Source organism: Alligator mississippiensis, chromosome 1, assembly GCF_030867095.1.
Source record: "Alligator mississippiensis isolate rAllMis1 chromosome 1, rAllMis1, whole genome shotgun sequence".
NCBI lineage: Eukaryota > Metazoa > Chordata > Crocodylia > Alligatoridae > Alligator > Alligator mississippiensis.
Genome location: NC_081824.1, coordinates 15965756 through 17119188, shown reverse-complemented (window position 1 = coordinate 17119188; position 1153433 = coordinate 15965756). Strand labels below are relative to the sequence as shown.

Genomic DNA, 1153433 nt, shown 5'->3' with positions numbered 1-1153433 from the left:
TTAGATTCCCTCTAGATTTAGAATCACCTGTGAATTTGGCCTTATGTGTCAGAAAATAAACTACAGCTGCTATGGGAATATGCCATGGGTTACCTGGGCAAAAGTTCAAGTGAACTGTGAAATGATTGATTAAGCAAATGATGAAGAGAGCATCAGAAAAGGGGCAGAGGACTAAAGATGGGGAGATTTTCCCTGCAAGGATTTGCAGCAGAGTGGAGAACATTAAGTGGAAAAAATAAGGCAAGGAGATATGCGGAGCCTGATTTTTTTTCCCAAAAAAAATGCCAATATGGATTTTATAGTGTGACCTTTAACACTGCTCTAGGCACACCTCACATACAGCTGACTTTACAATGTATTACAAGAGCACTGGAAATTGGCTGCGTTGGCCACCTGAGCTGTTCTGCACAGCTACAAATGGGATCTTGTGCCCTTTAACTGCAAGGTTATGGGCAACAGTTAGGCAGATCCAGCCAAAACCTGTTTTTAATTGGTAGATCTCCTCTTCTTAGCCACAGTATTCAAGTGGGGGAGGCAGAGAGATAATAGTAGAGGACTTGTCAAGAGGTTTGGGTTCTGTTGCCAAATCTTTCTTGGTTCAGCGTGTGATCTCAGCCAGTCTACCTAAAAGGCTTATTTTCTTCTAAGGACCTCAAGGACATTAATAAAGGAACATAACATATTCTTATAATCAGCCACGTGATACTATGCCTGCAGCACGTTTGTAAATAAGTATCCAAGTAGCATACTTAAAGGTTACCCTTATGGTTTAAATCACATTTTCCTTTGTCTTAAACAAGATACCTTCATTACAGAATCGCAAACCATTTATGCCTTTTTGTAATGCATGAATCTAGCTCCTCATCAGGACATTATCTTCTGCGTAATGGTGATCTCGATGGATGAAATGGGAGAATTGTAATAATGATACTCAGATCCACATGCAAATCAGTCAGCCAGTGCAAATCCCCATCTTTGATGACGGAGGTTTTCAGGCTAAATTATGCCTCACATTTTAAGTTTTTTTGTCTTTCAGAATGATCTTTCTTAGGTGCTGTCAATTGAATAGTCTATTTTGATGACTAACAGTTCACATGGTGTCTACTTTCAGCATCTTCACACATGCAAAACTTGGGTGCATGTCTTTGAAAATACCGTCCCCGTCAAAACTTTTGTTCATCGGGTATGCTCAAGTAGCTAAGGCCCAAATCCTATTTCACCTCTGACACAGCTAAGTGATTAGGTTTTTCCAACATCTACTGAGGCAACTAAGTGAGTTAGGCCCATACTTAGGTTTCTAAGTATGGCTCACAGGAATAGGATCTATTCCACCCTGCTCAGATCTCTGAAAAGCCATTATGGGATCAGCTCTTGCAACTCTTGCTCTTCCTTTATCTCAACCTTAAAACTAAAGCATTAAGGCTGTTTCAGGGACTTGAGCGTGAGAAAATAGAATAGGATTTAGGTACTCACGTACCACTTTAGGATTTGAATTTAGCTTTACAGGAACTGGCATGTTCCATTGTGACGGGAAGCAGTAAAGGAACTGGGAATCAGGCATTACAATCTCAGCGTTATGAAGGTCATCTGGGTAAAAGCAAAATGCAAAACTTCAGGAAATCTGGCAAGAAATATCATTTTGTGAGCATATAGCTGCAGCAACCAGTTGTCTCGTATTACTCCTGTTTTGGGATTAACTGGATTGGAATCAGATGGTTAATCTGCTACAGCTGTGCCAGATAGAGCATATCCAGTGCAAGGCTAGTGAAAGCAGAGCTTATTTCTCATTACCCCATGGTAAAATGGATTTGAACACCCTCTTGTTGACAACTAAGAAGCTATGGCCGTACACCTCTTCAGCTATTTCTTGGGACAAATTCATAGTTTAACTTCATCTTATTCACCATTTCAGTATTCCTTTCTAACCTAACACAGACGTTGACACCCTGATGCAGTTGTTGCAAGCTTCCATGGTGCCAACAGCAACACAGCTCTTCTGTTTTGGTAGCTAGCAAGAATCGTGGACTTTTTGCCTGCCTGCCTTTCACTATTTCACGTCAGTACGAACTAGTGTAATGGACTATAGCTGGCACATGCTGCTAGTTTGTTAAACTGGCACTTCCTGAAGTAGAGAGAATTTTTTTTAGCTATGTCACATAATCTGCCCAGCTTAATTTATAATCACATAGAACCTGTATCCTGGAGTGAAAATCTGTATCCTGAACCAACATATGAACAGATCCCACACTGCTCTAACACATGTACGTGAGTGTGAACAGCCAAGCGAAGGAAAGTGCATCGGTTATGTTTACTGAGGGCATAATTCTCAGATGAAATGGATAACAAGAGTTTATATGCTTCTGGCTTAACAAATTTGATACTGTTTGACCACACTCACCTGATCTCAGTACCTGGATAAGCTTTGACCTGAATCAAATGAAATATTGCCCTGGGCATTAAAATAATAAAGAACCTTCTCCCTTTTAGAAGGGTTTAGAAAATGACCATCAGAAAATAACCAAGACAATTTTCTCATTCCTACCAAGACTCATCTGATGAGGTCAGCTGCAGCTTGTTCTTTGAGAGGTTTTTCCAAACACAACACAGGTACCAAGAAGTCAGTGTATGCCCTTCTGAATGGTAATATTATATGAATTCATAAAAGGAAAATCTTGCATGCCAATTTGGCTTTGAACACATAGCTGGATTGTAAAACCAGGGCAAAAGGATGGCCATATAATCTGTCTGGATTTTATAACTGCCTTTGGTGCCACATAACACTACAGGGAGATTTCTTTTCTAAGTCAAAGAGCACATTACAAAATGTAACGCACTACAATGGATTAACTGACTTGTGAACAGAAAATGGTGGGTGTTGGAAAGAGCAGAAATTCAAATGGCGAGCAGTAATGACAGGGGTGCTGCAGCAAAGCTCAGTGTTAATAATAACAATGTTGATGATGCATATTCATAATGATACTTTGCACTTATATAGCACTTTATTTGTTCAAAGCACTTTGCAAAGATCTAATTAATCATTATCTAATTAAAATGACTTTGAAAGGGATGGGGGCGTGTGCAACAATATTTAAAATGCTCCTTTGTTTGATAATGATACAAAATAGGAGGACGGCAGCAGTCACAAAGGCACAGAGCCTATGCATTCAAAATGTTTGGGATAGATGAGGTTTATGGTCTGATAATTGGCTTATGCAGTTCAGCATACAGAAGTGTAAAGTAATGAGAGAAGGGAGGATCAAAACTATCTACAGAGACTATAGCCTAAAATGAAGCACAATACAAACCTAGAAAAGACTTGGACGTGATAATGGATAATGCACTAAATCCCCTCTACAGTGTTTGGCAGGAGTATAAAAGGCCTTGGGATTTATGCTGTATATATAATCAGTGTCTTTTTCTGGTAAATAGGGCAGTAATGAGACTAAATTAGGAATACTGTGTATTTCAGGTCTCCTTGAGCCAAATTCTCCACTAATTTAGCTGCCATGTAACCCCATTAAACCCTGCACAATTACATGGGCTGTGATTTGGCCCCTCTGTGTTAGTGTTGAGCTTCATCTCAAAGATATTCAAGGTCCATCCAGTGTGTCTTTTTTTTTAATAAACCACAGCCATGAACAAAGATGTCAGAAGTTGACAGTGACCACAGAAGCTAAGAAGCAATACCAAAGTTCCCATTCATCTCCCACTTAAATCAATTGGCTTCTTTCCATTGCATGAAGGAGAATTTGATTGCCCATCAGCTTAGGTCTCTACCTCTGTTTTCCTCATATGCATCTATCACCTTCTGGGGGATGGTACTAGAGGGAAGCATGACCACATGCATGTAAGCAGTATAGGAACAATAAAATATTACAGCTAACTACCCAATGTAGAAATCACTATTCAAATTCAATGCCATCTTCAGGCTGCTCATTGCAATGGAGCTTGTCATTTCTGAAACACATCAGGTTCTTCCAGGCACTTGCAGGGAGGGTCGGTGTTTGGGAGTATAGCATAATGCATGCTGCCTGCTTCCTGATTGCAAGGAGGACATTGCTGAGAATGAAAAGGCCTTGCAAAGCTCAACCAGAACGAGTCAGGGTCTGAGCGCATAGGTTATGAAGAAAGACTGGTGAGACAACTTACTGTAGTGAAAAAGAGGATATCTTGGAGGCATATGCAATTCTGAAGAGATCAGACTGACACCCGTAAGCCGATTAGAATAATCATTAAATTTCTGTAAAAATAGCAGTTGTTTAAAATTTGAGAGGGACTGTTCTTCATTGAAGAGATTCAGGCACGCTTTCTTGGCAGACTGGCAGTGTTAAAAATAGTACCGTCATTAATACAAGGTACCAAAATCTCATGTAAGCCGAGTCTTGCTCATGAGACACAGGTGAGTAGACCCATTAAAACCGACTCTCACAATTTGGCCCCTAAAGGGTAAAGGAGCTGATTTCTGAGAGAAGGTATAATGTGACCCTGTGCCAATTTTCTTGTTACAACCTCCAAGCTTCTCACACTTTTGTAGGTCAGCTCACATGTCTAGTGTAGTAAGCAATTAAAGAATTAATATCCTGGCAGAGGTGGTGGTGTCAGGTGAGCTTACTGACAACTAAAACATTATGTAGGCATAGTTATAGCTGGCAAGTAATCCTCCTGTATGCCAGGCTTGGCTTTTCCTCAGCAGCAGTTACTGTTCAGGGAAGGTGCTATAGGGATAGGGAGCCATAGTGCCGGATACTGTATTGACCCACAGTACGTTCCAGGATCCCCTCTGGATCCCCTCTCCCTTCCCATGCACACACACAAACATCTTATCTTCTACATTTCTCACTGCCTCCATGGAGGGAAGCACCAGCCCCTTCCCCCCCGCAGTCCAGGGACCACTGCGCCTGCCAGCATCGCCCTCCCTTCCCCACTGCTGGGGAGGCAGGTAAGCCAACAGGGTGTGTGCATGGGGCTTTAATCAACCTAAATTGAAGTGGTGTTTTTTTAAACCCACTGCTTCAATTTAGGGCCCCCATTTCATCTACACACGCCCTAACTTGTCCTTGGCACTTGTGGACCCTACTTCTTTTTTAGCTCATCCCCACTATAAAGGGATAACCAATTTGATTCTTTGGCATGGGTCATGAAGGCAGCAAAGCAGAATTCATTTGTTTCACCAGAACTATATTACCTCAAGTAAAACAAACTATAGAAGTAAGCCATACTGAATTCTCAAGAGAAGCAGATGGTTTTATCCATGTCTATGAAATCATATATTTCAATGCTTCGGTTATTCCAAAAAACCAGGCCCAGTTTAGTAACCTATGCTTCTACACAAAATGTATCCTCTCTGCAGCTTGAGTTCCAGTAATAGAAGAAGCAGCTGGAGGGAGCAAAACCAGAGAGAGAAGTCAGGCAGTCTGGAGCTCTTTTTTTATTGAAAGGGTAGATTTAAGCAAACATGCATGAAAGCTTGAAAAAAAAAGCATTAATGTCAAGTAAATGTATTGGAGTCTGTCATAGAAAACTTGATAATAAGCTTCTAGCTGATTCATTTGGTAATGTACAATCTCTGAATAGAGTCTCCAATCCAAATTCATGTCCATAGATTTGACATGTACTTGGCATGAAAGGATGTCCTGCCAGAATGACCTTAAAGGGTCTCATCAAGTGAAATGAAAAACATCAGGGTAATTACAATACTGAGAAATTCAGAAAAAAAAAACTGCGTTAATTTTTTCCACTAGACAAGATCCTAGAAACTATGACAACTTGTCTGGTCTGTCACAAGCAAGTGTCATTTATCAAACTCAGGTACAGAGATAGTGAAACCAAGAGTTCAGGTTTGTTTAGATTGCCTTTAACATTGTGTTATTTTATTAGATTTCCCATTTTGCCTTGTTAGTAAGCCACGTCCAAAGCCGAATCCGCATTAAACTACTGAACCACGCATAGAGGCAGACGGTCTTGGTTGAATGTTCCATGAAGAAATAGATTCTAATGTTGCCATATCACATTTCAAAAAGAAGATGGTTTAATGTACTTAATCGTAAAATGCCCTACTTGTTACGGCAGGCATGCAACAACCCTCGCCTTCTGTACTGTACTAGCATGATGCCATCCTTCAAGGCCAGTTAGTGTTCAGGATTATCATTTTAGCTGTTTAAAAACACAATGGACTGAACTTTGCAAGCTGTCAGGCCAGAATGAGTCTCTCAAATGCTTTTACTGAGTTATAGCATTTATACATATCAATGTACATGTACACACAAAGATATACACATATACATATACACACATATACACAGCTTTTGCATTCATTCAGATTTTTTTTGCCCGGTTTCAGGAAAATAAGCTCTGGACAACAAACAGCTTACTTAAATAAAACAACCCATGCAGGCCATTAATCTTAGAACTCAGCTGAACGTCTGTAGGTTTTCTTAAATTTCCTGAAGGAATTTTAAAGACCTCATATTTTTAAGACCTCCTTTTCTAACCCTGTTCATTTCAGTCAGGCTGGAAAAAAAAGATAAATAATTCACTCCTCCATGTCCTTCCTTATAGCTCCCACACAGCTCAGCTAATAAAACAGCGTGGGGGGTGATAGGAGAGTAAAAATTGAGGAGAGAGTGCCGGAAGGAACAACCAGTGGTAACTCTACATAAGAAACTGTAGTGGTGACCAAAGTAGGTAAAAGGTGCTTGGAGGGGTGGGGGGAAAGTGGCCTTTAGGCCAGAGAGACCTGAGAAGGGCCTGCAGAAAAGATAAATAGAGACTCCTTCAGCCTGAAGCAATACAAAAAAATAAAGTGAGGTCTAGAGCAGACAGAGAGTATTTCAAAGCTAAGAGGGGCACTAAAACAGAGAGGGGTTTCTGTAGCATAAATAGAGATTCATTTGGAGCAGAGAATGGCTTGAAGCATAACTTTTCTGTACCATTAAATATGTACCGTGATACTATGCAGCTCTCAGGCTCAGGTTGTTTACTGCCATGCAATGTAATCACTCTGATGGTGACTACATTACATTTTTTTAAACATTTTGCATGTAAAGCTGGAGTGAACAGGGCATGTTTTCACAGTGATGTTCCTTCCCAGAGTCAGGGCACTACAGATTTGCTCTAAGACAGTGGTCTCCAACCTTTTTAAGTAGGAGATTACCTTTGGCATTTAAAAGCAACCCACGATCTACTGTGTGCCACCAAGTCTGTTGAAAAAAAAATATTTGGGGGTGTGCCTCCCCAGCAGGTAAGTCCCACACAGCCAGGGCATGACTCTACTTCCTCCTGCTCCTGCCTCTGTGGCAGTGTCCGTCACCACAGGGGCCTTGATCTAGTCCCCATCCCTTTACTCCCCCATGACCAACCTGCTGGGCTGGGACACATGCGTGCATGCACGCGGGCACTCAGCCCCCCAACCCAAGCCTTGGATTGACTCCAGGAGGCTCCAAGAACTATTGCAAGAGGCTCCGAGATCTACCAGTGGATCGAGATCCACTGGTCAGTGACCACTGCTCTAAGAGACAATTAGGAACGTAAGAGACGCACAGAAGATGAGTGTTTTGGTGTCTGTCTACTGAATCTTCAAAGCAGAACAGTGAAACCGAATTCATTCTATACTTCAGTCGCGAAAAAACCATCAGAACACCCAACACAGCAACGCAGTGCCCGTGCCTCCTGCAAACACCTGTCCTCACTGCGAGAAGACGTGGACCTAGAATTGGGCTATAGAGCCACCTGGAGACTCACTATTAAGGTCTTTGGAAGACAATCTTACTCATTCACGAGGGATCACCCATCATCATCATCACTTCGCATGGCGAGAGAAAAAGAACTTGTAGCAATTAGCAAAATATGATCCAAAGAATCCCATATAGCAAGTAAAGCATGATAGGTGACAAGTCCTGATAAGTTCAGTATTTCTCATCCGTGAAACAGCAACTGGCTTCTATATCCATATCACCAGGGATCCAGGTTTTCCATTCACCATGGAAAAACATGGGAAAATGTGGATTCTCTCATTTTAAGGAGAAAAAACACAGGGGTTTTTTTTTCCTTTGAAAGAGAAAAACATGGGAAACAGCAAGTTTCCTGCAACGGGCTGCTTGGGGAGGGGGGGAAGCAGAAGGAGGGGGAGTCATGTGCATATGCATGCATACACATGACCATGACAACCAGGCAGCATAGAGGGCAGCTCTCCACAGGTAAGTTTGGAATGGGAAGGAAATTGAGACCCCCATAGTGAGAGAGGAAGGAAGGGAGTTGGGCAGGGCTGGGGGTGCTGCCCTTCTGGAGTGGCGCGTGGGGCCTGGGGCTTTGGGTCCAGGGCCGGGTAGGAAGGTGCAGCCACAAGGCCCAGGTAGGCAGTGGGACAGAGCCACAGGCAGCTCATCTGGGGGGTGACAGGGGGGCTTGTTCCCCACCACTGCATGCACTCCTGGGGGGGCATGGGGGAGTATGTGCCCCTCAGATTTGTGCGCAGGGTGGAGGCAGATGCAGGCTGCCCACTACAGGCTTGGGCTCCCTCCCCCCAGGGCCTCTGTGTCCCAGGGTGGCAGGGCAAAGCAGGGTAAGGAAGCTTGGTGCCACTTCCAGGAGCCCAGTGCCACCATGGCGAGGTGCATCCTGCCTGCCTGGCTGCAGAGCGGGTGGCAGGGTGGAGTTGTGCTCCCCACTGCTGCCAGGTGGGCAGGGAGCATCTCTCCGTGGTGGCATGGAGCTCCCTGCAGCCCTCCCAAGGGGCAGAGAAGAAGGATGGGGAGCCCCAAGCCTGCAGCCACCAGCCAACATCTGCTTCCCCAACATGAGCTCCACTCCAGCTGTGCCACCCATGGGGGAGGGGAGCCGGGCTCTGTGCACTGCTCCAGCCACAGCATCTGCCACCTCCCACAGGTGGCAGCTAGGGCTCAGGTGCTCCTGGGGGTGGGCAGGGGGCTGTGGACTCGGATCCCTGGCCCAGTAACCCTGGCAGCTGGGGGCTCCTTCTGGCAGGGCTGGGGGTTATAGGGGACTGTGGGTCATGAGTGAGGGGCACCAGCAGAGGTTGGGGGGGGGCTGCAGGTTGGGGAGAGAAGGGAAGTGGTAGGGCCTGGGAGCTGAGCGTTGGGAGTGAGGGACACCTGAGTGGTGGGGAGGGGGGAGGCTGCGGGTTGGGAGTGATGGGCACCAGCAGGACCAGGGGTCTGTAGGTCCTGAGTGAGGGGCACTGACAGGGCCAGGGGGCTGTGGCTTGGGAGTGAGGAGCAACAGTGTGGACAGGGCACTGGCATATCAGGGCTGCTCAGCACCACAAAGCAGTGCGGGGGGACAGCTGCAGCTGGACTTGCATCCTGGTGAGAGAAGGGAGCAGGGGGAGTTCTGATTTTCCATGATAAAAAAGCCAAAATCAAGTGCCAAAATGTATAGGTATTTAGAATTTATTTTATTATACTGATTGAGGCCCTGGTAGGCTTCCAAATTGCTTAAAAATTGTAAATATATCAATAAAGCATGTTGTTCAACTGATACCTATGTATATATAGTGGTTTTTCATTTTAATTGTGGAAAAAAGCAGATTTCGGGGGTTTTAATTGGAGAATTTGTGATTTGTAAACAGAGAAAATCAGCTTCCATGCATATCAATGTATTCCAGTGATGTGGCTCTTATATTTGTCTTTCTTCATTTGGTGTACTGTTTTCTTCACGAAGCTGAACAAATACTGGTTTAAGAACTTGATACTTTTATTAAAATTTTCACTACCCTCTACCATCCAAGATCAAACCCTCAAAGAAAAGCTGAATTGAGCTATTTCAACGTCATGATTTTCCTATCTGCTTTTATAGCTTGATACCTTCTTACTCTGCATCCCTGATAGCTGCACAGTGTAAACAATAATAGGAAAGGGAGGAAGAAATTCAAAGTTATAGGCAAGGGAGAAAAAAATGTTTCTAGTTAATATTTGAAAAAGAGATGGAAGGTCAGAGCAACAGATATGAAGGTTGTTGCCGATGCCAGAAGCTACTAAGTAGAACATTCTCACACTAACAGTGGACAAGCTTTATAAAGGGAGAAAGAATTACAACAGTGGCATCTTAATTAGTTTTTGGGTAATGTGGGATCAGCATTCGTTTTCAAAATATGCCCCAAAGTAAATAGCAGAGCTGAATTTAAGTAGCTCTCTCAGAAGTTAGACTACTCTAAATATTTTGCATGGTTGTGTGCGTGTCTCTGGCCTTTGGCAGGTCCAAACAACTGAGTTCTGTTGTTTTTCAAAATTTTACACTTGCCAAAAGGTGCAGCATTTGCTTTTAATGTGACAGGTAATGAATGACAGCGCTTCAAGGCACTCAAAGGAAAAATAAGGCAAGCAGGAAACTGTAATGTGCTTCTAGGTAGCCCCCAGATTAATGAGCTGTTTGCTGTATACTTTGACTGCTGTTTGGCTGCTCATAATGGGGAGGTTTTGTTCCAGACTGATGTTTAGCAGTGGGCTCCTCTAAGACCTGAGCTACTAAGCCTGACCTCTGACTAATTTGTGCACTGAACCATTCTCCCTCCTTCTGCAGATATGCTGGATATCATATCGATTCTTTTTTTGTTCAGGGTTCTAGGACTAGGCAAGAAGGGGCATAGAAATCCCTCTTTCCCATTGTTGCTCCTCATTTGGGAAACAGACTCCCCTGGAGTTGGTTCTGCACACTTGGAAAAAGTAAGCAGCGTGGCTTGCTACACATGAGTTATGGTGAGTGACTTGGAATATGAGAAAGAAAGAAACTGAAGACAAGGTCATTTCTCTCCGGTGTCTTCGATCCCCACTCTAAGCCATCTCCAGTCATTTTTTGGAAGTGTACCAGGGAAGGATTATCCTGTCAAGAAGTGCTCCCAGGCTCCTTTCCTTAAATTCTGCATCTTGTTACTTAGTCTAAAAATAGCCAAGTATCATCTCCCTTGTCTGGCAAAACTGGGTGAGCTTTCTGAAGGGTCACTGCAAGGTGACAGAAGTGGCAGCAATGTCTACTGGGTGATGGTGCTGAGTCTATACCAGTGATTCTCAACCAGGGTGATGCAGCAACCTGGGTGCCGCCAGATCCTTTGAAGGGTGGTGTGAGGAGATAAGTGAGGTGTGAGCTAATAAGCAAAGAAACACAGACTTGGGTTTGTCGCTGCCTGCCAGATTCCCAACCCCCAATACCAAGCCCCTCTCCAAAGAGGTAAGAACTGCAATATATAAATTTTTTTTTGAAACTAGGGCTTGGTATAGACAATGAAGATAAACCAGTATAAGTGATGGGAAACCAGTCTAGACCTGTAACAGAACAGAAGTTCAGCATATCTGGACCAGTTTCAAAATGGCAGAACCCAGTCTAAGATAGACCTGGATGGATGTAGTGTTAAACTTAATTGTTTTAGGTTAGAGCAGTATATCAAACTTCTGTCCTAGGTCCAGTAATGAATCACCTTAGTTCACCGTCCTGTGGCCACCCAGGTGCCCCCCGAAAGAGGCATGCTAGCTTCAGCCAGTGCTCGTCTGCTCAGGTCTGAAAGAACTAAATGAAATTCAGTAAGGGAAAGCTCAAAGGACTCCACTGAGGATGGAACAACCAAATGGGTAAATAGAAAATGGAGAATGATTAGGTAAGCTGAAGTACTGAAGAAAAGGTCCTGGGGAGTTGTTGTGAACAACCTAAAGATGAATATAAAGGAGAATATAAGTCAACAGCATGCTATTATTGCAAAACAAATGCTAATATCATACAGGATACATTAACCAGAGTGAAATATTCAAGTGATTCTTCTACTTTATTCAGCACTTATTCTCCCCTGCTTTACTGTGTCCAATTTTGGGAGATGCACTTCAAGAAATACATGGACAAATTAGAAAAGTTCAGATGACAGCAACAAAACCGATTAGAAGTCTAGGAACCCAGACATACCAGAAGAGTCTGGTGAAAGTGTGATTACGTAGTCTGGAGAAAAGAAGATTGCGGGGAGATTTGATAACAGTCCTCAGATACAGAAAAGTTATTATTAAGAGGATGGTTATTGACGGTTCTCCGTGTCCAGAAGAGACAGGACAAAAAGTAATGGCCTTCAATTGCAACAAGGAGTTCAGGTCAGACATTAGGAAAAACCTATTAAATATGAGGGTGGTTAAGTACAAGAACAGATTACCTAAGAGGCAGTGGAATTTCCATCCTGGGAATGTTTAAAGTGGAAGCTAGTCAGACACGTCTGGCTGATCTTGCCTTGAGCCAGGGTTGAAGTAGCTGACGTCCTGATGACTCCTCCACCATTATTTTCTTACAATTCTGTTTCCATAATATACAGATCAGAAATGTCTGCACTTCACCTATTCAGTCCAACTTGCACAATTTTTCAGGTGAGCCACAATTATTAGCAACTTTGCCAGGAAACGGGTTTGCTGTCTTTCTTCAATAAGCACGAAGGCTGTGTTTCCTGTCTGCCATCAGAGTAAATTAGGAGTCCTGAAATCAACAAAGCTATGCATCTTTCAGACTGACAAAAAAGAGAAAGTGAATCAAGTTAAATGGATCCAGTTCTTTTTCATCTTGGGGACTGTCTTAACTATTTCTGTTCGGTGTAGGTCCTTGCACTGCACCTATCACAGTGTCCAAGCACCCTCCAGGAGTGCCATAAACAGCATAACTAAGGTGGATATGTTTGTTCTTTCATCATTCTCTTGTGAAGAAAAACTTGTGCAGTGCAGCGCACTAATTTAGTAACTTATTATTGGTTTAACTGGTGTGTTGGTTTAGCTCATTTTCTCCCCAAATTTATATCCTAAGCCATTTTTGGGGGCGCACAGGTAGAACTGGGTTGCTCACCATCAGTTCAAATCAGAATCTATATCTAGTGGGATTGATTCACCAACTGTGAGGGTCTCTTTCCAAACTACAGCATACAAAAAAAAACCCCCAAAAAACACTGCCTGGAACATAGAAATGAGTGGTTATAGACATGTAAGACTACAAAGTAGTTAGGCCATATGAATCCGTTAGTGGATGTTAAGATCCCCTGTTAAAACATGACTGGAAAAATGGTCAGCTTTGTAGACACCTGACATTATGCAGCCATATGTACATCATAGTGATCAAAAGTAGTGTTAAAACTAATGAAATGAGAATTGCATATAATTTTAGTTGATAGCTGCAATTGGTTTTAACCGGAGGTTTACTTTTACCAACTCATGCAAGACAAAGAGGATAAGCTTGTCCTGCAGGAACTAAGGAGTTCACAGAGGGTGCATCGGCCCATGCACCAGACTGCACAATTATTCAGTATTGCTTAACCGCCATTACTGCACAGCCCCGAGGCCACATGGGTCACTTCCCATGGTACTGTGGAGTAGCTTGTCACTACTGATCAGTAGCATTGACATCATAGTTCATGCCCACCGACACTAGGTTGCCCTAGCAATGAGCTACATCATCGTTGCTCATCACTATGGTCATGTAGCACCTCATGTAAATGAGCCCAACGCAGATTATTCTTAGGATGAAGTTACACATTACACTTACACCATACTACGTCTGTGGAATGTTAAATGTCATTAAGGCGTGGGGGCCAGCAGGAGCCCGGGGCACCGGTCGTTGCTGCCAGAGGCAGCCATGGCACAGGGAAGCCATGGCTCGAAGCAGCCATGGCACAGGGAAGTAGAGGCAGTGAGGGCAATAGAGGCTGCCCCTGCACTGTGCATGGTGCTCCCGGCCAGGGAAGCATCTAGCCAGGGAGCAGAGAGTAGGGCTGGCTTTTCAAGATGGCTACCAGCTGCTGGCAGCTGCAACTGGAGTCCTGAGCTCCCCCTGGTGGTGGCAGGAGCCTATTGCAGGGCCACAGGAAGTGGCAGCAGTTTGTTGCTAAGAGCAGCAAATTTTCTGCCATGTCCCTGCATGTGTAAACACCTGCCTGGGAGCATCTACTTGTGAGTAGTTTACTTATAACTGATCTCGGATCAAAGGTATGTGTGGGTGCACCCACTCTTATGTATTCAAAGCTCAGCTTCAGTAACGTTTCACCGATTCACAGATTCACACAAGTTTAGGGTTGGAAGGGACCTTGTGGGATCATCAGGTCCAGCCCACCTGCTCTGGGCAGGAATGCTGGGTCAAATAACCTCAGCAAGGTGGGTGTCCAGTCTCCTTTTGATGATCTCCAGGGTAGGTGCCTGCACCACTGCACTGGGAGTCTATTCCAGGGTCTGGTCATACAAACCATGAAGAAGTTTTTCCTTATGTCCAGTCTGAAACCTTTTAGAAGTTTATGACCGTTGCTCCTGGTTTCCCCTTAGGGCACTCTGGTGAATAGATGCTCTCCTCTGATATATTTGTAAGATGCCACCAAATCCCCCCTAAGTCTTCTCTTTTCTAAGCTGAACAGTCCCATATCTGTCAGCACTTCCTCATATGACTTTCTCTTCAGGCCTCTAATCATATGAGTGGCTCTTCTCTGGACTCTCTCAAGCTTCTCCACATCCGTCTTGAAGTGTGGTACCCAGAGCTGGATGCAGTACTCCAGCTGCAGCCCCACCAACAAGCAGAGCAGGAGAATAACTTCCTTAGTTTTGCTTGAGATGCATCAGTTGATGCATGCCAGGGTATTGTTTGCTTTGCTAACTGTAGCTCATATTCATTTTATGGTCGATTATGACCCCCAGGTCGACTTTGGACATGGTGCTAGCTAGTGTAGCACCACCGAGCCTGTAAGTTTGTTGTGGATGTTTCTTCCCCAGATGAAGTACTTTACACTTCTCAGTGTTGAACAGCATCTGGTTCTGGTCCGCCCATTTAACTAATCTGTCTAGGTCCACCTGGATCATCAGCCTACCCTGATGCGTGGCTGCACTTCCCCAAGACATTCCAACTTAATCTTCACCTAAGAATTCTTTAAAATGGAAAAATTGCAAAATTGCCATTAGAAATCCCCTGCAGCTTGCAAGAAACAAGAAAGAATAACTACAAAATAACCCAAGTTTTAGCATCTTACTTGAGCAATGCAGTAAGAAAAACTTGTGTGAAATTAAACCTATTTTTTATCTGATGGATGCTGCTTATGGAAATGAAGTGTTAAATAAGCTTTGTTGGTTTTGCAGTACAATGTATAATTTACAGAATAGCATTGTGTTATAATATGACATGCATTGATTTCTTGATGTTAATAACTAGTAATGCAAGTAGAGAATCCATTCATGACTGGAGGCCTAAATTGGGATATATCAGCTAATAATTATTGTGACATTTTCTATATGACAAATCAGCATCTTGATAACACTTTGCAAAAGTTTAACACTTTGTTTACCATAGTTTCCAAATGACTAAATGCCCCACCCCCCTTAATAACACTATATTTCAGTTCATAATTTCTCTTTGAGAAGCTCTACAAGGTTAATGGACTGTCATTGTATTAGTACAAATCTCCAGAAACTCCACTTACTTCAGAGGCATTAACTCTGGATTTACACCAGAAGTCAAAGCTTTGAACTGGGATAGTATTAGCTTCCCACTCCCATCTGCAGTCTCCCAGAGAGTTTAGTGGCCAGACACATTCTCAGACCTAGTCTCCATTGGATTTTCTCCAGTGTTATATACCAGTGGATTGCTAACTGGGAAAAAAGTGAACACAGGACAGGCTGCTAGCAGCTTGAATAGACCATTAGAGCATCCAAGCCTGAAGTCACAGTGTTTAATGGCTGGAATGGGATGGTCAAGCAAAATGCTCTCACTTTCATTTAGAATCTGGGAATAAAGCCAGCCCAGATTAAAAAAAAAAAAAAATCTGATTAATCTGACAGCTGCAGAAGAGCAGAGTGATACTGTATGCCAAGCAGGCCAAGAATCCAAATACTGTACTGCAAATGGAGCATGCCAATATTGTACACTACCTGGGGGATATTATGAGCAAATGATTGGTAGGCAGGCACGTCAGCTATTGTGTACTCAGCATAAGCTTCACGCTTTCTCCGAGACAGGGCTGGATCTTTGAGAGTAGCTAAATTTAGTTCCGCTGCTGATGCACAAATTCCTTCAAATGCAGTTGTTAGGAAGGTGAGGTCTTATCTGCTCTGTGAGGGTGATAAAGATCTCTGGATCTTTTTCATTGCTACAGAGGAATCTTTCATAGATTCATAGATTCATAGATGTTAGGGTCGGAAGGGACCTCAATAGATCATCGAGTCCGACCCCCTGCCTAAGCAGGAAACAGTGCTGGGTTCAGATGACCCCAGCCAGATGGCCATCTAACCTCCTCTTGAAGACCCCCAGGGTAGGGGAGAGCACCACCTCCCTTGGGAGCCCGTTCCAGACCTTGGCCACTCGAACTGCGAAGAAGTTCTTCCTAATGTCAAATCTAAATCTGCTCTCTGCTAGCTTGTGGGCATTGTTTCTTGTAACCCCCGGGGGTGCCTTGGTGAATAAATACTCATCAATTCCCTTCTGTGCCCCCGTGATGAACTTATAGGCAGCCACAAGGTCGCCTCTCAACCTTCTCTTGTGGAGGCTGAAAAGGTCCAGCTTCTCTAGTCTCTCCTCATAGGGCTTGGTCTACAGGCCCTTAACCATACGAGTGGCCCTTCTCTGGACCCTCTCCAGGTTATCCGCATCCTTCTTGAAGTGCGGTGCCCAGAATTGCACGCAGTACTCCAACTGCGGTCTGACCAGCGCCCGATAGAGGGGAAGTATCACCTCCTTGGACCTGTTCGTCATGCATGTGCTGATGCACAATAAAGTGCCATTGGCTTTTTTGATGGCTTCATCACACTGCCGACTCATGTTCATCTTGGAGTCCACTAGGACTCCAAGATCCCTTTCCACCTCTGTGCCACCCAGCAGGTCATTCCCTAGGCTGTAGGTGTGCTGGACATTTTTCCTCCCTAGGTGCGGCACTTTGCATTTCTCCTTGTTGAACTGCATTCTGTTGTTTTCTGCCCACTTGTCCAACCTATCCAGGTCTGCCTGCAGCTGTTCCCTGCCCTCCGGCGTGTCCACATCTCCCCACATCTTTGTGTCATCTGCAAACTTGGACAGAGTACATTTCACTCCCTCGTCCAAGTCACTGATGAAGACATTAAAGAGTATCGGTCCAAGGACCGAGCCCTGCGGGACCCCACTGCCCACACCCTTCCAGGTCGAAACCAACCCATCCACCACGACTCTCTGGGTGCAACCCTCCAGCCAATTCGCCACCCACCAGACTGTGTAGTCATCCAAGTCACAGCCTCTTAACTTGTTCACCAGTATGGGGTGGGATACCGTATCGAAGGCCTTCCTGAAGTCTAAGTATACGACATCCACCCCTCCTCCTGTGTCCAGGCATTTTGTAACCTGGTCATAAAAAGAGACTAGATTGGTCAGGCACGATCTGCCTGCCATGAACCCGGCTGGTTTCCCCTCAGCATAATTTGCCCTGCTGGGCTCTCACAAATGTAAGCCTTGATAATTTTTTCAAAGACTTTGCCAAGGGTGGAGGTGAGACTGACTGGCCTATAGTTGCCCAGGTCCTCCTTCCTCCCCTTTTTGAAAATGGGGATCACGTTGGCCCTTTTCCAGTCCTCCGGGGCTTAGCCCGTGCGCCACGAGTGTTCGAATATTCCCGCCAGTGGCTCTGCAATGATGTCGGCCAGTGCCTTCAGCACCCTCGGATGGAGCTCATCCGTGCCTGCCGACTTAAAGGCATCCAGTTCTTCCAAGTGACTCTGCACCATCTCAGGGTCTATGCATGGAAGTCTGGTGCCTTGCTGCTGCCTCTCTACAACCCCAGTGAGAGACTTGTCGTGCCCCTCGCTTAGGAACACTGAGGCAAAGAACTTGTTGAGGAGTTCAGCCTTGTCCCCCCTGTCCGTCACCAATTGTTTCTGCCCATTTAGCAGGGGTCCTATTCCTCCCTGGGAGGAATAGGACCCCTGAATCAAGAAATCTTGAAGAGTTCTTGATTAACACTGGAGCTCCCTCTATTTTTCTGTAACAAGTCTTGTGTTTATCTCTCTAGCTGATTGGGCCAAAGAAAGTCATGCCACTCATTCAGTTTCAATGATCAAGCATTCGGCAAGTGTTTAGTTACACGCATCAACTTGCTTGTATCAACAGCACCTGGGATTCCCATCTGGTCTCCTGCAGGGTACTAGGACCAGGCCCAGGACTGCTTAGCTTCCAAGAGCAGGTACATTCAGGCCAGCATGGCCACCCACTACATACAGTAAATATAACTTACTCTGTCACACAAAGAGGTTTCTGTACATTGAACTAGCATAAGAGCTGACACAACATAACCATACTGGAATGTTGAACCATGATGAAAACCATCATATAATGAAACTGAGCTGTAATGCATTCATTCGAGCTAAGGCATGAGATAGTACAACTTCCTAATCTCCCATGTCATGCCGCTAAGCTGCAACAACAAAGACTTTCAACTGTATCATATACCCCAGCAATGTATGTAACACATAAAACCAAAAGTGAATTAAATGAAATATAAATCAGCTTCAGAAGTCCCTATTTGGTAACATTAATATTTCAGTTGAGCAGTCTGAGGGCTTGTACAATTAACTCTTCTCAATGGGAATAAAACGTTCAAATTTTATTGTCTAAGAGTGAAGTCCCTCGAGGGAATCAAGTGTACTTTATATTATTACCTAGATGATTAACATGATATGGGAGTTCTTGGTTTACCTGTAATAAGCTTTAAGATATGCATGCAACCCATTGCACTTAGTATGTCAGCTTATTCTTTGATTTATGATCAAGTACTAAATAGCAAGTACGTGAGAAACATAAAACTAAAAGAAATGGGACTGAGCTAACAGTTTGTACTTTCCCAACCTGTTTTTTACTAAAGGAGCCACAATGACATTCCTATTGCATTCTGATGAGCCAATTCATTTTTTTTTTTTCCCTTGAGACTGTAATATGTCACTACAAGTAACTTGTGGAGTGTTTTCAGTCCTCAAGATTAAGTTACGTTTTCTCAATGTAAGGAAATTAGTTCATTTAGTCCATTCAGAATTATTTATTTCAGTGTAAGTATTAGCATACTGTACAGCCTTGCTTCGGAGCTTCCACCACTTTCCATGAAGGAATATTATCTTATTCATCTCTAGAGTCCATTGGGCTTTTCCACCAATTTTTTCCCTTTTCTTGGTTTTCTGTGCTTTGAATCACTTTCCTCATATGCATTCATTTGCATTTTTACCCTTGAATCTCATTTTCCCATCATATTTTTTTTTCTATGTCTAGATCCACAGAATCCAAACCTGGAAGGGACCTCACATGTAACCTAGTTCAACCTCTAATTCCTTTCTATTATATTACATGTTTTACATCATATTACAGTTATTAATGTTTACAATATGTTTGTAACTTTATTCCAACATGCTCTTTCCCAATATAGGATTTAGCATCTATTTCTGAAGCTTCCCCAATATGGTGTGTTTTGCAACTTATACCAACCTGTTGTTTACAGGTTTCAGAGAGTTTTCAACCTACATGGCAATTTCTATAGAAGCCAATTTGCATTAATGTTGAAAGTTTTTTTTTTGGTACAGCATATTAAATGACATACTTTGAAACATATTGGTACCATTTTGGTTCTAACACCAGTTTTATATTAACATAACTGCACCAACTTTAAAAGAGTATTGTGCATTTATTTTGAAGCCAAACAACAGAACGTAAGGGTAAGTTTGGGGACTGGGCTCTGAACATGAAAATGTACAGATGGGTATCATTTGGGAATTGTCTCATTAGAATGATGATATAACCTAAATCTTTGTCTAGATATTATATTAAAGCAACCATAATATTTCATTGCAGATAACTATTTAAATGTATTTTCAATTGGTGTAATAGTATAATTAAAATTTCAAAGTGAAAGGCTGAAACACCAAATCAATTGGCCAAAGAAGGTTACTGTCACCAATAAAGCATCAGAAAAAAGCACCAATAAAGCAGCAGGATCACCAATCAGACAAGGAAGAATCAGCAGAATGTCTAATTTTCCTAATGCAAGATGGAGGACAAGCCAGACTTCATTTTCTTCAGAGCTATGAAATGATCAAATGGGTATGTTTTGCTGGTTTTCCCTTTTGGTGCCTGTAGACTTGCGGAGACGCTGCTCTGATGTGCTACAATTACAGCGCTGTGCTAATTAGCACACTCCAGCAGCCTCCGTGTCTTGTGTATTCAGTGTCCTGTGCTTGAAAATGGCAGCGGGGGCTCTTTAACTAAAGTTCAGTAAGTGAGCTCTCGATAAGTCCCCCACCACCATTTTGAAGTATGTGATACTGAATACACAAGACACTGCTGGTGCTTAATTAAAGAGGCTTTCAGAGCATGTGTAAAGATGCCGAAAGTCCTTTCAATGCTGTTTCAGATAGACACCAGGAACACCAGCCATCTTTGGAGACATTTAACTCTGGCAGAAAATGCAAACTGTTTCTCCTGTAATAGAAATATTTTTTGTAACATAAGAAGAAGAGCGACAATCTTTTGAATTATTCAGTTGTTTTTATGTTAAAATACTGTACTCTTCCAATTTTAAATTGACCCCACAAATAGAAGGCCCCCACATTTCCTTATTCAATTTTAGGGAAAAGCTTCCCCCTGAATATCACTCAGTCTTTCTCAGAGGGTCAAATTGAGCATTATAGCCCAATTATAGCCACATTGTCAGGAGCCTGTTTATAGAGGATCCTGCATGGAAGTTGAATGAGATTTTTATAGTTTATATAGTTATGATTTTTAAGATTGACATAAAATAAGAACAATCTAGTAATTGAAATTCACCTGTTCCATAAAGCCTAATTAGTGTGAAACCCTTCCGAATCCTGTTCTATTTTATGTATTTTAAGCTTATTAATTACACAACCACTTTAGTCAGGTTCGTTCAAGGGGCAGTACTGAAAAGGCGTACTTTAAATGGAGTGAGTCCCACCTTCAAAATATAGGACAAGATGGAAAGCAACATGGGAGGTAATCCCAACATGGATCAAAGGGGGCAAGAGGGCACAAAAGCCCCCATGGCTCACCAAAAGCATACAGGAACGTCTCCTGGCTAAAAGGGAGGCGTACACCCAATGGAAGGGAGGGACCATCACCAGGGAGGACTATACCTCGGTTGCTCGGGGATGCAGGGGGGTGGTCAGGAAGGCCAAGGCAGAGATGGAACTGGGACTAGCTACCCGGATCAAAAACAACAAGAAGTCTTTTTTTAAATACATAGGGGGTAAAAAGAAGGTACCAGGTAATGTGGGACCTCTGCAAGACATGCTAGGAAATCTGGTCATCACACCAGATGACAAGGCTAACCTATTTAACAATTTCTTTGCCTCCATTTTGCTGAGCAGGGACCAGGTCACCCCCCCCCTGGGGACCTCTGTAGGCCTCAGGGGAGGTGCACCCAGACCCAGGGTCAATGAGGATCTAGTCAGGGAACTTCTGAAGGGACTGGATGCATTTAAATTGGCTGGCCCTGACGATCTCCACCCCAGAGTGCTGAGGGAATTAGCAGAGGTCATTGCGGGACCCCTGGCAGGGGTAGCAGTGGACGTAGTCTTTCTGGACTTTAGGAAGGCCTTCAACACTGTCTCTCACCCCATTCTCATTAAAAAACTAGGGGATTATGGCGTCGACACCTACACAGTCAAATGGGTCACTAACTGGCTAGAGGGCCGCACCCAGACAGTGATGGTGGACGGGTCATTTTCGACCTGGAGGGATGTGGGCAGTGGGGTCCCCCAGGACTTGGTCCTTGGGCCTGCACCGTTCAACACTTTCATCAGAGACTTGGACAAGGGGGTAAAAAGCACCCTGTTCAAATTTGCTGATGACACTAAGATGTGGGGGGAAGTGGGCACACTAGAAGGGAGGAATAGGCTGCAATCAGACCTAGACAGGTTACAGGGGTGGGCAGATGAGAACAGGATGGGTTTCAACACTGACAAGTGCAAGGTGCTGCACCTAGGGAGGAAGAACCAGCAGCATACCTACAGGCTGGGGAACTCCCTTCTTGTCAGTGCAGAGGCAGAAAAGGATCTTGGAGTCATTATTGATGCCAAAATTAACATGGGCCGGCAGTGTGGGGACGCGGTCAGGAAGGTCAACCGCACCTTGTCATGGATCCACAGATGCATCTCAAGCAGGTCCAAGGAGGTGATCCTCCCCCTGTATGTGACACTGGTCAGGCCACAGTTGGAGTACTGCGTCCAGTTCTGGGTGCTGCACTTCAGGAGGGATGTGGACAACATGGAGCGGGTCCAGAGGAGGTTCCACTCGCATGATCAGGGGGCAGCAGGGCAGGCCCTACGAGGAGAGGCTAAGGGACCTGAACCTGGTCAGCCTCCACAAGAGAAGGCTGAGGGGGGAACCTAGTGGCCGTTTACAAACTAGTCAGAGGGGACCAGCAGGCATTGGGGGAGTCCCTGTTCCCCTGAGCACTCCCAGGAGTGACAAGAAATAACAGTCACAAGCTGGCAGAGGGTAGATTTAGACTAGACACCAGCAGGTGCTACTTCACAGTCAGGGTGGCTAGGATCTGGAACCAACTTCCAAGAGAAGTGGTGCTGGCTCCTACCCTGGGGGTCTTTAAGAGGAGGCTAGACGAACACCTTGCTGGAGTCGTTTGAGCCCAGTGCTCTTTCCTGCCATGGGAGGGGGTCAGACTTGATGATCTGTCAAGGTCCCTTCCGACCCTACAAAGTATGAAACTATGAAACTATGAATAAATTGTGACAAGGCAATGCCTCAGTAGCCCAAGGGGAGACCCCAAACCACACCTAACCTGTTGCTACTATATATTAATTGCATACCACTCTCACATGGACTTGACCTATCATCAGTGGAAAGTCTTCTAAGACAGAATTCACTTCCCCTTTGTGTACCTAAACAGCAGTTCACTAGCTAGGTACCTGGATTTTTGCCTTTGTCCTGTGGCTATGTAAGCATCATTGAATAAACCAAGCAGGCTCAATTAAATGTTATTAGTCAGGCATGTACATGCAAACTTTTTAAGTCTAGGAAAAAGGGAGAGCCCTGCCATGCTTCAGCCCTAATAGCCATCAGGTCCCCCAGACACCGTCCTTGCCCAGAAAGGTTGTGAAGCTATGTCTGACTCCTTAGCACAGTAATCTAAGCACCACACCAGAGGTCAGATTCCTTTGAAGCTGACTTCCTGAGCAGCCAAGAGAGGGGATATGTAGGGCTAAAAGAAAACAGTGAGCTGGAGGATGTGTGATTCGGTGACATGGATGCTGATTTTACCCTGGAGCCTTGCTCTGAGAAGGATAGAAACTTCTGTGCTGCTCTTCATCCACTTCATTCACTTCAAGCCTGGGGTGCTTAGCCCCTATGGGCATTGCGGGTCTTTGATTCAGGCCCACAAGGAACTATTTCAGAATCTCATTCCATGGGCTGATTTGCTACAACTGTGTTTGCTTGTATGAATCCTGTCATTACTTTGTTTAGTCTTGCTAAGCAGAACAGGATATAATACTTCCTGATTTCTTCGTAATTTTCCACTGTGAGACTCACAGGTATAGCAGTGTGTTTGAAAGGAGAAAAAAATTAAAACACACAGAACTACTTATGTTATACTCAGGGCTGAAGTGGATTCCAGACTTAAAAGACTACAAATATAGAAAGCTAAATCTTTCATAATAATAAATGAAAAATAAAAAAAACTTATCTCCCTAAGGGGGTCCCAAATGAGGACACAAAAAAAAAAATCAAAGATCTTTTCATTCAGATTCCAAATTATGTCATATCAGTACTTTCAGACTGTTTTCTAGGGGCAAGTCAGAAAAATATTGGCTCACATTTCACAATTCTGCACTGTGTATTAATATATCATGTGACCTGTAGGAAAAATGAAACCTAGCTATTCTGTCCGATTCTGCTCATATTCACACTAGGAATATTGGAGAAATTCCACTGAAACCAGTAACGTTAGCATAAAACTGGTGTAAGTGGCCAGCTCAGGGCCATTTAGTAAAAAGATATTAGGATGAGCATGTTAAAAATTTTTAGACTAAAATTTCAAAGCCATTAGATTATCCAGGGGAAAAACTGATGTTTTCTGTGTCCTTGGGATATTTTACAGGCAGAAAATACTGCCTCCACGTGGTACTCCTAGCACTCTAGCCAGATGTGGCACATGGAGGCACAGAGCCAGGGTCCCAGGAACACCACAGCGTGGGGCGATTCCTGCCCCCTCCAATTACCTGAATTTCAGCACTTGGGCAAGGAAGGGCTGGGGTTCACAAACCACATTTTATACGCCAATCAAAACAACTTCATGTTTACAGCGTACACATCCTAGTTCCCAGCAATTACTGAAACAGCTGTAGGTGACACCATCCCCCCTCCTACTTCTCACCAATTAGTGCAATCTTCCCATTAGATATGGACATTTGTTTGTTGGCCACTCTGATCTTTGTGTTGTTGGCCTCTACTGGTCTTATCAATTCAGTCTCTATCTGTTGGCCTTGGGGGCACCTCTAAGACTACTGAGATACTATTCCAACCCTTCTGTGTAGACCACACATTGTAAGCCTAATTCAGTTTTCAGGTTTACTTTGGTTTGTGCTGTATTCATCCATACTCCAGCGAGGCCAAACTTGCTAGTTGGTTTGCAGAACTGACCAAACAAACAAAGAACTAAAGAATTGATAATTTAGCAAATCAAGTGATTCTTTTGCATTCAAGAACAAACTGCAAACATTGTTTTCTTGGTCTCCATTCAAATTTGTCTTGTGTGAACAAATTTCAGCCCATGGATTTCTTTCAAAAGAAGTATTCAACACTCGTGATTCATTTTTCGAGCTTTAATTGGTCATCTGTCATATGTATGCATGACTTCACTTTTCCCACCTGCCTCCTCCCAAAGTGTTTGTCATTTATTCACAACAATATTATTGTCTGATGCCAGTGCCGAGTCAGTAAAATCCTTTTTACATATTTAAAAGGTTTGCTGTGTCAGGGCTTAAGCAAATCCTCATTGCTGGTCTAAAATTTGCTTTTCATGAACATTCAAGAGCACAGATTCATTCAGACAGTTATTTACAGGTGAAGTGTGGCAGGTAGTTACATTCAAAGGATAATGCTACTTGCAACTTAACAAAAGCTTGGTAATATTTTTTTCTTCCTATTTTTCAATCTTTGCTCAAATGCCTGGATGGCTGCTTCCCATTTGTTTCCACATGGTTAGAAACATTTTCAGCGGGTCACACAAAGTCTTCTTAATATTAGCGACACACACTTCAGTGCAGTTGAGAATTTCAGCTGTTGTCACATGACCTGCACCACTTTTCAATTCTTAGGCCACTTAGATTTCCTTCCAGCTTTTTCTGTTTTTCAAAAAGCTCATCCAGACAGACCTTAACTAACAGATGTACTGTGAACAAGGATGCCTTTATTTCCCCCAAGGGAGCCTCTGTTTCAGTAGAGTCTAGGAAATCTGTGGTGGCTTACCTTTTTTAGCAGAGGATAGATAAAGGATTTTAATCTAAAAATCACTTAGCGATCGGTGCCATGCTTCACTGAAAGTCAAGCAGCTCCACAATTAATTGGGGGAGGGGATAACATATGTCTAGTAGTTTACATGACAATCATATTACTTAGTGCGTTACATTTTGAAAAGAGCTGTTCAGCCTTGGCTTCAGATTAAAACACTAGCATAAAATTATTCTGGCCTTCCAAGGAAACACATTGGAGCCACATCTTAACTGCCTACTTACATATAATGAAGCCACTTGAAATTTTAATCTGCCCCATGTTTCTATTGATATTTTCTCTTAAAAGTAAAACAAACAGCTGGGGGAAAATATAAATGAGCTTCACAATATCCTTACAACCATTTATCTCCATTTTAAAGATAGATATACTGACTTCTTCTCATATAATCTTTCCAGACGTCCAGTCATTTTGTCTCTCATCTTCATCTGTTTCTGATATATTCTTGATAGCATGAACAGAATACATCAAAGTATTCAAGGGGAAGTCATATTTGTGGTCTAAACACCATCATACTATCATCTTCAGTATTTTATCCCCTTTGTATACATGCTATCATCTGGAACTCTATTTTCATAGATTCATATTGTAAGGCCGGAAGGGACCTTGGAAGATCATCAGATCCAGCCCCCTGCACCAGGAAGGAAAGATAACTGGGGTCAGGTGACCCCAGCAAGGTGACTGTCCAGTCTCCTCTTGAAGATTTCCAGGGTAGGTGATTGCACCACCTCTGGAGGGAGCTTATTCCACAGTCTGGACACCCTGACTGTGAAGAAGTTCTTCCTAATGTTAAGCCAGAATTGATCTTCCAGGAGCTTGTGGCCATTACTCCTGGCTTTCCCCTCGGGTGCCCTGGTGAAAAATTGCTCACTGAGCCCTTAATGTACTACTCTAGTGTAGCGATAAGCTGCTACCAGGTCCCCTCTCGGCCTTCTTTTCCTCAGGCTGAAGAGTCCCAGATCCCTCATCCTTTCCTCATATGGCTTGCCTTTTCAGACTCTGATCATACGGGTGGCTCTTCTTTGGACTCTCTCAAGCTTGTCCATGTCCTTGTTAAAGTGTGGTGCCCAGAACTGGACACAGTACTCCAGCTGTGGTCTCACCAGTGCTCATCCCGAGGTGGAACACTTTGCATTTCTCAATGATGAACTTCATCAGGTTTTGATCTGCCCAACTTGCTAACCTGTCTAGGTCCGCCTATAACTGTAGCCTATCTTCAAGTGTGACCATGTTTCCCCATAACTTGGTGTCATCTGTGAACTTGGCCAGTGAGCTCTTCACCCCTACATCCAAATTGTTAATAAAGATGTTACAAAGTTCTGGACAAGCACTGATCCCTGTGGGACACCACTGCCCACTTCTCACCAGGATAACACAGATCTGTTCAGTATGACTCTCTGGGTCCTATCCTGCAGCCAGTTTCTCACCCACCTGACTGTCTCAGAGTTAAGCCCACAATCCTCCAATTTTCCTGTGAGGACATTGTGGGATCAAAGACCTTCTGGAAGTCAAGGTATATAATGTCAACCTGCTCTCTCGTGTCGAGGTAGTGAGGTACCTGGTCACAGAAGGAGATGAAGTTGTAAGGCAAGACCTGCCCACGACTAAGTCGTGCTGGCTGTCATTCAGAATCTTACTTTCTGCAGGCTTATCACAGATAGACTCCTGGATGAACTTTTCTAGAATTTTCTCCAGGATGGAAGTTAGACTGATTGGCCTATAGTTACCCAGGTCCTCCCTCCTGCTCTTCTTGTGGATGGGCACAACACTAGTTCTCTTCCAGTCCCAAGGATCTTCTCCAGAGTGCCACGAGTTGTGGAAGTTTTCCCAAGGGTTCTACAATGAATTCATCCAGCTCCTTCCACACTCAGATGAAGATCATCTGGTCCTGCTGATTTGCATACATCTAATTTTGTTAATTGCTCATATACCAATTCTACGGCAATAGTAGGAAGGCAATTATTCCTACTGTGCTCACCCTCTACTCTACCTCACATTGTTTTCCCCTTGGTCTAGTGAAAGACCAAGGTGAAATAGTCATTCAGGAGTTCAGCTTTCTTCTGGGTTCCAGTAACCGGCTCTCCTGAGTTGTGGAACAATGGCCCCACATTCCTGTTTGTTTTCCTCCTGTTCCCTATGTACCTAAAGAAGGACTTCTTGTTGTCCTTGATTCCTGTTGCAAATCTAAGTTCAGTCACTGCTTTAGCGTGTCGTATCTGTTTCCTGCAAATGCAGGCCATTGTGGAATAGTCCTCTTTGGGGCCCACCCCGAGCTTCCATTGTTTATAAGCCTCGTTCTTCTTTAAGAGGACTGTGATTTTCCTGTTTAGCCAAGAGGGTTTCCCAACCCTTCTGTTACCTTTTCTCCGCATGGGAATGGACTTCCTTCAAGGATCATATCCTTAAGGAACAACCGCTCTTCGTGTACACCTTTTACCTTTGGCCCCTGGTCCTGCAGCACTTGGCCTACTAGTGACCTAACCTTGTTGAAATTTGCATTTTTTAAGTCGAAGACTTTAATCCTGCTATCCAATTTATCTGCCTTACGTTGGACAGTGAACAAAGAATAGTTCATCACCATCCTCTTTTTAATATCCACTTCTGTATTTGAAGACTTATCCAATATCTCCTCCATCTTCTCGTCTCCAGACCAAATAACCCCAATTCTTCCATAGTTTCCTCTTTTCTAGATGTCTAATAATTTTTTTGTTTCTGTCCTCTGGAATTTTTCCAGCTTTCCACGTCTTTCTTGAAGTACAGTGCCAAAATTGGGCATGGTGCTCTGGGTGAGGCTTCCCTTGATTTGCATGTGAATTCCTGCTAATACATCCTACTATGCTATTTTTTCCTTTGAACAATAGCACGCTCCTGACTTATATTCAGCTTGCAAGCACTATCACTCCAAGGTCATTTTCTGTAGTGCTTCACCCTAGCCAGTCTTTTCTCTTGTTATATATGTACATTTGATTTTTCCCTCCTAAGTGTAGTACTTTATACTCGTCCATTTTTAATTATATCTGATTTATTTCGGATCGTTTTGATGCCTAATCATGTAGCATTATTAAGTCTTCTGGAATTCTTCCCAAACTTCTCAGAGCATGACTAAATGAAATAGTTTTGCCATCTTCAAATGCTGTCATCTCATAGTTCATGAATAAATGATAAGTTAAACTGTACCAATCATTACATGGATCCATGCAGCTCCTCCATATTAAACATTTGCCATGCTGAAAACTACTAAGAAATTCTTACTCGTTATTCTCTTTATTTCCTGTCCCTTTAATAATGTGGGATCCAAGAAAGCAATATAACTCTCACCTACCAAGATGAGGTATTTTCCTTGATGGCCTCTTTGAAGGGATCTCATCAAAGGTTTTCTGAATGTCTGAATTAAATATAACAAACTCTCTTTTATCCATTATCTTTTTGCAATACTCAAAAAAATTTCTAGTAGATGAGAGAGATGAGATCTTCTATGAAAACTATAATTATTTGTGTTTTTACTCTGTTAGGTCCTACTACAACATGATTTGAATAAGTACCACTGAATAGCTGCTATGTATAAACTTAGTGTAGTCTTTATTCATTCTATCAGCCAGGTGATCAAACTGGGTGAGAGCGGGGACAGTGTAGGTTTAAACAGAAATTCAAAGTGCATTTATACTTTACTCTTTATATCCATTAGAAGTGCTAACATCAGGTATACATAATTGCATATTACTACTTGCTGACCTTTATAATTAGTCTTTACGTCTATTGTGCTCAGTTTTGATTATATCATTCTACATACTTTCATCATTAGCAAACATGCCTGATAACATGCACCTTTACAATTTACTAATTAATGAACTTGTTCAAGTAATAGCATCCCCTACACATGTATCGCTTCAGGTTTGGTCATGCCATCCTATGTGCTTTTCTCTACTACAGCAGTTTGCATTGCAACCATCTCAGGATGTTCTTGAACAGATTCTAAAAGTTTCAATACACTCTTCTGCCCTTTAAAGAACTTAGGGCCTTCAAGATTTTAACTGTTGCTGGCCTGGTTTATGGCCTACAGTTTGCCTCTACCATGTCATATTACTTGAGGTAGTCTATAAAATAATCTTTAATTATTGTTTTGATCATGTTCTCAGTAGCGAAGTTAGGCTCACAGACCCACAATTTCTAGCACCTTTTTAGAGGTATCATATTGGCTGCCACCAAACCCTCTAATGTAGTTGATTGTTTTAATGAGAGATTATATCATGGAAGTAAACACATGGCTGCAAAAGTAATGGCACCATGAGGGATTAGGCAAATTCACTTTATGCTCCAGGAAAACAGACCACTATATAAGGATGGGTCAAAGATTGGAAAGAGTACATGAGTAAGAGTGCTGCCATCAGATAGAGGGAAGTGCTTATTCCCTTCTATTCTGCACTTTCTACTACAGAAAGGATGTGGACAAGTTGGAGAGAGTCCGGTGGAGGGCAATGAAAATGGATAGGGGACTGGGGCACATGACTTGTAAAGAGAGGCTGAGGGAAGTGGGCTTATTTAGTCTGGAGAAGAGAGAATTGAGGTGGGAATTGATAGCAACATTTAACTACGTGAAGGGTGGTTACAAAGAGGATGGAGCTGGACTGTTCTCAGTGGTAGCAGATGACAGAACCAGGTGCAATGGTCTCAAGTTGCAGCAAAGGCAGTTTAGGCTGGATATTAGGAAAACCTCTCTCACGAGGAGGGTGGTGAAGCACTAGAATGGGTTTCCTAGAGAGATGGTGGAATCTCCATCCTTGAAGGTTTTTAAGGGCCAGCTAAACAAAGACTTGGTTGGAATGATCCAGTTGGGGATGGTCCTGCTTTGAGCAGGAGGTTGGACTAGATGACCTCCTGAGGTCCCTTCTTCCAACCCTCATTTTCTATGATTCTATGACATTATCTGGCTAAACTAGCGAGGACTGCTTTAAAATAGGTTTTGTGTGGGATGGCAGCAAAAAGCTACTGGCTAATAAGCAATTAGGATAAGACTGATTCTCTGGTGGGGATCTACTTTATACTAGGCACATCTACACTTTCATTAATGTGCTGTAATCACCATGCATTAAGTTTAGTACCTGCATTAAGAGGTGATAAATTTAGCAAACATTTGTGAGTTAATTTTAATGGGGGGTTTTAACTTCCTCGATATCTGTTAGAACAGAAATACAGCAAAACATAAAATACACAGCAAGTTCATGTGTACAGAGCACTACTTTTTGTTTCAGATAGTTGAGGCAACAAGTAGAGAGCTTATCAGGCTCTAATCAATAGGGATGAACTGGTTACAAAGATGAAGGCAGTCACAGAATTGGAAAAAATGATCATCATACAATTCATGATGCTTAGCAAAGAAAAGTATGAGAGTAGTAAAACAAAGATATTGGACTTCAGAAAGAAAGATTTCAAGCAATTTAGAAAAATAGTAAGTAGCTCTCAGAGATAAACAAATTAAAAGAGAAAGTAATCCAAGATGATTGTGAGTTCCTAAAGGATGTAATATTAAAGTCTTAATAGTAGAGCCTTAATAGCAATCTATCACAACTCAGTGGAAAGATATTAAACACTGATGTGGTTGATGTTCGGCTATCCAGCTATCTGTCTGTCTGTCTATGTGAATATACACATAGACATGTAACTATATATAACTATATATAAATATAAAAGTTATATAGTTATATAAAACTATAGAGATATAGATATATTCCAATATAATAAAAGGCTTAGTACTTCCATCTGTGTATCCATAACACTGGCAGGCAACTACACATATGCCCCGGAGAGGGCAAGTGGCAACTGGCTGCACGGGCCCCGCCCCCTCAGACAGGGAGCTGGAGCAGGAGGGAGCCCTTAGACTTTAATACTGTATTGACTTGCTCCAGCTCCTGTCAAAGACAGGAGCAGTAGGACCCAAGGGGAGCCTCAGCAGGACTGAGCAGCCCAGCCCCTTCCTCCCCCAGCAGTTATACTCCCTGTCTCCTGGCACTGTTGACACCACATGGCCCGGCTGCATTGCCAGAGCGGGGAGCACAGAGCTGTTGGTAGGGTATGTGTGTGTGTCATAGGGGGGGGTGTGGGTGTGTGTGGTGTGGGCATGTGTGTGTATTGTCTGTGCAGCCAGGGGCAGGGTGGGTGGGTTGGTATGGGTGTGTAGCCAGGGAAAAGTGGGTGGGTGGGTACAGTTGTGCAGGCAGGGGCAGAGTGGGTGGGTGGATGGGTGTGTGCAGACAGGGGCAGAGTGCTTGGGTGGGTGTGGGTTGTGCAGTCAGGGCAGAGTGGCTGTGTGGGTGGTGTGTGCAGGCAGGGGTACAGTGTGTGGGTGTAGGTGTGTGTGTTCACAGAATGAGTCCCACACACACCCCTCCACCATACACATTCACCCACATGCCCCTTGCACTGCCATACATGCAGACCCCCACATCCACACCCCCTCACACAGCCCAGGCACCCTCCCCCCACACACTATCCCACCCCCACAAACCCCATACCCACCCACACCCCACATACCCACAGCCCCACAAACCTCATGCCCCCAAACAGTGTACAACAGTAAGACTACATTTTAAGCTATGATGTGATCACCTCTATGTACCATACACAAACACAAGTAAATTGAGACAAAAATATTTTTGAAATCAAATTAATAAATGCAGTAGATGTTTCCTTTTAGAATATAATTTGATTTTTTTCTGGTTTAAAGATGGCATAGCCCCTTGCTGAAAGGAGTACTTTCGAGGGCAAGGGGACAGACTACTAGCAGTAAAGTTCAGGCGGTGGGACTTCTGGTCACAAGATAGTGACCAGGGAGTGAGGCACCTGCCAAGGGGTGGAGCTACCCATGCAGCCTCAACAGCTTGCCAAAACTCAGTAAGTGGCCCTCTGCCCAAAATAATTGGCTGCCCCTGGTTTACATAGCCAGCCCCGAAGGGTGAGTATTGGGGGGTTTGTAAGCTCTCCTTGAAATGCTCCGTCATCCATGATGAGCAATTGGATAGGAACATTATATATATATATATGAGAGAGAGAGAGAGAGACAGAGTGCTGGTTATCTGGTTGCGGTTATATATATATTAGGGATTTTTACACACATGGATAACTGCAACCAGATAACTAGCAAAATTCATATAAACAAAGGAGGGAATGGACCACAGTTCATGAAAAGTAAAGTAAAGAATGCATCTGAGGCCTTTTCACAAATCTGAATAAATCTGAATTAGCGAAGCCTGATGTCGTGCACATATGGAACTAGCTAAAGAAATGTCAGAGCCACAGCAAAATAATATGGGGAACAGGAAAGGTCCCATCTTTAGAAAAGGGGGAATGGAGGATGTAAAGAATTTTAGATCAGTTCATATGACTTCAATAATTGGGAAGTTAGTTTAGCAGACTATAAAACATTCAGTAAGTTCCTGGAGGATGAAGCAGTGATAACAATCAGCCAACATGGATTTGTTAAGAGCAAATCATTCCAAACCAATCCAATTGTCTTCTTTGACAGGTAACTGATTTGGTGAATAAAGAAAATGGGTGAACATAAAATCCTTGGACTTTAATAAAGCTTTTGACACAGTTCCCATGCTATTGTCATAGGTAGGCTAGAAAAACGAGGGCTAGATGGAATTACCATTAGGTAGGTGAATGTTTGTTGAATGAGTAGAGAAGACTATTAATGGCTTAATGTCAGAATGACAGAAAGTCTCAAATAGAGTTCGACAGGGGTCTCTTCTCTACCCAGACTTACTTAACATTTTCATTTTTATTAATTATTTACATGCAGGAACAGAGAGCAGATTGATCAACTCCAGAGATGGCACAAAACTAAGAAAAATTACAAACACTTTTTAAGGATAGGATTAAAATTAAAAAATGATCTTGATAAATTGGAAAACTGAAACATAGACAACAAAATTGTAGTCAACAAAGAAATTCAAACAAAGAAATTAAACATAAGGAAGGAAAAATCAGATGTACAAACAGAGACCAAGAAGGATCTGGGAGTGATGGTGGAGCACAAATTCAGTTTGAAACAGCAATGTGATGTTGCAAAAAAGTCAAAAGCAATTCCATGTTGCATTAACAGAACCATTTTATGCAAGACACAAAAGTGAACAGTACTACTTCATGCAATATTGGTTAGGCCTCAGCTGGGTACTGTGTCAAGTTTGGGGTACTACATTTTAATAAGGCTGTAAAGAAACTTAGGAGGATACAGAGGTGATGAGAAGAAACTGAGGAGGATACAGAGCTGATGAAGTCATGGGCAGATCCAGGAATTTGAAAAGGCAGGGGTGCAAGAGATGCCAGAGCCATGAGGGAAGCTATAGTCCCTCCTTCCTTCCCCACCCTCCAGCCAGGTAGACTGCACCATTGCAGCAGCAGCCAGGGACTTTTTGGAATCCCCAAAGCAGGTACGATTTCCCCACCACTGCTCTCACCACCATCTATGTGCCAGTGCAGGCATCTTTCCTCCCTTTCCTGTCTCCAGCTGACCCAGGGTCAGGATGTCTCATCGCTGTCCTGCCTTGCTCTACCCAGGGGACTCAAAAAGCAGCAGCATGGGGAGAAGGCTTAGGGGGGACCTGGTGGTCATCTATAAACTCACTAGGGGGGGACCAGCAGGGTTTGGGAAAGAGCCTGTTTCCCCTAGCACCCCCCAGGGTAACAAGGCATAACGGGCACAAATTGTTAGAGAGTAGGTTTAGACGATACATCTGAAGGCACTGCTTCACAGCCAGGGCAGCTAGGATCTGGAACCAACTTCCAAGGGAAGTGGTGATGGCTCCTACCCTGGGGGTCCTTAAGAGGAGGCTTGATGTCTACCAGGCTGGGGTCATTGTAGCCCAGTTTTCTCTCCTGCCCAGGGCAGGGGGTGAGACTTGATGATCTACAAGGTCCTTTCCGACCCTACTTCTATGAATCTATGAACCTATAGGAGCTACAAGTATTGGTTTGGGTTGAGCCTGTTTTCACAGTTACATCTGCTTGATCTTTATATCCTGATCCAAAAACAAGATTACTTCCCAAACCAGATACAAAATCACATCACAATGACAGAGCCTACTAAGCATTTTAATGCCAAGTCAGGTCAATCAGATTAAAATTGGCTAATCAACCTTTCCACAAGTTGCAACAATCTAAGAGGCAGTCAAACTGATGAAAAATTTATTTTCCACCTTTGAAAACAAAGCAAATAAGTAAATTGTTCCAATCTGTGATCCCCAAATCAAATAACCAGTGATCAGTATAAGTGTCAGGCAACAAAAACATCAAGTGACTCTTGGAAAGTGATTTTTTAAAATCTATTTTAGTTTACAGGACTAAACGTAAAGCCAGCTTCCAGGAAATCCTGATTTCTGTTCCAAGATATGTGAGAAGTAACAACGTTGGCATATAGGATACTCCTATCACTCATCCTCTCATCTTAGCCTAAATGACTCTTCCAAGGCTTCACACAGCTAGGACTAGAATAAATTATACTTGAGCTACTACAATAGTTCATCATTTACTGTGTGGTGGATCTCATTACAACCTGACATAATGAATCAGGATTTGAAAAACTACGGAAGTACAAGAACATTCTTTTGCATTAAGTTCGAGTGGGGGGAAAAAAACAACTTTTTTCTGGTTCATGTTTTCATGCTGAAATGGTGTTTGGGGTTCTGCTTCATGTACTGTCCATAAGACATCAATCATATTAATTAGTCTATGTAGTATATTTCATATTTTCATCCTCTGATTCAATTTGAGCTATTTTTAAAATGTGTTTTAATCCCCTCTCTCAGTCTGATTGCACTAATAATGCTTTATATTTAGCCTCACTTGCTTCATTAACAGAAAAATCATTGATTTCAAGGGAGGGAGTTCTGCTTCAAGGAAAAAATTAATGACCTAAGTGATGTTTCAAATTCAAGATTTATGAGTAATGAGATCAAGCCACCACTCAGTGCTTCAATGGGTCAAACCACGAAGCAAGCAGACTTACTCCCTTCATATTTCTTCAAACACTTTCTGAATTAGCCTCATTGATTTAAAAATGAACGTCAGAAAGAAACATCCTTCGTTAAATCAAGAGTTAAACTGCCAAGCTAAAATACAACCTCTCCACAGTCAAACTAAATTAAAAAGTGTCTCAGCAATCCTGGGGAGTTAAGTGGATTTCAAGGAGAAAGAAAACACAGCGCAGGTTAAGTTTTATAAACCTTCATCTGCAACTTGTCTCCATTTTCTTCTTCTTCTCCTACCAATAAAGGAGATCCTCTAACTATGAACCAAGATACATAACAGGTGCCAAAACTATGAAAGGAGGTCATATTTTTTACACTGCTTTCCCATTTTCTCCTCATCCTCTAGTATAAAATTTCCAGGTAAGTTTTGTAATGACTTAGTAGGTGCTGATTGTGCAGCTCCAGGTATAATGCAGCCAGGATTCAACCCTACAACGTATCGATAACCTTCCATCAAGAATTATGGCATTGCTTCAATGACTCCAGCCCTATAACTATGATTTGCAGTGTGCCATTTTCATGTGTTTTCATTATTATGCTTCCTAAACAGGATGCTTCATCCACATCCGGATAACCAAACCACACAGCATCAGTATATTACAGAAAATACTTCATGTTCAAATTATCATGAAATACTGTCTGCTTATCTCAGATACAATATCCCACAGAACCCGTAAATGCTGTAGCAAAAGGTTCATCTGGCCTAATTAGCATGTATGGGGGAATGAAACTATTGCATAATTGTATTTGCTTCTTCATGAGCATTTAACTAACTCGTGTTCACTAGAAAAAAAAACAACTTTCTTTAGCTAAGAAATTATCAAGAATGGTAATCAGTTCATATGAGTAGAAATTGAATTAACAGGGACTGAATGGCTCAGGGGATCATTAATAGGATACAAACTCTTACACTTCTAGTTCATTGATTCAAATCAAATTTAGGTCATTAGCATCTGAAAGATTTCATAGAATCATTGATTTTAACACTGGAAGGACCATTAGATCCTCCAGCCTGACTTCAGAGAATCGTACCCCATTACCCCTCCACTGAGCCCTCTACCATGAGTTTGACTAAAGAATATCGAAAAAAAAGCAGCCAGTCATTATCTGAAGAACTCAAGGGATGTCTTCCCTTGATAGTTCGTTCCAATCCATAACTATCCCTATTAAAAACTATGGCTTATTACACATCTAAATGTCTGTGGCATCAATTCCAACCCTTTGTCCTTGGTACATTTTGTCTACCAGATTAAAGAGACCTTTGATCCAGCACTGAAATCATTTTGTGCCTCTTCTCTCTATCATCTACAATTTTTCAACATTATTTTAAATATAGGACACCAGAACGGGATAAAATATTTCAGTATCAGTTCTCCCAATATTTTATATGAAGAAGAAATAATGTCTCTATTCCATCTCACTATTCCTCTGCTTGCAAATCCAAGAATTATATTGGTCCTTTTTGCCATAACATCAAAGCATGAGTTCATGTTGACTTGCTTGCCCACGATGACCCCTGAACCCTTCTTAGTGTTCCTGCTTCCCAGGACACTTGCTATAGCAATGGCTTTCATCTTGGTTCCAAGATGTATAATCTTGCATTTATGTAGGTTATGTGGATTACCATGGCTCTGTATGTATTGCTCTGTTTGACTTCCCCATATTCCTTTTTATTTACCAGGCCTCAGATTTTTGTGTCAAGTACAGATTTTAATGAATAATGATTTTATAGTTACTTTCATCTTATTTATGAAAATGTTAATAATGTCAGGTCTAGAACTGATCCCAGTGGACTCGTTTAGAAATATTCTCAGTGACAATTCCTCACTGACAACTACTTTAAGGCATCTGAGAAGGAGACAGCTCCTCTGCCATTTTATGGCTCCTAGTTTTTGTTTTGATTCATTTTGTTTTTGATCAAAATACTATGTGGCACTAATGAACATGTAATGACTAACAAGTCTAAGTATACTAATTTCACAATCATATTTATCAACCAACTTGTGATCTCAAATATTTGACCAAGATCTATTTTCCATAAATCTATGTTGACTAGCATTTATAGTCCATGCCTTCATTCACTGAAGCATCTTTTAGCTTTTTTGTCCTTTTGCTTGGGATTGATGTCAGCCTAGGTGATCTACACATATTATTCTCTTTGAATACTGAAACAACATTAACCTTGTCTTGTCTTCTAGAATTTCCCTGGTATTTCAAGTTTTATTAAAAATTAACATCAGAAAGCTAGAGATTTCCTCAGCCAATCCCTTTAAAACTCTTGAATGCAAGTTATTATACACTTTCGCAATTTGGATAACTTTTGGGATATATATTGGTAGGTCTCAGTTTAGGAGCAGACAGGGATCTATTTTAGCAAAACCAGCTTCATTCTTGGCACTAGTTAGCAGTATAAGAGCAAAGGCCAACCACTGACAAAGAATCCAGAGAACCTCTCCCACATGATATTTCTAGAAAAAAATAGAGAGATATTTGTATTCTGCATAAGCTAGAACAAATCATTGGTGTCATTGTACCTTGTATACAGATAACAATGGACTTGAATCCCCAGATGAGTCCTCTGTATTAAATACCCTTCCCACACATCCCAGAAAATCATTCTTTTGACTTATTAGAAATTAATTATCATGTCTATGTTATCAATTAATATATTGTGAACATTAATTTATCATCATTTGTCTTGGGTTAATATCTAGAGGGTTCATTCTGATATTAGGGTCTCACTTGAGCTATGTTCTATACATTAATGTAATGAAAAACACAATCCCTGCCTCACAGAGTTCACAATTTAAACACAGAGCAAGAGACAACAGGTGAGCAAAGACAAAAAGAAGACAATCATTCTTCACCTTGCAAAGTGGTAATTGTTATATTACACATCAATTTAAACCTGCTTTTCCATATACCAAAGGCAATTTATTTTGTGCTTATGATTGCTGTCTCTTTTCCCTATCACTTGAAGATGTTTGAATCTATCTGGTTCTCATTTCATGTAGTCAGTTTTAAAAACACTTTCTTTCCATTGAAGTATAAAAGGTTTTCTTTTTTAAATACATTTTCTTTTTTTAATAAATTATCTATATTTTCTTTTTAAAATAAAACCTCCTATTAATCACTTTTTAAATTATTTTAATTAGCTAGTTTTCTTCTATTTCTTACACTGTGGCTAACAAATGTGTATAGAATTAAAACTGAAAAAATATGTTAATACATAAAAGTAAGAGTGTTCTCCATAAAATAGTAAAAAACAGTTTAAGTTCAGTGTTCAGAAAAGCTGTTTACAGGGAAAATTGTTACATTAGTGGAAATAAACAGGCAAATAAACAGAACTCAGCTGGTCATCTAGTCCAAACCTTGCAATTTAAGGCAGGATCATCCCAGTCTAAGACACCCCAGCAAACTCTTTGTCTAATTGAGCTTCATCCTTTCAATAATGTAGATGCTCCCAGTTCTCTCAGTCTGTTCCCTCATGGTTAGAAAGATCTTCCTAACATCCAACCTAAATTCCTCCTATTGAAATTTAAGCCCTGTACCCTGTAGATCCAGAGAAAAGTTGATCACCATCCTCTTTTTTAACAATCCTTTCTGTAGTTGAAGATTGTTATCAAGTCACTCCGTCTTCTCTTCTCTAGGCTAAATAACATGCGAAAAAAGGCTGGAAGACCTAAGGGTATGTTTTTTGAGGCCTCTAATCATTTTGTTGTTCTCCTCTGGGCTCTTTCCAACTAGTCCAAGACTTTCTTGAATTGTGATGGCCAAAGCTGGATTCAGTCCTTCAGATGAGGCCTCACCAGTGCTGCAGAGAAAAGAATTTCTTCCCATGACTTGCATGTGATACTCCGTTAATACATCCCAGTAAAGTGTTGGCTTTTTTTTCTTTTTGCAACAAGAACAAAGTGTTGATTCATGTTCATTTTCCAGTCTACAACCCCCAAGTCCTTTTCTATATTATTTCAACCTAGCCAGGCATTCACTAATTTCTATTTGTGTATCCGATTTTTCCATCCTAAGTACAGTAGTTTGCACTTATTGAATTTCATCAGATTTATTCCAGACTATTCCTCCATCACTTTGAATCCTATTAGTGGATTTAAGGCCATTTTGAATCTTAATCCTGTCACCCAAGGTGTCTGCTACCACACCTAACTTGATTTCATTCGCAGATTTATTAAGTGTACACCTAATTACATCTTCCACACCATTAATGAAGATATTGAATAGTACCAGAGCCAGGACAGACTACTTGAAAACTCCACCCAGTTCAACATCAAGCCACTGATGACCTCTCTTAGTATGATGATCCAACCCATTATGCAGCCACATTACAATAGTTTCACCTAGATTGTATTTCATTAGATTACTTATGAGATATTCCTGGGAGGCAATATCAAATGCCATGCTAAAGTCAAGGTACATCACTTCCACTGTTCTTCCCTCATCCATAATCCTATTACATTGTCATTAAGGAAATCTGGTTTAAGTATGGCCTGCTCCTGACAAATCCATGTTGGCTATTCCTGATCACCTTATCTTCTAGTTGCTTATAAATTACTGCCTTAAGTGTATGCTCCAGTATCTTTACAGGTATTAGGCCTTGTTACATGGGTAGTTTTGGGTGGCTCCTGGAGTGGGGGTGAGAGTGGGAGTGAGCATGGCTGAAAAATGGCTGAAACCAGTTTAAGATAAGCCTGGTTGAATGCAGTATCAACTGCCTCCCCAGGCAAACCCTGGCTGGAGTCTGGGGCCACGGGCTAAACTCCCCTTCTCCCCAAGTACAGAGCTGCCCTGCCCTGCCCTGCCCGAAACTTACTGCTGGCTGTAACAGTGGACTACAAATCCCAGAGGTGCCTGGAGGTAGGAAGAGAAAATAATGAGCAACCCTGCAGAGTCCTGCTGCTGTAATTCTGAACTGCAAATCCCAGAAACCCTGGGGGCAGCAGGAAGAGGAAGTGAACACACAGGCCATGCTAGCTACAGGTCAGGGAGTCATACTCCTGGCTTCTGGCCTGAGCCATTGCAGATATGTGGCTGTATTTCCTGAGTCAAAAGCAAATGTCTGGTCAGTTGTTTCTCAGTTTAATCTCTGAAGCTTAAACTAACCTGCAAAGACTGAACAGATTCAGCCTTGGGCTTTTTGACTGTTTGTGCTTAGCCTTAAACACAGTATAGTGTTAGGGGTGTTGCAAAGCTATCCACTCAAGGAAAAGCCCTGTTAGGTATTCTGCAGCAGAGGGAAGAACACATGCTGAACCCCATGGGAACAAAATTTATCACCCCCACCACTCCCCACCAAGTTTGGAGCACTGTACAATGCCCAGGGGACCTGGAAACAAGTTCTGGAATCCTCCACCCCCCCCCCCCCCCGCCTGTATCACAATTTAATCTAGACAATCCTGATTCACTGCCCACTGAATTAAATTGGGTGTCTTTCCATCAGCCTCCCTACCTTTGCCTCCCAAGAGATCTGTTCATTTATGGCTATTTGAAACTGCATGAGTAGTGTGATAACTCCAGCTGTGCCTGGTTCCACAAAAATTCCTTCCCACTAAAGGCTACTTTATGAATTTGCTAGAATTCAATATCAGCATAAGTCCTCATTGACTAATCATACCCAAAGGACAAGGACACTGATTTTACCAATTTCAAAATTAAGCTTTTGGGATCAAATACAGCACATCTTACTAATGCAAAAAGTTCCATTGCCTTTGATCCATCCTCCCTTTCAATATCCAAAATAAGCAATTAGGAATACAAAAGATCTTTAACATGAGGCTGCAAGTTATAAAACCACATTTATACCTTAGAGATCAGAACACAATATTTAGTCCCACCGTGCCAAAACATTCATTATCTCTGGGACAGCATCTGCCAACCTTACACTGAGTACAAGCTAGAAGGCAATCCCACTGGCTTCAAACTGGCACCAAGGTAACAAAATTCTTTGACACTGTGGGAAGTACAATGCTACAGCAAAGTTGTTCTCCCAGAGCATTCTGAATACAAGAAATGTTCCAGGTTGTGCTAAAAACATGTTCAGGGGTTTATAAATACTGGTCCTGATTCTGCTACCTTCCCTCACGTAAAAAGTCACTGAGACTTTATAATGTAATGCAAAAGATTTTTTAATTGCAGAGGTATGTCTAATTACAAGGAAGCGTTAATCACCATTTTTTCATAGGTATCTTATAAATCAAAAGGGCTTAATTTTGCATGCTTTCCTACTACACATATAATCCCACTGATTTCAATGGGGCTTCTCACGGAGTAACATGCTACTCAATATAGTAATGCTGGCAGAATCCAGAGATGTGTTAAAGGAATGAGGAACAATGAATGGGAAAGCTGCTGTCTGGATAACCTGATGACATTCTCCAAAATGCAGACAGAGCTGCTTAGAGCATGAAAGCCGCTTGGAAGCAGGAGATGTTGAGTTTGCTTGTGATACGGTATCTAAGGTAACAGAAGTAATGACTGCAGTTTTTCATTAAAAAGCAATGAACAAGCCCTGTTTTCAAAAATGTTGCATGCTAATTTCAGGAAGCAGCTGACATTCTTATTTGTATCAGTAGCTCAAGAGCACTTTTGCCTCCGAGCTACAAAGTCATATATTTGTGTCTCATCTAGGGTTGCTATTGCATTCCATCTGCTGACAGGCCAGCATGGGAGAAAGCCTCCTTGAGTATCAGAGCACATGTCAAGATGATCTTCTTTATTTTGTGCCTGAGCTGTGGGGAAGGGAAGGGCTGTGTACAAAAATTAAAGGTGCTATGGAACTTTCCAAAGGGGAACACGAGACCTCAAGACTGGTTTCTGCAGCACTTCTTGTCCTCCGCTTAGTACCAGCATGGATCAATGGGCTGGATTGCTGCTCTAATTCCCTGTAGTCATGACTTTACAGGCAAGTCATTTCTGGCTTTGTAAAGGGCGCTGGGATGTTTGATTACGTCAAAGTTGTTACTGAAGCTCAGATTGTAGCTGTATCCTAAATAAAAGGAGATTCCCAGGGGTATTTACATCATTTCTTTTCCCAGTTCTTTACAACATGTTGCCAGTCATGTTGTAGACACACTCACAGCAAAAACAAGATGGCTTTGCATAGGGGAACACAAATCCCACTAGGTGATAAGCTATCCCAACTAGTGGCATTGACTTCCCACAGCAGCAGTAATGATAGGCAGAACCCATTCAAGGAAATCTCGGGTTTTGGCAACGATAACAGACTGAGCCTGAGGTTCTGAGGCTTAACTTTGAGCGTGCAAACTTCTTGGTCCTCACCCAACTGAGTTTCCTTTGCTGTGGCAGCTTTGTGGGTGGGAGATAAAATGCTCCAGTCCTACAGAACTGCTGTGGGAACCAGGGAATAAGTTCTCACATGATGGTCTTATGTCTGTCTGTGTAAGGAGTTAGAGGAATAATGATGGAGATCTCTCATTAAATAGGAAAGCAGAACCTTCCACGATGCCTGCTCAAGGTACTGATAAGCAAAATATGCTTATTCTCTGGAGGGCTCAAATTCTTATCCCCGCAGAGCCCACATTCAGTGAAATAGCTCACACCGTATACACCTCAATAGGTTCTCAACATATCTGTGGTGGGGCAGGGCCACTTACGACTACAAGTTTGATAACTATCTTTGAATGAGTCTTGCATTTCCACAAAAATGCTTTTCCCTCAAAGAATTCTACATCACTGTTTTTTCTCACTCATGGGAATAGACTGGGCTATATAGGTACAGGCTAAATGGCATAGCAAGGCATGGCACAAAGACCTCCCTTCCATGAGATTCCCCCTCTCCTTGCTCTTGCAGGGGTGAAAGCACTTCCCAAGTTTGTTAAGTAGACTTCAAATCCCAAGATACTTGTCCCAGAGAATACTACTTGCTTCATAATAAGTGCAAGCCTTATGGTTCTCATAAAGAGATATTATACTCTATATACATATATACAGTATATATTATATTATACAGTACTTATACCGACCTCATTTGACATAAGGCACTATTCAGTCAACCTTGCTGTATGTCAAATATACCTATGCTCCCGAAACTGTACTGAGGCTCCAAGACTTGGTCATATGATGGATACTTTCTGACCAAGTTAGAAGTCCAAAAATCCAATTCTAGTCTCATATGATGGTAGGTCTTCATAGCACAAACACTGTCACTGAGAGACAGACAGTATAATCTAGCTCCCAGGCTGGAAGCAATACATTAGAAACCCCTGTTAGTGCACTGTTGCATTCAGAACCAGCCTTAGGGGTGGGCAACATGGGCAACTGCCCTGAACACTGATCAGGCGGGCACCAAACATCCTGCTGCCCTGCCCCACCCCAGCCAATCCCTGCCCTAGGTAGGAAAAGCAATGCCCTTCTCAGCCCAGCAGGGGCCAGTTGAGATGCAACACTGTCCTCCACCCCAATAGGGTCCCCTCATGCACCCCTGGCTCAGTCATGTGGTACAACACCACCCCTATCACCCCAAGTTCCTAATATGGCATTGGGAGGGGCAGGTAGAGAGGGGCACAGTCAGGCTAGGCCAGCCCCCCTACCTCCTGATTAACTCCCAACTTTCACTCTTCTCTAGTACAAAGTTTCCCATCTGAGCCACTGGCTCCACTCCGCTCTGCTCCATTCTGCTCTGTGTGCCGATCCTGGCCTGGCCCACCCCACCCCACGCCCTCCAGTGCACAGAACAGGTAAGCACCCTGCTCTGCTCCAGTCTGTCCAGCCCCAGGCTCAGACAGCAGTAGGATGTATCCCTGCCCCACCACAGCAGCACCCTGGGCACAGCCTCCCCCAGCAGCCCACGGGAGGCAATGCAGGGCAGAGGCAGAGCTGTCTGCCTGCAGCCTGGGAGCGGGTGTCCCTGAGACTGCAGCCAAGGAGAAACCGGGCTGCATATTGTGGGTGCAGTGGTGCCTGCTCCAGTCCTGCACCCCTGCCCACCAGGCTGGGGGGCACCAAAATACAATTTTGCCCAGGATGCCATTTTCCCCCAGGCCAGCTCTAGTTGCATTCATTTAAAAGGCAGAGCAGAAGAGCATGCTAGCTTTGGGTTATGGTTCTCCTAAGGTTGCTACACTGCCTCTGGTTTCAGGGCTGGTACAGGCAGCAGAGGTGGCAGTGTCTTTCCACACAGCACTGCCTAGGGCTATATCACAGACATACCCTAGATCTCAAAGCGGGGCATCTCTTGTCACTTGTGGCAGTTGCTGCTCCCTCCACCTGGCTGCAGTTGTGCTCCAGACGTACTCAGGACTTTGCAACTGCATCCCTCTGCAGTCCTACCTCTAATTCTGGCAACTGCTAACCGATCCCCCTGGACAATGGTGTGCTCCTCTCTTGCCCAGCACCAAAGCAGGGCTGACAGCAGCAAGTAAAGGATTTCCTCCTAGCCTTCCGGATAGCAGCACTCTGGGCCGGGTCTACTCACTACCCACAGTATTACCAACAAGAACTCATGGGGCAGGACTGGCTCTTCCACACTGCTGCCGCTCTGGAGTAAAGACTCAGCACCCCTTGTGGGCACCACATGCCATTTGGGTAGTATGCAAGAGTCTCCAAGAACTGTACCTGGCCCTTACACTAGCCATGAAAGTGCGGAGAGAGTCCTCTTTTGTCCTCCCTCCCCTTCTCTAGGGGTGAGATATGATCCAGCCCACACCTACTGTAAGGCCTATCTGCCTCCATTTATACATATATAATTCCACTGACAGATTTCACAGGGTGAGAGTCAAGGCAAAATTTGATTCTATATTGATACGTTTAATCAGGCCATTTTCTGCCCTCAGACACCCACACCTAAGACCTCAAAGGCTAATTCTGCTTGAACTTGCAGCTTGGACCCTGCCTTCAGGCTCCCCTATTGTAAGTGAGCAAGGTTTCACAGCAACCAGGGACAGAATTTGACCCTAGTGATCCAGGCAGAGAAACAATAGTTTTAAGGAATTCCATAATCTCTCCTTTCATTTAACAAATCATTCATTATTTGGTAGATCAGTCTTGACAACAAAACAAATCCCTTCACTGGAAGAAGAATAAAAAGGAATAATATTCTGCTTATGCTGTACCTTGCCAAGCTTCCGTTACTTTGACTGTAAGAACATGTTTCAAGGGATTAGTTACTGCATTTGGGAGAATTATGGCTTCAACCTTCTGATTTAAAGAAAATGAAATGTTCTAGCCTATTAAGGATACTCAAAACCTGGAGGGTCATCATGAATGCATAGGGTGGAAGCTACATACCAAAAATGTAAAGCTGAAGAAGATGGGAGATTACTGCATTATTTTTGTAGATAGCGTGTGCATCTCAATTTACCTATTTAATCTTACCCTCTTTGTTAGCTGACCTCCAGGGATTAACATTTTCCAGAGAAATTCACTGCGAGTGAGGAGAAAATATTCAGTGACCTAGTATTCATGTTACATATCTGCATTGTATAAGTGGCTTATGAAGATACACTGGTTCTGATAAAACATCTGCCCGAGCAATACAGTGGTGTAACGGGGCAATTGTATATTTTTCATGCTCCACTGAGAATGTGGAAGATATGTTTTATGTTTGTAAGAATTTGACAATATAGCTTCATTTGTGCTCCCACCTGCTCACACATTGTTAAACCCTGGGGTAGAATGGATTAAACTGTACCGTGGACTGAAGGAAGACAAACATGTAAATATTGCAGATGTCTAGGCTGGTAGGAAATGCCCCACACCAAGAGCTGGATCACAGAACATGGTGAAAACAATGAACGTCCTAATGACTGGACACTAACTTCTAACAGTTGGGAACCAAGAGCAGGGAACAAAGACACTAGGTATGATGTCTCTATTACTTTTGTTGTGCTGCCATACAACAAGACACATGGAGAGACAGAGAGAGACAGAAGGGAATCTGATAAGCTGGCCACTTACTCTTACTGATAGGGGCTGTGAACTATAGCTCTGAGTTTGTTAGAGGCTGGCTTTGAGGGCATACTCAAAGACTCTATAAAGTCTGTGATGTTAAGCCAAACCTTGGTAAATCAATAATAGCTAAGGTAGAGTGATTTTTTTTCTTTTTTGAATCCTTACCAAGTCTGTTTCCCTTTCTGCTTCAGCTATCACTTGTCCCTGAAGAAGCAAATGTCAAAATCACAACCCAGGCTGGAGCTCTGGGAAAATATGTGCTTAAGGTACTGGGGTACCTTCAGGCATCAGCAGTAGTCCAGAGGGCCTAGAGATTCATGCGATCATCCTTCAATGAAAGGACAGCAGACAGAAAATCTGTTCCAAGGAATTGTGCCAAAGAGACAGAACCCAGAGGCGATTTCTAGAGTCCAGGGTAGCTAAAAACACACAGGTCCCATGTGTTGGACTGGCAGCTTGTGGATGCCAAGCCAGGGAGTATAGGAGTAACTTAGAGAGAGGTTAATATCCAAGGCTAGCAGCTTAACACCGAGACCAAAACCCATCTTTACAAAACACAAAGAGGAAACATTCTCATTGTTATAACTCTCTATTGCTACCAAATTCTATACAGTCTTGAAAATGAAAATAATTCATCAAAGCGAAGCAGATTAAAAAAAGACAGAAATTAAATGTCAGTGAAAATGTTAAGAAATAAAAAAATACTATTGGTGCAAGCATTCAGTCAGTAAATTCTGGCAGTCTTTGGGATGTGCCAGAGAAACAGAATTACAGTAATGCCTCACAAATGCTGATGGCAGGAATTTATGCTTGCTTCTTTCATTGAATGCAAACAATACTAAATTGCCAGTGTTGGTAAAAAATACAAACACAGGACAAAGATATGTTGTACTGCTCAGTGGCCAAAAATAAATGTTTCTGTTATGACCCCGATCGGCAAGCTGCCAAACAGGACGTCACTAACAGGGATGTTTCCATGGGAATTTGTACCAGGTAGTTTGGGAGTTTTGCATTATAGGTACACTTTCAACTTAGCAATAGGGTGAAGAATCATCAGGTATTGCGGCACAGGACTGCTGTGCTATGTTCTTCCTACTTTCATTTGCATAGCAAAAGCTGGCAACCTTAAGGAGATAGAAGGCCATGGTCTGGATGAAAACTTGATAACCTTGCCAAGCAACAGGAATATGGAAGATTGCCTGGAAATCCAGATATACTCACATACCAGATCCCACAAAGGGAGAAAATAGAATCAAGTGATGAGAGAAAACAAGGAAACAAACAGATTCAAAACGCGTTCCTCTCTAAAGTACAAGCAGGGCGCATCTACACAAGTACTTAAGCACAACTAAATGTATTGCACATTAAACTAATGCACAGTTAGTGATTTTTGGCTGGTGTCTATACGTGCAGGGACTTGGCAATAAAGTTAGTGGTGCCCCTGTGGCCACCAGGGGGAGCTCCAGCCTTTGGCCATATAGCTTCAGCACTTGGCAGCCATCTTGGAAACTCTAATTCCTAGCCAGACCCTTTGCTGCACATGGTTGAAACAAAGAAATGTTATTACCCTAACAACACCCACCTGTGAAAAGGCATCCTGCACCTCTTCGGAGAACAAGAAAAACCCAGAAAACTTACTGGACCTACAGGAAACAGTACTCATGCTGGGAACACTGCAGCCACCAGAACACTGTTTTATCAGCTGCCGGTCCATCCGGATTGGCATTCCCTGCATCCGATGCCCTATTTCTAGTGAAGTGGCCGTGCCAGAGTAAAAGAAGGTGGATGGGCAAAGCAGCCTGAAGCCCCAGCTGTTGTACCGCTGGAGACAGGGAGAGGACCAGATCTCGGTCTTAGAGCTAGGAGGGGCTCTAACTATGGAGTATACGCTCGTCAGTACTCCCCAGCAGCAGATACTAGAGGACTGCGAAGAACAAAGCAGATGCAAGCCTCTCAGCATGAAAGAAGGTTGTTTCTTTTTTCCTTTTGTATTTGAGTTACTATTATATAATGGAAAGAGTACTGACTGACTGATTTTGGGCCTTATCGAGAGTCAGGGGCAGGAACCCCAAGCTGTATGAGTAATATTGGACTGCCGTAGATGCAAATACGTTGCCTATCTGCAGTTAATTTTTTTCCCTTTTTCCTTTAAGTTGTTCTTGCCTGTGAGGCTGTGTCTAGACAAGGATCATTCTTTTGGGGAAAAGAACCTATACTCATGATAAAGAAATTACAAAGTGCATAGCATCCTGGGACTTTGGGAGTGCCAAATACTTACCTGGGCTGTGCTGTTCTTTGGCTGTCACAGTTCCCTTTTGTCCTAGTGGTGACCTGATATTCCTCTGGGTCCACTCTGTCTTCTTCATCTGGAGTTGGTGCTAAAGGGATCCTGAGCTGAGAAAAAAGAAAGAACAGGGTAGGCCAGGCCAGGCTCCTGGCAGCAATTGCTGCTGCAGCTCCAGACCGTTTCCCACCCTCTCTCCCTGAGGCCAACTGTTCTGCCACCCATAGCAGCTGGGCTCGGGGTACATGGGGCTCCCAAACAACTGGGGCAAGAGGCTAGCCATGCCTCCACTCTACCCACAGGAGGCCTCTCTGGGGAGGTGTCTGGGAGCCAGCCCCACCCCCGCATGCTGCCACTGAGCCCTGACCATGCCCCTGCTGCACATGCCCTGGGCAGTGTGTGATGAGCTGTTTGTGCTGTCTGAGGGGTACCCAAGACACTATGCCCTCCTGCTGATGATCCCCCTGGTGCCCTGGGCATACTTGTGCTCCTGGTTCAGGCCCCTGAGCTACAACAGCATGGGGGATCAAGCCTGGGCTGCCCTGCAACCTCCACTGCCACCTGGAGGGCTACCTGTGGCCAGAGCTGACCCTAGTGGTTGTGCGGGATCTGGGGCAAAACAGCCTGTGCCCTTTAACACTGCATGGGACCATGGGACCCCCGCAAGGTAGGGCACTGTGGACAGAACATTCTGCAAGGAAGTGAAAGCTATTGGATAGCTTGCTGCATTCAAGAGGTGAAGCCAAAACTTTCACTACAAGATTTTAAAGCCAATAGGAAAGACTAGTTTGCCAACATTACTGAGATCCTGGAAGACTAGGGATTTGGGAAAGGATATGACAGAAAGAGGTAGTCAGAGGGCCTTTTAAAATATCTTTCTCTACCTTGATTAAAAGAAAGAGGAAGGCAGGAGATATTGGGCATGACTACACAAGACACTTTACTGCACAGTACACTAAACTACTGCACAATAAAGCATCACCATGTATGCACACGCACCATTTATGGCACAACAAATTAGTCTACTGTGCAGTTAGCTACTACCTGTAAATTCACATAGTAAACTAACCACACAGTGGATACTGTGCAGTAGCACAGATGTAGATTCTGACCATGAGCAAATTTGCTCCCAGCTCCCCCCAGGAACCAGGACCAGAGTAGCGCTGGGATAGGGTAGCTCTCCACTCCATACACCCCCCCCCCCACACACATCCCCCAGCACTGCTCAGCTCCCAGCTCCCCACAGGAGCTGGGAGCCAAGCACAAAGGGATCCTGTACACAAGACAGGCTTCTCTGACGCACTGTAATTACAGCACGTCAGAGCAGACTCCATTAATTGAGTCTGCTGGAGCATGATAATTACTCTGCTTCTTCCAGCTTCTGTGTTTAATACATCATACATGTATTAATACATGTCTAATACATCATACAAAATGGCGGTGGGGGCACTTGAACTAAAGCTCATCCAATGAGGTACACCTGCTGCCATTTTCAAGTGCGGGGGTGCTGATACATAAGACACTATGGCACTCTCGGGGCCACTCTAATTAAAGTGCCACCCTCCTACCCTCAAAGCACATGTAGAAGTGCCCAAAAGGACCTCTAAGAACATTCCCATCATCTCTAGTTCCTTGAATATTAATGCTAGGAGACTAGGCCCTAAAAAGCATAAGGAAATATGGTTGCACTTTACATCAAAGCACCATTACCTATTACAGGGTCATAACTGATTCAGAAAGGTGGGATACTAATGGTATGTGTTAGAGACGAGAACATTTCACCAAAAACAGGATAAGCTGCTCCCATCAGCAACTTCAACTTGAGAGACATTTGCTGACACCTTAGGCAATCAGTAACAAAACTAACTAAGGTTGTTAAAATAAATAGATGATTATTTTTTTAAATCACAGAAGAGCCTGAACCCAACTCTAGATAACTCAATGTTGGACTTTATTTTGAAGGTCTAAAAGGTATATTAACACTGAATTAAAAATGAGTGGTTGCCTAGGTCTCTAGGGATCGTGATCTGGTCCACCTGTGGCAAAGACGATACAGCACTATCATAACTACAATGCTTGGTTCTGTATCTCCCAAACTGCTGTCACCACAGAAATTATCACTTGAGATTTTGTATTGGACTACCCCTTACTCCAAGAAAATCATCCCTAGGATTTATATAGATATCAGGTGATCTTCAAAGGCTGCTGAAGGAATATCCTGTCTCAATTCCAGAATTGGTAAATAAAGCTATTATTTCTTGCAATTACTCACTGTTTTTAAACCTATTTTCTTTTCATTGAGAAGTGTACTCTTTACTCCTTCAAGCTAAAGAAAAGTTTATTCCATCTCTTTCTCAGAAGTTGTCATTTATCCTATAACCTTAGTCTCAGTGCCACCTTCCCAGTAACCCAGATTCCTGCAGTCCCGGATGGAGCAGTATCTGGTACCTTGAGAGTCCCTTTTGGTACCATCAGCAAAGTCCAGAACAGCCCACTTCTACCCAGCAAGTTTCAGCTCTTCTTTCCATGGTCTTATCCAACTTTTGGCATTAAAAAAAAAATCTTTGCAATTTGTAGTAACTCAAGGAGCCCAAATGGAGTCTTAAGATATTAAATCACTGTCTTGTATCTAACCAAGTTTTGTTTCCCACAACTCTAAACAATAAAAAACTAACTCACCACATTACTTTACACTCTCCACAATCACCATCTAGAGTAACATGCATATCTGAAATTTTTAAAGGCTCAGGTTTTTTGAAAAGTGAAAAAAAAATTGGGCTAACTGATTGGGAATATAAAAGTGGGACTGGTTAATGACAGCCTTTAATTGCTCAACGTTCTGCAAATGGATGCCCAAAGAGTCCCAAGTTGCACAACAGGTAACATAAAATGACATTTAAAGGGAGACATAGATGCACTGATAAACCACGGTAAAAAGGTGAAGAAAATGGCAATGAATACAAGATACATTGGTTTTTTTTTAACCTAGGTGAATGCTTGAGGAGTATATGAAACTAAAGGAATATAAAAAATCCCAATGGACAATAGAGCTTGGGACAACAACAAGGCATTTTTAATGTATCAGGAATACTCAGCTATAGATTAATTGGTAGACAAAGATGTAGGAAACACAGAAGTATGTAATAGATGGCTCTTGAATTTTTAAGCAAAGCAGTATGATATGTCCATCCCAAATTACATTGTTAGAGTTTACCATCTCTAACAAAGGCAGCTCCTGCTAAAATTAAACACCTTCTGCACAACAGATACATATAACTGCCCCCAAGAATTTTGAACTATCTAGCTGATGAGCAGTCTGAACCATTAATTTTATTTTCTAACAAATCTTGGAAAACTGACAAAATTCAAGAGGCTGGGAGCACTGCCAAGATAATTCTGATATTAAAAAAGATAAAAGGGATGACCCATGGAACTATAGGCAGATTAGCCTGACATCAATCCTGGATAAAAAACTGAATTCTTAATTCTGGACTCTTTCAATAAAGAATTAGCAAGCAATTGCTTCAGACACCTAATTAGGATTTAGGTGGAGTTTAGGTGTCAAGGGCCATCTCTAAATGATTTTCCTTACAACCCACATCCATCATCAGCAAATGAAGACCATACTACTTGTTGCTACTCTGGTCTAACAGAGATTGGCAATACATAAGAGTGAACAATTGAAGTTCCCCTTGAGCCCACATCAGAGCACGATGCTTGAACCCTGATGTCGGTTCCCCTTGAACCCACATCAGGAAAATCAGAGCATGGTGCTCGGGAGCACTCAAGTCTTCTCTGAGTCATTCCCAAGCTGTCTGCTCTATCAGAAGATGACCTGGGAAGACTTGTCTATGTAGAATTGTCCTAAATTCCAAACAACCATTCAAAATGGCTGTTGCCACCAGCCACAAAACTCATTTTGTATTACAAAGGTCCCCAGTTGTCTACAATAGGACTTCCATAAAGGTGCAGGCTTTAGATGAAGGCTTATTTGATCCACAGGCCTAACTCACACCTGAGCTGCCCTGAAATTCAAAGTGTTCTTAGGAGGCACCCAAACTCCACCTCAGTTCTCCAACAGATTAGCAGGTCAAAAACACTACTAATGTATGCAGACAACATTGAATTTAACGCAAAACCAGCAATAGTGATGCCCCACTTGGTAAAAACCACAAAGGTACTTACATTTTAAATAGTTTTTTAGATTCATTAAGGCCTCCCCAGTGACTGTATAGGAATCCTAGGTGCATAATCAGGTCGTTTTGATTTGCCTTAAAGGGACAAGGGCTCAAAATCTAGATGAAGCAATGCCTAAATCAAGGCACATGTTAAGACACTTGGATTCATGGCCTAAAGAACATAGTTAATTCCTGTCAGCATGGTTTCGTGGAAGGCAAAGAAAACTACTGCCTTTTTGATAGGGTTAGAAGTCTGGCTGATAATCCAACAGTGTTGAAGTTGTATGCCTGAACCCCAAGATGCAGAGTACATGAATTAAAAATGGTCACTCAGATATCTCAAAGTACAGCTGTTTCTGAAGGGAGTTCAATAAAAAGGCTTATATTTATCAAGGTTACCAACAACACAGGTTTTTTTTAATCTAATGCTATTTAATATTTTCATCAACAACCTAGGTCAAGGGCTGACAACGTTTTTGGGCAGAGTGCCAAAAACACCCACCACCTCGACTTGTAAAATGTTGGCCTGATGGTGGGGGAGCCAGGAGGGGCCTGGTCCTTGTTGTGGCAGCGCAACTCTGGCCCTTCCTCGCGGTCTGACCCGAGGCACATGTGCGGAACAAAATGCCTTCATGTTCCACGCTCTGGCACGTAGGTATTGTTAAAAAGTCTTTCCTGTTAATGTTATCAAGTGATACAAAGATTGGTAGGGCAGAACATGAGGAGTAGTTTACTATTAAGAAGTCATACGGATTGCCTGGTTAAACAGTCAAAATCCAGCAAAATGAGTTTTACTAGTGAAAGATACCACAGCTGGGAATGAAGAACACAAATTGTCATATTTCCTCACATACCACAGGCCCCCAAATAAGACATGCAGCTTGTTTTTGGAAGGCAGAATGAAGAAAAAAGGTTTTTTCCACAATCTTACCTGCCACTGCATGGGTTTACCTTGTAGGGGAGGCAGGATCCCATCAGTGTCCCTCACCCTCTCACTGCAGCTGCACAGCTACAGGTTTCACTCTGCTACAGCTGCTGCTGAACTGACAGCAACTTTTGGCTGAGTTGGCATCAGTGCAAGAGTGGGTGATTTTTGCAGGTGCAAGAAAAAGGTGAGTGGTGTTGATGGCAGGTGTCCACCCCTACATGTGGCCAGGAGAAAAGCAGAGTCCCTGGGAACAATTCCAGTGCTGGGATGTCTCCATCCCAGTGTAAAAATCAGCTTCCTTGCTTAAAATGTGCACCCTCATTTTGGAGAGCTAAGTTTTGGGAAAAGGGTTCTCGCGGCATATAAGTACGGTATAAGATGGGAGACTGCTTTGAAACACAGCGACTCAAGAAAAGAATTTAGGAGTCTTTGTACATAACTGTCTCAGCATAGGTTCCCAGTGTAGGGTTGTGGCAAACAGGACACATGCAAATCTTACATGGGGAGGAAATGGAAGTAGAGGTAGTGAAAAGCATCTCTGTCTATGGCATTGTTAAGATGCCGGTTCTGGTGTTCACACTTCAAGAAGCGTACAGGATTATGAGAGAGTTCAAGGGAGAGCTGTACAAATGATTGAGGGGTTGGAAAATAAGAGTATCAAAATGTATATAGACAGCCCTGAACTCCTCCCCAAGTAAAGAGAAGGATTGCTTTTAACCTGGAAAAGTTTAAATGATGTTTGAACAAGATTTACCTGATCAAAGGATAACATGAAATGTGATTATTCTAAACAGCCCACAGACATGTGACTGCAATGAAACAAACCATGGGATATGTTTTGCCCTGCTGTTTTCTAGAAGAACAATACAGCATCGAAGACTATTATGGTATGTGCACAATACTGGAAACATCTCTAATCATGGTGCCAGAAAAAAGAATGGAGAACAGAACTGCCTACCTTGCCTTCAGCACAGTCATAATACATGCAACTGCATTAAAACAATCTGCATCCTCAAATCGCAGGTGTAAAACCAGTCACCTGACGGGGTCAGAAAGATTTTTTTCCCCAATGCACTTTAGGCCAGATACCAATATAGTCTTAATTTTAGGCATTTTTCCCTCCTTTGGTTTTATTCATATTCCTCTGTACAACCCTGTGTTTTGTTATCCGCTTGAGATTCTGACACATCTGCTCTCTTGGAGCCTGATCTAACTCCTGTTGACTTACGGAAAGACTTTTTCTGACTTAATTGGGAGCTGGGCCATTAGGCATGTGTTCAGTTCTTTTCTGAACTAGACCTCAATTCCCTTCTCCTGATCACGACTGAATGCTCATATGATTTCACCCAAACCCTATCTGATAATCTCAGTTGTCCAAGGCCAAGCCTTTTTAACCATCCCAGACAAGCCACTAATAAGAGGGGAGTGCTGCAATTAAAATGTTACATCGTTTTGCTATCTAAGGGTATGGAAAATTAAATCCCCTTAGCAAAGTTGGCATTGGGGGCTATTGGAGGTGATTTTACACACACAAAGATGTTTCGAAATTCCCAGTAACCAGAACAGTTTGTAAGCAAGAGAAATTGAAAATGAGCTGCGACTAACAAAAAGAAATTTAATGTATGAAACTTGCATATATAGAAATTAAACAATCCAGGGCTTCCAGTTTCCTTTATATACACGTCTATGATACATTATTAATACAAACTTTATTTTCCTAGCTGAAAAACTAACAAAAACAGAAACAGAAAAATTATTATGTGCCAAAATAAAAGTCACGAGTTTGAGACTCTTTTTGTGTACAAAACGGCTGGATTCTAATTTAATTCAAAAAAACAAACCTACTTTTCTGCAGTCTGACAAATCTCTCTAAAAATTATTTCCTGGCTGATTACAGAAGCAGACAATTGATGCCCGAACTATCAAAGAAGGTTGTATTGTCAGCATGTTAATCATAGTGTTTCTTAGCAACCATATTTTATTTACAAGTAACAATACCTCTGCAGAAGGCTGCCACATTTAATGACAAGCAGCTGTGGGGGAACAGGAAGAGAAATATGAAAACACCTAGCACCTTTGATAAGCTATTTGTGAAAAGGAATGAGACTTGCTTTGGCCGACACACTGGCCTTCTCTGTACCAAAGAGCTGAAACTTTGACAACCAAACAAGAGGGACAGCACTAGTATAAGTACTTTTATTCCCATCTGTCAGCTCAGCAGTAACAACAGAGACAAATGAAGTCTTGTCCTCATTCAGTTTCTATGCTCTTGTGTCTGAACCACAGCTCGCTGGACTGAGCTTATAGTGCACAGGCTTCCAAGGTGGTCTCCAAGTACCAACCAGCCTCCCAGGACTGCTTAGCTTGCACGATTAGGTACATTCAATCCAACAGAGCTGCTCCCAGATGCAGCGTACTAGTGCTAGACTTCACAACTGCACTTGTATTGGGCTCTAGGTACATACCCATGGTTCACAGCATGCTTCCTTAAAACAACAGCACCTACATCACCTAGGTACCCAGAGGAATTGCGGGAGAAGTCAAACTCCCACCGTTCCCTTCTTGAACTTAATACAAGCAAGGGCCATTTCTTAGTAAAGAAACATCTCTTGTGTCCTTAGCAATGCTTGGCCCAGCTGGCAGCATTCATCTATCACCCCTTTATACATTAAATTATTGGATCAAATGGGATCTTGCAGCAAGATAATGGAAATTGAAAAACAGGTGTTTTCACTTCTTAGATATCCACTTCATATTTTAAAGCCACTTGAATGCATTTGACCTAGACATTTCAAATCTGAGTCAAAATGTTCTTTGTGACTAACTGTGGTGCCTTGTGTGTAGCTTTAACCGGGTTAGCTAGAATTTTGCTTGCTCTTGTCCTGCAGTTGTGGGCTGGTTTGGCATAGGCGCTAAGGCTGACACTCCCAGAAGCTGCAAGTTCAAGGCCATAGCAGAAGTGTTCACATTGCAGCCCCATCATGTTCTAATAAATCTGCAAATTCTGCTAAATACCTTTTCACACAAAAATACGAAGAAAGAAGGGGGTCTCAAAAAGTTCAGCTGACTCTGAATCTATTCTTCTCCCCCAATGATCAACCTGTGCTTACCCATCACTTTTAAGTCAGATGGTAATACATGTGTAAGAAGGTTTCCTCCTGAGACTTATCATTGATGAGATCTGTTGGGTAGCACAAATAAAAGACTTTGATGTTCACTGTAAAAATAGCCTGTAACAGAGCTCTACAATATAGGAAACTCCATTTGTAAAGGTAGATAAAGTGGTTTCTGGCCTTCCTGTACCTGGTTTTTTCCTTAAGTCTACCTAAGCAATTACCAGTACACCGTGGAATACTAGTCATGTGAGAGACCAGTAAGAGGATTGTTTTCACTAATTCAGCTATTATTCCAACGCATATCAATTTGCAGTAGTCCCAGGAACATAGAACTGCCATTCTGGCTATAATTCAAGGTCCATTTACTCCAATATGCTGTCTTTCACAGTGGCTAGCACAAATTGCCTCAGAGGAAGATACAAACCACATAGTAGAAACATGAGAATGATCTGTACTAATGAAGATCTTGCCCTACTAGTTAGAAATTAGCTTAAATCTTTAAGCATGAGGTTTTCTATACATCTTCCAAAATGTTTCTTAGCATGACTGTTCTAACACCCTCTCTTCTAGTTAACTATATAAATGTTCTTTGTTTGTCAGTTTTCAAGCTGCCACCTTTTAATTTCATCAAATGTCCCCTCATTCTTGTGCTACATGATGAGAACACCAACAGAGGCTAGCAGGTTGCTGGAGCACACTGTAGTAGGTACAGCTTTATGCAAATCTAATCTAAATGGTGGTAGTAATGAACTGTGCACTGCTGCGAGGTATTTGGCATAGGGACATGAGGTGGCTGGCAGGCCCATTAAAGAGATGGAAAAGATTTCAGCATAACAGATTTCTCTGTTGTAGACAAGGCCATGTACTGGAACCAATACAGAGTCCTTAGAGTGCCTTGGACTGCAGACATGTTTGCAAAAATCTACTATCCTTAGGTGAAAAGCCACTTAGGGAGCAAAGGAGTAGCCAGAGGTAACTGGACACATTTGCAATTTCCTTTAGACACCCTGATGTTTGTATTGTATAAAGAGACATAAGCTTTAGAGATGGGCCCAAACCAAAACATTGTATTAGTCCTTTGGGGAACTTTGGAGGCAGGATGGAATTGCAAATGCACGGCTTGCCCAGTATAAACACCCTCCAAACAGACCAACTGTCAGACCAAATCCATATGGAAGGTTTTTGTTTTGGGCCATTCTAAGCAACAGGCAGTCCATGTTAGGAATCAGAGTTTGATTTTGTTTGCCCTGTAACCATTAGTGAGCACGAGCTAGCAAAAGTAAATGACCTAAAACCCTTCTCAGTATTGGTTCTTGCAAAACATGCTAAGAGATGACAATGCAGACTGGTTTAGAATAGCGTTGGTTGCCCTAGAGAGACCCATAGCCAGCCCTCTACACCCAAAGAAGGAGGCATATGGTACAATACTAGCAGCACAAAAAAAAGTAGGCAACAGTGGTAGAAGATTCCAGGAAAACCTCTCCTCCTTGGAAATTTCCTTTGGCACTTTGTGGTGCCATTCTCACTCAATCCTGTGCGAGTAATATAGAGTCACACCACTGTGAGCAAAACAGAACTCCTTACTGATCCCTTCACCCAATATGCAAGGAATGTATGGTCTATTCTCCCACTTTCCATTCAACCCACTCCGTGGGCTAGTGCAAATGTGCCATGGCCCCAGGTTTTCACTTCCCCTTTGGGGATCTATGGAAGAAACAGCAGTTTCATCATTTTTCCAAGTATAAAGAAATGTAATTGCCTCTGATTCTAGATGGGGTGGGACATACTCATTCCACTGTCACCTAACTAAAGACCTTCTAGATGGGGTGGGATATACTCATTCTACTGTCACCTAACTAAAATCATATAAAGGTCTGTCACAGTCCAAACCCTGTGACAGTTTCCACTATCCATTCTTTATTCTCTAGTAAGTAATCTGGTTATGTTCACTATACATCTATGGTGAAGTACCCAAACCGAACAAGAAACCCCATTCCAAAGAACTGATGTGCTATTGACAGTGATGTATAACAAGCCACATCAAGCAGACTTCACTGAGGGATGTCTGATAAACTTGAAAGCAACATATTTTTAAGTCTGTAAAGCATACAGTGAAGCTCTAGTTACATTTTGCCATAGCATCCAAAAAAGATCCACCAACAGCCTGGTGGGAAAAGGTTATCAGATATTTTAAAAACTATGCTGCAAGAAGTTTCATAATGTTGTATGAAGTAGCATAGCCCTAAAATTATTCCTCAGGTTTATTTAGAAGGTCATTTGGGTACCGGAGCTCACACATTTAATACAGCAATTGATGAGCTTAACTTTTGTTAGACTGGTACAGAAATGCTAAGATCAACTCAACCAAGAACAACAAAAAGTTCAACAAAATATGCATTAGATGCATTGCCAGTAGCTCAAGTGAAGTGATTATTCCCCTCTATTCAGCACTGGTGAGACCACATCTGGAGTACTGTGTCCAGTTTTGGGCCCCCACCACAGAAAGGATGTGGACACATTGGAGAGTCCAGCGGAGGGCAACAAAAATGGTGAGGGGGCTGGGGCACATGACTTGTGAGGAGAGGCTGAGGGGACTGGGCTTATACATTCTAGAAAAGAGAAGATCGAGAGGGGATTTAATAGCAGCCTTCAACTACCTGAAGGGGGTTCAAAAGAGGATGGAGCTGGACTGTTCTCAGTGGTGGCTGATGACAGAACAAGGAGCAATTGTCTCAAGTTGCAGCAAGGGAAGTTTAGGTTAGATACTAGGAAGAATTTTCTCACTTGGAGGGTAGTAAAACACTGGAACAGGTTACCCAGAGAGGTGGAAGAATCTCCATCCTTGGAGGTTTTTAAGACCTAGCTAGACAAAGCTTTGGCTGGGATGATCTAGTTGGGGCTGGTCCTGCTTTGAGCAGGGGGTGGACTAGATGACCTCCTAAGGTCACTTCAAACCCTCATTTTCTATGTTATCATGATGACGTGTTCTGTAATCCTAGAGCCTTTCATCCAAGGAAGTCTACGCTGTTTGGAACATAAGCATAAAATCACTTGTGTGGGATGCAAAGATTATTATGCCCTTTTTAGAGGTGGTTAGATTGATGCCTCTGAAGAATGAGAACCTAATTTTGTTGAGCGTCTGCAGTTCAAGGAGAGTTACAGTTTGGTCAGTCCTATTAAAAACAGGCTACCTCGTTAGGTACCCAAATAGGCATTTGGCAGATTAACAACAATCTCCCTTTAAGAACTCGTAGTATTTATTAAGATTTCTAGCAGCCCCACTCAAACCCTGATAATGTTCCCCCCGCCAGGACATAAATCCAGAGGCAGAACTCTACTTCTTGAGGCATCACAAAAGACAGAAGCTCCTGTAATTCCCAGGTTGCCAAGAGAAGGTTAAGCCAGACAGCAATCATAACCCCCAGACTCAGCACATGAGGCCAGAAGACAAACTCCCAGACTCCCCTTGTATCCTAAGTTAACAACCTTCTCCTTCAACTTGCTAATGGAACTAGTTTGTTGACCCAAGTGGCAAAAATCAAGGAGTACTGCAACAGATTTAGGGTTCAAATCTTGCGAGTGGAATCGTTACAGTACTGTATAATAAAATTTGAGCGGGGAGTTCTTTGTCATATATATGCAAATCAAAAAGTCTATTGGAAATTATATTTTATTGACAAGTTCACCATTACATGTCTGCCCATATATGTTCGGTCTTTTGCTATATGATCATGTCCTAACTTTTCCACAGGAACCCTCCCTTACTTATTACATTGAGCAGAAAAGGGGGCTGAATTAAGCATAGACCACTGTAACCTGGGTATTTCTTAACTCTTGTTTGCTTCACTTTGCCACTAAAGTACATTCTTTAATTAAATAGCACGCTGCCTGCAAACTAGGCCCAAGGATATGATTCCCCCTTGCAAACATTGAGGAACGACAAGGGTTCAGAACATAAAACAATTTGCCTCTTTACAAAGGATTATCATCCAGATCTTTAAAAATAAGCTCTGGAGACTCACAAGAACTATCCATGTATTGAGGAATATAAGAAAAAAGAAAGTGTATGGCTATCTAGTCTTTAACTGTACTGTTATATATTCAGAATTTAACAACGCATTAGTGATGATGATTAAAAAAAAAACACAAAACCACTAAATCAAATGACAAAAAGCTCCTAGGCCCCAAAGCCTAAATGTTTCCGAGAGCTAATGAAAAAATGTTGTATCCTGCTTTGGAATACAATCCAAATCCACACAATGAGGCCCATAGGTCTCCTATTCTCTCAAAAGGCAGCCTAGTGTGCCACAAGAGACCAGCCCTAATCTACCCAACATAGATGGATAATTCCCCTATTCTGACAATAGGCAACCCTTGCTGATCCTACTCCAACCAGGAAAATACATAGCTACCTTCCATTCTTTCATTGGGAGACTCTTATGTTGTTGTGTAATACAAGAATCCCGCTCATTCTGAGAGCTAGGTTTAAATGACCCCCAAGAGAGACATCTAAATAATGGAGGGGACCACAGAGAGACATTCCCTCTTGCAGACACTCTTTCTAGTTGCATAACATTTGGTTGCTTAATGGATTGGCTTCAGTGGAAAAAGGTAGAAGGTACTCTTAACACCTCCTAGATAACGGGTTCAAGGTTAGTGCATTTTGCTTAAAAAAAAGGAGACGTATTTGAAGAAAAAAAAAGGTCTGGCTGAGATGGATCTAAAACCTGGGTCCTCTACCTCCTGGACTAAACCTTTAAACTACCAGGCTAAAAGGTAAGTGTACCTTCCTCCTCCATCAGATTGTCACTAGTCAAGGCTTTTCTGTGACTAAGGATTTTAGACAGATGCTGAATATATACACTTCCAAGGTTATATATAGGATCAGCATCAAAATGAAGGTAGATATACCAGTGGAACCCTTTTCAGCATGCTCAGAAGGCCAAAACAGCAACACATAAGCAATCTAGATGCTTTAGGGGCTTGTGGTATATCAAACAGGGTGGATTAGAAATGCATTTAGTGATTTAGACATTTGTAAGCACATAAATGTCTCAGAGAGTAAAATTTCCTATTGACCTCTAGAACACCCAGAAGTACATTCATGCCAGACCAAAGTCTTGAATCTGGGACCCCAGCCACTAACAAAGCCACTAAGCCAAGCCTTCCACCCCACATTTACCCAGACAGGGCAAGGCTAGCCTGAAGCAGAGCTTAACTCTCCACCCAGTCCCTATCACCAGCGTAGCTGGTCAGAGTCAGCTGACCCTCCACTTCCCCATATAAACCCCTGTGCAGGAACAGGAAATGTCTGGGCAACAGAGTTTAGTCTGATTCAAGACTGCTTTGGTGGTCCCTCCAGTACTGAGTAGTAAAAACAATTAACCAGGTCAAGAAAAAGGACTGAGATGCCCAAACCAGGATTTAGGTTGTGTTTAAGGCAAAAATCACTATCCACAACCCCTTCTCAACAATATCTACACACACTGGATACCTCTCTGTTTGACCTGAAAGTTTATGAGGCATCTATGTTTTTTCCTCTATGAATGCTCAGATTTTTTGAGCTGCTAGGCAACTCTCTCCTGCCTAGGCCCCCATTGAATCCAGAAAGCAACCAGGTATGTAAGTCCTCCAAAGGCAGGGTTGCCATCTTAAGCATTTTTTTCTGACAACCAAACCTTTTTACTGTCATATGCTTTACTGCCATTTGTTTTATATAATGTATATGTAACCCTTCTGCCAGGCCCTAGATGGCAGTGACAAGTGACAAGTTCAGATTTCAGGATTTAACACCAACCATTGTAAAAATGTTTGGCTGTCAGTAAAAAGCTTGAAGATTGTAAGTAAAAAATAATTCTTAGCTTGGCAACCCTGCTTGACGGCAGCAATTATTTTACACTGAACTGACTCCATGCCAGGGGTCCCCCATACTCTAACACCTCCAACTACACCCCACATGATGCTGCCCCCACCCCAGTCTACCCCCCCAACATTAGCCCTACTATCCCTGTTCCTCCCAACCCAGCACAGACCCCCACAAACTGCTTCTCCCAACCTGCAGCTCCATTATCTCATTTTGACACCATGCTGCAAATATGCAGCACAGGGAACCAATTTGTGTGTACAGGGTGCATTTTGTGGCACCTTAAAACCCTTTGAGGCACCACAAACCATATGTTCTCACTTGTGGGGATGCAGCCAGTGGTAGTGCATAGCTGGGCATGACGGAGGTGGCTACTCAGGCTCCCATGAACCACAAAGTCCTAACAAAAGCACCCTGCAGGAAGCTGTAGTCCTGCTTAGACACAAGATGGTAGTGGTTGGCTCCATATATCCATCAAGATTCTTGTTGCTTAGTTTTTTATGGATGGCTCCAGGTTTTCTTTTTTATGGACAAGCATTTTTGCCCTATTTTTTTGCAGGCTGACAGTTAATTTACATACAGTTGGCAACACAGTCTGAAGGATCAACTGGTCTCTTCAGAGAAGGCCCCTCAAAAGCTGCATTTGAAGCTTCTTTACATTTCAAATGCAATCAGACAAGAAGAAAGTGCCAGTATCAAAATTTTATATAACAGCCTAGTAGTTAAACTGCTGACCAGGGTAGTGGGTGACCTTCATTCAATGCCCACCTCAATCTGACAGTCTCACAAGGTTGTCATCACAATCACACCATAAGCAAAGGTAGGTAGATTAAGAGAAGGAAGCATTTTCCTGGGTGAAAAAGTGCCACTGCATAAAATTAATAAAAGGGGGCCAGAAATAGCAAGTATATGAAGGTGCATGACTCTGTATTCTAATGCTTAGGACACTCACCTAGGTCCCTGCTCCCAGGACTAGGTCTATTTTTATCCAGTGACTGCTGGATATACAATGCATAAACTGTCCTGGGAACACAGCATTTATATATTTCTGAACTAGAGTAAGCATCTGTTCAATATGAGCATAAGAACTGATAAAGAACTGTGGACTTCAGGATTTTTTTTTAATGATTTTGCTTGCTTTTTTTTCTAATTAAGTTTTCATTGACTTTCCCATAAAGGAAGACTATAAGCAACCAGTCAAAGAATTATCATATGAATTTTACTTTTGTAATTTACTTCAGCCAATTTATTTCATTTCCTAATGAGCCAAGTGGCTCTAACTTCAGGGGCAGTCAACCAACCTTTTGGGAAACTTAAGTAGAGAAAGCAAAGGATCAAGAATAAATTCGATGCAACTGCCAGACAAAGGCCAATAAGAGAGATGTCAATCCTGTTTACAAAAAAAGTTATACACCAATTATATATAGCAGTTTTTAAACATTAGAACAAATCATGGTTGAACCAGAAAGGGAAATCATATGGTGTACATGGTTTATCCTCACATGAAACTTTAATGACAAAAAAGGGTAATAAGGTATCAATTACAAAAAATCCCAAGTGGAGTTTATTATATTTCTGCAGGTTCAACTGCAATAATTTGCAGAAGTATGAACACCCAATTGCCAGCAACTTTGCAATTTTGCACATGTGAAAATGTGGATTTCATATATGAAGCATAAACAATTTTAAATGCTGCATAGCCATGAAAGGAGAGGATGGCTCAAAACACTGGTAGGCAGACTTCAGAGGCTTTCACCTTAGCATTTCTTGCTTTAATCCAATCCAAGTTAATGGTGATCAAGAGCTGTCACCGTTTTATGTGCATATTACAGTCAATGAGTCAACAGTCTCAAAAGAAATGCCAGTGAACATGTGTCCACAACACCAAAGCTACCACTCTAATTAGTGTTGCTTAGTGCTTTTGTTGGCAGACTCAGCAGAGAGCCAATCTTAACTATTCTCTCACCAATACAAGGCAACAGTAGTCAAGCACATCAGTGAGGCACTGTGGAGAGGCCTGCAATGCTGTCCATATTGTACCAGTTTTCTGGGCAAAGGCACAGTTCCTGTGCGTCGCACTGTCAATTAGCATCTTTCATTATATGTTCTTTTATGTGCAAATAAATTTGTTAAAAACATCTAAACAATAATAATAAATGAATGAAAATATGCTTTGATCTAAATAATAAAAAACTACATTTGGGAATGCTTATTATTAGCTGGAAAACATAAGAATTTAGCTTTAAAGAAGAACAATAAAGGAACAAAATAAAAGCTTTAATTAAATCACTGAGTACTTGTCATGCTGACAACTAAAGAATTGGAAAGTTACAAAGAACCACAGTAAATCTACCTCCATCAGCCACTGATGGTAAATAAATTAATAAAAGAAGAAAAGCATCAGATGGCATCAAGGTCGGAGGGAGGTGGGGGGAAAGGATGTAAGAGAAAAGAATAATAGTCAGTCATCTCAGACTGGAAATGCACACGTGACCCTGCTTGCAGCAGTATTACATAACACTGGCAAATTGCCACCATGTCTATCTCTAAGCCAATTAAAACAGCTAGACACCAGTTATTTACTTAGGAGATGAAGGCTACAGTTTCATTTAAAGCAGAGTCAAACAGGTTGACGGTTACAATAAAACTGAAAACTCTCTTAGCAAACATCACACCCAGTTAATTAACCACACCAGTAAACAGATTTTTCAAATGAAGGAGAGAACCACACTGCTCATCATATAGTACCAGAGGTATAGTAGGCAACCGTTGATCTTTTGGATCACGGCGCACGCGTAAGAGGTCTAGTTATATGTCCGATGAATCTGCTTTCACGAAGTCCTGCAACCATCACACCAAAGCCTTCTATGTATATAACTAGGCAAAAGTATAGAGGAGTGGAGGTTGGCCAAGGCCTACCACCCCCACTTTAGACCACCGAGACAGAATCCAAAGGCCAAACCGAGTCTAGATGCTCAGTGCCTCGATGGTTGTAGTGTCTGCCAGAGAGCAACAGATAAGAACTGATGCTGACTGCCTAATTCCTCAGCAAGGGCATGTTTCTGTCAGGGTGATGCACCTAGCCTTTCTCCAACCAAGTGTAACCTGGATGCACCCAAATCTGTGCTCCCTTCTCCAATTAGAAATAATGGGTGGCCAGGCAGGAGTGCTGTGAGAGGGATCTGTGATATTTCCCAGATCCCTCTATTCTCTAGAGAGTCAGGCCAAGACAAAAAATGGCTTAACTCTAGACAGATTTATTTAATATACAATGATAAATATATACAAAATCCAAATGGAACATTAGTATTGAATATATGCAATATATGCTGTACATAGAAGATTATATCCTATGACTAGTGTCTAGGAGATTATATCAACAGCCATGGGCCCAGGGCTCAGCACAGGTAAGTAACTGGTCTGAAACAGGTAAGCACAGGTCAGTCCATAAAACAGTTAAAATATAGGCAATTGGCAATGAATCCTATCAAGCCACAAGAAGAGTACTAACAAGGAATTCAATGGAACAGGTACCTATATATACACCATATACAAGGGTTAATAACAAATTGCATTAAAATACAAAATATGAGGTGCACACACACTGTACAGTATCACCACCCCTGAGTACCAACTCCCTGGTGTCACCCTGGGAGCCTTGACACCACTCCCAAAGGGGGATGGGAGGAAGGAGGAGTCCCCAATGCTCCCAGCCCCTCTTGGGCCTAACTGGGCCCTTTCTCCCAGGCTTAGTCCCCTCCAAGGGCTGCCTCCCCTGTGGGAACCCTTTCTCTGATAACTCACAGCTTCTCTGTGCAAGGTGGAGTCCGTGTCACCCCAGCCGGGGGTTCCTCCTGCTGATGCAGACACAGACCTCTGGCTCTTGCAGGGCCGCCTATTCCCTCTCCCTGTGCCCCACTCAGGGTGCCAAGGACTCTGCATGCTGCTTGCTGTTGGGGGTTCAGGCCACCTTCTGTGGCTCCAAGGCCCAGGTCCCCACCTGGGACCACTGTGCAATGAGTGTATACAGGCATCCTGGCCACATGCCAGGAAAGGATGGACCTAAGCCACCTTATGTGGCTCCGAGGGTCTGAGTCCCACTGAACTGCACCGCGTTGCCAGCTCTGGATCCCGGCCACATGCCAGTAGGGTGAGAGGCTCCCAGGGTCTCAGTCCTCAGTCTGTACAGGCTTCAAGCGAGTCCAGGGCTTTTTGTCCCCCACCTCCCTGGGCAGGGGGTAAGGTAAGCCCCACCCAGCAACTACCCGATTGGTAGATGCACTCCACCAATCGTAATGGAGATTCTCCAAGCCTGGGCGGGCCAGCTGCATCAGTAAGTCTGTCACACAAGGAATACCCACAAGGCAGTGGGGGCTAGGCATTTGAAGTGCCCTATACTCACCTAACTCTAGAGGTTGCAACATTGGGGTATTTTACAGGAACTACCCCACCACGAATAGCACTACCATGTTGCCACCGGGCCCTCCAATCAGATGCAGTTTATAGTGATACCCAGGACCAAACATAGGCATACGTGGTGCTTTATGGGCTCCTGTCCCACAAAGCTAACAATTAACAGCAGCAAATAATGAGGCAGAGAAGACTTGGCAGAGCTTTATACTACATATGTTTTGTTTCATATTCTGTGGTGCATCGGGGGAAATAGTGCTGTGATGGAAAGCTGAGTGAAAGGAAGGTATTTGAGTCTGCTGAAGAGATGCAAAGAAGAATATTTTGCAGAATGTCTGGAAGGATGGGCCTCAGATGCCATTACCTGCTCTTATCCAAGACCACATGGCCTAAGGAAAAAGGAGAGTCCCTAAAACTCTTACCAAATATTGTGACAAGTGGTAGTGCCATCAACACCAACTGAGCACAACAATCTACCCATTTGCCCTCTCCCCTAAGTCTTCTTCTAGCAATAGGGTCTCCACACACAACCTCCATTGGTGACAAATGGCCTCACATTCAACTGCTGGGTTCACAAAGTGATGGTAGTCCATTTGGCCAGCCTGTGATCTTCTGGCAGGCCAGTGTGTCCTTGTTCCCTAGCTTTTTCTTTCTAAAGGTTGAGACAAAGGAAGCTGGTGGCTGTGATTAAAACAGCAGGGCCTTGCTGAGGTGCTGTCAGCAGAGAACACCCACACAAGTCCCTCAGTGACTGTGTTTTAGAAGTCGTATTAAAATGAGCACTACACAGCCCACATCAAATCAGAAATGTCCCCTGGCTAATGCAGTCCTCTTGCCTGATTCATGGCAGGATTATTCCCTGCATATCCTTCCAGTCCTTTACCCAGCTGGATTTAAATTATTCAAGTGATAGTGCTTCTACCACTTTCTGGGGGAGACTTCAAATGAGTACAGTAAACTTCAGTGTTCAGAGATTTTTTTTAAGATGAAATTTTATCTAGTCTTAGGGCATCTACCTGTCTGGTTTTCACTTGGACAGGCCTGGAATCCTGTTGGACTGACCTAGAGGCTCAATGTCCAGGAACTGGAACTTCATGTTCAATTAGAAGTTGGACTTGGGCCTGATCCCTGCTAGAGGTGGGGTCTGGTATCATGGGAGTGCAGCAATGAAAGGGCAATGCCCTTGGTGTATGTGGCATACCAGCCCCAGGTGTGCACATGCCTGCAGCACCTTGATTTCCCCATGGAGGAGTGACTCCCAGGTAAGCTCTGTACTCAAGCCAGCTGGACAGTCAAGCAGCGTGGACACTGAAGGTGCACACCCTAGCAGGGTCAGGTCCCTCTCTTTAGCCAGAGGACCTCCGTGCCCTACAATAACCTGAATCCCAACCTGAGTCCAGCTGTCAGGAGTTTGGCTTCTCCGGGCTGGGCCCCATTCCACTGCTCCCAGCCCCAGTTCCAGGCTTGGCAGCACCACCTGGTAAAACAGGTTGGGGGCCATAGCCTTGTCAGGGCCATCCATGGAAGAGTTGGATTGGATGTCCAGGAATGGCTTTAGCAAAAGTTGGTAACTCTCTCTTTCTCCCCTGTTAGCTATAGCTCTTTAAACCTCTTACATTCATCTATTCCCTCTCCTATCCCACAAGTACAAACATATCCCTCTCTTAGTCATAGTTTGAACAAGGTGTGCACATTCAGTTGTTTTCTCCTTTCCTTATACACCACACCCTCTAGATCATTAATCATTTTCACTGCTCTTCATACTATAGAAAAACACAATAAAATCCTAGCAATTAGAGATGAAAACAGCCCTGCGAATTAATCCAATATATCCCCCTGCCAGCCTGGATGCTTCCCCGCAGACTAGGGATGTTTCCAAGCTTTTTGTCACATCTAATTTTAAAAGTTCCAAGTTAAGGGATTTCCACTTCTGTGAACCCCTCCAATGTGTCAATAGTGGCGTGGTAATAATTGATCCTGTTTGTTTATAGCATGCATTGCCTCTTTTCAGGTGACCTCTTTGTGATAATCCTGTCAGTATTTCTTTCAAGCCTATTTTTCAAGGTTTGGCATCAGTGAAAACTAAAGTCCTCTCATTCATATTCTCATGCCGTGTTAAACATGTAATGCTCCAGTAGTTTACCTTTCCCACACTAGCTTCCAGCTGCCCCCAGTGCTGAGCTGAAAGAACTAAGCCCTAAGGGTGAAAAGTTATTTAGTTTCCTCAGTACCTCACCTCTGTGCTTTTCCAAGCCAGAGAGGCAATTGTCACTGGTGCCAAGATGTGACAAATTATATGTGGGTAATTTTCTGATATAGTCATCTATCTCTCTAAGAGTAGTGAGATCACTGAAGGGAAGTAATGCATGATGGCCCTAAAAGATATTGAAAGCTAGGGATATATTCTCACATAGAACCATACTAAGCAGATGATTATTCTTAAATTAAGAACAGGCGGGGCAAAAATCATGACCCTCATATCTTCCCCTTTCTATGTAATTATTGGTTGAGTTATAAAATGAACCATGGCTTTTCACGCATTAACAACACGTATTCATTTTTTTCAATGTTGGCAACTTTTAAAGGAGAAAAAATAATCAAGGAGTAGTTCACAATGCAGGCATACGTGTGCACACACACACGCCCCTTTAACAGTAATGCACAATCATCCCTCAGCCCTTGAAAAAAAAAAATGTCTTACACTTGGCCATGGAAGTAAATAGGCTTGGGCTCTATCAGCTAATGATACTTAGCACTTTACATATTTATTAACTGAATTAATTATCACATCACCACGTGGTAAATTAAAGTGTTTTATCTCCTGTTTACAAACAGGAAATTAAGAGAAAACAAGTAAAATGATGAATCAGCAGTTAAGCAGGAAACCAACCCCAGCTCTATGCCGTTCCATGCCCACTACGCAAGATTATGCAGCCACTCAACAGACCAGCCAAGGAACTACCTACCAAAGCTAAGGACATTCAACTGAGACTCTCTTGTGTTTGGCTCCCATATCTCTGATTCCTAATCCTAACAAACGCACCTCCTGCCATGCCAAGTATTCATGTCAGGAAGCATGTTTTTAGGGTCAGGGATCAGATCCCAGTTGTGCCGTCTCTACTTGCCAGTCCAAGATCATGATGGTCCCAGGCTCCCCGTAGAGCAACAACTTGAATGCTAGGTGCCCACAGCCCTGCATGACGCAGGGCAATCCTGGGGCCAGGACCAACAATCAGCTAATTGTCAGCCATTTAAAGACTGCCCCCAGGGTGTTTAAATCCCATGCCTGGCAGCCTCTAATCCCCTGTGTCCAGCAACTCTGCCAGAGCTGCAGGAAACTGGATATGAAGTCCCCAGAAGGGCAGCCTTTCATCTCCCCCGACTGGGAAGCTTGTCAAACTTCCCGGGCTGCCTAACACAGAGATATAAACTCCTCAGCAGCTGAGCCCCTCAGCTTGCCCTGCCAGGAGCTTGCAGGACAGCCCCAGGCCCAATTGAAGGAGCAGGGTACCCTGAGAGCCAGCGCCAACAATCATTGGCATTGGCCCTGGAACAGCTGCAAGCAGATTGGGAAGCCTGGGATGCCCCAGACCAGTGCCAGTAAGGCTGTTGGCATCACCTGATGGAGACCTGTGGTTTTGAGGGCTGATTTTGACAATCAACTGATTGTCAAGCATCCACTCTGGAAAGCCCCAGTGGTTGGACATGCCACACATACAATTTAAGGTGCCATGCACCCATAAAATGTTCTACATTATATTTGGAACATTTTTATGGTTCGTTTGCCATTTTGTGGTGCCTTAAATTAGGAACATGTGTAACACCCTCGGCATTTCTGCCAGGATTAACCAATTAATTCCAGCATAACTGTACCATGTAGAGAGACCCTAAGTCTAGTTGTATTAATTTCCATGTTGACGTCAATGGAAGCAATACTGGGTCCCAGGAAAACAATTTACTGGGGAAAAGAATTGATTTACTTTGTTTTAGACTGGTTTTCATTTTTAAAGAAATCGAGGAAACTATATGCAAGCACTAATGTAAAACTTGGCGGTCAGGGTTAAATATGTAAATGTGTAGTTAAATTACTACAAATCAAGTAAATATGAAATACAAAAGAAAAATTAAGCGCACAGCCTTAAAAAAAAATTGCACTGTGTGTAGGCTGTGTCAATACAGACCTTAATTGCATGTTTGCCAGCCATTCTAGATGGAGCAGAATACTGAGTTTATCATTCAAAACTAAGCCAATATTGCTCTGACCACAGGAGCAAAGTTAAGTGAAGCATCTAACCTTAACTTTTATACTTCCTGCCTTTTGAATTCTATGCAACCTTGGCATCGAGGAAACAGAGCTCACTGTTGTTGATAAACATACAACAACAGCTCTTAATTATAATGACATTAAGCCAAACTGTTCAAATCTGGATGCCAGAAGTTAAGCATCAAAACGCGTGTTTAGATAAATAGGGCATGATTTTCAATTGCTTCTCCCACAGAAAGTTACAAAGAGACTCAAGGGCAGGATAAAAAAGGAAAGGAAACGAAAAGAAAGTCACAGTAGCAAGAGAGAGGTTAGGTTTATGAACACAGTTATTACAATATGGTAAATAAGGCCCTACTGTGTGATTTTGGATCTTTTCAATCTATTTGGCCTCTTTTAAAATGTGCTAAATATAGAGTAAATGCAACAGCAAAGAGAAAATGAATTGATAGGCAAATAAGCACAGCAGTACCTTGCAGGAATTAAGAAAAAAAGTCTTTAAGAGCTCTTGAAAATATATTTGTAGATTCTTCATTCTGCGGCCCAGCTGGGAGCCACTAGCCAAGCTCACCAGGAATCAGGACAGAAGAATTGCAAAGAGGATTGTACACTGTACATTTCCATAGTGAATCAGCCCAGGCACCTCCCTAATTGTAGGAGCCGAAGAGAATGCTGATGGCACTGACCTCAAATTTGCACTTCCATCCAAATGGCATATGTGCTGGAGTCCCTCTGGCTCACGTCTAACATGCTGGCAGCATGAAGTGACCAGCCTGTACATGAGGATGAGGCAAATTGCGATAGTCTGAGAGCTGCAGCCTTACTGAAGGCACTTACATGCTGCTGAGATCCTTTAGACCAACTGGTCTGAGTGGTGTGGTGGGGACTGTAATGGACTGTCATTTGCTTCATTTTCTTTTACTCTAGCATTGCACTGGAGATACGCTTTGTGCATAATGATAAGCAAAACTGTTGCACATGAAAAGCCTCACAAGGAAATCCACACTAATACAGCCCACCTAACTTTTCAACTCAACGTAACACAACAGCAAACTGATAGCTCACAAACTGTTAGCATAAATGTAACCTAAAACATAAATAAAACCTACCAACCAAAGTACCCCTTAACTTCAAATATCCCAAATCCCTCATCCTTGGGAAAGAAGGGTAGATTTTCTGCCATTTCTTCCAGACTTTCAGACAATCACCTCCATCTTCTTTGGGTTCAGCTTCAGCTAGTTAGCACCTAGACACTCCCTGCTATCATTCAGACTTTGCTGCAGATGTGTCAACTGGGATAGCCATTGAAAGCCTGCTTATAGAAGACACCACTTCTATTAGCTTTCCACACAAGTTGAACACAAAGGATGATTTACGCCTCCAAATGCCGATTCAAATCTAATCCAAGTTGCTAATGGCCTGAGAAGCCCTTGGGAGTTTAGAAACCTTTGCTGATCTTAGTCCAAGGTTTAGTAAGGGTTATGGCTTAATAGATATAGATTTTTTGTGTTTATTGGTGTCACTCCATGTGCTCCATTGGAACTACTGTACATTGTTTTACAACAGGTGAGTGAACGGCTCATTACAGTATGTGTGATAGAAGACTGGGAAGTGAAGGTTCAAGGGTGTCCACCTGCCACTGAAAGTCAAAGGCAATATGGCATTTAAACCCATTAACTCCTTTAGAAATCCTGATTTGGAAAGATTGCAGTCAGTTATATCACCATTACTCAGCACTATAGATTGAAAATGGCATTAACTTGGTATGTAGATTCACAGCTGGATTCTGAACTTCCTCCGGGTTTTGAGAATTTGGACTCAGGGTTCCAACTCAGACCTGTCTTAGGTTTCAGCACCAGCACTAGGTGACTCTAGTGGCTAATTCTCACCCCTGGAAATATTTTATCCATTGTGCAATCTGTGGAACAGCATAGGAAATCCTACACTAGTTGCTTGAACAAATCTGCTTTAAGTTCTTCCATTTCCAATGCTGTGGATCTGGAACCTTTTGCAAGCACACGCCTCCACCCTTCCAAAATGCACATTAGTAAAAGCAGAGCTGCCTTTCAGTTTACATTAATAAAATGAAGATGCATTTCCTTTCCTGTTCACACAGCCATCCCCTGCCACCCACATCAGCTGTTAAAACAAATGACAATGGCAACATGTCACCACAATTTAGAAAGGTAGAGATCACAATTCTCCAGAGATGAAATTTACAGCTGTGAAAGCCCCTCAGGCATCAATAACAGAAAGAAAGCAGTGAGATTCTGTAATTATAGCAAGAAAATCAAAGAGTAGCCCCTTTTACAAATCAATGCCACATAACCCTTCAAGAGCAGTTTGCATGTAATCGTATTCTTTCCTACCCCACCAAGGTCCAAGGGAAATATATCAGTGTAGCCTTAGATCTCTTCTGTAATACATCTAGCATTTAGGATTCTTAAAGCGTATCTGCAAAAATAAATTGCATTACCAATAAAGTAAACAAAATGTAATTGTGCTGGCCAATTATAACATCATACGCTACCAGAACATTTAATCTTCACCTTTCTTGTTAAAGCTATTAAAAAGACTCCCCCTCACCTTCATTCATCCATCCTTGCTCCTAATATCATTATTTATTATTCGTATTGCAGTAGCAAAGATACAGAGGAATAGTCAAACAATTCTTGACTTTCCATTATAAATAGGTATCACATTTGACAATTAAAAAGCAATCATTGCATTTGTATACCTGGCTTCCAGAAGCCAGTAATTAGCACTACGTCTGTTTAAATGAACCTATCATGATAAGGTACCTGCAGCAGAGCCACAGAAAAGCAGTCTTTTAAGCAACGCTAGCTTCAGATGCTATTACACCCACTAGGCATATAAAACTTAGCAGCTGCTCGCCAAAAAAATATACCTCTGCTCAGGAGAGCAATTCTATGTCAGCCAGGAAGGTATATCCCATTCTCTCAATGTGTAGGGGTCCATACTCTACAGATTGAGCATTGTGAAAATGTAGGAGGCGGCAAATGGGAATGGTACATCTGACTTCACCCATCCCCTCCAAACATAGTTGTTTCACATGGAGAAAGACTAGGATCCAGTTCCCCATATAACGTATTTTGGCTTTTCAATATAAAACCCCCAGTAAATCCTATACATTTAATTAGGTTTTAATTAGGTTCTTAGACATTACCAGAATGAGAGTTAGAGAACTACCAAGGCAGATTTATTCATCTTTCTTTAAGAGTTGAGCCAAAATTGGAACCATATTTCTGACTCTCCATGGACTTCCTGTTATCAACTGGGACCTACAGCTGATTTTTAAACAAAAAGCTAATGTGTTACTAAAAGGGAAAAATAGAATCAAATATGATGTTACCAGTTTTAACCAAGGAGGAAGACAGGCGGGCAGGCTGTGTGTTGTGTCACATTAGGGTGACAATGTATATCACATTAATGTATGTCACATTAGGCTCACAGTAATCTATAGAGCCCATCACCTGTTCACTGATTAGGGGCTGTCAGCATACATGAAGGTTGTTTGATGGCCTGTATTAAGGAGTTAAGTTACAGTCTCATCACAAATCCACTCCTAGTTAGCTCTCCCACTGGAGAATTTGAATGGTCATGGAAACGGAACTAACTCAAGTCAATGATTTCTCCAGGGTAGATACACACTTTGGTTGGACTATACACACAGGGAAAGTTGAGCTGCTCCTGGTTGTGCTGCAGTTATTAGGGATGAGATGAATCCAGGAATGTCATATACATTTATAGATGGGGTTCAAATTACAGAGTGGGGGTGAGCCAGCCTACTAAAAATGCTCAGGCTGACATAGGTCTCATCATAAAAAAGGCTTAAGCATAAGGGACATAACTAGAAGCAACAGGAAGAAATTACCCAAAGGGAAAATTAAACAATGTAAGGGAAAATCTAACAGTGAGATCTATTAGAGCATGGAACAGCTTTCCTGGGAATGATCTATTACTTCCAGTGCATAAAACTAGATTATACAAAGCAACAGAATATAGAGAAAAGTCCTGCACTAGTAAAGGAAACAGTATGACATCTTTCCCATGTCTAATTTCTGTGGCTATATGATAGCATTATGAATCACTTGGGAGCCCTTTTCAAGTTAAAGAAATGTCCATCGGTGGCTCTCTCTCCATCCATTCATTCTTTTGTTCACTGGGAGTTTACTGTGAGCATTGGCTTACAGTACCAAAATGCCCAACTTGTGTACAAAGGTTTGACATTTCAATAATGTCAAATATTAGTTATTTTAGATACCACCCGTCTCCATTTGGTTTCCTAAGAATAATTCCCTTAAAACCATCTAGGATATATATTTTAGAGGTGTCTTTTATGTCAAACAATAGATGGAGGCAGAATAACCTTTAGTGACAAGTAATTCACTGGCTACTTGCCTATAATTCATATGCTGCATTTGATAATGTTCACTTTTAGATTCACAGCAAACTGCACATCTCTTCTGGGGGAACTAAGTCTACATCAAGAAAGCAATGAGAGAGGCTTTCATCTTTAGTACGATCTTAACAATAGAGAACAATGAGGTTTTTAAAAAAATTAAATAAACAGCTTTGAAAATGCAAGGTATTGGGTTTTTATTATTATTCTTTTTTAAGTTATATAAGTTATGAATATGGCACGTTTTTTCCTGCCTACTTCCCCCCCATCTACCATCAGTGGAATAGCGATTCAATAGAAAGACTCTGAGGATGGAAAACTGAAGAGAAACCGATTTCCCTGACAGTCATAAGAGGTTTTTACCCCTCACATCTGAGCAAAAGGAAGGTAGACAATGTTTTTGTGTTTTTAAGTAAGAGAGGAAGAAAGTGGAGCATTTTCCATGCAGGCAATTAGAAATGCAAACACCTTAAATACTATAAGTACAGTTTGTTGTGGCTCCACCCCACCCAAAAGGCAGGTATGAATGTTACACTATAATCTGCTCCGCAAAAAAGCAGATTCTACAAAAGAACACCATTGCTAAAGGCCTGCTTTACCCTCGCTCAAAGGCCCCTTTAAGCTGATTACAGCAGCACATTGCTGCAGAAAATTCTCCCGGGGAAGCTGAGAGAGCTGGAAAGGTGTCCCTCAAAAGTGGATCTGACCTGGGAATACCTGAGCCCCAGCTTGCTCCCAAAGTAATGCTGTAGGGCTGTCAAAGCTACCAGACACAGGTGAGGACAGCCTCTAGGCTGCTATGAGCACATCAAGAAGTCGCAGCAGTTCCTGGCTGCTCCAGAGCAAAGGGTGGATTAAAAAAAACAAGGCATAAAACTGCTTTTACTTGTCCCTCAATCCTGGAACCAAACTCCTGATAAATTCAGCTGTAAACTCCCATTACAGAAAATAGAATTGAAAGGGAACATGGGAATGAGAAGCAAACAGAAAGGTGCCTAAAACTGTCCACTTTTCTGCTTCCTTTTGCCTGGACACATGCAATGCTGTTCTGTGCTTCAGTTATACTTCCTACTCCTAGTTTTCCATCCCAGCTCTTTCTTTTTCTGTTCAATTGCCAGTCAGAAAGAGATCACTAATGAACCATAGCTTCTGCACAGGTCATTAGCTGTACCAGAGAGAAAGTTAATGAACCCTAGTATATAAAGACAAAATCAGGTTTTCTTTAATAGTTTCCATACCAAGAGCATCATTTTCTGTTAGTGTAATCCCTGGATGATTTAGTTTTGAGTCCTGTCTCTTGCTCCAGACCAGTTTTGGAGGAACAGCGTGACAGAGAACATCTGGTCATTAAAAGTACACAGCCGATGTTCAGAAACAGCGTGGAAGGGATAGCAGAAGTAGCTTGGGCAGGAAGGAAAGTAAAACATCTAGTATTAAAAAATTGTCTTTGCAGCTTTTATTTATCTATCTCATTTGCCTCAAAAATAAAAGGGGCACCTGTCCAGAGTGTGGCACCCTGGTCAAAAGTCTGAGAAATAAAATTAAGCACAGCCTCTCACTTTTCCAGACCCCTGCAGAATCTCCTTCTCCCATATAGATCTGACTCCCCCACAAATGCATGAAAAAGAAGATAGACAAGGTTCTTTGGGTGAATCTGATATCTTTTATTAGACCAACTTAAATAGTTGGAACACAATTATTAAGCAAGCTTTTGGATTCAAAGACCCTTCGTCAGGCTAAGGAAGTTTCAGCAGTCGGTGTGTGCTCTTCCTGGATGGAATGAAAAGTAAAGAAGCCAGGGGCTGGGCTGGTATGCATACAAGACAGGTAGTCAGTGAAAATGTAGATTGAGGAGTCAATGGGTGAGAGACAGGCTGGGGAGGGGAGGGAAGAGAGAGAAGGGGGATAAAAGTGGAGAGATACCTGGGGAGTCAGATGTCAGGCAGGTTATAATGTGTCATAAATCCAATGTCTGTATTTAGTCCATGATTTTTAGTATCCAGGAGGCTGATGAAGTGGAGTTCATAGGCTTGTCTCTGGAAGTGTTTTGTAAGTTTCCTTTGAGGATCAGGACTGAGAAATTGGAGAGAGAGTAGTTTCCTTGTGAGAAATGTGCCCCCACCGGTAATTGGGTATTCCTGTCTTTGATAGATTTCTGGTGTGCGTTCATTCTGGTGCGCAATTGTTGTTTGGTCTCTCCTACGTATTTTCCATCAGGGTATTTGGTGCATTGGATGAGATGTATTACATTTCTGGAGGTGCAGCTGGAAGATCCTGGGATGCTGATGGCTCTGTTGTGGGGTGCAGTAATTGTGGGGGTGGTGGAGATGTGTTGGCAGGTTTTGCATGTGTTGTTATGGCACGGTCTGAATCCTTTCGGTGTGTTCTGGGCTTGAGGAAGTTTGCTTCTGGTGATGAGGTTAGAAAGGTTTGGTGCTTGTTTCATAGATTTCATAGACATTAGGGCTGGAAGGGACCTCGGAAGATCACTGAGTTCAGCCCCCTGCCCAAAGGGCAGGAAGTCAGCTGGGGTCATAAGATCCCAGCAAGATAAGCATCCATTGTTTGAAGGCTAGGATGGGTGGCTCTGGGAAGATCTTTTTTAAGAATAGGGTCTCTTTCTAGTATGAGTTGCAATTGTTTGAAGATTTTCTGTACAGGTTCAAGGGAGGGGTGACATGTCATAACCAGCGGTGTGTGATTTGTGGGGGGTTTTCTTCTGTACTGCAGCAGTTCTTCACGTGGTATCCAGGTGGCTCTTTCAAACATGCGATCTATCTCTCTGGAGAAGTGTCCTTGCTGGGTGAAAGCCTTTTTAAGATTGGTGAGGTGGCAATGCCCGGTGTTCTCTTCAGTACAGATGCGGTGGTATCTGAGGGCTTGGCTGTATATCACAGCTTTTTTGGTGTCTTTAGGGGGATTGCTGGTTCTGTGCAGATACGTATGTTGGTCTGTGGGTTTCTTGTATAACGTGGTCTGTATTTTATCATTCTGGATACTGATCATTGTGTCTAAAAAGGAGATGTTGGTGCTGGAGTATTCTAGGGAAAGTCGGATGGAGGGATAGCAATTGTTGAATTTCTGATGATACTCAAATCAGAGATTGTAGGTTTTCAGTCCAAATGATGAAGATGTCATCAATATATCTTAAGTATAGCAAGGGTTTGATGGTGCAGTTCTTGAGGAAGTCTTCTTCCAGGTGGTTCATAAAAAGTTTGGCAAGGAACTCAACAATACTATCAAATCATTTCCATCAAAACTACAAGAAAAACTACAGACCTTGATTGCTCCACTACCTAACCCGGGGACTTTTTACATGCTCCCTAAAATCCACAAACAAGGGAACCTAATCCAGGTCACCCAAAGTTAACATATAACAAGGTCCTGAGTCTCAAAGAAAGTAAATTATCTCCCTTAGGAAGTACTGTAGTGGGGCAAGAACTGCACATGATTTTCAACAGCCCAGAATATCATCCTAACCAGTAGCATAGCATGGGGAGTGGGGTCTATGCCCTGGGTGCTACCTAAGGAAAAGGGTGCTAGGACAGGACAGTGGGGATGGTGCTTCACCTTGCGGTTACTGCTTGTCTCTGCCACCTGCCTCATTGCTTGCCCCTATGACACACATTGCTAGTGCAAGTAATGTGTCAGAGTGGAAGGCCTTCTGGGAGTCATAGTTTTGTAAACCAGCAGTGCAGATTGCTGCTGCTGGAGCAAGAACTGATCTGCATTTTTCACCACCAAATTCAGCATTATTTTTTGCCATCTAGACATGGGCATAAGCAGCAAAAGATATGGGGTAAAAATTTCCCCTGGCAACATCAGACTCCATTGCCAGGCTAAAGAACTATGATTCCCAGAACTTGTTGTACTCCAAGATACTGCCCAAGAAGATAGGAGAAGAGGGGGGCAAAACGTGAGAGGCAGCTCCCCAGGCCGCATTTTTTCCATGCTACACCTCTGATCCTAACCACTGGACCATCCTTTCTCTCTTGGTCCCCATGTTGTCTGTCCTCCATGGCCCCCCATGAAGAACAACAGACAAGCATAATATTGAAAGTTTGTTCCAGAGTTGAAGACGTCTCCTGATAAAATGTCTATAGTCAGCACCCCTGTTTCAGGGATCCAGCTCAAGAGGCTCTACCATTCCAGGTGCAGCAGTGTGTCAAAAAGAAATGCAGTCTCTCTCCAATGAGAATGGCCCCAAGCTATGTAGGGATTTGTGCATCAAAAACAAACACCCAGGAACATAGAAATGAACCACATAGGTGGTTATCTGTGTCGTCAAGGCCAGTTACTTGTTATCACAGGTAACCACACCATAAAACCTTTTATCATAAACATATCAAGTTCCATCTAAAAAAACCCAATTGAGTGTACATCAGCAAGCCTGGATCAGTAGTCAGGACACTATATTCTGCACCAAGTTAAACATCTAGCTTGATTTAATTTGAATTCCTAGATGGAGCACATTTCACCAATTGAGTCTTGAAGGACCTGGATCACAGTAGCAAGTGTTCATGTCTGAAAGAAATGCTCACAATCTCCTAGCCAGCTGCAGATAATTAAATGAGCAGTTTTGTCACAACCTTCAATGGAAACTCCACCCAAATCAGTTAAATTCTAGTCAATAATTATCCAATGGGTCATTGTTCTGTGATATTATCCATGCTTTCTCCAAGTCTGGAGCTCACCTTATAAAGGGTGTCATATCAACAGCTTGTCAAAGTCTTCTTGCAAACAGTAAGGAAGTAATGATTTCTGCAGAGATTGCCTCATCTTTGTTTCTACAGCACATCACACACAATGCTAAAATCATAGAAATTAAGGTGCTGCAAGGGACCTTGCAAGATCATGGAGTCCAGCCCGCCTGCTCTGGGCAGGAATACTCTGAGATCAAGTGACCCCAGCAAGGTGTCTGTCCTCTCTCCTCTTGAAGGCTTCCAAAGTTGGAGACTGCACTATCTCCTTGGGAAGTCTATTCCAGATTCTGGTCACCCTCACTGTACAGAAGTTCTTCCTTACCTCCAACCTGAAATCATCCTCTAATAGTTTACGGCCATTGCTCCTTGTCCTCCCCTGGGGTGTCCTAGTGAACAGTTTTTCTCCCAGCTTCTGATGTTCACACCTTACATACTTATAGAAGTCCCCCAAGTCTTCTGTTCTCCAGGCTGGACAGTCCCAGATCCCTTAGTCTTTCCTTTTAAGGTTTGTCCTCCAGGCCCTTAATCATTCTTGTGGCCCTTCTCTGGACCCTTGCAATATTCTCCACATCTTTTTTTGAAATGCGGCACCCAGAACCGGACACAGTACTCCAGCTGAGGTCTCACCAGCACTGAGTAGAGAGAAAGTATTACTTCCTTAGCCCTGCCCATGATGCATCAGCTAATGCATCCCAGTATGCTATTAGCTCTGTTAACTACAGTGTCGCACTGGTGGTTCATGTTCATCCTGTGATCAACCATAACCCCGAGGTCCCTTTGAGCCATCGTGCTACCCAGGACATCTCTTTCTAACATCTTCTCCTTTACTGAATCTCTATACCCAAAGGAGCAGCAGGCCATAATACTGTTATCATCCTCTCTCAGCTTTTCTATCATGAGGAAGCTGCTTTGGAATAGCTGCTGAAAAGTTGTTGAAGTTTTGCAGGAATCCATGAATCTCCCAATCTGTCATACATCCCAATCAAATCAGTCTGCATCTTTACCAGCCCAGCTATGTTTATTTTTGAAGCCCAGCTCATGCAATGGCAGAAGGAAGTTTGAGGTTTCTTCTCACTTCCACCCCTTGCTTCTCAGCTGACAAACGAGGAGGACAGCAAAGACACTGGGAAAAACCTAACCAGTAAGGCACCCATTCAAACATTTTTTCAACAGCATTAGTGCTTCACTAATATTTCCCTGCAGCAACGGAGCATGGGTTTTTTTACCTGAAGGCAATTTCCTGGCAATAAAGAAAGCATGTAGACAATGTTTTCACTAATCCTTTACACATGAATACACAGCATGTACACAGCATTGGTCTCCTTCAGTTTTAATATGCTGTCATTAAAATGTTTTTATGCAATAAATATGTGCCGGGTACCATATCTGTTAAAATGAGCTTTAAGGCCATAATCCACTGTGATTAGGCTTGTTTGGCTACAAAAAGATTTATCTTTAAAAAAGTATTCCTGACTAATTTTGGTGGTTTGGATAGTGGGAGGCTCAGATATGAGCCATCTCCAGGATATGTTTGTAGTAAGGACCCAGCCCAACTCCGCCCTTACCCGGGCAATGACCACCAGGGTGCCCAACAGTTTGCAGGATCGCGGGCCATCCCAACAGGAGGCGACGGGCCTGTGGGCAGACAGCATGCCCTCCTGCACACTCGACCCTCCCAGGCAAGTGGCAGGTGATGCACTTCCTGTGTGCCCACCCTCTGGGCAAGGCTGAGAGCTGAAAGCCAGGCTCCACCTGGGGCCAGAGCCCGATCAGGAAAAAGAGCAAGTGGCCAGCATGTCCAGCAGTGCCTAGAGCCCAGAGGCAAAGCTGCAGACAAAGATGAGCCCCACTGGGGCTCTCAACACCTGGCAGCAGCTGCAGGGCACCTGGGAGCCTGCAGAGGTCTGGGTTGGCTCAGGTCAACCTGGAATTTCCTTTATAGGGCAGTGCTGGCTCCAGAGAAAAAGAAGCACTGGTGTAGGCACCAGTCTATGCTGCTTCCCTCCACCTGGGCCAAGGTGAAAGTGCTAGACTTTAGGAAAGCTGATCTCAATGCACTCAGGTGATTAGTCAAGGAAGCACTGCAGAGTAGGAGTTTTGAAGGGATGGGAGCCCAAGAAGGGTGGCTGTGCCTTAAGGAAACGATCCTTTGGGCACAAAGCAAGACAATCCCCGAGCGAGGAAAAAAAGGGAAAGGGGCCAGGAGGCTTCCATGGCTGACCAGAGAAATCCAGGGCAGCCTAAGGGCCAAAAGGGGAGCACATAAAAAGTGGAAACAGGGTGAGATCACTAAAGATGAATATACCTCCTCTGCTCGTGCTTGTAGGGAGGCAGTTAGGCGGGACAAAGCTACCATGGAGCTGAGGATGGCAACCCAAATAAAAGACAACAAGAAATTGTTTTTTAGATATATTGGGAGTAAAAGGAAGGCCCAGGGAGGAATAGGACCCCTGCTAAATGGGCAGCAGCAATTGGTGACAGATAGAGGGGACAAGGCTGAACTCCTCAACGAGTTCTTTGCCTCAGTGTTCCTAAGCGAGGGGCACGACAAGTCTCTCACTGGGGTTGTAGAGAGGCAGCAGCAAGGCGCCAGACTTCCATACATAGGTCCTGAGGTGGTGCAGAGTCACTTGGAAGAACTGGATGCCTTTAAATCGGCAGGCCCGGATGAGCTCCATCCGAGGGTGCTGAAGGCACTGGCCGACATCATTGCAGAGCCACTGGCAGGAATATTTGAACGCTCGTGGCTCACGGGCCAAGTCCCAGAGGACTGGAAAAGGGCTAACGTGGTCCCCATTTTCAAAAAGGGGAGGAAGGAGGACCCGGGCAACTATAGGCCAGTCAGTCTCACCTTCATCCTTGGTAAAGTCTTTGAAAAAATTATCAAGGCTCACATTTGTGAAAGCCCGGCAGGGCAAATTATGCTGAGGGGAAACCAGCACGGGTTTGTGGCGGGCAGATCGTGCCTGACCAACCTAGTCTCTTTCTATGACCAGGTTACGAAACGCCTGGACACAGGAGGAGGGGTGGATGTCGTATACTTAGACTTCAGGAAGGCCTTCGATACGGTACCCCACCCCATACTGGTGAACAAGTTAAGAGGCTGTGACGTGGATGACTACGCAGTCCGGTGGGTGGCGAATTGGCTAGAGGGTCGCACCCAAAGAGTCGTGGTAGATGGGTCGGTCTCGACCTGGAAGGGTGTGGGCAGTGGGGTCCCGCAGGGCTCAGTCCTTGGACCGATACTCTTTAATGTCTTCATCAGAGACTTGGACAGAGTACATTTGACTCCCTCATCCAAGTTTGCAGATGACACAAAGCTATGGGGAGAAGTGGACACGCCGGAGGGCAGGGAACAGCTGCAGGCAGACCTGGATAGGTTGGACAAGTGGGCAGAAAACAACAGGATGCAGTTCAACAAGGAGAAATGCAAAGTGCTGCACCTAGGGAGGAAAAATGTCCAGCACACCTACAGCCTAGGGAATGACCTGCTGGGTGGCACAGAGGTGGAAAGGGATCTTGGAGTCCTAGTGGACTCCAAGATGAACATGAGTCGGCAGTGTGACGAAGCCATCAGAAAAGCCAATGGCACTTTATCGTGCATCAGCAGATGCATGACGAATAGGTCCAAGGAGGTGATACTTCCCTTCTATCGGGCGCTGGTCAGACCGCAGTTGGAGTACTGCGTGCAATTCTGGGCGCCACACTTCAAGAAGGATGCGGATAACCTGGAGAGAGTCCAGAGAAGGGCAACTCGTATGGTCAAGGGCCTGCAGACCAAGCCCTACGAGGAGAGACTAGAGAAACTGGACCTTTTCAGCCTCCTCAAGAGAAGGTTGAGAAGCGACCTTGTGGCTGCCTATAAGTTCATCACGGGGGCACAGAAGGGAATTGATGAGTATTTATTCACCAAGGCGCCCCCGGGGGTTACAAGAAACAATGGCCACAAGCTAGCAGAGAGCAGATTTAGATTGGACATTAGGAAGAACTTCTTCACAGTTCGAGTGGCCAAGGTCTGGAACGGGCTCCCAAGGGAGGTGGTGCTCTCCCCTACCCTGGGGGTCTTCAAGAGGAGGTTAGATAAGCATCTCGCTGCGGTCATCTAGACCCAGCACTCTTTCCTGCTTAGGCAGGGGGTCGGACTCAATGATCTATTGAGGTCCTTTCCGACCCTAACATCTATGAATCTATGAATCTATGAGTCTGATCAGATACCAGCCCAACCCCGGGTTTCAAGGCAGGAACCCAACCACCCTGCGGATGCTGAATGCCAGGTATCTGGAAGGTCCTCATGAGGGTTCATCGTACCCATGGCCCCAAAGTACCCAAAGGGGTTGGCCAGATACAGGCCCACCCTGTGAATGAGGCTGGCAACTGGGGGGCACCCTTAAGGGCCTTTGCCACCTGAGGAAAGGGGATGCACACTATTAGGTCAAAACTATGTCTGTTAAGCGACTGACATGACTACTTATGTTATACTGCTTTACAGGGCTGTGCGAAACTGCGGTCCCTGATTTGATTTAGCAGAGATTTGGCCCAATTCGGTGGCTGAATCTCTGAATCCATATCGAATCAGAGGACCCTTTAATCTCTCCAAATCAAATTGGAAAGATTTGGAGATTCAGACATAGAGACAGCTTTAAATGTTTTTTCTGCATACCTCTAGGTAGCAGGAGCCCATGCATGCTGTGATGCTGGGGTGCATGGAGTGTCCCACAGAAGCACGGGGTCTCCCCATTGCATTCGGCAGCAGGCCCAAAAGCGGACCAGAAGCACTTTCGGTCCATTTCCAGGTCCACCAGGGAGCGCGCTGGGCCCTCCCTTCCCAGTGCCCCCCATCATCATGACTGGTGCCTCCTGGATCTGCGGAGGACACCCGGGGTCTCCCTGCAGCCAATTGCCAAGCCATGGAGATGCACGGGGGGCGGGGGGCACCAGCACACTCCCCAGCAGACCCGGAAGTAGACTGGAAGTACTTCTGGTCCACTTCTTAGTTCACCGCCAAGCACATGGAGGGCCCCCCCTGTCCCTGCATTCCTGTGGGATGCTCCATGTGCCCCAGCATTGCAGCGATCACGAGCCATGCCTGCTACCCCAAGGTATGTAGAAAAAACATTTAAAGCTGTGTCTATGTCCGAATCAGCATCGAATCTTCAGATTCAGATTTGACTGAATCGAATCAGGGACAGTGATCTGAATCAATTAATTGAATAACTGTCCCCAATTCAGGCCGAATCTGAATTGAATAGGGCCCATTTCATGCGCCCCTACTGCTTTATTAATTACTACATGGAATGGACGTCATTGGCAGTAAGTCCTTAACACAGTCACAGGGCTTGGCCAGTTCATGTCAGTCCCAGACCACTTTGTTTGACCAGGCACCTATCCTGATCATCACAGGAACACCCGAATGGAAAGGGGTGAGGTGTACGGGAGGCAGGGGGCCACAGAAGATGCCCAGATGCTGAGACCTGTTCCCATCTCAAAGTATGCCACTACAATCAGGTGCCACCTCCTGATATCCTTTTCATTAACATCAAGTCATAGTAGGTGGGATATAGAAATAAGGGGGTGAAGCACCCATTGAGAGTTCAGCACCCAGACCCCACCCCCATGTGACCCTTTGGCCCAGGTCCCACTAGAATGAGTTTGATTTGGAATAACTGAAAACTCACCATAGTTTTGCTCATCATTAGCAAGACCAGCTGGCAAAATCAGTAACACATAAGCAGTTGCCAGATGCACTCATATTCTTACAACAAACACAGTGAAGATTAGAAACAGGCAGATGTGTAAAGTCAGCTGCTGGAGTTCTGCCAATAAAACAGTGTTGGCTCTACTGGGACAGATTCAAGACCTCATTAAAGTTGCCTTGCTTCACACCAGTGGCACAGAGCAGCTCCAAGGTTGGCTTACCCATACCCACCGCCTGAGGAATCGATGCAGATACCTACCGGAGGGAATCCCAAGGTAACGCACAACTAGTATTGCTTGTTTTATGTCAATCCAAACACCAGCACATCGAGGTGTTTAATGGAGGGAAAGGGGAGCTAGCCAGATTTTACAGCATCCAGATACCTCTATAGCCCACAGGTACCCACAGCCACTAGCCCCGAGGCTACTCTGAACTATACATTCAGAGCAGACTAGCGCCTGAGGAGCAGGCAGAGAGAAGCCAACGCTTAGGATCTGGCCCACTGTATAGGCTGTGTAATCCCTAGATCAGTGTGCATTATGTGTTCCCCTTTGTTCCCCAATTGACAGAAGACGCGAGTGTAATACAGCCCACTGCTCCAGAGACAAGTTCTTTAGCTCAAGCTGCAGAGACTTATGCTTTGAGCTCTGGCAGTCCCCAGTTCAATCCCTGCTGTCAGTCAAGATGGTGGCGGTCACACTTGCCTGAATTTACTTCCCACAAAACATTACAGGTGTCAGTGCTGTGTACAGCAGCTGAGAATCCCTCCAAGACTTTCCAGACAAAAAAAAAGTAAGCCAAGTTTTGAGTTTGTCTAACCAGCTCTCCTGAGTGTGCTGTTTTATCCTTTCCCATGTGTTGATGCAGAAAGACAAGTATGAGAATAACCATGAAAATGAGTAACGAGGATGTTCAAATTAAGCAAGTTATGATGAGAAAGGTGATGTATAATCAGATTGAGAGGGCTGATTATATATCACACTCACCCGAAAAGGAAACACCAACAGGAAGAATCCACTGTAGAAATAAAAGCTCTTGTTTAAGAGAAATTTGTGGGCTGAAAAATGAATTCAGAACAGCGGAAATGTCTATTTTATTAGCAGAATTTGCCTCAACTAAACTATATTAAATCTAATCAGTGCAAGAGATGATGACAGGCACCATGTTGTTATTTAGCAGCATGGCAAAAGCATTGTAAACAAGGGAAGTAAATGAATATTTTTCACCTTGTTAAACTACTTAACAAGCTGGCTGACTATATACTGTACCTTTAAAAGACAGAAATGAGAGAGACAATTCAAAGACAAAGATCACTGAGATGAGAAAATAAGTTTTATGGTGGATGCGGGATGAAGAGGAGTGAAGTTTGCTTACAAAATGGCTCTGGTTCTGGCTGCTCATAAAATCTCAGATATGATTTTAACCGTGGAAGTGATTCGATCAAATTGTTTGAGCCCTAGATCCAACCCATCTTTACAGCCCTATGCTATACTAAGAAAATAAGGATTTTAATAAAACAATGCAATTTTTTACATCACCTGAGGTCTTAGTCCAACAGAATGTATTCTTTTGCAATGTCCAGATCTTTCCCAAAGTAGAAATGTATATCATTCTTTCAGAAACAGTTTTCTGTCTCATGTATAAGTGTGATTGATTTATCAGCATCAGTTATGCAGGCATCACCTGTGATTACCAAGTTAAAGAATTCATGAAACCACTAAATATTACTATTAATAATACTAATGGCAATAATGTGTGGTGCATTAGTGCCTAGGGACCAATCAAGATTGTGTATCATTATGCCATGTTCTGTACCAACAAAGAGAAACAAATATAGCCTGTCCCAAATACTTTACAGTCTATATAGACAAGACAGATAAAAGGTAGGGAAAATAAGGAGAACATTAGAACTGCTGCTGCCTTGTCACCCCAGCTCATTTGTCTACTTATTCTCCTGTTTCCTACTGTCAAATTCCTAGGTTGTGAGCCCTCTGGGGCAGGGTCTGTCTGTGTTTTTTGTACAAAACTTAGTACAAAGGAGAGCTAAACACCTCTTGAGGCGCTTATGCATAACTTCACTTCAAATAAGGAGAGGAAAGTACACATGTGCTGTGGAATCCCCTGAGAGCAATATCATCCCACAGAAGAAAAGGCTGGCTTTAAACATTTTAAATTGTGACATGGAACATGTTTTCCACAAAAAAAATTGTCAGCCAGATTCTGTGGCAAGTTACACACAACCATTTCCCATAGATTCAACAGGAATTGTCCTCTTTTTTGGAGAAATATATATATATATAATAGGTTTACATTTAGCTGAAGGGAGACTGCACAGAATATTGCAATCAGCGCTGCTAACAACATACTGGGTCAAGTCACAAAAATCATGAGAATGCCTTTTAAAAATTATGGATCGTTCTAAATAATGAATGTGGTTCTTTTTATTTGCCTCCAGGTTTCTGAATCTTTAGGATAAACTTGTGTCATGTTTTCCAGCTTTTCTCTGCATTCAGGAGAGCTAGAAACATTTTTTTTTTCAATCAAATCCAAGGTTCTCAGGCAATCTCTTGACTGCAACAGCTGAGATTTTAAGAAAGAGCCAGTCATTGCAAGACGCATTATAAAATCACGAGAGTTGGCAACACTAAGTAATTTTGAATATTTTTATCATAATCAGTTCAGACTGATAACCCCTTACTCACAATGGTAAAAAGTCACTCACACAAGTGCTCTACTTACATCAATCAAACTGTTCAGGTGAGTAAACTTATTCCTAAAGGAAAACTCATCCAAAGCTAGGTATGTGAAGTACTGTGCTCCTCAGACACCCAATAGCAGCTCTACAGTTCAATACAGATATAGTATATTTGTTATTACTGTTACTTAGTCAGAAAATGGTAGCTGGTTCCAGGGAAAAAGGTTGATGAAAATGCGATGGGGGGAATACGCTTTTGTCTTAAAGTTCAGTAGAAAATATCAGCTGTATGTCACCATATGAAAATGGTAATTTTTTTGGAAACAGATACTTTGCAGGAAAATTGTTGTTTAGTCAAAAATCCAACTTCCAATGAAAATCAGTTCTGCCAAAAAATGTTGACTACAACCAACATTATGATCATTATAATATTTATATTAGAGTATCACCCATCAGCCCCTAGGTTCCAGAATTGCATATTATTAAACATCACCTGTATAGCATGTTCCCTTGATCAAATGATTGACAGTGCCATAAAATGAAGTATAAATGTGGAGAGAAATGCCAAAGGCAGTAAACAATTATGCAAAAGTGATTCCTGTTGGGATTTTTGTTTGGTTTTGTTTTTTACTCTGTTCCATTCTTTTTGTTGGACGTTTTCCTCAAATTTCAAAATTTTGATGAAATGTCAAAAGTTCTAATACCAAAAAATAATTGGGGAAGTATTAATATATCTCCTGGGGCTCCTGGCCATCCAGGGGGTATATCCCAATTAATATATCCCAATCTTTTTCCTAACTATGGAGAGAGATACACCTGTAACATTTCATATTTAAATTAAAATAGAAAAAGGCATTCAGAAAATGCTCCCCACTTTTTTGTGTGAGTTTTAGGTTTTGTTCTTGGGGTTATTTTACTTATTATTTCTAATTGTTAGCTCATCCTCCCAGTACTCGCTGACTCCACCTCTCTGTTCCAGTTTCCGGTCACATCCTGTCCCCACCTGCATTGTAAATTCCTGGAATAAAGAATTTCTTTGCTTCTTGCCTCCATGTTGCCTAGCAGGACGGGGCCCGTACCCTGGGCTGAAATCTTCAAACACTAGCATTAGTGGACAGAAATTAAAAAAGCAGTGGTGGAGCTGAGCTGGGCATGACCGAGGCAACAGCTTTTGTGCCACAACATCAATACAAGTCACACCATCGCTGGACTGAATAATATGGATTATAACATTTTCCTCTCTTCCTTATACACAGCTTTCTTCACATCTTTTTACAGTATCTGATGACATGAACTTCAGCGCATGAAAGCTTGTGCTATATGTATTTACTTAGGTTAGCCTATAACGTGCAAATCTACCCTGCTATCTTCTGCTTGACTTCAGACTAACGGCTAACTACATCTCTCATTTACAATAAAGTCAGCTACCTCAAGAACACGGGCATCGTCATGCCATTTCCAGTCCTTTTTCACCCAGCCGCAAATATTATTAGAACAGACCCCACAGGACCAAGCTGAGATTAAACCCCGTTTTAGGCACTTTAAAAATGCGGAGTCAGAGATGGCCCTTACCTAGAAGAATTTGCAATCTAAATAGACAAGACACAGAAAAGGTAGAAGAAGGGAAGAATATTTATCCCCATTTTACAGAGCAGATAAGCAGATAAGACAAAGAAATTAAGTCCAAAATCACAGAGAAACTGTTACAGAACCAGGAATTCAGGCAAGCTTAGCTCCCAATCCAGGGTTTTAAGCCATCTTTCCTCTTCTATTTTAACAGAAGTGAAGAACAAAAGTTTGTGCCACTGTAAAGCAGCATGGCTGAATGCAATAGGTAAAAGTGTAATCTAGACTAAATTCTCCCTACTACCACCATGCAATACCAATGAGGTTATATTTTTAACTGGGTACAGAATTTAGCATATGACTTCTTGGTAGGTGGTGCCGTAGCCTTTGGCCTGCTGAGCTGCTTCAGTATCCATGGAGAGGAGGGCAAGAGTGAACCAGATAAAAAGGGCAGGAAGAGAAGAAAGGAATGAAACGGAGGGAACAAGAAAGAAAGATTGGCAGTAGACAGGGAAGGAGAGACTAGTAAAGAACAGAAGCAGAGAGAGGAAGAAAGAAAGAAAGTGGTACCAGGGAAAGCGAGAAAAAGAGAGATTGGAGATTAGCTATCCTTCAAGAAACAGCCTGTTGTCATCCAATAGGAGGAGGTTTAAACAAGAAAACATGCTCACATGTCTGATCTTACAAAACTGTACAATCAGATACTAGGAAATATTAGGAATGATCAGAGGGGTCCAGAAGCAGGCTAAACAGAAAATAAAGTAAGTGAAGTCAGTCAGTCAGAAGAGTCGGAGACACGAACCTCATTTTCTTCAGCTTTAAAATAGTTTTCAGGCTTTAGCTGCATTCACAAATTTTTTCCAGGAAGATTCATCACCTTTAATTGGCACCCTTAAAGATCCAGCATGTGAGTTTTTTATACTACTGAACTTCCTAGAACTATTCACATAAGGAGAGGGTGAATCTACATGTGTGCTTTACTGTGGAGTAGACTAATTAGCTCCACAGTAAAAAGTCAATGTCTACATGTGCACTGGTATTAGGGCACAGTAAACTAATTAACTCCATCATAAGATACCACCATCGGGGATAATACTATCTTATGGTGGAGTAATTAACTGTGACAAAACGCACAGGAAGACAGTGACTGCAGGCACAAATTGCATTCAGTCAGCCCAGCCAGCCAGGGACCACACTCCTGCCTGAACTTCATGGCCCAGCCAGCCCCTCTGCCACCCGATGCCACCACCCACAGCCTGGGGCTGACCCCCCATGCCATCCTTTCACTGCTGTGCCCCGGCTTAAACTGCTGCTGTCCCAGCACACTTGTGGACACCGAGAGCAGTTCTCTCCAGCTCTAAATGCTCCAGAGTTTAGTGTGCTGCATTAATTGTACATGTAGATGCACTTAGAGAGTGTGCCTACACGTGCACTTTAATGTGCATTATCTTATTTTAATGTGCATTAAGGCATCACTGAAAAAACTGTGGTCTTTGGTTAATGCTCATTAAGACAGGCTAATGCACGTTTTCGTAGTACCTCAGGGCATTTGTACGCATGCTCCAGGAGTGAGGGGGCACTGTAATTAGAGAGGCTTTAAGAGCCACTCTAATTAAAGAACCTGGAGCATCCCATGTATCATTGTCCCCACACTTCAAAATGGTAGCGGGGTGCTTTACTTAAAGCTCATCGAATAAGCTTTAGATAAAGTGCCTCTGCTACCATTTTGAAGTGCAGGGATGCTGATACACGAGACAGGAGGCTGCTGGAGCACAGTACTTGCCATGCTCCAGCAGACTCGATCAGGTCTGCCCTGACACACTGGAATGCCAGTGTGTCCGAGCAGCCTCCCAGTTTGTGTACAGACACCCTCACAACGGACTCTGGGGGGGCACTTTAATTACAGCAGCTTCAAGAGCTGTTTTAATTAAAGTGCTTCTGAGTCTCCTGTATCAGCGTCCCAGTACTTTAAACCAGCGTTAGGATGCTTAAAATGAAAGTTCATTTGACAAGCTTTAGTTCAAGTGCACCCACCACCATTCATAAGTGCAGTGACACTGATTCAAACTGCAGAAGGTTGCTGGAGCACAGCATTTGCCTGCTCCAGCAGCCTCGGTTAATCGAGTCTGCTCTGATGCACAGGAATTCCAATGCATCAGAGCAGCTTCCACACTCATGTATAGGAGCCCAGACATACAAGATTTAATGTGCATTAACTAAAGCACATTAATGCACATGTAGATGCACCCAGAGTTACCAACATGCATACGAATTCACAGGATTAGACCCCATAGTTCAGAACCTAAACAAGATGTACCTTTTTCACAATGTACCTGCCCTCTCTCTACATGCACTCCATTTAATTCTGGATAAAGTAGCCTTCAGCAACTTTGTTCCTGAACTCCATCATAGGCTAAACCATTTATAATTCTTCCCTGTCATTCTTCGTCCCTCCCCAGTACTCAGATAAATTTATGCATCTGCTGATATGTTTTGAGAGTTCAGTTTCCTTAAGCATCCAAGTTTGAACCCACGTGAACAGCCCGCTTAACACTTGACTTGACACTCTTCAGCTTGAATTCTTAATAAAATGAGGTTTAACCTGGTTTAAGCAAAATATTGCTGCAGAGGGCACTGTGTATTGTGTGCTTGAGTCAAAGGAATAAACCATCAAGCAGGTCATCCATATCGAATTATCTGTGCAGATTTAAAGCCAGAATATAAATTCATCCAATAAATAAATAAATAAAGCCAGACAGCGGCAGAAAAAATAACCTCTTTAACTTGCAATGTAATGGCCATATATACGGCTCTGTGTGGAATTTTTTGTAACACCCTTGTCAGTAGCATGGAACAGCAAGATGTTCCAATATGTATGGGAAGAATGACAGGATCGTATGGTTTGCTTCTCATGTAGTTAAAACACAATTATTGTAATTAATTACAGCGTGGTAATTGCTCCAGATGAATACAAACAATACGGAAAAAAGAAGCATAGCACACATGTCACCCAGCAAATGTAATGAAGCAAAGATTTAAAATGTACAGAAGGGAAAGATAAGCATACAAAAATAGAGGGAGGAAACAAAAGAGCTGGTAATAAGGAAGCTGGTAAAGCAGAAAAGAGTATTTTCCTTCCAGTGACAGAATTCTACATATATCCCTTAACACTGAAGAAACACAAAGCCACAGTAATCCTGCCCCAGCCACAGATAGATGGTGTATAATGCATCCATGTTTGTATATATAAAGGCATCACAGGCATCAGATAAATTTTCTGGGTACAACCAGCTAGAATATTATCTTTCAAAAAATGGGGTTCCCCAGCCTGATTGTAGAAGAAAGAAGAAATCTATATTAGTCTTCAGTAGAGTTTGCTGGGGATTAAAAAATAAAATGGAAAACAAACTCATCCCTTCCCTTCCAAAAAAAATGTTCTCCATTAGCTCACTTTTGTTTCTACAAAAAAAACCCCAACAACTAGTTTTGCTATGACTCTTGAGCTTGTACTGTGGACTCAAATGGGCAAAAAATGACCACATACTTCCAGGCTCCATCCACAGAATAAGCTCCACCCATGCAAGTTACCAAAATGAAACATTACTTGCAGAAAAAAGTGTGCCAATATTCAAAACACAACAATGTATTACTCTGGGACTTACCAAACTCCTTGACACTGGCTCCTCCTCATTGACTCCTTATCAAATGGGGAAAAAGTAGTGCTGGTATTTTCCAAACATGGCCCACCAAAACAAGATGTAATGTAGTAAATAGTAACATTAATGTAATGTAGTAAATTGCTTCTCCCTCCTCTTGCTGCCCTACTATTGTACCAACCCTTACATTTTCATATCAGAATCTAAACTCTCCATGAACTACATGGAGCAGGTCACACCTCAGAAAGTTACTGCTCTAAGCTCTCTAAATTATTTCTGCATTGTCTAAACAGTTCATGGAGGGTTTTATTCACAGCCACCTGCAAGGAAAGCATGCAAGTCTTAAGGCATGACAGAGCCAGAAGTAACACCCCACAGATCTACAGGTGGCATGCAAGGAACACAATCAGATTTTAGGCCCAGATTGAACAAATGACTCCATACCCCACTCTCCATGGAGCTAGGTTGCCTTTGACTGCTCTCTCCTCAGGATGAGATGGTTCAGTTGACTGGTTTAGATGTCTTGGCTAGGTTATCCCTGAACCTGAAGGAGTTAAGATGATGATGATTTGCAGCTATAACTCATGCTCACTTAAAAAAATAAAACAGATTTTAGAGACCAAAGCAGCTTCAGAGAAGTGCCAGTATAGACAACGAGCATGTAGCAACTATTTTCATGCCCTGAACTCTTCATTATTTGTGATGGTCTCAACAACAACCATATTCTAGGGAAAGATTCACAAAGCTCACATATTCCAAAAATGTTAATATCAATGGCTATTTGCCTGAAAATGCAAGTGCCTCAATAACTATGCTTCTTTCAGTGATGAGACATCAGTGGGATTTGAACCCAAAGTCTTTATCACTGCAGGAAAATACTGCATTACTTGTGTTAAAGGAGCAATCCTGCCAATGGGCAACAGTAGTATTTAATATCATGCCAGATGCTACAGGGGACATGACTCAGCCTCACTATGTCAGCACATGCTAAGTTATTAGATATTCCTGAGTCATTATCTGACTACCAAAAAAGGTGTTGTACATCTGGAAGAAAACAGTGTCACTGGAGTGACCAACCACAGGCCGCAAATAATGAAGAACAAAACACTGAAGAGTTGAGGTGAGGAGTCTGCCAACAATCCATTGCCTGGGAAGAGTCTGTCTTCCTGTACACTCTTTCTCTTTCCACAATTCCTACTATTTTTCTCTCCTCCCCTAGCTCCTTGCTTTATATATCCCTTCTTCAGGCTGGTCTATGAAGCAGCTCAGCACTGGTTTCATGCCTTCCCTTGAAAACCGTTCCTGGAGGAGGAAGAAGAACTAACGGGTATAAGGATATTAACTGCCAAGAGAAGAAGGGGAGTGTCAACCAATGGCATGCTCCTGAGCCAGTAAGTAAAAAGCTCCTGGCATCCTGAGCCAGTAAATACAAAGCTGAAGGTCCAGTTAGTCAGATGTAAACATAGAAACATCCTAATAAATACACCAACTTTTCTCACATAGAGCACATACTTGATTCCCAAAAACAAACTGCCTGAAATTGGTGTTTGCATTATATGCAAGAAACATGGGAGAAGCAGTTTCTGCTGCTTACTGGGAAAAAAACTAAAGTCAAGTCAGCACATGATCCACAGGGAGCAGAACAATGAGCAGGCTCAGCTCCCTAGCTGCTACTGTTTGGTTACATATGACAAGGAAAGATCTTTTTTTCTTCCTTCTGTCTTTCAAACAAAGGATGTATCTTATTCTGAGACACAATGTATATGAGAAAATAGTCTGTCAATAACCCCTTGATTACATTCTCAGAGAAAAAAAGAAACAGGCCTGAAAACTAGTTCTCCCTTGAGTCTTCCCTTCTGTAATGCAGACACTGGGCACATCCACACATGCAGGCACGTGCGCTTGCAGCAGCTCAAATAGCAGCGGCACACATTTGTGGCGGAGATTTGTGCCTCAGCACACGTGCCTGAACATGCACTTTGGTGTGGGGCAAATTGAGCCTACCCAGCTCCTCCTGAATCTTCAGCCACAGGAGCTTGAGGCTGGGGCCAGCACCTGTGCTGATCCCAGCAGTATAAAAAGCTTCCCTGCTGAGCAGCTCAGGGCTACTTGCCCTCAGGAGCTTCTGAGGCCTGGCCAGTTGGTATTTGGGGACACTACCCCTTGTTCCAGCTGGATTGCTGCAGCAGCCCTGACCTAGAGTGTCCCCTGCACCCTCTACCCACTGCAGCAGTCTGACAGTGGGGGCTGCTGCCTGGATGTGACCTGCTGCCACCTGTGACAGCTGTGTGCCTGCCAGAGTCAGACAGGGACTGTGCGGCCACTTGGGCTCTAGTACGGGCACTGCAGCAGAGCCACCTCCAGCTCTGGGCCGGCTGCGAGTGGGGTGTGGCTGCACACTTGGCCTTCAGGTGGCACTGCTGTCATGTCTGCTAGTGTCTCCGTTCTGCCATTTGGGCAGCTATCGCCCAAAATATAAGCTACTTGAGGTGGCCCACTTTGAATTGTTGGGTCACTGATGCTGGCCCTGGGCAGGCTTCTCTGCCCACGACCCGACACTTGCCTCACCAGCACAGATCATGGTGTTCCCTGTTTTAAAATTGCAAAAAAAAAAAAAAAAATTCTCTCCTTAAAATATCCCAAATCTGTGTTCTTCTGTGATTAAAATGAAACACCACTATACAGAGAGAGATCAGTTCAGCAATGTTTTACTGATATATTTACAAGTGGAAAGCAATTTGGAAGCCTACCAGTGCCTCTATCATCATAATAAAAGGAATTCTAAATATCTGTACACTTTGGCTTTTGGTTTTTGGATACAGAAAAATCAGAGGTGCTCCTGCCCCCTTTGCTCACCAGGATGTGGGTGCTGAGCAGCGGTGATATGCTGGTATCCTGCCTCTGCCTTAGCCCTTCACTCTCAACCCACAGCCTTGCTAGTGCCCCTTGCTCCTGACCCACAGCCTCTGCCTGCCCCCACTAGCTCCCTCCCAGCACCAGGACATGAGTCCAGCTGCAGCTGTGCCATCCACTGCTTCGTGCCTCTGAGCTGTGCCAGCCCTTGCTGTTCTGCTCCCTGAGCTTGTGCCCAGGCCCCAGTGATCCCCATGCCATTCCTGGAAAGACCTTGACTGGGGCTCAGGGACCGGGCTGGGCAACCCCTTCCCTTTCAAGCTGTCCTACCCCTGCACAGGCTGCTCTACAAGGGACAGGGGGGCTCTAAGCCCAGCTCGGGAAGCCCCTTCTACCCAGAGCTCAACCCCAACCCCCATCTTTCTCCTTCTCACACACACCCCTACTACCACCTCCAGCCCTCCCCCAAGCCCTGTGTGGGCATGGGGCAGGGCTGCCGTGTGGCAGTTGCCCCTTTAGCTATGGCTCCCACCAGCAGGTCCTGTCACATCTGGCATCTGGGCACGCAGGGTGTGAAATGTGTGGGGGGATGTGGGGTTTGTGGGGGTTAGTGGGTGGGTGTAGGGTTGGTGGGGGTGTGGAGAGGACTGCTCAGGAAGGATGGCTCCCCTGCCTGCCCCTGCCCCCCCAGCAGCACCAGCTGTTGGGGCGCTCATGCCCACTCCTGGCAGAGACTCCCAGTGGCTCAGGGCCACCTTGGACTGATGGCTACACATGGCACCAGCCTGGCCTGGCCCGTGCACCCTCAGACAGAATTAGGCAAGCTCCTGCTGTCACCCTTGGCTTCACCCTCACGCAGTCTCCCCACACCCACACACAGTGCCCCCCACCCCACATTCCTACTTACCTGGGACAGAGCCTGGGTCAATTCACCGCTGCAGCTTGCCCTGCTCCTATTTACCCCGGCATGCTTCTGTGAATCTATCAAAGACATGTGACTGGGTTAGTTTCCACTGGAGCACCATGCCCAGTTTTTAGCCCCTCATTTTAAGGAGAATGCAAACAAATTGGAAAGGATCCAAAGGGAGAGAGATGAAAATGAAAGCAAAGCATATGAGGAAAGGCTGAAGAGGGAGGGAACGTCTAGTCTGGAGAAAAGCAAATTAAAGGGTAATACCATAACTGCTTTCTGGCATTTGAAAGGTTGCTCTAAAGAGGATGGAGAGCAATCGATCATCCCCGCTGCTGAGGACAAGACAAGAAGCAGTGCGTCAGGGATGCTGATCAAGCAGCCCAGCCTGGGCCCAGTGCTGTCAGGGACTCTGAGCAGGCAGGCCAGCCTGAGCCAAGTACCATCACAGCCACACCTGCAGCAAGCCCCCGCCAATGAACTTTTCCCCGAGTTTAGGAGCAGCAAGCTCCTACCCATTTCACGCCAGCTGGGGCCTTAGTCTGAAGGCCAGTCAACAGTTCTGCTGGTTTCTGGCCCTGGTTTTCTGTTTATTTCTGGACTTCTTTCCCACGGTTCTGTTTTCTGGCTCCTGCCCCTGGTTTGGCCCTGTCTTTGGACTTCACCCTGTGCATTGCCCCCTGGACTTTTACTCAGCACCTGACCCCCCCAAACCTTACCCTGGACTGTGTCATGAACTCCAGTTCTGGGTCTCCCTCTGGCTTTGTTATATGGCTCCTGCCCTCTGATCCAGCCCCACACCCCGCCTAGCCATTAGGCCAAACCATCTATGCACCAGTCCCAATTTTAAGGAAGAATCAGATTAAACCCCAGGAAAAACTCCTTAAATGTCAGAGCAGAAAGGTAATGGAAAAAAACTGCACAGGGAGATGGTAGAATATTCTTCTGAGGGAGCTAAGAGGCTGGATGAGTATCCGTCAAGGAGTCTCTAAATGCAGCCAGGCTTGCCTGCGTGCAGACAGCTAGACTCAAAGACCCTTATAGTCTCTTTTAGAGTTTTGTAATTCCAAATAGCAATGCTGCTGTGGTACCTGTAGCCTAACCAGAAGCTGGAACCAATTTAAAAATCTCATAAGAAACCCTTTCTGTTCATATTTTTATTAATTATTTCCTATTTGTTTGTGTTGGTACCAATCATACGCAAGGTAGTTTCCATGCACACAAAAGGCTCTGATATATGCCAGAAGCAGGTCATTTTGTGAGGATGGAGAGGCAAACAAACAGACTTTAGGAGAAGAAGGACGATAAAAGGAACATTTTCAACCGAGCCTCCAAGGTTCGTTGTAACCAGCATGGCAAGAGCTGGTCTCTCATATGACTAGTCAAGCTGTTCTGTTAAATTGGGTAACAACTGAAATGCTCCAAAGTGTCACTCACTGGAAACCAGTTCACAACTGCTGCAGGACAGGATGCAGACACATGTAACACCTAAACCGTTCTCAGATGTCACTGATTGGGAGCACACAACAGTGTGTGCAAAGTGCTGTGGCTTTGACACCAGCGGCTGGGAGTGAGCACCCGCCCTTCACGTCTCACAGGGGGCGAGTGATGGGGAGTGCTCATTCTCATGCCTTGCAGGTCTCAGGGGTAGGTAACTTGTGGCTAGGGGTATTTACACCTTTCTGCCTTTCCTTCTCTTAAAAGTCAGTTCAATAAACTTCAGTAGCCTGTAACTGGCTCAAGTCTGCAGTGTACTTACCTGCCTTGGAGTGGGCAGGGTGCTTGGACTCATGTTTTTGGGTTCCCAAGGAGGGTGGGTGAGTGAGGGGCTGGTTGTTAGAAAGATAGCTCGTATTGAATGAGCCGTGCAAGGGAATTCGGTGATTCAAGTGCCAGCAAAAGAACAAAAGGGAGCAGCAGAGTTCTGGCTGCATACCAGAGCAACCAGATTCAGCTGGGGGGGGACACTATGCAGTATGGGATGCCTTGAGGATTAATCAAACCAGTATCATGGAAAACTTGGTGTCCATATGCAACAATGAACTAATTCATAGTGAACCAGTCAAAAACAGTACTTGCTGTTTCAGGTATCTTTTTAAACCACTTCAAATGGCTTTAAATCAGTTCACCAGGCTCTTATATCAGTCAGCTTCAGGTTTAAACCAGTCTAAGTGTACCTCCCTCCCCCGCTCCCCAGCTGCAACTGGATGCATCCAAATCGAAATAATTTTCTCCCTAAAATTTGCTTTTTCAAACAAACAAAATTGTTTGTGGGAAAAAAACCTCTGTATTGTGCAAAATGTTCTTTATGTCTTGTCAATTTAAATAGAAGCAAAAAATATTAGTTTTAAAATCAATCCAAATATAATACAGAAAGGGGAGTTCACTTTTTCCTCTTGGCCTTGCTTTTTTATCATTGGGAAAAAAAAGTAAAAGGGGATTGAATGTTAAGGTCCAATTGAATGTAAGCAAACCCCATTTGATGTGAATATTTTACTTTGAATTGTTTTGTTTGTTTTTAAAGGACTGAAATGCCCATTTTTTACCAGTTCTAATATTCAAGCGGGGGGTTGGAAAGCAGACAGAGTAGGAGTTTCATGAATTAATTCAGTGCTGCTAGGTCTTGCATAGGGCAGAGTAAAAGACAGTGACAACCGCATGAGAGAATGACAAAGGAGTGGGTAAGTGTGGGACCTTTGCTGGACTTATGGCAACTTGAAGTTCAATGGGGAAAATACATAGAGAATTCATAGGCTCTCTTAACATTGCCAACTAGAATATGCAGCTAACTTTTAAATTCTTATTTGCTCTCCAGTACATGACATTTATCCACAACTAAATAAATACTGAAATTTAAGGTTCTAGTCGCAACCAAGCCACTAATCTTCACTGTTTTTTCCCCATCACTATTGATAACACAATCCCAGTAGCAACCCCTGCCTAGCCTTGACACAATTCAGCAACACCAAAACAGAATACAAAGGGGAGACTAAAGCTATAATACCTACAGTGAGTTACTGGAGTGGAAAAAAAAAAACCTTCATCTGCCTTCTCCTGAAGAGAGAGAGAGAGAGAGAGAGAGAGAGAGTGTGTGCGCGTGCACACGCGTGAGCATGCATGCATGTGCGCATGCATGCGTGTGCATGTGCGTGCGTGTCTGTGTGTCCTCATTCTTGTAAGAAATGATTCTGAACTGTGCTTTAACATCACCAGAAGCACAGTCTGCTTCAGGGAACAGGAAATGATTTCTTCAGCCCCCGCTTGACATCTGCAGATCCACTGTCAAACACAGCAGGAAAAAAAATGACTTTACTGTAAAGGACACACATAAAAATTAGCCTCAAAATAAGTTTTTATTATTATTGTTCCAGAAAGTGGAAAACCTAGAAACGTCAGGGATAATCCCAGGCCTTTTTGTGTGGATGCCTGTCCATGCTTTCAGATTATGTCTTCCTTTTTTTTTTTTTTCATACAAAATTGGCTATGCTTCCCTCATTAGGGAACACTAAAACCTGGTAAACCACAGAGATGACACTCAAACCATGGACCCTCCTTTCTATCCCCAAGCCCCCTAAACAACAAAAACTAAAGCCTAAAAGAGATCAATCTCCAAAAATACAATCCACATAAATTAAGACTGTTTTTTATAATACCCCCCACTCCCAAAAAAGAATTTTAACTAGGAAAGAGAGAAATACCAGAGACCCTACAAAGCCTATTCCAGGCTCCATTATTGCTGTACATTTTATGTGGAAGAAACAAGTGCACTGCTGTGATGGATGGCAACAAAGACACTTAAGAGTAGATAGGATTGCTAGTCCAAGAAATAAAGGGAAGACTTGATCTGCAAATAACAGCACATTTTAGGTCACATCCTATTTTACCTATAAGTACCTAAAGCCCTTGGTATGCGTTACACTTCATCAATGGCAGCCATTGGTCTCAGGAGACCCTGGTGATAATGCCTTTAATGGGTTACTGAATACCACCACAGCTTCTTGAGTGTCTGGGGAGTCCAATGTACAACAAGCGGACCTTCCGGCAAGCTGCTCATAGATATTTGGTTGAGCTTGCGCTGGGATGCCAAGTACCATCTTGTCTTGCCTGCCTCTGACCTACTTGTTACAGGTTACACTTAAGACATGATTAAACAGTTAATCATGTCTTAAGTTGTTACCTGGCCATACATTGATGCAATTAATGGTGTGATGAAACAAGGAATAAACCACAAAGTTATCACACAAAATATGATATGTGTATTAACTTTGTGACTGGTTCCTCTCACACCATGAACTGAATTTTATATTTGCTGGATAAAATAAATTGACAGCAGCAGGATAGTTTTTTCTGCCTTGGGTACAGCAGGGGCATCAAGAGACACCCTCTAGCATGCTCTTCTTATGGCCCCACATATCTCCCTCTCTTATGTGCTCAGTAGATCAGCTTCGAAAGGAGAGCTGGAGGCTTCCCTAATGCTTGGCCAAGGGCCTGATGGTTAAAGCATTTTGCTGGGACGTGACAGATACTAAGCTGAGACTCTCAGCCATGGGATACACCCACCTCGCTGGAAGCCACATAAGCTGCAAGGAGTCCCAGATATAGGCACACCATGCACCTCTGAGACCTGGAGATGTGAGCTAGTGGGGCTCCCAGCTGCAGGAGCTTGCTACTTGCCAATGTAGGGTGAGCCCAGGAACAATCCCATATGGGGTATGGCAGAAAGCATGATTGTAGGGATCATGCATCAGATCCCATGGTGCCTCTACTTGCATCTCTGCCAGGGGCCTAAGTGATACTTATGCAGGCATGTAAGGCATGTATGCCATTGTTGCTGCTTACACAGAGTCTAGATTTTATTTCCACCTGCGTAGCCATGCTCACCCTATGCTACCCTTCTGGGCATGTTCAGAGAGCTCACGTACAATTTTGCAGGCTCCAAGATGGGCAAAACAGAATCACCCAAGTACATGCAGAACTGTATTAAGCACACACAGAATCTGTATTGAAATCCCTGAAAAAGTTGACAAAGTAGAGCACCCAGGGAGTGGGAGCCCCAAGTTCAAAGCACCCGCTCCCACAGGGAGGGTTAGATCCTGGCATCTGCCGCTTCCCAGCAAACGCTCTAACCATCAGGCTCTTGGCTAGGCATTGTTAGATCAGCTTCAAGAGGAGAGCTGGTGGCTGCCCTACTGAGCACCTAAGAGAGGGACATATGTGGGGCTGGGAGGAGATTATGCCGGAGAGAGTGTCTCTCAGTGCCCCTACCATACCCAAGGGAGAAACAAAAACAACCTATCCTGCTGCTGTCAATCCATTTTATCCAACAAATATAAAATGCAAGGGGCAGAAAAGCCACTGGAAGCATCTTTCCCTCTAGCTGTTCCCAACCTAAAAAGGACAATTGAGATTTCTGACAAGCATAAATGAGAGCATAAATGAAGCCTCGCTGCTGTGGGTCATAAATCTTATTCCCCACTGACGACCATGTCTGTGATTGTTACAGAGACAGCTTGCTAACAGAGGGGGCAGAAAGAGAAGCAAAAAAGGCAAAGGACAGAGTTTTAGCATACGTCTCATTAGTTCAATGTTTTATTTTTTCATTTTCAGATAAGGTGGTATTAATATTTTTTTTCCATTACAAATTCCTCATACCTCACTAATCCATGTCTAGCTTACAGGTGGAAATTATGAAACACATAATTCAAAAAGACTTCAAAATATGTTGCCTACACTGTTCTTGCCAAGTGTCGGTGTGGGGGTGGGTATTTGTTTGGAAAAGTTAATGTTTGTGGTTTATTTATTTATAATATTATCTAATTTTTGAAACGCAGATGCCTCAGCTGTGATACATATGCTAAAACGTCCCAAAAGAAAGTCCTGACTTTACCAATGCAAAGCTGTAGATCCTCACAGGCATTTAGGCAAATAACTCCCATTAGGCCCACATGCATTGCTGTCACTAGCAGCAAGGACTAACTTGGCAGTGAAACTAGTTGGAAAATGTTACCTTCTTCTAACAGTAGATGGCAAATGGCTGACATTTATATTCTCCTTGTAACAGCTACAGCTGCCAAAGCAGTAAACTAGGGGCCACACAGAGCTATCTTTACAATGGGTACTACCTTACGCTTTAGATCTATTCCATGTGCTTCGGTGAGATGATGTACAGTTTAAGGTACAATTGAGCAAGAGCAATAGAATCACACCCATTATCACAAATGGTCAGACTACATTAATACAAGTGTATCCGATCTCATCGCAACAGGCAAAAGTGCAAGTAAAAAGTTTGTAGGCTTTGCACTGTCTTACATCCAGCCAGCCTACAGGGCTTGCCAAGATCTCTGTTTGTCCTGAAGCTTGTAGACAGCTTGTCCTGAATTTGGAGGAGTTAGAGATGTCAAGGCTAATCTTTGTTCTCACTTTCTTTTTTAAGTACATTTCCCAGAGCCAGGTTGCTCTAAATATGATGTAAAACCACCTTCGTACATCCTTGACATCTCAATGGCTGTGCTGATGTCAGCTCTGTCAGAACTGAGAACTGGGTCCCAAGATCAGAATCATACCCAAGAACTTGAACAAGTTGGTATTTTTCCTTCTCTTTTCTGTTGCTTTACTTTCCTTTCTCTTATTTTCCTCCTTGGCTATTTTTTTTTCTTTCGTGCTCCGATTCATCCTCTCGCACTTTCTTTTTGCTCTCCCAGTATCTCTGTTCTCCTTCTCCCTTTTCTCCCCTCCTTTGTCTTCCACTCCTCGGTTCTTCCTCAATTACCCTTGTCCTTCTCATTTCAAAAGAGCACTCCATTTTATACTTACATTATTATGTAAACTGGGGAAATAAGCAAGAGACCAGACTAGAAATACAACATGGAAATCCCTGATAAGGCAGGCTAGAATAAGCATTTGTAATACATTAATGCCTTTTGTATTATAATAGACAAAATATCTTATTATGTTAGTGAGTACAATGGCACAATATTTTGTGAATGTACTACACTGGTCACTAATCCAATGTGAAGGTCATATACACATAGACTATTAGTTTTTACTGTTGCTTTCTGTATTGTATTGATAACCCAGCTTCTGACCCAACCTTTTACTTCTCTGTTCAGTCTATATTGTAATTGAGGGCTTTGTTATTTTTTTTTTTTTTTAATGCCAGTGAGGGTTATTTTTCTATGTCTAACCAAGTTAATTTATGGCAAAGTATATGCCATCCCATCTCCTATTGTTTCTTCAGGTATTGAAATACCCTGTTTCATTTTTCAAAGCTTTTAAAGTGCATTTGCAAATTAAAAAATAGAACTAATAACAATGAATTTCGTCTGTATAACTGTCAGAAAGCCACCCTATATTCTAGAACAGTAAGGAATAATAACACTGTTGGCCTGTATGATCATCTTTAATTTGGAAAGCTGTCTGAAATTAAACACATTAAAGACAGAATTCTGACCTAGTTTTATCATGCCGCAGTAATTCAATGTTCACTGTTTTCCTTCATAATATCAACCTTTCTGGTTATTTTCCACTATGAAGATAATTTCCATGCCTGGAAAAATGTTCAGTTTAAGCAATGGTTAAGGAGCCTGACAGAAACAATTACCCTTAGTCAAATTATATTGTATTCATTATTGGCCCAATTCTGTTGAGATGCTTGGCAGAAACGAGAGCTCAGCGCTTCTCGGAGGCATAGCTACTTTCCATAGAACAAAATCTTTTACATAAGCTTCAGTACTAATGCTCTGAGCAATTCTTTATAGTTAGGAAAACGACTAAGTTCCTCTATTGCCCTATACTTGGAAATTGCTCCAGTCCTTATCAAAAATGTTTCTTCCTGAACTTGTGGTGGTGACATTCCTAAACGGGGGTTGAACTAACCAGTCCTTTGTAGGATATAAATGAGAGAGTCGAGGCCTCACCCTAAGGCTGCTAAAGTGAATGGGAGACATCCCAAGGTCATTAAAAGGACTTGGAGTCAGGCTTATTATGACTGAAAAAGGACTATTATTATGCTGGTGCAGGTCATTTTCTGACAGGTAATGAAGCATTCTGGACTCTCACTAAGGACATGGGTTTGGAGGACACAAAGCAGTCCTGGGCCTTGAAGGGTCATGGTCCATGCAATAATGCAATACGCATTGAAAGATGCTTATTAGCTTCAGTGACTTTGGAGAAGATGCCATTTATAAAGCAAGCAATATATATTGTTCAAAGCCTAATTTAATAAATGGGAAGGTATCAGCATATGTGTGCATCTGCATCTTTTCAACATTTTAAACACATAAAAGACAGGTCAAATATTCCAGCACATCCTTCAGAAAGAAAAATACCCTACTCAATAGCTGACTAAATTCATTATGAATTCTTATGCATTATCAAATACATTGTAACTCTCTTAAAGTTTTTATTCTTATGGACCAGATTCACTATTAAGGGTTTGGTGTAACAAGGCCTGCAGCTGGCACACTGTAAAGGCATTGAAATTAGCTGGAATTCCAGTATAAATGGAGATTCATTCTATTATTGTATCTAACCTCATTTAAGCAAGTTTCTTCTCCTGTATATTTATAGAGAAGTAGCTCTCTATTTCACAGAGCAAGTAATATTTTTTCTAGCACAAACTATGTATTTGCATGTATATATATGTGTCCATTATGCCAAAACCAAAAGGCTTCTGGATCCTTGGAAGTCAGAAAGCATCCAGAAGAAGTACAGTACTTACAACCAGTACCTTACAAAACTCCTGGCTGCTTGCTTTTTTACTTTCTATGCTGTCTAAAGTGACAGAACAAAAAGATCAGCTGAACTGCCAGTTGCAATTGTTGGTATTTGCTGACATGTATGCATGGGTCCCACTGCTCTGCAATAGATTGGTCCGTCTGCTTTGGACATTAATTCCATTTTACTAGCGCACCTACTGTAGCTAATTGGGTAGGACCTAAATAACCCCACAGCATTCATTCCAGTTCAAAATGTACTTTAGAGATCAACAGTGCTTCCCTGTCCATAACTTTAGTCACAGATTATTTGTAAACAATGTAGTGGGAAAGAGCATCTAGGAACAAGCTTAGCACAGTTGGAAACTGAAAGATTATTATAATCTTCCACCAAACCATTGTCAGAGAGGTCAAGTAGTAAAGCAGCTATCTTCTCTCACCTTCAGCAAAGCCTCAACCCCAACAGGGGACATAAATCTTCAAAGGGTCAGCTGTTGAAAAGGCTCTTGACAGCAAAAATAAAAAAGATTGGCCCAAACATCAGAATGAATATATTGTTGTCAGAATCATCTTATACTCTACACAGGTACAACAAGATGAATATTTGCAATGGCGGGGGGAGGAGGGGCCAGCAATACAGTCTCTTTTCAACCTAGAACAGAGCTGAAAAAAGAACCTCAGAAATATCATTTAAAATAAAAGTGCACTCAGAAGTTAGATTTTGATTTAAAATTGGGATGTTTGGGGAGGGTAAAGTTTAATGAAAATGTTTCCCATTCATTGTTATCATAGGTCCAGAATCAGCTTTACAACGCGTAAGGATACAGCCAGAAACTATAAGATCCCATTTTGCCAGCCAAGTCAAGTAATGTGTGATATATAGGAGACAGCCAGTCAGTCTTTAAAAAGGGGTAGCCTCCTACACACGGATTTGCATCTGCAAAATTTCCAGACATTTTTGCACATGAAAAATGAATGCCAGTTGAAAGTATATGCACTTTCACCTTTGCATGGTTACTTGTGCTAACCAGGTAAAGTATGCACTTATTTCATAGCTCCAGATTACAGCCACAAACACAGCAGTCAGCCTGCTTAAAAAATTATCACAATGTGAGTTTGGACATCAAAGTCAACCAGCACGTCAAGACTTGAAGCCAATGCTGGATGCAACAAGGACATTGTTCAGAGGAGGAGAATGGTTGCAAAACCACCAATTTCTAATTTACCAAATCAGTTGGGGCACTTGAATGGACTGATCTTTGGAACTGAGCACCTTTTCGTGTTTAGAAAACATAGCCCCTTCCTCTCTCCACATCCTCTCTCCATCCGTGCTTAACCAAGCAAACTGCTGGACAGTGGCCAACTATAATAGAATCAACAGCATCAGACATACAGGTCTTGGCAACACAAGAAAAGTCACACATTTCACTCATTAGGAAATCATAGTCATGCTTGTATATCTTACTAACCAAACACAAGTGAATAACAAAAAAATAGGTTTGGACTGCTGCCTGACATTGTTCCTTTAACCACAGGCAAGAACAAGAAGAGAAATTATAAAGCAACTGCTTAACACGCGGGTTTTTATCTCTCACCTGTGAGCTCAAGCTTCATCTTCCCACAAGTTACTGAACAAATTCAAAAAATTTAGTACCAGGATCCACTTGCTCCTGTGATTCCTCAAGATCTGTGCAATGCTTGAAAACTGAGTCATGACTGAAGAGCAGGGATCCTGATTTCTTCTGATAAAAAAAAAAAAATCCCTCATTTTCAGATTACAAAAGTAACCCAAAATCCACATTTTTCCATGATTTAAATGAAACATCACTATATATAGGTCAATATATTAGCGATGTTTCATTTTTATCATGGAAAAAAAAATGTGGATTTGGGGTTACTTTTTAAATCTGAAGATGGGCGATTTTTTTTTTTTTTAATCAGAGAAAACCAGGATCCCTGCTGAAGAAACACAAGGGGCAGGGAACATTAAACAAGTTACTACACATGCTAACTGGAAAATGCCTCCAAGAATCGCCCCTAGCCCAAGCTTAAGTCCTATTTCTATGACAAGATAGGACATACAAATCTCCCCCTACATCTGTTTTGACCTGAGCATGAATCCAGTCCTGTTTACTTTGGGTCTGTTGTTTCCTGCATCTAAATAAAGGCCATTGTAACTTAGACTAGTTTGCTCATATGTTTATATGCCCAAGGAACAAATCAACCTACCTAAATAGGTCTGTAGGTTTAACCAGATCTCAGAAGACTTGTGACCCCCATTACTGTAACAGCAGAGTGCTTTACAGTCCTTCAAGGTATTCAGCCTCACAGCAGCCAGAAACTATCACTAACTGAGGCTATACAGGAATTAAACCCAGCTCTCCTAAGCCCCAGGCTTGCGTGCTAACCACAGCACTGCACCTCGGTTCCCCCTGGCTTTTAACTCTCTGAGAGACACTCAGATAATTTGTGATAGAAGCCATATAATTAACCTGACACGCAGATGGCACCATATAAATATAAGACATCATTATTGTTCATTTAACAACAGGAATAATTGTGCTTTAAATTTTATATTCCAAAGTGCAGACACAGAATTCTCTTGAACCAGCACTAAGGCAGACATATTTTAAGGTAACAGCAAATAACTTATCAGACATCCTCCCTCTCTAGAGCCATCCTCAGCGAGATTTAAAAATTGAATAAATGAGAGCCTGCTCACCAGGTGGGTTTTTGCAAGCTGTAGAGCAGTGTTGGTTCTTATATTTCTAAAAGGAAGTGATAAGCCCTTCTATATTGAATGCGAGCACTCTATAGACAGGAGGATAGACGTCTGAAAAGTGAAATCCCCACAGTGAGGGATTTGTGAGATTTGGCAGAAAATCTGCATCACAATACTGTGCTATTTCCCGCAGAGATGGAGCCCACAGAACTTCACAGAAAAAAAAAAAAGGCACCACTCTGCCACTGCTACTTTGCAAGTAGCAAAGAGGAGGTGCCTGTCGCAAATAAGTATCATCTATATTGTCTGCCTCAGCACAGAAAAATCTGCCAGGTTTTATTCACCCACCTCACCAACCCCATTGCACTTAAAATTTATATGCTGTATAAAACTACAAACTGGAGGATCCTGGGAAAATCCACAGGGTGAAGCAAGCTCTCTCATATTCAGAGCTTTCCATCAGTTTGCCAGACTCATAAGCTTAGCAGAAGTCAACAGAAGCAAAAAAAAAAAGAAAGAAAAAAAGCCATCACAAAAGGATGTACTTTGGAACTTTCAAATGGATGTCAAGATACTTTAACTATTCAATTAACTGCGGCTCTGGGATTTGCTTTGTGAGCATTTTATTTCTTAATCTACGCTGCCCTTCTCTCACCTCTGGACAACTTCTAATTCTCTTTCTCTATGCTCATCATTGAATGAAAAGGAGAGTATAAGCCCATGCAAGTGCCAGCACTACTTCCATAGAAAGCCATAATGTGTTTTCAGAAGCAAGCTGCAAATATGGTTCCAGCAGAAATGAAAGCAAGTAGTTGCAGGTCAGGTGTTTGAAAAAATCATTCTTACTCTGAAACATAAGCAGAGCTCTTTTCTTTTTGGAAATGTTTGAAGAACTGTCTCTGAAATGCGAATCTAATTACTGGGAAGAATATGGCAGCCTTCACTGCAAAGGTTGTGCAAAAATTATATGCAAAGTGGCATGTAGTGAACAATCTGTTGTCTAAATAATGAAGCCCAGTGAGACAATATCACACTCATAGGAAGCAAGCTCCATTTGCTTCCTGTTTGTTCCAGGACACAGGGGCACAAAATCCGCTGAGTACTTTACTATATAAAACCCAGTTGGTCACTGATTCAAAGAGGGAGAATGACATAACCAATGCAAGGCAGATAACAAGTGACTGGGAAGGGAATAAACTAACCCTCAGGTACAGGGAGCAGAATATTTTCAGGACACACAGGGAGCTAATTTAGCAACACTTGACAAAATGCATGGGATAAGCAGGGCACAGCTGTCCCCATCCTCCCACCTACCTACCTAAACAGCACTTCCCTGAGCTCTTCCTCCTTTTCTGGTGCTTTGAAACCTTCCCCTTCCATTTTACCAACCTCATTTTAGCACGGGGTCCACCTTCCCATGAAGTTTTTGTTCAGCAACCATGCCTGCAAACAGGAAACTCAAACACCTTCTTAGGAGAGAGCGAGCATGCTTTTTCATCCTTGTACTTTTAGACACCTAAAAATAAAACCATCACCATAAGTTTTCAGTTCTGGTGCATGTGTAGGTGTGTGTATATATATTTGTGTATGAATACACACACACACACACACACAACACAGTGGAAACCTTTCCATTTCAGTTCTAGGATATTCTGTATTTTTTATTTCCAGTCATCTAAGATTACTGTGGGATCATAACACCACATTTCTCAGCACTAGCCAACAGAGGTCTAAATTACTTAATCAGGTGCTTACCAGTAGCAGGTCTTTGTTGTTGCCAGGTAGAGGGATCATTAGTAGCCCACTGTCTGATCCAGCTCACATCCCTAGCCTGTGGAGGTGTTTTTCAGCTTGTGAGAAGCACTTGGTTGAAGCTGCTAAGCTTCTTTTACTCTGCTCTGATAAGGTATTCAGTATTTCATTCTCCCTTTTGAAAAATCTGCTGTGGTCCAATCATAATACCAGCCTTCCTTTGTGTGAAGAGCTAAAGCAGTTTGGTTAGAATATAAGGTGTACTTCATGCCTCACCTTCTCAATGAGAAATCCTGGTGTCTCATCTGTGGTGCCACTTGGGAAGCTGCACCTCCTTCTGGGTTTCCAGAACCTAAAGTGCACAAATTGCGAAAGGCACATGTAACAGGACATAGGAATGATGAGGTGAGATTATTCATGGTTCAGTTGCACTCAGCATAACTAAGGTGGTACAAAGGGGCACCATCCTCAGGTGCCAATTCAGAGTGGGTGCCAGCCCATGTCCCAGCAGCAACAGCCAAGCAAGCTGCACAGAACTAACCCCAGCCCTGGCTCCAGCAAGGCAGCATGCTAGGAGCTGGCACTAGCCTCAGCAAGGACATGTGCAGGGACCCAGCCCTGGCACCACTCTCCTTCCTGGATTGCAGCATAATGCTTCACTGCAACACAGGCCAGTCTCATCACGAATTTTCAATAAGCATCCCCTGGGGTAACAAGGTGAAAAACCCCAGAGAGACTTTCTCACTACGTGTCTTAGTAAAACAAGGATATGAAGCATACAGACTGCATTGCAAATAGCTAAAACATACTAAAGAGCGTGTTGGAATATTGGAGATAACTTTTATACCAAGGCCATCCTGGAGTAAGCCTACTGCTTCCTCATGCACACCTCCACACTGCTACATGTGTTCAAAAACAAGGTTTCAGCATCGCACTTCTAACCTCAGTGCCCACATAAAACCATTTGCCTCCGGCCTTCATTCAGACATGACTTGACCTTTATAATAGCCGTAGTATGTCCTATGTGTCAAGCGTTCAGAGCTTGAGAAGAATGACACCATCTCAATCTTTTTCCAGACACTTCAGAAAACTGTCAGGAAACTGTTTGGCAGCCCCCACGTCCTAGTCTTTGGATTAATGACTGACTGGGCTTCAGCTGCCGAGGAAAGAGACACTTGTGGCCTATTCCAGAGTAAGACAAGCATTAGGATCTATCGCTCACAGCAAACATCTCGCAGTCCTACATCAATCAGAAAGTAAATCCACAGGACTGTCTTTAACTCCAGTATTATAACCTTTCCTCCCATCCCTTCCCTGTCCTCCTTTTGTGATTGGCTTAGCTCTTTAGGGGTGATTAGATAGTAGGCCTTCTAATTACTTTAGTCTCTCTCATCCTTTGATGCTGTTATAATATAATTTGATTTGTTCACTCTCAAGCAAAAAAAAAAGTTATTCGAGTCATCTGTTCTTCAACAGGCTTAGTTTGGATCAACACCCTTAGAACTGACAAATGTATGTATTCTCCATGGGCCCAAGTTTAATACTTTCACTGATGTTCAAGATCACCATTGACTTCAGCCAGTCTATTTGTGGGATAATTTGATCTTCCATGTGAGTAAAGTGATTGGTATCTACCCTTCTCTTACCCTCAACTTAATTTATTATGAAGTTACAATGACTGGATTGGACTTGTAATATGTATTTCTTCCAAACAAGCAGTCAATAAACCTTGTAGGCAATCAATTGTAGCTGACATATTTTAGAGCATAGGAACATCAGAATCACTGCATGGGATCAAAACTAGGGTCTAAGCAGACCAATATCCTGCTGCCAACAGTACCTGAAGCTTTAGCAAAAAAAGGAACAGCACAGAACTGTAGAGTACAGTAATAGAAATTATATGGCTGGAAGGAATCTGAGACAATATAGTCTGGCCCATTCATAGAAAAACAGATGTGCAATAATATAGCATCCACGTTAAACCTCATTTAATCGCCTTTAGTTAGAAATTGTTTTAAAACATAACATTTACTATCCCCTCCAGTTGCTTTCTGCATTCATTACTATTATAACTCAGAATATTTCTTGTTATCCATTTAAATATCCCTCACTGGATCTCACCGAGTTATTGGACTCTTTGGGCACCTGTACACATGCCCGACATGTTAATTAGAACACATCAGAGCTCGATTAATCGAGTCTGCTGGACCATGTTAATTAACATATCGTGAGATCCTGTGCTAAGAATGAAGCTGTAGCAAGAGGAAGAAGGAAAGGATTTCAAGTCAATGGTGGCAAAAAAACCCCAGCTGGGATTGACTGCATAGAATTAAATCAGGGGCATAACTGAAGGAGGAAAACTGATTTTGCAGTGGGGGGAGATACTGTGGTCACAGGAGGTTCAACATAATGTTCTTCAGCAGGAGAGAAGATGGGAAGGAATTGGATGCTGGGACTTAACTTAGGCAGGGAGTTGGCAAGATGTGCCACGGTATGAGAGATGGGGGTCAATGAGTCAAGGCTGGGGGAAAATGTAGTAGGGAGGGAGATCTATGAAAAGGTGTAATTTGGAACTACATTACCAGACCCAGACTTCAGGCTGACTCCTAGTTCATCTTTACGCATCTGCGTGGGACTTATGTAGCTGTGTGACTGCAATTTTTGGCACTTACTCAGTTTCAGTTTCATGTAACTATGCCAGCATGTCCCTACTGAGCATGCTCAGTGCTCTTCTATAGCTATGTAGGTACCTTGCTGGAAGTATATCACCTGGGCACTGCCAGAAATTATCTTACTGCTGTTTGCCCAGTTTATCCAGTGAATATTAATTGCAAAGTGAAATGGAACAATTTCAAGAGGAGGGCTATGGAGGAGTCAGGACAATGCCTTGCTTATCACACGGGGGTTAGAACAGGTTGCTGAAAAGAAGGAGAGTCACGTTTAAAGCCCTTTGGGTGAGGAGAAGCTGGAGACTGCTCTGCACCGTGCCCAGCCCATAACCTGAAAGAGGAGGGCCAATAGGCTTGCCGACTCTGACTGAAGCTATTCCGGGAGATTTTTTTTTCCAACATGACATAATGTCATTAATAGAGGTGCACTGATAGAGATTTTTGGGGCCAATACCAATGGCCGATTTTTAATGAGCTATATCTCCCAATACCGATCTGATTGCCGATATGCAGCCAAGCAGCTTGGAAAGCAGCATCCAGCTGGTTAGTCCGTTCATAGATTTCATAGATTTCACAGACATTAGGGCTGGAAGGGATCTCGGAAGATCATCGAGTCCAGCCCCCTGCCCAAGGGGCAGGAAGTCAGCTGGGGTCATAGGATCCCAGCAAGATAAGCATCCAAATTTCTCTTGAAGGCGTTCAGTGTAGGTGCTTGAACCATCTCTGGTGGCAGGCTATTCCAGACCTTGGGGGCTCAGACAATGAAGAAATTCTTCTTCATGTCCATCCTGAAACGGTCTTGCAGGAGTTTGTAACTGTTTGACCTCGTCATCCCTTGGGGCGCTCTGGTGAACAATCATTCCCCCAGATCCTGGTGAACACCCCTGATAAACTTATAGATGGCCATCAGATCACCCCTGAGCCTGTGCTTTTCCAAGCTAAAGAGTCCCATGGCTCTCAGCCTGTCATTGTAAGGTCTGTTTTCCTGACCTCTGATCATGTGTGTGGCTCTCCTCTGGACTCTCTCAAGCTTCTCCACATCCTTTTTGAATTGTAGAGCCCAAAACTGGACGCAGTACTCCAGCTGCAGCCTCACCAAGGCCGAGTACAATGGGAGAATGACGTCCTGAGATTTGCTTGAGAAGCATTTATGGATGCAAGCCAGCATTTTGGTTGCTTTACTAGCCACAGCATCACATTGAAGGCTCATATTCATCTTGTGGGTCAATCATGACCCCCAAGTCCCTTTCATCTGTAGTGCTAACCAGCATAGCACTGCTGAGCCTATAAGGATGCTGCAGGTTTTTCCTCCCAAGGTGGAGAACCTTGCATTTTTCAGTGTTGAACACCATCAGGTTCTCATCTGCCCATTTCATGAGCCTGTCAAGGTCAACCTGAATCGCCCTCCTGTCCTTAGGTGTGGATGCTTTACCCCAGAGTTTGGTATCATCGGCAAACCTGGCCAGTCTGCTTCTGACTCCAATGTCCACATCATTAATGAAGATGTTGAACAATATAGGTCCAAGGACAGAGCTTTGGGGGACCCCACTGGTCGCAGCACACCATGATGATTGACTTCCATCAACCACCATCCTCTGGGTCCAACCATGGAGCCAATTTCCCAGCCAGCGAATCGTGGTGGACCTGAGGCTGCAGTTGGCCAGTTTTGCCAAGAGGTGATCATGGGATACCAGATCAAAAGCTTTTTTGAAGTCAAGATATATGACGTCAATCTCCTCTCCCTTGTCCAAGTGATAGGTTACCTGGTCATAAAGGAAATAAGATTGGTCAGGCAAGACCTACCCACAACAAACCCTTGCTGGCTATCCCTCAGGATGTTGCTGTCAGCCAGTCTGTTAAGAATGGCCTCTTTAATAATCTTATCCAAGACCTTCTCTGGGATAGAGTTCAGGCTGATGGGCCTGTAGTTTCCCAGATCCACTTTCCTCCCTTTCTTGAAGATAGGCACCACATTGGCCTTCTTCCAATCTTCAGGCACTTCACCAGAGCACCAGGAGTTCTCGAAGATCCATGCCAGGGGCTGGGCTATGATGCTAGCCAGCTCCTTGAGTATCCTGGGGTATAGATTGTCAGGGCCAGCTGACTTGAAGGTGTCCAGCCTCTCAAGGTATTCCTTCACAAGGTCAGCATTGATGGAGGGCAAGGAATCTCCCTCACCCAGGCCTCCCTGTCCCGTAGTGGGCAGAGGCATCCCGTGGGACTGATGAAAGACCAACGCAAAGTACCCATTTAATAGGCTGACTTTTTCCTGTGCGTCAGTTGTCAGTTGTCCCATCTGGTTTAGCAGGGATCCAATGTTGCCCTTGCTTTTCCTCCGGCTCCCCACATATCTAAAAAAGGACTTTTTATTGTCCTTAATACTTTTAGGTAGTTGGAGTTCTGTTGCAGCCTTGGCTTTCCTGGTTTGCTCCCTGCAGGTCCGGACCATTGTTGAATATTCCTCCGTGGAGGTGGATCCCATCCTCCATCCTTTGTACACCTTTATTTTTAGCCACAGGAGGTCCGCTACTTCCCTGGAGAGCCAAGGGGGCTTCTGTGCCCTTGTGCTGCCTTTCCTCAAAGATGGAATAGCATTAGCTTGTGCATTGAGCATTGCTTCCTTGAGGTGCCACTTGGGGAGTGTCTCATCTGAGGAGTGTGTGGGGAGGTGGCTCCTGCCACTACATGCACCCTGGGAGGGCATGGGGGCATGAGCCCCCTGGATATGCGCATGAGGTGAGGGCAGGCTGATGCTACAGGTTGGAGCTGGGGCAGCAGCAGGCTTTTCCCAGTGGGGGTGGCTAGGCCGGGCTATGCTCAGGGCAGGCAACAGTGGTGCTGGAAGGGAGGCTTTTGGGGGGAATGCAGTCACCCCAAAATTCACTGTAGCCCCCCCTATTCCCCCTCCAAGCACTTCCGCCTCCTGCCCTGAACACAGCCCTGGCCCAAATCCCTGCTGGAAAGAGCCCAGCACTGCCCCCAGCCCCAGCCTGCAGCAGCAGCCCGCCCTCACCCCACACACAGATCTGGGGACGCATGCCCACCCACACCCTCCTGGGGTGCGTGCAGTGGCAGGAGCCACCACCCTGCATCCCCCAGATGAGCCACCCCTGGCTCTGTCAAATGCCATGCCCCGGCTGTGCAGCACATGACCCAGCCCCAGCAACAGTCCCACTCCCCTCCCTCATCTCTGGGGCCTTGATCTGCCACACACCCCCATGCCCCTTCCATCACAACAGACTTACCAGCTGGTCCCAGCTGCTTTCCACACTGCCTGGCTGCGATCCTGGCCACCTGTGTGCTGTGCTTCAGATATGTTCATACACAGGGCATTTATTTGTGAAATGACTGGCCACATCAGCCAAAAAAACCTGATTGCCGATACTGTCAATTTTCTTTATATCAGTGCTGATCCTATATGGGACCGATGTATCAGTGCACCTCTAGCCATCAACTGTACTGTTCAACCTGTTCACAATATCAATCTTCCGGATTGCTTTCAATAGTCACCAGGAGATCAATGCCAATACGGGCAGACTCCTGGCCAATCCAGGAGGGTTGGCGACCCTAAGTGTGAACTGAATGAATTGATCCAGGCCCTTCCTCTAGATCTAGATCTAGGAGCACTGGCAACAATAGCAGCAGTGTAAGGGTTAACCAATGATCACTCAACTCCTACTGCTGACATGGGTCCCTAACAGGGCTCCAGACTCTGGATTTTGGCAGCAGGCCCCACCCTGATCACCCCACCCCCAAATTCTTGGCCCCTCCAGGAACCCTACAGGCCAGACAATATGGCTTTGCGAGCTGGATTCTGATTGTGGGCCATATGCTTAACACCCCTGAGTTAATTAAACAGGCTTAGTCATTTTTAAATAACTGTTTGGTCTAAGTGAACAGAAGCTGCATGCCATATTATGTGGATTATTTTTCAGGCTAAAAGTGTGATATTTGTATTATTTTCCTGTTTATCACATTTAGGATGCAAATGCCTTTGTCATGGCTTCTCTAAAGTTTTTTCTCATAACAAACTGTCACACTAACAATACCTTTTCAGTAAATTGAACCCTTTCTAGTAACAAAGAGGCATCTGATGCTTGAAACAAAATAGAAAACACTACTGCAGAATACCAAAGGCTTGTAACAACAGAACATACCAACCTGAACATTGAAAGGTGCACCTCAAGAGCAAGGATGAACAGGAGGCAATATAACAATGGGTCAGATGGTTCAGGAAGGCAAAGTGTTATGTAGAAAAAGAAAGCATGGGAATCTAGTGGTCATCTATGTGGGGTAGAAAATCATTCGAATGATAATCATCCATCTAACAAACATTTAAAGGCCTTTCATCTTATTGAAAGGACATACAAAGTTTTTCCGGTAGAAAGGTTGTGTCAGAGGACAAAGCAGAAGCACAAGCCTACTTTATAATCCCAAGTTAGAGTCCTCCTCAAAACCTTGCTAAAGACTTAAGAGAATACTCAGTAGTAAATGCACTATGCATCCCAAGTAACATAGCGTAAACCAGATTCAAGCATGCATGGCAGAGACACAGTGTCTTTTGAAGTTACCTCGGTTGAAATTGAGGTCATCAGATTTTGTTACAGATAAAAAAATACCTGTTTAAATCCCTTATTTTACAGGGAAATACACTATTGGGACTGGAACTTTCTTACTCACACTGAGCTAAGCAATCAATACTTTTAGCTCCAAAAGAAAGTCGTTTAGGTATTCTTCCTTATATGTCTGGGTATCTGTATTGATTACTGAATCTATCGTATAGATGTTCAGTTCTCTGAGATGAGCTTTTGTGAGAAGGAGAGAAGTACCTGTAAGTCACTCTTTGTGATTTCCTGAGTATTTGCTGACATTCTGTTATTACAGCCTAATACTGTAGGTCTTCTGCTTTCTTTAGGGGATCTCCTGACTGCATCTAGTTTTCAGGAAGCACTGGAAATGGATTATTTAGATTTCAGAAGTGTTTTCCTCGGGGAGACATTCTTATTGTCACAAGCTGTTTGCTTTCCAACAGCAATTCTGCCCGATTTGGTAAAAAATATAGCTCCAAAGAAACACTGGCTTTTAAAACAACAGTAGCAGGAGCTTATGCACCCATCTTCTTAGTAATACTGTTCATTTTGGGAAAGCACTAGATCTCCAGGCCAGAGTGATGAACAGATGTTCAAAAAAGCATCTCATCTCTTCTCCCAAGTCTCTTGCTTTAGCCCAGCTGTCTCTACCTGTTTGTTGTTGGTGCAGCACAGTAAAAGAGATGAGAGAGAAATCGTACATCTATTTTAAATAGTTTCTTATGAATGACACATTCATTACATCAATAAAAAGTGAACTCCAGCATTCAGGATGGCATTTTGCTTCACACTACACTGCATTGCCTAGTGTACTGCACTGCCAGCAGTAGTGGTCTTCTAACTCATCAATGCAGTCACTTTTATCAGGAAACAGAAAGAGAAAAGGAACATTTTTAATTAGGGTTGGATATTTGACCAGTCAAATAAAGTTTGGCCAATTGACTGGTCAAATATTGATCAAAAATTGCCAAACATGGTCAAATAATTCTTTTTGGTTTTTTACATTAACAAAGTAATTTCTTACATAATGTTGAAATTGATTCACAATGAAATCTTTTGCAAAAAAACTAAACACAGAAAAAGCACAACATTTCCATTAAATGTGTCAAAAAACATATTTCTGTCAAAAAACTACAAAAACTGTTGACCAATCTAAAACTACAAAAACTGTTGACCAATCTATAAAGTGTTGACTCCCCATAAAATTGAAAACATATTTTTATCAAAACAAAGGAAGTATAAAAAGGCTTACTAACTTCCATTATTACAAAAGTTAAAAAATTATTATCACTCATAGTTTGTTCTTTTTTTTTAGTTGGTGTCATCTTCCTCTCGACTTCCATTCGTTCCACTGTCACTTTCTTCTGAGTCAGAATCAGAAGATGAGCTAGAAAAATATTCACCTTTGTCCAAAATATCTTTCATTAATCTTAATATATGAACTATGGTTGCCATCTTTTCTTTTCATCCTGTTTCAGTTCTTACTATGAATGTTACCCCCCACTGGGTTTATCTACACAAGATGCTTTACTGCTCAGTAGAGCTAATTACTGCACAGTAAGTGTCCATGTCTACATGTGCAGACACTTACTTCACAGTAATTGGCTCTAATAGTGAGTAAATTTGCTACCTGCAAACGCAAGTACCAAATTTACTCAAGATTACTTATGGCACAGTAGCACACATGTAGACGCTTGACTGGGAGCAAATGTGCTCCTGGTCAGCCAGGCAGCAGTGTGTGGTAGATTGCTCCCTATTCCTGGAAGCTGCCTGCTGCTGGGGTAGACTCTGCCACCAGAGCCCCAGTGGGGACAATGTCCCCCTGCCCCAACAGCAAGGAGCTCCCAAACCCCTCACAAATGCTGGGCTAGGACTGGGAGAAATTTATCTCCCAGCCCGAGTCCCACAGTCACAGGTCCCAGGGGTGAGAGATGCTGATCTATATGCTCAAGCCCTGAGGCTGGAGGTCTGGGACACAGATCCTTATCTCCAGCGTTCCCTCCATGCTGTGTGGTGTGTGCAGCTGTGCAGACGCACTCATACCGTGCTGCTAGGCGCACACCTGCACAGCCACACATGCCACACAGCATAGAGGGAAGGCTGCTTATCTCCCAGCCCGAACACTGCAGTCATGGGGGCTTGGGCTGAGAGAGAAAGATCTCCTAGTGCCAGCCCCACAACTGTGGAGCTGGTACGCGGAGAAAAGGATCTCTCTGCACCAGCCCCAGTGACTGCGGGGCTTAGGCTGCGTGGCTCCCAATGCTGGCCCCATGACCACAGAGCTGGAGCTAGGAGAGAAGGATCTCTCAGCCCAGGTCCCCCAACCGTGGGGCTTAAGCTAGAAGATAAAGACCTCCAAGCCCAGGCCCTGTGATCACAGAGTGGGGGATGGGGGCTCCCTGGGGCAAGGAGACATTGTCCCCACCCAGGCTCCGGTGGTGGAGCCCACCCCAGCAGCAGGCAGCTCCTGGGGACAGTGAGCAATGTCCCAGCCCCCACAATGGTATCCTGGCCCCTGAACTAGTACCCAGGGGAGCCTAGAGCTCCTCCTCACTGCTGCAGGGGCCGCTGCAGGGAGTGGGACCAGTCTGCTGCTAGGACCAGTAAATCTGCTCCCACATCCGTGCACGTGTAGACACACGTCCGGGAGACTTTACTCTTGAGTAGTTTACTCAAGAATAAACTGCTCCTGTATTATTTGTTTGCATGTGTAGATGTGCCCACTGACCAGTTATGCTCTGCACAAGCAGTAGAGCTTGGAAGTGTTAACACAATATCAGAAACAGTCACTAATGAATAAGGAGGACAAAAGCCTTTTCACCCATGTAATGATGTAATTTGACCTTTTTCTATGGATATGACTGCAGTCCACATTGCTTTACTGTTGAATATACCATACCACTTCTTATTTTAAAATGAATTATTTCTCCCAAAATAGATTGGCCATAAGGAAATTTCTTAAATTTAGCCAAGTTCACTATTAGTTTGCATGCTGTCTAAACTCTTCACGTGTTAGCTTCTCTCCTTGATATCATGGGTCCAACAGGTAAGCTGCATAGTGTGTATCCGTGATCAATTTACTTTCTTTTCTCCATCATTTTTTATTTGTTTTTTTCTGATGGTCAAAATGGAGATTCTTTACAAGTATCAATGATATGAAGCTAAATGTTTGGGTACTCGTATGTGACATCTGCAGGTATAGGTTTGTCACCTTCCAACTTCTGTATAGCTTGAGCATCCTCTTCAAAAATGTCAATTTGAATGTCTCACAGACAAATGCTGACACTTTTTCTTCAACAGCTGACTGCAAATCTTCCTTGCAAACTTGAAAGTTTTTGCAAACACTTGATTGCTGAAGACTGCCATGTAGGACAGGTTGTGTTCAATGTCAAAAGTATGCAGAGTTGTTTTCAGCAACACAGAAACACAGAAGCTGGTCTGTTTATTTGTGAAAAACTTGATTTTTTTTTTACTTTTGTGTGATGGCAATGAAATGTTTGTAAACATTCAAAATCATGAACAAAAAGTTGCAATGTGTGAGCAGTACAACTGTAGAACTGTATATGAAGATATTTCTCTTTCAGAGTACTCCAAGCAGACTTCATATTCATGGCATTATCAATTACAATTTAAAACACTTCCTCAGGACCGAGTTGTTGAATAACTTCTTTCAAATGTACTACTGCCTATTCAAATGTGTGGCAATGTTCTGCAGTGCTTAAGAATTTATAGAATTGTATTTGGGGAATTGTCACCAGGAAGTTAATTATGCTTTCATTCTAAATATTGCTCCAACCATCTGATACAATGGCATGAGATGCCCCTTTAATAAGGCCTCTTACACATCTTTGCATTTTGCCAAAAGCTTCATCAGGAAGATATCCATCCAGCTGTTTTCTGCCTGGTAATGTGTAGATTGGACAGCTTGGCAAAAAAATTGTTCATGCAGGGATTTTCTGCTATGTGAAAAGGCAAACTGATTCTACATACAGCTTTAGCAAATATCTGATCAAGCTCACATTTTTCTCGTGTACTAATCCTGTCCAAAAATCCTAAAATATTTTATTTTGATATTGATCTGCTTGGTGTTTCCTGTGAAGCTGGAGATAGCACTAAAGTTGATTCCCCAGAAATGGCTGAAGAAGGCTTGGAAACAGAAGGCTGCTGAGATGAAGTTTCAAAAGTGCTTACAGAAGTTGAGTTTGAAGGTAAAAGAAGCAGAAGATCACCAGTCTAAGTTCCAGTATTTTCTTCCATTCCTGACACCATGCCATCTTCATCAGAGGAGTCTTCTATGCTGGGCAGGTTGAGAGGGGTGGGGATGCCACGGGGCACTCCAGTGGGACAGGCTATGAAGCATCATGGCCTATGGGAACTGTGGCTGGCTCAGAAGTGGCATGCTCCCCTCAGCCCATGGTGGATCTCTATGTCTGTGACCACCACAGAGGAAAAGGAGGATGAGAGTGCTCTGCCTCGCTCCCCTGCTCACACTCAGTGGAAATGATGGCCTAGAAGGTGCCTCCCCCATGCTGCACCACCGACCCACCAAACACCAGGCAGCAAGCTGCCCAGGGTTGTTTGGCTCTGAGATGCCAGACCCTGGACACCAGCCACCAGTCACACCAGCATGGGGAGCTGCCTCACAGTGGGGAGCCATAGGCCTCTGCAGTGCACCTCCCACACAGCCCCTGCACACCCAGCCCCCCATAGTTGCTATATGTTCTTGGGTAAACAGTTAACCAATATAATTAGAAGAGTTTAAACGGTTAGTTTTTTTAATGATACTTACATCCCTAGCTGCTGTAATCACAAAGAGCATTCCTATAATATTTGACCAATCTTTGACTGGTCAAAAATATGCAGTGAATTGACTGGTCAAGTGACAATATTTGACTGGTCAACTGATGCGATTGCAGACCCTATTTTTAGTCTTGTCCAACTTCCACTCAACCCTGGCTCTCAGCACACCTACATCAGAGCATCTGTTCTCCTCCTCTCTCCTTCATTCCCCCAATAGCTCTGTTTCCATGTCCTTTCAAACATCACCTACAGTTTCTACCTACTTGTCTGCCTCTATTTCTTGTGATAGTCCTCTTCTCTCAGAAGAACAAATCCAGATCATATATCCACATCTTCCTCTGCCTTCTCCTTCTCACCTGTGTGACATTTACCCTAGCTCTGGCCTCCTCCTGATTGGTTTTCCTCTCTCATTTCAGCTCCTGGCCCATGAGTTAATACCATTTTTTGCCTGTACAGCACTTATTTGCCACTAGAGGACTGACAAGCAGGGCTGTGACTAGGAGCTCTATCCCACATGCACTCTATCCCAGTTCTGGTTGGGGGGAGGCTGGGAGCAGTGCATCCTGGGATGCTGGAGAACTCCAAATTACTCATTTTGTGCCCATGGAGAAGACTGAAGTTATCCTAAGCTACCACAAGATAGGTAGCGTGGCCTGGAGTGAATCTTTACCTGCAGTGGCATAACTTTGAGACATGCAGAATGTACTTATCATGAGTTAATGAGCTTTACCCTGTGGATGCTTGCATTTTAGCTATCCTTAGTTAGGTCTAGGTATAACATGTAACTTCACCCTCTGTGTGTTGTGTAGAGTTCCAGCTTGGGAGTTTTCCCTGGTAAATAATGATTAAACTGGAATGCAAGTTAAGTGGCACTGTTCTTCTGTTGCACCAATAGTTTAACAACTGTCATCATTCTCTGTTTCATGCCTTCTGCAACATGTCCCTGTGTTCTCTTGCACATCATCCTACACAGATGGAATGTTCTTCCCGATTGTACTCATCCAGCCCTCTCCTCCTTCAAATCCCTCTTCAAGTCTTATTTGTTCTGTGATACCAGCAGAAATTCACCAGCCTTTGTGATCAGGTTACATGGCAGTTGGATCAGATGAAAGCATTTATTTATTCAGATTTAAGCAACAATAAAGAAGACCTGTACGAAAAGCTCTGGAAGCTGAAGCAATTTATTAAATTTAAAATAGCATAATGATCACCAACCAAAATCATTAAATATTCATGTACAGGTAACACATTAACTGAGACAGCCAGCAACAATAAATAACCACATGCAGGTGACAAATTAATTCTATCAGTAAATATGATTACTCTTTAAAAATACATTTTGCAGGGTTAATATCAGTGAGGGGGAAAAAGCTATTTAAGTTAAAGAATAATATCAGCACAAGATCAAATGGCTACACACTGGTAAGGAACAAATTTAGATTGTAAATTAGGTTTCCTACTATTAAAGGAGTGAAGTGCTGCAATGGTTTTCTGAAAAAAGTAAAGCAAGGCAAAGAATTTTAATTGCTTCAGAATAGAGCTCTAATACATGGAGAAGACACAATGACAGGATGGAGGTGTTCTTGGATCAACAATCATCATATGTAATATGTGGATTCAAGTACTTGCTATACTTACATAAAGGTTAAAAGGCAATTCTGTATCTGTGCAAAATACTAACCCTATGCCTCAGGGTGCATTGGTTACCTTTATAAGAAATAATAAAGAATGCTTTCCCCTAACAAATGCTTTGTTGGCTTCTGGACATTGTGGGTTTGGAGTGAGAGGTTATCTCCTATCTCTGAAACACTGGCCATTGGCCACTGCTAAGACATGCATTTTAGTTGGGTGGTTATTGTAGTACTTATGAACCAGTCAGGTACCTAGACTAGTGATGCTCTTCTACCTAGGGTTAAACCAATTGTAACCCAGGTACACCCAAGGGAGTGCCCTAGTCTCAATTGAATGGGATGGGTAGGCAGGAGGGGGTGCTGTGAGAGGGATGCCAGAATTTCAAGCAGATCCCTCTTTCCTCTATAGAGGTAGCGCAAGCCCAAAGTTCTTAACTATATACAATTTATTGAGTTATAATATACATAAACATATATTTTATAAATATATAAAAATATATATACATATATTTACACAGTGAACATTAATCTAACTAAGATGTGGGGCAAGGTGGACACACTTGAAGGGAGAGAGAGGTTGCAACTAGATTTAGACAGACTACAAAAGTGGGCAGATGAGAATAGGATGAGGTTCAATGTAGACAAATGCAGGGTGCTGCAACTTGGGAGAAGGAATCCACAGCATACATACATACAGGCTGGGGAGTTCCCTTCTTGAAAGCACAGAGGCAGAAAGGAATCTCGGAGTCATTATTGACTCCAAGATGAACATGAGCCGCCAATGCCAGACCGCAGCCAGCGAGGCCAGCCATACCTTGTCATGTATCCAAAGGTGCATCTCAAGCCAGTCCAGAGAAGTGATACTCCCCCTCTATGCGACTCTGGTCAGGCCGCAGTTGGAGTACTGCGTACAGTACTGGGCACCACACTTCAAAAGGGATGTGGCCAGCCTGGAGAGGGTTCAGAGAAGGGCCACCCACTTGGTGAGAGGGCAGCAGGACAGGCCCTACGAGGAGAGACTGAGGGACCTGAACCTGCTCAGCCTCAGCAAGAGGAGGCTGTGGGGGGACCTGGTGGCTGCCAACAAACTCATCGGGGGGATCAACAGCAAATAGGCAGAGCCCTTTTCTCCCCAGCACCACCTGGGGTGACGAGGAACAATGGTCATAAGCTGATGGAGAATAGGTTTAGGTTGGAGATCAGAAGGCAATATTTTACAGTTAGGGTGGCCAAAATCTGGAACCAACTTCCCAGGGAAGTGGTCCTCACCCCTACCTTGGGCAAATTCAAAAGGAGGTTGGATGATCACCTATCTGGGGTCTTGTGAACCCAGCATTCAATCCTGCCTGTGGCAGGGGGTCAGGCTAGATGATCTGTTCAGGTCCCTCCTGACCCTAGCTACTATGAAACTATGAAACCAATAACCAAGGTCAAACCCTAAATAACACTATTTACATCATAATACAACATGTCAATTACAAAATATAACATGCAAACATGAATAATCTTAATATCATCTATTCCTTAATATAGTCCCTGACCCATGGCAAGAGACAGTCCTCCTTCCAATGGGGTTCCTTGGGGGGTGTCCAGGAAGCACCAGGGGCCCCTCCCCTTAGGGCCTTGACTAGCCGGGGGGCTGCTTACCTAGCTCCTTCTCTGGGTTTGCCCACCCCAAATGTCTTTCCCCTGTGGGACCCGAGGGCCCAATGACTCATGCTCCCTCAGGTGGCAGAGGTCAGGGCACAGCTCGATGGGGTGTCCTCTGCTGGAGTGCCTCTCCAGGTCTCTCCCATGCTGCTGGTTTCCTCCCCACCCTGTGCCCCGCTCTGGGCACCGTGGGCTCAGCTCCTCTCAGCTGCTGCACCACCGCTGCTGGCTCCTGGGTGCTGAGCCTCAAGCTGCAGCACTACCATTTCTCCGTGCCCTGGCTCGGCACTGAGGGCTCTCTTAACACAGGCCGGGCCCTTCAGGCTCCGGCCCGCTGTCCTCATGCTGGGTGGCTAACCCAAGCAGCCTCCTCTGCTCCCTGGCTCCCAAGGCTCAGTCCCATGCGCCACCCTGCACACTGTGGAACCTGGCTGCTTGCCGGGAGATGGAGCCTGAGCTGCCTCAGTGCAGCCCCAAGGCCTTTGCTCTGGGCACTCCCCCACACACTGTGTGGCCCGCTGGCCCTGCCAGAGTTGCAGGCTCAAGCTGCCGCTTGTGGCTTCCAAAGCCTAAGCTACATGCACCAAACTATGCACCGTGATGGGCCTGAACGATCTCACACCACTCCCAGGGCCGGGTCTCTGTGCACCATCCCTGTGCACCATCAACAGCCCAAGCAGCCTCTCACCACTCCCACGGCTGCTCCTCCAGTGGCGCTTCAGGAGCCTTGAGCCTATTACCTGCTGGGGGAGAGCTCCCCAGCTTTTCTTGACTCTGCTCTTCTTGAGTCCCTCACTGCATTTGCCCTCGTGCTGGGCACGCAGCTCCTTTTATACACTCCAGGGCTCCGCCCCTGAAGTCTTCCGGACCTGACACTGTACAGTCTTCAATCAGGTCTGAAGGAGCTCTTCTCCCCCTCCCCTCAGAAAAGGGGCGTGACTTTATTTCTCCTGCTGCCTCCTGATTGGTGGATGGGCTCCACCAATCAAAACAGCAAGATCTCAAGCCTGGGACTCAACCCAAGCTCTGAAAAGTGAGCCTGCTACACAATCACCAAATATTTGCGGGGGGAAGGAATTCTTAGTGAGGAATGAGGCCTGGGGATGGTTTGCTGCTCCTTCTTCTAAAACCATCTGAATGTATACAAATCTAACAATTTCTCTGCCATTTTAGTAGCATGAGTAGTACCTTTAGAAAATAAGCAGTCCCTTTGTCTCCTCTGCTTTATACCTATGCTACATTTTAGGATGCTTTTGGTTCTTGTTTCATAAGATGTTTAGTGCCTGAGGTGTGCGAGAGCAGCTGGAGTGGATAGTTTTAGGACTCTTTGGATAAACAGGGAATATAAACACAGTGGACATGATATCCTGGGAGATTCTTTCTCAACTGTATGTTCCTAATCAAAGTAATATTAAAGCTCTTCTACTGATGCCCCCAAATGCTTCTAAATAAATAAAATGTTTAACTGATATATTTTTTACAAACGTTTAAGAATTTGGGGAGCATCAAAATACGGTTAGTTGGTCTACGTCGCCTTGTCATCTTGTCACTGTTAAGTTCAGTCTCCCTCCTTTTTACGCTGCTCTGATTTGGTTTGTTCAGGTTAACTTGTTTCAGTTTAAGTTGCATGCTAAGCCTGTATCTTACTACAGGATTCTACTAAACCCAGCTCAATTCTGGGTTCTGCCTTAAGGCCAAAAATAATTCCTCCTACTGTAATTCAGATGAACTCTACTGAAGTCAAGGAAGTTGCAGTCATTTACTGCAACTCTTTCTGTGACTGTTCAGAAAAGAGTGAGGAAAGGGATCAAAATGGCAAGGAGGAATTTATAGTTTGGGGTTTCCTATTATTACTATTTATTTGTGTTTCCGTAGCACTTAAAAGCCTCAAGCACACAAAACAAAGGAAGAACCCCACCCCAAATAGTTTACATTCTGATTTTGTCTCCAAGGTGTGATCTGTCACTCCTACTTCAGCACAAGACATGCAGACGTGCTGCTCTGATTCCAGTACAGTTCAATATCTCCATTACTGATTGGGAAGATGAAATTGAGTGCACTGAAGCTCGGCAGGGCAGCAGACACTTTAGAGAGCAAGATTCAGATTTAAAATGCTCCTTAGATAAATTGGAAAGATGATCTGAGATAAATAAGGTGAAATTCAATAAGGAAAAGTGCAACATACTCCTCTTAGGGAGGAACAATCAAATGCACAAATACAAAATAGAGAACAGTCAGGTAGCCTGCGTTTTGCAGAGAATTCTGTTTGTCTTTTTTCATCTATCTGACAACTTTCTAGCCATGTAAGTGTGTAAGTGGACACATAAAAATGGGCATGTAGAGTGAGTGTGCACAGCAGGACAGGAAGCTGTGTGGTTGCATACACATGCTGGCTGCACACCTGCGCTTAAGGGGTCTGCCCCAGAAAAGAGGAGGGGGTGGCCAGGGTGGGGGGCCAGAGGTATCAGGATGTAGGGGTGAGTAGGGGTCCCCTGAGGGGGGGCAGTGTGGTATAAAACCATTGTGGCATAGAATCATGGAATCATGGAAAAGAAGGGCTGGAAGGGACCTCTGGAGGTCATCTAGCCTTACCCCATGCCTGATACAGGCTCAATGCTGTAAAATCTTTGTCCAACTCAGAGATACAGCCCACGGGCTGAATTTAGCCTGCAAAGCCGTGTCATCTGGCCTCCAGTGCTGCCTGTGGGTCTCAGACTGATCTACATGCAGCATGTGGAGTGTGCCAGATTGCCCCACATACCATAAAGCAGTTCCTTCTCCAGCTTGTGTCCTGGAGCAGCAGACTGGCTGCCACACGCACGTTCCAGGGGTGTGTGTAGCTCCAGGGTGCTGCAGCGGAGCCCTGCATTGGAAGCTTCTTGGTTCTGCTGTACAGACCTGGAGCCCGAAGTGGCCACCACATACAACACAGCCTTGGGGCTTTGCTGCATGCTGCCACTGCTCACCACTGCAGGACACAAGTGCATGTGGCACCCACTCCAAATCTGGAATGAGGGACTCATCTGTGAATCTGGTCCAGCCCATGGACCAGCCTCCCCCTGCACATATCTGGCCCACACGGCTAGATGGGTTTGACACCTCTTGTCTAAATTATTAGTAAAATTACACAGTCAACCCTGACACCACAAGACATGCACATGAACATGCCAGAGGTAGAACAGGGGGACAATGGTGGCAAGTGTCCTGCTGCTTCAAGAATTGTTGAAATACATTTAGGAGATCCAAGCAAGGGGCCAGGCACCCCACTACAAAGAAGGGCAAACACGTCCACAATGTGTACCAGCCTGAACATTGTATACAATTCCTTCCTGATCCTAAATATGGTGATCAGTCTGACTTGAAGCAGAGAGGAGCTAGACTTTCTAGCCAGGAACCACCAGGGCTTTGTCCCAGTAAATGTATTGGTATCCTCCTTCGCCTCAGTTAAAATCCCTGGTCTTGGCTGCAACCAACATTCAATGCCTCTGAGAAAGGGTTTGTTTGGGGTTTTTTGCCTAACATGTGTAGCCCCAGAAGGGGGAAAAAATTATTTTCCTGCTCCACGTGGCAACCACCAAAGCCCAGAAACATGGGAAATACTCATAGTAGAACACAGGCATGGCTTCTCCTAGATTATGCCTGACCAGCGTTAATCCAACCTCCATCCAATGATGGAGATTTCACAACTTTCATAGATAGTCTATGCCACCGCCTCACCATTCTAACGGTGAAGTTGTTCCTAATATCCAGTCTCAACCTACTTTGCTGCAGCTTCAGGCCATTGGTCCACATCCTATTCTCCCTCATCTTTATGAAAGCCCTTCAGATATTTAAAGACTGATATCAAGTAGGCCTGTGTGAAGCAGCTAGTATTTGCTTCAGGTTCGGATTCAGCAGAATTCTGGAGACAGTGATTCAATTCTGTGATTCGAATCACTGTCCTGAATCAATTTGGCTGAATCTGATTGGAGATGCGACCACCACCAAATGGACAGAATCGCTGAATCAAACAGGCCCTATCCTCCGCTTGCTCTCCCAGCCCTGTCAATGGCTGCCCCTCCTGGCCCCAGCATCCCTGCTTGTAAAATAAATAAATAAATAATTAAAAGCCCCTGCACTCATCAGCTGTTGCCAGGTGGGGGGGCGATCCCCGGTGCCCCCCATTGCCCCGCACTGTGTGGGGGGCTCTACCATGAGCCCCCAGAACCCTGAGGCTGCTGCATCAGCCGGTGAGTGTGGGGCTTTTTTTTAAAAAAAAGAGATGACACTGGGGCTGGGCAGAGCAGCCAGGTTGGGGGGCTGGGAGAGCAGATGGGACATGGGGGCTCATGGCAGAGTCCTGTATGCAGCATGGAGCAATGGGGGGGCAGCAGGGATCACCCCACTGCCTGGCAGCAGCTGGTGAGTTCAGGGCTTTTTTTTTTGCACTGGGATGCTGGGTTCAGGCAGGGCAGCCATTGATGTGAATGGGATCTTGGTTGACTGGTCAATCGTGGAGACACACCACCTGCCACCCAAGCTGGGCTGGATGAGTTGGGTAAGAGCCCAGGCAGCTTGTCCAGGGAAGGGGGCAGGGTGGGTGCCCAGTGGTGGGATGGGGGCAGGACAGGAGGGTGGGGTGCGGTAGATCCTAGGATGTCAAAAAATGATCTTCACCATAAAAAGGTTGGAGACCACTGCTTTATAGCATGGGCAGCCAGAAGAGCAGGGGTTAAAGGACAGCCCTGTAGTCAGGTCAGCTGGCTGGGGCCTCACATGACCAAAAGAGGGCTCAGGCCAGTGCTATAAAAGCCCTGGGATTGAGCCAGGCAAGAAGGCCATCCCTGAGAGTTGCAGATTGCAAAACTCTCGACAGCAGCAAGGCATGGCGCCCAAAATCTACAAGGAGGCTGGAAGAAAGCAGCTCTGCAAGCCTGGGAACAAAAAGAGCTACCCAGAGAGAAAGAGAGCAAGTGAGAGAGAGAGAGAGACTTGTTAAGCAAGAAAGAGGACTTCATTTTTATGTTGAAAGCGGTGGCTTGGGTTTGGGACTAGAGGGGAGGTTCAGAGGTCCCATTAGTGTCCTGTAGGCACATGATTGTCTTGGGACCTGCTGGGAGCTAGAGCCCAAAAGCCAGGCATAGAACAGTGGGCCTGGGCTGTGGGACCAGCCAGAGTACAGGGACAGAAACTGGGAAGGCTAAAGCCCCAACAAAGGAAGCTTATGCCTGGGGTGGCCTGGAAACAAAGGGACAAGTGTCCCACCCGATTGGTGACTCAAAGTCTGTGAGGCATGGAGCATGGTGTAGGGGAGGTATGGAGCCATGCAATTAGCCCTTAAGGCAAAGGACCACCACCACCAGGTGTTCCTTAGAGCAAGATCAGGTCTGAGAATCCCTGGGGCAGCCTCCCTTTTATAACCGTAAAGAACATCAAGACATGGCAGACAAGTGAAAGGGAGACTGTCCCCAGAGTGAGCAGGGCAAAAAAGGAATTTTGCAGGCCTCTAAGGGCTTCCAGCTACCCCTGGGATGGAGCCCTGTTAAAGAGGGTTTATGCTCAGGTATATCCACAGCTTCACAGATGCATGGCTCATGCATGCGTATCGATGCCCACATGTATATGAGTCCACACTGCAAGGGAAATAGAATCACAAACTATTCAGCTAGAAAACTGACATTTAGATGCACAGAGAAATAGAGTCATGGCTCTGGTGATTATAGCGGATCATAACCTGAAATTGTCAGTACTGTAATACCTCTGCAATAAAAACTAATAGTGTACTGGGATGTACTAATAGAAATGTCATATTCAAGTTACAGGAAGTGATTCTTCCATTCTGTTTAGCTTTTGATAAGACCTGGAGTATTGTACCCAGCTTTGGGCACTGCACTTGAAAAACGATGTTGACAAAGATAGACAAAAAATTGTTTATAAGTTTAGAAAACATGACATATGAGGAAAGGCTGGAAGTATTGTAATTATTTACTTTACAGAAGAGACAACTAAGGGACTTGATAACAGTTTTTAAATACAGAAAGTCTTGTTATAAAGAAGTCAGCAATTAATCATTCTCTTTGTCCACAGAGGCTAGGACAAGAAAGAATGGTCTTAAATTGCACAAAGAGATATTTGGGTTCAATGTTAAGAACTTTTTAATCTTAAGTGTGAGGAAACACTAGTACAGGTTACCTAGAGAGACTGTGCAATCTCTAGCACTGAAGGTTTTTCACTTCAGCTCAAACAAACATTTTCCTGGGTTTAAACAGGGATGATTATGCTTTAAACACAGAGATTGACTAGCTGATTGACTAGTCCTTTCCTGGCAGTGTTGCTAGACATTTGGGGCCAGGCTTAGGCTCCTTAGTGGGTGTGGCTACACGAAATGCTTTATTAATCTACTGCACAGTAAAGCATCACTGTCTACACGTGTGCATCATTTACTATGCAATAAATTCGTCTACTGTGCAGTTAGCTATTACTTGTAAATACAGGTAATAAACTAACTGTGCAGTAGATACTGCACAGTAGTGCACGTAAAGATGCTTACTGGGGAGCAAATTTGCTCCTGGTCAGCCCCAATACCAGGGGACCACAGGGGATGGAGAACTCCCCTAGTCCTGCTGCTGTTCAACTCCCAGCTCCCCCCCTGGAGCTGGGACCTGAGCAGCGCTGGGACAGAGTAGCTCTCTGCTCCAACCCCCGTCTTGGCACTGCTCAGCTCATGGCTCCCCACAGAAGCTGGGAACCAAACAGTGCCAGGACTGGGAAGCAGTCTGGTTCCCTGTTTCCCTGACTAGCTGAGGCCTGGCCAGGAGCTGTCCTACTTCTGGGGCAGGTCCCAGCCAGCCCCCAGCTGCGTGGGGAAATCTTTGAACAGCAGGGGGCTTGTCCCCATGTGCATGGGGCTGAAAAAGCTCTGCAGCGGCAGCTGTCTCCCAGCCCCCTGTATATCAGGACCCATCCTAATGTGCATGGGGTCAGGAGATAGCAGCCACTGCAGCCGGCAGAGCTCTCCAGACTCTGTGCACAACAGGAATGGCCCCCATGCTCCCTACCAGCTCCCAAGCTAGCACCTCCAGGAGAGCTTGGCTGCTGCAGGGAGGTGGGGCAAGGTAGGGGTAGCCCTGTACTGGAACAGATTTGATCCAAGAAAAGGCTTACTGGGCAGTATTTCACTGAGCAGTAAGCCTTTAAAGCATTAATAGCATGCGTAGACATGCCCAGTGTAAACCTATTCTGCCCTGGTCAAGCCCCAGAAAAAAACTTTAACACTAGATTTATAGCACACCATATTCTTAACCTGAAGACTAAGTCACAAAAAGCAGTGAGCAGTAGAATCAAACCGCTTCTCGTATTGTTTCTCGAGACTTGAGCAGGATAGGATAAGATCATATTTATGTGCCTAGGTCCATTTAGGCACCTAATTGGTTGAATAGGATCCAGCCCATGATATTTATTATATTTATACAATAAATTAGGCTCATGCCTGATGTAATAGCGGATTGCAAAAATAGCTCAACTGTATGATCCTCCAGGAAGATCCAATGATTCCTTGTATTTGAACGAAAATGCTTACAGTTAATCAATTCTTTATTTTCAGATTACCCTGATTGTTTGCATGTTCCCCCTTATATGTGCTTTTAGATGGATGCTTATAGCAGAAGAGGATAGCAATTCTTCAGTAAAATGTGACCGAGGAATTAAAGAGAAGGGACAATGAATTCATTAAAATATTTGCTAGTTTCATCAATGTGGTCATCAGGTAAGGATGAGAAAACATTTACTTATTTACTTTGTATATTATATATCTGTGTTGTATGATAATTTTTCATTAAACATGATCATTTTGACGTTCCAATTGGGTGGTTCCATTTTTTCAAATCCAGCAGCACTTCTTTCCCTATGATTCTATACGGCTGCTGTCTGTAGTGCAGCTCAGTAGGTAAAGCTGATATGCTATTTTCTTTCCCGGGGTTCAATTGAAGAGATGCATTTTTAGGATCACAGAACAGTTCTTTAGCTGATTTAACTTCACCTCTAGTGCTCCCCGCCATGATCCTGAGCCTTCCTGTGAATTTCACAGAAGACTTAAAGTCTAAAATACTTTCCTGCCTTAAAATACTGCAATAGCAAATGTCTTCAGAAAGATCAGAGGGCATGATTTCAAAAGGCAATCTTTACTTTGAGTTTTCTGTAAAATTTGCCTAGAAGGTCAACTAAGTGAATTCAGAATTCATGAAGGATGCCAGATAGACAGCCTTGGAAATAGAAGCCTTGGTACTTCCAAGAACAAGTAGTGAGTAGGCTGCACCTGTGAAACATCCCCCACACCATCTCACCTCTCTCCACAGACTCCTGGCTCAAAAGAACAACCTCTTGAACTAAGAGCATAGTTCAGTTCTCTTGCACCTTTAATCTATGGCCATCTTCACTGAGGCTGCTCAAAAGGGTGCCAATTAGTGCCAATGATGGTGGTCACCGTCTGCCAGCAAATGGGCTGGGTTTATTGTACTACGTACAGTGGAAACACAAAATCCAACTACTTAATTTGCATTAAAAACCTCTCGCCGAAGAAATCGCATACAGCACCCCAGGTGCCCCAGGCCATTATTTTCAATGAACAGTTCACAACTTACCATGACACTCATCTAACTTAACCCCTGACTCCACAAAAGTTATTCACCACTAAGGAAAAAAAAATATTCAAAGCAGTCCACATCCTGATAGCAACACTGGAGCCCTTAATTGGGATAAAAAATGCTGCTTGCTTGATTTTTTTTCTACTCCTTTTTGCCCCCCTTTTTGGTTTCACAGTTAAAGATTTTTCTTGCTTCAGCAGCTTTCCCTGCTGATTTCTGGGGGCTTGCAGAGCCTTTGCTGCCTCAGCAACACCTGGGACCAGAGGTAAAGCTGTTTTAAACTGCTTTGGCCTATAGAAAAACAATCTGAGCAGTGAAGCTGAAATTGTACTAAATTTCCTTAGCTGTCTATAACCCCACAGATTGGCGGCCTATGGACGATGCTGTGAAAAACAAAAAATGAAGAGCGGGAGAGTGAATTTTGATAGGTTTCTGACTCAAGAACTCACATGGCAGATTTCAAAATGTTGTAACAAGCTATCCGCTGCTTAATCTTGGTCTGAGTGCTTTTGTTATTACTGACTCTTTCTCCATTCCCTGTCTAACTATGCTGATGAAAAGCCTAAATGTGCTGTCCTTCCTCACATTGACACGTGTATACTTTCACGAGTAGTCCTGGACTTTTACGGGGCTATTCAGGGAATTGGTTGCTATTTGGAATGAAGACAGGTGGCAGAATCTGCTTCTTTGGGTATATCTGCATGGTGGCAGCAAAGTACTTGGTCAGGCCACCAAAGAAATAAAGAAATAAACACCTCAAATGTGACCTCAGCAATGAAGCCCTTAGAGTGCCCCCAAACAACATTGTTGAGCACACCACAAAACCCAGGACTGGAGTGAGATGCTGCGGGCATGCCTTAGGGTGTCCTTACCACTTTATTTCTGGGGTTGATACCAGCAGAACAGGATGAGTTGAGTAGATTATTTCTTCTACAGCATGACTGAGCACTCTGCTCCCCTGGTACAGTCACACTCTCTGTTATTTAGCACACAAGTCCTAAAGAGAAGGGAGAAATGCAGTCTTTTTTCCTGGGTAGCAGAATGAAAGCAATCTGCTCAGCTAGGCAAGGTTCCTTGGGTAGATGCGTTATCTTTTATTAGGCCAACTGAGGACAAAAGTTGTTTGCAAGCTTTTGGCACAATCACCCTTCCTCAGGCATAAGGGGTCCCAGCTGTTCGGAGACTCCAAGGAATGAAAGCAGCTAAAAGTGTGACAGGAGGCCAGTGAGAATGTAAATTGGTAGAAATCTAATAAAAGAGATCACATCTACCCAAAGAACCTTGCCTACCTATGTCCTTAGACCAACATGTCTATGACCAAATACCCAGCATCTGGCCAGCTATACATTCAGTGCTATGATTTTGCTGCTGTACAGTGTATACTGGAATAGAAGCTGGGGACTGGATCTAATTGAGTGCATTACATAATGAACTTCACCCTGCTTGTGTGCCTGGGAAGGGGCTAATCTCAGAGAAAGTCTTCTATTTCATCAGGTCTGATGACCCATGATTACACTTGGATCCTGTTTATGCCTAGACTGGTGGTTCTCAACCTTTTTAGATTCAAGGCATCCCTCAGAAAATGCCAGCTCTTCATACTCATGTGGATTTTTGAGTACGGAAAAATAATAGAGCAATTTTTTCACTTGCCAAGAACTCAGAAAGACCACAACAGGTCAGCATGTTTCTGGCCCTGTAGCTTTCTGGTTGAAATCTCTGGGTTTCTCTTGTAAATTATGTAAATCAGAGGGCTATGGCACTCTGGTTGAGAATCACTGTCCTAGACATTCCCTACCCCAGCATGAGTAGAGCTGACTCCATGAAGTACTATGTCTCCTAGGCTCTCCACATAAAATAAAATAATTCTACTGCAAAATCTATATTATAGTAAGATTATATTATAGTAAGCACAACTATATTATAGTAAGATTGTGTGACAAGTTATGAAATTCTTTCTCGTATTAGTAAACATTTACTCCCCCAAATAGTCTGTTAGAAATCATAGCTGGTACAAGTAAGTTAAACTGCCTAAAAACAAAATATTCTAAGTTAGCCCCTTATAGCAACCGTAAGTCTGCCCCTTTGTGCAGATGCATTGAAACAGAGCCCTAGATTTCAGCAGAGCACTGCATATGTGTAAAACAGAAAAAGCTACCTGCATGTATCTAAGGCCCCTGGCACATGTTACACTTAAGACACAATTAACTCTTTAATCACATCTTAAGTAGTGACCTGGCCACATGTTCATTCAATTGTTGCTGGTTCCTATCATGCCTTTAATTGAACGTGCGGCTAGGGCTCTGCCAGATGATGGGGCTCCCAGCCACAGAAGCGAAGATTGCCCATTCAAGGAGAGCCCAGGATCATGATCCCAGGCTCCCCCTGCATCATAAATATGGCATGATGGGATCTGATACCCTATCCCACAATCTTGCCTCCTCCCATGCATATGTGGCATGGCAGGAGGTATGATTGTTAGGATCACACATCACATCCCATCACACTTTCTTTTTAATGTCTGTCAGCGGCCTGAGGTTACTCTACAGGTTCTGTTCCATAAAGACGTACCCAAACCAGCAGAACAGTTTAAAAGCAAAAAAATCATTTCTACTAATAACTTATCACACTGCCAAGTGTCATCTTATTATATATTGAAAGACCGAGCCATAAAACACAGATCAGCAACAAAGGCTAGGGATGGAAATTGCACATAAACCTGTATAAGTGATCAGAAACTGGTTCAATCTGGTAACACAACAGAAGTTCAGTGCACATAAACCACTCTAACATAAGTTAACGTAAACCAGTGCACATAAACCAGAATGGCTAAAACCAGTTTAAAATAAACCCGGATGGATGTAGTATCAGACTTAACTGATTTAGGTTAAATCACTTTATTGAACTTCTGTCCCAGATCCCCTCCAGATTCAAGTTAACTCACAGTCCCACAGCTTCCCGAATACTTCGCACCTCCCCTGCAAACTCCCCCTCGCAGGGTGGGTGGGCTATCCCTGGCCCAAGCTGCCTACTCCAGCTGAGCAGGAAGGCGTGCTCCAGCACCCCCTGGCTTTTTGCTTGAGACACTGCAGGCACGTGTCTTCATTTCTGGAATCAAAAGTGAATGCCTGTTCACTTGTTTATTGGTTCAATCTATACCACTTAAACTGACTTGCAAAGATTGAATCAATTCAGCCTCAGGCTTTTTGACTGTCTGTACTTAGCCACAGAGTTAATGTTGCTGTGATAATCCTAAGAAAAAAAAAAGTCATTAATATTTTCTGAACAAACTTTCCTTTGGCTGACAACAGTATTAAAATGTTTAGCCCTCAAAGTAGTTCATTTTTTTTCTGGGTAATCACCACTTTTAGAATAGAAGCGTCCGTTTGGACATAACGCTAATAAAAAAAGCTAACATGAAAAAGCATCATGACAGGAATAAATAAATTAAAAATGTTTAACACTTTGTGTCAACATGGCTGGTCAAAGAAAAGGTGTCCAAATTAGAACAAAAAAAAAAATGAAGGATTATCTTTAACTGAGAGGCATCTCATTCAACAAAAAATGACACTGCCAAAAAAATAGTTTTCTTTACTGATGTAGTGGGCAATGTGCTTTTTCTACAAGTAGTTAATCTTTCTTGAGGCCTCTGCAAAATGGTAGTGTGTCCAAAAGTTACTATGTTTCCACGCTTCTCTTTTTACTGTGGAGATCTTGAATCTGAGTAAGGAGCAGATCCAGCATTGTTTAACTTCCAAAACATGCTGAAATCAGCTATACAAAAGGCCATTTCAGTCTCACTCCTTCAAGAATGCAGGTACTGTGAATAATATAACCTGAAGAAAAATCTGTACTCCCACTGCTTAGCTATTCACACATACAAAGGCAACGGACTTCTCTGAAGCTGTCAATAACCCTCTACCAAGCCTGGAGGAAGTGGGGAAATGCTGCAACCTCTTTCCAGATGAGGGAATCAGGTTGTAAGATTCATATATACAGGGTCCCTTCATGAATGCTCCTTGGATTACAGTTGAGCCCTATATTATTTCAAAGCCAAACTCTTTCACACAAGGCAAAACACACACTTCTACTTCAGGACTGCATACACACCAGGCTTGATGTTTTTAAACAAGACTGGGTTATCCAAGCATGAAATAGCTGAAACAATTTTCTTAACAGCTGAAAAACACTTGGCTAACTCAAAAATAGCTGAACCAATTTTCTTCAAACTTTCCAGTGCAGTACACCTCTGGGCTAACACCAAGCCTGCTAAATTTCATCTCCAAATGCAGCTTCTCTTTTTTTCCTTCCAAAAAAGATATTTATATCATATATGTGTGTGTGTGATATATATATACATATATACATATGGATCGATAGATAGATAGATAGATAGATAGATAGATAGATAGATAGATAGATAGATAGATAGATATCACACATTTATAGATACATATAAAAATTAAAGGTCCTATACTGCACACATTCAAGCCTATCATTAAATTTATTGTTTGAGTAATTTTACTTACCTGAGTAAGTGTTGGCAGTGTGAGACTGAGAATAGTAATCTCATTTCTACTTTTATAGTCCTAGTACAACAACACAATAACTCATAAATATGGGTTATTGTAAAGCCCACTGTGTTTTATTGGGCTGTAATTTCACATAGGCCTCTGATGATGTTGTACATTATGCTCCAGGGCAAATCTAGATGACTAAATCTTTGGAGGCTATCTTCTAAATTTACTCTTAGGCCCTTTTTCACATGCAGCTGTGCATGCATATTGAATGTGTTTTTATAAGAGCAAATCAAGTGACAAGAATGAATCAAAACAGGAAACACTTGCCTATGTAACCATGCAAAAAGAGAGTAACATGAAGAATGATCTCAGATTAATCTGAAATTCACAGACAAGCTTTAATTCACAGCTCATCACCCCCATTTTCTAATCAATATTGTTAGCATGCCCATGTTTTGCACTTATTGGTCATATTTGGCCTGCTGCTCACAAACAGGGAAGAATTGGTAGGTAACATAGAAGTGGATGGCAACTGGAGCAGCAGCAAGCATGAGATGACTGATGAAAGATAAGTAGGAGAGTAGCGGAGTAAGGACCCTGGACTTCAGAAAAGCAGACTTTGACTCAGGGAACTGGTGGGCAGGATCTCCTGGGAGTCTGATCTGAGGGGGGAAGAGGTCCAGGAGAGCTGGTTGTATTCTAAAGAAACTTTACCAAGGGTGCAGGAATGAACCATCCATATGCACAGAAAGGATAGCAAGTATGATAGAAGACAAGCTTGGCTTAGCAGGGAACTCATCAGTAAACTAAATCACAAAAAAGGAAGCTTATAAGAAATAGAAACTTGCACAAACAACTAGAGAAGAGCATTGCTTGGGCATGGCAGGGGAGCCAAAGGACAATTGAAGCTGCAGCTAATAAGGGATAGGAAGGGTAACAAGAAGAGTTTCTACAAGTATGTCAGCAACAAGGGGAAGATCAGGGAAAGTGCAGGTCTCCCACTGAATGGGGAGGCAACCTAGTGACAGATGATATGGAAAAGGCTGAAGTACTCAATGCCTTTTTACCTCAGTCTTTACAGGTAAGGTCAGCTACCAAATGAATGCACCTGGCAACACAGTTTGGGGAGGAGGTGAGCAGCCAGCAGTGGGGAAAGAACAGGTTAGGGACTAGTTAGAAAAGCTGGGCATGAACGTGTCCATGGAGCCGGATGCAATGCACCTAAACATGTTGAAGGAATTAGTCAATGTGATTGCAGGGCCACCAGCCACTATCTTTGAAAACTTCAGGCAACCAGGAGAAAACCCTGATGACTGGAAAAGGGAAAATATAGTGCCCATCTTTAAGAAAGGGAAGAAGGAGGATCTAGAACTACAGACCAGCCAACCTCATCTCAGACCATGAAAAATCATGGAGCAGGTCCTCAAGGATTCCATTTCTAAGCACTTAGATAAGAAGGTGATTAGGACCCGTTAGCATGGATTTCCCAAGGGAAAGTCATGTCTGACCAACCTGATTGCCTTCTATGACAAGATGACTGGCTCTGTGGATACGGGGAGAGCAGTGGACGTGATATACCTTGATTTTAGCACGGCCTTTGATATGGTCTCCCACAACATTCTTGCAAGCAAGCTAAGGAAGTTCAGGCTGGATGAATGGACTATGTCACAGGGCTCTGTTAGTAGTGGCACCTGTTTGTTCTCAGGCCATACATTTTTCTCTGCTGTTGTGTGTTTCACCTGCCATATCTTGATGACAGGCTATAAGAGGATGGAGAAAAGCTATATCTCAACACACCAGATTGGCTGTGTTGTGTGCATTGCCAGACCTGCCCAGGGTCCTCCACCCCTACATCCTGGTTCATCTCTCACCCATTGATCTTAACTCTATTGGCCATCAAATAGGGTGTTACAGTCTGCCACCTTCACTTTTGTATATCTGGTGTGTCACAACCCAGACTGGGTCACCACTTCACCAGTTCATTTGCTTGCCACCCAAAATCATATAAACTGAAAAAATAAGCATAATAACTCAGGGTGGGCAATCTGCTATCCTCAGTCACTTCCCCCTTGGGCCTTCTGAACTTGGCAGCTATCGTTATACTTTCCACAGGGTCTTCTGCCCTTAGACTTACAAATCGAATTACATTAAACAAAAGATCACAGTGTAACCTGCCAATTCTTGGTCCATTCCCAAGTGTCCCTCTGGCTTTCATAGACATTCCAGCTATAGCGGGCCTTGGGGTTTGGGTCTTTACCCACCCTTAAGACATTCAAGCCTCTTTTCCCTGCTGCTCTCCCTGCTGGATAAAAGTCTTCCTGGCTGACGGTGGCCACAGCTTAGATCCATACACAGTCTCAATCAGACCTCAGGCTGCTTCCTTGCTTATGCCTGGCTTCTCTAATTCCCAGAATGCTCACTGCCTGCATCTCCTCTTCCCATCCAGAGCTTCACTCCATATTCACAGTTTGCTTGCATGTGGATTCTCTCTCTGTCTGTCTCTTGCAGGTCACCTGATTCTCCAGCCTTTCACATGCCGATGAAGATAACCAGGCTTCCTCTTTGCGCTGCCACTCTCCCAGGTTGTTCCCCTCTGGCTGCTTGCCTGTGCCTCCATGCCAGCACCAGGTAAGTTTCCCCTGGTTCTTTCCCTTTTCCAGGGGAAATGTTCGTCTTGGCTCTAGGCAGTCTGAGGCCTCTCTGGCCCAGGGCGCCAAAGTCCTTTTAAGTTCTTACTTCCACTTAACGCACCCGCTGGTCTTAAAGGAGCCGTGCCTGCAGTCGGGGAATCTCACCGCAGTACTTCTGGCCCAGGATCATCAGGAAGGATTAGTGTAGCAGGGTCAAGTTCCAACTCCCTGCTACAGGTGGATAGAAAACTAGCTGTATCATTAGGCTCAAAATGTTGTAATCAATGGTTTAGTGTCTAGCTGGCAACAAGTATCAAGTGGCATGCCCCAGGGTTTCATCCTGGGGCCATTTTGGTCAATATTTGCATCAACAATCTGCAAGGTGGGATGCAATGCAACCACAGCAAGTTTGCAGATGACACCAAACTGTGCGGAGTAATAGATACTCTGTAGGGTAGGGCTAGGATTCAGGGAGACCCAGACAAATTGGAGGATTAGACCAAAAGAAATCTCCTGACATTCAATAAGGACAAATGCAAAGTCCTGACTTCAGATTAGATAATCCCATTCACTGGCACAGGCTAAGGAGTGACTGGCTAAGCATCAGCTCTGCAGAAAAGGACCTGGGGCTGTAGGAGGCTCATGACTGCAGGAGTGACTGTGACGCCCCCTGAAGGCTGCACGGTTCCTGCTTGGTGCCCACTCTAATATCTTCCTCCCTCAATTACTTGCCCACCATGATTTGTTCTTATTGAAAATTGAGCGAGGGAGGCTGCCCACAGGCCTTAGAGTGAGCTTCAATCTTGATAAATCCAACATCAGGTCTCTCCTGGATCCTACTGGTCTTGATCCAGCCCTCCAGTCCAATAAGCCCTTCTCAGCCTGCCTATACCCCGCAGGGTATCTGTAGCCTTAAGGGCAAATTGAGTGACTCTGTTCCTCTCCTATACCAGGCCCAAATCTCATGGGTGTCAATGTACCATGAATCTCATGTTAGGACTTCAGCTTTCTTGGCCTCTGTCCCTCTCCTCTAGAAGGGCCATATAGCCCAGGCCCATTATATTGGGCCTTGCTTCTAAGCACCAGGTTCAGGCTTGCCCCCTCGGGTGCCACACCCCAGACCCCAAGCTCCATCAGGCACAGACCCCTCTGGCTCCAAGCTCTGCCCTGATCTGGGCTCTGTTTGCTCACTCTGCCTCAAGTCTGTCGCTAGCAAGGCTTGAGACGATCGCATGCCCCTAGGGCACTGATGGGACCTCCCAAAACTGTTCCTCACAGTCCTGACCCAAACCACCAGTGTGAACTATAACTGAAAGATAAGCCCCCTAGCTAAAACACAAGCTCTCCTTTTTGGACCTACCAATATCAACACAAGGGAAAATAGGACACTGCAACCTTAAGAAGGAAACCCTTTCCCCCACCTCAGGGCAGGCAGACAAACACTCATAGCAACCTTCACTGTGTACCTTCATAAACCCCAGTTCTGGGCTACATCCCCATAAGCTCCATGTGTCTCACTGGTAACCCCAAGGCAACTTAGCGCTTCCTCAGACTCTTCTCTGCAACATCCAGGGCATGATCCCCTTGCTCTGGTTCTGGCTTTGGCTTATATTTCCCCAGCTGTGCCCTCTTCTGGTCATGTGGAGACCAGAGGGTCCAGAGGAAGGCCACTCACATGGTCAGGAGGCAGCAGGCCAGGCACTACAAAGATAGTCTAAAGGGCCTGAATCTATTCAGCCTCCACAAGAGAAGACTGAGAGGGGATCTGGTGGCCATGTATAAACTCACCAGGGGGGACCAGCAGAAAATAGGTGAGGCTTTGTTCCCCTGGGCACCACCTGGGATAACAAGGAAGAACGGCCACAAATTGTTTGAGAGCAGGTTTAGGCTTCATATCAGGAGGCATTACTATACAGCTAGGGCTGCCAGGCTCTGGAATGGGCTCCCAAGGGAGCTCTCCCCTACCTTGGGGGTCTTCAAGAGGAGGTTGGATAGATATCTGACTGGGGTATTATGATCCCAGCACTCATTCCTGCCCAGGGCAGGGGGTCAGATTTGATGATCTGTTCAGGTCCCTTCCGACCCTACCAACTATGGAACTACTATGAAACTATGTGCTCTCTCAGCTGACCTGCCCACAGACTGCTCATTAACTGTAGCCTGGCCAGCTGCCCTTGTCCAGTTAACAAAAATCCTTCCCTTAAAGGGGGCCCTCCACCTATCTGTAACAGGGTAAGTTCCCTGTTACATGGACAATATGCTGGATATGAGCCAACAGTGTGCCCTTGTTACCAAGAAGGCTAACAGACAGTATCCTGGGCTGCATTAGTAGGACTGTTGCCAGCAGATCAAGAGAAGTTTTTCTTCCTCTGTATTCTGTACTGATGAGACCATATCTGGAGTCCTATGTCCAGTTTTGGGCTCCCCACTACAGAAAGGATGTGGACAAACTGGACAGCAAAAAAATGGTGAGGGGACTGGGGCACATGACTTCTGAGGAAAAGCTGAGGAAAATGGGCATATTTAGTAGGGAGAAGAGAAGACTGAGAGAGGATTTATTAGCAAGCTTCAACTACCTAAAGGGTGGTTTGAAAGAGGATGGAGCTGGACTGTTCTCTGTGGTGGCAGATGATGGAACAAGGAGCAATGGTCTCAAGTTGCAGCAAGGGAAGTTTAGGTTGGATATTAGGAAGACCTTTCTCACTAGGAGGGTAATGAAGCACTGGACAAGGTCACCCACAGTGGTTGTGGAATCTCCATCCTTGGAGGTTTTTAAGACCCAGCTAGATGAAGCCCTGTCTGGGATGATCTAGTTGGGGATGGGCCTGCTTTGAGCAGGTGGTTGGATTACATGATCTCCTGAGGGCCCTTCCAACCCCAATTTTGTATGATTCTGTATTTAAAGTGCATATTGAGGCTTTGTCTTCCTTTTGCTCTAAAAACAAAGGTCTATATCCACCGCCATGCTCTAACTACTTTGTGCTGCTCTAGTGACATAAAGCATTCATAGAACCCAGCAATACTAGTGAATCTAGTCTGATGGTTTAAATGTACCAGATGAAAACCTTATTATACTGATGTGGCGAAAATCAGGATAATTATGAAGGATTTAAATGTGAAGAACTTATTTTTGTTTTCTTCAGTTTTTTCATCAGTTTCTCACAGATTTCAATAGTAATGGAAGTAAATTTAGCGTTCTTGAAAGTAAATAATATAAATTGCTCTCCTGAGTCCAGTGTAATGCTAGCAAACACCATATAAGCATCCCCATGCAAATCAATCCTGACTTGCAAAATTGCTTCAACCCAAGTTCTGACTGAGCCCTTACTGAGCAGAGAACTCTGACCATACTAGATTGTGAGATGATTTATGGTGTGTGTGTGTAGAGTATACACACAGTATGCAGTCCAAATTAAATTGTAACACACATATCCGATCGATACTGACTTTACAAATGAATCTATCAGAAAAAAAAGGGCCTAAAATTTCTCCTGCTATTCTTCAAAAGTAAAGCAGATCCTTGGTATGGTATAAACATGTGGTTTTACAATGTGATCTGCTCTGTTCAACCATGTTTGGCCAACCAAGCTGTGCCAAACTCACTGCAAACAGGATTCACCTAAATTTAACTTGGATTCTTATGGTGGTGCTTATAGGTGACCTTGGACCCTTGTCCTCAGAAATGAAAAACTATTCACAAATTCATACATTTTCAGCCCAGAAGAGACTATTATGACCATCTAATCCACATAACTGTAGGAGTATAGACCATGATCAATTCAGCTTTTAACCTCCTTGGTTAATCCTTTCATCATTCTCGTGGCTCTTCTCTAAACATGCTACAATTTTTCAACATCTTTCTTTAAGCATCAGCAGTATGCTGATGGACATGAGCAGTGAATGAGATTCCAACAGCCAGGATCAGAGTCAAATACACTAACCTGTTTACTCCTATTTGATATTTTCTTCTTAATACAACCAAGAATAGCATCTTTACCTGGAGAAGCCCTCTTTCTAATACTACCATTATTTTTATTATATATCTATAAATGAATGCATAAATCAGGAGACATATTCATTTCTGATCATATTAATTTAATGATCATATTATATCTAAGAACCCCCTAAATAAATAATAAATGTCAAGGTTCGAGCTGACACTATCCCAATGTAAGTTTGATATTGAAAATAAAAATTAACATGGCAGGATATACTGTATTATTGCCTGCTATAATTCTGAAATGAACAAAAATCTGCACAGGCACATTCTATGATGTCCTGCAATATAGGTTTAAGCAGGTTGTAAGCAGAAATTGGTAGTGCCTGTAATTTTTTTGTATAAGTGCCATATTAAACCCCTGTATTTTTATTTCAGACATACAGCATTTTGTTCTTGTCATGTGTTTATTTAAAATGAGAGTTATTATTTTGTGTCTTACAAGTTCCATTGCCAATTCAGATCTCTTTAATATTCACTGGTACTATCTGGTACACTAATTCTGCTCTTTTTAACCTATTCCTATGGGAGATGCACCCAGATTTATTAGCTGAATTTACATAGCTTTTGCCATAATCCTGCAAAGTGCTCCTCTTAAGAGACTCAGATTTAATCCCCCTGCTAGGACAAGATGTAATATTTGTTTACGCAATAAGGTGAAATACAAAATGCAAACAGCTACAATTGACTGAAATTCACTATTTTCCATCTGCAAAATGTCATACAAATCCTTTCACTATTTCATTTCCTATAATTCAATATCAGGTACTTTTTTATTGGTCATTTCAACACAGTAGCTGGCTTAACATCAAAAAACAGTACCTTTTCTGTGTAAAAGCCATCTTCACTCAAATATCTGGCCTACTTATTTTCATAAACGGAGCAAATTCCAAAAAACGAAAAAAAGCCCATCTTAACAAAATCTTGTGCAGCAGTGAATCAGTTCTCTAGTTCATCAGAAAATGGGCGAGACTTTTGATTTCTGTGGAGTACAGTAGATCATTACTGATGTAACCCGGGTGGTACCCAACACTGCACTCCCCTCTCCAAATGAAGGGAACATTAGCAGGGCACGTGCGCTATGGGGGGAAACACAGTTTCCCTCCTTCCCCTATAGAGCCAGACCAGAACGTGTGACAACTTAACTATATAGAAATTTAATGAGATATGGAAGTTATAGGGTTAACATATTTACACATAAGATACAGGAGCTAAATAGCTTATATACAGGTCAATGCAAACTTTCTATATACAGGTAAGAAATCAAAAGAGGTCAAAGCAAGAGTCTCATTACAAGTCATTCAACCTTATCCTCTAATGAGGCGAGAAGTTTACAAAGCATGAGGTGTGGAGCTTGCAAAATATGAGGCTCAGGGTTTACAAACTATGAGGCACAGAAACATCAGATGAAAAAGCTAGATCTCTAAAAGGAACAAAGGAACAGCCCTTGTTGTCCTGGGGGCAGTGGCAATGCCCTGAAGATATGGAGATGGAAAAGATCCCCAGCAACCTTCAGGCTCCCTGTTACCCAGCTTGAATAGCCCACGGAGGGGAACCCTCAAGACCTCCAGGAGCCCCTCCCTTCGGGGCTTTCCCTCCGGCTGCTAACTCTACCTGATGGCAGGAATCCCTCCTCCCCTATGGAAATCCCCCTTCCCAGGGCAACTCACAACTCTCTGGGCCAATGTGTTTCCCAGGCGAGACATTTCCTCCCTCGGCAGGAGCGTGCCCAGCTGCTCGTGGCTCCCTCCAGCCTGGGCCCTCTCTAGGCCCTGTGCGCTGTCCTGTGCACCAATGGCCCTTCTATGCTGCTGTCCGGCCTTGTGCCAGGGGTTGGAGACCTGAGCCACCTTGTGTAGTTCCAGTCTTGGTCTGCTCCGGCACCCTCCATGCACTGCCTGTGCAAGGTGTTCCTAGCCTCATGCTGGAGATTAGAGCGCCAAGCTGCCTCAAACAGCTCCTGGATCCCAGTCTGCTCCCAGACCCTCCGTGCATTGGCTGCGCACCAACTGCCTAGTCTTGTGCCAGGGGTTGGAGACCTGAGCTGCCTTGTGCAGCTCCCAGGATCTCGGGCCCTCTCGGGCCCTCCGTGCACCAACTGTGCACCAACTGCCTGGCCTTGTGCCAGGGGTTGGGGACCTGAGCCGCCCCATGCAGCTGCCAGGGTCTTGGTCCTTCTCAGACCCTCCATGCACCTACCCATGCACTGCTCGCTGTGCTCCCTTGTGGTGGGGTTGGGGGATGCGGCCTCTTCACTGCTCCCTTCCCAACAAGGAGGCTTCAGCCTCTTCCAGGGCAACATCTCCACCTTGCTGGCCAGCTTTGCCAGCTCTTCACAGCCCTCATCTCTGTCCCTCTTCTCGTTGCAGCCACCCACGTGTCAGGCAGGGTGCCTTTTTATTCTCTTCGGAGGCTCTACCCCAAATTGAAAACGGACCAATCAAAAGAGAGGAGGGTTAGTTCTCTCTCAGGTCTGGCTCTTCAGCTCGCCACACTAATATCGCACACAACTCTGTGATCTGCTAAAATTATCGTCACTGACTGTCACTGTATTTTACAGTTTCTAAAAAATATGTTTCTTAAATGGAAAACTTAAACCTATGACTTCTACATTACCAACATTACTCAGTTCACTAATAGTGTAGGAAGAGTCTGGACTTGAGTGTCCTATTGCAAATAGAAATGGATAAACATCTATTTGATGAGACAATTCTTCATGGCCTTGTGAAGGCATGGTCACCAAATGCTTTTTGTTCTTCAAAAACATTGACAAGAAGGAAGTTTCCATGTTATTTTTCCTCAAAAGATTTTAGGCTTTGGGCAACAAGTAAATAAGCATCTTTGGAAAATATTTTCAGGTGTTTTTTCGGTGACCTACCCTCACCCTGTCAAAAAAATATTTAAAAACCACTGGAAAAAATGTTTCATTTCCATGGAAAAAAAACATTTATCAAAGAAAAAGCATTTTGAACAAAAAATTGCAACCAGCTCTATTAATAGGTTCCACTTATCTAGTCCCAGTATTAGAAAATTGTGCCTTTCAGCTAATAAATCCTAGAAGCCAAAGTTAGTCTAATCTGAGCATATCCAGGTGGGCTTCTCATCAAACAAATCCCTAATAGTTTTAAGTACAAAAGAAGCATAAGCTCATCACACGAGGTGCTACTTGTCCCACTTTTCTAAGTATTTTGACTGCACAGAAACAAACCCTGATAAAGTATATCCCAAAGCAGATCTTGTATGACGGTGAGTCAGTCAGTGTTATATTCATTATTGGACTGAAATTACTTGAAATAAGACTTGCTTTTGAAGAAGGCAAAAAGAATAGGTAAAGGAAATGAATGATTCAGTATATTATCTCCTCAGGCTCTAATATACAAAGCTGGCAGCTTCAGCTTTACAAGCACTTTAATTTCAAGAGACAAAGGTCTCATTTCTAATATTGTTCAACTCACTGAAATCTCCTTTTTACCCTAGAAAGACCCTTTATGTCAACCACTGTCAACAGTGAGCAATTTATACCTGTAAAGAAAAGCATGTAGACCAAAGAATAAATCCTTACCCAAATGACATCCATGGGAATTTTTGCCATTGATACCAATGGAGCCAGGATTTCACACAAAAGGATTTGCCATAATTGGGTCATGTTGGCTACCTATACACATGCTTGGAGGTGGGGGAAGGAGAGGCATTTTAATTAGAGCAGTTCACAGGTAGTCATGTGTAGTAAGCCCCTGCACATTTAAAAATGGTTGTGGGATGCTTTATCTCAACCTCATTTGACAAGGTTTAGTTAAAACACCCCACAACCATTTTTAAACACATGGGGGCGTAATACACATGACACTGTGGCGACACCCCAGCATTCTAATTAGAACACAGAACATTGAGTCTGTTGCAATCCATTCTAATTACGAGGCAACGAGCATGTGTATAGGCAGCAAGTGTTGGCCTAACTAGTCTCAGATAAAAATAGAACTAGGCAAACTGATATGCAAACATTCCCCCAATTTCTAATCGTTTTAATTACTTTTACTCACTAACAACTGGAATGTGATTGCCTTCCTCATACTGATCACCATCCTACTTTATAAGGAACTCTCTCTCTTTGATGTTACCTTAGTATCTGAGTACCTCACAGTCTTTTATATGCAAACTGTGACTCAGTTATGGTCCAGATTCTCAAAAGAAACTAAGGAGGCAACGCATACTACTCTTATTGAAATTCAATAGGAGCGTGGTGTTCAAACCTCTTAGGGTCCCCAGGCATTTGGTCTTGGCTGGAAAATGCTTATTGGTAAAGGGCCGTCTCATGAAGAGCCTTGCTGAAGGTGAGGTTGATGGAGATGCAGTTGCCTCAGACAATAAAGGAAAATACCAGAAGGGGGTCAGCAGGAACCATGGGCATTGACAGATGAAGGCAGAAAGTGGAACAAGGAAGTGACCTGCCTAGATAAACCCGTGCAATTGATCAGGGCCCTGGGTCCTGGACTCAATAGAACGGGCTTCCCCTGCCTCATTTGGTCACTGAAGGGGACAAACACACTGTAGTAGGAGGCAGCAGACCAGAACTGGTCCAATTCTAAGATGAGAGACAATACCTGGATTGAATGAGTTAGAAAAAAGAACTGAGTGGCACAACTGTCTATGTGGCAGGGCTATAAGCAGAGGGGAGGAAGGAGGCCCTCTCCATCATTTACAAAGTAAAGCAGAGACGAGTTCACTTAGTACCACCAGGATCATTCAGAACTTTCTTTTCATCCTGGTCCCCTTGTGTTGATCAGCATTCCTCAGTACTCCAGGTGACATTGGTACAAGTACTTACTTTTGCCAAGAGCCTTATTTTTCCCTAGTTATTATTTCTTTTCCCCAAGGGGATAAATTGGAAAGTATGACCTAGAATATAATTTCATCTCTTTTTTTCTTTTTTCCTGGTCTTAGTCGAGATGACTAAGAAAACAACATGATTACATGGAAAAGCAACACATTTTTCAGAGCATCAACATAACAAGTGGCAGTCACTGTGCTGGGGCAGCAAGGCATCTTTGTTCTAATAATAGTGAAAGCAATTGACTATGAAAACTCTATATAAATCTTGTGCCCCAAGAAGAATTTGTTGGGTTTTTTTAGTAAGCACGGTATGCATAACAACATTGATTCTGCACAAGATTCATTATTGTAGAATGGGAGCGTGTAGAAAAATTGAATGGGAAAATATCCTTTTTTATTTATTTCTGCTTTTGTACAATCCAACGTCAAGAATTCAACTGTAGAAGGAATGCTACTTCAAATTATTAGAAGTCATTAAAGATTATAGTCTAGGTGCTTGGGCATCCTTGTTTCCCAGGTATGGGGATTTTCCTTTCATTTTTAATCTGCATCACTGAAGTTCATGTCCATGTAACCCAAACATTTTGTACTGTGATTTCTGACCTTTCATTATGGGCCCAGAGTTAGAGAAAGAAGATACAGGAAGAAGATTTCATACTGGACATGCTTAGTGGCTGTTTCTGAAGATGTATAGGAAACTTCCCTTGCTGTTAATACACCTAGCAGGTCAAGTATGGGAGACAGGCAGCCCTGTGGCCCCAGTGATTGATCCATGAAAGACTTTGCCTCTGTGAAGGCCAGGTCCCACTGCTTGTTCCAGTCTGCATGCAGGTGAATGCTATTCCTGCTTTGCTGACATGGGAGGCCCTCCATTAGGGGAATATTTGTTCTATCACAATATATTGCTATAACAGGGTTCATCTCCAATGGTGACCCTTACAATATATTGCTGTAACAGAGTTCATCTCCAATGGTGACCTTCAAAGCCCCTGGTGCCCCCTTCAGCCTTTGTCAACCTGCTCTCTCTTTGGGCAAACTCCACTTCTCCTCAGCTACCATGCCTTAATGTTATTACCTTTTAGGAAAAGGGAGGCTGCCCCAGGGATTCCCAAGCTTGATCTCACACTCCTGAGCTTAGGTGTCTCCGCTCTCCACCTTAAGGGCTTGTTACATGGCTCAGACCACCCCTTACACCATGCCCATTCCTCGCAGTTGCATTTCTCTCTCTCTCTCTCTCTGCTGTTCCTAGCACCCCCCTGGCTAGTTGACATGTGCCCCTCCTGGGTTATGGGCTCCTTGGGCCCCTCAGTCTCCAGCTGTGGCCCCCAGTCTTTCTTTTGCCCCTCTGTCTGGGCCAGGACTCCACTCCTAGATTGGTTGAGACTCATGGGCTCCCCTGACCCCACCAGTCTCTAGCTGTGGAGATATTCAGCCCCTATCTCTGGGCTGGTCCCACTCCTGGGCCACTGAGACCTTTGGGCTCCCTGGGCCTGCTGACACTTGCCGTCTCCTGAACTATAAACCTCCAGGCTGTCTGGTCCTCTGGCTCCTCTCTCCTTTTTGGGCCATCTGGGACCTCCTTCCTCCCCTTAATTCCTTATACCAACCACTAGTGTTGCACACCCCTAGCTCAGATATTAACCCAGGAGCCCTGCTGCCCAGGAGCTCCTCTCTCCATGGCTCTCAGGGCTAGACTGCCTGACCAGCTCAGGCTCTGGGCTTATATGCCTCAAGCACCGCCCCCTTCTGCCCAGGTGACTTTCTAATTGGCTCTGCCACACCTGCAGATTCTTCCCTTTTAAAGTGACAGGTACACTAAGAACTCTGGACTCAAAGAGAGACCTGCAGGGGACAGAAACAAGGTTGACATGCTATAGAGTGACAGTACATGGTTACACTCCAAAGAGTGAGAAATCATATCTGAAAGTAGATTATAAGGGTGTGTGTTTATATGCATGTGCTAAAGAATAGAAGATTAAGTGTTAAGTTGAAATCTTATATTTGAAAATATTTAACAGCAAAAAAGCAGAAAGCCTGAATGAGAAATATTGGTAGATTTGCTGCCTAATAGCATTTTTTTAAGTAATTCCTAGTATTCCCAGTACTATTTACCATGTTTTAAGCTGTTTACAGTGTTTTCTGTGTTTATTTAAAATAAATGTTTATTTTACTATGATATTTATTATGATATGCACTCTCTGAAGGTTGATTGGGAATTATTAACACTTTTTTTCTCAGGGTTTTACATACAGTAGCCTGAGGTTTAATTCTATGTAGAGATTTCTGAGAAGTACTGAAAAGATACGCTCTGGCCTGTGCTTCAGCAAAATGTTAAGATGAGGCATAGGAAAATGCTGAATGTAATAGAGCTGCAAATAATATTGCTTCGGCATTTCCCTTGCCTGTTACTTCTGTCTATACCAGGGTTGTAACTTAAGAGATCACAATCGAGAACATCAGTTTAGTAGCATAAGAACTGCCCAAAGTTAACAGAAAGCTTTAAAGGAGACAACAGGGGGATTGGCCTCTCCAACCATTTTGTGCCCTGAAAACACTTTAAAATTAATCATCAGATCCACAGCAAAAAAAAAAAAAAAAAAGAGTTGCCAGTAGCAAAAAATCTAGCTCCATGGAGTTTCATCCAAGCTAAGTTTGAGACAGCTGTTGAAACTGGAGTGCAGTCAAAGGGATGTTGCCTTTTGGCTTTTGGAAAACCTTTGGAGTTCATAAATTTTCTTAGTGGGTGAAAACGACACAGCGGCACTGAAGAAAGCTCTCCATCAGTAAATAATGTCCTGTGTTTAGTCCCAAAGCATCACATCTGATACAGGCCCACATACTCACAACCTGTGAAACAAGTTATTGTCCTCCAGACATAGCTTTACAGAAAATGTGTTTTTCTAAAGGTCCCTTTTCCTTTCTGCTCTATGCTGTCATCGTTGTTTTCTCGCTCGAGACACTCGGTTTTTCCTTTCATCCTCAAATGTCAGGGGAAATGATGTCATCAGTATGGCTATTCTCCTTTACTTTCTGGAATTTATATGCATAATATCCTTTTTCCACAAAAACGGGACAACGTGTTGCCTGCTTGTTTGTGTTGTTGTTGGATGTTGGAGGTCTTACGGCTCGGTACACAGTCTAATGATCCTTTGACAGTTTCTGTAGGATCAGACTTCAGAAACGCTCGTTCCCAGGACTGACAACGTGAGGTATAGATTATGATGGACGCCACAGTGTTGATATTCTCTTACTAGTAGGGATGAAGCGTTGGTGTGTTAGTTTTTAAGGGTAATGGGGTTTATAATATGTGTTTCTCTCTCTGAATTAGTAATGGATAGATGAAGGCGCTGTGTTTGACTGTGCTTGGGCAAGGTGCCTGCCATTCCATTTGGCATTCAGACCTCTGGCAGGAACACATCCCCGGGGGAAGTGCTGTTTGCCCAGACTGTACCTTGGCAGGGATGCTTGTAATGACTCGGCCCGCCTATTTTTTTTTCTAATAATTGTTTAGGATTCTTTGTAGGCTCAATCATTCTTTTTTTTTTTTTAATGCTATTCAGCTACAGCCTTTCTCTACCTGAGCTACATATATTGTTTCTTGAGGCCTTTACTCCTTAGAAATCACACACACTCTGCACAGTGAGAGATGAGAAGGACTGAATGGGCAGGGAGACTAAATTTGTCTCTTATTATGAGTGAGTCTTCCACAACACATTGGTAGAGCAGGCTGTGAGGGACTTCCATCATTGCTCCCTCTGCTGTAGCTACTGTTCAGGTAGAAAGCTTCAGCCCTTAAAGCGTTCAATGTAGCACTTTCAAGAGCACTTCATTTCATTATAAAACTGTGTAGAAAGGAGTAAATAAGGCTGAAAATATGAGGGTGTTTAGAAAGTAATAGCAATTTTGAAAAAAAAAACTATTTTGTGTGCAGTGATCACTTACTGGACCACATCACTTTTCCACATATTTGTGAACAATGGACGTGCTCCCTGCTGGTATGTAGCTTCCCATTTTGTCACAAACACACCACATGGATAGCCATTTTGCTGTTAGTTTCTGAAACACCCTTGCATACGTATATATGTGTGTAAAAGTGTAAATCATAGAATGACAGAAAATTAGGGTTGGAAGGGACCTCAGCAGGTCATCTAGTCCAACCGCCTGCTCAAAGCAGGACCAGCCCCAAGTAGATCATCCCAGCCAAGGCTCTGTCTAGCCAGGTCTTAAAAATTTCCAAGAATGCAAATTCTGCAACCCCTCTGGGTAACCTGTTCCAGTGCTTTACTACCCTCCTCATGAGAAGGTTTTTCCTAATATTTAACTTAAACTTCCCTTGCTGCAACTTGACACCATTGCTCCTTGTTCTTGTTCTGTCATGTTACCACTGAGAACAGTGCAGCTCCATCTTCTTTGTAACCACCTTTCAGGTAGTTGAAGGTTGCTATTAAATCATAGATGCATCGATGTTAGGGTTGGAAGGGACCTGTACCGATGCATGGGATTGTTCTGTCCTAAGTACAGGGCTTTGCACTTGTCCTTATTGAACCTCATGAGATTTCTTTGATCCAATCCTCCAATTTGTCTAGGTCTCCTGAATCCTAGCCCTACCCTCCAGCATACCTACTACTCTCCCCAGCTTGGTGTCATCTAGAAACTTGCTGAGGGTGCACTTCTTCCAAGTTGTTAATGAAGATACTGAACAAAACCAGCCCCAGGACTGACCCCTGAGGAGTTCTACTTGATACTGGCTGCCAACTAGACATTGAGCCCTTGATTACTATCCTTTGAGCCCAATGATAAATATACATGCTTACAGTTATACTTATGCTAGGTACTGGTATTTTCTCATATACAACATGCAGCTTTTCCCCCCAAAATCTGCCCCACAAAATTGGGCTGTGAGTATGAAGTGGAGAAGCTGATTTTCTGCCCAGGATAGAAACATGCTGCTTTGGTGCTTGCACCATAGTGCAGCTGTTGTGGTATTGCTATTCAGTCAGCTGAGGAAGTCAATTGACTCAACAGTTCATTGTTCTCCACCCCACGGGTGTTAACAATCATCTCTTCTTTTTAATGGTCTGAATGTTCCTCCAATCGAGCTAACTCTTTTTAGGGCAATTTTTCTGCCAGCTAGCTGTTCCTGGTCTCTCTTCTCCTATTTCACAACCTAAGAAAGAAAAGGAGGGTGAGTCAGATGAAGATCAGGCATCCCTGCTCTGTGTAGTCGTAACTCTGAAAAAATCTTTTTTTTCTTCATTCTATTTTTAAAAATCAAGGTATATAATATATTCTGAGGCATGATGTATGTGAGAAAATGTGGTATATGAAGGAAAATGAAGTTACAGTAAGGACCTTGAAACCATAATACTAAGCACTTGGCATAAGTATAACTTTAAGCATGAGAGCAATCCTATTAATTTCAGTGCACGTACTCATATCTTTAAGGGCTATGTTGGATCAGGTTGTAGAGTGGAGCACTTAGCAAGACAACACTGAGTTTTGGTGCCTAAAAGTTATACAGTCAGGTGAGAAGTAGACCCTCAAACTGGCAATAGTCACCTAAGTTCCTTACATAGTGCAGCATCAATTTTCCAAACGAATTGCATCCAAAACCCCCCCCTAAAATTTAATCAGTTATGAAAGCACCTATGAAACAAGTGCACTCCAATGGCAGTTTGGTAACAAATTCGTCCTTTATCCGGTTTGTTATTTCAATATTTTCTAAACTTTTTTCTCTTTTTGTCACCATTTTTCTCACTTGCATCACACACCATACAAGATGGTGTCATGTCCTGTGCTCAGATATGTGAACATATTGAAAAATAGTGTGCATATAATTATTGACCTACCCTACTGTAAATGGAAAGAACTAAACCCCAGCAAGTAGCATCTAAAGAGTGGGAATGCCTAAATTAGGCGGTAGGAAATCCTGGAGCTGGCGGTGTCCTAGAATCTTATAGAATCATAGAAAAGTAGGGCTGGAAGAGGTCTCCAGAGGTCATCTAGCCCAACCCCTGCGTATCCAAAACATCCCAAGGCAATCCTTGTCTAGCTGATTACTAAAACTACATAATCAATCCTATCACTGCAATCACAAGGCATAGCACCCTAACCTGGCAGAAGTAAAGCACAGGAGCAGTGTTGGTCTGTGTCCTGCTGCTTGCAAGGGTTGTTAAATACAGCCAGGAGATTCAATGTCTGAAATACCATGTTTCTCTCAGCTTGAAGCATGCCTAGACGTAAGCAGTTAAGTCATCCTTTCATGTGCAGAGAGGGTTGGCTCACTCATTTCTTCTAAAGCCCAGCTAGTCAAAAGCATGCTTTATGCAATTAATAAAACATTTAATCACAAAGTGGCAGGCCTGGGTTTCAGGCCCTTCCTCAGCCTGTACTGGTTCAAACCCATACCCCCAACCTCCCAGAAGAGTGTCTTACCTTCAGACTAAAAGAAAGGCTGCACTGGAGCCACTTTCCACCCTTCCTGTTGAAGCTGGGCCACTGTGCAACCTAATATATAGGATTAATGAGCCAGGGAGGAGCTGGTAAAGATGAAGCATGATTCTGTATCCTGATAATGTAGGCACTTCCCTTGAAGAGGGAGAGTCCTGTGTTCTAGTCCCTGCTTTCCAAATTTGTTTATACATTTTAACTAATGACTTTAAAAAGCATGGGAAAGGGGAAGAAAACAGTCCTAGGAGCAGAGACAGGACCCCAGGCTTCTCCTACTTTAATTCACCTCTGAGGACCTCAGCAGAGGGGCCCCCAGTAGAGTAGGGCAATGACCTGAGATCCGTGAGATAAGAACCTAAATATTCGGCCAAGCTGGCTGCACCTCTAGACATACATGGCAGAGAAAATTTGGGCACTTAAGTACCATCTAGGGAAAATGTAGGCATCTGGTGAGTTATGCATATATAAGGGGGTTAAGTGGGTTTTCTGCAAATTGTTTATTTGGACTTAGATGCCTAAGTTTTGCCTGAGTCTCATTTTAGATGTCCAAGTTCCTTTTGTGAATCTTGCCTTTAGTTAATACACTGATTTGATAGAGAAGGCCTCAGTATCCCAGGGAACTCAAGACCTGAGAGTTAACTGACCTCTCTTGCCTCACATGCATCACAAACTGCCCTTCTTAATCTGTGCTTCCCCTTGAGGAAGAAGCACTGTCCAGTGCTTGCTTTCTTGCTTACAGTTTTTCAAATGAACAAGATCAGAGGACCTGAGTTTGAGAAGACCATTCATCAAAGCTGTTTCCCAACTTGAATAGTTCAAGCTGGAATGAGAAGACATGTTATTTTTCTGTGTGCAAACCTGGTGTTTATAAAAGCTGCCCAATTCACTATCCCTGGGAATTATGTTGTTTTCTTATATGCAAAACAAGTATGTCATGGGCAGCAGGGACGCTTGTACACATGACAGGGGTTTAGTCCTAGCAGTCTAAGTTTCCACATACTGCCCTTCCAAAATGCCTTCCTCTTCACCTGGAAGAAACAATTCCAGAGGTGGGCACATAATGCATTCCCCAGACCACAGGTAATTACTTTCAATGGGCTGTGGAATATCCCAGCTGAGCACCACATTAATTTCAGACATTTTGCCTGGACCAAAACATTAGTTTATGACAAGTTCTGACCCATTTAAAGCAGCAGGTGAGGCCACATCTAGACTAGGATCATAGCTTATGTCTGAAAGTGTTTTAGCTCACCCATTTTAACTGACCTGGTTTTAAAAAGCACTTTGTACTGACTATTAAGTTATATTAAGAAACAGGGTATCTGGCTGTGGCCAGCTCTATGCTCTTTACTAGGTTTTTTAGACATAGCCCGCGAAGAAGAAAGCAGCAAGCTACAATAATATTCTAGGAGCCACTGCTAAACTGACCACTCAACAGTATTTTCATAGATTTCATAGATTTCATAGACATTAGGGCTGGAAGGGACCTCAGAAGATCATCGAGTCCAACCCCCAACCTGAAGGCAGGAAGTCAGCTGGAGTCATAGGATCCCAGCAAGATAAGCATCCAATTTTTTCTTGAAGGTGTTCAATGTAGGTGCTTGAACCACCTCTGATGGCAGGCTATTTCAGACCTTGGGGGCTCAGACAGTAAAGAAATTCTTCCTTATGTCCAGCCTGAAATGGTCTTGCAGTAGTTTATAACCGTTCAACCTCATCATCCCTTGGGGTGCTCTGGTGAACAAACGTTCCCCCAGATCCTGGTGGTCACCCCTGATAAACTTATAGGTGGCCACCAGATCATCCCTGAGCCTGCGCTTTTCCAGGCTAAAGATCCCCATTGCTCTCAGCCTGTCACAGTAAGGTCTATTTTCCTGACCTCTGATCATGCACATGACTCTTCTCTGGACTCTCTCAAGCTTCTCCACATCCTTTTTGAATTGTGGGGCCCAAAACTGGATGCAGTACTCCAGCTGTGGCCTCACCAAGGACGAGTACAATGGGAGAATGACATCCTGGGATTTGCTTGAGAAGCATCTATGGATGCAAGCCAGCATTTTGGTTGCTTTACTAGCTGCAGCATTGCATTGAAGGCTCATGTTCATCTTGTGGTCAATGATGACCCCCAAGTCTCTTTCTTCCATAGTACTAGCCAGCGTAGCACTGCCGAGCCTGTAAGGATGCTGCAGGTTTTTCCTTCCAAGATGGAGAACCTTGCATTTTTCAGTGTTAAACACCATCAGGTTCTCATCCACCCATTTGCTGAGCCTGTCCAGGTCAGCCTGGATTGCCCTCCTGTCTTTAGGTATGGATGCTTTGCCCCAAAGTTTGGTGTCATCGGCAAACTTGGCCAGTCCGCTTCTGACTCCAATGTCCACATTATTAATGAAGATGTTGAACAGTATGGGTCCAAGGACAGAGCCCTGGGGGACCCCACTGGTCACAGGACACCATGATGATTGACTTCCATCAATTACCACCCTCTGGGTCCAACCATGGAGACAATTCCCTAGCCAGCGGATCGTGGTGGACCCAAGCCCACAATTGGTCATTTTCACCAACCGGTGATCATGGGATACCAGATTGAAGGCTTTTTTGAAGTCAAGATATATGACATCTATCTCCTCTCCCTTGTCCAGGTGATAGGTCACCTGGTTGTAGAAGGAAATGAGATTGGTCAAGCAAGACCTACCTGCAACAAACCCAAGCTGGCTATCCCTCAGGATGTTGGTGTTGGCCAGTCCATTAAGGATGGCCTCTTTGATAAACTTTTCTAAGACCTTCCCCGGGATAGAGGTCAGGTTGAAAGGCCTATAGTTTGCTGGATCCATTTTCTTCCCTTTCTTGAAGATAGGCACCATATTGGCCTTCTTCCAGTCTTCGGGCACTTCACCAGAGCACCAGGAGTTCTCAAAGATCCGTGCCAGGGGCTGGCCTATGATGCTCGGCAGCTCCTTGAGTACCCTAGGGTGAAGATTGTCATGGCCAGCTGACTTGAAGGTATCCAGCCTCTCAAGGTGTTCCTTCACAAGGTCTGCATTGATGGAGAGCAAGAGATCTCCCTCACCCAGACCTCCCTGTCCCATAGTGGACATGGGTGTCCCATGGGACTGATGAAAGACCAACGCAAAATACCCATTTAATAGGTTGGCTTTTTCCTGGGCGTCAGCTGTCAGTTGTCCCATCTGGTTTAGCAGGGGTCCAATGTTGCCCTTGCTTTTCCTCTGGCTCCCCACATAGCTGAAAAAGGACTTTTTATTTTTCTTGATACTCAAAGCTAGTTAGAGTTCAGTTGCAGCCTTGGCTTTCCTGGTTTGCTCCCTGTAGGACCGAACAAGTGCAGAATATTCCTCCTTGGAAAATTTTGTTCCCCTGTGCTGTTATCACCGGGAAAAGGTAGGGGAAGGTAGCCTCATAGGGTACATCCAGACATGCATGCATGTTTGGTTCCCCAGGGGCAAGTAGCAGTGGTGCACCTTGTGCTGCAGCTACTTGTCCCCAGGAAACGCCTATGCCATGTGCACTTTGGCACCCGGAGGCAGCAGGGGAGGCTGGAGCCAGCACTGTGCTGACCCCAGCAGCCTTACCTGGGGTCCTGGGGGCCTCCCGGGGCTACAGCCATGGAGATCATGCCGGGTAGAGCCTGGCCAGCAGCCGCAGTGTGGTTCCAAGCAGCTCAGCTCTGCTTTTAAGCAGCGCATGCTGCCCTAGTGTGCGCTGCTTTGGGGTTTTTTTCTGCAGTTTTTTTTTACCCCAGGATACCCAGGCAGCATGTTTGTAGTGCCCCATACCACATGACCGTGCTCATCTGGACCTGCCCATAAAGTCTAACTATTTCAGAAACATGATCTTTTTCAAACAAAAACCTACTTCATCAGATGCCATTTCAGGATGAATTACCACCTCTGTCTTCAGATCACGGGGAAATGAGATTTGTAATTAAACTGAATTCCATACTTTTGAAACAGTTAAATACAAAACTGCCTTGCAATGATAATTCTGCATTGAAGTTCTTATGACTTGTGTGTGGGCCGGGAGCGGTCCGAGGCCCTCGGGGGCGCGTGGCGGGCTGTGGCCAGCAGCCCTGGCACGTGGGTCGGGGAATGCAGGCCGGTGGACTAGAATTAGGCACGGACACGTAGCAGTTGATTAAAGATTATTTTACTTACACCGTAGATGGTCGTGGTGCAGGCAGGAAAACTTGCTTGAGTTGCAGTTACAGATAGGAAAGAAGAGCGGACAAGAGTTCTAAACTTGCGAACTCTAGCCCAATCCGGCTAAAGGCTCTAAAACCGCGAGCCCGTCGCATCAACCGAAGAAAACAACTCGGAGAAGAGCTCTGGATACACTCACACGAAGTTTGCTAGGCTCCATGGAACTTGCACGCAGGGAAGGGGTTCGTTGAGGGATCATTCGGCGACTGGGAGAGGCCAGAGGCTGATTAGACCCCTACAGGCTTCTTAAGGTACACGCTGGGTCCGTTAGGCTCCGCAGCACTTAGAGTTCTTCACGAGATGTGAAGTCCTCTTCCTCCAGATGGTTGTGGAGTCCTCCAACTTGGGCGAAAACTGCTCAAGCCTCTTATACAGCTAGCAAGCCAATTGCTAGCCGCCACGTGGGAATAATTTAGAACTGGCCAATAGTGGGACACAAATTTGCATGCTAGTGGTGGGAACTCCTTTGCACCGGGGTTTTCTCTTTGCAACTGAGAAATGCACCCTGCAAAGAAAGCTCCTCATGGCGGGAAATAATTTAGCAGTGCCAAAGCGCGCGCACACGCAAAATCACACCTTTGGGTTGTGACATCTTGTATTTTAGAGGTGTTCTTTTGTTTGTTTTATTATCAATACAATTGTGTGTGTGCATATGCAGACCCACATATAATTTATACAGTGTGGCATATAGCTTACGGGCATTATTTTCAGTCATTTTCAAACAGTAGATATCTCCCTGTATCTAGCCACATAAAAAGATAAACCATAAACACACACATTTAACCTAACTTTTCTAGATTTTTTCTCGCTCCTAACCTCTGACCTTTTATTTTGCTCCTCAGAATTTTCACGGAGCTTGTCAAGCCGATGGCACAAGTATTCCAAGATGAAGACTCTTCTCTTTGTCTTTGCATTGATACTGCATTGGCTTTTATTTTATCATCATAAGTGAATTAAATGTTCCCATTTCAAGCAGCTGCTGTACCTTTTCTGTTTGCAGTCCTATGGCACCATTGGTGGAAGAGCCACTCTTGCCATTAAACTCTGACTACGATTTTCTTTACAAGTGCTAAGGAAACGAATTAAGCCTAATGTAAGCAATCAGTCTGCAAGTGTCAGAATAGATTTTTCCCAATTTGTGAATATAGATATAATGTTATTAACTCGCACTGGTGGCAAGGTGGTAAAAACTTTATGCTACTATGTAAATTAAACAAGATGTGAGCTACAGATTAAAACTAGCTGCCAATCCCAAATCAAGACCATAGACCTACTCATGTTCTCATACTGGCATAAAATTTACTGCTTCCTTTTAAACATTTATTACAAGGTATGAAATCCATGGTACAAAGAAAGAAAAATCTTTCTATTTGACTGGCATCCTGCTAAGATTAAATAATGTTAATTTAACACAAAAAGTCACAGAAATGGAGCAATATCTCCTAATAAATTTTTCAAAGATTTTGGGACTAGATTTTCAAATACATTATTGAGGAGTTAGGTATGAAAAGCCATGTGTTTAAAAACCCAGAAGGATGCTTAGGAGAAGTACCTAAGCACCTGCTGGAATGCAACTACAAAGAGGTTTTTTTAATGGTCCACTCTTTGAAAACCTTACTCATGCCATTATTTCCACCAATTTCAAAATCTCTGCACCCATGGAAATGACTGTCTTCCTAAGTCAAGGTCTATGACTGAATACTTTCTATTGTGAATAGTGCAGACTCTTACACCAAGAAAAAGTTCTGATGGTATTTTTGTTTTGTTCGAAATCAGTGGGCACATCTACGCAAGACTCTTTACTGCACATTAGACTAAAGACAACCCTAAACTCCATGGGGTTGCCCCCAGAGCCCCCTGCCAGCCCAGGGCTAGCATCCAGAGGAGCCTAAAATTCCCCCTGGCTGCTGCAAGAAGGCAGCACAGGGCAGGAGCAACCCAACACAGGCGCATGTACAGACACTTTCCCAGGAAAAGTTCAATGAGCCTGAATTTACTGTGCAGTAAATTTAGGTGCATTAATTGCACAAGTAGATGCTCTCAGTATCCTGGAGTGCCATGAGATCCTTTCAAGGGCACCACAGGGTGCCATACAATGTTAGCATTGTTAGGTGTACAAACATGATTCACAAGATAAATCCAGACATTTCAGTCCATATGGTTAAAACATTCTGACTTGTTGTGAGCTTTCTGAGTGCTTTGCAACAAAATAATTGCTCTTTTATTTTTCTGTAGTCAAAAAAAAGCAAGTGAAAACTAAGAGCTGGCGTTTTCTGAGCGGTCTTTCAAGTCTATGGAGAAGGGCCTCAAGTCTAAGAAGGCTGAGAACCACTCTTCTAAGTGATCATAATGTTAACCTTAAATCTGAGAAATTGTTTTTTTGGTAATCTGTTCAGTAACTGCATCATCCTGTGTTCCCCAACTTTCCTAAGTTTCTCTAAGGAGGGAAAAATTCTGTCATTTCATCACCACAGTTAAAATACATGAGAAAAAGCAGCCTCTGTGCTTCCTAATGTGTTTGTTGGTTCAGTACCTCATGGTATTCATTTGAAACTGCAATGAGACATCAGAATATTGTATTTGTGAAAGCCCAGCAGGGGAGATGATGCTGAAAGGAAACCAGCACGGGTTCATCACAGGTAGATCCGGCCTGATAAACCTTCTAGCCTTTTATGACCAGGTCACACACTGCCTTGACACAGGAGCGGAGGCTGATGTCATCTACCTGGATTTTAGGAAGGCCTTTGACACAGTTTCACATCCTATTCTCATAGGGAAGCTAACAGGCTGTGAAGTGGACGCCTACACTGTTAGGTGGGTGGCTAACTGGCTTAGGGACCTCACCCAGAGAGTGGTGGTGGATGGGTCATTCTTGGCCTGGAAGGAGGTGGGCAGCAGGGTCCTGTACGGTACGGTCCTTGGGCTAGTGTTATTTAATATCTTCATCAGCAATTTGGACGAGGGTGTGGTGAGCACCCTCTCCAAGTTTGCGTATGATACCAAATTATGGGGCAAAGTTAATACACCAGACTGCAGGGAGCAGATACAGACTGACTTGGACAGGTTAGATCAATGAGCGGAACGTAATAGGATGCAATTCAACAAACATAAATGTAAGGTACTCCACCTAGGGAGGAGGAATCCCCAGCTCACCTACAGTTTGGGGGATGTCCTCCTCAGCAGCTCAGAGGCTGAAAGAGATCTTGGAGTCACAGTTGACTCCAAGATGAACATGAGCCAGCAATGTAACGAGGCCATCAACAAAGCCAATAGCACCTTGTTGTGTATTAGCAGATGCATGGCCAACAGATCAAGGGAATTGATGCTCCTCCTGTATGTGATGCCTCTGCTGTCTCCGCCACATCCTGGTGGTGCTGCCACTGCTTGGTCTGTGACTGTTTATTTGTCAGGTACCCCCACTTACTCACAGCTAACCTCCCTGGAAGGTCATTCCACTATCTACTACCTGTGGACACACTGGGTAGCAGTCTAGCTCTGCTCACTCAGAAGCAGAACTTCAGGCAATTGTTGACTTCTTTACTGAGGCATACAAGAAAATGGGACTGGTGCTTAACGTTCAGAAGACTAAGGTCCTCCATCAACAAGCTCTTAATGATCTGTCCCCAGCCCCAGTAATTCAGATGCATGGTGAGACTCTGAAGAACATCGAGTATTTCCCATACCTTGAAATCCATCTCTTGCAGAAGGCTGACATTGATGAAGAAATCCAACATCACCTCAGTGCAGCCTTCAGGCATCTGAGGAAATGGGTGTTGGAAGATCACAGCATCAGACGTGAAATGAAGCTCATGATTTACCAGGCAATCATGATTCCCACCGTACTGTATGGAGCTGAGACATGGACAATGTACAGGAGACACTTCAAGTCGCTGAAGAAGTAGACAGACGTATCAACAATAGCATCCTCTTGCAAGCAAGCCCCATGAGAATCTAGGCAATGATTATCTGGCATCAACTTTGCTAGGCCAGCCATATCATTCAGGTGTGTGGGCAAATTGGGACCCAAAGCAAAATTTATTATCCCAGCTCTGTCAAAGCCACAACTTCTTTTAAACCGTGTGGCATGTGCAGCCGCACTCATGCAATGCTTCCAGACACACCTGCATGACCCCACACACCACACAACTTAGAGGGAATGCTGGTCAAGGCATACACTCAAGAAGAGGGAAGAGAAAGTGCTTTAAAGATGCCCTCAAGACCAACTTGAAAAATGCAACAGCAATATCAACTCATGAGAGACTCACCCAGGACCACCCCAAATGGAGAAAGAGTCTGCTGCGAGGATCTCAGTATTTTGAAACCTTATGATGACAACAGGAGACAGAAGAATAGGAGTGACAGAAACAGCATGTCACAGCCTGAACCAAGAACCCAGAGCCTCCCATCCCACACAGAAACACGTGCCCAAGTTGCAACAGTGTCTACCGATTCCAGATAGGGCTTGTCAGCCATCTTTGGACCTACAGATAAAACAAGCATGGAAGACAGTCATACTCAACTGAGAGAGACTGTTGATGATGATGATGCATCATAGTGCTGGATGGTGCTGGAGTGCTTTCATTTAGTCTGAATTTCTATCACGAGAATACTGACGCAGCAATGTGAGGGCTCAACTCATAGAGAAGACATTATAAACTTGATGCTGCTTGGTAATACCCATTCAATTTATGTTCAGTCTCTTTTCTCTTTACCAATTTTATTTGAAGGTCTTCTGTACCCCCTGCTCTTCTAGCAGGCCCCATGCCACTGACCAAAACACGATGGATACCACTCACCCATTCAAGTCCATCACTATTCTATCATGTGTTAACTGGGACCTTCTGGAGAGCAATGCTTAGTCCTGTTTCCAGCAGCTGATCAGTTAGATGCCACCACAGTTCCCCTCTAGCACTCTTCTAGGAGTGAAATACCGAATATCAAATGCTGGTACAAGACACCACAAATGCGTGGCAAGACTGTCCCTAGATTTCCATGCTTGTTTTTAGTCAGATGTTTCATGCTACTTCACTGCAAAGTACAACATGCAAATTACTTTTAATCAGAAATTTCAATAGAAAACAATGCCCCAGCACTAATTATTCAGATTAATGCACTGCCCATTCCAGACCTACTCCTAAGGTTTCTGTGCTTCAGACCATGTTAAGTACCTTCTTATTGGTCAGTTGTACTTTTTCCTCAGTAGAAAAATGCAGAGAATTGATACACTACTTGTCATATGCAAGCATTTTACTGTTGCATTTGGTTTCACAAGACTCAAAGGGAATGTCTAATCTATATCAGGTTTCATGGAACATATTTTTAGGGCTAGATTTAAATTTAAAAATCTAAGTTTCAGGGCTCAATTCTAATATAATAAAGGGCTTAGTCTGTCTGTCTGTCTGTCTGTCTGTCTGTCTGTAACACTCTTGGAGTGCTCTGACAGAGGGGATGGAGGGGACAACAAAGCAAGCTTCCCCCCCTGCCCTGCCCATTCTTGGAAGGCAGCACAGAGGAGAGTTAGGGTTAGGGTTAGCAAAATTCCCCGCCTTCCACCCCGTCCCCGCCTGCCCCCACCCACCTCCACCATCATTCTTGACAGGCCATTTGCTAGTTTAAGTATAAAGAGCCTGTTAACAAGTCTTGAGCACTAAGTGAAATTACTGAAAACTTGTGCAATGATGACTTAACTGGGTTTAGTTCAATTACATGTGTATAAACTACAGAGGAAAGGAGGAAAATAAGCAGGTAAAAAGCATGTTAAAGTAATCATAATTTGGATACTGTTTAGTTCTCTTCATAGAACTAGACATGATGATATAGTAGTGGATGCTCTTTTCCAAGTCTAACTCTACATAGAGAAGACATAGGAAGTGAAGAGCATCAGCACTCTACATACCTATCAACCTGTGCCATCAGCTCAGATATGAAAAATGGAGGAAAACATAACCAGCTGAAAGGATGGAAACTGGAAAAGTGATTTCCAAAATGGCCACTTCAGTTACTACAGCTGCTTGGTTCTACCAAAATTAAAGGGAGGATAAGCACTAGTAGAAGGAAACCATACAACAGATTATTAGGAATGGGGCAATTTCTGGGTTGCATATATAATGTATCAATGCCAGATTATATTAAAGTGCCTGGTTTGGATCTCTCTCCAATATATCATCTGTGTAAGCGATATTAGCAAATATGACACCGGAAATCATATTATACTAAGTAAGAATTAGGGGATACAACTGATAGAGCTGAGTAAATTCCAGCTATTACTAGGCAAAATATCTTCAAGTGATCAATTTTCAGGGTGTTGTTGAAAGACATTTAAGTGTAGATTATGGATTGTATAGGTTTGGGTAAGAATGCTCCTGCCTCAGGCAAGGTGTGGACTAGATGACCTCTGGAGGTCCCTTCCATCCCTACTTCTTTATGATTCTAAGTCCTGCTATGAGTGATAGCTTTTACAGGCCCATGTTTGTTACAATGGTTTCACGCCCACCCCGTCCCGCCCTCGGCCTCTTTTTAACTATGATGAACATACTTAAAATTGTAATGGCTAGTCAGAATAATGGCTAGTCAGCTAAAAATACCTGAAAGTCTAATAGCTACTCAGTGCACCCCATTGGTGCAGTGTGTTTCCTACTATCTTCAAGTAGAATCTCATAGGCAGAATCCTATGAATGTTAAATAAATCACCAGTCAAAGTAATGATTAGGAAAGTGAGGTGGGGGAAAGTTTCAGGGTAAATGAGAATTCAAGCCTATAATCTCCCTCATTCTTTCACATATAATTTACTAAAATTTTCATCATAACATTACTAATTCAAAGGCTTTGTAAATAACTTGACATCTGGAAGAGATGAACAACAAGAGGAAAGTGGCCTTTTTACTTTAATGCTCAGTGAAGTAATTATGGTTGAGAAAAGGAAGATGAGTTCTCACTGGCAGATGAAGTCAAATAATTATTGTCAGTACGATAGGTGAAAGAGGGTCATTGAAACAAAGAACAGGAAATTGCACCAACAGATAAGTTCAGATTTGAGGTTCAATGAGGAAGAAAAGACAATTTATTCATTTGGAAAATTACTCCATTTGTGTTTCAAATATATGTAGTTAAAATCTAGGATTTAAAAAAAAAAAGTTTTGAATGCCTAGAGGGAATGAATGAATGAAACAGACCTCCCAAATGAAGATCACTCAAGACAGGAACCCATAATACCTTAGGAGACACTGCTGTTTGATTCCTGACAAGAGTAGCTAGATCAGAAATTGTAAATGACAATTGAAATCAGCTCCCAGTTTTGAGGCACTAGGAGAGAAGGCAGCTTTTCTGATTTTCCAAAGCTAGTTTTCTGATGTCTTCAAAGCTAGTTAAAATACACCTATATGTCATCTGTTTATATATAAATTCATTGAAAAATAGGACTAAAAGAGACCCAATGAGACCATGTAATTTAGACCTGCTGAGGGTAGGATCAGCTGTCTAAACCATGCCAAAAACATAGAACTCCAGCCCTCTGCAAAGGTACAGCATGTGCGATTCCTAAACCATCCCAGACTTCCTGGAAAGGAGATTCCACAGTCCCGTTAGGTAATCTATTCCAGTACATATCTACACTCGGATGTAAAAAGTTCATCCTAACATCAAACTTAGACCTCCCTTCATGCAATTTAAGTCTATTATTTCTTGTCCTGTCCCCTGTGGATGCAGAGAACAATTGATCACCATCTTCTTTATAACTATCTTTTAATATTTGAGGACTGCTATCAAATCCCCTCTTCATTCTTCTTTTCCCTTGACTACATGATTCCCATTCCTCCAACCATTCATCATTTGTCATGTTTTCATATGTTACTCTGCTCAGGAATTTTTCCTATTTTCCCGTATCTTTCTTGAAGAGCTCCAGACTGGGCACAGGTGAGGCCTCACCCAGGACTGAAGAGTGCAAGAATCATTGGCTTGCCTTGTAAATGATAGTCCATTAATTCATCCCAGTATTCCATCAGGTTTTCTTGCAGAAACTCATAATTGATTCATGAGGACTTTGCAGCTCACAATAATCTATGTCCTCTTCTGCCATATATCAGACTAGCCAGTCACTCCCCATTTTTACATTTTTATAACTGCAAATACTACGTAGCTTAGTGACATCCACAATTTATTAAATGTGCGTTCAATTGCATCCTCCAAGTCATTAACAAAGACATTGACCAGTATTGGACCCAGAACAAACCTGATTTCCTACCTCCACCCATTTTGGGATTTTGCCATTGATGACTACTCTTTAAGCATGACTAGCCAACAAATTATCCACCCACTATACAGTAGTTTGATGTAGACAGCATTTCTTAACTTGTTTATGAAAATGTTGTGTGAGAAAGTGGCAAAAGCCTTATTAAAACTGAAGGACAGCATACCCACTGCTCTCCAGCCGTCCCAAAAGTCTGTCACTTTGTCATAGCCATTTTGGTGAGGCATGACTTGCTCTTGACAAACTACTTGTCACCTTGTTATACTCTAGGTGCTTACAAATTGATTGCTTGATGCTATGTTTCAGTATCTTTCTGGATATTAATATTAGACTGACCAAACAATATTCTCTGGGTCTTCCTTTATCCCATGTATAAAGAAGGGCACCATGTTTGTACTTTCCTATCTTCTGGGACCACCCCTGCCCTCCATGAGCTCTAATAAATAATAACCAATATTTCTGCAACTACTTCAGCCAGTTCCTTGAGTACTCTAGGATGAACCTCATTAGGACTTTATGACAACAGGTACCTGAACAACATCCTGAACAACAGGTACCTGAACAACATCCATCTCATTTAAATAATCTCTAGCTTGTTCTTTCTTTACCCAAGATGGTTATCCACTCCCTTATCCTTCCTGCTAACCATGCTTGCCATTGACAATTGGTCTTCTTTGTGAAGACTGAATTGAAAAAGATTACATACTTCAGTTTTTCTGCATCATCCCCTCCCCACTTGGTGAGGAATCTACACTTCCCTTGGTCTTCCTCTTATTTCAAATGTATTTCTAGAAATCTTTCTCTTGCCTTTTATTTCCCTAGCTATTTGTAGCACAACTTATACCACTGCCTTTTTTATTTTTTCCCTGCATGCTTATACTACTCTTCTATGCTTCCTTGACAGGTTTCTCCTCTTTGTGATATTCCTTTTTAAGTTTCAAGTCATCAAATACTTATGGTTTAGCCAAGCAGGTCTCTTGGTACACTTCCAATACTTTCTTTCCTTTAATAAAACAGGCTCATGTGCCTTTAATATTGTCCCTTTAAGATAAAGGGAAACAAATTCTTTTCTGACTTCTAGAGATTGCCAGTTGATGCTCTTAAACATGAGTTTTGATTAGAATCACTGTCTTAGTGCAAAGCTGCCATCTGCAATTGTTATCAGAAATGATCTTCTATCATAAACCAGATCACTGATAAAACTATTAATGAGTGGTGGACAAAGGACCAAGGTCTTTGAGACCCCACCGAAAACAGCCCCACTTATGGATATCTCCTCATTACTGATTATATTATGAGACCTGACACTGAGCCAATTTTTATCCTTCCTATATGTGCCCTATTAAAGCCATATATTGCAAGCTTCTTAATCAAAGTGTCATGGTATCCAAATTAAATGCCTTGGAGGAGTTCAGGTATCCAGATTGTAGCCGTATTGCTTCCAACCTTTTTTGGGTTCCCAACCTTTTTTTGCTGTGACCTTAATTGGCCACCAATAGGACCAGCTGACTCAGTGCCTCAGGGGCTGCTGGGAACAGAGTGTGGTGGTGGCAGCAACCCAGAGGCGGGGATGGGGGAGCCTCCATTGCCCCCTTTGTGTGCCACAGCCCTGCCCCACCTGCCTGCCACTCCCAAGCCATGCACATGAGTGTGAACGTGCATGTGTGTGCAGGCTCTTTGCAACCCTACTGAGGACCCCCCACAACCCTGATTTGGGTCACACCCCGATGTTGGGAACCAATGGTCTAGAGGCAAAGAGAATCAAAACTTGAGGAAGAGGTGATATCTTTTGTTAGGCCAGCTAAATATTTGCAAACAAATTATTTTATTTATTTGCAAGCTTTTGGGTGCCCACACCTTTCATCAGGCATAAGAGAGGACAGAGATTATAAAAGTTCTCCTTGGTAAAAATGAAAATTCATATTTCACAGGAGACCTGAAGGTGTGGTAAAGTCTCCTGTTTGGAATAGTTCATTTTGCCCAGGTTAGGCACAGAGAAAGGTTGAAAGTCTTTTTACCTTAAAGTTTGTATTCCTTGTACCTCAAAGGAACTTCTGGGCAGGGATCTGGTGTTAGCATCCTTTTTCCTCCAGACTAATATGGCTACAATCTGGATACCTGACGCATGGAAGATATCAGATTTTAGCCATTTCTTAAAATAAAATTTCATAATTTTACAAGAAGGAAGCATTTTAACCACTAGAGATGCTGATTTTTATAAGGAGGAAGCATTTTACCACCTGATATGCTAACACCAGACTCCTGCCATCATTGAAGCGAATTTGCATCTCACAGAGCACAGGCACGCACTTACTACAAAAGGAATTCCTGCCCAGAAGAGCTTTCCATCTTTCCACTATTCTGTGAAATATGAAACATCATAACCGGAAGGAAATATACTTCTACATCTTGCTTGACACCAGACAACTTCAAGGTAAAAAGATTTTTTCAACCATTCTCTGAGCCTAACCTGGACAAAATGAACTATTCCAAACAGAAGACTTTACCTCACCTGCAGCTCTCCTGTGAAATATAAATTTTCACATCTACCTAGGAAAATTTTTACAATCTCTGCTCTCTCCTATGCCTGATAAAGGGTGAGTTTGCCTGAAAGCTTGCAAATAAATTAAAAAAAAATGCGAGAACATCTAGTTGGTCTAATAAAAGATTTATCACCTCTTCCATGAGTTTTGATTCCTTTTGGAAGAATTCAAGTATACTACACAGAAAAAAAAATTAGATCTCTTCTGAAGAATTTTTTAAAACATTACAAGGATTGGTTTTGTATCAAAAACAGTCAAGTTGCCAATATAGTTGTTTACACTTTTGCTAGAAAACTTTATGAGAAGAAAAATCTGATTGTATTGTGGTGCTCAAAAATGACCAAACTGCTTTCCAAAAGTAATCATTGTGAGGAAGTGTCCAAGTCTGGAATATATTCTTGATTGGTGATTGGTGATCTGTTATTTTGAAACAGCAGAGCAACTCGAACGGGGGCATTCTTCCAGAAATGCTCACATAATCTTAACTGTAGCTGTCATATTTCTCCAGTTATAATACAGGGAGAAAAAAATGGGTGCCTAATAATAAATGATCCAATTATATTGTCCAGAAGGTATGTAGACTGTGTATGTTAATAGTCTCTCTATAACAGGGGTAGGCAACCCCTGGAATGCATGCCAGAGAGTGGCATGCAAAGGCATTTTGCTTGGCACTTGTACCTTGAGGAAGCGGCCAGGGCTGCACTGCTACAAGGATCAGACCCCTCGTGGCATCTCCACCATCCACCCCAACACTTTGCAATTCAAGTTTGCAGGTGTTTTCAGCACTCTGCCCAAAAATGTTGTTGACCCCTGCTCTATAAGACCTTGCCTCCTTTTGGCATGAAACCAGACTGGTATTTGGTAAGTAAAACAGCCCAGTTCATATTCACTCAAGTTATTTTATGTTGTTTTTGTCATTAAAGGGCCTTAAATGAGAGAGAGCTAAAATCACTCCACTGTAAGGCCCCATTTGCAATAGTGAAGTAGTGAAAAATGGTTTTAGTGTAAATGAGAATCAGATCTAAAGAATTCAGCTGTTAGGATTTATTTCTTGAGCTCTTCAAAGCCATCTTTTTTATTAGGATTTAAATCACTTATTATCAGAAAACAGGAGTTCAGATCTTTTGGATAGAGAAGCTCTATAATCCCATCTTGGATGCTTGCCCAGAAGAATGTTATGTATGTATTTATTTGGCATTTTCATATCTTATGTAATAAAGTGCCTCTTTCATTTTGGCACAACCAACATTTATTATCTGGATGAAGACTGCCTCACCCAGTATAGGTAAAGTAGACTGCCTTAATCAAAGTCACTGGACTTTTGAATGGAATTCTGTGATGGAGAGCACTTATTTAAAAAGCTTTCAGTGAACTTTTAAACCAAATATTTGGTATATAATGAATGTGAATGACAGCACCCAGTATCAGATGATTGGTCATATAAATGGTGATTGCAGATCTTAGTCCAGTTCCCAATGGACAAGCATCAACATATACAAACCCAGCTGGTTCATATTGTCTCAGAACCCCCCACCTAAAGCAGAAAAGCAAAGCATGGAGAGGACGTGGAGAATAAACTTACCTGACCCTCAAAGGTAGCCTCTCCATATCAAGGCTGAGGTACGTTGGCTGGGTGCCACGACGAATCTGGTATTGTCAAACTGTGTTGTGTCTATTCCCTGAATGTTCAAAGGAGTAAATAGGCCAGGGTGATATACTGGTTCCATTGTTATCAACAGGAGCTTTGCTAATGATATAAATGGACCTAGCAGTTTGGTCCCAGATTCTCAGCTGGTCTAAACTGTATGCCTCGACACGTGTGCCCCACTGTGCAGTTGGTACTAAATGACCGCACAGTACCCACCAGTACTGCACAGTCCTGATGGGGCACAAGTCATATCCGACCATACTCTGCATTACCAATGAACTATGAAGCAGTAGCTTGTTGCTTCTGCACAGTAGCAGTGACATCATGGTTAGTGCCCGCCAACATTACATTGCCGTTGTGAAAAGCTACATTGCAGTAGCTCATTGCTATGGCAACACAGCATCTCATGTAGATGTCTACTGAGTTTCTGGCCCTCTGTCTTCAGGGATGCCAATAACCATGTTCATACACAAACTAAAATTAACACTACCGCAGTTCACAAGAATGCGATCAACCAAGTTTCAGCTGCACATCCCACAACTCCTAGGGAAAAGATTTTACATTTAGCTAAAGTGATTTATTACATCCTTTATTATCTTAATTTAGGCAAGATTCTCATGGATTTCACTTTGAGTTTGGCTTGAATGAGGACTGCAGATTAATGCTGTTGAAAGTACAGTCTGTGCCATTTACAGTGGGCTTGTTGCCCTAAGAACGCTATGCTCAGTACATGAAGTGAATGGTAAATGTAGGACTGCTGCTAGCAGTGAAACTCATGAGACTATCAATTTCATGGCTTCTTCTCATCAGTTTTATTGTACAGTCTACATAAACTAGCCAGCATGTTTAACACTGGATAATAGGGCTGTGCAAAATTTCACCGGCTGTTTCGTTTTGACATTGTTTCAACTCATTTTGAGCTCTAAACAGTGAAATTGAAATGAAATGAAAGGCTTTGAAACAGCCTTGAAGCACAATGAGGGCAGTTGAAATGTTTTGAAATTTTCGAAACATTTCGAGTTTCAAAACTCAAGCTAGGCTTGCCTGCAGGGAAACAGAAAGTAAGGAGAGGGAGGGGGAAGAGGGGGTAGGACTACTCTCATATTGACTGCATAGCTGTCCAGCGACTGTAATCCTTCCCCAAGGTCCCTTCCAATCCCAGGGCTCTGGGGGAGGGATGGAAAAACAGCATAAAAGTCAGCATTGTTTGAACTGGCCTGCTTTCTGCCTAGGGGTCAGACAGTTACTGAGCTGTGTCTTCCAGAAGATCAGGAACATTAGACAACGAAGGCTACTACTAGCATTGATTTCAATGATTTTCTATTTGCTAGCCTAGCCTAGCAAGTGGGATTCCACAATACATTTTTCTTTCTTCTAGAACCTTTTATTTTATTATTATATTCACTGATTTATTCTTTTCAATTTTATAATTATATTGGATATTACACTATAGAATTTATATAGGAAGGAAGATACATTTATATTTTATTTCTATACATTTATACCTTGTGGCATATACTACATACCTTACAGAATGTAAGGGCACCAGCCATAACCACCCCTACCACCACCATGACAACAAGCAGCAGCACCAGAAGCAGCATGACAGTCTCCACCACCCCCATTTCACTTCCCATGCTGAGCCTTCCAGTGCCAGAGGAACAGCTGGAGCTGGAGCTGGATCTGAGTGCCCTAGCGAGGGAAATTGTGGGGAAGGAGGGTGAATCAGCTGAGTTTGTGCTCCACAACCCTCAAGTTTCCTCTAGAGCCAGGTCTCCTTCCCCAGAAGGCACTTCAGAGGAGGCTGATGTAGAGGTTGTGGAGGCAAGCCGCTCAGCTGAGCCCGCTCCTCCTGTTGCTGTGCCTCTTCCTGCTGAGGAGGGGAAAATTGCAGCATCCACATATGCACCCGCACCCCAGAAGTGAGCAGGTAGTGTGGTCTGGGATCATTCTGAGCTGGCCAATGATCCCAAATATGTTATCTGCCTGCACTGCCAAGCCAAAACCAGCTGAGACAAGGAAACAAAACACATGAGCACCACGGGGATACTGATGCATCTCCGCAGGCACCGCCCCCTTGCCCTTGCTCCTCCTCAACCTGGCACCAGCAGGAGCATGCCCAAAGGGAAGGCCCCCTCTCGCTCCAAAGTCCCCATCCCCCCAAAGCAGAGGCAGGCCACCCTGGAACAGTGGGGGAAAGGAGACAGAAAGTGGGGCGCATTACAAGAGCAAACGAGATCACCCAGAGCACTGGGGAGAAGCTTGCTGTTGATGCCCAGCCCTTCTCCTTAGTTGACCGGACAGGGTTCCCTAGTAGTAACAAGCTACTGCACAGTAAGCATCACTAAGGAACCGCACCGGGAAAATACTGCGTGGTAATGCCGGTTACTGCACCGTCATTTAGTATTTGGTTATGCAAGTACTAAATGATGGCGCAGTAACAACTGAGCAGTGGGCATCTCATGTAGACATGCCCAGTGAATAATAGTGATTTAGATGCCTAAGAATGGGAAGCACAGAAGCCAGTGCAAAGAGGGGAGGAACACCTTAACCAGCAAATAGGAAAGGCTGAAGAGAGGGGTGTTTCTGATATCCTTCCTCTGTCTCAAACCTGGGCACTTCCTTGCTATCCTGATTTAGGCACCCATGTAAGACTAAGTTTCATATCCTGAAAAAGACTTTCTGCATTTAGATACCTATATCATACATTGAAACATTTAAAAACATAACTGGAGAAGGAGGAAGTACTGGCAGGCCCTTTCATGTAAGAGGGATATCTAATTTGTAAGCCCCAAATGGCCGTAAGTATGAGGTAGACATGTAGGGTATTTTTATATATGCTCCCAGACGCTGCACCAGGCACTTTAATTAGTGAGCTGTACTAATTACAAGCACCCGCATGTCACTTGTATCAACATCGCCATGCATCTCCGTGAAAAAATGGCGGCAGCACAGTTTGAACTAAAGATCATTGGACACATTTTATTCCAAGGCACACCCCCCCCACCCCGCTTCATTTTGGCAGTGCAGAGAAGAATGGTGACACTGATATATGTGACACGTGATGCTGCCAGAGCACATCAATTTCCATGCTCCAGCAGACTTGATTAATCGAGTCTGCTCTGACATGCTGGATTTCTAGTGCATCAGAGCAGGCTCCCCATATCTGTGTGGCAGCCCTGAGTCACTCCTCACAGTTAAGGTGGCAGCACTTCTGCCGTGCACATAAGCAGAATCCTACGCATCCAAGTAGCTTTCCAGGTGAAGACTTAAACACCTAAGGACAGTCACCTAAGCAATTTAGTGAGGTTTGTTAAGTGCCTGAATACTACCTGCATTCCACTGTAGAAGACTACATGGCTTTTATGGATCCGTGTGCCTATGTGAGAAGTGGGCTTACAAACAGCACATGCTCCTAATTTCTAAAATTCTCTGTTCTCATTTCCTTAACTTTGTAGGTAGAAATCTTTATCTTCCGTTCACAAAATATAATGTGCTGATCATTTCCTGAACTTTCGGCCCCATCAAGTTATACCGTTTTTGAATGACAAATCTGTCTCTTGAAGGGCACAACATAAAATTAAGGGCCAACATTGGTTTAAAAGCAGAAATATAATCTGTATAATTATTAGAATATTTCATAACCCAGTGGTCAGGACATGAATGTAAATTAAAGCCCTGTGGTGGTGGGGGACAGGAGAGTGTAAAGACAGGCATCAGATTATCTGTGTCAGATTGGTTGTGCTAATTCTGGCTTCTGCCCAAGGAGGAATTACCATAGCTTTTGTTTGGGGGGGTTTCCCCTCCCAGGAACCTGAGTGGATTCAGGCTGAGAAGAGCACATTTAGCAAAACTTTGGGGCATTTCTGCTAATTGGCTTACCTATAAGTGCTTTGGGATCATTACAGGCCATGTCTTTGATAGACCTGTTTTGATATAGCCCCATTCATTTTGGTGAGGACATCTACATGGTATTAGGAGTTACAGTAGCTGGCTCATTTGGCACCACTCATTCTCTTTGGCATTGAATAGCCCATCCTGCTGGGGAGGAACCAGGGTTCTGGCCCCATCCCCAGTGTTGCTATGCATAGTTATCCAATGACTAATGAAAAATGCATAAAAAGCATTGAAGTGCTGACTTCATTGCCTAAAGTCAGGCTCCTTCTTTTATACTCTCCTTCTGGCCCCAATGTCTTTTTTTCCCAGTGGTTGAACGTCAATAGGAGAGATAGAGGAGGTCCTCAGTTCCTGCCTAACCTTATGGTTTGGGCAAATTCCTGGGTATTTAAAGATGTAATGTGAAGTTTGCACGTCCTCTCATCAGATAGGTTCACAACAGTGCTTAAATGTTAACAGCTGAGTTTTTGGTTTTAGCTGCATTGGTCTAAGGCAGTGGTCTCCAACCGTTTTAAGCAGGAGATCACCTTTGGCATTTAAAAGCAACGCAAGATCTACTGTGCGTCTCACCCAACCAGCCCCCACCCCTCCCGCCCAGCAGGTAAGTCTGTGGGGAGGGAAGGGAGGGAGGCAGATTGAGGCAGAGGGAGAAAAAATTATTTGGGGCATGCTTTCCCAGCAGCTAAGTCCCACCCAGCTGGGGCCCCTCTCAACTTACCCCTGCTCCTGCCTCTGCAGCACTGTCCCTCACCATGGGGGCCTCAGTCTAGCCCCCACCCCTTCCCCACAGACTGACCTGCTCAGCTGAGGCTTGCGTGTGCATGCACACGGGCACTTAGCCCCCCACCTCAGCCTTGGATCGACTCCAAGAGGCTCCAACATCTACTGCAAGAGGCTCCGAGATCTACCGGTGGATTGAGATCCGCTGGTTGGTGACTGGTCTAAGGACATAGGTAGGTAAGGTTCTGTAGTTAGATCTGATATATTTTATTAGACCAACTGAGTAGTTGGAAAAAAAGTTCTTAGTGAGCTTTTGGGGACAGCTACCCTTTGTCAGGCATAGGGAGTCTCTGCCGATCTGAGACTCCAAGGAAATGTTGACAGACCACTTGAAACCTGAGACCTGAGCCCCTGCTCCTGCCTTTGTTCGAGGTAATTTGCATTATAACAAAGCCCAGAGATACCTCACCACATCAGAAATTGCTTCCCAGTAAAGCATTCCATGGTTTTCTCTTCTATAAAATATGAAACATCATAACCAGAAAGAAATATGACTACATCCTGATCGCAACCAAACAACTTCAAAGTAAACAGACTATTCAAACTTGTCTCTGAGCCTAATCTGCATAAAATGAACTGTTCCAAACAGGAGACTTTACCACACCTTCGACTCTTCTATGAAATATGAACTTTCATTTCTACCTAGGAGAACTTTTACAAGCTTTTCTCCTATGCCTGAAGAAGAGTATTTGTGCCCGAAAGCTTGTAATTAAAGATTTTTTTTTTTTGCAAAAATCTAGTTGGTCTAATAACAGATATCACCTCTACCACGAGTTCTGATTCGTTTTGCCTCTAGACCAAAACAGCCACAACCTGGATACCTGACAGACCACTTGGCAGTCATTCTGAGCATGACCACTGATCACCCCCAGGGACCTTTCCAGGAGAAAAGAGAAACACATAAGGAATGTAGACAGGTCCATGGTGTTGTTGCGGCTGGGTGTTGTGGAGTAGGATCCTATTTAATGACATAGATGCCCAAAAGCTGTGTAAGTGCCTTCTAGACACCTTGGAGGCAGAAGAGTATCTGAGTCTTTACGTTCCTCCCCCACCAGCACAGGCAGTGGGAGGCAAAGAGCCATGGGAACACATCTAGCGTCAGGTTCTCTCTTCTTCCCTCACAGTTTGAAGTAGCCTGAAGCAGATTTGGGCAATGAACCTCAGTGAGATTTCAATGAAGATCGGCAAAAGCTGCCCTTGTTTGAATAGCGTGCAATGGGGGGACCTCTGTGGAATGAGAGCAGAGCAGGACTCGTATCAGTATCCCAGCTGAGCCAGATTTTCATTCCACGGGGAAGAAAAGATAAAATAAACAGTTGTCACAGACCCCCGGCAAACAAAACCGCAATGTTTCACACAGCCGCAGCCAGAGCCCTCGCAACAATGTGTTTCGAATCTTTACATTTCATTCCACATTATCGCGCATGGCCCTGCCAAAAATGGCATAACATGGCATGACAGAGTGTAACATACTCTAATGTGGCACATCAGAATACACTGGAATACATTAAAACCATATAAACCACTGTCTCTGATAACAGGACTCTAAATTGTCTACGAATATTTTTGATCTGTGGATAATTTCCAACCACGACTTAAGTTTAATCAACTCATAACTTCCTCAGTTTTCTTCCACAGAGGCAACATAATGCATAAACATAAAGCATCTCCTCCTGCTTTTCCTCCTCAAGGGTATCTTTATATGTGAGCAGACATTACATGCTCAGCTCCATGAAAACTACTAGAATTAGATTTCTACAATATTTTTTATGACTGAATCCTGCCCGTGCATTCTGAAAGGTTCTGTGCTTTTATTTTTATCAGTGCACTGGAAGCTTGTGGTATAAGGCCACATTAGTTTCTTTTAATTCCCCATCATCTTCTTCCATAGCAATGATCATTGTTTTACCAGAGCCACTGCTTTTTAATTCATTACATGTATTCCTTTAACTAGTGTGTGTGCACATTTTTTGCTAACTTTCATTTTTACTGCTCCCTAAAAGCAAAAATTAAATCATCAATGCCAGACACATAAAATGTTTCAGATTAATTTGAGAGACAGAAGTTTCAAGTGCATTGTGCGAAACAACAAGTATTTATTTTCTTGACAAATCATGCAAGAAAAGCTACTAATAATAAGGGATATTTATATAGTGCCTTCCATCCACGGATCCCAGGACACTTGACAAACTTTACATACTGATTACTTTCTTCCATTAATTGTTGTGAAAAATCCCATTGATGTTAATGGCAGTGCTGTACGGAAAAGTAATAGTCTAAATATACTGACTATGGATGACTTCGGTAATTAAGTCATTTTATCCAATGACTAATACTAAATTTATAAACAGCATTGGAACCAAAACTCCCTCTCTCCTAAGGGAGTACCCTCCTCCATGCTCTCCTTCTAAATCTAAAGCATTTCTGCAGTCCTTTCCACGTAGGGGGAAGGATGCTATTGACTTTCCCTAGTCTATAACATTGGGGTTAAGGCACTTCTTGAGATATGGAGCAAGTGCTTTTAGAAGCTGTCAGGTTGAGTGGGCCTAGAACCCAGGTCTACCACTGCCTGGATGAATACCCCAAGCAGTAGGCCATTGGGGAAAAGGTGACTGGATGAAGCTTTCTTATAGAGTATGATCCTGATGTACTGGAGGTGTAAAATGTGCAGCTCTGAAAAAGAGGGACAAGCAATATGAATTCACATATACCAAATGCCTAGCATTTCCTATTGAGCGCATATAGGAAACTCCCAGGGAGACTTGTAAGATTTCCCATTGCCAAAATGGGAGAGCCAAGTGCCTCCCTTGGGCAGACTAGGAGCACTCTCCTGGATCAAGAAGTGTCCTTCTTGGCCAAGCAACCACCTGGGATTAGATATCTAGTAGGCAAAATGGGATGTAAGTTGAACTTTCCTCCCCTAAGTCACATTGGCAGCATCTACACAAGACGCTGACTGTGCAGTAGCTCGTTACTACTGCACAGTAGCATCGTCGCATGGCACAAAGTATGATGTGATGCTGCTGCACAGTAGTAACTAACCACTGTGCAGTAGTAACGAGCTACTGCACAGCCAGCATCCCCAAAACCGAGGTACTGCACTGTAACTCCAGTCATTTAGTACTTGTGTAACAACTGCAGTTAGTGACTTGTGTAAGTGCAGCCACTGTGTTAGTCAGGCAAGGCTTTAAAAAATCTATGATCTGAAAATGGCAACAGAAGTAGAGCACTGAGAATACCCTAAGATAATAGGCTTGATCTATTCTGGGTGAATATCCCAATTCAGTGACAGGCTAGATATGCTACCTTGCATTCAAGTCAACCTCCAGCAGCCCTGCGTTATCTCTGATTTCTTCACATAAAGGACTAGGAAGTAGATGACATGGTCACAGGGAAGTGGTCCTCTTTCACCTGATGTTCATGCATTCTAAATATTATCCTGTCTGTAGCACCTCTATTTAATGACTGATACCTCAGTAAATGCAGTTGGTCCTTCCCAGGGCATTGGTTAGCCAATTGTTGTCGTCCACAGTCCCTTGATTCAACAGTGACAGTTTTCCTGTAAATAGGGAAATCATCACTGAATCCACAGATAACTAAGGAGGCCAGTGTGAGATCTGCATGTTCAGTTACAAACATTGCAAATAGTTTCAGGAGGAAAGAGTAGATCCTAGTGATGTCAGGTCACAGATCTTTCCCTTTGTCTTACTTATCAATCTGCATCTGTAATGAGGAGAGTTTGTTCGAAATGATCAATGTCTTATCATGCATCGCAACACCACTAGGGATAATTCAGTGCTTGAGTCTCCCAGGTAATGATGATAATATTGTATTTCTTCAGACTGGCCTTCAAGATGTCGCTAAATGTCTTCTTTTGCCCACCTCGAGAATGGTAACCATCAGGGTGTCGGGAGTATAGGACGTTTTTGGGGAGTTAGTTGTCAGGTGTCTTGATAACACGTCCTGTCCAATGGAGATGGTGCCTTATAAACATGGTTTCAATGCTGATGGTGTTTGCTTGAGCCAGAATGCTGGCAAAAGCTTTCTGTGGCCTATTATTGTTCTTGTGATAAAAAAGTAGATTGAAAGAGTGTCCCAGAATGAGCAAAAAGACCTCAAATCCGACTGTGCCTGGCACACATCGAGATGAAACAGAGATGAGAAAATGATAGACTTAATCAGTTTTGGGTTGCTGAACCAAAACACTGGGGGAAATTTTCATTAGCATCAAGCCAAACAGAAATGTTGCTTTTGTTTTGGCTTTGTTTGTTTTTCAGTGAAACAACAGCAAATATGAAGCACTTTGTTTTGAGTCATTCCAAAATGAAAAGTTAAATTTAGTTTGGGGGATTATTTAAACAACTGCATTTTTTTAACCAATGGTCAATTTTTAAAGTAAAACTTGCCATTTCAAAGTAAAAACTCCTATTATTTTATTTTGAAAGTACCAAAATAAAATCTTTCATCATTTTAAGTTAAACACTTTAAAATATCATAACAAGAAGTTTGGACATTTTTTTTTCAGCTAAAATAATTCATCAATTCTACCTCAATTTGCAAATACTTTCAATGCCCTCAAAACTCCATTTTTTTAAATCAAATTTTGCATTCAACAAAAGTTTTTGCCCAGCTCTACTATGAAAATGGCATTGGTTTATCTTGATACCCAGCTGTCTGGAAAGTAGATCACATACTACTGGTCTAAGCCGCTCAACTGTCAAAAAGTATAGCATTTAAAGTACAGTTTTCATCTGTCATCCCTAGTTCAAGAATTTATGGTGTGGACCCTTTCTCTAACCACTTTACTTCACCTCCTCAGACTTGCAAAAAAAAAGAGTTAGAGCATGCAACCACAGTTTCCTATAATCTGTACTTAGGGGAGCTATCAGTGACACTCTAACTCTGCCTATGCCATTAAGATTCTGACACTTGAAAAGCTCAGTAATGGCAGAGCATGTGTTATAAAGTGTGTGCATTCGATCTTGTACCTTATTTATAGCAACTATTCTGCATTTCTGTGCGTAGCTTATGTAGGGCACACCAACTTCCTTTTCTACCTTTCTCTTTCTCAAAATGTTTCTTCTTTTCTAACCTTCAACTTCTTAATGTTCACACTCTATTGAATATAGGATTTCAGATGGTGTCATGATTGTCTAAGACAGAGGCCTCAAAACTCACCCTGGGCAGGATCTAAACTGTCAGGGGCACATCCCAGGCTGCAATGTGGCTCCAGGGGTGTGTGGCAGCACAGATCCACATTTGGACAGCATGCAGCTAGGGGTACGTGTCAGGGCAATGCAGTGGCACAGAGTTCTGGCCAGGCGGCAGCACAGAGCTGGGGACATGCAGCGGCACACAGCCATGTTGGGGCAACAGCGTGAAGCTGGAGCCAGGAGCATGCAATGATTCAGATATGGAAATGACTATAAGCATCCGCCCCTGTCCAGCTCTGCATCATTGCCCAAACAGGACTCTGTGCCACTGCCCAACCATAGCTCTACACCAACGTATGCCCCTGACTCCACACTGCCTGAACGCAGCTCCATGCTACCACATGCTCTTAGCTTCACACAGTTGCACAGCCCTGGCACTGCGGACTGGAATTCCATGCTGCCTGAACGCAGCTCCATGGAGCCACGTGCCACCAGTTTTGTACCACTGCCCAGTCAGCAGTGCCAGAGCCATGTGGCAGTGCAGACTGAAGGCATGCACTTTTGGTAACCCACCACACTATTGGTGGGCTGGATGCAATGGTTCTGTGAGACAAATGTGGCCCATGGGCCTTAAGTTTGAGACCCCTCATCTAACAACATGAGAATCTTAAATTGAGAGGATTTGTTTAGCCCCAGCCTTGCACTGGTGCATGAAGGGCAGCATTCTGTTCCAGTCCTGGTCATCTAAGCAAATATGGAATATGACCTGGTTGGAATAACAGAGATCTGGTGAGATGCCATGCATGGCTAGAGAACTACAGGCTGCACAGAAGGGAACAGGTAGGAAAGAAGAGAGAAGTTGTACCTTTCTATATAAAGGAGCAGTATGGGTCCTTGGAGACCCAAACTGGTTTAAAAGAAGGGTGATTTGTGACCCTGTAGGTCAAGATATGGGGGGATGAAGAGAAGGGGACTTGATGGTAGGCATCTATATAGACCACCATAGCAGAAGGAGAAGCTGGAATTTTTCAGAGAACTGATGGAGACTGCACATTCAAGTAACATGGTTGTCATGGGTGACCTCAAATATGCTGACATCATCTGGGAGGAGCACTGGGCCAGATCTGCCCAGTCGTGTAGGTTTTTGACCTGCATGGAAAAACTTCATTTAGTACAGGAGGTGAATGGGCTGACCAGAGGGAAGGCTTTGTTGAATTTGGTTCTAGCCAAACAGGACAATCTGGTGGAAGATCTGAGGACTGAGAGTAATCTGGGAGATAGTGATCATGAGATGATAGAATTCATTATCCCTTGTAGGGCAGAGAAGTCAGCCAGCAGGGCAGAGGTGCTTGACTTCAGGAAGGTTGACTTCAATGAGCTTAGGAAAATAGTGGGAGAGAACCTGTGGAAAGAGGGACTGGAGGGGAAGGGAGTTCAGGAAGGGTGGTCATTCCACAAAGAATGGTGGTGCCTATCTTCAAGAAAAGAAGGAAGAAGGACCCAAGGAATTATAGGATGATGAGTCTGACCTCAATCCCTGGAAAAATCTATCAAAGAATCCATCAGTGATAGGCTAACAGAAGGCAGTACTCTACATGACAGCCAACATAGCTTTGTTGTGGGCAAGTCATGCCTGACCAACCTTATCTCTTTCTATGATCAGGTAACTTGCCACCTGGATAAGAGAGATGAAGTCAACGTCATACACTTGGAGTTCAAAAAGGCCTTTGACTTGGTCTCCCATGATGTCCTCATGGTAAAATTGTCAAGTTGTGGCCTCAACAACTTAACTGGCTCCAAGGTCAGACCCAGAGAGTGTTAAAAGATGGAACCGAGTTGACATGGCAAAAGGTGACCAGTGGTGTCCCTCAAGGCTCAGTACTCAGACCAGTGCTTTTCAACATTTTCATCAATGATTTGGACACAGGTGTGGAAAGCGTACTGGCAGAGTTTGTGAATGATACCAACTTATGGGGAAGTGCAGTCATGCTAGAAGGTTGAGGATACAGACTGACCTGGACAGGTGTGTAAGGTGGGTGGATCTAAACCTGATGGTGTTTAACAAAGCCTGGCTAAGGCCTGCAAGCACAGTTCTGGAGCTACCCCCTGCTCTGGGACAGCTGGAGATAGCAGCAGAGATGAGGAGGGGATGGAAAGGGAGGGGACGAGCCACTGAGCACAGAGGGGAAGGAAGGTGGGGAATTCTTATTTGCTTTGGGAACAATAAAAAAGTCCCCGTCTGCAGCATCTGCAGTGTGGTTGCCCCAAAGGAGGTGTGTGCTTGCACCACTGCACCACATCTGGATCCACCCCTAATGGGCAGTCCAGTAGGGAAACTCTTGCCTCACTGGACACAAGGTCCCTGACCAAAACCCATGCCTCCCTCCCTCATAGACCAGCAGCCATCTCACTGAACTGCATACCCACTGATTTGCTACCTTCTCTCCTGGTTCTACGTATCTCCCACATACCTCCCTCACATGGTTGTCCAGTAGGCCAGCTTCAAGGGCCAGAAAACAATTGTCCTGTGGTGTGGTGATTACAATACTGTGTTGGGAAGTCAAAGAAATTGAGATTTAAACTTCTGGGTGAGTGGAGCTCTGAACATCTACCTTCCCAGGTAAGGGCCCTAGCCACTGAGCAATGTTGGGGGGAAAGATGGGGTTTCTCTCTCATTTGGTTGCAGTGCACACCGTCCAAGTGAACATGTCCCCATGTACAGCAATAGAATACCCCTGGGTACATCATACTGAAAATGCCCCACTGATGGCCAAATCTGTACACTTAAGAATGGAATAGAAAGCCAACCAAAATGTCTGTGAGAGGGGAGACAAAACCATGGGCCTTCCCTCTTCCCTTGTTCTAGCCCTTGTAGTTGTGTAGGTTTGTTTGACCAACACATTTATAAAAGCCTGCAATTGCACTAAGAGTTGATATCCCTTGGGGGGGGGGGGGGGGCGTTGATTGCTGATCCCCCTTGGATATCAGTGGGGTGTTGGTCCTGAAACCTAAAGATCATATTTTAAATGGCAGTATTATTAACTGTTTCACTGCTCATCATTTTAGCAGAAACATCCAGCTACTGTGCTAATGCCACAAATCGAAACTGTCTCCTACAGTTCCACAGCTGCCAAAAAGACAGATTTTCCCAACAGTTTCAACAAGTACAAATCTTTTTTTGGCATGTGGAAAATTGAAAATGTGGGCAGAGGGCACAGTATAAAATAAATAAAATGTAATAGCATAATGAGCGAATCAGAAGCTGCTATATTGTAAGATTATTTTTTTTTCATGTGTAATTCATCCTAAACTAATATTTTTTAATTTATCCAAGGGTATCACAGAATTTCTACCAGACTGTGGCAAAATCCAGGAACTTTGGCATAGCCTTTTGGTTCACTTTACCATGAAGCACATGGGAAATAGTTCCCATACTGACATTTTTATTAGCTGTTCTCCCATTTTTGTGGATTAAATTTGTATCCACATGTTTTGCACCTGCAACTAATGGTAGGCACAATCTCTGCCATTTTGCCATCTGTGCATCTTATTTGCACCCAAGACTAATCTAGGCAAGAGGCCAACTGAAAACTGGACTATTAAGGCCTGATTCTAATTCACACTGAGGTCCACTTTATGCCACTCTGGAATTCAAAGAAGATTTAATGTAAAAAAGAATTAGGCCCTTAGATCTTCCAATTGCAAATACATTATTTATAAAGAATATTCTTTGAAAGGCAAAAAGAGGGTGGAAAATATTTCCTATAAAATCTTTAGGCAAACACTTTGCTGGAGTCAATAATCACTTGCCTGTTAGACAGATGTGCATTGATGTTAACAGCTGTAGAGGAGTAAAGAAAGAGCAAATGGGGAGAGGAAATCTTTTTTCACCAAAAATAATGTATTTCTCAATGTTCTGATTATAACAGGTTTTTCAATTAGTGTTAGCTCCACACCGCATGTGCTAGCACAAACCAATTATGCATGTTCATTCGGCCTGTAAGCTTAGTGTAGCAAGTGAAACTAATGCATGCACAACAATGCCAGAGTTTATGAGGGCTATTAAAAATTCAGTTCCTGAGGGCATGATCAGTTGAGTGCTCACTGGAGGTAAAGCTTATAGGTTTCAGAGGAAGCACAGACTGATTTATTTTGGAGAATTTGTTGGGTGGGAGAAATCTCTGGGCCAGCACCAATAGCCTTTACTACCACATGTACTAATAATTCTGTGGGACTGCTAAAGGGGAAGAACTGAGTGTAAAGGGGAGAAAATGAGGGAGCAAGAGTCTCCATGGACTAGCCTAAGGTTTCTTGAGTTTGAGCCTTGGGAAGCTTAGAGTCCTCTCGGGTACACCATGGCACTGACACAAATGACATTTTTTCTCATGATTGCCCCCCTGAAGAACTCTACAGCCATGACTTTACAGAAGTGCACAGCTGCAGAGCGCTTTAAAAGGGCCTGATCCTGTGAAAATCTGAACTCTCATTACACAAGGGTTCAGATGAAGGCACTCCAAAGTGGAGCACCTTCATTAACTTGTGTTAGCACACACCAGAAATAGGGCTAGGCTGACACAGCCCAGCCCTGCTCCCAGCACTGTCTTCAGAATGAGAGGGGGGACGAGAGCAGAGGGACTTCCATCTGGGGTTTGCCAAAACTTTGCTGGAGGGTGGAGCAGGTGCAATGGAGGCCCCTCACCCACCCACCCACCCACCCCTGCCCCACCTCATAGCTCCAATCCACCCACCCCATGCTCCAGCAACATTTGGGGGAACCCCAGACAGAACTCCCTCCGCTCCCTTCCCCCCTTCCCTATTCTCCCAGACATGCAGCCACTTCAAACTGTAGCTTGATCCCCCTAACCCCAGGACCCAACAACCAATGTCTGTTAGGTCCAAGGGATTTCTGTTACTCATGGTGCTTCTTGCAAAGCAACATGAGTCACTGCTGGTAGATGCCGATCTGTCAGTGCCCCATGTAAGGGAAACTGATAATCATCATGACAGCTCTTCTTCTACCCCAACCCATGTTCAAACACAAGTCCTGTAGTAAGCAAAGTAGGCTTGAGTCTTCTTAGGCTGAGGTAGGCTTTGATTCAAGTTCCACTACACTGCTAGGAAAAAGATGGCACCATCCCCAACTGTTGTAAGGAACCAAGATCTTAGACAGACTTTATCCATCTCCCAACACCAGCTGTGATCACTACAGGGCTTAAGACAAAGTGCCTGACAGTTTTGCAGCTGCAACAGGGTCAATCTGTATCACTTCTTGTGGCTTAGGTGGCTAAATTCCACCCACATAGTGACAGGGGGCCATCACAAGGATGGTCGCAATGTTGGCTTGCCCACCTGTCCAGGCCAATCTGTCCTGATTTTCCTGCCATGCCCTGATGAATAAATAACTGATATAAAACATGGGAAGCTACCCATTAAGTGCCCTGATGCCTAGGGCAATATACATGGCTCCAGCGTTCCCTATACCGTGTCCCGTGCCTCACAGATGGCATGCAAAGTAAAAGCTCTGACTTAGCCCTCCTCATACATACCAGGGCCTCTCACTAGGGCCTCCACTCATGCCCTTTCACTAGGGCCTCCAAAGGTAAACAGCTGGGGCCAGCCTCTGCGCAGTCCTTCAGATCACACAGATCCTACTCTGGGCCCTCATGCACAACCCTTTAGGCCAGCTCTGTGAACCCTACTCTATGCAGTCTGTTACCCACTCTACACCCTCTCACTGGGATCAACTCTTGGCCCCCTCATGAGGGCCACAACTCAGTCCCCCTTCACTGGGCCCTCAGGGTCTTACAACCCAAGGGGCTCAGGTGTCCATAGATGTACCTAGACCCTTAACCTGTCTCTGCTATGGAGTTACCCACCCAGTTGTGGGGTCTTGGGCTATAAGGCACCCCATACTCTGTTTTCACTAGGGAGGCAACTGGTGTGGCATTTCCTGGGGACAACCCTGCCACAGGCAGCCCCACCACACCATCCATCCCTAGCAGGGTGTCATTTTACATCATTCCCCAGGACCAGGAACCTCCTCCATCCTCATAGTCCCTGCCCTGTACCTCCAAGATGTTATGTGAGTAGCAGCTCCAGCTGGGCAATGTATGCCCGTCAGCTGCTTGCAGCAAACTGCTGGCTCCACTGTTCAGGGCCCGCTCTTATTACTAGCAGCTGTGCCCTCTTCCCAATCCAGTAGCCTCCTGCTGGCCACGTGATTCCTGATTGGGAATGCAGCCACCTGCAGGCCGCTCTGCTACTTGCTCTACCCCTTAAAGTGGCAGGCACCAAAGGTGCCCTGACATTCACATCCTATGTGAGTGCCTACAAAAACAATTTGTATTTGGCCTTAAAACTCAAAGAATAGTCCCATTAGTGTGGACCAAATACAGGTGGTCACTAATGAATATTCCAACCTAACATATCTGGGACAGGGCAGCAGTTTTGCCCTGCCACAAGAGACTAAAAGACAAGCAGATGCTATGGAATGGGGAGTCTCTGCACTCTAAGATACTTACCAAGGCAGGATATAGAGATCAGGACTCTAATTACCAGTGCTGGCTATGGCATGGAAAAGCAGCAGACTGGAAATTACACTGATTGGCTCATCAAACAGATGGGAAAGTTAAATGTCAGGTCAGGTGGGCATGCGGATTCCCTGGAGAGGGGAAGCCAGCAGGGGTGAGTTTCCTGTGACTGCACAGAAGTGCAGTGTCTACCTGACCCGACTGAGACAGCAGCAAGTAGAAGAGCAAAGATTTGACTTACCTGGCATGAGACTGAGTGCAAGAGGATTCTTTGGCATCCAATGGGGATTCTTAGTTGTGAGTGAAGGTGCTTCAGGAAAATTATCTGGAGGAGAGAAGAAAACAGGGCACAGATAAGGGCCAACCCTGTGACGAAGGAATTCCCTATGAGCATGGATATAATTAAAGGTCCAAAGGCACCAGGAACATTGATGAGTGACTGACAGTGCTGGCTGATGCCCTAAGAACCCTATCACCCATGAGTTAGGATGTGCACTATTTACCTAGGACGAAATGGAGAATATGCAATATTGTGACTTACTAGACTGTAGAAACCCTTTGGGAGGGTGCACCCTATCATTGAGTACTCCTGACATTTCAGGCACCAAGGACTAAGGTAGAACATCTGATTAAGAGAGTAAACAAAGTCCTCGATGAAGAAGGCACCTGGAACACCTGGAGTGGTAAGAGCAGGTGATGGGGATGGAGAAGCCCTGCAAAGAGGCCAAATGGCCAGCTAAGTTGCAGTAAGATCCAGCTGATCTACCTCCCTAGTTTTACATCTTCCCTTTGGGTTTTTTGGCAAAAGTGTGGCAGGCGAGTTCCGGAAAGGGGGACTATCATGTCCCGGCAGATTGACTGCAACATATGAACATCGGAAGCCAGATCTTCTACAATACCTATTTCAAGAAAAAAGAAAATGAACAACAAAAATACATTTTTCAGTGGCAGCCAGTTGAAGAACTTCACTCTATTACTGACTATTCTTCAGAAAACCCTCAGAATATTATTTAAATCCACAATATAAAAGTAAATTGCCTTTTCCAAAGAGCCTGGTTGTACTAGAACCCCATTTTTGAAGATGAAAATCTTGAGAGAGATCTCCATCTGTAATAAGAAATTACACACCATCTTTCCATCTGAAAATAGCAGATAACGTAAATAAGGCATCTGACAATAAGGAAAACTTGGAAGGGTGAGCAAAGCCCTTTGAATGACATAAAAGAAAAAAAAACTGAACTGCTTTTGTATGAAGAGTGCTAAAGATAACTCCTGTGTATAAGAACATGCACAATTGGCTGGGAATCACCAGTGCAGATAAATAATGGAGATTTATTACCTGACGCATTATTCAAGTAGAGTAAACTGAATTACAGAGTAAATGTCTCAAAGGACAGTTTCCTAGCCTACTGTTGCAAATTCAGCGCATGTATACCAATGAATAAAAATCCATTTATGGTTGATAGAACATAGCTTATAGCATTGAAGGTATGAGAAACTGCATATAGTAGAAATACAGTGCTTTGAAAAAAATAACCTGTGGAATAAACAGTCCTAGCAAGACATTCATCTATCCCCTGAGATGAGAATGCTGATCACATTATTAAGAAGAATGTCATCGAAGGTATACCATACAGGACAATAGAAGTGGTTGAAAATGAATCAGTCTATAAGCATCCTCAGAATTTAAGAACCAAAGCGGTACTATTCATCTACAGATCAGGAATGTTAAGCTGTTAATAAAGCAAGCTCTGAGGATGGATGCCTGAGATTCAGTTGTGAGATGGGTGTAGAAGAGAGACAGGCATCTAAAATGAGAAGTTGTGTTACTATATTGTGTTGGATGCTTATTTTGCTGGGATCCTTTGACCCTAGCTGAATTTCTGCCCCTGGGGCAGGGGGCTGGATTTGATGATCTTCAAGGTCCCTTCCAGCCCTAATGTCTATGAAATCTATGAAATCTATATTACAGGGATTCTTATGCCTCCGGCATTTAAGAATACGTTTTAACCAAATGGTTAGAAGTGTCAAACTATCTGTCTATAAACCTGTGCTTTGGCCAAGAGGCCACAGACAATCTTGCAGTGTTCCCTCCTGTAATTGCAATGAGGATTACAAGGCTTGTTTTGCCTCTCACTCATATTTGCTACATTGGTGGGAGTCCATTCCTTCAGAGGAATTACTCCTGGTTTCCTTCAGAGGAGCATAGCAATACTTGCATTCATAAAGATTACCTACTTTCATTTCCACTGAGAAGCTCACCAGATAAATATACATTATGAGACTGTGAGTAAAATATTCCAAAGTGTCTAAAAGAATTAAAAGCTTCAGAGTGATTTAGGCATGTGGGAGGCTAATTCCACTGATTTTCAACAAAACTCTGACTCTCCAAATTCCTAAACCAGTTGAAAACTGGTCATAGGATACTAAATCATGTAGGCACGTTAGAAACTGTTACCATCTGATAATACCCTTCTAAAGTTAACTCAATAAATGGCCAAAAATTGCTGTACTTTGCAACCATCCAAACTACGAGAACAAGTAACTCTAAGGAGCAGGTAAACTCTTTCTCAAATTAATTCTAATCTGGGAAAATTCTATTGGCACTTACTCTCCAAGGGGAATATGTTCACAGACAAATTGCGGTACTTAAGACTCAACAGCCCAGGTGACACACTTTACCAGGAAACCTGACATGAACTGAAAAGGACTATTTCCAACAAAATCCCGCACCTCTGCCTGTTGATTATGTGGCAGTGAACACTTCTGAACTGTAATTTTTAACAGTGCTAGAATGCAGTCAAGAGCTGCTTTCAGCCCTCCAGAGATTGAGAGTCTATTTCTGGAAAAGCCAAGCCTGTGAGAGTATATGGACTTCCCTAGGAAGTTCATTTAAGTGAATGCATTAAACTGGTTGCATGCTGGTATACCACAGAGATCCACTGAACATGAGGCAAACAGATGAGAATTTGCACTTTCCCCTGAATAAAGATCCTCCCCTGCCTACTAGACCTGGGAGTAGAACTGACATCTGTAGTCGAAAAAAGCAAAGTCCATCGGCCTCTAAATGAAAAGTAAAAGTATACCCAGTCTGTGATTTTCTTACCAGCAGGTGATAAGCCATACTGCTTCCATCTGAGTAGAGAGGATATTGCCAAATTCTTCCATTACTCTTTGATGAGATTCATATTCGGCAATTAAATGGTGGACCAGCTCCCAGTCAGCTACACTAGTTTAAATCCAGAATAACTCAGTGAATTTGCTGCAGATTTCCACCAGCCTGGTGAGCACAATGTCGCAAGTACAGTTTGTACCCTTAATCTATACAAAGTCACTTGGTACAGTAATTAAAGAAACTGTGTGAATAACTCACCCAGCCAAGACCAGATGAGTACTGACATAACGTGAGATACAGATGGCTGAAATGTCAGAAAAAACATCAACTTTCCAAGTGCTCTGATTCTACCAGGATGCTCAAGGTTCAATGGAGTGTTCTGTTCTTTAGGAAGCTAATTTCTGGGGTCAATTTCAGCAGCCAAAAGGAAAAATTATACACACAGATAAGATCAATGTTCCTGAAAAAACTGGATTCCTAGTGTTTTTACTCTTTCAATCTATCAGCAAATTCAGCTAAATTTCAAAAGGTAAATATCACTGGGAAATGAAAAATCAAAAATAACTTTATCCAAAAAAGCAAAAAATCAGCTGAAACTACACTTCAACTTCAGCCTGAACTTGTGAATGATTTCAGTTGATCCACACCTGCATTTTTACTGAATGAACTATGGTAACCACATTTTTTAAATTTCCCAATCCTACTGGTATCAATATACTCAAGTGGCACCAGCAACCTACTCAAGCATCAGCTGAGAGGGCTTTACAGGATCACTGAACTGACTCGGCTTCACCATAGCTGGGAAGGACCAGCTTTATAAACAGGGGTGAAGGTTGTAGCCGTATTGATCTAAAGACATAGGCAAACAAGGTTCTTTGGGTGAATCTGATATCTTTTATTAGACCAACTAAAATAGTTGAAAAAAAACCAATTTTTTCCAACTATTTAAGTTGGTCTAATAAAAGATATCAGATTCACCCAAAGAGCCTTGTCTGTCTTTATAAACAGGAGATTTTGAGTTCTCTTTCTGCTAACAGTCTGGCTCAAAACCTAGCATTGTGAAATATTCATTGATTTCATTGGAGTTTGGATTAAACCCCTTACTCAGGAAGCTGCCTTTATTCAGTGAGAGTTTCACTCCTTAATGCTCCATGGTTTTGTTTTAGGGGGGTTATTTCTTGTTATTCCAGCTCATTAGAAATTGTACGTTGTTGTTAAATGTCATTATTTTCTTACAGGATTTGCATACAGGGTGTACCTGTGCAGCCATTAATAGGAGAACACACACATCAATTTAAAGGATCTGATGGCTTCTTTTATTGCCAGGAAACTAAAGGTCTGTTTGAAGTCACTGAAAATCCCCTCAGTTGATTCAGACAATGGATCAGGTCCTAAAAGTGGGGAAAGCTTCTCCAAATTGTTTCTTGCAAAACACTTTTACAAACTACCTCCCTACTCACACTCAAACCTTTTGTTTTTCCCCAGAGCTCAAACACCCACTCCCACTCTGAAATAATTATTAGCTGGAAACACATTCTGGCTCCAAGCAATCCAAATGAGCCTGACAAGTAATTTCCAAAGGAATGTATGTGCTACTGTACTTCCCCAGGCTGTGTTTTAAAGTGTGTCCCCTTTATTGACAGTTGAGCGGGGTTTAAGTAACTTTGCAATTCCCTTTGGGCATATTAGGGTGTGTCCTACCAGCACAACAAGATACGATATGATCTCAGCTGCAGAAACTCTCATGAATTCTCCTAACCCTAGGTGAATGGTGAAAAAGGGCTTTGTTGAACATTCATTTGAGTAAAAGCTGGATTTGTTTGAATGGGGTTTTTTTCTTTCCACAAAGACGATTTTGTTCATGGACATGTTGGCAGACAGAGAAAGTAATACAAATACCTGGGTAATATATATACTCACTCAAAGGTTCACATTGGAATTTCTGTCAATACTTGTCTATGCCACAAAGACCATACTCTTGCTCTCCTTCTTGTTTCTAAAAGCTTTATTTATCCAGTCTAGTTCTCATATATCCTACATACCACCTTGGCTATGAAATGCTAGTAGAAACTGTGTTATGCCACGTGCGATGAGAGTCTGAATTACGAAAGTCTGAAACAAATAGTTCACAACCCATCCCTAAAAATAATTCATAGGAAACCTACATTAAGTACTTCCCATTCATGAACAAAAGTAATTTTGTCCTATGCGCAGGTAGTTTACAAGCAGAAAAAGGCCTGATTTGCTAAATAAATGATTTCCTATGAATGAATCATACCTCTCTATCAGCCATTAAGGAGTATGTGACTGCTGCCTGATTCTATCCACAGTAAAGACATTATATAACATAGATAAAGTGTTGCCGCTTGAAATAAGTAATTCAGAACAACAGCCATCATATTGAATATGTACTTACAATTTACACACTCAAAATGCTGCAGCTAATTAATCTTCACATAGCCCTGTGAGGTAGGAAAGTATGAATCATCACTATTTTGCAGATAAGGAAGACTGAAGAGAGAGTTGAAGCAACTTGACTAGGACCAGAAATAAGAGTATAGCAGAAAAGGACTGAGACTTCAGAACCTCGCTGGTGAAATTCTGGTCCCACTGCCAGCAATGGCAAAACTTCTACTGACTCCAATAATACCAGGATTTTGTTCCCTCCATTCCAAGACTACTGTCTTACCTTATTGCTCTACTTATTTTTCGGTTGGTCGGTTTGTGTTTTGTTTCATAATCCCTATTGCTATGATTTCTTTTTATTTGCATTGTTTTGCCAGGATATGTTTTATGTCCCTTTAGTTTTTAACCTGCAGAGGCTATCAGTTCATTTACTAGAGTGAAGTTACACATTTCACTTAGGCCATAATAAATCTGTTGAATGTTAAGTCGTATTCAAGTTAGAACGTGCTGTGAGTAGTTGCTAGGGCTGTGCAAAGCTTCGGTCCCTGATTTAATTCGGCGGAGATTCAGCCCAATTCGGTGGCCGAATCTCCAAATCTGAATCAAATCAGAGTACCCTTTAATCTCTCTGAATCAAATCAGAACCCTCCAAATTGATTCAGAGAGATTCGGAAAGATTCGGCTATTCAAGCATAGAGACAGCTTGAAATGTTTTTTCTACATACCTCTAAGTAGCAGGCTGCTCGTGAGTGCTGCAATGCTGGGGTGCATGGAGTGTCCCACAGTAACGTGGGGGCTCCCCACTGCGCTCAGCAGCAGACCCAGAAGTACCAGTTCTGCTGGAGGTTGTGCAGGGGGGCTCCCCCCGTGTCCTTTCGAGTTGGCAACTAGTGCCTCCTGGGTCTGCGGGGGGCACCTGGGGTCCCCCTGAGGCTGCTAACTGAGCTGGGAGGGTGCAGGGGGGCCCGCTGTGCACTCCCCAGCAGACCCAAAAGTGGACTGGAAGTACTTCCATGCCACTTCCAGGTTTACTACTGAGCTCATGGTCCCCTGCACTTCTGTGGGACACTCCATGTGCCACAGCATTGCAGCATTCACAAGCCGCACTGGTACCTCCAGGTACATAGAAAAAACTTTTAAAGCTGTGTCTATGTCCAAATCGCTGATTCTCTGAATCAGCATTGAATCTTCAGATTCAGATTTGGCCAAATCAAATCAGGGACAGTGATCTGAACCAACGAATCGAATTACTATCCCTGATTTTGGCCAAATCCAAATCTGAATCGAATAGGACCCGCTTTGCACACCCCTAGTAGTTGCACATTAGGGTTAATACACTGTCTTGCCTGTACAGTTCTGACTTGCCACTAAAAAACTGCTAAACAGGAACGTGGCTAGGAACTAGGACACCTGAGCTCTATCCCTACTCTGAGAAGAGGGAAGGCTGGCTGGGAGCAGTGCATCCTGGGATGGTAGAGGACTGCAAATTGCTCATTTTATCTTGGTGGACCAGATGACACAAGCTAGGTAGCACAGTCCAGAGTTAACCCACCCCTGAAGTGATGTAACTTGAAGATGCTCAGAGGGTACTTAGCATGAGTTAGCAAACTTTAACAAGCAGACAACCCCATTTCAAGTGTCCTTTGTATTGTCTAAGTCAGAGGTGGGCAATTATTTGTGGCTGGAGGGCCATTTAAGGAGTTTTGGTGAGCTGTTGTGAGCCAGGGTGGGGGTGGTGCTGACCCAGCCCAGTGTGGTGGGGGGGTGGGAAGTGCAATTGAGCCTATCCAGCCCTGGGCCCATCTGCCCTGCATCCACTGCTGGGTGCCAAATGAAGCAGGTATGCAGGTGGATGGGGTCTCCATAGAGACTGGCCCATGACCCCCCCAGTTCCATTGACAGGGATGTGCAGGGAGCAGATCATGGCTCTGCTCCAGGCCCCAGCCCCATGTTCTCACCACCCTATGATCCCAGCCCTGGCCCCTGCCTACCTGTCCCACTCCCGGACGCTGCTCTCCACCTGCTGGTGGCCCCATCCCATTTGCCCAGCCAAGTGTGCCCTGCCTGCAGGTGTCCCAGCTTGGTCTCTATGGAGATGCCACCCACTTGCCCACTCCACCTGGCATCCCCGGTGGTGGGTGCAAGGCAGACAGGCCAGGGTGCCAAGGCACAAGGACTGAGTCTGGCAGCAGCAGCAGAGATGCTGGTAGTGGCAGCTGAGCAGAGTGAGCCACCACTTTGGGGGCTGCTGGGAAGCTGAGTCTGGCCTCCATACCACCCCGTCTCCTCTGTGCACCTGAGAGCAGCAGGATCAGCCACACATGCCATGGTCCAGGCTGCCCCCAGCACCTGGGCCAGCAGGGCTGAGGGCCCCATCAGAGACCAGCTAGAATCCCTTGATCAGGCAGATCTGGCCCACAGGCTGTATTTTATTCACCCCTGGTAATGTATAATTTCACCCTAACCATCTTAGGGACAGACCCATAGAGATATATTGGCACTTAATTCCTATTTGAACTGTTAGATAGACCCATATCCTGTTTTTATCTTTAGTCACTTAGGTAGAAGGGAGTGTGGCCTAGGTTCAAGCCACTGATCCCTTACACCATACTGTTTCTCACTATCACCCAGAGACAGGGTCCTTTGGTTTGCTCATTTTCTGGCTTATCTCTTTTGGCTTCCCAGTGGGTCAGCTTCAGGAGGGGGGCTCAAAAGGGTTCTTGGCCTGGTCTCTAAAGCACTTCCATAGGGGATGGGATATGTGTGTTAAATTCCTTCTGACTACTTTGAACCTGGATCTCCCACTTCTTGGGCAAGTGCCATTAGGCTGAAGGACAAATGGGTGAATGGACCCTCCCCCATCAAATAGATGCTAGTTACAGTTTTCCGCTGACTAAAATTTTGGGAAGGGTTGTTGTATTCATGATGGTCCAGGCAATATGCAAGAAGCAAGAGGGTAGGGGGGCACTCAGTGTATCTTTTATTGGATAAACTGTATAGTTGGGAAAGATGTTAGTCAAGCTCTTGGCCCAAAGTCTGGGGACCTGGAGGACACTTTAGGCAAGTCCCCAGTGAGCGTGTAGGTACGGTTTGCAGTGCCGCAAACCCATCTGCAGCACCACAAACTGCATGTGCCACACATGCCTGCATTTGTGACACTGCTAATTAGCAGCACGTTGGGAATTTTTTACACTGGGAGATCCCAGTGTAAAATAAAACTGCACCAAAAAAAGCAGCACAGAGCACATGGCTGCAGCATGCACCACCTAAAACCAGAGCTGACCAGCCAAAGTCATGCTCTGGCTGCCAGCCAGGCTCCACGCACTCAGATCGCTGCTGCTGCAGCCTCAGCAGGCCTGCAGGGCCTCAGGTAAGGCTGCTGGGACTAGCCAAAGTGCTGACCCCAGCCTTCCCCTATCCCCAGAGTGCATATGCAGAGGCATGCCTGGGGACATCTAGCAGTGGCACACTTAAGGAGAAATGCACGTTCCTGTTCATGGGGACGTGCCCTTTGTGCCTGAACAGTTATCTAACATGTCTCCCAACTGTACAGTTCATCCAATAAAAAATATCACCAAACAGAAAAGTGTTGTTTCTCATAACACTTCGGGAATTTACACAGAATTATGTGCTTTTCCAGGTGGAACAGGATTGAAACAGAGTGCAAGTAATCATAGTGGATCTTTTCTGAGCAGTTTCTAAAGTTGGAATTAGTTTGGTGTGTCTGTTACCTCGAGGACTGTTGTCATCAGAACAATAAACCAAGCTCCAGTTAAAAGCAATCAAAAGCCTATGACTGTAAATGACCACAAATGTCACATTTTGATCAGGGCTGCGTTCACCTCCCACAGTTATCTACCTGCTTGTTCCTTTGTGCAGACAGAAAAGCCTGTTACAAGTGCATGTATAGTGTATTATGTCAACTTTCTGAATATAAATACTTGAACCTCTTACCACTTAGATGTCTAAAAGATTTCGGCTCCAAATCTGAAGTGTCTAAATAGGAGTTAGGCAGACAAGGTTCTTTGCGTAAATGTGATATCTTTTAATAGACCAAATAAATAGCTGGAAAAATTGTTCTTTGCAAGCTTTCAGGCACAAACACTCTTCTTCAGACATAGAGGGAGTTTGCTGGTGTAATCTGTGCTGTCCTGGGTAGAATGTAAGCCAATATGCAAAATGCAGGTCTGTGAAAATGTGAACGCATGGCAGTGAGGATCAGAGGGAATGGGGGACAATAGGTGTGAGACAGGTAGGTGGGTGGGGAGGGAAAGGGGAGTGTTGATCTGGTGATAGAATGGAACTGGTAAAATGCAGGCAGGTTACCAGATGGCAGGCAGGTTGTAATGTGTCATAAATCCAATGTCTATATTTAGTCCATGATTTTTCATATCCAGTAGATTTATGAAGTGAAGTTTGTAGGCTCATCTACGAAAGGTATTTTGTAAATTCCCTTGGAGGATTAGAACTGAGAGATCAAAGAGAGAGTGATTGTCTTGTGAGAAGTGTGCACCCACAGGTAATTGGGTATTTTTGTCTTTGATAGATTTTCGGTGTGCATTCATTCTGGTGCACAGTTGTTGTTTGGTTTCTCCTACATAGTTTCCATCAGGGCTTTTGGTGCACTGGATGAGATATATAGCATTTATGGAGGTTCAGGTGTAAGATCCTGGAATGGTGATGGTTCTGTTATGGGATGTAGTTATTGTGGGACTGGTGGAAATGTGTTGGCAGGTCTTACACTTTTTGTTCCCAGCATGGTCTGGATCCATTTGGTATGCTTTGGGCCATAGGAGGTTTGCTTGTGGGTTATACAATGACAGACAACTAAGACTTCTGATGTACCTAGGAAGAACTAAATAATATTGACTTGAACAGAATTTTTTTATTATTCCCCAGAACAGGGTGGATAATGAGATTTTTAGCTAACCACATTTCACTTGACAAATTATGAAGAGATCAATTTTTTTCCCATTAGCTTCATCCTCATTAATGGCTCAGCTGAGGTCAACTAGCCCTTCACTTGCAGTTAATGGTACACAACCTTTGTCTTCTGATAGAAATTTTTCTCTGTCACTGTCTAAAAAGAAGAAAAATCAATGGGCCTTATTTAAAGTTCAAAGGAAAATATTTTGCTTTAAATTAAAAAATACTCTCACTTAAAAGACACATAAGGAATATGTTTGGGCATGTCTAATACAGTGACAGTCCAATATAAAATCTGAAGGCCAAGTCAGAATGGTGCTAAGAAACCTAAAGCTTCATGAGGTGAAATCTTGCCCATGACCGTCAATGAGAGTTTTCCATTAACGCCAGTAGGACCCATTTCATTCTTAGATTTTGACAAGCAGTGGGTGTTCAGCAATTGCTATGTTAACACATTTAAGCCAAGAAGACAATTTTCTCAAAGTGAAAAAACTCAACATTATGATCTCATAGCACCTGGGCCCTATCTCCCTTACAGTTATTTGGTCGGGGTGGGGTTCTCTGCATGTAAAATAGGTTGAATGTGCATTTTAAACTCAATCCTGCTCGCACTGAACCCAACTGCAGTTCACAGTGGTTTAGAATTAACATTCTACTGGTAGAATATATGTGCAATGTAGGTCCTAATCCTTCCTGGTGCTTACTGGAATAGACCCATTCTCAGTCTGTTTCTCTATCTGGTGTGTCTAAGGTACCCCTCATCCTGTCACATAAACATGGACATGCATTTCTCCTTCAGATTGTTGTGGCTATCATTCATTGCATTGTATCTAAAATTGGTGAAGTCCACAGGGTAACCACGTTCTCTATTGTTGTGGAAGTCATAGCTGTCATTATGGTAGTAGGGCCTTGGTCATGGACCAAGTCCCTGTAGTGATAGGCATTGTGCAACACATAATAAAGACAGTACATGCCACAATTAACTTATTTCGTTTGAAAAGTCCTGTACGAATGAATTGATCTAGAATAACTGGAAGGCTGCTGAAAGAACAGACAGAAAAGGAACACAACACAATAAGTCACCTCCCAACAAGCATTTGAAGTGGACCAACATTTACAGGATAATAACCTGAAGTGACACAGTTGTATTGCCAAGCTGGGAGTTCAGGTTAGAAACAGACATCATCGAATGAAGTGGACCAGGTGTCCCACGATATGTCACGGCACAGCTGATCCATTTCACTGTGTGAAACAAAAGTTGCCCCTTGTCCTCCCATTTATGGTGTGGGACAAGGAACAATGTCTTCTCCCAAAGCCTGTGGGGCCTAGTCCTGCAAACCCCAAGAATTTCTGGCAGGATGAGACCCCCTCAAGCCCTTAGACAGCTTTCCTAGCTTTCCTTGCTTACCCAGACCCACCCTGGTATCTCTGGGGAATGGCTTGGGTAAGCAGGAAAAGTCAGGACTTCCTCATTTACTCAGACCCCATCCTGGGAGCTCCACGGACACATCTGGATGAAGGGGAAAGACCTCATTTTGTGGTGGGACAAGTGCAACAGGCAACATTTATTTCTATAATTAGAGATCAAAGAGATAAAAGTTGTTTTTAGGGGAAATTAGAAAGGGGTCAATTATTATGGAGACAGGCTGATGCAGCTAGAGTTTCTGGGGACTTGCCTAGCCCTGATGCAGGGAACAGGAATAAGACCCCTACTAGATGGGCATAAGCAATTGGTGACGGACAGGGGGGACAAGGCTGAACTCCTCAATGAGTTCTTTGCCTCTGTGTTCCTAAACAAGGGGCAAGACAAGTCCCTCACTGGGATTGTAGAGAGGCAGCAGCAGGACACCAGACTACCAAGCATAGACCCTGAGATGGTGCAGGGTCACTTGGAGGAACTGGATGCATTTAAGTCGGCAGGCCCAGATGAGCTCCATCTGAGGGTACTGAAGGCACTAGCTGACGTCATTGCACAGCCACTGGCAGGAGTATTTGAACACTCATGGTGCACGGGCCAGGTTCCGGAGGACTGGAAAAGGGCCAATGTGGTCCCCATTTTCAAGAAGGGGAGGAAGGAGGACCCAGGCAACTATAGTCCAGTCAGTCTCACCTCCATCCTTGGCAAAGTCTTTGAAAAAATTATCAAGGCTCACATTTGTGAGAGCCCGGCAGGACAAATTATGCTGAGGGGAAACCAGCATGGGTTCATAGCAGGTAGATCATGCCTGACTAATCTAGCCTCTTTTTATGACCAGGTTACAAAACACCTGGACACAGGAGTAGGGGTAGATGTTGTTTACTTAGACTTCAGGAAGGCCTTCGATATGGTATCCCACACCATACTGGTAAACAAGTTAAGAGGTTGTGACTTGGATGACTGCACGGTCCGGTGGGTGGTGAATTGGCTAGAGGGTCGTACCCAGAGAGTCGTGGTGGATGGGTCGGTATCGACCTGGAAGGGTGTGGGCAGTGGGGTCCCCGCAGGGCTCAGTCCTTGGACCGATACTCTTCAATGTCTTCATCAGCGACTTGGACGAGGGAGTGAAGTGTACTCTGTCCAAGTTTGTGGATGACACAAAACTGTGGGGAGAAGTGGACACGCCGGAGGGCAGGGAACAACTAAAAGCAGACCTGGACAGGTTGGACATATGGGCAGAAAACAACAGAATGCAATTCAACAAGGAGAAATGCAAAGTGCTGCACCTAGGGAGGAAAAATGTCCAGCATACCTACTGCCTAGGGAATGACCTGCTTGGTAGAATGGAAGCGGACTCGGCAGTGTGACGAAGCCATCAGAAAAGCTAATGGCACTTCATCGTGCATCAGCAGATGCATGACGAACAGATCCAAGGAGGTGATACTTCCCCTCTATCGGGCACTGGTCAGACTGCAGTTGGAATACTGCGTGCAGTTTTGGGCGCCGCACTTCAAGAGGGTTGTGGATAAACTGGAGATGGTCCAGAGAAGGGCCACTCATATGGTTAAGGGCTTGCAGGCCAAGCCCTATGAGGAGAGACTGGGGCACCTGGACCTCTTCAGCCTCCGCAAGAGAAGGTTGAGAGGCGACCTTGTGGCTGCCTATAAGTTCATCATGGGGGCACAGAAGGGAATTGGTGAGCCTTTACTCATCAAGGCGTCCCCGGGGGTTACAAGAAATAATGGCTACAAGCTAGCAGGGAGCAGATTTAGACTAGACAATAGGAAGAACTTCTTCACAGTTAGAGTGGCCAAGGTCTGGAATGAGCTCCCAAGGGAGGTGGTGCTCTCCCCTACCCTGGGGGTCTTCAAGAGGAGGTTGGATATGCATCTAGCTGGGGTCATCTAGACCCAGCACTCTTTCCTGCCTATGCAGGGGGTCAGACTCGATGATCTATTGAGGTCCCTTCCGACCCTAACATCTATGAATCTATGAACAGTAAGCACTGAAGGGTGGCACATAGACTGCTTCATTGTTTTAAGGTCTGTTTTCCCTTAAATATTTTGGTTCCAAATGAATAATATTTTGGTTAGAGAAAGCTGCCTGGAACAGACTACCATTATAATTCCTGCTAGATACAGCATTATGCTGTATACAGCAGAGCTTCAACTACTGAGGATACAGCAGAGTTTCAACTACTGAGAATAAATTAGGCCTGTTCTGATAATCCTGGCTGATTAACAGGAGGCCTGCACATGGTGCTGTCATGCAAAATGGGAAAATCCACTGGTACTAATCCACAGAACAGTTGATGGAGCAAGCCCCAAGATATGTTAAGGGGAAACACTTGAAAGAATCAGAAGGGGTCTGAGGAGTGGCTAGCCAAGTTATGGTGGCAACAGTTTCTACTTGTTGTTTTTTCCACAAGTCAGGCTTTCCCTCTCCAGTGAGAGATTTCAGTTGTCCTATATCAATACATTTAGAAAAAACATCCCGGGAGCCTAAATGATTAGACATCAAATGACTTATGAACTGGAATGGATAGATATTGTGAAGAAGGGTGACAGTCCTAGCACTCAGCAAGAAATGGATTTCACTGCATGATTGACTCATCCTAAACTCCCCTTTCAGACCAGAGAATATGTGAATTTCCATACTACCAAGCACATATGAGATACTTAAACATCTCCCCACTGTCAGGGTAGCAGGCGACAAACTTATGTGTGTTCTCTCTCCTTCTCTTTCCCAAATGAATATTTAATTGTCCCATTCAAAGTGGAACAGCTTCAGGAGAACACCCTATGGCTCAGGGGCAGGCAAAATACAGCCCGTGGGCCTGATTTGGCCCACCAAACCATTCTATCTGGCCCATAGGGCCCCTAAAAATTCAGAAAATTAATTATTATCCACCCCTGGCTGCCTATCAAAGATGACAAGGTGCCAGAGGCAGCAGGACCCAGGGGAAGCCTGCAGCAGAACCTAAAGGCAGCAGGACCCAGCAGCCAAGGCAGCAAGGCCCACCTGGCCCCACCCCACCCCCAGCCTCAGCCCCCAACCAGAAGCCTCCGGTAGACAGAGATTTGGCCTGGCACCCCTGGGGCTTTTCCCCCACTCTCTCTCCCCCCGGGAGTAGAACTTAGCTAAGAACAGGGTGGGGAATGGGACCACCAGTGATCATCCCAGTCCTCAGGGCTGGGCCAGCTCCTGCTGCATCCTGCAGTCCCAGAGATACAGCTGGGACCCATGTGGTGCCAAAGCAGCTAGCAGGCAGGCAGGGAGTAGGGAAAAGTGGCAGCGGTGGGCAGTAAAGTGGGGAAATGGCAGCAGCAGTGACAGCAGGCAGGGAAAAGTGGCAGCCGGTGGGAGTGCAGGGCCCACACTAATACCCAGGGGCCAGGGCCAGTGGGGGCCCAGGGCAGGTTGGCAGGAGTGCAGGGCCTGGGCTGGCAGGGGCTCTATGGGGCCAGGCTGGGCTACATCAGCAGGGAGAGTGGGGAGCCAGCTCTGCTCCATAGAACCTCTGCTAGCCCAGGCCCCATGCTCCTGCCACCCTGCCCTGGGCCCCCACTGGCCCTGCCCCCAGGACACCAGTGCAGGCCTTGCACTCCCACCCACTGCCACTCCCCCCAACCTGCCACTGCTGCCACTGCCATTTCCCTGTTTTCCCGCCCCCCACCACTACTTCTTCTCTCCCTCCCCCCGCCTGTCTGCTGGCCACTCTGCCACCACACAGTACCCAGCTGTATTGTTCGGACTGCAGGATACAGCAGGAGCCAGCCTGGTCCCCATGATTCCTGGCTGACTCTGTGCAGTGCCAGCCAGGCCAGGCCAGCTCCTGCTGCATTCTGCATTCCCTGCTGTACAACCAGGAAGATCATGGTGCCAGAGCAGTGGGCAGGGGGCCAGGGAAGTGGCAGGGAGTAGAAAGTAGGAAAGTGGGAGGATAAGGGCAGCAGTGGCAGATGGGGGGCAGAAGTAGTGGCAGGTGGGAGCACAGGGCTCATGTGCCAGTGCCCCGGGGCCAGAGGCAGCAGGAATGCTGCCAGGGGCTCTACCTACTGCAGGCCCTGAGCACCCTGAGGCCTTATGGCCTGGTGCTGCCACTGGTGGAAAGAACTAGTCATAGATTCATAGATTCATAGATGTTAGGGTCGGAAGGGACCTCAATAGATCATCGAGTTTGACCCCCTGCATAGGCAGGAAAGAGTGCTGGGTCTAGATGACCCCAGCTAGATGCATATCCAACCTCCTCTTGAAGACCCCCAGGGTAGGGGAGAGTACCACCTCCTTTGGTAGCCCATTCGAGACCTTGGCCACTCTAACTGTGAAGAAGTTCTTCCTAATGTCCAATCTAAATCTGCTCCCTGCTAGCTTGTAGCCATTATTTCTTGTAACCCCCAGGGGTGCCTTTGTGAATAAAACCTCACCAATTCCCTTCTGTGCCCCCATGATGAACTTATAGGCAGCCACAAGGTCGCCTCTCAACCTTCTCTTGCGGAGGCTGAAAAGGTCCAGGTTCTCTAGTCTCTCCTATGGGCACCCATACCTCCCATACACACCCCACACCCCCTCACACACCCCAGCCACCCTCCCCAACACACAGCCCCTCACAAACCCCATACCCACCCACACCCCACATATCCACACAGAGCCCCAAATCCCATAGACACTCACACCCTCATACCCATCTACTTCCCCCACAAACCCCACACACACACTCTTCGCCACACTCCACATACATACATACCCACACACTCACAGCCCCGCACAAACCAATACCCACCCACCCATACCTACTACACTCCCTCCACAATATACAAGAGTGACTTTGTTTTAAATTATACAATCACCACTATGTACACTACACAAATACAAGTATATCAAGACATTTTAAAAAAATCAAATTTATGAATGTTGTAGTAGATGTTTGATTTTTAGACTATAATTTGCTGTGTTTCTGGTTCCAACATGGCAAACCCCCTTACCAAAAGAAGTACTTCCAGAGGCAAGGGGAGGGACTTCTGGTGGTAAAGGTCAGGGGGCAGGGAGTAGGATTTCCAGTCCCACGATGGTGACATGGGGTAGGGCACCTCTCAAAGGGTGGGGATACCCATGCAGCCCTCAACAGCTTGTCAAAACTTGATAAGTGGCCTTGCAGCTGAAATAATTGCCCACCCCTGCTATAGCTAGTGCCATTAAGGTGCATAAATTTTGCCAAAATCCCTTGTTCAGGTACATTTTTATATCTCCAAACAAGCTCCATCAAATAAACCACCAAGATCTGTTGATTCCTCTCTGAAATTTCTCCAAGCTATGCCCAGACAGGCTTATATCACTTCTATCCAGAATTTTCCAGCCCTCAATATTTATAGAAATTTTACCAGCTACATGCCATTATATTAAATCTTGATGCAAGAAAACCAAAAAGGAACTTCAAGCAATATGCACATAAAAATACTAGCAAAAAAATTGGCAGCTAAATTTAATAGTGGATGACATTTTCAAAAAAGCCATGCATTAACCATTACATCTCATGCAAAACTAAGGAAGTGATACTCCCACTGTACTACGCACTGGTGAGACCACAGCTGGAGTACTGCATCCAGTTCTGGGTGCCATACTTCAACAAGGACGTGGAAAAACTTGAGAGAGTCCAGAGAAGGGCCACCCATATGATCAGGGCCTTGCAAGACAAGCCATACAAGGTGAGGCTGAGGGACTTGGGCCTCTTCAGCCTACAGAAGAGAAGGCTGAGAGGGGACTTGGTAGTGGCTTACCACTACATCAAGGGCATACAACAAGAACTCGCTGAACAGCTGTTCACAAAGGCATCCCTGGGGAAGACCAGGAGCAATGGATACAAACTCCTGGAAGGCCACTTCAGGCTCAATTCCAGGAAAAACTCCTTCACAGTCAAGGTGTCCAGACTGGGATAAACTCCCTCCAGTGGTGGTGCAATCAGCTACCCTGGAAATCTTCAAAAGGAGGGTGGACAGTCATCTGGCTGGGGTCATATGATCCCAGTTGTCTTTTCCTGCCTAGTGCAGGGAGACTGGACCTGATGGTCTACAAGGTCCCTTCCAGCCCCTAACAGTCTATGAATCTATGCATCTACAAATCTAAGGGATTTAGGAACTCAAGTCCCATTAAAACATTTATTTTAAATCTCGTTCATAAATGGAAACCAAAAACAATACATGAAAGGTAGGAATTCAGTATTATCAAATCATTATAAACCCCATTTCACTTGGCCGAAGGCCCTAAATGAGCAGTAATCTCTTTTTCATCTATGAATGCCAAAAAGGTATTTGCTTGGGTTGAATAGATCATTCTGTTTAATTTATGTAGTTTAATCAATGCTAGACTTGGAAAACATGTTTAGATTGATTAAAGCTCCTTATGCTATAACTTCAAGGATATCAATCAAGTATGATCTTATAGGACCCATGCTATTGAAAACAACAATGAGAATTTTCCAACTCAGCGGCTGCATGTACACGAGACGCTGACTGAGCAGTAGGTCATGACTACTTTGCAGTAGTGTCGCACGGCAGAAAGCGTGATGCGACACTACTGCACACTACTGTAGTCATGAGCTACTGCGCAGTCAGTATCACAAAGAAGCCGTTTCTTGGCACGACTGTGCAGTAACTTCAGTTTTAAACATAAAACAGTATACTGTTTATACAAGTATAAATGACTGCGCAGGAAATGTTTATACAAGTACTAAATGACTGCGCAGGAACAGCTGCACTGTCAGTGTCTTGTGTAGACCCAGTCAGCTTTTACTAAATCTACCAAATCTAGAGGTAAAGCCATGCATTCAAGCACTGAGACAATAAGAACTAGAAAGGTTGTTATTACCATATTTTCTTGCATACAACATGCCTCAGAATATAACCCCGCACCTTGTTTTTTGAAAGGCAAAATGAAGGAAAAAAATCTTTCCTTGTAGTAAGTAACTGAGAAACAGCAGCTAGCAATTGTTGCACATTTTACTTTCAGTTTCAACCAGTAAGTGGCAGGACGACGCTTACCGTATTTCTTCTATATAAAGTGCCCTTTATTTACCAGCAGCTGACTTTTGTAGGAAAGGTATGTGTGGCATGCAAGGAAATGTGGTATTTATTATTTGCATTGGGAAATGCTGCCAGGGTCCCCTTTGTACTGTGCAAAACAGGACAAAAAGACGGTTCCCACCCCAAACAGATAACATTCTAGTAATGATATTGCTCTGGCAGCAGCGAGCCAGAGTAACCCTGAACACCATTTACAACATGCTCTTTTTATCTGCATGCTCCAGTTTTACAAGTTTGTCTCAGTTTCATACCAACGCAAGATAGACAATTAATCCCTCCCAGTTGCAAATATTGCCAATATTAATACCAGATCCTGTAAAAGTGACAATGGATATTATGTTTCCTTTTAATGTGCTACAAGTAAAATTAAGTACTTAAGAATTCATTTAACCTCAGATGATCACTACATGCATAAAGAAAATTTTGTAGAGATAATTAATCAGCTTCAAAGAAAAGCTTACACACAGACACTTTTATTCATTAGCTGGCTGGAAAGAACTATTGAAGCATGAATTGACTACCTAGAATGCATTATCATTTCTAGATGCTGCCAACTGTGGTTCCTTCTTTCTTTCCACAGTACATCAAATAGAATCATGACTTATGTTATTTTAACTGGAAATAGACTGAGTTTGCATTTCAAAATCACGTAGGAATCAATATGAGCCAAAGGACTGGCTAAGTCCTGATTTTCAAAATTATTACAACAACATAGGCATTTACAGCTACCTTGCTTTGGAGACATCAGCTTTCATGATGCCTCTGGAGATAGAGATATGGGGCAGATCCACAGAGGGTGCAGTGGTGGGGTCACACCTCCCTTTCAGATCATGCTGTGGAGGCAGCAGCGGGGGATTTTTTAAAGTCCCCAAATCAGGCAAGAACCTCTCCCCTTCCTTTCCCCTCCATGCTCAGTGGTTCGTCGCCTCCCCTTGCAGTCCCCCTTCTACCTCCTGTTCCTAATGCTGTCCCTACTGTGTCTGGCCACCCCAGAACTGCTTCTGCCCTGCTCCAGCCAAGCTGCACGAGGATCCAGATTCATCCGAAGACAGCAACAGTGGATGTGCTCTACCTCCCTGCATGGCAATCTGGATGTTTCCCACCAGTTCAGAAGCAGGCTCATGGAGGGGGAGGCCATGTGGGGAGCCGTCAGTGCAGTGCCCAACTGAACCTAACACCCCACACAGCCTGGCTGGATTGGGGCAGGAGCAGCTCTGGAGCTCTCCCTGCCTCCAGGGCAGTTGAGAATAGCAGGAGCACCAGGCAAGGGAGGCAAAGGATGAAAGGGAGGGAGAGAGATGGTAGGGAAGGAAAGAGGAGGTGCCACTGAGCATAGAGATGAGCACATGCCAAGGGGCAGGTGGGGAGAAGAAATTCTTACCTGCTTAAGGAACTTTAAAAAAGTCCCCAGCTGCTGTTCCCATGTTTCCCAAGTGTGCTCTGCCCACCCTGGGAGGCATCTGGGAGATGGGAGGCGGCCACCCCTGCAGTGCTAATCACTGTTCCCACACCCACCTTTACATGGGGGATCCTGAATCCTCCAGGAGCATAAGCAGAGCAGGAGTAGGGTAGCAGTTTAGGGAGGAAAGTCTAGATAAACTGCTTGGAATTATTCCTTTCCCCAACCAAAGTAACTATATTAATTATTTGGGAAAGTATTTACAAAAAAATTAAATCCCTCCAGATCTTTCATATATTGATCTGACATGACATACACTTCCAAGCTGCATATTTAGACCTGCGTGATAAAAGCATGGACCCGAAAGGTCTAATATATTACTCTCTGGGCTATAATGGACCTCAGAATAGGACTAGATGGTTGTCCAGCAGTTACATTTCTCACAAGAGAGATAGTCTCTTAGAAACAATTCTCTTTGGGCGTGATGTAAAGCTTTCACAGATTTTCCATTGGCTTCAATGGAAGAAGGGTTTGCTATCTGAATTTTTTATACCTGCCTATACAATACATATGAATGCCAATAATTATATTAATATGCTATGTTATATTCATATTGGCCAGTTGACTAAAAATGTGGTCAGTTTTTTCCCTATAGCCAACTCAAATCTTTTCTGAATTTGAACTAGTAACTATATTGGTATAAAATGAATAATCTGGTCCTATAAGGAACATGTACCCTTTAAATATTTGCTTTATATAGGTAATGTTGTCTCAGTTTTTGGCACTATCCTCTATATTCTTTCTATTTCTATCTGTGCTGCCCAGAGAGCAATGAATCAAATTCATTCAGATCCCAATTCCAACCCCTGAAATGGCAGCATATTGCATAAAATGAGTTTTTGGTTGTAGTTATTTCTTAAATGTCACTTTATACTCCAAAAAAGTTTCAGCAATTTTCAGTTCATTTTCTCACCACTTCTTTTCTGAATTAAGTTAGCAGTTCCAGAGCCATCATCACGTGCACCACAAATAAAATTCAACGATAAGAGGAAAACCACCCCGTTTAGGAGTACTGAGATATAAATTATACTTTCATTGTATTGCTTTGTATTTTGCACTTCAGTCTCCACTCCTTGTTTTTCCTCTTATTGCATCTTAGCCTGGAAGAGATAATCTAAGATGACTGTGCTGTTCTCCCAAGCCATAGCCTGTCAGATTGCTGAAGTATCAGAATCTAGTCAAGGAGCACAGGAGAAACAGATCACATATGCCAATTTTCCTCCACTTGGTAGCCATTTTCCAGCCACTAGAGGAAACAGCAAAGTCCAATCTCCCTTTTGTCTGATGAAAGTGAGTTGAACTCTGTAGTTTAGCAGATGTCCTTGGGCAGCAGGTAGTCCAGTGAATTACAACACAGACACCAACAAACCTGTGAGCTGTTCAGAAGCTTGTTAGCCATCTGACTTGTTAAAATACCACCTTGCTTTTTATTGTGAACAATTTTCACTCAAACCTAAAACCTCCATTAAAAATAAGTCTTATAGAAAATGAAACAATGAAAGCACTTTTGTTACTTATTTAAAAATCTATTTAGAAAGGCAAACACTCATTTTGGTATCTGAAATAATACACTGTTAGACTCTCAGCTTGTCAGTTGGTACAGTTCCATGAAGTCAGTGGAGCTGTTCTGATTTACATCACCTGCAGAATTAGCCCACACTTTGTAACACTGAGCTTGAGGAAGAGGCCATGCAGTGATGTCAAAGGCATTTAGGAAGATTTTAATGATGGCCACGATAGAAGGTGTAGCACTTGCCTCAGTAAAACTGGCTACAGGTCTTTTAATGCACTGTTAAACAAAGCATATTGGGGAGTTAAATCAATACCAAACAATATTTTGCCCATATCTACCTTCTTCACAATATAGACTATCATTCAAATTCACTTCCATATATTCCTCAGAGTACCCATTAACAGACATGCCATCATGCAGAAATATTGCTCTATGTCTCTAAGGCACAAGACTGCATTCTAGTCCCATTTCCACAAGACTTTCTGTGTGAATTCAGCAAACCTCTTTCTTTCACTGTGCCTCAGTTTTCCCATGCGTGCAATGAGGATAATAGTAATTCCCTTACTTACTAGGATGTTGTGAAGATTAATTTGTAGATGTTTGTAAAGTGCCTTAAGATGCTTGGCTGGAAAGCACTATAAATGTAAATTATTAATATTAGCAACCCTATCAAGGGAAGACAGGATCTTATTGGAGCCGAAATGTATAGTATGATGTATACAGATGTATGTAGATCTAGTTTTTTGGTGGCACTGCCACTGTACACAGTCAGCACTCTAGTAGCTGTATGAATTGAGAGAGACAAGGCAAAATATGTTTTCCTCTAAAGACTAACATCCGTCCATCAGTGTCTGCTTTAAGGAATGATCTAGCCATGCTGCACCTTACACCTCACCTTGTTATTTAAAGCTGTTTGATGCAGGCACCAAAGTTAGAATCCTTTACTCTGGTAAATAGGTGGTACATACTGTGCAGTCACCTGTCAGCAGTATAAATGGCTGCTCAAGGCAGAGTGTCATTGTACAATGTGGCCTGCAGAGCTATTATTGCTCTTCATGATGCTCAAGAAGGAAAGAAACCAACTAAGGCAAATTTGCAGAATAGGTACTTCGGGAAAAAAATAAGCTTTTTTTATTTGAAACCATTGAGACTTGGAGCTCTGTGGTATTTTACAGAACCACTTCCATAGAATTGCTGCACTTTAAGGGCTTAATTACAGCACTTGTAAACCATCAGCATTCCAGTGTGGTGCATGGAGATATTATTCTTGCACAAAGCATAATGTGTGCACAGCATGGGCGGCAGCCTATGATTCACCCTCAGAAATGCATATTTAGTACTCTCCAAGGGCAGTCCTCTTGGAGCTTGCGTGTGCACAGGACAAGAAGCAGAACCAGGACAGTGACCCATGCTATGCCCAGACATGCTGCACCTGGGGAAATGGGTGTTGTAGATAGTGCTAGTCGGCCTTCCACTATGGTGATGATGAGTGATTCCTGTATGGGGATGCAAAGGGAGAGGGGGTTCTGTGTATCCTATCTCAGCAGAAACCTCGACAAAGACTATATCTGACTAATCCCGAAGTGTGCTGTGGTTTCCCAAACTTTGTAGGTATTTGCAAGAAGAGGTATTAAATACAGGAGAAATAAAGGAAGTAGGGTATGTCTCCATGGCACAGTGCAGTGCTGAGACAGCTGAGCTAGCTCTAGTACCCAGAGAATCTAGTGCCATTAGAATAGTGTTACATCCAGGTCCCTCCTCCATGGCAGAGCTAATTAGATATCTCTGCCCAGCAGTGCATTGTCACATGACCATAATTTTCACTTTATTCATAACACTAATGACACCATGAATAGGATCATAATTTCTGCCCTTGGAGGTATTAAATGAGGCTCCTGTTTCCTTTAATCCAAGGGGTGAATTTGGAGGTTATTCTTTTATCTTTTGGCATTTCAGTGAGTCACTTGCACAAAGTTTTCACCTACGCTGTAATCCAGATTCTCAAAGGTTTTTAGGTGTCTAGGTCCTGCCCCTATCCCCTTCCTCCCTGCCCTCTGCCCCCGCCACCCCTCCATTGCCTACATACCTTTGAGAATCTGGGCCTGTGTTTTTATCTTAATTTAGTACTTGATCCTTCTTTCTTTAGAGACAAAGTTCCCTTTGGATTTAATGGAATCAGATTCAGTCCTTTAGCACCTGCTCCAGCATGCTCTGATTCTTGCACTGACTCTTCAGTGTCCACTGACTTAGCTATTTGGGGCCCTATTTTTAAAGGCATTTAGGTCCTAACAATCCAGGTAGGTACTGGGTGTATCTACTTAATGTGATGCTTAATGTGCAGTAGCCTATTCTACTGTGCATTAAAATGGCACATAAAACGCTGTGCTAATACACTAACGCACAGTAGAATAGGCTACTGCACATTAAGCATCACCTAAAAAGCATGTGCTTGTACTAATGTGTACTATGGCAGCCTAAGGCACGTTAATTTAGTACTTCATGTTGGAGGTACTAAATTTAATGCACATTAGGAACCATAGGCAATGCATAGAGGGTGCACAGGGTTGCACGTGCACCCCCTGAGAGCTCTGGTGCCACCCCTGAGAGTGAGCACTCTTGACTTAGGCGATGGGCAGAGAGGGCAGGCAGAGCACTGGTTCCCCCACCCCGAGAAGTGCCACTGGCACTTCTAGGCACGCTGCTGGCACTTCTGAGCTCTGTGTCCGGCCACAGGGGGACTCCCCCTCCCCCGCCACCAACACCACTGGAGGCCGCCTGCGGACGGTCCCTGCTCACCCCGCTCTCACCGCCAACACCCGCGTCGCTGCCTGCAGGCAGTCGCCCCCCGCCAGCCTCAGGAGGCACGCGTCACCTATGTTAGGAACAGCACATTAATTCACATGTAGACGCACTCACTGAGTGAGATTTTCAAACAGCACATAGGTCATTTTGAAAACCCCAGAAGATACCTAGCTGCATCATTAGGTGTCTACATGACCTTAAAAATATAGCCTTGATCTGCAACACCTCATAAAGGGAGCAAGAAACCTGGCTTTTTCTTTGACCAGAAAGCTCTCCATTTTCTTCTTGTGGTTCTACATAAACAGTAACAATAATTAATAATTGATAGTTTTCCCCACACACATCGTTCCCTCATTATATCACCATTATCTTAGTATAGACAAAAATACAGTAGTATAGAAAACCTAGGTACAGCAATTTTAGAAAAGTGGCACTCATCATAAGAGTATATTTCAAAGCAGATGGCCAGAAAAGTCACCAGCAGGACAGTTTAAAGCAAAAGATACTGGCTTATCATTCTGGCCTTGAGTTATATATGACATTACAAAAAATAAAAACAAGAAGCTTTGAGCACTGAAAACCTTTTGAAAACTACACCAAAGTAGAGGAAAAATAAGGCAATACACCATTACAATCACAAAGCACTAGCAGGGAGAACAAAGCTGATTGTTTAACAGTATCAGATAAGAAGGGGGGAAAGAAAGTAAAGTACCTGTTAAATTACCTTTATCCAGATGTGATCAGACTTCTGCAGAAAACGTAAAGAACAAGTTAGTTCAATTACAAGGACTGAAACTGCAGTAATTAGACGTGATAAGGTTGCTGTCATTTAAAGACTAAGAGTATTGCTCAAGAGAGGATTGAATGGATTCTGCAGTGATGAGGGCCACATATGTACACGGATGGATGACAAATGAATGGACAGATGGACGGAAGATAAGTACATAGATTTTAGAGAGAGAGACAAGAAAGCACAATTTAATTAAAGGGACAAAGTCTAGAATTAAGCTCAGGGCCTGAATTTTGAGAGAGGCTGTTCTAGACTACACGATTTCCAACTCTGCCAAATAAAAAGAAAAAAAAACAGCGAGGTAAGGATCTCTTTACAAAAAAACAACCATATTGAGACTAATGCATAATGTTGACACCTGACTGCAAAAAACTTAGTCGATGTACCAAGATCAATGGCACAATGATGTCTATAATCACACACATCTGTTTTACTTTGAATTTAGCTCAGTTTCATTAGACCTCAGGTCTTCATCTGAACCAGCACAGGTTTTATTGACTTCAGTGGAGTGACTCCTAATTAAAAACAGAATGAATGAGATCCAAATCCTAAGCAACTAAGTGACTGCACACTGAAGAATCAGTGCAAAGGCTGAATGGATTCAGATTCCACTAAAGTCAAAGGGAGCTTTCTTTTTCACTTTAAGGAAGGATCAAGTACTAAATTAGGATGAAAACATAGGCCCAGATAGGCACTGCAGAGGAGGCTTAGACACCTAAATACCTTTGAGAGTCTGGGTTACAGTGTCAATGTGCAAGTGCTTAGTGTTTATCTGATTAAAAATAGATTTCAAAGACCCATTGAAATGGCTTAACTTTTTAAAAGAACAGGAATGGAGTCAACAGACTAAACCTGATAGGAATGCAAAGCCATTCCATTCATTAGGAATAATTTTATTCATACACATTTTGTACAACCATGCAAGGGAAAAGTATACAAGCTACTGCTACTGTCTTCAGTGTTTGCTCATTAGCCAGTTCCCTGTAGAATAAGAATGATAATACACAGGAGTGCTGGGAAGATCCTTTCATTTCAGTCCAGTCTGATTATAGAAACTGCCAAAAATATTCCCCTGTTATGGTAGATGATGATGGTCAAAATCCCAGCTCCCCCTACAGCCTGGATTATGAACCAAACTTTTTCACAACAAATTAAATAACTCCAAAGTTAATATGGTAGAAATCAAATAATCATTGTTTTTAGCTAAATAGGGGATAGCTCAGTCTAACATGCAAAGGTGCCAAATTCAGTAGTCCATGTCCACGTCAGCAATAAAAAATCATTTTTGACATCCACTTTGGAGGAGCAAGGGATTTCCCATGTCTTGCACCTATGTCAAACACAACAGTTTCTGTAGTTTAGACACATCTTTCATGTCTTGTTTCTATGAAAGAAAATCCAAGTAGGATAGTTTACTTTGAAGTGACATTACCAGTACATGACACACACGGATATCAATAAAGATGTAGCTATATCATGAACTGACAGCTTAGCTTCTGCAAATTGTATAGTGCCATAGTCAGGTGGCAAAAACTGCTGGTTGGCAAACTAATGCAGCTTTTATCCAGATCTGATGCGTGTGTCCCAACAAACTTTTATATACAGCTCCCTAACAGACAGATGAAGAGATAACTGCCTGACAATATGAGAGATTGGACAAGCACACGGATACGTCTATAACCACACACAATGTCCCTTTCCACCCTAACACTTAAATCAAGCTAGGGACAACTGGGCTCAAAAACAGCTGTCAATCACGATGCAACAAGCACTGGGTTTGATAGGCAACATTTTCAAGGTGCCAAAAGTGATTTTCAATACTACTTAGCCAAATGAGTAACTTGGCAACTCTACTTTCCAGCACAGCTGTTTCTATTGCAAGTTTCCTGTCCCTTGGAAAAAAGAGGTTCTGTTTCACTTTTCTGGAGAGCTAAGTTAGATTTTAGGTTATTTCGGGCAAGAATAAGTGTTTTGGTCCATGTTTGTACAGTGCACTGTACAAAAGGGGGCAGTCCATGAGTAGACCTCATAGGCAAATTCATTGTCATTGTCATTCTCACTGTCCAAGCTTTGCAATAGGCCAAGGGGATCAAACTCTTCTGGACCCCAAGGCTGAATCCATGCCATGGAGATTTCTGTGGGCCGGATCGAGAACACAGGGCTTCTTCTGGACTCACAAGTGGCAGCAGTGGTATTAATCCATGCAGCTGCCACAACCACTGTTTCAGTGGGGCTCTGAAACCCAGAGCATTAACACCACTGCCAACTGCCCCCTCCTCGCTCCCCACTTTTCCCCTGGCACTGATCTCAGTTGCCAGGAGTAATTAAAACCCTGATTTTATCAGCACTAACTTCCTAGTTTTGGGTGTCACACTGAAACAGCAGCTTGTACAGCTGCGGGGGTTAACACTGTGCTGCAGGGGCTCTGGCAGGCTGCAACGACGAGCCCCACAGGCCAAATCCACCCTCCAGAGGTGGGTGGCCTACCACACGAGAAGTCTTTGGGTGGATGACCTACCTCCCTGGGCCAGATTTGATCCCTGGGCCATAAGCGTGACAGCCGTGCTATAGGCCATATTTTACTTCATACGTACCATGTTTTTAACCTACATGAGTTAACAAGATTAATTCTGGACATATATATTATATTGCAATCATCTTAGGTTGACAATGGTTGAAAATTGTCTATAAGTTGTGGGCAGAAAATGCTTAATGTTATCTTCTGGCACTAAACAAAAATGAAAGGCAGAAGGAAGCTGGATAGTCAGCTCTGCAACAATGTTGAACAATATTCAGCTCTACAGCCAGATGAAAGACTACTGCACCCATATGAGCCAATGTCCGTGTCCTAGTCTTTAAGGAAAAAGTTAGCGATACATTTGAAGAAAGCCGTATAAAACTCCAGAGGTGAAACTGACCCAAGACTGTGGTGAATGAACTCAGATTCAACTCTCCGAGTGACAATTCAGTGAGGAATAACAATAAGACATGCCTGAAAATGATAGTGTGGAATAATTCTCTGGGACATTGCAGGCTGACCAAATGCTCTGGAGTCCGGGGAATCAAGCATCTGGCTAGACATGCCAAAGAGCCCCTCTCCATTCCCGACTCAAAGGGAGGAAATGTTGTTATCCAGAAGCCTCCATTCCTATAATAGAGTTTCACTCAATAATGCCGCAGCACTTCTATAATACTGTACATTTAAAGTCAAACAATGTGTGAAGCATTTTATCAGTATGAAATGGTTCTGAAGCCTGCAGATTCCACGCATAATAGGCCCACATCACCTTAGGCTTTGACTGCTGTTTTTGTTATAGTCTCTCTCCCACCTCCTCCATCATGTACTATGCTATCCTGGTACGGTTTCTTTTGTTTTAAGATCAGCCTGTAGTTTTAAAGGCACCCCTTCTCATCAGGAAAAACTATGAAACAAGGAGAACTGAAACAAGCCGGAGTGAATAATCCCTGTGCTTCAAGAGCACAAGGTGAACATGAAAATGTAAGGAGGGAGAATGAACCAGTCGCTGAAGTTCTAGCCAGGGTTTCAAGAGAGCACTAGCTAATGTTTTCCTCTGCCACAGGTTTCCCATTTAACCATTGGCACATCAAGGGTTCTCTGCTTCTTTGCCCCCATCTGTAAAATGGAGATTACAGTATTTCCCTGTTGTAACAATAAAGATTATCAGGTGCCGTAGTAATGGAGGCGACATAGGCACCTGTACCCTTCTGCCAGGCACTGTTTGGAAGGAAAAAGAGCTAGATCCAATCTCTAGGGGTTCCTACTAATAACTTAAATAGTACTGGCTTAAGCCCCACCTTCAGAGAAGCTTAGGAACTAGAGGGGAGACTTGCTTTTTCTGGATGCTCAGAATGATCACAACTTCCCCATTCGCAAGCAATGAATTAACCAAACAGGACTGTGTGAAGGCAAAAGGGAAAACAGTCTGCAGAACAAATTTAGAGGACATAGGTAAGAGAACAGCAGCAGATGGGGGAACCTCAAGGTATTTGGAAGTAGTTCGGACCCAATTCCAAGTCCAACAGCTGTGAGGGGCTGATGGACTAGGATAGCTAGCCGCTATCTTCCTCCCCTCATTATACCTGACTCATGATTTGTAGCTCCACCTTGGAGATGTCCCCTATCAGTTGGCCCCATGCATAATTGAAGTGTACAGTGTCCAAGATCTCTACATTTCCCAGCTAAAGCAACAGCTGCTCTGTCCCTACCAGAAGTCTCTACTACTCTTCTTCACTACTGACACACTAGCCTTCTTCACTGTTTTACCACTGGCCTCCACTACAAGTCATAAGTGCCTTGTAGGCCATTTAAAAGCAGTCGTTTGAAGTAATGCAGCTCTTTTCCAGTCCCACACCTCTTTATGCTCATAGCTCATTAAGAGAATGATCAGTGGATGTTTAGGATTCAGACTGAATCCTACGTCCCAGAGACACACACTCCTGCATAAACTGTCTTTTCTTTCTTCTTCCCTAAAAATCATTAGTAGCAACTGGCTCATAGAACCTCCCATATATAAAGAAATGCACACTTTGCCGTCTTTTTGCCTAGGACTCATTCACCCTTACCAAGGTAGGAGCAGCACTTGTTAGGGCAATTTGACAGCCCATGTACCTTTGACATAGTTTATTTATTCCCCCACTCTCAAATATAGTCAGTAATGTTCTGTCCATTCCAAACTTCCAGTTGTAACTCATCTCAAATGCTTGCATGCAGTCGTGAAATTGGAGGATGCATATTGACTAGCATACCCAAATTGCATATAGATAAGGAATGTTTTGCCCTGTAGTCAAACAACAAGATTTCTTCACAGGCTGGGGGCTTTTGTAGCACATGTTTAGCTACTTTTGCTTGCCTTTCTGCAACTGCACAGCTGGATAGGGGACATACACCAACCAACCCTTTCAATTCTTTAGACAAGGATTATCTTTTACTACATGTTTGTAGAGTGGCCAAAACATTAGGGATCCACACTCCCGACTGTCACCTCTCAGAACTACTGCAACGGAGGTAATAATATTAACACTTATGTAGCAGTCTATACCAACTGCTTACACTTCACAACACCAATGTAGAAGTATTATTATTATTCCTGGCCAAAAGACGGAAAACTGAAATTCATAGATTAAAGGAAAGATTGCTAAAACTATTCCTACAGGCTAGGGACAGAAACTGCACATAAACCAGTATAAGAGATCGGAAACCAATTCAAATGTGCAACACAGCAGAAGTTCAGTGCATATAAACTGCTTTCAAAATGGCCAAAACTGGTTTAAAATAAACCTGGATGGATGTAGTATCAGACTTAACTGATTCAGGTTAAATCAGTTTCTTAAACTTCTGTCCCAAATCCCCTCCAGATTCAAGTTTACTCTCAGTCCTCCAGCATCCTAGAATGCTTTGTACCTCCACTGCAAACCCTCCCTCTCACAGGGTGGGCAGGTTAGCGTTGGCCCAAGTTGTCTGCTCCAGCTGAGCAGGAAGGCCTAGTCTTACACCCCCGACTTCTGGTCTGGGCCACTACAGGCATGCAGCTGCATTTCCAGAATCAAAAGTGAATGTCTGTTCACCTGCGTATCAGTTCAATCTAAACAATTTGAAGATTGAATTGATGTAGCCTCAGGCTTTTTTGACTGTCTGTACTTAGTCTGTGGACTTCACATGCATTTGTCCTTTGAAATCAGTGACCTGCCTGAGGCCACTTAGCAAGCGAGTAGAATACCCAGCATCAGCACTAAAGAGAAGTAGAGAGTTATTAATTGTCAATATTTTAGTGACTTCTATGTAAGGTTGCATTTCACCTACTTTCACACCAGTAAAATTTTTGTAGGTTGGTGATTCACCTCCCATGATACTCAGATGAACAAAGATCTATTTAATCACAGAAAGAACATTTCAGAATCATTTGCACACAGCATAAAATGTCTTTGAGAACTAAACAGAATTCATCTCAGGTAGAAGAGAAGAAAAAGAGAATATCCAATCAAAGGACAGAAACAGTACCATCTGACTTAGATGACCAATCACAAAGCCAGAACATCAGATTGTACATATCAAATACTTCCAGGATGAACAGTAATAACATTTGTCTATATAAAACATTGTGGAACAATTTCAAATACCAAATGCATTTTTTAAATATCACAATCTGTTTATAGACAGATCAATATAAACAACTAAACATGATGCGACTAATAAAGTATGCTAGTCATTGCCTTAATCATTAATGTGGGTGTCATTTTTATATTCCTGCCATTTGTTTGATCCAGTATTTTAAACTGGCTGTGCCTGTTTATATATATAGCACATGTATGCACATACATATATATATTTGATATATGTGTGTATGTATATATCTACACATACATACACACACACACATATATATGTATACACATATTTTGTGATATATATACATATATCACTATCTATCTATCTATCTATATACATGCATACACACACATGCACACGCACACAAACATACATACATTTGTACAGCACTGAACACAATGGGGGTCCAATTCTGACTGAGGCCCTGGGTGCTTCCATAACATAAATGATGAATAATCAAAATAACAAAATCCACAAGCACAGAAATGGACTAAAATCTTTCAGTCACATATTTGCTCCAAACTGCACCCAGCTCTAATTAGAGCTCAGGCACTCTTGGCTAACAGCTGCATGCTCAGTCCACCAGAACATGCTGCCTCTCACTTTAATTATAATAAGGTGTGAGGATGCAGTGCTGGACGGGAACACAAAACCATTTCATCTTTCTGCAGCCCTATGTTGGTTGGCTCAGTCATCCTTTGGAGAATGCATTAATCCTCTGAGCCACCAACCCAAGGAAAAAAAAAATCACACGTTTCCGAGTGCCAAGAATCAAGTGACTCAAAAAAAGCCTTTCAGTAGCTTTGTTAGCCATATTTCATCCCATGACACATTCCTTTCATGTAGCAAAGGGTCCAGATTTCAAAGGATGGGCTTCTCATTATCTCAACCCAGTCTAGGAAAGAAAAGAGGGCAGAACAGGAGTTAGCTGGAGAAATGTGTTTTTCTCATTATTCTCATCTGCCCTTTATTATTTTTGCTCCTCATCCTCCCACTCTTTTGTCAGCTGACACTTCCTTTTTGGCCCCATACTTCTGGCAGAACATTGCAAGGATAAGTATCAGGCATTCACTCCTCAAACCAAATTTCATCCCAATTTTAGTGCTACCATTTATTTGTGATAGGGCCTACAAAATGCATCATTATTCCATGAATCTAACAGCCTACATGCTCCATGGAAATCAGTTGCCACCAACTCTCACTTGTTCTGTATACACATCAGCTGAATTATAAGGGAAGTTGTACGTAATAAAGCTACCCTTGCTTCAGCAATCGTTCAAATTATTTATGCAGTGCCTGTATCAAATAAATATGCAGCCATAGTCTCTCCCTTAAACCATTACAAGAAAAATAGTTATCTAACCCTAAGTGAATTGCTGGGAACAATGGGAAAATACACTATCTTCAGCCTTTCAGTCTTCTTCGACTGTGATGTTACAGTGCAGATAGGAATGGAAAATCCTATGATCTTAAGTTGTCAGGGCTGAATTATTATTGTTATGGAAAGAGGGAGGGGGCAGAATTTTCACAAGACAGATCCAAATCATTCTTGTTGGCACCAAAGTCACACAACCTGGTCCAGAACAGCCCCATTCCAGCAGCCGCAAAACCATTTAGGCACCTATAAGCTTTAAGCATGCTCAGAAGCAATCTGGATCGAGCATCTTTCTTAATTCACAAAGCTCTATTGTGATTCAGATAAGGGCTGGGAAGTAACTATAGTCTGCCTAAGTACCCAGTAGGACAGCATAACATTCAATACAAAGTGCGAAACCCAGCAGCCATTCTAAACCTTTTATATAATAGCCTCTTAGCTAGTACACTTGCCCAAGTGGGAGACCCGAGTTTCAGGGCTTCTTCAGCCGGAGGGAATGAAACAATCATGTCTGCCGCTTTGCAGAAGAGTGGCATAATGAGAGCCCATTAGTAAGGACCCTTTTTCTGAATGGGTCAGGGACAAGCCTGGGCTCCAGCCCCTGTTCTGAGGACTGTCATGCATGTTCTATTAAATAGTCATTTGTTAAAAAGCCCGGAAATATCTTAGGTAGCAGGGATCAGAACTAGATTTCCCTTTTCTAAAGAAATACCCTCCTCCCCTGGAGGCAATCATGCTCCCTCTTGCTTACTCTCCTTGAATCTTGCCTCCTTCACTAAAAAATAGGTCACCTGCAACAGGAAGGGTTGATGGTGCACCAGTCTCACCTTATTCCTTAGGTCAGTGGTTAAGGCATTCTGATCAGAAATGGGCTTTAAGTCCCCTTAAACTGAGAGAAGCCTACAACCCTTTTTTTTTTACTTTCTAAGTAGTTGATACACTATTGTGCAAAGAATGGCTTCTCAGCAGGAGACTAAACTATTATACAAAAGATGGTCATTTTGCACAGCTCTTTCCATTGAGCTACACTGTATGGGGACCCTGGGTGCACAGGGCCCTAACCCTACCAACGTGGACCTCCCTCCTGACGCAAGGTGCCTGGAGGCACTCAGAAAAAACAAGTTAGATATATCTCTAAATAATTTAGGAGGCCAAATCTCATTTTTGAAAGGTACCGATACATTGAGCTGTTCAGGTTTCACTGATCTTGCATTAAATTATGGTTTCTACATCTCATTTTTAAAATAGAGCACAGGATCCTGGACTTCTTTGAAAATGTTACCCATAGTCTATTGCCGATTCATCTTCATCCATTTGACAACATGTCCCAGTATGTGTGCCCTCAAACCTAAACCCGAAAGCTTGCTTAATAACTATTCTCCAATCATTTGGGTTGGTCTAATAAAAGATATCAAATTCACCCAAGGAACCTTGTCTGCCTATGTGCTTAGACCAACATGGCTACAACCCAAACCCCTCAAACCTAATCTGCATTTATCAAGATCTGGATTGTTTTTAAAGGCTCCAACTGCTGGGTCCTAAGATGTTTTTTAAAAAATCTGGCCACAGATGTCACAACTTGAGCTGCTGAGTCCTGACCACCTTTACAAGACTGGTTTTCATGTATGTACCTGTAAGATTGCTGACAGTTGTTGAAAACATTAGGAGTGTGAAAAAATGAAAAATTTGGCCCCAAACTCTTATATAGAGTTTACATATAGAATGTTTCCTTGTGGTAATGGAATTAAATGGACACTAATGTGGCCAACATATCCATTCTTAGGTGTAGATCTTCATAGGTGTCCTGCTTTCCAGTGCCATGCCCATTAATCTCATCTCTCAAAACTGAAAGGTTATTACTGCAGTATTGTCTCCAATAGAGCTGAAACAACCATGTCTTCAGTAGTACGATCCCACTGACATGTCTACTCTCTGCTCCACTTTACAGATCAAATCTCCTTCTGAAATTCAAGTCATCTTCTACTTCTGCAATAAACTGCTGGGCAGCAGACTGCTGTTCACTGTTAAACCACTTTAGTGTCTAATCCACCCGTTGATTCATTCTTCTGTGATGCACAGGTTTCTCTCACCGGCCCCTCCACCCATTTCACACATCACACAAGAGTGGTACAACTCCACCTCCGGTGCACTGATTAGAAAGGGATAATGCAAGCTGGAACACTGAGGGGTTTTACCCTTTCCAACACCAAGCAGCCCTAACGAGGCCTTCTAGCCTCAAAGAAATAAATCAGGAACAGATATAGGCATGGGCAAATAGTGCAGCCGCCCAGGGCCCACACAGAAAGGGGGCCCCAAAATGGTAATTTTTACCATTTCCAATTACTAAAAGTTCTCCCAGGGCAGCCAGGAGTCTAGGTATGTGATGAAATAAATACAGACAAAAAACAAAAAAAGAGACAGAGCGGTCTGGTACTCAGCTCTGATAAGTACTAAAATATGGAAAGTACTAAAACTTCTAGATGCCTCAGCTGACGAAGAATAAAAACTTATTACCTTTAAATAGAAATGCCAGCCCTGTGAGTGACAGTGACAATTCACAAAGGTTTTCTTCTACTCAAGGTATCTTAAATATGTTACAAGATTTCCTCAACAAACAATTCTTGCATACTGGAGCTTTATATCAGCACTACTTCAAAGCTGCAAACTCTGAATTGTGCCCCTGGCTCTCACTAGGAGAAATCACTCTGGTAATTAGGAAGGAAGGTGTCACTGTGTGCGGCACCTGCACCGTGCTGTATGCATTCAAATGCACATGGCACCTGTTGAAGTACCCTGCATATTAAATCCATTTCCTCCTTGTCAGTCTCATTTATTTAGTGCCTTCCCCTGCACCCAAACTGATAACAACAGATCTTGGCTAAGACAAGGTAGCAGGGTGCAAGGAGTTTCTATAGTTCCTGCGCTTCCTAAACAAAGGCTGTCCAACTGATGGCCTACACGCCACATGTGGGTTAAGTTGCAGTCCCCGGGCTCCTGCCCAGTTGATGCTTCCCCATTGCTCCAAATGCTGTTGAAGCCTGAGTTTCCAAGCTCCCCCTCTCTCCTCCAGCTTTCATTGCCTGTCTCCACCCCTGGGGCAGGGCAGGGCAGTGCAGCACACCATATCCAAGGGAAGCCAAGGGTGAGTCTGGGGGTGCAGCAGGGGAAGGAGTGACATGTAGTGTATCAGTAGAGGACCAGTGGTGCACCAGGTGAGGGGGTGCCCACATGGGCACAAGCTACATCGGAGGAGGGGGTCCACACATCATGCAACCCAGGAAACCTGTGGCTCACCCTAATGCTGCCTGTGAGGGGTTCAGCCCCAGCCACTTAAAAGTTGGACAGCCCTGTCCTAAAGCAGCAGAAGGAAACCACTTTCTGCATTTGGGGGAGCTCAGAGGTTGCCCCCACCAAGAGCCTCTCAATCTACCAAAAATGGCAGCAACAAGAAGCAATTGATCCTCTGAAGACCTAGCCTAGGGCTAAAAAATAATCAGGCTGTTGGGATGGTCCAGCCAGCATTTTCCCCAAACCACCCTGCTCCTACCAGAGTTCTCCTCTGGGTTTAGTACAGCTCCACACATTTCCAAATCAGCCCAACAACTAAATCCAGTCCACACAGGATGTGTGCACAATGGCCAGAACTTTAACCTGATTACAGTGTCACATGTTCAACATTTCTAAAATTCAAGCCAGATTCACATGTGAATTTAAATGCATTGCCTTGGGCACCCAAGTCTGAGTCTATTAGATGTACAGCTGTGTCCCAATATTTGAGTTGCTTTTTTCCTAGACCCCAGTCACGGAACTTCTTGGCCTGCTGAGGAAGTTTGTGAAAGGAGGACTGAGTTCTTGAGTGGACCCAAGAGTAGAAGGATATCAGGGAAGTTGAGTTTTGAGAGGTTCAGGCAGCCAGACAAGTCCAGTGGTAGAGAGCCCTTTGTTTGGGAAGCAAGGCCAGGCAAGATGTAGAGTTAATAATACTGAAACCACTTTGTGTAGGGAATTTTATGCATATAAAAATTTCCATGTGAGCCAGTAAAAGCTTGAGACCTTAATGAGGAGAGCACACAGCTTGTCAGCACCAAGGAAAACAGTTATTTAAAACAGCAGGCCAGAATGGAAACCATTATGCAACCCTCACAATGGCTATCACTATCCATATATTTACTGGGCAGCCTGGTTTTAAGGTTATATGCAGTTGGCTCCATCTCCTTCAGTGGCACTTCTCCAGTTTATACCAGCTGAGGATTTGGCCCTGTATATTTTACAAGAACACCAGTTAAGTAAAAGATTATTTTTGGAAAAGAAGCTTTAACCTTTCTTTAAATGAGGTATTTTAAAGCATCAGTGGGAGGCTGTAGTGCCTGAATCCTGGCAGTGGATTTTGGAATAGATGGGTTTTTGCTAAATATAAAAATAGCCTTCCATGCTGTAAGATTACACCTAGCGGTTTTATTTTAATGCTTCTCTGACCACAGTGAGTAAACTAGGAATGAGACAGCACACTCTGACCTGCACAGCATATGTAAATGTACACGTGCTAACCTGTTCTCTCTACAGTCCCATCCCATCAGGTCTCCATCTTGAATGATAACTGAGAAAATGAAAGCCGGATCTTCAGAAGTGGATGGAAAAAATAAATCAGATGTTATTGCCTTTTTGAAAGGGAGAAAAAGGAAAATGCACAGAATTAAAGGAAACTGTATTTGATTAATGTATTCTAACAAATTCACTGTTGACATAGGCTGGGCAAGATGGTCTATGAATTCTGGGGGAAGAGATATGAATATGCTATTAAATGCAAATCAGATAACCAAAAAATCAGTTCTGTTCAAGGGAAAAATTCTCTCAAACCAAAAGAGACCTGCCTAATTATATCAAGAAAGTACTTGCAGTACACCATATGTGCACTACAATAGGCTTTTTTGTCTGCACATCATAACAGGCAGGCAGATAACTATGAAAGATGAGCACAGGCTGGATCAAAATGTGGGGCCTGTGTTCTTTTACAGGCTGGCAGCCTTTAGCTTGAGTTTGGTATGTTGCCATGTTGGGATGGCATTCCTCAAGGTACCAGACAGGTTCAAATCCAACTCCACCTTTAGATGAGTTAAGAACTACGTAGCCATCTAAATGCAAACATATAAGTGGCACTAAGCAGTACATAAGTGGATTTTAGATTATGTCACCTGTGCTACTAGATGTCTCCTTCTAAGCATAGAAAGTCAGGTCCAGATCTAGACTGATAGACCCTGTGTAGGCATCTCATTTATATGCAATTTGAGAGTTGAAGAAAGAAAAAGTAATAGAGACAAACCCACCCCACTGGCTCAAAATTCATCAGATGCCAAATCCACTTGATGCCTAGGACCCTAATCACATGCAGAGGTGTCTCAGTCCAAGAAGCTAGACCTCTAGAGCCAGAACCAATGAAGGACTTAGACATGTCGATGCTGAGTATTCATGTGAGTGGTCCTATTCTAGGAATGAAATCCAGAAAGTCAAGGTCTTTTTTTCAAGTTTTCCCCTCATACAAACCTAAAATATATACCTGTATTTGAGAGGCAGAAGAGCATCTCAGTTCCACATAAGTCTCCAGAGTGGTCCAATCTGGTACATTTGTCCAGAAAACATGTAAGAGCCTTGATTCCTACACAAAACAGAGCAGCTGTGGTCACTTTTGCTCAAAAATAGCTCCAGTGTTGGTGCTGTCCGATTTTGTGTCATAGGCCACACTTTAGAGCACCCATCCAGGACCCTTGAGAACTGACCAGGTTCTCGATTCTAAAAAGTTATGCCTGGGGACATGCAATCTGCCATCTCTAGCCTCCCAGGAAAGAGACTATACCTGTGACGAGGTTCCTTCCCCTCTCCCTTTGTTGCTAGCCCATGCTGTAGCCAGGAGAGCAAGTATGAAGGAACTGAGCCTAACTATAGCCTGGTGGTTAAAGCACTCTTTAATGGAAGTTTGGGCTTCTGGTCTCTGCTCTCTGGACATATTAGGCACTTCAGTTTACACAGTCAATGGATAAAAAACAGAAATATTCCCAAAACAAGGGACCATAAACCAGGCCTCTCCTTCCAAGATGAGTGCCTTAACAACTAAACTTCAAACTTGTGCTCCCTCTTGCCTATTCTCCTTCTGGGCCCCTGACACTTTCACTCTTGGCTGCACCATGGGCCAAGTTCAAAGGAGGGCAGCAAGGTGCCCTAATCCAGATTATGCTATAGCTTGGTGTTTAGGGAACTGCCCTAGGCGTTGAAAAGTGGTTGAACAATAGGAGATGATATAAAACGAGGGCACTGCAGGTTCTTCTCTGGCTATATGTGAAAAATAGTGAGCTCTCCCCAGTTTGGCACCTACACTCAAGAGTGGACACCATGCTTTAGATCCCAGATGGCCCTGAGGCTCCTAATGAACAACTCTTAGTCAAGCACTTAAGGTGCAACATGGAGCAGGAGTTCAGACTCTGGGCTTACTGTCTCTTATTGGATAGTTCTAGGCAATTCCCAATTAGCTGGTTTTAGAGGCCATGTGTAGACATGCTCAGCGTTTTCTAAACTGTATTAACTGATTTGTATGACACAGTTCAAACCAAATTTCTATTCAAATTGAGGGTGAATAGATGATTATTGACAGCCCCTGCTCAAGGAACCAAAGAGCCTAATCCCATTTCTTAGGTTTTGGGAGATCTTCTGAGGACAAACGCATAGTTTCTAATCATATGGTAGCTGACATTGGAAAAGCCTAGAGGCCCAATGAGGAGCTTACCTCATGTGTAATAGGTTACGCCCAGTTATAGGAAAAGCCCACTTGGAATTACAAAATGGACCTTGCTTCAAAAGCCCCAGCACCAGATGGAAGAGCCTTCTCTGAGCCAAGATGAAAAAATAAAGAACTCTTAATGTAAGAATCCTCTATAGGAACCTGCTCTGGGGACTTAAGAGTTGTTTTCTCCATTCTCCTTGGACGAGACAGTCTATTTCAAAGGGTGATATTTTCAGCATGGCTGCACTTGGAAAGATTTTGTCTCCTTATCTTGTAAGGGACAAGACTAAATTGCTTCAAAGTGTCTATACAACCAGTGCAGATTCTAGTGAACCGGCATCAAAAAGAGCCATTTGGGGCACCAGCCTTCTTACCAGCGGTTTCTCAACACTAAGAATCAATGTACTGTTACCCATTGTTACAAGAGTGGTCTATATATTCAAAATATAGAAATAACTTAATAATAAATATAGTACCAGCAGACGGCACTCAGTATTATTTAACACCATTCCTAGGTTTTGTAGGACCAATAAACCCTCTAGGCCTGTGGCTGATTTCCTCAGGCTGCAGTTCACACTGGCTTCTAGCAATCCAGACTCCTTTCTTGGAGTCTGCATGGACTATACGTGCCTTCCTAAAGGGAGAGCAACATCTCCTCTCCAGGAAATCTCCTATTGGCCCCAAACTATATTTACACAGAAGTGGATATGAGTACAAATTTACGAGCTGAAGAACCAGTATGTTTACAATGGTACAGAGAAGATGCCATTTCTCTCTTCAGCAGAAAAACTTAATAGTCTAAAAGCAGTCTATGCTATTTCTTGGTATAAAAGTGGTGCACACTGCAATATCTTGAATGACTCGTCTCTGCTAAGCATTTTAAATAGCAGATGTATTGATCCACCAGAGATATCTTGTCACTGCAAGATGATAATATTTTAAATCCCTTTATTTCCTCCTTATGATTCAACCCTACCTATAACAGAATTTACCTCCAAGGACTGGACAGCATCTGGCATATGTAGGATTGAATCACAAGGTGGAAATAAAGAACGAAAAATCTAAAATCCCTTGATAAAGTAGCTGCTTCACTTCTTTGAAAAGCTTCTGAAAGTTTGTTTTAAACATGCTTTTCCAGACCTAGAAAGTTTTCTACACTATTTATTTTCTTGACAAAAGAAAACTGCTCTTAAAAAAAACCAGACAGAGCTGCCATGCTGAGCCCCACAGCAATATAGCTTTTCTCTTTCAAGTTGTGGTTGCTTCCTAACACTATAATTAAGTTTGAATAATGCTGCCAAAGTAAATCATGCACTTTGTACAATTACTGTAAGGGGAAAAAATATGACATGAGCTTTGTTAAACTTAAAATACACTTGGCAATCACTTAACTTAATTAGCTGCATTTGCCTTGCGAGAAGCTACTATATTAAAGATGATGCTTCCCCCTCTAAAGTAGAATAATGCTCCTCCTGATCTGAAGAAATGTGGCCCAGCCTAAAGCTGCTATTTTGTTATTTATTGTTACTATTACATGGATATATAAAAGTGTATTGGCTTGGCAGTCATGGGAAGCAGATTCTACATTCTCTCTTCCTCTGTTTCCACTCCTTCCTTTTGTGTGCTTCTTGTATTTAGGAGCTAATATAATGCATATAAGGACTAATACAATATAACAAATATAAGAAAATGGGATAAGACATCCCAAATACTAATACTTTCAGAAATATATCATGGTCACCAATTAGCCTAGAATCATAGAAAATGAGGGTTGGAAGGGTCCTCAGGAGGTCACATCTAGTCCAGCCTCCAGCTCAAAACAGGACCAGCCCCAACTAGATCATCTGAGCCAAGGCTTTGTCTAGCCGGGTCTTCAAAACCTCCAAGGATTCCCCCACCTCTCTGGGTAAACTGTTCCAGCGTTTTGCTATCCTCCTAGTAAGAAAATTCTTCCTCATATCTGACCTAAACTTCCCTTGCTGCAATTTGAGAGGGTCGCTCCTTGTTTTGTCATCTGCCACCACTGAGAACAGTCTAGCTCCATCCTCTTTTGAACCACACTTCAGGTAGCTGAAGGCTGCTATTAAATACCCTCTCAGTGTCCTCTTCTCTAAACTAAAAAAGCCCAGTTCACTGAGCCTGTCCTCAAAAGCCATGTCCCCCAACCCCCTCATCTTTTTTGTTACCCTCCACTGGACTCACTCCAATTTCTCCACATCCTTTCTATAGTGGGGGGCCCAAAACTGAACACAGTACTCCAGATGTGGTCTCACCAGTGCTGAATAGAGGGGAATAATTACTTCCTTTGACTTACTGGCAACACACCTACCAATACAGCCCAGTATGCCATTAGTCTTCTTGGCAACAAGGGCACACTGCAGGCTCATATTCAGCTTATTCCACTGTAACCCCCAGGTCCTTTTCTGTAGAGCTGCTGCCTAGCCAGTCACTCCCTGCCTGTACTGGTGCATGGGATTGTTGTCTTAAGTCCCAGACTTTGCACTTGTCCTTGTTGAACCACATAAGATTTCTTTTGGCCTAATCCTCCAATTTGTCTAGGTCCCTCTGAGTGCTAGCCCTACCCTCCAGCATAAATACTACTCTCCCCCCAGCTTGGTGTCATCTGAAAACCTAGTTTTGTTTTTCCTGTGTTTTTATTAATGCTGGTTCCTTTAAACATTATTTGGTTTCCAAATTCGATTCTTTTGTCTCCTTCTAAACATCTCATTACCACTTTTAGAATGTAAATCCACCTCACACCACGCTCACATGTGGTATAATTCAGCGTAGCTCCAATTATTTCAGAGGAGTTTTGTTAGTTCACACCAGCTGAGGTTCTAGCCTTTTTTCCTGTCTAATCTGTTTTCCCTTGGCTTTGATTTATTTTAATATAATAGAGAGAGTCTTAAACATTAAATCCGTGAAACGCATTACTTGTAGGCAGAGCAAGAAGTGCTCTTTTAGTCTGAAAAAAGTATTAGAGCAGTGCGAAGGAGCTCAAGGGTATGTCTGTACTGATAATTACCTTGAGAGTGGCCTCAGCAGGCGCAAGCCATATGAAGGTTCCTTTCTCATCTAGATCATGTAGCGTAACCAACTCCAAAGCTATCTCTCCTGTGTCTTATTTCATAGACTCGTAGGGCTGGAAAGAACGTCAAGGGTCATCCTGTCCAACTGCCTGCACCAATGCAAATGTGCTGTACCTAATCCTTCCCAGATAAATGCTTACTCCGTTTTTTTCTTGCAAACCCCAAAGGAAAAGTCTCTAGTATTTCCCTGGACAGTATCTTTCATTGTCCTATTGTTCTTACAGTAAGAATGGGGTTTTTTTCTGAGTTTAAATTTAAATCTGTTTTGCTGCCTTGCTTCATGTCCTGTCCTCTCCAGCAAGGAAGAATTGTTGTTCTGTCTTGACACCCTTTCAAAACCATTTGAAATTTGGTATCATGCCACCCCATTTAACCTCCTTTTCCCCAGAATAAGCGTACCTAGTTCCCTCAACTTTTCCTTGTACAGTTTACCTTTCAATGCTTTTATCAACATTGTCCCTTGCCTATGGCTCCCTGCCAGTTCTTCCACATGCTTCTTAAAACACAAAGCCCAAAGCTGTACAAAATATTCTGTGAGGCCTAACCAATGCTGAGTAGAGTTGCATTATCACCTCCCACATCTAACATACTATACTTCTATTCAAGTAGTCCAAGACTGCTTTCTGTAGCTGCATCACAGTACTGCTGACTCTTTTGAGTCTGTGATCCACCCTAATCTTCATATCCTTCTCGACAGCACTACTGATGAAGCAATTATCTTCCCTTCTGTATTTATGCACTCAGTTTTATTTCACAAGATGTAGCACCTTTAGCTTTGTCTTTGATGAATTTCACGTCGTGGTCTACAGTCTCCAACTCATCCAATTTTTTTTAATATTACTCTTATCTTCCAATGTTTATCACCCTTCATGGTTTTTTTGTCAGCTACAAACTTAATGAGGAAGCTCTGTATTTAGCATCCAAGTTTTTAATAAAAAAGTTAAATAGCATCAGACCCAGACAACGCCTCTTTGGGCACTAGTCTTTCTGCCTCCTGAGGTCCCTTCCAACCCTAATTTTCTGTGATTCTGCGTTAGATCTATCTTTCCCCACCCCTCTCCAGAGCTGTACACTGTTCGTGTAAGCTACATATGTGAGGGTGCAATCCATCCCATCTTCCAGACCATTGATGAAGATATTGAACAAAACTGACCCCAGAACCGACCCCTGGGGCACTCCACTTGACACTGAGACATTGATTACAACCCTTTGAACCTGGCGATGCAGCCAGTTCTCTAGCCACCTTACAGACCATACATCCAACCTCTACTTCCTTAGCTTGCTTGTGGGAATGTTGTGAGAGACTGTATCAAAAGACATGCTCAAGCCAAAATATATCGCATCCACTGCTCTCCCCACATCCAATGAGCCAGTCATCTCTTCAAAGAAGGCAATCAGGTTGGTCAGGCATGATTTGCTCATGGTTAATCCATGCTGACTGTACCTAATCACCTTCTTCTCCTCCAAGTGCTTCAAAATGGATTCCCTGAGGACCTGCTCCATGACTTTTCCAGGGACTGAAGTGATGCTCCCTAGATTGTAGTTCCCTGGATCCTCCTTCTTCCCTTCCTTAAAGGTGGGAACTATATTGTCCTTTTCCGATCATCCCAGACCTCTCCCAATCACCACGAGTTTTCAAAGATAATGACCAGCAGCTCTGCAATCACATCAGCCAACTCCCTCAGCACCCTCAGGTGCAACGTATCTGGCCCCATGGACTTGTACACATCCAACTTTTCTAAACAGTCCCTAATCTGTTATTTTGCCACTGGTGGCTTCTCACCTCCTCCCCAAACTGTGCTGCAGGTGCAGTAGTCTGGGAGCTGACCTTGCCTGTGAAAACAGGTAAAAAAAGCATTCAGTACTTCTACCTTTTCTACATCATGTGTCACTAGGCTGCCTCCCCCATTTAGTAGGGGACCTACACTTTCCCTGATCTTCCTCTTTTTGCTGACATACTTGTATAAAACCTTCATGTCCTTTACTAGCTGTCACTCCAGTTGCACTTTGGTCTTCCTGATTTCATCCCTGCATGCCTGATTCCCTGGTCTCCTTTTATACCCTGCTGGATCTGGACTGGCTCCACCCCTTTGTTAGGGCTTTTGTCAGATACAGGCAGCAATCACCAAACTAGCAACACTCCCATCTGCTCAGAGCAGACACCCAAACACACAGGCCACCAAACAAACACCCAGCAAGCCAAACACACAGGCAGCCCTGGTTCACTTACCTTCCCAGAGGAGGATCTGTGCCTGATGCCTGGTTCCTCTTCCCCCTCCTCTTGTTCCCAACGAACTGCTTGCAAACTGTCTTCTTTGCTGCCCCTGTTCACTCACTCCATGTCTTCATTTTCCCCAGTTCCTGGGGAATCCCCAAATCCCCAGATGGATCCAGGGTATGAATTGGTTCCCAATGTAACTTAGAGCAGCTTCAACCTGATGCCACCAAGGATCTGGTACATACTGTCTCACTTGCCAGCCCAAACCTAACACATGTCTACATGGTTACCAGAAACAGGTGGCATGGACTGGTGGTGCTGCCAATGGTTGAAGGCAATATTTAGCTGCTCTCTTAGGACAACTTTCTAGCTTTGCGCCACCTCAGCAAGGGCCAAGAGACAAGGTTCAGCATAATTGAAGACTCCCATTGCAGGCTCTTATATACTCTGTGAGAGAGACAACACAAGCAGTACCAACAAAGTTGGTGCTAAAGTATCAAAGTCTAAAATGTGATATTGGCATTCCATCTTACTTCACGGTCACTCTCAGTGAGAGGCATTACGCTATATTACAGTAGTTAGACAATTATTTATACAGCTCCCCATGCTTTAATGTTTATGATTCTCTGGTTAATTACTTAAAACACTCAGTTACCATGCCAGCAAAGGTTTCCTAACTCAGTGAAATAGGTCATTAAATAGAGTTGGTCAAAAAAAAACAGGGCAAAGACTGAATATTTCACCAATCTTCCATTGTTTATATTGAAATTTGTAACTTTCATGAATAATTTTGCTCAGCTCTGATATTTGTGTGTCTTAGTGAACACTGCTTATTCTATTTGTTTTTACACTAGATATTTGAATTACCTTTCCTTTTAAAGGAAAAGACAAATAAGATAACAGGCTGATCTAAGGAGTTCCCTTCCCACTACAAGGATTTTCCTTCCCATGGTCTGTCAGTGTGGGGACAAAAGGAACTAAGACCAAAAAGGAACTAGGTAAGTTCAGGTTAATACACAATTTCTCTTGCCAGAAGGTAAATCGATAAATGGTTGCCTAGATCAATTTTCTGTCACGTATATGAAACATGCTGAGGAAATGCAATAAGGGAAGAATTTGTGGATGTGGCAGGTGGGTACAGAACTGGCATTTAGATTATCTTCAATGCATCTGGAGAGGTTTGAATGACTACGTTTTAAATGTGGGGGGATATTTTTTCAGAGATAAATCCCGGCCCATTTGCCACCGAGTTGTGCATTCATCGCACGTATACAGTACTGCACTGGTTGTTTATGTTCACTGATTAACTGTAAAAAATGTTATACCATTTAAGTGTGAAGGTCTCCAGTAAAATTATAGAAATGTATTTATGGGAGATGCAATATGTACAGCGGCTGTTTATTAAGGTCATTGGCATAAAAAGTGTGATTGATACAATGACTGTGTATCATTACAGCACTGATCATAAAATATACCATGGGGCATCTTGCCAGGAACATACTGCCTTTCCAGAACAGAGCTGAGGCTGATGTTGGGAAAGCCCTCTCTGCTGCCTTTGCTATAAACAGAGGACTTCCAGAGCTGTTGAACTGGCTCCCTGCTCTGAATTCAATAAAAACCTGTCTGACGTTACAGATGAAGGGTTAGATTCGACTCAAGGGGCATGTTCAGATAAGCGTGGACATGAGGCATGTGGCACCACAGGCCTATCTGCAGTGCCACGCACCACACATGCAAGTGTTCCCTGGACTGCTACTTTGCAGCACAAGGGGGGGGAGCAGGAGCGGGGGGGTGTGTTTGACACTGGGAGATCCCAAAGTAAAAAAAAGAAAAAAGCTCATTCCAAAAAAAAGCAGGATGGCACATGTGGCAGCAGCATGTGCCACCCAAAACCAGAGCCTGGCTGGCCGGAGTCACACTATAGCCATGCTGCAGCTCCCAGAAGCCCCCAAGACCCTAGGTAAGGCTCCTGGGGCCAGCACAGTTGCTGGCCTCAGCCTCCTCTACCCCACCCAGGGTAACCTGCTGCGTGCCAAAGCATGCATGTCATAGGCGTGCCCAGGGGACAAGTAGCAGTGGCACAAGGGGTGCTGTCCCCAGGGAAACACACATTTCCATTTGTCTGGACATGCCTCAGCAGTTCAGAGTGGACTTTCAAGCCAGCTTAAGTCGCTACTGAGAATTTTTCTGGTTTGGTGGCTTTACTGCAGGCATAGAGACACCTTGATAGTTCATACACTACCACTTCCTACTGGGTCCACAGTAAAGGGTGAGGTAAAGAACAGCTGCCTGGGCAGGGAGCTACTTCCTACCTATAATCCCCAGTAGGGCTGTGCGAAGCTTTGGTCACTGATTCGATTCAGCAGAGATTCGGCCTGATTCAGTGGCTGAATATCCGAATTTGAATCGAATCAGAGGACACTTTAATCTCTCCGAATCAAATCAGAACCCTCCGAATCAATTTGGAGAGATTCAGAAAGATTCAATGATTCGAGCATAGACGCAGCTTTAAATGTATTTTCTACTTACCACAAGGTAGCAGGCAGGTCACTAATGCTGAGATGGTGGGGTACTTGGAGTGTCCCGCAGGAGTGTGGGGGCTCCCCAGCACACTCAACAGCAGACCCAGAAGTGGACCAGAAGCACTTCCAGTCCACTTCCAGGTCTGCTGGGAAGTGCTTTGTGCCCCCCCCCCCCCCGCCCCAGCTCGGCAACTGATGCCTCCTGGGTCTGGTGGGGGCACTGGGGTCTCCCTGTGGCCAATCACTAAGCCAGGAGGGCATGGGTGGGCCCCCCCCCAGCACACTCCCTGGCGGACCCGAAAATGGACTGGAAGCACATGGAGGCCCCCCCCCCTCCTGTAAGACACTCCATATGCCCCAGCATTGCAGCATTTACAAGCCGAGCTGGTACCTTGAGGTATGTAGAAAAAACATTTAAAGCTGTGTCTATATCCAAATCACTGATTCTCTGAATCAGCATCGAATCTTCAGATTCGGATTTGGCTGAATCGAATCAGGGACAGTGATCCGAATCAACGAGTCGAATCACTGTCCCTGATTCGGGCTGTATTCAAATTCGAATCGAATAGGGTCCACTTCACACACCCCTAAACCCCAGCTACCACATAGGGGAAAGGAGTTTGAACCAGGGCTAGTAACTTCCAGTCTCAAAATCAGAGGAGTAAACAAGTGGTTTAAGGTAATCCATTCCCCTCTTCCAGCACAGCTCAGCCATTCCAATGAATCTGGGCTTCAACACAAATCTTTTGCTAATAAGCTTCTAAAAATGTCTCTACCAAAGTTAGAGAGAAAAAAGTAACAGGGTTTCATTTGTATGCTGTGTTAGGTGGCTGTTTTGGATTGTACATAGCTACTAGATCCATATTAAACTGTGGTGGATTCCAAAGGATTAGACAAAATAAAAGCAGTCATTGGGCATTTTTCCCCCAAGCCAAATAATGTGGAGAATCCATGTGGCTGGAGCACAAGCAAGTTGCTGAAAGTAAGAAAGAACTCCTGGGAAATGTTTCTATTTTGCTCCTCTGCTCCAGATTTTGCAAGCATCCTGTTTATGGAATCTGGTGTTCAAGTGAATACAGCCCAGCAGGGCATGAAAAGTAAAGCTAAAAATAAAGCAATGGCAGCAGCAACCTTTTTAGTGAAAACTCCTACCCAGAAACTAGGGGGAAAACATTATTTTTAACATGTATAAAATGTTAAGTTCCCTCTTCCCTTTCCTATATAGCAAAACAGCATTTAGAAAAGATAACACTTTTTGGGAACCCTAATAGCAGTGTCTTTGGACCAGCTACAGATCCTGATTGCAAACCTGTGTTCACCATCTGGTCACCAGAGAAAATGAATTCACTGCAACATGCAGCCGGATTTGACAGACAGCTGGGCATCTAAGTACCGGAGCTCAGGCTCAGCAGTAAGCATTGTGTTCAGTAGCGGTGTTTTCAGGAAAAAGGCTCCTAGTGTTGGCATCTGGATTCACTATTATTTTGATGGAGAACAAATGCCTTTGCAATGTCATTGATACAGCCAGGCTAGAGTTTATAGCTCCGAGTCTACATGAAAAAGAAAAAAGGAGGAAAAAAAAACAATAGGAAGGTGGAAATCTCCAGGGGATATTTTATTTCTTGCCAGAAATATGTTGTATAAGCCAAGCAGCAGCTTGGGAGGAAACTTTTGGGGCTACCACTGAGGGGATGATGAAACTTATGTCTTCCCTAAGAGGAAGATAAAGCCTCTGTGCTCTAAGCAGAAGCAGTGGGAATGGGAAAGAGAGACTGATGAGGTATACAGGCAATGATTCGGTTGGATGTATTTCCATGAAAGCAAGACCAAAGAAGACTTTAATATCTTTGTAGGTGTAGCATCATGTAATAATAAATCTAGGCACAACATACAAGCATGGGGTTAATACTCTTCTATTAGCAGAGCTCTGGCAGTCCACTGCAGACTCGAGCAGCTCATGCACAAGACTAACCTTCAGCTGTGTTGAGTTTGTTAGATCACAATGCGGTGGCCATGAAAGAAATGTCATTACAGTGGAGAAATCAAATATGAAAGAAAAGGTGAGGCCTGAACTGCAAAATTCAGATCTAGTTCCAAGCTTATCCAGAGCTCGTGTGCATTTTATTCCCATCCAGTAGTAGATGGGGCCATTTACAACATTCAGACTTTTCATTTGGGACTTTCACTAAAGCGGTGATTCTCAACCAGAGTGCTGCAGCACCTCAGTATGCCTTAAGGTCCTTTAAAGAGTACTGCAGGATACCACACAATGTTAGCACTAGTAGGTGTGCAAGTCTTGTTCACAAGATAAACCCACAGATTTCAAATAGGAATATATGGTATTAAAAACATTCTGACTTGTTATGGTCTTTCTGAATTCTTTGCAGCAGAAGGATTGCTCTATTATTTTTCTGTAGCCAAAAAATGAGTGAAAACTAAGAGCTGGCATTTTCTGAGGGGTGCCTTGGGCCTAAGGAGGGGTGCCTTGGGCCTAAAAAATGTTGAAAACAACTGTTGTAATGAAAGCAGGATGCTTAGGGGCTAAGTTCTTCCCAGTGAGGGTTTCAATGTGTTTGTAAGATATATATAGTTTAGAAAATGTCTTTCGCTTTCCCTAGGAAGTTTGCTTCCACAAACTGCAGCAGGCCTGAATTCAAAGGAGACAGGAGGAAAAGACTAGCATTCTCTTATTTATACATTAGAATATTTTAATCAGCTTCAATTGCTCTGTCCTCATGTGTTTGTGTAAAGTATGTGTCTACCTCTTCCCCCTCTTTCTGCCCTCCAACGCCCTCTCCCCCAGCACTCAGATATGATCATATGATAGCAGACTCACATGGAAAGCTACAGAGACATGGATCTGTACCTCTTTGGTTATCTGGAGCCATCTCAGGTTAGAATAGAAACATGAAATACATTGCAAGATTAGTACCACAGGGGTCTCAGAGTTGATGCCAGACCTCCTACTGCAAGGATCAGACTCTGAAATCCAGGATACTATAAGTGTTACAAGTTTTCAATTTAAAACAATAAAGGAATTAAAGGAAAAATATAAGAACTGAACTGGTGCTTACAAACTCAAGTTATCAAAAGTACCAAAGCAGGACATTTTTGTAGTAATCAATTTTATGTTGGAGAGGGAGAAAAATGGTAATTTTGTCTATTGAACATTATAAATGACAGGAAAAAACAGATCAAAAAATGTCTAGGGCTAATGCTCAAACTATTATCTTTTACAAGTAATTTCTAAACTTGCTACTGCAATGTCCAATTTACAATATAGAAATTGCTGTATAAGAGATTTTTGGCCGATTTCTGAAGGAAAATTACTTGAGCAATAGTAAACATCAGTGTCTTTGTCTGAAAAGCAATGTTAGATTTTACATAAAATGAGCACTGTGAAATGGAAATTTCAACAAAAAGATATAACATATGTCTATAAAGCTATTTCAGGTTAGATTAAGCTGACATGGGCCCAAAATCTAGCAAAATATTGCCCCCTAATGAATGATGACTCCTGGGCCCATCCACCCTCTGCATATGCACACAGAGTAATTTGCCACAGACTTCCACATATGCTACCTTGTCCCATCTGAATCCAGAATATTTTGTGTCATTATATATACCCCTTCTGTGGCACATGCATCATTGCTGTTTCAGATGTATCAGCTGTGGATAGCATAAAATGAGGTATCCCCTTGTCCCTACTTCCATCCATAGACCAATTAGGCTCTTCTGGTATTAGAAGATGATCTTGCAAAGGCAGTTTATCAGTTCACAGTGAGGACTCAACCTCATCCCATTGCTCTTTATTCACACTGCTTCTAGCGTCCAACTTCAGACTTGACCTTCACAGATCTTTGACCTTTTGTCCAAAGGAGAATCCCAGCACACCGCTGAGCTTGGAGAAATTTTGAGTTTATACCTAGGTCCGTTTCTTATAGGTTCTGCCCATCTCTGACTACATCTGAAGAAATGTATTTAGAAATAACCTACTCAAGGAGCCCTCCTTTATTCCCAGAAGAGAGGGGAAGTATTAAGTATGACAATGAAAAGGTTGATCAAATGTTGACTACAAAGACTATACACTTCAAACAGACTGTATTCCCTAGTTATAGCAAGATCAACATTTACGTGAAACATCATACAAATCACACTTAATTTACTTTTTGTTTACTTATTCAATATAAAAGTAAGAAGACAAGAAGAATAATCATTCTACATTAGGGGTGTGTGGAGCTTCCAGTCAATCCAAACATATGATGCATGAACAGTCTTCAAGGTAAGGTCTATGGAGCTAGAAACAGCAGCCATAGTAATCATGCACCTGACAGTGGTGTCTCCACAAACCCATGAAGGAGTTGCTTTATAGATGAAAGGATTAGGGGGCTTAAAACATCAGCAAAGGCCTAGTTCTCCACCACCTTGCACTTGCGTAATCATTTACATCCAAATATAATGAAGCCAAAGTGGGTACAAAAGATTATTCCAGCAGAGTGCCCACGTGTTATACTTTGTACTCATCTGCCCTCATATTACACAAACATAAATTACTACACAAAGCACAAGACAAGGGAGAATCAAGCCCCAAAGATTCAAACTATTTTGTTAGGTATTGTCAAGGGATGCTGTAGATCCCCCCGTCAACTTTCTTCTAAGCAAAAAAAGAAATCAGAGCATTTCAAAAAGGGAATGTTACATATTCCAAAGATCACCAAGATGATGATTTATTTGACGTATGTAGTTCACAGCTATTAGTGTGAATGTATTATTCTTGGTGTCCTGTATTATTAAGCTGTAACAAGCAATGAACACATTTTTAATTAGATAATTTTCAGTTGACATGTCATTAAAAAAACAGAAAGTATTTCACAATTGGTCTCCTGCTTCTTCCTATACTTGTAATTATAAAGTCCATTTTGTGGTCATAATACTGTAGACTGCAGTTTGCAAAGGTGGGTTTTATTTCAGCCTATAAATAAGTGAACTTTACTGGTTTCCTCAGAGGGACAGTATTAGACACTTGCTCAGATAATGTAGTGCATGGCAGAGAATGTAACACCCCAAACAAACAAAAAAAATAAAATTTTTGAGTCATTGCCTCTTTTTTCAAAAAGCCATTAGGACAAAACCCAGATGAATTTTAGATTCCAGAGTAAATAGGAAAGTTATACTAACCTATTTTTTTCTCTGTACAAAATGGTAAATCCAGATCCTTGCCTGTTCATAGTTTTCAAATCTATCAGTCTGTCCAATTCATTGTAGAGAGATCTCAAAGCACCACCTAGGAATTAAATACATTTAAAATGAAAAATAAGCATATAGGATTGAAAGCCAAATTTTAAATTGCTATATCTACTCTTTCTATCATGGCCAAATACCAAAGCACTGGACATCTGCAATTAATGATATGAGGAGACTCCAAAAAGAGAATGAACTTGTGGCTTTAAAGCTGAATAAAAGGGGGAGATTTTAATTGTACTCCCATCTCTGCCAAGCATGTCTTTGTGCCAGTCATTCATCCTCTTTGTACCTCAACTTTCCCATATATAAAATAATACCTAAACCCGTGGGATTTCTGAAAGCCTTAATAAGTGTTCTGAAAACCAATAAATGTTATGTGTTATAGATAAGTTACGTAGTAAATGCAAGAAGGTTGAGTGGTAGTGCAATCTAGGGAATAGGGGACAAAAATACAGTAGTAGTCAGAAAACTTGGATCCTCTTCTCGAATGGACTACTGCCCTTTTCCTTTAGACAAGTCACTGTATGAGTCTGTGTCTGTTTGCTTCACCTCCTCCCACCTAGGTCTTGTCTACATAGAATATAAAATCCCTAGGGAGGGACTGTCCTCCCCTATGTGCATACACTGTATTTAAGGCAATAAGATCCTCAGCATAGCTAGGACCTCCAAGAGCTACCATAGTACAAGTAATAGGTTATGACAATGATATCATCACCTGTAATCCTTGCTGGTGTGCAGCTTTCTTGATATTACAAACTGTTCTGGATTACACTAGACCTTTTACATTAGAAGAAAAAAAATCTTCAGATGCTTTCTTTGCTTATACCAGGGTTGGGCAATTATTTCAGCTGGTGAGCCAGTTAATGAGTTTTAGTGAGCTGTCAAGGGCCACACACATAAAATAATTTGGAACATATCATTTTAACAAATTATAGATTTAAAAAAATCATATACTAAGAATCAGTCCTCTACCATAACACATTTTAATTTTATTTCAAAAAATATTTTGTCCTGATTTATGTTTTTTTGAGTAGTGTATGTTGAGTATATGTATGTATGTATGTATAGCATAATAGCTCAAAATAAAGTCTTACTCTAACATATTGTGCAGGGACGAGTACAGGGGTATGGAGGGGAGGGATAGGGAGGTGGGGTATGTTGGGGGGGTTGGGTGTGTATGGGTATGTGGGGGGGTGAGGGGGAGTGAGTGTGTATGAATGTGTGTTTGGGGGCTATGGGGTTCATGTGAGATATGGGGGGGGGGGGGGACTACCTGAATCCTGGGAGATGGCCGGGGATGGAATGGATGAAGGGGCAGGGGTCACATGCAGCACCATACACCCAAACAAGCGGGGAGTAGCGGGGAAGCTGCAGCCAGGCAGCTCCTGCTTCAGCACATGGGCCCCCAGCTCCAACTCCTAGCTGCTTTCCACCCACCCAGCTGCCTGCTGGTGGCTGCTCATTGCACCGGGTGGGCAGCGTGGCTGGAGGGTGGCCAGGAGCTGGAAGTAGAGCCCAATGAGCTGGGGCAGGAGCCACCCAACTGCAGCTTCCCACCAGCCTAGCTAGGCATATGGTGCCCAGCACGTGTCCCCATGGCCACTGCCCTCCCCTGCACTACCCGCTGCTCAGAACGGCACAGCGGGGGCAGGAGGAGGAGCCAAAGTGGAGGGAGCTAAGCAGTACTCAGGCAGGTCCAGCCCCACTGGGAATCTGTGCATGCTGTCCAGGGCCAGGGCTGGGGCCACTGGTGAGCATGGGTGGGAGCACAGCATAGGCTGCCCCAAGTGGTAGTGGGCAGGGCTCAGCCCCATGTGCTGTGCCACAGGGGCAGCCATGGGCCCAATACAAACAATTGGTGCATGCCTACCCATAGGCCAATCAGTTGGCAGGCCAGATACACCCCATAGACTACATTTTACCCACCCCTAGGTTATACATATTTTATTTACTTAAAGAATTATTCCATCCCTTGATTTAGCTTTCGTAGGTAAACTTGCCTAGAAAAGCATTTTTGGGGCATGGAGGAGAGGCGGGGGTGGAGGAGGAATCCAGCACCTTCTGGAGAAATAATTGTTTGTAATGCTACAGGGAAATTACTGGGTCAGATCTTCAGCTGGTATAAATCAGCGTAGCTCCACTGATTGCAATAGGCCTGTAACAGATTATGCCAACCGAGGGTATAACCCACTGTCATCTTCTGCAAAAAATAAAAAAGAGAGGAGCAGAATTTATAAATGAGTGTTTCAAGGATTCAGATGAGATTTTCCAAAGAGCTAAGGGTCTATTTTTTTGAGCATTTGATACTCCAAAGTGGGACCAATATTTCAAAAGAGCTCGGCTCCCATTCAGGCACCTGAATAAGGCCAGATGTTTGCAAGGTACTTAGCACGCAGTTGCTCCCACTTTGACACTTACGGCCAGCTCTTCAAAAAAATTGCCGCACATGGGTTGCTCAGCTCTTTGGAAAATCTAACCACTTATTCCGTTCCCTAACAGGGAGCTAAGCTCTTTTAAGAGCCTAGCCCTGATTGGGGATGCTGCTGAGCTCTTTTGAAAATCTAGCTTTAAATGTCAAACTCCCATTAATCGCCTTAAATGGCACAGGGTGAAGTCCTAAATGATGTCCCTGAAAAAATAAAGAAGTCTCAGAGGCTCCTTTCCCTCAAGTCCCCTGCTTTGTCATCAGACACTGGAAAGGAAATCAGTGGTTATCAATCTTTTCAGTCAAGGGACCCCTCCACCACTTTTTGACCGTACTGGCAACCCCAGTTCAGAGCCACCGTTGTGCTCGGTTTACCTTAGTGCTTCTCAACCAGGTGTGTTGCTTCCTCCAAGTAAAACCACCCTGCACGCCTGGCTGTGACATGTGCACACACTCCTCCTGCATTACAGCTCTCTAATACCCCTCAAATGGCTGGAACTGTCCCTGTTTCCAAGAGGAGTGTCAAGTGGAAGAGACTGGGCAGGAAATAGCTATGGCTGAGCCAGTTCTCCGGTCTGCTTCAAGGTTATCAGAGAGCCCTAATGAAGCAGGGATGCAAGCATGCTGCAACCCTGTACATCTGATTGCCACCACTGCGATGACACCTGTGCCGCAGCACCCCTGAGGGGGTCCCATGGCATCTCAGGGTACCATGGCACCTCAGTTGAGAACCACTGGTGTATATTTTTCAATTAACATTGACATATTCAGACCGAGTGTGCATGGGCATAATGTCACTGAAGTCAGAAGAAACCTAGGTCATGATTTAGCCTACTGATTCTAATTGTTCATATGAAATATTATGATCTTCTTACAGCTAGGGGAAAATGAGGTGAAGAGCAATTTAATTTCTCTCTCAAAGAGACAGAGCAATTGAACACCAGATCTTGAATTAAACCTCAGGGTCCCTGGCTCCCATATTCTCTGCTTGACCCATACATTTTCCAAAAGGTTCCTATGAGTTTGCACTTTCTTAAGCTTAGCCTCAACCCAACGGAAAAATATTTCGGAGAGATGGGTAGCTGAACTATATCTGAGCTATACATGTGTGAGGAAAATACATCTTTCCTTTTAACAAGGCAAGCAGCTTTTTTTCCGTTCAACCAATTCCTTGTTATCATACACAGAACTTGGCTGAAAAGGAATATTTCTCCTTCTGCACCTGTGCTCAGCTAAAAATGAAAACAGAAACAAAGTAATGTGCAGAGACAATACATCGCAGGCAATTGTTTGCAATCTCTTCTCTTCATGAATCAGATTTCTTCAAACATGTCACAGGCACTTGTCCTCACTGAGGCCGCTTTTGAAATGCTGTGACTTTAAAGAAAAAGATGGCTTTCAGTGTTCTGAGTGCAAAAAGCTTAAAACTGAGATTTCATACAAATCCCTGACTTTTTGCAGTGCATTATTCAAAGCAGCTGTATACACTTTAGCCTTTTTTAGAATCCTACAAACAAATGTTCTATTAAAGCTCTTGTTGTTCACCTTTAAATAACAAGTTGTACCACTTACATAGCACTTACGTCTTCAAATCACCTCAAGTATGAACTAACTAGCCTTTGCAGTGCCCCTGGAAAGTGAATCAGTGATTATTATTAAACCTTTTTTATCAAAGAAATGCAGCACTGAGGGCTTGATTCTCTACTGTGCATTCTTGCAGCAGGTGTAATCATTTACACCTTTGAAAAGGGAGTGTAAAATGACAGTAAATGAGCATAGTGGCATTTTATACCCACTTTGCAACGGGAAATGACTGAACGCAAGGGAGAATCAGCCCCATTGTGTGAGGCCAACTGTAGAGGGCACTTTCTGGCAGTATTCATGGGAAGATGACTGGTGACATTATGGGATGATAGACTTGAGTGGTTCATATAAGACTCTATGTGGTCCTCCATCTGGCTTTCAGCCTCAGCTCTGCCAGGTGGCCAGTATGGTCGGGTTTAAAAGCTGTTCACTGAAACCAACAGGTGTAGGACCTGAAAACAGAGACATTCCTGGTATTCCAGCAGATGTGCTTAACCTGTTGGTCTTTAAATCTCAGAGAGTTTTCATCCTTTAAATGCAGAGCTGGATCATGCAGGATGAAAATCAGATGGTGCTTTTAGGCAGAAAGGATTGTGGACAATTTTTTTTTCTGTGGGTATGTTGAAGTGGCAGTACTAAAGTTGACAGACAGAATATTTTGCAGCCCTATTTATCTCCTGTGAATGCTTTTTGTTTTGGTCTTTCTTTATGAACATAAGCAGTGCCATACCAGTTCAGACCAGTGGTCCACCTAGGCCAATATCCTATCTTCAGCAATGGCAAGTAAAGGGAGAGCACATGAACAGGGCATGTCTGCAGTGACCCATCCCTCACCGTACCCTGCCTCGCATCAACCATCACTAATATCTCTAATCTGACACTAACTTTGCTATGACCATGTAGGGGTTACTTGAGCAAGAAACACATTTGGGCTTTTTCAGGCTGTCTCCATTGCCATTATGAGGAAAAATCACTGATGATGGAGTCAGGCACCTTTCATTCATAGATTCATAGATTGTAAGGCCAAAAGGGACTTTGGAAGATCATGCAAAGCTGTTTATTTTCAGAGGATGCGTGCAAACAAGAGGAGAGTTTGCTCACAGATCCAAACCCATTCCCAGCTAGAGCTCTTCCCCAAATCTCTCCCAGCTGCTCTCAGGGCTGTGCTACAAGTGTTTCCTGTTGAGGATGCTGATGTTCTTGCTGGGTTCTTCCCTGGTGTTTCTGTGTGCATCTTCACACCCACCACTCCACCAAGCATTTACCAAAGGAGCCCTTCCTCCCACATAGGTCATTTTCTGCTCAGTCCTGCATGTCTTGTCTTTTTGGAGAATGGTTGCCATTTGTTGTAGCGGTGTCTGCAGTAAAAAGCCCGCCTGGTTCTTGCATTTGTCCCAAACAAAGGGAAGCAGCATAAACAAAGGTTTAATCGCATCCCAGCCCCAGTTTCAGGGATATGCTTATAGCCGTGTTGGTCTAAGAAGCAGAAACAGACAAAAAAAGTCTTGTGCTAGAGGTGATATGTGTTTTAGACCAACTAAATAGTAGCAAAAAAAAAATTTGTTGCAAGCTTTTGGGTCCAAACACTCTTCTTCAGGCAGAGGAGAGTTCAAAGATTGCAAAAGTTCTCCCAGGTAGAAAAGAAACTTCATTTTGCAGAGGTCCTAACCCCAATGTTACTTTTGGTGGTGTTTACTTAATATTTAGGAGTCCCCTGTGATTCATAGTCTCATAGTACTTAGGGCCGGAAGGGACCTAAACAGATCATCATGTCTGACCCCCCTTCCTCTTGAAGACCCCCAAGGTAAGAGAGAGCACCACCTCACTTGGGAGCCCATTCCAGAGCCTGGCAGCCCTAACTGTAAAGTAATGTCTCCTGATGTCCAGCCTGAACCTGCTCTCTAACAATTTGTGGCCATTATTCCTAGTAACCCTGGCTGGTGCCCAGGGGAACAGAGGCTTCCCTAATTCCCGCTGGTCCCCCCTGGTGAGTTTGTAGATAGCCACCAGATCCCCTCTCAGTCTTCTCTTGTGGAGGCTGAATAGGTTCAGGCCTTTTAGCCTCTCTTTGTAGGGCCTGCCCTGCTGCCTCTTGACCATGTGATTGGCCTTCCTCTGGACCCTCTCAAGGTTAGCCACATCCCTCTTGAAGTGTGGCGCCCAGAACTGGATGCAGTACTCCAACTGCAGCCTGACCAGCTGCACAGAGGGGAAGGATCACCTCCCTGGACCTGCTTGTGATACATCTGTAGATGCACAACAAGGTGCGGTTAGTCTTACTGACCGCTTACTTGCATTGGTGGCTCATGTTCATCCTGGAGTCAACAATGACTCCAAGATCCCTTTCTGCCATCATGTTGACAAGAAGGGTGTTCCCCAGCCTACAGGTGTGTCACTGGTTCCTTCTCCCTAGCTGCAGCACCTTGCACTTGTCTGTGTTGAATTCCATCCTGTTCTCATCCGCCCACCCCTGTAACCTGTCTAGATCTTGCTGGATTCTGTCCCTCCCCTCCAGCGTGCCCACCTCACCCCACATCTTGGTGTCATCAGCAAATTTGGACAGCGTGCTTTCCACACCCACATCCAGATCGCTGACAAAGATGATGAACAGTACAGGCCCCAGGACCAAGCCCTGGGGGACTCCACTGCCCACATCCCTCCAGGTCAAAAATGACCTGTCCACCACCACTCCCTGGGTGTGACCATCTAGCCAATTTGCCACCCATCTGACTGTGTAGGCATCAATGGCACAGTCACCAAGTTTTTTTAAGAGAATGTGGTGGGAAACCATGTCAATGGCCTTCTTAAAATTCAGGAAAATGACATCCACCCCGACACCCTTGTCCAGGGACATTGTGACCTAATCATAAAAAGAAACCAGGTTATTCAGGCAGGACCTGCCCTCAGTGAACCCATGCTGGTTGCTCCTGAGCATTACCTCCCCTGCTGGGCCCTTGCAGATGTGCTCCTTGATAATTTTCTCAAAGGTCTTCCCAAGGACCAAGGTAAGACTTACTGGTCTATATTGCCAATCCTGTAGGGGCCCCACATTACCCAGTGCCTTCTTCTTACTTCCTGTGTATTTGAAAAAGGACTTTTTATTATCCTTAATTCTGGTCGCTAGCCCTAACTCCATTTCTGCCTTGGCCTGAGCAATGGAAATATAATCATCCTTGGTGATAGCCCCTTGCTTCCACTGTTTGTACACCTCCTTTTTTGCCCTCAGGCATCCTTGGATGCCTTTGCCAAGCTATGGGGGCTTCTTAGCACTCCTGCCCCACTTGGTACACATTGGAACTGACACATTGGGACCTCCTCCCTGGAGGATTGTCTCCTTGAGGAACAACCACCTGTCTTGGACTCCCATCTCATTGAAGCTCTGAGACCCCAATGCCTCTCCTACTAACCTTAACTTACAGAATTGGGCCTTCCTGAAGTCAAGGACCTCTGTCTTGCTGCTTGCTTTCACCACCCAGCAGGCAATGATCACTGTAGCCCAGGTGTTTGAGTACCTGCAGTCCCCTCACCAGGTTGTCGCCTGTGGCAAGGACCAAGTCCAGCAAGGCATTTCCCCTGGTAGGACTGTGCACCTCCTGGATTAGGTGGAGGTCCTGTATCCCAGCTAGGAACCTACATGAGCGGTCAGACCTGGCTGACTACTCCTCCCAGCAGATGTCTGGGTAGTTCAGGTCACCCATACCAACCACATCCCTTGACTTTACAGCCTCTGTGAGCTGACCTGAGAATTCCAGGTCCAACTTGTCCCCCTGGTGAGGTGGTCTGTAGTAGACACCCACTATCAAGTCCCTTTCCCCACGCCCCCCTTGCATGCTTACCCAGAGTGCCTCATTTTGCCCCTCCTCTGACCCCATCCTGATCATTGAGGACATGTATTGCTCTTTGACATATAGTGCTACACCCCCCACCTCATTTCCCTGCTCTGTCTTGCCTGTACAGCCTGTATCCCTCGATGTCCCCTGTCCAGTTGTGGGTAGAATCCCACCAGGTTTCCGTGAGCCCCACTAGGTCTGGGTTTTTCTTAGCTAGCAGGATGATGAGTTCCTCCTGCTTATTCCCCATGCTTTGAGCATTTGTGTAGAGGCATTTGAGGCCTCCTGTAGGTGCCCATGCCACCCCCTTGTTCCAAAGCCTGCCCTGGCCCCTGTCACTTACCTGGGTACTACTTGTGTGCATCACCTGGCTTGATGGCAAAGTGTCCTCGCTGAGCTCCAGCAAGATAATACCAAGAAAAAGGGAGAAGACGAGGCCAGGAGAGAGAACCATGTTGAAACCCCAGTGGAGGCAGCTCTCACCCTCATAAACAGTAAGAAGAACTCGACCAAGGTGAGAAGAAAGAGCCTGAAGGCAGAAGAATGGAGTGAGCCAGAGGAAACAGGTGACTGAACCCCAAAGACACAGGGTAGGCAATGATGCATGGTCTCCAATGTGGGATTTGGGGGCCTGTGATATGGACTTCTCCCATTGGGAGTGGACCCTCTTTGAATCAAGAAAAGGTGAGGGACTCTCAAGGAGGGAATAGAAGACAGTTACTTTTGGAAAGATTTAAGCTGGAGTGAGGCAAGGAGGGGGTCCCACCTAGCTTGCAGAGTGCTGGGATTAACACCTGAAGCACAGGGTGATTAGTCCCTGCAGACAAGGAGGGACTTGAACCAGAACGGGGTGTTACTCAACAAGGAGAGAAGGTCTTCTGCATCCCAGAGCAAGTCAGTGTTAGATGCCATGGGAACAGAGACCTTGAGGGAGGTAGACATGAAGGTAGCTGCCACAGGGAACCAGCCTTGGCATCTGAAGAAGCAGTAAAAGCATCAGAGCAGAGAGCTGATAGTAAAAGCACTGCAGCACTATCCATTGAAAGCCAGGAGGGGTGACGCCCAGAGAGCTAATGGTAAGGGTGCAGAAAGGAAAAAGAGAAAGAAAAGGTCTATGGAAAGAGAGACAAGTGAGCCAGAAGCCAGGCCAATATGAGGTGGGAAAGGTGAATCCTACACTGACTCCGAAGGTAAGAGATAGCGGGCCATGACTAGAAAGATGCTGGACAGAAGAACAGTCTGTGTACTCTGGGAGGTGAGGGCAAGAGCCAGGCACAATCAAGGCAGCCACTATGGGGTGTCACACCAACCCCAGGTGCCACACTAGTGACAGGGGGATCTGAGAGAGGAAATAGCGGACACATAAAGAAGCATGCATCTGCCCCATTCACATCGGCCTTCAGAGTTGGACAGCCAACCTGAACTGCCCCCCTGAAGCATAATCTTTCCTCAAGCTCTCGTTCCAACTGTGTGGTTCTTCAGTCTCTACTGCAGCCAGTAACCTAGTGGGCACCATGTGACCCTGAAGCTTCTGAGAAGTGATGTGCATTTATTTAATTGTGCAACACCCAAAAGTTGTTGTAAGCCCCAAACACAAGCCTTCATGGCACACAAAAGTAGAAGAAACAAGAGAGAAGAAATACGAGACCAGCTCTGCATGCACTTTGCAAACAAAGAGAGAAAAATATAAGTGATAATGGGGAAAGAAAACCAGAATGTTTGTTTAAAACCTATTGAAAGGAGGTGAGATTTTTGAGAGAGATTTGCAGAAACAAAAAATGTTGAGGGAATAAAGCAGCAAAGGAAGTTTTTCCTGCCAATGCTATATCTGCAACAGACTTGGGAGCCCATGCAGGGGAAGGAGCAATAGGAAGGAGCGGGAGAAGACCAGACTATCTACTGTCAGGAATGGGTGCGAACCGGCAGGGAAGGGAGTTACTGAACAGGGAATGCTGCAGTAGGGGTCAACAGAGATGATAACATAGAAAAAAAAAGAGAACTCATAACTTTCATCCAAAGGAATCATTTGATGCTTGGTAATAGCTGCCACTTTATTCAGCACTTTGCCTCACTGCTCCACTGCAAGCAATTCTGGGCTAAAGCACAAGGGTAGATAGAGTATGGTAGACAGAATAACTTCTCCAATTGAAAACTACATTGAAAAATGCAGTCAACTAGGACACCAGTTTTGCTACTCATGTTAGGCCTAGTCTTCACACACATTTGTACTCATGTCAAGCAGGGCTGTGATCCTATACCAGTTTGCTTATACCAATACAACTCTTGGTGTGGATGCATTTATACCACTGTAGAGGGGCTATATACCAATATAGATCATTCCTTCCTGCAGAGGTATAACTGGCCAGAGCCATGCCCTGGCCAGCAGCACTATGCAGAACAGTGCAGGCTGCTGCATTGCCGGTGGCAGCAGTACAGCTAGCCACCAACTGCAGCAGTGACTATTTCTGCACTCTCCTCCTCCAAAGGCCACCCTCCTCAATTATGCTACTGCTCCCCTGTATAAGCACAGTATAAACACATGTACACTGATATAAGTGCATGCAAACTAAAGGATTTTCTGTAATAGTTCAAGCTGCACAACTTCTGTACACAGACGGTGCTATATATATAAGTAGCTATAGGATCTCTAACAGGCTCTTAGCTTTAGCTCTTGTCCAGACTTCTCCAGTAGCACAGTGGCCTCCTAAACCATGTTGAGACATTGGTTCTTCACTGACTAAGATGCAGTAGCCCTTATTAGAGAGTCACCTGTAACACTGCTATAGCCTAAGGATGTTTAGAATATAGATGCAGGGCTACGTGCGGATGGATGACAGAGTTTAAAGAAAAGACAGTAAGGGGAAACAAAACAACTACTGGGACAAGGTGAGAGCTGCATAAAATGTTCCTAGGACATCTCATATGTCACTGGTTTTATTTTCCACTTTCCCTTTGCTAAGACAACCGCCTTTCTTTCTTCCTTCTGCAGTCTCCAAATTACATCAGTAAGAACAAATTATGGCAGCAGCCATGCTTATAACTGTATTGCTGTAGCACACGCTATACCAACAATAATCCTGATCTCCATTTCCCTGGAAGAACAGCAATCCACAACTGCTTGATTTACCCTGCCTTTCAGTTCCCAAGGTATAAACGGGGTAATAATAATTCCTTTATCTGTCATGTATTCAGGGCAGGAACTTTTGCTTGCTCTATGTTTGTGTGAAGCCTCACACAATAGGGCCCCAACCTCAGGTGGAGTGTCTCAGCATTACTGGCATAATAATAATTATTATTATGTATTTATAATATATTATAAATACATAATAATAATAATTATTATTATTATATGCCCCGTTATTATTATTATGCCAGTAATGCTGAGATGCTCCACCTGAAAAAAAGAAGTTCTCATGCATACAAGGCTTTTGTATCTTCCCTTTCCTGAGTAGTCATGCCCTCTGCTCTAACAAAGAATGTAATGGGGCATATAATAATAATAATACTACATAATACATTCTTTGTTAGAGCAGAGGGCATGACTGCTCAGGAAAGGGAAGATACAAAAGCCTTATATGCACGAAAACTTCTTTTTTTTTTTTAAATAATTGTGTTTGTTTTTAATCCTATTTGTCAGTATCTTATCTTTCAACCAGTCAGTGTTAGCACCAAGCATAATCTGAAAAAAGAGACAGTAATTTAACTGAGGGAGTAGATAAAGTGTCCCTCTGCATGCCCAGCATGTAAAGTGAAGGAACTGCTTTATTGTACTTGCCAGTTGTATTGGAGAAAAGTGTGAAATATCTTAATGAGACGATTGATAAAACTTGGAGAGTTGGTATATCTCCCGTATGGTTAGAGAAATCAAAGGACATGGCAGATAAAGATCTATATTATCCCAAAGTAATATACTGAAAGAGAGACAGGGTCTAATAAACATTCTGAACTAAGAATGACGTGAGCCTCATAAACAAGCCCTTGTCCAGAGTGCTCCCAAAGTTCGTAATCCATATTCTAAATCACGTCGCTCATAAAAAGTGCTGATAGACAATTCCATTGGGACAAACAGCTCAAGAGGTACCTGCAGAGTTATCATAAATACAGCTGTTGTAGATAGATCAGAAACAAACAGCATCAGTGAACAGTTCAAGAGCAAGTGCATTAAATGAAAGACCTGCTTGGGAGAAGGGAATCTCGAAGCAAGAGCAGACACACGGGAGCCAGCGTTTATTCCTCCTTCTGCTACTGACTCACTGCCTGACCTTGGACAAGGCGTTTTGGGCTCAGTTCTGCTGGGTGCCAAGTGCTTTTTTCCTGAGCAAGCAAAGCACTTTGGTATGTGTTCACCTTCAAGCAGAGGCATAACAGGGCAACTCTGTGCCCCGGGCAGCAGTGGCTATCAGGCTGCTGGCAGTGGTGGTGAGGTTGGCTGGAACCCGTGCCCCCCAGATGTGCGTGCAGGACAGGAGTGGGGGCAGATGTGGGCTGCCTGCTGCGAGCTCGGGGCTCCCCACCTTGCTGCCCACCCCCAAGGCCTCTGCAGCCCAGCAGTGGGACCCGGCATGGCAGGACAGGATGGGGCCAGGCGGGGAAGCTCATTGCCACTGCAAGCTCCGCACTGCCCTGACCTTCAACTTGCTGGTTGCTCAGTTACTTGACCCCATTTTACAATGGCCTAACCCCATTGTCTTCAATGGCATTACTCCTGATTTACACAGGGAGGAGGGCTTCTATGACTCTTCCGAAATGGGGATAATAATCCTTGTCTACAACCCAGGAGAATTGTGAAGCTTAATTAATTAGCACTGTAAATCACCCTGAGATCCTGCTAGTCTATAAATGAAGTGAAAGGGCACCAGAGGGAGAGGGCATAAAATTGTTCTTCATATGAAAGCTAAAAAATAGAGATGAAAAGAAGAGGAGAGAGATAGGCCCAATCCCCAGAGCTCGACACCCTGAATATTGGGATATTTGAGCAATGAAGTCAGGGATACAATGAGGGGGCCCTTCCAGGAAAAGCATGATGAACATGTAGGATTTTTGCTGGTTTTTCTCCTCAAAGCAGGAGTTGTAACATTTTCTTTAAAGGATATTGCTGTCAATGCAGCCAAGGCAAGTTCACAAAGGGGCCTGTTTTAAGTTTAGTCAATTAAAGATGCAAGTGAAAGAACTTTCGACATCATTGACCCAGATATTCTTCAGCATTTATATTCATAAAGGAACAGAATATGGACACGATGAATTGCCAGAGAAATTCCCCATACAGATGGTTAACTTGCCACTCTGCCCTTCACTAGTGCAAAAGTCACAAAGGTGACAGAGTCAGATGTAGAGGGCTATTCCCTGATCAAAAGAGCAAAGTGTGCTGTTTAATAATAATGAGAAGGCAGAGGAGGGATTTTCAAGCTTTTGGATCATCCGAATGTAACTCTAACAGGGGCCATAGATTTTCTAAACTAATTGGACCAGACACTGGACACTGCTCCGACTGCAAATCTCATTTCCAAATATAACTCCCTAATGTGACATCCCACTATCATATTCAGAAATTTTGGGTGTCTCTATAAGGGATGCTGAGTCATTATTAAAATACATTATTTCCATTACAGAAGTACACATGATGAGATCCCATGTAGAGGTACTAGCTCAGTGATTCTCAGCCAGGCTGCCAGAGCACCCTGGCATGCCTTGAGATCCTTTTAGGATGACATAGGGTGCCACACAATATTAGAACTGTTAGGTGTGCAAATACCTATACATGATTGACCATATAAATCCATGGTGTCCAAAGCATTTGGACCTGCTGTGGTGTTCCTAAATTCTTTGCAAGAATTGTATTCTTTGTAACAGAATATGTTTCTGCAGTTTAAAAATGAGTAAAATCTAAAAGCTGGCATTTTCCAAAGGGTGCCTTGAATCTAAAAAGTTTGAAAGTTACTATGCTAGATGTTACTGCAATATACATAATTAAAATGGCGTCATATTCTCCATGGCTGACCAACCTACAACCTTCTTCTGTCTAACCTATAATTTTCCTTGATAAAAGAGAAAAATGATCAACATAAAAACCTAAAAATGACTACAAAAGATGATGAAAAATATTTTTTGAAATAAGCTATAGGATTTCCTAGTTAGTGGAGCCTTTTTTTTAATAGGCATGGTTAACCAGCATTATTGAGGTAGATAAGGTGTGGGCTTATAGGTATAGCTATAATGAATGTACCAATGTGTGGAGAAGATTTACATAAGGTTCCCAAAGCCTCCTTCCTCTTCATGTTCTGTGTTTGGGGGTAAATGTAATGGCCAGCCTTTGAGAAAGCTCATGCAATATCTCTTGAAATCAGAGGTCCCCCTAAAGCTATCAGTATTATTGGAATATCCTCTAAAGGCCAAATAGGTCAGGGTCCCATTGAACTTGCTACTCTACAAGTATAGGAACAATGACAGCAGCATGTCAAATCCATGGACAGTGACAGTTGCTTACCCACATTATAAAATTTGTGCAAGGCTTAATGCTTGTTCAGTGCTTCGAAAGCCTGTGATGCAAGGTGGTTTATAAATGCAAAGTATTATTATCAAAGTAGCATATTCCTTTGTGTTTCAGGAAAAGTCACAAATAAGCACGCAGTGCAGCACATCAAAAAATAAAGAAAAAGCAAGGATTTCGTAATCAGCTACCGTCAAATAGAAGAGAAAAGCTACGTCACCATGATCTGTGCTCAGAAGGAAAGTGATGGGTGGACATCAGTTCAAAAGTTAAATTATACCATTTCAGATTCAAAAGAAATTTCAGCTCAGGAATTGCCTAGTGAAAATACTTCCAAAACCTTGAAAGAAAGAAATTGAGTTTGAACTGTGTATAGGAGCAGTAATTTACCAGACAGAGTATTCAGGAGACATTAACCCTGTAACACCAAAGACAAGGTAGTGCTGATCAGTGCAAGAGATGCTTATCTCTGAATACATCAGTCTGTTGCATTGATATTTAATGTTATGTCTTAAAACACAGAAGACACAGACTTCCTAATACACCATAGGGAAGGAGCAGAATGAGTTTTATGGCTTCATTCTAAAACCTAGGGAGCATTTCTTCCTATTGCATAAATCACACAGCAGTTGTCACACAGCATCAGGGCAGGGCTATCCCATCCAGCATTACAGCTAACAGTGGCCAGTATCGCTGCTTAGGAGGAAGTGCAGGCAGTGATGGGATAACCTGCTGTACAGAAGTTCCTTGCTGTGAGGGATTATTTTATGCTGTAGAGTAGTGGTGCTCAAGATTTTTGGCCCTCTTGATATCAGATGACACCACACCATGGCCAAACCTGGCTCATGGGTCAGTGGCTAAGCACACCTGGTTAAGAGCAGGGGTCAGCAAAATACAGCCCGTGGGCTAGATCCAACATGCAGATCCACTAGGTCCAGTGCACAAAGCCTAAAGGTTTTGCCTATATCCAGGGTTAAACATCAAAGAGCTATGCTGGGCAGCTCTGCCCTTGCTGCTGCTTCTCCTCCCCCTGCCCCTGCCCCCTAGGACTATCCCCCACCCCCCACCCCGGCTGCAGCACGGGTGCAGCTTCCAGCCAGTGAGGAGCTGCACCAGAGCTGGGCAGCTAGAAGCTGCATTCACACTGCTGTTTCTCTCCTCCCTTTGCCCACCTCCCAGCTGCAGTGCGGACGCAGCTTCTGGCTACCCTGTCCCAGAGCAGCTCCCACCAGCTGGAAGTTGCACCTGTGCCCCAGCTGAGAAGCAAGGGAGGCAGTCATTTTAATTTTTACCCTTGTAGTCTGGTTAGTCAGTTTTTCCCCTGTAGCAAGGCACTAGGACAGGGGCAGGCAAAGTCCAGCCCACAAGCCACATCAAGCCTGTAGCAGACTCCATTTCCCAGTAGCCCCTGGGCAGAGGCATGCAGGCAACAGACTGGGGCTATGCCCCAGCTCCAAACCACATTGTCACTGCCGCAAGACGCCAGCCCCAGAGCAGCTCCCTGCCCAGCTGTACATACTGCCAGCGCTGCTGGGGCTGATCTCCATGGAAACCCTAGCCCTGCGCTCTCCCACTTCTGGGATCTCCATGGAAACCAGCCACAGCAACATGGGCAGGGGCTGCTGGGAAATGGAGTCCAGCCACTGGCCAGATCCACCATGGTGCACTGTCCACCATTCAGCCCACTCCTGCACCTTTAAAGGAGAAAGCAGCCTGAGAGGCCGCTTGCAGGTGGTGCAGGGGGCTAATGAGAGATTCACCTGACCAGAAGAGGGCTCAGAAGAGGCTGGAGCTATATAAGCCCAGAACCTGAACTGGTCCGGCAGTCTCTCCCTGGCAGCCATGAAGTGAGGAGGTCCTGGCAGCAGAGCAGTAGGGCTCCTGAAGAGACTTGGATTTACATGGACAGCTCTGCAGGCCTGGGAACAGAGACAAGTCCCCTGGGCAGGGAAAAAAAAATGGGTTTTACAAGCCAGTGGCCTTTGTTTTATGTTAAACCCAGAGAGGCTTTGAGGTGTCTGCCAGAGGGCTGGGATGTTTCTTTTTTTCTATTTAAGTGGCACCAGGAGTTTAGCCTGGAGACCTGCTGTGGAAGTCTGCTCACAGTCTACTTAGAGGACCGATAACCCAGGAGCCCACAGATGGAGGGCAGGGTCCAGTAAGGCCAGGAGTTTAGGGAAAAGTCAAGACCCGAACTAGAGGGTCCCCATTCCAGAGAAGGGCTGAGAGACGGGTCAGGGGATCCCTGAGGCCAGAGGAGGGGCTGCATGTGTGACTAGGGGGTCCAGGAGTTCAGAGTGAGACCGCTTAAGGGACCAGGGAGTCCAAAGGCCCACAGAGGTTGAGTGTGTAAATAGACAACATCAAGGAGAGAGAATAACCACGGGGCTTGGGGCACGGTGTAGGGGAGGAATGGAGCCATGCAATTTGCCCTAAAGGCTAAAGGTACCCAGCAGAGGTATGGACAGGCTGAGAGGGCCTACTAACCTGGTGGGGGGGAAGAGGGGCAGGACTGTGACTAAGGGGACTCAGGAGGGGTGCCGTGGTGATTGAGATAGGCTCAAGCTCACTCAGAGCCCACAGGCAGCCTCCCTTACACAACCTTCAATAAGAACAAGTCACAGCGAGTGATCAAGGGTCAAGCCTGAGCCAAGCACGGGCCACACAGCCACTAGCGGGTATCACAGTCACCGCTGTGGCCACAAGCCTGCTACACCCCTTATGCCTTCCAGCCTTAACATTTATCACTGTGATCTTCTAGTCTGATGTCCTGAACAACACAGTGCAGAGAATTTTACCCTGTAATACTGGCACCAAGTCCAATAACTTGCAGCCAAGCAAAAGCATTTATTTTAGAAAGCAAACCAACCTTAACCGAAAGACTTCAGGTGAGAGAGAATCCAGCATTTCCATGGTTAAGATGTCCCATGGGGTTAAGTATAATATTGCTGGGGTATGTCACATTGCTTTCGGGTAGGTTTTCTAATAGGTTTTTCCTGGCAGCATGGTACCTGTACCTGAGTTACACCTCTGACTCAAGCAGTAGAGGTCTTTTTTTGGATGCTAAAATTGCAGGTGTCAACCCTAGCACCTCCAGGCCTGCAAACAAAATACAGGTGCTCGGACCACAGATATGAAAAGCTAGACCCAGCACCACTGAATCAAAAGCCATATTTTCTGCAGCCCAGTGGTGTCCCTTAGGAGACTCCCGGCAAAATACTATCATGTCTTGAGGTTGGTTTGCTTGTGAGATTTGACAGGCTCACAATACACAGTGACACGGTAATGTCATTGCACAAAGTGCAATGTTTGGAAAGACTCTGTAGAGCAATAGCCACGGCTCTAATGAGTGCTTTCTTAGACCTTTACTTTCATGGGCACTAAAATGTTGTCCTCTCACGAAACATAAGCAAAATACGTGAATGTTTCTTTTCACACAGCAAATGTGCTGGGAGGCAGGTTGCCTGACCTTTTGAACATGCTCTACAGAGGCCGGGATGACGGCCACACCCCTGGATCCAATCAAACTGCCTGTTCAGAGGAGTCCTGGATTATCAAGGGAACGTGGCACTCAGGGAATAAAGCTCTCAATCTTGGCAGACAGCTGGGATAAACATTTATATAGGAAACATTTTCAAAAGACTAGGCAGATTATAAAGGCACCAAGAGTCACTGAAATCTTGTTAAAACATTGTTCACCGCATCACTTTAGATTTTAGTCTGAACTTACATTGTCAGATAAATTCCATTTATCTCTTGAATGCCTTTCTCACTGTGAGTGTTTGCTGCTATGAATTCACACCCTCGGTAAAGATTTACATTTTGTCCTTGATCAAGGCGAAGATAATACTCACATTTAATCATTCTTTGGCATCTTTTTCTCCTTTAAAGGGGACATTTCCTCTTAATATGGTGTTGATATAAGGAGTTACTATGTTGTTCAGCAGTTAGTGCAAAAAAAGGATGGCCTTGAGATAAGGTGCTATAGTTGGATAGCTGTATTCAGTTCATCAGGAAAGCTATATTCAGTTCCTGTCTCTGCCACAGAGATCGTAAACACCCTACTTTAATGCACAATGGACTCTGTTTCTCATTACACCATGTGCAAAATGGGGTACAAATAGGGTGACCATATGTCCCGGATTGGCTGGGACAGTCCTGGATTTCGGAGGCTGAGTCAGGAGCCAGGCACATGCAGGCAGGTTTTGGCCAATCCAGGACTTTTGCTTTAATTTTCTCCAAGAATCCCAGCCAATATGTGTGTGTGTGCATGTGCGTAAGTATGTGCATACACACATGTTGCCTGGCCCCATTCCTGGGAGCAATGGGGTCAGGGGTAGGGTGGGGGGGGGTGTGCATGCCCATGTGTGTGCCGCACTGTACTGACCAGCCCCGCTCTTGAGAGCCATAAGGTTGAGGGGGAGGCACACAAGCAAGCACACATTGCACTGTCCTGTCCAGCCTTGGCCCCTGCCCTGTCCCAGATTTCCCTCTAATTATTATGGTCACCCTAGGTATAAATACTCTCTATCAGCTTTCTCCTGTCTTGTCTACCTAGAGCCTCAGCCTCTGTAGCCTGGACTGTCTCTTACTATGTAAATGGATAAGCATGAGCCCACAGTGTGGCCTGTGGACACTGGGGCTTTAATTGTAATTAATATTTACAGGGTTATAATCTAGAAAGTCCCAAGGCTTTACTTACCAAAATTCCCACAAGCTTTCCTGCACTCCTCTTTGGTAGCCTGTCTCCCCAGTCATTGATTGCAAAATCATCTGAAGGCAACTTTCCTTCTCCTTTGGTAATCTACCTTCTCCTTCTGCCCAGTGATGCCATTAACCAGTGTTGAGAGATATGTCAGAACTGGAAATATTGACCTAGGTGCTTCAGGATCCTTTTCAATCTTTTGTCCCTAAGCATATTTCTACACATATATTTGGACCTGCAGAATCTCCCTCAACTGGCTTGAGTCAAGTGATCTGCCCTTCCTCATCTGCATCTTACCTGCAACCACCACAAAAGCCATTCACGCTGAGATCCCTGTCCTTCACGTAAAGCCTTTCTAGAAATGAGCCTGCAAATTACTTGCCTCATCTTCTGTGTGTGGCTCTAATTACAGTCAGTAGACACAAGAAGTGATGCCCAGAAAGGCTGGAGGTTGAACTTCAACAGGAAGGTGACGGATTGATGCTTGGAGACAGTATTTATACCTAGGGTGACTATAATCATTTGAGGGAAATCTGGGACAGGGCAGGGACCGAGGCTGGGCAGGACAGTGCAATGTGCACGCGCTTGTGCACCTCCCGCCAACCTCATGGCTCCCAAGAGCAGGGCTGCAGCAACCAGGTGAGTTACAAACAGACTGCCAGGTTGGGCAGGTCTGGAGGCAAGCTTCACCTTAAACCAGGGCTGGGCTGAGCCACTGCCAGGGGTCAGATTTAGGGCGGGCATAAGCTTGAGGGCCGACTCAAAAGTCTACACCTCAATGTGGTAAAGCTAGCTACAGACAGTCAAAAGCCCGAGGCAGAATCGATCCAATCTTTGCAGGTTTCTCTACGCTGCGTAGATTGGACCAACAATGAACAGAACTCACGGGCACTCTTCAGGTGGGAAAGGCAGGCAGGTGCCTGCACTAGCCCAGGCCAGAAGGTGGGGGATGCTCAAGCACACCTCCCAGCCTGCCCACCATTGCTGAGCCCAGCAGAGTGGGGGCCATCCTGATTGCCTGCCCAGAACATGCCCCCAACCCCTGCTGTCCCCCCTGCATGGTGGTGATAGGAGTCCCTCATCCCAATGCCTCCCACCACCAAGCTGGGTATCTGCCCATGATGGGGGAGGCCCACGCCTCAGGAGGTTCCCTCCATCCCAGCCTAGGAGCCACCCCCCACGAAGCATGGGGCTTGCGAGGCCAGCACAGCACTGAGATGGGGGCTCCTTCCCCCCTCCGCCCTGCAGGTTAGAGATTCACTGAGCAACCAGCCCAACCACGGGGGGCAGGGAATCACCCTCAGCATGAGGCTTCCCACAACTGGGCAGACCCCAGCTTGGGGGGAGCCTGTAGTAGGGCAAGAGAAATACCCCAAGGTGCCCCAGCTTATACCTCAATGCTCCCCAGCTCCCACACCTCATCTTCTGGATCCTTGTGGTTCAGCTGGAGTCCTTTAGGCTCTCCATGTGACTCCTCTGGAGCAAGGTAGGGACCATAAGCAAAGTCTGCACGGAAGGAACATTGTTTAAAAGGGTCGACACGCTTATTTGTAGAAAAGAAAAGAAAAAATCGAGACATCCAGCAACTACTGAAAATTCAAAGTGATAATTTCCCTTCCCAGCAGTAGATGCACTCAAGTTATTGGTAAAGGCATTAATTTATTCCAAGGCTTTAAAGATCTCTGTCATTGTCAGTAATGAAATAAACTCAGAATAGTGAAGCCAGACTATTCGTGCTTATTGGGTGTGTTATTACAATAATGAAGATTAATACTGACTACCTGTCATGTTGGTTGATATTTTCTTGGTCAAATAACTGTCGCCGTATTAAATGACAAATCTAAACACCTGTTTGGATCACTTCACTGAGGCATAACCCCCCAGCCATACACAGCAGAAAGTTTTCAGCAAAGCTTAGAGACAGTAAGACCTAATACTCGGTAACCAACTCACTGGAACTTAAAGAGCTTGGGAAAAAAAATGTATGCAAATGGATTTGGTAGAGATTCAATATGAACAAGCCCTTCCTTTTTCACTTTCTATGAGCAACTGTGCAACCCTATATTTGTCATCCAAATGTCTGGACAGAGCTTTTATTTGAGCAGATCCAGATGTTGTGTGTGTGCACACCTATTCAGGCAAGCTAGAGCATATTCATGCTGTATGTGGTCTCCTGCCCAGTTTATAATCAGTGCTTTTGTGCATTTGGCAATTCTGGAATTAGGACACAGGGAAGATGGAAAGACAGTGACTTGCAAGCAAAGCCAATGATCACTGATATGTGAGCAGCAGTGAGATGAAAAGGGAGAACAGGGACACATTGGGGAGAAGAGCCAAAGGCTCTCTCTTGTAGGCAGGTTTCCATGCTTTATACCCAGAACTTAAAGCAATGTGCCAACAGTGAACTGGAAGATCAGTGCTCGGGAACAAGCAATCTATGGAATCCTCTCTACAGAACGCACAGCACGGATTCATGACAGTACTGAGCAAAAAAAATTCAAATGAACAAGTACTTTTCCCAAGAATGCAGTCTCAATTTGATTTAAACTATCCATGAACTGGGGCCAGCTTCAGAGGATCATTTAAGCCAAAGCAAATTAAAATAAATTCTTCTAAAGATCAAAAACCTCTGTTCTATGCAGTTTATCCAATTTGGGTTAAACAAAACATTTGGTCCAATCCAAAAGGAAATGTTTGATTTCATTTACATCTTTCACCCTTTGAGAATCTCACTTCAAACAAAAATTAAAATTCTTCCATCTCGCAACAAATGTCATTTTCATTCTTTCCTTTTTTTCCACTTTCAGTGAGAAAACTGAAAAAAATTGGTTTGGATCAACCTGAATAAAAAAAAGTTCCTACTTGTTAGGGCTGATCATTAATCTCATAGCCTTGCTTCATGCATATGGACCTGTAGGCCAGAGATTGGCAGCCTTCTGTCTCCATGGGCTGGAGCTTGCAGCCCAGCTCCCCACCACAAGCCACAGATCTCTATGCCCTGGAGAGCGCAAGCTGCCTTAGCTTTCCCTTGCTGCAGATACACAACTCCTCTGCAGCAAAGGTTGAAGCAGGCATGAGATTGCTGCAAAGGGGAGGCAGGTAGCTGTGCTGCCCAGGGCTGAATCAGGCCTTTATGAGCCAGTTCCAACTTTGAGGCTGGATCCAGCCCAGAGGTTACCCAGTAGGTTGAAAACACCTGCGGTAGCCAGTTAATTGATTCCAAGTGCAGCATCAGGGAAACCCCATGACAGACCAATAGTGGAATACAGTTGCTCTCATTTTTTTAAAGCCCTGATCCAGCAAAGTAAATAAATATGTGCTTAACTCTAAGCCTGCGCTTAAGTCCTCTTATTAAAGATAAGCAATGTGCTTAAGTGCTCTGCTGATTCAGGATCTAAATCTACAGTGGATTCAGGAAAAGAACTAATCCATCAGAAATTAATCTTCAGGGTATTCCAGGGAGACTATTGCAATTCTTTCTCCTTGTGTGGAGTTTGTATCCCAAATTGTTGAGTAGTGTTGCTCTAAGTTCTTAGACAGCTGCTACTTTCCACCCCACAGAGGACTGAAGTTCAAAGCGGAAAGAGAGAGAGAGAGAGAGAGAGAGAGAGAGATTAGACTAGACAGTGTTTGCAAACTGTTTTAGTATCCTTTGGGAAACAAAGTGCTATAAAAATGCAAGGTACTGTATTATCATTAAAGTGATTAACTGAATTACCATTAAAGAGCAGCACCAACTGACAGGCTGGGAGTTTGTTTGTTTGTTTGTCAATTAGAAGAAACGTCGTTTTATGGGACCGGAGCTTTAGCCAGTTCTGAAATACGCAGCTGTGCTTATCATGTGTGCTTTGAAATAGTGCAAAGGCGCTGCTGCCTAGATTGGCTAGAGTAGCAAAGTGACGAACGGCCTGCCTGTCCTCTGCACAGGAAGGAAGACTTATGGCATGGGTAGGCAATGGGCTGGAATGACCCACCCCAGGTCAGAGGTAGGCAGGTGCTAGCACCCTGCTGCCACCCTCCATGGTGGTACAGTGAGACCTGTGTATCCCCATGCTGAAGCCCCCTCATGCCAAATGCTGCCAAAGCCCCAAGGTCCACAGGCCAGATCTAAAGGTACCAGGGGTCAGATCCAGCCCCCAGACCATAGGTTCCAACCCCTGATTTAGGGTATATCACATTTTTGTAGAACTGTAGAATCATAGAAAATTAGGGTTGGAAGGGACTTCAAGAGGCTATCTAGTCTAATCCCCTGTTCAAAGCAGGATCATCTCCAACTAGATCATCCCAGCCAAGGCTTTGTCTAGCCGGGTCTTAAAAACCTTTCGTAACAGAGGGGAGCAGGATCCCAGCAGGTAAATGCAAAGGAGCATAGAAGCTGGTGTGAAGTGCTGAGGAACACCACAGTTTATTTCATCAGACTCAAAGGCTAAGTACAGACAGTAAAAAAGCCCAAGACTGAATCGATTCAATCTTCAGTTTAAGCTGCACAGATTGAACCAATAAACAAGTGGACAGACATTCACTTCTGATTCCACAAATGCAGCCACCTGCCTGCAGTGGCCCAGGTCAGAAGCTGGGGGGCACTAGAGCATGCCTCCCTGCTCTCCTGAACATAGCCAGATGGCTTGGGCCAAGGCTAGGCTGCCCACCCTGAGGGGGGGAGAGGAGGGGGAATGAGGGGAGGTACAAAGCAACCTGGGATGCTGAGGGACTGTGAGTTAACTTGAATATGGAGGGGACCTGGGACAGAAGTTCAATAGACCGATTTAACCTAAAACAGTTAAATCTGATACTACATCCATCCAGGTTTATCTTAAAACAGTTTTGCCCATTTTGAAAGCAGTTTATATGCATTGAATTTCTGTAGTGTTACAAATTTGAATCAGTTTCCAATCACTCCTACTGGTTTATGTGTAATTTCTGTCCCTTGCCAAATACAGCATTGTCTAACAAGATCAGCTGAATGCAGACAGACAGGAAAGGCTTAAACTACTTGGCTGCAGTAGCAGAAAACCTTGTGCATCCCTGCAGTTGAGAAGACAGAACAATTTAAACTGTTAGAAATAGCAAGAGGCAGACAGTAATTTGTGTCATGATGAGGACAACAAAATATACTGGCCTCTTTTCTATCGGCTATGAAGGATTAGTGAAGACAAATATACAGGGAAAGAAGGTGTTAACACATCATTAGGCATCAGGAGAATGTGACCATGGTGACATGCCCACATTTTTAACCAGTACCAGAAAAATAAAGCAAAGCCCAGACCACACAGTATCTTCATAAATAAATGCAATACAGGAAGCAGGAAGGATGGTTTTGTGGTTGAGGCACAAAAGCTTTATGGAAAAGATACAACAGCAGGGATTCAATAACCATTAGGAAGACAAAGCCAATGGTTATGTTGCTATACATGGCCATGTCCACGTGAGCAGTGGTGTGCATTTGCAGCAGCACAAATAGTAGCGGTACAAATTTGTGCTGCAACTTTGTACCACAGTGCATGTCACTGCCCATGTGCTTTGCAGCGGGACACATTGTCCTGCTGCTCCATGTGCTACAGGGTCGGGGGCAGGCTGGGGCACAGGGTGCCTTAGTGTGGGGCTAGCCGGCAGGCAGCCCCTGTACTAAGGCACCCTGTGCCCCAGCCAGGCCTGGAGCCATGTGCCGAGACAGGGGAGCAGGCAGGCCAAGGCTGCTGGTTCCCTGCCTTGAGGCACGCTGTGCCCCAGTCAGCTGCTCAGAGGCTGGCTGGGGCGCCATGTGCCTCAGCACAGAGACTCCATGTGCCTCAGTCTGGGGGCTCTGCAGCACAGCCTCCACACTGCGGCATGCAGAGACAGGGAAGCAGCAAGCCCAGGACTGCCTGCTCCCTTGTCTCAAGACATACTTCACCCCAGGCAGCCGGAGAGCAACTGGCTGGGCCCCAAAGTGCCTCAGCACAGGGACTCTGCAGCATGCAGGACTGAAGAGCAGGCAGCTCAGGGCTACCCGGGTCTGTCTGCTTCCCCATCTCTGCACTTGTCCTGGCTCATACCACTTTGGCATGCTTTGCACTACTTTTTTCTTCAAGGTTTTTTTGTTGTCTGCTTTTTTTGCTATCATGAAATCCCGGTAGCAAATTTTGCCCTGGCACTGCTGCACACAGTTTAACATACAACGCATGCAGTTTGTGGTGCTGCAAAGGGGTTTGCAGCAACCCACACATGTCTGCACGTCTGGATCTGGCCCTGGGGCTTTGGCCTCCCTGCTCTGCTACAGACTTCTTATGCGTGACCTTGGGCAACTCACTTAGGCCCAAATTCTCAGAAGTACTTAGGCAACTCCCTCCCACTGAAGCAATTTTAAAAATTTGGCCCATCATCTTCCTGCACCTCAGTGGCCCATTGGTGCAATGGGAAGAATAGCCCTTCCCACATGCACTGTGAGGATAGATACATTGAAGACAGCAAAGTGCTCGTTTGCTGCAATACACAGGTAGATATTCTGAGACCAAACTATCTGTAAATAAACAAGTCTGAGTCACATTCATCCCAGATGCAACCTCATTAACAGTCATGATTTCCCAAGTTCTTCCATGTCCGTCTTTATGTTCCTGGTCAGAGGAACTAGACCCAGATATATAGAAAAATGACAGCAAAGAAATGAGAAATATTATTGTGCATAATATCCAAAAGTGACAAGTGAGCAGTGAAATGAGATTTTCCTATACAGAAGACAGTGATGAGGCTTGAAAGAAGCCAGTTGCAGGATTAAACAGGGTAATTGCTGTACAATTAGGTACAAGCACTTAACTCCCCTCTTCCAAATTCTCAATTATAGTAATAAAAATTCTTTTGTTTTGCCTTTTGTGCTTCGCGGCTTTCAAATGCTCCTGTCTTATGTTGCTCAAGAGAAAAAAAAGGAGAAAGAGCTTTGACACATTTCCAATGCAAGCAGTATAGTGTTCCTCATGATACATTATAGCAATGCTTAAACCATGACAGCCTTAGTCTAACAGCCCAGCTGAGTCTATGACTGCATATTCCTGCTTTGTGAAAAGGCTTTGGCTAAGATGCAAAAGAATACCCATGAAAAATCTTTCACAGGATTCCAGAATAATTTCAGACTCATTTTGTACATCTCCCACCTTTACAAGTGTAAGGATCATGCCCTATCGTTGTTTTTAACTTCAGTTTAAATTCAGTGCATACTTTTCTTCATGTGCACAGAGATGTCTAATAATCCTGATACTTTTTCTTTACCGTTTGTCCTGGCCCCACAATGTCAGTAGTTGACATCCCTATGTGTGACACACATTTGCAAAGTATATCTAGACAAGACTTCACAGGCAAATACTGGAGGTTCGAACTTAGCGATAAGTTAGGTATTAGCTGCACTACCAATACAGTAGTGTATTTCTTGGCCTAAATAAAGACCATAAGCGCAACACTTACTTCAATTTAGACTGTAAATCATACTGGTGCAATTCTGGAACTACTCCACCTGTTAGATGGTAGTACAGATGTAGAATGAGATATTTAAGAGCTCAATTTGGCCCTGAATATTCAGCTAACATTTCCATATGTTTGTGTAGAATCTCACCTTTGCGAACTCTATTATTTGATTCTGCAATAGAGTAAATAGCAAAGTTATTTACTCCCTCAAATCCTTCCACTGCCCCACCACCTTCAGTTGCTATCTATAGCTGAATATACCTCTGCAGCCATGACGTACAAAATAGGCAAATAAAATGCAGAGGTAGTTTAAGGGCATGTCTACACGAGATGTATTAGCCTAATTTAATGCACATTATGGATGCATATCTACATCTGCAAACCCTTAATGCACATTAAAATGGTGAAACTAGGCTAATTGTGCCTAAATTTGACACCTGCCCCCCCCCCCAACTATATTTTCAGCACAGGGACACGTGGGGACACTGATTAATTGAGTCTGCTTCAACACACTGGATTTCCAGTGCAGCAGAGCAAAAACCTCCCAAAAAATATTCAATGCACATTAGCTTAATGCACATTAAATTTTCTCACATTTAAAGGCACATATAGACGTGCCCTAAGAGTACTAGGAATTGACTTAATGCATGCTGCACCCAAACTAGTCCCATGACATGTTTCTGGGTAAACCAAGTTGCAGGGGTTTAGGTTCTGGGTAAACCATGTCTATTCATTATCCCTTTCCTCTTCTGTTTTGGTCTGACACTATCTTTCTTAGGTCAGAGGTATCAACAAGGAGACTGGACAGTCACCTTGCTAGGGTCAGCTTACTCACAGTTATCTTCCCTGCTTGGTGCAGGGGGCTGGACCCAATGATCTTCCAAGGTCCCTTCTGGCCTTACAATCTATGAATCTATGAAACAGAGAAAAGTATAGCTATTCAAGACAGCACTTTCACAATAAAGGAACGGGAGACTTAAGTGCATGCCCTGAGTAAACTAAAGTGTTGTTCTGAATGATAGCCAAACACAAGGCCCAAGTATGCTGAATACTCCTCCTGCATCTTAGGCATGTTCAGCCCAGAACACTCTGCACCTCCCAAGGTTAAGGCAATAGTTAACTCACTTGAACCTGTCATCTCCAGGGGTATGTAAACCTCTGGCAGAAGAACTATACTGCTACCCAGTGTGTCTACAGGTGGTGGATAGAGGAATGACCTTCAGGGAAGGTTAACTGCAAAATAAGCAGGGGTAACTCTGACAAATAAGCAGTGACAGACCAAGCAGCAGCAGCACCACGAGGATGTGGTGGGGACAGCAGATGGCAATTCTTTCCCTCCTGAAAAGCCACATATATCCTTTGATGGTACTGTGACATGGTGTGTATAGGTCACCATTATAATAAGTCTCCCCAGCCCCAAGCCATGGGTCTACAAGTCTTCAATGGCAGAGCAGCCAAAAGAAGATGTTCAATCAAAATGGTTGCAAAGGCGGACAAAGGCTGTGGTGGAATGACATCTCCAATTGTCGTGGCCTCCTTGCCATGGGATCAAGGTCCCATTCTGTTATGAACTGTGTGGAAGCTGATGAGCAGCAGCTTCTTGACAATTAAAGAAATCACACAGGGGCGTCTTCCTCCAGAGCCAACCACCCCGTACAAAAACACATGCCCAAGCTGCAACAGAGTGTCTCAATCCCAGATCAGCCTCATCAACCATCTTCAGACCCACAGATAAAGCAATCGTGGAAGACAACTATCCTCAACTGCAAGGGACTGCTGATGATAGTTTGTAAAGCACAGTACAACCCTATGGTTCTTCATGAATAAAACTAATAACATTATGAACAGCAAAGCAGAGCCTCTCCCTGATTTGTGACTCTTGGCAGGGTCTAATTCTGCTATGAATGCTATCCATCTGTGTAGATCAGGAACAGCTCCATTAGTGTGTAATGGGGCTTTTGCCCCTTTCCTGAGAAGGGGGAGTGAGTCCAGGGAAGCCCAGCCCCTTAGAACAGACCTAATGGTAAAGGGAACAAATAAGGTGGCCACCCACCACAGGTTCAGGCCGCAGTGATTGGCAGGCCTCAGGCAGAAGTAGAGGGTCCAGTGACCCAGGGAGAGACTAAGAAGCCCAGAAGAGGCAGTCTAGCTGTGGCAGCAGAGACAGAGCTCCAGGAGAGAGCCAGTCCAGACAGTCTGAAGCCAAGGACTGCCTGGAGGCAAGGACTGTGGCACCACCATTGGGTGGAAGAGACCCTGCAGTACAAGCAACATGAGATAAGTACTTTATGTCTTTTGCATTTGTGTTACCCTGGGGTGAAAACTAACCCCAACAAGGGAGTTTGTGTTTGGCAAACTTGGTGTTTGAGAGCAGGCACTCATATTTTGACTTACATTTGAACCAGAGGACCAGAGTGGCTGTAATGGGTAGATTGGAGGCCACTGGGGTGCAGCAGAGGTACCCAGTTTATAGTACTCCTAGCCCTTCAGTGTTGTGTGTGAGCAGTAGCCCAGATATATTGCAACAGGGTGGCCTGTGGCATGTCAGAGGACTGAGTATCTGGTCACAAGACAGGGGAATGTAAACCCCATGCCCGCATAGGGGACATACCTAGGGGCCAGGTAGCCCAGAGCCTATAGAGGGCTGAGATAAAGCTGGGGCATGAAAACCTAGGGTCCTGGTGCAGTGGACCCCAGGCTGCAGGACCCAGCAAGAGCAAATGTGAGCTGAGTCCCACAATGACCTGAGTTCATACAGAGACCCACCCCAAATCCCTTATCTGCATCCTAGGACAACCTCCCTATGAACCTACAACATCAAGTCATAATAAGCAAGATAACTGTGACGGGGCAGGACCCAGAAAGCCAAGAAGCAAGGGTGAGAAGGTTTAAGCGCAGTAGCAAGCCAGGCTGGGAACCTTGTAGCATCAACCTGGAACGGTCCATATTACATAGTGTCAATGGGGTAGTGTTGGGAAACCCAGCATAAGCAAAATCAGAAATAGTCCCTTTGTTCTCAGTAAGCTCTTCCGTGACTTACAGTGTATCTACTGGCCAAAAAATATGTCACATCAAGTCAGTACACAACATGGTTTTTGTCCAGCTGCAGAAATAAAAATGTTTACTATGCCATATGGAAGAAATTATCACAAAAGCTGGCTTTCCTGACACAAGACAACAAAACATGTCCCCAAAGTCTTTCTAAGTGACAGCAGTGTTTCTGTATGTATTCTCCACCTCTGACTCCTCCTTCCCCACAATTTCACGAAGCTCACCGTATCAGAGGAGCTCTCAGTCTGAGGGCTGCCTGCCCAAAGGGTAGGATAACTGTCTCGATGGAATTACAGTCTCCCATTACTGCACTTCTCGAAATGGTGCAAACTAATAAACTTTTACACCACTCTGTATGAACTCAATTAGAGTGAGGATCAGAGAACAGCCCCCTGCTCTTCACTCCTCCTTTTTCCTTCTAATCATTAATGAGATGAACACTGTCCTCTGGACCTCAGGAGGTAATTTGTCCAACCCCCTGATCAAAGCAGGACCATCCCCAATTAGATCATTCCTGCCAAAGCTTTGTCTAGCGGACTCTTATAAACCTCTGAAGATGGAGAGTCCACCACCTCTCTGAGTAATCTGTTGCAGTGCTTTATTACCTTCTTTATGAGAAAGTTTTCCTAATACCTAACCTCAACTTCCCTTGCTGCAACTTGAAACCGTTGTTCCTTGTTCTGTCATCTGCCACCACTGAGAACAGGTCCATCTCCTTTGCAACCACCCTTCAGGTAGTTGAAGGTTGCTATTAAATCCCCTCTCAGTCTTCTCTTCTCTAGACTAAATGAGCCCCGTTCCCACAGCCTCTCCTCAGAAGTCACATGCCACAGCCCCCTCACCATTTTCATTGCCCTTCGCTGGACTCTCTCCATTTGTCCACATCCTTTCTGTAGTGGGGGCCCAAAACTGTACTCAGGACTCCAGATGTGGTCGCACCAGTGCTGAATAGAGGGGAATAATCACTTCCCTCAATTTGCTGGCAACACACCTACCAATGCAGCCCAGGATGCCATTAGCATACTTAGCAACAAGGGCACACTGTTGCCTCATATTCAGCTTATTGTCCACTGTAACCCCAGGTCCTTTTCTGCAGAGCTGCTGCTTAGCCACTTGTTCCCTAGCCCTGGTGCATGGGATTGTTCTGTCCTACATGCAGGACTTTGCACTTGTCCTTACTGAACCTCAGTAGAGGTCCAGTCCTTCAATTTGTCTAGGTCTATCTGAATGAAAGCCTTACCTTCCAGCAGATCTACTACACCCCCGAGTTGGTGAGCTTGGTGTCATCCACAAATTTGCTGAGGGTTCAATCCATCCCATATTCCAGATTATTGATGAAGATATTGCATAAAACTGGCCCAGGACTGGCCCCAGGGGAACTTTCTACTTGGTACCAGCTACCAACTAGACATTGAGCCATTGATTACTATCCATTGAGCCCAAAAATCCAGACAATTTTCTATCCATCTTGTTCATGGATGGATCTTATTCATGAATTCTTATTCATCCATTCATCCAACCAATACTTCCTTAGCTTCCTTGCAAGAATCCTATGAGAAATTATATCAAAAGCCTTGCTAAAGTCAAGTCATTGCTCTCCCTGCATCCACAAAGCCAGTCATCTTCTCACAGAAGGCAGTCAGGTTGGTCAGGCATGATTTGCTCTTGGTGAATCCATGCTGACTGTTCCTAATCACCTCCTTCTCCTCCAAGTGCTTAAAAAATTATTCCTTGAGGACCTTCCATGATTTTTTCAGGGACTGAGGTGAGGCTGACTCATCTGTAGTTCCCTGGATCCTCCTTCTTCCCTTTCTGAAAAATGGAAACTATATTTGCTCTTTTCCAGTCATCCAAGATCTCTCCCTATCACCATGAGTTTTCAGGGATAATGGCCATTAACTCTGTAATCACATCAGCTAACTCCCTCAACATCCTAGGGTGCAACGCTTCCAGCCCCATGGACTTGTACACATCCAGATTTTCTAATTAGTCCCTAACCTGTTCTTTCGCCACTGTTGGCTGCTTAACTCCTCCCCAAACTGTGCTGCCAGGTGCCATGGTCTGGGAGCTGACCTTGCTTGTGAAGACTGACATAAAAAAGGCATTGAGTACTTCAGCCTTTTCTGAATCATCTATCACTAGGTTGCCTCCCCAGTTCAGTAAGGGATACACAAGTTCCCTGATCTTCCTCTTGTTTCTGACATACTTGCAGAAACCCTTCTTGTTACCCTTCACATCCCTTGCTAGCTGCAACTCCAACCACACTTTGGCTTTCCTGACTTTATCCCTGCATACCCCAGCAATAGTCTTATACTCCCCCATGGTTATTTGTCCAAGTTTCCACTTCTTGTAAGCCTCCTTTCTGTGTTTCATCTCACTGAAGTGTTCCCTGCTAAGCCAAGCTGGTCTTCTGCCATACTTGCTAGTCTTTCTGCACATCAGGATGGTAAGAAAAGAAGTCATGGCCGCACTACTGTCATTCTTTTCTTTCCAGAGCCCAAAGAGGGTATTGTAAATTCTACAGGTTACTTCTACAGGTTACTTAGGCTCCCTAGCAAGCCACAAGTTGTCATCATGATGAAAGCATTACCATGTGAAATGTTATGGTCTGCACTATGAGGAAAGTCGGACTAATCCTTCCTAGTCTTAAGATACTTGAATCTCTGTGAAGAGGGAGTGTAAGCTATCCAACTTTGCCAACAAGGGCATATGAAGTAGCTGACAAGTAGACATGTATTGTTGAAAGACTCTTACCTGTGCTTCCCAGAAAGTCCTCTGAGTTTCAAAACAACCATGATTCCTACAAGTTATAAGATCATATAACTATGATCCAGGACATGATGTGTGATGAAAGAAAAGGAAGCAGAGTGGTTGAAAAACTCCCATTCACTGTCCCCTCAACTGAGAGCTTGATGCCCATTGCCTCTTTATTCCTAGAACAACACACACAGGTGCATGCTAGAATCAGTGATTCTAGTTGAAGATACCTTCATTTATAGCATCTGACAAAATACGCTGTCCCCTATGAAAGTTGAGGCCTCTGAACCAGTTAGGCACACCTCATTGTGGAAGGAGCAAGAAGGACGTGGTAGGAAAAGATTAAAGATGAGAGGGACAGGGCAATAAAAGGAGACTGGGAGTTTTAACAAGAAAGATAAGATCCAGAATTCAAAGAAACAAAGGACAAACAAAGAAAGATGAAACGCAACAAAGTTGGAGTCAAAGAAAGAAACTGATGGAGTTAAATCAGCCTAATAATGAATGGAAGATAACTTTTCTACCTGGCTAAATTATTCAGCATAAGTAAATTGTCCCAGAAAGTTAGCACTTGTTCGTGAGTCATTGGTAAATAACCACTGATTTCTGAACAGCTGTTCATTCTTCAGAAGGATGCACCAAGTAATCTGTGTGAGCAAAATTCACTGAGGTGGATGGGAGAAATGATGAAGGTCATTGTCTACATGTCATTCTTTCCATTTGTAGGCTGTTTGGTCACATATGTTAGCTGATATTGCTTTGGCTTCCTGATTGGATAACTGAACTCGCTTTGTTTTTAAACAAGACAACAACCAATAACCACTGGTGAATAACAAATCCTTTTCTGTCTTTGCATGTGAATATGGATAGTTGCACAAAGAATTACCATTCCCCAAGCGGTCCAGTGAACAAAATCTCCTTCCCACAAATATACACTGGTAGCAAATAATGAAAGGTAAAATATGGCCAAGCTGAGCAGATGTTCAGCATCTAAATGGATGTGTTCATGCACATTGGTTTTACAATATGGAAGCTTCAATCTTGAAAAGTATTTAGGCACATGCTCAGCTTTATTCATGACATTAATGAGAATAAGGCTTAAATCGTAGCAGGGAGTGCATCCAGTGCAGCAAGACACAGAAGAAAAAGCAAAAGAAAAGTGAAGAAAGAGATGGGAAAGAGAAGGAAAATACAGTGCAGCCACAAGTTAATTTTTATTACTTTATTGAATGTTTTCTCTAAACGGTTGTACTAAAGCCAGTACATAAATATGCATGTCTGCAATTTCATTAAGACATTAATCCCATATTTTATTGGCTCTCACTTTTAAAGCCTAGCTATATGAAGGAAAGAAAAGGGAAGAATTTTTTATTCCTGACTTGCAGAACAAAGGCTTTTTTCCTGCTATTTATGTAAATTTTCCACATATCTCCTGGATTTGTTGCTGTCATTAAAGGGGGGGAAACCCACTGTACTTGGCTAATAATGCATTACACAGACATGTCTCCAGCCTGTTTCTGAAGGAGTTCCATCAGTCACTCCTACTATATAAGACCTTTTAGTCAGGCACACAATTTAATTTTGCCTGCCTAATTTAACATATAACTTTCAGTCTCTTCTCATTGTATGACACTGTGTGCATGCAATGTGTTTGGAGGAATTTTTGACGGGCAGGGTCATAGGTTTGGAGAAAATATTAAGAGCCCCCTAGCTCCAAGAATTTTAATCCCAACGGCTGCCTAGTAAAACAGACCCTTGACTTGTCATACTAATACATGTACGGAGCTATTGCCTAGTGCATCTAAATAGCATTTTTCCCTTGTCCTAGTTTCCATCATGGCTGTAGGAGAAAGACCTGTGATGCTACAAAGACAAAGAGGATCACCTGAAGATGGGCACTGAGAACGAGAAGGGTTAGGAGCAACAGTTGCTACACTGGCCCTCTGGTGTAGTCTCCACATCAGTGCCTGAATCTGGACAACATCACGTAGTGGCGGAGAGCTGTATCCGTGTCCCATCACAACCTGTCTGAAGTTCTACATTCATCAAGAGGCGGTCTGCCTGTAGAGTGCCACTGGAGTGCAATCAACTAAATTGCAGCTCTTCTTGAACAAGCATGCTAGGGGCAAAGAGGATCCAATTTTCCCCTCAGTTCACTTACATTTAGACCCCAGAATGCACTTTACTCCTCATCCAATTGTAAGCTCTTACTACTGTCTCTTATACAACAATACTTATCACAAGCATGAAAATCCCTGATTATGTCAGCCATCTTTCTTTCTGAAGATGCTTGTCACCCCAGTGGGCCTACATGCCAGTCCGAGTGACTAATGGTTAGGGCACAGACTTCCTGTATAACTCCGGGCAAGTCACTCTCTTGATGCCTTGATTTTTCATCTAAAAAAATGGGATAATACCATACTATTTCCATCTCTCTTAAAAATGAATATACTAAAGACCACGAGATGCTCAGATGCTACCGTAATGTGGACCATAGCATCTGAGCTAAAAAAAAAACTTCCACACACACCTCCTTCCCAGAAGTCAGTCTAAAAACCACATATTCTTCTTCATTCCTAATAAGAAGACTTGTACTCAATATTTTGAGAGCCTATGTTTGTTGGATGTCTCCTGAAACAGCTTCTCCCCACGTCTAGCTACTGTTGCTGTATTACTTTCTAAGAGGTTTTCTTCTAACATCATATGCCTTCTCCCCTCTTAAGGCCATAAACTATTTCATCTCCATTCCTTCATCCCTCGTGACTTCTGTCGTGAATCAGAAACCTCTCTGCCTGATTTCCCCTGAAAGCAAATCAGTCATCATGCAGCATGGTCACCCAACGGTGCTGCCTACTTCTGCCCACCCTCGCAACCCCTTCCAGATTCATTCTTATGTGTTCATAATGTTTGGAAAGCTTTTGTAAATGTCCCAGCCACAGTATGTTGTGTAGATACCTGCTCTTCCTGACACATTGTGAACACAGCGTATTATATCATAAATATGTATTTACATGACGCTGATACTGATAACAGCTATGAACCTAATAGAAAATTTAGCATTCAACAAGGGAAAAGATTTTCGTTTTTCATCAGCCTATAAGTCTCGCTCTCAAATTCATTTCTTTCCACAGGATACAATCTAATGCAGTGTGAGAGTATCCTAGCAATCTTGGTGCAGCACCTGTTGAAATATACATGGCCACCTCCTGGGGTGTGGATAAAACCTCAAAATGGAGAATAAATAACTTATTATAAAGAACCAGATTTCCAGTTGTTATTCACAGTAATATAAAAGAACTCCTGCTTTATCATTTAGAAACTCTGTCGGGTTCATATTCATATAGTATGTTGAAAGCATACATCAGGTAAAAGAAAGAATACGCATTTTGCTTTTCCATTAGAAAAAATGGGAGAAATGCAGTGTAGTTATATATATAAGCTACTAGGTGCAGCAAGAAAACCTGAGATGAAAAAGCTATAGACCGTGCCAAACAAACCAATAAGGATCTTGTTTAATTTGATCAGGAGAAGAATATATTAAAGATCCCTGCAGACATTAGTGACACAAGGTGAGGGGGAAGCAAAACAATCTACTAAGCCTGTGGGTCACGGGGCCAGAAGACATCAACAGGAGAACAGATTTGTGCTGCTGGCCCCAAGCCAGGTGGAGAATGAGTTCCTAATGGAGGCGATGTGTTCCTTTTCGGTGCAAGGCAGGACACTGGCTACATTAATCATCCACGGTGTCTTAGTGGCAAATCCATGGACCAATAAGACAGCTGACACTGAATTGAGCTCCCTGCCCTCTTGTCCAGAACAAAATAAATGCCATGATATCACAGCAAGTGGAAATGAAAAATACAATATAGGGAGCAGCACAACAACAAAAAAAGGAAAGAGGTTTGAGGATACCTGCAGTAGACTGACATTTGGACATTATGTTTCAGTTTGAAAACAGATGGCTATTATGTGAAAGCCATGAAATATGACATTTTTCACTAGCTAGCCCTGAGATGCTTGTTATATCTGTTACACGCTCCCTGTGTATGTGTGTGAGTGTAGTTATTCATTGCACCCTTACACTGCCAAAAGCAATCTAACAGCCTGAGATCCAAATAGTTTTTTGGTCTGGTGCTTTTCACTAGGTTTTTCTGACCCAAACCTTGGGGTTGGATTTTCAAAGCTGCCTGGGGAACGTGAACAAATCTCAGCATTCGTTTCTTTAGTCGGGGTCTGAAACATAAACACAGGTCTCCTTTGTCTAATGTAAAAAAGCAGAACAGAATCTCTCTGAGGATGCTGAAAGCATCTAAAATTGGAGATATTTTAACTTACTCCATGTTTCGTACAGTAATGGAAGCATGCAAATAGGTTCCTCTGACGGTGTTTCAGTTTGATACATTGTCAGATAGAGGAACCCTGGCAAATGTTATGAAAAAGGAACCATGATTTGAAGCTAATAATAGTAGTCCACTAAAAATTATTGTGAGTAGTTTTAAATGTGCTTGGGACACGGTATCCAGTCAAGTTCTACTTCCTGAATAAAGCTAAACTAGAATAGGAAATCAGTTGGTTAGGGATCAAGAAGCTTCATTTAATTCCTACCACTGCAAATTCCTTGGGTGACTTCGGGAGTCACTATTATTGCTGAGCCTTATTTCCTCCATGGACCACGCCTATAGTAAACCTGGGGTGCTAATACAGTATGTTGCTCGGTTCTCTGCATAGCTGGGAAGCTCACCAGGACAGGGTGTGCTTCTTAAAAACATGGGCTTTTACAGCTGTTATCACAATCAGACTCAATCTCAGCTGGGGCCTGGAAGCTTCTGGAGTGCACAAAATAATGAAGTTGTGCATTTTGAATAGCTCTATCAGGTCACATATTAAAGAAACGGAGTTTAAGGGGGAAAAACTGGGATTAAGGAGTGACCAGTTTTCAGATAGTTGCAAGGCTGCCATAAAGAAAAGGGAGAAATATTGTTTTGTCTTGCCCCACAAGCAAAGGGTTTGCTTACAGCAAAAAGGTTCAAATCAAATCTCAGGGAAAACTTCTATTTTTCTACTGCAAAAACAGTAAAACAATGGAACGAGCTGTTTAGGGGAGCAGGGCCATCTCCCTTCACTGGAGGTATTCAAGAAAGGCTACTCAAGCATCTGTCCAGGGTGGCTTCGGAGTAGCAAATCCTGCATCTCTGCAAGAGGTTGGACTACATGATCTGCAGACTCCCTTACAACCCTATGGATCTAGAAAAGATTTATCATGACCTCACTGCACTTCAGTGCAGGAGGTAATGCTAAATTTTAAGAACTATTTTACGTAATTACGTGGTTCCCAGTCCTATAGTATCCGAGCACATCAGAACCTCGTGATATTCCATAAACTGTGTGATAGGACCAGGCGTGTATCATCTCCCATTTAATGATGGGGGACTGCATTACAAAGAAACCCAGGGTATACCTATGCCAAAGGCACAGCTGCAGCTACAGTGCTGTGTAGACATGCCTGAGATAGCTTTATGCTGACTAGTTTGATGATGGGGCAGAGTGTGTGGAAATCAGTGCAGGCTGGAAAACCCGCCTGAGAAGACGGCTAAATGCTTGGGCGGTTAACCAATACTGAGCTCCAGGCTGCCACAGCAACACTGCTATCTATGCTAGCAACTGCAGTGTTGATATAATCTAAATAACTTGTCCAAGGTCATACTAGAGAAAACTCCAGTAAGAGAGCAATACAGGCTGGGGCTCTAACACATGGCTGTCTTTTCTCTTCAGTTTATTTTCTCTTTTTGAAAATAATTGGGATCTTTCCTGAGAAATTTAAAATGGTCTTTCCCTTGTTGAAACAACAATCCACCAGTCGAGTCGTCTTGCCTGAGCTGGCCGTGAAAGTATTGCTCAAGTAGTGAGCTCCTGGTTATTGGTGAGCTCGGTGCTCGACCTTGGAACAGGTATCCCTTTCCGGCTGAGCATCTTCCCTGGATGGGGTGAGAGGCAGGGGGTGAAAATGAGTTTCTCCTGAGTGGTGAGGTTACTAAGAGGGTGGATTGCAGATATCTTCCCACTTGGTCTCAGCCTCTAGACTAGGTCTCTCAGGAGGCAGGAATGGGTAAGGAGAGATGACAGTGGCTACTATAACTAATTTTAGGCACCCCCATTTGAAAAAATAGGCTTTATTTCAGCTGTTTTGAGAGCTGACATTACCTTATCCTGTCCTTAATTTAGCGTGATGTTCAAAACTCTCTATCTCACTGTTTTTTCAAAAAAGTTCCCTTTAATTATGTATATTAAGTTTAACCCTGCATTTCATACCATACAAGACTAGGTGACAGCTTTCACCATATGTTGTTCTGTGAATCCTGTATTTATGTAGTTATAGTATTAGGTTTTGCTTAGTACACTTATTAATATCACCCTCTTGGTAGCCTCTGAGGGTGAGAGGGGTGTGTGTGTGTGTGTGTGTGTGTGTGTGTACAAGAGAGACAGCCAGTGTGTCAAGATCTGAAGGAAAGAGTCTACTCCCAAACCTACACGTTGCATAAGAGCATGTTACCAATATTTAAATAATTTTTTATTCTAGTTATTTTTGTTTGAGTGCCATCTCTTCACAGCAAAAATACTGTGACAAATGTAATTTCCCTCAAAATATTGAGGAGCCAATACTGCCAACATTTGTTTGCCTTGTTCTTTCTCGTGCAAGTTGTTCCACTGAAGTCAACGGAGCTAGTCAGAGGGGTAAGGACTACTCAAACATGGAAGAAATTGCATGGTTGGCTATTAGATTGAAAACAATATAATTTGTGCCAAAAATAAATCATTAGGAAGATAAAATTCTGAGAAAATAAACATCACATGGTATTTTTAAAACGCAGCTGTATCTTTCTTCTAGTGGCTAGCTCAGCTGGAGAAAGACATGCTAATTGTCTTAATTAACCAGCTTAATTTGGTCATGGAACCTTCACAGAGTTGGGATCTTGTACAATTCTGCATAAATAGAAAATTGACAGAGTTCCAAAACACATTTTAAGTTGGGAAGTTACTTAACATACATGCAGGACCATATGGATAGAAAGAAAGAGGAAGGGGACAAGTGATAGGAAATACGGTTCTATTCCCTGTGCTTTATTTCGTGTCTACCCCTGTAAGATATTTTTAATTAATTTCAATTTAATCAAAAGGGCCCGAACTCCTTGGCTCTAGCCCCACACACATCAATTAAAATATAGCAAGACAGACTAAAAAGTCATTGAAAAATAAAAATTCCAGATAAAACTGGATAGCTCTGCTAAATATATCAGCATAAAATGGGCAAACAAAACCATCATTCACGAGAAACACAGATTTTCACTCTTTGGCTTTCATCAAGGAAAAGAGCAAAATAGTAGTGAGTAAAGGAAAACATGTTGATATAATTTATTTAAATTCTCAAAAGATTTTTTTTTAACCAGGTCATAGGATCTGGAACCAACTTCCAAGGGAAGTGGTGCTGGCTCCTACCCTGGAAGTCTTTAAGAGGAGGCTTGATGTCTACCTGGCTGGGGTCATTTGAGCCCGGTTTTCTCTCCTGCCCAGGCAGGGGGTCGGACTTGATGATCTACAAGGTCCCTTCCGACCCTACTTCTATGATTCTATGAATCATAGAGGAGTAGAGCTGATAGGGACCTCCAGAGGTCATCTAGTCCTACCCCCTGCTAGAGGCAGGATCATCCCTACCCAAACCATCCCATACCAACCATAATCTAAACTCTACATAAAACTACCCTCAACCCTGACACAACAGACCTAACAACCTAACCTGCCACAGGTAAAGTAGGGGAACCACAGCAGCCAATGTCCTGCTTCCATAAAATGTTGTCATTAGATCAAGAGGTCCCAGGCAGAGGGCCATGCCCCCCATGCACACTGTTACAGCAGGAGGTAAAAAACCCCACTGTCCACATCAATCTGACCATGGGGTAAAATTCCTTCCCGACTGCAAATATGGCAATCAGTCTGTCCCTGAGTGGAGGGGCAAGACCCTCTAGCCAGGAGCCTCCACACCCCAGCTGAAGTCCCCAGGCTTAGCTGTAGACAACACCCAATGCCTCTGGGGAGACTTAAAAACACCCTAACATGCAGCAGAAAAATAGGGATCAGGGCAGGAGGGGTGGGGCAGGAGAAACCAGCAAGCCCAAAAGTATGGGAAATACCCATGGAAGAAAATAGGTATAGCTATACCTAGATTATTCCCAACCACTGACTGTTCAGCCTTTTCTTGAACACTTCCAAAGATGGAGAGTACACAACTTCCCTAGGCAGTTTATTCCACAGCCTTACTATTCTCACAGTGAAGAGGTTTTTTCTGGATATCCAATTTAAATTTACTTTGCTGCAACTTCAAGTCACTGATCTGCATCCTTCTCTCTGCAGCAAGAGAGAAAAGGTGCTTTCCCTCTTCTTTATGGCAGCCCTGCAAGTATTTAAAGAGTGCTATCATGTCCCCTCTTAAGTGCCTTTTCTGCAAGCTGAACATGCCTAGCTCCTTCAGCCTCTCCTTATATGACTTACCTTCCAAGCCCTTGATTATCTTTGTTGCCCACCTCTGGACTGTAAATTCTGCATGTCTTTTTTTTTTTTTAAGTGGAGCCCAAAACTTCACTCCAGATGCAGCCTGGCCAGTGCCGAATAGAGAGGCACTATCACCTCATGTGTCTTGCACCTAATACTTCATGAGTAAATGCAGCCCAAATCTTCTTTGATCTTTTGTGCAGCTGCATCACACTCAGACTCATACTGAGTCTGTGGTCTACCAAGACTCCTAATTCCTTTTCATAGAGCTGCCATCCAGACAGCGGTCCCCCATTTTGTATTATTCTTCCCAAGGTGTAGCTCCTTGCATTTGTCCACATTGAACTTTATCCTGTTAGCAGTAGCCCAACTTTCCAATCTGTCAAGATCCTTCTGAATTGCACTCACATCCTCCATATCCACAGTCCTTCCTAGTTTCATGTCGTCCACAGACTTGCTTAAGAAGCTTTCTATGCCAGCATCCAAATCATGAATAAATACATTGAACAGCACCAAGCCCAGGACTGACCCCTGTGGGACTCCACTCAGAACTTCATGCCATTCTGACATGGACCCATTAATAATTACTCTTTGCTTACAGCTATTGAGGCAGTTAGCCTTGTAGTGGGTTTATCAAGTCCACATTTGTCCAATTTGTTTATGAGAAGGTCATGCAGGACCTTGTCCTTGCTGAAGTTCACATACATGACATCCACAGCGTTCCCTTCATCTTCCCAAGTAGTTACTTTGTCAAAGAAGGAGATCAGGTTTGTCCGACACAGTTTGTTTGTCATAAATCTATGCGAGATGCTTGCGATCAGCCTTTCCTCCTGCAGATGTTTGCAAATGGCCTTCCTTACAATATGCTCCAATAACTTCCTAGGTATTGAGTGAGGCTAAACAATGTGTGGTTCCCCAGGTTCTTCTACCTGCCTTATTTAAAGAGACACAATACATTGGTCTTTTTCCAGTCTGCTGGTATCTAGTAGGGGTGTACAAAGTGGTCCTTATTCGATTCAGAAGGACCCCCCCACTCTCCATACCTGGTGACTCAGTGATAGGCTGCGGGAGGATCCCAGGTACCACCCCCCCGCCCCGACCCAGGAGGTACCAGTTGCTTCTGGTCCACTTCCAGGTCTGCTGCTGAGTGCACTGGGGAGCCCCCCACGCTCCTGTGGGATGCTGCACGCACCCTGGCATTGCAGTATTCACGAGCAGCCTGCTACCAAGAGGTATGTAGAAAAAACATTTAAAACTGTGTCTATGACCGAATCTCCGAATCTTTCTGAATCTCTCTGAATTGATTCAGAGGGTTCTGATTCGATTCGGAAAGATTTAAGGGTCCTCTGATTTGATTTGGATTTGAAGATTCAGCCAGCGAATCGGGCCAAATCCCCGCCGAATTGAATCAGGGACCAAAGCTTTGCACAGCTCTAGTATCTGGCCTGTCTCCTACAGCATCATGAAAATCATTGCCAAGGGCTCTGAGGCCTCCTCTGCCGGTTCCTTGGGATGAAGTTCATCTTGCTCTGCTGACTTGAATTCATTAAGACCCAACAAAATGTCTCATTTGTTATCTCCTCCATCAGCTTGCCCCTTCCTTATCCAGATAATCCCTATTCAGTGTCCGGCAGCTTAATATTTCTGTGAAAACTGAAGCAAAATAGCTATTGAGTAGCTCTGCCTTCTTTGCATCTTTGGTTAGGAGTTCCCCCTGGCTTGTCAACAGAGGACCCACAGTTTCCTTGGTCCTTTTTTCTAGCCAATATATTTATAGAACCTCCTCTTCTTGTCCTTAACCTCCTTTGCCAGGTACAGCTCATTCTTATCTTTGCCTTTCTGATTTTGTTCCTGCAGGTCCTTGCTATTTCTTGGTATGCATCCTTGGTGACCTGCCCAGTCTTCCATTGTCTGTATGCTTTCCTTTTGCATTTGAGGCATCCTAGAAGCTCCTTGTGCAGCCACATTGGGCTCTTGCCATTCTTCCTGTGCTTCCATCATGTCACAGTTTCATGACAGTTTCTTTTTAGGCTTCCAATACTGTGCCCATTAGAAGCTCCCAGCCTTCTTGGGTGCCTTTATCCTTCAATCTATCCTCCCATGACACCATGCCTATTAGCTCCATGAGTTGGATGAAATCCACCTTTTTGAAATCTAACATCCTAAATTTGCTGACTAAATGCTTTCCCTGTCTCAGGATCTGAAATTCTAGCATATTATGATCACATCCTCCTAAATTAACCATCACCTTCAATTCACATCCTCCATTAATTCTTCCCTGTTGGTTAGGACAAGATGAGTAAAGTAAATGAGTAAAATGATCCCTTAATTGTATCCTTCATTTTCTAGATGAGAAGTTGTCCTCCATACAAGTTAGGAACTGGCTTAACATTTTATGTCTGGCTGCACTGTTCTTCCAGCAGATGTCTGGAAAACTGAAGTCTCCCATCAGTACCATGCCATAGTTTTTGGAGAGATTTCTTATCTGCTTGAAGAGTGCCTCATCCACCTCCTCTTTCTGATTAGGTAGCCTGTAATAAATCCCCACCATTACATCTATGCTGCATCTTCCACCTTTCATTTTCACCCAAATGCATTCTGCTTTGCCATCTTCTTCCTCCTGAACCAGGGAACAAGTGTATGTGCTTTTGACATATAAGGAAACACCATCGCTTTTCTCCAGTCCTTCTGAAGCAGAGTGTAACCCTCAGTGTTCACATCCCAGCCATAAGAACTGTCCCACCAGATCCTGGTGATCCCAGTCACATCATAGTTCTTTCTGCAGGCTGCAGCTTCCAACTCATCTTGTTTATTCCCCATACTTATCACATTTTTATAAATGCATCAGATTTAATTTACATTTTGACCTCATTGCTTCATTTGTATGCCACTTGTTGTAATTCTGTAGCTCTCTGGTCCTTTTCCAGAGTTGAGTTGCTTCTTTGAATCCTTTTATCTCTGGACTTTGTGTGCTCTGTTACTGGAGTGTTTTGATCAGCATCCCCCATGATACTTAGTTTAAAGCCCTCTTTACTTGGCCAGATGATGTCTAAAGATGCTAGAGGGTTGTACCCAGATGGTGGTGGTGGACAGGTCAGTATCAACCTGGAAGGACGTGGGCAATGGGGTCCTGCAGGGCTCGGCCCTTGGACCGATATTCTTCAATGTCTTCATCAGTGAGTTGGATGAGGGAGTGAAGTGTACTCTGTCCAAGTCTGTGGATGATACAAAACTGTGGGGAGAAGTGGACACACAGGAGGGCAGGGAACAACTACAGGCAGACCTGGACAGGTTGGACAAGTGGGCAGAAAACAACAGAATGCAATTCAACAAGGAGAAATGCAAAGTGCTGCACCTAGGGAGGAAAAATGTCTAGCACACCTACTGCCTAGGAAATGACCTGCTCGGCAGCACGGAAGCGGAAAGGGATCTTGGAGTCATAGGGGACTCCAAAATGAACATGAGTCGTCAGTGATGAAGTCATCAGAAAAGCTAAGTGCACTTTATCATGCATCAGCAGATGCATGACGAACAGATCCAAGGAGGTGATATTTCCTCTCTATCAGGCGCTGGTCAGACCGCAGTTGGAGTACTGCGTCCAGTTTTGGGCGCCACACTTCAAGAGGGATGTGGATAACCTGGAGAGGGTCCAGAGAAGGGCCACGCGTATGGTTAAGGGCTTGCAGGCCAAGCCCTACGAGGAGAGACTAGAGAACCTGGACCTTTTCAGCCTCCGCAAGAGAAGGTTGAGAGGCGACCTTGTGGCTGCCTATAAGTTCATTATGGGGGCACAGAAGGGAATTGGTGAGCCTTTACTCACCAAGGCGCCCCTGGGAGTTACAAGAAATAATGGCCATAAGCTAGCAGAGAGCAGATTTAGACTGGATATTAGGAGGAACTTCTTCACAGTCAGAGTGGCCAAAAGATGGAATGGGCTCCCAAGGGAGGTGGTGCTCTCCCCTACCCTGGGGGTCTTCAAGAGGAGGTTAGATAGGCATCTGGCTGGGGTCATCTGACCACAGCACTCTTTCCTGCCTATGCAGGGGGTCAGACTCAATGATCTATTGAGGTCCCTTCCGACCCTAACATCTATGAATCTATGCTCTTCCTCATTCTCATCTGATGGATCCCATCTCTTGATAATAGCCCTCCTCCCAAGCATATTCACCCATTGTCGAAGAAGTCACAGACTTCACGTTAATATGACGGTCTCTGCCTGGACCCCTGCGTTCCATGAGAAAGATCAATAAGAACAACACCACTTGTTCTCCAAGCTCTGTAATCCTTCTGCCAAGAGCATCATAGTCACCTCTGATTATAAGGTCCCAAATAAGAGTTTACCAAGGAAATAAAGCAATCATTTGTGAGCAAAGTAAGAGGCCACTTATTGATATGAATCAAACTGGCAAAGAGATACTATGCAAACTATGAACTGTTACATTTCATCATGACAAAAGTTTAACAACCAAGCCTCGCGAAATTGTTTCTTTGGCCTAGGCAAATTTTCAGAAGACACAATGCTATTTCGATTGGTCTAGTACAGAAAATACTTTGATGAATGTCAGAGGAACTTAAGCAAGGCCAGTGAACAAGAACATTATGGAAGATGAAATTTAGTCTGAATACATGCAAAGTCATGCACCTTGTCCTGAAAAAAATCTTGATTTTTTCATACAATGTTCAATATTTTAAATGAGCTAAGATCTCAGGAAAGGGACTGCATGTCCTTGTGAGCATTGCAATGAACACTACTGCTAAGTCTGCATCTATGGTCAAACAAGCTAAAAAGATGACATGATGCATAAGGGCTAGCAGAGAAGACTAGTAGAGAAAACATTACAATGGTATATGTAAATTAAGTACCTGAAATATGATGTCCATATTGGATGTTTCCCTCTCAAGAAGATGCTGAAGAATTAAAAGTGTGAAGAATAGTGTTGAGCATGAATAGGAGCAAGGAAAAAAATCCATATGAAATGAGATTGAAAAGACTGGGACTATTTACTTTAAAGATGAAATGACCTACAGATGCCATAATCAGTATGCATCTTTGTGCAGGAAAAGTAGGTTAAAAGCCTCTGTTCTCCCTGTCTTACAATACAAGAACAAAGAGATGTTTCATGAAAGTGGAAGCAGCAAATTCAAAGCTATTTTTCCCCTTTCAGTGCATAGTAAAACCGTACAGCTCACTGTTACATGATGTTGGTGAAGTGAAGAACTTAGTAAAATTGAAAAGACTGGATGAGTGTATGGAAGGAATATCCTGAGTTAGTATCATTTATGCAAAACAAGAGTGCTGGAAGAAGTGAAAACTTCATATGACGTGGCTGAAACCAAAGCTCAACTAGTATAGATCGCGTAAAACCTTTCCAGATTATCTCACTTTTGTCTGCTACCAGGTTCCTGAACCTTCTCTCATGCATCCACTTCTGACTATAGAAGCAGGATACTAAATTAAATGGTCCATAAGTCTGAATCAGTATGGCAATGCCTTAAGTTCCTCTGTTCCAGGTCTTCAGCCTATACATGAACTTTAAGTCATTTCTAGACATATTATTGTCCCACCGTGAACTTTTTGGTATCTGGGACCAAGGAATGGGATGATACATAAAAGAAACTGAATTCTAATTAGGACATTAAGTTGCAACAGAAAAGATTTAGGTTGTAAGTTAGGAAGAACTTTCCAACTACGTGAGTGGCTAAGCACTGAAACAGATTATCTAGAAATGTTATGGGATCTCCATCATTGCAAGGCTTTTAGTGCAGGTTAGACAAGCATTTGCCTGGAGTGTTTTAGACTGCCTTGATGGGATGATCCTGGGATGATCCTGCCTTGAACACAGGGTTGGACTAGATGGCCTCCCAAGATCCTCACTACACCTACTTTTCTATGATTTTGCATCATAGCAGCTTCCTGAGCTGTTCTTCCTACACATATTTTTCTTCACATGTTACAGTAGGTAATGAAGGCAGGAGCTTACACAATATTCAATAGTTATTAGAGTGAATTTTCTATCTATTCTTTTTTTTTCCCCTGTGATGGATAGTACAGCAGTCCTTCCTCTCATTTACAAAGATTTTTCTCAAATGAACTATGAATAATTAAAATCTAACTCCATTTGTTCTTTTTTTTCTTAATTGAAGAAATTAAAGATGTATGTAGTATGACTTCAAGGACTGCATATGAAAAGATATACATTATTTTATTCAAGTATAGCATTTTAAATGGTACGGTGCATATTTTTCACTAATTCATGCCTTGTTCTAGTCAAATATTTGCTCTATATGTAGCAAATTAAATTAATAAGAGCAGTTTTATCAGATACTGGTGTTTCTGTCACATCTGCAATCTGTTTTCTCCAGCTTTCTGGTTACCAAACAGTAACATAGCTTGTTCCCCTATGCTTTGTTCTTTTTCTTTTCCCCTGCATTAAGTTATTGCCTTGCTATTACTGATACGGCTGCCCAGAGCTAAACGGCTCCAATAGAGATGCATTAGGAATATAACACCTAACGCTTCAGGGGGTAAGCAAGATACTCACTACTTGGGGTGAGGAAGAAACTCCTCTTAAGGGCTAGATCTTGTGTAGTTGTTCATTATGACAGTTCATGTACCTTCTTCTGAATTATCTAGTAATGTGCACTGCTGGGGTTGGGATATTGGACTAGACTGGTTATTTGGCTGTTCCTTCTGACCTGAACTAGTGGCACTCAGAAAACTTACACAAGATTGAAGGAATGGGAATTGAAGGAATAAATAAAAACCAATGGGAAATACGTTTCATATACCCGCTTTGTCAATTACCATATTTACTTAAATCTAAGACAACTCTGAATTTAAGATGACCCCCCCCCCGCAATAATTAGATTCTATACATGGAAAATTATCAGAAGGTTGTCTTAAATTCACTTCCCTCCAACTGCTACAGCAGGGAAAACAGTGGCTGGGGGGAAGGGGTCAGGTGCTCTTTGTGCTCTGCCCAACCCCAACTTCTTCCCCCTGCCCTTACTGTCAGACCCTGCTCGGGCCCTGTTCCCTCCCTGAGCATGCGGCAGTAAGGGGGAGGGGGAGAAGGGGCAAAAGCTGTAGAGGACGAGTGGAAATACAAGGGACTGAAAAACACTGACTTTTAAATAAACATACCCACAGTAATTTGTATATATACAAATTATTGCGAGCACCTACATGCTTAGCTCATCCAGAATTGATCTATGTTACATTTTGTAGTAGTTTCCAAAAAAAAAAAAGTTTCAGCACAAGTACTCCACAAACAGCCTTCTAAGCAATATTTTTAACCTACTTATACATAGTACAAACCATGTATGATAATAGTCCAAACCCAAAGGACTCAAGATTTATCACATAGTTCATTGGGCTGGGCCTCAGCTGAGCCAATAGCATTTCAACCATGGTGACCCCACAGCCCAGCACTGCCCAGTATGTGGGTGTACTCCAGATATCCCCCACAAAGGATCCACGTGCTAATTACCCACCACTCAGGACTGGAACCAGGTGTTCTTGTCATGAGTCCTGAGACCCTCCAAAAATGTATATGCAGGTAAGACCCAAGGCTGCTTGGTCCGGCTTCACCCCATGGAGGGTGTGGCCACACCAGTCACATGCTAAGGGCCAAGAGAGGGGCTACAGACCCTCTCATCTACACAGATATTTGGTGATATTTGCTACACATTTAAGGCAGGTGAAGAAACATGAATCATTGGAAATGGGAAAGAAAGGCACTGCTCAGCTGTGGGAATGAAGAAGAAGTTGAAATGTGTTTGATGTAGCAGTTCACAAGTTGAAAAAGAGTCGGTGCTAAGGAGACTGGGTGCAATGACCACTATATCTTATTCAGATAGTCTGAACTAACCTTATCTTGTGGTAGGTTCCCATTCATAGATTGCTTCTTGGCCTGTGGGCCAAGATCAGGATGATGGCCTAGATTGCCTGAAAGGTTTAGGAGGGATCTGCAGTGGCTGTTATGGTAGCAGCGACATTTCAAATGGTGGCAAGGAAAAAGATGGGACAGATGGCACCTCAGGGAGCACAATGTATGAGAGCTGGAAGAATGAAGCAGTTCTGCATGAGAATCTCCAAAAGGCAAGGTTTTCATGCAGGTGTTTTGAAGCTAGAGATGACTCCGCTAGATTTCAGCTTGCTGATGCTGCAGGGGACACTGATGTTTTAGGCACTTGATATGAATTGCCTAACCCAGATGTCGAGCAACTTGGACTAGGAGGTAACATTTAGGGGCAAGATGGCATACCAAAAATTTGGAAGACCTACAAGGATTGTCAGGAAGACCTTGTCCTGGGCTACATTGACTTTGGTGCTGTTGAGGACACCCAAGAAAGAGTAGTCACAATTAAGATGTATATAATGGACTTTATTAACATGAAGGATATAAGATTTTGGCTGCTGAGGCACTGCAAGAGAGTGAACAAGGTCCAAGACCTGGACGACATATGGACTGGAGCCTGGAAAGCATGGCTATTACTCTGCACAGACTTAGTAGGGGCAGGTGAGGTACAACAGCTGCTTCTGGAAATCACCTTAGGGCCCCACAAAGGACTGGTGATTTACTATAGACAGCTGAAGTTACATTTGAGGTGCAAGGAGGAGAGCATTAGGCAACAGCCTGCCAGTACAAGATTTGCATGCATGCAGGGAGAAGGGTCAAAGGGTGGAAGAGTGTAAAAAGTAATGGAAGTATAACTTATCCAGAGAACTGGGTCATGTGTTTCATACCTCCCCCAGATCTTTCATAAATATAGTCAAAGGAAGACAGGATGGAGAAAGTACAGACAGGGAAAGCAGGCAGGGAAAAAGAGGAGAGGGACTGTAAGGGGGCACAGATTAGGGAGGAGGAAGCAGATGAGTCCAAAGAAAAAGAAAGGCCAGAGGGTCAGGGAAATATGGGGCCCCTGAAGGAGGAGGAGTTGGGAGGAAGGGAGGGAGAAAGGGAATGGGAGTGGTGAAGAAGGGAGGACAGAAGGAACCGGTGGAGGGGACAGGGAATATAAAGCGAGAAGAGGGAGGAGGGAAAGAAGAGGTGGAGGTGAGTGAAATACAGAAGACTGAATGGGGTAAAGGGTCATAGGGAAGTTGTAGTACAATAGGAGGAATAGTGAAAGGAAGAATGGGAAAGGGAAAATGGAGGCAAGAAGAGTTAAGGAAAAGGTGGGGAGTGGGGGAAGAAGAGAGGAAGAGGAAGAGGACAAGACATGGAGTGGTCTGAAGTCTGTGTGAAACACAAACCAGAGTGGCAGGTGTTTGAGAGGAGGCAGAGAAGCATGAGGGTATAAAGAGTGGCAAACAGAGAACAGGAGGTCCCCCTCGGGTGTCCCTGTCCCCCCTAACCCACTCCTAGCTCTGCAGGAATTAGGTTCATCAGGGCCTGTAGAGGGAAACCAAAGCCCCTCCGAGGTACAGTTCTTAGAGGAAGGCAAAATACAAATTGTATACATGAACATGGTGAAAGGAGAAGGCAGAGGAGGGAGAACACAGGAAAAGGACGGATCAGTCTGGAGTTTGGAATCAGAAGCAGAATTGTGCCCAGATCTAGACCTCAGTGCACAGACTGGACATGGAGGGTGATGGGCAACATCTTGGGATAAGTATGATCATTATGTTATTATCAGTTAATGTAAGGAGCATACACAGCCATGCAAAATGGGTGGGAGTGGACCAGTATTTGGACCAGATGGAGACGCACATGATATGCCTGCAGGAATGTGGGATCCCAGGACAGAGGGAGCATAAAGACCTCATAGGAAGATCGAAGCATGGCCCATCCATGTGGTCAGGCAGTAATGAAAACAGGGCAATGGGTGTAGTGTTACTAATTAAAGATCCACAGTTGCAACTAATAAGTTATCAGGAGATAATTGGGGAAAGAGGGTTACAGGTGATCAGGGAGAAGGAAGGGACAAGGTTTAAAATACTGAATGCTGACACACCAGCAGAGTGGGAGGCTCAGTCTTAGAGGAAATGGCAACTTTTCTGCTGGGAGCAATGCGAGGATGGTAGTGGAACATAATTTACAGGACACTGAAAAGGCAATGCCTGGAGTTGTAAGTAGGTTTACCAGAGTAGATGCAACAGGCCACTGATGGTCCCATATAGATTTCATTTGGGGGTCTGTTGACTCAAAAGTTTGAGCGACAGAGAGAATACCAGTTATGTTCTTGGACCACCTGCTACTGAAGATGGAATTGGAAGTGGAGGAGGAAGAATACCAAGTAGAGGGCAGTAGAAGCTAAATATGAGACTATTGGAAGATGAACAAGTGTGCAGATGGTAAAGGATCCACTATGAAAAATGGGGAGCAATGAAAGGAATGTATACAAGCAGAGTGAGATGGTGAGATTCTTAAAGAAAGAGCGCAAGCCTTTTTTACAGATTGTGAGGAAAAGAAGGGCCTGGGAAAAGCAGAAAAGGCTTATGACACTGCAAAGGAGACTGTGGTGTATCCTACAACTGGCAGAGAAGGGATTCCTAGTAGCAAAAGGAATTAGAGACAAGAGAAACCTGTCAAGGGAGTGATTTAGAGAGAAAGGAAGAGAAACATTGTCTTCATGAAAGCTGCCTGGGTGGTGGAAGGAAAGGAATGGTCCTCCTGTTTTGCCCAAAGGAAAGGGAGGAAAAGTATAACAGCAGTGCAGGACAAGAAGGGAGTGCAGCTAATGCAGAAGAGATACTGAGCATGGTGAAGGAGTTTTAACAAAATTTATATCCAGCAGTGCTGCATCAGGGAGCCCTAGATGTTTTCTCAGTGGTGTTAGAGGTGAGCTTGAAGGAAGGTGAGAGGCATCAGCTGGGGAAGACACAGACACTGGAGGAACTATGGGAGGCAACCCAAACCTTCAAGAAAGGAAAGTCCCTGGAGAATGACGGGCTCCTGGCAGAATTTTACAAGACTTTTTGGGATCCACTAACCCCAGACCTGTTAGTGGTACTCCAGGAATGTCTGGAGAGGGAGCAGCTGGTACAGGTATGGACACAGGAATAAAAACTCTATTGTACAAGAAAGGAGAGTGGGAAAAGTTGGAGAACTGGAGGCTTATTGAACCTAGACAATAAGATAATGGCAAAGATATTAGCAAATAGGCTTTTAGGTCTCCTAAGCCTTTCTATTTTGGTTTTCCAAAAGAACACCATTGGTTCCTGTTGAATCCTACACAAGGTGGTCCACAACTGAGAGAACACCACACCTACATACAGTATTATTGGGAGCACCACTGCCTTAGTTACATTTACCCATCCTGCCATCAGCACCTTATGGTCATACCAGCTCTCCTGTTTTTGTTTCACCTTCTCTTTCACTTTTTCCTATGCTGCTTCATCTGTCAGTCGTGCATCCACCTCCACTCCCAATATCTTGATTTGATCCGTTGTGACCTCTAACCTCTAACCTCAGTTTTCCCACTCCTTCCATCTTTCCAACCACCAGACACTTTTTGTATGTTTAATTTTGCCTCTTATGCCTTTCTGTATTCATTTGTATGTCTTACTGTCTGTTCTAGGATCATGTAGTCTCTTGCTAAGATATTAATAGCATCCATATACAACATGCATTTTGCCCTTTCCTTGGGGGATTGCCACATCCTTGATCATGTGATCTGTCCTGCTCCTCTGTGCTAATGGCTTGATGGTGCAGGTAGGAGTAAGGAAGTTGAATAAGGGCATGGGGACATCCTGTCTCATACCTGATCTGACCTTGACTTCCTATACAAGGAGAAAGTAAATGGAGGATGGGGCTTCTCAGATGTGTTTCAGTTTGTTTATGGAAAGTATGCCAATCTATGCTGCATGGAAGGGATAAAAGGGGATACTAAATAGGCTGGGTTTGTCTAGTACTATGCAGGGACATTATGGCATAGACATAATATACATAAAAGGTCACTCTCATAGAGCCCTGGGCCTGGATAATGCCATCAATGTATGAGAATTTGTGAATTGGTACGGGATGCAGACAATAGCTGCAACAGAAAAAATCAAGGCTTGGGTGTGGAAAAAGGAGACTGTGTCCTCAGTAGAGAGATTTGTAGAGGAAGAAGCATGGACAATCTGGAAGCAGGGGATTGAGAAAAGTTAAAAGAAGCAGCACTGGGATTTTGGTTAGTTTGGTTAGCACATCAAAATGTATTGGTATAGGAAGTCCATTAATAAGCCAATAGAGCATAAGACAAGATATACATGGGATAAGGAGTAATAGACTTTACCATATTTACTCAAATATAAGATGATGATTTTTCCCTCAATCAGTGGGGCAGAAAATGTTCCTCCTCATACATCTGCATGCAAGAAAACCTCATTAAATAATTGTCAATCATTAAACATTGTCAAAAGCAGCATGTACTAAGTAATAGAAACCAGTTATATAGCTGATTAAATGCAACCATCACTGAGAATGACTGTAAAACACATGGGCATGTTTGTTTGTTTGTTAAGAGACTTTTTCATCTTCCAATCCAAATCAGCCTAGTCAATTCCAAATCCATAAGTCAGCCAAGCACTGTAAATGGCCCAAAAACCAGCAAACATCCTCCATCCCACCTGAGGCTTCAGGTGCTTCCAAATCCTTTGGCAGCTATCCTACACGCAGATCCAAGCCTGGAAGCTTGGGATTCAGATGTCTTTGAGTTTTGCTTGCCTTCAGCCATAAATGTCTATACTTCCAATAAGTTAGCTCATCTAATCTAAATAAGATGCATGATAGTAGTCAATGTGCTCAGTCCCCCTCAGTGTTGACTCCTTTTAAAGTCATGGTGAACCACTATGTTGAATACATTTTGACTTCCTCTTCACTCCCATATCTGAGCCGTGCCTTTCTTTCCATTTTCCAATGATTCCTGTTTCTTCACCAGCCTTAAATGCCTTACAAATATTATCAAACATGGGTCAAAACAGTTCACCCAGAATCCCTCTGTCACCCTGCCCCCAGCCTCTTGTGTCTGATTAGTGTGACCCCACACTCCATGAGGTAGAGCCAGGCCAGGTTGCCCTGTACCTCATCTTCATATAAATTTTTGGGGGGTCCTAAGACTTGTGAGAAGAACACCCAGTTCCAGTCATGAGCAGAGGGCTAATTAGCACATGGACCCTTTGTGTGAGGTATCTGGAGTATTCACACATACCAAGCATTGCTGAGCTATAGGGTCATCATGGTTTGAAACACTATTGACTCTTCTGGGGTCCAGCCGAATGGACTATATAGTAAGCCAGAAGCCTTTTGTCTTTGGACTATTATCATGCATATTTTGTACTATATATAAGTAGATACAAAAGTGCTGCTTTAAAGTATATTTATGGAGGATCTGGGCTAAAACTTACAACCATTTAAAAAAATAGGTAAAATGCATCAATGCTGAATGAAATAAATTACTACCGGCATGTTTATTTTAAAGTCAGTGGGTGCATCTACATGAGACATTTACTACAAAGCTGACTAATTAGCTCCACAGGAAACATCTCAGTAGGCACATCTACATGAGATGCTACAGCAAAGTAGCAACAAGCTACTGTGCCATAGCTCATTACTATTGTGCAGTAGCATTGCCAGGCACTAACTGTAATGCAATGCTACTTCACAGTAGTAACAAGCTACTGCACAGTAGCATTGGGGAAAAACTACACGGTAATAGTACTGTGCAGTAATGTTGGTTACTGTGCAGTCATTTAGTGCTTACTTATGCAAGCACTAAATGACTGCACAGTAACTGCACAGTCCACCACACATTTAGACACAGCCAGTGTTTACACATGCACCCCTGTTAGGACACAAGAAACTAATTAACTCTGCAACAGGGAAGTACTTGTAAATACAAGTACAAACCTGCTCCAGAATTTTTTTTGTGCACAGCAGTACACATGTAGATGCTGAGCTGTCTGGCTGAGGCATCAGTGTGCTTTAGTGTGGAGGCTGCCTGCTGGCTACCCTGCTGATGCACCTCTATGCCCCAGTCAGCCCCTCTGCAGCACACTGAACCCAGTCAGAGCAGGGTCTCAGCACACCAGTAACCTGGGAGCAGCCAGGAGCAATAAGCTCTGGAGCTTATTGCTGCACATTAATGGTACATGTAGATGTGCCCAGTGTTTCCAAAGTTGTTTCTCACTTTCAAGTGCTTAGGGAGAGCAGAGTCTGACAGTAAAGGCTGGGGGAAGGGGCTTCAGGGAGAAGAAGTTGGAGCAGTAGAGGTTAAAATGGTCATGTAACTCCCCATAGCAGATTTATTTTCCCTGCTATAGCAGTGGGAAGGGGACAAAACCAAGGCAAACCTCCAGTAACTAGATTCTATATCTGGAAATTGTAACAAATTTATAAATTCCCCATTTATAGAATCTAATTATTGTGGGGGTCATCTTATATTCAGGGTCATATTATATTTGAGTAAATACGGTAATAGACAAGCCTGGAAAGTGACAAGAACAATACATTATTAAGAAAAGAAAGTGTCCATGTTCCTGGGTTAATGGGAATTTGAAGAAGGAGAGGATTGTTGGACAATCTATAAATGTTCTGTGTTTTTGTTGGTCTTACTTGTCAAAGTTCTGGCAGCGGAAGGAAGCATGTTTTAAGTTCTAGCAATTTATTGTTCATTTCCTCTTAGCTGATGTAGTTCTGTTATGTAATGTAACCTGATAGAAGTATGTTTAAGTTTCAATGCTTTATTGTTTTGTTGACCTGTCGTTGATTGGGGGGGGGGGGGGGTTGTAGCACAATGTAAGCTGATGGAAGCAGGTTTTAAGTTTTGATACTTCCATAATTTTTTTTAAAAGGTTCCCATGAGTATGTTTGCCTAATATGGGCCATGTTTTCTACAGGCATGCTCTGTGTGGGCTGTATTCAATCAGCTTCATAGTCGGTTTCCATTACTGAGCACATACTGCTTCTGGCAGCATTTTGATGATACACAACATATTTAATGAGGAGGTTTTCCTGTATATGAAAATAAGATGAGAGGCATTTTTCCCCATGCTGATTGTGGGGGCAGGATCTCATTTTATATTCGAGTAAATACAGTAATTTGTGCTGGGACTGAAACCTGTATTTAGACAATAAACTTTATCTAACCATTGCCTTCCCGGACTGCAACAAACACTTCTGGGTGATATACTCCATGTAGGAAGTGTATTTGGATACTCTGTAAAGGGAACAAGAATGTTAGTTTCCAGTCTAGTAAGTCAGCCAGCAATATTTTATGTAATTATACAAAACATTAAAAAAAATGGAGGAAAAATACCCCTCCTTAAAAGCATGAAAATGAACAGCAAAAGACGTTCTACAACATTCACCTGATAAACCCACAGTATCCTGACTAAATACAAAGAAATGTATAGCTCATCGCAGCATAGTAGCAAGCTGCCAAGTGCCCTCCTTTCTCATTGAACTGATGGTGTCTGATTCACAGCAATGTTAATGAAATATTCACTGGCCTTAATCAGATGCCATGAGTATCTGTCATATGCTCATATCCCAGACATTTGGCAGGGACCAATAGCTAGAGATTCTAGCAGTTTCTGTAATAAATGGGAATGGAGGGTTCTCAGCGCCTCACTGAATTGAACCTTAGCGATGCACTGTGCTTGTAGATGCCTGAAAATAAAATGCTTCTCCTTACCAGTGCTATTCTTTCCATTTTTTACTCTTCTTTTAATGGCGCATAAACCATGTGATTTTTTTTTGTTTACTTTCCTATTTGTACACCAGCATCATTGATTACCTTAGCTCAGTTTTAGGCAGCTGTGATATTAGCTAACTAGTACTCCCTCTGCTGGTTCTGAAAAATGAAGCTCCAGTCAATGTGGGCACACACACCATCAAAATCTCTAGCCTTTCCTTTCATGTTTCCTCACATAAGTGATCCTGTTGTTGTCTACTTATGTGAGTGAGCTCAATGAAACACCTGAATGTGAGGCAGCAATGGGTCCAAGTTACATTTCTTTCATATCATTCTAGAAAGTAATATACCTATAATTATAATTTTGCAGACCTTTTCCTTTTTCATGTCCTTGTGACAAGATATTTAGCAGAATTCACAGATTTGTTGGAGTCTGATAGGCCATGCTGCGAGCCCTTCTGCTATGGCCTCGACCCCTTGCTATTCATTTTAGAATTAACATTTGTATGAAAGAAGTAATTATTAAAAAATAGAAAGCAAATCTTCAGCACATACCTCACCAGGTAATAACAGTTTTAAAGTGTAGTAGATTAAAAACAGTTTTAATTAAAACTCCTAGACCACAGCAATTTAAGGATCAGAAATAAAGGGCCTAATTTGTACTAGTCAAAGGAGCTTGTTACACGGTAAGTTTAGGTGGTTTCTGGAGCTCTTAGCCCCTAGCCTGGCTGCACATTAACACTTTTTGAGTGGCTTAATGCACTCATTCGGTTTAGGGTTACGCCACTCCAAGGCAGGATTATCCCTAATCTGCCTAATTTTGTTCCTGTTAATTACCATGTGGTCACTTCCCACAGCTATCCTGCCCAAGTTGAAGTGTTCCTATATCCCAGAATGCTCTGAGTTCAGAGGGGCCCAACCCTTTTTTCTCCAGGGTTCAAATGAGGCTCACTGCCCCATGCCCTGCCAGCTGGGCTGCCAACTGGCCAGGCACCACCTGAGCTTGAGGAGCCCAAACTTTCTTTCCCCAGAGCACCCAGTGGTCACGGTGCCTCCACCCAGACCAGTTCTGCTCCTATCAACAGCAGTGCAGGGGATAGACACAACCTCAGCTCTGGAGAAAAAAAGATCGGGCCCCTTGGAGCTCAGAACAAGTGAGCTCTGATCCATAGGCAACATGTGCCTCCCGAGGCTAGGGGGGCACAGTGACTCCTGCAGGCGGCGGCAGTGGGGGTGTGGTGGCGGTGAGCAGGGACTGCCACGGGTGGCTGCCCTGATGTGAGGGTGGGCTGAGTGGGAACCGTCTTCAGGCAGCCGTGGCAGTGTCGGCAGTGGGGGGGTCCCCCCCGTGGCCAGTTGCTGATGGGGGGGTCCCCATAGCTGGACACCAAGCCCAGAAGTGTCGGTGGCACTTCTTGGGGGGGGCACCAGCACTCCACCTGCCCCCCCTGCCCATCTTAAGCTGAGAGCACTCACTCTCAGCGGGGACACCAGCGGTCTCAGCGGTTACACATGTACCCGCATGCATCCCCTATGCATCCCCTATGCTCTGGTCTCCTTGAAACTGATACAGAGGCTTCATATTGAGAGCGGGGCCACCAGGCTTTACTCCTGACAGCCTTGATCTCAGTGCAGAGCCGCCGTATCAGTTCCAGTGAGATCAGATTGCCCCAAGGAAGCTGCTTCCAGGAGTCGTTCTGGCCTCGCTGAAGCTGACCCAGGGGTGGGTCACTCTCTGTCCAGCAGGAACAGCCCTAGTCCTGCCTCTGCACACCAAGCCTCCAGTGGCAAGTCACAGCTATACAGGTGAAGGACAGTCAGAGTAGCTTTTTCACCTTACCATGGGACTGCCAAATAACACGAAGGCAATTAACATTTGTTCAACTTGCAGCATAAGGTCTAACAAGACCCAAATTCTTAAGTGTATTATTGATGTAAAGGGTTTTTTTTCCCCCCTAACTGTACTCCTAAGTACTATAAAATTGCAGAGCCTTCAGCAAAGACTGGACACTGTCCAATACTGAAATGTGCACACTTTCATAATGATATACTGTATATGCTAAAAACATGGCCAGCGTTCTATTGATTTTCAGAACTACTACTTCGGCCAGACAGAGTAGATCAAAGTGAGTAACTGTATTCATATATTCATAAAGGGCTAAATAGTGGCATTACCACGAGCTCTGAGCCTGGGGCAGAACACTGCTGCACTTCCCCAGAAGTACAGCAAGAAGCAGATTGCTTCTCAGAACCATAATCTACCTCCTGTTTCCCCCAGCTCTTCTACCTGACCTATATCTGGCACAATATAATTGCACTGGTGTATTTAGCCCCATCAGGAGCCACTCATTCTTCCCCACAGGTACGGAAGGAAATAATAATTCTCTCCAAGTATCCGCAAAAGAGGTAGCTCATGCACAGAAATATGGGCACATGTCATGCCTCCTTATTGCTCAGCATGGCGAGCCTTTGATCTGATGAACTTAGCCAACTATATGCATATTTTCCATCCAGGTACAGTAGCCCAAGCTAACAAGCACACAGAGAGGGCCAGTAGCACATGCTGATAAACACTATAGGACCCCATGACACAGCAGAGATGGGATTTCCTGCTCTAGCCCTGTTTACAAAGTCTAGGTTATGCTGGCAGCCCAGCTGCACCTATAATACTGTGTTTCACAGACGTAGCTAATATGTCGTTTAAAAAAAAAAACAGATGTTAAGTATACAGAGCATTGTACATGAAAAGAACTACTCAGTCTTTGTTCAGCATTGCATCTCTCAGTGCAATTCCAATAGGTACAACAGAAGTTGCTTGTGTAGTATTTTCTTGTAAGTCACAAGTAAGTTTGTTCCATCAGTCAGCATGCATTAACTGCAAATCCTAGCCAGCTTGCTTGCTTTTGTATATGTTCTAGTGCTCATAAGAAATTTAGTCTAGGAACTGGAAAACATTCTTGTATGCAAATCTGCACAGAAAGAAATAATACCTTTTAATTTATTGTTTGGATATTAGGTGCTGTGACAAGATAAGTCATATGATGTGTAATTGGCCCAGTGAGGATTTATTGGTGTGTATAATGTATACACTTTTATTAGAGTACAAAAAGAAAATTACTTTGTCAATCATTTCTAAGGAAAAAAGGGCCTGGAGGAAGCATTAATTCTTCCACTGTCACTTAGTGGCATTGTAGTCTTCTCTTGTAGTGTATGCAAAACTACACTTTTAAAAATGTTGCAACTAAACTTTGATCATAAATAATAAAGAAGTAGCATCTCTGAGCTGATGCAAACAGATGTTCAGACAGCATGTATACATTCATGTGCACACACGCAAGTATCATTTAACTGAACTGAAGTTAAGTAGCTAGGTAGGTAGGTAGGTAAATGGGTGCAAACTATTGTTTGTGGTCAGTTGTTGTCTCTGGTCAACCATAGAAGAAGAAAATCTATGAAACCTTCCATTTATCTTAGGCATTACTAATGCTTTTCCCACATCTATGTTATCATCCTAGCCGCTCTTTCTATATCAGTTTTGATGCCCTTCCACCTGCTCAGAAAATAAGCAGCCTTCAAATAATCATCATATGAAATAAAAGGATTTCCTTATCTTTGTTCTTATGGTGGCCTTACCCACACCAGGGTTAATTGAGTTCACGGCTCTCAAATACAAAATTGTTCATCTCTTGCAGCATTAAAAAGCAAAGGTCTTTCCTCATGAAGTGCTTCTCGATCAAGAGAGGAGCAGCAGGCAAAAAGAGGTTGCTACATGTGGTCAGGCTGTCCAAACTGTTTCAGTTCCATCCAGCCACTGCAAGCAACAAGGTCAGCGTTCAGCCCTCCCCTGCCTATGAACGGTCAGCTTTCATTTGATTGTACATTCTTCTGGGGAAGTACAGAAAAGTTTTCTCCTAGACCACTCATAAGACAGATTTATGCAGCAAAGTGAAAAAGAGCAAAGCACAAAGAGATTATCCCAGAACTGGACTTGAAAATTTCTTTCATCCTAGTTTCCGTAAGCAAACATCCAATGGTTAAAAAGCACTGATTTGTACTGTCCCATCAATGTATTGATTTGTACTGTCCAATTGAGTCAGTAGCAACTTAGGACTTTTAAATCTATTTTTTGCTCAATTGAATGAGTATGTATTTGGACCTCCATGTAAATTTTCACATATCATTTCTCCTTAGAGACTTTACTCCTGATTACAATAATATCAGCAAAGGAACTAAGATCTAATGGCTCATTTTTTTCACTTTAAAGTTTCACAAGGATAATGTTGTAGGGTAGAATTTTTAAAAGCACTTCTGTTGGCCAACCCTGCTGCCATCAATGATAATTTCACTAATGACTTCAGAGGGAAGAGTTTTAAGCTAATGTTGCACAGTCTTGAAATTGCACAGCAATCTTAATTTCATCATCTCTTAACTTCCAGACGCTTGATTTTGCAACTTAATGTCTTTTAAATGTAATTCCCAAGGTTTTTATAAACCTGAAAAAAAAAGCAATTCCATCACGTGCAATTGAATTGAACCCTACATCTTTATATTGAACCCTACCTCAGCAGAAGTCCAGTCTTCAGAACTGCAACACAGACCTCTTCCATCTGAGATGGAAAAGCAGTTAATATCAGAAGTATGTTGTTGTGCTTTAAATTGGGCAGACCAGAGGGGACAATAAAGCATATACATTACCTGCGTGTGCTGGAGTGGATTCTGTTCAAGGCTTTGATGTACTCTGCTATATTGGCATACTATGTCCCAGTTCCCATCTGCCCCCTCACTTCAACATCCTATTCCCAGTCCTAGTCATGAAGCCTCTCTTGGCTCCTGACACAGATCTGTTGCCAGGTTCCTTATTCTTAATCCCAAGCATCACAGGTTGCAATACTGCTCCCTTGTTACTCAAGAAGGGAAAAGTTCTATAAACATATTATGCATTACTTCTGGTTTTCTTTTAAAGTTTTTTTTTAATGTGTACACTTTATATCCAGCAGTTTCCTGTCTCCTTTTCTTCACTAGAATGGAAAAAGAGATATGATAGTTTAGCCCAGATGCCTGGAAGAAAGCATGGACCATAGAGCATGTCCAGAAGATTAACAGGTCTGCTAGTATTCGTCACCTGGATATAAGAATACACCTTAGGTAGCTTTCTTGAACTAGCTAGCAAAATATATCTCCTTGCTCGATTTCAAAACACTATGCATTTCAGACCAAAACCAAGAAAAGACAGTACATTTCACAGATCTCATTAACGTTGGCTGCCATGTTTAGCACAAATACATCAAGCAACAGTGCCATGCTTTTTTAAACTTCAAAACAGCAATGAGGGGCCATCTCTCTTTTCTGTTTTCTCTCATTTAAAGAGTGGCCAATATTATATTTGCTTGTTTAGCTTTGTTTAAATCTGGCTCCCATCTGCCCCCTCTTTGATACAATTTCTAAATCCTAAATAAAAGTAATAACTCTCTGCCTGTCATAGCAAACTACTCATGTTAGTTATTGCCTTCTGGGAGAAAAAAAAATCCTAAAAACTTAGCTGACAGCTCTATACCAAAGACAAAAACAACAACAACAACAACGTCCAAAACAAAAAACAAAAAAAACCCCCCAAAAACAAAACCAAAAAACCTCATGGCCTTTCAAAATGGGCCAATATATTTGTAACAACCTCTTTACAGAGTTCATGTATCTTCTTTATTGTTCTTCATAAACAGGCTATTGGATCTCTCTAGCTTCCAATATGAAAAATGAAAGAATTTCCTCCCATTCTTGCTTCTCTTATCTCATAATTGTTTTGTTCAGAGCAGTAGGGGAGACCAATATAAATGTCTCTGCTGTTTTATTTGTCCTTTTCAAGCTCATTCATACTTTTCTCCAGGGCATTTTTTTCTCCCTCTCTCTTTGAATCTGTATCTGTTTACTGCTCTGTACATCAAGTAGGGTAAATTGTTTGAGATTTTATTGTGGAGTTTTATGTAATGTAGATAACAGAAAAAATATTTAAAGGTGAAATTTCATGGTATCTTGTAATGAAGAGGAGGTAAAACACTTAGGGATAAATTTTGCCGTAGATAATACCCACAGGACTTCCTGGAATTCAATGTGGATGAACATTCGCAGACCTGTTAATCTTCTGGACATACTCCATGGGCCAACCTTTCTTCCAGGCATTTAGGGCTAAATTGTCACAGCCCTTATTTTACTCTAGTGATGAAAAGGAGACAGGAAACAGCTGGATATAACCAACTGAGAAGGCTGTCCCCCGAAGCATAACGGAGCTCACAGCTGGTGTAGGATTTGTAGCATAATAAGTAAAACTGGAGAAAATGGGTCAGTTATCAAGATGAACCTTGTTTGGTGTGATACAAATGGTTCATGAATAAAAGTTGCTGTGGCCAATCACATTAGCCAATAAAACATGGGCATCGAAGCAAGATCTCTTACCTACAATTCTGCCTGCTTGCCACCTTTAACTGCTAATGAAACAGGGTTGATATACCCATCTCCACGTGCCCCATAATACAGAGCACTGGAATCCCCAGCTGGCAAAGGTTAGAATAATCCACCTAGGGCTCATTTCTATGCAGGAAATAGGATAGCCATAACCTCCTCTCTGATATCATCTCCTTATGCTATGTTAGGGTTTATTTGGCATAGACAATCCAAGCCCTCCATTTTACCATGACCCCTCTTAGATGTAGAGATTATGGTATAGGAAATATAGAAGAGATGTTGTTAACAATGTAATTAAATCTGTATTGAATGAGTACTCAAGAGACTGACAAAAATGATCTCTAGATGGAATTATCCTTTAATGTTCTACTTCATTCTATTTTCTACCAGTTCCTATAGCAGATCTGCAGGGGTTTAGGTTGTAGCCATGTTGGTCTAAGGATATAGGCAGACAAGGTTCCTTGGGTGAAGAAGGGTTTTTGAACCCGAAAGCTTGCTCAATAACTATTCTCCAACCATTTGGGTTAGTCTAATAAAAGATATCAAATTCACCCAAGGAACCCAAGGAACCTTGTCTGCCTATAGCAGATCTGTCACTTCTGAGCGCTTTCCAGTGGTACATTAAGCCATATGACCAAAGTCGTTCAAATGCTCATTCTCTTGTTCTCTTCCTATGGGGAAAGTTATGTATAGTGGCTGATTGAAAGCAATTATTCTGTATTGTATGTTTAGCATCTCTTTGATTTTTTCTTTCTTTAATGCCAATGTAATATGAGTATCTGTATGTGTGCATGTGTGTATATATATGCTTGTACATGTGTGGATATAGATAATATATCTTGTCTCGTTTTCTGTGACATCACCGTCTGAATATCTCATCATCAATATATATTATCTATATCCACACATATACATGCATATATATACACACATGCACATATACAGATACTCATATTACATTTGCATTAAAGAAAGAAAAAATCAAAGACATGGGTCCCACGCCTGGACTGATATGGGAAGTGCCTAGGTCAGTAATTGTCTTGAATTCCTATGCGGGTTCATTCCACACTCTGGGACCAGTTCTCCCAGCCTCCAGGAAACCCTTTTTTATCAGCAGCTGTGATTCACCTTTACTGTAGAACATCCCACTATGCTAGATGTGCAAAGTTGTGGCCCAGTGAGCTAAACTATTGTGTTTCCCTGGCACAACTAAACTGCCTGAAATAAGGGTACAGATTGAAGATTTTTCTTGGGAGGTTTCTCAAGACCATATGTCAGCTGTGGTGTTAATTCCTGCAGTCTAGCTGATCTCTGAAGATACCCAGGGACCAGGCCACTGAATACCTCAAAGGCCTAGGATCTTGAACTTGATTTGATAGTCTGTGGGAAACTGAGACAGACTGCATGTTCAGTGACATTCTGTCCCAGTACTAGTTTTCTCTACAGTGAAGTCTTTGCAGCCAAGTATGTTGCATTGTTGAAATCCTATCAAGTGGTGGCAAACAGTGAATAAATTAGGCCAAGTCATCATTCACCCCAAGGGAATGGAGTCTTCAAGCCAGCAAGAGGGAAGAAAGCTTACTCATGGGAGAGCTTAGTTGCTGAGTAACCCAGGAGTACTACTAAACTACAGATTGAATTAACTAGTCATGAAAACTCTTCAACGTGCTTGTCCTTCTGCACCAGTACCTCCTGTCTTATTTAGTTTGGGCTTCTACCAGAAACTTCATCCATAGCCATCCTTCTTCATCCATAGCTAATTTCATCCAAGCGATGGACCATCTGGGTGATGGAGCATGGGCCGATATTACAAAGAGGGGACACATGCTTGTCATCTGCAAATGGTTGGCTCTTGAGTCCATGTCATTTGACCAGTTCACCTAGTGGATGACTGGAGACATTGAATGGAACCAGACTGAGGCTTGGTCCCATTCAAGTGTGGGACCTAGTTGTGGAGATGCAGCTTCTGGTATGTGCCTCCAGAAAGGACTCAAGCCATTTGACCTCATTACCTTTGATGTTACTTCTTCTCGAAGGTGAGAAGGCAGTATGTTATGGTCCTCAGTAGTAAACATCACAGAACAGTCCTGGAAGATGACAATGAATGTCTACTGTTTATGGTAGTTGAAGGACTTATTCGGAAAATTCAAACAAATTATCTAAAAGAAAAAAAATCATGCTTATTTGAATCCAGTTTTTCTCATTCTTTTTAAAATACTTGAAATGCAACTACTGAAAAAATATTTTTAAATGGTTGAAATACAAGTATTTGGTAAAATTATATTTTAGTGACTAAAAGATGCCTTTTAGCCAAAAACATTTTCTTTCTGTCACTATCCCAAAATATCCACAGAACATAATGGTAATGTTTATTAAATGTAATAGTTGACTGAGCTTTAGGTATAATGTTTTAAAGCACCTCATTGAGCAATCAAGTTCTGGCTAAGTTAAGTTTAAATTGATGGTGAGATATTCAGATGGTGATGTCACAGAGAACAAGACAAGCTGCAAGATTGGATGGAGCAAGACAAGCCAGGGAAGACAACATAGATTTGTGAGTCATGGATAAAAAAGTCTTTTGAAGCCATGTGAGCAGATAATCTCAGTTAAGGGATGGCTTGATATAAGAGAGAAGTAAGCCAGGGATGGTATCGACAGTCCTGGCAAAAGTTAGCAAAGAGCCAACTGGTTGTATACATTTGTATGTGGTTGGTGGTGTGTGTGTTGGGGCGGGGGGTCTTTCTGGCACTGTTTTGTTTTTTGTTTTTTCTATACCTAGTTTAGCTTTGTGGGGCAGAAGCAGGGATCTGGAGAGGTACTACCTCCTTCAGTATGACATGGAGAGGAGAAACTGGAATGAGGCAGGTGGTCCTGCTTCATCTTTTACATTGAGCTTTTTCATCTCTACCATAGACTTCCTGTGACAGCTCACCAGAATCACTTAATTTCTTTGTGCCTCTGTACTACACATGCAAAATAAGAATATTAATACTTTCTGACTTCACAGGAGCATGGAGAAGATACGTTCAGTAATGCATGTGAGGGATTTAGCTACCATGCTAATGGGCATGGTAGAAAAGTATATAGGGAAAGAACAAGAGGGAAAAAAAGTATGACATACATGAAGTAAATGGGGCTCATGCTGACCAGCTGCCTTCATCACTGATCTATCATTCCTGTGCACTGAATTGTGAGGGTCCTGCAGAAAAAAATGTACACCTGGTTACATAATGAAAGACTGTGCAATCATTCAGTAACCCATAGGGGCACAGCTACAGCTCCTTCCTCTTGTAACCTTACTGTTTTTTTTAGGTGACTTTTTAGGTTCCTTTCATATGAAGTGGCATTGTAGAGTTATCCAGAGATATCTCTGTTCAGTTATATATTCAAAACCACCCAAATATACGCCCCCAGAAGGAGGGTGCATATATATTTACTAAGCCCCTCTCATTTAGCTGTTTTGCTCAAAGTTTAGTCATTGCTTGTTGTGAAGTTCTTGAGCCTGATTCATCTCTGAATGTCTTCCAGATTTCTGCTGGTGTAACTTAAATAAACTCAAACAGCGGGTATTGGATCGGTGAACCAGGATTAGTCTGGTTTTTAGCAGCTCCTTCTCGCTGCTACTGCTCCTCCCCACCCCGTCCAACACCATGTGCCGGAGCAGACCCCGGGCTCCTGCCACCCCTCCCTGAGCTCCCTCCGGCTGCCACTCACCACTCATGCTGACGCCGACGCCACTGCTTCCCCCCACCTCTACGCTGAGTGCTATAACAAGACGCGCTGAGCGCTAAGTGAAAACAGGTAGGTATTTTAAATTAGCACTATAATGAAACCGTGCTAAGTGAAACCATGTTAAGCAGGGGTTGCCTGTAACTCTTAAGCTATTTATTTTCATTCTCCTTACTTGCTTTACCAGAGCTGTACCTAGCCTAGTAATTTTTACTGAATTTTTTTGTTTGTTTGTGTTTCTGATGTTCTGGCTTTCGAGCAGCAATGCACGGCAAAAGCAATGAAGAAACGTGTGGCCAGGAAAACGAAAACCTATCATACCCAGCCCTCATCGCTTTCCTGCCCCTGCTGCATCAGATTGTCCAAGGCAAAGATCAGGCTTATAAATCATCTATATACCCATGTGACTTAGCCTTCACACCCCTCCTTTCTCTTTCCTTTCTCTCTTTTCTCCCTTTTCCTTTTATTCTCCTTTTCTTTTTTTCTCCCTCCCTGTTTCTTTCCCACTTTCTTCTTGCCCCTCATTCCCCCCCAGCTGGATGCGGTCATCTTCACCCAACAAAGGACGAACAACCATTTGAACAGAAATCTCTTCCCCAACACCAGAATTTCCCATCACCATGCTGGCATAGCATGAAACATCTTCCTATTTTCCTGGCATAATACATCATAGAGGCTGTCTATAATCTTGGTAAAATGGACAATGTAAAAGCCTTTCTGCTAATATCAGACCTTTTTATTAAATGTATATCCAGTTCTTATAATAAACTACATTTCTCATTATCAAAACACCAGAAATAACTTGTAGTGCTGGATTTCTCTAGCACATTCGATGCAGATGTCGGTGGTATTCTGCTGTCCTGCCTCTATGACACAGCAGGGATTAGTGGGATTATGAGTAGATGGTTTCAGTCATTTCTCTCAGGCAGCACCCAGTGAGTCATGGTGAGTCTCAGCTTCCATCACTCATGTAGTTCTGCAAGGATCCTTCAGTTCGATGTCTACAAGAAGAAATTTACCGTGACACAGCATGGACCAAAAAGCCAGCAACCCACAGATGGCACATAGCTGTGTGGCAGCTGGAAGCAGTGCCATCCTCCAGGATGTTAGCTGTACAACTGACTAAAGAGAAAATAACCAAGGAGATTTTGATGCAAGAAGAGGATCACAGGAGAGCACACCAATTTCATAATCCATCGCTCTCCACTGAATATGTTCATCTTACAATCATTCGCACAGAACATGGACCAAGGGAAATGACAACAGGAATTGGCACTTATTTTAAAATGTCAGATTACATTAAATGGCAACTGATGAAAATTTCAAGTCATTAAAATGGCAACTGTCTTGAATTGAGGATTACTTCAGCAATCACATCTACAGCTTGATCTGATAGTTAATTTCTTGAAAGCGTAACCGAGTCTAAAACAAATGCTTGCTCCTCTGTTTCCTCTCCACATAAGCCTGTGACTTCTCTTCCATTCTGATAAATACATCCACTCATATAGCCTTCCTTTCCTCTTGGGGTGACTTCTAACATATCTGTGTACTTAGTTTTCTTGCTTACTATCAGGGAACTAGCAAAGGCTTCACCGGCACATGCTTATCAGACTACACAAGCTCAGACAATTGGACATAAACTAATCAAAAGAATGATCTTCGACTTCCAACTCATAGGCATCAATGCCAGAGACCAAGGTGAAATAAGAACAAGATAATTCAGTGTTGCATAGGTCTGAAGCCAAGGTTGTATAATTATGAAAACACAAAGCAACCACTTGGATTTCTTTAACAACGTTAAACTTTAATTAAAGAGTGGGGTCCCCAGGGCTCTGTCCTTGGACCCATACTGTTCAACATCTTCATTAACGATGTGGACACTGAAGTCAGAAGCGGACTGGCCAAGTTCGCCGATGACACCAAACTTTGGGGCAAAGCATCCACGCCAGAAGACAGGCGGGTGATCCAGGCTGACCTGGACAGGCTCAGCAAGTGGGCGGATGAAAATCTGATGGTGTTCAATGCCGATAAATGCAAGGTTCTCCACCTTGGGAAGAAAAACCCGCAGCATCCCTATAGGCTCGGCAGTGCTATGTTGGTTAGCACTATGGAAGAAAGAGACTTGGGGGTCATCATTGACCACAAGATGAACATGAGCCTGCAATGCGATGCTGCGGCTAGTAAAGCGACCAAAACGCTGGCTTGCATCCATAGATGCTTCTCAAGCAAATCCCGGGACGTCATTCTCCCCCTGTACTCGGCCTTAGTGAGGCCGCAGCTGAAGTACTGCGTCCAGTTTTGGGCTCCACAATTCAAAAAGGATGTGGAGAAGCTTGAGAGAGCGCAGGGGAGAGCCACACGCATGATCAGGGGTCAGGGAAGCAGACCCTACGATGACAGGCTGAGAGCCCTGGGGCTCTTTAGCCTGGAAAAGCGCAGGCTCAGGGGTGATCTGATGGCCACCTACAAGTTTATCAGGGGTGATCACCAGTATCTGCGGGAACGTTTGTTCACCAGAGCGCCCCAAGGGATGATGAGGACGAATGGTCACAAACTACTGCAAGACCGTTTCAGGCTGGACATAAGGAAGAATTTCTTTACTGTCCGAGCCCCCAAGGTCTGGAACAGCCTGCCGCCGGAGGTTGTTCAAGCGCCTTCATTGAACACCTTCAAGATGAAACTGGATGCTTATCTTGCTGGGATCCTATGACCCCAGCTGACGTCCTGCCCTTTGGGCGGGGGGCTGGACTCGATGATCTTCCGAGGTCCCTTCCAGCCCTAATGTCTATGAAATCTATGAAATCTATGAATGTGCTCCAAGGATCATCAAACAGGCAGTTCCATTAGGCATGGGGAAAGGGTTGCCATAAAAAAATAAGGTAAAAAGCACTTGTCTGTAAAGTTTTTTTAAAAAAATGGAGCTGTCTATAAAAAAATAAAAAACTGAAACCTTGATTGAAGATCTTTCACCAGACTGAGGCTGGATGCAAGCGTTGTTGGACAGGCAGAGCAAAGCAGATCCATCCTGTGTCTGAGCAAGGCATGTATCAGCACCCTGCAGGAAGTCCTCCATCGAGGTTTTTTGGCCTGCAGGTGCCTCCATATCCCCTGCTCCTTCACCCCAGCCATGTGCTGCCTCTGTATCCCATCAGCTGTAAGTTGCCTGTAACAGCTGCTTGGCCCAAAGGTAGGTAGGGCTGTGTAGTCTGATGCACTGGGGCAGGACAGACATAGAGGCAGTACAGCCGGGATGGAGATGTAAGGCCGGGATGGGGAGAGTCAGCAGGTGGGGGTTCATGCCAGGATGGGGGAAACAGAGCCAGCAGGGATGAGCTTGTGAGGGGCGGGGGATTAGGGTGGAGGTAGTATGGTGCTGGGTGTGATATGGTGTACCAGGGTGTAAGGGTGAGTACGAAACCCCTGAGGTGGGGCAGCATGATGTAAAACCATTGCTTTAGTCCATGAGACTATTAACATTTTGGATTTCACATAATGTTTAAAGGTTAAGGCTCTTCATAAAGTTGCATGTTTATCCCTTTTGCTCTGTAAAACCTTGTTTTAGTCTCATGTTGCTCGTGAGTGGGGAAGCTCATTCATGTTAGAACACCCAATTAAAATTTGTTTCCCAGGTTTCCAGGGTGAGGGCTCAAGTCAGATTTAGGAAGATGGCATTAACCCCTAAGTTTGAAACTGGCTCTTGTTACTTCTGTCCAGAGCCTAGCAAAAGAGTTATATTTAAAAACATATATCAATAAAAACATGTCAATAAAAAAGTTTGGTTGTCAGTAAAAAGTTTGTAGACCCTCATTAAAAACCACATTCTTGGTTTGGAAGCCCTGCTGGGGGAAGAACATTTCCTGGAGTTTATCTGTCTGAACAGAAGCAGTTCTTAGCATAGATCCATAGTAGCTCTCAACTGGTGGTCCACAGCCCACCAGGTGTTGCAAAGATATCACAGGCAGGCTACAAAAATAATGATGAGGGGATAAGCTGTTCCCCTGGATATTTTTGCAATGCCAAAACAACATCATACTGTCAAGGGTGTTCTACACATGCTACCTCTTGAACAAGAAGTAGCAAAGTCACTTCTGTGTATTTCAGACGGTAGCCGTGAGCCTGGGGTTTTGACCGGACAGGCATAGTCACTCATCCTGGTCTGCTGCCCTAGAGTTGGCCACTCAGGCCGGACAAGGTTGTCTTGAAGCCTCAAGTAAGGCCTAGCCTTCCTGGCACCAGAGTGGTCAGTTGACCACTCCAGTCAGTGGTCATTCACTGGCACTAGAGTGGTCAGGTGACCTTCCACTTCCCCCATTTAAACCTCTGATCTCGATAAAGAGGTGTGTGCACTAGGGCTTAATTTGATTAGAGACTGTTTTGCTGTTCCCTCTGGTTTGTGCTCTGACTCCACTCTCTGCCTGATCTCCTGATTTCTTATCCAACTTGTTCCTAGATCCTACTCTCGGACTGATCACCTGCTTCCTGACCAGCCTGTCCCTCACTGCTCCTGGCACTGGGTGGCACCTCAATTCCCTGAGTGGCCCCAGACCTGGCTGCCCACAACCTGATTTTTTTCTATGATGAGATGACTGGCTCTGTGGATGCGAGGAAAGTAGTGAACATAATATACCTTGACTTTAGCAAAGGTTTTCATACTGTTTCCCACAGTATTCTTGCAAACAAGCTGAGGAAGTGTGGGTTGGATGACTGTAAGATGGTTAGAAAGCTGGCTGGATTGTAAGGCTCAATGGGTAGTAATTAGTAACTCAGTGTCTAGTTGGCAGCCAGTATCAAATGGAGTGCCCCAGGAATTGGTCCTGGGGCCAATTTTATTCAATATCTTCATTAACGATCTGGAAGATGGGATGGATTACAACTTCAGCAAGTTTGAAAATGACACCAAGCTGGATGGTAAGGCTAGCATGCAGAGAGACATAGACAAATTGGAGGATTGGGCCAAAAGAAATCTCATGAGGTTCAACAAGGACAAGTGCAAAGTCCTGCACTTAGCATGGAACAATCCCATGCACCAGTACAGGCTGGGGGCTGACTGGCTAAGCAGCAGCTCTACAGAAAAGGACCTGGAGGTTACAGTGCATGATAAGATGGATATGAGTCAGCAGTTTGCCTTTGTTGCCAAGAAGGCTAATGGCATCCTGGGCTGCACTGGTAGGAGCATTGCCAGCAGATCAAGGGAAGTGATTATTCTGCTCTATTCTGCACTGGTGAGGCCACACCTGGAGTACTGTGTCTAGTTTTGCCCCACCCCTCCCACTATAGAAATCATGTAGACAAGTTGGAAAGAGTCCAGTGGAGGATAACAAAAATGGTTCAGAGGCTGGGGAACATGACTTCTGAGGAGAGGCTGAAGGAACTGGGTTTATTTAGTGTGCAGAAGAGAAGACTGAGAAGGCATTAATAACAGCCTTTAACTACCTGAAGGGGGGTTACAAAGAGGATGGAGCTGGACTGTTCTCAGTGGTGGCAGATGACAGAACAATGGTCTCAAGTTGCAACAAGGGAAGTTTAGGTTGGATATTAGGAAAAACTTTCTCACTCGGAGGGTAGTAAAGCACTGGACCAGGATACCTAGAGAGGTGGTGGAATCTCCATCCTTGGACATTTTTAAGGCCCGGCTTGACAAAGCCCTGGCTGGGATGATGTAGTTGGGGATGGTCCTGCTTTGAGCAGGGGGTTGGACCAGATGAGCTACTGAGGTCCCTTCCAGCCCTAATTTTCTATGAGTCCCTGATTCTAAGCTGGTAGGACAGTGTAATTCTGTGAGCGGGCTATTTAGCTTTGCTGAGTGACAGAACTAATTAGTCCAGATGCAGAGATGTGCAAATGCAGCTATACTCCTTCCGTTTTCAAAACAGTGCCTATAGAGCTCTTTGGGGTGTTTCTGCAGCATCCTTCCCAGGAGGGACTCTTCATGGAGATAAGATGAGATAGACCACAAGGCCCTGTGTGGGGGTTGAGGGAAGGTGCACTATGTCGTGGCAAGTGGGGTGGGGAGAAAGTAGGTCATGGAGCTGTGGCTGTGGGGCAAGTGGGCTGTGGAGCAGTACACAGGGGCTGGAGGTGGGCCACAAAGTAATAAAGTGAAAGAACCATTGTATGAGGAAAACTAGCACAGAGCTCTAATGCTCACCGTTTGATCTACAAGATACTTTTAGCCAATCAGAATGCACAGTCTTTTGTGACTTCTATTTTATACCATGTACCTAGTATTGCTGGGTCACATCTAATATCCAAAACAGCAAGACGGCAGCAGACCTCTTCCTACAATCCTGGTATACCCCAGTCATCTGGATGATGAAAGAGAACACAAAAACCATAGTTGGTTGATGGTATCCAGGTTGTAGCCATATTGATCTAAAGGCAAAAGCAATCTGGACTTATGGTAGAGGTGATAACTTTTATCAGACCAACAAGATTTTTGCAAAAAAAAAAAAATATATATTTCTCCTCAGAGGAATGTTCCATCTATTGGTTTCTCTGTGAAATCCTATGAAATATAGACTTTCATTTCTACCCAGGAGAACTTTTACAATCTTTGCTCCAATGCCTGATGAAGGGTGTTGGTGCCTGAAAGCTTGAAAGTAAAGAAAAAGGTTTTTTGCAAAAATCTTGTTGGTCTAATAATAAAAGATATCACCTCTACCAGGAGCCCAGATAGTTGGTTGAATACATTTTCTGGTGTCAAATATCAAGCCTACTCAGAAGCCAAAGCCAAATAGTTGATGGACCTTACTTACTTCATTATTCACATCCTTCTCTACTGAGGATTTTATGGGTCTCCTGGCTCTGTATATCAGGATGAATTGGAGTAATTGAGCTATCCCAGACTCCTGTTCGCATCCAATGAAAGTCTTTGAATAAGACGGAAAGCCAGATGCTCATCTGGGATAACTAGTATACAGCCTCCACCAAAATCAGGGGAACCACACCAACTTACACAAACTGTGGATCCAGACCTTCAGTCTTCATGGCACTTCCACACAATCCTAAAGGAACAGTTATCTTGGCTATTCTAGTTAACACCTAAGTTAAATTAAAGGTATGAGATAAAGCAAAAGCCCTCCCATGACTACACAGTAGATTCTGCAGTCTGTTGAATCTGGGTTATTATACTGATGATAGAAAGAGTAGCTGATTTCTAGTCATGTTTCATCTGCTTTTTTGCCTCCATTTGCCTTCAACAGATGGAATCCAAAGAACTTGGCAAAATAAAATACCTCAAACTGTCCAGGTTTCTACTGAATGACTCAGCAAAGCATGGAAAAGAAAACTACGGGGGTTTTTTTGTTACTATTTTTATACTACAGCAGCACCTAGATGCAAACACATAGTAAAGAATAGTCTCCACCCTGGAGCTACAGTCTAAATAGACCGAATAGACAAAGGAAGCATTATCCCAATTTTAAAAAAAGAGGAACTGAGGTGCAGCTAGATTAAGGGCAAACGCCTCAAAATCCTCAATGCACTTAAATGACATGTATGCAGCATGTTTGGCACTGATGCACAGTTTTGGTTTGTTTAACCCAGCGGTAAACTAGACTTGCCCTGCATGCAGATGTGCTGAAAGTAAAACGAAGGTAAAGGTAGGGGCTCTCCTTCCTTGTAGCTCAATAATCTAGCGGTTAAAACATCCGTCCAGGGAGTGAGAGACTCAGGTCCTAGACCCCCTGCTGCACCTTGCCTAGGTAAGTGTTGAGTCTGTATCTTCTATTTCCTATGAAAGAGCGCCAACAACCAAGCCACAGATAAGACATCACCCAGACAGTTGTCTAGCCCTCCCTTTATACTGGTCCACTGGTCAGCCAAAAGAGGGAGATATGTAATGCCACGAGGAACAAGACAAAGCAGCGGGTGTGTGACTCAATGAGATGGGTGCTGCTCTAGGAGAGAGCAGGGACAATGGGGTAGAAAAATTCCCACTTCTCTCCATCTATTATATCCAGTAAATGTTAAATAGAAAGCACAGTGGACCATCTGGAGAGGGGTCTAGGCCATTCAAAGCCCATGGACTGGATGTTAAAGCACTTTGCTGAGAAACAGGAGATGCTAGTTGAAACTCCCTCTGAGTGAAGGCACCTGGACCCCAGATAATCTGGGTCCTTGGCAAGCACTCTAAACACTGGCCTATCATCCTGCATTTCCATCCGCTAAAATCTCAACAATTATTTAGCCGTGTGTGCACCTGGCTGATCCCTTTTTCACCACACAACTGCCCACTGCAGCTTTACTGAGCATGCTCCAAATTCACACTCAGGCTTGTGTGCCAAGAGTCACAAACTGGGTGTAAGTGCCAAAAACTGCACTAAGTGACTTACAGTGGTGAACGTGTATATGGCAGAGCCAAGGAATTAGTGGAAATCTCCTCAAGCCCAGCTCAGTTCCTTAACCCGGGATACCCTTCTTCTCTTTTCTTTAGGAAATGAATTTCATACAACATTCCTTCTGTGGGTCCAAAAGTCCAATATTTCCAAGAAATGCAACTGCTCCCCCATAATAATAATAATAATAATAATATACAGCACTTAAATAGCTCTATCCATGTTCAAAACTCTGAGCAAACATTAGCTAATTTAACCTTGAAAAACCCCTGTGAAGTAAAACTGCCTATAGTTATCAAATACGCTTCCTCTTTCTCTCTCTTTCTAAGTGTGCAGCCACAATTACAAACAAGGTGAATAATGTATCTGTGTGGTAACCATGGTAATCAACTCTATTAACTACTGTAAATGATGGTATATTCACCAAGTCCTCATAGAAGCAGACTTCCACCAGTTTCATATGACACCTTTAACACCAAGGCCAAGATTTTCTAAAACTAATCAATTTTAGATTGATTTTTGAATATTTCTGCTTTTTGGTGACAAGCTTGAATCTAAAGGCACTCAGATTTCAGGATAATGTTTCAATTAGTCAAAACAGACATGCTCTCCATTCTTATGTAGCATTTTGTGTGCTGGCTGATTGCTACCCAACACATTTTTTTTATTTCAGGGTTACCATGCTTGTATTATTGTAAGGTACTTAGTGCTTTCAAAAGGCGAGCTGAAACTAGGACAAGTGACAACAACTTTCCACAAATGTAATAGCACTTTAAGTCTGTCTTCAAGCCATAGGGCAGCCCATCTAACAAAGCTGGAGAGACACACACTATTTGTGTCTCTCCAGCTTTGTCAGATTGAAGTCAGTATAATTAAAGCAGTACAGCTCCATATCATAGAATCACAGAAAATTAGGGGTTGGAAGGGACCTAAGGAAGTCATCTAATCCAACCCTCTGCTTAATGTAGGACCATCCCCAACTAGATCATCCCAGCCAAGACTTTGTCTAGCCAGGTCTTAAAAACCTCTAAGGACAGAGATTATACAACCTCTCTAGGTAGCCTGTTCCAGTGCTTCGTTACCACGATACAATTGAGTTCAGGATCCTGAGGAAAGGAAGGATGGAGAGCAGCAGAGTAAGGACCCTGGACTTCAGAAAAGCAGACTTTGACTCACTCCAGGACCTCATGGGCAGGATCCCCTGGGAAGCCCGTCTGAGAGGGAGAGGAGTCCAGGGGAGCTGGCTGTACTGTAAAGAAACCTTACTGAGGGTGCAAAAACAGACCACCCCAATGCGCAGGAAAACTAGCAAGTATGCCAGAAGACCAGCTTGGCTTAGCAGGAAACTCTTCAGTAAACTAAATCACAAAAAGGAAACTTATAAGAAGTGGAAAATTGGACAAATGACCAGGGAGGAGTATAAGAGTATTGCTTGGGCATCCAAGGATGAAATCAAGAATGCCGAAGTGCAGTTGGAATTGCAGCTAGCAAGGGATGTGAAGAATAACAAGAAGAGTTTCTACACATCTGTCAGTCCCAAGAGGAAGATCAGGGAAAGTGTGGCTCCCTTACTGACTTGGGGTGAGGGGTGGGGAGGGGGCAACCTTGTGACAGAGGATGCAGAAAAGGCTGAAGTGCCCAATGCCTTTTTCACTTTAGTCTTCAAAGGCAAGGTCAGCTCCCAGATTACTGCACCAGGCAGCACAATTTGGGGCGAGGTGAGCAGTCAGCGGTGGTAAACTAGGGAAAACTAGGTTAGGGACTATTTAAAAAAGCTGGACATATACAAGACTGTGGGGCCAGATGGGGGGGCACCTGAGGGTGCTGAGGGAGTTGGTTGATCTGAATGCAGAGCCACTGGCCATCATCTTTGAAAACTCATGGCTATCAGAAGAGTTTCCAGGTGATTGGGAAAGGGCAAACATAGTGGCCATATTTCAGAAAGGGAAAAAGGAGGATCCAGGGAACTACAGGCCAGTCATCCTCACCTCATCAGGCTCAGAGGGTAGTAATCAAGGGCTCGATATCTAGTTGACAGCTGATATCAAGTGGAGTGCCCCAGGGGTCAGTCCCAGGGCTAGTTTTGTTTTTATATCTTCATCAGTGACCTGGAAGATGGCATAGAGTGCACTCTCAGCAAGTTTGCAGATGGCACCAAGCTGGAGGGAGTAGTAAATACACTGGAGGGTAGGGCTAGGATGCAGAGGAAGTAGATACACGTGAATTTACATGCACCTAAACTTAAGGCACCTTAGCCAAGGTGTATTAAGGTATTTAGGCACGTGTCTCCATGTCGGCACCTTAAGGTGCATTAACACGCCTCGCTGGGCAGCCTGCCTTGGTCAGCACCCTGGACAGCCCCTGGAAGCTCACGGCAGTGTAGCTGCATGGTGCAGCCCAGCACCGGCCAAAGGGGTGGGACCCTCAAGTCCCCCTGAATGCAGTTGGCCTGGCCCCGGCCCCAGCTCTAACCCCCTCCCCATATTCCTGCCTCCCCAGAGTCAGACAATAGTGGGCCTGAGCCAAGTTCATAGGGCCCTGCACTGCTGCCGGGTGCAACCAAGAAGATGTAGCGGGCGCTGCTCTCCGAGGCGCAGATGCTGGAGCAGTAGTTCTGGCGGCAGCAGGCCCTGTTGGTGTACCAACTGACTTGGGACCTGCACACCCCACTCAGAGATGCACGTGTGGTCCCCTGTGCCTGGGATGTGACTGCATCGATATTGGAGTTCCCCATGGCCCACCCTGCCCGTCCTCTGGGAAAGCATCATGGTGTGGGGTCAGCCTCATTCTCCTGCGGCCCCTTGCCTTTCAGCATGGCAGAAAGGAGAGGAGCAGGGACACACCAAGGAGTTGTACAGGACAGAGCCCCTTGGCTGCTGTCAGGGGCAGTGACGCTGCTTTGTCACTCATTTCTGCACCTAAATAGTTTCCTGTGCTAATGAGGTGTTTGATTGTGAGGTAAAAGACAGTAGCACATGCAGCCAATAGGAGCATTGCCAGCAGATCAAGAAAAGTTCTTATTCTCCTCTATTCAGCACTGGTGAGGCCACATCTGGAGTACTGGGTCCAGTTTTGGGCCTCCTAGAAACTGGAGAGATTCCAGTGGAGGGGAATGACAAACAGTTAGAGGACAGGGGAACGTGACTTATGAAGAGAGTTTGAGGGAACTGGGCTTATTTTGTGCGGAAAAGAAAAGACTGGGGGTGGGGGGATTTAACTTCAACCTTCAGCTACCTGAAGCGGGGTCCAAAGAGGACAGAGCTGGACTGTTCTTAGTGGTGGCAAATGACGGAACAAGGAGCAATGGGCTCAAGTTGCAGCAAGGGAAGTTTAGGTTAGATATTAGGAAAAACTTTCTCATGAGGGAGGTAGACCTCTTTCTCCTGCAGCCCCTTGACTTTCAGTGCCATGGAGAGGAGACAAGCAGGGAGACACCGAGCAGTTTCACAGGACAGTGCCCCTTGGCTGCTGTCAGGAGCAGTGACGCTTCTTTGTCACTCATTTCTGCACCCGAGGAGTTTCCAAGTTTAAAGCCCTCCTCACTATGTTAATGAGCCTGTCTGCAAAGATGCTTTTCCCTCTCTTTGTCAGGTGGATCTCAGCTCTTCCTAGCAATCCTCTTTCTTGGAACATCATCCTCTGGTCAAAGAAGCCAAAGCCCTGCTGGTGGCACCATCTGTGCAGCTGTGCATTGATCTGCAGAATACATCTGCTCCTGCATGGGCCCTTCCCCTTGCCTGGAAGGATCAAGGAAAACCCTACCTGGACCCCTTGTCCCCTTCACCCTTGCACCCAGAGTCCTGTAGTCACTTTTCATGTGCTCAGGGTCCCCCGTCGGCAGTATCATTGGTGCCCACATGGTTGAGCAGCATGGGGTAGTAGTCAGAGGGCTGGATGAGTTTCAGTAATTCTTCTGTGACATCTCAGGTCTGGGCTCCAGGCAAGCAGCAGACCTCCTGAGACAACAGGTTAGGCTGGCAAATGGATGCCTCCATCCCGCAGAAAAAGGAGTAACAAACCACCACCCTTGCTTCCTCTTGGTGGCAGTGGTCTCAGTTCTACCAACCTTGGGAAGGCCTGCCTTAGCTTCTTCCACTAGCAGCAAATGCACCTTCTCCTGTGTTGCTAGGGCCTTATATCATGTCTCTAGCCAAACCGCTACAGGGCGGGGGGTGAAGACTTCTGCTTGCTGCATAGGCAATGCGTAAGGGGGACACAGGGGAGCACGTGCCCCTCTGAGATTGGCCACTGCCAATGCTGTTGCCATCGTCTGCAGGCAGTTGCTGCTCGCCACCCCTCTCCCCTCACCACTGACACCACCGCGACCGCCTGTGGGCAGTCCCTGCTCCACCCACCCTTGCTGCCAACATCACCGGGGCTGCCTATGGTCAGACCCCGCTCACCGCCGCCACTCCTCTGCCACAGGTGGTCGCTGTGTCCCCCTGTGCCTCAGGAGGCACGAGTCATTCATGGCTTGCTGTGAGAGATCATGAGCTTCTAGTTTCCACTTTCCTGGGAGTCCATGTCCTCTTCCTTCTCCGAACAGCCTCCTTCAGCATCATATAATGAACTCCTCATGGCAGAGGATGCTTTGGAGCCTTGCCACCTCCTCCTATAGCTTTCTTACCTGCTCCCCGAGGGATACCACCAGGCACTGCTCACATCACAGGCACTCCCCACCCATCTGTTACTGGAAGCAATGTGCAAGCCAGTCCCCACAGCGCCAAACCAGAACCACGGTGGAAACCTCAACAGTGAATGGTCCTGTCTGGACAGACACTTCAGAGGTGCAAGTAGAGGACGAGCTGGCAGTAGCAGTGGTTCTGGCATTGCGATGTCCTCCAGCCATCAGGCAGGCCTTACCTAGAAAACTCCCCTTTAAGCTGGGCTGTTCAGTGCTTCCTGGTTCAGAAAGGTTCCCTTTTCCCTGCTGACCCACTTCTTCTCACCAAGCTTACAATGAAGGAAGGTGAGAAAGGGAGTTTCAAGGCAAACTCCCTAGAGAACTACCCGCACACTCTGGTCTCTACTTAAACAAGGGACTTAAGTATTGATCTAACTGCTGAGTGTTAGCTATTCACAATAAATATCTAGGTTAGCTACTCATAATTAAAGAACTTATTTTAAAGGTTCACCTTCAAGGAGTGGGGCGGCAAACTGACCTGACTTGCAAAATGCTTGCAAACTGCCCTGTTTGCTGTCCCTGTTTGTTCGCAGTTACATATCATGGATGCAGTAGTTTATACTCGTGAGGTGTGTTCCCTTATAAGTCTGTGGTTCTAGTTCAGTTATTTATTTCAATAACAATTTTTATTTCAAATCTTTGTTCCTTCGGTTACATTGTTCTCTTATGACAGCTTAAAATACAGACTGCTTCCTTTAATTATCATTGAATCTCCATGTGCTCTTTCAGTCATGTGACAAAGTTACAGCTCCCATTGTACATGCATGCCTAAAGGTACCACAGCACAACAGTTCACAATATGGGTAGTTCAGCAGGTTGGGAAGGAAATGGGGTACATAAGAAAGAAATTAGCATTAACCTTCCAAACCAAAGACAACTTTGTAGTAGTAGGCTGAGTATGGTTCATTCACGAACATCTGGAGGTACTGTTTCATTCTCAGACAAGGTTCTTTGGGTGAATCTGATACCTTTTATTAGACCAACTTAAATAGTTGGAAAACAATTTTTAAGTAAGCTTTCGGGTTCAAAAACTCTTTGTCGGGCTAAAGAAGTTTTCCGACTATTTAAATTGGTCTAATAAAAGATATCAGATTCACCCAAAGAACCTTGTCTGCCTATGTCCTTAGACCAACATGGCTACAACCTACACCACTGTTTCATTCTCCAAACACATGTGCAACTGTACACAACATACATAGGTGATCCTCCCTCCTTTTATCATATGACTGGCACTTAGACAAATATTGTAATTGAATACAATGGGAGTGCCCATATGAATAAGGTTTGGGCCCTATCTCTTTAACCCTCTACCTCTGTTGGCTCTATTTCCTCCTGTATTACATGCCTATATTAGTATTCATGCCTGAGTGTTTTACAAGTTTTATGCATGGACCACCACTGAAATGCAGCCGCTGCTGAATGAGGAGGCCTGCAAAAAACCAGAATACCAGGGTAAAGGCCAACCGAGGAAGGGCAGGGCCAGTATTGGTACAAGGATACTCATTTGGAGGGCAAACATAAGTTTTCTGAAACATGCCTAGAAATCATAAACTCTGACCTTGCAGTGAGCTACACATTGGCATCGGTAAGACTGGTGCTTTATGACTGGGTCCTTAATACCTGCGTAGAAGAGGGAAAACCTTGGTATTAAGATTTCATCCAAAATATCAACACACAGTAATTAAGGTTAAATCTGAAGATTGAAAGGCTGAGTTTAAGCAGCTGGGTTTCTAACTTCGGGGTCTATAATCTATTCTGAACCTGATTCTTCACGCACAAAGTTCCCCTCATCAGCATAGGTCCCACTCAGGAATACCTGCTTCGTTGGAAGTTCCCATTAGAGGCAGGGCAATTTACACACATTCATTCTGTTTGGTCTACATAGTTTTTTATATTACTTTCCTTACCAACAGCACTCTGAGTAACGCGACTAACATTTGTCCTGTATGGTTCATTCTGCCTCGCATCCTCCTCTGCATACATGCTCCTATGTGCTTCTGTCAAAGAAGTCAGGTCAAAGAGGCAATCCTTGTAGATAGACTGGAAAGTGGTAAGGTCTGTGATGTTCCTTAGTTCCTGTGGGAATTCATTCACTGAGAGGAGAATATACTTTTTAATTTGCCACTGCTTTTTTAATAATAGGGTGGAAGAGAGGGAGAATGCAGTTTGTGTGACATGTTTTCACTTTGATTGAAATTATTTGGGAAATCACATCAAATTTCTAATGACAAACCCTGAAGTGGATAAATAGAAATCAGTTAGCTTCTCAACATATTCATTGGCAATCTGGCTTCTTTCTACAGCTATAAATGTAATACAAATCTGATATGCATTTGAAAGAAGTTATGTGAATGTGATGACATAGAAAATAAAGTGCATCTCCCTCTGGTGGCCAAAACACTGAATTAAAAAGTAGAAACGTTGACCTTCCGACCTAATGGCAAATTCAGACTTGCTCATGCATAAATGAAAATGGAGAATGCAGATGTGACTTTTTCCCCCTTCCTATCATAAATACTGTCTTTCAAGCTATTTGAAAGGCTATTGTGGTTGTAAACAACTTCCATTTTCATGCTTTTATACAAGAACCACAAGACTTTGTTGCTGCAGTTAAATTAAACCAATGTTCCTTTTGATTAATTAATATTTATGCTTTTGATTTGAGAGTCTTTGATTGAGTTGGGTTTTTAAAAAAGCAGATACAATATTACATTATTTCTATATCACTGCATGTACCAGAGGCGAAGCAACAGAGGCTGAGACAGACAGTGGGGATTGTGGCATGAAACAAGAAAATGAAGGAGCAGGGGAAGTAATAAACACTGTATTCCACAAAGGCAAGCGGCAAAAAAAATGATCTAAGGAGAAGCATGTGAAGAAATCCTAGCTCGTTTGTCTTTTTCATCCTGAAATGCAAATACATTAATTGTTTATTAAAGGAAACTGATAACATTTTTGCCAATGAAGAAAAACTTTCAGAAACTAAAGATCATGTTTATGAAAAACAAATGGCAGTTTAAAATCTTTGCTAACTTAGAATCACTTTTGATAGAAAAGATTCTCTGTTTAAAGTGATTGCAAAAATATAGCAAGCATTTACCAAGCCACCACATTGACTTTGCCATGACACATAAATTATTATATATAAGTCAAATAGGAAACAGTGTAAATATCATTTAAATATCATCTGTGCTTTTTTGTCCATAGAAAAACCAACTGTGCTGTTAATCAGAGGACATGTTATGAAGAGAACAGGAACTCAAGAGTGAATAAAGTTCACTAAGGAAGCGCAGGTAGTGTCCAGTACTGCAAATGGATGCAAGCTGACTCTTGTGCAGATGTCACTGCAGTACTCCTAATATGTACATATATTTTCTGTAGCATCCTCCATATCAGAAAAAAATAGTTACTGAGCTCTTCAGATGCATGTGTAGGGGTAAAACACAGAAAACAAAAGGCAGCATCATTTCATAGGTACGGTATATATACATGTTACCGAACTAATACATGTTTTTGCAGTAGAGACAGTAGCTTTCATTCTTTCATCCTGTGCACAGAAAAGTGGTAATACCTCTATTAGAAACCTGGTTTCTGTAAAACTGAATCATCTTCCCTTATGACTCTAAATTCAGGGCATCTTCTGTTTAAATGTAATTACTTAAACATAATTTAATTCCCTTGTAGGTTGCATCATGATAGTACCAATAACAACATTTTTAACTACACGTTAATGTACCCTGATAAAGGTAAATAGGGAAAGTCTGACAGTTAAACAAAGGTGGCAACTAAACAAAGATACATTAATTGATTCAAGAAGGGAAAACTCTTCATTGTGGCTCTTGGTAAGATTTAACATCCTCCTGTTGAGGAAGGAAGTGAACCATAGCTTATATGAGCTTGACTCACTGGAGTTGCAGGGAGGAGAGGGGTGCGGGTCACTCCATTTCCCTTGGAAATCAATTACATTCTCCCACTACCTGCTATTATATAATACCAGTATATTACTGTGCTATCTCTCTTTTCCGTTATAAAACTGTCCTACTGCCATTTCCACTTTCAGTGAAGACTAGAACTGACCAGAAATGTTTTATTTAAACATAAAATCCCACATAAAAGTGGAAAGTGAGTTTGATTGAAAATGTCCAACAAAAATCAGGTGCTGATGTCTGACCCTCCTCTCCCCCTTTCTCTCCTGAGGAGTTGTTACAAACTATGCATTTAAACTAATGTATTTTTTTTGAGGCCCTTGTACAGAAACCACAGAACTCCTCTGGGGGAGACTAAAAGCCACATTCTAGCCTGATTTAAAACAAGAAAAAGAACTGCAATCTCTATTCTCCCTAACTTCAGCCCGAGGTAAAATACTCTGTTACCTAGTATGACTACAAGGGGATTCCATAAACCCAGGTCCAAACTGATCACCTGCAAATGTCCACAAGTGATAAGTGCATCACACTATCATATAAACCTATTGTAAATGTTGGTGGTCTCACAGAGATCAGAACTATATACAAATGTGTTTATACTTATATAGCATCATGGAAAAGTAAAGCTGGAGGGGACCTTAGGAGGTCACCTAGTCCAACCTCCTTATTCAAGGCAAGATCATCCCTGCCTAATAAATTCAAATTTTTTGTCTAACCAAATCTTGAAACTACACAAACAATCCTATCGCCAAACTACCAGGCACGTTGCCAAAAACACCCTCAACCTGCCACCCATAGAGCAGGGGATGGGGAAAGTGTCGGTGCCCTGCTATTAAAAGGATGGAAAGTGATTGTTAAAATATGTTTGAGAGCATCACGGCAAAGGACTATAGCCGTCCTGTCCCCTGCCCCCACTACACAGAAAGGCAACCCCCCCCCCCCCCCCGAGTCCACACCAAGCTGACCCCACAGTAAAATTCCTTCCTGACCTAAATGTGGAGATCAGTCTGACCCTGAGCAAAGGGACATCCTATTAAGAGGGGGGTTTTCATTAACTTAAGTTTCCCTCTTTGAATTAATGTTCTAATCTAACCAACTGATTGGCTGCTTAGTGACTAAGATGGCATTGCCTTTGGCTTAAAGTTTTACAATGCAATGGGTTTCCAAGAGGATGGCCATCATACAAATATTTACATTTAACCAATGAAATGCTATTTTCTTTATGAAAAAGTCCTATTTAAGGAGGTTCTTAGAGGTGTAAAAGGCTAATACCAGCCATGCTTTAGAGAGAATTCTAGACAAATCTAAAGACTTTAACAGAGGGGAAAAAAAGCTTTTCCATAGGCTAATTTAACTGTGCTTTCGAATCCTATGGCGGAGATATAAAGGTCTCCGGCATTCTACAGATAGTTTTAAAATATTTAAAGGGTTTTTGCTTTTAGTTAAATTCTATAGGACTTTGCAAAGGTGCATTTTGAATTCTCTGATAGGCTGTCACTGGGGTCAGCAGACATATCTGTAAGCCTTTATAACATGCAACTCTAAGTCTGTTCCTTATTTTTACATCTTGATTGCATTTCATAATGGCAACCAGGCACGCCAGACAGAGTTTTTAGGGCAATTACTACAATTCTCGGGTGGTCACTCTGCATTAGATTTCATGCCTTATAAAACAACATGAGGTGTGCTATAATCACTCAGAAATATACAGCCTTTCATGTCCTATCGCTTAATTAAGGAGGGTGTTTCACAGTAGAGATACTATTACTAGACTGTGGTTTTTAATTTTACTGTATAGTAAAACCTCACTAATTCACAGTAATAACTGGCAGACCCATTGCAGATTACTGAATTTTGTGAATTAGAAAATAAGTGAATATACATATTAAAAAATATACGGCTACTGCAATGCAAAGGGAACTTTGTTTGATCATTCTGACAAATGTAGGTTGGCTTTAATTACAATGATACCTGATAGTTTACTACTGCAGATTTTTTAATTGGAGTAAAAACTTAGCCCCCCCTCCCAGTCTGTGATTGGTCTCCCATGCATATGGACTACAAGGCCCCAGCGAGAGCTGTCTGAGTAGAGCTTGTTACGTTCTGGAGACCTGTTGTTATTGCATTACTGACACCTGGACTATTGCATCTTGGTGCAAGATTTGGGGACATTTATTGAGCTTGTGGAATTGTGAAGTGAGAAACAATAAACTACGCCTGTGTTAACCTGCTAAAATGTTGAAGCTTTTAACATTATGTTTTGATGTCGTTTAAAGGAACAGTAGTAGGTAAATTAGTCACAACATTTGACTGCCTTGAAAAAAACCCTCTCCGTTCCAAGCAGCAGTGTATGCTGATCTCTGGGTGCTTCTGTCATCTTCTTTATAAATCCACTGGGACACTGAAAAGGAAAATACACTATTATTTTTATTAGCTAAGTGCTGCATATTCATGATTGTTAACTCCTCCTCCTCCTTTTACACAACGACTTTTTTCTCCAGCCATTTCTCCCACCTCTCCTCCAATTATTTTCTTGTCATTAGTGTTCATACACAACTGGAATGCTAAAATTTTTCCATACCCATGTAGATTAGCAGTCCGTTCAGTTTACGATTATAGTCAGTGCTACCAGCAATACCCTGTGCCCGTGGTTTATAACCTGAGGATGTAAGAAGACACTTCCCATAATCAGATGTCACAGCAGCGGCTGAGCTCCCCTAGCTGGGCATTCACCAGCGCTTTCTATGGTACACCCCCATCCGCAGGGCAAAGATACCTGTCAGCTGCCGGCTGACTCCATATCCACTGAAACAATCTATGATACGACCATTTCATAACTTCAGTCAGAATTATAAAACTTGTACAAATTCTCACAGGCAGGTTTTTTGTGCAAGTTTTTTTTTTTTGCTCCTTCATCTGGTGGTAGTCCCTGCCAGAGCCAAGGCAGTGAACAAGATGAACTATTGCTCTCAACCAGTGCAGCGACTGCTGTGGGTGAAATTCCTAGCCAGTCCAGCCAGTGGAGGCTTTGACTTCAGTGAGGCTAGCATTTCACTCCAGATTCCTGAGGAAAAATGACATAATGACCTTTCTGTATGCAAGGATGCATTCTGGCCCTATCGCAAGAATCACATGATGTCCTCAAACATGATATTAATCTATTCATTGCCACTGGTCACTGATTACCAAGCCCTTTTACAAATCCAATTTGGTTTATGACCCCCTGAAGCAATGAATTCAAGAGGCTGCCTACATGTTGTGTCAAGAAATAATTCCTTTAACTGGTTTCGAATTTACATGTCACTCTTTTCAATGAAAAACACATCTTTTCTTTTTCTGTGGGAAAAAGGAACTGGCTGCTCTATTTATTTATGCCCGTCATAATCATAAATATCTATTCCAGTCTTTTCCTGACAAGGCTAAATAACCCTACAGAGCTATCTCTCATCATGAGCCCACTTTGGCGCTCTCTGTAGTCAATGGCAAAACTCCTGTTGCTTTCACAGGGAACAGGAGTGGGCTCTGCATATAAGCCCTCCCCATACATCTAGCCATCTGTGTTGAAGTAAATAAAAAGAGCCGTATTAAAGTCAAGCTCAGCTGGAAACAGAAGGGGAGGAGGAAATACCAGCAATTGCTAAATATAAAAAGATAAACAATTCTCAGAAAGTGTTACAAATAATGGATGATAAAAAGCATTACCCTTCCCTGCTTATATTTTTAATTTTTTTCCATGTTTTCTCTTTTTTCTCTTTTGCTGTTATTTATTTGATTTGCATACTGCATAAAATCATTCATGTAATTTATAAAAATGTTTCACAGCAATCTTTGCATGTGATTTATAATATATTACTTTTTAATTTTTTTGGTTCTTTCGAGGCGAGAGACTCATTCAGCACTAATCCTGCAACTTGTTCTGTGCATTTGGATTCTTGTCTTTACAAAATGCTGACTTCACTTAGCTTCAGTATTTGGGTTTGAAGACCCAGGTCTGCAAACCTGAAGTCTGCCATGGCCCCAGTTCAATAAAACATCCCTGATTAAGTCTCATGAAAGTCAGGAAAACTTAAGAATATAGTTACATGCTTTCATGAATCAGGCTCATTAGTTATGTCACATCTGTGATGTCCAGAAAATAAGGATTTACAAGTTCAGCCTAATGACAATATAATAGGCCTCTCTTTCCCACCTCTTTCCACCCAAACAGATGTTCTACAGCATCCCTTTTGTCCCTATCCTTCCATACTTTGTTTAAAGATATTTTCTGGGGGGAAAACATTTTAACAACATACAGCTCTTGCTGGATCAAAGGATTTTTATCTGACTACATAGTAGAACCACTTGGTCCATATGATTTGGTTAAACACAATATTAACTCACACTGAGCTGCAATGTATGAGTCAAGTTACCAACTTTAAGAATTTTCTCACTGCTTATCAAAACTCTACCAACTGCACACCCATCCTAGAGCCCCGTGCAGGGAAGGTTTCTAAATTACTGTCAATGTTTTCCTATACAGAAACCCTTCCTGTTACCCTAGTTATCTAAAATTGACATTATTTAGAAACCTTATGTTACTATCAAAAACTAACCGTTTCTATCTTACATCCTAAGCAAGCTAATCTACAGAGCAGGAGGTCTACTTCATGCATTCCAGTCCTGAAATGAGAAGCCAATAGTAACGGTCCAGGCATGCTATGTCCCAAACAAAGACCGCAGAGGTGCTGTCTGAACAAAAGGATTTCTTTCCCGCTAACAGCCTATGTACACTGTTTCCTACTAATGGCCCGATCCAGCCACCATTGAAATCAATAAAAACCATTGACTTCAGTAGGTCTGAAAGAAATTGTACCAGTACAGAAGTATGTAAGAAAGAACAAAGGCAAAGAAAATCTCTCTCTCTCTCTCAAGCTGGCTATTTATATAGACCTCAGCACACTAGGATAATTCTGAGGAGAGGTGGTTGGAAAATGTTTTTATTGCTCAAGCAAATAAATAAATAAATTAACCCAACTTATTGCTGAAAACTGCCAAACCCTTTTAGGTTTTTGGTTTTCCAATTAAAAAAATTTTTTTTTTAAGGAAAAACACATTTTCTAGGAAATGTTCTCTTTAATTGGATTGAAAACACAATTTTTGGTCAAAAAAGCTTCAGTAGGAAATGTTTGACCAATCTCACTTCTGTGCCATTTGTCAAACCAGGGAAGGGGTTTTTAAAAACATAATTATTTGGTGCATTTCCCCTTTCTAGGACCTCCACATTTTCCTCTCCACCAAACAGGGATTTTGAATAGCTCTAGATTAGTGTCAGAGCATAAAGCCTTCATTAGTTGTCTACAGTAGGAGAATCCCATCTCCTGCTCCCAGCTCATGGCTGTGGAAGAGAAAGGGTGATGGTAAGGAGGGAGGAGAACAAATAGAAGCAATGGAAATATGACCCAAAAGGGTCCTTTCAATAGTTTTACGTGTTATTATGTTTGTTGGAGTTTCCCTCCTTTCCCTTGAATATGCATTATATTTTATTTAATTTCAAATCTAATGCTTGCATAACTTCAGAAGCTTTATTGCTCAGATCTCCGCCCTGGAAACCTTTATACCCATGAGAATTCCCATTAAAGTCAAAGCTCTTATTGAAGTCAGAAGGACTATTCAGGTGGACAGAATTATTCATATGCATAAACTGCATCAGGCAATATTTTGGTCCAAGTTTCCTAGCAGCACATCTTGTTTCTAGAAGCTTATTGGACCAAGGTTTGTTTATGGCCTTACTTTGGGAAGCACCATTGTAATATCCCCACAGGACTTCAAAAAAGCCCAAGGTTTTCTAAGGAAGATGCTTGGACATGTTGAGATGTTTCTATTAAAAAAGTTGTAATTATTTTTCTATTTCATCTTAATTATAATTCAGTCACTCCAACAGGATTTCCCATTGTAAATTATGTTGATATGAAAGAGAAACATGGAGCAGAAACCTAATGCAATATGCTAGTTCTTTATGGAAAAGCACCACTTTCGCATGGCTGCTACCACGTCCCCTTCTGTCTATGCTTAGCTGAATACAGACATACTGAATGTGGCCTTTTTTCCTCTTCTGGTAAAGGCAAGGAGTGATGATAGAAAAGCTATTCGAAATAATATACATACTTGATTGAAATCACTTCATTATGATACTGTTTCGTGCATGAAATTCCCATTGACTTCCTTGGTAATTCTTCACATTAACAACGACATCAGCAGACCCTCATTTGCCTTTTGTGTTTAGCTCATTGGGTGCCCTGCAAAATACAAGAAGCAAGGTTTGTTTGGTAATGTATTTTATTGGACCAATTATATAGTTTGGAGAGGTGTTAGTCAAGTTTTTGGGCACAAATGCCCTTACTCAGGTTTTGCGGAGAAGGAAGCAGGAACAACCTATCCCTAATACCATGTAAGAGTTTAAGTTTGTACTACTATGCAGTACTGCTGCTGGAAGATGCTGACTATGGCTTCTCCTGCAAAGGGACCCAGACAGGATCCGGATGAGTTTCTGCTGTGAATCATAATGTGTTGTTAACAGAAATGGCTCGGTATTTAAATAAAAATAGAGGTCATTCAAATTAGTTTAAAAAGAGAGCAGGATGTGCTGCTGTGTAACTAATGCGCGGTTCAGTAAATTACCAGACAGATGTTTCGCCACCTACAGTACCTGCACCACTGCCTGATGTTTCAGGATGCAGATTGCGCTGTCTAAAGAAGAGCAAAAATTGATCTAGTTATTGAAGAGTAATTAGCTCTGTCTAGACTGACTATTACAGGGGTGGACTGACCGGTTCATAAACCAATAAGCTATGCCACAAGCACAGTACAAAGAGAACCTATATCTTCTTCCCTGCTGTGAAGAGAAAACTAACTGCCACTCTTCTCCAGTGCTCTCCAGTGCACTCTCTTTAAGTTAACATGAGTGATGCTGGTGTGTGGTACTACTGAAAGCTAGGAAAAATGACTGCAAATATGTGTTGTTGGGGAAATTTTCACAGGGTTTTTTTCCCCCTCTTTTCTGACCATTGCTCAGTGCACAACACTTAGAAAATGTGTACTGTTCAGAAATAACTCACAGCCAAGCAGACTGACACAGGTACTTCATTCAGTGTCTGAATTCTAACTGATCAGTTATTGCCTTGTTTCGCAGGCATCCATTGATTGCATATACAAACTGAAGTACTATTTAAACCTTTTTCAGTTGTCCTCTGCAAAATTTTACTCATTTCCATTGGCATCATTCTGAGACAGCAATGCACAACATGCTGAACTTTTAAGGGTTCGCATCTTTACTTCATTTTTCATATTTCGGTTATTTAATGTTCATGACATAACCACTCAAACGCTCCACAGCACTTAGTATACTTTTTCACACCTCTTGTTTCTTCTCTAGTAAAAACAGAGTCCCATATAATTATGACATCACAAAATGTTCTCAGTTTTTGCTGGGAACAAGAAGTACAACCACAGTATTCATCGCCTTGAGGTTTCAGTGACATTACTGAAGTTTTAATTAGCAATTAGTAATGAACTATTGAACAATATTTAAATAAACAAAGGGATACTAAATTCAGGTTCTCTAATTAGGAAGACTTTTGGATCTTTTCTATGTATCCTGCATGATTTTAGCAACGAATAATCTCAAACACATGAGTTTACAAATTAACAGCTTTATACCAGATCTGAAAAACAGAAAACATTTTTTGAAATTCAATTGAGGGGTGTTTTTTTCTAGTAACTTTACTTCAATACCATTCAGAAGCGCAGATTACAGACTGCTAAATAGCTAAGCTTTGGTACCACCTTATGTAGTTTTCAAGATATCAGCATCTACTGGTACCAGGTAAGGGTGAACACGGTGGATTAAAAGGCAGGATGATCATCAGAAGGTTATGATTTTAAGGTCCAAGACCTAGTCATTGTGAATCACAAAGAGTAGCAAGCACTGATGAACATGACGCTAGGCACCAGTCCTTTAATCTCTTATGTACATGTTAGTCACTCAAGTGAAATACTTGTGGAGAATCTGTAGTAGTTAAGGACTCAGGACCCTAGATCTTTAGGAATCCCAGCTTGTTTTGATGTTTATCCCTGATGCCTCACAAGATATCATATTTTAAAACCATCATTCATGTGCTGGACCAGGTAAAATTAGAGCCATTTGCCAGAAAGGCCAGGCTTTTTTCAGCATCTCAGATACCCTAAGATAGTCTGTCACTGGGCAGTGAAGAGCAATTACATTTAAATTCAAAGTTCTTATTGTACCTTTCTAATCCTAAATTTCTGAAAAGATTAGCCGCTTATAGAAAGCATAATAGCATCTGCAGCCACTCCAGGTAGCATAAAAATTATAAAGGTTGGCAAACTCTGTGGATCAGAGTATAAACTAATCAGCGGCTGGGATTAGGAGGGAATTTCCTCCACATTGGTATAGGCTTACTCAAATACTAAATGAAGCCCATCATTATATTTTGCTTTTAATAACTCAGGTGACATTTGCCATATCCTATCACAGAGCCTAATGTCAATGTGAATTTTATCTCAGTAAGGCCCTCCAGGTTCAGCCTCAAAATACGTGTCCACTGCTTTGCTTAATGCTAATGCAATGGCAGGTTGGGTGTTTCAATGTTTAAACAATTTCTGAACACAGTAAGGATTGCTCGGAAAAGGTGTTAAGAAAGAGGGCAAGGGTGGGAATTCCTGCAAACAAGGCTTTGATAGAGCACAAATGTCAAGGTAGGTGACTGTTTTTCAGTTCTCTCTCCTAAAGCTATCCCTTTAACTTGGGAACTGCTGTGAATCTGCAATCAAACCACATTCAGAGAACAGTTTTTCTAGCATGTCTGCAGCTACATTGAAATGGTAATTTTGTCATGTTATTCATAAGCTGAGTTTCTCTACTGAGGAGAAAATAAACGGAAGGAAAATGCCTTTCCTATATAGTTAGAACAAAACTAATTTGGGAGAGGCCTTAACACAGTTGGGGCTGGGGTGAGCAACTGCACCATTGATTTAGCTAAAGTGAGCTTTAAATGGCACTTAAGGAATTCTCTGCTCTTCTTCTGCCCCCTCCAAAATCAGCTCTTGAGATGCTCTGCAACAGGAGACATATCAGGAGGAGAACATATCAAAGGGAGCCTCTCTCCTAGGATCAGGATCAGGACTTCTTTATATGTGAGCTAGCAGAAATAGCACATACATCAGAGAGTTGGCATGCATTCTGCAGCAGAATAAGGGCACCCAGCAATGCTCCTTTTTTGTTATTAATTCTTCTGATTTGATAATATTATATTAGTCCCTCTAGGCCCCCAGAGTGTTCAGACTGTACACAGATAGGTAATAGTCTCTGTTCCAGAATGGTCATATCCTGGACTCCAGTCCTGCAAATGCTTACCTGCATGTGTCACTTCACTCCCATGGGTATGGCAGTGAAGTCAAGGGACTGTGTGCATGAGTACAGCAGTGCATATGATTATGTGAGCCCAGTTTTATGACAAAATTTGGCCCTACTTCATGTGCTCACTGATCATTAACACTTGTTTCATAAACCTAGGCCTATTTTTCGGAATGGTTTTGTGGAAAGCATAAAGCGACAACTGGGAATTACTTGAATTCCCCGCTGTAACGGGGTGAGGTGAGTGGGCACCAGAATGATGCTTTCCAGGGACCTGTTACGGCAACAGCTGCAGCTAGCGGGTAGGGAGCCAGGGTGGTAGCAGCTGCAGCCAGGGTCTTTGAAGCTTAGGTAAGACTCTCTGGTGCTCGTGCCCCTTTCTGGCTCTCCACTATCTCTTCCCATGGCATCAAAACTGCTAGTTACACCTCTGATTCTGATCATTACCGTGGACGGATACACCTTGTTTGAAACTTTACCTCTGAATTTTTCCAGCTTTGTTATATAAACAAGCTGAATTTTATACATATGCAGACGTACACGCAAACACACACACAAGAATACTTTGTGTAAACACACCCACGCACTATTTTTAAGGAGAAAATAAAACCACTTACTAAAAATAGAAATGTATTGGTAAAGGGAATTCCGCAAATATGTATTTATCTAGGCTAGGAAACAATGTACAAACAAAGTAAGTATCTCCTTAAACAAAGATCCGGGTCGCTCATTCGAGGTGCTCACTAAAAGACAATACAGAAAACATTTTCCTTAAAGAAAGAACAATAGGTGAGGTTTTTGTTAAATTATTTGTTTATCATATTGCATTTAATATGAGCAGATGTTTTCTTCTCTGCATCTATCACTGCAATTATAGGAGACAGGAAATACGCAGGGAGAAAAGTTTGTTTTCACAAGACAGTAAATGTTTTATTTGTGTCTAAGACCCAGTTTTTCGGAGATAGTTCATAAGTTCTTTTACTTAAACACCTAGTGGGATTTTCAAATGTGCCTAGACAGCTTCGGTGTCTAATTTAATTGAAAAATCAGTAGGTATTATGCACATAACTCACTAAAGTAACTCTGGGTATCTCTTAGCATCTGAATACCTTTGAAAATGTGGCTGTTCGGCATTTTTTTAAATGTTAGTTGTAGTAATGATGGGCCCAATCCTGTGGGATGCTGAGTGCCCCCAACTCCGATTGGCACCTGTAGAAGTTGAGGCACTTCACAGGATCAAGTCATTTATCTGCATACCTTCTCCAAATGAAATCAGGGTAAGTGTTTACTACTAAGTGATTTCTGGAAAACCCTTACGATAAGTAATATAAAAAGAAAAAGCCTTGCAGAAAATGACATGTTATTAGTTAAGTAAAAAGACAGCACTACACTAAACACCATCCCTGAAACAGCTAGATTGGTAGCAAACCACTTTTCAGAGAAACTGCTGTCGAGGTACAGATACTTAATATCTCCAGAAATACCTATGCATAGTGCAAGACATAAAGAAACATACTTTCCAGAAGTATAATTGTGTCTCATTCCTGCAAAATATATTGCTGATCTCTGATACAGTGCATGTGCCTTGGCAAAATATACTGTACATAAAGCAGAATGTTAGGTCTAGATTCCCACGCCAAATTTATTTATGTGTGATCTGGCCCTCACATCTCTTCTTATCATAAATCCCTGGCACAGGGCTTTTCAGTGAAGCAAGGGTCCATAAGCATCCCCTCACAAAAATGTTCCCAACCTCCCTGCCCAGTGAAGGGGGGAGTTTCTACTCCCTGGGCACATCTACATGTGGTATTAATGTGACACAATAAAATCTGGCACAGTTTGCACCAGAGTTTATTGGTCCCGGGTGCAGCGTTTACATATGAGCTCTGGACTGCAGCACACTGAACTGAGACAGAGCAGCCCTGGCTGGCAGGGGGCTTGGTGAGTCAGCATGCCAGTCCAGAGCTGCTCCACCCCAACTCAGTGTGCTGCGCAGGGGCTGGCTGGGGCACAAGGTGCCACGATGTGGGGCTAGCTGGGAGGCAGGTCCTACACTGTAGCACCCGCATGCCCCAGGCAGTGCCAGTCACCATCTACATGTGTGTTGCAGTGGAATAACTAACTCCACTACAGGATAATACTTGCATCAGGCGGTGTTATCCTACAGTGGAGTTAATTAGTTTACTCTGGTCTAATAGGGACAAATGTGTAAACGGTGACATTACTGTGGAGCTAATTAGTCAACTCCACAGTAAAGCATCTCTTGTACCCCCTGTTACTAAGAGGCTGCAAGATGCACTGTATCAGCCTTTGAAAACTGTCCCATCAGTATACCAGCTCTAGCGAGCAGAAGGCATGGCAGGAGAAACCGGCTTGTGAGAGGCATGAGCTTCGTCAAATGGTTCTCTCTCCAAACCAGTAACTCTTTAAGGTGCCACTCTCCCCTGCCTTTTGCCTGACTTGAGACTAACACATCTAACCATCTTTCTAGCTTGTAACAGGAAATCTATTCACCTGCTTTGCAACAGTGAATCAATATGATTTTATTTGCCTTTAAAAAAAACCTGCTTGCTTTTGATGAGAGGAGCTTTGCAAGGAGGACTTAAAAACTTCACATTTAGGCAACCTTCCTATTGTGTTCTTGCATTCAAAGGAATTTAGATAGGTTCCTAGTAAGAAATAAATTATCAGTGTATAAACAAACTCCTTTCTGATATGAAGACTGAACTCGTGTCTCCTGAAAGTTGCTGATAGACTCCAAGAAAAGGTGCCCTTTTCCTTTCATTGTCAAATAGAGGTGATCCTGTGTTTTCCTCCACCGCCAGTGGTTATGTCATCTGTGGGGTCAGTCTCCAGCTTCTTGAACATGGCTTGGTTGTTTATGAAACGTAAAATCAACATCAACAATCAGTATCAACTTCAAGAAGGGAGCCTTGGGCTAACAAAGAAAAAAAATCTCATTTTTTTCCCACAATGGGAAAAATCTATACACAGGCACTACCTAAGGGCTTTCATTGCCTTGGGCACAGAAGGAATCCACATTTAGAGAGTGCAGTCTAAATATTTTCACTCACTGAGCTCATCATTTATTTCAGTAGCAGTTTTCCCTATGTGAGGCAACTTTGCCAGACATGAATCCACCTTTAGTTTAAAAATGAAACAGGGATTATTCTCCCATTAGCACAGGGAGGGGAGGGACTTTTAGATATAGCCCTATTTAATGTCATCATCACTGACTGAAAGGAACTCAAGATATCCCGTTTCTACAGTGCTAAAATATAGCCTGAGTCTGAACAACTGCAAATTATGCCGGGTCATTAGGGCTTCACATTTCAGCTGAAGTATCCAGGAAGGAAAGCTCCAAGCAGGATCAGGTGAGTGCGGGGCAAGGAGCGGGGAGCAGCTCTGTGAGCCTTCAGCTGAACTCTAAATAAAATGCAGCGCAAGTGTACCCCTGACACTTCTCAGTCATTTGCAGCTAATGATCATGGAACAATATTTTTCATCAGAAGGATCTTCACAGAAAGCAGCCTTCTCCCACCTACGTGTCTGAGCGTACCTTTGCACACTTTCCATTCTTCAAGGGCACTTGGATACAATTCTCCAGTCGATTTGCTCAGATCACATGTGGTTCCTCTTTCTGGCTCCTATAAAACAGCTTTTAAAAATGATGGGTAGGAGGAAATTCCTCTCCTTCAAATGTTTTTTCCTGTCCTAAATACTGAGGAATAGTTCCTAAGACAGTTCCCACTTCTTGCACATGTTTGTGCCTCTCTACATAATAGTGGAAGGGAATACACCAAGAGGATGTACAAAACCAAATCTTTACACAATTTGACTAGGCTTAGACTTTCAGAGTTTGCTTACAACAGTTCGACTATCTCCAAGGAATCCTTTGACATTCAGTGTGGGTGATTAACCATTCAAACAACCTATTAAGAGGTGGTGGATTCCCTATTAATGAAGTATTTAAATCAGAGTGCATGCCTGGATTTGTTTCTAAAATTATATATTCTAATTTACCAACAAGACATGGATTCTTTGCACGAATTCTGGCTGCTGTTTTACTGAAGATCAGATTAGACCTGTGATAATTATGATGCTTCCTTTTAGCTTTAAAATCTATGGCTCAATGAATAAAATACTAAAACCAGTAGCATGGAGTCTATTTTTTCAAACGCTAAGCAAGAAGTCTGGCACTTAGCCAATTAGCATAATGGCAGTGAGAAAGATATAGCATAGGTCCGCAAAGAGGTCACTTGAAAACCAAGTTAAAATGTTAATAAAGTTTTGCAAAGTTCTACCAGAAAGTAAACTTTTCTGCAGTGAAACCCAGCCTGTCCAGGACTTCAACATAATAATTCAAAATGGTGGACAATGGACTCTGACTTCGATTACTGCCCGTCAGAAATCAAACTAATGACACTAGCTAGTAGCTGAATCCCTTTCTGTCTTCTAAGAGAAGTTTTCGAAAAAGGCTTAATCATATTTAAGGGAATCCAACTCAGTATATTATTTATTCTTCTAAAACCAGGCTCCCTTCAAGTTCCTATCAAGTTCTGGGATGAAGTAGTTTTAGGTTACACAGCTAAAATCATGTTAACCTTTATTTCACTGGTTTTAAGCAAATGATCCTACAACCTTTGCAAACAGGACTGAACATATATTCACAAGTAATTTATGTGATTGTGTCAAATAAAACATGAAATTCTACAGAAACAGACTTTTTTCGGCTCTGGACCAGAATATAGTACTGTTATAGGAAGGAGGAAAGGTAACGGTAAAGGTAAAATGTAAAAGGCAAAGGTAAAAGTCACTCAAAAGTCCTCTGCTTTTGTTCATCTTCTGCTAAAATGCTTCTGCCCCACCCCTGAGAGAACCAAATTTACAGTAACTTAATGAGGCATGCTTCTGTATAAAACTTATGTCATCCAAACAGAAAATGTGACACAGGCGATCAATCACACAACTCAAGTGATAGGTTGTGAATATAGAATACTTGAAGCAAGCGGTCTATGAATAACCCTTTTGTAGGAACACATTCATTTACAACATTTGTTGAATGGTGTTAATTAACAAACATACATAAAACATATTCAAGACATGGACAATTCATACATAAAAGAAATGTATCTGAGGAATAAGTTGCTTCCTGAGCATAATGCGTCTAGTTTCTGTAGAAATTAATGTTCACATAAATGACTTGTGAATACGTGCTCAGTCCTGTTTGCAAAGGTTGTAGGATCCTTTGCTTAAAACCAGTGAAATAAAGGTTAACATGATTTTGCAAAAATAAACTGTTCAGTGCAGGGCTGTCTCCATGTACTTCTATGTAATAGGAAATACATACCGACATCAGGAATTTCATCCATCACCTGCAAACAAGCACACTTGCTGCAAGTCTGTTATCGATACTGAAAACTGAATACAGTCCCCACTACAGGGGGTGTTACAGGGAAGGGTACAAGGAAGCATGGTTAGGGCAACCCTGTACCTAACTAAACAAGGCTCTTCGACAGCAATGGTGGCTGAAGAACTGAAATGGGGAACCAAAGCTTCTGCCAGTAGTCCCTGTGCAAGTGCCAAAGGAAGAATTAATGCCCTCTTGTAAATCTGGAACTTGTATGCAGGTGGCCAGGATGGAGAGGATGCTGCCATGCAGGTATGAATAACAGAGTTTGGGTGTGTAAGTCATTCTAGAAGAGCTTCTCATTACTTAAGATATTTGAAGATAGGCTGGAAGAAATCTTTGACAACATAATAAATGGAATAATTCTGTACTGGCAAGGCTCTAACAGGTCTTTTCCAGATCCAAGTTCTTTTCCAGATCTACTTACCCTGTTGCAATCCTGAAAAACCTAAGTCACGTTTTCATACCTAGGTCACACTTTCATAACCTCTAACCAACAAAAAGAGGTCAGATAGGCCCATTCCCACTGGCTCAGACACAACTATCGCTGAATTTGATGGTATTACTGTCTACAGGGCTGGATATTTTATATGCCCTACAAAAATAACAACAGGAATTCTTTTATAATTACTTAATTGTTACACAATATTGTTCCTGTTAATTCTACCTCCCTTATTCAGCTACATGCCTCAACAAGCTGGAAAAATGTATGTAAGATGAGGAGGAACACCATGCAAACACACACAGCCAGTTAGTTACACATAGTTAAAACTAAGGTGAAATCCTGGCCTCACTGAGGTCAACTAGAGTCTGACTTCCTAAGGGTCAGGATTTTCCCGTAATATTAAATGAATATTTATTTTAGACAACTAATTCAAGCTGCAGGTCTTCTACAATAAGATTTGTAATGTAACTTCCTGTTTATTTTGTAATTGAACGTTAAGGATAATTATAACATGGACACACAGACAAATCTTAAAAACGAGTAGGAGCTAACATTTTTTACCATTAAAAACAAGCAAAATCATATTACTAAAAAGGTCAATACACAGGGCCTAACTTTCACTTGCATTAAGGACCTTTTACATTGGTCTGGAAACATAGCAAAAAGCTGTTGGAATGATTAAAAAGATCATTGGACGCTTAACCTATTGGATATGTTAAGGAGTCACCACCCTTACTGACATGTGCCACTTCTGAAGACTTTGTTCTTATCTACTCTTATGTAATTCACATAGACTATTTTGAAGGCATTCATCATGAATTCCCAAAACAAGAGTACTGCAGTCTTTCTAGACATCTATTACTAGGACTGCAAACAGCAGAAAAAAATTATAGCATCTGTGTTTTCTTCAACTATGTATGCATGTGATTAAGAAGATCTCCACTAATTAAAAGCAGATATTTGGCCTAAGACACAAAGTTTGAATGCAGAGCCAAACACTCTTGCTTCCCCTGGTAGTCACCCGTCTCTAGCTACTGCTTAAAGAATCTCAGTAATGGCTCATACAAATACTTTGGTGATGAAATCTCTTTGCTTTTAGAATGGACCAGATCATGCCAAAAAACTGGAATTTCAATAATGTGCCAAAGAAGTGTGCCTCCAAGTTGACTAAAATAAATGAAAATCCTTCCCATCTGTCATCAATGCAGCAGACCCAGTCCCGGGGCATAGGGTTTATCCCAGGGAAAACTGGAGATGTTTCTGGGAGCCCCTTGTTAAAATATTGGCGGCTCATCGCTACCCTGGTACCTGCACTGTGCTGCCAGCAGCTGATTTGACTGCACTGTCATCAGCTATTTTGAAGACTGGAACAAAATGTACAGTAAAGTGAGTAGTACTGTATGTCCTCTAATATTGAACCAGAATATGGACCTGATCTTCTGACAGCGCAAGACACCTTTGGTTTCAAAACAGACAGCAGAGAAGGATGCAAGCAGTATTACTCCCATCAGATTGCAATATAGTAATGCACAGTGGAAAGGGAAAGTCTCCTCTTCCTGGAGGCCCAGCTGATTGTCTCATCTCAGGGTGCTGCAGGATTTTCAGAAACAACAGTTTGTGGCTCCGGACTTAATTCTACAACTTATTAAAAAGCGAAATAAAACAAAACCTAGTGTTTGTTTCTATGTAAATTGTTTATTTCATTAGCCTCTAAACTCTGTCAGATATTAAATGTTTTATTAAATGTCCTATTTTCCATTTAAGTTATGTATTACTGTTTCCTAAATGATAGGATAGGCAAGCTATCATCAGTTTTTGGGTACTAAAATGGAGGTACAATATCAAACAGATGTCCTGGATAGCATTGGCTCATTCCACCTGTCAGGGACAGTGACTGACGATCACTGAAACATCCTACAATCCAGGTGTTGACCTTATTTTTAAAAGCAGTATATGCTGCCACTGCACACTTTGACTCCAGGACACAGAGAATCATCTTTCCACCTGCCTCTTTCCATGAAGCCTAGCTAGCAATATCCATGAGGAAGCTAGAACAGATCCTTCTTCAACAAACTGAGAGCAGGGAAAGAAGGTGTATGAAGAGAAATGGTCAGAGTAAACTGAACTCCTTTCTTCAGCAATGATTACAATTAAAGTCAAGAGTATCTAACCACTTCAATTAACTGGAAATACTACATTTAGTGAAAAATGCATATTGATTATTCAGTTTGACTTACAAAATATGGGGTAGATTCTGAGCTATATTGCTTTAAATCTAGCATTTAAATCTTACTTTGAGTTTACTATGTGACAAGTGAGACTCTGTCCCTATGTTAATTAAGTAGGACTATCAACATTTACATACTGGGATAGGGGAAAACCAAGGGGAAAGGTTTAAACTGCTTCTTCTGAATGAAATGCTTAGAATGTAAAAGACTATGAAATTATTTTGGTATTATGTATTATGCAATAGAAATAGGAAAACAAACAGCTTTATGGCTTAAAAGTACCTCCCAACTATTGAATAGATCCTCCCAACAGACCTGGGAGGTAAATATGATGGGAACACTTACGTTAAGGGGGAAAAATCCCTTAGGACTAGTTCATGGAAGTGCAAGATTTTATTAATAATAAACAGAGAGGGTGGGTATCCCTAACCTCAAGGTCACAAAAACCAAGTAGGAGGCACTAGAGGATAGAAACACAAACCAGCGCTCTGAAGTCATTGTCTAATTAAGGATTCCAAGGAACCTCTGTTTTATGCGCTCTCCTGTCTTGAAGCATTCACTCCGCGAACATTCAAATGCCACCGGGAGACTGACATGCTACTTGTTAGGTCAACAGTCCCATTGAGATTTCTTCTCATCGGCTTCATCAGATTCAGGGTCAAGTATATACGCTGGGCAAATAACACTGCACCAGTGTAAATAACACTGAACCGGGCTCTTGCATTTTGGGGTTTTTTTTTTAAATGGCATGGAAATTAAAAGTGTGTGTCGCGTGCGTGTGTGTGTGTGTGTTAAATAATTCAGATTCAAACTGTTCTGAACTTCTGACCCTCACATTACACTGTGCTGTGGAAAAGGCTGAAGACTTCAGCATTATTACATGGTATAACGACCAAAATTGATGGTGAACTCACATGGTATTTCCCCGCTTGGAGTGTGGCCATATTCTTCTGAAAACATTGGCATGGTCATCATGATGACAGCTGTTTTTCAATGTCTCTTAGTCCACTGCAATATTTTCATATTTGTGTGAGGGGTTGGGAAGGAGACATATGAAAGTCTTTTTAGCACACACACACACTCCTGTTTCCTACCAGACATTAAAGTGTGTGCACCCTTTCTCCAAGCATTTTTACATCGTCCATTCGGGTACTTTTCCTTTCGTTCCTTTCTCTGCATTGTTCCAACAGAAACCCCAGCTGTTACCTGACACGGTGCTCTCACTTTCAGCGTGTTAAAGCCCACATTTCTTTTCCATGCTAGCCAGACTTTTAATACCAGAAACCATGAAAGCTTATTTCTGTGTCTATCTGAGCTAGACTAGAAAAAACTGTTCTGTATGCTATCAAGTGTCGCATACAATGTACATCGATGTATCAGGAAGAGTACTCGGATGCAGCACACATAATCTGTAGTAGGTGCACACATGCGGTACACGGGTACCTATTTTTTTTTTGTTCCTGAAATCCAGAATGAAAGGCACATAGGGCTCGACTCCCACTGACTTCAGCCAGCTTTCAGTCAGGCCCAGGGAGAGAATCCCAGGTATGTTTCTCCCCAGTGCAGTGTGTGCGTGTTTCTCCCCCATGTAGCTTGTGCACACATGAATTTCTCAAGGTAGTATGGGTGTATGTGTGTGTGTTTCTCCCCAATGTAGTGTGTGTATTTCTCCCCACTGCAGAGTGTGTATGGGTGTGTGCTTGTGTGATTTCTGAAGATGACTGGAAAACAGATACCCGTCATGTAAAGAAGCACAAACCCTGTATGTCTTCACCGGCTGCCTGCGCTGCATGACAGACACCTCTGTCCCCAACACACATGCACACATGTTAATCAGGCTACACATACACACACGCATACACACACACACACGCCTGTCAGGCTCCACACACGTGCACATACACACAGGCATGCATGTCCATTAGACTCCACACACACACACACACACACACACACACACACACACCGTGTGCACACTCACACACGCATCAGGCTCCACATGTGCGTGCACACACACACACACACCCGCGTCCATCAGGCTGCACACACGTCTGTCAGGCTCCACACCCACATGAACATGTCAGACTCCACACAAGTGTCTGCCAGGCTCCACATGTGCATACACACACACACACACACACACACACACACACACTCATCAGTCTGCACACACACGTGTCTGTCAGGCTCCACACGTGCTTGCACACACACACGCGCGCGCGTGCCCACGTCAGGCTACACACACACACACACACACACACACACACACGTGCGTGCCCGTGCTCCAGACGAGGGTCCGCCGCGCCCCGAGCCCGAGCCCGAGCCCGTGCCGGCGGGGCCGTCGGCCGCGGGTCGGGTCGGGTGGGACGGGGTGCGGTGTGGTGTGGTGGGGTGTCGGGTGGCCGGGGCGCTGCGGCGCCGTGCGCGGGGGTGGCGGGCGGCGGGCGGCCCGGCGGGTTGCGGGGGGCGGCGGCGGCGGAGGGGCCGGGCTGCGCTTCCCCGCCTCCCGCGGCTGCCATTGGCTTCGCCCGCCCCTCGCCCGGGCTGCGAGGCGAGGCCGCCTCCCTCCCCGGTAAAGCGGCCAGTGCGCGACTAGGAGGCGGCCAGAGGGGAGCATGGTGCCGGCTCTGCAGCAGCCGCCGCCGCCTCCCCTGCGCCGCCCCGACGAGGCCGCCGCCGCCGCCGCCGTGCCCGGGCTGCGCAGCCCGCCGCCCGCCGCCCCGCCGCGCGAGGGGGGAGGCTGCGATGCATAAGCCGCCTCCTCCTCCTCCTCCTTCTCCTGCCGCCGCCGCCGCCGCCGACTCGGTGCATCCTCCACCTCCTCCTCCTCCAGCCTGACGGAGCCCGGGGCCCGCTCCCGCCGCGCCCAGGTAAGCGCCAGCCCCGCATCGGGAGCCTGCGCCTGCGCCTCCCGCCCGCGAAACTTCCCGCCCGCCTGGCTCCGGCGGCCCCCGGGGGCCAGACCCAGCCTCCCCCCCCCGCGACCGCCCGCCGCCGGCGCCCCGCGCGCGCACAACTTCCCACGCTCCGCCGGGCTCGGCGCCGGGCTGCGCGGCGCGGCGCTGCCTCCCCGGGGCTTGCTTCCCTTCGCGCCCCGCCGGCCCCAGGGGCTGGATGTGGTGCGAGGGAGTCTCCCCACCTCCCCTTCTGTCCCTGTGTGTGTGTGTGTGTGTGTGTGTGTGTGTGTGTGTGTGTGTGTGTCTGTCTGGGGGGGGTCATTCCCCCCCCCCAAGGTTTGGGGTAGGCTGGCTGGTGAGTAACTTGTCCCTTGGAAATGGACACTGAAAGCCGTGGGAAATGGACACCTCCCCGGTGCGGGGAGCCCGACTTTGGTTTTTGCGCCTGGCGGTTGTTGATCTCGGCCCCGAGCTGAAGTCCTGCTTTCCCCCGGGGCTGCCTTCAGCAGCATCCCCTACCCCCCACCCCCCGCCGCTGCCTTTTTTCCATCGGCGAGTCTGGGTTTGGGAAGAGAAATGGAGCAGAGCCACTTTCGTGACATTGAGTGGATGTGACTAACTGTCCTTGTCATCCTGTAATGCAGGTCTGTGGGCATGTGGGTGATTTGATTGGATTTTATTTTCTTGGTTTGTCCCCCCCATCCTTTCTCCCCCCCAGCAAAAAACAAAAGAGAGAGAGAGGACTTCTCAAGGGGGCTGGGATGATTGTTGTTGTTGTTAAAGCTCAACATAAATTCTGCATGCTTATGATCTCCTGGGGGGGGGAGCAGGTTTCCCCCCTTGATGGGTTTGTTTATGAAATAAAAAGTCCTGCTAGACTTGGGTTTTTCTTGGGGTGGAGGGGGGAGGGAAATTGAAGCCTGGCTTGTGGAATGTGCGATTTGATTCTTTTTAATTGAAAACTGTTCTGAAAAATAGCCTCCTGGCTTCTAGACTAGGGAGGATGGCATCTCGATGGAGGAGGAATAATCAGAATTTCTCATCGGTGACGGAAAACCCGAAGATGTGAATGCTTGCCGTAGGTTTTTTTTTGTTTTGGTTTTTTTTCCCCTCATTTGTTTTTAACGGGAAGATATTGGAAACCATCTGGTAAACAGCAACTTTTTCTTAGCTGGATTTCTATGAAATCACACGTGTGTGTGTGTGTGTGTGTGTGTGTGTGTGCGTGTGTGTCGTAAATGGTTTCAATAATGCTTCACAGGCTATCCTTTTCCGGTCAATTTGGAGGTACTTTGAAATCAAACTACTGTAGCTTTAAGGTGACTGCAGATAACAGTATTACTGTCTCTTATAATTAGCAATCTGCTGAAACTTTAAATCCCCCTCGATAGATGTTATGATCTGCGTGAGGGAAGCAACAGTATTCCAGCCAGCTTGCTTTCCCCCCCCTTCAAAATAAAGCAGCAGTGTCTGTCTCTATTATTTTCTGGATTAAATTGCTAATGACATTTTTCTTTAGAAAAATAAACTACCGCCACATTTCACACTGACACTCGAGTATGTCAAACTTTAGTTATGCTCAGTAGGCTACTTACTCTTCTCTGAATAACTAAGGCACTGTTTTTGTTCTTATAACCTGTCCCCACTATGGCTATTAATGGAAGTCTTTTCCAATTTATGGTGAAACATGGTAGACATGCAAGTAGCCGGTCAGGAACAATACTTAAACCTATGTAAACTACCCTTTTCCATTACCTCTTCTTTTTTCTTTTCTTTTTTTTTAACGTAGTTGTCTTTTTCATGACATCTGTTTTTTTGACATTTGAATAAGAGGTTGAATACCGTGAAACAAATATTCAATTTCTGCTTTGGAATCAAGATATTGACGTTTTCTCAAATGTAGCAATATTTGTCCATTTGATTTAAAACCAGTTATGTCCAGCAATCATCTTCAAGTTTCATTTTGACTCATTATAGTTCATGCACTGAGCTACTCCATAATTTAACTTTTCTGTATAGTTGCATTATCTAAAACATGGGCTTGAGTGAACTATATATACAAAAAAAACTTGAAATTTTCTGGGAGTATGAATTGTCCATGGTAGGTTATGAAATATTTGCACAGTGTGGCAACCTCTTTCCCTTGACAACAAAGCCCATGAACAAATGTTTAGTGTGAATTATATTGCTGAAATAAAATATTCTATAGTTGTCATGGTTACAAATAGAGTAAGGGTTACTGGTTTTTATCTGCATGCAATGGGGGGGAGAATCTAGTTTTTGTCACTTTTTTTTTTTAATTACAATTTTAATGAGTGATAGTCATACTTCAAGTACCCAATATGCGGGGAAAGCAGAATAATGAATTAAGTTTTTGGAAAAGTCTTGCTGGAAAAATAAAGTGATTGGGAGGTGGGGTAGGGGGGAAGCATTTCTCCTTCATTCTGGTCCTTATTTCTAAAAACAAATGAAAAAAAATCCCTGTATATTTTTATTTCTTTCTCTAGAGTAGTGTTCAGAAAGACATTGTTTAAAGAGTAGGAGAAGACACTGGGAAATGTATTGCATGTAGTTTGGCTGGGACTTGGCAGTCAAAGGAGAGCAGCACATTGGAGTCATCTACTTTTTAGAAATTAGGCATGTTTGTGTATTTACTGCATGGTATCAACCCTTCTGTCAATGTTAATGTCCATTTACAGTAAGAACTAATTATCCACTAGTCTTTCATGCATGATCCTGCCTTGGTGATCTTGCCAGCTCTCTTATTTTACTTCCTTGCACTAGGCTCACACATCTCCCCTCTCGCACAGGTGTTAATCCATTGATTCCCCTGGAGTCATGCCAGCTCTACATTGCTGTAAGTGAGCAGAATGGGGCCCTTGGTATTTTGGGAACCTAACTGTTCTCGTCGTTGGCATCAGTCCCAATGCTGCTTCTGTCATCTATTGTTTGCTCATCTGAAATTCAATCTGGTCCAATACTACTTGTTTTCCTGACCTTTTAATTTACTTCCTAAACTAATGTACCCAGTGCTCTGAAAGCATACCAGAAACGAAAAGCATTTCTTTTTTTCTTTTCCACTTGAGGCATATACAGCTTCCATTCACTTTAATGGAAGTTGCACATGTCTAGTTCATGGAAGAATATACTTGTAGGTGTGTAAATAGATAGAGAGATTGTGATGTGGTCCACTCTCCCATTAACTCATGTCTCCAGACATAATCAAGGATGTGTATGGATTCCCGTAGCAGAACAAACTGTTAGTTTGTGTACTTGAGTAACATTTGTCCAACATGGAAAAGAACATTATTCGGTTTCTTAGTTGGTAGTAGGTTTTTGCCTAAAAGCATGAGAATCTGAGTACTTCTTATAACAATTAGCTATGGTATACTTGCAATATATTCTGTGTCTAATGTAGTTTTTTTTTTTTTTAATTTATTAACTTACCTATTCAAATAATACTCTGCAGCAATGAGTTTCACACTTTCTATATATTGCCTAAAACTCTATAAACATACAAACCAGTGATGTCACAGATTACAGTTAAACTCATCACTACATCGTATTATTCTTGGACAGTTTTTTCTTTTTAGTTTTCATGGCAGTGGAACCCCTCTTCTTGAAAAGACACAAGACTAATTTTATTACCTAAGTTAGTTTATTTTTTTACAGATACCCATATATTTAAAGCCATTAACTACTACAGCGAAAGAGGGCAGTACAAGTTTCTTCCTAGAAGTATCTTGCCCACAGCAGCTTTCAGTGCAGTGATATATAAAAGGTAAATAAATTTGATAGGAGTCTATCATTTTTACATTACCTCCATTGTCAGCCCAACTTTTTTTCTGAGCTACAATAAAATATATTAAAAAATCTATTACAAGAATATATTACCCTAAGATTCATAAAAGGAACAGCTGCATAAATCTCAAGTACACTCTCTTTTTAAGGTTAGTGCTTTTTTTTTTCTCTCTCTCTCTTCTACTTATAGCAGAATTTTGCATGATGTTCTTGGTACTCTTCTTATGCAGCCAGTTATCCCATGAGATTTCCATATATACATTTATTAAATGCATAAATAAAGTTTATGCTCAAGCCTATCTACAAATGGTAGAATGTGATTTGAAACTATTTTTTAAGTTCTTTTTTTTAAAAATATATCTTGGAAATGTATGTTTAGGATAACTGAAACACTGGAATATTTTTGTTAAGAACCGTGTTCTTTTTCTTGGGTTTTTGTTCTTGTTTGGGTTTTTTTGTGTGTTTGTTGGTTGTTGGGGTTTGGCTGGTTGTTTTTTTTGCCTATGACACCAGCTAAAGACTTTTTTTAAGGGTTCTAAATTTTGCTAGTTACCATAATTAGTTTTAATTTCAAAATTCCTGTCCTTTCTTGACAGCATTATAAATCTGAAGCAACTGCAGCACCTCTTTTTTTTTTTTTTTTGTAGTGGCAGTACTAATTTGCTCAAGATTTCCCTGTGGGCTACAGAGAGAACTAATTATGTAAGGATTGGGTCCTTTATGGTAAATGTATTGTTCCTTTAGCAGTAATGAGTAATGCAACAGATTAAAAATGAATTCTGCTTCTGTTTGCAGTAGAATATTTTATACAACAGGTGATTTAGAAATGACAGGGCCATTACCCTTATTAGTGGGGGTTTTTAACTCGCTGAGGACATAGGTGTGCATTTATGTGTCCATTTTCCAAATGCTAGACAAACTTTTGTATAACTATGAATGAAACATGAAATGTGAATCCAAAACAGGCCCCTAAAACGCTGACAGTATATTGAACTGCAAGGAAAACCCTCGCTGATAAGATTAGTTTATTACAATACTATCGACTGAAAACTGTCAAGCATGTACATGTTACAGGAGTTTGCCTCTTAAACTGTAGATCTCTATAGTTCAGAAACTCTCTAAAGAATCCCTCACATTTACACGTAAATAACTGAGCCAATACTGCATTTATACCATAGGTCTCATAAATTCAAGATGCACTTAATTTGTTGAGCTGGACTTTAATCATACATCTATTGATATTTTTGAACCTTGAGAGAGACTCATTATCTGTGTTCACGCTAAAAAAGCATGATTTGCATCACAATGCAGACAGTAAAAATCCTGGACTTAAAGTGTGATTTAAGAGCTTTTGCTTCACACACATCTTAAGGTCTGTGTTGATGAGTAATTAATATTTAAATCAGATAATATTGCTCTGAGAGATGCTTTGTCAGACCTTGTTATAAGGTTTTGATTTTGTTTTTTGGTCTGTGAACACTGTACCAGCGGATTTGCAGATCACAGCATGCTGCAGCGGCTCAAAGTAAAGTTCCTCCTTTCAGTCTGATGTTTAAACACTCTGGTTTATTTAATGAAAGAGAAGGCATGGGACTTTAATGCCATCGGTTTCCATAGGCATAGGTAAAGTAAAGATCAAAAGTGGGGGTGGGAAGCAAAGTGGTCACAAAGATTTAACTGAAACCACAAAATCAATTAAGGTATGGCATGTGAAATTTTAAACACAGTTGTGTTTTATGTGCGCATTGAAATATACATGGGCAGATCTGCACAATAATTGATGCATACAAAAAGCTGTCAAAGAAAATGACTTGCAATGTACTGCATGTTTTCAAACTTTATATTTCTCAATTACTATTGTCTTGCACTTGCTGAGTAGTGAAAAATGCCAGGTTGGAAAGCTTCAAACTGAAACAGTTCTCATCTTATCCGAGTTGAAAGAAAATAACTTGCAACATTTTACGAAGTGTCACAAGTAACTCCCAAGCAGGATTTCACCAAATTTCTTGCTGACTTTTTATGGACTGAAAAGGAACCTGAAAAATTATCACCTTCAGAAATAATTTTATCTTCCATCTTCTAGAAAAGCATGCAACCACACAGACTTGGTAAGAGCCTCTTTCACTTTACTGCACTTTCACTGAGCCAGAACTAGGTATAGACAAACAAGCGTATTGTGTGGCATTGGTTCAGGTGCTGCAGTAGTGGAGCTGTGAAGAGTTGCAACAAAGGAAGACAGTTTTTTTTTTTTGTCCTTCTCCCCTGGTTGCCTGGTATTTAGATAAAAATGGAATTGGTTGGTCTCTTGCCTGGAAGGATATGTGAACAGTGGAAACAAACTGGCATTTCCTCCAAAATTATTAAGATACTAGCTGCCAGTATGCTATATCAAAGATTTGTGACACTGGTTTAGTGTGTTGTAAGAAGATGAAACTTCAGTGTGGGAAATTGCCTTTTAACTTTAAACCTAGCTTTGAGACATTATAGTCTATGTCTGAAGAAGAGGTGCTTCATGTAAATCAGATGTATTTGTTTATAGGCCGTTTCTCTTCCCTTTTCACCAATGCAAGTTCATCTATAGCAGTGGTTCTCAGCCAGGATGGTGTGGCACCCTGGGTTGCAGTGAAATCTTTTCAAGGGTATCATGGGGAGCCACATAGTGTTAGCACTGTTAGGTGTGCAAACATGTTTCACAAGACAACCCTAGAGATTTTGGATAGGACTCTATAGTGTTAAAAGCATTTTGACCTGTTGTGGTCTCTGAGTTCCTTGCAAAAGAAAAGTTGTTCTATTATTTTTCTGTAGTTAAAAATGAGTCAGAACTAAGAGTTGGCATTTTCTGAGGGGTGCCTTGAATCTAACAAGGTTGAGAACCACTGATCTTTAGATTACTCTTCCTCTCTTTCTTCCTCTTGCTGTGGTGACCCATGGTACTAGAAGACATTGTGCTGATGCTCATGTGACTGACTTGTTTCCCACAGGAGTATATGGCCTATTGCACTCTTCCTGCTGCAAGAAGGGCCAGGCATAGGCAGAGTAAGGATGAGCAAGCATGTCCCCAACTGGCTGAGTGATGTGTTTTGATGAGTTCAGCTCTATAAGACATCATCGATATTTGTCTGCCTTCTATTTTAACCATATTTAATTTTTTTTAAGGGGAAAAAATAGTGTGTTCTTCCTATTTTGAAAAACAACTTGAAACATTACATCTGAAAAGCCCAGATACTAACAAGGATGTTCTGTAATCTGCCCTCTTGGGAGCAGAGAAATACCAGATACAGTAAGCATATTGTGTGTTTGAAGGATTATGAGAAACACTGTACCCTGTCTCTCTAGGAGTGGGGAGGAAAAAAGTGTACGGTTAATGTTTCCAGGTCATCTCTGACAGACTTGCTAGTACAATGCAAGGCACAATGTTAACTATACTGCACTGCCCTCTTTCTTTTCCTGACACTATTTTTAGCTATTTGTAGAAGGAAAGGGTGCAGAAAATCCATTGCTTTATGTTGGTCTTCTTTTTTTTTCTTTTCTAAAGATTATTTTACATTTCCAAATGTGGCGCGTGCTGATCAATATTCCATTAAAAGTGAATTAACTTGGGAGACACTTGCATGTATTCACATGTGGTGCTGTTTTGTTTGTTTTTTTTTCCCCTGCATCATCTGTTTAAATCTAAATATTTACACAACAGCTTCTAATAGTCAAGTCAATAATGCTCTATCTTAATTCTATCAATATGAATTTCTGGTACATTATTTTGTAATGCTCTGCCTGTAGGTAGGAATATTAGATTAGTTTTTAGTAATCAGGCATTGGGATATAGGGCTAGGGGTCAAATGTTGTTCTTGGTGGTTACACTCATGCAGTTCCATGGAAATCAGTTGGCTCTTGCACGGATGTAAAGGAGGCTTGAATTTGGTCCTTTGAAAAGCAATTTCTGCTTTCCTGTATGCCAGTTATTAACTTGTACTTCTTTTAGATCTTATTTCAATAGTTGCCAACACCAAATGTTCAAAAATCACAAGGTAGTCTTATGATTTCAGGCAACGAATATAGTTTTGCATTGCCTCATTGTGCTGTCAGATGCATGTTTTTCCAACTGTTCTAAAACCTTAAGGGCTAGAAACAGCCCTTTCGTAGATGTAAACTAAGATTCCTTTGTAATCCCATGACTGGAGTTTAGGTTTCAAGGGGGGTGGAAAAACATTTCAATGAGAATTGGCAGAACTGTACACACCGTAGCAGAGAATAGACTTTGGCTGTACCTGCGGTTGTCTGGGACATCTCCTAGTTTATTTGGATTTGTGAATTGTTAGACAAGGAACTGAACTAAGAACAAAAGACAGTCATGAGCTCATTCGTGCCCTCTGCAAGCTGGGTGATGGCCATGGAGTTACACACGTTAACAAGTATGCTTGATGGGCCATGACACTTGTATCTCAAAGAGCAAACATTCCTGACTGCAGCGGTGAAGCTTCCTAAGTTTGTACAAATATTCAGAAGATCTCCTCCTCACTTCACCCATTACAGCAGCAAAAAGGATGGAAGGTGATGGCGGGGGGAGGGGGGGATTAGCTGTATTTTTTTCTAATCTTTGGATGTATGGAACTCATGTTTTGTTGTGATGGTATTTTCCATTTTCCATTCCCCCAATAGGTCTGTATTATATGATGTGCCAAATTCATCCTTAGTTCAAATCTGCTGAAGTAAGTGTAGTTGCATTTGGTATTACAAAATCCTAGATAAACATTTTGTCTGTTCTTTAAGATTATCAAATCCCAGAAGTAAAGCCTATTTTCTAGTACATTTCTCTCCTTTTAAATTACATTTATTTATTTATAGTGATTAAACTTCTGGGTAGCTGGCAGCCGTAGCTTCCTAACATCACACTCTTATCTCTCTGTGAACTAAACCGCAGTGACGAGTCGCAACGGATTTTGGAATCGTTATTTGGGGGAGGAAGAATGCTGGCCTGGAAAGTCAAGGACTATAAAGTCTTCCCTGGAATCTACAAAATACAGGACCGCTCTTCAAAGTGGTTGTTGGCTACCTGTCTCAATCAAAGGAAAAGAGCTGTAGTTCACTTGCTATCAGTATGCCCTTGTATTTGATTTCCGCCCTCCCTCCCAACTTCTTAAATAAGATTTTTGTTCTTTATTTAAAAAAAATAAAAAAGTGGGGAGGAAGAGGGCGGGCAGGTAAGTTGATCTTTAAAAGAGAAATGGCAGCAAGTTTTAGTGGTTTGTTTCAGTCTCTTCTCTGGAACAGTTTGCGCCATTAATTTTTCCACCACCTCTAAAGGGGATTTGGACATGAAACTCTAAAGGTGCAGCAGGAATACTCAAAGTAATGTGGCTAAGAGCTTGAGAGTTTGTGTCTGCAACTTGATCTTTACTGTCCTGTTTCCCCCCCCCCCGCCTTTGGTGGAGTTAGGGAACAGCTGGGATGTTCTTCCATTTCCTTTCCCAACCTTTTTGAAGCATATCAAGAGGTCTCACTAATGCATACCTCATGATGCCTACAGGAGGGATTGATCACAGGCGTAGGGCTTTGTATGGGAAAATGTATTGGCTTTTAGCAAGCTTACTGGGCATCTCAACCCAAATGCACCAGGGTAAGCCCCTTCACCTGTAGACCACTTCTGATTTCTCTGGAGCCTACTAGGCTAATGGGAAGTTTCGGGGAAGATTTGTCAGAATACTTGCAGGGGCTCTTTTTGAAATGTGGGAACTGTCCTAGTAAGTTCCTCTCTTTTGTTGCCATGCTCTTCCCTCCAGCACAGGCCATTAAGACCCATTAAGCTGACATTTCCTAATACTTGAATTGCACTAGATCTTAACTAGATGAGTCCAGTGACCTATAATAAATGTTCATTATGTATAAAGTTCTTCTACAGTCTCATATGGAAAAAGAAAATAAGCATATGCTTTGAAATCTTTGTTTGGATGCCCTAACTCATGCTTCTTTTGTCCAAATGACTTCATTTTTAGGCAGAAGTCTACCTCTACCTACGTTTTTTATGTTTGAGGCAAATAGGCTGTGTCTAGGTTATGTTGAAGGGTGTGATAAACTTGAGTTTATAATAAAAATGCAATTGCAGTCTCTTAACTGTGAAGCATCTATTGCCTCTCCATAATGCCACACTCAAGAATCTTGATGCACAATTTGACCCACAGTTAAGAAACCCTGTCAAGCTGAGAGCAGGACTCTTATTTAAGAAAATCTTAGTGCATAAATCGATGCCAGATTAGTAAATTGACTGGCCAGATGTTCATATATATATATATATATATATATATATATATATTCACTCACTCACTCTCTTTTTCTTCCATTTCCTTACCCCCCCCCTTTTTTTGTTGTTGACTTCTTGAGGCATATGGGGGGGGGGGGGGGCTCTTACTGAGGCATACCCCAAGGAGACCCATGGATATTGGGACCTTTTGCAATCTAAAGAAGCTAACACAGAAAAATCAAGTGTTGGTTTGTTTGAGAGAGATATATATAAAAAGCATATATATGTGTGTGTGTGTGTGATTGTATATATGTGTGTGTGTATATATATGTGTATGTATATAGATTAAATATGACATATATATGTCATATTTAATCTATGTAAGGGTTTGTTTCACCTTTTTCTCCCTGTTATTGTCAGACCCTGACTCATTCATCCATGTCAAACAAATGTCGGAGAGGCTTAGAATTCTGTCAGGTGCTTATAAAAAGGGTATTGTAAAGTAAGGAAGGCTCAAAGTTTTGCAGTGAGGGAGAAGCCTACACAGAATAAGAGCCCTTCTGTAAATATCAACCGTGTGTTGGAATTGTAGGGAGAGAGAACCTTTTGTATTTGACTGTCTCCTTCTCTAAAACGTGCTTAAGGTACTGTTATTTCATCCCTTTAAATGCCAAAACCTACACTTCTATGCATAAGAATAAGGATTCTCATTGAAGTTAATGGGAATGACAGATGTGTATCTTTGAGTAGATTTTTTTCCCCCGTCCCTCTCTTCAGTATTAAATTACTATGAAACTTAAAGGCAATTTTTTGTCCCTTGTTCTTGTGATGCAAGCTGATATAAAAACGGAGGGAGGTGGGGGGAATACAAAATATCGTTTTGTAATCTCTAGGAAACAAAAACATTCATTATGAACAGTAAATGACTGCTGTGGTATATGGTTCTGGGTATTGCAGAGTAGTGATGGATTTGTACTGAGTAATGAAACCTTAAAGACTGAAGTTAGGAGTGTATTACATGGGCAACGCTGTGCCTTTTGGGTGGGTTACTGGCAGAGAGGACCAAACCTGGGACCTTTGCATCTTAAAGTGTAAATGTTAAATGCCTGAGGTAAAACCTATTTTTCTTAGCAAAGCCTGTAGCAAACTCATCAACCAGTATGTGGCCCAGCTACCACTAGGGAGGGATGGAGCACCATACTGACACAAATAAAGGATAGCTTTAAAATAAGTGTGTGTGGGCTGTTTGTTTGGGGTCAGACAGGAATAAATGAAACCTTAATCCTGGCAGCATTTACATCTAAGATTAATTTTGAACAAATGAATAGTTCCCCATTGACTTCAAGTAAAGCATATGAATAAATGTGCATAAGATCAGAGTCTAAATAGGGATAATCAAAATTTTTTGCTCACACCAAGGAAACAAAATTTAATAAACTCCTTTAATGTACTAAAATAGTAAATCACATTGGCAGTTATGTATGGAATTTTACTTTTTTTTTTAAACAGCTCCCGGGGGGTAGGGAAGGCCCTGCACTCCATAGTAAAATGGGAGCACAAATACTATTTTGAAGACACTTGCTGGAAATTGGTGCAGCAGGGAGACTGAGTTCTGCCATTGATCTAACGCCACATTTTCACACTTCTTTCCTGTGGTGTAAGTGTTTTGTACTACTTACTCTTTTATAGCAGTAGCTCTGAAGTTTTGACTCTGGCTGCGTTACAAAAATGTACAGTGAATTAAATTGGGCAAGTTTTAGTTCTGGTACAGTCCTACAGGTAACTGCAAATTTTGTTTTCAGTGTTTTAAGATTATGAAATGTATATTAATTTTTATTTGCACGGGGTTCTTTCCTGTCCCCGCTGGCTTTCTCAGCCAGCCCGTCCCTCACAAGTCTCCCTACCTCAGCTTTCCTTTATACCTGTCCCTCTTGCTCTTCTTCTTTTTTGTCCTCTATCCTTCAGTCTCATCCCTTTACATTTCCTTCTGCTGAGTTTATACATTATCCTCTCCTAACTCAACCCATGCAAAGTATTTTTGAGTGGCCTGAATTTTTTGGCCATTGCTCATGCTACTCTCTCTGTCTCTTATCATAAGATTTTAAGTTCTCTGCGGAGAGACCAGCTAAAATTCTACAAGTCTGAAGTGCCTGAGACCATGGGACTTGGTTAGGTCTCATGATATAATAACAAACATGAACTAAAAAGGGCAGAAAGTGTTGGTGTCCTCCCACCTCTTCTCTCCACACACACACACCTTTGTTTTTTATTTTTAAGTCTTTCAGATGCTTTAATTATAAAATGCTGGTGCTTATCCGTATATGATTTAATAGCTTATTTCATATAAAAAAGGGTGCCTGCCTTTTAGGGAGGGGGGAGAGATTTTTGGCTAGTTTTGTATTATGATCATGTTCTTCATGCTTGGTAGTAGAGGAACCAGAACTTTTTTAGTAACAAAATGTTACAGTTCCAGTGGAAAGCGAGGCTGGAATTTCTCCTACTATTTTTTTTTTTAATTATTAAATAGTGATGTCTCAAAATATTAGGGAGCTTTTGGTGCTTTTGAGTTGGTCCACAGTCATAAGAAGGGAGTTAATTACCAATTTCTGCTTTTAAAAAAAGAAGAGGTTGAAAGGGGTTGTTTTGTGTTTCTTAAAGGGGAGATGCACATTTTTCTTTCCATGCTTTATTATTGTATGTAAGTGGTGTTCAGATTGGCTTCTTGGTCTTGCTGTGTCTAAATGCACATGCTCCTTTTCTGGATGTATTTGATATTTCAGTGGCCAGATATGTCAACTTGAATAATCGTTTTGCCTGTGTTTGTTGCTGAACGATTTCAAATCTCACCTTGGTCTCATCTAGAGATGGAATAATTTCTTTACAAGTGTCCAGCTGGTACGGTAATTAGCAATCAAGAAATTGGACTCTATAACAAACATTCTGCATAATTGCAGTGTACCTTTGCTTACCTCCTCCTGAAGCTTCAGGAGGAAAAGCTTCCATTCAGGAGCATTACCGGTCTAGGAGGCTGGAATTTGCAAATATACCCAAGAGTAAATCCCCTGAATCTTAAGGAAACATTTGGCAGCCAGGGAGGGAGCTGTGCATCTGCCAGATGGACCTGATAACATGTATTTGGCAGCAGTTAATGCTACAGCAAAAATCAGCACCCAGAAAAGGAAACTTACTTCCTAGTTGTCATTCTTATTTTTTTTTTTTATTGTATTTTCCCCCCTTTTTTTTAATTGTTTTGTTTCCATTCTCCCAACCCTGCTCTGAAAGAAATGTTGTGTAAAGAAAATGTTGATTAGTGGAAATGGCTCGTTTTCATCCCTCGTTAGGGCTCTTTCTGGTGATGTTGACATCTCTGCAGAAGGCGGTCTGCTCCAGTTCTCAGCCTTGTGACCTTCTACAGCCTTGAACAATGCACATGGCACGATTTATTCCATTTAGCTCCCTGTGGACAAATAGACTCACACTAAAGAAAGTGCCATGACTTGTTTGCAGCCTCAGCAGAGGCCAAGGATCGAATGGGCCATGAAGACTGAACAACTCTCCAGTGATCATGACTAGGGCACAAACTTTTTCCACACCCTCCCGATAGGCTGGGACCTATTCTGTAAGTACAAAGTGTTTTGGGTTTGAATTACTCATCACACTGAAAATCTTGCAGGATAAATGCGGGGGGAGGAGGGAGGTGTTAATCTTAAAGTGCCTATTTTGTGTATAATGGGGTAGAGAAAGCGTAAATTTGTCACATGGATTCAGAGATTAGGGTGAGTCTGGTTTGGTGATGAATTAGTGGATAACCGGGAGCCTGCCAGGGATCCATGGGTGCTGGGAAAAAATGAATGGAAAAGATAATGGTATGGTAGCAGAGAGATTTACAGGTGCAAAATCCAGTTAGTCTATCTCCACCCCTTCCCCTGATAGGTAATTATGGCAACAACACAAAATACACCATTTAAAATGCTTCAGATTAGTGAAGGGATCTTAAGTCTTAGTTTCCTTGCTGCTATAGTGGGATCAGATGCCATTCCTTCCTCCTAGTTCATTAGAAAGGACTGCTTGAGGTCTGGGTGCAAGCGTGAGATAAAACAAGGTATCCAGGTTGTAGCCGTATTGATCTAGAGGAAAAGGCAATCAGGAAGTGTAGTAAAGATGATATCTTTTATTAGACCAACAAGATTTTTGCAAAAACAAGGTAAAACAAGTACATCCTCAAATTTCCCACAGCGTGACTTGAGGACTTGTTCTAGCCATAGTTTGCTAATAAAAGCAGTCCCAAGTTGCATAGTAATAATGTAGAGCCATATAAGGAATACTACAGTAGCTTCCAAAATGCAGTGAAAAGAAAATGGGCAAGAATTTAATTTGACTGAAATCTTCTTATAAACATACTGATTATCCAGTGTCTGAATTTTTATTTTGATTCATTTCAACAGCACCCTTTAATGTGGTAAACAACTACTTGTCACCTTTTATAGACTTCTGTGATTTGTTTCAATCTGGTTCTAAGCACTGAATGTTTCAAGGAACATTCACATGTTTGTCTGGAAAAAAAGCACAGTGTAGTTGTATTAGAGCCAGGTAAATTATTTGCTTGTAAAAATATGATGAATTAAAATTTGCCTGCGTGTTCATTCTGTGAATTCCAACTCATGGAAAAAAAAATTGTCATGAATTTAAGAGAGAAATCAAGTGAATATGTCAGTGGTGAAAGAACAGGTTAGGGACTATTTAGAAAAGCTGGACACATACAAGTCCATGGGGCCAAAGAGTGCTGAGGGAGCTGGCTGATGAGATTAGAGAGCCACTGGCATAATCTTTGGCTATCAGGAGAGGTCCCAGATGATTGGAAAAGGGCAAACATAGCGCCCATAATTTAGGAAGGAAAGGATCCAGGGAACTACAGACTAGTCAACCTGGAAAAATCATGGAGCATATCCTCAAGGAATCCATTTTGAAGCACTATGGGAAGACGGTGATTAGGAACAGTCAGCATGGGTTCACCAGGGGCAAGTCATGCCTGATCAACCTTGTTGTCTTCTGTGGCGAGGTGACAGGCTCTGTAGATGCATGGAGACTGGCGGATGTGAGGTACCTTGATTTTTACCACGGCTGGAGTATCGGGCTCAGAGAGTAGTAATCAACGGCTCAATGTCTAGTTGGCAGACAGGTATCAAGTGGAGCACCCCAGAGATTGGTCCTGGGGTCAGTTTTGTTCAATGTCTTCATCAACAACCTAGAAGATGGCATATAGTGCACCCTCTGCAAGTTTGCTGATGAGACCAAGCTGGGGAGGGTAGTAGATATGCTGGGGGGTAAAGCTAGGATTCAGAGTAACCTAGACAAATTGGAGGATTGGGCCAAAAGGAATCTCATGAGGTTCAACACGGACAAGTGCGAAGTCCTGCACTTAGGACAGAACAATCCCATGCACCGGTACAGGCTGGGGCTGACTGGCTGGGCAGCAGCTCTGCAGAAAGGGTCCTGGAGGTTACAGTGGTCCTTAAGCTGAATATAAGCCTGCAGCGTACCCTTGTTGCCAAGAAGACTAATGGCATCCAGGGCTGCATTGGTAGGAGTGTTGTCAAGCAGATGAAGGGAAGTGATTATTTCCTTCTATTCAGCACTGGTGAGGCCACATCTGGAGCACTGGGTCCAGTTTTGGGGCTCCCACTAGAGAAAGGATGTGGACAAGTTGGAGAGGGTTCAGCAGAGAACAACAAAAATGGTTCAGGGGCCAGGGGACATGACTTTTGAGGAGAGGCTGAGAGAACTGGGCTTATTTAATCTGGAGAAAAGGAGACTGAGAGGGGATTTAATAACAGCCTTCAACTACCTGAAAGGTGGTTCCAAAGGATTCCATCCAAAGGAAAGGATGGAGCTGGACTGTTCTCAGTGGGGGCAGATGACGGAACAAGGAGCAGTGGTGTCAAGTTGCAGCAAGGGCAGTTTAGGTTAGGTATTAGGAAGAATTGTCTCACTAGCAGGGTAGTAAAACACTGGAGCAGGTTACCCAGAGGTGGTGGAAGCCTCCATCCTTGAAGGTTATGACTCGGCTAGACAAAGCCTTGGCTGGGGTGATGTAGTTGGGGATGGTTATGCTTTGAGCAGGGGGTTGGACTAGATGACTTCCTGAGGTCCCTTCCAACCCTCATTGTCTATGATTCCTCAACTCCTAAATGCAGGAATTTGCCGTGGGAGAGGAACAGGGGGGTAAAAAATTCTGGGCATGCTCTGTCCACCCACCAAATTTCCTGACCTGTGGGGAGCTCCATAGACTGGATGACAAGATCCCATGGGCCACGTTTGGCCCACAGGCTGGAAGTCGAGCATTGCCTGCATGAAGTGGTCTGCCCCATGTTAAATGGCATTTCTCACGTTTGCTAGTTGTGCGACTTTTTCTGTTTTAACGTGGAGCCGAATTGTACAGCACCTAGCACAGTGGTGCACCAAACACAGAAATGGATCATTCTTCCAAGTTTAATGCCCAGGAGATGAAACATAACAGGTGGTGGAAACACCAGACAGACAAGTCTGAGTGAGAAGAGGGAAGCAAGGCATACCTCTGCTCCAGAATTTCACCTGCGTAAGAATTGCTGCTGCATAAGCTTCTCGCCAAGTGAAAGTAACTTTGCACTCACTCCATGGGGAGCAAGTTTGGCTCCCTAACTGCTGCTCCTCAGTTACTGCAAGAAAGACCCTTATTTCTTCATTCTGCCTTTAACAAACCAGGTGCACATCCTATTCCAAGGCACATTGTATAGGAGGCATTATGAATCCCTGCTGAGCAGAAGGGGCTCGGAAGACTTTTTTTTTTTTCTTCCTTTTGTTTGTTATATTTTACTTCGTTGTTCTTTGTCCTGGTCTGTGGAGCCTGCTGTCTGGGCAGCAGCTCCCCAGTGTTGTGTGTTGTACCGGTACAGGAAATGTCTACCTCGAGTCAGCACTGTTCCCCCCCCACTCTCCAGTGCAGGTCTTTCCCTCCATGATAGAAAAAAGTTGATCACCCAAGTCTTGGTCTTTGTAAACTTTCTTGTTTCCTATGGCACTATGGATTTGCTTTTAAAAACAGCCTAACTTTTTCAGAATGTATTTAGGTGCACAAACTCAAAGAACTGGACTTTCAGAGGGCGCACACTATGCTCTGAATTTATTGAAACTCGGGCCCGTTGCGACTCCCATATGCATTCCCAAAATGAGTAGTTGCTATAGAAAACCTACAGCCTGTGCAAAAAAAAACTTCAGCCAAATTCCTTGTTGAACATAAAGACATACAAAAAACTAGAATTCTTGGTTCCAAAATGATACCTTTTATTAAACCAACTAGAAAATGGCAAGAAAATTGGCCTTTTCTGCAAGCTTTTGGGATCAAAGTCCCTTTGTCAGGCTCTGGGAAAAGTGTAGATGGTACAAGATGGTAAAAAGTCCCCATAGGTAGGAAAAAAACTTCATTTTTGTACAGAGGGAGCTGAAGATGGAAGGTTGTCCCTCTGGGTCCGTGAGAGTTATTGTTATACTTATTGAGAGTTTTATAACATAGTTATTATAAATATTAGTTATTATAACTTATAATGTAACTTATGAGAGTTATTGTTATTGTAATATTTATGGTTGAACATCAGCTTGTTACATTTCTGTGGTGCACTTCTGAAAACTGGATCCTTTCCTGACTGAATTGTATTCTCTCCATTTACACGGACATCCAAACTACACGCCTCAGCAGTTTGATTCAGCAGTTCTTTGGAGAACAACTCTAGGAAAAAAAGTGGTTATATTTGCTGTTACAGTAATTTTAAAAACATTATGCAGCTTGAAGTACGACCGTATTGATGGATTGTGCCTTTCCAAAAGTGTCTTGCATAGCTTTTTATTCTAACACTTTTTTTTGTTGTCTGTGGAAATCTAGAGGAAAAACTTGTCCCTGTCCATCTCTGACGCCTGTTTGCTCACCCTAGAAAAAGAGCAGCCTTTCTCTAGTGATAAACACTGATGTAAGAGAGAGTCTTCAGATTCCAACCCTGTGATATTATTTAAAACTTACACAAACAAAGGAATGTTTGACATTTTAAATAGAGCCTTGTACATCTTCTGTCCTGAATAAAGCAAAATACTTTAGAGAGACTGTTGGTTTGAAATGTAATCAGTTTAAAAGAATAGGTTCACGTATTGTAACTTCTCCTGAGGGTTCCAATCAGTAGGTATAGTTTTGGATTTTACTCTCTCTCTTTCTTTATCACTTAAGGTCATCTTTTGAGTCTATAGATGAAAATTGTGCTGATACTTAACAATGAAAAAGCAGGGAAATATTTGTCTTTAATTCCTTTGTTTCAGTAATCTTGGAAATGTAACTCTAATAATAGTGAGTAAAAAAAAAAAGGAAGCCCACCAAGAAGTGAGAGAGGCCTAAATTAGTTAGAAAACAGCAAGCAAAACACCAGTAAATATCCGTTCTTAAGTTCGGGGGGGGGGGGGGTGTACACACACACACACACACGCACACACACACACGTATGTGTGTGAGAGTGTATATGTATATAGATCATTTAATTCGAAGCCTTCAGCATGAATTCTGAAAATGCAACTTAACCATTACAAGATCTAAGATTACAAGTCAAAAAGGAAAAGGAGTGCCAAGTAGTGCAAGCCCAATAAACTTTCTAGCAGGCTTTGAGGGATAACACCTAACACAGACCTGAAGGACAGCCTTGTGCTAATACAAAGCACAATAGCTATTGAGTATCTGCTTTTCCAGATTCTGTTTACTCTTAACTGCTCCCTGGTGACATAACTTTAATGGCTCTTCTGCTTAGTCATAGTAGACAAAATAATTATTTAGAGTATTTGATTAACCAATTATAACAACAAAGAATGTAGATTGTACAACTGGCCATTTGGCTCATTCGACCATCTAGCTAATACAGTTTTAAAAGAGAAGACAAGATGCAGTCTGAAATAAAACAAACTGTACCATGTAAAATGTGCCAGCAGACTTGCACTTCTCTTGGGCCAAATATTTAAAAAGGAAATTGCTGTCATATGCCATTATGATGCTGATCATTGTAGCTACAGTGCAGATTACGCAATGCTAGCATTGTACCTAGAAGACGTTTTAACGGAAAATAATTCTCTTACACCTTAAACTAAGGCAGCTGTCTAAGAAATAAAGGCCATTTTTGGAAAATGTGTCTACATTGGACCATTTTAAAGTTTTCTCTGTCTTTGCTATCTAGTAAATGCAGCAAATAAGGAAAAAAATGTTTAACTATTTCTAATTTGGGAGGAATAAAAATTTAACTATTTCAGAGGGGAAACCATAGTAATCTTATAGTTCATGTGTCTTCTTCCAAAGGATTCCCAAGGGACAAGAAATACTGGAGGTTCTTTGCTCTACACCCATAAAATACTGTCTAAAAGTTCAAGAGGAAAACATAGGCAGACAAGGTTCTTTGGGCAGATGTGATACCTTTTATTAGACCAACTAAGTAGTTAGAATAATTTGTTCTTTCTTTGCAAGCTTTCAGGCACAAAAGCCCTTCTTCACGTAAAGAGAGAGTCTGCTATTGTTTTGTGTTCTCCTGGATGGAATAAAAGCCAATTTGCAAAATGCAGGTCTGTGAAAATGCAAATGTACGGCAGTGAGGAACAGAGGGAATGGGGGGCAATAGGTGTGAGACAGGTAGGTGTGGGGGAAAGGGGAAATGTTGAGCTGGTGATAGAATGTAGCTGGTAAAATGCAGACAGGTTACTTGGAGTTATCGGATGGCAAGCAAGTTATAATGTACCATAAATCTAATGTTTATATTTAGTCTGTGATTTTGTTTTGTATTCAGTAAATTGAAGTGAAGTTCGTAGGCTCATCTATGAAAGGCATTTTGTAATTTCCCTTTGAGGATTAGAACTGAGATTGGGGAGAGAGTAATTGTCTTGTGAGAAATGTGCAATCACAGATAATTGGGTATTTTTGTCTTTGACAAATTTTCAGTGTGCATTCATCCTGGTACACAGTTGTTGTTTTCTTTCTCCTACATATTTTTCAACCAGGGCATTTAGTGCATTGAATAAAATGTATTGCATTCCTGGAGGTGCAGGTGTAAGATCCAGGAATGGTGATGGTTCTGTTGTGGGGTGTAGTTATTGTGGTAGTGGTGGAGATATGTCGTCAGTTTTCTACATTTCTTGTCCCAGCATGGTCTGGATCCATTCGGTGTGTTTTGGGCCATGGGAAGTTTGCATCTGGTGATGAGTCCCTGGGTTGGGTAGTGGTGCGGCTTGAGGTTCGGTGCTTACTTAAAGGCTGGGATGGGTGCTGCTGGGAAGATCTCTTTAAGAATTGGGTCTTCTTCTAGAATGGGTTGCAGTTGTTTGAGGATTTTCCATATAGGTTCCAGGGAGGGGTGGTATGCCATAACTAATGGTGTGCAATTCCTGGGGATTTTTTTTTGTACTGTAGCAATTCTTCACGTGGTATCTGGGTGGCTCTTTCAAAAGTGCGATCTGTCTCTCTGGAGGAGTGTCCTTGTTGAGTGAGAGCCCCTTTGAGATTTGTGAGGTGACAATCATGGGTGTTCTCGGTGTAAGGAGGGCTTGGTGGTATATTACAGTTTTCTTTGTGTGTTTAGGGTGATTGCTGGTTCTGTGCAGATATGTGTATGTTGGTCTGTGGGTTACTTGTATACAGTGGTTTGTACTTTACCATTCTGGTTATTGATCATAGTGTGTAAAAAGGAAATGCTGGTGCTAGAGGATTCAAGAGAAAGTCTGATGGAGGGTTGATGATTATTGAATTTGTGATGGAAATCAATTGGAGAGTGCAGGTTTTTGGTCCAAATTATGATGTCATCTATATATCTTAAGTATAGCATGTGTTTGATGGTGCAGTCTTTGAAGAATTCTTCCAAATGGCTCATAAAAAGGTTGGCATGTTGTGGGGCCATTTTTTGGTGCCCGTAGCTTTGTCCGTGGTGTGGAGGAAGTGTTGGTTATTGAAAGTGAAGTTGTTGTTGTGTGTGAGGATGAAGTGTATAAGTTCAGTAATATCGTCAGGTCTGTACTCAGAGTTGCAATCTTGCTCTTGTGGTATATGCAAGGCAGGCTTGGATGCCATCATGGTGTGGGGTGTTGGTATATAAGCTGGTAACATCCATGTAGACTGGGAGGGTATTGCTGGGAAGGTGGTGTGTGATCATCCAACACAGAACGTAGCTTGCAATATTCAGCTGTCTATCCAGAACAAGTTGAAAATGGTAGTAGAACACAGGAACCCCCACATTGATGGCCCGCCCAGTCAAATATCTTGTCTACTGGTTTTTGCTACTGGACTCTTCAAAGAAAGTGCAAGAAACTTGTATTGGACAGAGGCATAATTGAGATGTTTTGCATCATGGGAGTGGGGGTGGCAGCAGTGCATGAGGCACTGGTAGTGGCAGGGCTGTTCCTGGTGGTGGCAGCTGCTACTTTTGCAGTTTTTCCTCTGCACCCGTCTTCCCCCTCCTCCCCCAAGTTGTTGTATGGGCCTGATGCCCTGCTTGCCTCCCTCAGTTGCACTACTGGCATTGGATAGATACTGAATAATCTAATAATCTAACATGCTTCTCATGTTAGACCTCCTAACCCCTTTATATTTAGATGTTAGCTTAAAACTAGAAGCATGAAGATTAATGTTGACAAATTTTGGAAGAAATATTAACTGTTACATCTCTAGATACTTCTAACCACATAAATATGTTCTTCTCTCTCTCTTTCAAATATTGCTGAGTTCTTGACCTTGATCGAATTCCTACAGTAGATAGTCACAGCCTAATTAGGCTTTGTATGAGGAAGTACTTCCTTTTTATCTATTTTGAATTTGCCATCTTCCAGTTTTATTGACTATCCCTTTGTCCTTATGTTATGAAACCAGAACAGGAGTTTCTGTTCTGGCTGTCTCCATCCTATTCTTATTTTACCAGATTCTTATTTTATCTCACCCTTTCAACTCCCTTCTGTTTCTAAACTCGGTGATCTCAATTTTTTTCCAGTCTCCTCTTGCATAAGAGTGTCCCTGTCCCTAATTATTGTTGTTGCCCTTCCCTAAACCCCTTTGAAATTTTAAATATCCTTCTTGACACTGGATGATTAAGAGAGTACAATAAGGTTACATCATTGATTTGTGAGCGACCATTAACATTTCTTTTACTGTACATGCTAACGTCTTTGCTCTTCTCATTGCAGCTCCACACTGAGCCATGCTCTTCCTTGAGCTCACCACAGTGATGCTTGTGATTCTCTCTCTTTTTTTCTAATACCATTTTGGTTTGCAGATATTCAGACAGGGTGGATTTGATTTAAATCAGATTTGATTTTTAAATCATGATTTAAATCACTGGTCAGGAAGCCTTGATTTAATCACTGTTTTCTACAAAAAGTGTATTCCTATTGTTCTGATACCCTTTATTCATTAAATTTCTTGAAACTTTGCACTTCTAGACAAAGGTAGGGCTTGACTCTGTATACAAACTTCAGAGAGACAGTAGAGTTGATGGGTGGGTAATCTCCCATCTCCATATATTCCTATTGACAAGGATGTTAACTCTGGAGACACAAATCCACAGTTTGAGAACTGAGACTCATCAATCACAGAGATGCTTAATGGGATCTTCTGGACTGAGCACTGACTCCCATTGGGTAGAGTGGTTTTCTTTAATCTTTACTAATCTATAGAGGAGCCTCTGGGAACCCCATAATACTGGGCTGCTAATATAGTCCATGGCCTGTCGTAACCTATTTATAAAACTTTTCTAAAAAGGTTACATGAATAAAGTGTCTCAAATATTATATAATTAGACGTTATAATCCCCATCTCATGATGATATCTTTGAGCTTTAACTTAAAACTATCTTTTTATATAGGTTTATTTTTTTAAACAAAGCATCTTTAACAAAAAAAAGTTAAAAAAAACTGACAAAATTAAAATTGGATTTTTTATTTATTTATTTTTAAATAATTAATTTTTATTCCGCCGCCCCCCTATATTTAGAGGACATCTTAGAATTGTCCTGTGTCCAGCTACACCCAGCATAGGGGTTCTCATGTTTTGAAATGAAATGGGTTGAGCAATTCTGTATCTTTGACGATAAGATTCCCCTCTGCCCTGCCTTTTTGCCTGCTTTCCTTTTAAGCATTGAGGAAAGGTCCACCTCCAGAGTCGCAGCTTCTGGAAGGATGCCTGCAGATCGCATTATTTCAGCCTTCTGCACTTGTGACTGATTTTTATTCTATCCTTTTGAATGCAGCACTTCCAGGAGTCCATTTCAAAATGTTCATCTCCCATATCTAGTATCTGTTAGCAAGGGTCCAATTCTGCAGTTCCTGCTTTACCACATCATTTATTTCAGTTGAACTGAGTGAAGGGCAGCTATATGTCAGTGAGAAGATAGGGTTCTACTTCAGTGCAGCTACAATCAGGATTGGGTCCCAGCTCATCCACCAGGTCATTGTATAGAAGCTTAACAAAAAGGGAAAGGGAGAGAGAAAATTTAATACAGTGACATAATACATCTGAGCATGTCTCATTATACTGACCTGAGCAACCTGTGACATGCAGTTTAGTTGCATGTGTTCCTCATGAGTTAAAGCTCAGGTTGCTGAGATAATGGTTTTGATGCTGAAGGTCCCAATTTCAGTCCTTACTTATTATTGAGCTGTCCATGGATCTGTGGCCGTAGCTGGCTACAGTACACTGGCATCTTGTGGTATTATTTTGTTTAATCGTAGTACATTTGTTTTACAGAACGATCCCCTGTTATTATAGATTGTTAGGGGCTGGAAGGGACCTTGTAGATCAGTTTCCCTGCACTAGACAGGAAAAGACAACTGTCCAGGTGACTGTCCAGTCTCCTTTTGAAGATTTCCAGGCTAGGTGACTACACCACCACTGGAGGGAGTTTATTCCACAGTCTGGACATGCTGACTGTGAAGGCGTTTTTCCTGGAATTGAGCCTGAAGCGGCCTTCCAGAAGTTTGTATCTATTGCTCCTGGTCTTCCACAGGGGTGCCCTGGTGAACAGCTGTTCATCAAGTTCTTAATGATGCTACCAAGTCCCCTCCTCAGACTTCTCTTCTGTAAGCTGAAGAGGCCCAAGTCCCTCAGGCTTGTCTTGCAAGTCCCTGATCATATGGGTGACTCTTCTCTGGACCTTCTCAAGTTTTTCCACATCCTTGTTGAAGCGCGGCACCCAGAACTGGATGCAGTACTCCAACTGCGGTCTCACCAGTGCGTAGTACAGTGGGAGTATCACTGTCTTAGTTTTGCATGAGATGCAACGATTAATGCATGCCAGTGAGTTGTTTGCCCTGATGGCCACAGCATCGCACTGCCAACTCATGTTCATGCAATGGTCGATCACTACCCCTAATTCCCTTTCGGCCGTGGTGTAAATCAAATTGTTACCACCAAGCTTGTAGGTATGTTGGGGATTGTTTGGCCCGACATGGAGCACCTTACGCTTCTGAGTGTTGAACTTCATCTGGTTCTGGTCTGCCCAACTCTTGAGCCTATCCAGGTCCACCTGAATTTGCAATCTATCTTCTGGCATGACCACACCGCTCCATAACTTGGTGTCGTCCATGAACGTAGCCAGCAAGCTTTTCACCCTCACATCCAAATCATTGATAAAGATGTTAAAAAGCACCGGTCCGAGCACAGACCTCTGAGGGACACCACTGGTCACTTCTCATCAGGATGAGACAGGTCTGTTCATGAGAACTCTCTGGGTCTTACCTCACAGCCAGTTTTCTGCCCACTGAATTGTTGAGCAGTTAAGCCCACAATCTTCCAGTTTTTCCACATATCATGGGATACTAGATCAGAAGGTCTAGGTATATAATGTTGACCTTCTCTCCCGTGTCCAGGTGGTGGGAGATCAGTTCGTAGAAGGATTATGAGATTGGTAAGACAAGACCTACCAGCAATGAAGCCATGCTGGCTGTTGTTCAAAATCTTAGCCTCAATGAGCGTATCACACCTAGATTCTTTAATGAGTTTTTCCAAGATTTTCCCTGGGATGGAGGTTAGGCTGATTGGTCTATAGCTGCCCGGGTCCCCCCTCTTTGCCTTCTTGAAGATGGGCACAATGTTGGCTCTCTTCCAGTCCTCGGGGATCTCCTCTGCGTGCCATAATTTCTGAAAGAGTTTTGCCAGGGGTCCCGCAATGATCTCGGCCAACTCCTTCAGCACTCTTGGGTGAAGTCCGTTTGGTCCTGCTGACTTATAAATGTCTAGCTTTTCTAGTTGGTTTTGCACCAGCTCAGCATCCACAGTGGGGAGGTGGTCATTCCCACCATGCCCCCTGTGATCTTTACGTCGCTTGTTTTTCCCCTTGGTCTGGTGAAATACCAAAGCAAAGCGGGCATTCAGAAGTTCAGTTTTTTCCTGAGTGTTGGTTACCAGCTGTCCCGAGGTGTTAAGCAGGAGTCCACACTTCCATTTGTTTTCCTTCTGCTCCCTACATACCTAGAGAAGGACTTCTTATTGTCTTTGACTTCCTTGGCTAACTTAAACTCAGTTGCTGCCTTAGCTTTCTATACCATACACTGAGCTTCTGGAAAGCCATAGCTTTCCATACCATATACTGCTGTAAATATTGATTCTTTCCCAATCTCTCAATAAGTGAACAAACATAGCTTTGACTTCTAGTTTTCATTTCAGGTGTCCAAACATTTAGCACGAGGCCTCACCTTTCTGTTAATTTGTTCTGATGTCAACTGAAGTGGACAGATTGTACCAAATATATATTTGGCTAAAAGGCAGGGTTTCCAGGTTCTAGGAAATTTATAATTGGTTGCTTATGTGCTGTTTGTGTTTTTCTTTCTTGGAAATGTGTTTTCCCTCAACTGGACTGAAACATGAGATGTTTGAAATTTCCCAGGATCCAGAAATCCTGAGGCAAATTTTGTTTTGGAAATGTTGAAATGAGGTGTTTCCCAAACAAAATGCCTCCTCAGCTCTGCTCAGCTCCACTGCTGCTCAGTGAGACTGAAGTATTGTCAGCTTCGTGAGCAGCTGAGGGGCTCCAAGCATCGGGGACTTGTGAACAGCTGTGCTACATGGAGCACCCTGGAGCTACGGAACTTGGGACTTCCAGCCTCCCACTCTTGATTTTGCTGCATGGAGCCGTAAACCTCTGCCAACCATGCCACCAACTGGGACTTGTAAGGCTTCCAGACTCTGTACTGCAGAGTCCAGCGGCTGTGCTCGGGGGCTTCAGGCTTGTGGCTCTACAGCAGAGGGCCTGGTAACTCTAGCCTTGCTGCCCAGAGCCCTGTTCCAGGGTAGACTCCTTGCTTTTCCAGATCCCTTAGCTCTAGTAAAAAAAATTGTCAAGCCCGTGATGTGAATGAAGCATTTTGGACTCTCCTAGCTAGCATTTTCCAGCAAAGCTTCCAGCTCTAATCCTAAACATACTGCTGGATACCTAAATGTACATATAAACTGATCAGCTTCTCACACATTTTCTCATAAGATGATATGGTTGTTTATGCTTATTTTAATTATGCAGTAAACCTTAACTGTACATGTGTATTAACAGTAGGTCAAATGCTTATGTTGGATACACACAGAAATAACATTGTGCATAAATATCATTTACTGTACTTGGTGAATACTGGTTCAGTAAGCAGAAATATAAACTTATCCAGTGTATTGAACACTGGATGATAATTACTTGTTGTTTTTTTGTAGTATGCTTTTAAAGCCTTGCACGTTCTTGCCTTACCAAATTAATTCTTAACCCACAGCAGGGCTAGGCAGGTTGCTGAGCTCACTGTCATACTCCTTGTTTTAGTTGGTTGCTACTTAAAGGCATTTATGACTCACCTCCAGAGCCAGATTAAGGTGTAAATACGGTAGGTCTGTGCCTAGGGCTCAGCTCCTGGAGTTAGTTGAGATCAGAAACTGTTTTCATTTAGATTTCTAGCTCTTTATATTCCGTTCACAAATTCAAGCTCTGCAGCTAAAATCTTTTTGAGTCTGCAAACAATCTGGAACAATAGCTCTAAGAAGTGTGAACTTCCCTTCTCCTGAGAGAGGAATGCCAGATGCAAGCAAAAGAATTTTTTGGGCAATATAGATTTTTAAACTGGGTCCGTGAACAGAATGGGCCACGCCACCTCTTCCAGTTGTACTCATGCTGGTAGAGCTCATTGTTCCCTTCTCAACTCCAAACCACCATAGTTATGATGGTGAAACTTTAAGCATTCGCTCTTCTCTCCTCCCTATGTGTTGTTTTGTAGTGCCCAGAACGATGTAGTATATCCAGCCCCATGTCATGCAACAAGTTGCAGGTTATGACTTTAGTTTTACAATGACGCTGACTACTTACTTCGCTTTTGCATTTCATTCTTGGTGTTGAGACCTTAGAGGCAACCTTTTCAAAGTTCTCTATTAAGGATTAGAAATCTGGCTTTCATATTAAACAAAACAAAAAATCAGTATGTTAAATTAATACATAATCAGTGAGGTTGGGGCTTAAAGGAAAACACAAAATGTGGCAAGACAAAATGAAATTGTGTTGCCAGCTCCCGCAGAAGTGGGCATTCATTTGCTTGGGGCCTCTCAGTGCTACCAGAGGTGAGAGGGAAAGGGAGAGAGTCAGGAATTCAGATTTGTTTTCTATCTAAAGAGAAAATTCAGACCTGCTTCTTGGACACTGTAGTGAATATGCTGGTTTAATGTTGGCCACTGGATTTGCTCTGCAGAAAGACATCCAGCCTGTAAAGGGCTCTCCATCCTTTCAGCACACGCTTCAGAGCTGTCATGTGGGGTTCTGGCTGGTGTGATTAGAGACTAAGATTTGAGAGTTGATGGCAGAGAGAACCAGCACAGATGTACGGTGCACTGGCCTGGGGGGCACAGCCTGTTGCTGACAGTGGGGCCAGCAGGAGCCATGCTGCCGAATTGTATGAACACCAGTCATTCATGGGGCAGGATATCTTTAAGAATGGATACCCCCTGCCCTTTCTCTCTGCCTCTTAAATCTAAGGGTTTAAGGTGGCCTCAAAGGCTAAATTCTAGCAAAGGAAAAGTGGGGAAGGAGGACTGAGAGTTTCCTTCCTTGGGGTGAAGTTGGGGGATGGAAAGAGAGTAAGCCTCTGAGGCAGCTGGCAGGCAGCTTTAATGCTGCTGTGCTCAAGAGGAAATGCAGTCAGTGGGGAAGAGGTGGTGTCTGTACTCCCTGCAGGGGGTTAGAAGAGGTTGGCTTCTCTTTGGGAATAGAATAAATGCTTCCTTCCCAAGAGGTGATGATTTTTTAAAGTTTAAATGGCAGGTCAGAAAGGGATGGATGCTGCAGTACTGCTCACACTGTGTTTTGAACTCATGTTTCTTTCTCTTTTGCTCTCTCTCAAAGGAAACTCAATCACTGAGGACCTCTGGGTGCACAGGCCTCCAGTTGATTAGACTTCGTTTTTTTTCCCTTAGCAGTTTAATTACGTTCACATAAATAATTGGAGAGAGAATAATTATTAGACAACTTAGTCATGTTATTAATACAACTTGACAATGCAGGGCACTGTGGATGGAGAAGGTTTAGAAAAACTGGCAAAAGCCTCCCTCATGGGTCCCTCATGTCTGGGACCTCTTTTTATTTTAATCTGTTCCTATATTGGATTTCTCCTTGCCATCTACCATGTGTATGCTGATGCAGGTACCCAAGCCATTTGATGGGGATAGTTTGGGAATAATATTTCTGCATTTGTGCAGGAGATTGGACTAGAGGACTCTTGAGGTCCTTCCAACCTTGTAATGCTATGAAATCAGTTTCGGCCTACAAAAATTGACAGCCTCCTTAGCAGGTAGTCGGCATAAAATATTACTTAGACTCTGCCATTTGGGCTAAGAAGTTATGTCTGTTTGGAAAACAAACCCCCTAATTTAATGCAATGAAAAAACATCCTTTAAAAATGCATTTGATAGTTAAAGACAGACAGTAATTATGGGGCAATGCAACAGAATGAAATGTTGCACAATTTAGGCATTGGCTACACATTGGGATGGCTCATGTCATGCAAGTAGATTTTGAAGGTTGTGTGGCATTGTTCATAATTCTGGAACATACAGCCATAATAGACAAAATTCCATGTGGAGGAAACTTGCTTGAAAGATTTAGCAACCAAAGGAAATTTAGATTGAAATGGGAAAGGAAGGAAAACAAAACTGTCTAGCACTACAGCCATGATTCTCAACCGGAGTGCTGTGGCACTGGGGGATGCCTTGAACCTTTCAGGGGTTGTGTGCATACGTGATTCACAAGATCAACCCAGCATTTTTACACAAGAATCTAGAGTGTTAAAAACATTCCAACTTGTTTTGATCTTCGAGTTCTTTGCAAGAGAAGAATTGCTCCATTATTTTCCAAGCAGGAAGGAAGAGAAGAGTGAAGCTGCTGAAAAGGGAAACCACACAACCAATACAAACCAAATTATGCCAAAGAATCTGTGGAGGGGCCCCTAAATCGAACAGGTTTTCTGCTACCAAGAGTTTTTCAGGGGGGATCTTTTCACTTCAAAGAAGAATACCTAGTTCAAAATGGTGTTTCCAGAGAGAGAGGCCCAAGTTCAATTGAGTTGGATCATTTCTCATGGAAATGACCCAAGGTCTTTTCTTGCCATCTTCTGTGATAGAAGCTCAAGCAGTTTTTCCTGTATCAGTAAAACTTAGTAGCATTGGAGAAATGTTAATATTTCTACAAAATAGACAAGAGGACTAGTCTGTTATGAAGCATCAAAAATAATTAAAAAGCAAACTGCAATTGTCAAAATAAATGAACAAAACACATTCTGTGATGCATTAACTTGTTCACTCGCTTGCTAATTTGCAAAAATCAGTAATTTGCAGTGGGCCTCCCCTTCATTAGTGAGCATTAATTAGGGTCTACTGTAATATTTATTGGCAATTTCAAAATTGAGAGAGACAAAGAAATAAGAATTAATCAGGTCAAACCAGTATGCTGGAAGACATCTCCTGACTGGCTACGAATTTAAAGGTGTATGATAAGGCAAGATTTTCTTGACCTATTGACTAGAGAAATCCACAGCTATTTAGAGGCATATGGGACTTGCCATTTGTGACCTCAGTCTCTGCCTAATTCAATTTGGTGTCCTCTTCAATATGGAAGTATTACATCAACTTTTCATGTTGCCTAAATGGGGCCAGCAGTCCACCCTTCCCCTTTGTCATCCTGACCACTTATAGAAGGGTTGGGATATCTGCTTTTTGAATTAATGCTGCACTGTGCCATGCAAACTCATAGTATCAGTTCTCAGAAGGTGTGAAATGACATTAGTGTGATTCTTACCAGCTTGTCTGTTGTCCATAAAGCCGCGAATAGTACTGGTGAAAGTCAACCACTATTCTTTCTGCTTCAAGCATGTTTCTTGAGTTGGGGCTGGGGAAAGCCCTGCATTGTATCATGACACATGGGCCCAACATGGGGATATACTTTTTTGTTTTTAAATAAAAGCATTAACTCTACTTTTTAAAGTAATAGTTTAGCTGTCAATCCAACCCTGTTTTACAGCCCACTTGCAAGGGAAAGTTTCCTTCTTCCCATTTAGTACTAGAGATGCACTGTTAAATCGGTCCCATATTGGATTAGCACTGATATCAACAGTCAGCTTTTTTTGCCTGATGTGGCCAATTAGTATGGCTGATAAATGCCCCATGCATGCATGCAGCCACAGCATGCACGTGGCCAGGAGTGCAGCCCAGTGGCTTTGAAATCAGGATTGGCTGGTAAGTCTGTTGTGGGGGGAGGGGGACGAGGCAATGAGGGAGGGTAAAGGGCCCCCCGTGGTGAGAGAGGGAGTGGGGCAGTGGTAGGTGCTGCTAGTCCAGGGGTAGCAGCTCCTGCCACTGCATGCACCCTGGGAGGCCATGGGGGGCATGTTCCCCTAGATCTGTGCATGGGACAAGGGTGCGCTGCTGCTGTAGGCTGGGGTCGGGGGTGGTGCCAGGCTTTTCCCAGTGGGAGGCTGGGTTGGGCTGTGCTTGGGGTGGAGCAGCACTGGGAGGGGGGATGCAGTGAATTTTGGGGTGGTTCCCCCCCCCACACACACACACACACTTTCCCTTCCCCCACAACAGACTTACCAGCCTGATGCTGCTCTCCGAGCTGCCTGGCTGCATATTGGAATTGAATCAGTACTGGCCAATATGGCTCCTTAAAAATCGACCAGTGGCATCTGCCCAAAACATCTCTGTCAGTTCACCCCTAATTAGTGCATGGATTAATCAGTTCCTAATATGAATAGATTCAAGGTAACCATTTAAGGAGGAAACTAAATATTTCTTTAGGCTGCAATTTTAACCAAATGTGCCACTGCATTTTACAAACTGTGCTTTTGTCTTCCTGCCAACATCACTAAGACTTGGGGCAACAAGAAAATGAACAAGAATTACAGTTCTCATTTGCCTGCTGTTTGAAAGCTATTGGCATGGGTAGGTAAGGTAAGGTTCATGGGGAAGCAGGTCTGCAAACCAGCAGGTGTAGTGGGTTGGAGAAGTAGAGACAACATGTTTTTGTTCCCACCCTACACGGTCACCTTTCTCTTTACCAGCCTTTGATTTAATAATGTGAAGTAGGGTTTTTATTCCATTCCCAATCCTAATCCTTCTAGCACTAAGGCACAAGGCTATAAGCAGAATAGTTTTCTTCTTCTACTCCATCAGTTCCTTCCATGCTTTCATAGCAAAATTCATTTGAAGAATAAAGCATTGATGTAGGGTAGTGGTGGCCAGCCTTTTTGGCAGGCCACAAGGTAAGTCCAAGCATGCCATGAGTTAAGCCCCGCCTCCTCTGTAAGTATTGCTCTGATTCTCTGCTCTGCTTCCTGCTGCTACCCCAGTTTTCCACATGTCAAACACAGTGGCTACCTGTGTCACTTGTATGCATTCTATGAGTTGACCACCCCGGTCTAGGACCTATAGCAGTGAGAATGACCTGGGTCTCTCGCCAGAATGTTATTCCTTTCTTTTTGATGTTATCTGCCTCTGGTAAAGTATTTGGGCCTTGTTTGGCTCTTCCTTTAAAATAAACTTTGTGCATCTGTTGTTCTGTCTTTTCCTGCACTTTTGAATTGTTGTTGGCTAAACCCCATGTTCAAAGATATTCCTTTTTTTTTTTTACCTGGCCTGGTAAATCTGGCATGGAGAATTCCCTTCCCTTGTATTGTTAATTGATCTGGGCCACAACTTGGTTAGAGTGTAATGTTAGTACATTCATTCTGAACTTGTCCTTAATTCTTTTATGCCAGAGGGATATGTGGATTGGAGTTAAATGACTGGGGGGTGGAATTTTTTTTTTTTTTTTAAAGGAAAAGTCCAAAAAAACCCATAAATAAAGTCAAATTGAATGAGTTTTATGCTTTATCTCTCTGATAGTGTTCCATTTCAGCATTGCTGAAAGGTTCTGAGTCTTTTGTACAATGATTGTCTAGAATACTGAACTCTTTCTATTTTCAGGGTATTATTCTTTCTTCTGAAATGCTGAACTACTTCCAATATTTAAGGGAAAAAAATTGAGAACCTATTGGAAAAACTTATGCCAGCAGCATGGAGTAGATAGATTAGCCAGTGCACAAGGAATCGTAGGCTCATAAAACCAGTGAAAAGTCCTGTATGCTTAACTCAGTCTTAGATTGTCCAACCCTGGGTCAGTCTTAGAAACTTCCTTCCTCCTATGACATACTGCCCTAGCTGCAATCGGGAGAAGCTATCAAGATGGACTCTCCTTGTTACAAAAAAAACAAGAGGGGAATATGGAGGGGAAGTTGTAGTATTTGCCATTTTGGTCTACGGTCTCTGAAATAGTCTGATTTGTTTGGCGCATGCTACAGAAACAGTTACTTTGACAGGAGGTGTAGTTTAGGTTGAAAGATGCTTCTCTTTCCCAGAAACAACTTGTGTCCAAATGTTATGGGATGTTTTTTGTGGCTAGGAGTCTTTTTGAAGCATAAGCCTATCTGTTAGGTCAGCTAAAGCTAGATCCATTTGGGCGTTGCAACACTAGTCTCTTAAGTGATCTGCCAACAGGAATGTTAACTGTTCATAAACTGCCCATGTAAAAACAAATCAAAGTAAGATAAAATGAATAGAACAGTCTGTTTTAAAGAGGAGAAAAGCAACTGTGAGCAGGGTAGATAAAAACCAATGATTTAAAAAAAAAAAAATTTTTTTTAATTTAAATCAGATTTTTAACATTTAAATTTTTTTTAAGATTTTTTTTTTTTAAATAAACGTATATAAAGATGGTTTTAATTTAAGATCTGATAGAGCTCAAAGATATCATGTAACAGGGATTCTAACTTCTAATTATATACTATTTGAGACAATATATTCATGCAACTTTTTTAGAAAAAATTTATAAATAGATCACAACAGGCCATGGACTATGTTAGTGGCCCAATATTATGGGGTTCCCAGAGGCTCCTCTATAGATTAGTAAAGATTAAACAAAACCACTCTACCTTAATGGACTCAGTGCTCAGTCTAGAAGATCCCATTAAACATCTCTGTGATGCTTGGTTTTAGTTCTCAAGCTGTGCATTTGTGTCTCCAGAGATAACATCCTTTTTAACAGCAATGTGTGGAGATGCGAGATAACAGACCTGATTACCTACTCATTAGCTCTGTTGCCTCTCTGAAGTTTGTGAACACAGAATCAAGCCCTTACCTCTCTCTAAAAGTGCAAAGTTTCAAGAAGATAAATGAATAGAGGATTGTTGGGGGTGGAGTAGATCTGGGCAAGGTGGAGGAGTCTGGAGATGAATGCAAGGAGGGAGGGGCACTAGAAACAAAAGAGAAACGTTTTGAGCTGAATATTCCAGAAGTTTTGAGGGATTAAGTTTCTGGGTATAACCTCTCCATTGATTTGAAATCTAGTGAAGGAATGGTATTGTAGAAGGGAAACCTATCATGGTGGCAGGCTTTCTTGGGTTAATAAGCCTGTCTGCCAACCAGCAGAATTCACACAAAGTTACGTGCCCAGCTAACCTTCAGTGCAGGAGGAGAGTTAGTGATATAAGGGAGGGATTCACAGAAATCAGCAAACTGAACAGCAAGGTGCCTAATCTATTCAATAGGAAATGTCAGCATGGCTGAGTGGCCATAAGCCCTGTCTTTTTAAAAAGAGAGAGAGGCACTTAATTTAAATCAGCCATGAGCCCTCTCCTGGTGTTAGGGCTGGCTTAGGAACCTTTCTCATTAAAAATTAGAGCGAATTCTCATTTGAGATACCAAGTAGAGCTGTGGGTAGGGCACTTTGGAGGGGAGAAGCCTGTCTTCAAAGCCTTGCTCCTTCTGTGCTGGAGCAGGGAGTTGAACTCCTACATCTCACATGAGTACCCCAACCACCAGGCTATATAATCTGTCTTTTTTCCTCCATTTTCATTCCAGGGTCAGGGAAAGAGGAGCTTCACAACAGGAGGGACTGACTAGATTAGTCAGTAGTTTCAAGTCTGGGTCCCACATCCATGGGGGTATCCCATATCCTAAATGAGTTTTCAGAGCCATGCTGCTGCTTTCTGTACCCAAGCTAGCTTGTTCAGTTAACTATGGGATCTCTGCATGGTACCACATCATGCAGTGTGCATCCCTTTGTGGATTCAGCTCCCTAGACATTTTTGTATCAATGTTCTTTTTTTTCATGTTTAAATCGGGAGGGGGGGGGGGAATAAAACAGGAACAAAATCAGTCTGATTGTACAGAAATGACTTAAACCTATAGAACTCCAAAGAGAATGAGAGGTTATAAAATTATCCTATAGATCTCTGTAGCAGGAGTATAATCTTTAGGACTTTTCCATAAGAGTAGAAAGCTTGCTGTGTATCTTGAGCTTGTCTGCAGGAGCATGGCATGTTTTTCCCCCCTACACAACTCTTTATTTTTATATGATTGTACCCTATTGGATATTAAATAAACATATTCACTATAGAAAACTATGCAATACACTGTAAAATAAAGAGCTCTGCCTTTCCTGTGGTGCCAGAATGCCTATATAAATAGTTGCCTATGTGAGCAAAGAAGTAATAGTAATAGTAATTTAACCACTAGGAAATACATGCTATGAGCTATTGGTATCAGAAGAAATGGGCTAAAAATAAGTGAGTCCCTTCTAGTGTTATGGTGGTGGGGAACTGATAAAGATTCTCCCTTTCCCCACCTTACATTTTCTGTCCTGCATTTAAGGGTCTTATTGAATGGGATTTACAGGTTTTAACCTGCCAGGAATAAACTTAAACTGAAAAAAAAATCCTTCCACCCAATAAATATACTTCAGTAAGTGCTGGAAGGCATTGTTTAAGTGCTGAGCACAGCCTTCTTCCTGCAGAAGGACAGAGAGGAGAGCACTGCAATATGAGAAAATCCCACTTGTAGAATATATGTGCTTTTATTTCAAAGACAGAACACTAAAAAGATTTGCTTTCAGTGCTAAATATGTCAGTATTGTAAAAAGCCAGCAACCTACCTTGTTTTTATGTGTTTGAATAATTGTTCATATGCTTTGCCTTATTGAATTATGATTAATTATATGTCACAATTCAATAAGAAACAACACATGAAGGCTACATATATAGATTAACTTGAAATTTAAAACCAGGTAAAGGAAGAAAAAAAAAAAAAGGTGTCTGCTGGCATCATTGCAAAATAATGCTAGAGAACTCGGCATGGGAAGGGCACGGCATGAGGGGAAACCAGCCAGGAGGATTAAGGTATCTTAGAACTTCTTTGCCTCGGGCTTAGTCTAGTGGCTGAAGGAACGAATAATTCCCTTTCCTTTCTGTGGGGAGTTGCTCAAACTTTTGCTGTTGCTCTGGAGAGATGGGGGTGTAGATCTGGTGCTGTGCCAATGGGCTGAGCGGTGGAAGTCGAGCATTTGGGTCACCACCTTTTCTGGTCTCCCATCTGCCCCCCATCGATCTCTGTCACACCCTCCTACTGGGATAGCAAAACTCAGGACGGACTAAATGAAAATGCATGTTACATCAATACCTGTGCTAGATGGGCAGAACTCCACAAAGATTTGTATTTGACATTACGTTGATACCATGCAATTAAGTCTTATTGTAGACAAACACGCTGTCCTTCCTTAATACATCGGATTATTAAAATGGAACTTTTAAAACATGTACTTCACTTACGTGGGTGTTTGCTGGGGTTTGTTTGTTTTTGCATGTCTGTCTTGGCATTTCTAAAGTGCCTGTTGCTGCAGTGTCTCAGTCCTAACAAATCTTTTTCCATAAGACCAGTCCAAAAAACCCCCCCAAACCCTGTTTGTTCAGCTGGACTTCAAAAACCAATGATGCCTGTTCTGCTTCTGGAGTCAGGATTTTGGGTTGCCAACACTGCAGTGGAATTCATTTGTGTATGCATATTTTTCACCTTTTGAATTAAAAGAAAATAAAGCCTTTTAATTGGCTTTAAGACTTATTTCTCAGAAAAGATGGATCGATTCAAGACTTATTTCTCAGAAAATATACAGAACTGAGTTGATATGATAGTATCCTTTTAATACTTTCACTATCCAGTTCCACAACATCATTTCTCTGTAATTAGGCCCCATGTACTTGTGCCTCCCTTCATCTTGTATGCCTATTCCTTTATAAAATATTTCTTTGTAGCTGTTTTACTTCTCAAGATGGTGAGCCCTTGTGCCCTCTTTTTACAATACTGGGAGAGGTTAAAAATGCTGACTTGCAGTCTGTATTTTAAATTCTCTTTGAGAATTTTTTTAGTTGCTTTCCCCACCTCCCCAGTTTTAATATTTTCAAAACAGTTTGCAGCACAACACTGTTCACTACTACTGAGAAGTTCTTATTTAGGAATGAAATAAAATCTGTTTCAAGACATTAAGATCTTGGTGTTGTCCTATTTAGTAAACCCTTGGGAAGTAGATTAGCTGGGCAACAGGCACAGACCTTACATATACAGGCAGTAAACTTGGATACAGTCTTCTCAGACTTGTGTGAACTAGATATTTCCACTGGACATGGTTAGCTTCTTGACACGGACATTACATTGTATTGGGATTACTATCATTAGTACATTAGCATAATCCTTTCCATGCCAGTAAAATGATACCTGTCCCTTCAGGAACCCTTTACATACATTACTTGGGAAGATTTTTATACACAGCTAAGTGATGGGGGTTCACAGGGAGTAAATTTGATGGATGAGGTTGTGATTCTTTGTGGTGTTTTCTTTTGTGGACTTGCAACTAATTACCCTGCCTATTGCCTGACCCCAGGTGGGTTCTGTCTCTTCTCCCCTATTCTTGAGACGTTCCTAAATCAGTCCCGTGTCAGAGAACAGATCAATTTACGTATGTGTAAGAGAGAAGGATTTGTTTGGAGAGTGCAAGTTGTATTTTGTTTTCCTCTTCAGATTATATCTATTGCCTTGTGATATACAGCAAAATGTATTTCTTCTTCCTTAGGTTGCAGTGGCGTTTTATAGCCTCCTTAATTTTGTGTAAGCATGATCTAATGCGGCTTGACTTGCCAAAAACATAACAAATGGTGAAGGCATTTATTAATCATTCTTTTCTCTTCTCTTCATTAAATTGCCATAATTAGTGCAAGATGAGCCTTCATATTAACAAGCAAAAAAAAAAATGCAGACAGCAGGATTAAAGCCTAGTCTGAATTGAAAGCTATAATGTGAGTGTTGATAAGATAGATTTGAAGAGGGAAGCCATGGCATCATTGTTGTACTATTAAATTTTGCTCCCAAAACAGTAGCATGTAAAGCTCCACCTATGTGGCTAATCATGTTTGCATTGTTAAACATTTCCATAGCACAGCAGTGTTCACAGTGCTGCTTTAGATTAGATTAGCAACATACTGCGTTGAATAGATAGCATTTGAGTACCAAAGTGTCAAATGACACAGCCAGAAAAGAAACAGGCTGAAGCAGAGTCTCTTTCGCCTCTTCCCTCCAAGACCCCCAGCCCTGCCCACCTGTCTCTAGGAAGCTATTTAGACTCTTATTTTTTGAGGGTTAACAGCTCTGTGGGCTGCCTTGAAAAGCTGTTCTGGAAAGAAAAAACTTCTTTCTCGATTGGAAGGAGATCAGTTTCGCGTCCTCGTAAATGTTAATTTTAAAACCAACCCTGCAATCAAAGCCAAGCAAATCTTTTATATCCTATAAAGAGAAGATTTTACTGGTGTCCAGTTGCGTAACAATTTTTATGATCAAATCCTTGGTCTTGCTAGTCTAAAATGCAGCACTAGGTTATTAAAGAGAAGAATCGCTTTTTTCACACACAGACTTAGGTCCCAATTAGAGACAGAGTTTTCTGGATATAAATAACAGGGAAGGTGGTCCCATAGCCAGTCTGGTAGTATGTAGTGCAACTATGCTATCTATTTGTATAGCAGTAGGGCACATACCAATGGAACTGTATTTTTCAGAGGCAATTGCCATTTGAATGTTGTTTCTACACATATATCTTCAGAGTCCTCGCTGTGTTGATTGCCATGTTGTAGGGCTGTGTTTTGTTGTTATCTGCTATCACGCACACAGTTGTACCACATGCATTGCCGTGGGGGGGGGGAGGGGGCGTGTTTTTAAGCATGAGCTATCTGTTACTTTTTTTTTTTTTTTTTAATTGTTAAAACTCTGTTTTGGAGAGAGAATGTTTTATGGGCCAATTATAATAGTTCTTCAGTCAGAAGTTCGGAGTTATAGTTCTGACTGTTTGTCACACAAATGTTCTTTCAGCATATTAACAGATGTCATGACTCAGACAAGCAAACACTCAATTATTAATGACTTATCTACAAAGAGAAATAATTTAAAAACAAGCAATAGAGCACTTAATTAAGAGTTGGTAACTGAGCTTCTGCTGTCTCTCATGGAGAGCTTCCAAGAACAATTACACCTTCTAGCAGAGTGAGACCTGTTTTGCTCAGTGATGAGTCCTCCTTGCAGAAAGTTGCTCATATCCAGAGAGATGGACAGACTCTGCCTAGTGATTTTTATACAGAAATGGTAACTGTGAGTTTAAACAGAGCTTGTACATTGCTGTAAAAGAGACTAGGGAGGGAAATCAAACTCATTTACCCAGGTGTTACAGATAATCCCAAAACTGTTTATATGCAACCAAAGAATCTTTTATTCTAGAACCAGGTTTTCCCTTTTGCTCTTTCCTTTAACTGCAGTCAGGCTCACAATAAGGTAAAAGAGAGATCACCTATGATGTAGTGCCCTGGATCTCACTGCCTGCTACCAGAGGTCCCAAGTTCCTTTTCCTTGTCTCCAAAATCGAACAAAACAGAAGTGCTCTCAGACATGGTGCAAACAGCCAAATACCTTCTTAAATAAAAGATGCCTAGAAAACTAAGAGGATTTTTAAAAATCAGAATTGAATAGTTAAGTAGGCTAAAAACTCCCCTGCCTCCTCCAAGTAAGCCCCAAGCTCTTTGAGGAAATTTTGGATCCTTGCATCAGTAGCTTGCCAGGCCTGTTTGCTTCTCTGGTCACTCTTCTTATTGAGCACTTCCAAGTCCCAGTGCCTGTGTTGGGGGTCCATCAGTAATTTCATGTCTCTACTTTCTCAGCCAACTGCCTGCAATTTTTTAAAATCCTTTTGACCCTTCAAGTTGTTCTAGTTAGCCAGAAGTAATGTTATTAGCTAATAAATTTTGGCTTTTAGATGGGGGTGATGGCTTTTGCCTGTGTGCTACCTAGGGGACATGTATTCCTTCTTACTTCTTTGGTCAAACTTTTTTTATCTCCATGCTCTTAACAAATATTAATCCACAGTCCCCTTTTGGCATTCCCATTCATCATGGGTTTCTCTCTGTATTATATTGATACAGCTTCATTTTTATCTGAAGTTTGTGCTTCTTGTTCTGTTCTCTCTTCCCACAAGTCTTCTCTCGCTGTCCCTCTCTGTGTCAGACCTGGGATTCTCAAACTTTTCCACAGCTATGAACCAACCCAGTCCAACCTATTTATAATCTCTACCTCATCTCCTTTCCCTTTTCTCTAGAAAATATGTAGCATTTCTATGGTAACTATAGTAGTTATCACTGTAATATGGAAATCTGATATTAGGGGCATGCTTGTTATATCTTATTGCAATTTGGCAGCTTGAAACAAGGATGAGAGCCAATGTTGTGTGCCCAACAAACACTCTGCAGACCAGTTTGAGCATTGTTGTATTAGACAAGGCCATTCTTTTTGTCATTCTTTTAAACTTGCAGTAAATTCCATTTTCTGAGTCCCGTGTGTTTGAAATTATTCAGCTGATAGTATCAGAGTCATCAGGTAAGTGATCTTAGTATTAACTTCTGTGATTATACTATTATCAACTTTTATCAACATTTCCACAGGAAATTCTGTAAGTGGAATCCAGTTAGTTCAATTAGCTCAAATCCAATTAGTTGGAAGAAGACACTTGAGATCTTCCCATGTGTTTTAATCCATAGCCTTGCTTAGAGTGACTTGAGATGGGATGTTCAGTGGAAATTAAGAATATTAGATCCCACACAATCCCTCTATTTTAATTAAATTACTCTGTCTCTTCTCTTCCTTTTGGAGAAATAAGTTGCCAAGTGTTCGTGTTTCATGAGAGAAATTGCTAATGAATCTTAAGTTTGAGAACATTTTGGTGTTCTCAATTAAAATCATGTTGATAATCGCTACAAACTTGGCAGCACCTATGCAAAAATTTGTCATCAGCTGAAGTTGGCTGCTAGTGAAGCTGTCTCTAACTTTTCACACAAAAAAAATCAGTGGAAGATTTTTTTTTTTTTGTGACGCAAGATTCTTGTCCTTTCTTCTTGCCCCTTACAAGAACCTGGGAGAGGACTGTTGTTATGATTGTCATATGCAGGTTATCAGCTTCTTACAGCCTGGCTCATGTCACAGAGTCTCAAAAAACTCTGGAAGACAAAAGAGGGTATTAAAGGTTTACCGATACGGAGAACAGTCCTTTTTCTGAGGAAGGGGATAGGTTGCATTTGGAGATTGGTGCTTAATGTATCTTGACTGGTTGAGTTCCTCATGGACTCATCACATATACTACACTGCTGCAATTGCAGGGGCAGAGTAGTAAATTGTAGGAAGTAGAAAATATGCAGAGGGATCTTTGCAGAGATTACTGTCAAATATTTTTATTAAAAGTCTTTGTCCTTACCCTGCAAGGAATGACCTCATGCAGTTCGGTGTTTGTTTCCCCCTCCACCCCCAAATTTCTCATTTGGTTTGCTTGACACACAAAAACACAAGTTTATACCCAGTTCTGAGAACAACCTAGGCTTCAAGGATCAAGGCAACTTCTGTGTCTTAGCCACAATCACCAGTAAAAGTGCAGCACATGAAACATTTTCTTCATCTACCCACGTGGTCCCATCAAAGTCTATCAATTGCAGCAGGTAGCAGAGGAAATCTTACTGGCTTCTCATGTGCTTGGCTACATTTTGAGGTTTTGGGCTTGATCTCTGAAGTCCTATTACTCTAGGTTCTGAAATACAGCCTCTCTTTCTGTAAGCCATTTTGACGGTCGTGGTCAGCCGGGCCTGCATGGCTAGCAGTGACTGCATTGTCTACTGAGAGAGTCCCAGCATCTGGTTTCCCCATTGTACCAGTTGAACTGCTCTGAATATCATGTTGCTCCTTCTGCTCTTGAGCTTGATATAAAATATGTGGGAGGTTGTTCAGGTGGTTTCTGTTTGCCTACTTTAGTAGATAAGCACCTCTTCAAGTTGACTGGGTCAAATATATAAATGCCATATACTTTCCTAAGAACACTTCAGAATTGGAATTTTTTATAAATCAAAATTCATCTGTATAATGGCATTTCCTTCTGTAGGGGCCTGAAGTGGATTGATTGCATTGCAGCTCTGACACTGCAAGACACAATTTTGGTTCCTTTCTACAAAGTTATGAATGCATGATATGCACGGGATGCTCTTTGTACTAGTGCTGCTCATAGTTTTGGCCCCAAGGCCCTGCACCACCTCCATCAGGCTGGGGCCTGATCCCAGTTGGATGGGGGCGGTGCGATTCCCTAGGGTCCAATCCCAGTACACAGGGGCTGGGCTGGGGGTGGTGCAGAGTACAATCCTGGCTGGGTGGAAGTGGTACAGGGTCTCATGCCACCCCCACCTGGCTGGGATCAGGAGTCCTGCACCACCCCTACCCACCCAGAACTGGGCTCTGGGGGCCCTGCCCAGCCCCTTGTACAGGGATCAGACCCCATGCTGCCTTTTATACCCCATCTAGTGCACCAGGTCACAGCCTACAGAGCTCCCCACATATATCCTGGGGAACCCTGCAGGTTGGATGCGGTGGTGCCAGGGGCTCTACCTGGCCTGCAGGCTGGGGGCTGAGCAGGAATAGGTTGAACCATTTTCTGTGCAGATACAGTATCATTGCGTGTGTTCTCTTGTATGTTTGTCAGGGTAGATTTTTCTATTTTTAGTGCTTCTGCAGCTGTATGTTATAAAGCCTTAAGTAAAATATCATCTGCATTTCTAACCTTACTCAACAGTTAACCTGCTTTCAAGCGCCATACTCCTGACTAGTGCTGAAATTTATCAGAAGCCATGATTGAAAGTAACAGCTTGTCATTGCGGATGATTAATGGCGATGCCACCTGCCACAGAGCCTCATAAGTGGTAGCAGCAATCCAAACTGGAGTGCTCTTTTAGCTGAGCCTGAATTCAGGTTACAGATGTTGTGCATGTGAATTTTTATTTTATTTTGTTCTGACGAGAGGATACAGCTGAGAGAAATGTGTAGACATGCCTTTAAAAACAAAAAAGAAGGAACAGAACCAAAAATTGCCTGCACTGGAGGCTGCCTAGCTAAAGGACGTGTCGGGGTATATCAGGGGATGCAATCTTATTTGTTTCATTTGTGTCTATTAGAGGATATAAACAAATGAACACACTGTGACAAATGTAGGTTCTTGCTAGTTTGAGAGACCCTGTAAGGAGCTTCTTTAAATTATGCAGCAATCCCTGGATCCTTGTTCAGAGGAAATCAGTTGTAAAGAGAGTAATATATAAATATCCTTGATAGAAATCGCATATGGGCCTAGGAGAAGCATAAGGAATCTATTAACTGCTTAAGAAGTTGAAAAAAAGAGACTTGCATTTGGTTGTGAAGAATCTTTGAGGGTGACCAGAGAGGGAAAAATTTCAAATATAGCAGTATTTTGAGCTTTCCTGCTGGCAAAGACAAGCTTGCTTAGAAGTCCTGTTCTGTGACTTGGGGCTGTGTTCTAGACTGGCAGGATGCGGGGTGTGAGTTCAAGACTTCGTGCGGGTCCCTGAAGTGCAGCCGGACACAGTAGCCCTTGCGGGCTCAAAAACACTTTCTCCTGGGGCTGGTTTTGTTCAACATCTGCATCAGTGATTTGGAAGATGAGATGGCACGCACCCTCAGCTAGTTTGAGGATAACAGCAAACTGTGGAGTGGGGGATAGGGCTAGGATTCAGAGAGCCTTAGATAGTTTGGAGGATCGGACCAAAAGAAATCTTATGTGGTTCAATAAGGAGAAGTGCAGAGTACTGCACTTGGGACAGAACAATCCCATGCTGGGGGTTGACTGGCTGGGCAGCAGCTCTGCAGAAAAGGACCTGGACAACAAGCTGGATGTGAGGCAACAGTGTGCTCTTGTTGGGAAGAAGGCTAATGGCATCCTGGACTGCATGCAGCTGTAGGAGTGTTGCCACCAGCAGATCGAGGGAAGTGATTCTTCGCCTCTATTTTGCACCGGTGAGGCCATATCTGGAGTACAGTGTTCAGTTTTGGACCCCCACTATAGAAAGGATGTGGACAAATTGGAGAGAGTCCAGGGGAGGGCAGTGATAATGGTTAGAGGCCCTGGGAACATGACTTCTGAGGGAAGCGGGCTTATTTAGTCTGCAGAAGGGACAACTGAGGGGGGATTTGATAGCAGCCTTTAACTAACTACCTGAAGGGGGGTTACAAAGAGGATGGAGTTGGACTGTTCTCAGTGGTGGCAGATGACAGAACAAGGAACAATGGTCTCCAGTTGCAACAAGGGAAGTTTTATGTTAGGTAGTAGGGAAACTTTGCAATGAGAAGGGTAGTAAAGCACTGGAACAGGTTACCCAGAGAATTTGTGGGATTTCCACTGTTGGAGGTTTTGAAGACCTGGTTAGACAAAGCCTTGGCTGGGATGAGCAAGTTGGGCAAGGTCCTGTTTTGAGCAGGGGGTTGGACTGGATGACCTCCTGAGGTCCCTTCCAACCCTCATTTTCTGCAATTTTGTGATTCTCACATTTGTGACACCTGACAGTAGAGAACTCTTGTGTGAGGTTAGTCTATACACTTTTATCTTCTTTTAAGCAACATTGCTCATGTTCTGTATTTAAATAGGCTTGGAAGTTAAATCAGGCATGCTAACAGTTCTTTAAAAACATCAGTCTCTAGGTTGTGGTCCTGTCAGAGGTAGAATTGAGGCTGAGGCTGTTCAGCTAGAAGGATGGAAGATTTCGGCACAGAATAACTGTGTGTCATTGTTTATGGTGAGGAGTATAGGCCCTGTCTGGTACTCTTGGTGCTCTGGGCTGAGTAAAAGGTTGACATTTCCTTTTAAATGATAATAAAAATATCACTTTCCAGCGCTTATCTCTTGAATGCAATAGCTGCGAGTATGTGCATAGCATGGAATTAACATCATTGTTTGTCTTCAAAAAATGTTAACACATTATTTTGCATTACATCCTGATGTGACAGTATAATAGGACCACTGTGTCCAACCTTAACCCCCTCTTTCTACATTCTGTAGCGATGCTATCTTATTGAGCTCATGAGAGAGGCAAATACTCTTACTCTGGCAGACCGGCACCTCTGCAGTGTACAGAATGGTCTCTTTGACGACTTTGCTTTAAGGAGATCTGACACACTTGAGCCCTCCATTTCCTACCACTTCCACAATGTCTAAGAAGTAATGTAGCTAAAAGTGCAGGCATGGAACATAATGTGTAGTGAAATATTTGATCTGATTTGCCTCTCAGATTTACATTTGTGGGGGAGGAAATGTAAGAAAATGTTCAGATGATGGAAAAGCTTATTTTTATTTATAGACTGATATTACTGAAATATCTGAGAGCTCTGCATTACGTTAGCAAATTCATCCTCTGCTTTTTGAGAACAAAGGGAATATATTGATCCACATTTTGCAGTTGGGGAACTGAGTCACAGAGGGATCGACTTGTGCAAAGGTCAGACAGTATAAAGCCAAGAACAAAATCCAGATCTGCTGAGCCCAAGTCCAGAACCTTTCTGTACAGGAAAAATAAGTCCTTGAAGGTTCAAGTAGCCGGATTAGCATGATTTTGAGACGATTTGGGCATAGAGCCCTTTAAGGGAAAGGGCTGTTCTTTCTGATAAATCCTGAGCTAGAGGCTGTAATGCATTTAGTAATACTCCAGTAAAAATATTGTTGGGTTTTTTATTTGTTGAGAGTACATTCAATTTTGAGCAGTTTTTATGGGAGAAATTCAATTGTTGCTCTTTATTAATGCTACAATGTGTCTCATTCTGCATCTGTAAAATGGGAAGTATGGTATGAAATTCTTAAGTCATTGAAGGCAATTACGATTTGACATTAGTGGGTCCAAAATGTCTCCTACTGATTTACAGTGGTGTTCTTATTTGTGATGTACTCGGATCTTGCTGAACCACGCTGACAAGTCTACAAACTAGGGGAGGGGAAATCACTTTGCAGTTTTAATGGCATGCAGTAAATTAAATATGTGGTCATGTAGCATTTGAGTGGGGAGTATATAAGGTTGTGCAAATGGCTTTTAATGGTGTTTGCTAAATACTTAATCTCCTTTAGCATAATTTTTTTTTTCTTTAGGGCTAACTCTAACACCCACTTTTCTTAAAAGCAGAAAATAATTTACTTGTATGTCACATGTACCTTTTCCCCAAAATCAGCCTGCCAAAGTTGGGGTGTGTTTCCGAAGTGAGGAAGCTCGTTTTTGTTCAGTGATAGAAGCATGGAGACACTGTGCCAGAATAGCTGGTCCTTCTCTCTCTGCCAGCAAGCAGCAGGAGTAGAGTCCAGTGTTAACCCTCTCTCAGCCACTGCTGAATTGGCAGTAACACTCGGCTGAGTAGCCAAAAGCTGCTATCGGTTCCTAGCGGGCTGTGAGAGGGTTAACATTGTAGCTTGTCTCTGAAGCAGCCACTGAGCTGACTGAGGGCAAGTGACCTGCATATGACTGTGGAAAAAGGTGGCATCACATTCAACAGGTCTTCTTCTGGTTTGTGCTTCAAGGTTATTTGCCTCTTTTACTGATAAATACTTTCATTCATGTTGGCTTTGTGGAGCCAGCGCAGCTTTGAAAGAGAGAGCTGGATGCTGTCCTGCTGCAGCATAATAATCAGAATTATTAACTGCACTGCCAAATTCTGCATCAGTGACATCTGTGCAACCCCATTGAAGATGATGTCTGCACAGGTGTCACTGAAGGTAGAATTTGGCGTGGAGGACTGTTATTACTGCTGGTGATGGACAATAAGGAAACAGCCCGGTTTGATTTTTCAGGGTGATATTGCAGGGTTGGCAGCCAGGGAATGGAGGAGAGCATCTTTGATTTGTAAACTCTACAGACTTAAGATCAGAGCATTGAGACTCAATAAATGGGGGACCCCACTAGGTATTTTGTTTGTTTTAATCCTCTTAGATCCTTAAAAGTGTAGGAAAGAAAAAAAAAAAAGGGGGGGGGAACCCCCCATGCCTTAGCCTGCTCCATATGGAAACAGTATCTTTGTGATAATTAGAATGAAGGAACCATAGCTGATGAAACAAATGCCCTGTGAATTTTTGGCTTGCCATGTACTAAAGGCTTCTCTAGGGATGCAGAAAAGATTTCCAGCTGTCCAATTAGATATCAAAATTTTTGAAAATTAAGAATAATGATGATGATGATAATAATTCTTCACTCCAAATTACCTCAGAGCACTTTGCAAGGTATAAATAGGTGCATGTCATATCATCAAGAAAGCTGAAGAGCAGATGCCTTCAGGGCAAAACAAGGTAGCTTTTAAATAGGGTAAAATTTTAGGGCAGGAAAAGAAGAATATCATGCCTGACTGCAATTTTGAAACTAAGTAGGAATAATAGGTCCTTGGGTCATAGTTTTAAGGGAACGTGTTCAAGGAACTAGTTCCAGGGTCAGTGTCACTACACTGTATGTGTGTGTGTGTGTGTGTGTGTGTGTGTGTGTGTGTGTGTGTGATTTATATATCTATGTTGCTGTGTGTAATATCTATACCTCTGCTCTTTGTTCAGTTCCACCTCTGTCCCCTCCTCCCTTCCCCACAACCCCCTCACCCCAGTAGTTGCAGCCATTACATTGAAGCATTCTGCATTTCTTCCCAAGATGTGTGGCATTTCTGGGTTTTTCTTTTTTTGCTTGTGTTTTGTGTTGTTTTTTGGGTGATTTTTTGTGTTTTCTCACCATGCAAAAAAACAAAACAAAGTGGAAGGGTTATCCCTTTAGAAAGCACATCAATTGTTTTTTTTGTTTTTAACCTGGAGTTATTTTACATGTTCCTTGTGACTGGGGGAAGAAAATAGCACCCACCAAACTTGTCAAGATGGAAACACAAATGGAGGCTTTTCAAGGCTGTATGTAGTTCCAGGGGAAAAGGAAACGTTGTCTCAGGGTGGCATGCTCAAGTTATTCTGGCAGTTGATAGGTGTTTTTTTTAATTGTATTTTGACATCAGGTGCTCTGGATTATTGAAAAAAGGTGAAATGCACAAATTATAGCATATTTTTTATTTTAACAAACAGGACGGCGACTATATAGATGCTGTCATGCTACTAAATATGTAATTTCATAAAAAGATTGAGGTAGAGACTAGAATGGATTTTTTTTTTTTTCTGGATGTAGAATTTCTTTTCCCTGGTCTTCATGGATGAATTCAACAGGTATTGGCACTGCACCTGAATTTCTGACAAGAACGGATTCAAGCCAGAGAATCTAGCAGGGAAAAAAGCTTTCCCGGGGCCTCCACAGATTCTAAAAGTAACTGCATGGCTCTGAATACATTTCTAAGATCTCGCTGCCTACTCATTCAGTTAGAGAGCTTGTTATACTGGATACTGCCATCTGGTGACTCATAATTGTAGAAGGCTGAGGCTGTTGAGCATCTTGCATGCAGAACAACACTGGATTTGGGTATGTTTAACTTTTCTTGTTTGATGGCTTGCTCCCTTCGGCAGGAAGGCTTTACGAAGAGAACTGTGAGACCCACATACAAAGTGACAACTTGGGCTGTTTGTGAAACACATCTAAGAGATGCAGTCTCTCACCGGAGTGACTGATGCACCAGATTCCTCATGGCTCTCTCCGTGCAGCTGCTTTTTCTTTGTATTTTGCCTTAGGATGTAGGTTTGGCAAGCAACCAAGTATAAGTCGTCTTTTTTTTTTTTTGTTAAATGTAATCTTTCTGGATGAAATAATATGAATGTAAATTAATTAAACTAACAAGGTACACTATACTCCCTATAATCGTCAGTTAGGTAATTACAAATTTCAAGCAGTGAATCTTAGGCTGCAAACAGATGTCACATTTGTCTCCAAATCAACCATTTTATCCAGGGACAAAGTGCAGGCATACAGACCCCCACGTCCACTGCCCCGGAATAAATCCTAAAAACATTTCCTCAATAAGACATAGTAACTGTTTATCTCACGATATTGCAAAGTACATCTGTACAGTTATCCTAGGATTGCATCATTGAATCAATGGCGGAAAAGCAGCCCCGCATTCAGCCGCTCGCTAAACCTTGGTTAGAAGGGTGATGCGTACACAAAAGTCCTGGGATACTTTTGTCCTGGGACAAACAGAAGCACAAATACCAGGGACAAATTCAGTGTTTGCTCCTAGCCTTAGAAACACAAACTTCCAAGTGAAAACATCCTAGATGGGAACGGAGAACTGCTGGGAGGTTCTTGTTTCCTTGAACAAGAATTTTTGTTGACCATAAATATGTAGCAGAAGACTGTGTTTGTTTTATATGGGAGTCAGTACTTTCTAATGGCTTGAGCATGGGACCAAGAGTATTAGCTCATGAATTGCCATGGGTAATTCATTTCCCTTTTCAGTCTTGTTCTGCCTCTGGCTGTAAAATGGACTTATTGGCAATCTCGTTCAGGAAATTGGTTTGAGGGTTTGTGTGCAACTCAGTCCTGTTTTCCTTTTGTGGGGTGGGAGGCTGTTTAGCCTCTGACTGCACTGAGGACAGGAGCGCTTTGGGGGCGGCCAGGGAAAGCACTTTCCACCCACTGGGTCCAGAGCTGTCACTTTAAATATAGTCTCCAGGGATGCACTTGACAGCCCCTGATATTGGGAAATGTGGGCAGGGACAAGAGAAATGTTCTGGGGAGGATTATTTTTGGAGAAACTAGATTATAGCAGACAGAAGCAAGTTCTGGAGCAGGGACCATAGGAAAATGGTATCATCTGTCTGTCTATAGCACTAATTCTGGACATTTTTTCTAGTCCCCTACTCAAACCCTCTCGTATTCCCCCACCTCGCAGGTCCTTTACCTCAGCTTCGTTCCGCTCTCCTTCCTCCTAGTTGCCTCATTTCCAACCTTCCTTCTTCCCCGTTGCCCTTTTCTTGGGGCCCCGTTTCCTTTAATATCTGTCTGCCTTCCTTTGTCCTCCTGTTTTTAGCTCACCCCCTCCTAGCAATCTCACCCTGCCCACCCAAGAAAAAATGAAGCACAAAAACAAAATAAACAAGAATAATGGCACCAACGTGATGTTTGTTGCTGTCTCCTTTTTTGTGCATGCTTCATCCTTTCCACTCTTTTATATGTCTTGTTTGTGTGGATTGACAGGGAAGGGACTGTGTGACTGGGTGTGCACAGTACCTGGTACAACAGAACCTCGCTCTCGGTTGATCCCCGATTTGTTTCACTGATGAAATGGAGAGGGCCAAATACCACTTAATACCTCTAGAGGAGTAAAAATCCAACATCGCATCTTTTTCAGCACTTTCGCCATTAGACATCCCCTAATTGTCCTGAAGTTTCTCTTAAGGGAGTAAATAATCTTGTGTTTGCAAATGGGTATTGTTGCTTATCTCCATCAACATATTCTATGCTAGGAGCAGGGTAGAAAGGTCCTTAAATTTCACTTATGTCGTGAGTGGCGATTGAGATGATAAAAAAACAAAAAAAAGATTGGCCAGCAGATACTTAAACACAGTTATTTGGGGGGTGATGTGTGGTTAGCTGTTGTTTTTAAAGTTTACATAGATCTCTGGAAAATCACTGGAGCTGCTGAAGTCTGTCATTCCTTGATGGCATTTTTGAGAAGTTGTGTTTTGGACTAGCCAGTGCTCATTGTTCCCCTAGGACACGAGAAGTGCTATAATCATAAAAATTACTTTTGGTTTGGGGGGAGTAGGGGAAAGAGAGTAACTCACTGCCAGAATGCTGAGTTAAAATTTTATTGCATTGCACTGAAGAGAAGCACCAGTTAATCTTCTTTTTAAACGACTTTTCAAATTGTGCTGCTACAGCCAGACTAGATCTTACTAATTTAATGTCTGGACATTTTTTGAAATGGGAAACTATTCTTTCCTCCAGCTATTTTCAGTGAACCAGTTCCTAGAATTTTATACAGAAAGGAGAATATTTAGGTCATATGAAGTAGGCTGTAGAAAGCTTGTTTTAGATGTACTGTAAATATCATAGCAACAGTTATGAAAGAGGAAAAATAGTCACCTCTCATGGTACTACACATCTAATGGCTCAGCTAAGATATTAATTAAAATATATGAAATGCTGAACATTGCTGTATTATGTTGTGCACCAATAAAGATGTCTTGCCAAATTTTTTTATGGGAGAAGGAATGGTGATAGGATTGCCCTGAGTGTCTGGAAAGGGAGAAGAAATATTGGTAACTTTTAGGAGCCTTCCTTTGACATAATGGGAAAAGAAGAAACTATTAAAATAAAATAATCACTGAAAGCAAAAATGGGAGAGAATTTCAGTTTCAAAATGGATTTTTTTACTAATTTAAATGTGAATGTTTGCTTATATAGTCAAGGAGTGATGGGTAGGTAAGTTTGTAACGTGTAATACAGTGAGATCTAATACAGTGTGTAAAGCGTTCTGAGACTTAAAGGCAAAAGCAATATAGGCCAAGTGTCTATACAGAAAAGCAATGACCCTTTGTGTCGTTCCGCAGCTTCCCATTCTGTCTCTCGGGCACCACTCTTGCGTCTCTTCATCGCAGCAGCTGCAAAGGCTGAGTTGAAGCTTAATTTTTTCCAGTGAGGGCCAGCTAGTTTCCCAGCACTGCATCGCATTGTCATGCTGTGGCACCGAGGTGATTGCTTCAAGTCTTAAGGCCACTGGTAAGACCTCACCTGGGACTCCGCGTACCCTTCTTATCATCCGTGTTCAAGAGAAATGCATTTCAGCTGGAACAGGTGTGGTTTGGTGTACTTAACATGCAGATGCAAACAGGGTGGTATGCTGTGGGTAGACTTCTAGGAGCTAGATGTAATTTTAAATTATCCTTTGGACTGGGATTCTGCTTCGCAGAACAAGAAGCAGGGCTCTGTTTGCTTTTATTTCTTTGTACCTGCTGTGAGTACTGAAGAACAAGGAGTTATGGGACTGAAAGATGAATGGGTTTAAACATATTTTCAGTAAGGCAAAATAAAAACCCTGAAACAAAATGTAATTTTTTTTTTCACATATGGAAAATGATCTAATCAGGAAAAAAGATTTCAGCAAGAAACAAAATTGTTTGAAAATAGAGCATTTATGTCCTAGTATAACAAAACACAGTTGTGGCTTACCTTTTCTGTTCCAGCACTCCATACGGTGATGGGATTGTAAATGTCTCTCTGTGCTAAATGTATGCAAACCAAATTGTAGGAAGCGATGATTTAAAACAACAACAGTCTTTCATCTTTGGCGAAACCAACAAATATTATAAAATCTAAATTGTCTGGAAGAAGTAGTTTATCTTCAGCTCCTGACAGCGTTCAGCTTGTGAAATATATAAAATATGCTCAATTCCAGCTTTTCAGTCGAGAATTAATGAGATGCTCAGAGGGAAATCTTTGGACTGCTTTATATAAATTGTAAAAATGGGTCACTGTATTGTCACAAATAAACTATTTTTCAACTTTTGATCCATTTTATAACCAATCATTTTTTTTCTCAGGTGAAGAACAGGTCTGCATATTGTCTAGCCTCTTAAAAATGTTAATTTTGAACTGCAACATCAAATGAGTTGGGAGGGGGTGTAGTTACATTTGTGATTTGTGGGGAATGAGGACTCATCTGTCCGCAGCTCTACTCAAGCAGGGCAACCCTTGGGCTCCCCAGGGGGGTAAATGATACAGCCACACAGTTGAAGCCTTGGCTTTTAATTTATGATCTTGACACTGCAAGTGTTTTTGTTAGATACACGTTGGGCATCTCAGAAGTTTTATATATTGCAGAGACCAGTAAGTGAAGCAATCCCCTGTGAGGTTGCATTGATTTCTCCTATGTGCTGACCCTTACCCCCATTCCCGCCTCTAATAGCAGTCTTTCTAGTTGCTCATATTTTAGGCAGTAGTGTATTCTTCACTTCCTTTGGGAGGCTGTACTGCACGCTGGTCAGAACTTTTTTTGTCCCGATCTCCAATTCACATTTTCCTGGTCACAGGTTTTTCCAGTTGGAAAAAGGCTTTATTGCCATATGCATCATTTTCTTACCTTATCTCTCTTGTTTATACTGGTATGGGGTAAAATTTAATTTTTTCTCAAAGTTTGTTCTTCTTTAAAAATTCTCAAATGCAAAATCATCCCTGGTGCATACTAGAGCTTCCTGTACCCAAATGGGCATTAACTGATCAAATATAATGTTGTAGGACAGATTGCTCAATGGGAATTGGGCATTGATGCTGGATGAAGTTCCCTGAAAGAAGAGAGTGCCCTTTGTGCTTCCCTCGCTTAAGGAAGTGATTCTCAACCTTGCTGGTCTCAAGACACCCTTCAGAAAATGCCAGGTGTTATATTTCTGTAGTCAAAAGACAAATGAAAACAAATAGAGCAATTTTTCTGTTGCAAAGAACTTGGAAAGACTACAACGCATCAGAATATTTTTAACACCATGGATTCCTATTTGAAATCTCTGGGTTTATCTTGCGAATCATATTTGCACACCTAGCTGTGTTAACATTGCATGGCACCTTTGAAAAGACCTAAGCACCCCGCAGTGCTGTGGCACCCTAGTTGAGGATCACTGGCTTAGCAACTGGTGTTTTGCCATTTAAACAGTTTACACTAAAAAAAGTGGTGTGTCACTGATTACTCCTCCAACGTGAAATGGGTGTATAATACACTTGTTATCATCCTGCTCAATAGCGAAAGGGAGTGGAAATGAAGACATGCAAGTCTTAGGTGTGACTTGCCCAGTATCTTACCAGTCTGTTTAGGTCCTAGTGCAGTAGACTTGTCCACTAGACAATCTGAAATATTTCCTATACCATTCTATATTGCTTCAGGCATAAACAGGTCTCTGCCACCTTTGTTTGATTTGGGACTGCTATTTGCATGACATTAAGTTGCATATATTTTTTCCCCTTATGGTACTGTTCAACAGAATTATTCTTTCAATGGAGCCCTTCTGCCACACGAAGTGGGAAGCTGGAGGAACATGCAGATGTGGCTTTGGTCTTAGTACAAGCGACAGATGTTTTCCATTCTGTATGGATAACTCTGAAGATAGGAAGTTCAACTTTCTCACTGATTCCAGTATTTGTCATAGGATGAATTCCATTTAATATACTGCATTTTCCTGAGGCTTTCCTTTTTTGAAGAAATGTAGATATTTGACTATATCTTTTGGGGTTTTCAGTTTTTCTATCTATATGTTAAAATGGAAATAACATTTGAGTTGAAGATTCAAAGCTTGGTCTTTAAGCTAGCGATGCAGCTGTCACATTGCCAATTTGATGTTCTTTCCTTCTGGATACTTCTGTTTGCTTGCACATTACTGCCAGGTGGTATGGAGTGGCTTGCCTCTTGCATTCCTTTTCCCTTCCAATATAATGCTTTAGTTGCGAGTTGCTGGGATCTCAGTTATAATTGTTAATGCTGGACTGTATTGGTTTTCAGATTCTTTGCTATTTAAATGACTACTTGGAAGAGCTATATCAAGACTGTCCAACTTTTGGCATGGCCAAGGGATAACACCATATGGGCCATATACTATGGGTGCGGGCTCCAGGGACCATCCCTTGCCCCCCACTGCTGCCTGGGCAACATGTGGTCCCCCTGCCCCTGGGTCCTTCCCTACTATGTAGAAGTGGGAGAAGCAGGCTGCAGAGACCTGTGACCCATATGCTGGCCCCTTGTGGGCCACATGTGGCCTGTGGGCGCCAGTTGTACAGCGCTGAGTTATGTTGTTGGCGCAATCTGAAAACTCCTATTGCTGTTAAAGCATTTGCTTGTATGTCAATCTGTACCATTTATTCTAATGAAGTACATGGCAGTGCTGAGTAGTGGAGATGTGAGAATGCATTCTTATTTGACACCACTATCTTTAAACGATTTGCTCATATCCATGTTTGCTTTAGCTCTGAAAGTTGCACCTTGATGATAATCATTTTTGCTGGCTTGCCATGAAACTTGAAGATATCCCAGAGGGAACAGTGTCGGAGGCTGCCAAATACTTTAAAAGCCTAGGAAGCTTGAGTGCTTTTGCCATTTGACATGATTTTCAGTTAATCTTAGAGTCAAAATTTAACAAATTTTCTACCTCCCATTATCAAGCCTGCTCTTTTACTGTTTTTACAGTGGTTAAGATGACACTACAGAAGGCTGTCTCCCTTTCTTCTTTGGTGATGTTGCTAATGTATTTCCTCGTGGTCTCTCTCATTGACATTTTTTTCTTTGTCTTATACCAGTAGTACTCTACCTTTTGGCCCCATGTGCTACATGAGTGGGGTGGGCCAGATTGAACCCCACACACCAGGTTTGGGCTCTGAGGCCTGGCACCATCCCTTCTGCCTCACACTCCAGGAGTGGCCCATGGGACTGGCTGTCCCTGTGTGTCAGGATTGATTTAATACCCCTTCCCACTCCAGGATGCTGGGATAAGTTTCCAAGGGCCCAATACCACTCCTTCCGATTGGAATTGGTCAGAAGAGCTGAGGTAGAGCAGGGCAATCCCCTGCTCTACCCCAGCATACTGGGATTGGGTCCTGGGGAGATGACATCACCTCTTCCAAGCCCTCATTCTGGGATTGGGGTCTGGGATTCAGCATCCATACTGGGATTGGGTTCTCAGTCCCTGGTGTGTTGGTATTAGGCCCTGGGGCCCAATGCCACCCCTGCCCAGCCCTGCATTCTGGGTTCAGACTCCCAGTCTCATGCACAGGGCCTGTGGCTTCCCATGGGTCCACAAGTTTGGTGATGGGGGAGCGTTACTACCTCTCTCCCATCACCAAATTTTCAGATCTATAGGGAGCCCCACAACTGGATGACGCAGGGCCATGGGTGGCATCTGGTCCGTGGGCTGGGGTTTGAGCACCCTGTCTTAGTTTGTTATTTGGTATATTTTCAGAAACAGGTATTCTGTTGGATTTCTGTATGTCTATGAATTTTGTTCAGGGGGGTGGACCACTTGACCCTTGACATTCCTTCCAACCCTATGGTTTTATGATTCTGTCACTTCTTTTTGTTAAGATGGGAGATGGTTGAGCTAACGCTTAAGCTGCAGCCGGGAAAATGTACATTGCTGCCCTGGCATATCACTGTGCAGCACCCAAGGCAGGCATCCACTAGGTAGTGCTGCCTTTTTAAAGACTAAATAATTCCTGTTTCTCCTCTATCTTTGGAATGTGACTTCTAATTACCTGCCATCTACTTTTAAGAGTTGCACTGGCATTAAATTCCTTCAACCCCATCATAATTTTGTTACCTTTCTCCAAATCCCTTACCACTTTTCTGATATGAAGAACAGGTGCTGTCAGTGGGTATATAGCAATGAACTATCAGTTCCTCGTGCAGTGACAAAATACTTCTGCTTATGAAGTCCTAAATCATGTTGACTTGTGGTAATCTAGGGTTGCATTGTAATGTTGTATTGCATGCTAATTTTTAATTGGTAGTCCGACAACACCTCTGTCTCTTGGCATTACTAAGGTCCCGATTCCTCTCCTATTGAATGTCTCTGTGGTTGTATGTAGAACAGTGTCTTTTTATTGCTGTGAAGCTACGCTCTGACTACACCCAAATGGGGTTCCTTTTTGCTTGTTTCATGTCACTAGGTGATAAAATACATGTATATACATCTGAGGTTTTTCCCCAAGACGGTCTTAAGCAGTGTTGTAGGAAATATATAATTTGGGTAAGGAAGGGGGTAAGGAACACTTTACAGAACTTTGCTATTTGTTACATTGTGAGCCTTTTTTTGCATCCCTTGTTTGAAGTAGGTTAAATCCAGGCAGCCTTTCATGAGCTCCCAAGAGGTGATTGCTGTTAGCAGCAAGATGCTACATTTTCACAAGTCCGCACCTGGTAAAAGGAGAAAGTGGTGCTGTGTGCTTTGATATTATCTTGTAGGTCTCATCAGCTCATTTCAAGTAGCCAGTCCATGTTGTACCACTGTGTTTGGAGTGTCTCTAGCTGTTGCTGTTGGTTGTGTAGGACTTGTACCTTTTTGAGATCACTTGAAGTAGTCTGGAAAAGTCTTCCTGCTGGAAGATGTTGAAGACTCGAGGTTAAGTAAACCAATCAATGAAACACAATCATTTGTGATGACAAAAACTAACAGAAGAAAATAGTTTTATTCTCCTAATGGGGGTTCAATAAGGGATTTTTTTTTTTCTCTTAATAAAGTTTGACTCAGGCAAACGGTGTTTTGACATGTAAAATATTAACAGGTCTTATGCAGTATTCCTTGAAAGGTTTCACATTCTTAAATCAATTGCAGATATATTTGAAATAGAAACTACAAGATCTTTCTTTGGCTGCCTCTCTTTCTCTTGCAAAGAAACAATTACTCCTAAATAAGTCTCAGACCTGATCCAAAATCTGTTGTAGTCAATGGAAAGACTCTTCTAACACCAGTGAGTGTGGTACAGGTCCTGGAAGACTACAAATAACAGGGTAAGTTAATGAGTAAATGAGCATGGAGTTGCATAAGGAGGGAGAAACGGAAGTACTAATCATTTTTGGTTTTTGCTTTTTGTAATCCCAGCACGGGAACAGCATAGATTTGATGTGCAATCTCCAAAAAATGATAAAATATAAATGAGGTTTTATTGTCTACGGAGTGCTTGTGTGTGTCCTTATTGGCATTTTTTTCCTGGAGATTTAAAGGTGAAGAGGTGGAAAGTTTAACACTCGTTTTATAATCGGCAAAGTCTTTTAATAGAACTACTTACATTAAATTATAGATTTCTACTACAGCAAAACTAAATGCAACAAACTTCAGTATTGTTTTCAAAATGCTTTCTTTCACTGTTGTGTGTTTTTCAGTAATACTGCACTGATTTCTGGGTTGAGCTAGGCTTTTATCATGCGACAAACAAAATTAGGCGACAATTCAGGAAAGCACTTATCATTAAGTCTCATTGCAGTCTGTGGGACTTAAGCCTGTGATTTTGTGCTCTGCTGACTAAAGGCAAGCCTACAAAAGTGCTGTTGAGAGAGGTGCTAGGAAATCTAGATTATTCTCTATTCCATGACCTCCTACTAGTTAACTTGCATATTTGTTTCATATGCAAGTCAGCTGGGAGTCTAGTATAACCATAACGTTATCGCCCTGGAGATCAGAGTTCAAGTTTCTAATAGGTTCTTTCATTCCCAGTTGGGAGTGCTATGGAGGCACTGCAGGGAGGGGGAGTCTTCAAAGCTTTGCAGTGATGCTTAGGAAAAAAGAGGTTTAGCACTAACTGGCTCCAGAGGGAGTTTTGCTCAATCCTCATTGTCAGGAAGATGGCTGCTGTGACGTGGAGTCTTCAGGGTGAGGGGAGGAAGGAGCCTCCAGGCTCGGAGGACCTAGGAGGCAAAATAAAATCTTCTGTAGGAGCTCTTAAATGTATTGTAAGAAGGATGTGGTGGTAATGACCCGGCTTCACCAACTGGGAAATTTCCTAAGCAGTCCTAGCCACTGGAACATAGGCTTGACAAAGGATACTCATTCCTTTCCTTTTGGAGTTTGTATTACAGTACAGGAAATGAAACGGAAATGGGCAGAATCAGATCTTGGACTCAGACCCTATGAAGGGACTTAGGCACCCAAGTCCCAAAATTTACATCTGCAAAATCCCTGCCTGGCTGCCTAGCCCTAGAGACATCTGAAATGTGTAGGTGAACAAAAAGTTGACATTTGAAGTGATCTCCCCACAGACTGCCATAAAGCCTCGGAGTTAAGGAACTCTCCTGGAAGGTGTCATTTAATATTCTTTCTGAACAAAGTGACTCAATATATGGGGTGGGCATGCGGGGGGGAGAGACTCACTATCACCCAAATTTGTTTAAGGAAAGGATTGACCTTTCTTCTGCTCTTGAAAGAAGAGGCTTGGGCACCTCTCTTGCAGAGAGGGAACAGAGCTGTGGATCCAGCCTGTAGTAAGGTACCCAAATCTCACAGGACGCGACGACTTAAGATTTGCCCTCCCTTCAGTGATTTTCATGTTGTCTAGCTCAGGCAGTTACCCATTCCACTGTGTGGATCCCATTCCTAGATCACAGCATGTGTGTGTATTACCATAAGTTAAAAGCAAGTGGGAATTTAGTGACTTGGCTACTTTGTGGTAAAGGGAGTGGTCTTACCCCGTGGTAAATGAAGGCTAACCTGTGGCTGCTTACCTGTTGATTAGAGAGCTAAGCTTACCCCAAAGTAAAAGTTGCACACTGCAAAATAGCTGGCATGCTGTAAATCTCTGCCTCTCTTGCCTCCTGATAAGGTGTTCATTTGCCCAAGCCCTTAGGTGCTTAAACTCCCCAGCATTGTAACAGGAGCTCAGGAAACTAACTTGGATATTGTAAATTTTGCAAGGTGGCTAGAATCCTCAAAATTTAATCCCTGCAATCCCCTTTGGGGAATTAACCCCTACAGAACGATCCTACAGCATATCTTCTCTTTAGGTCCCTGTAGGTACTGAATTATTTTTATGGCACTCCTTAAAGTTTCTTTTTGGTGTAAACGTTAGGGTGCCTGCTCTGACACACACTAATTACAGTATGTTGGAGCAGACTTGATCAATTGAGTCTGATGAAGCATCCTAATAAGCATGCTTCAGCAGCGATGGCGTCTTGGGTGTTCAGCATCCCTAGGCCTCAAAATGGCGGCAGGGGTGCTTTAACTAAAGCTCATCAAATGAGCTTTAGTTACAGCACCGCCACCGCCGCCGTTTTGAAGTGCAGAACGCTGAATACATGAGACGCTGCGGGTGCTTTAATTAGAGTGGCTCTTCGGCTCCTAAGCACCACTCTAATTAAAGCACCCCCCCCCCCCAATGTAAAGATGCCTTAAATGTCTCCTTAATGCAATGGTCTCCCAAGCACCTTAATATATAATTGCTGGGGCAGTCCTGATTCATTTTTAAGCCATTTTGGAGTACTCCGTTCATCTCTGTAACCTTAAGTTGCATGAGAATTAGGAGGCAGTGGCATGAGTTATTTTAGTCAACTACTCCTGATCCAAGCGATTAAATGTTACTGTAAATTTTTAAGCAGAATCCATTGCTTCAATTCCCCATCAAAGAAAATCTTGTGAAGTTGACTGAATAAGGTTTAGGGAAAGTGTTCTCCTGGGGAAACTGATTAGTTCATACTTAAGTAATATCTGTCCCTTCCCCCTTCCCCACACCTCTAAACCCGCAACAACACAAATTACTCCTGTGGGAGCTGAGGATCAAGGAGATATTTCAGTCCTTTGTAGTAGGTAAATAGCACAAACAGTATGTTGGTCGGCTCTTTATAATTCTATTTTTGCTTGCACAGAGGTATAGACTTTTATGGTTCCTTTAATAAAACTTAAAGTAGGTCCTAAGGCCCACCACTTCATCCTTTTAACTAATGTAAATCTTGGTTTCCAGAGTTTTAATTACAGTGGCTGTTCCCATTAGGTGGTCTTGTTTCATGGCAGGATGTTAGACAGCTCTCTTGCTCTAAGTCATTTATGTGGACTGCGGGTATGTCTGTCAAACCATAATGAGCAATGAAAGAATGAAGAATGTTAATTTAACTGATGCTGCTTTTGCTGTTAACGGTAAGTACCACCAGCTGCACCTCATAAACATTGCTGTTTGCCTGCCTGAGCTTAGCTATTCAGTGAGGCCTGGCTTGATTGATAGAGGCAGAATTAGAATGATGGGTTGTGCGTAGCAACTTTTCTGTAATGCTACTTCTGTGGATGTTTTTTTATTGTAAGAGACAGCTCCTAAATTTTAATTGCTTTTCAAACTAGCAAGTGCTGCTTGTGTCAAATGCTGATAATTGGTTTATGACATAGAGGTATTATAAATTAAGGAGAGGTCAGCACAGATAATTTGCATGTTACCTACTGGAGGAAAAAAGGTTCTGTTGAAGTGACACTTTGCTTCTAGGAGAACTTCACATTTATGTGTTAGAGTTTCCCTTCTTCATGCATGGTTTCTTGAACAATGGATCCTATTAGGGAAAGATTGTCTTGAACAATGATAGTATAGTAAGTTTCCTTATAATTAGCAAACTTAGTGAATAATGTAAAACTCTATAAAGAGTTCATTTCAAGCCCATTAAACATTTTATGGTAGCCTTCAAAATAAAGAGGTCCACTTCCGTATACCCATCAGTTCTCATATGCGTTAAGCAAAATGCGCACTTTGTTCCTGTTGGTCGTGTTATCGTTACATCAGTCGGTTACAGCACAGGACTGAACGCAGGCTGTTGTGCTCTGGTATTGCCGCTCCTTAAGAATGTCTTTACCTGTCATTTGTCATTAGCCATTGCCTCCTATCTGTTGGAAACTACTCTTTCATTTACACCACCTCCCATGCTTTCCTTCTTGTTGTTAAACCCTGATCTTTCTGATCCGTCCTTATCTTTCATGTGGCCCATTCTTACATTTTCCTGTTAGGCCCACTTAGTTTTATGATGGTGACTTGTTAGAAGTTTATTTCACATTTTATTCTGTTTCCTCATGTCTTGGTGTATTGATTTTAAATCTTTGATTTAAAGTACAATTTAAATCAACAAGCAGAAAAACTTTATTTATATAATCGATTTGTACTTTCTTGGTTATTTTTCTCAAAGAAAGACTATTCTCATTTTGTTCTCATTCAAACACGCTGACTTGCAAATAAGTATTGTCTTTATACTAAATTTGGTACGTTTTAACTAACTGGAAGAATAAGTTTTATATTTGCACACATTTTATTATGCAGTTCATAATAGCTTAGCATATATTTATTTTTACATTTTTGATTATGTAGCAAAAAGAAAAAGGCATATTTATTTGGGATGGAAATTCAATTTCAAATGCATAAAGCTATTTAATTAGTTTTCATTATTTAAGTGGATATAGGAGAACATGTTTATTAAAACACTTTTGCGTGAAGCTAGCTGTCTTTATTAAGCAAAAGAAATATTATCAGTAGTTAGTGAGTTGATATTTTCTGGTCATCAAGATTCAAGTTTTCAAAGGTATTTAGGTGCTGATAGATGCAGATGGGTAAAATATTAGCATATTCCAAAAATACTCAAGTAGATTAGGTAACTAGTAGGACTTCTGAAATGTACCTGAGCAATGGCTAATGCGAGCTTGACGCACAGTTGCTTAAATACCTTTTGAAGATCTGGGTTCAAATCCCATTGAAATCAATGGGGACTTAGGCACCTAAATATCTGTGAGACTCTGGGAATGTCTACATGAGGTGTGTATTGTAGAGTAGAATAATTAGCTTTCCAGTAAATGTCTCTGGGTCTACATGTGCAGGGCTATGAGGCTGGAGTAAACTAAAGTCTGCAGCAGGATAGTACTTGTAAATACAAGTATTTAGAAGTACTACCCTCCCACAGAGTGTTTTTGCACTGCAGCACGCACGTGTAGACACTGACCTGGCTGACTGGGGCCAGGAGGGTGTTTCAGTGTGGGGGGTGCCTGCCAGCTAGCCTTGCATTGGAGCACATTCATTTCCCAGCAAGCCCCTTCACAGCATGTTAAGCCAGGTTGGAGCAGCCCCAGGCTGGCAGACTGACCTTGTGAATCCCCTCGTAGCCGGGACTGCTCCAACCTGGTTCAGTGTGCTGTGGTCCTGGACATGCATTTAAACAGCGTGCCTGGGAGCAGTAAGTTCCGGCATAATAAGTGCCAGAGTTTAATTCTTCAAATTATTTACACACACAGATGTGCCCTCTGTGTCTGACAAGTGTTTGGAGAATCCCACTAATGTGTCTGCCTAGATCTTTAGGCATCTAAAGTCCTTTGAAAACTTAACCTTCCCATCCCATCCCATCCTGTCCTGGTTCTCTCTCCCCCTCCTCCCCCCACCCCCAATCTCCACCAGCTTTCATATTTATAGATTTTTGTGGATCTCATTTTCTTTTACCTGTTTCTTATTCATAGATTGGAAAAAGAAATCAAAGTCCAAATGAATTAATCCAAAAATTTTTTTTAAAGTTGCCTTACAGCACTTGCTAGCTAGAAACCAGTGGAAGGCTAACAGTTGTTTTGGGCTTTTTTGTTTTTTGGGTTTTTTTGCAGCAACTAAAAGTAGTGGAACTTGGGAAATGTAAACATAGATATGTCCTGTTTCTATAAAGACTAAAAACAGAATAGTTGCATACTTATTACAGCCTATAATATTGAGACCTGCTTAATGAACTTGAATTGATATCGGAAGTTAAACCTCTTTTTTCATCCTGATTCTGTATATAATTTAACTGTTTCCATTTTGAGAAGGGCTCCTTAATAAAACATTTCATTTATTTATATTTAAGTGACTGTTTCAGCTTCAATGCTATCATAAGTTCAAATTTAATGTAAAAAATAAAAATGTATTTACTTAAAACCATTCTGTATAAACCAGAGTTTTTTGATCTAGCTGGGAATGAGTGTGCATAGACGTACTTACTGGTGCGGTGTTTGGGCCAGGATGCCATTTAAGGAAAAGAATACAATTTGTAGTTTCAGCTTTTCAGAAGAAGTCAGTCATTTCCATTCTTCTAATGCCCATCTTGAATTGTGGCTGGATTTTAGTATTTATTAACAGTGGTTATTTTTTGATGGACAAATCAACAGGCCATCATTAATAGGAGTATTATTTTATTTTGTTTGTTAATATCTCTCATCACACCAGTGACGCACAGGAGTGCATAGCATAGCCTCTAGCTTTTCCTTCATCTCATATTGTGCCAGAGCAGAAAGAAGAACCTGGGGTATATTGTGAGGAGTGTAGTTGGTTCCTCCAGGCAGTAGTAGTCGTGTGAAATAGCCAGAACAAAGGAAATGGTCTGTCAGATGGAGGAAATACTAGGGAGAAGAAAAGATGGAAAAAAAGAGAAAAGCAGGCTTGTGGAATGCTGGTTGCGTTACCAAGAGGCAGTCCATCTCTTCCAGGCTCGGAAAGAACTTCAGTATTCACAGGGACCGAAGCAATAAAAGACTTGTTAAATAGTCTTGATTTATTAATTATAGGAAGCTTGAGAACACTGGAGAAACCCCTGACTTGGCTGCAGACCTGTATGTAGCTATACTTGTTACTAGTTTGAAGATGGATGCTGATCTAGGGGCTTCCTTGTGAAGGGAATGTTCATTCTACAGTGTCTGGTGGCTTCTTGACCAGGAAGGAAGGTCCTAGTTTCCATATGTTAAAAGAAAACCTTGGGACTAAAAAATTAATTGGGTTTTGTCCATCTCAATAAATGGGGACTGTTGACCACAGTTACTTGGAGGAAAAACAGCTGAACAATGCACTACTCACTTCCTACACCTGGCTCAGAGCTGTGATCTTTATTCCACGTGACTTGACTTTTGAGCCTACATTTTAAAAAGCTTACAGGTTCTGGAAGACACTTAATCTGTAGCCCGTTGAGCCTTTTGCCAGAGTGGTATTTCCCTGGCTGGCTGTAATTCGCATGCCAGGATCAGAATATTGGAATTCCTGCTTTCCCACCCAGGGCTCATTGAGTTTCACTCATGTTGTTGCTTGTTGCTGTCCTTAAGTTCTTCCTTTTACTGTTGTTTTTATCTTTTTTGCAGTGTTGATCTAAATTTTTGGCCATGATGACAGGCCCACACCCACTGTACAAGCCGATTGGGGTGCCCTACTGCCAGGGTTGTGCTGCACCTGAGCCTACTTGCCTGCCACATCTGGTTGTTAATGGTACCTTTTGAGGTGGTGCTCCATAGTTCCTTTACAGACTCAGGGACGCCTGTCTCAGCACATCTTCTGTAGGGCTTCTCCTCCCCTACACCCCATCCATTTCTGCTCGGGTGTTGCAGTGGATCCAGGCAGCACCCTGATGTAGTTGTGGGTTTCATCCTTCACATGATGGTTTGACAAGGAGAGGTGCTGCAGGGGCTTTGCCACTGTTCTGTCACTCTCAGAAGATTGCAACATAAAAACTTTAAAGAGCTGGGTCTGAGTGGTGGGCAGGGCAACATTGCCCCCATGCCAAGCAGCTCAGTCGTAAGCATAGGAGATTGAGGGTCCACTATACCCTTCATTCCCCTTCTGTGCTTGGTTCCATTCTGGGCTGGCTGGCCTCTTGCCATGGGCGCTTCCCATTTGCCTGCCAGGCCAGGTATGCCAAGGCCCCACGGTGCTCTATGCTATGCCTGTTTGGGGCCTAGTGCTGCATCTGTCCCCTGTCAGCACACTTTGGGAGTGCAGCTGCACTGCTGGGGTGCATGGGGCCTATGGGTCCTCCCTCCAAGGCTCATTGTTGTCCAGTGCCTGCAGGGCCCACTGGGCTGTGCTCTCCCATCCCCACCTCGCCTGTGGATTTCTGGGCAGTTCTTCAGCCACAGTGGTGGGCGAGCTCACCAGTGTGCTGAGTTGTCCATTGGTTAGGTTGAGTGGTTTGGCATTGCCCCCAGTCTTTGGTCTTCTGCGGGTGACGGGTACTGCTGGCTCCATTTGGGCCGTCCAGTGCCAAGACATGTAGCTGGTTCCCATCCAGCTCTGAGGGGTACGCCTGGGTTTTCCCTGATTTGCCTCCTTATGCGTGCTTCACTTCCCTGGACCTGCTGGCCGTCAGGGGAGGTGCTGGGCTTCTTCTTGGGGGGGGGACAGTGTGTGGCTCCATCTCCAGTGTCCAGACATGCCCCGTGTTTGCATCAGCCACTTTGGCGTGGGGCCCAGAGGCCATGTGTTTAATTAGATGCAGGCCTTCCAGCCACATAATGTCGGGTGCTTAACTCACGGCCCAGCCATCTGGCTGGCAGTGCCAAAGTAAGCCAGCAGGGCCCTGTCGCAGCCACCGATAGACCTCCTGTAACACAAGTGCCTAGTAACTAGTTTAAATATTCTGTCTTTAAAATATGGTGAAGGAGAAGAAGAGAGTGCTTTAATTTCTGATCACATCCAAGATACAACTATTAACTTCAGGCAGGCTGCATTAGACAACAAACAAGCAAAATCTTCATTTTCAGCAACTCCATTAACATTGTACTCATTTTCATCAGGATTCCAGATAGACCACTTACTGTCCTACTAACCATTATTTTCTCACCTAGTTTGCTCAGTACTGACAGATAATAGATGATCCCATTACATATAAATTTGACACTGCATCCACGAAGATGTGAAAATTGGAGTCTATCATCATGATTTAAAATGTACGCTCACTTGCTTAAATGAAGTATGAGAGTCTCCTTTGTAGATAAAGTAGGCCGAATTGCTGGAAAGGCATCTTCAGTGTCACACAGGTTAATGTAGATATATCATGTATTTATGTAGTCCGTAGGAGGATAACTTTTTAGCAAATGATTTGGGCTGAATGTGCACTTGATCAGGGACCCTCATTAATAACTCAGAGCCACACTCCTCTCATTTTGTGAAGTCACCCCTGTAATTACTAAGATGGATTCTGCACCTGTCCCATGACAATTGGGAAGGAGGATCCTGAGAGAGAAGTTTGCCATGTTTCAGGCACTGAATCAGGACCCTGGTGTTGTCAGATAAAATTCTCATCTATGTTGCTGGTTCCTTGTGTAAACTTGAGCAAGCAACTTGAATCTCTTCCACCTCCATTCTGTGTATGGTATGGGTGCTGCGCTGCCTTGTTCCACCTTGGTTCTTTCTTTACAAAGAAAAGCATCTCTTACAGTGTGTGCGAACAGTACCTAATGCAATAGGAAGCCAGTGTTGGTTGTGGGTTTCCAGGCACTACTGTAATACAAACAATAAATTATTGGTTTTGTGTTAAAAGCTCTCCTCCCTTCCTCTCCTCCCCGCCCCCTCCACTTCTCATGTGAATTGAAAGACTTTTGGGTTCAAATGTAAAAGTGTTTATTGACATGTTCTTGGGACTTTTTCTAAAGAAAGGAGAAGTGACAGAATCTTTGCACCATTGCTGGAACTCATCCTCCCCATCCTTTGCCTTTTTGCCCTGCTATCTCTGCCATTGTGTGGATGGAGCAGGAGCTGTTCACCTGGGCTGAGGACTGCACACACCCTGGCCTACGTCCTGCCCTACACTGCACCATGCAGGCAACACCTGCCACACTGTGCAGCAGGTTCCTTCCCTCCCAACCCCACCTTCCCTGACTAGACCACGTCAGCATCCCCGTGCACTGCACAGTATTCCCTCCCTCCCATACCACCGTAAAGGTGCTTCCAGGCTGCACAGAGGCCCTCAATCCCCAAAGTCCTCTGGCTGCAGGCTCCTTCAACCACCTTGTCCCTTCCCCTGAGTAGAGGCAGGCAGAAAAAGCAGGAGGAGGAAGGGGGAGCCTGGAGACTTTGGTGGCACAAGCAGCAACTTGAGAGCGGTGAGAGAAGTGGCAACCATATCGGGAGCCCAGGGACCCCTGTTTAATCCTTGGGGGCCACGTGTGGTCTGAAGCCTGTTAGTTAGACAGCCCCGGTTTGGAGCATGAACTGTTGCATCACCGGCATGTGAGACAAGACTGTCACTAACTCACATGGAACTAGCAGACTTCTGTGAGACTACGCAGTTTTGCAATGCAGTGGAATAGTTTGGCTTTAGATATCTTCCTACAAACTGTATCCCTCTGGCATGATCTTCCTGTTACCTGGATCATCAGTGGAGAAGGAGGGTAGTCTGTGAACTGCTTTGTGGTGCGTGCTAGTCCCATGAATCAAGTCCAGTGTTCTGAGGCTTTCTGATTTTAAATAATAAATCGCCCTGCCTGGGCTAGAGGGCATGTAGCATTAGCCTTCTCAATTAGGTATTATCCAAACTAATTTTTAATTAATACCTTTGGGTGCCTATAGACATGCTCCAGCTCATTGTAACGAGAACATGTTAGAGCAGATTTGATTAATCAAGTCTGCTAGAACGTTGCAGCATACCTTACCATCATGTGTATTAAGAGTTATGTGTTTCTGAATGGCCGTGGGGGCGCTTTTAATTAAAATTTATTGAATGAGCTTTAGTTAAAGTGCCCCCACGGCCATTTTGAAATGCAGAGCACTTGATACATGTGTCAGTGAGGCATATTAATTAGAGCAGCTCTCCAGGAACCTCTCTAATTAAAACGCCTCTCCCTACCCCTGAGCACGTTTATAGGCACCCTTCATGATCAACAAACCAGTGTTAGAATAGACACGAGAGGACTATAATTTTGTAGTTTTCCTGCTTAATTATTAGTATCTCCCTAGATAAAGCAAGAGGCAAGGGTTTTTTTTAATGTTATCTTTTATAGGACCAAGTGTGTATTTAGACAAGCTTTTAGGCACAAAGTGACTTGAGGAAGGGTGCTTTGTGTCTGAAAGTTTTACTAATATCTATTACTGATATTAAAAAATAAAATTACAAAAAATCACACACAACCTTGCATGTCACATTTTCTGAACCAATGCAGCTACAACACCTCATCCCTAGATGAAGCAGTGGGAATGATGCTAATACGAAAGGTAAAATGTCCTAGCAGGCCATGACCCTTCAACTTTGATAAATCATCTTATAAACTTAAAGGGTCAGATTGGTTATCTGAGGACTGCCAGGCTATCTTAATAGCTTAAGTACATGATACAAGCCACTTGGCATTTATGTCAAAGTACAATAATTGGCATTCTTGGCTTTAATCTTTAAGTGATGGTAAATGCTCTGAAGTAGTGTTGCTTTTCCCACAGTTCCATTACATGAAACTGTAACTGTAATTTTTTTGTATGATGCTCTGCTAGCATGGTGCTAGAAAAATGAGAAGAAAATCTCGGGCCCTCTGTTGCAACTTCTAACAGCTGCTTCTTAATATAGTGGAGGGAGGGCCGGGGGGGGGGGCCCTGCCGTGCATTTTCTCTGCTCATCCTTCCTTCACATTCCTCAGGAACGCTCTGGGCCAACAAGACCTCTTGCTGTCCCCTCTAGACCAACTGTGCTATGAATGCATGAACTCCTTCAGCTGCTGTTTTATAGCTATTTGGGAATAGAGGGGCTAAACCAGCCTGTTTCTTGCCTCATTTATTTTTTTTAAGTGGCATTTATTTTTATTTAGACTTCATTTACATGCACTGAAACCAGAACAAGCACTTAAAGTTGATTTGTAAGGACTACCTAGTGATGAAAGTTTCCTCAGCACCAATGGAAAGACCTTGAAACTTGTACTTTTATATGTAATCCAGTTCTTTTCAAGGTAAGGTGATCAGTTGAATGGCACATCTTCCTTAACTGAATGAATTGTACAGCAGTCATGCCTACTAAAAATCAGTAGTTTTCAAGAGAAGAAATTCTTGTTGTCAGCAAATAGAATCCTAATTGTTTTCAGAGAGTCCAGAATTGTGACTGCTTGTTTGACTGTCAGGTGACCTGCTTGCTCCCGTGTACAATCAGCTTCCTACTTTTTTAACTCCTGTAGGATCTTCAGAAGGGGAAGAGAGAGAGAGGTTTCTCTGTCCACAGGTTTGACCACAAGTGCTCTTAATATGTGACTGGGGACAAAAATAAATTGTCCCCAATCTCCTAAATGCATTAGTATGCATCCTAAATGCATCAGTATGCACCCTGCATCCTGCCTCTGATACTGGCTAAAAGGTCTCCGAGGCAGAACTACCATGCGCATCCCTGAAACCCAGTAGCCTGACATCAATTCCAGATAAAACAATGGAACAGCTAATAAGGGACTCAAAGAATTTTAGGAGAGAAATATATTTAATGCCAATCAATCAGTTATGGGTTTATGGAAAATAGATACTGTCAAAGAAACTTGATATCTTTTCTGAAAATATTACAACTTTAGCTGATAAAGATAAGAGGACTGATGCATTTTGCTACCGTAGGGCACTTGCCCTTGTAAATGTACTGTTTTGATTAAGGAACTAGAACAAACAGCATACGTTTGAAATGGATTAAATACCAGCTAACCAACAGGTCTTGAAATGTAATTGTAAATGGGGAATCATCACTGAGCAGGTGTGCTTTTCTAGTGGGGTCCCACAGGGATCACTTCCTTGGTTAATTAACATTTTATCATTGCTGATTTGGTGGGGGAACCATAAAATGGCTCATACAGCTTGCAGATAACAGAGCTTGGAAAAGGAAATGATGAATGGGACAGGTCATTGATACAGAGCAATCTGAACTCGTTGGTAAGATGGGTAAAGCCACACATTCTAACTCTTTGGTAAGATGAGCTATGTATATGGACAAATAAGGACATAATTTTCTATTACAAGTGAATTGTAGGAGGGGAAAATGGGTTTGTTCCGGTTTTGCTTACTTACTATACATGAAGTTGGCCTAAAAAGGTGACCATAAAAGTTTTGGCCTTTTTTATTTACAATAAATTTTTGGTCTCTTCTACGCTTTTAAACCATGTCATGTGGTGATTGAAGAGTTTGTAAGAACTTGACAGCTTGGTGAGAAAAGCCTGAAAGTTAAACAGCTTAGTGAGGAAGATACTACTCAGTGTCTCTGAAACGTTTTGACCCTATTCAAGCCAAAGCCTTGCAGCCATTTTAGAGAAAGGGCATCCTTGGTAAAGATTCAGCAGTCCCTGCTATAACTGAGGGATGAGAGAGCTCTCAAATCCTATACATCTGAGATCCTTGCCAAGACTCGCCTTCACTCTTAGCAAGACTCACCACATCTTTCAGGAAAGCCAAGGGCTTTTAGTGAACTACAAAAAATTAGTTCCCAGTACTTCAGGACAGCCTGACATCAAATGTTACTGGATGCATCTACACGAGATGCTATGGTGATGTAGAGTTGGCGGGCACTGTGACGCTGCTGCTACTGTGTAGTAGCAATGAGCTACTGTGTACTAGCTCATTGCTACTGTGAAGTAGGGTTGGAAATGACTTATGCACTGCTGGGACTGCATTATCAACTGTGCAGTGGGATGCACATGTAGACATACCCAAGAGCAGTCATGCACATAATACCACCTGTTGCAACTGTATAACCTCTGTAAATGGGCGGATGAGAACCTGATGGTGTTTAATAGTGAAAAATGCAAGGTTCTCCACCTTGGGAGGAAAAACCTGCAGCATCCTGATAGGCTCAGCAGTGCTACGCTAGCTAGTACTATGGAAGAAAGAGACTTGGGGATCATCATTGACCACAAGATGAACATGAGCCTTCAATGTGATGCCGCAGCTAGTAAAGTGACCAAAACGCTGGCTTGCATCCATAGATGCTTCTCAGGCAAATCCTGGGATGTCATTCTCCCCTTCTACTCGACCTTGGTGAGGCCACAGCTGGAGTACTGCGTCCAGTTTTGGGTTCCACAATTCAAAAAGGATGTGGAGAAGCTTGAGAGAGTCCAGAGAACCATGTGCATGATCAGAGGCCAGGAAAACAGACCTTACGACGACAGGCTGAGAGCTATGGAGCTCTTTAGCCTGGAAAAGCGCAGGCTCAGGAGTGATCTGATGGCCACCTATAAATTTATCAGGGGTGACCACCGGTATCTGGGGGAACATTTGTTCACCAGAGCGCCCCAAGGGATGACGAGGTCAAACGGTTACAAATTACTGCAAGACCGTTTCAAGCTGGACATAAGGAAGAATTTCTTTACTGTCCGAGCCCCAAAGGTCTGGAATAGCCTGCCATCGGAGGTGGTTCAACCACCTACAATGCACATCTTTGAGAGCAAACTGGATGCTTATCTTGCTGGGATCTTATGACCCCAGCTGATTTTCTGCTCTTTGGGCAGGGGGCTGGACTCGATGATCTTCCAAGGTCCCTTCCAGCCCTAATGTCTATGAAATGTCTTAAACAGCAGACATTCTTGTATGTAAACTTGCTTCTGAATGTTTTACAGCTCTTTCCCTGGAGCTCCACATCACAACATTGTTCGTAGATCCTTTTTCTGGGAATTTTATTTTCTTTTGTTTGTTTTTGTTTCGGTTTTTGTTGACTTCTAGACATCTAAAATTTACTTCTTGAAAACATCTTTACAATATCATCATTGTCTTCTAGAAGAATTGACTCCTTACAGAAAACAAGCATTTCTAGATCGTTTAATTCTTCTTGTGCTTTAGTTTAGTTTAATTCGGCTCTCCTAGGGCAAGCAATGACAGAGAAGTTGCAGGCTATTAAAGTTGTATGTTGAAGTTTGATAGCTGCTTGATGACATCCAGGCCAGCTAAGTGGACTACTTCAATCTCTCCATAATATGCAAGTTCAGGGCAGGAGTTTGCAATGTGGCTCGTTGACTGCACATCACTGGATATGCAGTTTGGTAAGTCCTTGTTTCCCCCTTTGTTCAATAAATAGGCACACCTTCTCTGTCCTATACAAATGCAGTTCAGCGTGGTCCAATATTTACATTGCAGACAGAAACCTGGAAGCTCGATGGTTGGATTTATGACCAATTTTTGTTGCACATTGTAGACCAGATTTCATGCCAGGGGCTCCCAGCATCCCGACTGTTCGATGAAAGTTGGAGCACTTATAACCAGAAAGGTTTCCTTGACTTAAGTCTGCATCTTGGTGAGTGGGCGATGTCTTCATACAACAGACATTCAGGGTCAGCCATGATCTTTTCATACTCTCAAAGTACAGTTTAATCTCTTCTCACCATGGAGGGAGTCATAGTCAATAACACCAGCAGCCATGGAAATGGCATAGATTTTAGAGCACCACTTACTGCTCACATGGCAGGGTTTACCAGATGGAAAGACAGTATTTAGCTGTAGAGAGTACCAGGGCATGGGTTGATCTATGGAAGATAAGAGCATTGCTTCCCTGGGATTCATAGATGTTAGGGTCGGAAGGGACCAAAGTAGGTCATAGAGTCCAACCCCCAGCCCTGGGCAGGAAAGACTGCTGGGATCAGATGACCCCAGCTAGGTGCTTGTCCAGTCTCTTCTTAAAGACCCCCATGGTAGGGGAGAGCACCACCTCCCGTGGAAGCCCATTCCAGATTCTGGTGACCCTTACTGTGAAGAAATTCTTTCTAATATCTAACCTAAATCTGCTCTCTGTTATGCTCAGGGGCAACCAGCATGGGTTCATTAGGGGCAGGTCTTGTCAAAGCAACCTGGTGGCCTTCAACGACCAGGTCACCAAGTCCTTGGATGCAGGTGTTGCAGTGGATATAGTCTTTCTGGACTTCAGGAAGGCCTTCAACACGGTCTCTCACCCCATTCTCAGTAAGAAACTAGGAGACAGTGGTGTTGATGCCTACACGGTCAGATGGGTCACTAACTGGCTGGAGAGCTGCACCCAGAGGGTGGTGGTGGACGGGTCTTATTCGACCTGGAGGGATGTGGGCAGTGGGGTTCCCCAGGGCTCGGTCCTCAGGCCCGCACTATTCAACATCTTCATCAGTGACTTGGGCGAGGGGGTAGAAAGCACCCTGTTCAAGTTCGCAGATGACACTAAGATGAGGGGGGAAGTGGGTATGCTAGTAGAAAGGAACAGGCTGCAAGCAGATCTAGACGGGTTGCAGGGGTGGGCCGAAGAGAACAGGATGGGGTGGTGGTGGACAGGGCTTATTGGACCTGGAAGGATGTGGGCAGTGGGGTTCCCTAGGGCTCGGTCCTCGGACCTGCGCTGTTCAACATCTTCATCAGCAATTTGGACGAGATGTTCCAGTGAGCTTCTCTGTGTTGTTAATCCTTGTCGCTGTCTTTTTGCAAGTAATTTCAAGGTGCTGGTGGTAACTGACAGTTCGATCTAGAGTGACTTCAAGGTACTATGAATGTTTTTCATGTGTTATTTTAGCTCTACAAAACTGTACGTTTAGAGTTGTATTGGCCTGAGAGTTGTTAAGGTGGGATGAGGAAATGGCTGTCTTAGCTGCATTAGGCTTCAAATGCCAAGTTCAGAAATAGTCCTCTAAGGTGTGCAGATCATTTTCAAGGAATTTTTCTGTTGGTTCGAAAGAATCACCTTATGTGGCCAATACAATATTATAAGCATAAATAAATTTATGCGATGCTGGCAGCGGGATGTCACTGGTGTATAGGTTGAAAGAATCGGAGAAAGAACAGACCCCTGAGGGAAACCTTCATTTAGCACTTGCCAGTGCCTCAAATCCTTGTCAATGTGTACCCAGAATTTACGGCTTCATAGGAACACATTTATTAGCGCAAGAGTTGGTCTGCACTTGATGACGTATGCCAATCTTAGCAAAAGTCCTTTTCTCCAAACAGTGTCATACGCAGAGGAAAGATCTATAAATACTATGTTTGTTTTCAATTTGCTCTGAAATTATAGCTGGTCTGGCCTCAGTATAGGTGGTCAGTGCTAATATCTAGTCACCAGCTTCTGTTTGTCTGAAAGCTGGCTTGCTCTTTGGGTATGATGGCTTCCAGGGTAGGTTTCAGGCAGGTAAGGATTAACAGCTCCATAAGTTTATAAGTCGTAGACAGAAGAGAAATTGGCATGTAGTTTTTATGGGTCATTGGCACGCTTTCCAGGCCTTCTGATTGCGATGACTTTCACCTTTTTCCACTCTAGGGAACTGACTGGTGTGTATATTACTGAAAAGATTCGCAAGCCAAGCCTATGAGAGCGGTCCCAGGTTCCTAAGTAACTTTGGGAATACTCCATCAGAGCCAGTCACTTCCCCAGACGTTGTGGCTGCAAGCCCTTTGTCTACTTCCTCCAGCATAAAAGAGAAGAAGAAAGGGGAAGAAGGGCAGAAGGCTGAATTAAGCTACTGCGGCTCTTTATGGATGCGCTGCCTGACTGTTTTGACCATATTTGAATTAGTGACAAGGACGGAGACGATGGAATCAGGTACCACTTGGGGCAGTTGGTATGGCTCCGGGGTTGTGGTGCCAAGAAACAGAAGAGGATAACAACCTGCTCGCGGCCTTCCCTGCTAAGTGCAAAAGTACAATAAATGTTTCATCACTCTGGCGGCTGAACCTCAGTCTTCAAACTCATGGCCACCAAAGCAACAACAACATAAACGGTTCTTTTCAGGGCCAAATAAATCATAACATTGGACCCTCACTGTGGATTATACAAGTCAACATCGAGGGAAAATTTATTGCAAAGAATGCAGTAATGTGTAGACTGTTGAAAACAAATGACGTCAATGTCTCGACACTACAGGAAACTCATGTAGTGGCTCCCGGACTCTGTACTAGGATCCCTGGTTATACTCTAGTTGTTTCACGATACCATCCTAAATATGGCCTTGCATCATATGACCGTAAGGACATGCGTGTCCCGTGATAAAAATGACATTTTGCTTGCAGCAGAAAAAAATTGTACTTTCCGAATTTCCCCACACGCAACATCGAGCCATTGTCATGCATGTAGGAATTGAGCTTCCTGTGATCAAATCCAAAACAAAAAGTCACTGGAGCTTTTGGAAGGTGGATTAGACAGTTTCTACAGTGTATATTGAGGAAAACCATTTATTCATATCCAAATTTTAGCCTCAAACTATAGCCATTTTGTCGGCCTAGTGATGAAAGCAGCAAATGGCTTCTGAGAAAGATATATATGCCATGTTGGTCATCAGAAACTGAAAGCCTCTTCAAACTTGTACCAAAAGGACAAAAAGGCCATGGCAACAGCTCTCCTAAAGTCATTGAACTCGGAGTGGGTCATTTAATAATCATTAGCAGTGTTTGAGTGGTTGAAGAAAAGAGAGAGGTAATAATATTTCATGCCTTAGGGACAATCTCCCATGGAGGTCTGTGCTCAATCTTTTCTATTTATGTGCAGTATTGTACAATTGGCTGGGTGTATTGGAGTAATAACTTTCATTTTAAAGCATCAGATGTAGGCCACTTGAGGTAGGGTACCAAAGCACATGTGTCATTGTTCCACTGTCAAATCACCAGTCCTCTCCCTGTAGAAATAGGCACCTAGAATTAATCCCTGGTACCTTCATGTATTCTAGCAAAATGCCTTTAAAAATAAAGAAACAGAAAAACAAGAAACAAAACAGTAAGTGAATTTTTTTTTTTTTCCTGTAAAAGATTCTGGCAAACTTTACTCAAATAGTTACTCATTGCTTTTGAGTCTGTGGAAAATAGCTTTGTTTACAATCTGATATTTTTAATAGCATATTTCAGTGTTTCCATTTAAACTTAGAAGTGACATCTTTGTTTTCCTATTTAAAAAGCAGCATAATCCAGATGTCTGTCAAAGGAGTTGTTGATGTAGCATTTTGTGAGTAATCCTTCTGTTTTGAGTTTATTTTTGTTTTGTCAGAAATGTTTGCCAAGCTCTTATGAACTCCCTGTGAATATTGTTGATGTATACTCCTGTTTTAAGAAATGATTATCCATGCAGGAATACAATCTGAACAGTCAGTTGTAAGCCATGAATATTTTTAAAAGCTAGGAAATACATTAAGAGGTGTTTAATTTGCGTTTATGTAACAGGATAGAGGGATGCTGAACTATTACTTCCATCCCATTCTTTCTCCAGCTCAGTTTAACTCTGTTGCAACACAGGTATGAGCTTGGTCTTTCTAGGACTTTTCTGAAAACATTACATAGAGTTAAACATTAAGGCGACTGCATGTTTGTTTGTAAAACCATGATAAATAGGTGCTAACCAATCCCAATCAATTTTCAAAGGGCAAGTGTCCAACAGTTTCTTAGCAAATAAATATTTTAATGTACCCAAAACCTTGTTGGTAATAAAAAATACTGGAAGTACTACGAATGACTTTGGAACAAAATCTGTTCAACAACAAATCTATGGATCTTCTCCATGCATACTTCACTCCTTGTGCTGCTGCATATTTAGGTTTTAAAATGCAAGATTTCAACATAGCATTTCCACTTTAGCATGTGCACATAATCACGTTCCCCTTTGATTTTCCTTCAGAGATGATTTTTAAGTCTCAGCAGTGTGATGCTGATGTCGTGTTTGTCACCCAGGCTCTTCAGAGTCAGAGAAGAACGGCATCATCCGAGTCCTTCGATCCTTTCAGATCCCTGTTAGCAGGAGCTTTGTAAGGTTTTCCCAGCTAGCGCACTCAGCTCTTGGTCCTCAGTTGGTGGTAAAGCAAAACATCTGTATCCATTCCCTGGATGTCGGTGTGAGGTTCTTGTCCTGCTGGGCATTCTTCCCCTTCCTCCCCACCCAGCCAAAGAAGGAAATAATTCATAACCATCTCCTAATTCAGATCTGCCCTGTTCTTTCTTAATTGAGGCACAAAGCCAGTTTAAAGCAGTTGGCTGCAAGTTAGATGCAGGTTCCATAAGCTCTTTAGTTTTTTAAGAGGTGACCGTCGGTCCCAAAACAGTCCCTCCAAACCCATTAAAACCATGCTGGTAGACCAGTCATTTTAATCTAGAACTTCTGTACAAGTAACTCGTTTACTGGCTTGCTTCCAAAGGGATGCCAGTATCTGTACCAGTATCCCATCTCAGATATAATTGACTGGTTTGGTCTGCCAGGCAGCTTGCCTAGCATGAAACCTTCGTATACAGCACTCTGAGTAATCCCTACGTTATTTCTGAAGGTTTCTGAACCTTTCTGGCTAAAGTGCCCTTTCTCTCCCTTTGCGTGTGTATTTCAGCTTAAGTTCATATCTCTTGCTCTCTGCTTAGAATAATAGATTTATAGAAGATTAGGGTTGGAAGGGACCTTATCTAGTTGGACCTCATCTAGTGCAACCCCCTACTTAAAGCAGGACCATCCAACTATATCATCCCAGCCAAAGCTTTGCCTTGCCAGCTCTTAAAAACCTCCAAGGGTGCAGATTTTACCACCTCTCTGGGTAGGTAGCCTGTTCCAGTGTTCTACTACCCTCCTCATGGGAGTTTTTCCTAATATATTTCCTTTAAGCCAAACAAACCAAATGATGCAGCATGATGCAGCTTACATTTGGAGTGTGCACTCTTACAGTGGGAACCTTTTAAAAAAGATTTAAAGAGTTAATTTAGGGTTTGTCTACACAGGGTTTTGCATATATATTTTTCCTAGAATAAGTAATACAAAATAGTCTCAGTGGCCAGCTGAAACCTTCTTCCCCTTCAAATATATGTGGCCACATGGTATGGAATTCTTGTTTTTTGTTGTTTATAAATAAGTGCTTGGCATGCTGGGAAGTATCTCGAGGTGCACTGTCCTGCACCTGGGCTCTATGTATTCTGGCAATGTGTTGTGGGATATATGTGTTGTGTTGCTGGAAGTCGCTGAAGTTCTGGGATCAAACAGGCCTATTCCCACAATAATTCTCCTGATATCCCATGATTCTTCTGTCTTTGCAAGCTGGCCAAGATCACTTTTCCTCAAGACCTAAGGCTAACCTTAACCTTTTCCATGTGGATCGTCTAGGTTCTGGGTTTTGTTTCTGCTCACTTCATCCAGGCTTCTCATGGGCCTCTGCTGGTTGTTCTGGTCCCGCTGGCACTGGTATCAGATCCCTCAAGTTTCAGGTCCAGCTCCAGTCAGGAAACTGTCTCTGCTACCAGTCTACCTACACTGCCAGTTTAGGTTTTCTTATAAGACACTTCCTATGACTTGGAGGATAACTATGGTTCTGGTTACATTTATTCTTTTTGTGCCCATTGTGGCTTCAGTATGTTCTCTAGTGAGAAGCATTGGGCTTCCAACCCATTGCTTCACACTTCCTAGTGTCCGTGCCTATGTACTCAAGGGACAAAGTTTTCTCTACCTTAACCTAGTATCCTTCTCTTCTTTGATGTAGTTCTGATCCTTCCTTCACCTGCACAGATGGAGGCCCCTGAAGACCTCATGGGGTAGCTCAGGTTGTGAAGACTGCAAAGGAGTACCTACACCTAGGCTTGTGTACATCTTGTAGCAGTTTGCACCTAGCACGGTAGCCACCCCCATTAATGAAGCAATGCTAGATTCTGCAAGGATTGTATAGCAGACGCCCTTGCAAAAGTTTGTCAAATGATAGCAAATTCAGTCCTGTAATGTGGAGTTTATCCATATTGCTACTTCTCATTCCCTTTTTGGTCATAGCTGCCACAAAGAAGGATAAGTGGTGCTATAGCATCCAAAAAGATGGAGTTGAGGCCTGGATTTGCAGGTGTGGGGAGAATATCTTTCTTTTCCACTAGTGTAGCTAACCACCAGATACTGTTGGCATACTCTGATTTCAGAATCTCTGGGCACCTGGCATCCTTTACCTGCACACCGTCATCAGTCTCACTGATGGTCTTTTCTGCTTTGGGGTAAAACCTTGCTTCGAGTCCCATTGAATATAGATGGGGAAAATATCTGTTGGTGTTCTTGATTGTTACACTGAAGTTATCTTGGCTACAGGGCTCTGCTTTTCTGTGCAGATAAGAATACAGGGCAGGTCCTTCCCTTGGAGGTGACAGAATTTTCAGTTTATGGAAGTCTAGTCCAGCTTATGCTTGTAGATACAGGTACTAAGATTTGTTCCTGGGGACCTTGCTGATTTTTTTTATTTTTTTATTTTTTTTAATTTTTTTTTATTTTGCACTTTTCTTATCCTGGGAGTCACCCCCCTCTGTCATTTTGCTTCCATATATTCTCATACCTTGGTATTTTAGTGGCTGCTGTTCAGGTCAGCAAATCAATTCAAGTATGAAGCAGCGCAATATGGGACAGCAATGGCAGGCTTGCCAGAAGAAGATAATTTCATTTGAAAAATAGATGCACATTTACAACACCGTTTTTTCTGGACTAACTTGTGAAATGAACTGAATCCATTTTCAGAGTTGATTAGCCAGTTTTCAAAAAGCAGCTAACTTTTTATTTAAAAAATTGTGTTAGGTTATGGCATTATGATTGAAGAAGCACAAACAAATGTTAACCTTCGTCACCTTCAACCCATGTAGACGTGTTTCTGAGTGCTGATGTTTATCTGCTTTAAAATGAGTTGCCACCCAAATCTTGACTGTCACTTAGCACTCACATACCCAGTTATTGTGAACATACAAGTGACTAACACCCACAGATGTTTATTCTCTAATCATTCATCAAACAGTGGCCACTAGACTGTTGTTGCAAAGTCGTCCATGCCTAAAAAAAAGTAATACCTAATTGAGAAGGAAATGAAACTACAAGAAAACCCAAATACCTGTCCCCTGTCTTCTGACTCTCATTTGACAGTTATTGTAGTTAGTGAATCTAGAATTGTATTTTTCTTTCCCCCCCTAATATGTCATACAGATTAACCACCGCTAAGTTTGGGTATAATGATGGAAAAACCCTCTAAGTAGTTTCTCTTCCCCCCCCAGGTCTGTGAATAGTGGCAATTTAAACACGCCCTCTAATCCTGTTTTTGTGTTGCCCCACATAGCACTTTTGACTTCTTTGGGACAATGGGTGGTGGAAAGGCTGAGCTAGCAAAGATTTGAGCCTAAACCCCTCTTTGTATACCATTTTCATGGTGGAGGATTACTACTTTTCTAATTTTTTGCCCCCCTTCAAGCTGCCTGTATCCAAGTGTGACAGCCATTTTGGATCCCCCCCATCTAGTGTAAAGACTGATGTAGTACTCTTTGATAGTTTTGATCTTTGAGAGGAGAAAAAGATATGCAGTTTCCATAAGGAGAAGCTAATGGCACCATATGAACTGGCTTATGGCGGATGATGGAATATGATCTGCTTGAGAGGCCCAAAGGTGCATCTTTTTTATGTGTTTGCCTTGCAAGTGGAGTTCTGATGTAGTCACTGAAATCTGGACTTCTCCATGTAGATGTTTTCCAATTCAACTGTTACCCAGCTATTACTTTTCAAGCTGATACTAGAAACATGATAATGATATTTCTTGTACTTTGTAAAAGATACCTCTCTTGGTCCCTATCCTACTCCTAAGCTTCTATACAGAAAAATAGCACATTTTTTGTTTCGGGCCGTGTTCTTTCTCTTCAACATATTGGCCATGGTGGTCCCCTTGCTTTACCTGTGCCAGTTTAGGGTGTTATTTCTTGTGTTGTGCCTGAGTTGAGTGTAGTTTTCTAGGAGGTTAGACCATGGTTTGGGTATGGATGATCCTGCTTCTGGCAGGGCATTGGGCTAGGTGACCTTCCAGCCCTACTGTGCTATGATTCTTTGAAACCTCTTAAGGATTGATCAGCGATACAGATCATCTGTTTAAAAGAAGGAGCACCAAAAAGCTTTCACCCAGCCAGTCGCTGGGACAGGAGGATGGTGGAGCTGAAACTGACAGAGGTGGGAGTGGTTTCGGTAGTGATGTGCATGAGGAGCCTTGTTACATTTATGCTTCTTCTTCCAGTCCTTCCTTCAGTGTTCATGTTTATATGGTTTGTATTATGCTGGGGAGGAATCCTGCCATCGGCTGTTTGGAGCTCCACTGACTTCCCTGGGGTCCACATGGCCAGAAGTGGGGCTTTCGACTATAAACTTTGGGTATTTGCATAGTGTTTGAGGCAACGGGCTTTTACTTTAGTACCCAGAGTTTCCTAATAAAATAATACGACTCTCCCATGAACCAAAAAATGTTTGTTTGTAAAACCATGTTAGCAGTGTTCTCTGTAATGATGCATCCTGCCTTGGGAGTCATTGGTGGTTCTTATGAATGGTAATCTCTTCACGGTATGTACAGTTTGCCGCACACTTGCATCACTCTCTTTGACTTCCCTTAAAGGAGCTATAGCATAGGCCAGTGGATATGGCTTTGGAGTAGAGCTTGGGTGAACTGGGTTCTGTTCCCGGCTGTGCCACTGATTTGTAGCATGACCTTGGAGATGACACGTCTTCTATCACCTGTCTTTGTGTCTTTTTCACTTCCTGTCCTTTGTTGTTTCTGTTTGTTTGTAAACTCTTTGGGGCAGAGACTGTCTCCTTAATACGTCCTGTGGTTGGGACTAGTAGGGACTGTTCCTGTTACACAAACGGTAATTACTATCAAACATGGGTCCTGGGGATCTTGCAGGATGGAACTGTGGAGCTCTAAATAGTGACCTTGGCACAGCTTATAAGTAGAATTGCTTAAGCTTTTTTTTTTTTTTTTTTTTTACCCTGGCTCAAAATGTATATGAACTGTAAGTCATGTCTGTCAGTATAAAGAGAAAAAAATTTAAGTTGAAGTATCTGGGGGAAAGAACCACTGATTACATTGTTCAAGGGAAGCATGCTGTAAATTTGGAATTAATTTATAGTAACTCATTTACTTGTCTGGGGCTCTCTTGTCAGCGTAAAAATCTTTTCCATATAGCCTGAAACTCAGCTGCTAAAAATGTGAAATCAATAGTTAGTGTTATATTCAGTTAAAAAAATCATATTGATTCTCAGATAATGACAGCAGTTCGTTCTTGCAGGAATGCATGCCACTTCCTGTCATGAAGATTGCTTTCACATATATTAAGGCTGAGGGGGGGAGCATAGGTATAAAACTGCTTTTCTATAATGAATAGTTGCTTTAGTCTGGGCATTAAAACTAGATATATTTTTTAAATTTATCTCCTGGGATTATTTTTTTTATTTCATGGACAAACTCTGCTAGCAAGAACTTGCCTCTAATGCCATATAGTCTTGAGCTACTGCTGCTGGTACTCATACTACTGTTCTTTTTATAGCAGTTTGTTAAGCAGAATATTGTCACCAGGCCCTGTATTTTTCCCCCATCTTGATTAGAAGGTTAGCACTGTGTTATCTTGGGTATTAGATGCTATCTGCTAAACCCTAAGAATTTACCAGGACTCCGGCTGTCCAAGCTTCATGGCAGATTTTTGTCACTTCTAGGGGATTAAAGTTCTTCATGCCGATCATGGTGGCATTTAACTTCTTCCATTGTGGAGCTATTTTTTACTTGTGTGGTGGCTTATTCAAAGTCTCTTATTAAATATAGATTACTTCATCTTCAGATAGAAAATAGCTTTTCTTTTTCCTTCAACTCTTTCTAGGTAGTCTGGTTTCCCAGAAAACTTCTGCTAAATGCAAGGGCTTGCTGTCCAGTGGTATATTTGCTGTATCATCAGAGACTGAATTTGACAGAGATTCTGGAAATCATAAGGTAAGTGTGTAATTATATATGTTGCTTTCCTGATGGGGTCCCCTTTAGGACATTCTTGGGTTTCTCATTCATGACCTCTTGTCATTTAGCATAAGCACAATCTGGGCCTGATTTGTTCTACCTTTCGATAACCGCAGCAAACCCATGTTGGAGCAGATGCAATTGAACTGCTGTGTTGCAATATAAGAAATGAGGGAGTTGGGTAAACACTGTTTCTGAAAACACTACCATGCATTGCCATTTTAAAAAATTTTCTAGACCAATTCAAAATAGTAAAGCCAATGCCAATACTAAATATTCCTAGAACCAGCCCTGCCACTGTAAATCACTTTTTCAACAATGGATCTGTTCTGCGTCTTAATTTATACCTATACAAGGACAAGTGTATGTGTTTCATCATATATTACAAACAGAAAAAGTATGTTAAAGGAATTGCTGTCAAATTTGTAACATCAAGCGCTTAGAATCAGAAAATGACAGAATTAAGGTTGCCTAGCATTTAAAAAAGAGCAAGCTGGGGGAAAAATGAGAGTTTTGGTATGTTGCATCATACTGACAACCACATGGGTGATCAGGATTTGGAACCTTTATCTAGATCTACTCCTCAGCACCTCTGCCACTTGTGTTAACTCATCCTCTTAGCAGCCAACTTTTCATCCATTGTCAGGAGTATTAAAAATACAACCCATGGGCCAGGTCTGATCTATGGGGCTTGTTGTGGCGGCTGGAGCTGCTGTGCTGGCCTGGCTCTGGAACCCAGGGGTTTAATACTGCAACCACTTGCACCTCCTTTAACCTGTAGCTGTATTCAGGTGTCAGTGCAGTTAAAATCAGCAGCAGGGAGGTGAAGAGGAGTGAGCAAGGATGGCGTTAAACTCCCGAGCTCTAGCTGCATTGAGACAGAGGATCTAGTAGCTGCAGGGGTTCATGCCATCAGAGGTGCCTTATTTGGCCTGTGAGAAACCTGCATTCTGGTCCTGGCCTGCAGGTCCAAATGAGTTTGACACTCCTGTGTCGCAGGGCACTAAGGTGCCTGCTCCTTTAAGGGCTGAAACTGCCTAGGGAGAGAGCCCTAGCAGTCAGGCAGGACCACCACAGGTGCAGGTTAGTGTGGCAGCAGGCCTAAGGAGGGAATTAGCCTGCACCTGCAGCCAGCCAGCTGACCGGAAGAAGCAGGGCCCTGGGCCCATATAAACCCCAGGGCCAAGGTTCCCTCTAAGGTGTGCGCGTGCGTGGCCGCGCACAACTAAAAATGTGGCTGTGCGTAGTCTTTTCAAGGCTGTGCACTAGGAGAGGAGCTGGAGGTCAGCTCCTAGATGAGGTGGGGGCGGGAGACTGGCACGGGCTCTGCTGGCTCCGGGGAAGTGCTCCGCTCCCCTGCATCAGGGCCGGAGAGTGGAGCACTTGCTCAGAGCCAGCAGAGCCCATGCCAGCCTCCATCCCTGCCTTGCCTTGCCTTGCCTCACCTTGGGGAGGAGCCGCTGCCTGCCCCAGTGAGGCTCCACCGGCTCCAGGACACTGCTCCGCTCCGCTCCCCTGCATGGCCTCGGAGAGTGCGGAGGCACGTGGCATCAGGGCCAGGGAGCGGAGCAATATCCCAGAGCCGGTGGAGCCTCACTCAGAGCAGGCAGCTCTGGGGAAGTGCTCCACTCCCTGGCCCTGATGCGGCAGAGCAGAGCACTTCCCCGGAGCCAGTGGATCCTGCACCAGCCCCCAGCCTCTTGGCCCCCAGCTCCAGTCTCCGGCCCCCAGCCTCTCGGCTCCAGCCCCCAGCTGGACCGAGGCAGCGCGCTCATGGACCACTACTCCTTAGAGGGAACATTGTCCAGGGCTGGGATTAGAGAGTCAGTTCCCTGCCAGCAGCCAAAGGGGAAGGAGCCTCCAGGGAAGAATTGCCCAGAGACGCTGCAGCTGCCTGGAATGCAGCACTTAGGGCTAATGCAGATTCAGGAGCTCACCAGGTACCCTTGACTACTAGGCACTTAGTGCCAGGGAAGAAGTTTGACTCTTTTAAAGGGGCAGAGCACACCCTGAACTTTTTCTGTTACGTTATAGCTCAGGGGCTCATATTTTGGTTGCTGTCTTGTAACTCCAGAGGATCGGGCTGAGGCTATTGGGGAAGAAGGCCTCATTGGGGCCCACTACAGTGTGGGGCCCCCAGCGCCAGTATGGGTGCCGGGTGGACAGAACCTAGCACCAGGGGGCACCGAGAGAGAGAGAGAGACAGGGCTGCGGAGAGCTCAGCGCCAAGGGGTGCCGAGAGAGAGACAGGGCTGTGGAGGGCCCAGCGATGACTGAAGTCCAAGCTAAATTAAGGTCTTGGAGGGACAATGAGTGAATTCCATCTGCGAGGCTTGGAGCATGTTAAAGGGGTGGTTTGGAGCCACACATCTGGCTCATAAGGCTGAGGGTGTCCTGAGAGGCATTCATTTTGCAGCGGGACCCAAAAGGGGTCCAGGAACTCAAAGGGTTCAGTGGGGTCCATCAGGACCGTGCCCAAAATACAACTTGAGGGCAGCCTCCCTATTTACTATAGTACATCAAGACGTGGCAAGCGAGAAAGAGGGTGTCCATTGGGCAGGATTGGCATGGTTAAAGGGATCTAGGGGTATCACGGTCATCCCTGAGGTCCCCGTCCCATGACATCCTGTTCTATGTGATGCTTTGATGCACGTTTTAGCAAATCTAGGCTGACAGCACATGAAAGTCAAGTTTTGGGCTACGTTTGCATTTTGGGTTATAGAGGGAAATGTGTGATCTCTGGGTACAGTCTCTCATTCTCTCACCCCTGTCCTACCCCAGATAAATCTCTGCCAAAGTTGGGCAAATTTTCACATGGATGGTATGCCCTGACACCAAGCCTACCTGTCTACTGAGTTACAAGCCCTTGCTTTAAAATATGGGGGTGATTGTTAAAAGATTACTAGAGTGTTTGTTTGTTTTTTAACAAGGACAAAATAGCATTTTTTTTCCCTTTTGTTCTTGGAAATGGCTAGATTATTTTGTCTGCCTTTAAAAGGAACAACAAGCTAAAAATAAGTCCAGCTTGAGGCAGATAAAATTTCAGTGCAAACTGATTAAAGTTTTGGCAAAGTTATAAGCACCTGAAGACTGGGTCCTGTAATGGGAAGTATCAGGCAACCTTCATAATAGGCAATTACAGGTGGTTCTGTTTGCGATGTGTCCACACAAATTTACCAACATGTTATATTTCTGAGACTAATGTATTTGAGGCCCTCCTTAAACAACTGTTTTATAGCTTCTTAATGCTGCTTTTTTTTCAATATACCAACCCCAAGCACAAGCACATGTCCACGTATAGTAAGTATGTCCTTGTGCTTGTGTATGCACAATATTCGAAACTGCAAGATGCAATGGAAATATTTGCATATGATTAAATATTATTAGCAGCATAGAGAAAAAGATGAAATGCTATTATAACCCATATAATACATACATTTTGCATATGTCTTTAAATACAAAATATTGTTGGAAAAAGATTCAGAATTGTGAACAAGGTATTTTGTTTTATAAACTGCTACTTTTTATTACATTAATTAGTGTGTGTCTGTCTATGTATGTAGTGCTATGATGCAAATTTCAAACAAACGTAATTCTGTTTTGGGTGTAATAAAATCAATATTCCCAAAACAAAAGTAACTCTTTAAAATGAATCATTTTTTCTGTGCGTCTTGGTTGGGTGTGTATTGGGGGCCCACCCAGGGAATGGACCAGAAGGGATGCTATCCGAAATTTTGCCTGACTGGGGTGTGTCGAGTGATTACATGGCCACTGGAGAGAGGAAGACATCTGTTCCTTCATGCCTTGCTGTTTAGTTCATTGGTGGGAGGGGAAGTATAAAGGGACAGAGAGAAATCTGTGTTGCAATGCTTGGATAATAATGAGTGAGTCTGGCCAGTATGGTTGAAGCTCATGTTGGAGGTCCTTTGTTTTGAATTATGCAGGGTAGGGCTTGAAGTACAGGACTGAGCAGGCATGTAGTTGTGAAGAGGGAGTCTGGTGGGGAGAGTTAAATAGAGTAAGGTAGAAAGAACAGTGAAGAAAAGGAAAGAGTACCTACGTGAGAAGTAGAAAGGAAGAGAAAATGGATAGAAGAGAGAAGGAAGACCTGGCTTGCACTGAGGAATTTTTAAGCCTAATGAAATTTTGTTGTCCAATCCATGAGGAAAAAGATCTATGGTAATACAACATACATACCACTGGAATGCACAGAATTTATTTTCTGTGGTGGGTAACATCACAAGCTAGATTCAGTAAGCGTGCTGCAGTGTTACGACTTTCAAAGAAATATGGAGGTATAAACCTCCTTCATTTTGCCACATCTAGGGTGACACTAAGTTAGTTAATCAAGTATCGATGTTGGTTAATCAAGTATCCTCAGTATATTGATAGTTTGGGGGTTTTTTTGGGGGGGGGGGGGCATGGCAGGGAAACTTCCTGTGCCCATAGTTGGTTATAGGTAGAGGGCTACTCAAATCATGGAGAAACTAATAATTTTCGTGGGGCAGTCATGGCATAAATAGCAAATTGCTTGCATATTTCCTGGATGTGCTCCGGCGGCCCCGCTTCTCAGCACTGATTTGGTGGAGAAGCCCCGGCAGGGGGAGGAGAGATGAGGGGGCAGCCACCGTCTTGTCAGCTATCCTTCATGCCACTCTGCCAGCTGGGGTCTTCCAACTCCCCACCAAGTAGGCTCAAGGCAAGGCTGCAGCAGCAGCAAGGAATGCTAAGTCCCCCACTGGGGAGCCAGCATTTAATTTTATTAAGTTTTTTAAAATTGATTTTTGCAGACAATCTCAAATTACATGGTTTCTGTGGAATCGCAATTTGAGTGGACCCTTAGTTATATGAAATTTTTTGTGGTTTTATTAGAGCAAATTATAATCAGTAATTACCATGTGTGCATTTTTAATGGGTCTGAAAGGTGCCATCCTTTAGTTGTGAATTACCCATCCCCCAATGCTGACTTTCAACAAGAATCAGAAATGTTTTCTAAAGAAGCCCAGGCTCTAATTTAAATTGATTTCCTCTAGTATGGCTCTTCTCAGCTGCTGTGAATGGGCTTTGAGCATGATTGACATTGCTTTTTTTTTTTTTTTTACCTGTTTTCAGATGTTCCCAGTCTCCATTGCTCCAAAAGAAATACCGTTGTAACCTGACATTTTATGGGTGAAGGGAAGCATTGTCCTAAGCCCTATAAATCCCAGTTGTGGTGCAGAATATACAAACACAACTTTCCTGTCCTCTATAGGCAATTACACGGGGACCTTTGGTCTCTGACATCAGTTTTCACTGTATGTAGCACCTAGTTGGGGGGGTTGCAGGGTAGAGAAGTAATTTAATATGGAGGAAATGAGTTTGGCAGCAGTTACTGTAATGCAGTTGTTTTAATAACTCTGGCTCCTCCAGCACAGCAGATTGATTGCTTTTCAGAGTACTTGTTACCAGGGGAAAGTATATGGAAGGCATGTGAGCTGCAAGACTTCAACTTACCACATGCTATTAGATGCTTGGAACCTTACTACTAAAACAATGTGTTTATTAGCAGTATATTGAGCTGGAAGTCCCTGCATTGGTTCGCATCTAATGGCACACTGTATAACAGCTGATAAAGAACAACTGACAATACAGTGAGGAAGCAGGAGGACTTCTGGAACGTTTCCCTGCTCAGTTCCCAACATATGGGAGGGAGAAGCCAGAGATGTAAGAACACTACTTGCATATAATCTTGCTTTAAAACTTCTGTTCTGAATTTTAGGTAATTTTAAAGTAAAGATGTCAGTTTTCATTGTTTCATTCAGTTGGGGAAGGAAGAAAATAAAATGAAGTGGAAAAGGTTGGCTGTTCACAAGTCTTGTGGCTATACTACTTTCCTGGGATTTCAAAAGACACACATTTGAGATGCAGCAAAGAAATTCAGAGTTAACTTTTCCTGCACATGGCGTGAGTGTTTCTTGTTATGAAGAGTTCAGAGTTATTTTTTAAATAGAAATTGCATAAGAGTTTGCACAGTAACTCATGGTGTTTTATGCCCTTTAGTAAAATACAATGCAACCAGATGTGCCCCTAAGCCTACTAAATGTTACATCAGTTGAAAAAGAAACCTCCATATAAATGGATAAAATTGCATAACTGTCCAGTTGCATTATTTCAGAAAGTGAGGTGAATTTTTTCCCATTGAGACCAGGAACAGCTAATGTTGATGTAGTATGGTTGATCAGGCCCAGGAGAATCCTCTAAGTGGAAAGAAGAACATTTACTTATCAAATCAATGGGACCATATGCTTATTTCTTTTAATATGGTTTCCATAGAAAGTATTTGCTGGCTAGCCATCTGGTTAAAACAAAAGTTGGTAGCAGCACATGGGTTCTTTTCCAAACTCTGTAGCAATTCTACGTGGTCATCTCTGTGCTTCAGCTTCATCATATGAAATTAAGATTATTTACAAGAGTACTGAGAGACCTGCAGTAACCATTGGAAGCACTTAATTTGTTGGGAGAAAGCTACCGTAAAAAGGGCAAAATACGTATGTTTATAATATAAAATATGTACTTGTACCTGGACAAGGATCCATGTGTTATCTCTCCACTGTTGGGAGGTTGTTTTTAAACCAGAGAAGTATAGTTTCTAATGTTTTGCGTTGCCATACAAATTAGATGCTTTTATCTAAATTACTTGCTGGAAATCAAAGGAAAGACACACAAGGGTTGCTAGGATGCCCTCATCTTGCACATTCTGGAAACAAAGCTTGCAAAAAAAAAACCCCAATTTTTTTTTAAGTTAGTTCTTTGTACAAAAGCCATTAAGATGTTGGATTTGTTTTTTCTTTCTTTTTTTTTTCTTTTGCCTTTAATAATAATAATGAATATTTAAGACTGAGATGAGTTGCTGATGGTGCATGCACCATCAGAACATGTTGCTCAGATGGCACATTTTGTTAATTACAGAAGAAATTGTTTGCTGGAAGGGCTTTGTATACACAAAAATTATATGGGACTTTGCTGCACAGATTAAGGAAAACATATCCAATTAATGAGTTGGCCAGAACTGCAAATGTATGAAAAGGTGGGATAGAGGGATGCCATGTTATATTTGCTCCTTAGCATCTTAGCCCTCATAATAGCAAAGCATTTGAGAATGTTCTTCTCTTTAAGCATGCAGGTAGCTGCACTGCTGTCAGTGCAACTGCTACATAAAGGTAGGCTTGTGCTTAAGGGCGTTAGGTGATAAAAGCCTTTGAGCTAGGACATTGCCTTCACATGTGTTGATAAAACACCTAGCACAGCGGACACTATTGTAGTATAGCTACTAAATAACTAGACACCATTTATTCTTTGTTTTGAAATGTTAATATGTCTGTTGATTCTGACTCTAACCCTGCAAACTTGTAAGTGCGTGTCTGACTGCATGTGAGTAGCCTCACTTACTGGGTGCACATGCTTAAATCTTTGCAGGTTTGGGACTTTTGAGCAGTGATCCTGATGCCATAGCACCATTTCAGCAGCATGTTCTTAGTCCTTTTCAGGAACAGATCATGTACACAGAGCAGTAGATGTTCACCAGTGGCACAGCAGGTTTGAAAATGCAGGATAATTCTTGTACTATACTTATATTCAATATTCTGACTTAAGTGTGTGTGTGTGAGAGAGAGAGAGAGAGAGAGAGAGTTTGAGAGGTTTATGCATCTATTTCTAGAATTAATATTTAAAGACCTATGGATTCTGGTCTGATGAAATGAGTCATTTAAACCATACCATATATTTCAACACAAAATTACGCAGACTAAAATTAAAATCAGTATGACAGGAGGAGCAGATTCTTCTATTTCATGTATATTTGAAAGCTACAGAAGTGGCTGTTAAAGTCAGATGGCACAGACTTGTCAAATCATTCAAGAAGGAAAATATCATTGTTGGATGGAATTAATTTGCAGCATCTCATTTACCATTTTGAGGTTTTTGTTATGAATTCCCCTCCTATGCAGTCTGAAATGCCAAGTGAGAAAATGTTTCAGAGAAGTAATATAATATATTAAGAAAATGTTATTGATCACAGTATGCTGTTACTGGAAGATGGCTTTTTCTACTGGAACACAAGGGACTTTCTCTTGTTATGATAGGAAAATATATTGTAACATGCAGACAGTATTGTTGTAAAGGTCAGAGTATCTTTTGCACTAAATTTCCTTCTGACAATGAGTTTCTCTGCAACGAGCAAAATATCAACAGTCAACAATAAAGAGAACTGGGATTTTAAGTTTAAAAAAAAAAAGGTTGCATACAATAAAGAAGCAGCGTCATAAATGACAGCAGTGAGAATTATTTCCACCATCATTTGGGAGCAGAAATTAGACTAAAAGGCATTACAGTAAAACCCATTGATGTGCCTGTGGACTATTGTGAAATATTGAAGATGGCTTAGAACCAATTTATATGTATTCTTTAATCATATATATGGATATTTATACAACTGCACAAAATCTTCTATCCATAATAAAACAATATAGTCTTCAATACCTTGTTTTAAAATTACTTCTATTTAATAACCTGGCTAGTATAAAAATTAAGCATAAGCTCTTCATTGCACTCAGAAGGCTTACTAGAGCGGGTGTATGTGATTGAAGACATGTATCTATATATGGCTGATATGTATATGCTACTGCTTCATAAAGCATGGAGTTGCAAGCAATTTCAGTCTGTAATAAGCTGCCTGATGTGTGCAAAATCTTTTAAATATATCTGATTTAAAGAGGGTTCCCACAGAATAACCAATGATGCTGAGCATCTTAACATATCTATGTCTGTCTACAGCCATATTTTACTGTTGCCTCATGCTGGATGTGTCTACATGTGCAGTTAATGTGCCTGAATTTTCTACACAGAAAATTCAGGTGTATTAAACTGGGCCCCACACACATCCGTATGTGCACCTATTGGGAGCAAACTTGTTCCCAATGGGAGCAGTTCAGTTTAGGGCTGCTCCAGCCTTGCTCTGCCCCACTGCAGCAGCCAGCGGGAGCTCCAGGCTCCACTGGGTACCAGCCCTGGGCTGGCAGGGGGCATAGGGGCTGGTCCCAAACTCTGTAAGACAGGGGAGCACTTTCCCGGCTACCAGGCTGCTGCTTCTCAGCCACATGGAGTCCCTATCTCCACTTAGCTGTAAGGCAGCTGCCTAGCAGCTGGGACCGCTCCCCCAGCCCTGTGGAGATTAGGATCCATCGCAGCCTGCACGTGGCTGGGAGGCAGTGACCCACCAAACCAGGGCAGCTCTCACAGCCCCCCTGTGACCCTCTGCTGCTTAGGCTGACTGTGAGCAGTTTGGTCCTGGTGAGCATTTACATGTGCACTTTGGCACATTAGTTAATGCCTTGGTTTCTACAGCCCATTAGTCTAATCTACTGTGTAGTAATTGCTGTGCACATGTAGGTGCTGACACTTTACTGTGCATTAGATTAGTCTAATGTGCAGTAAAGTGTCTCTTGTAGACGGAACTGTTGAATTTTATAATTAGAAGTGCAAAAGCAGTCACATTGCTAATATGCTACTTAACCAACTCCGCAAAAAATGTCATGCAAGACATCATTTCACCAAATGTGTTGTTTGTATACAGTGAGTAATAGCTATGTGATGCATTTGAATTTAAACCAAAACCACACACCCACTTCCACTGAGCAAGCATGGGCCTTTTTTGGTAAGCAAAGAAAATAGCATTCTCAATGTTTGTTTGTTTTTTGTCCTGCTTCACCTCCAACACATGCCTCTAGTGGTTTCTTTCATCTCTGCTGCAGTAAATTGTCACTACAATGGATCTGCGGATATCAGCCGGACTGGAAAAATTCATCTCTGGCGCAGCAGCTGAGTACCAAATCATTCACTGTTTCCATATCTAAAAATGACTTCTTCAAGAATGACTTCTGAGCCTAGAATAGATGCCAGTTGTTTTCTCTTGGAATATCATATTAATACTCTTTACTGTTTTTACCACTTTAGAACTATTCCTGAAACTTTTAAAATTAAATTGTCTGGGAGATTTTATTCTTGATACCCCTGCCACAATTCTTAATCCACATAGTGAAGATTGCTTGCAGGAGTAAAAAAATCTTAGGCTTGTTTATAAGGAGGCAGTCAGCATCAAGAATCTCATGGCATTTTATACCCATGCTCCAGGGGGAGGCACTTTAATTAGAACGGCTCTGAGAGCTGCTTTAATTAAAACGCCCGGATTGTCCCATGTACTGGCGTCTTTGCACTGAAAAATGGTGGTGGGCACACGTTAACTAAAGCTCATTAAACAAGCTTTAGTTAAAGTGCTCCCGAGTCTGCTCTGATGCTCCGTAATTGCAACGCGTTGGAGCAGTCTTGCTGCACATGTATAGGCACCCTAATTTTTCAGATACCCCTTTTTCCAGGGAGTCTATAAACATTTCCAGTGCTAGCTTTTTTTTTTTTTCCTTCTTCTATTGACTTGACTTGGATTACTGTTACAGTCTATTACAACAACAAGCAAGACCTCAAATGTAGGAGCACTGGGGATTTTCCACAAGAATGCTGTATTGACTGTACTTTATCTAAGAACGTGGCCATCACCTCAACTTTCTCATGTTTTTAAAAAAACAAGTCTTGGAATTAAATCCAAGTTCATCAATCACACCTGAGACCGAGTCGGTTTCAGTACAAACTGCATTTCAATTTTTCAAGCATTTCATAAAGATTGTAAGTAAGGGATATATGCATTATATTGAAACTACATGGGAATTGTAGGTGGGTGGAATAGGGTTAATTGCATTGGAGTTTCCCCATAGCGCAAGGGGAAAGAGCCATTTCCATTGAGGTTAAACTCTTCCCTAATGTTTACCATAACAGCAGGTAATTGGGGTATCAGTGTACCTATCAATCAACCAACACACCTGCCAGAAGCCAAAAACCACAACCCCTGGGTTGGGACTCTAGTTCACAGCTGTCACAGAAGCCACCAGTTGATCATCAGTATCACTTCCTACCTTTCCAGTAGACAGTCCTTGGTGGCCGCAAATGCAAACAGTAACTAGATGGTGCTTTGCTTTTGAATCCTAATGGGATCTTAGTGCAAGGTGAGTTGGCCTAGAACGAGGGTGGGCAAAATACAGCCTGCGGGTTGGAACCAGCCCACCAAATGACTTTATCTGGCCCATGGCGGCTCCTCTTATGGAGAATTGTACCTGGTCTGCAGCTGTCCTGACCTTCAGTGCTTCTCGCCGTTCCCCAGGCCAGACGGCCACAGCATCAACCACTCCCCTCCCCGGCCACCTTGCCCTGTCCAGTCCCCCAGTGTAAGCTTTAAGGCAGGGGGCACTGGGGCTGGGGGACTGGTGAGGCTATCTGCTCCGACCCTGTGCTCGCTCCCAGTGACTCAAAGCTCAGGTAAGGGTCTCCCCGCTTGCGGGGGAAGGGATGCAGGGGGAAGAGGGCCAGGAGCTGTGGGGTATCTGGGCTGTGGTCCCACACGCCACTTCACGCTGTGCCATGTGGATGCAGCTGGAACAGCTCCTCCCCTACCCCAACTGGCCGGCACGTAACCAAGTTGGGCAGGATCTGCGCCAGGTGCATCCATGTGGCTCGAGCCAGGGCCCGGGAATACAGCACGACACCAACCCAGCTGCTTGCTGGGGACTCGGGGTAGGGGAAAGGGGTACAAGGAGAAGTGGAGAACAAAGGTTAGGTTCCCCTAACCTTTGTTCTCTCTGCCCAGGGATGGCCAATTATTTGGGCCGGAGGGCCACTTAGGGAGTTTGGGTGAGCTGTCACAGACTGGGTCAGCACCCCTTTTTCCCCTCTGCAACAGCTCACCCAAACTCCCTAAGTGGCCCTCCGGCCCAAATTGCCCACCCCTGGCCTGGAATCAGATCAGCAATTCCAGGAACCCAGACTGCCCAAGGTAAATCAACATTTGACACAGCAAGTCTACCCACCCTTTGGGAATTTAACAAAAAATTGCACTAATCTACCTATTCTCCACTGAAGAATTCCTCATGCAAGAAACCTCTTTGTGCAAGCACACTTTTGCAGATTAGTATGACATGGGCAGGAGATGGCTGGCAGCGTGTTATTCTCAGCTGTCCACTTTTAAGACTAGGTAGAATTTCATCACATGATATGTCAGAACCTGCTCTATAAACACAGCTGTTCAATGTTTCCTATAAACCTTTTGTGACCGGCTATACAGAACAGTGTTTAAAATACCATTTGAATCAGCTAAATCTGACTAGCACTGTAGATGAACTTTAGTGCATCATTAGATGTGACTGTAAAAAGATGAATTATTTAAACATAAATGCTTTTAGTTTCCATGTTTCTATGTTCATGGAGTTGAGGGAGTGCAGAAAGGGGAGGGAAAGAAGAAAGCCAGTGGGAGACCACTTTGAGCTACTTAAATCATAGCTAAATTGTTTTGTCTGTTTTTTGGATTAGAGCTTGGTAGATGTTGTAAACATATACATATTTTACACTTTTATATTATTTTGTACTGAATGTGAAAATTCAGCTTTAAGCAGAAAATTAGACAATTTGTAAAGCCATCTTCGTGCTTCTCTGAGAGAGGTTGGTACGGTATAATGATAAGAACCTTTAATTGTTACATGCCAAAGACTGCATTTCTGCTTACTGATATGTGAGCAAAGGCATTTACATTGGGTGTCTCTGAAGAGATACAGTCTTTTAAGCATGCAAAAGGATTTCTAATCTTTCACCGGTTATAGGAATTAAAAAACTGCTTTCTATACAGCCCAGATAAATTGGAAGATGCAGAATCCCTCATCTTTGGCTGCAGTAAAGTTATAGTGGGCGGATCGTAGCAAGATTAGAATCTTCCATTGCTTAGTCATAAGCCAGTCAGAACTGTTTTACATCCCTATGACTGATAAATCTACACAGGCTAAATTTGAATAATGGAATTGCCATTAATATCTAATATAAAAAGATGATTGGTTGTGTATTTGATTTATGAGAAGTCGGAACTAGCGAAGTATGCTGGATGAGCGTGGAGATGTTTGTGCTACTAAGCCTCGAAAAGCGAGGTATAACATGACCTTGTTATGCTCTGTAGATATTTAAAATGGCAAAAACAAAGGTTTATCCTACAGCGAATCCTGCTCAAATGATTCTGGTACTTTTGGCAATGGCTTTGCATCATTACACAACTGCAGGCCTTCACCATTTAAATCAAGGCTGACAAGTCACCATTTAGCTACTGCCTGATACGGGATTATCAGCTTTGAATCAAAGGATGTACGCAGGCTATAGAGGATAACATTTTCGAATATATTAGGATTTGAAAATATGCAGGTTGTTCTTCATCAGTTCCTAATGCAAGAATGATATTTCTTCCTAATTTATGTGCAAATGGGCTTCCAAAATCTGTTACTCTTCGCTGAGATTTTTGTCAGTTATCTTTCTTCTTTGTCAAATTACTCCTGTTTGCTAATAACTGTTAAATTGCACCTAAGCTCAGCACTTCCTTGATTTATCTTGCCTGCAATAGCTAAGAGTGACTCTGTGTATCGTTTGGCTGCTTTGCAAACATGCTGATCAGAAGATATGCAGGTGTGCATTAATTTTCTGGAATGTTCTGGAAATTATATTTGATTTTTGGAGAATATTTCATTGTTGATCTAAATCAGATGAATTCCTCGGGGATGGAGAGAGGGTTTTGTAGGGGTGGGGGAAGAGTCTAACATAAATACGGCATTCATCATTCTGTGATATTTATCTAAAGGATACAGGAGTTCAATAAAATGCGTTTGGAGCTTGGTTATTTACGTGTTCAGTGTTAGGTGGGTTCTCTGCCGAGTACTTCTATGTTATGACGTGTTTGTGGGAATAAATAAATTGGTGAATTTATCCTTTCCCCTTTGCATTCAAGTGGAGTAGGTTGTAGGGTTGGCAGTATAGGAAGCCGTTTTGGTGGGGGTCTAATGACATAGGTAATAATTCATGCTGTCTGTTGCATTCCTAGGACAACTTGTTTGTCAGAAGTATATTTTTCATGAGCTTAGGACAAGTTCTTTTTGGAAAAGAAAGTTTATGTCTCCCGAAGTCCCCCCCGCCCCTCTTTCAAACTAAGCTCTGTATTTATAGCAACCTCTTTGTAGAAGCAAAAAAGCCCCCCAAAACCTAGTGTCATCTAGTAAACCTTTCATATCCAAGAATCTCTCACCCAGGCTGAACTGACTACATAACTTTTTTGTTATGTTGGAAGAACATGTTTTTAATATTAAGAAAATGCAGACGAATAACTATCAATATGCTTCATAGGCTTGAACCAACATGATCCATGCATTCAAATTATAGCAGCTTTATTTAGCGTGAATGAGATGCTACTTACATTTGCAGGTAAAAAATCGACAACTATTAATTTGGCAGAATTATTTATTTCCTACTGATGATACTTTCAGTGTATCTAATCAGAGTGCTCATGAATAGAAATGAAACAATTTAAATAGAGACACTGTACATTGTATGATCTTGTTTTCGCAAACTGTTCCATAATGCAGCGAATAAATTTATCTGTTCTTCTGAAAAGACTTTTGCAAAAATCATACACAGTGCTTTCACCTCTATTATTTAATATGACTGTTTTATAACTCTTGTAAGTTGGTGATTTCTGCTTCTGCTACAAATTCCTGGGAAAAAAATTTCATTTTAGGGAAGGAGGGAGGCATAATTATGACACTTTATCTTAAAATGCAGCTGGATGCACCAGGATCACTTTAGTGGAATGAGTGCTAAAAAATCATTATTAGTCTTGGCTCAAGTCTGGCCAGCACCACCCAGATGTAACTTGCAGACAACATCCTCGGAGTGCCCTTCTCCTCCCACTCCTATACGAAAAGGTGGAGGAATGGGTCTACAAAGTAGTAGATTGCCTTGGAAGGTCCTACAATGCCTGCTCAGAGGGTGAGGTGGAAAGTTGGTAGGCTGGGGGAGAAGAGGGGGTGGGCAACAGGTTAAGATTGTCATTCTCTGTCATCTCCAGACCTCGCCCAAATCCCTGAAAAAGGGTGGGATGGAAGTAATGAGGAAGAAAGCCTTGGGCTTATGACAGCGACAGATGACATAAAGTGGTGTGATGCGTCTCCATTTCCCTTGAGATGCCATGTTGCTGATTGACAAGATTTCTGCATGTTGTTCTCTGCGAAGCATTCATGGTAGTGAAGTTGCAGCCCTTGGAGATAGCCGCTTCCATGCTGAAAACAAAGTAAATCGGGAAATCCTGTTGCTTACTGCTGTAGTTAGAGGTGGTCAAGTTTTACAAAATTTAACTTTTCCACAAAATTAATCATTCAGAGTTCAGCCTTAGACTTAGCCTTTTGCTAATGCTGGAACAGCTGTCTGAGCAACTCCTGCTGTAGGCAGAACATGTATAACTAGCACAGTAAAGTTCACTCTGTTCTTACAACTAGGTGGAAAACCCATGGTGCTTTATATTATCTTCCCTTTTAAAAGCACTGTGACATGCAGTTACCATGCCATGTTAGTCTAGCTCCTGGTAACCAGACTCTCTCTTCCCCTAACCCCAGTATTTTATATTACAGTAATTAATTCCTGGGTATTTCAGTGCAAGTGCTGGTTGCCTGAGCCATTATAGAAACCGCTTTAGGATCCTGCAGTGTGAAAAACAGTATGACTTTAAGGAGATGAAAAATCAGCCCCTCTAATCCTCAGGAAAGGGTTGTGGACAACCCAAGTGAAACCGGCTGCTGCTTTAATATTCCACCTTTTTTTAGACTCTTGGAATTTTAATCCCAAAATGAATTTCAACACTGACATGTGCTTGAAAACTTTTCTGGCAGCCAGAATCTCCTAATCTTTTACATTTCTTACGATTAGCAGTGTTTACTAATCCTAACACCAGACCCAACACCAACTGTTAACCGCACTTCTTGTTTTACAGCTAAACTAATCCTTCTAGCAGTCTGAGACCAGCAATTATATTTATCACTTTGAAATTGTCAACTGTAAGATGTTGTGGCAGTTCTTGGGTTGTTTTTCTTTTTCCTTTTCCTTGTCAGAGGCTGATAAATGCAGCGATTAGTATGAGATTATTTTGTATATGATGAATGCAACAAAAGCGAAAAATAGTCTCTCTTGTATGGAAGGAAGGAGCTCACTTTCTACCTGCATTTATGATTAGTAGCAAGATGTGCTTCTTTGGTGGCAGTCCCCCCACCCCCAACCCACCTATTAATATATCTTTTAGTAAGCTAATGCTATTAGGTTATAAAGGCTGTTTAGTGTACTAGGAAAGATAAGACAGCTGTCAAATCCATCCAGCTCCCAACAAATATCTTTTGATTCTGGCAAATGTTCTGTGCATGTTTGTCCACCCAGGAGCAAAAGAGGTTTTTTTCTTTTCTCAGTCATGTTGAACTACCTAGATGAACTAAGAGTAAAGAAGCTGCTATTATATATCTTTTTTTTTTTTTCATGGAAATTTGTGTAGGTGTATAAAATAGCTAAAGGGGCTGTTCTGAATTTACATTTGATGAGAGAGAGAGAGACGTACAGAAAGAGAGAGCACGGCAGAGTCACAGACTGGTGACAGAATGCCATTCTCTTAAATTGTTTTCAAGATGCACCGAAAATAACAGCAAAGAGAAATTAAACCCGGAATAAGGAATTGCATTTCTGTGTAATCAGAGTTGATGTTGCTGGCAGTTTTTCCTGAATGTTTCTTCTGCCTTTGTTGTCAGATACAACTCTTCCCAAATCAATGTGTAATTTTTTTGTTCCTGGCATAGCAGTGTTACCTCTGATGGCGTTTCAGGTTTTAAAAAGGAGAAAAATGCAAAGCTGTCTGCAGATCAAAATGAAGGTTGGGACTGAAATTCATTCTTGTTTTTTAATCAGCTTTCCAACATGTAGTACTGTTTAAACACACAGTGACCTTAACTTGTTGCTACCAGCACAGGCTCCCTAGTGGGAAGAACGGGACATTGGACACTAAATCTCTACATTAGTATCTCTGTTCGGAGCCACAGTTTGCAGTGCATGCTGTCAACTGAAAATCAGTTAAAGTGTTCAACTGCCCACAGATGTTGGGTGTCCATCTGTGGGTACCCAAAGTTGGGTCATTTTACTTTCCCCTACACGGGTTTTGAGCACTTGAAGTTTCTTTTGAAAAGTTCTGGGGTCTCCTGTTTCTGAAAAACAGGCCAGAGTTACCGCATCTTGAGCACACAGTCACGATAGCCCATTTCTCTCCCAAACCAAGCATGCATGCACACCTCCCTGCCCTCCTATAATATGTCTCTGTGTTCCCCTTTCCTCTATAAAGGCTCAGTGTAGAGTTCAGAGGAGACGAGGCACCTGAGTAGTTATCCAAGGTTCCTGATGGGGTCGTACAAGAATGGAAAAAAAATTAGTAAATACGAACTTTGAGATCTGATCACTCCGGAAATCTACACTGGAGAAGTCACAGCAGCCTGTGCTAAGATGGAACTGCCATGCTGTTTAGTTAGTTCATTGCTGCATGGTTTGTTTTTTGCATTTTTTTTTTTTTTTTTAAATCGCTTTTACAGATCAACTTTTTCAGAGGTTGAAAGGTACGGCCTGCTGCAGCCCAGAATCCAACTTCAGTCAGCCTCCTGCAGAGGAAAACCTGCGGCTCTGTCTGGCCCTCGGTAGAAGCTCGGCAGGGGGTGGGGGCAACGAACCCTCTTACTACCCTGAATAGCAAGCAGTTGCAGCTGTGAAAGGAGAAGATGAAGTGAGAGCTGAGCTGGGGAAACTGTAACTTTAGAACCAGGATTAACTCTCCATCTAGACAAGCCTCCTTAGTTGCTATGTGTGCAGTATACAGGATGGCATAGAAATGAGGTGCTAGTATCCCACCTGTTGGTGGAAGAGACACGAACGTTCAGAGTCCTAATGCTGAAATATTTACTGTGTGCGTCAGTGGAAGAGGACTTTTAAATAATTTAATTTGGGATTTAACCCCCAAAAGAGGGAAGGACAAGGAAGCAACTGTGAAGGTTGAAAGTCAGGATTAAAACCTGTCTGCTTCCCATCCTTCACTTCACAAAGGGGGTAAATTCTAGTATACAGCTGAAAACAACAATGGAGGGGAGAACAAATTGCTAAAAAGGCAGAATAACTCTGAGAAAACACATCGCATGGTAGGGTCAAAGTTTCAGAACCCCTAAATCTCATTTGGTTTCTGAGACCTAAATTCCTATGTGACCTACGTGCTTTTGAAATAATTTCCCTTAATCTTTTCTTGCTCAGGTTCCCCAAGACTCTTGGATAGCTTAAATAAGATTGAAAGCATCTCTACCCATGCTATCTTATTTTCTCTGCATTCATTGTTTCATCCAGGTGTTTTACACACTGCATACCACCTATGTAGAGTATAGAAAAAGAGCTCTAGATTCTGAAGATGAAAGGGAAAACCTACTTATCAAGCATTTCTCTACTTTAACAAAGTGGGAATATCTGTTCCTTTGAAGTCTCACAACAGAAAATCATGTTGAAACTTGATTAATATAAAAGAAATTGGTTCTTCCATTACCTTCCTCTTTCAGCCCCAGCTTTGAGTTCCAACTACACAACAGGCATGTCGGACTGATGCACCCATTACTGTGCTCCTGCTTTTATCCATCTGGTGAGAAATTATTTTCTACAATATATACTGTAAAAATCAATATTATGGTGGATAGGGATGAGAAGGCCTAATACAGGCTAATGCCTAAAGATCTGTGATGCATTAGGTACAGGTTTGCACATTTGTTGGGAAGAAGGCTAACAACATACTTGGCTGCATTCGTAGGAGTGTCACCAGCAGTTTGAGAGAAGTGATTCTTCTCCTCTATTCAGCACTGGCGAGGCCACATCTGGAGTAACGTGTTCAGTTTTTGGTCCTCCACTCCCCACTACAGAAAGGATGTGGAAAAATTGAAGAGAGTCCAGAAGAGGGCAACGGAAATGGTTAGGGGACTAGGGGACATGACTTGTGAGGACAGGCTGAAGGAACTGGGCTTATTTAGTTTGGAGTAGAGAAGACTGAGAGGGGATTTAATAGCAGCCTTCAACTACCTGAAGGGGGGTTCAAAAGAAGATGAAGCTGGTGACAGGTGACAGAACAAGGAACAATGGTTTCAAGTTGCAGCAAGGGAAGTTTAGGTTAGATATTAAGAATAACTTTATGATGAGAAGGGTAGCAAAACACTGGAACAGGTTGCCCAGAGGTGGTGGCAGGGAGTTGGACTAGAACCTGAGGTCCTTCTTCCAACCATAATTTTCTATGATTCTTTGATTTATCTCTGCATTGGATTTGATCTTAGTCTGCTATAAATTTTGGCTCTGTTACTTATATACATGCTGGGTTTTTTATGGTAATTTAAACGGATACAATTGATCACAGTTGACAGGGTCAATCAATGTGAATATTACAAAGCAATGAGTGGACGTAGCTGTAGACAACACTTGTTTAAGGAAATGTTACATGTGGTGACAGTCCAAAGGCTTATATCCCTTATTGCAAGAACTTCATTCTTCTTGCCCCACAAATAACTTGCTCAGTATTTTGCTAACTTGACAATTGACAATCTACAGCCATTATGTACCAGGGCTCCTACCAATGGCAGTAGCATTACTACAGCAGGGTAAAGATAAAAGGGAAAAAGATAGTGATAAAAAGCTTAGCTGTTGGGGGAAGGAGGCTGAGTTTAACAGGAATCAGGATTCCTCAAATGCAGAACATTTAGGATCCATTCTTGTGAACCTCAGGCACAAAATAACAATTTTGAGTCATTGCATTTCTTGGCAAAGTTCAACCTGAAATGTATTTATCTACCAAATTTATGTTCACCTTATCAGTATGATTTGGGTGTTTGTATTGCTGCAGGAGCCAATGTAGACATCTGAACACTGGTGCATAACTTGGAAAGTGCATAGGTATGCAAGCAGAGTTTTAGCTTCTAGAAACCTTGGGACTCATTGTACCAGCCCAAAAATCTATTTCAAGGTCTGTCAGCTTTGAGGATTCAACGAGCTGCCAATGTCTCCGTTTTAAACACGGCCATGAAAATAATTGTGAATGATTAATTTTAATTATAGCTGGCTAACAGTAGATCTTTGAATAATGATGTGTGGATGGATTTCAAATAAAATATGTCTAAGACCTGTCTGAAGTAGGGGTTCTCAAGCTTCCAGAGTGTGGACTGTGCTATTTTAGGAGGATGTCTCGCGCACCTACCTTTCCTGTCATTCATAATCACTTCACACTCTTGTGGCAGCTACAGCAATTGCCTATATGGAGAGAAGTGTCAGAGAGTGCTTTATAGAGTCTTAGCATTTTGAACTTTTTGAAAAAATAATCCTACTGGTGACTTCAGCTCTTTTTAAGGCCCTCTTCTCAGTTGTTTGATTTCTGTGGCCTGCAGACATGCAGAGAGAGCACCCTGTAACCAGCCACAGACACAATTTAGCAGCCCCCAGGTCTGAAATATTCTAATCACCAAAGAAATCTGCTCTTAGATAGTATACTTCTAATACTTAAAATCTTGAAGTACGGTCTAACCACCACTCTGCTTATATCTAAGTGCCCACCAATATTTAATGCATTTATCCTCACTTCACCCCCATGAATCACAGAACAGCTGTCCCCCATATTGTAAAGATGGGAAACCAAGGTAAAGAGAATAAAACTCCTGTTTTTCAAAGGTACTCTGTGTGTGTGTGTGTGTGTGTGTGTGTGTGTGTGTGTGTGTGTGTGTGTGTGTGAAAATATAGATGAGAGCATAGTGGGATTTTCAAAGGTGCCTAACTCCTATTGGCTTCAAGCGACTGGCCCAGAGTCGCAAAGGATATTTGTGGAAGAGTAGGAAGGGTTCAGGTCTCCCACAACTGAGACTAGCTGTCTTGCCACTGAACCATCCTTCTCCCGAGCGGTTGCGCACAGATTTTATTCGGTGTTTAAAACGGGGTATTCAGTGAGAGGCAGTATTATCTAATAGGACATTACCAATCCTGACCCACTAAAATCAAGGAGTCTTCTTAAATTATTTAGAAGTAGTATTATACCCCTGGATTGTATGCCCAATCCTTCCACTGAGCTCCTGTGTGATCTTGGGCAGATCATATGATCTCTCAGGACCTCCATTTCCCCACATCACCTTTTGTCTTAACTATTTAGTTTGTAAGGTCTCTGAGGGAGGTCCCATTTCTTACTATCCTTTTGTACAGTACCCCATCTGCTTGGACAAGGCCACATGGGGCCAAAATGTCGAGTGTTCAGGTATAAAGTCATATGCAACACCAAAACTCCCTTGTCTTGAAATGTCGGCGTGCTCACACAGGTATGTAATCTCAGCACTTGAACCGTCATTTGGTCCAGATCTGTAGTACTAATAATCAAGTCTAGATCAATGGGGTGGAGGTTTTGTTTTTCATCCACAATATAAGGAATATTGCCAAAGTCCAAAGTCACTTCAGGTGAGCCTCATGTGAGAAACTCTTTGTTTCTGAAGAGAGATTTAGAGGCCAAAACTTTGGAACTGAAATGCTTTGCTCAATATGGCCCTAAATAATAGCACTTATTGCAACTTATGGTATCTAGATAACCAGGCTCCATCAAGACTGGTGTTCAGATATTTATAGATTTACCCTTCCTATGCCTATCTGTGAAGTAGGGAATTATTCTTGTTCCCCAGGAAGTTTATGGGGAGAGAGCAGACAGCCAGGGAATAGATAGCACCACTGCATTGCAGCCTCGTGCTTTAACCTTAAGATCACTGCTCCTTTCCCAGCATACTGTGAAGGCAGGTTCCACTGCTCTGCTGATTGTGCTCATGTTAGCAGAACCATAACACTTGCCATTTCATAGCCACTAGTTGCCAGCTGCCTTCAGAATAGGAAACAACTCTGGAATATTAGATGCTGCCGCATGGACAGAGTTGGAAAATGTCAAGTTTCTAATGGCAGTTACTATGAGATTCATTTATTCTTCCTTCCTTTAACTACAATGCACAGGAAGAAGCAGGATATAATGACCATAAGAGAACTGGCAAGCTGCCATCATAATTATCTGTAGAAGTATCCTTTTGCCAGGATAATAATCCTCTGACAATATAATAATCCTCTGGACCCTCTTTAATTCAATTAACCAAAACAATAAACAATAGGAAAATTGTATTGGGAGTCTAACGTTGATAGAACCGATGCATTGTCTTGGTGGAAGTTGAGCGTACACGTTTTGTCAGTCCTTGTTTTAACTGTTTTTGCCCTAAGTCTGTACATTGATTTCAGCAGCATTTTCTTTTCAGTGGTATTCCTCCTTCTTTTATCTTTCTAAGAGAGCAAGCACCTTTCTTCCATGGGTCTTTTATCTGAAGTTGTTCCTGTATGTCTTCCTTTCTTTTATCCTCTTTCTCTTTCTCTCTCATTTATATACATATATGTATTGTTCTTATGAATTGCTAAAATAATAATTGGTCAATAGAAAACTTGTGTTTAGTTATTTTTGGCATTTTGGGTTCTTTTTCTTTATCCCTTATTTTATTTGCTCTTTCAAATGTGAATACAATTTTACTTTTCCCCACTGTTTCACAAAATCTATCTAAGTATTTACCACAGTGCCCATTACTTACTATGTGCCTCTTTTTTTTTTCTTTCTTGTTTCACTTTTTCTCCTTTCTTTAAAGTAATACAGAGATCAAAATACATGCATACAGAACAAGAGATAAGAAACGGAACAAATCATAAAAGAGAAAGGAAAAAATACATTATAAGTAATGTCAGAGTTTGATTCTTTTGTCTGTCTTTAGGCTTTCCAGGCATAGTGATGTCTGGTGTTACTCATTGCATAACCTATAATTCTGTGGTTATTCAAACAATTTTTTACAGCGTGCTGTATGGAATAAAAGTTAAGTAAACAGTCTTTGCAGCATGTATCTTTGTGAAATCAAACATATATTTGGTACAGAAGGAATAAAAGCTTTAAAAGGAATTGGAATTATCATTCCTAACCAGCTTAACTTCCCAGTTTATTGTTGATCATGAGGGATGGTTACATCCTGCTTTAACTGTGCGGGCCGTATCAAAAACAAACCATTTAAACTGAACACCAAATCACTTAAAAGAACTTGCAGTGTGGAACGGGATGTGGGTTGTGTACCTGTGAAAACGGACAGCTGGTCTGGAAGTATCTTTTTGTCCTTTTACAGGGGCCAAAGAATAGGGTGTGATCAGGGGCTTCTTTCCCATCCTTAATGGGATTCAGTTAAAGAGCCTTTACCAAGTCCTGTAACCTGCCAGCCTGTGTGTAGGGGTTTGCATTTCTGCATAGCTTAAAGAATGTCACTGATGCCTGGAGTAATGGGAAATCCTGGGAGAGCAGGAAATTTTGGGAGAAACTTGAAGAACGACCTGGGAAAAGGTGAGTTTCTACTAGTATTTAAACCAACTGCTGAAAAAACAAGTATAATAATTTAAAGTGCGTTGTCCAGTGCAAGTGCCGTAAACCACCAGACCTCCCCTTCAGGTGGTATGGGAGGGGGAGAAAGATCTCCTCTCGTGTGAGGATGAAATCAACCCTTCAGCTGTTTGTCTTTGCTCATCTGCAAGTAAAAGGAGATGCAGAATTGTCTGCACAGACATTAGGATTTACCTTAAATGGAAAGATTTTTGAAAGAGCAGACTTTAAGCAATAAATGCTATTATTTATTCATCTTTATAGCATGAGTTGATCACGAGTTTCTAAGATGGGTAATTTGCGCAGGATCCACCTCATGCAAGACACATGGCACTGTGACTTTTTCGGTGCAAAAACGAGCAATAGATCTCCCCCTCTTTCTCCAAAGTGGCAATTCCTTTTGAAACGACCTTATCACTATCGGTCCTTCGGACCAATGAAAAGTACAGTTGAGGTATTACTGAACTAAGGTCCTGCCTCTCTGAGCCAAGGACAAGCTTAGATGGAAAAAATGTTCCCTTCGTTTAGAGCCATCTGCCTGGCAGTGCCAGTATCCTGTGGTATGTGATGCTCTTGGTTGATGCATCTTAAGAGTATAACCTTGAAGGGCTCTGTCCCCTTTTATTTTATATAATTTTTAACTGATGAAATATATGAGCCCTTCATGATGCTGTGCCTGGTATGGGGATCAGCTGCTTTCATGAGTCTCTGGTTCAAAGTAGAAAACAGGAGGAAAAACCCTCCCACCAGACTCATGAAAAATCAGGAGCTCCACAAGGGGTCCTTCACAGAACTGGTCCAAAATGATGAATAGCAGCCCTGTGAGCCTTGCTGTGCTGCTGCAACCCTGTGTTTCAGTCATGTGAGTCAGCCACATGTGGGTCATTCCTTGGCCGTTCCTCTGGGTCAGTCAGTTATCCCTTTGGATCTTCATGAACTAACGCTGAAGTAGTAATTGGGCTTAACACTGGCAGCTCATTTCTTGCAAACCCCAAACAACCGTCAGAGGATAATTAGTTACTGTAATACTAATCTCTGCTGATTTTTTTTTAAAGGTTATTTTTAATAACTGGCTCACTCATTAATATGAATACAGTTACCATAGATGAATTTATGTAGGAGCTTTCATTTATAAGCTGGGCATCAGGATTTTGCATGCATATGCATGCATGCACACCTAAGGCCATCTCTGCTGCTGCCTTCTCAAATGGCCAGCTCTCCTCCTTGCCCGCTTCCCACACTGAATTGTCCCCAGAGGCGCATGTCAAGGGAAGGAGGCATTTCTGCTTCCAAATCCTCAGTACTTGCATCTTCTTCCTTTTGTCAGTGCTTGCACCTTCATTCTTCAAACTCTGTCCAACTCCCTTTTCCTCCTGTTCCATTCCATGCTTCTGTAATCTGCGGCTCACTCAACTCTTCTCTACCCGTTTTCCTCTCGGATTTTGCCACTTGGCTCTGCTTCTCCACTGTGTTGTAACGCCCTACCTTCCTGTTTTGACAACTTCAGGTTTTGCTCCCCTGGCCTCCCTTTTGTGTGGTCTGCTGTGCTGTTCAGTTTAGAACTTCCTATCTATATTGGATGTTGGAGCTGTATCATTGGGTATGACTGGATCTTGAAAAGGTTTGCATATGGGCAGGTCTCTGTAATTGATTAATGATCTCTTGATTTCATTTAGAATCAACTTGGGCTTATGACTCGCCCCGCATCAATCCTTCGGGAGCTTTGGGACCTAAAATGTGTAATCCAGTAGAGCAAGAACCAGTCGCATTAACAATATTACGTATAAAAGGGTAGACTGGTTTCCAGACATACTCCAGCGGTGAAAGGGAGGCCTGCTTATCATGCACGCCATTGGGTTTCTTCCTTGCCATGCCTATCCCTTTTTCCTCCTGCCCCCCAAAAACTGTGTTAGGAGGCTTAATTTTCTAATTGTGCAATAAGCCACCTAAGGTTTAGTGGGGACAGGTATGTTCATTGATCTTGCAATTAGCTCAACACTGGAAGACTCCCATTGACTTCACTGAGCAGTGGGGACAGGGAGGGTACAAAAGTGTGTCAATAACTGGAAGCCTGAGTCACGAATTGTTTCCTTCTATACTAAAATGCTGTTTCCCTTAGCTGTCCTGCAAGTATTAGCAGTGTTGCCAGCTTCTCACCTTTTTTATTTGGTGTTTCTCAGGAGCCTAAACTGATGGAGTACCATACCTATGTTAGAGCCTCAAGCTTTTGGGGTTTTTTTAAGAAAAGAATACAAGTTTCTAGCCTTCAGATGTGGAGAAAAAGATCTGATATGTGGCAAAAACAGCCATGTGAAGGAAATTTTTTAAAATATGTGTTCATTTCTTGATTAATTTTTTTTAAAGCTTGTCTCATGATTTAGGTATTTAAAAATCACGTGTTTTGGATGATTGGAATTTCCAATACTGTTACTGTTTTGCTTTGAAGTTGTTTTTTTTTTAATAATCTTTCTCCCTCTTTGTTTGTCCTTTTGTTCCACTCGGTTTCACTTGTGTAATATACACTGATATGCAGCTATTATAAATCATGCTGTTTTACAGAGTTCTTTGTTATATGCATTATTGTACACCTCATAAAAGCAAGTTTTCTGATCACCCCAACCCACCCCTTCTTTTACATAACTTTGAAATAGACTCCACCTAGATCAGAAAATGTGCTTTTGTCAGATAAGATCGGTATAATTTTGTAAATTAAGGTGGGGGAATGCTCTTCTTTTTTTTAACGAAGGAAATGAAATATGGAAAAGTCTTTTCATTAATGAACCATTTCAGTAATAAGATTGTGATGCACATGTATTCCTCGTCTCTACATAATATTGTTTTTAATACAATGGATTTCAACTGAGAAGCTTACATTTCCTGACTTTTTTTGTTTGACACTTGGAACCAGTGACATTTAACACTAGGTTATTTATTTGATTGAATTTTCTCACTATCTGTATTTTCCTGTGCTCGGGTTTCAAGGACAATGCAAGCTCATAATTTGACTTTTGAAATAAACTTACGGTAAAGAAATTACTTTTCTAATTTAGCTACTGAGTAGGTTAAATTTTGATTACATGCCCAAATTGTTCCACTGAATTCAGCTGATGTTTTGTGCATGTGAGTAACTTAGGACTTTATGTAGCTCAGAATATGTTTTGTTGCCATTGTTTTAATTATGCAGCCTCTTGACTTCAAAGCTGTTTTAAGGCATCCTCTTTATTTTCCTCCTTTGATTCCTCCTATCACCCTGAAGGTCAATACTGCCTACTTGTGAATTTTGCTCCTTGAGGGATGCTGGAAGGCAGGGCTGCCAGCTGTCCCTAAATTTATGGAAAATCCATAAAAAGTAATTAAAGAAATGCTATTTATGCTTATCCATAAAGAAAAGTAGAGCTGGCTGTAAAAAAAACTTAAACTGAGCTTGACTGAAGACCCATCATGGAATGAGAAGGGGCGGAAGCAGTGGCGGACACATAGAGCAGCACCACCTTGTGTCCGAGCTGGAGAACAGCTCAGCATCTTTCAGGGAGCTCCCTGATAGGGCTTTGTGGCCCGCAGGGGCCTCTAACCCTTCCCCTAGCACAGGGTGCCTCTGTATCGCACCACCTATCTGTAATGGCTGCTTGACTCAAAGGTAGGCATGGCCCTGGGCAGGACAGGGAGGGAGGAAGATTAAAAAAAAAAACATATTTTTCCCCATTTTTAGGGTAGTGGTCAAGCCAGATTCAGAAAATTGGGGTTAAGCCACTAAATCTGAATATGGCCCTTGTTACTGCTGTCCAGGAGGGTCACATTTACTACTTGCATCTTCCCTTACTCTTCAAGAGCGTTTAGACACTGCACTATGATGTAGAGAGTCAAAGTAGCTTTTAAGCTAGTGATTTCAGCTGCTGGTCACAGTTCAGTTGTGACACCACGAAGCACAGCACAAGTTTGCTTTGCCCTGCTTCTACACCTAATTGATGCTTGCTGTGAGTGCAGTGTAGACATACCTAGTCTCTCACACCAGTAACACATCCGAGACCCTTGTCTATGCCTGGGTACCATTTGATATTGCTCACTTTAAGATCCCATTTATCCTGGGGGAATTTACAGTACTGCCTGTTGGTAACTAACCTGTCAACATAATGTCATAGTGACCTCTATAATACAGCCAACTCTTACATGTAGTATAGCACCTTATCAGCATCTGGGACCTAAATTAGGAATCCATTTTCTTTCAAGACACCACTTTACAATGCGGTGTAACTTTAGTATAAGTTGGCATGAATGGGAGGTAAGTTTGTACCTATAGTTAAGGGTGTACAAGTGCTTTCCTGCATCTGAACCACAATGATACAAACATATCAGGGAATGAAGCAAATGGGGGAAGGAGAAATTTAATTAGGCAGGCTGAAATTATCCAGGAATTCCGGTACAAAAAATAAGAATTGACCCCACAACGCCGTCTTCAACCTCACAGAAGTGCCAAGGGATCTCTCTTCAACAGAACTGTGCAGAATCTGAGGTCTCTGTCCAGTCCTCAGGCTGGAAACCTGGTTCAGTATTGCTTGAAAAGGGAAATGAAAGCAGGAGAGCCAGGAGCACCAACTCCTATAGCTCATAGACTGGTAATGTAGCTGTCCTGTTTTTTTGAGGAGCTGAACCACGTCAACCCTGCTTAGCTTGGGAGATGTGATGATCTCTCAGCATGTGGTGGCATTGCCACAAGGCAAACCATTCCCAAACCTGGCTCTCTCCCTCTTGCAGGACAATACACTCTTTTCATGCTGCTGTACGGTGGCTTTTAGTTGCTGTTTTAATTAACATCCCCCTTGTACGTAAACATGCAGTACTGCTGTTTTTCTGGTATAAGATACCAGTTTGTGTGATAAATTATTTTGACAGCTAACTTTTCTTTAACAGTGGGGAGACTAGTGAAGAGTTACTGTCTAGACCTACTTCCAGAACTATTATGGTGAGAGAGAATAATTTTACAGGAGAAGTTCCCATTTCCAAGACCTATTTGTACATTCCGGCTCCTCTCTGTATAATAGGATTACACATTTCTTATCACAACCACAAACTGGATGCATGCCAGCCATAAACTGTGCACAGTGTAACAGTGTGATTGCAGGCAATTTTTTCCCCCTCTCGCTCTTTCTCTCTCTCTTCTGTATTCTGGGTTAAGAAAAACTATCATATTAGACACAGCCCCACATATGATAGCCTATCACTTAAAATATCACTATGGATTGGTGTTTATAAGCAAAACATTTCTGCCCCTGGAAACTATAATTACAGATAAAAACTGTGCCATAAGCAGGACAGAAAGCCTTACTCTGACAGCTTAAATGTGTCCTTGGCCTATTTATTCTAATTTGGAGGGGGGAGGAGGGGAATTTAGGGTTATGTTGCCCTATGGGGAGCTTCAGGAACGGATCCAGTTAATGTCGAAGCAGTGCATGGCCATAATTTATATGTGATGATTATTTTAGATAAGATTGATACGTTGCACAATCTGCAATCAGATGGTATAGTGATGGCCACAATATTAATGTCTGTGCTTAATCATCAATATTGTGGCTTACACTTAAATAAAATTAAAAAAAAGAAGAAAGAAAGAAATTCATAGGCCTCAACACTGATTAGCTGAATTAGCCTTTCGCAGAGCTGAAATTGGCCATCTCTCTGATGTGTTTCTAAGTCTACCATTGTACCAGAAGCTTCCCATTTTCATATTTGGTAATGTTCTGCCTTTGTATTTCAAGAAATTGTTTCCCATCTGTGGCCTGCCAATTGTGTATGGATGCATGGCTGGGAAAACAGATCAGATTATAGGGTTTGTTTTGTTATGGCACATTTTCCTTTTATTTGGATTTTATTTAACTGGAAGGAGATTTCTTTGTTTTACTAAGTATTGATTGCATGCTTATTTAATGTTAATGGGAGCTGTAAGCACCTAATAAATGCCTTAAAAAGGGATTACATAATGGGGCAACGAAAAAGCCTTACTTGTGCAATATATATCGCTCCTTTTCTGTTAGGGCTGCTTAACTGCAGTTGTTACGCTCGTGATTTGAATATTATTTCCTTGATTAGTTTTGACGTGGATATTTGATGCTAGCCAAGACATACTATGGATTACCTCTTCTAGGAGGTCTGTGAGATGGAAAGCTGCCATGCAGCAGTGTCTGATTAAAGAACATTAATGCACAACTTGGCTGAAATAGTTCTTTCTGGCATAGGCAGTGTATGCTGGAGTAGGCTGTTTAAGCTTGTTAGGAACTCAAATGTTGTACTAGTTGGGACTTCAGATAGCCTGCAGTGGCCTTAAGGACTTGTCCACCACAAGCAGACTTAGTGTGATCCTCCCTTCATTTTTCAGCTGTGGGCTAAAGAATTGTAATACACTGTCACTGGGAAAAACCACTTACGGGTCTACCTGGAAGCTTTTCCTAGTACCTAACAGGGCTGTTTTCCAGCAGACGAAGGTGGACTGACCAGTGAACAGCACTGTGAATTTTGCTTTCTTTCTTGAGCCTGGGAAGTACAAATTTGTATGTCATTTGACACGCTCAATCCCTAAAATCAGTTCTTACAGTCTGAAATAGAAGATTGCGGGACAACAGTTAGACAACATCATCCTCTTTGACCCTTAACCTTACAAATTTTACAGGAGAGTTAAGTATATCTTACCTAAAATACATAAAAGTATATGTATTCTTTTTTTCAATGGCCTTAATCTTGGAAGAACAAAGATTTCGAATTTCATTTTTTGACTACCTCAGATGCAATGTCTTTAGGCCCTTCACCTCTTAAGAAATGAATCTGTATCTTCCTGAAGCAATTGTTTGCATTCAGTTGAACTATTGGAGTATGGGCTCTTCACATTTGGAAACCAACCTGTATGAATGTTACCCAGGGAGGGGCTTAAGTGCAATGTTCCCATATGATGTACAAGTAAAACTGCCAAGCTAAGGGAAAGGACCACTTCATTAAGAGAACTTGCTTCAGTTCAGAAAGAGTGCTGCTTATTTCCTCTATTACAAAAGTCAGAGAATGAATGAATAGTATAAACTAAGCATAGGTCATTGCAGAAGAAACCTGGCAAAATGGACACGTAGAAATAACCATACCAGTATTGTCAACTTGGATCCCGACAAAAGAGTGAAAATTCCTTTCTCGATACATTTGTATAAATTATTGGAGTAGTGCAGACTGGCTTAAAGTCAAAGCCCTGTTCATTACAAAATCTATTTCTGGAACACCAAGTGCCCGTTTGAGTGATTTGGAGCAGTTTGGTAAGTGTGTGAAATTCTCATAACATACATGTGAGGTTTCACTAAATTTTTAACATGTCAGGCCCTAATTATGCACTGTTGGGTCTATGCATGTCAGATATAAATGCAGCTATGGTTATTTCAATATCTGATCTTAAAGATAGAGATAAGTGTAAGATGCAGAGAAATATGCAAAATTTGTAAAAATGGTCCATTGAAAAGCAGCAAAACTCACACCTGTTTATTTTGGTGTCTGATTTCATTCCTTTATTCCTTTTCATTCCTTCATTTCAAAACCAAGGGAATTCAATGTAGAAAACCATTAATGCCACATTATGGTTGTGAATTTAATGTACAAAAGCCAGGACATTCAGAGTTACTGTTCCCACAGTAACTGTAACTCTGTCAAACCAAACGTATGTTAAAGCGTAAATTTCTCAGCCTATACAGCAGTACAAATTCTGCATATGCGTAAGGGGGTTGAGTTACAATTGTTATGGGAATTACAGCTTTGTTTCCTGACTTGTGCATTTAAATTCTCAATTTTAACATTCCATTAACTTGCTTTTTTTTTTTTTGGTTAATCTATGCTATGTTCTCTCTATTTTACTTTTATCTGAAAAAAATAACTATAATGCATTGAAGGTCAAAGATGTAAAGAGGAAAACAATCAAATTAAAAGGATTTTTGTGAGTAATGTCTTTTATTGGACCAACTGTTATCTCCCACAAAAATCCTTGCCTCTCACATATTTCCTGGACCATTACAGCTACATCATACCTACAACAGCTACCACAATCAAATTGAAATATATCTTATCTTTCTGATAGATCTGCTGCTACTTCATTAAGGGCCAAATTGTAGGCCATTGACGTTAATGGTAAAACTGTCTTAGCGGAAACTAATGATGGGCCGTTGAAGAGCCATGGTTTATGTGGTGCAAGGCAGCGCCTTGTGAGAACCTGCCACATGAGCTAATGACCTGAAAGCAAAATAAATGTACCAGTGAAGTGATGTGCATTTAAGCCTTAAGGAGCACAGCTTATTTGCCCGTGTGCAGCCCTGCAGTAATGCAGCTATACTTAGGGTGACTGTAAGTCCCCGTTTGGCTGGGACGCTGCAGGAGCCCAGTCGGTCAAAAGTCCTGGGCCAGAGTCAGGTGGAGAGGCAGAGTGGCACGGTGCACCAGGCCAGCACCGCTGCTGCTGTGCGGAAACAAGGACGTGTCACGTGCAGGCCGGGTGGCGCCTGCTCCAGTCCGCCTGCCTTGCTCCTGCACAGGAGCAGCGGTGCCTGCCTGGCGCACCGTACTGCACCGCCTCCCTGCTGTCCTCTGGTCTGGGACTTTTAACCAACCGGCTGGGACTGGGCTACAGAATCGTGAAGTGTCCTGGCCAACCTATGGTCATCCTAGGTATACTGGGTCCTAGCTATACTATACCATGTCTTAGATATACTGGGATGTATGGTCACTCTAGCTATAACTTCCAGTTCTGCAGTGTAACAGCATGATGCAACCATTGTCCTGTAAAGGCATCTCCACTATGAGGGAGAAGGAAGGAGCTTTCTGCAAGAGAACTATTACATGTATATGGAAAGCTGGTTGCTCCCCAGCTCTTCCGATCTTTCTAGAGCTAGGAGATGAGCTGGAACCAACAAAGCTGTTATGTGAATCCTGACTGGAGGGTTGTGACTGTTCCTCTCTTCCTGGTCCCTTTGCATTTTCACTGCAGGCTTCTTGTAGTGACCTAGCCTAAGCTGGAGTGTCTGTGCTGTGATAAAACACTCAAATTGCTGTACTTTCCCCTGTCCGCTCTGCTGTTCTACTTGCTTATAGGGCTGCTCCAGGTACTGAGGCCACCTCACATTTTGCAGCTCTACAGGAAACTGAGTCGCTGAGAATATTTTTGCAACATGTTTGTCTGTCCTTTCCAGGCGCTTGGATGGAAGTGGTGTTTACCTAGCAACTCAGGAAAGTAAATTGCTTCCAGCTTGGCATACCCCAGATTTGTCTGCAGCCGTTGCTGCATGCAGACGTTTATTTATATTGGAAGAAATTTCTTCCGGTGGAAAAAAATAGCAAGGGAACTGGACTGTGATGTTCTTCCAGTGATTCTCCCAGTAGAAAGTGAAGGTCTGGTTGTGGCTGTTGTTACAACTGGTGACAAGGCCTGGATCCAACTCTGTGCTGTGACCTGTGACAGCGGTTGGCTGTAATGCCACTCATCTTCACACGGTGCACCGTGGAAGATACTCAGGTAGGGGCAATCAGTAATGAAGAAGCACTGGGTATTAGATGTTGCAAACCTCTGGAGGTATGGGAAGGTGGGGAAAACGATTTCCCAAACTGAAAACGTGTCTCAAATCTCTTGAGTTAGCATTGACTGTTATATTTTTGTGTTTTTATGCAAAACTAGCCCTATTTCTACAACACTCCTGGTTAAACAGTTTATCTTGCCTTGGCCAACTGCTGGGAACACCACAGAAAAACAAGGATAACCAGATCTTTTAAGAAGTAGTAGCTGAACCTGTTTCAAAAGTAATACTTTGCAAAAGCCATTGTTTACGATAAGTGTTATCTGATTGCTGGCAGAGCCTGTGTTTATTGCTTTTGTGCATTACAGTCTCTTGTAATTTGGACAGCCAAAAATTGTATTCCTTTATGCAGTGTGTGAGGAGATTTGTAAGTAGCAAGGTGTCTGTAATTACGTTGAGTGGAATTGGAGAGCTTCGTGGAGGTACAAAATAAAATTGCCTGTTTTTAATCTGAGTAGTTTCACATCAAGTTTTCCAGTTTTGTTTTCCACTTCTTGGAACAATATTTTTCTCGTTCCATGGGAGGACCTTTTGGGATTAATCTGGAGGTACTCTTTGTACAGACAATGTTCTCGTGTTTTAGTTGTTTCAAAACATGTTAAAGGTCAAACGTTGGATATTTATTGTGCTGCTGGTCATGAATGAAAGCTGTTAAGTGGGCTCTGACAGGTGTCTGTGAGCATCGGAACTGAATTTGTCATCTGGAGTAGCAAAATTGAGTTTCCCCATTAAAGGGAAAAAACCTACATCTGGACCTTACTGTTTATTTCACTGTTTTATTGCATCTGTGTGAAGCGCATCCACTTTTTTACATGCTGAATTAAGAGCACAAAATCAGAATTTTGAAAAATTACAAGCTGTTGAAAATATTCTATACACTCAGTACTCACTTGACTTAGTGGCTTTTATTGCCTATTTACACGCACAGTTTGCTTGTAATACACTACTTTTTCTCGGGAGATGGAGGAATGTTCGTATATTATTTATACATTTTAGATCATCCAATAATATCATACTTCCCACATTCAATTAAAGATTTTTTTTTTTTTTTGCAGAAATCTTGTTGGTCTAATAAAAGATATCATCTCTACTATGAGTCCCGATTGCCCTTTCACATGTTCAAGCACTCTACATACTAATCTTTGCAACCCTTTTGGGAGGTGGGGAATTCAAATACGATCCTTCAGAAACATGCCTTAATTTTTGCCTTTAATAAAGCTTCACTGTTGTCATGGCTTTTGATATATTTCTTTATTATGATTTTTTAAATTAGAAGCCAACACCCATTGCTGTTCCCTAGCTCTGTCGTTGACTCATTTGTACTTCGTAGATCAAAACAGTGGGAGTAGAAGGATTTTAGATAAAACACAATCTTTATACAGGAGTTGTTTTTCTCTTGACCAGTGAAAAAGCTTTAAATTTCAAGTAACCATCCATCCTATATTCTCTTGTAATATCAGGAGCTGGTGAGCAATGTTGCTGTAAAAGGTTTTGATACAAAATGTTCTGTCTAGTAAAGAGGTCTGTTCCTGGGGATACTTTCATGACGGTAGTTATACCAGTTTAAATAGATGGGAGCAACCCACAGTGCAGATGGATGTACTCCACTGGTTATGTTGGTGTAGTGAATTTACTTGGAGGGAGTCCGTTTTTTTTTTTTGGTTTTTTTAAATCACTTTGCAAACATAATGAGCATGTGGGGTTATTGTTACGCTTTCAAAGAAAAGGCTGGAGGTACTAATTGTAACCCGTATTCTTCTTGACTCCAGTGTTTTGTTACAGTGTACACATTCAATTCTTGTGATGGCTACTACAAAGAAAGAAAAAGCAGATTCCTATAAATCCTGAATATTTGATATTGCTGAATATGAATGTCAGATTTTGTAGAATTAATTTGAAATCTCTTCTCCTCCAATCCTAAAGTGCTCCAAATAATTCTGAAGAATTACTACACTTTGGAGACCCTTTCTCTGAACTGTTAAAGAAACAAAGAAAAGCAGAGTAATGAATAAACTAAATATATTGGAGATGTTCAAGGGTGAAAGAAAGGAAAGGGTTGAAAACGCTTAACTGATTATGCAATATAATTTTGACTTTGCAGTTTGAAATCGGAATCATTTCTGTCCTCTTTCACTTCACTTCACTTTAGTCACTTTAATGCTTAAATTAAAAAAAAATGGCACTAGGACATATTCATGATATGCTGATGCAAGCCACTGACCTGGAGGAAATTCAGTTAAGTGATACTGATTTTGCTGGATGTTGGTGACCCATAAGGTAGATTTGGCGGTCTGAGGTTTTCTGTTGACAGCCCCTGTTCTCATGCAAAGTGATTTCTTCAACTTAGTGACTATATAAGCAATTTTTTAATTAGAATTTCCAATTATGAATATTCCCAGCAAATAAAAAAATAACAGTACATATCTAGATACTTCTTGGATGATAAAAGTATAAGCAGTCATACAACTTATTCTGTACGTCTTAAAATCTTAAGAATTACTAGCAGGCATCCAGCCTGTTAGGGAGATCTTACCCAAATTCGGAGACTAAGGCTGTGTGTAGACGAAATGAGAGGCACGTGTGCATGACATTTCAAGGCAGTCTAAATGCTTTTGCACCGCTTTAATGATGTCGGTGTTCGCACGCTTTTGCGGCGTACTGCACATTAATTCCAGTCGCTGTAGGAAATTCATCGGTGTAATGCACCTTAAATGACTTGGGGCACAGCAAACTAAAACTCTTTTGAGAGTAAAGCACCCTGCTCCATGCAGCTCAGGGGCTCTACAGGAAGCCCATGCAGGCAGCCTGGCAGCAGCCCGGGAAAGCAGCTCCGCCCAAGAAAAGTGGCAAGCCTGATCCTTTTTTTTATCCCTGTAGCCTGCCTGCCTACCTGAGCTGTGCGGGGGGCCCGGTGCTTCCCTCTGCAACCGCAGTGTCCCCCCGGGACCGACAAGCCAGGTGCCTGTGGTCGGGTGCCACCCAAATTGTCAGTCCTGTCTGTTGCTGATCTATGCAACAGTGTCATTTCTGCCATGTCATTCAATTTTCTCAGAATTAAGCATAGTTATTTCTTACTTTCTTCTTTCTGATTTGTAATTTCTGTGCGATTCCTGATAAACTGAGAGGACCTTTTTTGTGCTTCAACATGTTTTGGATTTGGAGTACAAAGGGCTCAATATCACCTTTGTCACATTGGCTGCAAAAGTTACTTCTCCCTGGGTTTGCACTGTGCCTTTTGCTTCCAGCTTTGGTTTTTCATTTATGGTCCTTGTTTGTACTTGACCAGAATCTGCCATTTCACTGTGATGAGCTATCTGCCAGTGTGATAGTTTATGCATATATTAGTAGCAGCAATAAGTACCTGCTGGCTGGCATCACTCCACCTGGCGTCAGAAACACAGTGGCCAGCAGGATAGAACAATTGAGACAAATTGAAGATGCGAGACACTCGCTGTGCAACTATCCTGCAGCACACAAACGTCTGAAGTCATGCAGGAGCTTGCTCACCAGCACCCAACCTCCCAGTGCCACACTCAGAGACATGACTACAGATCTGGAATGAAAGGATGAACAAAATAACTGACAGTGGAAAAATGGATATTCCAGCAGCCAGGTCCTTGGCACCGGGGGCTGATGAACCATGGCAAAGGTGATGATGTTTCAACTGCCTACACACTGCTGTCGGACGCTCCAAGGAACTAATGAAGTGGGAATATACCATTGGTTCAACCACCTGTCATTGCAGCACAGAGCTTCAGACTATGCAACACCTGCTTCAGTGTTCAGTGCTTGAAGGCACATATACAATGAAAGACCTCACAAAATACAATAAAAAAAAGTCCTTGAGTTCTGAGAGTCTAGGACCAGAGAGCCTCCCCCTGATCTTTTGTTCCAGGTACCCTGAGCTTTTAAGAACTGCCTGTGTAATTTTCAGATCCAAGGCTGCCCAGTGCTCAATCTCAATGGGCTGAACACCAGAATCAGGCAAGGGGCTGCCCCAGGTTCAGAATACAGCCACTTACTGCCTCATCCATGGGATAGGCTGGAGGCAGCCCTAGGTCCCAATTTGGCCCTGGAAGCCACATGATTGTGATATGAGGAATTTTTTGTTCCATCCCAAACATAGGACATGCTATAAAATGATCCTGTAGAGTACAAGGTAGCTAAAATTACACTTACTTTGACCTGGAATTAAGCAGGGTTAAAGTTGAAGCATTTATGCCACACTTATATCACTACAGGATCATGGAGGCAGAAGTTGCATCATGACAGCTTGTATCAGTATCCACTTGATATCGAGGTAATTGACATGTTGGTCACCCACGTCCTGGGTGAGTTCTTTAAGCATAAGGCTGTTGTTACCACCACCACCTCCTCTAGCTTTGCTTTAAAAGCAAGTACACCCTTGCATGTTGTGTGGAGCCCAGTCCTGCCAGCCTGTGACAGGTGTGTTCTGAGAATACCACTTGAAGCTTTAAGTTTAGTTCCTGCATCATAGTTGGTTTCTGCATTATAGTTTGTTTCGGGGTGTGTTCAGAAGTAGAGCGTTCAGGTGCTTAGAGAACTTGAAGGTCAAAAACTGCAGCATCCACGCAATTTAGGTACCTTCAGATTACGTGGCAGATAGGGGCTTCAATATGACCTGCTCAAGACGGTAAGAAAAGACCATGTAGTAAAACCTAGAAAAGATTTCTACTGCTACACTAACCCCTCAAGACCACTGAACCAGTCATGGTGATCCACATAATCCATGACAAAGCTACTGACTTCGCTGAAGTCATGGTTCTAGGCATAGTGTTCCTGACACACTTTGCCTCCCATGTTTACTGTAATTTGGTGGTGCATCTCACCAAGTTCAAAAACAGTTCAGCATTTAGCGTGATCTGTAGCAATATTGGTCTTAGGTCCATGTATTTTCTCCAATAGTTCCTACTTCCTTGCCCTGTTTCTCCTGCTTTCTCTTTTAGAAACAGCAACAGGCATCTCTAGCCCTCATTCTTTCTCAGCTCTTTTTTAAGCTTCCTTCCCCCATCCTGAGTCTTTGATGATATATTTCCTTCTCCTCCTGATCTGAAAACTGGTTAGCACAGCAGGTAAAGAGCGTTAGCACTGCTTCTGATGCTAATTGGGCTCATAGGCTCATTCAGATATTGTTGGCAAATGATGTAGTGGGTTAATCAGAAGCATTGATTCATAGGGGAATGTTCACAATTATGTAGGGTGAGAATGAAACTGCATGTGAACTTTTCAAGTTTAGAGCTTATCAAAATAAGCACAGCTACTTCTGTGTATCATGGTATTTTTATGGCCTCCATTACAACAGTATCTTTTACATTAATTTCCATACATCATGGATGTATGAACCCACCCAGGACGTGGGTGACCAACATGTCAATTACCTCGATATCAAGTGGATACTGATACAAGCTGTCATGATGCAACTTCTGCCTCCATGATTGATTACATCAATCTCCATTACAACGATATGGTATCCCACCCCATACTGGTGAACAAGCTAAGAGGCTGTGATGTGGATGACTGCACAGTCCGGTGGGTGGCAAATTGGCTAGAGGATCACACCCAAAGAGTCATGGTGGATGGGTCGGTCTCGACCTGGAAGGGTGTGGGCAGTGGGGTCCCGCAGGGCTCGGTCCTTGGACCAATACTCTTTAATGTCTTCATCAGCGACTTGGATGAGGGAGTCAAATGTACTCTGTCCAAGTTTGCAGATGACACAAAGCTATGGGGAGAAGTGGACACGCCGGAGGGCAGGGAACAGCTGCAGGCAGACCTGGATAGGTTGGACAAGTGGGCAGAAAACAACAGGATGCAGTTCAACAAGGAGAAATGCAAAGTGCTGCACCTAGGGAGGAAAAATGTCCAGCACACCTACAGCCTAGGGAATGACCTGCTGGGTGGCACAGAGGTGGAAAGGGATCTTGGAGTCCTAGTGGACTCCAAGATGAACATGAGCCGGCAGTGTGACGAAGCCATCAGAAAAGCCAATGGCACTTTATCGTGCATCAGCAGATGCATGACGAATAGGTCCAGGGAGGTGATACTTCCCCTCTATAGGGCGCTGGTCAGACCGCAGTTGGAGTACTGCGTGCAATTCTGGGCGCCACACTTCAAGAAGGATGCGGATAACCTGGAGAGGGTCCAGAGAAGGGCATCTCGTATGGTCAAGGGCCTGCAGACCAAGCCCTACGAGGAGAGACTAGAGAAACTGGACCTTTTCAGCCTCCGCAAGAGAAGGTTGAGAGGCGACCTTGTGGCTGCCTTTAAGTTCATCACGGGGGCACAGAAGGGAATTGGTGAGTATTTATTCACCAAGGCGCCCCCGGGGGTTACAAGAAACAATGGCCACAAGCTAGCAGAGAGCAGATTTAGATTGGACATTAGGAAGAACTTCACAGTTCAAGTGGCCAAGGTCTGGAACGGGCTCCCAAGGGAGGTGGTGCTCTCCCCTACCCTGGGGGTCTTCAAGAGGAGGTTAGATGAGCATCTAGCTGGGGTCGTCTAGACCCAGCACTCTTTCCTGCTTATGCAGGGGGTCGGACTCGATGATCTATTGAGGTTCCTTCCAACCCTAACATCTATGAATCTATGACTGCCATACAATATTATCCAATAACTGTTTCATGGTAATACATAAATAGCATTTGGGACAAAACTTAGAGCTTCGTCCATCCTGGGAAGTGTCTTCCTCCTGGACAGCGTTCTCTCTAAGCTGCGTGGCATGTGCAGGCGCACCTGGCAGCTCGGCATGAGCATGCCTATGTGCCGCGCACGCCACATAGCTTAGAGGGAACGCTGCTCCTGGACCAGTCAGACGTCTTGCTTACTCTTCTGGCTCCATGATTCTTGCTGTCTTGGCTGCTCAGTTGCTCGGCTTCAAGAGAGTGGGAATAGAAGGAAACCATTAGCTTAGCTGAGCCTGGTGGGTAGGGCTCTTTCTTGGGAAGTGGAAGGTGTGGATTAAAACCCCCTTGTGGACCTCTCTCCTCCTCCTCCATTAAGTGTAATCCAAGTATGCCTAATAGTTCCAGCCCCTCAGGAGAATTAGGCACAGGGATGATTAGTGTGCGAGTCCCAAATGGCTGTAGGCTGAATTCAGATGCTAACATGCACATCTCATTCAAAAAGGCAGGCATGCTGAGCATGCACAATAGCTCTTTTTCAAATGTATAGGTCCATTTTTGTCCAATTTCTATAATGCATAAATCCACACTGAAACACCTAGTACTTCACACATCTATATTCAGGACTTTGTTGAATCGCAGGCTATCAAAAATGCTCACAAAATCCAACTAAAAAGTGAAACGTGCAGAAAAATTCCTTTTATAACTGGGTCCTGCCCCCCCTTTCCCCCAAGTGGAATAAAAACCCCTTGAATTACGCATCTAATCTACCTGCACAGTGTCTGAGGGGAGTTAGATGATCCATAAAACCTTTACACTGAGCTCCCTAGAGGTAGTCAGTAGGAAATGCCTCACCCCTATCTGTAGTATAGGTGCTTAATTCAGGGCTGCCGACAGTTGTTTCCACCTACTAGTGATCCAGAGCCTGGAACCTGCTCATGAGGGAAGGCATTTATTATTTTTCTTTCCAAGAAATGAGCAGGGCTCACTGTTTTCTTTCCTTAAAAAGAAAACAGTGAGGGTGTTTCCCAAGGGTGTCCTGCTTGACAGGCTGCAGGATGATCAAGGTGGAGGCCATCACCCACCAACAGTTGGTGAAGATCTCATGAGGGAGCATCTAGAGAGGCTGGATATCTACAGGTCAGCAGGATGAGATGAATTGCACCCGAGAGTGCTGAAAAAATTGGCCATTGTTGTCGCACAACCCATGGCAAAACTAGTTGAGACTACGTGATGCTCAGGAGAGGTTCTAGAAGATTGAAAGAGGGCCAGTGTGGTACCTAGCTACAAGAAAGGAAAGAAGGAGGATCCAGGGAATTACAGGCCAATCAGTTTGACGTCAATCCCTGGAAAAACCCTGGAAAAAATTATCAAACAATCCATTAGCAACAGGCTAATGGAAAGCAATTCTAATAGATAGCCAACATGTCTTCGTTCCGGGCAGGTCATGCCTCCCCACCTCATTTCCTTCTATGATCAGGTAACACGCCACCTGGATGAGGGAGATGGGGTTAACATCATGTACTTGGATTTCAAAAAAGCCTTTAACTTGCTATCCCATGACGTGCTCATGGTAAAATTGAGGAACTATGGTCTTGATAACCCAACAGTCAGGTGGCTAGGAAACTAGCTCCAAGGCAGGACTCAGAGTAATAATAGATGGAGCTGAGTTAACATGGTGCTTGGTGACTGGTGGCATCCTTCAGGGTTCAGTACTTGGACTGATGCTTTTTTAACATATTCAAGAATGAGTTGGATTTGGGTGTTAAAAACGGACTGGCAGAGTTTGCAAATGACACCAAATTATGGGGGACTGTGGTCACACTGGAGGATAGGCTAGGGATACAGATTGGTCTGGACAGGCTCGCAAGGTTGGTGGATCAAAACCTGATGATGTTCAACACTGAAGTGTAAGGTGCTCCACTTGGGGAGAAACAACCTGCAACATGCTTACAGGGTCGGCTGTGCTATACTTACTAATACAGCAACCAAAAGCGATCTGGGGTCCTTGATAGACCATAGAATGAATATGAGCTACCAATGCAATGCTGTAGCTGGCAAAGCAAACAAAACACTGACATGCATCTACCGATGCGTCTCAAACAAGACTAAGGATGTCATCCTCCTGCTTTACTTGGCCTTGGTGAGGCTACAACTGGAGTACTGCATCCAGTTTTGGGCATCACACTTCGGGAAGGATGTGGAGAGGCTTGAGATAGTCCAGAGTAGGGCTACACATATGGTTAGAGGTATAGAGAGCATACCATATGATGAAAGGCTGAGAGACTTGGGTCTGCTCAGCCTGGAGAAGAGAAGACTCAGAGGGGACTTGATGGCAGCCTATAAGTTTATAAGGGGTGAACATCAGGAGCTAAGAGGACACCTATTCACCAAGGCACCCCAGGGGAAGACTAGGAATAATGGTCATAAACTGATAGAGGATCACTTCAGATTAGATGTTAGGAAAAACTTCTTTACAGTTTGTGTGTCCAGAGTCTGGCATAGACTCCCCCCAGACGTGGTACAAACATCTTCCCTGACGATCTTCAAAAGACAGCTGGACGCACACCTAGCTGGGGTCATCTGACCTCAGCAGTCTTTCCTGCCTGGAGCAAGAGGGCTAGACCTGATGATCTCTGAGGTCCCTTCCAGCCCTTAACATCTATAAATCTATGAATAAAGCTTGGGGAGGAAGAGGTGTACTGGGGTTTTAGGCCCCTGTTACAAGTTATACTGAAGACATGATTAACCAGAGCTTAGGTACCTACACCCATTCTTCTAAAAATCAGAGCCAGCAGGTTTAGAAAATCAGGAGGCAGGTTTAGGCATACATGGAAAATGGAACTGCAAAACAGTCGTGCCAAAGAAGGAGAAAGGAAGAGGTAATGACCACACTTTCTCTTATACAACATGCACCTTTTTTCCCGAAAATCAGCTGCTGGAGTGCACATTATATGTGAAGAAGTATAGTAAAACATGGTTTCTGCTGTTTATCAGGTGAAAATAAAATGTGAATGCAGTCCACAAGGAGCAGAACAGTGAGCAGGCTCAACTCCCTAGCAACCCCTACTCAGTTACGTACTCCAAGGAAACTGCCTTCATTCTGCCTTTCGAAAACAAGGTGTGCATCTTATTCCAAGATGTGTTGTATGCCCCAAAATATGATACTAATGAGTTCAGGCAGTTGCGCAGCAGGGGCCAGGGAAGAAGGATGTTTGGATTGTAATTTTGGACATAGGCACCTAAGTTTCCCTAAATCCTCTTGAGGTGTTTTGCCTAAGGTCACAGAGCAAGGAAGAATTGAACTTGAATTCTGTCCAAATTCAGCCTGGCAATCTAAGCAGTGTACCATTTTCCCTTCTGTTAGCTGAAATTTGTTTGCATGCATAAAACAGGTGCTTTGGAGCTCTGTGGACCGTGGACTTTGCCTCCAAAACACCATGCAGGACTATTTATTTTGTAAAGGATGGGGGTAGGGGGAGTTCCTATTTCCATTTATGTTCTCATATGCTCCCTCTATTTTTAGCTTGCTTCCTTGATGAGATCAGTCTCCAGGCACTAGACAAAAAAACACGTCTTCTCTTTCTTCAAAAAGTCATCAGGAACAGCTGCTGCACTGCCCTAATCTTTCATTCTTCCCACGCTCTTGTAGTATGGCTTTGGGAACTAAGACCAAGGCTGCATTTTGAGTTCTGCTCATATTCACCTCTATCCACATATGAAGATACATACCAAAAAGTGAACTGGCTGCATGAATCTTCAGAGTCAAGAATTGTTTCACTGTTGCTTGTTTGCAGGTTTGCACAAGAGCGAGGTAGATCTCATCTAAAACAGCAAGAGAGTCTAAAGCAGGGGTCAGTAATATTTTTGGGCAGAGAGCCAAAACCCCTCCAAAACTTTGACTTTTAAGATGTTTGTGTGCCAGGGGTGGATGGCAGCACAGCCCCGGCCTCTTCCTCACTGTCTGCCCCAAGGCACGCGTGCACCTGCCACTGGCAATGAGACGGGCTGGGGGCTCTGTGGACCCCCGGTGCAGCTGCTTGCAGCCTCCCTATTGCGAGCAGCACAAGGTCCATGCTTGCCCAAAACCCAGGCTAATTGTGGCATGCCGAGCAAAACAGCTTCACATGCCACGCTCCAGCATGCACGCTGGGGGTTGCCAACCCCTGGTCTAAAGTGCCATCAGGGCATTGATTGCAGAATTTTTAATTCTTTGCCTGGGGATCCCGTGTCAACACCAGTCCTTGCCATCTGAGGGCTGTTTTGTGATTTTTACAAAAAATGACTTGTTGACCTACTCACCTTCTATCATGCAGATGCCCACATCAAAAGTACCATATTTTCTTGCGTACAGTGCACCCCAGAATAAGATGCACTCTAGTTTTTGAAAGGCAGAATGAAGAAAAAAAGAAGTTTCCTTGTAGCGAGTAACTGAGCAGCAGCTGCTAGGGAACTGAGCCTGCTCATTGCTCTGTTCCCTGTTGATCTCGTGCAGACTTTACTTTTGCTGTTGCCAAATGAGCAGCAGAAATTATTCTTACAGGATTTCTGACATGTAATATGCACTCCAGTTTCCAGCAGCTGATTTTTGGAGGAAAAGGTATGCGTTGTATTTGCAAAAATATGGTACTTTTTGGAAGCTTGTCTCGCATTCAGAAAAGTGTGCGTGTACATCAATTTGATCTGTATCCTCTTTTCTGTAGAGGTGGCTCCTCAGGCAGGTATGTTGATGCAGTAAATACTCTCCTGGGAGATCCCGGTCAGTTTGGTGTGTTTGTTATCTCCTATCAAGCAATTGTGCACCCTCCTTCCCTTTGACTAACTCCTGTTTCTAGTCTGATTATGCTGCGGTGTACAGTAAGATGCAAGGAAGGTACAGGAAGATGTGCAGTAATTGCTTCTGTGTTGTCCACAACTCAATCGAGTTGGATCCTCTGGTCAGTTCTCCCGTGCGTGCATCCAAAATCCACTCCAGCAGCCTTCTGTAATTGACAATTAGCTTGTGAATCCGTTCCCATGCTGTTCTTTCACCTCGAGCCCTAGCCGTACTGGATCCCTGCCACGTCATATTTCTTGGATAAAGTAACTCTGTCTTCTCATTTTAAAATGCTTGACTCCGTGTTAGCACAACTTGTTGATCCCTCTCAGAAGCGAACCTGCAGGAAACTTGTGTTGCGAGTTTTAAGCATGTTTTTTTTTTCCTTTTAAGATTGTCTTCCTCAGAGGGAAGAGAAAGTAAAAAGCCTTGATCTCTCCAGACAGAAACTTGCAGAGGAATTACCTATCAAATGAAACTGCTGGTCACTACCCATATAAAAATAGTTGCTTTTGCATTATTTTGTGGCATCAGAAATGGATTATACAACCCATTTTCTGGCACGCCTGATTTCCACTCCATTGAAACACATAAAATTCCACTCCAGTGTGGCTGTGAATTCTACCCTTTAAAAGTTATGAGCTGTGACAGAGAAAATTATAAATTCCCATTTGTTTTGTGCACTTGTGAAGGGAAATTCTGTCTTGGCTCAAGCGACGTCAAGTCCACTATGCCTTAAACTGATTTATGAAGCCTTTTTTTTTTTGCAGCTGGTGTGTGCAAGTACAAATTCAGTTACCACACATACACTAAATCAGCAGTATATAAATGGTTCCTAACTTGGGAGGAAATCCATTAGTGGTTGAATTCATACCTTTTAAAAAGACTCATTTCCTGGTTGTTGGGGTACTGTAACTTTTATGTGCAATTTTAATATACTCAGAAGTGTAAAGCCAAGTACAAAAAACAAATAGGTGACAGTTAATGTAGTTGAAGATTAATGTATTCTTGCCCCTTCGTCATCTCCCCCTTGCACCACACTAAGCCCTTCCCACCCCTGGGAACATCCAAACTTTGCTGCAGTCCCTCACAGCCCTGGGCTCCCCCCACCTGCAGTCTGTCTTTGCTCCCTCATGTCCCACTTTGCCCTCACCACCTCCCTCAGCCCAAACCTTATCTGCCCCTCATGCACCCTCACCCCCAAAATGCCCATCCTACCCCACATTCCTGTGTCCTACAGGCCTTCCTCTCCTCAAAAGCTCCTTGGTGTTTATGATGCCCCATCCAGCCTCTCGCAGACCTAAGGAGTCACTTCCCTTCAAAACTCCTCCCAAACAGTTTCCTCCCACCCTTCATGGCCCCTGATCATGGGGAAGATGGGGCAGGTCTTCTCTCCCCCTACCCTACAGCATGCCAGTAGCTTGCCTTCCCTGCCCTCCACCCTCAATATACAGAAACCAACAGTTGTGCTCGGAAGAGAACTTGCCTCGGCCGCTTGCAGCACCCCTCTACATCTGCCCGGGCCTTCCTCGCCCTCTCTCTGTTTTGTTACCAATTCAAATTACCTAGGAACAAAGCCACCCAGTACAGGTTCTTAGGTAGCAGCACGCCTTTATTGGGGGTGAGGAGAGAAGTAGTACCAGAAATGGATAAGGCAGGATAATTGTAGAATAAAGGCTTGCTTGATTAATGGACGATCAAGGGTTGTTAATGACTGTTGAGTGAAGAGATTGGCAGGAATCAAGTAGATAATAATACACCATGAAATCAGTTGAGTTCCTCAGCTCTGTCAGAATGGAAAAACTTCCTGGCAGAGACGAATGCATTTTAGACTTTGAGTGCTGTCAGAATCGAAGAGGAGATCCAAAGCTCCACATCCGCAGGCTGGGCCTTAGGTTTTAGGAAAATGACCAGAGATTTCAGTTTGATTTTCATCTACTGAGAATGTAAATTTGAGAGCGTAAGAGAGTTTGAGCTCGGAGTACGGAATTAGGGTTTGATGGAGAGCAGCTGGCCTGCTCTTCAGAATGGCGAGCAAAGAAACCACTCTGATTTCTGGCTGGAAGAGGTGAAAGACCCGTCTGTCGTTTATTACAGAATAAAATGCTGAGCTTTTTGGGAATGGAGAGGAATCTAGGATGCTTAAATTGCAGGCTTGCGTTACATCTAGCATGAATGAAGATTGTTCTATCCTAGTTAGGACGTCTAAAAGGGGAACTGATAGAGGCCCCAAAACATACACTTTTCTCGTAAGAAGTATAGGCAAGGAATAGGCAAAGTAGGGTGACAGGAAGAGAAGATAGGGAGGAGAAGTCTCTTCTTCTGGCTTGTGCATATCTGTGGGTTGCACCATGCACAGATGCAGTTATTGGGCCTGTGGCTATGCGTTTTGTTTTGGGTTTTTTGTCTTGTGCTCTGGTGGATATCATTCATTTTCTTTAAAAATAAGCACCTTCCAATCTTCTTTCCCTCTTTTCATTCTCTTGTACTCAGCACCTCTGAGAGAAGCAGAAGGCTCCTGATATGCTGTTCTTGTAGTCTCACACAGCCAGGTAGGATGAAGAGAAATGTGGGAATTATATTCAGGCTGTAATCTAATAGCTAACACATAACATAGGTGCATGATCTAGATTCCTTACTTGACCTGGGTACTGAGCTCCCATCAGGCCTTTGGAAGTTGATTTAAAGTTTATCCTGCCCTTACTCCACTTTACAGGGGAAGATTACTCCACTTCTTTGGTTGGCTAATCCCAACTGACCTGCATCTTTGGTCCGATGCAGAGTGTACCCTCTTGCTCTTCATGGATTCGTAGTTGTGTGTCATATTTATATGTGGAGAATTGGAGTTCTGTTGTTGTTCCTTATTACTTCTATTCTAGTGCCATGGGGTTCTTCTTCACACATACCCTTCCTTTCTCCTTCTCCTCCTCCTCTCCCAACCCCCTCATTTTTTTTTTTCTAGCAACAGATCCAGGAAAATTCAAGGAAGTAAGCAAGATGCATCCTTTTGGGGCTACAGTAAATTGCTTTCTCTCCCCCTTTTCCCTCCATAAAAAAGGCATGAGAAAGGATGAACTGTGTTATAGCTCCATCCCCGGGCAGTTCCTTTGCACGGCGTTACTCTGAGCTGACTGCATGCGTTCTGTTTGGTATAAATGACAGTGAAAATCTGTCTCAATTCTTCCTGTATATATTCTCCCCCTTGTATCACTTTAAAATTACATTTCTCACTCTCATTGTTGTCAGGCCCACCTTTCGGTGCCCAAGGGACTCTGTTAAAAGTATTTTTATTTACTTTTGTTTCGGTTCCATTTTTAACTTCCTCTCTCCTATCACTTTCTGTTTCCTACAGTGTCACTGAGCCAAACAGAAAAAGACCAAGGAGAGTGTGAAATTTACAGCATGCATTAAAATTGTTGCAATAAAAATCTTTTTTCTTCCCTAAATATGATGAAGCATCTGACATACTCTGTAGTGTTTTTGGGTTTTTTTTCTATAAGGTCATAAGATCATGTTTCCTGTCTGAAGCAGTGGCTAGATCATTCTTGGTTTCAAAAACACTTAAGCAGAGACTGAGGAATGGAGCTATTTATTTTCAGTTGACCAAGTGGATTATTTGGTAATTCAAGGGTGTCATACATTTATATTATATACATTTCCCATGTGGGAATATTGTCCAAGCAGTACAAGTAACTGAACAAATAATTGTAGCATGTCCAGATCCTTTTAAGAACGCAGGTCAGTATTATTTTCACCATTTACTAGAGTATACTGCCCAATAGAGCTAATAAGATATTCTAGGACAAAGCTTGAGTCTCCTGACCTAGAGGGACCAGATCAACGAAAGCAATTGGTAGAGGTACACCGATATATCAGTCCATATCATATTGGCACCGATAAAAGGAAAATTGACATTATTGACAGTTGGCGTTTTTTGGCTGATGTGGCCGATTAAATGCCGTGTGCATTTGTGCAGCTGCAGCATGCATGCGGCCAGGAATGCAGCCCAACAGCTTGGAGTGCAGTGTCCAGCCGGTAAGTTTGTCAGGGGGAAGGGACTGGGTCATGGCAGATCAAGGCCTCCGTAGTGAGGGGAGACAGCAGGGGCAGAGCCAGGTGCTGCCCAGAGAGGACAGGGCGTGGGACAGAGCCACTGGTGGCTTGTCCAGGGAAATGGGGTAGATGGGCAGCTTCTGCTGCTGTGCACACCCCTGGGGGAGGTATGGGGGGCATGTGCCCCCTGGATTTGTGTGGTGTGAGGGCAGGCTGCCTGCTGCAGGCTCAGGGCCAAGGGCTGTGCCAGCCTCTTACCAGCAGGGGGACTGGGCTAGGACTGCTAGGGGCAGGGCAGGGCAGGTGGTGGCAGTGGCACTGGGAGGGTGGGTTTTGGGGAATTTTGGAGTGGCTGTGGCCCACCCCATAGCCCCTCCTCCCAGCACTGCTGCTGCCTGCCCTACCCCCACCACCCACCCACATGCCCCACCCCAACCCACCCCATGAACGACTCATGCCCCCAGCAGCTGGGTGGGCATGGCAGTGGCAGGAGCACGGCAGTGGTAAACAGAGGAGCTCCCACAGACGCCGCTGGCGGGGGTGGGGGGTGGCAAGCACTGACCAAGGGGTGGCAACCACCCTCAGACGCTGCTGGCCAGTGGGCGTCACGGACTGCCCGCAAACGTCGCAGGTAGTGTCAGCAGGGAGGTGGCGAGTGGCGACTACCTGCAGGCAGCACCTTTTTATAGGGGGTGCTCTGCCATGCTTAAGAGGTGTATGTGCACCTGCATGCACCCCTCCACGTTGTCCCTGACCCACCCTGAGTGCAGCCCCAGCCCAGTACCCCTGCTGGGAAGAAGCTGGCTCAGCCCCTGAGCCCGCAATGGGCAGCCCACCTTTGCCTCATGCACAAATCTGGGGGGCACATGCCCCCCATGCCCCTGTATGAGTCACCCACAGCTCCACCCTGCATCCTGGCCTGCCCAGGAAGTGCCTGCCCCTGCCCCTACTCCAGCCCCACTTCCTCCTTCACCGCGGGGGTCCTCGATCTGCCTCCCCCCCCCCCCCAGACTTACCAGCCTAATGATGTTCTCCAAGCTGCCCGTTTGCATATCAGTAATCAGATCAGTATTGGCTGATATGACTGGTTAATAATTGGCCATCACTATCAACCAAAAAAATCTTTATTGGTGCACCACTAGCAATTAGGTCCTTAGTAGGTAACTTTATAGTATCCCATGGTGGGATAAGATTTCAAAGGTGGTTTATTCTAACACCTCCCTCCCTCTGCACAGATGCAAGATGTACTATTTCTATACCATCCCAGACTAATGTGGATGCAACATCTTTTTCAAAACATCCCATGAAGGTTATTCACCATCTTCCCTTGGTAGTTTGTTTCATTGTCTTATGGTTCTTACAATTAGGAATAGCTTCTGAGATTTAATTGAAATCTGCTTTGATGTATTCTAAACCCATTGCTTCATGTCCTGCCTTAGGTTTTTCTGCCGCTTTGGCAACCTTTAAAATAAAAGCTGTTACTGTGTTCATTCCCCACCCACCTTAATTTCCTTTTCTCCAAACTGAACACACCCAGTTCTCTAAATCTTTTCTTGCATATGCATTTTGTACAAACTCTCTTATCTTTGTTGCTCACCTCTAGATCTCCTCCAGCTTCTTTTTCATCCATCCTAAAATGCAAGCCCTAAATTGAATGCTAGCCAGTCGAGTGGTACGAGCATTGTCTTGCCTTGCATGCATGAACAGAAGTCCTATAGCCCCAAATTGCTTTGCTTTTTTTATTGTAATAACATTACATTGCTGACTCACATTGAGTTTGTGATCTACCACTTCCAGATCTTCCTTGGCAGTGCTACTTCCTGCTTAATTTTCCCCTCTATTCTATAGATGAACATTCATCACGCTGCCCCCTCCTTTCTCTCCCCCCCAAAACATAGCACTTTATTGCTCTTAAATTTCATCTTGTTATCTATTTTATCCAGATCTTTTAGGAATTACTATTCCTGTCCTCCAAAATTTTGGCATCTCACCCCAGCTTTTTGTCTTCTACAAACTTGATTAGAAATCTCTGTTTCTTAATCCAAGTTACTAATAAAAATATTAAACAGCATGAACTCAGACACCTGTGAAACAGAACAGACCCACTTTTAGACCTCCTGCCACTCTTACATGAATCCGTTTAGTATTGTGCTTTGATTGAGTTAGGGAGTCAATTATGTATGCACCTAACAGTAATTCTGTCCCATGTTTTTTCCAGTTTACTTTTGAGGATGACATGATGTTGTGTCAAAAGACTTGCTAAGGTCCAGGTATATTATGCTCTCTACATTCCCTTCATTCACCAAACTCGTTACCCTGTCAAAGAAAGAAGTCAAATTGGCATCTGTTCATAACAAATCTCTGCTGGATGCTTGTGATCACCCATTCCTCTTCCAGGTATTTACAAATTGATTGTTTTATAATTTGCTCTAGTAACTTCCCAGGTATTAAAATCAGGCTAACCATTCTGTAATTCTTTGTGTTCTTCTTTTTCCTCATTTTAAAGATGGGTGCTCCAGACTTCTGAGACCTAACCTGTTACTTGAAAACTGCAATATTGCTAGTGGCTCTGAGACTTCTTCAGCCAGTTCCCTTTAGTACCCTATGATGATTAATTTTAAATGCTGAATTAAATTCACTCAAATCTGAGAAAAAGTTCTTTGACACAACGCTTTACTTATGATCCACAGCCCTTCCCTCTTCTCTGCTTATAATTTTCTTTTTTAGCTGTCTGGTCTGGCTTTGTGAAGACTGAGCTTTGTGAATACTGGGCTTTGTGAAGACTTGCAAGCTTTTCTTTTTTTGCATCTTCCATTAGTAGCTCATCTCTTATCTAGCCAGTAGGCGATGCTGAAGGAGATGCATGTATGAAATCCCACCTTTTCCCAGACTTCAGGTCATACAGAAGCTCTAAAATAGTTTCTAAGGGAAACTGGGCAAATGGGTAGGTTGGGATAGGTGTAGTCTGCAACCTTCCTGTAGCCGCTGTGGTACTGTGCGGCCAGGATTCACGGGGCCAGAGAGAGAGCACAACGCGAGAGAGGGTGCGAGTGTAGCTCAGTGACATGGCATTTTGGCGAGTTGAGGAAAACCTGAACTGTGGTTCCTTCTCTAGGGACCATTATGCATTTTATGTTACCAAATTTTTGGATAAACTATATGCGTAGTGTTGGGTACAGGTAGCAGAACCCAGGAAATAGTTTCAGGCTGTGAATTCCAGTTTCACATAGACAGCTAAACGAAGGCTGCACGTGGGTACCAAAGTTCATGACAGAGAGATTTCAGACACTCCCCTCCTAGCATTTCTTGCTGCTGGGGTGTGCATCCTTCTCAGCTTGCTGGCTGTTATCAACCCAAGGATTAGTTGCTTCAATCTCTCCAATCCCTGAATAGAAAAATTAGATGCAATTTGTGGATTTGGGCCTCATCCTGTGCTACTGCCAGTTACTGGTCATGGCACCAGATGTGTGGCATGACAGCCAGTGTTCTAGGTTAGCAGTCCATTGGATTGCTCATGCTGTGTCTAAACACCCTCAAGGGGCAAAGTTCAATCAGCTTTCCCTCCTAAGAGCATTTTTCAGTATATAATACTAATCTTATATACGGGCGCTCTTAGCCTATCCTGGGTACCATACAATAGATTTTTGATGATGTAGACAACTCTCTTAAATTTAGAATATATCATTCCAGCAGAGGTGTCATCAAGATCTGTCAGCCAAGGAAGAAACTTCTCCTTAAAACAAAAAAAGCTAGCTGTCATTGTACTGTTCCTGATTACTGGGAAATTACTTCCAAGTCTGAGCATTTGGGGCTCAGACTTGGAAGCACTCTATTTAGTAACTGAGCTTCAGGTGCCTGTCCATGCGTTCTGGGGGGTTGCATCATAAATAAGTAGGCCACGTGTCACCTCTTCCAGCCTCGGCAGCATCGTTTTGTTTTGAATTCAAAAGGGGACAGCAAGACTCGTTGTGAGATTTTAATAGATGCTGTACTTTGTTGCACACCTATGTTGTAGTCAGGGTTCTTCCTATTATTTTATTTTATTTTTAAAGCAAAAAAATAATAAGAAACATTCTCTAGCATGCTTAAATCCTTTCTTAAAACTTAACAGATTTATTGCAGTATGGATATCTCACCATAGGTCTCTTGGGAAGGGAAAGACCCCAGGGTTTCTATTCATACCTAACCCGCTTCTCTACTCTTTCCCTTCAGATTCTATTATCTCCCTCTGGTCTTCTCTCAGCCTGCAGGTTGTATCTGTCTTTCCACCATTGCATATTGTGGTTTTTTCCTGCTGTTCAACTCTGCTGTGTGCAGTGGCAGCAACAAAATGAAATCAACTAAAATCCTGATCTGAAGTGCTGGCTCAGAGTGCTTTAGAGATTAGGATTTTAGACCATTATACTTAGCTGCTACCAGAGCAGAGCAGTGTAACGAGGAAACACAATGCAGAAGCCAGAGGTTCTGACTTGGAACCTTAGCCCCAGTCGTTCTGCACAGGAGAGGGTTTGCAAGCACTTTGTGATACTCTTTCTGCATAACTTTCCGTTGAGGATGTTCATAGAGAGGATCGAGGCTTCCATTTATTGATGTGGTGCAGAGGAAGATCAAGGGAGAGGGGGAGAAACTCCTTTTCACATGAGCAGGGAAAAGTGGCCTGGGGAAAAGCTGACTCGGGTGATGGGGGGAAAGCAGCCCTTCCCCTACCCCATGCCCGGCACCCCACACTGCAACAGCTCGCAGCCCGTCTGGGGCTGCCTGAGCCTGCTCTGGACAGCCCCATGTGGGCTATAAATGGCTGCAGCATGGAGCACCGGCCACGGGGTGGGGGACAGGCCACTTTTCCCTGTCCACGCTCAACTTTTCCCCGGGCTCCTTCCCTGTTCCTTCCTGGCACGGAGGAAAGCAGTCCTTCCCTGCTGCTCGCAGGCCACACAGGGCTGTCCGGAGCAGGTACAGGCAGCCCCAGGTGGGCTGCGAGCGGCTGCAGCATGGGGCGCCAGCCACGGGGTGGGTGAGGGGCTGCTTCCGCCCCCCCACACACTCAGCACCACCTTGTAACCCAGCCTCACTACCAGCCGGGGCCCCGTGTGGCTCCGGGCATGCCCATCAGGGCTGCATATGGCTACAGCAGCTGCGAGCCCCTCACATGCTGCGCCAGGCAGTGTTTCTCACCACCGCCTCTGGGCTGCCCAGCGTGCGAGCTCTGGTCGGGCAGCAGCAGCTGCCAACGCTGCCCGGTTCCGCAAACGGGGGGCCGCAGCTGCTGCCACCGTGCGCAGCCCTAACGGGTGAGCCCGGAGCCAGCGCGGAGCCCATGCTGGCAGCAGTGGCGGGTTACAAGCTGATGCTGAAAGCGGGAAAAAGTGGCCCCTCACTCACTCTGTGGCCGGCGCCCCGCGCTGTAGCCACTTGCAGCCCACGTGGGGCTACCTGTGCCTGGTCAGGACAGCCCCGCGTGGGCTGCAAACAACTGCAGCAGGGAGCTCCAGCCACTAGGCAGGCGAGGGGCCACTTTTCCCCACGCTTAGCACCAGCTTCTCCCCTGCCAGCGAACAAGGGCTCGGGGCTGTGTGCTGCCCCCCTGCCTGTACCACGGGGCTGGGGGGCACTGGGAGTGAGTGGGCGGGGAGCCAGCAGGAGCACGGGGTCCGCACCGGTGTCTCAGGGCCAGTGCCGGCAGGGCCCAGAGAAGGGTGGCAGGAGCACGGGGTCCCAGCTGGCAGGGGCTCTGTGGAGCTGGGCCAGCTTCCCCCTCTCCCTGCTGGTGCAGCCCAGCCTGGCTCCACAGACCCCTGCCAGCCTGCGCCCTGCTCTGGGCCCCACCAGTGCTGGCCCTGGGACATGGGACCAATGTCCCAATGTCTCGGGACCAAAGACATCGGGACCTTGGTCCCAAGATGGTGACCAGGGGGCGAGGCACCTGTCAAGGGGCGAGGCTACCTATGCAGCCCTCGACATCCTGCCAAAACTGGGTAAGTGGCCCTCCATCCGAAATAATTGCCCGCCCCGATCTAACCTCTTCTTTCCCACACTCCCCCTCGTGCTCATTCTCCTCGTTTCTCATCTATTGTCCTGGTATTTTTCTTTCCCATATTTAGATGTACCAAAATAGATTTTACCTCCATAGCCTTGTAATTGCAATTTCTCTTGGTTTCACATTGCTGCTGTAGCTACTGTGAGCCAATATTTGTAAGGACAGGCTTGAAATGCTGGTCTGTTCCATAAAGTTCTCCAGCTGTAGCGTAGGATATTGCTTGGGAAATGTTTCATACAAACTGGTGTCACCTGCTCTTCCCTGATTTAGAAAGGGCCATCCCTGAATGAGATGCATTCTTTTTAGAATTTGGTAACCTTTACTAACACTATCAAATATAGGACAGCTGCCAGGTTTATGGTGTATGCCTTGAGGACATTTAACTATATAAATATTGACTTCTATTACATGACAAGTTTATATCCTGTTTAAGAGTTTTTCTACTCTTATTCTCAGTGATGGGGACAGGTAGTGGGAAAGTAATATCCGGAACTCGAATAAATTTCTCTCTTTTGGAGTCATGAAATATTTCTCCTGCGTGTGTTTGTGCTGCATGAGAAAGGCAGGGAGCTTTCTGCTGTCCTCATCTTGTTCCATTTGGAAAGTCTTCCTCATGTTGGGCACTGAGCTCCCTCCACTCCTTGCCATCCCAGTCCCCTTCCTCTGAGCAGCTATGTCGCACTCCTTTTCCTTTTCGTGTCCACATCACTGTTGTCTGTTTGCTCTCTTTCCCTTCTTGCTTCCTTCTGGTTATCCATGCTGCACTCTCCCTCTCTGCCTCCAATTCTTCCACTCCTATCTCTGTTATACCAACTTTCAAGCTGATGTTCCCTCTGGCCATCTAGCCACTGCCTTTTGGCCCTCCCTTGACTTAAAACCCCATGTTGATCCTCTCACACATGAAAATGGCCATTCTTTGGACCTTGTTCCATCAGCAGTGCTTGTCTTCTGATCTTAAATATTAGGCAGCTCTCTCTCTGACCCTTATGCTATTTCCCCCAGTACTGTACACATCTTTTTGGCCCCCTCTACTTTCATCTTACTACTTTCGTGACTTCAGCGCTCCCTGAGCTCTGTGCTTACTTGTGTTCTGTTTTTCTCCTCCACACTTGACCTTTTTTCCTTTATTCTCCCAGTTTAGGCCTTAATCCCTTTAATCATTTTACCCATATTGCCCAGTGCCATTGAAGGCATCCCATGTAGATTTCCTCCACTGCCCATTTGGTGTCTTCCTTCTCATTGTCCCGTCACTCACAGACCAACTCTACTTCTTTCTCACAACACCAAAAGCCTTCATCTGTTCTCTCATATTCAGAAAATTGCCAGTTCCTTAAAGGCAAAGGTTTCCTTGCTCTCTACCGCCAACATTTTCTCTTTTTATTTTCCCTCCTTGCTAAACTTGAGCTCTTCCATTTATGCTGCTCTTGCAAGCTCTCTGTAGAATCATAGAAAATGAGGGTTGGAAGGGACCTCAGGAGGTCATCTAGTCCAACCCTCTGCTCAAAGCAGGATCCCCAACTAGATCATACCAGCCAAGGCTTTGGCTAGCTGGGTCTTAAAAATCTCCAAGGAAAGAGATGCCACCACCTCTCTAGGTAACCTAAACTTCCCTTGCTGCAACTTGAGACCATTGCACTTGGTTCTGTCATCTGCCAACACTGAGAACAGTCCAGCTCCATCTTCTTGGGAACCAGCCTTCTTGGGAACTCTTGGGAATTGCAGGAGTTGAAGGCTGCTATTAAATCCCCTCTCAGTCCTTTCTTCTGCAGACTAAATAAGTCTGCAGCCTCTCCTCAGATGTCATGTGCCCCAGCCCCCACACCATTTCTGTTGCCCTACCCTGGACTCTCTCCAATTTGTCCGCATCTTTTCTGTAGTGGGGGCTCAAAACTGAACACATTACTCCGGATGGCCTCAGCAGTGCTGAATAGAGGGGAATAATCACTTCCCTTTATCTGCTGGCAACACACCTACCAATGCAGCCCAGGATGCCGTTAGCTTTCTTTGCAACAAGGGCACACTGCTGGCTCATATTCAGCTTTTTGTCCACTGTCACCCCGAGGTCCTTTTCTGCAGAGCTGCTGCCCAGCCAGTCATGCCCAGCCGGTACCGGTGCATGGGACTGTTCCGTCCTAAACGCATTTGTCCTTGTTGAACCTCATGAGATTTCTTTTGGCCCAATCCTCCAATTTGTTGAGGTCTCTCTGAATCCTAGCTCTACCCTCCAGAGTATCTACTGCTCCCCTCAGATGGTGTCATCTGCGTTAGCCAGCCTTCCTCTTTTTCCTCATCCTCAACATTTTCTTTCCTTTCTGTGTATAGAAATATGTTAGTATCCTTGGAGTATGCCTCACTTGAAATTTTGTGGCTATAACTACTGCTCTTTGCCCTTCACTTCTAGATGCACCAAACAGGTTGCCATAAAACAACCGTATTAAATTTTTCATGTAAGACCCATTTCTAGATTAATTCTAGCCTGGGATTTTCTGGTCTCCATGTAACCTGCTCTAGCCAAAGTTTCCAATGTATTTCTAAATCTGAGGGCCAAAGTCTGTATTCCTACACTTCTGTTACTGTTAATTTACCATTCTTTTTGACACCTTGTCTTCCCTTGCTTCTACAACTCTGACACTTCTTGGTTATTTTCCAGCTTCTTCGGCCACATTTTCTACTTTGGCAGCTATTTTACTGTCCTTCCCACCTTCTATGTTCCATTCTTCCCCACCTCCTCTTCCTTCTCTAGATTGTGTCCATGGATGACTGCATCCACTCATCTTCTCTGCTGCAAAAAGATAAAAGTAGCGCAACATAAGAGGTAAGGTAAGAGTCTTGAAAAGACAGGTTTGTCAAGAAAGAGGGAAACAGTACCAACAGTACAGAAGATGGCATAAAGGTCAAGGAAAAAGCAGATGGATTATAGCCCTGCAGACGTAGCCAGGAAAAAAATCAGGAGAGGCTGTGTCATCCACCCCTTTAGTGTGCAGGGGGAAGAGGCAGGCTGGAGGGGATCCAGCTGGCTCACAAACTTGCAAAATGGAAAAAAACATTTCAGTCTCAGGGAATCTTTTTTTCCCCCATAAACAAATCCCATGTTTTTTTACAAGGGGAAAAATCATTTAAAAACAATGTTTTTTCACCAAGGAAACCTTGCTGCGTGTAAACAGTACTATTGCAAAAGATATTCAAGAAAGGACATAAATACACCTTGAATTAGTGACCAGTTGTTTAAAAACTGATTAACTGTTGGACTGCATTGTAAACTGGTACGTAGTGCACATGGTTGTAGAGTGAAAAAAAATATTGTAACTGAAGTTTAAGGGTTGTGATAGGAATTAGGATGTTTGCCAATGATCCCAGCCAAAGACGGCCCTGCTGGCATATGCTAGCCTAAACTAATACCCATTTCTAACCCATAGAGCTATGTTAGAATCTACCCACAATATAATAATGATAATTGAAGCTGTTGTTCCAAGTCACCTGCACTTACAATTTTCTAATGTGTCTTGAGACATTAATCTCTAGTCTTGTGCACAGCCTTTAAATCCTGCCCAGTAAAACAGTAAAGGGGCAGAAAGAGGGCACCAGTCATTCTCCCTTCCCTCCCGATTCATCATATTGCTAAGATTGAGGGAAAAATGAGGCTGGGCATCACATGGGAGAGCGATGGATGAGAGAGTGCAGGCAATCAACCCGACACGCAGTGTAACATGTCTTAACAATTGTCCGATTCATTAGACAGCGATGCTATGTCTCCAGCAGGCATCTGTAATTAAACCCTGGCAGGTTCACTTTAGAAAATGCAGACGTGCAGCATTTTCTATCAGCAGCAGCAGATCTCTGCTCTCTTGCCTGTCATATGAGCAGTGCTGGCCTGTAACCATGGGCCGCTCCTGATTTAGAGAGATGGGATAGGGTTCCACTGAATGATGATGATGAAAAATTAGTCCAGCTATTTCTTTTTGGCAAATACCCTTAAAAATTATAAACCAACCTGATGGATGCCCATGGCCACTAAATGTTTGTTACTGATTTTATTTTCCCTGGTGATCAATCTTTCACAGTCACCCAGGCCTGGCCCTTATGTCCTGCCATTGATCCTTTGATATTTTTAAGAAACCCTCAGGTCAGCTGGCAGCTGTACAGAGCAGAGTTGCCCAGGCAACTGCTGGTAGCCCTGAGGGCGGATGCTCACTCTCTACCAGTCAATGCGTGCAGATGAGACGGCTTTTCTTGAGAAGCCTGCGTGACTTCCGACCTTCGGCCAGCTCTGGAGTAACCCAGGAACTTGTGGGGCAGCGTGGTGAACAGAGGGCAAAGGAATAATCTCCACTTTTATGCTGATTCCATCTGTGCTGTTAAGCTGTGCAAACCATCCAGCAGTCTGGATCAGACCCTACGGTGGCTCTTCAGTTCTGCAGCCCGTGAGCTCACCACTTGCTTTGCATGGATATATCAATAGATGTGGGACAGGCAGATTCTGCGTGGGACCAGGTTGGCTCCAGAGTTTTTTTGTGGAGGGCAAGTTGACAGTGTTATTGTAAGATGCATCTAAGGGGAGTCTCAAAGGGACTCCCGTGTTTACCCAACTTGCTTCCAGTTTCAGCAATTCAGTGGCCCAGCATGCAAGAAACAGAGCCGCTGGAGGCAACAATGAAATGGCCTCCCACAGGGCAGCATGCTAGCACCAATCCTCTTTAACATGTATACCAGCAACCAACCCATAAAGCATAATATGAGGAGCTTTGTATATGCTGATGATCTATGCATCACGTCACAGGGGAAGGACTTTGCCACTGTCAAGAGCAGACTAGCATGCGCACTGAGTAACCTCTCAGATAATTATAAGAAAAACCAATTTTGTACCAACCCAACCAAGACACAGGTCACAGCCTTTCACCTATGCCTTAGAGAAGCCAAGCAGAAATTAGACATCAGCTGTGATGGGAACCCACTGACTAATCACCCGAACCCTATGAACTTGGGGGTTACTTTGGACCGAACACTTGCCTTCCAACCACATGTAAAGAAGATGAAAGGGAAAGTCAGTGCCCGCAACAACATACTTTGAAAGTTGGTCACCTCAAAGTGGGGAGCAAATCCAGCTACATTACGAACCACTGCTATTGCCTTGTGTTACTCCACTGAGGGTATGTGTGTCCAGTATGGGAATGATCAGTTCATACCAAGAAACGAGACCCAGTGCTAAATGACAGTTGTGAAATAACAGGATGTCTAAAGCTAACACCAGAGGATAGCCTGTACTTACTGGCGAGCATTGCACCACCTAATATCAGAAGAAAGGCAGCGAGCCAAAAAGAAAGATAACGGCAGATGGAAGACCCCAGGCAACCACTTTATGGTCACGCAGAAGTAACCAAATGGCTTAAAGTGTGAAAGAGTTTTTTTGTGACCAGTGTTGCGCCCTTGGACATGACAGCTGACAGGGCACGACTGGGGGATTATGGAAGGAAAGATTACTTGCAATCCAGTGCCCTGTAATGGAGCTGAAACGTCAGGAGGACCTTCCCCGAGGGGCTGATATAGACTGGTCAATGTGATGATGCCTGAACCTCCTGCACATGCAAACTGGAAGGTCAAACACAAACATGATCAAATGGGGCTACTCTAATAACAGGAGTACATGCGAGTGTGGTGAAGTGCAGACTGTGGAGCACCTGCTCATATGGCAGCTCCTTGATGAGACTTGTATGAAGGAGGTTCTCACTGCAGCAACAGAAAGAGCCATCTAGAAAATGAGAAGAACAAGTAGTTTATGACAAGGACAGTAGAAGAAGTGGCCCTTGCAGGTTTATATGCTGTGTAGCATTAAACCAGGGGTGTGAGAGATAAAGCCTGACCCATGGAGCCCCATCATCTGGCCTGTTGTTCCATCCAGGGATCTTGGACTAGACCAGCCCAATGCATACAGTGCATGCCCACATACTGTCAGTTTGGCACATGCACAGCATGCAAGACACAAAGCCAGTCTAGGCGCTTGCTGCACCCACAGCAGACCAGCCCTATGAGCTTGATGCAGCCTGCAGGTCTGATCCAGGGGCCCAATCTAGCCCGTGGATCAGCCCTATGCCATTCATGTGGCTTGTGGACTAGCCTTAGGTCACACTTCTTGGCGTGCTGGACCAGAGGATTTTGTCACCTCTGCATTAAACTGGGAGGGTTGATCCCATGTGGGTGTGCATGAGGGGAGAGGGAGTTAAAATAAAATTGTTTGGTTCCTCACTTGATAAGACCGAGTGGTTTCTGAGCTGGCAGGCACCAGCAGGAGTGGTAGCTAGAGTGGGACCCAGGAGTGTGTTAGCCTGATTTCTCAAGATGCTGATGCCTGTAAAATCCCGAGTCAGGGAACTGTTGCTGCTTCCACCGCTGTGAAGCAGAGTTAGTAACTGCTACTGCAGCACGTATTGCGTTATTCTCTTGTGCCAGTTTCTCTTCTGTCTTTCCTGCATGCCAGCTTTTCCTAGATGCTCTGACTTCTGCCAAATCTGCGTGGTAGTTTTCAACCACAGAACTACTATTGTTGCAAGCACCTAATGTGTTGATTTGAAGATTCCTTAAAACCTTTTGTTATTCAACAACTCATCAGTCCTCTTCATAGCTCAACTGCTGCTTTATTTGTAATCTGGTGTCTGTTTGCATATACTGAATTCATCAGTGTTTCTTTGAAAGAACTATTCATGTTCCAAAAGTAGGTGTTTGTCCTCTACTTCTTATTTATAGCATGCCAGTCACCATAGTATGCATGCAGTATGAGTAGTATGACTTGGCATGGGGAGGCTGATTCAGCAGATACATGTCTTGTGGTGGTCTCGGATGACACGTAACCATTGTATCATGTTCCACTGAACTTGGGATCACGTAATCCTAGCAGTAATCATGCACATATTGTTTCTGTTCAAGAAGCTGCTGATATATTCATGCAAAAGAGAATTCCACTTTGTAGTGACATCTTGGATCAGGTTAAGTAGCTTTTTGTTGTTGTGCCTGCATTGTAAATACATAATTCACAGCAGAGGGAAAATTACTAAAAGGGGTCCCCAATCTTTCTTCTACATGGTTGAAAATATCTTTTTTTATGTTCCAGACCTTTTCTAGAAAAGAACCATGAACTACAAAGTCAGAAAAAGGCATGCCGCATTTATAAAGCTCCTCTATTTGTAAGCTGTAGCATTGCACTACAGTGACAGCATTACTGTTCTCAGTCCTTAACCTTTCTCTTTCTTGAAGAACAAATATATGCTGTAGATTACTAGTAATGTAAGACTGGCGAAAGACTTCTAGAAATAACAGCATTGCTGCTTTTGGGAAGCCTTATTCTGAGTGGTCATAACGGATGATGAATACAATGCCGTTGAGTAATGAAATATGGGATTATCTGTCAAATGACATACTATAATTCTGGTGACAGTGAGACAGTGATGTTATTGGCGCAGATCGTAAGGAGATCCCAGCCTATAAGGAAGGAGGTAACTTTTGGTAAACTCAATATTATGAAATAAATAAATAAGGAATGCAACGTGCTATGTAATCTAAAGAATGGCTTGTGTTAAATGCAAGGTAAATAGTGTTTAATCTCCAAAAGCAGTCTATAGCATTTCCAAACCCAGGAGAAAGGACTAGGTTCAAAATCAGGCTGAATGTTTTCTTTTTTTTCATAATTTTTAGGGTTTTTTTTTAATTCTGTTATTTTTGTCAGTGGAGACACTACTTTCTGTTGGCATTGATTCACTGAGTATGTCAGCAGTAAAATGCATGAATTCTAGAGGCACAATTTGAACCAGCTGCTGCTGTTTACTAGCAAGTCTACAAGTGACCCTTAACATCTATAAATACTTTCCTGTGAATTGGAAGCAGTGAATGAACACTACGTTTTCTCTTATTCATATTTCCTTGATATCTTTCTTGCTCTGTCTTTAAAAAAAAAAAAATCTGATTCTCCCCCTTTTTGGCAATACCTAAAACACAGCGGGAACCCTATAGAGATAGGGATTAGATTTCAAATAGATGATGTAGTTAATAATTTGATAGGAGTGTACCAAATTGCTGGACTGTCTGCACCTCTTGATCTCTGCAGTGTATATTTTTTACAGTGATCAGTTCCTCAGTAAGAGTTATAGACAATAACAATACTCAAATGTTATTAAGATTCTTCAGAAGAATCACAAAAAGGTATTAGTTAGTAGCCATAGCTAGAGATATGTCTAAAGAAAGATCATGATTCTTTCCTCTTTCACCATCTGTACTCTATCGCCAACTTCTTTTTTTGGTGACTTTAGAAATTGGCATAAGCCCAAATTTTATCACAAGATAGGAAAACCAGGTGTTTTGTTGTTCCAATATGGGTTTAATGTTATAGGTTTCTGTACTGCATCTGAATTTTTTTCTTTTTCCTTTTCCTCCTACTTTTCTCCAACTTCCTACCATCTTCTCTATAATCACCTTTCAGGTATTTGAAGGCTACTACCAAATCCCCCCTGTGTCTTCTTTTTTCCAAGCTAAACAACCTTAATTCTTTCAGCTTATCCTCCTAAATCATGCTTTCCAGACCTCTAATTGTTTTTTTGTTGCAATGTGTTGAACTCTTTCCAATCTGTCCACATCCTCCTTAAAGTGTGGACCCCAAATGTGGACAACACTACTCCAGGTGAGGTCTCACCTGTGCTGAATGGAGTGGAAGAATCACTTCTCTTTTTTTGCAAGTGACATTCCTGTTAATACAGCCCATTAAACTTTTGGCCTCTTTTTTTGTACCAAGAGCTCACTGTTGATTTATAGTCTACTGTAATCCACAGGTCCTTCTCTGCAGTACTGCAGCCTAGCCAGTCATTCCCCAGTCTCTATTTGTGCATGCAATTATTCCACCCTAAGTGCGGGACTTTGCACTTGTCCTTAGTGAATTTTATCTGGTTGACTGCACTCCATTTTTTGAGTTTTCCCGGGTGATTCTAGATCCTAGTTCTGCTCTCCAAAGTGTCTGAAACTCCTTCCAGCTTGATATCATCCACAAATTTGTTAAGCATGCACTCAGTTCCATTGTTCAAATCATTTAATGAAGATGTTGAACAATATCAGGCAGAACCCTGGGAAACTCCACTTGATACCTCCTTCCAAGTAGACAATGAGCCATTGATTATTGCTTGTTGAGCATGATGACCCAACGAACTATGTATCCATCTTACAGTACTCTCATCTAGTCTGTATTTCTTTAGCTTGCTAATAGAATATCATGGGAGACAGTGTCAAAAGCCATGCTGAAGTCAAGGTATATCTCATCCTCTGCTCTTCCCCCATCTACAGAGCCTGGCACCTTCATAGAAGGAAATCAGGTTGGTCAGGCATGACTTGCTCATGATGAATTCATGCTGGCTGTTCCTGATAACCTTGTTTTCCTCTAGGTGCTTTGCAGTGGATTCCTTGAGGACCTGCTTTATGATCTTTCCAGGTATCAAGGTTGGACTGACTGGTCTGTAATTCCTTTGACTCTTCTTCTTCCCATTCTTAAAGATGGGTACTTATATTTGCCCTTTTCCAGTCATCTGGGATCTCAACTGATCTCAATGAATTCTCAAAAGAGGATAGCTAATGGTTCTGTAATTACCTCAGTACCCGAGGCTGCATTTCTTTCAGTACCCTAGGCTGCATCCTGTCTGGCCCTGCTGATCTGAGTGCATATAGGTTCTCTAAGTAATGTCCAACACAGTCTGCCACTGCTCTCAGCTGTTTGACTCCTTCCCTATATTTACTGCCAACCATGCTTGTCATCTGGTAGTTGCCTGCATTTGTGAAGACTGATGTAAAAAAGGCATAAAATAGTTCAGCCTTCTCCGCGTTTTCCATGCCTAGATTGCCTTCTGCATGCCATCCGAGACTTATGGTTTTGTTGGTCTTCCTTTCACTCTTGTTATATTTGTAGAATCCCTTTTTATTGCCTTTTATGTCCCCTGCGTCTCAAACTGTTCCTGAGCCTTCCTAATTGTCTCCTTGCATGTCCATGTGATTCTCTGATACTCTCCCCAGCTGCCAGACCAAAATCCAGCTATTCAGGCTCCCCTTACCACTACAAAACTTGCAATAAAAGTAAAATCATAAGGGTGAGCAATACTGCCTTTATTGTAAAGCAGAATAACTAATACACATAAGATGCAGATGAATATGCAAAACAGCTCAGATTAATGCTGAACCCTGTCAAAGATGTCACATTGTGAAACTTTTTCTGCTCCAGTATGTCCCCCTTTTCTCCTGGTTGTCTCCCACCCAGTCATTCTTACAGACTTTGCACTGGGCATCTGTGCAAGGAAATTTCTTTGCATTTAACATCCTCTTATAGTTCTTGGTTGCATTTTTGAAAGGATGACATCTGCAACCAGCTTTAACTCCTACGAGCTTCTATAATGATCCTATTGAATATGGTAAGGATTAGGCCCTTAGTGAATAATAACCCACTATATTAAAAAGGAATCCTTTCAAAGACGCCTTCAAAGTTATCCAAGTGAGAAATTCTCCTTATCTTTAGCAGTTATGCCTAGGACATAAGTCCTAGAGTTTCCTCTTGAGATGACCTTTGTGATGGTGTCATGAATAAACATTGGCCTCCTGAAGCTCTGGAAGGTACCAATTAGTACTCTGTATTGTTTAAAATAGGAAATTAATTTTAGGTAGTTTTGTCTAAATGGCTAAGCTGTGTTTTTTACCTGCAATTTAAAAAAAATATATCCAACTGTTGTTGAAAGGAAAGATGATAATTATACAGCAAAATTGTTTCTATTCTCTTCTTGAAAGACAAATCCAGCATAGGGCAGATGGGAATCTGTAAATCTATATATAGTGTTTCAGACTATCTGTCCTACCCAATGTATCAATGTAAGGTACTTTACTTTCCACCCCCCAATTTCACTATATTTGCTTCCTGGGCTGCATTGCTTTTTGATAGGTCAGTCCACTTTTATTCTGTTAGATTAATCCTGGAGGGTTTTCTGTTTTTGGGGGGGGTTTTTGGAAGTGGCGTGCTTTTTATTCCTTATGTTGTTATCACAGCAGGGAGGAAGAGGAAATGTGCAGTGATTGAAGAATGTTAACTTTTATGTATGCCACACATGAAGTTAGGGATCTCATGGGATTTGTTTGTGTTCTTGTATATGTGGGGATGAACATCTGTGGAATGACAGCCTAACAACTTCCTACTGACATTATAAAGGAGCCATAATAGTACTATACCTTTTTTTAAAAATGGCGTTTTTGTGGTTAACTCTTTCAGCTTACAGGTGATTTAAGTCATCTTCACACTTTCAAGCAATACGTTTCTAGTTGCCTGGGAGTTGATTAGACCTTGAAATTAAAACCAATAATGTCAGAGTGCTAAGCCTTGATCTAGGGGGAGCATGCATTTTGATTTGCGCTCTTCTTCAATCTATATTAACTTTCTTTTTGCTGCATGATTGTTTTTATTCTTCTTCACCCTTCTAATCTATTCCTTTATGTTCTATTTGCTATTCTTCTGCAGTAAGAACATTGCATTTAGTGTAATTGACAATTATATCTCCACAGCCTGGAGAAGTGAAGTTGAATATACCCTTGTGTTTTGCGTCTGATAGGTGTAGATGGAAGCTTTGAAGACCTGTAGAGATATTAAATTCTTTGCAAAACATTTTGAGACAAAGAGCCAAATTAACAGGAACATGAAGTTGCAAGAGATTTTGTAGGCCCTTCTCCATCAGTGAGTGCAGTCCCTTGCTCTTACAGACAGTCACATCCTTATCATTCCTTTCCTAAACTGCTCAAGAACCATCTTAAACCAGTTTAACCAGGCCACATTGGGTCAAAAACCACGGTGTGAACTGGCCATGATTAAAACTGCCTTTGAAAATTTGGAAGAAGTTTCTTAGGACACCCAAGCAGAGAGGATCTAACCCCACCCCCCAAATGAATTTTAAAGGCCTGATCAACTCCCTAATGGTTAAAGTATCTAAGGCTCTTACCCAGTAATTTCTGCACTGAGTCCATAACTCCTGTTTTGAGTTATAGCAGATTATTTTTAAAAAGTATTTAGTATTAATTTCAGTGATGGAGAACCCACCACATCTGTAAGGTGTTTCGGTAGTCAGTGGCAATCAGTGTAAACCAGGGGTGTCCAACCTTTTTGAATGTGGGGCCAGATCATGACCTTTTTATCTCCCAGTGGGCTGGCGAGCTACATTCAAAGACCTCACAAGAAGCATTATCACATCACGCCCCCCCCCCCCCCCCCGAAACAAAAGTACAGTGTTTACTTTCATTTCCCGTCTCAGCACCTCAGGCCTCAGAAAACAGCTTGGAGGGCCGCATGGTGGCCCGTGGGCCGTATGTTGGACAAGCCTGTTGTAAACATTTGTACCTTAGTTCTAGTTTCAGTTTATCTATCTTCACCTTCCAGCTCTTGAATTACTGAACCTTTAAAAAAACAACACATCTACTCTCATGAAGTCCTTGCCTATGTCAGTACATAGAGAGCATGATCCCTTAACTTTCTTATGGATACGCTACCTAGGTTGAGCTTAAATTTCTCACTTCAAGGTTCTTATATTTTTTTTTAAATAAACCCTTTCATTTTTTAATATTGTTTTCAAAGTGTGGACCTCTATACAGGGCATAGTATACCAGTCCTGACTTCACTGATTCCTCCATCCAACTTGTATTTGGTGATATTCCCAGCCAGTATAATAGGAATCACATTCATTCTTAGAGCTACAGCATTGCACTGGGACCTGATGTTCAATTGGTTATCTACTATAGCCCCTTCTTAAGAATGGGTCATTGATTCCCCGCTTCTCCCCCGCAATCCTGTTGTCAGGAAAAAAGTGGCTTACACGTTAGAAATCTTCTCCCTTCCTGGCTTAATTTAGTATTGATTAACATTACCTTCCAAGCTCTTAAGCTCCATCAGACAAATACGGAGTTAGAAACTTTGAATACCATCCTCCAAGTAAATGCTATGGTATCTAAAGTTATTAATTTTTATATTAGGCTTTTCAGCTCCTGAGTGTAGGAACTTTGTGAATGTGCTAAAAAATCTTAAATAATTTGTATTTGAGGAAGTGGCGGAATAGATATTCCTTTTTAGTAAATCCAAGTTGCAACATGATAAAGTAAAAACCCACATTTTAAAGCCTAGTAGTCCACAACCTAGATTAAGTCTTAAAAAAAAAAAAAAAAAAGACTGAATTTTAAACCAGTAAACATATGCATTTCACATAGTGAAAAATCCCACTGCACTTTGATTCCTCTCTGTACAACTTAGGCAGGGGCGGTCAACCATTTCAGGCGGAGGGCCACTTACTGAGTTTTGGCAAGGCATTGAGGGCTGCATGACAGGCAGCCAGAGGAAGATAAATATTAATTTTGTAAATTTTTTAGGGACCCTGCAGGCCAGATAGAATGGCCTAGCGGGCCACATCCAACCCACGGGCTGCATTTTGCCCGCCCCTGACTTAGAGAGAGGTAGTTAGCTATGTTAGTCTGAAGTCAGGCAGAAGGCAGGGTAGATTTGTACTTTATGGACCAATTAAATCAGAGATACAAAAACTTTCATAAGCAGCAGCTTATTCATTAGATGCTACGAAGTGACTGCAGAAAGCAAAACTTTTAAATAGCAGTGATTCGAATACAACACATAGGAAAGGGGGAGGAGAAAAGAAGGGGGACAGCTGGGATTAGTAAAGTGGATAGGAGAGAGAAAAGCAAAGCAGTTAACCCACTGAGGGACATGGGTTATAAAAGAAGAGATAAGGATCCGTAGCATCTGAGACCATACTTAGCACAATGCAGTGTGGATGGTTTCTTGTTCCTCAGTTTCCTGCTTAAGTCCTGCTTAAGAACAGCCCCTCTGAGCTCAGTAACAGGCTATTCAGGGAGGTTCATGTATTCTGCCACAGGCTTGGGTGTTTTTCTCGAATTGATGTCAGATTGGTGCTCACTGATTCTTTCACATAGACATTGCCCCATCTGTCCTATGCAGATAGCAGAGGGGCACTGTAAGCAAGTGATGGCATATATGACATTGGTAGAGGTGAGTGAACCTTGAATGTTATAATCCATGTTATTTGATCCAGGCCAATGTTCTGTGTGTTGATGAGGGAAGACAGTTGGCATCTGGGTCCAGATCAAGGTCTGCTGCCTTGGTGAGAGTAGAAGCTAGGTTTGTTGCTGGAGAGATGCTGTTTGAGGTTGGAGGACTGTGTGCAGACAGGGCCGGTTGGTCCCCCATGGCTACCTTGAGATGGTCATCATTTCCAGGAGTGGTTGAAGGTCATTAATGATGTTTCTAAAGTGTTGAAGCTGGAGGCTGTAAGCGATAGCCAAAGGGATTCTGTTGTCCTAATCTTGGGGTTGGTATTGTCCCAAGTCGGAGCAGAGTTTGATCTGGCTCTGTGCAGTTTATAATCAGCTAAATGATGAAATGCGGGTAACTCAGAGGTAGGGCATGGAAGTATTTGAACAGCACCCAGCATTGCTGTGATTGTGTAGGACAGACGCTGAAAAAACACCACATCTAATTGAAACTCTGTAGAGAACGTAGGTGGGCAGAATGTTATTATCTGAATTGAAATTTAGCCAAGATACCTAGGGTTAGCACTCCTACTCCTGGGATAAGTGCCAGCAATCTGACCATAGTGTTCAGGATCTCTGTTTTACAACTCATCTGAAAATAGTCATAAAAACTACTTCAGCTGTAGGCATATAACAGTAACCATATGAAATAAATAACTTCAGTTTAATGGTGCCTACCTTCCTTTGTAAATTGCTTTAAGATCTACTGTCCTATATAAGAGCTGGTTGTTACTGAGGTTGTATGTAATGCACCTTAATGAAATTTAAGAAGTTAAATACGCAGGAACACAGGCTTCGAAAGGGCCTCCTGGGTCATTGAGGCCAGCCCCTTGCTAACGTGGGAAACCAAGTTAGATAATCACATTTATAAATGTATCAGGCTCCATTTTAAGATTAGAAAAGTTGTTTGGTCCTTGCTGTTCCTATTAAAAAGCTGTTGGAGAGCCTCACCTCTCTGATGGTTGGAAAAATGTCTTTAATTTCCAGTGTAGGTTTTATTTGTGGCTGTTTCATATCCATTTTTTCCTTTGCCAACATTTTTCCTTTAACATTTCTTGTGCACCTGAGTATTGTATTGCCTATGTTCAAATACATTATTTTCATCAATCCTATCAGAAAGGGCTGTGTTTTATTGAGGACCTCTTATTGGATTTAAGCCTGTAGTGAAAACTTACACCACTGTCAGAAACTCCTCAAACTGGGCTTTGTAGTACAGAACTTAACCAAACTTTTCTCAGAGTTGGAGCTGCTCTAAATCCAAGTACAGTGATAGTTTTGATTTGTTCTCCTTACACACATGCTCTGACTGCTTTGATTGGCAAGAGCTAGGGACTGGACCTGATTTATGATTTTGCTCTTGGCGTTGGAGTATGCCCTTCCTGATGCTGTTGCCTCTGACAACTGGGTGTTGTTTTGTGATGTTCAGGAAGACAAATGTCTGTTTTACTTTGTGCTTTATCAACTGGCATTACCTAAACACTTGACCTGAAGGCAAACTGTACTTGCAGTAGGGGGTGTTTTCTTTGCTTTGGTTTAGCAGTAAGCATCTGCTTAGCAAGTCTTGTCAGGTTCTTCTTATCCAGGTTGTTTAACAAAACACTCAGCTGAAACACACACTGACCCAGAGAAGGACCTCTGAACCAATATGCAGTGGCCTATGAACACCAGGTTACTTCTGCAGTAGAACAAGCAGGCTGTTTGGACTCTTACCTTTGAAAATTAAATTATGTAAGTGCACCAGGAATACGAAGTAAGCTCTGATTTGTGTCCCTTTACAGCATCTGATGAAGTACTCCCTCGGCTTATGAAAGCTTATGCTATACATCTCTGATGTAGTCTATAAAGGTGCAAATCTATTCTGCCCTTCTGCCTTACTTCAGACTAACACGGCTATCTACCTCTTTGTTTTATAATGAACACAAATTAGATCCAGTCATGGGGACAGGAGTAGGCCTTGCAAAGTTCATGTCCTATACATAAGGTTATAGTCATCCCTGATTCAGTGATTAGATAAATTTAAGTACCTGACTTTTGTTTGTACAGCCCCAAAGTTTTATTACACAGTTGCACTAGAAGATCATTTAAAAAATATTCCTAGTTTTAGCTATTCCTTAGCTGGTAATTTTGTGTCCTTTTCTTGGCTCCAACAATTTCCCTAGCCATTCAGATAAAATACTAAAAAGATCACTTAAGCTCTTTTTCCCCCTCCCCATAACACTTAGCCTGTCTATCTCATTATAGCAAAATATTGCATTTTAGATGCCAAGCATTAAAACCTGCTTTCTAAAAATGGTAACTGTATTTAATAACTAATTACTCTAATGATCCTACAGAAGTGCTTGAGACCTGTTTTAGTAGTGGTGTCAATTACAACCATCTGCACAATGAATAAAGGAACCATGGCCCAGCTGTAGAGTTGAAACATGTTGGCATTTTCCTAGGGGCGGCCATATGGTACTTAAGAAAAGCGAATTGTTCACACTGCAAACTGCTCTGCTCCTGATGAATGATAACGTTTTGTTCTGAAAAACAGTTCCACAAACACGAGGAGTATTTTTAAATGCTGGAAGTGTTTCTGTAGGAGCCGGGTTGTAAATGGGAAAGTCCTTTGGTGGCGGGAGGCCGGGGGGTGGGAGCAAAATAGGAAGCACTTCTTTTGTCTAAGGACATTCCAGCACAGCTTTTCTGATTTATTAACAGCAATGTCAGAGGGTGTGTGTGTGTGTGTGTGTGAGTGTGTGTGTGTGTGCGCGCACGCATATGCATATGTGGCCCTGAATGTGTAAATTTTCTTTATTTTGGTACGGGAAGGAGATAATTAGAAATGTAACTCTCATTTGCCATAAGCATGCCTGTGCTTGAAGCTGGGACGAGCTTTAAAACAGCGAAGCTGAAGCTGTGTAGAATTAATAATACTTTGCCTTGCGTATGTACAGAAATATGTGCACCATCTAACAAAAGCTGTGGAGTTGTTTGGTAACTCCAGTAATTACGTGACACCCAGGACCCAGGCATGCTGCCTGAGAGCAGGCTTTATTTTCTTGGTGTTGTAATCACCTAAATTAGTCAGAGGTTCAAAAGGTCTCATGAAAGGAGTTGGTATTAAATCAACTAGAAAATTTTCCTCAATCCTCTCCCTTGGAAAATAAAATGATTTTTCTCCCCTCTGAGAAAATGGATGCCTCAAGGATCTAGTAATGACATTCAAAACCTTTTACCCCCAGGTTACTGGTTTGAAATTTGAATCGAATTAACAGTGAGAAAAGGCTCTTGCCATTTCATGGTTGATAAAGTAACCACTCAGATGCCATGAAATGGGTTTTGTCTTAAGTTCAGTTTCTGGTATCTGTTGTACAGAAATAACTATCATTAGTGACCTGAATTCACAGAAGTTTAGGGCTGGAAGGGACCTCGTGAGATCATCAGGTCCAGCCCCTCTGCTCTGGGCAGGAAAGACTGCTGGAGTCAAATAACCCCAGCAAGGTGTGAGTCCAGGCTCTTTTTGAAGATCGCCAGGGTAGGTGCTTAGTGCTTAGTGATCCTAAATCTCAGAGATTACTTATTTCTATATTTCAAACATGATCAAGAATCTTATGTAAGTTTGACTTGCTTTTTGGATGGTTGAAAATACTTGAGTCCTAGAGTCTTCCATCTTGCATGATGCTTTAGGCAGCTTTGCTGAATATTGCCCTGTTTCTTTGTCCACAAATATAGATGGAGCAAGAAAGGACTGGTGCTGGAGGAGTGCCATGGGCAAAGGGGTACTTCATTGTCATATGTTCCTCAATCCCTCAGATTTTGCAAGCACTGAAGCCACTTAGAACAACTTAACATATCTTGCTATAGTTTGTTAAAATATCTTCTGTGCAAACGTTTGTCCATGTAGGGCTTTGTAGTTCTTGGTGCAGTGCACACCGGGGCTATTTGCAAATTCACAGCAGACACGGCAGGGATACAACTCGAGTCCTGTGCTTTTGAAGCAGGAAAATCTGTCACCTGTACTAATGGAAACTCTCTCTTAGCTATTTAGCAGTACAGGTTCTGTACAGCTAAAACTATTAATACTATGATACCCCAGATAATATTGCAGATGGCCTTGCTAATACCAGAGAACTGAATGTACATGAGTTAGCACTAGCAAAAAATGCTTATTGTCAGTTGAGATGTTGTTTGTTATAGAGGCAGGCTCTATCACCAGTGATATATGTTTTTACCTGAATCTCTACAAATAATTTTTCTTAACTGTAGATACTACCATTGGTTATATCTATACAAACAAACAAATCATTGCATGGTGCAAAAGCAGCGCTGAGCCTGTGAAACACAGGGGACTGTGATCTAAGACGCGTTGGCCCATTAATTACGGCATATTGCTCTCACAATCCTTCTTGATATTTAATCTGTTACAGCAGCACGGTTTGCAGCAAACCTTCCTTACTTTTAATTAATAGTACTCATTGGTTTTTGCAGTAATTTTAGTCTAAACTTCCTCCCCCCCAATAAATAAATAAATAAATAAATCCCCTGTCTCTATCCAATTGAAAAGGAAAACATTCTAATTTGGGAAGAAATTCAACAAATATGAAAAAATTATACTGCCTTTTACTGTGGGTTATTCATAAAGAGATGCAAGATTCTTGCATTGTTAATCAAACATGCAAGGCAGGATTAGGTAAACACCACGTGATAATTGCTCAGCCTTTTAGTTTACAAATATAAACTCCTTCGGGCAGAGATCGTATCTACTTTAATAACCCATAAGAATGCCAGTGGTGTATAAATAATGTGCGTTTTGTGAATGGGAAGATAGAAGAGGGAGGTCACACTTTGTACAAGAACATGAGAGGATGAATAGGAAGGAGATGCAAAGTGTCTATAACAAGGGAAGTTTGGGATGAAACAAGGGACGGAGGGGACCAGGAGGAAGGAACGGGATGGGTAATGTAAAGTGGAGTTGTGTGGCACCTCGAAGGTGAGACCTTGAAGCTTGTAAATGTTACTTCCCAGGCATGTGTCAGACGGCGTGTTGTAAAATTCGACAGTGTTGTTTTTTGAAGGCAGTAAGTTAAAACAACAACAATGAACTACAGATTCTCTCAGCATGGGCGCCTGGGCATGCAGGTAGCCTAGGGTGCTTTCTCAAAAGGCAATCTGTACAGAGCAGATTAAAGAGAAATCTAGAGGCGATTAGCCTAGACAATGGCTGAATTTAAGAAAAATGTTCTGAAGGACCCAGCCCAGGGTTGCTGGTTCAGTGTTTGGCCCCCCACCCCTCCAGATTCCTTTAATTAGAGAAGAATTTCCCTTTCCGTTACTATGCTTTTCAAAAGTAAGTTTCATAACCCTCTGGGTCATGGGGTTAAGCCACCCAACATACCCTAAAAGCTCAAAAACCAGAAGGCAAAAGAAAAGAACCCACTGATAAGACTCGATCACTTGATACTGGAAACCAGCTCACTGCTGAGCACTATGTAGGTCGTCTTGACCCTGCTACTAAGAAAACCTGCCCAATATTCACAAAATAGCCTGCCTAAAATCCAGTTACTTTTCTTTCATCTACTAAAATGTTTTCAGTTCATGATCATTAATAGGCTTTTTTTTTAAGCAGAGAAAGAGTGTGCAAGAGAGCGAGAGTGCCCTTGTAGGGATTGTCTTTGCCATCTTTATCATTGTGAAGTGCCAGGTTACCTCTCCCAAATAGTAGTCTATCATTTGCCCTTTCTTTAAGGTTTGATGGATAAGAACTTGCAAAAATCATTCAGTAGAACTGGGAGTAAAACCCAGATATTTGATATAATGGACCCATGTCTCATCCAATTTGCCATAGTACTTTTCAAAAGGAACGTACTAAGTATTTGTGTAATCCACAGTTACACAGCTTCACCCTTCATCATGCTTGGAGAGAATAGACCAAATAGGGGGCTTACTTGGATTGTCGCTATATCCAGTCACGTTGTTCTTGAGCGCCAGTGGCAGAGACTCAGCCTTTTAGATCCCGAGTTCCTAGTTTCAGTCCCACAAAAGATGCGAACAGAAACACTGTTACCCTTGGCTAAGCAGTCAAGTCAGTTGTAACGAGTAGACCTAACTGCTCAGAGCTAGCAGTCCTGATGCCCAGTGCTCCATTACTGTCCCACAAACCCTGTCACCGCCTGGCAATGTCTGTAGATATTCCTCTTTGTGCATTTAATATCAACTCCCCAATGCCTAATACTTATAGTACATTTTCTTATTTCTATATGGTTGGAGGATATTTATATGAATGATGCCAGAATTGGTGATAGAAGGGACACTGGTCAGAATTTGATTCCCAAATTTAGATTTAGTTTTAAACTTGATAATAACAAATATTGTAATGAAACTATTTTTAAAAAAAAATCAATGAAAAGTATTTTGCAAGGATTTGCTCTCTCTGGGTAAGAAGCTTTTATTTTCTGGGTTTTTACATTTAGTAAGCAAAATATCTATATTTTTTTTCAATTCAGAAACCTCTGCTGTGCTGTGGTTACATTCAGTTGTGATCATCAGTTGTGGGGCTCTGCCAGTGCAGAAAACCTAAAAAATTAAACTAACTATGAACAGAGGTAAAACAGACTAGCTTTTTTTATAGAATCATAGAAAATGAGGGTTGAAGAAAACTCAGGAGGTCATCTAGTCCAACCCCCTGCTCAAAGCAGGACCATCCCCAGCATTCACATTCTTAGCAGAGAAGTGGGCACAAAGCAAACATAAGTGATCATAGACAATGCACAGGTGGGGCACGGAGGAGGCACATGCCCCCCCTGAGACTGGCTGTCACTGAAGCCACCGCCGACTTCTGTGGTCGGTCACCCCCTCCCTCCCCCCCCCCCCCAGCCCCGCATTGCTGCTGACATGGCTGCTGGCATCTGCCGCGGTCCCCACTTTTCACACCCTCCCTCCCAAATCTGTGGGCGGTCACCACTCCCCCGCCTCCCCCCACATTGCTGTCGACATGGCTGCTGGCATCTGCAGGCAGTCCCCACTCACCACCCCTTACCCCACCCCGCCACTGGCGTCTGCCGGCTCACCGACACCGATGCTGGCATCTGCAGGTGGTCCTGCTCACCAGCATGGTGCCCCTTAGTCTCTGGAGGCACCAGTCGTTCATGGAAGTGATGACCGTTGGTAGTGCAAAGAATTAAAAGAAAGCTTCAGTAATCAGGTGATGATACTAATGCATGTAAATAAGATTATTAGATCTGGTACTATCCCTCTTTGTTGTCATGATGCATTACTAAAACAAATGCTACCTGCCCAATGCATGAAACTCATGTCAGCCTCGGGCCTAATGTTTATACTAACTTCATTTCAAAACTGATACAAAGATAACACCGTTGCCAAAGCAGGAAGTGTATAATATTTTAAACACTTTCACCAGATGCAATGAATTATTCCGATTTACAAACATTCCCACTGATACAAAATGACAAACAAACTGCTTGTCATCTCAGAAGAGACTAGGGCTAGGTTCTTCTCTGGAGCAAACTTGCTTAGAGGTTCTTCTGCTACCACAGAAAATGAAAACTGACAGAAGTGAATTGAAGACACAGAGAGTACTCCCTGTATTTTTTTTGAGTGTTTTAATCTGTATTCTCCTTTGCTTTTCCCTGGTATGCAAAAATGTAGGAAAACATTGGAATAATTACTGCTCTGTTGACAAGAGTATAGTTTAGCCGGCCTGTGTTTTTCATTATGAGATGGTTACTTACACTTGAAGAGTCAGGACCTCTGTAGTGCATGGATAAAACTGCTGCGCAGGTGGATTTGCTGCCATTGGTTGGCAGTAAAGAGATGAATGTGCATATTTTTTTTACAGCAAGATAAAACATAGCTTCTGTGGAAGAAGCCAGTATCACATAGTTCCCTTCAAGATTCAGTACTGATAAAGCAAGCTGCTTTCACTGAAGTTGACTTCTTACATAGCCAGTACGCAACACCATGCCAACTCTCTACTTCATCTTTTTACCCAATACTACGCTTACCTCTGGGCCCCATGCTGTCACATCCCATATGTCTTAGTTTCCAGTGTAATTTAAAGGAGAGCTGCAGACAGGGGATCTGTAGTCTGTCACTTCTAGAGCTCTCTGGCACTGTTGTGTTATCTTTTATCCAGGAAGATCCCAGAGCACTTCACAAACCCTGCAGAGGAGTCCCTTCATCCACTACAGAGACGCAGAGAGTTGTGAGGTAGAACACGGCTGCTATTCCAGAGCACGCAGCAATGTTACATGACTTTGGGACAGAGAGTGAAGAACACTGCATCCATTTGAAACAACAGAGGGAGATTTAGGTAGGCAGAATATAATTAACAAAATCAAAGTTGTCTTAGCAGAAGGGTAATGCCATTATTTTTAAGGGTCAGGACACAGGGCTATGGGGCCTCTAATGACCAGAGGGGTGTTAATCTCATCTGGCCTTGTAGGCCGGATGAGTAGCACAGGGCTGGTCAATGGGCTGGATCAAGACCATGGACCCCCTGCCCCACCCATATGCTTGATCCAGCATGGGCAGTACACTCCTGGGCCAGGCCAGGATGCTGGGCCGAGCAGATGCTGTGTGGCACAGCCCAGGACCTGGCCCAATGAGTGCCATGTGTGATGCAGCCTGAGATCCAGCCTAAACAGACAGGGCAGGTAGCGCAACCTAGGACCCGACCCCAGCAAGTGCTGCAAGTAGTAGAGACCGGGACTTGGCCCCAGCTATCATAGTAATCCCAGGAACTGCATGTAGGGCCAAGCTGGTGCAGTGTGTAGGTCAATGGGAGGCTGGATTATGGGGTTGTGCAGACTGAATCTGGCTTGCAGGCCATATGTTTGCCACTTTTGAATTATTATTTTTTTTTACTAGTATCTCTTAATTGTATTAATAGTAATTATAATAATTATAATAATGATTTGGTCTTCAAGTAAACTCTAGGACACCTTGCTGTACATCAGGATCATACAATGCCTAGCACTGTGCAAACACCAAATACAGAACACAGTCTCTGCTCCAAGGAGCTTCCCGTGTAAACATAAGACAAGAGAGAACAGGTAGCAAACACAGACAGGGGAATACCAATTAAAAATAAGCTTACAATTGCTCATCCTAAGAAGCAGGGAGCAGAGCACATCATTGTCAAATGGTCATATATGTGGAAGCTGTTGTCAGGATGCTGGTTCATATTACAACAAAAGGGAATTTTTTTTCAAAGAACATTTTGAAAGGGATGACCTTTGCAGGCATTTACATGGAGTACCATGTGTTGGGGGCAGTGCAGGGAAACAGCACAACAATACTGCCATAACAAACGTCAGATTCATCAACTGTCCCAACACTGAACGACTACTCCATTTCTTCCTGCAATTCCAGCAGGTGTACTTTGGATACTCGTTGACTGCAAATCTACTTCAAGACATATGATGCATCTTGTAGATTGTGAGTCATACCTCCCACACTTCACTGGACTCAATGTTATTGGCTCCATTTCAATGTTTGCTTAAGGGAGGTAATGGCAGGTCTCTTTGAGTATCTAATAATGAACAAAATTGTAGTCACGGCAGCCATCGTGGAATCCAATATGGCTACAATGACGGAAATGTTATGATTGATCTCCTCAGCTAATAGAAGTTGGTTTTGTCATTGGAATTAATTTTCTAACCCCGCTGGGGGTTGAAATATTGACCTAAATGTGAATTTACGATAGCCATCTTGGATTCCAGTATTGTGGCTACACGTACTACTTGCCAGATTGGGAACATGACTTTTCTGACACGGGTAGGCCACCTCTACCTGAAACGCGCTGTGTCTGCTTGTGATAATGAGTTGCCTACAGCAACAAAATCTAGGGACCTTGTTGGTGAATTTATATCCTACTATTCTAGCACTTGACCTTGATAAGTTCTGTGTTCACAGTGACTACAGTCACAGTGCCACAACTGTATCCAACAGTGGTGTAGGAGAGAGCTGCTGTAGTGTTACTTTCCTAAATGAGCCAAGTTGCATGCATTTTTATCCCGAAGAACATAAACAGCTAAAAATTGATGTGCATACATTAGAACTGTTTCCCAGCCCTTCTCCTACCCACAGTTTCACAAGTACTAACTGAGAAGGTATAAAAATAATTTGAAAAGAAGAAACCAAAAATCATTTTCAGCAGATCAGAAATAGCTGCATCACTTTTGTAGCATGAGGGTGAAATATATGTCAGTGACAATGCAGTATGAGAACTTTTTTTAATGCACTTAAGGAGGAAATATGAGAGATACTGGCCTATTATAGAATACACTTGTTATAAATAAGTTCCATCCAGGCTCCATAAGCCTAGCCAAAGACCTCCCCTGCCATTCTCTCTAATTTTTGCTAAGCAAAATCAATTTGGCCTAAAAATTGCCAGAAGTAATGTTCAAAATAAAAAGATTCAAACTGTTTTTGATACTCTGGTCACAGCAGAAGGGATAACATGGGCTTAAAGGTTTTTTTGCTTCTTTATGTGGCTGCTTGTTCAGATTTAACTTTACACAAACATCACCTAAAAGGGTTTTTATCCAAAGCTTTGAGTATCCTTGATGTACATTTAAATACACAAGACTATTGAACAGAGAGAATAAAAAAAGTTGATGATTTTATGATCATCTGAAAAAGAAACCTGAAAGTGCATTTTTGTGTACAGAATATGTTTCAGACTTATCTAACATTAAAAATGAAGGCCAGGTTGTTGAAAACTTGATGGCTGGAGAGCTAGTGCAATAGTAAGCTAGAAAGCAGCTATTTAAATTTTAGCTAAATTATTTAAAGCTTTTTGTTCCTTCTATTTATGTTTGTTGCCTAACTAGGAGCTGGTTGCCACACAGGCTCACGCTGATTCAGTTAAATAGATTTCGTAAAATCAGTTTAGTAATTTTGATGCAAGATGGTGCTTAGATAGTCTTGGCTCAGAATGAATGTAGCTAAATTTGAATTAGGAAAAAGCCATTCCTAAATCAGCTTTAGTAACTTGTTCCAAAATAAGTATATCCACCCAGACGCACACTGAAATACTATAACTAGATTTTAATTCTTTTGTTGTTTTGTGGCAAGTCTATGTAAAGACCAGCTGACTAAGGGAAACCTTTGTTAAAGGCTCAAAGCTTCATACATTCGGTTACAACATTAGGCACTCATAAGAAGCTCAGATAAAGCTGTCTTAGATCAATAGATCTCCAACAAAACCAACTTTGTTGATATGGCTAAGTTAAAAAGAACCAGCAGAAAAACAAATTTCAGGCCTCCTAGTTTTTAAATACTACATTAAACAAATCCTTTTTTCAGGTCATCCTCGTGCGAAAGGGAGAGTCAAAGTGAAGAAAGTCTTGAGGCCTGAATTTTAAAGGTTTTTCTTGTGACTCAGGTTTTGGGGTGGGTTTTTTCTGTTTTCATCAGTGAAAGCTCTTGCTTGGAAAAGCTATGCTTGATGGCCAAGGTAAAACAGCTTTTGCTTTTCATTTTTGCTAGCAGCCGTTAGTCCCTGCCTCCACAAATTCTTTCTGTCAGCCTCTGGAACGGGAAGGTGAATGAATGCCTCAGGTCCTTCTGTATTGGGTAGAAATTGCTACCACCTAAGACCCTTTGTTCTGGTTTCTCTTCAAGGTGAGAATTATTTGCCACTCCCAACGAAGCTAGTCAAAGTAGTTGTTGAAACCCTCCACATATCGGAACGTGTACCCTACCGCTACGCTAGGGGAGTACATCAAGGTCTCGGTGGACAACTGTTCACCAGTTCACCTGGTTTTCCAATGGGAAAACCAGGAGTAATGGTCACAAAGGCTTGGAAGATTGATTCAGGCTCAACATTAGGAAAAACTTCACAGTTGGGGTGTCCAGAATGTGGAATAAGCTCCCTCCAGAGCTGGTGCAATCACCTACCCTGGAAATCTTCAAGAGGAGACTGGACAGTCACCTTATTGGGGTCACCTGACCCCCACTTATCTTTCCTGCTTGGTGCAGGGGGCTGGACCCGATGATCTTCCAAGGTCCCTTCCAACCCCTTACAATCTATGAATCTACAAATCTACGTACGTTATATATGGCTGTGTATTGTAAACGCTCACATGCACGTGCCTGTAAACCTCCTTCTGAAACACGGTTCTTAGAAAAACAACAGGTGACTCTAATAAAACTCTTACTGCCATAAAACATCTCTCTTAAAATATTACTTTGATTTTTATAATAAAATTCAACTATATTGAAAAAAAATGTGCTAATGAGAATAACTACCCTAAAGTGTGGGATTTCTCCCATTCCTAGTCTGCTCCTTCACCCTGCTACTCCCCTCCTCCCCCCCAAAAAGAAATAGTAGAGCTTTTTTACCATTTTCCCGCAGAGTTCAACCTGGAGTGAACATGTGCCAGCTTTCCAGTCAAATTATTAAGCAAGTTACCTTTACTGGCAACTCAGCAACAGCAGCAAGAGTAGCTGGGGCTCTCTTGCACTGCAAAATTAAAGCAGGAAACTCTTGATCTTGTGTATGAAATCTCCTGTGCTAGAAAATTGTAACATATAAATATTGACTGGCTCATAAGGTGATAAAATATTGTGAAGGGCTAAAAATAGTTCCTGAGACGGTAGCAAGATATATAACTCTAAGCTGGAAGATGCACTGTGATTTAGTGCTCAATCATTTTTACCTCAGGGCAATTTTTGTCTTATCTGAGGGTAGATACTGCTATTGCCCTCTAAGATTGCCAGTAGTTATTGTGAGAAGCAGTAATAATACTCGGCAATTCAACAGTGCTCATCATCTTCAAAGCATTTTATTACTAACACTCAAAGAATGACTGATGAATAAGGGGAAATATTATCCTTATTTTATAATTGGTATAGGGAAACCGAGGCAGCAGAAGTTAAGTCAATATTTCAGAAGGGCCCATGAATTATGGGTGCCCAGCTGGAGACTCTCAGAAGTTTTTCTCGCAAATCACCAGTGCCTGAAGCGCCTGTTGAAGTTGCTAAGATCTTCAGGTTTTGAACATCTCTGAAAAATCAGGCCCAGCAGTTCCCCTCTTTCTTTCATCATCCCTCATGGGGAAAAAAAAATGCATCAGTTTATATACATTTTCTATTTTCAGTAAAATCTAGCGAATAATATTTTCATTCACCTACACGGGTGTACATATACATATCTACTGCCCGTGCAACTGATTGTGCGCTGCCCTGAACAGAACAGTGGGTCACAGGCAAGGGTTTGGCTTCAAGGGACATTAAACCCTAAATAGTCATAAAGAGAAGACAAGAGTGAGGGGCTAGAAACTTGGGACCAGGATCCAATGACAACGTTTCCTGAGGTGAATGATATGTTGGATGGGATAGTTTGGTCAGGGTCATTGCTGTCTTCATCAGGGGATTGGACTAGATGATTTTGGGAGGTCCCCTCCAGCCCTACTTTTCAATGATCCATAGTCATAGTTGTGGCAGGGTGGCTTAGGCATGTTGGGATATCCAATAAAACAGGTGCCAGCGGTGGGAAGAACTGGTACTAGTGAAAGGAGTTTGCTTGCCAGTGAACCAGTTCTCCTACAGACAGCTCTAGGGTAGAAATAAAAGGAAAGTAGAAAAGTTCAGGAGCTCCTGGTGGTAGACAGAAGGCCCTGGAACAGTCCTGTTTTGGACCAGGAGAAAAGATTTTGAAAGTTTTCAACGTCAGTCTTTTCCCAGTAAGCTCAGCAGGAGCAAAGCTAGGCCTTTGGCATTTGAAAAATCACACCACTTCCCCCGAGCCTTTTCCCAGCAAGTGCTTTGTAAGAAATGTTAGAAATAAAAGTTTAAGTGAGTATGAGGCAAATCCTGAGCACAAGACTGAGAAAAGTCCTGGTTCCACCTCTGGCATCAGTGTCTTAGACAAAACACACATGCCCGCTATGAAATCTACATGACTGAAAAAAATAAAATCCCCTTTTCCCTTATCTGAAAATATCTGTTCATAGAACAGATATTCCCACTCTGTGTGTATATAGGTCTGTCTGTGTCTGTTTTCCAGGCTCATAAAAAATTTTAAGATAAAGAGGCTCAGAAAAGCCTCTTTGGCTTAAAAATTACCTTGGAGATGGGAATGCTGAATATTTTCATGTCTACTGTCATGTTTATGACAGACTATATGAACTTCAGCAACAGCAATTATATGTTAATCTACCATATAGTTTTAACTGGTTAAAGTTCCTGAATTGTAGGATTTGATAAAGAAATGAAGGTTTAACAGTTAACATTTTAAATACTTTCTTCCTGTTTTGGATATTGTATTTCTCTAAACTGTGTCTGTAGTGTTGGAGATCAAAGAATATTTTGATGTGTGTCACAGCCCAGCTGGGCACTGTGAGTGTATCAATTTTATCACAGGCCAACTGGGCTGTTCGATTCCATTTCAGATCGAGGAGGCAAAGTTGGGAGTGGAATAAAGGCAACTTTATTATAGCTTACACACACACAACAGTTAACAGAAAGATAAATGCGATAAGCAGATAAGGCAGTATAAAAGAGCTAATAGTAAATAATAACAACAGATAATAATAACAGATAGAAAAATAGATCAATCTGTCACAGGCCAACTGGGCACTGCGAGGGTATTAGCCACACTGGGCTGTTCAAAACAACAGACAGACAGACATGGGTTGGCAACTTATCGATAGTCCTTCAATGCCAGGTGCGCGCCAAGTCATTCCAGCGAAGTAAGACATCCCTGATGATCGACGCTGTCAGAGGGATTACCGGGGAAGGTCCCCTGCTCAGGATCTGATCCTCACTCGCACCGGGAGTCTGGGGTCTGGGCATGGAACAGAAATGACCGTTCTGTTCCCTCCTTCCTGCTGGTTACCTGATGCATGTGTTTTTTTTTATACCTAGTCTTATGTTAATCTGTTGGACTCAGGGCCACTCACAATGTTGCCCTATAGCTGTTACCCTATGGGATTGAAAGGTGTTAAAATTATCATAAAAGGTTACTACCCAGACTTGGGTTTATCCATTAAGCAAATTATGATGCAGCACCTTTAAGTTTGAAATTGACATCGGTCCACCTAAATCCCAACCCCTTTTAGGCTTCAGTCGAATATGCTTTCTTGGGATATGCTTTCCTGAAATGTGTTGGGTGTGCCCAGCAGTTAGATCTAGTTTTTATCGCTAAGGCTGAACCCTGAGCAAAAGACTGTTAGGCCAGCTAATCTCACAGCTACTGCTTTGCCTATGGGGCCCAGTCAGTTCCATGAACAGTTAATTTATCATTTGGGTTAAACTTATGACAGACAAGTTACATTTGCAGTTTACAAACTCACAAGCTTATATTAACTAATATTACCTGTTTAGGCAAAATACCAAATGCCTCCAAGAAGCACATATTATTGCTTATTAATCCCTCTGGTTCTGGCTGTCCAGATGTGCTGATCAGTCTAAGGCAGAGGTGGGCAAAATACATCCTGAGGGCTGGATCCAGCCCACCAAGCCTGGCTGAGGCACAGTGAGTAGCCCGGGCCATAACACATGCAGCCGGGCCTGCCACCCCCCCCCCCCCCCCCCGAGAAGGCGGGTGGACAGGCAGGATCTCCATGGAAAATGGCTAGGATTCCCATAGACAGGGCACACTTAGCTGGGTGGATGGACTGGGACCATGGGCAGAAAGGGAGCACCGTCCGGGAGTGGGAAGGGCAGGCGGAGCTGGGATCGCAGAACAGTGGCAGCGCAGGGCTGGGACCTGGGGCAAAGCTGCAATTTGCTCCTCTCACGTCCCTGCCATGGGCACTGGTTCCATGGGCAGGGATGTGCGGGAGATTGGTTCACGGCTCTGTCCCAGGCCCTGGTCCCGTGCTATCACCACCCCATGATCCAGGCCCCCAGGTCCATCCTGCTCCTGGATGCTGCTCCTTGTGCACCCAAAACCTTGTCCCATCTGTTCAGAGCACACCTTGCCTGTGAGGGTCCCGGGCTGGCCTCTGTGGAAACCCTGCCTACCCACTCCATGCAGCACCCTGGTGGTGGGTGCAAGCTGGACATGTCCAGGACCAGGTAGGATCAGTTGCCCAACCCTCCTGCCACACAGGTCAGGTCAGCACCCCTCCACCTCCAGCCTGCAACCAAAACTTTGTAAGTGGTCCTTCAGCCCAAATAATTGCCCACCCCTGATGTAAGGGGTGATTTATAAATAACATGGTTTAGTTAGAAAACAAGTAACAAACTTGCATAGATAATATGATAATATTTGAAAAGTTATTTTGTTCCAGTTTTTTGTCCTTTAAAATACCAAGGGGTGTTTTTTTTTTGTTTATTAAAGGGCCATTTAAGAAAAAAAAAATGTATGAAGTATTAGAGTTCAGACTGTTTTTCTTGAAATATTACTCAAGTTTGTTTAGCTATAAATACATTGAATTTTTATGCCTGATGGTTGGAAAGTGTTTTTGAATCATTTGAAAATTGTAAGACATATGACAATGTTGATTTAGAACAGAGTTATATTAGATGTCTCTGTTATGTCTGAAACTTAGATATGAGGTAGAAAGTTATTGCTCTCCTGCTTACCCTAAAAAATTGCTCCCAAACTGTCCTCATGGAATTTAGGCTTTTATTGGTTGGAGGAATTTCTACTTGATGTGTGTAGTGTAAGTTGATCATTTGTAGAAATTCCTGAGAGGTCTAAATGTCTTTTCTGTTATGTTGCATACTCTTAAGATCTTGCTGAGAATCTAATGTTTATTACAAGAAAAGTACTGTATTTACTTGATTCCAAGACAAGGTTTTTTCCCTCCAGTTGGCATGGGGAAAAAAGCCCCTTGTCTTGTAATAAAAAAAGGAAATCTCACTAAATATATTGTCTATTATTAGACTGCTGCCAAGAGCATCATGTACTCGGCAATGGAAACCAACTATGAAGTGGATTAAATGCAGCCAACATTGAGCATAACTATAAAACATGTGCCCTACACTGCACAAATATGCTGGTGGAGAACCTGTTTTTGTTTTTTTGGCTGGCATCCTATGTGCAAGCCCCAGGCCTGGAAGCCTTGGAGTCTGAATACCCTTTAATCTTGGTATGGGACAGGAGGGTGATTCGGCAGCTGCAATCACAACTGAGCAGTCCTTTTTAGTATCCCCTCTGCTCACCCCACATGGGGAGGGGGCTAGAAAAGGTGCCTCAAACATAGGCTGTCCCACCTTTCTTATTTAACTGGATAGCCACTTTCAGGGGATCACTCAAATGTGGTCAAAACATAAAAATGTCCTTTGTATCCTGCAATGTATGAACCCTAGTAGGCAACCCAAGTAGTGACAGACCTGAACATAGAAAAGCTATTGTCATCTGAGAACTCTCATGATATAAGATTGATATCTCTCCTTTCAGTGAGACCAGACATGCAGACAAAAGCCATCTGAAGGAGGAGGGGGGTGGCTATACCTTCTTCTGGAAAGGGAAACCTGCAAACGACAGGTGAATACATCACACTGGTTTCTCCTTTAAGAACCAAATTGTCAGCCAAACAACTGAATTTCCTTTAGCATTAACGAGCACCTCATGACTCTCTGCCTTCAACTGATCAACAATTTGTTTGGTATCATCATCAATGTATATATATGCCCCAACACTCAATGCTGAGGAAGAACAGAAAGAACAGTTCTGTGTGACCTTGATGAAATCCTGACCGTCACCCGGTGCCACCAGGACTGGTTTGATGAAAACAACTCTGAGATCAAAGCCCTTCTTGATTGCAAGAGAAAAGCTTTCTGTGACTGACAAAACCATCCTACCTCCAGTCAGAAGCAGGGAATTTTTTGACGACTTAAAATGAAGCCCAGAGGAAGATTTGAGAAATCAAAAGCAAATGATGGGAAGAGAAAGCAAAAGAAATCCAATAATTTGTTGACAATCGTGACATGTGGAGCTTCTTCAGTGCAATCAAGGCTGTGTGTGGACCATGCTCTTGCAGACTCACCCCGGTTAGATCTGAAGATGGCATTATACTCCTCAAAGAAGAGTCTATCAGAAACCAAGGAGCACTAACAAAAGCTCCTGACCTGAGACTCGATGGTGACTGATGAAACCATTGAATCCATCCCACAGCATCCAGTAAGGAAAGCACTTGCCAGTCCACCAACCTCTGAAGAAGTCCACTAGAGGATAGAACGGATGAAGAGCAACAAAGCATCTGGCCCTGATGTCATACCAGCTGAGATCTTTGATGTTGGTGGGGAAACTATAACCAACAAGCTCCACACACTGTTTCTTAAAATCTGGAAAACTGAGGAAATTCCCACTGACCTAAGAAATGCCAATATTGTCACCATTTGTAAAAAGGAAGGTAAGACTGACTGGAGCCTATCGAAGTATCACCCTCCTCTGCATCTCTGGGAAGATTCTCCCTCAAATTCTGCTGAACTGACTGCTTTCTCTTGCTGAGGAAATCCTCCCCAAGTCTCAGTGTGGCATCAGACCACTGAGAGGCATCATGGACATGATTTTTGTGGCCTGGCAGATCCAGGAATAATGCTAAGAACAACACCAGGAACTGTATATGGCCTTTATTGATTGGACCAAAACCTTTGACTCTGTTAACCATGAGACTCTATGGAAAATCTTACCACAGTTTAGCTGCCATGGGAAATTTAGTACCATCCTAAGACTCTTCATGACCAGATGCCTGCCTCCATCCTGTGCAGTGACTCTGCTATGGGGCCCTTTGTCATTTGAACTGGCATCAAGCAGGGCTGCATGATCGTACCAATTCTGTTTTCTGTCTTTCTTGCAGTCATCAAGATGCTCATCCATGAGCATCTGCCACATGACATTGGCATCAAATGCAGGATGGATGGGAACCTTTTAAATTTTTCCTGCCTCTGCCAAAACCAAAGATACATTTGTCTTGATTGTGGAACTTCAGTACACTGATGATTGATAGTGCTGTCATTGCATATACTGAGGAGGTCCTACAAATGACCGTTAACTGCTTCTCTTAAGCATAACTGTGCCTGGGACTGACCCTTAACGTCAGAAAAACAAAGGTGCTTCGCCAGCCTTCTCCTGGCCAATTAACTCCCCCAGTAAAGATCTTCATTGATGGATGGAAGCTGGAGAATGTTGAATACTTTGCACACCTCAGCAGCCGTCTCTCAAAGAAGGCCAACATCAACAAGGAGATTCAGTATAGGATCTGATGTGCTGGCTCTGCCTTTAAATGACTGTATCATCATGTGTTCAACCATCATAACATTAGAACTCAAACAAAACTCCTACTATATAAGGCTGTGGTAACCCCAATTCTTCTCTAAGGCTATGAAGCTTGGCTGACCTACAGGGACCACCTGAAAAGCCTGGAAAGCCTTTACCAGTACAACCTCCAGAAGACCCTTGGTGTAAACTGGAAGGATCATCACAGAAATGCTAGTGTCCTCACCAACGCTAACACCGCCAGAATGGAAGTGTTGATTATTCAACATCAGCTGTGGTGGACAGGGCAGAGTGTGTGCATGCCTGACGTATGTTTACCAAAACAACTTCTACGCTCCTAACTCAGCCGAGGACAAAGGACATGCAGGGGCCAGAGGAAACTCTTCAAGGACATCCTCAAGGTGAACATTAAGAAGTGTGATATTGACATCATGAATTGGGAAAAACTAGCCTGGGACAGGGCTACATGGTGATGTCTTATGAAAGAAGGTACATTCTTACTTTGAGGGAAACAGTCTTGCCCTGGAAGCAGAAAAACAAAAGCAACAGAAGGAAAAGAGAAAAGACAAAGAAATCTGTGGTCTGACCCACCCTTTAACCACCACCTGTGATGTCTGCTAGAGAGTCTGTGGCCCTAAAATCAACCTCTTTACTTGACCCACAGAAGTGATCATCCTCAACCCTCAGGGATTTGATTTTATTTGATTTTTTTTTTAAGAAAATGTTTTTGTGTTCCAAGTCAAATCAGCCAAATCAATTTCAATTCTGTGAGTCATTCAAGAACCATATGTGGCCGTATTACTGGCAAACATCCTCCACCCCTGCCTGGGGCTTCAGATGCTTCCAAATCATTTGGTGGGCATCCTATGTGAAGGGCCAAGCCTGAAGGCTTGGGGTTTGGATGCCCCTGAGTTTTTCATAGTAATTGTTAGGGACTAGAAGGGACCTTACAGATCATTGGGTCCAGCTCTCCTGCACTTGGGCAGGAAAAACTGCTGGGATCAGATGACCCCAGCAACATAGGCATCAAGATGCTTTTTGAAGATCGCCATGGTGGATGACTATACCACCCTTGGGGGGAGCCTGTTCCAAACCCTCAGTACTTGACTTGTAAAGAAGTTTTTCCTTATGTCTAGCCTGAAGCAATCCTCAGTCAGCTTGTGTCCATTATTTCTTGTCCTTCCCTGGGGGGTCTTGGTGAACAGATGCTCCCCAGGCACTGATGTACACCCTTGATATACTTATAGGCTGCCACCAAGTCCCCTCTGAGTCTTTTCTTCTCTGCTGAACAGTCCCAAGTCTTTCAGCATCTCCTCATATGACCTGGTCTCTAGGTCTTTGATCATGTGCATGGCCCTTCTTTGGACACTCTCAAGCTTCTTCACATCCTTGAAGTGCGGTCCCCAGAACTGGATGCACTATTCCAGCTGCATTCTCACCAAGGCTGAGTAGAGTGGGAGGATGGCATCCTTAGTTTTGCTCGAAATGCTTCGGTAGATGTATGCCAGTGTTTGTTTAGCTCTGACAGCTATGGCATCACATTGATGGCTCATGTTCATTTTGTTGTTTACTACAACACCCAAGTCTCGTTCAGATGTGCTGCTAGCAAGCGTAGCACTGCCAAGCCTGTAAGTGTATTGTGGATTATTTCTCCCCAGATGGAGCACTGTACATTTATCTGTATTAAATGGCACCAGGTTGAGGTCCACCCACCTCATGAGTCTGTCCAGGTCAGCCTGTATTGCTAGCTTGTCTTCAAGTGTGACCACACTCCCCAACATAGTTTGGTGTCATTGGCTAGTTCACTTTTAATACTCAAATCCAGATCATTGAAAAGCACTGGCCTGAATACTGAACCCTGAGGGATTCTAATGGTCATCCTCCACCATGATGACTCAGTTCATGATGACTTGGATGACTCGATCAATATTCTGTGGGTCCTACCATGGAGCCAGTTACTTAGCTACCAGACCGTAAAGTAGTTGAGGCTGCATTTTTCCCAATTTTTTCATGAGGACTTCATGGGAGACCAGGCCAAAGCCCTTTTTGAAGTCCAGGTATATGACATCAAACTCATTTCCCCCATCCAGGTGGTGAGTAACCTAATCATAGAAACAAATGAAGTTGGTCTGGCATGACCTGCCCATAATGAAGACATGTTGGCTATCCTTCAGAATACTGCCTTCTACTAGCCTGTCTATAATGGATTCTTTGATAAGTTTTTCCAGGATGTTACCAGTGATTGAAGTCAAACTGACTGGTCTGTAATTTCCCAGGTCCTCCTATCCTCCTTTCTTAAAAATAGGCACCACACTGGCCTTCTTACAATCTTCTGGGACCTCTCCCAAGCACCATGAGTCTTCAAATAACTTTGCCATCGGTCGCATGATGACATCGGCCAGTTTTTTAGCACCCTCGGGTGTAGTTCATCTGGTCCTGCTGACTTGCAGGCATTTAGCCTTTGTAGGTGCTCACCCACAAGGTCTATGCCAGCTATGGGGAGGTGGTCACCCCCACCATGATCATCCTGTATCCTGTCAAGCAGGCTAACACCCTTGGACTGGTGGAATGCCGACATGAAGTATTCATTCAGGAGTTCAGTTTTGTCATGAGTGTCGGTTATCAGCTGTCCCATTTCATTCATCAGGGGCCCTATGCTTCCTGTATGGCTGTAGGAGCAAGCTAAGGAGAAGTCTCCCATTTTCATAATGTGGACGTAAAGCCAAGATCTTCCCGCTGGAAGAGTAAGTAGGAGGTTAACTATACATTACCTTGATCAAGGTACTACCCCCACCAAGAAAGTGGTTTTCCCTGCAAGTAGGGGTAATGGTATTTCCCCTGCCAGGCTCTGGGGTTGGGCTGTCTATAGCAATGGGCAGGGGACAGATTCAAGGCAAATCTCCAATAATTTGATTTTATACCTGGAAAATTATAACAAATTTATAAATTTTCCATTTATAGAATCTAATTACTAGGAGTCACCTTATGATTGAGATTGTCTTCTATTTGAGTAAATATGGTATATTTAGAACTAACCAGTAAAATATTGAACATTCTATTCTTCTAAACCACCTTTTTTCTTTTGAGCATTCTGTTCTTTTAAACCACCGTTTTACCCACCATTTAAGATGATCAATTAAACTTGGACATGCATATGATGCTCAAGTACCACGTTGCTTATGCAATAAAAGTAGGTATACAGATTTGCCTCTTGGTATATAAAAATTTGGAGAAGCAAGAGTCTAATAGTGAAGGTAAGTAAGTAGTTATAGGCTGTATTTCTGACTCTGTTGATAACTTAAATTTGCAACTTTGGAAAAGTCACTTTAATCTCTGCTTTCATTTCTCTATGTGTAAAATGAGGAATATATTTACCCTGCATTTGTGTAGCCTTCTGATTCACGGATGAAGGATATCATGTAAGTGCTTAGTGTTTGCTTTATTTAGCAGAGGAAAGAAATGCCATTGGAATAAATGAATCATTGTTTTCAAAGGTCTCGATGAAGAAAACAGCCACTGCATAGCTACTTTGGAGGAAGTGTGCTGTGGTTTGTGTACTTCTTATGCGGGATGGCATTGCTCTACAAGAAGTGTTTGTGCAATGAAAACACTGCAGAGTGATGGTACTGCCAAATGAGATGGTGATGAATAGAATATTGCACTGTTAAATCCAAAGGACACTTTTCACTGTTATGGCAAAAATATTGTGTGTTACTGGAACAGGTTACACTTGCTTCTGTTTTAAAAAAAGTTAGTTGTACATAACAGTTACACCTGCTAGTTTGGAATATGTGGATGTGTATATACGACCTGAGAATGAATGTCTTGCATTCAAAAGCTTTTCTGCCTTTATCCCATCTACGCAGTTGGTCCAATGAAAGATAACACCCTAAGAAATCTTTCCCTCCTGCCTAAGTTTGGACCAACATGGCTACAACATCACTCTTGCACTATTATGTGTATATAATTCTTGTGCTCTTTTGTCTGCTATCACCCAGCTCTTCTCACAGTATTTTCTAAGATAACTTTCAAAATTACCTTTCCAACTGCTGCCTGTTGCACATTCTGGCTGTCTAAATTCCTCCTGAGCTATATTCTTTTCTTTTTATCTGCTTTTCTCCTCCTCCTCGTTTTTTTTTTTTTCCTTCAATTTTTATCCTTTTTCTCTCAGTGCCCTCTCCCCCTTCCTATCCCTGCCCCTCACACCCATACCCTGAGTGGCCTTACCAATTGAGGGAAGCATATAGTTGTCTTGGTGGGCGTAGACCCACTTCTCTCCATTTGGATAACAGATAGGCCTGCCCTGCTGTGCCAAAGCTAAAGCTCTGTCAGCCTTCTTCCTGGACCACTCTTTTCCTCCCCTTTATTTTAGAAGGTTTGTGGTTCCTACCTTCTTTCTCTCCTCTTTTTCATTGTTTTTTCCTCCACTGTCTTTTTCAGCACCCCACTCCACATACACTAACCCTAATGACCATCAGAACAGCAGCTGGGGAGCTCTTTTGTTTAACCCTTTCCATGCCAGAATGGCCAACTCTAATAGTGAGAGCTCTTTGAACCTCGCAAGAGCCCCAGCCTGTAGCTCCTTGCTCCTGACTGTCAGAATGGAGGAATGCAGCCTGGCAGCTGGAAAGCTGATGGGTTACAGCAGGGGCAGGAAATTATTTGGATCTGCAGGCCACATAGGCAGTTTTGGGGAACTCTCGCAGGCCAGTAAGCACCCCCTATTCCAACAGCCTGGAGCCAGCTTGCCTTGCAACTCCTCCCTGCCACTGCCACCAGCAGCAGCTGAGTGCACATCCCTGTCCCTGACCTCATCCCATCCGGCATCCACTCCAGACTCGCCCTGGCTGGAGAGGAGCAGCTTTGGTCCAGCTGGGACCTATGCACACAGCCCTGACCCCAGCCCACTCCATGCCTACTCCAGACCAGCTGCCAAGAATGAGTTTCAGTGGCAGCCAGGCAGAAGCTGCTGTTGGTCATGGGGGGGGGGTGACCACCCCCTCCTTGCTCCTGCTGGGCCTTTTTTGCTGAGGCCTTTCAAAGCCTGTGCCTGGGCTGCCCTGTGGTTCCTCTCTGGTGCCATCACCACCACCACCACCACCACCAGCACCACCTCTTGGCCACCCAGCAAGGCAGCATTGGCAGTGGAGAGGAGCCACAGGACAGCCTGGGTATAGGCTCTGGGCAGCCACAGCAAGGGCATAGCAGTGGTGAGGGGGATGGGGCCACTTTTCCATAGTTTCATAGTTGGTAGTGTTGGAAGGGACCAGAGCAGATCATCAAGTCCAACCCCCTGTCACGGGCAGGAAAGAATGCTGGGGTCAAACGAGCCCGGTAAGGTGTCTATCTAGCCTTCTTTTAAAGACCCCCAGGGTAGGAGCAAGCACTACTTCCCTTGGAAGTTGGTTCCAGATCCTAGCCACCCTGACTGTGAAGTAGCGCCTCCTGATATGTAGCCTGAATCTACTCTCTGTCAACTTATGGCCAATATTCCTTGTTACTCCCAGTAGTGCTCGGGGGAACAGGGACTCTCCCATTGCCTGCTGGTCTCTCTTTGCCAGTTTATAGACGGCCACCAGATCCCCTCTCAGCCTTCTTTTGTGGAGGCTGAACAGGTTCAGGTCTCATAGCCTCTCCTCGTACAGCCTGCCCTGCTGACCCCTGATTATGCAAGTGGCCCTCCTCTGGACCCTCTCCCCCAGGCCTAGCAGCACTTCTGCCCTCCTGCCACCTCTGCTCATCATGGGTGGGCAGTCCAGAGTGGGTGTGGGGCAGGTTGGGGTTGGGGCTGTGCATGTAGGTCCTGGCTGGTCCACTCTGGCTGGAGTGAATCCACAACAGTTGCGGGGTGGGCCAAGGCTGCGCGCACAGGTTTCTGCCAGTTTCCTTGGGGCTGGGACCAGCGGCAGCAGTAGCAGCCAGAAGGAGTCACCACCACCTGGGCTGCCTAGAAATGGAGTCTAGCTGCAGAGCCACCTCAGCTCTGCTGAGCACCCGGGGGTAGGGACGCACCACAGGCCAGATGGCGCCCAAGCCAGGCAAGACTGAGGGACCCACCGTGAGCTAGACAACGTCCCTCTGTGAACCAGATCTGGCCCATGGGCTGTATTTTTCCCATCCCTGGGTTACAGCAATGTCAGGTATGCCTCCCAGATTAACAAACTGTCCATGATTTTCCTCAGCTTCCAAACTTTGTGAGCAAGGTGGTACAATCAGGAATGCCTTTGTCACCAGTTTGCCATCACTTAGACCCTGTGGTGTCAGCAGCCTGCCCTTTCTGTGAGGAGGAGGTAGAGGAGAGAGTCTTCCATGCCTTCCTGGACAGACTTGGCTCCAGCTGCACTTTGCTGCCCTCAGCACCCTCTTAAATGTGCTAGACTTGGACTTCTCTGAGACTGTGAACATGGGTGACTGGTGCCTCTTGAGTCTGGGGGGACACCAGATTGTCACAGGCTGACTGGGCACTGTGAGTGTATCAATTTTGTTGCAGGCCAACTGGGTGCTGCGAATGTATCAGCCACTTGGCTGTTCAGTTCGGGATCGAGGAGGCAAAGGTGGGAGTGAAGCAAAGACGAGTTTCACTTATAAAAGCAAAGATAAATATACTTATAGCAGCAAAAATATATTTTAGCAGCAAAATATGGATTTACACATGGAACAGTTAATAAAATGGTTAATTTAATGAGCAGATAATACAACAATATGAGTTAAGAGTTGATAGTGATAATAACAACAGACAGACAAATTGACAAAGAGTTCCCACTTGGTGGGCAACTTATCGACAGTCCCTCAGTGCCAGGTACACACCAAGTTGTTCCAGTGAAGTCAGGCGTCCCCGATCGATGCTGTCAGAGGGAGCACTGGGGAAGATCCCTTAGTCAGGATCTGATCCTTGCTCACACCAGGAGTTTGGAGTCCGGGCTTGGAACAGCAATGACCGTTCTGTTCCGTCCTTCCTTTTGGTCACCTGACGTGTGTGTTCCTTTATATCTTGTTCTATGCTATTCTGTTGGCTTCAGAGCCACTCACAATCGTACTCTACAGCTGTTACCCTATGGAATTAGAAAGTGTTAGAAATTATCATAAAAGGTTATTGCCTAAACTTGGACTCGCCCAACAAGCAAATCACACCACATCACTTTGGAGTTTGAGATTAGCATTTTCTCCGCCTAAGTTCAACCCACCTGGCTACTTCGCTTTTTGGAATTTTTTGGAATGTGTCAATCATATTTTGTGGTCAAGTTTGTCATTTCGACTGACCTTTAAGCAAGAACTGTTAGGTTAGCTAAAGTGTGCAGTTCTGTTTTCTAGTTCCACTTTTTGTGGCACGGTTAGTTTTGTGATCGGTACAGACAGTTGATTTTAACTTCACGGTTATACTTGTGACAGACAAGGTACATTTTGTGGGTTACAGTCTTGCAAGCTTTGCCTTAGCTAATATTAACTGTTATGCCATTGTCAGATGCCTCCAAGAAGCAGATATTATTTGCTATAATTTGCTGGTTAACCCCTCTGGTTCTGGCCATCACACCAGATCACCAACTGGGTGGGGGTCCCCTGGCAGCCGATTGCCGATCTGGGGTAGGGGGTCCCCCTGGCAGCCAATTGCTGAGCCCGAAATCACCAGTGGGCACTTCCACTGGTACTTCCAGTTTCACGGGTGGCATTTCCAGGGGGTACACAGCCAATCTCGCACCCCCTACGTGTCACCAATGACTGAACATCTTCTCTATACTATACTCGACAGCCAAAGAGTGTGTGATCTGTCTAGCCAGTTTCCTGCTGGGCTAGGCCAAGACCCTGAAAAGCTGCAGAAACTGGCTCTTGGGGGTCGGCTCTGATCATACTCTACAACTCTTCTGCTCCTTGGTCCAGGCACATGTCATATTTGAGTTTGGATACTTTACCTTGTAACAAAATGTGAACTGATTTGTGTCATCCTGGGCCACCAGAAAGACCCTCTTCTGATGGACTTTTGGACCTAAATGTGTAACCGCATAAGGGGCGTGGGCAGAGGAGGAGGTTTCAGTCTCTGGGGATATCATGTTTTTGTTGCTGACAAGTGTTTCGTGGTTGGCCCCTGGACTGGCCACATACCTTTGCGCTTTTATGGTTTTTGTTTTTAATATTTTTATAATAAATGTTTATAATAAAAGTGAGACCTCTCCCCCCACCATGCTCTCAGTCTTTCTCCCAATCTTAGCAGCAACCCTCACTATTTTTTAAAACTAATTTATCTTTAAAAAAATAAACTTACAGTATTTGCTCCACCAGGCCACCCACTCCTGGCAGAGTACAGTTTTAGGTCATGCCCAGGACCAGGAGCCTCCAAACCATCCCTTTAGGCTCCTGCCCTGACCTTCAAGAAGTTTCATACAGCCTTTCAGCCAGGCAGTGTTTCCGCCTGGCCTTCCAGCAGTGAACTACTATGTTTATATAGGCAGCCAGAGTCCTAAAATGGCTGCCATAATCAAGCACCTGCTGGCTGTTTGGCTCAGCCCTTGAAGTGGCAGGCACCAACAGTGCCCTGCCACACAGTGGATAAGAGAAAGCAGACTGTTGCTGAAGTCACCTGAAGTGCCAGTCATGAACTGCTTTGCATCTCTTGAAATAAAAATATTTAAGTGCATGTAAGGGGACCGTCTGTGACACACTGTAGATAATTGTGAAATAAGACAAATATGATTATCGGTGTGCCTTGTGTAGAAATATTGTTAATTCGTGATTATGTACATCAGATTTAACATTATCATTAGGTCTCTCCCTTTAATCGACAATCTCACTGTAGATAACTGACACTTTCAGGTGAGAGACTTCGGGCTTATTTTTTTAAATGTGGTCAGCACCTTTAAAATCTTTCTTGTCATTTTCCTAATTACAAAAAAGTGAATGTCCCTGTGACCATTTAGACTTCAGAAATTTTTCTTCCTATTCGATGAATTTATGAGCTGTCCAGCTCCTATTAAATGGAAGTTTTTCATTGACCTCAGGGGCCTGTAGTGTTGGGCTAGTAAAAAAAAAATATATCGTCTTAGTACTAAACTGACCTCTAAAACATTTAAAGCAATGATTGATGATTGGCCAAGCTGTTACTGTCCATCTTTAACAGGGCTGTTATGAAGATCATGAGATAATGTAATTGTGATTTGTGACCCACTCTCCTTTTTTTTCCTTGTATCACAAATGAGGAAATGGATATTACATATGTGTTCTAAACTTTAAAAAAATTAAAATAAGCCTTAGTAAAGAGACACTCAGGGTTTGACCTGAACCACACCAAAAAAAAAAAATATTAAGAGTTCAAATTGTCACTTCACCCATAATTCAAGTAGTTGTTCATATGGTGTTTACACTTGCTTGCACCTCTAGAGGTTCTTATATAGTTATGATCTGCTTATATACCTGGTCATAATCGGTTGAGTAAAGAGTGAAGTGGGAACTTTTAAGTCTGCAAAATAATAGGTTAGTACAGTAAAATTTGTTTCAGTTTGTACCATACTTGCATTAAAGACATTGTGTAAAAAGCACACAGGCGTCCATTATGACAGTGTATAGAGAAAAATATAAAAACACCACTTTGTCTGTACTATACATTTTTTCAGTTAAGATCATTGGTAACTAAAGCTGCTAATTAAAATCCCTCACTGTCACATGAATTAATCCCTTGTGGGTTTAAAAATGGCTGCAGGACTCTTAATCTAAACCTCATTCAACAAGTTTTAAATAAAGGCTAAGTACAGACAGTCAAAAAGCCCGAGACTGAATCTTTGCAGGTTAGTCTAAACTTCACAGATTAAATTGAAACAGAAGTGAACATTTACCTTTGATTCAGGAAATGAAGCCACATACCTGCAGTGGCTCAGGCTGGGGGGCGGGCACTAGAGCACTTCTCTGGCATGTAGCCAGCATGAGCTGATTGTTAACTTCCTCTTTCTGCTGCCTCCAAGGTCTCTGGGACTTGCCGTCCAAAATTATAGCAGCAGGACTCTGCAGGGTTGCGTATCACTTCCTCTTCCTGCTTCCAGGTGCCTCTGAGATTTGTAGTCCACAGTCACAGCTAGGGTGGCCATCATAGAGGACATTCCGGTTTTATGCTTCTGTGTCCTTTGTCCTGTATTCAAGAGAAAAATAGAGGACATAAATGCATCTAGTTTTCATATCAATAAAGATCAGAAGACAACCAGACCGTCCTCTGTGATGACTACCCTACTCACAGCCAGCAGTAAGTTTGAGTGTGGGAAGGGGTGTTTAACCCTCCTCCCTGGCCCCAGACCCCAGCTGGGGTTTGCTTGCAGGGAGCATCCCAGCCCTCACTGCCCCAGCTAGGGAGCAGAGGGCTAGGGAGCAGTGCCCAAGCTAGGGGCATCCCTGCTCTCTGGAGCAGAAAGCACAGCACAACACAGGGCTGGAAAGCATTATGGGAGATTGTGATTTAACTTGAACCAGGAAGGGGTCTTGGACAGAAGTTTCATAAACCAGCTGGACCCAAATCAGTTACGTTTGATACAATATTCAGTGAGGTTTATCTTAGACCACTTTCAGTCATTTTGAAACTGGTTTATGCACACTGAACTTCTGTTCTGTTACAGGCTTAAACCAGTTCCTGATCACTTAAACCAGTTTGTGTGTAATTTCTGTTTCTAGCTCAAGTGCTCCAGTAGCCATTCTTAAACCTGCATATACGTGTGACAACGAAGCCACTCTGGAGTGTTTTAATTAGATTGTGGAGCAGACTCGTTTAATCAAGTCTGCTCTGACTCTCATACGTAGGCAGTTTAAAAGTTATAGGAATAGTTTTGGGGAAAGTATTTTCTGCCAAAGGTACGTTAATGTGACTTTGGAGAGCCTAAGGGTACAGAAAACTTCAAAGTCCTCATCCCATGATATTTTTTGCTTTGGAATGATTGGGTCTAAGGCTGTTGGGCCCCCCTGCTGAGTCACCCCTTCTGCCTCCTCCAGTATTTGCTTTCTTCTCACATCTTAAGACTACCATGACTTGAGCTGTCGATCTGGGGAAGTCATAGGTAGCATCAGTTGGAAACTGACAATTCACCCTGTTTTTGTGTCTCTGTTGGCAAGGATGTGTGTGTCAAAAGCATGCTGAATTTGCACAGAAAACAACAAGAAGTTGTATTGATTTTTTTCCCCCTTTTTTCTATTTTCTTATAAAGTCTTGAAGCTGGACAAGAAACTTCCCTTATTTTTGTCTTACTGTTTTTGGAAAGGGGTTTTTTTCCCCCCAGTCTTAACCATGGATGTTGTAACTTGTCTTTGGTGTGTTTCTATACTGTGTCACTGCACGATTAGACCCTTAGTTATGTTTAACTAATAATTCTGAAAGATTTCTTTAAGTTTTTTTTTCATAAAGAAAAATTAAGGGTGGATTCAAAAATCATGTAAAAAATCTGTAGCTTTTGGCATGGGTGTAGCCTACAGGCCAGGATCAGACCCTGCACTGCCTCGCCAGGATCAGGTTCCATGCTCCTCTGCCATCCCCATGCAACTGCCCCAGTCAGTCCTGCATTGCCTTCACCCAGTCTAGCATGATGGGATCAGCCCGTGCTGCCTCTGCCTGGCCCAGTGTACCAGGATTGGGCCCTGCACTGCCTCTGCCAGGTCCTGCGCACCTGATATAGCATGCAGGACCACATTATTCAGCTGGTGGGGCTTCCCACAGGTCTGAAAATTTGGCAGCAGAGAAGTGACAGTTGTTGCTGTTGCTTCTCTGCCACCAAATATTCAGCTCCATGGGGATCCCCATGGGCCAGATGACACTACTCCACAGGCTGGGTTCGAGCACCCCGGATTTAAAAACATAGGGTAGTTGAATATAAATGGGACTCACTGTTAAGATATTTGTCTTAAACACAATCCTGTTGTTAATAATCTCAGTTTATCAAAACTGAAATATTTTAAATCAAATTTGTTTTTTTTCGTACTATTTAGCTTTTAGATTTGTACCATTTGGCTTTTACTTAAATTGGAGACAATGCAATTAGTTTTGTCATTTTGTTTTCTGGCTGGTAAATTTAACTTTTGGTTATTCTGCCAAAGCCCATTTTTTTCTTATGTCTGGGCATCCCACATTATACAGGAATGTTTAATTCATAAAAAAGCAATTTTGATCATTTTCCTTTTTAATTTCCTGAAAGTATTTAGATTTTAATCTGGAGCTCACTGTATTCTTCCATCTTCTCATCCAAAAAAACCCAAACCCTTGAAGCCTAAACTAAGCTGACAATATCCTTTTTAGACTTTTAAAGAAGTGTTTAATATTCTAGTCCTCATCATTCATTCAAAGCAAGTTGTTGTTTTCCCAAGAAACAAAAGATTTCACTTTATCAAAACACGGTGGAGTTTGCTGGGTGTTCAAAGATTTGTAAAGGAAGAAGAATTTGGTTATCCTGCCACCAAAGGTTTACAGATTTAAATGGTCTTAAAATCTCTCCAATTTGCAACAGAGCATATTAGGCAGTAAAGCTCTTGGTGTAAGGGGAGAAGCTAGTGAGCTGGTTACTGGCCTTTAAGCAACCTTAAAATTTAGGCTGAATTCCAGAATATTTGAAAACCTGTACCCTAGTCCCTCAGTGTAGCTCATTACTCTGTTACTTGTGATTGGAGATTAATCATGCCTTAGTCTGGTAGGAGAGCATGTTTCAGCTGCGTTCCTAAAACTGTACTTTGACTTTGATACCTTTTAATGCAGATAAGGCCACTTGTCTATGGAAGGTACCTTGAGGCTCAGCTTGTCCAGAGCCACCTTGATTTCTTCCCCTTGAGTCTGTCTTACAAAATGTGCCAAGCGTTTAGGGTCTAGACCATCTGGGTTAGATGGTGATTTCCCAGAAACATTAGCATTAATGAAGGCCTAATATAGTCTAACCTAAAGTATTAGCCTCATCTCGTTACTGACCACAAGCTGTATTAATTTTTGTGTTCTTTTCTTAGTTCTCACAAGGGATTGTGTATGATGTTCTTAAAGTAGGCCAGCAATAAGCAGTTGAATACTTGGCCTAGTTCATTCCTACTTTCCTTGTTTTTATAGAAAGAGACTAGAAAGAAAGTTGGAACTTTTATGTCTGAAATGTATATGTTGTGGTGTCAGACATCTAGGAAAAAAGTCAGTGGCTAATGAGTCTTAATTGTAACAAAACATCAAGTCGTTGTCACTTCCTCTGCAGTACATGGCACTCATTAAATTAATCCACTCCATTACAGAAGTATTTTAGAGAAAATACCATGACCCAACCGCTTCTGTAATAATAATAAGCTGGAGATATCATTGTGGCACAATTAAGTGTATTAGAAAGCAGTTTGAAGCATGGCACGTATGACCTAAAGCAACATCAGCAGTCTCAGGTAACACATATGAAAAAATAAATTACCTTAATTAGAGATGGGACTTCAACAAACCCCCAGATCTGAACACCCTTGAAGCTTGGTGCTGTATGAAATTCAAACCCAGATCAAGAGCCAGGTTGTTGTGGCTTTTTTTTTTAGTGCAAATGGCTGCATTTGCATAGCAGTGCAACCCAAGGAAAAAAAACAAACCATTAATTTAGGGTGGGGAGCCCAGAAAGACGGTAACTCTGGCGGTTACGGCCATCCATAACTTCAGCCCTAAGCCTCATACTTTTGTCTTTTTTTCCTCTCTCCCTCTACATATCAGTATGTTGCGAGCTGTATTTTGCCCTGACGCTTTTTTTTTTATAGCACTGCCATCAGAAATTTCTGCCAGGATTTGATTTGACTTTTAACAGTGTTATATTTCATACCATATGTGTATATACACCAAACGATGATATACAGTATTTGTAACTAGGGAATGGCCTGCTTTATTAAACATCCCCCTTGCCAACAGTAAAAGTGAACAGCCACAGTAAACACAGACGTGGGGAAGGGAAGAACAGCCGTAGCTATAGTACAGTGCATTTTACCTTGGGAAGAAAACGTCGAGCTGTAATTGGCTTTGAATGCAGCAGCCCACCTACTTAGTGCAATAGGCTGCCAAAAGCACCCCACCCTGGTGCTCTGTTCTCTGCACTGCCTCCCCATCAAACATGGACAAATTTAAGACTCTTGCCTTTGTTTTCAGCACTTTCCACAAGCTGGCAAGACTGCCTCAAGGAGAAGCTCTGTGGCTGGAACAAGCAAGCCCCTGAGGGCACACGCTCCCTTCTCAACCTCCTGCTTGGGGCAGTGTGACTCCACATCCCTCTGCTGTCTAGGGGGGGACCCAGAGGGAATGCAACGGTGCAGTAACCCCCCGCCCCCCTTTCCTGACCACACACAGCAGGAGGAATAGCAGGGACTTTGAGTCCCCAAAGAAGGTAAGAATTCTTCCCTCCCCTCCATGCTCAGAGGTATGCCCCCTTCCTTTCCCTCCCCTCCCCTGCTGCTGCCTCTGTCCCTGCTGTCCCAAGGGCGAGGTGAGTTTCTGTCCCACCGCAGCTGGGCTGTGCAGCGACTGAGCTTAGCCCAGGACAGCAGCAGCGATGGCAGCAGGTGGGCGGGCAGGTTTCTCCTCCCTGCCTGATCCCCCGGGTGTTCCCCACCAACCCTGTGTCAAGCACAGGGAGAGGGAACCTGCCTGTCCACTGCCGCTGTCCCAGGCTCAGCCTGGCTTTGCACAGCCCATCTGAAGCAGCTGTGGAGCTCCTCTTGCCCATGGGCAGTGGGGAGAAGGGGGAAAGGGAGTGGAGAGGGTGTGCCTCTGAGCCAAGAGGGGAAGGGGATGCAATTCTTACCCGCTTAGGAAGGGAATTAAAAAACGTTTGACTGCTGCTCCCTCGGTGCAGTGTCTCTGCCCCAGTATGGGGGAGAGGTGAGGGAGAAGGCTGGGAGCGAGGGTGCGGCCAGCCTTGCAGCACTAGTTGCTGCTGCCACATCTCCCTCTGTAACATCCTCGATCTGCTTCTGCTCTTGTCCTCGACAAATGGGTGTCTTAACGCACATTTTGGCTCTGAGAGAACAAGTAAAATGAAAATCTGTCTTAGCCATGACACAGAATTGCAAGTAAGTGATGTGTAGGAACACACTGCAAGGGTGATGAAGAAATTAGCATATATCATTTTAAAACATTCTGCTAAGAGCCAACGCTTTATAGGTACTTGCAAAGCAGTAATGGCATATTTCTTGGCCTGTCAGTTGGACCTAAATCTCTACCGCATGTAAGTTCAACTCCATAAATTCAGTAGGTGGTGTGGTGATAGCTGGTGGGTTTTCCTTTTCTTGGTTGCTGCTGAAATTCTGCCTACAAAACTGATAAATTAATTTTACAGCATAATGAATGTTGTGGGGAATTGTCAAATATTTGCCACAGGACAATAATTAAAATTTTAAAGAATACTGGGCACAGCTACACGTTCATTAAATGTGCTTTAGGTAATGCACTTTAAATCTAGTACCGCCATTGTGAGGTACTAGAAAAATACACATTAGCCTGTTTTAATGCGCATAAGCTAATGAGCACTTTTTTTGTGATGCTTTAATGTGCATAAAAATAGGCTAATGTGTATTAAAGGTCACATATAGATGTGCCCATTGTCAAGTAACTCATTTACAATGGAACATCCTTTTCCATTTGCGTTAGTCAAAATGTCCTCTTGGAAACTTAATGGTTACAATAGTTTTGTCCTTTTCTGTTTCATCATTGATTTCCCCACCTGGTTTCCCTACCTCCCTGTACAGACATCAACAAGGTTTTCTTTCCCATTTAATGCCAAGGTAGCAGAATCTCCTCATACCATGAGATCCCCATGTTTATCTGTATATGTACAAAGCAGTAGTAGTGAAAACAGTGTATGGGAAAGAACACAACAAGAGTGCAAAGGAAGAAGGTTTGTAGACATCACGTTCAGTTAAAATTTTTGTTGGAGGGCAGGGGGTAGCCATGGTTGTTTTTTACCTTTTTAAGGATCTCGGGTGAGGTGTGGTAATCAGTTAATTAAAACTGTAAGAGAAGGAAGAGGAGGTAAATGGGAATGTGGTGAAGAAGCAGACAGTGAAGGGAGCATGGAGGGTCGGTATGGGAGTGCGACTGTAGGAAAGAGGTTGTGTGAGAGCAGGTGGGGGTTGAAGTGAACAAGTAAGTAAGAACAGGATGAAGTCTGCAGAAAGCAGTGTCATGTCTGCTAGTCCTTAATGAAACCTCACCTGCAGTTGCTGTGCTGGGGTGCTCAAATAGGGAAAACCTAGCTGGGTCTAATCTTAGTAGCACCCCTTACTATTTTTTTAACTCATTTCTCTTTTAAAAAAATCAATTTACAATATTTGGCTTGCATGATTTTTTTTTTAATCTTTAACCCTGGACATTTTCTGTTTAAGATTTTAATTCTTCTCTTTATATACATATACCTATAAAGATATAGATATATATAGATATAGATAAATATAGATATCTATATATATAGGTATATCTATCTATCTATCTATCTATATAGAGAGAGAGTTTTTACTGTTTGCCTGCAGTGGCAGTGGGTAATAGAAAGCAGGTTGGTGTTGAAGTTGCCTGAAGAGCCAGTCATGAACTTGATTCAGTACAAATGGTAGAGCTATAAAGGTAGATCAGCAAGGGAAGCTGGAGTCAAAAGGTGCCAGGTCTCTGGGAGAGAACTGAAATGTGTTCTGCTCAGCATCCCGAACACCATGGATGTGGCAGCCAATTGTAAGGACTGCAGAGAGCAGGGACACTGAGACATTATTATTTATGACCATGCTATGCAAACTTGGGGCCAAGCTAAGAGTGAGGTAATGCTTGGAGGTCACAGAGCTATTTACTGCAGCATGGCAAATGCACCAAGGTGGTGACCTTACTTCCTATTAAGGAGGTCATGCACATAGAACCGGCTTCTAAAGCAGGAGGAGTGCAGCTGCCTCACTGCAGGGGTTGCGTATGTGCCAGTAGTGATGCTATACTGAGGTGGTGTATTCCCAGCTTGGGCTGCCACACTTCCAATAGTGTTACAGGAGGCACATACAGTATAAACTGCATCCAGCTGGCCACATACGATCAAAAGACCTAATTCTAGCATGGGCTACAGAGGACAGTGTCACAAGTTGCTCACAGTTTGCAGGCCAGGTTTTGCTTGGCCCTGGTTTATGATTATTTTAACAGCCCCCATGAGTGTGAGTTTAGTATTTAAACCTTAGTGTGCCAAATGTGACTTTTCACTAGTTACTCAAGACTTTCAATGTGCATTACTACAACTCTCTTATATTGAATAATTTTTCAGGTCACCTTTTAAACTATGTGCATTGCAAAGGAGAAAGATAGTAAAGTTTTATTGGACTTTTCAGAGAAACAATGCCGCAAGATTAAAAATCAGATACTACTGGCCATCTGTGCTTCATTGGTTTCTGAAAAATGGTTACATTTTGTGTTAAAGGTCTTTCCATAGATGAAAGGATTGCAGTTATATTTCCTTTAAAAAAAATTGACTGCATGAATATTTTTTTCTCAAAGGAATTAAATCTCAGTTTCTTTGCTAAATGTATTACAGTCCTAGGTGAAATTGGATTTTTTTTCTTATGCACATTACTGGCACAACATGAATCGTATGGACTTTACAGTAACCTGTACTTTAGCTGGTCAGTGTGATTTACCACAAAAAAAGCTACCTATTATAATGAGACAGCTTTTCTAAACATTATATTCTTTTATGGCAGTGCTACAAAATATTTTACCAGCATCTGTGTAAATCCTATAATCTTGGAAATAAAGGTGGTAAGAAAAGCTGCTGTCTGACCAGTAACTTGGAAGCATTCAGTCTATGCAGTGGTTGAGCACATGGGCTCTGCAGTAAGATATGGAGGGCTCCCTGGCTCTGTATGGGCATGACTTTGTCCCAAAGAACAGGCGGTAGGAGTGCCATCCCTCTGAGTATTTGTCTGGATGGGGAGGCAGGTTTAATTTGTGACAAAACCTACACAAAAACCAGTTAGCAGAGATGATTAGGGACCTACCAAATTCACAGTGGAAGTGGGCTTCACGGCAGCTTCTTTAATCTTGCAGGTTCCCCGTGCACTCCCCGCCCCCTGTTGCTGATTGGCCAAGGAGCCCCAGCAGCCGTGCTGCTGACTGGCTGGGAGGCAGAAACGGTGTCATATTTAAAACCACAGTTTTCACCTCCCTGCTGATCAGGAGCGAGCGGCGTGGCCCTTCCACCAATTGGGGGGGAGAACCTGCAATATTAAGGGAGCTGCCACGCAACCGACTTCTGCTGTGAATTCAGTAGGTCCCTAGAAGCGATGAAGAAGCATGATGTAATAGCATATATTCCTGCCTGGTTTTTCATCTCTCTCCCTCAGTCAGCATCAACATTATGACTAGTGCTGTCATGTTTTGGGACAGAACCTCCTTAGAGGGTAGGCAAGAGGGGGAGCATAGACGGTATCCTACAGTGAGGTTGACTTAGCACAGGTGGAAGACTGTGGATGTCTAGTTGCTAGACATAGCCTAGGATTTGGGATTGGTGAGAAGCTTGGATTGTAGCTTCTTAGTCACGAGAGGATTCAGACTTTCAAGTCTCCCAGGAGAATGTCTTAACCAGCAGGCTATGGAAATTGCTGACCTGGAGTAGTTCCTACCCTTTCTGTTAAAGCTGTGCCACTGCAGCCAGGAATACAAGATTTACATGATTAGAAAGAAAGGGAGAGTGTGTGCAAAAGAAAGAGCCAAGTGTATAAGCAGCAGGACTGGAATCCAGGACTCCTCCCCTCCTGGGAAAGTGCACTCATCACTGGGCTACAAAGTTATGTTCCCCTTTGCTGGCTCTCTCTTTGGTTCTATGGATCTGGCATTTTTGAGGGGTAAATTCATTAAGGATTATGAGGTATTCAGATGCTGCAGTGATGGGGCCATATAAGTAACCTGTCTAGACATCTACCCAAAGCCTGCCTATGGCCTTAGACCAACATGGCTACAACCAACAACCCTGTCTAGGCAAGAGGATGTTGCTTGGCTGTCTGAGAAAAGGATTCTGTAGAGCAATGGTTTTCAACCTGTGGTCTGCAGACTATGTCTAAAGGATCTGTAAAAGATGACTATGATAAATCAAAAAATGTGAATACCCACACTTAAAATTCAAAGGGGTCCACACCTCCACTCAAAATTTTTTCAGGGTCTGCAAATGGAAAAGGGTGAAAACCACTGATGTAGACCATTGCATATATTTGTATGTGTATCCTTGCTTGTTTGGTATTACAACAGTCAGTGGAACAAGGTGCTGAGGGAAGCTGTGGAATCTCTTTCATTGGAGACTTGCAAGAAGAGACTGGATCAGCATCTGCCTCGGATGGTTTAGGTATAGTGCGTCCTGCACCTACGTAGAGAATTGAACTAGAGGACCAATGAGGTCCTTTCCAATCCTGTAAGTCCATGTTTTCTTTTGCCCTCAAGTAGATTTTTCCATTGTCAGCGTCTTATTTGTGCAGGCGTTCTCCAGATGAGTCGCTCCATGAGTGTTAGCACTCCAGTGTCTGGTAGAGACGGTACAGGTTTCCCTCGCCAACCACTGGGGTTAGGTTCCTGAAAGTTCCCGTGGTTGGCAAAACCGTGGTTGGCAAGGCAAAATGCTTATAGGAAAAATGGCAGGTGGTGGCTGACGCATGGCCACAGAAAGCCATGGTTACTCAAAACTGTATACTGTGGTAGCCAAAACGGTATATAGAATATTAAGTGTGGATACTCAACTGTGGTTGGCAAAACCGTGGTTGGCAAGGGAAACCTGTATCACAGACAGTCAATTGTACACGAGCAAAGAAGAGGTCTTCTGCATACAAAGTCTTGTGGTCACTATAAAGGAACAGGGTGCTGTCTGCCACCAATTCTAATGCTGAATTTGTCTTTGCTCTTGGCTTACAGATGGCATTTCAGTAAGAAACTTCAGCAGAATCATGAGTCAGTTGAAGGTGATTAGGCTGTTCTATGAATAGTGAGTGGGTGCCAAATAATGTATTTTGGCTCTGTAAGCCCATCTATAGATAATGAATAAGCTTTCTTTTAGGGTTAAAAAGTTCTTTTAGTTGCAATAAAATGGACCTACAGTACCAGCTTCACAGTGTTCTCTTGTTCTCATAGAAGCCTGTTTATGAAGGCACACACAGTTAATGTTACATGCAGTCTTTGTTTAGACCTACTGCCTGGATAAAAAAAAAAAAAAATGCTGAAATTAAAAAAAAAGTATTCATTATTATCATTTTAAAATATGACAGGTTCCTGGAAGCCTGAATGCAGCAAGGTACACCTCCTCAAATAGCCCATTAGCTTCTTGTTATCTTGTTGCAAACACCTAGCTTCAGTATTTCTGTACTTTATTTTAAAAGGCTTTTGCTGCGTGCAGTTGAATATACTGTAATCTTCTTATCAAGTGCTAAAGCTCTTTAGTGTAGCCATTTTGAAACATACTTCGGTTTTTTAAATTTCAAATTCTTCTCTAGCTTGAAGGCCTGTGGCTTTGGTTAGGTAATGGTTGGGAAACTACCTATTTTTAGGGAATTTTTTTATTAAATGCTGTTCAACTACATTTATAGTGTCCCTGTGCGTGACGGTCATTCTGCTGGCACTGTTGCAGCTGTCACTGCGGGACAGTACTGGACAACTTCAGAGTACAGAGGTCACAGATACCATCTGGATAATTTTAGGGGCTGCTGTTTCCTGTTTGGGATTTTCTGTTGTCCTATTTTTTATTCATCTTCTTCCTACCACTATCATTCTTTCTCCCAACTTCAGAACATCCAAAAGGACTCAAAAGATTGTACCTACAGGAAGGTAAATCATATGTTATTTAAATCGGCTGAAACCACCAGGACAGTGTAGCTTTGAGCATGGAACTGAGAGCTCCTGTAAGCAAATCACTGACACATGTGGGATTAGAAATGTGGCTGGAAGCAAAATTGCTTGACCTCTGTGCCTGTTTCCTGTCTGTAAAATGGGGTTGAGAATAACAAGGATTAATTATTTAATATTTGTAAAGTGCACTACAAAAATTCTTATCATTATTTTAAAATATGAGGAAACTGAAGAACCTTATGTAGGGAAATTTTGCAAGACATCAGCTGTCGAAACCAAAGCAAAGAAATGATGAAAGAAGATCTGACAAAATTCTGTCTATCGATCCTGCTGAATGAAATGCACCTGAGAGTTCATCTCTAAAGAATTGGAAGAGGAAATCTTGGAACCACTGGGAATAAACAGCAGTAAATCATAGGATTTAGGAGATGTACCTGACTAGAAAAGAGATAAAGTTAGGTACCCGCTGCTAAGAAGGGCATTAAAGAAGAACAAGGAGACTTCTGAATAAGTGAATCTGCTGAGCCTGACCACAGTATTCATGCATGTAGTGGAGGCAGTATTTGAGTGTTTGGAAGAAAGACGTTTAGTAAGAGACAAACATTATTCTGAAATATATGCCAGATTGACCGTAAGCCCTGTTGGATGTCATTACTGACCTAGAAGATAAAGGAGTTCAGTGGCGATGTAGACTGTATTCAGTAAAGCAACTGGTATAGCACCATATCAGAGTGAGTTTAGAAGCTGTGTTCTGGAGAGTGGTTCATTCACTTTTGATGGGCTGTAAATAATGTAAAGACATGGATAAGTAACAGTCAAACTAAAACTATGCGTAGATCAAAAATTGGACAATAGATAGGGAATTTTGCATAAGTCTTCCAAATGAGAAGCAGACTCAAGTGAGTTACTACAAAGGGTACTTTTATTATTTATAGGCTTTATTCCCTATTGTGTTTATCACCATTGAACTGAATATTGCACATACGTGAATAATTTATCCTGGCAGTGTTCCTGTGAGGTAGAAGAATATTATTATCTTCGTTCTATAAACAGGAAACCTAATATGCAGGGAAGCAAACTGACTTGCCCAGGATGGTATAGGAATATTGACAGAAGGCCCTGATTGTTCACAAGATCATCCTTTCTTTTGCATTTTGTTAGTGTGTTTTATGAAGTAATTTAGAATTGAGCATCATCTACTTTGCTGGGCATTAAAGGTGCCTGGCCTTCTTGATGCGTGCCGTGATTTCTCATCGGGGCTGTGCCTGGAACTTCAGCAGGGTCCATCATTTGGTTTCAGACTCCGACTGGAGGTCAAGCTCTGTCCAGTTTTACCTTGTTCTAGCAGCTGGGAAGGAGCAGCTTTTTCTCCTTTCTCTCTCTGGTCATATTAAAAATCCTCCCAGTTGCTGTGAAGGTGACAGGAAAGAAGAAAGAACAGAAATAACAAAAGCTCAGAGACGTAAATACCTGGAAGGGAGTTAGTCAACCCTTTTGAAAGGCAATAGTAAGCTTTCAGACTGAATGGTTTGAAGCTGGGGAAAGAGTCACTTAGTCTAATTATTAGGGAAGAAGATCTTAACAAGAAAGACCGTTCAGTCACTGGAATGGATTAATGCAGAGGTTTTTCTGGAGACACAAACCTTCCAGCTATTCACCTGCAGTTTAGATAGATGTAGAACAGTCTTGTAAGATGAAATGCTCTTGTTCATCGACAAGGTGTTGAGATTCACAAGTTACCAGGTGAGGGTTGTGCAGTCGATATCCTGCAGAAAGTAAGACTTGATCAAAATGGTTTCTGTGCTCTCCAATCTTCACAATCTGCGAATCTATAAGGATGAAGGAAATGATTGAGTCATTCTGCAAAATGCAAAGGGTCTGATTGAATGAATCAAAAGGCATACTGTTGGCCCAGCTTCCATCCAGAATCAGGAAAGAAGTTGACAGGGTGTGAAGAGAATTAGGAGTGTAGAAAGATCGGACTGAAAGGAGCCTCCTGAACCATCAAGTCCAGTCCCATATGTATTTTCCGGCAAACATTTATCCTAGGAATCCCCCAAGTCCCCAACACTATAGCCTTTACATAAAGCTATAAGGCACACCTGAAAAACCCTGCAGAATGTTATAGAGTAAAAATGGGAGGTGAGGGCACTGCCAATACTGGCAGGGAAATAATTAGCTCCTGTATGCTTACAGGATCCTTAAAGGAGGCTCCTTGTAGTTCCCCAAACTATAGAGGCAACCTCTTCCCACCGCCCATGCACACACACCCCACCCCCACCACCATCCTTGCCATTGTGATCAAGGGGAAAAATTATTTTCTGTCCCCAAATTGGACTATCTGGAGCCAAGGAGCAAGAAACCTTCAGGAACCTCAGTTTTCTGAGTGCCATTGGGAACATCAGCACACTTCATTTTTCATGCAAGGAAATGAAATACTGATGTACCTACTAAACCAGGGGTGGGCAAAATATGACCTGCAGCGGGTCCCTCGGTCCCACCTGGCCCAGGCACTGTCTGGCCATGGTGTGTCCTGCTCCGACTTGACATGCAGCAGGGCTGGGGCGGCTCTGCAGCTGGACTGCCTTTCTAGGCAGACCAGGCGGTGGCAGCTTCTTCCATCTTCCACTGCTGCTGGTCTCAGCCTTGTGGTGCCGGTGGGGACCCATGCCACAGCCCTGACCCGGGGTGCCCCACACCTGCTCTGGACTCACCTGTTCATGCTAAACAGCAGCAGTGCCGGCTGCACAGAAACTGCTGATCACTGTGGGGGAAAAGTGGCCTTTCCCCCTCACCGCTGCCCAGTGCTTCCTGCTCCAGCCACCCAGAGCCCATGCTGGGTGGCAGCGTGGAGGAGCCTTAGGCTCTGAGCAGTGTCCTGAGCAGCTGAAGGCCCTGAACAGCTGAAGCAGGGAGAGCTGGGCAGCAGCAAGGGGGAGAGGCTGCTTTTCCCCTGTGCAGCAGTTTCTGTCTGGCCAGCACTTCTGCTGCTGTTTAGCACGAGCAGATGAGTCTGGAGCAGGTGTGGGGCATGCCAGGTCAGGACACCCCACCACACGCACACACTCACACACATCCATGCATACCCCACCCACACACCCCCAGCCACCCACCCTTTCCACACACCTCACAGACCCCAGCATCCTTTCCTGCCATGGCAGGGGGTCAGACTTGATGATCTGCTCAGGTCCCTTCTGACCCTACCTACTATGAATCTATAATACAGCAATATTCACAGTACTGATTTCCTAAAGCTTTCATGTGTGCATGTAATTGCAAATCAAAGTGTTAACTGTAGATGTATTTTTATTCCTTTTTTTTCAGAGTTGTGTAATATAGACCTTGCATTTAATATAGTACCAAGAACTCTGACTTCACCCCCTTCACACTAGGGAACATTAAGACCCATGTAGTAGGGATACAGTATTTGAGGCCTGACTTCCAATGGCACCATTCTTCTGCTTCGTGCGTCTCTGCACCACATTTGACCATTTTGTTACACATGCTCGTGCTTGTTTATTGTTCTTTGCAGGGTCTTTCATTGTACGTGTGCCTTCAAGTAACGGGCATTGCAGGTGTTGCATAGTCTGAGGCTCTGTGCCTCAGTCACAGGTGGTTGAATCAATAGTATAGCCCCACTTCTTCATTAGTTCCTTGGAGTGTCTGACTCCAGTATGCAGGCAGTTGAGACATCGCCATCTTTGTCATGGTTCATCAGCCCCTGGTGGTAAGGACTCGGCTGCTGGACTGCCCATTTTTCTGATGTTGGGTATTTTCTTCAGGCTCTCATTCCAGATCTGAAGTCATGTCTCCTTAGGTGTGGCACTGAGAGGTTGGGTGCTGGTGAGGAAGCTCCTGCGTGATTTCCTGTGCTGTGGGATGGGCATACAGCAGGTGTTTCATGTCTTCAGTTTGTCTTGATCGTTCTGTCCTGCTGCCCACTGCTCTGATGTCAGGCGGAGCGATGCCAGCCAGCAGGTGCACACTGTGTAGGCGGGTAGGCTTCAGACTGTTCTGCTGACATCAGACAGCCATTTAGGTTATGCTGCTTCAGACTTGAACCCATGCCAGTGTTGAATGCTTCCCTGGAGGTGCAAAATGTATACAGCAAGCTATAGATTTGCTGCTGCTGCCATAGGCACATATTTCTCTTAGGAGCTGCTGGAGTTCTCTGTCCTTCTTAGATCCCAGTGTTTTCAGAAATGTAGGTCTACTTACTGATGTCAGATCACCATGACAATTAGATGCCCTGTAAGGTTTTCTATCCCAATAATATAAAACAGTTTTTGTACCAAGAGTAGTCTGTCACAAGGCATTTCTACACTTATTTGGATTTCCCTCTGATGTTACTGCGGGAGGGAGGGGGGCGACAGGGATCAAACAGGCCAATAATCCAGAGTCTCCCACCTCTTTTCCCCACCGTACACAACCGTACAACTGAAATAGCTAATCAGGACTGCAATAAAATCTCTCGACTAATATGCATAAAATATGTGGCCACTGTGGACTAGGCAGCCAAATACAAATGCTGTGGACTAGAAACACGAGTTTTATCTAAAAATAAGCAGAAATGAAAATGTGTCAACAGATATGATCTTAGTGTTTTTAAGGTTGTATTTTTTTTGGAGGGGTGGGGGGGTTGCGTGATTTAAAATTTGCCAGCAAATTCAGTAGCTTAAGCGATAATAATGGTAGAAGGCTTACGACAGACTGTCCTTGGTGTATTTAGAGGGAAAAGAAGCAACAAGTATGTGTTGACCTGAGGTCAGGATGGAAATTTCAGGTCACAGTTGTAGGCTAAGGAGCTTCTGGAGGAAAGAGCAGAATCCATGAAATCATTGCATTGCTTAGCCACACAGTGAAAGGTCACAAGAGAAAAGACATCTTCAGATTATATTTAGTAAGGATGAGGATCCTGTTTGTAGTGGCTGCTTTGCAACAAATAACGTTTTCCTCACCCTGTCCCTGAAAACCTTGCTCTAATCTACCCTGAAAATGATAAAGTGTATATTAGGAATTTTTTCTTTGTCCAGCAAGCCACGCAAAGTTATTTTGAAAGCAAAAAGAAATGACTCAAAAGGCTGCATATGCTTATCACGAAATGATTCTGGTCAATTCTATATTCCACGCTGACAGGACAGGACAGTAGAAAATAATAAATTTTTGATACCTCCCAAGATTAAACTTCCTTCTGATATACTTCTGTAAATTGAAGTGACTGCTGTTGCTCTTAAAGTTGACTTTAAACATATATTTTGCTGGTGTTGACATCTACTGGATAAATTTGCTAGTGGCAGGGTGAAATACCATGTATTTTATTGAAGAGGATGGCAACATCTATTGCTTCTCAAGAAGTTTAATTTCTGCACAACTCTCAGACTTCTAAGATCATATACTCTTGATGTTTCCTTTTTTTCCCCCCCTAAAATTGCCCTGTGAATAAAAATTGAATTAAAGATAATAAATTGCAAGAGGGGTTAGGCAACGAATTGATAAAGTAGCTGCTGTCTTTCTTCTCTGGGACTCACATTTTTGAGCTCTGCCTGAGGCACTAAGTGAAATTAGTTTATTAGTTTCACTTTGGTCACTGGTGAATGTCACTCCACATTGCAAAAATACCACTTTTAATTCTGCTTGATTTTGACTAACTGTCCAGTCAGGAGCGAGACCCATGACGTGAGCAAAGACAGATGTTAAATTACACTTTACCCTGGGAAGTCCACCTGACTAGGGGACAGATGCTCAGGTATAGCAAACATGTACACTTATCTATGTATTACACTTGGTCTGAGGGGAGATAGTGCTCTATTCCGATATGGCAACTGGCAGAAGCAAATCGAAAACGAGTTGGAAATAATTTATATAACTTGTTTGTCACTGTGTAAATTTAAGCCATTCATCTGAGTTATTTGAGCTCCCAGGTTATGAAAGTGCACTTTGTGGTTTTTTTTCCCCTTGATTTTTATGCCCATGCTGGGTGCTGAGTACAATTTTTCAAATATCATTTAATTTTCATTGGTGCTTTTAGTGAGCTACCAGTAACAACAGCACTAATCTTAAGCAAAATTAGTCTCATAGGAAAACTATCAGAAGGATTTGTGGCTTTTCCTTTTCTTTCCTTCTTTGTCATTTATTTTATTTCATGAAATCAAGGGAAGGGATGGAGTAAACAAATCCTATGAGGCAGAATCCTTTGGCAAGCACATGGAATGAGAACTGAGTGCAGACTTTCAGTATATAGGTATATATATGTGAGTGTGTTTACAAGATTGAACAAAGACTCCTGATCATTTTTGGTTTAGCCTAAAATGAATGTTTGGCATTCAAAACAAATATTTTAGCCAGTGTTTTCAAATATAGGGGCTTCAAGTTAGATCCAAAACCCCTACTGAGCAATCTAAATAGAAGAGGCTTGACTCTCAAGGGTGTTAAGCTTCCATGGTAGCTTCAGAGAGTTTTAAGAGTGCTCAGCATAAAAAAAGACTCATTTTTATTGAGGTGCCTAAATATAGATTTTTAGATCCTCAGTTTAAGCATTTAGATCAGGAGTCAGCAACCTGCAGTTTATGGGCTGATTCTGGCCTATGGGTGTGGGGCTTGAATGGTAGGGAGATGCAGCAGCTGGGTGCTAACACCCACCTCCCTCTGACCAAAGTTGGATCATTCCAGCCTACAGCCATATATAATGCAAGTATGTGTGTGTGTGTGTGTGTGTAATCATGAAGACTGTGTGTGTGTGTGTGTGTGTGTGTGTGTGTGCATATATATGTGTGTGTGTGTGTATAATATGCATGTGTGTGTGTGTAATCATGAAGACTGTATTCCTACTTTAAATAGGACATCAGTAGCCAGTGGCAGTTTAAAATTAGAGAAGAAATGAAGGACCATGGAAAAATAATTGAGCCAGCTGTGAAGTAGTTAATTTTGCTATGGGGTTGTGATATTAATTCATTAGAATAGTGGGCACAGCCCCAGTCATTCTTCAGGCATTGCCTTTCCTAATAAAACAAAAATAACAAGATGTAAGCGATACTTGTTTTATTGGACTAACTAAAAATAAAATGGATCTCTTATATATAGTTAGTCTAATAAAAAAGTAATGATCTGTGGCTGTGTGCATACAGATAACATGGGCTCCAGCCAACAGCATAATGACATGCACCAGGAATGGAGCTTATGACTTTGGAGTTGAAAAATATAAGGCTCCATCATGCGAGTTAGAACAATGCCATCACTTCCCCACAAACATCTACGGTTAAAGATGAGAAAAAGTGACTAGAAAAAGTGTGGATCCTGTCATCAGAGGAGAAAATGACCAAATGGCTGTGGAGGTGGCCTGGGTCGTTAGAGCCCATGGAGAGAAAGGATAGTCCACTGTTTAGGGCAGTAGGAGTTGGGAGACCTTGGGTAAATTAAACACTGTGTTGAACACATTTTTTTTGATGCTAGGTAACATTCATGGTAGATGCTCTCAGTCCCTTGCCTATGCAACGTGGACAGTAGCACTTTCCTACTGTGCAATGGCAATAAGATGAGAAGTGCATTAAACACTGTAAGGTCCTGAAGTACTATGATGACGTGAGCTCTGTAGGCAGAGTAGATTGCCTGCAGATTAGAGTTTCTTCATGACTGTTGACACATTTTGTGAACTGCAAGCTCTTATTATTTAGAAAATGTCTTATTTTGTATCCAGGCACTCATTCTGTAAACTGATATACTGCTTCTAATTAACCTGGCTTGTCAGAAAACTGCATGTGGTCAGAAAGTACCAGCACCAGCCTCCAAAGTAAAAAATTATAGTCCTATCTGGTGCTACTCAGACCAAGAAAGTGTTAACTTTCACACCTAAGTAAAAGTGTTTGAATGTGAGCATGATATAAGGGTGTTTTTTTCTTACCCTTTTCTCATAAAAGAGAAAATTAAATGTTTAATAAATAAATCACCCTGTTAAATACAAATATGGTTTATGCAGCACCATGAACTTGACCATATGACCCATGATGGCTTTCTAGTGCATGCACTACATTTAACCATATAATCTAAAGCATATGAAGAAAATAAGAACAGGGAGCATCACATATATAGACTATGTTGAATCATTATTTTGGGAACGACTTTTGCCAACCTGAAAAGTTTGAAAAACAAACAACCCCCCCCCCCCCCCCAAAAGCTTGGGTCAGGCCCCAAACTCCTGGAATAGGGCCCAAAATTAAGTAGGTCAAAAAAAAAATGTGTGGTCAGGGGGAGAGGAAAGAAAAAGGAAACACGCAGCACAGCACAGATCATTGCATGTGTGCTCCCAGAATAGCTAATTTTGGGTCAGCTACAAAAATTCATTAGGGGCCTGAGTTCCCAATGATATTCAAGAAGAATTAGGAGTCTGTATGCTTTTTGGAGTGTGACCTTTTGTGTCACTACCTCTACATCAGAAGCACACAACAGTTCTGCCTTCTCCCGTAGCTCCACACGTGTCCTTTCTCCACCCAACACCCCTGTGCCATGTCTTGCAGCTCTGGAGGTTCTTCATCCTCAAATCAAAAAGTTTCTCCTCTCCTCAGTCCCAGACCTAGGAAGAAAGAGAAGTCACTCTGAGCTTCTGAGCTCTTCCCCTACCCCTGGTTAATATGGTGTCAGCTTCTCTCTTTTGATGTTCAACATAGCCTCTTGGCTGATGAGGGATGGAGAAGAGAAGGCTCTCTCTGTTCCCTGCAGGATTTCTGATTGACTGCTCTTCCCCAGTGGGAGAAGTAAGGTGCACAGTCTCTAGGATTCCCTCTCCTTCCCACCCACCCACTTGGTCCTCTGTTGAGTCTGGTTTTGCTAGAGTTGGCAACACAGGTGTAATCTTCTTCATGCCCTGACTTTTATGAACCAGGAAATCTTGGGTCTCAGTTGAGGCTTTCAGACACTAGCAACACCAGAAACTATTTCCAGGGAGTAGTGAACTTCCCCAAAGGGATTCTGTCCCAAGGGCCACGGCCTTCCCAACATCTGTGCTAGCACCCGTGCTCTGTTGCCCTTTGACAGGGGCTAAATACGGAGAAGTCAGAGGGCACAGGCGTATGGAAATACAGCTTCCCTTGCTCTTCCTGGCTTATGTAGCAGCCCCTCCCCTACAACTCCTCTTCCTCAGCTGGTGCAACGAAAGTCTTCTCCTGTTTCAAACTACTTTTGCCACTGCTGCCAAGTGTTGCATATAGCAGGGCTGCAACACAGTATTTCACCCAGCTGGTCGGCAGACACAGGCTCCAGCTCTTTGCACAGATGCCAGGGGTTGCCGTGCCACCTGGCTTCAGGCAGCCAAGTGGCCTTTTCATTCTCCTTTCCTTAAACTAACACCAGACAACTGTTGAACCCTGTGGGGAAGGAGGCAGCAGCAGCTGGTGGGGAAGACAGAGGCTTGTGGGCATACTGGAAATGCAGGGCTGAATATGAGAAGGGAGGGAATAGCCTGGAAAGGAGAGTTTGGAGGATAGAGGCTGCAAAGCGGGATGGGGTAGGGGGAATATTTGTCATATTTATAGAGTAATTATATTTTAATAAAATGTCACATGCGGCACTGCACGGCATTCAGCTCTGCTCCTGAATAGAGCGCAGTGCCCACTCGCCTTCCCCCTGACCTCACAAGTCGGATCAGTTGCGACTGCCCCCACCCTGCCACTCCATTTGTCTCCTAGGGAGACCAGTGATTAGAGCAGCAATGCTGCGAACGCTGCCAGTTGACAGGCAGCCAGCCCCTGAGCCTGAGCGTCTGGGTCCTGTCCGCCAGTCCCGCCTTGAGAGTCTCTGCACAAGGCCTGCCACAAACTAGCCTTTCATGCAACGGTTTTGCATTTGCTTTTCTTTTGTTTGCTTTTCATGCTAATTAGCTTATTCAATTAGGAAACGCTAATGTTTTGTGCAGTATTTTTGTGAGCTAAAGTGCAGTATAAGTGGTGTTAGTTATTCTTCCTCTCCTCCCCCTCCCCTCATTTTTGGTAAGTGCTGTCTCTACAGGGTGCTGGTGATCCATCTGTGGAAGTTATTCTAGCATTGTACAAAGTTCTGGTGGATTTTGGTTTGGAGCATTGTGTGCAATCCCAATCACGTCGCCAAGGAGGGACACCGCAGAGTCCGAGAGGCTGCAACTAAGGGTGGCTAGAAGTGACTGGGAGTATGGGGGCAGTTGGACTTTGAGCTGAAAGGCGAGAAAAAGTTTGCCACCAACCAGAAAGGAGATGCAAGGGAGGGAAGAAGAAAAACGAGACTTGTGATAATTCTTTAAGGTAACCTGAAGGGAAAGGGGGATGGGAGTGGCGACAGCAACCTGTCTTGAGGTAAGCATCTCAGACTGGTGCATGTGATATTTTTTTGGTAACTCCATGTAGACGCTTGATATTCATGGATCCTGTCAGGCCAGGCCTCTTTGGTCTGCTGTCTGGTACCAGGTAAACCAGTACAGCTTGTTCCATGGTAAGGTTGTCAGCAACTAAACTGCACCCCCCACCACCGGGGCCAGCCCAGGTGAGGAGGGTGTGTGGACACCCAGCAGGACTGAAAACAAGACCTGTCAAAGGGCGGATGAGCTCACTGCAAGCCAACAGCCATCCAGACCTGGAGAGGAGATGAGCACCACAAGGTCACTCTGCCTGAAGAATTGCAAATGATGCAAAGCAACTCAACTAACCTAGGAGGGTTGTTACAGCATCTAAGGCAGAGGTTGGCACTGGTTTTGGGCAGAGTGCCAAAAACATGTGCAAACTTGATTTGTAAGGTGTTGGCATACCAGGGCCAGACAGTGGGGAACTGCAAGGGGCCTGATCTTTGGTGTGGCAGCACAGCCCCAGCCCCTTCCCTGCTGTCTGCCCCAAGCAGTGTGTGACAAGTAAAATGCCTTCACTTGCCATGCACTGGCACCCGTGCCAGGGGTTGCCGACCGGTGATCTAAGGTAACATAACTGTCGCTGTAGCTTCAAGACTGACTTGATGGTCATGAAGCAAAACCCTTAGGAACATTATAAGTTTGGAGTGATGCCACTTCTAGGCCTTTCCAGAAGGAAAAATAGAGGAGTGACATAAAACGCCACAACATCCTATTTGTGTCTTGCAACCCTGTACAGATTCTCTTTGCCTAGGGAGTGAACGGGAAGTGTGTAGATGACTCTAGATCCCCATCCTTGTGCTCAAAAGAAATTTACCTAACACTTTTAAATGGTGGACTTGGGAATAAAGATTCATAACTTGGCCAAACAGAAAGAACCAGGGGCTGAACAGTAAGAACCAGGGACTAATCAGTGATATTGGCTTTGTGGCACATTGTATTTTACTCAACTCCTGAATTCGTTCCACATAAGTGGAAATGTGAGAATGACCCTCTTACCTTTTGATGGGCCTTCATCACCCAGTAATCAGCTTCTTTTCTTCTGCTAATTGTATGTCTGCTATCTCTGGCTCCTGACAGATGTGGGGGAAAAAACACACGCTTTATCAAAAGAGGCAGCACATTAGTTGGACCCATCTCCGCAGCATCTGTATAGATTGTATGCTTCAGCGGGGCTTTTTGGGGCTTTTATCTAATAGCTAATTCAATCAGCTATTAGATAAAAGTCCCAAAAAAGCTCCACTGAAGCGCCTGCTCTATCCAGACGTTGGGCGAGCCCGGTCCAACTAACATGATGGCTCTTTTGGGCACATGCTGGGCTCAGTGTGGGGGTGCACAGGGTTTAAAGTAAAGTGCTGTTGGGAGTGGGGGTTTATATCTGTAAGCAGCCCCTGAATATCTTTCTCAGCCCCACTATCTGCTGTTTTTTCACCATGCTGTGTCTGGCTTCCTGCAATCAGAAATTTGCTGAAGAATGTCTTGCATTTGAAAGCTCATCTAATTTTATCCCAACTACACAGTTGGTCTAATAAAAGATATCACCAGGTGTGCACCGATAAGAGATATTTTGGAGCCAGTACCAGTGGCCGATTTTTTTAAGGAGCCATATCAGGCAATACTGATCCAATTCTGATATGCAGCTGGGCAGTTTGGAGACCAGCGTTGGGCTGGGAAGTCTGTTGTGGGGGAAGGAGCATGGGGAGGGCCAGATTAAGGCCTCTGCAGTGAGGGAGGGAGTGGGGCTGGGGCAGGCTCTGCTCAGCTGGGGTGGAGTGGGGCATGGGATGGAGCCATGAGTGGCTTGTCTGGGGGCTATAAGGGCTGGGGGGTGGCGATTCCCACTACTATGCACACCATGGGAGGCGTGTGCCTCCAGATCTGCATGCGGGGCAGAGTGGGCTACTGCTGTGGGCTGGGGCAGCGCCGGGCTCTTCCTGGCAGGGGACGGGCTGTATTTGGGGCAGGCAGCAGCGGTGCTGAGAGGATGCCCTCCTGTAACCCTGCTCCCAGCACCATCGCCACTGCTTGCACTGAGCACAGTCCAGCCTAGCCCCCGTTGCATTGGGAAGGGCCCGGTGCCAGCCTGCCGTGGCAGCCCACCGTGGCCTGCACAGATCTGGGGACATGCCCTCCCTGCTCTCCCATGGTGCATGGCATGGCAGGAGTTGCCCCCATCCTGCACCCCCCGGACGAGTCACTCGCAGCTCCGTCCCGCATCCCTGCCCCAACCCCACTCCCTCCCTCACCGATAGGGCCTCGATCTGCACCCCCATCCCTTCCCCCACACCAGACTTATCAACCAGATGCTGGTCTCCAAGCCACCAGTCTGTGCTCCATGCCATGTGCATGCTGCAGCTGTGCGCATGCACAGGGCATTAATCAGCCACATGAGGCAAAAAAAGCCGATTGACGTACTCTCAATTTTCCCTGTATCAATGCCGGTTCAATATGGGACCGATATATCCATGCACCTCTGGATATCACCCTAAGAAATCCTTGCCTCTGGACTCTCACAGATTTGATGAACTCGGCACACTGATGCACTAGCTAGAACGTAGACGTAGACGTAGACGTAGAAGGATACAACCTCCCTCGGACTGCAGAGGTATTAACATCTGAAAACAAATGACAAAAATCATAGAATGATTACATTTTAAATTTCCCTTTTGGAGTATAAGAGAGAGAGAGAGAGAGAGACACTGAATGCTTTTTTTAAAAAATGCCTTACAAAATCATACCAGCTTAATCTTAAGACCAAGCTGGACTTCTAGGTTAGGTTAGGTAGAAGTCTAGACCAAGCTGGACTTCTCCGGTTGTTTTTCGTCCCATTGAACATTTTTGTATCCTTATCTATTTCCTAATCTAAAGAGAAAATAAAAAATCTCCATACTCCCTTAAAGTATTTGAGAAAACTGGGGGATTTGAGAATACTTGGCATTCAAGTGTGTGCTTTCCTAAACCACTTAGAGTAGGATGTGAAAAAACTGAACTCATAATTTTTAACTCTGAGAAAACACTATTGCATCAGTGCTCTGGTTATTTAAGAAAAATACATTCCAAAACTGCTCCTGCCAGCATATATTTGGAAAAATTAAATCCTAGATAATCTCTTAGATCTTCTGCTCTGTTATCACGTGTAGGGTTTTTGTTTTCTTGTCTTTTGTTTTTTACCATCTGATTGTAGCAAAGCAGCTCAAGCCTGCTTGCCTTGTCTTGGATTTTACAGGAGCTTTACAACTGTTTACTCTATTTACAGGACTACATCAGCGGTTTACAAATGGGGACCTTGCTTGATAATGAAGTTATTTCCTTGCCCCTCAAATATTTCTAGTTCTTATCTTTCTGCACAGCTGTTTGTAAGTTCAGCTTTACAGAATCTCTTGATTGGATTTCTGCCGACTTAGTTTAACAAAGAAGTCTTTCACTGAAGTTATCCAAATAAAAAAAAGTTAAGTGAAAATTGTGAAAATGGATTAGTTAGATCCATGTAGGCCTATAACAATAATTCTGTATGTGCCCCAAGAAATTCCTTTTTAGGGCATCATGTTCAGGCAAAAGAAAACATTTTGTTTGTTTGTCCCATTTGTACAGTGAAAATCAGCTCTCATAAAGCTTGGCAGGTCACCCAAAAAACATGGGGAAAAGGTGCATCAATTTTAACCTGATGTAACAGATTTACAGCCTTCCTGTTAGAAATGTGTAGCTGGAAAAGCCTAATTTATCTCAGTAGGGTTCACAGGAATTCCTAGATGAAATCTACCCATCTGTATACTTAAGGATTTCTAATGTGTTTAATTAAATACTGTTAGGCTAGCTAGCAGGCTGCCTGAATTTTGCTATACTGTATTGTTTCAATGTGTTCTTCAAACCCACATTTATATGGGGAAGGCAATGTCCCTACAATATATGCTGCAATATATGCAGTATGCAAATAGATTTTGCTGTCCTTTATACATGATGTATGATATATGTTTAGCCCTATGCCTTAGAAGGGTTTACTCCAATAAAACTGCACCCAGTAACATTTCCCCTCAGGCATATATCTGACATCATTCAAGCTTAGGTACTTAGACATCTCCTTTCTTTATCATTTACAGTTCTTTATGCTAGATCTGATTATGCTAGATCTGATTATAGCAAATCTTTCTCCTCTTCTTCATCTCTGGTTTTGTGTGGATCTCATAAAATACTTACACTGTTCATATGCTCAACTGATTGTAAAATGTTCAAATAAGCTATTTTATCTGTGTTGCTGTTTGTCCAGTCTGATATTCATAAGACTATTTCGTTGCTCATTATAATGTTTCAGGCTTGCTTTTTCCATTTTCCCCAAATAACCAAATGGCCACAGCCTTAGATCCATCTCCAGCCTTTTGAGCATATCACATATCATATTTTTCTAATGTTGTTATTTAAAAATAAATAAATTTAGAAACAGATGCTTATCCAGGACAAATTTAAATTAAAAAGATGACCTTTGGGTTTGAAGTTTCTTAATGAAGTTGACTTTCTAATAGCCCAAGAAATCTGATTCTGTAGCTTTAGACTGGCTGAAAGCCTGTTTTTCCCTGTATTTATATCTGTAAGGATGGTTGTTTTAAGGAGACCTTTGGCTAGATGAGCGAGGAAAGCAAAAGAAAAAGCAACTGTAAAGCTCAGGCCGGACTGTCATTTAGAGGAACAGGAATGGTTTTCTCCAGAACAGTAAGTGTTTGGGTTTATGGAGGGAGCAGGGCTGCGACAAGCTTTGAGCTGATAAAAATGAAATGTTCAACACTCACATTTGTTACATCGGCAATAATGATTTCCTTTGTGCGCGCCGGGTCTGACCCCGGGTCGCTTTCGTCGCTCTGCACGCGAGCTGTGGCCAGCAGCCCGGGCAGGCTGGATCGGAAAGGGCGGGCGCCGAGCTAGAATTAGGCACAGACACGTAACGGTTGATTTTAAAATTATTTTACTTACACCGAGATGATCGTGGTGCAGGCTGAGAACTTGCTTGAGTTGCGGTTACAACAAAAAACACGAACACACGTGGAGGTTGCAAGGCTCCACGCAGACAGAACACGAACAATCACGTGGAGGTTGCTAGGCTCCATGCAGACAAACTCCGGATGTCCAGGACAAGCGCGCATTAAACTCGTCGTTACGTCTTATAGTAGGCTCCGTTCGAAGACGGGAAGAGGTGGGCGGTGGATCAGGCCGCCAAACCCCTCTGAGCGACACACAGGGTTTCTATTACCCTGCCACGCACACCCAGAGTCCCCACGAGATGGATGCAGAGTCCTCTTCGGCTTGGGCGGAAACTGCTCAAGCCTCTTATACAGCTAGCAGGCCAATCGCTAGCCGCCACGTGTGAATAATTTAGAACTAGCCAATTGCGGGGCGCGAATTTGCATACGACGAGTGGGAAACCTTTGCACCGTGCATTTCTGTGCAGCAAAGGAAATGCACCCTGCAAAGATCGCTGCAAAGTGGCGGGAACACTTCCCTGCGCGCGGGTTCTCTGTGCAGCAGAACTCCTCCGTGCAACGAAGCTGTAAACCCACAGGGATAATTCTTAGTGCCGAAGCACACACAAAAAAATCAGACCTTTGGGTCATGACATCCCCCCTTGCTGAAGGCACAATAGAATTATACTTCAAACCTATCATCCAGGTTATTCATAGCTCTGTCAATGGTTCGCGAAACTGAACGAGCAAAAACAAAATCAGTCAACAATAAAAGTTCGTCCTCAAGGGATCGAATCAAATAATAGCCGGCACACACACATATACATAAAATCACATTCATAACAAAAAACTGAACAATCATGACTTCGGTGGGCGTCATGGTGGAATCGCGTGTCAGGCCTTTGTTCCTCTTGGTGATATTGTCCCTCTCGAGGCCTCTCTCCACCACGCACTCTGAATCCCAGATCTGTAAAAGAACTCTCTTAAAATGGTTATTCAATACTATCTATAAAATCACACAGGACCGCACGGTAATGCAGTCAATTAAACTTATCAGTACTATTAAATACAAATACATAAACACGATTTTATACTGGACAGCTCTCTTTCTTTTTTGACTCAGCAACTCTACGAAATCGTCGATGAGTCATCGTCGCCTTCCTCCAGATAATGAAAACCTAACTCGTAGGCTAGCTGCCATTGTCCTGCGTCTCCCAAAATCCGAAGCTGTCTCTTATTAAGTCCAGAACGCTGCAGGAGGTATCCAAACATGTATCTCTCCTCCTGTGTTCTCTGGCGTAATACTGGACGCTTGGATTCGCGGTGTTTCGTGTTCTGAGCCTCAGTCGGGCGTTGACACTCCCGATCACTGGATAGTCTTGGCTCCATTAGGATGCGCAGTCTTGACAACTGATGAAGGAGACTACTCACAGGATGATCGACCAGTGGGTTCACCACAATTCTCAGAACCACGATGTTTCTTTGCCCGTAAACTTTAAGGCAACTATCTATGCTGTCGAGGGTCACTGGAACGGTTCCAGGGTCTCGCAGGTGACGGTGAGGCCATGGTCGCATTCGTTGGAGCAGTGTTAGTCCCAACGTGCATTCTCTTGGGTTCCAGGCGCAGTATGAAACTCCGATAATAGCCAGTACAAGCTGTTCTGCACCGGTGTGCTCTGGTTGGTTGTCGTGCCATGTGTGGGCCTTCTGTTCAATCACTCCTGCCACAAGCGCTGGAATTGGAATAGGCCAATGGACGCTAAACGCCACCATGTCGATGTCAGTGACATGTCCCCTACTCCATGAAGCTTGTCTCACCAAGAAGCTTGCTTCTTCCTGGTCCAGGAGGTCGGACCCAAGTTCCATGTCCAGACGTCCCAACCACACAGCCGGAGTTTCGTCGGATCGGATCCTGGATTCTCTACACAGATTCTGCAGTTCGGCTCTGGAACGAGCGTAATAGGTGGTAGCTTGAACTGCACTCTGCGGACCGATGACTGGGCTGCTTGATACTGCAGGCTGATCAATTTCCTCATGAGTTGTCGTTGCTGCTGCTGTTTCTGTCGGAGCTGCAGTCATTGTTACAGTGGGAGTCGTTGCTGTCTCAGGCGGGAGGGGCGGATGCACTCCTCCGCCCAACTCCCCCTCCCTTCGGCAAAGGGGTGTGGTCGGCGGAACCGACGCTGCGTCGCTGGGCGGAGTCACCGGCCGAACCCTCGCAGGCTCTCCCGAAGCTCCATCCCTCACTTCCGGCTCCTCCACGCGGTCTTCCCTCTGCTCGGCGCCATCTTGTTGGGGCTTTTCAAGATCCCTTTTCTCAGCCGCTTCTCCGACCGCTCGAACGGCCATATGAAGCTGGGTCTTTAAACTTAAAGTTTCGCTCATTAGATCAGCCATAGTTTGAAAGGCTGCATTCAGTTTTCCCCCCTTGTCGCACCGTAGGACCATTCTCTCATTTACAGTGCGGTCCTCCGTCTCCGGGTCTTCGCAGAGCTCGGACGGACGCTCACGACCCCTCAGTCTAGGCACCACCATACACGGGGAAAACCAGCCGATTGGCATCGTCTCTCCCATCTCTCAGGCACACCGTGAACAATGGACACACTCCCGGGTGGGGGTCGGGCTTATTGCGCTCGCCGGATCGACTTCGGCAAGGGTCACAGCTTCGAGGGGCCTATACAGGACCCGCTCATCACCCATGATACACCCGAACGCTGCGGGGTGAAGATATATCTCTTTCCCTTCCAGGGCTCCGACTTCTGGAGTTCCCTCTTCTCCCCTTAACGAAAGGTGTCCACGGACACATCTCCTGCCCATTCCGCCCGCCTGGAGGCGAGGTGCGCCTCCAGTTCTCCGCCGCTTGCTAGGCTGCGTCTCCCACTTCTCCAAGGGCAGTTCTCAACTAATTCTAACTCTAGCGAGCCCTCTCCTGATCCCATCGGCATGTGCCATGGTGATCCTGATCCTATCATGGGTCGCGGTGATCCCAATCCCATCCTCGTCACCATGTGCACGGCGAGGATTTCGCCGGATCCCATCATGGGTCGCGGTGACTCTGATCCCATCCTCGTCGCCATGTGCGCGCCGGGTCTGACCCCGGGTCGCTTTCGTCGCTCTGCATGCGGGTTGTGGCCAGCAGCCCGGGCAGGCCAGATTGGAGAGGGCGGGCGCCGAGCTAGAATTAGGCACAGACACGTAACGGTTGATTTTAAGATTATTTTACTTACACCAAGATGGTCGTGGTGTAGGCTGAGAACTTGCTTGAGTTGCGGTTACAACAAAAAACACGAACACACATGGAGTTTGCAAGGCTCCACGCAGACAGAACACGAACAATCACGTGGAGGTTGCTAGGCTCCACGCAGACAAACTCCAGATGTCCAGGACAAGCGCGCATAAAACTCGTCGTTACGTCTTATAGTAGGCTCCGTTCGAAGACGGGAAGAGGTGGGCGGTGGATCAGGCCGCCAAACCCCTCTGAGCGACACACAGGGTTTCTATTACCCTGCCGCACACACCCAGAGCCCCCACGAGATGGATGCGGAGTCCTCTTCGGCTTGGGCGGAAACTGCTCAAGCCTCTTATACGGCTAGCAGGCCAATCGCTAGCCGCCACGTGTGAATAATTTAGAACTAGCCAATTGCGGGGTACGAATTTGCATACGACGAGCGGGAAACCTTTGCACTGTGCATTTCTGTGCTGCAAAGGAAATGCACCCTGCAAAGATCGCTGCAAAGTGGCGGGAACACTTCCCTGCACGCGGGTTCTCTGCGCAGCAGAACTCCTCCGTGCAACGAAGCGGTATACCCGCGGGGATAATTCTTAGTGCCGAAGCACACACAAAAAAATCAGACCTTTGGGTCATGACATCCTTGAACCCTTAAAAGACTGTGCAGTGCAATGCAAGTCCAAACACTTTGGATGCTGGTCTTGTGTCTACATTTGTGCGCACTTAGTCATGGAATCAGACAGTATCAGTGTAAGATTATGGTGTGTAATGAGCACCAGCAGGAAGTATTCTTAAAGAAGGATAAAGGGACATTTTGTTTCAAAATTGCTTGAGTTAGGTACTTTTCAAAATAGAATTTAGGCTTTAAGTCATTTAGGTGCTTTAGAAAATGTTATCCTTTGTCTTTAAGTCTTATCCTTAAAATCAGTGTAATATACTCATTTCAGAATTGGAAGAGTTTTTATTAGTTCCTATTAATCTATGGGATTTGCCTGTGCACACAGGTACGGACATCATTCAGTTCAGTCCCAAAATTAAATACATTCTACACAAATTCGTTGTCTCCTCACGTCTATTATGGAAAACGTATTGTTTTGAGAGAGAATCCTAAAACTTTGCTTGCAGGCAGGGATATTTACACTAATGAGAAGCTGCCGTAGCATTTTTACTTTTCTTCATAAATCATATTTTTTGTTACTCCTATTTAAGATCTTTGCCTGATTTGTGTTGTAGGTACATTCTTCCTGCAAATATCAAATCATCCCTCCCTTTTATTGACAGTGCATCAGGGCTGATGGGACCAGTTTGAGGTCAGTAGCTTTCTGCCTGTTTTCTGAAATTGCACTGGTCCTAAGGCTAAGTGCAGGCATTTAGCGGGGTTAGGAAGAGGTTAGAACGGGTTCAAAATGACCATTTGATCTAATTTAGTTTCTCCAGTGCAGACCTTACAATTATGCCCAGTCTCAGTGATTGGAAATCAGTCTAAACCCGTAACAGTAAAGAAGTTCCATGCAAACAGACCGGTCTAAAAATGGCTGAACCCGGTCTAAGATAGACCTGGATCAATGTACACTCAAACTTAATTGAACTAGGTTAGAGCGGTGAATTGAACTTCTGTACAGTTACCTGTGCAGCCCCAGGACTGGGAAAGCCCATCAGCCAGCCCTAGCGCTAGGTTTGTGCTTTTGTGACCTCCCCCCTCCCTCCCCCACCCCAATCACCAGGCTATTTTAGTCCTTGGTGCCACCAGTTTTAGACATGTTCACCACTGCTGGGAGCGAAGCAAATGAGTATTGGTGGGGGAAGCGGTGGGGGGGATGGGGGTAGATTCTCTGGGGGGAGTTAAAAATAGCCTTTGGTCCCGCCAAACCTCCCATGGACCCCATGAGCCTCCCTGATCCCACCAAACCCTCCTGGACCCCAGCAACCCCACGCAGACCTGATCCCCCCCACAGATGCCACCTGCCCCTCCCGCATAACCCCGCAGATCCCACCTGCTCCCCTCTCCCTCCTGCGGTTGCCACTTTCCCCTCCAACCCTTCCAAGTCCCCCCATCCCTCCCACAGATCATGCCTGCCCCCTCATCCATCCCAAAGTTGCCACCTGCCCTCCCATCCCCCCATCCACCTGCAGATCCTGTTTGCCCCCTGTGCCCCACAGCCCTCCCACTAACCTCCCCATCTCGAATTACCTTAGATCGGATGGCCATTTTTAATATTTTTAATATAATCTAACCCCCTCCCCACCCCTCCCCGAATGTCTGCATTTAGCTTAAATGTTCTATGTGATTTTTGCACAGCATGGGCAGCGAACGATACATTGTTTGGGAACTGCCTTTTCTTTGGTACAAACATGCATTGATTGTTTCACCATATAAGTCAATCAGGCTTTAGTCTGTCACAGTATATTTAGTCTCCCGTGGTCCCTAGATCTCTATTCTTATGTTATAACGCTTTCCACAGCTGACTCCCTGCCCCCCCAGTCCCAACTTGATCTCCTTTCTTCCTTTGACTTTGTAAGTTCATCCAATAACAGCTGTAGATTTTTCTGATATTTTTTTTTTCTAAAAGCATTTGTGTTCCTTTTGGTTGCACAAAAAATCCTTTGATTCCTTCCAAAAAGGAACAGGATTTCCCCTTTCTAGTTAAGATTAAAGATTGTCAGCTACTGGAGTGATAGCATTGTGCAAGGAGAAAGGTGTACAGGGGCTGTCTTGTTGACCATGCCTCTTCACTGCGCTGTGTACTACAAAACTGAGCTGGCCATTGTAGCTGGGCAACGTGATTCTCCTCCCACAGATTTCTTCTATGCCCTTGATTAAGTCACTCCTGTGTGCTCAACCTCTCTCAAGGTATCTATGCTGAAGTCACAGCTGTGACCTCAGTGTCGGGTAGACATACTTGAGCTACCCTAGGTATCAGTAGCAGTCTAGTTGCAGTGGTGCGAGCTCAGCTCAGGCTGCAAAACCTGCCTGAGAAGCCAGGTAGATACTCAGGTAGTTAACCCATGCTGAGCTGAGGGCTGTAACTGCAGTGCAGATATATCAGCGGTTTCCCATCCGTAAAACAGGAGTAGTGGCACTTCTGTCCTTCACTGAGGTGTTGTGAGGATAAATAATTTCCAAGGTTGCAGGATGCTCAGATGCTGCACTAATGGGGGGCCATATCAGGACCTAAGGTAGAAGGAGCCTGTGCACACATGCACAGACATATCTTTTGGTGCTAACTTTGCTTTTCTTATATATATAAAAATCACAGCATGTGCCGTGGGAAGAGGGGGTCCTTTAGATTCCTTCCTGCCCCTCCCCACACACACTTAACTCCAGAAAGTCTGAAAGCTTTATTTTTGCTTATATTTTCATACAGATTTCCTTTGGAAAAGTCAGTGCTGGGACAATTTTCGCCTGAAAAATGAACTTTTTTGGAGCCACCGAAAACTGAGTTAGGATCAGAATGCATATAAGCTCACAACTGCAGTGATGGCTGTCACTCCTGATCCTATGCTAGTTTATTTTGTGGTCCTGTATTTATGCAGTTTCTCCAGACATTTTACACAGCTCTGTGTCAAATATCATGCAGAGAGATACCATGATTTTGCTTCATTCATTATCCAGTTTCAGTTGGACAAGCTTGTCAGATGAGCATATGTATGCCAGCACACTATTGTCACTCTGGCCCTTGACAAAAATAAATAAGGGAGGGAATGTCTGTAAGCTATGGATCTATACATTCATTTTTAAATTAGCTAGCCTGCTCATGAGCCATTTCCTTACCCTCCGCTTCACCCCCACCCCGCTGCAGCATCTGTTTATAAGGACATTTTATACTGTTTCTAATTTTAAAAATTAATAGCAAGGGCTAGTGATCACATTCTCATTTATTAGATTATCACCACCATAGCCTTCTTTTTTTTTTTAACACATCATGTTGCTGCCAAACATCCCTGTTCTTGGCCAAAAGTGACATCTCCAAACTGGCAGTATAAAAATGGCATATGTAGAGAGGGTATGATGTTCAGTATTTGCCTTTATTTCTTACTGGAAGTGTCTCAGAATGTTCTGAAGAATGGCAACTAGGGAAGGCAATGAATTTGCTCCTATACTGGGTAGTGGGTTTTAACTAAACTTGTTAATGCATGGCCTGGTTTGCAGGCCTTTCCTTTGCTAGTTACTGGCATAATTGCCTGTCATCATCTGATACTGGAACTGCTGGGGGCATGGTGGCTTGGATCATGAATTAACTGCTAGGTATTGCCTTATGTACATGTACATCACAGCTGTCTACTGAATGAAACGTCAGGTATGCTCATGTGTGTTGGGCTGGAGGGGTGATTCCGTCTAGTTAGCTGGTCCACAGAAGATGCATTATTAAAATTCATAGAGATTCTCCATTAGCTCAAATAGAAGAGGACACATTTCCAACCACCTTCTAAAAAGCCCACAAGATATCCCCTATACACATTCAGGAGGTGGAGAGTTGGGAACAAAATCATATACAGACAGAATTTTCTAGAGACAGTCTAATAGAGTACATTTTTAAAATTGTAGATTTGAGATTATAGTCCCCCAACTAACTACAATTTATAAAGCATTTTATGCTACATCTTTTTAAAACATGAACTAAAAGTTGCTATAACCGTCCTTTAAAGTGTTTAACTCTTACAGCTCTATTTTTGGTGTTAAACTGCTGTTTTTCACAGAAAAACTTTGTATGCATTTTTAATTTTCTATTGCGCCAAATTTATTCTGTTTTTACTTTAGCATCTTTCACATACAAATTTGCCTCTGTTTTTGCCATAATTAAAGATGGCATAGGAATAGAAACAAAGGGCATCTGCGCTAAAAGGGACCTCATGAGATCTTCCACTCCAGCCACCTGCTTAAGGCAGGATTCTCCCCAACTGAACTACCCGAGCAGTCTTTGCAACTTGAATGTCAGAAGGGCCATGAAATTCCGTGTTAACAAAATACAATATCATGAATTTCTAATGGTTCATTTTCCTTGAGAGCATCCTTTTTCCTTTCTTCCTCTACCACCTCCCAAATATAAGAAAAAACTATTTAAACAGACTTGAATGGGGATTATTGAATCATATGCTGCTCTGGGCAAACTTTCTTCCATCCTAGTATTTCCTCAGATATAAGTTAGAATATTTTACTTGTCCTTTTTTTAGGAGTGCACCGATAAAGATTTTTTGGGCCGATACTGATGGCTGATCATTAACAAGCCATATTGGCCGATACTGATCCGATTGCCAATATGCAGCCCGGCAGCTTGGAGAGCAGCATCCGTCTGGTAAGTCTGTTCAGAGGAAGCGGGGGAGAGAAGGGGTGTGGAGGGGGGGGGCAGATTGAGGCCCCCACCGGGAAGGAAGGAGTGGATCTGAGACAGGGGCAAGTGCTGCCTGGGCAGGGCAGGGTGCTGGACAGAGCCGCAAGCGGCTCATCTGCTGGGCTTGTGGTGGGGGGGCAGCTCCTGGCGCTGCATGTACTCCTGGGGAGACCCAAGGGGCACGTGCTCCTTGGATCAGTGCATGAGGCAAGGGTGGATTGCCACTGCAGGCTAGAGCCAGGGGCAGCACCAGGCTCTTCTCAGCAACGGGGTTGGGCCAGGGCTGTGCTTGGGGCAGGCCTTGGTGGCACTGGGAGGGGGAACCACCGGGGGGGGCTATGGAGAATTTTCGGGTGGCCATAGCTCCCCCTCCCCCAGAACCCCACTCCCAGTGCTGCTGTCACCCACCCTCAGCACAGCCTAGTCTCCATGCTGGGAGGAGCCCGGCTCCACCCCCAGCTCCAGCCCGCAGTCACAGCCTGCCCTTGCCCCGTGCACAGATCTGGAAGGCACACATCCCCATGCCTCCCCAGGGTGCACGCAGCAGCAGAGCCACCCCCTCCCACGTCCCCTGGACGAGCCACTCACAGTTCCATCCTGTGCGTCGCCCTGCCCCACCTGGCCAGCACCTGCCCCAGTCCCAGCCCAACTTTCTCCACAGAGCCACAGGGGCCTTGATCTGCCCCCCCACCCAATCCTTCCCTCCTCACGCCCCATCCCTTCAACCAACTTAGCAGCCAGATGCTGCTTTCCAAGCTGCTAGGCTGGCCGTGTTCCTGCTGTGGCTGTGCACATGCACGCAGCATTTATCGGTGACATTATTGGCCACATCGACCAAAAAAAGCCAATTGCCAATAATGTCAATTTTCCTTTTATCAGTGCCAATACAATATGGACCGATGTATCAGTGCACCTCTACCTTTTTAGTTTTATGAATTCTTAAATACAAATGGGTTTGACATCATTTTACTTTTATTATTAGAAATAATAACTTGGATTTTGTGATGCAAGTCAAGTAGATGAGTTTCTGCAATGAACCAGATGTCCATGATTTATTCATGCAAGTAAATGTATTTAGCATTTATATTTATTGGTCTTCATTTCCCAGTGCTGTACAAACGTTAGCCAACTGCATTCAAAGGAAAAGATTATTCTCCCCATTTTACAGATAAGGAAGTGAAGGCCAAGAGGATTAAATAACTTGTTTAGGGCCATGCAGAGCATGTCTACACATGCTATTAATGTGATTACATAAACTCTGGTACAGTTTGTCTCATCATTTATTGTTCCTGAGCACCACATTTACTTGTGCACCCAGGACTACAGCACAGTGAGCTGGGTCAGAGCAGCCCTGGCTAGCAGGGAACCCTGGGGCCAGCCTGTCTGGGGCTGCTTTGATCCCGTTCATTTTTCTGTACAGGGGCTGGCTGGGGCATGAGGATGCTCCAGTGTAGGGCTAGCAGGCAGGCAGCATTGAAGCACCCTCGTGCCCTAGCTAGCCGCATCAGCATCTACACGTGCATTGCTGTGCACTGAATATGATTACAAGCACAATCTTATGGCAGCATTCATTAGTTTACTGCAGCCTAATAGGGCCCCATATGTAGACACTGAGACTTTACTGCGGAGCTAATTAATCAGCTTCTCAGTAAATGTCTCATGTAGACACACCCGCAGCATGCAATTGTCATAACTAGGATTAGAAACTAGGAGTTTCTGAGTGTTTGCTCATGGTTGATGCAATCTGTGTCTGACACAGATTGGCCAGTTGTAAGTAATGAGGAGGGTGGTGTAGTCCTGCACAGCCATTTTTATAACTTGATAAGTTGGGTACAGTAAAACAGCTAATGCAGACAAGTCAAAGTAATAAATCTAAGTCTAGCATTTGAATTTGGCGTCTATTCGTGGGATCCATGTTTTAAAAGAACGTTTGAAACATTGGAGGTGGTGCAAAAAAGATTCCAAAAGTTTATTTGTGGGCTGATTTTGAAGACTGTCCTATTAGGAAGCTGTTGGAAACATTGCTCTACCATCAGAGAATTTGAGTAGTAATTGCTTTTGCTTTGGCCTTTCATTATTTATGTGTTGTTGCTTCATACCCTGCTATATTGCTTGGGGGATGAGGTTCCTTAGAAAGTGAGGGGCCCTTGTCTCCAGACACATTTTGAGTTGTTGTCCTTTCACTCATTTGAAGTCTTAATTAAAATTGCCACGAACACCATTTCCCCTCTGGATTTTTGGCTTGACAAAGGAGTGAAATACTTTCTTTCATAGTGTGGAACAAGCAACACTGAGACTGGCCTTAATGCTTATTAAGGTAGATTATTGTTTTGGGGCATCATTTGTAACACCTCTTTATCTTTAATATTTTAGGCAAGCTCTCGAGTTCCCTTTGAGAAGCTTCTGCACTCAACCGAGATGTCACGGCACCACAGCCGGTTTGAAAGAGATTATCGCACTGGGTGGGATCGCCGAGAATGGAGCTCCAATGGGAATCATGTGAACAGCAGTAATTGCAACAGTACAGTGAACAGCAATAGCAACAACAGACCAGGGCTTTTGCCTTTGCCAATTGTCCCCACTCGGCTACCTACGCCAACTACGGTTGCTTGCACCACAGTGAACAGCGATGTGATAACAAGTCTTGTGGCCAACTCATCTGCCGCTGCAAATACCAAAGTAAGAATTTACATATTTTCAGTAACATCATGTTACAGGAAACTCAAGACGGGGTAGCACCACCCCCTCCTCCAAGACCTCACATTCACGGGACACTCTGAGAATAAAAAATCTAATGATAATTTGCCATATTCCTTCCATGTTGGCTGTCATATATGCAGCCTGTGTAGCCAGGTCTCCTTCATGGTTTGGTGGTTCCTCCACTTGTGAGAGAACCATGAGTGGATGGAGAGAATAATCGGTTCCCTGTAACGTGGTACAAGTTGCTTCCTTTCTGTTTCTTTCTTGTAGCACGTTGTTCTTAGTTTTGCGTTGGGGCTGTTGTAATTTGTCCACAGATTTCAGGGTTTTCTAGGCAGAGTGGCAGTTTGCAATAGGTAATATACTTTTACATCTCAAAAGAGAGAAACAGCAAAGCGTGTAACTTTTTTTAGCTGGCCCATGTGGACAACTCTTGCAGAGGTCTTTTCCTGAATGCCATTTATAGTGTACCAAGAGAAGCAAGCAAATGTTAAAGACGAAAGAAAATCACTCGTGCGCTTATCGTTTTAACTGTGTATGAGTATTGTGTATGCCTGAATAGGTGTGGTACCAGTTTTTTATTCATTTATTTTATTTTTTGATTTATTTATATAAGCTCTTCTTTTAGCTCTGCAAAGCAGGAATTTTTTAGTTCAGTGGAAAGTTGGGGTTTTTTTGCTTTCATGTGTATGAAACTGGCTATGAAAGCTGGGGAGTAGAAAGCTCTGGCAAATTGTAAAGGTGACCATGGCTTCAGCAAAGTGAGCCAGAAGCATTCCTGGTTTTCTTTTTATGATGTTTAAATTTTCTTTCAACTTAGTTTCATTTTAATAACTGCAACTGCCAAATAAAACAAACACAGACAAGGGGAACGGAGACAATAAAGTTATTTAAAGTAAGCCAAGAGCAAGCTGAAATTTTACTGCAGTACTGTACAATATTGATTTTTTTTTTTTTTTTTTACACGGTAGGAAAACAAGGTCAGTGCTGTAGAAGGAAGCATTAGGCCAAAGTTTAAAGTGTGAACAGTTTTTTAAATGGTCTATGGCCTTTTCAAATTATTTTCATTTGAGCCAATCAGTTCCTGATCACAGTGAATTTGGCATTTCTCCAGATGTCACCCAAAATAGATGCATTTTAGTCATGCTTTGCCTGGAGAAGATTATAAAGTAAGTTTTTAAGCCAGCACAGTGGTTTCATTTATCATGACCTCTGCTCCTGGGTATACTGTTTAAAGTCCAGCTGTTGGCTGTGCTTGATCAATCTTTGTTCCAGATGTTTAACAGTTCGTTGGAGGCTGAACCATGTCAGTGAAGTGTGTGCTCCTTGGTTAGAAATCACCAACTTAAGTGCTTTGTGTCTGTATGCTAAATGTGAGGTAGTTTCTAAATGATTTTATTAGGCAATTTTCTGGATGAGTTTTACTAATAAGGAATTACTGGTAACTTTGGGAATACACAAGAGAAAGTGCAGGGATTTTTTTTTATCAGGAAAGCTGCTAACCACCTATGAGAACTACTGTCAGGTTTATTTATGCAAAATACTAGGGCCCCGCTCCCTCCTCTGCTGAACAGTTGTAAAATCTATAATCATAGGGACTGAAGGGGAAAAAAACCTGATGGCAAAAGTGGAATAGGAGTGTAAGCAACTGACTAAAAAGATGCTCTCTAGGGAGCTCCTAGCAAACTACATGAGACTTTCAACAAGGAAGAAACACATGCTCACGCTCTTTTTTTCCTACAGATGGTCACAGGCGCGCGCACGCACACACATGCACATGCCGTATGTAGGTCTACACAGATGTAGTTTACACTGTGCTTCATCAGGCAATTAACAGTTTTCCTTGAACAAGGAGTCTACCTTTGAACTCCAGATAATGATTAGCCATAAAAACTTAAATCTATTTGAATAGAAAAGCACAAACCAGAAGAAATAAAAACAAGAAAATATTAAGTTCTCCTAAGATGTCCCCACCTACTAGCTCCTGCAGCATTTTTGTGTAGGCATTTTGGGCTAGATCCCATCTCACTTATTAGGCAGCACAGGCCCAAATCCTATTCCACCTTTAAGCATCTAAGTGCCACTTTGCCATGTAAAGGCAAATGCATAAGTAGTACTAAGTAACTAGATGCCATTTCCACAGATTTATAAATTGTCCTCCTTCTCCATCAAGGCAATCACTAGTGGTTGTGTCTGATGACTAACGTTTGGGGACCTATATGAACTTACAAAGTTTTTCAGGGAGAATAGGATTTCAACAGAGTGCAAGTGGCTGTAGAGGAGCCCTTCTGAGAGTATGACAAAGGACAAGTTTAATTGCACAGGTGAAAATAGGATCTAAAATTTACATAGTACTTAGATGGTCCAGATGGACTAGGCACAATCAAAGCGCAATCCTATTCCACTCCGCTTGAGTCCCCAAAGGGCCACTGATGTAAAGGATGAGGATCTGCCTGTTTCCTCTTTGCTGCTTGCTGTGACTTAAGATGCACACAGTCTTAAAGCGGGGATGGTGTGTTATCAAAACAAATATGTCAAGGCTTTTTTCAGCTACTGCAGCACAGTCGTGTAGGCTCAGGCTTAGATGGCAAAATACCACTTAGACACCCAGTAGGTGAAATAGGATCTGACACTTTCTATCTCTCCTTTTTCCCTTTAATGAGCTTCTAACAAGGTAGTGAGATTATCTGCTCTGATTAAGTCAGGAACAGTGATTAGTCTAGCCACTTTTCCTTTTCCCTACACAGGGAGGGAGGGAACCTTGCTTATTGCCTCTTCAGGGGCACCACCCCAAGTTCCAGCTTTACGTGAGCTCAATCCTAGATTTGAAAAAAAAATCCTTAATTGTTCATGAGAGTAATAGTTAGTTTATTAGTCAACCTCCCATGGCATGAACCTGTCCTTGCATTGCAATCAGGGTGGAGTTTCCTCTTAGAAGGCATGGGAGTACCCCATAGGATGAGAAGACAAGACAGTAAACATTATATGCTGTGTTTTATGCTCCGTCTACATATTATGCTTCAAAAGGGATTAACCAGGTAATCAATCGCGCTTGAAGTTGTCATTCAGCTACATGTTCAACCAATTAATGGTGTGATAAAACAAGCAATAAGTTACAAAGTCGTTCCACAAAAAATGTGTAATAACTTTGTAGCTTGTTCTAATCATGCCGTTAATTGAACGTGTGGCCAGCTGCTCCCCTGTGGCTGGGAGCGCCATCAATCGAGGGGCTGCCAGCCACAGAGACATGCCATCCGCTATCAGCCCTGCGGCTGACAAGGCTCGCACTGGTGGCAGTGCTGTGAGCGGCGGGGCTTGCAGCAGGGAGAACGCTGTCCCCCCATGAGCCATCTCAGCTGTGGGGTTCACAGCGGGGGCAGCAGGATGAAAGCTGCCACCACCGAGAGCCCTGGGAGAGTGGGGTTCATAGCAGCAGCAGCGTTCCCCCACATTGTCCCCGCTGCAAGCTCCACTCTTCGTGAGGCTCTCCGTGGTGGCAGCGTCTCCCCGCTGCCACTGCGCAAGACCCGTCAAGCCCTGTCAGCTGCAGGGGAAGTCCAGGATCATGATCTCAAGCTCCCCCTACACTGGCCATAAGGCATAGTGGGATCTAATGCATAATCGCACAGTCTCACCTCCTGCCACGCACGTGTGGCATGATGAGAAGCTCAATTATGTGGATCCCATTGCACCTTTACCTGCATGTGTCGAGGGGCCCCCAAAGAAGACTGGGAATTTCTGTTTTCTTTCTGTGACAACAAAACAACAGTATAATCAATGTCCTTCTCAGTTTAGGGCAAAAAGGGCTCATTAGAACATCAAATGTGACCTCTTGTATGAAGACCATTACATTTCATCCATTTCCCCCTGTACGGATCCCAGTACTAAGCTTGACTGTAATGTCTTTTCCGAAATGGATTTGAGGGCATCAAGAAATGGAGAGTCTGCCTTCCTTTGGTTGTTTGCTGCAGTGGTTAATTTACTCTCACTGTTAGAAATATGTGCTTGTCTTTCAGTTAATTTTGCCTGTTTTAAACCAAACTGTTGGTTCCCATCATAACATTCTCTTGCTAGATTATAAAAAGCCCTTGAGCTCTTTAAGTCTCTCTGCGAAGCATTTTCTCCATGCCCTACTTATTTTTCTGTGTTTTTACTTGCACCCTTTTCAATTTTTCAACCTCCTGTTAAAATGTGGATCCTAAAATACTATTCAGAATGCCAGGGTCAGTCACCAGTTAATATATATGGAGGTTATGTCGCTTCTCTTCTCCTACTTTCAAGTCCCTGGTTTATACAGCCAAAGGTTGCTTTAGTCTGTTTTGCCACTGGATCACACTGTAGGCACATACTAAGCTTCTTGTCCTCTACAGCCCATAAGACCTTCTCAGTCACTCCTAGGGGTCCACCCCCCAATTCTCTTCCAAGGGTAGTGGTCTGGCTTCCTGGTTCCTATATACCATATATATAACAGTTTTCTGCCTGTATTAAGACTGATTACCAAGTTGTCCAAATTGCCTTGTATGACCACCTTTGTCCCTGTTTTTGCCATCCTCTAATTTTATCAGTGATTTTTCTATTTATAGATCCTTCTGGATCATTGATAGACATGTTGAATAATATCAAACTTAATAGCAATCCCCCTCCCACTAGAAACACCTCCCATGAAAGATGATTCCCCACTGACAGATTTCAAAAAGCAGTTGTTAATTAGACAGTTCTTAATCCATTTAACACATGTTCTATTGATATTGTATAGCACTAATTTTTTAATCAAAATGTCAGATTTGTTTGACAAGATCTGTTTTCCATAAAACCATATAGACTGGCATTAATTATATTCCCATCCATAATGATTTTTATCAACTGAATCCTGAGGTTGTACAGTCGAAATGGGGGGTAGGGGAGGAAAAGCTTTTTCACATAATATGATTTGACTATGGAACTCATTGCCACTCAGTGACTTTGAGGCTGGGATTTTATGGGTTCATAGATTTTAAGGTCAAACAGATCCATTAGAATATCTAATCTGATTTATTCACTTGATTGACAAAACAAGATTTTAACAAGAATATCCTGAATTAAAATGAATAATATACATGAGAAGAATATTGGGGAAAATATAGGGCATTGTTTCAAGATTTATACTAATTTGTAACTAGTTGGGAGTTGTTACATTCACCCCTGAAGTGTCTAACTCTGGCCACAATTGCAGACAGGATGAGATGAGGCTGATTTAGTCTGGTAACTCCTATGTTTCTAGGTGCGCTCTCTCACAGGCAAAAGGTTTAAATGTGGCAATATTTTAGTACTAAATATGTGGTGAAAATCTCAAGATCCACCAGTAATCTGCCGATTTACACAAATCACAGTTGCTTATATCCCAGTATTTTGAGAATTTCGATATGTTTGGTCTGGGTTATTGAAAAGAAAAATGTGGGGTTTTTCCCTCCCAAATAAAATGCTAATAATGCTTTGGATCTTGGGCTCTCAGCAGACTTTACAAAGCCTCCATACCCCATAAAGTAGCTTAATATTATGATCCCCATATGCCATCAAATAAACTTGCGCCCCGAGATGGGGATTGTTCTCAAGGTCCCACAGCAAGTGTGTTGTAAGGTCTTTTAATCAACCAAGTGCCATAAGGTTGAGGCTTCTCTGTTGTGGCATCTCTTCTGTTGCTCGGGCTACTTTAACTGCTGTAGTATTTGGCAGGACAAAGGGGGTACGCAATTCCTAGCATTAAAGGACAGTGCTTAGGTTCAATTTGGCACGCTCTCAGCTCGAGTATGCATGATGACCGGGCTAAGTTTTTTCTCTGACAGGATTATTTGCTGAAAGAAGCTAGCAAGAAAATCACTATAAAACTTTAGCAACTGCTTAAGATATTGGCAGCGAGACCCTAGAATCCATTTACGGACGCTGCATGACATTCCAGCCATGGTTTCCATTCATCTCAACAGCCCCTCTCTTCTTTCTTGCTTTTCTGATTTACTTTAGAAGTTACTTGTACAATTTTCTCCATCAAAGCTTCTCCATTACAGCTGCAATTTAGAAGTGTTGTCATGGGCTGTAATTTGAAATTTTATTACCAAGAGATTTTTTGGTCATAGAACATTTACTTTTATCATCTGGGTATTATTTTTAAATGCCTGAAAAGATTGATACATCAACAGTATCCTTGCAGTGCCAGGCACTGATTCTTTTTTTCCTCGCATTAATTTTAAAATCCCTTTACCTAGAACATAAATTGATTGTTAAGTCCCCACATGTGCAATGATTTGTTAGTTTCAAGGTTAAACCTATAAAAATACTTATTAAAAAAATATCCAGTTCTCATAAGATTTTCTCAGAAACAAGGGTTTTTCTTGGTGGTATCTCTTACTGGCCCAACTCTATAGTTGGGAGGTATGGTAGTCAGGTTAGCTAGCCTTCTGGCTTTTGCATGCAGGCTTTTCTCCCTGAGGACTCCTCAACCAGGCTTCTCAAATAGTACCATCTTTAGGCAAGAAACACACCAACAAAATAAAAATCCTTCGGCCCTTTCCTGGCACTCAAAGAGGAGTCCTTTGGCTCTGGCTCCCAGCACAGCAGCCTGGCCCCCTTCTTGTAGCAAGCACTTGCATTCACCTCTCCTGCTTACTCTTCTGGGAGCTTTTTTCTGCCTATACAAATGCCCTGCAGCTGGGATCTCTCAACAGGGCTGACTTTTCTGTCTTAAAGGAACAGAGGCAGTCCCATTAAGGGAGAGTCGCTTTCTTCAGGTGTGGGCAAGAATCAGGTACAGCCTAAGCTAAATAACAGATAAAGAAATGGAGGAAGGCTGTAAACTAGGAGCAAGAGAAGTAATCAAAAGTAGCTTCAAAACAGAAGTGCATTTAAATAGATAGCCCAATTATATGGAAGGACAGAGAGAAAAGGGTCATTTTCTCATGCAGAACTAAAGGGTAACTATAATCTTCAGGGGAGTTGCTATGGTTGTAAGATGGCATAACTGAGATCATATCCTGGCCTCTTATGTTCATAGTGCTCCCATAAGTTTTAAGGTTTGTATATTGTTTACCTGTATCACTTTGATCCCGGTGTGGTCAGAAACACAATGACGATGTGGGAGAGGAGAAAAAGGAGTATGTAAAACATTAACTTCTCCGGAAAAACAGAGCAGAAACTGCAAAGGAAAAATTGCCTGCCTGCCCTCCTCTCTCTTTCTTATAAGCGTGCTCTCTCTCTCTCTTTTTTTCTCTATACAGTAGTTTAACCAAGTCACATAAAACGAATGAGCAAAGAAGGAAAAAAATCTTATTTTAAAGGAGAAACAAATCAGCATGCCTGGGGAATACATTGTAAAAAGAAATTAAATTGAAAATAGTAGAATAAAATGTTTACTCATTTATTCCATTTGAGATCCAAAACAATTTAATGCCCCCACCCCCTGTCTGTCATCTGCTGATGATTTACAGTACATCACAGAATTCAGTATTATTGGTTCTTTTCCTTGCACTTGTGAGGCAGTATTTCACTAAGCTGGCACGCGGCTTCCACAAATATTTAAACTATTGATTAAGCAGAATGAAAATAAACATTAATTGTTTTTCCAAGTGACTTTCAATGTTGCGCTTGACTAATTACAAACAGCAATCAGTTGTTCTACAACAGTAACTGAGATGTATATGCCCTTTATAATATAAAACATAAGAGACACGTACAAAGAAGGATTATCAATATTAGAACGTGCAGTTGCTAGCAAACAGTCAGACCACTCAGGGATGAAATAAATATATGTGACTTGCAGTTTTGGCTCCTTTGCGCTAGGCTACCGGGGGCTCTTCTGAGGTCTGGTATTGACATGGGGCAAGGTTGTGGACATTTCTGATAAAGCAGTGTCCTCCCTGAGTTAGCTGACAATTCTTTGATCTGGGTGCAGTGGAAACACATAGACCAACCAAGCATAGCTCTGGCAGAAGTTTGGCTCTTCTTGGATGGCAGATGACTATGACTGCACATCAAGTTTAGTCCACGTGTCAAAACGTACAGTTGTTTGTTCTAGAGAAATGTGTATCATTGCATGGACTTGCAAGGAAATTGTGTTTAAAGTGAAGGACTGTTGAGACTTCTTCATCTGTGAGAGGACAAACCCTTTTTCTTGTATGTACAGGAGATTGTTCTACCTGCAGGTCTATCTAATAGGATGATAGCAGTCTATAAAATCTGTTACACCGAAATCTAGGAATTGGAGCAATGATCCTGTGTGTACATGGAAGCAGCCCTTCATTTGTAAGGGCAGAGAGGGACGTTCCTAGGAACATCCCTATTTTGCAGATTGAGCAGGGCACAGAGGTGACAGTGGGAAGGAACTGGGGAGCGTCCTTGTTGCATATCATGGTCTTTTCTCTCCCAGCAAATTGGAACTTGCCCCAAAGCTCCTGAAGGTTAAGGCCAATACTGGCTTCTGCTACACAGCTGCAGCTAATGTGCCCAGCTGCTTGGCAGCCAACAAGACTATATTGAAGCAGATGTGTTGCCAGAGGGACAGGAAACTAGAGGCAGGTGAATAGCATCTCAAGATCCACAGGTTGAGGGGATGAACCCTCTTGCCAATCCAAAGGGGAATCAATTGGAGAAAGACTTCTCGCCTTCTGTGGGTATTTTCCTGCTGAGTGGCAGATGGCTCTAGTGACGAACCTAAATTGATACACACAGTGCTAACACATCCAGACTCTGGGGAAGTCTAACTGAATGTGGATCTGAACACTGCCATGTTTCCTGCACTCCAGCATAGGGCACCACTGTGACTACACTTAAGCTATGCTACCCTGTATTGCTGCATTGATATTTCCTTTTCTGGAAATAGCTTGCCATCACAGAAAGCAAAAAAACATTTTTAAGTGTGGTTAAATTTTCCTTAAAATGCAGGATTATTTTACTTGAGACTTTAATTGGGAAAGAACAGCACCATAATAAGTCCATATAGTTAGAAAGTGTCTGTGCTTGGGGTTTTCCTGACTTGCAATGTGTTCATCATGTGTTGAAAGAGCTAAGAGGTCTGGCCAGTCTCTAGTCCCAGCTCCTTTTGATGATGAAAAGCTGTGTGTTTAAAGGACTAATTGGCACAGCCAAGTACTGACAAGATTATAAGTGTGAAAGATTTGGAAAAGAAAAGACAGATGTTTTCAGATGTTGCCACTTGCATCAGAAAGCATCTACTCATCTGAAATTGATTAATATTAGTAATATCCAGGAACCTTTCAAGATGCACAACGGCCACGTCGCAAGCTGAGTGCTTTGATTCTTTTCCATCCTTTACATTTTCAATATCTGTCTCTCTTTCTTTTCATTTTTTTTCTTGTAACATTAATTTGATATTGATATGATTAACAATAGAAACATAATACTAGTTGTTGTCACTGGAACGCCTTAGTTTACTCCAGCTCAAATTGATATATCTATGTATAGATACATATCTATCTATGTATAGATATATCAATTTGAGCTGGAGTAAACTAAGGAATATATATAATATAACATTGTGTGTGTGTGTGTGTGTGTGTGTGTGTGTGTGTAGTATTTGATTCTGTTGCCAGAGGGATAGGAAAATAGAAGGAGGTAAATAGGGTTCCCAGATCCTTGCCATTCCCAAAAGGAACCAATTGAAGAGAGACTTGTTAACTTCTGTGAGTGCATTTACACATGATCTTTACTGTGGAGTAGATTCATTAGCTCCACAGTAAAGTGTCACCATCTACTCGTGAGCTGGTTCATAGATTCATATTAGTATGGTATTAGGGTGCAGTAAACTAATTAACTCTGCTGTAAGATAGTGCTGTTGGGGACAGTACTATCTTACACTGGATTCATTTACTATGCAAAAACACACATGTAAACAGTGACGGGCTGGCTGGGGCATGAGGGTGCTAAAGTGCTGGGGCTGCCTGCCACACAGCTCTGCACTTTAGCTCTTTCCTGCCCCAGCCAGCCCCTCCACTGCTTGACGTTGCCACCCAGAGCCTTGGGCTGACCATCTGCCAGCCCAGGGCTGCTCCGCCACAGCTCAAACAGCTGTAGTCCCGGGTGTGCAGATGCTGTGCCTGGGAGCAGCTGACTTGTGGAAGCTGCGCTGGAGTTTATCATATCACTTTAATACCACATGTAGACACATTGACACAAGCACATTGACACATGCACTTTACTGTGCATTAGACTAATTTTATAGTCTTACCATCTACAAATGCCCCACAGTTAGTGTGCAGTAGATTAATTTACTTCAGTGTAAAATAGTCCCGTCAGACACAGGTACTATCCTACACTGCAGGAAATTACTGTGCTTAAATGCACATGTAGACAGTACATCTGGATTAGTTTACTCCGGCTCAAATTGAGCCAGAGTATATTCAGTCACATTAATTGCACGTGTAGATGCGCCCTGTATTTTCCTTTTGAGTGGCAGGTAGCACTAGCAACCAATCTAAATTGATGCACACAGCGCCAATTCATCCAAACTTTTATTATATGTATATAATGAAATCAATGAATATCTGAATAATTGTTATTGCAAACACCCAATTTTGCCAGGTGGGCCCCTGAAATTTCTTTAAATGGAACAGTGTTTTTTCAATCAGTTAATTTTTGACTGTGGTCTTTCATGGCAGAGCAATATTAGAAAAACATTTTTGGAGGGTTGGGATTGACAATCAGGGGGGTGACAATTTTGTGACAAGGCCTTGGTGTCAACTGCTTGAGAGAGTGTACTCCCGCAGGTGCACTTAGGTATTTGCATGTCTTTGTTCCAGAATTTGTGTTTGCACTTGATGTGGATGTAACTGATTGGTTCTGTTTGAAAACCAAGGTATAGCACAGGGATCTCAACCTTTTTATACTTGGGGTCCCCCTGACCCACTAAGAAAAGCAGAGGCAGGAGGAGCACTCATTGTGTCCTGTCCATGGTGGTGGCATTGGCTCTGCAGCGGATCAGCTGGAGCAGCCTCCTGGCAGCATCTCCCACCAGGCTGGGCTGCAGCAGAGTACATCTTCCTGCCGTAGCTGCTTCATGGTCTGGTGCTGCATAGCATCTCTCAGAAACAGAGGTGTGGTTGTGGGGCAGTTCCTCCTGGTTGTACCCTTAAAGGCTCTCGTGGCACCCCCTGGATACTGTGGCACTCAGGTTGAGAATTGGTACCCTAGTGTATCTCAGTAGGGGAAGCAATTGTTTGTTTAACAGATTTGTTTTATTTTTGTTGTTTTTTGTTAAGTTTCTGTTTTATTCCTTTTATTCAATTGTAAAAATTGCTTACGAAACAGAAAAGACAACTTTTCCTCTCTTACTGGCACTTCTGATAGGGCTCAATCAATGTGTGTTCCTTGGGTTTGCCTGTAGGTTGTCCATGTTAGAGGACGGGTTTTCCACTTTACTTGAAGTATAATCTTTGTCAAATTGTAAGACCCTGGTACAGCATTTAGTTCACGGAAGAGATATATAATTGTCAAATGGTAAATTGCACATGTTTTAATTTGGTGGGCTGCAGAAATTGGCTGTTCAGGATTCTCCCACTAGTCTTTCTGCTTCCTTATTTTAGTGGTGTTCTGCTGTTTTTGGGCTGAAATTTATATGGTTGCTACCCACTGCAATTTGCACTGTGCCTCCAAACTGGTATGCCTTGGAGAACAAAGCCAAGAAAAGTTGTACTGTGACATATGTTCTGTCTGTAAAGCAGTGTTTGTCTGTAAAATGCTTTTACACCCACTGTATAAATAATACATAATAATAAATAATTAATTCTTGATATCAGAAAATTATTTATTTTAATTTAAATTCCCAAATCTTTGATAGAAATTCTGAACACAGACACACGTGGGTAACACTGTTGCTAAATAATTTCACAAATATGTCAAGAAAAGGAGGCCAGTGCTCTAGCACATATGTTGTTTACGGGGGATTCTACCATATATAAAGTAAAATAACTTTCATGCCAAAGGATTTCAAAGCATCGTTCAAAGTTTGTGCATTTAGACCTATTGAAATAGTGCTCTGAGGTGGAAGGCAGCTGCCCACTGGGCCAAGGATATCAGTCCTAGCCAAATTCTTTCTGAGACTTAGCATATGTTTTGTATGAAGGCCACACAGTTCAACGAAACTAACTGCGCTCACAGTTGTGTGCACTGGAGCATGCTGCTTTATTTATCTGCATCACAAACTGCATGGGGAAAGAACTCCCTCTGAATAAACAGAAGGGAGGGATTGGGCAGAACTCCATCCCATAATACTGTTGAGTAATCCAGTTAATCCTATTATGACCACTTTACTACATCCTCCCTCCTAATTCAAAGCTTGGCTCTATTCTTTTTAGGGGCATGTATATGGCACAAGGCAGTGCTTGAGATGCCTTGCCTTCGCTCCTGAAGCAGCATCAGTATTGCAACACTAATGCAGTGCAGCAGGCGACTGTCTGCTCTCTGTCTCCACACAGCTCTCATCCAACCTTACTTGGCCCATGCACTAACTCAGCTCTACTTCTTTCTGTCCAGGAGCTAGCACAGACTATCTCAGTTCAATGTTGTCTTGCACCATATAGATGAACATGGTAACACCAGTCCATACCAGTGTGATCCACTTCAGGGCCAACACATAGGGGTGCACATGGGTGCATGTATACCCCCTGAGCATGGCAATGCACCCCCTGCAAAAAGGCGCCACTGACACTGTCAGCGGCACCTGTGGGAGGTCACCACTCACCATCCTGCCGCTGACACTGCTAGTGGCATCTGCAGGTGGTCTGTGACCCCCCACTGGCTGCTGCTGACACTGCCAGTGGTGGCTGCGGGTGGTCGCTGACCCGTGGTCAGCACTTGCCCCTCCCCCCCCGCCGCCACCAACAACACCAGAGGCATCTGCAGGAGCTCCCCCACTTATTGCCGCCGAGGTCCCACCACTCCCACCACTGCAGTCCCACTGATGCTATGCCCCCGCAGCTGCCAGGGGCACGAGCCGTTCATGATCCACTTTCTCCAGGCTCATGGTCCTGTACATACCCCTAAGTCAGCATTCCCGAGAGAACTGTGTCATCTCCTGGCCTTGGATTCTCCACATGGTCATCAGCCAAGGTCAGAAGCTTAGGGGGCTGTCTGTCACTCCAAGGTTAGGGACAGACATTCAAAAAGCCTGAGCCTGAATTGATTGAATCCTTTCAGGTTAGTTTAACCTGCCTAGGTTGAACTGGTTTGCAAGTGCACAGACATTGCCTCTGGACTGAGGAAGTGCAGGCACTTACCTCCAGTGGCTCAGGCTAGTAGCTGGGAGCTGCTACAGCAGCCTTCCCTTCCCTTGCACAATGCTGAGCTGAGAGTGGGTGTGGCCCTGGCCGGATGCTTTGATTAGGGAAGGGTTTAAACCCCCACCCTGGCCTGCACCATCTCAGGCTTTTCCCCCGCTCGCTGCTCAAGGGGCAGGAGTGTTGCCAGACCCCAGCCTTCCGATTAGCACTCTGAGGCCAAGGGGGCAGTGGTGTGCAGTGCATGCATCTGTTGATGATGTTGAGCTTTTCAGTCTCCCCCTCCCTGCTTCTTCATACTGTCTGCAAACCTGACAGGCGAGGGAGCTAACAGGGGGCTGATAAACACTGTTATCAGCCCATCTGCAAAACAAAAGCCTCTCGTTAGTGCAAGCTCTTCTTAAACAGCTTTGTCCAAGGAAAGAATGGAGGGACATTACCAGCTGACCTGTTGATTTGCTCCAAAAAGCCCTAAGTGGACACTTCTGTCTGCCTGTCCCAGTGAAATTGGAAACGCACACACAGACACCTTCAGCATTAGCTAGCATACCACATGTCTAGGGTCCATAGGGCTGGGTTCTGTGCTGTGGGAGATGTGGGGGGGGGGGGGGGAATCCCTGCTTGAGCAGCAAGTGGTGAGGGGCGGGCTGGCAGGGGGAAGCCAGGCAGACCTTGCTGTGTCTACAGTCTCTGCTGGAGCTCTGGCTAAGGAGCAGAGGGGCAGGACCAGCCCTGTTGTCTAGAGCAGGCAACCCAGCTCAGGGCTGCAAAGCATCTGGGATGCTGGGGGACTCTGGTTTAACTCAAACCAGGAAGTGGTGGTATGGGACAGACATTGCATAAACTGGCTGGACCCAAATCAGTTAAGTCTGATACTACATTCAACCAGGTTTATCTCAAACCAGTTTCAGCCATTTTGAAACTGATTTATGTGCTTTGAACATATGTTCTGTTAGAGGTTTAAACCAGTTTCTGATCACTTAAACCAGTTTATGTGTAATGTCTGCCCCTAGCCTAGAAGCCAGTGGTCCAGTCCTCTCTAGTTCTGCAACTTTGGGGATAAACTAGATCCTCTGAGACCATCTTTGTCTTTGATGTCATTATCATGGTTTTGTTTTGGAACAGCTTACTTCCTTAACACTCCCTCTCCTTACTGAAATGGATTCAGTCCACATAAGTTCTTCTCTTCCTTCCCATTGAAAGATGGGCTGGGCTTAAGGCCGTCATAATTTGAGAAGTTATTCTATATATTAAAGAGATCGAGACAGATTTATTTCCAAGCTCCCATTAATCACTATCTTCTACCACCCTTTAACGTCTCTCTGCTAACCTACTTGAAGCTGGATGACACAAGAAAGTCAGAATGAGTTTATCCTCATACCTGCTCAGCATCTTTAATCTCCACGCTCAAAAACTTCGGCCCTTGCGTTCTTTGTGTGACAGTAGTAACGGCAGGTCACTGAAAGCATCAGACACATGTCTAACCATTTCATGCACACTTGCATTATGATTTAAAACATTTTTTCTAGATGCTGGTCTGTAAAATGCATGTGTATGTGGAACCTTTGGGTGTTTATACACGTGCTCCGGGAGTGGGGGCAGGGGTACTTTAATTAGAGCGGCCATTTTAATTGAATTAGCCGCCATTTTGAAGCATGGGGACATTGATACATGAGACGCAGGAGGCTACTGGAGCGTGGTAATTACCACGCTCCAGCGGACTAAATTAATCAAGTCTGCTCTGACGCTCTGGAATTGCAGCACATTGGAGCGGGCTCCCTGCTCATGTATAGGCACCCTTGGAGGGTCTGGGCCTTAAGCTTTTGAGCACTGCCACATACACAGCTCCAGTTTCATCTTGACATTTCACCCTGCTATGAAATGTACAGGGTGTTACAGTAATATTACTCTATCCGGATCACTTACAGGTCTTCAGATTTTTATTTCTTAGTTTCTGAGGCGGTAACAAACTTGTTAAAGGAGAGTACATGTTACTGTTGCTGCCACCGAGGAGTATTTCTTTCTGTTTGTCTTTATTTAAACATCTCATTTGCTAAAACAGTGTCATTTCCCAACAAATATTAGTGCATGACTTGTCCTGTGATTTGGATGGGGTTGTAACATAGCCCTGAAATATTCTCATACTTACTGATATGGTTATGTTTGTAAACGTTGTATAGATATGGGGGCTACACAACTCATGGCATTTCTCTGCCTGGGGTTGTTTAGTCCTGTAATTCTAGGGGGTTTTTATGTTCCCTAAGTCTGAAGCTATAAGTCATTTCCCATGAAATGATCTATCATTTAGAACATCTTTAAAATTATTTTTTGCTTAACTTCACAGCAATATAGCTTATAATAACCTTTTTATGTCTCTTCAGCAAACTGGGTGCTATAACTCCATCAGTACACAAAAATGTTTTAACAGAGCCAGACTCTTACAGATGAGCCTAATTTTTGCACTCCAGTACCATTAGCGCACATCCAGTTGTTTCAAGCTAGCTAATAGGCCTTTCTGGGTGGAAAATCTTGCATCTCCAAAGGAATTCTAGATGCAGCAGAGATCTCTGTTCTTTGCTAATGGAAGAAATAGTGATAGGCCCCAAGCATTACCCATCTGCCTTGCCCCCTTGCCTGCTAATTTTCTGTGTGTTCTTTGCAAGCCACATTACCTGGCATGTTGCACTGCATAATTGTCCTGTGTCATAAAACAGAAGCCCCGTAGAAAGGACGCTGTCACAAACCCGTCGGCAGGGAACCCCTAGAGCCCCTAATTTCTTCCCACTGCCCTCCCTGCCACTCGCCCCAAGGAACAGGCCGAGGTACATCCCTATCCGGCACCTCAATTCCTCTGTCCTTACCACGCACTCTGCAGCTGCAGCAGGGATCTCTGCTGGCCCTGAGTGGCCCCACAGTTTTAAGTTATAGAAAAATAAATTATAGGTCCCCCAGTCCAGGAAGAGGATCAGACTAGATATCACCTACTCCAAAGTCACTCTTTTCACAGGCAACTAGAAAGGAGACAAACAACATGATTTATTATAAAAGCAGAACAAACGTAAGAAACCAGTAACCATATGTTGAGATACAGACACTGATTTAAATCCAAAGATGAAGTTCTTAGCCAGCTCTAGGGGTCTAAATGTAGTCTCTGGCTCTTCCCATCAGGGCTTCCTGCATCCCCCCTCAGCTTGCTTTCCCCAGCCTGCTTGGCTGATGGCTCAGCCCCTCCCTTGTACCTGGGAAGACTGAAGACAAAGCCAGACAGGCTTAAGTACTCTTGCCACTCTGGCTACTATGGCAGGTCACCCCTTCATTTCTAGGGGGGCTCACACTATGCCAGTAACTTCCTAACACTGGAAGATGCATATTTACCAGATTACGGTCTTGCATCCTTTTAAATATGTAGATTAGTTAATCTGATGCACTGCCTCTCCTATATGATAGGTTGACCTGCTAAGCATGAGGTTTCTTTTAAACCTTAAATGTAACATTGTCTGTCCAGACCTGAGCATACCTCTTAGCATATCCTTATGGAGGACCAAAACACAAACCAGATCAAATGCTAATTCTCAGCCACTGAGTCTTCTAAGTGTAAGCAGTCATGAATGGCTCAAGTTAAGCACCACGTTCTTAGCACAACCTTAGCTGAAGTATAAACATACATTAAAATTACATTAATATCAAATACTATAACATACAGGGTTATGGAAATGGTAGAACTGAATGCTGCTTTACACTAGCTACAATTAGAGACCAAACACCTCCAGAGTGAACCTAATTTGAGAGAATATCCATGCATGCCACATGGTGAACCCGAGTCATTTTGTCTTGGGGTACCTTTGTGACAGATGCTTTGAAGGGATGCTTTTCAAAGCAGTCTAGTACAGTGTTTCTCAACTTTTTAAGTAGCAAGTACCCCTTAACTTCTGAAAATTTTAATAAGTACCTCAACACTCAATTTTTCAGGGGATTTTATAATTACAAACTAATGTGTGCCATATGTTGGAAGAAGGGCCATGTATACAAGGCCGTGACATGACAGATGTCTGATCTGGTGTGGGTAGGGTTGCCACCTTTTACACCAAGGGTGCACAACTCAAGTATGTACCTGGGCTAGAGGTGATGTTGGCCAAAGCTAGGAGGGCTGAACCCAGTGCCACACAAGGCATGGCACGCCAAATTATTACTGGTGAATTTAATTTTTTTAATTGCACCAATTTTTTTGCCATAGTTTTGAGATGAGGAAGGGGAAGAGAGAGAGGAAAAGAGGACAAGAGAAAGAGCGTTGGGGTACCTGTGTACCCCCTGCCTGTGTCTCATGTACCCCCAGGGGTACACGTACCACAGGTTGAGAAACTATGGTATAGTAGTCCTCAGAAAGCAGAATGGTGGAAGCTGCTGAGCCTGAAGACTGAGGGTTTATTTTTCCATTTGTAAAAATAAATAACAACGAAGAGGATTTTAAACATTTTTTACAAAATTCAGTTTAGGTCAAATCATCTTTTTTGTCATTTTTTTTTTTTTTTTAAACCAGCTCCACTTGCATCAGAATCAGATTAATGTTTGGCTTGAGATAAGCAGTTGTAATTAGGCTCAAGAGTTTCACACCTCACTGAGATGAATCTGGGCAAGGAGGGACATATTCACCTTCCTTTGGTTCTGTTCTTTCAGTCTGCCTACACACACACAATAAGACAGTCCGTTTTGCATTGTGATGATTGTCATTGCAGCTGGGAGGATATGCAAATTCTTTTTTTTTCCCTCCCCTTTGAAATAGAAATGTGTTTTCTCGGGAACACTGAAAAACCTGTAGAAAGAACCTGTTGCTGTCATTCCTGCTAGTTTTCCTTGGATCTCCTGAGTGTTTTTGAACAACCCTTGCAGTGGCATTATCCAATTGATGGCGTGTCCTTATCCCCCTGCTTTACCTGTGACAGGTCAGCATGGTCTTGGTGTTTGGGGGTAATGTGCCTTGTACTTGCATGGCAGGGTTGTTGGTGTAGTTTTTGGAATAGGTTAGACAAGCACTAGTATGGGATAGTATGAGTAGGGTGAGCCTGCTTTGGACAGGGCCAGATGACCCCCAGAGGTCCCTTCCAGCCCTCCGTTCTGTTCCTCAGCTGGCTTCTGCGTAGGGCCAGCCCATTGCTAACACCTTCCATCCCTGTAGCAGGGTGAAGAACATGGTTTTTCTACATTGCTATTGCCACAGAATGAATTTTTGCAGGAGACCTGAAAATGAGAGATGTGTGTTAAATACTGGATGAATACTGGCAGACAGCTAGTGTGAAAGATCATGTTATTCATTAAGGGCTGAAGTAGAAGCACCTCTTACTACCTGCACAATTGATTTTTCATTTAGCAGATTGTCTCTTCCCCTTCTCTTCCACTGCAGTGTCGAGTAGAAAATAATATTTCTTTCTGCCAACTGAGGCCTAGTAAACCTGGAATAGGTCCAAGACTGGGGGAATTCCAAGGCCAGGATTCAAACTCTTTGTGAAGCCCCATTTTCGTCTCCACTCTTTGCATCCACCTGAGGTACAATTTTCTGTACATCCTTCCGTTTTTGGAAACAGATCGCAAATCCCGTCTACTGGCAGATGTTGCCTGATTACTGTCATTTCGCAAGCAGAGATTTTCCAGCTGCCTTGGTGATGCCCCCTTCTAGCGTTGCAAGAAAGCAGCTCCAGGTTCTGATTGTCCTTCAGCATTTTAATTTATCAAATGAACTGAGCACAATTTACTACTCCTCCAGATCGCTACTGCCAAACGCCAATGTGCGATCCCACATGTGGAGAGGCCTCTGAAAGCAAAATTCAAGTGGTCCTGCTGAGTGTGTGTATCCCAGTGTGTGGTACTTTGGACCTTGATATTCAGTCGGAGCTGACATTGCTTTATGATTGGGAGGCTCGTCAGTGCCAGGCAGTGAGTTTTATGAATTTACCAAAGTCTGTATTCATTGACTGGTTTTGTTTCCTTGTGACAGAGCCTGGACTAAAATCCATGGGCATGCGTTCTCTTTAGTAGAGTTTCTCTTAGAAGATATACGAACGATGATTTGCTCTTCTTCACCTGTGCTGCTATTTCCTGTATGGCTCTCCCATCCCTCACCCAGCCAGCCCTATACAAGGCTGCCAAGCTGCCACAGATTTATAGAGAGCAAATTAAAAGCCCATTTGATGAATAACTCAGGGGTAGGCAGTGGGCCATGGTGCCAGTCGGATTTAGTCATTATTACAAAGGGTAAGCCATTTCCATATGCTGGCTAGTCAGTGAGGTATGTAAAATGCTTTCCCTCCTTGTGTCTGTATCATCGTATTTGGCACGCTTACTTCTAGCCTTTCACTTCGGAAGTGACCCTTTCTGCAATGAGTTAAGGCACATGGAGTGGGCAGCGCAAAGATGCTCGCATCGCTACTGCTCAGGGTCTCTTTATATAATCTCTGGACAGAGGACATTGGTCCACCAAGGGTTAGACTAATTATAAAAAAAAACACCCCATATACAGGAAGTGGCTCTAAATAAGCTCCCACTCCACCTTTTTCAATTTATTGAGGAAGTATCTTTTCCTCACATCATTTGGCTTTTTGATTGTCAAATCAAATTGAGCTGGTTGTGCTGAGACTCGGTGATTAGAATAGAAGTTCTGAAAACCTTCTCTGTTAAGCTGCCGTCTGGTCTCTCTGCGTAATTGGTTTGCTCAAATTTGCTGTAATAACCTTTTTAAGAGTCCTGTACCCATTTTTCATTCTTCATCACAGACCCTGCTGTGCACTGGGATTATGTTATCTGTTGCCTTCCTGAATGCTTAACATGGTAAAAGTGATTTTTTTTTCCCCATTGCAAGTTTTTTTGCTTTCAAAGTATAAACTTATATTGCTCTGGTGTCTCTCTTTCTCTATCTTTTTTTCCCCCTTTCCCCCCTCTTTAACATTTCTGCTTAGTAAGTATTGAACAAGCATGCTGAGTAGGTCTGATAATTAGGTAATTTGAATTCAGGGGTGGATGTCAGATGTTGAGTCCTGGGATAGAAACTGGTTATGTTGTAAGGCAATGTATTCTGTATCTGGGTAAGAGAGACTGAAATGCCCTTTCAATCATCTGTGCTTGCCAGCCAGCCAAGGGTCCTGGGTTGAGTACAAATGCAGTTGTTTGCCGAGTTCACTCTCTCAAGAAAAGGAGCAGATGTTGACAGTGAATGTAGTGAAGAGCAGTTGGGTAAAATAATAATCAGAAGTGGTAGTTTAATGGAATTATTAATGGGATTTGTGCTTAAATAATGGAAGGGCTTGATTTTATTAATATCAGTTTTGCCTAGGCCAAAGATTATAAAATTATTTCCCTTCTCTAGGCAGACAAGATTCCTTGGGTGAATTTGATATCTTTTATTAAACCAACCCAAATGGTTGGAGAATAGTTATTAAGCAAGCTTTCGGGTTCAAAAACCCTTCGTCAGGCTAAGGAAGCTTCAGCAGTTGGTGTGTTTCCCTTCTCTAGTGATGCATTTATAGAGTACAGGGTGCAAGCAGAGATTTCCAAACTTCTTAAATATTGTACTTTCTCCACTCTGCAGCATGCAGCACTCCATGCACCTGCAGAATTGACTGAACTGCAGGTGAACCTTGGAATTAAATTGTTAATAGTCAGGTTGGAGGTTTTCATTGAGAGTTCAGTGACTGACTGTCATCCTCACTAGAATAAAAAGGGAGAATGTGTTGGATAATACAAAACGTTAAAGTGCTGTACTCTTTGTGCCTTGAGTCATCTGATAGAAGGAGCCATGTAAGTGCAAAGTGGTGGTGGTTATGTCATAATTGCAAGCTGACATTTAAGAAAATGTTACAAGGACAATATAAGAGAATGCCGAACATAGCTCTTTCCCTCCTTATCCGCCCATGTTTTTGACAAGAGGTCTTATTGAATACCCATTTGTTTCATGGACAGGGCCATCCAGGCTTTTGACATCACCCCTATTCATAGAATGTCTTTCCTGAGGTCATTTGTAGAGCCCCTATTCTCTCTGCTTATAGATTCCTCCTATGACCTCTCCCACCATAACACCTGCAAAAACAAACCTGCTGATTATGGCCAGGCTGCAAATACACACATATGCACCATCACCGAATGACCACTTTGGCCACATCCACGTGAGCACAGATGTATATTTCCCTGGGGACAAGAAGCAGTGGCACACCTTGTGCCGCTGCTACTTGTCCCTGGGGAATACCTGTGCCATACGCCCTGTGGCATGCAGCAGGTTACCATGGGTGGTGTAGGGGAGACTGGAGCCAGCACTGGGCTGGCCCCAGCAGCCTTATCTGGGGTCCTGGGGGCCTCTTGCGGCTGCAGCAGTGGCAATCCTACAGCACAGAGCCTGGCTGGCAGCGAGAGTGTGGATCTGGCCAGTGTGGCTCACGTTTTGGGTGGTGTGCACTGCCCCCGCATGTGCCACTCTGGGTTTTTTGGTGGGGGGGGACAGGGGTTGACTCTGGGATCTCCCGGGATCAACACTTCCTGCGCTGCTACCTTGCAGCAAGGAGAACAGCTGAATGTGCAGTATGTGGTGCTGTAGACCTGTCTGCAATGCCACATACTGCGCTGCCGTGCTCATCTGGACACGGCTTCCATGCTTATATATAAAAACAGTAAATATCGTAGTATTAATATGTCACCCAATGTGGCCAACATAGTTTGGTGTTATGCAGTTCTTTTCTACTCATTGTCTTTTTGGACTGTGAGCTCATCAGGATAGGGACCATAGAATCATAGAAAATGAGGGTTGGAAGGGACCTCAGGAGGTCATCTAGTCCAACCCCCTGCTCAGAGCAGGTCTGTCCCCAACAAAATCATCCCAGCCAAGGCTTTGTCTAACCAGGTCTTAAAAACCTTCAGTGGTGGAGATTCCACAAACTCTCTGGATAGCCTGTTCCAGTGCTTTACTACACTCTTAATGAGAAAGTTTTTTCTAATATTAGGGGGGCACTGATAAAGATTTTTTGGGTTGATACCAATGGCCAATGATTGACCAGCCATATCAGCCAATACCGATCTCATTGCCAATATACAGCCCAGCAGCTTCGAGAGCAGTGTCTAGCTTGTAAGTCTGTTGGGGGGAGGAGGGGAGGGAGAGGCAGGTGCAGATCGAGGTCCCTGCAGTGAGGTAGGGAGTGGGGCTGGAGCTGGGGCTGGTGGGACAGGGCTCAGGACAGAGTTGGTGGCTCACCTGGTGGGGGTGGCTTCCACCACTGCATGCACCCCTGGGGGAGGCATGTGTCCCCTGGTTCTGTGTTCAGGGTGAGGGTGGGCTGCCACTCTGCACTCAGGACCCGAGGCTGCTCCAGCCTCTTCCTGGCAGCTGTGCTTGGGCTGGATGGAGTGGGGTGGGCAGCAGCAGTGCTAAGAGAGGGGGAGTACTGGGAGGCTTGAGTCACCCCAAAATTCACCATAGCCCCACCCCCCAACACCACAAAATGTCTAGTGCTGTAGTTCTCAACCAGGGTGCCATGACCATGAGATCCTTTCAGGGGTGCCATGGCTCCAGTCCCCCTGCTGCTGCTGCCACCACTACTGCTGCTGTCACCGCTGCCACTGCTGCTGCAGCCCAGTGAAACTACCCCACACACCTCTGCAGAGCAGAGCTGGGAAGGGAGACAAAAACCTAAAGCAGCGGGACAGCTGCTACTGCCACAGCCACTTCCTCCTCCAGCCCTGTGCATTTCTGCCGGAAACAGAGGTGTGTAGGACAGCTGCACCTGGTAGCAGCAGCAGGAGAAGCCTGGAGATAAATGGGCAAGCTGAAACTACTGCAGTTCTCAACCAGGGTGCTGTCAAATTCAGAGAAGTCGTTGATTGGTGCTGTGAACTTTAAAGATTGAGAACCACTGGTCCTAGTGCCTCTGTCCTCTCCATTTGTAGACTCCTGACTACCACTCCTAGCCAGCTGTCAATTTTATTTATTTCAGCTTAAAATTAAAAGGGTATCTTTCTCATACAGCAGCTTCCCAAGGCACCAGGGTTTGTGTGAGACACATTGCAGATGTGTAAGAGTGAACATTTTCCACCCTCTGCTACCCTGTCATGCTGCTAGCAGCGGTACATGCTGCTAGCAGCGATGGATGCTGTAGGCTACTAAGAATTTTGGCTCCATTCCTGTAAATCTTTAAGCGTATGTTAATTTTAAGCAGGTGATTGATCTTAGTGAGACTATTGATGTGCTTAAAATTAAGCGTGTGCTTAATCCCTTGGCTGGATTGAAACCATACTTTAGTATCCAAGACTGGCAACTATTGTAAACATCAACATTACATTTATAGCAACTGTTCTTCTAGGTTATTGTCTGCTGTTCTGCAAAAACCTGATGGGTAAGAGGTCAAGGTCAAATATATAGTATCATACAGAGACTAATTTCTAGTGCCTGTTAATGTGTTCTATTTCAGAAATGTGCTGACCATGTGATTTTTATTGTAGAATCATGTTATGTCTGGGGTGGATGATATTGGGTAAAATATATTGTACCCATAATTCATATTAATGGAAATTCAATAATGGCAACCTGTCATCCACTGAGATTAGAACTGAGTGCAAATGTTGTTCTATAAAAGCATTAAAAAGGCATTATGAATTAGAGTCTATCGCACCACATTGTGTTCCTTATAAATAATAGAGGGAAAAGCTGGTCCTTGAAGTTTTTGGATTGTCCATTTTGAAAGAGCCCAGCAATTACTTTCTAGAGCTGACTGTGCACCATTGATCTGACTTATGGATTTCATAAATGCAATGGTCTGCTAATTTAATAAACTTATTCAATCTACGTTTTTAAACAGAGTATAGCACTTTGAAAAATGATTTCCTTTCAAACCAAAATGAACTCTTATGGCTTTTAAACATTGGATTGTGATATTTTGCTTCCACTTTTTCATTAGACTACCTTCTGGTTTCACATTTTTCCCTAGGATAGTATAGAAGCCAGCAATTCATGTTTCATTACATTAAATACTCATATTTCATTTATGCTTATCTGGAATAGAGCCATGAATTGAGTCCTTAGACAAACTGTATTTGGCTTTATAATAAAGTTTACATGTGTCTGCAAAGTTTATATGTGCCAAAAGCTCATATAATCCTTGGTTGTAATTGTTTAATAACCTAAGATTCACCACTTTGTACTGGATAGGATGTTGATACATTAAACATGGTCTCTTGTCACAGTCAGCCAGTACATTAGGCTGCAAGAATACAGGGGAAAAATCCCATAATGTTTCTGACAAATGACTCGGTGCAGTAAATTGAGTGAGGGGAGAATTCCCTCTAAACTCCTTTTGTGCTCTCAAGCGTCAGATTGGATTACCTCTGTCTTAGTCATTTTAGCATTCATAACCACAATAGGTCATAAAACTGTCCAGCCTCTCCTTAAATCCAGCTACATCTGTAAATCTATAACCTTGGTGTAGGACTTTTGGCGTATAGAGATTAAACATTGTGGTGGCAAATTTCCTCAACTGGGCTTCCGGCTGTAGTGGTATGATACCCATGAATTTCTAGAGCAGTGGTTCTCAAGCTTTTTAGACTTGCGACACCCCTCATTAGGCTCAAAGCACCCCCTGTTAGACTCAAGGCATCCCTTAGAAAATGCTGGCTCTTAGCATTCACTTATTTTTTGATTTTGGAAAAATAGAGGAATTCTGCTGCCGCAAGGACAAACTACAATGGATCAAAATATTTTTGACACTGGATTCTTATTTGAAATCTCTGGGTTTATCTTGTGAATCATGTGTAAGTGTTTGCACACCTAACTGTGGTAATATTGCATGCCACCCTGTAACACTCTTAAAAGGATTTCAAAGCAGGCCAGGGCACCGCTGCCCCCCTGGTTGACAATCACTGCTCTAGGGAGTCCTCACAACTAAAATGCCACCTCCCCCATCTGAAAATGGCCACTCTGGCCACTTCTATGTTTGCATACTGTGTTTTGGAGTACAGTGTACTCTATTTAAATGTCTATTGGATGCATGCATAATATGCTTAATTGCATAATGAGACAACAGTCCCCATTTTTTGCCTGTGGCTTACATTGTAATAAACTCTGGTTATCTGTATATTCATTAAGTACATAAACCACTTAAATGCATAGAAGTACTTTGGCCCCATAGTCTGCTTCCTAAATGTTTAAGGGCATAATTGGTTAAACTGACTTGGAACAGTCCATTTCAAGGCTTATAAAGAAGCACTGAACTAACTTGATCCTGACAATTTCAAGGCTGCTATTAGAGGCATAAAGCACTCTGAAAAATAAGATAGAGAGCCTTAATGAGTGTAAATGCCTTAGTTGAGGTTGTTCCTGTAATTAATTAGCATTGCTTACAGTCGTTAGGGTAAGTACATGGCCTTTTCTTTAGTTATGGGGCTACTCAGTTAAATGATGTATGCCGTATACAGAATATTTAGAGACTAAAGTCTGATATGTTTAACAAGTTATGAACTTTACACTAATGCAATTTAGATTCTCCCCCTTTCCCCCCAGAATTTATCGTATCATGAATTATCATTGACAAGGTAACCACGTGAACCTTGGTCAAATGCCAGATTTAATACAATAGTTATCAAGACCAAGAAACCAGCGTGACAGTGACAGTAATAATTATGTTCGCCTGAAAAGAAATGGAGAATAAGCTTATACTCTTCAGCTAAAGGTGGAGATAAGGGGGAGTCAGGCAATTATATATATCATATGCTTCTGACCTATGCTTTTATCATTCTTGACAAGGTTTGAAAAGTACTAAGGTACATCCTGGCCAAGAAGCAACTACATTTAAAGAAAATCACATACCATCTTATTTGTATTCCAGGTTAATAAAGTGGTCGCTCAAAATTCAACCCCTTCACATTTGTAATAACGTTAATAGGGTGGGACTGACAACAGTGCCTTGCTCTTCTTGGGCATTCGGGATGCAGCAACAATTCCGTTACTGTTACTTGATATTGCAAGTTTAAGTTCTGACATTATGAAAATAAAAAAGAAAGGAAAAAAAGGCGAAGCATTTGTAACACAGAGGAGCAGCTTGCTCTGGAGAAACGGGCTGTCTGTCTGGAGGAATGAGACTGCTGCTCCCAGCTCTGTGAGACCTTCTGCCAATCACTTAATCTTCTTTTCCTCAGTTTCCCAGTCAAGTAAAATATGAATGCTACAACCTGGCTAACTTTGTCCCAGGGTTATTTTGGGGATTCCTTCACCTGTTTTTCTAGAGCACTTTGAATATAGTGGCAGGGAATTACAAAAGTGTAAAGGAGTTTCCAGTCCAAATCCTGTTGATATCCAGGAGTTTTGTATAGCTGATTCCCACTGGGTGCATCTACACAAGATGCTAATGCACAGTGGTTATTATGCATTTATTTAGTACTTGTATAATTAAGTACTAAATAAATGCGCAGTAACCATAGTTACTGCACAGTAGCGCTGGTGAATGCCTTTTTAGTGACACTACAGTAGCCTACTAATATTGCGCAGTAGCGTATTAGCACTGTTGGTGCTGTGACACATTGCTGCACAGTATTATTCAGCTACTGTGCAGTTAGCATCTCTGACCACGGTGCAGCTGTCTGCAGCCTGCCCGCCACCTGCTGTGAGCAGCCCAGGCACTATGGGCAGCAGCGGCTGCATGCGCGCCTCAGGGTGCACAGTGGGAAAGGGGCCGGGGGCATCGTAGACCTGGCCCTTCCCCGCCGTACTCTGAGGTACGCATGCAGTCACTGCCAGCAATGATCCAGGCTGGTACTTTGGACCCCAGTGCAGCTGCTTGCAGGCTCATGGCCACCTGCTGCAAGTAGCATGGGCTCCGTGGCGGGTGGCAGGGGCATGCCTAGAGCCTGGGCTGCTTGTACCAGGCAGGCGTGAGGCTACAAGCAGCTGCACGGGGGTCCGGAGCCCTGACTTGGTTTGTTGCAGGCAGCGGCTGCACATGTGCCTTGGAGCAGGGCAGGGAAGGGGCTGGGGTTGTGCTGCCACACCAAGGATTGGGCCCCTCATGGCTCCCCACCATCTGCCTCTGGCACACCAACATCTTCCAAGTCAAGGTTGTGGGGTTTTTTGGTATTCGGCCCAAAAATGTTGCCAGCCCCTGGGCTATACAGATACAAATTAGCAGAGACCATTTGTTTGCTTTACAGAAGAACGGGTCTTCTTTAGGCCAGGGCAGCAGCTTAATGATCATATGGCACCTAAGTTCACCTCCTTAGCTTTGGGGAATGTTTCTTCACCAACTGGAAGACTGATCCATCATCCACTGACAACCCCTGGTCTAAGCCATTAGGACCTAACTCTAGGCCCTCCTGCAGTTTTGATTCATCTCTCTAGGCTGTTGGAGATGTGTCCTCCAGACTTCTCACAGGTTTCCTTTTGAGTTGCTCTCTTTTCATTTAAAAATTGCATTTTGGCTGTTATTTGCTCCTTCACCACTACCTTCTCCCCTCCCCTCCCTGCTTCTTTTTAATGAAATTTCCTATAGGAAAATCTCAAATTGGCTCATTAATTTTATTGTTTTAGTGCTCATTCACTAAAAATGAAATAAGTGAAACGTAAATGAGACTGCTCATCTATTGTTTCTCAGTTTGCCTCAGATGACTTTATTCCTCCCACCTCCTATATGGACAGAACTTGTGTCATTTCATTTCTGCCTCACCTATTCCTTACTTATTGCAACACCTTGTCTTTTGTTTCCTCACTCAGCTGTTTGTTAGAGGTTCCTTAGAGCAGACATCAGGGCAAGAACATGAGTCTTGTGGGCGTAGCAGAGGACAGGGTTTGGGAGCCGAGAGATCCAAGTCTCTTGACAAAAACAGGTCATTCACTTTTCCACTGTCTGATTGTACTTACACTCTAAATCTCATTTTTTCCATCTTTTAAATCTCATTTTTTCCATCTTTGTTGAAACAAAGGTGATGATAGTCTTCAAAAAGTACTTAGAAATCTATAAATGAAAAGATCTCTATGCTCAGAGTACTTATTAGCCATATTTTTAACCTTCTGGGGAAGGAAGTCACGTGTTGCTTACACTTGCATGGTTTTGAGGGCAGACGCTTTGCCAAATGCTTAACAGAAACCTCGCGCTACATATGTTTTGTTTCCCTCTTTGATTTCGCATTTAATTTTCATTTAGCTATTTCTCATTAATGCCCTTTGTTCTCATCTGTGACGCCGTGTTTGGCCCATTATACGTAGCTTAGTAATAAACGAGAGCTCTTCTTTTTCTCATGAGAGAGAAAAGTGAAAAAGAATTTCTTTCTGGATTGTCAGGCACATTATACTGAAGTTTATTATTGCTTCATAGTAAATGATTATAATAATCATTTTCTATGCGGAAGCTACACTGAGTTGTCAAGGGTTTGACTTGTATTATTTTTGTTCTGTTGATTTACTGTTTCCAACTGACTTCCACAATTTCAAGTCAGTGGATGAAAGAGAGAGAGAGTAGGGGGAAGAATTTACAAACAGACTTGTGGGAAGAGTGGGAAACTGAGGTGGGGTTTTGATATAGGTAAGGAGGTTAGAGAAAGAGTAGATCTTGAGTTGGGTTCAGCTGTGAAGCAAAAGGGAAGGGAGTTCTGCTTAGAAAAGTCACCTCTGTTTCATGTAGGAGAAACAGTGCTCTGATGAGCCACCAACTTCAGCAGGTTTGTAAGACGTTCATACCATGGGCCTTGCATATAAAAGCATTTAATTTATCAATAGTGAAGGAAAATGAGAGGCAGGATGGGGATGTGAGCAGGGAGGCAGGAAACTTGGTTCAGTTCCTGGCTCTGCCACAGACTTCCTGGCCTTGGGTAAGTCACTTAGGCCCTGATCCCCCAAAATATGTAGGTGTCTAACTTAGGTAGCCAAGTGGTCTGCACAATGAAGGGGAGAATTAGACGCACAGTACCCTGCTGGAGACAGAGGTGAAATCCTATCTCCCCACTAAAAGGCGGGGAGTTCTGGGGTTTGGTCGCTGTACTGTTCCTGTATTTTTCTGAAGACCTTTTCATGCAAAATGCCTGAGCAGTTCCTGAGGCAGGGAACTGAATCTGGTACTCCCCCCACCCTACCAGATGAGCACCTTAACCACTAGCCTATAGAATCACATTCCCTCTTGAATAGCATTTTTCTAGCCCCATATATCTTGTATTCTTTTCTTCAGCAGGGGAAGGATGGTTCCTCATCCCAGTCTAGCCTCTAGCTTGCTAGTTTAAGGTAACCTCTTGGTTGAGAGGTGACCTTGTGGCTGCCTATAAGTTCATCACGGGGGCACAGAAGGGAATTGGTGAGGTTTTATTCACCAAGGCGCCCCCGGGGGTTTCAAGAAATAATGGCCACAAGCTAGCAGAGAGCAGATTGAGATTGGACATTAGGAAGAACTTCTTCACAGTTCGAGTGGCCAAGGTCTGGAATGGACTCCCAAGGGAGGTGGTGCTCTCCCCTACCCTGGGGGTCTTCAAGAGGAGGTTAGATAGGCATCTAGCTGGGGTCATCTAGACCCAGCACTCTTTCCTGCCTATGCAGGGGGTCGGACTCGATGATCTATTGAGGTCCCTTCTAACCCTAACATCTATGAATCTATGAAGTGGGAGACATGAATCTCCTTGGGTTGATTCATGCAGGGCTGTCCAGCTCCTTAGCAGCTTAGGAGCTCCATGCCTCAGATGTTGCTTCTTTGAAGGCCACAAGCCCCAAGGGTTGCACAATGTGCAGGTTCCCCCACCGCACACTCCCTCCCTCGCTGCACTGTCTCCCCTGCACTCCCCCTACCACCTGGGCTTCCTGTTCTACCCACTACGCTCTCTCTGTGCTCTTGCCCATGGTCCCTCTCCATGTACCCCTCCACCACTTAGTGGGGGGGCACAGCCCATCTCTGCTGGGCAAGAGAACCCTTTTACTCCATTGGGTCATGTGAAGACATCTCCTTAAAAGACTGTGATATTACAGCAATAGGGAAAGAAAAGATTATCAAACTGTTCTCTCCTATTCTTAAGTATGACTTAAATGAGGAAGTAAGGGAATGCTCAAAATCATGAACGACTGGTGCCTCCTGCAACTGGGGGAGCAGTGAGTGGGGACTGCCCACAGCCGCCAGCAGCAAGGTGGGGGGCAGGGGGTGGCAACCTGCCACAGAAGCCAGCACTGGCCTGTGTTGGGGGGGGGTACATGCCCCCCTGTGCCCCCCCCATGCATCACCTGTGTTCAAAATGATGTGTTCTGTTATGGCAATTATAACTGAACATTTATATTGGGCAGGGACGAAAAGATTCAGTTGAACCATGCACAAATATGCAGTAAATGTCTATCCATGAAACTTTTCTATTACTTTGAAATGCTATATACAATCGTGGTTTTTTTTCCTGAACTATATGGTCAATAGCAAATTCAAGATTTGGATTCTGAGAAGGGCTTGTTTCAAACCACTCATGGTTCATTTTCTGAGTTGAAACTACTATGTTCACTCAAGTTGCTGCCTATATAGTGACACCCACTAACATTTAAATGTCTTGTGGCTATATTGTAGAGTTCAATACCTGAAAAGTGGCAGCCCAAGAAGGAGCTAATCTTAACTGAAAATTAAAGCATTTAATTCTGTTTTATAGGCTCTACTGGGTTGTATTTCTGAGCAACCCAGATAAGCCATATTTTAAAATAGTACAATAATTTTTAAGAATAAAACACGCTGAGCAACTTGAAGATAAGTCACTGATGTCAAGTCCTCCCAAATTTACAAATGATACTATAAAATTTTTGATGGTAAAGTTCGCAGATGACACAAATTTTGGTAGGGTAAGTAAATAAATAATGAGAAGCAGGAGACAGTGATCTGAATTGCGTCATTATATGGTCATAATTTGACAGAATTCTAAAAGCAAGGTAATAGATCTGGAAATCGAGTACTGTACATGTTTCCCTCGCTTTATGCTGTACATGCGTTCCTGGAAAATGGCGCATAACTTGAATTTGCATAAAGGGAAAGTACTTTACAATGTAACAAATAGGGATACGTTCCAAAAACTCGACTCTATTGACCCCCAGACCCATTCCTGCCACTTTTACAAGACAATTTTGGTACTCGCCAACAGCAGACAGTACACACAAGCACAGGGCACTATCATAATGGGGAAGGCAACTACAGAAACACGTGTTGCAGACAACGAGCGAAGAGCACAGATCCATGCAGGAGACTATATTTTGGTGCGTGTCACTCCCACAGTGCACCGCACAAAGCAGGTGACTGTGAGCTTCCACCACACCAATTGCATAAGAGTTAATTTATGTCACATGTAACACATTTTTGGTATAAAGGTCATTGCATAAGAGCAAATTCGCACATACAGAACCCACATAAAGCGAGGAAAACCTGTACTTAGGGTATACCTGTATGGTGGGAGATTATATTGGAAACACTGTCTCAGAAAAAGGATGCTGTCGATAATCACTCCAGTATGACTTCTCAATATAGTATTATAGAAAAGAGGGCCAGGGCAATGGCTTGATGGATAAAAAGAGAGCTAGCAAGTAGAAGAAAGGTAATCATCTTACCACTGTCCATGCTGTTAGTAAGACTGCTTCTAAAACACTGTGTTCAGTTGTTTTTTTTTCAAGAAGGATGTGGAAATACTAGAAGGAGTTATAAGGAGGGCCTCATGAGATGATCCAGTGGATGGAAGATAAGCCTTATGCCACAAGACTTAAGGAGCTAAAGCTATTCAGTTTACTGAGACAAAGGCGGAGAGGTGACTTAATCATCCTGTATAGCTACTGATACCCAGAAAACTATCAGATGGCGGGGATGGGGCTTTGCAGTTTTGAAGACAAAGTCACAATGAGATCAAATCCCTGGAAGGTGAAGTTATACAAATGCAACTTTAAAATAAGACTCAGGTAATTAAACACTGAAACTGCTTCCCTGGGGGGATAGACCAGCCATTACTTGAAGTTTTTAAAACGAGATTAGTTATCTTTGTAAAAGACATGTTTTAATCCACTTTGTAGGAAAAAAGGGTTCTGTTGCCTCTGTGGACAGAAAGTTAAAATTATGATAGTGTTTCGTTCTGGCTTTATAAACTTGGGATCTGTGAGAATGGTAACATTTTCTAGAAACTCTGAACCCCTAAATACCTAGAGAACTATCATCTATAGGTTATGAACTATGATGTCTTCTGATATCCTCTTCACAGGTTTTGACTTGAGGAGGTCCCGACACTCAAGGTTTATTTTGCAATTAGCATAAACATTTTGCTGATTTGCCTCAAGTACTTTTTCTTAATTGCAAAAAATACATTTTTAAAAATTGGAGTATTTTTTCCATGAGTACTCTTGATTTTAAACCTCTTCTTATTACTTTGTGTGGCTCCAGATCATTAGTAACACCAATCCTACGTATGACTTCACTTCAAGTTTTATCAGGTCTAGTGGAAATGTCAGGGACTCTGCTGTGGGAAATATAATCAGGTACTCTGCTGTGTTTTGCTGGAAGACAGCCACATTTGATTTCTTTCTTTTGTCCTACCATTTCTATTTTTATAGTAAATGTTTCTGTCCATTTTAAGGCCATCTCTGCTTTTGTTGCTCTTTAGTATATCCTAAAGCAATATTACTCCTTCCATAGTGACCCTGTAACCTGGATTATACTAGGCTGTTACTATAATACTCTGCTTGGTATTTTAGGGCCTGATGTTCAGGGGGTAACCAAAGCTTGGGAAGACAGTCCTCTGAATAGGGATGAGAGAATCTGCATAAGGGGGCTATATAAAACACAAGTGAGAAGGTAGAGGGATGAGAAAACAAATCACATGAGATAAGTGTTAGTCACATCACTTAATGCGGTCTTGGAAGTCACTCAGGTGCATCGCCATGATATGTGAAGTAAGAATCTGTCTAAAATAAAACAACGTATTGCGTATATACATAGAATCCAAACCCTAAGAAAACCCTTAGATGGTGGGAAATGCTGTTGGCATTTCCTCAAGCTAAGGAGGACATTCATGCAGGGCCTTCACCCCAAAGGAGCATTTTGACCCCTAAATTATTATTAAAAAGGGTGGGGCGAGGATGGGGAAAGGGACTCCCATGACCAGTATTACTTTTTCCTCTCGTTATGTCCAGAAGGAGAGCAGCAGCTGCCACTGTTCGTTGAATTAAGTCAGATCCTGTCAGGTTTCTGCTAGACAGGCTCTGATAATACCTACCAGATCCCCAGGAGACTTGCTTCCTGGATTCTGCTTTGGTTTAGGAGTGCGTTAGGGCTGAGCTGCAAAGCCCTGTCAAAACCGGTCAGTTCTGGACATGTCTTGAGGTGCAACTTCAGGCACCTAGGAAATGTTAAAAAGTCAGTTATGCGCCAACGGAGTTGAGATGGCCCCAGGGTTAGGCCGCAGCAGAGCAGGGGTTTTCAAGATAGCAATTCTGGATGTAGGTGCCCCTATGCCACCTAAGTCTCACTCTATGCACGTAAGTGGTGATTTGGATCTAGCCCTGTGTGACAGATTGGTAATAATATATCATAAGACACATGCTTGATTGCTTTTCTGTAGGGCTTTATTAAGATCCTATTGCTACAAGACCAACAGGGATCCAGTATTACCATAAAGAAAGCTTGCATTTGTGACACAGATAGGACGTACCTATTTAGCAGAAGTGAGAATACTACAGGTTCGGTGGTACTGTATAACATAATCTAAAGAGGCAGTAAAGCAACAAAGCAAAACCCCTCAAGGACAGATCCTGAATCAAGCAGCATATTTCATAGATTTGATAGATTTAGATTTCATAGACGTAAGGGCTGGAAGGGACCTCAAAGAACATCAAGTCCAGCCCCCTGCCCCAGGGACAGGAAGTCAGCTAGGGTCAAAGGATCCCAGCAAGATAAGCGTCCAAGTGTTTCTTAAATGAGTCCAGAGTAGGTGCCTGCACCACTTCTGGAGGGAGTCTATTCCAGGTCTTGGGGGCTCGGGCAGTAAAGAATTTTTTTCTTATGTTCAGCCTAAAACAGTCTTGGAGGAGTTTATGACTGTTGGTCCTTGTTTTTCCTTGGGGCACTCTGGTGAACAGACGTTCTCCCAGTTCCTGATGAACACCCCTTATGTACTTATAAGCAGCCACCAGATAACCCCTGAGCCTGCGCTTTTCCAGGCTGTAGAGTCCCATGGCTCTCAGCCTCTCTTCATAAGGCCTGTTCTCTTGCCCTCTGATCATGTGCGTGGCTCTCCTCTGGACTCTCTCAAGCTTCTCCACATCCTTCTTGAATTGCGGAGCCCAGAAGTGGACGCAGTACTCCAGCTGTGGTCTCACCAAGGTTGAGTACAGAGGGAGGATGACATCCTGAGTTGTACTTGGGAAGCATCTATAGATGCAAGCCAGAGTTTGGTTTGCTTTACCAGCTGTGACATCGCATTGGTGGCTCATGTTCATCTTGTGGTCAGTCATGACCCCCAAGTCTCTTTCAGCCAAACTAGTCGAGCATGTCAGCTAGTCTGGCTGAGAAGAGCCTCCTCCCCAGCGGAGAGAGTTGGAGCCCATCTCTCCCCAGCAGACCACTGCCTCTCTCACCAAAGAGCGGATTGTGATCGTGGAAGCCAAAGCCTTCATGATGACACCAGCACCGCAGTCTTTGGTTGACTACCTCGACCTGTCTCTCCCCACTCAGCCCATGATCCACAACCGGGAAAAGTGAGGAAAAGATCACCTGTGCCCCTAAGCCCCACTCCCAGAGTCCTGTAGTCTCTCCCAAATCACCAGTTAGGTGCTTAGAGTGAGACTTAGGTGGCGTAGGGGCACCTACATCCAGAATTGCTATCTTGAAAACCCCTGCTCTGCTGCGGCCTAACCCTGGGGCCATCTCAACTCCGTTGGCGCATAACTGACTTTTTAACATTTCCTAGGTGCCTGAAGTTGCACCTCAAGACATGTCCAGAACTGACCAGTTTTGACAGGGCTTTGCAGCTCAGCCCTAACGCACTCCTAAACCAAAGCAGAATCCAGGAAGCAAGTCTCCTGGGGATCTGGTAGGTATTATCAGAGCCTGTCTAGCAGAAACCTGACAGGATCTGACTTAATTCAACAAGCAGTGAGAGCTGCTGCTCTCCTTCTGGACATAACCAGAGGAAAAAGTAATACTGGTCATGGGAGTCCCTTTCCCCATCCTCACCCCACCCTTTTTAATAATAGTTTAGGGGTCAAAATGCTCCTTTGGGGTGAAGGCCCTGCATGAATGTCCTCCTTAGTTTGAGGAAATGCCAACAGCATATCCTACCGTCTCAGGGTTTTCTTAGGGTTTGGATTCTATGTCAGGGACTAAGCTCCTAAAAGCTCACACCCAGCATGTAGGTTGATGCCACTGTAATAGTCTACCCCATTTTCCATAGCATTAAACATCTGGAGCCTGGGTCTCAGACTTACTTTTCAGATCTTCTAAGTAAGATTGCTTTTTTAGGTTTTTTTCTTGGGGGATTAGGAAGTGGCAGGGAAGGGAGGAGTTTTTGGTGGTGGTTTGTTACCGTTCTTTTTTGTGTTGGAGCTGGACTGATGATTCAGAAGGATAAGATGAGAATTTTGGGTGGCATAATTGATGAAGAAGGTCTTATTAATTGAGCCAGACTTTCCCAGCACAAAACTTTTAAAAAACCTCAAATATAGGTAAAAATTATTGCTGCTGTTTGTAAAATTGTCCAACTCATCTACTGATCCAGCAATGGACTAACCCTCTGCTGCAAAGAATTTCACTGTCGGAGTAACCAATATAGAGTGTTTCCTTTTTGTTAATTAGAAACTAACTGGCCTTTAATTTTATAAAGAGACTCTCTATACTCATTTTATGGGATAATATTGAAGTAGAGACTCCATCAGTTTGCATTATATCTGCTTGTAGTCTTAAATATCTCAGGTTTTTTTTAACTCCTCTGTTCTCCAGAAGGAAATGAGTACAAAGATTTGGAAAGCAAACTATGCACTGAAGACTGACAGCTAATGAAGCTCTGACAGCAGCAGCAAAAATTATAATAGATCCATGCTATATAAATGTCTTATCAGGGCTCCTATGTGGAGCACACATGGCAGCTAACATGGTCAGAAGAAAGGAGGTGGAATTCATTAATGAAAGCTTCTCAGAGGAAGCTGGCTACAGCTCATGGTTAACCAGGAGATTTTTCTGCTAAAATTTCAAACTACGTGTAGTCAGGAAAAGGCATAAGTATTTTTTGAGTGCTTGACACTATTATTAGTTCTCCTACTGGCTAGATAATTGGCTGACATGTTAGAATTAATGCAGGGAAATGTATGCAGGATATTGGGGAGGCATTGGAGAGAAAATATTTGGTATTATAGACTGTGACTGTAGAGCCAGCTCCACAATGTTACAATGCTGAGCTCTGTAGTGCTAAATTTTTTGGATGCCTCTGTTGGGCAGCTAAGCTCCCTGTACAGTGCACAGGAACAGCAGAGCACCTCAAGGAAGGAAGTCCAGCAGCAAGTTCTGGGGACAGTAGAGTGTCTTAAATCTTGCTTCTATGTTAGGCCATGGTCCCAACCCATACCCAGACTGTCTCACTGTGCCTTTTGGCTTGTGCCTTTTCCTGCTCTCTGTTGGACCCTCTGACTACTTGATCTGGCTTGCCCTTTGACTTTACCTTCTACCTGGTTTACCTTCTCTGGTTTTCTGATTTGGCTTACCCCTAGATTCCACTCTGTTGGACTTTCTGGCTGCCTGACCCAGCTAGCCCTCTGACTCCATGCTCTTCTTGACCTTCCAGCTTCCTGACACAAGTTTGTTCCTGGATCCAGCTCTTGGGTTTACCCTTGGCTTCCTGACCTAGCCCATACCTGGATTCTGCTCATTCTGCCCAGCCCTGGCCTTGGTCACTCACGACTCAGCCTAACACCCTCTTCAACAGCTAGATGTCGGACATTCAGGTTTCATAGCCCTGAATCCTCCACTGAATTCTCCCCTTCTTCTAAGAAAAATAAGCAGGGGTTACTCCTGTCATTTAAAAGTGCCATTCTTTGATCCAGTAGCTTAGTGGTTAGATATAGGAGATGGTTCGGTTTCTTCTTCTGGATGAGAAGAGACAAACCCACATTGCAGGTTTCTTCCACATCCCAGTAGAGTTCTTGGGAGGGTATTTCTACCCTTCCTTTTGAAGCTGTTTCTGTGTGGAATAATTAAAGATTAATTGGACCAGAGAGAAAACGAGAGAACAAGAAGGGAGCATGACTGTAGATAAGTGGATAGGGCATTCATCTGGGAGATCCTTACTCCAAGGGCCAGTTGTGTATTGTACATTAAAGTCATCTGAGAAAATATATGAACCATGCTGGGGGTAAAGATTGGCGGACAAAGTAGGCAGAGATTGTATATTCTGATAGACATAGGTGTGATAGCCATGCAGAGCTTGATGTTTAGTCTTCTTAGGACATCTTGTCTTCAGGGTGTGAGTCATTGAATAACACTTTCTCCTGCCTGCAGAAAAAGAGGAGTCGCTTTGTAGAGGATCGATAAGACTTTGAAGACTCATGACTGTAAATTAGAAGTTAAAGAATCAAATTAAGAAAAGTAAAAATTTTAAGTAGCATGGTGGAAGCCTCATTGCTCTTGTCTGCAATAACTAGGCTGAATAAAGCACTAAAAACTGAAATAGGAAACAATCCTGGACTATCATCATGGACTGGATGAGCTAAAGGCTATTTTTCCTTTGTAATGTTGATAATCTAATCAGAATAGCAATCTAGTTGAAATGGGCTAAAAAGAAATTATATGGTAGGTTCACAGAAAATGAAGGGTTCCAGTGGCTGCATAGATACTTACCGGTTGTCATGAGAAAATCCAGACCTATACATACTTTCCAATATAGATTAGCATCTTCCAGTCAGACATTCTTAATCCTTGACCTAATATAATGTCTTCAATAATTTGGACTTTTTTTTTCCTGGTTCATTTTATTGTACTGTGGAGGCAGACATTTAAGGCAAGGAAGTGGGGGAGGGAAGCAAATGTAAATGTTATAGCTTTTTAATTAGAAGTCTTTTAAATTACAGCAATTTTATACTGTAGTAACTTTTCAGGGCCATTGAGATTCTAAAATACCTGCCAACTGGGAAAGCCAAAAGTTCAATTGTTTTTTGGGGGGGTTTTTCCCTCCATTACTTTTCCAGCACAATGAGGCTTTTAGGAACATTTTAGTTCCCCTGTATTACCTGTTGGTGTCTTTGCTTGTGATGCTACACTTTTCAAAGAAAATTGTTACTGTGTAGTAATCACTTATTGCCACCTTTAATTGTTTTTAGTTGGTATATGACTAAGGGAATTGGGTTGGTTGTTTTTTTTTCTTGGAGCCTTAATTAAAGCAAATGGTTGCTTAGGGTTTACGTTGAATAAATCTGGAGGAAAACAAAACCCACAAAGCAAACATAACCTTTTGCTTTTCCTTTACCTGCTTAGTTTTTGTTTCCTGCATTCATAGATCAGCTGGAACAGATGACATTATTTGACTCTCATTTGTCACTCCACTGGACTGTACCAGGAACAGTGTTAGTCTAGTACAACCCTGTGTTTCATAAATATTTTAAAGTGTTTGCTGGGCAGAGCTCTTACTGTGTTGTATAGTCCATACTGTGTGTAACACCAGTGCTCCAGAATATAATTGGAGTACAGGGAGCAATATGCTGTTTCATCTTTGGGTTGTATTTATTCTCAGAAACATACTTGCTTAATGAACAGAAGAGTGACAGGAAAATCTGAGACAATTACCTTAAGTCTGATTCCACTGTCAACTAGCAGCGCTTCACTTTTGCAGCAGGTTAGCTGCAAAGGTAACAAACACAAATTCTAAAATAAAAGTTGAAAGTATCATAAAAAGCACCCAACATTTATTGTTGTTTTTGTTTAATGAACTATACTGTTAAAACTAAAAAAAAAAAAAAAAATCCTTAACAGACAGCTGGAATTTTTTCAGGGAAGTTTCTTCTCTTTAGGTTTAGCAACAGAAGATACTTTTTGAATGGTGTATCTTTCTCTTTTTAAACATGATAGTCTCGTAGATAAGTTGAAGGGATACAATAATCAAGGTGAATAACAGCTGATCTAACCGGCTCAGATATTGAGAAGCCCTCTCTCATTATAGTCAGTAAATACCAGTGCTACCTGTCAGTACTGTTTTTTATTAAACCCCTTATTGTTGGGATGGGAAGATCAGGCCACCTGTTGTATATTGATGAGATAAGATTTGGCATGCAGGTTATCTGAGGCATTTGTATTGTTTTTCAGGATTTAACTCTGCTTTGATGTTGTTGTACTGGTGTATCACTGTCCACATTCTTTGATTGTAGGGTAGATTTGTGGTTTTATTTGTTCCCTTTGTACATGCTTGTAGATATGACCCATTTCATTCTGGGGGTTTTTTTATTCTGTTGTTTATGGCCTGTCTAGATAATGTTATTGCTGTTGATTGCTCACAGAAGGTTATTTCATCAAACTGTTTTCACAACGAGAAATGGAGAGGTGAAATCCTATAATTAATAATTAATGCAGCCAGTGTGATTTGTAGTGGATGTTGTTGATGTGCTTTTCAATATACAGAAATGAATAAACACTTGAATGCTTCTTATTCAGCTTTTAATGGCTATGCTGTCAACACAACTACTCTTTTTGAGTTTTCCATTGTTAGGCTTCATTTAGATTTTGGCTCACTGCAAAGATCAATTGAACTTAAATAACATAACAGACAAAGGCCCTTTCCAGTAGCAAGGAACTTCCGCAACACATCCATAGGTGCTCCAAAATATTGTGCCAAGGCTGCTCTTGTGTGGGTATGTCTCCTTTGGTAACAACTTCATGAAGCCTGATCTGGTAGGCTTAGTTCAGAGGCTTCCCATAAGGCTGCCTCTCTCTTGGGAGTGTGGTTGAGGCTGTTCTTCTCCTAGTGGCATGTCAAGCTTCACCCAGTTGATTGTTGTTTTTGGCAATTACTGTATTTATTCACATACCACATACCTTTTCTCCAACGATCAGCCCCCCCCCTCCCATTCCCCCCCAAATTAGAGTTTGTGCCTTAAGTGGAAAGAGGAAGTTTTCTGCACATGGAGGAAGAGAAGCATGGAGACACTGCTGTAATGGCTGCCATAATAGCTGCTGCTTCTCTCTGGGATAGCAAACAGCAGGAGGAAAGTCCCTATGGCAGCAGCTGCTTGATTGTCAGTAGCTTTTGCCAAGCAATTCAGCCATGGTTGTGAAAAGATTAATGCTGTAGCTTTTGTTTGAAAAGCCATTGAGCTGGCGGAGGGCGAGCTGAGCTCCTGCATGCAGTCATCTCTCTCCACCATGACTCTGGAAAAGTCTTGATTTTTTTCCTACGTTCTGTCTTCCAAAAACAAGGTGCAAGTCTTATTTGCAGGACATGTGGTAGGTATGAAAATACAGTACCTTAGGAAACTTCCAGAGCAAGCTCTGTGCATCCCTCAAACTCCTAGCCCAGAGGCAGGGGTCTTTTCTGCCTGACTGGTGTCCCTTTAGCTGGGAAATATTTTTAAAGGGTCTGTGTGGCTCCAGTACATCTCAGGCTGACAGCTCTGTTGCATAGGGTTGTTTTAAATGCAAGTTAACTGTCAACACTGAAGCATATAACATGAGTTGAAAACTTAAATCGTAAACTTCTGCTTTTTAAAGTTTTGTAGCTGTTTACTTTCAAGCTTCACTCTTCTTTACTCTGGGGCATGCTGCAGAAAGAGCCAGCCATCTGTATAGCAGGTCTGTGATATCAGGGAGCTTAAGAAGAGGGTGAATTTTAAACTAAGAACTCCCTCCATCCCTCTTGCTTGGCTGCTGGGGCATATGGCACACAGCAGTTTAAAATACATGACAAATTGTGGCAACTGGATTGGCAGGTCACCTTTAAGAGCCAGTCAGATCACACAATCGTTATTAGATTCTAGCTAAGAAAGCATGCCATAGCCATCGGCCACACAACAAACACAGATGTGGCAGAGACAAGCAGAGGACAGAAATGAGAATTTGAACATGCTTTTGCATCTACACGTGACTGGAAAATTTAGTTAAAGCAAATTGTGTACCAGAAGTTTATATGCATGCCTCAACATTCAGCAGGAATCGCAATAAGAGGGAGATCTACAAACTAACGCACCCACAAAGAGAAACAACTGTGCTGCAATCGGCCAGCCAGTGCCTTTAACAGAGCAGTGAAATGTGTTTGAGTAAATAAATTGCTTAATAACACCTTGCAGTTCATAGTCATTAGCAGGCTACTTGTATAGACTTACACTTTGCAAATACATTTTAAGGCATAATATTTAAACATCAGGTTCTCCTTTATTTGTCAAATACTGACTTCAAAGTTGTCTTTCTTTCTTCTGCAGTTGTTGATGAATCACTATTGCCTATAGCTGTGTAGAGACTGCAGCTCTGGCTTTGTTTTCAGGTGTTAGCAATTCATCAATGGTTGCTGAGGAAATAAAGAAACCTGAACTCTGGTCTTGGCAGGTAAAAAGCCTTTCAGTTCATTTTTTTAATCCTGAAACTATAATGGAATGCAGGCTGAGGAAAAACAAAGAAAGGTGCATGAAAGCTTAACTGCATGTATAGAGAAGGATTAGTCTGAACGACACGGAGTAGAATAGTTATCACTCAAAAGTAAACACTGGGTAAAGGCAAAGTTAACGTAGCAGCTTTTTACATCAATGGACACAACACTCATTTGGGCTAAACCCAGAGTCTAGTCTCGGCTGTGGTTTAGTATAAGACATAGCTAGGAACCTACTGAATTCATGACAGAAGTAGAGTGCACGGCAGCTCTTTTTATCTTGCATGTTCCCCCACACGCACCTTTCCCCCTCCTCGGTGCCGATTAGCAGAGACCCCCGCCACTCCCTCCTAATCAGCAGGGAAGCTAAAACCGTGGTTTTAAACATAGCACCATTTATGCCTCCCCGCCAGTCAGCAGCAAACAACAGGGCTGTCCAGGGACCCTCAGCCACTCAGCAATGGGAGGCAAAAATGGCACCATTTTTAAAACCTCAGTTTTCGGCTCCCAGCTGATCAGGAGCGAGCCGCAAGTGAGGCCCCTCCACCAATCTCCCTCCAGGGAGTGGAGGGGTGCGGGGGAACCTGCCAGTTTAGAAGAGCCACAGCGCTCCATGAATTCAGTAGGTCCCTAAACATAGATGTTTAGGGTCCAGTTCTGCAAGCACTTAAGCATTCCCATTTATTATCAGAGAACATCTTAGGAGGGGCACCTCGCATGTTAAAGGAGCTGATGCATCCCACTGCATCAGCATATCTAGGCACAGGAGTCTTTCTGTCATGTCTTATTCAGGTTCCCTGCTGAAGAATGGCAGAGAATTGGAATACGGACTGTGTGATGCTGTGCCGAGGCTGCCACCCAGACCTGAGCTAGCTAACGTAGGTATGTCTACAGGGTAGCTCTCCATTAGGCTATTTCTGCATTGTCCCAGAAGTCCAGAACAGCATGAGGGAGCACTGTACTAAGATGCAACACATCTGCTTCATAAACCATAACCGGAAGTGCTGAAGTCCAGGCTGGGCACATATTAATGAGCTTCGCTTCTCAGCTCTGCTGTAGCAATATAGATGTGCCTGTAGTTTGAGGTGGCTGGCTGGTTGGCATAGAGTCTTTGGGGGCAATTACTAGCTTGCTTGTGCCATGCAGGTGACTGGCACATAGTCCTGTTTGCTGAGATTTGTAGCGGCCTCTGCAGATGCACTTGGAAAGAGGATGCATATTTTTTGCCTGTCTTGTGTACTGTAAGTGGTTCATACTTACCCTAGTGTAACAAAAATGTAGGGCTGCAAAACAAAGGCAGAATGAGATCCAAAGGCTGGAAGCTGAAGAGATAGGCATATTCAGACTAGAAATGAAGTAAATATAGCAGTGAATGTACTTGACCATGAGGACAAGTTGCAAAGGGTTGTGATAAAATCTCCATCACTGGCAATTTTGAAAGAGATTGGATGTTTTCCTAAAAGATTTATTGTAGTTCAAAAGGAATTAGTTCAGGGAAGTTCTATGGTGTGTTATGCAGACAGTCAGACTAGATTATTACAGATAGTCCCTTCTGGCTTTATAATCTATGAATCTATGAAAAACATCAAAAAAAACTCCTCTACTTATAAAGCAGACTTCCCCTTTTGCCTTAATGCTAAATGAAGAACAAAAACATATGTGACGAGACTTGACAGAATCTATTCAGAATACTATTAAAAAATTCCAAGAATGCCGGAAAGCCAAACACCCTGTATTTCAAGGTTAAGCAAATAAAACCTGACACTCAGTAGGCTAAATATGTATTCAAAATCCATGTGCATATGTTTTATCTTTTTACTGCCCGTGGATCCTGTCCATATAGTCTCATCTCAAAGATTTTAGGTCTTGCGTCTCCTCATCATGATGTCTAAATCAGACTGCTCTTTTTTAATCCAGGCAGGTTATGATCTGCACTCATCACTGAGTGCAGATCATGCACTCAGTGATGAGTGCAGTAATATCGGAGTGTCTTGTACCAGAGAGCTAAGCAGTGGCACTAATATTCATCACTTGTCTCTTCTTTCATCTTCTCCCCAGCGTGAGAAGCATGTGCTTTGAAGAGTCTAGGTCTTTGTTTGTTTGTTTTAAAGTGAGCATTGGTACATGATAGAGGAACAAAGTCAGAGAGGTGTGCCTTGTTCCTGGGATGGAAGGTGGTGAGGTTCCTGGTGGTCCCTTGCTCTGGACAAATTCATTCTATGGTCTTGACCTGCTTCCTTAGCATGGAGAGTTTCACAGTGCCGAAGTAATGGTGATATCTTCATCCCAGACCTTTAGACTGTGTTAGAGATCCTGAGCCCAGACTGCAGAACACCTTGAAGGTAAGGGCTGAGATTTTGAACTTGATTTGATACTAACTATTGCAGAGGTGGGCAACTGTTTGAGCCTAGGGGCCACACAGGGAGTTTTGATGAGTTGTAGCAGGCTGGGTTAGCACTCCCTGCCCCGCGTTCCCTGTGCAACAACTCACCAAAACTCCCCATATGGGATGGGGCCATGGGCGGGCAAGTGGAGAGTGGTGTTCAGGAACGGGATGGACAGGCAAGACTGGGATCGCAGGGCAAGTTCGTGGGGCGGTCACAGCGCAGTGCCAGGGACCAGGGCAGAGCTGCAGTCCACTGCCTGCACACCGCCACAATGGGCACAGGTTCTGCAGGCAGGGGCGTACAGGGAGTGGATCATGGCTCTGCCCCAACCCTGGCCCTGTGCTGTCACTGCCCAAGATCCCAGACCTGGCCCCAGAGGCAGCCCCCCCACCCAGCTACATGTCCTGCTTGCGTGACTCTCAGATCCCGGGATCATGGGGCTGGGGTCAGGACAGAGCCCTGGCTCTGTGGGCAGGGACCCGAAGGGCCAGGACCTGAGGCAGAGCCGCAATCCATTCCCTGCATGCCCCTGCTCAGTGGGGTGGTGGCGAACTGCCTGGGCGCTAGGTCTCAGGAACCAGCTGGAGGTGAGAGAATGGAAGAGGAGGCAGGGGGCGCATACAGCAGAGCTCATCCGGGCGGTGCAGTCCTTGGCTACCCCCATGGTGCTCTGCATGGGGCTGAGCCCCACTCCATCCCACCTAGGGCAGCCCATGCTATGCTCCTGCCCACGCCTGCTGACCCGGCCCACTCTCAGAGCTTACCAGTGTGGCTGCTCCTGGTGCGGCTGCAGCTGCCCGGGTGCTGCTCAGCTTCTCTCACCTGCAGCGGCAGCTCCTCATCCTGCTCCTGCCCTTGCTGCACTGCTGCAGGCAGGCAGGAAGCTTCAACCAGGCAGCTCCTGCCCCAGCGCGCAGAGCTCTGGCTTCAGCTCCCAGATGCTTTCCACCCACTCCGTCCACTCACACTGGAGAGGCAGTGTGGGTGAAAGGCAGCCAGAGCCCCACGCACTGGGACAGGAACAGGGTCTGGCAGGTGTGGGCAGGAGCACAGTGCTGGCAGTCCCAGGTAGGGCTCAGCCCCGTGTGAAGTGCTGTGGGGAAAGTTGTGGGCCAGATCCAATGAATTGGCAGACGTCCCCTGCAAGTTGGATCCAATCAGTTGGCGGGCCGGATTTTGCTCACCCCTGAACTATTGCATAGGAAGCAGAGTAAAGAGTAGAGAATGAGTTGCATGTTCTGGCAGTAGCCTGTGTTCTTGTAGATGTCCTGCAACTTTCTATACTATTTAGAGTTTCCTGTAATCATGCCTCTTACAATAATACTTCTCTAAAATGATCAGAGAATGAAATGAATGCTCTACTGCTAGGCTACTGGAGCTGATATTTCATGTTGCCAGACACAGGACTCATTTTGAAGCAACATCTGTTTATTCACTCCTTGGGCTGGCTTTTGCTGTAAAAGTGTATCCACCTCGAAATATGGGATGTGGGGGAGTGGCTTATGGCAGAATGCATTTTGTACCAGCTGGCAATGGAGAGACGCTGCAAGATGGTACAAAGGGAATCTCCATGTCCTGTCCCTCTGGATGCATTCAAGTACAACAAAGCCATCGTGGGTGGTGGACTGTGGCAAGGAGGGAGCCTTATGTTCATATCTCCTCAAATTTTTCTCTTTTAACGTTCCTTATCATTTATGCTCTGTTTTTCTAATCCATTCCAGAGTGACACCATTAAGCTCATCATCTCACATTTCTCTTCTTCATTTTTCTCCACGTTTGTCATCAGCAATCACTTTTCTTAACTTACTTTGGCATTCCCTGGCTTCATTCCTATTGTCTTGTAAAATACCTTTGCTGTTCAGTTATCCAAGAATGTTCTCTTGGAAATAGTGCTATAGCAGAGTAGAGGCATAGTCCATAATGTCTGCCATCCTCTTTCTGAAAGGCTGGAAAGAGTCACCACCTTCATACTGCCATAAAACTGTTTATGGTGGTACAAAGCCCAAGCAAACAAACATCCACGCCCCTTGTTACACTACAAATGCCCCAAGTTGTGCATACAACAATAGGTGATAAAAATTTGCTGCTTTTTTGCAGCAGATGTCTCTTTGCTTTATGGTGGGGGACTGCGGTCAGCCTGGAGCTACCACACTCTCAAGCCACCATGGGACTGTGGCCCTGGGAGTTCAGGGGCCTGATTCTGTGCCCCCGGGAATTCTCCTGCAGGATTGGGCCCCTGAAGTCCCAGGAGTGCTTGCCTGGGTTTCCCCATTTGCAGAGGCTTATCCCAGTCAGGGGACTCCCCAGGTGAACATATCGTGCTGCTACACCCCAACTCGGACAACAGTGACATCTGTGACACCCAGTGAAGTGGATCGGCTGTGCTGAGACGTATCCTGGAACAGCTGATCCCACTCCAAGGATGACATTTGTTTGTGGCCAGTAAAAGATGCTGCAGAAAAAGGTGCAGAAAACATCCCGAAAACCTACTAAGTAACACAAAGCCACAACTAATGATGCTTACAGTTCTACCATCAGGTAATACTGGGAAGAGATGGACAAAAGACTGGACGTGGTACTCTCTGGTAGTGTCATGAAAGTAATCCAGAAAAAGCCCCACGTAATTCTTGCTCCTGTATATCCTGAGTAGAATGTGATCGTACCAAGGTTTTGCTCTTATGTTGGTTCCACATCTCTAACTGCTGTGAACAGGGGAGGGAGGGATAGATTTTATTTTGCCTAATGCAGCAAGAAAATCATCAATCACATTTTTAATTTAAAATTCTTAATTACTGGTGTTGCTTAGCCATCCAATAGATAAATCATTGAGCAGGGACCAAAGAGACTTGACTTGCTGTATGATCTTGGGAAAGTCATGTTACTTCCCAGTGTCTCTTTTCCTTTACAGACTTTTTCTGTTTCCTTTTTTTAGGTTGTGAATTTGAATTCTTAGGGCAGAGACTGCTATTTAAGTATTTCTATGGTGTCTAGCTCAGAGATGCTTAGAGTCCCACTATCACCTCAGGCGTCTGGGTGACCTGTAACACAATTAACTAAATTATTATAATTCAAGGTAAGAGGAACAAGTTATCTGACTTGATTTACAGAGCCCAGTATGTTTCTGAGAGAAAGAATGTATTTTCTTTGGACACTGAGAAAGTTTTCCTTAGGGGTAGGTCATTGAGAGAGTAAATAAGGGGGGTAGTTGTCAGCTTTACAGGCACGTTTTTGAGAACTGTTCCAATCAATAAATTATATTAATGGAAAAACATGGAGGAATTCCTGTGGTTTAATGCATGGAAAAGTCTGTATTTTGTAAAGATAACCATCACATTAAAAGTTCCTATAGTTTGTATTATGTAGCATGTCCAAGCTCAGAGCAACTTTTGCAGCTAAGTAAGTATTTAAGGTACCCTGATATGAGGTGCCTACCACATCCTCAGCATGCAGCACATTAGTAGTTGGAAACTTATATATCGCCATGTATAGTTCTTTTTTCACTGTAAATGGATAGCCATGAAATTAGTAATGGGCATTTCCTTAAATTATAGCTATTTATTTGAGACTGAAAGTTAAAAGTTTTTCAGAAGCAACTAATAGCTGCTTTTTAAAGTCAAACTTTGATTTCTGGCTAAAGAAGAACCCACAAGTTACATCTTTCTAACATGTGGTAGAATGGGGATGCCAGAGGAGACTGTAGGCATGACTGAGGTTTTACATCCTTCTTTCAATGCAGCTACACTTCTCTGACTTAATAACTGATTTTATGTTTGCCCCAGTATTATTTATCTTTAAAGTTGAATGTCCTTGATGGTATCATCTGGTAGTGCCTTCCACTGGCTTCATACTTGCTATTAAAGATTTCTTTTCATGAACTTGATTTTTTTTTCCATTTATTTTCTCAGCTACATAAATTAAGCTTCTTGAACTGATTTTTATAGATTCCTCTCTTTAATCCTGAAAGCAGCTTTGTTCTCCTTCATGGCTTATTTTAGACAGTAGTGTTTCATGGTTTTTTTCAGAGCAGAAACAAGACTAGGACTTAATAGACAGAGGGAAGGGACAGTGTCTCATTGGTACATCTTGTCTTGTTATTAAAGTGATGCGTGATACAGCTTCTCTCATAGAAATTAGAGATTGAAAAGAGCTATTAAGTCATCCAGATGAGATGCCCATCAGTGTTCCCACTATAAACCTCACTTCATTAGGATTTAATATCTTAACCATTCCAAATAGTAGTGAATTGAAAAAATTGCCATTGAAAGTATTTAAGGACAGGAGTGGCATCTTTAACTGTGCGCTTTATGTATTTTAAATCCAGTTGTTAACATTACTTTAAATAGGACTTTTTAATCAATTTTTTTGTTTTGTTTTCATTCTCATATTGACATTACTGCTCAGACTCTCTAGCCTCCTGCCCAGTTTGCTATTTAAATGTTCCCTAACATTGTTGTGACATTTTTAAGAGCAAATTCCACTATTACTCCAGGGTTATTTTCAAAATCTTCTTTGCGGTCAAGTTCAATTCCATTTATTTTTGACATGTGTTTCCTCCTTCAGAGACCAGTGTATTGCTTTACATTCCTGTTGGCTATCATTTTATGTTTTTCAGTCCTTCAGTCCTTGGAAAATTTCTGACTCTATCCTCTTTGCCATTTTCCTTGTTACCATTACAGCCAACCTCACTCACAGGCAGGTTACAACTCAGTCTCTGAGTTCCATAATCAAGTCTTGTGTTATTTTTAATAATAAACGTTATTGTTTTACCATGTGTTGTTTTATTTCCTGCTAGTATAGATGGTGCCACACTTTGGTTTGGACTTCATAGTACAAATTTCTGTTTCTTGAGATGTTTATCATCAAAGAGTTTGATGTTCTGTTGTGCTTAACTTTTCCAACCAGATTCTGAGAATTGTCAGTTCCCCTTAAAATCAGTGTCTGAACTTGAAGTCAGTGGCAAAACTCATATGAAATTCAGTGGATACAATGCCAGGTCCACTGAGACGTGGGGATGTTTCCACATATTATAGGGCTGGGTCCTTTATCAGATAGGAAATGCAAGTCATAGGCCTGTAGTGGTACCCAGATACCCTGGTAAATGGTGTCTAGAGAAAGATGGACAAAAAGTGCCTAAGAGATGATGACAGGGGTGTAGGTTGTAGCCGTGTTGGTCTAAGGAAGAGCACACATCAACTGCTGAAACTTCCTTAGCCTGACGAAGGATTTTTGAACCTGAAAGCTTGCTTAATAACTATTCTCCAACTATTTGGGTTGGTCTAATAAAAGATATCAGATTCACCCAAGGAACCTTGTCTGCCTAAGAGATGATGAGCGATTTAAGAGAGACAATAGGGAAAATTTGAAGGGAGTGGGTTACTGGGGATGGATAGCTTATCCCAGGAAATCAGAGGAGGGCACGTTATTTAGTCAGCCCATACAGGTCCAGAAGTAGAAGCTGCCAAATCAAAGGCAGTGAGGTGTCCTGGAGCATATGAAAGAGGAAGGGTAGAATGGAGCTACATTTAGCATTTTCACCTATAGCAGGGCTGTCTGAGTGGTAGCCCACAACCTGCATGCAGCCCCCAAAGGGTTAGCATGTGGCTTGTGGGCTACTGCCCAGGCACCATTCCCCATCCCTAGTTGCTCCTGCTTTGGAAACTGGAAGGGGGATGGAGTGCCTCAGCTGCAGGCACAGCAAAGAAGGAAGCTTGCCCAGGCTGCAGGGGGTAATATGTGCAGGTAGGGAGAGAAATGGGGGGTGCTGCATGCTTTGCACAGGAAATCCAAGCTGCCTGCTCTGGGTGGGGTGGCGAGAGGGGCGAATACACCGACAGCCTGCACATCTGGGATGGGAAAGGAACTGGACTGCCTGCACTGTGTGTACTGTGGTTGGGGGGCACTGGCATGCATGCAGGTGCTTCCTCCCTTCCACCCCTGCATGGAGACCTGGGTTGCCTATGCTGAGGGGAGACTGCCCATGTAGCTGGAAGCTGGGGGAAACTGGGCTGTGTGCAGCCCTGGGGAAGGGTAGGGGGTGCTGGACAGCCTGTGAGGTGCATGTGGTTGGAAGGCAGGGGGAGCAGGGCAGCGGAGCACACAGCTGCCAGGAAGTTGGACAGCCCCGACCTATGGAGACAGTGCCACTAGGAGGACAGTGGGAACCACCATGATTTTGTTTATTTGGCTGGGATGATATACTTGGGGCTGGTCCTGCTCTGAGCAGGGGGTTGAACTAAATGACCTCCTGAGGTCCCTTGCAAACTTAATTTTCTATGATTCTGTGGTCTAAAATAAAGAGCGCTGGACTGGGGTTCAGGAGGCTTGGGTGCTGTTTCGAATTCTGTCTCTGACCAGAGTTGCACAATTCAGCTTGCTTCACTACACCTCTTGTTCCCCCTTCCTTCCTCCACTTATTGTCTGCCTTGTCTATTTAGAAAGTAAATTATTTGGAGCAGTGACATTCTGTTATGTATGGCTGTGCAGTGCCTAGCACAAAGAGGTCCTGATTGTTATAATCGGCATCATCATTACTACTGCTAATAGTTTCATTAGCCACTTGTTCGAGAAAGTCTCCCTTGTACTTATAACTACTACGTGGTGATGTAGAAGAGGCTGAAGTGCTCAATACCTTTTTCACCTCAGTCTTCACCAGCAAGGTCAGTTCCTCTACTACTGCACCTGGCAGCACAGTTTGGGAAGAAGGTGAGCAGCAAGGTTTTTGATATGGTCTGTCACATCATTCTTACAAGTAAGTGAAGGAAGTATGGGCTGGATGAATGGACGGTAAGGTGGACTGAAAACTGACTAAATTGTCAGGCTCAAAGGATAGTAATCAATGGTTCAGTGTCTGGTTGGCAACCAGTATCAAGTGGAGTACTCCATGGGTCGGCCCTGGGGCCGGTTTTGTTCACCACTAATCATCATTGTTATCTTCATCAAGATATATTCATCAAGACCTGGAAGATGGCATACAGTGCACCCTCAGCAAGTTTGCAGATGACATCACGCTGCGGGGAGTAGTAGACATGCTGGAGGTTGGGGCTAGTATTCAGAGAGACCTAGACAAATTGGGGGATTGGGCCAAAACGAATCTCATGAGGTTCAACAAGAGCAAAGTCCTGCACTTAGTTTGAAACAATCCCACAAAAGCTGGGAGCTGACTGGCTGGGCAGCAGCTCTGCAGAAAAGGACCCGGGGGTGACAGTGAACAATAAGCTGAAGATAAGCCTGCAGCGTGCCCTTGTTGCCAAGAAAGCTAATGGCATCCTGGGCTGCATTAGTAGGAGTGTTGCTGTTTAGCACTGGTGAGGTCACATCTGGATTACTGTGTCCAGTTTTGAGCCCCCCACTACAGAAGGGATGTGGACAAATTGGAGAGTCTAGTGGAGGGCAACAAAAATAGTTAAGGGGCTGGGGCACATGACTTCTGAGGAGAGGCTGAGGGAACTGGATGCATTTAGTCTGGAGAAGAGAAGACTGAGTGGGGATTTAATACTAGCCTTCCACTACCTGAAGGGGGATTCGAAAGAGGATGGAGCTGAAATGTTCTTAGTGGTGGCAGATGACAGAACAAGGAACAATGGTCTCAAATTGCAGCAAGGGAAGCTTAGGTTAGATATTAGGAAAAACTTTCTTACTAGGAAGTTTAGTAAAGCACTGGAAAAGGCTATCCAGAGAGATTGTGAAATCTCCATCCTTGGAGGTTTTTAAGACTGGGCAAGACAAAGCCTTGGATGGAATGATCTGGGTGGGGATGGTCCTGCTTTGAGCAGGAGTTTGGAGTAGATGTGACCTCCTGAGGTTCCTTCCAACCCTCATTTTCTATAAGTCTATGGTTCTATGTATAGAAAACTGCCTTTTCTACCAGGAATCCATCTAAAAGACTTTGTGTTTGTTTTGATGGTCTGACATTGTACACTTCATCCAATGAGGTCCTATATACAGTAGCTGAGATATGCTGCCACCTTACCAGATGTAGTCGGTGTTAATTTCACACTAAAACATTATTTAAAGCCATTTCATAATTTGATGCCATATTTACCAATTTCTGTAGTCTACCTGGAACTTATCAGGCCCTCTATAATGTCAGCCAGTAGTCCAGAAATTTCTTTTGTCATCTTTCTGATACCATGGGATAACTTCCATTTGGTCCTTTTGAAAAACATTTGAGTTTCTCTATATTATTTTCTTTCTGCCTCACTAGTGCTAAAATCAACCAGGGTTGTGGTAATGATACTGTTACTTTTCCTCTTTATATAAATTCATTTAGATGACACATTCACTTCTTTAGATTTTTTAGTATCCTGCAGTTTTTTTCAATTTTCTGTCCCATGATTCCCATTTCTATGATTGAAATTCTTTTTTAATTCTCCATTAGGAATTAGTAAAACAGCAAAAGCAAGAAACCAATGTCACTAGCCCATAGGGCTTTTCACAAAGTTAGATGAAATTAAACTAAAATAATGAGTAGACACACAACTGTTTTTTTTTTCCTTCTTTGATTTTCCTTTCATAATTTATGTAGTAAATATTTTTCTTCTTTCCTGCTTTCTCGTGGTATTTGGCCTGTTATCATTCAAGTGAATTTACATACCAAATGGATTTTAATGTTGTTTTGCTGCTTAGGGTCATGACATGTATTTTTTATTATTGAAACACAAGTGGTTTTAATTATTTTAGTGCTACTTGTGCAACTCTGGATAGCTGCTAGCTACTGAACTTTTCCCATTTTTGTTCATGTTATTAATAAAGTATTGTTTTTAATTTTATGAAGGTTTACTGTTGCTTTGCCATGTAAATTAAAGCAATCGTTTACAAAAAAAATGTGATTTGGGGTAATATTTTAGGAGACTACATCTCATGCTTACTTCAGGTAATTTGCTTTTTTCCTTGCTTTCACCATCTGCTTGAATCAAATTAAATGACCCTTTCAGACATGGTTATGGTAGTTGTATAAGAAAGACTTTCTGGTTTCTTGCCCTATATAGATTGGCAACATATTTTTTAGGACTTTACATTCAAGAGTCTTTTTAGACTTTGTCCGATAGTTGGTCGCTTGGCCCTCTTGTGTTCCCCACCTTCCCCAGACCATATGTTTTTGCTCTGCAGCAATTGACTGGGGGCCTTGGCACGACACATCAACTGCATGCCTTATACCTAGAGATAACACTTATGGCCAGGAGTACTATCAATGAATAGGCTTAGCAAACCCTGAAATCAATGGGACTGCTCACAGAAGAAGGCTTTTCTCATCCTGAGTAAAGGTTTGCAGCACTGCAGACCTGTCTGTGGCACCACAAATCACACACGCTGCGCATGCAGGCATTCGCTGTGCTACTGAGTTGCAGCATGGTGGGGTTTTTGACACCAGGAGATCCTGGCATCAAAAAAACCCACTGCAGAAGAAAGCAGGGCAGCACACGTGGAGGCAGCATGCGCTGCCCAAAACTGGAGCCTGGCCAGCCAGAACCATACTCCAGCTGCCAGCCAGACTCTGCATGCCCTGATCACCAGTGCTGCAGCCCCAGGAGGCCCCCAGGACCTCAGGTAAGGTTGCTGGGACCAGCCTCCCCTACCCCACCCGGGACAACATGCTGCGTGACGGTGCATGCACACATGGGCATTCCTGGGGAGAAGTAGCAGCGGCACAACTATGTGTCACTGCTATTCATCCACAGGGATACGCATGTGTGTGCTTGGCTGGACGCGCCCTGTGATTTTATCTAAATGGGGTAAATTCCAGGTAAGGTTGTCAACTCTGCATATTATAAGTAGCGTGAATTAGAAAGGACTGTTTTAAATTGCTGGGTGCTAGATAACTGTATTCCCTAAAGTACCAGAAATGTATAGCCTAGAAGGGCAAAAATGGTTAGGTTTTAATAATTGTGCCTATACATGTCTGTGTTCATTGTCTCAGTGTTTCTATTAATGCCAGTTAACGAATAGAAGACCCACTGTTTCAGTCGCGCATATTATTTTTCCATGAAACAATTATTAACTAGTAATTGTATAATCACAATTATTAAATATGATTATCAAGGGGAAAAAAATGAAACACAAGCAAGCAATAAACAATGGTAACTTCAGTTATATTTGTTCTGTATATCTCTCTTTAAAGAATTCCCAACTGAGATTGTGTCTGAAAATGGGTCTGACGTGGAAAAGACATTCTTCTCTAGGTGAATTAAAACCAAAGTAGTTAACAGATGGGCAAGGGAATTTTTTGTAAATATTGGTGATTTTGCTTGGTTTATTGTGGCAAATCTAAGCAAGAATTTTATAAAGAAGAATAGGTACGTGCCTTTAACAACATCTAATGGAACTGAAGACTTTCTTAACTTGGCTGCTTAAAAGCCTTTCAAGGGGTAGTCTTGAGATAAGCAAACTAATGATTATAAAGAATTTTAAATTCTAATTAAATCTGGTTATTTCCCTCTTTATCAGAAATGCGTAGCCTAAGCAATCTAGTGTGTAACTGGAGAAGCTGTTAGCAACTTGAATTAACAGCATATTAAAGTGGTATTATAATTATTTATAAGGAAAAATTAAAGCTGCTCCCTCAGCATTGCATTTGCAAACTCTCTCTCACCAGTGATGGTAAAGACTAGGTGAAGTTTTGATGTGGCAGAGACAATGCATGACTGGAAGGCTTCTGGTACCTGGGGCTGTTGTGGCCTCTTGTGTTTTTTCTCAGCATTTTGGTTGCTGATGAATTTTTGCTTGTCAAAGCGAGATGAAGCCTGAGCTGAAATGGGGGCCGTGATGAGAACTTTGTTGTTTGCTCTCAGTACTCTTTCCATGAGCTCCTTGAAGGAGGTAAGCAGCGCATCTCTTCCCAAGGTTTGCGAGATTCAAATATCAGCCACCATCAGCTTTCAGATGCCTCTCACTATTTTCTTGGGTTCGTCTTGTTAACATCCTCAGCTCATGAATAAGAAATCTGCATAGGCAGCGGGGTTGTAATTGCATTTATTGTTGTGGTGGGAAACAGAATATATTTTAAACTTCAACTTTTAATTATTTCTTTTACTGTGGCCCTGAAACCCTTTAGTTCCTTCAGGATTTAATCAAAGCTGAAATTCTGTTTTAGATGAGTTCAGGCAATACTGTTTCTTTCAACTCTCAAAATGGGCTTTTTAAACATAATTAGTTATAACAATGCCTTTAAATGTAAATAGTTATAAAAAATATTTGGTCTTCCTGCCAATCCTTGGAGAGGTGATTCATGTCTTTCTAAGTTCGGTAAGAATTGTTTAAGCATTGAAAGATAACTAATTAATTCCCAATTCATATCAATGTTTTTATACTCGTTTATCTTTTACATTAATAACCAGTTATAATGTCAAATTAGGTCCTATACTTTTACATAAAACATATTGCTATTGATGTAACAAATGCTAATCAGGCAGTTATATGTAGATTTGTACTTAAATGCAAAATATTTGCTAATATATATCTCCAAACTTGCTTATACGCTCATAAGCATATAAGGCATGACAAGGTTTTTATCTTAAATGAAAACAAGTTAGGCATAATCAATATCCTGAAAACGTTTTTCAGACTGTTCTCTTGGTATTTGTCAAGCTTTAAAGTATTTATAAAAGAAATCACATTCAATAGGAACTTTCAGTATTCTTTGTGTGGGTTTCAACTAGAGGTTTTCCTTTCCAAAAGGGAGGGACAAAAAGGCCCACTTAGTTCATAGCTCTGATAACACATCCTACACATGCCTCCTCTGCAGAATTTCCTGAATAAAGAACATCCTAACATTCTTTTACACGACCAGGTGTTTTTCTAAAATTTGAATATCTTACAAAGTCTGTTTTGTTGAGATAATGATCATATCTATACCAAACTGATAGCTTATACAAGAGGGATATTTCCTTCTCTTTTGATAAGACAGTCTTGTGGGCTGGTTTGCCTTTTGACCAGACAGTTTCTATGTTTACAGCCCAGTATTTACAGTGTATTTACAATTTATAATTAAAGACTCCTATAAAATATTCTGTACAAAGCATGGCACACAATAGCTAAACTTGTGTATATCTTTCAAAATAAGGTATAAAAGAAAGTACTACAAAATGTTCAAGCAAAATGGAAGTTTTAAAGCTGCCTTTCAGACTCTGCGTAAATTCACATGGAAATAGTAAACAGGTTTTCTAGCTAAGGAAGTGTTGGCACTTGGGCCCTGTCCCTCTTTTGAAAGATTGCAGATATTCCTACAAATTCCCTTAGCTTGCATATCTAGTTGAACAAGCAACTAAACATATGTAAGTACAATGTTCCCCAAACATGGCATATGAATAGTAAGTATCTTGTAAAATTCTGTCATGATGCAGGCAAGTTTGTAAAAATACATTACACACAGAAATTCATAGGAATCATAGGGAAGTAGGATTGGAAGAGACCTTGCAAGGTCATCTAGTCCAACTCGCTGCTTAAGGCAGGATCATCCCTGACCAAACCATCCCAGCCAAGTGTCTGTCTACCTGCTCTTGAAAATGTCCAAGGATGCACAACTTCTCTAGGTAGCCTGTTGCAATATTTGACTGCATTCATAGTCAGAAAATGTGTTCTTATCTCCAACCTAAATTTCCCCTGCTGTTGCTTGAGGCCATTGCTCTAGTCCTGTCCCCAACAGCCACAGAGAAAAGCCAAAGTCCCTCTCTGTGATCGCCCTTCAGGTATTTGAAGATGGTTATCAAATCCCCCCTCTTCCCCCCCTTCTCTCCACACTAAATAACCCTAGACCTTTCAGCCTTTCCTCATAAGTCTTATCTCAAAGGCCTTGATCATTTTTGTTGTCCTGCACTAGACTTTCCAGACTGTTCACATCCTTCTTGAAGTGTGAGGTCCAAAACACAGTACAGTTGGGCCTAGATTTACACGGTATTCTTTTGCATGGTTTCGGTTATGCGCAGTCAGTTAATTGTGACCTTTTATTTTTGTACACGGTATGGATTCATTTTTACACGGTGCACTGCAGTCGTTGGTTGCTTCGCGCCCCACCCCACCACACTGTGGTGTAAGGGGAGGGGGAGCGAAGGGGCATGGGGGAGGCAGATCAACCCCCCATGGTGAAGGAGGGAGGGGGGAAGGGGCTGGGGCAGGTTCTGCCCAGCCAGGGCGCGACAGGTGCAGAATGGAGCTGCAGCTCACCTGGGGGGCACAGGAGGGGGGCAGCCCCTGTCACTGTGCTCCTTGGGAGGGATGGGGCGGGGTGTCACCCAGATCTGTACAAGGCAGGGCAGGCTGCAGCTGCAAGCTGGGGCCAGGGCTGCATGGGGCTCTTCTCGGCAGGGGCTGGGCTTGGGATGGGTGGTGGCAACGCTAGGAAGGGGCTACGAGGGGAGAGGCTGCAGCCACCCCAGATTTCGCCATAGCCCCCTCCCAGCTCCGCCACCACCCACCCTGAGCCCAGGCCCCTCTAAGAAGAACCCTGCACAGCCCCAGCTCCAGCCCACAGCTGCATCCCACACATGCTGCCCTGCCCTGCTCCACCCTGCACAGACCCAGGGGCACACGCCCCCCCTCCCTCCCGTGCCCTCCCAGGGTGCACACAGCAGCAGGAGCTGCCACCCTGACACTCCCTGGACGAGCCGTGGCTCCGTCCCGTCCCCGCCCCTTCCCACCCGGCTGGGCAGCGTCTGCCCCTGCCCCACTCCTCCTTTACCATGGGGGGCATTGATCTGCCCCACTCTTCCCTCCCCTTATACCACCTCTTCAAGCTGCCAGGCTCTGCTCCTCACTGCCTGCACACTGTGCTATGGCTACACGCACACACAGGATTTATCAGCTAAATTATTGGCTGATAATTATCTGGAACCCCTTATTTTCCTATAGACCCCTGGTATCTTTTTACACAATTTCTGTTTGCATGGTGTTTTTTCAATCACGTAACCACCGTGTAAATCGAGGCCTGGCTGTACTCCAGGTGAGGCCTCACCATTGCTGAATAAAGTGGAAGCCTCACTTCCCATGATTTGGAAGCCACAGTCCTATTGATACAACCCAGGATGCTGATGGCCTTTTTTTCAACAAGAGCACACTGTTGGCTCATCTTCAGTTTATGGTCCTTAACTAGAAGGATCGATGAGAACACCACCCAGGCCCCTGTCCCCTTCACCATTTCCCTCACTTGGCTATCCCTGGAAGTGGCGTGCAGGCCACAGTCACTGCAAAGCCAGGCCAGACCTTGGATGGAAACCTTGGTGGTCAGGGGCTGTGCCTGGACAGAACCTGCAAAGGTGCAGGTAGAAGAAGGGCTGGTAGTAACAGGGGCTTTGGCATTGCAATGTTTTCCAAACATCCTGTTCATTTTTCTTCGCCTCTTGTGTATTGGAAAAAAAAAATCCCTCTTTCTCTTTCATCTGCTTTCTCTCGTCAAGCTTACAGAAAAAGAAAATTGCTGGGCAAGCTCCCCAGCCAATTCCTCACTCAAACTCACGCTTGGGCTCCCCTGTTGGTTGTCTTGTTCCCTGCTCCTGATGTTACTAGGTCCTGTGTCATTGTGGTCCAGCAAACCTAGGCTTTCTGCTTAGGCAATCCCTACCTCTTTGCTCATACCACAGTGAACCCCAATCAACCACAATCACCTACAACCAGGCACAATCAGCTCCCTCCTCCATACAAGCCAATTTGTACAAGCTAAGGCCACAGCACCAAGCCTAAGCCAGCACAAACCCTCTCCTCAGATGTGACTCTGGTAAGCTGTGTATTAAGTATGTACATAGACAGTTACCAAGAAATACAATGTGGCTTTTGTCAGAGGTGTCTCAGGCATCTGACAAGGGTAAGGGTTGTGTGCATATTCTGGTGGATGTCATATTTATTTTCAAGCATTTTGATCATCAAGACCCAAACATTTTGCAGTTCAAATAATGGCCAGCAGTGGTGTTTGGGCATGACAGATGGCACCACAGGCCCTGTCCCTAACAAGGTTCCCCATAAAGGATCCTTACTTTTGTATGAGTGGGTGTCACTTCCAATGACCTTCACTTAACTATTCTTCATTGTCTTGTGAGAGAGGCCCAGTGTCTTGCCTACTTCCTGCTCACCTATGCAAATGACAGCCAATAAGCCTATGGTGCTACCCCCCAGAGAGTTTGAGAGAGGAAAGTAGGCCAATTTCCTATCTTTGCCCAATTTCTTTAGTTAGCATCTTTCCCTTCCCCCTCCCTTCTCTTCTCATTTCAAAGGATGAGTCCTGATTGGCAAAAGAGAAAACAGACAGGCTCAAGGCAGTCTAAGAAGGGATCTAGTCGGTGTCATATAGACAACCCTATAGGGTGTTTATAGACGTGCTCCAGGAGGCAGGGGGGCACCTTAATTAGCACAGCTCTGAAAGTCGCATTAATTAAAATTGCCCGGAACGTCATGTGTATACATGTCCCCAAGTGTTAGTTTAAAGTGCTCTCTCGCTATTTTCAGCATGGGGACACGGCTATACATGACGTTGGAGTCTTCTGGAGCACGGTAATTGAGACACTCCAACAGACTTGATTGATTGAGTCTGCTCTGACGCGCTGGATTTACAGCACGTCAGAGCAGCCTCCCTGCACATGTATAGAAGCCCATAGAGGCCACTCTAATAGACCCTAACTGAGGCACCAAAAGGCAGCAGTAAACTGAAGAGCGTGGATTCAGGTGGGTGCTGTGCCAGTTGCTCTTCTGCTCATTACCCCAGCAGCTCTATGGTCTGCTTGAGAAAAGGAGTGGGGAGAGGCTAGTTGGGTCCTGGAGGCTAGTCTCAACACCTCCAGCAGCTAGAAGTCAATATTATTATAATCTAAATAAAAGGAAAAAAACCTCCTCCTTTCTTTTTGCCAGGAATCTGAGTGGGTTTTTTTCTTTTTTCCCTAAACCAGTAAATACAATAGCCTCTGCCAGATCAGATGATAGATGATTTGACAGGCTTGTACATCATGAGGTTTCACTAGCTCTAAGATGGAAAAGCCAGATGCCATTTCACAATCCCTGTGGACTTTGTGTTATATCTGTGAATGTTTGCATTTGCTTTGAAAAGGAGCAACCCCTAAATGAATATATTGTGTCCCGGAATATGAGCTTTGCCCAATAGCCCTCTCTGTCTCCTTATTGCTTTTCTCCTTGAGCAAATTCAATGGGTTTTGTTTCATACATATATACATACTCTCATACTTTGCACTTTGTGCCAAGATAGCAGTTTTGGGTGGGGTTTTTGCTGGAATTTGCCTTGCCCTGGCATTTTGGAAATGTCTCCTGCATAATTAAAGATACTGTCTGCAGACTTTTGGGAATAGCATTGTTTTGTTTGGGTTTGTTTTAACACAAAACTACGAGGAGATGAGATCATCCTGTGATTCTGAGAGTGGTATCAGGCAGATCAGTTCCTATCACAAAAGCACAGAGAAAATCTGCTTTGCATGATACTGGGCACACATCTGCCTGTTCTTTTTGGGCCACAAAAAGGTTAAAGTTTTCTGTATTCCAGTTTTATCCTAAGGGAGTGGAAGTTGAAGGCCAGTGCAGTCACTTATAGGAGCTCCGGTTGCTGGTGTCATCCTGTTAAATGCAACCAAGAAATGCCTAAGAAGATGTTAAATGCAAAGGAGTTTCCAGGTGCAGATGCTCAGTGAAAGGTCTGTAAGAATGACTGGCTGGGAGACAACCAGGAGAAGAGGAGGATGTTCTGGATCAGGAAAAGCTCCACAGTGTGGTGCCTTTGGAATGGGTTGAGCCTTAATCTGCATTGTTTTGCATGTTTGTGACGGCTGAAAATTATGTCTGTGTGATAAAGGTGCTTGCTGAAGGCACTATGAAGATTAGACCAAGTGTTTTTTCTATCTTTTGTTCATATATTAAGCTATATGTTGTTGTTAAAAGCTTAATTAAAGTCAAAGATGTAGTGAGGCCTTGTATATAGTAATGAGGCCTAGTAAATTTAGCAAGGCTTTGTAGAAGTAATGGTAAGCCCTGTGGCATAGTAAAAATTAACCTTATCAAAAGAATGCAAGGCTTATACTGCTATTGGTCAGTCTAAGGACAGTTGAAGTAAAGAGAATCTGAATGGCTGTAAGTTACCAACATAGCTCAAAAGTTATAAATTGGCTGGCACATCCGGAAATCATGTAGAGGAACTACTAATTAGCTGCTGACCTGGATCAGTGGGCCCGTGGATCTCGAGGAGCCCAAGACTGGATATCAGGGTTCTTCCCGGTATCCCTTGGACAGCGCTGATCAGGGACACCTGACTTCGCTGAGCTTTGCGTAAGAGAAACTTGTCATACATCAGGCATCAGAGGGGACTGCAGATAAGTTGCCGACGCAAATTATTACTGTCTTGTTTTGTTATGTACGCGTAGTTGTGTGTTTGTTAAGTCAATAAACCTTTCTTACCTTTCTACCCCCGACCACACTCTCAATCCCGAACCCTCCGCAGGCAGCTGGAACACATTCATCTGTGTCTTACATGCATGAATTATTCTGCTTTACTATAAACACAGTATTGCTCACCCATGTGATTTTACTGTTTATTGCAAATTTTGTAGTGTTAAGGGGAGTCTGAATAGCTAGATTTTGGTCTGGCAGCTGAGAAGAGTATAAGAGAATCGCATAGACATGCAGGGTGACAATTAGGAAGGCCCAGGCACGGTTTGAGATGCAACTGGCAAGGGACATAAAAGACAACAAAAAAGTAGAACAAGAATAGGAGGAAGACCAAAGAAACTGTGGGACCCTTATGGAATGTAGGAGGCAATCTACGTATGGATAATGTGGAGAAGGCTGAAGTTTTTACGGCATTTTTTACTTCAGTTTTCACAAACGGGGGCAGCTCCCAGATGATAAGGGCAGCTGGCAGCACAGCTAAGGAAGGAGACAAACAGCCTCGAGTAATGGCAGAACAGGTATGGGATTCCTTAGAGAAGCTAGATACTTTCAAGTTAGCAGAGCCAGATGGGGTGCACCCGGAGGTAATGAAGGAATTAGTTGAGGTAATTTTGGAGCCATTAGCTATCCACTTTCAGAACTCGCAGACGTCTGGTCAGGTCCCAGATCATTGGAAAATGGCAAATACAGTACCCATCTTTATGAAAGGAAAAAAAGAGTGACAAAAGCGAGTGATAAAAATGATAAGGGACTTGGGAGGTAAGCATTATGAGGAAATGCGGGGGCGTGGATTTACTAACAGTCTTCAAATACATGAAGGGTGATTATTAGAAGTGCACCAATACATCGGTCCAATATCGTATTGGCACTGAGAAGAGGAAAATTTATGTTGTTGGTAATCATCTTTTTTTGGCTGATGTGGCTGATAATGTCGTTGATAAATGCCCTGTGCATGCGCACAGTCACAGTGCAGCATGCAGGCAGCCAGGAACATAGCCCGGCAGCAGGGAGAGCAGCATCTGGCTGATAAGACTGTAGTGGGGGAAGAGGTGTGGGGGCGCAGATCGATGCCCCCCCCCCCCCGTGGTGAGGGAGCAAGTGGGGCTGGGACTGGGGCAGTGGCAGGGGCAGATGCTGCAAGGCCAGGGCAGGGCGGGGCATGGGACAGCTGCAGGGAAGGTGGGGGGTGGCTCATGCCACTGCATGCACCTAATGAGGGCGGGGAGGCATGTACCCCCTGGACCAGTGCATGGGGTAAGGGCGGCTGCTGCTGTGGGCTGGGGTCGGGGATGGCACCGGACTGTACCCAGCAGGGGCCAGGGCTGTACTTGGAGCAGGCGGCGGCATTGGGAAGGGGGGACCATCCATCTTAGTAAATGTAAGATATGATTGTGTTGGATAGAAACCAGTATTTGAGCAAATCTTTTAATTTTTTGCATGTGAACTTTTTCTTCTAAGTTGTGGATACAAAGAGTTCTTTTACTGGAAACCTATAAGCTGCAGCAAAGTGACTTCAGACAATGGAAGAAATGTTCATTTTTGTACAGCTTCAGAGACTGACTTCTCAGTAAATGGAGAAACAGTAACGCAGCTACCATTGTCTGCTGTGCTTGTGTCTCTTTCTTTCTTAGTCACAGTGGTTACTTAGATAATCTTACTGCTTGATCAGTGTCCTCATATATTGGTTTTACTGTACATACTTAGGTTATTTTAAATCTCAATTGCACCCTAAGACTCAGCCATAAGTTACTTTTGATAAGAAGATTTTTAACATGTAGCAATTAAATGACACCATTTTCAAGATAGTATTCTTGTGCAACATAATAGAAACTGCAAATATCTATCATAATTTTATATTAAATAAATGAATTATATAGCTAGGCAATTTCCAAATCCTTTAGCACCTTAATTTAGTTTTTTATGGAATCCTATGGCATATATCAATAATGAAACACCACCCATCTGAAGTTCTTAAAAGTGATGGAATGAATATTTTCAGAACGTGTTAGAGTGGCTATCCTAGGATTCTTAAGCAGGGGGAACATTTTAAGATGATGAAAAAGTTAGGTGGGGGCTGTGGGAAGAAGTTAACAGCTCCACAGTATTGCATTCAAAATTGCTTTGGGCAAACATCTGCTTAAAGGAGTAGTGCCAGAGTCTGGTCCTTACAACAGATGAACTGTACTGGTAAGATGATGTGAAACCTGGGCAAATGAGAAAGTAGCTCCTGAAATGAGGAGGAGTTTCCACTATTTGAGTTTGTTTAAAATGGATTGAGTTCATGTTTGATTTTTAAAGAATGGAAGCAAGCGTGCTATAAGCCATGATTCTGCTGCCTGGAAAGACTGTCCTGAAACTCTCCACTTCAGTGGTGGCTAGATGTCAGGATCTTTGTTAGGACAATGTTCTGGATTGCATTGACGGTACATGTTAAAATCAAAAGAAAGGCTTTTCTACATGGGGACTCTGGATAAGCTAATTTAAATCCACTTGTAAAGAATTAAGAATTAGAATAGAGTAGGCAACTGTTGATCCATCTGGATAATGGTGTACATGTGAGAGGTCACTAGGACCTTCTTGCACGTATGCCTAGACAGGAGTATGGAAGAGCGGAGGCTGCCCAGACCTTCCCCACCCACCCCCCAGTAAACCACTGAGACAATATCCAAAGGCCAGACTGAGTCCAGATGTTCTGTGCCTCAGTGGCTGTAGTTATATGCGTGTCCAGGAATCAAACCTGGTCTACCATGCGGCAGACAGGGAGTCTACCCCTGAATCCCTTAATTCAAGTGACCTTAATATGGGTCAGTTGAATTTATTCTCCAAGTCAAGTTAAGGTAAACCGCTTAAAATATGAATGAGAGGGACCAGACTTGAAGATTTAGTGTGGTCTAATGAACCTCTTTTAAAACTTAGCCTTAGGATTTATTAAGCTGACTAACTTTCTATACTTTTCTTCTGCCTCAATTCATAGATCTTCCCCATAGATTTCAGTGGGCATCCTCATAGTCAATAGCATGAATAATCAGAGGATTGTTGTGAAAAATTGAGGAGGAAAAGTAAGTGGTGGCTAATGTATATCAATCACAACTCATGCAAAGATAAAAAAATCCTTTTTAGCATACCCTCCTATCTTCACCACACCACAGACAAGAAAATAAACAAGCACAACCCCACTTGGGTGCAGTTTAGGTAAGCTCTGGTAGCAAAGGGAGTCAGTAGCTTTTATGCTGAAGCTGTTCCTTTTGTAGGTTTAAGTGATAAATACTGTACAGTATTTGGAATATGAGTGTCCCTGTAAAAGCTGTCATTTTGAATAATTTTATACAGTACCTGAAAAGTCCAAATAGAAATCTAGATCATCTGTATTTCAAAGGGCTTTAAGGGCAATGATCTCTACCTTTTAGTTGTCTCTCTCCTGTGACTCCACAGTGACATTCTCTTACTGGTGCCTTGACTGTGCATATAATCTATAAGGGCATAACCAGAAAGGGATTTCAGGGTACAATTCAGTTTATATTGTAATATCACAAGCCTACATTTGGACTTTTTGGACTTTGAAGGTGACCTACAAGTGAAAAGTAAAAGTATCTGTGCTTTTCTCTTTTTTTCTCTCTTTGGCTCCTCTACAAGAACTAAAAGGTGATTTGGTTATTTTTTATTTTTTTTACTTTGTACATTTGAAATATTTTTGTCATTAGTTTTTCCTCTTTTTTTCTTGATAACTCCATGGAAAAATGAAGACCAATTTATTTATGGTTATTCTTTCCTTTTCTAACACCCAGAAAAGAAATGCATGTAAAATATGTAACAATAAAACCATAATTGAACAAAATAATGCAGACGGCCATCCTCGAGAAAAGTCAGTCAGCAAGAATATTTAAGTAAACACCAGTCTTTCTGGGATGCCAGGGAAAACCGCATGACAAAATAATGGTCTTTGTGGTACACTCTCAAGATCAACAGATTCCAGCTGTTTCAGGAGAAGAGAGTGCTTACATGGAGGACATGTCTGCTAGAAGCTCTTTCTGTAACCATTATTATTAATAATCATGTTTTATTACAGTTGTGCCTACAACCAACCAAGATGTGGATCCTTATTGTATAAGGCACCTTGCAAATACAGACATTAAAGACAAATAGTAGGAGGAGAGGTATAACCTGTATTGGTTGGAAGCAAATGGCATGTTATATTCATGATGTAAGGACAGGGGTTAGGAAGAGAAGAAAAATAAGTGAAGGGAGATGGAAAAGAGTAAGGGGAAAGGTAGAAAGAGCACATGGGGAATGAAGCTGAGATGAAGAGACTATGAGGGGAAGGGCAAGGGCTGGATCCAACATCAAATCAACACCGAGCAGGGAGGGAAGTGATTTAATGTGTAGAGTAGTGCTAGGCCAGTGATTCCCAGCCAGGGTGCTGTGAGATCCGTTTAAGGATCCTGCTGCCTACTAAATAATATTAAAACTATTAGGTGTTCAGACATCTACACATGATGCACGAGAGAAACCTGGAGATTTCAAATAAAAATTCATAGTGCCTAAAGCATTCTGACTCGTTCTCGTCTTTCTGAGTTCTTTGCAATAGAAGAAATTGCTCCTGTTAATTCTTCACATTCAACCAGCAAGTGAAACTAAGAGCTGGCATTTTCCAAGGAGTGCCTTGAGTCTAAAAAGGTTGAGAACCACTGTCCTAGGCTGTTTACCCTTCCCAAGTAAATACTAACATCTTAAAGTTCACCTGGACACCAGCAGGTCACATGCAAGAAGACTGTCTTCTTCATAAGGAAGTCGCCACACTGTACAGTAGGTTCAACTTCTGAAAGGAACTGAAGTGTTGCTGCATGAAGAGCATTTTCCAGGTACCAGATCGAGTTGCTGAAGGTTTGGCTTATAATAGTGAACTGCATCTGGAAAATGATCATAATCTCCTGACTAGTCTCTCCCCGCAAATTAGAGGCATTCTACCTCAAATGAGTTGATACGTTCTCTGGTATATTTAATCACCTTAGTTATTATTACTTCATACAGTTCAGTCTTGTCCATGCCTTGAGTCTTCCCAAGGAACCGGAAGAGACATTCAACCTCATTCTGAAGTGAGTATACAGCATGGGTATAGTCAGCTTCTCCAAACCATTTCAACCCATACCTTCTCATCTAGTCTCCTCATCCGCTCCTTTGCCTGTTGAAAGAGTGTGTGCCACGCTGTAGAACAACAGCTTTCTCACGTTCCACCCTATGTCCCCTGGGTTCTCCTCTCTGCCTATGACCCCTTATGGTCCATTTTGGTGAAGGCTGTTGAAAGAGCAACCACAACTGGAACAACTGATTTTTATTTATAGCCAGCGGGAGAACATTGATCAATATAAGCGGTACAGTGTCTGTACTGTATAAAGTTGACACTCAGGTCAAAAAAACACAAAAATGTTGGAAACATCAAAATTATCTGAGGATTCTCTCAGTGTAACCTGTTTTATAATTTCAGCCAATAAAAGGTTTTGATTGACAATTGGACAGATGGTCTGCCCAATAGGTTTTGGAGCTGTCAGGACCCTTGGGGCTTGAACCTTGGTCTTCCAGGCTCATGGGCAGGGGCTCTAGCTCTGGTGACACTGAGCAGCTGGCTGGGTGCTAGACCTTGCCCAGCCTGGGGCCTCCCATGAGATTCCCCATAGGGGATAATGTAACTGAGGGGAGCCAATGGAGGCTGCAGGTCCTTTATAGGAAGATTATATAATCTCTCCATCTTCCCCTGAGACCACTTGCCCTGAGGCCTTGTCCCAGCAAGAGTGTTTGTAGCCTTGTGACATGGGACCCTACTGCCTTGTCTTGCCTCTGCCTCAGACCCTGCTGGTTTTTTGAGTCCTGTCTTGGACACCTGCCACTCCTGTCTATGTTACCCTGTATATTGGCTTCTTTGGCTCTTGACCACTGGTCTGGCCTTGACCACAAACTTGCTCAACCCCTTGGCACAATTCATTGCACGCAGACTGACACCTGATACTGTGACCTCAGCTTCTGGACCTATAGTACTGTAGACCTTTGGTTTTCAAACCCTGACACCCCCTCCCTGTCTTTCCCCATGTTCAGATCATAGCTGTGACAAACAGAGACTGAACAACTGGAGTAGTTTATTCTTGTGAAATACCTGAATCCTACCATTGTCTTCAGCAGCTGCCAAAGACACAGATCCAAAGCATGGTACAATTTCGTACAGGAGTTTTGGTGTCTCCTCATTGACACTGACTGAAATGGAAGAAGACCAGACTTTCTAGCTGTTCTCTCCAGATCTAGTCCTAATCACTTTAGTTTTAGTTTGAATCAATTTTCTCTGCAAAATGACAGGAAACTTCCTTGTGAACTGAAGACTCTTGTCAGGTGTGGAATGGAGACCTGCGGGATTGAACAGTCTAACCCAAAACATGGAATGAGTTCATGGATCAGAACTTTGAAGATATTAATTATTAAGGATCTCCCTTCTTCTCCAGCCAAGTTTTAAAAAGTGGGGGGTAATGACAGGTTCAACTGACTTTCACATGAGTCATTCACTATCAACACCCTCTAACCGTTTTTTCACAGGTATAAACGCAGTATACTTGTGAGATCTGTTGTTGTAGAAGATAATAGTAAGGGGATGCTCTATCGGATAGTCAAGGATAAGTGATCACTTATAAACACCAATTCATGGACTGACCAGTTATCTGTCAGGGGAGCAACTTTTTCTTCTGCAAGCTGGGAAAGCTCCAGCCTCCATTAGCTGTGTCCTCCTGCAGGTAGAAGGAAAACCAGACTTTCTTTTGCTACACAAATATTGGAAATAGCAAGCAGAAAAAAAATCTTTCAAGCCTACTTTTCTTTGAAAGTCACCTTTAATTATATCAATAGTATAATTTATGTATTTTCTGAAATGAGACTGATTAGTTGACAAAGGAACTGCTGATTTCTCCCTCCTCCCCCCTTCCATTCTCAGTGCACATTTTAAACTGTTTTAGCTAATCTTTGCATCTCATGCACCCCTCTCTGTTTCCAGCCAGCTTGCTCTCATGAGAGAGGTTCTTTTTGGCAAGTTTCACCCTTCTGCTTGATTTTTACCCATTCTCTTTGCAGGTCACACATGCCTGCAGAAGTATGTGGTTTTTGTGGTTACAGAACAGTGGTGTTATGCTAAGTAAAAGGAGCTTCCTATAATATCTTCTATTTTTTGCATTTTAAATTATGCAGAAATGCTGTGGTATGATGATGGTGACTGGAAAAGGCTTAAATAATTGTAGATCTGTCTGTGCAATAACCCTCAACCTTGTTACTTCCTAGTTTAAGTGCTTACAACATTTTGAGGCTGTTGAGACATCTGCATATAATTAGTCTGGGTCTTGGAGCTATATTCCCTTTAGAGAGTGGCCTAAAAGCCTTATGAAAAAGGCAATGCCTTGCTTCCTCACAGGACGTAGAACTGGAAGGGATCCCCTGAGTCATCGAGCCCCATGACAGTGAGAGGCAGCCATATCATGTATTCCTGTTCATAGATTTATGAACATGAACATAACAGAAACTTAATCTTAAAATGAGATTAGTCTTGTGCCAAATTTTGGGAGACTGGATACCACCCTTAGTGTTTACCTCTTCCTCATATGTTTATAAAGGCTAATTTCACCTCTGCCTCCTATACCAATAGAGAAAAAAAGACTGCTATAGAGAGCATTGTGAGTAGTATAACCATTCACTGTGTCCACAAGGGACTGGACCAGAAGAAACAAACTTAATTTACAGCAAGGAAGATTTAGGTTCGATATTGGAAAGAATTTTTAAACTATGAAGTTGGTTAAGTACTGGAAGAGATTGTCTCGAGAGGCTGTGGAATCTCTATCACTGTAAGATGTAAAGTGCAGGTTAGATGAATACTTGTCTGGGATAGTTCAGACGAGGGTGATTTTTGCATTGACCATGGGGGTGGACTAAGTGACTTCCCAAGATTCTTTGCAGCTCTACGTTTCTGTGATTCTGTTATTCCTGATCTCCTCCTGCACAGGTGTTTCCTGCACAATGTTCTTCAGTGCCAAATTGAACCATGTCACCCTGCCTGGGAAAGCTGTCCAGTACTTTGCAGTCCCTTCAAATTAGACTTGTCATAAAACTGGTTTGGTTTTTGATTGTTTGTTCGTTTTGGGGGGGGTTATCATGGGGGGGGAGGGGGAGGTGTTGTGTTTTCAAATCCGGTGAGATCTTCCACGAGGTAAACGGATGATCCAACCTGTTGATTCTCTTTCTCCTATCTGCCCACCCCTAGGCAGGTTGTGAAGCTGAGTTCTTTTACAAAGTAAGACATCGATATGTCAAGCAAGTTATAGTGCACCTAGGAAGAGGGAAGGGAATTATTCTGCGTGTCTTGCACAGTGATTCCTCTAGCTGAATACACACAGAAAAAAATATGCTCGTGCCATTACACTGATCTGAGTATAGTTTTCTCGTAGGTCTTCACATGATTCAAAATAGAGGATGTTGTTCAGCGCAAGAATGAGAGTTATCTTCTCAGTAATCTTGGTGTTAAAAGATCAAGTTTTTTCCCAACAGAGGAACTACAAAGAGTGCAGGAAACTGTAGTCTCACTATCTGCAAATTCAGATAGTTGCAGGTTGTTGCAGACTAAACATAATTCATTTCTAGATTTCTGTTCTCTGTGGTTGACTTAAGATGCTTAAGGGAATCCTGCCTTACTGGAGATGGTCTGTGAGGGTAAGAGAGCACTTGTGTGGAGGTTCAGTGCCCACAGACTGTTTGGGCCCATGTCTTTTTCTATAATGGTATGAATGTTCTGGACCTCACACTCAGGCTTCATATAGACATTCATTTCCTCCTGGGAGAGTCAGTTCTCACCCAGGAGAAACCACAAGTCTACAGATGTTCAGACTTTTTCCTAAGGTAAAAATGGCTGCTTCTAGAGAAAAATAACCTGGGAGAACAGCCAGAGTTAAATCACTTCCAGGACAGTTTCTCCTGGGAGAGTAAATGTCTATACATGGTGTGCCTTCTCTCAGAAGAGAGTATAATCCTCAAGCATCCCTCCACCCCCTCCTAGGCAAATAGTGTTTTGCTCACTGGACTCAGTTGCTCTAGCAGGAAGCAGAACACCTCCCATTCACAATCCCCATATTGTGTTTCAGGGAAACGCAGGCTAAATCATTGCTGCCCTATGCACTGCTGCTATCTGTCATCAGGCAGACTAAAGGAGCCTGCAGAGTATGCTGAGATGCATGCCAGTAGAACCCCACTCTTCCCTTCCCTTCCCTTCCCTTCACCCCCCTGTTGCAGTGTTAGCACTGCAAACTCTACATTTTTCAGGGCCTTAGCATTCAAATGTCTGTACATGTGGCTCTTGGTAAATTTATCTACCAGGAGAACAAGAATTCTCCCAGATTATTTTAATGTGTGTACACAGCCTCAGTGCTCAGCTTGCAAAAAAGGACTAGGTAAAAGATACTGTAGTCAGGGTGACCATTATCTGTGATTGGGCTTCCCTAGGGACTGCTTCCCTGGAGACTATTCTAGAATCTCATAGCTCTCTCACCATTCAGCTCCATATTCCACCCCCTCACTCCCCATTTCCCTCTCCCGCCACATGTTAAAGTCATTATTTAAATGTAATATGTATGGACAGAAGGTAGGCTTTTTGTTATTTGTACAACAGTTAACACACTGTGGGGCTCCAACATGGCACCACTTTAACACGTTAGTAGAATGTTGTGAGAATCTGCATTTATGTCTTAATAAACGTTTATGTACATAAAAAATAAATTAACTGCTTTTTACCCATCTACCTACCAAAATAAATAATCTTGAATGACTTGCATAGACTATTGCTCATTTACCAACAGATGATATGCATACTACTATGAGCCAGTCCTTATAGTTTCTATGCAGTTCTGCCTCTGTCCTTTCTCAAAACTGTCACTTCAGTCAGAGTGAGTTTTACTTTACTGAGGAATGAATAGGAACTCTGAAGTTTGGCCCTGTATATTAATTTCATTGTATAGCAGTTTGCTAAGTGTATCAGATTGGAGAGATGTTGATCTTTATAGCTTCTAAAACTGGCACTTTCTTTTCCAACCTTACTTTTAAAAATGTTTTAATTGGAGAATGTTAAGCTTTGCAAGTGTTATTTTTAATGCTTTTTGGAATCAAGGGCCTACTTCACACTTAAGTATTCCCCACATCACACTCACACACACCACTCCTTCCATAATATTAACATTGGCAAAACCCTTAATAGGTTATGACAGTATAGCTTATACTTGGTGGTATAATATTCTGTCCACCTAGAAAACTTTGCTCATTTAACTATGTCAATAGTTACTCCAGACAATGTCAAAAACAGTTCTTAAGCCATAATAGCAATTCAAGCTGGAGGAAAAGTACATTTGTTGAGTTAAAAAATAAATGGATTTTTCTGGTTGCTTGGAAAGTTCGATAAAGCAATAGAGCATACTCTGATAAAGCCAATCTTTGTTAGAACCTAGTCCTTCTAGGTGTACGATATGACCTGCTCCCATTGGCATGCATGGGCATGCTGATTGCTTTGATTTCTGGGAGAACTAAGCACTTCCTTATTTTTTTACTTACGAAGCAGGCTTGGGCTGGAAGCGTTCTTTCCATAAGTTTTGGCTTCGGCAAGGTTGACTGTGCAGATGACATTAGTCTTTGACCTTGTTACCAGCTTTATTTTATTTCGCTGACACTTGGAATATATGGAGTTGCATGTGTATTTGCTTCTGTCTTGTAAAATGGAATGATGGAAAGTGTGGCTTCATTTTGCCATTGAGAAGGATGCCGTTTTTATGGCCTTTCTTTCTTCCTAATGTAGATCATTGCATTTATTTATGGCTGCTTCACTTTTTGGTTTGGAATCAATAAATGCCTTTGGTTTGTATGCCCACTGGGAAGTGCCCACGGAGCAGTGTCTCATTCAGTGAAACTCTTGTTAAAATACAAAATTATATTTATTTGCTGCATGAATATCGGGTGGGGGAGAAGTTTATCCATGGGTATTATCTTGAACGCTACATTATCTAAAGTCTGATGATATAGAAATAATTGAAAGTAAGTACTGCAAGACTGTTGAGATAAATTTTGACATAAAAATGTAGGTTGGTTCATAAAAAGCTGCAGTGACAATAGGTTATAGTGACAGTTTTTCAACAACTGCATAAGCCTCCAGATGGAAGGGTATTCAGCTTAATGAATTATAGGCAGTATGTGTAACACAAGCTTCTTTTATAGGAATAGATCAGAAGAAAGAATAAACTTATTCATACTGGCATGTGTTAAATAACATCATTGTTAAAAACCATGGAGCTGAAAAGAGGGCAAAAAATGCAAGACTTAAAAAATTCAGCTGTTAATATCAAAGGACCTTCAAGTTCCCAGCCAGGACACCGCATAGTCATTGTTCCCTTATTGTCTGATAATGAACATTGTTGTCAGCAGACTGCGGAGGCTGACAGGCTTCTGGTGACAAAGATGATCATGTTACGGTATCTTCTCCTTTAAGCATGTTTGCCCTAAACTTAGTTGAGCTGGGACATGGAATATTTTGGGTTTTCCAAAGGCCATTTTTTTTAAGATTTCCTTTTCAGATTTTTTCTAGTGTAACGTATTAAATAGAATAGAAGCACGCACCAGTTGGAATGCAATCTGCTCCTCATGTGCTGTGTCCACTGATGGATTTACCTGAGCAAAGAGAGGCTGTTAGTTACAGAAGGGGCTTTGGCAGTCGGGACTCTTGGGATTTGTTTCTGACTCTGCCACATGCTGGGTGCGTAACCTTGGTAAGTCACTTAACCTGTGCTTTCCCATCCAGAAAACGAGTATGATGCACACTTCCCTCCCCAGGGGAGTAGGCTGTCTTAATTAAGGATTGAAGCATGCTTTTAGTTTCTGTGTTGAAAGGTGCTATGCAAGCAAAAATGAAATCATGAAAGCAAAATATGTCAATGGAATACATAGGATTAAACCAGCCCTAAGAGCAATATCAATTAAAATCACATCATCTGTGATGTCACCAACAGTGGAGTATGGCTAGACATTGAGAATAAACAACAGATGTTGGTGTCTCATTAACTAGTGAAGCCATATTTCCATTCTGGCCAAAGTTTTAGCACCTTTGATAGGAAGGATTAATTTCCAATCAATATTTCAGCTCATGGGCTCCTATAAGCGCAGTGACTTGAGTTACAAATAGTTACAGCCTTAAGTAAAAATGCCTGGGCCGGTATGTTTCAACATGATTGCTAGTAAAAAGAAACAATTAAAATCCACAGAGATCTAGTATTTTTATATAGAAAATATTTTCTAAATAATCAGAAATTGTTGGTCTAGGAATAAAATGGGATACATTTCTGAGCTCTTATTTCCCTCAAGATATGCTAGGAATAGTTCTTCAGAGGTGAAGTCTTCTGATGCCCATGGCTTTAACAGTTTCCAGAGAGCCTAATATTTTCTTAATATAAAAAAATATCAACATAGGGGTGACCCATTGCATAACGAATATGCATGTGTAACTACTAGGGCGGTGCTAAATTATACACCAGGCATTTTCTCACACAAATGGCCATTTAGATGAAGAACTAGACAATTATTTTGCCAATCCCCTGATTCATGCACTGACATTAAAAAAATAAATAAAAATCTGCAGGTAAATTGTATGCATAATCTCCATACAGTTGTGCATTTCTAAAAAATCAAGTTCCTGGAGCCTTTCTATGAGCAGTTTTTATGTTTAAAAAGAGCCAGTTCTTTACCTTTTGGTCTTTTGAGACCTGTTGTAATATGTCCTGTATTTGGTGTGTCCTGTATGTGTAATATGTCCTGTATTTGGTGTGTGCATTTGCACATAAGAGTATAAAGAATCTTCCATGGCAACTATTTCCCCTTTGCATTTTTAAAACAGAATAATTATTTTTACCAAAACAGTATTTACAATGGAGGCACGGCCTTTACCTAGACTCGTTCCATTTTCTTCGGCATTCCCCTTAGACCTCAAAGCGAAAGCTGAGCTGGTCCTGGGCTGCCTTTGTTTACCAGCCTGCACAAAATGGGCTGGAGGAAGAATGCGGCCTGGCTCCACAAAGTCACTGTCAGACTCTCCCTTTGCTTCTAGGCATTCATACCTTTCTGAGTGTACAAAGATGCATTGTATGACGCTGAATGACAAGCAGTTCTATATTAAGAAAGACATGAAAATACAGCTCATTAGAAACCACAGGGTTGATTGAAAATGTAATAAATGGCATTTTACCAACAAAGATTATTGCTCTGGGTAGATAATCAGATTAGTAAATATTTCTTTCATCACAAGTTGTTTTTATATTTTGGATCCAAGTTCAATCAGTCATTCTAAGCGACCCCGTCAGTATTTTAAATTGGATCTGGAAGTCCTGTAGTTTGATCCTGTGGTTGGGATACTGTAAACAAATAACCAATTCTGAGTAGCTGAATGTAGTGGAATGAAATGTAATAGTATTTATTTAGACAGCCCTCAGGGGGCATCCCTTGTTTGATTAGGCAGCTTATTTGCTTTGAACGCCTACATTGTTTAATCTTATATTTTGGGTAGATGCGAAAACAACCCTCACCTAACAGCAGTAAAAAATGTTAACCCTTCGGTTCCTACTTTTCTAGTAGTCTCCTGTGCTTCGGGCACATTCTTGTAAACTAGGGGCGTATTACATTATATGTTACCTGGACTAGGCAAGCAGAGCAAGTGCGTGCTTCTTGGTACTATCACCTGCCAAGGGATAGAGGTGACGTAGTATACCTTGAATATCACTATGGAAAGTCATCCGACCAGATAAGGTGTTTTGTGGCTTTCTCTCACAATGTTTAAGTGTAAGACTTACTTGGAATCGATCATTTTTACCACATTTTAATATGGCAACAATGCAGCAAGCGTCTAATTAGTGAAATGCAGCATTGTTTCTTGAACCAAGAGAATGAGAAAGACCAGAATTTATCACTTGGCAGTTTGTTAGATCAACCAAAATTAAATTCACAAACGACCAGACCTTTACAACAGCCTTATAAATACATATTGCACAGAAGCTGCTTTCTTTCTCTGTGAACTCTTCAATTTACTCTTCCAGGGCTGGGGAAAATAATAAAAGCATTTTTCCATTGTCCACTGGCAATGTTTCAGATAAATGAATGCAAATGTAAGAAGGGGAGTGCAGTACATTTGCTTACTGGCGGTTGTGGTTTTAGCTTTAAATTCAGAAAATGCTTGGGAGAACCTTATGAAATGTAATAATATACCCTGTCCCCTAGCACCCACTTTCAATCTGATATTGTATTGCGGGAGCTAGAGATTCAATAGTGTCCACACAGAGTTGCTCTGCTTATTACTTAGATATTAGAGGTGCTCTGTTGGTGTACAAACATTTGAATTCCAAAGGGAAATAAAGTCTGTATTTTCACCTTATTATCAGGCAATATTGTCAGGACTCTGCACTGAGTCCCTGAAAAAATCATTCTCTTTCCCCATCGTTTTCGCCACCTAATTTTTTTTCTTGGCTTCGTACATCTTCTGCAAAAGAAAACATCAGCTTAAATGTCTAATCTCCTAGGCAAGCGGTTACATACATAACTCCTATTATTGCTAATGTTGTTTGTCTACTTAATCCTTTGCTGTAGCAGAGGTAGCCATGATTTGAAATTATCAAGCCACCTGGCTACTCGCAGAAACCACTGAAAATGCCAGGCAGCAGCTTAGTAAACAGATGCTGTTCCCTTTCCTGCCTCACCCATCTGACACTCTTGTTTTAGCTTTCCCTGTAAGTGGACTTGTAAGTAGCAATCACCGTCTTGCATAGCTGCACTTCTTCTGGTTTAAAAAAAAAAAAAAAAGGAACAAAAATAAAAAGAAAACTGTGCCACAGATGCACGAGTGCACCTTGGAACCACTTCATTATGGATAGAGTCCTTGTCACATCCCTCACTATCTCATTTTCACTAGCATATGTTCCTGTGGTGTTGTGGGAATGCACTTGGTTATCGTGTGCTTTGGTAACCTCAGCCTCAATCTTGTTTGGCTTTGCTTTGGTTTTTTTCTGTCCGCAAAACAAAAACAGAACAAAACCACTCTGATAATGAGCAGTGCAGCTGTGCACATAGCGAGCGCAGTTGCGCACCAAGAGAAATAGGACAGGGATAGGAGGCAAGCCCAGCGGAGTTCAGAGCCTCATTGGTGGTTCCTGTAATTGAGTCAGTAGCTTTCATAATGGACAGGATTCCTCGCAAGTGATCATTTGGAGGAATTATCCAATCTGGGAAAATGATTTAGTGGTACGATCCCAAGACCTTCAAAGAATAAATTGGGTCAAGGTTTTATGGCTTTCTCTCTTCATGTTCCCTTGTCCATAGTGAGAGTGAGTGATTTGTTCCCATCTTCAAGAAGGATTAGTAGCTGCAGCATCAGGACCTAGCTGACCCAGCTGTAGGGACTGGCAGCTTTTCAATGGGGTCTTGTTATTTCTCTGCCTTAATACTTGCACCTTTTGGCCGCGTCCGGATGAGCGCAGCCATGCAGTATGTGGTGCCACAGACACATCTGCAGCATCATATACTGCACATTCAGGTGTTCTCCGTGCTGCAAGGGAGCAGCACGAGGGTATATCCAAGGGCCAAAAAAATCCATAGAAAACAAAAGCAGAGCGGCAGGGGCAGGTACGCTGCTCAAAACTGGAGCCGGACCAGCCGGATCCATGCTCCGGCTGCTGGCCAGGCTCCATGCAGCAGGATTGTCACTGCTGCAACTCTGGAAGGTCTCCAGGATCCCAGGTAAGGCCCAGTGCTGGCCCAGCCTCCCCTTCCCCACCCAGGGCAACTTCCCATGCTCCAAAAGGCATGTGGCACAGGTATTCCCCAGGGACAAGGTATAATAATGCTAGTTGTCCCCAGGGAACCAAATCTCCATGCTTACGTGGACACGGCCTTCATGGGCTTTGCATTTAAAGCCTGGTGTTATACTTACATGGATTTCAAGACTTTGGGGTCATAGATGTACTATGCTGTATGCACACACACTATACTGCAGAGCAAGGGATGCCATATATCAGTGGTGGCCAGCCATGAGTGGCACCGGCAGCTGGTGTGTTTGGCACATGGATCCCAAGTGCAGAGTTAAAAGGAGTACCAGTGACAGGTGTCAAGACAGCACTTAGGAAAGGAAAGGGGATCAGAGTAATATTTGGGGAGAGGACAAGGGTCAGAGAGAGCAGCATTCAGGAAGGGGATGGGGATCTGAGAGCTACTCAGGAGGCAGTGGGGCTTGGATCGGCACTCGGGGAGAGAGCAAGGGCTGGGGGTTAGTGATGCCTCAAGGGTTTGGCCCCACCAGAGCTTGAGGGATAGGTGCCGCTGAAGAATTCCATGTCACCACGTCCCAGTGGCGGTGGGATTCAAGAGGGTGACAACGGTGACACTTTCATACTTCAGGCTGATCTTGTGGCATGCTTGCGAAAAAGATTGACTACCACTGCATCAAAAAAAAAAGATTGGCTACCACTGTTGTATCTCCTGAGTGAACCCCTGTTATACTTTGCATTTCCCTCTGTATCCAGCAAATACAGAAATCATTGGCTATGCCAACATGGGGGATGAAATGTTTGTTCTCCTGAAGTTAATAGTAATTGTGCCATCGACTTCAGCATTTCACTCTGAGACTTCAGATAATACAACAGACCTTTCTGTTGTTTCATATTTGGCTTTTCTTCTGCATGCTACAGTGTAACAATCCAAGTGTATATTGTGATAGTTGAAGGAACATACACCATTCATCTTATATTTATGCTGGCAGTGGCAAAACACCTTTTTTTTGTCTTTTAATGAAAGCAGCATTCTCAAATAGTCTCAGTACTCCTGGAGCCAGGGCTCTGAGGGACACGGCATCACAAAACTCACAGGAAAATGGTGACAGCTGGCAATGCGGTAATAGCTCAATTTTTTGGACCCTATCTTGTCAAAATAAGGGAAATTTACAGTGTAAAAAAAATTCTTTCCATACCAAGCATAAAGAGCTGGCAGTCAGTAGAAGTCCTTTTTTTATCACTGCTGGACCAGCTGTGCAAGGCTTCATATTCAGGCATTGTATTTTGATTGAAGGAGAAGGTAGTTAAGATTTGGGGCAGCCTACTGATTCCCTCCCTCCCTGAGATGACCCAAGTTCCTCACTAATCACAGCAGTTACTTATCTTTCATTTACTTTTGTGCACTGTTTTGTGCAACAGTGTGTCTATTGATTGCTTTCTGTTGTGAAATTAAAAATGCAAGTGACATCAACCTGAACTCCAAAGAGGGATGACTCACATGGAGCGTCCTCCCTGTCACAGACATATGTTTTAAATGCTCATAGAAAAACCTACGTATTCCTGTTGTGCAAATGGGTCTTTACCGCTGAATCTCTTGTTGGTTAAATGAAACTTATAATAATCATGGTTGTGTCAACTAGTGTTCAGTAAAACTCCTTTGGCTCCCCTATCCTCACAACACCAAAGGTATGTACTTATTGTAGCCTAGGACACATTCGAATATGTGTGGCTTTACTGTGCAAATATCAATGTCCTTCCCCTTTGAGTTAGATCCAGTTGTGTTGTACAGATCTTGTCCTAACCTGTAGGTAGCGTTAATGGCACTCATTTTATTAACCATTGTGCTCCACCCAATAAATGAGCATTATGTTTCCAGTGCATGGACAGCTGGATCCTCTTCTTCCTAAACAGTGGTGTAAACGAAGAATAATTCCAAAGAAGTTAATTGTAGTTGCACCATTTTAAAACTGGAATCAAGTGGGAATCAGGCCTATAGCTAGTAAATCATTTTAGGACCCCGTCTGATCAGGGGAACTGGAATTAGGGCTATTAGTCATTTCTTTCTTTCTGTTAATAAGTAATGACTCATTCCTTTCATTTCACATGTTTCTGCCTGGTCAAGATGCCATTTCCACAAGTGTGTGTACATGAGTGCACCTATTCTTTCTTGTTAATATTGGATGTCCTGTCAATTGAATGTATTGATTCAAGTGGACAATGCTTTTGAGACTGTGGATCGACATTTAGGAATTGTCTGTATCAGTCAAAGATTTATTTTCTCAAAGAAAAAAAGAAAAATCCAAGCCAAATAAACAAAAGGTCCCTAAGTAGCATGCCACTAAGAATGTGGCTTTAGCATCTGAGGGTAGCAGTAAAGAACACATACTTTTTACCCTAACTAGCATTTCTCTTAGCCAAGGCATAGTATACAAATCATTGAGATTGATTGATGGCTGGAGGTTAGTTTGTGAGGGGTTTTTTTCCCTCTCTTGGTTTTACGGTTTGTATAAAGTAGCAGGGACAAAGCTAGTTGGATTGAAGTCGAGTACACATAACTGCAATCATTAGAGCCCTAGAGATGATTAGCTAAGTTGGAGGAGCGTAAGTAATGCCTAGGCAGAGCAAAATTGCTAACTGAGATTAGGTAACAATATAGCCCGTTCCGCCAGAAGCCGATGATCTAATTGTTTATGCTGAACTTATTCAGCCTTTTATTTGTCTGCATTATGGCTAATAAAGATGGTGCCAGATTCAGACCTGAAAACAGACTGTGCATTTACAGTTGATTTCATAGCTGAGAGAAAGATTTGACTCCATGTCTTAGTTTTTGTTTCACGGGGTTAGAAAGATTAGCTTGTCTCCTCTCTTTCATAAACATTCAAGGCTTGGTGATCCTTTCTGCTCTGAGGTAGTGCAAGGGGACCAAGGCATAAATTTGAATTTTCCCCAAAAATTCACTCTTTTGATATGGTTTGTTTAAAAGAATTTTAGAAATAACTTTGAGTAGGAAAGATCTGTGGTCTGGTCATAGGATAAAAAACCAGGAACTTCTTAGTTCTGATACCAGGTCTTGACACTGACCTCTTCTGTGACCTTGGGAAAGTTGCTTCACTTTTTCTGTTCTTCCCTTTCCTCCTCTGCAAAGTGTGGGATATTGTACTTAGTTCACAATTTAAAGATGGAAAGTGAATGGGTACCTAGTTTTTGGAAACAGCCTTGAAACAGAGCTTTAGCTTCTAAGGCCCATTGAGCATGGAGACTAAGAGTCAAGGCCTCATTCTTCCCCAAATCCTAGTGCTTCAGGTCTCACATTCAAATTCAGCACATTTTAAAGGAAAGGTTGGGTGGGGGGTAAATGCTGGTAATGGTAATGGGTTTTAGTAATGTCCCATCTTGCTAATTTGCTCATTCTTATTCTCAGTGCCTTCATGCTTGATTCTCCTAAGTCAAGTGCAGCATTTTTGTACCAATCACACACCCCCTTATGCTACAAACTTATGGTTTGTCTCAGACCTGGCTCCTAACTGCCCTTGTTGTATCCTGCTTGTTGTTAAATCTCCTTTACATTTCTTGCCCAATCTAAAATGCCTTCTCTCTCTCTCAGGGCCCTGCTGCACCTTCAAATTAAAGCTAGCTAGAAACCAGCTATAGAATTGTTGCATATGTTCAAGCACTAACTTTATAGCTGGTTGACTCTTTTTTTTTATAGCCAGATAGTCATTTTTATCATGTGATAATCACTTTGTACATATGGATGGTCTAAATGTATTGCCCAATTAACCAGTTAATTGTGTGATAATTACTTTGCACTTGTGGTCTGTCTTACATGTAGCCTGTCTAAATTTATTGCATGATTAACCAGTTAATTGCATGATATATGTAATATGTAGCAGGGGCCTCGGATATCTTCTGCCTGCGTACGGTTTCCCCAAAGGCACTCAACAATGATCTCGAAAAATATCCATACCACTTCATGGAGAGCTGGTCTCTGGTGTATTTAGATGTCAGACTGTTTTGTGTCTAGGCTCCAAGCAGGCGCTGTCTCATTTGTGTGCGCATGGGACTGTGCTCCGTAAATAATAACATTAGATTTATCTGTTGTATTTCATCCTCAGATTTGAGGAAATGATCAGCTTCTCACAGTGCAGGATTGTCTGTTTGTCCTTGCAGTCTTCCCCATTTTTTGTTTTATTTTTTGTGTGCCTTGTGCTTCAAATATTTCTTTTACGGTAGAAAAACTCTGGTGCCCAGATTCTCCAGTCTGCCAATGGACCTTTGGATGAACAGACCCTAAACCAGCTGGCGAATCCCTCTGGAGAATTTTTGCTATCATAGATTTGGAAAAGGCAGCACAGTGGTCTCCAGTGTTTGCTTCTCTCCTCTGGCCCCAATCATAAAAAGAAGGAAGGGCAAAGTGACAGACAGGTTTGGTCCTGCGGGAAGGACTGAACCGAGAAATGGGACTGAACTGAGCTGGTCTATGCTTGAGGCTGTATCTAGGTAAGCGGCTCGGTCTCTTACAGACTTACACCATCAGCAGAACTTCTCCTGTTCTGAGTTACACCTGGGCCTGTTGGCCTTAAATCAAGCTGCAAGGGGCAATTCCATATAGGCTCTTATACCAGGCTCATTGCTTGCAGCTGTGCCTTAAATGAGGTGGCTGCACATCTGTCACATGCTGTTTGTTTTCTCATCCTCTCCCTCATGTCCCCCTGCTGCCACCTTTCTTTGCTGAACAGGAACACAGCTTGGATATCCTGGGAATCAGGGCCGTGGCTGCCATGAGTAAAAGAAGCAAAGGGTGAACATTTTAGGAGCTGCAAGGATATCTTTTTTGCAATGAAATGGGGATTATGTGACTAGGAATAAGGTAGCATTGTAGTGAAGAATGAGTTGGGCATAACCTACAGGGAAACTAGATAACTTTCCCGTCCACGTATCCGTGAGTCTGCAAGCTCTTGTCCCAAGGTAGGTGAAAGCATTGAGAAGTGCTAAGAAAGAAAGATAATCTGCATCCAGATTATTGTAATAAAGTGCCTCTGTTTAGAGAGGAGAATAGAAGAAGCTGTGTGTGCAGGAAAGGAGGGGGGGCAGGAGGGGGCTTTTAAAGTAGGGTTGTTTGAAACCTGCGGCACCAGTTCTGTCTGGTGCCCTCAGATGTGTACGTGCCCACTGTGCCAGCCCTCCTGTCTGCGTGTCAGCCCTGTGCTTTTTGTACAGGGCTCTTTGGCTGCTGCATACGTCTCCTGCTCTCCCAAGGACATGGAATAGTTAAAATGCCAGCTCCTCTGCAGTGTGACCGACCAACAGTAACACCCTCGGGCTCTGGGGCTGGCGTGCGCTCATGAGCATGTCTGCACATCCCGCCCTCCTGCTGCTTGGGAGACGCCGGGGTACTGTAATACACGGCAGCCTGCTCTTGCAGAGATACAGACTGCAAACAGACTCAGCATCCTGACCTGCTTGTTGTGCAGGCACCCAGTCATCGGCTTGTTTAGAAAGCTCTTGTTTTTCGGGTTTGTTTTTTTTTTCTTTTTTACATTAGGGCTGTGCAAATAACAGATTTCCCCGTGTGCTTGCCAAACTGAAAAGTCAGAACAAAGCCCAAAGCTCTTCAGATTTACTGGGATCACTCGTCCCATTGTCAGAACCAAAACACGGCAAAAGAAAAAAAAAATCTTTGTGTCCTCTTGCACAACGTGCTCTGGTTGCCTTGGAACAAAATGTGTTTGTTTTTGTGAGAAAAACGAAGGACGAGAAGAGCTAGATTCACAAAAGAGAAACTGAGAAGGCATTGGCAGTATCTCCCTTTATGCCCAGGACTCTCAATGCTCACCCAGCGTGTCGTGGACCTGGGTTTGTTTCCCTCCTCCATTTAAGGGGATGGAAACACTCATCTCCTGCCTGGGGTGAGGCACTCGTGGTCTCTCTTGTTCGTGCTCCTCCACTAGACTTAAATAATTTCGTCCTGAGGGCTCAGTTCAAGCGTAGTCTATGCTTACCTGGCAAGGGAAACACCGTGATCACAGGGGCCGTCTTCCTAGCTGCACCCAGGAGGACCGCTCTCCTGGCACGGGGATAGTACCTGCCAAGGTAATGTATAATAAACCTCTCACTTAGCTCCTGGAGTGGGAAGGTCTTGGCTTTATGCCCACATTTTGGAAATGGGAGACTCCTCCCTGGCTTGCCCCTGGGGGCTTATGGCTGAGGGCAAGCAAAACTCGGGGGCATCTGAACTCCAAGCCTCTAGGTTTGGACCTGCTAGTAGGATGCCCACCAAAGGATTTGGAAACATCTGAAGGCCAGATGGGGGTGGAGGACGTTTGCTGGTAGTAAGGCCACTTATGGTTCTGGACTGACTCTTGGATTTGGGATTTGTTTTGGCTAATTTTGCTTGGAATATGAAAAATTTAATTAAAAAAAAAATGTAACAGTCGGTGGAAGGACTACACCCAGGTGTCTCACCTCCTACATTACCCTTAGCACCTGGCAGCAGAGTCATTCTTACCCCCTTACTTATGAACATTTAAGTCTTCCTTGCAAAATGGACCATGTCCAAGAGGAGGAGTTGAGGGACAGTCGCCTCAGAGAGCTCTGCAGCCTGACTCTTTTCAAGTACTCCTGAGGACAGTGAGACCTGCATTCAAATCCCTGCTCTGCATCAGGCACAGAGCAGGTCTCCTCCTTCTCAGGAACGTATGCTAGCCACCACACCAACAGGGTATCTGAGGTGGGAGTCTCATTTCTCCCCTCGGTGTCCCTTCTATCGGATGTGTTAGCTTTACGTAGAATGTATATGTATATATATATATAGATAGATATACTATGGACCACAAACAGTAAATAGAAATTAATATTAACCCAACCTAGATATCAGATGCTTTTGTAAGTCACAAAAAGAGAAGAGTGAGAGGATATTAATGAAGAGAAGAGATTAAAATGGTCAAGAATGGCTAGTTGCGATTGGTCTCTTGCTGAATGGGTGAACCAGGGAAACGGGGAGTCTGCAAATGCCGACAGGGAAGGTATTCTACCACCCAGATCCTTGGAGCGGGAAGACCTGACCTCAGTCAAAATACAACAGGGGCCAGGAAGCATAGGCAACCCAGCTGCCTCGGCAGGACATAAAATGAGAGATGGTCACTCAGGTATCTTGGGCATAAATTGTTGTTGGCACTTTAATAATCTTACAGCCCTTGCTTTGGCAGGCTGATAAATTTTTCCAGAATCAGGAAGACATTTGAAAAATGTATTTTCTAGCCCAGGTTTTAATTTTGAGGCCTGTCAACCTTGGCAGTGTCCTTTTAAAAACGAAGGTCACTGTGACTTCCTGAGCCAATAGAACGTGTGCATCTTCCCTAGGATTTAAATCTTTGAGACTTAATGTAACTCGTGGTACTGTACAAAATACTATAAAATACCTTCAGTGATGCCCAGTGCTGCCAGTTTTGCTGTCAGTCTCATGATATTTTGTTCTTTCTTAAAGCCCCAAGTCCTGGAACTGTGTAATTACATCAGAATCTTTATTCCATTTAAAAAAGAAAGTTTCTAGTCCTTGTCATGGAGTAAAGCTTGAAAATCAGACCCTATAGGGTTAAAAAGCAGAGGGTAAATCTTACAAAATATATTATTTATTGTTTTTCAATATCTTATTTTTAAATAAGAAACAGTCTATATTTAACAAGGAAGTGATTGGCTGGCCTTTCATCTATGAAGAGATCATAGAATTGGAAACTAACTTCGCCTTAAAGAGATTTGCACTGTTTTAATATTCAGAAGCTGATATTAAATTTCTGCAGATGAATCCTAACAAATACTATTTAGTAATGGTGCTCGCTTTTCCCCATACATTATGAATCTGCAACACTGTCCTGCCTTGCTTGTATGAATTTCAGTTTAGTGCTGCAGTTGCATATTGCAGTGTAAGTGCTGGTGACCTGCTTGGTTATCTATGGCTTGTGACCAGCTTATATCGTGTACAATATCCATTACTTCTCTTGAATTTTTATTCCAAGAATTATGGTAATTACAGCCCCTAGCTTATCTGCATGCAGCTGAATTTTTCTTTTACTGGTTTGGGTATTTCAAATATCTCAGTTTTTCTGCATTAATTATTTGCTCTGCCTCCCATGTTAGCATCCCTGACAAAATTAGAAATTTTCCTTTCAGTACCACCCAAATCACTTACAGTAATAGGACTTATAATAATGGTAGGTCCTGGTGCCAGTATTGATCCTATGCAACACCTTCTCCTCTCTAGAGAAAGTTCCCTTTATGGCTACCCTTTGTCTCTCACCTCAAAGCTTTTATTGCAGCATGTCAATTTTCTTCCCATCCTAGACATTAACCTTTAGTAAGAAACAAGGTCAAAGGTTTTTAGAAATCCAAATATCTAATCTTCTCTGTTCTTTTCTTGTCAAACAAGGCAGTAATATCCTCAAAGAAATCCAGCAAGCGAAGCATGATCTTTTTCTCTCTCTCTTTCTCTCAACCTGAAATAAAGTTGAAAAATAAGTAAGTAACCCTTCCTGGGTATCTGTATTAGGCAGTATAGTAGGCTGGGGCATATAGCAAAAGCTGCAGAGGTGGTAAGTCAATATTGCATGCCTGCCTGCCTAGGAGGACTGAGGAGCTGTTAGGGATAACTGGCTGATTAAAAGAAAGTTAAAAGCTCCTGTGTTGGGGTGGGGTAGGGACAGCTAGGAGAGAGAGAAGGACAGAGGCTGCAGCACTGAGCCAGACATAGGCAACACGTAGAGGGACACGGGGGGGGTCACTTGCCCCCCTGAGAGCACTAGTGCCCCCCCCCTCCCCGAGTGAGCGCTTCAGCTTGTTGGGGGGCATGGAGAGCGGTAGTGCCCCCCCTGAAATTGGCTTGGTGACCAGCCTCAGGGGACCCCCGCCCCCAGTCACCAGCTGGCTGCCCCCCCCCATTGTGCCCCCCCCCAGACTCGGGAGGCACCAGTCACCCATGGAGCTGGAGCACTCTCTCCAGGTCTGGGAAAGGATCACAGGGTGTGAGTTAACCCCTTGCTATTGATGTCTTTGTCTGATGATTTATGTTTTATGTTTTGTCCTGTGGGGCAGGTTCGCCCCAGGGAAGTAGAGAGTGTGTTATATAAACAGACAACCCACTTCATACAGTGGAGAATACAGGCAGCTTAAAGTAAATTCCAGCATGAAGACAGGAAGGAGCCTGCAAGAGGTTCAGGGGCAGGCTCTTGAAGTGCTGAAGCAGCAGGGGAAGAAGCCTGGGTTGCTTGTTTCAGTACAAGCTGAAGAAGCTCAGAGTGGGTGCCTGTAGACGTGTGGAATGTTTTCTCCAACGTGCTAATTACAGCATGTCCGAGCAGACTTGATTAATCAAGTCTGCTGGAGCAGGCTAATTAGTACATTCCAGCAGCCTTGGCACCTTGTGTTTTCAGCGTCACTACTCTTCAAAATGGTGGTGGGGGCACTTTAAATAAAGCTTTAGTTAAAGCACCACCGCCACTATTTTGAAGTGTGGGACGCTGAATACACAAGACTCTTTAATTAGAGCAGTTCCCGAGAGCCCAAAGTGAGCAATACAGAGCCACCCTGGCTGAGGCAGAAGAAACCCTCCAAGCACTGCAAGAGAGTGTAGAAAAGGGGAAACAGGCATGGACAGCAAAACTGTGTCTGAAAAGGAACTTAAGAAGGCCCAAGTCCAAGTATAATCTCTAGGAGAGGCGGTGGAGAAGTTGAAAGGAGAGCTGCAGAATGCAAACCAGCTAAAGGCATATACCTCTCTCCTGGAGGCGTAGCTGGACAAGCACTTGGGGGCTACCAGGCCATCACACCAAAACTACATACAGGAAGTAGAAGTACTGAGACCATTTTTTACTAGAATGCCTCAACCTAAAGGTGGGGAGGCTGGAGGTTAGGTGCAAACAGGAGATTGAAGGGCTGAGAAAAGAGCTGACAAAACTTGTCACCCAGTATGAGGCCTCTCGAGAGGAGAGAGATGAGTTGTCAGAGCAGGTAAAGGCTGAGTGCCATTGCTGCAATCAGAGTGGCCTTAAAGAGCCAAATCCTGCAGTTAGAGGCAAGGGGGAAGAGGCTAACAAACAGCAACAAAAAGAGATGCAGAGCCCTCCTAAGACAAGTGAGACAGGGACTAAGTGAGTAGAAGACCAGGGCCTGAGGAAGGACCTGGAAAAGGAAGACCCTCCACAAAACTGCACCCATGTGGGAAGGTTGCAGGAAGTCCAAGGGATGGTGGCAAGGGTTGCCCACATGGGGATCTGGCTACAGGTGTAACATGCCAGGAGGTAACCAAAGATGACAGGGCTGTCATAAAAGCCCTGCTTCCATTGCAGCCTCAACGAGAACGGTGGCTGGGAGAGGAGGAGGCAATGACAGTATCCACCACAGCCAAGAAAGGAGAAGAGGCCAAGACACCCAGAATGGGAGTTGTGGGGTTGGGGCAGGGGAAGGAGACCCCAAGGAAAATATCAAAGGTACCAGGTCCATCTACATGAGTACAGAAAGAGTCCATGCCCAAGTCAAAGACTATGGACTTGGGCTGAGAGAGTAGCAGGGCCCACTAGAAAGTGGACAGCCCAGCCCCAGGGAGACTGGATAAACCACTTGGAAAGGTATGGAGTGATAAATTGAATAATGGGGTTCCTGGGTGGGGTTATCCATGAACTAATAATAATGTACCTCCAATCCAGGGAGGTATCCCCCTAAGGAGGCGGGGAAGGATAGCATGCCCAGGAGGTAGCCCGAAAAATGGTTTGAGGGAGCGTACTCTAGAGAAAGAGGAAAAGAGGGCGCAGACCCTGCTTGGCATGCACAGGAGTTGGGAAGACTGCAGGATGCAGAAGGGGTATGACAGGTCATTAAGAGACAGGTAGACCCAGCATGAACCACCAATCAAGACTGCAGGCAGTGTACCCGCCAAAACCAGTAGTGAACATGAGCCATGAGGTGTGGGCAGAGGAGTATGTGGGAATGGGGAAGAAGGAAGCAGATGCCAGGAATTAACTGCCCCAGGCTTGACTGGGACAGGAGCCTGGGCCAGACAAAATGATAGTGGCAGCATTGGCAACAGTGGTCCAGAAAGGTAATAGCAACAGCAGGGCAGGAAAAAGGGACGTGGAGACTGTGACAGCCTCAAGTCTAGCGTGTTTGTAAATAATCTGTGCTTCAAAGTATGCTGAAGCAAGTGTTCCAAATGGCAGGAACTGTAAGGTACACCAACATCTGGAGAAACAAGGAGGGGAAGACCTACATAGCATGGGAACAGTTAGCTTTGAACATCCCATTGAAGCCACTCAAGCAATAGCCTTTGATGGACAGTTATTATGTGGGTCAAGATGGACAAAGAGACAGTGCTTTATAGAGACTGCCAAACGGAGATGTGCATGGGGCTACAGCTGCCCTGGGACATAAGGAACGTCGGGAGAGGTTATGGACCCAGTGGGAAACCCACCACAGTCCTTCAAGAGAGGAGATGCTCAAGAACTGGGGCCTGTATATGGGGAAAGTTGAGGGACTGTATTTGTTGTAAAGGGTATAAAGGGAAGGCTGATCCTGAGCTAGATAAGAGGAGCTCATGAGAATCGGTAACCATAACATCACAGGAATTGAAGGCTGATAAGCCAAGTCAGTGTTGTTGATGAGAGAAAAAAAGTACTGTGAACTATTAACCTCCCCAATCCTGGGACATATAAAGAAATGGGAGAGTGTTCCCCTCTGGGGGTAGGCGGGGATGTGTAGCAGGGTGGGGCAGGCTGCACGTATTGCAAGATTGGCATGCCTGCCTAGGAGGACTGTGTAGCTGATGAGGATAACTGGCTGATTAAGAGGAAGTTAAAAGCTCCCGTGGTTGGTGGGAGGGGGGAACCAGGAGAGAGAGAGGGACAGAGAAGGCTGCAGCACTGAGCCAGAGCACTCTCTGGGTCCAGTAAAGGAACGCAGGGTGTGAGTTAACCCCTTATTTTTTTATGTCTTTGTTTGTCTGATGATTTATGATTTATGTTGTGTCCTGCGTAGCAAGTTCGCCCTAGGGAAATAGAGACTGTATTATGCAAACAGACAACTCATTACAGGCAGTATTTTCAAACCTCTCTTTATAACAACTTCTTTTTTCCTCTCCGTGTCTTTGCCATTTGGTCTCTAATTCAGGGAAATTGTCAGCATCTTGTCTTGCAAAACCATTTTAATAAGCTTTCTCCAGTTTCACTGGCTCCTGTGGGCAAAAACAGAAGATGTTAAAGCCATCAACTTTTGATTTATGTCAGTTTTTTAAAGTTCATTGTGAAAGCTTTATTGGTAGATTTCTGCAAACTTGAATAGTTTCTTCTTCAAAGTGCATAACTGAAAACTATAGGCAAATAACTTAAAATCTAGTGAGCTCCATCAGACAGTTAATAGAAAAAAGGATTTCTGCCCAATTGCCAGCTTTAGCATGAGTCCATTTCAGCAGATTATAAATATTAGCAGACTTTTCTCAACGGCAGATCAGGATGATGGTATTCCAAGTGGCTTAATGTTAGGCATTTTTTATGGAACTTGTCTTCGTAAATGTGTTATTCTTTGTCTTTGTCTGAATATTATTAAAAATCTTTATTTAGTCCAGAGAAGTAATGGCTCTTTGTTTTGTCTGATACCTGAAGCAAGTTTATATCTAGGCACCAAGTGGCAGTTTGAATACACATGTACTCAGCATCACCCCCCACCAGGCACTATAAGTAGTCCCTAGCAGCATATGGCCCAAACTGCAGCATGGAACTAAAGGGTTAGATCCTACTGTGACCTATCTATTAGGCATCTGTTTGCTAGTTCCCCCTGCTCGAATACCTGAAAAACTGCTAATGCAAAAGCTTAGGTCTTCCTCCTTGTTCCTTTTTGTGATGCACTCTTAATGGTAATATTGTAAAGGTGTGTTAAAAAAATTAAATGCATGCACAGATTTTTCCTGGACTGGGACAGAGTGGGATGAGAATCCCCAGCTTCTCGAGCTGTAGGTTGCTGATTCCTGGTCTACAGCATTATAAAACTGGACATTAAATATCACTGGAATCACAGTGCGTTTTAATCCTCTGCCACAGCTCCACTGCCATGTCTATCTAGATATTTTAAAACTGCTCATAGCTGTAGTACTAGATGTTTTAATATTCCACTACCCCAATGTCCCAAGCCATCCAGCTTCCTAAAACAAAGGTGTTTAAAAAAAAATCACTCTGTTAAATGCAAGCAAATGAAGTTGAAATCAACAAATGCATGATGTCATGCGAAACCTTTTACTGACGATAATTTAGATTCTAAATTTAGAATTACCTGATTGGTTTTGCCTTTCACTTTACTGCACATGTGCTCTGTTGCACGGTCAGGAGACAAACATCTTGCATATAAACATTTTGCGTTTGATGATGCATTTGATAAGTTAATAATTGACTGTCTTGTCTTTGGCTGTATCCTCCCCTAGACTGAAGATGACTTATTCATATGTATATAAGAGCTGAAATCAGTTATAAAACCACAAGCCCAATTTTTCACAAAAACAAATATCTACAGCTTCAAATCTCATAAACTGGAGTTGTGGATACTCCTCGCTTCAGAAATGAATAAAAGGACCCAAAGCTGCTGAAATCCTGAGACGTATTCATCTTTCCAGGCATGACAAGGGCTCTCTGCAGCTTGTTCGGTCCTAAACAAAAATAAACAAACCAAAAAAACCAATGGGGCCCTACAAGACATGGTCAGCATGAATCCCTATTACATATAGCCCTGTGTAGGAATGTGGCAGCAGACCTCCTCCCATTCGTCATCCAGTAATACCTGGATATGTCCCAAAAATCCTGTCTATGGTAGAAGAGGAGTTCAATCCCCAGTGGTCCTTCATCATTTTGATGAGTAAAGGCCTTTTATGACTACAGGCGAGGTTCCTGGACTCAGGAATGGGCCCTTTGTCATTTGAACTATTCTCCAAATGCTTATTTATGTAAAATATTTATACATTTCACAGGTCCTGTCTATACATACTAGTGAAGTGATCCATTTGGGGGGGAGTCTGATGCCTCTGGGGAAGTTTTTCATCTTCTTAATGGAACCTTGAGCAGGGATTATTAGCAATCTCTGAACCATTAGCAATGATCTGAGTATTCATGCAGGATGAGATGGTCCCTGGGGACTCAAGAAGCAAACATGGTACCTGCCTTTAAAAAGGAAATAAAGGACAACCAAGGGATTAAAGGCGACTCAGCCCAACTTCAGTACCCAGAAACAGTCAGTTCCTAAGTACCCAGTAGATAATAAGGTGATAAAAATGCAGCCAACATGGATTTGACAAAAATAAATCGTTAAACCAATTAAATTTTCTTTGTTGACAGGATTACTAATGTATTGAATAAGGCAGAGGCAATAAATGTGCTGTATCTTGACTTTAATATGGTCTTCAACACCATCCCACATGACTTTCTCCTAAACTAAAGAAAATCTCTCTAGATGAAACCGCCATTAGGTGGGCACACAATTGGTGGAAATCCATACTCAGAGTAGTTAACAACTGTATGTTGGCAGAATAAGAGGACTGTTCAAATGGGGTTGAACAGGAATCTGTCCTGGGGTCAGTCCTGTTCAATGTTGTCTTTAATGACATGGATGATGATTTAATGAGTTCACTTCTGAAACTTGCAACTGACCCCAAGCTAAAAGAGTTTTCAGGAGCTTTCAATGATAGGGTTAGATCAAAATAATCTTGATAACTTGGAACAATGGTCCCAAATCAACAAGATGGATTAGAGTAAACTTAAGTGCCAAGGACTGCACTGAGGAAAGGAAAATAGAACGTACAAATAGAGAATAACTGTTTAGGCAGCAGAGCAAGGCTTTGGGGTCATAATGCATCATAAATTAAATATTCATCAATAATGTGACTCTTGCAAAAGAGCAAATCTGGTTGTGGGATGTGTTAATAGGTGCACAAGACATGGGTGGTAATTATTTGCTCTTGTTGGCATGGGTGGGGTCTCAGCTGGAGTAAACTGTCCAGTTTTGGGCACCGCATTTAGATGAACTGGAGATAGCCCAAAGGAAAGCATCAAGAATGTTTTATAAGAGATTTAGAAAATATGACTTCTGAAGAAATGTTGAAGGAATTGGATTTGTTCAGTCTGGAAAAGGGAACGCTGAGGGAGGACATGAAAATGATCTTCTAATATGCAAAAGATTATTACAGAGATGATGGTAAGTAGTTGTTCTCCATGTTCTTTGGGACCAGGAAATGAAGACATTGCTATAATAATGATTTTAAATTTAAAAAATTATTTAGATTAACTTATAGGGAACTTTCTAACTATAGTGTTGCCAACTCTCATGATTTTGGCATTCTGAAATTCTACGCTTTGGGAACGTGAAAAACTTAGCTCTTTCTTTTATAGATATGTGTTTATATAAATATATATAAAAGAGAGAGCTAAGTTTTTCACATTCCCAAAGCATAGACTTTTAAGAACAACGCCAAAAATCATGAGTTGGCAATACTCTAATAATAAGGATTGGTAGTGAAACAGGCCATCTACAGATACTGTGAAGTCTTCTTCAGTTGAGGCTGTTTAAGATAAAATCTACCAAGAAGTGTCCACATATATGTACCCTATCCTGCCTAAGTGCAGCAAGATGAGCTGAAATACTTCTTGCAGCCCATTCCAGCCTTGTGTTTTCACAGCTAACCATTGAGATCCATGTGCATCTCACCAATGACTGAAGGAGAATGAGCATTGACTGAGCCTGCCCATTTTCATCTCCTCCTGTTGGACATTTCTAAATGTAACTCTCAACAGGCATCTCTGTGGAAAACTTCGCCTCCCTGGTCGTTTGCAGCCAGCATACTGCAAACAACTTTCCACACCTAAAGGACAGGATGGTTCTTAATATCATCAGATGCCTTAAAAGTAGTGATGGACATCTCTCTTATGGCAGGAGAGCAGTGAATTAAAATAATATGCAGTACTTTAGCATCGGTTCTTTCATTTTGCAATTCTCAGATCACTACACAAATGATAACTAAGCATCAGAACAGACAAAATATTGTTGTCTCTTTTTATAGATGAATAAAGTGGTACAAAGAAATTTTCCACAAAGATTTAAGGGTATGTATAGCATGGAACCCACTCGTTCTCCTTTGCTGTTGTGCACTTTGATTATTGGGTATCAGACCTTCTTGTAGAGATATCGTGGAAGGGTTATACGATTAAAAGATAACATAAGTAACAGCTGAAATAAACCATTGTATGTCGGTGCTGAGTTGTTTGTAGATGAGAAGATAAGAATAAAGGCTTGCACCATTTAAGTTCTTTGGTTAGGGAGGTTTCCCAGTTGGCCGCTTGGCTATTTGAAAACACTATAAAAAAACACACCAGGCAAATATTATTGCAGCTTCTTCTGACACTTGTAGAATTACCCTACTTAGGCATGCTTTGTTAACTTCTGTGTTCCTACAAAATAGGGCTAGATGCCTTTATAGGCAGGTCACATGGAAGAATCATTGAATTTGCGAAGTTTGTGATGATAAGGAGGATGTCTTCAATACTACGGCAAAACACGATCTTCTCTGTTGTGCTAGAAGCTCTTAGGTAAATCTCTCTCTTCTTCCTTTTCCTTATTTGTAAAATCCCAATAATAATATTAACTTTTCATAAGGCATTGTTTCCCTGTTTGTTTTTTGCCGAGTCTTTTTTTAGTGACTTGGATAGAAGGGACTGAATGAATGCAAAGTATAATAATTATTATCATTATTCTATTAACGTTCTCTATTGATAAACTAACATTTACATTTCTTATTGTACAGTGTGATATTTTGCTTCCCTTTCTGCATCTCCCCCAACTCCACTCCCCATGTCCTCCATTTAGCAGAGACAGATTTGCATAACTAATTTGTTGGCACTATACCCAACCACATAGACTTCCAGTTGTTAGGAGATACACTCCTACTTTGTATTGCTTCCCTGTTTGTAAAGAACTGACACATCTAAAAAATGCAGATAAAATGTGTGGGGCCAGAGTTGCCCTGGTCTGTGTGGCGATCGAGAAGATTATGTTCTAAAAATATTAACTTGCTGCCAAGTTGCTGAACACAAAGGGATAACTTCCCCTTTTTTGGCAGAAAATCAATGTATAGCGTCAAGACTGTATATTGACAACTTGATTATAAAGGACACTGAATATGCTTAACCCTGGAATAACACCAGAATGGAATTGAACAAGACATTTATACAGCATCAACAAGTCCAGCATGCACTAAATCTTACTTACTTTTCTCAATTATATCTGGTATTATTATATTTCTTTTTTCTTGCTCATAATTTCTGCTTCATCTTTTGTTTTCTTTGCTCTCACTCTCTCTGGGGCAAGGCTGCAGCCAGCGTGGAAGTGGGGTCTCTGCTACACATTCAAATGAAAGCAGGGTGGAAACCAGCTCGAGAGTTAATATATTTTCAGTTGGTGGGACAGATTTGGCCAGTGGGCTCTATTTTGTCCACCCCTGTTTTAGTCCCAACCCTGACTGCTGGAAATTCCAGCATGAAGTGGAAGCATGAACCCACGTGTATCTGTAGCACATCCCAACTCCCTTCCTTCACCTATCTCTCTCCCCGAGTCCGGACCTAGCAGCTGCCAGCTGCATCCACAGCTATCTAAATGCAGCCAGCAGCTTCTGGGTTGGGGCTCCTGACTCGGGGGTGGTTACTACAAGTGTAGGTGGGCTCAGGCTTCTGTGCTGTTGGCAGCCTGCAGGTGCAGCATGACCTGCCTACACACACATGCCTGGTGCCCCAACCCAGAAGCTGCTGGCTATGTTTGGGCAGCTGTGGATGCAGCTGGCAGCTGCCGGGTCCAGACTCTGGGGAGGGGGGAGAAGGGAATGGACAGACAGGGCATGCTAAAGCTGCGGGCAGGTGGACTCCATCCATGGAGGGGATGGGTTTCCATGCTGGTTGCAGCCCCGGGACGGAGGGACAGGGAGAGCGGGAGAGAAAGAGATGTGACCCTTGACAGGTCACCAAGATTAATTAAATGGCCCGCCATCCCAAATAATTGTCCACCCCTGGGCTAGAGGTAGACCCACAGCAGTCTCCTTTTCTGCTCTGCAGTTTCTGCCCCATCTCTGTCCCTTCCCCCCCCAACCCCTTAGCCTCACATGCAGGTAACTTCCACATTGTACTTGGGGAAGGGAACAGGGCCTGAGCAGGGTCTTACAGTCAGGAGGAGCAGGAAGGCTTCAGAGGGAAGAAGTTGGGGGACGGAGGGCAAGGGGGCTGCCTGCCCCGCCACCCCCCCCTGCCATTATTTTCCCTTCTGTAGCAGGGGGAGGGGAACGAATTTGAGACGGCACTCCAATAATTGGATTCTACACCCAGAAATTATAACAAATTATAAATTTTTTGTATATAGAATCTAATTATTGGGGACCACCTTTATATTCAGAGTCATCTTGTAGTCATGTAAATACATTCATTATGTACTGAGGTGATTTGTTTTTATTAAATAGGAAGTTTGTGGTTTCTATATTACCATATAGTCAAAGATTTCGGAGAACTTTTATTAACAGTTCAGTTCACCACTGTCAAATGGGAAAGGGTTATTTATTCCTTTTATACAGAGGGGGATATTGAAGTGTAGCGGTCAAGTGACTTGCTCAAGGATGTACAGCAAGTCTTTGGCACAACTGAGAACAAAGCTCAGGTCTTCTGAACCTAGTTACATCATCAGCCATCAGAAAAGAGTTAATTTTAGGTTCACCACAGTAAACTGCCACTCCTAAAATACAGCTGCTTCCAGGATGAATCTTTTCAACTGTTTAAAATTACCTAACAATACTACGAACCACTTACAGCACAGATAATGAAGAATACCTCATCCAAAAAAATTATAAAATGAGAGAGCAGGTTTAAATTAGGCCTTGGTTCCTTGCAAATTATTTATTTATTAGTTTATATTGAACTAACACGTGAAGGCCCTGAGCGTGGACAGAATCTGCATTGTACTAAGTGCTATGAAAACATGTATAAAACCTAGTCCCTGAACCAGAGGAATTGTAAGAGCATATACAAAACAAGAGGAGGATACAGCAAATGGATAGCAGGAGCACAATTTTGGATGTAATAAGCCATGGCCACAGTACAACAATTGCTTACCTCCATTCAAGTGTTCAATAGTTAAAATTTTGGCTCAAACACCTTGATTCTTAAAGAGTGCCAGAAAATCTTTAATAGCCACAAGGGACCAGCACTTCAGTTTCACATCACATCTGTAGAATATTGTTAGGGAGCTGTTTGCTGCTTTTTGAGATAATTTAACCATGTTTTGGGTCTAGAAATAATCCTGCTTTTGGTGATGGGATGCATGCAGTTATTAGTGCTTATTTTCATATACTTGTTTGTTGTTGTAATTTGTGTAGAAAGGCCATAAGTTAAATCTCTAATTCACAACAAGTTTTAATGTAAATCGTATCCCATTACAGTACATCATAGTGATATAATACAATATGTTAGTTTGCCCTAAGTGGATGTATTTGTCTCTATTTTCTGGCTCAGATAATAGTTACCATCTGGGTGCATGGGTTTTTTTTTCCCTTTTTTTCCTTTTTAATCTTTTGTGGAGCTTGTTGTTTTAAAGCTGAAATGAGTAAAATTTGAAGCTGATTTAGGAAATTGCCTGGAGAATATCAAGAGAACATCAGACACTTTCAGTGTTTTACATTTTTAACCTATTACTGAGAGCTTTTCAGTAGCCATAAAGCATGTTCCTCCCTTCCTATTCCAATACCTTACCTTGGCTATCCTGTAAAATTTGGCTGACCATTGAAGGGCAGGTTTGAGCCCCCAATAGCAAATCCTCTTCTTTGCACTTAGCAAACATCAGATAGCACTGCAAAGGATTTTAGTATTTCCTACCCATTCATACTAGGATATAAATGAACTGTACACACTTGCAGATATCTGCAACCTGAGATTATTTCAAGCTGATAGTGCTACAGTCCAGGATGCAATCAGTTGCATCCTGGACGAAACTGCTATAGCTATAAACATACTATCCATTTATTTTTATGTACATTCACCAGTTGTTTAAACCAAAGCATTATATAGCATTCTAGCTGTCCATGGTGCCAATGGCCATAAACTGTAGAACTTAACACTGTCAGGGAGGAAGGCATAACTTGAAACAAGAGTAAGCTTTTGACTTGTACTTCTTTTGATTTTTTTAAAATGCAGTTATTGTTGTCCTTGTGCTGGGCAGATACTCATGAACAGGTGGATTTAGTCTGGCATGTAAAGGTCAAATAAATAAAGCATATGTACTGAACTCCTCCAGTAAAGGCTGAATAGCCTAGGGACTAAAACTGAAAACGTCCACATTTCTTTGAGTCCCGCTCTAGGTAGAATCAAGTTCTTTGTCCCTGTAGAGGTCACAGGGACTTAGAAATGTTACAGGGCCCCATCTTAATCTGGTCCAAGCCCATTAAAGCCATTAAAGACTAGGGCCACAAGACCTAGAATTTGATCTGATCTCTAGTATTTAAAGATAGGAGTAGCCACAGTCATGCCAGTTGAAGTAAAGTATTTGCATCCTGCTTGAAGAGCCCCCCACTATTCTCCATTCGCTCCAAGTTGGCCATGCCTTCCAGGTAGGATCTACAATCCCTGACTGGATGAAGAGCGCAGAAGAGTGTTGTGGTTTACAGCTTATGCATAGTTTCTAAAGAGATGGTGCATGAACTTTCATGTGCTGTCTTTAAAACTTGTCATCCTTTCAGGAATATTTGGGTGACGTCTGTGGCTGATTGCTGGCTGCACATGACTACCATGCATCTTGCTTGGCATGGAGCATGAATGAGTTATTTCAGCATCTGTTGCCACTGTCCTCTACACGGTCATTGGGCTCACCTTCCCTGCCCTCGCTGCAGTTCCAAGCCATCTCTCGTACCTCAGAATTATGCAGATTTTGAATCACGTGGGTTTTCCCAGTTCTTAGCATGCAGCATAAATGATGCCTGTCTTGGCAATCTGCTGCCTCACTCACGCAATGTGTGTATTCTGCGGGTAACTCTGAGCCTCCAATCTCCTTTCGAGACCTTTTATTTTCTTTGATTGCCTTTGAGCTGTGCAAGCGAAGCCCATATTTGGTCTGCTGGTCCTCCCCCTGCAAACATTCACAATATTAGTATTAGAAATTAATACTAATTTCTATCACAGTAGTATGTTGAGGTCTCAACAAAACTGCTCCCTGTCCCACCACTCAGACATGCATTAACAGATGTAATGGAAGGATGGTCTCTACCCAATAAACTTGTAAGCTGTATAATGAGAGACAGCAAACAAGTAGGGGAATACAAGAGAATAGTTACGATACCATGAGGAGGCCCAGTTTTGGTCAGAATGACTGTTTTGTCACATTGTAGAATAAACAGCAAAAATAGTTGCGCACTGGAAACATTACACACACACACACACACACACACACTTCTATTTCTTTCAAAAGATAAGTTCACCTCTTGGAAAGTTTTTAAACCACAGACTACAGAATTCCAGACACGGAGTTGAGGCAGAAGTCTTCCAGCATTCACCACACACGTCCAAAAATGTCCTCTCTTTGTTATGGTCCAATTCTTTTATTGCTAGCCTTTTTTCTGACATTGCTTTTCAAGTGCAGTAAAACCTATAATTTATATAGGTCATATATTTGGCCATGCTATAGATCCCTATTCTTTCCCCTTGTCCCACCCTCTCCTTCCATCAATATAGATTTAGCGCCCTGAAAAGATAGAATTTAAAATGAAAGGATTGGGTGCTGTGTAGCTACTTCCCGGGTGTTTGTTTGCTTTGCAAACTAGTGTTATGTACAGCCTATTTCGTAGTTTAGCATCCATCACCTTTATCAAATGTAACTACATAAAATATATGTTGAATGTAGTAATTTTGCTTATTCAGAAATTTGGAGGGTGTGACAAGGAAACTTCATATATCTGCATAGTAAAAGGCTTTGTTAAGTGAAACCAGCTAGACTTCAGTAGAAGAATGCAGTAGTTTAACAAAGGCAGGGTGACTGGGGCAGCAGCCCCAGGTGTCAATTTGGACAGAAGAGGGCAAACTATTTGGAGCTGCCACACAATCCCACAAATTTCCAACTGACTTGTCACACCTCTGAAAGAATAACCAAGAACTTTGGAGGAAATTAAAAAGGGCCCTAACAATTGGCATTCACACAGGCATAAAGGATCTTCCTCAGATAAATAATACCTGCATTAACCAGCATTGAACATGAAGGCTGTGATAATGGAGATTGTTTTCTTTTGCTTTTGAGATACAGTTAGACAAATAAAAATAAGACTTTTGAATGAAGAACAAAACTCTATCTTGCCAGGCCTAGGAAGCCTCAAGCTTCAGTGGGCATGTCTGCATGAGACTGTCACCATATCGACAAGCTACAGCAATGTAGCTCATCAACTATGGCAATGGTTTGTGCCCACCAATGCTACATACAGCACAGTAGCAACAAGCTATGGTGCAGTAGGGTCAGAAATGACCTGTGCAACGCCGGGACTGTGGAGTACTCGTGGTTACTGAACAGTTGGGCGCACGTGTAGACGCACCCAGTCAGAGCTCGCCTGGCCAGTCTCAATCTCCCCGGCATCCTTTGCTCTCCTGTGGCTTAACAAAAACTCATCAACCTGAGGAGCCTCCCCTTAGAAAAGAATGATGGTGATGGTCCTGCTTCTGCTACCACTATCCACCCTTTAGATAACAGTCCAGCAGTTAAAGCACTCACCTAGGACATGGGAGACCTGTGTTCGAGGCCCTCCTGATCATAGAGGGACTCAAACTCATATCTCCTATTTCCCAGGACGGTGCCCTAACCAGCTGGCTATGTAATAGTCTAGGAAAGAGGCAATGTACACTCTTGCTGTTGCATTTGGTAAGCCATAACCATCAGAGGCCCCAGGGCCAGAAGGAGAGGAAGTGAGAGGGAGCCCAACTCTGGCTCTGCAGTTAAAGCATTCTGCTGGGAAGTGGGGAGTCCTGGGTTCTGGTTTCATTTCTAATGATTGTTTCTGCCTTTTGGCCCAACAGCTATGGGATGTAAAATGCATAAACAAGTCAGAGAAAAGAGACCAAAACATTCCAGCTGAGAGCCCTAGGTTTCAGGCTGCCTGATGAATTAGGCCTCTTTAAGGGTTCAAGCGGCATTTAAATCCTGCCCCACTACCATTCTGGATTACAGGTGAGTGTAGATGATAGGAGACAGGTTCCTGGCTGCTCATACTAAGGCATTTCTGTATTGTGATGCCTGGGTGTCTTGGCAGTCAAATGATGACACTAAAGACCCCATCCAAAACAGGATTAAGGCACCTAACTCCTACTTCACTACCTAAACTCATTGTTTTCAATGGGAATTTTCAGCATCTAAATGCCTTGTTAGGTGACTAAGTCCAACATTTAAGTACCATTGTCATTCACAAAAGCCTCCCCTTACCTTTTTAGATTTGGCTTTCAATGAATTAAGGCACCTCGTGTTTTATAGCCACTAAATTTGAGGTATTCTGGATCAATTTTTGCAATTTAGACAGCTAAATTTCACCTAAGTCCCATTTTGGCACCAAGTTTAATGATCTGGATCTGGCCTCAAGTAATTACAAGGCAACAAAACTTTGATCACAGGTTCTTTAATCCAACAGACAAACTTATAATAAAGTCCAATGACTTGAAGCAGAAGCAAGAAAAATCACCAAATGGGAGGCATGTGTCTTTAGAAGTAAAAGTAATTAACCACTGGAAGAACTTCTCATGAGTTGTAGTGGGTTTTCTATCACTGAGAGTTTTTAAAATCAAGACTGTATGTTTCTTTTTCCCCTTAAAAGAAAGTGTTCTAATTAAACTAGAATTAATACAGAGGCATCCTATGGCCTGTATTACACGGGAGAGCAGGCTAGATACATAGATAGGTTCCTTCAGGCCTTATAATATATAAATAGCCTAAGAGCCTAAGTGTAGTAATGGAAGAGTAAAACAGTGGTAATTGTAAGTGGAATAGCAGTATAACATAGACACAGAAGGCAAAAGGGCAGAGTAGTAACGAGAAAAGTAACTAGCAAGAGAGTCAACCAAGGTATGGGATGAAGTCAGAAGGATTGTTCAAACATGTGTGTCCACTTCCCTGTTGAGTTGTGGTTATTTTAGTTTTGTCCTTCCCCCTTTCCATGTATCAGTTTAAATTTGTATCAGCCTATTAAGATATAATTTCACCAGTAGTGTCATCATCACTGCTGACTTTGGTCCGGTGTGTATCCTGAGGGAATAGGGAGAATTTAGAGGGGGATCAAGTTTTGCAGCAAAGAAAGGAAGAAGTTGGAAATCCTCAATAGATGAAGTCAAAATGTTGTTTTTATTCTGTTGCTATGTATCATCCTGTCCAGATACTGAACTGTTTTCCATCTCCTTCTGTCACTCAGACAAGGCCAATCAGTGTGAGCAGTTCTCTCAGCAACTACATCTGTTACTGCCAAGGTTATGCCTAGAGAGAAAGATCTGATATACCTTGTGGGGCCTCTTTTACACTAGCTGTCCCTAGCATGGACTGGATTTGAAACTGTAGCTAAACAGCTGCTGCAAGCAGGGTTGGCTTGAGGCAGAATCTCTCAGAGTAAGACAGTGAATTGATTAGGTGATGAAAAGAAAAAAGATCCTTACTCAAGTGTGGAATTCACAAAGTGGGATCCTATAGCAGGTTTTTCTTCTCCTACTTCATATAAATAATTAGCTCTTACCTATGTACCTTCATGGGCAAAGACGACCGCATCCAGTGGTGGGGAGGGGAGAAGAGAGAAAAAGAGTGGGAAAGAAAAAGGGAAGGAGAAAGAAAAAGAAAGGGACAGGGAAGAGAATGAAGTGGGGTGGAGGCTAGGTCACGTGAGTACATAGGTGATTTATAGGTCCAATCTTTGCTTTGAACTATCTGTTGCAGCAGGGGGAGGAGAGTGAGGAAGACTAGATACGGGAGGTTTTTGTTTTCCTGGCTGTGCATTTCTTCATTGTTTCTGCCGTGCATTGCTGTTCAAAGGCCAATTCTCTGTTCTGGATTTGGGACCTTCATGATGGACGGTTGCAAGCGATTTGCTCCCACAACTCTGGGTCAGTGCTGAAACTCTTTAGGGACACCCTTAGGGTATCCTTGTACCACTTCTTTGGTACTCCATTTGACAGTTCATCACAGAAGACATTGTTTAGCAGGTGAGTGTCAGGCATTCTTGAGAGGTGGCCGGCCCGTCTTAGCTGTGCCAGTTTCAGCAGAATGTGAATACAGGGGAGAGTTGATCTTCCGAGCACCTCGGTGTCTGGGATCTTGTCCTGCCGCTTGATTTTTAGTATCTTTTGCAGGTAGCACAGGTGGAAGTGGTTTAGTTTCTTGCAGTGACGCTGGTAAATGGTCCAGGTTTCACAGGTATAAAAGAGGGTCGGAAGGATGATGGCTTTGCATACCTTCAGTTTTGTTGACATTCTGATCCCTCTGCAGTCCCAGACCGACTTACGGAGTCTGCCGATAGCCGTGCTAGCGTTGGTTAATCTCGTATTGACTTCGTCATCAATGTGGACAGCACAGGAGAGCATGCGGCCTAGATAGGCAAACTTGCTGACAATCAACAGTTGTTGGCCTTTAACTAAGATGTGTGCTTCCTGGGGTGTTGTGCCAGGTGCAGGTTGAAACATCTCTTCAATCTTCTTTGCGTTAATAGTGAGTCCAAAGTTGTCATAGGCTGACGAGAGTAGGTCCATGGATTGTTGCATGTCATCATCCTGTGAGCCTGTGCATAACGCGCAGTCATCAGTGAAGACTAAGTCATGAAGTGTGGCTGTCTGGACTTTGGAGCTCACTCGGAGCCTGCACAAGTTGAAGATGTCTCCGTCAAAACGGTACCTGATCCCCATACCAAGGTCATCATCTTGGAAGGTGTCTGACATCATAGCAGAGAATACCATGCTGAAGATGGTGGGTGCGAGCACACAGCTCTGCTTGACGCCATTTGTGAACAGAAAGGGGTCAGACCATTTGCCGTTCTCAAAGACACATGCCATCATGCCATTGTGGAACTGTCGAACCGTGTTGATGAATTTATCAGGGCATCCATACTCCTTCATGATTTCCCAGAGGCCGTCATGGTTCACCGTGTCAAAGGCTTTGGTTCGATCAACGAATGTGAGGATAAGGTCGACGTTTTGTTCCTGGCACTTTTCTAGAAGAGGCATTAACTCTCAGGCAGCAGGCCGTTTAGATGGTTGGTCAGCCGGTTGAGGAGGACTCTCACGAACATCTTTCCGGCAGTTGAGAGGAGGGCGATGCCCTGTGCTTGTCACAGAGTTGGCAATTTCCCTTACTTTTACAGACGGATGATGGAGGCATACTTGAATTCTTGGGGGACTATCTCCTGTGACCACATACTGCAAAAGATTTCAGTTGGTGTTGCCGTAAGGTTGTGACTACCTGATTTGTAGACCTCTGCTAGAAGGTAATGGAAGCGCTTACCTAAGTGGTGATGTAAATGCTCTAATTTGGTAATGCTAAAGTTTTTGAGAGCCTATCCAAAGCCCTTTTTGAAGACAAAAGGAATTTTTTCATTGGCTTCCATGGGTTCTGGATCTGGCCCTCATGCCCTACACATGTGCGGCATGCCTAATTATATTCAGTAAAAGGATAGCTATTTAATTTGTCCTGTAGTGTAATCAGTAATACTTGGCACTTTATTCCAGGATGTTTCTGCTCAGTTCCTCTTTCAGGATGTTTTGATGACTTAAACAAATAAGGAGCAGCCCTAACCATCAAACGAAGCGCAGCCAAATACATATCTTCCTTTAATGTATCCCAGTGTTTGGCCTGAATGTGTAACAAAAACAACAAACCAAAGAAAACAGTTATCAATCTTGTGTACAAATATAAAAACATATAAAACAGAACTGTCTTTTATGTCGTCCACACACGTTAAAGGCTAGAGATAGGCTTTTGACCTACCTCTCTAGAGATACTCCTTTGGAAAAGAACTTTCTGCTTTGACTCTTTATCAAGATTTTATTACATGCCAATCTGGAAGTCAAACTAACATTAAAAAAAGACAATTCAAGGAAATAGACTGGAAAGCCATAAAGAGGAAACTAATAGCCCTAAAGATAAGCAAGCTACAGATGGGGTGCAGAACATTTAATGAACTGAAAAATTCAGTGTCAGCATATATCCTATATACATGTCATGAAGATCACTTCCCCACCTCCATATGCATCTGATGTCATTTTTTTCCCCAGTTTCTCTGTTTATGTGAGAGCAGGAAAGCAAAATCATCCCTGCTAGGAACAAGACAAAAAGTTCTTAAGGGTGAGGTTTTTTGTGTTATTGTAGTTTTTCTTCTGTTCCTAGACATGGAAGCTTTAATCTGTTGGTTCCCAAATGATGGGATATATGATAGAAGTATGCCATGAGGGTAAATATTTTGGCCTATTTAGGGCTTTTTTACTTTTGAGGCTCCTCCAGAAGCAGAGACGACCGTAGCAGGGTGTGGGGCCCAGACACAGCAGGGCAGCGAGTGGCCAAACGCAAAGCCAGCCCAGCACCATGGGGGGCCCCCAAAGCACGGGGCCCGCGGCAGTCACCCTGATTCGCCACCCCTGCAAGGGACAGTCCTGTCCAGGAGTCACTAATAAATAATGCAGCCCCGACACTCAAGGCCAGAGAGGCAGATATGCTTGCAAATTTGCTTCTGTGGTATGTATAGTAGGTGGCACGTGCAGCTTGCAGTCACATAACCTATGCCATGTACAACTAGAACACCCTCAATGCTCCACCCCGTTTTAAAGGCTGGGACAAAGAAGGGTGGAGGGATGCATACCTGCTCCTCAAACCACCACCCTGTCACATAAACAAAGACATAAGAAGCCTAGCTAGTATAGATAGTATAGATCTATAGTATAGATCATTGTAGCACATTGGGCTCCCAGAGGCAACCATGACTCCCCCGGTGGCTTTGCAACCATGGATTGTTGCATGTGCTCCTAGGGTGCCACATCTCTTCTGTCTCACCTTCCACGCCTTGATGTAATAATGATATTAAAAGGGAGGCTGCCCAGGGACCTTTGCATGGGCCCCAGGCTAGTTGAACCCCCACTGGGGTTCCCTGGCACCATACTGGTCTCTACTGTGCACTCAGGTTTGATTGGCTCTCTCGACCCCAGGCCTTTCACTGGGCTTCTATATGACTGTGCCGCTGCAGGGCACCTAAAGCCTTAAGGGCTAATTATGTAGCTCCATTCCTCCCCTACACCATGTCCCAAGCCTTACTGTAATGTTGCTCTCCTGTTGTGGCCTCCTTGGCTGTCGCTCCTTTCCTCTCAGCTAGCCCGGACCCACTGTGCTGGACCTGGATTTGAGGCACCAGCTTGAGTCTAGCCCTTTTGGGCACTGGACACCTGGCCCTGGTCTGCCTGGCCCCTACCTGGTTGTGCCCCTCTTGGGCACTGGGACCCTGGCCCCTGTCTGGCTCTGTGGCTTCACACCGTGTCCCGCTCTGGACTCAACACTTGCTCAGAGCTTGAGCCTGCCCCTGGCAGGGTCTAAGACAATTGTGTGCTCCTCAAGTACTAACGGGACCTCCATGTACCTCCCCTTACAGTCCCAACCCAAACCACTGATTCCAAACCACAACCTAAACAACAAGCCCCTGGGCTATAACAAAAACACAAAAGAGGAGGCAGCTCTCTACTCCTTTGAGAGGGGACACTTTCCCTCACCTCTCTGCTAGGATAACCTCCCAGCCCGGGGCTGTATCCTAGTGGGCTCCCCCACACGCAGCACCACCGTGCCTCCAGCGTTCTCTGGAGGCTCTTCTGGGTAGAGATCCTACCCCTGTGGCTTGCAGGGCTAGGCTAACTTAACTAGCCCGAGCCTCAAGCTTATATCCTCCCAGGGTCCTGCCTCCTCCTGATCAGGAGACTACCTTGGACTGCCTGCAGGTGCCTGCTAATTGGCCTCATTGCCCCACTGCCACAGCAACCTGCAGCTGCTGCGCCCTGCCTGGCATGCAGCGCTCCCTCGCTGGGCTGCTTCTCTCTTGAAGGAACAGAGGGCCCCAGGCTCTCTGTTACAGTCATAAGCAGGTGATAAAAAGGTTTGAGTCCATTCAATTAAGTAGTTGTCATCAATAAGAGTGTCATTCTTAGCAGTAATTTCTGCTTTATTGTAATGATCTAAGTTGAAGTATGAGCTGAAGGAAAAAATGGCATAAGATCTCTTACCAGACTATTGTGCACATGACAGCCTCTCTGTTCTTTAATACTCAGGATGTACTGCTCGCTTTTCCTCATTAACCCCCAAGACTAAATATAGTCACCATCCTTCCAGCTCGGTAGAGCTGGATATGAATCCCTTTGGAACTGGTCATTGCTGCTCCTTAATTAGTATGAGAAGTTGCCATTGCATAAAGCAACCCTTTGACCTTCTCATCTCATTTCTCTGTGATCATCCTTTTCTTTGTGTTTGCAGCTCCTTTTTTTTTCCCATAACACCTCTGACTAGTAAGAACTTTGTTTTCCTTCCATTGACTTTTAAGCCCAGCAAGGATGATTGTGTTCACTTAATCAAACTCATCTGGCCCTGCAGCATCCAGCCTATGGGCTGCATCCAGAGTGGTCTGTAGACTGAATCAGGAGCCCAGACGCATGTCATCTGGTCTGAGAGGCTAGAAGTTTGTCAGCAGCAGTGTTAATTGCCACAGCTGCCACCGCTTGTATTGCCACCAAATATCCAGCACCACGCTCAGCCCCACATGCTGGACCTTTGCCCCTGACCATGGCAAGGCCATGAGTCAAGCTAGTATCTCATCGTTAAGTCACAGCACATTTTTAGTCACGTCTAGACTTCATTTAGACTGACTTATGGTGGGGAATCCACCATATTCTTCAGCAAGATGTTCCAACTTGCATTAAAATCTGCACTTTATTTCCAGTCCAGTTTGAACTTGTGTTGCTTTACCTTTTAACCCAACAGGCAAAAAAAAAAAAAAAAAGACCCAGCACAATAATAATAATAATAATAATGTTTTAAAATCTCCCATTGTAAGTACTGATACAGCAGGATAGAGTTACCTCTTGTCCTTCTCCTTACCCTCAACAATTCTATTTTGTGTTGGAGGATATAATAGAGCATATTTTACAAGTGAGTTATGGAGTTGTGAACCAAATAATGTGAATTCCCCAATTATTAACAATATGCAGCATAGTCTGAAGAAACCAAGATCAGATGGTCTGAATTATATATATAATTGTTTTTGAAATCTGGTTTAGGCATACCACCCCACTATTAGTGTCCTACCGTAAAGATTCTTTCTTTGCCTTAGGGAATACTATGATGTGTGTGTGTGTGTGTATATATATATATATATATATATATATATATATATAAGCGAGAGAAATGGAAGTTATTAGTCATTAATATTTTTTTCCTTGGAAAGAGAATCATAAAGAAAAACAAGCAATAAAACTCAGCCTCCTGATTCTGTTATCTCCTAGTGAGGAGCTTTTATTGCAGATTATATCTCCCCTAAAAGTGACACCTGCTTCCCTTAGAGTAGGCTCCTCTGTAGGCAAGTTGAAACAAGTTAATAAGGAAGAGCCTATCCAGTTATCATAAATAATCCAGGCAGTTTTTTTAATGGCCAAGGAAGTTTGTTTAGAGGGAGTTGAATCCTGTTTTTTATGGTAGGTAAACTAAATATATCTGTAAATAGACAAAAGTAAATCCCGCAAAGCTTAATAACTGAAGGAAAGCTTTAATTCAATTAATTGATGAAGCAGCTCTAATAGTCTTCACTTAAAATCTCAGTGTGTCATTTAACCTACCAATTTGTTTAAAGAATGGTTTGAGACAGAAAGTTTAATGAAAATTAAGCATCTTAAATTCAAGTTAAATCCCCCACAGTCTCTCTCTCTCTCTCTCTCTTACCTTAGTCGGCTTACGTTCTCTGGCTGCTTGGGGTTTAACAGGATAAGCTTTTAATAAAACTCAAGTTACAACAACATTTTGACATTCAAATAAAATCATTTTCAAGAGTAACCCCTGCCAGTGCTTTTGACGGACGTTATCTCAGCCACCACATCTCGCCCCGCTGACAGATGATGTTTTGGTCTCTTATTTTCAGTAATGTTTCATGCCCATAGGCTCATTAAGAATCCTTGATTTGTCTGTTTTGTTTTCAGTGTTGTTTGAGCTTCTCGACTTGCAGCGTGTGCTCTGGCTTCAGCTTGTGCTGCTTCTTCTGTGCTATTTATAATATCCACGTTTTGGATTTTTTTCCCCTTATTATCTGCATTCATTTTCAGAAACATCTTATACAACTAACTTCTTCATAAAGTTAAATGAAGGTGGGGAACATGCCTCTGAAGGTATCATCACTTTCTACCTTCTTGTTTCAATCACTTCTTTATTTAAAGCTTGGTTTTGCATGTTGCAGAACATTCAGCATGTGCATAAATGTTTTGGTGGATCAAGCTCTTAATACATATTCTGAAAGAGTCGTACGTGCACCTTAAAGGAGATGATCCTGACACCAGTGTAATTAAGTAGGATGGTGGCAATTCATGTCACTAAACTGGGGTAACTTTGCCCAAACTAGTGAAGAATTACCTCTGAAAGAGTCATGGGCAAAACCCTACGCGCACATCCCTACAAGCGGGAACATGCATTTCCCTGGGAACAGTGTTCCCTGGCACATGCGCTCTGGTGTGCAGCAGATTGCCCCAGATGGGGTTGGAAAGACTGGAGCCAGCACACGGAGGTTGGCCAGCAGCTGGAGCATGGCTCTGGCTGGCTAGGCTCCAGTTTCGGACGATGCACGCTGCTGCCATGTGCGCCACGCCACTTTTTTTTTTGGCGTGGTGGTTGTTTTTTTTTAAGATAATGGGATTTCCTGGTCTCCAATGTAGCTGCTGCACTGCATATTTGATGATAATGAATTAATATCCACTGCATGCATTTTGCAGCACCTCAAAAGGCTTTGGTGCAGCACCTGCTGAAGGCAGAAAGGCGATTCCTTGGCCATCCAATGCACTACATCAGTATGCAAACCCAATGTAAATGATGCTAGCATTTATAAACATCAGCCTACACCTTTTTGTCTCAGGACTCAGTTTTTTATGCAGTCCTTGAAGTTTTACTTTGAACACTTTTATAAAGTCTATTTTTTGCAGTATCATTCCTGTTCCACAAATGTTTGTGTGGCTGAAGAGACTTCAATTGAGCATAAATATAAATAGTCTATATCAAAGTGCCTTGGCTTTTCAGATATAGTACTTGGAAAGTTTATGTTATTCATATAACAAACTCACTCAAAGTACCAGAATAGTCTTTCCAAACTATAGCTTCTTCTATTAAATACATTTTTGGGATTTTTCTTGCTTTCATAAGTATGTTGAATAATTAAAGACGTACAAAAAGACATACCAAGTACACCCTTGAATAATTAACACAGTTATATATTCAAATTGTTAATCAAATACAATTTGGATTATTTATAACAAAATACTGTGCTTTGAGTAGAAGTGCAGGACATTGTTTATTTCAAAATTAACATTAAAAACTATAATACACAGTATTTAGTTTTAGAATGGAAACATGCAATTAACACAATTAATGATTTACAAAGGCTATAGGAAAGCATAAGCTTATATAGCTTCTTAGCATTGAAGGACAAGGTAACAGGATTTTTCCTTTAAACAGTCATGATTTGACAGTGACACCAAGAAAACATTTACACACATTTCTTAACTTTTTAATATCCTGCTGATGAGAATGTCTTCTTTTTATTTAACCCTTGGAGCAATAACAGAAATATGGTACTCAGTGTTTAATATGAACTTTCATTCTAGGACTTGTCTCAGGAGAAGAAGCTCCAGTGTAATTTAAACAACTTTGTGAGAAAAAAGGGGACGAGAAGGTCCATTTTTATGGCCAGGTTTGTGGGTTGAAACAGAAAACCAAGATTGGTCTGTACAAAGTGTAGTCCCTTCAAAAAGCTGTTCTGGTTAAACTTTGCTCTTTGGTTTAAAGAGTTATTCTGTCAGGGTCTGGTAGACCATTCATTTCTTGACAGAATTTATGTCTTCACAAGAGACACCTTGTAACCACATCCTTCTCAAGGCAAGATTTGTATGTGCTTGGCTTTAAAGAGATTTTAGCATATTTAATGATTCAAGCTGAATGTGTAATTAAAGAATCTCACAGCAAAAATCTTACAGCAACAAACATGCAAAATATATTTCTTAATCCACTAAAAGTTGCGCAAGAGATCTGTAGCAGAGTAAAGACTAGGATCCAGTTTTCCTGGCTCTGTCCTGACCCCTTCTACTATCCTTTTTCTTCTTTTGCTCCTCTTTTGCCATTTCAGTGTGTTCACTGGAGGTTTTAATTCTCCCCAAATTGCTGTATTGGAATCTAACTCCCTCATATCGCTGTGCTCTGAGCCTCTTTATGTTGATGAATGAAATTAGTCTTTTTAGCAAGTAATTACTTAAATTACCTTAATTGTGTAATAATGTAAGGTCAGCAACAAAATTATATATACTCTAGCTGAATCATTATAATGCTGATGACAGTAAGTGCCAGACACTAAGTTCCATCCTGTCTTCTTCCAAAGCCAAGGTTTTGTATAATTCTACTGCAGTTTACTCAGTATAATTTAGTTTGAGGTGTTTATCACTGTGGAGATGTCCAGAAACCTATTTCAAATAATTAGTTAAGTGATTTCATAATTGCTGAAACATCTGTCTGAATTAATCCAAGCAAGGTAACCATTTTATTGAAGCAAAGATATTCTCATAATACCCTGGGCAAAATAGCTCTCTTGAAGTCAGAGGAAGGAGAATATGGCCCAGTGAATTAGTCTTAGATTGCCTACTGTATAAGTCAGATGCCCTTATATCCTGGTGGTTTGAGATGACATTGTCAGGCTCGGTTCAATAAATCTTCAGCAGTTTGTAATAAAATTATTTTAGCTTCAGCCCTGCAGTACTTCTGCAGAGCCTGAATGGCTCTTGTACTGAACTGGGTGTTTCTTTTGTGTTTTCTCTGACCCATGATGTGACTCTGTTTTTACTTATTAGGACTCTAATGAGGATCTGCGGAGGCGTTTGTTTCAAGATTCCATTATTTGTAGGTTCAAACAGCTATAAGTCTGCACTTCACATTTTCAAAGCCAAGACATGAAACTAAACTTTTACAAACAGATCTCATTTAAAGCGTTTGAAATAAAGTAGAAAATACAACGCAACCATTATTGAGAGCCAGCTGGTAAATGTATAGTGACAATCCAATTGGGTAACTGTGACATAAACCAGGTGCATAATAACAACTACAGTATTTGTACTCCCCTGATGTATTTAATTTCTCACAAAAACAAGATGCAAGAGACATAGGATACAGAGCCTTGCAACTGTAGGCTAGTCTAAATTTAGAATTGCTCGGTTTGACAGTAATGACATCAGGCATCGTCTCATAACATTTTGGCACATGCAAAATAGTTGGTGGTCACGAGTCTGTTTTTTTGTGGACCACAGCCATCTTGGTAAAAGACATGGTCATGATCGATAGCCTCTGCTGAAAGGTCAAGAGCTCTGTGATTTAGTAGATAGACCCACTCTTTACTTGTTACGGATATCATCAAGTAAAAATTAAGACTCAGTGGCACAGAAGTGTAGGGAAGATCATATTGGCCTGTGCATGACCATAGCACCCACATATATATGTCAGGCAGACCAAGGCATGAGAGTCAGTAAATCAGTGAAAGAGAAGTAGGCAGGCAGAGTAATAAGGACCCCTTCTTACAGATTTTGTTCCTCAGAAGGTGTAAAATGGCAAAGCTTATAGGGATTGACATTGAGGATGGGAAGGTAAAAGAGACCAAGAAATTCCTGGGGGAATCTGGAAAAGAACATTGGTGTAGCGAGAGAGGGGGAAAGAGAGGCAGCGGAGCAGAGGGAAATTGGATGAGTAGGTAGTGGGGAGGCAAAGCACGAGTCCGTTATTTCTATCCTTGAGTTCAAAGGCTATTCCTGTCCTGCACTATTTCAGAATTGGTGTTGTGTCAAGGCTCTTCCCCCTCCTCCCCCAAGCACCCTGCACTAACAAAAGGTTAAAAATAAGGCCTGGTTGCTTCAGGGATAATTTGAAGTTGGTTGGTTCAAATTACTTGTGTTGTACCCAAGGGGTATTGCTTGCTCAACTCCATGACAAACAGGAAGAGAGTATTACTCTAGATAGACTATTTGCTGTGATGATTCCAGGCTTGTAGTTTGGCTGGTGACTGCTGATTGGCTCTGGGAAGAATAGATAAGACATGGCTCAAACAATAAGCATTGCAGAATAGAAAGCAACTTTTGAAGTTGCATGTTATTTGATGGCTCCCTGCTATGAGCTGAAGCTTCAATGATGTGCCTGAACGCTTAGAAACTGTGTTGACACTGATAGCCTCAGTTCATTGGAATCTAGGGTTAGGATTCCTGGAATTGTTATATCAAAGTAAGGGAGGTGATGCTCCTTGGTGTGTTTAAAGAAAGGAATGAGGGCAAGTAGCCTCTGGCCCTTAAGGCCAAACCCTAATCTTATAACAAGGCCTCGATGTGTTGCTGAAATGGCCAGAACAATGCCTGGCCAACTGCAGATGTAGGTGCATAATTGACAAGAAGTATTGTAAGGTTACTCGGCTGTTTTGATTAGGAAAAAATATGTTTGATGGAAGCAGTGTGAAGGGCCTTCAAAGAAATATCACGAGGTAACTCTGCTTAAGTGCTAGATATTCTCTCTCTTTTCTGACATCACAGGCATCGCTGCTGAGTGAGACATCCATGTTCCAGGGCATCTTTCAGTAGAAAAAAGGATAATGCACAAAAAGACATTGGAAATAAGGACCTTTTTTCCTCTTTCAAAGAATGTTCAGATTTTTTGGCGGGGGGCTGATCTGATTTCAAAGCCACTTTGAATTTTTTTTTAGTTTTTGTGATGCATGGGAAGTTCCCTGGAAGAGAAGACAAAGAAGTTTTAGGTTAAAAAACTTGGAAGAAACGTTGAATGGCATTGTCAAACACTAATATTTTTTTTTAGTATTTTCGTCTATATCTTTCATAAGAGAGAGGGGTTTTTTTGTTTTTTTTATTGTTGTACCACGTACCTCCTGACATACTGGAAAACCATTTAAAAAGGAATTTATCTGTGGCTAAACTTTCATCTGAAATACTGTGTCAAAACACAAACATTAACATCTGAAAAGCTGAAACATTTATACATATAAAACCTTGTTAGTCTAACTGGAAGTAAGCATTCAGTTAAATCTGTTTCAGCACAGTCAGCCCCATAATATTCAGTTTCTTCTTTTAGGTAAAAAGTTATTTGCTATCTACATTGCAGGGAAAGATGAGATAAGAAAGCATTCGGTGAAAGTACTCTGGGATGTTGACTAATTATTTGTTTGAAGCCCAATTCTCCTCTGTTGCATTTCCAAAAGCAGATTAGTCGAGTGACAAATAAACTACTGTCAACATAAATGTATGTTCAGTGAGCAGGTATTGGTCACAAGTGTTTCAACAGTTGCATGCATAACTGTCATTGTATGCAGTACAGTGGCATAAAGTATCAAGGGATTTAGAACCAGAACCTGCTAAAAAAAGCAAGAGACAAGAGATGTAAGATTTAAAATGTTAGGAAGGTTTACTGAGGAGATGAGGAAAAGGGGACCTGATTTGTAAGTGTGTATATTTTTGTACATCTCTATATGGGCATAAATAAAATAACAAGTGGCATAGAGGGATTATGAGACACTTAAAAAAAAAAAACTAGGCAAACATTAAATGAAATGGAAGAGTGGCTACTTTTAAAACTAAGAAAACATTAACATAAAGCAAAATGAGCCTGTGGAAATCACTGCCACAGTTTGTCTGATTTCAGGACTTACCACTTCCAACCTTTTACTGGGCTCTCTGAGAATAGCCTTATCAATTTGTGTGCTTTCTTGGGGGAAACTTGTGATGTTTCAACTCTCAGATCAAGGCCTGGCTACGGTACCAAGTGTATAAACCAAGTGCCAGGTTCATTCCATCCAGGAAGAGCACACACCAACTGCTGAAACTTCCTTAGCCTGATGAAGGGTTTTTGAACTCAAAAGCTTGCTTAATAACTATTCTCCAACCATTTGGGTTGGTCTAATAAAAGATATCAAATTCACCCAAGGAACCTTGTCTGCCTAAACCAAGTGCCTGCACTCTGCATTTCAGGCACCCACATTTCCTCCTCTTGAGAACCTATGGCCAGACATGTACTGCTCAACAGCTGCCTTAAAGTATTTTTTGTTTAGCAAAGCAGTAGAGTCCAAGGAATTTTAAAATAATTTAAATTTTAAATTAATTTTAAATACATTTTAAAATTTATGTTTGCATAATGTTACCCTTCATTGCAAGATACATGATACAGCCTTTCTTCTTATGTTACAGAAGTTAGAGAGACTGATTGTCTTTTAAGATGCCAAGAGTCTCTTTTGTCCTCACCTGGTCACAGTTTGTCTTTCATCCTCTCAAGGAAACTGGGTTTCTTTCTGTGTCTCTCCAGCTTATCATGTTTTTAAATAACCTTTGTCACAGTGGAGTCTGTGTACTGCCTCAGACTGGTCTTAATTGTTGGTCTTGTGACAGTCCACTGAAACTCTCAGCTCCCCAAGGATGGGCTCACACACCTTCTCGAAACGCAGTTCATGAGCCATGTTATATATAGTGGAATACAGATTGATGCCGGCTACTAAGCGCTCCCATATTCATCACTACGTTATTGAGACCGAGGGTTCAGTAGAGTTCAAAAAGGTGTTAGTCACTTAGAAAATGACAGGAGCCATAGGTACAGGAAGTAGGATCAAGCATACGTGAGTTAGGGACCTGCCAAAATTACAATTTTGCAATTTTCACAGAAACCGCAAAATGGGTAGGTGCCCAATGAAAAAGCACAAAAAAGACCCAGTGAGTGGGAGGAGAAAAAATGGGGGGAGCTGCAAACAGAAAATGGCAGGAAGCCCTGGCGTCCTGAAGCATAGGGATGGAGGGAGTGAGAAAGAAGGAAAGGATTTTCGCAGTGGAGTGTGGTGGGCCCTCTCACGCATTGGATTGGCTGAGGTGCCTGAGAAGTCCCACCCCTCCCTGGAGATTGACAGATAGCCATCTGGCCCCAGAAGTCCTACCCCTTCTCAGAGATTGACAGGTGGCCATCTGTCAGTCTTCAGGGAGGGGTGGGACTTCTAGGGCCCCTCAGCCAATCAGAGGCATGGGGGCCCCCACTGTGCTTCTCCATTAAAAAATGGTGACTGGTGCCACACTTAAACCGCAAAATCAGGGGGCAGCCATCCTGATTTCAGTAGGCCCCTATATGTGAGATATACACCCTCACACTTCATGGTTAACTAATAAATTGGTTAGAAGCGACTTCCCCTTTAGCAGATATTCCCTAATTTTCCATTTCAGGTATCTTTGCTCCCTCCTCTGATGCTTCTGAGACTGACTGGAAGTTGTGGGGCTATACCTTATGAAACGATATGTACTGTATTACTATTGAAGAAGCAAGGTTTTGCAGTGGTCTGCCAAGCAACGTGGTGGGACCAAAGAACCTCATTGGACTTTTAGATTGAATAAGATACATTTACAAAAGTAACGTGGCATGATAGGACATGGAGTTTCCTATCAGCAAGTTTCAGCAAGCAGCGTATGTGATGCCTCCGTCCTTGGAGGTTTTTAAGACCCGACTAGACAAAGCATTGGCTGGGATGATCTAGTTGGATGGTCCTGCTTTGAGCAGGAGGCTGGACTAGATGTGACCTCCTGAGGTCCCTTCCAACCCTCATTATCTATGAGTCTATGCAAAGTCAAAGTAGAAGGCAGGGTAGAGATGTACCTTATCAATTAATTGAATCAGAGATGCATACATTTTCATGAGTAAGAGCTGACTTCTCTCTCTGTTTGTGGAGTCAAGGTGTTGGTAGTCCCTAGGTTGGGGTATGAAGTTGCCCTTAAAATGTGAAAGATGTCTGGTAGTCCCAGTGCCTTCGAGTTTTAGCCAGTTGCCAGGTAAAAGCAGGAATCATTCTGCCCCTCCCGCCCCCATTAATGCTGCTGGCGTTTGGGGGATCTTTTCACCTTTCTCTCAGTATTGGAGCACTGGACACAGGTGAGGCTAGGGAATTTTGATTGGGGTGTGCAGCTGTTCCTGCCAGCTCTTAGAAAACCCAGAGGTTCCTGGCTAGGGGTTGTAGCTCTTCTTCTCAGGGTCGTAGCAATTGCCAAATCTGAAGTCAGGCACAGACTCTGGGGATTTCTGCTTTCCCTGTCATGTGGGGCATGGTCCTTTTCCTAGGAGTTTCTGACCATATAAGAACCAACTATTTCCCAGTTGTCACAGTAGCAAGGCACTGGCTGTGCCCTCATCTCCCTTGCTCCAACCTATGGAATAGTACCAGCTGCTCTTGGGATTTTAGGTATTGTGCCTTGTAACTGGGTGAGATGTCATCTGTGAAGGCACACTTGGAGAGGGGACAGCGGTATAGCTGGCCTTCCACCTCCTTACAGCAAGCACTGGTGGAGAAGGAGCATGAAAAGGGGTGGTTAGCTTTCCAGGGAGAGGTAATGCAGAAGACCAGCCTTATAAAAAGAGCCATAGTCATTCCCAGGCATGGCACGTATGATTGTCTCAGGAACAATTGAAGTAATTTTGTGGCATGCCTCCTGTACTCCCTCTGTGTTCAGTGAGCTGGGAAGTGAAACGTAGGTGCCTTCTGTGAGATGCTAATTCCTCGGAGTCTCCTGAGGAAGGAGCAGAGGCTGGACGTCTGCTGGCGTATGGAGAACGGTGTCCCAGAAAAAATCCTGTATCGCTACTTATGTGAGGCCAGCCCACTGATTAGCTCCCTGCATTCACACTTGTGACCCAAGTGCCATTCCTGGGCCCTGTCCCTCCCCGAGGAATTTGATATTGCGAGAAGCAGGATGAGCCAGCAGTAGGATGACAGCGCAACAATCTAACTGAGGAGTGATGCTGAAGGGTTGTGAGCACCATCTTTTTTCCCCCGTCTTTTTAGCAGGGTGGTCACATCTCAATGTTTCTATATATGCAAAAAATGAAGTTAACTCACGTGCAAAAGCAGCAGGAGAAAATGCTGGGGGGCTGAGTTGCGGTGCCAGCGCACGTTAGTGCTGTACGCAGCAGCAGAGGAGCATGTGGCAGGGGTAGTAGGCACGGCACTGCGGCGGCAGAGTGTGGTGGTCGTGCCGGAGCCGTGCGGCACTGGGTGCTGCTGCTGTTGCCAGCCGCTGCAAATTTAGTTGGGGGGGATGCTAAGCCCCGTTAGCCCCAGCCTTCCACCACCTATGCTCATGTGAGACAACTGTGACTGCTTTTGATACAGGTCTTAGCACTGGACAGTTAACATTGAAACTTCCTTTCCATAACCTCAACTCTGAATTGCCAGGGTCAGTCCCGTTTTCGATGCAGCTCTGTTGTGTTTCATTAGGGTTTACACCAGGAACATCATGCTTCTAGTATCAGAGCTTGAAACTTTTGGGATCATTTAAAACTTTTGGGATCATTTTGCAAATATTGCAAAAATAACAGGGAGCTCAATAGCATTTGATTTGCTGAGGGCCAGACATAATCCGGTTAAGTGAGAGACTAACCGCAAACCTAATTTGAAATATTTTTCATTTCAGGTGTCTGAATTCACACTGACCAGTTCCCTTTCCCTGTGACTTTACAGTTGCCACAGAGCCATGTTGGAGTTTATGGAGGATTTAGCAAAGATTTTGAAAGAATTATCATAAACCCCAGAGGTATAGGTTTAATAGTGCTTTGCAAAATCATTCCATAAATTGTAGTGTACGTGACATCAGCATGATTCGTGCTGGGTCATAATAGTTTATCTTTGTACCTGGATGGCAGGGGGAGTAGGATATTTTAAAAACTTAATTTTTTTTTCTGGTAAATGTCCTTCTTGGTATTTGGAGCAATTTAGCACAAAAATGCTTAGATCACTTGAGAGGAAATCACTTGGAGGCTACCTTTAAAATAACCCAATATTACAAGATTTGTTTCTTCTAAGTGTACCCAGGACGATTTCTACCTTAATAATCAACACAGAAGCAAAAAACAAGTAATAAGTAAGAGGAAGCCAGATATATAGCACTTAGTATATTTTACACACACAGGATTTGGTGTAACCAAGAGATGATTGTCACCTTGCTTCTTTTAATGCCCCCCTCCTCTAAGCAGCAGCAAGGATTATCCCTTATTCTTTGCATTGGAGATTTTCTTAAGTGATCTCTTCTTGCCTGCCTGCCCTCCAACGCTTGCAATTTCTTATTCCTCTCAAATTGCGGTATTGCATTTTGTAAAGTAAATGGAATTTGAATATATATTTAAAATGACAGGATTGGTATTAAAATTTAAATAAAATATTACCTTTTTTGTAAATTGCTCCAATAGCAGCAAATTAACAGTAAATTGATAGAGAAAGGTAAGCACAGATCCTTTAAATCATAGTGAAGTTTTTGGCATTCAAGCTAGAAGTGTCTCAATTTAACACATCATTGGTTTGTATTATTAGAAATTTCATTGGGTTGTGGAGCGTATTATGGTTATGCTCTAAAATTGAAAGTACATAGACTCAGGACCTCTACAGTAGGCTGAATTCTTATGCAGTTACTGATCAGTGTGCAGCAGCTGACATGGCTTGTTAATAAGCACAGGCAATCTGCCATTAAAATCCTACTCGCCACTGTACAGAAAGATTTTAACAGTACTTATTTTCTTGTTTATAGTTCTATATCAATCATGAAATGGGAACTGAGGGGCCAGTAAATGTCATTTGCTACTTCTCAAGTGGCATGAATTTATTTTCTATATTGCATTTCATCACACTGTTCTGTTCCCTTCAAATCATAGGCAGTGGATTAAAGTCAAAAGTGTAGCTTGAATCATTTTTTAAAAACCTGCTTAAATTAATACTATAAATTTGAAGGTGGCCTGACTGATTGTCTGAAAATAATGTGAGCATTAGCTTTTCATGATCCACCAAAAATAGGAGAGAAAATTTTGCTTTGTTACATATTTCTAGAGAAGCTCACTTATTCCAAAGGTTGGGCAGTATGAACTTGCTAACTATTTTTCTGCTTTTCACCAGCGTATTTGACTATGTTCATATTTGACTTGTGTTCACTGGAATTGCTATCAAGTTACTGCATAATAGCTATTCTTTGTACTGTGAAAGCTACACTGAATGCTGGGAGTGCATTTTGCAAGATACTGAGGCTGATTTTACTCAATAAATTGTTCTAACATTTCGCATTGTAAGAGACGGAGTATGCTAGATGACACAGCCTTGTGACAAGCATATCCCTGTGTACTGCAAGAACAGCATTACTTGGTATATTAGTAATATTCTTCAGCTCTTTTCTAGAATTATGGATTCACTTTTTTTTAAAACCAATATGTCCTTGCGTTGCTTCCCTGTTGTATGCCCATTAAAATGCTATAATCTGTGCACTTGAGAGGCATTTTAATAAGAAGAAGCTACTGGTTCTAGAGAACAGCTTGATTCAACACTTTATCTGATAGTCAGAGGTTTATCTGATTGTCCAAAATATGCATCTAACCACTCCAGAACACTGGAGAAGTTCAAAGCCAGCCTCCATAGTTTTGTTTTTTTTCTGTGAGACATTAAATCAGTTCATTGCCCATTCACGCATTTTACCACTGGCACACAGGTCTGATGGTTAAACACTGAGAACTAAGACGCAGCGTATGGCTTCTTTAAGGAAGAACAACAGGAAGATTTGAAGCTTTATGTACAGACTAACTAAATCAGAGATGCAAGGAAAGCAGTACCCGGATCGCCTGCACCCGATAGAGAATGCTGCATTGAGACATCCCACCTCAAGGCACTTATCCAGGCGGTCTTTTTTCTGAATGGAGCCAAAATGGGGAGCAAAACGAGCTGTACTTGAAAGCAATTGCTTCTCTGCTTTTAATTAGCCCTGGTCGAATACTGTTAGTTGAATAATGTATTTGATGAATAATGCCGTTGTCCATCAAATAAATTATTCAGTGGATTCTCCCCCCCCCCCCTTTTTTTTTTTTTTTGCATTATCCAAACAGCGCTAGAGGTGGCTGAAAAACATCCATTGAGTAATCTATTAAAATGATGCATTGCTTTTCAGACACGTTATTCAACAAATATTTTTATCCAGTATTTAACCAAGTCTGCAGTTAATCAAAATTTGCGCTTATATAGCAGCTTCTGCCTGAAGAATTGCAAAAAATTAAGGTAACGTCAGAAGTGGTAGTGCTGTTGTTCTAGGTGATTTATGTTCTGTAACTCCCACAGTGTTGTGTTTTTTTAAAATATGTCAAGGATGGCAGGAGATTTAACTTGGGTACACTTTAGGATGGTGTTACTTTTAGACTGACAGCTAAATAAATATACTCACACCCCCAATAAAATGTACACACACACTTCTGGATGTGCAAGAGTGGAAATTTAGTGAAGCACATTTGGGACAAATCCCTACCTTTAGGAAAAGAGCCAAGGAGTCTCCAGCGGTCTCGCAGAGCACTGTTATTCAAAATATCCTATGCAAAGTGGCCCTCTTCGAATCTGTGAGGAATGTAAGAGTACCAGACTTGAAGTTTAAACCAGAGTTTGGAGACTCTTAGCCTAACAACAGAGAATACATCATGATGGTTTACTGCCTCCCTTAGGACTCATCTCTGTGCCTCCCCCCCCCCAACACAAATGAGGGAAAATGGGAAAAAAATATTATATTTTAACTATATGTTAAACATATATAACACTATTTAACTATAATGTTATCCACTATGAGAGTTGTGTAATATTAGGCTGTCCATTTTGCTTTTCAGCTCAATATCCCATGTGGAGAGAGCTGGTAGTTTCAGTCCCTTATCCAAATAGGCAACCTCTCCCTTCTCTCTCTCTCTTTCTCACGCTCACACATGCACACGCATGCACACACGCCCTCTTCCTGCAATTAATTTAATTTACAATGGAGAGGCCTGAGCTGTTGTATAGTATAAATCCAGATCCAGATTTACCCAATGTTCTTGTCATGTTTGGGCTCATTTCAGGCAATTTCTGAGCAGCAATCCCCAGGAAGGATTAAAGGTGGAATAGATCTGGTGACAGTACCGCTCTTGCCCTTATGCATATCTCCTGCAGGTCAGGGTTTCGGCACACTGATGAGGAGATAACATTACTGCTGCCCGTGCTGAACTAGGATTCTGCTATGGGGCGTGGGTGGTGCAGTCAGGAGTGGCCCCTTCTGAGTAGCATGGGGAAAAGCACAAAACCAACAGTTGTTGGCCTGGAACAGGTAAGATGAAGCTGAGAAGGGGTGGAGGGAAGGGGACTCTGTATGCCAGATCTTCAGTGTTTTGAGTCTTCAACGCATATGTCAGAAGCATTTTCAAAAGTTTCGAAGTCTCATTATCGAAAGTGACTTAGGCCCTCACGGCTGTATTTTTAAAATTATTCCTATTTAGGTGCCTAAAAATGCAGATGAAATGCTTTATTGGATTTTAAGATGCACTAGACTTTGGTATTTGATGCCATTGAAATCAATAGCAGTTAGGCACCCAACCTGATTAGGTACTTTTGAAAATCCACGTGGGTATCTGCCTGCATCGTTAGACATCTAAATAGCATTGAAAATCTTGCTTTATGCAAGATGCACAGTACAGCCTGTTCAGTAGCCATGTAGACTAATAGCTTTCTGGGAGACATGAGCAATCCTAGTGGTGGATCTAGGCCCAGGATACTCTTAATAATTGATATCTGGCTATAGCCATTATGTGAAGAAATAGGACTGTAGTATGTAGGGCTGTCAGTCTGGCACTTTTCACTAAAATTCATTTAAATGAATGAAGAATTAAACTCCAGGCTTGTTTTGGTTTAGGAGGAGAAACAAGTCCTTCACCATTGTTAATTATGTTTTCTTTCAGCTGCCAGTAAGCAGAATTAAGAAATCATTTAAAGGTTCAAAAGATATCCATGAAGTCTGAAATAAGCCAGTCACAGTAGCAGTTTGTGGACCTGAATAATAGCCAGGATGCCTGGGCCGAGGTCCATTAAGGTCATCTGTTTTTGTCTCACCAAAATCAAGTGGGCGTTGATGTCAAGTTGTTGGCCAAGAACATTTTAAAAAATCCTTCTCATTTATACAGGAATTCAAGCACTAAGCTTCATTGCTAACTCTTGGGAATGTTTTTACAACAGCTGAGTGTCTTTCTTGTTTTGTCTCACTGTCTCTAATTTAGGCTGTTGATCTAACTAACTTGGCTATATCTTCTTTTTATTAAAGTTGCACCTCCTATGATGGCAGATTTAATTTAATGCAAAATAAATTGTGTCTAGACAACATGATCTGACTCTGTTATGGAAACTCATATTTAATGATATTCCTTGTGCACTAAGTAGTAGCTTTGGTGGAGTATTCTAATATAGAAAACAGTATTTGTTTCACTAATAATGCAGTCTGCGTATGCACTCTTTAAAGCCATAATAAGGTTGAATTTTATACAACCTTGGAGGGAAAGTTAGTTTGAAGAATGTAAAGATTTAAAAATGAAGTGTGTATGTGTTTAGAGGAGAAGGAGAAATAACACAGAAATACTGTCAAACAGAAGTAGCATAATCAGGGGCACTAAGGGCGAAAGAATAGGATGATGATTGCCCAAGGGGGAAAAGTTGCTCCTGAGATCTTGGTAGGTTGCCTGAAGCAGAACAGAATGCAAAGTGAAAGAACTATTTTTACCCAAAGGCAATTTTAGCTGACGTCATCTCTGTGAACATCTCTTATTTTGATATTTTTATAGATGCTTTTATTGCCCCAAGTTTATCATTAGATCCCCCAAAACTAAGTAGCACCCCACTTCCCACACTACACCTTCCAAATATGCTTGCCTGTTTCCTGCCAGATGCATGTGGGAGCAACTGTAGGCAATCCAGTGGGTGCATCTACACATGCAGTTAGGGAGAAGAAATAAATTCTGGTGCAGTTTGTGCCACAGTTTTTTTCTCCGGGGCACGGCATTCGCATGTGCGCCCAGGACTGCAGCATGTCATGCTGGGATGGAGCAGCCCCAGGGTGGCAGAGGGCCCAGAGGATCAGCCTCTGGCTCCAGGTGGCAGCATTGAGTGGCAGAGGGGCTGGCTGGGGCATGAGGGTGCTACAGTATGGGGCTAAGTGGCAGGCAGCTCCCACAATGTAGCACCCTTATGCCCCAGCTAGCCACGTTCACTGTCTACACGTGTTGTGGCGGTGTAAATTTACTCTGCATAGGATAGTGCTTGTTCTAGACAGTACTATCCTGTGGCAGATTTATTTCATTTGCTGCACCCTAATGTGGGCACACATGTAGATGGTGACTCTTTTACTACAGAGCTAATTAGCCATCTCCACATTAAAGTCCATGTGTAGATCCATCCAGTGAGTAAGTTCATGTGCATGTAAAGAAATATATTAAATCAAATGCTATATACATTTGCATTGGAATTTTTTTGCATTGAAATTACTCTAGGCTATTATGACAGATTTTAACTTTTAATCCAGTTGTCGTCTTTGGTTGGGTTTTCTTTTCCTTCATTCAGCCCCTTTTCTCCTTCTTTCTGTAGCATAACTTGGATGCTGTCCTCCATCACTTTTCCCTCTCCCACTCTAATTTTGCTGTTATGCACCATATGTCTTCAGGGCAGGATTCTCAGAAGTGCTTGGCTTTGGCCTAACTCTGTTCCCGTTAACGTCAACAGCGAAGCTTCCATTGATTTTAAGGAGAGTTGTGTCAGGGCAAAGCCAAGCGCTATAAAAATCCTACTTGTGTTCTACAAAGTTTAAGTTAGTTTCTTTGGTTTTTTCCTAGAAGGCATTTTTTTTCTTCCTTCTTTAGGACTTTTCTCATGTTTCTTTTCCCTGAGTCTTCATCGCTGTATGTCCAGTTCCTGAGTTTAATTTTTCTTTCTTTTCCTTTTCACCACCTTCCTCCAACAAATGCAAATATCTTGTTGGCATGCACATGCACTCTCAACTCTCTCTCTGTCTCTGCTCTGGTTTGGTTAGTTAGGATTTTCTGTTTAATGGTAGCTGTTTTGAAATTACTTTTGTTTCTAAAACACTAGAAATGTTCCCCTTGGAGAGTACTCGGAGTGTAGGTAATAAAGCCAAAGGTGTCATATGATGATTTGCATTTATCATGCGTTTTTTACTATCTCGCCTGCTTTCTGCCTGCTAAGCCATCTCTTAGCAATTTATTCTAATAATCGAGATCTCTGAGCAGCTTCCAACACCTGCCTTGTTTTAAGAGAAAAATCAACCTGCCAAAACAATTCTTTCCTTTGCTCTAAATGCAGAAATTCTTCCAGAATAATATCCGTCCAGGGCCTGGGATAGGCACTTTTATACCAGTGAGACTTAGCTGGAAACCAGGCACAACTAAAATAGGAACTTCATACCAATGGAAAAACATATATCTGGTCTCTGAAGCTGAGAAATGATTTTTTCAGAGGTTTATAAAAATATTAGTTGCACCATTCTCTCTGTGTGTATTTTTACTGTTGGGCTACTGTGAGGCATCTGGGCTTGCAGTTGGAGGCAAGATCCAGTTCTGGGCCAGTGATAAGTTTTCAAGATGAATGTCACAGCTTTAAAAGGTAATATCTTGCTGCCCCACACAGCCAGAAATAGGAGCTCCATTCCAATGAGAAGGGAAGATTCCCAGCTTGACAGTGGAAGTACCATTCATAGCCAGCCTTTCATGAACTGGAGCTCAGTTCATCAGATGCTATGAAAGGGCATGGACAGACCGATGTTTGGGCAAACCCAAAACACCTGAACTTGTGCATTTGAAAACTGTTTGAAGTCAGATTTTGGAGCCATTTTATATTTATCATTTTGAATTCCTCTCTCTCACTAAACCATGCCCAAGTGAACTTCTTGTAATCAATGTACATAATTAACTCCTTCATAAAACAGAAGGAAACGGAGAGTAAACATAGAAGAATTCAAGAGGACTAGTTCCACAGACAGATGAATCACATTTTGAACGGTCATAAATAAAGAAAAATAATAATAATAATAATAATATCTTGCACTTTTCAACTCGAGGAATCATCAAGCTCTTTAGAACTCATCTGAGATATAATCTATACACAGAGACTCTTTTATCCACTCCTGAAACCCAGCCAATTCTAAGGTGAAACATGGCAGCTATTCAATAGTGTAGAGCAACACTATAAAACAAATCGGGACAGGAAGTAAAGAATACAATACGATATTTCATTGAACGTGCAGAGAGAATTTTAGGCAGGAGAGTGCAATTACTGGGATTGGAATGGGTCCAGGACAAGAAAGCTAGCAGCGTATTCTTGCAATTTGTGTCCTGGGAACTTAAATAACTTGAAGGTGCCTGCACCTTGATTAAATGTTTTTTATGAAAGGTTATACTTCCACTAATACCATGTCAGCCTTGTATTGCCCCTAAGAGAAGGTGCTGCCAATAGGGTCAGCACAGCTATTCCTTGCTTCACCAATTTCTTAGAGATCTCCAATCCATAGACACAATCTGGCTTGCTTCACCCCTGCTTAAATTGAGATTTAGCTATTGGCAGGTACAAATGTTCAAAAAGCCCAATCATGCTTTACTCTGAGCACCCTAGGTTAGGGCAAAAGTGAACAGAACGGATGTTTGCCCTGCGGTGGGGTGGGGGGCATGCAAGCTGCCTGCCCTGGCCAAGACCATTAGGTTGGGGCACTCGCATGCTTCCCAGCGGGCTGCCAGAGAACGCCAAGCACAGCCGAGCAGCCAACCACCCCTGATTGACAAGCGCACCTCTATCCCCAGCCCCATCCTCCCTCCAGTGGCTAGCTGTCAGCATCTGGGGAAGGGAGTGGAGGCCCCTGCCTTGCCCACCCACCGACGCAAGCCAGCACAACTGGGGGAGGGGGAGCTACAGGGTGGGCGCCTCTGCTCCCTGCCCCCTGCTGCCTGGCTCGGCAGACACCTGGTGCCATGACGTCTGCATGCACCTGTCAGCTGGGTCGGACAGCCGGGGGCAGGGGGGCAACAGAGGTCCCCACCATGCAGGCCCAGCCCCAGTGCCCCCAGGCCCAGGCGAGCACAGCTGGTGGGGGAGTGCACCAGGGGCCTCCACTTTGCACAATACACACCCTGCCCCGCTGACAGGTGCGGGCAGTACATGAGGCTTTGCTGCCTCAACTCTGTGACAGCCTGGTACATGCTTACCCGGAGCAGCTGAGAGCAAGCCAAATTTCAGTGCACCTTTGTGGGAGGGGGGGAGTTGGAGGATGCAAAGGTGTCTGGGCTGGCGGCAGTGCCACTTGAGCTGGTAGGGGATCTGGTACAGAAGTTCATATACCAATCTAACCTAAATCACTTAAGTCTGATACTACATCCATCCAGGCTTAGCTTAGACCAGGTTCCACCATTTTAAAACTGATCCATGTGTGCTGAACTTCTGTACAGTTACAGGTGTAGACCGGTTCCCGAACACTTACATCAGAGTAAGTGTAATGTCTGTATCTAGCCTATAACAACGTAGAAGGTGTTGCTTCAGCTTATTCTGTTGTTCAGTGAGTCTTAATGCTGTCTTTTCATTAGGATCATGGGATTGGGAGCCACCCTGGGTCATCAGGTTTAGTCCCTTGCTGTTACAGGCAACTGCTTCATCTAAGTCCTTTCACAAACTTGTCAAACTCCATCCTTAAAACTAGTTAGGTTCTCCTTCCCCGCTTTCCCCTCCCTAATCCTGCAAGAAAGATGTTGATTAAAGGAATCGGATACAATCCAGAGAGTCCCTGTACCTAGACCAAGGGTAGCCAATCTGCAGCATATGGGCCAGAGCTGGCACAGGAAAGCTCAGTATGGCACACGGCAGATCAGGGAAAGGGCAGGGAACAACAGGAGAGCAGCAGATCAGTCAGGAGAAAGGGGACTGGAAGGAGGGAACAGAGCTTATCTTGCAGCACACTTACCTAAAAGGTTGGCCTTCCACTGACCTAGACCATGTGATATTTATGGTGCAAAAAGCCTAATGTCATAGGGTTGAGTCCTGATCCTTCATTGCCATTTCTGAGTACTGCTGGGATAAATAATAACTGGATATTTTGGCAAGATTAGAATTTGCATTCTGATCTGTTAGCATTTCTATTAAATCTAACAAATGGCTTGAGAGTCCGCATGAATACAAAGTGCCTGTTCATCATATTTTTGACATTTTAAGTCCTTGACTTCTTATGGCTCTTCAAAGAATGTATGCACAATCTCTGCTTAATTTGTAGGGTTGAGTGAATTTATTTTGCCTAATTCTGAGCCCACCAGCACATTGTAAGTTTGAAAGTTGGATTCTAACATAGCTATAATTGAGTTCTGATTTCACTTAAGAAAGAGTGTGATAAAGGGGCACTTCAGAAAAAGGGAGAAATAAGGTAAAATACAGAGCAGAGAATGATTAAAAAAAAGAAGCAATGGTTTTTAAAACAATTTTTAAAAGCAAAGGTTTTTAAAAAGGAAAGGGAGAAAGAACAGCGAAAAAGAGAGAGAACAGGGTAAAGAATAAAAAAAAAAAATGTAACATATACTAGTAAGATGCACTTTTTTTGGGTGTGGAGAATGAATCTTGTCCCTACTACCATCGTGTCTTTGGCTAGAAAAACATGATTTTTTTAAATTGTAGTCACTTTGCAGATAGGAAATAAACGTAAAAAAATAGGTTTGAATTAGAGAAGAAGAAAATATTTCCTGAATTAATCTTGCAAGCTCAGTAAATAGAGGAGTTTACAAAACCTTAAATCCCAGGAGGGTCACCCGTCCTTACTAATTAGCATCTAAAATGCACTAGAGACTGACTGTAAGCTATAAGGTTAGACACACACACAAGCGCCTGTACCCAAAAGCTTCTGCTGACACCATGTGACTGAATCTACACTTGCCAGAATCCAACGGTCTGTTTGCAGCTGTTTCATTTATAACCGATTTTGTTTGCAAGTGCACACATTTTTATTAAAATACCTATATCTAGATAGACAGACAAACAATTCAATGAATTGGGTGCCCATAAATGTGGCAAATGAACTACTCTAGGACAAAAGTTCTGTGTTTAACTCCCAGGTAGCTACAGCTAAGTGTGAATTTTCCCTGCTGTGTGCCAGTAATGAGCATTGATCTCATTCTGGTAGTAAAGGTGCTAGTTCTGTTATCATTTTCATGTCTGGGGGTGGGCACTTTAATTAATCGTTTGCAAAGCTTTAATTAAAATGCCCTAGCCACCATTTTGAAGTGCGGGGGCGCTGAAATACACGTGACGTTGAGGCTGCTGGTACATGCTAATTAGCAGGTATCGGAGCAGGCATTGGGCACATGTATAGTGCTTAACATCTGTGCTGAAACTACAGAGGGCTGCTGCAACAACAAATTGCGACAGCGTGATTAAAATTCTACATGAAATACCAATCTGTACCTTGTGAGCATATTGTTTGTCAGATACTTGGTCAAAATAGGCAGGAGAGGAAGGGTTTTGTTTGCTTGCATTTTTTTTTCTTAAGACTCAAGCACTGAAGTTTTCCCACCTACTTCCAGATGAACTCCCTCCCCGTGTTTCCAAGTCATCTTTTGCCTGAAGAAGTGTGGACAGGGAGTCCCTTTGCTTTTCATTCACTGTTGGGCCAAGCTAAACCAGGGTTGGGGTGAGGGTTCACAGCACTGTGTGGTCCTTTGTGTTTTCAGTGCGTTAGGACCTGGCTGTCCTGCAAAGACCGAAGACACGAGTCTTAGGAACACTTATAGGATTGTACCTATATAGTCTGTATAGTCTATAGTCTATATAGAATCTCTTTGGGGGGCAGGGTGCCAGTCTTATCCATGTTTCTTGTTGATTAGTAGGTCTTTGTGACTAAAAGGCTTTCAGATCATGACCCTTGCTGATAACTTAGTGTTAAATCTGAATCTGCATGCTTTTAAGATCACTGTGCCTGGGCTATAACAATTACGTATTCCTTTTGTATCTCATGCTCTCACCATCTCTTGCCTGGTATGTCGCTTGTAAGCATTTTGTGGCTGGGACCAAATTTTTGCTGTGTGTTTTTTACAAACTTTAGTGGACTCATTGGCATAGCCAGAATGCAAGCAAAAAATAATCATTTCTACCCCAACCATGTTTGTGATATTGGGGCTGTCTAAGAAACTTATAACTGAGAAACACAAAACCAGTACTGTACCATTTACAATGGATCATGTACTCTACTACAGGAAGAGGGGGAAATTCCACCATTACAAATGCAATAAATTCCCAGAAGTAGAGGCAACATTTCTTACTTTATGCAGTAAATTCTATTTAATCCAATCACTGGCTAATTCAACTCTGTTCGTTTGATTGGCTCCCCAGGAATCAAATCATTTGTATTGTGTTTTCTCTGCTATTTTGATCAGTTCAGCTGTTAATTTGATCAGAACTGATTGAACCAGTCACTGAAAATGAATCACATAATTAATCACATGTAGCATTAGCAAAATAGACCTGTAACCAGTCTCTGTTTAACTTACCCCTTTTATTCTTCATCAGTACACAGTGCCAGGGAAAAGTTTTGGGAGGACCTGGTGGTCGATGCTTTGAGAGCATCCCCAGTGCAATCCTGTTGAGACACCATTTCCCCTTTGGTGGCTTATCCTTAATTTATAAGCTTTGTTGTGTTACATCTCCTCAAGGGGTCACTGAGGTTTCAGGGGGAGATAGGCCTGGGCCTGGTCCCAGTGATATCGATAGTTTTCTGATTGATTTTAATAGGATCAGGATTTCTTTCCCCATGGGCCAATATAAAGTAACGTGTCAATATGAAGTATGGGTATAACTATGCAAGTCTAAATAGCCAATAAAAAGTATGAATATCACTATATAAATGACAGTTCTGTGTTTCTTTGTGGGCACATCTGCATTTTCTCATGTAAACTTTGCAAGTAACCATCTAAAAATGGGGCTGGCTAAAAGGTCAATTCTGAAAAGATTGTGGTGAATGTAGTGGGTACGTGAAGGGACCCAGAGGATACAGTAAACGTGGTTTCTATGCCTTTGTGTTGAGGGGGGAGCAGATTATTCTACCCTTCATTTAAGAAGCTGAGAAGTTTCTGGGCTCTTTTGGGTGTTTTTACATGTGCTCTGGGAGCGCCAGCTCATGAAAGCTCCAAGAGCCGCTCTAATTCAGGCACCTGGACCATCTCATGTATCAGCATCCCTGTGCTTCAAAATAGCGGTGGGGGCACTTTATCTAAAGCTCATTGAACGAGCTTTAGTAAAAGCACCCCCGCCACCATTTGGAAGTGCAGGGACGCTGATACACGAGATACAGAGGCTGGCTGGAGCGTGGTTCCAACAGACTTGATTAATAGAGTCTGCTCCACCGTGCTGTAATTACAGCGTGTTGGAGCAGCCTCCCAGCTCACGTATCAGCACCCTTTGGCTCCTTCTCTAATCCTGTGTGATATTTGTGGCTATTTTGATCAGCAGCTGGTTTATTTGCATGGTTTCTTTCTGATCTAGATTTTACCACAACAGATCAAGACCAAGAACAAATTCTCACGGAGGTTGTATCTGAAATAATATTCATATCGCCTGAAAACTACAGTTGGTTCAGAGGGCCGAGGTGTGCTGGTTATGTTGGTCTGAGCATGTCCTTTCACAGCATCTGATGAATTGAGCTCCAGTTCATGAAAGCTTGTGATATATATATCTGATGTATTTAATCTATAAGGACGCCTGTACACGAGTGCAGAGATTGTTTTAACGTACTGTAAATACAGCGTTTTTACAGTGGACAATTACTGGAGCACAGTAATTACCCTGCTCCAGCAGCCTCCCACATCTCTTGTATCAGCATCTCTGGACTTCAAAATCGTGGCAGGGACACTTGAACTAAAACTCGTTCGATGAGCTTTAATTCAAGGGCCCCCGTGGGAACGCTGATATGTGAGTCGCTCTAATTAAAGCACTGCCCCCTCCCCACTCCAATCACATATACAAGTGCCGTAAGATGCTAATTTACCCTCCCTTCTGCTTGACTTCAGACTAAAACAGCTAACTACATCTCTCTATCCAGTATCTAGGCATTGCGTTAGTTTGACCCGTGGCCACTTCTGGAGGCAGTGCGGCCACTTTTGCTGGCGGCCTTGCTCTCCGCCCAGCACTCGCAGGGGGGCACTGGTGCTCCTGCCTGCCCCCCTGGATACAGGCTAAACAGGGAGCGCAGCCTGGCAGGGGTGTACCGGTGCTCTCAGGGGGAGCACATGGACCCCCGTGCACTCCCTACGTATCGCCCCTGAGTTTATTCCACAGTCTGGTTACCCTGACTGTGAAGGAGTTTTTTCTGGTATTAACCCTGAAGCAGCTTTCCAGGAGTTTATATCCATTGGTCCTGGTCTTCCCCAGGGGTGCCCTAGTGAACAGTTGTTTACTGAGCTCCTGATGCACTCCTCTGACAGCGGTAAGCCTCTATCAAGTCCCCTCTCAGCCTTTTCTTCTGTAGGATGAAGAGTCCCAAGTCCCTCAGCCTCTCCTCATATGGCTTGCCCTGATCATACGAATGGTACTTTTCTGGACCCTCTCAAGTGTTTCCACATCCTTATTGAAGCGCGGCACCCAGAACTGGACGCAGTACTCCAACTGCGGTGTCACCAGCACTGAGTACAACGGAAGTATCACTTCCTTAGTTTTACACAAAATGCATCAGTTGATGCATGCCAGCTTGTTGTTTGCCCTGCTGGCCACCGCATCGCACTGACGGCTCATGTTTATGTGGTGGTCAGTCATTACCCCTAGGTCCCTTTCAGCTGTAGTACAGGTCAGGCTGTCACCTCTGAGCCTGTATGTATGTTGAGGGTTATTTGCCCCCAGATAGAGCACCTTACACTTGGAAGTGTTAAACTTCATCTAGTTCTGGTCTGCCCAGCTCTCAAGCCTGTCCAGGTCTACCTGTATCAGCAACCTATCTTCTGGCGTGGCCACACTGCCCCATAACTTGGTGTCATCCGCAAACTTGACCAGCAAGTTTTTCACTCCCCCATCCACATCATTACTAAAGATGTTGAAAAGCACCGGTCCAAGCACGGACCCCTGAGGGACACTACTGGCAACTTTGCGTCAAGACAACATGAATCCGTTCATGAGACCTCTCTGGGTCCTACCCTGTAGCCAGTTTCCCACTCACTGAAGCGTCAAGCAACTGAGCCTACAATCTTCCAGTTTTCGCACAATCTTTCCAGTTTTTTGGGATACTAGATCAAAAGCCTTTTGGATGTCTAAGTTTATAACGTCTACCTTGTCTCCCATGTCCAGGTGGCGAGAGACCTGGTTGTAGAAGAAGATGAGATTGGTAAAACCAGATCTACCCAAAGCCGTGCTGGCTGTCGTTCAGTATCCTACTTTCCACGAGTGTATCGCACATAGATTCTATAATGAGGTTTTCCAGGATTTTCCCTGGGATAGAGGTTAGGCTGATTGGTCTATAGTTGCCCGGATCCTCCCTCTTCCCCTTCTTAAAGATGGGCACAATGTTAGCCCTCTTCCAATCCTCCAGGATCTTCCCTGTGCACCACAAATTCTGAAAGAGCTTTGCCAGGAGTCCCACAATGACCTCAGCCAGCTCCTTGGATGGAGTCCATCCAATCCCACTGACTTATAAATGTCTAGCTTTTCTAGTTAATACTGCACCTGCTCAGCATTCACAGTGGGGAGGCTGACAGTCCTGGCATGCCCCCTGTGATCCTTATCTCGCTTGACTTTGCCCATGGTCCGGTGAAATACCGAAGCAAAGTGGGCAATCAGGAGTTCAGTTTTTTCCTGACTGTCAGTTACCAGCTGTCCCGAGGCGTTAAGCAGGGGTCCCACACTTCCATGTGTTTTCCTTCTACTGCCCGTGTACCTAAAGAAGGACTTATTATTGTCCTTGACTCCTGTGACTACCCTAAACTCAGTCGCCGCCTTGGCTTTCCTGATCATTTCCCTACAAGTGCTGGCCACTAAAGTGCAGTCCTCCTTGAGAACCATCCCTAGCTTCCACTGTGCATATACCTCTTTTTTTTCTTTTTTAAGAAGACCGCAATGTCCCTATTAAGCCAGGAGGGCTTGCCAGCCTCCTGCTACCTTTCCTCTTTGCAGAAACAGTGTTCTTTTATGCTTCAAGGATTGTGTCCTTGAGCAACGACCACCCTTCGTGCACCCTGTTTGCCTTCCCTTCCTGGTCGCTCCCTCATCGTCACCCCTACTAATGCTCTGTTGAAGTCTGCATTCTTGAAGTCGACTTCAGTCCTGCTGGCTGATTTGTTGACCTTGCAGTGGACGGTGAACCTGATAATTGCATGGTCGCTGTCACCCAGGTTACGCTCAATGTTCAAGCCACACACCAGATCATCTCCCTTGGCCAAGACCTGGTCCAGGAGAGTGTTGCCTTTGGTTGGCCCTTGCACTTTCTGGGTCAGAAAGAGCTCCTCGATCTCAGTCAGGAAAATGCGTGAATGATCTGACCTAGCCAAGTGTTCCTCCCAATCTATGTCTGGGTAATTGAAGTCACCCATGCACCCATGACTTCCAAGTTCCTTGCGCATGCGGCCTCTGTCACTTCTCAAGAGACCTCCAGATCAAGCTTCTCCCCTTGGTTCGGTGGCCTGTAGTAAATGCCCACAGTTAGGTCTCCCTCACCTCTGCCCGCCCCCCTCTCCCCCCATAGCTTGACCCAGAGGGTTTTTTTGGAGCCAGTGTCAGCCTCCAGAGAGGTGTACTGCTCTCTCACGTAGAGAGCTACCCTTCCACCTTTTCTCCCTACTCTGTCCCTTCTGTGCAAGGTGTATCCCTCTATAGCTATGCTCCAGTCATGCGAGGAGTCCCATCAGGTCTCCGTGATCCCTACCAGGTCATATTCCCCACTAGAGAGCAGGAGGGCTAGCTCCTCCTGCTTATTCCCCGTGCTCCTGGCATTGGTGTACAGGCAGCTGAGGCCCTCAACTGACACCCTCATTTTCCTGAGATCAAGCGCTTCCATGGGACTTTTTGGCACTTTTATCTAATAGCTGATTGAATCATCTATTAGATAATAGCACCAAGAAGCCCCACTAAAGCACCTGATCTATACAGATGCTGCAGAGCTGGATTGAATTAATGCGTTTCGTCTTCCAGTAAAGCGCTGTTTGTTTGTATGTTTTTCCATGTGTGCAAGCAGCCTGTGTCATCTCCAAAGGCGAGCTCTTTAACTCTAAAATGCCCTTCCTTTTCTTTCTGACAGAGCCAATGTGTGATAATTAGGACAAACTTCAAGAGTTATTCTTCCTTGTCTCAAAGGTATCCTTGAGGGAGTGGGAAGTGTGTGAATGAAAAGGGGCTGAGGAGTGAACCTTGCTTTTCTTTTTTTGCTTTTTTTTTTTACTCTTCTTAGAAAAAGATCACAACTGTTCCATTGTTATTAAATGTGGTAAGCTACCTTGAAATAGATTAATAAGGGTAAGCTTTACTTTTTTATCCCTTAGCATTACGTAAGTTCTTTTTCCAGTGAAGTCAATAGTTATTCTACTTCTGTTGGTCCCAAAAGCCAACGTTAGATGCCCGTCCCGTTCTGAATGAACAACACTCCATTGTAAATGAATAATTCTGATATAATAAGCCTCAGTCTGTCTGTCTGTCTGTAACGCTCTGGGCCAGCCATGCATGCACTGCCAAGAGGGTGTGTGCAGATTGGCAGCGAGGGCAAAGAGCGTTAGGGACAGAGAGAGCCGCTGTGCCGCCCTCACCCCACCTCCCCCCACCAACAACAGCCGGCAGGGAGGGAGAGGTAGCAGGAAGTAGGGAGGGAGGGGAGTGGGAAGCAGGTGTTTCCGGTGGCAGCACCCCTGACTCTGCTGCTGCCACCGTTGCTGCCACCCAGCCCTGACAACCGCCGGCACAGAGCGGGAGGGGAGGTAGGGAGCAGCAGGAGGGGGGCATGGAGTCTGATGTGGGGGGAGCACATAGGGCCAGATGCAAGGGGCAGGGGGGGGCAGGGAGGTCAGGGGTGCACAGGGCCGGAGCCAGAGCAGGGGCACTGGGCAGCTGTACTCCATCCCCATTCCCCCCCCCCGCCATATCATTCATGACGGGCAGTTTGTTAGTAAAGAATAGATGTGAAGTCACAACCTATTGAAGAAGATTAAAACAAAACTATAATATTAAATAAGTGGGTATATTTTCCATATATTCTTTGGTGGCCAAGGAGATTTTTTTTCATAAAATACTGTAGTGTACATGGGTATATTGTGGGATAGTCTAGTTCACATCTCAAGATACAAAGTGGAATGAAAGGGACTGAAAAAATGGAAGGCAATGAAGTACAAAGAAGGGTCCTAGCCGCAGTAACACCATTATCTGTTTTAGTTTAAATTGTGAGGCTGTGGACAGCAAGGTATGTCTGAGAGCAGCATGGTAAATTTATAGCTTGGTATGCCATGTGGTTGCCATAAATCTATTAGACGGTTGATGGTTGAGGCAGCTGAAGCATTCATACCAAACTACAGATTAGTTTTGCAGAAGCTTCCTACTGACAGGGTGGAGGTATGGAAACAAAACCACACTTGGCAACCACCGGTTTGGTGTAACAGGAAAATTAGAGGGCATATTAACAAGGTAGTCCAGAAACCCTGAATATCAGCATTGTCTTGTAAATCTAACTAAATAACCATCTCAGAGGCTGATCCATCATGGAGCTACTTGCATTATTAAAGCCACTTGCTTGAGTGCAACCACAATTGAGCCCTGAGACCTTGTGTTCCCAAAGAAGGCCAGTTAAGCTTAGTCAGAAGTAGGGGTGCACCAATAAAGATTTTGTTAGCTGATACCAATAGCAAATTATTAATCAGCTATATCAACCAATACCAATCCGACAGCCAATTTACAGCTCCATCCTGCTCCCAGCCCTGGGGTCCCATTCACTGCCATGGCTGGGCAGCGCCTGCCCCTGCCCCGCTCCCTCCCTCACTGTGGGGGCCTCTATCTCTGCCCCCACCCGCTTCTCCGCTCCAGACTTACTGGCAGGACACTGCTCTCCAAGTTGCCAGGCTGTATTCTTGGCCACGTGCATGCGTGTGTCTGCGTGCATGCACACAGCATTTATCGGTGACATTATCGGCTACACAGGCCAAAAACCCCCCGATAGCCTATAATATTAATTTTCATTTTTATCGGTGCTGATCCAATATGCGACTGATACATTGGTGCACGTGTAGTCAGAACACCTTGTAAAATGTTTAGCTTCTTTTCCAAAACTGACGGGGGTATTCAGGGTAAGAGGTATGTTTTTCACTGACCTCTTTAAGTCTTAGAATGCATTTTCTTCTGACTTCTCTTCCTGAAAGAGAACATTTTTTAAACTATCTTGATACATAATTTTAAATTAGAAAAAAATAGCAATCTTTTTGCTGTAAAACATGTTTACTTTTTCCCCACATAGTCTAGATTTTTAGTGAGATTGATGCAATTACAGTAAACCAGCAGTATTTTGGGTGTTATCATGCATGCACGAAAAGGAATGGATTATTAAAGTGTATATTCTCCTTGACAGATACAGTTCTCTAATCCTGCTTTTCAGATCTCAATTTTAATGACTGTGTAACTTATCTTCAAAAGATGGTTTTAATTGAACATTTGAATAGAATTTAAATAGATTCTAATGTATGTGGGATTTTCCTCTGCCCCTGAAGTGTGATGTGAAATTTGGTAGACTCAATGTACACATCCCAAAGCTGACTGTTTCATCTTGGAAATCAGTTCCTCCCCATTCTTTTTATGGCTTTTACTTTCAGATTTGAAGAATAAATATGTTTCATTAGCAAGTCTTTGTTGTCCTTCAGCAGAAATGGGGACCAGAATTATAATGTGAAAGGACCTTTGGTTACTTTTTATTTACAAATATTCAGTCAGATAAAGAACAATGGGTTTTCTATTATGCATAAAATTAGCATCTGACTGGTGGAAGATTGTCAAAGAAAACGGATTTTTAAATTCATTCTTGGTTTAATAATTCTTTGATGCTAATGGATTTACACTAGGGATCCATTTGGCCCTCTCGTCTCTCCCTCCCTCCCCCCTCCCCCCCAATTCCTGTCGAAGGTAAACATGCTGTTTTAGCAGTACTGGCTGTCCTTTTGTTTGAGAGTTGACCAAATAAGCTTTGATCCCGCTTTTAGAAAAAAGAATTCTCTGTTCTCCATTGAAGAAAGCTTCCTGAGACCTGGATCAGATTATGGAAATTTAAGTGAATACAAAAGTGCTTGTTAAGAAGTGAAATTTATGTGCAGGCTAAACATGCCCTTGATGATAGCTGTATCGATCAAGCCAAGTTAATAAATCAGCAATATTGTGCAGCACTCTTCAACAATCACACTTTTATCTTCTTTTTTTCTCAATGTTCCTGCTGTGTAGGCAAAGAACATGCACTTCCCTGCCAAGTAGAGCTCACTACAATTGAAACATTGACTTTGGGAAGGTTTGAATTTAAAACATTTGCATCTAACCTAATAAAAATAAACTTAATAGAATCAACATAACACATTGATTCAAGTTTACAGCAGTATAGGGGTTTTTTTTTCCTTTTTTTGTCTTTTTCTTAAAAGTCCCCTGTATTTCACAAATGACTTAGAACAGAGCAAATGGTTCTGGATAGTTAATTTAATGTTCCCTTGTTGGTTCAGTCTGTGGTGGTTTTGTTGGCTTACTCAGAAGATAATTGTTATAATAATTTTACATCTGTGAAGATGTGCCCTCATAGGGAATACTCCAGTTTTCTTCTTTGCGGTAAACTGAGGGTCCTTGCCGCCATCATCATCTCCATAGAACCTCAAGCAGAAAACCTGTATACAATATAGTGGATAGCCTCAGGAATACTGCCCAATTTTGTGATTGCTCATTCACTTGCTTGCCTTTGTGACTTGATTAGGTTTCTTTATATTGTATTAATTTGAATAAAACTGCCCACAATAATGATAACAAAGTAGGATCTGCTTGGGTTGAAGCAGAGCTTCTGTACTGGAGTCGAGGTTCTGGATGCTAGAAAACCTAATTCTATAGGCTGATGCTTTTTTCCCTTATCCCAGAACCATTCAGGAGTTTCCTTCCTTACTGATGAAGGGTAGTGGAAAGATACCTCATTCTTTGCTAGTAGAGATGGCCAAAGTAGTATATAAAGTATGCTAAAAATGTGGTGCCATGACCTATACTTAAGAAAATGTAGTGCTCAAGACCTTTGCTTTAACTGTAGAAATTATGTCCACCATTTTTGGTAAAAAATGTGGGGAAGGGTGTGGTGAAACATCTCAGAGTATGTAGACACCTTGGCCCAAATCCTGCCTTTCCTTGAAGGTATCTAGGTGCTTTTTACACTTTCACATGTAGCCATGCAAGAAGCATCTGTGCTTCTTAAATAGTTTTACATCCTGTTTTCACCTATGTGGCTGGACTTGTCCATCTGAGCATGTTCAGAAAGGATCTGCTATAGCCACTGTGGGGTTCAGTTCCACCTTGGTAGATACATAACTGCACATGAGCCCACAGCTGTCTGTCCATTGTATCTAATGACTATGCAGAAATGCTTTTGGGCTTGAAGCACAAGCAAGAAACCAGAAGCCCCCTTCCTTTAACAGGGCAGTGCCCATCTCCCTCTGGCTTGTTCTTCTCCTGGTCCTGTAACCCTCTGCTTTTTGCAGCTTCAAGGGGATGAATGGAAGAGTGCTCTTGGCCCAGCCTAGCCCACAGCTTGCAGGTAAGGGCACTTTTCTGAGAACTGGAAGAAAGGGATTCAAACCCCCTCTTCTTGAAAATGGTCTGGAACCTAGGTCCCCCATTTTCTGAGCAGATGTCCTAACCACTAGGCTATTGGGGTAAAAGGTAGGACAGCCATCCATAAACAGCAAGTCCACCTGTTTTTGTTTGGTTTTCTCTTCTTTAACCAAACTTTTGGAGGCTTACAGTTGCACACCTGCCCAGGTGGACTAGGATTGTCATGCAACAAACAGCCATAGTGCATCCCTTGTGAATATGCTCAGAAGAACAGATCTGTTGATCAGGTGAATATAGCATCTATAGTAAAATCTATGTAAGTAGTAAAACCACCTTTTATATGGGCACATTTAGATGTGTAAGTAGCACTTAAATGCCTCTAGGCAAAATAGGATTTGGGCCCTTGGATCTCCTTGACCTATGTCAATTTGACTTTGGGCCTGTCCTGAGATGATGGTTTTGGTCAATGGTGTCTTGGTGTCATACTGATATTAGTAGATCCAGTAACAATGTGGTGCTTTTGACTTCATTTGTAGACTTCATCTGGACGAGGTAGAAATGCTTTGTAATGTAAGTGCCAGCAATTGTGCCAGTACTTTTGTGGGGCATTCCTTGGCTGCGTGTGTGTTGGGTGGACTCATTTAGAACATTAATGAGTAGGGAAAGGAGACTTACTTTCAGAAAGCTGATGAGACCCAGCACTACCAACTATTATGTCATCTGATCTAGGAAGTTTGGTTGAACATCCCAGCCAGGCCCAACTGAAAATTAAATGGTTCTGACTCAAACCAGAGAAGCTTTGAGTTTATGTTGGTTAGCTGGGGGAAGCAGCCAAAGGAGATGGCAAAGATTATATAGAATTTCTTCTGATTAAGTATATATTTGCCATTTGCTGGTCAGCTTGCCATTTGAGGGTCTTGTTAGGCTTGCACCTACTGTTAGATAATCATAGCAGCTGTGACCAGGGTGGCTTTTTCCCACCTGCTTTCATAAAGGCAGTTGTAGCCTTTCCTCTGGGGTCTGGAATTCATGCACTTTTCTGTGACCAGTCTCTTCAAAAGTAGTTTATTAAGCTCCACAGGGAACTAAGCTTTAAAACAGTTAAACTGGCATTATTGCAGAAGGCACCACTGTGTTATTAACTGGTGTATCTCACTTTGAGCATATACCTCACAGCTCCATAATCTGTGCTGGCTGGCTGACTGGTTTCCAGGTGGAGTCTGGAGTATCACTGCTGAATTATCCTCTGAACTCAAGGAGAAATTAAGACTTCTTTTATCTTTTGTGCTGGATACCAACATGTTTCCTGTGTGTTAACTATATTATTTTCTTTCTCACTGCTGCCACATTAGCTTTGAAAAGAGAATACCAATGTTGTGTCATAGCTGAATTGACTGGTAATGGGAACTGCAAGGTTGATGAGTTCTTCTCTCCACCCATGAACAAGTTCCTGAATGAGGTTTTGCTGCTGGACAGCTCGTTTTGCTTCTCTTGCATGCTGGCCTGTCCATATCTTTTAGATTTGTAATACATTAAACATTCCTCTTCTACAGCACTCTTTCCTTTCCACGGACCAGCCCAAAGGCTGTTGCTAGAGAAGTATTGCTCTCATTATTGGAACTTCAGAAAACCATCCCTTACTCACCGGCTTGTTCAGGCACCGGTGTGAATTCAGAAATGGCTCGGGATCCTATCCAGCGAGCGATGACCATTTGCATCCATTGAAGATCTGCCTCTGTATTTTAGATTTGGGGCCATTTGGTACCTGTTAGGTACCCAACTGCTATCGTATTTCATCGTGCTTGTATTCCTAAAAAAATAGTTAATGTATGAAAAAAGTGGTTGAGTCCCACGCCACCTGTACTACCTCAGTGACTTTTTTGTGACTTAGGCTTGAGGCTGAGATGATGGCATGTTACAAAGGTGGGTGCATTAAAATTTTTTCAGGGACTTGGGCAGGGTAGAGTAGGATCACACATGGGCACCTAATGAGTGGGCTGGGACCTGGCATTTTAAGTTTACACTAAAAATACTTGTCTTATGCAACATCTACGTTGTAAAATCTTTGGGGCAGGGACCTGTGGATTTTTTTACAGTGCTTAAAACAGTAGGCCTTAAATTCTGAAATGGATCTCCAGTTGTTACTGGGTTACATCTAGTAATAATTAACTGTTAAAGGAATCTCTCCCATCAAACTGTGGTGGCTTTAATCCCTGATAGGCTGTAAACATAAATCAATGGGAGGAGATGCACATGCTTGTCTATGCCTTTTTATTTTCAGCGGGGGAAGAAATAAAGTAGTTTGCATTATCCTGGTATTAAGCTGCCATTCCCAATCTCTTTAGGATAATTGGAACAGAGGCTCACTAGTCTTCATTCATCACTTTAAATGAAGGCCTAAGTAAAATAGCATTAGCTGCTGAAAGCCACACATAAGAACTCCATATCCAGATCAGTTCTCTTTTGCCCGTGAAACTGTTGGAAGGAGTTTTGCACTTTGAGCTACCGCCAGATGTATGTCAACAGTTTTACAGGCCTCCTGGGGTGTTGTTGTAAGTGCATTTGTAAGGATCTCCGAGGGAGCCTTTCACGGTTTTTGGGGGTGGAGAGAGGGGTTGGTTTGTTCTGTTAACTCAGCCGACATTGTATGGCATATCACTAGTAGCCTTTGATTGTGCATTTTCCTTGACCAGAAAGTCAGTTTTTTCTGCACTTGCATAGGTCGACGGCTCAAGGGACTAGCATGGTTCAGGCATGCCAGCTTCCTGTAGCTAAGAGCAAGCGAGGGAGTGATGTGGTTGGCATCATCTCTGGCCTCCTTCAGCTTGAGTCTGGAGTCAAGCTCAGACATCCCACTGGAGCCAAAGCTGGGCACTGTTACTGCTCTGCCTCTGCACCTCTACTGACTGGAGAGCTCGGTGTCCTTGCACTGTGCAATGCTAGAATTCAGGTCGTCTTTGTTACTGTGAGAAAACAAAGGCAAAACTGCTCATTTAGGTATGCTACTTAAGTTACTAATGACTCTATGAACCAGCATAATATAATGTACCTTCATAACTGAGACAACTATTATTCTTAGTAAATTAGTCTCACAGTTATTCTTAATAAATCCTAAATAATTCTGTATAATTCCATTCATCCTGTATATTTTTAGTTATGTTAATTTTCTCAAAATGATAGTGATTGTGTCTGGGTTTTGTTATGTACAGCCTAATAAAAGCTTTTTAGCTTTATTTCAGAAGAGTAAAAACCAGGCCAATCCTAGCTTTGTATTCTCTTTGTCTGCCTTTAAGGCATATAACCGTTACCTGATACTCCTTTTGAGATATGGCAGTCAAGTCTAAGCAGGGGTCAAAGGGAGAGTAAAAGGATAATCTGCATCCTCTGAGGTTGGGAAGGTCTTCCTAACAATTGTGAGACTGAGCATCCGCGCACCAGGACAGGAAGGCTTTCCACCAGTGCCTCTCTCCTTTTGAAGGGTTGCTGTCAACCTGGCAGGGCTCTTACACACATTGCATACATACCTGTCATGTCCTTGTTTAATTTTGGAGGGTAGCAGGAATTAAGCATTGCTGAAAAGTGCTGAAGTGACAACTCTGCAGTGCTGTACTTATGCACAGAATAGTACAACGGATGCCTCTTTCATGTCGTACCACTGTGTCCCATTTCTCTTCTGGATGGGCCCTCTCTAGTGAAAAAGATCCAGGTCAGTCCAGTGGTTTCTGCAGACCTGGAGATCTGCATCTAGCAGCTCATTGGTTCCAGCTATGGTAATACTTTGTGAAGAGTCTGTATTGGGATCTCCAGTCACATTTCACATAGGCTGTTTCTTTATAGGCATCCAAACAGTAACAATTTAAAATCCAAATCAACCTTATAGGTGCCAAAACAGGGTTCAGGAGGAATTTAGGCACCTAAATCACAAAATGTATTCCAGATTAGCTGCAACAGCTGCAGAAAACCAGCAAAGTGTATAGAGTCACTAGATGCTCTAGTATGGCTTGAAAAGACCTCAAGTGGATAGACTGGGTTGCTGTGTATGTTCAGAAATTACCTAGATCAGCCATCCAGTACCCACCTCCTGCCTAAGCTCTGTGGCAATCCATGTCAATGAGGGTGGCACCTAAGCCCCTGATTCCCTGGGGAAGGAGCAGGATGCCAGACTAAATCTAGTGACTGTTAGAGAGCGCGCATGTAGCTCATGGCAAAACAGCCAGCGCTGATGATGACCACCTTTGCTTCATAGTCTAGCATGACTTTGAAGCCTATTGGTTAGGGAGGTCTTAGATTCTGGTTACTGCAGCCAAGGTATTTTTTGTTCTGGTTTTTTTTTAACCAGTGACTTTAAATGTACAATGTATAAAACAGTCCTGGTAGCAAAGTCCAGAAATGAAGATTCCCATCTCCCTGGATGACAAGATTACACTACAAGATTATACTATTTTGCTTGCTCTCCTGCTGGCCAAATGAATCTCACTTTTTTGGCTACCCAGTGGCTATCCCATGGAAGCAGTGGAGGGCACTTCCACCAACCCTAATGCAGCCTGGTGATTTAAGGTACTGGGTAGTAGGATATGTGGATTCAGTCCCCTCAAGGTGCAGAGGGTCTGGAGCCCTGGTCTCCCACGCTTAGGTGAGTGCTTCGACAATCCAGGATTATGGGGAAATGACGGGCTGCACCGCTCCTTCACTATGGTCAAGAGCGAACATGGGGTGCCTGTGCTTTACATTAGCATCAGTGCTGCTGTCAGCTAGGCATCTTGGTTCAGGTAAGTGCCTCCCCATGGGCAGTTTGGATCCCAGGATTACAAAAGTGTCCCCTTTGCAGCCTTGAGTTAAATACTCAAGTCTTGGGGAAGAGCAAGAGTGCAGCTACACTCCTGTGCCTAGTATTTCCTGCTGGCTAACTGCGGGCATCAGCTTATTTGAGTACTTCCTTGCATGAGATCACTTTAGGGGAGGTGTCTTTGTCTCCCCATTCACTGGGTGGGAAGTTTAGGTTCCTCCCCCATTAGATTTGGAAAACCTCCTGCAGCAAGGCTCCTAAAATAAAGGCATTGGGAAACCTAAGTGGGTGTGCTGATTAAGCCCGATCTGGGTCTAACCCAGAGGTGGGCAATTATTTGGGCTGGAGGGCCATTTAGGGAGTTTTGGTGAGCTGTTGCGGGTTGGGTCAGCAGCTGGGTAAGTAACCCCCCTCCCCATCCCCTCCCTCTGGCCTGCAAAAGCTCAACAAAACTCCCTAAACTGTAGATCACTAGAACAGTCCCGGGGCACTACATGGTGGGCAGGGCGTGTTCAGCCAGGCAGATGGGATGGGGCTGCAGGTGTGTGGGGAGCAGGACAGGGCTGGGGCCAGGACCCAGGGTGGGATCATGGGGTGGTGACAGTGTGGGACCAGGACCTGGGGCAGAGCTGCAATCCATTCTCAGCATGGGCCCGCACTGCCACCACCTCACGATCCCAGCCCTGGCTCTGCCCGCCCATCCGGCTCATGGACAACACACCCTGGCCTCCCCCACCCCCATCCCATCTATCCAGCCAAGCGCACCCTGCCCATGGGAGTCCCAGGATGGTCTCCATGAAGACCCCCCCTGTGGTGGGTGTGGGATAGATGGGCCAGGGTACCCAGACAGCAAGGCCAGGTCTGATGGCAGCAGTGACACTGGCAGTGGTAGCCAAAAGGAGCCGCCACTACCTGGGCTGCTAGGAAGCTAAGTCCAGCCACCATGCCACCCCAGCCGCACTCCACACCTGGGGGCGGTGGGACCAGCCACATGAGCCACGGCCCGGGCTGCCCCACATGCTTAGGCTGCATGCTTCGGACTCACCACAGGCCAGATCTGACCCATGGGCTGCATTTTGCCCACCCCTATTCTAACCCCTACTCACTACTGACCTGGGTTGGATTTAAACCAGAACATACTGGTGAAAAGGTCTCTTCTCCCAGCATCAATCCCCCAACCCACCCATTTTTATCAAGACCTAAGAATTTACGTACCCTGACAGTGAGCCCTCTGCTTGACTCTCTCGCACTCAGTCAACTTCTGCCTAGCACTGCAAGGTGTAGGACAGTTATGTTCAATAACTTAGGAGGATTGGTTTGTCTTCTGAGCTGAGCTTTAAGCTATTAATCGGTTTTTATTTTTCAGATTTACTATAACGGCCTGAATCTGATTTGAGAAAAATAATACTCAGAAAAAAAAATAATACAGATAAGAACTTCACTATAAAACTCGCATTTTATTTCATTGCATAAATTTAATTTTATGATGAGTGCCATTCTGAAACATGGGAGGTGTGCCCAATATGTATGCAAAACGGCCTTGCTCTGATTAGTATTTTAAGTCAAGATATCCTTTTTGATAGCAGAGAGTCTTTTGAATCATTTTTAATTGCTATTGTAATGTTTACCGCTTGATTATTAACTTCCAAGTATTAAGCTCAGGTAAATTAAAATGTTCTCAAGTGGGTAGGGGGAAAATCTACATTTTTAAGATCAGGCAGGTTTTTTTTCATATTTATCTTAAGAAACAGTTGCATGTTCCTACCTTATGACATCCTCCTCGATCTCCAAATTAAATACTGGATCTCAAGGAAAAAGGAATTTGAAGTGTCATCTGGGCATAAGTGAACAGATAGGCTCATAAATGGGAGACAGTCTTACATGTGATGGAGAGGGGAAAACAGGGTTTTATGGCTTGAAAAAAACTAGTTTTAGTGTGTGTATGTGGGGGAAATGTTATTTATAAAATAAATTTCTTGTCAAAATAGAAAGAGGTAATGTAGGCTATAACCTCTTTTAAGGGAGAGCCATTTACATTTAAAAATGGGGGAGCTAAACAGTACCACATGGAAAGCTAATTTTATTAGCTTTTCATGCTGTGTGTCAAACTGATAAAAGCAACAATGTGACACTTCGACTACTCTCTAAAATTCACCTTTTCCTATGGCAGTATAAAATCCAGCTCTATTCAGAGTGACTGTTCACAATGTAGTGGACTTCAAGTGTGATATCTTATCATTCACATGGTTTTAATGGTCTTTGTCATCCTGAATCCCTCATAGTCGAAGATAACAGTGGGGGGCAAGCATCAGAGGCCACAGTGGGGAAGGCTGAGGTGAGTGGTGGGTAGGAGGGCTTCTGCACAATAAGCATCTTTTATTACATAGTTTGCAGAGCCAACCAACATGCAAGTCAAATCCGCTGAATGGGTATGCTTTTCCTGTCCAGTGGCTTTCCTATTCCAAAAGGTTTATACTTCCCAACACCTTGGTGCTGCATTTATCATCTAAGAAAGGGGTGGGCAAACTATGGCCTGTAGGCTGCATTCAGTCCGCCAATTGATTTTTATCTGCCCCATGGGTTGGTGGCAGCAGCAGCAAGCCACACTCAAGCCACACTCAAGCTTCAGCGGCTCTGACTCCAGCCACCATGCCTGGAGCCTGGCTGTGGCTTCTGCGCTGTCCCATCCCACCCATCCCATCCCACCCCACCCCATCATCAGGGCTCCTGGGAGCTACAGGGTTGTGGGGAGCATGTGTGCGAGTGCACCAGGGTGCCAGAAGCCCTGATGGTGGGGCAGGACAGCACGAAGACCTGCAGCCAGGCCCCATCCTCCACCCTACCGCCAGCTGTGGATGTAGCCAGCAGATCCCAGCTCCAGATGGGTTGCAGGGGCTGAGCTACAGCCCTGGGTGGGCTGATGCTCCTGCTGCTGCTGTGGCACCAGTCCCAGCCTAGCAGCAGGGAGTATGTATGCACATGCATGGATGTGTATGCACACTTGTCTGTGCACATTTTGGTGTGTGTGTGGCCCTCAACAGCTCACCAAAACTGGTTAAGCAGCCATCCAGCCCAAATAATTGCCCACCCCTAATCTAAGAGCTCAAAAGTATTAGCTGCTAGGTTCCACTCAGTCCAATGCACTTTAAGATGTCCTTGTTGCATTTGTCGGCGAGCCTCTCTTCCTCTCCCTGGACTCCAGTTTACCACATGGGTGCTGTTTAGGTATTTGTGTATTACCTGAGCCATGCGTCTGACCTCATTATTTACACTTTGATGGCATGTAGTCAACATGCTGCGGCACTTTGTCATTGGCCAGCTTCTCAGCTTCTTGTACCAGGTTACTGGAGGTAAGAGCCTATCTCCCTAGCAATTCCTGCATAATCGCTCAAAACTCTTTCAAACTCAGTGAACTTATGAACAACTGGGATTTCAGTGCCATTGATGAATTTGAAGGCAGGTTGTGCTCTTTTTCCTGGACTTGTGGACACTTAAGTGCATTTTCCCTTAGACTGATGGTTAGTCCAAAGCTGGTTTCAGAAGTAGCAAAATGGTCTTCCAGCAGCTGAAGGTCTTCTTTGGAGCAGATTACCTGTGTTCACTGCTCTGTTTATCAAATCTTATGAGTATATCGGAGCTCTTGCACCATCTGTTTGGCAACGTTAGTCCCAGCACACATCCTGAAGAGGTTAAATAACTCTCTTGAAGTTCAAAAGCAAATCTCAATTCCCACCTGGAGGTCATAGATCATCTTTTATCACTGCTGCATAGAACAGTATGACCAACATTGGCCTGAGATCTCCTTGTTTGACACTGCTTGTCACAAGGAATGGGTCAGGTGGGAAGGCATTGATCTTTCCTCTGCCAGACATACCATCATGTAGCTGATCTATGGAGCTTGAATCAATTTGACGAAAGCATTTGACACTAGGCTGACCTGGTACCTTATGGAAAGACTCAGCTGGTCTTCTTAATGGTAACTTTAAACAAAAAATTAGTGAAGAAAAAACTCCCATCTAGTTTTCATTTGTTCAATTTTACTTGTAATTAAAGGCAAAGACTAGATGAGTCCTATTGAGGGACTCTAAAAATATGCTGATGATTGATTCAGTAGTCTTTCTGGTCCGTTGTGTATTTCAGTCAATGAAATAGCCAATATGTGCTATTGACCGGATGGGCTTTAATAGACCTTTTAGAAACCTTCCTTGTCTTTTCATTTAATAGGCATTTGGCAACATTTTAAAATGCACACTCAATAGATTTTTTTTAATGCATTTCACTTTTTTCATGTGTTCCTTGTTTAATTCAAACGCACATCTGACATGAAAGCTAAAGATAAAAGTGTGACATAGTACAATTAGTTTCTGTGAAGTCTGCAGAACACTAATGGAACCCATCTCTTCCCTATACACAACTAGCAAAATACAGGCCATTTTTACCTGTTTATGTCACACATTACAAGCCTGAATTGAGTGCTTGTGTGCACCTTCACTCTCATACACAGACTTGTATTTGATAATGTTGGAAAGAATTACACTTTCCAAATAAGCAAAGCGCTAGTTTCCAAAATAGTCAGATCCAGGTGACACTTATACCAGTCATTAGCAAGAAAAACAACCCAGAATTTAGATCAGAGATCAGGAATACAATCAACATCAGGAACTTTTGTAAACTGCTTTCCCCCTTATCTGTCCAGTACTGCCTAAATTGTGCCTCATTAGTGCATGCTGCGATTCCACACCAACTAATCTATAGCTGTTTCTGAGCAAATAAATACAAACTTAGGAGACCGTTTAAAAGCGATGTGCTGGACTTGTGCATATAAATCCACTGAGCCATTAAGAAACAGGATTTGTGAGCATGCTTTGAGAAAATTTAGTCTTAAAAAAAACACTAACATTTTGCTGAAGCAGAACTGATTGATTGATTTGTTGGTAAGAAACCAGCAGGGGCCTTCCCATCATGCTTGTTTTATTGGTTCTTTTGGCCCTAGTATCTTTCCTAAATTTCATAGTAATATTTAGAGCAGTGGTTTGCAACCTTTTTGGACACAAGGCACCCCTCCCTAACTTCTGTGAATTAACCAGCACTTACTTCTTCTGATGGCACCCTTTAAAGACTGGGCCTTGACTGAGAATCACTGACTTAGAGTTAGGCTCAAACTATAGGGATTGGGTCCAGATACAAATAAAAACTTACTAAATTTCCAAACGTGTCTGTAGTAGGTGCTCAGGTTTGATTTGTTGTAGAGCTCTGAAGTTTGGAGCTAAATTTTTCCAAAATTTGAGAAGGGGTTTAGCCATTCTCACGTTCTCATCCCACTTCTATACATACAATACTTGGATTCTGTTGTAATTATGACAGAGACCTGGCTTTGTCTCTTACAGGGCACTGATATCTTTTTGTCATATATATACAGTAGAGTGTGTGTGTGTGTGTATATATGTGTATATATATGTGTGCGTGTATGTATGTAGATAGATACTCTACTGTTTGCTTTCAAGCAATTTGGGGAGTGTGATAAAGCTTGTACTGCTAAGATGGTGATCTCTGCATTGTATTGTATACAATACAGCAGTGCCCAGAACTTACTTTTTAAAACATTTCATAAGCCCCCAATAGATGCAACAAAGAAACACAGTTCACCTGTCAGCGATGCATAGTAGTATACAGAAATCATAGCTAAAGTAGGTCTGAAAGGATCTCAGCAAGTTCTCTACTCCAAACCTATGCTCAAGGCAGGATCTTGCCTGACTAACCGATCCCAGTTAGATGTTTGCCTTATGAGGGGTGCAGAGGTGATTAGCCATGTTAGTCTGAAGTCAGGCAGAAGGCGGGACAGGGTGGTACTTTAGAGACCGAGTGGTTGAAAGAAGCAACAATCCATGGTATCAGACAGGGGTAGCAACTGACTTGTGAGTTCTTTTAGAAACTCTTCTGCCTCCAGCCCCGTTATTCATTCACTGTCCTGTTTAAAATGCCCGGTACTGTGCATTGCATCTTCTGGTAAATGATGTTGTCATTGGGGATAAATATAAATGGTGCTAGGGAATGTATTCCACCTACCGTACAGACAAAGAATGGAGTTGGTTCACTTCTCCCTCTCGCTAGCTTTTACTCCTGTTGGGGGGAGACTGCACCAGTAGGACCGGAGGGCAGGGCTGCAGTGCTCAGTGCAATGCTGTTGTTTCTTCTCCTATGTCCCCCACCCCCTGTGCAAAGAGGATGCGAATTCTTTTGTCAAACAGCTTAGCTGCATCTAGAGCAACCTCTCACAGCAGAGCTAATAAAAGAAAATTATCCCTCCCCTTTTAAAAGAAATCACATGCATTTTGCTATGGATTTTTTTTACTTAAAACACAGAAAAAGTTCAAAACAGAAAAAAACTGTTGCAAGGTGTCAGGTTGGGGTGCGGGTGATGGCAGGCCACCCCTGCTGGTGACATTCACAGGGGAGCGGCACGTCTTCTGGGGTGCCAGAATGCAGGTCAGCTCCCACATGAAGGCTATGGTCTTTTGGGCACGACCAGATTAATGATTGAACTCAGTCACGGCCACCCTCTGTGCCCACAAGACTTTGGCTTTCACATGGCACTGCCACACCATCCAGGAGTGGCCTCGCACATGCCTCCCTCCAGATATGGGTTCATAAATGTTGGCATTCAAGCACCCGCCCCACGCAAACTGCCTCTAGACGTCAACTCCGCCCCGTAGTGCCACAAGGTTGTGTAGCCTGGGCTCTCAGCATGGGCGTGGGTGCATGGGCAGAGCTGGAGTTCAGTGGGGACAATGTGCTGTACATGCTCCTGCACCGGCTCTCTGTGCCCCTGAGATGCTGGCCCTGGAGGGCTGCCAGCAGCACCCTGAACAGGGTCACAGGCAGGGATTGTGAGCTGTGCAGCAAAGGCGCTTCACCACAGTGCTTGCAAAGAGATAAGAGCTGGGGGCGAGGAGCAGCAGGGAGGAGGTGCTGGTCCTGCTGCCATAGAGAGCAGGGTCAGCAGCTCTGGGGGAATCTCAGGGCTGGGCAACGGATGCACCAGGCTGCAGCCCTTTGCAACACTCACCTGTGGCCAAGGAGCAGCTCCAGCTAGGGGACAGGATAGGCAGAGGCTGCCTGGATCCTGCCCAGGGAGGCACACAGTGCCTGATGGGTTTCTGCAGACAGCACTGGCTCCGTCACGCTCCTTGTGCTGTTTGTCCCAAGGCACAAAATAGGGAGGTTTTTATAGTCTGTAGCTAGGGTCTGCCAGAGAGCAGTCCAGCCCTGGAGAAGAGGTGGCCAGGCAGGAACCCTGGGGCTGGGCTCTGGCTGACCCCCATAGTGGGTGGGCAGGCCCAGCACTAAAGTCCCTGTGTTAATGCGCATTGACACATCTACATGTGCGTTAATGCACTTTAATCGCACCTAAATTTGATACTTGCTTTATGCATATATCAAATGTAGGTGTGATTAGCATAAAATCACCATTTTTAAGATGCATTAAGGGCACGCACATGTAGACACACGCTCTTAATGTGCCTCAAATCAGGCTAGTGCACATTAAATGCCCAAGTGTCGACATGCCTTCTGACTCCTGGGTCCCCAGAGCTTGAGGATGAAGGGTTATGGGGGAAAAGGTACCTTGGAAGTAAGAGTAATTAAAGGAAGCTGCAAGAGGAAGGGAATGATGAAGGAAATGGAGGAAGTGGGGTTGGGCATAAAATAGAGTAGGGAGGTAGGCAAGAGAAATGAAGAGTCAGAGAACAGTGGAGGGGAACAGCTTGAATGGAAGTGTTAGCGGGGGGTGGAGTGGAGGAAGATGGAAACTTGGGTGAAGGGAGTCTAAAGTGGATGGTTTTTGGATAAAGGAAGAAATGCAGAGGGACTCTATGTAGGAGCTGCTATATTTTGAGGGAAGAGCAGTGAGCCAGTTGGGTCATGTGACCAAGGGAAATTAAGGTGCTGCAGAGAGCAATGGGATTGGCAATGCTGACAGGACTTTCACTGGTATGGGAGGGCCAAGCTCCCTGTCGAAACAGCCTTTCCACCTTCAGCCTCAGGGCCAAATTACTCCCTTGGCCATAAGGCAACAAGTAGACATTCAGGCTGATGGATCTCATGTTCCTCGGTGTTTTAAACCTTGATGCTCATTCACTGCCTCCTGGGCAGCCCAGTCCACTTTAGTCTTATGGATTCAAGTACCAATAAAAACTTTTACTCTTACAGTGATATAATAGGCTGATGTACTAGTTAGTTTGGATCCACTGCAGCATTGTATTTTCTACAGAGCTGTTTTTTGCACCTGGGATATTGGCTTTTTGGAAAGATCCTGTACAACAGAATAGGTGTTTCACTGAATGTTTTATCCCACGTGACTGTTTATACAGAACTGTCTTTTTGATTGTTCCCCCTTCATGATTAGCAAGGCCTGATCTCTTCCCTGTTTACACTTATTTTAACAACTCTGAGGAGCTGCCAGTCTATTTGCTTCAACAGCAGATGACTGTTACACAGCTTTATTTTTTTAACTGGTGTTCAATTTTAGGTGTTTCCAGACAGTAAATACTAAGGCTTCTCTTCACCAGTCTACTCTAATTTGTCGTACAGTTGTAAATACGTCTTTCTCTTTTCTCTTACTTACTGCTAAATGAAAACTCACTTTTTTAAAGAGGCTGAGCAAACAGAAAATTGTCCCATTTTTATATACACTGTGATTCTCTAAATAGATATTATTACGGCAAAAAGAAAATGGGTGGGGGGAAGAATGCAAAGCAATTTATTGCTGAAAAGGGTGGAGCTTTTAATGGTGGTTCTGTAAAGTTTCCAGAGAGATTTTTTTAATGCTGTGTATTGCCTTACTGACATATAATACAAATCTGAGAAAGAAAAAAAATGGTATTTAAATGTCTTCAGATACAGTCTTAGACTGCAACACCACCAACAAAAAGCTACTAGCTGTCTAACACAATAATTATTCTAAACATTTTTATTCCACAATTTGTCTTTTTCTCTGGTAGACACCTTGCATTTCCAAGACTGAAAATCAGCCTCAAGGACTTGCAACTAGTGTTAGGTGGGGACAGACACCCATCAATCAGTCTACACCCTGGGACACAGATGAACCACCATCTAAACAGATGAGGGAGAATGAAAACCCAGGTATGTTTTCAATCTTATTTGTAATTCTACAAGGGAAAATCATTGAAAGCAAATTCAATACACTGTCTCCAATTACCTCTCTAAATTAGACTTTATCGTGAGTCTTTTTTGTGCTATAGCTGGATTTTTCTCTCATTGTGAAGACCCCCTCAAGTTTCTACTATAGCAGGGCTAATATAAATGTATTAAGATGCCTGCAAGTTCATTAAAGTGTTTTTTCACCTTCTCTGCCTTCACCAGAATAAAAGGCACTGTGTAATACTTTAAGACCTCTTTTATGTCCAGAACTACCTGAAATGATTTCCAGCTTCCAGACACATATCATACATTGTGTTGCTATGCCAGACGCCTAATTACAATCTCTTTGTAGTGGCTGGAGCACCATTATTATATACGCAGAGTGTTTGTCAGGAAGCCATGAAAGCACGGTGGGGAAAGAGGTTAATTTTCTTGGAAGCATGTACTTAAGCTGCGTAAAGCACAAAATACATAAAATTGTAAACATGAGGCATGTCACCTGATGAGTATTTTAACAATTGCACTCACATCATTGTAGCAATTTTAGGCACTTATCAGTTTGGAATAGTTCCAGATCCTGTGCTACTTTATGTATTGTAAAGAAAAAGAGACTATAGAGTCCATTAAAAGGTTCCAGTATGGGCAGCATTTACATAAAGAGAAAGTTTTGGGTTTTTTTGCCAAGATGGTTTGTATTGCTAGCTTTCCTTTTCCCCCTTGTGCTCCAGGTACAGCGCCGTGGGTGACAACAGTCGCAGCAGGTAGCCAGCCAACTCTTATAACGCATTCGTATGGAATGACTCAACCTCCAACCTTCAGCCCAGCAGTGAACGTCCAGGCCCCCGTCATTGGAGTTACACCCTCCCTCCCTCCTCACGTTACCCCCCAGCTTCCATTAATGCCAGCTCATTACCAGCTACAACAGCAGCCTTCACAGCCTCTGAGTAACATGGTTGTGAACCTGCAAAGCCAGCCTCTCTACACTAACAGCCAGCCAATCACCATGTCTTCTATGACTGGGGTTGGTCAGGTGACTCATCCAGGCCACACCGCAGTAGGGAATGGTCACATGACTTGCCCTATTCTGCCTCCACCGCCACCTGCTCTGCCTTCGGCTGCCCTACCCAATAGTGTTCCAGCCACCAATGGGCAGGCTGCTCCTCAGCCTCCTCCCAACCAGACGGGCAGTCAGGACAACACAAATGGGGTACAAATGCTACGGACTATTGGCGTAGGAAAGTACGAGTTCACAGATCCTTGGCATCCAAAAGGTAAGTCAGGCTGGACTTCTTAATGTTGTTTTTGGTATGTGGTACCATAGTGCACGCGCTCTCAGGAATGAACTGGGTCAAGCGTGCCAAAAAGCAGTAAAAGCAACAGCCTTTCCCGTGAAAGCAGCTTTGCTGTTGATGTACTTGTGCCAACACTCCAGCATCGGTTTTCTGCCTTGTGTTCTGCACTAGCTTTTATGAATTAAAGATGACAAAACCGATTCTTAAGAGGAGGAGAAAGAAAAGCCGTGGACTTCTTTTAGTGTTGAATGACACCTTTTAGGGTCCATCAAATGAGCTAGTATTCCACATCTCAAAGCACATGAAGCAGCTGTTGCTTTGTGCCTTTTAGTTTCTATGATTTCTTTTGAGGTGCAGTTTATTTATTTATAAGTCAGACCACTTTCCTTGGATTCAGTTGTGCCTTAGTTCAAGCACTGTAAATTTGTTTTTTTTTATCCATCTTCTCCCCACTCACCTCACTGGGAATCAAAACAGGTTCAAATAAAATTGTTGACTAACACCAAGAGAAAGCCAAGAAGTTCAGTTAAAGGTGAAACTCTGTTATCCACTTCATTTGGCTCAAGTGCGACAACAGACTGCGAAAGGTGGATCTGACCTCCTCAAAAGTTGATCTTTGCTCAAAAGCACTTCCTAAAAGATCCACAATATTTAGTTTCAATGAAATGTTATGGTTGGAGGCCCTTGAATATTTTTATAATCTAGTCTGCATGGGCTCTTAGTTTTTATTTCACTTTTAAGGTTTGCCCACCCTATTTTAAAGATCATAAATGTCCCACATGTGAAGCTGAAGTAAAATGTAGCTTGACAACATATACACGTAAGTAGGCCTGTCAGCAACATTTCTTAAAATGGTAAAAAAAAAAAAAAAAAGACCACAAAAACTCCATTCGGTTTATAATATAATGTATAGATTTGTATTTGCATGGTCCACATGAAACTTATTTACTCACCATAAGCTATTCAGGTCTGTTGCGCTGGCATGTGTTAAGGCCAAAGGATCTCGCTATAAAAAAAAAAGAAACTGATTAGCCCAATAATTCTTACTGCTTATTGTATAAATTGTATTTTGGCATGTGCAAACCCTTACCAAATGTCTCTTGAAAAGAAATTAAGGAACACGCTTAGCAGTCATTTTCCAAAGCAAAATATTTGGACGACTATCCAGTTTTTTGGGCCAACCATCAAGTGTGATTAGACCTCATGGCAAGTTTGATGGCCTTCTGAGTTTTCATTTCCTTTAAAATCTTAAGTTGCCTTTGAGTGAGATGAGAAGAAGCAAGGAGCTTAAAAATGGTAAAGAGGTGTGTTAAGTTTGTTTCTGTCAATCCTTTCCCTTTTCACAAATAACCATTTAAACCAAGACCTTGTCTGCCAAGTTATTTTTACAAGTTTTAAATCCTGGTGGGAAAGGGGCTTACAGAAAACACCTGAGAGACTCAGCAGTAGAGGCGCTAGTAGATGCATTTAGCTTATGCTGAAGCTATTCCTTTTATAGAGCAAAGGTTCCTGACCTTTGTGGCCATCTCTATCAGTGCGTTCAACTAAGACTAATCCATCAGCATACTTAAACGTGTGCCTGTCTGGAAGCATTTGAGTAGTCTGATTGCAGCCAATGAGATGATTTATGGGCTTAAAATTAGGCATAGGTTTACAGTTTTTCCCTAATCAGGTCCCATAAATTCAGCCCTATCAGCTGTTGCCTACCATTCCCAAACAACTGTGGCACTTACTTGTAGGATACCTTTGGCTACAAGATGATACAAACTCCAAACTTTAATATAACCTAACAGGGAAAAATACTTTTGTCATGGCAAGCTTTTAACATTTGTTTATCAAAGCCTTGGGATCACCATAGGGTATTTGGGGTGCTCTGAAGCCCAGTCTTGCCCCTTTAGATGTCAGATTCAGAACAGCGTAAGCTCCATGATGTATGTAGAATTGTGACCCGTGAACCGGAGGGTTGGAAGCAGTGGGACATTAGACTCAGCCAAAAATGTAAGAGTCAAGGTGAGAAGAAGGCATGTGGAAGCCAGTCACATGAAGCAAGTCTTTCTACCCATTTGGCTCTTGGGAATCTTTGTTCCCAAGACAAGTTCAGAAGAAGAATACTGGAACAAGTGGTAAATCTACAGAGTGACAACTGCTGACACATGAACCATGCTATTTTTCATAAATTGTAGACTAGACAGCTGTTTTCCCAGGAATTAGATTTAACTGGCTTCTCTATTTATGGTCATCAGCAGCTGATTTATTCTCCTTTTTTTAATGGTAAAAAGAGACAATGAAGCATGCATACAGAAATACCTCATAAGCAGAGCTTGTTGTACAGGGAAGAAATCATTTCTTCCTCCATTTCTAATCTTAAAAGGATTTACTTCTTCAGCTATAATTTAGCTTGTCAAATCTAGTGTCAAACAAGCAAATATATTATTTACTTTTATCCCCAAAATACATTAAAAACATGTAAAAAAGAGAAAGGGGCAGGAGGTAGAAGAAAAGTGAGTTTGGAAACCAGACCTTAAAATCTTGCCATGTTAGAACAGGGATCTTAATATAAACCACGTGAGTTTGAATGTGGGTCATTTTTTAAATATTTTTTGTTTTAATTTCTCCCTTAAGGGATTCAAGCTCTAAAGCCCAATTGATTTCACACTCTTACATGATAGACAGATTGCTCTCAGGAAAGGGATAGAAGCACAATGTGTTGGTATCAAGCTGTTCGAACATATAAGTCAAATCTGGTTCTTTAACTTTCTTTTTTTTTTTAAAGATGTGCGTTCTCTCTTTTTGGGGAACCTTGGCCAGCATTATAATAAGATCTGCTACTGACAGCAGTGAGATCTATCTCATTAATTTGTGAGATATTCTGTTTTATTGTTTGACTTGACAGTCCCATCTTGCACAGGTTTGAGTAATTACACAACGATCCCCTAAGTGAAAGAACAGGTCTTGCCAGTCAAAACGATGGGGTTACTTATATTTTTAGACTTCATTAGTGAACTGATTTGAAATTTCACATTTTGTTTCCCATAATTATGTTTCATTTGGCTGAGTTGTATTCCTGAAGGGGCTATATTAGAATGGGCTCGCTCGACACAGTGTTTTTTAATTGGCTACTTTAAATAAAAGTAAACAAATAAATTACAAAAAGGATAGGCATTGCTAATATGCCGCTTCATTTGCAATAGGTCAACTTATCATCTCTCACATGTTACAGAAGAAAGAAAACCATTTGCGTGGTTTTGGGAATGTTATATTTAAATAACAAGAAGTGTTATGTTACATACAACAGATTTCTTTTATATTTACAGTTTACGGGCCCAGTCGGGTAATATTACTCAAGCAAATATTCCCTTTAATTTCAAAGGGTCTTGTTTTCATAAAGGTTTGCCCACATGGAGCTAGAGTTACAGGAATCAAACATGTTCTTTTCTGGATGGGCGAGATTCTATGATTATTTGTTTTATTACACTATATATAAACTTGCCAATTTTAGCATCATCAATCAAATGGATTTCATATATCCAAGTCATAGGAGGAGTAAAAAGTATTTAAAGTGGTAATTTCTTTTACCATTGCTCATGCAGACTTGTGCCACTGCATTTTCTGAAAAACATGGGATCTGTTATCATACGTGACCAACAGTAATTGGTTTGGACAGTAGCTGCCCTTGGGGTAGATTTACAGTAAATAGTCCTAGCTGTCTTCTAAAGCCATGTCATGATAATACAGAAATATACCATTATTATTCTAGGAAAGAAATAGCTTTTGCACTCTATGCCTCTTCCAAGTCCTATTCTGTCATGCAAAGATTCCATGGGAATTAGAGAGGAAGCATATTCAGAACTCTGCAGTGAGACTCTACTAAAGCTCACATCAGATTTGTGAAGAATATAAAATTATAGCGCGTCAAGGAGATGTTCAAGGACAGTTTCAGCATTGCCAGCCTAGGTTCTCATTTGCCCAGTTTGCCTGACTGGAGGAGCTGAAACTCAAAAAAAAAAAAAAAAAAAAGGAATCCTACAAAATGTGGAAACTTGGTCACATTACCGTGGGCATTCAGGGAAAGTATTAGGAAGGCCAACGCATGAATTAAGATGCAACCAGCAAGGGGCATAAAAACCAATAAAAAGGGTTTCTACAAATGTGCAAAAATGAGAGGAAGATTTTTCTATCTGGAAAAATCATGGAGCAGGTCCTAAGGAATCTATTGTGCAGCACCTAGAGAATAAATCAATCGGGAACAGCTGGCATGGAGTCATCAAGAGAAAGTCTTACCTGGCCAACCTGATTTCCTTCTCTGGTAAGGTGACAGACTCTGTGGATGGGGTAGAGGAGTGGATGAGACATACCACTGTCCTACAACTTTCTCATTAAGAAACTAAGGAAAGAAACTGGACAAAAGTATTGTAATGTAGATACATAACTGGTTGCATAGTCATGCTCAACAAATAGTCATCAGTGGCTCATTGTCTAGTTGGGAGGATGTATTAAGTGGGGCTTCCCTGGTGAATGTCCTGGTCCAGTATTGTTTAATATCTTCAATAATAATTTGAACAAAGGGATTGAGTTAATACTTCACAAATGTGTGGATGACACCAAGTTAGACAGTTGCAGATACTCCAGAGGGTAGGGCTAGAATCCAGAATCACTTGGACAAACTGGAGAAATTGGGGGCAGCCGGTCAGATGAGTTTCAACAAGGACAAGTACAAAGTCCTGCACTTGGGAAAGAATAATTGCATGCACAAATACAGACTGGAGAATGACTGGCTAGACTGCAGTACTGCAGAGAAGACCTGTGGGTTGCAGTGGACCATAAACTGAATATAAGCCAACAGTGTGCTTTATTCTCAGAAAAGGCCAATAGTAAACTGAGTGTCACTTGCAAATTAAGGAAAGTGATTCTTTTGCTCTATTCACCTAGACTACTGCTTCACACTTCAACAAGGATGTATCTTCAGATATCTGAAGGATGATTACAGAGAGGATGGGGATAGGCTATTCTCTGTGTCTGTAGGTAGCAGTACTAGGAGTAAATGCCTCAAGATCTTGCAGAGAAAATTGGAAATTAGTATAAACTTTCTGACTTTATGGATAGTCAAGCATTGGAACAGGCTAGCTAGAGAAGTTTTGACAACTCCATCCCTGGGAATTTTCAAGAGCGGGTTGGATAGACACCTGGCTGGGATGGTTTAGTCAGGGATGAGCCTGCTTTGAGCAGGTGGCTGAACTAGAGGATATCATTTTCTCTGTTACTCTCTATCTCGGGCTACCTGTATCACTGGGTCTAGCACAGTGGACAGCAATCTCTATATTATTGCATAGATTTCTAGGATGTAGACTGAATCTCCCCCAATGTACCAACTACTCCAGCTGAGACATTATGAAGGAAAAGTAATGCATCAGGTAAGGGACTGAAATGCATTGCTTTTCCCCCTCATTTCCTCTTGGGGCAGTGCAAATTCAGACTTCATCCTTCTTCAGGGTTTGTGAATAATGCATATATAGCTCTTTTCATGCCATATATTATTTCCTTTTTCTTATTCCCTTCTGTCTGCTCAGCCATGATGACAGGAGGAAACAGACTTGCCATTCATTTGTTTTCTCGGTCCTACTATTTACCAGCTGCTTGACCACAACTACTTGGCTTTTATCTAGGTGCCTAGAATTCTAGGGTGGTCTCCTGTTCAAGTATTAGCCAGGCTCAAGACTACTTAGCTTCAAAAATGAGATGTATTCAGTACAGTGTGGCCACTCTTCTGCCACGTCTGCTGCATAAATGTCATGCTAAGATTTACTTTCCATATAAAAATGTTTACTTTTAAAGCAGTTTTCTAGAACTTCAACCATGGATTTAGAATATTATTAGAAAATGTTAAAAAATATGGCTATTTAATGAGTTTGTGGAGTTGGAAGACAATATAGGACCCTGCACATAGTAGCTACATGGGTACATATGTTGTGAATGCGGCCAAGGACTGGGCTTAGTCATGCCGCCTGCATTTGCCCAGGGTAAGGGGGTTTAGAAGTTGCAACATGACACTATGGACAAAAAGTGGGGGAGCTTCTCACTTTTGTAGCTGCAACTCCAGCACCTCTTGTCTCAGTGTCTGTGGAGGATAACACTGTTCAGGCAGTTGTGATGGTCTTGATAGATGAAGCACCAATCTGTAAAGCACATAAAGTTCCCACAGATCATGCAATGGTTGCTGGTGTCCTTCAAGGTGATCTCAAAAACATTGTCCTGGTCAGGTTTTACCTTCAAGTCACTGATGTACTTAGTCCACACAGCATCCTTCAGGAACCTCTCTGGGCAGGTCCCTGTATGAGGGGTGATGGTAGCGCAGCTGGCAATTAGGTCTGGGTGCAGTGAGACACCTAGCTCCTGCCCCTCTTTGTGCCATGTTCAGCAGCAACCAATGTGCTTCCTGAGGTGCTGTGTGATGTTGTGTGCTTAGCTGCACAGTGAGGCAAGGTCCCTACCCTCTCACCTGGATTTGCCCTCCTGTGACCTTTTCAAGAATGTGGCCAGATCTTGTTGGAGAGCAGACTGGCAATCCTGCTCTAGCTGGTCTCCTTATGGGCACTCACAGGATGTGACATTGCAGAGGTCTCCTGGCCAAGGGATATTGGCACTCACCTGCTGGTAGGGGATATGCAGGATATCACTGCTAGCCCATAGTGGCAGGTTCATCCACGTCTTCAAAAGCCACTTGATATCACCGTCCACTCTCATCAAAAGTGTCTTGGGAACTGCTGAGCCTCTCAAGACAAACAAGATGTGGGGGGACACAGAAGGTGTTTAAGGCATTGATCATCTGCCAGGGGGGCCAGCAGGGAGAAGTCAAGTTGGTGGATATCCTGCACGAAATTATGGACGGTCTCCTTTAGCATCTATCTCATCTAGTGGCCAGTTGGTGGGCTCAGGTGGAGGTAGCTCTCTCTCTCTTTTAGGTGTCTTGTGGGCTTGCCCTAGATTGTGACGGTGGTGGGCAAGATAGAGTTTCTTTTCCTTCAGTCGTTATGCAGGGAGGCATGTTTGCAGTCATTGAAGTGGAGCCCCATCCATCCAGCTACCTCAGAGCTGATCTCCAGCATTGTCTGGATGTAGCCAGGATGTTTAGCTAAACTCAGAAAATGGAGAAACTTAAGTTTTTTTGCAGACCTTCCTCTTGCAAATTATAACTAGTCTTGGGCATTTGGGGCTTTAATTTATGAATTTTGATGGGTAACATTGATGTTTATTTCCAAGTATTTTTCATTTTCTATATTTATTGGTTGGCAACATTTAACTAACAAAAAAAGAAACTAGATGTTAATGACTATAGAAGTCATAACAGATTCATAAATAAAATCCAAGCCCATAATACTAATTTTTCAACACTCCATTTTCAAGCATCATCAAACATCATGAATTAAAACCAAGGTGTACCTCCAGGGGTGATCATACCTCCCCCTCCCCCCCCCAGTGGCTGTGTGGCACCTATGTGCCTACCCTGACTCCCTAATCTGACTCCTTTCTCCTGCCTGCCATGCCTTAGTATAATCATGTCTACTATGAGTCCTGATTGCCTTTTGGTATAATTAATACATTGTTTAGGAGGCTGCCTTTGAGTACCCAAACTGTAGCCATCTGTGCCTTGCTTCCCCCTCCTCTTTCCCTGGCTCCCAGGCCAACTTGGTAGTGCAGGTGTCTGCCCTTTTCTTCCTCTCTCTCACCCTCTCCCTCTATCACTGGCTGGGGCCTCAGCCTTGTTGGGCTACAGCCTGCCTTACTTTACTGCCCCCAGCCCATCTGGTCTTCAGCCCTCTCCTAGGCCTCCTCCTGGTGCAGGCTGCCATCTACCTCCACTTCCAAAACCAACAAGAAAATAGAAAAGGAAAAAAAAAAGTGGGAAAAATTTGCAGGATGCTGGGCACTCTGCACTGCAGCCTCTGTACCCCCTTCCTCTCCCCCTCCCCACACCCCAACAGCTGTCTCAGTCCACCAGGTGTTACTAACAAATAAGCAAGGGAAAAAAGAAAAGAAAAAAAAAATCAGCCCTGTATCAGGTCCACATATTCAGTCCTCAGGGCATGCCTACTTCCCCAGGCACTCCCTGGGCCAACATAAACAGTCCTCAGACTTCTGGGTGCGCTCCGTCCCCCAGAACTGCTCCAGAGGCAGCGTAAAGAGTTTCCCGTCCTCTTGGGCAGCAGCTCCCCTTGCTGAACTTGACTCCCTTTGTCTGCCTGGAGGGCTCTGTCCTTCTCCAGTGCAGGGGCCAATCCGCCATCCTGCTCTGAAGCAGAGTTTATATCCCAGTCATCCTTGGTCAGCTGGCTGAGCTTCCTGTTCACCTGGCCCAGGTGTTGCTAATCTGCCCTCCCCTCTCACTCCTGTGTTCTGCAGCCAGCTGCTTGCAATCTGGGCTCTGCAGGGGCAAGTCCATAGCCCAGGGTCAGTCATCTCACATCAGGAGGTTTCTGCTCTCTTTTGCAGTGGGCAGCTTATCCCCTCCTGCTCAGCTGCGTCTCTCTCCTGGCAGCTGGGACTCTGAGCAAACTGATCACTGGGCTGCTGTGGCAGGGCTTTTTCTTGCTGCAGGTGATCCACCTCCCCTTAGAGCAGGGGTGGGCAAAATGTGACGCACGGGCCGGATGTGGCCCACCAGGCCATTCTATCCGGCCCGCGGGGCCCCTAAAAAATTTAGAAAATTAATATTTATCTGCCCCTGGCTGCCTTTCATGCGACCCTCAATAGCTTGCCAAAACTCAGTAAGCAGCCCTCCACCCGAAATAATTGCCCACCCCTGCCTTAGAGCTACAAAAGTTCTGGCTTTAAAGGGGCCTTGCTGATTTTTCTTTCCTGGCCCTCTTTTCCCTGAATTAGGGTTACAAAAGGTAATACCTACAAGGTGTTGCATCAGCACTGACCTAATCAAAGGGTGCATTTACCTACATCACCCTTGACCTCAATACATTGGAAGTGTCATTAGCTCTCTGATCATATTAATTTTCCTTCCTTGTGTCAGAAATGTACATTTCAGTGTTTTGTCAATAATCAACAATATTTCTTTCCAAAAAACAGATGCTTGCTGACTTAGAGAGAGAATTATAAAGGACCCTCAACCCAATCTGTTTTCCATCTGAAATTAATTAGAGGAAGAATTTCAAAAGATGCAGAAACTAAAATTTAGATCTCTAACTGCATAAGAGAATGGATGATGGTTCTGTGATAAAACCTCTGGACTGGGATACAAAATAACTGGAGCCATTACTTAATTTCAGACATGGGCTATTAGTTTAATTTTGGGAAGGTCAGTTAGTCACTGTTACTGTTCCCTGTATCTAAAATGGGAATAACAGCATTGTCCTCTCTCCTACCCTTTATCTATTTTATCCATCTATAGTGAGCTCTTTGGTGCAGTAAATTTCTCTTACTATATATTTTTGATACTAGGACAGTTATATTATGATTTTGTTGGGTCCCATAAGCGACACTGATTTAATAGTCGCAGTATTTGTAGGCCCAATGTGATAATGGTTCCCGGAGAACTGTAGGACACCCACTTAGAATTTTTAACTTAGAGATAAATGCTTGCACAGGTCCTTCAAAATAAAATCTTTCTGAGATTAATCATAGTGATATACAAGTATAATAATTGCAAGGACATTGCAGCATCCTAATGGATACTATAGTAATCAACAGAGCAACTTTGCAATATTTTTTTCAATTCTTATTCCTGTAGGAGTGTTTTTAAAAAAAAAGCCCCTACACAGTATCTTCATGCCCCCATATGTCAGTTCTTCAGGCTTAGAGTTGTGTCAAGAATGGTCAAAGAGAATTTGAGAGTCCTGGAAAAGTAACTTAATGAATATACTGTGTAATGGATAGGTAGTTGAATTCTTTTTTTCACTGATGAATCAGCAATCCGTGGTAACTGGATGACATCTGATTTCTGACTTCCAACTAGAACAGAAACTTCTAATTGCTACAGTGTGTTTAACGAGGTATGTATAAAAAAAAAAACCCAGTTAATGATAGTTGTTAAAAACTTTTCCATCTACTTTTTGCATTTCTTTTTAAAACTATCTGCTGTCTGATACTTTGTTTAATGCTGTTTTTATTACTTGAGTGACAGGAACCAGCTCTGGGACATTTGAACTTACCTCCTCTGGAAAGTAGACACTCCAAATCTTCTCTTGATTATGTCTTCTTTTCATAGGCTGTGATGTGCCATATTTTTTAGAGCCTGTCAGTGATACAGATGGGCATGTATATGAAGGCTTTCTCTAAAAAAATGGATCACACAAAACAAGCAATTGAAAATGTTTTTTCCCCACTCAACCCTGTCAATGGTTGGGGGAGAGAAATTGATTTGGTAAGTCCTTGGACAGGATCTAACCATGTACAAAACTGTTCTCCAAAACCACGGTCAGTCTCAATAGAATCTGGTGTCTACACACATTTAACCCCGTGCATGCAAACAACAACCAACTGGATTTAAAATAAGTTTATGGAGAGTCAGATCTGAGTTTTCTTTAATGACTGTTTGCAGATACTGCTTGTTCTGCAATTCCGTCCCATCCAGACAGCCTTGCAACTGCGTGGAACAAGGTGCAGAATGTTTCCAAGTTGTGGTGGTACTATAAAGTTTTGGCCACTCTTTGGGTTTCCTCCAGCAAACCTCCATATCCACTTACAAAACCTTTGTCTAAGCCTTAATTGTCTTGTGCCTTGACTGCTGAAAACTCTTCCTCCTCTTGCTTTCTTGCCATCTTCACCTTGTCCTACCTAGTTCATCTAAAACTCTGCTCCAAAGATCATCCACCTTGTCCACTGCTATAACATGTTGGTTCCTCTTAAAATCCCTTCACTCCATCCTTGTATCCTCCCTAGTCAAATTCTGACTCTTCTTAGCTCTATAAGAACTTTGACTGCCTCCTAATTTTCCAGTCTTATCTGTCTTTGCTCCCTTGCTCATGCCACTTATCTAGCTGCCACCTTTATTTCATCCTCACAGGCCTCATCTCTTTCTTTCATCAGGGCTGCAAACCCAAGAACCTTTTTTTTTACCAATAATCCAGAAACTTTTTATTGACCACCAAATTTTTTTACTGACGTGTTTTTACTGACTTATATTTTACATAATGTAAATATAACCCTTCTACCAACCTGGGACAAAGGTCAGTCAAATTTAAGGTTTTCACACAACCATAGTTTAAAAAAAAAAAGTTTGGTGATCAGTAAAGTTTGCAGGTTATCAGTAATAAACATGTTTTTGGATTGACAACCCTGTTTGACTGCAGACATTGTTTTATACCCTGCTGCCCCCCCTCTTCCCAGGGATTCCCTACTCATCCTCACATGAATGCTATAGGCAGGCAATGGGGCCCAGCAGCAGAAGCATATGGCTGAGGTGAGGAGACTCTGGAAGCTCCTGTAGGTTACAAAACCCTGACAGCTCCATGAAAGGTCCTGTGCTCCTGCTCAGATACCCGGTGGCCTTGTTCTGCTCTATCTGCTCTTCAGTGCCCATCTCCAGCTGCATTTTTGACCATATATCTTCAGTCAGCTTTGGGTGGCTTAGTTTTTTATGGACTTTATGGACAGATGTTTTTAGCCTGGATTTTTTCCAAAGAGTCTATAAATTTACAGACAGGAAGCCTGAAGTTGATTAGGAACAGTCAGCATGGATTCACCAAGGGCAACATGCCTGACCAACCTGATTGACCTCTATAATGAGATGACTGGCTCTGTGGATGTGGGGAGACCGGTAGATGTGGTGTACCTTGATTTAAGTAAGGCTTTTGATACCGTCTCCCACAATATTCTTGCAGGCAAGTTAAGGATGTATGTGCCGAATGAATGGACTTAAGATGGATAGAAAACTGGCTGGAGTATTGAGCTCAGAAAGTAGTAATCAGTGGCTTGATGTCTAGTTGGCAGCCAGTGTCAAGTGGAATGCCCCAGGGATCGGTCCTGGGGTGGTTTTGTTCAATATCTTCATCAATGACCTGGAAGATGGCATAGAATCCACCCTCAGCAAGTTTGCAGATGACACCAAGGTGGGGGGAGTAGTAGATACACTGGAGGATAGGGCTAACGGCATACTGGGCTGCAGTGGTAGGTGTCTTGCCAGTAGATCAAGGGAAGTGATTATTCCCCTCTATTCAGCAATGGTGAGGCCACATCTGGAGTACAGTGTTCAGTTTTGGGCACTCCACTACAGAAAGTATGTGGACAAATTGGAGAGAGTCCAGAGGAGAGCAACAAACATGGTCAGGGGGCTAGGGGACATGATCTGCACGTACCTACAGTGTTCAAGGCACTGAACATCCAGGCTCAGTCTCGCCTTTGAATTCTATCTCAGTGGTCTAAGGGGGGATGGAAGGTCTGGGCAGCCTCCTCTCCTCAATACTCCTGCCTAGGCATACACATTGAAGGTCTGGGTGACCTCTCACGCATACACCATGATCCAGAAGGATCAATCATTGCTTGCTACACAAATATGAATATATAAGGACATATTGGTTACTATGCCCAAATGGAGCAGTGAATTTTCTCCAAAACCAGTGAAAGGGAATCATTGGAATAATTTCTTGTGTGTGTGTGTGTGTGTGTAGACAACAATTATAAGTAAGCTTCTGTCCCATATTTGATGTGAAAAGAAAAAAGGAGGGGAGATAGTCTAACCAAGTTTGTGAAATAGAAATACTTCAGAATGGCAAGTCTACTCATCCTGCTGTGCCTTGCGATTACAGATGATATGCTCCTCTATCCCACGGTGAGACAGGGCTTTGAAAAGTAGTCATGTTGAATAATAGTAATACTGTAGGACTTGCATAGTGCTTTACATCTTCAAAGCGCTTTACAGACATTAATTAAAAAAAATTAACTGCTTAACTGGAAATAATTGATGTTCATGTTTTGTAAGACAAAAGGACACAAGGACTTTGGCTGAAGCAAAAGTGAGAGTAACTTATAAAATTAGATTTGGAGTAAGGACATACACAGCTGCACTTTTCAGATGTTTTCTTGTGTACGAACATGAGACGTTCTTAAACGATAGAGGTAACAAAATGCTTAGTTTTGCATGTTTAAAATAATCCATCAAAATATGTTTTTCAAAGTAGGAAATGCTTTCCATGGGAGTTGGAATGGTTCCAGGAAGAGAATTCTTACACACATGGATGTTCTGGAGGTTTTTCTGTATATTGCTAGTCAGTGCTACATTTTGAAGTAGTTGAGTTTAATCTTCTGTATAAAACCTTTCTTATTCAGTCTGTCTTCCACAAGGAGTATCCTCTAATTATATTCAAAGGTGCTATTATGCATATGGGGATGACAAGGTAACTGTCTACGTCCCTCTCGTTAATGTTTTCAGTTCATAACAACTGTTTTCCAAACTAGATAATAATGGGAGTGTGGTAAGTAAGATGAATTCATCACTAGCAACAAAGCATGAGAAATTGTAGGAATGATGCTTCCATGTAAACATAACTCCTGATGTAGAGCTGGACAAAAAGTATTTGTAGTATGGCCTTTTGTCAAAACGAATTCAGAAGTCATGGTACAGGTAAGAAATTGCTAGTTCTTCAAGTAAGAGCCTAGCTCAGGATTGGAAAATTCCCTGGAATGTTTTCATGTGAGCAGGAGACAAAAGACACTGCTTTGTGCACATGATTAGGAGGTGAAATCATGTGATTAGATATACTACAGCAGCAGTCAGCCGTATTTTTCTACTGATGGGCCAAAATGACCCCGCTCAGGTCTGAGGTAGGCCAGCACTAGGAAGTCACCACTTCTCCCTGCCACCAGGCCCCTGCCCCATGGCACTGAAATCCCCCGAACTCAACAGGCTGGTTCCTGTGGCGCCAGAGCCAGCCTGTGGGGTTAGAGGTTGTCACCCCCTGCACTAGAGTGTATCTAATATAAACTGCAATACTAGAAGGTAGGAATATTGTTTTGCCTGTAAAATCGCCTAATGCAATTAGGGTCAGGAGCAAACATAGGTGAGGAAGAGCAAAATTCCTTCCTGATTTCTGTGGCTATTAAATATGAAATTAGTGCAAAAAGGAGGGTAACTCCAAAGACTGCCTGTATTTGCTCTGTACTGCTCTCAAGCCTTCTACCAAAAATGAGCCCCATCCCTCTGCTGGGCACATTCCAAGCCTGCAAATACAGTGGTGAGGACACCGTGGGAATGCCCCACCGCCATCGTTCTCCAGCACTCCAGAGACAGAGGTGTCAAGAGCAGCGGCAGTAAGTGTGCTTCTAGAACATTTTCTCAGCTGCGTTTCTGAGTTATAATATGTGGAACAAGAGCAGGTAGAGGGTTCAGAGCCAAGGCAGACATACGCTAATGAACTAGAAAAGTTCTTGTTTAATATGCTTCATTAAAGACACAAGACAAAACTCAGTCAAAACCCAGGTATGCCTTTTATTTTTGTGGTTGATGAGAGAAGGCATCCAGGTATGTTCAGGCTGTAGGTACTCTTTATTTATGAAAATGTACACAGTAGCACGAAACGACAGTGCAAAATATAGTGAGGGAATTGCAAGCAAGCAATGCTTTACTTAAAAAAGTAGCTTCTTCTGACAAATGGTGAATCTTGCCAGTCTTTGGGTGGTTCTTGACTAATGATAAATGGGACTAGATTCACTGTCTATCCTTGTAGCACTGGCAAATACTGGACTTTTTAATATTTTGGTTAGTGTCTAAAGAATAATTTGAAAGTATGCCTTGGAAGTCAGAACACAGAGCACCACCTATTGAACTACAATGATAGTCATCTCCAGAAAGCCTCTGGTAGATAGCCAACATGTAATGCCATTTCATGTGTAGTCTAAGGAGTCCAGTGAGGGGCCGTACCAATTTTGAGTAATCTGAGTGTAATGAATCCATAGCCAGAAGACAACTGATGATAAATGTCTCATTCCTTTCCACGCATGGAAGAGGACCTTAGCCAGTTATATCCAAAGTACTGACCTATCCCAGTTTGCTTGGTGGTAGTAATAAATCCAGTAGCTTCTCTGTGGGCCAATAACATTGCCAATGTGCCAATAGCCAGTGTGGGCCAATAGTGAATTAACATTTAGTCACACACAGAAATCATATATGTTAAGAAAGAAGTGTACCTCTTAGGCTAGGGACAGACATTACACATAAACCAGTTTAAGTGATCAGAAACTGGTTTAAACCTGTAACAGAACAGATGTTCAGTGTACATAAACCAGTTTGAGAATGATTGAAACCAGTTTGAGATAAACCTGGTTAAATATAGTATCAGACTTAACTGATTTGACTCAAACCAGTTTATGCAATGCCTGTCCCAGACCCCTTGCTGGTTTAAGATAAACCAGACACTCCCAGCATCCTGACATGCTCCCTGGGCTGGATGGGGGCTCTCTGCTCCATAGCAGGGCTGGCCCCTCCCCTCTGCTCCCTGGCTGGAACTTGGCAGAGACAGTGGGCTGCTCCCCTCCTCCCTCTCACCACTCCCTGCTAAGCAGGAATTCCCCCCTCCCCTCTGCCTTGCTGAGGAGGTGTCTGTGTATTAGCTAGCAGAACACATGCTGGCTACAGGCCCTGCAGAATCAAGAGGTAGAATCAACAAGTAGCTGGTAATGTCCCTCTGTTGTTTTCTTAACTGGGTGATAAACACTGTTATCAATTTCCTACTGGGCTAATCAGAGCTCCTGCTGGAGGCTGGCCATGCCCCCCTCAGCTCCATGCTGTGAAAGGAAGGGAGGGCTGCTCTAGCACCCTCCAGCTTCTAGCCTGAGCCACTGCAGGCACGTGCCTACATTTCTTGGATGTCTGTCTGGTTACAAAATTGATTTAGCCTAGCCACGTTAGACTAACCTGTAAAAATTGAATCAATTCAGGCTCAGGCTTTTTGAATGTCTGTCTCTAGCCTTAAACCCCAGTCAGAGTTCCTTCCATGGAAATTGATGGACTTCCTGTAAGGCATTGTTATTGTACCTTTTTCTGAAGACTATTTTTAACAGACTATGGGCAACGAGAACAAATGAATGCTAGGCATTATCAGTCACCTCACAATCTTTTAAGCCACATTCAGTATGATAAATTTACAATGAGAACTCCTCCCTACTTTAAAGATAAACTCGGCTCAGAATTTCACCAATGCTGGGAAATCATTTTACCAGGTTTTTTTTGTTTTGTGGTTTTTGGGGGTATTTTGGCCTAACTCTTGGAATAAAGAGAAAAGGCTCAGATTCTGTATTTCAGCAAAACTATGCATTTCTGAAAGTTAATCATCTCTTTTTTACAGAGGAACTGGGAGAGAGATGCAACACTGAAAGTCTTTGTGTGGAGTACCATACTGTACTTATTATTTCTATGTTGCAAGAGATCCATTAATTGGGCAAAAATGATTTGTTACTATTTTTAGAAAGTACAATATAATTATCCTTACAATACACACTCACAATACCCTTATATATATTAAAGTACTATTTTAAGAGATAGGACTAGCTCATAAGTAGTAATGAAAATACTTTCATATTATTCATTTACGTTCATAAAATGTCTTAGAAGACTTTACCAAATAAGTTAACATGCTAGACCATATCCTAATCTTTTTTCAATTCAACGAAAGCAAGACTGGAAATGATTTTTTTTTCTAATGCACTGAAGTGTAACTTTCCCTGTTGTGGAATGTGAATGCATTCTGGACGTTTAGGACAAGAAGTAAATATCTATATTGTATCCAACCTAAATAAAAGGGAGAATTTGGACAGATAATTTATAATTTTTTAATCTGGAGTTTTACCAGGAGGTCCAGACTATTATCATGTCTTGGGGGTGAAGGCAGGAGATATACTATGGACTCAACTATTAGTGTCCTTTTTCATGCCAGAGGCACTACTTCTAGTAGGATGGCATTCCCCTAGAACAGTGGGAGCCTACTTTTTTTGGCAGGCCTGAGAGCAGGGAGTCGGACTCGATAATCTAATACCCTTCCAACACTAGAAATCTATTAAATTAAGCCCTGCACCCTCCCTGGGTGACACTCCCATCCTCTTCTGCCACTGTCCTGCTTGTCCCCTCCATGATCTGCTGCATGCCACACAAAGAAGCTGCCTGTGCCACTTGTGACATGGGTGCCTGCAAAGGATACCCGTCTCACAGACTGGCCACCCCTGCCCGAAAAGAATACTTTCAGTATTGACTCAAAAAGAAGTGTGCTTTTCTGAATCATTTCCACCAGTACTTGGGTTTTCCTCAGAAGTTTCCCAACTAGTCTTGTGGCTTATCCCATCCCCGATTCTTGTGAGATCTGATGATGTACTCATCACACTATTTCCAGCTTTTGATTTGGCCAGACTGCTTTTAGGAGAAGGATTCTCCTTGCAGAGGTCTCCAGATACTGTGAACAAGTGAGCTTTAAGTGTTACTAATAAAAATCCTTTAATCCACTTTCACAATGATAAATTGATGCTGAGAATGTCTCCTGACTTTTGGGATAAAGTCAGTTCAGAATTTCACTTAGCCAGGAAATCATTTTACTGGCAGGAGGACAGGCCTAACCATCCTGATCTGGAACAGTGGGAATTAAAGAACCAAATGTTCAAGACAGAAATTGAATCTTTCTAATGTACTAAATGACTGACAGACTTGCATGGTAAGTGGCACTCCTTTATGAACAGAAGCATCCTGCCATGTGGTTAATAACTTCACTGTTTGTGTCCTTTATTTTTATTTCTGTTCCATTGCACAGCACAAAGTGGGCATTTTGTTAAGGAAATAGCTGACTGGAACAGTGAAGGTTCGGAGTGGGCAACAGTTGGATTAAAACAGATCATTCTGGATTAAAATATTTATGCTGATTTGCTGGCAGTAGACCATATCCACAACCTTTATTATTTTCCCCATACTTTCTATTGATATGTTTGAGGAGCTTATATGATAGGATACAAAAAATAAGGTAATTTAATTCTGCCTGCCCTAGTTAATTCTTCACCTACATGAGCATTTGCCCAGCGTGTATCTGCAGATCTCTCATTTAAATGTTAGTGGACACACTTGGAATGCAAATGCCTAGCTTGCACACGTGTAGCAGTTATTTGCAAGCAGATGTGTTCATACGTGCCTAACTTTGAAACTCTGGCCCCACATGGAACCTTGCTTGCACCGGTGTAATACGGTCCGTTTCTCATCGGCTTGGCCACTGATTTGTATCCTTGGGCAGCATTAAGTGCTCTGAGTAAACTGTGTATCCATCTGGGTCAGTCTGATCTTGGAATGTTTCCCACAAGTGCAGAATGGCTACATACAAATGATATAATGAAGAGACTCTCTCCCTTTCTCCTGTTTTGATATACTGTGGCAAGGAAAGCAGAAATCACGCTAATGTAAATGTAATTCCCAAATTTCAATTTTCTGTGTATTATGGGTCATTACCCGTTAATTTGCTAAATGGCAGTTTTCTATGAAAGAAAAGTTTTGTTTAGCTTTATAATGATGACAAATGATGTAATTAGTATCATTCCCACACTGGAAATGATAAAAGCATTTCTTTTGTGTGACACTGCTGTTAGACAGTGTAATATCAAAAATGATAACAGTATGAAAATTGCAGTGGCTGCTTTCATATTGTACATGTAGAATACCTCAGTGACATGATACAAGTAATGACAGGTACTTTGCAATGTATTCATTTTCTCCACTTTCTAGCCTTAATATTACAGTGAAATTAAAGCACAGCACTAAGGAAACCAGACATATCTGAATACAGTACAGACTTAGCTATTGAGAGTGAGAACTGCTAGACTCCATTTGCTATTGCAAGTTATGATAATTAAGTGATTATAAATAGACTTTTTGAGGGGGAACATTAGATCATTTGGTTGTGAGTTAAAGAAGATTTTAATTTTCGACTGGATTTGCTCTTTGATATGGTTTTGGTTAAATTCTGCAAAGCCTTTGTCCCATTTCCAGGTTTTGATGATGGTAAAGATTCTAATTAAAAAATTAATACAACTTGTATTTAACTTAGAAAGGTGACTACTGTGACTGAATAATAACAGTCTGTTGCCATGGCTTGGATTTTTCTATAAGCATTGTGAACATAATAAAGCTAATGGAGCTCCTCATCCAAGGAAATGGGTCTATTCAGAGAAAATAAATTACATTTTGCAAATTAATGAGCTCTACTAATTGTGCTTATCCTGGTGAATTAATACAATTTTAGCAAATCCATCCCTAAAAATCAACTATTTGATTGCACTGTTTCTCAGTAGAAATCATTAATATTTCAGGACATTCAAGGCAAATCTGAGCATATTGAAAATCCAGAGGGGAAGAGGTATACATTTTCTACTGACCAGTGCTGCAGCTACCACCTTCTAACATACTAGGAAGGGTTAAATGTTGAAAGTTGAGACTTTCAGCATGCCCGGATTGTATACTCAGTCCCACCCTTCACAGCCAGTATTTTTAACAAAGAGTCATATGTAATAAATCCAATAAAATAGTATGGTAGGCACATATGAGTCATGCTAATTAGCCCATGTGCCCTCAGGATACAGTGACAAGCTGAGTAAGGAAGGAAAAGGGAATAACAGTGGTTGTTTTTTAATGGGAACCCCACCTTTATGCAATTCTGTATCCTCCTTCCATACACTTTCTTCTGTCACTTTTTGGAACGTCCTCTTATGAGCCAGTTTGAGGTCATTGGCAGGACGGGGGTCTGAAAGGGGCCAGCATCCTCAGGGGGTGCATTTTGTTTCATTTTAGAGTACTTTTCTCATCTTCTTTTTAAAAGGGTGGCAGGAGGCAGAAAATGATGACCCAGATTTACCAAAATGCTCATGTGAGTGTGGGGAGACGGAGATGGCGGTCGGGAAAGGCGCTCACATTGCAGCGTCACAGCAATATGAAAAACTATCCTTTTACTATGCGACCCTCCTCAGCTGTCTTTCTTAGAGATTACCCATACCACTGCTCCTTACCTAACAGCAGCCTTCACTGTGCTCCTCTTGGTTCCCCTGGCCCTTCACCAGGGCTTGCATTTTGTCCTCACTTGCTTATGATGTTCCTGAAGGAGGATGCTGCACCTCTCAGCCTGGCCACCTTAACGCATTGTTCAGCCCAGTCACCTGCAACATGCCTCGCAGCTTCAATAGAAGTGGTTGCTTTGCTGTCCCACTGAGAACAGGTGATGTGTCACCAGTTTTAAAGTACAGGTGAGTTTGGGGGAGGGCAGAGGGTCTGGGTTATTGGAAAGGTGCTTCTAAACCTAAGAGCCATTGCTTTCCCCAGTTGGGCATCTGAAAATATCCAGCCCATGGCAGTCCCAGGCAAGTGGTGCCTGCCAGCATTTCTAACCCTGCACACATAAGGGCTGGCTATGCAGTCTCTACCCTAAAAAATTGACCCACAGTTGACAAGACTTGTCAGCAATGTGTCCTTGTGAATTGGTGTTGCAAACAGTTTAACTGGGCATTCAGCCCCAGGAGGGAAAACGTGATTGAGCTGAGGTCTCGGTCTGAAGGACTGTACTGACTTGGTCTCAGTTGCACTGTAGCCTCATTGAACACAATTTCATCCTGCCTGCACTGGCAGCCAGGTCATTGCAACACCGGTCCAAGCAGCTCAGCAGCTAACGCCCATTCCTGAGAAGCTGTCAGGCTCCCTGCAGAGAGCAGGAGTGAGATCTGAGCCCCTAGTTTCTCAACAGCAATCCCTCTGTTCACTTAAGAAATAAGATGAGGAAGCCAAGAGGCAACCACAACTGGGCAGATAAAGGTGGGGCCAGGAGACTGAAACCAGAGCGCAGGGGAGGTGTTGATGCTTAGAACTGGGTCCGAGTCATTTGTTCTGGAGATGAAGAAAGAGCTTGGACAGTCTTTCCTACAATGTCCTCACAAATCTATTTCTTTCCCCACTGATCAAGAGGACTAACAGGAGTTATCTGCTCCCCAGCATTATACCAAGTTAACTATATTTGCACAGTGAAAGCAGTACAAACGGCCCTAGTTTTGATGCAGTTCTACTGGTATAAAATATTTATGCCCGTATAGTTCATTCCTGTAAGGGCAAGGGAATAAAATATATTAGAGTTAGGCACCTGTAAGATTATATTAATGTATCTAACTATAACCATACATGTACTCATACATGTGCAACTCAGGGTACTCTGCATTTTGGGATTAACCATTTCCAGGCTTCCTAAACCAGTAGGCCATAGCAACTCCAAAGGAGCTGTGCCATTGCATGGATTAAGGGCCCCGAGGTGCACGCTAATGAATCGATTATCTTGTCAATGAGGTGTGGATTAGCACTATCCCTGGCAATCACTGCTATGATTTATCCATGGAAGAGCATAGGATTCCAGTGATACCTTTAATTTCCATTTTCACATTACCATTAAAAAGGATGATTAAAGCCCCCCAAATCCACATTAGAAGTGACATTAAGGTCCAAGTTAAACTAGAGACAGCTGGGAGATGGGGATGTGCAGTCTGTTCAACCTGTGAATCTGAAAGCTTCTGTGAATAGTGTGTGAGCAAGGAGAAAACGCTAACCAGTGATTAGAGTACATTGTTGCTGGGCTCTAGCCATGCCTGTATCGCTAAAAGGTGCTCACTTACTGTATCACCTGTGTATATGATCAAGAGTTAAAATCAAAGTAGAACCTTAGTTTTGAAGTTTCCTTTCTTGTGCAGAGGTTCAGTCAGATCCTTGCTGTTTAATGTTTCACTGTATGGGGTTTTATGGGTCACCAGTTGGCCCCTAGTGTAGACTCATTATAGAAGTGTACTGGTGAAGATGCAGGTTTGGTTCATCAGAGTACCCTCCTGCAAAGTGCTGATCACCCTCAACTCTCAAAGACTCCAGATCCCAGCAGAACTGAGCCCCATTACTGCCTATGTTTTAATGATGGAAAGAACCCGTTAGCTCTTATCAGCTGGGAAAATGGAAAATGTTTATTAATAAAAACCTTTGACATGAAATGCATAATATGTGCCCCCTTCACTAGCCTCATGATTAATAACATTAATTATGAGGAGTTCATTACAGGCTCTGGAGGATATACTGTGTAATTCAGCCAGGGTTTCATTGTAAATTAGCATTAATGTCCACTTTAAGTACAGTAGCTATCCATATCAGTATGGAGAGAACTGTAGCCATTATGTGCTGTCTGCCTACCAGCATCTTATTAAACTGTGGCATGGTATGCTTTTCCCATGAAAGAATAAGGAAACATAGCACCCTCCCCCAGCCCCAGCAACAGCTGACACAAGGAGATCCGCTGTGATTCACTGAAGAATAGTTCTGTAAAAAGCTGCACAATAGTGTTTCAGCAGGGGATGCTAAGCTCCTTTCCAAAGGTAGAGAGAAACTAGGCAGTTTTAAGATCTAGTTCAAAGCTGACATGATTCCTATTTTATTACCACAGAAACAATATATAAGTAGATGAATTTCCCACCCTGGTCCCAGTTTTCTATTCAAGAGGAACAGGTAATGGAGAATGAAGGGGGAACTTCAAAAAGACTAATTTTCCTTTTGATAACCTTCATTATTTCTGCTCTTTTCTATCTTGGTACTTATATGGCCCCACTGCCAGAGGATGTCAGTGCCCTTCCTGCTTTGTATGAAGCCTCTGAAAAGGCAGGGGTGGAGGATGCGGGGTGGGGAGTATTGTTTGGCAGTCTCTTAGGAGGTGTCACGTGCCCTTATGGGCAAAAGACAGACTCTTTTAGAAGGTGCTCAGGTGATAAGATATACTTCCTCTCTGAATAAACCTGGCACGCAAGAGAAGAAGAGAAATCTGGGGAAAGATAGGCAAACTGAACTTCTGTTTCACCGATGCTTGCTTCGTTGACATGCCGCAGACAAGTTAGTCCCAAACAGGTGTGCTCTAGCTGCCAGACCCCAGCTCACGTCACTGTTTAGGGAAGACATCTGGCAGCATGCTCGGCTCTCATCCCACCTATTCTCTTTCACACTGGGCCATGGCAGCTCCTGCTGTCTCGGCCAGTCCTGCTGGTTATGGTGATGATAACATGTAGTTAAATTAATTCCAGAGCTGGTCAAGCTTGGAATCAATTAGGCAGAAGACAGAAGGGGAGATGGGAAAGTATGAAAGGAAATAAGAATAGAGAACATATAAGGAAAGGAAGTAGCAGGAACATTAACATTTGCATCCTAAAGATCCAGTGAGTACTTTGGGAATAGTGTTGTAGCCTCGCTGGTTCTCTTGCATCCTAAATGTACCAGAAATCACAGCCAGAGACCAAAGCAAGGCTACTGTCTGTGAGCTCTCCAGATCTGATGACAGCCAGAAGTGTGAGAATGTTCCTGTCCTTCTTTAAAATGTCCAGAAGGGGGATAGTTAGTCATCACTGTTGCATCAAATTGTTCTATCAGGCTGTTTCTAATACCCACAATAGGCACATTCCCACAAGCAGGAACGGGTGTTTCCCCAGGGACAAACAGCAGCCGCACAACGTGTGCCGCTGCTACTTGTCCCCAGGGAATGCCCGTGCCGTGCACTCTGGCACGCAGCACATTGCCCCAGGTCAGGTAGGAGAGGCTGGGGCTAGCAACTATGCTGGCCCTAGCAGCCTTACCTGGCATCCTGGGGCCTCTAGGAGCTGCAGCTATGGTGATCCTGAAGCAAGGGCCCTGGCCAGGAGCCAGAGCATGGCTCTGGCCGGCCAGGCTCTGGTTTTAGGTGGTGGATGCTGCCACGATGTCTGCCACTCTACTTTTTTTAGGCGTGTTTTTTTTTTACCCTGGGATCAATTAGGATCAGGCAGCCCTAAACTTTTGTGAATCTGTGAAATTAGCAGCATGGGGAATGCCTACATGTGCAGCATGTGCAGTGTGACACATGTCCATGTTCGGCTGGACACAATCAATGCGGGCATTGCTTTGCTTTTTTGAAACAGGTAGTGAGCTGATGCCTCTACTAGTATGCAGTAACCTGTTCCTGTTACCTCATCCCAGGATTGCCAACCCAAGACAATATTTTTAATGACAGTACGCAAGCTTTTTAGTGATAGTCAAATGTTTTTATTGACATGTTTTACATAATGTAAATGTAACCCTTCTTCCAGACCCTGGACAAGGGCTGGGTTCAAATTTAGGGGTTTAACTTCAACCATTGTAAACATGTTCGGTGGCCACTAAAAAGTTTGCAGATTATCATTAAAAAAAATTGGAGGGGGTTGGCAACCCTGCTTGACTGCAGCAATGGTCTTACACTTTTGCTGCCCCTACCCCATGGATCCCTTACTCACCCTCAACTGCACTCTGCACCATGCTGCCCAGCCTAACCCTGAGCCTTACTCCCACCAGCCCCACTCCCCAGGGAAGGACTACTCCACCTACCTGTGAGCTGAGCAGTATTACAGGCAGATGGGAGGCAGCAGTAACAGCAGCAGCACGTGGCTTGGGCAAAAAGATCTATGGGGACTCTAATGAGCCACAAAACCCTGACAAGAGTTCCCTTCAGTGTGCTGTTTGTCTGCTCAGACACAAAGGATCACTGCTCTGTTATGTCTGCCCTTCTACTCTAACTCCAGCTTCTTTCCAGCAATGGAGCTTCAGTCAAGCTCTAGTTGCTTAGTTTATGCATGACTCTTCTTTTTTACAGATTTTTACAAACAGGCATTTTTAGCCTTGCTTTTTAAGGTCTGGCTGTAAATTTATGGACCGTTGATGCCCCTGCCTTATCTTCCTCACCAGCCACATGTATCTGAACCTCTTTTTTCATCTTCTCATAACCTAGTCCCTGATGATGCAACTTGCAAACAGATAGCCTATGCGCTCTCTTGGATACTCTTCCACTAAATTTCTGAGTGCTGATACAGATGTCTGCCTACAGGGGTGGTTTCCATCGTGATTCCTCAGAATGCAATAAGCTCTTTAAGTAGGGTTTTTGTGTCGTTGTGTCCTTGATGGTGCAGGAACTGTACAAGAGGCAAGGATTTTTTTGTGATATATTTTTATTCGACCGACCATGCAGTTTGCAGAGCTGTTGGACAAACTTTGGGGCATCAGGTACCTCAAGTCCTTGGTGCTTGAAAGCTTATCCAAAAGCTCTCCCAAATATCCAGTTTGTCCAATAAAAGATATCACAAAAGATTCCTTGCCTCTTGTACACTGTTAAAATCAGGGACTTTCATTTTGTTGCATGTCTATACAGTATATTGTGCAACAAGATGTGATTTGATTGATATTCCTAAACAGCACTATATACACATAATGAGTAATCTCTGTTCCATTATTCTGCTAATTTTCTACATCATAAGGGACTTTGGAGGATTAAGTCCCATCATGATTAAGTCCAAGCAAACTGAGTTCACACCTTACCTCACTTTTGTGTATATTCCTGACCTGTATTTCAATCTATGTTTCTGAAATACTGCCTATTAGAAATATCTAAATTTCTAAAATATATAAAATACATATTTGCCAGAAAAGATGTCTTTCTACTTCAGCAAGAATTCTTTTTTATTATTTATAAGAAAACCTATAAAACCTTACGTCCTCCCAAACTTCAGTAAATTGGAGGATAAAGCAACCGAATTCCACAGATACTTAAGTCAGTCGTCCAGTCTTGGAAAATTAGGATGGCAATGAGGGTTCACTGCCATTAAATCAATTTTTCCTGCCAGTTAAATGCATTATTTTAACGGCTTTTTTAGACTAGTTTTATTTTTAATGCAAAAGTTAAACGACTGAACTTTGCACTATAACTTGGTGCAGACTGTATTTTAAAACAGCTTGACTTTTCAGACTTTTTAACACTTGCCATCAGCAGGGCACAGACAAAAAGCCACAGCTGAAAGAAAATGGAATCATGCCTGAACTTATTACTGCCAACGTGAATCATATAAAAAAGCTGGAGGTAACTCCTACTGAGAGGGGAACAAAGGAAAGCTCACAAAGGAAGGGGTGGCCTTCCTTTTGGCCTCTGGACACTCCAGCATCTATCCCACGGGGACACGCACACGTAGGTCAACCTGTGCAGGTGTGCCACAAGTGGCACAGACAACCTGTGTGTGTGGCATGTAGCAGACTGAGAAGGGAGCAGGGAACACAGCAGCAAATAAGGCAGGGAGCAGAAGGCAGAGCAGCACAACAGGCAGGGCCCACAGGGCAGGGAGCAGAAAGGCAAGCAAAAGATTGAGCAGGGGCCAGAGTGGCACTCAAGGAGGGTGCGGGGCTTATTATCCAAAACAGATGCATTGCACTATGGGATAGAAACCTAATATTCTGAGTCAGTGGTGCTCAACCTTCTTTACAAGTGGACCAGACCTTAAATCAGAAATAGACTGAGGGCTGCATAGGAGAGCATTATAGCGCTATACTTCGGCATATCCTGAAAGTAAGTTTTTTAAATAATATTAGAAAGGAAAACATACATTTTAGTAGTTAGGCTTATTAATAATAAGTACAACTTCAATATCCACTCACCAACCCCCACCACCCCCCATCCTGGCTGCCACCACTGCTACTGGTGACGTCTGCGGGTGGTCGCTACTGGCGGCAACCACCGGCAGCATCTGCAGGTGGATAAGTGCAGAGTCTTGCACCTAGGACACAAAAATATCCAGCACATCTACTGGCTGGGAAGTGACCCGCTTAGCAACACAGAAGCGGAAAGAGATCTCAGAGTCATAGCGGACTCCAAGATGAGCATAAGTCATCAGTGTGACGAAAACATCAGCAAAGCTAACTGCATTTTATCATGCATCTGCAGATGCATGACGAATAGATCCAAAGAGGTGATACTTCCTCTCTGTGTGGCATTGGTCAGACCGCAGGTGGAGTACTGCATCCAGTTTCGGGTGCTGTACTTCAAGAAGGATGTGGCTAACCTCAAGAGAGTCCAAAGGAGGGCCACTCCTATGGTTAGGGGTTTACAGGACAAGCCCTATGAGGAGAGACTGGGGGACCTGGACCTCTTCAGCCACCACAAGAGAAGGCTGAGAGGTGATGTCATGGCCCCCTACAAATTCATTAGGGGGATGCAGCAAGAAATCGGAGATGCTCTGTTCACCAGGGCACCTCTTGGGGTAACAAGGAACAATGGTCACAAACTGACAGAGAGCAAATTTAGGCTAGATATCAGAAAAAAATTATTCATGGAAAGGGTGGCCAAAATTTAGAACGGGCTCCCAAGGGAGGTGGTGCTCTCCCCTACCTTGGGGGTCTTTAAGAGAAGGCTGGATGGGCATCTGGCTGGGGTCATCTGATCCCAGCACTCTTTCCTGCCTAGACAGGGGGTTGGACTCGATGATCTGTTGAGGTCCCTTCTGACTCTAGCATCTGTGAATTTATGAATCCTGTAATAATCCTTTTAAATTTTATAGAAATAATTGCATTTTAGAATAATTGCAAAAATGATAAGACCAACTATAATATTACACACAATTAAACAATTATTTCAGAGGGCAGAAGGAAGTTGCCCAGTTCATAGAATCATAGAAAATTAGGGTTGAAAGGGACCTCAGGAGGTCATCTAGCCCAACACCCTGCTCACAGCTGGACCATCCCCACCCAGATCATCCCAGCCAAGGCTTTATCTAGCTGGGTCTTAAAAACTTACAAGGATGGAGATACCACCACCTCTCTGGGTAACATGTTCCAGTGCTTCACCACCCTCCTAGTGAGAAAGTTTTTCCTAATTTCCGACCTGAACTTTCCTTGATGTAACATGAGACCTTGTTGCTCCTTGTTTTGTCATCTGCCACCACTAAGCTCCAGTCTAGCTCCCTCCTCTTTTGAACCCCCCTTCAAGGAGTTGAAGGCTGCCACAAATCCCCTCAGTCTTCTCTTCACCAGACTAAATAAGCCCAGTTCCCTCCACCTTTCCTCATAAGTCGCATGTCCCAGCCATGAACGCTGTGTGCTCCTAGGGACGGGAGAGGAGTGGAAGGGGTGGCGAGTGCCGACCAGTGGTCAGTGACCACCTGTAGATGCCGCCAGTAGTGGTGGCAGCGGCAGCCATCCGTGATCGTGGACCTGTTTGCAGACGGTGCCAGTGGTGTCGGCAATGAGGAGAGGGTTGGCAAGTGGCAACCGCCTTTTTGCAGGGGGTGCGCTGTCATCCTTAGGGGGTGCATGTGCACCCGCGTGCACTCCCTATGCCACGCCAGTGGTCCCAGCCCCCTAACCATTTCTATGGCCCTCTGCTGGACTCTCTCCAGTAAGCTGGCAGCACCTCAGCTCCGTGTTTCCCAGAGCTCTGCCAGTGTCTCCTGAAGGAAGAGCCACGTTGTTTGGGAACATGGTAGGAGTGGGACCATGCTCCAGAGTAGTGGGGTTCCTTTGAAATAACATTTATTTTTCAGGCGCTCTAGCCCTGTGCTGCTCCAGAGCCCTGTGGGCATGTGTGCATAGGGTTGCCACAAGTGGGTCTCTGCTGTCTGTCCCCTTCCAGTTGCCAAAGCTCTCACAGGGCGCTGGACCCAGAAGCTGAGCTTCACTGTCATTCATCTCTTTTCCCTTCTCCTTCCCAGAATTCAGAGGCGGTGAAAAGAGAGGATGAGCAGCAGCGACAGCATTCAGCTGCTGGGCTCCATACTGCGTGAAAGCTTTGAGCTCACCATCACGTCAGCACGGGGAAATGCCACTGCCGCACATACCCTCCACTCCCCTGTCACTGAATTCAGCACCAGGGGGAAGGATGGGACAAGTGGCAGGAGCGTTCACCTGTGCTGACATGCTGGCTTTGTGAGACACACCTGGCCAGCGGGCCAGATGTGGAGCATCTAAGTATTTCTATGGCACTGCAAATGCAAAGCTATAGTACAGCCACCAGAGTCAGTAAGAGAAAGAGCTGCTGAGATGGCACAGAGCCAGCATAGTGACTCAAGCCTTCCCCGTTTAGGTAAGAATGCCAGCAGAAAAAGGGAATAAGGGTAAGTCTTTCCTGCAGCCCAGCATCCCCATTGTCATATAAGCTCTAATAACTTCTCGCTCAGTGCGCAACAAGCCCAAGAGTGAAACCCACCTTTGTTCTCCCCTCTCCTGGCATTGCCCTATGCACTCCTCCATTACAGCCTAACCACAGTGGGGTATTTTTTTCTCAGTGCAGTATCAAGTTTTGTAATTGCACATCCTCCCATCACAAAATGCCTTTGTCCAATTATGTGTAATGCGCGAGGAAAAAATACATGCAGGGTCTCAGCTGGCATACTGTGGCCAGTTCTGGTCAGCGGTGTTTAAGAAACCTGAATTCAAAGAAGGGCTACAGCAACGAACAGGGGAATGCAGAGCTTGTCCTAAAAGAGCTTGAACCATTTAGCCGTGCAAGCCAAAGCTGGGAGGGAATAGTATTGCTTTCTAAGAAAGGAGGAAGAGCTGCTCAGGCTAAAAGACCATGTTGGCACCAGAACAAGTATTTATAAGCTGGCCATGAACTTTGGCTGGAAATTAGAAGGTTTCTAATCATCAAAGGAGTGAGGTTCTGAACTATCCTTCTAACTGGGAGTACCAAGGTAAACTCCCTAACTAGTTTTAAAATAAAGCTTGATATTTAGAAAAGGGATTATATGAGGGGATTTCTTGTGACAGCAGGGGACTGGTCTCCATGAGTTAGGAGGTCTCTTTCAGTCCTCTGTCCATACGAAAGGTGTTTGCAATTCTTTAGTATGGTCAAATGATAATTAGAGAGGCTAAGAGTGCAGTAGGGTGAGACAGATATGGATTCTATGAATTTTAAGCAGGCTTTATTTGATAATTCAAGCTTCAAGGGATCTCAGTAGTTATCACATGGTGCTAAGTTACGTAGAAATAGAAGTCAGTGTAGCAATCCTCACCAAACCTGGATTATTTCAATGCAGCAAGCTTTGAACTTTGAAGTCAGTGTCTGAGCTTCAGCTTAAGGTTTTGTATTCCTGATGCTTTTCTACTTTTGCTGGTCTAATCAGCTCACAGGGGTGAAATAACCCATGGACAAGAGCAGCACTCTTGAAGTTGCAGCTTTGTTTATCAAACCATGCATAAGGAAGGCGGCGACAATTTCCAGCAGTCCTGGAAACCTTGGTACTTTAGAAGCATTTTTGTTAGACAAGTTTCAACATAATCATCACCATAGTAGTCCTGTAGCAATCCCCTGCAATATAAGCAGCACCAACCTCCCCTTTCTATCCCCTTCACTCCCTGCTTACAATTTATGTTACGCCTTGGTTTAGTCCTTAGCCTCCTGTCACTTTGGTTCATATTCATTTACTATTTATGTACATATGCTTTATAGACAGAGTACAAAGACAAGCTAAAAATATACCAGTCCCACCCTTGCTGCACTGCACCATACGGGCTCCCCGCGACCTGGCCACGGACTACACCATGTGCCGTGCCGTGCTGTGCCATATCCTGCTACCCCACCCTCTAGCTCCAGTTCAGAGTAAAGACCTCTCCCACTTGGCTTAACTGAACCGTTAGCTGGAAACAGTAGCAGGCACTTATCTCATGATTGGACCACATGAAGATGAAGATGAGATTCATTTAGTTTGCAGCACATTTGCATCAATAAATCACAGCTCTCAGTCAGTTGAACTAAATGATTATTACACTGTGAACAAAAACCACTAGAAGGAGACATGGCACACTTCGGCCAGTGTGATACACATACCTTGCCCAGCTAATGCTCCTCTCCTTGCCAGCTTATAACCCTCATTTCTAATGTCAGATTTGCATTTAGCTGGTTATATCAGATACTGTTTCCTTACTTATTTTTGTGAGGTGCCTGGCAAACTGAGTGCTTACAAATGAATGAAGATGTTGAATAATAGATTGGGTTGTTTTGTTCTCTCATTACAAATACTCAAATTGTTTCTACTCGGTAGTTTTAACTATTTGTCCCTATTGTGGATGTGGACACTGATATTTGGTACCATGTTGTTTTATGTAAAGACCTTTTTTCCAACTTTCAAAACTCAAGAAGTATACCGGCACTGGGAAATGATCAAACCATTGCTTTTTTGTGACACCGTGATAGATTCTTTGTTAGCTTGCTTTTACAACATGGCAGCCAGACAGGCATATTAGCTGCATCCTTTTCAATACAAACACTGTTGTTAAATCATATTTGGCTAGTGTTCCCTCAAGGGAAATTGGTGGCTTTTTTCCCCCTGAAACCCTCTACAAAAAAAAATTAATGGATTTTAAGCATCTCATTTTTACTGGGCACTTCAATCGACTTAAAGGGGGGGAACTTTTATAGAGCGTTTATTGATTATCTTTTTATGTTCATATATTTTTAAACGCTGTTACTTTCAAAATCTTTTTTTCTTGTAACATTCGTGGAATACCAATGCAACGTATACTGAAGGCGGTTTGACACGGCTAGCTAATTCCTACCTGCCCTCCCCTTCCTGCTCTCCTCGGTTTCCTTAATGCAAAACAAAACAAAACAAGTTCCTGTCAAATGCCTGAAGATTTTATGTAATTTATCTTTTCCCTCATCCTGCTGTGTCAGGCAAAAGTCTAGGCTGGCATGGTGTTATCCAGGTGGAAGCAAGCAAAAATCACTATAGAAAAAGTGATGGACATTTTTAGAAAAAAGTTGGAGTCAGTCTCAATATCTCGTTAATTTTTAGCAGACTTTCTGTCAAAATTCTCTTTTTTGGCCTTTAGAGAAATTGAAGTTTCTGATTTAGATTGCTGCCGCTATTTTTTTGGCATGACAGCCAGGGTGACCCTTCTCGAGGCTTTGTCCCATTGGGGTTCCTGTCTTTGTAAGATTTAAATAAGTCGCAATTACCAGTGTCTGATGTGACAGTCCCTGATGCTGAATCTGTCTCACATCTGTGCCAGTTTCAGTTTTCACGTTGTTAATGGCATTACCAACAGCCTGCAGCCGGGAAGTCACGTCTGCTCTAGTGCAGAGCATCTCTTGAATGCCGAGTTCCTTCCCTTTATGCTACAGCTGCTGCTCTTCAGACAACTGGTCATATTCCTAAATGGAAAGTATTGTCTGGCCTCTTTCTGTTAACTAGCGCATTGAAGGTTAGAACTGTAATACTGAGACGGCAACAGTGTTGTCTGTGAAATTCGATTTTATAAAAGCAATTCCCCCTCTAATGTAAACACTCAAATTAGATGACCTTTGCAGCGCTAGCATTCGGGAGCACTTGAGAGCAAAGATGTTGAGAGAAGGAATTTCAGGGGTGACCCTGAGCCAATCTTGTGATATTACTTATCACCAAAATCCACTGCTTAGAGGCAGAGTATTTTTGACCCTGGGCCAGGCTTTCATACATTTTGCATGTTTCTTTTTAGAAAGCCTCATACTGGTGCTTTGCATTGCCTGGAACTTGGCATCTAGACTCTTGAGATAGATTTAATTTTAGAATGTTTCAGAGGCTTCTTCTGGCCAATCAGGCGCTAGCTTTAAGAAATCACCATGAACTGCTTTGCTTTCTCAGCATGGTTCAGCTTTATCCTCAGTCAATAGACATCTTATCAATCCTTGTTCAAAGGCATTCTCTTGCTTCCCTTGGGCTAATGCTGGTGATAGATAAAAAGTCTGCAAGCCTGGGTTGTGATTTGTTGGTCCCAAGTTATTCAAGGCAAATGGATAATAAACAAATTTTGAAAGTCCACCCAGTTCATTAAAACTCTGAGCAGTCATTTGAAAAGTGTGGTGGGGTTTCACAGGGCTCTCGGCTTCACAGCATGGCCAGTGACAATGCATGTACAAACCCAAATGTAATATAAAGAATGCTGCTTTTATCTTCACAAAGAGGTTTTATCATGCCGTCTTAAAGACCTTTAGATCTTTCTACATCTGAAAGGAAGATCCAGCATCTTTTGGACTCTCTCTCTGAATTTCAGAACCCCTTTAGTGAATCTGCGTTTGAACCTCTGGGTTAAATCTCATTTTTGTTTTGTATTAAAGTTTTTTATCCTTATCTTTATGCTGACGGGGGTCATTAGAGGATTATCCCTAAACTTCAGACTATTAGCAGTTTCTGACAGCTCTCATCAGTTTCCTTCCTATGGTTAACATGACTTTTCACTTGAACCAAGAAATAATTCTTGCTGTTGCCTTATCTAAATTCTAAAAATTTCCCTGTAAAACTGCTTTAGTATTCTTTAACGTCACTGTGATACCAAGAAAAAAAGAAAAAGAAAACATACAAATGAATATGTTCTTAAAAGCACTTTTCCTCTACTAATATTAAAGAATATTCTAAAGCCATGGCAATAAACCACTGTTTTAATACAAATTCTTTTGATATTCCAGTGCCAATTAAAGATTATTAAAAAGCTTTTATTTCTGCTTGATTTGTCCATTGATACATGGGAAAAGCACAGGGAAAAGCCTCCACTTACATGCACATTCAAATAAATTATTCTGCAGCCAAAATACACTCTGTGAAAGAATAATTGTAATCTCCTCATCCAGGCAACCAGATCTCTCTCCCTGATCCTCCCATTTGATAAGCTTTCAATGCAGCCATTAGTCTAAAATACACAGACATCTCCAACTGGGAAAATTATAAAGGATTCCTGAGCGGAGAAGGTTTAGCTATCTGAGGATGCTCCAGCAAGAGAAAGCAAAACCCAAAGCATTTAAAACACACATAGACTTCCTCTGATGTGCAACATGCAATGGACTGAAAGGAAAAGAAATTACATCAGGATAGTGCAGGTTAGGGCCACAAAAGAAATCAGGTGTATTGGGTGGAAAAATGGAGGCAAGTCGTGAATGGCAATAAAACTGACATCTGTATTCATGCTACTGGGCACATCTACACAAGATGTTTACTGTGGAGTGGACTAATTAGCTCCACAGTAAATATCTCAGTGTCTACACATGCTGGGCTATTAGGCTGGAGTAAACTAATAAACTCCACAGCAGGGTAGTTCTTGTAAATGCAAGTACTATCCTGCTGCAGAGTTTTTTACTCCATAGCAGCACACACATAGACGCTGACCCAGCTGGCTGGAGCATGAGGGTGCTTCAGTGTGGGGGCTGCCTGCCAGCTAACCCCACACCAGCGCACCCTTGTGTCCCAGGCAGGGCTTCTGCAGCACATTGAGCCAGGTGGGGAGGGAAGCAGCCCAGGCCCCAAGCCAGCAGAGGCTGCTCTGATCCAGCTCTGTGTGCTGCGGCCCTAGGCCCCCTGCCAGCTGAGGCTGCTCTGACCTGGCTCAACGTGCTACAGTCCCTGGCACACATGTAAACACAGCGCCCTACCGTGCTGGCCTTTATTGCATCACATTAATATGCGCATATAGACACACCCATGGTGTTCCACGTTGTTCTGGCTACAGCGTTAGATGTAGAGTGATTCTGATGATGCCATCAATCTGTCTCATCCTCATAGACTAGGAATTAAGATTTTTGTGGGCAAAATTCTGAGCATCTTAGCAGCTAGCGCTGAGAGTCTGCTGTATGACTTGGGCAAAGAAAGTTTGGATGAACTGGCAGAGATGCCTGAAGGCGAAGTTTCCTAGAGAAGCTGCAGATATTTTCCTGAAGTGCTTCCCTGCTGAAAGCAATCAGGCAACCTACTGCAAGGAGATTTGGAAAATGAAACTTTTAAAACCAGAGTTCCCAGGTCATCAGTGATACGATATGATCAATGGAGCTGGAGAAAGCAGGTCAGGTTTCTGGAGGGTTTTAGTTCAGCATGGCGTTCCAGTCTGTTTCTGGGGTCCAGGCTAAGGCATTCAAGCTCCCCTAGGTAACACTGGACACCCAGCGTAGTGAATAAAGATTCCTTTCCTACATGTCTCATTTTATTTATTGGAACTGAAGCAAAAGAAAATAGTCGCAATGAAACATTGACCTTGAAGGACTGGAACTGCCATAGGTGGTCTGCAACTGAAAGCTTTTATGGCCATGAGAGGAGACAAAGTATTTTTAGCTGAAGGAAGGTAGACGTGCAAAGGCTTGAGTTTTAGAAGCAGATATGTGCAAAAACATATGTACAATTTGCACCAATGTTATATACAAATAGAATCATAATATCTGCAAATTACTATGTACAAACCTAAATGATTGCTTGCATGTGCAGTTTTTAGCTGATTCTTTCCTGCTCTGTTTGTAGAGTATTTGTGCACACAAATAAGGGAAGCAGTTGTACAGACAGTTTTGAAAATGGTAATAAATGTCATTTCTAAGGGATAATCAGGCGGACACAGGTCTGGGCTTCTGTATACTGAATCTTTTTTTCTAATTTATCTAATCTAAAAATAGAAAATGATGGGGTCTGAACATCTAAATGATGTGACTTTTTTGTAAAAACTGCAACCGTTATGCTGATTAAGCTGAATTACAATGGGAAAAGAGCTATACTGGATCAGAGCAGCACAATGGTCCCTCTGGTCCAGTATCTTGTCTTGGCCAGCACCAAATTCTTCAGAGAAATGTGCAAGAAACTCTGCAGGTGATTATGGGACATCTCCTAAATGCTCCCAAGCACCCAGGGTTGGGGCAACCATTTGAAATTTCCAGCTGAGGTCTCCACAGATGAGAAGGATGAAAACCAAGTGAAAGAATGAAAAGAATAGGATTTTTTCTCTGAGACTTGTACTTTTTCATGCTGGGCAGACGGGTTATTGCTGCTATTGATTTTTTAAAAGAGTTTATGTCCTATGAATGTTATCACTTGTTATTGTTTTCCTCTATGGCCAATCCAACTTGCAAGGGAAAGTGGAGAGAAGTTGTTTTCCTTTAACTCAAGGGCATTGGCCAGATGTTGCCTACGCTTGTATTCAACTGGTTTCAGGTGTAGCTTAGTACAGATCTAACCCAAAATAATAAAATGCTGGTACTGCCCCAACTGCCTTACATTGCTAGAGGGCATGTTTTGGGTTTAAGGTAGGGTCTGCTGTGCGTACAAGACGTTCTTCTCCCACAGCTCACAGCTTCTCTTCAGAATCATGAAACCTTTCCTTCGCTGCTCCAGGTCAGCTTGCTTTGGGCTTACTAGGATAGGCAGTTAAACCCAACTCAAACACAACACTTTCTTGTGTCTCTGGGAAGTTTTCACCTTTGTTCCCCCTGTGAGTACTTTTTTAACTCCTCCTTTGTCCATTTGCCCTGGCTAGGGATTTTCTACTTCCCCCCAGCTCCAGAAATCTCCTACGGAAAACCTCATGCAACTTAATTTCTCTATTCAGATGACTTACCTTAATATAATGGTTATTTTAGGGATTTTGACCTGCATGCTGGCTTTTAAAGGTTTCATGAAGGTTGCCTCTGACTATGGAGGGACATAACCCAATACGTGGGGAATTCGATATACAACAAGGTAGTCCACAGTAGGGTTTCATACCAACTTCAAAACTACAAACAGAATTCATGAGTTGTGCGCAGACTCCTCAAAGCAACGCACTGATCACGAGCCACTGTGCCATTATGCATATTAAAAGCTCTACAAGTATTTTAAAAAGAAGGAGAATCACCAGATAGGATTGAATATATAATCTTGTGTCCGGTTTTCATGGTCACACAGACCCAGCCTGGAAATTTCACTGGGCATCACCAAAGCAACCTTATGGAGCAGAAGGAAAATAGAGGAAGGAGATTGCATTGACAGATGAGTGTCTCACAAAAGAGTGAGTGAGTGGGGATAGGGATGGTATAGGAGGAGTAGAGGTAAGATGGGACAGAACAAACAAGCATTAGGGGGAGTGGGTTGGGAGCCGTGGGAAAGCTGGAGGATAGCAGCAAAGACTGTGATGAGACAGGCAGGCAAGGAGGGGTGGGAGTTAGGAGAGAGAAGGAAGCCATGAAGAGGCAGCTGAAAGGGGAGCCATGGGAAAGCAGGCAGAAAGGATACTGGGATGTTGGAGCATCCTGGGATCAGCTTAGAGGTGTCAGGTTATATAGCCTGTTTCCCTCTGGCATGTTAAGTGTCTTAGTCAAGTTGTGTACTACCATCTCTGCAAGCCTAAAAGGTATCTCTTCATGCCTGAAAGGGATCTTTCCATGATAAGAAGATTTTTATTAAATTAGGGGAAAAGGTCCTTCTAAAACTTGTCAGAAAGCTACCCCATACATATGTGCTTAGAAGAGTTTTAAACTCTCTTCCCTTCCAAGAAAACATGTGGGAAGTATAGGATGCTGCAGTATCTTTTTTTTTTTTTTTTTTTTTAATTAAATGCCTTGTGAATATTTTGCATCAGCAGAATTTTCAAGGGTTTTTTTCCTAAGACATTATCATCATGCACGCGTTGAAAAGAATTGCACCCAAAAAGTTGAGGAAGTAGAAAAAAGGGCTTTTATAATGGAAGTCTGGGCCCATCCTTAACCTTAGAGATGCTAGTTCGTCAAATGTGATATTGAATTCTTGTGTTGTATAATATGAAATGGTGCATCTCTCATTTTATGTTCTGTGTCACTGCGTAAAAGGCAGGCTAACACTGAATAACTAACATGGTGAGTTCTCTGCAAAGCACACTCTTGTAATGGGTCCAGAATTTCTGAGCAGTTCATAATTCGACTCCTATGTTAAACAAAAGGAGACAGCTGAGAGATAATGAAAAGAAAGCCCCATGGGGAACACAGACATGCCGTGGACATGACTGGCCACTTTGTACTCCTGTTGCTCTTCAGTAAGAAAAGGCTGAATGCTTTGTTTTACATTTCTGAGTAAATATTGGTACTTGTTGAGGTTAAACAACATGCTGCACTGGAAACTGCCAAGCCTCTATTTATCCTTAGCCAGGGAACAGGGCAAGCAGTTACAGTACGAGAATGTACTGGCAAGCTCTTTTAATCCTATCACACAGAAACCACTCCAAGAACGAAAAGTAATTTAGCAGTCTGTCTTGTCCAAACTTTGCCTCCTCTAGCCGAAATTATTTTTTTTAAATTAGGCTTTAGGATAAGCATATCAGGACATAATCACGGTATAGATCACCAGCATTGCATGCCAGGATCAATTACTATACCAACCGTTCAGAAAAATATCTCCAAAGTCCAGACAATTTTTGCTTTCTAGGAAATTGTAATCCTTATTCCAAATTCAGGTCTGTCCAAACCAGCGTACTCCCAGGCAGTCAGTACAGCATTCCCCATATATAATCCACAGAGTGACAAAGGTCATTGCACAAAATGAAACAGCATAATACATTCCTTTAGGCTTCGTGAACCTCTGTTTGGTATCAGCCGGGCGCCCAGAAGATACTTGCAGGAGAGGGTGTTTGGCATGGCTGAAGATGTGCTGCCTAGCAGATGAGGTGGGTTTGTGGCTGGATGGCTCAGTTCTCATGGAGCTGGCTGATACATTATTTAATTGTATTTGGTTTATAATCAGTTATGCCTAGAGCCTTGGAAAGGCATCTTTAATATTTCTAAAGCCCAACCAATAAATAAATAAAATAAGTGGAGGGGCCATTAAAGAGAGTTCAGAAACCAAATCTGGAGAAGTAATATCACTTTCAGATTGGGGGAGGCACATTATGGCAATTCCCTGAAAAAATGCCTTGGCTTTTTATTTGATGCCAGATAAAATTAAGTAGAGGATAGTGGCCTATAAAGTCCTACCTGGTTTGGATCCTGCACATCTAAGTGGGTTTTTCTCTTCTGTGTACTGGCATAATAACTGTGGTCAGTTGGAGCACTCTTGCTTTATTGTGTCTTTCTAAGAAAGTTCGAACAGTGGAGGGATGGCACTGGCATTCAGTTCAACTGCTGGCTGCCAAAATGCATCTGCTGGGCCTGAGGCCATGTCATCTTATGCTTTTGTCTAGGAGGCTGATGTTATGAGGGCTAGTTGGCTGTCCAATTGCATAGGAACCAGGGAGTGCGTAATTGGCTGCCTTTTGCAAATCAGTTCATGAAATGAACCCAAATCCATTGCGGATGTTATGTATCAGGAGAAGAAATAACAGTTCTTTTATCATTGTGCTTTTTTTTTCCATGAAAAAAAAAAGTTTGAGTGACTAGTGCGGTCTTAAAATGTAAAGAACGCCCCAGTACTTGTCCTCCTCTGTCTTCAAATCATTTCAGTCCTCCTTAGTCAGAAAGATGATATCAAGAGCAAGGAGCAAAGAGCATATTTGAAGGTGAGAAGAAGAAATGCCTAGAGCGGGGTGAAGGGGTGCTGGACCCGATGATCTGCAAGGTCTCTTCCAGCCCCTAACAATCTATGTATCTAAAGGGAAAGCTCAGACTGCAGAAGACCCTCACCCAGTAGAATAAGAGAAGGATAAAAAAATAAGTAATTTTTTTGAAATCACAATGAGTCACTGCAAGGCACATTTTATGGGTCTGTTTTGACACATTTCATGTCCACTCTGAGGCACAAAACCACATGTAGCTGGTCAGATTACTTGATGATGCATGTAATGTAATGCACGATCTGCAACAGAACGGTGTTGTTTTAAAAGGAAATTATACTCCCACTGCCTTCTGTCTGTCTAATGTCCCCTAATTCTCTCTCTCTTTTTTATTGTTTCTTTTACCTTAGTTCTAAGATGCTTTTCACATTGGACTCTATCTTGCAATCCCCTGGCTTGTTCAAAGCCAATTTAGTCTACGGCTCAGTGCATTCCCTGTCCTTTCTGACTGTTTACAACTGACGTATTAGGTAGGCTTTGTCTTGGGCTATCGCTGCTGGATGGGAAGGGGAGTAGCTGTTCGTTTTGCATTAAGCATGTGTGCTCATGTGGAAATACCCAACCAAACCCCTCAGCAGAGATATCTGTGTTAAAATGAAACCAAATTTTATTTAAAAAAAAAAAAAATTATTACCAATACAAGGTTATTACTTGGACCATATAATCCAATGTAAGTATGTGATATTACCTTCACCTAAGAGTCCTGTATTTCTGATTAAAAAGTGCCAGAGGGGAGTCTGTGACTTGCAACCACTTATCTGCCCAGTTTTCAATTTCACCTTCTACAATATTCCATTTGAACTCTTCCTTAGCATTTTCCAGCTGAAGTGAAATATTTGACTTTCAGATTGGGCTGCAATTGGAGGGTGGGAAGGCAAGAGTTTGAGAAATGCTCTTACTTTCCCTTTCATATTCCAGAAGCAGGGTCCAGGAGTGCCGTTGGCAAAATGGCGATTAGCTGTAATGCAGCTCAGTGTGGGAGGGATTACTGCCTTTATGAGGTGGCATTTTTCAATGCGACTGTGCTTGGCTCTTTCCATTTCTCTAGTCTTCTCTTCTAGCAAAGATATTTACTTATTTTGATTGCCAGTTTTAAGTGTATCTGTCCCATGTTGTAAGGATTTAGTTGGTCTAGTAAAAGATATCCCATCTACCCAAAGAACTTTGCCTGCCCATGTTGTAGGGGCTTTTCTCATCTTTTTAAGATAAATACAACATGAAATGCACAGTACATACCAAATTGGATGGGTTTATCAATGTGACATAGCAGCATCTCTGCCTATCCTAATGATAAACCTGTATATGACCATCTATTCACTGTCCACTGCCCAAGTAGCTTGCCTGGAAAGTTTTCAAATCCAGACTGATATTACAGATACTTACCTGTATGACTCAGGATCTATCCCTCTATTGCAGACCAGTCTGTTTCTGCCCATAGTCATCATGGCTAACACAGAGCAATTAGTCCCTCACCCAAATCCTACCTATTACCTTCTTTCTTAATCACTATGGACAACACCACATCCAGCTTGTCCTTCTCACCTATACATGAGGTCTCATCTTCAACTCAGGTGTCTCTATTGCTGCTGCCAGTGCAGTGGCATCTGATGCATGAGCCCAACAATCATGCCTCCTGCTATGCCACACGTGCATGGCGAGAGGTGCAACTGTGGGATTGGGGATCAAATCCCAATCATGCCATATTGCTGGTGCAGGGGGAGCCCATCAAATAGCAAGTCTGGCTCCCCTGTGCTCCTCCACCTGATAGGGGTTCCCAACCATGGGAGTGCAGGGGAACCAAGACCTCCAATCTGCTCCTCTGGCTGGGATCCCCAGTCAGCCAACCTCGGCTTCCAGCCATGGTAGCACATGGGAGCCAAGGGCTCCGATGCACTCCGCCGGCTGGGAGCCCTGAACAGTTGACCAGCGCTCCCAACCCTGGGAGGGTACCGAAGTCTTAAAGGGCTCCAGTGTGCTCCCAACGCTGGGAACATTGGCCACATGTTCAATTTAAAGTGTAATGGAAATAAGCCACAAAATTATGACACAACATTTGTGTAATACACTTATTTTGTGTAATAACTTTGTGGCTTACTCCATTTTATCATGCCATTCATTGAATGAATGTGTGGCCAGGACGGTACTTAACACATGATTAACCAGTTAATCATGTCTCAAGTGTAACCCAAATGCACTATGTCTAGATTTGCAAGCTCTAGATTTATGTTTAGATTTGCAAGTTCTTTCTTCATCACATTTCTAAAAGGCAGCTTTTCCAGTCCACAGAACTGTCATCAAGTCTTTCATAATGCACATTACATGATTCTGGATTATTCTGGTATGATTTATATAATCTCACCATATGCAGAGCCATTCAGAATGCTGATGTAAACATCATTTTCTTTCCCCACCCTGTCTTCCCTGTCTGTACCCCTCTCCTCTGTTGTATTACCTATAAGATCCTTGCATTCAGTTTCAGCACCTTTCATAGATTATGCCCATGGATAAGCTTCCACTCAGTATCAAGAAGCTCACAAACAGGGAAGAATTGGTGGGGAATGTAGTAGTGGATGGCAACTTGGGCAGTAGTGACCATGAGATGATTGAGTTCAGGATCATGAGGAAAGGAAGGATGGAGAGCAGCAGAGTAAGGATCCTGGACTTCAGAAAAGAAGACTTCAACTCACTCTGGGAACTGATAGGCAAGATCCCCTGGGAGGCCAGTCTGAGGGGGAGAGTAGTCCAAGAGAGTTGGCTGTACTTGAAGGAAACCTTACTGAGGGTGCAGGAACAAACCATCCAGATGTGCAGGAAGACTAGCAAGTATGGAAGAAGACCAGCTTGGCTTAGCAGGGAACTCTTCAGTAAGCTAAAACAAACAAAGGAAGCTTACAAGAAGTGGAAGCTTGGACAAACAACTTGGGAGGAGTATAAAAGTATTGTTCAGACATGTAGGGATGAAATCAGGAAGGCCAAAGTGCAATTGGAATTGCAGCTACCAAGGAATAAGAAGAGCAACAAGAAGGGTTTCTACAGTATGTCAGCAATAAGAGGAAGATCAGGAAAAGTGTGGATCTTTTACTAAATGGGGGAGGCAACTTAAGTGACAGATGATGTGGAAAAGGCTGAAGTTCTCAATGTCTTTTTTACCTCAGTCTTCACAAGCAAGGTCAGATGCCAAACTACTGCATCTGGCAACACAGTTTGGGGAGGAGGTGAGCAGCCCTCAATGGTGAAAGAACAGGTTAGGGATTATTTGGAAAAGCTGGATGTGTACAAGTCCATGGGGTTAGAAGTGATGCACCTGAGGGTACTGAAGGAGTTGGCTGATGTGATTGCGCAGCCACTGAGCATTATCTTTGAAAACGTATGGTGATCAGGATAGGTCCTAGAGGATTGGAAAAGGGCAAATATAGTGCCCATCTTTCAGAAAAGGGAAGAAGGAGGATCCAGGGAACTGCAGACCAGTCAGCCTCACCTCAGTCCCTGGAAAAACCATGGAGCAGGTCCTCAGCGAATCCATTTCCAAACACTTGAAGGAGAAAAAGGTGATTAGGAACAGTCAGCATGAATTCACCAAGGGCAAGTCATGCCTGACCAACATGATTGCCTTCTATGATGAGGTGACTGGCTCTGTGGATGCCGGAAGAGCAATGGACATGATATACCTTGACTTTAGCAAGACAGTCTCCCACAACCATCTTGCAAACAAGCTAAGGAAGAATGGGTTGGATGAATGAACTGTAACATGGATCGAAAAATGGCTGGATCGTTGGGCTCAGAGGGTAGTAGTCAATGGCTCAATGTCTAGTTGGCAGCTGGTGTCAAGTAGAGTGCCCCAGGAGTCTTGGGGCTGGTTTTGTTCAATCTTCACAGTGACCTGAAAGATGGGATGGAGCGTACCCTGAGCAAGTTTATGGGTGACACCAAGCTGCAGGGAGTAATAGATACACTGGTGGGCAGGGCTAGGATTTAGATAGACCTAGACAAATTGGAGGACTAGACCAAAAGAAATCTCATGAGTTCAATAAGGACAAGTACAAAGTCCTGCACTTAGGATGGAACAATCCCATGCACAGGCTGGGAACCAACTAGCTAAGAGCAGCTCTGCAGCAAAAGACCTGGGGGTTACAGTGAACAATAAGTTGAATATGAGCCAACAGCGTGCCCTTGTTGCAAAGAAGGCTATCAGCATAGTGGGCTGCATTAGTGGGAGTGTTGCCAGCAAATTGGAAGTGATTATTCCCCTCTATTCAACACTGGTGAGGCCACATCTGAAGTACTATGTCCAGTTTTGGGCCCCCAACTACAGAAAGGATGTGGACAAATTGGAGAGGGTCCAGCAGAGGGCAAGGAAAATGGTGAGGGGGTGGAGCACATGAGTTATGAGGAGAGGCTGAGGGAACTGGGCTTATTTAGTCTGGAGAAGAGAAGACTAAATAATATCCTATCTCTCTAAGGGGAGATTTAATAGGAGCTTTCAACTACCTGAAGGGTGGCTCCAAAGAGAATGGAGCTAGACTGGAGCTTAGTGGTGGTGACAAAACAAGGAGCAATGGTCTCAAGTTGCAATAAGGGAAGTTTAGGTTAGATACTAGGAAAAACTTTCTGACTAGGAGAGTAGTAAAGCACTGGAACAGGTTACCCAGAGAGGTTGTGGAGTCTCCATCCTTGGAGGTTTTTAAGACCTGGCTATATAAAATCTTGGCTGGTATGATGTAGTTGGTGATGTTCCTGCTCTGAGCAGGGAGTTGGGCTAGATGACCTCCTGAGGTTCCTTCAAGGGCTGATGAAAGACAGAAGTCAGCTTAAAATCATAAAATGATAGAAAATAAGGGCTGGAGGGGTCCTCAGGAGGTCACATCTAGTCCAACTCCCTACTCAAAGCGGGACCATCCCCAACTAGATCATCCCAGCCAAAGATTTATATAGCAGTCAGTGCCAGCTGCCTGTAGCTGCTGGGCTGCACCGTGCCCTGAACCTCCCAGGGCTCCACTTCTCCGCACTCACCCCAGCTGCTGCAGCAGACCCAGGAGCAGCCGACACCACCTGCCTGCATCACGGCATGGTGCAGCCCAGGGGCTGGGATGAGTGGGGACTAGCAGAGCCCTGATTGCATAAGAGTGAATTTACCTTGCACATAAGGAATTTTGGGTAGAAAAAGCATGATCGCGTAAAAGTAAAGTCGCATATATGGAACCTGCGTAAATTAAGGGGAACTTATTTTCATCTTTTCTCTCTTGTCTTATCCTTAGACTGTGAGCTCTTTGGGTTAAGGACTGTCCTGTTTCATGCTTGTGAAGCACTTGTCCCAACAGGGTCCTGATCTCTAAGTAGAACTCCAAGGCACTATAATACCATTGTATTGTTCCAATTATAAGTGAACCCTGCAACCTAACCCCACAGTTTCAAGTTCAGTTTGAAAAAAAAGTATTTTTCCCCCAAAATATAAGTTAAATAAGTACAGACAAATCTTTGAACAGCTGGGGCATTTACAAACTTCTACACGGGAAGCAAATAATCAAGGAAAGAAGCCAAAAGGTTAAATGCACTAAAAATTAAAAAAAGAAAAATGTTAAATGCCTGCAGTTCTAAAGTGTGTCCAAGTCTGCATTGTTTCTGCACAGCTCTTATGAGTAGGGCGGCAGAAGACCCTGTGTAGTACTTAAATTGCCTCATTGTATAGTGCTTATGGGTGACGTGTAGGCTCATCTGCTTTGTACAGTAGTGCCTGTACCGTTCTGATTACAAGTCAACCTCACATATGAGTCAGCTGTGATTTTTATGTTTAATTTCTCAAGAAAAATGGGTCTGTCTATAAGCAGAATAATATGATGTTTTCCTCATAGGCAGTGGGAGTATAAATTTCTGTTTCGCTCCAGCGTACCTGCCCCAGTCTCTATGTAAAAGTTTACTGCAACTCAACCAAATTTTTAAAGAGCGTTGAGCAACATTGTTCTCAGTTCAGAATATGCAGTATTAAAGATACAGGAAGTGACTATTAGTCGTCCCCTTCGGAGACATAACATCTCTGCTCCTGAGTTGGTAGCCTAGCCATGTGCATAGAGGCGTTTTTGACAGCTTCCATGCTGAGGTTCTTCTCACACTTTTGTTTTGAGCATTCTGAGTTTGGATCCCACTCTGGGCAATTTTAAAACAATTTCTTATGAGCTTTAATGGTATTATTCCACCTTCCCAAAGGCAGGAAGCAGATGTGTGGATGCTAATGACAGTTCCTTGGAAACAGGGGGAGAAAAAACCTCACGGAGGAGGACAGCCCCCAGCTGACAATTGGGGAAGCAGGTGCATTGGGTTGGGAAGGAATGACCATGCACAGTAGAGCTGGTCTTAGAGGCTTTTTGCAGCAGGGAGAACTGCTTTCATGGTGGATCTGAGATTCATACGCAGCCTATAAAAAAACAATCATGGTACATCTACTGAATGAAATGAGGTTGTCTCTAATCTGTCGCAATCAGTTCTAGCGTTGCACTTTTACGGGTGGCAGCAGTGTCTGCTTCTCTCCTACACAAGAGTGGTGTGCATAGAGCCTAGACAGAACAAGCAGCAAGGTTTTCCCTACTACATCACAGTCCTGCTGACTGTAGTCAACGCATGTACCAAACCTCTTTAGGTGTCCCGTGATACACAAGGCTAAAGGTCTTAAAATGCTTCTATCTAGAGGTTGTATTTTGATTAAGAGCCCCATAAAGATCCCCTTATTTATTACTGCCTAATTCTTTGCAACCTGTTGCTGCAAACGTGGCAGTGTGTAATTGATATCTGTGTCTTGGCTTGTGTGTACATTTATTTAAAAGAAATAAATTCTGTTTTAGTAAATTCTGTATTACGGATGGTTCAGAGGGACTTTATTTTAGGTTTTCTTTTCTCTAAATGTGCTTTTGATTTTTGGAGTTTTAGTGACGATATTATTACATTGCTGTTAGCTATTGACTGAATGATTGCTGTTGTATTCTGAATGTGCTGATGCTGAAAATCTGCGATATAAATAAACTTCCTCTGGTAACATCATTATAATAGCACAAGCAGCAGAAATTTATGGAAAGAACAGATTAAATGCTTAGACTTAAATTCTTCAGTGTGCAACTCAGCTTAAACTGCTGTGTCTGAATTTTGGGTTGCTGAATCAGGTGGAAAAAATCAAACTGACACATCGCTTGTCTGTGCATTTTTACTATGATATATTATGTTACTAAAAGAAAAAGCTCAAAAGCTACCATTGATAATCCTGGCTAAAACTTAGAACATAAATTATTAAGATCTGTAGTATCTTTTCAAAGTGGCCTGGGACTTGGTGCATATATCACAGCAAGGAAATGTAACATCAATATGTACTTATGCATTGTAACATGGGACATTTTTATGTATGTAATAAAACATTCACAATACAACTATGTGTTCTAAGCAGCAGATAGGAAGGTAGAGGTTTTAATACATTTAATCACATTTATTTAACAAATTAGCATGTAATAGAGTTAATCATGACACACATAAACATTTGGAAAAGGATTTATTATTGCACATGGTAAATTATAATTAATCTTAGTTCCAAATGTGTACTTTTTGTATTTAAATGTGCAAAAGTCTCCCGTGATGCTCATTCGGTGCTTTCTGCATTTATCCCATAAATTTGAAATGCAGAATACAAAGTACAATATCAAGACCTTCACATAGATAGATATATACATTCATCAAACGTTTCTAACTGTCATATGTAATCAACAAAATGATTCTCTCAAAGTCAGTTTTACTAAGATATTGACAGTTAGTTTCCTGGTTACTGATACGTTGTGTTGGGCTGCAGCTTTTTTTCCCATAAGTAAACTATAATACAGTTATAATTAAACAATAGGCTTAGTGGAAAGCATCAGCTATGTCTGGTTTGCTGCCTGAAGTTAGTTTGTTCTCTCCTTCTAAATTACTTTACTGTTATGACAAGTTGCATCAGTGTAACGTGGCTTGTGTGAGATTAACTACTAAGTGAGCAAATAGTCACATCTTTCAGTAGCTTTGTCAAATTTGTCATATCATTTCACGGGTCACAGTGAAGCAAATACAGCAAAAAGATTTCCACAGAGACAAGAGATGGGGGATGGGAACGGTAAATGACAAGCATGAAATCATTAAACGCAAGATCTTATTGAATATTTGCATTGTAAAATATATTTGTAACCAAGTTTAATTTAATGCGAGCAAATGGCTACAAATGAATAGGTGTGCAAGGCATGGAGTATATAATCAGTAGCAGGAAATCTTATAGCAGTACATTAGCGATGCAGTCAAGATGGCTGTGTGGGAGGCATTTTCATACTAAACCCTTGTTTTGAGATATTTATAATTGTTTTGAAAAAAAAAAATCCCTTTAGGCTTTGGACTGAAAATGCTCGAGCTTGCTTGGAGCACTGCAGTGCCGTTTTAAATTGGCAATATTCTGTTTGGCCATTTTTGAGTTATCGGAGCATGGTAAAGCTGTTTTTCACCGGTTTATGGTCTCCAGATGTGTGTGCATGTGGGGTTGTTTATTTGTGTACTTGATGTGAGCTGCATTTTGATTTGTTGGTGAGGAGCCTTTCTTTGTTGTATTTGTAATTCAAAACCTGGTCCTGATCTTCCTAAACTTACTTGTGCAATTGAACAGTTCCATTTAAACCAATAAAACTTGAGTATGTGTTTAATGGCACTCGCCTCCTTTTGAAAGGGCTGTGGTCTGATGAAATGCATGATATAAAATTTGGGTATTATTATTATTTATTAACTTTTGAGTATATGCTTAAGCGCTGATCTAAAATGGAGTGCATCAAGTTAAGCATGTGTATAAGTCTTTTCAGTATCAGAATCTTACTTCCAAATAGTCAAACTTTATATGTATTTAATCCTCACAGAGGCATAGACTTTTACAGTTACAGATGAAGCAATTACATTTAGAAATAATAAAAATGTAACTGTGTGCATGAGGGAAAGAGAGAGAGATTCCCACGTGTTTTATTGTTTGGATTATTTGAATATAATATTCAACCAAAGGCATTTAGCACCTTTGACTGTGAGTTCACTTAACTTTATTTTTTAACCTTAGCAGAGATATTGGACAAGGAATGGCACTTGATGCCCAAAACCTTGTCCAGCAGCTCTCCCAACTATATAGCTGTTCCAGTAAAAGATAACACAGAGAAGCCTTGCCTATAGTCTTTTAGGGTTGCAAATATAAGATTCTTCAGAAAATTGTTAGTGTTCCTTACAATGAAAGTCTAAGTGTCAGGTCCAGAACAGTATTTAGGTGCTTCCAGAGATAGTCAACTACTGAGCTTCCAGTTTTCCACATAGACACCTAGGCCGGATCCAGATGTGCAGGTGCGTGCTCTTTGTAGCACCACAGACCTGTTTGTAGCACCACAGATTGCATGCCAGGCACAAAATGTGCCCCGCAGTGCAGATTTGCAGCGCAAGGGTGAAATCTGCTACTGGGAAATCCCAGTCCTCCAGGGAGACACTCTGGCTCCTGGCCCTCCTTTCAGTTCTGCCCCAGCTCCTCCAGCAAGCCAGGAACTGGGAGGACTGGGAAAATGGCAGTTTCCCTGAAGCTGGGCATTTTGCCACATATCAAAGCATGCATACAGAGACATGCACAGCTGCAAAAAGTAGCGGCACAAATTTGTGCCGCTACTTTTCTTACTGCTACAAGAGCACACCCCTGCATGTGGGGATATGTCCCTAAAGTCTACCCAGGTTGCCTCCCTTTTCTGTCAGGAAGGTCCTGCAATTCTGCTTTTCACAACACTCAGGATTTCTTCAGTCTGATCATCAGGGGTCCGTCATGCATAACCCCCAGTGGGACCCAAAAACTGGGCAGAGCAACATTTAAGTCTCCTTAGGGCTTGTCTACATGGGGTGTGTCTACACATGCAGTTAATGTGAAGCAATAAAATCTGGCACGTATTGTGCTGGAGTTTGTTGCTTCTGGGTGCTGCATTTACAGGATGGCAGGGTCCGGGTCCGAGCAACCCCAGCTGGCAGAGGCCCGACCTGTGCTGCAGAGGGGCTTGCTGGGGCATGGGGGTGCTCCAGTGCAGGGCTAGCCAGCAGGCAGCCTCATGCCCCAGCCAGCCCTGTCAGCATCTACATATGTGTTGCTATTCAGTAAATAACTCTGCCATAGAACAGTACTTGTATTTACAAGTACCAACCTACGAGGGACTTAATTAGTTTACTGTAGCTTAATAGGGCTGCACAGAGCATCTCACCTGTGTCCTCCAGCATGCTCCAGACCTAGCAAAGCTGCTCTGTGCTTGTCCCAGGAGCCTGCTTTCAGAGTGTAATCTTTGCTGCAGTGGGCCCGTGTCCACAGGAAGAGTGGAAAGTGCTCCTTCATGCAGCCTAACCAAGAGCCTGAAGATTAGGGCATATCCTTAGGCAAAGGGAGATGTGGGTTTGAATTCCCTTCTGGGTGTTTGCTTCCTTTACAAAGTTCAGTACCTATCTTGGAGATGCTTACTGACTTAATTTCATGCATATTCTTGATCTTGATGTAATTCATGTGGCATCGGTACCAATACGTAACCAGATCTTTGTGATGAGGACAGGTGGAGAGCAAAGACGTGTGTTTGTGCTGGACAGTTAACTCTAAAACCTAAAGCCAGACTATAATGTGAGTTAAAAAAGTTTTGATGCATAAAGCATATAAAAAGACTGGAAGACCAATGCGATTGCAGCAAATGTCTCATGAATTGTAGTTCATGAAACAGGGTGAGGTATGATACTTTTTGCAACCAAGGCTAACTTTATACTGCCATTCTAGGCCATGATACAACAAATTATTTAAGTGTATGATTAAAGTTAAGCCTACAAGAAGATAACTCACTGTGGTTGCTGGTCTTTAGATTTGTAGGGGCCTAACAAAGAGAAGGCGGGACAAAGCTGGAGTATGATTTGGATTATAATGAGACTTGGATGCTCTTGTGGTATTTCAGCTACTTTTGTCCTGGCTGTGTGTTAGGCCATATAAATATACTTTTTCAGAGTTAACGTGCATTTGGTTTGTACGTGCTCCCAGCAAACAGGTGAACTTAGAGAGCTAAAGAATTGGTGATTTTTTTTTGCTATGAGTCTAAAACAGTTCATCTCTAACAAGACTAGATCTCAGTCACCAGGAGACTGCAGCAAGGGACATTTAATCATTGGCAAGGATAGGAACAGCAAAGAAAACATTTTCTTCTTGCTGCGGTCTAACTACAGAGCAGAAGGAGCCAGAAGTGAGCCAGCCACCAGTTTCCATCTGCTCCCTCCTTTCCCCAGTTTTCTAATTTTTGTACCACTTTAATTATGATAAGCAGAGGCACTTGACAGAAGCTCTTTGTTCTGACAGGTGTGTTGGGTCCCTCCATTTGGATGCACGCTTTAATTTCTGCACTCCCCCTGCTGTGAGCAGCAGAAGAGCACAACAGAAATAGAGATGGGTCTAAATCTCTGGAGGTCCCTTTCCTCACCTGGATGACACACTCGCACTTGGAAGGACAGGCACGTTTTCTTCCCAAACTCTTGTCAGCGGGGAGATCCTGAAGTGGAACCTTAAAACCTGTTTCACGTGTTCACATGTGATGTCTGGTACTTTCATGTTTCTCAGAGGTTTCTAATGCTGTTGAAGCATCATGACAACTTAGCTGTCTTCGGGATCAGAGGGCTCAGTATCTCCTGGGTTTGCTGCATCTGCTGGTTTATTTGGCAAAAGGAGCATTGGCTCGGAGCATTGCCTCCCACCTCCCAAGTTAGGCAGAGGAATATATTAATTGCACGGTATATGTTGTCATCTATACACCTGGGAAACAATTAGAGAAAAGTTTCCTAATTTCCAGCACAAGCTGAGCCGGGGGTGCTATGAAGCGAGCTAGCAAACTGTGACTTCAGAGGTTGGCTGTATTTGAACCATGAAAGGTACTTGAGCTAAAAATGAAGTAATGTTTTTTGTTAGTCGTTACTTCAGAGCTTAATGTATTGCTTGCCTAATGTTCGGAAACCGACCTTTGCGTATTGCCTTTTTAGAATATACTGTTTGCATTTATATTCGGAGGAGGAGCCGGTGATTTCAAAATACACTTCCAAAGCATTTCTTTAGTAACTTTTATCTAGGATCTCAGTCCTTTACAACTATTTACCCAGCTTGCATGGAGGAAACTGAGGCAAAGCAGCTTGACCACTGTTAAACAATGAAACGGTGGCGCTGCTAGTCCCGTGGCTCAGGAGCCTGGAATTACCTGCCCTAACAACTCCCGAATTCAGGTCAAAGGATTCTTTCAGGTCTTCCCTGTGCCGGCACAGTGCAACTTAGAGAACTGCAACTTAATGCTTGGGTGTGTGTACTTAAAGGAGTTAAGCTCCAGAAGTTAAAGTCATCAGATGAATTTTGCCTTCTTCATCTGTTAATGCAATGCATGGGAATCACCTTGTACCATGAAATGGGAAACTTTGCTGGTGACTTGAAAAAATAGATATATAAATCCTAGACAATGTTTTTCAGTTCCTGACCATACCCTATCAGATTTAAGTGTTTTGCTACCTTAGGAAATGATTTTTGCATCTGGACAGCCTCTGAATGAAGGTGTCAGGCATAAATGAATGCAGTAGGACTACTGAAAGCAAATGAAGGAATAGTAGGTGAAGGCAAAGAGACCTTTCAATGACTCAAAGGGAGCTTAATTCAGAGTTACCTGCTTAGTGTGCAGGATACCTTCACACAGAATTACTTGACATATATTAGGCACTGGAAATTCTATTAGCGCACAGACCCAGTTGAGAGTTGTGATTCAAGCGACAAGTGGCAATTACATGTCTTAGGCAGTTGAAGATGCCACGTTGACAGAGCTGATGTTTCTCCAGCTTTAATAACAACGTAACCTTGTCACTGGGAGTAATTGAAACAGGCCCTCTAATGGATGGCAAAATACTGTAGTGGCTATTATCACTCGGTTCTAAGCCTATCTTACAGCAGTCATGTCCTAACAGTGGAAGTGCAGTATCTTATTTCCTGAAAGTTGCAGTTACTGGAAACTTCAAACAGCAGGGATGTTCCGCAGTGGGACTGATTTCTTTTTCCCATACAGGGGAAACAGCTTAACTGATTTCATGTAATGATAATAAAAGTTTTACAATACACACATTCTGTTAAAAGTGAAAAATATTCACAATTTACAAGTTAAAAGTATTCACAAGTTAAATTTGCAAGTTAAAAGTATTCACAACTTAGCCTTACGAATATTGATTCCTTGATGGTACACTGCACATCCTGTAGATGGCCGAGAACATTACTGCCCCGAGGGTTTTGCATAATGACAGTAGCAGATATGGCCCAGGCTACATAACCCACGTGGCAGATGCTCATTCTTTCTCTGTTGACATTTTGATTTAATTCTTTCCATTTGTTTTTCAAATTAATTGCGTCTCATTTATTCAAGATAAACCAGAAACTGCAATGAGATTAGCATTGACCAGTCACCGTGATAACAGAGTGCCCTGACTTCTTTTGCATCTTCAATCTTTACTTTGCAGCCATGAGACTAGGACTGTTCTTTTCCAGAACAGCAGGAGCTGAACTTCTGTGAGAGTTTGTGGTTCCTGGAGCTTTAATACAATCACTAGTGAACAGAAGACTTGCAGCTGATTTGTGTGAGCTGGCAACACTGCCATTCTGTAGTTAGGCACATTTTTTTTATTAAATAAAAAATGTAATTTCAGTGTAAAAAGCACTGGGGGGAATTTCAGCACCATTTTCAGGAATGGTTTCATAAGGTCTAATCATCTTATTACAGCTGCTCTAAGGCTGAGTAGGCAAGTTGTGTATTCCTGTTATGAAAATTGTGGCTGTCTGTGCGCTGTGTGAGCTCAAAGAGAATGGAGTAAAGTCCATTTCATGCTCAGAAGTGCACAGTTCTTTTCTTCTTTTTCTTTTTTGGTTTCTGTAACAGGGTTTTACATAGAGACTAGAAGATCTGCAGTGTTGTCTTTCCTTCTTTTTGCAGCCTTCTGGTGTGCTAACTCCCTTACAACACCAGAGGAGGAAATTTCATATATATAGTAGAGGTAGATTTTTTTTTTCCTGTCTGCTAAGAGATTATTTATCCTAAAAAAGTCTTCACCAAATTTAGTGAGTGTTTTCACTGGAGATATACCCTCCATTCATTTCTCATGTAGCTCTATTTCTAGTTCAGAGCACAGGAGATTAATACCTCTGAATTGGTACAAGGTGTGCAATATCCTGGCTAGAAAGAAAAGAGGGGGAAGACTCTGTTGATTCCTACTAACAGTAAACAGTATCGTGAAAATGTGTTAGACTAAATAAGTAGTTATTAAATATTAGATCTGGCTTTTTAATATGGAAAGAAAATTTTCAAAATATCCTACAGTCACAGAAGCGCTACATAGTAATTGGGCCCAATCTGAGGCATAGCAAGTGAAAATAAGCCTCTATGTTTGTCATGGACCTCTAGCAGTTTGAGATGCCACAGGAGGCACACTGCAAATGAAACTATGCAGCATGGACTCTAAATTTGATACCGGGAAATCCTGGTATCAAAAGAAAACACCCTAGAAAAAAGCAGTGCAGGGCACACTCGTGGAGTGTGCCAAGAGGCAACCGGAGGCTGGGTCCTCCAAGGAGATGCTCCAGCACCCAGCCAGAGCATCTCTGTGCCTGCTGCATGCCCCTGCTGCTCCAGCATGCTGCTGGGGGAAATAGAAGTGGGGCAGGGCTGCAGCAGCAGCTCAGACCCAGGCTCTGTCCCTGGTAAGCAGGGACATGGGGGTAGGGGGGACTGTGGGGTTTGTGTGGGGGGGTTGTGGGTGTGGGGTTCGTGGGCAGGGTTGAAAGGAGGCCACCATATGCCTCCCCCCCCGCCCCACCCCAGCACATTGCCCCTGGTGCTTGCAGCAGGAGCCAGCCTGGTGGTCTGGGCACTCATGGCCTGCTGGAGGCGCAGCTCCATGGTGGCGTGGCACCATCTGAGACCCAGGGGCTGCACATAGTGAATGGAGTCAACCCAGCTCACTGGCAAGTGCCTTCTGACAGGACTGGGGCAGTTCCTGCTGCCACCCGGCACTCCCGGCACTGCATGCAGGAGCCACACACCATCAGGACAGGCATGTGGAAGCCCGGCCCAATGGCAGGCGGCTCCTGCGCACAGTGCTGGGAGCCCTGGGTGATGGCAGGAGCTGCCCCAGTCCTGTTTGAAGGCATGCACCAGCGGGCCAGGCCAGCTCCTTTCGCCATGTGCAGCCCCTAGGTCTCAGGCTGTGCCTCGCCGCCATAAGGTTGTGCCTGCAGCAGGCTGTGAGCACCCTGATGGCCAAGCTGGCTGCTGCTGCTAGCACCATGGGCTGTGCACTGCAGGGGATTTGTGGCAGTCCCCCACACCACAACCCCCACACCCCTTCCCACCCTCCTCCCAAAAACTCCACATCCCCTTTACATCTCATACCCTGCATGCCCAGCCACCAGACGGGATGGGACCTGCTGGCAGGATCTGTGGCTGCAGGGGCAGCTGTCCCCACATTCTGGTTAACAAAGCGGGTAAAAGGAGCTCTGATTTTTCTATGACAGAAAAAAACCAAAAGCAAACACCAAAGCATATAGAGATTTAGAATTTATTTTATTATGGTGATAGAGCCACCACTGGTAGGCTTCCAAATTGCTTTAAAATTGTAAATATATATACCAATAAAACATTGCTCGGCTGTTCTCTCTCTCTCTCTCTCTCTCTCCCTCCCTCTGTGTGTGTGTGTGTGTGTGTGTGTATGTGTATTTCATTTTAATCATGAAAGAACATGGATTTGGGGGTATTTTAATGAGTGAATTTGGGATTTTTTATCAGAGAATTTGCAGTTTTTAAACATGGAACATCAGGATTCCTACTAGTAAGGCAAGTGGCAGGACCCAGGCAGAGGAGCCTGCCCAGGGCTGGCATCTAGGACCCAGCTGGAGGGCAAATGAGATGTCTGACCTCCTGGACATTTGGGGCCTGGAGGGCATACTTTGACAGTTCAAAGCTGGTCACCACTATGAGCACATCTTTCAGGCAATAGCAGCCCAAATGGTGAGGCGGGGGCACACATGGCAGAAGTACCACACAAAGGCCAACTGTGCAGCCACGGCCCACTGGCAGCTGGCCCAGAGGTGCAGGTGACTCTGCTGCAGAGCCCAGGGGGCCATGTAGTCATGGGGCTTCAGGTCCAAGGGGCCAGATGCTGTCGCAGGTGGCAGCAGGGTCACATCCAGGCAGCAGCCCCCACTGCCAAACTGCTGCAGTGGGTAGAGGGTGCCAGGGCCACTCTAGGTCAGGGCTGCTGCAACAATCCAGCTGACACAGGGGGCTAAGATCCCCATATATCAACTGTCCAGGCTTCAAAAGCTCCTGAATGCAAGTAGCCCTGAGCTGCTCACCAGGGCAGCTTTTTATACTGCTGGGGCCAGCACAGGTGCTGGCCCCAGCCTCCGGCTCCCTCTGGCCACAGATCCAGGAGGAGCTGGGAGGGTCAGGTTGCCCAAAGTGGCACAATTTGCCCCATGCCGACGTGCATGTTCAGACACGTGGCTGAGACACAAATCTCCAGCATATATTCGTGCTGTGCTATTCGATCTGCTGCAAGCCCACACGCCTGCATGTGCTGACACAGCCCTAGTGAGGAAATAGTATGCTTGGGAAGCCATAACTTTTCTACTTCCACCATGACTTATACCAGTGATGACATAAGGGAATGAGATTCACAGAGTAAATTTTTGTTGAAAATTATAATAATTAATAAAGGACTCTTGGACCAAAAAATTAGAGATGGGCAGACAGCAAGCTTGTTTGCACATCCTGAAAACTGCATACTTTGACCAGAAGCTCAATTGCTAAGAGTAGAATGGCCCAAAATACTCTTCTAAGCTGTAAAATGCTTTTCAAATAATGAAGAGAAATCTGAGACACTCATCAGGACGAAGCCGCCTGCTCTGAGTCATGACTGTAGCAATCTTGAGCAAATATGTATTTTATTTCACTCAGATGTAATAGCTACAGTGTCTTATATATGTCAAAGACATCTTGTTTCCCTGAGTGGTCATACAACACACATCTTCTAGAGGCAGGGAAATGAAAGCAAACTGTTTATCACCTAATGTTGTTTCAGACAGGTGTGGGTTTTCTCATTTGATTTAGCGTTGCATTTTGAATGAATCATCAAAACATGCTTCCTTTTTTTAGGAACTGGACTTGTCACTAGCTCTGAACAGTGAAATACATGTCAGTCTCTTAAAAGAGAGAGGTAGAGGTTTTTGATGGTTCTGGAACAAAACTATGATCAATTCAGGCTGCAGATGAATATGCAAAGCTTCCTAAGAACTGTTATCACATTAACAAGAGGGTGAGAAAAAGGCAGGATTGTTCAGAAAAGAAAAATGTCCCCTCCCTTTGTAAATGACAAGGTCTAACAACTTCACCCACATGCTATAAGCAAATGAGCACTTAAAATATACTTTACTATAGTACTTCATTAACGGTCACTGGTTAATAAAGCTACCTTGATGTCAGTAGCTGCCTAATTTTAAAAGGCTAGCTTGATTTTCACAACAAAAACTCCATGAATAAATTATTGCTTTGTCACTGGTTTTGTCAGCACGGTTAACTAAGGAATATATTCAGGCTGGTCATTTTAACTGTCTGTCTTATCAGTATTGTCCCTGGCATTCATTATCCTCTTATCTCCCTGCCATTTCTCTCCATGGAGAGGTAAATGGATTGATTACTTTGTTATAATGGTCAGGATGTACAACAAATTTTCTTCAGCTTTACAGCTCATTCATCATGGATATCCTCTAATCCCCTAACCCCAACTTAAACATTTCATTCTCTTTGTATACCCGGGAAGTTATTAGCAGAGATGAGAATCCAAGCAATGCACCTTTTAGCACGTTTACTGCAACGCATTGCTACTGAAAACTCTGGCTCTTCTCTTTTCTCCTGGTTATGCTATTCCAAAGGAATATGAGGAAGTTCAGAGCATCTAAGTCAGTAATGTATACACGCTACAAAACACTGACCTAGAGGTTGCATTTGCAGGCTTAAGAATTACTCAGAAGCCAACAAACAAAACCAGAATTCACGTGCATGCTGTGTAAATGCATGGTGACGGTGCGTAATGACTCCCTGTTAATTATGAACGTGCTTCCTCTTCAATTCCTATATAGCATCCAAAGGTTGTGATACTGTTTTGTGCAGAAGTTAAGGATAGTGTTGGGAGAGAGGTTGCCAGAATCACCTGTATAGTCCACAAAGTGACTTTGTTGGCATTTAAAGTGGTTTTAAATATGTAACTGTGTTGCACATGCCCTAGCTTCAAGCCAGAAGGCAAATAAGGTGAGAAGCAGGAGTCAGAAAATCTAGCTTTCCCATCTGACAGGTCTCTGGCATTCATTGGGGTGAGGACAGTGGGGTGGAAACTGCTTCCCTGGGCTGCTGTACTCCTTTCTCTGATCAGCTTGACTGCAACTCCCCTCGGCAAATCTGTGGAGCTTGGCATCTGTGGCAAAAGTCCCCGAAGAGCAGACAACAGCAGCTTGTCTCAGGGCCATGGTAGGGGGCTGAGAAAGTAGAAGCTCTGTGGGGCATATTAAAAGTTAAATAGTTCAAGGAAACTCCTGCAAGAGATCGGAAGAGCACAGAGCACTTCTGGATCAGAAGTGCCTGAGCAAATCTGTGCAAAAGCTCCAGGGAGGGATCACGTTGCAAGAGAAGCTCCTGTAAACCACAAACATGGCCTTAAGACATCGCTCGACAACCTGCCTGCTCATCCTGCACAAGGTTCAGTTGTTTCACACACCGTTAGCCCTGTTTCAGATATTGATGCTTGCCATTTGGTTATGGCACAGCTCTCTAGTTGATGTAGGGTAGGTCCTGGTAGTTCTACTAGCAGTTCTCAGGAAGTGATTAATATCTACTCCTTTTCAAAAGGCCTGACGCGGTCACCATGCATCAACATAACCCCAGAAAACACCTGGCATGCAGTGGGCAGTGTGAAGGAGTATGATTTCATGATAAATAAAGAACCAGATCAGAGCTGTTCAAACAAGTACTCGCTGTTGGGGACAGAAAGAGAGAGTTCACCACAAGGTATTCAGCTATTAGGAACAAAAAACAGAAAGCAATGACAGTCATACAGAGAGTCACCCTTCTTCACAATCCCCTATCCAGTCCCTTCTGCTTCTCTTGCTGGTGAATGTGTCTTTTTATAACTTTTTATGAATGATCCCTCCAGAGCTTTTCCTTCCATCCTTTCTTTCCTACCTATACTATCCTGACCAACTAAGATCACGATCCTATCAGAACTATTCAAGTTTGGTCAATGATGGGTGAGAGAGGGAGGGCTCCAAACTTCACAACTTGACAGGAAGTGTAAATTTTGACCTAGAGGTATGGACAGTCCATTTAGACCATCCAAGGCATTTGGTCTCAAAAAAAAAAAATAGCTATACAGTTATAACCGGAATGACAATTGTGAATGTGTGGGTTATATAAATTAACATGCTAAAAGTTGGTTGGGCCATGGCCTGGGTGGTCCACCCCGTTCTGCAGCCTATGGTGTACCGCACAGGCAAATGGTGGACTGTCTAAGCAGACCAATGATGGACAATACAAAATTGCTTCTACATCCAGAGATGTAGCCAGGATATAAGTAGAACATTTGACAAGCCAGGAATAACGAAACCAAATGTTCTGTCAAGAAGACAGATTAGAGGTCAGCATCCACATGTACACTGTCCCATTCTTGGCCAAAAAAAAAGCTGTATTTCTTCCCTACGGTATCTGCTTCTGTCTTGGACACTGTAGGAAGCCAGGAAGGGGAGAGAGCTATTGATTCTGATAGCATCATACTCACTACTATGCAATGCTTAACTGTCTTTGCAAAATGTCATTCATAATAGGGTTCTGATTCTGACTGGGGTCTTCCACCATATAAAACCTAGTGTCCACATTTGTCGTTCTTCTTGGGACTAGTCGGCATAATAGAACTGCTCTCTTCCTAACATACAGAAAGAAACTAAGGTCCCACCAGCCAACTCAACTCAGACAGACTAAAGTTGATTGCCTAGAATATAAAATTAAGCTTCCTAAGAAGGAAAGTTTTACATTTTTGACTTCTTGATAAAAGTCCTTGAATAGAACATATACCCTTTAGCCGGCTAAAACTTTAAAAGATTATTGTCTGGGGAGTAACATCAAGGGCAGAAAAATATATTGCATGCTGCAGTTCCTTCACAACTGTCTTGCTCTGGATTTACAGATGCCCAAGTTAAGGTTTCATCTGCATTTATTGTACTGGGAAAGTTCAGAGGGAAGACTATATCACTTCAGCCAGACATCAACATCTCTGTTAGCAGCCCCTTGGATACCTCTGCCTTGCTGACATTTCCTTTTGGATGCTTTGTCAGCATCTCTGTCTCTGGCATCTCTTCGTGGATGTCTTCTTGTTGGCTTAAATAGAATCTGGCCAAAACCAAACTTCTGGGCTTTCCTCTATCACATTTGACATTTCCACTATCCTCCCTATTTCTGAACTGTAGGCATATACATCATTACTGTTGTTAATGATCTACTCCTGAGAATTTATCCAGCCAGGAAGATGTCACTGCTCTAGAAGTAATCACAGCAGACTGGCTCCTCAGCAAGAGAGGTGCACCCGGCAGGTCTAATTTCAACCCCCAAAGGTGCAAGCGTATTGAGACCCATTTTAGGATCTGGGAAGATTACCTGTGGAAAAGTGTTCTGGTAAGCAGCTATCCATTTTTCTCAATGCATTTATGAGTGAAGGAAGAGAGTGAAACAGAGGGGAAAAAAAGGAAATCATCTTTAACTCCAGACTTCCGTAATTTGTATGAGAGCTACGAACAGCTCTGCCCTTTTACCATTTCCTGTATTTTTCACAGTAGGTTGTCCCCTTCTGCTTCATGCTTCCACTGGATTTAAGTGTAGAGCTGGAGAAAAGGATATTTGTTGCTTTCAGAAATGTCATTTGTCCTGTATTACAGTATTTGATTTCCTGGCACCTTTAGCTCAACTTCACAGTTCACAGTGTGGGTAATGTTTTGTCTCAGCAACCCCATCACATTTCAGCACGGCGCTGATTTTCAGGTACTCCATGCAGAGGAGAGGGTGAGCTGTTAAAAGATTCAGACGTTAAATTCTCCCGCAAAGAGCGTTGCATATTTCAGCTGACCATTTCTGTATTTTGCATTTGACAGCCCCAGACATGAAGTGTGACCATCCATGTGTTTAGAGGAGTGATGTGATGTGATGGATGGACTCAGCCCTAATTTTCAGCTTATCATCAGGCAAACCAAAAAATATATTTCAGACTTGGCTGATTTGTTATTACAGTTGATCTGTGGAGAAAATAAAATAACAGGCACCTGCTCATTTCAAACCCAAAGCAACAGCATTCCTTGGCAGAGGAGAGCACGGTGTGATTATAAATCTTCCTGTAGAGGAGCTTTCTCAGTGTCCACTTAGGTCATGATGGTTCAGCTAACAAAGCAGGGGGGAACTTGGTGATGAACTTTCTACCAGCATTTTCTGACCAGCTGCTAATGGCTAGACCCTAGTCTCCTTCTAGATCACATACAGTGATGTCTTCCAAGGCACTGCTGTCTTCTTCTGGTTTTATGTGTAGATGGGACTTCAGTTGGCTGGATATGCTATGAGTTGACCAGAGCAATAAAGGGGTATTTTAGTCTGGTCAAGGGAGTTATAATCTAATGCTCTGAGCATGAGTCTCAGGGTAAGGAGCTCCTGCACTTTGAACCTCTCTCCGCCACTGGCTGTTTTCACATTCGTGTGCCTGAAGTCTCTCGCCTAAAAAGTACCCTAAGGAAACAACAACAAATTACATTGAATTAAAATGGGTGGGACTTACCACGCATCAGCTGCTCTGACATAACTGGTCTTGTGCATGCTGTTACAACATAATACAAAACGCTGAACCGGAGAAACTTAGCTCTTAGTGAAACGGCATCTACCACAGTTTAGCTGGCACTTATTGCGCTGTAAAAGCAAGCACACGAACAGTTGTTACAGAGCAGCTGCTCTGTGGTCATTCCCTGCCCCTTTTTAATTAACTGTAACTTGCACATTTGTCCATATGCTGTTTTTCAGAGATATTAAGCCTCCACCCACGAGCTTCTAGTCCTAAATATCCTGGCATAGATTCATAGAGTCCAATTGTAGTTGGGCTAGAAGGGGCCTCTGTAGGTCATCTAGTCCCACCCCTTGTCTGAGGCAGCATCATTGGTATCCAAGCCACCCTACACAAATCCATTGTCTGACCACCTAGCAAAACCACACAGTCACTACACAAGACACAAGATCCTGATCTGCCACAAGTAAAGCAGGGGGGCCATGGTGGCCAACACTGTGTCGCTGCAAAGGTTGCTCAAGAGATTCCAGGGCAAGGGTACGATTCCTCCCTGATCCCAAGTATGGCAAATGGTCTGACCTTGAGTGGAAGGAGCTGATAAGCTAGTGTCTGGGTTTCAGTCCCAGCAGGAGCACTGGCACACCCCAGTCACAATCCCCAGCCTTGGCTGCAGCCAACACCCAGTGCTTCTGAGGAAGACTTTTAAAAAGCGTGATGTATGTAGTAGCTGGAAGGGAAAAAAATCCACCTCCTCCCCTCCCTTTCCCTCAGCCAAGTGCAGCAACTGTAAGAGCCCAGAAGCATAGGAAAAACCTATAGTAGAGCACAGGCATAGCTACTCCTAGATCTTCCCTGATCAATGCTTATCCAACCTTTTCTTGAAAAACTCCAGTGATGGAGAGTCTACAGCTTTCCTAGGAAGTCAGTGTCTATTCCATTGTCTCATTGTTTTACCAATACACAGGTTTTTTTCCTGATATCCAATCTAAACCTACTTTGCTGAAACTTCAAGCCATTGGTCCATGTCCTACTCTCTTCAGCAAGAGAGAAAAGGTGTTTTCCCTCTTTTTTATGGCAGCACTTCAAGTATTTGAAGACTGCTGTCATAACTCTCAAGTGCCTTTTCTGCAAACTAAACATGGCTATTTGCTTCAACCTCTCCTCGTATGACTTGCCTTGGAAAACCTTAATTATTTTTGTCACCACCCCCCTCTGGACCCTCTCTAACTTCTCCATGTCCTTAAAAAAATATGGAGCCCAAAATGGCCCTCCCTGGACTCTCTCCAATTTGTCCACATCCTTTCTGTAGTCAAAATTGAACACAGTACTCCAGATGTGGCCTCAGCAGTGCTAGATAGAGGGAAAGAATCACTTCCCTTGATCTGCTGGCAACACTCCTACTAATGCAGCCCAGTGTCCTGTTAGTCTTCTTGGCAACAAGGGCACACTGTTGGTTTATCTTCATCTCATTGTCCACTGTAACCCCCAGGTCCTTTTCTGCAGAACTGCTGCTTAGCCAGTTGTTCCCCAGCCTGTACTGGTGCATGGGATTGGTCTATCCTAAGTATAGGACTTTGCACTTCATAGTTTCCAGGGTCGGAAGGGACCTGAACAGATCATCAAGTATGACCCCCTGCCCTGGGCAGGAACGAGTGCTGGGATCATAATACCCCAGCCAGACATCTATCCACTTGTCCTTATTGAACCTCATGAGACTGCTTTTGGTCCAATCCTCCAATTTCTCTAGGTATCTCTGAATCCTAGCCCTACCTGGTAGTGTATCTACTACTCCCCCCAGCTTGGTGTCATCTGCAGGCTTGCTGAAGGTGCATCCCATCCCATCTTCCAGGTCATTGATGTGTGATTCCATCACATTGCATACTCATATTGCATCTTTGATCTACCGAGGCTCCCAGATCCTTCTCGGTTGTGCTGCCATTCAGCTAGACATCTCTCATTTTGGATTTATCATTCTGATTATTCTTCCTGAGGTACAGCACTTCACATTTGTCAGTACTGAACTTCATCTGTTTATCTCCAGCCAAGCTTTCCAATCCATCAAGATCCTTCTGAATTAGATGTCCATCCTCCAACAAGTTTGCAGTCATTCCCAGTTTCATGCCATCTGCAGACTTGCTCAAGAAGCTTTCTATGCCAACATCCAAATCGTTAATAAACACATTGAACAGCACTGGGACCAGGACAGACCTCTGTGGGACTCAATTCAAAACCTCTTGCCATTCTGACAGCCATAATCATGTAGCAGTACAGTACACACACATACACTTAAGCATCCAAAAAGGCCACTTACATGACCAGAAAACAGCCATTTAGGCAAACTAAGGGCCCAGGCCAATGTTTAGACCCCTGCTCTAACTCATGGCACTTTAAAGCACCATGAGTTAGAGCACCCCCCTGTCCTAACAGACATTCACCTGTTGGCTTGGTGGGGTTTGAGTCTGCTTGCACCAGCCCTCCTGGCCAGCAGAATTGAGCCTGCCTGTACTACCCCTCTCCCCCCACCCCCCCATGCCCCCCCTAGCTCTGGGGCTGTCAGCAGGGGGAGGCAGAGGGACAAGCAGCTCTGAGCTGCCAGCTGGGGTTTGTTGCCTGGCTTAAGCTAGAAGGCGGGGGGTGGAAGAGACCCCCTCTCCTTGCAGTGTCCCCAGGTGCCCTGGCTAGGGTACTGGGGGAGCCAGGCCAAACCCATAAGGTGAGGGGGCTCTGTTCCATGCCCCCCTCTGCTGCCTTCAGCTCAGGCTGGGCAAAGTGGAGATGGGGAAGTGAGCACCACTGAACTTGCTGGAGGGGAGGGAGGGTGGAACAGAGTCCCCTTGCCTTGTGGGCCCAGTTCGGCTCCCCCCAGTACCCCAGCTGGGGTACCTGGAAGGGCTGGAACGAGGGAATGTTCTGTTCCTCCCACCCCAGCTCCAGCCAGGTAGCAAACCCCAGCTGGCAGCTCAGAGCTGCTCCCATCCCCCTGCCTCCCCTCCCCACACCCTCGCTAACAGTCCCAAGGGACAGGGCTGGAGGGGCTGGACTGCATCAGTCCAGCCCAATGCACAAAAAGTTACCCCTGGGGAACACAAGTTCCCTAAGGCACTCTGAGCACCTTCATATAATACCTCATTTGAGGAGGGTTAATTTTTTGTGCCATCCGCCACTTTAAAAGCACTCTGCAGCCACGCATGTGTCACGGCACGGCTGTAGAGCGTTTTTAGGGGCCCAGTCACATTAAAAATGTAACTTGTGTAAGCAGCCAAAGGGTATTCCATCTAAGAAGCTGTATGCAGAAGTGCAAAATACTGACATTGCTACTTTTCACATTATTTTCAAACAGTAATATTCATTGCACAAAAGCTTGATAGTGTTTCTTTACTATTGTATTTTTTTGCTATAGACTAATACTGCTAAGTTAGTGCTCACCATATTTGTTAGAAAAATAGTCCTTTTGTCCACTTTTAGAGCAGATGACTGTTTCCTCTAAAACACTGACACTTAACTTAAGAGGGCAACTTCAGGGTTTTGTTTTGGTTCCTCTCCAGCTGTCTGGGATAAATACCGCATGTTCTAAGCTTCATGAGAACAAAGAGACATAAATAGCTTTAAATCTTCTGATAGTGACATTAAGTGTTTTTATTTCATGTGAAGTTTGAGACGGCTGTTTTCAAACCGTGATGGAATTGAAAACTCCTGCTTCATAATAACTTTTTAATACAGTATCTCTGCAATGAAAAAGACCTACTTTGAGACTGGCATTTAGCTATTGTGCTCTTTTAATTTAAATGACAGATCCATGCAGCCCTTTCTAGGTTAGTCATGGAGTCCTGTTATTTAAACATTGTCAAGGCTTAGATTTAATTAAATTTAATTCAGTATAATTTCCACACACTCACATGCTTGCTCTCTTTTTTTCTCTGTCTCCCTTTTTCTCTCTGCTGGTCTTGAAAGGCTTTGGAGTGCTTGTCAGGGTTTCAGTCTGATTTCAGATGCCTTCATTCCTGTGGAGGTTGTTGCAGGGCGAGGAGGGGGAAATTAAGTCCTGGTGGTGCAACAACAAAGTGTTTCATTGTCGGCCGGGAGATTTGGGTTGCAGGGTAGATCTGGAGTGCTAAGACCAAGCCTGGCTGAGCTTGTATCTGTTAAAATGATACTGTGCTTTGTTTCTGAGAAAAACCACACCAACAACAGCCCATTTATCACAGAACTCAAAGAAAGGGAGAGCACACTGTGTTCCCAGGTCGGAGTCATTTCGCTATACTGTTAATGGTGCCAAGGAATGAGGCAGAGGACATAATGCTGTGCCTGTACACAAGGTGCTGAGATAGGTGCTATTGCGGCAGCGGTATTGGGAGCTCAGTGACAACAGTTCATCGAGGCCCACGGCTGGCTGGCAGCAGAAAACATTGCCAAAATTGACTGTATGGCGAGGGATCAGTAAAAGAGTGAGCCGCCAGCAAGATACGTGGGGCAGTGAAGCTGTTAAACAAGAGGTGGTGGGTCAGGTATACCAAGCTCAGAGCTGCTGTTCTGCCTCGGTAGAGTTGCACCTTTTAGACTAATCAGCGATGCATAAGCTTTTGTAATCAGCAACTTACTTCATCAGGTGCAACCTTACTGTGTCCTACTTTATCCATGTTTGCTGTTGGTTAAATAAATTATTCTGGGGGGTGGGGGAAGAAACCTTGAATTAGGCATAAATAAAATGTTTCCCGAATTAAAAAAAACACAAATCCCCTGACTTGAGAATCTAGTTCTCCATCTCCTTCCTTGACACACTGCTGCAGTGGCCCAGCCTTGCAGTAGCTGCATGAACTGCGGTCATATATCTGTAAGCAGAGCTCAAATGGAAAATGCGCCTGAGTTCTGCTGATGGTTCCCTAATAAAATGTTTTCCGAAGAGTTAGTTTCTTTGCTAAAACTCTGGAGATCAGTGCCACTGATAGCTGCTTTTATGTATTTATAATAAATAATAATAATATAACAAATGTAAATAATAATAATAAATAATAATAATATAACAAATGTATATAGCTACGGGGCCTATAGAACTGGTATAGAGCTACCAACATATTCAGTAAACTACTGGCCAGCCTTTGGAGCCACAGACAGCCTGTGTTACATTCAGACTAGCAAGCCAGTTGTTAAGAGCTCTAATCCTCTAAATTTCCTTTTCAATTCACTGACTGTATTTTGATTTCCTTTCTTTACTATAAGATTACTCTTCAGTTCACTCTTGATTTCTTTATGGTATATATTGTCTGGAGCTTCTGAAACCTCCAGACAATATATACCATATATTCTCCCCTGAAACTGAATATTCAAATAGTTGTGAAAAATGTCCTGTCCTGACTTTCATCAATGTATGTGTATATGGTTTTAAAAAATCAAGTTTTGATAATTACCTTCCGAGTCTTCTACAGGATTGGTTCAAGGTAACTGTGGGGACCGAGATCATGGCCTTCTATGATAGCTGCATTTCATGGGAACCATAGGAGGAAAGAAAAACAAGAATGAGACGCATTTTCCCAAGGAGCAGAACTTTCTCAGCAGTCTCCCAGAACATAATGGAATCGCTGTTCCGCCTTCTTCAGACGAAAATGTAAAAACCATTTTTGGACTTTCACAACTCAAATCAAAAGCACTGACAGGGTGTGTTGGAGAGTAAGCAAAAGATCCTTAGGTTATGTAAGGTATTTGGATACCCTGATGGCAAGCCTTTTCTACAGTTCTAAATAGACTGTTAGATTTTCTTACACTTGCTAAATTCTGATAATGGCTTTCATTCATGACACTGGCTGTAATCCTTTACTAAGAAAGACATCAGGATCTTGCTAGTTAGCCACACGTGGACTGTAGCCATCCCTGGACGCATCTACATGTGCTCTTAATTTGATTGAATCAACTCTGGTGCAGTTTGCAATGGAGTTTATTGCTCCCAGGTGCCACGTTTACTTGTGTGCCTGGGACCACAACACATTGAGCCGGGACAGCACAGCCCTGGCTGTCAGGGGGCTCAGGGGGCTTCCCACCCCCCACCACCCTCCCGGCTCAGCATGCTGCAGAGGGGCTGGCTGGGCCACGAGGGTGCTTCAGTATGGGGCTAGCTGGGAGGCAGCCGTGCATTGGAGCACCCTCGTGCCCCAGCCTGCCCCATCAGTGTCAACACATGCATTGTGATAGACTAAATAATACCACCACGGGATAGTATTTGCTTTCACAAGTACTATCCTACGACAGGGTTTATTAGTTTACTGCAGTCGAATAAGATGCGGAGAATTTGCCATGGAGCTAATTGAGCACCTCTGCAGTAAACGTCTTGTGTGGACGTGTGCACCATTAGGCAAAAGTCTGCAGAAAAGTGGAAAATAGGATAGAAGTTTGGGCTGAGTCAGGCTAGGAGTACAGTTTGCCCAGCTTGCCTCAGGGACAAATTAATTGTCGCTGTTCAACCAAGGGAATGTGATAATGTTTTTCAAGGTTAGCTCCTCTAGATGTCACAGTTCCTGTCAAAGCAAGAAAGTCACTCCATCTACTATTTTCATCCTATCTGTGAAGTAGGTTGAAATAGATGTCAAATCAAAAATCTAGACAAGCATTCTCAATTCTGGCTCAAGAACGAGGGGCGAGGCCGATGTTTTCTTAAACTTCATAAGCGAGTAAATTCCAAGATGGCCCCACATTTGAAGGATAACAGTTAATTAAAGGAACTTGCGGGTGCAGATAGACGTGGTATTTGTCGTGCAGTCGGCTCTGTGAAATCGCTCTAATGCCACGACCAAACGGAAAAGCATGGTTGCAGATCCCTCCAGTTGCACAACAAATTAACCCTCCTTGTATGAGGGTTCAAATGAAGCTGCTCCTAAGCAGAGCGACTTCATTAATTTCTGTCTGGCTGCCTGGCTCAGCTGCTGTATCTGGATGAGAGGGGAAGAAGGCAGGGGAGGGAGGTCCCTTTTGGGGTTTTCTCAGCCATCCTGGAGCAGGGGTGCAAGTGGATTGGAGCCCCTCACCTCAGGGGGGCTCCAGCCTACCTGTTTCCCCCACTTCGGGAAGGCTGAGAAAACCCCAGAAGACCTCCCTCCATTGACTTCTCCCCCTGCCTCCCATCCAGAGCCGGCAACAAAGCGCTAGGAGTAGAGCCAGGGGAAGAGACACAGGGGTAAAGCAAGGGAAAACGCAGCCTCTCTCCTTGGGTCGGCTCCAATCCTCCAACCTTCCAACCCAACAGCTAACGTGTGTTGGATTGGGAGGATTGGTGTGATTTATAGTGCTTTCTATGACTTGTCCTGATTTAGACCCGGGAGCTGCACTTCTGTATGCGCCCTGCTTGTTTTTCAATCACTTGTGACAGCTGCAAATCTCAGTACTATAAATACTGATGTGCTTCTTGGTACTATTAATACACGAGCATTAATGATCGGTACATTCTTCTCATGGGATTAACATATTGGAGTCACTTGCGTGGGGTAGGAAATACGAGATTTTATTTCAAGCAGTCTCTAGTTTAGAAGAATCCTCATCAGATGGGAAAATAGCCCTGATTCATCCCTATATTAACACAGTTTTAATTCCATGTAGCTCCACTGGAGTTACACCAGTGCAAAGCAGAAGTTAACCATAAAGTGAACGAAGGCTTCGATTTTAAGCTCCGGAACTCAAGTAGCAAGAGCCCTGAGAGAGACAAAGGCTGAGCATTTTGTTTTATCCCCTCTCAAATCAATTTACTTGTTTTAAAAGTGCCTTAAGCAACAACTGCAGTTATTTATACATTCCAGGCTAAAAAACTAAATGCATTACCTAAAGAGTTTTCCTGTTCCGAACTACCATTTAAATCAATTTTAAAATCCTTTTACCAATTAAAAGATACATTACAACGTGTTGTTCTGCTTGGACTGCATGATAAGTTCCAGGGGTTTCAAAGTAGTCGGTGCTTCGCTTTCAGTATCACGTACTTTGGAGCTGAGCACATCAGAGGATAGCAGGTTCCTTGGAAAGTGAATTGCATCTTTGTCTAAGGAAGTGAGGGGGCAGCTTGTCATTGTTTCATGAACCCAGTGCTTTGATTAATCTATTCAAATATTAACATGCCTAGTGAGGTAGACCAAAATATCCTCTGGATATATAAATATTCATATACTAACATCTGCCACAGCTGCATAGTTACAGCTCTATTTTCATGGGAGGAAAAGAAGTTTCTTTGAGGAAGGTCCAATATAGCAGAGGGTTTCTCTCTCTATACCTGTCTGCTTAAGAAGTTGGGTAAATTTTATTCTAGGTTTTTTATTTTTAATATGTGTCATTATTTTTGATACTTGTCTTTGGAGTTTGCCTAGTGCGTGAGGATTTTACTCACACAGGACTTTCTTTAAGCTTTCATTGTATGCGGGAGGGTGAGAAGGAGGGAGAAGAAGGGAGGCAGGGTTGATATGTTTTTAACTATGTAAAACAACCTTTTTGATAGTTTCCAGTCTGATTTTCCTGCCAGTGACAGTCCTGAAATAAACCCTGCGTGTTCACTTAGTGTTCTCCCCTCATTGAACCTCAGATTTTTCTTTTCATCCTTCTTGACCTCAGTATTGTTTTTCACATTATCAGACATGCCAGCCTTCTCTATAGTTTGACCCATGTCTCTGGCATCTCAGACTCCTTCATGTCCTAGTTTCCCAGCTGCTCTACAACCTTTCCTTATTTATGATACCTGTTGCTGCTACCTCCTCTATACTCAATAGATATCCTAATCTACATGGCCACTTCTTTGTGAAACTTAATCAGCAGCGCATGGCATATTTAAAAATCTGCATTTCCCTTTTGTGGGTCAGGCTTTTTCTCATGTTTAATCTACCCCTTTCTCATCAGGTGTTGCTGTTGACTCATTTTTATATACGTTGGAAATATTCCTGGATATATATTTTGGCCTGTGGCACACAGTTCATAAAAAAGCTGCTGTTTTCCTTTTGTAATATCAAAAAGAACCAGTTTCAGGTAATGCCCTGTCTAGTCATGGATGATTGAAACCCGAGTTCAAGTCTTTTGTCAGGCCAGGTAGAGAACTACAAGAGTATTTGCCATTTTTTCTCCATTGATGAAGTCTCCTCTTCTCTTCTTGTATCTCTACTTAAAAGTAGTGTATTTAAGAAAATAATCATTCTTCCTTGAATTCCTAGAATTTCACATTTCTGGCAGAAAAGGACTACTTGTTATCATGTGAAATGGTTGTTAAAGGGGCAGGACATTTCCTGCAGAACAGGTTGATTTTCAACTCTAATAACATACTAAATAGCCATCTTATAGTAGGAATGGCCTCCTCTAAAAATTACCTTTTAAATCTTTGGCATTTCTTGATACTTATGAACGTACAGTTTGACCTTATTATTATAGGAAATATCACCATTTTCTTTTATTACAAATTATACGTACCATAAAATTTTCAAAAGCACTCATGTCACTTATTAACTTAAATACAAGAGGCTTAAGTGACTTAAGGACTTCTGAAAATTTAACCTAAATCACTTATATTTTTTTCTATTTTATGGAATGTGCAGAAAAAATTCCCTTGGGCAGGTAGTTCATCTTCAATCTTACTTTGCACTTACAGCATTATATATTAAAAAGGTGCAGCCAACTGCAGATTATATTTCAGTCTTTAGCAATTTAGTGTCATGAGGAATGCACCAAATTATCCTAATCACAGTTTACTATGATATATTACTACCTTTAAAAATACTGCTAGGAGGAAATAGCAAGTACACAAGCGGGAGTTGAGAAATAAAGATCTAACACTTTTAAGTAAAAGAAAAAAATCAAGGTTTAGCTGACTAGAAAATTAACATCAAAAAGTGTAAAAGAGTCAACAAAACAGTTCTTTTTCTTTAATCTTGTTTTGACAGTTCTGTATGTTAACATCTGTATAACTGCACGTGAATATATTGTAATAGGCATAGAGCCAAACTCTTTATTGAGTACCATCATTGTTTCAGCTAGGTTTTGAAAAATACCAATTACCAAAAAAAGACTATTTGACCAATTTAAGTCTATTAGTTTCTGCAGTGCTTTAACAAAATTAATAGTTTCTGAGTACAGACAAACATACCGAGCCTAGGGTTTGCTGCTTTGAGCATCCCACTGAAGTACATTTTGATTGAAACAATTTACCTTCAGAAAACACCATTTCAATTGAACCATTTTTTTTTCTAATTTGATTCCGTTTTGACAGAATCTCCAGCAAAACTATTTTCTAAGTAAAATGCTTGTGGTTTGGAACAATTAATGCTGAGAAACCCTGTTGTAGCACTGTACAAAGCAGCTCCTGAACCAGCAGCAGTACAGAAGCACAAGTGCAGGCCGTGAAGTTGTGTAGAAGTAGCACGGGGTTTCTCAGCGTGCCACTGCCTTGCACTGAATAGACGTACACAGAGGATGCTGATTGGAAGAATCGGTTATTTTTAGTATATTAGAAAAATGATTGCAGACTAACACAGAGACCGTGACATTATGAGATGACATCACATGTCACTTTTTTGCCCTAGTGCTTACATGAGGTGTGCTTTAGAAAAAGACAACAGTAGTATTGCTCTCCAATGAATTTTTATTTCAAAATAAAAATGCTAATGCCAACAGATAAACTTCATATGTGTATAAAATGCCTATGGAGTAAAACGGTGACTGGTAACTAACTCATTACTGGGTGCATCTACACGAGACGCTGCATATAGCACGGTAGCAATGACCTACTGCGCCGTAGCTCATTGCTACAGTGATGTAGCGTCTCCAGGCATGAACCGTGACGGCACCGCTACTGTGCAGTAGCATCTAAAAATAACCGTGCACGGACGGTACTGTGCAGTAATGCTGGTCACTGCTCAGGCATTTAGTACTTGGTCAGGCAAGTACTAAATGACTGCACAGTCACAACTGCACAGTCCACTGCTCATGTAGATGTGGCCACTGTGTAGAACATTTTGGGAGACCTTAAAAGGCGTTACAGAATTTGCTTTTATACGCCTTTAGCCTGCAGAAAGTAGGATGTTTTACAAATCATAAGAGGTTTTGTAGAGAAGCCAGACAGGTGGCTATAAAGAAGTGTCACTGTGTTACCGCAGGCTGGAAAACACAGACATCAGATTTCAGGAGAGATTTCTACTGGGCTTGGAAAGTCAACATGTAAATAAAAAAGGTGTTAGAATTTCTCCTAAACTAATCTAGATGCCATTAAAAATAAATCTAGGCACACATGAACTTGAGAGTAAAGGTATATATCTCCCATTTTTTAATAGTTGTAAGTCTTCCTGCTGCTAAAAAAAAGAGGGAGGAATCATAATCCCATGGAAGTCCATGGGCATTTTGTCACTGATTTAAATGGGGCCAGAATTTCCCCCAAAGCTATTTATTTGAAGATTTCAAGTGTAAACATTGTGCATCCAAAATCACTGTGAGACAACTTTCTGTTTATAGGAATGATGAGCATTAAAATGAGCCCTATTGAAGGATAAAGGGTTGAGTGCCAAGTAATTTTATTAAAAAAAAAAATCTGTCATCATAGGCCGAGAGAAACAAGACATGGTAGGCTAAATCCTAATAACTGTTTCTGTTGCAGTCAAATCAGGAACATTACTCCCACTTTTAGTCATGTAGAGTCATTTTCATGGTATAGGTGACCTTATTAGTAAAGATGAGCAGAATTATTACAGCATGACTAGAACTATTTCATTCTTATAGGAAGAAAAATTAAAAATGTCAATAAAACCATGGTTCTTTCAGATACAATTCCCTTTTTGGACATTCCTCTTTGGAGAGCTTATAACGTAGGTTTCACCTCTAAGAGTGGGTCCACCTTTGGCTTAATAAATTAGTAATAAGTAATAGGTTAGTAAATCATGGATAAGAAAGAGAATTTATAGATGGGCAACAGATTACATTTAAAAGTAAGTGAGTCTCATATGGTAAATTGTGAATAACTTTAGTTTACAAATAGGCTTATGTGAGTAATCTTAAATAAGTCCTCTGAAACCAAAGAAGGTATTTAAGTCACTTGCTTAAAAAAAAAAACCCACCAGTAAAGCAGTGTCTTGAGACAAGCAAATCAATGTTCATCAAGAACCTTAAATCAGAATTAAATCCCATGACTGCTTTCTGTTTACTAAAGGTTACCTCATGTCTCCTCACCAGGAATTCATGGTCTAAACAATTTGGTGTTTAACAGGAGAAAATGTTAATATCTTAAATTACAAAAGAATTCCAATATCCCATTAAAAACATTACAAGAGCATTTTAAATCTAATCCCCTGGCAGTGCTTTACAGTTGTGTCTTATGAACACATACTGAAATTCAGAAATTATGCTGTACTGTAGATCCTTTTGTTCCTTGATCAACTCAGATGAATGGTTGCCGCATGCAGAAGTAAATGGGTTGAGCTGCAGTGACTACTATAAGTTTGATGGTGGGAAGAAATTCAGAGACAATTTTTTCTAACCAAGAGGGTTTTCATAACCCTTCCTTCTATACGACACAGAGGGAGAAAAATACACCTCTGTCATACTTGTCTAAGTACAAAATTAGCTGTGACATCTTCTCATTGGCTTAGCACGGATCCCAGTAACTTTTTAATTAAAATGGTGGGGAATTCTTACAGCTTTTTACAGTTAGTGTAATATTTTTGTTTTCTTTGGCCCATTTTGAGTTACCCATTTAGTTTCATCAGGGTCCAAAAGGAATTCAAATCCAGCTTCAAGCAAGTTCCAACAGCCTTAGTTGTTGCTTTAAAGTTTCAGCTCTCAAAATAGTCTTTATAAACTAACTTAACTCTTAGGGCGTTTGTACACACGCTTGCGCCACAGCTGAGAAAATGGTGGCGGCATGCTTTTGGACGAAAATACCTCAAAGGTGTTTTAGTTCAAAAGCGCACTGCTATCGTTTTCTGTGTGCTGACGCGCACTTCGCCACTTCTACAACTGCGCGCGACGCAGCCCAGTGCGCGTCAGCTCCTGTGCAGAGCAGACTCGATTAATCAAGTCTGCTCCAACCCTCCAGATCTCCGGCACATTAAGCAGTCATCAAAGAAGCCGTTGTTTTTTCTTGTTAACAACTTTTGGAGAGGTGGCTCTTCTCTTATCAACACTGGTGAGGAATTTACTTGATAGTCCCTTCATACCGTCCGATGAAGTAAGCTGTTGCTTACAAAAACTTAGCCATCTCTGATTTAGTTAAATGGTGCAACTCAATCTTGCCTTCTGCCTGACTTCAGTCTAACACAGCTAACTCCCTCTCTGCTCAAGGAGTTTAATTTACTTGCCAAGTAACTAATTCCCCAATTAATAGAAATACATTATACACATTAGTAACCTGTAGTAGCACCAAGTGCTCTTGCCCATTTATAAGCCATCTCACTATTTACGTAACAAGTACATCACAAAGTTATAATGTAAAGGTATGTAATAAAATAGACAATATTTGCAACAATACATCTTAAAAGAGGCCTGTCATCTCAAGCGTTTAAGGGTCAAGAAAGGCTTACACCATTAAAAGTAAGCATTGGTTAGATGGAAGCAACTATCTTCTTTCCAAATCATCAATGTTTTTATCCAAGTTCAAAGTATGTAGAGCATGTATAGAAGAAAACATTTTCAATGAGAAAAATTTTAGTACGTTTTTATATAAATGTTTAAACTAGAGACTTTTGCTCACTGACAAATAGTTGGAAGAGGGCCTGTTTTATGAAATAGTTTACACATTCCTCTTATTTGTTATATTTTTCCAAAGTCTGAACTCTATTTAAAAATAGAATATTATCTTTTGAGGCTTGTTTTCTTGAGATAAAACTAGTGTCTTGTTCTTCGAGGGGACTCTCTTATTGGTTGGTTGAATGTTGACCAAATGGTTTTACAGTCTATTACATGTATTTCATTTATAACTTGCAGTTAAAGGCTTCTGTTCAATAATTTATGCAAAGCAAAAATCCCTTTCACTAAGTCTCATCTACATTTTTTCTAGAACACAGAATCTTAGGAATATAGGGATGAAAGGGACTTCCAAAAATTATCCTGCACTGATCAAGCATACCTAAACCATCCCTGACAGATGTTTATTTAAGGATATGGATATATAAATAAGGGGCCATGAGACAAACAAGGAAAGGGATTTACAGCACAGCAGTTATTCTGTAATAACATGCTAGAAAGCATTACCCATTACCACAAAGTAGCTGTCACGTTGTAAAACCCTACCCTTCCTTTCTTCATGGTAAAGTCTTTATGTGGTCATGCCTGAACTCCCCATTGAAATGGAGCGGGCTCTACAACCTGCCTAGTCCTCCTGGTTCAGTGCTGCACTACCTTTTAGTTAGAAGGATTTTCCTAGTATCCAACCTAAAGCTTTTGCGGCATACTAAGCTGATTGTTCTAATCCCAGAGGACAAAGAGAACAGATGATTACTGTCCTCTCTAAAACGTCTTGAAAGACTGCATTTCTGTTTCTTTCCAGACTTCTCTTCTCCAGGCAAAATGAACCGAATCTCTTCACACATCTTGCTGCGCCTCTCTGGACTTTCTCCAGTTTGGCTACAGCTTTCTTAAAGTCTGTGGCTCCAAACTAGATACAGTACTTCAATTCAGGCATAATAACTACCTCCGATTTCTTGCATCCAACACAGCGCACACAGAATGACAATCCCAGAGACGGATTTTCCTTTTTGAAATGACATGACGCTGTTGGCTTATATTTAATTTATGCACCGCTATGACCCCTGAGCCCCTTCTGCAACAGCGCTGTCTAGCTAGTTATTCCTTGTTTTGCATTTTTGCATTTGATTTCTCCTTCCCAGATGTAGATCTTTGCATTTGACAGGACTGAATTTTATCTGGTTGCTTTAGGACTATTTTTCTGATTTATCAGCATAATTTTGAATTCTAGTCCTGGCCTTAAAAGGGCTTGCAACTCCTCCTACCTCGTTGTCATCCACCAGTATTGTAAGTGTGAATAACCTAACTCTGTTCCATCATCCAAGTCAGTACTGAAAATACTGGCTAGAATGAGGCCCAGGACAGAACTTGTTTGGGTCCTACTTGAAATGTGTTGCCGGTTTATTGTAAACCATTGATCATATAGTATGAAAGAAAATAGTATATCATTTAGAACAGGTGTTTATAAAACTGTGCATTATATAAAGTTTGTAAAAAGGACATTTTATGGCCAATGGTATTATCTTGTTTGATGTTTGAGACTTGTCTGTGTGTGAGAAAAAGCAAAAAGCTACTATAATATCCTGAAATCACCTAAATATCTCATTTGCTAAAATAATAAATAAAAAAATTGTATATGTTGTTATGTGCTCTAAGCAAGAGGGGCATAAAAATTGTAGCTTTATTTCAAAATTCAGTAAAGGCACAGGCGGGCTTACCATAATCTAACATTATTGACATAAATTATACTTCTTTTTTTACTAAACCATTTTACATTAATACTGAGTTTCCTCCTTACACTGTTCAAAGGTAGACTTTCTCACCGGAGCATACTGGCTTAAGGGAACTTTTTGTTCATAAAAAACAGTGTGCATGACCAGTATTTTGGGGATACGGTTTAGGAGGCTTTTGCTCTATATCTTATTTTAGTATTCTGTTGGCTTTTACAAGTTACTTTATTTCTCCTGTTTTATTCTTTTGTTTGTCTGGTTTATAAGTTATTTTGTTCTCTTCTCTAAGCTGCCCCAAGCCTTTGTCAGGAAGGGTAGCATATAAATCTAATGAATAATTAAATAAATATTTCTTTCTGTTACTTTTGCTCTTGTTGAAGAAGCTGCTGTTGCAGTACTGTTTTCCACAAGGCTTGTTTTATCCTTTTACTTCCTCTTTTATCCATTTAATCCCACAAAATTGTCATATACCTCATACTGCTATTTATGCAATCTCTGAAAATAATAAGACGTCTGATCACCCTCACTTTTCTTGTAGTTGGTGCCCCTTTCCTTGTTTATTGACTGCCTGCCTTCTTTTTTACTGTAAACTCTATGGGACAGGACCCTGCATATCAGCTCTGTGTCTTGTGCATTTGCAATATGAATAATACATCATTAAAATTCAGAAAGACTTCGTTATGAAGCTTTTGAGGCTGCTGCACACACGAAGTGCACGACACAAACCCACGAAGAACAGAAATGAGACATTAAACCACTCCTCCAGCCACGGGCACATACCACCTCACCCCTCCCCACAATAAGCATGCATTAAAACAGAATTGTCCACCTGTTGGCCCATGGGCCACAGACAGCCAATGAGCAGCCAGCATGAGGCCTGTAGGCCCCAGAAGCCGCCTCCCCCACTGCTGCATGGCAAGAGAGAGCCCGGGCAGGGTGTTGGGAGGGGAGGGTACAGGCCATTGGTGCTTCCTGCGCAGTGCAGGGCAGGGGACATTGCCACCGGCGCTGCCCGTGCAGCAGGGAGGGAGGATCCTGGGGGGCTGTGCACTGCCTGCTTGGGGAGGAAGGCAGTTCCCAGGAGCTCACCGTGCAGTGTCTGGCTGGCATGGTTTTCAGCCCCCGGCCACACTGAATTTGGACAACACTGCACTAAAATATCTTGTACGCTCCCCGCCTCCCCAGCCTTGTCAGGATTTCAGCATTTCATCATGTTCTTCATCAAACTACCACCTTGAAAAAATATTCAGCTGATGCCCCCCTCACCAAATTATATTCTCCCAAATTAATGGTTATGGGTGTATAGTGTAGTACCATATTTACTCAAATATAAGAAGATCCTGAATATGAAATGACCCCCATCCACCCCTCCAATAATTAGATTCTAACTATGCAGAATTTATACATGTGTTATAATTATCCGGGTATAGAGTCTAAGTATTGAGTACTGGAGGGCTGCCCTGAATCTTCGTTACCCTCTATTCCCCCCCGTGCTCAACAGGGAAAACAGTGTGGAGGGATGGGACTCTATTCCTCCCTGTGCTACAGCAGGGAAAGCAGTGGAGGGGGGAGAGTAGGTGGCTCTCTTGCCCTCTGCCCCACCCAGTATTTCCCCCTACAGCCTTCCTGCCCCCTCCGCCACCAGCACCCCCCACGGCTAGCTCTCCACAGCCTCTGTCTCTTCCTCCAAACCCCCCACCCCAGGCTCTGCCCCTTCCTCCCTGCTCCCCTAGTCTCTGCCTCTTCCTCCCCAACTACTGACACTCTCTGCCCCTTCCCTTCCTGCTCCCTGCGGTGTCCCCCTCCTTCCCTCCCCACCCTCCTTACTGTCAGACATTGCTCAGGCTCCTCCATCCTAGAGCACAGCATGAGGAAGCTCAGCTGTTGCCTGAGCTTCCATAGAGTTTCCATGTGCTCGTGCCCAGGAGAGACCACAGCCCGAGCATGAGCCAAGCTGTGCCTGACAGTAAGGGGGAGGGAATGGGATGGGTCAGAATCTGCAGAGAGGAAGTGGGGGGGGGGCAGGAGGCTGCTGTTGGTCTGGCCGTGACCTGGGCTCAGGGCCAGATTCAGAGCCTCAGCAGCCACCTATTCCCTTCTCTGCTTTGTATGCAAATATAAGAAGAAGGGCCTTTTTCCCCATGTTGATGGGGGGGAAGGGTGACCTTGTCTTATAGTTGAGTAAATACGGTAATTCTATCAGCTCTGCTTTGGCCTCACCTTTCCTGCAGCGTGTGTTTACAGATGCAGTGTTCTGCTAAAGAAACCCTGACATTAAGAAGCCCTGACAGATTTTAGCTGTGATTCGTTTCAAAACACTTTTCATTAAAAATTTATTCCACAAAACAAAGTAGAAAATTTCAAAGGGCAGAAAAGCTAACAGCATATGAAGATTTACACTGAAAGGGCAGCCACGTGCAAGGAAAAAACAAAAACCTGTAGCCTACTTCAAATCTGTTCTAGAACTTATTCAGGGGTAGAGCCAGGGAGGTGCAGTGGCACAGACGCATCCCATTTTCTGTCTACCATAGTGTGGGAGCAACAGCCAGAGACTTTTTTTTTAATGTCCCTGAAGCAACTAAGAAAGCCCCCTTCCCCTCCATGCTCAGTGGCATGTCCCCTCCTGTCCCCTCCACCGCTGTCTCTGGGAGCAGGAGCCAGGGGTGAGTTCCTGAGCCACTCGTGCCTGCTCTGCTTGGGCTCCATGCGAATCTGGACTCAGCCAGGGACAGCAGCAGACAGGTTCCTCCTCACTGCAGAGGCCCCCACAACTGTTCCTTACCAGCCCAGAAGCATGTGTTGGGGAAGGGAATCTGCCGAGGACCGGTGCTGCCTCTACCCAGCCTGGATATAAATGTAGCCCAGCTGGAATGGGTCAGGAGCAGCTCTGGAACCCACCCCAGGTCAGCTGAGGACAGCGGCAGTGGAGGGCATGGGATAGGGGAGGAAAGTGGTGGGGGAGAAAATGTGTTGCTGAGCATGGAGGGTAAGGGAGGGAGTACTGCGCTATCATAAAACATTCAAGCTTATGGAAGGAGAAAATGGAGGAGACCAAGCCCTGCTTTTAAGTATGGTGGGCCAAAACTTAACACTAAATGTGCATATGGAGTTTCCTTTGAAATCAACAGGAGTTTTGGCTGTTCATTGCTAAAATCAAAGCCAGTTGTTTATATGCCTTAGTGTGGATTTAGGCTCCAAGACTAGTGCGAAAATGGTTGGCCTAACCGTGATTTGTCCAAGGGCATAAAATGAGAGAGGATGAGAACTAGAAATAGGAGATGTAACGTGCTGATTTCAAATGGAATATCCCATAAATTAAATACTTTGTAAAGTCCATCTCAAGATGACAAGACATTGTTAATGTCTTAGTTAAAAAATGTTTGTGCCGGTGTTGGTGAATAAGTGTTATATCCATTTATAGAGATGAACAGGGATACTTCATCTGTTGAAGAAGTGTGGACACAAGCACCAATTTTTTTGTTGCTTGCTTACGTTGCAGAACAAGAGAACCATTTGTTAAAGAGCAGTGTTGGGGAGCCCCTCCACAGCTCCAGGGGGGGATTCTGGAATTGCATTGCATTATTGTATTACCTTTTCCCCAATTATTGACAAGATACATCAGGGCACTGAGCAGGGATTTGGTGCCTCTCCAAGGCTCCATTTGAAACATTTTCTCTCCTTTTTTCCCCATAAAGATGATCTTCTCTTCTTGCTGTCCGCTCTTCTCATTCTTCTGCATCTGCTCAAAAGAAGAGGCTGACTCTGGCAATTCTGATCCATGATGTCAAGGGTTCGAATTACACTTTGACTCTTGCCGGGGGGGGGGTCTCCAAAAAAAATTGGTCTGCCCATCATGATGCCCTAATAAAAGTGCCTTCCTCCCCTCCCCCGCCCAGTTATGATTTTCTAATCTTACAGGGGGGCTCTTGTCTCTTATTGGGGGGCTCCGGCCCCCCCCATGCTCTCCCGTAATTCAAACCCTGATTATGTCAGAATCTGTCTACTGCATCATGTATCTAGCAGTGCTGGGAAGAGGCCTAATAGCCTCTCAGTTTTGTACTGTGATGCTCTAAAATATTGTGGTTTAATCCCACGAGGTCCGTTTCTGTAACGATCTCCTGACAACTTTATGGAACCTGGCACTTCGTGTATGAAAAGCATGGTCCTCTACCATTTGAAGTATAAAAATAACTTCATGAGCTGCCAGCAGTAGTAGAATCTAATGTTTTAAGAGCACTGGCTAGCCAATAGAGGAAGAGACATTTTCATACACATTTAACTAATGCATGACACACTTAAAGCACTGAAGAGCCCGCTGAATATATAGAGCTAACATTTAGGCCTAGATCCTCTTCCTCCCCTGAAATGACTTTCTTTGCCACCATTAGCCCAAAACATATGTGTGCACATCTGATCTCAGGAGTGTGATCCTGTTCCACCCAAGGAGATGCGTAGCTCTTCCATTTTGGCAATGTGATGTCTTCGGCACTTCTGCTCTATCAGTATTTGGCTCACACAGAGGGGAAACATCTTCCTGAACCAGTGCAACAAATAGAGGAGAAAGGAATGGTCAGAGCATTTAACCCCAAAATGAAAGGCCTAGTTTCTAGGGCCCTCTGGTTTTCGGACAGTTTAAACCAACATCTCCCATATCCCGGAAAAGTGCCCTGGCCTCTGGGCTATGGCTAGACAGAGATGAAAGCATCATTTATCTTCCTAGTTGAAGATGCAGTCCTGGAAAGGAATGCAAAATTTAAGAAGAAAGAGAGTACACAAGAGGAAACCTGTCTTTGTAGCCTAGTAAGGTGAGCACTTTCCTGGCAGGAAACACCTACCCTCAATGTTATCTATGAATTTTATTTTAAACAATCACTTTTGTATTTGCTCTGTAATGGACAGTATGTTACATTACTTTGAATTAAAATGGGTGCATTATGAAGCCCCCAAGTGTTACTTTACTTGTATTCACCTTGTGAAATGAGGAAAAGCCCTATATTCTGCTTGTGTTGAAGTCAATGAAAGTCCTACTGTTGACTAAAATGAGACAGAGCCTAATTCATTATTATGAATGAAGTGCTTTGAGATCCTCAGTTGTAAAATATTATGTTTTGCACTTATATTTATTTATTTATTAACCTCTACCAGCAGCTGTGATTTCTTTGGGGCACATCATTGATTTATTTTAAATTCTCTTCCTTTTATTTAAAAAAAAAAAAAAGGTATGAACTTGGTATTCCTACATTTTAGAAAGCAGGCATTTCTGCTGCCTCTGTTTGTGTGCCTGAATGCTGTTAACACTTTATTTGTAGTTTTTGAGTTTCATCACCCACATTGGTCAGCATTTGACTATTGCTGACATGTATGGGAGCCCGGCTGATTCTGCTATCAGTTTCACAGATGGGTGCTTCTTGTTCAAAGCTTTCAAAACTAGAAAATGTTTAGTTAATGTCTTGTACTACATAAAGAGATCAAAAAGGTCTAAAAGCGATCTGCTAGTCCTCTGCTACAAGCAATTAGGGTGAAGCTGAATTCATCTCAAATCACATAGTAATAAATATTTTAGCTATCCCTTAAGCACGTATTGACATTCAGACCTTTCTTCTGGCAAATAAAACAATAAGGGGTAAATTTCTATTAAAACCAGGACAACTCTGAGTTTCCAGCACTCTGAGATGTATTTTTCTCTCTCTAGAGAAGATTATTGTCTAACTGGAAACCAGGTGGTAATGCAAAATGAAATAGTGGCATATTTCATATGGAATAGAGGGCCACAGTGGCGACTTGCCAAGATCTCCTTGGCTATGTCTGATTTCCCTAATATGGAGCAGATTGCAGCCAACCTTGTGTTTAATTAGAAGGGAAGCCTAAGAAAATTGCAAGTCCTGCCGTGTGAAGCTCTGTCTCCATCCAAGCATCTTGTTGGATCTCTTTGTGGTAGAACTACGAGTCTTACTGCCTTTCCTTCCGTTAACTAGGCTTTGCACTGGAGGACTGCACAGGCAGTATTTTTCTTTTCCCCTTCTTCTTCTTCTTATCACAGACATAGAGTAAAATCAGTTCATTTTTTAAGCTGATCAAGTAGGCTTTCCACAGAGGCACTGACAACCCCAGGTAATTACAAATTTTCAAGCATACAGCCTACAATACTAATTTTACAATATAGAAGATTTTACTGATAGCCGGAGACAGCTAAAGTTTTGCTGCTTCTACAGCCCCTGGTACAAAATGAACTCCCTTTTAAGTGAAAGTTATGGCAGCAGTGATCTCTCCAATAATACATTTAAAGTGCATATTCTGCAGTCAGATGCTTAGCTCTTTATATTCATCTCTAGATGTAAAAAAGAAAAGGTGTTAAAATAATATACCAGAATTATCTCCACAACATAAGACTGGGAAATGTCACTTGTGCTATGTGTAAAGAGGTTTTTGTCCTTAGAGTACATCCTAATTTCAGTTCTGTTGATAACAATGAACTGTAAATTGGTTCAAAAAAGTAGTGCTCTAATATCTCAGGGTTTTGAGTAAATTGAGGGAGAGGAGACTCTGATTACAAGTGAAAGCCTACTCACCTTCCCCATGAGATTAGTATTTCCAGCTGCCTTCAGTTCCATTGCATTTTTTGGAATATATGTGAACAATGGAAAGACTATTCAGCGCCATGGGATATCTGATCTCTGACACTGGTGAATGGGGGAGTCAGAAAATGAAAAATATAGCATCTTCTGAATAGAAGTTCTTATGTAGCTGCATATTTGTTATTCAGTACTGGACTTAAAAATAATTTCCAGCTTTCTAGTATCTGTGTTGCTGCTTTTATTATTGCTTCATTTAAATGCTGTCCACAGCGATTAAGCTTGATAGTAGATCTAGCTAGGTAGACTCTTTTTGAGTTTGGGTTTTACAGTGTGGGATGTGGGCCATATCAGTCGTTCAGAAAATTATGAAACGTAACTGGTGATAATGTTGACCCAAAATAGACATGCACTTCCGGCTGTCTTTGGGCCCAGGCTGGCAGAAGCTCCTGGCTGACCTGTTCAAGGGGAAGCTTGGCCTTATGTAGAGAGATCACAATACATGCCCATAACCATAGGTCCTAAGGAGGAAAGTGTTCAATACACATGATGGTGAGGCACGCTATTAGAATGCTCCAGCAGACTCAATTAATTAATGAATTAGACTAATTGGAATGCATTGGAGCATGTCTATAGGCATCCTAGCTTACTCTCCTCCCCTCTCCTGTCCCTCATATCCCTCATACTGTTTTCCTTTGTGGGGCCATTTCCTTTCCCTCACAGGTGACAATGGGCCTTTCTTTTCCCTATTTGAGGGTACAGCTGTTATCTCATGAGTGGGTAGGTATTTATCTTTACAGCACATGAACTCTTCCCTAGCTGATGGCACATCGGTCAACTTGGAAATATCCAATTCCCATGTCAAATCATCATGAGAGATCAGAGGGATTTGGCACAGTCATACAGATGTGTCTGTGCATCAATCTGCTTCCCCTTTCCCTAGCCCCATTCCCCTCCGGGAATGGAGACCAGCTTCAGCATCTGATTGTAGCTGACTGTAGTTCTGAGTTGCTTTCAAAAATAATAATGTATCTCCATTCTTGTTCTCTTATTGAATCAATCCAATGCCACTGCGGTCACTGTACATACTTCCTTTGTCAACACATTCTTATCAAACCATTTTTCCTTTTAATTCATACTTGAATTTTTTATGTGCTTACCCAAAATCTTCTATGGCATGTCAATACGTGCAAGTGCGTGCAGTGCTGGTTAGGGTGGTTAAAACTTCTGTTTATAGTTACAGTTGCCTTTTCAAAAACATAATCTTGGGAAATAATCTCATTACCTTTTAAGCCAAAATGTAATTGGATTTCACTTTCAGTAACTCTTCTTGACCCAAACATGAATAATGGGGTAATGAATTCTGTAAGGGCAAGCCATCTAAATCTAATGCACACTTCGCGCAGGAGTCACCAACACTGTGCTATTTTTTGCCTTCTGTAATTTTGAAACAAATAGCTTTTTCCAAGCAAATTTTAATAACCACTGTTTATGGTGAGGCCCGGGTGTTCCAAAGGCCCATTATATATTAGCTTATGATGCCACCTTTTTAATAAGTGGCATCTGTCAACATTTAAGCTAGATGAATTAGTCCATTATTACAACTTGAAGATCTCCACTTTGCTGTTGGGACTTGTGTTATTAAGAAGTGATGTAAGCTTCCTTGGAGCGTAACCAGTCTCATACTGGGCTGGAAATGCAGTATAAACACATTTGGGAAACAAGTTACTTGTTCATTTTTATGTGTAATTTGGAAGAGGATTTACTAGTTAAGTTACCTTCTGTTGCCCATGCTGAATGTATGGGATGTACAAATCCTACATGCAGCATGGATTTTATTGGTTTCTGTAATGTCTCCGTTAAATAAATGGGGAGCGAGTGTGGTTCACAGTTTAGACTCGAGTCAAGAAACAGAAGCATCTGAACCCTCCTCCCTGGCTCTGCTGTGAACTTGCTGTGTGGGCTCAGGAATGGTACTTAAGCATTCTGTGCCTTTCCTCTTCTTGTAATCTGGATATAATTGTATGCCTCCTAGCAGTGTTGTGAAGGGTAGCAGCACAGTGGTAAAAAAATAAAACATTCTCACCTCACACTTTATAAAAGCGCTTGGTTGCAGGTTTTCAATTCAGATCCCTCTCTGAGTTTTACTGCTGTTAGCCTGTGTTGCTATGGAAGGAGAAGATGGAGTCTATTCTTTACCATGCATCATCAAGAAAATGTTCACTTAGTTCTGACTGCAGAGTCTTTAGCATTAATGATGCAAGACATAGACAGGACCCAGCCTGACTTCTTAGATCCCAACATGAGTAGACATATAGGAAAAACACTTGTAAAGGTAACATATTTAGTATGGAATTACTGCAAGGAGAAATCATAGGAGACCATGCTATTCTTTTTGTCTTTCTGTTAACTACAACTGCACTGTTCTTTTTTAAAAAGAAAAAAAAAGTCCCTCTGTTAAAGGCAAAGATACCAACAGTACATGTGAATAATAACAGTGCTGGGCTCCTTTCTGACCCTTTTACGAAACCCAGTCCTTGGGAGGAAAGGATGAATCCAGGCACCCCAACAGGCAGGGAAACAGGACAAATCTCAGATCATTTTTCACTGCTAGGACTGTAGCGTATTGTCTCTCCCTTTACAACTCATCGTCAGGCATTATTACCTGGCGAAAAAATTTGTTTTGCAACTGATCCTGAGTCCTCATAAATCATTAATGCCTGGCTAAGCACAGCATGAGCATTACAAATACACTGAGAATAAGGGTCCGTTCTGATATAACCTTGTATCCAGTACTAATGCCTGCTAGTTATTTAGTAATACAAAGGGAGCCTCAGCTTGGAAGATCGATGAATCAATGCAACCTCCTGACTTCCTTCTCTCTTCCTTCTCCTCTCTCCTAGCCTCTGCTCTGTTTGGTTCAGAAACTGAGCCACATAAAACAAAGGACTGTTCTTAGTCATCCTTCTGTTCAGAGCACTTTAATAGATCAGGGGAAAGAGGAGAGAATTACAGGCTTAAAACTGCAACTGTGAATACAAGACTTTCAGTTTCTCATCAGGGTTTGTTCCGGCTGATATTTTGTCTGAGCCAAGTAGAAGCATTGCTGCAGACCTGTGCTTTGTGATTCGCATCCCTTGATGAATGCATACGGCATACTAGGGAACGCAAATCCCGCTTGCAAACAATGTGGATAGAATGTGCACCTGAAAGCTACGGGGTTGTATGTCATTAAAAATGCCATGTGGAGCCCAAGTGATCAGTCTTTGTGTGATGTTCTGCATAGGGTCTCAGGCACTAGAACCAGTCTCACCAAGCACAGGAAACAGCACTGACCTCAGTTGCCTGCCTTTCTTCCACCTGACATGTTGTGCCTAAACCAGGGGCAGGCAATTATTTTGGGCAGAGGGCCACTTACTGAGTTGTGGCAAGCCATCGAGGGCCACATGATAGGCAGCCCAGGGCAGATTAAAAAGTTTAGAAAATTAATATTAGGGGCCCCGCGGGCCAGATAGAATAGCCGCATCCGGCCCGCGGGCCGCATTTTGCCCACCCCTAGCCTACGCCCTTCTGTGTCCTGTTATTCAGCAGCTCCTAGCTTTTAGTCTAGATCCAACAGCACTTTTCTGCATCCTCCCACCACACATTCCAGGCATCCTGTCCTACCAGGTTATCAAACAGGCTAGGGACAGAGATTACACATAAACCGGTTTAAATGATCAGAAACTGGTCTACACCTGTAATGGAACAGAAGCACATAAACCAGTTTAAAAATGGCTGAAACCAGTTTGAGGTAAATCTGGTTGAATGTAGTATCAAACTTCACTGATTTGGGTCAAACTGGTTTATGCAATGTCTGTCCCAGACTGGTTTAAGTTAAATCAGCATCCCAGCATGCTCTCTGGGCTGGGCGGAGCCCTCTGCTCCACAGCAGGGCTGGCCCCTCCCCTCAGCTCCCTGGCTGCAGCTCCAGCAGAGACTTGCAGGCACAACAGGGTCTGCTTGGCTTCCCCCCACATCCAAATACTTCCTGCTAAGCAGGGATCTCATTCCCTCTGCCTTATACAGACACCTCAGCATTAGCTAGCAGGCCACATGCTGGCTACAGTCCATGCTGTGGCAGACAGCAGTATTGGCTTAGGGCTTTTTGGAGCTAATCACCAGCTCAGCTGGTAATGTCCCTCTGTTCCTTCCTTGTTTAAGAAGAGCTTGAACTAATGGGAGAGGCTGTTTGTTTTCTGATGGGGTGATGAATGCTGATAACAGAGATGATAAATGCTCTGATATCAAGTGGGGGGAACCCCTGCCTAATTCTGCCGGGGCCTGGCCACAGCCCCCTCAGCTCAGCCCTGTGGAAGGGAAGGGAGGGCTGCTTTAGTACCCCCTGGCTTCTAGCCTGATCCACTACAGGCATGTGCCTGCATTTCTTGGATATCTGTAGAGTTGCAAAGTGATTCAGCCTAGCTAGGTTAGATTAACCTACAAAGATTGAATCAATTCAGGCTCAGGCTTTTTGAATGTCTGTTCCTAGCCGAAAGGTATTAAGCCCCACCTCTTCTATCTGTAGGAGGTGCAGTAGTTCCACTGCTGGGCTTCTCTAAATTAAGCCACTGTGTGTCTGAACGTTTGCTTGACTCTGGGAATTCAGGTGGAGTGGAGTGGAAAGGCAACTGCCTCTGCATTGGAGTGAGCTTCACCCTGTCTGACTGTACCAAAGGAAAAACGGCACCAGATACAAAGGATCTGTCTGAATCCCTTATCCAGCATGGAGCACTCTGAAGGGCTGATAGGCATGGGTATAAATAATGATGAAGGGAAGAACGGACACTTAAGAAGGCAAATAAAACAAAGGGAATTAAACAGGCTGGACAAATTTGAAACAGCGAGACTGACAGACAGACAGAAAACAAAGGTGAAATAAATAAGGGATAAGAGAAAACATCAGAAAACAAGCTAGCAGGAAAAATAACCACCTTTAAAGGCAGGAAATGATAGAAAATCGGTCTGAGGAAAAATACAGTTACTGAAAGTGAGCGACAAAAATGGACTAGAAGAGCCTGCATGCATGAAGAGAAAGGGGACAGAAAAGACCCCCTCCCTCTCTCTCTAAAGTTTAACTAAAAGAAGTATCCAAAGCTGTCTTTGCAGAAACACCCTCAGTCACCTAAGCTCTAATTAAGCACAACATCCGTTGGTGTCTTTGTCTCAGAAATGCATTTGACTAGAGCAGGCCTGCATGGCTGGAGCCCAGATCAGATGGTCTAGAACCCACCATTAAATGATTGTCACCCAAACATTTCTCTAGAAAGGAGCAAACCTTTTTATTCCAGTTAAGTTTCACATTTGCCAGAAAAATATTACAGTTTTTTTAGCTCAAATGAATGCTTTAGGAATGGTCCATGGTATCGCACCCACAGGACAGAGTGGTTTATTTTCCTCTATTATAGATCTGACACAAGCCTGCTGTTATTTCTGTGCCCTCTCTAATGATCTGCTTGCTCTCTGGAGAATGCTGACCCATTTCAGCACAGAATAATTAGCCTTACAGACAGTACTGTGTTTCCATTGAATAGACACAAATGTGCAAGGTGACATTTATTTACTTAGGCCTGAAAAATGTGCACCACAGATGTTGGGGTTAGGTTGAAATCCAGTTTGTTTTAGTACAGCCATTGAATATTTGTATGCTTTGTCACTGTTATTACTACTGATTATTCTCTAGAATGACACTTAGTGGCTGAATTTCATTTTGGAAGGAAGGAAAATACAGGTAGATTGTAAGATCACTAGGGCCTGATTCTCTGTGGCTCCATGGCTGCCTTGCACCACTCGGGTAGTACAGGGGAACCCTGTAAAAGCTACACAAACACCTATACCTTCTTTAAGGCCCCTTAACACAAACAAGAGCGTTTCCCTGCATGTGAAAATAGGGCCCTTTAAGGTCTCTTGAAAATGGATGGTAGGCTGATTGAGAAAATGACCTTGACCTATTGCAAGTATAAAGCAAAACCAAAATCAGGTTCACGTTCAAATAATTTAATATTCAAATCAGCTGTTTTATTAGCTTGAGCGCAGTCTTCCAGGCATTGCACACTCCCAAATGAACTATGCATTATTTGTCTTGCTAGCCATTCTGATCTCCCACGTTAGACAAAGCCCAACAACTAAAAAGTTCAACAGGAGTATAAACTGAGTAAGCTACTTAATAGTCCACATGCACATATGGAGACATTTGGCAAGCTGTTATTTTGTTCTCTCGATACCAAGAGCCTGTGTAGCAGGAAGCATCGTGCAAGGTAGGTACTTGACTCAGGACGGAGCTGTTTTCAGGATATTTTTGGCATTAGGATTCTCTCCTGATGTGTGGAAGCTGATGGTTGCTATAAAGCTATTGAAGGCTAAAAATAAAAAATGTTGGGACAGTGAAAATCCTCAGAGCATAAAAATGGAAAGTATTATTAAGGCCAGTAATTTACTGTAAGTGTGTAATTTTTTAAATTATAAGGCCATTAAAGCTAACCTTTCATCCTATCAAACTTAAACCTTTTTCTAAAAGTATTTTACAAGATGTCTCAATAATCTTGGCTATTTTTTTTTATACAAGATAATATTTTAATTAATACTACTGTATTTTGTTAACTGAAAAGTTGAACACTTCCCAAAAGTGTATACATTTAGGATATGCTGCTTTTGCAGGTCTTCTGGTTTTATTCTTTTGAACCATATCCCGTTCATATTACATCATAATACCATATTTTTACTAGTAATATTCCGACACATTCAAAAAGTTATTTGCATTTGGATTAAATTTGTGGAATTGTTGCACTTCGTTTTAACTAATTATTTTAAATGTGCCTGTGGTATTGCATTTTTTTGTGTGTTTCTGATTTGCTGATGCTGAAATATGTTGTTTTTGTTTTTAATCCTTCTAAATTTAGGATTGTCATTTTTAATATACATAGATGTATATTAAGTATATAGACTACTGGTTCCTGCTAATTTTCTTTTTTTAGTATTTTGTTTGTAACTTCTTTGACTGTCTGTGTTGAGCCAGTCTTGCCAACAAACAGTATCAAATATCCTATTTCTCTTCTTCTTTACAAAAAAAAATAAATAAATAATAAAATAAAAAAAAACTCTTAATGGGAACCCTGGCACTGTCTGTCTTCTCTGTTCTGCAGAAATGTTGAAGGAGTTGAACCAGCAACGCAGAGCGAAAGAGTTTACAGACCTGAAAATTATTGTTGAAGGCAAAGAGTTTGAAGTCCACCAAAATGTTCTAGCTTCCTGCAGCTTGTATTTCAAGGACCTGATTAAAAGGTTTGCCTTCCTTCCAGCTGTGATCTGGTCTGTTCTTTTGTAGGGCGCATTTGTGTCGCTTTTTTCCTCCCCTCTCTTGCAGGTTTATGAAGATTGAATCTCCTGTCACAGAGCCAGTAGCCATTCTTTCCACCTCCTTTGAATGTATTTTCAAACCGAGACTCAGATCCATTTGTTACACATCTGACTTGTACAATATAATTATTTCTGATCAGTAGAGGCCTATTTTGGCCAAAGAAAGTTTTTCATCACTGAGAGGTCTAAGATTAAAACAAAACTACTAATAGTGATCCAGACCACGACAGAATTATTGCTATCAATATTTTAAAGGGACTCCATTACATAGTATACAACTTTATCCTTCAGGCTACAGTAAGCCATCAGCATTCTGGTGAAGGATGCTGAAACTTCATACTAATAAAGTATTTAGACTATGTTAATCCCTCCACCACTGCAGTCTTTGCTGTATGCTATGTGTGGTTCTTCAGGGCACAGGGATTAATATTTATATTATTGGTGGCCTTTTATGAGGAAAATCAACTGACAGATTTGCACAGGAAAAATTGGAAATAAGACCAATTTAGATAAAAATGTATCTCAGTCTGCCTGTTAGAGTAAGAATAAGATTTTTTTTTCTTACGCAAACACTATTCTAGCTTAGGGTAGGTAAAATATATACATTTTCTAAACATCATGTCTCCGCCTTCGCATTTCCCCCCTCTGTTTCTAGCTGATTGATTCTAAACAGTGCATGATAATCTTTTTTTTTTCCATTACATTGATTTTTCAATTTGTATGCCTCATAGACTCGCATAGAAATAAATTGGTACTTTCATATTATTAGTAAGTTAGAGTAGCAAGAGGGAGAAAAAACACAAGGATAACTTTCATTTTTCTCTCAATCATCAGCAAATTAATACAGCTGCTGATTTTGCCTTGCAGTATTTTCCTGAGCAGACTGAGCCTGGACTATGCTAAAAAATGGGATTAAAGAACATTTTGCTTGCTTTCAAATTCTGTATTTAAATGTTGCCAACTAACACAATAGTGACTGTATTTTATTTCAGGATGGCATATTGGCTGGTATCTCCTTTTCAATGTATTATGTTCCTTTGCACAAAGCTGTTTTTCTAATTATGGGTATATATTACACTTCTATGATATAATTGTGCTGACTGCCTTATCAATTATTCATAAAAAATGTGTTGGTCTAGGTAGCATGTTTTTTCCCCTCTGTAAATCTAATGATTGCTAGCTTTAGCTACCCTAGATCTTTCCTGTCCCTTCTCCCTTGTCTCCTCATTATCACTTAATAGTTAAAGCTACAGCATATGTCTCTCACAGAGATAAGGTATATGGTCTGTAGGGAAAGGGGATCTTAGACTCCATTTATGGAAACCCAGTAATTGACTGGCCAAGAAGTCTCATTTGGATTTGGCTGTGAAGATGTACGTTCGTCTGCAAAAATCACCAGGCACTGTCTATTTCTGGAGGGAATCTAGGGCAGATTGTTATTGTTTTATTATTGAGTTGTCGAATGGAAATGAACTGTTGACTGAGGCTGCTTTAATAGAGCAGTCATTGAAAGCAAAGAACTTTTAAATGCAGTTCCCTGAAATGTGACTCTGTGAAAATGGTATCCCGGAGTTTCACATCTGTGGTCACTCAATCACTCATATCAGATTCACTCAGTAGACAGGTAAAAATGAAGGGGGGCTATTCCCACTGAGTGCCAACTCTGCAAACTCAACCAGAGGTTGCAAAGGCAACCTGGGCTCTTCTCCTTTCACGCATCAGGAGCAGCAGTAAGGATTCTCGAGGTCAGCTCGTGTCCTCACTTAGGCCTTTTCCACTCCAGGGTTTTCAGCACTGTATACTGGTCTCACACGTATAGCCCTGAGAAAACCTAATGGGGTTGCATAGGTGTATCGAAAGCAACAACATCGTTATTGCTTCTGCTGCTGTTTGACTGGAGAAGAGCTCAGCTTGATGCCACGTTGAGTTTACAGGGCTGACGGGTAGGAAGAGCAGGGAAAAAAATATATATTCATCTTATCTGAGTGAGTTTGTTCTACAGTACCTGGAAGACAATAAACATTTTAAAGACTTTCCAAAGACCTAAATATACTGCCCAATCCTTCAAGGGACCTCATGGAAGTCAATAGGAATCGAGGGCACTTAACTTGCAAGAGGCACTCAGCATCTTGTAGGATTATGCCCTTAGTAAAGTAAAATCATTATAGGTCACAATGTCAGTATATTTATATATATAGTAGGGTTAGCTCATCTTCTCAGTAATGCTGACATCTTTGTTAACAGCTCCTCTTAGATTGCACTTAATGTGATATAGATAGCACTTATAGAAATAAAAACAGACAGTGGTCTTATGTAGCTGAAGAATAAATAACATTTCTTTGTATTGTATAAATTATATATAAAGGACAGTGAGCTCGCTACAGTGGATATGAGGTCTGATTCCCCTTCAGCTGAAGTCAACAAGAGTTTTCCTACTGGCTTCCGTAGGATCAAGATCAGCACCATCAAGAGAGAGAAAGAGAGAGAGAGTGTGTGTGTAAGAGAGAAGAAAGAGTCCCTGCATGTGCTTGTTTGCAGAAATACCTCTCTGTTTTCAGTCTATATACTGCACAATTGGCAAACTGCTCTCTTAGGTAATGTCCACACGAACGTGGACATTTGGTTCCCTGGGGACAACTAGCAGCAGTGCACCGCTGCTAGTTGTCCCTGGGGAACGCCTGTGCCATGCACCTTCTGGCATGTGGCAAGTTACCCAGGTGGGGTAGGCCCCAGCAGTCTTACCTGGGGTCCTGGGGACTTCAATCCTGACATCCTGCCAATTGGAGCCTAGCCAGCAACCGGAGTAAGGATCCCGCCGGACTGGCTCTAATTTTAAGCAGCTCACACTGCCCCAATATGTGCTACTCCAATTTTTTTTTTTTGTGGGGTTTTTTGACTCCTAAATATCCACCCCTGCACTGCTGTCTTGCAGCGCGGAGAAAACCTGAACATGTAGTAAGTGGCACCGCAGATGTGTCTGCGGTGCCACATGCCGCACTCGTGTGGACACAGCCTTAGTGCATGCCTGCCACTAGTAGGGCTGTGTTATATTTTGTCTTAAAGCACCAAGTGAGTCACTGATGCCCCAAGTGAGTAAAAAATAAGCATTTGAAAGCAGGTAAAGCCAATTTTACAACAGAAAAGAGAAAAACTTAGGGATTAATCTGGTACTCAACCTAAGTGAGGCTGCTCTTTGGCTAGGGCCAGAAATTACACATAAACCAGTAGAAGTGGTTGGACCACTAGAAGTGGTTTGAAACCTGTTCAAATCTGTAACACGGCAGTTCGGTGCACAGAAACCACTTTGAATATGGCCGAACCCAGTTTAAGATAAACTGGATGGATGTAATAGCAGACTTAGCTGATTTAGGTTAAATCAGTTTACTGAACTGCTGTCCCAGATGCCCTCCAGATTCTAGTTAATTTACAGTCCCCCAGCATCTCAGGATGCTTTGCACCTTGCAGGGTGGGTGGGCTTCAGCTGAGCAGGGAGAAATGGTTTAGTGTCCCCAGGCTTCTTGGCCTGAGCCACTACAGGCATGAGGCTGCATTTCTGGAATTAAAATTGAATGTCTGTTCACTTGCTTATCAGTTCAATCTATGCAGCTTGGACTAACCTGCAAAGATCAAATCGATTCAGCCTCAGGCTTTTTGACTATCTGTACTTAGCCAAACAGGTGGCCACCAAAATCGCTAGGGAAATATCCTGTTGTTCGTATTGCAAAAAGTTTTCCTCACCACCAAATAAAAAATCTGTTTAAGAATGACTCTTTGATTGCTGTTGAAATGCATTTTTAATAAATATAGAGTTAATTTGATCCTAGAAGATCTAGGATTGAACTCCAAAAGAGTGGTTTTACACCATATCAAACATGAGATCGATTCAGGATCAACATTAGGGGAAACTTCTTCACAGTCAGGGCATCCAGACTGTGGAATAAGCTCCCTCCAGAAGTGGTGCAATCACCTACCCTGGAAATCTTCAAGAGGAGACTGGACGGTCACCTTGCTGGGGTCACCCGACCCCAGTTATCTTTCCTGCCTGGTGCAGGGGGCTGGACCCAATGATCTTCTAAGGTCTCTTCCGGCCTTACAATCTATGAATCGATGAGTCCTATATTGGACAACCCAGCCATAACAAGGTGGGTTTCTTCATTGCCTGGCATTGTTTCATGTGTCCTTCTGATGCAGTGCTCTCAGGCACTGAATAAACCCTACTCCAGATTTGTTCTACCCAGAATACACACCAAAAGGAAGCAGACAGACAGAGCAGAAGGATGGCATGATGTGTGTGTGCACAGCTGGCAGGTCTAATTAAATTGCTAGCATCCTCAAGAATAACCCTTTGCTCTATAATGGTTTAAAAAACCATCAAACTCTTGGACAGCAATACTGTTCTTTGCTGTATTTTCAAAGAACCCTTTCCTGGATAACTCTTTTGATAGATGTTTTGAGCCTAGTATGTGAGAGATCAGGGTTTGACTGTTTGGTCTCATTGCTGGCTCTTTCAGCTCCAATGTAAAGTAGACTGAAGAGGCAGCCTGCTCATCCTTAAGAGAAGTCCTCTGGTTAATTGGCTCTGAATAAGGCTTTTTTTCAGGCCTTAACCAGTAGAGGATTCCTGCAGTACAGCACCTAAAAGAAAAAAAGTGAATTGTAAGCAAGAGTTAGGGAGAGAAATACGTTTCCCCCTCCGTCCCTGCCTCCCCCCCCCCCCCCCCCCGATGTACACACTTTGTATATCTGAATGGAGATCATAGAAAATCATAGAAAATAGATGTGCCCGACTGATATCCCAAACCTAAATTCCCCCTAATTTTGGAAGTGAGGTTGAAATCCAGACCAGAATTAGATTGTGCTTTGAGGTTCTGGCATATCTGTATGTATGCATAATTTATACATGTGTATGCGCATGTGCTTATATGGATGTTATATAGATGCTAGATCATTAGAGATGAGCCAGGATTCAAACAGGTTTATCCCCAGCCAGTTTCTCCTTTCTCCTTCTTCCCATCCCCAACTAGCGTTTCAGGATCCAAATCTGAACATTGTGCCACCTCTGTAATAGCCCAAAACCGAAGTCCCATGCCCATATCCCTCTCAAAGCTTTGGCAAGGGTGCAGACATTCCCAATTCAGAGTCCGCAGCTCAGGCTAGTGTGTAGCGAGCATGTCTTTTTTAACATGCATATTTACATCCTGGAAGAAAGCAGAAAGCACGGTGTGTGCTCTGGAAGGAGAGGTGGAAAATCCCACAATGTCACATCATTTTGTCAGCCTGCATCTTATGTAGACAAATGCAGCTGCCACAGTAATGGAATGACTGATATTTCTAGGAAAAACAAACTTCTCAGGAACATTTCAAGTTGACTTTTCTTTTTCTGTTTCTCCTCTAACTCCTGGCATCTTTACCAAATTCATATTAATGGTAGGAGGCCTTTGGTTTAAAATTCCTTTCTTGGCCCTGGCTTTCATAACGAACCCTCTGAATGGTATTTTTCCTCCAGGCATCAGTTCAAAGAAGTTCAAATAGTGTTCAGTAATCTTTAACGATTCAAGATTTGCTTTTTAATGGTCTTTTTCATTTTGTAGTCACGAGGGCTGGCTAATTCCGGTAGCACAGAGCATAAAACATACACACCAGGAGATGAGATCACAAAGCAAAGATTTTTTTGATGCAACATAATCTGATTGTCCTTCTTTTCCTATGGAGTGAGGCATCTGAGTTCAGGACCAAAGTATTTTTCCAGGCTAGCCTGCCTCTTTTTACAATTGTTTTGTCCTTCTAAAATAGATTGGCACCATTGCTCTGGTGTCCGACCTGCACAGAAAGGCTGGATAGGTAAAGAGTTTTGGACGATTCGGGCCAAACTCTGTTTTCCTTGCACTCCCGTCAGTCTGGTGTAACTCCATGGGAGCGGTTGCTCTGCATTGACATTGCTGCGAAGGAACACAGCATTTGGAACAGGCCAGAGACATCTACTTCTATCCATCGAAAACAGTCTGACAGAACTGCAAAGGCATTCAGGTGTCTGGAAAACAGACTGCCTGGCTTGTGTTTACGTTGTGAAAAGCCAAAAATGTGAAATAGCAGATGAAAGAAAAACCCACTTTTAGCAGCTCCTCTGTCATGCAGCTTATTGAGAACTTCTGCTTCTAACCCCGAAAGGGAAGTATGAGGAGGATCTTCAGCTGCCGCCTCCTGCTTTCTTCCAAAGAGAAAATGGATTTGGAAACAAATCCTTTCATTCCTTTGAAAGTGGAGGAGGAGGGTCCTGAAAGTCAGATATGTTTTTCAGGTGCGTCGGAGACGCGCTGTACGTAGATGGCTGTCGTCAGGCGTTTCTGTTAAACCACTTAATAGGGTCTCCGGGAGGGGGAGGTTTAATGGAAAGCACAAAGCGTACTGTTCTTTGGCTGCTGGGGCGGAGGTGCAAATTATGCTATACGTGCCTTTTCCCTTAAACAAGTGGCCTGTAATTATAGCACGTTGGACTTGAAATGCTGGCCTGGGGCACAGATTTACGCTCTTACAGGTGGCAGCCTTTTTTTGTCATCGCTGTTCACTTTCACTGTTTGTGAAGCAACAGCAGTCACACCCTAATATTATAGCTGGCTGTTAGATATTACGCAGCTGCCAGGCCCTGGAAAACATGTTTCCATCAAGCAAAAATTCATGGGTTTCTATGTAAATGAACTGCAGGTTACAAGTATTTCTCTCTGCTCCTACCAAAGGGCTAACAAATGGGCGCAGCGTCCAAAGCAGAAGTTCCAGCGTGGCTGTATTCAGCCCCGTGAAGCAGTCCAGGGTGGCAGGGGTGGCAGGTCTGTACTGCAGGTTGGCTCTGGATGGACACAGATAAATTCTCCCTATTCTGAAAGACAAACTGTGGCAAGCGGGGGCGGAAGGGCTCCTCCCTAAGAGTCTCTCTATGGCCCAGAAATGAAGCACGTGCTTTTGTAATAGTTTGAGTTTGCAGAGGCACCATGCAGAATCATTTAACCTCACTCTCCTCTCCCTCCTGAACAGTGACTCTATTTACTGGAGCTGGAGCTTCTCACTCAAATAATTTCTAGACAGAACTACAAAGCCTACAAATCTTACCCAAGAAATGACAGACTAATCGCCCCTCTTGCTCTCGCTCTGGCTGGAGTTATCTGCGAGGCACGCTGCTGTCACACAACCGCTCATAAGATGCTGATTCTCGTGACCTAGCTAGATTTACCTACATCTCACGGCGCACTCAGAGCTCGGCTGCGTTGTGGGCTTGAAATTTAGGGGCAAAAGGAAACAGTTATCTAACAAGGTCCAGCTAAAACTAAATGGATCAAAGATAGACAGGCAAAAACCACACAGCATAGAAAGTGGAAGTGTGCGCTTGAAAGCTGTCATTTTGGGCCACCTCCCAACACATATCTTGCCCTAAAATGAAGGTAATCAAACTCGCGTTACAGGATGCTAGCAGGTAGCTCTAGGGAGCAACACTGATGCTGCCCCTTCCCAACCTTGCACAGCTGCATTTGGAGGGGGAGATTTTTTTAATCCTTCCTCTCAGGTATTGACCACAGCTAGATCAGGACATTGAACTTAGGTTAATGATATGGTCCTTCGTTCCTGAGATAGTGGACACTAGCAAGTTAAATGCTCGGAGCAGCGCTTGGGGATTCGCTGTAGGTAATTAACTCCAGGCAGCGGTACGTGGCAAGACTTGCCTATATCCTTCCATACTATACATGTAATATTATGTCATTTACTTATACATATTTTTTAAGTGACACCTGCTTAGCCTAAGCGTATTACAGAAATGAAGCAGTAACATCCACCGTGTGAGGGGCAGAGCCAGCATACTATAAAAATCATTCTAATTTCTGAAATCCTGATTGAGACCATTGGGAGCTTCATTATTATTATTATTATTATTATTCCCCATGTAGACACTGCAGCGATGAGAGGAAGGCTTAGATATGCTGCCTAGATAATTGATTGCATGGATTTTATCACACTGATAAGCAAAAATTATAACAAATCTCGTTGCGAGCGTCAACCATGCACTTAGTGGGTTTATTATTGTGCAATAAATATGATGAAAAGAAACCAGCTGTGAGTGGGATCGGCTGGGAGTACCACTGGGTTTTGACAACAGGGAATTTTTGTCTCTCCTGACAGTCAAGTTTTTTTTCCCTTCCTCAATCATCCACGAAAACCCTTTTGCACCTTTTATTTACCTTTAAAAAATGTGTTGTGCCGCAATCCTTTTTCAGCCATTTTCTGCTCAAATAGGCTGTCAGAGGCGCTTGCAAGCACGTTGGGGCCAAGGCTGTTAATACTGCGGCCCAGTTTTTCATTTCTCTAAGACTGGTTCCTTTGAGAGATTCACTCTATCCCCACTCCGTAGCAAAAGAGTCCAGGGTCAGGAAATGTTGCTTTTCCAAGGGCATCTGGCTCATTCTCTTGCCATTTGTTTAAGCCAGGCTCTTGAAACTTGTCTTTTTCTTTCTCAAGTCTCAGCAGGGAGGCAGATTTGTGATTCAGACTGTGATCTCAGCTCCTATAGCATTACAGTCTTTTGGCTCTGCTTTTTTGAAACAGCCTTTACAGAGCAATTAGATCGTGTTCCATCTTTGAAAAGCGCTAGGAGCATATTTGAGTCCTGGCTCTTTTGTTTGTTTTGTCGTGTCCCAGCCATGTTTCTTGTTAACAGAAGCGGTTGTTGCTAATCCTGTAGTTTTGTCTCAGTTTCTAATTGTCATCGTGTAATGGTAGATTAGCAAAAAATGGCCGGTACACGCATAGGTTTACCCCCGTCACTTTGGCGGGGATGAACAGGTGCAAACTGAAAGTGTTTGGCCTGCGGTAAATTATGCCAGCTTTGCCAAATTCTGTCTGCCTGGAGTGAGGTAACAGAATTTGCATTGACATCTTGGTATACAGCAGGCAGATAAGTTTTATACCAAGTTTTCTATTTAGCTAGGTAAATTTTCCTGACAGATTTGCAAAGCTGTGCTTAAACACTGCCCTTTATTTAATCTCGTGATTGTACTCGTTCTTTACCCTAATAATACAGTAGCATTGTTACACTATATGGGTTTGGTTTTTTTCCTCAGAAGACAGATGGATAGTGACTGAGGCTCAAAGATAATATTTATCTCAGAGATAGTGTAAAGAAGGCAGAGATTTGCAAGTTGCATTTTGAGGCTGATAAAATAATTCCAAAAGCGAAGCAATGCCAGCATATAATTTATTTAAAAAAAAATCCTAGTTAACAGAACATCCAGTGCCTTATGACATACATATTGCAATGATGTTGCTCTATAAATGTCCCTTGCTGTCATCATTTACATGACTGATTACCTTGCAGCTGTACAAACTCCAGTAACTTAGTAATAACCTGTTACCACAGAGTGTGTGTCTGCATCTTTGGGTGCGCGTTGCATGTTGGTGTGTTTGTGTATCTGTGTGTTTATCTCTCCAGAGCATATAATTACCCAGAATCGTAAATCAAGCTCTTAGGCATAACGCATTGCTTTTCATGTAGAGCACAGTATCGGTTCTCTACTTAGCTGCAGGTGAGCTATAATGTAAGTCAGCTTCTTTGTCGCTTATCCCAAGACAAATAGACACGTTGTTTTTGCACCATTTAATAATTTTGATGATGAGGAAAAGTCAAACACTGGGCAGTTAGGATGCAACAGCATTGTTCTTTCTTCTTCTTTGCCTGGAGTTTCAATACCTTCAGGATTATGTTCCACGGTAAACAAGATATTCCATCTAAATTGTGTAGACTTTAACAGGAATTTTTAATGAGCACATAACTAACAGACTCTTAAGCCTCATGAGAAGCCTCCAATCCCTGCCTAGTGTTCTCTGTTTGGTAATCAAAACAAGTTGACAGGGATAAAAAGAAGTAGCTGCTCTTCATTTAAGTGCTTCATCTTCCATTACAACCTTGCATTCCCTGTTTTCTTTAAGCCCAAATACAATGTCCTAGCAAAAAAGCAATTTAATTTCTGATGTTTTTATCCCTTTGGTGTAGGCAGCAAATATTTTGTTGTAATGGCATGAGGACCCAAATAGTTGCTCTTCTATCAAGTAGCTCCCTATAAGAGCAGCATGTCACTGATCATTCAAGGGGGGGGGGACAGACAATGGAACTTATTAGGTTAATGCCCCTAGCAGACAGTAGTCCTAGCAGTGGCATAATGAGTAGGGTTTGCACTCTGGACAAACCCTGTTGTGGGTGTGGGAGAAGCGAGGGTTCACAGGAGTCTTACTGTCAGTAGTGCTCTGCCTGCCCCAGCTCTTGCCTGTAAAGCAGCACGGTGTCTGTCTGTGCAGAGCTGCTCTTTTTTGGGGGCACAGACTCCACAGAGGTGGGGTATAATTTTGGCTCCCCTCCTAAGTTGGCACCTAGGTTGGTGCCCATCTCACCCACCCCTAGTTCTTCTTCTGGTCCTAAGAAGCATGTCCTCTTGTTGGTCCATGGATAGAGCTTCCAGGTGCAACAGTGGAATCAGGAGGGCAATATAACCTGGGGTGACGAGGAACAGTGGTCACAAGCTGATGGAGAATAGGTTTAGGTTAGAGATCAGAAGGGAATATTTTACAGTTAGGGTGGCCAAAATGTGGAACCAACTTCCCAGGGAGGTGGTCCTCGCCCCTACCTTGGGCAAATTCAAGAGGAGGTTGGATGATCACCTGTCTGGGGTCTTGTGAACCCAGCATTCATTCCTGCCTGTGGCAGGGGGTCAGGCTAGATGATCTGTTCAGGTCCCTCCTGACCCTAGGTCACTGACCCATGATACTACTATGATAGTGTGAGGATACGTGGCAAAGACTAGTATACATTTACCTCTGCCCTTTTTTGTGCTACAAGCCCTAGAGATTTCCCTTAGTTCTGGCAGAAGGGGTCTGTGTTTGAAAAGTAGAGAGCTATTAGGATGCTGTTGCCAGGAAGTACCATAAAGCTGCATTGGTTGAATAATCATCAGTTTGGACATCAGAGATGCCTGCATCTGTTTTTCACAAAAGCTGAATCAATCCAATTTCCTATAAATAAGTTAAATGTTGCTGGCTGTTCCTTCAGACACAGTATGAATAAGATTGAGATTATAGATGCAGAAACAGCAGTGATGAAGAAAGTTTAAGCATCTTTAACTTCCTGAAAGGAAGTGTCCCATGCACATAGCCACACTGCCTCTTCTGCACAACCTACCTTGACTTCATCCAGAGCAGGGGTGGGCAAAATGTGTCCTGCCAGGCCATTGTATCCTGCCCGCAGGGCCCCTAAAAAATTTAGAAAATTACTATTTATATGCCCCTGGCTGCCTGTCATATGGCCCTCAATGGCTTGTCAAAACTCAGTTAGCAGCCCTCCACCTGAAATAATTGCCCACCCTAATCCAGAGCCAATGCATCTGCAGAAGGGGTGGTTAAAAAAATCATATGCCATGTCCCTGTGCCACTCTTACCCTCTGAAAAGAGCAGATAAAGGTAGTAGGTGCTGTGTTTGTGGGCAAGAGTGATGGACAACAGGCAGAAAGTAAGAAGTAGCTTCCAATTGCCAGGAGTCAAATAATCCTATTTCTGGGTGACGGTGCAGGGGTTGTGAATCATTCAAATGCCTAATTTCAAAAAATGTCTTTATTTTAAAAGTTAGTCATTTATTCCGTTCACATTGTGATAGGGAAGAGCTGAAGTCTATGACATGCCTCTGAGGTTACATTACTTGTAGTCATGTCGAAGAGGTGTCAGTGAAGCTCTATTAAGCCTTCCTGCTCACACACAGCATGATGAGACACTGTCGGATGAAGTTGCACCAACTGTTCCTAGTCAGAAATGTACATTTGCATAAAGTGTTTCACATTTTTATGTTTATTCCTCGCAGATGGCTCCATTTTGAATGTTCTGAATTTGTTTTGACTTAGTCGGTGACTATAGCTTGTAAACAGAAAGCAGATGGGTGTCTATTCTCTGCAGAGGTAGCTCTCCACATTTGATCTGAAACTTAAGACTGCAGCCAACTCGGAGAGACGATCCTACCATTAGTCAATCAAAATAATGTTGCAAACCAGTTGAAAGCTGCATATTCAAACTATCAGGAAGGGGCAGGCAGAGCACTGCCTGTAAATGAGTGAATTGAGATCGGAGCAGTGCTGCACTTACAGCTCTATTTCAGCCAGCTTCGAAATACTGCTTTGCAGCTCAGGAGTGTCTCATTATAAAAGGCTTTGTACTGCATCAAGCAAAGGTTGTGTTAAAATGACACCTGATAACAGTGATGTAGTGACTTTATATATTACACGGCGATATCCAGAGAAAGATTTATATGTATAAATAAAATAAATAAACTGTTATTTACACACAGACAAGAAATAATAGAGAAGGCGCTGTTCTGTCTGTATTAAGCAGGAGACAGTGCTGATGCTTATCTTCATATGTTCAATCTAAGGAAAAGCACATTTAGAGCAAATTAATCCCAGGAATAGACTCCTCTGCTTTTGTTTTCATGTTTATTCAGACCCAGCATCCGACTCTGTTAGCAAGGATTTATTCACATTTAGCATAAATTCTTTCCTACCAGCATGCAAACCTTTTATCTCCTCCATAGACTCACTCACTAGAAGGATGCTAACTTTGTTCTTTGGGGTCCTGATTGTAACCGAGCCGTGCTTTGCTTCAGAGGGCTCCCGGTGCCAAAGGCTTCTCCAGTGTGTTATTAAATTGGAAGCTATAGCTCAGCTAAGTGCCGCAGCATTCACAGACACCTAGTCTGTTGGACCCAATTACCCCAATCGATAAAAAAAAAATGTTTTGTTTATTAGTAACTGCCTTACCCAAGCAGAATGAATATGTGCCATGGCTTCAACTCTGCTTGCAGATTGGTGAGGTCTTTCCATCACCCCACTGGAGACTATATGATTTGTAAATCAGAAAGAATTTACTGACACCTACCATAAAATTAAGCTGTTAAAGAGCTCTTGTAGCCTGTTTAAATGTAGACCTAAACAACCCTCTTTGCTGTTTAGCCCAAGATAAATCTTTTTAAAGTCTTGTTCTAAATCACTTCCTAATTTTAATGAGTTTATATATCAGCCCTTGCCAGCTTTTTACTGTGGCCATGCTCAAAGATTGCAGCGATGATAAAGTATGGACTAAAATTGTTTATTACATATTATTCTTTAGAAGCAAAACTTTTTTTTCCCACAGAGGCTGTTGGGAAAGTTATTGATTTTCTGCCACAGTGTGAAATGTTTGACCTTTCTAATATGAGCAATGATTAGAAGGCCAATAAAATGACATCAGTCTATTTAAACTTTAGAGTTCACAGGGCAAATAGCAAAATGTGTCGCCTTTAACTATATCCATGGACTGTAAACATACCTTACCCAGCTTTCAGCTCTAATGAAAAGCTAAGGAAGCAGCTGGTCAAATCTCCAAAATGCATTCTGAGTGTACACAGGTGTGTGTGTGTGTGTCTGCACGTGTGTGTGGGTGAGACAGAGAAAGGGAAGGTGTGCATTACATGCTTACTTGAACATGTATTAAATGCATGCATCTCATGCACTTTACTGTGAATGCATGTGTTTCTTTTCCACTGAAGGACGAATCCTTTCTTTTACTGACTTCAAGAAGTCAGTGGGAGCTGTGCTGCTGATTGCCCTAAGAACAGTCTTAGACCATCTTCTGAGGCCAGTGACAAAACTTCCATTGATTTCGGGGGTGCTGGGTCAGACACCACGTGCCTGAGTATATATGAACATGCACCCTTTCGCTTGATGAAAAGCTCTCTGCATTTACAGGGCTAAATTATTTTCTTTGTTATACTAGTGCAACCTCCCTGAGTCCACAGAAGTTGCACAAGAGTAACTAAGAGGAGGATACGTTGTGAGTGCATGAAGTATAATAGCTGTATGAAGGCTATCGCTATCATACTACCTATAAAATAAGGAATGCAGGAACCATTCTCAGAGTATACTTTTCTAGTGCATCAATGTTACAAAGGAAATACCTGAAGACAATTCTATTAGGAAACCACTTCAGTAAATCAGATCTCAGAACCCACTTTCAAACCAGACAAAAACCTCTCTGTGATGCATCACGTGTCCAGTCTCATCGGTCTGTCTCCATGTACATTTCTCTTTCTCAGTTCCTTTGAAAACTCCTTCTTGATCCCTTAGGACCTACTTTAGCCAATAATCCATCTGGTTTCCGATCTGTGCAAATCCACACGAGCCCGTTCATCAGCATGGGAGCTATGCAGGCTCCTTATCTTACTTTGCAGCCTAAACCAAGCCCATGTTGCATATTCAGCCCCGCTCAGTGTTGCATTGAGCTGTGCCCCTCATGGGTACATAGTCTAAAAAGCCCAAGCACAGAGACACACCATTTTCAAACCATCGCAGAGGTTTTCTCTTCCATTACCGGCGCTTGTGATTGAGTAAACACCTTAGCTTTGCTCTAGCATTTAATCAATTCAAGCAACCTTCGTTGCTCGATGTATTGCAAAGTGCAATGAATTATTTCTTAATTATTCTGGAGAATAGAGGACTAGTCATTGCTGCTGTTAGTATTTTTTTTTATTCTGAAGTTGGTGGTGCCTCACCATGTCCATTTTGTCTCCTCATCACTGCTACATTCACGACAGGAAACAGCTCATGATTGCCGGCAGTCTTTTTGCCGTGTTACACAAAACCATCCCATACAACTTTTGCCCGGACGAATCGGTGCTTGCAGTATCGGGCGTCATTCGCTGCATGGCTCAATCTTGCCACTTGCTGGTTGCCTTCACCTCCCATTTAAATAAGTGGGCAGTCTGTTCATTAACTAGTCCTGCTTGATGAAGAACTCCTTGTCGAGTAGCAAACAGTTCCTTGAAGTGATTAATGGAAGAACAGGAGATACTTTAGCTAGTTACTACGTCATTGCCTCAGGCACCATGGAGGCATTGTGATACTGGGCACAGAGTATAAAGGATTTATAGAGTGCTCTTTCTATGAGACTCCTGAGAGCACGGCTCAGTCCTTCTGCACGTACTTCAAGCTCAGAAATGAGCCTGTGAAGATGCCCTGGGGCACCGTCTTCCCCGCGGTGGGCCTGAGATCTCTGTCTCCAGCCTGCTTGAGAGCAGCGGTGAGGGATGCCATTGCGGGGGGTTCACCAACTCATGTCCAAGTTTAGCATGCGAGGGCAAGCAGCCCTCTCGGGAGCACTGCAGGCATGTTACAGCCATCCTCATGCACACTTCAGGATAGACCAGATACAAGGGCTTATAAGAGCACAGCTGTATCAGGGTCTACAATATTCTCACTCCTCTGTTTTCTCTCAGGAGGGACCGTGGCCTGAGCAAAAAACTGCTTCCATATGTGATAGTTTAGAGACCATATGGCATCTCTGTTAAAAAGTCAGGATTTCGTATGGCGTGGGCATGTTGGGGCACAATAAACACTTCGATTAACATACATGCTTATCCATCTGCTTGTGGAACGAGACCTAGCCTAAAGGCATACCCACAGAAAAGAAAAATTCAGTGTTTAGGACATGACCTTGGGATCTAAGTGATTCAAATGAACTCCCTGTTTTGCCACAGACTCCTTGTGTGACCTTCGGGAAGCCCCTTTGTCTTCCGCTCTGCCTCAGTTCTTCCTCTAGAAAATGGGGATAGCAGCATTTCCCTTTCTTACAGGGGTGAGTAAGGGTAACTATATTGAAGACAACGAGGTGCTCACTTGTTCTAGTCATGGAGGTCATACGAGTGTCTTGGGTAGAAAAATGAAGTAATTTAAGAGCCCAGTCCCACAAAGGTTTAAGATCATTGACTTAACTACTCACAATGTATACAGTTAAGCAGACGCATAAGTATTTAGGAGATCAGGCAGGACTATGGGTTGTTTTAGCCCATAACTAGCTGAAACCATGTATGAAAACCTGTGAAGCAGCTTTGGAGATCACTGAGTTTGGTGGGGAGCCAGAGAGTGATCCGTGCATTTCTACAAGGAAAGAAAATCTGACTTGCTGAGCTTTGTCCTCTGGGATTGTGGCTGGATGTGGATGTCTGACCGTAATCTTTGTAGGCAGCCCTGTGAACTTAGAAAATTTAAGGCCCCAAGCAGTTAATAGTGTTGTATGAGTTTAAACCTTGCCAGTGATGAAACCATTTATTCTGAAGAGTTTCCTGGTCTGTATATGGCCTGTGGAGAAATACACAATTTTGGTGCCAATCACACAATGGTTTTCACAACTCCTGTAGCAGTAATGGTGTGAGCAGGCATTATTTGTCCGGCTGCTAGGAGAAGTTAATGTGTTTGTAAGAAGGTGCTGAATGGTGCTAACCACTGAAGGAGTTTTCTCACTTTAACAGATTTTTCCCTTGCTTGACATTACCAAAATTTATCACTTTTGTCTTTCAGGTGTAAGCCGTCTTTAGTGTTGCAGCCACACCAGCCAACCATGCATTAGGAACTGGGCCCTTATTTTAATTTCTTATAATTTCTTATTCTTTTTGTCCAATAATTTCACGAACACTAATGCACACTTCAAATGCAGGAGATATTTTGATCCCCAAATTGTTTAGCACTTTATGCAGGAAAAATCGTAGGCCACAGTCATGACACTCCTAGAGGATGGCTGCTGGCTTCCTGTGGCAGAGCTGGTTGTTGTTTTTCCCCCCTTCCCTTCTTTGCTCTAACCATTTTGTCTGTCTATCTTGTCTTGTATTCAGTTTTCAAAAGCAATGCCATGAGGGGCTTCCTTTTTTCAGTGCCTAAAGGGGAACAATATATTTTAGATATGAATATGCATGTAAATATATATGTATGAATGTCTGTCTATAATGCCTATATTATTAACATTCATTGAGAAGTTCAAGCTTAGAAAATCTGCTTGAAATCTTTATTACGATTATTATTTCTGATCGAAAAGATCCTAAAATGAATCCCTAAATTTGCATGACGTAAAATTACCCGATGAACTGGATGAGAGATGTCCTTGATAAACTAGGTGACCTTTCTCTTGAAATTTAGGAGGTTTTTTTTTCCCCTGACTGTCATATTGTGCAAGGAAGATGAGCTATTAAGTGAACATTAAAATGTATTGTTTCCCTTTGAAAGCTAATCCTGTTCCTCATTTTCATTAATGTTGGCTCATTCTTTTTCTTTTTCCTTTCATTTTGTTTTTTTGCAACCGTTTTTTGCATGAAAATGCAGAGTAGCAATAAACAGATTTTTTTTATTTTTTTGGTAAGACTTGCTTTAAGACTCTTCTCTTTCAGATCCAGTTAAAGTCTTTAAGTTCAGTTATTTTAAAATGCAATATTCTTCAATTCCTTAAAAAAAAAATATGAAGAAATGTAATGAGGTGCAAAGCGATGTTCTAGCCCTCACTAGTTGGTAAACGGCGGACAGGGGATGGCGTAATGTCCTGTAAGAATGTCATTGTCTACTGTTACCAGGTCACCACGAGACAGTAGCCGAAGCGGGGAGAAACTGGAATTGGCCATGTCAAACCTCACTGCAGACGTCTTGGAGTTACTACTGGAGTTTGTTTATACAGGTTCTTTGATCATAGATTCTGCCAATGCAAAAACCCTTCTGGAGGCTGCCAGCAAGTTCCAGTTTCATACTTTCTGCAAAGTCTGCGTTTCATTTCTAGGTAAGTATCATCCCCATTCCACCGAGTGAGCTTTTAAGCCTTTATCAAGTTGCTCTGCTAGGAAATGCAAGATTAAATGTCATTTGAAATACAGTGGGCTTCCCTTTGTTTGGACTGGGATCTGTACTTAAATTGTTCCCATTGCTGCAGAGGTAAACTGATTTACAGACAGTAAGGTTGTTTGTACAGCAGGGAAAAAAATATCCAACTGCATTCACATTTTGGATAGATTTTTTTCGTAGTGACATTTAATTTCAAAAGGTCATACTTTATACAGAAACACAGTGATGAAATGCACACCCATGTCCTATTCATGTGGGCATGACAGTAGATGACAGAAATTATGCCAGACTACCTTTGTTCCCCATAACAATAGATGAATATGGCTTCTTCAGTCGGGGTCAGGGTCTGCCAGTTGCTTGGAAAGTCACACACATCTCCAAGGCCTTGTAAATAAGATCTGCCTTAAGCACAGCAAGTGGCATGCTATGACTTTAATACAGAGAGATGTATTAATATGTGATTAGTATTATTATAATAAAGTTATAGACTGCTTTACAGTCCAGCAGGCTCACAGGTTGTTTATAACAATCTATATCACCCTCATGGTGTGCTTTTAACCATCTACGGTGCACTACTTGTTCATGTGCCACACTTGTAGCATTTATTTACAGTCTTTATCAACATAATGTGTGACCTACATATTATGTACTTCTATGTGCTTACTTTCAGGATACGATGCATCAATCTTTTTTTGACACCCTATTTCCCCTGATACCTAAAACATACCTCTCAGCTCTTGTTCATTATGAGGCATGTCATTCCCTTTGGAACCCAAATTTATTTCTGTCATCTATTTATGTGAACCAGGAGTTGTCCTAAGAGTTTCTCATTTTAAATTGGCATGTGGCACTGCAGAAGGTTGAAGATGAGCCTTTAGGAAGTGTTAGAAATGTTCAAAATGAAATCCAGCATTGAGTCTGGTTCACCACTGTACGACTTCCAAATGATACACTGGCATAACTATTCGTTTCAGAGGACTTACACCAGTGTGCATTTGCATCAATGTAGTAATGAAACAGCCCCATTATTTCTAGCTTCTTTTCTCAATGTTCATTGCTGTTTCACTTATTTAAATGTCTGGCATCAACTGTGTGGGCTGAAGCAGTTTGAAAACTCTCTCTATCATTCCCAATATAATGGTTGTAAAACTTGAGCAAAGGCTGTTGCATTGGCACTGCATTCCTGTAGCTTCTTTCCAATGCCTTTTAAATGAATAGATCTTAGAGCCTTTCTATTTAAGAACATTATCTCTAAAGATTCAGCCACAGAAACAAAATACATTTATTTCACTAAATCAATGTGAGATTTCCCTTTTCCAATATTTAATATTTGAGTTCAGTGAACCATGCTATGGTATGAAATAGGAGAGTTGGCTGTAAGTTTAGTGATATATAGGGAGTCACTGGAATTCTGTATTCTCATTTGGAGAATTCATAGAGCATAATTGCTCATTTTTATTTATAGCTCTGACTGGAGTTGTGTTTCAGAGATAAAAGAACATTTGCCATCTAAAAAGTATAGGAAAGTCACTATTGCTTGTTTTGTTTTTCCTGTAACAAGCCAAAAAAGGCTACAATGACACAAAATAGTGTTCCCAGTAGTCGTGGGGGGGCCACCAATGGAGAAACAGGCCACCTCCCTCTAAATCTGCCAAGAAATGACCCTGTCAAAAATGACACTTCTTATCCACTTCACTGCTATGACTATACCCAGCCTCTTTCTCTTTCCTTCACTCTTCAATCCACTTTTTCACCAATTTGTCACTTCTTTTTTTTTTTCCAGACATAGAGCTTCAGAGTTGTTTTTCCTGGTCCCTTATTTACTGTCCGGAGAACTGACACCACAGTCACAATAGCCGCCCAAAGCACAATTCTGGGGATTCATTGGCATATTCATTTGGGGCTGTAAGTTAGGGGCTGTGTCACGGAGAGATCAAACCGGGAGGATTATAATAGCTGATGTGCAGTCTGGAGCAGCAGTCTGATAACAAAGCCTGCTTTCCTCAGTGAAAAAATGCTAGTGGTCTAGAAGGTGGTCTAGGTGTCAGGTATAGACATTACGCAGGCCACATACACAGGCCAGGTACAGACGTTTAGTGGCATAAGCGCTCAGAAACCAGTCTATACCCAGAACAGAACAGAAGTTCAGCACACACACAGACTGGTTTAAAAATGGCAGAACCCAGTCTAAAATTTTCATGCACCCACCCCCCCACCAAAGGGTATGAATGCATGTTGTGTTTGCTACCAATCTAAACTACTCCACTTTTACAGAAAACCATGTAACTTAGATCAATCTGCCCCAGGCTTTTCGAATGTTGCTACCTAGCCACAATGTCAAGGAGGAGGCTAGCAAGAAGCAGACGTTCTGAGATTTTTTCCAAAGAAAAAGATTTCAGCAAGAAGCTTGTCAGAGAATCCAGGAGAAAGCATTGACAGCAGTTGGATGAAGGGCCACCTGGGAGTCCTGCATGAGAAGAGGCTTGTAAAGCCCTGAGAGAAGGGAAGGAGGTCCACCCATAAAATCACAGAATCATAGACAAGAAGGGCTGGAAGGGACCTCAAGAGGTTACCTAGTCCTGTCTGAGGCAGGACCGTGCCTAATCAATCCATCGCATATATGTTCTTCCCTAACCTATTACTAAAATTGCACAGTCAGCCACAGGTAGAGCAAGGGGACAGTGGCAGTCAGTGGGTCCATCTACACAAGGTGCTTAATATGCAGTAGACTAATTCCACTGCACATGAGTGCTTCGTGGCAAAAGCCATGCTGATGTGCTAATGTGCAGTCGTATTAGTCTACTGTGCATCACAAAAAGGCTGTGCGCCAGCGCTACTGTGCAGTAACACCAGTTACTGCACATTTAGTTGGTACTTTATATAAGAGGTACTAAACTTAATGCAAAGTAACAACAGTGCATTCATGCACATGTAGACACACCCGGTATCCTGCTGCTGCAAGACTTATTAAAATACTCTTGAGAGAACCAAGGAAGAGGCCAACCTGCTACAAAGGATGGCAAAAACACCCAGTCTCTACTAATCTGGTGCCAATGGAGTAAAATTCTTTCCTGATCCTAAATATGGTGATCGGTCTGACCCTGAGCAGAGGGGCAAGACCTTCTAGCCAGGAATCTCCAGCTTGGAGTACAACCAACACCAAACATTTCTAAGGAAAGTGAAAAAAGCCTTGACACGTGTAGCAACAGGAGGGGGAAAAATCCTTCCTGGCTCTATATGGCAAACAGTAAAGCCCCAAAAAATGGGTAATATCAAGCACCCTCAGGACTGTCCTGACTTGAGCAGGAGGCTGTACTAGATGACCTTGTGAGGTCCCTTCTAGCCCTATTTTCTTATGATCTCTCAGTGATCTGTTTGGGGGGTGGAGGAGTACCTTTCTAACTGTCCTTTACAGAGCAGTCCAAGCATAGATACTCCTAGATCATACCTGACCATCGCTTCTCCAGCCTCTTCTAGAAAATGTCAGTGGTGGAGTTTCCATGGCTTCCCTGGGAAGTCTATCCTACTCCGTTACTGTTCTAAGAGGAAGTTACTCCCAATACCTAATCTACATCTACTTTGCTGCAACCTCAAGCCATGGATTTATGTCCTGTTCTCTGCGGCAAGAGAGAAAAAGTGTTTTCTCTCGTTTTGATGGTAGTCCTTCAGATTTGAAGACTGCTATCATGTTCCCTCTTAAACACCTTCTCCGCAATATGAACATACCTGTTTCCTTCAACCTCTCTTCATGTGGCTTGCCTTCTAAATCCTTTATCGGTTTTGTCACTTGTCTCTTGACTTTTAACAACTTCTCCGCATACTTTGAAAATGTGGAATCCAAAAATGCACACAATACTATAGCTGAGGCCTAACCAACGCTGAGTACAGAGGCATCATTACTTCCTGTCCTGCACCTAGTGCTCCTGTTGCTGTAACCCAAAATTGCATTTGACTTTTGTGCAGCTGCATCACACTACAGACTCATATTGAAGCTGTGATCCACCAAGTCTCCTAGATTCTCCTCCATAGCACTGCCATCCAACCAGGTGTCATCCATTTTTATCTGTGTTCTGATTATTGCTCCTGAGGTGTAGCATCTTGTATTTGCCAGCATTGAACTTCATCTTACTAGCTCCAGCCCAGCTTTCCAAACTGTCAGGATCCTTCTGAATGGTGCTCCTGTCCTGTCCTGTCCTGTAGTGTATTTGCAGTCTTTCCCAGTTCCACGTTTTCTGCAGATTTGCTCAAGAAGCTCTATATTCCAGTATCCAGATCATTAAAACACACATTGTACAGCACTGAGGCCAAATCAGACCTCTTTGGGACTTCACTTGAAACCTCCTGCCATTCTGACATGGATCTTGTATAATTACCCTTTGCTTAAAGCTATTGAGCCAGTTGTCTATCCACCTTGTAGTAATTTTGTCTTGCCCACATTTCTCCAATTTGTTTATTGGAGAAAGTCATGTGGGATTTCGTGAATAGCCTTGCTGAAGTCCAGACACATTATATCCACAGCATTCCCTTCATCCACCCAAGTAGTTACCTATAATTTCACGGGTCCCTTTTTTTTGTCTTTTTTTTTTTAATCATTATGTTGCCTCTTGTCCAGTCCTTTGGTGCCTCACCTGTTTCCCATGATTTCATAAATATTGCCAAGAGCTCCAAGTTCTCCTGTGTCAGTTCCGTCTGTACCCTGGGATGAAATTCGTCAGGCCCTACTGACTTGAATTGTTCAAATCCATTCATTCAGACCCATTCTGACGGTCTCCCTTGTTATCTCGTTCCTCAGATTGTTCCCTTCCTTATCCAAATAATCCTTACTAGCTGTTTAGATGTAGCTTATTTTTTTGTGGAGACTGAGACTGAGCTCTTCTTTCTTTAACTCTTCCGTTAAGAGTTCCCCGTGGCTACTGAACAGTGGACTCACAGGTTCCTTGGTCTTTATTTCTGGCCAACATATTTAAAAAATCCCTTCTTGTTGCCTTTAGCTTCTCTTACCAGGTGAAGCTCATTTTTTACTTTTGCTATCCTGATTTTTTCCCTGCAAATTCTTACTACCTGGTCATCTTTCTTGGTGACCTGCCCATTTTTCCTTTGCCTGTATACTTTCCTTTTGCATTTGAGGCATCCTAAAAGCTCCTTGTGCAGCCACATTGGTTTCTTGCCATTCTTTCTGTGCTTCCATCATGTTGGACCAGCTTCCCGCTGGGCTCTCAGTGCTGTGCTCTTTAGAAACTTCCAGCCCTCTGGGGCTTCTTGTCCTTCAGTCTGTCTTCCCATGGTGTTGCTTACAACCTCTCTGACTTGGTTGAAATCTACGGTTTTGAAATCCACTGTTTTAGTTCTGATGTCCTAATGCTTTCCCCATCTCAGGATCAGAATTGTATCATATTGCAATCGTTTCCTCCCAAGTTTCCAGTCGCCTTCTTATCCTCCACCAGTTCTACCCTACTAGCCAAGACAAGATTCAAGATAGATGATCCCCTAGTTGTATCCTTAACTTTCTGTAGTAGAAATTTTTCCTCCACAAAGTTAGGAACTTGCTAAATATTTAATGTTTGACTGTATTATTCTTCCAGAAAATATCCAGGAAATTGAAGTCTCCCATCAATACCATCTCATTTCTTTTGGATAACTTTGTCACCTTATTTCAGCTCTTCTTCCTCACTTGGTGGTCTATAATAAATCCCCACCATTATGTTGGTACTATATTTTTCACCTTTTATCTTAACCTAAGTACATTCTGATCTGCTACTTTATTCCTCCTGACTCAGGGAACAAGTGTATATATTTTTATATGTGCGTGGTTTCACCACTACCTTTTTTTCCAACCCTGTCCTTCCAAAACAGAGTGTACCTCTGTCCTGCCATATCTCTGTGATACTAGTCGCACCACAGGTCTTTTCCAACTCATCTTGTTTGTTCCCCATACTTCTTGCATTTATATGCATGCGTTGGATGTATTGTGCATTCTGACCTACTCATTTCCTTTTGCATCCCTTGTTGCTGTCTTTTCCCTGGGTTGAACTTCTTCTCGTCCTCTCCCCTCTGTATTGTTTGGTCTGTTGCTGAAGGGCCTTGTTCTCTATCCCTAGCTTAAAGTCCCCATGTTAGGTTGGCCAGGTGACACCCAAAATGCTTTTTCCAGCTCTGGTCAGATGGATCCTGTCTCTTGATCGCAGTCTTCCCTCCAAGAACATCCCCATGTTGTTAAATAATCCAGAGCCTTCATATCAGCACCACCACGTCAGCCACACATTTACTTCCATGATGTGATGGTTCCTGCCATCACATTTACTTCACCTCCCACTGAGAGAATTGATGAGAACGCTATTTGTGCTTCAAGCTCCTTAACCCTCCTGCCAACAACTTCATAGTTTGCTCAGATCTGCTCCTTGTCATTCTTCAGTATTACTGGTGCTTGCATGATGGATAAGCTCTAGCAATGTTTCTGTGACATCCTGAATGCTTCCTGTGACTGCACACTTCCTGGGCCTTCGGATCAGAATGGTGAATTCATACTTCTGTTCCCCACAGAAAGGACTCGCCAGCCACCACGACTCTCCTCTTCCTTCTTGCTGAGGTGGTCTTAAAACCACTGTCCCTGAGGCCCTGAACTTCCTGCTTTCCAGACTACTGGGTTCTCCAGTTCTTGCCTGCTGATGTCCTCACCTTTGCCTTTTCCCCAGCTGTACCACAACAGAGTACTTTAAGCTCTTACTGACTTCAGTGTGTTATTCTTGATTTCTGGGGACCCTCCTTCTTCTGCCAGTATTCACTTGCTGCTATTTCTGTTCTTTTCCCTTTGGCCTCTCCTGTGCCAGCTTCTCATAACTCCCATCCAAGACATCTTAATTTTCCTGTATAACATGGAGTGTGGACACCTGTGCTCCCAACCCTTCATTCAGACCCCAGAGATCTCAGAAAGGTGTTTTGGATTAGTTTTGTATAACCAAGGGAACACATATGGGGGTCAGCAGGAGAGCAAAGCCCACTGAATGTCACTGGGATACTTTGGAGGTCTTAAAGAAGTCTTGCAGGTATGACCTGACTCTTTCAAGGCTTAACAAGGATGGAATCCCATTAACTAAATGGATCACAGGCTGCAGCAGGGAGGTGTATTTGCTTGAGCTGATTTCATAGTTTCATACCCATTAGGGGCTGGAAGGGACCTTACAGATCATCAGCTCCAGCCCCCTCTCACTTGGGCAGGAAAGACTTGCCTAACTGCTAGGGCAAGGTAAAAGATGCCTCCCTAAATTTAAAGACCATATTCAATACAAATGAAAGGGCCTTACACCAGTATGTATGATGCCTTCAGGTAGACTGACACAACGAAGCATATACCTGGCCCTGCCAGCCCATATTCTCTGTGTCCAGCACATCAACATCATCCATGAACTTCAGGTGGTTGATCTTCTTAACTTGCACCCTTACCCCAATGTCCTTCTTCATGCAAACAGAGGATTTATCTTTTCAGATAGCAGTTCTGAGATTATCAGTTAACAGTGCTCAGATTATCTTTCTGTAGCCCATCCCCTGTCTCACAAAGGTAGTAAATCATTCAGTCTACTTCAACAGCCATATTAGAAGTGATAGAGCCCACAACACCTTCCCAAGCCTTCTCAGTGGACTTTTATTCACATTGAAGAGGGTGATGAAGTAGATCAGATCATTATGGCATGGCAAAGAGAAGTTTCTTGGGGAAGAGGAGCAATGGACATCTCTGAGAAGAAACCCCTGGAACAAGGAGTCTGAGCATATAAAAATGTTGCCTTGAACCAAAATTAAGCATCACAGCTGCAGTAGGTCTTGCTTGAAGAAATGTGGTGGAGGGTGATTTGGGAACCATAGGATCAGCTGATAAAATCTGACAGCCTGCTTTCTAGACTGGTGCATCTAATACCAAGTAAAAATATAGACCTAATCACATATTAATAAATTAGACTGTAGACAGTGTACTTGGGGATTTAAACCAAATGGAGGCAGTTGCATTGAACACTGGCAGAAGAGGCGTCTGGCAGGAGTTTTAATGGAGGAGTTCTTGAAAAGCTTCGCCTTTATGCTCAGTGCCATGTGGTAGCCACATAGACTATGATGCTGCCCAAATGTAATACATTTTCCTTTTAACAGCAGGCAAGCCTGCCTTGCACACATTAGTGCCCATGTTACCAGCTCTCTATACCTGAAGAAGGGTGTTGGTGCCTGAAAGCTTGCAAAGAACAATTTTTCCAACTATTTAGTTGTTCTAATAAAAGACATCCCATCTACGCAAAGAACCTCACCTGCCCATATAACCAGCTGATCATTCTTGTGACAGCTCTGTTGTCGGGTTGATTGGGTGTCTAGCACATCTTTGCTCCCTCTTTTATTTTAAAATCTCCAGCCCTGCTTTTAAATTAAATATACTCTGTTATTAGTAGTGTCTCATCTAACAGAAGGCTGAGCCCCATATATATTTGAGCTCCCCTTGCATGACTTTGCTATTGGTATTTTTTTTCTTCAGAGCATCTGAAAAGCAGAAAGGACAACAAAGTGTACAGTATAACTCACTCTTAACATAATGCTACACACAGGGCTGTTACTTCTGTTTGCTGGATAGGAGATAATGCTGTCTCCTCTGTGCCTGATTTGCTTTGAAACACCACTACACAACATTTAACAGAAACCATTAGTATAATCTGTGTTTTGCATAAGGGATGTCATCACATTCAGCAGTAACAAAGTTCCTTTGGAAAAAAAAAAAAGAGAAAGAGAGAGATTTTTTTATTTGAAGTAGCTTAGTAGCTGAGCAGGGCAAAAATTATCATAAAGTGACTGTAGCATCCTCAGAAAAGTCCTCAAAGCTATTTATTCTTAAAGCATCTGCACCTGGTCTGTACTTCTGTGCTGTTTCTTAAAGGAACATTGTAGGCAGTAGAAGTAGCAGCGCCGATTTGCCCCCCGATTCCTACCAAATGGGAGGTTCTGGGATTTGAGGTCATGCAGCAGCTTTCCCCTCTGGACCCACAAGGGCTCAAACCAAATAAGCCAGCCAAGGAAGTAGCCTCCATCCAGGGCAGGATTTAAAAATTCAGCTCTAAAGAGACTGTATGTGGTCAACATGTTTTATTGTAATCAAAAGTCATTGGACTAATCAAGGAGTTATTCACAGTGAACCCAACATCAACCCATAGCACCTGTTCTTTAATAAAATAACCTCATGTTGTTTTTATTCATGTGTTTCCTTTATTTGCTTCATTTAGAAAAACAATTGACGGCTAGCAACTGCCTAGGAATATTAGCCATGGCCGAAGCCATGCAATGCACTGAACTATACAACATGGCCAAAGCATATGCCCTGCAAATTTTCCCAGAGGTGGCAAACCAAGAGGAGATCCTTAATATCTCCAAAGACGACTTCATTTCCTACATGTCCAATGACAGCTTGAACACCAAAGCAGAGGAGCTGGTGTACGAAACAGTGATAAAGTGGATTAAGAAGGACGCTGCAATCAGAGCTCAGGTAAAAAATAATCTTAGAAACCACTCTCCTTTCCATTCCCATAAATACCTCTTTAAAATAGAAGCTGGCGCCGTGCAATTTTAAATGTGAAGATGAATAGGAGAAGGGATGGTGGGAGTGAAAAGAACAAGCAGATGCAGGCTGTGGATGAAATGCATGCAATTTCCGAATCTGATCCCCATATCTGATTGTTTAGAATTAAAAGCGTCTGATTTGCTACACCTGTCTTAGAAGAATACAGCCCTGGGGGGGTTTTGGCTGTGGACTTGACCAAAGATAAATCTTAAAGGATTAAAGCTGTGTGACATGTTACTTCAGGAAAGAGATGCATTTTAGTAAGGGGTACGCAGCCAATGCTAGTGAGAAGTAAAACCCATCAGAAAATCAGAATTTCTCTTGGCGCTGAATACTAATCATGTCACTGTACAGTGCGTACAAAAAAAATTATACAGTCCCTTTACTGGGTAACTCAGGCACCCCTGCTGCTTATATACATATTTATTAGAGTCAGCTTGTCTTCACCATTACTGAATTATACGATGAAATATGGTGCATTGGGAAGTTAAGTGTCTGCCTAGCCCTGTTTTGAGATAAACATTATAAATAATAACTGGTTTTGAGGCTAATGAGGTAAAACATTGTCCTTGGGGACAGAAGAATTATACTGGTGACTCTCAAGGACCAGGCTTTTGTTTTAGATATAACTGAATGGGATCTGCATTTGGTTGACCTTCCCAGGAAAGGGTGGTAGCATGAAGCTAAGTACCTGAAGTGCCTTCCCCTGCAACCCTAAGCTCTCCCCAATAACCTGCAGTTGTGGAGGGGCCCAGGCAGCCGAGTGGTTATTGCTGGAGTCCCATCCTCTCCTGCTTCTGCTGTATTTCCTCAAGAAAACCTAAAAAGGACCTGAAATATCTTAGAGTGGCATGAAATCCCTCTGGCTCTTTTCCTCTTTAAGAGGAAGCATGGTCCAGTTTGCTCTGGGATTCAGGAGACCTGGATATTAGCCCCTTTCCTGCCACAAACCCCTGCTTAGTCTTTGTGCGTCTGCTCCTCATCTAATCAAATGCAGGCAGTAGCACCGTCTTACCTCCTGGGGATGTGGAGCGAGGTGTGGTGGCTGTGATAATGATTGTCACATGAAGTCCCTGCGATACCCCAGCCCCAGGGGACTCAACCAGCACTGGCTCGGGCACTGCTGTCAGTGTGCGGCTCTTGGGGGTCTCCTCCAAACTTCCCTCTCCGGCAAGTGGCAAAGCGGATGAGACTGGAGCTTATGGAGCTTTCCTCCCTCTCTGGCTGCCTCCTTCAGGTTCTCGCACTGGAGAGGACTGTCAGGGCCACATTTATTATTACCAATGGTTATTATTACCTCCAAACATTTCCGCAGTGCTGTCGATTTACTGAAATGGACCCCTCCTCGGCTCCTGCTGGCCTTATAAAACACGCTGTGCTTGCGCGAGTGTCTCGGCTTGTTTGAAGTTTGATGAAGACAGCCCGTTCTGAGCGGCTGCGTTACCGAGACACGACTTCATGCGAACGATGGGATGGGAAAGGGGGCAGGAGTGGAAAGAACCGCACAGACTGGATCTGTCTGCCCGGCACAAGCAGAGGGTGTCACTCACTGTGCAGTCTGGGTTATGTTTTCAAGATTGCTGGTTTAAATATTTCCTTCTGCTTCCTGCTGTGGTGATGTTATGAATTTATTTTTTTAGTGGTGGTTTTCATTCTCCCTTCGTTTCCCACCTGCCATCCCCTCCTCCTCTTTCACTTTCATGTTGCGGTCATATTTTTTCAAATTGCCTTCCTCCCTCTCCTGCTTCTGAAGTGCTTTTATAGTTTATGATGGCATCTTTATTTGTTCCTCCAAATTTCTCACTGTGGCATTTGGTTTTGTACATTACTTTTCAAGGGCTTTTAATTTTTTATATATATCTATAGAAAAATGAGTGTATTGAATACATTTGCATTAAAGGTAGAGGTGGCTGGCTGCTTTCCTATCCAAACATACTTTCTAAGACTTTGCTGCTCTAAATTTTTTCTCCCCTTTTTGTGTCCCACCGACTTATTATAAGACCCTTAGTCAGTTAAATGCTTATTTTCTAAAAGCAGAAGTTCTTGCTTTTTAGATTTACCATGCAAAACTGTCTGCTTAAAATTTTATAATGGCATCTGCATTTTTAGAGCACAGGAACAAATTATTCTGGGGCAGGGGAGGAAGAGGAGGGTGGAGATAAAGCCAGCCCGAACCAGTTGTCTGACTGATAAAAATGATCTGTGAAAATCTGGATGACACCTCTTTGCAGCATGAGAAATGATGCAGGCATAGTCCTTCCTGATGCCTAGGCCCTCCCACAGCATCCTTTGAATGCCAGAGGAGTCCAAGGTGCTCAGGCCCTTGTGCAATTAGGCCCGCTGTTTCTGCCAGACCTGTCACGGTCGTGCTGAGCGCACCAGGAATGCTCCTGGAGTCCTGACCAGCGGCTTTGGCTCAATTCACTCTCCAACGCGCTGCAAGCCACCTGGTGCAGACAGCCTGTGGGCACAAGACAGCATAGCTCCCACTTCACTGGGAGACTTAGCCGACCTACACAGCCATAGCCATGAGAAGGGCCGTGGTCCTGGATCCCAGTCCTGGGAAGGCCCTGCCAGTGGGGCTCCTAATGAGCTATGGCCACCGATTGAAACTGCAGTTGAGGAATTACAGGACAAGCTGGACTGACTGCACTCCCCACTTGCTCAGGGTTGCAGCTGTCTCAGGGGTGAGCACTTTTCTGCTGGGCTGTATGAAGCTCAAGCCCTTCACTCTTCATGCAGTTCTGGATATAGTGCCCTGGGGCGTGCGTGGGGTTTTATGGAGATGCACAGAGACGAGAAGCACTTGCATTCACAAACATAGGCTGCAGACCAGGGTGGGCCACCCGGGCCATGGCCTGACCAACTTTTAGCAAGTTAATTCGTATAACCCACAAATGCACAATTGTCATTCCGGTTAAAACTGTATAGCTGTTTTTTAACTGCATAATTGGCTAAATGAACATACTAAAAGTTGGTCGGGCCATGGCCCAGGTGGCCCACCCCGTTCCACGGCCAAGCTGGCACAGTGAGTGAAGGTATTGACCCCCAGAAAAGCAGGTATCGCCCCTCCTTTTTTGGACCCCTTTTTTGCTCTTTCAAGTGCACCCCTCAGGGGGCCAGCCTTGCTTCGCCTCACTTCACTTCCTCTCCCCTGGTCCCAACCGTGTTAATCTGAAATCCCAGTTGTGTTTGGTACCTGTAACCTTTTTTCCTCTGGGAGCCTGTGACAGCAGCTGACTGAAGTGACTCAGAAGCAGTTTCTTCAAAGTAAAACACTGTTTATTCCCCCAAAGGTGAAGAGCAGGGAGAGACGAGGCTAAAGCGACAAATGGCCAGTGTGATCACACCTTGTTTTTTCTTTGGAAGTTTTGGCTGAGATCCACTCAGCCCAGACATCCCTGTCCCAGGGATCTTTTGCCTCCATGTGTATGTGTGCATGGCCGTCTTCCCCAGGGCAGGCTCTCAGAGCCCATTTCACCCTTCCTCCTTGCTAAGCCCAGCATCTTTTCATGGCTCCATGCCCCATTTGATCCTAGCCTCCGACCCAGAAGAGTAAATCCATGACTTCAGCTGGAGCCAAGTAGAGGCAGGTGTCTTTAAGAACCCTTATGCATGTCATTGTTTTGTTTCCTGGTTGTCCTTAGGTTTAACTCCAGGCAGTCAGGAAAGATAATCTGAACCAGGTAAACCGTGGGGTAGATGAGCCTTGTTGAAAAGTAACATGTAACAGCCTCATTCTCCAGAGCAGGATGAAGCAGGGTGACAATGCCAGTGAAAGAAAGCTCCTTGGAAAGTTGTTGGGAGGCTGCCTGTGTTTGCACACTAGCCTGGTTGTAATCACACGACTTCTTCATGGGTGGGTTGGGAGAGAGGTTGAGAATGAGTCCGTGATGTCAAGGAGGCTCTCTGTTCCTGGAAGATAAGGGTTGTGGGGGAAAAGAAGCAGGGGATGAAGACAGAGGGGCACCCTGTCTGCTTCCGTAGTAAGGGTTTTATTTCTTGGCTCAGCATGACATTTGGCCACACCATTGGGGGGCAGGCACCTTCCCCCATAGCTTTCAGGACCCTAGAGCTGCTCTGGCTCCACCCTGGTCTCCTTCCCTTCTGTGCGGAGCTGGAGTCCCACAGCTGTCAGGACCCCTACCTTCACCTCCCGGGTCCTGGATGCCACTCAGATCCTCAGTTGTCCCCTAGACACTCCCTCCCCCTGCACCTCCGCCTTGCCCAGGGCAACAGAAGAGCTTGCTATGCCTCTGGATATGAGAGTTTTACAGCATCACAGAGAGACAGCATCTGGGAGTCTACAAAGAGACCGTAACGGTGCTTTAAAGGTCACTGATCCATCTCTGTAAGACAGACAGGCAGTTCAAATAATGAAATATTCATTAAGCTTATATTTGGTAAGTAACTGGACCCCAGTGCTTTGAAACGGCATGCTAGCTGCATATGGTAACACTTTTGGAACCATACCGGTACCATGGGTAATGCATGAAATCAATCTAACCAAAAGAAACAGCATCTCATGTGAGGTTCCTGAATAGTTAGGTAATTTCCTGTTGCAGTGAGAGCAGACTACTGGTCCTAGAAATATCTTTTGATTACTTGTCACTAGATGGAAAGCCTGCAGCAGACTGACACATCTGGAAACGCTGGAGTTGCTGTTTTTCTATTTGTTTCTCTTCCTGACTGATGGATGAGATGGTAGGGTTTATCCTTATAGTTATCCTTTTGATAAGCTTATTATACCTCTAGGGAGATCATGCAAAAAATATGTTGGGTAATGAGGCCATGCTATCTGAAAAGCAGCATGGTTTAGTGGTCTGAGGACAGGCAGGACTTGGCAGTAGGCCCTCAGGAGTTCACGTCCCAGCTCAGGCTCACTGTGTGGCCTAAGGCAAGGCAGTCTTCCACTTCCCACTCTTCAAAATGTGGGAAAAAAACACCTACCACATGGAGTGCTGGGAAGATACGTTGGATAATGAGATGTGTCCTCAGCTGGTATTAATCAACATTGCTGTGTTAATGAAGCTGTGTCAATATAATTGAGTTGAAAATCCAGCCCCGTATCTGTACAAGGTGTTGACGCTCTAAAGGGCTGTGTAAGCAGCAGTTCGGTATCTGACTACACTACCCAAGAACGGGGACCACAAGAAACGTCACCACGTTCTGATCCAAGCGTAAAGCAGGTTTCTTTGACCTGCCTCGTCTCACATAAATACACAGCAACGTGTATACCAAAAAAAAAAACCCCCACAAAGCAAAACAAAAGGCAAAAACCTAACTAAAACAAGACACTCTACAGCGCACGGTTCTCCCCCTGGGATGAGGATGAGAGAATAAACACATGACAGATGTTAGTCATCTTTCTCAGTGCAAGGCTGGAAGATGCTTCAGTACTAAAGGAACCTGGGCCAGGAATCTGAGCGGAATAGAAGTCACGATCCTCATCATTCGCACAGGCATAATGGCGTGCCCTTCATCTAAGCACTGTGTAATACCAAAATGTCCAGTTATAAAATGAAATGGCTTACCCATAAAAGTTTTAATGAGCTTCCTAGGAACTGGTGTCCACAGTGAGAGCTCTGTCTAAACAGTATCTTAATGGCACCTGAGGACTGCAGCTTTGTAGACAAATGGAAGCTAATTTAGAGAATAGCAACACAAATGATCAAGGACTAGAGGAATTGATTTAGGAGGAAAGATTAAAAGGTTTGAATATGCAGAGTTGGTCTAATGACAATTAAAGTGGGGATAACTGTCTGCAACTATGTGAAGACCGAAAGGAGAGGAATTGCCTAGGATGCTGGAAAGAAATAAGTGTAGGAGCAAAGGCATACAGTTACAACAAGGTAAATGTAAGCTGTAAAAACACCAAAGCACACCTGAAAACTCAGCATCTAGTGAGAGTAAGGGAAGAAGATGCAGAGGTGGAAGAGTGGCTTTACATCAAAAGTGTTATGAATGCCAATGAACTACATTTTAACCATTCAAGAGAATCTCTGGATAGGCTGCAAGGAACAGCAAAAGAGAAACTGGATTTCTAAAGGAAAGGAAAATGAGAAGCTCCTGGTCAGCTCTCAAGGTATTAGATGCCATATTCAGGCGGATTTTAAACGTGCAGGTTTCACAGGAGGCATCAAAGAGGTTCCAAAGTTATGATCCCTCGGGAAGAGAATTCGACAAGAAAAAACATGAGTCGGCTCCGTAGCAATAGGCAGGAAATGAGGAGGAAAAGCAAAATGACATCATCCATATCAACCTTGACGACCTACTTAGATTTGTCATAATTAAAAATGAATTCATTGACCAATGTTTTTCAGTGGTGCTAGGTTTCAGAACGCAAATGTGAGGTAAATATGGAATATAAAATGCAATTTTCAAAAGAGCCCTAGGGCTCTAGGCACCTGACTAATATTAACATTCACGGAGATTTTGGTGCTTAGCACCTTTCAGCTGTTTGAAATCCCAGCCCTAGTAACCGAGATAGTAGGAGAATGCACTGAAGTTCACTGTGCAGAAAACAACAATCCTAAAAGATACAATAATTAACATCCAGCTAACCCAAAATTGTCATAAACTGAATTCAAGGATTGAGAAGTAGCCTTTGTGACTTCACATAGCAGTGGACTCTTCAAAGATCCCAGGTTTAAATGAACCTTTTTCTAAAGAACAGTCAAGCAAAAACCATCAGCACCCACACAGGCCTAGGAAGAGAAGAAATAGGAGCTGGAAAGAGGCAGAATAAGTTCATACCAACCATGGAGGTTGAGGGGAATAACAGATACAACACAAACAGCAAATTAAAGGGAGATGCAGGGAGAGCAGGCCCATTAATTAATAAATGAATAAGCAGTTGAAGTTTCCTGTTACTGATAAAGGTTATGTGTAGACCTTTTTTTAAAGTGGCAATGATGTTAATAGGATCATAGGAAAGTAGGGTTGGAAAGGACCTCACGAGCTCATCTAGTCCAACCTCATGCTCAGAGCAGAACCATCCCTGACTAAACCATCCCAGGCAGGTGTCTGTCCAACCTGCTCTTGAAAACTTCCAAGGATGGAGATTCCACGATTTCTCTGGATAGCCTGTTGCAATGCTTGACCACCCACATCGTCAGAAATGTCCTCCTAATCTCCAACCTACATTTCCCATGCTGCAGCTTGAGGCCATGGCTCCTAGTCTTCTCTCCTATGGCCACTGAGAAAAGCCCACCACCACCATCTCTCTAATGACCCTCAGGTATTTGAAGACTGTTATTAAGTCCCCTTCAGTCTTCTCTTCTCCAAAACAAATAACTCTTGTCTTTCCGTCTTTCCTCATAAGGCTTACCTCCCAGGCCCTTAACTATTTTGATTGCTCTGCGCTGGAGTCTTTCTGAGCTGTCCACATCCTTCTTCAGGGGGGCCGAAAACTGGACACAGTACTTCAGGTGAAGCCTCACTAGTGCTGAATAGACCAGAAGAATCACTTCCCCTTCGTGTACAAGTGACATTCCTGTTAATATAACCCAATTTGCTGTTTGCTTTTTTTGCAACAAGAGCACACTGTTGGCTCTTTCAGCTTACAGCATACTGTAACCCCCAGGCCCATGTCTTTAGTACTGTAGCCTAGCTAATCATTCCCCAGTCTCTAGTTGTATATGCAATTATTCCATCCCAATTGCACGACTTTGCACTAGTTCTTGTTGAATCTCATCTAATTGATTGCGGACTGTTTCTCCAGTTTATCCAAGTCATTCTGGGTCCTAGCCCTATCCTCTAGAGGACCTGCAACTCCATCCAACTTTGTATCGTCCACAAATTTGCTGTGTGTTCACTCAATCCCATTGTCCAAATCATTATTGAAGATATTAAACAATACTGAACCCAGGACAGACATAGGGGAACTCCACTTGATACCTCACTAGACACTGAGCCATTGATGATGCTTTGTTAAAGTGTACTTAATGGGGGAAAAGAACATGAAAACTAGTTTAGGGTCACACTTCCCCTGAAGTCCTCTCTCTAGTTGTATATCTTCCCAACACATTTTCCTATTTAAATAAAAATAATTATGTCTGCCTGTACTTGAAGAAACCTATTGACTAAGGCAGTGTTTCTCAACCTTCATAGTTTCATAGTTGGAAGATTCGAGGCACCTTGTTAGATTCGAGGCACCCCACTTAGCTTTATTCATTTCTTGACAAGGGAAAAGTAAGAGAGCAATTCTTCTGTTGCAAAGCATTCAGAAAGACCACAACAGGTCAGAATGTATTTAACACTGTGGATTCCTATTGGAAATATCAGGATTTATTTTATGCATCATGCGTAGGTGTTGTCACACCTAACAGTGCTTATTATATGTGGCACCTCATGGCACCCTTAAAAAAAAAATCTCAGTACACTCTCATTGAGAATCACAGGACTAAGTTCACAATCCTTCAAACATTTACATAAGCAAGTAGCTTCATCCTTGACGCTCCGCTCTCCGTCACTTTATGGTATATCAGTGACAGAAGCAGGAATACAGTTCCTGGCTCTAAGTTACCCCAATGCAAACATTCTGCCCCTTTCTGAACAGAAGAATAAGCATGAAGAAATTATTTTTGTGTGTTGGGGTAGGGAGATGTGCACATATGTGCATGTGTGTCCTTATTCTGTATCAGATATATGTGCCAGGAACTAGTTTCTTTTTTCAAGGCAGATAACAGGGACTAACTATTTCTTCATGACAGCATGGTTCTTGTGGTGCATAGGCGTGTATACAGGTGTATATGTAGGTGGATATTTATAATCAGCACAAATGAAATGCCAATTACCGGTTGTCGTCTCTTTTGTTATTTTTTGAGTTCTTTTATTTCAGCAGGGTTTAGTCAGCTGAAGAAGTAGCTTGTGCTGAGATTATTTCTGAAAAGTTTTAGCTCAAGACAAGACCTGTGTGTAATGAATTAATGATTTATCTTCCCATGTGCTTAGAAAAAGCCCCTTATCATGTTACCCCTAAAAATGCATGCTCCCATATTGCTCCATGAACAGTTACAGACTGGGGCAGTAGCTCCCTCTATGCAGTTGATATTATAGTGTTTAGTCAGCTGTGCTGCCATAAAGGTGTCGTATTTAAATTTCATTTCAAGAAGAGAGAGCTACTATATTCCTTTTGCTGTACATGCGATGTATACATGTAACTCCCTCCTATTGAGTCAGTATGTGAGTCCAGAGCCTGGGAATCAGATTTAATTCCAAGTGCTCATCTTGTGATGTTTCCAGCTCCAATGTTATCAGGCTTTGGAGTTTCATTTGAGAGCAACTTTTCACTTGCAATAAGCTGCTCTTGGTAATGACTGATAGATAAATAAATATGAACTCCATCAGAGCTGAAAAGTTCCTCTGGGTGTGTCCTAACGCTTATACTTGTGGAAGAGGGTATTAAAAGTAGAACATGTCTTTGTAATATCCCTGGGCAATATGGGCTGAAGTCAAGTAAAAAACCCCCAAAAGTTGAGGGTCTACTGAAGTCAAATGGTCCATGGAGTGATTAAGGTACCCTGGTACCCACGGCCAGTACCACACAAGGGAGTAATGTTCTAGAGTCATGTCCAGCTGCTTTTGACTCCCTAGCTAAAATAGCCCAGTACCCATATACAAACGGGTTGCCAATAGATAAATTTCCACACAAATCCAGAGCAGGGCTTAAACTTAGACATTTGCAGCCATAGCAAGACACCCTAACTGCTTGGTCCCTGTATCCTAGCAATGCACATTGAAGCACAGGCCCCAGTTGTCAGACAGCACTTAAATGCTGCAAAAACATACCTAAAAGGAGCATCTTTCTGACAACATGAAGTCTTGTGCTGTTCATGAGGAGTCTAAAAGCAGCATCTGGTGACTGCAGTGGATCCAGGCGGAGTGTGAATGATTCTTAAGATACCTCCTGCTCTACTCAAAGTTTAAAACCAACTACCAGGCAGGGACAGCCATGTTTCTGTTCAGGTGGGTAGCAGGAGTCAGTTGACTTCATGGCTCATTGTTATCTCCTTGGTTTCTGCTAATCTTTTCCTTCCATAAATATTAACAACCCTTGATCTTCTACTAATGAACTGAGCTTTCTTCTACAATTGTCCTGGTAGTGTGCTGCTACCTAGGACCCTGTGCTGCGGATTGAGTGCACAGAGAGCAGATTTGCAGATGACAGCAAACTAGATGGAGTTGCAGACATTTTAGAGGAGGAGATTAGGATTCAGAAGGACCTTGACAAACTGGGAAAATGGGCTGGAATTAATCAAATGAAATTAAATAAAGACAAATGTAAAGTGCTGCACTTAGGATGGAATAATCAGATGCCCAAGTACATATTGGGGGATAACTGGCTAGGCTGCAGCACTGCAGAAAATGAACTGGTGATTATAGTGGACTACAAGCTGAATATGAGTCAACAGTGTGCTCTTGTTTGAAAAAAAAACCAGTAGCATGCTGGGTTGTTTCAACAGGAGTATCACTTCCAATGCAGCACTGGTGAAACCTCACCTAGAGTTCTGCACCTGGGTTTAGGCGTGGTGGGCAAAATACAGCACATGGGCCAGATCCAGCTCACAGCAGGTCTTTATCCAGCCTGCAGCAGGTCCCTCAGTCCTCTGGCCCAGGCACAGTCCAGCTCTGGCGCGTCCTGCTGCCTCCTGGGCACACAGCAGGGCTGGGGAAGCTTCACAGCTGGACTGCCTTTCTAGGCAGCCCAGGTGGCAGGTGGCTCCTTCTGGCTACCAAAGCCGGCAGCCCCAGCCCTGTGGCACCAGCAGGGACTGATGCTGCACAGCCCCAACCCCACACCTGCTCCAGGCTCACCTGGGCTCAGCAGCAGTGGCAGACAGAAGCTGTTGCTCAGTGCGGGGTAAAAGCAGCCCCTCCTGCTCCCGCTGCTGGCAGTTCCCTGCTGCAGCCTCCTGGAGCCTGCACCGGGCTACCCTGTGTCTCCATTGCCATCACCACTGCCTCTTGGCTGCCCTGCAGGGAGGTGCCACATGGCACACGGGCTCCAGGCTGTTGCGGGGCAGCAGCTGACTGGCTCGGGGTGCATGCAGGGGCTCCCATGCACACCCCACCCTACCCCTATCTGCCCCCCTGCAAACCCCACAACCACATCCTCCCCTGCACGCAATCACACACCCCACAGATACTGCACCCACACACACCCCCACACACACCTGCACACAGAGCCCACCCCATATGCACCCACTCCTCCCAGGCACACCCCACACCCATCTCCCACAGACACCTCCCAACCACCCTTCCCCGCCACTCACCCCACAAACCCCATACCCACACACACACCCACACATTCCCACAAACACTTCCACAAATCCCCCATATCCACTCACCCACACACTCCCCCACACCCTTCTCCACACCCCACATACACACACACAACCCCCCACAAACCCTATACCCACCCCTCCATATCCCTCACCCCTTCACACTCCCTTATAATATATGTCAGACCTCGTTTTCAGCTATTATGAAATCACATGTGTGTACATGATGCAAATACACACAAATCAGGACAAAAATATTTTTTAAATAAAATTAAAATATGTTGTTGTTGATATTTAATTTTTAGTATACAATTTGGGTTTTTTTCTGGTTCCAAGATTCATAGACATAAGGGCTGGAAAGGACCTTGGAAGATCATCGAGTTCAGCCCCCTGCCCTAGGGACAGGAAGATGGCAAACCCCCTTCCCAAAAGGAGTACTTCTGGGGGCAAGGGGAGTGACTTATGGTGGCAAAGGTTAGGGGGTAGGACTTCCAGTCCCAAGATGGCAGCCAGGAGGCAGGGCTTCTGCCAAGGGGCAGGGCTTGCCAAAACTCATTAAACAGCCCTCCAGCCGAAATAATTGCCTGCCTCAGGTTTAGGCACTACACTTCAAGAAAGACCTGGACAAATTGGAAAGTCTAGAAGAGAGCAACAAAAATGATTTAGAGGTCTAGGAAACATGATTTATGAGAAAAGTTTGAAAGAACTGGGATTATTTAGTCTAGAGAAGAGAAGGCAATTTGATAACAGGGGGATTTGATAACAATCTTGCTAACCCTCTCAAAGGTAGTTACAAAAAGGGTGGGAATCGACTGTTCTCTGTGGCCATAGGGTACAGAACAATCTTACGTTGCAACAACAGAAATTTAGGTTGACTATTAGGGAGGACTTTCCGATGCTGAGAGCAGTTAAAGCAGTGGAATAGGTTATCTAGGGGGTTGTGGAATATCTGTCATTGGAAGTTTTTAAGAGCAGGTTAGAGGTACTTCCCTGGAATATTTTAGGCAGGGATGATCCTGCCTTAACCAGGGGCTTGGACTCGTCTTTCTGAGGTCTCCTCCTGCTCTCATTTGTATGATTCTATGATCGATTCCTTTCGCTGCCCATTATGCAATTCATAACGAAGGAATAGCTTCTTCCCCAATTTTCCCCTTTAAGTTCAGTGGTAGAGCTGAGAATTTACTGTTGCTGTCAGAGTAGAAATGTGTGGCTTTTCTCTAGAATCAGGGTGAATTTGAACCTGGTCTTTATGTGAGAGTACAGAGAAATCTTTTAAAGCGCAGAGGCATTAATCTCTTTAGTCTGTGTGATGAATTGAATGTACGCCTGGTTTAGTTTAAAATGTTAACAAAAAGTCTTCTAGAATTATACATAAACAGCTGAAACAGCAGTTTGTTGGACTGAAAACCTTTCTTAACGTGGATAATCTAACTTCTGTATTTGTACTTATAGTTAAAATATGTTTCTTTAGGCAGAAAGCACAAAGGGTCTTTTGTATGAAAGAATAGTAAAATAGAGAGACAGATGAGTTATAAGGCATCAGGGAAACATTATTTTAACCTCCCTGGGCATTACTTCAAAAATGTCAAAAATCTTGATAGCTTTCCAGTGTAATAGTTAAGGAGCAGGAAATTCAATTCTGAAGCAGTAAACATATTTCCTTTTAAAACTGGCTGTATACTATTGTGGCCCTCATGAAAGCAGGCACACAGTGATAGTCCTTCCAAGAATACCTGTGAGGATTTTGCTAGCCTAGGGATTTGAGATTAAAGAGTGATTTTTTTTTTAATGTGATGCCAAAGAGGGTGTTGAAAGTGAGCATGAGATACTAGAAAAAAGACCATTTTCAACAATCCACTGGTCATACAAAATAATTAGTAACATGGAAAAGGTCACAAAAAGTTTAGCAAAGTGAACGTCCTTGTTCTGACAACCAAAGAGAAGTAAAAGTGGCATTAAAATAATCTGTGATCCAGTTGGTCAGGAGATGTCCTGACTGCAGACATGGAAGATATATCTACAGAGGGGAAATGGATAAATTAAGCAGGATTAGACATTTGACTTCACAGTGCAGCAAATGGTGTTGATAGTACAGTAGGCTGAGTCATCCCTCAACCTTAATCCTGACCCAATAATACCGTTTAGCACTTACCTAACAAATTAGTATTGTATGCACTGTGAAAACCCTGACCGGTGAATGCCCCGTCATAGGACTGGGGACGTTCTGCTGTCAGAGCTGCCATCTCTCAGATGAGATTAAATACAGCTCCTGACCATGTATTGTCATTAAAGACTCCACAGGGGAGGAACAGTAATCACAGAGCCTGGCCCAAATTCCAGTTTGAGTTATTGCTTTCTGCCCGTTGATATGGAGCTATCATTTCATCTGATAAGTTAAAAGAGTGAGAGTGATTCTGTGGATATGTGTGAACACCTACGCTCAGTATACCATGGAGTATACCCAGAGTTCAGTATACCCAGGGCTGTACTGCTCCAGGCACCTTAAACTCAGTTGCTCTCACAACTACATGTGGATTGTCAGCTGCATGGAGCAGGAGCACTCTGTTTTTACAGCAGTGCTTCTCAACCAGGGTTATGGAGCACCCCAGGGTGTCACAGTGCCTGGCACCTGTGCAAGAAGGTAAGCACGCTGCTCACTCCTTCCCCTACCCACCCAGAGTCCCACAAACAAGAGACAGCTATGGGTGCCCCTGACAGCCCCATGCCAGCCACTTGGAGCAGTGTATCCTGCTGCAGGTGGAGGCAGGCATGTGGCCACAGAGCCATACTTTTTAGCCCAAGTCATTCCCCAGCTCCTCACATGCTCCAAGCAACATCAGAAAAGGCTATGGGAGCAGCTGACTCCGGTTCCTGGCATGTGAGTCCCCGAAGGAATAGCCACAGTGATAGGGACTGCACTGGGGGTAAAGAGGAGGTGCCCCTCTGCTGCCCCCCTCCCAGGCCTTATGTGTTCAGTTGCCCCTTCCCCCCTTCAGCCCCCGCCGAAATTTATCCAATGGTTCCTGGTCCTTGGCACTGACCTAGACCCAAATGTAGAGGGTCCAGGTGCCAGGCTGGAGCAAGTGTGTGCAGAGCCAGGCAGAGCCAGGGGAGCACTTCTCACCAGCGTGCTGAAGGGGTGAATATTATGCTTCTAGTCATACAATTAATTACTAGCACATCCATTAATAATATTTCTTACATTATAAAATGTATATTAATTTGTTAAGCCTTCCTTAGAAGTATTGGGTGGTGGCTACCTCCAAGACTGGGGGTTTTGAATATGGTGTGCCAATGCCGGGACCTAAGTCAGAGGTTCCTGGCTAGAGGGTCTTGCCCCTCTGCTCAGGGTCAGGCAGATCGCCATGTTTGGGGTTAGGAAGGAGGGTTTTTGCCTTCCTTTATAGAAGGGGCATAGCTCTCTTCCTTGGGTTTCTGTAGCATATTTTAACAACCTTTGCAGCAGCAGGACATTGGCCACTGTGGTCCCTCTGCTTCCCCTGTGGCAGATTGAAGTGTTACATCTTGTGGTTGTGTCAGAGTTGACTGTGTAGTTTTGCTAATAGGATAACCATGGATTTGTATAGGATGGTTGGATAGGGATGAGCCTGCCTCAGACAGGGGGTTGGATTAGATGACCTCCCAGCCCTGATTCTCTATGATACTATATTTAATCCCTTTTTGAAATGGGGTTCCTCTTAATTCTGAAAATTTCCAGAGGAGGAGTGCCTTGAGTCTGAAAAGGTGAAGACCCAGGGTTTTACAGCATAGACATTTTTGGTCCTGGCTTTCAGAAGTCCTTGCAGGTTACATGGAGGAACTGCTGGCCAGCTGACCCAATGAAACTGGTGCCAGATTGACAGTGGCATAACAAGCAGGGCAGGGAGGGGTTGGCACATGGTTCAGAGAGCAAGGAGCAGGAGGGCAGCCACCTTGCCCATGCTGGGACTCTTGCACAGTCCTGGCTGAGCGGCTGCTGCTGTTGCTGCCACACGTGCTCTGCCCACCCCGGCTCTAGCTCTTAAAGCAGCAGCAATCAGAAACTGTTTCAGTTCCTGGCATGGAAATGCTGCTGCACTGTGGACTCGGTTGGGGTGGGTGGCAATTCTGGCACCCGTCTTAACTTGGCACCCGAGGCAGGTGCCCCTCTTGCCCACCCCTAGTTATGTTACTGCAGGTTGGCTGAATGGGTGTGTGTCTCAGGAGCCAGCCCACACCAGGACTGTCATAGTTTGCCATTCTACCCCATCCCACATTGCTGCCTTTTGAGTCCTCCATTCAGGGCCAGACACAGGCTTGGGCGAACCAGGCAACCGCCCAGGGCCCAGATGGAAAGGGGGCCCGAAAACGGTAATTTTAAAATTATTATTATCATTATCTCTGGCAAAGGGGGGCCTAATTCTAAAAGTTCATGTGGGACCACCAGGAGTTTAGGTATGGTGCTGCCTCCATTAAGCATGACTCCCCTTCCTCACCTGTCCCTGCCATGTGGAATCAAACCACAAGGACTCAGCAAGCCCCAGCAGCTGACTGTGACTCTGTCAGCCAAATCCAGGTGGTATAAATCAAATTGCATGAAGTCAGGTCAGGCCTGGCGCCAACTGAAAGGCTGGTCCTGTCTGTCTCCACACTCATGCCTCAGCCTCTGTGGCTAGGGACAGACATTACACATAAACTGGTTTAAGTCATCAGAAACTGGTTTAAACCTGTAACAGAACAGATGTTCAGTGGACATAAACTAGTTTGAAAATGGCTGAAACCGGTTTGAGATAAACCTGGTTGAATGTAGTATCAGACTTAACTGATTTGGGTCAAACTGGTTTATGCAATGTCTGTCCCAGACCCCTTCCTGGTTTAACTTAAACCAGAGTCCTCTAGCATCCCGGATGCTTTGCAGCCCTGGGCTGGGCTCTCTGCTCCAAAGAGCTGGGTTGGTCCCTCCCCTCTGCTCCCTGGCTGGAGCTCTGGCAGAGACTGCAGGCACAGCAGGGTCTGCCTGGCTTCTTCCTGGCCCGCCCACCCCTCACCACTCCCTGCTCAACAGGGATCCCACCATCCTCTCTCCCACAGCAGAGACCATAGCCAGCATGTGGTATGCTAGCTGATGCTGAGAGGTGTCTGTGTAAGGCAGACAGAACACTGTCCACTTAGGGCTTTTTGGAGCTAATCAGCAGGTGAGCTGGTAATGTCCCTTCATGCCTTCCTTGGAAAAAATTGTTTAAGAAGAGCTTGAACTAATGAGAGAGGCTTTTGTTTTTTTAATGGGTGTTAAACGCTTTGTTATCAACTCCCTGTGTAACTAAATGCTGTGTAACTAAATGCTGTGTAACTCCCTGCTGGCTCCCTCCTGGTCAGGAGTGTGGGGGGAGCAGGCTCCCTAATCAGAGCATCCTGCCGGGGCCTGGCCACACCCCCCTCAGCTCAGCACTCTGGAAGGGAAGGGAGAGCTGCTCCAGTGCCCTCCGGATTCTAGCCTGAGCCACTGCAGGCCTGTATTTCTTCAGTCCAGAGGGGATGTTTGAACAGTTACAACCCAGTTCAGCCTAGCCAGGTTAGACTAACCTGCAAAGATTGAATCAATTCAGGCTCAGGCTTTTTGAATGTCTGTTCCTAGCTTGTGTGTTCACTTCAAATGGCAAACTCCTTGGAGCAGAACCATGCCTGCCTAAACAATGGTGGAAATTTTCCAGGGCCTGAGGCCTGTTCTCCTTTTTAAAACAGGCTAAAATGAGTTGAGAGGTTCACAGAATTTCAGACTAGAATAAGACCATTATCACAATCTAGTCTGACCTCCTGCATAATGCAGACAATAGCCTTTCACTGATTGCAGCACACATCTGCCAAGCAGTATCTTGAGGCACCCAATTTGCTCTTGTAGTCAGGTAGAGAGAGTTGCATATACTAAGATTTGCAGATTTGCAGCCAAAAAATCCAAGGCTGTTCTCTGACAATTTTCTGTGGGCCTTTTGCAAAGCTCCCTCACACATACCTGTTACATTATTACTATCATCTTCATTATTATTACTGTTACCACAATTCCTCCTCCTCGTCTCACATTGCTCACAATAATAATAATAATAATAATGTAAGAGGGAACAATAGAAATAAGTGCATAAAAAGCAAGGGGAAAATGAAAGAAAAGGAAGGGGAGCAAATAACAGGTGGCAAGGAGGTTGAAATGCTTAATAGCACTTATTCCAGTCTTCAATAAAAAAGATAATGGTATCAGGATATTTAATGCAATCAGAGCTAACAGGGCTAGGAAGCAGTCAGAAGGCCGAATCAGAAAGGAATAGGCTGCAGAATGCCTAGATCACTTGAATGTACTTAAATCAGTAAAGCCAAATGAAATTCACCCTCGACTATAGTGCTTAAAAGAACTAGCACAAAAAGCCATTGGTTTATAAAAGCCTCTGCTTCTAGAGACAGTGAGATTATACATCCCCTACAAATCCCTCGGTAAAAAACAATGAGATTATACATACCCTTAATGCCATCAATGATCAACTCAAGTAGCAGCTCATGCACACACAGAGCTGTATTTCTGTAGCTGTTTGGGTGGAGGAAGAATAAGAGTGAAATGTGACATTAGCTTTGATACGTGACATTAGCTTTCATGCTGATGAGAGAAAGCGACATGTTCTAATTATTATTAGCCCTCACAATGAGCCACAAGCTCAGACAAAGAGGGAGAGAGAAAGAGACGGAGAGAAACAGAATTACATTTTCTCACTAATCTAATTAAGGTAAGGTGGGCGAGAGAGAGCGCTTGCTTTATTAATTCAGCAGCCGTTGCCCCATTTATTCGAGGAGGCATGAGGGAAGGATGCAGTGTCTCTGCTGGGTGAGTCAGAATTGTCTGTCTTTGCTGGAGGGGAGCTCTGCTTTAAATGCCAATTTAAGACCAGACATGGCACTACCCTGGTGCATGTCTAACCCCACGTCCTAATTTAATGACATGAATATTAGCTTGTATTGGGTCTTCTGTGGCAAGATGGCCGCTTCCTACACAGAGCCTGCGCTCAGGAGCAGAAGGAGCACCTGCCAGGACCTCAGGAAAGTTGGTTGTCCTACCTGAGCTGTCGACTTGTGAATCATCCCATTTCACCATTACTTACATTCCTGCTAAGCAGTTCCTTTTACTTCATTAGCAGCCTGGGGTTTAGTGTCCCCATTGGAGACTGTCTGGCTCATCTCCAGTGTATCCAAGTTCCTTGTTATTCCCGGTGTTCTAATTCTGCCTTTCTTCTTGGCTTCTCCATAAGGTTAAACGCCTTCAGCCTGCTTAAAAAGGCACTTCCTGAAGTCAGAACTCTGCCACCCACTGCCATATGGCAGCTGTGCTCCCTCTCCCACAAGTTACCACCAGTTAATGACATTAAGGCATCTGTAGCCAGGTCCCAGATATTTGTGACTCCATGGAGGGGGCGTGACATTTCTTCCCTCCAAAATACATTTTGAGAAGCAAGGAGGAACAGTGCTGCAATAAATCTGCTGCCTTGTTTGGGATCCTGTGAAGCAACCTCATGCCTGAATTAGGGCAGGACTCTCAGTTGTGCCAGCCTGTTTTGATCACTGTAACAAAGGGGAGTCAGGAAAGCTTTCTGCCACTGCATGACCTCCGAGTGGCAGGTGATCTAATCTCCATGCCTCGACTTTCTGCCTGTAAAATGGAGGCGATAACGCTCACCAACCTCCAGGGCTGGTGAGAGGCTCCTAGCGATAAATGCAAAACCTCCGAAGCTGTTCAGACACTGTATGGAGGTGTAAAGCTTTATTACCATGTTACTTGTTATCACTGCCAACCTCAGAGATGTCACTGTTACGCAAACACTCGTCTCCCCTCTGAGTGCTGAAGACTGGATGTCTCTGGCTGTGAAGCGTTTCCATCTCGATTCCACTCTGTTAAATGAAGTGATTGGATTTTGTGAAAACCTGGGTTCTTCCGCCTGCCAGACTGAATCCAACACCGTCACGTTACATGCTCGTTTTAACTGAGCTTATCTCATCAGACTGACATAGCTTGAAGGAGGTAGGTTAGTGCAAACTCCTGGGGGAAAGAGAAACTCTTGCATTTCCCCCCAAAACGAAGCTTGTATTTTAAGCTTACTCCGAGGAAGGAAGAAGCTCGTTGACGGTGTCCCTGTTACGGGTATGGCCATGCGCCGCCTTGCAGGTGGAGCAAAGAGGCATCCAGTTGTGCTCGACAGATCTGAAGAAACAGCCTCACCAACCACGACCTCACTCAGCATTTCCCTTTTTCCATGCCTATGTTCTTCATTCTCCCCCTACTGCAGCTTCAGCCAGCCGTGGAGACACTCAGGCAATAGAGGATGTGCATAGTATTAAAAAGCAAATGGCCAGGTCAGTGAGAGCTGTATGTGCCCCACTTTCCCCCACATCTTCAGGAATATTCACTCCCACATTGGACTGGATCCCAGCAGGGGCCTGGGAGTGTGACCACAATGTAACTGTTACTGAGTACGTCTACACATGCAGTTAATGCACCTTAAGGTTGCTGGCATGAAAATAAGGTGCAGTAAACTGTGTGTGACCATGTCAAGAGATGGGACCAGGGAGCTCTCCAGCCCCTAAGCCCTGCTGCTGCCTCTGCAGCGCACACCCCAGTCGGCTCCTGCTCCCGGCCTGTGCCAATGGGGAGGGGGACCAGGAGCTGAGCAGCTCCAGGACTTGGGGAGGGGGGGCGGGCGTTAAGCAGCACTGGGACTGTGGGGAGACATTGCCCCCTGGTCCTGATGCTGCTTACCGCACCCCCTGCAGATCCACCCAGTCCTGGCATTGCTCAGCTTCCAGCTCCCTGCAGGCATGGGCAGGGAGCAGGAACCAACTGGGGGGTGTGCATGGGTAGCAGGAGGGATGAGAGGATGGAGAAACTCTCTGTCCCTGGCCCAGCACAGCAGGGACGAAGAGCTGTCCCATCCCAGCGCTGCTCAGCTCACAGATCCTGGGGGGAGCCAGGAGCTGAGCAGCACCAGGACGGGGGACAGAGAGCTCCCCCATCCTCTCAGCAGACAAAGCAAGGGAAGAGGTCAGGGTGCTGCTGGTGCTCGGCCATGGGGGATTGCCCCAGTCCAGTGCCGCCAAGTCAGGCTGCGATCCTGAGCTCTGCATCAGCGTTGCAGACAGCTCCGTGGCCCCTGTGGCCCCCTGCTGCCTAGGCTGACCAGGAGCAAATTGTTCCCAGTCAGCGTCTACACATGTACTACTGCACAGTAGCTAATGCGCTGTTAATCTAGTACCCGTATTTCTTGGTACTAGCAAACCACGCATAATCCTAATTTACTGCACAGTAAGTTTTGCACACGTGTAGACAGTGACACTCTATGGTATATTAGATTAGTCTAATGCTTAGTAAAGCATCTCATGTAGATGCGCCCACTGAGACTGGTCTTTACTGCTGTTAGAAGCCCTTTCGTTTTCTGTGCTCTTCTACACATGCACCAGAGTTCAAGCCACTGTCTGAACGTGCTCATTCTACCCACCTGCACTTTTCCTTCTCCAGTCCCTCTCAAGCATGCTGCCATGTGCTGTAGGATACACAGTTATGAAAAAATAATAATGTGCTCTCAGTGGATGGACTCTTTATTTATCCATGGCACTTTTCCCTCTCATGGTTCCCTCTCCCTTCATGCCACGAGTGGTGACAGGCAGCTTCATTTATTCCAGTGTCCTTTGCATTATGAGGTTTATTGTACTGGTATAGAATAGGACAGTGTCGGTATTCAGATAGTGCCCTCTGGAGTCTGACGCCTGTAAATCTTATATTTAAGTGATTTGCTTTCCTACCAAATAAATTGTGCTCACTGAATGTTTTTTAACAGCCTGGATACTATTGTTTAGTCTCTGTCATGAAGGTTCCTGAAACCTGCCCGGCTCAGATGCTTTTCTATCATACTTAAAACACTAAAAAAAAATTAAAAAATCAAACTTGGGGGGTAGGGGGGTTGTAGCAACCGGCATTAAATTTAAGGGCTAATTTGGAAAGCTGGGAAAATTACTGCGTGTCCCCAGTGCACAGAGAGTTATAGCCAGCCTGAGCTCAGCTTCAGCTTCTATTCCATAATCTCTGTATACTGCAGTGTACAACAAGAGTTGCCACCTTTTGAAGAATATTTCTTCTCCCTGTGAGACCAAAAAAAAACCTAGGTAGTGGAGCAGTGGAAGGATGTGCTGTCTCTGTCCTGCCTGAGCACTAATCAAGGTTTGGAGAGTGCATGCAGGCTCCATGACAATCAGATTGGCATGCTGCAAAATTCATGTGCTGAGGGCAGCTGTTCCCAAGTTGGGTGACAGGGGAATGCTCAGGATCGGGGAGGAGGAAATGCAAAGCAGCTGAAAGCCAGTACTAAGGCTGCCCGTGTGTTCTTTCCCCAGTACGCTGCAGAATTGCTGGCAGTGGTCCGCCTACCCTTCATCCATCCCAGTTATCTGCTAAACGTTGTTGACAATGAGGAGTTGATAAAGTCTTCAGAGGCCTGCCGGGATCTAGTGAATGAAGCAAAACGTTATCACATGCTGCCGCATGCCCGACAAGAGATGCAGACACCAAGAACCCGGCCCAGGCTATCAGCAGGTAAAGCAAAGCTAGCTTCAAAGACAGAGCTTTCTGATCTGACATTTTCAATAGCTGTTGACAGAGTGATACAGACTGTCTAGAGTTTGCATGTGAATGGAAGTGGAAATAGCTTTCCTCTTCCTTTTACTAGAGTTTTCCCAGAAGTTAGGGACAGGCATTACACACAAACCAGTTTAAGTGGTCAAAAACTGGTTTAAACCTGTAACAGAACAGCTGTTCAGTGCACATAAACCAGTTTGAAAATGGCTGAAACTGGTTTGAGATAAACCTGGTTGAATGTAGTATCAGACTTAACCGATTTGGGTCAAACCACTTTATGCAATGTCTGTCCCAGACCCCTTGCTGGTTGAAGATAAACCAGATTCCCACAGCATCCCAGCATGTTCTCTGGGCTGGGTGGGGCTCTCTGCTCCCTGGCTGGAGCTCAAGCAGAGACTGTGGGCTGCTTTCCCCCTCCTCCTCACCACTCTCTGCTAAACAGGAATTCCCCCCTTCCCTCTGCCTTGCGGAGAGTTGTCTGTGTATTAGCTAGTAGACCACATGCTAGCAATGGTCTGTGTTGAGCCAACAGGTAGAGTCTACAGGTAGCTGGTAATGTCCCTCTGTTTTTCTTTTAATGGGGTGATAAACACTGAGTTCGGGGTGATTAACACTGTTATCAGTTCCCTGCTGGGCTAATTGGAGCATGCTGCAAGGGCCTGGCCATGCACCCCTCAGCTCAGTTCTGTGGAAGGGAAGGGAGGGCTGCTCTAGCGCCCCCCAGCTTCTAACCTGAGCCACTGCAGGCATGTCTCTGCTTGTCTGGGATGTCTGGCAGTTACAAAGTGATTTAGCCTAGCCAGGTTACACTAACCTGCAAAGATTTGATCAGTTCAGGCTCAGGCTTTTTGAATGTCTGTCCCTAGCCAGAGAGAACAGATGTGGTCAGAAAAGTCCTGAGCTTGAATCGTTGCTTAAGCTCTCTGCACGGGCCTGTGCAAGGCACTGAAGGGCCAAAATTCCAAGCAGTCTCTCTTGGCTTCCTCTGCTTTGGGATTTCGTGGCCTTTAAGATACCTAGACCAAAATGATTGACCTTGCGTCCTTTAATCTAGAGTCCTGAATCTGTGTTTAGGCCTTTAAGTCAGTGGCCTGATTTTCAGGAATGAATAACTTCAGTCATTTCTAAAGAGGAGACCATTTTTTTAAAGTGGTGTACCCACAATTCAGCGATGCCTTGATGAGGGCCCTTCTTGTCTGTGCCTCAGTTTCTCCAGCTATAAAATATAACCTATATAATTTTCTTATAATCCACTCATGTTGTGGAAAGGTTGAGCTGGTTAATACTTGTAACCTGCTTTTCACAGTACTATGTAAATATATAAATATTTTGGCTCCAGGAATCTTAAAATAGTAGGTCTGGCTGTTTGTTGAATCCAAAACAAGTGGGTCACAGAAGAGATATTACATTTTTACATTACCAAGCAGCAATGAAAAATAGTAACATTTCAAGAATCTTTCCACCTGGGAAATACTTGTTTTATTTCTAGGAAAAATAAATGAAGAAGCTAGTCTCCAGTGTAAAACATCAGTCTGTCCCATGGCAGCTTTAAAAATGTTCCAAGCACTTGTTTAACTGGAAGTTAGCAAAGTAGCATGCATCAAACTGCATCAAGAAGCAACCAAATGTGGAAGAAATACATGAAACTTTTCAATGCATTGTTCCTGCTGTTTCTTCCTAGCCTGTGCAATTATAGAGCTAAGCAAACTTTCTGATACAGGTTGCTAGTGAAACTAGTATGATCTACGTACTCTAAATGAAGGTGAATCCTTTGCAGCTGGGGAGGACTGTCTGACCAAGGCACTTTTCAGAAATATGAACTACAGAGAACTTTCACTCATGCTCCTCACTAAAAAAAATCTTCATCTGCCAAAGGCTAATGGTGTATGTTGGAATGGATTTTTTTGAAAAGTCCTTATTTTATGTTTGTGCCTAAAATTGTAGGTATAACACAAGCCATTTTTCAGGAGCTTGTTGATTAGGGGAAAATAATTCTCTTGGGGTAAGAGAGGGTGATTATAGTTTTTTAGGTCAGAGTCTAATTATATGGAATCATGTTATTTTGCATATTGCCTACATTCATGTGTTTACAAAGGCTCTCTAAATACCTTTTGTGGGTCTGCTACAGTGTGTTAGGTGCCCTCTTGAGGTCATTTGTTATAATCAAGCTATCTCTGCTTCAGGTGATTAGATTTACATACACATACTGAAAGTAATGTTCTTGGTACAAAGAAATAGTTATTTAAAACTGTGCAGAATTTGTAAGATTAATACTATGTGAAGGTCATCGTTTTTTGAATGACATTTAAATATGAAAAATTCAAATTCTAGATGATGACGGGTGAGGAGAGTCCAATATTCTGAGCAAATATTTCCTCACTTTGGATATGCTATTGCTGCCACGACTGAACATTTTCAGAACTTGCTTATACTAAGCACTAAATCCAAAGCATCACAAGCACCTGCCAGCAAGAGCTGTTGCCAGCAGGCACTATGGAGTTAGCTTGTGCAGTACTATAGGAATAATGTTCCCAAGTCCTAACATTCCCTGCTCGGTCTTGACCCAGTTTTAACTTCTATGGTGTTTCACACCTCACCAGCCGAGCATTTAGCTTCTTGTACACCTAAGACTATACAGGTAAATGGGTAAATGTAAATCAATGAGTCCCCAAAGCGAAGACCATCTTTGTACAGCACCTAGCACAGTGGGGCCTTGATCTACGATTCAGCTCTCCAGTGCTACCATAATGCATTTAATTAATAATTAATAGCATGCAGGCTGGGTTTAAGAAGGCCATGTTCATCTAGGATATGTGAAGAGATACTTCATAAAGGGCCCCCTTAACAGAATTAATGGGAGAGGAATTGAAAGGCTGAAGAAACATAACCAGGAGAAAGAAAGCCTCAAGCCTCTCCATACATCAGTATTCATCATTCATGAAGGATACATTTGTCAGCTTGAAAACCAGGAGGAACCTTACCTGGGTAAAGCCAAGTCCGAGTCTCCATGAGGTCAACAACAAAGTCCCCATTGTCTTCAATAGGACTAGACTTTCCCTTGCTGGAGCTGGGTCCAAAACCCATGGAAATCAATGAGCAGCTTTCCCTGGAGAGGGCTTTATACATCCTTCCCCTTTAGTCTTGCACGTCCCAGTACAGTGGCTCATGTAATCCTCCCAACTAAACTCTGCTATACTGACATTGCTTCCCCAACAGTTACCAAATGTGCCTCTTCACCTCCTCCCAGGGTTGCCAACCTAAGACAGTTGTATTTACTGACAGTCTGCAAAGTTATCACTAACAATAAAACTTTTTTACCAACATATGTTTCACATAATGTAAACATGAACCTTCTCCCAGACCGTGGGCAAGGGGCAGGTTCAAATCACAGTAAAAAAGATTTGGGGATTATCAGTAAAAAATGTTCTTGGATTGGAGACCCTACTTGACTGACCATGCTCCAGAGATCCCCTTCTCACCCCCACACCCTGCTACCCCCAAATGCACCCTCCACCATACTTTCTCTCCCAGCCCACTCCCCTGCCAGCCCCACTCTCCCCATCCCAGCATAAACCTCCAAAGAAGAACCACTGTTTGTCTACCTTCCACCCAAGCAAATAAGAGGCAGTGCCATGATAGAGCTGCTGTGCTCCATCTGCACTTCAACAGTGCTTTCACAGAGCTTATTTTGCAGCTCTGTTTTTGCTTTGTGATTTACAGGTGGCACACATTTTTCACAGAATTTACAGATAGGTGTTTTTAGCCTAGTTATTTACGGAGAGTCCATAAAGTGACAGACAGTTGGCAACCCTGCCTCCTACCAACCTCTCCATTTGATTGTACAGCACACAACATCTCTCTTACATGAGCCTTTATAAGCATCTGAACAGCACCACTCTCAAAGCACCAGAGCTTAAATGATTCACCAGACTGAAAAATGGCTTGTTTTCTCTAGTTGTATTTTCCAATGGGGGCTGAAAAGCTGGCTTTACCATGAGTTTTATGATAGACTACTGCCCAGATGAGAAGTATGCCTTTTCTAACAAACATGTTTTGCTTAATTGACTCCTAGGTGTTGCCGAGGTAATAGTCTTAGTGGGAGGCCGCCAAATGATTGGTATGAATCAGCGAGCTTTAACAGCTGTCACTTGCTTAAATCCACAAAACAATAAGTGGTACCCATTGGCCAGCCTGCCCTTCTACGATCGGGAATTTTTCAGTGTTGTCAGCGCTGGGGACAACATCTATCTTTCAGGTAAGTGGCATACCACTTGGGCATAGAGAAGGGCTGGCCCCTCGCAAAAATACATTGTGCACTGCAAGCAGGGAAGAGCATGTGCTAGTCTTATCCGGCTGTCACTAAAAGGAAGGATGGGCAGAGGGGAACTTGCTTTCACCATTCTCCATTTCACTTCAGCCTTAATTTCCTTGCAGAGCAGTCAACAGCCCATTCTGCAGTTATAACGTGTAGAGAATAGGTTCGACAACCATCAAGCGTGCAAAGAGGTTTCCCTACTGTAACAACACAATTTAAAATACTGGCTGGAGTCAAGCCTAAATGGTGGGTTACTGCATTCAAGACAGATCAGCTGAGCTGCTTGAATATGTGACCTACACTTACAATATTTGCTTACAAGAGCATTCACATTTGGTACCTGTTCTTTAAATCTCTCTTTTGACAGTAGTCTGTAGCCCTATAATCTTGTTAGCTTCAGTGAAACTGAGCCCACACTCCTGAAGAGGGTTTAACTGAAAGAGTTACTGACTGCGGCTTGGACGTGTAGTATAAAGGTGTCCGTTTATATTCAATCGTATGATACTTCTCCGATTGAGGAACGAAAGCAATCTCTACTGGGCGGAGGTAAAGATCCCCCTGGTGGTCATGGAGAGTAAGTTTGATGGCAAGAGGGGAAGGACTTGTAGATGAGAAGTGTTTACATAATTATAAATTCCCCTATCATCTTATGCTGACTAGAGGCCCCTGGAGCTGAATAAAAGTTATTGAGATCAGTGTAGCTTCATCCCTTTGTTTTGTTACTGGAGGTCAGGTCCTCAGTGGAGGTCTTTATGCGGTGCTGGCTATTTTGTTCATTGGAGTGCAAAGGTTTCCCACTACGATTCCCCACTCCAGGCTCCGTGGTGTCTGAAAGATGAACAAAACCCAACCCCTAAGTTTATTTCAACCCCTTCCTGTGAACTCGTGCCAGGTTTCAAGGGGATCTGGGCCAATTTCTAGTGCTGGATGGAAAGTATATTCAAGTCAAGAGCCTCACGCGATTTCTATGCCAGACTAGCTTATTTTGTTTGCTTTACTCAAACCTGGAACACAAAGTAAAAAATGATCTCCTGCAAACTGAAATGGGGGCATTTCACACTGCACAGTGGGAGGGGAGGGAATGAAATATCCTTAAGCAAAGCAAATACCAAGGAGGAAGGATGGTTTTGTCATTAGAGTGCAGAACTGAGAGACTGGCTCGGCTGCTGACTCCTAGTGTGGTCTTGGATAAATCATTTCACCTTTCTGTTCTTCAGTTTCCTGTTCTGTAAAATGAGCATAATAATCCTCCCCCCTACTATGGAGTGTGGGAAGCTAAACTCTTTGTGAGCCCCAGTTAGACGCAGCTACACAGTTGTCCAGTATTAGCATCTTGCTTCATCACTGCTGTGGCTGCAGCACTGCACTGTAATGTAGCAGAACTAAGCAGCCAAGTGTTGCTGGAGCATTAGGAGTTAAACCTTGAATTCTTATCTACTTATTTTATTTTAATCTCACTGTTCACCAAGTTGTTTTCTATCTTTTAGTCAGCAGTCTAGATTTCAAACCAGGCAGTATCTATTAAGCCAGGCACTCTCTGCCTCGTGACACCTTCTTGCAAGTGTTGCAGTAATTTAATAGATTGGATGTTATTTATGGATGTTGGAAGGGTATATTCCCTTATGCACATGTCCCTCTTAGTCTGACATCTTGATTTCCTTGTGTCATCTTGAAAAAAAAAACAAAAAACCAAAAAAAAAAACCTTTGGGACGCATGAATAAATGACACAGATCTGCATCATCGGAACAGATGCTCAGTATCGAGGGTGATTTATTTTAATTAGTCAAATGTCATTTGAAGAGTTTTTACTTTGTAACTGGCTTTGATTGCAACATGCAGCGAACTGCCAGCGTTCCAAGAGCTCACTTAATTCTCTCCTTTCCTCTCCTCTCACTCACACATTGACGGCAGGTGGCATGGAGTCTGGTGTCACGCTCTCTGATGTCTGGTGTTACATGTCCTTACTTGATAACTGGAATCTTGTGTCCCGAATGACAGTCCCGAGGTGTCGACATAACAGCCTGGTGTACGATGGGAAAATCTACACCATTGGAGGTGTTGGTGTGGCAGGCAATGTCGACCACGTGGAAAGGTAAGGTTCAGCTCCCAGAGAAACCATCTGATATGTTGTGATTTTGGCTGCGCGTGATTTAAAGGGATGTTGTCAACTCCAGTTTACCACAAGAGTCAGGTTTTGTCACAACAAGTTTTTCCAACAGCCTAGAACTTAGAATTATATTGAGGGATTTTTTAACGCATCAATGGAAATCGTTGTTTTAAAACAAACAGCTGCCAAGTTGTTTGTGACATTTTATTCAATCATTTAATAAGCCCGTGCTTTAGAAGTTGTGCAGATTTGGGGCTAGCAAAAGAAGGAGAGTGCCGATGCACACTCTCCTGTTTACCTACAAGGGTGCAGCCAAGGCAAGCTTCTCTTACCCTTGGCTCTTGCAGACCCCTGCAGGCGAGATCCGGTTGGAGGAAGGATTGCCCTTAATTGTACGGGTTTTCCGAGAAGCTGCCAGTTGAAGCAACACACAATGATGGGCTTGGTGTCTGGAAACGAATAGGCATCTGCTAGAAGGGAACAGTTTTTCAATCCCTACTGAGACAGGCTGAACAGAACAGGGTGGAAACCACATTGTTTTATTTTGTAGGAGAAATTGATTTCAAACATTTTCTTGATCTGAAAGGGGGGCAACAATTCTAATTTCCCATGGAAAAAAGTAATAAAGTAAATTCATATTGGACCAGTAGAAATAGGTCATGTTGATAAAATGCAAATTTTTCATTTAGAGTTCAGTTTTTCCATGTAGAAATGGAAAGCCCTTTTGAACTAGCAAATTAAAACCATCCCTTCCAGACACTGGACACTAAGAACCAAGGACTTAACACTGATATTGGTTTTCTGGCTCATTATAACCTACCTGACCCCTGAATTCTCCCCAGACATGAAAGGTGAGAAAGATCCTCCACCTTTTTGATAGGCCTCAATCTCCCAGTAATCCGCCTCTTTTCTTTTGCTGTTTGTTTGTCTGCTACCCTTGGGGATTTCACTCCCCCTGTTACAACTGTTTTCTTTTACTATGCTGTGTTGGCTTTCACTGCTCAGACCTGAAGAAGCATGTCGTGTGTTTGAAAGCTTGTCTAACTCCATCCCAGCTATACAGCTGGTCCAAGAAAATAAATCCTTGCTGGGCCATCATGGTTACAACATCTCCCGGACCCTAACACTACCAGAAATGATCACAACAGCCTTGTTGAGATATATTTTTCCCCAGTTTGTTTCCTGTGAGACAAACTTTTATCAGAAGTGATAGATTTTTGATTTGCAAAACACAAATTGTTTCACAGCATTTTCTGGCAGACGCACGTTCTGCCTGCAGAGATTTGACTAGGTCTAGTGCTGACTTCAAATTCCTGACTCAGAGGTAGAAGACTGCCTTAGCAGTGGCTTCAGTAGAAGAAGGTTTCAGAGGTTTTCTCCCCAGAGCAGTAGGGCTGGACCCAATGATCTCACGAGGTCCCTTCCAGCCCTAAACTTCTATGAATCTGTGAGATAGCCAGTCCCAGTAAATGGTATCTTAACGTGGGATCATATCTATTTATGCCAGAATTAAAGATGCCTAGAGTTATTATGTGAATAATATGCAAAAATGAAATAGGATTCAGGTTTCCCAGCTCTCCTTACTTCTGGATTTTCCAACTATTGCACGCTTGGCCTTGCAATATTAACATGCTGTTAATATAGCATAATATAGATGATGTGTGAAATCATCTGTGCAATTATTGCCTACAAATAGATACGTGAAAAGACCGTTGTTGAGACTGCAGAATCAAGGACTTGGAATTTAGGAAGTGCTAGGAATTTAGGAAATAACTATTGCCTAAACTATTTCCAGAGGGACCCCTACCTTTCCCAGTGGACAGAAGGGACCTTCTCTGGGGACTGACTGGGGTTGTGGATCGAAGGGTATATGCCTACATGACCTATCTCATTGGTTGTAGTGGTTGGAAGGTGTTTCAAGAATGAAGCAAGGACTTGCAGAAAGAAAAGAGGCAGTCTCGTGGCTAAGGGAGTTGAATACTGCCTTGGAAAATTACATTGTATTCCTATCTGCCTCCCGGAGCTTGTGTGTGATGCTGGGCAAACCTCTTATACTAGTCTCGTAAACAAAACTTAATAATAGATGATCTTTTATACCAAACATGGAAGTCCTAGAGTTGTTGAAGGGAAAGGCCATCTGAACTATTTCTTGTGGGCAAATTATGATTATTTTCTCTAACCACTTTCAGAAATAATGGACCTCTTTGGCTAAAGGTTTTCTCCCAAATCCAAGCAGGCCCAAGCCATGTAACAATTGACGTTTGGGAAAGTTATAAAATCTGAAAATGGAATATTTCTAATGGGAACATCAGGTGACCTTTATAATAGGTGATCAGGAAATGTTACCTTTGCAGTCTTGACCTCTTTATACTTATCTGTTAGGCTCATGTAATAATGGCATGATTGCATCCTCCTTTCCACCCTGAACGGTCTAAACTTTCAGCTTCTGGTTACCCTCGCTGTGAAGCAGTGTAAAGGTAATCACACATACAGGTACACACAGCCCATCGATGGTTGCACAGCCGCTTGTGACATTGCAAGCACCTAAGATGCAGTCAGAAATTACAGCTGTTGAATGGCACACAGGATACGTAGCCCGGGGCAAATGGGCACATAAATCTTTTTTTTCCGGCATTTGTTACCTAAATACGGCAGAGCTGAAATGGGCTAAGATCAAATATTAAACTGACTTCACTGATTGTGTCAGCGAGTTAGGGAAATGCAGGGAGTAAAATGGCAGCAAAAATAATGAAAAGCAAATGGGATTAGCTAGCACAGGGCCCACTCCAGGCTGAATATGGGTAGGCTGCAGGCTTGTTCAGTGAGTCTCTCACTCTTTTCTGGGTCCGTAACATTACTTCAAGTTCCCAAGCATTTTCTCCTGTAATTTAAAGTCAGGCTTTTTTTTGTTTTTTACAGGGGAGGCTAAATGTTTTTTAATCCTCCTTCTAGTTGAAAAAGCACATCCAGTAAATGACCATGACATGAGCAACTTTCTTATAGTAGTAGGTGGTTTTCAGCAGAGTCCGCCTGTTCCCCCAGAGTGTCTCTTTCTTTCCCTGCTTTGATTCATTCACTCGCTCTTCAACAGAACTTCCAGGGGGGAAAAAGACTGTGTATGCTCAAGACCAGTGGTTGTATAAACACAGAAGTAAACCTAGTTTCTCACTTTTTCCATCATCTCTGTCTATAAAGTCAATACCCTCATGTCCGCAACAACAGGGGTGCCAGTCCTTGTGACTGTCTCATGCACCTCACAATAGTTGTTGCTTTTCTGCAGTCCCCATGTCCTGGAATCTTGTGCTTACAGGAGAATTTCAGTTTAAATTTGGTGGGTTGGTTTTTTTCAGAGAGATCTTTGACCAGCGTAGACCGATGATAGTTTCATTGGTGTCAGGTTTCTCATGCTTATCTCAATAGAGAAAAATCTTGAAAACAAGAAATCTTAAAAAAGGCACAAAAATCAGAAGGCAAATAAGAGAACAGCCAACCTATTCTTTTTAATATCTCAGGATTTTCAAGTGAATCTCATGAGTTTTGAACACTTGGGATTAGCAGCACTGAAGACTTTAACTCACCACTCTGTAGTGCCTATGTGAGCACAAGTGTGATATGACAGACAAGCCTTCAGCTCAGCGAATGCATCTGTGATCCTTGTCTACCCTCAAATTTAGGACATAGCATCGGCCTTTTATGTATGCTTATCAACAAGTAGGCTATCTCCATGTCCTTTGAATATATTCTGCCTCTGCAGGGATAGGTAAACCCTTGTGATGGGGATTTGTTAAACTCTCAGTTATAATTAATCTGCTATTATCTATTAAATGACTTATGAGAAGTAACAGCAGAAGAGAGTGTATGCCTAGATTGTGTGTCCCTTTTGGGTTATGCTGGAATATCAGAGGGTTTTAAAAATTAAAATGAAGTTTGGGGATTAAGGAACGTGTTCATTTCATTGCTTAAATCCTTTGTTTTGCAGGGGGTGGTTTGACTTGGTTTTAGCTTTGGTTTTCTGGATCTTGGCATTAGAAGAGCAGGCAGAGAAAAAGATCATCTTAAAAACTGCACCCCACAAGGTCCGCACCTACTTGAACAGAAACATGCCCCAGCTGGCCCAATATCCTAATTTTAGCCAGTATTCAGAAAATTAAATAGATAGGACAACTGATCCTAGGCTTGGGAGCAATGAGGCATTCTGAATGTGGGTCATCTCTTTCAGAAGAATCATTAATGTGCAGAATAATGTTAATTTAATTGCTCAATTGTCTGATGTCATATGCTCAATTAAAACTCAGCTCAGCTCAGAACTTCCCAGTACCTCTTCTTAGTGTGCATGTGTGTGTGCGTGCACACACACACCCCCATGCAGGTTTGACCTCCATTAATAAATCATGTTTTCCATTTATATGTGGATGGGCCGTTGTTCTCGCTTTGGAAGGGGTCTAGGAACGCAGTCTTTCAGAAGATAGGAATGCATCGGTGTCTCTAGACCATATGAATGTTTGCATTAAAAGAGTGGCATGGGTGCAAAGGCAAGTATTTAGATTTAGGAATGCAATTTAAATTTGGTCCCTTTATAAATATGCATTTAACACCACCTTTAGCTGCTTGATCTCATACTGGTTTTTTTTTCATACTGTTTAATTGCTGGATCTCATACTGATACTTACAGAAGCTTCCAATTTTGCCAGATTAAGCTGGATTTCCATGGAAATGGCAAAAGGCACATTGAACTGAGACTAGGCAACATCCCGCTCACCCCCTGCCAGTTATTAATTCCTTGCCTCTAAGCATGGCTGTAAAGCACTGTGGTGAAATGTTTACAATAATTTTTTTAACTCAAGAAAACAACTTTTTTTCCCCTGAGCTCATTCTAAAAAGTTGCTGAGCTGTTTTGATGAAATGTTCACTTTGAGGCAAATGCCCAGGATGAAAAATAAAGCCCTGAATGGTCAAAATGTGACAGAAGTCATTGAAATAAAATGTATAGGGCAACTTTCGTTATCCATTTGTTATCTGTACTGCCTCCAGTGCATCCATGTGTGACTGGCCATTTGTTGAATGCCCATGTTGCTATTGGAAAGTGCAAATCAATACCCCCTCTCCCCGACACACACACACACTACAGAAAGGATGCGGACAAATTGGAGAGAGTTCAACAGAGGGGAATAAAAATGGTGAAGGGACTGGGGGACATGGCTTATGAAGAAAGACTGAGAGAACTGGGCTTATTTAGTCTAGAGAAGAGGAGACTGAGAGGGACCTTAACAGCAGCTTTCAACTACCTGTAAGGGGGTCCAAAGAGGATGGAGCTGGACTGTTCTCAGTGGTGGCTGATGACAGAACAAGGAGCGATGGTCTCAAGTTGCAGCAAGGGAAGTTTAGGTTGGATATTAGGAAGAATTTTCTCACTGGGAGGATAGTAAAACACTGGAACAGGTCACCCAGAGATGTGGGGGAAGCTTCATCCTTGGAGGTTTTCAACACCTGGCTAGACAAAGCTTCAGCTGGGATGATCTAGGTGGGGCTGGTCCTGCTTTGAGCAGGGGGTTGGACTAGATGACCTCCTGAGCTCCCTTCCAACCCTCATTTTCTATGACTCGATGTCTCTAAATGCAATTTGGTGCAGTTTTCTGTGGAGTCTATAGAGTGAGGTTAGAAGAAGAACCCATCCTTCCTCGTTCCTTGTCTGTACTTCATTTCTAGAAGCAATGCAGTAGACCAAGCCCTGGGAAATTGTGGGGCCAGTGAAGTCAAGGAGAGTTTAAAGAGCCCACATGTCTTTAAAGAGCTCAGCAGATCCAATGATGATGGGTAACGTTATGAAAATCTGAATATATAAAAAGACACCTATTATTGTACTTTAAAATAATGTTATGTGCCTGCTGAGCTGAATCATACGCTCACTCTGTGAAATGGATGTATTGTTGGACTATGTTTTTGGAGCAGGTTTTCAGGGAAATAGCTACGTGACTGCAGTTCTCAATCAAGTTTGTCTGTGACAGGGAAAAAACGTCCCTAGGTATTTAGTTGAGAGATTATCATGCCTTTCCATCTGCCTCTGCAGCTTGTGTACAGTTAGGATATGGAGGAATGAAGTGAATCTATGACCAAGGCTTCTACATAATGGATGATGGGCCTCCTCAAATGTGTGCGTGGAGAACTTAGAAGCCTGCATATGCTGACAAGACAATATATATGACTAAATGTTTGTGGATCTGGGTACTTCATAGTAATTATCTGTCTGAAGGGTGTGGGAAGATGAAGCTTACGGTTCTGATAGCATTTGCACAGCCAAGCCTCTCAGGTTCATCTAAAATTGGCTGACTGCTTCAGTTTATGTTGTGCATTTGAAAGACAGTCTAAAAAATTAAATGTAAAAATAACCTGTATCTGTCTCTCTACAAACAGCTTCAGAATGAACTGTGTTATTGATGTTTTAACAAATTACTTACATATATCCTTGTCCAAGAACAGTTCATTAAGTTCCTCAAAACAATCGGGGAGGGAGGCAAAATGTAGTCCAGTAATAAGATGTGAGCCATTTGAAAAGCGGATCAATACCAGACAATAGTTATATTCTGAATAGCATCTTCCCTGCAAAGTGTATTCCAGAGTTAAATAATGTATAAAAAGGTGGGTGGTGTGTATATATAAACTTCTGATGATGGTTGGCAAAAAGACTACTTACTATCTAATGTAAATAAATTGAAGTATTCACTCATAAGGCTGTTTAACCTAGAATGAGAGAAATTAAGAGAATGAAGCAATGTGTTTTCAGGCATGAGAAAAGACACGGAGAAAGGCTGATCCAGGTGGCATAAGCTCCAAAGGAAAAGGCTTTCTTACCATTAATGATAAGGATGCTGGAAAAGATTGAGAGAGAAACCTGGGGCATCTTTACACGTGCTCTGGTGTGGAGAGGGGGTGAGGGGACACTTTAATTTGAGTGGCTCTGAGAGCCGCTCTAAATAAAGTACCCGCAGCATCATGTGTATTCAGCATCCCGTGGCAGGGGCACTTTAACTAAAGCTCATTCAATGACCTGTAGTTAAAGTGCCCCCACTGTCATTCTGAAGCGCGAGGACACTGATATGTGATGCTTAGGCTGCTGGATTGAGCCTTCTAGTTCGCATGTGTTGGAGCAGACGTCTGGCACGTGTGCAAGTGCCCAGATGCTGAATGAGATGAATGAGGTGAGAGAGAGATCAGGTGCACGAGTCAAAGCTGGAGAACAGCAGTGTAGGGACAAGCCCGGGCGCCCCAGGCGAAGCAGAAACAGTAACTTCCAGTTTGCGCCACATTCACAATTGTGAATGCGTAGCTGCCATAAGCGACCACTTTTCTCATTGTCCCCGTCCGCCCCACCACCAACCGCTTCCAAGCTGGTGCCCAAGGCAGTTGTGCCTGTCAGCCTGCTTCCTTCCCCCCACCCACATTATGCTACCACTGAAGGATAAGCAGGGTTAATTTTAACAGTAGAGTCTGCGGAGTATTGACTGTGTTGTCTTCTGTATTTGGAAAGCATCTAGCATGTTTAAAGCATTGTAGGAATATCACTGATACCCGTATCAGAGTTTCCAAAGTGTGCAGTGTTGAAGTGATGTCCTGGCACCTGGTATTTGTGACGTGACAGGGCCAGATGCATTCTGCACATGGTTGCAGCTTTGCGAGACTGCAAAGGGTGGGGTTGGAATAGCCAAGCTGAGAGGAAATTAAGGCATGCATGATGTTTGAATGGAAACATAGCTGTATCAACGGTGTAGAAGGCTGCAGTATAGGTAGTCTATAGATTTACAGACAAAGGAGATGAACAACAACAACACTGAGGTTACCGATATCGTAAAATAAAGTACCCTCCATGAATTTGGCAGGCCCAAGACCTTGGCTAGAAATAGCCACTAGACTCACAAGGTTTAGGTAAGCCTGTCCCAGAGAGAGCTGTTATCTAGCATAGATACAGGGGGCTTTGAGGTAGTACTGGTATGGTAGGAGTGCTGTGCACACTTTTGCAGAAAGAAAAACCTTTGGTTAGATCAGATCCAGGTCCCACTAAGTATTCATTTGCAGCTGCTAAAAGCAGACTCAAATATGAGTTTTGAGTGGAGGCAAGAGACCAAAAACGGTATTTGAGGCCACATCTTTTCATTGTGAATGTGATAGCAGAAGGTGGAGGCAAGAGAATGGAAAGTAAGAATGGAAATAGTAAGAGCAGAGAGGTAGGAAGTGAACCGGCTGGGATTATTCTCTCTGTAAGAAAGTTGCACCAAATCAAGGGTTTTTAAACCAATTTAGTTAATCTGGTGCAAACCTGGGTGTGAACACGCGAGGAGTCAAGTGAAACCAAAACAATTTACTGTGTGGAAAACATGCCTTACAGTGAGAGACTTAAGAAGCTTAAGCTACTTAGTTTATCCAAGGAAAGATTAAGAGGTTGCTTTATTATGTTCTACAAAAATATACATGGGGAGAGATATGTGATAGTAGACGACTCTTGTAAACTAACAGAAAAAGGCTTGTGATCTGGTGGTAGGAAGTTGAGAGTAGATAAATTGAGATTAGCAACAAGGCACATATTTTTACAATGAAGATAATTTGGCACTAGAAAAACCTAATCAGGGCTGTTGTCGATCCTCTATCACTTGAAGGGGCTCAAGACCATATTTCTTTCTAAAAGCTATGCTAAAATTCAACAGACCGTACGGGCAGAAAACATCAAATAGGCATAATGCGTAGTACATAGGAGGTCGTGGTACTAGGACTTACTGGACCTTTCTATCCTTTATTTCCATGAGTCCATGGAGACAAAGATGACTTCCAGTGTGGCAAATGGGAGGTTAGACTAGACTAATTAACATCACCCTTTTGTTGAAATTGGTCCACCTTTGTCCTTTAGATGAGTCGGTGTGCATAGGGGTTCTGGTCCGCAGGTAGAGCCAACACCAGATAGCAATGCTACTTCTTACTCGTTCAGAGAAGGTTCTTGACACTGAAGGATGCTTGAAACTAGGACAAGAACATTTGATTTAAGCAGCACTATTTGCACCTCTATCCGGTAGATTTGCAGCCTTCGGCTTTGCAGACAAAGTGAAACTATTTAGTCATTTCTGGTCCCCTGTGGCAGCCAGAGAGAGATTAATTCCTTCACTCACTCATGCAGCAAATAAACAGAGAGCAGTGGAAGTGGGTGAAAAAAATGATGGGTGACCCAGAATGGTGGTAGTGAGATTTACCATTGCTTTTAGCATAAGACTCACTGCCACATGCACACCCCTGCTGCGCCCACCAAACCCCACCTACAGAACATCTGGGTGGCATAATCTGCCTGTATTTTGATAAACTATTAAATGGGAGAACCGAAAAACAGTTGACTATAATCTGTGTCCCTCTCAAGCAGCCTACCACCAAGGGAGGAATGAGCACACCTACTCACCTTCACGGAGTGATATGCCATTCAGATGCACTGGCCACAAACATCATCGGAGATTGAAGTCCAGTAGTGACACTAAATCACTGTGGGCTTTGTTAGAAAACATATATTGGATGACAACTCTCAATTGTATCCCAGAAGCTGATAGATTAGAAGGGCGAGTTAGATCAGTTCCAGTCTAATAACTGTATTCCTTTGACTGTTAATCATTTTTTATTATAAAATGACAGATGTTGACAGATAAATTACCAAGGCTTGACTTATTGGGGGATGCTTGTTGGTTAAGTGTGTCCCAAGAGCAATGTACCAAACTGTTTATATTACATGATTTTTCCCCATATCAATATTAGGATGAGAGTGAATATTGCTACGAGTCTTGCATACAAATAGGAGGCATGTATTGCTTTGTGCCTTGCACTGTTAGTTTAGAAATGAGTAATCAGATGCAGATTTGTAATCTTATTTTTGGCATCAAAGTGTAAAGTGGGCCCAATATATGATTGTGCCCATTTATATATTCCTGAAACCACATTGTTTAATTTCTTCAGTCTGAAGTTAATTTCTCAGTAAAGAATTCAGAGCGGTCGTTTCCAACATGTGGTCCGCAGACTCCTGGGGGTCTGCAGACTATGTCTAAGGGGCTCCATGAAAGATAACTATGATTAATCAAAAGTATGTGAATACCCACACTTACAATGCAAAGGGGTCTGCACCTCCATACAAAACATTTTAAGGGTCTGCAAATGAAACAAAGGTTGAAAACCACTGATTTAAAGTATACAAAAATCACTAGAAAATACATTTCTCTCTGCTCTTTATAAGGAATTTATTCCAGTTTAGCTGGCTAAAATTTGCTTCCATTTTCTTTCTTCCATTCTGCTTATCAGTCATTTATCAACAACTCTCAGCTATATCTACTGACATTTTTTAAGGCAGACGAAGTCAGGTATATTAAGTACATTATTTTATGTCCCTTGCTCTGTTACCTGCCTTGTATCCTTTATTTTATCCCAAGTTTGGATTTTGGCAAGTGAGAAACTTTACAAATGATCTCTCTCACTAGATATGTTCACTTCAAAAGGGATTTGGGGGCCCGAGTTCAGGAATCCTTGAGTGTTTGAGTAGTGATAAACTTCATCCTAGTCTTGGGAGACAAAGCTCTGAGCAGCTGATGAGGGTTTGCATCCTTTTAATCCCCCATTGTGAATAATCATTACTCAGGTAACTACTACTTGCCTGAATGTAATATTACATGGAAACATTGAAACCTAAAAACCATATCATTTTTTGACCGTCTCCAAGACTCATTTTACAGGAACTATTTGGATCACTGCCACATTATCTTAAAAAATAAATGCCTGTACTTGTGACATTGTTGAAAACGAATCTTCACCCACAGTTTATTAACTGCACATCCTTATGGTCAATGGCTTAATTAAATCCGATACTGATGACCTGAAAACTAATTTAGTGCTTTAATGCATATTTTTTTCTGTTGTGCTGTGTGTCAGATGTGAATGCAGTGGGGAAATCTAACTCCAGCAGCAAACGCCCCATTACCTTTGGCTACATCCTCCACTGAAGTGCAGTAGCTTAGTCCACACAATGAAAACTGAATGAAGGCACGTGCAACCTGTGCACTGATGACTAATTGACCTCAGTAAAAGGAGCTATCGCATTGCATTATATTTGATGATGAGATGAGTTTTGCGAGCTAAACAATTTAAGTACATTAATAGTTGCCTGCCTACGGTTGCTATTGGATATCACTGTGCTGATATGCGAGAAGAGTTTCACTGTATTCTAATTAATAGAAATTAATTAGTGGAAGTTTCCTTGACAAAGGTGTCCTGAGTTTCTTTAGCTCACACTATAATTAAGTTTGAGAGGTATATGAAGAAAACAGATCTATTTTTCTTCATTTCTCTATTGCTATCTGCTTTAAAGGATAGAAAGAGGCAATCATCACATGATTTGCCAAACAGTTGACTTGTTTTGGTGTTAGAAGATACATTGACACATCTGTTTTATCTGTCTGTCTAACTGCCTATTATATATCAGTCTGTTTTATCTGTTTGTCTGTCTGTCTGTCATGCACTTACAGTTCACCCAACTTGGTATTATCTGAGCTTGTTCTTATCGCTTTTGTCTTAGGTATGACACGATCACCAATCAGTGGGAGACAATAGCTCCTCTGCCAAAGGCCGTGCATTCTGCAGCTGCTACCGTCTGCGGTGGTAAGATCTATGTGTTTGGTGGCGTGAACGAAGCCGGCCGTGCTGCTGGGGTCTTGCAATCCTATGTCCCTCAGACAAATTCATGGAGTTTTATAGAGTCTCCCATGATAGGTAAGTGATCCGTATTACAGTTAAGTAACTAAATTATATAAATGCCTGTACTAGAGGTATGATTAAATGCCCATGTTGAAAAGAAATAAACCAAGGGGTCTGAATGAAAATGTGTCAAATAAGAGGCTGGGGGAAGATGTAAGGGACTGGCAGCAATATGCAGCATATTATACTGGAAGTACCATTGGCAGGATCCCTTACTCAGGATGGTCGTCATGCAATATTGCTCTTGGTCATTAGCTAAGGACGGTGATTTCAAGGTGGGTGAGATGGAAAAACAAGTGAGAAGTGGATACCCCATAAAACAAACCAGACATTAATAAACTGCATTAAGACTTGATTGGACTATCAGCCGTTTCTTGTGCTTAAGACCATACTGTTCAGTTAACAGATTATTGTTAATGTTATTAAGATGCCGCTTCTCCTGCTGGAAAGACAGTCTTTTTTACAGGAATTTACCAATGTCATTCAATGGAATTCACCCTTCCCAGTAGGAAGTCACCAACAAGGCAGCTGGACTATTAAGAAGCTGGTGCCCTGGAGCAAGCATGATACTTTCCAGAACAAACAGAGAGAGGGGCAAATTTTCAAAAGCACCTAAGTGACTTTGTACTCTCAGGCCCATTGTCAAAAGTGCTGGAGATCCTGAAGAGCTTTAGCCATAATGACTGAAAATAGGATTTGTCTCCTGAATCTCTTGGGCACTTCTGAAAATTTAAACCACAATCCCTTGCCCAAAGAGTTTGTAATCTCAGTATGAGCTACGGTGCAGTAAGAACAGATAACACACACTGTAGAGTACAGCACATTAACCACACAGGGTTCAGGTTAGCCCCAAGCACATCTGGATGGCTAAAATAAGCTGCTCCTCTTACTTCTGTTGTGATTCTGCTCTTCAGACCTCCTGGAAGAATCAAGCCTTAGGGAATCAGTACTCACTCTACATGAGATGCTATGGCGACATGCATGGGACAAGCTATGGCAACATAGTATCCGCGGGCACAAACCATGACACCACCACTGCTGCGCGGTAGCAACAAACGGAAATAACCCATGTGGTGCCGAGTCTGTGCGGAAATGACCCACATGGCGCTGGAACCGCTTTAGCAAGTACTAAATGACTGCGCAAGAACAAATGCACAGTTGGGCGCATGTGTAGACATCCATATAACATCCATGCTCATATCTTCCCTTGTAAATATTGTCTTTTCCGGGGCTGCTCTTTGTGTCCAGCCTAACATAACATGACATCCATACGATGTAGCATGAAGCGCCCAGCGGGAGGGCGTTAACCAGCAGCAGTCATGTTTATGTATTACAGCAGAGCAAATAACCCTATTTCTTGGCTTTTTCCATCACACAGGCACAACTGCTGCTATTCCTATAATCCACTGAGTGACAGCATGAGGTTTTCCTGTACTCGGAGCATACCACAGAAATGAATGTATTATGCAAAGTGGTATCCCTCTTCCTTATGAAAATAGTACAAATGCCACAGGAGCTATGAATTTATTCCCTGGGCTCGTTATACTATCTCGTATGTGTCGAGGCCATGCATTTTTGGAAAAATTATCCAACCCCATCCAGAGATGGGTGCATTTCAAATATATTATATCATTTCCTCACAAAAATACATCAAAGCTATTCATTTGGCTGAGGGGAAGGTATTGGTGCTTTCTCAACGTAAAGGTCATTAATTTCTCCATTTGTGCGCAACGTTTTGACAGTGGAACGTACCGTGCAATGGAGTTGTGTAGGGTTTATGCTGGGAAATAAATAATGCCAATTCATTTTAAATGTATGGAGTAATTTCACATAAAAATGGAAAAGCCATAGGATGCTTGTGATACTTAACCTTAACCAGAGGGCCCTGAGACCTTTGAACGTGCACTTTATTTGTGCAACCGGACAGAGCAAAATGGCAGTCCAGATTCAGTAACAACCTTAAAGCAAACCAAACCCAGAGAGCAAGATCAGGAAATCTTTTTATAAAATAGAACTAAAATGATCTGCAAGAGAGATCATTGTCTTTCATTTGAGCCTTGGCCAGCACTAATGAATGAAGCCTCAGGTGGTCACTGTGAGGTAAGTAAACTGAGGCAAAGAACTACTAGTTTTGTTGCTCAGGGTCACACAAGAGGCATATGGATGCTGTTGGTCTCAGACAAGATGATGGCCTCTTGAAATGTGTGAAGCGTGCTCAAATACATCACTGTGCAGCAGCTCTTGAATGAAAACAAGATGAACCCTGTAAATGGATTAGCAGCATTCATTTAAAACCTATCTGCTGTTTTAAGGAAGAGCATACAGGAAGGCTTGTGGTAGCTCAGACAAAGTAAGTCTATCACTTACCAGGAAGTCTGGTGCCAATATTGGTTTAAACATTGAAGAGGAGTTTGAAAGCGGTTTTAGTGCTAGTGAAACAAGCCAGAAAGGACTTCACCATAGACCAGCAAGAGTGAGAGTCCTTCCAGACAGCGCCGCTCTCTTCCCCTTGGATTTCTTCTAGAATAAGTCCCTGTCTTCTCTGCTGAACCTGCTGCTAAGGGTACTGGTGGGAATGCAGATGCCTGTGCACGGGGAATGGGTGGACCAGTGATTCCTCGCACACGTCACAGGAGTCACAAAGTGGCTATGAGGCAGGAATAGCTTTTAATGACTGCAGACCGGGAAATCTGCTCTGAAGAGTCAATAGAGCTTCTCAGTACCTTAATAATGTTGACTGGAAGGAGCCTATAGTTTAACAGTCTCATATCCCACTGGTCCTTAGCCCATGGCAGCTCTGCTGCTGTTTAGTAAAAGTTTTACTGCCACTAAGCGAACAAAGCATTCATGTTTGTGGTGCCTACGTTTTTGTCTCTTGTTACACAGCTCTTAAAAGCACCGCAGAAAATGTATTTCATGCACAACCTCCTAAGGCTTGTCTCATTTAACGAGACGGCTGCAGACATGCTGAAGTCAGTGATTGTAAGCAAGCGTAATTATCTTGTCACTTTGTGTTTTAGTTCACTTTGTGCCTAACGCTGGGGCGCTAAAATATACCTTTTATGGTATATCAAATAACCGGTTGCCTGCATTAACTGAATTATAAGTTTTGATCAGCGTTTCTGAATTGGTTTTCCATTTGCAGATGCCCATACGAGAGTTTTTATTCATCACCATAGTGAAATTTCAAAATATCTAGAGGTCTCATGGGGATATGCAGAGCGGGGATCCCTGAATGTTTCTGGACTCCAGGCTAAATCCAGTATATTATATGATGCTCCGCACTGGTTCCATTCGCTTCTCACATCATCGTGAGAGGCTAGTTACACGTTATGTCCTGTTAAGTGTCCACCATCAGCTTTCCAGCCCCCTTCACTGATGGAGACCTTCCTTCAAGGGCAAGTAGGTCTCCACCTGGCTGCACAAGCTCTCCCCAAATGGGGGTGGAGAAGGCCACCCCAATGCCAGCTATTCTGCCCAGACAGGTAGGCACTGGCAGGAAGGGAGGGAAGAGGCAGGGACTCCAGGCAGTGCAGTGGCAGACCAGCCTCCTCTTGCAGTGTGCTGCTGCAGCACAGGAGGGAAAGCAAGGGGACTACGCCGTCTTATGTCTCCTTTGTGTGCCTGAAAGTGCTTGTAGCGGCAGGGTCATGGTAATGGCCCTCTAGCCGCTGCCTTGCCAGACCTCTGGAGTGACCTCCAGAGCAGCCAGTGCCTGAGGGAGCAGCTGCCAGCTCAGTCCCTGCCTCAGAGATGGGTCAGTCTTAGCATCTGCAGTCAGGCCTATCAAACCAGGCTCTTTACCTGCACGCTTATGGGCGGGTCTGATGGAAGGACATCAGGGAAGGACGCACATGATCATTCTTTGCTTGCATACATGTTCAGCTGTCTCCTTTTTACAAACACAGTTCTTGGATTGAGCTCCATTCATAAGGAGCCCCTGCCTCCCCAACCCCTGCCCTTGCACACGAGCGTGTACCCACACTCCTTCCTGCCCATTCTCCTGCTGCACCTTCCTGCGTTAGCACTTGACGTTTCACTAAGAAGGATTTGGCGCCTCCCTTTTGCTAGAAGAGAAGCTTAAATTCTCCATGTGTGGCTTCCAGAAGCTATCCCTGACAGCAAGGGACATATGCAAGTCCATATGGCTCCTCCGTGTTGTGACCTGGTGGACATTTTTGTCTGGGCAAAGGCAGCGTTGCACTGTTCAAATGCTTTCAGAAAGGTCAGAGAAGGAAAGGCTTTTGGGACCTTAAGGGCATGCCAGCTTATAATTTCAATTTGTCTCTGCCTCTCTCAAGAGGGTCTCAGGTATACCGGGTTATGTCATTCACCCTTGGGCCTCAGAAAGGGCAGACAGGCCACTAACTAGAGGCATTTGCATGTAAGCTGAAGATGCATTTGGCATCTTTCACTCCCGCAGCGGGTATCAGTGCGTCCTGGAATATGCTGAGACAGTGCCTGGTAAACAGGAATTCAGATCCCGGGGAAAGATCTAAGGCCAGGTCTCCGAGGCCTCCATCGCCACTTCTTACAAATGCCCGAGAGAACGAACTAGCTAATTTTGTGCCCAAACTAAGTGCTCAGTCACAGCGCCGCGGCTGTAAAGAACACTTCGAGGACAGTATTAACTATGTCATTACAGGTCTGCTTCACAACGTTGTGGCTTTATTTCAGATCGTTTTGCTTAAAAGGAGAGATTTTTAGTTTAAACATTGAAAACCAGGAACGTGAAAGACGGGAACACAGAGTAGGCAGCCTACTCCATCCTTTGTCTGTGCCAGATTGTTCCCTACAGCCCGTTTTCTGACTTGTCCAGTTCAGAGTTAAATATCCTGGGCAATGGATCTTCTACAGCTGCTTGGAAACCTGTTCTAGCTCTCAGACTTTTTTTCCCTAGTGTTAGATCTAAACTTACCTGGGGGTTTTTTTCACTTCACCAACTTCCTCTAGCTCTACTCCATGGGCTCCACTCCAGTTATTCCTCTCCTTCCTTGATGTGTACATCCTTCAGCTATGTATTAGAAACCCTACATAGCAAAGTCATGAACACTTCAGGCCTTCTGTTCCTGCCTCAGAAGTTGGTCCTGCCTGAGGCTTCCACCCTGTTTTCTTGTCCTCCTCTGCATCTCCTCAAGCTCATCAACATGTTCCTGAGTAAAACCGTGTCAAGAATTGAACCAAGTGTTCTAGGTGTGGCCTCTTGCTTCTGGAAAAAAATATGAGAATAATTTCCTGCATGCAGGAAAAAAAACCCAGAATACTGCAACTGAAGGCAGAGGACACTGGGGCCTCTTAATGAACATTCATTTAAGTGCCTCTGATGCAGGGCTGGCCCACAAGTTTTTGGGGCCCCCTGCAAAATATAGTTTTGGGGCCTCCTGATCCATCAAAAAATGAAAATTGCAGTTAATTGTGATATAAACTCACTGAAATAAAATAGTTGGGGTGGGCTGCATACACGTGGGCTGCAAGGTGGGGGCAGCATGTGCTGGGGATGCCTGACTTCCCTCCCTGGGACCGGGGCCAGGGTCAGGGCAGGAGCAGAGCTAGAAACTCCTCCACCGCTCAGCCGGGAAGGGGCTCCCTGCCTGCATCGAGCCCTTTAAACATGGTGCGGGGTCAAGCAGGGCATGGCCCCTTGGCTGCGGGGCCCCGCGAGGCTGCAAGTTGCACAGAACAGGACGGGCCGGCCCTGCTCTGATGTAGATCCTGCGTGCTGGATTTATAGACTGCTACAACCTACTGTATGACATTGTATGATTGTGCATGAGCAAAAGAGCAGGTGCCCAATATCTATTTGGTTTTCATGAGCATAGAGTGTCTCTTATCCTCAGGTCGCTCTCTCCCATCCTCCTCCTTCCTGCTCCTCCTCTGTCAGTGCATAGAGGTGAAGTGGGCATGGGCCTGGCAGTGGTATACATTACTTCATCCTTTTTTCGTCTTCCCTCCTTGTTCCCTGGAGTGCACTGGCTTCAAGATGCTGTGACAGCACCTTGCCATATGGCTGAAATCAGAGAACTGGCTGCTAATTACAGCATCCACAGTCCAGCCCTCACACGGTATATTAAGAATCAGGCTCCAGGCTCCTTAAGGTATCTGATCCCATTACTGTGTGTTGCATTGCTACATCAGGCCTGAGTACATCTCTCTGAGGTATGCAGAGAGAGGTGGAGCATATTTGGTTTCTATTAACTACTTTGCTCTTTTCCAAGCCATTCCAGCAGGCTTTTGCTATGTGCCTCATCAAGAATGCAAGGGACACATTAGTAGGAGTAAGAGCTGAGCAGTCACGTGTGTGGCCTGCCAGCTTTGCTCTGGAAAAATGTTTTGACTGGTGCAGTTTCAATAAACTGTGGACAATAGGAACTCTTCCTGCCAGTCATTTCAATACCATTTTGGGCCCTGACCAAGCTTTGCTTTGGAATGTAATGCAGGATCCTCAAGCAGCTGCTGGGAGCAAGGCAGGCATGCACCAGCTCAGCGTTATTTAACTATTCAGTTTGCTGATGTGGGGCTGTAGCCCTGAGCTACAACAGAGGTAGCATATTGTTGTTATTAGGTTATGGTTGCAGGCCTCTGGTGGGCTAGATTTTCCAGCCACCCAAGAAGTCTACACCCCATTGTGGAATGGCTCTTGTTAGCCAGAAATAATTCACCGAGCCCAAATTCCATTTTCTAAATAGCAGCAATAGAAGGGAATGTTATCCAGTGTGGCCTTTGATGCTGAAAAATACAGCTTGCTCCTACTTTTTGTGCTAGATTTCTCATCCCACCTCTCCTCAGCTTTCAAAACCTCAGCTCATTTGCTGTCAAAGCTGCATTTGGAGTATTGGACAGTCCTTAATTTAGATTATCCAGCAAGAAGAAGGTTAAAGTGTCCCAAGGTCCCCAAAGGTAATGCTGAAGGGGTTTTTAGGAGAAAGAGGCCATTTTCTTTTCCCTCCCTTTCCTCACTCCTCTCTCTCCTTATATAGACCCCGTAGCCATTCCTGACAGCAAGTATTTTGGGTTTGTTCCACAGTCAAAACATCTGGGCGAGAGCATGAACACACAGTGGCAACGTGTAGGGGGTGCACGGGGGTGTATGTGCACCCCCTGAGAGCGCCTAAGCACCCCCTGACAGGCCGCACTCACTGCTTAAGCGACGGGCAGGTGGGAGTGCCAGCCAGGGAGTGGGAACCACCCCCCACCCATTGGTGAGATTGGCCATGGGTTGCTGACTGGTCGCTGGGGGGGGGCACATGCCCCCCCTCACTAATGTGGCACCAGTCACCCATGCGAACACAACTGGTGTCCTCACCAAAACCCATGGTCTCATTGGGCTATATATCAGTAACATGCTAGTGACAATCAGTGACGAAATGTAGGGCCTGTGGGGTTTTTAAAGAAGGTTCTTAAGCCTAAGAAAGGAAAAACTGCACAAGGGAAGTAGAATTGGTGTCACCTCGTTGAAGTGAAAACTGGGGATTGATGATGTTCATCCCTTAGGAAAGCCCTAATGGGAAATCCAGCGGTGAAGTGTAGGGGGAGACTGCAGGTCTGGAGATGGACCAGGGGCTCCTGTGAGTATTTACTGCATTCACAGAAAAGGTGCTGATTTCTGTCTTTTCAAATCTCTATCTCTGGGGCAGTTCCCCTAAGTCCTTGTGGAGTATGTTCTTCAGGAGATTCCTTGCTGTGGCTTTCTCCCTTCCTGATAGCAGCAGCCGTTATATCTCCCTCTCAAACATACTTCATACTTTATTAAGAAACTGTGACCAAAACAAAAAGCAACAAATGACAATGAATGTGTGAAACCATGAACATAGTGATGAGTCCAAATTGATTGTCTCTAGAAACCAGCCTGCCTGATTATAACAAAAAAAAAGGAAGAAAGAAAAAAACTGTCACTATTAAAATAGGCAAGGTGGTTTTCTTCTCTTCCTTTGATAAAAATGAATCTGAAGGCAAGGATTCAACCTCTTGAGAAATTATTGCTTCTGCCTTGAGGAAGCCCGGAATAATTTCCCCGAGAGCTTTGAGAATTAAATTCTGAGTTATTTTCTGTGGAGTGGGTGTACCCAACTGCAGAATATCATTAATCAGAAGGGAAAAAACCCTGAAAAAGTATAATAATTAAATATGGAAGCTTCCCAGTGAGAGCCTTCCTGGGAAAAACCCCCCACAAAGTTGATTTTGAGAGAGATGAGTTAAGAGCTATTAGAACAGGAAAATCTTTGAGCTGTATAATAGTGGCTTAGTGCAGTTGAGAAGAAGCTGAACGCTTGTTTTCTTGTTTTTTCTAATCATAAAGATTAAGGAAATGTTGTAAGGATCCACTGGTGAAGGCCTTTATCAAATATGTATAGCTATTTAGTGTAGCAAGAGACTGGCCTTTCGCAGTAACTTGTTTTAACCATTGTACTACTTTCTACCTCCCTCGTGGCCCCACCCTTACATCCCCGCACAGTGTGGAACTGTGGTGACTCTCCGTGGCTGCTTAACGACATTGGGATTTTAAGATCTGTAGCACAGTCCGCTCCTATCAGCGAGCTAATTCAATCACTGCTAGCAGTAGGAAGTAGATATGCCGCTGGAGAGAGAGACACATACATTGCCTCCAAGTTTCAAGTGTTTGCTGGTAGTAAAGGAACATTAAGATTTAGGCTTCTTTGGTTCATGTCCAAGTGCTGTATGTGGTGGTTTCATAGCTTTGCATCCCCTCTCCTTCCACACATCCACGCAGACTAGGGACAGAAATTACACATAAACCAGTAGAAGCGATCAGAACCAGTTAAAATCTGTACCAAAACAGAAGTTCAGTGCGCATAAACTGCTTTCAAAACAGCTGAAAGCAGTTAAAGATAAACTTGGATGGATGTAGTATCAGGCTTAACTGATTTAGGTTAAATTGGTTTATTGAACTTCTGTCTCAGAGCCCCTCCAGATTCAAATTAGCTCATAGTCCCCCAGCATCCCAGAATGCTTTTCACCTCCCCCGCGCCCCTCCTCTTGCAGGGTGGGTGGGATAGCCTTTGCCCAAGCTGTCTGCTCCAACCGAGCAGGGGGGTGTGCTCTAGTACCCCCTAGCTTCTGGCCTGAGCCACATGGGCCACTGCAGGCAGGTGGCTGCATTTCCAGAATCAAAAGTGAATGTCTGTTCACTTGCTTATCAATTCAATCTACACAGTTTAGACTAACCAGCAAAGACTGAATCAATTCAGCCTTGGGTTTTTTAACTGTCTATACTTAGCCACAGTCCCCTTCTCATCTTAGCTTCACTTCTGCAGCTGTGCTCATGTTTTCTCCTCCTGTTTCTGTACATTTCCTCCCTTTCTTTCCCCCTTTTCTTTTCCTTGCCTGATGCATCACTCACGCATTCCCTCATGACCGCAAAATCTCTCTCTTGTCCGTCCCCCCCAACCCGTTCCTTCCCCCACTTCGGCAGCCTCTCTTCACTCTTGTCCTGCTGCATTTGGTTGCCAGCAGGAGGGGTGCAATACCAGACAGAGTCTGGTACCCAGCCTTGTCACACTCCAGTGCTGGGGAAAAGAATTGCAAGGCAATTCCCACTCATGCTCTGCAGCCCTGGGCTCCCATACACTTAGCCACTCTGTGGGGGTGGCCCATATGCTGTCTGATTATACAAGGAAACTATGAGCATTTGGAGCATGCTCAAATGCCAATTGAATCTTCTGAGAACTTAGTTGCCAAACTAACAAACATGTACTGAGTCTGTACATGCTGAGATTTTTTCAGAAATGTAAAGCCTGGTAGGATTTGGGCAGGCGTTTACAGCAGTGGCAAAAGGTCTGTCCTAGGGAACTGCCCAAAAATGTCCAAGTCCTGGAGTCTAGGCATGGAGACATGGGAGCTGCTCAGAAATACAACTGTACATATTTAACACGGGCAAAACAACGCATTTTTAATTCATTCCCAGAAACTGCTCAAATGTTACAACCGAAACCTCTAAAAATCTACCGGGTGCAAATGCCAGGTGTGGGATACTTCACCAAAATGATTAAGTTTAACCCATTATAAGCATATGTGCCTGCCTGCAATATTGTGTAACGGGCCTAAGGGACAAGCCCACTAGCTCACTTGCACTTATATTGTAATTTCATGGCTAACTCTGCTAGAGATCTCACAGTAACTCTGCAGTTAACGCAGTGATGTGAAAAGCATCCCTGGAAGCTGACAGAACTACAGCGAGGATATTAGGGACTCAGTGCATCTGAAATGCTGAGAGTGCACAGCTCCAGTTGAAGTAAATGGCAGCTGCAGATACTTAGCATCCCAAAAATTAAGCTTGTGGTGTAGTAGGGAGAAAATCTAGGCCTCAGAAAATATGCTTGGATCTGTAGGGACCTGCCCACAAGTAAAAGTGGGATATACAAAAGAAGCTATTTTTGAACATGATTAAGTGGCTTTCTGTGCTCCAGGAGCCTTCTGCACTGAGCTGCTGCTCAGAAATGAAGTGTGAGTTAAAATTTTGCAGCAATTCAAAACTCTGCAACAACTTGACACATTAATTTCAGATATAAGAGCAGAGCTTTCACTGTGGCTCCATTAGGCTTCAGAGAGGATAATTGTACTTCAGCAGTTTAGAAGGGGGGTGTGTACTGGGGAACGAAGGGCTGATGAACTTTAAAAGTGCCTTTGAGAACTTTAGGAGGAAAGAACAAAAAACAGAAACAAAAGGATGTCCTCATTTTTCTTTCCCTAGCCTTGGAGGTTTAGAGAAACGTGACTTATCTGTAAATAAGTGGAATGTATAAATAAAAAACAGACACCAAACCTGAGCCTAGAAACTGATCTCAGTGTTGCTTTCCATTGACAGATAACAAATACGCTCCTGCAGTCACTCTCAATGGGTTCATCTTTATTCTTGGAGGAGCTTATGCAAGAGCAACCACCATCTATGACCCAGAGAAAGGCAATATTAAAGCAGGTCCCAACATGAACCACTCCAGGCAGTTCTGCAGGTGAGAAAAACCATTAAGATTGAATTACCAGTGCCTCTGAGTTTTCTACTGAAAATAAACTTGTTATCAGAGGAAGGGGGCAGGGGGAGGAAGGGAAATGGGAGATACATACAGTATGTTTTTGCCTCACCTTTTTCCTGTATGTTTAGGGGTGGAACCTTTTCCAGGGTGTGCTTGTGGGAGTCTCTCTTTAATGCCTTTGTGCATGACGTTGTCACTTGTCCCTTAATATTAAAGTGCCATAGTTCACAGTGGCCACCTGGGAGTGGCAGGACTTTGGGATCTGCTCCCCACCCTACCTTTGCCCACAGGGATTTTTTTGCCTCAGTTGACCCATTTGTCAAGTAAAGATTGGAAGTTTTTAAGGTTGGGTTAGGCAAACATTTGTTGGGGACACCTTTAGGTAGGGATGATCCTGCCCTGAGCAGGGGGGTTAAATTAGATGACCACCTGAGGTCTGTTCTCACCACATCTTCCCCTGGCTCTATGATAATACTCACATCACATGAGCCTGATGGAAGGTGAAATGGGAATGAACTAGTCACGGATTTCTTTGAGCACGGATTTCTTTGAGTAGCTTTAAACTACTGCTTGCTCTCTGGCTCAGTGCTCCTGCCTCAGGTATACACACGTTGTAATCACCTTGAAAAAGAAAACAGTGTGTGCTGGCAGAGCTCTGCTGGCATTTCTAAAGCATTACATTCAAAATGAGAGAGGCCAAGACTGACCCTTCTGTGGCTTAGCTCAACATAAAAACGCCTGTTGTAGTACAGGGCAGCTGCACCTCTCTGGGATCGCTGCAGTGGGTGCACCTCAACCGCACTGAAACAGACACAGTAACAGAGACACGGTCTAGCCGGAGGGTTGTATTTTTTTCTTTGTTTTGACTAGACAGTACCAGTGAGCCCCAGTGCAAATCAGGATCCTGTTGTAGTAGGCATTATACAGATTTTTTTTTTTTTTTTGGTGACGGTCTGTGTTCTAAACAACTTGCAGGCTGAGTGACTGACAAAGGGTGCAGGAGAAAAGAGAAGTGATGCAACTTGTCTGAGATAATTCACAAGTTGATGGCACAGCCATGACCAGGGCCAGGTTTCCAGCATGCCGATCCTGTCTCATAGCCCCCACACAATCCTGGGTCTTCACAAGCACCTGTTTTATACCTCACCAAACCCTGCTTTATTTTGTTTTACTGTGAATAAGAAAACTTTTGAAAAGCATGTCAGTCCCTGGGTTTTTTTTTCCATTGAAAGAGTGCCCTCTTTTGGCTGCCTGACTGAATTTTGTCTGCAGCAAAGAGTGGGAAGAAAACAGACCAGCTCCCAGACAACACCACTGTGTCCTTTCTGCTCCTGTGCTAATTACAGATTTCCATTGTTGCTCCGTACTAACAAGAGTGAAATTGCATTGAGGAGACCCCCACTGTGTTCAGACAGGAGTTAATGATATTTTTTTCTCTGAAGATTGTAAACCAGAAATAAAGGGTATGATGTAGTTGATATAATTGTTACAGACAATTCAGAATCACAGAACCTTGATGCTTACGGATTAAAGTTCCAACTAGTAAAGCCAAAGATGGGGAGCTGGCAAACATATTACAGACCATCCAGGCCCACTTGAGAACAGGACTAACTGCTCCTTAATTATTTGTCTGTATTCTATTAGAAGATAAGCTCTGCTAACATGGATGATTTGCAGCTCGGGGAGGTTTCATGTAGACAGTAAGAAAGCATTGTAGAATTTCTCAAAATAATAGATATAAAATTTGTCACAGAAAGTCCTGCACCCACTGCACCTAATCTCGTTCTGAGAGACCCAGTTTATTGCTTATGAAAACTTCAGCAATTCTCCAGGTATCAGTGATCATGTTCCAGTTGAGTTTGACTCGGTTTGACTTTGTTTAAATAGAAGATGGCACCAGTCAATAATGTGTGAACATAGAACTTAAAGAGAGCCTACTTTTGCAAAGCTTAAAGCAGTTGTTGGCATAACTGCTTGGGAATCTAAATTTAAAGCAAGGAGTGGAAATGAAAACTATGGTTTTTCAGATGGGAAAAAGAGGAAATTAATAGCAATTAATTAGTTACAAATTAAAGTGCAGACAGCTGATAAAAGGTAGCTAAAGAATTCAAGGAAATAACTTTATTGGCCATCAATAAGAAGCTATTTTAGCCATTATAAATCTGTTGCTATTGGGAGAACTGTAAACAGTGCTATAGAAGGGTAGAAATGAGGGTTGTGCCAAGCTTTGGTCCCTGATTCGATTCGGCAGAGATTCGGCCCGATTTGGTGACCGAATCTCCAAATCCAAATCAAATCAGGAGACCCTTTAATCTCTCTGAATCAAATTGGAACCCTCCAAATCGATTCGGAGAGATTCAGAAAGGTTCGGTGTTTTGTACATAGACACAGCTTTAAATGTATTTTCTACATACCCCAAGGTACCAGGCAGTTCATGAATGCTGCGATGGTGGGGTGCATGGAGCATCCCACAGGAGCACAGGGGGCTCCCCAGCGCGGTCGGCAGCAGACCCAGAAGTGGACCAGAAGCACTTCCATTCCACTTCTGGGTCCGCCGGGGAGTGTGCTGGGGGCACCCCCACAACCCTCCGGCTCAGCGACTTGTGCCTCATGGGTCTGGGGGGGCACCTGGGGTCCCCCTGCAGCCAATCAGAAGTACTTCCGGTCCACTTCTGGGTTTGCTGCCGAGCACTTGGGACGCTCCATCTGCCCCAGCATCACAGCATTCACGAGCCACACGTGGTACCTTGAGGTATGTAGAAAAAACATTTAAAGCTGTCTGTGGCCAAATCACAGATTCTCTGAATCAGCATCGAATCTTCAGATTCAGATTCGGCCAAATCGAATCAGGGACAGTGATCCAAATCAACGAATCAAATCACTGTCCCTGATTTGGGCCAAATCCAAATCCACATCGAATGTGGCCCGTTTCGCACACCCCTAGTATAAATGCTAGTTGTTTCTCTTCTGTGTTTAAAAAGCATTGGGAGGACATATTCATTTCATGTGAGGCTGCGGATGGAACAAAGAATTTACCATCTGTGACAAAGGAGCATCTAAAGCAGCATCTGCTAAAATTAAACCTTTCAAAATCAAGCAGGCTGCATCTTAAAGGAACTTGCTGAATCAGTAATGTTAAAAATTAACAAAACTTGGAAACAGGGAAAATGCCAAAGAATTGGAAACAGTCAACATCATTCCAGTATATAAAAAGGCTGAAAAAAGCACTATACAAGATATAAGAGACCAGTTAGTCCTGTTTTACAACACAGTACAGTTAATGCTTTATCAACAAAGAATCAGAGACTAAAAATAAGTAACATAGTTTTCTGAAAAATCTTGTCAAAAAGCTATCATCTTTTTTTAATAAGTTATGTGTCTGATTGACAAAAGCAAGTATGTACTTGGATTTCTCTTTGGATTTGACTTAGTACCATATAACATTGTGATTAAAAACCCTGTATGTTATATAAAATTAAAAGGGCACATGTGAGACAGATTTGATGTGGCTCACTGATTGGCCGGGCCCCACAAGGATTGGTTTTTGGTTCATAGCTAACCTGTATTTTTATCAACAATTTAGATAATATAGTATCTTTTCTGGTAAAAGATGTATGTGATACGAAGATCAGTGAGGTAGTAAATAATGAAGACAGGTTTCTATTACATGGTAGTTTGGATTTCCTGGTTAAATGGTCGCAGTCCAACAGGATGTGCTTTAGTACAATCCAATACAAGGTAACACACCCGAGACCAAGGAATTCAGGCAATATTTATAGGGCGGGTGGGACTCTCGTCCTGGAAAGCGGTGACTTTTAAACAGTCTTAGGGATAGATACAGTAGTGTGGCTTAAAGGGCCAGTGTGATCTATGAATATATAAAAAGGTCATTGCAAGTTGTGATCTTGGCTCCGTATGCCACATTGGTAAGACCAGTGGCTACTGTGTCAATTCTGATTTTTTACGTTTCAAGAAGGATGTTAAAATACTGAAGAGAATAAAAAGGATAGCCACAAAAATGTTTCAGGGGGATAGTATGCAAACCTTAGGATGTGAGATTTATGAAGGATATCAAAAAAAAGGCTGAGAGAGAACTTTTTAAACTGCTGTACAGAGGTGCTTACATATGGAAAAGATACCTGTGGGTGGGGAACTTTTCAGCCTTGCAGGTGATGGCGTAACAAGATCTAATAGTTAGAAGTACACAGAGAGCACTAAGAGAAGACACAACTCTCTAGCAGGGCAGGCAGTTAAACGCTGGAACTGCTTCCTCAGGAAAGATGGTGAGCTTGCCACCACTTGGAAATCTTTCCAAAAGATAGATTTGAATCCTGGGGAATTTTCCCTGGGGAAATTCTGTGTGCACATGTGGTCAGACAAGATGAGTGTAGTGACCCCTTCTGGCTACCATGTTATGACTCTTTGAGTGTGTCTACACATGAATGCTAGTGCAACACAATAAACTCCAATACAGTCCGCACTGGAGTTTATTGCTCCTGGGTGCAGCATTTACCCATGCACCTGGGTGTGCAGCACAGTGAGCCAGGGTAGTGCAGCCTGGACTGGCAGGAGTCCCGGAGTCAGCCTGCCGGCCCAGAGCTGCCCCGACTTGGCTCAGTGTACTACAGAGAGGCTGGCTGGGGCACAAGTGTGCTTCAGGGTAGGGCTAGCTGGCAGGCAGCTTCCACACTGAAGCACCTTTGCATGCCAGCCAGCCCCATCAGCATCTACATGCGTCACGGCAGAGTAAATAACTCTGAAGTAGGATAGTATTCATGTCAGGCAGCACTAACCTACGGCGGAGTTGAGTAGTTTATTCCAGCCAAGTAGGTCTGCACGTGTAGAATGGTGACACTTTACTGTGGAGCTAATTGCGCTACTCCATGGTAAGCGTCTCACGTAGATGCACCCTGTAAGATATTATGAAGCAACAAATAGCTGCATGCTAGTGAACTTCCTTTAATGAGAACATTCGCTTTATAGATCTCCACTAGCACTCATCAAACTAGCTTGTGCGATTGCCTTAACCATATAGTGTGAAAAGTTGCAGGCAGAGAACACATGGAAATTGTGACGGCCAATTCAAATGTTTTTAATGAAAATTTAAAATCAGTTGCTCAAGTTGCCAAATCACAATCACAAGAAGCTGCAGTTTAAGATGCTTTGGGGACAAAGCCTGGTGTCACAAAAGTCAGTGGGATTCTGTTCTTGACCTGGATTTAACCCTCCGAGGCAGCTTTTCAAAGGCACTAAGCGCAGTTGTGTCTCTGACGTGCTGTGAAAGTCAGTGGGTGCTGGGTACAAAAGCAGCCTTTCTATCCCACCATATGGTTAGTACAGACAGCGTATTTCAGGTTCCCCAAACAGCACGGAAACGTGTCATGTTTGGCCTCCATGAAGGTGGCCTCATTTTTCAATGACTCAGGTATTTGAAGGGACTGGCCAGCTACAGTCATGGATGACAGCAACAGATGGGGACTAGGAGCTCTGCCTTGCTGGACACTTCCCCCAGGCTGCAAAAACAGGTCTCCTCCTCCAGAGCTGTGAATTCCTCCCGACTCCCTTTGCAGTATGCCCTTCAACATTTTTCCCCCTTCTTCCAGCAAAAGGAATACAGAATGTGCTTTTGTGTATGATTAAAAAGTCCATAATCCTGCCTGCTTTGAATCCAGGCAGTATGCAAACAGGACGGTGTTACATGGCTTCTCCACAGGCTAACAGCAGCAGCACGATGGTGCCAGGAATGATTCCCAAGAAGCTAATTTAGTACCAGCAATTCCCAGTAGGCACCCACAAAGCAGTTCTTCCCCCATCCTTTGACAGTAGTAAGATTTGTTATTGGGCTCTGCTGAATGGAAACCTTTAATAAAACTTAGATTCAGGCTGAACAGCACAGCGAAAACAGGGCAGGTCGTGGAGTTGTTTTTCTTTTTAAATAAGCTCTTGAACAGCAAGCTCAATGACTTCGCTGCTTAACTAGTAGGTATTGCTAATGTTTGGCACTGGCCGTGAATCCCCAGCTGCTTCATTTCCTCCTTACGAAGTTAGTGTAAACTTCAGGCAGGGAAATGGGCTAGAGCACAGCTTGTTTGGAGAGTAATTCCCAGGTGGCGCCTGTTATGGAGCATGGTTTCTTAATGGTTGCACACAAATGTAAAGGCTGGCCTTTTAGCATACAATGTCAATTCTCATTTTGCAGCTAGGAGATAATATGATAGAGAGGAAGACGGTCTTCTAGGACACCTGGAAAAGCGTGCAGTGAGCAGCTGATTAGAATCACACCCTCAAATTAGTAATAATCTGTCATATATATTGCACTTCACAACTGCAACAAAGTTTAAACAGTGCATTTAGGTGGTTATTGGGATACGTGGAAATTGTGACGGCCAATTAAAATGTTTTTAATGAAAATTTAAAATCAGTTGTTCAAGTCCCCAAATCACGATCACAAGAAGTTGCAGTTTAGGATGCTTTGGGGACAAAGCCTGGTCTCACAAAAGTCAGTGGGATTCTGGGTTGAAATGTGGCAGCTGTTCAACAGCACACAGCAAGGCTACACAACCATCTGGGATCAGTACTCAGCTTAAACTGCTTGTAAAATATATTTTGGTAGAACCGACTGTATGTTCTTGCAAACAACATGCACTTCTTTCCCCCGAAACCCAGCTGCTTGGAATTGAAACATGCATTACATGCAAGGAAATACAGTAAAAGTTGCTTGCTGGGGAAAGTGAAGTAAATGATGTACAAGATCCACAGGGAGCAGAACAATGAATAGGCTTCACTCCCTTGTTGCTGCTACTCGGTTCCTGCAAGGAAAGATTTTTTTTTTTATTGCATTCTGTCTTCCAAAAACAAGGTGTGCTTCTTATTCCAGGGTGCGCTGCATGCAAAGAAATATGGTAAATCTAATTTTGCAAGGGCACTGACACTAATAATGCAAGTACAGAGTGCTGTGATACCATCTTTAGTGACCACAAACTGCTTGGATCATGATTTTCTCTCTCACTTGAAAGCCAGTGTTTCTGTAGCCCAGGGAGCCCTAATAAAATCTGGGGTAAACATTGACATTGCACCTTGAGCAATGCAACCTGGCTTCCAAACATCTGTGAATATGCATGGAGCTTGCGCTCTCAGCTGCCAAATTCATAAAAGGACTTTTGGAGATTGGCATCCACTGAGATCCAGTCTCCACATGAAATGGCAGGGGTTGGGATTCCACTTCCATCGTGCAAAGCCTCAGGCAGGTTTTGTTCGTGAGTTCCATTCAAACCAAAGCGTGTGGGATGACAGCAGTTTCATCCCTACAACCACAACCAGGTCCCATGTACCCCTATACTTACCGAGCCCAGTTTGTGAGCATCTTTCTGCTGCCCTTGCTTTCTATAGTCAGACTTTTCTGAAACCTGAATTACAAGAAGAGAATTAATCCTCAGATAAATACAGAAAAGGTTTTTTTTGCAGGAAGTCTGTTTCAGTATATTTACATAATAATCCTTAATGGCCTTTCTTAAGAGCTGTTCAGTTAACTCAGCGAGTGTGGACCTATATCCGTTCTCAGTATCTCCGTGTACTAAAAATGTTCTGAAACATTCAGTTAAACAGGAATCGAGGCACAAGAGCAACCTAATTTAGCCACTGAAAGGATCTTTTTATAGCCTCAAAAACTGCTAGAGATTTTTTTTCTCTCTTCAAATGTTGTGGCTTTCCAGCCAAGATTGAATACTTAAGACTGAATGATGCTGAAAATACAAACGAGTCTCAAAATTATACCAACCTGTCATCACACCACCTGGTACTACCATCCTACCTGACCCCCCACAAACTGAGTAAAGTTGGGCCACGTCGGTACTTGAATGGGCGACTTCAGAGCTAAACAAAGCCCATCTGCCACAGAAGGAGGTGAAACCAATTCAGTAGGTGACAATCTCTGCTGAGCACGTGGCCCATCACAAAGTTAGGGCATGCTGCCGCAGGGTTTGTTCAGTCTCAGATGAGAAGTGAAAGACCTATAGCAATCTGTGAGAGCATGGCTGTCATCACCACAGTCCCGGCCAAATTCCAGCGTGGGTATTTTGCCTAACAAGGCCCTGACTATGGAAAGCATCCAGCCTGTATGCTTGTGAACCAAGAGGGACTCAAGCATGTGTTCAAGTGCTTCTCTGAAGCGGGACCAACATCCCCATCCTTCTGAACCTGCCGGAGGATAAAAAAGCCTTTGTTTCCTGTCCTAAACATTATGCAGTTTCAGCATCATGTTCTCGGTGGCAATGTCAGCATGGGATCTGGAAGAGAGGAACCGGAGGGGAGGGAAGAGGGTGTGGGGAAATGCATGGAGCCTACACATCTCATTGACTGTGGTCTGGGTTGTGGCAGATTAGCTTTACTATACATGTTACCATAAAGCAAGAGATGGGCACTTTTAACAAAAGGAAATAAGAAGTTTCCAGCGAGCCAAGAGATTGGGACCAGTTTTAGCAGGGCCATTCACCCATCAGCAATGAACTAAGTAAAAATTGCAGAAAATACCACCTTTGAAAGAGGTAAATTTACCTTGGTTATGGACATGATTGCTCCTAGCCCTGGATACAGGTCACTCCAAGCTCAACTCCTGTTTGGCAGGGGCAGCAGCCCACAAAACAGGCTCAGAGGTGGCCTCGTCTCCAGAAAGGCTGTTGAGCTTGCTACTTTCTTCCTTTTCGGGTTCTGAGAGCACATGATCTTTTCCTCTCCCAGCATTAACGGCACAGAGCAATGAACTTGCAGTTCTCTCTTTCTTCATGCACTGGCTTTAGCAATGTCATTTTTACAGCTCAAGGGGGAAGCAGGAGAGAGACAAGGATTGTTGTAGTAACAGAGAAAGCAGTGAACACACCTCTTTCCTGAAGGCTGTAGAATACACTCCGTTCCCCAGGGTCATAGAAGTTAGCCATGGTTGGGAGATTAGTTAAATGAAACTTGAATTCTTTGCACCCAAAGGAATGGCTTAGACATCTCCAGGCAAGAAGCAGGTTTGAGGGCTGTGAAGGCGAGAACACCTTGGTGCCCAAAACAGACCTGCAGGCAGGTGCCTCACCTGAGAGAGGCCATATTTTAGATGCATTGAGAAGCATTTCCTGCTAGGCTGCACCCTGCTCAGCACACCAAGTGCTGTGAATCCCAGTTGCAGGCACTTAATTCACTATGCTGGAAACCTGGGTGCTTAGCTCAGGTTTGTGACTTCCTAAGCACAGCTTCCCAAGGCTGGAGGGCTCCAAGTGCCCATATCTCCTGCCGGAGCGTGGGCAGGAGCGCTCCCTTGCTTTCCTTTGCAGAATCTCATCCCAGGGGGCTTGCCTGGAGCCCACACAACAGGAGGGAAGAGGTGGTGCTGGTAGATGTATCCCTGCCTCTTCCCTCAGCATTGCCTACTGGCTAAGTTCATCCTTTTGCTTTCTGTGAATCTCATTCTTTAGGTGCCTGAAGTATCATACAGGGAGCCTATGGCTGTGAATATTGGTGGCAAGCACCTACAGATCCCGTCTTACAATGTTCAGCTTTGCAAAGCCTCAATGGCTCTTGGCAGACAAGGTTCCTTGGGTGAATTTGATATCTTTTATTAGACCAACCCAAATGGTTGGAGAATAGTTATTAAGCAAGCTTTCGGGTTCAAAAACCCTTCGTCAGGCTAAGGAAGCTTCAACAGTTGGTGTGTGCTCTTCCTGGATGGCTCTTGGGAATTTGGCCCTCAGATGCCAAAGCCACTTTGGAAGATGGGACTTAGGCTCCTAAATCACTTAGAGCTCATTGAAAATGTTACCCCAGATCCATACAGGCATTTGCCCCCAGTTTATTTTCCTGCTTTGAATTCCATTTTATTTCTCGCTCCTGTTGCTCACTTCTTAAAAGTCCCCTTGTACTAATTATTTTTCTGTCCTCACTACTGCTAGTGGAAACACCTCCCAATTTAGTATAATTTGAAATTTTAATTTAATGGGCTGTTCACATCTTCTTCCAGATCATTAATAATGATGTTAAATAAAATAAGACCAGAACATCTCCCTCTACTTCAAATATTGCCTCTTTTAATGACCTTTATTTATAATGCTTCAACTGTTTGGTTGGTTTTTGTTGTTGGGGTTTTTTGTTTTTTTTTAACAACCTGAATGAAAAGGCTTCCATTCAGATCAATATGAATTAATTTTTAAAGGAAGATCACGTAGGGCCTTGTGCAAAAATATTTTACTGGAGAAAACAGATACCGTGGGCACTATGCTTCATGCTCGGATCGTCGTTTTCTTCTCTTCTACCTGGCAGATCTGGACTAGCATCCCAGCTGATGCATGGGGAGTACACCGCTTTTTTGCAAAAAATGACTGCTCCAACCACCAGTGCAATTTTGTTCAGAATTGCCTCTACGATAACCTCCCTTCAGTCAGCGTTTTGTGACCATATCAGATAGCAGGGTGAAGATGCACCTACCTTACTGGCTAAATAAATAAGATATAGAAGCTTTCGTAAATGTGAGCTCACTTCATCAGATTCTGTAAAAGGACAGCATAGTACTGAATAGAGTGAGTGATTTCAATAGGAAAGGGTAGGAAAGAGGAAGGGAAAGGAAAAGGGGGAGAGGAGGAGAGGGACAGTGCTAGGAGAGGCATATGACAAAGAGGGTCACAAAAGCTGATCCAGGTCATGGGATGTGAATCCATAGTCCCTGTTTAAACCATACCTAATACAGTGCAGTTTGTGGCTGGTTTCATGTTCTAAGCCAGCAAACATTTTAAAAACCAGCATGAACAGGAAATTGCAGAACAAGAAATCAGCCGCAGACTGGATTGTGTCAAGTACATAAAAGGTTGTAATGCTGCTAATAAATCATGGCTCTGAATTTACCCCCCAAGTCCAATTTATGCCAGTAGTACAATAATAAAATTATGGTGTAGCATCTATTCCGTTAGTGCTCATAAGGTTGAGATCAGCTTTGCAGTCTGGTAATCAGTATATAGCAGTGGAGTTCAAGTAGTATCCAGAGATCCCAGTCAAGATGAGGATGCTATTGTATCGGGCTGTGCACAGGTGCGTGGTAAGAGACAATCCGTGCTCCAAAGCACTTACTGCTTTGAACATGTTCTGTGCATCAACAGAGCTATTCACAGCATTGTTACAGCAGCATGGCTAGCAGGCCCTTCACAAGCAATGGCTGAGCGTATTTAAAAAAACAGATGGAGGGGCAGGGGTATTGTGAACGTGCCACTAAATAAATCATTTGCTTGATTTGAAGTCTCCTGCTGACCTTTTTTGCTAAGGCTATAAAGGACACTAATGATCTAGGTACTCCCTGCTGGTCCCCTGCCTAGCCAGGGTCAGTCAGTATTGTAGGATGACGCGTCTTCCTTTTCAACATATTAGGACAATTTGGGTTTATTCAAATTGCTGTGCTTCCCAGTGTCTGTGATTTTTCAAAATCAATTACCAGTTCAGGAAGCTCATTAGCAAATTCCCTTAAGACAATGGGTGGCATATCATCCAGCCCTGTTGATTTGTGTCTGTGTGCTAATCAGACATTTCAAGTACTCCTTCCTTACTATGCTTTTCTGATAAGTTGGGAGAAAAAAATCCAAGATTTGCTTTATTTCTTACTTACATGTACGGGAAACCTGCACCTATTTTCTCTGGTCCTTCCCTTCATTTTTTTTGCTGTGAGCTTATTTTTATCTTTAACCCCTCCCACCCCCAATTCCTCACCAAGACATCAGCTACTTCTCATTTTTTCCCCTTCTTGTTCTTTTCAGAGATGGTTGGTTCGTTTCTAGTTCATCTAGGATTCTCCAGTCCCTCCATTCTTATAGTGCATATGGGCTGTAGGTTTTCTACTGCTCCAAAATTAGCTTCAAGAAGCTTGAATTTCTTCCTGTGCTAAAGTCTCCTTACCCCGCAGTTAGTCAGACCTCTTGCTCATCACCTTTATTTGCAACAGGTTTGCTCTTTACAAATACGAGTTTTGAAGTGTCCCATTTTTATTTTTTATATATATATATTAAAAAAAAAAAAAAAAAAAATATATATATATATATATATATATATATATATATACACATACACATACACACATATATACATATATATATATATATATATATTTGCAGCTAGATGTTGACCATAGCATCACACCTTTGTTCTATAAAGGAACTCCCTGTATGTACGTGTATATGACAAGGACACGCAGGTGCCCCTTGTTCAGTAAGCAAAGCAGATTGATGGATAGGCATGTGCTCTAAAGGGCTTTCATGCTAACTCTATCTACAAGAGAATGTTGTGGGGGGAGAGGGGAATCACATGTGGGTATGGGGGTGTGATATCAGCCTTTGTAGGGAAAGAGCCAGTTGATTATTGGAAGGGGTCAGCCTGTGCTGTTGGGCAGAACCCACCTTCAGCAAAGAGCACTGAATCATGGGAGGCAAAGATCAAAGCATGCTCTGTACACAGCAGTGGGAAGTAGGATGGTCCTAAACAGGAGCTGGAATTGTTTAGGACTTCTTTGTAGGGCCACAGACACGTGGCTAGTTGTCATACATTTCTGTAGTGACTGTGTTGCTGACTTCACACATGAGTTTGGGTAAAACCTGTCTTCCCCGGCCTCCCTATTGTGTGTTTAAACTCTGGACAGCTTAGCTACCCGGCAGGAGTGGTGGGAAAGTCTGTGAAGGCGTGTACTGCTTTACAAATGAAGAAGAGTGCTTTTTATTTATTTTTTTTAAATAGGCTTAAGCATGGTGATGCAGACTTTGCTACACAAAAGGACACTAAGCTACAAGGCTACACTAACCAAAACTGTTCTTTTCTTGCAGTGCTGTGGTTCTTGATGGAAAAATTTATGCTACTGGTGGAATTGTTAGCAGTGAAGGACCTGCGCTGGGAAACATGGAAGCTTACGACCCCAAGACAAACACATGGACACTTCTGCCAAACATGCCATGCCCTGTGTTTCGGCATGGCTGTGTAGTAATCAAAAAGTACATCCAGAGTGGTTGATGTGAAGAAGTTGGATGGAGAACTGACTTTGCCTGTCAAAAGCAAGAAAGAAAAAAATAAAAACCTACTACTACAAAAAACCCCCACAAAAAGCAAGCAAAGGCAACCAACGAACATCTTGCTGTAACGTTTTGAATATTCTCTACATTGAATGTAGAAAATCATCCTCACCTTTTGGTGAACGAGGAGCAGAGAGCTCCGTGTTATGTATGATAGTGTAACTTAATAATACAAGCGTGTCACTAGATGTCGTAGTGGCACTTGTTATGGACGTAGGCTTTTGGTCAACCCAGGTGCAATAGAGTTTCACATATTTTTTAACTGGGGAGGGAAGAGAAAAATCTGCATTTTACTTCTAGCAAGCAAGCTTGATTCTTAAAATAACCGTGCAGATTAGTTTTACAATTACACATTAGGCATCAGGCTATTCGAAAGAAGGTCAAAGTGTCCTTACCACTTTGATTCCTACATTTGTTTTTAATAAATACATGCTTTTCAATACCAATGACAGATAAATCTTGTGTGACAGATGGCCTAGGTTGATGTCAGTCTTCCATCAGATCAAATGAATATTCCAGTTCTCTAGAGCAGAGCCAAAAAAGGGGGGAGAGTGAAAAAGAGGATGGTCGTGTTTGTAATAGAATTCTGTGTAATATGATGAAAAGGGTTTCTTGAGTTGAATGGATTTCTACCCCCGATGGTAGCGTGTGTGTGCTGGGATGGGTGAGGGTGGTTTCTGCCGTTCTACCCCATTTTCTACTGTATGATCAAAACTTTACAGCGTATAATTCCTGTAATGCAATATGAATTTGGTTAAATTCCTGAGGCATTTTCTTGATTAAAGTAAAGTATTTTGAATTGTCACGATTGGAACCAAGGTAATAAAATAAATAGCGTACTGTGGGGTTTCCACATTTCCAGCCAGTTATTTAAGAAGATGCCTCAGGTGTTGCGCACTTATTTTTTGATCACTTAACCAAAATTTCCTTATGTTGGGATATATGCTACTATCTTTTTTTTTTTTTTTTTTAAACCACATCTACGAGGACACCTTTGTTGCTTTAAACTTATTCCCCACAGAAGATGGGGAAGTCTTACCATACATAAAACTTCTCTCATTAAGGGGTATCAGTAGCTTCTTGGTCAGAATAAAAACATTTACAGGTTTTAACACACAAGATTAAATTCCGTGATAGAAAATGCATAGAAGTAAGCCCAATATAAGACTTAAAATTATTACTATGTAGAGTTGTAAGTATATTCACAGCACAGGGGTTATATTTTTATATATATTAAAATATTGTCTATCCAGAGATGCATTGTGATGTGGAAATTCTTTATAAATTTATACAGCGAATGATCAAATGGGAGATGATTGGAGTGGTATGGTGGGGAGGCGGGAGGAGGGAATTTTCATAATCAGTAAATGGAAATTTGCCCTTACATCAAAGGATTACCCAATTTCTTTCCAAGGAGACCGGCAAGAAGGAGAAGTGTTACCATTCTTACCTTCGCAGTTCCAAATGGTCTGGGATCATTCCGCAGGGAGATCCTTTACAGAACAAAGGTGTGACACTATGGTCAATATCTAGTTGGATTTGATACCAAATACATTAACCTTTTTATAATGCGAAAGGTCTGGCTACAACTTTGGGGAAAATATTGCAAATGGTTAGCCAATTACCTTGAAGTTATTTTACTAATAATTGTTTATAAAAGAAAATAGTATGAAATTTGTATCTTGCAGTATTTAAAAAAAATGTGCTCAATCAGGCAGTGACTCATTTTCATGATGAGGTTCCCACCTTTGTTATGCAGTTGTTTTATTTATTCTTTAAAGGAAAAAAATAAGCACAACAATATTATATACGTAGTATGTCATTTAAAGTATTTATGTCCAACAGGGTGCAAGTGTGAACCTACAGAGTGGAGCACAAGTTTCTAACTGCCTGAGGCAGGACTAATTTTAGTGTTGGTGTGTGTCTGCCTCCAAAGGAGGTGCTAGCTGTCAACAAGACCTAACACATGCAACATTTTCCAATTTAGCTTATTTCTTCATTTCTCACACTGGAGCAAAACTGACTATTTCTGTGAATAATATAAAAACAGGGTTCTCTGTAATGGCATTGTATATAGTTTATGTTTACTGTTAAGTTCTTGTTATATTATAATAAATATATTTATAGATCTAGATTCAACCTAGAGATTGGATTAATTTTGTCAAGAGCGAACAAGAGACAGTGCCATGATAACGTTTATGTTAGTTTTCCTTTCAGCCATGGATGAAAACCCTTCTGTTCCAGATGGCTCTCTCTCTGACCCAAAATTTCTTGCCAGCATTTAAGTGACTAGTAATAGCCAAAATAGGTGCATTATAGTTTCAAAATAATTCTTAGAAATGGCTCTAGGATGTCTGTTCCCGTTTCCCATTCTATCTCAGTCCTTCTCCAAAACTCTGTTAAGTAAAGAACCAGAAAGCTCAGGTTGCTTTGCATCAGGGTTTATCATCTTGAAATCATAGTAAACAGCTTTATTTAAGTAAATCAGGAGTTGCGCTACCGTGGTGGTATGTTTTCTAACAGATGAAAGCCACTTCTGCCCTATGGTCAATTCCTTTGCATCTCTGAGTGGAAGTTCAGCAACGCACAGAAGGACACTTCTCTCCAAGAGTATTAAAATGTAACAGTTCGTGGTTCCTTTGATGCTCCATTGGATGACATCTGTTAGCTGTAAAACACTGGATGGGGAACAAATGGTGAGCCAAATACAGTAACTAGTCCCAAATACCTCTCCAGTAAGAGATGTAGTGTGCTGCAGTGGAACATTTCAGACATATTAGGAGCTAATGTCTGTGATATGCATTAGCAGAAATAATCTAACAAAATAACTGAGACTGTCTCAACTTCTTAGCATGTGCAACTCTGCAAGTATTTAAGCGCTTGACTGGAGTTGTTAAACTTCTTTTTTTTTTAGGCTTAGTGGATCAGGTTGAACAGCCTGCTAAGATTACTAAAAGCCTGACAATTCATTATACAGCCATCCTGCAACAATCCAGCTCCAACAGGAGGAGTTGCCTACCTTTTCATCAGTGCTGTGGAAAGGATCTTGTACTCACCGCCAGTCAATATAACACTGGCCAGGATAAGCAAGACGCAACCTATCTGCTTTACTTGCACGTGAAAATTATTTTCGTTTCCCTCTGTGAAGTTGGCATTAAATGAGTCGTGCGCACAGGCCTCCTAAGAGGTTTTTGTCCTTAAAAAGCATTAGGAAAGCCTAGGGAGAGGTAGGAACAGTGGGTAGTGAAAGGGACAGGTGGGTAATGCTACAGACCCTTTCACCTCGTTTCCTTGACTCAAACCCAGCTCACTAGGGAATGAAAAGGATCATCTGAGAGACTACTTATGGCTTTCACTAGACACCATGTATTCCCACACTTCCACCGTTTCCTGCTGCCTCTTGCCTGTTGTTTCCTCTAGTAGTAAAACTAGGTGTTAATAAAGCCTCAGCTAGAAATTGGGTGCATATAAATTGCTTGCAGCTGTGCTCAGACTAGTCTTAGCCCAGCACAACTGAGGCAACCTAATTAGTATGTTCATTACCCTTCTGCTTACCCCTGGAGCAGCCACAACAAATCAAGCATCAGCAGGAAGACCCACTTTCAGACCCTGGCAAGACTAGCTCTGCACAGGGGCCTGAAGTCTTACCACCTGCCTGACATCCATAGATGTGTCTAGCAAACGCATGCAGGCCTCAAACTACCTACTCAGCCTGAAGCTACTGAATAATTTGCTCTTAAAACTCAACCTAGTTTTCAGTGCACTTCAGAAAGTACCTGAAGGCCCCTGACCCCAAACTTTCCAGAACAGCTTTTAACATTACCTCTGGTGGGGATGGGTTGGCAGAAGCATATTACTGCATTGCTCAAGAACTTTCTCCTTCATGTTGCATTGTGATCCCGAACATTAATCAGAGCAGCCTCCTGCAACAATCATCTGTACACAAATTTCATTCAGCAAAAATTCATAGAAAGTTGTTGCTCTTTGTAATCGCTTCTCAGCTCTAGACTCCCCCCCCCCCCCCAAACTCATAACCCATCCGATCCAGAGCCTGGCCATCTTCTAGAAGCATTACAAGATGTTTGGGCAGATTTAAGCAGGCGGGGTTAAGCTTTGGAGCATTACCTGGCAGGATTTACTACAATTTTTTTCATATTTTGATCTTGGATCTGAAGCATATTTCAACAACCCTTGCAGCAGCAGAACATTGGCCACCACTGTCCCCGTTTTGCCTGTGGAAGAGTAGGGCACTGTACTTTGTGGTTGTGTGGCAGGGTAGCTTTTGTAGATTTAGGAATAGGTTCGACAAGAATGTCCTTGGGATAGTTTTGATAAGGATGATCCTGTCTGGCAAGGGTTTGGACTAGATGACTCCTAGAGGTCCCTTCCAACCCTATTTCTCTATGATTTGATTATCTATCAAGGCTGTTATTGTAGGCTGCCCTGAGCCTTTTCTGAGGAAGACAACATAACTAAATGATTGATGAAGACGACAAAGGAAGCGACCCCTTGAAATGGAACCACTTTGTGCCTTTCTACTGAGCCGGTGGTCATTTTGTAGCAACGAGATCAAGCCACACTGGGTGTGGTGCTGTCCTAGGCTGGCTGCACTACGCTCTGCCAGATCCCTGAAAGAAGGGGGAAGGTTATTTTTGTTTGTTTTTAGTAGTTTCACACCATTTGTATAAGTTGTCACACTAATAAAAAGCTTGACTTAGATAAGTGATCCTTAACCTAGTCTCTCACCATTCTGTTCCACTTTCTAGAGAAGTTACTTTAAAAGCAGAAGCTGAAACCACCTTTCAGCTGAAATTAAGATACTATATACCAGAAAAACACTAACTTTTGACGTTCCTGTTTTCATCATTGAAGGGCTGAATGAACAGGCAGGAAGAGAACGGACTTAAAAGGTATTAAGACAGACAGATACAGCCCTATACCGTGGTTGCATCTCTCACTGCATTAAGCCAGGGCATGAAGATAACCAAGGAGGAAATGCCTCTTTCCTTCCAGGAGCTGTTTTGAGTGAGGCCTAACGAAGCACTGTCTCAGTCTACACTTCATGGAAACAAATGCTGCTCTTGGGGCAGGAAAGACTTATAACTAGACTTCTTGGCCAAACTGTCCCAAACAACAAAAGTGACTTTGTAAGTATGGGACAGACCAACAGACATTGCCCCCAGCTGCTAGAAAGGAAACAAATAGAAAGTGGCAGACAAGTGAAAACAACCTGCTCTCAATCAGCCCCCTTGAGCCAAACTGCTCAGTGGTGTTCTCACAGATAACATATTGTGTGTTTAGAGTCCAGGGCTTCACTTGGGGAAAGGTTGCTCAGCCCAGGAATTGTATTTCAATCAAGCATACCAGCTTTGTATGAGAAATTACAAGTTTTGGCTCTGCTTGTACCTAAGAAAAGGAAGCTTCAAATACTGACATTGAGCCAAATGCACCTATTTCCTCCTAGAGAAATGAATGGAAAAAAAGCATCAGGCTGCCCACGGTTTTTAAACGTTGTCATTTTTTTCACTCTTCCCCCTTCACAGTTCACATTTCAGTTTGCAGCAAGGACCACATTGGCAATCTGTTTTTCAGCCTAGCTGGTGGACAGTGCTGGTTACCCAGCTGTTTTAATACCTGCCTTTGCCAAAGAATCAGGCTGGCAGCCTAACAAAACATTATGTTTTGTAAACCATAAAGCTGTTATTAAACCCAGGGTTTGTGACTTAAGGCCCATCTACTATCAGTTCTGAGCTTATGTCTGCCACTGGCTATTCGGGCTGTTCAGCATGTGTGACCTTCAAAAACACATGAACGTCTATGTTTTTAAATGCAAGTTGGACAAACTTTTATCCAGAATGGTGTAGGGAGGGATTGTCCCATCTAAACTGTCTCTCAAAGTCCCTTTCTGCCTTATTTGTGTGCGATTCTGCAAAGGCAGCTAGTGACTGCAAGCTATAGACGCCAGCCAGAGAAGTCCTTGTACTTTTCTGTGTTCTCTGTAGAAAATACAGATGTGTTAAAACAGTGGGAGGGAGAGGAATCAGCACCTTCTTTTCTGTTTAAGTGTTCTTAAGTAGAAGCATTTTTAGACTGATACGAGGTCCGTGTGTGGTTTGAAGTATAGTATCCAAGTCGATGTATTATAACAACACTGGTTGAAACCGACTGTGAGATGCTAAAATAATCTTTGGAGTTTTAGGTCTTACTCTGAAATCTCCCACCCAAAGTGTGGATACTACCAGTAGGAAAAAAGAATCAGACTTTGGCAAAGCAATTCTAGGATCCTGGTGTGGGCTGAAAATTCAGTAGCCACTTAACATCTATTTAAAAATATTGTTTTAAATAATTTATTGATGTTCACATTCAATCAGGTGCAGAACCCCATTACTTATACACCTCCATCTCGCATTGTCCCCATCTTCAGCATGCTGCAGGTTTCCATATTGCCAACTTCCAACATATCAACATGTAGTTTTCAGGGGAAGCAGGAAGTGCTGGCAGTGTGTCAGGGGCTACCAGTTTGGGAACAGAAGATATTCTCCAATTCTGTGTTTGGAAAGAAGCAAAACAACATCTTCCCACAAAGACAACGACGTAGGTTCCAGTCCTTTAGTACACACCTAACAGACATAAAGCTTTTAAAATTAGCACATCTTGATAACTTCTGTTGAAAAAAATCTCAAGAGCCAGTGGCAATCAGTCCTACTCGCATTAACTTTTAATAAACCTCAGGATAACAGGGCAAGTCTTGAAGTCTTGCTAATGTATCAATATTCAAAAGGGCAAATGGGATAACCTTTAGGCCAGTTAACCCAATATCCATCCCAAGTAAAATAACTGAAAAGTTGATGTGGGATTCAATTGAAAAAGAATTAAAAGAGACAAATACAATTAACACACTACTCAACATAGTTCTACAGGTGACAGATCTGTTCAAATAAATCTAGTTTAATTCCTGAGGAGATTACAAATTTAGTTGATAAATTTGTTGAGTGGTTGCAATCCTGGATGCGCAAGCAAAGTCCATCTTGTCTCAGAGGAAAGGCAGCAAAAGGGCACAGCAGCCCCCTTGGCTCTCCAGGGAACTGGTGGACCTGCATCTTAAGAGGAAGACCTACGAAGGATGAAGGACTGGAACCAGCACCAAGGAGAAATACTCTGCTCTGGTCCGGACCTGCAGAGAGCAAACCAGGAAAGCCAAGGCTGCGAAGGAACTCCAGCTAGCTACAAATAGCAAAGACAATAAAAAGTCCTTTTTTAGATATGTGGGGAGCCAGAGGAAAAGCAAGGGCAACATTGGACCCCTGCTAAACCAGATGGGACAACTGACAACCAATGCCCAGGAAAAAGCAAACTTGCTAAATGGGTACTTTGCAACAGTTTTTCATCAGTCCCATGGGACACCCCTGCCCACTGTGGGTCAGGGAGGCCCGGGTGAGAGAGATTCCTTACCCTCCATCAAAGCTGACCTCGTGAAGGAACACCTTGACAGGCTGGATACCTTCAAGTCAGCCAGCATTAACGGTTTACACCCAAAGGTACTCAAGGAGCTGGCAAGCATCGTAGCTCAGCCTCTGGCACGGATCTTTGAGAACTCCTGGTGCTCTGGTGAAGTGCCCAAAGACTGGAAGAAGGCCAATGTGGTGCCAATCTTCAAGAAAGGGAGGCAAGTAGATCTGGCAAACTACAGGCCCATCATCCTGACCTCTGTCCTGGGGAAGGTCTTGGAAAAGATTATCAAAGAAGCCACCCTTAACAGACTAGCTGACGGCAATATCCAGAGGGATACCCAGTCTGGGTTTGTTGCAGGTAGGTCTTGCTTGACCAATCTTATTTCCTTCTATGAGCAGATGACCTATCACCTGGACAAGGGGGAAGAGATTGATGTCATATATCTTGACTTTGAAAAACCCTTCAATCTGGTATCCCATGATCACCTCTTGTCAAAACTGGCAAACTGCGGCCTCGACCTCGCCACAATCCGCTGGCTGGGGCATTGGCTCTGCAGTAGGACCCAAGGGGTGGTGGTTGACAGAAGCCAATCATCCCTCAAGGCTCTGTCCTTGGGCCTATACTCTTTAACATCTTCATCAGTGATGTAGACATTGATGTCAGAAGCGGGCTGGCCAAGTTCGCCAATGACACCAAACTCTGGGGTAAAGCATCCACACCTGAGGACAAGAGGGTGATCCAGGCAGATCTTGACAAGCTCATGAAATGGGCGGATAAATACCTGATTGTGTTTAACACCAAAAAATCACTGCTCATAAAACTTGTGGATGAAAAAGATTAGCAGAGTGGTAAATAATGAGGACAAGACAGTCATATAGAGCAGACTCCTTCAAACAAAATGTACCATATTTACTTAAACATAAGACAAGGGGTTTTTCCCCCCAAATTACCATATGTAAATATAAGCAGAAGAGCTTTTTTTCCCCATACAAGGAAACTTCAGTAAATACATTTTCTATCATTAAACTGCTGCCAAATACAGCATGTGCTCAGTAATGGAAACCAATTGTGAAGTTGATTAAATGTAGCCAACACTGAGCATGGCTATAAAACAACATGGCCTATTTTGGGCAAACATACTGATGGGAGCCTTCTCTCCCCTTCTCCCAAACCCCCCATTTCAGTCCTTAAAACAAACAAAAAACAAAAACAAAAGGGTGGCTATTCCCTCCAGAGGAAACTGGCACTGGGCCTGGAGGTATTGGAATACCAGGCTAGAACTGGGAGAGCCACAATCTTGACACCCTCCCATTGGTGCCAAAAATGGTTGGTCTTAACCTTCCACAATAGGCTAGCATAGCTCTTCTGAACAAAATTTATACTAGTGCTCATTGCACTCAGCCTCCTCTGCACCGATTTTTTTCCAAGTCATGGTAAGCCACTACAATGTATGCATTTCTACTTCCTCTTCACTCCCACAGCTGAGCTGTGCCTTTCTTTCCTATTTCCAATTATTTCCGTTTCTTCACCAGCCTTAAATGCCTGCCAAATACCACCAAATGGGGACCCAAACAGTTCACCCAGAATCCATCAGCCCTTTAAGCCTGCCACATGATTAATTTGCCCTCCCCCCTTAATGAAGCAGGGCTGGACGAGTTTGCCCTGAACCTCATCTGCGTATAAATTTTTGGAGGATCCCAAGACTCATGAGAAGAACACCCTGTCCCAGTCATGACTGGGGGGCTAATTGGCACATGGTTCCTTTGTTGGGCAGTATCTGGAATACACACACACACCAAGCAGTGCTGAGCTGTGAGGTCACCATGACTTGAAACACTGCTGACTCTGCTGGGACCCCGCCCAATGAAGCATGTAGTAAATCATGAACCTTTTGACTTTCAACCAATACATATTTTGTAGAGGAAATACCATAGTGATGGTTTTGGCCCAGGTAGTGTTATGTACCTGACAGGGAAGATCCCCTTCTTCCTGGCCTTGAATGACTTGGTGTAGCTGTCCACTGCACTGCAGAAGGGCAGTGCTGCAAAAGTCTACTATAGCCTCCCAATGGGAGGATCTCAGCTACACAACTTACCAGGATAGGGGATTGCTCTTGGGCACTCTCTCTAACCTGTTCCTATGGCCTTTCGGCACAGGACAAGCAAAACTATGGGGCATCTGAACCACAAGGCCTCCAGGCTTGGGGCTTGCATGTAGGATGCATGCCATGGATTTGTATCTGAATCCCCAGACTGAAGAGTCTGGGAAGTAGGATACTTGCCTGTGGTAGCGCCACACAGACTTAAACGATTGCACTCTGCTCAGTTGATAGAATTTGGAATTGATTTGGCTACTTTGACCCAAGACACAAATTTAATAAAAAGTTTGTTCTATATATAAAGTACATACATAATCACTTCTAAGCAGCACTTTTGGAATATCTGCTAAAACTTGCAGCAGTTTCAAAAAAAGGTAAAAGGCATCAATTCTGGATGAACTAAGTGTATGGGTACCCATGGTAATTTGCCCTTATGCAAATTACTACAGGCATATTTATTTCAAGGTCAGCATTTTCAAATTTGGCCCTCACTTCCATGTGCTCAGGGAAACAGGTTCTGACAGTAATGGAGTAGGAAGGGGAGGGGCAGGCAGAGAGTAAGTAGGTTTTTCCTTTTCAAGTGGCCCATTTTCCCTGCTGTAGCAATGTACAAATTCATGACAAACCTCCAATAAATTAGATTCTATACCTAGAAAATTATAACAAATTTATTAAAAATTCCATTTATAGAACCTAATGGGGGGCATTGTCTTATATTCAAAGTCATCTTATATTCAAGTAAATACAGTATTTTAATACTGGCAAATGTATTCATACATCTGGGAGCAAGGAATTTAGGCCATGTCTACAGAATAGGAGCTTGCACCCTGAAAAGCAGTGACTGAAAAGGATTTACACAAGCAACTAAACATGAGATCTCAGTGCAAAACAATGACAAAAAGAACTAAATCAATCTTCAGATGCATAAGCAGGGAAGTCCGGATGTAGTTTTACTACAGAGTCTGGTGTGCACATGTTAAAAAGGGTGTTGAAACATTGATTCAGTGTTTTGAGAAAATTCTTTATGGTTAAGAAACTCAGAGCTCTCTACATTTAGTGACAAGAAGATAGAGAAGTACCCAGATCACCTGCTGAAGTATCTTCACAGATAGGAAATACAGGCTGCATCTAAACGAGATGCTGACTGCGCAGTCGTTACTGTGCAGTCATTTAATACTTGTATAAACAAGTACTAAATGACTGTGCAGTAAGCTGAGTTACTGCATTGTAGCGCCAACGAACACCTTTTTTGTGATGCTACTGTTCAGTAGTCTAATACTACTGTGTAGTAGCATCATGTCACTGTGTTCGCCATGTGATGCTACTGTGCAGTAGTATGGGCTATTGCACAGTCTGTCTCGTGTACATGCAGCCACTGAGTACGAAATGGCTCTTGAAGCTAGCCAACAAAAAGCATAATGAGAAGCAGTGGAGGAAGGCTGAAGCCAAAGACGTTCACATCAAAAACAAATCCCCATTTCTAAGAGAAAGTTTGACTAACCACTGGGACAAACTACCAAAGAAGTACAATTTTTTCTATTTCCATCTCTGTCTCTTCAACTATCTGGAAATTCTTTCAAAGCACAAATTAGTGGGCTCAATATGGAAGTAACAAGGTGAAATGACAAAGGCAGTCAGAAAAGAATAGAAAAATTAATGGTCCCTTCAAACCTAATATTTTGAATGGACCTGATGTTGATGGTTAACCCCAAAACCTAATGACATTTTAATGAGTTAATGAGTTCCCATCTCAAACCTATTCTTGGATGCTGAAAATGACAACACTGCAGCAGCTCCTCAGTTCCTGTTTTCATAACCTTGAAGAGATGTTTGGTTTTTTTTTTAATAAAAAGCAAAACTGAGTTTCTAGAGCAAAACCCTAGAGCAAGAAGTAGATTCTCGAGCAAATCCTACAGCCCTGATACAGGCTGCTCCTTTTTACTCTACTATATACTGCTGTGTATGGAAATTATTGGGTATATTTACATTTCCAATACTTAAAAATACATTATACAAAATAACCAGTTGCTATGAAACAGATGTTCCTCAATATTCACACATGTAAGAGAGATATGCCTTTCCTGTCATCTTACAAAATCCTCTTATGTTTTACTGGTAAAGAATGCAACGGGCACATCTAATATCATTTAAAACTTTATCTGTTCAGCATCCTACAGTTTGCCCTTGACTCTCCCAAAAATCAGTATATATTCTTGCTCTTCAAGGTAGTTTCTGCCTCTTCCTACTGATAGGATACCACCTACCAAGCAGGAAGATGCAAGCTCCCTGCTACAGAGACACAGCTGGGATGCTATTGGAAAGCTGATTTTGAAGGTTCATGATTGACTCCATCGTTAAGGCTACATTAAGATCTGAACTTAAAGCAAGATGAAAGTTACCCCATTTCACACTGTCGTGATTGAATTTACGCTACATTTAACACACTAACTCTTCCCAGGACAAATTAATTTTCTCAATTTTTTGGCTCAGCTTAACTAATTTTGCTAGAGGATTTTTTTTCTTACATGAGGTCTTTTAAAAAAAAAAAAAACTCTCTAAGATTCTTATTCCCATTTCCTCCTACACAAGATTCACAAAGCTAGAGAGTTATACAGCCCCTACACACCCCTAATTTCAAACACACACACTTCAGTCTAATGTATCAGAGATAAAACAGCTACCATATGTCATTCCATAGCAAACAGTCTTTTTTCTCCCCTTATTCAACATAACCAAAAATTAGCTCCATAATGATCAGCTGACAGACTGCCAAGTAGTTGGTTTGACTTGACCTGCACTCAAACACCTGCACTGGCCTCAGTGATATTCCACTGCACTTCTCACATAAACCCCAATAGTCTCTTGAGCCCCAGGTGCTAGAACAGTAGCCTAACCAGCCTAACCCACTGCAATGCAACCATAACTCTCCTGATGCATCAGCATGCTAGGGATGCTTGTGGTGTTGATGCCTCAAATTTAAAAGATGCTGAGCTCCCTGCTACACTCTTCTAATCAGTCCCACTGCCTTTTTGCACACACCCCCCCACTGCACAAAAAAGGAGCTGCGTGCTCTGACAAATCTGCTGTTCTGGTTCATAAGGGGACTGTGAAAATTGAGCATGCGCCGTCAGAGAAACCATTGCCCTTGTTTCATCAGAAAAGAGCCCGCTCCCTCACCCTCTGATACAAGACTGTGTATGTGTGGGATTTGACAGGTATTTCACAGGAGCTATCCCTCAATAAACACTACACATGGACACTCATCAGAACAGAGTTACTCCTGAATAGTCCTCTGCTTTAAATTCAGACCCTACTTTAATTCAAAGAAATCTTCAACGTAGACAAGCCTTAACTAAGTGGTGCAGTAGCTGTCTCTTTCCTGGGATGCTGCAGCAGTTAAACGACCATCCTACTTAAGCAAGAAAGCTGCTTTTTCATTTTTTCTTAGCAACTTCAGCACTTGAAAAATAGCCCTAAAAAGTCCCTATTATTAACATACCATCTGGTGAAGCGTTAATCAGATATGCCCCAGTGTAAGTGGCATTTAGCCGCAGACAGTCTCATTCGCTGTCATTGGGTTTAATTGAAATACATTTCCTGGCAGGTGCCCGCTTAAGTGAGCCCCTGTATAGTAAGCTTAAGTTTAAGAAAAATAAATTATTCATACAGAAATGGAACATGGCTGGATTAACAGCTATTCAAACTTTAAATTTTTCAGTTCCTGATTTATTTATTTTTTTTACATTTTAATTATATAGCCATAATGACATATTACATTGAGGATTTCTTTTAAACATTTTTTAAGGAAAAAATAAACTGAGGTATTTGGCATCACTGGTTTATTAACATCTTGTTCTAGCTCTCTCTCACACACACACACACACACACACACACACACACACAGAACTCAGTTTACACACGTGTGCACATGGTATAACCCAGGCCAACCTTAATCTGCAGACAACTTACAACAATAGAACCAAAAGGCCCAAATTGCTCCATTCAACTTCACATGGAAAGGCTGCTCCTGGAAACCAGGGAAGGAAGTGTGTAGCTAGCAGCATCAAACTGGGGCTTGGAGGTAAGGGGGCCATTACTGGAGCCTTCCAAACATGTTCCTCCACCCTCCTGCTCTGATGATTAAATATTAAGGCCCCCTTTCTGTGGAGGACTGCCAAAGAGTCATAGAGAACTAGGGCTGGAAGGAGACAGGATCATCCCCATCTAAACACACTGCAAATCGACTGTCTAACCTCTAAGCAAAACCGGAGAATCAACCCCAACACAACACAGACAAAACACCCTAACTTGCATGGGTAAAATAGAGGGACTGTGGTGGCCAACATCCTGCAGCTACAAAGGTTGTTAAAATACACTCTATAGATCCCAGGAGGAGGGCCATGTCCCCACTACAGAGGAAGGTAAAAACCCCCACAGCCCATACCAATAGGACTATGGGATAAAATTCCTTCCTGACCATAAATATGGTGCTTGGTCTGACCCTGAGCAGAGGGGCAAGATCCTCTAGACGTGACCCTCTAAGTTTAAGTCCCAGCAGGAGCACTGGCACACCCCAGTCAGTCCCCAGCTCTGGCTGCAGCCAACACCCAACACCTCTGAGGAAGACTTTAAAAAAAAAAAAAACTCTGCCATGTAGCAGCAGGGAGGGAGGAGGAGCAAATTCCCTCCCAGGCCCATGTGGCAAGCCGCAAAGCCCAGAAGCATGGGAAACAGCCACAGAAAACCTAGGTATAGCTACATCTAGATCATCCCTGACCACCAGCTGTCCAACCTCTTATTGAACATCTCAAGTGATGGAGTCTGAACATGCCCATTTCCTTCAACCTCTCCTCATATGACTTGTTTTCCAAGCCCTTTATCATATTTCTCACCCACCACTTGGCCCTCCTTAACTTCTCCATGTCCTTTTTTCAATGTGGAGTCCAAAACTGCACATAATAATCTAGATGAGGCCTAACCTGTGTTGAATAGAGAGGCACCATCACCTCTCCTGGGTGCACCACTTAGTGCTTCTCTTGATGCATCCCAAAACTGTATTCACCTTTTCTGCAGCTTCATCACCCTCCACATTCTTCTTGAATCTACCAAGACTCCCAAATCCTTCTCAGCAGCACTGCCATCCAACCAGGTGTCACCTGTTTTGTATTTGTATTTATGATTCTTCCTGAATTAAAGCACATTGCATTTATCAGCTTCATCCTGTTAGCTCCAGCCAAGCTTTCCAATCTGTTGAGATCCTTCTGAATTGAACTCCTGTCCACCAACATGTTTGCAATCCTTCCCAGTTTACTGCCATCTGCAAATTTACTCAAGAAGCTTTTTACACCATCATCCAAATAATTAACACCACACAATGAACAGCACTGGGTGCAGACCCCTGTGGGACTCCACTTGAAACCTCCTGCCATTCTAACATTAATCCATTTATAACTACCCTTTGCTTGAAGCTACTGAGCCAGCTGTCTATCCTGACAGTAGTTTTGTCCAGCCCACATTTCTCCAATTTGTTCACGAGAAGTTCATATACAACCCTGTGAAGCCTTGCCCCCCGATGTACTATATCCGCTTGATCATAGAGTGTCATTGTTCTATGGCAGCCCCAGTAAACCCAAGGGGAGTGATGCCAGGCCCCTCATAGTAACAACCAGGGATCCAAATTACCTTAATCTGATCCTGTACACATGGGACTTGCTTTACGATATTCGATGCACACCAGCAGGTTCATGGAAGTAAGTGCTTGGCCGGTCAAATAGATGGCAGTTCTGACACTGATCTTGAACTGATTTTGAACTTGATCAGACTCTACAAAGGGTCCTGACCAATGTTACACTTACTGCATGATAAATTGTAACAAGCTACATATTCAGGCCATTTATAGTGCAGTAAAATAGCAAACTAGCCAAAAGGATGTTCCATATTAAATCTGTTTAAATGTGGACCAACTGTGTTTAGTCTGCATTGCACCTTAAATTGCATGTGCAACATGTCCCAGACCCAGGGCTGCCTGTGCTTAATCTGAACAATCAGCCAATCATGAGAATCACAGCACTGGAATCCAGGATACAGTGTTTGTATCTGTCCCAAGAAAATGACATGCAACCATCTAACTCATTCATTCATCTAACAGACAAGTTTGACATCCCCGGACTAAAGCAATCCAAAGCCATGAAAATAATTTAGATAAAGACATACTTATTCCACACAACAGGAAAACTACAGTCTTATTTGATGCTGATAAAACTGCAAGCGCCACTGGTCATTTTCCTCCAGTTTAACACAGAACACTTCCTAAAGCAGAGAGACTTTTTTCATCGGGTTATTTCATTATTAACGCAATGCAACTTTCACATCTTTAGCTGAAATTAGAAGTAGATGTTTTGCTTTAATGGACAAACACTAAAAGCAAAGATACCAACTAAAGCACCAAGCCGTGAGATCCAAGAGTTATAATGTGTCTACTGCAACATGAGTGAGGTCCATTCCTAAAAAGGCTGGAATTAGCTAAGAGATGATCATTTCATGTAAATGCAACAACATCTTACTGGTAGTAAAACCATGTTTTTCTTGTCATCTTTATTCAAGTATTTCACAGCAGTTATATTACAAATTACAGTAAAATGTTCAAAAATTTCCAGAAGTTCAAAAAAAAATTAAATAACTTACTTCAAACTAATGTAAAAGGAAGTCAAAATGCAAAATATCAATTTAAACACAATTCTGAATAAAACTATAGAATCCAAAATATACCATAGTTGATGAAGGAAGTCTACTCAATCCACAAAGTAGACGCACATGAATAAAACCAAACAATAGGATTCCCCGATGTCTAAATAACCCAATGTACAAGATATAAAAGATGCAAGTACAAGCCCAAATTCAAGCTTATGTTGTGATTACAAAAAAATAAAATAAAATAATGACTATCAGCTGCAGGACCTGCCATTCAAGCTACTGAAGGAAAAGCCAGCACTGACCCATCAACTTAATCAAAAAATGGGAAGACAAGATATTACAAAAAACAGTAATCCTATAAATACATTGTTGGCATATGAAAAAAAAAATCAAGTAACAATACATAGGACACCAAACAAAAAATAATCACAGGTGAAATTCAAGCTTGCAAATACAATTAACTCCACAGCCATCTACTTCACCCAAGAACAGTTCTACTATCTCCAACACCTCTGCCCCACAGAGAAGCTTACTTCGGTCTGGCTGAGCCATACTTTATTGACCCGACAACAAGGCCTTGCACAGGAGTTTATTTGCAATTTTCACAACAGGAAACAAGGAACAGAGGTCAATTTGTACAAATTCTTGCCAATACTAGATGGCAAAAAAAATTAAGAATCATACAAGAGTAAACAAGTTTAGACCACATGGATAGATTAACAGCTGCTTTAACTCTATAACCATCAGACATCTGTAAAGGAAAAAAAAACACCTGATGAAGTGTGGTTATTTGGGCCAGAAAAAGTGAGTATATAGTTTTACCCAAGTTGTCCACTAAAACATACTTAAATTGGCTAATTCTTTCCAAAAGACCTCAACTGTTAAAGTGGCAGCTCCTTGATTAGTAAAGGTGCCTCTTTCAGTTTTCAAATCAATATTACTGACTAAAGGTTGTTTTTTCCAAAAAGAACCTGACCTTTTAGAACCATTTTAATGCTAGGCATGAGCTTAAATTTGCTTGTCGCACTCACTGATGACTAAAATCTCAATGGTTTAAATTCAAACAAACTTTGCAACCTGTTAAAAATGTATGCAGTTTTATCTTTCACAAGTGCTGCTGCTACTTGAACAAAAATTTTTTTATGCAAGTGAAACTGGAATAAATATTTTAAAAAAATGCTGCAGCAAGAACCTGAGACTTGCAAAAAACCCTTTTATCAGAAGCTTGCTACAAAAAATCTGCTACATTTTATTTAATCAAATCTTTACGTTTGTAACAATTTTCATCAAAATACAAAATGCTTTTAATGCACCAGAGAGCAAAATATTTTAAACAGGTATGATGGTAATAAATACTAAAGAAAACATGAAAAAAATCCCCATAATCAAAATCTGAGATCAAAGAACCTCTTGTTTAAAATGTGTTTTCTATTATTTTTAATCGCACTTTCCCACCTAAAAAATACAGTGTCTCTACACGGGTTGCATTTAGAGTAGTGTAACTAGATGCATACTAAGACTTGTTTTTTCGCCTATTACATATTAAGAAACCAAGTGGCATTTAGGGGGAGAAGAAGGTCAAGTTAGAATTATGATGCTTAAACATAAAATATAAAGAAGCACTTTGGATTACTGCAGTAGCCCAAGTTTGTTTTTCTGCAGTGGCATACTACTAATAGCCATAGACGTGGAGACAAGTACCTTAGCTTCAGCATGTAAACGGTAGCAGAGTGATTACAGTCCTCCGTAAACACTGTTGGTAACTAAAATACAAAAAGCTGAGGTAGCTCAGTATCTCTGCAGTAGTCCAAGACTGTTTTCTCTAATTAAAAACAAATCACATTGTGTTGCATATTTTGGAAAGACATTCCTGCAGCTACATATAACAGTTATAATGAATGGTAAAACATAGTAACACCAGACAGCCTTTCTACAACATTTTCCACTAACTTGCCTGATAGAAATCAGCCCGGGGAATATTTTAACATTGAGCTTGTGATAAAGACTTTTTACTGCAACATATTTTGCCTCTTGAAACTGCCTAGACGGTCTCTCCCCGATTTCCAGAAAGGAAAGGTTCTGAACTACGCAATTCAGATCCAGAGAACTGCAGTCGGCACAGACCAATTCAGAGGTTCATCTTTCACCTTTTCCCCCCAACATTAATACTGCTATACACGGACTGAGTTGTGGGAGCCTAGTTAGGTTGTCCTTAAAGTGAACAAGGACTCCAGATTTTCTGAGTAACCACCTCTCCCTTTTACATCCATTCAGCAAGTCCAAGCTTTAATTAACACGGAATTGAGAAAGAGACCTGCCAGAATTAAACTTCTTTTATTTCTAAGAAAATGGACAACAAATAAATAGAGCGATGGGGAAAAAAAAAAAAAAGTAAGAGAACAGCCCCCTTCAAACAGTATTTTCTGCTCTTCATTTTATCAACACAGGAAATTTCCACTGTGTAATTTGCTTCAAAAACAAATACACTGATGGAATAAAAGAATTTCACCATTTTGGTAAAATATGTGGCTTTTTTAGTGTGTCTTAGTTTAGTTCTGTAGAGTAAGACAGGCAATGTTAGAACCATAATACTAGTTGCCATTCAATGACAAGGGAATACATTTCATCTATTTGGAGCTTTTCTCTCTGAAGACAGCTTTCTAACTGTCATCCACTATAATCCCAACCATCCGAATAGCCTTATCTTTCTCAATTGACTAAAAAGGCACATTAAAGGCAGTTCTAGAGAGCCTCATCTTCAAATTAATGTACATCCAGTTACTCAAGCTATCTACCACAATGCATCATTGCCATCGTTAAAACAGGTTTCTGTCCATTACCCCAGAGAACAAGAGAAAAAACTGACAAGAAAAAAAACTGGAAAAAAAATGTTGCCTGTTTAAAAAAGTTCATCATTGTTTTATCTGCTCTATCCAGTTTTCTTGTTTTTGTTTGTCTCCTCCACTGTTTGAAGTTTCCCAAAAGACAATGCATGTAGAGAGAACAAGAGCAGAAATGAGAACAGTTTCTGTAGCACCAAAAATCTCCAAGATGTGGTGTTGTATTCTTTATTTATACCGATACAACTATATGAAGTTCCGTTTGGTTCTTGTAGGCTGGTTGGTTTCAGGTACCTGAGACAATAGCACCAAATTCAACAGAAAGAGAGAAAGGAAGAGAGAGAGCACTTAAGACTAAGGCTCTGCACGTACTTGGTGCAAATGGAAATTGAATGGCTCAGAGGACTGCTCTCCCTGGAGCAGTTTGAGAGAGGATAAACCCACCCATCTTGAGTTCACAGGAATGTTTCAAACACATGAACTGTTCTTTCCATCTCCTGAAAGAGACACAAGATGTTAAATTATACACAGGTAAGGAGAAATGAAGGTAGTTACTGTTACACAATCCTATCTACAGTGCTTTTTCTTTTTGGAGCCTGAACAAAAATTTTATGAGAAAACAGACACGTGTGTCTGTTGCCATTTGCTGGCAAGATGAAATAAACAGGTGCTTAAGTAAAAACTCTCAAATGAGTTATGTGAAGATCCAGGTCATATCTGCAACTGATGCATCCCGTTGGTATCAGAAAGGGATGCAGTCAAAGCATCTCACTATGGATCAAGAAGCAGCTGGACTCTGGGCTTGCACCAATGCACAACACCTGCTTAAAGTCATTTAGGCTGAAGAGTCAAGAGAGGCCAGATATTAGGCAAGATCTCTCCCTTAGGTATAACTGGCCACACAAACTGGTATTCCATAGTCACCCTAGCCCAGGGGTGGGCAATTATTTCAGCTGGATGGCCACTTAATGAGTTCTGGTGACCTGTTGAGGGCCACATCCATCTCTTTCCCCCTCCATCTCCCCTTCCCTCCATTCCTCCCCACAGAACCTGGCTGGAGCTGTAGTTCACAAATGGCATCGGCAGTGGACCCAGACAGGGACATCTGCTGCAGCGAGCGAGCAATGGCATCAGTTGTGGAAGCAGTCAGCAGGATCCAGAGCCCAACACGCAACCTTCCAGCAGCGTCCAAAGCTGAAGCTGAAACTGACCTGAAGCAGCAGAAGCGCCTTCCTGTGTCCAGAGCTGATGCCATCAGCAGATTCCAGGTCAGGGCTCCAGGCAGGAGCTTTGGCTGCACTGGGAGGGCAATGCTGTGAACTGTGCGGCGCAGATCCTCGGGTACCCTTTACTTACAAAAAATGATCTTCACCATAAAAAGGTTGGAGAACACTGATCTAGTCCAACCTCCAGCTCAAAGCAGGACCATCCCCATCTAGATCATCCCAGACAAGGCTTCGTCTAGCCAGGTCTTTAAAACCTCCAAGGATGGAGATTCTACCACCTCTCTGGGTAACCTGTTCCAGTGCTTCACTACCCTCCTAGTGAGAAAGATTTTCCTAATATCCAACCTAAAGCTCCCTTGCTGCAACTTGAGACCACTGCTCCTTGTTCTGTCATCTGTCACCACTGAGAACAGTTCAACTCTGTCCTGAATCACCCTTCAGGTAGTTAAAGTCTACTACCAAATCCCTCCCTCAATCGTCCCTTCTGCAGACTAAATAAACCTAGGTCCCTCAGCCTCTTCTCAGAAGTCATGTCCCCCAGCCCCTGAACCATTTTCACTGCCCTCCTCTGAACTCTCTCCAATTTGTCCACAACCTTTCTATAGTGGGGGACCCAAAACTGGACACAGTACTGCAAACGTGGCCAATTCTCTTGATCTGCTGGCAACGCTCCTACTAATGCAGCCCAGTATTCTCTTAGCCTTCTTGGCAACAAAGGCACAATGCTGATTCATATCTATCTTATTGTCCACTGTAACCCCCAAGTCCTTTTCTGCAGAGCTACTGCTTAGAGAGTTGGTCCCCTAGCTGTACCACTGCATAGGATTGTTCTGTCCTAAGTGCAGGACTTTGCACTTGTCTTTGTTGAACCTCATGAGATTTCTTTTGGTCCATTCCAATTTATCTAGGTCACTGAATCCTAGCCCAGTGTACCTCCTAAACCCCCCAGCTTGATGTCATCCACAAACTTGCTGAGGGTGCAATCCATCCCATCTTCCAGATCTTAATGAAGATATTGAACAAAACTGACCCCAGGACCAACCCTGACAGAAGGGAAAATAAAGTAAGAGACCTTCACAATAGTTAGGAAAGAGCCAAAGTAACCACTTGAAAGCTCCTGCCTCTCAGCCACATTCTTAGTTCACCAGCACACGTTTTCTCACTGTTAGCTCTTTGTCCTCTCTCTTCTACGCTCATAAGGAGTTTAGTTGTTACCAGCCTTAAAATATGAATCTTATGGCTTCTGTCATTTGTATCCTTTAAATGCTAACTTAGAGAATGCAATAAGAAAAGTAGAAAGATACCCATGGTTGGGTTTGTTCTTTTGCAGAAGAGAGAGAGGAGCAAAGGGTCATCTCAGAAACTAATGACCCCAGTGATTTTTATATCATTCCTGTTCTAGGGTTCTTTTTATTGTTAGTAAATACAGTTCTCAAAGAGGGCTTCAGATGTGTACTAGTTACTAGTTAGCCATTGCGAAACACTTTAATAAGTGTTTAGTAAAACTCAGGTGAGAAGTTAGAGGAGCCACAGTGCTTTACCTCTACAAGTTGTGATTTGTCATAATCCTTACGATGCCGGTAGATGCATTGACTAAGAAGCGAGTACAACCTCTCGAGTTGGTCAACAGTAAGGTTGTCACTTTTCTTAACCAACAGATCAAGTAGATTCTGTTGAAATAAAAAAAATACATATACATGTAAATTAAGGAATCAAGATTAACATGTAATCATTCTTGAAATCCATTTGAGATTTTATTACAGTTTATCACTGTTCAGGAATAAAACAGAAGTGTGCTAGAAAGATATTTTACTTTACAAACAAAAATGTGATTTAGCATGCAAGTAATATCATTGTTGTAATCAGTCATCAAACCAAACAACTGTAAATAGGTGTTCCACACATACTTTTATTTCAGTATATAAATTGTATATCATTGATAAAATAATGAATGCATGTTCTTACCAGGAAGACGCTACCTATACACATCTACAAAGTTGTTCATTTTTTTCCTTCAAAGTGATGCCTACCTAAATATGAAAAGCTTTACCCAAGTGGTGTGCTGAGGTCTCTGCTATCACGCTATCATTTCTTTCTACTCTCCCATCTGTGTCCTTTTGTAAACTAAGTTCAGGGGATAAGGAGCATCTTTTCATTCCAAGCCTGTACAATAGTTAGCACAACTTGGTCCATGACTAAAACCCCTGGCAGATGTTACACATAAGACGTGATTAACCAGTTAATTGAGTCTTAAATAGTAACCTGGTCACATGTTCAGATAATTAATGGCATGACAAAATGTGCAACAAGCTAATCCACAAAATTAATCCACAAATCATGTAAGAATTTTGTGGTTGTTTCCATCGCGTCTTAAACTAAACATGTGGCAGAGTCCCTGCCATGCAGCCCGATGCTGGCTGACCAGCTACAAAGCCCTTGGGATTTCTGGTTTGGTGGACCGACCAAATTCGGAGTCCTGGGGTGCCTAAATTAAGACACCAATAAATGACCAAATTAAGATGTATGCGTGTGCTGAGTTTGTGAAAACAAAAGAATTATGCTGACAGAAGAGAACGTGGACAGTATGATGAACACAGGGAAACCAATCAACAGTACCTGGAAATGAAAAGTCATTAGGAGAGAAAGAATACAAAAGGAGGGACTTCCAAAGCAGCAGCAGGGACAGCAGCAAGGCCACAATGGGCGGATGGCACACCACGGGCGGATGGCACACCACCGAGCTGTCTCACCCACCCCATCAGAGGGGGAGGTCAAGGGCCGATGCCCACCAAGACTGATGACATCTGACATTCAAGCAAAGAACCAAAGAATGGCATACATGTACTGGCCAGGTGTACCATCTGGCATTCATGGACTGACCAGGTGGACCTCTGTGAAACCCTGGAACTAGTAGATAAGTAGGATCGGGGAGGGGGGTTATTTTGTTTGCTTTGCCTACATTACACACTGATAGCAGATAAGAGTATCAATAAAATTTGCCTATTATTGAACAGAGTCGTCATGGTCAGTCTGAGGGCTTGGGTTCACCCAGAACAAGGTATCAGAACCAAGTCGTGAATCCAGTGCCAACAATGACCAAGACCTAGTTGCAAGGGCAGAGTACACTTCAGTACCACTGCTCAGCCAAAAATGATAATTGTAAACCCTCTTATCTGCTGCCAAGCTGGCATCAGCTTTTGGCTACTCGGTTTTTTGGTTGCACCTGTGTAAGGGTAAAAATTATAGCTCTGATGCTGAAAAGTACACTCTGCCCCTCCTCTATTGCCAAGAGAGAAGCAGAACACACAGCAGCCAATAAAGAGTTCCCATGCTATCATCCCAGTTTAGAAATCAGCTTTTCCACTTAAGACGCACACCCCAATTTTGGAGGGGAAATTTTGGAGGTTGATTATATGAAGGAAAGTCAATTTCAAGGATTCCTTTCAGTTTTAATAGTCAGTAATGTTTCCAACAAGGTCCCTGGCACTCCTTTACAAAATTCTATATTCACTGCAAGACTACCTGCTTTCTCAGGTACTCTGGAGGGGCAAATTCTGTGTTCCCTCACAGTTTCCCACTAATTAAAACACAATTCTGTACTCTGGGGTTAGACCAGAGCTATGACCAGGAAAGCAGTAATTCTCATCAGTTTGTGTTTGAATCCTACAGGTTTCTTTTACTGAGCGTTTGTATAAAGGTTATGGAAGGCAAAGTATACCCTTCATTCACTTGGCATTTAACAGAACCAGAGCACTTGTCACACCCCTAATGATACATATTAGTAGCTGCACAAACAGCAATAGAAGTAGTGGATGTTATTAAATTATTAAAAAATGACCAATATCAATAAGAGTTTAACCATACTATTAACTTGTATTTATATAAATAAAAATTGCTGACAAAAGGCACCTTAAAAATAATGCTAACAAATATAATTTCCACAGTCAACATTCTGCATTGGATGTGGCATTCTGAAAAGCAGTAGGATGGGTAAATAATGTAGTTCTCAATCTCATTACCTTTAATCTGCCGTGGTCAACAATTACTGGGGGTGCAGGATCCAATGGTTCCTCTGGAACCTGCTCCAGACTTGCAGATTTTGGCTGCTCCAGAGTGACTTTTCTAGACTTCTTACCTTTGGATGCACCTGCAGTTTGGACAAAAAAATACCACCATATCAAAGACAGATGGCAGAAAATTATGTTACCATTAGACAAGAAAAATCTCTATACCTTCAAATGAGATGAAACAAAGTCACGCAACAAACACCTCATAGCATTTTCTATTATTCAAGCGCCGTGTTGTCTAGGCATTCAAATTCAGAAGTGTGTTTGTATTACTACTGATAGACCCAGAAAGCATGGATTCATCAGCATCAGTTATGTGGCTTATCAACACCTAGAAACTTCCTTATGGTCACTTTAAAGCAGAAGGAGCCATTACAGACGTGCAGTCCGAAGAGTCTAACTGGCCAGTAAAACCTGTAGCTAGCCCATAACTTCTGGTTAACCTACAGTATATCAAAAGACTTAATCTTGACTTTAAAAACTTAAACTGATAGATAATTCACCATATTCCGAAGTGTAATTCCAGTATTTAATTGAAAAAGGACTTTCTCGTCTCCAAGGTGATTTTGCCAAACCCCAGGCAATCAAGTTTCCAGCTACTGTAACTGCCATAGGTCTAATTCCACTATTTTTTGTTCACCACTTCTACCTCCAATACATTTTACACCTTTTAGGTCCTGTGATATAGCGTCCTTTTTCCATGTAGGACTGGATGACAGGACTGTCTTTAGAGCCAACAACACTTTCTTAAGGGCCTCCAGAGGGATTAATGTTTGTGTGACTAATTTCTTTATTCTAGCAAAATTTTGAACCCCAGAATTAAAAAAAAAAAGGTTAAAGCCAGAAGAGATTTAACATGCCCAATTCCCAAACATAAGCAATGCTTCTTTTGTGGAAGTAGTAGTGAGCGATTTTTCAAAATTACTGTCTAGGTTCTCAGGTGCATCTTTACCAAAAACAGCTGGAAAAATTGTTTATAAACTGTTGATTAGTTTTAATTAAACTGTAGTTTAATTTAAAATGTTTTAACTCATACCTGTTAAGTACTCATACTACAGAGATTAACACTAATTCAGGATCTTTAACTGCTAGTGTCACTGGACAGATCAACTCCATTTGACAAGATCAAACTGACAAAGAGAATTACTTTAGCAGAACTGACTCCGACATGGCTTGGTTCTATTTCTCATGCCACTCAGCAACGGGCTCACTGGATCAGTTCAGTTCGTTATTCATTTCCCTGGGAGGTGGTGTCCCTGTTAAAAGATCTTAGATCCTCTTGTCTTTCATTTTTACTTGGTTCCATTTTAAACAAGTGTTAAGAGGATTCACTGCTGGGTAGATGGCATACTGATATGGCAACTACTGACTTATTCAGGCTGCATGTCCAACTCAGGCAAATTCATTATGTGAAAGAAAGCAATGGCTTTGTTAATTTTATTAAATGATAAACAAATAAAGCATTGTAATTAATAAGCTCAAACTAACAACTGAGCAATACCCTAGGCTTTGCAATTTCTATCAGCAATGCTACTGTGACAGCAACATTAAATATTAAGGTCCAGATAGTCTATCATCAGATGTAACTTCTTATCTTTGGGTTCATTATTGCCTCTTTGGTTGGCTATGTAAGAAATAATGCTAGGGTCCCCACTGCTTGAAACAACAGCCTAATAGCTGCTTGTGTCCTAGGTGGGTTCAATTCTATAATGATAGTTTCCTGTTTGCTGGCAACCATCACTTATTACAGGAGGATGCTATTCATCCACAACAAAGCAGCATATAGCTTTACTGATAAAAGTCAAAACACCCTGAGCTTGAAAAGTTCAGTGAATTTCTCCGTCAGTATTAACGTTCTTTTAACTTTTAAACTTCTGAGGCAGGATTCCAGACTGAATACTCCTTATGTGTTCCATTGTCCCCTTGTAGCCCGAGATGACCAATCAACCCACTTACTCCTATCACAGATTTCTGATGGACAGAGCAAGATTTCATAACTACACACCAAACGTATAGTACACGTTCCTAAAGTCCCCAGCTGATACCAGAATTGAACAGTACTTTAAAGAAACCTTTGCTGCAGCTTTTAACCATTCTAAATTACCTGTGTTCATACAACTGTATTACACTGTATTTCAAGACTTTTGAGAGTGCCTACTTTGAGGATGCATTCTGTCTTCACCCCCTGAAGAAATGCCCAAGCACTCCCAGCAAATGTCCAAAGGCGATTTATAGAAGGGAGGCCCATATGAGAACATGCAGGATGAGGAACCTCTCAAGTTCATACCAAAGTGCAAATCTCTTAGTTTAATTTAGCATTTCTTTTCCCTAAAGTTCCCCAAAAGCCCCTACATTCAGGGCACTCAAGGTACTACAATTCCTGGAACCAGAGACAAGGGATAAAATTCTCTTCTCCCTCCAGGGCCTTATGTGTAGGGTGACCACACATTCTGGTTTGGCCAGGACTGTCCCGGATTTTCAAGACTGTCCCCAGATGGTTGGGGATAATTAAAATGAGTCCTGGGTGTGGGGCACAGTCTAGTGGAAAAGCAGAGCAGCATGGCGAGCCAGGCAGCTCCACCTCCCCACCAGACTGCGCCCACATCCTGCCTGCCTCTATCTGCAGCAGCATCGTTGATGGGAAAGGGGGGAAGCTGGGGAGGAGGGAGGTGTCCCAGTTTTCTTTATGGACACTCTACCTATGTGCCACTTCCATGGTTCTCCAAAGCTTTTAACAAGCTCTAGGAACAAGGAGCAATTTAGTTCCGAAGTCACACTACTGTTAACTCAGCTCTCTGCCTCATTTCAAGTTTCCTCCTTCACTTGGCTCTTTCACAACCTGGAAGAGAACTGTACCCACATTCCTGAACAGGATCCATCCTAGGAGAGATGACAGGAACAACAAAGTGAAAATGCCAACTGCAATCCCCTCCTGCTGGGTGATTAGAGCATCACCCCCACTGCTGCAATGAGCAGCAGACAAATGAGCATTCATCTGTCTCCTCTTCCTTTCCTTTGTGCAAGCACAGATGCAATTCTCTATAGTGACATTTTTTCATTGGGAAATTTCAAACGACTAGTCCAGGAATAGGAAAATATGGAACTGTGTCAGTCCTCACTTAAGCCATGGAAATAATTTACTTAAAAAAAAAAAAAACACTACACAAAATGCTTTGGGATGGTCAAACCAAAGAGTATCAGCTGTAGAGGAACATGTCCCACTACAGCTGATTGGGCTATGTGCTCCCTTTGCTAGGTGATTCCCTGCCTCCCTCACTGCCCCATACCTTCTTGCCAGGATTTGTGCTGACCCATCCCTCTGGGTGAAGCACAGGTCGGCACAGGTACTGGTAAGGAGGTGTGGGACACTGTGGCACAAAGGCAAGGAAAGGTGACATCTGTTTCCACCCTTTGGGTACCAAGTTCATTTTTTAAACTGATGATCGTGAAGATCCCACCAGAGTGTTCATCTTCAATGTCATCGTTATGTAGCTTCCTAAAGGTTTATTTATAGCCATAAAAATGCATGGCTCAAAGATATACATTGACCTGCTGAGTTTTAACATTAAAAATTACTATGGGGAAGTAAAGATGTAAAGTCACCAAAAAGCAGAGGGTTTTTGTTGTTCTTGTTATTATATTTTATACATTAAAGCTCTTGCCCAAAAATACTGTTCCTCTTTCTACAATCTCCAAGATTGATTCCTCTCTCCTTCTCGTTTCAAGAATTTAAACTACTTTTCTTCTGGCAATCCTGACTGTCAGCGAGGCAGCCTTCAGTCTATCCAGAATTCAAATTGTAAAATTATTTCTTTCTCTAGAGCTCAAACCACACTACTACCCCTTCTCCACTTCAATCCCGTCATTGACTGCTGCTCATCTTCCTGCTTAAGTTGAAGATTTTGTTCCTCACCTACAGGCCCTACAAAATCCATTTCTGATGACACCTCTTCTATTTCTCATGCACCATGCATCTAGAGCACACTCTTCATCTCTTATTTCTTATCACTCACTTATACATATTCTTCCTTGGTACCTATCCTTAAAAAACAAACACAGTCTCATAATTCAAACCCTCAGCAACACTCACTTTGTTTACAAACAGTAACACTGATCTTTGATATTAAAATACTTATTTGTGTATATATTTATTAAAACATTATAAGCAATCATGCATACAGCTTTTATATCTCTTCCCTCAAGAAACTTTGCCCTCAAAGAAAACTGCCCCTCCTTTTCCTTTTATTCATCGGTGTCCTTCCCTTTCCCTTGTCATGCTCCAAAAAAAAAAAAAGACGACGTCATGGCATGGCAGCCTGGGGAAAATGCTTAAATCAGGAACCTGTGCTTGCAAAGTACTATGAACACCTCACTTATGGCTAGGTAGAGACATGCTAAAAGCCCGGGGCAGAACTAATTTAAAGTTACAGTTTCTGGAAGTGGCATAGTTTAGATAAGTAACAAATCAGAACACATTCATCCTTTGGTATGTGGCAGGGTGTAAAACTTAGACCAGGTTCAGCTATTTTTAAACCAGTCTATGCATGCCGAACTTCTGTTCTGTTACAGGTATAAACCTGTTTTCTGTGCCAGGTTTCCAATCACTTATACTGGTAAAAGCGTAATGTCGGTACCTGGCCTATGAGAGGAAGAATTGCTTTTATTCTCAATTTATAAAAACAAGGACTCCTGATAACCTGATTTTATCAGAACCCTACAGATTTGTAATAAGATTATAGTCTATTTCACTAGATTCAAACCCAGTGATAGCTGTCCTGTAAATGCTTGGATAAGGAGGCACATGGAGCCACACCATAGTGAACCCCGTCTCAGTGATAGTTTAGAAATACTCCAATTATCCACAGTACAATATTACCTCAGTATCTGCAATATTCCCCAGAAAGCTTACAGATGTATACAGAATACTGACAATAAAGAGATAAACTTATTTATCTAAGATGGTTGTTCTCAACTTTTTTTTTATATTCAAGGCATGCCTCAGAAAATGCCAGCCAGCACTTAGCTTGCATTTTTTTACTACAGAAAAAGTAATACAGCAACTCTTCTGTTGCAAAGAAACTGGAAAGACGCAACAGGTTTTTGACACTATGGATTTAGGAATTTCTGGTTTATTTCATGAATCATGTTTGCACACCTAAGCCAACCTTGTGAGACCCTGTGGCACCTCTGAAAGGATCTCAAGGTACTTCAGGGTGCCATGGCACCATGGTTGAGAATTACTAATCCAAGGCGACATTAATGTAAGGCAAGGTTGTCCACCATATTACCAAAATGCTATTTCATCAGCATTACATGTTAAATGCATAACTGCCATGTTGTAAGAGCAAATGTTCAAAATGCACAGGCTGTGCTTCACAGTAGTATCACTACCTATTCCAAAAAGACCCAAAAGATGCCTAGCTACATTTACTCTGAAAATAAAGTTAGCACTTAAACTAGAACAATTAACATGTATGCCATACCTTCTTTATCTGGTTCAGCATCTTTAGTCTCAATGTCTGTGTTCTGTAACATCTTCTCATTATTGCTGGATTGTGGTACCTCAGTGTTAGACTCTCTCACCATATCAGCTCCCTGATTTTCACTGGAAGCTTCTTTTTTCTCCTTTGGCTGATCTTCAGATGTAGCTTTTTGCTTGTTACTACATACATCATTGTCAACACAGGGTAAAACTACATCAACTGTTTCCACTTTCCCATTGTGACATGCTGGAGCAGGTGTCCCTTTTAAGCTGTGTAGAGATGCTTCTCCATTTATGCACTCCCCCTTAGATGGAGACTCATTCCTCAAATCCTTTTCGGCATTCCCCGTAATGTTGTCAGGTACCAACAGGGATTCATTTGAGCTCTCTTCTTCTGTGGATGCAAAGTTGTTTTCTTTTCCTACAGTCCCATTGTTAAGCCTCTGCTCTGCATCTATATCCATGATATCACAAGAGGACTCATCATTTGTCATCGACAGGTCTCCCGTTTCCTCTCCATTTTCCTCAATGCAGTCTGTACTGATCTCTAGTTCCCCATTCTCCAGCAGCTTGCTGTCCTCCCCATGATTTTCATCATCAGCAAACTTTGCATCATCATCATCTTTCTTCAAATTGTTGACTTTTCTTTTCTTGATAATTCCTTTGCCCCATTGAGAACGCCGCCTTGACTTTCTTCTTATTCGAACTGAATTAAACAGAGGGGGAAAAACATGTCACTTTTAGTCCCAGTAACCCTTTAACATTTATAAGTCATGTATTAAGATGAAGGAATGAACATTAACATACATGTCTACTCCCTTCTAAATGAAGCCATTCATTTTCAAAAAATCACTGAGCACCAATTCACCTGGAAGTCAATGGTAAAATTCCCTGTTTTCAACAGGAGCAGTTAGGATAATAGTGAGGGTTTTCAAACGTCCCATCAATAACGGCTATTTTAAATAAAGCAATTATTCATAGATTATTTTCCATAAATTAATCTATAAAACACCTTGTCACTTTATTCTTTTTTCCTTCGTGTTTCTCATGAAAACCCACTAAAAGAAATCAGCCAAACAAAGTCATACAGAAGAATTCAGGGATGACCAATTTTATTTTCCTCTTTTAAACTTTCAGATGATTTAGAACAGTTAAATGAACCAATATAATTATGAGAAGCTTGGTGCGGTTTCATTTTAAAAAAGAATGGAAGGATTAATCTAAGTCTAAACTACATAAACATACAAATAGCCATGTTAGGTTTGAAAACCCGAGTCCCAACACTAGCTCTGCTGCAGATCAGCCGTATTCAACTCTAGTCATTATCATTTTGCAGTACTCTAGTTGTCGTGCAGTTTCCTCTATTTTGAAAAATTTGGCTGTACTAGGGGATTTCTCAGGCTTTGGTGTTTGTAACATCTGACAAAACTGAAGAAGCCAGGTACTATCAACATACTTACTCACCTCTATGAGTTGAGGGAAATAAGTGTTTGTAAAATTGTTTTGAAGATATAAGTACTAGTGCAAGGTGTTGTGAATTCTCTCTCAGGAACTCCAAGAAGTATAATAATTAAATGTAATACTGAGAATTTCTTCCCTGTACCATACTTCCTCTGGTGATTTTACTACTACACTGAGAACAATAAGCCATTAACCTTTAAGTTTTAAAAGTCACCTTGAAAATCACAATTCCATCTGAAAAGTGCATGGTTATTATTGTTGCAAGCAATCCTAAAGATTATAGAAACTGAAAAATGAGAAAGGTTTCTTTTCCCCCAGCCTTTTGTACATTTGATGCACTTTCTCCACAGCCAGTTTCACTGTTTATTGATGATCAGCTTCATTCCTTTCATGCATAACTTGGCAAGACTTCTTATACATACTTCAATAGTGTCTTTGAGAAGGTTTTCGCCAGTAATAAAACCTGCTGAACTGAAACTGAACATTCAGAAGCAGAGACAGAGTGAGAGAGCACAAGTGAGAGCAAGAGAGAAAGAGAAAGAGATAACACAACAGCGAGAGACCCTTTTTCACAGGAAAGTTTGCTCTCAAACCTGTTCAAAAGACCTGTACAGAAAAGACAAAGAGGGAACAGAAACTTTATGGTCATTTTTTATAGAAATTTTTAAAATTCAGGACTTACAATTAATATATATCTTTTACTTCTAGCAAACAAGTCATTTCAAAGGGACAGTATTCTTTAAAAAAAAAAAAAGAAGAAAAAAAAAAAGAAATCAACTTTTGGTTGGAAAAACTTTTATTCATATCTATTCTCAATGATTTGTACCTCTGACATGCTCAGTCTACAAGTAAAATATACCACACTGAGCCTGGGTCAGAGCCCTTGATTCAGCAAAACAGCTGAGCATATTCCTAAATTTAAGCGTGTGAAAAATCCCATCAAAAGGAAAAAGAATTACTCACACACTTACACTTAGATATTTTTGTCTGTTTAGAGCTTTGCTGAATCAGGACCAAACAGTCTAGCTGGGTTCTTTTCTTTTTCATTTCCCAGCACCAGAAGTTGCTGGCCAAGCAGGCCTCATCACACTTGTGCAAGCTGGGCTTCACAGCTGCAAACAATTAAGACACTAACTACAAGAACTCCTCCCAGGCCGACTCTCAGCTGTACCATTCCTCCACTGAAACAGAAGAAATAAACCTATTTTGCTCACTAAAATCAGAGCACACAAAAGGAGCAGATATACTGAATAAGACTATTTTAGATAGTCATTTCTCAGGGTAAAACTAATTTTATTTTGTTGCTGAAAGTATTTCCAATTGAAAAACAGTACTAAAAAATTAGAATAAAAATAGCAGGGCGTAGGTGATGCACGCCACATGACAGGAGCCCTTCTCGCTTACATAATTAACAGGTGGTGACAAAAACAAATGGCTAAAGCTGAATGCCTCGTCTTCCTTCCCAAACTCACTCCATTCCCTGCACTGTGATAAAACCACCATGTTTTCAACCCCTCATACTTGCAACCTGGGTGTTATCCATGCCTCCCCCATTAAACTAGAACTGGACATGCACTTCACTGCAGCATCCCAAAATCATGATGTTTCTTTCTTCAAACACTCCCTAGATGCAGACTTTCCTCTCTATCTACGCAGCAAAATGTCTCTCCAGGCTTCCATCAGTTCCCATCCTGACACCTTCAACTTTTCTCAGGCTCTCATAACACTCTCTAATCTAAGAGATTAGACAAGCATCTGGCTGGGGTTACTCGACCCCAGTGCTCTTTCCTGCCCAGAGCAGGGGGTTGGATTTAATGATCTAATAGGTCGCGTCCGACCCTAGAAATCTATTAAACACCACTCTCCCGATTCCTCCTCCCACATGTACTCAAGCTACGGTTACTAGAATCAATCTCCTGGACCATTCCTCTGACCTGTCAACCCCAATCTCTGATTCCGTTTACTGGCTTTACCATGTTAAAGAAACTTCGAGTCATTATTTGTACAGTACCTTCAGATCTTAGCTCTTTCACATTTCTTAAAGGCTGCACTTTATACATAGTTAATCTGTAAGGCCACTGCCCTGTTCCATGCAAGTTCTTCAAGAGCCACTTTTACTGATACACTTAACAGAAATTAATTAACAACATATAGGTGGCAGGAAAATAAGGGCTATGCATATTAAGTATCTAGACAGTTTATATTATCTGCTATACCTAAAAATATCCTACTCAAAATCACCTAGTTGCACTCCTTTTTACTAAAAATTTCTTAAACTATAAACTCTTCATGACAGAGATACCTGTTTGCATAACACATAGCACAACACTGTCCCAAGTCTTGATTGAGATTTCTGGACCCTGTAAGATTATGAAACAAGAAAATACAGAGATCTGCTTTACAAAAAATAAAAAAAAACTTTTTTTTTTTTTTTAACTTCTATAAGAATACTGCAAGGTGCAATTCTGAAAATCTGTCTGATGGTGGCAACATATGCCTCAAATTCTGTATTTTAGGTTCTTAAGTAACATTGAGCTCCAGGTCTCTTCTGCTCATCCCCCAGTGGTAGGTAATGGTATAGCCAGAGGAGAGAGACAGGGCCCTGGGTATATCCCCACAGTCACAGTGGACGACAGCCAAGAACAGCCCAGCCCTAGGAACAGTGGAACTGGACACGCTTAAACAAAACAACAGGAAAGAAGAGGCACAAACTTCTGCAGCTTCCTGCATTCTAGTATCATACTTTCTTTTCCTAAAACTACTTTGAGAACCAATACAAATCATCAGAAGCTCAGTGGGTTTCATGTAAAAAGAATGGAAGGATTAATCTCTGAAAAATACTGAACAGTGAAAAGTAGAGTCAAGCTACAGAAGAAAGTAGTCAGAGAATGTGGTCAAATAATTGACTGGAAAGGGGAGAGGCCAAGTAGGTGGGTCCTCAACAAGTTTATGAGCAAACCTGAGAGCTTTAAGGATAGATGTTGTCAGTATGTCGAGTATCTGTCAAAAATCAGAAAGCTGTTCCTATTGTGCCTGGACCATGAAACTTGCCTACTTCATTGGAATCTGCAGTTTACCTATTCTGCCATAGATAAGAATATTCTATAACTCAGATGAACAAAGGTTAAGCACAACACATCTCTGGCCATTAAGTGGGAGGATGGTGAATCCAAAATGGAAAAACCTGTCCTTGTCTTCAGAATATCATGTATTGCTGAGGAAATTAGACTGGAGATTGAATGGAAAAAGTCATCAGGTTTGAGAACCAAAAATGCATTGGTTGATCTGGTGCTATCATTATCATTTTGTCCAAGGTCTGCATGAATGTTTTGGTAACTCATGGCAAAAGCAATAGATATTGGAACCAGGGATTCAGGAACACATCACAGATATCCTTTATTCTACTCTATTCTGAAAAGGAACTTGTAACATTTTTGTTCTTTTGATAGTGAACAGCTCAATGGCTGCACAATCCCCCAGATGGATATCCATGTATTATAGATAAATTTCTAACATTAAAAAAAAAATTTAAATAGTTGCATACCAACCATGGCGAGTTACATTCAGGGTTACTACAGCCAGAGCAAAACTAGAGCCCTAGCACAGGTTCAGTTTTCTCATATCCAGAACAGGGCAGAAACTTCTCAGTCCTGGGAATAAAATGCCTACCTCACGTTTCTAAAGTACTGCTTCCACCGCCTGAGACCTAAACCTGACTTCTAACTTACAATACAGTACGCTCTCATGAAAGTGATCCATGAAAAGGGTTAAGTTTTATTTTTAAAGGATTTTTCTTTAGAAGAAATAAAAGGCTAATTGTTTGGGGCTTAAGAGAACACACTAGCTAAGAGGCTGAGAAGTAATGCCAGTGTTGTTCAAAAACAAGAAATTCAAGAATGTGAACTGAGATTTCTTGCTCCTTCCCTTGAAACAGCTGGTGGTTGCCACTGAGGAATTTGGACTAGACGGAACAATGTTCTAATCCAAATGGCAAGTCTTCTGTGCCTAACATAAAATTAGGTACAGAGAATGATCAGTCCAATTGTCCAAGCTCAGGTTACAGCATCTCTCCTCTCTGAATATGTCCGTACAGTGCAAGGCAGCAGGGTGCAGAGATAACCGAGTAGCTCAGCATGTGCTGACTCCTGGAATCAGAGGCGGTACAGCCATGTTCACCTGGTGCTGAGCCCAATTAATTAGCTCTCCACAGAAAAGAGGCCAGTTAAACTATAATGCTAACAGTGACAAGGCGTCAAAAGCCACCGGCATTTTAGCCATTGTATCATCTTTACCCTGTAAGCTCTGAGTAACAGTTAAGCCGCCAGCAGCCACCAGCATCAAATTTGTAGAGATTTTGGTCCTAAATACAGGAAATGTCCCAAAAAAATAGGACAGTCTTCTCTTTCCTGAGGCACTTTATTTGCTTTAAAACCACTTAAATGCTCAACAGTCAATGCTCATTAACATCCACTAAACACTCAGAAACAATGACAAAATAAAAAGGAACATAGAAAAGGCAACTGAATAAATAAATTGACCAAAGGGACTAAGAATAAAAAATGTAAGAAGAGAGGAAAAACAAAGGGGGATTTTTTTTCTTTTTAAAGTTGCTTTAAAAAAAAATGTCATCTAGATTTTTAAAAAGATTTATCCTTCCACCACTAGGATCCAGCAGACATTCTGATCTCAGGTTATTTGAAAATCCTGACAAAGACTAATTCACCCAAAGCCACGGCTGAAAAAGGAATAGTACACTAAAAATGTTTTTTTATTCTGAAAGTAGGTTTTCTGCAACAATTTCTTTGACTGATCTCAGCTTTATGTAGTTTAAATCAAATATCACGCCTTGCTTCATTTAGTGGGATAAAATCAGTATTGTGCTTTCTCTATTTGTTTTACTTGCTGTGAAATAAAGTGTTAGGTACAATTTGGATTTTGAGTTATTTTTAATGCTTCACATAATGCACTCAGATAAATCTACAAGGGTTGTTCCTTGCCCTGACAATTACAGCAATGTGGAACACCTCTCACTCCAGGCTGTGCAGATTTTTATGCAAGTAAAATGCCATTTGATCTATAGTCTACCAAATGTAACACAATACTACTGAATATTGCAACAGAAAAATTCAAAAGCAATTATTTCTTGAATGGACTATCGAGTTGTGGTTGAAAAACAGCAAAATTATGACACACACTCCATCTACTGGCAGGATGCAGGAATATAGATTGTTCTTCCTATAGTAATGCAATAATCAAAGGAGAGCTTTATCTTTATCTAACCCTTTCACCCCGGTCACTTTTGTATGTGCCCACCACAATATTCCCCATAAACTGCTTTAAAATTAACATTCACTACTTTAGCGGCAACTTAGTACACTTACAGTTTCTCCCAGGAGAACTGTTTCTCCTGTTAGAAACATAATGCAGCCTAACGTTCACAGTTTCTCTGAGACCAGCATCTCAGCCCTATTGCGTGCCCTTTCCCCCTCAGGGCCCCAGGAGTCAGTCTGACTCAGCTGAACTCCACTGCTGAAGCTGTGCATAGAGCAACCCCTCTGTTCTCCCTTTACCACTACCTTAAGTGCCTCAGTGCCAGGGATGCCCAGCCCCTTTCACCAGTGCTGGTCTGCACTTCAGGGCTGCAGAGACGCACAGAACACTGAGGCAGCTGTGCCCCTACACATGAACCAGATGCCAACCCCGACACTCCTGAGACCCTGACTCCCAGACCCATGCCCCCAGTCCTAGACCCTGACATGCCTGCGACTGACAAGAGAGGAGATGAGCTCTGGGATTCCGCTCTCAAAAGAGAGGGAAGGGTTTGGAACCAGAAATTTTCCAGGGAAACCCAGGGTGCACTTGGCTGTTCTTGGCACTCTCTAGCAGCCAGAGGAGCCTACAGACCTTATTGGCTCTTTGGCTGCATGCAGGGAGAAGCAAAGGCTGCCTGTGCAGCCCCTCCAACATTTGCACAGTGCTTCCCCCAGTTATTTTTTTTTTAATGGGAGAGAAAAAAAAAAACACAAGACTACTTATGGCCCATTTGAACATTTGTACAGTCTTATTCACCAGCTACACCAGGATGAAATGGTGTTGTCATTACTATTTGCTACATACACAGAGGCGTAACAGGGCAGCCATATTCCCTGAAGGCTGTTGTCGCACTCCTCCCCAAAGGAGGCACTGCTGCCCTGGTTACCCTTCTCAGTTATACTACAGCACATACATATTTCCCACCCTATTCACAGTTACACACTACCACTGATATCTCCACTCATCCTTTCACCCATATCACTATGGCACGTACCCATAACAGTTATCTGCACGCTGTATCAATCTCACGTCCACGAAGAACATGCTTGCAGGCTCAGTGATAAAAATTCTTGACCCTTCACGAGCCCCATCTACACTACAACTTGCATTGTTGCTGCCACTGGTGTGACTGCACAGCTTTCTTATTTTGTTACGGCTTATGCCACTTACAATGGTCTACAATACAGAATTTTAGCAAAATACTCCTCCCACTGAATTATCAAATATAACTGACACTGTCATAACCACCATTAGCTGCCAGAGTCCAGGACTGCTGCTGGTGCATCCAAATTGACACCAGATGGGCCTCTATGCAACAATTCTACACATAAATGAGAACCATCTAATCTGTGGTCCTTGGGACACCTCAACTTCCATTAGTTTTACTAGGAACTTTGGACACCGGGTAATACTTTGGGATTTTGTTAAATTTTATTTTGATGCTATAATAGCCTGCTTGCTAATAGTTAACTCAGAGTCATTAGGGGTTAATTTTGTATTTTACATGGCTACAGATTTTACATATGCAGTAATTATTGAGTTTTCATTCTGCTTCAAGATGTGGTGCCTATTCCAGCCACTCAGGGACTGGCACCACATACAGGACAGACCTGGATCAGCTGCAGCAGATCCTGCATGTGGTGCAATTTCAGACAGGCCAGAGCGGGCAGTGGAGCTGGCATGCAGGGTGGGGAATGGGACACTGGCTCCCTACAGGCACTACATATCCCCAGCCCTGTATGTGGGGCTGATCTGGGGCCAGATGATGTGGCTCCCAGGGCCTGATCTGACTTACAGGCTGCATCTTTGATAACTATTCAGTAATATACAATTCACTGTAGGTGGCTCTCAGCTAACTAGCCTTCCAAAAATATTATACTAACAAAAGTTAACAGCCCCCCCTATATTTATATTGCTATTTAAAAAAATAATCTGCCAGCCACTAAGAAAGAAAAAACAGCAAAAATGCAAAGGCTTGACTGAAAGAACACTATTTTTTTCAAGGCAGTGTGAAGTATAATTAACAGTCATGACTAAGTCTGAAAACACTCTGCCAAGAACATTACTAAAATGCCAACAACACTAAACTTAATGGTATAAGCAACAAGACAGAAGAGAAGTAGCAAATAACTACAGTGAGACAATGCTGAATTTTACTGTTCATATTAAACTGGAGTGACTTTACTTACTTCAGTGGAGTTCATACCAGCATAGCTGGTACTGCTTCGAGTTGCAGCAAGAGAGGTTTAGGTTGGATATTAGAAGAAACTCTCTCACTAGGAGGGTAGTGAAGCACAGATTACCTAAAGACATGGTAGAATCTCCACTCTTCAAGGTTTTTAAGGCCCAGCTCCACAAAGCCCTGGCTGGAAAGATATAGTTGGGGTGGTCCTGCTTTGAGCAGGGGGTTGGACTAGATGACCTCCTGAGGTCCCTTCCAACACTAATGTTCTATGATTCGATGACAGCATAACAATTTAGTTTATAATACATTAGGGGTGCAGCTATTTGCCAAATGTTTGAAAGGAAATTCCTAGAAAATAAAGTCAATCAGAAAAATGATGTTATTGCAGCATTTGCAAATCCTGTATTAGAACTATATAAACATCATAAAAGTAGAAAGCGAACTTAGTTTGAACCCTGATGAAGAAAAGATGGAAGACTTAAAATGGCTACCTGGAAAGAACATGTTGTTGCCAGGCAGACATTCAATTAAGGCAGTATGGGATCTGATATGCAATCCCAACAATCATGCTTCCTCTCATGCTACATGTGCATGGCATAAGGTGCAACTGTGGGATAAGATCCCAGTCACATCTGGACCTGCAAGTACCAAGCCAGTCGGCTGATCCATGCTCCCAGCCTCCAGAATGCAGCAGTCAAGGGCTCCAATGTGCCCCACAAGGCTGGAAGCGGCAGCTGACTGCAGATCCCAGCCCTCAACTGATGCCCTCTCCCCTCCCTCCCAGAGGCTGGCACTGCAGGCCCCAGACCATCCCCCCTCAAGGCTTGGGAATGCCTGGGCATCAAACAATCAACTGATGCCTAGGCACACGTGCAATTTAAGGCATGATGGGAACCAACCACAAAGTTATGGTGCACAGTTTGGGTAATAAACTTTGGGACTTATCCCATGTTTTATTGTGCCATTAAAAATGCATTAATGGATTACTACTTAAGATGTGATTAACTGGTTGATCATGTCTTAGGTGTAATGTAAGCCAGGCACCTTTTTGTCTCATGTAATCAAAACATATTATTGTTTGATATTAGTATACTATGTTTCTAAGTCACATTTTGCCAAACTTTGACAGCAAGGGCTACTTCTTAAGTAGAAACATTTCGCCATATCCCCCTTCCAAATATCTCACCAATTTGTGGTAACAACACAAAAACATCCCAGCCCAAAGCTGGGAACATGTTCTTATACTCCTGCAGGGACTAAAACCCCCAGAGGTTCCTGGTTAGAGAATCTTGCTCTTCCACTAAGGATCACATCAATCATCATATTTGGGATCAAGAAAGGAATTTTACCTTGTGGTCATATCACCATAGAGCAGGGGTCAGCAACCCCTGGCACGTGCCAAAGTGTGGCATACAAAGACAGGGAAGGGGCTGGGGTTGCACCGCCATAAGGATCGGGCCCCTCACACCTCCCCAGCCTTCTGCCCAGAAGTGTACATGCACCTGCCGCAGGCAGACTCTAGTGCAGCTGCTTGCAGCCTCCCCACTGCCTGCTGCAAGTGGCCTGGACTCCATGGCAGGCAGCAGTGTTACCTGTCAGCTCTATGATCTTGAGCTGGCACTCAGCTTGCTGGACTTACAAAGGACTTTTTCTTCCCTCCCCACAATCTCACCTAACCAGAACTAAGCAGAAGAAAAGTTTAACAGGCATCTCTGGCTGTACATTCCCTGGTCCCAGTACGGGAGGCCTATTTAAACTTGATTAACTAAAACTCAGTTGCCGGGTTAGGGAATGCTGAGGCAAGAGACCGAGTCAGAGCGGATATGGGTGACATTTGAACAACGGTTAAGGGTTCATCACAACATCCAGCCCATTGGAGTCCTGACCACAAATGCTGTCATACTTTTCCCGGGATGACTGGTGGAAGTCCTCCCCACAAAGTTTATGAACACTCCAAGTTATCTCCTTAAGTCTGTTAAAAGACTACAGTAAGATCTGAAAGTCATGGTAAGCTGAAGCTTATTCAAACAGGTAAAATACAAAACAGTGATGCTGACTTCACAATGCAAGCATAGCTAGGCCATCTGAGAAGAAATAATCCAGTATATCTTCTATATTCATAGTAATTTCAAGCTGGCTTCTAGGTGTCTGGTTACTCCTTAAAACTTTATGTTTTTCTTGGTTGTTAAATCAGTTTCTTGAGATGTTCCAAACCAGATAACCCCCCTTGTCACTGAAAAAGGTAATTCATTTAAATTAAAACTGTTATATAAACAGGATTTTCCCCCATCAATTACAGCTTGGGACCCTCTTGATTTACATAATGAAAATAATGTTTTGAAGAGGCTGGACTAAGGGTATAAGAAAGCTAAGGCAGCAAACAGTGTGCTTCAAGAGGGAGAAATCTCTCTGACACCATCCTCTGTTGTTCTCGAGAAGCTGCGATAAACAGGTGGTCTCTTTCCATCGCCTGTTTAACCTTCAAGGATTGTGCTAGGAACTTTGCCTGTCAACAAAACACCTGAGTACCTTGGAATAGTGAGATCCCAGCTCTTTCTCCCTCTTTCTCTCCCTCTCTTTTTCTTTTTCTCTCTAGGCATAGCCTTCTGAACCTGAATTTTATTACTTAAGCTTGAGCTAGGTTTCCTCAAATACTCAATTAAACCAGGATAATATTGTAATTGTTTTTGTCTGTTTTTTCCGTGCATGGCGATTACTACTAGTACCATCATAAGTTTCATATACTTAGCAATAAATAAAACTTTTATAGTCAAACTGGTGGTAACCAGGTGTATTTTTCCTTCTCTACTTCCCCTTCTCCACTTGCTCTGCAGCAACACTTCTTTTACCTAAGCCAAAGATCCCTGTGAAGCCCAAAAATACTGTGGGGTCCGTTCATCAAGAGGTTACCACTACTAGAACAGTTAGAGCAAAAGACTGGGACGTGCCGAGTTTGAGACGCATAAGGGGATCAGCTTGTATAGGCTGACTGACCCAGTTTGGCTCAGACATGCCCTACTGAACTGAATGCTGACCCATGAGGGTGTCAGCTGGACACCCAGCCTGATTCAGAGGTATTTTGCTCACTTGTGTGCTTGTGTCTGACTGCATTTTATCGTTACCTTAATGAACTGATTCCTGGCATATAAGGGTGTCAGCCTGTACATGCTGATCAACCCGGCCAGGTCAGGCAGGCATGCCACGTTAATCTGTACGTGTATGTATCTGACCGATTTGGTGGCTGGAGGAACCCAACCCCACTGAAATCGAGACCTGCAAGACAGCTCCATTGGGGGTGAGGACTTGCAGAAGGCAGAGACACAGCTCCATATATAAACACAAGCAGCACACTGATAGAAATACAGAGACCCCAGAAACATACCCCTAATAAATGAGCACACCCCAAAGTGACGGGCAAATCTGGTAACAGCAGGGGCCTGCCCACAGCCCAGGCCAGCCGTGGCAGGAGGCCAGGAAGCTGCAAGCCACTGCACTGAAGTTTGCAGAGCTCCAGCCTGGCTTGTTGCTGGCCGTGGGCACACACTGGCCTCAGGGTGGACAACAGGAGAGTCACAAGGGGCCTGACCCTTGTTGTAGCAGTGCAGCCCCAGCCCGTTCCCCACCATTCATCTGAAGGTATACATGCACCCACAGCAGCAGGTGGTGGGGAAGCTGCAAGCTGCTGCACCAAGGTCTGTGGAACTCCAGCATGGCTCATTGCTAGCAGCAGATATGTGTGCGCCTCTGGGCAGATGGTGGGGAAGGGGCTTGGTTTGTGCTGCCACAACAAGGATTGGGCCCCTCACAGCTACCTCACTGCCCATTCACCTCACCATCCGCCCCTGGCACACCAACATCTTACAAGTCGAGGCTGGGGTGTTTTTGGCACTCTGCCCAAAATCATTGTTCACCCCTGCCACATAAAGGGGTTTTGTCTTCCTTTGTAGCATGGACTGCAGTCCTCTTCCTTACATCTCCCAAGTATATTTTTTAAAACTGTTTGTCCAGGTAGTGGCAAGGACATTCACAATGCCTTCATCCCTCTGCCTCACCTGCAGCAGGTCAGAATGTCCTTGGTGTTATGGGGCAATACATTTGGCAGTCATGCAACAGTGTTTTTTGCTGTATTTTTTAGATGAAACACTTGTGCTGGATAGTTTAGATAGTAATTATCCTTCCTTGAGCAAGGGGTCAGACTAGAAGACCTCCTGAGGTTCCTTCAATCCCTAATTTTCTGATTCAATGATTTTTCTATGATTCTACCTCCAAGATCAAAAATCCCCTCTGTATTATAAATCAAATCAATTTCTCATCCATATAAACGTTCTCTGTAAATTTAAAAATCTAAATTACTTTTTTTTTTAAAAAGAAAATCCGTCCTTTTCCGAAACCTGCTGCTTTCAGAGAGCCCTAGTTCCCTGCTCAGAGCTGTTGTCATTATTTTATTTCTCCCACAGTCTTCCTACGCTCCTCTCCTCAGTCACCTCTCTAGAACAGTTAAGTGCCCCCCTTGCTATATTGCATCACATTTAGGCAACCAATGCTGCATACTAGCAAGCATAACAAAGAATATGTTGGTACTCCAAGGACTTTACTGTACTGATTCTGTAAGGTTTTGGATATCTTCATTTTCTGTTCATTTAAGAGTGGCTAATACCTTCCAATAATGAATACTTAAACTGTTCAAAACTGGATCCCAGGAGACAAAGTGTAGCCTGAAGTTAACGTATTTTCTAATTTCAACCATAAAGCACTTTGTATGTTGTAGGTAACAAACACAAGAAAAATGTATTTACATACAAATGTCAAACAACAAAATCTTAAGCTAAACACTTTGTTAAGAGGATTCCAACCCCTGAGGAAGACAACTGTTTACTTTACACTGAAAAATAATCCTTAGTTTTACAATTATCCTGATGCTTGTATTTTTGCACTGCAAAAAAGACTTTGAAATTCTATTTTCCACTTCTTTTTCATAGCTACATCAGCAGAGGTTTCCTGCATTCGTAAAATGGATGCCCCTAAAGATACAATGGCTGCATAGTTGGAGTAACTTTCTGCAGGAGAAGCATTAAAGAATCACTGTAACCAAAAACATAGAAACTTTAGGTGCATATGAAATCCGTGATCACTGCTGTCTAAGTTACTGTTCTAGTTTCCACATAATATGATCTGATCTGAAGTACTCACATGCACATTTATTTGCAGAATTGTGCCAAACTGCCATGGCACTTTTCTGTTTGTTCCGAAATGCCTCTTCAACTCTAGTTTCAGTTTTCCGTACAGTGGAACCATGAGAATTTATTTGCTCTGCTGTTACTGATAAGCCTGCACAAAGAAGATAAGCATACCTATTTAAATAATCCAAACTGCATAAACTGATCAAATTCAAAAACGAGCCTGGAATTCAGTATTGCATTAAAATATGTTAATTAACATATTTAGGTGGTTATCACAAAACAAAGATTTAAATAAAAAATACTTGCATTCAGCTAACAAAATAAATTATTAGATATATAATTTTAACTGTTGAATCTAACAGCTTAAGAAAAACACATTCCTTTTTCTGTCACAATAAGGAACTTGCACAATTTATTCCATATTTAAGATCCTCAAGATTACATACTTTTCTCGTATTTTACTTTCTTAGCACGTATATTCTGCAATTAGATGACGATCTTAAAACAACTTTAAGTTGATGGCTTTCAAGAGATTTCCATAAACCGTAAAGTACGAGGTGCTTAGAAGAGGGCTTGGTTGGCTGTTTTAAGTATTTACTATAGCTCTGGATACTGTTATCTATAAAAATTACTGATATTCCTCCCTTACTGTTTATTTCAACAATGCTCTGTAGCAATGAGTTATAGTCTAAGCATACACTTTGTGAAGTTCTATTAGTTTATTTACCCTTTTTGAGTTTGCTGCCACCTTTCAGTCTCATTCAACACCTTGTTTTTATATGGTTCTGATCTACCTTCTACACACGAATAATTATTTTGTGTATTTTTATTGTGCTCCTCCTCATTTAAATCATCACAAAAATTCACCAATTGCAATTGTGTTGATCTCATTTCAGGTCCCTAATTATTCCTGTCATTTGTCTCCAACTCCTCTACTTCTCAAAAATTTTGTTTGCGAAGAATAACTATGCTAGATATAAGTGGTAGAACTGTTAGTAATGCAAACAGGACAGATTGTATTCAACAGCTTTGCTCTGTATTTGAGGAAAAATAGATGATACATTATATCTTACAACTAACTATTTTCCATTCAAACAGTAACACAGGAAGATGCTGAACATCCTCTAAAGCTTGATATTTTAAATAAGCAGATATAGAGAACTTGTATCCAAGTTTTAAAGGATTTGGCCAAGGTTGTCTCTGAACTGCTAAGGCTGATTTTCAATAAATCCAGGAAACTGGAATAAAGTTAATGCCATGCCAGTATTTTAAAAAGGTAAAAGGGAAGGTCCAAGTTAATTACAGGCCTATCAATTTAACATCTAGGCCAGGTAGATAATGTGTGACCCAGTACAGAAGGAAATATACTAATCATTATGGAGTTAAATCAGGGCTGCCCAAATGATAGCCTGCAGGCAATGTGCAGCTCCTAAAGAGTTAGTATGTAGCCCACAGGCTCCTGCTTGGCTGCTAGTCCCAACACTGCAGCATGCTGGTATATGTGACCAGGAGAGGGGTGGGCGAGTGCTGAGCACAGCTGGGGGTATGAAGCAGCACCACTTGCACTCCAGAGCAGGCGACTAGGAGAAGGAGGGAGCCAGACTGCCTGTGGTTCTATGGAGAGCGACAGGGGGAGAGGGGCTGCCCAAACAGTGCACACAGAAGAAAAAGAAGGGAGCCAGGCTGGATACATTATGTAAGCAGCACTGGGGGGGGGGGCAGGCGGCAGAGGACGGACAGACCCACCCATACCAAATGCAGCCGCAGTCTGTGGCCCATGTGGTATTCAGCCCCAGGGTGCCCATAACTTGGACAGCCTTAAGGTAAACCACTGAAAACACCAGAAGTCTGAAGACTAAATTACCTGAACTCTAAGCAGGACACTGGAGAAAATGTCTAACATCATCCTAGTACATATAAAAAGAAATATCACAGGGAACTTTAAAAGACTGTCAAGTTCTGGTGGCCACAATTCAGAAGGGTTATGCTGAAAAACCAGAAAGGGTTCCAACAGCCAGAAGAATTATCAATGTATTAGAAAATATGCCTCAATAGTAAAAGACATAAGGAGATTAATCTATAAATTTATCAAAGAGAAGTAAGGTTAAGAGGTGAATTGATCACAGTCTGGAAGTCCCTATTATATATATTATTATTATTATTATTATTATTTTATTTTATGTATTATTTTATTAAATGTTATTATTTATTAGATTGTGAGGAACACAATCTAATAACATCTAATGGACATGGGAAAAACAGATTTCTAAAGACAGGCCTTTTTACACAAAACAATTAATCACTGAAACAACTCAAAGGAATGAAGTGGATTCTCCAGAACTGCAAATCAAGCTCGGGTGGTGTCCTAAACTTCATGATCAGTTTTGGGTAGGCTGTCTCATGAAGCGGGTCAAGTTGGATGAACAAAATGATCCCTTCTAGCCTTATAATCTCTGAATCATTCTTAAGTAATATTCATGACAAATTAAGAATTAATTTTATTTACTTTAGATTTCAGGGCCTTTTTGAAATCTCCACATCTAAAATGTAGAGTCATAGAATCATAGAAAGTTAGGGTTGGAAGGGACCTCAGGAAGACATCTAGTCCAACCCCAAGCTCAATGCAGGACCAGCACCAGCTAGATCATCCCAGCCAAAGCTTTGTCTAGCTGGGTTTTGAAAATCCCCAAGGACAGACCTTCCTCCACCTCTCTGGGTAACCTGTTCCACTGTATTACTACCCTCCTAGTGAGAAAATTCTTCCTAATATCTAACCTAAAACTTCCCTAAAGTCACTGTAAGTAATTTTAATACCTTTCTTTGACTCGCAGTAGTACATCAAATATACTGCGATCGCTGTGGATTAAGGAGAAAATGGGCTCTTTTCCTTTGCTGGGTTTTTGGTTGTAGCTGTGTTCAGCTAAGGACACAGGCAGGCAAGGTTCTCTGGGTAGATGCAATATCTTTTATTACACCAATTGAGTAGTTGGAAAAAAGTTCTTTCCAAGCTTTTGGCCACAATCACCCTTCTTCAAGCACAGGGAGTCTCTGCTGTTCTGAGATCTCCAAGGAATGAAAGACGCTAAAAGTGTGATAGGATGTCAGTAAGAATGTAAATAGGTGAAAATTAGGAAAACAAAAGTGGGGGGGAACAAGGGGGGGGAAAAATGGGAAAAGTAAGTGGGGGAGACTCTACTGTACTTGAGTTTTCCAAAGTAGAAAAAAAGGCTAGTCTGTGAAAAAGACAAAAGCTGTAAATTAGGAAGACAAGGATAGAAGGTCATCCTGTCACACTTTTAGCTTCTTTCATTCCTTGGAGATCTCAGAATAGCAGACATTCCCTATGCTTGAAGAAGAGTGATTGTACCCGGAAGCTTGCAAAGAAATTTTCCAACTAGTCAGTTGGTCTAATAAAAGACATCACACATCTATCTACCCAAAGAACCTCATCTGCCTCTCTTCCTTTGTGCACTAGGTACTTTGAGAAGCTAATGTTTAAAATGTTAAGAAACTGCTTCTTTGGCCATTGACAAATTTGTGAAGTTCTGATGTGGATCAATGTCCCTCATTATCATGTTCTGTGAGAGTGAAAACAGTGTGACCCCTCTCAAAACTGCACCCAATATGCTTTTCTTGAATCAGAAGCCAATGGCACAACCATCTGTGTATCTGCACTCTTACTGTCTGGGATCTGAATCAATACAGTTTCAATAGCCAGGCTCTCTGCTCAGAATTTTTATTCCACTACATTTTAAGAAATCTTTTTGGTAGAGCACCAAGTGCACCATGACTTTATTTAATCTCTCCTTCTTGTATAGTTTTTAGCCAGGTACTGTGATGTTCCAAGGATTAATCATTCTATTATATTCAGTAATACTTTTTATGTCTTCTTCCACTGCTAGGTATTCTAGAAAACCCAATTTTCCTGTATAGCTACTTTAATTTTTCTATAAATTTATACTTTTTATTTTTTTCCCCACATGCCTAGTTAAAATCTTTGTGATTACTTCGCATTGACACATACCTTTAGAAAACAATTAAATCATACCTCTTTTTCTTCTTGCTTCCTTGATTTCTTCACACATTTTATTAAATTCTGGATCCAACTCAGCAGCAATTATGGCATGTGCTGTATCCTTTAAGGTACAAGCTCTGTGTCTAATTATTTTATCTATAAAGCAAGTTAATATAAAATCTGTTAGTTTTACTTATGTTTACGGACATACTTTTGCCTCTATACATACTTTAAGAGCACATGTTTTTTCAGAAAGAAAGAGAAAAATGAAAGAAACAAAACAAACATATGAAAATTAAGACAGGGAATGACCACACTGGATAAGAAAACCTGCATATCAAGTATATATCACAATTCAGCCCCTCTCCTGACTTCTAAATACTGTATTTACTCACAGAGTGTACAAACCTCTTTCCCAAAAAATCAGCCCTACAAAACTGAGGTGCGGAGACACTAATTTCTAAGCAGAACTAAAGCACAGAGCTGCTGTAATGCCAAAAGCTGCTGCCAATTCACCAGCAGCTGAGAGAGGGTTAAAACTAGCTTTTGCCTGAAAAGGCCAGAGCTGGCTGAGGGCAAACGAGTTGCTCCATGCCATCAGCTTCTGCCACAACTCTGGGGGAGAAACTTATTTTCTTCATCCTGCCTTCCTAGAACAAGGTATGCATCATATTTGGGGGCATGTGAGAAAATACACAACCTTCAGTATATGGACCGTATAAAAGTTCAAAAACGACTACTTAACAGTTGGACAATACAGCATCACGATGTAAAAATTACTACTTTGAGTTTATCAACGGTAGCATTTCTAACCAAATTAAAAAGAGCTGAATAGATTCATTTCTTACGAAGTTTTTAAATTTCATCCAGAAAGGAGCCTACAGAGACACTGTGGAATCCTAGAACCCCCATCATCAAAATTCCCAACAAAATATCTGGAGTAGGGGGAAAAGCACTACTGCTTCACCCCAGCTCAAGGCAATGCAGAGTCCCAGAGGAAGAAAGGACATCCTGCAGCATCTCTCACTAGTCTGCCTACTACTCAATGAAGAAGGAAGCAATGGAAACAGTTTGGAGAGTGTTTACTAAAGTGTTACTGCTCTAGTTGCCTTAATGGAAATTTAATCAGAACTACTTTAAAAATCACGAGGGATTACTGAAATCTTACTCCTTCAAAAAATTTTATATAAATTATTTAATCCTAAATCCAATCTGTAAAAGCTTCAGGAGCCTGGTGTTGATAGTTATTAAGGCTTTTAGTAGTGTTCTATATCATTCATCCATTTCTGTGTCTCAGACAACAGTTTTTTTAATTTAAAAGGAAAAACAAAAAAAAAAAACCTTGTACAGATCCAAAATTGTGTTTAAATTGTCTATTTTGCTCCTAATACTGACCGTTCTTTCCTTGGTGTCTGTGAGAATTTCTGCAATTTCATCAGTTTTGGGGGAATATGACGCTAAGAATTCCCCATGAGTCAAACTGGAGGCCTAAGTATTAGGATCATAAGAACATTTCCCATGGGATTATTTGTTTCCACTAGTCTGAGATGTACAACAGAAAGCGTTCCAACACCAGCTAGTTCAAAAATGAATTGTGATGTAACAGTTAACACTGTAGGAATTAAGACCTGCAATACGGATTGTGCTTAACTCAGCCAAATACAACACTATTTCTACCAAATGATTTCTTTGCTTTTAATGCAAACTTGTTAGGTTGCCAATAATCCATCTGGAATTACTATTTCTGGATGGTATCATTATTTCAAAAATAAAAACACAATGTACTGGTTAGTGCTTAAATTAGCACATCTGGCATAACAGGACACAATTTTGTGGACAGGGAATAAAATTCCTCAGATCCTAATGGCGCCATTATGTTACTATCTGCCAGGGACTAGAGTGGGATCCTATTCTACTTTGCTTGAGTCCCTAAAAAAAAGTAAACCCAAGAGGTAGATAGGTACTCTTCCTGCTTTTTCTGTCTTAACTGAAGGCTAAGATAATCCTGTGTTAGGCTAGGCGAAGGGGACCCTGTACACGATTTCAAGATGGGCAGTTCTTTTCCCCTTGTTCGATTTAGGCTCAAAGTGAGCCATGCTGAACCAGAAGTAATGCTTGATTTTTTTTCCCCTTCCCCTATTCAGTTTATTTGGAAAGATAGTTCAGACTTTCCATTCTGAATACTATACAGTATACTACTTACATTTATGCTGTGTAGTTTACAACTGAAAACTGTTTATTTCTTAAGTGTATTTGTTACATATATTCAGTTCTGATGATCAACAGGCCATGTTTTGATCTCGGTTCTACTGAGGCTCATTCACAAAGGTACTGAATTCAACTGATTTACTTTGAATTTACACTTCTCTACAGAAAGTAGAATTTAGTCCAACAATGAGTCTAAAACTAGATTTGTGAGAGGGAAGGAGAAGTAGGCAAAATTCTCAAAGCTTAAATATCTGTAGGAAGGCAGTGAAAAAAGAGGCTCATAAATTCTGCATTATTTGCCCTAATTTGATAATTCATCATGTTTCGTTGAAAACACTGAAACATCCCCCAATCATATTTGCTTGAACAGAGCATGGGAAAACTCTAGGAAATTACATTCCCCTGGTGCAATTGCACTGCCATTTCAATGGACCGTATTACTTTCAGGCTGCTCTGTATGGTTTACTTTGTGCTTGTGTGGTTCTTATATAATGGAGATGGATCCTTATACAATACACATTTAGTTGAACAGCTGGGCTGCCTTTGATTCAATCCAGGACTTTTTAATACTTATTTTGACCAAACATTGATGGGTTGGGTGATTACAGAGAAGATGGAGATGGGCTTTTCTCTGTGGCCATAGGGACAGGACTAGGAACAATGGCCTCCAGCTTTAGCAGGGAAAATTTTGGTTGGCAATTAGGATCTTTCTGACTATGAAGGTGATCAATCATTGAAACAGGCTAGCTAGAGAAGTTATGGAATGTCCATCCCTGGAAATTTTCCAAAGCAGATTGGACAGACACTTGGATGGGATGGTTTAGTCAGGGAATGATCCTGCCTTGAGCAGGGAGCTAGACTAGATGACCTCATGAGGTCCCTTCTAGCTCTCCTTTCCTATGATCATTATGATATTACAAAAATAGGCAAATTAATATTTTTGTGGAGAATGAGCAGGATGGAAACATCTATCCTGGTTTGAAGCATCATTATACCACTGAACTATATTCTGTGGGAGTTTTATCATAAACTAGATTAATATATAGCAGTATTAAGGCCTAACAGTAAAAGAGCACAATGCACAAATCAATGGCAGAATATTAATATAATTAGTTTCCAAAAGAGAAAAATTACACCACAGTAATACAGCTCTTCTCAAGAAATTCTCTGACTGGATTCCTACTCTTGAGCCTTTATAGTCCGAGATGAATAATAATTTCCCTATTAAAAGTTCCTAACTTTTTCTTGTATATCATACACAACTGCCATTCTTCCATGTCCTCTTGAACGTTCCACAGTAAAAGAAATGAGGGAGGAAAAAAAGGACATCTAACCTATAACCTACACTAGATTATTTTATAGTCCAGTGTCAGAAAAACAGAGAAAGAGAGCTTGGACTGCTGTCTGAGCCTGCTGCCTTGCTCATCTGAGCTGCTCTTACAAACTAATTCAGTACTTCAACCCTGCAACCAGAAACAATGAACAACAGAGTAAAATGGGAACAGTAGCATTCTTTAAAAAAAAAAAAAAAAAAAATCCAACCAAATTCAAAGAGGCAAGTGTGATGTGCCTAGCCTGAGAATGTGCACACTCAGAGATGTCTAGACAGATTACTGAATTAAAACCTAATACTGGAATGGCTAACAAACTATACGCTTTGAGAGCTTACTCAGAATGAAAATTATGTGCCGTTTCAGCAGTATTTTTATTCCTGTAGGACAATGCCTAGAAAAATGAGCAGAGAGAGATCTATAACAACTATAGGGAATATGAAAAATAGCTTGAAATTCACATAACTTAATTCCTACCCAAAACTACAATTAGCAAGGAACAGCTACATCTACTTCTGAACCAATAAATTAGCAAGCGTCCCAGTTTAACTGCTGGGAAGCAGTTGAAGAAAGACCATGGGAAATCCCTACAATGTCTCTGGGATGCCAGAGAACAGTATGCATTCCTACACAACAGAGAAGGCATCAGTGATGCAACTCTTTTATATGCAGTAGCTGTGTGAGCAGCAATTTTCTACTGGAATACAATGACTAGAGAAGCTGCCCTTTCAAAAAGACAATGACTGATGGACGTTAATAAACTACCATGTCTTGGAAAAACAGTCACAGAAGGAAGAGTGCCTGAAACAACACAGCAACAGTCATACAACCATGGAGAGGCTTGGCATGAAGCCACAATGTTCAAATAGAAACTGCCATCCATGATAAAAGAATGGATAAAAAGTGTAACAAGCTGCAAGTAAAAGCAGCAAGCATCTTCCTGGAAAGCACATGTGATTATTGCCTCAGACTGCCCCTTTTGGCAACCTGGTTTCTTTCTGGTTTGTAGCCTACATATGGTTTCAATGCACTAAAGGGACTTGATTCAACAAAGTCTTAATGTTTTGTCCCCTTCCAGAGGAAAAAAAAATCTGTTCAACCTCATTCTGGGTCAGAGCCCTACTTTCAACCTCAACTGCCATTTCAGACTTAATGTCACCAGAGACAGAAAAGGAGACTTTCCCCCCCATCCTTGCTGGATTCCTCATCTCAGGTCCCTAAGTGTGTACAGTTCTACCATCTAGCCGCAACCCAACACTGCAGTACACGTCTCGCACATTTTCCTTCTATAGTTGAGAGACATTCTTTTTAAAAATCTTTTTGAGTTCTGCCTCTAAGGATGTCCCAGGCCTCCTTCACTGATCACAATGGAAAGCATAACCCCCCAATTCCACTTAACCAAGAATATCCTGTGGCACCCAGGTGTGATTTTAATATTAGCACACACAGTTACACTCAAACTGTCCATAGTTAATCCACAAGAATTAAAAGATACCAACATGCAGACAGATATGCAAGCAATGAGATTTCTTGACTGCTCTTTTTTTTAGATTAATATAGCATTCTTTTGGTCTATAAACCTTTCTATCCAAAGTATAAAACTGCAAACAATCAGTGGCCATTATTAGACTGCAATTCAGTCTAATGAGGTCTGCAATGGTCACAGGCAAGTAGTGTCGGACCCCAATTACAAATAGGATGTGTTCTCACAGAAAAAATGAGACCAATGACCAATGACTTAAAAAAAAAAAATCACTATTTGTGATCTTGTTCATTCTTTAAAGAAATAAGAGGGAATGGATCTCTCCATTAGTGAAAGATCTTAAATACGGGACTAAAGGAAAAAACAATTTGGCTGCTCTTTAACAACTTACAGCCTGTCCTCCACTCCCTAGGTGTATCTGCATTACTGGCACAAAGAATAACAGTCAACAGCAAATATAATTCCCTGTTCTAAATTTTTTACTCTACTATTTTATATTGATTCATTTAATGTATCTTTTGTAACATTCCCATGGTCTATTTTAATTTTGTTTAAATTGGCAGAACGTGTAATTTTATTGCATGCTTTTACTAAAAACCATAAAATTATGTAATTTTATATAACATTAACAGCTTTTGCTAAAACAAGACAACAAGTATATAATAAACTACTACTACCATTAGTTCATCAAGGTTTCACTAAATTTAACTAGTGAAATCTTACTTCAGTGTCTGAATTTTGCCAATGGCAACTCATACCTATGAATAAGATATGCGGTCATCTAATTCTCCACAGTCCCAAGAACAACACAACCTGTACTTGGGGAGGCTGGGTTTTTTAAGTACAATTTTACCTAACCAATTTTACCTGATGCAAATGACCTAGGAACAACTGCATTGCTGATGAGTTGCACCTTTATGCTAGGTTCCAATTTCCTTGAACAACAGAACTAAGAAATAGTTATCTCTTTACCAGTAAGACATACCTGAGATCTCACTGGTGGTTTCTTAAGAGTTCATCAAAATAATCTCTTAAAATTTTGTAAATGAAATTCATAAAGTTTAAACATAAACAGATAAATATTAAAACTCCTTAAAGAAGGAAATAGGCAGACAAGGTCCTTTGGGTAAATATGGTATCTTTTATTAGACCAACTTAAATAGTTGGAAAAAAATTTCTAGCAAGCTTTTGGGTTTAAAAGCCTTTCGTTGAGCTGAGGAAGTCTCTGCCTGACAACAGACTTCCTCAGCCTGACGAAGGGTTTTTAAACCCGAAAGCTGGCTAAAAAATGTTTTCCAACTATTTAAGTTGGTCTAATAAAAGATATCATTCGCCCAAAGAACCTTGTCTGCCTATGTCCTAAGATCAACTCGGCTACAACACTTAAATAGGAAAGTCACCGAGAATATTAAAAGACGATGAGTTTCACTTTATCATGGAGCTTTTTAGACAGATACAAAATGCATCATCTGAAAAAGTGAAGTCTAGTTTCCATAGGCATTAACTAGCAGTAGCTCCAGAAGACAGATGGAAAAAAACAAATGATGCTAAATCCTAGGCATCATGAGCTTAGACCACAAGGTACATAAACAAATTGCTTGAACACACCTTAGCATCAAGGACAGAAGACATTAATATCTGCTGCATGACATAAGCATTAAGGAACAACAAGAGGCCAAGCACTAAAAACAAATGCACTAAAAAAATCATGATTAGATAGATGGTTGAAAGCATCTCTGAGAAACTGTGGTTATGGAACTTTTGCTCCTCCACACAGTTACAAATGGTCAATCAGTTATTGGCACTAAAGAGCAAAGATATGAAATGATAAGGACTGCAAATTATATAGAATGGAACAAATCCTTGTATAGGTGTATTGGCACAGGAGTCTACTGTGCACCTATACAAATGACTAGGCTTCAGCACAAACAGCGATGGCTAAAAATGTGGTATATGGCATCAGTTTATCTGCAAGTGATGGTAGATATTGCAGCTATTCTAATGATGGGTGGTACATTTGCTCTTCTGGACGTAAAAACCAACAGACCTGTAGGTCCTGCCACAGTGGTTACAGGTGTATACGGTGTTAGCCTGTCAGTACAGCAGCCCCCGTGTAACAAGGAACCCTAGCCCTGTTACCAGAAGGCAGGTCGGCTCCTTTAAAACCAGAACTTTCTGGGCACAGAATGCTGGCAAGGTGAGGGTTAAAAGCTGAGCCAGGCCATCTAGTCAGGTGACCGGATGGGGGCAGGCCAGAACTGTAAAAACCCTGGGCTGGGCAGCAGTAAGGCCAGCAGCCAAAGGGGAAGGAGTGCGTATAAGAGCTCCATGGAGAAGCTTGGTGAGCGGTCCAAAGGCTGGAGGAAAGGAACTACTGAGGACCCCGGAGAAGCGGCAGCAACCCCAGGACTGTAGCCAACGGGGGGGAGCAGAAGCACGAACCCCTGAGTAAATGAAAACTGGCATGCTGCCTTCTTTAATCATATTTTTTTTGGTGGTGGTTATAGCCCATGGACAGACTGTTTATATTTTTGTTATTGAATAACACCAGTGGTTTGGGTGAGGCAATTGGGGAAGGAGGCGGCCTCATTGGAGCCCCACTATAATGTGGGGACTCTGGCGCCAGTGTGGGCGCAGTATTCGGGGTGCACAGGCCCAGTGACAGAGAGGGCAATCCTAAAAGGCCAGGGTGGCCTGGTGCACCTGGGGTGCGACCATGGAGGGGTTTTTTTGGACTGGGACAGTGGAGTTTTGCAGCTGCTGCCCAGCTTCAAACTCAAGACATGGCAGGAAAGTAGGCAGCGGGACACGAGAAACCTTAAGGGAACTCCAAGGGTGCCCCGCAAAGGGTGCAGATAACGCAAAAGATGGCAGTGGGGAGGGCGACCTGTTACACCCCGTTTCCTTTGGTCACATTTCTATTGTAATTCAAGTGACTGTTTCTCATCATGATTGATAAGGGAGCACCAATTTGTCCCGTCTCCTGCCAAGGCCTCCAAAAGGTTTGGGTCGATTCCAAAAGCCTTCACATCCTGCTTGCAGTGGTCTTTGAAGTACCTGATCTACCCTTTTCTCTCCATCTGCAATTTGCCCATACAGGATGTCCTTCAGGATGCACCCATCTTCCATCCTGTGAAGAATGACAAGCCAGCATAGGTACCACTGTTTGAGTAGTACAGTGACAGTTGGTAGGTTGGCTTTGGCAATGACCTCTGTATTGGTGATTCTGTCTTACCACTTGATGTCAAGGATGTGCCATAGATGACATAGGTGGAAGCTATTCAGCTTTTCTTGATATGCATATGATGACCATGTCTCACTGTTATACCTAAGGACACTGAGGGAGCAAGCTTTGTACACAAGCAGCTTAGTTTTGATGAGTACTATATTGTTCTAGACTCATATGGACAACTTACTGAAAGTGGTAGTTGCCTTTCCAATGCACACATTTAGTTCTTCATCCAGTGATAAGCTGTCGCTCACTGTGGATCCACAGTAGCAGAACTTGTTCACTGCCTTGAGAGCAGTGTTGTCAAGACTGATAGAGGGTGACTGGTGAACCCCCTGTCCTAGAACCACAGTCATCTTGATGCTGATGGTCAGGCCAAACTTCCTGCAAGCCTGGAAGAGGTGAGTCATGAGTAGTTTCATAGTATTTGTAGTTGATCTTCTTCATAGGTGGCAAATGCAGCATTGTCAGCAAAAAGGAGCTCCCTAATAAGTATGTGTGTGACTTTTGTCTTGGCCTTTAGATGTGACAGACCATACAGTTTGTCATCTGATCCTGTGTGATGGTCTATGCCTTCCTCCAAGCCATCAAAAGCATAGTGCAGCTGCACAGAAAAGAAAATCCCAAAGAGTCTGGGCACCAGAACACAACCCTGCTTCACCCCACTCTTCATCCAAACAGGTCAAAGGTTGATCCATCAAACTGAATAGTGGCCTGCATGTTTTCATGAAAGGAGCAAATCACGCTGAGTAATGTTGGGGGGAAGCCAATCTTTTACCAGTTCTGCCGACAGTATCAAAGGCTTTCATCAAGTCAAAAAATGCTACATACAGTGGCTTACTTTCTCTGCATTTTTCTTGCAACTAGCATAAGAACAATATCATGTCCACTGTTGATCTCCCCACTCTGAATCCATACTGTCGTTGAGATGTCATCATCAAGTCACTGACCATCTACCATCAAAAAAGAGGCTTCTCCTCCTAGGGGATTTTAATGCTCAAGTTGACCAAGATTCATGATCTGTGCCTATCTGTCTGGGACATCATGGCATCAGGAAATGGCCTTCTTCTTGCGCTCTACACCTTAAACCGCCTGTGTATCACTAACACTTACTTTGTGGACAAAGAGCATCTAAAAGCATCACGGAGACACCCATGATCTGGCCAATGGCATCGATCAGACCTTGTGATCACCAGGACAGACCTGCCCAGTGTACTACACACCTACACTTATCAAAAACACAGATCATGACACAAACCACTCCCTTACTGTCAAAGTGAAAGTGATACCAAAGAGGCTGCACAGAGCCAAGCATAAGAGTCAGCAAAGAATTAACATACACAGCACAAAAGGCCAAAGCAAGTGCCTCAACTTTCAAAGGACCTTTGAGCTAGCTGTGTCTACAAAAGCAACAGCTACAAATGCTGAAGGAACTTGGAGTGGACTAAGAGCAGTCATCCAAGAACAGCCACAGAAGGATTTGGGGGGAAAAAAATAGTCAAAGACTGGTTTGAGGCACACTCAAAAGAGATGCTACCACTTGTTGAAGCCAAGAACACAGCCTACCTGAAACACAACCGGAATCCAACAGAAAGTTGCATGGCTACGCTGAAGAGTGCCAGGACAGTGGTACAGAAAACAGGCAGATGCTGCACAAACCAATACTGGACTGACCTATGTCAAGAGATGGTTTGCCTCAGACACAGGAAACCTGGGAATTAAGTGACAACCTGAAGAAAGCTCTTGGCCCAACTGTCACTAAAGTTGACCTCCTCAAGTCTCGAGACAGCAAAGTAAAAATCACGGGCAAGAACAAGCAGATGTCACACTGGGTTGAACGTTACTTAAAGCTTTACTCCCATGAAACTATTTCAGAAGATGAACTAAATCAACTTTCAACTCTAAGTGTACTGGCACAGCTAGACAAAGAACCTACAGCCAAAGAACTCAGCAGAGCCATAGACTCTCTAGCAAGCGGAAAAGCACCAGAGGAGGATGGCATCCCAGCTGAGGTTCTCAAGTGCGGGAAGGCTAGCCTGCTACCACATCTTCATCAACTCCTAGTGCGCTGCTGGAAGGAAGGTCAAGTACCTTAGGACATGTGTGATGCTAACATCAACACTTGCTACAAGAACAAGGGAGACAAGGGTGACTGCAAGAGCCATAGGAGCATCTCTCTCCTGAGCGTCACAGGCAAGGCTTTTACCAGAGTCATCTTGAAACACTTGCAACAATTTGCACACTGTGTCTATCCAGAGTCACAGCGACTAAAAATACAGTAATTGAAAATCAGCCTTCAAATGGACCAGTGCTCCAAAAACTGTCTGTAGAACACAAAAAATTGCCAGAAATACAGTGGGAAAAATACTACTGGAAAGAATTTAGAGTACAGAAGGAAAAACATCCCATTGGGCAGGGAGATGCATGGATTTCATTTGTATAAAAGATATTTTTGATATTTGTAAATTTAAAACTTGAGAGCTTTGGGAGTTCTCCCCTGTCTTAAACTAGTAGTTTAAAATCTAGAGCAGAAATAAATTCTTACGCTGTCTAAAGAAAACTGTTGATTAAAAAGATGTATAACCATTTCAGAAACACATAAGGTAAAAGAAAAAATGTGGTTAATTAAACTAATCACAACTGGACCTTCCAAAGAAAGAAAGGTCTTTTGCTTTAATGAAAGCAGTTTTAATTCACTGTCCTTCATCTGCAGATGGGATCAGTTTTCCATGAATCACACATTCAGGACAAATCTATAAATGGGACATTTCTTTCTTCACTTTAAAACATAACCAGCACTTTTGGAAGCTTTCAAATCAAATGCTTTGATTTGGAAGCATCCATCTTCCAAGCACACAATAATCCAGCCTCAACCAGTACAGAGGATGCCATTCGCTATATCTGCAGGTGAACAGCTTTCAGGTTAATGTCACCCAGTGTTATTTTTTAAAATCCAGCTCATAGCACAGAATAACCTGCCATTAGATACAAATATAGATAAAGATGATATAGATATATAAATAGGTATAGATGCAAACCAAATTTTTCCTAATCAACTGGAATGGATCAAATTGGTCAAGATTAATTTTATTCGTTGCCTCCTCACCCTCCACACTAAAATGAAGAGTTCTTAATTTTGTGGATAAATTTGGTCCTCTGGAGGCAAAAACATTAACACATTAGCAATGCCAGACGCTGTAAGATTATCCACAACACCGTCAAGTTAAGAGATGTTTTTGTTATGTGGACAGAGATCCTCCATGAATCAAACAGTATCTACTCCATTCATTTCCACTTATAACCTACTCAGGTTTAGAATGCAATTATCTGAAATTAACATCAAGTACTTTACCTCTACTGCTCTTATAAAGTCCTGAACACTTACTTTATCACCTAGTTAATTTTCATTTAAATGTTTATTTTCCATTCAAGAGTCTCTTAAGAGATTAAAAGCATAGACTTTTCAGAAAAGCAACTGTTTAGCCAACTTCTATTTTATGCAGTTTATTTAGATGCCCAAATAATAAGCATTAATTTTACAAAACAACCAGGCTTTCAAATTTAGGTAAGTCAAAGTTAGCTATTTCCTTACCTCCAGGGTCTTTGTCTGGATTATACTCTAATGCATTACTACAGATGAGATCAATGTCTGTTAGGAAATCCTTGGCTGTTAGATAGTTGTGTTTATCAATTTTGGTTATTACTGTTGAAAGGTCCATTGGCTCTTTGATAACTTCAAGATAATCTGAAACCTATAAACAAACAGCATAGAGAAATGACACAGGACCTTATGCATTACTTCTGCATGCTGCCAATTTCACACTTTTTATACACATTTATCCAGCAGGTTTAGCAATAATTACCAAATGCATATATTTAACATTTTAATTATTTCCATTTTCAACCCAGATGTAATAAATTATAAACAGACTCAATAAAATCATAGTGTTCTGCAGAAAATTAAATTTATTGTTCCTTCAGAGATTCACTAATGCATCTAATTTTCAAGGAAGTTCAAGTTAAATATTTAAGATAATCAAAGTCCTTTTATATTCCATACACAAACAACATTTTTAATTTTGCCCTGGAAATGAATAATACACCTGGAAATGAATATAGTACACCTATAACAAACCTCAAAGTAAAAGTGTGAAGGCCTTTTAATGTCCACTTTGTAAACAGGCCTTTTTTTTGACTAACTAGTTAAACTGTCAACCTTTAAAACCAGTTTCAGCAAAACATCTGAAAAAAAAAATCTGTAAATAGTAATTTATGTAGTGAAAGATCTACAGTTGGGCCTTAAAACAAGGTGTTCTCAAAGGGCTTTGTGTGTCTGTGGAGTTCACCGTGCACATAGGGCAGGAGATACTGGATTCCTACAGCCTTTGGGGCACACTGAAGGGTGTTTAGTTAAATTTGTGGCTTTATGAGGAAAGTGTCGTTGGCAAATGAAGATGCCAGAAGAACTAAATGAACAGTTTCACGGAAATAGCCAAATACATATTGCTTACTCTTTATTTTAATTAAAAACAAGCTTAAGCACAAGTGCTTCAATGTAGTTAATATTACAATCCATTAAAATATAGGTAATCTGAGTGTTTATGCAGCCTTGAGTATATTAAAATCACCTATATGTTACAGTGCTTTTTACCAAAAAATAAAACATTACATGTTCAGGTCAAATGCAATGACTCTGAAGGACTTGTTTTAAAAAAAAAAAAAGGAAATATTTTTAGAAGCTCCTATAAAAACGTATCATAATATAAACCTTATATTGAGATTGTACTTCAACGGTATACTTTTATTTTATTTTGAACAATGGCTAAAAATGACAACGTGTCTCAATCTGTTTCATCTCCCCATGTATAAACCAGTAAGTGTACAAGTAGAATGATTTCTCTTAGAGGCCCTGCTAATTCATCCTGAGATCTGAAAGTCAAGCTTAACTTTTTCTGACATATATATCATCCCTAATAAGAAAGGAAGTCATTTGAAACTGCAAATGTTGTTGGTGCACAAGCCAAAAAACCCACATTCATATAGCCCTTATCACATAGCAGCATTCTCTCCACAATGTAAATAGGAGTCAAATGAATTTGGCATACTAGAAAACAGGCCTCTGAAAATATACAAGGACCAGTTCTGTTAAGTAAACAAAAAATGGTCAGATCAAGTTGGGACAATTCTTAGAGCTATCAAAGCTTTGGCTTTGGCAAGTGATTAGATCACATTTTGGGTTTTTTTTAATCTATTTCATGTCCATAAAATAATGATGGTAATTCTTCCTTTCTTATACCATATCCTGTTTTATCTATTTAAGCGGTAAATAAAACAAAATCTCATGTACACACAGAGCCCTATATAATAATGAAGCTATTAAGCACTACCATCATAAAATAATTAAAGCAAGCTATTTTTCTGACCATAAACAGTGTAAACTGGTCGTTATAAAGAGAACTTTCAGTTAAGAAAACCACTCAAACTGGAAGTTGAGTGAAGACTGGATGTTGCCCTCCATGAGTGCCTGTTAACTTGGTATGCAACTAAAAGTACAGTTCTACTCAAAAAAAAAAAAAAAAGGATACTAAATATGATATAGTAGGGGTCCCATGCTTGTTTCAAAGACTCCCCAAACAAACAACTGCAGTTTGAAAACAAACATTTTAATTTAACCTTCAGCCCAACAGTGTTATTCTTCAACCTAACCGTTAAATGGAGACTTTTTCTACTCCACACACTAGCTAACAGGTGATAGATAACCTGTAAGCAGACTCATAGGTTTGCAGGCCAAATCCTATGGTCTAAAAGTGCCCTGAGGACATGGATGCCTTCAACAGGACTTCACAGATGTAAATGACTAAAACTTAACCAGGTTAAAGTGTTGGTGTAGATGTGATGGTGAAGGAAATACTCAGGCAAGATCATTTTGGTGATATTTTTCTTCGACCAACTAGATAGTGGGACAAATGTTAGGCAAGCTTTGGGACATAAAGGCCACATCAAGATGAGTGCCGCCATGAGGTACGGGGCACTGCAGACGTGTCTGTGGCACCACGTACCACATGTTCAGTTGTTCTCAGCACTGCAAGGGAGCAGCACAAAGGGTTTTTTTTTTTACCCCCATAAAGCAAAAAAAAACAAAGCAGTGAACATGGACACAGTGTGCCCTGCCCAAAGGTGGAGCCTGGCTAGCTGGAGCCACAGTCCACTGCCAGCCAGGCTCCGTGCAGCAGAATCACCATTGCTGCAGCCCCAGGAGACCCCCAGCACCCCAGGTAAGGCTGCTAGGGCCAGCCCAGTGCTCCCCTACCCCACCCAGGTTAATGTGCCACATACCAGAGCACACGTGGCATCGGCATTCCCCAGTGACAACTAGCAGCAGCACAAGGTGCACCACTGCTGGTTGTCCCCAGGGAACCAAACACCCACGCAGATCTGAATGTGGCCAAAGTGCCCTCGTTCCAAATACACACTTGGTTCAATAAAAGATATCACCAAAAACAACCTTCCTTCTCATACTGAAGTTAATAAATATTTCTGTTGATGCTTTGCATGGGTAAACATAGTAAAGGCTTCTTTCTGTCACTGAAGATAGCAAATGTAATTTTAAATATATACTGGCAGCAGATTTGATTAAAGGTGCTGCTGTTTTTACAAAGTCAATTTTCAGGGTGTAAAGGCAATTCAAATGACTATTAGGGACAGGATTAATGCAAAGATCTTCCCTGAGCCAGAACTGTATGCAAGAATATGCTCCTGATCACTCCAATTCCTTCTTGCATACTTCCTGGACCACCACTGCTACCATACTCCAACACTGCTACGTTTATATTATGGCATAGAACAGAGCTGTCCAACTGGCAGCCCATGGGCCATGTGCAGCACCCATAGGGTCAGTATGTGGCCCATGGGCACCCACCCAGCTGCCACTCCGCACCCCAGTTGCTCTTGCCCTGCTGGCCAGGAGGGGGTTTGAGTATCAGAGCTGTGCATGTGGCAAAGACCGGAGCCAGGCTACCTGCACTGCAAGTGGGTAGTATGCACAGCTGTAGGAGAGAAAGCCATGCTGCCTATGCTATGGAAGGATGCCCACACAGCATGCTTGCCTGGCAGAGGGTGTAGCCAGGCTGCCCATGCTGTGCATGTGACAGGGGCTACACTCTGGGCAACCCATTTGGTGGGTGGGGTGTGCAGTCCCTAGCTGCCTGGAAGTTGGACAACACTGGTACAGAATATTATGACTATAACACCAGCTAAAGGCTGATGATCAGGATAGGCTAGGTCATGGATATACCATTGTTATTCTAGAGATTAATTTCTCCATGCCTTTTTTTTATTAATTAGACTTTTTTTTTCTAATGGATTCAACTTTTTTTTTTTTTTTTTTTTGCACATTACTGAAACAAGACCTCTTCAATATCCACCGGTTTGCTGAAGATGTTAAAGCGTTTGTCTGTGGCCAGCCTCTTGGTAACATCTCTGAGAAACAGCCGCAGCTCCCTCAACGTGTTCTCCTCCTGGTCCTCCATTCGTTGTTTTTCTGATTCGGACAGCTGACGGGTAGGAGAGGGCAGTGCAAGTGGAAGAACTTCCACAGCACAAAGAGCTGGGGAAAAAAGCAGGAAAAAATTAACCAATGCTAAACAGTAAAAGGACCTCTCTTCCTGAATTTTCAGAGTGTTTAAACTGTAAGGGAAAGTTTTCCCCTTACACTCCCCACTTTTCGAGTCTGACCTTTCAAAACTCTACCCTTCCTCCCTCCACATGAAACAAGTGAAGAGTTTTTCCCTAAACAATGAGAAGCTGTCAACTGTTAGTCACACAAGCTGCAATTCTCCACACCATTTAAAAAGAAAAAAAAAAAAGTCACAGTTGAAGATGTATTCAATCCGCCTCATAAATATTACTGGCTTTACTATAAATTAGTTTACCAGCCTGTTTCCTTCTTGGGGGAGGCACTGCAGCCTGATCAAGAATTAACCCTTGGAAAAACCTCAGTCTGTCTTCTTCACTTGGTCTTTGTATATAAAAAACCTCTTCATATTGGATTCTGAAGATACACTTCACCTACAAGAAAACAATGCCACAAGTGTCTATTAATGGTAGATTAGATTCTATTAATGGCAATTAGATTCTATGCATGGTAAAGTTATAAATTTGATATCATTTTCCAGGTATTGAATCTAATTATCAGAGCACCGTCTCAAATTCACCCTGCCCCCTCCCAGCAGGGAAAGCAGTGGTTAGGGGGGAAGGAGGGCGAGTTAAGTGGCCCCCGTACCCTCTGCAGCCCGTTACCTTCTTCCTACTGTAGCCTTCCTGCTCCCCTTGCTACCTGCCCACATCCTCTGCCTACCCACAACCTTCACCCCTTCCCCCTGCTCCCCAGTCTTTGCCTCTCCCCCTGGCCTCCCCTCCCTTGCTATCAAAGGCTGCTTGGGCTCTGTTCCCTCCCAGAGCACAGCACATGGAAGCACAGCCCGTGTCAGCAATTCAGCAGTGTTGGTGCTGCTCACTGGCCAGACAGGGGCCATGTAGCAATGACTGCTGCTGACTGGTTGGGCAGGAGGAAGAATTTCTGTGTGCTCCATGCCCAGGAGGGAACCCAGGCCAAGCCAGCACTGAGCTGTCTGACAATAAAGGATGGGGAAGGAGCAGGGGGAAAGCAGAAGCTGCAGAGGGCAAGTAGAAGGTGGGGGAGAAGGGGGGGCCGCAGGGGCAGGAGCCTGCTGTGCGTCTAACTCTGGCCCCAACCCAGGCTCAAGGACCAGCATCAGAGCTGCAGCAGCCATCTCTGCCCTCCCCCACCCTTTGTACATAAAATCTAAAAAAAAAAGGGCTTTATCCCCATGGTAACTGCAGGGGGGGCATCATCCTCAAGTACATACAGTAAGATAAAAAATATTTCAAATTTATTCTTTCTAATGCTCTGCATAACATTACTAAATTGCAAAAATTAGTATATTTAAATTAATATTAAACGCTTCATTCAATGAGATTTTAGAGTTTATATAAAGCTACATTGACAGGTTTCATTAGAAGTATTTCAAAATAAATTTTAAAAAAATTAAAACATATTTCACACTTACCTCTTCAGGCAATTCACTGTACATAGATTCAGAGGTAGACAGCAGAAATATAGGGGAGAATGATGGTATATCTTGCAGCAAAGTTAGAAAAGTAGCTCTCACAGTTTCACTAACAGCTTCCCACCAGTCACCAATATGAGGCATGTAAACAATACTTGGTACTGTTCTTCGAGCTTCACGAAATATCTGTTTGAGAGAAACTAGTATTTAAATTCAGAAATTTAGCGAATAATGAAATAAAATGGGAGATTTAGGTAACACCAGAATCTTTAATGATTTCAATGCACGTCCCTCCTATCATCTCAAGTTAATTCAAGATAAATAATGCTTTCCAACAAGTGTTCTTATCCATGCTGCTTGCTTTATCACATTTTTAGCTCATTGTGCAATGGAATTCAGAACAGCTACAAGTCATACAGGCAAATGTGTTTTAATAAACTATTAAAGTGCCAATAATTCACATAAAAAGTTAAACTACCATCTTACAACAGCAAAGAAAACTATAAAGTGACAGACAAGCTTATGAATGGGATACTGTCAGGAATCGTAAGTCTTATATTAGGACTATTAAACAGTTTTGTTTTAAAACAGTGTCCTGAGCTGGTTGCTGAGGGTCCAAACAAGTACAGTAGTTGGCAGAAGGAATTAATTTTTTCAAGAGCAAGGAAGCACTTTATTTAATACCCATCATGTCATTTTTATATGAGAATTTTTGAAGCTTAATCATTATTCTCCATGGACTCCTATATTTTTCACTAGTGTATGATGTATCTGTTCCATTTTGAACCTTGACTGTATTATCCAATTGTATGTTCAACCACGCTTTTTTTGTACTGCTCAAACTCCACCTAATTTCCATGTCTTGTGCCTTTACAGTCCAGACAGAGCTACACAAAATTATGTCAGACTATCACAATCACCTAGTTTTAAACTTAACAGGATCACACCTCTTACTTTTTACCTTCACTATTTCTAATGGCAGAGTCCTTCAAAATTGCTTTATACTCACTTATATTCCTCACAGTAGATCATAAGGTCTTTCAACTCATTCTTCGAGATTACCACTGTTTTCTATTCACTATCTTTTTCTACAAATGTCTTGGAATCATCTTAAGCACTGTCTTTCTGATCCCACAACTAACACCATGAGATATACAAGTCTCCTTCCTTATTTATAATGCAAAAGCTTTTTATTTAAACTTTGGCTTCGACCATTATATTTTTCAGGCATGCCCTTTTCTTTTAGGCACAGAATGAAATATGACAAAAATCAAATTCTCTTTACCACAATAAAAATTGTTTATAGTAATTCTGAGGAAACTCCTTTTATACACATTTGCTTGCTAACATTGTTGTATGAATCTGCCACATACAGTTATTCACTGAATGACTGGTATTCTGGGCACAGAAAGCATAGGTATATTTCATGGAAAAATGAATAAGCATATCGGGCACTAAGCTTATATCCAGAAATTTCAATAAAAGGTTCCAAAATACAAGGACCAGAAAAAACACTTTGGTGGACCACGAGGGATTTGGTTAACTACTTTTACCGTAATGGAATATGCATATTAATATTAAAAACCACTTAAGTACATATTGTTGGTAGTGTTAGGAGTGATGTCGTAGCCATGATGGTTCAAGAATTATTTCTTAGGAAGATATTTTTTAGTGGAGCAACTGCAGAGCTGAGATAGAGTTAGACAAGCTTTTGAATGCAAGACGCTTCCTATCATCTTAAGAAATCCTGGCCTCTCATAAATATATGTTAAAATTAGCAGCCCATATAGCCAACTTTACATTTATTCAAATTATCTGTTTAAAAATGTTTATAAACAATTCTCTGTGTTACCTTTTCCTAATAAAACATCCTTCAATTATCTTATTTGGAAGGTAACAGTAGAAATTCCAAAGATAAGCTAGCAATTTTTTCATTTAAAGCATACCTACACCATTTTTATTAAGTTAAAAAAAAATAAAAGAACCATTAAAGCCTCCCTGTTTTTCAATGCTTGCTGAGCACAGCATACATTTTATGGAAATTTACAAGTAAATCTGTTAGTGAGGCACTTAAAAGCATGAAGTACTGGGACTGCAGCAGACCTGCAAATATGGTTTGCTATAGTGAAATCTCATTGAGCTGAAAAGCGTCAATTTTGAGAGCGCTCCCTAAAGGATTAATATTTTTGGTACAGGTAAACCAACAGATGTCCCAAGAACAAGTACAATAAAGGTACAGGAACATGATGTGAAACCAAGTCAGAAACTGGCTATATTTATTAAGTACACTGCTGTAATAGATGCAAAACATATAGTCCATACATAGTGCACAACTGATTCAATGTACGAACTTAGTAATCATCTTCTGAACAGTTTTTTTATAATACCTGTACATGCATGCCTTTCTAAGTAATTCTGGAGTATACCTGCTCACTACAATGTTGTCAGGGGCAACATCTTTAGGTGGTAAGTGCTACCTCTTTTTATTATTAAACATGCAGAGAGTTTTGGAAAGTGAACAAGTTCATGTTTCTGACGTTACAAACAGATATTGCATTTGTTGGAGGATAAGCCATTCTGTCTGTTCTCAAGATAAATCCTGAAAAGGTTCATAAGAAGTACCAATAGTTTATCCCGAGGCATCACAAAGCACATCTGAATGGTTATCCTACGCATCATTGAACAAATAGATGAAAAGCGGCAGTATGTTCTGCAATTCACTAAACCCCGATTAGAAGGGCAATGTGTATACATGCCAATCCCAGGACACTTCTGTTTTGGGACAAACACATGCACAACATGTCAAGAGACAAACGCAACATCTGTTCCTGGACTGTAACACTTGCTTGTTTTTCATATTCTTCCCCATTCTATGTTTTTACATCTGTAATTTCACTATACTGAAATTTATTATAGTAAAGCACAATAATACAGGCTCATGTAAGAGATGAGCTGAAGATCCGCATTTTCTTCATTACGTTGAAATTTCTGTTTTAATGATGACAGACAAGCTTCTTTGGGTTAATCTCGTATCATTTGTTCCGGTGCAAGACGCGCAGGTGTAAGCCTGCTGTACCCCTGTGAGCCTAAGGACCCCCGATGAGCCCCGGCCTGCCCGCAGGTAAGCAGGGGCCCAAGGAGGAAGGGAGCTAAACAGCTGGGAGCAGGCTGAGTGGGGATGAGGAGGGTCATGCCCCCGCCCTGGTTCCTACTTCACCCAGCCCCCCAGGGAGCTGCACGACCAGAGCCTCACGAACAGGCCGTGCAAACAGGTGCGCTCCTGGGCCCGGCGCACGAGTTAGTGCAGGAGTTCGCACAAAAGGGTGCACGGGAGGGCCCTTGTCCCTGCCTATGAGCCCCTCAGAGTAGCCAGTCCCAGCCACAGCTGGCCTACCAGTGGCATAATGCAGATGGGCACATGCCGCACCCCGAGGGTCCCCTCAGGGACTGCAGCCCCCCCTCCCCCCCAATGGCCCCTCAGAGGCCTCCACCCAGACGGAGCCCACAGTCCTGGGCTCCACACGGACGGAGCCCCGGCTCTCGGCTGCAGGGGCTGCCTGTCCCTTTTTCAGGCTCTGGGGCCTGGGAGCATAGCCACCTCCCCTTGTGAGGTCTGCTCCCTAGTGGGTCTCTGGCGCACCAGCTTGAGGAGCTCGAGGCCACAGTCCAGAGACTGAGCGCAGGAGATTGACTCCTACTGCCAGGCCCTTCTCCCTCAGGAGCCTGAGGGTAGACCACAGTCTCCCTCCAGGACAAGGGAGGACTCGGGGACTTCCCTTACTGTCCAGCCCAGGGGTTGGATCAAGGTGATCAAGAGCCCCAAGGCCTGCCGCACCAAGGCCCCTGCTCCGCTGGAGCTTTGCAACAGGTACTAACCTCTTGAAGCCCCAGCAGAGCCTGCTGAGTTGCCAGCTCCCGCAGGCAACACAGGCTCTACTGTAGTTACTGCCCCTGCTCTCCCCAAGACAAAATGCAAAGTGTTTATTGTGAGAGACTCCAGCCTGAGGGGAACTGAAGGGGTAATCTGCCGCCCCGACCCCTTAGCCCAGGAAGTTTGCTGCTTCCCGGTAGCCAGAATCAGAGACATTGCAGAGAAAATCCCTAAGCTCCTCCAGCCCACTGACCACTACTCTATGCTCCTCATCTACTGGGGCACCAATGATGCGGCTTGGAGCACTCCCAGCCGGATCATGAGGCGCTACAGGGATTTGGGAGCGGAGGTAAAGGGTCTGGGGGCACAGGTGGCGTGTTCTTCGATCTTCCTCATCTCGGGCTACAGGCTGAGAAGGAAGAGGAAGATCCAAGTAGTAAACCAAAGACTGAGGCATTGGTGTCATGGGGAAGGCTTTGGCTTTCATGACCACAGCCCACTCTTTGGCGATAGAGGCAGCGAGCTGCTGGGAAGGGACGGCCTTCACCTCCCTCCGCTGGGGAGGAGGCTCTTCTCAGCCAGACTAGCTGACCTGCTCCACCGAGCTTTAAACTAAGCCCACCAGGGAATAGGGGGAATACTGCCACTGCTGACCTGCTGAGCAACCCTTTCAAAGCCAGCAGGCCAAGGCACTTAAGGGAACCCACCCCTGCCCCAGCCCTGGAACGAACTGTAGGCAAGGTTAGGGCCCCCAAGGGGACACTTGCATGCCTATACACAAATGCCAGGAGCTTGGGGAACAAACAGGAGGAACTTGTCCTTCTGCTAAACACTAATAACTATGATGTCATAGGGATAATGGAGACCTGGTGGGACTCCACCCATGACTGGGCCACAGGTATGGATGGCTATACCCTGTACAGGAGGAATCAAGCGGACAAAAGGGGCGGGGGTGTAGCTCTCCATGTCAAGGAAAGCTACCCATCCCTGCAAGCTGACACTGGCACCCACTGTGGACGACTTGAAACCCTCTGGGTTAAAATCCATGGGGAACACAGCACAGGGGATACTATGGTGGGTGTCTACTATAGACCCTCTACACAGGGTTAAGACCTTGACCAGGAGTTTGCCAAGGAATTGGCTGAGGCCGCACGCTCCTGGTGTATGGTGGCCATGAGAGACTAACTACCCAGACATCTCATGGGAGGAGCGCTCGGTCAAATCCAAGCGGTCACAAAGCTTTCTCTCGTGTGTGGATGACCTCTATTTGATGCAGGAAGTCTATGGGCCAACAAGAGGTAAAGCGCTGCTCGACCTGCTACTGGCAACTGGGAACAACCTAATCAGTGACCTATCGATCAAAAGGAAGCTGGGGGACAGTAACCACGAGCTAATCACCGTCACCATCCGCCGTAAAGCTGGCAAGTCAGTCAGTAATACAGAAGTCCTCGACTTCAGGAAAGCTGACTTTGACAAGCTAAGAAGGCTTGTCAGTGAGGCCTTAAAGGGTCACAACCCAAAGGGGAGGGGAGTTCAGGACAAGTGGTTGCTTCTCAAGGGAACAAACCTGGATGCGCAAGCAAAGTCCATCCCATCTGGGAGGAAAGGGAGCAAAAGGGCACAGCAGCCCCCTTGGCTCTCCAGGGAACTGGTGGACCTCCTGCATCTTAAAAGAAAGACTTACAAAGGATAGAGGACTGGAACCATCAACAAGGAGGAATACTCTGCTCAGGTCTGGACCTGCAGAAAGCAAACCAGAAAAGCCAAGGCTGCAATGGAACTCCAGCTAGCTACAAATATCAAGGACAATAAAAAGTCCTTTTTTAAGATCTGTGGGGAGCCAGAGGAAAAGCAAAGGCAACACTGGACCCCTGCTAAACCAGATGAGACAACTGACAACTGATGCCCAGGAAAAAGCAAACTTGCTTAACGGGTACTTCATGACAGCTTTTCATTGGTCCCATGGGACGCCCCTGCCCACTGTGGGTCAGGGAGAGAGATTCCTTACCCTCCATCAAAGCTTACCTCGTGAAGGAACACCTTGACAGGCTGGATATCTACATGTCATCCGGCCCTGACAATCTATACCCAAGGGTTCTCTAGAAGCTGGCAAGCATCATAGCTCAGCCCCTGGCGCGGATCTTTGAGACCTCCTGGCGCTCTGGTGAAGTGCCCGAAGATTGGAAGGAGGTCAATGTGGTGCCTATCTATCTTCAAGAAAGGGAGGAAGGTAGATCCGGCAAACTACAGGCCCATCAGCCTGACCTCTATCCTGGGGAAGGTCTTGGAAAAGATTATCAAAGAGGCCATCCTTAACGGACTAGTTGACGGCAATATCCTGAGGGATACGCAGCACGGGTTTGTTGCGGGTAGGTATTGCTTGATCAATCTCATTTCCTTCTACGACCAGGTAACCTATCACCTGGACAAGGAGGAAAGAGATTGATGTCATGTATCTTGACTTTAAAAAAGCGTTCAATCTGGTATCTCATGATCGCCTCTTGTCAAAACTGGCTAACTGCGGCCTCAACCTCACCACGATCTGCTGGCTGGGGAACTGGCTCCGAGGTAGGACCCAGAGGGTGGTGGTTGATGCAAGTCAATCGTCGTGGTGCGCTGTGACTAGTGGGGTCCCTCAAGGCTCTGTCCTTGGGCCTATACTCTTTAAAATCTTCATCAATGATGTGGACATTGGTGTCAGAAGCGGGCTGGTCAAGTTTGCCAGCAACACCAAACTCCAGGGACAGGAGGGTGCCCACACCTAAGGACAGGAGGGTGCTCCAGGCAGATCTTCACAGGCTCATGAAATGGGCGGACAAGAACCTGATGGTGTTTAACACCGAAAATGCAACCTTCTCCACCTTGGGAGGAAAAACCTGCAGCATCCTTATAGGCTCAGCAGTGCCACGCTGGCTAGCACTGAAGATGAAAGGGACTTGGGGGTCATGATTGACCACAAGATGAACATGAACCTTCAACGTGATGCTGCAGCTAGTAAAGCGAGCAAAATGCTGGCTTGCATCCATAGATGCTTCTCAAGCAAATCCCGCGACATCATTCTCCCGTTGTACTCAGCCTTGGTGAGGCCACAGCTGGAGCACTGCATCCAGTTTTGGGCTCCACAATTCAAAAAGGATGTGGAGAAGCTTGAGAGGGTGCAGACGAGAGCCACGTGCACGATCAGAGGTCAGGAAAAACAGACCATATGATGAGAGGCTGAGAGCCATGGGACTCATCAGCCTAGAAAAGCGCAGGCTCAGGGGGGATCTGGTGGTCGCCTATAAGTTTATCGAGGTGTTCACCAGGATCTGGGGGAACGTCTGTTCACCAGAGTGCCCCAGGGGATGACAAGATCAAATGGTCACAAACTCTGCTGAGATAGATTCAGGCTGGACATAAGGAAGAAATTCTTTACTATCCAAGCCCGCAAGGTGTGGAATAGACTGCCGCCGGAGGTGGTTCAAGCACCCACTTTGAATGCCTTCAAGACACTTTTGGATGTTTATCTTGCTGGGATCCTATGGTCCCTGCTGACTTCCTACCCCTGGGGCAGGGGGCTGGACTCAATGATCCTTTGGGGTCCCTTCTAGCCCGAATGTCTATCAATCTATGAATTTATTAGAGCAATTAAATAGTTGGGGAAAAATTTTCTAGCAAGCTATTTATTCTTACCACGCTATCTTTAACAATTTTTCCAAAAAAAATTTCCAACTATTTAGTTGGTCTAATAAAAGATATCAGATTTACCCAAAGAACCTTGTCTGCCTATGTCCTTAGACCAACACAGTTACAACCTACTGTTTTATTGATGTTTGTTATACTGGCATTTCACTGTATTTTGTTTTCATTGACTATTAAAACAGGTATTACATGCTTTAAAATCATTACAAAATCTGCACAGTAACATTTTTTTCAGTTTTCCTTTTTAATCACACATGGAACTTTTAATTAAAAAACACAAATTCCTATTTCAACCCTCCTACATTAATAACAAAGGGTGAAAAAAACATCTTGAAACTAAATAATCATAGTTCATCCAGGTTTTCTGTTAAATCATGTTTCCCAGGACTCTAAACATTTTTTGGCTTCCAGTTGGCCTCTTTCTACTTTATTCATATCTTTCTTGAAGTGAGGTGCACAAACCTGAACACAGGTACTAGACGAGGCCTCATCAGTGCCAACCTAGCAAGAATTACTTTCTTTAACTTGCAAGTGACATGTTCCTGTTAAACAGCCCAGTAATGCTACTAGCTTTTTTTCCTGCAGGAAACTATTAGCAGTACACTATTAGCTCATATTCATCTTAGAATCCACTAGAACCCCAGGTCAAATTTCATTTGATTAATTTTGGACCATTTCCCTAATATATCTATGTCATTCAGAAGCTGAATCCTACTCTCCAGAGTGCCTGCATCACCACACAAGTTGGTGCCCCTCTGATCTAGGGTTCAATGATACATATTAAAATGAACGTCTTTTTTTTTTTTCAAAAAAAATCACAATAGTACATAGGACTTCATTGAAAATATATTTGAAAGAAAAAGCAGCTTGAATGAATGTCAGGAATATATGCAGACTTACCTGTGCACACGATTCTTCAGGTGTTTTGGCACTGACTGAATAAAGTGCTGGCAGATCTAGCCTGTGTACACAGAATTTTTCAAGAGTGTGCAATAGTGCTGGGGCCAGGTGCGAAGTCTGACCCGAACCTCTCTCTCCAGATAGCAGTAATCTTGGCCTGTAGGAGGTTGGCTGGTGGTAAGCTGACCTATAGTAAAAGCAGCATTTTTTAGAATATAATCATATGTTTGTGTGTGTGCATACAACTCAAAAGCAGAACAACCAAGCCATACTAAGTAAACTTAACGTTTTAACTCCTAGATTTTATAATGACTTTAGTTTATCTAACATGATAATAGGAATTCCCTTCTGGAGAGCCCAGAATAATTCTTCTTTGTTAACATTATTCTAGTACCTATTAAGATTTTATCTATTACAAAAAATTGCAACTGTTTAATTGATTAAACATTTATTCAGCTGATGAGCAAAATCCCTGTAAATTTTATTAAAATGATGTAAAATAGATTATAATAAATTAATCTTAAATCAATTTTGCTGGTTGCTCTGTACACCCCCTCCCCTGCTTTTTCTTCCATACCTGCATCAGGATGTTGGCTACAGACAAGGCTGGGGACTTTACCTTGGGTATGCCAATTCTCTTGCTAAGAGCAAGTTCCAGGCTAGAGGAACTTGTTTGTCCTTCCACTCAGGGTCAAACTGATCGCCATGTTTGGGGTCAGGAAAGAACTGTACCCCATGGCAAGATTGGTATAAATTATGGGGGTTTTTGACTTCCTCTCGAGCATATACTGACAACATTTTAAAAGTAGCAGGACACCTGCTGCCGTGGTTCCTCTGCTTTACCTGTGGCAGGTTAGGGTGTTAAGTCTGTACTGTGTCAGGGTTAATGGTAGTTTTGTTTTTTGTACAGAGTTTAGATTATGGTTGTATGGGATGGTTCAGGTAGAGATTATTCTGCCTCAGGCAGGGGGGGTGGACTAGATGACCTCTGCAGGTCCCTTCCAGCCCTACTTCTCTATGACTCTAATTATCAAAGACACTAAATGAATGTCAGATTTAACTGGATATACATTTCTGCATCACTAAGTAGTGGAAACTTAACTAAACTAAAGCACAATTCTTGTTGTGTATGTGTAAACAAAACTACACAAGTTTGGTTTTTACACAGGGTTACAAGGCTCAGAAGTCAATTTGTTCATCCCTTAAATACAGGCCACACATCAACAGTATAAGTTAGTCTTGGGGAGGGGGAGAAGGACAGGTTTTTTATACAAACTTTCCTCTCACTGAAAATTTCTACCACCTAAAACCCTGTAAAACTCTGATTCAGCAAAACCCATAAGAATGCATTTAGCACCGATAAACATTTACTTAAATTCTAAGCACTTTGATGAATTAACATATAAAAGAGCCTGTTATTGATACAAAAAAAAAAAAAATTACACATTTTTACTCCATACTTTATCAATAAATTTTCAGCTGGAGTCAGTTTTAAAAAAAGGTAAAGCTGCAACTATGCTCAAACTAAATGATTCTGCATTTTTGTTGGGCAGCAGAAAACTACCCAAGTCTATTTTTATATCAGAACAGTATCTTTTTTCCATTAACCTTGCTTTACTTGGGGAAACTAAGGTTTGCAATTTATATATTTTTTCATTAAAGTATTTATGCTTACTATTCGCACTCCACTTACCCTGGAAAGTGAAACAAGGCTGGTCAATTTTACTTGCTTAAGCTTTGATCAATCAATTTCTATACGAACATTGATTACGCACAATCCTATCTTTGGTTGTACAACTGTATTGAGAACAATTATAAATCTACCTAGAGCAATGTTTAAGAAGATATAAAAATTCTTTTTCGTATATGGATATAAAAGCACAAATAGGGTTTTGTCTTTATTTTGTTTCAATTGAACACCTGAATTTGAGGCCAATAATGGTCATTCTAGAAAATGAACCATTCTGGAAAGTGCATCATTTTCACCTTAAGCTAATCCATTCATTTTTAAATTCATGGTACTGCAAATGCTCTTAAGGTATCATCCTTAGTAATAAAAATATTCCTCTTTCCCACAAGATGGCTCTACTAAACAGTGCCCTTTACAGACTCTCAGTCTCTTTACTGAAACAGGCTTCAACAATATCTAGACAAAAAATGCTAAATAATTCTTAGTGAAATAGAAATTTCCAGGGTTTTTGGTTGTTGTAGTTACCTAAATATTAACCCAAATTTTATATACAAATATTAACCAACCTTCCAATTCTCTGCAGGTTTCCCCCCCAAAAAAAAGTTAATATACAAATCAAGAAAAAAAATACAGGAGTTTTTAAAGGAATACAAGGAATTTAGACTGAAACAAAATTTGTAAAAGCAATTTTAAAATGTCCTAACTCCTGACAGGTCACAGGGAACCCGGCCCTCGCAATCAGAAAAGGAGCAGTCCCAGGTTTCATTCTGGCACTCAGAGGTACCCACTGGATGATCTCAGGGATCAGGCACAGGGTTGCTGTCTTCTGAACACAAAGGCTGCCTCCTGCCTGATCCCAATGATCAGCTGATTGTCAGAATTGGTATGGGGCAACCATGGCAGCCAGCAGTCACATGACAGGGGTCTAGGGAATTATGAGGTATAAAATTTCTCAGATCCCTATCACGTTGCTGTCTTAACATCTGCCAGCATCCTTAATGCTCCCTACCACCTTCAACTAGCTTGTGATTCTAGCCTCCTATGCCCGCTTGTTAAGTTTTCAAACAAGCCCTTCTGTGCTTTCTCCTATGCTCTGGAAGAGCTCTCCAGAAAATTCTTAGAAGTCACATCCATTGCTCTCCCTCAAATCCTTCCCCAAAACTTTTCTTTCCCACAATTCCTACAAAAACCTTGACAAAAGTTAGGCTGCTGATATATTCATTTTTGTGCTGACTAACATTTGTCTCACTGTTTCCTTGTGCTCCTCCATCAGTTGGTATTAATCTGCTGTCTCATCTTAAGACTATAAATTGTTTGGGACACCGACTGTCTTAATCCTATACTTGTCAAAGTAATAGGGTTCCAACCCCAGACTACAACCCCTCAGCCACTCAAAAATACAGCATTTGTCTTTTCTTACTGTTGCAACAGGAAAGTCAGATTTGAAGTTTCAGACAAAAAACTTAAAAAAAAAAAAATCACTTGATTAAACAAGGGATTCAATTCTGAATATGTCAAGGGCCAAAAGCCAAATTCAACCCTCAAATTTACACAGGCAACTCTTAATGAAGGTAGGAGGAGCTGCTTCAATAATCAATGCGCTGAATTGACTCCTCTACTGTAAATCTTTTGAGTTCACCTATAGCAAGTACTCTAGAAAAAACTCACTTTAGTTTTGACTGGTTGAGCAGATTTGGGGGGGGGGGGGTTATGTACAACTACAAAGTTAATGTTAAATGTTTATACTCACGTTGTAAAATGAAGGTAGGGTTTATGTGTAGCAGCTGATGACTGTTTCTTTGGTGATCCTGAGTGACAGTTTGTCTCAAAAATTGATGAAGCACTCTCATCTTCACTATCATCTAATATTAGGCTTGGTGTATCTATCCAAAATGAAAGGTTTATTAATCAGAGTTCTGTCACCTCTTGGTACACTTCCAAAGAACAGGAACAAGATGCTAAGTTTCTTAGCATAAAATGTAACACTACCATAGAAGTGAAGAGTAGCCATATCTGTCTGAATATCAGAAGACATCTCAGAAACTACTATTTTCCATTTCAGTAACTAGTACTCCTCCTCATGTCATGTTTGAGAGTTTAGTCAAAAATACAAATTATTTTATCCTCAAGCAAAATATATCTTTATTGTTTGAAAGTGACACAACTCCTCACTGTCACTACAATAACTTGTTTTGCTGATCATAAAAGGCTTCCTCTAGATATTTTTTGGGATGAAGCTATAAGTCTCCACTGGCAATAATGTTTTGTCTTAAGTCCCCCAAATGTCGAAAGTATACTTCTTTAAAAGATCCCCTCTATGACCTGGACAATTTGTGCATGTCTATACTATCTACATACTGCAACAGAGAATGTACACAACACCTCATAAAAGAAAAATAATGTAGCATTATTAGCACAGTGTTGAGTGTTCCTGTCCTGCATCAAAGTGAATACCATTCTCCTTTTGGGCATAGCGTGAACCAAGTGTGCAGTGCAGGGCAAGGCAGGGCGTGCCTTCTTGCAACCTTCCTGGTGCAGTACTGAGGCAGAACAGACATGGCCTGTAGGCTCAGGAATGTAAAATCACTTTCTATCACAAATGAATCTAGCAAAAAATATTAAACTACTTAAAGAACATATATAGCTAGGGACAGAAATTATACATAAACCGGTATAAGTGATCAAAAACCAGTTCAAATCTATAACACAACAGAAGTTTGGTGCACATAAACCACTTTCAAAATGGTTGAAATCAGTTTAAGATAAGCCTGAATGGATGTAGTATTAGACTTAACTGATTTAGGTTGAATCAGTTTATTGAACTTCTGCCCCAGAGCCCCTCGAGATTCAAGTTAATTCACAGTTCCCCAGCATCCCAGGATGCTGTGCTCCTGCCCTACAAATCCCACCCCTCCCTTTGCAGGGTGGGTGGACTAGACTTAGCCCAAGCTGTCTGGGCAGGGAGGTGTGCTCTAGTGTAGTGCCCCCCAGCTTCTGGCCTGGGCTACTGCAGGCATATGTCTGCATTCCCAGAATCAAAAGTAAATGTCTGTTCACTTGCTTATTGATTCAATCTATGCAGTTTAGACTAGCCTGTGAAGATTGAGCAGTTTCAATCTTGGGCTTTTTAACTGTCTGTAATTAGCCAAAGACTGCAATCAAATCTTTTTAGATTTCTTCAAAAGCAACTCAGCTTTTTAATTTTTTTCTAACCTGAAACAGGATAAAGCAAAAACAGGAGGATAAAAAATTAAGTACCTTCACTTTTATCCGCCTGGCTGAACTCAGCATGGGGAAACACTTTGTGTAAAACCAACAGAAGATTACTGAAGGTTCGTTCCAGTAGCGGCCTTATGACAGGGGATAATGCATGTCCTGAAGAGGTCACGGCACGTTGGGAAGCAGGCACAATATTCTGCATTGCATGATAAAAATCTTGTGCGCTGAGAACTATTGAAGAAACATCAAGCTGCAGTTTCTGACTGCTTGCGTAAATCTGGGGATAGCGCCGTCGCAGGGCAATCAAGGCAGCCTCAGTGCAAAGTGCTTTTATGTCAGCTCCACAGTACCCTAGTGCACAAAAAATAAACACACGTTCCATCAATAAGCATTTTGCATATGTTACAAACATGCCTACAGCTAAAAGAACAGCCATTAGCACTTATTTATCACAGACTCATCCATTCTGTGTTCAGTGAACAGGTACAGTTGTAGGGTAAATCAACCCTGGAGCTGATGGCATCTTATGAAGTGCATGTTAAATACCTATAAGAAAAAAAAATTATGCCCTTATCTGGACTTCTCTTAAAGCAGGGGCGGGCAATTATTTTGGGCAGAGGGCCGCTTACTGAGTTTTGGCAGGCCATCGAGGGCTGCATTACAGGCAGATAAATATTAAAGAACATATATAGGAAGTGGTGCTGGCTCCTACCTTGGGGGCCTTTAAGAGGAGGCTGGAAAGTTACCTAGCTGGGGTCATATGACCCCAGCATTCTCTCCTGCCCAGGGCAGGGGGGCGGACTTGAAGATCTACTTAGGTCCCTTCCAACCCTACATCTATGAAATATTAATTTTCTAAATTTTTTTAGGGCCCCCGTGGGTCAGATAGAATGGCCTGGCAGGCTGCACCTGGCCCATGGGCCGCATTTGCCCATCTGTTTTACAGACTACTTGGAAAAAAAAAAAAAAAAAAAAAAAAAATCACTGGGGATGAGCATATAGAAGACAAGGCGAATACAAATATGAACAGTATCCACTGATGCTTCTTTACATCAAAACACCACAATATATAATGCAACCATGTGATGTTAAAATGAAAATAAACTGATTTCATATCAGTATTCTCTGGTTAAAACTTAAATTTGCCTAGTTTTACCTGTCATTTCAACTATATAAAACAAATCAAATCCTCTCTATAGTCAAAAACTTCTTTTGGAAATTTTTATAATATTGCAGATGTCCCTTCTAGTTTCAGGAACAGTCTTCATGGCCACAGAATGTCTAAGTGTCTCAGCTTGAGCATGTAGTTAAAAAAGCATTTTCTTAACTGAAAAATTCCTTCACCTAGTTCACTTTTTCCACCTCCCAAGTGAAACCTATTTTACTATCAAACACAATCTCTCTCTCTGTCTTTTTAGTTTTATAATTCTAGTGGCATAAAAAGCTGAAAAAAAACACTACAATACTGAACTTTTTTTTTTTTACTCATTCCAACTTCAAAATACTTACAACAATCTACTTAAAGGTCTTTAATCATCATTACTGACAGCCATTATATTCTTGTCACTTTTATACACCTATTTTTTTTTCTTTTTTGTATACTTACTGACAGTTTTGGTTTTTTTCAGTACTAGAACCACTGAGAACAACTGGATTTCAGATACCAGTTTGTTGCCTTTGCAGTAACAGAGATGTAGTTTAGGGCATTTTGTCCCACCCTTATTGAACCTACTATAGCACAGTATTTCCAGGTTTCAAACAAATTATATGATTATTCTTTTATGGAAAATCTTTTCAGATTATTTTAAGCCAATAAACAGAAGCACAAAGTTCTACAGCAGGGAGAAATGCCTTATAAAATCCTACAGTTTTGACGATATATGTTAATGAATAGATTCTATAAAATTAAAAAAAATTCTTAGTACCCTTCTGTTATATGTACTGACCATTTTTCCCCTAAATGCTTCAAACTGTTAATGTTTTTCCTTCTGTTTCAGAAGGATATTTAACAAGCCCAAGAAAGTTAGCAATAAAACTGCTTATCCCTGCTTCCCATCTTTCTCCTGTTTTTGTGCACACACCTGCCTGATTTCCATTCTGGAGCAGCTGCTACTACCAGTCAATACCCTTTTCAAGGCTTGTACATTCAGCAAAAAATAAAAGGTGGCAATATACAAAGTGTTGATGAATGTATAAAACAAACCAAGGAGAAAGAGTAAGGAGAGATTATTTTCCCTCCTCATCTCTTAATTATATTAATTATAGGGGTTACTTGGAACAAAAATAGGGACAAGATTTTCAAATAAAAATCCCTATGGAATTACTCACAGAACTTTTCACTAGTGATCTGAACATAACTGTGTGTGTGCAATTATAATCAAATCATCATCATATTAGACGCTATACACTTCTGAATAAATATTTTAAGACAATTTTAATAATTTCCTGCTTGGAAAAATGGCTGCTAAAGTTATTAGTTACAAATTGCATAAATAATCACAACTTTTTTCAAGTTCTAGTAAAAACTACCTGAAGTGAAAGCAAATACATTTGATATAAGTAGTTTTATTATCCAATTCTGTTGCAGAATAAATGTCATGTTGGTTAATTATAGGTGGCTTGGGGTTACATGTCATTGTCCTGCAATCAAGACTACGCAGGGAGTTCCCATTACTTGGGCAGTTTCATTTGCAGGAACAGGGCCTACAACTGCAGTGGAAAATTTAGAAGTGGTATTGCATTCTCAATTCTGCCACCTTTTATGCTTCATGTTCAACTTTACAGCTAGGTACAGAAATTGCACATAAACCAGTAGAAGTGATTGGAAACTGGTTCAAATCTATAAACACAACAGAAGTTCAGTGCACATAAACAGCTTTCAAAATGGCCAAAACCAGTTTAAGATAAACCTGGATGTAGTATCACACTTAACTGATTTAGGTTAAATTGGTTTACTGAACTTCTGTCCCACATCCCCTCCAGGTTCAAGTTAACTCAGTTTCCCAGCATCCCATGATGCTTTGCACTCCCCCCCACAGCTCCCTTACCCCCTTGCAGGGTGGGTGGGCTAGACTTGGCCTAAGCTATCTGCTCCAGCTAAGCGCCCCTCAGCTTCCGGCCTGTGTCACTGCAGGCATGTGGCTGCAGTTCCAGAATCAAAAGTAAATGTCTGTTCACTTGCTTATCGGTTCAATCTATGCAGATTAAACTACCCTGTGAAGACTGAATCTATTCAGCCTCAGGCTTTTTGACCGTCTGTATTTAGCCTATGTGTTCAAATCAGTCTGTTCAACCATGAAGTAGCACAGTGGCTTAGGAGACGCAAAATCAAAGCTGTTCAGTCTAAGGATACATTATAGTCACAAATGCCCCTTCCAAGTTAAAATCTAGTGTGAGCAATCTTTGTCACAAAAGATTCGGCAGCTCAAGAGCTATATCCCTTCCGTTCTCCTATTAATAAATGCTACCACCTTTTAACAGTCTTTTTAATCACAGCTTGTATGTCTCCATAGAATTACAAAATTAGGAAATAATATCCTGTGGCCTATTTTCAAAATTAAATTCTCAGGTGATCAGATATACAATTAGTCTCCAATTCTATTTCCCCATTTCTCAGGAGCAATTACATTTGAAGAGTAATAATTGGTCTTTTTTGAGTGATTCTCCTGTGTATATTGTACATTCATTTGAGTGACAGGACAACTGCAAGAATCCTATCTTGAAGAATATTAAAAAGACTATTGTTAACAAGCAACAGCGCACGCTGCCTAGAGGATGAGGTAATATGGAGTAAGGAGCTCTCAATGCCAAATATGAAGTGCTGGTTTTTACTCTAGCACTAGAGGGGCTGCAACTAAATTCCAATACACTTGCTTCTGCTTGTTAAAAGGCTTGAAAAGAATGTTGTTTGCTGGGCATAATCACAGGCTTTGGTGGGCTTGACTTGCACTAGGAAAAAAGTAAATTTTCACTTCAAACAGTCCATCTAGTTATCTCTACCACCATGAGATTGTACACGAGTGAAGTTTTTGGGGTGTTTGTTTGTTTGGTTGTTTGTCTGGGGTTTTTTTTGGGGGGGGGGGGAACAGGGGTTGGGTTATTTTGTTTGTTTACACATTTCTTTAAAAAATATATCTTTCAGTAAGAAGCAGTCAGCAACCAGGCTAGAGAACATCCAGACTTACAGAAATCTGTAAGTCGTCATTTTCTATTTCTCATCCAAGTTCTCTTCCCAATGCCCACCCTAAAAAAAAAAAGAGTCATGACTACTTTTAAATAAATATTAAAAGATAGGAGCTTATCAAATTAGGAGCTCATCAAGGTTTTGGTCTAAATCTGATCACCATCATATTCTGCAGCAGGATATAATCAGCTTGCGGGTGGATGTTTTTTTCTCTCCCAGATGTGGAAAAAATCCTGAATAGTAATGCCAAAACATGCCTCTTTGTCATACATTAGGATGAGAGAGAACAAACCAACCTGTAATACGGCAACCTTTTTCCTTTTAAGGTATTCAGCTATGATAGGGAGCATAAAATATAGTATTTTTAAGTATTCTGAATCCAGTGAGATGTTTGTATTTCTTTAAAAGTTACTGTAACAGTATTTAAACACTTTGAACTAAACTGTGAAGCAATTTACCTGAAAGATAGTGAATAAAGGAGTTCAAAACTTTTCTGTTGCTATTATGATTTGTTTTTTTTAAAGTCTAGAGTTAACAAGACAATGGATATTAAGTTGATCTAGACTACATTCACAGCAAAAAAGTACACACAAGAGATGGACACAGTTTGCAAAGTTCAGGATGATTGGAGGCCTCTCTTTAGGACACACTTAATTGCAGGAGAACCATAAAAATGTTGTTGTGCTCAGGTTTTCCAATGCCCCACCACATGGATTTGTAGAATTCTAAAATCCCCCCTAAGTCTCCAATTATCTGGTCCTTTGTACCATTTCTGTGTTCTACCTCAGCTGCTTCACTCTAATAATCTTGCATGCACCCACTGTTAAATACCACAGTTCTCAAGGTGCTCAGTGCATTTCAAGATTATCACCACCATAAATATCCACACACGCAAGTTCCAAAAGGCATAAAATCCTGAACTGTTTCTTAAGGATTGACTTTTGTCACATCTATTGCCCTATAAGTCCTGATTTTATTTACTTTTTTTTTTAATAATTTGACAAATTCCTTTTAAAAAGAGGTGTGGGTGGCACACATGAACAAGCTATCCACTCATGACTGATTCTCCATAGAAGTCAGTTACTTTTGTAGCATGTCAGTAGTTTTCTTCATTAGCATCCATACATGTGTACATGTTGCCAAGTTCATGAAACCAGAGAGAGATAAAATGAGACTATCAAAAGCCTGCTGAATCAACAGTGTTTGTTTGTTTTTTTAAAAAGTGTTCATGCCAGAGGGCAAAATAAGCTAAATCAATGGGATAAGAGGCCAGGAAACAGGATAGCATGACCCCAAAGAACCTGGAAAGTTTGAACAAAATGCTAGATGTTCTAAACATCACGAACAAAAATGATGAAGTAATCTTAAGGCAAATGAGGCTAGCAAGCCATACTATAACTGAGTAGAGACTTCTTATAGTAATCAAAAGGTTCTGATTTTGGAAATGCTGAAATACATTAAGACTCCAAGATACAGAATAGAGATAATTTCAAGTACACAATAACTGGATGGTGTTTGAGCCAGTGGAGATATTTCTCTCTCCGAAAAAAATTGTTAACAGATTTTCCCCAAAACCATATGGTTTTACTTCAGCACAAGGAATGCCTTCTAATAAGACCTACCAGAGGCTGTCCTTGTGACCTGAACATCTTAAAAATATATAAATGTATTGTCAAGTTGGAGAGAAATCATGTGACCTTTCAAATGCCTGAAACTGGGTTTCATCCCAACTATCCCCCTTTCCCAGTAAGTGGTACAAGTCCTTGTCAGAAGTCAAGCAGAATTTACGTGAAATGGATTTGGCACATGCTTTCTTATACCCGGCAAAGCTTAAATTGGAGTTTGCTGGATAGTTATACTTTCTCCTCACCAGAAGATGTTGAGGTCTTTGTGGATCAAAAGCGGAGAGATGCTGCTTCGAAGATGGATGTTCCTGTGGATGAAGAGGATAATTCGGATGTACAGTAGCTGACTGAATGGACTGATGTTCAATTTAAAGTTCTTATTTCTTTGATGAAGAATTCCAATGAACAGTTATGCGAGATTATCCTTTTTCTGAGAACTTCAATGCTTGCCCAAGAAGATGGTTGACAGAGGATGTATCTTTGTACGACAAATTGTTGTGGAGAGGTTATGGCGAGTGTTTTAGGGTTTTTTTTCCTCTGTTAAATTCACTAAATAAAATGTTCATTTTTATTTCTGATATGCTTTAAAGCAACAAGTTTTATCTTGAACAACCATCCTCCATTCAGTACAGCAGGTCTCTGAGTGCTCCAAGGATATTTAGGATATTCATGGTGGCCAAGTCTGGAGGGAAGAAGTTTTTTGCCCTCTACCTGCCATCTGGGTTTGTTAGGCACTAGCAAAACTGGGGGATATCTTAGCTCTAGGGTAGTTAGTTAGTTCATGAATCTTCGGTCTGAGGAGCGCATGCCAGTTTCAGTAAAAGAAGAAAAAAAAAAAATCAGAATTTTTGTTTTTGTCCTTGGGTAGACAGGAAAACAGTATCCCCAATCTCATCTCCAGTGCAATAATTTGACTGGAACATTTACCTATAAATCCTGTTTCTATATAGCTTTGCATACATTTTTGGGTATATCCTACAAAAGGATATTAGAAGTACAGAAGGGAAACATGTATCAAACTACTTCCTTAAAACTAAACTATTATGGATTTTGTAATACACTCTCTCTGATACAAGTTTGTCTTTTTTTCTTATTAGAAATAGGAAATAGTTCATTCAAATTTAAAAATTAACCAATCCAGTGCATATTCAAAAATCCAGAAGTAAGTGTTCAACATACTTCCAAAGCTAAGGAAAAATGATTTTATAGGAAGAAAAGGCACAAAGTGAAAGAATTAATTTAGTATCACTTACCAACACATTTTTCAGCTAGTTCTCCTAAAAAAGGATCTGACAATTTAGGGTTCCAGTCCCTGGTATGAATTTGTAAAATGTGCTTTCTTGCCTGATAAAGAAATAAACAACTCAAAATTAGTAACAGAACCCAAAGACAAACTATTTTAAATCATTACTTATTTGGATGAGCATCTAATTATATTTTCAAAATGAGTTGACATTAGAATATATACAAGAGTTCGAAAATCAAATGCTCATGAGGAAAAGAAAAATGTTGCTTTAAGTTTATAAAATGTGTCATATATAATGATTTATCTTCACAGTTTTATAGTATAATACAGAGAAGACAAATTAAAAAAAACCACAAAAATCAATTTTACTACACTAGTATATATAAATTTGTCGCTCTATTTCTTGTTCTAAGAGGAAATATCACTGGTTGATGTATTCTAAATTTTTAATGGAAACACTTACAATTATGAGTTACAGCTCCCATTATCAAATGGCTTGGTATTTAATACATTAGTAAGTTATTTATCATTTGCAGATTGGTTTACTACAATGCAAATTGAAGCTTTCTAACAGAATCCAACTTCAACAGTCTACACATTAAATTCAATCTTAAATATAAAATTAATCCAACAGGAAAGCTGGGAATATAATAACTCAAAACAAAGAAAGGAGTCACAGGACAAATACCATATTCTCACATACAACACACACCTTTTTTCCAAAACTAAGCTGCTGGAAATTGGTGTGTGCATAATATGAGAGAATACAGCAATGATTTACCTGCTAACCAAGGCATGGAGTGGTGGTGAGTAGACATTAGCCTTGGGTACCCCCTGGGAAACCCGAGCTGCAGGGCTGCTACAGGGAGTCTGTCCCCAAAAGGAGCTGTAGCCAGCTCACATCAGCCTATGTCAAAAAGGAGACAGCCTGTCCCTAGCCAAGCTTCTGCTCACTCTCAGCAGCCCATGTCAAAGAGCAGGCGTCCTGACCCTGATTCGGCTGCAATGGCCAATGTCAGAAAGCAGACAGTCTGTTCCTGGCCCGGCTGCTGCTCATTCACAGCAGCCTGTGTCCAAGAGCAGGGAACCCTGGTTAAAGCAGAAAACACTCTGTGTCCCTACCCCCTCCAGTGGTCACATAATATATTCCCTTCTCCCTAAAACTTTTTAAAAGGGGGAGTGGGGATTGATCATTTTTTAAAGCTCCTAGTACAGAAGCAAGAACTAGGAATACCAATTCTATACTTGTTTTAATTCAGCTTTTTCAAAACTTACACATATTTGGTGTTAGGAGAAAGCTCCAGCCCTTTAATCTCCCTGCATCTCAACCTCCAACCTATAAAATACAGTAATATTTATCTACCTAGCTCACCTGAGGTCCATGCAAAGCCAACATTTGTTTTTGTCTGTATTTTGTAGTATTTGTTGTAAGGTTTTATGCTTTTTATGATTTGTTATATTAAATTACTTGATATTTTCAAGGGAAAAAATTTTTTTTCTTCTTCATTCAATCTTCGCAAAACAAGGCATGTGTTGTTTGGGAGTGTGTTGCATGCAAGGAAATACGGTAAAACAATTCCTGTTTGTACATGTACTTTTTATTACTGGGCAGATTTCACAAACGTATAGTTGTTTGCTTGTATCACTTTACCCCCAAAAGCCTTAAGTGAAACTGAGGCCACACTGTATAAACCTATACAAAAATGCAGTTTATCATTTAAATGTGGCTAAGTTACAAACGCAGTGGGAACCATATGCCAGAGTTTCTCATTTGTGTGCATAAATTCTCGACCAGAATGTTGTGACACTGTCAATTTTTTATTTAAAAAAAAGGAAGTATTTTGTGCTAAAGTTAAATGATAAGACAAATACAAAGTATATTTCACTGTGCAAAGTAATTGTGACAAGGAGGCAACTACAAGCTCTGCCCTCGGGCTGCTCACATCATTGGCCCACCCCCTGTCTAGGGCAATCTGCCCTGCCTCATCTGCCACACCTTTGATGTTGCCATAATGGTTGTTCAATACGGGAGGCTTCCCTAACTGTGGCCCTAGTGTACTGGGCCAAATACACTGCTTCGAACCATCCCTATACTGTGTCCCATGCCTCGCAGATGGCTTCTAATACAGCTGACCATTCTCCTGGACCTCTTTCTGGGCTGATCTCTGCCTCTTTCACTCATTCCCTATAGGGCCTCACTCACTCTGCCCTCTGTACTGGGCTTCATTCATTCTGCTGCTTCTCTGGGCCACACTTATACCACCCTATTCCATGTAGTCCTTCAGGCTAGTCTCATGACCTACTCTACAGAGCTTGCACTCTCAGTCCTGAACCCGGGCAGACGTTCAGGCACCTCTGGCCCTACTCCACCCTAGTTATCAGGCTTACTGCCCTGCACAGGGCTGAGCTTGGACCCAGGCCACTTCAGTCTCAGGTGCCTTGCACTACTCCACCCCTCACTGAGCTCCTGGGCTTTACACCCCTTGGGCTTCAGGCCCCACTCAGTGGGCCTTGGCCACTGTCTCAAGCCCCACTCAGTGGACCTGCGCTCTGTGCTTTTCCATCAGGGTACACACCCCTAGCCTTTCCCCTCCACTAGGTACCCACAAGGCAGTGGGGGCTGAAGCTGCCCAGCACCCCATCCTTGCCTTTCTCTGGAGAGGCCCAGGTGTGGCATTTCCTGGGAAGTGCCCCGCAACAGGCAGCCCCACCACACCATCCATCCCCAGCAGGGTGTAGTTCCAGAGCTTACCCAGGACCAGGAGGAACCTCCTCCATCCCCATAGTTCCTACCCCAATCCACAGGTGTTCTGGGAGCTGCTCTCCTCAGGCTGAGCGATGTTGCTCCACTGGCTCCCTAGAGCTGCCAGCTCAGCTCATAGGGTCTGGGCTTATACCCTGGCTGCCCAGCCCTCATCCAATCAGGTGCTGCCCCCCCGGGTCATGTGACAGCCTAATTGGGCCTGACCACACCTGCCAGCTGTTCCCCAGCCTGCTGAAACCTCTTAAAGTGGCAGGCACAACTTATGCTCTGCCACAGTAACGTTCAAAATAATAAAAAATGTAAAATGTGTCTATAAAACCTAGACCCTACAGCCAGCATTACTGAAATAACATTCTGTCTTTTGGCAACAGGTGCCGAATTGCTCACTTAAATCACCAGTGCTTATTTCTTCATTATTCTCCAGTCCTAGGGACAGAAGTTACACATAAACCACTTTAAGTGATCAGAAACTGATTTAAACCTGTAACAGAACAGAAATTCAATGAATAAAAAACAGTTTCAAAATGGCCAAAACTGGTTTGAGATAAAACTGTTTGAATGTAGTATCAGACTTAACTGATTTGGGTCAAACCAGTTTTTGGAACTTCTGTCCCAGATCCCTTCCTGGTTTGAGCTAAATCAGAGTCCCCCAGCATCCCAGTATGCTTTGCAGCCCTGTGCTGAGCTATGCTGTCTGCTTGGAGGGGGTTTATTCCCACTTCCTCCCTTCTCCCCACAGGGGACTGCAGCCGGAGTCTGCCTGGCTGAGGTAGAGCAGCCTCTGTCAGGGTCCAAGCCCCACTCACCGCTCCAACAACAGGGGCAGGGGTGTGGCCAGACGCCAGCCATCATGGTACTGCCACGTGCCTGCCTTGCCCAGGGCTGGGGCTAGGGCTGGGGCTGAGCCAGGCTGGCCCATGGGCACTGCTGAGGACGGGCGCAGAGGATCCAGCCTGGTCCAGCCTGGGCTGGGCCAGGTTGCGGGGGCAGGGCCCTTCCCACCTGGCTGCAGCTTGGGCTGGGGCTGCAGGTTTGTTCCTGGCTCTCTGTGCCCAGGCCAGGCTGTCATGGAGCCGCAGCTAGCTGGGAAGGGCCTTGCCCCCAATGGCCTGACCCCACACATGACTGGGCGGTAGGCATTGAGGGGTATAGGTTGTATAAGAGTAACAGAGTGGGGAAAAAAGATGGCAGGGGGGTAGCACTCTATGTTAAGGAACAGTATACATCTTCCGCCATTGAAGGCGGGGATGGAGGAGGGGAACACTGAGGCATTGTGGGTCAGGATCCAGGGGGGGCCAGGGGAAAAGGACTTGGTTGTGGGGGTCTACTACAGGCCTCCTCATCAGGATCAAGAGCTAGACGATGTATTCTCCAGGCAGCTAGCAGACGCCACACAGGCGAGGGAGGCGGTGGTCATGGGAGATCTAAACTACCCAGATATCTGCTGGGAGGAGCAGACAACCAAAACAAGCCGCTCATGGAGGTTCTTACACTGTGTGCAGGACCCCCACCTAACCCAGGTGGTGTCTAGTCCCACCAGGGGTAGTGCCTTGCTTGACCTGGTCTTAGCAACAGGGGATGATCTCGTGGGGAACATGCAAGTTCATGGTAGCCTGGGAAATAGTGACCATCACTTGGTCGAGTTCACTATCCAGCGAAGGGTGGGTAAAGTAACTAGTGGGGCTAAGGTGTTGGACTTCAGAAGGGCCAACTTTAGCAAGCTTAGAAGGCTAGTTAGTGAGGGGATGCAACTCAAGAACATAGAGCAAATGGGGGTCCACGAGGGTTGGAGGTATCTCAAGGGAGTGATCCTTGGGGCTCAAAAGGAGCCTATCCCATTATGTAGGAAGGGAGGTAAGGAGGCAAAAAAGCCCCCTTGGCTGAACAGGGAACTCCACGAGACTCTGGGGGCAAAGAAAGAAATGTATAGGTAATGGAAGCAGGGAGCAGCCACCAAGGAGGAATCTCTCTCCCTGGCGTGCTATTGTAGGGAATCAGTTAGACAGGCCAAAGAGGGGCTTGAGCTCAGGCTGGCTTCAACAATCAAGGACAATAAAAAGTCCTTCTTCAGGTATATAGTGGGCAAAAGGAAAGCTCAGAGCAACATAGGGCGCCTGCAGGACAAATCAGGACAGCTGGTGGTCGACGCGGGGAAAAAAGCAGAGCTCTTCAATGAGTTCTTCGCTTCAGTATTTCTATATACCGACCAAGCCAATTCCCCCACCTCGATCACTGACGGATGTCCACGTGGTACCAGTCCACCTAAGGTTAGTTCTGAAATAGTTAAGGAGCTCCTGGAGGAGCTGGATGGGTACAAGTCAGCAGGCCCAGATTACCTCCATCCACGGTTGCTGAAAGAATCGGCCAGTGTAACAGCCGAGCCGCTGACAGCTGTTCGAGCACTCGTGGTGCTCCGGCCAGGTCCCTGAAGACTAGAGAAGGGCAAACGTGGTGCCCATTTTCAAGAAAGGGAGAAGGGATGAGCCGGGTAACTTTAGACCAGTCACTCTTACCTCTATTCCTGGGAAAATGCTAGAGAAAATAATCAAAGAACACATTTGTGCAGGTCCAGCAGGGGAAACCAGCACAGGTTTGTCACAGGTAGATCCTGCCTGACAAACCTTGCAGCCTTCTATGACCAGGTCACACACTGCCTGGATGTGGGAGCCGAGGCTGATTTCATCTTCCTGGACTTTAGGAAGGCCTTCGACACAGTTTGGCACCCTATCCTCATTGGGAAGCTAGCAGACTGTGGAATGGACGCCTACACGGTCAGGTGGGTGGCCAACTGGCTTAGGGACTGCAACCAGAGAGTGGTGGTGGATGGTTCCTTCTTAGCCTGGAGGGAGGCGGGCAGTGGAGTCCCGCAGGATTTGGTCCTCGGACCGATATTATTTAATATCTTCATCAGCAATTTGGACGAGGGCGTGGAGAGCACCCTCTCCAAGTTCACAGATGATACCAAGTTATGGAGCAAAGTTAGTACACCGGAGGGCATGGATCAAATTCAGGCTATCCTGGACAGGTTGGATCAATGGGCAGAGAGAAATAGGACGCAATTTAATAACGATAAATGTAAGGTACTCCACCTGGGAAGGAAGAACCCCCAGCACACCTATAGATTGGGGACTGTCCTTCTCAGCAGCTCGGAGGCAGAGAGGGATCTTGAAGTCATAACTGACTCCAAGATGAACATGAGCCGGCAGTGTAACGAGGCCATCAACAAGACCAATCACACCTTGTCATGCATGCAGGTGCATGACTAATAGAAGAAAGGAGGTGATGCTCCCCCTCTATGCGGCACTGGTCAGGCTACAGTTGGAGTACTGTGTCCAGTTTTGGGCACCGCACTTCAAGAGGGACACGGGGAATCTTGAGAGGGTCCAGAGGAGGGCCACTCACATGATTAGTGGCCTTCATGATAGACCCTACGGAGGGAGATTGAGAGATCTGGATCTCTTCAGCCTTCACAAGAAATGGCCGAGGGGAGATCTTGTGACCGCCTATAAATTTATTAGGGGAGGTCAACAGGGAATAGGGGAAGCGCTGTTTACTAAGGCGCCCCAGGGAGTGACTAGGAATAACGGGTGTAAACTAGTTGAGAGTGGATTTAGGTTAGATATTAGGAAGAAATTTTTCACAGGAAGGGTGGCCAAGATCTGGAATGGGCTTCCAAGAGACATGGTGCTATCACCTAGCCTGGAGGTCTTCAAGAGGAGACTAGATAGTCACCTGGCTGGGGTCATCTGACCTTGGTCCTCTTTCCTGCCAGGGGCAGGGGGTCGGACAATGATCCATTGTGGTCCCTTCCGACTCTACAATCTATGAATCTATGACCCACCCCCAGCCAGCCCCTCCATGGCCACCCTCAGCAGCACCCGCAGCCAGCCCAGCTTAGCCCTGGACAAGGCAGGAAGATAGCAGAGTTGGCTCGGGCCAGGCCACAGGGGCAGGGCCCTTCCCAGGTGGCTGCAGCTCCATGACAGCCTGGCATGGTGCACATGGGCAGTGGCTGGCCAGGCAGTGGTCTGGAGGTGATGCCACTGCAGCTGCAGGCAGGTGCCTTGGCAACACAACTGGTTGCACAAGACAAGTCTTTTGTGCCTGTAGCTGCCCAGGCTGGCTCAGAAATGCCAGCAGGACCAGGAACTGCTCACCACAAGGGTTCATATGCTGACAGTCACCGCCACACTCCCTGCACAGTGCCTGCTTGTCTGGCTGTAGCTGCCACACAAGCCCCCACCTCGGGTGGCTGCCGGGCTCTAGGTCCACCAGCACCTCCAAGCCAACCTGGGCAGCCACAGGCACAAAGGACTCATCCCACATGGCCAGTCTGACTGCCAAGGCACCCACCCACAGCTGCATCACCTCCACACTGCTGCCTGGACAGTTACCACCCATGCACACCAGGCTGGGCTGTTATGGACCCACCACCAGCTAGGAAGGGCCTTGCGCCCTCGGCCCAACCTGGGCTGACCCCCCATGCCTTCCCTCAGCAGCACCTCCGCAGCTGTGGGGCTGGCCCAGCTCAGCCCCACAACTCCAGTCCCAGCCCTGGACAAGGAGGGAAGATGGTGGGACCATGACAGCCAGCTCTGGCCATGCCCCCCGTTGTGCGAGTGGCCAGCAGGGCAGAAAGCTGGGCAGACACCAGTTGATATCCCCATGCCTGTGCCCAAGGGGGAAGACAGGGGAATTTAATCCCTCTCCCTGTCCTCACTTTGCCTGAGGCACTGCCCTGGCTGGTGTCTGGCCATGCCCCCCCACTTGGGGACAAACCTGCCAAGGGCTGCTTCCCACTTCCCCTTCTAGGCACACCCTGGCTAGGGTCCCTGCAGGCCAGGGTGGGGGTTTAAATCCCTCCCTAATCATACTCAGCAGAGTGCCAGGGCCTGAGCATGTCCCTCACCGCCCCCCACAGGTCAGCTTCCCTCCAGCCATTGCAGCTGTTGCCAAACGGAAAGGAGGACTCACTCTAGTGCCCTCCAGCTTCTAACCTGAGCCACTGTAGACATATGGCTGCATTTCCAGAATCAAAACCAATTGTCTACTTACTTGTAAATTGGTTCAATATACGCAGGTTAAACTAGCCTGCAAAGACTGAATCACTTCAGGCTCAGGCTTTTAGAATGTCTGTACGTAGTTCAGAAGTCTTGAGTCACTAGCTCCAGCTCCCTTTTGACACCCCTCACTCAGAGTAGAATTCTCAATTAGCTTCAGTGAAGACTATAACCAGCCCAGAGAAAGATCAGGACAGCCCCCATTTTACAGCTTCTAAAAGTATACTGGATGGTTTTGTAAAAAGTGAGAAATGGGGGCCTCAACCAAACTTTTCCTGGGCCAGTTCCACTTTCCAATGTGACTACTGTGAAATGATGTTATAACATGGAGCATGCTGGGGCACTGTAACAGAGTAGGTGCTAGCAACCCAAAACTTATACAGACCTAAAAGAAAACAAAAAAAGGGGGGAGAAGGGGACTAGCAGATTCTGAAAACTCCTCTATCTAGTCACTGATCATTTAATTATTAATGCTACTTTGAAGCACTCTCAGATGTGCTTAGTGAAAAATTAAACAACAGTAGTTAAAGACAATTTTAAAAAATCCTTTCTAATACAGATTAGCAAACTCCAGAAAAATCATTTGCCCCCAACCATCCTGACTTTTGCTTTAAGCTTCATATTTCTGTCAAAATGACTGAAATAACTAGGGGTACACCAATATCGATTTTTTGAGCTGCTACCAATGGCTGATTATTAACAAGCCATATCAGCTGATACCTATTCGACTGCGAATACACAGCCCGACAACTTGGAAAGCAGCTTCCAGCTGGTAAGTCTGTTGAGGGACAAAGGGCAGGGGGATTGAAGAGGTGGGGGGACGCAGATCAAGGCTGCTATGGTGAGGGAGGAGCGGGGCTTGGGCTGCCATTACCCAGCCAGAGTGGGGCAGGGCATGGGAAAGAGCCACAAGTGGCTGGTCCAGGGGGCACAGGGAGGAGGTGGGTCAGCTCCGCCTGCATCTGTGCACAGGTTGTTGGTGGGCTGCCACTACCCACTCAGACATGGCATTTATTGGCGACATTAAAATCAGCCAAAAAAGCCAATTGCCAATAATGTCAATTTTCCTTTTATCAATGTCAATACAATATGGACTGATGCACTGGTGTGCCTCCAGAAATAACCACTACAAATAGCAAAAGATTTTAATGAAAGAATGTCCTATACTGTACAACATCAATACTTCTTCAGCTAAATGTTTTGTTCTCTGATGTAATTCTTACAGGTAGTCTCAACTGAACTTGACATGCACTTTTTTCCTACAGCTCGCTTAGACAGTGTTTTGCAAACCTGAGATAACAGGAATGAAGATTCTAGTGATTTGTTGTTGGTAAATTGTTTTGGAGATGTTTCAGTAATATTAGTTAATTGTGTTGTATCAGTAGATAATGAAATGCACATGTCTTTCAGAAAGCCACTAAGTGACCTTTTTTATTTGAATACCTAATATTTTTAACCTTTAAATGGGCTGCATAGTAAATTTTTATTTAAATACAGCGTCCTAGAGATGTCTAAAATAATCCGATTTCCAAATTTTAAATAAATACAAATTGTTACATTTAATGAAAATAAATCAAATATTATTTTGTCAAAAAGATCCATTTCTGAATGTGAGGCTTGCAGATGCATACTTACTTAGATCTAAAAATTTTCTTATACATCCTTTGTAATTTTTACCTTTTGATCAGGCAGGTTGAAAAGAAATTCCCTGTCAAAACGACCAGGTCTCCTGAGTGCAGGGTCTATAGAATCAAGTCTGTTTGTAGCACCAATTACAACTATTTCTCCTCTATTATCCAGTCCATCCATGAGGGCAAGTAAGGTAGACACTATAGAACTAGAAGAAAGTTTGCAAACAATCCATTGGGAACATTTTAAAACATTCTTTTTTTCTGTTACTCTAAAAGTTACAAAATTAACACTTCATATTGTTACTGACATCTTTAATTCTCAGAGCCTTTACCCATATAATCTAAGTAAACTTGCAAGTTGCATGACCCCAAAAAACCTGGCAGATTCTGGGATCTTTATAATTTTGGAGAAACTGAGTTTGGGAAGCTACTGACCAAAGCTCCCTACAGGCCTCTTCCACTGGCCAGTATATAAATTGTGTGTGCACTTTTGGGGGAAGGCAATATTTGCTTGAGAGGGGAGGAAGAAGCTGCAGTGGCACAAAAAAGAGCCTCAGACTTGAACAGCTAACAGCAATAACCAGTGCATCAGGAAAACAGAACATAATTTGGGACAAGAGTGGTAGAATATTTCTTTCAAAAATGAGCTGCTGCAAAAAAAATGAGGATACAAATAGCACGCTAACACAAAAAAATATGAATTTAGGAATAATCTAACCACAAATATAGAAAAGTAGAAAAGAAAGTATTAAATTAACAAGACAGTGAACTGCTTAACCATACCAACAAATTACAACTGATTTTTCTGTTTTGCTGGCTAACAACACTTGTGTACTCAACATTTTTACTAAAATATTCTCTTTCAAGAATATTTCAGACAAAGGCACAAACTACATGCTGTACATTTAGAGATGCAGCACTCAACTCATTACCAAGAGAGGAACAACAATGTTTAAGGTTCTCCCTATCCTAGGTGTTTCAGTTGAAACAGCCTGGGGCCTATTCGGTGCCTGTGGAAGGTTTTCATTTCAACGCACCATGGGATCCAATCTCAATAACTGCACGACCCGCCACACCACATGGGTACAGAAGGAGGCGCAACTGGGGAGTTCAGGGATCAGATACCAGTTATGCCATACATGGCAGTGCAGGGAGAGGCTGGTTATGATCCCAGGTTCTCCCTGCACCTACAACTTGAAGATCAGGCAAAAACAGGTCCAAGGCCTGGGCCAACAATCAGCTGATTGTTAGCTCGAGCCAGAGATCGCACCAGGGTCTGTAACTGGCCCCAACAGGGTCCCCAGCCAGGGTTGACAATCAGTCAGTCAGCCTGGTAGGGAATATACTAGGGCCAGTTCCAGACCCCAGACACAAACCCCAGCCTGATCAGGCAACCAGCTGATTGTCAACTAGGCCGCACATTCAATTTAAGGCTCCATTACAAACCAGCAATTAACTCATGCGTCATGGCATAAATGTTACATGTAAAAGGGGCTTAAGTTAGGACACCCTGCCTGGGCCACTGCCTAGAGGCCACAGCAATGTTCAGCATTTCTTCTGTTGTAGCCACATACACCCACATTCCTAGGATCTTGAGAAGGTAGCATTCTGTATTTTATCTGCTAGGGGAATCCTTGTTTAGTCATAAAAAGGACTTTTAAAGCCCTTTTACATGACTCTGGCCTCTTTGGTATAAAGGAGGGAGGCAGAACAGGAAATGAGGATCTTGCACCCAATCTTAACTTAAATATATCTAATGTGCTACTTTAAGTTTACCCAGATAAAAGCTTACCCCCTCTGAAATGCATTTAAAATGTTACCTGTGAATCTGGTCTTGTCTACTAGACCGAACTGGGGCCAACCCATCTATTTCATCAAAGAAGATTATAGAGGGCCTCATCAAGTATGCCTAGTATGGAGAAGGAAAAAAAAAGTAGTAGCTGTTTATTCAGTTCTGGGATGGTTTAGTCAGGAATGATTAGACCTTGAGCAGGGGGGCTGAACTAAATTACCTCGTTAGGTCCCTTCCAGCCCTTTTTTCCTATGATCCTATAAACTAAGGTGCTGTTTTAATGATCTGACAACCATCCTATATTTGCCTTTGCTTAAGGAAATCTGCTTAAGGAAACAGTGCCTCAGTTGTTCTGGCATTTGAGCAAGTGATGCCAGGAAGGCATTAATATACAACATGAGGCCCTTGTCATTGGATGTCTGGATTCTTAAATGTTTCACCAATCCCAACTAACCATATTTTAAAACTTTTTCTTTTTTTTCTTCTTATTGAACATAAAAAAAAAACTTGAAGTAAGTACTCAAACAAAAATAACAGAGGAAAAATATTAGAGGAATGAATAAAAATAACAGGAAACTGAAATGTAAAATTTACTTCCGAGAGATGGGAAAATGATCTCCAGACTCACTGTTCTTTCATAACCTGTAATATATACAGTTCTCAGACTTACATAAAGATACTTCTATTAATATCATGAACCATTTTCTTATATTATGCTCAGAGTTCATTTCCAATATCTCAGGAATTTGCACTTGCATTACCTATAATAACTCATCTGATGCTAGATTACTTCTCAATTATTACATAAGTGTAAACTTTTTTATTTGGGGACTTAGTGTTGGGTTTATTTTGTTCTAAAGTAACATGATCCTCTTTCTATAATAGTTTCCATTTGAGAAAAAGTATTTACAACATGGCTGAGTGATAGCAGGGCTTTACCTTTAAAAAAAGGTATACCAGCTTTACTCAGAACTGCAAAGCAAGGGGAAACAAACATTATTTTTACATTTAAGGCTCTTTTAGGATTCATAAAGATAGCCTCCAATATTTGGCTTCTCTGTAAATTATTTCTTGCATAAAATAAAAACAGAAAATCTTAGCATTTGCCTAAATATGAAAGCAGAGTTGTGCCGATGTTGAACATGTTCAAAAATCCCATCTTTAACATCCAGATCTCTCTTTTGCTAGAGAATTATGGTGAACTTTGGAAGAGTAGGAACATGCCTTCACTTCAGAGAAGGGTTAGGAGTTCTGCATCTCAGCTTAGCTACTGAGAGAAATAAAAAATAAGAACTACGGTCACTTAATTCCACCATCTGGGCCTGGGAGACCATAGCTTTCACCTCTCTATGATATCCCAGGATCCTCATTTCTCTCTAGACTGACACATCCACCAAGCACAAAAGGTGTATATAAAATACAAGCAGAGTATTTTAAGAGCTCTTTAAGGTTACATATAGAAGCAAAATACATGTTTTCTTTTGTTTTGCAGCCTGCCGTTAAATAAAAATGTACTTTCTTATTTTCCAATAGCATCTTTTCGTGACTGACTACACTCTCTCCTACCTTATAGCCTTTCCTGTAAAACAGTAAGTAATCACAAGTCTTTGTCCTCTTATAGAAAGCATCATTTCTTTCCTATTATATTTGTTTAATTTTTTTTCAGTGGTTCTCACCCTTTTTAAACTCAAGGCAGTCCTCATTAGACCCCAGGCACCCCTCATAAGTGTCAACTCAACTTTCACACATTTCTCAACTATAGAAAAATAATAGAGCAGTTTTGTTGCAAGGAACTTAGAACACAACAGATCAGAATATTTTTGACACAATGGATTCCTATTTTAAATTTCTGAGTTTATCTTGAGAATCATGTGGTGGTGTTTGCACATCTAATGCTGCTAATATTATGTAACACCCTTAAAAGGATCCTGCATCAGCCTGGTTGAGAATTCTGATTTAAAGGGAAATTTTAGCATCCGAAATCTACATTGGTGCAAAGAGACTAGATTTCACTATTCACCTGAATCTCTCATTGCCATCATTCTCCCAACCCAAATGGGTAAAAGAGTGATCGTACTAAAATACATGAGGCATACACACATCAAGATATAATCCTAAATTATTCTCTTTTTACAGCTGTATTTCAATGCTTTAGCTAAGTACCACCTCAATGATTCAAAGAGTTCTTTAGCAAATGCTTATCTCATTTGTTTTTCAAATAAAACCTGTCCTGTTTGTTCTTAGATAAAATGTAAAATAATTTCACCAGTATTTCCTCTACTTTTTCTTCTAACTTTAAAATGCTAGCAATTTCCTCTCGCTGGCCACGTTTACATGAGATACTAACCACACAACAGCTCATTACTACTGCGCAGTAGCGCTACATGGCATGAAGCATGACGTGACGCTACCACGCAGTAGTAATAACCTACTGAGCAGTCAGTGTCGCCTAAAAGCAATTTGGTGACACTACTGTGCAGTAACTCCAGTTATTGTGCAACCATTTAGTACTTGTTTATAAATGACTAAATGACTGCACAATCAGTGTCCTGCGTACATGCGGCCACTACAACATAACTCTGCAAGTTTCTTTTTAGTTGCAAATAATTCTGGCACAAGGAGCACTACAATGAAAAGCATTTTATATACAAGTTGTACAAGAAATAGGTGAACATTTTCTTCTAACCTGATCAAAAAGGAGACGAAGCTGACGTTCAGATTCTCCAACCCACTTGCTCAGACAGTCTGCTCCTTTCCTCATAAAGAAAGCCACCTTTTTGTCTCCTTGGCTGCATTCATTAGCTAGAGCTCTAGCTACCAATGTTTTACCTGTTCCAGGAGGACCATAGAACAAACAGCCCCTGAAGATAAATGAATTAACATTACAGTCAAACTTATTTTACATATATTGGAAAACTCCACGATAAATTTTATATTAAAGTGATCTCAAAGATTTTATAGGATCTAGCTAAACTAAGAAGAAATGAAACAATCCTGTTTAGCTGAGTCTTACACACTGTTGTAATTTTTGTGCTAGCTTCAAATTTGTGTTATATTTGTATCCACCCATGCAAATATGCTTTTCACAACATGACAAAATCCAGGTTGTGTCATGCTTTCAAATTCTATACCTTTGCTTTGTAAAGCACAAGGGACAAGAGCATACTAGGGGTGGTTTTACCTTTGGTAAATCCCTTCAACAAATATTAAACCACAAGAAAGAACTGAGTTAATCCTTTGGTTGTCTGTTTTTTTAAGAGAAGTATGTTCTTAATATGCAGCTTTCATAAAATAACTCTTTCAAATCCCCAAATTACAAAGGTCCAATAAAAATACTTATCCATTAAGAATTAAAAACAAAATGCAAAAGTTACTTTAAAGTTCAATTCCATAAAAAAAAAAGTGATATTAAATTCGACTTTAGGGTTGCTGTTAAATAAACCCAAATACTTTGAAATGTAAAACAATGAAAGAATGAAAAACCTTAAGTCTAGTTTAACAAAGCACTTTGACATTCTTTTCAAGTGAATCAGATTTTTTAGTAGCTTTTCTATGAAGTAAACATGCCCTTTGTTCATGTTTGTGTTCTCTTCTTTCTTTACAAGTAAGCTTTAGTATTGTTAGCATGATAAGAAGAATACAGCCGTAGATTCTGGCCTGTCTTTTAAGAATAACAGCGTTGTCAACTAAGTTCTCCTTGCAGAAAAACATAAGAACTTCCACTTATTGGGTCAGATTATAGGTCCACCTTGCTCAGAATCTTGTGTCACACTATCTAGGTGTTTTGGTTTTTTTCAATCTAGTATACCCTACCCAGTTTTTCCACCACTACAGTTAATCTAAAACAGTCTTTCCTATGTCAGATATTCTTTGGATGGCACCTAAATTAAGAAATTTTCCTCCCCTGCTCTCCTCCCCCCAAGAAAATTCTTCCGTATCAAGAGATCTATGCTGGTTTAACCAAATCCCCAAACAAAATTAGTAAATAGGGAAAAATCTTCTGCGATTTGTCTCCCTCCATATCCTACTGCCAAATTAATTTCTTTCCCATTGCTTCAACCCTGTCATGCCTGAGGAATCATTTCAGACTTTTTATTCCCCTGGGCATGAAATCTGTCCTTGTATCAAGGCCCTGCATCATATACAGTCTTGCTAGCTTAATTTTCTAAGCCAGTCTCTTTCAATGTCACCTCAACCCTGCTGACAAACATTTAATAACCTTTTATCTTCTTTCTTCCATGTCATTATGATCCTCCTTAGGACTGAAACGCTCTTCTAAAATAAATTTGTGACGCTCCAACCCTAACTTCTATAGCAAAGTTAAAATTGAATTATAACTCCACAGACAGGCGTACCTCCCTCCCACAAGTTAAGGGGCTAAATTCTACAATCCCCATCTTTAACTTGCCTATCAAAACAGTGTTTGTTATTCCTCCCTCGCTTGTCCATCAATTTATTTACACTCTTCAGGGAAAGGACTAGTCTTCTATGCATTTTCTTCCTCAGTATTCTTGAGGATAAAATGAAACTAAAAATAGCAAGAATAATAAAACCACCTACCTTGGTGGCTGAATTTTGAATTTTTCAAAGATTTCAGGATAGAGAAGAGGAAACACTACCATTTCCTTTAGGGCGTGAATATGATGACTCAATCCACCTATACTATCAAAACGTACCTAAAAAAACAAAATACGTAAAGCAGCAACTTTCCACAATATAACTTTTAATATTGAAAAATTACGTATCTGTTTAACTGTAGAAGGCTATAAATCATATTCAAATAAGAGCTCACTGACTTCTACCAGGGCAATTTTTAGATTTAACAAGCAATGGAAAACTATACTTTGAAGGAGAAGTTCTTTCACTCCTTCCCCTCCCCCACTTATGTATTAAACTAGATGTAAAAGATGAAAAGTGGCTCAAAATTGCTGAACAAAGTACAAGGTAAGGATAGTGAATCAAGAATAATTCTACATTCACTTAAACTTTACTGATTCTCTACTTCAAAGGTATGACTACCAAAGAAGTCCGACTAGAACCTACCGATCTGTCAACAATCATAGGATCTACATCTGCCAAACTTGCACCAACTTTCACTCGTTCTCGTAGGATTCCACTGGCTAAATCTTCTGCTCTGAAGTTCAAAGGAAGACATCTATTTGACAGAAAGCAAGCATACAAATAATATCAATTTAGCCAGTAATACAAGAATTACAAGTGAGTAACACAATGATTAATGGCTGCTGAAATTGTCAGAACATTAAAGTCATTATTTGGAAACCAGCTCTAACAGGCCGTGGACACACAGAGCAAGTGAACCATTTCAAAATGTCATCGATTACAAAACAGTTTACAGTTGTGAAGTACCATGGCACTGATACCTGGGAGTGGGAGTGAACAACCAGCTCAGCATGCCTCGCAATAGGGAGGGGGGAGTGCTTAGACTCACACTTTTTTTTTTATTGGGATTGGGGGACATAAGGAGTTGTGACCAAGTAAGGAGAAAGAACACAGCTGACTGTAAGAAAGACAGCTTTTACTGAACAAGCAATACAAGTGACTGAATTGATTATAAAAGTACAAACAAAAGAAAAAATGAGGCCGGGAAATTCTGATGGTGTACCAGAGTGGACAGTTGCAGCACAGGGAGGAGGACTAATGCAGTGTGGGATGCCTGACAAGACTCATGTCACAGAAATTTGTTTGAGATACCCTCTCTGAAATATTATGTGTATTTAAAGGCATGATTATTTAATTTTCCAATGACTTAATTCAATTTTTATACATAAAGTGAAAATGAATTTTCACTGAAAAGAAAAAGAAAATTAGGGTTGGAACAGACAGCAGGAAGTCATGTAATCCACCCTCCTAACTCAACACAAGATCATTCCTAGCCAAACTACCCTACACAAATGTTTATCTAACTCAGTGGGCCCAATCCAGGAGTCAAGTCAAGTCAGTCCTGAAGGCGCTGCAACCACTGAGGCACCTTAGATGCTGTAACAACCCTCCTAAATTAGTAGAGTTGCTTTGCATCATTGGTGATTCTTCGAGCAGAGTGACCTGACAGCGCCCATCTCCTCCCCAGGTATGGATGGCCAGTGGCCTGCAAGATGCTCATCTGCCCTTTGACAGGTCTTATTTTGAGTTCAGCTGAGTGTCCACACACCCTCCTCACCTGGGCTAGCCCAGGTGGGGACACCCATTTAGTCACCAACAATCTGACCATGGAAGAGGCTGTACTTGTTTACATGGTACCAGATAGCAGACCCAAAGAAGTCTAGCCTGACAATCCAGGAGCACTGACAAACACTGCCACTGCTCCCTGCCAAATTTCCAGACCCACCAAGCTAGATTCCTATTTTGATCACCCCTGAGCTAACCTTTTCTTAAAACTTCACCCCAAAATGCCAAAAACACCTTAACCAAACACAGATAAAGCAGAGGAATGAAGCAATACCAATGTCCTGCCACTGCACATGGTGTTAAAATACAATTGAAGTATCCATTTTAATTGGTATATTTTTAAGTGTTACTTAGACCTTTACTTTGTTTAAATAATGTTATAATGTATTTCATTTAAATTATGTTATCTACACTATTAATAACTGATTCACTATATACAGATACACTACATTTATATATAAAGAAGTCCTTCTGCACTGCTATTTTCTAAGTCAAGTTTACAAGAGTTCCAAAGGTAAGAGCTAACTTTTCCAACAGAGTCAAAAACAATTCAGTACGCTATCTAGAATGTCACTCCATAATTCTGATTATTCCTAACCAGGCAATATAAACAAGCCCTCCCAAAGACTCAGAAACTTTTGATACCTGTTTCTTGCTCTGGCCATACTTTTAGATTTTCTCCTTTCAAAGCGTTCTTCATCTGAAGAGGTTGTATCGCTGCTATGAATGGCATGTTTCTTTCTCCTAGTTAAACAGCAAAACAAACATATAAAACGTAGCATATTTCAGTGTGGAACAGCACGTTCTGATCTTTTCTCTAATGTTAAAACCAAGAAAGAAGTATATACATAACAAAACTGCTGAAGTCTAGAAGACATTCATGCAACTTTTTGTTCTATAAACAGCTAACGTATCAAAACATTCTGCAAGGGAAACTTTTGTTTCCTTATGTTGTTCCAGAGATGTCTGATTCCAATTTGAACATTTCTAAGTTAGAAGAGGCCTAGGAAACATATGGTTCATTCCACATCACCACAATGGAAAAGTGAACATCTTAGTGCATGAGGTATCTAGTGAAACTATCATCTGACAAAACATCAAGCTATCACCCAGATTTAAACAGAACAAAAACATCAAGAACAAGAAGATCAACATCTCATCTAATTTGGTACCTCTCTTTATATCCCCCCCTTTTAAATTGCAGAGTTTTTTTTATAAAGTTATAGTCAGTTTCCTTTTCAAAACTCAGTTGATAGAGAATAGTAAAAATATTTTTAGAAAGTATTCATACTAGACATACAAATTCTGAAATAAAGTAAAATAAATAATATTACCATCCAAAATCCATACAAGTTAATTACTCACCTTAGTTCTAATACAGTATTCTGTACTCTGGAGGATTTTTTTCAAAATATCAAGAAACAACCTACAACATGCATGTGCACATGCACCTGTGCAGATATACATGGTTTGAATGTAAACTACAAAGAAAAATTGTTTAATTTCCATTTCCATATAAGACCAGGAGCTGGCTCATGTCAGGAGATGCAATTCCCAAGGATTTTTAGTGGATATATGGTAGTCTACCATGTTTATAAATGCAGTAATCTACATCTGTTCAGCTGTTTTTGCCAAGACAAAGATAAAAACCCAACCAGCTCAAAATATATAAGCACTCAAAAAAATTCAGATATAAAAATATGTCACTGGGATGTGAGGGGTTTTTGGTTTTTTTTGTGGAGAATAGACTATCCTGAGAAAATAGGATAAAATGGAGAACCAAATTGAACCAGATAAAGCTGGAGGGAAGAAGCAACTGGTGTCTTAGATTCCAAACGTATAGCTGGATGATAAAAAGTTCAATGGGACATGGATCTTAAGTCAGAAACACCACCTTAAACTCCATATCAAAACCAAGAGGCACATGTCAGTGGTGTCACAACCAGAATAGCCAAAACTATTTTAAAGAGGACTATGGCTTAAACATACAATGCCACTAAGTTGTCCTAGTTTCTCACAAGTATGTGGAAAGAATCTATAGAGATATAATAATTTAGCTGAAATTAACTGACAACCTCTTTTAAAGTAAGTTTAGGAAAACTGATACAAAAATAAACTATTAGAACTGTAAACTGAGCATTTTATTTCTTCTATATTCATGCAGTTTTACTCTTTGCTCTCCAATTAGCTTGGGCAACAAAAACAAAACAGAAGATTTCAATTTGATTTACAATTTGTTCCTACACATTTTCACTTGAACAATATGAAGCAGGAGCGCTCAACCTTGCGGACCAAATCCAGCCTGCTGAGCTCCCCAAAGGTCCAGACATTTGGGAATGGGGAAACACTGGCAATTAACTCTGCCACCACTCCCCCACCACCAAATTTCCAAGCCCTATGGGCAAGATGACATGGCCCTCTACACTGAGCAAGACCAGACACATGGCTGGGTCCCCAGATCAGATTTGGTCCACGGACCAAGTCCATACCGTTCATCCAGCCCACAGGACCGAGAGGTTGGACACTGCTGGTATAATGGGATCATGCTGTTTTATGTGGTCTGTAAACACTGCTGGGGGGCATTCTGTTTAGAAAAGAGTATATTCAAAATCCATTTTACTGGCTGCAAGTTTTAAACCTCATTCTTCCAAAATCTAACTTTTGGTTCTGATTTCATGCGGAAAGTGAAAGATTAATATCCTCGGGCCTGCACTGTTCAATATCTTCGTCGGCAATTTGGATGAGGGGGTGAAAAGCACCTTGGATCAAGTTCGCAGATGACACTAAGATGTGGGGAGAAGTGAGAGCATGCTAGAAGAGAGGAACAGGCTACAACTAGATCTCAACAGGTTACAGAGGTGGGAGGATGAGATTAGGATGGGTTTCAATACGGACAGGTGCAAGGTGTTGCACCTGGAGAGAAAGAACCAGCAGCATACCTACAGGCTGGGGAACTCCCTTCTCATCAGCACAGAGGCAGAGAAGGATCTTGGAGTCACTATTGATTCCAAGATGAACACGGGCCGCCAATGTGGGGACGCGGTGAGGAAGGCTAACCGCACTTAGTCATGCATCCACAGATACATCACAAGCAGGTCCAACGAGGTGATCCTCCCCCTCTATGCGACATTGGTCAGGCCACAGTTGGAGCACTGTGTCCAGTTCTGGGCGCCACACGCCGCACTTCAAGAGGGATGTGGACAGCATCAAGAGGGTCCAGAGGAGGGCCACTCGCATGATTAGGGGGCAGCAGGGCAGGCCCTACGAAGAGAGGCTACGGGACCCGAACCTGTTCAGCCTCCACAAAAGAAGGCTGAGAGGGTGGCCACCTATAAACTTGCCAAGGGGACCAGCAGGCAATGGGACAGTCCCTGTTCCCCCAAGCACTACCGGGGGTAACAAGGAACAACGGTCATAAGTTGATTGAGAGTAGATTCAGGCTAGACATCAGGAGGCACTACTTCACTGTCAAGGCGGCTAGGAGCTGGAACCAACTTCCAAGGAAAGTGGTGCTTTACCCCTACCCTGGGGATCTTCAAAAGGAGGCTAGACAGCCACCTAGCTGGGGTCATTTGACCCCAGCATCCTTTCCTGCCCATGGCAAGGGGTCAGACTAAATGATCTGTTTAGGTCCCTTCCAACCCTACCAACTATGAAACTACGAATATATGCACTGATTAGAGAGTTCTGCAGTACGCAAATATGCTGCTCCTTTAAAATACCTGAAACATTTCTGATACCAATGTGCATGTAGAACTCTGACATACGTTCAAGAATGGTTTTCTTTTTATTTCACAATATAAATGTGATGCGGGATAAAATGTCTTCTGCTTATAAATAAAAATTGTGACATTTACCTGATATGGCTTCTTCTTGCAGGAGATCTATGAATATCAAATAGCGTATTTTCCCTCTTTTTTTGATGAGCTGGCACTTAAAAAGAAACATAACAGATTTATTACTCCTCTTATGGTATTTGATTTTAAAGAAATAATCTAAGTTCACTTTTTTTTCATTTATGGAAAATCTATTAAAAAAAGGCACTCAGGTCTCATCGCCCCTGTGAAAAATTAGACACGTCACCTGCAGAAAAAGCAGATAAAGCAAAGCCCAAAATTATACCTTTATTCCTCACAATCATTTTATGTGACTCCATCCTTTCAAAAGTCTGAATGAAAGCCTTATAGCATGCCCTAAAACATCAGCAAGTTTGGATTACTGCAGATTAAGTGGAAAAATGAAAAGGAAGCAAGTCCTTACGGAGTCCACTCTGCTATTAACTCATTTATTTTTCTAATCAAAGGAACTCAAGCTCAAACTCCTCAGTTAATCTCATCCAGGCAGTATGTCACAGAAAAAGCAATGATCTTTCAAATAAGCAAGATGCTTGTCACATCAGACTTCATAGGTCAGAAATGCCACCTTAAACTCCACATTAAAAACCAAGAGGCAAATCATATCAGTGGTGTCACATAGTCATAGCTTGCGACTTCACTTAAATGAGACACCGCATTTTTCCAAAACAACTTCAATTGCTTTTAGGTGTATCCTTATGCACAGTGCAGTGCAGTAGTTAATTCTGATGCAAAACATGCATGAACAACAGTACCAGAGTCTGCATTCAAAAGAAATAAAATTGTAATCCCATAGCTAGACAAAACCAACTTGGCAACTGCTGCTATGTGATTAACAGTACCTAGGGATGGATCTAGCACCATCCTCAGTTTACCAGCTCTGGTTATAAATAGGGGTGCACCGATAAAGATTTTCTTGGCCGATAGCAATAACTGATTATTAGCCAGCCATATCGGCCGATACCAATCTGATAGCCAATTTACAGGAAAACAGCTGGGCAGCTTGGAGAGCAGCATCCAGTCGGTAAATCCCGGGGGGGGGGGGGGGGGGGGGGGGGGAGACGGGGCGGCATGGGGGAGGTAAGAGGCATGGGGGGGCAGATCCAAGTCCCCATGGTGAGGGAGGGAGTGGGGCAGGGGCACACACTGCCCAGCCAGGGCAGTGAACGCAACCCCAGGGCCAGGAGTGGGAAGGAGTCATAGGTGACTCATCCAGGGGGCGCAGGGGTGAAGAGGGGAGGCAGGTCCCCAACACTACATGCAGGAAGGCATGGTGGGCATGTTTCCCCCTCCCCCAGATTTGTGCATGGGATGAGGGTGGGCTGCTCGCTGCAGGCTCGGGGCCATGGGCTGTCCCAGCCTTTTCCCAGAGGAGGGGGTGGGCCAGGGCTGGGCTCGGAGCAGGTGGGCACCAGGCACGTTCAGGTGCGTGGGGCAGGCAGCAGTGGCAGCGCTGGGAGGGGTGGCTATGGGGAATTTTGAGGTGGCTATAGCCCCCCAAACCTTCCCAGTGCCACCCCTGCTCAGGGCACTCTGCTCTACTGCCTTTCCCTCAGGAGTCCTCCTGCTGCAGGGTGGGCAAGGGGACGCATGGCCGGTGCAGGGCTCCCAAGGGAAAGTCAGCAGAGCAGAGTGCCCCAAGCAGAGGCAGTGCTAAGAGGGCTCTGGGGGCTGTAGCCACCCCAATATTCCCCATAGCCACCCCTCCCAGTGTTGCCACTGCCCACCCCACACAGCTGAGCCCGCCTGGAGCAGGCCCTGGTCCAGAGCTTGCAGTGGGCCACGCACCCTCACCCTGCGCACAAATCCAGGGGGGCACATACCCCCCCCCATGCCTCCCCAGGGGTGAGCACAGTGAATGGGAGCCACCCCCCTTCCCCAACCCCCTGTGCGCCCTGCCCACTACCCCTGGACAAGCCACCCACAGCTGTCCCAAGGGTCGTATTCGCTGCCCTCACTGGGTATTGCCTGTCCCTGCCCCACTCTCTCCCTCACCACAGGGCCTCAATCTGCACCCCCATGCCCTCTTCATCCCCCACAACCCTTCCCTCCCCAAAGGCTTACCAGAAGAACGCTGCTGTCCAAACTGCCTGGCCTCATGCGTGCTGGTACATTCCTGGCCTCATGCATGCTGCAGCTGCACACATGCACGTTGCATTTACTGGTGACATTATCAGCTAAGTAGGCCAAAAAAAGCTGATTGCCAATGTTTATTTTACTTCTAATTGGTGCCGATCCAATATATCAGTGCACCTCTAGTTATAAAAGCACGGTACTTTTCAATTAGAGTAACAGGCAAAACTACCATCACTTAACTGCCCCAACCTAGCAACATCACCACTTCATCTGGATTAAACTTTAGACAGTGAGCTCTTATCCAGGCCTACATTCACCTCAAACTAAACTATCTCTGAGTCAGGCTGTTAACAGCATTTGTCAGACTGGATGTGGCAGTTACTGGTCTTGCTACATTGAGTACAACACACTCCATGCTGCATTAACCACAAGTGGTCCTATATACATATTTAGCAACCTTATACAGAATTCTATTAGACATGAAGAGCGATTCTCTTCCTTTGCCCACAATGGATTCTGGGGCCCCGATAGATATTAAAATTAAGATGTGGTTTAGTCTGTTAATCTTGCCATAAATAGTAACCATGCTGCATGTTCAAGGAATTAATGGCCTGAGAACAGGAAACCAGATAAAACATTATACAAAAGACCTGCATCATTTTTGTGGCTGGTTTCTATTGCACCTTAAACTGAATGGGTCATAGGGTAACCAGAACTGGCTCAAGACCCTGGTGTGGTCCTGGGTCTGCAGCTGACAACCAGTTGATTGTTGGTCCCAGCCCCAGGACCACACCCAAGTCTTAAACTAGGCCCAGCACAGTCCCAGGGCTGGAACTGATAAGCAGCTGACTGTCAGTCCCACCCTCTGGAACTGCACAGGAGTCTCAAACCAAGCTTCACTGTGGCCCCAGGACTGGCACCTACAATCAGCTGATTGCCAGTCCCAGGCCCAGGACTTTGTGGGTAGATTTCATAGACATAGATTTCATAGACATTAGGGCTGGAAGGGACCTCGGAAGATCATCGAGTCCAGCCCACTGCCCAAAGGGCAGGAAGTCAGCCGGGTTCATAGGATCCCAGCAAGATGAGCATCCAGTTTGCTCTTGAAGGTGTTCAATGTGGGCGCTTGAACCACCTCCAGTGGCAGGCTGTTCCAGACTTTGGGGGCTCGGACAGTAAAGAAATTCTTCCTTATGTCCAGCCTGAAACGGTCTTGTAGTAGTTTATGACCATTCGACCTCGTCATCCCTTGGGGCGCTCTGGTGAACAAACGTTCCCCCAGATACTGGTGGTCACCCCTGATAAACTTGTAGGTGGCCATCAGATAACCCCTGAGCCTGCGCTTTTCCAGGCTAAAGAGCCCCAGGGCTCTCAGCCTGTCATCGTAGGGTCTGCTTCCCTGATCTCTGATCATGCGCGTGGCTCTTCTCTGGACTCTCTCAAGCTTCTCCACATCCTTTTTGAGTTGTGGAGCCCAAAACTGGACGCAGTACTCCAGCTGTGGCCTCACTAAGGCTGAGTACAAGGGGAGAATGACGGCCCGGGATTTGCTTGAGAAGCATCTATGGATGCAAGCCAGCGTTTTGGTCGCTTTACTAGCCGCAGCATCGCACTGCAGGCTCATGTTCATCTTGTGGTCAATGATGACCCCAAGTCTCTTTCTTGCATAGTGTTGGCCAACATAGCACTGCCGAGCCTATAAGGATGCTGCGGGTTTTTCTTCCCAAGGTGGAGAACCTTGCATTTATTGGCGTTGAACACCATCAGATTCTCGTCCACCCACTTGCTGAACCTGTCCAGGTCAGCCTGGATCACCCGCCTGTCTTCTGGTGTGGATGCTTTTCCCCAAAGTTTGGTGTCATCAGCGAACTTGGCCAGTCCACTTCTGACTCCAGTGTCCACATCGTTAATGAAGATGTTGAACAGTATGGGTCCAAGGACAGAGCCTTGGGGGACACCACTGGTCACAGGACACCACGATGATTGATTTCCATCAATTACTACCCTCTGGGTCCGACCCCGGAGCCAGTTTTCCAGCCAGTGGATTGTGGAGGACCCAAGGTGACAATTGGCCAGCTTCTCTAAGAGGTGATTATGGGAAACCAGGTCAAAGGCTTTTTTGAAGTCAAGATATATGACATCAATCTCTTCTCCCTTGTCCAGGTGATAGGTCACCTGGTCGTAGAAGGAAATGAGATTGGTCAAGCAAGACCTACCCGCAACAAACCCGTGCTGGCTATCCCCTTAAGATGTTGGCGTCGGCCAGTCCATTAAGGATGGCCTCTTTGATAAACTTTTCTAAGATCTTCCCCGGGATAGAAGTCAGGCTAATGGGCCCTATAGTTAGCTGGATCCACTTTCCTCCCTTTCTTGAAGATAGGCACCACATTGGCCTTCTTCCAGTCTTCGGGCACTACACCAGAGCACCAAGAGTTTTCAAAGATCCGCGCTAGAGGCTGGGCTATGATGCTCGCCAGCTCCTTGAGTACCCTGGGGTGAAGATTGTCAGGGCCAGCTGACTTGAAGGTATCCAGCTTCTCAAGATGTTCCTTCACAAAGTCAGCATCAATGGAGGGCAGGGGATCACCCTCATCCGGACTTCCCTGTCCCATAGCGGGCACGGGCATCCCATGGGACTGATGAAAGACCGACGCAAAGTACCTATTTAATAGGTTGTTTTTTTCCTGAGCGTCAGTTGCCCCATCTGGTTCAGCAGGGGTCCAACCTTGCCCCTGCTTTTCCTCCGGCTCCCCACATACCTGAAAAAGGACTTTTTATTGTCCTTGATGCTCAAAGCTAGCTGGAGTTCAGTTGCAGCCTTGGCTTTCCTGGTCTGCTCTCTACAGGACCGGACCAGTGCAGAATAATCCTGCTTGGAGGTGACTCCCATCCTCCATCCTTTGTAGGCCTTTCTTTTTAGCCTCAGGAGGTCTGCTAGGTCCCTGGAGAGCCAGGGGGGGCTGCTGTGCCCTCTTGCTGCCTTTCCTCCGAGATGGAATAGACTTAGTTTGTGCACTGAGGATCGGTCCCTTGAGGAGCAACCACTCTTCTTGAACTCCCCTCTCCCCGTGGTCATGGTCCCTTAGGGCCTCACTGACAAGCCTCCTGAGCTTGTCAAAGTCGGCTTTCCTGAAGTCAAGGACTTCCGTGTTGCTGACTGACTTGCCAGCTTTTCAGCGGATGGTGAAGGTGATCAGCTCACAGTCACTGTCACCCAGCTTCCCATCGATCACTAGGTCGCCGACTAGGTCATCCCCAGTACCCAGCACCAGGTCAAGCAACACTTTGCCTCTCGTTGGCCCATAGACTTCTTGAGTCAGGTAGAGGTCATCCACGCACGAGAGGAAGCTTTGCAACCGCTCAGATTTTGCTGAGCGATCCTCCCACGAGATGTCCGGGTAATTGAAGTCACCCATGACAACCATGGTCCTGGAGCATGCAGCCTCAGCCAGTTCCTGGGCAAACTCCTGGTCAAGCTCAGGACTTTGGGTGGGAGGTCTGTAGTAGACTCCCACCATTGTGTCCCCTGTGCCGTGTTCCCCACGGATTTTAACCCAGAGGGTCTCCAGCCGTCCACCCTGGTCACCTTGAACATGCTCTGGTGCAGTCCCAGGGGTGAAGCCAATAATCTGCTGATTACTGGTCAGAGCCTCAGGACCATAATGTCTGAAACTGGCTTTGGTGATTCTGGGGCTAGGAAAGCCCATTAGACCCATGTGACAAAACTGGGGTCTGGAACTCACTGGGACTGCAATGGAGTCTATAACTGGCTTCACTGTGGCCTCAAAGATAGGACCAGCAATCAGCTTACTGTTCTAGCTCCAGGAGTGCAGAGGAGTCTGGAAATACCCCAGTGCAGCCCCAGGCTGTAGCACTTGGCTTTCAACTTGCCGATGCAAGGGAATCCTGGGAGCCCGGGCTCCTCCTAAACTGGCAAGTAGTATGGTGCCATTAAGTTCTGATCACTGATCTCAAAAATCAGGCATCCTACCATGCGCATGTGGCATGACAGAAGGTGCAATTGTTAGGACGGGGGAATCAAGTCCCAGTGCATCTTTAAATGAACATGTGCAAGGGCTCAAACAGTAGAGCAGAGGTGCATAACCTTCAGCAGGTCACTTAGCACGTCCAACAGAGGAACAAAATTTCTCCTTGCATATGGTTGCATGCTTTCACTACTAGACAAGGTTTACTCAGTAACCAGAGAACCTAGGATGAAACTATTACGGTACATTGCAGAGAAAATGTATAGTCTTTGAGATCCATTAAACAGCAAAAAAGCTAAGAGAGACATTATGTTTGATCTGATTAAAGAAGGAAACCCATGGTCCTACTCCCTTACCTATTGGAGGTGCTTGATACCTTTCTACAGTTTTTCTTTGTCTTAAATTATAAGGTCGATCATTTTCTTCTCCTTCTGCCTCCTCTGCTTCTATATCTCCATCTTCCTCCTGAGATTCTTTAAAAGAGTACAGACATTGTGAATACTTTTGGTAATTTATTCCAGAGGCAGCTTCATCCCCAATTCCAAAACACAGCTTTTCTAAATCTAAAAGAGTAACTTTTTCCTACGAATCAGTGTAAACAAATAATAAAATGGAAGCCTATGGGATATTTTGCCAGCTTTCCCTCTAGCCTCCGCCCTTTTTTTAAATAAACAGAATATTTAGTAGTTTTGTGTTTACTAAGTTGTTTTAAACATGCTAATTATTTTACCCATCTTTTTTCTTTAATAATCATTTCCTACCTCCCTGAAAAAACTTCCCAGCAACCTAGAATACCTTCCTCCTCTACATTTTTCTATGATAATTAATAAAAAATCATATATTTTATATAACACAGAAACAATTACAACTAAAAAATTAGCAGGCTAATTCCTATATGCAATTCTTTCAAATAAACCTAAACACATAAGATAAAGAAAACAGCTGGATACTACTGCTAAAATGATCACTTAAGTAATAGTTAATGATTTTTAAATTGCCAACATTGGGTTCCAGAATTAACACCCTGCTGTGATTAATGGGGACAGTTTACATTTACCAGAGCAACTGTTTCAGTTCACTAAGTAAAGAAGACTGCTTTAATTTGTTCCACATTTGGAATATCAATTTAAGCAATTTCTTTTTTAAACAAAAACTTTAATTCTGGAAAATACCAAGAGCTGTTAAGATCATAAATCTGCATGCTAAAAAGGAGAATTTTATAGTGCATACTTCTAGAGGTCCCATTCAAATGGTCAGTCTAGAGCCAGGTCCAGAAAACAAACAGTACAAATTCTCTGTTGCACTACTTACTTCTATCAACACAAGAGTTATTTCTTCTGTCATTACTTCAAGACAGATTTGTTTCATAAGTGTGTTGGAAAAATAAGTCTATACCATCCTTACCTTCTTCCTCCCCTTCAGTGGACACTTCATGATGGTTCTGAATACCATAGCTATTTCTTCTCAGTGATTTCCTCCTCCTTTTTACTCGAGAATACATGTCCATGTTTTCCTAAAATAAAATGAATTTGCACATTAATCAATGCAATTCCTTGCAACTGCACTGTTAGCCCACACTTTCTGCACCAGTAGGACCTACATACGACTTTCACCTTCAATACATTTTTCCAGCAAACGATCCTGAAACATGAGCTATTAAAGATTCTTGTTTTACCAGCAAGGAGATTAAGGAAATTACACTCTCAGGGACACAGAGCATGTCAGTATCAACCCTTGTATTAGAACTCAGGAGTTCATGGTGCCTGGCCATGTTCTCAGAGCACTAGACCATGCTTCCCTCCTGAGTTAAGAATATCTGTGTAACATGAGAATAGGGAAGTCAATTCCTCACTGAACAAAACCTGATGGCCCGTTCATATATTTTTAATTAAATACAACTAAACTGTACTCAATGCTTATTTATGCCAGCATGGGATATTTTATAATGTTAGACATTGAGGCATCCAACCTAAGAAGCTTCATAACACACACACTCAAGCACCCCGTTGTGTTACTTGTAACCATCATGTTACTTGTAACCAATCAGAACTTACAAATTCTGTGTCTGTCCACATTCGCAGCCGTTCTACTTCTCCAGATCGCCTATTACGCCTGATATTAATATTGTCCATTTCTTGTAGTACAGCTTCAGCAGTACTAAATATATATAATAATGTAAAAAGAAGTAATGTTTAAAATAGTGGAACTCAACATTTTACATATATTATAAATAATGCAACACTTAAATGATAGCTTTATAGTCATTTCAAGAAATATGGATATAATAAAATCTACAGATGAGTAAAATTTGATTTAATTCTTCCCTGTAACTCTTTGATCCATCAATTAACTGAACTATAAATCATACTAAAGAAAACCAAAGGAGGATAAACAAGGTAAAGAATATGCATAAGAAAAAAAATATTAATCTTCTGGGCTTGGAATCAAACATAATATGCATTCAAATATAAAATATGAATTCTCTTCTCAGGTGTGGGAATTATTTTTAAATCTGGGGAGAAAAAAGAACCAAACTGATCGTCTGAGAACTTGAACTTTTTATCCATATAATAAAGCAAAGTAAGCAGTCATGTCTTTCTGGAAATATGTCTCAGTCTTGAACCAAAGGTCTATCCCTTTCCTCATAGAAATGCTAATAAACAGATTAAAGATTTTTTTTTAAATATACAAAATACATCAAATGAAGCAGATGCATACAGATCCCTGTTATCCATTAATTTGGCTTGCTCTTGCATCCTCTCTTTCACTTGTCTGATTTCATTTAGAGTTAAAAGAACCTTTATCTTCAATACCTGAAGTGCAGACAAACTATTGCTACTCTGCAAATAATAGCTGTAATGAAGATAGACTACTCATCTGGAAGATGACCAGATATTATTAGCCATGCCCAAGTACCTGACTGTCACGACTAACTATTGCCAGCTCTGTTGAAGGTCATGGGGTACCTTTCCCTTAGAATCCTGCAACTTTTAAAGCTTCCTACGAACACTTTAAAGGTAAATCTAAACAGTGAAATCCTAACCAATCTGAAGTTGATGAAAGTTTTGAAGTGAATTCAACAGTATAATTTATGAATAATTATAAAAATATTTCTGATGTACAACATAATTGGTCTGGGCTAGTTCAAATGCCCTGTGCCAAAATAAATGTACATATAGATTATAGCATCATAATCTTACCAAATTACAGATCACATGGTAATTTTTATTTATTTTTTTTTTTTTTTACTATTGTTGATATGGTGGGGGCAAGTATAAGAGAAGTTGGCTCAAACGCAACAAAAAAAGAATACATAACTTGTAAACTGATGTCAGGTGTTCACTGAGTACACTGAAAAAATACTGTGAAAAATGGAAGACTGAATTCAGCAGAATAGATTTACTGGTAATATAGAAATCGTATTTAATTATAGAAAATATCCCACATATAAAACATTTTCCAAATACTAATTCCTGTACTTAGTGTCTCAAAGTTAACTATTATACCTATTCTACAAGCGAGAAAGCGGAGACAGAGCTTGTTCTCCTGGTGGAGAAAATTACCCAGAGCCATATGTACAGAAATTCAAGTGCTGAGGCCCTGAAGAGTGAAAAGCTTGCAGTGCTGAAACTGCAGCTGGAGGATGAGGGGACATCAGTATTGTAAGGTCTCTGCTCTCCGGGGGCTCAGCGTTTGAATGTCTATTCACGCATCACCAGCTAAATTGGGAAGGTTTTGTTTGTTTTTTTACCAAGAGAACAAACCTGGAAAAATTCTCCCAAATTACTTGAACATGTATACACGTATCAGGATACATGACTTGCCTAAGAACACAGAGGAAACTAGGAATTTCTGATTCCCACGCCTATATCTCCATTTTTTTATCTACTTTGTATTGTAAATGTCAAAAAGTGACATTAATCCTATATGTACTACCTTCATACTAAGAAAGGGTAAATAAAAAATACACACTTGTTGCCATTTTATGATTCAGTAACACAAACAAGATCTGTTCAACTTCTAACAGATGTTAATGCCGTTTAGCCCTAACTAAAATAAATCATGAAATAGTAAAGGAATCACTATCTTTTAAATAACCAAGATGCTTTATAAAGAATGTAAATTTAGTATCTTAACATACCTGTTTACTAGCTGATCAAATAGCAAACTCTGATTCAAAGTTTCAAATCTGTTTTTCCTGGACCGACAACTTTTTCTGACTTCTATATCTCCGTTTATGCAAGCATGGTCCCCATCTCCCTTTTTTTCCCCTCGAAGGGAATGGCTTTTGAGAGCTAAAATAAATTTCTATTATTATTTTAGAATGCAGGATATAACATCATAAAAAAAATTAAGAGGTTATGCAACAAAAATAAAAAAGCCAATGATATTAAGAAGCATAGATGTTTCCCTTTAAATGTGCATCATGAAAGCCACTGTAAAAAAAACCCACAAATGTACTTAAGTTCCTCACCATGCTGTTTAACAAACTACTTATTTGCATGAGTTTCCTTAATCTAAATATACCTCCTATTGTAATAAATTAGGATTTAAAACACCCAATGTTCCATATTCTAGAGCAGGGGCGGGCAATTAATTTGGGCGGAGGGCCACTTACTGAGTTTTGGCAAGGCCAAACTCATCAAGGGCCGCATGACAGGCAGCCAGGGGCAGATAAATATTAATTTTCTAAATTTTTTTAGGGGCCCCGCAGGCCGGATAGAATGGCCTGGCGAGCCGCATCTGACCCACGGGCCACATTTTGCCCATCCCTGTTCTAGAGTTAACTTTATAATCAAAACATATTCTTAGTATAGCTTTAGTTCTTACTCTTTCCTTTAAATAGGTTTTATCTGATTGACAGAACAGAATTTTGCATAACATATCTGTGGTTGCTACTACGTGTGTGTACAGTGCCAGCACAACGAGCTCCCAAATCTTACTTAGTTCTTAGGTACACACAAAATAAGTACAGTAATACAACCCCAAAATCCCTGATGGGGCTGAATTTACTTGGAGAGTTAATACACAACTAAAGGAGAGAGAATGTAACGGGTACAGACACAATTTCAGGCAGGAAGTACACTAAAGAAAGGCACTTTGTGCCTGAAAACTTCCTAACACCTCTCTCAACTATAGTTGGTTCAATAAAAATTGCCAAAAACCTTGCTTCTTGCATATTTCTTGAGCTGTCATGGCTACAACATCATTGTAACCCTACTACAGAGACAGGGTCATAACAGATCAATATATTTGTAGTTAAGAAAAGTGAGTTGGAAACTTAGTAAAGTAGAGATACACCGGAAAGTTGATCCACAACAGCAGAAACAACAAACAAGTGCAGGTATCACAAACAGCAGTAAAGCATTTTGAGGAGCCACAGAAGGCCAGGTATTAAGAAGATACAAGAAATTGGTAAATTAAAATGGGCCAATCTCATAAAAGTGAAGTTCAGGAGCAAGGTTAAGGCTAGGGGGTCATAAATAAGATGCATTAACTAAGATGAAAACCAAAATTGTGTTTTAGTGTTTTTTATGCCCAAAGGAAGCATCCAAGATGCCAAAAGAGAACATTTCTGGGTGAAGCCAGGAAGAGGGGGAATAATGGAGTAAAAAATTCATACAACATAAAATAGTCAACACAAAATGAATTAAGGTAATACATGGATGTAAAATAACCAAGAAGGAATATACTTACATAAGCTACGTCCATTTGGTAATGTAGCACCAGGCTGAGATGTTAACCTAGAAAAAAAAAATAATATACGCAAGATGTCAAGCATTCATTTACTAAGTAAATGCTACTTTTGAAACAGAAAAAAAAATTAATTATTACAGAAAGCATTTAACGTTACATAATAAGGATACTCACTTTTAACATTTGCAAAATAAGAAGCTCCTTAGTGTAAACTAAATTCTTCAGAGTTTAGGACTAAGGCTGACACTTTCACATGTTCATTAGTTTTATACTTATAGCATCTGAAAAACATAGCAGCATTTGTTGCACTTACAGGCTTTACCACTTCACTTATGCTCTGTTCTAGTGAAGAAGCCACTATCAATACCTAAGACACTGCAACGCCAAAGCAAACCACCCTTACCACTTGACAGAAAACTGAGGGTTTGTCCATGGCCTGAAATAGTCAATTCAAGCAAAAGAAAAATGTGGAATAAAGTTCTTAAAACATAAAATTAAATCCATTTAGCAAATATAACAACTGCCCACCCAAACACCACTTGTGGCTCCCCAACAGTGGCCTGGAGCCCACACAGTGCTGGGTGCATGGTGGAGACATAAGGGGCCAGGGCCGTTTCTGCCGTAAATCACTAAACTAGGCATGTGCTATCAGATAACCATTTACCTGATACACCTAGAGAAAGCTAAATGGAATTTTTTTTTAATATTTACATCCCTAGCTAGGATATGGGCCTTCTCCTGTTACTTGCCTAAGAAACACATACTATATTTTCATAAAGCAAAATGATCTGATTCATTAAAACCTCAAGATTTTGGCAGATGTTGGACAAAAAAGAATACCTAAGTAAAACATTACAAAACATTACATTCATATAGGGCGATTAGGGGTGCACCAACAGAGATTTTTGGGGCCGATACCAATAGCTGACTTTTAAGGAGGCATATCAGCCGATACCAATCCGATTTCCGATACAGCTACATGAAGCCAGTAAGTCTGTTGTCGTGGAAGGGGAGGGGGGAGGGAAGGGGCATGGGGGGTGCAGATCAAGGCCCCTGTGGTGAGGGAGGGAGCGGGGCTGGGGCAGACACTCCCCGGCTGGGACGGGAGAGGGTGTGGGATGGAGCTGCAGCACGTCCAGGAGGCATGGGGGAGAGGGAAAGTTCTTGCTGCTGCATTGCACCCCAAGGGGGGGGGGGGAAGAGTGGGGGCATGTGCCCCCTGGATCTGTGTGGGGCTTGGCCGCAGGCAGGGGGCTGCGGGGGGGGGGGGGGGGCTACAGCCACCCCAAAAATTGCCATAGCCATCCCATAGCCGCTGCCCGCCCCACACAGATCAAGGGGCACCCCCCCCCATCCCCTCCTGGACGAGCGGCACAGTGGCAGGAACTCCCCCCTCCCCGTGCCCCGCAGACGAGCCATGGCTACATCCCACACCCCTCTGCCCCGGGTGGGCAGCGCCTGCCCCAGGCCCTGCCCAACTTCCTCCTCACCGTGGGAGCCTTGATCTGCCCTCCTGAGCCCTTCTCCTTCCACCACACCAAACTTAACAGCTGCACACAGCTCTCCATGCTGCTGGCTGTGCTCCTCACTGCCTATGTGCTGCGCTGCAGCTGCATGCATGCATGGGCCATTTATCAGCCAAATTCCAATATAGACATTTTTCTTTATATCGGTGCCGGTCCAGTATCAGACCGATGTATCAGTGTACCTCTAAGGGTGACCACCCACCCCTAATTGGGAGGGACAGTCCTGGAATGGAAACCTCAAGTCCCAGTCCTGGGCTGCACTCTGAGACAGCATTTGTTCTGGATTCACAGCATCATGCAGGGAGCCACAGGAAACGACAGGTTTCCCCTTGCAGGCTGGTGGCATTCCAGCCTGCAAGGGGCTGCCAGAAGTAGGATGCAGGGGGCGGCCTGTGTATGCGCCCACCTGCACAGATGCATGTGGCCGGGAACACTGCCAGGCAGCATGGAAAGCAGCTCCCTGAACATAAGTTTATGAGGGAGGAAGGGGCACAGGGGGACCAAAAGGGGGTGCAAATCAAGGCCCCCTCCATGGTGAGGTAGAGAGTGGGGCAGGGGCTGGGGGTGCTGCCCAGCCAGGGTGGTTCATGGAGTAGATCCATAGGAAGCTCATCATGGGGGCATAGGGCATGTGGGGGCAGCTCCCCACCACTGCACACACACCTGCAGGGGGGCAAATTTGTGCCTCCCTCCCAAATTTGTGCATGGGGCAGGAGTGCATATGAGCAGCCCACTGTGGGCTTGGGGCTGGTAACCCCCACACCACTATGACAAGGTGCCCCATACCCACCCAGCACGAGAGGGGGTAGCAGTGGCATCGAGTTGTGCCCCTTCCCCCCCCCCCCCCGGGTTGCTGCCAGGGAGCACGTGGCCAGCATGGGGCTCCTGGTGGGGAGGGAAGCAAGGTGGGGAGTCCCAAGCCCTCAAAGGGCAACCTCCATCTGACCCAGTCCTGCTCCAGCTGTGCCACTAGTTGGGGGGAAGGATGCATCCCACCTAAGCATTTTAAAAAGTGGTTGCCCTACATTCATATGATTCTCAGTTTAAACACTTACCTTGTTTATCCCCACCCTTCTTTTCCCCCTCACATCAATTTAGACTCAAAATGTGACCTTTCCCAGGGGGTTGTAGTCTTACAATGAAATCCTGTTGTTTATACATGTTCTCGTCAATCCTTCCAGTCAAGTGTAAAGGCCTGTCTAGGAGAAGGTGCAACCTTCAGATCAACAAATGGCTGCCTAGATGGTGCTGCTAGCAGGACTCTGGCTGCTTTTACCATGGGGTGGTATTCCAGGGCAAAAGAGCTACTGGGTAAGGAGATAAGGTCTAGCTCATGAAAACAGGGAAGAGTGTCTTTACATACAGGTTCAGTAACCTAGCGAAGAGGGCCTTAAACTAGGTTCACTGGCAGATGACTAAGAAAAACCTCAGGTAAGTAAAGAGCCAGGGGACGTGGATAAAAACTTAGTAAGGGGAAGCAGATAACAGAAGCCTTAGGAATGTTCTCGGGAAGAAGACTGGACCCGAAGCGTTTCTATACTAATGCAAGAAGCATGGGGACCAGGAAGAACTGGAGATCCTATTGCAGATTCTCAACCAGGGTGGTGGGGCACCCCGTGGTGCTGTGAGATTCTCTGAAGGGTGCTGCAGGATGTGAGAAATAAGCAGAAAAAGGCTCCCACTCTAAGCGTGATATAACAAGCAGATAAAGGCAGCCTCGGGTTCTCCCTGCCTGGCCACTTCCCTGTCCCCACTGCCTGGCCCCTCTGCAAGGAGGTAAACACTTTAGTAAATAAATTAGTTATTGAAACAGCGTGCCACTCAATTCAGGGATATTAAGGGGTGCCACAAGTCTGACAAGGGTGCCTTGCATCTAAAAAGACTGACAATCACTGTTCTTGTCCAAACTCAAAATTATGATGTAACTGGGATTACAGAGAGGTAATGAGATCATCCACATGACTGGAGTATGCTCATGGTGGGGGTTAGCTTGCTCAGGAAGGACAGGCAGGGGAAAAAAGGAGGAGGTGTTGCCATTACACACACACACACACACACACACACACACACACACACACACACACACACACACACACACACACACACACACACACACACACACACACACACACGTACATAAAGGAGATGTATGGGCGCTCTCAGGTGTAGTACGCAGCGGAAGGCAGGCTTGTTGAAAGCCGCTGGGTGAAAGGTCAGAGGAGCAGGTGGGATGTCATGGTGAGCGTCTGCTACAGGCCGCCTCAGGGCTCAGGAGGTGAGGGTGGAGGTGGAGACGGCCTTCTTTAAATAACTGACAGAAGCTTTCAAATCAAAGGACCTGCTTCTCCTGAGGGATTTATCAGGACATCTGCTGGGAGAGAAACCCAGCACTGCACAAGCAGTCTAGAAAATTCTTGGAGCGTGCTGGGAGTAACTTGTTTGACACAGATGGGAAACAGGCTGTCTAGGAAGGGAACTCTTCTTGACCTGTTGTTCAAAAACCAGGGAGGGGATCTGACTGAGGAGAGTTGAAGGTAACTCGGGTAGCAGTGACCACAAAATGAAAGACTTCAAGATCCTAAGGGAAGGAAGGAACGAGAGCAGAAGAATATGGACACTGAACTTCAGGAAAGGAGACTTTAACAAACTCAGGAAACTGGTGGGAAGGACCCCCCTGAGAGGCAAGTCTGAGGGGAAAAGGAGCCTAGTCAATGGCTCAGTGTCTAGCTGGGAAAAGGTATTCCCATGGGGTTCCCCAGGAGTCTGTCCTGGGTCTGTACTGTTTAGTATCTTCATTAATGATTTAGATGATGGGATGGAGTGCACGCTTAGCAATTTTGCAGATAACACCAAGTTGGGTGGAGTTGGGGGCATTCTGGGGGGCAGGGTTAAGATCCAGAATACCCTGAATGGACTGGAAAAATGGTCTACAGTCAATCAGGTGAAATTCAACAAGGACAAGTGCAAAGTCCTGCACTTGAGATAGAATAATTGCATACACAAATAGAGACTGGGGAATGACTGGCTAGGCAGCGGTACTGCAGAGAAGGACCTGGGGCCCAGTAAGCTGAATATGAGCTTATTGGGCCCTAACAAAGTCATCTTGCTGCAAAAAAATCATACCAGGTCATCTTAACAGCGCTCTTACCTGCCTGGGGCAGGGGGTCAGACTCGATCTGCTGAGGTCCCTTCTGACCCTAATATCTATGAATCTATGAACAGAAGTTGTGACAAACCCTGTGCTGTTATGATGCTGGGATGACCCCACGGCACAAGCTTCTCCCCCCTCTGTTCTGCCGCATGTTTTAGTAGATAGACTAGATCTTTCTCCTGGCATGACTCCTGACCCCTAACCAACCTTAGTCTCTCATACACACCCCAGTCCAGACCTTTGCAGCTCCAGCAAAGGAAGCTCTGCAACTCTTTGGGGTTATCATCCTGGGTTTGCAAATAAAGAAAAAGGGAAGCAGACTCCTTACTTGCAGGAATGCCTGTAACAGATCAATTTGTGATCATGCTTGCCACAGACAATCAGTAGGGCAAAACAGGAAAAAGGCTTTATTCCACAAAAGATAAATCATATGTGCAGAAGCAGCTATAGTTTGAGAAAGAGAGAGAGAGGAGAAAAATAAAAGGTCAGAAATACAAGATGTCACCCTACTTCTCTATCTAGAAACAGCTTCAGAGTAATCCCTGCTAATCAGCAATTTCCCTACAGATGGCTTTTCTTATCTAGCATCCTGTCAGCTTACAGACTCCCTCAGTCACATCTGAGCCCTAAATTCTGGAACACCTAGAAGCTGGGGCCAGGAAACATCCCTCTTCTATAGGGATTTCCTGAACACCTCCCTCAACTGGAGCACAAACTTTTATACCTTCCAAATCTCTTTTGTTTTTGGGGAGAATGTATATTAAGCAGATGAGCTTTCCCTCTCTACCAGGTGGAAGTGGCTGAAAGCATGTCACTCCCTTTGCCAAACAAAAGCTTTTGGGCACATTTAGTAAGTCATTGTTTCAATCTATGCAAGAAGGAAACATGACCTGCTATGAATGAGAATGGCTATTATTTCTTGAACACCCATCACAGTCACACTGCCTGGCCAAAGATGCATGCCACCTGGATGTCTCCTCGGTGTTTTCTGAATAACTTACTTAAACAGTGCTCAACCTTTTGGCTCTGCATGTTGAATGCATGAAGAAAGGCCAATCTGCAAGCCAGGCCCAACCCTGAGATCCGACACCACCTTCTCCCTACCCCAGGCAATGGGATTAGGTCCCGGGGGCCTGGAACCACCCCCATCCAACCAGGATTGGGCCCTGGGACCCAGTGCCACTTTCACCTGGCCCTGTGTACTGGAATCAGGTGCCCCAACCAGCATGCAGGGCCTGACGCTTTCCATGGGTCAGGAAGTCTGGCAAGAGAAGAGTGGTACCACCACTCCCCGACCAAAAGGTCCAGACCCTGGATTACCCCATGAGACAGATGACAAAGCACTGTAAACTGGATTTGGCTCACAGGCTCGGGGTTGAGCACCCTTGAATTATTGGATTCTCTTCCAGTTATAACATGAAACCACAAAAGTACATTTATATCAAATACTATAATATATACATGCATGAAAATGAACAGCTTCACACTAGCTACAGACAGACTAAACACCACAGGGGTAAATCTAATTTGGCAGAATATCTATGCATGCTGCATGGTGGATCCCAAAGGCAACTTGGTTTTGGCATGAATCGAAGACTGGAGTATCATTTGGAAATCAAGCAAAGTGATTCTTCCACTCTACTGAGCAGTGGTGAAGTCTCACCTGAAGTACTGTGTCCAGTTTTGGACCCACAGTTGGAGAAGTATGTAGCTAACTGGAGAATCCAGCAAAGAGGAACAAAAATGATTAGAGGCCAAGGAGGCAAAACTTATAAAGAAATCCTGAAAGAATAAGGGTTACTGAGTTTGGAGAAAAGACTGAAGGGGGTGCTTTGATAAAAATCTTCAAATACCTGAAGCGTGACTACAGAGAGGATAAAGATGAGCTTTTCTCTATACTGCAGGGGACAGAACTAGGAGCAATGGCTTCATGCTGCAGCAGGGGAAATTTACACTGGCGTGTATGAGAAGCTTTCTAACTATGGGGGTTGTCAAGGACTGGAACAGGCTACCCAGGGTGGCTGTAGGATCTCCATCTTCAGAGGTTTTCAAGAGCAGGATGGACAGACACCCGACTGGGATGGTTTAGTCAGGGATGATCCTGCCTTAAGCAGGGGCCTGAACTAGATGACCTTTCCAGCCCTACTTTCCTGTGATCCTACTGCAGTTAAAAACAATACACGTCTGAAAGAATGTTTAATCCTACAGAACAAGTAGCTGCTGTCACAAGGACCAAGATTATAGCAAATCCTCAAAAAAGCAGCCCCAGACAGGACTGCTTCAAGCTCTTGGGGGCCTGGTGTCTACATAATCTGGTAATTACCTGTGTGCAATCTGAAGAATGTTGTAATCACTGGTAACTTTCTTCAAATTGGATTAATGAGTCAGAAAAGGAAACAAATGACTCACTTGTTTTGGCTATATGGAAGGCATAGTACTTTTGCCCGTTTCTATATTTCCCAATACTGGGTGATTTTGATTCATCTTTGCACACAAAACAAGTAGGTTATGAGGTACATTTGGCAGGAGGGGATGTGTGGCTACTGAACTCCTGCGTCATCCAACTGTAGTGTAATAAATGGAGAACAGCTGAAAAACAACACTGAAAAGGAGCTGCAAAATGTTCTTGCACAAATGGAAGGAAAAAAAAAATAATTTCCTAATTTAAGCTTAGAACCTGTTTCTTCTTCCTAAACGTACATAAAACTTCCAATAAAGTCAGTGAATAATTTTGAACAAATTAACAATGAATGTAGGGTTTGGCCCTACCACATTCCAAAAGGAGAACATTTCCCATTAAACTGAAGGAATCAAGGTGGCAGATGGAAGGACCTAAAAATCACAGGATTCATGGAAAAAATAGACCTTTCCTTAAATCTTAGGCTAAAAAAAATGTCTCAGAAGAACATGGTTTCAACTTCTAAGTGAGCATTTTCAAGCCAAACACAAGTGGGTTGGCTTACTTTAGGAAAACAAACAGGTCATTTTTTGTTGCAGTCATTGTGTGGCAGGGCACCTGGCATACCTGAATTAAGAAGCCAGGCAATCTGCTGAGCCACCCGCAGGTGGGGTCAGGCCTAATTGGAAAGTCAACTGACCCAGGGGCCAGCAAGAAAGGCTAGGTCTGATCAGGGAAGTCACCCAATGGCAAGGATGGGGTGCTGGAAAATCTCAGTTCCCACTGTGCTTTCTGGGTGACCCCACAGAGGGGGAAGGCTAAAGGAGTACACCCTGACAGAAAAGTACTTGCCAGGAAGATCAGGACTATGTTAGTCCAGAGGCCCAGTGAGGGGCCAAGAAGGACTGGGACAGCATGGGTCGAGGCCCAGCAAGAGAGGCCTGAGCCACATAGTGAGGCCCAGCGAGTATAGTGGGACGAAGAGGGTACAGCGAGAGACTGGGAATGGAATGCAAGACCAGACAGGATGCAAGGTCCAAGGGCCTGGATCATGAGAGACAGCAAGAGAGGCCTGAGGATTTATAGTGAGGCCCAGCAAGCACAGTGAGACCAGAGGGGTCCAGCAGTCCAGTGAGGGGCCAGGAACAGAGTGCAGGACCGGATGGGCTGAAGGGCCTAGAGCGCATCTGGGAAAAAGGAGAACAAAAATGGATCTACGACAAGGAATTAAGAGAGAAGCTGACAGCCTGGAGAAGGGCCAGGAGGAAGCCCAAGAGGTCTGAAGACAACTTGAGCGGGGTAGAGAAGGAGACCAAGGGGTCTGGCAGCTCAAGAAGGGGCTTTGCAAAGAGACAGAGAGGTCTGAAGGCAAGAGCAGGGCAGAATACCCTGAGAACAGGGCATTTCAAACTTTTGAGTACCTAATGACAGTGCAACAGCTTACCTGGACTGTCCACTTGAGATGCTCCATTCCTCTCGCTGCCCAGTACTGCGTGATTTTGATTTGTCTTTGCACACAGGATCAGCATGTTTCGAGGTACGTTTGGCAGGAGGGGATATGTGGCTATCACTCAAACTAGCATCACTACCTTCATCTTTCTGAAAGAGAAAAAGCATCAGATCATTTGATCAGTTCATTTTAGCAATTCCCTATAGAACATAAAGACCTACTACACACCTAAGAAAATGAAACCCAATTCATACCAGTATAGCAGTACTTTCATAAACTCATAGAAAACAGTAATGGAAAAGACCTTGACCTCTAGTCCAGTGATGCTCAACCTTTTTGTTACACAGGCTGGATGGACAGTGACTGGTCCATCCACTGGCTGGATTCCCCCTGGTAGGCCCAATCCAGTGCGTGCTGCAAGGCCAATCCAGCCACCCAGAGGGAGACAGAGGGCCAATCCAGCCACAGGGGGAGAATGCATGGCCAGACCCTTTTCCGGCCACATGTGGAAAGGGAGTATGGCCCAGCCCCAATCCAGCTGTGCAGTGGGAAGGAGGTGCAGGGCATGGGAAGTTGGCAGCAGGGGAGGGATGGTAGTATTAATTGCCACTGTTTCCCCACCACCAAATTTCCCAACCCATGGAGAGCCCCGCGAGCCAGATGCCACGGCTCAGTGGGCCTTATTTGGCCTGCGGGTCAGGGGACAAGCAGCCTTGCTCTAGTCCATCCTCTATCCAAAGGCAGGAACCTAAAACATTCCTGACAGAGACCTGTCTACAACCTTCAGTAATGGAAATACCATAACTTTCTTAGGAAATATATTATGTCCTTACAGTTTGAATGTAGACAATTTTCCCATCGTCTAATCTAAATTAACTTTGATGTTTGATAAATGCAGACACACTGAAGGTTAACTCACCGATAATACAGGACCCGATGAGCTCAAAACTTTTTTTTTTTAATTTATTTAACTATGCCTCTTCATGATGCCTCTGAACCAATTCTGAAGTTCTCCTTACCCCATCCTACTCATAGACCATGAATAATTCTACTGCCTTTGCTGTATTTGTACACCATTTCTTCACCATGCTATTGAAGTTTTTTAAAAAAAGAAATAGCAAGCATCCAAAGCAGTCATTACCAGAGAGTGTGAGCAATTTTTGGTTTTGCATGTTCTATTAAAAAATGTACAGCTACTGCAATCTATATATATTTTGAAAAAGTCTTCCTACTTTACATCTTCTGATACCCACTGCTTAGTTTTCAAAAACTGTCAAAAGGCTATTATTGCATACTACCAGAGTACACAGAAAACTGTTGGTAATCTCATTGTTCCATGAGGAAAATGTGAACTAGAGAGAGGCCAAGAGAGAGCAAGTGACCACAACGTAAGTGACAAGTACAAAAGATTTCTCATAATCTCCGAGTACTTCAAAACCTTTATCCTCTCAACACATTCAAGAACTATGGCAGGACTGTTATTCTCATTTTACAAATAGGGAACTACAGCAAACAGATATTAAATGACCTGCCCAAAGCCATGGGGGTACTCTAAAGCAGTGCAGAAACTTGACTCTATTATGCAAAATACTAGATTAAGGTCCCAATCACAAAACCATCCTTTTGTTCTGTTTAATAAGACAACTGATATTTATACAGAGAACATCAATATTTTCCTTCTTCCAGATTTCAGGACTCCTCCTAATTATCATATAATAAATATGAATTGGTTCAGTTCAGGATATGATCTTAAACTGCAGCTAACTGGAGGGCCTGGTGGCAACATGGTAGGGCTACCAGTGGCAGGGTAGCTCCTATAAAATACCATAATATTGCAACCTCTAGCGTTAGGCAAGTATAGGGTGCCTCAAAACCCTAGCCCAACTGCCTTGTGGGTACTCTTTGGTTGGAGAAAGGCTAAGGGACATCACCCTGACAGATAAGCACCCTTGCCGAGGCATTAGGCAGTCGCAGCAGCTCTGATCTGTTGCTTTCTGGCAGAAGCTACAACCTTCGACGCACTGAGTGTCTAGACTCGGTATGGCCTTTGGACTCTGCCTTGATGGTCTAAAAGGGGGATCGTAGGTCCAGGACAGCCTCCCCTCCTCCATACTCCTGCCTAGGCATACACAGTGAAGGTCCTGGTGTGCTGGTTACACAGACCTCTTGTGCATACACCATGATCCAGAAGATTGATTGTTTGCAAGAGATAAAGAAGTTATTCTCCTTATTACATGTGTAATAATGTTTAGCTGTAGAACTGAAAAAAGTTACAGCTTTCTCATCCATGGAACTGGGAGAACAGAAGTTCAAGTATAACAACCCTGTCTTTGAGATTTTCAATAGACACTACCACAATACCTGGCACTGGTGAGGCCACTCCTGGAGTCCTGTGTCCAGTTTTGGGCCCCATGCTACAAAAAGGAGAGAATCCAGAAGAGGGCAATGAAAATGGTTAGGGAACTGAGGGACATGATTTAGGAGGAGAGGCTGAAGGAACTGGGCTTATTTAGTCTGTAGAAGAAAAGAAAGAGAATTTGATAGCAGCCTTTAACTATCTGAAGGGCCATTACAAAGAGGATGGACCTCAGCTAGGGGTGGGCTAGATAGGGCCCATGGGCTGTATCTGGCCTGCAGAGGGACTTTGTCCAGCCCACAATGGGTCCCTTGGTCCTGCCTCGTGCTGTATGGCCCATGACATGTCCTAGCACCCCAGGGCACGGAGTAAGGCGGGGGCGGCTCTGCAGGTGGACTGCCCAAGCAGCAGCGGCTCCTTCTGCCTATCACTGCCACTGGCCCCAGCCCCGTGGTACTGGCAGGGACCCATGCACACAGCCTCAGACTAGGCCCAGTCCGCCCCGACCAGAGCAGACCAGCTCCGAACCAACCAGGACCCATGGACACAGCCTTGACCCTGGGCTGCCCCACACCTGCTCCAGACTGCCCGCCCACAATGAGCAGCAGTGGCAGGGAAGAAGCCGGTGCCTGGCACAGGGGAAAAGCAGCTCCTCCCTGTTGCCACTGCCAGGCCCTTCTTGCAACAACCTCCTGGAGCCTGCACCAGGGCTGCCCTGTGGTTCCTCTCTGCAGCCATCACTGCCACCTCCGGGATGCCAAATGGGGCAGCTTTGGGAGTGGAGAGTAGCCTCAGGGAAGCCTGGGCATGGGCTCCAAGCAGCTGGAACAAGGGCCTGGCAGTGGCGAGGGAAAGGTGGCCATTTTTCCCCCATACCCAGCAGCAGCTTCTGCCTGGCCACCGTCGCAGCCACCACAGCTCATCGTGAGTGGGCAGTCCACAGGGGGCCAGGGAAACTCCAGAAAAAGTAGGTCCTTTGTTGATAAAACACACAGTAATCAAACCATTTTCCTGAAGGGCAATTCTATATCATAAAGGAAGACATATGGCATGGCAACCTATATGAACTGTACAAGTGTCATTCAACAGTTAGGTTCAAAATAATAATAATACCCCACAAAGAACAGCATTTAAATATCTGCATGCTATTCTTTTTCTTCCTCTTTGGAGAAACTCAAATCATCAAACAACAGGTTAGCATCACCAGGGTGCTGCACTTCTATAACACATATTATCTTTAATCTGATTTACGAGCACACGAATTACTTTAGTCTCCACGCTCTCGGGAAGCATTCATAAGGACTGCAGGAGAGACCTTTTTCATTGTCCATACTGGAACTAGCCAAAACAACAGAAGCTTAAAGAAAACAATGAGACAATTCCAGAGATCTGCAACTGGCAGCATAAATAACCCCAGAAATTCTGCCACTGTAGAAAGAAAATAATAATAAAAGGTAGGATAGAGTAGATCACATCTTTTGGCTCAGAGCAGCTGTCATCAGAACATGGATACACTAGACATGCCATATTGCAACAACAGGACAACCAATATCCTAGATACCAGGGCCATCAGGCACAAAATGTAATTTTATTTCCATAAAAGCTGATGATGCATCTCCAATTCATCTTCTTGTTTTTATGCCTTGCTTGGAATGACAAACTGCTAATATACTCAAGGATAAGATGACTTAAAACACACTGTGCTCTCTCAGGTATTGGGGAGGAGGGGAAGAACCCTGGTAGGCAGGTGCAAATGAAGAGCAAATAACTCCTGTTACTCACCTTAATGGCAGTGTGTTGTTAATTCCATGCGTGTTTCTGTAACAGCACACCATTCTTAACTGTTGTTTTTGTTCTATTAGTCAGTTCAGTCTAAAGGTCAAGATTCCTGCTGATTGCAGACCCAAGTAGCAAAAGCCATCAAGGACATCAAGAGATTTACCCTCCAGAGTGATGTTAGGTATTGATTCTTCCACCCCTTGGCATATGATCACCATCTTCTTCTGACTGTCAACCCAAAGCTCTTGCTTGAGTCCGAAAATCTGCAGCCTGCAAGAGACTTTGCTGGGAAAATTCCCTGGGAGCAACCAAGATCACATCCGCAAACAGGAAATCTCTCAGAACCAGCTCTTCCACCTCGTTTGTTTGCTCTAAAACTTGCCATGTTGAACAAGCCTGCATCTAGTCTGATTCAAAGATAAATACCATCATTGCTGTCCTGAACTGCATGAAGAAGCAGGAATAAAAAGTAGATATTAAAAAGCATAGGGGCTAAGACACACCACTGTTTCACCGCATTATTAGGGACCTACCTAAATCACGGTGGAAATTCGCAGCGCAATGATGCCTTTTATCTTACTTTTCGCTGCACCCTCCCCCTGCTGCTGAATGGCCAAGAGGCAAGTAATGCCACACTTTTTGCACCTCTGACACTCAGCTGGGGGGAGAGTAGAGAGAGGACAGGAGTACACAGCAAAAAGAGCAAGATTAAAGGCACCACTGCACCGTGAACTTCTGCTGTGATTTAGGTAGGTTCTTACCCATTGCTGAGGTCAAAGGCATTTGATTCTTTGTTTTCATCCACTACAGTTGCCTTCATAACTTGATGTAATGAGTGAACGATGTTCAACAGTTTGGGGAGGACAACACAGTTTCTTCAGAACAGTAAGAGACGCGTTATGTTAACCATATTGAAGGTCTTCATGAGATCGATGAAGGTTATGTTCAATGGTATTCGTGTTCATCTACACTTCTCTTGCAGCTGCTTAGCCGAAAATGTATCAACAGTGGAGCATCCGAGCGAGGGAAAACTGCACTGACTTTCAGGATAGATTGTTTCACCTAGAGACTGAAGCCTAGGGGGCATAATGCAAGTGACAACTTTTTCAACGATGTCCAACAGGTATAGATACCTCTGTGATTCTCACAGCTGTTTCTAGCCCCCTTGTTTTTATATAATTGTACAAACTGAGCGTCTTTGAAATCTTGCAGTACCACTTCCTCTTTCCAACGGAGAAGTATAACTTCATGGGGCTTTCAAAGTAATTCATTGTTGGCACATTTGTAGACTTTAGCAGGTAAGCAGTCGTTGCCAGACGCCTTGTTCTCAGGAGTCAATTTAATGGCTTTCTGCAAGTCTTCTAATGTAGTCTTTGTCCAAATCCATGATAACTTTGAACTGTGGTAGTCCTTCGAACTCTCAGGGTTTGATTTCAGTCTCCCTGGCGTATAAAGTGCCATAGTGTTCAATCTAACACTCAATTTGGGGGGGGGGTTAATAAGGAATGACACTTCCATTTAAGTCTTTCAACAGAGCTGTTTTCTTCTTGACTGGACCAAATGAATGATTCCAGGAAAAGGAGAGCAGGTTTTGCTATTAGAAACAGCTTGTTGTCTTCTTGTGAAAGTCCCATTCCTGTATCTATTCAATTCATGACACTCAAGGTGTGTACACAATAGTTTCCTAACTTTCACGCTAACAACAAAGACAAGAACGTATTCTACTAACAACTTGAGGAAGAGATTGAGAAAACTCACAAAAGTAAGACCATCATAATACTCTGCAACTTCAATGCAGGAGTTGGATGTAATTTTGAGAACTGGAATGATATTCTGGGCAAACGAAGAATTGGTAATATGAATAAAAATGGCCCAGCATGTATTAGAACTCCATGAAGTCAAAATTTATGTTACCAACACCCATTTTGTTGGGAAAAATCCCAAGAAAGACATTATGGAAACATCTAAGATCAGGTCACTGACACCGGTCAAATCTAGTACTGACTAAGTACAACCACTGAATGAAATCCTGCACACAAGGTCCTATTCACAGTGACACTCACCATGCCTTAGTCTGCTGTAAAGTCAGAATCAATGCCTAAAAGATCCACTGTGGCGAAAGTTCCACTTGCCCCAAGACAGACGTCAGGCAAACCAAAGGCGTAGAAAGATGCAGACTATTCAATGAAGAAGTTGTGAAAGCAAGTCTACCTAACAACTCAGCCACTGAAGCTTTGGAAAACTTAAAAACACACTTTTCTTTTTTGGGGGTAGGGTTACAATGCTGCTGTAGCAGCGTTGGAGGAAAAATGCAAGGAAAGTGCCAACAGGTTTGAAAAGCATTCTGAAACTCTTCTACCACTGGGTGAGAACAAAAGGACTGGCTAACCAGCTGGTAAAGCAAGCAAAACTCTGGCTTGTATCCATAGACACTTCTCAAGCAAATCCCAGGATGTCATCCTCCCGCTGTACTCGGCCTTGGTCAGGCTGCAACTCAAGTACTACATCTGTCTCTGGGCACCACGATTTAAAAAGGGGTGTGGAGAAGCTTGAGAGAGTCTAGAGGAGAGCCACACACATGATAAGAGGGCAAGAGACCAGGCCTCGTGATGAGAGGCTGAGAGCCATGGGACTCTTCAGCCTGGAAAAGCGCAGGCTCAGGGAGGACCTGGTGGCTGCCTATAAGTATATAAGGGGTGTACATCAGGATCTGGGGGAACGCCTGTTCACCAGAGTGTCCCCAGGGATGACAAGGTCAAACAGTGACAAACTCCTCCAAGACCATTTCAGGCTAGACATAAGGAAGAACTTCTTTACTGTCCGAGCCCCCAAGGCTTGGAACAGACTGCCTCCAGAGGTGCTGCAACCACCTACTCTGGACTCCTTTAAGAGATATTTGAACATTTATCTTGCTGGGATACTTTGACCCCAGTTGACTTCCTGCCCCCGGGGCAGGGGGCTGGACTCGATGATCTTCTGAGATCTCTTCCAGCCCTAATGTTTATGAAATCTATGAACCATCTATAAGAAATCTCCCAACATCATAATCCTGGAAAATTTGAGAAAGGCTCAAAAAGAAATGCAAAAGGAGGCTAGGAGGTGCACCCAAGATTTTTGGGTGAAACTCTGTGATGATATTCACAAAACAGCTGATACAGGTGATAGCCATGGGCTGTACAAGGGCATCTAATGAGCAACTGGTCCTACTGCTGTAAGGGTTGTTAAAACACACTAAAGAGGTCCAATACTAACTAGCCTAAAACTGAATGAAAATACTCCTTACTCGAAGTAAGAAGAATGAGTTATTTTTCAGAAATAACTAAATAAACAACTTAAATTATTTTGCAGAAATAACTCATTAAAATGTTAAGTATGCATAATATATCCAACACTGGAGAATGCAATCTTAGAAAATTAACATGAAGAGATTTTTATAGCAAAATTATTTTAAACTTCAGAAATCAGTACTAGAGCTTCCCAAACATTAAATAGCCAAGCATGGTAAAAAGCAGAAGTGTCAAACATATGACCCAAGGGCTGGATCTGGCCTGTGGAGCCTCTGTAAGGCTACTGGAAATTGAGGCCATGGCTACAGAGGACTGTGACCTGCTACAGAACAGAGAGCCTCTGAGGTCTGCTAGACATGGTTCTGCCATCACTGGCCGTGGACTGACACCAGTAAAGGTCCCAAACCCACCACAGATTCCAATCCCACAAATCTGGCCCAGAAAGAGTCCCGAAGTCTAGATCCAGCCCAGGACTCAGAATTAGTTGGACACACCTGGCATAAAATTAAAACATCCATGGCCCACTAAGTTCTTCAACAAATTCTACACCTTAAACATATTACACATTTACATAACTGCAACAATGCACTAATTATAATCCACATCTGTACACAGAAGACATACCAAGGGTGTCTTCTCTGCTTTCACTTAAAGCAGATACCTCAGGCAAGTTGATCTTAAACACTTCCTTTTTAAAAATATCAAGAGTTACGCTGTGTAGCAGAGGAGTGTTTCAAGGTAAGCTGCAAAACTGGTTTTAAAACTGGCCAAAGTAGTAAAAGAAAATACTGCAATGCTGCCTAAGGGGAGTCAGTATCATGCTGAAGTGAACAAAACAACACACAACTATGAAAAGGGTTTTTTTAATTTAACATAGGCTACAATAATCTGGAGGTGGTCTTTTATTATTTCTAGACTGTTATTCCTTGAACTGTTTTAAATTAATCTTTAAAAAATCCCAGCAACTATCCACATATCAACCTTCTGCCCGTTTAAACTGGAGTCTATGCAAATAATTTGGTGAGATGTGTGCAACTTGACTTTGAGACACTGAAGCTTAATCCAAACAAGTGCCAGCAAAGCCCAAACTCTCTTTGGTACAAACGATCTAGAGACCTTTCCTCAACTTGAAAGAATGTGGAATTTACTTTGATTTCCACAGAGAAAATTTAAACTTTTCAATATAAAATTTGAGTTTAATTTTCCAAGTAGTAGATGCCCCCACAAAAACCCTCTACTGAATCAAATCCTATCTAGACCACTGATTAGCATTAGGCCTTCCATACACAGACCTATGCTACTCTGCGAGCCTGCTAGAAAAGAAAGATGGAGAGACACAAGGATAACTAATCTGAGTGAGGTGGGACAAAGAAAAAGATTAATTCCAAGATCAAGGGGCCCTCAAAGAGTACAAAAATCTCCATTTAATTCATAGTCCAGAATCTACAGTCACTCCCTTGAACGTAACCAAGCTCCATCAAAGTAAACTGAATTCCAAGTATTCTAGATTCCTTGTTGGACAGAGCAGGAAAGAGTGCTGGGCCAACAAAGCACCAAGCATAGATATAAACATTAAAATGCAAAACTGAAAAACTCAGCACTGAAAATAGTAGGAACTGGTGAACTGAACAGCCTTACAGCTACCCGTGGAAACTTAGGTATTGAAGCAAGCTGGACCATGCAATAGTAACAGAGCTGTCACCAGAATGCACACAATACCAGCTAAAATACTGTGGTAGTACCAACGCATTGGTTGAAATAGTACAGAAGTCGTACAGTACCGGGACCAAGAGCTATTGTTTAAAATGCCAAGGCAAGTGTCAGGCCATGGAGAAAATATAAGCACTGAAACACGAAGAAAACAAACTAAAGAATCTGGATGCACCTGAGGTTAAAAATTGTTGTACAGCTCTACTGGAAGGAAGAGTCCAGTGATCTTTACTATGATCCACATCTGCTGCAACAGTGTTGGTTCACAGACATATGGGCCTTTGCCGATAGCCCCTTTATTAACTGAAAGTAAGGAACTAACTAAAAATCAGAGAATAGCATGACCACTCCAGATAAAAGGAGCCATAAAAGTTTTGCTCTTTACTACTGTACTCAAGAGTAAAATGAAACTTGACAGATCAGGACCACTGATCATCTCAAGCTCAGGAGCTAAGTCCCAGCAAACAGATCCTTGTAGAGATGATGGTCCAAACTCTCAGCTAATATAACACCACTGAAGGCAATAAAGTAACGGTAGCAAAGAATCTGAGTGAAAACAGGTCTCCAGGTTTATAATGTATTATTGCTGTTTTTGTATAAGGGAGGAAGAAAATGAAAGAAAGCTGAACTTGCACTATTTTTATAAACGTGCATAGTTAGAGCATTCTAGCCTATCAGCTGTCAAGTTAAAGCACAGAAAGCCAGCCACTAACACTGTGATTCTCAACCAGGGTGTCTTGAGATCCTTTCAAGAGTGGCATGTAATGTTAGTACTCTGATGTGTGCAACTACGATTCACAAGATAAACCCAGAGATTCCAAATAGGAATCCAGTGTTAAAAACATTCTGACATGTTGTAGTCTGAGTTCTTTGCAACAAAAGAAATAATTATTTTTCCATAGTCAAAAAATGAGTAAAAGCTAAGAGCTGGCATTTTGAGGGGTGCCTTGAGTCTAAAAAGATTGAGAACCACTGTCCTAGCACTTATTGACAAGATTAAACATTAAAGGACTCTTGATAATAAGAAAGGTACAACCCTCCTAACCAAGAAAAAATGAATAAAGCTCTGAAGACTACATTTGGTATATGGCCATCTGGTAGCAAACCAATAATCCCATACCTTTACTGATTAAGCTTGGTAATAAAGGGCAGGTAGGTGGCTCCCTCAAACATGGACATAGGTGCTGCCCTGAACATTTTTTTTTCTGGTTGCTCCCCCACTCATCTTCCATTTTACCTAGACTGCACTACAACCACAAAATTCACCCTGACAATACAATCTATATCTAGACATGAAAAATCAACTAGTTTCTAGTAAATACAAAGGATTATAAATTTAAAGATCCTCATTAACATAGATAATGAAGTCACAAATGAAAACAAACCTTGACAACACTAATCAAGACAAAAAGCAGTTCAACTGCTCACAAAATCAGGGATGGAGCACTGCAGCCCGCAGAGCAACACAATCTTATAAAGGGGTCATGCAAATCAATCCAATTTTGGAATGAACAAACTCTTGCAATTAGGCCATACCTACACATTGGGAATTTCAGAAGAAGATTCCCAATAATACTGTCACCAGTTCAGCTACACTAGAATCTAGATCAGTGGGTAAACTGGGTTAGACTACATTTCTGTCTCCTTATCTATTTTATAAAATACTATGCCACATTCCTTCTCTTATCTTTAACCTGTTACCATTCCCGTTGAGAACAATTATTATGGTGCTTTTTTTTTTTTAAACAAACTAAACACTGTAGAACTCTGACTGTAGCATTTTGTTCCTTTCAACATCTCTAATCATTCTGCCCTTTTGTACAACTGTCCATCTTCATAACACAAAATTAATTTAAAATTGAAATGTAATAACCAATTGACCCAGCTCAGTTGCCTATTTTAAAGGTCTACCAATTATTTTAGTTACTGCTGTCTTCTTCTGCTTTGCTGGACAAACACTAACTTCTCAAAATTTTACTCCTGTATTAATTAAATGTAACCAATGAATGTAAACAATAAATCTGTTCTTCCTATTAATACCCAAAAGTAATTTTCTCTTTCTCACTCTCCTCAAAATGCAATGTATTCTTAGACAGTAACATCACAGTAAGATCCATATTTTCAAGAAATTTACAATATCTGGTACTAGTATCTACCTCCTTCTTCAATCTTACTGTGAAATGTATCTTGTGACTAACAAGGCAAGCGTGCAAAGATTAACTCAATTACTTACTATTGAAGATGAGTGTAACAAGTTGGAAAGAAAACAAAGACATATGGCTTGCTAAAAAAAAAAATCCCCCTCCCCCCCACCACTCCAGGCCAAGTTGTTGCAGTTTTCACTATTTAGAAGAAAACATACATTGCTTTTCCCCTTGGGTGGGAGGAGATTGTCTACTAAATTAAGTAAAACACATGCTGAGAGGTTTATTTGAAGAGCATTTTTACTATCAAACCAAAAAAGGTATACATTAACTTCATATCAAAATGAAGGTTGTATTTCTGTAAATAAAAGCACAAGAGTACTAAACAAAGATCCCAGTACAGTAATTAAACCTACTGCTCTTTACTTGCCCTTAAACACACAGTTAGCATTTTTTTTTTGTGCCTGACTTATGAAGGCATTTCAACCAAACTACTAAAATATGCTCTATTTGCAAAGAGCTTACTGGACAGTTTTGGTTTGTTTGGTTTGTTTTTTGTTTGTTTGTTTTTTGGGGGGGGGAAAAGAGTTAATGATTTCCAACTGCGCTGCTTTCTAGAAAGTCACATCTACAATTTTTCATTCTTTTCATTAAAAAAATAATTTTTTTTTAAACCCATCAACATCTGCCCACTTCCCTACCACAAATTTCAAATGCTACAAAAGAAGGATGGTAATATTTAATTCTTTCTATTAGTCACAGTTCAAACTACTCTTACTGTTTTGGGTTTAATTTATAATTTTTCTAGGGATGTGGATGTACATAGTGGACACGTCCACACATGCAAGCACGTGTGCTTGCAGCAGCTCAAACAGAAGCAGTGAAGCTTTTTAACCCTGCCTGGCTCCTCCTGGATCCACAGCCAGGGGGAGCTAGAGCCCAGGCCCAGCACCTGTGCTGTCCCCAGCAGTATAAAAAGCTGCCCTGGCAAGTAGCTCAGGGCTACTAGTTCTCAGGAGCTTCTGGGGCCCAGCCAATTGGTACCTGGGGACACTACCCGCTGTACCAGATGGACTGCCGACGCAGCCCTGAGAGTTCCCTGCACCCTCTACCCACTGCAGCAGGCTGGCAGTCAGGGCTGCTGCCTGGCTGTGACCTGCTGCCACCTGCCAGACCCGGATGGGGACTGCACAGCCAGTAGAGGCAGATGCCCCTCTGGGCCAGCTGCCACTAGGCTGTGGTTGCAGGGTTGGCCTCTGTGTGGCACTACTGCCACGTGTGCCCCCTGTCCAGCCATCTGGGCAGCTATTACCCGGAAGATGTTCCAGGTGTGGTGGCCTGCTTTGAACCGTCAAAGCATGACCTCCTGGCCCCATTTGGCCAGGAGGTCAGCCACAGCCAGCTGGGTCCAAGGTGCCAGATCCAAGCAGGCAGGGTACTGCCACTGGCCTCCCTAGCAGGAATTACAGTGTTCCCTATTGGAAAACTGAAAAATTCCTGATAAAAAAAATCCCAAAGTCACTCCATAAAATACCCCCAAATCCATGTTCCTCCACAAGTAAAACAAACAAAAAAAATCACTATAAAAGAGAGAGAGAGAGAGAGAGACAGAGACGGTGATCAGTTGGACAACGTTTTATTGATATATCTACAGTGTTAAAGCATGTCTCTTATCATAATAATAAAGTGAACTCTAAATAAGTTTCATAAATTAATATATACTTTGCTGCCCTCCCACAGGGGCTATGGTCCCCCCTGAAAGGCCCACATGCCCCCCCCAGCCCCCACCCAACTGCTGCCCCACCTGGCCCCATCCCCCGCCAGCTGCTGCAGTCCCCCCAATGGCTGTCCCACCCATCCCCGCACCTCCAGGCCCCCATGGCACCAGGCACCTTCACTTTAAAGAAGAAAATAATAAAAAAAAAGGAAAAAAGCCACAGAAAAAAATTTGCACCCCCCATGGTCCCCTCCCCACTCCTCCAGCCCCACTCACCAGCACTGGAGCCCTGATGCTGAACACACGGCCTGACTGGCTGTGTTTCAGCACCACGGCGAGGGGCCAACCACAGACACGCTCTGGCAGCCAAAGCGTCTCCATGGAGGACCCAGCTTCCAGTTGCCTCAGGGCACAGTCCGGGACCATACCCTGCCCCACTTTTTTAAACTTTGATTTTTTTAGACCCCTGGATATACCCGTGCTGCAAGTTTTCATCACAGGGAACATTTCTTCATTCCCGCATGCGCCTGTTGCCCCATCTCAGCGGGGTTTGAGATGGGGCAAGAGGCATGTGTGCACTCTTCTGAATGCACTCAGTGAGGTTGTAGGAGGATTCAATCAAAAAGACCTGGATTAAATTCCTGGCTTTAACACTGGCCTGCTGGGTGATCTCGTCATGGCTTATTTTATAAACAAGGAAAATTATACCAACTTTTATGACTCATTTGATAAAAATAAGGTAAGAGCTAAATTTTATTGTTACTACTGCTATGTTTCAAAATAGCCATGCTAATAGAAAGGTTCACTTTCCTGAAGTGTTTTGGTTTTTGTCTTCATGTGTTTCCAAGTTCTCTGTTGCTAACTAGATCAAGCCAGATTTCCACTGAGACTATGACAATAGTGGCATCTGCCTGTAAACTGTTAAATCCTTTCAAAGCCTCTTTCAGTTGCTTTTGTAAGTTTTATGCTTTGTTTTAGTCTCCTTTTTTGCAAAAAAGCTTTGATTAAAGTCCTTACCATGCCAAATACAAAATTAAACATGCTCGCGATTGTTAATGTGCTGAGATTCAACTATCTTATTAAGAACTCCATCAAGTGTCTTGGAAAAAGCAGGGGCACTGAGCATACAGTACCTTGTCCCATTTAACCAACCATGAAGGTTAACAGTGATTGTCAGAGTATTAGTCATCTTCTACAGCAGTGGGGGCCAACCTTTTCAGCAGGCATGCCAGAAATTTGCCCCCTCCAACCCCCTCTGATCCCCTTCCCTTGCTCAATCTGATGCTCTGCTTTCTGCTCCCTACACTCTGTACTCCCTGCCCTGTCTTCTCCTCTGCTTTCAACCCTGTGCTCCCTGCTTGATCTCCTGCTCTGCTTCCTTCCATCAGCTGCTGTATTGCCTGCCCCCACTTCTGCCAGGTGCCACCCACACCCACACCGCACTGCCCATGCCACTTGTGCTGCAGGTTGGCCACCCCTCTGTACAGTATGCTGTAAAATCATTTAAGGTATTGCTTCTTTCTCAGTAAGGTTTGAACAGTACGTCGTACACCAAAACATCAACATTTTAAGAAGACTGTACCCAAGAGCACTCTCCTCTCTTACATTTTAATTGCATTATCCAAGCAATTATCTTATTCTCATATTCCTCTGGGTTCTCAGATGACATGTTCAGCTACTTGGATATAATACTCTGTGTTCTTCTTTTTATGCACGATAATTAACGTTAAGTGGGAACACAGTTCTCCCAGTATGGATGTTTGTGGCCATTACCTTGCACTCAATGTTAAACATTTTCAGTAATGCTGATGACTATATCCATTCTTCAAATCTTCCTCTATTTCTTTATTTAAAGCATCCAATAGCAAGTTTATGTTTATCTGCAGGTGCATGCTTCAGTCATTTTTTAAATTGTTCCTTTTGTGGAGCAATGCCATATTTGACCCAAATGAGGGTCACAAGGGCAATACCAGCAGTGCCACACAGAAAAGAAGAGCCGTACCACATGCCTGGAGCTCCCCCACCCCCAGAAGCCAGGACTGCACAATATCAGAATTAGGGATAACAAGAAGTCCTTTTTCAAATGCATAGGGAGTAAGAAGGCACCAGGTAATGTGGGGCCCCTACAGGACAGACTTGACAATCTGCTGATTGCAGCAAAGGAAAAAGCTGATCTCTTCAATGAGTTCTTTGCCTCCATATTTCTGAGCAGGGAATCAGGACAATTCCCCCACTAGGATTACGGACAGGTTCAGGGAACACAATGCCATGCCTGGGTCAGGGACAATCTAGTTAAGGAACTTTTGGAGGGGCTGGATGTGTTTAAATCAGCAGACCCGGATGCTCCTCATCTAAAAGGTACAGAGGGAATTGGCAGAAGTCATAACAGGGCCCCTGGCACGGCTGTACGAGCGCTGGTGGTGCTCTGGCCAGGTCCCAGAGGACTGGAAAGGGGCCGATGTGGTCCCCATTTATAAGAAGGGAAGAAAGGAGGACACGGGTAACTATAAGCCAGTTAGTCTCACCTTAGTCCTTGGGAAGACCTTTAAGAAAATTATCAAAGAGCACATTTACAGGGGCCCAGCATGGGAGGTAATGCTCAGGGGCAACCAACATGGGTTCACTGCAGACAGATCCTGCCCGACTAACCTTGTTTCCTTTTACGACCAGGTCACAAAGTCCTTGGATGCAGGCACTGAGGTGGATGTTGTCTACCTGGACTTCAAGTAGGCCTTTGACACCGTTTCTCACCCCATTCTCATAGAAAAGCTAGGCAACTGTGGCACTGAGGCCTACATAGTCAGATGGGTGGCAAATTGGCTAGATGGTCGCACCCAGAGAGTGGTGGTGGATGGGTCATTTTCAACCCAGAGAGATGTGGGCAGTGCAGTACCACAGGGCTCGGCCCTCGGACCTGTGCTATTCAACATCTTTATCAGCGACTTGAAGGTGGGTGTGGAAAGCATGCTGTCCAAATTTGGTGATGACACAAAGATGTGGGGTGAGGTGGTCACACTGGAGGGGAGGGACAGAATCCAGCTAAATCTAGACAGGTTACAGAGGTGGGCGGATGAGAATAGGATGGAATTCAACGCAGACAAGTGCAAGGTGCTGCATCTAGGGAGAAGGAACCAGCAACACACCTACATACTGGGGAACACCCTTCTCAACAACACAATGGCAGAAAGGGATCTTGGAGTCATTGTTGACTCCACGATAGACATGAGCCACCAATGCAAGGAAGCGGTCAGTAAGGCTAACCGCACCTTGTCATGAATCTACAGATGCATCACAAGCAGGTCCAGGGAAGTGATACTTCCCCATTCGCATGGTCAGGAGGCAGCAGGCCAGGCCCTACGAAGATAAACTAAAGGGCTTGAATCTATTCAGCCTCCACAAGAGAAGACTGAGAGGGGATCTGGTGGTCATCTATAAACTCACCAGGGGGGACCAGCAGAAAATAAGTGAAGCTCTGTTCCCCTGGGCACCACCTGGGATAACAAGGAATAATGGCCACAAATTGATTGAGAGCAGGTTCAGGCTTGATATCAGGAGGCATTACTTTATGGTTAGGGCTACCAGGCTCTGGAATGGGATCCCAAGGGAGGCGGTGCTCTCCCCTACCTTGGGGGTCTTCAAGAGGAGGTTGGATAGATATCTGGCTGGGGTATTATGATCCCAGCATTCGTTCCTGCCTAGGGCAGGAGGTCAGACTTGATAGTCTGTTTAGGTCCCTTCCGACCCTAGAAACTATGAAACTATGGCCACATCCAGACAGGCAGATGCATGCGCTTGCAGTGATACAAATAGTAGACACGCAAGTTTGTGCCACTACTTTGTGCCTCAGTGTACGTCCCTCTGCACGTGTGCTTTGTTGTGGGACACATTGTCCAGCTTTGGGAAAACTGCCCTTGCTCAGCTCCTCCCAGCTCCTGGCCTACTGGAGTGGCAGAAGCACAAATGGAGCAGTAGAGATACACTGGCCAGCAGCCAGAATGTCTCACTGCAGGACCAAGCCTCCATTTGTTCCGGTGGTCCATACTATTTGTGTGTGCTTTGCAACACTTTTTCCACAGCATTTTTTTGCTACTAGGAAATCCAAGTAGCAAGTTTTCCCCCATGCTGCAAATTTACAATGCAGGGAATGTTTTAATGTTCCACATGTGCGATTTGTGGTACCACAAGTTTGGATGCAGACTATGATAACTTTCATGTAGTAAACAATTCATGTCTTTGCACCTAGGAAAGACCCCAAGCCTAAGTGACTGAACAGTGCAATGGCTTGGAATTACCATTTGAGTCGTTTACTTGTCTCCCATGCAGACATGCTCTGAGGCTCTGCCAAATACCTGGCTAGTCAAACTACTGAGGGAAGAAAAACGATATATTGAATTAGCAGACCCCATCTAAAAAGATGCACATATTCTACTGGCCTTAATTAGATCAGTAAAGATTTCTGCTCTGGCAAACATGAACCGGGGGGGGAAGAAAGCAGGGGAGCGCAGATGTTATACAGACAATCCACCCCCCCCCCCCCCCGCAAAAAAAACAAAAAAAGAGAGAAGCGATGTATGTGAATATCCAAATAAGTAACTGTACTTAAGCCTGCTTGGAGAGCTGGGTTTTGTCTCCCTAGGTACAGGGGCAGGTGGAGTCCCTCAGCACAGAGGCTGAGTCAAGAAGCTGACAGGAAGACTTACAGGAGGCTCTGGCAGGAGAGTCAGAGACACAAGTTACTTTTTAACCGGCTGCAGCTGGCTAGAGACAGCATCCTTGTGTTTAAGGTACAGGGTAAAAATGGCTTATTGTTCTGATATTTTCTTTTGTTTATTCTTTCATCTCTGTCTAAACATGGTTACTGATTTTTTTAAGCTGGTTCTTTTTTTTTTTTTTTTTTTTTATAATAAACCATTTTCATATTCTTTTTACCCCTTATTATCAGTATGAATTGTGATTCCAGACCATCTGACTGTACAGGCATGCCCATTCTATGGAAAGAAGGATCCAACTTTTCTGAGTGCAAAAAAGGAACAACGGTGCGACTCTTCTAGCTAGCAAAATCCCATCAGCTAAGTACTAGCAAACCCTGGGTGACAGATGTGATACAGAGCCTGAGGCACCACAGGCCAAGGACTTGGCACCTGGCACATCTCAGCTGGTTCTCAGTGGCAAGAAAGCAGGGAGGGTTTTGGGACAGAAGGCACCCAAAGGTGTGGAAGAACTCCAGGGCTAGGGACAAAAGTTTAAACATGAGCCGGTTTAAGTGATCAGAAACTGGTTAAAACGGTAACAGAATGCAAGTTCAGTGCATATAAACCAGTTTCATAATGGCTGAAACCAATTTGACATTGTGGCAGGGCACCTTTGGTGCCTGCCACTTCCCCTTTAAGGACCAGAACAGTTAGCAGAGCAGCCTGCAAGTGGTTGCACTCCCAATCAGGAGTCACATGGCCAGCAGTAGGCTGCCTGATTGGAAAGTAGGACCAGCTGCCTGATATAAGAGCAGGCCCCGAGTAATAGGGCCAGCAGTTTGCTGCTGGCAGGGGAACATTGCCCAGCTGGAGCTGCCGTTCACATAACAACTTGGACGTACAGGGCAGAAGTTATGAGGATGGAGGAACTTCCTGGTCCTGGGGCATGACCTAAAACTACACCCTGCTGGGGCTGGATGGTGTGGCAGGGCTGCCAGTGGTGGGACAGTCCTCAGGAAATGTCACACCTGTGCCTCCCCAGTAAAGGGCAAGTATGGTACACAAGGAAGTCTCAGCCCCCACTGCCTTGTGGATTACCCCATGGAGGGGAAAAGCTAGGGGAGCACACCTGAAGAGAAAAGCACAGGGGCACAGGCCCACTGAATGGGGCCTGGAGATGGGTCCAGGTTTGTCTGCAGACACCTGAGTGAGCCAATAGGCCATAAGTGGGGTGCAGGCACATCTGTGGACACCTGAGACCAGTGAGGTGCAAGGCCCTGTAGCCCCAATGAGGGCGCGGTACAGGATCCGGCAGCCATGTAGAGTAGGGCCTTATGGGGCTTGAAGGGCTGCACATGGGATGACCAGAGTGATGGCAGCAGGGACATCCCCCTGTCACAGAGATAAACCTGGTTGAATGTAGTGTCAGACTTAACTCAAACTGGTTTCTACAACATCTGTCCCAGACCCCTTGCTGATTTAAGTAAAACCAGAGTCCCCCAGCATCGCAGCATGCTCTCTGAGATGGGCTTTCTGCTCCAGCAGAGCAGGGTTGGCCCCAACCCTTTGCTCTACAACCAGAGCAGGGACAGGCAGGGGCAAGGGCTTGTCCAGACGCTGACCCCATAAGGGAACAGGGAAGAGTTTCATTCCTGCCCCCTCCCCCGCCCCACCCCGCAATCCCATCAGCACAGACCTGCATTTCTCTGCTGGCTGTTCTAGCAGTGGGGGCATAACCAGCCCTGGCCACAGCTTAGAGTAAACTGCTCAGGGAAGGGACTGAATTTCCCCCTCCCTGTCCCACCTGCACAGACCCAGGCCAGGGTCCATCAGGTACTCAACCCTGCTGTTGCAGCAGCAGAGCTGGAGCACAGCCAAATGCTGGCCGGTATGGCCCCCTGAGGTAAAGGTACTCCCACTGCCCCCGGGGGACCACAGCTGGGGTCTGCCCACCCCGATCGCCACTCGCTCCCTGGGTGGGATGAGCAATGGGATAGCCCCCTCTGCCAGATGCCAGAGGGAGGTGGCAATACCCCCCCCACCCCTTCGCTTAAGGGGCCCTGCTGGTCGGCCTCTGGCCCTGCTTTCACAGCAGCAAAAGGGCAGGGCCCTGACAGGGCAGTGGCCCCTGTCCTGGCATCTAGGGAGCTTGAGCCTCTTCCTGGCCGGGGGGGGGGGGCACGGCGGCGGCGACACGACGACACAAGCAGGGGGGCCAGAGCTGCCACAGACTGCGCAGGACAAACAGTGACACCGGGGCTCAGAGGGGACCATAGCCCCCCACCCAGTCCACAGCAGCTCTGACCACCCCACAGTGCAGCCCCCAACTCTGGGAAGAGGCTTGCGCTCTGGGACACTGACAGGGGCTGCAGCTGCCATCAGGGTCACTCCCCCCTCGCCACCATGGGGGCAGGGCCAGAGGTCAGCCGGAAGGGCCCCCTTAGGCAGGGGGCAGGGAAGAGGATTATTTCCCCCTCCCTCTGGCATCTGGCAGAGGGGGCAAGAGGGGGTTTATTCCACCACTCCCTCCTTGCAGGGAGCGAGCAGCAGTGGCAGTCAGTGTGAACAGACCCCGCTGCAGTGCCCCAAGGGCAAAGGTGGGAGTAAGACCCTCCCTGCCCCACACCTAAGGGGGTGCTGCCTGCCAGTTTCTTCAATTCAGTTCAATCAGCTAGTTTGGTCCAATAACTTGATAAGAAGCTGAGAAGCCAGCTGAGAATTGAAAAGGCAAGAGACCTTGTTTTCCTTTTCCAATGATTCAATGTCCAGCTGACTACAGCTGCAGTAAATATAGCCAAACTGGCTTTAAACTACCATATTTTCTTGTATATTATACAATCCCCATTTTTACAAGGCTTCTGGAAGCGCATGGGGGAAAAGAATTACATTGGAGCGAGGGTACTGAAGGTCTGAGATCTCCGTGGCTGGGAGCTGCATGCTGGGACCAGCCCAAACTGGCATGCCAGCGCTGGGACTGTTTTCCAAGTCTGACCCAACATATTGGCTCTTGGGCCAGGTGCTGACTGGGACTACATGCTGACTCTTAAGCCATGTGCTGGGTCAGATCCAATATTGAAGGACATGGTGACCATAATCAGTTTAATTCACTATGGAAAATACTTATTTTCAATAAATCAGGCAGCTTAAATCATCTTTCTTTTGTATCCAGTATAGTTAAAGCAGTTTTAATGTATGAAGTCTAAAAAAAAATCCTGAGGGTTTTTATTTACATTTTTTCATTAAATTCCAATGTTTGTCCAAACACAGCATCACAAATGATTAGTTAAAAAGCACAATCTAGTAAACAATATGACATTTTCTAGCATGATAAGTTATATAAAAATTCAGAGTTTAAACAAAAGTATATTAAGTTACAAAACAGCTTCAATGATAGTTGAATCATAATTCATGATCCTAGATAGCAAAAAGTAGTAGCAACTTAAAATTAAAGCTCACATCTAGTTGCAAATGCAGTGTTTTAACGGCTACTAGGCAAAAAGAATCAACCTTCCTTTAGGAAAACAAATAAAACAGATATAAAAAGCCATCCATAGGTAACAGGGAAGTAAGCATGTTGCATGAACATATTCAGAAATAGGGAAGTGAGGAAAAAAAAAAAGCAAGCAGCCAACAAACCAAGAGAAAATGACAGGGAGAAAGGGCGGGGGTGGAATTCAAGCTCACCCATGCCTAGTAACTCTATACTTTGCTGTGAAAGGGAGCATATAAAAATATATACATCCCATCATCACAGGGATGGATATCAACTGTTTATCAGAACAGAAGAACTGCAGCATGTACAGAACTACCACATTCAAATGAAACTGGAGGGAGATCTGGTGAGGCATCTAGGTCATTAGTATGTAATTTCCTGAGCCAGTTACCTTAAATAACCCCAAGCTGTACAGCAGTCTTGCAAAGCCATAGGCTGTTTAATAACAAGTGATTAAGACCTCTGTTTTTTAGTTTTTCCTGAAAGATGGAAACTCTAGAAGCAGACTCCACTAATACTATATCTGGACCTCGATTCAGTAACCCCAGAGAAGCAGGGCAACCTAACAAATCGGGGGGAAGAGCAACCTTTTTGGTAGGCATGCCACAAATTTTACCTGCATCCTCCTAAAGTGCCACTCTGATCCCCTTGCTCTGTCTGATATGCTGCTCTATTTTCTGCTCCCTACTCTGTGCTCCCTGCCAATTTCCTGCTCTGTTTCCTGCCCTGTGCCCCCACTTCACCTCCTGTTCTGATTTCTGCTTCCTGCTCTATTTACTGCTGTGTGGCCTGTCCTCCTCCCTAATCTGTCACATGCCACACAGAGATTGCAATGCTTGTTGTAGCTCATGTACAGCGATGGCCAACCTGTGGCACTAAACCCCAACTCCATTTTCTAAGTGTACTTCGGAGGGCTTAGGATCATAGGCTTAAAGTTATGGACACAGAAATCTGGAGCTGTTTCAAATGGGCAGCAGCTGTTACATACGAATAGTTCCTGGTTTTTCCACATGTAACAATATAAATAAAGCAAAACTGCTCCAACTTTAACCCTGGATGAAATCATGTTAAAGCTGGAGTAGTTTTCTTATATTTGTAGTGTTCCCAACTTTTCCGCACGTAACAATTAGAATTTAATACCTGCTGCTCTTTTGAATCTGCTTCAAACATGTGTGTGTCCAAACCCTTAAAGAGGGCCTTGTGGGATCATCACATCCATTTCCCTAAATTTACAGGCTCTCTCAAACTTTCACCTTGAACCTTCACACGCAAACACAAAGCAAAAAAACCGAGAAACATCAAAAAAAAACAAACCACACCCTGTAACATGGTATAGGTAAAAGCAAAGAGGAAAACACTGCCAATACATTGCTGCAGCTGTGAGAGAGAAATGACTCAGTTATGGCAGGCCTGTCCAACTTCCCTGCAGCTAGGGCAGCACACCACACCAACCCCATGCTGTGGGGATGGGCCCATGCAATTACACTGGGGGCAAGCAGCACAGGTGGCATGCGGCCCACCCAGCCAAGGCCCTCCCCTGCCTTGTAGTTGTGGGAGGGGCAGTTGCAGGGTCCTGAGAGCCTCTCAGGCCACCACTTGGACAGCTCTGGATTAAGGGCTGTTCATTGATAGGTTCAATCTTGCTCCATGTCTGATATCCCAGAACAGCATGCGACTGTAATGTATCAAACAACTTCACAAATAAAATGTGATTATCTTCCTAAATGGAAATTAGGCACCATTAACATCTGCGTGAAATCTGAAATTATCATGATACTATATGATAAACTGTTTGGAAAAGCTCTAACTCTATAAATTTACTTGAGCACATGAATTGACATAATGACAAACAGGCTGAATTAATACCAGCATTTTGGCAGGAAGTTGGAGACAGATCACTTGGAAGAACCTCTCAATTTCCCACTGTTCACAGATTTATTAATATCAGAGAATCAAGGAACAGACAATACGATTCATTTTAGACCACTGAGTTTCTTATACCAAGTCCCAAAGTACAGAAACACAATTAAAACGGAAAAGGACTGATTTCTATAACAGCCTGGAAGAACTGGGCTTCCTCAAGATTTTGCCTCCAACTGAAATCTCTACGGATAATTTTACAAGATTTTAAAACATATTTTAGACAATGTTTAGCTGTACAATGTTTAGCTGAAATACTCCCATTAATGTAATGGCAAGCTGCAATAATAAGACTTGGGTCAATTGTCTGAATGCATAAATATTTCTTTGGAAAGGTTCTTGTTTTTTTTTTCCAAAGTTATAAGTACAAATGGACAGCAATGTAATTTTCTTTTTCTTACATCACCCAAGATGACTGAATTTCCCCGTTTCTTTTTCAAACACAGAATAGTTAGAAGACACTGAGGCACTGATGTTTAGGTAACATTCCACAGAAACTTCCAAACCAGAAAGCTCTTACCACATTCAAAATTGGGAATGTAAACAAGAAAAAGAAACATAAGAACACACGTTAATTTGCATCAAGCTTTTTTCCCCTCCACAAAACAAAGGAAGAGGCATGTACTTAATGTCAAAGCTGTTAGTAAAAAGAGGGAACTATTTTTAAGATAAACACAATAAATCATAAATATCAAAATAACCTGCTTCAATAAATAGATTGTGGCAGTATTTCAAGAGCTAAAGAGCAACAATGACTATCTGCCCTACAGACAATTGACAAGTTGTACTATTGCAGTTTCAATGTGGATTTTTTTTTTTTCAGATTTAAAAACTGAGTCAAGGGATATGAATAAAAAATTAATGCTTATGTTCCACATAACTTCCACGTTTTAAGTCAATCCCCAGCTCTGTGCTTGTTCCTATTAGCAATTAAGTACAATGGAGAGCTCTATGTTGCTATTCAATAAGCTGAATGTTGTTGGCAGTCCTACTTTCAGCTAGGAACCTGCCTGACAACAATCACAGTGTCCTCAAGTAGCTCTTAAAGTACTGTTAATGCTTCCTTGGTTAATTACATTAGGTTAATCTTGTATACATTTCTAATATAGTGATGTGACAAAAAAAACTTCTATTGTATTAACTGAGAAACAAATTTGTGGCTTTTATAGCTTTTACAATTCTACTAAAGCCTCATCTCAAGATTGCAGAATAAAATAATATTCAATGGACAATTAAATACAGCCACAGCCATCATAGTTCATATATTGATATTTGAAATAAGTTATAAAAACTGATTTTTGCTAACGTAACTAAAACTCACATATATGTGTAATGTTTCTTATGATCACAAAACAAGTTACATTCTTCTATAGTTTGAGTGGGATTCAAATTTAACTTTATAAAACTTAGAATTATAAAAGTAAGTTTGATATATTCTGTATTTTGTCATACGATTTTAACATCAAGCTATAAAACTTGCCCTAGTCAATTTTTAATAGTAAGATACCAGATAGAGAGGTGACCAAACTTCCGATTTACAAAAATAATTCTACAAATCAATTATGATAAGTTCTTCTCAGTGCCCTACAGTACTAAACACTACCACTATTCTTATTTTTGAAATGCGATCTGGACCTACTGATCAATTTAGTGAGGGATTTTGCTTGTTTTCTTAATCCTAGAATTTGGTCAGAACACACAAGTATTCATCTGAATCAATTATTATTCTGTACTTCCCTGAAAGTAACCCACAATAACTCACTTCTCTGCTAGTTAAATGTATCCAACAAATCTCCCACAAAATAGCTCGCCACACACTTGCTGTATTCAAGATAAAACAGAGAAATGTTTGAACACCATAAAGGGAATGTGATACAGCCATTTAGACCATCATGGCTCATTTCCATAAGACATGAACTGTTTCCAAATTAAGGTAAAACAATACAAAGGAATATTAACTTGTTACTCAACATAATACTAATAATTAAGAATTGAGAAATAAGTCCTTTATATTACTTTTTCCTGCATTTTGCCTCCCCCCTGCAACTCTACTCTCCTAAATCTATGTATGTGTATAAGCTGAAATACATTAGCCAGTGCCAAAAAAAAAAGAAGAAAAACATAGGAGGAGGAAAGGGAAAGAGATACAAAACAGATGGGAACAGCTTGTAACCCTTTATTTATTGTACAATGACTAGTCAGAATTTTCACCAGATGCTGTTGGTCTAGTGCTGGCTCAACTTTAGCCCCTAGGAAGAAGCATAAATATAATCTCTAAAACATTCCCTGAACAAGAGAGCAATCCTAAACATCTCCACTAAAGGAATATTCTACAAATCTCTCCACTCTTCAACCTTTTTAACTTCACTGCCGTACACATCACAACAGATTTAATTCTTTCGACCTGAAGAGCTCCAGACCTGCACCATGCTTAACCTGACTACCCATTCACCAAACCAGCGGTTCTCAACCTTTTGCACCTTACGTCCCACCAACCATTTTGTCAAAAACCCCTGGTCCCACCATGATAAGAACAAAACCCCACAAAATTGCACTGTTCAAGATATCTGTTGATTCATCTATCTGAAGTACAAACAACTGATTTTTTCAATCGGGCAATGAGTTGAAGTCCCACCTACATGACCTTTGCATCCCACCAGTTGAGAAACATTGCACCAAACTAACTGCTGGGAAGGGATGGCTAGGGGGTCTCAGACTACAGACGATAAACTTAATCATCATTGTACCCAATTTGAAAAAGTGCAACATTGGCCTTTGAACAGCTCAATTATGAGGCCCCTTCCACACAAATTTGGCAGCTTCAACACTGTCTCCTAACATAAATTCTTCAAACCATAGTTGGTGGGTGTGCGTTTTTTTTTTTAATTACAGCATTTTTTCCACAAAGGTACTGACATATGACTCCCATTTTAATTTCTGTGCAATGTACTGACCAGAAATTTTCTTAGATTGCGATCCTTATTCAGTGAAGACCTGTCAGTTCAAAAACTTACCACATCACTATCTAGTGTTTGAACCTTAATAACAGAGTTTCTTAGCCTTAATTTAAACTAGCGTGGGAAATGTACAGCAAAGACATACAATATATAACAAAAGAAAGTTTCTTAGCCTTAAACTAGCATGTGATATGTATGGCAAATACATATTAAGTATATATCGTATGCCTTTGCCGTACATCTCCCACTCTGTTACGATATGTACTTAATAGCAGAAAGAGTTTCTTAGCCTTAATTTAAACTCGAGTGGGAGATGTACAGCAAATACGTACAATACACAGGCACAAACTTTTTGAAAACAAAGACCAGAAGACACTACTAAACAAGTCCTGCGACACTTTGGCTCCAATTATATATTTTTTTTAAATAAAAACCCGGACAGCATCTACTTGTACAGAACCGGAGCTCGGGTGTGCGATGAAGCACTCGTCTGTAAAACAAACCCATTAGGCTCACGTCAAAACAGACGCTTGCTTTTCAAAACGCAGCGTTGGCACGAGTCCCTCGGGATCCCATTTTCATGACAACCCCACACGATCCCTTTTAACTGACTCCGGAAGAAGAAAACCGGTTCCAGGAACTTCATTTTTTTTGTTGGGTGGCTGGGTTTTTGTTTTTGTTTTTGGTTGTGTTTTTGGGTTTTTTTTGGACAAAACAGCCTGTGCCTTTTAAAACAATCAGAAGGAGCATTGTCTCGCCGCTTCACCCCAACAGCCTGATTTCAAGCGTGCACGCACACACAAGAACAACCAAACTTTGGCTCGAGCCCACAGCATAGAAAAAATGAGAGCGGCGGCGCAGAAGGGCCACGGGAAGCTCTTAAAATAAAAAATGAATATGGTTCCCCACGGGGCTAATGAAGGCAAGGGGGGGTGGGGGGAGGGGGGGTGCGACCCAGACAAGATCCTCTAGGAAAGAGGGAGAGGGAGAAAATCAAAATAACAAGCGCGGGGGGAGGAACAATGAAAGGAGAGGAAGCAAACCAGGTCAGGGCTGACAGCGGCTTGTAAACAAAGGAGGGAACCAGCTGCCTCCCCCCGGCCTGTCTGGGTCTCCCCCGCGCTGTCAAGCGCTGCCCCCGGCCCGGAAACTTCCAGCTCCAACTTGCCGCCCCGCGCTGCCCCGCGCCGCCGCAGAGGGCGCCCCCGGCCCCGCGCCCCCGGCTCACCCGGGCCGCCGCCGCCGCCTCGTCCAGCCCGCTGGCCGCGTCCGCCTTGCAGCCGCGCTTGGAGGAGCGGGTGCGGGACGAGATGAAATGGCCGCCGGCCCCGGCCGCCGCGGCCGCCGCTTTGCCCAGGGGGCGCAGGGAGCTCTTCCTGGTGTTCACCATGGCGCGGCCAGGGGCAGGGGCAGGGGCAGGGGCCGGCTGGGGACGGGAGCGCCGCTACCGCGCCGGCGCCGGCACCGAGTCCGCCGCCGCCGCCGCCGCCGCCGCCTCCTCCTCTGCCGCCGCTGCCGCTGCCGCCGCCGCCGCCGCCTGGGCTGAGGCAGGCACTAGCTGGCCGCCATTACTCCCCCTCGCCCTTTCTCTCCGAGCCAGTCGCGCGGCCTCTGGGGGGCGCTGCGCCACGCACGGCGACGCTCTAGCCCGCCCACGGCAACTCTATGGTTCCTCGCGGGCGGCGCTCTGTCCTGCGGATGGGGGGTTGTCTGCCCACAGGCCCGGAGGGGCGGAGGTAGCGGGCGGAACCGCCCCCTCCCCGCGCACGTCACAGCGTCTCGCGCAGGGGGAAACCGAGGCAGGTGTCTCAGCGAGGGGAGGATTTTTTTTGGGGGGGGGGGTTGCAAAATCTTTTGGCAAAATAATTTTTTGCAAAATTTTTTTGACAATTTTTTTTTTGCAAAATACATCTCTTATCAATAGATCTATTTGTTTTGCAAATAAATCTTTTGGCAAAAGAATTTTTTGGCAAAAGAATTTTTTTTTTTTTTTTGCAAAATACATTTTTTGGCAAAAGATTTTTTTTATTTTTCCCAAAATCTAGTTGGTCTGATCAAAGATATTATCACCAGGGATCCTAGTTTTCTCTGATTTAAAAAAAAATCCCTAGTTTTTGGGTAAAAGAAAGTAAACCCAAATCCACATATTTCTATGATTTAAGTGAAACACCACGAATATATAGATCTATATGTAGTGACATTTCATTTTAATTGTGGAAAAATGTGGATTTGGGGTTACTTTTTTTAACAGAAATTTGGGGATTTGTTTTAAATCAGAGAAAACCGGGATCCCTAATTATCGCCTCTACCACGAGTTCTGATTCCTTCAGAGAGGAGGAAAAATGTAATTCTGTCCTTGCCGTGTAGTTGGCAAGTTGCCCTAAAAGACTTCAGCCCCCAAAATAGGGTTGCCAACCCTCCAGGATTGCCCTGGAGTCCTGGGAATTAGAGAGCAATCCAGGAGATGCTGGGAGATCCACGATAGGGCATTCATTCAAATCAATGTGAAATGTTGAATCTGATTTATACAGTTGTCCGGGGAGGGTGTTTAAATGTGACAGTCATGTGCGTTTGCCTTCCTGACATAAAGTCATTAATGTCATTACATCATGTGATGAAACCTCCCGGCACAGATTCAAATAGAGTTGGCAACTCTACCCCAAAAGCCTCTCGAATCTCGTCACAGCTACCCCCAGCTCTGACCCCGGGTGTTGCACTCCCGCAGCCCTGTGGGCCAGGTGAATGGCATGGGGATGGCCCCACAGAGTGGGTGCTGCATGTCCCAAGTGGGCTGGAGCAGGCACCGCCTGAGCCTGCTCAGCCGCCTGGGGCAGGATAGTAGGGCTTTGTGGGACGGATCCGGCCCCTGGGCTGTCTCTAACACCCCTGCTCTAATGCTGCGGTAGCTTGGACAAGGTCAAAATTCACCGGTGACCATGGAAAATCCACCGCCAACCGTGAGCCTGAAGAAGGACACCTTACTTTGGAAAGCTAGTGTTATGTAACTTTATGCCAGTGTGCAGCTGGTCCCATAAAACATGTCACCTCCCCAGAAAAACTCAAGACCAAGCAGAATATCTGAACGGTAGCACAGCATTAAAAGCATACAAACTGGCATTCACTGAGTTAGACTGCAAGTCTATCTTGGCCAGTCTGCTGTGTCACAGGCGAGTGTTAGGGGGTCTTGGGGGGTACGTGCCCCCCCTGAGATTGGCCCCCGACTCGGCACCGCTCAGGACGGGGCAGGATTTTTGCCATGTGAGCTGGCAGTGTTAGGGGGTGGGGCACGAAGTATAGGAGTGGTTAAGGGGCTTTTGGCCCACCCCTGGGCCCACCCACAAATTGTGTCCCCCGCAGACTGAGAAGACGCCAGTCACCCCTGTCCTGTGTGGCACATCTGCTCAGTGCTCTGCTCGGTGTCCCCCCTTGGCACTCCTGTTATGAACCTTTGACCTCCACTCCTGTCCCTGTTTTCATTATTATTTGTCCCAGGTAATCATCAGTAACACGTCACTAATGGTCCCCAGTGCTAAAGGGGGCTTATAGTTTACATGGGGGGCCTGGCCCGCAACTTCCCCTGAAATGCTGGAAGTCCTGTGTGACACATCTCATGTGCTCTGCTTCGTATCCCTCTTTGACACACTCATTATTAACTTGTGATCTCCACTCCCATCCCCATTTCCATTATTTGTCCCACAGACACCCCTGGAAGTGTTGGCAGCAGCCAGCGGCGATTGGGGACTGCCCACAGATGCCACCGGCAGTGTCAGCAGCGGGGGGTGGGGGGCAGGAAGCAGCAACCACCTGCAGGCACTACCAGCACCCTTGGTGGTGCTTTTTGCAGGGGGTGCACTGCCAACCTCGGGGTGCACGTGCACCCGCGTGCACCCCCTGCATGTCGCCAATGCACAGTGGCAACAAGTAGATGCTGAAAAGCAGAGTGAACAGGGTATGACCAAGGTTTTTTCCACTGTTCCTTTTGCACTTGCAGCCTCCCGTATTTAAGAGGCCGCGTGCAGTTGCTATGTGCAGTTGAAAGGCTGTTGTGCTTTGTCTCAGCTGTAGCTGTTTCAGCCAGAAATGTGCTTCTTGCATAGGAAACTAAACTGGCAACTTTTACTCATCCAAGTGGTTTTCTTTAAGTCTATGGCATGATGATTACACACATCAGTAATTGTTCCAAAGGATAATATAGGCCACTTTCCCCAGAGAACTGTTTCACAGCCTAGTAAGCTTTACTTCTAAGAAAATTATTTTGATACTAAGGCTAAAAATCCTCTTCCTTTGCTTACTGTACCCCAGTATGTTTCTGTATCATTTGCCAGGTGTCCTTAATCTGTTGGGTGTTTATTACTCTGAACTTGTCAATCTTACCATTCTCTGACTTGTTTGCTCCTAACAAAACACAACCACTTAGTTTTTTTAAAGGAGGAAAATAGCAGCTGTTACGGTAAATTGGAGCCTAAAGTGCTTTCCAAACTTTAAATAAGATACAATCTGGTTGCTTTACATTGATATGAATTATATGAAATTATCCTCTCAGCTGCTACTCAACTGCAACTGTCCCTTTTTAAACTCACTGTCGCAATTTAGATACACCAATAAACTATGTTTCAGACCAGAAATATGACGTTGCAATGCGAGGACAGAACTACAAGCAATAAATTCTTGAATTTTAATTCTAAATCTGCCACTGATTTGGAGGGTCCTACTGAGCAAGTGACCTCCATACTTCCTGTTTCCGTATCTCAACTATTAGTATAATAAAACTTACCAATCACATGGCACAGGGCTATTGTTAGGATGTACTAATCAAAGTTTCTAAATTGCTTTAATGATTACATGTACAGTACAATCCTCAGTAAAGAACAAAGAGAAATACTGTATGTACACAGATGGTGTTCTACTATTTCTGCATCAACCCCAAATCTTTACTCACAAATAGAAAATCTCCTGAAAATAAGATGTTTTAAATTAAATATTACAAAATGTGAAGCCATCCCAGTCAGATATTTAAGAAGAAAGTGGAGCATTCCAAATTATAAGCAAAGTTATGCACTTCCGCTATCCTCTTCAATAGTCTGAGTTCAAGTACATCAAAAAACCTGTGATGTTCAAAGGTGAACTCTGTGTCTTGCTTGTAATGTTAACAGGGAAGAGAGACTGATAAAGTGCTATGTAACAGAGCCCCTGTTAGTTCAAGGGGAAGAGAGGCAGCTGACTGAGGGCCGGCTGGGAGAAACAGGTGGCCAAGAGGGAATAAGGAGTAGTAGCGCTAAAGGTGTAGAAAGACTCCAGGTCACTTGGAGTGAGAAGGGGGATAGAGGGGATAGCCAGTGAGGACTGGGCCCCCTGCAGCGCGTTAAAGAGCAGGGGCAGCGGAGCTGAGCAGGCTCCTGATAAGTAGGCAAGGGAATACCTCTGCTGTTGACAGGAGGGCTAAAGAGCAGAGCCCAGGGACTGCAAGACATGGTAAAGGGCCTGGAATGGAGAAGCAAGGCCAGGGGCCTGATTCAGTGGGGAAGAGAGAGACGGGGAGAGTGGACTGGCTGAGATGGATCCTAAAGACAACACCTTGTTCAGGGAGTTGAGCTAATGGATCAGGCCAGACAACAGCAGCAATGATGAGCAGGGTAAAGTGCACCTAAGGCTCATTCTGGATTCTGAGGACAACCTCCCCAAATTTATATGTAACCATCAAAGCATGGCAGGCAAGGACAGGGCAGTACCCTGAGAGGCCAGAATGGGCAGCGCTGGGTGGGTGCAGCCATCCTCCAGAGGCAGATCTTGTCATAGATAATGTGTATTGGGAAGTGGAAATTATTCTTATTCATTTGATGGTCTGATTTTTGGAGCTTTTAACCTGTACTAATAACTTCAGGCATGTCAACTGGTGTTTTAAATGTCACAGAATTTTTCAAGTGTTGTGAAAAATGAGTTGGTATACTCTGATTTATTTCCTTTTTATGTACGTATATTTCAGGGTTTGTAAAAGATGACAGCCATTTCAGGGACAGGGAAAGTAAAATCCTTTATTCATGAAACAGCTACAGTAGTTGAAGGTGCTTGTCCCCTTTCAAGCCAGGGAAGACTCTAAAAGAAAAACCTGGTCCATTTACCCTAAAAGTACAGGAACACATGCACACTGCAACTGCAGTGCAGGGAAGAAGTGTCAAACACATGGCAATAAGTGACCAGACAGTATGTTTACTGAGGGTAGCCTGAATCATGGTCCTACAGCCATGACATTATTTATTCTCCAGCAGTGCACAGATAATGTTCTTTTTCATTACTGCTTGGCAATACTGCCAAGTATTGACAGTGCATTAGTCCAATAATAATCTAGTTTTGAGATAATGAATTAAAGTTCTGAATGAGACAAAAATGAAAGTAACATAGTAATCTTCTCCCACTTTCTATGTGCTTAGCACACGCGCGCGCACACACACACACACATACGCACACATGCACGCACATGCTCTCTCTCTCTCTGGCAAAACTAGCAGGCAGATTGCAACTGAACAGTGTCATAACTCAGGAATGTACTGCACTGGCAGAACTGTTTAGGGAAGTTTGCATAACAGCTGCTTGCAACATGCCTCATTCAAGCCCACACCCTCAATTTCACAAGCACTGAAATTACTGAAGATTTTTTTTAAGTAATCCACTAGTTATACAAGAGAATTCTTGTACTTGGCCCCCTGTACTGCTTAAAGTGAAAATTCCCTGAAAAGATGCATCACTTCATCATATACTCATCAGAGAATCATAGAAAATGAGGGTTGGAAGGGACATCAGGAGGTCACATCTAGTCTAACCCCCTGCTCAAAGCAGGACCAGCCCCAACTAGATCATTCCAGCCAGGGCTTTTTTGAGCCCAGCCTTAAAAACCCCCAAGGATGGGGATTCCACCACCTCTGTAGGTAACCGGCTCCAGTGCTTCACTACCCTCCTATTATCTAACCTAAACCTCCCTTGCTGCAACTTGAGACTATTGATCCTTGTTGTGTCATCTGCCACATCCGATTACAGTCTAGCTCCATCCTCTTTGGAACCACCCTTCAGATACTTAAAATCTGCTATCAAATATATTTGATATGGAAATATTTGTATCTGTTTCTCTTTGTTAATATTCTAAGCTCCTTCCTGCTAACCATACTCACGAGTAAACCTGAAATCAATGGGACTTCTATTAAAGGGACTGATATCATTTAAAAAAAATCCCTGCTCATGATGTAGGTATGCTATGTCATCTCCTTTTAACTGCTTTCTCCCCATTAAATTATAATTGTGGCAGACATGTAAAGGCATGTTTTGTGTTGGACCAGTTCTACCTACCTTGCTTTGGCCACATGGTTATATTTTCAGGTTTCCTGGTTCTCCAGCTCTTAACTATGAAGAGTGGCCAATATTATTCTTCTGGGGAGTGGTGATAAAGTGGGGAAAGTGTCTTGTGATGGCTCCGGAGTCATATGATTAAGCCCAGTTTTGTTATTGCTCCCCCTGCCCCACCCCTCCCCAACATCAATTCAAATGCAATACCTAGTAATTCAGGCTCTGGAATCAAAGGTGTCTGGATGTGATACCAGCTGGTCTCTTTCCAGTGCTATTGGCTGTAGAAACTATTGTGCCTTAAGCATGCTGGTTTTATGGAGTGTTAAGCTCCTACAGACCTTTGGATTTAGACTTGAACAGTAATGTGGCTGGGATATCAGCATGGGATATGAATTTCAGTGTGAATTCCATTCCTATTTTTAAACTAAATATAAATCAATACAAAATTATAAATTAATTCACAACAAATGTCCAGATTTGCTTGTGTTTTTTGTTTGTCTGTGTAACACAAAAGACATGACATTTTTAACTTTACATTTTCTTTCCTGTATGCTAAGAAAGATTGATGAGTTGCCTAACAATTAAGTATGAACCTTACAGAAGTTGACTTCATCATGCCCCTAACCCAGGCGTTGACGTGGTGCCACCCTTTTTTTAAATTGTTTCAAGTATTGCATATAACAAAACACCAGAAGGGTTGAGCCACTTGTGTAAACTGTACTCAACACTTCTCATTCAAACAGTTCATAGTGAAGTACAGAGTACTGAACAAAGACCTTCTGAGAAGAGAAAAGAGAAGACACAATAAAGAAAACAAAATAAAATAAAGGATTTTATTTATTTTGGATACAGTGGCCAAGTAGGACCAGGGCCCAACTTAGCTGGGGACTGCATAAATATACTCAACAAGTATTCTTACATCTATGTATTACAGTGGAAACAGTGTTGGCAGTTAAACAGCTGTCTAACTGCCTCTGAAAGCAAATGCATCTGAAAATACTAGATAATATATTAACTAATACCAAGTCCCAACATTAGTCAGAGTTCAATAACTGATTTCCAAAATTTTCCAGAAAAGGAGATGGAAATACCTCATTGAAGATCTAGGGTAAGTATGAAGCCAGAGCACTGGCAACAGCAGGGATGCTTATTGGTGTAGCCTGTAGGAAGGATCAACCAGAGAGGAGTCCTTCCAGCGAACAATACTTAAAGAGCAGAAATTTGTGGAACTTAACAAAAGTGTCCCAAAATAACCCAGATTGGCAAAGCCTTGTTTGTGCCCTAAGTAGTACTTAATGTCACAGAAAATATTCAGATGGGTAATTCGTTGCAGCCCTTCTGTGATTATATCTAGTCCTAAAAGGCATCCAGAGATCAGGTGCAGCATCTAACACGTGAAACAGTCCTGTATCCCTACAAAAGGTTTCACTGGGGAATCTTGTCTGTGTGGAGGTCAAGAGGTTTAATTTACAGCACTCACATTTACTTCAAAGAGGAGCAATGTGCCAAGGATTTTTTTGTGGCATCTCTGATTGTACAATTCCAAGAATGAAAACCTAACTATCTTTTCAGGAATCTATTTATAGTTCCCCTGTATGTTCCCCTCTGTCATGCTGCCAACTCATCTTGGTTTCAGCTGATTCTTGAAAGAAAAAAAGTGTTCACAAGGGATTTCACCGTTACAAACTTGCTGGAAGTTCTTTCCGCAGAAGATCCTAATACATTAAGACTGCACTTCTTCCGTGACACCTGCTGGTACGAAGTCTCACATGTGCCCCACGCAGAATGCAAGTTGAGACACTTCAAACCAGTGATTTGCACTGGGGTTATTGTCCAGAGGCCCAACCAGGACTGGGGATCCCATTGTACTTGACAAGTACAGACACATAAGATAACACAGTGCTTCCTATGAGCCATCTGCAATCTGATCCAAGACCTCAGATTGAGAAGTACAGTACACATGTGTTTTTAAATTATTTAAATAAATACATTTTTAATCAAAGCAGTTGGACATCTCTTCTTCCTTGCCAGCCAAGAATGTGAGGACTCTGTTTTCCCTGCCACAGGAGATAACCCCACTGCAACCTGAAGTAGTGTTGGGCATGTAGTTCTCTGTATGACATTCAGTGTTAGCAACGACACTCCTCTACTGGGAATTTCAAGACAAGCTTAAAATCACACATGGCAATACATCATTTTTTTTTGCTATCAGGGTAAAGTAGTGTTTAACTGATACGATACAAAGGCGCTATTACTTTCAAACTAGAATGAGGGTTTATCTTGTTTAAACACACAGGTGTGCACACGTGCATGTACACACGCATACACTTTTAGCAGCATTTTGAACACACATAACATTAAGGCAAACTATATGCCATCTCTGACATACTTCATATCAGTTATTGTGGATCAGGAAATGCCTCTACATTTGTTTTTAACTAAAATGCATTGTTCTAAATTGCTTCCATGGTGGGCGGCAGTTACAGCTCTCTTGCTTCTACTATGATCAGGACTATTAGTATCAAAGCAATGCAGGGAGCACCAGTGCCACTGCAATGTCATCCTGCCAAGTGTTGTGTAGACCACTGAGGCAAGAAACCTCCATGACCCTTGAGAGCTGGCAACATAAAGAGACAAGCAAGGGCAGGAAAACGAACACATTTGTTAGCATTCAGAGATGGGTAACAAATGCCCAGAGATATTAAGTGACTTCTAAGGTCACACAGAGAGTCTGATAGGAAAAGAGAGAGTGCACCCAGGCCAAGGAGATCTGGGTGCAATATTAACTAAAATGATAACCCCTCTCAGGATGAGTTCATGGACTGTTTCACACACAATATTAACAATTTGCATGATCACTATACCATAGATGTGTGTTTTATGCTGCCATACTATATGTAATAATAGCTCAGACTGTTTTGAGTCTCTCGCTGTTTCTTCCGTTGTATACTACTTGAAAATGTTCACAGGAATTACTTTTTATGTTGTCAATTTGCATGTAAGCTACATCTGTGCCTGTTGCTGTTACTGCATGGAGTTAACACCCTATCCATTACTGCTGAGTCACCAAACGTGTGGTACAAAACCAGCGATTTACCTTTCCATTGTACAGCAAACTTTCCAAAATCATTTACTTCTCAACCTGTTTCTCCATACGTGGCAAACTACAAAATACATGGGAAAGAATCTTAACTCTGCATCACTCCGAATTTTATACTTTGGTGTTCAGCACCTCTCAAGATCAGAATGTTAGACTTCAAGTTCTTCAAGGCATAGGGATCAAATCTCACTGATTTTGTAAAATGTCATTAATTTAAGGGTGCTTGATAAAAAAAATCCACAAACTACCCAGCCCTAAAACTTTTAAATTACTGAGTTCAGGGAACAGGACAACTTGAGATAATTCACCCCATGAAGAGTGATCATCCCCTAGAAATAGATCATGGAACAAGTGACAAGAACAGGTGGGCCCACTTTTCCAGGACTTCTGAATGTGAAATAACCAGAGATTATGTTCCCGCATATTTTTGCTACAATCTAATTTCCTTTGAGTTCTGTCACAGCAATCTGCATTTGCGAATCTCTCTCAAAAGACTTTCAGCTTAATTACTAATTAAGATAAAGCAATGTGTCTGATGTGTTGTCATTTAATGTTATTACATTTAAGCAATATTTTTTTTCCTTTTTCATGGGTTATTTTTGTTTAGTCTGAAAAAAATTGCACATAATTAATTTTCTGCTCCATTTAGATACACTAGTCTGCATTGGTTATTGTTGATGATGTCTTTCCTTGATGGGTTGGGTGGTGACAGCTCAAACACTGTTTTACTTTGTCAACCTCAAGGCTTACTGCTCCATCATCAAATATGCTCAGGAGTGGTTGTTATCTTCTACACCAGCAAGTCAGATCCTTCCTGACAAAGAAACACAAGATAGTTGCATTCATCTTATGAATACCTTGTTATAGGCATTTTGGGGTTTTTTTTCTTAACTGAACTCATGGTGGGCTGTTTGTCTTCTTTGGTTTCCTTCACCTTCTGCACTAGTTCTTACTGGAGTATTAGTGGTATAAGCTGTACAAAGTCAAGAGAGGGGCAAGGGTTTCTTTGGGCGATATTTTTTGTTGGACCAATGGTATAGCTGGGATAGAGTTAGACAAGCTTTCAAATACAAGACATTTTTTGGGTCTGACCAGAACAATCCAGGCACAACACAGTAAAAAACAGCTGTATGAGAGAAGTTGCCAGGTACAGGAAACACAATTAGCAGAAGCACAGAAGCAGATTTCTGGGAGATGAAGGCCTACCAAAAATAGAGGAGGGTCATTCTCACCTCCCCTGTGTGGAAAGAATTCAGGAATAAGGTAAATTATAATGTGCCGTATATCAATATCAATGTTAAGTCCTCAGTTCTTAGTGTCCAGCCAGCACATAAATTTTTTGTTCCCAGGTTCACATTTTAAAGGTGTCAGATAGATTTTCCTTGAATACAAAGACAGTGAGGTCAGAGACAGAGTAGTTGTTCTGTGAGAAATGTACTCCTAATGGTGTGTGTGTGGCTCTGTCCTTTATATTTTTTTCTGTGAGTATTAATTCTGGTGCATAGTTGTTGTTTCATTTCACGCACACAGTTGCCACGAGGACATTTTGTACACTGGATCAGGTATATCACATTTTGGGAAAGGCACATGGTGGATTCTGATGGTTTTGTCATGGAGAGCGTTGTTTGTAATTGCAGTGGAGAGGTGTTGACAGGTTATACATTTCTTGCAAAGACAAGGCTGTGTCCCACTTGATGTCTGTTGGGCCACGGGGAGTTTGCTTTTGATGAGTTGGGCACAGTTAGAGGGTAGTTTGGAAGCCAGGAGTAGAGGAGCTGGGAATATTTTTCTCAAAGTCTGATCTTTGCCAAGAATAGGCTGTCATTTCTTGAGGATGCTTCCACTTGGCTCCAGCATTGGGTGATAGGTGACCACCAGGGCTGTGTGGTCACACGGGGAGCTTCTTTTTGTATTGTAGGAGGTTGGACACTAAGAATGTCTTGCAGTTGAAAGCTTGTCTAACTCTATCCTGACTATACAGTTGGTCCCATAAAAGATAACACCCTAAGACATCCTTGCCTCCCATATAATTTCTGGACCGTCTTGGCTACAACATCACCCTTGACTTCCAAAGCCAAGAGAGTATTTTGGTGATGCCTTGACTATGATCACACTTCAACTATACAAACTTCTGTTTCAATATTTTTCTTGTTTTTTTAACATACTGGTATTTTTGGAGCTCAAAATCAGTAATGTGATTTTCTTAGGTTCCTCTCACCTACTTGCTTTGCCAACAGTTTTACTCCTGTAGCGTAATGTATGTTAGAAAAACTAGTAAAGGGGCTACAGATTAGCTCAATTCATTTTGGCAGGACTGCTCACTCCAGAAGGCTAGTGGTACAGCACCATGCTTCCAAACATACTCCTGTTCATGGTTCAAGTCAACCAGTTGCCTGTAATTCAGCACTCAACATAGTTACACCAGGAATGTCTTGTCTCACTCACCATGCTCACTTGGGTTCAACACACCATTAACACGATGGATAAGAACTCAATAGCTAATACTAACCATGTACTTATTCTTAAGTACTTTTAATTAATTAGGGCCAGAGTGCACAGCACCTTCTAGAGTCAAGCCAGTTTTGAGGATAGTTGAGTGCCACAGACTTTTTAAACATTGCTGTTATGTTAATGCAATAAGAGATATTAAAGGTCCAGCCTGCCATTTCACTCAGCCTGCAGGGCTCCTGGAATAGCTGGGAATCCAGGGGGTGCGGCGAGCAGGGGCAGGGCCCACTACCAAATTCTGGTGTACAGACTACAGAGTCCCATGGGATACACGTGTCAGTAATGGTAAAAGTAGGAGGGTGCTGTGAGGGTGGGGCAGGGGGAGTTAACCTCTATACTGCTACCACATGTCCAACCACTGCTGCCAAGTTTGGATCTGGCGTGTGAGCTGTCCCATAGTCCAGATCCAGCCCAGGGGGCTGTTCAAGTTTGACACCCCTGCTTTAATAGAATTAAATGTGGTTATTCAGTAATCTACCCTTTCATCCAAGGATCTCAACATGGATTGAAAATGTCAAGCAAATAAGATGAATACCACAGGAGAACAGAATCTCACAATCTTTTGATGAAAGGCACACTTTCTAATTGGCACACACAAAAATGGCAATGTCTCCCCAAAATCCAATAAAAATTCAGAAGCAGATAGCTGTAATTTAATCTCATATTGCTAACCATTATTCTTATAAATTGTCCTCTAAAACATTTAGTACATTCATGGTGCATCACAATAAAATGAAGAGAAAATTACAAAGAACAAACTAACTAAGGATGTGAATTTACTCCTCTTACTCACCTTGAGCAGTAGTCACTGTGAGTCAGGCAATTTAAACAATAAAATACCAATCCGCAGGAGTAAGAAGAGACAGAATCAGGCCCTAAATGAACAGAATACATTCATCCTAGCACAGTACCTTTGTTTTTTTAAATCACTCTACTAATTCACAATGAGTCTCCTATTAATTAATGTGAATTAGCAAGTTTTGACTTTCTAATTTAGGTTCATTTTAAGTGTTTTACACTACACTGATGATTTAAAAAGCTTGTTAGAACAGGCACGCAGGTGTGAGCTGCAAATCATACCAAAATTGCTGCTCTCATTCAGCTCGGCATGTGCTTTTAGTCCTTGGCCCGCTCAGCTATTGTGTTTGTTTTGGGTAGTTTCTAACGCTAGCTGCTCCTCACCGAGTTGGATTTCTTCAAGGAGCAAGATACAATGTTCAAGTCACAGCGTGGCATAAAGGAAGAAGGCTCCTCTAAATGCTTTGTGGATCCCTGAAAATCCCACTCCATTTTCTCATTTTTGTTGCATACCCTCTGCAACCTTGAGTCACTGGTTTGTAACCATGATGTTGTTCTTTTGTACTTTGTACAAGGCCCAGACAGGAGCCCTTTTGGAATATGTCAACACTAGTCCTTAATTGGTCTCTCAAGAATAATGAAAGGCATTCCAGTCTCCAAAGGGCTCAGTGTGCTGTTTTTACTGCTGTCGCAGCCCTCGCCGATACAGAGTCTGAAAGACAAAGAAACGGATGCAGCTCCCTTAGCTGTGGAGAAACAATCCCACTGTGCTGTAGTGGAGGAGTTTCATACTGCATTTTGAGTAAGCCACCCCATCAATTATCCATGACTGTACACGGTCTGGGAACATCCCCTTGCCTTCCCTTTTACCTACCCTAAATAATCATTTGATATTAATAGGTATGTGGAATGGAAAGGCATAAAACTAACTGTGCTTTGCCCGATTGTTTTATGCTTAATGCTACAAAAAATACTAAAAAAAAAAGGGATCGTGGGACCCGCTCTAAAACGATCCATTTCTTTTCCGTCTATCATTCAGCACCAGAGACCTGCACTTATCTAGAAAGAAACCCGTCGCCTGGACCGGAGGGACATTTAAACGAGGAAGGTAAAAAAAGAAAAGGGGAAGTCTGACGTGGAGAGCGGAGGGCTAGCGCGGAGCGGGGAGTCCGGGGTGCGGCTCACCCCGCCACGCTTGCTTCGGCTGCGATAGCGGCGAGCTCCTGTGCGTTAGCTGGGCGACAGCTCGGCGGAGGCGAGGTACTCGTGGGGGACTCGGCTGCAGGACGAGGCGCTCGCATTCAAGCCGAGCCGGCGGCCCCAGCCCTCGCCGGAGTCCCCGCCAGCTGCGCGGGGCCGCGCCACCGCCGCTCCCATGTGACCGGCGGGGCGGGGGTGGGGGTGAGGGTGAGGGTGAGGGCCGGTCCTCGCGCTGCTGCCGCCGCCGCTGCTGCTGCAACCCTGCGGGGAGCGGGCACCGCAACGAGGTCACGGGCTTTTTTGTTTGTTTAAAATGACGGAGCGGTGCTCGTGAACGTGTGCCTCCCTCGGCGGGGGAGCCGCGGGCCCAGCCCCGAGCCCGAGCGCGCGGAGCGAGGGGCGGAGCACGTGGGGCCGGGTCCGCGCGCTGCCAGGTACGGGGCCCCGGGCCCGGGCCCGGGCACGGCCTCCTCCTTCCCCTTCCCCTTCCCCCGGGCCGGGCCGGGCGGGGCGGGGCGGCGGCTGGGAGGCGCGGGCCGGCCTGGGCTTCTCGCCTGCGCTGCCCCAAAGGGAGGGGTGTGTGCGACGTGTGTGCCTGCGTGTGACGTGCATGTGTCTATGTCTGTGTGTCATTGTGTGTCTACGCCTGTGTGTGACGTCTGTGTGTGTCTACGTCTGTCTGTGTGTGACGTGTGTGTGTGTCTGCGTGCAATTGTGTGTCTGCGTCTGTGTGACGTCTGTGCGTGCATCCCTGTGTCTGTGTGTGTGTGAGGTGTCGTTTGTGTGACGTGTGTTGTTTGTGTGACGTGTGTGTGTCTGTGTCTGTTTGCATCCCTGTGTCTGTCTGTGTGACATCTGTGAGGTGTGTCTGTGTGACGTCTGTGTCTCCGTGCAGTGTCTGTGTGTGACACGTGTGACGTGTGGGTGACTGAACAGCAGCGAAAGGCTCCAGAGGGATCGTTCGGAAAGGAGGGTTGCAGCCAGATGTGCAGAGGCCGGGATGTGGCCACGTCACACGGCTGCTGGTGTGCAAGGAGTCCAGCATGTTTTCGGCCTGGCGCCTGAGCCATCAAAAGCGGGCGGGGATCCGCTTGGGATTTGAAGTGCTGGTGAGGGTAAGCGGCTGCACCTTCGAGGAGGCATGGGGAGGGCAGGAGGCCTGGTATGTGTTGCTCTAGAGTTGGTCAGAGCAAGTTTTTGCAGTGGTTTTTTGACCAAGTGTTCGTCTTTGGTTGAGAGGGGCTTAGTAAATCTTAAAAAAACACAAAGGGTTTTGTTTTTGGTTTTTTTACTTCCTTTTTCACCACGCTCAGCCTGTGGAAACAGGCGGTGGGGAGGTAGAGGGAATGCCCGGGCAGACCAAAAAGGCTTTATGGGAAATTGAAAACATTTGCAGGCTTGGTTCTAGTTTTGGATGAATTGAACAACTTATTTATAAGCCTACAGATCTCAGCAAGGCTAAAGCTGCTTTAGGTCAGGCAAGCACTTGCTTCCTTGCCTCTTGTTCCTTCTCATTTGTCTAGATTGTAGCCATTTGGATGAGACTTCTCCTGTCTGTTCCTGTAGTGTATTTATTGCTATTACTATTAATATTTAGATTTAAACTTTATCCAGAAAGGCTCAGAGTGGCAAAACCACATCTAGGAACTAGCACCTAAACACTCAGCCATCTTGGTCCATGATCAAGACTCCTAGACCCTATGATAATACTTTATATAGGAAATAATAGTTGCTGCTCCAAAGAGTTTATTCTCTGAAAAGTTTAATTCTGGCAGTAGTATTTGGCAGTGTTTATGCTTTTCTTTGTACAGGGAGAAAAATGGTATAACTGCCCCCTGGGCTCTAGGTAATAGTACTAGCTTTTGAAGCAGCGGAGTAAACCTTAATATTGTTTCCACTTGCATCCTAACTAATGAAAGTGCTGTATAAGAATATATATGACAAGTGCTTGTGCTAAAGACATTTCTTGGTCCTGTAAGTGTGTGTCCTCAGATCATATTGCAAGTTTGACGTCTTGAGAAATAAGTGTGTATAACGTATGCCAGGAAAGGTTAGAGCAAGGGAAAACATGGGGTACGTGTTTACCTACAGCCATGGAATTGTGTGTTTGTGCTGATTATGCAACAAAAATGAAATCCTGTGTAAGTGCACGCTTGTCACTTTTATAATCGTAAGTGATTGAAGCTCTAATTTAGAGACGCTCCCTAATTGAGAAAAATTGGGAATTGTGACATGGACCCTTAGTTATGTAGCAGCTGGTTAGTTAGAGATACTGAAGGGGCTCCAGAGACTTGCCTACTAGACACTAAAACTTTTTGTTTAGTTCTTCTCATTCATGCCTGACTGGCCTCATTGAGCCAGACGTCACTTACACCTACATGTAGTGATCATCTCTCTTCTCCGAGACAGACTTCGAAGGGAAGCATTGGCATTACAGTTCTTCTGCTACTGTCGGATAAGTACTTGCTGCCAGGTCTGAAGCAAAGAATGTAAACTGAATTCATGACTTGAGGACAAAATATAACACAGAGGTGCAAAGTGTGTAGGCTCCTGTACCAGCAAGATTGCATGCCACTAAATCTTTCTAATACTAGATTTGGACAGCTGACATGAGCGGTATGCTGCATAATTTGTATTTAATTTTACCTGTAATATAACAGTAAAATTAACCATAAAGTACTATGGTATTTGGATAAAGAAAAGTATCTTTAATAGCTGACTAGGTTTGTGTAGGGCTTTTATGTGTGCAAGGCCTGTTTGTTTTTCTAAACAGAATTTAAGCCTAAAGACTTGCCTCTGTCTCAGTCTGGTTTTATAACCACTCTGATGATGTCTTTGGAGGATGCTCAACAGATGTTGTGACAGTAACAGCACTAATCAATGTGTGTGTGCAAAGGGGGGTGATCCACAAAATAATTAACAGAAGATTAGAATTTTTGCATAGGGTAATAACACAAAAGATAAATTATTTGGGTGCCAGATTTTAATATCCAGGAGATGCATAAACTCTGTATAGTAAACCTACCTTGGGGATTTTTTTTTTTATATAAACTATTTTAAAAGGCAGGTTTTGAATTCAAATATACAAGTAAAGCTATGTGCATATCACATGATTATACTGTGCCCGCACAGTTGGAGAGGAAAAAGAAGTTTAGGTCTCATTGGTTTTTGTCTAGCTATTTTGGAAGTGGTCTGGGTACTGTTACCTATTTTGCTTGCTCCAATACCTATGCATAGTGAGGCAATTTGGAGACTGCTGCAAATTGCTGAGCAGCTTCGATAAAGGTGGTGCCTAGCACTTGGCAGGATTTAGACCCTTAAATAAAGTGCCAAGTCGGAGTTCTTCTGCCCTTGTCAGGTCTTCAGTGCTTTTTATGTAGTTTTTGTGGCTTAAAATAATTCCCTGCAGAGCTCAGGAGAGAGCACAACAGGATCAGTATAGCACTTTTCAGCCCCATTGACTCAGCAGACTAATCCTGTAGTATGTTTAGCACTTGAAAATCCAGGATTTTTTTTCTCTAGTCCTATTTGAACAAGAATCATGAGTTGCTATATCCAGTTTCAGGGGCACTGCACCATTTGGAGAGTGGAGGAACCTTGGGGGAGGACTTAGAAGGATGCTGCATCTTTGGATTATGCACTGTCAAAGTGAAGGTCGGGGCTGGCAATGAGCTATTACAAAGGATGCCTGCACTGGCATTGCAGTTCTACTACCATCTGATAAGTGCTGCTGCCAGAGTCTGAAGCTAAGAATGTAAACCAAATCCATGAAAATGGCAGTGATAGATTTTTTTTCTGTGCTTTCAAAAGAACGATGAAGCTTTTGAATTCTTGGGGGAGAGCTGGGGGGGGGGTGGGGTGTTTCAAAAAATCACAGTTGTCTTTCTTTTAATGTGTGAGGCTGAAAATGGTACACATTGTATGCGTCATCACATTAGAAGCCGCAGGAAAACAAAGAGCCATCTGGAGACTTGAGCAGTTTTTGTAGATTCCTGTGTAAGTGAACTGTCAACACAGAACAACTCTTAAAGGATGCAGAAAATGTAAACAACTCGGCTTCAAAAGTGCCAAGTGGGTCAAGGGTTTTGCCTATTTCTTACAAATCTTTTTTCCATAATTAGGCAAAGCATCAGAATGAAAGAAGTAGACAATATCGAAACTTTAAGCGAAGAGTGGTAGGTGCTCTAGTTCTTTTTTTCTCCTGCTCTTTTGATTGCTTGTGTGGTTCTGCCCTGCCTTTTGCCTTATTTCCTTTTAAAAAAGCCAACCCCCCTCCCACCACTACTGATACTTATAAAGCTGGCAAAGAATTACCTTTTTAAAAAATCACATTGATTTACAGGCTGCCATTATGCATGCTTCCTTTGGATCCTGCATCCCAGACTGAGAGCTGAAATGAATTGAAACCATACCAGGCATGTCTCTCTGCTTGTTTCTGATCTCCTCTTAAAGGATGCAGCTGCCTTTACTAACTGGTTGGCTAAAGCAAGTGTTTCTGCTCCTTTCATCTCATGTCCCGCATCTCTTGAGTTGTTCTGCTTGTCTGATAAAGCGGTGAAGGACTTTTACGATTGAAGAATAAAAGGACTCTGCACTGGAGATCTGTTTTCTTTATCCATCTGCTCCACATATGCTTGGTTTTGCAAAAGTGGCAAACTGGGTTTGTAGAATGCTTTTTTTCCTTCTTCCTATAATTGCAACCTTAAATTCCCAAAGTAGAAGACTTCCAAGTGCCTGCTCAAAGATTTCTGCTTACAAGTAAATGCATAGGCCTGTTTTTCTGTTTTGATCTTTTGGAGACTGTTGTTATACATGAAGAGATCCTATTTATTTTGCCTATAAAACATTTTAACTTTCAAGGTAAAGCATAATAAATGCCTAAATTCATACATTAGATTCTCTTTGATTAGCCTTAAGAAAAATATTTGTTAGGTTGTGCTGAAAATGGGAAAAGAGTCTGATTATAATATTTTTTCCTTCTCTCTGTCAGTATGTTCTTTTGTGATGTTTAAAGACATTGATCTTATATCTGCACTAAGTAACTTTTTATATACTTATTGATGCCAAGTTTTAGCAGTATGTATGAAGATACTTATTGATACAAAGAGACCTAATTACCTCTTGGACTGTTTTCTTGAATGTTTTGCTCAAACATGAAGAGTTATATAAAAACTGATTTTCCTTTCCTCCTCACTCCAAAAGATTGGGGTCATTTGAGCTGCTTGAAATGCCTCTTGCTGAGAGAATTGTATTCAACTCAGCAGAGATGCACAGGAAAGGATCAAATTATCAAATGCTGCATAATCATTGTACCGTGTGAGAGCCTAAACCAGGGGCAGGTAATTATTTTGGGTGGAGGGCCACTTACCGAGTTTTGGCAAGCTGTCGAGGGCTGCATGGGTAGCCCCGCCCCTTGACAGGTGCCCCACCCCCTGGCCGCTGTCTTGGGGCCTGAAGTCCCACTCCTAATCTTGGACTTTTGCCCCTGGAAGTCCATCCCCTTGCCCCTGGAAGTTTATCCTCTTGCCCCTGGAAGTACTCCTTTGGAGAAGAGGGTTTATCATCTTGGAAAGGGGAAAAAAGCCCAAATTACATACTAAAAATCAAACACCCATAATAAGATATTTTAATTTTAATGTAAAAAACAAATTTTTTGTCCTGATTTGTGTGTGTTTGTGCTGTATATGTAGAAGTGATGGCATAATAGCTCAAAATGCAGTCTTATCCTTGTATAGTGTGTGCAGGGGTGTTGGGGGTATGGGTGGGTGGGTGTGGGGTTTGTGAGTAGCTGTGGGTGGCTGGGTATGGGGAGTTTGTGGGGATGTGTGTGGGTACAGTATTTGTGGGGTGTATGATTGCGTGTGGGGAGGGTGTGGTTAAGGGGTTTGCAGGAAGGGTTTGAGAGGATATGTGGTGTGCATGGGAGCCCCCACACGCACACCCCTGAGCTGGTCAGCACCTGCCCCACAACAGCCCAGAGCCTGAGTGCCCTGAAGTGTCTCCTCATGATCACTGACAGTGCGCAGCCACAGCGTGCCGCTGTGCACCACCGGGCTGCATGTAGTGGTAGCGGCAAGGACCAGCGCGTGCATCTGTGACCCTGCGCACCCCGTGCTTTCTCTGGGCTCGCCCGTCAGGGCTGAGCAGCGGCAGCAGCAGCTGGGCAGATACTGCTGCTCGCCACAGGGAAAGCAGCCCCTCCCCTTCACCGCTGCCAGGCAGTTTTTGCTGCGGCCACCCAGAGCCCATGCCACACTATTCTGCGGTGTGGCTTATTCGCCACTTGTGAGCTGCCCTGCAGCTACTCTGCACTGTCACTGCTGCTGCACTGGGCAGCCTATACGCGACGGTGAAGGATCCGTATCGCAGCCTAGCATGTTGTGGGCTCTGGGGGGGCAGCAGCAAAAACTGCTGGAAGCGGCAAAGGGGAAGGGCCGCTTTCCCCATGCTGAGCAGCAGTTTCTGCCCAGCTTCTGCTTCTGCTTAGCCCCAGCGGGCGAACCCGGAGCCAGCGTGGGGCCCAGGCTCAGCAGTAGCAGCGTGGGACAAACTGCTGCTCAGCAGCGGGGAGGAAAGCGGTCTCTCCCCCTCCCACTGCCAGCGCTTCCTGGTGCAGCCACTTGGAGCCTGCGCAGGGCTGCCCTGTGTCTGCTCTGCCACCGCTGCCCCATGGGGCAGCCCAGAAATGGCGGTGACGCAGTGGAGCTGTAGGGCAGCTCCTGCACCAGGAGGTGCCGGCAATGGAAGGGGGAGGGGCTGCTTTCCCTCCCACACTGAGCAGCAGTTTGTCCCACGCTGCCACTGCTTAGCCCAGAGGGGTGAGCACGGGGTGCGCGAGGTCAGGGCTGCACACACTGGTCCCTGCCTGTAGCACGGGGCTGGGTGGGGAGCACTGGTAGTGAGTGGGTACACAGGAGTTGGTGACAGCTGGATGGGAGCATAGGGACCGCACCAGTGTCCCAGGGCCAGCACCAGTGGGGCCCAGAGCAGGGCGGCAGGAACGCGGCATCCCAACCAGCAGGAGCTCTATGGAGCCAGGCCAACTCCCTGCTTTCCCTGTTGGTGCAGCCCAGCCCAGCTCCACAGACCCCTGCCAGCCCGCACCCTGCGTTCCTGCCACCCTGCTCTGGGTCCCACCGGACACCAGCATGGGCCCCATGTTCCCACATACTTGCTTGCTTCCACTCGCCCCTGCTGCTGCCCCCGCTTTTCCTACTTTCCTGTCCATCCGCCAGCTGCTCTGCACCACGTGGCTTTCGGTTGCATGGCCTGACCACAGAACTCGGCAGCAGCTGACACAGCCCTGAGGACTGAGGCAATTGCCTGTGGTCCTCTCCTGCCCCCCCAACCTTCCCGCTCTGTCACAGGGAGGTGCAAACAGCCCAGCGTCCCAGGCCAGAAGCCTCTGCTAGACAGGGGCTTACAGCTGGTGGGCCGGGGCTGGGCTGGCTTTGCTGTTGCAGGATCCTGCTGTGGCTTCCCCTAGGTCTTACTGCCCCTGCTTCCTGTCATCTTTGACAGGCAGCCAGGGACAGGTAAATATTTATTTTCTAAATTTTTTGGGGGGGGGGGGGGCACGGGCTGGATAGAATGGCCTGGTGGGCCAGGAGCTGTTTGTGGCCTGTATTTTGTCCACCCCTGACCTAAACTAAGATGTAATCAGACCATCATGATATGTTTGCTCACTCTGATCAATAAAAAGGTAACATAGTGAAGAGGTCCCTCTTCTATATGCTCTTTATACATAGCATGTGTAGAAATTATCCTTGGTAGTAAGGTTTTTCTCTAGGCTTTTATTATACTTGGCTTGTCTTCAGAATATAGGAACATAAGAACTGCCATTTACTGAATCAGTTTCTAGGATTTCACGGATTTCATAGATACTAGGACTGGAAGGGACCTTGGGAAATCATTGAATCCAGCCCCCTACCCCAAGGGCAGGAAGTCAGCTAGGATCAAAGGATCCCAGCAGGATAAGCGTCCAAACACTTCTTAAAGGAGTCCAGAGTAAGTGCTTGCACCACCTCTGGAGGGAGCCTATTCCAGGCCTTGGGGGCTCAGACAGTAAAGAAGTTTTTCCTTATGTTCAGCCTAAAATGGTCTTGGAGGAGTTTGTGACCATTGGTCCTTGTCATCCCATGGGGCGTTCTGGTGAACAGATGTTCCCCCAGATCAGGGATGGGCAAAATGCGGCTTGCGGGCTGAATGCGGCCCACCAGGCCATTCTATCCAGCCCACAGGGCCCCTAAAAATTTAGAAAATTAATATTTATTAATATGACATGGCTGCCTGTCATGCGGCCCTTGATGGCTTGCCAAAACTCAGTAAGCGGCCCTCTGCCCGAAATAATTGCCCGCGCTGCCTCAGATCCTGATGCACACCCCAGTCTACTTATAGGCTGCCACCAGATCTCCCATGAGCCTGTGCTTTTCCAGGCTGAAGACTCCTACTACCTACAAACTCATTGCGGGGGACAGCAATAAATAGGGGATATAGTGTTTACCAGGGTGCCTGTTGAGGTAACTAGAAATAATGGCCACAAACTGGAAGAGAGCAAATTCAGATTGGACATCAGGAAAAAATTCTTCACAGTGAGGGTTGCCAAAATATGGAATAAGATTCCAAGGGAGGTGGTGCTGTCCCCTTCCTAGGAGGTATTTAAAAGGAGATTGGACATACACCTGTCTGGGGTCATCTGACCCCAGCACTCATTCCTGCCCAGGGCAGAGGATCGGACTTGATGATCTAATAGGTCCCTTCTGACCCTAACATCTATGAAACTATGACTCCCATGGCTCTCAGCCTCTCTTCATAAGGCTTATTCTCCTGCCCTCTGATCATGCATGTGGCTCTCCTCTAGACTCTATCGAGCTTCTCCACATCCTTCCTGAATTGTAGAGCCCGGAATTGAATGCAGTACTCCAGCTGCAGCCTCACCAAGGTCGAGTACAGCAGGAGGATGACATCCTGAGATTTACTTGAGATGCATCTATGGATGCAAGCCAGAGTTTGGTTTGCTTTACCAGCTGCGACATTGCATTGGTGGCTTATGTTCATCTTGTGGTCAGTCATGACACCCAAGTCTCTTTCAGCCATGGTGCTAGCAAGCGTAGCACTGCCTAGCCTATAAGCATGCTGCAGGTTTTTTCCCCCAAGGTGGAGTACCTTACATTTGTCGGTATTGAAAGTCATCAGGTTTGTATCTGCCCACTTGATACTGTGCTTGGATTGATTGACCTGTCTTACAGAGCGGATGTTGAAAGGGAGGGTAAAAAGGACATATCCAGAATCTTCCTGTGTAGGTTCAAGAATGTCAGGGTTTAGGAAGCTCTGATACAGAGCCCACATACCTATGGAGGCCTTTCCTCCATAAGAAGTCCAGTCCCCTTTTGTACTGGGTTAAGCTGCCAGCCTCCACGACATTTTGTGGTTGTGCGTTTCTCAAGTTTAATTACTCGCAGTGTGAAGAAGAACTTCCTTTTTGTTATTTTAAAACCTACTAGGCAATAGTTTAATTTTATATCTTCTAGTATTGTGGGAGATAATAAATGGTGCAGAGAAAGTTAAGATGTGTTTATTGTTTTGTTAACCTTTATCTTGTTCCTGCTCCCTGTCATCTTTTTTTCGCTAAGATGACAAGTCCTAGCTTATTTAATCTTTCCTCATGTGGAAGCCCCTCTGTACCACTGGTCCTTGTTGCCCTTCTGTTGTACCTTTCATAGTTCTATAACCTTTTTCAGGTGGGGAGGGACCAAAGCTGAATGCAGTATTTGAGGTGTGCATGTATAGTAGATTTATAAAGGGGCATAATGATACTTCCTCTTTCATTTGCAATTTCCTTTCTTATAATTTCTAACCTCTTATTTGCCTTTTCAGCTGCTGCTGAGAATTGAACTGATGTTTTTTGGCCAACTGTTCACATTGAATATTTAACATTAAATGTCATCTGTTGTTTTTTTGCCTGTTTGCTCAGTTTTTCAAGATCCTTGTGTAGCTCTTCACAGTTCACTTTGGTTTTTGAATAATGTTGTCAATTATTGACCTTCATGCCCCTCCATTCCCCTCATTTAGATTACTTATGAATATGTTAAACATCAATGATCCCAGCACAGATCCTGATCTAGTTGGGGATGGTCCTGCTTTGAGCAAAGAGTTGGACTAGATGATCTCCTTAGGGCCTTCCAACCCTAGTTTTCAGGTGTGCACCAATAGAGATTTTTTTGGCTAATACAAATGGCTGATTTTTAGCAAGTCATATCAGCCGATGCCAGTCCAATTACTGATTATGCAGCATGGAGAGCAGTGTCTAGCTGGTAAGTCTTGTCAGGGAGAAGGTATGGGCAGACGTAGGGGCCGTGCCTCCATCCCACGTTCCACCCCGTTTATACAGTACCTGCCCCTGTGCCGGCCCCACTCCCTCCCTCACCGTGGGGGCCTTGACCTGCACCCCCATGTCCCTTCCCTCCCCCCATGCCTTCTCCCCCACAACAGACTTACCAGCCAGGCTGTACTGCAGCTGTGCGCGTGCACATGGCATTTATTGGTGACATCATCGGCCACATCAGTCAAAAAAGGCTGATTGCCAATCATGTCAATTTTCGTTTTATTGGTGCTGATATGATATGGGACTGATGTATCAGTGCACCTCTACTAGTTTTCTCTGATTCTGTCCCTGGTGGAGGAAGCAGGGAGGATCCCCCTACTGTTTATGTCTTTGCATTCTGATAACCAGTCATTTATACCCACTCTGTTTTCTGTCCTTAAGCCAATTTCTGATCCACAAGTGGATCTTCCCTCTAAAGCAGTGATTCTCAACCAAGGTATTGCTAGATCCTTTTAAGGGTGCTATGCAAATTAGCACTGTTAGGCATGTAAACACCAATATGATTCATAAAGTATACCAAGGGTTTTCAGTTAGGAATCCAAGGTGTCAACAACATTGTAACCTGTTCTTGACTTTCTGATTTTTTTTTTTTTCCTAACAAGAATTGATCTACTGTTTTTCCATAGAATCATAGAAAATTAGGGATGGAAAGAACTTCAGGAGGTCATCTAATCCAGCCCCCTGCTCGAAGCAGGACCATCCCTACCTATATCATACCAGCCAGGGCTTTTATCTAGCCAGGTCTTAACAACCTCCACAGCCTCTCTGGCTGTTGGAACCTGTTCCAGTGTTTTACTGCCCTCCTAGTGAGTTTTTCCTAATATCTAACCTAAACCTCCTTTGCTGCAATCTGACACCATTGCTCTTTGTTCTGTCATCTGCTGCCACTGAGAACAGTCTATCTCCATCTTCTCTGTAACCACCCTTCAGGTAGTTGAAGGCTGTTATTTAATCCCCTCTTGGTCTTCTCTTTTTCAGACTAATAAGTCTAGCTTGGGTCCCCAGCCTATACTGGTGCATGGGATGGTTCTGTCCAAAGTGTAGGACTTTGCACGTGTCCTTACTGAACCTCATGAGATTTCTTTTGGTCCAATCCTCCAATTTGTTGAAGTTTATCTGCATCCTAGCCCTACCCTCCAGCATATCTACTATTCCTCCTAGCTTGGTGTCATCTGCAAACTTGCTCCATCCCATTTTCCTGGTTGTTGATGAAGACTTGAAACAAAACTGGCCTCAGAACTGACTCCTGAGGCAATCCGCTTGATAGTGGTTGCCAACTAGACACCAAGCCATTGACTATTACCCTCTGAGCCCAACGAATCAGCCAGTTTTCTGTCAACCTTCTAGTCCATTCATCCAACCTGTACTTTCTTAGCTTGCTTGCAAGAATATTGTGGGAGACTGTGTCAAAAGCCTTGCTAAAGTCAAGGTATAGCATATCCACTGTTCTTCCCACATACATACAAGCCAGTCAGACAATCAAGTTGATCAGTCATGATTTGCCCTTGGTGATTACCACCTCCTCCAAGTGCTTAGAAATGAATTCCTTGAGGACCTGCTCCATGATTTCACCAGGAGCTGATGTGAGGCTGACCAGTCTGTAGTTCTGGATCCTCTTACTTCCCTTTCTTAAAGATGGGCACTGTATAGTCAAGAAATGAGAGCTAAGAGCTGGCATTTTCTGAGGGATGCCTTGAGTTTTAAAAGATTGAGATCCGCTGTTCTAATGCCATGATGTTGAAACCTTCTGTTGCATGCTTTCAGTATGCTAGGGTAGTACTAAGTGAGCTGTCCCTAGGTTTATCCAGCTCATTAACAACTCTTATAGTGTATGACAGGGATATGTGAGTGCAGAAAACCTAAATGATGTGGAAGCATCTTTGTGAATAGCTTTTTCCAGCTTGTCTTTAAAAAGCCAAAAAACCCACCATTCTCCATTCACTATTTCAGGGGTGGCTTAATTAAATCCAGCACAATAGAGAGCAGAAAATAGGTTAGCAGGACATTTGAATGGAAATTGTGAATTGTCTAGTAGTTTACTCTAACGGGATGACAGCAGGCTGCCTGATGTATTTGATAGTCAACTTTTAGAAGTTTTGGTACAGATGAATGGAATGCTTTTTTACTCTTATGTACACTTCACAAGTCATGTATCGCTGGAGTCTCCTAGAGCCTGAGTTGCTTTGTGAAAAGAATATTTTAATGAATAAGGAATGTTTCAAAGTTCAGACTAGTTTTGTAGCAAATTACTGTGCAAACTGGGGGTAGTGGAGAAGCAGACTTCTTGGACCTGGCTAACTAAAGGACACATAACATATAAGCTTAAGTTAGAGATGCACCGATATATCAATGTCATATCGGATCAGCACCAAAAAAAGGAAAATTAACGTTGTGGGCTATCAGCTTTTTTTGGCTAGTGTAGCTGATAACGTACTGATAAATATAATGTGCCTTCTGGCCAGGGCCCCAGATGCCACACGTGCATGCAGCGACAGTATGCATGTGGCCAAGAATGCAACCGGGCAGTGTGGAAAGCAGTGCCCTGCAGGTAAGTCCATGGAGGGGAAGGGGCATGGGTGGCTGGGTAGATCAAGGCCACCACGGTGAGTGAGGGAGGGCATGGGGCAGGGCCTGGGGGTGCTGTTCAGCCAGGGCAGTGAGTGGGACCCAGGGCTGGGGCGAGGAGTGGGACAGAGCTGCAGGTGGGTTGTCCATGGGGTGGGGGGTGGTTCCCTGCTGCTGCACATACCTCCAGAGGAGGTATGGGGGACATGTGACTCCTCCAGATTTGTGTACAGGGCGAGGGCAGATACAGGCTGCCTCCTGCGGACTTGGGGTCTTTGTTGCCCTTGCCCCAGGATCCGCGTGCTGGATGTGCATCCCCTGCCTGTCCAGCGGTGGGAGGCACAACTTGCTGCTGGATGGGCAGGGGATGCACAGCCAGTGTGCGGCTCCCAGGGCAAAGGCAGCAGGGCGGAGAGCCCCAAGCGTGCAGTGGGCAGCCCACATCTGCCCTCACCCCATTTGGCTCTAGTTAGAAGCTTCCCCATGCTTAAAAGTAGTGGCAGCGCTTGAACAGAAGCTCGTTTGATGAGCTTTAGTTCAAGCACCTCTGCGATCATTTTTAAGTGCCAGGATGCCCACGGCTCTGTCTCAATCCCCTCCCTGGAGTCCCATTCACCACCCTGGCTGAGCAGCACCTATGGCCCCAGCCCCTGCCCCTCTCCCTCTCTCACCATGGGGTCCTTGGCCTGCCCCTTCCCCTCCAAAGATTTAAATGCAGGGTGTTGCTCTCCATGCTGCCTGGCTGCTGTCCTGTAAATTTGTTATTGGATCAGTATCATTTGTTATCAGATCAGTGAAGCTGATATGCCTGGTGAATAGTTGGCTATTGGTATTGGCCAAGAAAATCTTTATCAGTGCACCTCTAGCTTAAGTGAGACTTTCTGATTTCTTTTTATTATGCAGGATGTGTAAGCAAGGAGCCGAGGATCAGCTTAATGGTACAGAACAGAGCCATAAATGTTTTGTCGATAACCTTTTTGAAGAAGCTCGGAAGATAGGAGCTATATGCATGCCACCGGCCAAAGTGAACAAACAGGTAAGTGATAGGGAAAATGACTGTACTTGAATTCGTTTGCCAAAGCATTGGTTTAAGTGAAGCCAGGTGCTCTGTCCTGGCTATGAGCTGCAAAAAGCCAAACAGGCTACTACCTGCAGATACCTGGGGAAAGGAGACTAACATCTGTGCCCCTGCTTGTACATTCGCATATCTTCATTGTGGGCATGAAAGAGTAATTACTGGTGTTTTCATTAGTCCCATAGGGCATTTATAGATGTGCTCTGAGGGGTGGGACTTTAATTAGAGTGCCTCCGAGAGCTGCTCTAATTGGGCATCATGTGTATCAGCGTCCCCGCACTGAAAAATGGCAGCGGGTGTACTTTAACTTAAGCTCGTTCAAAGAACTTAAGTTAAAGCGTCCCCATCGCCATTTTTCAGTGTGGGAACTTTGATACATGTGATGCTGGAGTCTCCTGGATCGTGGTAATTGCCACACTCTAGCACACTCGAATAATCGAGTCAAGTCTTAGTGCTATAATGTCTTTCTGTCCCAAATTATATGTAATTGGGACATAAGATAAACTCAGTACATTAGCTGACAGAACACAACAATCTTGATGAGAATAGCACAGAAATCTTACTACTTTTAAAATCAGAGTATTCATTTAATAATAGTTGCAGTTATGATATAGTTAGTGATTCAAAACAAAACTAAATTGATACTGTTTCAGCCACTTAAATGTTTTGGACGCTGATTTAAGAAGCAATCTAAGTTATGGCAGTACAGGACAGTCAAATTAAATGATGTGTACTCACGTGAAGGATTTACTTCAGTTCAGCTAATCTAATGTCTAAACTCATTTAAATGTGCACAACTTCTGTGTGTAGACAAGGCCTATATGACTAAGGAAATGCACAGTAGGATGCTTGACACCAGTCTGGCTCTAAGAGCCTTGTTGTCTCGTGACCCTGTTTTTATCACTTGCTGGAGATTGGGATGGGTCAGGAATAAAGGTCTTGCAGAATAGGGGCTAGTGGCATATGAACAAATTACCATGATGGGAGTAGGGTCTTACCCAGGAGCAGGCAATTATTTCAGCCGCTTAATGAGTTTTAGGTGAGTTGTTGAGGGCCGCAAGGGTAGCCCTGCCCCTTGATGGGTGCCTCACCCTTGCTTGCTATCTTGGGACCAGAAGTCCCAACTCTAACCCCTGACCTTTGCCACCGGAAGACCCTCCCCTTGTCCCGGAAGTGCTCCTTTTGAGAGGGAGGGTGCTTCCCTCTTGAAACCGAAAAAAAAGCATATACTTAAAAATAAAACAACTGCTATAACTTCTTTTAATTTTATTTAAAAATATATTTGTCCCGATTTTATGTGTGCTTGCATAGTGTGTCTAAAAGCAATTGCATAATAGCTTAAAATACAGTCCTACTCTTGTATTTTGTGTGTTGGTGGAGGTAAGGTGATGTATGGGGGGAGTGTGTCGGGTGTGGGTATGTGGGAGGGTGTGGAGTACGGTGGGTGGAGCGTGTGTGTGTGTGTGTAGGGGGTCCTCAGAGTCCTTGGAGTGTGCGAGTCCCTGGAGCTGCCTGTGGTGGCAGCAAGCAGGGCCAGCCCCACCAACCCCTGTGCGATGAAGCTGGCAGTGCAGGTCATGGGGCTCAGCTGGGGTGACAAGGAGAGGGGTGGAGCCGGCCCAGCTCCACAGTGCTGAGCTCCCCGCTATTCCCCATGACCTGTGCATAGCAGTGAGCGGGGCTAGGCTGCTGGCTCCATTGTGTGCAGCTTGTGGACTGCACGTGAGCCTTGCGTGATGCAGCCAGGCAGACCCCACGCTCAGGTTCCATGCTCCTGCCATCCCGTCCTGGGTCCCTGCTGGGCCTGGGGCACTGGCATGGGCTCCATGCTCCTGCATGTTGCCGCCACTCCCCCGCCACTTCCCTGCTTTGCCTCCTGCATGGTCACCATTCCAGCCCACCCCAGCCAGCACCACGTGGTTCCCAGCTGCATGGCTGGGACCACACGGTGCAGCATGGTACCAGCCCAGCTTGGCATGGGCTGATTGTGGCGGTTTCCACCCCCTTCCTCTGTCTGATTTTATCTGAATTTCCACTCAGATGAAGGGAGGGCAGAGAACAGCCAAAGTGTTGCCAGGCCAGAAGCTGCAGAGGCTTTCTGTTGGGCGATGGGGGGCAGTGCCGGGCAGGCTTTGCTGCTCAGCCGCTGGGTCCTGTCGCTGGCCTCTCCTGGGTGCTGCTGCTGCTGGCACCTCATCATCTTTGACGAGCAGTCATGTGCAGATAATTAATTTTCTAAATTTTTTAGGCCCCCCACCCTGGACTGGATAGAATGGCTTGGTGGGCTGGATCTGTCCCATGGGCTGTATTTTGCCCGCCCCACTCTTACCACTCTTCAGCTGCTTTTTGGGGTATGCGAGAGTGTGTACAGGAAGAGTTGAAGCTGATCCATAGCAGCCTTGCCCTGTTCCAGTGAATTCTAAGGAGAAACTTGGAGGAAGGGAGATCAGAGATGCCATTCTTAAAGAACTTGAGTAGTAAATGTTTGGTGCTTGTCTATAGGGGAAAACCTGTATGCAGTAAGACGTAGTGTGAATTTATAGCACTGTAACAATTCAATATTGCAAGTCTACACTCCAGCTCACTGTACCATGATTTTCTTGAGTTGTGAAATTCTCAGTCTGAATTGGTACCTGGACGTGTAAAATCCTTTTGAAGGAGTCCAGTCAGACTAAGTGCTCTTATTCTCTTCAGGTACAGCGCATACGTTGCTTATACACAGAGCTAATCGGTAACAGAAGCTGCTCCTTACTCGGCTTTTAAAATATTTGTTTATATAACAAGCCAGCCTTTGCAAAGGACATAAGTGGTGGGCGCTTCTAACTTCATGCAAAACCTAATACATGTTCACATCAGTTTTCAGCTAGAAGTTGATTCTGCACTTAATATTTTGTGTGTTTGGACAACTGCCCAAATTGAGACCATGTAATTCCAGTACTCAGATTTGGAGGATTAACTACCTTCGTGGAAACCTGGTTATATTATTAGACTTGGGGCCAAATTCTTCTAGTCCTGTTGAAGTTGGAAAGGTTTCACTTGATAGTGAAAAATCTAAAAGTTTGATAGTTTAAGTATACCTAAAATATTCAGACATGTTTTGGAGATGTTTTAAATATCTTCTAGATTATGTAAACTTACTCCTTTCATTTATCATCTGATCTTAAATTTTTGCGTGCATCTCCACAGTCTGCAGGGTAATATAAACTAGGTCAGCAGTCAGTCGGCAATGTTTTTAGGCGGTGGGTCAGAGCAGCCCAGCTTGGGTCTGAGGTGAGCTGGCACTCAGTCCTAGCTGCTCCTACCCACCTCCTGGCTGCGGTGTGGGTGGACCCTGGAGGCCAGATTCACTCTGTGGATTGTTGGTTACCAACCTCTGAACTAGTTCACTAGAGGAGCTGCTTCCTAACACACTTAATGTCTTGAGTCAAAGGCTTATGTACGTTCTGTCTTATACCCTTACTTAATAAATTCTCCAGAGTAGGCAGGATAAAACTTTTTAGTTTAATTTAACTCTCAACTGGACATGTTAGTTCTGGTACTCAGAGTTTCAGGGATAGAGTACGGTTTCTTTATCTAGCAGTCTTGTAAACACGAACAATCTCCTGCCGTTCCCGTACGATGAAATGGCTTGAAGATTCCTAGTGCAGAAGAGATTGAAAAGCATCCATTTAGCTCCAGCCATGTTCACCTCTCCAGTCTCCCTCCATTGGTCACTTATATAACAATACATATGAATCTTAACTCCCTAAACTTGCATGTCTGGATTGTAGTGTAATCACTTGAATTGCTCTACTGGAGTTGTACACAAGATTCTCTAAAGTTTGTATTTCTGGATGTTATGATATCTGCCAGGACTGTTGGGAAGATTCAGGTCCTGGGGGCTGACTGTTTTGCATAAATACATGACATCTGTATTCTAAACCTCCATCTGAAGTCGTCTGACTTCTGTCTAAACTGATTAATTCACTGGTCTGTTTTTTCCTTCGGCATTTTGGGTAGCTTAGCCTCTCCTGACAATTGGGCTCTAGGAAGAGCCTCTGTTAAGTAAGCTGAACTACATCTACACATACCTTCTACATTTGTGTGATATGGGTGCAAGCATCAAAATATCTTTAAATTGATCAGGGTCTGGAATAGCTTGTGGTATAATTCAAACTACAGTTACTGTTGAGTAATCCTTCTATTTACTTGCCTGTTTATATATAGGACTTGGCAAGCAACTGCACTATCCCTTTCTGGAAGAACATAAATACTGAACATGCTTTACAGCTAGCAGACCTAAGTGTATATTACGGAGCAAGCGTTCTGAGCTCTGTTCCTAGTCCTGCACCCTATATCCTTCAGCTGCGCCCTTTAAAACTCACAAAGGAGATTCAGGAATAGTGTAAAGCCGGGGTGGCTTAGGAGACGTGGGCAGCATGCCATAGATGACATGGGCAGCCTCGGTGTATCGTACGTGACAGATCAGGACAGGCAACGCAGAGGAATATAGGGCAGGAAATAGAAAGTAAAGCACCGGATCAGGCAGGGGAAGGGGACCAGAGTGGCAGTTGAGCAAGGTGCAAGGGTAACTTGTGGCATGCCTTCCAAAAATGTTGGCCTCCACTGGTGTTGAGCTTTCGATTCCACATCAAGTACTTCAAAGAGATCAGTTGAAAAACTCTGGTACCCATCATGTGGAGTGGTAGGAGCAAGACGGTAATTAGGATGATTGTGTCTTAAATTCTTCTTGTAAACAGTTTAACATAGACATCTCTGCTTTTCAATTGTTTTGGGCTCAGAGGTTTGTCTCGAGCATATTTCTGATGACAGAAGATATTTAGAAATTTAAAATGTCACTTGTCCCATGTTGTTACTGTCCTGTTTACTGGAATTGACCCAAGCCCTCTTCTAGCATAATTTTGGTTTCTTGAGTAGATGACCTGAAATGATAAGGAAATGTTAGTATGTTGAGTTGTGTTTTCCCATTACTTCATTGTTGAAGAGATGACATTCATTATTCTTACTTTGCAGGCTGACATCATTATTAAGCTATGGAAAAATGGATTCACAGTAAATGATGGTAATCTCAGGAGCTACACAGATGTGGCAAACCAGCAGTTCTTGGATTCAATTAAAAAAGGGCAAGTGAGCTTTGGGTGTTAATACGCTTTGTACTGTGCTTTGCTTAAATTCATAATGCTATATGAACTGGTATAGCAGCTGCTTTGCTTGTACCTTAAAATAGACCTATATGAAGTTATGCTGCAGTTGTCATTAAAATAGCTATTCACACTGTAGGAAGGCATGTCTAATAGGCAGAGTAGCCTTTTAGAGCAAATGGTTATACACTCAGAGATGGACTAAAAGTCCATTTTGATGATTGTACCCTAAAGTTATAATAAGGAAGGCACAGTGCCTTAGTAGTAGCTACAGCTGAAATGCTCTCCAAAGAAAGATTGCATTGAGGGCACCCTTAGCTACAGTTAAAGTGTGTTCTTCTCTGCTCACTGAAAGAGTCTGAGGCCACATGAGGAGCTGCTGCTATGCCTCCTTCAGCAAGTGCTGGGTAACCTTTCTGTCAGTCACTTCTGTGATATAAATGTTCCGTTTGAGTGAAAGCTAAACAAAAGTAACTGTTTTTACAGCTGCATGAACTCATTAAGCCATTGCATTTAAAATGATAAATCATCCTTTCAAGCTGTGTCAAATCTTACTAGGTTAATAGTACTTAATTTTACAGCATATTAATGAAAACATTTTTCTTTGTGAATGGCACTTACCAGCATTTGCTCCTGACCATAATTATAATGAGCACCTTGTCCATAAAAGTAGCATTCTTTCCCAGCTATTTAGTGTGAGCATTGGCCCACACTCCTAAAGAAAAGATTCTTCCCTCCATCTCCCTTCTCCTCCTCTTCTCCCCACTCCTCCCAGTTCCCCAAGTGAAATAGTTACAGGGATGACCATTTTTATGGGGGGACAATTTTTCAGATGATTGCTGTCCGTTTTGGCAGCACCATATAGTTTCTCTGTAAACCAGACACTAAAGGCACTGTCACAATCACACAGTTGAGTCCTTTTGCCAAAGAGGTTTTAAACCAGGAAACTGATCTTGCTCTACTTGAGTACAGACCCAATCCAATCAGTGTGTATTCTACTAAAGAGTTTGGATACTGGTGACATTTTGGTTATTAAAAGACACCCTTAAATTATGTTTGCAAAGGCTATAGCAGAGCCAATTTTCAGTCTCCTCTTTAATAAACAATTTTGCAATGAAAATATGGGTATAATCCCTTTATCAAAAAAACTGTCATGCTGTAGTGGTATCTTTCTCTGATTTTTACTGTTCACTTCTAATTAATTTGCAACTCAGTAATCTGCAGTGGGTCCCCAACTCATTAGTTTGATTTACAGATTATGTTGTATAGGTGTTACTGACATATCGCTAATACCTTTTGGGTGGATAAATTCACCTAGATTAGTCAGGGTTGTGTATGTGTTTAAATTTTAAGATTAAACCAATAATTTTATTTTAATCTTGACTCTTGATTTTTAAGGGAGTTGCCTTTTGAGTTGCAAAAAAATTTTGATGAGGAGGAGGTGGATGTGAAAGTAGAAGATAAGAAAGATGAGGTGTATATGTCAAGGAAGCCAGTATTTCACCCATTTTCTGGACATGGTTACCGACTGGGAAGGTAAGTAGTCTGTTATAATGGATGCTTTCTAACTGCACTGGGAATGCCTCATGTCTTCATACTTCAGCATGATACCTGTAGTAGCATTTTCCCTAAAGCTCTTACCCTGCCATAAAAGACCTTTGTTGTAACTGATGCAGTGGAAACACTGACTCGTCTGTGTCAAAACAAAGTGTATGCAAGGTCCAGAGAGGTGATCCTCCCCATCTATGCGACTCTGGTCAGGCCGCAGTTGGAGTACTACGTCCAGTACTGGGCGCCACACTTCAGGAGGGATGTGGCCAGCCTGGAGAGGGTTCAGAGGAGGGCCACTCACTTGGTGAGAGGGCAGCAGGACAGGCCCTACGAGGAGAGACTGAGGGACCTGAACCTGCTCATCTTCAGCAAGAGGAGGATGTGGGGGGACCTGGTGGCTGCCTACAAACTCATCAGGGGAGATCAACAGCAAATAGGTAGAGCCCTTTTCTCCCCAGGACCACCTAGGGTGACAAGGAACAGTGGTCACGAGCTGATGGAGAATAGGTTTAGGTTAGAGATCAGAAGGCAATATTTTACAGTTAGGGTGGCCAAAATCTGGAACCAACTTCCCAGGGAAGTGGTCCTCGCCCCTACCTTGGGCAAATTCAGGAGGAGGTTGGATGATCACCTGTCTGGGGTCTTGTGAACCCAGCATTCATTCCTGCCTGCGGCAGGGGTCAGGCTAGATGATCTGTTCAGGTCCCTCCTGACCCTAGCTACTATGATACTACTATGATACTATGTTCAGTTCATAAAGGAAGTGGGGGCAGGGGGTTGGAGGGGATGACACTGATGTAGAGAAAATGGGACTACAGGAGCAAGAGGCTCTTGATTTAGCAGGTTTGGTGTTCAGTTATATAACTGATCCCAGTAAAATTGATGAGAGCAATGAAATTACTTATAGCTCATTAAACTTTTGGGTTTTTTCCCTTTAATTGTCCCATTGTTCTTAGTAGAGGTGGGGTGGGAAATATATTTAATGACATCTTTAAATCTTGACCAAGCTACTAAACCCCATATATGAATTGTTGCGTGGTTAAGAAGATTGATCTTGTAGATAGAAACTAGTTGCTCCTGCTCTGTCACCGTAATGATTTCAGTTACTGAAGTGCTGGGTTCTCTGCCTACCAGATGACCTAGTTGTGACTTGCAGCTTTTCTTACTAACATTGGTAATTCTCAACATTTGTTATCAGCTCTCCTCTTGAGCTAATTCTTGCCCCCAATAGTGACTCATGTGACAAGACTAATCCTGTAGTCCTGGTTTGGGTCAATCTGATGGTAACTTCAATGGCAGTGTTGTTTGAGGGAGAGGCAGCAAAGTGTTTTCTAATCTGTTGGATATAGTCCAAATAACACTAGGTTTTATTCCCCTTGTCTTTTTTTTTCTTCTTATGTTACGCGTGAGAGCCAAATAAGACTTAGTTCTGAGTCTGACCTAATTAATTTTAGCCTATGTAATTAATGCTTATGGTCTTTTGTATTATGTACACCTGCTTCACTGCATTTAATAGTTTTGATTGCAGTAGAAAATGTTGGTTCTGTTTCCTCTTATGTTTTAGAACTATATCTTAAAGCTCTTCTTGGAAATACATTAACTAAAAAGATTGACTTAACTCCTTGTCATTCAGATTTGTTCTGTAACTTCATCAGGTAAAACTGTGTCAGGCCTTTTGCCATCAGACTGGGGAAAACTAGAAAATTTAATGAAAAACTCTAGTCCACATTGAGGGGCAGATGAAAAGATCTTTATCTTTGAGAGAGTTTCATATGTTCACTTGATTAACAGGCCTTTTAGAACAATGGAATTTCTTTTAAGTCAGAAAATAAGAGTACAACTTTTTCCTTAATTTTCAGTCCCTAGAGGTCTTTATGCATCAATTTTAAAAAGTTTTAGGGAATCTTTTTCTTCATTCCCAGAAACAAAATTAGGTTCATCAGAATCTTTATTGGGGGAACTTCTGTGCTAAAGAGTTTAGGTAAGGCTTTTGTGTCATGTTCTTAGATTTAGTCAGTGGATTTCTGTATTTAGTGATTATGGTTTTTGGCATAAGTCCTGGGGTCTCTCCAGAAAATAGACTAGGACTTTGGCATCCAATTCTGGGCTCCGCAATTTGGGGAGGAAGTGGAGAAGCTTGAAAGAGTCCAGAGGAGAGCCACGCGCATGATCAGAGGGCAGGAAAAAAGACCTTACGAAGAGAGGCTGTGAGCTATGAGACTTTTCAGCCTGGAGAAGCGCAGGCTCAGGGGTGACTTTGTGGCAGCCTATAATTATAGTACATAAGGGGTGTACATCAGGACCTGGGGGAAACGTCTGTTCACCAAAGTACCCGAAGAGATGACAAGGTCCAATGGGAACAAACTCCCCCCAGAAGTGGCGCAAGCACCTGCTCTGGACTCATTCAAGAAACATTTGGACATTTATCTTGCTGGGCTCCTTTGACCCTAGTTGACTTCTTGCCCTATGGGCAGGGGTCTGGACCCGATGATCTTACGAGGTCACTTCCAGCCCTAATGTCTATGAAATCTGTGAAATATGACTTCTAAGTAGACTTTCTCCAGAAGACAAATTATAAGTAAGTGCAGATGGAATCCTAAGACATTGTTTTGTATTGTCACATCTTTAAAAAACTTAAGGTATTTCACTAAGTTGTAGCACATCTCCGATTTAGAATTTTGTATTGTGTATCATAGTTACCTAATGGCCAGGAAAAAAGGGTTAGTTTGCATAGAGAGGAAGCTGTATTTAACCTTCAGTTTTTGAAATTACACTGGCAGGCCACATAATTATAATAGGCTCACTTGTTAAATTTATGTTCTAGAGACTTTTTATTCAACCACTTTTCTGTACTCCCTTATATATACTTTTGGCGCTGGGTAATGCGTTGTGTTTAAAAAAAAATCAACAAATATTTCACAACTAAGAGAGAGCATCTGCAGACACTCAGTTTTCTTGTAATTTAAATTGGATGTTGGGGAACCAAATCAAGACTAACTTAATTGTTTTCTTATTAGACTAAGCATGAATGTTAAGTTGGATGATGACTGTTACATGAGAAGCATATAAATTAGCATTAGCTTAAAAATTCCTTACTCAGACTCCTGAAAACATCTTGCTTCATTCCCAATGGGGAAGGAGGCATAGACATATGAAGCATTCTCAAGTTCTCTTGGGGATTTATTCTTAATCCTTTTAAGACCTTGATCACCTGAAATCTCTCTCCATCTCTTTAAGAACTTTTAAAATATATTTCCATTAACAAAAATGGGATAATCTACCTCTCAGTGTCCTGTTTGTAGCATATTAAGAATCATTGTATCCCACTACTAAAACTTTAATCTCTGTATGTTCAGCAAGCCTAGGAATATGGTGTTATTAATCTCTGGCACAATTTAGAACCTTCTTTAAATACGTAAGTTCAAGACTGTTCTAACTTGATGATTTTTATGTGAAATGGATAACCTTGTTTGGTTCTTCCTTCCAGTGCTACTCCAAGAATAATTTCTAAAGGAAGAAATGATCATGGAGATATTCAGAAAAGAGCTCTTCCATCAGTACCACTAAGTGATTCAGAGCCCATCACAAATGTCCAGATCTGGTTAGCAGATGGGGAAAGGATAGTACAAAAATTTAATGTTTCTCACAGGTAAGATCAACCCAGCTCTGCCAACATAGAAGTGAGTACATCTCAGTGGAACTGGAGAAACATGTGTGTCATATATGAAAATAAAATGATTTTCTTCCAAGTCTGTTGGGGAAATTGATCAGGCCTTTTGTGCAAGTGTGCAGTGTCAGTACCAATGAGCATAGGATTGACTAGCAAATTATGGATCAAGATCTGTAGAACAGTAGTTTAGTGATGTATAACTTCTAGCTTGCTTCAGAAATTCCAGTAGTTAAGTATCTGAGGTGTGTCTTATTTATTGTGAGAATCCTTTAGAAGCAGTAAAGACTCTTTTTGTACAGACTTACTGCCTTTTAAAACTGTCTGCCATCATAAAAATAAATGTCATGCAGGAAACTTCCTCCAAAAGGTTTGTATGAGATAATGTAATACAAGCAGTTGATTGCTTGTTGCTAGGCTTAAGCATTGTTAGCAAGTAAGGAAGAGGCTGGACTGCACAACTGGTACTAGGTTTGAGCAGATCCACTGATCTGGATCAGAATAAAGCTATACTGGTGTATGCTACCGGTATTTGAAGTACGTACACTTTAGATTAAGCTTTTAATTTCATTGTAATTTTACAAATTGTATCTGTAGCTTTTATGATACAAAACTAACCTTCCATGTATAAAATGGTAGTAACCTGATGACTCCAGACTTAGAGGGATCCAGTGTTACTGCTGCTTCAGCAGACTGAAAATAATAACGTTTAATCCATTTCTACCCTGTGAGCAGCTATCAGTTCAGATTGACTCTTCTGCTAAGATGGTTTGCTGGAGAGGAGGGGTCACAAAATGGAGCCTGTGGCAGAAGTAGAGTATCAGGGAGCAACGTGCCTCCTTAAAGCAGCCAGAAAGTGGAGGGGGAAGATAGAGGAAACCTTACCTACCCTTGCATCAGCTAAGTGGTTCAGGATGGAGGTGGGGAACAAAATGCTTCTTGTTTCTTCCAGCAGTCAGTGTTGAGCAAAGTGGTGGCTTAGATGTGAAAGATAAATATCCTGGGTCAGTATCCTACAATGTAGAGGAAATTAGTATCAACCCTGAGAGCATGAGTAAAATGTTTCATACAAGAATACCGCTAATATGTTTGCTTCTCTGAGTACTGCTGTTAGGGATGTAGAAATTGTTTTTAAATGATCCTTTTACCTCCTCTAATTATATTGGTTTAAAAGTTAACCAATAGCACATACCTAGTATAGTGACCTCCAGCAGAAACAGCTCTGGCCCCTTATGTCTTCACTGTGTGCCTGGCAGGGGATGTTGCCTAGGTGTGGAGCAGCTACTTCCCCTTGCCCCCACGGGCAGGGGCTGGAGCTGTGGACCTCTCCTATGCCCAGATCCTGCTACCATGGGAGGGTGGTGCTGGGGTCGGGGAGCCTTCCTGCTGGTGAGTCTGCCTGGTCCCCCTACAGCAACAGGGCCCAGGCGGGGAGATGGGCTCCCTGCACCTCCCACCATGCTTATGCTGCTGTGGCCTGGACCTGGAAGGCTCTTCTGCACTGTTGAGCTGGCCCTTCCCCAGCTCCCAAGGGAAGGAGAGGTCTGGTCTCAATGGGGTGGCCTCCAGCAGGTGTGCTGCATCCTTTCTTCTCCCACCTGTGGTGCTAGGACCTGGTCCAGTCCTGAGGTGGTGCTGAGCCCATGGTTGGTTCAGCCCAAGGAGGCACCTTGGGCAGCTGGAGCAGGTGGCGCTGGGTCAGAGGGTGAGTGCAAGGGGCCGGTGGCAACCCCTCAGATCTGGCATTGCCTGCTTCAGCCGCCCTGGTGCCTCCTTGGGCCAAGCAAGCCATGTATTCAGCCTTGCCTCGGCGTTGGGTCAGGCCCCACGCAGCCCCAGTGCCATGGGCAGGAGGGCAAAGGACACAGCTCACTTGGCAGAGGCCACCTCACTGAGATTGGACCTCCCCTTCCCTGGGGACAAGCTGGGGAGGGTCTGGCCAGCAATGCAGAGGAGCCTTCTAGGTCCAGGCCATGGCAGCATAAATGTGGCAGCACAAGTGTAGCAGTAGGCACAGGGAGCCTGTCACCCTGCCTGGACCCCACCATTGCAGGGGGGCTGGGCAGACATGCCATGGGGCCAAGAGTCTCACCGCTGCAGCAGTAAGACCCTGCTTGACCCCTCTGGGTGTGTGCAGCACCTCCCTCCCTGTGGTGGTGGGATCCAGGCACAGAAGAAGTCTGCATCCCTGGCTCCTGCCTGCAGGGGTAAGGGGATGCCACAGCTCTGCAGCTGGGCAATGTCCCCTAGTGGCTCAGCGACGGCCTCCTCCTCCCCACACACAGCTTCCCACCAGCAGCCTGGGGCCTATGCAGTGCCAGGCACATGGTGAAGATACAAGGGGCCAGGGCAGTTCCTGCCGGAGGTCACTAATAGTAATTGGTAAACGGTATAAATATAACTGTTTAACCATTTACATCCCCGACTACCATCTAAAATATTCTGTGTGGGGTGTTAATTCAAATGGTATTAGTACAGGGTAAACACAGAAGTTTTACCTGAAGAGGATGGAGCTGGACTGTTCTCAGTGTTGGCAGATGACAGAAGTAGGAGCAATGGTCTTCAGCTGCAGCAAGGGAAGTTTGGGTTAGATATTAGAAAAAACTTTCTCACTAGGAGGTTAGTAAAGCACTGGAACAGGCTATCCAGAGAGGTTGTGTAATCTCTATCCTTAGACATTTTTAAGACTCAGACAGACAAAGTCTTGGCTGGGAGGATATAGCTGTAGATGGTCCTGCTTTGAGCAAGGGGTTGGACTAGTTCAGTGATTTCCTCCCCCAACATTTTTCCTTTGTGGACAATTTACAATAGCGGTGTGGACCCCCTTGGACATCTATTGTGTGTGTGTATAGCAAACACAAATAGATAATTACTGACAAACGGTTGTGTTAAAAATAATATCAACAACAATAACAATAATGCAGTTTTGTGAACTCGCTATTTGTCATCAGTTCTAACGAGATGGTTGACTTTGCTTTGTGGCAGAAAGCACATGAAAATTTGGTAGGACATGACAGTACCAGTCTTAGATCTTATTCAACATCCAATTTGTTTCAGTATTTTGTTTTTATTAGGGGTGCACCAATAAAGATGTTGGGGGCCAATATTTAAGGAGGCATATTGGCTGATACCGATCCAATTTCTGATACAGCTGCTTCCAGCTGGTAAGTCCATGTGGCGGGAGTGGGGAGGGCAGGAGCATGTGGGAGGGCAGTTCAGCACCCTCACAGTGAGGGAGGGGGTAAGGGCAGGCGCTGCCAGGGGAGAGGGGGGCAGAGCCATGGCTCAGGAGGAGAGGGGGGGAAGCAGCTCCTGCTGCTGCTTGCACCCCAGGAGGGCGGTGGGGGCGGGCGGGTGGGCGTGTGCCCCCGGATCTGCGCGGGGCAGGGCAAGGCGGGCTGCAGCCAAGGCTACATGGGGCTCTTCTTGGCAGGTGCTGGGCTCGGAGCGGGCGTTAGCAATGCTGGGAGGATGCTGCATCCACCTCAAATTTTGCCGCCATTCCTCTCCCAGCTCAGCCACCGCCAGCTGGCCAGTGCAGCCCCAGCTCAACACCCTGCCTCCACCCACACGCTGGAAAGAGCCAGTGCTGCAGGTGGTGGCGGCAGTGCTGGGAGTGGAGCGGCAGCGAAATTTGGGGTGGACGCAGAATCCTCCCAGCACTTGCTCCGAGCCCACCCCTGCTGAGAAGAGCCCTGCCCTGCGCAGATCTGGGGGCACATACCCCCAGCCCCCCCCACTGCAAGCAGCAGTGGGATTTCTGCCCCCTGCCTCCCCATGAGCAGCGGCCCTGCCCTGCCTGGGCAGTGCCTGCCCCTGCCCTCTCCCTCACCGCGGGGGGGCATTGATCTGCCCCTTCCCTCCCTCTTCCCCTTCCAGCACAGCGGACTTACCAGCTGGAGGTAGCTCTCCACACTGCTGAGCTGTGTTGCTCGCTGCCTGAGCGCTGCGCTGCAGCTGCGCACAGTACAAGCATTTATCGGCCAAAGTATTGGCCCTATTGGGCCAATATCCGATACAGTCAATTTTCTTTATATCGGTACTGATCTGATATCAGACCGATGGATTGGTGCACCTCTAGCTTTTATTGATACTAAGGCTGAAAACCCACTTTCACATAAGTGCATGGTGGTAAAGACTTTAATGGCCTTATCTGTCACATTAGGGTATTCCTTTTTTTAATTTTCAACCAGAATTGGGCAAGAAGATCCTGCTTGAATGTTTCAGTCCCCTGTCACAAGATAACTCGATTAATTGATCCTCCTCTTTACCTGTTAGACCGGAGTTAGAGTTGCAGTCTGTTACAAAGGGGTTACATATCTACTCATTCTCATGGCCCATTCCAGGAAAGTACTGGTGAAACTGAGATTCAAGCTCCAGCAAGCGTTTCACGATTTTGCTTTTCACATCACTGACCAGCATCAACTCATTTTCAGCCAAAAAGCTGTCAAGGGTTTCAAATGTGTCAAAGTTGTTTTCTCTTACTTGAGAAAACCCAGATTTGAAGCTTCTTGATGAAAACTGTTAGGTACAGTCCTCTACATGCGCAGGCAGCCATTCACCCAGGGATTCCCCTGGATTGCCCTGTCAAACCCTCACATGTTCACATGTATTAGATGTGTTGTGAAGATGAAAAGTTGGGGCACAGACTGAGCTAGTTAGATATCCCTATGGCCCACCAGACAGACTTTTGCTGGTGGCCTCCTGTGAGTTTTGTAGGACCTAATTTTTAATTAAAAATATGTCCAGTTCTTATTTCAAACAAAGCTTTCCAGAAGTGCCTCAAAACACTGGCAATTTTCCCAGCGGAAATTCCTTCCACACTGGAAGGTACTCTCTGATACATGCACGCGTGTTAGTTTGTAGATTGATATTGCTGCAGTGCTTCTGGGTCCCGCATGAAGCAGTGTTGGCAGCAAAATGAGGCAGGGCTGCCTGGCCACGCTTTTCTTGCTGGTGCTGGGCTGCTTGCTGCTGGGTCTTGGGCAGCTTCTGGCTATGGGGGGGATGGAGCAGCAGCACTGGCAGCACTTCACCTTGGGGCAGGGCCACCATCTTTATAGCCACCTTTTGCAATCCCTCTAGATGTGCTCTGCAGATCCCTAGGGGTCTGCAAACTATGGGTTGAAAACCACCGGACTAAAAGAACTTGCCTTCTGAGGTCCCCATCAACCCTAATGGTCTATGATTCCCTGATTCTAAGTGGGATTCTTCAAGAAGTGTTAGGTTGTAGCCCTACAACATTAAGTGACCTTTTCCCAACTGAAAACTTACTGTCCCAGGAGCACAGCTGTGCAGTATATACAACTAATATCTTGTTCTGCAAGTTTCTTTTGAAGCAGCTAAATGATCATAGGTTTATTTTCAACACCAGGCTGAGTCATATTGCTCTCTGTAGTACACTGCATATGGGTTTATGTCCTGTAAGAATAGCAACTTAAGAAAGCTTGGCAGTTGCAATCCAGCTGCGAAACACAATGCAATACTGTGAACCTAAAAAGATTCCTTTTAATTTGCACATTCCATTGACATAGCGAGATGTCATTGCGACTACAAACCCTGTGTGTATTAAATTATTAGAAACTTTTGCCCCTAATGGTAATAGTTCTCACTCATACTGTGTCTCAAACTGCTGTTATAAGCAGAACAACAGTCCCATTCATATGACCTTATTGACAGAAAATACTTACAGCAGGTGTTCCTTCAACTTGGAGTTGTACACCAGTTAGTCTGAGATGGTATGTAAGTGCACTTTAACTTAAAAAAAAATTTCTAGAAACATTGAGGTAGATTTTAAGGAAGAATGCCTTTAGGTTCCATGTTGTTCATGATCAGTACCATGCTTTTCTGTGTATAACCCCCCTCCCCCCTGACAAAATTAGAAGGCTAAAATTAGGGTGCATCTTGCAGCGAAAATATTAAAATCTTTTCTCTTCAGTTTTTTCCCTTTTTTTAGAAGGTGAATCTTATACATGCATTCTATTGAAAAATACATTATTGCTGCATATCAGGCCTTTGATTAGAGAGCTAAAAAGGTACTGTTAACACTTTCTAGCACATGGTCTTATGGGCTTGAGTTACAGATAAAGTAGTTTTGCCTTAAAAAGAGTGGGATGGTTATTCCACAATTGCTGTTTCTAATATGAATTTGGCACAGGGAAAAATTGCCAAGCGATAGAACCGAAGCCTCAAAGAAGGCAGCATTTGAGGTTATTGTATTTGCAGAGCAGAAGAAAACTAACCAACTCAAGAGTAGTGCTGAGTTGATATAGCATAGCTAATAGAGCAGTTGAACTAGCGGACTGGTCACTGAGTGTCCAAGACAGGCAAGTGCCCTCTCTTGGCTGATTCACAGCTTAACGGGAGAAGGCTCGGATGCTAAATGTTGAGTTGGGTTAAGTCTCTCTGGAAACTGAGCCGAGTTGAAATGCTACCCCTGAGTGGACATGCTCAAAACTTATAAACCCTCTGTCCGTACTGCTCCCCTTTTTTGGGGACTGAGGCCTCATAATCTATCTGATGACTCCCAAACAAGGTACCAATATTCGCACTGCCAGGTGAGCAAACAACTACATGAGTCATAAATTAGACTCAGATTTCAACTAGGAATCCGTTGTGTCAAAAGCATTCTGACTTGTGGTCTTTCCGAGGTCTTTGCAACAAAATGAATGAAAACAAAGAGCTGGCCTTTTCTGAGGAGTGCCTTAAATGTAATAAAGTTGAGAGCCTCTACTCTAGCTGCTGAGCCCCTGGGTCCAGTACTGACTTTTCCCTTCTGGTTTACACATGCTTTGCCAGAATCCCAGTAGGGAAATGACCTTTTGGTTTAGGGTTTAACTCCTCAGGAGCTGCAAAATAGAGTGGCTTTAATCAGGCAGAAAAACTCTGGACAAAGGTCTTGAAAGCGGCAGCATTACTGTATGTGACAAGGTTGAGGGAGAAATTGCTTGAACAAGGGTAATCCTGAATACATGGCCCTTTGCTGTAGTTCACCTGGTTCTTGAGGGATGCCTGTGCAAGCCAGGTCTGTCCAAACCATGAACTACCTGCTTGGCTGCCTTCAGGACGTGATCAGCCCTGCAGCTGTGCCAGGCTCCCTGCTCAGCTTTTAAAGTATGCTCAATTTATGTACCTGCCTGGAGCTTCCTCTGTCTTTTTCTGAGTTTTTCCCCTCAGTGAGCCCTTTTTAAAGGTTAGCAATCACTTTGAAGTCTCCATTTGGTAACTTTTTACCCTTCAACTCCAGATGTCCTTTCATTGTCCCAAGGTGCTTCATCCTAAATAGGCAGTTGAGCTCTAGCAGCTTGCCATTGTCCGTTAGCTGTCAGAGGTGTAATGCAGCTGTGCTGGCCTGTGCTGGATTCCACACTTGCAAAAAGACATCTTGTAATAAGCAGTTTTCATAAGTAAATTCTAATATCCATTAAAACACACAGGTTCAGAGATTCCCCAAATCATCAGTGAATACAGAGCGTGGTGTGTAGTGTTTAGCTTTGGAGGTTTGTCTCTTCCCATCTTCACGTATAGGGCTTTGTTCCAGATCGTGGCAGGAAAGGAGAGACTGTATAGGAAAATTCCTCACACCAAAGTGAGCTCCCCTAGTTAGGAAAGGGTTGCACTGTGGAGACTGTTACAGAGTCTGCTGTGTGTATTTTATTTGTTCACAGGACTTGTGCACTGCTTCATTCTATTGACTGAAATGCATAGGAGCTTTTTACTGACTGCATTTTCTTTTTTCGTCTCAGAATAAGCCATGTCAGAGACTTCATCATGCAGTATCAAGGAGTGGAGGGAAGCGTTCCATTCACCTTAACCACATCTCTACCTTTCTTAGAGCTACAGGATGAAACACTCTCTTTGGAAGAAGCTAACTTGCAAAATGCTGTTATTGTTCAGAGACGTCAGAAAACAACGGAGCCTTTCCAAAGTTTCTCGTAGTCTTGGCTAATAGCACACCTAGAATACAACTGTAAAACTGCTGCTGCTGCTACTAACGGACAAATCAAGAGTGGGCAAAAATGCAATCAGAGTTTTAGTGGAACAAAATTTTAGCTTTTAACATGCCTAATGGTTGCATATAAAGTGAACTTGATTAAACCAAAAAGCCTAAACAGGAACATCTGGATGCACTGTACCTTCCCCACAGATCTGTGCTGAATAAGACTAATGCTATGCTGTAGTTTCTTATAATGAGGTATTTTCTAACCATTGCAGTGTTTGGAGCCTGCCTATAATATAGCAGAAGTATCCTGATAAATTGGGGTCCTACATGTAAATTCTTCTTAGCTAGAAAGTTCTGGCCTTTCCAAAGGAATGCTTGAGTTACACTTCATTCTAGAAGACTTTCTATTAATAGCACCTTGAGTGAAGAACTTTTTAATTAACTTATTTTTGCACTTCAGTTTGGGCAGTGAAACTAAACCAGCTGGGTTTGGCTCGTGTTTCTGTTGTCGCCAGTCTCAGGAGTTGTTCTTGCAATAATGGTTACAGGCCCTTCAGGGAGATCTGATTTTACTGTTTTCACTTCATAAAGCTGAATTCTGTGTGTGGTGGTGGTGGTTTTTTTTAGCCGACCCTACATTTTGATATTCTCTTAAGTCTGTATTTGTGAATATGAGACGGTCTAGGTAGAAATGATTTGGTCTGTTGAATTTGGAACAAGAGGTGATTTAATGTCAGCTCCTGATGTAGCAGTTGCTAATGGCTCCAGTGGCTGATCTCTCGTGTGATCCCATGTCATGGTGATGGTAGGTTACATATGGTTTGTGCTACAAGTGTTATGAGAAGGGAAATCCACTTACCACTATGAGACACATGTATGACACCAGTTGTTCTGACATAAGAAATGTGTCATGAAAATAAAACATGTCTGTCTTCAGAATTACCAGCTGAGACTGGCATTAATTCACACATATACAGCTCCCCAAAACGCTTCAAAGTTTCAAGAAGCTTTCCTTTTCTCTGTTCATGTAGTCTCTTCCTTAATATCTATCCCAAATTGTTTTATTTTACAATTAATAAAATTATTCCCATTAGTTTTGAATTCAGGTATGCAAACTTAACTGTAGCTGGTGTTCTGTATTTTAATTCTGAGCATGAATGTCAGCACAGTGGATTCTCAGTACACTTTGCTATATAGTTGGCTTGAAAACTAGATAGCCTGCGGGTTTCTGAATGAAACTAATAGGCTGATGTTTGTTGAGAAACATTTGAAGGATAAAAGGTTTATGTTGCATATGTGAAGGGAAAAGTGTTATATTTTTCAATAACTTATTTCCTATGGTTGAGAGAGAGGATTGGTTGGTTGTTTGGGGGTTTGGGTTTTGGAAACACAAGTGACTATCACAACAACCTTGGTTCTACATAAATCCAACTTTTTCTTCAATCCTAGATAACCTTTTCATTTTGTTACATCTGATCTGACATGCATGTGATGCTATCAAGAATATATGAACAATAACTTTGAAATGTAGCTGCCAAGTACCCATTGCATGCTGGGCCAGGTATTCTTTTAAAAATGTAGTTTACATCACTTATACACTTCATTCATCTTAAGCAACAAAGAATACAACTTTTACTTACTGTGGGTGAACTTCATGTTGGCATTCAAACACTACCATCTTTCAACAAATTTTGATTACAAAACTTCCTGATTATCTCTAGTTCTAGAAAACAATGAGCGGCTAATCCATGTGAACACCATCAAACAAATGCCTAGCAGAAGTAGTTCTGACAGTATCATAGTGAATATAGCAGCCTCCCCAAAAGCTACACCTAACTTACTTTGTAGATCTTACCATTAAGCAATGGATTCTGTAATTCACTGTATTTTGGTCTCTCTACTGCAATATAGTTGTAAGGTACCGGTAAATGCACGTATTTGATCATAAGGCTAGTGTTCTAGTATATGGCATGTGCATGAAACCTAAATAGCAATATACCTGTTTAATTTGCATGTGCATATGAAATGTAGACAATTAGTAAAGAGTTAAGGAAATACCCAAACTTAATGAATTCTACAAAATTGGCTTTAATGTAGACAATGCAACTCTACAAAAATATGCCATTAGTTGTAAGGAATTGTGCATATTATTACATTGAAAAATGTTTTCATTTTTCCGGTATTTTAAGAGACTGGATAACTCCATGATTTCTGTTTGATTTTTGGGTTTAAATTGTGATGGATTATAATCCTGTGTTTTCTTCAAACCATAGACTATTATGGCTGCAGTTGCAGAGGGGGAAAAAGGAGAAAACAAAACAGCATCCAGCAAAATGTGAAGTGGGTGTCTGTATTTTGAAAGAGTGCTGGAAGTGGGACTGTGTTTAAATACATAAACACAAAGAGATAAGGTCCCTGAACAGTAAAAACATTGCTGACTGCATTAACTGAATTAAAGCCAGGAGATCAAGTGCCTTTTTAGTAAAGGCTACAGGCTGTACTTGGTGGTTTATTTCTTAACTTGCATAAAATAGGTACAGAGTAAGTATGGCATTTCCATATCTGACCAGGTTAGGCCCAACTCCCAGGGATGGATTTCTGACCTAGATGGTTTCTGTAAATCCTAATCTGCTGGCCAGCACTGGACATGTCCTCTATGCATGATTCAAACAACAATAAAACCAGCTTGATCAACACAACCATGTTCAGGTTCGTATTTGTCAGCACCAGTGTCTCTACCAAACAGCAGATATAATGGTTAGTTGCAATCTAGTGCCTTAAAGTAGTAACTGTCAACAAATCACTGCTTATGAAATGAATTTGACACCCTTGCCAAGATATGATGAAGGAAGGGATACCTTTTTTTGCCCGGCTCTCCCTATTGATCCAAAAAAGATGCAATTTGTAATTTAAGAAAAAAAAATGTAAGCATGTATACTGTGTATGTTTGGGTTTGTTTGTGTGTGTCCCTCCCCCCCCCCCCCTTCATACCTGACAACACTAAACCTAACTTTAGAATTGTGTTTCATACTCTGATTTTTAAAATAAAAATCCTGGAAATAGAGCGTGCTCAACTATTACTTAGCTTGTCCAGATTCAGTGGGGGGGGGACTTGTGTTAGGTATAACAAGTTACTGAACCACTCTGTCTAGACTTCAATAAACCTATTCCAAGTGTAAGTCCATTCAAGTGTGTGTGTTTTTGGAGGGGAAGGGGTTAAATGAGACTCTACAAACTTATCTGGCCTTAACTTGCCTGCCTAGATCCAAAAAAAATGAAGTTGTCCTGTATTGTCTGAAATGTTGGATTGCTGGCATAAACTAGGATTTTTAAATGCTTAATTATTTACATGATAAAAACTTAAGACCATAAGGGTATCTTTTTTTTTGTTTTTGCAGAGGGGCTGAAAGTTAACATTGTAAAGCTTGGTTTGAGATGGCTCTTCCAAAGCCACCAAAATAATTGTTTTGAAGAATTAAATGGTTGTCTTGGAGCCTCTGTGTGGCCAGCAGAGGCTGCATATGTAGACTTGCAACTTGTTAGCATCCATGGGATGGTAAAATGTGGGTCCACAATTTATTTGCAAAGAAAAGCCAGTCTTTTTTTCCTGTGAGCTGGCACAGCTTTTGAAAGTACTGACTAACCCTGCTTGGAGGCTCCAGGTGGAGAAATCGCTGCAATGCCTTGCTCCTACGGACAGTTAGTTTCCCCTCCAACACTCCCTTCCCCCATGGGAGGAGGAGGAAGGGGGGGCCTCGCTTTCTAGGGCTAAAAGCAGAGGACCGGTTTAACTTGGAGCTGATTGGTCTGGGTTTTGACTGGCATCAAAAAAGGCAGGGACAGTCCTTTATGACGATTACCATTGAATGGCAATTAGCTTTGACTGTCCCAGGGCACAAAGTTTTAATTCTGATACCTCCCAGGTAGGTACTTGAAGTGGGACTTTTTCATTTTAAACCCTGTATGTCAATCTTCTATTAACACCGATTATTTTAGAAGCAAACTTGCAGATACATTTACTGATGTCTACTGTATTGTGAACTTCAAATAGCAAATGTACTTTATTCCGTACAGAGCTGTATCTGCAGCGAAATCATCACAGCAGTCAAGAAGGCAAACGAAATGTCAGGGATTATGTCAGGGGCTGGAAGGGACCTGCCAGATCATCGGGTCCATTATGGAGAAGGAAACCGAAAATAAAGGCTAACGTATCATGGTGCCCCTTTTAAAGTCCCTGGTGCATCCACACCTGAAATACTGTGCCTAGTTCTGGTCCCCATGTTTCCAAACAGGACGGAGGAGAAGTAGAGAAGGGCAATAAGGATGAAGAGCTGTGCAGGGGGGCCTCCAGATGTCATGTCACGGCCACTGCACGGTTACGTGGGGCACCTCAGATGCTGCAACAACCCCCCTTGGTTAGCGGAGTTGCTTTGCATCATCGATTCGCTGGGTGCCCATCTCCTCTCCGGCTCTGCATGACCCTTGTTTCGCTGCCTGAAATACTGCCCAACCCCACTATAGCGGTCCCAGAGAGCAGATTTGGGAGGCCTGCCACAGGAGGAGAGACTCCAGAGGCCTGCCCAGTTTAGGACTGCTGCTTGGGCAGGCTCAGGGTTTCTTTCCCACACGGCAGGGGGTTGTTACATGAATCCACTCTCCGGCCAGGAGGGGTCACACCAGCACTAAGTCTCCGAGGAGCAACAGGCCGGTGCTTTGCAGGTGGTGAGCCAGCGGCACTGGCTGCCCGCGGGTGTTGCGGCACCTTGCCAGGCGCGGCTGCCCGGGCAGGGCAGGGCAGTGCCGGGCGGTGCGGCCGGAGGGTGCCCGCCCCTGCGCCGCACAGCCCGGCCGGCCGGGCGGGCGGGGATGGCGGGCGAGCCGGCGGCCGGGCGCGGCGCGGAGCAGGTGAGCGCGTGGCGGCCCCGGGGTGGGAGGGAGGGAGGGAGGGAAGGACGGGATTTTTCTTTTTTAATAGGAAAAAAAGGGGTTATTAAGCTCATTAATGTGCAGGTCGCGAAAGAACCCTGTGCCGGTGCTGGTGCTGCTGGGCGTTTTGTTAGCACTTCATTCAGGAAGCGCTCAATGGGCAGCGTGGACGCGGCCGCGGGGCTCGGGATGCAGCTTGAGTTGGTCGGATGCAGCCGACATCCCTATGGGGTGGGGTTTTAATTGTAGGTTTTGTACGACCGGATTCCTGCAGAGCCCACGGCATTTCATACCGGGCGCTGCATGTAGCGTGTTCCCATAGAGCCAGAGCCCCTGCATGTAACAGCGGGCCGTACCTAGCGGTTCCTCTAGGACCCCCAGAGACACACTGCATTTCATTCTGGGTTCCTGTAGGTAGAGGAACCCCCTGCATTTAGTCGTGGGCTCTGTGCGCAGTGAGTTCCTATCGATATTCGATGTAGAGGCCACTGCATCGAACAGTGGGTGCTATACCTGGTAGGTTCCTATATTAAAAAAACTCTTGTAAGAAATGAAGGGTGCTTTCTTTTTTTCTTTTTTTAAACAACCTCTTCATTATTATGTTGAGCCATCAAACGCACAGCTAAAGATGGCATATCGCTCTTTGAATGCAAATTAGTCTGACCGGGCAACTTAAACATTTCTGTGCAACCTGCGCTCTGCTCTGGGATCTCTGCCGGGCCGGATTGCGCGTAGTTTTGTAATCCTCTGTATCCAGACTCAGAAACTTGTACTTGAAAAAATAATACAGGTGGAAGAATTTAACGTTTCTGGAAATTTTGCTGCAGATTTAAATCCATTTTGAGAGAAATACAAATGGGAAAGCTTGTTATGCATTGGGTTTGAATGGTTTCTCAGATAGTCAGGCACTTTATCACAGCGCTCCAGGTTCTACTATCCCTTCAGGCTTGTCTTTAGTTACTCCCAGTTCATTTTTAGACTCGACTGATAAAGAAGAGCTTGGAAGGAATGATGTACGTGTACACCTGTTTTCCATGTCCATGCAGTTACTGAAAAGTCTTCCTCCAGTCACTTTTAATATGTTAATTCAGTAGAAAATACTTAAAAAATGCTGTGCATCTAACTATATATGTGTGTGTGTACACACACATACACACACACACACACGTAGGCATTACCTACATAAAAAATCCCTTTAACTCACCCTTCTGTTTAAGAAACAGAAGTGCACATTTGTTCAGACTGAGCTTTGCACCAAAAAATTATGGTGGTAATTTGTGTAAGGTTTCAAGCTTTCAAAGTAGTACAGTAACAAACTTGTTCCTTCTGAAGTTTAAATACTTAAACTGGAGCTGTCTGTCCCTTAACTCTGTTTCTAAACCAATTTGTAGAAACGGCTTGAGGTGGAAATGACTTTTTCCATCCGTAGCTTTAAAAAACTCCCAAAATGAAACTGCTTTTCCACAGCAAAAAATCATCACTGAAGAACGAACTTACTGAATGGCTAAATACTCTATATTAAATAACAGGGTTAAAAACTCTCTAATCACATTAGTGATATAATAATCACAGTAGTGACTAGTAATATATATATGCATACATATTATAAAATAATATTAATATATCCATATACTTTAATATGGTGTGTATTATGATACATAACATACTAACTATGGTATGTATATAATACCTACATAACATACTATAGTTCACAGCTAGTAAGGGTTTGTCTTTGAGCCAGCAATGCAGTTATTTATATGTTGAATTTTTCTCCTAATCCAACTCTTGTCCACACACAAAACTATTGATGTTAAGTGATGCTCTAAGCTCATTAGTTAGCCCAGAAGAGCATTGTACTCCAAATGCTGCTGATGCTCAAGCTGGCAAGGCAGCGAGGAGGCAATAGTTGGAGTTGCAAAAAGCTGATCAGCTGGTGATGTGTCACTGTGCAGCTGATCAAACTGTTCTTTGCCTTGGGTTTTGCAGTGGGCTAGTGGAGTTACTTGAGTATGTTAACTTGAGCTGCCTCTTGCAGTGAAGATAAGCCCCAAGTTTAGAGACAAGAAGCAACAACTTGGAGGCATTGATAAATGGGGGAGGAAAGTGAGTAAAGAAAAGAGGAATGAGAGTATACCTGACAGCATTACGTGCTTCCCCACCTTTGTAACAGACTGAGGCAGATCTGGAATATAAATTCTGCACCCCTTAGTCATGTTAAATAATTTCCCGGTGTCAGAGGAGGCTAAATGACCTACACTTGCATTTAAGCAGGACTAAATTTAATGTGCTTTAAGCGGTTTTTGGCAGGTGTCTACACATGCAGGGAATTGGCACTAAAGTACGTGCCAAGTCCCTGCAGACCTGCCATGTGCCCCTGGTGGCTGGCCGTGCTGGGTTGCGCTTACACATGTGTTAATACACTTTAACTAATTGCACCTAAATCACCATTTTTAATGCATATTAAGGGCGCACACATGTAGATATGCACCTGTAAGGTGCATTAAATTATAATGTGCATTAACGTATCTTGTGTAGGCTCAATGAGGAGGAAATAGCGGGGACAGATCCTAGCCTTGGAATTCAGTTGCAATATATGTCCTATAAGCAGCCTGACAAGAACAGTGAGAAATCTGCTTGGATGCAGCTCATAGAATTCACAAGTTTAAGACAAGAGACAGCGGGTAAATATGACAAACAGGGCTGAGGCAAAAGGTAACTTTGAGGGTAACCAAAATGAAACAAGTGCTCATAGCACCACTGCCAACGTGTTACCAGGTGTTTTATGAGCAGTGCAGCACAGGTGAGTTTAGGGGAGGATAATATAGCTGTCTGGCGACATGTTTGCAGAAAGCTTCTCCGTAGATGGACAGCATCGGAGATAACATAAGAGCATAAGTGCTCACACCCGTCGTCTATCTAGCCCAGTATTTTGTCTCCTTCAGTGGAAGAAGTGGATGATGTAGGAGGAGAGCATTGAACATCATATCTCTAGAATGATCTATTCCCTATTCAGTACCCTCCTTGGAATCAACCAATACTGGTTTAATGATGCTGGAGGAAACATTGCCAACTGCTCAGTCCAATAGCCACTAATAGGTAGCATGATCATAATGCTGTTGGGAAAATGGGACAGGAGTAGCATCCCAAAAAATTAACAAGCAAAAATTCCAGATTTCTGGCTGCCCTGCAAAACCTATACCTTTGAGATCCTTTATAAGCAGGGATCCTGGTTTTCTCTGATAAAAAAAAAAATAACATTCCCAATTTTTTGGCTTAAATAAGTAGCCCAAAATCCACACTTTTCCATGATTAAAATGAAACACCATTAATATATAGATAGATATATAGCGGTGTGTCATTTTAATCATGGAAAAATGTGGATTTTGGGTTACTTATTTTAAAACCGAAAATTGGGGATTTTTTTTATCAGAGAAAACCAGGATCCCTGTTTATAAGAAAGCATCCAAAATATATATTTTTATCATTCTTAAAAAAACCCTTTCATTAGGATCATGCCAATGCCTGCCAGTTCTCACCAAGTTTGGAGACCCATGGAGCTGGGTTCTTTGGGTACAAAGGAGACAGCTCCTGCCTCAAAATGCTCACAGTTGGAAGTAACAAACTGCCCAGAGGGTAGGTAATATTCCCATTGTACAGAGAGAGGAACTGAGGCTCATAGAGTAATTTGCACAAGGCCCTACAGAAAGCGTGGCAGGGTTGAGCATTGAAGTTGCACTTCCTTGGTCCCAGACCAGAGCATTGAACTGGATTTAAGCAAAAGATTGTCTTTGTCCTATTATAAATGTCTTGGGCTGCGGAGCATGGACTTATGATTCCAAACATTTGTCAGCCTGAACATGTGGTCATGTATCAGTGCATGGGTAAATATTTGTAATGCTTTTAAAACAAGATGGAAAAAGGTGCTATCTTCATTTTATAGATGGGGAATGGGGGGCACAGAGCGCATTAGAGCTCTGGTTAGAATTTAGGCGTGCACTTTCACCACTAAATTCAGCATCTGTAACTCTTCCTCCCTGCAATGCCATAAGAGATGGCACGATCTATTTGAATGAGTAAAGCAGTGGTAGACTGTGGGTTCTGATCCCAGGGCTTTGAACTTCTTTGCATCCAGTTCCTCATTTGTTTTTTGGGGATATTACTTTACTACTGATCTAGTAAAAATAGGGGAGGATTATATGAGCAGTGCTTTAGACATGCAAAATTCCCTGCAAGTAATAAGTATTTTAGTGAATATAAACAGATCCCAACAGCTCATTTTATTCAGGCAATAGCTTCCATAAACAAAATTAGTCAGAGGTGAAAGCTTCCATTAGCTACTGCTGAGACAAAAGTATTAGCTTGGCTTCAAGGTGACTGGAAAGTATGCTGCCCACGTAGTCTAGGAGTATCCAGGAGGTGCGTGGAATCCAAATGAGACTTTTTAATTAAAACAAAACAAAACAAAACAAAAAATCTTCTAACCATGAAACTGAATTTAAAAACAAAGCACTTAATTGCAGCCTATAAGCCTTTAAATCTTGGTGCACTGCTGCTTGTGTCACAAGTTTTATGTCTTCCTAATTATTCTAATAGTTAAGACCATGAAATGGAGTGTGGCTGAGGTGGGACTCGAGGTAAAAAAATCATGAATATTACATGTGACCTAGCCAATGTGGTAAATTATAATTATACCGAGTTATTAGACTTTCTTGTAGGAATGTATTGAACTAGTTTAGTAGACAGCTGAGAACTGCTGATTGGGGATGAGGAGGAGGAAGGGGGAACAAGGAGGAAAGCAGAACCATGGTTTCAGCCAAGCAACCTCTAAACACTTGGGCCAATAAAGGCCAATGGCCTATTTGCATGCTGCATTGAGAACTTGCCAGTGCTGGGAGCGAACCGTCAATGGGCAGTAAGTGGTTAAAATGGTTTAGTCTCTGGATAGGGCGTATGCATGCATGGTGGGATCCTGTTATCAGCAGGGATCCTGGTTTTCTCTGATTTAAAAATATCCCCAATTTTTAGTTTAAAAAAAGCAACCCCAAATCCACACTTTTCCATAATTCAAATGAAACACCACTATATATCTCTCTCTGTGTCTTAGTGGTGTTTCATTTAAATCACAGAAAAATGTGGATTTGGGGTTACTTTTTAAAAAACAAAAATTAGGGATTGTTTTTTTTAAATCAGAGAAAACCAGGATCCCTGGTGATCAGAAATACTGAGAAGCTATTACAGAACAGTCTCCCTGAAGCTGAGGTAGGAGCACCGCTTTGTGAATTCAGGGAACTGGATGTACTGCCCTGACCTGACTCGTAGCATGGTATCTAGAGACAGTTCACACTTGCCAGGATCTCTGTGGAAACCGCATAGTTACCTGGTAGGTTAGACGTGCATAGCATGTTCTTTATTTCAAGTTCTCTTGTTCTCTTAATTTTTTTTACTTAGTCTGTTTGGTGACAGGTTGAAGGCAGGGTAGAGATGTAGGGTAGATTAAATCAGAGATGCGTACGCTTTTGTGAGCTCAAGTTCACGTCATGAGATGCTCAGACAGGACATGCACGAGCAGTCTATCAAATAGAGGGAGTGATTTTTAATACAAAAGACAGGGAGGGGAGGGAAGGAGAGGAGAGGGAAAAGGGGGGCAGTGTTGGGAGTGGCAAATAATAATCCCATGGGGACGAAGGGGTCACCAAAGCTATCCCAGGTAATGGGATAAGAATTCATCGTCCCTTTTCAGACTGTATTTAATGCAATCCAGTCCGAGGATGATTTCTTGTTCCATAATTTCACATTCAAGTTCTTTTTTAAAGTTTTACTAAGAACAGCTCCCCTGTGGTAAGCGATGGGATGTCCAGGGAGGTTAAGCTTCAGCCACAAGCTTGTGCGTCTTCCTGGCACTGATGTCAGATGGCACAGCTCGGTGACAGGTTACCATTGGCATTGCTCCCGGAGGGAACTGAATACAGAGCAGGCCTACTGAAATAATCATAGTTAATGCCAGGGCACTGCTGTACAAGGCATGGCCCAAGAGCATGAAAACTGTGTGATTCTACCCTAGGAAAGAACAGCTTGCGGCCAAAGACATGAGAAGAGGCTCAGTTGAAGAGACCAAGGGGCCAGAGATGTGGTTAACTTGGTAACATGGAGGTCTTGCTCTTTACCTAGCCAGTCATGAATAAAAAAAAGGAGAACTTCATGAGACTAAAGCACACTTGTTTATACCTTTTCACATAAAACAGTGCAAAGGAGCAGGATCCATTGTGGAAAGAGTTTCTGAAGTCGCTTAGGTGCTGCAGAAAACGGTACCCTTTTTGCCTGTTTTTTGCTGATTGGAAATCTAAGGCAGAGCGAAGTGCCTTGACCCAGGTCACATGATACTTTTGTAGCCAAATGAAGAAGGAATTAGATACATATCTTCTGAATCTGTCCCCAATCATCCTTTTCTGTATGTTGCCCAAGGGGGATAAGTTAAAAATATATATTAGTATGAATTACTATGCTCTGAAAGGACAGAAGCCAGGGAGTTATGCAGCATTTTGCAGTCTGAATTATACATGATAGGGTGACACCAGCCTTTGGTTTCTCTTATCTCACAAGTTATCCAGGACTCTGCAGCTCTCCAATAGGCTATGTCAATACAACAGGATGCATGCCTTCTTATCACTTGTTTGTAGCCTTGTTCAGGAAGCTGTTCCCTTGCATTTGAATCCTTCAGACAAATGTGTGCTGTAGATAGCGCATGCTGACACACTTTCAAAAAAAGTAGTCTTCTCAAAATTAGCCTGTTGGAAGTAGACATTTCTGGACTCCAGTTCTGAGAATCTAGACTGAGCATTGAAAAAAGGCCGCACGATTTAACTAGGTTGCTTGAAGTAGTGTACAGAAGCTCAGCTGCATTCTCCATTATGGGCAGTGGTGCCTTTTTTTTGTTTGGGTTCAAAAAGGAACTAGGCAAATTCATGGATGATGGATCCATTAATAGGTATTACGCAGAACAGATAGGGACGTGTCCTCTGGCAGCTCTAAACCAATGTGGTAAGTGCCAGGGGAGGTATGCCAGAGGATTGCTCACGCTAGATACACCTTGTGTGTATGGTCTCCCTTGACAGCATCCACTCCCGCCACTGCCAGTCACTGTCTGACTTCCTAGGTTTTTATACCGGTTCAGTCATTAAGATTTTCAGCTTTTTACTGTAATATGTAGTATTTGCTCTTAAGTGGTGTTTTGTGCTCTTGTTCTGTTTCAGCCCAAACACGAAGACAGACTCTCAGTTTGCAGTAAATTATGCTATGCAATTGGGGGTGCTCCAAATCAAGTTGCAGGGAGTGCCACTGCTTTCTTCCTGCAGATCTACCTGTTAGATATAGCACACGTAAGTACCATGGGAAACACTTTCTAATTGCAGACTAAGTTTGACTGGGATATTGTCACCTACTTAATTTCCCTGTATATAGGGAATAGAAATTAATTTAACATGCCTCTTATATGATGTTTTTTACTATAGTTTTTAATAGCTCAGCACCTGTGAGGTTGAGGAGGCTGCCCTAGATACAGTTCCTTTAGTCCTCTTATTTTGACAGTAAATTACTATCATTGGTTTTCTATGTTGGCCCATCCTAGCAGTTAGGGCTTTCAGAAGAACACCAAGTATCACAAGACTTGTGATATAACAGCGGGATTTGCAACGCTGCTGCACGAGCCTGGAAAAGACAGCCAGATCCTGAATGTTTTGTGGGAAATGCAGTGGCAAAATCTGGACGAGAGGAGAGAGGAAGGCAGGGACGAAGTTGGTGCTCTGAGTGATGGGGAACGTAGGGGAAGTAGTAGTGAATAAGAGAGATTCTTAGAGGGGGAGCCGAAGGCAGGGTTGACTGCACTCGTCTCCTGCTTCCCTCCTGAGTAATGGTAAAAGCTCAGGGAGCATGCAATGCCTGGCCTAAGGCTGGGGGAGATTCCCAGACTAGATGGAGGCAAATAAGCTTTCTCCCAGTATATTTATAAATACCAAAATCAAAGAAAACTTTTCTCCTGAAATTTGATGCTGACACTCTGTCATGGGAATTGCACAGGGCTGAGTTACCTCTTCTTCTGCTTGGCTTCAGTAACCTCCTGCTGCTAGTAACTCATGGGTCATTAGTCCCTTTAGACTCCATACGCATGCAGAGAGGACTCTTTCCTCCCCATCACTGGGATTTGTGTCGTGTCCTCATTCCCCTCACCATGTTCCTCGGAGAAAGAAGCTGCAAATCAGCAAAGCAGCTGCAGCAATAGTTGGAGCAGAGCTGTGGGCCACCTCTTTTGCCTACAGTTGTAAACAGATGTTCCCTCCCCTGAACTGGTTTGCTTAAGCTTCTTCCTCTCCACCCTCTCATCCTCCCTCCCCAGTTTTTTTCACTTTTTCTCATTCCATACCTGCCATCCTCCCTCCCTTCCCCCTGCTCTCTGATGTATTCCCCCCCACACTTGTCTGTCTTTATCAGAAAGACAAAAAAGATACACGACCTTTACTCTGTTTTTTAATTTCCCTTCTTTTATAACAGCAACTGAATGATCCCATAGATTTTCCCAGCTGCAAAGGTTGTTTGTCACAAAGATGTAGTTTTGAGAAAAACAGATGATAGGCATTTTGCAGTGTCTCTTTTTAGTCCCCTAGTAAAGGGCTAAGGCCAGGCCTGTGTAATTCCAACAGACCCAGGCCCTGCCTTTTCCCAGCCAGTGTCTTGTGAGTTCTTTCGCTCTGCAGATAATTTGTAGAAATTACAGCATTGCACAAAGTGAACCGTAATGCGTGCTTGTTAAGTTAGTCTTAAAAATAGTTGCTTGTTACATTAGTTTTAGGTTTTCCCCTTTGATTATTTTTTTTAATGTGTGGAAACTTTAAACGTGCTCTCCTTTTTCCTTGGCACCTGCTGTTTTTAAGAGTTAGAACACACATCATTCGCTTGTCACCTTAACTGCAGTTATTAATTGCATTAGTCATTAGGGCTGTGCAAAGCTTCGGTCCCTGATTCAATTTGGCAGAGATTTGGCCCGATTCAGTGGCCGAATCTCTGAATCCGAGTCAAATCAGGAGACCCTTTAATCTCTCCAAATCGAATCGGAACCTCCAAATTGATTTGGAAAGATTCGGCGATTCGGACATAGGCACAGCTTTAAATGTTTTTTCTACATACCTCAAGGTAGCAGGCGGCTTGTGATTGCCGCGATGCTGGGGTGCATGGAGCGTGCCATAGGAGCAAGGGGGGGCCCCCCAGCATGCTCGGCAGCAGACCCAGAAATGGAGCAGAAACACTTCCGTCCACATCCAGGTCCACTGGGGAGCACGTGGGGGGCCCCCCTGAACCACCCCCCCGACCCCCCTGACTCGGTGACTGGTGCCTTCTGGGTCTGGGGGTCACCCGGAGTCCCCCTGTGGCCAATCACTGAGCTGGGGAGGTGCGGGGTGGGGGGGGGGGGATGGCACGCTCCCTGATGGACCCAGAAGTGGACTGGTAATACTTCCGGGTTCGCCGCCAAGCACATGGGAGGCCCCCACGTTCCTGTGGGACGCTCCATCTGCCCCAGCATCATAGCGTTCACAAGCTGTGCTGGAGTCTCAAGGTATGTAGGAAAAACATTTAAAGCTGTGTCTATGTCCGAATCGCTGATTCTCCGAATCAGCATCAAATCCTCAGATTCAGACTTGGCCAAATTGAATTGGGGACAGTAATCCGAATAAACGAATCAAATCACTGTCCCCAATTCAGGCTGAATCCGAATTCGAATCTGAATTGAATAGGGCCCGCTTTGCACACCCCTATTAGTCACAGGTCAGTTCTGTATGGAAATAGGTCTACTCTGCTGTAGCCACATTTACAAATAGCATCCATTGAAATCCTCCTTGGTAATGTCAGTAGAGAGAGTCAGGACCGAGGAGTGGATCTGGAATATGAGCAGTACTCTTACCTGGTCTAGGTCACGCTAGAGCTTTAAAATGGGGCTATGTCGGGGCAACTTATAAAGAAAGCAACCTGGTTTTTCTTGGTTCCTTTACTAAACCAAGGGCTTCAGTCGTCAGGGCTGCCTGTCTGGCACTGTTCCCCAGCACTAAATTCATCTATAGCCTCTCTCTCCTCATGTTTCCTCCTCATGCAAATCCTTTCTTGTTGGTCTTTCTCAGTATCTAGATATGGTCAATGGAGAGCAATTTATTCGCTCACTTATAATAGTAGGCAACCTGTTTTGTAAGTGAACTATCATTAGTCTTTAAATAAAGCACTGAGATTCATTCTGGAATGTTGCTTTTTGCTGTTTCATTGTATTGCCAAACAATAGCCCTTGTTTAGAGCATTGTGCCTGTATTTTCAGATTACTCCGTTTCATGCCTCTCTGGTGCTGTTCATTGGCAAGGTCGGGGGTGCAATTACTGATCCTGTGGCTGGCTTTTTTATTAGCAAAAGTAAAAAGACAAAAATTGGCCAACTCATGCCTTGGTAAGCAGATTTTGTTTTTCTAAAGATTTCTTGTTTTAATCTTAGAATGGTACAATTGAGTTAAACTTCTGTTTTTCCTTTTCTTTCTGTTTCCTAAATAAAACTATTATAGTATAAGTAGAATGAGTGTATTGGGGAAAAGAGCACTCCTTTTGAATTCATGTTTTAGGCTGAGTGTCCATAAATTTAGGCATGGGGTTTTCTGCTTGTTGATATTTCCCTGAAGAAACCGTAGGATTGGTAATTTGATAATAGCAATTGTCGTTTGACCTTGACCTTTCGTGCCATGGCAGGGGGTTGGACTTGATGATCTACTCAGGTCCCTTCTGACCCTACCACCTATGAAATATAATAGGCCAAAACTGGAACCTCAGCATGAAAACTCTGTTGAATTCAGGGTGGAGGTCAAATTAAACTTCCAAAAATGTACAGACTCCTTAGGTTTAAGTCTTGGTTATGTTCTCCTTTGAAAGGGACATATTGTCTACTTCCAACTCAAACGCCTCTACATTTTTGCAAGACTAGCCATTGGTTAGAGACTTGTTTGGAGCCCTCTGGCACCATGTCCATCTCACTGGGTCCCAGCTCCATACACAGGCCTGCCTTGAGCTCACCTGGCTGATTCAGCAGCATGTGTGTCCTGCTACTCTGATGACCAACTCAAGCTTCTCACCCTTTTCTAGTCTTATTGTGGGCAGTGTAGGATCTTCCTCCAGGAGTGTGACCCACTGGCCAATTGCACTCAGCGCAGTACAGCACAAGTCACCTCAGTGTTTTCTTCTTTGTTTCTTTTCCTTAAGCCTCTGGTGTCAGCCCCTTTAGTTAAAAATATTCAGTTAACATGAGAAAGAAAACAACCAATGGCTGGAAGGGTTTTGCACTCTCAGTGTTGTCATTATGTACAGCCTCTCATTCCTCATCCCCTTCCTCACACTGCCTGTTGAACAGTGAAATGTGATTTAATTGCATCACCAACATGCCCTTGGTCTCTTGTCCCGCTCTGTCTTGGTGGGTGAAGGAGCCCTGAGAAAGATAGCATGCCTCATTCTACTTTGGCTTTCACTGACTCTAGACATAGCAAAGAGAAGAAAGTATCAGTTGCCCCTACACCGATGATATAGCATGAAGAAGACAGAGGTGTTACTACAGGGCACTGAACATAGGGATAGACCTTGTCAGCAAAGGAAGGAGATTGACAGGTGAAGAGTATGAACTGGAGAGAGATGATGCATGGTAGAGGAATGGCAAAGGATATTTCTACACTGTGGTGGCAGTCTGCCCTGGCTGGGACATTTTCCAGCATGCATTACCTGCCTGCTCCTTCTCACGTGTTCCAAACCCACAAATACATTGATTAAGCTGCTCTTGGGATGCCTTCAACAACCATTCTCAATCATGGGAAGGTTAGACTTGGGAATATTCTGCCTAGGGCATAATGTCGCCACAGTGTACATGTAACCAAGCTGTCCTATGGTGGGAAGAGTTTGTGTGTTTTTGCTATCGCTGTAAAGAGAAATGGAGACCAGCTGGTATATGGGATAAGGATCCCTTCACCTCTGTCATAGCTTCAGTCTCATAGACTGAAAGAAGCTACATCCAGACTATTAACATTGGTAAGCGCCATTTAGTTCCTTGGATATATTTCCAAACCAACCTTGCAGCTGGAACTGACTGGCAAACTTCTTGCCAGAAAGGGCAGGAGTGTGATTGTCATGGAAAATAAAGCCCTTTATCAGATCTAGTTGTCTTACTATGGTCTGCAGATGACCTTTGGTCTGCAAAACCTTTCTTGTGGTACACTTAATAACTGATGCATAAAAAAGCTGAGAAGACAGGAAGTTGAAAGAGAAACTTTGAGATCAACTGCTTCGGGGCCCTGGAGACATGGCACCTTCAAATCAGGTTATAGACCTGTCGCTGGAGATGATGTGGGCAAATTCGTACTGCTGCTGTTGCCTTTGCTGCACTTTGTGTTTAGGATTGCAGTCTGCAGTGCTGTTTAATATAGGACTTTTCCTGGATGCTAAATTTGTTGTGTGAAAAGGATAAACTAGAAGGAAAGCATGGCAGGGTGAGGTACGTTTTTATGCTAAATTGTGAGCTGTATTGTCATTTTATTTTTCACTTATTTTTCAGTTCTGTCACACCCTGAAAATATTGCGTGTTAGGACAAAGATTAGTGGGAAAATGACAGCCTAGCATTACATAGACTTATCAGCTCTTTGCATACAAACCAGCTAGTGCACAACTTGCACTTCCTAGAGAAATGGCACTTATCAGGCCTTGACAAATGTCTTTTAAACTGCTCTTTTTCTGTAAGGCTTTTGCATTTTTTAAGTGGCTGTTTTAACATGGAGGGCACTCATCCTATAATTTACAGGCCAGGTCCTCAGCTAGGATAAGTTAGCTACACACCATTATACCAATTAAAGACCCAATCAATGTCTGATTGGCTTAAAACAATGCTTTGCTGATTGATTAATATTTATGTTTTGAAATTACTTCAGGCATTTAGGTTTTAAAAGCGAACCAGACAATTATGCACACTTAACTCCAACCCCATTAGTCAGGTGTATTATGTGAAGGAAGAAAAGCTTCAAAAAAAAGTTTAAGATGCTATTTAATGTAGCAATAAGGTACGAGTAGATTGTGGCAGAAGAGACACTAACATGAAACAAAACACATTAGTTTCCTCAAAGGAGTTTTCCATGTGATTTAGCAAGCACTTAAACACATGTCTAATTTTCACCACATGCATATTCCCATTTAAGTTAAGGGGAAAGGGAAGAACAGGGAAGAAAAATCAAAGAAAGAAAAAAAAGGCAGTTATTTTTTAAAGTTGATTCAGTTTACTGTAAGCAACGTTTTGTGTCCTCTTTTCGTTATGGCGGTTGCTGAACAAAACTGAAAATGCTCAAAATTATGGAAAAGGTGTGTGTATTTGGGGTGCTTTTGGTCACACTCTGGTTTACTTCTCCAGCTATCAAGTAAGGGTATGAATAGGTATTTATTTTGAGCATGGACGTTGCTGAGAATTTCCACTACTAGAAATCTTTCTAGGGGAGGGAGCAGTATGGGTGTTCAGCCCGCAGTCACCCCTCTCACCGGCTCCCTGCACCTCCCCACACTGGGGTGATCGATCCCAGGAGCGCTGCCATGGATGGGTACAAACTGTTCAGGAAGGACAAATAGGGGAGAAGAGAAGGAGGAGTTGCGCTTTATGTAAAAGAGCCATATGATTGCTCAGAGCTCCAGTATGAAGCTGGAGACGGGTCTGTTGAGAGTCTCTGGGGTAGGGTCAGAGGGGAGGACAACAAGGGTGATGTTGTGGTGGGGGTCTGCTGTAGACCACCAGACTAGGAGGATGAAATGGATGAGGCTTTCTTCAAACAGCTGGAGGAAGTTTCCCGATCACAGGCCCTGGTTCTCATGGAGGCCTTCAATCACCCTGACATCTGTCGGGAGGGCAGTATAGCAGTGCGCAGGCAATCCAGGAAGTTTTTAGAGAGTCTTGGGGACAATGTCGGGGTGCAAGTGCTGGAGCAGCCACCTAGGGGCTGTGCTCTGCTTGACCTGCTGCTCCAAATGGAAGAGTTGGTGGGGGATGTAGAAATGGATGGCAACTTGGGCAGTAGTGACCACGAGACGATTGAGTTCAGGACCTTGGAAAGGAAGGATGGAGAGCAGCAGAGTAAGGACCCTGGGCTTCAGAAAAGCAGACTTTGACTTGCTCAGGGAACTCATGGGCAGGATCCCCTGGGAGGCCAGTCTGATGGGGAGAGGAGTCCAGGGGAATTGGCTGTACTTTAAGGAAACCTTACTGAGAGTGCAGGAATAAACCATCCAGATGTGCAGGAAGATGGGCAAGTATGGAACAAGACCAGCTTGGCTTAGCAGGGAACTCTCCAGTAAACTAAATCCCAAAAAGAAAGCTTATATGACAGGGGTTTTCAGCCTTTTTTAGTCTAAGTATCCCCAGCAGCCAAGCGCTGAGCAGGGGTGGGGGTGTTGTGTGGCCAGATGCCAGGGAGGTGGCGCATGGCTGGATGCCAAGGGGGAGAGGGGGTGGCAGGTAGCCGGACACCGAGTGGGGGAAGGGAGAGAGGTAGCGCATGGCTGGACATGGAGCAGGGAGGCAGGGACAGCACGTGGGTGGGTGGGTGGCGAGGGAGCACTGCCACATCCCAGGAGCAGGGCCGGCTGGTGTGTGGCAGTGGCGGCCACTGCGTGTGAGCTTTCCCACCCCGCAGAGGGGTGCCTCACCCCAGCCCTGCCCCTGGGAGGCGGCGGCTCTCCGTCCCCGTCCACCCACACGTACCCCGAGGACTGGTCCACGTACCCCCAGGGGTATGCGTACCCCCGGTTGACGACCCCTGTTATAAGAAGTGGAAACTTGGACAAACAACTAGGGAAGAGTATACAAGTATTGCTCGGACATGCAGGGATGAAGTCAGGAAGGCCAAAATGCGGTTGGAGTTGCAGCTAGCAAGGGATGTGAGGGGTAACAAGAAGGGTTTCTACAAGTATGTCAGTAACAAGAGGAAGATCAGGGAAAGTGTGGGTCCCTTACTGATTGGGGGAGGTAACCCAGTGCCAGAGGATGCAGAAAAAGCTGAAGTGCTCAATACCCTTTTCACCTCAGTCTTCACAGGCAAGGTCAGCTCCCAGACTACTGCACTGGGCAGCACAGTTTGGGGAGAAGGTAAGCAGCCTTCAGTGGAGAAAGAACAGATTAGGGACTATTTAGAAAAGCTGGACATATACAAGTCCATGGGGCCAGATGGGATGCATCTGAGGGTGCTGAGGGAGCTGGCTGATGTGTTTGCAGAGCCATTGGCCATCATCTTTGAAAATTTATGGCAATCAGGAGAGGTCCTGGATGATTGGAAAAGGGCAACTATAGTGCCCATCATGAACAACTGGTGCCTCCCAAGACGGGGGGAGCACCATGGCAGCGAGTGGAGACCACCCACAGCCACCAGCGTAGGTGGTGGCAAGCAGAAACTGCCCATAGCTGCCGGTGGTGTCAGCAGTGGGGGGGAGGCAAGCGGGGAGCGCCTGCAGACACCACTGGCTGCGTTGGCAGCAAGGGGGAGGAGGCGGGTGCAAGTGGCAAGTGGTGGCGGGGTGGGAGTGTGGGTGCAGCCACTGGCAGCTTCAGCAGTGGCCAATTTCAGCGGGGGGCACATGCCCCCTGTGCCCCCTCATGCGTTGCCTATGGCACCCATATTTAAGAAAGGGAAAAAGGAGGATCCAGGGAATTATGGACCAGTCAGCCTCACTTTGGTTACTGGAAAAATCATGGAGCAGATCCTCAAGGAATCCATTTCTAAGCATTTAGAAGAGAAGGTGATTAGGAGCAGTCAGCATGGATTCACCAAGGACAAGTCATACTTGACCAACCTGATTGCCTTCTATGGTGGCATGACTGACCTTGTGGATCTAGGGAGACCAGTGGATGTGGTGTACCTTGATTTTACCAAGAGTTTTGTATATGGTCTCCCACAACATTCTTGCAGGCAGGCTAAGGACATATGGGCTGGATGAATGGACTTTAAGGTGGATACAAAACCGGCTGGACCATCAGGATCAGAGCATAGTAATCAATTGCTTGATGTCTAGTTGGCAGCCAGTGTCAAGTGGAGTGCTCCAGGGGTCAGTACTGGGGCTGGTTTTGTTCAATTTGTTCATCAATGACATGGAAAATGGGATGGAGTGCACCCTCAGCAAGTTTGCAGATGACACCAAGCTGAGGGGAGTAGCAGATACTCTGGAGGGTAGGGCTAGGATTCAGAGTGACCTAGGCAAATTGGAAGTATTGGGGCAAAAGAAATCTCATGCGGTTCAACAAGGACAAGTGCAAAGTCCTGCACTTAGGATGGAACAACCCCATGCACCGGTACAGGCTGGGGGCTGACTGGCTGGGCAGCAGCTCTGCAGAAAAGGACCTGGGGGTTTCAGTGGACAGTAAGGAGCCCTTGTTGCAAAGAAGACTAATGACATACTGGGCTGCATTGGTATGTGTGTTGCCAGCAGGTCAAGGGAAGTGATTATTCCCCTCTATTCAGCACTGGTGAGGCCACATCTGGAGTACTGCTCAGTTTTGCCCACCCCCCACTACAGAAAGGATGTGGACAAATTTGAGAGAGTCCAGTGGAGGGCAATGAAAATGGTTTGGAGGCTGGGGCACATGACTTGTGAGGAGGGGCTGAAGGAACTGAGCTTATTTAGAGAAGAGAAGTTGAGAGGGGATTTGATAGCAGCCTTCACTTACCTGAAGTGGGGTTTGAAAGAGGATGGATCTAGGCTGTTCTCAGTGGTGGCAGATGACAGAACAAGGGGCAATGGTCTCAAGTTGTAGCAAGGGAAGTTTAGGTTAGATAGTAGGGAAAAAAAATCACTAGGAGGGCAGTAAAACACTGGACCAGGTTACCCAGAGAGGTGGTGGAATCTCCATCCTTGGAGAGTTTTAAGGCCAAGCTAGACAAAGCCTTGGCTGGGGTGATCTGCGTGGGGATGGTCCTGCTTTGAGCAGGGGGCTGGACTAGATGTGACTTCCTGACTTCCTGAGGTCCCCGCCAACTCCCATTGTCTCTGATTCCATGGGGAAGGTGTAAGGAGCAGTGGCTGCTCCACTCCTGCAGGTCTACATGGGAATGGAGCGCTGGGAAAAGATTCCCCCTACTTTCCCAAGACCAGAGTCACCCTGGTCTGGGAAATGGGCAGGGAAGCATGGGTAGGTATTCCTCCCCTCTTCCAGTCTCCAGGAGGAGAAGATCAGTGGGGCACTGAGCTCCATCCATTCCTCAGACTGGGGTGTCCCTGGTCTTGCAAAGACTCAGGGTGGGCAGTAGCAGCTCAACTCCTCTGTGATCACCCTCTATATTTCCTGGTTTGGGGAAGGCACAGGAGAAACTGCTGCTTGACTCCTGATCATGGAGGAGCTAATCAGAATTATAGAGGTATTAATTCTTGCAAGAGAAACTCTCTCACAGGGGACTGTCATGGGCAGATCTTTCTGGTGTCAGCCTGGAAGATTTTTCTCCCATGGGGCTGTGTCTCCTCAAGGAGAAAGTGAATGAACGCCTGTAGGGTGGGATTTTCTACCAGGAGACTGTCAGTTCTCCCAGCAGAACCATAACTTGGGCCACTTACAGGCGTTATGTTTCTGCTGGGAGAAATGAGTGGGATGATCTATGGTGCCAGAACCAGGAACAGCAGAGAGTACCAGAACCTGCTGCTTTCCTTGCTGGTTTACGCATTCAACTCTCAGTGTTCATTTTCATCCAAAAGAGCAGTGTGGAAGAGCCATTGTTTTACTAAACTATTTATTCATGTTATTCTTTTGTATTCCAGTTTTTCAGTTCACTATTGCAAAATATCAGCTGACCCCTAACGTCAATAGGGGAAACTCGTGAGAACAGTCCTGTTGTGAAGGGATTAATCTGTTTTCTCTTTTATTTGTTAGGATTTTTATTGCACCCTTGATCATCTGTTTCATTATTTTATGTCTGCTTTGCAGGAATACAGGAGAACTATGGTGTTGCTGCAGGTCATGCTGTCAGGAACAAATTTTCTCTCATCACCACTTCCATGCAATGAAATCTGAATAGTGTGTTTTAGCATTATACCAGCTTAGCTGAATCGCTGTTTAGCATCTGTACTTTGAATCCAAGTTACCATGTACCTTTTTTAACTACCTTTACTCATCACAGGCTGATTCCTTTTGTTGTTGCCATTGTTAGGAATTTTCCTAAGTGGGTGAAAGTTTGACCCCAGTGAAAGTTTGACCCCAGTGGAGCATATCATAAGAGTAGATAAATGCCAGACTGAATACAGACCCCTGGGAGCTCTACTACTTGACCCTTGGCTGCCCCTCACCCTTTATACCATCGCCACACAAGTGAAAATATGTCAGTCAATGCTGCATTAATGTATCTTCAGCACGACTAGGACTTGGAAAGAGCTAAGCTGACAGGAGAAGTGAAAGTGGGAGGAACTGCTGGTAATAGGGAGACCTGTATGGCAACTGCTGAAGCATGTTATGGCATGAGAGTAGGTCTGAGTTCTCCTTTCAGTAAGAGCTCAGTGTCAAGGAAGTATGCTAGGGTTGGGAACTGACATTGTGGTTATACCGTGATCATAAAATATAATTGATATTACTAGATTAATGCTTTTTTTCTCTATCCGTGACAAATAGATCATTGATATAACTAGCCATTGCTTTCTTTTAACCACGTTATGTGATTCTGTTATGTATTTTGGGGAAGCATTTATTAATAGTTTTTCACTGAACTGTATTAAATATGCATTTATACGCTAAATACTAATATATGTAAAATCATGTTATTGTCTCCAGCCTCGTAAAGTATTTTGGAAGAATACACAAAAATAAATTGCATTGAGCATGGGCTGCAAACATTAATTTCTGTTTCCATTGGCCTGTGGAGATGTTTTACAACAAGCTTGATATGCACATACCGCTTTTTTTGTTTTAGGATGCTTGGGTGTACACCCTTCACAATCGTGTCCTATTTCTTCATGTGGTACTTGCCTCCTTTTGTAGCAGGAAGAGTTATTTGGTACCTGATTTTCTATAGCCTTTTCCAAGCATTAACCACAGTAAGTAGCTCACCATGTGTGGTGTTCTTAACAATAACATGCTTGATTTTTCTTCCTTTGAGGGTTTGAGGGTTTTTTGCCTTGATGTTGTGTATTGAGTCCAGTGAGATGAAGTGCGTAAATCACTTTTGAATATGGGAGTTACGGTCTTAAAGTGCTTAGTCTCAGATCCACAAAGGGACCTGGATTCCCAGCTCCACGGTTACCATTCACAAACCCAAATTAGATGCCTAAGTTGCATGTATAGTGAATGAGGTGTGAGGTGCATTAGGCATGTTGTAATCTCTGTATAACACCTTTCATCTCAGTGGGTCCCAAAGCACTTTCCTGACAGTTTGTACCTTGTATATACGGACAGTATCCGTATCACCCATTGCTAAGTTGTAGCTATGATGGTAGCAAGACATGGTACTTTGTTACGGCTAAATGACCAAATTAAAGGAGGTAATAGTGGGCAGATACATAATGTGGACCAGCTGATCTGAGTGTGTTTGTAATTATATTGTGGGAAGAGAAATTTAGCAATGTAGCGCTGTTTCATTCAGAGCTAAACTGCTCTGGTTTAGCTTTCACTTACTATAAGGCAGAGATGGTCTCACCTGGGACCCCACGCTAGATCTGGACTCCTTGTGGGCTGGATCTGGCCCAGAGCATGTGGCTGTGGCCACAGCCACTACAGTGGTCACCATGCTGGCCTCCGTGGCCGTGGCAGTCACTGCAGCAGCAGCGGGGCAGGCAGCTACAGGCCAGGCAACTGCTTGCTGTGGCAAAGGCACACGAGTGGCAGCATGCCAGGTGGCCACAGGGGAACCAAGGGCTGTCTTGCAGTCTTGTTTTCTCATCTGGCACCGATGCCCATGTCCACCAGGGCCACAGGTTTTGCTGTAGGCCCTGCCCTGCCCACCACTAGCCATGCCCCCAACCTCCCATAGCCCAGCAGGCTGCATGGCGTAGCTCCATGGGCTGGAGCCATAAATTTGCCATACCTGCCATAAGGTAAATGCAGGCATATGAGTACTTACCATGCCAGCTGTTCCACAGTAAGTCCATGCCCCTTCTTAAGTCACTTTAATGTGGTTGTTTATCAGTAACCTTTTCTGTTCAGCGGCACACAGCAGTGCTACGCAGTAGTTTAGAACAGAAAGTGAAGACTCCTGCAATTCTGAGTCCTCAGGGGAAGCGAGGTAGGTCCTGTGCAACTCCGTAGGCCAGACTTTGTCTATAGGCTTAACCAATCTCCTCTTAAAGCAAGTGCTCTGGGAGTGGGTAGCTGTAAGGTTATCCGAAGTACAGCATCCCTCAAGCACCTTCTCTTAAAGCAACTTGTGGACATTGCTGTTCAGAAGAGCCCCAGTACTGCTTCCTGCTGCACATGCAGGAATATGCAGAGGTTCTTCAGCTGTGACAGGCCGGTGCACAAAATCAGAGCCGGGTTAAGAGAAGAGAATCTGCAGCAGGGTTGGGAGTGTGTGTTTGCACATAAATCTCCATTAAAAACTGATCTACAGTTTTACAAAAGCAGGAAGAGGAGTGGTTGAGCACACTAGCTAAACATCAGCCTGGCTGTCCCTGCTTGGCTGAGTACATCGCATGGAGTCCTAACTTGAAGTCAGGCGGCTCCAGGCTATTAACAATACTCAGACTCCTTAGTGACTTGGGCCTCTGTACTTTATGCTGATTATTTGGCATTTAAAGACTTGCTGTGGCTCTGTTTTAGGGAATATTTGCTCAGGTTCTTTTCTATTTTGATGCAGGTGTCATAAAGCAACCCTCCATGCTTTTAAGTAAAGAGGAATTTTATTTTATTTTAAAATTGTATTCCTTTTCTCTTGCAGGAAAAGATCACTGCCCTTATTCAATGCTATTAATGACTGAGCTTGAAAGCATCTTTTTGTTGAACATACATTCGGTCCTGATATATTTTCTTTGTCCCCTGCCTCAGCTCTACTCACAGATGCAGGGCTTGTCATACAAAGGGTTTTACATATGGCTGAACACTTGCCACACGTAACAAGGACACTTTGAGTGAACAAGGGAAAGTATTTCCCTCCCAGATATATTCTGTCCTGCAGGATCATGTAAAGAGACAAAGATAGGTCTTGTTAAAGCACAAGATTGGGGGGCAAGATTTGTGTGGCACTGCAGGCAAGCTAAGTGGTCCCTCTAAATATTAATGCTAATTAGTACCTCTAAGTAACAGTGCTAATTAGGCCAAGGAACATTTTTTTCCTGGGTGCCAAAGGAACAAAGTACTCTACCCTGAAATGATTTCCTAAGAGGTATTCTCTCTTTGCATAGTTATTCGAAGTACCGTATTGTGCCCTCACCATGTCTCTCAGCTCAGACCAGAAGGAGAGAGATTCTGCAACAGCATACCGTGAGTTTGACCTGGGCTTGTTTGGAATTTGGGTGCTTGAGTTTTATTTAAAATTACTCTTTCTGAAAGGAGGAGGGAGCCTTTTTTGTGGCCTAATATTGCATTTCTAGATAAAGAATCAGTGACTTCTGGTGGAAAAATGGAGCGTTGTGGGGTTCGTCGTACATATTTCCGTCTCTTTGTACAGACAGACATGACTATTTTGTCACCACTAGTCTATCTGATTAGCTACAGACTTCCCTTCCAGTTCACAAGTTAGCTGCAAGAAGCAGTAAAAAACTTTTATTTAAAAGTTGATTCTGGATTTCTAGTGGTTGCCAGGGGAGCAGTGGTTTCTATTTATAGGTGAATTGCAGAGGGGGGAAAAAAGGCGTTGATCTTCTTTCATATGATATTGAAAAAGGTCTGAGAGTCATTTTTAAGCACTTATCCTTTTTTGCTTTTTCTGCAATTAGGAATTAAGGTCTTTTCTAATCCATTTTTCCCTCCTGAAAGACAGGGTAAGCATCACAGAAGCAACCTGATTGAAAAGAGAAGGAATTTTTTCTGGTACTCCAGATGTGGTCTCACTGGTGCCGAATAGAGAGGAAGAATCACTTCCCTCAATCTGCTGGCAACACTCCTACTAATGCAGTGCAATATGCTGTTAGCCTTCTTTGCAACAAAATATAAACTGCTGATTTATATTCAGCTTCTTGTCTACAGTAAGTGCCAGGTCCTTTTCTGCAGAGCTGCTGCTTAGCCAGTCAGTCCCCAATCTGTAGTGGTGCATGGGATTCTTCCATCCTAAATGAAAGACTCTGCACTTGTCCTTATTGAATCTCAGGAGATTTCTTTTGGTCCAGTCCTCCAATTCATCTAGATCTCTCTGAATTCTAGCCCTCTCCTCCTGTATGACTACTACTCCACCAGCTTAGCATCATCCACAAACTCCTCCATCCCATCTTTCAGATCACTGATGAAGATACAGAAGAAAACTGACTCCAGGACCTACTGATGAGGCACTCCACTTGATACTGGCTGCCAAGTAGACATCAAGCAATTGATTACTTCCCTCTGAGCCCAACAATCCAGCCTTTTATCCATCTTACAGCCCATTCATCCAACCCATACTTTCTTAGTTTGCTTGCAAGAATGATGTGGAAGACCAAAACCCTTGCTAAAGTCAAGGTACACCACATTGACTGCTCTCCCTGCATCCACAGAGCCAGTCATCTCATCATAGAAGACAATCAGGTTGGTCAGGCATGACTTGCCCTTGGTGAATCCATGCTGACTGTTCTTGAACAAGTCCTCCAGCAAAATCAGACAGGAATTGTTCCTCCTCTTGCTCTGAAATAAAAGGGTGGAAAAAAGTTCTTTAAAATCTTCCTTATGACTTCTTTACAAAGGTTTATCATAAAAAGTGGAAAAGGAAACAGATCACTTATTTCACACTTTCAACTGCTAGCTTTGAAGTAGTCTCTCCTTCTCTTCCACATCCCCCCCATTGTAATCACTTGTGTCATGGTCTACAGCAGAGGTGTCAAACTGATTTGGCCTACTGGAGTGGATCTGAACTGCAGGTATCCTTGTAGGTTGGATATGGACCTGCAGCATTAACCCCCTTGGGGACCTGAACCTCTGTGTTGGCTCAGGGAGCCGCAGAGGTTAATGCTGCCACTATTCACCCCACTAAATTCCTGGCCCCTCCAAGAGCCCCGTGGGCCAGATGACACAGCTCTGTGGGCTGGATCTGGCCTATATCATATGCTTTTGACACGCCTGCTCTACAACAATGAAAGTGAAGAGAAATAACTGCTATTTGCCTTTGCTATATTTTCCAAACTATTTGACAAACTGTGTTAAGACTTTGCTTCTCTTTCAGTGTTCCCTTCTGGCAAGAGGCAGTCTTCCTCCGCTTGTCAGTCTAACCCTTAATTCACTGGCTTGAATAAAGGCCAATTGAAAAAAGATATTTAGATACGACCTCCTATTCAACTACTAATTCAAGTTCCTAATCAAATACTGATTTCAGTGGGAGTTTAAATGTTTACATAGCTTTTCAGATCTGACCCTAAAGCCCCTGGCAAATTGGTTAATCACATCTTAAGTAGTAAGCCAGGCACATATTCATGCAATTAATGGTGTCATAAAATGGGGAATAAGCCACAAAGCTACATGTGTAATAACTTTGTGGCTGGTTCCCGTTACACTGTCAAGACCCCAGGGTGCCAGTCAGCTGATCAGTGCTCCTGACCCCAGGAGTGCCTCAGAGTCTTGAAGGGCTCCAGTGTGCTTTCAAGGCTGGGAGCACTGGTCAGCTGACTGACACTGGGAGCACTGGTCAGCTAACTGGCAGGCTGAGCCACGGAAGCACTAGACACCCAGCTTGCTACCTGCTGGTGCAGGGAGAGCCTGAGATCATAATCATGATCTATAAACTACAAACTACAGGCCCATCAGCCTGACCTATATCTTGGGGAAGGTCTTAGTAAAGGATTATCAAAGAGGCCATCCTTAACAGACTAGCTGAAGGCAATATCCTGAGGAATACCTAGTACGGGTTTGTTGCAGGTAGGTCTTGCTTGACCAATCTCATTTCCTTTTATGACCAGGTAACCTATCACCTGGACAAGGGGAAGAGATTGATGTCATATATCGTGATTTTAAAAAAGCCTTTGATCTCGTATCCCGCTATCACCTCTTGGCTAAACTGGCTAGCTGCGGCCTCAACCTCACCACGATCCACTGGCTGGGGAATTGGCTCTGCAGTAGGACCCAGAGGGTGGTGGTCAACGGGAGCCAATCGTCTTGGTGCGCAGTCACCAGTGGGATCCCTCAAGGCTCTGTCCTTGGGCCTATACTGTTTAACATCTTCATCAGTGATGTGGACATTGGTGTCAGAAGCGGGCTGGCCAAGTTTGCCGATGACACCAAACTCTGGGGACAGGAGGGTGCCCACACCTGAGGACAGGAGGGTGCTCCAGGCAGATCTTCACAGGCTCATGAAATGGGCGGACGAGAACCTGATGGTGTTCAACACCAAAAAATGTAAGGTTCTCCACCTTGGGAGGAAAAACCTGCAGCATCCTTATAGGCTTGGCAATGCTACAGTGGTTAGCACTACAGATGAAAGGGACTTGGGGGTCATGATTGACCACCAGATGAACATGAGCCTGCAGTGCGATGCTGCAGCTAGTAAAGCGAGCAAAACTCTGACTTGCATCCATAGATGCTTCTCAAGCAAATCCCGGGACGTCATTCTCCCGTTGTACTCAGCCTTGATGAGGCCGCAGCTGGAGTACTGTGTCCAGTTTTGGGCTCCTCAATTCAAAAAGGATGTGGAGAAGGTTGAGAGAGTGCAGAGGAGAGCCACGTGCATGATCAGAGGTCAGGAAAACAGACCTTATGATGAGAGGCTGAGAGCCATGGGACTCTTCAGCCTGGAAAAGCACAGGCTCAGGGGTGATCTGGTGGCCACCTATAAGTTTATCAGGGGTGCTCACCAGGATCTGGGGGAGTGTCTGTTCACCAGAGCGCCCCAAGGGATGACAAGATCAAACGGTCACAAACTCTGCCGCGACCGATTCAGGCTGGACATAAGGAAGAACTTGTTTACTGTCTGAGCCCCCAATCCCTGGAATAGACTGCTGCCGGAGGTGGTTCAAGCACCCACTTTGAACGCCTTCAAGACACATTTGGATGCTTATCTTGCTGGGATCCTATGGTCCCTGCTGACTTCCTGCCCCTGGGGCAGGGGGCTGGACTCTGATCCTCTGGGGTTCCTTTCAGCCCAAATGTCTATGAAATTGCCCACTTGGGAAATCTTCGGGTCGCATGCACTGGCAATAGGACATGATTGGTGTCTGATCCCCAGGCCCACAGTTGTGCCGCCTGCCATGCACATGTGGCATGCCAGGAGGTGTGCTTATTGGGATGATGGATCAAATCCCACCGCACCTTAAATTGAACATTGTCAGCAGTCTCAGTAAGGAGCAAAACTATGTAAGCACAGTGTTATGGCCAATGTGTTGAACAGATACATGTGAGAAATTTCAGATGTAGGATTCTTCAGGCAACCGTAAATCTTCCCTGCCATGTGGTATGTGTGAAATCTTTCATATTCACTACTGTTTCAAGAACTGTGATATCCTGTCCATTTTAAAGAACAAAACTAGAAACAGGAGAATCAGTCACAATCTGAGAGAGAGAGACGAGAAGAGATTTTTAATCAGTGATCTTTGGTTTACCCATCACTGAGTTTATTGTGGTATCTCATGGGTGTGATATTACAGTCTCATTGATGTTTTTGAGCTCTTTAGCTGAAAGGCACTCAGTACGTCTAGTGTTGTTTTATTGTTTAGGAATAAGGTTAACTTAAGTGCATCTAGTTAGGCAGCACAAACAAGTTATGATGGTTGGTGTGAATTTTCTGACTTGTTTCTCTTGATTATTATCCAAAGAAGCTAGTTTGTCAGTGACTCTTTATTTCTGTAATGTAAATCTGCCGTGTATTAATTGATAAACACTTGTTTTGAAGGAATAGGGAGTCTACTATCCTCCCTAAATTTGGGCACACCTGCTTAACCGCTTCAGAAGTTTTATCTGTTGGAATCCAGGCTTCTCTTCCAACCAGGAGAGCACACAGCACACCACCAGACTCTCCCTATGCCTGAAGAAGGGTGTTTGTGCCCAAACATTTGCAAAGAAGAATTTTTCCAATTATCTAGTTGGTCTAATAAAAGATACCACATTTACCCAAAGAGCCTTGTCTGCAGGTGATATTATGAGTCATTATGGGTAAATTCTGTGATTCAGCTGTAGTTACCCACTGCACCAGATGGTCAGCAATTTCTGGAGCTCTGTAGGGCATGTCAAAGTGAAATCTGAGACTGCGTCATTGCTAGGCATTTTAGGACAGGCTGGGATTAGGATCTGAGCTACTGACCTGCAATTTGGTCAGAATGCACTGAATATGAGCATCTCTAGTCAAGATGGGAGTGAAATTTGGGTCTGGCGCCTTAACTTAAACCCAGAAAAAATGCTAGGCGATCCACAGTATCACATCCTCTATCTGGTGGAAGTCTGGGAAAATATTAGCAGTTGTTAAAATATTTCAAAAGTCTGATGAGAAAGAAAAATAGACGTCCTATGTTTTGGGGTATCTTAACCATTTCTGGCTCCCCCAAATACCAGAGTTTGTGAGCATCTCACCGTATTTAATGTATTTCTGCTCACAGCACTCGCATTTTATTGATGTACAGAAAGAATAAGGCCCAAATCTTGTTTCGCTGAAAGATGTCTACATGTTATTTATGCTTCTAAATGTGGCCATGTAAGGTCACTCAGGCAATTTGTGGCAGAACAGAGCATTGAACTCGAGCCTGTGTCTACTGGGCTAATGGCTGAACCCTCTCTCCTGGGAGAGAGGAGCCCTGGTTCTGCTCTCAACGTGGCTTGTGTGTTTTGCATGAAATAGTCATTTAATAAAATGCATGAACATGAAATGGGAGCAGGGAACATTAATGTTGGTCTGATGTAGGAAAATATTATTTCATAAGATCATAAGAATATAAGAAATGCCATTTACCAAGTCAGACGATAGGTCCATCAAGCCCAGTATCCTGTCTTACACAGTGGCAGAGAACGGATGCTGAAGGGGAGGGTGGATAGGACATGCTCATCCCCTGCTCCTCTCCCATCACAGCTTCCAGTACTCAGAGGTCGAGGAAGTTCTAATTCAGAGGCTGTACCATATCTACCACGTTCAGTATCTACTAATGGACCTTTCCTCCAAGAATCGATCCAATCCCCTTTTGAAGTAGGCTAAGCTCCCAGCTTCTGCAGCATCTTGTGGCAATGAGTCCCACAAGTTAATTACTCACTGTGTGGAAAAGAACTTTCTTTTTGTTAGTTTTAAATCTGATATGCAATAGTTTCATTTTATGTCCCCTAGTTTTAGCATTGTGAGAGGCAGTGAATAATACATCCCCACTTACTTTCCATGCACCATTTCATATTTTGCAAACCTGTCATGTTGCTTTCCCCCCCCCCTACACAAGTGTCTCTTTTCTAAGCTGAAAAGTCATAGCCCATTTAGTCTCCCCCCATATGGAGACCCATCCATGCCCCTGTTTATTCTTGTTGCCCTTTTTTGTTCCATTTTACAGTTGGAGAAATAAGGCACAGAACAGGTAAGAGACTTGCAAAAGCTCTCTCAGACTGAGTTAGGTCAAGGATTAGAAATCTGCTATCCCAGTTCTCTGTGCTTAGAAGAGTCCTAGGAACATTTAAGCTCTAGTTCAGCTGCGGTCTCAAGATGTGAAAGGTTACTGCACTGTTCCTTTGCCACTTAACCCTCCCCTTGTAGATTATACAGTATCAATAAAAGGTGATGGGGGGAGACAGAATTTCCTTTTCATCAAACTGTTGTGTAAGCACCATTCTAGATCTGCCAGGTTTGGTGGTGCTATTGTGCATATCCCCCATAAAAAGAACAGTTTTCTTCAGTGAGTTCACTCCTTAGCGAGGAAAAACATCAGGCTCACTAATAAGCTTCCCCCCTAACGTGCCTTTGTGCTTCTTATTATAGGAATGACTATGGAAGTCCTTGGCACCCTGATTGGAGCCGCGCTCCAGGGGCAGATTGTGGCAAGTGCTCATGCCTCTGATCGTTGTACTGTGTATCGCACTGCAAACACAACCGAGTATCCTCAATCCCTACACAACATTTCCAGCTTTCCTGAGCCCTTGGGCTTCCTGTCTCACGGGGTAAGTGCATAGGCAGCTGGCATTCCTAGGGGAGGGGTTTTTCAATGGTGTCCCTTTTCATCAACTTGCAGGGTGTACCCGAGTCTGGCTCAGCTGATATTAGTGACATCAGAACCACGACAGCTGCCTTGTTGTGGGCAGCCCCCCGTCTGGTCTTTCTTTGACTGCTCCTCAGCATGACAGCAACATTATAACAAGGAGCTTGCAGAAGATGCTGGTTAAGAGGCATAGGGCCACCGTCTCTCCTCCCTGCAGGCTGACTTGCTGTTTAAAATACAAGTCTAATTAGCAAAAAATAATTATTCAGAGTGGCTGCTTTCAGCCCAGCTGCACAGGATAAATTTTCAATGCAGTAGCTGGGGAGTTAGTTTTCGAGTTCCCCCAGTAAAGACAGTGGCATTTGCCTTCCTAAAATCCTACACAGCTTTGAACTTTTATCCTTGCCAGTGAGTGACTGGTGGGAGCATGGAGAGGGCATTAATGCCATTCTAGTGCAAGGATGGCTTTGTAGTTAATGCGTAGAGGAGGATTTGAAAGATCTGGTTTCTGTTCCTTTTTCTACCATAGTCTTTCCCTGTAACCTTGGGGAATTCGCTTCGTAGGTGTGTGATTCAGTTTCCCATTTGCGGAGATAAGGAGGAAGTATTGTAGATGAGGGGGTTTATGTCTCCTCTTCAGAGTTATTAGTGAAACCACGAACCATTGTTATTAGTACGAGCCATTATTATTAGTCCTTTCCAGGGGGCACTTTAACAAAACACACAAGACTATTACTACTGTCTTCCTTGATTTAGAGTTGGCCTTTGCTCACATCACCAAACTGCTGCACAATTGGCATGCGGGTACTCGGGAAGTGTTTGGGAGAGGAATGGCTAAGAGTGTTATCTGTTGAGATTTGAAATGCATTGGCAGCCCTTGTACAGAATTACTCTTTACTGTTCCTGCCCTGGTTAATGCTGCTGTTTCCTCCCTCTTCCAAATCCCCTAAACAGCACTGGGGAAAAACAGTCTTATAAAGAACAAATCTGAAATCACATCTAAATAATGTGCATGGGCATCACGTGTGTATTTTGGGGGCAAGCAGTGTTGTGTAGTAGAGATGTATATTCTGATAATACATCCTAAGCATAATTCAATCCTGACTAAAGAATAACCTTACATTATTTCACACAGCCAGGGATCTTTCTAAAAGAGAAATATCTTACAAAGTTTGTTTTCTTGAACCAAAGATGGTCTGTACCAAGCTATTCTCATACAAAGGGAGGGGGGTGTATTTTTTAAAAGACTTCCTTTTTGCTTGGTTGCATTTTTATTAAACAGCTCTTAGACTTAGAGTCTGCTCTTATACTTTCAATTAAAGAGTCCTATCAGTAGTTTGTAAAAAGCAAAAATTTCTGAAACCAACCTTTCAAAACAAAGAATAAAAGAAAAATATAATAGAATATGAACCAGAAATATGAGTTTCAAAGCTTTATACTGGGACCGTTGTAGATGCAGCTGGAGGTGATCATTATGATTTTGTGGCTCAGTAGTTGGCTTCCTCTTTGACACTGCTGTTACTGGTTTACAGAAAGCAGAGACTTTCTAAGAATTTCCATAATTAGCTCAAACATTTCACTAAATAAAAAGCTGAAAACATATGTATATGAACTATCAGATTCTCCAAGCGTTATGTATATGTATGACATTATTGTAAGCATCTCCTAAAATGCAGTCAGGGCAAAGACAAGATCTTGTTAATAAAATTATTACATTTCTGCTTATGCTGTTAACAATATTTCACATCTTTATTGAGATATGAAGGTGCTGGCTGCAGCCTGCTGGCTATAAAACATGTAGTTAGGTTAATTTGCTTTGCAGAAATTCAGAACTATCCTCTGGGTACTCCCGGTTTCTGACAGGTAAGTGTATACATCTATGACTAGTCTCAACATTGCCTGTTTTTTAAACACGTTCTGGTTGCTGACATACTAGACCTTTTGTCCAGAACTGTTTATATTTTGCTAGAAATTTATACACGTGGGTCCTGGATTTATCCTGACGTAAATTTAATTTATAAATGGCCCGCAGAAGTGAACATTTTTCACACAAAAAATGAAGAGCAGGCTGCTGACTTTACATATCTGGGAAGTTCCCCAATTGTAGCTGACTCAACAAAGAGAGACCAGGACTTTCAGTGCCAGCTAGTTATTCTCACTGCTGTAATACTGAGGTCCAACAGAAAGAAACTGATTTTTTTCTTTGGTGGCTACCTGGCCCTTCCTGATAGTGTATTGAGATGTATCAACCCTTTGCTTATATAGCCACCATTACAGTAATCCCTGAGCATCGCCCACTTGAACGTACGTGTTTTCACCACATTTCCTAACGATAAGGTAAGAAAGTGCTGCTGACCCCATTTTACACATGGGAAGCTAAGTTATGGAAAAACTAAACAACTTGAACAAGGATGTCTGTGTTAGAGCAGTGACTTGAACCTGCATTTCTCAGATCCTAACCTAGCATCCTAACCTGTACACCAGTCTTTCTCTTCACTTGGGAGTTTTAACTTGGAAAAGTTTGAAACTGGTCACTTTAAAACAACTAGCCATGTTAGTAAAATCGTCTCCAGGTGAAATAGTCAGTGTTGAGAGAGCCAGGGGTTCCCGCAGCAGTTGGAGTTTGCTGCTCTGCCTTTATTAACTATGCTAGCACTAATGTCCTGTCCTAATGGTCACTCCTGATTTGATATTTTAGACTGTAGCTGTTGGTTCACGTCTGTCAAAGCAGATCTTCTACTGGCATCACTTGAAATGTGGCTTTTTTTCCTTGTAAAGGCTAAAGTCTATATGATTGCAGCAGGAGTAATAGGAGGGGTGTATCTACTGGGGACTGTCATCCTTTTTAGTGGAGTAAAGGAAAAGGACGGTAAGTTATGTTTAAATGTGTCTGGGTTTCAAAGTGATTCTTTCCCATTTAACTTTGGAAAATATTACATTATTTTATGTATTCCACCCCTTGTAGATCCTTACGCCTTAAATGCAGACCAAGCAATTCCTTTCTTTAAGGGACTCGGACTCACAATGAAGCACGGGCCATACATAAAACTTACAGCTTCATTTCTTCTCATCTCGACAGCAGTTCAGGTAACTTCAGCCTTAAACCCAGGTGAGGCTTGTTCCAACCACAGCATGAATCAGTCTTCAGGTGCTAAAATGTAAATGGCCTTTGACTTGTAAGCTGGGTTAGTGATTTGGTAGGTAACGTGTTTCCCTTCTGAGTCAGTATTGAACCAGTGCCCCACTTTGGTACTAAGGGGTACTGTACTGCTAGAGGTGATTGCCTTTCAAACAAGGAATAAAATTAAGATCCTAACCATTTATCATGAAAGATTTTGTGACTCTTTTCATGAAAGGTGGGATGCTGGCCCCAGTGACCCAGTTTAGGTCATTATACTCCACCTACCTCTAATTCCCTACTGTTTTGCTTGGCTCGAGAATACTTTATTTCTCTCAAAGCTGTTCTGCAGCTTTAAAACATTACCTTCGTTCCTTTTCTTAGGCGACTTCTGTAATAGTGACTGCGATGGTTCCTATAGAGTAATTTGGGATGGAAGGCACTATGTAAGTGTAAGATGATATTCAGTTACTTTGGAGTAAAGTATAAACTCTGCTGTAACTAGAGCCACAGAATTCAGATCTGAATCAGCAGTCATATTTCTAACCTCCCAAACTAGCACAATAGGTTATCATTACACTGAGAGATGCTGCATAGAAACTGAAAATCTAAAGTTTATAAGCCCATATTTCCTAAAGCCCAAGTGATGTTTTGACCCAGGATTTCAAGACATACTCATCTGTGAGGATCATCATTAGGGTGGGTTTGTTATCTCGATCTTCAGTTTCCTATTTTAAAAAGTACATAATATCTATGTTTTTGTCACCAACCCGTTAGTCACTGTTGATCACAACCAGCAATGTGGCACCATGATACAAATCATAATGCAACGTGTACTTTAGTTGCCCTGTGTCTTGGAGAATAAATAAATAAGAGCTATAATTTCTCCATGGCTTTTACTTATAGCAAGGAAATGTGAAAATATGTTGGCCGAGAAATTTCCAAGTTTCTTTTTGACACAGATTTGAGCCCAGTTAGCAAAGCTGCTCTTTGGTGCATTTGATTGTCTTGACTTGAGGAAAAGCCTTGAGAGTAAGTGACAATAATATAAGCACTTCTCACATCAAGACAAAAAGAAAGGCAAGTTTATGACAGGTTCCTTGGGACTGCAGACCCTTCCAGCACTGAATCACCCAGCGTGGCATAGCGGGCATGGCACACAGTTGGCTACTTGCTGAGAATACCCAGGAAGGAGAAGATTCACTCTGGGACCATCTTGCAATCTTGGGTCACAAGGAAGTGGAGGGAAGGGGTTGAAGAGGGAGCTGACAACAATTGAGAGGTCTCTTGCTCCAAATGGGCTGGTATGTGTAGGAGTTGCTGTTGTCTGCCTGGGGCTACCAAGTTTTGGGGAGTTTGGTTGGAATGAGGGCGATCAATGAAGAGCTAGACGCAGGGCAGTAGAGTTTTGTACCTGAAATGAAACAATGGATTGTGGCGCACGCTCAGAAAGGCAGTGTTGGGGAAGGCTCTCTCCATGACTGTCTGGCTTAATTTATAAGCAGGTCCTTCTCTTAATGTATAATCTGTTAGCCCTCAAAAAGGTGCCATGCACAAATCAGATAGTCATCTAAGCCTTCAACTTCCCCAAAACAGTACATGCTAGGCCTGCACCAGACCTTGGGATCCTAGTCCCACTAGATAGCTGTGTTCAGTAGCTGGCCTTCCTCTCAGCCTAGCTTTCCTTGGCATAGCTCCTATGATGTCAGCAGTGTTATTCCTCATTTAAATTGGTGTAAGTTAAAGCAGAATTGAGCCCTTAATGACTTAATTACCAATTTTGTGAAATTGTAAAAACCTTTTGTTTGGTTTTTCTTTGTTGATCCTTGCCATCTTCAATTCACCAGCTTGAGCAGAGCAACTTTGTCCTGTTTTGTACCCACATGACTGAACTTCGCAACAGCTTCCAGTATTTAGTGGTGACCATCTTGGTGAGTTGAACTGAGAAGACAGAGCGTTGGTTGAGTTGCAGGGTTGCACTCTGTTTCTGTATTCAGTAGAAAGGGTACAGAAGACAAGAACAGTTGCACCCAGGCAGCTCAGAGAGACATGACTGCAGATTACTACCACAACTGCTGGGCTTTCTGTGCGAATGGGTTTGATCTCCACGCTGTCACTAGTGGACATTGTGACTTGTAAATTTGAAGATCTCCTAATTTATTCCGTGGTCCTTACCTGCAGGCTGCTTTCTGCTCCTGAAAAGGTGAAACCTTCTGCTCGGAAGGAGTGGTGGACTTCTAGCTACTGTTTCCCTTTCCCCAGCTGACATGCTAAGAATTAAAACAAGTTCCTCTTGTGCATGCTGACATGTGGACCCCCCATGCCAGGCAGCCTGCAGGAATAAATATTTAAAATATCTAGAGACACATCAGCAAATGCTTGAAAGATACCTTTACAGAGCCCTCTGCCTCCACACTTGAGTGTGGGGTTCTGCCCAGCTTCACGTAGGTGGGTGGTCCCCTCATAATTGGGTTACAAATATCATGCATGCCTGGCTTTGAGCTTAAGCTACAGGAAACTGCTCTATTCTGATTAAAATCATTCTAGGGCAAATGGTAGGTTTAATGTTAAATAAGTGCTGGGGTATGTCTGCTGCATGCTTTTTACATACTTCATGGAGACTTCCCGTTCGGTATCTTGCTCATTAAATACTCTGCCAGTCTTTGTGCCAGGAACTGCAGATTGCTGACAGTGCAGGGACTGTGCAGAGCTATTTGATAGGACTATTCATGGTTTCTAATGTAGGTCCCCACCTCCTTCCTTTTCAACTCTTTTGATTCTTCTTTTCTTACCTTAAAATGCTTCCAGGGCAGATCTTTGTCAGTGACTAAAACTAATAAGGGTGTAGAGCAAGAGATCACTTTCACATATCTGAGATCCTGCAGGTAATGAAAAGATATAAACACCAAGGTGGGAGGAGAATTGTTGGGATGATATGGGATGTAATTGGGAGCAACAGGATAATATTTAGGCTCAGATCAGTTGTAGTATTGTATGTGGAAATTGTGTAGTTCGGTCTTCTTTTATAACAATGTTGGGTTTAAATCAGCTATAACAGATGAGGTAGAATGTGCTATGTATGAAGTATTAACAAAATTGGCAGGGGGATGGACTGAACAGCTGAACAAGTCATATCTAGCTCTAACGTCTAGCATTTTATACTAAGTAAAGGAAAACTGAAGAAAACTATCAGGAGAAAATTTCTGATCTGAAAATGATTTCAAAAGTAGAAGGTGCATAGGTTGTAGCCATGTTGGTTTAAGGACATAGGCAGACAAGGTTCTTTGGGTAAACCCGATATCTTTTATTAGACCAACTCAAATAGTTGGAAAAATTCCTCTTAGCAAGCTTTCGGGCACAAACTCCCTTTGTCAGGCTGAGGAAACATTTGCAGATGGTCTGTGCTCTTCCTGGATGGAGTGGTAAAGCAGCCAGAGGCCAGTACATATACAAGAAAGCCAGTCAGTTAAATGTAAATTAAGGTGGTCAAAGGTAAAATAATCTTTTGAACATGGTTACACCTGTGACATCTTACAAATGCCCTAGATTGATCCCTGGGGAAAGTGTGTTGTATTCTTTTTTATTTAATTAGTACACTGCCTATTGCACTGGGGTTTTGTGTGCTTATGTGCAGTGGGGAGTTTTAGCTTGCGTACTTATAATTTCTCCAATTTCTTTTTTCCATCATTCTTGTTTTTCTTAGTGGGAAAGAGAGCAGGAAGCCTTAAATTCTTCCTTAGTTCAGATCTTTTGCACAAAACAGTAGAGGGTGTTGGTGGGCCCTGTAGCTTACTCAGACGGTGATCTTAATAAATACCCTACAAATCTTGTTTTCATCCTTTGCAGGTGTCAGCAGCAGTGAGCATTCCCTTCTGGCAGTGGTTTCTGCAGCACTTTGGCAAGAAAAGTGCAGCATGTGGGATTTCGGTAAGCAAAAATGTTAGAAAACCCTGTTGGTGCTGCATTTTACATGACCAACAGTAGCAGTTTCTGCAAAATTTGGGCAATGAGACCTCAAACCAAGGACATTTTATCTTGCTTCAAGGTTTGTTTAAAACCTATAAAACATGTATGTTATTGGCAGATTGTAGGTTTTGCTTCTTGGAGATTGGGCTGGTGCTGAATATGAGATGCTAACTTTTCCCCAAGTTTGAGCAGGTTCTACATTGTGCCCATTTCACAGAAAAGAATTCGAGCATAATATTACAGATTCTGATCCAGGCTGCCCCAAATCCAAGGGTTACATGTTGTTTGAGGTTTGGATCCGTCTCTATTATGGCCAATATATGGTTCTTACTTGAACTAAACAAAATTGAGCAGTTTACGTAATTGAACCTGTAATTCAGTTTAAGGAGGAGGGAGTAGCAAAATTCCTCCTCTCTGTCCAGTGAAAGGACGTGGAATTGTCCATGTTTTCCGTCTGTATGAAACTTCTTAAGTTCTGTGAAAGTTTGAATAACACCCCAAAAAGTTCAGGTCTGGTAACAGCCATTGTATGCTTTGAACAGCAACAGTTTATTGAAACTGCAATCTGTGTGTGACTTCAAAACAAAACTCTGGATCCAGACGTACCACATCTTTAGATAGGTTGAAATATGCACTTGGACGTGGCATGTCCCACCTGTTTCTCCCTCTCATCAGCATTCCAGCACAGATAGCTGCCAGAAGCTAAGATGGGCCCTGAAGGAGCACAGATTTACCTCCCAGGCTGTCAGCTTCTGTTGCACCTTCCTTATCCCTTTTCACTCATATTGTGGGAACAATATCACTTCACTCAGTGCTCTTGTGTTTCTGCCATATGTTTTTTCCTTGAGAGTTTCACCTCTTTTAAGGGTGGAAGGAGTACTACATACTTATTTGAAAATGGGTTGATTTTCTATAGACTCTGTAGACTTAATATTCTCATTAAATTAATACTAAGAGACACCTGAAAGTAAAGCATTCAGACAAGATATGTGGGTATCACAGATTTTTTTTATGCCAGTGGTGGGACACAGACTCCTTTTCTCCCACTCCTCCTTAGTTTTGGTTGGAGGAGATGGTTCAGTGGCCTAAGTATCAGTACCAACATAATCTAAACTTTGTGGGGCAGCAGGGTTCAAACCCCAGCAGGATCATGATGTATTATCCTTCCTGTGCCCACAGTTGGGGTATAGGATAGAAACTAGCTGCAACATCCGTCTGCTTTATGTTGTTGAGATCAAGTGCTCAGCCCTCATGGGGCATGTCTACACGTGCAAATGCTGCTGGATGGATTTACTCCAGAGTAAACACACCCTGGGCAGGAGTCTACATGTGTGCGCATTTGGGAGAAGATTTGCTCCCACCTTGCTCTGCTCCCCTGCAGCAGCCAGAGGGGGCTCCAGGCTGCTCCTGGTTGCTAGCCCAGGGGCTAGCAAGGAGCAGGGGGCCAGGAGACAGCTGTCTCCTGGTGGGGACTGGGAGATTGCTTCCTGCTCCATGCCTGCTGCTGGGGCAGGCTCCAGTGGCAGACTCCAGGCTGCCCCAATTAGGGGCAGGGAGCTTGGAAAGAGCTGCGGGGGAGGGTCAGGTCCCAGCCCCTTGCCCCTACCTGTTGGTGGAGCAGCTAGCAGTGAGCCCCTGGCTCCATGATCGCGGAGCTGGGGCTGGGAACTCCCTGCTGCCAGGGCAAGGGGAAATTGTCCCTGCCCAGGCTCCACCACCTTAGCCCACCCTAGCAGTAAGCAGCTCCCGGGGGCCGGGAGTAATCTCCTGCTGCCCGGCTGACCAGGAACAAGTTTACTCTTGGTCAGTCGTCTACATGTGCCTTACTGAGCAGTAATTACTCGGCAGTGAATTTGCTACCTGCATTTGCTAGGTACCTTGCAAATGCAGATAGCAAATTAACTGCTGAGTAAAGCAAATGACTGCGCAGTATGGGTCTGCACGTGTAGACGGTGACGCATACTGTGCAGTCATTTGCTGTACTGCGCAGTAAAGTGTCTTGTGTAGACTCGCCCATGTGGAGGCTGATGTGAGGAAATGAAGGTGCCCAAGAGACACCTGAAGTGGTACGATGGAGATCTTTAATTTGCACCTATTAAAGATCTTTATCAGGTACTTTTCATAAGTCCAGTGTCCTTGGCTGTCATTTCCCCTCCCTTTGCCCTGCTGTTCTCTGTAGGTCAGTTAAAACCCTTCAGGTCACTGGTGGGCCTGCTTGTCTGTAGGTCACAAAGTATGTGGTCGTGGAAGGGAGAGGTGTGGGAGAGGGAGTGAGCCACTAGGGACTGAAAAGTCTTTAATTTATAAAGAAGAAAAACAAAATGCAGCGGACATATGTTACAGTGACTTTTCTGGATCTTAGGGAACTCTGCTCCCAAATACCCCTGCTTCTGCATTATAGCCTCAGGCCTGCTGGTCCTGCTTCCTGCCTCTTCTTCGCTACATTTTAAATCAGTGCTGTTATTGTTCCAGAAACCTCTTTGGATACTTTAGTTTCTGAAAGGGTACATGATGCAGAGCACAAATGATCATAACATTGCTTGCAGTTATATCTTTATACAAGGTATAATCTTGTATTGCTAGAGTGCTCTCTTGTGGGGAAATAACGGTCATGCCACTACAGACTAATGCAGGGATTATCTCTCCGCACTGGGAATTTGCAGTCTGGAAAGGGACTCTTGCTAAGTTGGGTAACAAATAAGGATGTGATGGGAATACATTTTTTCCAAAACGTGGAGGCTCTAAACTTCGGACTAGCCTGGTGCTCAGGCTGCTGCCTCCCACAGCCACCTCTGGTTTTTAGCAAAACGTATATTCTCCATTATGTGCCATATCTTTTCCATGCCTAACACACCATTTTTTTTTGTTTTTTCTTTCTTTTTCTCAGTGGATGATCCCGTTCGCAGTCATGCTGGTTATAGTCCCACATCTGAGCGTGGCTTATGTGGTGGCCTTTGTCTCTGGTCTGAGCATTGCAGCATCTTTGTTGTTGCCATGGTAGGAGGATCTAATGCTTGAAGGTCTCCAGGCGGGAAGGGAGGGAGTGTGTGTGTATTCCCAAACGTACAGTATGTACCTCAATGAGAGCCAGAATTTGGTAATAAACTGGTATGTGAGCTACATTGGTTTTCACTATATTTAGACGATACCTGTGCGGCCCTGTGACACTAGTTACAACAGAATTAATAGCTAATGTCTTTATGCATAAATAGAACTGCTCTCGGCGTATAACTGTAAGTGAATTAATACCCTACAACGGCGCGGAACGTGGATAAACAATAAGTTGGTTGCTTGGATTTAATTTTTAAGATGGCAACAGAAATGAGGATGACCCTTAGTGCAAATCAATTAGTGAAGTCTTGTGGAGAGTCAACACTGAACTAGAGCTCCCTGCAGAGTGGTTCTGTGTTGCAAATAAAATGCAGGAGTGCCACGTATGGGGCCATGGATAAAAGAAACCGATAACCTGCAGGTTCGTGTTTGAAGAGGGGCTTGGAAGTGAATTATTTGATTAAAACCAAGTGAAGAGGTTGCAGACCTGGATCCCTTCTTGCACATGCCTGGCTTTTGAAGTCAACCTGACCACAAAGCAAGATTGAGTCAGGTAGAACAGCCCTTCATGCCTCATAGATACAGTTCCATGAAAACTGAAGCCTTTTGGGGATTGGGGGTATGTATTCAGGCTGCCCAGACTACCTGAGCTCAGGAACACAACCTGCCCTCCATCAGTAAACCAGTAAAAATGAAACTTGTTGATTTATAGTTGATGTTTTCACCTATTTCCATCCTGCTTTGGATCTGGGTCAGAAGCAGACTCAAATCAGTGGAAGGACAGGCCCCTTTAGTGTCTTACAACTGCTTCTGCATGCTACCACACTTGAGGTAGTTGCATGATAAGACCTCTGGAAAATCCAAGTGGCCCCAAATCCAGCTCGGGTATTCTTGTACGTTATTATCACTGTTGTTATTGTTGTTGTTAAAAGTAATAGTATTAAGCAATAACTTGTAATCTTGTGGAAGGGGCTTGGTTACCTTACCTAGGTGTTGTGGTTCTGTGGCCTTGTGGTGTGTTTTGTGCATTTGCTATGACAATTATTGCCCTCCTTTCAAACAAGGGCACCTTCTGGTTTTCCGTATTCCACTCTGTGGTTTACCCAATCAAACCTCCAAGGAAAAGGACTCTTTGCCAACTCTGTCCATGAAAGAGGCTCAGACTTCTGCTGGAGGCTGTTCATTCCTCTTCTCTTGCTGGCCTCCAGGTCCATGTTGCCTGATGTTGTTGATCACTTCCGCCTGCTGAATCAACATGTAAAGAGGCCTGAAACCCTCTTCTATTCTTCGTATGTCTTCTTCACCAAGGTGTCAGCAGGGATTGGATTAGGACTGTCTTCAGCAAGCCTTGAGTAAGTGATAGTTTGTTTCTGCTTATTTGGCTTTTATTATAAAAAGATTCTGAGGGCCTTCATTTTTTCCTGTGAGGCTAATCACGATTTCACCACTCACGAAAGCAGGATCCTGGCAGGTATAGATAGACAAGGTTGTCAGTTCAAGTTGACTACATCATGAACCTGCAATTGTTCTCATCCAGGTCAGACCTTCTGGGCAGTGAGACATTTACACTAACATATTTCAATTCAAAAGTAACAGGACTCCTTTTAGATATTCCTTATTTACATTATTTTCATAAATCTCAGCTGCAAATACAAGTGAAGCTTATGTAGACCCCTAGGCACAGAACACAGAAATGTAGCACTGCAGTAACACTGCTGAAGAGCTACAGCTCTTTAGGAAGCATCCCATCCCTCAAGGGACAGAAAAATTTAGGTTGGATATTAGGAAGAATTTTTGAGCTCAGAGAGTGGTTAAATACTGATACAGGTTACTAGAGAGGTTGAGGAATTCATATCACTGGACGTTTTTTAAAGGGAGATTGCCAAACATTTGGTTTGGAGAGGGCTGATCTTGCCTTGAGCAGGGGGTTGGACGGGATGACCTCCTGTGGTCTCTTCCAGCCATATTTGTCTATGGGAAAGGGAGCAGAAATGGTCTCTCATTCTCTGTTTTTACAGAGCCAAGCACAAGGCTTGCAGGGTTTCCATTGACACTGCTAGGTGTTAGTGTGACAGACGTGCTTGTACAGCACTCCGTCTGCAGGGGCAGAAGCTGAACAAATGGAAATGGATTATTATGGAAGAAGAGAAATATTCTCAATATCAAAAGACCTTTTAGAAATTGTGGCTACCTTTTCAATAGCATGTTTGTGGAACCTACAATTTAAGCTAAGAGTCCAAATCAGTTTTCATCAACTGGAAACTTTTGGTTGAAAATTTCTTTAAAATACTTGTTTTTTGGCTGGCTTTACTCTGAGTTAGGAAGATCACTTTTACAGCAGACAATCAAGTCCCATTTGGTAACTGTGATTTTAACAGTCTGTCTTCTGCCACTACCGCAATTTGAAGACTGGAGAACCATAGTAGCATGGTGGCGGGTTGTGGTAGCTCCACTGTGGACTATGCCATGAAATACCCTGAAGTATTTTGGTCAACAAGCTGTTATGAAGTTTGCAGCCGATGCCATAATACTTTCTCCTCAAGAAAATAAGTCTCCTTGTTTTTAGACACTGCATATGGAAAGCTCATAACTAACATATTACTGTCAACTGATTAACTCTGCTTCATTCCTCTTAGTGAGCTTCCAGCCGTTTGCCATCTGCTGGAGACCAGAGTTGACATTTATGGGAGAGTGTAGGAGGCAGATTGATAGAGAATGGGTAATAACTTGGTGCATGTGCAGAGTGAAACCGAAGAATACCACAACCTGGGACAGCATAGGTTAGGGTACCATCAATTATGCTAAGTGGTACCTAGGCCCTGAGATAGCATGGCACTTAAGAATGTGCTTATCTTTAGGCACTGAGTAATTCCACTACTGTTCTACAGAGCACTTAAGTCTGGACTTAACTTGAAGGTGATTACTGCTCTTGGAGGCAGTGTGACTACTTATCTACTTTCAAAGTTAAGCACATGCTTAAGTACATTGTTGAATCACTTTTCAGACAAATGCAGCTCTGTAGGATTTCATCTCACTATTGCCGTAGTCACAGTCACATCATTAAATGAAGGAATGAACTTGTTTAAAAGAAGATGGGGAGGAAAGTGGCATGGAAGAGCCAAGCCAGCTCTCAGGGAAATGAAATTCCATGTTGGCATTGATAGGAACAGGACTGGCCACCAAAGGGGGCAGTTAGCAGACAAAGGAGTAAAAGGAGGTGTAAGAAGAAATGGGAGCAAAAGTTTGGGTGGCTGGGGTTTGGATCGGGGGCTTAACATAACAAATAGCATGTGAGTAATAGTACTGGGCATGTGGATGTTTCCTAGGTTGGCTGGATACAAAGGAGGGGCCTGCAGACAATCCAGCAGTGTGATCTTTGCATTGAAAATCCTGATTGGGATAGTGCCGACCATCCTCATTCTTCTAGGTTTATTCATACTCCTTTTCTACCCAATCACCGAAAAAAGTCGAAAGGAAACCAAGCAGGCGCTTGAACAGTTAAGGTAGGTTTAAATCAGCAGCAAATAGCAGTGACCTGACAGGGGCATTTGGAGCGAGATATCATCTCAGCATACTGATCCCACCCTGCTCTGCCTCTGTTTTGCATCTGACCCAAGTCTCATAAGCACAGTCCTTTCCCAGTTGCTTGCCTGCAGTTGGGGGTTAGATGCAAGTGAGCCAATTGAAACTGAATCCAAAAAAGACAGAGGTGATGATTGTGGGCAGACCGCATAACTTGTGAGGGATTAGGACACCTATCACTGGTGTTCTGCCTCCCCTTGTCACCTAGGTTTGCAGCCTTGGGGTGCTTCTGGATCTTCTGGGTCCACCTGGATCTTCAGGTGTCAGCTGTGGCTAGAAGCACCTTTCACCAACTCCATCTGGTGAAAAGGCTGTGACCCTTTCTTTCATGTTCATATCTGGCCACCATCATCCATGCCTTCATAACCTCAAGGCTAAACTTGCAATGTACAGTACATAAGGCTGCCCTTGACCATCCAGAAGCAGCAACAGAAGGTGCAGAGCACGGTGGCCCACCTTCTGGCAGGGTGGTTCTCCAGGAGCACATATCTCCAGTGGTCCAGAGTCTGCATTGGTTCTCAGTAGCTTTCTGGGTGCAATCCAAGATGCTGGTTTTAACATATAGGGCCCTAACCAGTGTTTCTCAACCAGAGTGCCTTAGTACCATGGGGTGCCATGAAATCCTTTCAAGGATGCCAAGGGGTGCCATGCAATGTTACAACTGTGATGTGTGCAAACAGATAAACAGAGAGATTTCAAATAGAAGTCCAATGTGTCAAAACCATTTTGACCTGTTGTGGTCTTTTTGAGTTCTTTGCAGCAAAAAAATGGCCTATTATTTTTCAGTGGTCAAAAATAAGTCAAAGCTCAGAGCTGGCATTTTCCAAGGGGTGTCCTGAGTCTTACGAGGGGTGCCTTCAGTCTAAAAAGGTCTGAACCTTATATCACTTAGGGACCTTTTCTCCTATGCCTCACTAAGACCCTGAGGTCAGTCAAGAACAGCCATCTGTAATCAATACCCCAAGTCTGCTTGGCAAAAACAAGTGGCTCACTAACCCATGGGTCGCTAGGGCAAAAACAGTTGCCTCTTCAACATACAGGCAGAAAGTGCTCTTAGGAAGGACAGTACTCTCTGCCTGCAACAGGAAAAATAAGCCTCACAATAATGAAGGTATTTCATGGAAATGGGCCATTAGCTAGAGAAATTCCAGTTGCTACAGGAAATAAAGTATTTTCTTGAAAATTTGGAGACTTTAACAAAAAAATGAACAAGGCTGGGGGTAGGGAGTGATGGCTTGGATGTATTTGAGAGCTTTCCGTTTTAAGTTATTCTGTTCTCTTGTTGTTGTTCTGTTTTATAAGCGATTCTGCTCTCTTATTGTAAGCTGCCCAAATGTAAATAATACAAATCATGCAGCAAAATCTCCAAACACACCAGTGAAGAACAGCGCTCTCAGGGGTGGGACGCAGCACGCTGCCATTGTACAGCGGTTTTGGACTGGAGGGGATGGCTGTTATATCCAGTCAAAACTACAGGTGAAGAAATCCTTAGCTAAGGAAAATGTAATTAAACATGACCTATCTTTTCTTGCTGACGGATTTCTTTCCCAATTAAAAAAACCTAGGCTGAAGGTCTAAAACTTCAGACCTCATTTTGGATGTTTAAGACAATATTAAGTCCTCAGTATACTGAGAGGCTATTCTCTCCTCTCTGTTCTGGTTGTCTTTTGAGGTGCCTAAGTTTTAGTTTTTGCTAAATTTGGCAAAACATACTGAGAAAATAACAGCAAGCAGGAAAAAATGGAGACCTCATCATCACATGTGATCCTCTCTGCCCTTTACAGAAGGAACCATCCCAGTTGTAACAACCTGTTTGAAAATGAAGGTAATACCCTGATATGAGAATCCAGAAAGCAGCGGCTTTCAAAGAAGAACCTTCGATTCCAGATCACCGTACCAGTGTTCGGTTATCCTGTAGATAAGTTATCAGAAGAATAAATGGACTGGCCTTGATTGACAAAACCAGGAAGATTCTGAGTTGAGTTCAATGAATGCAACTTCATGCCCCACCTGAAAAAGGTGTTAGCCATGCTGAATCAGTATTAACCAAATCCCCAGCACTGTTGAGGATAACATGCAGCTGAAGCAGCTATTGGGACATAAGGCAAAGATGCCGTGGTCAGGGAAGATCTCATGGAACTGCTGGCAAAAGCAATATCCTAATGTGCTTAGCCGATTACTTTATTCTGACCTGCGCTGTCTTTGTAGTCTCTGCTGAACTCAGGATTTTCTTTGCTACCTGTCCTACCCTATTTGTCTTTGTTGCCCTTCACCATAGTAGTGGCTGCATCTTGATAGTTGATGGATGTGATCCCTGGGGGGCTTATATAGCAGTTTGTTTGCAAAAGCACTTAGGGAACCTGGAGGATGAAATGTCCTAAATAGATGCCTGAATTAGTTCTTTTTTAAATGAAAATCCCCAGGTGCAGTTTGGGACAGTCATGTCATGAGGATTTTCCCATGCACTGTCACTCCAAACTGGAGTGATTTTATTTTAATTTGGGGAGCTACTGCCAAAAAATGTTTTCTAATGTGACTAGTGATTTTGGGTGCCTGACTTTTTGGCTGTGCCACTTAACACACAGCTGTGGTCCTGACTGTGACAGTGTCAGTGCTCATCACTTTCTGACAGGCACCTTTAAGGCATCTCACATTGAGGTACTTAAGGTCAGTAGTCACTTTGGGAACTGTAGACAGTAACATCTTGTATTTATCTGCCTTCAGTGGTGAATGCGTGTATGACTTGCATGAGACATTGCTTCTCCGTACAGAGAGCTGCCCTTCTCCTATTGACGTGCTGCAGCAGTGTTACAGTTCTCAACACACATACTGCATTTTACAGTAATGATACTGTACCAGTCGCACAGTTGGTGCCTTTTTGAATCAGGGAAATCATAATGTGTTAGACGGACAAGGTTCCTTGGGTGAATTTGATATCTTTTATTGGACCAACCCAAATGGTTGGAGAGAAGGGTTTTTGAACCCGAAAGCTTGCTTAATAACTATTCTCCAGCCATTTGGGTTGGTCTAATAAAAGATATCAAATTCACCCAAGGAACCTTGTCTGCCTATGTCCTTAGACCAACACGGCTACAACCTAAACCCCTGCATAATGTGTTGAAGCATTAATGAAAGCCTCATCATACCTCTGCCTGGAGGATGCATTACTGGGCATGTTTTACAAAGGGAGATTGGCACACAGAGATCAAGGGCTTGTGCACTCAGGGAAGGTAGCATGCTGTTAGCTTATTGCGCACTAGCTACTCCAACTAAAAATGCCATGCAGGCACTCAGTCCATGCTAAATGTGCCTTCGCACAGTGCAGGCTTCTGCCATTCGGAAGCACTTGATCTAGAGCACACTGGCATCTACAGGAGCTGGTTTAGGCCATGATTGCTTCCAGGTCACCCAACAAGTGAACAGTGATAATGAGCCCAGGATGGTCTAAAATCAGTAGTGCTCAATCTTCTAGCACTGTGGGCTGAGTGCGTGACACAGGGCTGATTGTGGATCAACTGCATAGTTGGGCCTATACATTGTGCCGTACACACCAGGATTCATAAACTTGCTGGGGTATTAATCCTAGCTTGGCCCCTGCTTCTAGCAAAAATGTCAAAAAAAAATCATCAAGTTTAGTGTTCTTGACCTCGTGCATGGCAGCATTCATGGGCCCAAATAAAATAGAAGAATTATAGATAAAAGATATAACTGGGTATTTTTGGAATTTTCAAATATAGAGTTGTTCTATTTTATTTGATTATCAGAATTATATTTTTGTTGATGATATGAATGTATTTTTCTAAATGAGAAGCTTAAAGAATGAGTTTGGAAAAGAAAGTAGAGTTGGTATTTTCTGTGATTTTTTTCCTCAAGGATCAATGTCGGTACTGTGAAAAAAATGAATGTGTATATTCCTTCTTTCAGCACTGTTTAAACAATCACACTCATTGTATCTGGGATTGGAACAATCAGATCTCTGTATTGTCATCTGTCTGCATTAAATGTTTACACAAAGTACCCCTTTGTTTGAGAAATAATTCTCTCTGCTTTCTCTGGACCTTACAGACAAGGCTACAAGCCCATATTTCATCTCTGAGGCATGCAGGGATTTCCACATGTATTGAATTCCTACAAGACCAGAATTTGGCTTTAAGACAGTTAAATTGGCTATAATTTTGAAACTGAATTCTGCATGCAGGCTCTGGCCCAGAGTTTGCTTCAGAATCTAATTTGTTTGTCTCCTTTTAGAT

General features: G+C 43.1%; 4 protein-coding genes and 2 long non-coding RNA genes across 19 annotated transcripts; 3 read left to right on the top strand and 3 right to left on the bottom strand.

Annotated features, from left to right (window-relative positions):
• Positions 1–347079: 347079 nt before the first annotated feature.
• KLHL29 (kelch like family member 29) lies at positions 347080–903755 on the top strand. 3 transcript variants are annotated; one of them, XM_059729242.1, is made up of 15 exons: positions 347080–347353; positions 429849–429958; positions 562335–562456; positions 564866–565171; positions 718323–718464; positions 719211–719753; positions 809944–810082; positions 827604–827803; positions 837114–837373; positions 859129–859327; positions 863442–863624; positions 865597–865777; positions 877377–877570; positions 888378–888522; positions 901374–903755. In XM_059729242.1, the coding sequence occupies exons 3-15, from the start codon at positions 562421–562423 to the stop codon at positions 901555–901557; spliced, it is 2712 nt and encodes a 903-aa protein (XP_059585225.1). In that variant the 5' UTR covers positions 347080–347353; positions 429849–429958; positions 562335–562420; the 3' UTR covers positions 901558–903755. The 3 variants fall into 3 exon arrangements, with proteins under 3 accessions (XP_059585225.1, XP_059585232.1, XP_059585227.1); XM_059729249.1 differs by lacking the exon at positions 562335–562456 and adding an exon at positions 506788–506964; XM_059729244.1 differs by lacking the exon at positions 562335–562456.
• LOC109281641 (uncharacterized) lies at positions 539948–572346 on the bottom strand. The gene is made up of 7 exons (XR_002088362.2): positions 572253–572346; positions 568891–568941; positions 551400–551599; positions 549984–550057; positions 547043–547190; positions 540283–540390; positions 539948–540033 (listed from the first exon to the last, which is right to left on the bottom strand). It is a non-coding gene; the product is annotated as an uncharacterized LOC109281641 (long non-coding RNA).
• A 13990-nt stretch (positions 903756–917745) lies between the features above and the next one.
• Positions 917746–1056479, bottom strand: ATAD2B (ATPase family AAA domain containing 2B). Of its 2 annotated transcripts, none has more exons than XM_014601590.3 (28): positions 1056237–1056479; positions 1028949–1029103; positions 1020430–1020476; positions 1018874–1019027; positions 1016787–1016889; positions 1016137–1016245; positions 1015089–1015205; positions 1008674–1008749; positions 1005462–1005560; positions 1003674–1003785; positions 1003191–1003306; positions 1001317–1001491; positions 998659–998747; positions 996885–997044; positions 987391–987481; positions 980369–980680; positions 978861–978993; positions 975421–975607; positions 966969–967154; positions 965811–965946; positions 965289–965485; positions 961472–961631; positions 949662–949784; positions 945624–945761; positions 931476–932180; positions 925945–926072; positions 923467–923595; positions 917746–921196 (listed from the first exon to the last, which is right to left on the bottom strand). In XM_014601590.3, exons 1-28 carry the CDS (start codon positions 1056396–1056398, stop codon positions 921155–921157), a joined length of 4341 nt encoding a protein of 1446 aa, XP_014457076.1. In that variant the 5' UTR covers positions 1056399–1056479; the 3' UTR covers positions 917746–921154. The 2 variants fall into 2 exon arrangements, with proteins under 2 accessions (XP_014457076.1, XP_019336987.1); XM_019481442.2 differs by having other exon boundaries at positions 965304–965485.
• A 6683-nt stretch (positions 1056480–1063162) lies between these two features.
• Positions 1063163–1070022, bottom strand: LOC106738268 (uncharacterized). 2 transcript variants are annotated; one of them, XR_001372629.3, is made up of 3 exons: positions 1069935–1070022; positions 1068745–1069461; positions 1063163–1066257 (listed from the first exon to the last, which is right to left on the bottom strand). It is a non-coding gene; the product is annotated as an uncharacterized LOC106738268 (long non-coding RNA). The 2 variants fall into 2 exon arrangements; XR_002088347.2 differs by lacking the exon at positions 1063163–1066257 and having other exon boundaries at positions 1067960–1069461.
• On the top strand, positions 1069460–1105453 carry UBXN2A (UBX domain protein 2A). Of its 10 annotated transcripts, none has more exons than XM_059729219.1 (8): positions 1069460–1069551; positions 1069789–1069857; positions 1074071–1074124; positions 1083802–1083934; positions 1088987–1089096; positions 1090513–1090650; positions 1094153–1094314; positions 1102078–1105453. In XM_059729219.1, the coding sequence occupies exons 3-8, from the start codon at positions 1074084–1074086 to the stop codon at positions 1102268–1102270; spliced, it is 777 nt and encodes a 258-aa protein (XP_059585202.1). In that variant the 5' UTR covers positions 1069460–1069551; positions 1069789–1069857; positions 1074071–1074083; the 3' UTR covers positions 1102271–1105453. The 10 variants fall into 10 exon arrangements, with proteins under 10 accessions (XP_059585202.1, XP_059585205.1, XP_019336957.1 ...); XM_059729222.1 differs by having other exon boundaries at positions 1069460–1069649; XM_019481412.2 differs by lacking the exon at positions 1074071–1074124.
• Positions 1105454–1106888: 1435 nt separating this feature from the next.
• On the top strand, positions 1106889–1153200 carry MFSD2B (MFSD2 lysolipid transporter B, sphingolipid). Its single transcript, XM_059729211.1, has 14 exons — positions 1106889–1107179; positions 1114451–1114576; positions 1117552–1117676; positions 1126175–1126298; positions 1128597–1128675; positions 1135250–1135428; positions 1138245–1138335; positions 1138432–1138553; positions 1140432–1140515; positions 1142431–1142511; positions 1145438–1145547; positions 1146810–1146953; positions 1148928–1149104; positions 1150968–1153200. Exons 1-14 carry the CDS (start codon positions 1107141–1107143, stop codon positions 1151023–1151025), a joined length of 1539 nt encoding a protein of 512 aa, XP_059585194.1. The 5' UTR covers positions 1106889–1107140; the 3' UTR covers positions 1151026–1153200.
• Positions 1153201–1153433: the final 233 nt, after the last annotated feature.

Coding starts and splice junctions, on each gene's coding strand:
- KLHL29 (XM_059729242.1), top strand. CDS start 562,421: ATGCAGCCCGGCAGCTTGGAGAGCAGCATCCGTCTG. Junction 718,465..719,210: donor GAGGGAGAATGAAAACCCAG/GTATGTTTTCAA, acceptor CTTGTGCTCCAG/GTACAGCGCCGTGGGTGACA. Junction 837,374..859,128: donor ACGCTGCAATCAGAGCTCAG/GTAAAAAATAAT, acceptor TTCTTTCCCCAG/TACGCTGCAGAATTGCTGGC.
- ATAD2B (XM_014601590.3), bottom strand. CDS start 1,056,398: ATGGTGAACACCAGGAAGAGCTCCCTGCGCCCCCTGGGCAAAGCGGCG. Junction 978,994..980,368: donor CCAGGCGGATAAAAGTGAAG/GTACTTAATTTT, acceptor CATTTTGGATAG/ATACACCAAGCCTAATATTA. Junction 921,197..923,466: donor ACAAATCACAACTTGTAGAG/GTAAAGCACTGT, acceptor TGTCTCTTTCAG/GAGATGGAAAGAACAGTTCA.
- UBXN2A (XM_059729219.1), top strand. CDS start 1,074,084: ATGAAAGAAGTAGACAATATCGAAACTTTAAGCGAAGAGTG. Junction 1,074,125..1,083,801: donor GAAACTTTAAGCGAAGAGTG/GTAGGTGCTCTA, acceptor TTTATTATGCAG/GATGTGTAAGCAAGGAGCCG. Junction 1,094,315..1,102,077: donor AAATTTAATGTTTCTCACAG/GTAAGATCAACC, acceptor TTTTCGTCTCAG/AATAAGCCATGTCAGAGACT.
- MFSD2B (XM_059729211.1), top strand. CDS start 1,107,141: ATGGCGGGCGAGCCGGCGGCCGGGCGCGGCGCGGAGCAG. Junction 1,135,429..1,138,244: donor TGGGCTTCCTGTCTCACGGG/GTAAGTGCATAG, acceptor TTCCTTGTAAAG/GCTAAAGTCTATATGATTGC. Junction 1,142,512..1,145,437: donor GTGCAGCATGTGGGATTTCG/GTAAGCAAAAAT, acceptor TCTTTTTCTCAG/TGGATGATCCCGTTCGCAGT.